Source organism: Mustela lutreola, chromosome 10 (assembly GCF_030435805.1).
Source record: "Mustela lutreola isolate mMusLut2 chromosome 10, mMusLut2.pri, whole genome shotgun sequence".
Classification (NCBI taxonomy): Eukaryota; Metazoa; Chordata; class Mammalia; order Carnivora; family Mustelidae; genus Mustela; species Mustela lutreola.
Genome location: NC_081299.1, coordinates 4,312,062 through 5,443,814, shown reverse-complemented (window position 1 = coordinate 5,443,814; position 1,131,753 = coordinate 4,312,062). Strand labels below are relative to the sequence as shown.

Here is a 1,131,753-nt window from a genome sequence, read left to right as displayed (position 1 = left end):
GGGTATACACCCATGATATCTTATTTATGAAACTTTCAGAGTGTTGACATCCTAAAGTCTTGGAATGTCTGCCCTCAGACACCCCTCCTTGTAGCCTGACTGAGAAACTATGGTACAGTCACTGTGTGACACTATACAATCAGGTGACAAGCTCCGGGAGGCTCTCTGGAAGGGACCAGGTGCCCAGAGCACCAGGGAGGCTGCGGGCAGGATGCCGGCAGGAGGCCCAACCCACTGGCACGTAAAAGCCTGGGATGCTCATAGGTGTGGAATCCCAAGGACGCACCTGTCAACAATGACCCCTTGTGCACCTGTCGCTTGGTCTCCTGGCTTTTTCCTTATACAACGACTCCCTCGGGGCTGATCTTTTCCTTGTCTTCTACCAGATTTCACTTTCTGGTTGTAGCTGGTGAGGAGGGGTGCCTCACACTAGATGTCTGGTTTCCCTGATTCCTCGGGGAGACCTGAGGACGAGGTTTAAGGTGTGTGTGTATGTGTGTGTTTGTGTTCACGTGTGTGCCTGTATGTGTGTGTGTGTGTGTGTGTGTGTGTGTGTGTTGACGCCAACAGACAGATCATTTTGTGGAGAACATGGCCCCTGTGGATGATTCATCCTTAGGTGTTTCACACATTGGGCTTAGGAAATATTTCTCCAATCAGCGGAGAACCAATAACCCAGAACCTCTCTTATCAGCTTCTGATAGGAGTCTGCAGCCCATAAAACCCAGCTCGCACACTCCCTGCTGAGAAACGTCTGCACCTGCGCTTCTTGGCCCAGAAGGTTGTTACTCAGTCACTTTGTGAGTCAGGTGCGGCCCTTGCTCCTCCTGTCCCTTCGTCACTGAAGAAGAGCAGCCCCTCTCCACGAGAGGACACCCAGCCAGACCCACGTGTCTCTGGCACCCCTGTCAGTCCTCACAAGGGAAACAGCAAGGCAGGTGTTCCTGGACACGCGGGGACGGATGCTAAGCACAGGGTTTTCCTGAACTCCGGCCAACACCTCTGTGCTCAGTTTGGGGAGATCAACTCTTACTGGCACTAAAATGATTTGTGTCATTATTTCTAAACGATGAGGCCAGTGAAAGAAAAAAACAGTGGTCTGTGACCTGCCCCAGGAAAGGGACGTGACATACTTTTCAAACTTGGTTGAAGAATTCCAGCCCCAGGGGCGCCTGGGTGGCTCAGACAGTGAAGTGTCTGCCTTCAGCTCAGGTCGTGATCCCAGGGTCCTGGAGTCGAGCCCAGAGTCTGGGTTCCTTGCTCAGCAGGGAGTCTGCTTCTCCTTCTCCTTCTACAACCCTGCTTAAGGGCACGCGCGCGCGCTCTCTCTCTGTCTCAAATAAATAAAATCTTGAAAAAAAAAGAAGAAGAAGAAGAAGAATTCTAGCCCAGCTTCACCAGTCAGCACTTGGTTTTAAGCATAAAACAGGCCACATGCTGCTGTCACCCGGGGGTGGCTCTTTGGGCAAGAGCGTGATTCACTGGGAGAGTTTGCTGTCGGCGACTCCGCTGGGTTTGTGCTGGTTTCCTTTCCCCTCCTCTGCACAGCGGGACTGGATGACTTTGGAATTCAAAGAAAGCAGAACTTATTTTACTCCCAGATCTGCTACAAAGTCAAATAAGATGCCGAATGAATGACCGGTGTGTGTTCACCCAGGAGCCGCAGACGAGAAAATGCTCAAAAATGGAATCTCTTCCTCAGCAGGTAAATCGAAGAATGGTTACTGCTGAAGCAGCTTCCACCCTGGGAGAAAATTAGAGCAGGAATATGGTCTTCGCAAATGCCCACCTCAGCGGAAATTTGTTAGGGAGCTGCCCATCCCCCACCCGGGTCCTTTCCGGAATTTTCTCTCCCTTGGCCTTCTGCCCACCCGTGCTCTACCCATCCTTCAGGGCCCGGGACAACCCTGCCTCCTACAGCAGCCACCCCAGGCTCTCCCTGGCCGTGAACTCCCACAAGACGTGGGGTGTATCAGCTGGGACAATCTAGGTCAGGCCACGGCCCTGGACGACCTCAAATCCTCCACGTCCAACATGGTCTGCAAGATTCTGGTTGTCAGAGTGACACAGGCAGGCAGGGGCCCCATTGGTCATTCATTCTTGTGGTCGGCACAGCATGGGAAGAAAACAGGGCACAAAGCACACTGACCTTTGAGTATCCACCGGAAGTGATACATGTCACTTCCGCTCGTGTTTCATGAACTCAAATGGCCCCTCCAGCCACAGCCTCTGAACTCCGTGCCGTCCTGGGAGGTAAGTTGTGTTGTTCCAATTATACTTTTGGGTTCCTGAGGGCAAGGGCTTGTCTTCCCCTCCTGGGCCTTCCTTAATTCTCATAGCATGTGCTCAGCATTGGACTCAGGACAGAGAGAGGAAAAAATGGGCAAACCCCAATCTCTGACATCAAGGGTCTCAGACAGACTCTACTGTAAAAGGCAGGATTGACGGGGGAATACTGTAATCTTAGCACCTGCAGAGCCACGTGGGAGGAAGAGGTGACCAAGAAAGGGTTCTGTTTCCTCCCGAGAGGCCAGTGAGCAAAAGCGCAGAGAGCTGAGTGTTTTCTCTCCACACTGGGAAGAGTTAGGGATGGCCAGGCAGACTCAAAGGGCGGAGGGCGGTGTTGTAGCTTTGGGAGCCACGGAGTCGGATGCATTTTCTTTATGTGTGTGTGTGTCTTTGTGTGCATTGTATAACCCTTTAAAATTATAAAAACTATTCTTAGCTCATCAGTCATGCAAAAACACAAACAGGCTAGGGCACACCGACTGGAATGTCTAGAACCGAAAAGACAGTTAATAACAAGAACCAGGGAGGCTGTGAGGGGAGGTGTGCACAGCAGTGCGGCTGCTGCAGAAAGCAGACTGGTGGGTCCTCAGAGGGCGAAACAGAGTCACCACCTGACCCAGTGACTCTGCTCTGACGTAGAGACCCAAGAGACCCAGAAATCCGTGTCCACGCCCCACATGTGCACGAATGTTCACAGCAGCGTTACTTGTAATCACCAAAAGGTGGAAACAGCCCATAAGGCCATCAGCTGGCGAATGGATGGGAAAGATGTGTTCTTTCTGTGTAATGGAGCGTTATCCAGCAGTAAGGAGGAACAGAGGACTGACACCCACACAAGGTGCATGGACTTTGAAGACATGCAAAGTTAAAGAAGCCCGCCACAGGAAACCACCGACTGTAGGGCTCCACCAGTAGGACGTGTCCAGAACAGGCAAATCCACAGAGCCGGGAAGTGGATGACTGGTTGCCTTGGGCTGGAGGGGTTGGGGGTAAAATGTGGAGGGACTGCCCGGGGGTAGAGAGTTTCTCTCTGGGATGACAATAATGTTCTCAAATTACATAGTTAGGATGGTTACACACCTCTGTGGCAAAACACTAAAACACACTGAGTTTTATATGTTGAGTATACATTTTATGGATGTAAATTATATCTTGAGTTAAAACAAAATTTTTTTTCAACATCCCAAGGACGTTGGTTTGCCAAAGCCTGGGTTAGTGAATGAAAGGCAACAACAGGAGGAAAGGAACACAGAGATTTCTGGTCTTGGGTCAGGAGAGGGGAGTCATGCTAAAGGGCTGGGCTTGGTCCTCCAGACAATGGGACGACAGCCATCCAGGGGCTCAGTGTGGAAGGAATCTGACTGGAAGTACTTAGGAGAGGAGAGGTGGAGGCAGGAAGACCAGCCAGGTCGCTGTCCTGATGCGGCAAGAGAAGATGGGAGGCTGAACTTAACGCACCAGGAGGGAGGAGAATGAGGAAGGACCCAGAGAAAACAGCAGCAGGCTTGGACACAGAGTCGTTAATCTGCGAGAGTGAAGGATACAGAAGACAAAGTTGCCTGTCATTTGTGGATTGGGGTCAGAAGCAGATGTTTGAGTCCTGGGATGCAGGAGGGGGAGTGGGCTGATGAGTGGGGCGCAAGGGTCCTGAGAGCCCACTCCAGAGTGACTCTGAGGCTCCCACAGCCTGGCCGCGGGGGGACATACATGGATGCCAGGTGGTGAAGGGAGAGAGGCTGGGGATAAACACACGGGCTGGAGCCAAGACACTGTGCAGGTACGGGGCACCACGGGAATGCGCAGGGACCGCCCCCGCAGCAGGACTTCTGCTGACAGGACTCAGGATGGGGTCCTCAGGAGCACCCACCGGGGAGGAGCAAGGAAAGGGAAAAGAGGATCCGGGCAGGAGGAAGTGGAGATGGTCAGGAAGCCGCTGGAGGGAGGACACAGGTCACGGAGGAGGCGTCGGATAAGACAGGATGGTTGGGTAGAGGCGAGGGGCGCTACCAAGCTTTAGGAGAGACATTTTCCCAGTGTGATGGGGATACAGCTGCCTAGGGGGGGGGCAGCAGGAGGAACCAAGCTGGACAACAGGAAGCCGCAGTAGGAGGAGAAAGCAAGTGTACCCCAAGGGGGCGTGAGCTGCAGGGAGGGGTCTTGTTCGAGGGGGAGATGTTGCACCCCACCCCGTATGAAGCTGAGGAGGAAACCCAGGTAGTGGGTGATCCCCACCCTCCCAAAGAGGAAAGGGACCCAAAAATGAACGGTGTGGAACCTTCCTGAAGCTGGTGAGGGAGGTGCGTGGGTCTGGCTGCTCTCAGAAGCATTCGCTCTTCCTTCTGCCCGCAATGAGGCTAGGAGGTCACCTCAGATGCGATTCCAGATGCCTCTATGCTGGAGTCAAGTTAGAAGACGAAGAACATGGGGGCACCCCGGGGGCACAGTCCGTCGGGCCCTTGACTCTTGGTTTCGACTCAGGTCATGATCTCAGGGTCATGAGATCCAGCCCTATGACGGGTCTGCACTGCTTGTGGGGTCTGCTTGGGATTCTCTCTCTCCCTCTGTCCCTTCCTCCCACTCCTGAGCATGCTCTCTCTCTCTCTCTCTCTCTCTAAAAAAGAGAAAGAGAGAGGGAGAGGGAGATAGAGAGTAGGAATGTATGATTATAAACACATCACATATTTGTATCAAGTATAAATCTTAACAGAATTATAAACTGGGGTGTACCAAAAAAAAAACTATTGTGATGGTTAGTTTTATGTCAGCTTGACCAAGCTGTCCTACCCAGTTATTTAATCCAACGCTAATCAGGGTCTTGCCATACAAGTATTCTGTAGAGTTATTTTTGGGGCCAACATCTACAATAGGGTAGCTTCAAGTAAAGGAGATGGATGACCTAGGATGAGAAGGGTGGGCCTCGTCTAATCAGTTGAAGACCTCAAGACAAAAACTGAGGGGCACCTGGGTGGCTCAGTCATTAAGCATCTGCCTTCCATCCCAGGGACCTGGAATGGAGCCCTGCATCGGGCTCCCTGCTTGGCTTGAAGCCTGCTTCTTCCTCTCCTACTCCCCCTTGTGTTCCCTCTCTCACTGTGTGTCTCTCTCTCTATCAAATAAATAGATGAAATCTAAAAAAAAAAAAAAAAAAAAAAAAAAAAAGAACAAAAACAGAGGTTTCCGGGAGAAGAAATTTGGCTTCAAGATGGCAGCATGGTTGCCAGGGGCCAGGGGTGGGGAGAATGGGAGTCAGTGTTCAACTGGGACAGAGCTTCAGCGTGAGGTAGTGAGAAAGTTCTGGAGGTGGTTGGTGGTGATGATTGCATAACAATCATCAAATATACTTAATGCCCCCAGAAATGTATAATTAGAATGGCTAGAATGGTAAACCGTATGGTGTGTTTATTTTACCACAATTTTTTAAAAGCCTGAAACATCAACTCCCACCTGTTTCCATTCTACCTAACCTGCCCTACGGATTTCAGACTCGCCAGCACTCACGATCACTGAGCCGGTGTCCTGAAATGCACCTCTTAATGTAATTATTCTATCCTATTGGTTCATTTCCCAGGAACCCTGACCTACACAGTCACGCTGTCTACCTCTTGGAGGTGAACTCAACCTTCAGCCATTTGGTCTAACGAAAATCTAACATTATAGTCCAAAGGAAGTTGGATTCCTAGTTTAAACTCTGTTTATTTTGTGTAACTAGCTCCTCTGGTCAATTTGGGATGCTCCCTGCCCTCACCCCCATTCATCTGTCCTTATCCTGGGTGGGACCTGGATTCAGGGATGTTTTACACAGTGTCTGGGTGTCACAGACCGAGAGTCTGTGACCCTCTGTCCTTTCTGGCCTCTCCTGAGCGTGACCCGTCTCACCAGGTCTGGGGCATTGCCTTCCAGACTCGTGGCTCCAGTGATGACAGGCAGAGTCTGTGGGGTCTCCAATTGTCAAATATTATACTTTTCTTTCTCAGTGACCAAGTTTGAATCTTCTTCTGGTCAGTCCATCTGTCCTCAAAGCCACTTCCATGTTCCTCTGGGGGTATTGGGACCTCTTGTCTGTTTCTCCCCAACCACACAGGATGTACAGGTCTCTGTGAGGTGCCCGTGAGCCCATCTGCACAGATAACTTCACATCCATTGTTCCAGGAGCTTCTCGACAAAGCGTCCACTCTCCAGGGCCAGGAGGATGCATAGCTATGGAAGAGAATTTTTAGGGTTGCAAATACCAGACTCTATGTGTATGGCACAGGTAATGCTACAAAACATTGTTAGAAAAGCTTTATCTTCCAAAAAGACCAGACCTTCCTCGGGTCCTGCTTTCCTCTGCAAAACTGTGTGTGCAAAGGGCATAGAATTAACAATCAGGGAGCTGGAGTGGACCATCCTCTACACGATTTGGGGCAAATTCCTTCATTGTCTTGTGTCTTGATCTCCAGCCCTGAAAAGGATAGGGTGGGCTGAGGGTTATTGTAGGCTGGGTCTCATCTTGTGTCCCCTGGGGAGAGCTCAAAGCTCCTAGGATGTGGCAGTGTATGCTCAGAAAGTCCTTTTCTAGATTGGTTCGTGTTACTATAACTCACAGAAAGCAAATTACGAATTAATAAACCAGAATATATATAACATCCTGCCAAGTGAACTGTTTTTATCTACCCCTCCTCTGACATCAAAATGTGAGTTCTTTCCCACACCAACACGTACGGGGTGTCCAAGAATTTAATTCAATTCTGACACTGCCCAGCGTTAGAGCAGACCCCACGGTGAAGGGCTCCGTCCAAATGATGGTCGTCCCTTCCGATGCCAATTCCAAGTCCCGAACACCAACCCTTCTCCGTCCACTGGCTATAAATCAGGGATTCCCACAGCTCTCCTCTCAGGTTTGATACTTTGCTAGAACAGGTCGCAGGGCTGAAGAAAGAGCTTCACTTATTATTATTATTGGTTAATTATGAAGGACACAACTCAGGAACAGCAAAACAGAAGAGATGCGTAGGGTAAAGTATGTACAGTCTCACGCCACTCTCCCGCCACCTGGACATGGTCATCCACCCAAAAGCTCTCTCAACCCCTTGGTTTAGGGTCTTTATGGAGGTCTCGTTATGTGGTCGTGACCGATTAAATCTTTGGCCACTGGTGATTAGGTCTCCAGCTCCTCCCCTCTCCCTGCAAGTCCCAATCCTCTAATCATGCCTCAGTCTTCTTGGTGACCCGTCTCTATTCTGAGGCTGTTTGGGGGCCTCCGGCCATCCCGCTGGCATATCAATGACCCTCATCATTCTGGAGATTCCCAGGATTCTATGCGCCCTGCGGCAGGAACGGACAAAGACCAAGTATCTCTTTCCCGTTGTATCACCCCGAGGACGCTGGGTACGTGCGTCAACCAGGCAGCCCCTCCCCAGCCAACAGGGAAGCCCGACCCACTCCTCCAGAAAAGTATGGGGCCCACGGGAAGAGCAGCATTGGGGTAGAATCGGCGTGGGAAACCCCTTTCCATAGAGATGAGATGAACCCAACTTCCTGATGAGATTCCTCAAGTTTTAAACCCCCAGAGCTTTTTTTTTTTTTTTTTTTTTTTTAAACAATGTAGTTGGCTGTGTTTTTAGAAGAAAAAAAAAGTCAGTCGTGGTGTTTGGAGGCCTGGGCTTACGGGATCAAGGCCTCAGTAGGGCCCGCCAGGGGGAACGTGGGAGGAAGCTTCTCGGGGGGAGGCGTGTGGGGAGGCTCTAGGGCTCCCGGAGAACTGGATTGCACTGCTGGGCCAAGCTTCACAAGCCTCCCCCATGCCCCTTCCACCTCCACCAAACCACATTCCCGGAGAGGTGGAGACTGAAACCAATTTTTCCTGTTGGGACTGGGCAAACTTGGGCCTTTGCCTTCAGCTTCTGGTTCTTCCAGGGCCTTCCAGGAACCACAAAGTCCTGGCTGGGTGAACAGAGCAGATGCAGAGCACAAAAGAAGCGACTCATGAGTTAATTACTTGTGACTCTCACGGCAGAAACCACATTGCTTTAACGTTTTCTTCAAACCACCTGAACATAGTAAATTCCACTGGGGGGAAGCCTGGGTGGGCTCTTTAAAATAATTGGAATGAGAGTGAGCACATACACACACACACACACACATAAAAACTGTACTGAGGACCCTTTGATCCTCTCCAGGGCCTCTGATGTAAATTTCTCTGACCCTTGTTGTCCTAGGATAAGGGTCAGGGGAGACGGTTTCCCTCTTTGTAGTAATCCAGGATGATGTCATTTTATTACTTTTTTCTTTTAACCCTGTTTTCCTTTTTATCCTTATCATTATTTCAAAAATATGTCTATTTTCCAATACATCTAAAAACTGGAAAAAGTTTGGACTGTGCCTATAGTCTACATCTTCCCCTTTAAGAAGACTTCATTGTGTCCCCAAAACATAGGACAAAGAAATGTCTCCCTTCCTCCTCTGAAGAAATGGGAGATCTCAAAGTGTAATCATGTCCATCTTTTTCTTTAATAAAAATACAATTTACATTTCTTGCTTATGATGATGGAGCTACTTCACACCTAGTGTGGATTTCATTTTCACAGGAGGGTGTTTGTTTTTATGTGAGTCACGCTTCCCCCTCCAGTCCTCTGTCCTGAGCAAGAGAGTGAGCCTCCAGGAGTCACTCTCGCCCACCGGGTCCACGGGGCAGCAGTCACCCACCTTTCCGGGCAGCTCAGCCCTCCAGCCGCACGGAGATGCTCCTGAACTAGTTCTTTGTCCTCGAGGGATGAAGAAAGTCCAGACGTTCATTTACCCTCCAGCTGCCATCAGCATCAGAGTATACAGTCTTCGGATAAAATAGCAGGGGGAGTCACCAATGGAGAGTTAACACTTTTTTTTTTTTTTTTTAAAGATTTTATTTATTTATTTGAGAGAGAGAGAGAGTTTGCACTCTGGTGCAGATGGAGAAGGAGAAGCAGACACCCCGCTGAGCAGGGAGCCAGATGAGGGGCACTATCCCAAGACCCTGGGATCATGACCTGAGCCAAACAGACGCTCACCCCACTGAGCCCTCCAGAGACCCTGAATTAATGCTCTTTGATGAGGCTTGATTTACTAGCCTCACAGATGCCTAAGTAGCTTCACCTTCACCACCCTTTAATAACAATGTTTCGAATCAGTTTCACAGCAAAAGGGCCCCCAGTGGCAGCTTGTTCAATGGGGCAAAATACAAACGCCCCCAGGAATGTTGGCACAGGCCACAGTGCAAAAACCCATGTACCAACAGCCAGGATTCTGCTGACAAAGCCATGGCCGGTCCCCAAAACACACGCACGATGCTCAGGGTTGACACTGGCAGGAAGTGACAAGATGCTCGTTTTAGGCTGTCTTACGGAAAGCTGCCGCGGCTGATTTGGCGGGGAAGTTGAGATAATCAGGGATGAGAATTTCCTAGTCCTCTGAACCAGCGGCCGATGACCCTGCACCCATCAGTCCACCACAGGCTCTGTGGCGTTGTGTGAACGGGACTTCCTGTTCCGCTGCTCAAGAGTCCACAAGCCCAGATAGCCCATGTCCCCCTGGGGAGCGGGCAGGTGGCTTGAGGAGGAGGACACGGTCATCCAGATGGCAGTCAGGCAGCCGGCTCCAGGGCAGCCCGGCGGTCCTTGTGGGTCCTGCCCCCTGCCTGACATGGTGAATTTGGCCTGTCCCCACACGGTAAGTACATGTTAGTGGAAGGGTCAAGGCGTATCACTTAACTCATATGAGCCTGAGTCCTAGAACCAGCTCTGGTGTTAATTAGCTGTGTGCCAACAAGCACACGTGTACATTTGTCCGGGCCCCTTCATCTGTAAATGAGGGAGGCTCCCTGATCTTCAAAGTCCCTTCAACTCTAACATTTATGGTATTGTGATTCAAGGAAAGCATCAAGAGGATTATATCCTAAAACTCTACATCTATCATAATAAGAACACTGTGCATTAGTTTTTAAAGCAACGTTTTCTGGAAAAAAAAAAAAAATCGAGCAGGAGCACGTGGGTGGCTCAGTCAGGTAAGCATCTGACTGGCTCCGGTCATGATCCCAGGATCCTGGAATGGAGCCCCCCATCGGGCTCCTTGCTTAGCAGGGAGCCTGCTTCTCCCTCTGTCATTCCCCTGTTTGTGCGTGTGATCGCTCTCTCTCTCTCTGTGTGTCAAGTAAATAAATAAATAAAATATTTTTGTAAAAATTGAGCAAATAAAGACATAAGTAAGTATACAAGACACTCGGGCCCAGGCTTGGCTCAGCTTGGAAGTTCACATAAAATTTGATCATGGTAAGCACTATTCCAGAAGAAGGATGTCTCCATCCTGCGCTCTAGCCCACAGATCTGTCCTTATTAACTACAACGTAACATCAGTCCCTCCCAGATGGATTAAATCAGGGAGCTGCTAAGAAGGGACACGTGCAGAACATCTTGTGGAGGTCCAGTCAAGGTCGTCACCCATTATGTTGTCTGTCCCCTCGGAGTGAAAACTTGTCCCCTCGGACAAGTTCATCTCGGAGCCGGCCTGTGTCTCCTGTCGAACGGATCGATTTCCTTTCGCTGTTCTACGGAATGCACCCCCGCTACCCCGTGCACCTGCCTGTCGGAGAACTTCAGAGTCAAGGTCGGTGTTAGGCTGAATATTTTGCTTAGCCCGAGTTCTCCAGTGGAATTGTACCTGTCACTTTGTTCTTGTTTTCACGGTTTGGGGGTTTACTGAGGGACTGATTGTTTTTATTGTCTATTGTTATCTCATTCAAACAGTTTCAGGCTTACAGAAAAATGGAACAGGAAGTACAAAGAGTTCCCATATATCCTCTTCTTCTCCTTGTATATATACAGTGTCCCCTCTTATTAACATCGCATGGTAGTGTGGTGTGCGTAGGACAGCTATGAGCCAACATTGATACATTATTATTAAATAAAGCCCACAGTTTACATGAGGTTCACTGTGTATGTTGCTTTTTTAAGCTTTTGACAAACACATAATACCGTATCTCCACCATGGCAGTATCATACAGAATAATCTGTGCCCCCAAATCTCCTGTGCCCTACCTACCCACCCACCCCTCCCTCCTCCCCCATAACTGTGGGCAACTCTGATCTTTCTGCTGCCTCTAGAGTTTTGCCTTTTCCGGAATGCCATGTAGCTGGAATCATAGAGTATGTTTGTAACCTTTTCAGATGGTGGCTCTTCCACTCAGCAATCTGCTTCTGAGTTTCCTCCAAGTCATTTTTTTTTAATCATTTCTTTTTATCCCTAAATACTATTTCATTGTAGGGATACGGACAGTTTGTCTAATCTCCTACCAAAAAAATCTTCATAATTTTTGGCAGCTATGAATAAAGGAATGATTTCAACTGATTTTCCTTGCTATTATTTTTACTCTGAGCCACCTCAAAACCCTTTTGAAAGCAGGCGGGAGTAGAAATTAGTGTTTCAAGAAGTTCTTCGTGGGACACGTCGGGATTAAGCTTGCCTCTGTGAGATTGGAACCAGAGTTGGGAACTGAAAAGTAGCCCAAACTGATTTTTTAATTTTAATTTGTATCGAGGCAAAACATGAGGGCCTGGTTCTTCGGAGGGTGTTTGTTTGTTTTATCAAATAGTGTGAGGAGGCTATGACACAGCAGAAACAAAACAAAAGAGTGATCAATTTCTTTGGGTACCTTCAACACTTAGCAGGTTCCTCAGAGTTACTTCCATGGATTTAAGTACAGTCACACCACTCTTCCTCAATTAGAATCATTTAGTACGATAGTGGACGATTGGTGCCCTTGCATCGGAACACACTTACAGCATTACTTTTGGTTAGATTGGTATTCAATATTCAATATTGTATTCAATATTTACATTATTGGAGCCATGCAAATATTCTTCACTGCTGAATCAAGCAATAAACTATGATTATATTTTCTTTCTTTTACAACTTTTTTATTTATCCTGAAGTTAGTAGTTGCCTTATATTTACGTTTACTTTGTATCCTTTGCACCTGTGCCATCTCCCCTACATCTCTTAATGTCATCTCACGCCGCAGGACTAAACCTATCTGATGATCTGTTGGTTCCATTTTTGTTTCCAAGAGATTTCTTCTTGGGTGCTGGGCTCCCCAGTCCCAGCTGGTCGGTTCCCTTGATAGCTGCATAAATCAGTCCTTGGGCTTCCTATCACCACCACCCTCAGAATTCTCTGTGCTCCCTGAATCCATCCTTTCTGGGATTTCCTGTCTTCCTTGTTCTGGGCTATTCTTGATTACTCCCCCACCCTGATGGACCACAAGTTCCAGTAGCTTCCTGAGAAAGTATGCAGAGCTAGCCAAAAGATGGGTGTCAGAGCCAGAGAGATGGAGATCAAAACACCAGCTTTCTTACTGCTGAGGCTGTTTGGAGAAGGCGGCTTCTTGTCTGCTGGCCAAGGAAGCCTCCTCCTACTGCACCCTAGAATTAAGTGCACCCACTCAGCTCTGCGGGGAAATGGCAGCCTCCCCAATGGGTGAGACTGGCAGGACACCTGCTCTTCGCAGGCCAGCAAAGTCCAGAGAGAAGAAGGGGAAGGGAGCCTGGCTGGTCCTGCTCCATAGCCCCAGTCACGAGAGTTACAGGCAGGGGAGAGGTACGCATGGAGAAGGGTCGGCTGGTCTGGACATCAGCATTTCCCAGAGTCCTTAGGTGATCCAATGCAGCTAGGGTAAGAAGCTGGCCATGAGCCTGGAAGAAGCAAGAGAAGTGAGAAGGCAATACCTAACGCTCTTATAAAATGCCCACTGTCTTCCACCCTCACCTGGCCTTGGCCCTGCCCCTGGACCACCCTCTCTCCACCCCAGGTTCCAGGATGTTTCCCTGCCCTCTTGGGCTCCTCTTCCCCATCAGTGACAGTTCACTTGTAGCATTCTGTCCCAGTTTCATCTAGGACTGAGTTTGAGTTTTGGTCTCTTGTTCTTCTTGTTTCGAGAGGGATCTCCAAGATTTGGTGGAGGGAGAAAAGGTTGTCCGCTGGCATCTCAAGAGCAAACTATTGAGCAAAGCCAAACTGAATGGTTCCTTTTACCAAGTGTTTTGTTTCAATTTTTGAGAAATGACCCAGAGAGATAACAAATGGATCTATCTTTATGAAAATATTTACTGTTTTGAAAAGGAATTAAAGATAAAGGGTCATAAGAGTCCAGAGCCAAGTGTAGATGGCCTTCAGCCCACACGTGACCTGGGGGACCCAGTCTTGCCCGTGTGGGTGTGGGGAGGGCACAGGTGGCATGGGATGGTGGTGGGGAGGGGGAGGCACCAACAGACACTCTCCTCTTTAAATGGTATGGTATAATTCTATTTACTATAGCAATTTCCAAAAATATCCCCTTTACACAGCACTGCACAGCAGAGCCATCCCCCTTTCCCCATGTAAGCGAGGAGTCCTGACTCTGGCCCTCACCGCAGCTGTGTGATCTTGGCTGAGGCATCTAACCAGAGGCACCAATGTGGTCACATATGAATGGGTGTTTGTGAACTGAAGGGCATTCATCAGGGGTGTTACCATTATGATAGTCCACCCAATTTTTTTCCCTTCAAGCCAAACAGGTAATCTCAATTGTCTGCCAGTTTCCCCACAGAACATACCCTTCTGCATGGCCAAATGAAGGAGAAGGAGAGAGAGAGGGAGGAGGAGGAGAAGACAAGGAAGAAGAAGAGGAGCAGCTGGGAGGGGGAGAAGGAAGAGGGAGAAGAAGTTCTCTACTTTCACATTCAAATACAATCATCAGGGCAAGGAGAGAACAAAACATAAAGACAAATATGAAATATCCTATATTTTAAACCAGACGGTCCAGCTAAATTCTTACACATATTTTGGGAAGGAAGAGTTTAGGGAAGCACAGACTAGATTTCAACGAGAAAGGAACAGGGGCAAACCACTCTGCAGGACTCCGCCCGCGGCCGCCATAACACTACACCACAGACAACAACAGAAATTTATTTTCTCAAAGTTCTGGAAGCTGAAGGTCCAAGGTCAAGGTCTAGCATGGTCCGATTCTGGTGCGATCTGGCTTCCTGGCTTGCAGCCGGCAGCCTTCTGGCTGTGTTCCCAGGACGGAGACAGGACTCTCTGGTGTCTCTACCTCTTCTTATAAGGACACTGGTTCTATCAGATCAGGTCCCCACCCTGATGACGTCATTTCACTTTTATCACCTCCTTAAAGGCCCTGTCTCCAAATACAGTGATGACGGGGGGTCAGGGCTTTAACAAAGGAATTTGGGGGATGGGGTAGGGGTGGGGACACAATTCAGACCATAGTACCCAACCTCCTCTCACACGTGAGTTCTGGCTTACAGAAAAATGGAACAAGCAGCGATTAAAGAGAGTAATGTTCCGGGGTTGAGAAGAAAGCTTGGTCTAGACCAGAAGTGGAAAAAAAAATCCTGGAATTCTCATCATTAAGACTATGGATCGAAGCCAGGCTTGTCTCACAGGCTTGGAGAGCTTTCTAGACTCTGGGGCATCAGTTAAGAGCTGTCTCCTGAAAGCCCCACTATCTGTTGTCTGCCCATGAACGCTCTCGGATATAGTTTGAACCCTTGTAAACTTTCAACGGCTTTTCTGCAGCCTGGCTGCCCTCACACGATAATTCTGGAAGCATTTCCCTTTGACAACCCATAGGGGAGGGCCACGGAAAGACTGCATTTCTGATTCCGAAACCACAAGAAGATTGAAGTCTCTGCCTCTTGACGGTGAGGTCAGAAGATCTGCCACCACGGAATTCAGGGTTCTTTGTGGTTTGACTTAATAGCTACCTATTAAGTTCGCCTTCTGTCTGACCTGTGGGACTGCCATTTAGGAAAGAGAAAGCCATCATCCATCATGTGTCTTTATAAAGATTTTCCTTATCCTTTATCTTATGAAGCAGTGCTCATAATTATTTAGGCTGAGCTCGGTGTCCAGAATGGCCTATAAGTTGTAGGAAGAGAGGAAACTGACGATCCTCTTGGGATCACGCCAAAAATATCTTCCGAACCCACAAGAATAAAGGTGTTTTTGCCCCCCCCCCTTTTTTTTTTTCTTGAAAAGGACATAAATCATACTGATATATGCCCAAATTCCAGCTTTACTTCCAGCCAAAACATCCAGATTGTGTCCTGGTGTTAGTCCGGTTATTTATTCAGTCGACCTTGACCAACATCCTTCTGTCCACACCCCTCTGTGGCGGTAACTGACACTCAAAGTGAACGATTCCAAGGCGCAGTGAAATCCTGAGTTCATGATGAAGTACCGTGCGACGGGATACAGAAAAGCATACTAAAACGTTTAGCTGTCTTTGATAGTTCGTTGACGTCGTCATGTGAAATCAGTGGCTTTGTGTGTACTTTTAAAACTCCATCATTATGAAGTATGTTGTCATCTAAGAGGATAGAACACATTTTCTCGAACAGTTTGTCAACATGACTGATCATTTCTTAAACTTCGACACGATGTAAAGGCCTCCATCTGTACCCTGACCAGGCCCCGCGTGGGTTAGAGGCCTACCCGCTACCATGGGACATTTCAGTCTCCTTCTGTCTCTCTGCTCCATCCCCTCTGAGCATAAACCTTTTGACCTTCAGGCCTCGAGAAGGCTTCTCCAGCTCCAGTCCCACGTCCATATTCCAAATAGGAAGAGGAAGACAATGAGAAGGAGGATAAGGTAGTGCTACATCATGAAAGCAAAGAATTTCCAGAAATTCCTGGTGGATTTCCCAAACAACTCAGAATCATGTCACCTGGTGGCCACCCCTTGCAGCAGGGGTCTCAAGAAATGTGGGTATCCTACCAGTGTACCCATGCTGGAATGAACAGAACTGAGCTTCTAGCAATTAGGGAAGAGGGGAGAATGGTTGTCGAGTAGGTTGTCAATGGTTGTCAACTAGGCAAGCACCAAGATGTGAGTGACTCCTAGGAAGATTTAGTCTCGGGCCTAACGGGTCACACAAGAGATGGAGTGGCCCATGAATCATGCCTGGGGGACTGGGTCCACTGGAAGGTCAAGATTCTGATCAACCTGTACGTGGAACCTGGGATAGGGCGCAGACCCCCAGCAAGAGACCATCCCAGAACCCTGCTCAGAGCAGCTACAGAGGGAAGAGGCAAATGGTCCAAGGCACAAAGCTCCCAAAATTGTTCTAGAAGGTGATATGGCAACTCATGTCAAAAGTTTTGAAAAAAGGGAACTTCTGCTCTGGAAGAGGCTGCCCATTTGTCTCTGCTCCCCAGGGACTCCCTGAAGCTGCTCTGAGACCTGATGACTCAGCTTTTCCTCCATCCTTGATCCCCCAAGACCACCGGAAACGTTCTTTTGTGCCTTCCTCAGTCAGAACTGGCTTCAGTGGCTGCCTCAGATTTTCCATGCCGAGGGCCTGAGGGGCAGTGTTCTGGTAGAGAGTACAGCATGTGCACAGCAAGATGGAGGCATTCTCAGATTATGGAGTATTTTGGTTGTCTGGGGTGAGTGTGTGTCAAGAATTAAAGTCCAACTCCCATACTGGTTCTCACTGTTGCAATGGGTCAATTTCTATGGCCACCCCAAAACCCAGCTTATGTAAAAATATTTATTTCGACTTTACCATATTTAAGGCGAGACATATACCATTTTACTTATCTAATCACATTAGGGGAAGTATGATTTATCAATGAATTTTAAAGTGATCTATTTTGTGATAAATGTGGGCTCAAATGTAGATTAGAAGTGACCTACGTATTACGGTATCAAAAAAACAAAACACCTATGTTCTATGAACTGCTTGGAATTTTTACGCCTCTTAAAAAGAGTTTTAATAACTGAGGTTTTTTTGGTGTGCATAAGTCTCCTATTTTGCTTCTACATGACAAGACAGAAAGTTCCAGACAGCTTGTGGAAAGCGCTCTACTGCGAAAACAGAACATGGGCGTGGGTCATCTTTATTCCTGAAGAGTGACGGGCAACACTCGACGTCATTGTGTTATTACATTTTTAGCTTCTCATATTGACGCATTTAATTTTGATCCAATGAAAATGACTAAGAGATCTGGGAAAATTCACGTGGGGGCCCAACTGTAGAAACGTTAGCATTCTGTTCTCTTCGCCAGCATCACGTTCCTCACGTCTGCTTTTAATGGGTGCCATTTTCACAACGGAAATGGTTTCCTGGTGTCTGCTAGGCGCCCTGAGGGCTGGCTCAAGGCCCAGCTGGAGGGCCTGATGGGTCAGCACCACTGACTGCTCCCGCCCCTTGAAGGTTGAAAGAACTCTAATAGTTGTTTGAAAAATAGAATCTGGAACACTTTTGTACCTTCAAGGATATGATCCTCTTGGGGCCCACTCTGACAACCTTCATTCTGCCCCAAATCTCTGTTTACTAGTCCCAACTTGAGGAGCCTCCCTCTACAGCCAATGCTGGTCAGACATGGCGAACAACGAAAGCCATCCCTTCCAGCCAGAGAGAAGCATCCCGCTGTGCTGGCCCCCGGTCAGGATGAACTCAGCCTGCAGTCCCCAGGGACCTGGTAAGTCAGCAGCTGTAGAAACATACGGTTCTGTGTTTCAAAATGCAGATGACCACATTTCCCTGACCTCGGGTGTTCTCTGAAACATTCCCTACCAATGACTGTGAATCCTGCTCTTGGAATGTGGTAAATTGAGGAATTTAACACAAATACCCCAGGCAGATAACCTTCCTTCTGGCTTTTCCCAGTATTGTTCCTGGAGATAGATTTTAGAAAATGAGTTCCTTTACGTTGGAGGTTTTAGGACTTTTTTTTTTTTTTTTTTTTTTTTAAAGCCAGAAACTGTAAATTTTTGCGTAAGAGGATTCTTCTCTTCCCTGAGGTCAAGGGACTGCAGATCAGTGTTGGGTTTCAGCCATCCTATAACCGGTCTTCCGTGCTGATAGCACCTAGATTTCCTTTTATGGGATAGCTTCTTCCCTTTGGGGCAATCTGATGGAATGAAAATCCCAGCACACTGCTCCCACTGAGGGTGTGGAAGGAGGCGGTGCTCCCGGCTCTCCGGAACCAGATTGTTTCCACTTCCAAGCCCCCCACCTCCACCTCACGCCCCATCCTAGAGGTCCTGAGACCCTTCCAATACATTCCCTTTTGCTTAAACTAGACTCTAGAATCCTGGTGTCTATCCTAGGAGTTCACCCCTCTTTGCTCTGAACCAGCTTCCTGGGCAGAACCTCGTTCTATCTCAAATGTGTGTTCTTCGGTCAAAATGCCTGTGTTAGACACAGACCAGAGTTTCTCAGACGTGGTGGAACTCGGGCCCATCGATGCATTCTCAAGAATCCACAAGGTTTTTTTTAGTTTTTTCAAGATTATATATTTATTTATTTGAGAGAGAGAGAGCACAAGAGAGAGCAGAAAGCACAAGCGGGGAGGTGGGGACGTAAGAGGCAGAGGGAAAGGGAGAAGCAGACTCCCTGCCTGGCGGGTAGACCCACGCCGGGCTCGATCCCAGGACCCCAAGGTCATGACCTGGGCCAAAGGCAGATGCTTAACAGACTGAGCCACCCAGGTGCCCCCAGTGAGAACTTTACAAAAATATTTTACAGCTTTGCTTTTCTATGAAAAACTTCAAAGGATCAAAACAGTCATCTTCTGCTGGGTTGATGTCGCTCCTCAGCACTCCAGCTCAGACATTCACATTAAACGGTTCTGACACAGAGTTGCAGGGACAACTGCTGGGACACTGACTTTCCAGAACAGTAGGGATCTGGAGGCAGCGACGGAGCTTGGAGAAGCCCAGATTTCCAAAGTTCCTTCCCCACAAGGAATTGCCCGTGCTGAAGCTGAGTTTGGTTGGAGAAACAGGAGAGCACAATGTTGGGTCAACCTTGTCTTCAACAACAGCCAACAATTGCTAGAGCAAATTCTCCTTGAATTATGATAGTAAGTGCAGCGCATAGAAGTTCAAGGGCATTGCAGTACTCATGGATAATGATGATTCGCCCCCATTGGGGAAACCAGGGGGGCCTCCAGGGCTGGTCCCCGGGGAGCAAGCTTCTTCGTGCTTCTAGGAGCTTCAGTATCCGTGCTGAAATAAATAGGGAATTTAATCTACAGGGATTAATGGTCTCTTCCTACGGGACATTAATTCACGTGACTTACTACCGCTGGTACCACCGTGCTCACAGTAGTTAAGAAGCTGAGGAGAGACGCAGGGAAGCCGAGAGAGACGGGCCAGCCCTCGGTGTGAGGCCAAGGATCGGGAAGGAGTTATACCAGTGGATTCATCTGGTTTTCCTGCCTGGAACCTTCAGGCTCCATGATGAGGACAGCTGTCGTGGGGGTAGCATAGCCCGAGGGCTGTTTCCTGGCTTCTCCCAACCCCATCAGCCTAAGACCGGTGGATAGGTTAGCAGCCACAAGGGAGCTGAGAGGGAAGGAACCACAGGCATTCTTGCCAAACGACGACAACAACAACAACAACAACAAAACCCTGAATCTTATCAAGCCTCTAGAGGTCACTTCCATCATACCAGGAAGACAGAATGGGCCAGATTCAGAACGTGGGGAATTTTCTACCCGACCCACAGCCAGGTTTCTTTGTCGTGGGAAAAAATAATTTTTAAAAATTATAATGTGATTGTTTTTATTATTGATTTATAAGTTTTATTTGGTATAAAATGTTTTATAAAATTGATTTATACATGTTATTTATTTATTAAAAAGTATGTGTGAGAGAGACAGACAGAGACTCATAAATCAAAGACACGTAAGAGAAGGAACAGTCAAAGGCAACCTGTGGGTGTTTTGGGGACCCCCATGTGAACAAATCAACTGTAAAAACCCATTATTGAGGCACAGGGGGACATTTGAACACTGGCAGGGAATTAGATGATCGCATGGTGTATACTGTGTCATCTTGGCTAAGCTGGACCTAGATGTGCTGAGCCCCTTTCCTAGTCACTCTAAGCTGGCAGCGGCCAGAAGAGGAAGTCCCGTGGGACTTGGTGCGGGAGGGGAGAATTGCCATTACTCTCCAAGACTGTTATGATCTGATGCAGGACAGACAGACCCAAAGGGGCCAGTGAATTGCAGCTTGCCCTCCCTCTCCTGTGTCCCCACCCAGCCCATGTCCCTGACCACCAGCTCTGCTGACCGTCCGGGGCCGGAGCCAGTCTCCAGCTGCTTGGCTGCGGTCCACTGGGGCCCAACTAGTCAGTATGAAAGGATTCTTGTGAATTGCCTAGGTTGATAATGGCATTGCACTCGCGTTGGAAGAAAGAGAAAGTCCTCATCTGTTCCAGGCACATACTGAAGTACTTAGCGGTAAGATTATGTCCCATGTAGAATCAACTGGAAAATGGCGCTGGGAAACAAGAAGAAAGGTTGGGTTTTCACCACGCACAGCCCACACGGAGCGATGGGCAAGACTGGGGCAGCTCGGGGGCTGGCAGGGTCGGGGGTCTGCTGCCCTCGCTGCTCCGCCCATCTGCTGTGTCTCTGTGTGTTCGCCGGGGAAGACGGGGAGGCAGGAGGCTGTGGAAGAAACGCAGAAGATCCTCACATCCCCTGAAGAAACCCCTACCCCAAGGAGCAAACTTGCACGATTGGCCCAAGTGTGAGATAAGAGGGGGTTGGGAGGGAGAGGAGGGGGACCGGGAAATCCTTCCAGGCTCCTTGAGCACGTGGGTTAAAAGTGGGGAGGGAAATCTAGGGGAGGCAGGAGGCAGATTAACCCGCTCCCATCCAGAAGGGAAAAGAGAACCAACAAAGCCTCACGGCTGCTTTCAACCCGGGGTGATACATCTGAACGTGTGTGAGCTGGTCTTGTGGTTCTTCCGCAGGAGGGGAAAGAATCTGGGACCTTGGGATCCTGACACGAGCTCAGGCTACTGAGTTTTTCTAAAATGATGTTTGGAGGGCTGGGTTTTAGACCAAAAGATGCACTTTTAAAAGGTACCTTCGAAATTGAGCTTTTTGCATATTTAATTGAGAGACAGAGGCTTTTTTTGCCTTTTTTTTTTTTTTCTTCCAGAAAATAATGCAGAAATCGTCAGTCTCCCAGGCACTGTTTTGGGGAGGCCCGAAGAGGACGGGGCAGCGGGGAAGATGGCGAGGGGCCCGCCCTTTGCACAGGCTCAGCTTCTTGCAAAGGGATTTCTTTTATACTACAACTGCCCCCCACCCCATCCCCCCACCCCCCATCCCCCACCCTCGCCAGGCTCCACTTTTGGGTCAGTTTAAGATCTCAGCTGGTGAGGATCCCAAGGCATCCTCTGGCTTCTGAGCCAAACTCCTTCTTTGGGAACAGTGAGCATTAGAATGGGAGCTGCTTTCCATCTCAGGGTCCTGGGATCGAGCCCTGCATCGGGCTCTCTGCTCAGCGGGGAGCCTGCTTCCTCCTCTCTCTCTCTACCTGCTTCTCTGCCTACGGGTGATCTCTATCTGTCAAATAAATAAATAAAACCTTTAAAGAAAAAAAAAAAAGGAACTGCTTTCTACATGGGGATTATTCACCTAGAGGAATGTTAGAAGGACAGGATGAAACAGAAGGGAGTGTTCTGTGTTGGGAAAATAAATGACGGGTGCGCATCCCCTGGGTAAGGTCCGTGAATTCACACAAAACGGGAACCCGGTGGAAACAAAGTCAAGAGGAAACCTACCACATGAAGTTTTAAAAGAGTTATTCTGAGGGCCCTATCTCAGGATAAGAGGTGGGAAAAGTGGACGGCAGGTGGGGTCCCCAAGGCAAAAGAGAGGGAGGCGCGTGGGGCCTCACAGCAGAAGGAGGAGAGACTGAGGCTGCGAAAGGCCAGGCCTGAGAGGACTGCGGGTCAGTCCTCCGGGGCTCTAACTTCCCGAGGGCAGGCCGTCCGGTGCAGAGCCCAGATACCAAGTCTTCTAAAAGGTTTAATTGCTGATGGTGTTCCCTGTGAAAGGGAATCACAAGACACCACCCACACACTTGCCTCCTTCGCATAGAGTATTCTTCTGAGTTGAAAGCAGCTAAGAATCAACAGGGGCAGAGCGAGTTCTCTGCTCTCCCCGTTAACTGCCTAAAAGCAGGGCACAAATTTCCCTTTGCAAAGGTGTCTCCTGGTCTCCCCCCTCCAAACTGGCCAAATTCCATCCGTCTTCCGCCCCTCCACTCCCTCCCACCCGTAGCAGGAAGAGGAGAGAACTCTTATCACCAGAGACGGAGACAAACAAGTTTGCAGAAACAGACTTGACTAAAAGAACCTGATCTTTCATTTGTCCTCCCGTATACGTGTTTTCTAGTTTCCTCCTCGTGATTCATCATCTTCTAAAGCCCTTTGTTAAAATGGTACAGAAGTCCCCAAGTCAACAGCTTCTTAGAATTTCAGTGCCCCCCCCCTCCGTGAACTCTATGTACAGAAATGTTAATAAGAATTGTGTGCCTTTCTCCTGTTAAACTGTTGTATTGTTTTGTTTTAATTTAACTTGAAGGCCCTCAGGACTGAACCAAAGAGGGTAGAGGAAAAATATTCTTCTTTGACAAATGTATGCAAACTCGTTAAACACACAAAATGGAGACCACTGGCTTAATTACCAGTCCCCATGAAAACAATTCATCTAAGGTAATTAAGGTCCTTGAGGCCACCCATGTTCTCCTGACAGCAGGTAGAAATACCGGCCCAAGCCCTTTCCAAGTCCAAACAGAAAGTTTGATTCTGGGTGCCCAGGTGGCTCAGTCAGTTAGGCATCTGCCTTCCACTCAGATCATGATCTCAGGGTCCTGGGATTAAGCCCTGTGCCAGAGCTTCTGCTCGGCTGGGAGTCTGTTTCTCTCTCTCTCTCTCTCTCTCTCTGTGCTCTTTCTTTCAAATAAACTAATAAAATATTTTTTTAAAAGGGAAGAAAGAAAGAAAAAAAGAAAAGAAAATTTGATACCAGGTTGATCTGTTTGGATTTTGAAACAGCCAACAACAATAGTACTCATTTGAGCATATTGGCACCATAATTTTTTTTAAAAAACAGCTTTATTGAGGCATACAATAAAACAAACAAAATAAACTGCACATTTAGAGAATGTTTCGACATATGGGTACACCCAGAAACTATCACCACAATCAAGATAGGGAACATATAGGAGTCTCTGGGTGGCTCAGTGGGTCAAGACTCTGACTCTTGATCTCAGCTCAGGCCTTGATCTCAGGGTTGTGAGTTCAAGCCCCTTGTTGGGCTCCATGCTGGAGCCTGCTTAAAAAAGAAAAAAAAGAAAAGAGAAAGTAAATGTATCTGTCAGGGCCTAAAAGTTTTCTCATGCCCTTTTGATACCATAGCATTGTTAGGTACCAAAAGAGCAATATGTTTGTGGGTATTAAACCATTGTTTAAGATGTTCATAGGCTATTTGCTTAGACTTCTGGCTCTCTCTTATCCCTTTCCCCTGGTCCCTCCCAACCCCCTCCCAAGCCTGACATCCTCACCCCAAACCCTCCCAGCTGTCATCACCTCTTACCTCCTGAACCTCCCACAAAACCCCCTTGCCCTGTCCCACAAGGGCAGCGGCTACTCTGTGAGCTCATGTGGCTCTGAAGGTGCCCTGAGGAAGGTTCTGGGTGGGAAGGAGACAGCAAAGCCAGGGTAAGCCAGACTCTGGGAGATGTAATGCCTTTATGGAGGCTAGGTTTGATCTAGTGCCACGATTACATAAATTTGAATGGTTTTAAATAGAATACTGATGTTACTAAAAATGGCGTTTTGATTTTACTTGAGAAAAACACCACGATGTCAGTGTTGTCGTTTTGGTGTAATCCCAGCAAAAATGCATCTCATGAATAAGGTGCCTTTGATCTCTGAGCTGCTCATATACTGAGCCTGGAATAAAAACTGGGGAATGAGACATCGTAATCCACACAAGGATCTGGATGTTTATAGTAGAATTTTCTGTGGTTGTCCTGGTCTTGCTTCTATTTCAAAAAAATTTCCTAAAATGTGCCACTTCCCAAACGGATATTTTTAGGAAGGAGGTCCGTGTAATGTAAAATTCAAATTTCAACGGAAATATGTTATGGATCCAATCATTCCAAGGGCTTTTTGGTTTTGTTGGTTTATTAATTCTAATGGAACCAGACAATACTGGCCCAAGCTTCCTTTTGCAATGTTACACTTAAAAGGAAGGGGCATACCCTTAACCCATAAGGTCTCTAAAAATTTTTAGTATTAACTTTAGCATTTTTCTGGCATACTTAATCAGTTTTAAGAACGTTAAATGGATCCAATACTCAGGGGATGAAAACCTGATGAAACCATCTGAATTAAAAGAGAAACAATGGTGCTAATTCTCATTTTTAGAAACGGACAGAACCTTTAAAAAGATACACTTATCTGTACTTTTTTTTCCTCTCAGAGATATGATCTCATAATTGCATGAAATTGCCTCGGAGATATCAGATGTCCCGTGCCTCTGTCCTTTGTGTTCTTCTGGAGGGATGTTAAAATTCTTCATGCTTTTCTGACATGAAAGGCTCCTCAGCAAAGCTGACAAACCGGATCTTCCGGAACTACACACCGGGAGCGGATTCCAAGATGGCTGAGCCCAGGACTGATGGGTCTTCAGATACAAAAAGAGAGGTCGAGGGAGGAGCACCGAGATGGCTAAATCAGGACATCTGTGCCACCTAAGCACAAGTTCTGAGACAACCACGTATCATTTAGTGCTCTGAAGGCAAGAAGACGGAAGCTTAAAAAAAAAAAAAAAAGTAATTGGCCCTTCCTGTTCTCCTCTCCACTTCCTTCCCTTCCCCCCCCCCCCGCCCCCTTCTCTCCTTCTGCTTTCCTTTTCTTGTTTCTTTCCTCTGCAATTCTGCCCTAAAGTCCCCAAGGGTGGTAGAGCAAGGTTTTTGTCTGTGAGGACTCAGAGCCCAGAAGGGGCAGGCTGGGCGGGCAGAGCAGGGCAGGTATGAGGAGGGGTCCGCATGGGGGAGGGGGGGCGGGCAGAGACTGGTTCCACGCAGGGGCTTGATCAAAGAAGTGTGTATGCTTAGAAGAACAGGAGCTGGGCCTCTCACTGTTGGAGAAAGAAGTTACAAGTGTGGAAAGGGAGAAAACCAGAACGAACCCTGTGGTTTGGGGTCAGAGCTTAAGATACTGGTATAAGGTCAAGGATTTCAGTAAAAATATGGAAACAGATGTGTGTGTGTCGTTATATTTCTAGCTCACTCTGTGAGGGGGCCCTTGGAACAACAAGAGCTCAATAGCAGTGAGCACATCTGATGCCCAGATCTTGGTTCCCAAATACCACTTGCCACGAGAAGCTCCTTGGAGAAGTCGCCGACGCCAGGGCCGGTACGGAGAATGTAGATGACGAGTCTGGAACACCCATCTGTGGGAGAAATAAAATGTGAATGCCGGGAGGGTGACTGGAACATGCAGAAAGGACACAGAGGTCAGCCTGTGGGGGTTGGCCACCTATCAGGGCTACCACACATAGGATGTTTGGGGTATCAAAGAAAAGAGGGGGACAGATTACAACCCAGTGGATAAAGTAGGAAATCATGAGATCATACCGAATCAAGAGTCCAAAGAGAAGTGGGATGTTTCCCAGCACCTCCCTCAAAATACACGTTAATTACAGAGGACAAAAGAGTAACTTCACGGTGAGGAAGACTAGCGGATGCAACCTCGTGAGACGATTGGTCATGGGAGAGGTTGAAACCCTGCCCCCATGGGAGGAGGCCGGGAGAGCGCCCCACCAGCTCCGCCCCACCAGCTCCGAGCTGCTCGAGCTGCTCCTGCTACAAGTGTGCGCTGAAATCCGATCGCGAGGGAGCCTCCGACAAGTGACAACGGAGGGACGCTCTCCAAAGCAACTGTCCCATTCTCTCCACAAATTGCGTGTTCACCAGGGTCAAGGCAAAGGCCGTGTTGGCCATGAACTGGATCTTTTCTCCATGAAGGCCATTCTTGGGACGACTGGCAAAACTTGAGTGGGATCCAAGGATTCAGGGGTATGAGTGGGTCACAGCCAGTCTCCCGAAGCTGATAGTCAGGTGTCCGTGACGCAGGAGAATGTCCTCGTTTGCAGAGAATGCACACTGAAGTCTTGATCTGATGGGCCATCACCTTGGTTCTGGGGGAGAAAAAAAAAGTTTTTTGTCGTGTAATTGCAGCTTTTCTGCAGGTTGGGGGTGGTTAGTAAAAATATAACAAAGAATTAAATAAATAAGTCATCATGTTTTGTTTTGTTTTGTTTTTTAGACGCATGTCTTGAAGAGAATCATTCACAACCTCACAGAAGTCAGCCTTGAAGGAGCCAGACAGTCAGAGGGAGACCTCCCCGGGTCTGGATGAATCATTCCTTCCATTTCCCCTTTCCTGACTCAAAGTCCAGGCAGAAACCCTCAGCAGTTTTTGCCTGACCCTCGACTTTGCCCATCACAGTATTTATCATACTGTAATTGTAACTGCCCGTTTGCCTATAAATTCCACGAGATTAGAGACATTGACTTGCTCACCACTGTATTCCTTAAGATCAGCACAATTTGTAGGTTGTCTAGGAAAACCACATTCTTTCTCTTCTCAATACGTCACTTCTCACCCCAGATGTGGGGAAGGGGCTTCCCACACCAGATAATTCTTCAACCCTCCTGCAGACACTAACTGGGCCTCCTACCATTTCTGACCCTATCAACCCGGAGGGAGCGTCAGATATCATAGGGGAAGAGTTCAGTCCCACAAGACTGAGCCCACGTCACAGGCCAACTGCCTATCCAGGTTCTCCCCTGTACTTCTGAGAGACAGGCCGTAAAGCCTCCTCAGGTTCCATCACACCCTAGACAGCCCACAGAACTCAGGACAACACTCAGTTGGAAGTTTATCATCTAATATTATCTAATAATAATATTATCTAATAGAAGAAACAGATGAAAAGTCAAATGAGGGGGTGTATAGAGCAGAGTGTGGGAAGGATCTCCAGTGCCGCGGCTTGTGTCCCAGGGGCCTATGGAAGTGTTCACCAATCTAGACACTCTCCAAACCCTGTACTTTCAGGAATTTTAGGGAGGCTTCATCCCATTGGCATGATCATCCATTTAACTCCATTTCTAGCCCCTACTCTCAAGAACGGGGCAGGGCAGGGGGCAATGCTGAAAGTTCCCAGCTTCTAAACATGGCTCGGCCTTTTTGGTGACCAGCCGCCATCCAGGAGCCATCCAGGAGTGTCCTCATCAGAACAGAAGACACTCCAATCACCCAGGAAATTACATGGGTTTTAAGAACTCTGTGTCAGGAACTAGGGTCAAAGACCAAATATTAGAACCCAGGGCAGAGATACACAAGTCTGTTTCTTAGTACGTCCCACAGGTATTTTTTCCTTGCTGAACGAAGGGAAGAAGAGTCCCCACGGACCCCCAAGAAGTCTTTCCTGTCGTTTTAGAATATTTTTCATTTGAGAATTAAAAGGCAAAGACCAAGGGATCCAGCTGAATGATCAGCACGTTCCTCAGCGCCGAGGGGCCCTTTGTCTTCCGTCGCGGAACCATTATGAGATTTTACTCTCGGCTCTTGAGTCTTTGCAGAGGAGACCGGGCAAAGCCTGGTGTGAGTCACTTGCCGTAGATCAACGTGACCTTGCTCTCTGGAGGGCTCACCGTGGGGAAACCTAAAAAGGAAGAAAATCAGAGCATCGCCAAAGCTCCTGAGCGGAGTCAAGGGCTCCAGCCCAAGTTCCGGACTCTCAATAAATACGGTTATCAAGGCTGCCAGCCCTCTCTCCTCACCCAAACCACCAAATCGTGGCGGGCCTTCGGAAACATGCAGAATGAGTCTCTTTAAAGAAAAACTCCGCCGAATAACCCAAGGACAGACATTTCTGCCTAAACCTTGAAAATGGCGACAAGCTGCCCACAGGGCAAATCTCCCTGTGTTTTCTCCCTGCAGGTCGGGGAGCCTGGCCGGCCCTCGGAGACAGGGCTGGCTAGTTCTCTTCTGCTCAGCCTCTCCACCCTGAGAGCCTAGGGGTGAAGAGGAAGAGAAGCCGGTGCTCTCCCCACAATAGGGGCAATTGTTCGGAGCTGCCACGGCCAGTGAAATGTTTACCTTTTGTTTCACAACCTCACAGGAAGTGAGGGGCCCAGTCATTCTGATTCTCCTAGTCCCCTCTGGTCCAGAACAAAGGAGGCGGGTTGTTTCTCTGGTTGCCCCAAAAGAAAACGTTAACAGGTAGGAAGTTAGCACTTGGCCGAAGACTCTAGGTCATGGCTTTGGGTTTCAACCCGATTCTCCCGCTATTGCATGAAACGCTTCCCAGGAATGACATCTAAACGAGCCTTGGTCCATGTTCTCCTACTTTGCATGTGCCTCAGGGACCTTGAGAGGGCGGGACTGAGCATTTTAACCATCTTTCTGTTTGGTCTATTGGACGCCATCCATGGTTAAGATCAAAGGTTGGGCAGAGCTCGTGCTCTGAGGGTTTCACAGCGCTCAGCCCTCTACCGCCTTCCAGGCCAGGCTGCCTCCCCGCGTGGCTTCTGGGAGCGTCAGTGTTTCCTTCAAGATGCATTTCCACAATGGTGCAGCCAGAATGGGCATCGGAGATGGGGATGTTGGCACCGGCTCCGCCCCTGAAAGGCAGAGCGAAACATCTCCGGGCTGACCATTGCTCGCACGCAGGTTCAAGTCATACTGCAGAATACCTTTGAGGGCACGCACAACTTTTTCATTGCCTTGAGAGACAGCGAAAGTTATTTCAAAAAAATTAAAAATTCATAATTCTGTCTCAAACGAGATTGTCATAACTAGAAACCTGTGGTTTTCAATACTTTGGTCTATTTCTAGATTCAAATCTCAGTCTCTGAGCTTGGAAGGTTGGAGTCCAGATCCTGTCTCTCTCACTTCCTGGTTGTGCAACCCGGGAGAAATCACTTAACTTCCCTGTGCCTCCGTTTCCACATTTATAAAATGGGGAAGGAGGAATGAGTAGAAGAGTTTCATCCGGTTTTGTGAGGATGAAAAACGTAAGTACATGTTAGGTAGTAACCAGCACGTAGCAAACACCCAAGAAATGCTGATACTCATCCTTATTGTATTGCTCTGGCGTTTTTGAGAATTTTCTGTTTCAGAAAGAATGTGTTTACGTAAAACAGACTGAAACTAAAATGAACAGATCTGCACGCCCAGCAAAGACTCGCACTTTCAAATCTCAAATAGCTTCTTACGAACATGAAAGCTCTGATTTTTCAGATAGTGGAGAATTTACTTTTGCCTTCCTGATGGTGTCTGCCTTGTATTTTTAAGTCTCTTTCCATTGAAAATGAACTCAAACTAGCAAGAAGAGTTAGAGTGTGGGCGGGCCCGAAGAAATACACTGCAGGAAAGACAAGGACAGAGTTGGAATCAGGAGGTAGATGAGACCCATGTCCCCTGAAGGTCCCCTCGCTCTCCTCTGCTGAGGACCGCAGCTGGTGTTACTCGGACTGCCTGGGTCTGATGCCCCTTAAATGTCATCCGTCTGGAGACAGTCCCTCCCGCCCCCGCCCCACCACCACCACATGCAGGAGCCCTGACCAGAGGCAGCTCCCAGGGCCGTACCCTGATGACTCCGGGAACATAGAGAGCATGGGTCTCCTTTCTCTCGGATCCAGCTTGAAGACTCTTGAGGAAGAACTCTGACTGGTGTCCTTTGGGTCATCGAGAACCTACACCAGATCCCAGAGCTGGTCCCTGGGGGAGAGGGGGGTAGACCGAGGAGGGAGATAGAAGGATCAAAATAATGGCAGAGAGGGAGGCGAACACAACCGTCGGATTCTCCTGATTCTCCGAGGACACCAGGCCCCCTTTCGTAAGTGCTTTATGGATCAGAGTGCCTGTGGATTAAATGGACTTTCCAGCTGGAAATCACGTGGTCTACACTGCCGATTCGGCTGTCCCAGGGACACTTTTCATGACCATCCATTCATTCATCATTCACGGAGAGGCTCACAGGATATAACCTTTTGTTCATGCCCACGGGGCCCCAGACGAGCACTGGGCAGAAGAAACACCGACCAAGCCCTGCTCTCCCCAGGGGTGCGTCTCAAGAGCCAGGGAGCCACTAACCCGGTCCTCGGGGAATGACTTCATGACTAAATTGGGAATTGATGAAAGCCAGCCGTGTTTCAGATGCGCCTCGAACTGCCCGAGTTCCGTGGACTTCATGTTTATGTGATTTCCACTATCTAAATCAGTTATAAAGTTGGGTGAAATTTTTTTTTTTTTTTCATCTCGCCCTGCACTTTGACTTCCTCACACTTTCAAGTTCATTTCTGGTCCCTCAGGTCCGTCTGGAAGTTCTAAGAAAGACCTTTTTTAAAGATTTTGCTCAGGGCTGCAAAGGAACGGTTTGTTTTCATTCATCATATACTGACACAGGCTCACCTCCAGGTCTCTGGGGAACCATATGAGGCATTTTCCAGAGTTATTTCCAGAATAAACAAGGCTTGAAAGGCTGGCCTTGCTTAACCACTCTCCACAGCTCTGCTTCTCTACTCCAGGCGGGAGGGGCAACTCCTTGACCTTCTGTAAATATTTCAACGCAACCAATTCTCTAAGGAATTAGAATTTTTTTGTTGTTGTTAACTCTGAAACATCTGCAGTAAAGACACCTTTTTTTAAAATCACTATGTGCATGTTATTCATGGTGAAAAGTTTCAACGCTGTATTTTTATGGCCGTTCACAGAAGAGTTTCACACTCTAAGACCCTCAGGCAAAAAGGGCACAGAAGAGTCTAGATAATCAGAAGGTAGGAGTTGCTTTTATCCATATGTTCCCATACACACGGGAAGAACTCAGACACACTCCGTGTACCTGAGAAACGTTTCTGGCCACTGGTGTGGCCTGCTACATTGGAAACACCTGATACCCTGAAAATGGAACTGATTAATGACACACAAAGATGGCAAGAAGGCAGAATGTCATGTACTAAAAATATGTAAACAGCCCAATTTGTCACTTGCACATATACCCTGGGGATAATCTGTGGCTCGTGCTCAAAATGAGATTCCTAACCCTTCCGCTGGTCCCCAAGCCCCCCACATGCTTGGGAAGGGGTCCTTAAATGGATCATCATGGGATAAGGGAAGCCTGAGGCATCTGGGGTAGAAGTAGTTCCTTGTGTGGCAAAAGGTTGAACTTGAACTTGCTTTTGCCGTCCACCCTCCTCAGTCTAGGGAACATTCGAGGTGTGCAGACCATGTGTCAATGGCGTCAGCCTCATGGTGTCGGTAAGGCTCTGGGTTTGGAGGGGACCTCGGTGAGTTGGAGAGGACATGTCTGCCCCAAAAGACAGTCCTGCTCACCTCCAGACACTTGCTAGCAATGCATCATTTTGGCAGTCCCTTCTGATTTTTATTTTTATTTTTTTATTTTTTATTTTTTTAAAGATTTTATTTATTTGACAGACAGAGATCACAAGTAGGCAGAGAGGCAGGCAGAGAGAGAGAGAGAGAGAAAGGGAAGCAGGCTCCCAGGACGCTGAGATCATGACCTGAGCCGAAGGCAGCGGCTCAACCCACTGAGCCACCCAGGCGCCCCGCCTTCTGATTTTTAAAGAGAAATCAGAAATCTCCAGGTTTTCAATATTGCCAATTAATTAAAATTTAAAAGGCCAGGGAGCCAACACAGAAAGAGTGTGTTGACCAACAGAGTTCTGCTCTTCTCATGAGGACTCCTTAGTTACTTTTCCTGAAATCTCAAATACAAAGTATCTTCCAAGAATGCTTTGGTACCCGGCCTGGGAGTCAGCTGCCTTATCCCCATGGGGCTGGCCATGGAGGAAGCAAAGACACCAGAAGGCACCTGTGGACTAATGTGAACTCTTTGGTCTTCTCCCCTGTTCCTGGAACGCATAGCTCCTCAAACCCATGGAATTTCTTGAGTGATGGGAGTGTCTCGTTATTCATAATGAGTCCCCTTTGATCACACCTGAGTTTACGCTAATGAGGTGGCAGGCTGGGGCCTCTACATGGCTTCTATTGTGCTGGTCCCCAGAACGACCAAGAGATTAGAGGGTTGGAACTTTCAGCCCTATCCACCGACCTCTGGGAAGAAGGAGGAGCTGTGGAGTAAGCACCATAAAACCCTTGAACAAGAGTTGATGTGCTTCCCAATGCATGAGCACTTAGAGTTGCCAAAAGTGTATCTAGAGAGGGCATGGAAGCTCCCAGCAACCCACCACTCCCCCAGACGGTGCTCTATGCCTTTCTTCCATCCCCCTATTCCTAACTTGTGTCCTTTATGTTTAACTGGTAAATGTATGTGCCTCCCTAGGAGTCCTATGAGCCATGTTAGCAAATGATGGACCCTTAGCAAGGGGTCTTGGGAACACCCACTCTAGAGCCAGTCCATGAGAAGTGCAGGTGGCCCAGGACTTGCGACCCGCATCTGGGTGGGGACAGGCTTGGACTAAGCGTTTACCAGCGGGATCTGCACTAATTCAAGGCAAGTTAGTGTCTGAATTTAATTGAACTGTTGAACGCCCAGTTGGTGTCAGAGAATCAGAGAGTTGGTGGTCCGTCTTGGAAAACACCCGAAAGCACCCAAATCTCAAGCTACAGCTTTGGGCTTTTTAAGTCAGTGCATCTGACATCCGGTTTGAAGCTCTTGGGGTCCCTTTCTGTTATACCAAAGCTTCAGCAAGGGGTGTGTGTGTGCGTGGGTGTTTGGTTCTGGTTTTGGTTTTTGTTTTTAAGTAATCATCTTTGCTCACCCTAGAACGTTAAAAAGGCAGCTGATGTAGACATCCAACCATGGCATGGGTGTCTACCTAGACGTGGTCTTCCCCTGGTTTTTGACTAGTCCGTCTTTTCTGTGGAGTCTGGAATCGGGACAATGGCTCACTCAAGTGAATTTGTAGTTGAGTAAGCAGCCTGAGGAGAAGCAAGGAGGAGTATGTAGCCTGAGGGGGAGGACCCCATAACCAAGAATCCCCTACAATCAGGTAGGTCATGAACGAGGCTGGCTGTAATTCCATCATTAAAGAAAGGATGATGTTCATGAACGAGGCTGGCTGTAATTCCATCATTAAAGAAAGGATGATGTCACAGGACAACAAACTGCCCACATTTGGGTTACACGAAAAACATGAAGACACGGCTGTCCCGGGTCCCTATCTGCACCTCTTGCCTTCCTTCTCTTTCCCAGCCTTAGCTCACCCGCCCAGGCCACGCAGCCTTCAGTCAGGCTCTGGGATATGTTACACATGCCGAGGAATGAAGATCGGCTCCCTGAATTACCTCAGGGCCCGGCAGGGGTCTAAAATGTATACCACTATTTACAGTTTCTGTGGGGTTTTTATTTTTAATTTTGTATTTATTTATTTTTAAATGAGTAGACCTTATTTTTTTTGAGCAGTTTTAGGTTTACAGAAGAAATCATGTGAAAGGTCTGGAGTTCCCATGCCCGCCCCCCCCCGGCTCTTCCAATTTACCCTCTTATTAATATCTCTGTTAGTGTGTATTTATTGTAGTTGGTGAGTCAATGCAGACACATTGTTTTTAGCTAAAACCCATTTACATGGGTCAATGCAGACACATTGTTTTTAGCTAAAACCCATTTACATGGGTCACTTCTGGTGTTGTACATACCGTGGGCACATAATGCAAGCACCTCCATTCGGGCATCACACAGAATAGTTTCAGTGCCCTAAAAACGCTTGTACTCCTCTCTTCTGCCCCCAGGATCCTGGCAATCATTGAACTCTGTACAGTCTCCATCGTTTTGCCTTCTCCAGAATGTCATAGAGTTAGAAGTCATCTGGTACATACACTCTTCAGATTGGTCTCCTTCACTTAACAACATGCATTTGAAATTCCTCCTTGTCTTTTGCTGGTTTGATGGCTCATTTCTTTTTTTAAGAAAATTCCATTGTATAAGTATACCAGTTTGTTTATTCATTTGCCCACTGAGGAACGTCTTGGTTGCTTCCAAATTCTGGCAATTACGATGGAGCTACTGTGAGCATCCATGGTGGAATTTTGTGTGGACGTAAGTTTTCAACTCATTTGGGTAGATGCCAAGGAGTATGGGTGCTGGATCATGAGTGAAGAGTATGTTTGGTTTGGGGAAAAAAACTGCCAAAGCGTCATCCAAAGTAGTGGTACCATTTTGCATTCTTTCTGTGCACTTTTAAACTATATGTTTTGGACTTATAAAATATACACATATCTATTTTCTCTGTCCCCCCCCCCATATTCTAATATAGGGGACAGACTGCCTTCCTTCAAAACTTCAATCATTGCAGAGAATTTCATGACATCCCTCTGACGCATCGTCTTTATGGACCATGCCATCTGAGCTCGTCTCCCATTTCAGGAGTAGGGGTGGTGAAGGGATTTCCTCCCGGGCACCACCAGATCCACAAAGCCTCTCCCATCAAGGTTCTCTTTCCTCCCTGCCATGCCCCTCCTCCCACGTGTCTGCCTACATGTGCTCTTCCCCTGGTTTTTAATTATTCCATCTCTCTTCTGCCTTTTCTTCAAACTCTTCCTCTCCGCGGGATCCTAGTTGCCAGCACCCCAGCCTTCTGCATCCTCCAACAAGAAGATGAGGAGCAACAGCCCAACAAGATGTCCTGGGCCCTACACCCTCCTTCATGACCTTCTCCCTCTGACAAGGTCATGTCCTCAAGAGTCATCTGCACATCTCTCTTTGACAACTTCTTCTTAATATTTTTTAACTCTCTCTCCCCTAAAGTCAGGGTGCCTCCTCCCACCTCCAGCCCAAGCTTCTATTCCAGACAGCACCATGGATGAGTTTTTAACAAACATCTAACGACAGAAAGTCCCTCTTATGCAGATTGTTTCAGTAGAAAGAAAGAGAGAGAAAGAGAGAGAGGAGGAAGGAAGGAAGGAAGGAAGGAAGGAAGGAAGGAAGGAAGGAAGGAAGGAAAAGAGAGAAAGAGGAAGAAAGAAGGAAAGAAGGGAACAAGAAAAATTGAGGAAAAAATTGCCCAACTGGTTTAATGAGAAAAATATAACTCTGATTCCCAAACGGCAGACTGGACAAAAACATTAAAAGAAAAAACAAAAACCAGGCCAATTTCACTTATAAACAGAGATGAAAAATTTGGCAGTGATGCTGGATATGCGAATTATAGAAGGAGATTCACTCCCAGTCCGATAAACTGAGAGAATATTCAAATTTTATTTAATTTTAAATAATTTCAATAATAGTTATGCATTAAAACACTGTGTTCCATAAATGTACAGTGGATTAACATCAGAAAATCCACAAATGTGATTCACCACATTGATGATTTAATAGAGAAAAATAATATTATTTTAATAGACACAGAGAAAACTTCAGATAAAGGTCAGCATTTATTTAGTGCAGCTCTACACCAAGAATAAAAAACAAATATTATGCTTAAGATAAAGAATTTTAGATACAAAAAAGGTCAATTGTAAGAGCAACTGTGAAGACAGTTATAAAAGAACAATTGTGAAATACAGACAAGTACACACACACACACACACACACACACACACACACACCCATAATCTCACTGTGGTTGGCAGAATTCTAAGAAGCAGTCCACAAAAGCTCCAGACCCCTGGTGCAGTAGCACCTTCTTCCCTTTATTCAATTAAGCACTAATCTAGGTACTACCCTGCAGAGGATTTGCAGATTAATTAAGGTAGCAAATCAGCCTAAATTATGGAAAAGATTAAGTCAGACCTGATCTCATCACAAAGCCCCTCCCCACCCTTTTAAGTATTCTCTCTTTACTCAATATGGAGCTCAAGAGTCAAGTGCTCTACCCACTGAGACAGCCAGGTGCCCCCCAACCCATGTAAGCCTCTGAAAGCAGTTTTCTCTGGTCACAGAAAAAGAGTGAGTCCAGGATTTGGGGGTTTCATCTCGTGAGTGCTGGCTTGAAGATAAAGCAGACCACATTGGAAGGAACATGGGCAGCTTCTATGTGTTGAGACCAGTCCCCGGCTGACAGCCAGCAAGGAGACAGGACTTCAGTCCTCCAACCCCAGGGCTGAATTTCACCAACAGCAATGAACTTAGAAGCAGATTTTCCTGCTGAACCTCCAAATGACAACGAAACTCAGTCCATACGTTGATTTCAGCCTTGTGATGTTCTGAACAGAAAACTCAGCTACCCCATACCCAACTTCTGACCTACAAAACTGTGAGCTAATAAACAGGTGTTGTTTGAAACTGCTACGTTTGTGCTAATTTGTTACACAGCAATAGAAAACAATTCCTCCATCCACATTTTTTTCTCAGAGCATTAATGCATGCGGTGGATGGGCATATTTTCTTTTTTACAAAATGAAATCTTATTGTATATAGTACTTTATAACCAGTGAATTAAAGATTCAGCTTGCCAGGTTCCAAAAAAACACAATTTGTTGACATTTTCATTGGAATAACAATGAACCAATAAGTCAGATAGAAGACAATTGACAGGTTTAGGAGGTTATGGAAATACGTCAGACAAAGACAAAAACTGTACGGTATCACTTATACAGTGGAACCTACAAAAGCCAAACTCATAGAGACAGATAATGGGGGTTGCCGAGGGATGGGGGGGATGGGAAGGTATTGGTCGAAGAGTACGAACTCCCAGTTAAAAAAGTGAACCAGGTCTGGGGCTCTAACAACAGCATTGTGATTACAGATAACAACACTGGGCAAGACAGGCCGGTAAGTTGCTAAGAGAGGAGATCTTAAATGTTCTTGCCACAAAGAATAAATGGTAATTGTGTGATGTGATGGAAGTGTTTGCTAACACTAAGGTGGTAATCATATTACAAGATGTAAGTGTAGCAAATCAACACTGTTCAGTTTAAAGTTACATAATATCAGAGGTCACTTCTATCTCCACAAAGTTGGGGAGTGTAAAAGAGGTTATGTCTTCAATGAGGTAACTCTCTCATTTACTTAGGTCTTAAATATCTGTCTGGAAAATTTTATAATCTCCTCTCTAAAAGTCTCACTCACTATCATTACACTTATCCCAAAGCACTATTGCAAATGGTATCATTTTTATTATCTATTTTTCACTGATTGTTGTTGGTTTAGCAACACTGTAGAAATGTAATGGATTTTTGTATTTTGATTTTGCAGCAACCTTTCTTTTTTCTTCCCACTAAAGATTAAGTGATTGATTTTAGAGAGAGAAAGAGACAGAGAGAGCATGAGTTGCGGGGGGAGGGGTAGAGGAGAGGATCTTCAAGGACAGTCCCCACTGAGCAGGGGGACCAATGCAGGGCTCTATCTCATGAACCATGAGATCACGACCTAAGCAGAAGCCAAGAATTGGAGGCTTAACCTACTGAGCCACCCAGACACCCCTCCAGCAAGCTTTCCAAACCCTCTATTAATGTATGTGTACACCCTATAGGATTTTTCTAAGAAGCCAAATATACCTCGGGATTTTTCTATAGGATTTTTCTAAGAAGCCAAATACATCTCCAACAGTTTCTGTTTTACTTTTTCCTTTTCAATTCTAACGTTCCTTTTCCTCTTCGTCTTCCCGCGCTGACTAACACCTCCATCACCATGGGGAACGTGGACGAGCAGCGCTAGGACTCGGTGTCTTTGAGTTGTTCTGAATTTTAAAGAGAATGTTTTTAGTGTTCCAACATTAAGTTTGAGGTTTGTTATAGTTTTGTTTGTTTAAACCGTCTTTCTTATGTTAAGGATATTCTCACCTACTTGTAGTCTGCTAACCTTTTTTTGTTTTGTTTTGTTTTTGTTATAGATGAATGTTAAATATTATAATTTGCTTCTCTGCATTGATTGAGGCAATCCATAATTTTCATTCTTTAATCAAACTGAGAGGACAAATTACAATAGATTTTCCCAGACTCGACTTGATCTTCCTCCTACCTTCCTTGATTTTGTTTGTTAATATTTGGTTTAGAATACTTACAGCTATGGTCATGAGAGAAGTTCGTTAGGAATTCTCCTTCCTTGTACGATTCTTGCTGGTTTTGGTGTCATGGTTATACAAATGGATTTGAGTTTCAACCAGTTAGTTAAGATGTGTTCTTTTCATCCCTATTGAAATTGTTTGTGCAATGTTGGAATTATTTCTTCCTTGAATGTTTGATAAAACTTATCTGCAGAATCACCTGGGCTTGACAGTTCCTCAAAAGAAGGTTTTAACTTATGTTTCCCTCTCTTTCTTTCTTTCTCTTATAAGATTTTATTTATTTATTTGTCAGAGAGAGAGAGAGAGTACAAGCAGGGGGAGCAGCAGGCAGAGGAGGAAGTGGGCCCCCTGCTGAGCAAGGAACCCAATGGGGGTCTTGACCCCAGGACCCTGCGATCATGACCTGAGCCTAAGGCAGATGCTTAACCAACTGAGCCACCCAGGCGTCCCAGTTGTGTTTCAATTTCTTTAATGGGTTTACAACCAGTCAGGCTTTCTATTTCTTCCTGAGTCACTGTTGATAAGTTATATCTTCCTAGGAATTGATCAGCTTGTAGTCCTTAAAGATGTTTATAATATCCTTTGCCCCATCTGTACTTATGTGTCCGTCCATATCCATTCTTGGTACTGTTTATTTGCCTTCATCAATTTTATTGGGTTGTGTGCTTGGCACAGGGCATGTACAGTGCTTGGAACAAATAATGAATAATTCTCCTATTATAGCCTGTTATATATATTATGATTAGCTATGTTATATACAATATGGCTAATGTATTATTATATCTTGTACCAGTCATTAAGGTACACTGCTGTTTGGGCAGAAGGTAGGAGGGAGGTAGGGTTGGCACATCTCCCTGGTGATGGTCAAAGCCAATAACCTAAGCCACAAAGGACCGTATCAGTGACCAATTCTTGTCACCTCATGGGCTCAGATCTAATTTCTGGATAAAAGACTAGAAAAATCTTTCATTTTACTACATACCAACTCTGGATCTTAATGATACAATTCCATTTTTTTTTTTTTTACAATGACTGAATAAATGTATTACTAAACACTAAGTATTAGTAAGTAATACTAAGTACTACTTAATCTTAAGAAGATAATCTAAATTATAAAGTCTACATATATTCTATGGCTCTCAAATCTATTTTCATTTTAAATTGGAGAAAATCCCCCCAGAACATTTTCGTCTTCCCTTCCCTGACCTCACACAAAAATGGGTTTTCACTGCTGGGCTAAATAATCCATTTATTAGTCAATTATGGCCTTCCAATCAAAAGGCTTCCCACTGGAAACCAAAATTTAAAAGACAGACTCAACATGCCCAAGAATCTTGGTTCAAGGAATAAGAGAAGGTATACATTTTAAGTAGAAAAGTTCTTTTGGGGTTTGTCCTGAGAGCCAGGAAGACAAGTAATTCATTAAATTTGTTCATTCATTAATTAATTCATCCATCCATTCATTATGTCTTCGTTTAATGGCATGATAATATAATTTGTTTGTCTCCAACATCCCTACAAATGACCCCCAGCATTCTGTTTGACTCAATGACTATGATTTATAGATCTCCTTCCTGGGCTATAATCAACACCTTGAACTGCATCTTCCTCCTAAATATAGTTTAGGTTATATTTCCTTAAACATATGTACTACATACTTATCCACATGGTGCTCATCTACTGTTTGTCCAATCTCTCACGCTTGCCCATGCAACTCATCTCCTCTCCATTACCTTGAAATTTTAAGTAGCTGTGGCCACATGGTGTCTTTGTGCTGTTCCTTTATTTGGTAATCATAATAAGTGTTTATCACATTAGGGTCCTCAATAAACATTGAAATAATAACAGATTCCATCCTTGATAATCACTGACTTCACAAAGTTAACTAGGCATTGGTCTTTGTACCTCAATATATTCTAATACAAACTGTAATTACTTGCTGCTATGATATCTATGTGCCAATGACAGTATGAAATTGAATGGTTTGGAACATGTGTCTTAGCTGCAAGTCAAGCTGTGAATTCAGGCTTATCAAGGTTTTGTCTGTAAAGGCAAATCGTCTGGCACAGGAAGTCAGTGTCCCTGGGGCCTCAGGCAGTGTCCTGATCCTGATCATAGTCTCCTTCCCTTTGACTTACTCTCTTCCGCTAATGAAAGGACTTTCACTTCTCCTTTTGGTCTAATAGAAATTCTCTTTACCTAATCTCTTCCTTCCTTCCTGCTCTTACACTTCATTATTCTGCGATCAGGGTTTTTTTTTTTTTTTTTTTTTAAGATTTTATTTATTTATTCGACAGACAGAGATCACAAGCAGGCAGAGAGGCAGGCAGAGAGAGAGGAGGAAGCAGGCTCCCTGCTGAGCAGAGAGCCTGATGCGGGGCTCGATCCCAGGACTCTGGGATCATGACCTGAGCCGAAGGCAGAGGCTTTAACCCACTGAGCCATCCAGGCGCCCCCTGTGATCAGTTTTAAAACCCATGGGGTGGGGGGTGTTGAGAAAACATGCCCACTGCAAGATGGTAGAGTTTTGATGGTGAAAAGCAGAAATAACAAGAGTGATAGCAGGTACCACAAAGAGTGATGTCAGTGCAGAAACTGGGCCATGTCGGGTGAGAGGGCAATGGGGCAAAGAGGAAGGCTACTACACACTACAGGAGATCACTGCAATGGCTCCTCAAAAATTATATTTGAGAGGATGAACCTTGAGGACATTATGCGAAGCAAAATGAGCCTGTCACAAAAAGAGAAATACTGTATGATTCCACTTCCATCAAGTACCTAGAAGAGCCAAGTTCAAAGAGACAGAAAGTAGAATGGCAATTTCGGGGCGCCTGGGTGGCTCAGTGGGTTAGGCCTCTGCGTTTGGCTCAGGCCATGGGAGCCTGCTTCCCTCTCTCTCTGCCTGCCTCTCTGCCTACTTGTGGTCTCTCTCTGTCAAAGAAATAAATAAAATCTTAAAAAAAAAAAAAAAAAAAGAGTTAGAATGGCAATTTCCGGGGCCAAGGGAAGGGGAGAATGGGAAGATGAGTTTCAGTTTGGCAAGATGAAAAGAGCTCTGGAGATTTGAATTCTTACAGTACATACTCTTTTGTATCTGGCTTCTGTCAGTCAACATGTTTTTAGAATTTATCCCTGTGAATCATCAGTTGGTCCTTTGTATGGCAAAATAATGTTTCATTGCATGGATGTATCATGATTTATTTATCCATTCCCTGTGGATGGACATTTTGGTTGTTTCTAGTTCTTTGGCAATTATGAATAAAGATACTATGAACATTTGTGCTCAAGTTATTATGTAGACATATATTTTCATTTATCTTGGGTAAATTCCTAGCAGTGGAATTGAATCATGTATATAGCTTTATAAGACACCACCAAACTGTTTTTCAAAGTAATTATACCATGTTATATTTCTACCAGAAATGTATGAGAATTCCAGTTGTTCCAAGTTCTTACCAACACTTGGTATTGTCATGTTTTTAAATTTTAGCCATTCAAGTGGGTAAGTGTGGATTTAGTTTGCATTTGCTGATGTTGATGCTCATGTGCTTATTGTATTGTAAATACTGTCTTCCAGTCTGTGACTTGCCTTTTCTTTTCTTAACAGCGTCTTGCCAAGAGCAAAAGTTTTTCACTTTGATGAAGTCCATTTTTCAATTTCTTATGGTTCATAATTTTTGTGTCTTTAGTTTATATTATAAGGTATGATCAATTTCAAGTTAATTTTGTATGGGATATAAGGTAAACATCAAGTTTCCTATTTTTCACGTGGCTATCCAGTTTTTACTACAAATTTGTTGAAGAACCTTTCCTTTCCCCCTGGACACTTTGTCAAAAATCAACTGACTATCTATACATAGATCTATTTCTAGTACCTTCTAAACTGTTTCACTGATCTCTAAGTCTATCTTTATACCAATACTAGACTATGTTGTCATGCACTGAAATAAAGTCCTCAGACACCAATCTGAGCAGCCGTGCAGGGCTACTTCCGGAAGGGAGAGCAGCAGCAGCTGAATTCTGCACATAGGTTTTACTTTGTATTTTATCAGCAAAGCAAGGACAGATGTACCAAAGCATGGGGAAGGAATACAAAGAGATGAAAGTTAAAGACCCAGAAAGCAGGCCTGTATCCTCCACTATGCTCAGGTGCGCAGGGAGTGAGTTACGGAATAAGGTAGGAACAGGATGTTCATGCTAGCAATTGCCTAAGGCAGGAAGGAGAATTGAGGGTTTCTTTCATAGCTCCTTATCTATGTCCCTCCCCAGGAGGTAATGGGATCCTGTTCTTTCCGGGCCATTGCTTTTAACAGCCAGAGAAGAGGAATGTTGCTGCTGCTTCAGCTGCTTCTACAGTCACCCCTTAGGGCTTACGATATACTTTCTAGGAATAACCCCACACACTGTCTTGATTACTGTAGCTGAATAGTAAATGCTGAAATCAGATAATGTGAGTCTTCCAATTTTGTTCTTCATTTTCAAATCACTTTTACTTTTTGTAGGTTCTTTGCCTTTCCATATAAACTTTAGGATCATTTTGCCAATTTCTGCAAAAACACTACTGGAAGTTTATTGGGATCGTATTGAATCTTCAGATCAATTTGAAAATAATTAATATTTTTTTAAAAAATAATTGAGTCTTCCCATCCATGAACATGGCCTATTACTTTGTATCTTTTAAAATTTCTCTCAGCAATATTTTGGAATTTTCTGTGTACAGGTTTTATATATGCTTTGTTAAGTTTATCCCTGAGTACTTTATGATTTTAGAAACCATCGTAAATGGTATTTTTATTTGAATTTTCAGTTGTTCATTGTTAATATATGGAAATTCAATTGATTTTTATATATTGACCCTATATCCTAGAACCTTATTAGACTCAACTATACCTAATAACAATTTTTTTTATATATTGACCCTATATCCTAGAACATTATTAGACTCAACTATACCTAATAACAATTTTTGTTCACAAAAATTATGAACCTTACAGTTTTCTACATATAGATCATGTTGCCCATGGATAAATGTTGTTCTACATCTTTCTGATTTGTATATATTTTATTTCCTTTTTCTTGACTTATTGCACAGATTAGGTCCTCCAGCACAATGTTGAATAGGAAAAATGAAAATGGACATCCTTCTTTGGTTCCTAGTCTTAGGGGAAAAATATTCAGTGTTTTGCCATTAAGGACATTGTCGGTGCTAAGATTGTTGACATCCTTTATCGAGGTGAGATAGGTCTTTTCTATTCCTAACTTGTCAGCAGTTTATAAATAGGCATTTTTCCAACAGTTTTGTTGTTGTTGTTTTGTTTTGCTTATGTGGGAAGGGAGTACATCAGTGGAGATATTGCACAGAAAAGAGTTAACATAGCAGGTCTGAGCCTGCTACACTTTGGAAGTCCTGCTTGCTTTAGCTGCCTTCTAGGGACTTAGATTTCAGGCAGGTTCTCACCATTCCCAGAGCTGGTAAGGTTGGCTTGCTGTGCCTGAACTAGTTGTACAAGCAATGTGATTTATGCTAACCACCTGCATTCTTCCTTGGATCTGGAATCTTGGTATATGCCACATAGTGCTATGTGACCAGCCACCAAGAAAAACCTGGGCAGAGTCTCTAATGTTCTTCCTTGGAGGACAGCAACTCACAGGTGCTGTCATAACGTGTTGCTGGAAGAATTAAGCACAGAGAGGACACCTGGAAGGCTTAAACCTATTATTTCCCAGACTTCATCTCATTGCTGATTTTGCTTTACATCCTGTCCCTGTGATAAATCTCATCCATGAGTATAACTATATGCTGAATACTGTAAGTCCTCAAAAATCACTGAATCTGAAGGTGGGTTGGGGATCACCTATACAAATACATAGTTTTTCTTCTTGGTTCTGTCAATTACATTAATTGAATTTTAAAATTTAGCCAATCTTGAATTCCTGGATATAAAATTAGATTTGATTTGCTAATGTGTTGTTAAGGAATTTGCCTCTTATTAATAAGGATATCGGCCTACAATTTATCTAATTTATAATAATTTTGTCTGGTTCAGGTATCAGAGTAAGTGAGTCTCATGAAATGAGTGGGAAAAATGTTATCTCTCCTATTTTCTGAAAGTTTGTGAGGAATACTATTAATTCTTTATGAAATACGTGGTAGAATTCTTCAATGGAGTCATCTGGGCCTGGTGTCATCTTTGTCAGCTGTTTTTAAATTACAAATTTAATATCTTTAATAGACATAAGCCTATTAAGAGTTTCTACTTCTTCTTGAGTCACTTTCAGTATTTGAATCTTTCAAAGAATTTGTCTCATTCAAGTTGTCGAATTTGTTGGCATTAATTATTCAAAATGTTCCTTCATAATCCTTTTTAATATCTGTAGGGTTTATGGTGATGTCATTCTTCCATTCCTGATATTGATAATTTGTGCTTTCTCTCTGTTCTCCTTGATGTTCTGGCTAGAGTTGTATCACTTTTATTGCTCTTTTTGAAGCCTTGACTCTTGCTTCCATTGATACTTCTCTGTGATTTCTATTTCATTAGTTTCCGCTTTTATTTTTACTTATGCAAATGTTTGGTTTAATTTGCTTTTTTTTTTTCTATTTAGCTTCATAAGTTAAAAACTTAGATTATTCATTTTAGATGCCTTTTCCCCCAATATATGTACTTAATTCTATAAACTTCCCCCTTGAGCTCTGTTTTAGCTAAATGTCACAATTTTTTTTGAAAGATTTTATTTATTTATTTGAAAGACAGAGATCGCGAGTAGGCAGAGAGGCAGGCAGAGAGAGAGAGGAGGAAGCAGGCTCCCTGCTGAGCGGAGAGCCCGATGAGGGACTCGATCCCAGGACCCTGAGATCATGACCTGAGCTGAAGGCAGAAGCTTAACCCACTGAGCCACCCAGGCGTCCGTCACAAATTTTTATATAATGTGTCTCCACCTTCCTTCAGTTCAAAATATTTTCTAATTTCCACTGTAATTTCTTCTTAGACTCATGGGTTATTTAGAAAGGGGTTGTTTATTTTCCTAATTATTTGGAGACGTTATAGAGCTTTTCCTGTCCTTTGTTGTTTAAGTCTTTAATTTTAGCCAAGTCCCAGGTGGCAGGGGATTGGTGATAGTTGGTGGTGTTGCTTGGCTGAAGCTTCTCAGACCCTTAAACTGTTTAATTTACTTAGCCAACAGTTTTTTTTCCCAAGGCACCTGAAGAGGTAAATTTCAGACACATGTTCTGAAATAATGAAATCTTAACGTTGACATTTAGTATTTGATATTGTATACTTTAAGCAAAAAACATTCATGATTTTAAGCAACCATTAATTTTAAGCTAAACACTGAGTTCTTGTACTTTTTTAAACTTCTGAAATTTCACCTATACTTGGATCACTTAATTGGAAACTAAAAAATAAAATGTCTGAATAAGCAGAGCACAGGGGTTTTTAGGGCAGTGAAACCAACCTGGAAGCTACTACACTGGCAGATACATGCCCTTATCCATTCATCAAAACCCATAGAATGTACAATGTCAGGAGTGAACCCTAGTTTAAACTATGGACTTTGGGTCATTATGATGTGTCAGTGTGGGTTCATTGATTGTGACAAAGGTACCACTCTGGTGAGGGACTTTGATAGTGGAGGAGGCTGTGTGCATGTGCTGGGGGACAGGGGGCAGGGGAACTCTGTACTTTCTACTCAGTGTTACTGCGAACCTAAAACTGTTCTAAAGTAAAAATAAATTCTATTTTTTAAAGTAGTATCATAAGGGCACGTATTGCATGGAGCACTGGGTGTGGTGCATAAACAACGAATCTTGGAACACTGAAAAAAAACCAAAATTAAATAAATAAATAGATGAATAAATAAATAAAGTTGTCATAAGGTCTTCTGACAGGCTGAATATTTGATTAATGTTTCATAATTATTTTCACCTTTGTGACCGTTACTAGATTAGATTCTCGAATCCCGTAAGGTTTCAAGTATGACTTTTAAGGATCCCCCTTAAGCTTTAATAAGCTTGACCATTTGACAGAAAAATAACTTAGATTTAGTTGTATTCTTTTAGAAATGAAGCATTTTGAGGACTCGGTCAAGTCCCTGGGATGTGAGTCAGCTATTAAACTAATTATGATCTTAAGGAAAAAGCATCCCTTTTACTACTCACTCATTTGCCTTCCCTGCTGAGTGTATGAGATTAGCATTACATGTGTTCTCGGGTTGCCTCTCCTAGGAGTCCAGTGGAACTTGGTAAATAATATCAGAACTGAGTCATTTATGGTTGAATGACACAGAATGAAAAATAAATGACTTTCAGGCAGTTCCTGTTGCCTAATATGGACTAAGAAGCAGACACTTTAAGTAAAGCGCCCCACCTGTGACCCACTTGAACCTTTCCCTATAAGGATATTGATCGGATTTCCTGATCAAAAGAAGGAATCCAGAAACGCAGTATATGATCTCTCTGGGCCTGAAAGCAGCCACTTTTCTCTTCCCAAAGGCCTCCTCAGTATAAATATGCCACATTTATGTCTTAACTAGCTGAAGGTATTTTGTCTTGTTTTTACAGTTAAAGCTGCCATTCCATCCTAGTGAAAGGTCATATGGCCCAGCAGTGGTCCAGATGGCTCAAGTTTACTGCACTGGAAAGAAGAAACAAGATGGCTGAAAAGAGACTTCCTGTGTAGAACTTAGAAAACCAGGACTGGTATTTCTATAGCGTCTGTTTGTTTCTTTGTTTTTTTTTTCCGATGCAACCTCCATTCTGCAGGGACCCAGAAACCCAGAGCAGTGACAACTCACACAATTTACACCACTAGTCCCCAGCCTCTTACCTGGCAATAAAGTTGATGTTGGCATATAACATCCTCTTTCTCTGCGAGGTAGTAGACATGAGGCTACCTTGATAGCTTTCAGATAACTGAATCAAACTTCAGAAAACCATAAGGAAAAGGGAGCCCTTCTCTCTAAGGAAGTGACAGCAGATTCGTAAACTGAATGATTCATCAACTGCTTTCAAGTTGCAAAACTGATTATGAATCACCAAAGAAAAACTTCAAGTCTCACCAAATCTGAGTTTTCTTTTAAGAATCAACAAATGTATTCTCTGCTCTTCATGAACATATCCTTATTCATCGACCTGAAATAACCTCCTGGGGAAGCTAAAATAGGTCAAATTTGTACAACACGCTCCTTAGAAATATTTGCTTAAAAACCTTGATTTGGCTCTGAATTTCTTTCGAATGAATCAGAAGAGTCTGGATGATAAAAGGAATTATGTTTAGAGACACGTATTTGAAACAGGCACTGGATAAGAATATAGGAATTTCTTTTGGTAGGAATCTGTGGGTTTCTGAACCCTTCTCCAGAAGGGCTGTTCCCTTGAAAAAAGACTCTGGTTGAATAACAACCTGATCAAAGAGGAAGTGGCCTTGACAATCTTGACTACTAGTGAAGAGGGGAAATGTTCAAAAGTGGAGATCTACGGGTGGCTCTTCATATAAAAACCATTCATAATAGGTGAAATTCTCTCCAGATCAGAATCCATACTGCGCCATTTAAGAATCTACCTTATGCTGTTTCAGAAATGCACATTAATGGATGACCCAAGAATGCTCCCAAGAAATGATGAATAATGTCCACTCGAATATTTTAATCATTAACTTTAGAGGAACCTTAGACTTACGTCCAGTGACAGGAGCAGGTGCAGGAGGATGGTGGTTGGAAAAGATGTCATCTTTCTAGATGCTTCTTTCTAGATGCTTTCTAGATGCATCTTTCTAGAAGCTCCGAGATAGGGAAGGTAGATAAAAGTAGTATTTGAGTGCTGGGAATTTCTTCTTGTGTTTATATAAGGGCAGTTTTGCTATCGGCATTTAGGAAATTGAAATATAAATAGACAATAAAATTTTATCTAGACCATGTAAACATTATGGGTTTTACAATTTGGCCTGAAAATCTCCTAAGATTTGCTTGCTGGATTTCCATGTGATAACCTCGTTGAACATTAAACCCCAAAATGGAGAGGGTGGGTAGGTGACAAGAGATTCTGAAACCAAACAGCCCAGCGCTCTGAGGTCTGTTTATCAAGAGGATTTTTAATTCTGTTCACTTCAGGGTGTAGGTACTTTGTTTCCATAGGCCCAGATGAGTCCGTTTCTGGTGTCTTTTCTCGTGGGGCAGCCTTGGTAGGGTAGAAGAGAGGAGAATTTACAACCTGAGCACCTAGGCTTCAGTCCCCAATCTACCACTCACTAGTATGAAGCTGGGGAAGTTACTCAACCTGTTGGAGCCTCAGTGTCCTCATCTCTAAAATGGGGCTGATAAAACGGCCTCATATAGTTGCTGTGGTCCCCGAATTCTGTAAGATATTCAACCGCATGTTGTGGGCACCCCATGAAGGTTCAGCCTGAATAAATCTTAAAGCTCATGGGAGTCCTTCTTTTATGTTTGTAGTATTTCCTGGTTAAAAGTATTTTAAGTACCACAGTTTTGGGAGCTAGGGGTAGGAGGGATACTTTCAGTGTCATCAAGTAAAGATACTGGTTTCCAAGACTGCGTTTGTGAAGGCTGCATCGCACACCTACAGAGGATTCTAAGTTCTGTCCTGCAAATCCCTCTCACGACCTTAGAAATTACTCTATATCAATACATATATTTATCATAGCAAAGAGCAGAAACTCTCTTTTGTGCTGAAAACAATCTTCTAACCATAGCCACGACTCAACAAACACGTGTTGAGATGAGTGTATGCAGGGATTTGAAGGGATTCCAGTGTTTTCTTCTACCCTCTAGTTCACTGCCCTGTGGAAAGCATCCCTGGTGCTGGGCCACAGGACCAGCCACCAACCTCTCCTGATTTATAGCCTTTTCCTGTGAACTGCTTCTCTCAAAGCTAAAAGCAGGATATTACACTCCTATTTGTTTTACTTCTCTCCCCTCACTGGGCGTTTAAGTCAACTTGGATTAAGAAACCAAAATGTCCACCATGCTTTTTGATCTTTGGTGCAAGGGGAATGGGGGAAAAGATTCTCACTAGCTACAGACACCGTGCCCTGCTCTCCCCTCCAGGGGATGGTGCGGGAAACGAGGTCCCATCTCAGTGAGGAATACAGACCCGCCCACTCTTGGGGAACCAATGTGTCTCTCTCCAAGTCCTTGGTGGCTCTCACGAGAGTGTGGCATCCAAACTCTTGGGTTCCTTTAAGAGAGAGAGAGAAAAAAAAAGAAAGTCATTAAATCTCTGCCAAGACTTAAAAAGTGAAGTCGTTGAAGTGACTTCATGTTTGAAATAAAGAGGCAGTTCATGGGGTGGAGTTAATGAGGGCAGAGGTGAGTCATGGAGTCCTGAGTTGTGCATATAATTACAGCTCATTTAGAAATAAGCACGTATGTACATGACCTTTATTCTCCACCAAAGCTGCACAAACGTCCGCTTCCATGCTGACACAGACAACCAATGGAAATAAATTCAAACAGCAGGAGCCCGACATCTGATCACGTTCCAGGAGATTAGATGGTGCTGAGCGGATGAGGCATTGAGAAATACCACGCGTCCATTAATCACACACCTTCAGAGGTCAAGGTGCCCAACTGACGACGGCTGGTCTCCGCGACTCTGCGGGCTTGGGTTGATAATCGTCCTCCAGACTGACACGGCACCTTGGACTTCCCTATTCCGTGCCACCGTCTTCCAGGTTTCCGTAAAGCCAGCCCTTTGGAGGAATCTTTGCCTCCCTTCCCTTCCATAGTCCCGGATCTTGGGATTCCTTTTCATGATCCCCGGTCCCTGGTCCTCAAGTCGTCTTAGTCTTTTCCCCGTAAGTCTCATTCTTGCCCGTCTCTCTTGTTGCTTCCTGTTCCCGCTGATCCTCTCCCCTCCCCTCTAACTCCCCCCGCCCTTCAGTTCATCCTCTCCCTCACTGCAGATCTGTGTCCCTAGAATGCCCTTTGCAAAGGTCCCAGCTCAGCTGGGACAGAGATCTTCCCTCCACTAGCTGCAAACATCTAACCTGACTTTCAAGTATAAAATCTGGCCCAAGTCTCCGTCCCCAGCATTTTCTCCCAGAGCGCACCCCCCCCCCTTGTCCTAACTGGTGGCCACCCTTCTCTAACATAACCAGTGGGTTTCAGGTGGGGCACTTGGCCCCGTAATGTCCTCCTCTTGTCTCCCTTGTGCCCGTGAAGCCCTCGCTGGCAGGTGTATCCCCTCTGAGAAGCCTTATCCAGCCATCGCTTGGCTTTTTTATCTCCTCTATGTGGATGCACCACGGCCCTCCTCACACTCACCCAGTCATCCGCTCCTCCACCAAGCATTCCTGGTCTCTGAGCCAGAGGATTCTCCCCACTGTCACCTCTACAGCCCCCTCATGACTGCTCATGACCCATGACACATACTGCCTGGTTTTATAGTTCTTTCTCTGTTCGGTTATAAGCTCGTTGGTGACAGGCACCGTGTCTTACTCATCCTTTAAGACTCTGGAGCACCCAACACAGTATATTTTCAAAAGATATCTGTTGAATGAATTAAGAAAGCATTTAAAGGATCTTATCAGAGCAACAGACACCTTGACCCTAATGGACAGAGGTCCTCTAGTCCCGTCTTCCAGGCGACATCTGAACTAACCCTCCTGTATCTTTACGGAAGATCCACCGGAGTCTGCCTTGTTTTCATCAAGCGTTGTGCCAACTTACTGGGGATTGCAGAGTTTTGTTTGAAAATTAATATGTAATGAAGAAAATAAGTATCTCGTACCTCTATATACGTACGATGAGCCATGGCATCTCTGCTACAGGTCAACCCTGCCAGCCTTTTGAATACACGGCTCAAAACCACACATTATTCAAGTCAAAGGCACCAGCAGAGTATGAATAAGGTAGAGAGGTGACAGGGGCCCTGGTGCCATATCCCGGGCCTGGGAGGCGATTCACCTTAACACGCACCCTCTCGGTCCCACATCCTGCTCAGGAACCGTCCCTTTTTAAAAAGCAGCATTGCAAAATCCTGGCCCCAAAACATCAAAAGGTCCTGAAGTTAAATGTCATTCTCCACACCACTCATCTCCTTCCAGCTTCACACCAGTCACTCCCCATCGCCCACAGTTTTTCCTGTCCATGAGCCTTTTCGGGGCTAAAATGCCATGTGTTTCCTATAATAGCGACACTAATAGGTCACCACCGTGGTTCTGTGTCATGCCTATTTCAAAGACACTCCGAGTATTTTATGACTGTCACACTATTAACATGTTATTACTTGACAAAATAATTCCATAAAGTAATTAACAATTACGCTCCCCACAGAGGAAACTAAAGCTCAAGATTTACGTAACCAACCCTAGGATATTACAAGGTCAAAGTCAGGACCCGAACTAGAAACAAGGCCTCCTAATTCGTTGCTATACTTGGAAGGTTGTGCTTCCTTATCTTTACCCCATGTGTTCTCTAAAAGATACAAGAAACCAGGAGCAGGGCATTAAAAAAAAAAAATGCTATCTTCTAAAAATAACATCACACTTTTAGTCCCCAACTGCTCAGTTATGCGAACGAATGCTCTGCTCTCTTATTTTCCCTTGTCTGGGGAGACCTAGCCTGTCTTTAAACACTGAAAATGGGCTTTCCCTTCTTCACGGGAGTTTCTGTGCTACAGTCCCAGGTTTAACAGAGCCTCTCAACCGCCCTTTCTGCTTTCGGTGTGGGGACGCCATTGAGGTCAGTTTTCTTCTCAGTTCAAAACCTTCCAATGATTTCCCCATCCTTCAGAGTAAAAGCCAAAGTCCTTGCTCTGAGGTCTTTCATGACGTGGCCCCTGTTCCCTCTCTATCCTCATTCTTCACTCCTCTCCGCCTCATTCACTACACTCCAACTATGCCCTCCTGTTCCTCAGACACACTCCTGCCTCAGGGCCTTTGCACATGCTCTTCCCTTTGCCTAGAACACGCTTCCCCAGATGACTCAGATACCATTGAGGGCTTTACACAAATATCACCTCCCCAGCAACGCCTTCTCTGGCTACCCAATCTATCATTGCAGCCTCTCTTCTTCCTCTACCTCAGCAGGTTCAAGATCTGCCTTTGCCCAACTTTTTCCCCCTTCATCCTTGACATTATCCAACATATTTTACTCATGGGTCTTGTTTGTTGTCGTTAACCAGTAGGGCAGCCTGGTGGACACAGTTAGGACGGAAACACATGTCTTTGTGTGAGGGATATTGTGTGCGTTGGTGACTAAGGCTGTCCTAATTGGCTGGCTTGCCTGCGTATGCTACTGTGAAACGCTACGACAAAGTCACTGGTGGTTTGAATTACTTTAAAACTCAGAATACTATTAATTTCCGGTGAACAATTCCAAGAAACATGGTACTTGGGGAAGAATTAAGATGTTTTCGGAGCAGCACAAAGGGCTGCCTGCTGTGAATCTAGGGGAAAAAGACCATCCTGCTGAAGTCATTTTCCTGTTTAGCAAACCACAGTGGGCAGTTCGGGGGATATTTTGAGATTTACTGTACTCTGATTCATTCAAAATGAGATTCCACATGATAATTTGTTTCTTTAAAGTGTTTTGGAAGAAAGTCGTTTCCATTCCAGTTCATATTTTTGTTTTAAAAATAAAAAAGCATTTATCATGTCTAAGCCTAGAAGTTACTGAATTTATACCAAAAAGTTTTTTTACAGGTTACTCAGTAAGACTTTAAAAAGAGAGCGAGAGAGAGAGATTTTGGTTTTTACTATTTATTTATTTTTTATTTGTGGGAGTGCGTGAGAGAGATTTTTTTTTCCCAAAGATTTTATTTATTTGACAGAGAAAGAGAGAGAGAGAGAGCACAAGTAGGCAGAGAAACAGACAGAAGAGGGAGAAGCAGGCTCCCCGCTGAGCAGGAAACCCGATGCAGGACTTGATCCCAGGACCCTGGGATCATGACCTGAGCGGAAGGCAGACGCCCAACCCACTGAGCCACCCAAGCACTCCTAGAGAGACTTTAAATAGACGCATCTTTTCAACTAAATTAGCGTTCGTCGAGCGCCTTCCAAGGTGTGTCCTGAAGCAAATGATTGAGCCACACTTTGCCTTATTTTGTGCATGAGAAGGGGTGAAGGGTTCCTGTGGCCTTTTGTAAATGCTGACTGCAGGTGCCCCCTCCGCCCCTCTCACTGTGGGGTGGAGGGATGGAGGCCTGGGTCGCGCTCGGTGGCCAGGGTCGGCGAGGTGCCCTGCTCCCACCTGTGTTTCAGGGGCTGCTGCCAGAGGTGAGACACACTTCCTGATGCCAGCCCCCCTTTGGCAGCAGGGCTCCGGGCCTGCAGGAGCTCCCACTGTCTTCTCACATATTCCCTGATCCTCTCCGTGACCCTGAGCCCACATGACAGCTGCAAAAACCACGGTCAGCTTCTCTCCAAGGACTACTGTTTTTGAAGATTGCTGCATTTCTCATATGATTTGGACAAACAAATGGGATGATGATTGGGATTCTTCATAGGAAATCCCCTCTCTGATAGTGTCCCAGTGTTCCTTGAATGCCCGAAAACACGCACAGCCAGGCCTCTGTCTTCTTCATGCCTGTGTTCTCAAGCATCTAATGCAATAACTTGCATGTAATATTCAATAAATAGGTACTGAATTAAGGCTTTTGTGGGATGAATTTTTCAATATTAAATGTCTTTTTTTTAAATGTTAAAAGTCTTAAAGGACATTTCTCTGTCTATACGGAAAGCCTCTACTTGTGTTTTAACACTGAGCTTTTGAATGAAAAGCACTATGTGAGGCACCTGGGTGGCTTGATCGGTTGAGCATCTGATTTCGGCTCAGGTCATGATTCCAGGATCCTGGGATCGAGCCCTGCACTGGCTCCCTGGGCTCCCACAGGTGGGAGCAGGGCACCTCGCTGACCTGGGCCACCGAGCACGACACAGGCCTCCATCCCTCCACCCCACAGTGAGACGGGTGGAGGGGACACCTGCAGTCAGCATTTACAAATACAGCATTTACAAAATACAAAAAAGTATTTTGCCCAGCAGGGAGCCTGCTTCTCCCTCTCCCTCTGCCTTTCCCCTTGCTCTCTTTCTCAAATAAATAAATAAAATCTTTAAAAAGAAAGGAAAAGAAAAGCACTATGCATATATGCACAAGGCAATGTGTTTAAAGTTAAATTATTTAAAATAATTTAAAATATATGAAGCACGGCACTGCAACACAACAACAAGAGATTCTGAACCATCAGATGGAGAAAGTCTCACTCCCTAGAAAGGGAACGCCTTCCCCGTTCATCCTGTGTACACTGGTATGTTTACAGTTGTGTGTTAATGCAGTAGAAGGAGTGAACTAGGGATCCACACCACGACATGGATGTATTCCAAAGACAGGCCAAGTGAAAGAAGCTTCACACAAGAGTACACATTGTATAATTTCATGTATACAGAGTGTAGAACAGGCCAAAGCAATGAATGGCAGAAAAAAGAAATAGGATACGGGCTGTCTCAGAGCTAGAGCAGGAAGTAGCTGGGAAGGACAATGGAACCTTACGAGGTCATGGTAACCCCCTCACGTTTTCTTAGGGATTTGCCTCACTCAAGTGTATACATTTGTGAAAATGTATCCGGTGGTACACTTGAGATTCATGAATTTTACAGCATGTGACTTTTATCTTAAAAGAAATAAAAAGGGGGGAAATGCCTATAAATTGGAGTTTAGCTAATGACAAGTATGCCGAAGTGTTTAGGGTGAACACATACTGACAGCCGCCACTTACTGTGAAATGCATCATAAATAAGATGGATTCACAAAAGAGAGAAAAGGAGCAGTTTGTGAATCTACTACTGTGTGCAAAAGAAGTGTAGGAAGGATAATCCAGACACAAACGAGATCGATCCCCTGCAAGGAGTAGATGGGAATGTGGAGGGAAGAATAGGGGAAAGACAACACTTCCCTGGCTGGACATTCTGTATTACTCCAACTTCAGAGTCACAGCAATGTTGGTCCCCCACACATCAAAAAAGTAAGTATAAATATTTTGAAGCAACCAAGGTGCGGAAGAAATCCAAAGCAGAACACAAGCAATAACGTGAACTTGACTGTATTACAAATGAATAACACAACTGTGAAGAGGGTAGGGAAGAAAGGAACTAAGCTAAACAACTTTTGGCTACAAACCATAGAGCTAAAGACAAAAAGGCTAGTGTACAAATATTGGGCTCTGGTTAGCAAATTTGTCTCTCTGGCAGGGACTATGAATTAGCAATTCTGAAACTACTTGATGTGTGTTTGGGGATTGGACAAATAAGTTAATACACTGTGGATAATGAGAACCATGTTTTCCCCTGCAGAGCTACAAGTTGGTCTATTATATGTGAATATGAATCTGTAAATATATATGTACACACATCTACTCACACACACAGATGGATAAACACAGAAATACAGGTGGTACACATTAATAACACACACACTTCTTATCTGCATCATGGGGAGGGCGATGGGACTCCCATAGCCTTAAGCACACTTAGTGCCCAGATCTTGGTTTCTAAGCACCATTCTCTCATAAAACAACCCAGGGCTCCTCAAAAAAAATAGGGAAAATACAAAATAAACCTTCAACATCTTATGTTGCCAGAAAGTAAGAAAGTGCTCCAAAAATGTCAGAACAGGTCCAAAGAATGCTGAAGTTCAACAGAAGGGAGCTTTCCAATGACCCAACGGACAATTGGAGCAACAAAATAAATTGAGATATACTGGATTATACCCAAAAGTGAAAGAATGATCCTTGACTCCATCTTGATATAAATAAATAATGGAACAGATAGAAAGATGAATTAATTAAATAAATAAATATATAAATAAGAGGGGACACCTTTTCCTTAAGGTATAATCCCAGCCAATCAATGTAGAAAGAATGAGGGACATGGGAAATCACCATTAGAGAGCATAGGCAAAACCCCTCCAATGCCTGTTAAAATCAGTAGGTGAAATTTAAGGAGAAGCAGAATATTTGTGTAGTCTTGAAGTATCTCCTCCAAAACACTTATTATTTACAAAGTGAAAAATCATAAATTTATAGTGGAAAAGACTGGCATACAACCCCTTAACCAAGGGATGAAAGATATATCTGTGACAATTATATAGAGTGCCAAAATGCCTACCCCCACCATGTGATAAACAGAGAAGGGTATAATCTCATTTCTGTGGTCTTCTTGCAAAAAAATGCATAGTCTCAATTTAATCACAAGAAAACGTCAGAGAAACCCAAATCGGAAGGACCTTCAACAAAGTAAGTGGCTAGTACACATCAAAAGGGTCAAGGGTAAGATAAACAAAGACAGAGGGGCTTTCACTGATCATAGGCTAAGGACACACAGCAACTACATGGAGGGTGGGGTCCAGGATTGCATTCTGCACCAGAGAAAGGACCTTCATGGGAAAACTGAGGCACTTTGAATAAGATCTGTAGATTCGTTTAATAGTGTTGTAGTATTTTTTCCCCAAGTTTTTATGTAAATTCTGGTCGGAAAAACAATTTTTTAAATTAAAAAAAAAAAAAAAACTCACGGGGCACCTCTGTGGTGCAGTCAGTTAAGTATCCAACTCTTGGTTTCAGCTCAGGTCATGATCTCAAGACCGTGGGATTGAGCCCCACTTCCAGCGTCAAGGTTGGTATGGAGTCTTCTTGACCCTCCACCTCCTCTCTTTCTTCTTCTTCTCTTTCTCTCTCTCAAATAAATAAATAAAATCCTTAAAAAATAAAAAAATCACTATTCAAAGGTTTAAAAAATAGTGTCATAATGTTAATTTTGTGTTGATTAATTCTAATATTGATTTGGTCATTGTATTATGGTTTTGTAACATGATAATCTTAGGGGAAGGTGATGAAGGGTATTTGGGAACTGTATGTATTATTCATGGAACTTTTCTGGAAATCTAAAATTATTTCAACATTTCAAAAACTAAAAAGATACGATGGATGAATGGATGGATATATGGTTGTATAGTAAATGCATATATGAAAATGACAACTGTAGACACTGACCGACGGGTACAAGGGTGTTCACTCTACAGTTCTTTCAACATTTCTGCATGTGGGAAGCTTTTAAAAATAAAACGATGGACATATCCCTTTTTTTATAAAGTTTTCAAAATTTTAATTCCAGTGTAATGTACAGTGTTCTATCAGTTTCAGATGTACGATATAGTGCTTCCACAATTCTATACATTACTCAGTGCTCATCATCACAAGTGCAGTCTTTAATCCCCATCCCCTATGTCCCTCATCCCCCCCACCCAGAAACACCCAATTTTTAATAAACATGGCTTAACTTTGATCCTTTGATAAGTAATAACTTACTTATTCCTAATTGAACATCAAGGGTTTTGTGACCAGTGATTTGAGGTCAGTGGAGTGGAATAAAATAACTCTGATCAGGATGACACAGGACGGGAGAACCTTGTTCTGGAGTTAGCATTCAGAACAACGTCATCCAAACAACAAAGGATCAAGTAAACAATAGCAAGAGAAGAATACTCAGACCTTAAAAGTGAAAATGAAGTCATCAATGAGAAGACCACCTTTGTTTTCAGACACATGGTGTCCTCTTGTTCTGGAAGTCCCTGAGTAGAGACAGCTGTCTCCGTGACAGGCCCATCTCTGTGAGCATGATTGACCTTATCAAGCCACTGATTAGGAGAGGGCAGAGGTGGTGGACCCAGCGAAGCTAGGGCTGGTGTAAGTTGGTACAGTTGCCTTATTTAATATTCCCTCATTGCTAAATAAACTGATCGAGTGAATCATCCCCACAGTAAAATGATGTAACAAGCAATAAATCCACACTGGTAACCTTTGGTGTTGTATATGAATGTACACACTGTAACCCACATATTTATCACTGAACGCGGGAACCGGTGGAATTGTAATGAAACACACACATGCTCCTTGGAGACTGAGATCAGGAGATGATGAGGGGAAAACATGATCTTCATGCTCTCAAGATTCATAGATCAGGAAATGTCCTATGAGATAATTCAGAAAGCTTCTGGTTCCCAGTATGGAACAGGAAACGCCAAAGGTTCGATTCAGCCCTAGGAGGATAGACATTTAGGGAAAATTCCAAAACCTAGTTCTCCTGGGAACTCAGAAAGGAATCGACTGAGAAGGGGGGAGAGACTGTCGGCTGCTAAACTTATCTGGTTCTACCAGCGAATTGTGAGCTGTGAGCACTTGAAACCTTGTAACACAGAAGCCCGTTTCAGAGCCGCTGTGCAACTGAAAAGCACTTTCCCAGCGGTGAATGGTGTCCTTGGAACTCATGTGGTATAAAACCTGGGTATGTCAGCCTAGAACCAAGAGACCATATGCATAGAGAAGGAAATGTGCTCCATAATCATGACCCTTTGGGGGTACACATCGAGTCCTAGGAAGGGAATAACCCCAAATAATTATCATGTTTTGAAATAATAGCTAATATTCATCAAACACAACAAAGTGCTATGCTCAACAATTAGATGTATTAACTCTCAGAGGAAGAGGAAGTTCTTCCCAGAGTGCTAACTGAACCTGGGCAGGACGCAGAGCTGACCTAGTGTTTACTGGCAATTCCAAGAGACAGAATAATGACCATTGAGTACAACCAGCCTTTGAGCCTCCTCCACAGGTTTGGGGGTGGGAGGGAAGGGCTGTGTACACTAAAGGCTTGCCAAGGGTTGAATCAAAAATTGAAATTATCCCAGCTGCATTTATTTCAAGATTGCCAAGCAGGCCCACTGCTGTAGCCGGTTCTGCACTGCTCATTTCTAATCCAACATGGCACCTTCATACCACGCACCTCCCTCTGACCTTCAGAGAAGATACATCTTGGAGTGAAAAGCCATTTTTGTGACAAAGCTGTGCTCATGGACCCAGGAAAAGACTATGAGTCCCCACAAATGCATAGATCCACTCAGAGATTCTGCAACAAAGATCCGTTGTGTTGAAAAGAGTCCAACTTTCCCACAACTGTATCAAAAAAAGGTGGGGGGGGGGATGCACATTAATCCTTCATAATTTTTTTAGAAGTCAACTGAAAATTCTAATTCTCTTTCTGAGCTAGGACATTAACTAAGCACATTTGTTTGGAGACATGAGACACATGACTTCTCACTGCATCTGTTTTAGTACACTGAAAATCAGCGTTGATTTTTAAAGATGGATTGAGTCCACTGGTGTCCCTACAGCTGGACTTAATTGGTAGTAGGAAACACAAATGAACGTGCCTTTGGAAATTCAGACTTGTGCGGCTGTCTCGTCTGTAACACAATGATCCAGTTCTCCTGAGGAATAACTCGACTGTCTGGGATATGAGCTCTTCCTTGCTGTACCACACCCACCCACCCAACCCCAATCCCAATCCCAGCTGTTGAACAAACCACCTCATGGATTTGGAGGAAAAAAGAATTTCTTAGTACAGCTCAAGAGAGCCACTTTGGACATATTAAAATTCCCTGACTCTGTTTCCAATTATAAAACCCAAGGACTGATTTGGTGATAGAAGGATCGGGCAGTGTTTGTACAAATACACAGATGGCAACCAGGTCCCCTCTGTGAACCATCTCGGAACTTCTTGCTGTTCATCCTCCACAGCCCAGGACTGCCTTATTATTTGGGAGGCTGCAGCCTCACTCCAAAACACATACAAGCCCCCTTTTATGGATCAAGTCTTCAAGCCTCACTTTGCCCCCTTTCTACCTGTAACCACACCTGCAAATTCACCAGCCCTGTCTTCTCAATCTAGAGAGCAGTATTTCTGATTTGAAGACCTGTATCTCCTCCACTGGTTAGTATTTCTTCAAGTTCTCTCTCCTCTGCTCTTTCTCTTTGCCTACAAATGAGCTTCAGTGTTCAGCCCCTAAAGAAAAACTTAACCTTTTGCTGGTCCTTCCTAAGTCTTGCTGTTCTGTCTCCTGCCTTCTGGGGCTGTGTGAGCTCCTGCATGATTCCTCAATCCCTCCTCTTCTCTTTGCCTTCTTTGCCAGGAAGCTGGTCCAAGCTAGCATCGTTTCTCCCCTGGATTCCTCTACGTTATTTCAAAATACAAAACTGTGTTTGACTCCACAAGTTGGCAGCTTCCTCAATGTTCTTAAACTCAGATCTTTATTGTCATTTAAAAGACCCAGCATGGCCTGCTATCACTGGCCTTTCTCTTTCTACACTTTGCTTTGACTTCCCTCATTGCCTAGAATGTTCTGCCCTCTGCTCCCTTGCCCAGCCATTTCACTCCTGGTCTCCCTTGGGAGCTGATCAGGTCTGAGCTCAATGGTCATGTCCTCAGGGGTCCTTCTTGGACCCCAGATTGGGTTTCAGTGCTGGGCACCATGTTTTTTCCCATCAAAGCCCTGACCCAGTTTGTGATGATACACTTAATTTGTGTCGTTATTTGATTAGTGCCTATCTCTCCCAAGAGACCCTAAGATCCATGAGAACCAAAGCCCATGTCACCTTGCTCACGTCTACAGTGAATGTCACGAGTTCCAGCCCTTCTCAGGAACACAGTAAATATTCACTCTTGTCAAATGTTAACCTTCCAGAAAGAGAAAGCCACTCTTACTCCCCCTTCCTGAATCCCGTTCTCCGCTTATCACAATGTGCTTTCCATTCACACGGCTCTCGGGAAAGTCACCAGTGACTTCCCAGCAGGCTATTGAACCTGTTCTTTTAATCCTATCTGACTTTAAGATACCATTGAACCTTGCGGCCCACACTCCCACGCGTTCCATTGCCTTCCACATCCTCCTGACTTCCGGGATAGATTTCTGCCTTCCTAATCTCTTTGGCCTCTTTCCATGGCTCCTCTCTGCTAACTCTTTCAATGCTGATTTCTCCTCAGGGCTCTGACCTTCTTGGACTCATCTTCCCCTTCTGCGGCAGCGATTTCTTAACCTTTGGATACCTCTAAGAACCTGACCAAAGTTACAGACACACTCCATCCCAGCATGCCGGGCGGAAACTCACAGAAAATATTGCTCACAGTTTCTGGTGGCTATAGAGCCTTAAACTTCAATCACTGGACTCACCATGGACCCCAGCTAAGAACCCCCTTCCAGGGATGCCTCAGTTGTTAGGTGTCGCCTTCAGCTCAGGTCATGATCCCAGGATCCTGGGACGGAGACCCACATGGGGCTTCTTGCTCAGCAGGGAACCTGCTTCTCCCTCTGCCTCTGCCTCCCCTCTGCTTGTGCTCTCTCTCTCACTCTCTCTCTCTCTGACAAATACATAAAATAAAATCTTAAAAAAAAAAAAAAAAGGACGGACCCCATTCTACCTGCTCTCCCCGGGCACTGTCCCCTCACTTCTAACTACCATCTTTGCAGCTAAATCTCTTTCCAGCTCTGACTTTTGAGCTCAAGCCCTGATTCCAAATGGCAATTTCCAGCTCTTCCTTGAGGGCCAACACAGAAACTCACTTATTTTCCCAAACCTGCTGTTTCTTCTTGCTTTCCCTGTCTCCAGCAGTTGCCCCCAGCTAGATATCTTTCTGGTTTTACAGAATTCCCTTTCTTCATCTGTGGCCTCTCTCTCTAAAGTCATCCAGGGGACCAGGAAAAACTGAAAAGAGAACCAAAAAAGAGAGAGAAACTTTCATTTTCCCATTCCAGTTTTCCAATAGTTTTGCTAAATGCATTCAACCTCTTTCCTGAAAACCACCCAATTCCAGAGGAAACTAATGAAAAATAAAACATAAAGAAAGGAACTACGAACTCCTCCAAACACACCCCGCCCGCGCCCCCAACTCCACCAAGAATATAACACACGCACTAACACAAATGAAGAGCATGTCCCCAGCACGAAATGGGGAGAGAAAGACAGGCTCGTGCGTGGGCACATCCACCCACCTCCGGAGGGCCCTGCTCTTAGAGCCGGCCGCACTAACACCCCATCCAGAGCAACGTCTTGGCTGGCCTCCTCCCTGACCCCGTATTTCATCAACCCAACACTCAGCTCCGCTGTAGCTCATTCCTCAACCTGGCATCTGTCTCCGCTCTGTTTTGACTTTGCAAGCCCTTCCTCAAGGCCCAGAACAAATGACTCATATATGGGCAATATGTCACCGCACCCCCCTAACCCCCCTCATCTCAAGCTGTGCCCAAGCTCTGCCTTTCCACAAAGCCTTCCCCCATTCAATTATGTCAGCAAACACTGACTCGGCAGGCATTGTGCATAAAGTGCTGTGTACCACGTGAGGGCCAGAATGTACTAGAATAAGGGAGGAGATACTCGGCAGAACAATTTCTGCAAAACAATGGTAATGGAAAATAAAATGGGAGGCTGGAAGACACAGGCTTTGGGGTATAGACTGACCCCCAAAATACTCTCACCTTCTCTGTAATGGCATCTTATTTGCACTCCCTGGCGAATCTAGGATTCTCACGCTTTAATCTGTAGCCCTAGCTGACTTGGAGGCTTTCTGAGGGCAGGTGCCTACTCTCCCTGTCGCTACTGAAGCCTCGAGAACTGGCCTCCAGGTAGGGGAGCAGTATACCAGACAGCAGAGGAGATGCAGCAAGAGATCATCCTGTTTAAGAAACGAGTTCCTATAAAGCTGGCTCACTTCACACTGATCGTAATTATAGCAAAGACTAACCAAATTTAAAACTAAGCATAACTTTATTCTTCAAGACAGTGGTCACTTATGCACCAGAGCACATGTGTGGAATTTTTTTTTTTTTTTTTTTTTTTTTTTTTTTTTTTTTTTTTAAGATTTTAAAGAAAGAGAGAAAGTACACAAGCAAGTGGCAGGGCAGAGGGAGAGGGAGAAGCAGACTCCTTGCTAAGCAGGGAGCTTGAAGTGGGGCTTGATCCCAGGATTCTGGGGTCACAGCCTGAGCCAAAGCCAGACACCCAACCGACTGAGCCACCCAGGCACTCCTCATGCGGTGGGATGTTGAATGATGACTGGTGTCCTAGCCATCCTAAGTTGAGTTGAGACTTCAAGATGACCTCCAAGATCTTAGAGTAGCAATGGAGAAATACAATTTAGGAGAAATGAGTAACAGTAGCCATGCATCTAAACCCCAGCTTCGCTATTTCACTAAGGTGAGAGCTTCGGCCAATGGCACGGTTTCGGGGGTCAGGCCAAGCAGCTGCCGAGCTGCATCCGCCACGGTCTGTGTCCAGCTGTTACAGTAGGTGGTTTGCTCCCGCCTGTGAGTCACCCGTGAGGGAAGCTGCAGTTCTGGACCAGTACTGTAGGTGCTCAGATCCGGTCTTTGCTTTTAGACCGTGGGAGCAAAGACTAATCAGGAAAATACACCAGAACAGCTGGGAAACCAATTCCCTTCTGACAGCAGAAGAAATCGCTCCTGCCAAGGCATTTTCTGTCCTCGAGACAGGGGAGGTCTTCGAAGGATGTGTGATTTTTTTGGTCCGTCAAGTTCATTTCTTTTGCCTTTCCCCCAGCCTCACGTATCCCTCTCTGTCCCATGCTTAAAATGATACTAAGCTTCAACTCTGTTTTATAACATGAAGGATGGCAAACCTGTATCATTGGAGAAGCAGCTCCAAAAAAAAAAAAAAAAAAACTTTTATTTCTTTTCTCCTTTCAAACACTGCATATTCAGCGACTTTGAGATTCTGGATATGGGCTATGTGAGGGTTTGTTTGCTTACTTGGGGGCACCATTTTACCTCATCCTACCAAGACAATTCCATAACTTCATGCAGTCTTGTCTGTACAATGCGATTTTTTTTGTACAATGCAATTTTTAAAAAGATTTAGTTACCTTATTTATTTGCAAAAGAGACAGAGAGTGAGCGCAGGAGGGAGAGGGCCAGAGGAAAGAGCAGAATCCCCACTGAGGAAGGCGGGGGGTGGGGGAGGGGTGTCGCTCTATCTCAGGACCCTGAGATCATGACCTGAGCCAAAAGCTGATGCTTAACCCACTTAATCGACTTGAACCACCCCGGCGCCCCTAAGAGAATGTAAATTAATCACCCCCTCTCTTGGCTTCAAAAGCATGTGAACAGCTTCATCAGAAATCAGTTCTCTTGAAAAACAACTCAGATTCCAGCGAAGACCCAAACAATCAGACTAAACCCGCTGCTGGAAGAATGTATCCATCTTAGGAACTATGGTTTCTCACTCAATGCTTAAAATTAAAAGTAATTTTTTGACCAGGCTATATTTTCTTTAAGTTCACTCAGTGATAAATCCATTTTTCTGGATACAAATATCTAGCAACACAGCTTAATTTTTAATATTTTTAAGATTTTATTTATTTGACAGAGAGGGACACGGCAAGAGAAGGAACACAGCAGAGGAGTGGGAGAGGGAGAAACAGGCTTCCCACTGAGCAGAGAGCCCGATGTGGGGTTCAATCCCAGGACCCTGGGATCATGACCTGAGCCAAAGGCAGACACTTAACGACTGAGCCACCCAGGTGCCCCAACATAGCTTAATTTTAAAAAAAGATTTTATTTATTTGAGAGAGAGAGAGAGAGAAAATGTTAAACAGACTATGCACTGAGCACAGAGCCCAACTCAGGGCTTGATCCCATGACCCCGAGATCATAACCTGAGCTGAAACCAAGAGTCAGATGCTTCACTGATGAGACACCCACATGCCCCACAATATATTCTACTTTACTAGCATTCATTTTCATGGCATACACAGTCTTTTAGTATCTTTTTTTAAAGATTTTATTTATTTATTATTTGAGAGAGTGAGAGGTTGAGAGAATGGATGGGGGAGGGGCAGAGAGAAAAGCAGACTCCCTGCAGAGCACGAGTCTGACGCAGGACTCGATCCCAGGACCCCAGGATCATGACCTGAGCTGAAGGCGGATGCCTCACCGACTGAGCCGCCACCCAGGCACTTTCCCAGTCTTTTGTTTCAAGAATATTTCCTCCGACCTGCCTCTTCCTGCCAGGTGTTGGCTATCAACACCAAGAATCGGGGCATCCTGTGTAAAGAGTACTATTCTTGGGGAGAGTATATAAACCTCTCTAGATGAGGAGAAGGTCACAAACTAGTTATGTATAAACACAGTAACGAATACACTTTGGACTCTGCATCCGGTCAGATCTGATCCACGAGTAGCTTCTCAGCCGCAGCCTGGCCCTTCAGGCTTCTTGGCCTGGAGTATGTTAAAAGGACCCCCAGGAGTTCATGCAAAAGATAGTTTAAAGTTGCCGAAGGGAAAATGCAAAATGAGTAAGAGCACACTTGCCCCAGAATCACTTCCTGGGCAAGCTCAGCTAGCTGGGACTCTGCTAGGAAAGACAGGAGAAGGGAGAGGGAAAAGAAAAGGTCTTCCGACAGTAAGAACAGAAGAGACAAAGCAGGGGCACTGGAGCATCTCGGGGAGGAGCGGACGCAAGGAAAGCAAGCGGGAAAGGTAGGTGAGCCAGGGCCGCGGCAAAAACCCCAGCGCGCTAGAGAGTCCTTGCACACCTGTCGGTTATGCACTTGAAGAGCCACCAGCACACAGTAGGCCTTCAGCGTGCATGATGGATAGCTGCTTGTTCTGTGATGACCCAAGGACCTCGGTCCTTAGAGAAATCGTACTTCGTGTGGTTTGGCTCAGGCCTGGCGAGACGTAGAGGGAAGTTTTACATTTTTTTTTTTACCAACAAGCTGACTATAAAAATAAGTTTATTTATATAATGAAGCAAACCTCAGCTGTGGACAGCAGTTCTGATGGTTCTAAAACAGAATCCGGGGGCGCCTGGGTGGATCAGTTGGTTGGGCGACTGCCTTTGGCTCAGGTCGTGATCCGGGGAGTCCTGGAATCGAGTCCTGCATCGGGCTCCCAGCTCTGCCAGGAGTCTGCTTCTCCCTCGCATGCTCTCTCTCTCACTCTCTCCCTCTAATATAAATAAATAAAATCTTTAAAAATAAATAAAACAGAATCTGGGTTGACATCCATTCCAAGAGAAATGGAATCCTGGTGTGCCCGCCCCCACCCCAGGAAAGGGCCGGGTGTAGAATCCTGTACAAGAGGGCGATGTTAGTCCCCTTCCTTTGGGGACATTGCATGAGATTTCTTTACTCCCATGTACAGATTAAAGAAAATTGCCCTCTTAGATTCATTTCGTGAGAACTCAAACACATGCTGGCGAACTAATACATGTCTCAAGTATGAGACATACTTGAGATATACTTGTCTCAAGTATGAGGCAGAGGTCCTCCTCTGTCCCCTGAAACCTCTACCAGCCACCTGCCTGTCCTCTTCCTGGCGGCTCTATCCTCTGGTTACGCAGGCCGGAGCCCTGGGCAGCCTCCTGGGCTCCCTGCTTCCCCTCACATCCCACACTCAGCCCATCAGAAAACCCTCTTGGCCCTTCCTTCAAAACAGATCTAGACTCTAGCCATTTCTCACCACCCCCACTAATAGCTACGAAGTCAAGTCACCACTCTCCTTCCGCCTGGGTTTTTGCAAAGCTTAACTAGCCTCCTGGCTTCCCGCCTTGCCTCCCTCGAGTCAATTATCTATACAGAGGTTAGAGGGATCCTTTTAAAAATTAAGTCAGATTTCCCCCACCTCCTCTGCTGAGACCCCCTTTGCCTGCGGAGTCAAGTTCAAAGTCCTCTCTCCCTTCCCACCCTGCTCCTGCTACACCCCAGCTTGCTGCGCTCCTGGCCTCCAGGCCTCCGAGCTGTTCTTGGAAACACCCGCTCAGGCTTTCCCTCTGCCTGAGATGTTCTCCCCAAATATCCCTCCAGCTCACTCCCTCACTTCCTGCAGACTTTGGCTCAAATGCCACCTCCGTGAAGCTTCCCTAGTAACCTACTAACAACCGCAACATGCCCACCACCTCATCCAGCATGCCCTACCCTCCTCTTCTGCTTTCTTGTTCTCCAGCATCTAACATGCTATGGATTTTACTTCCTTTATTATCAGTTTCTCCCTCCCAGGCTGTAAATCCCACGATGGCAAGGACCTATGGCAATGGGTTCGCTGCTGTGTCCCCTGCCCCCAGAACCGTGCCGAGCACAGAGTAGGGGATCAACATCTGAACAAACGAGTATAATCATAGGAAAGCCAACAGTGTATCTTTGGCCAGGTGGCACTACCCTTTCTAGTAAAATGAACATATGACAAGCACGTTCCTACGTGAGGCACAGGGACGGAGGAAGAACTGGGCACAGAGATGACCAGGAAGAATGTCCCAAGGATGCTTGTTCCAGTCTTGGGGCTTGGGAAAGGCCCAGCCCCAAGAAGAGACAGTAACAGTGAGACCCGAGCGACAGTTGCTGGCCAGGCAACAGGAGAAGAGAATATTCCAGGCCAAGGGAAGGGTAGAACTAGATCTGAGTTTGAGAGAACTGAGTCCAGCTGGCTGGAGGAACTCAAAGAGAGGACAGCGGCAGAGAGAGAGAGGGAGAGAGGGGGAGGATACTGAAAAACAGCCCTGGGCGTCAGTAGGGATGTGATCAGGTCCGCATCCACCGAACGTGCGGGCTGTGCCCCGAGAAGTGAGTTGGAGGCAGGCAGGAAGGGGTGCAAGGAGGTACGGCCGGAGGCCAGAGTGCACAGGAGCTTGCATGAGGCTACATGAGAAGTGTGTCCTACGAGTGAAGGATGGGTTCCTATAAAACCATTAGCCTTATGCAGGTGGGCTGCTTCCCTCAAACCTCTGTGATTCAAAATCGTCCAACAACCTGAACCAACAGAAAGTCTGGAGTTGTAGATGAGCCAAGATTTAAAAAATTCTATTATTACAATTTCACCAATTATTTTAGAAGCATTGCCAAGCAGTGGAATGTTATCATTTTTCAAGAATTATCAAAACAAAACATTTCAGAGCATTCGCCAGATTAAAGGTGCCCTTAACAAAGAACAACAACAAAAAAAGGTTGCTTTAAGGACACCACTGAAGAAGAAACTGCCTGAAGGTGTTTTAACACAATTTTACAAGAGAGTACCTTGACACCGGGAGAGGGTCCGTCGCTCCCCCAGCTGAGAAGTGATCGCACACTTAGTGAAGTCGCAGTGATATCGTAGTGATAACATAGCTCAGCAGTCGTGGCACCGGAACTTAAATCTCGCCTTTTAGACCCCAAACCTGGTTTCAATCCACTGATGTTCCCATCCAGCACAAGTGTCCAGCAGAATCCTTTGACACGGGACCCCGTGTGATTGACTGTCTCATTCAGGACTTAGCTCACGAGTAACACTTCCACACTTGTCTACTCTGGGTACACAATGCCAGGTTCCGTGGACACAGCGATGGATAAGGCCAGGTCCCTAATCCATGGCTTCCTCAAGCTCGCAGTCTTGCGAACAGACAATGACAATGTTACCCTTTCCTGTCTGGTTCATGTTTTCCTTCCAAAATATTAATGCTTGGTGCTCTCAGAGAGCTTGAGCATCTAAGGAATGTGCAGGATCTCTCCTGACTGCCACCCCATCCAGGGTTAGACGTCCGGTCCGCAGCTCTTTCCACCAAATCACAAATCTCGCGTTTAGTTTACATTCCAACCTCTCTGCCCTTTCTCTTCTTCCTGCCAGGTGTCATCTCCGACCTGTGGCTTCCCTACACGAGCCGTCCGTGGATAAGGAAGATGCAGGGGGCCCAGGAGCGGGCTGGGGGGACATTTCCAGAATAATGGGCAATGAATGAAAGTCCCCGCTCTAGATTCATGAAGAACTTTGCAGCATCTCTTTTGATGATGATTTTGCAGGAAAGGGAGAGATAACGGAGGACAAGAAGGAACCGTGCGATTTACTCCCTTTCATCAGGCCTGGAACGAAACAGACTCCTGAATTCCAGGAGTATGTGTTGGTTTTATTTAGCCAATTAGTCACAGGTTCGATGAAGCGACTTTTGGAAAAATGGCGCAAGAAGGAATCCTCGCGCAGACACTGGTCATCAGAGAAGCAGAAATGAATGTACTCCGAACGATGAAAAACAGGAAAACAAAACCACCGGAAATAAAGAAATGCAGGGTCAAGGTCGCTTTTAATAGAGCTAATCTCGAAATACGTGGTAAGAGAATCAAGGCTCTGAGCAAGGATCTGTAGAGTTAATCACCACCATGGGTGTCCCGTGGTGCCAGGCTCTGCAGGGTCTGTGACCACGGCTGTCACCGTGCATAACCTCAGGAAATCAGGGACGCCATCTTGCCCTCTCCCGCTCTCGGCTTCATTGGGTAAATTCTGTTCAGGGTACTGGAGAGCCACCTCACTTTCCTATGCTAGAAAATTCTGGAATTCATTTTCACAAGTCTGAGACTGCAGCCAGATCTAATGTACTTTTTCTCTTGAACAAAGGAGCAGCCATTCCCAAGGCCCAGTCCAACCTGAAATACCAGATTTCCTAATGAGAAGTCAGCCCAGAGGCCCGTCCCAGCACCCTCCTACCGTGTTTAACTCCTTCCTTCCCTCCCACAGATCCCCAGAATTTTACTTTCAAATATCATGAAAGTTATTTGAGATCTGTATATAGATATATAGATATATTCTTCGTGTTAACTAATTTTTGGCTATAAATTTGCATCAACATTCCTTTATATACACATAATGATTCCAAACAGCACCTAACAAGAAAACTGTGCGAGGTAATAAATAGTACCACCAATCATCACAAAGGTGTGTATCAAACTTTCTAATTCATATACATTTTTGGATAAAAAAGAGAATGAAAGTATCAGTTCTGATCATTTTTTAAACAATGTCACCAAGAGATCTTGAGTTGGTCTACAAACCATATGTGCCAGATGTCTCTTAAATTGTGTAAAGTCTCACTATTCTTAATTAAACTTTACACAGTCTCATTCCAGGCTGAGTTCCTTTGATCCCAATTGTTGGTATTCCTATTGTCCTTTTTATTTTATTTTTATTTTTTTTAAAGTTCTTTCCTTTATTTATTTAATAGAGACACAGTGACAGAGGGAACATAGGCAGGGCGAGTGGGAAAGGGAGAAGCAGGCTTCCCGCTGAACGAGAAGCCTGATGCAGGGCTCAATCCCAGGACCCTGGGATCATGACCTGAGCTGAAGGCAGATCCTCAATGACTGAGCCACTCAGGCGCCCCTCCTGTTGTCCTTTTGAAAAGTCAGTGTTTGGATTCTGAAATTTAAAAGTCTTTGGGATTCTTCTTAATCATGCTTAATATACTCAATGGCAATATTAGCAGGTTTTTAGCTCTCTTGCATTTAATTTATGAAGATTTAAAAGGAATTTAGTGAATATGAAAAGTTTGGATTATTAAAAATCCTGTGACTAGAAAAATAATGGAATCTGAAGCATCAATCTTTTATTATTAAAGGAATGAAGAGGGACACCTGGATGTCTCAGTTGGTTAAGCCCCCAACTCTTGATTTCGGCTCAGGTCATGATCTCAGGGAGAGGTGGAACTTGAGGCGTGGCGTTCTGTGCTCAGCTCGGAGTCTGCTCGAGAGTCTTTCCCCACCGCACCCCTGCTTGAGCACACATATGGTCGCTCTCGCTCTCGCTCTAAAATAAATAAATCTTAAAAAAAAAAAAAAGAACAAATGAGGGTGAAGTTGTCCTCCCTTAAACGAGCAAGGAACCTTCTTCATTTGTCTTTTCTTTCCTTTGGCTAATGAAGGTAGGAAAAATTAAAACAACAAGATAACTACTCAGTGGTAGCAAAAGTGTGGAGGAAATGGACATCTTCAAGCACTGCAGGTAGGAGCACAACTGAATAAACACTGTTTGGAAGGTAAACTGGCCACTCATATCCAAAGACTTCATTATTTCCTTTGACTCAATCATTTTACTTTGATCAACTTGTTCTAAGGAAATAATTAAAGGCACGCAAGAGTTTTGGCGTAGGTAAAGGATGTTCATTTCGGCATCATTTGTAATGGTGAAAGATGGAGTCACCCATGGTGGACTGAGAAAGCACACGGCCGTTCCCTGAGTCACGTGGTCGAGGAACAAACACCAGGCGTCTTAACTTTCTACTCACGGTTCTGCTGCATGGTTAAAGAAACTCCAAATGAGGCACTTAATCTACCCACTCGATTCTTCAGAATCCGAGTAAATGAGCTGAGGAAATCGGAGATAAGTTACCAAACAGCCGAGGCTCTGACTAAGATTACTAAAACCCAAGAACTGCCCTAAACTTCTCAGCCCAGGAATAAGACACTCTTTTATTTCAAAAGATTTTCCTTTTTCTAAGAACTCTAACAACAAAAAGCGATACGTTGCAATGGATTTTTAACATGATCCGCTTAGTTATCTTACAAATAAACACAACAAGAAGAATAAAATGTTTTTAAAGTATTTTCTGAAATAAAGTCTATGCAATTCACAGAAGAGCTTCTTCATGGAATGAGTGAAACACTCTGCTTGTCCCAGCCTGTGCTCCAAGCACTTGACATGCGTTAATTCACTGAATCTCCACTACAGTCCCCAGAAGTAGGGGCTGTCACTATCCCTGTTTCACAGATGAGTAAACCGAAGTAGAGAGAGCTTAAGTAATTCGCCCACATAACCCAACGAGGGTTAGAATTAGAATCCAGATCTAGGTGGTCACGATTCAGAGCCCAAGGTCTCAACCACCATGTACCCTGGTATTAAAATACAATAATTAGATTAAAATGTATGGAACCCACATCAGTATTGGAAACGCACTGGGATTTTTATTAAATAGAAGCAGAGGAGAGCAGGAAGAGATTGTCAGAAGGCTTGTGGAGAAGATGATGATGCCAAAACTGTCACAGAACCTGAGGACAGGAGGCAGGCCGTTGAAGAATTTTCTGGATCAAAGGGCAGACCTAAGAGTCGCTGGCTTGTCCCGAAGCTAGAATACCAAGGGTGAGGAAAGCAAGGTGAGCAAGGATTATGAAGAAGGTTTCTGTGCTTCATCTTGTCTTTCTTTCTTTTAAATTATTTATTCAGTTATTTATACATCAACTTGACAAGTATTTGTTTTTGTTTTCAAGATTTTATTTATTTATTTGACAGAGACACCCCGGGATCATGACCTGAGCTGAAGGCAGACGCTTAACGACGGAGCCCCCCAGGCAACCCCAGGTCTATAGTTTAAAAACGATTTTTATGTTTTAAAGAACAGGGGTACTAGGTAGTGTCTTCATTCCGTGTGAGTTCATCTGTCCCTAAAGAATTCAAAGGGAATTTGATTATGGAAAGATGGCTGAGAAACTAGCTCTGTTGATATTTTGTTTCTTTCGAGGTGATCCGCTCCCTCAAAGGGAAGATGAGATGATGGCGACTCGGGATGTCGGTATGAAGACGGAAGATAGAGGGAAGAAAGTCCATTGCCCTTTCAGAACTCACACAGTCTGCGGAAAAGTCATCTACCCAGCATGGTTCCTCTAAACCCAATTATCTCTGTCACATCGCTGTTCCTTTAATCCCTCCCATCTAATTGGTGATCAAAGCCTGAATTCCATCTGCTAAATGAAACTCTTAATCTGCACCTTCCCCTCCAATCCAGCTGTCCTACAGCTACTTTACCTCTTCTTCTCCGCTTGGTCTTCCTTGACCCCAGGATCTTCCGTTCTCCGATCTGACTTTTGCCCTGCTGTCATGGTGGTGGCTCTTTCGAAAATATGTACCTGATCATATCACTCGACAATGGAGAATCCTTCATTTCTCACAGGAAGGAGGTGGGGGGCTGAGGGAGGAGGAGAAAAAGACAAGGTAGAACACAGAAACAAAGAAGACAAAGACAAGATGACGTGATGCCTGGGTGGCTCAGTCATTAAGCGTCTGCCTTCGGCTCAGGTCATGATCCCGCGGTCCTGGGAATCGATCTCCACGTCGGAGGACCCTGCTCAGCGGGAAGCCTGCTTCTCCCTCTCCCACTCCCCCTGCTTGTGTTCCCGCTCTCAACTGTCTCTCTCTCTCTCTCTCTGTCAAATAAATAAATAAATAAAATCTTTAAAAAAAAAAAAAAAACGTTAGTAAAGTATAGACCTGGATTCTGCTTTAGAAATTCAAATACCATAAAAATAAATACAATAAAAATCTCCACTTCACCTCGTTCAAACTTTTCCCCGAAAGTAGTCGGTTCTGTTTTCCAAAATACTTCTAAAGGAATACAGTTATAAACCTAGGTCCTAGATGATAATTAGATAACCAGGCTGAGTATCCCAGCCCACGGCAATCGTGCCCTTGTCTTGTCTACACCGCAGTTCAGTCTAACTCAGGAGAGCAAGTGGTTGAAACTATTTTCAGAGACCGATTAGATTATGAGCTGAGAATTATCCATTTAAATTAAATAATAAAAGACTTTGAAAACTACTAAAAACACACTAGAAAACAATTCTCGTGCAAAGAACCAGAAAGTGGCATCTGAAAAGCCCATATGGGACACAGTTCGAATGACACACCACAGAGGCATGAAACCACTCTGCTGTCCCCAAAGACAGGACGCAGATCTCTGTGAAAGCTGCTTGCCCCGACCTCCGTGGCTAGGATGCTAAATGACAGCTGAATTCGACCCCAAAAAGAAGGCTTTGTCTTTCTTCTCCCAGAAGGTGCAAAGATAAAGCTGGAATTGTCATTTGCTGGGCAGCCTGGACTGAGCATAGCCTCTGCACCACCCTCCCAAGTAAAAGCAAAGTATGTAAAGGAAAAGCTTAATGGAAATATGAGAACATTGCAACAATGACCAAACAAACTCTTATGGACAAATGATACTTAAAGTACATTTGAAGTGTTTTCTAAACCCAGTAACATTCCCTCTTAGCAATAAATGCTGTCACTAAGTAATAATGGGAATAAGAAAAGTATGCAGGCTCTGAAGTCAGACAGACCACCACCGCTTCGTAGCTGTGCGACCTCAGGCAAGTTACTCAACCTCTCTGGTACCTCATTTCCTTCGTCTGCAAAATGGTGGTAAAGATATCTACTTTCATGAGTCGGCATAGAGATTAAATTAGATAATACGTGTAAATAAACACAGCCTCTAGCACAGTGCCTGGTATGTGAGAGGTTCCCAAGAATGGTTATCACAGTAGCATGCCTGAAGCTTCTTCCATGACTTTGTATTTCTAAAACATAAGTTATGAGACATTGTTTTCCCCTTTTGCACCAAGTGAGGCAAAGTCAGCCCTTCTCCTCCTGCCTACCCAGCCCGCCTCATCTCCTGATTTGAATCGTGGCAAAAAACAAAACAAAACACTTGCGTTCTTTTACTGTGTGTGGCCAGCATCTTGCTAAGTGCCGTGGCGGATTCGACAGAAAGGAAGGGACAGGCTGTGCCATCCTAGGTCTGGCAACGCGAGCAAGGAGGTAAGACCTCCACAGATGAAACAGCCAGAATCAAGTTTAAAAAAAAAAGCTCCAGTGCCAGATTCCATGACACACGCTGACTTGCCACAGTGAGTCACACTAGTGGGATTCTCAAACTCTCTGTGGAAAAGAACCATTCTTGTTTTCGTTTCCAACCCATCGTGAACCAACAAGGGGTCCTATTGCCTATGCCTGCAACACAGCTCATGCTGCCTCCAGCTCACCCTCTGAGTCTGACGGCACCCGGAGGGGACTATGCCTTGTCACCAAGACTAACTCACGGACCGCATCCGTAGACATTGTGGTGATGCCAAATTGCCCAAAGTCTCTTCATTTCCCTACTCGACTTGCTGCAGACCCGTAACAGTTTTTGAAGCAGCTTTAAACTAGTAAATCTGTAGACCACTTTCGGAGTCATCCTGAGCCGGACCTAATGGGGTAGGGTTTCCATTTTTCCAGGGGCATCCCAGAAGGAGCAGCGGAGGACAGACAAAGGGAGCGCCCGGAAGATAGAATAAGCCCTCAGGTGCTTGGATTGAGTACTTTTATCACGACTTGGAACAAATCCGTAGACTTGGGGTCTAAAAAAAGAGGATCAAGAACTTCTATATCTCATGATGCGAGGGAACAGTTCATTCAGGAGGGGGTCCCAAAAGCAATGTAAAGGAGAGAACCTTCCTGAAGGTATTCTAAAACCATCGCCTAATTGGCTTATCAGCTATTGAGGAACAGAATTCAGAAGTGCACTTTTTGGTAAGAACAGTCAACATCTCCTGCTTGGGCACACTTCTCAGGAGTCCTCTTAGGCATCAAAGGGAAGGAGACAGGAGTGAGTCCAAAGCTTGGGTCAAGCCCTGCCCTGTCAGGAGCTAATGGGCTCAGGCTCCCAAGGCACACGACCAGCCTTCAAATCCTGGCTCCTCCATTCACCAGCTGTGCAATCTTAAGCCACTAGCTTGATCTGACTTTGTTTCGGCTCCCTCGTCTAAGTGGGGACAGCAATCACACCTCCCTCAAAGGGTTGTCCGGAGAACCGAATGAGGTCACTCGTGTAAACCCCTTAGAACAGTGCCTCGATGGGCCACCTGGGGTGGCTCGGTGGGTTAAGCATCCGACTCTTGATGTCAGCTCAGGTTGGGATCTCAGGGTCATGGGTGGAGCCCAGCATCAGGCTCTGCACTCAGCATGGAGTCTGCTTGTGGTTCTCTGTCCCTCTCTTTCTCTCCCACCTGCTCATGCTCTCTCTCTCTCAAATAAATAAATAAATAAATCTTCAAAAAAATAAACAAATAAAAAAGAACAGTGCCTCTCACGCTGCTAGGGCCAGCTGCTGTTATTAGACTTTTCTCCTCCAGTAAGTAGGTTCATGTTCATCCTCAAGTCCAACGTAGAGGTATTTAGGATATGGGATATTGTGGTCTGAGATCCTTTAGTGCAGGTGGTGAGGCCCTGATAGTCAAAAACCCTGGGTCTAAGCAGAACCCGTGGGAAGTGCTCCTTTCTGGGCCCCTTTCTCAGTTGGTTGCCCCTCGTGCCCTTCAAAGCCCAGTTCAAAGACCACATCCCCAAGTAAGCTGTATGAACTAGGAGCTGCTCGTAGCAGAAACCCATCTCCTGTGGCTTTAATCAAATAAGGGCTCGTTGTTAGCACCTCCTGAGGAGTCAGGATTGACACCCTGAGGCAGGTGCAGCAGGTCCCGGATATCATCAGGACCCCAGGCTCCTATCAAGGAGGAAGCGGAAGGAAAGACTGAGTATGAAGGGGTGGGGGCTGGATGAAAGCTATACTCGGCAGGCACCAGCCAGTCCACTCCCACCCTGTGAGTAATCAACGCCATGTCAGGCGGCCATCCCTAATTGCAAGAGAAGTACAGAAATGGCTTCTTCACCAACCCAGACAAAATCAGGGCTCTGTTTAACAAAAAGGAGAAGAATGACTCCTAAGACTAGCTCAGGTCCCACTATAAGATGCTTTCATAGCGTCATATACTCCTTCTTTGTGTCACTTACATGTAAACTGTAATTCAATAATTTCTTATGAAAATAAGGTTTGGGGGTGCCTGGGTGGCTCAGTGGGTTAAGCTGCTGCCTTCGGCTCAGGTCATGATCCCAGGGTCCTGGGATCGAGTCCCACATCGGGCTCTCTGCTCAGCGGGGAGCCTGCTTCCTCCTGGCTCTCTTTCTGCCTGCCTCTCTGCCTGCTTGTGATCTCTCTCTCTCTGTCAAATAAATAAATAAAACCTTTAAAAAAAAAAAAAGAAAGAAAGAAAATAAGGTTTGGTATCTGCTTCATACCAGAACATAAGATCCAGAGGGCAAGACTCATGTCTCTCCTCCCCAGTTTATCTCAGGGACACCCCCCCCCCCACCACAGCCTAACACAATGTCTCCTAGCCAGCAAGCACAATAAAAATATGTGGAATTGGTAAACAAACTACTTAATAAAAGCTCGTTGATGGACTTAGGAACTCTAGATAATTAGCTTCATTTTTTCCTTGTTTAAACTCGGACTAGAAATATTTTTATGCCTTATAAGGTTAATGTTATGAAGAATATGTGAAAAGAAAACCAAGAAACACTGGGAAAATATGTTGGGTAAAAACTTGATACGTGTGGCAAGAGAGAAAACAGAGCCTTTGAATTCATTAGGGATATGCTTTAAGGTCATGGGAATAGAAAAATGTCACACCGGAGAATGCCAGGAATATAACGGTATTATTTGGTGATAGATACGGGAGGTGGGGACATATTTAGATATGGCTACCTTTCTCCTTCTTCTCCTTTTCCTCTCCTCCCAGGAAAAGAGAAATGTGTTTCTTATAAACGGAATCAAACAACTCAGGAGAGCTCATTTACCAACAGAAGTTCTTCTCCATTCACTCACTCAACTGAACAAACCACTGCTTGTGGGCACATGCACCATCTTGGATCCCAGGAGAACAACAGTTACCAAATGGACATGGTCTTGACCTGCACAGCCCTTCTGTGCTAGTTGGGGCAGTGGGGCAAGACAATAAAGAAATAAATAGATTTACTGCTGGTGATAAACGCTATGAGATTCTGTGGCAATAGAATAATGAGAGGGAAGTGATATTTAAGCCACAACCCAAGAATGAGAAGACTACTATTAGAATAGCCAGGAAAAAAACGCGAGGTGACCAGAACATGGTGGGAAAGGGGAGAGCTGCTTGATATGGTTCCTTTCTCTGATCATCTCTCCTATTGCTCTATTTCACACACTGGCCAGTCCTGCTGTTACTTGAATGTGCCAAGCATGCTCTTGCTTCAGGCCCTTTGCACGTGCTATCTTCCTGTGCTCCACTTAAACATTCCCATGTATCTCCTTACTTACTCTGATTCAGATCTCTACCCAATAAAGGAATAAGGCAATGAATGAGGCTAGAACTAGATTTATTCTCACGTTAATTCCACACACGTTGGTTGAACTGCTGTCCGTGTGCCAGGTACTGTTCTAGGCCCTGCGGATATCTGGTTAGATGCAAAGCGAATCTCTTGCTCTTCTAGGTCCTCCATTGGACTTGGGGAAATGGACAAACAGACAGTGTCTTGTCAGACGGTGAACCTTGTGGGAGTTTCTATTTGAGAAAGAGTGATCAGAAGAGGCCTCTTTGGGCGCCTGGGTGGCTCAGTTGGTTGAGCGACTGCCTTCGGCTCAGGTCATTGATCCTGGACTTCCAGGATTAAGTCCCGCATCAGGCTCCCAGCTCCTTGGGGAGTCCGCTTCTCCCTCTGACCTTCTCCTCTCTCATGCTCTCTCTCATTCATTCTCTCTCAAATAAATAAAAAAAATAAAATAAAATAAAATAAAGAAGAAACCCCTTTGAAGAAGTTTTGACTGTACAGAGGCCTGAATGATCTACGTAAGAGAAGAATCATAAGAATGATCTACGTAAGAGAAGACTGGGGCAAAGATACAACAAAGGCAAAGGTCCCAAGGCAGAAACTATCTCTAAAAACCACAAGAAGAGACAATGCTGTCAACAATGCTGTCAAAAAATGATGTGAGGAGTGCCTGGGTGGCTCAGTGGGTTAAGCTTCTGCCTTCAGCTCAAGTCATGATCTCAGGGTCCTGGGATTGAGCCCTGCATCAGGCTCTCTGCTCAGCAGGAAGCCTGCTTCCTCCTCTCTCTCTCTGCCTGCCTCTCTGCCTACTTGTGATCTTTCTCTCTGTCAAATAAATAAATAAAATCTTTTTAAAAAATGATGTGAAAGTTGTATTAAAATTTTGTGTGCTCCTCAAAAGATATGCTGAAGTCCCAAGCCCCAGGACCTTACAATGTGATCTTACTTGCGGAAAGGGTCTTGCAGGGTCTTACTGCATACATATATGTACTGAATCCAATATGACCCATGTCCCTACAAGAAGGTCATTTGCAGATGGAGCAGAGATTGGAGAGATGCAACTTCGTGTCCAGGAATGCCAAGGGTGGGTGGTCACCACCACCAGCATGAGGAGTCAAGGAAGGATTCTCTTTAGGGTCTTAGAAGGGGTGTGGCCCTGCTGACACTTTCATTTTGGACTTCTGGCCTCCAAAGCTGGGTGACAATAGATTTCTGTTGTTCCAAGCCTCACGGTTTGTCATACCTTTGATGGCAGATCTGGGAAACAAATATAGATGCCTTTTAGACATCCAAGTTCTGGAGTTGAGGGGAGAATTTGAGGCAAAAAACATAAATTGGGGGATATAATTAGAACATGATGAGCTAAGAGGCTAGACTTCACTCTACAGCCAAATCCAACAATCTGCTATCCACAGGAATGAGCAGATGCCAGCCTTTGGAAGAACAAGGTGGCCTACATTCTAAGACGCCTGTAGAAATTTAAGAAAGCCAAGCAGATCACCATCTTGGTAGATTAAATCAATGCCACAGCCATAGCAGATAAAATCCTCTGTAATGGTAGACCATTAAACAATAAAACCATAACACAGAATTCATGATCCAATAAATATAATAAAAATTTCTTAAATGGTGAAATGCAGCCAATGCACATATGTAGTGGTAATCAGTGACCTCAACAATTACCAAAGTGACAGAATTAAGTATCGAAGAACAGACAAGGAAGTAGCCCAGAACGATATAGTCAGTAGGACAGAATTAACAGATAGAAATGGGGAACAGGAAAGAGCAGAACAATAAACTTCCTTTGTGAGTAGACAGGTCTCTCCCAAAAAATGTCATCAAATTTTAGAGCAGATGTTGGTCACATGTGTGGATCCAAACCACAATAAGAAGAAAAAAATGAACAGAAGGAAAAGGTACCTCGAAATCATCCAAACTTCACAGAGCTTGAAACATGGGGGACGCAATAAAGTTCAGAACATGGCAGACCGTTCTTCTCACAGTGATCGAAATAAGTATGATACCTCACTTGGTAAGATAACATCTTAAATTAAAAATCATGTCCTTTGGGCTCTGGGGTGTGAGAAAAGACTGTGTGCGAAGGACGTCACCCATCTGAGTCTGATCGGTGGGGTCGTCTTGGCAGAATCCCCTACCCACCCCTCACCCTGGGAGCTCACGCCCCACCCGGAGGGAGCAGGCTGGGTTTTTTGCGGAGAAGCTGTTGCCTCTGCTTACAAAATATCTACTACGTTTTCTTTTGTCTTTCTCACAAGTCCCTTCAAGATGCCCATTTTTAAAGAAATCTCATTGCCTCTAAACTCCAGGTCCAAATTTTTCTTCCAGCAGCCTGATAATCAAATTAAAAACTGTGTAGAATCCATTTTTAACAAACGAGGATCCTCAGACTCAAGAAGTGGGTGTCTGGCAGCAGCAGGGATTTCCTGCCTCTTGTGTTGGATGAAATCTCTAGTTATGACATTGTTATGTCACCAAGACACAGAGCTTGCCAAACCTCATCTTAGACATTTATGTGGGTTTTCCCGAATTCCCTTCAGCAATTTAAATCCTAGATGTTATTGCCAGCTACCAGGAAAATTAAATAGGGAATATTCAGGAAATATAAAGTGACTAACAGTTAGCGTTGCACAATTCTTTCTCATGGGCATTTTCCATGGCTGGGAAACAAACTTGAGGGGAGAATGGAACACAGTAAAAGTTCACAGACATCCTGAGGTCCAGAGTCTACAGACATATGGAGAAATTTCTGGTCCTGTTCCTGGAAGGACTGAATGTTTTCAGTAAACCTCTCTGCCTGGGGCTTGTTTGATCGTATCTTAGTAGTCATGATTAAATACAGTCAGAATTGGGCATTAGTAAAACTCAAGATTTAAGTCTTAGGGACCTACAGTCGGCCCTCTCTCCAAAGGGTAAGGAATTTCTAATCACCTGAAGTCACGAACTATTATTCGAAACACATTTAGACCTTCCCATTCAAACTAACATCCCACAAAAGTCTGAGATTGTATTATTACACCTTTGTGAAGTAGTGCTAACTTGCTCCCGAAACAAAGAATGGAGACCATGTTGAGAGATGAGTGTGGACCTTGCTCCCCAGTGTGACCACACTGTAGAGACGTGGGCACAATTCTTACAGCAGCAAAGAATGTGAACTCTGTCAGCTAAGAGCATTCTCACGTGTATAAGATAGAACCACAAAGGACAGAAAACAACTGTGTGCCTGCTTGACATGGACAAAAAAGATACATTCCAAAAAATAGAAAATAGAGCATTTTGGCCAGGATCCCTTAGGTCTGGAATTTCCTCTGTTTTCCAGTGTAATAGGAATCAAAGCCTTCAGAGAAAACTTTACTTTTAAAACAGGCTTGTTTTATATTGGACTTTTCTGGGGTGGTTGAGTTTAGCTGTGAAGGTCAGTGTTCGTGTCTGAATGTATCCAACATGGGGAAGTCGTGAAAGGTGAGCAAGTTTGTCCTCTCCCTCGCTCGCTCTCCTCCTGCCCGTACATAAATGGAACAGTAAAACTGTAAAAGCATCCTGTTGTTCTCGCAAAACATGTTTATCTAAAGTAAAGATCCGTGCCTTATATCCTAGAACAAGGAAATGCTTACCTCTCTACTAGATATCACTGGATAGGTAAATTTCTGATTTCCTTAGAAGAGAAGACATTTATCTACAATCTACTTTTGTGTATTCAATCCAAAATAAGTAGCATGTGCTTTCTTTGTCCCCATTCATCCTGTAGCTACCAAAAGCCGGGGGTGGGGGTGCCAGGGGATGGGGGGGGGGTACCCAGAATCTATAAAATCCTGCTTCTGTGAAATGTTCTTTGTACCTCCTGGCCCCATCTCACAAACTAATAAACTGTCTAACCCCATGCTTCTCTGCCCTCCAGAATACACATCAGAGCCAGATGGAAATTCCACTGACCAAATTAAAACACACTAATTGGGCATCAAATTTCTTCTGAAAATGTTCCTTCCCAGCATCATAGATGAGGTATCGTGTGGGTGTTGGATGTACAACTAAAAGGAAATTCATTCTTTCTGTACAAATAAATCATTCAAATTCACTTTACTAAACTCTCTTATTGGTTCCTGGAAATGATCAAATGTAGGATGTGGGGAATTTTACTGCTCAAGTATTCAAAAGGTTTATTCAGTGAATGGACCCAAGAAGAGTGGAAACAAGAGAGCTAAATCATTTTTTAGATAATACATGTTTCTTTGCTAAAACAGTTCTAGAAAATCAAAGGCTACATCTGGGATACAGACATACAGATGTTCTTAGCTTCATATGGACACATGCAAAAATCTTTGCTGTTTAAATATGCTAAACGTTTAAAAAATTAAACTTAAGACTTTCTGTTGTAACAGTGACTCCTAGTTCATAGTATCTGCCAAAACACACCATAAATATAAAATTAACCTTACAGTTAGGGAATTCCCATCAACTTAGTCAGCTCTATAAATTGCAATGAACTTTCTGTCCATTGTACAATATTCACAGTGATTCAAAAATAATTGATCATCCCAATTTTTTTTCAGAATCGGTGACCTGACCTAAATGTCACTGATTATGTTTACAGAGGCCTTAAATAACTCTTGTATTTTTCAGGTCAAGGTCAACATCAACAGTGACAAATCATGTTAATAGCACATACCCTTGATATGATGTGATAAAAACGGCACTTTATCTCTATATGGTCTTCCTCTTTTAAACCAATAACATTATGAGAAAAACACTGGATAAATTCCAATAGAGGGACATTTGACCAAACACCTGACCAGTCAGTCTTCCTCAAAACTGTCAAGGTCATCAATAACAAGAAAAGTCTGACATTGCCACGGTTAAGGGGAGCCAAAAGGAGACATGACAGTTATTGTTATCTGCTGCTGTGGCTGGTCTCCTGGAACAGAAAAAGGACATCAGGCAAAATACTAAGGAAATCCAAATAAACAATGGACGTTAGCTGATAATGTATCAATATGATACAGATTGTATTATGATAATGTATCAGTATGTATCAAAATGTATCAATATGGTCTCATTAATCACAAGTAATATCCACCTGGGAGAAACTGGATGCAGAGTACAGACAAACTATGGACTGCTTTCTCAATTTTTCTCTAAATCTAAAACTGTCCTAAAAAATAACGTCAGTTTTTAAAATCTTTATGGCTATTGTTTAAAATGCCAGCTTTGTGTCTGTAGCTTACTTGTAAATGGCTCAAATAAAAATAATATAGAAAGAAACAGGAAGAAAATAAGATAAATGTAAAAAATGTTCACTTACGAGGACTCTTGTGAAAGTGTCTGAGAATTCTTCATACTCATCTTGAAACTTTCCTGTAAATCTGAAACTATGTCAAAGTAAGAAAAAAAAAAAACATGGGGCGCCAGGGTGGCTCAGTGGGTTAAAGCCTCTGCCTTCGGCTCGGGTCATGATCCCGGGGTCCTGGGATCAAGCCTCACATCAGGCTCTCTGCTCAGCAGGGAGCCTGCTTCCTCCTCTCTCTCTGCCTGACTCTTGGCCTACTTGTGATCTCCGTCTGTCAAATAAATAAATAAAATCTTAAAAAAAAAAAAAAGTAAAAAAACACGAAGGCAAAGAATTGCCATAAACCACCACAACAAAAAGAGACATATACTAAACAGGGAAAATATTTGTAACATATGTGATAGACAGTGAATTAATTCCTCCATGTGTAAGTCATAGGAATAAGGCAATACCACAGTAGAAAAGATAAAGAAATAAATAAATCACAAAAGAAGTGTAAGGGCCAATCAACATGCATGTAAGTGCATGTATATGTGTGCACACAGACACACACGTATATTCTCAACTTCAGTATCAATAAGAGAAATGAGCATTTTCCTAAGATAAAATTCTGCCTAATAAATTGACCCTCAAAAACAAATAAAGAAAAAAACCCTAAAACTAATAAAAAAATCCAAAGTTGGACAGCGTATCATTAAATGAGCACGGTACTGCTGGTGGCTGTCCCAACTCGTCCTATAGTCTGGTTGTAATTTGGGAATCATGAAAGTTTCTAAAGATGTTCAATCCCTTTGATTCAATATTTCCTTTACTTGGTAGCATTTATCCTGAGGAAATAAGCAGAGAGGTAGAAAACTTAACATGCAAGGCAGTTGATTATAACATGATTTGTAATAATATTATGTAAAAAGCTTAACAATTGGAACCGGTCAGGGGTGAATCATGCTATATCCGTATGATAGATTACTAAGTAGCCGTGATACTATCACATCGTGAAAGAGTGCTTACTGACAGTGGGAAATGTTAACAATATATCCACTGTCAATAGTAGTTCTCTTTGGGCGGGGTCACCACTGGGCTGGCAGTAACCTCAGATACCATGGAAAGAGATTCTGCGTGGGTTGTAGGACATAAGCCCGGGGGTGATTCTATTTCTGAGGGGATGCAATGGTGGCAGTAAGCAATTGATAAGCTTAAGGACCCAACTCTGGAAAATGACATGGACTTTACAATAAAATATTGAGTTTTCCCAAATTTAAAAAATGTTATGTATTCATTCATTTTGCAAATATTTAAGTACCCACCGTATTCAAAATATTATGCTAGGTGCTCTACAAGGAATGGAGAGGAGTCTACCGAGTTTGATAAAGGGATCTCTCTGTCCTCCGTGAGCTTACAGTCTAACACGGGTGCTCCAAACAGGTTTACAAATGACTGTGATATAAAGCAGAACAATGGAGGAGGGAAGGAGCACGCCCGGTTATGATGACAACAGAGAGAGCAGTGTCTGAGATGAAACGGAGTCATCTTTTAACCAGTTTCTATTGCCACAGGGAACACCGGGAACGAGACATGTAAGGATAGTGTAGGGAACAGCATGACCAAGGAGGAGAGATGATAAACAGAAGGCTTATTTGGGAAAGCATTAGTTTTCTAATTTGGCTGAAAGCGTGAAGTAGGATGAGCTAAGAACTGGGAAAGATAGGCTAAAGACAGAGATCAAAAAGCCTTAAATACCCATCTGAGAAATCTGGACTTCATATGTTAGGCAAGTGTGGTTCTTAAAGGTCTCTGAGCAGTCTTTCGTCTGACAATCTGAGAAAATCTGTACCGACAAGATGAATCTGACTTTCCCTGTGGGAACAAGGTAGACTAGCTCTCCAGAGAAACTCTTCTCGTGGCGAAGCAACTCAGCTGCAAGCACAATATTTGAGAACATCTTTATAAATACATAACTGGGTTGGCAAAATGGTAGGTGAAATCCTCAGCTCTCTGACATAGGAAAAAGCATGACTCCAAATGGGTAAGAAAAGGATGAATTGTCATCCGCCAACTCCTGATGGCCAAGGGCAGGAGGTCAGTAAACTACAGCTCATGGGCCACATCTAGCTAGCCACCTGATTTGGTAAAGAAGGTTTTATTGGAACACAGTCACATCTGTTCATTTTGTGTATTGTCAATGGCTGATTTCAGGCTACGATGGTAGACATGAGCAGTTGCAACAGAGAGCAGATGGCCTGCAAAGCCTGGAATATTGATGAAGAAAGAGTTTGTTGACTCCTGGCCTTGAGTTTTGAGGGGTTGAGCCCGTGGGATTTGGGAGACAAAGCCAGATGTCTGCATAGAGTGGGATGCCATAGAAAAGATGAGAAAAAAATTGGGACCCTAAAAGGTGACACTTCCAGTAGCTGGATTAGGAAAATGTTTGCTCTGAAGAGAGAGATGGAGAGGATACTTACTTGCCTGTCTTGGCTATGGTAGAAAGGAAGCGAAGTTTTTCTTTACCATTAGCCCATCCTTGTACATGTCAGAACCCACAATATCTGCATGGGGGTCCAAAAAACTCTTGGCCAAAAATTTGGTTTATCCAAGTAATCCTGGCTTGGGAGTGCCTCTTGGTGTCTAAACAAACACCAATCTTTGAATTCTCACAGATGAAGTTCCAAAAAATATAAGCTTCAAATCAAAAAGCACAAGATACATGAGTAAACGCACTAGTAGAAGTAAAACAAAGCAGAAAAAAACAAACATCAGGATGAGACCCACAAAATAGATATTAGAATTATTAGATGCCAATATAAAATATTATGTTTACTATACTATACTATTTACTATAAGAAATAAGATACCACCAAAGAAAAGAGATTATAAAAAATGACCAACCATATTTAAGAACAACCAAATAGAACATTGAAAATGATAAATATAATAATTGATATTATAAAGTCAATTAACATTAAAGTAACATATACAGATAGACACTAATAACAAACTGGAAGATAGATCTGAAAAAATTACACAAAATCCAACACATAGAGACAAAAATAGAAAGTTATAAAGAGCTAAGAGACACAAAGGACAAAGGAAGAAAGGTCTATTATTCACCTAATCAAAGGTATAGAAAGTGAAAAAAGAACAGGGAACGTACAATAGAGGTAACAGAAATAATACCCAACAATTTTCTAGAACTAATGAAATACAGCAGTCCGCAGATATAAATGAAAGAACTTCCACAGACCAATTAATTATAAGTAAACTGCAATGCACCAACAAAAAGAAAGGCTTTAGAGGCGCCTGGGTGGCTCAGTCAGTTAAATATCTGTCTTTGGTTCAGGTCATGATCTCAGGGTCCTGGGATTGAGCCCTGCTGTGGGGAGTCTGCTTCTCCCCCTCCCTTTCCTTCTGCCCCACCCCCTGTCCATTTGTCCCCCCCCCAATAAATAAATAAAATATTTAAAAATAAAGAGAAAGTCTTCAAAGATAGAAAGAAAAGATAATACCTATAAGAACGGACAGTTAGACTGACAACTAGTTTTTCATCAGTCTTTCATAGAAGACAGGGGGATAATACTTTCAAAGTTCTGAGATAAAAATCAACAATTTAGAGCTGTACATACCCAAAATGATCTTCTAAGAAGGAGGATGAAAAAAAGACATTTTCAAGCAGATAAAAACTGATAGAATTTTCAAACAATGTGTCAATCCTAAAAGAACTTTCAAAACAAACATATTTTAGGAAGATCGAAAAGTAACCCTAAAAATCATTTCTGAAAGACAAGAAGGAGTTATGATAGACGGTCAAGACTAAGTGAATACAGTTGACCCTTGAAAAACACAGGCGTTGTTCTGTGTATAACTTTTGACTCCCCAAAACTTAACTACTAATAGTACTGTTGACTGGAAGCCGTCCTGGTAATGTAAATAGTCAATTGGCAAATGTTTTGTGTGTTATATCTATTATGTGGTGTATTCTTGCAATAAAGAAAGCTAGAGAAAAGAAAATGTTATTAAGAAAATCCTAAGGAAGAGGGGGCCTGGGTGGCTCAGTTGGTTAAGCATCCAGCTCTTGGCTTTGGTTCAGGTCATGATCCTAGGGACATGGGGTTGAACCCTACATTGGACTCTGCACTCAGCAAGGATTCTGCTTGTCTCTCTCCCTCTGTTCCTCTTCCCACTCACACTCTCTCTCAAATCGATAGACAAAATCTTTTTTGAAAAGAAAGACAAATCTTGAGGAATATATATTTGCAGTACTGTATTTATCAAAAAAAGTCATGTATAAGTGGACCCATGTACTTATATTTCCAAACTGTGTTGTTCAAGGGTCATTTGTATTGATATATAATAATATATTATATATAATAATAAATAATGTCCAATTAGTGGTGCTAAAGAGAGATTTGAATTCTAGGTAAGAAAATAAAATTTGGAAGGCAGTGATATGAGTTAACGTGTTTTAAATGTGTTCCTTGTATTTTTTAGGAGGATAAAGATATTACCTTTAGACTTTATTATGATAAGTATGCATGTCATAATTTCTAGATAATGACTAAAAAGGAGAACTAAAGAATCTAATTTCTAAATTGGGGTATGGGAAAAGAAAAAAATGTAACAACTACAAAAAAAAAACAAGAAAGAAGAAAAAAGAAACTCCTTAGAGCAAGACAAACAGAAGGTACAGAGTTGCGTGATAAAAATAAATGATAATTATCAGTAAATATGCTAGTAGTCACAATAGATATAAGTGAACTAAACTCTCCAGTTAGAAGACAATTCAAAACAAAACAAAAACCTAGCTCTGTGCTTTTTACAAGACACACCTAGAACTTAAGGAAACCCAAAGATTAAAAAGAAAATTTGGAAAAAAAAGTCACCAAAGTACAAACTAAAAGAAAGCCAGTGTGACTATGGCAATTCTAAACAAAGCAAACTTCAAAGCAAAAGTTATTACTAGTAGAGGCTCAAGATATAGTAAGAGAATGTTCAATTTACCAGACAGGTGTAACAATTCTAAACTAGTATGCACCTATAGCCTCAAAATATCTAAGTAAAAATGTCAACAAAATTACCGGAATAGAGTGAAAGAATTAGACAAACAGCCAGGGACAACAAAAGGAAGCTACTATGATGAGCTACCCAAATACCCCTTGAGGGTAGAAAGTCTTACCTCTAGGATTAGAGCCCATATTTACGGCCAGAAAATAGCCCTTAGCTGTCAACCCTCTTCAGATAGGTCTCAACTGGAACAAAAAAAACAAACAAAACAAAAAACTGCTTTGCCCCCAATATTACTCTTCCTCCCAAGGGCAACCCATATCCAATGACCTGCCAAGGGGGTGGAAAGAATAAAGACACAGCTCCCTTTCCCAAGCTGGAGGGCCAATCCAGCTCTGAATGTTTCCAGAGAATCAGCTAAGGCCTATCTTGGGCCTGCATCACAGCTCAGCTTCTCCTTCTGCCCAAATTCTTCCTCCCTTCAGGAGATTCCAAAAGCACACTCTAATAAAATCACCCTCCATCCCAAAGCCTGCTCCCCAAGGAAACCAATCTGCAACAAATACCCAAGGGGGAAGCACTTGTTAGAAAGTGTGGAATTAAAAGTCAGGAAAGAAGGGGTGCCTGGGTGGCTCAGTGGGTTAAAGCCTCTGCCTTCAGCTCGGGTCATGATCCCAGGGTCCTGGGATCGAGCACCACATCAGGCTCTCTGCTCAGCGGGGAGCCTGCTTCCTCCTCTCTCTCTGTCTGCCTCTCTGCCTACTTGTGATCTCTGCCAAATAAATAAATTAAATCTTAAAAAAGAAAAAAAAAGTCAGGAAAGAAGAGAGGGCTAAAAAGTAGTAGTAAATTGGATGCCCACAGTGAAGCATCCTAGAAAGACTAGAAGACTGAGGAGGACTGAAGGGGGACGCCAAAAGTGTGTGACACTATAGTGTCATCAAGGTCAAAGAAAAGAAAACTTCAAGGTACTTGTAAGTTACAGTGTTAAATGTTTATCCTATAGATAAGAAAATTGTTGTTGCAGATACTCAATGTATACCAAAAACACCCATTTCCCTTTCCTCCTGGTCCACTGTCAATTTGACCAGAGGAGACCACCTCCTCTGCTGTTAATGGACGTTCTTCAGGTGAGCTGATCCTACCTGTGGTTCTGACGGTGGCCTTGCGCTCAGGCTTGGCCAAACAGAACACGCATTCCTTGCCCCTCAGTTTGAACTAATGAGACTCAGGCCCAGAGTTTTTGTTCAAGCCATTAAATAAGCTTCTCCTTCTTCTTCTTCTTCTTCTTTGTTTTTTTTTTAAATTAAAAGACCCAGAGTTTGCTGGCAGCCATCTTGCCTCAGACCTGCTGGCAGCCATCATGTCACTGAAAAACCTCAAGAGAAAGTCACCACAAAATGGGACAAAGCCAAAGTCAGAGAAAACCTTGATGGGGTTGACATTGAGCACCTGAGGAAAGCAGCTCCTGCAGACATGCCCCCTTAGACTTGTCCATGACTGAAGCACTGAATGCCCCCCCCTTTTTAAATGAATTTGATTTGGATTTTTCTGTCACTAACACTGTAAAAAAAAGCCCTGAAACCACGAGGACGAGTATTCCGTATATTCAACTTCATATTCCACTTTTTACACCAAGTGTGATTATGGAAGAATCTGTGGTGTTTGAAAGTAACCGCCTCAGTTTAAACCCACAGTGACCATCTTTGTAACCTTGGGCGTATTACTTCATCCTGGCCATAAACTGGGCGCAGTAACAGCGGGGACTTCACAGGGTGTGTGAAGGCTTAATTAACACATATAGGAAAAGCCCTAGGACAGAGCCCACTTCCTAGTAAATGCTATAAAAGCGTAAGTTGTCGTTAGTTATTATTATTCTTAATTACAAAATCTGCATAAGCATCATTTTAATAGCTGAATAGATATTCGATAGTTTACGTGCCATAGACCTACGAACAGGCCAGTTTTCACTATCACAAACAACACTGCCTCAAACAACTTTGGGAGGAAAGCTTTATGATTTTATTATTTCCTGAGTGTAGAGCTAGTGAAAATACCGAGTCTCCAAGTTTTTTTTTTTTTTTTTTTTTTAAGATTTTATTTATTTGACAGAGAGATCACAAGCAGGCAGAGAGGCAGACAGAGAGAGAGTGAGAAGCAGGCTCCCCGCTGAGCAGAGAGCCCGATGCGGGGCTCCATCCCAGGACCCTGAGATCATGACCCGAGCCGAAGGCAGCGGCTTAACCCACTGAGCCACCCAGGTGCCCCCCGAGTCTCCAAGTTTTTGAAGAAGACAGAATCTTACAGTCTCGTAATGAACTCTTTCGCACTTTTATATCAGTTAAGCTTCCTGTGTGCCTGTCTATAATCCCCACCACTCAACGTTCTGGGAATGTTTTTCTGGCTCACTGCCCAGTACCTACCATGGACTGGCACACAGTAGGAGTTCAATAAATATTAATTGGTGAATGAATGAATAAATATAGGTAGAACCCGGAGAAGTGTTGGCATTTGCTGACTTCTCACAATGCTACTGTGCCTAATCACTGGGTATATCCCCCTGTGCTTGCATTACAGAGAAAATGATAAAGCCATTCATGTTTAAGCGTTTCTCCTGGAATTTTAAGTTTATGTACAAACTAAATACATTTTTCAAAAGGACACATGCTGGGGTGCCTGGGTGGCTCACTTGGTTAAGCATCTGTCTTCGGCTCAGGTCATGATCTCAGGCCCCTGCTAGTATATGTGCTCTCTCTCTAATAAATAAAAATCTAAAAAGAAAAAAAGAAAAGACACATGCCTATGGATGTTTCTGAGTATGGGTTTATAAGAAGATGCTTATAGATTTTTAGCAACTTGTTACCTTCCCTTCAGAGATGCTGAGATCCTTCCTGCCCCTAGTGTATCTCCCCAAGGATTTCTGGTGCCTGAAATCTCACTGTGGCAGACCCTCTTCTTTGGCATAAGCTTTTACAGCCCCTTAAGTGGAAATACTGCAGACCAAGTAAGACATTTTATCTTCTAAATCGTTTATGCTCCTGGAATTTAACAAAATAACCTCCCAGATGAATTAAATCATGTACACTAATAAGCAATAGAGAATTTTGGAATCTTGCAAAGATTCTAAAGATATAATCAGTGAGTAATGACCAGCAATCACAATGAGAATATAGCAATAATGACAGAGACAGATACTGTGACGGAATGCTGATGTTCTAGGCTATGTTCTAAACACTTTCCCACATACAATCTCATTTCTCTGGCCCAGGACCCTCTAGAGTAGGAGCCACTGTTATCACTGTCCTACAAAAGTGAAGTAAGCCGTTGAATCCCTCGGCTGGTGAGAAAGTTAGGATGTAGGCCCAGAGCCTGGGCTCTTCACTGCCCCAGATTTCTTATTCTCATTCTACTCAGAATAAAAGAAAATATCTGTCACTGAGGGATTGATCTGGTAAGATAACAGCAAATTATTTCAGAACTAAATCCAAAGAAGTAACTTCTCAATTTTTTCTTTTCCTGAGGGAACAGCTTTGCTCTCCATGTATGCTGTGCACACTGGGCGATTTGCTTGTGTCTATATCAACATGTCTCTTCTGTGTTGGTGGCAGTGTAGGAATGAAACAGATTTCTGAAATCTCCTAATAAAGAGTTTATGTTAATATTTTTAATAAATCTATTAATTTATTAATTTATCTGGCAAGGGACTAGAGCGCACCCTACTGGCCAGCTAATAGGAAATGCACCATTTGCTTGGAGGGAAACGTAATGCTGAAGTTTGAAGTTAAATCAGATTCATGTTTAAAAGAAACCTGAAGGTTTGCGCAGTGGTAGTATCATAGCCAATGAGGTTTATCCGAGGCACGATTATTGCTAATTAAAAGAAACCCGAAAAACACTGTCTTGCAAAAATCCACATATTCAGTTAATGCACCTATTGGACACTAAAAAGTTTTAATAGTTCTAAGTTCCAGAAATGGGCTAGAACTGGAAATACAATAATCACCAAAATAGCATCAAAAGCTCCCTAAGGGAGTATGAGGTCAATGAAAAGTGATTCAATTTAAAAATAAGCAACTATACAAATCGCCTCTCTAAAATTCATACTATGAAAAAGGCTGAGTTTACTGTTTATATGTTTTTCTTTTCTCTGTCTCTGTCTCTGTCTCTGTCTCTCTTTTTTAGGCAAAAAATCTAGGAAGGGAGAGGAGTATCCCTACCCTCAGAAGGGAAAAATGGAATTTGTAAAGAAATCTTTTTCTGCTCAATTTTTCAACTGGCTGCTACCGTTGGAAGCGCCATGGAGACTTCCCTGGGCTGTGGTGGCCTTCATGAAGGAATCCCGGCTCTCACCAGCCTGGAGGTTTTGCAGTAACACACAAAGGTTATTGGATATATAAATATATATCAGTGCCCGGATGTCCCTAAGTCATAAAGTGGCCTACTAACAAATGACTCCTAGGAAATTCAATTCTTCCATTGTTGTGTATTTTTTTTACTGCACACTTAGCTATAAATTAGTAAAAAAAGAAAACTGCATAGTCACATTTAGATCATGAACAGACAAAAGTAAACAGTCTAGGACTAAGAGGGCGATTCAGAACATGTCTCACTTAAAAGTATTTCTTTATAAACAACAAAGAAACACAAAACCGTCTATAATCAAGAAGAATAAACCCCAAAACGTGTATCCTCTTCCGCAGGATTCAATATTTGAACATAAATTTGGAAAGCTTGTAAGGTCCCTGTTCAGGATGCTCCTGCTTACCTACGACTTGTGGTCTTGCTAGACAGGATGAAAATGAACAATGTCTTTAGAAAAGCAGTGTCTGTCATTCTATGGTTTCTGAGCCAGAACCTCTCCTTGTTCTTACTCCAAGGACAGCTTCTTCTTACCCTGAAAAATGGGCAAGTGCACAGAGACAATTTAGGTCAGTGTGATGTAAGTCTAACATTTTAGATGTTATGTTTAGGGTTTTTTTTAATTAAAAAACAATCAGCTAATATAAATTCCTTGGGAAGTACATCAAGATTAAATGGACTGTGAGAGATATAAAAAGAATTGTCTGACTTCAACCTTCTCATTGGAGACAATTTAAAACAAGTTATGTTCTGTACAAAGAGAATATTTTTACCCTAAACCTCTAGTCTAGTGTTCTAGTCTGTTAAAAGTCAATGAATGATCACTCGATGAACACAATATGCTAATATTATTTCACGCTGCTTAGCATTTTCCTTGTAAACTCTTCCCAAAATAGTCTACAATATCATTGACATGACCACGTTATTACAAAATATCACTAATAGACTATTAGATAAAAGATTTGTGGGGTGTTAAGTCTATGCATGCAATTCAGCAACAGGTGAGCAAGCTATATCACATGAACATAATTGTAAGCAAAATTCAGTAAGCCATCAACTCTGTTTTTCCCCAAAAAATGAATAAACCAAGTTGTTGATTCTGCACGTTTAAAATAGATTGGAAGGGGAAAAAATGGATTAATCGTATATTACTTGTGTTTTTATGATTTTTTATAATTTACCAAAACAGCACACCAGACAGTTCACAACCATATAACAAGTATCCTGTTGATCTTTTCTCTAAAGAAGGGGTGTGTTTGGTGGTTGCTCTGGTAATTATCACTGGTAATGAATAGGGGAATGTAAAAGCATGCCAATAAGGCCAAAGCACAAATTACAACTGTATTGTAGTGGCTTGAAATAGCGTAACGAGGGTTCCTTTTGGATGAAACTTGAGCTCATCTAGGTCCCCATTCAGTAAATGCTGCACTGTGAGGTCTGAAAAGATGTTCTCTGGCAAATTCTCAGGCTGGTCCTTTTGGTACACTGATAACAGCATATGGGTAAGTGTTAAACATAAATGAAAGCCAAATGGGGGGAAACAATCTGGGCAGATTTTCTGTGAATCAAAAAACCGAATTTGGTTAAGAAAACCAACAAGGAGTTGTGACTAATTTCCATCGTCCTAAAATAATAATAAACGGAGGGCACTGAGAACATCATAGATGGAATCATTAAATTGTTGATAAGTAGCACAGGCATGAAAATGACCCATGAGCCCCTGTAGGCCAGAGGAGCCCATCAGAAAGACCAAAAGAGTAGAGCTCTCTGCTAAACATCTGTTTATCTTGCAACTGAAAAGGGCAAAGGAATCCTTCAGATGTGTGTGTGTGTGTGTGTGTGTGTGTGAGAGAGAGAGAGAGAGAGAGAGAGAGGGGAGGGAGGGAGGGAGAGAAGGCATCGAATTCAAAATTGTGCCTTTGAATTAAATTTAAAAGAATGTAAGTAAACAGTGGGGGAGAAAAGGCAATCATTTCACGGAGTTTGTAAGTTAATAGTTAACCTGAAAATGAGGTCACAATCTCATTCCATATGTTAAACTACCCCAATTAGGTAGTGCTGAATGTGTGACTCTCAGGCACAACTGCCGAAACCGAGAAGGGGCTCTGCAAGACGGACGAGGTCAGCCGGAGGTCCGTGGCCTCTACTTAATAGAGAGTACCATTCAGGAGACTGGTCTAGTTAAAACTGGAGGGTTTCTGTCTGTTTGCTTTTTTTCTTACTTTAGTTACTCTTGGTTTGTTATCATTTGTATTATTTATTTTACGGTTAAACTGTAAGCCTAAGTTGCATCACCGTCGCGGGGAGAAGCCTCCTCCCGCAGGCTTTCCGGTGTTTCGTCCTTGGGCATCACTGGCCACCCGGATGCCCAGAGATGCTGAGAGCGGCGTGGGTCTAGTACTAAAGTCAACACCGGACTAGAGACTGAAGGACAGGCCGGGTAGGGTTGGGGGTGCTTTTTATGGAAGCCCATAGGCTGCCCCGGGCGGGTCAACTGCCACCAGAGACTGGCCTCGGTTTTCGGGCATGTGGTCCGAGGAGAGGGGGCTGGGCAGACCCGCGTTCAGCGGTCCCAGCAAAGGCCCTCAGCAGGGTGGCCTCACTGCCCCTCAAGGTCTCACCCTGCCCTATGCTGTCCCACGCTGGGCAACTCCGTCCCTCGACGTCGCTTGCTTCCCACACTGTCCGTCAGTGCTCCACTCTGTCCGTGCTGCACCCCCTACGCCTCGGCCCGCAGGCCTCCCGGTGCGCGCGGGCCTGCTGCCCGCAGGGGCTGCACTGGCCTTGGCCCGGGCGTCCTCCGCCACGCCGGCGGCGGCGACGGCCCGTGGACCCGGTTACACGCGCCGAACCGCGCCCCGCCGGGGCCAGGAAACGACGGGAAACCCCGCACGACGCTCGGCGCCCCCTTTAGCCGCGCGGAACGCGGGCCGAGGCCGAGCTGCCCGCACGCATTCAGCGTCAGGATTCTGAAGCCTCGGCAGCTGCTCTCGGCTCGCGCAGAGCTGAGGGGCGGAGGCCGCCGCGGCCCAGAAACTGTCCCCTCGGAGACAAAGACGCCATCCCCGCGGGGCCGCGCGACGCCGGTGGACCCCACGCCATCGCCTGGGCCGCGGCATCGCCCCTTTAAGCGGCGCGCGGCCGGGATTGGCTGAGCGGGGGAGGTGGGGCGCTGGATGTCGACGTCACGGCCCCGCCACTGGCATATATTGCGGCGTCTGCTGCCGCGCCGACGGCGGACGAGTGCGAGCGGGGAGTGCGAGTGGGGTGCGGCGGCCAGCGAGTGGCGAGGCGCCTGCGCGGTGTCCGGGCCCCTGAGCCCGCGGCGCTGAGCCAGCCGGGACGGACATGCGCGGGAGGGCGCCGTGGGGCAGCCGCGGCTCCGCGGGGGTAAGGGGCCTGCGGGCCGGGGGTGGGGTGGGGAGGGCGGTGCCGCCCCGCGCCCCCGCCCCTGCCGGGCCCCTGAGGCGGGCTGCGGGCGGCTCCCGACGCTGGGCGGGTCCCCGGGGTGCGGAGAGGGTCGCCGCGACGCGGAGTCTCCAGAGACGGACGGACAGACGGACGGACGGGAGGGTGGGGGGGTAGGGGCCGGTCCGGGGGCGCTGCGCGGGGGCGCGGGCTTCGAGGGCGGCCGGCCGGGGTCCTGCGCGGGTGAGGCTGGCGGCGGCCTCGGCGTCCCCCCTTCCACAATGGGGCTGCGCTGCCCCGGCGCGCACCGTGTGCCGGTCAGCCCTGTCCCAAAGGCTGTGCTGGGGGGTGGCCGGCCCGCGGCCCCTCTGCTCGGTCTCTCGGCGACGACGGTCGTCCCCGGTCAGGGCCCTTGAGTAATTCCGAGCCCCCCCCTCCTGTCTCAGAAACGCGATCCTTTGGTCGGAGCGTCCTAATTACTGTTTCCGAAGGAATGGGAGTGCAGAATCCTGTGTTCGGAACGTGGCTGCTTATTGGGTGTTTTTCGTGTGTCCGTGCGTGTGTATTTATATGTATATCACAGCCTCTTACAAATTAGATGACTTCTTAACCATGATTGGTGCTGTATCGGTGCTTCCTAAGTCTTTATTAGGATTTCGTCATTGCTTGAAAGGAACCAGTCTCTTACCTGATAAAAATATATATATATATGAATAGATTGTTAGTCATAAACTTAAGTGCAGTCAGAATAGACTGTAGCTTTAAAAGAGATGTGTTGGTGACTTTAGGTACACCTGCAACACAGGTAGGGCCGGACTGGTTTCTAAGCAACTGTCAGAGGTGAAGAAAGGTGAGGTTAAAATGCGTTTTTTTGTGTGTGGTTTTGTTTTGTTTTGTTTTGTTTTTACCCCCCTGAAGAACACTATTCTGCACGTTTTTCAGCTTTTATAAATCTGTAAGAATGCGAAGGGTATGCATTTGTTGAGGATACTGAAACATTCGCCATGCCAAGTCTTGCTTTTTTTTTTAAATTCCTCCCCCACCCCCCATTTCTGTAATATGGGGTTGTTTTTTTTTTTTAGATTTTATTTATTTATTTGACAGAGAGATCACAAGTACATAGAGAGACAGGCAGAGAGAGAGGGGGGAAGCAGGATCCCTGCTGAGCAGAGAGCTTAACATGGGGCTTGATCCCAGGACCCTGGGATCATGACCTGAGCCGAAGGCGGAGGCATTAACCCACTGAGCCACCCAGGTGCCCCTGTAATATGGTTTTCAGCAAAGTTTTACTTAAACAGAGCAGAGACAGGAGGCCACCTACCCATTTCAGAAACTGACCAAATTTTGCTAAGCAAAGTAAAAGTTGGCTTCTTGCTCATTGTGCTGTGATTGGTTACCAGTAGGTACTGCTGTCTTTTCCAGTTATTAGCAGATTTGAAGAGAAGTATATACAGCTTTTAGCCTGAACTTCAGACACAATTTGTCAGCTCCTTCCTTCCACGCAGAGGCTTATTTTCAGCTGCCTGTCTCCGTGGTAGAAGGGGCTAGAGGTCCTGGGCTTAGGATTTTAACCTGGCATGTATTAGATTGTGAACTCCTTCAGGGCAGGAACTCTTCTGTACAGCTTCTATCTTGCGCAGCCTTGCACATAGTCGATGGTTGATAAATAATTGCATGGAAGCATATTTTGCATCTTAAAGCTCAGCAGGATTGGACCAGTCACTGATAAGGGTGGGAAGCAAATCTTTCTTTATGGCTGTTATGAAATGTCTGAGTTACTCATATTTTCGACAGATACATAAAACTACTGTTTCAATGAATTGTGTCTCCTCCTTTCAGTTCACAATAGGCACTGGTCACTTTGCTCTGAGATTTAATTATACTGTAGACTTGAGTTTTTGTGTGAAAATGACTCTTAACTGCTGCTCCTCAGAAGGTGAACCAGATAATACTCCCTTTCAGCTAATACTAATGGTAGCTTTTAAAAGCAAGTTGCCTAAATTACAGGTACAATCTAACATGCTTGAAACTGACCTGAATGTCTGCATACCATCAGGTTGCTTTAGAAAGGTGAGCAGAGGAGGGAAAGGTGGTGCCAAGGGTAATTCCAGGAATTTGAATGTCATCAGCTCCCTCTGCCAGAGAAACAGCTCTGCTTTTAACCTCAATAAATTTGAATTGGTACCTCATCATCGGGATTCCTTTTGCATCTTTTGATGCTGGTGTTTGGCCATGCTTCAGAAAAGCTAACGAATAACCTCCTGGGTACTGGGTAAACAAGATCAGCTATGGCATTCGGGCGTAATTTGCACAGCATAAATGCGTGCTCTGTAAAGGTAGATAAAACTGGTGAGTTTCAGGGTTCTGAATGTTAGCTAGCATAATAGAGAAATTTGCTTTAAGACAGGGAAAAGTTAGTGTGGGACTCAGACTTCAGAAGGGGAAAAGGATTCTGTAATTTGGAATCATTGTTGATAGTTTAATCCAATTCCTCATACTATAAAATGGGGCACTTGAATCCTCCAAGCCTCAGTGGATATATTTGTAAAATATGGGGCTCTGGCTACGTGAGTTTTACTCCTTTTCCGTTCCACAGTGACATGATTCAACATTTCAGGGGAAGCAGTAGGAGGGTAAGGATGAGAAGACATTGAAGTTCTCCTTGAAGACCCACAGAATATGAAACCTGGCCAGGTACAGGTTATTTAAAATAATCTGTATTTTATATCCTCTTCGTGGAATGTTCCTCTCATTCTTCTCATGGCTGCCTCTTTCTCATCTTTAAATTTCAGTTTAAAAAGTCACGTAGGGAGGCCTGCCCTAACTGCCCTTGTCAGTCCGGCCTCCCCACCCTGTCCTCCTGGGGACGTTCTCACAGTCTGAGACTGCTTGTCGTCAGAGACTGAGGCTTTCCCACACAGCAGCCACGTCTCCTTCACTACCATAGCATCTACTCCAGAATAAGCACTTGAGAACCGTTTGTGGAAATAACTCATCCTTGCCCTCTAAGAATTTGAGTGAAATCCTGTGCGTGGAGCTCCCGTTCCCATCTTAACGGGTGACTTGCACTGAGGTCTTGAGTGTTTTGCTTAGCCATCTCTGCATCAGTTTCCCCACTGATAAAGGAGAACATTAGAAAGAGAAGTGAGGTTGGGGTGCCTAGGTGCCTCAGTCAGCAAAGCATCTGACTCTTGATTTGGGGTCAGGGTTGTGAGATTGAGTCTCAAGTCTCCCCCTCCCATGGGGCTCCACACTCAGCGGGGAGTCTGCTTGAGATTCTGTCTCTCCTCTGCCCCGCCTCTTACTCATGCTCTCTCTCTCAAATAAATAAAATCTTTAAATAAAAAAAAAAAGAAAGAAAGAAAAGAAGGAAAAGGAAGAACTGAGGTTTCTGCCTAGAATAAAGAGACCGTGGAGAGGAAAGGAGTGAAAGTGTAGCGGGGGAGTGCTGGATTAGAGCGCGGAAGAGCCTTGCTGGCCTTGCTGCCGGCAGGAAGGTGTTTGGCCTCACTTCCTCCTCAGCAGGCACAGAGTGTAATCCCTGCCTCCTCTGACAGGGATGTTGTGGGGATCAGGTGAGATGATGTGTCGGAAAGTACTTTGTAATTTATAGAGTGCTTTGCGAAGACAAGATACGCCATCATTCGATTCCAGACTAAAATGGAGCCTGATTATAATGGCATTACCGGGATCCATGCTGTGAGAGGATGTTAAAAGGAGGCCCCTTGGGTATCTGTAGGGACACCTGGGTAAAGACAGGCCCACGTGATACCAGGTATCGTGTTGTAGCGGGGTGTGTAGTGCTGGGGCATCAGTGTGTCCTCAAAAATTGAGGCTTGGAAAGAATTGCTCCAAGTAGTCACAGAGTATAAAATTGATACCTTGACCACCCTTTCAGAGGATACACAGGCCAAATCTGCAATTTACAACTTTCATAGGAGGATTTAATGGAGCTGAAATAAAATAGGAACTTTCATAGTCTAAAGGTTACCCAAGAAAAACTATTACCAGGCAGCAAATCCCCAGAAAAGTCTGTCTGAGCCACCCTGAACGCAGGCCTTGTAGTGGGTCAGATCTTATTCCCAGTTAAGAGCCTGAGGGGCTCGGAGGGGCCGGTGGTGTGCACAGCAAGAGCCTGGCTTAAGTCTCCGGGCCCCACCGTTGACCTGGAGCGAGTTACTTAACTTGATGTGCCTGCAGTTCCTCAGCTGTAAATGAGGGTCATAATAGTAACCTGCCCCACAGGGTTGTTGAGAGGATTAAATAAGTTATACATCACTTAGAACAATGCCTGCCAGATAAGTTCCCAAGAATTAGTTTCTTTTTTGTACTGGTTTTATGTTCCTTGTAACAACCTGGTGTTACCCCATTGGGTGACTCCAGTGCTCGTTAAGTACATTTCAAGTTTCAAAGACTCCCTTCCCATCATTGGATTATTGTGCTCCTTGTTAAGATTAGAATAGAACCCACGTATTTTTTCCATTTGGAAATCTATTATGTGTATGTCTAAAAGGAATAATATTTTGCAATCCCGTGCGTGTGTGTGGCTCCTGACCGTAGCATCTGTAGGAAGAGCACAAAGGACAAGAGCCTGTGTCCCTGCCGTGGTATCCTTCTGCCTCCGCGCGAAGGCCGCGTAGGACACCAAGTGAATCAAAAGGCTATTGATGACGATGGTCATGGAACGAATAGGTTTTTTGTTAGTTTGCTGTTTCTTAAAATACTCAGCTAGAAAATACTCTGAATTATTCCACAAATTATGTCACTCAGCTTTGCTTTTGACAGTCGGAAGATAAATTATTTTTCTTGTTGCCCCAGTTTTTACCACCTACAAGTGGACTGTTCCATGCTTGCCCACTGAAGGGCAGATGGATGCTGCCAGGGACGAGATATCCATCCTCACTCCACAGAGCAGCGTTGCCCTGGGTCCTGAAACCCTCGTGTTTACCTTGAATTCATGCAGAAGCATTTCAGTGACCTTTTTTCCCGTAACTTAACATGAAAGATGTGAAGTCCTCTGTGCTCTTCATGTGAAGGCCATGCATGTGGAGGATGTAATGGAATGTAGCAGGGGATCGCCAAGGAAATTTCTGCCTGCCTCCCCCTTCCTTCCCCCAAATCATGGTCTGTTAGGGTGAAATCCAAGAAAAACCCTGAATTTGGGCCTTGGATTGTGAAGAGTCCTTTAATCAGTAAGTCTTCTCATGTTATTAGTCAAAGTGAAAATTCTGTAAAACAGCCACACTAGATGTTCAGTGTGTCAAACAGCTGAGCTGCTAAAGCTTTAGACATGAATCACAGTAAAAATGATGGGATTTTAGTTTTGTTTTAATATTCTCAAAGGTGATTATTTTAGGCATTTTCAGACTGAAGGTTAATGTGCAAGTGGTGGTTTCTGTGGGGAGGATCTAAAATCATTTTTTTTTTAAATAAAAAATAAAATCATGGAATTTGTCACGTTCCAAAATCAGTTTTTGGTTTTTTGGTTTTGGTTTTTGCTTTTTAACAAATCTTGGCTCTGAATAGGATTATCTTCTATCTCTTTTGTTAAGGATATAGTCGTGTAGGTGGTTGTTAAATAAGGTTGAAAAGACCATTTATCACCCTGAATAAACAGAAATCAGGTTCTAAAACCAGATTGAAAGAAGGAAATTACATCACACTTTTAAATAAGGAAGCACTGGGCAGAACTGGGTGAGTTGTATGACAAAAATGTGCCCCTCCTCCTCTTGGGGATTGCTTTTGAGATTTATTAATGAGATCTGCTGGAAGGTAAGCACATCTAGGTTACAGTCTTAAGGTAGCCTGGTTTAAAAAAAAAAAAAAAGTTTCAAAGTGACTTTCCTCAATGTAAAGGCATGTGATTTCATTTTAATAACGCATCTGTGGTATGCTTTTTGGTGTAGCCTTTTTTGGTTTTGTTTAAGGAAAGTGACCTTAACTTTAGCAACAAGAACAGTAAGTGCAGAAGGAATAGTGTGGAAGAGAAGGTGAAATTCATTATTTTCAGAAAGCTCTCCCCCGGGTGCTTAAGGTGAATGTATAGTAATAGAAACCAACTGAGAAAGTTACATTGTTAATCACTTAAGCTTAGAGTTTTCACCCAGTCTGTATACTGTCCACTTCGGATTTTGGAAGTCAATGAAATGAGAATCCCTTGCCTGCTTCTTACCTAAATTTGTCACATTATCGGGAGGTGTCAGCCCATGTTAGGTTTATCCCTTAGTTCTTCATTGATTTACAGGAAACATGAGTCTGTCATGTCATTATTTTTTTTAGAAGTGAGATGACTTTTTTCTCAATATCCGTTTAGTAAATATTTATCAGAAATGTGTGATACCAGGATCTACACAGCAGGTGGGGAAAGTCCCCAAAGATTTGGAGGATGGGCAAGAAGACACAAAATAACCCAAGAACATGGGGACCCTGTGCCGGCTTTTCAGTAGGGAGCCAGGTAGTGGACAAGGTGGTGTGACAGATGGCCTCCAAGGAAAAGGTGCATTCTAACAGAGATGAGGGAAAAGAGAAGCAGGAGCTTGAAAAAGGTGGGTCAGGGCCTGCCTTGTTAGAGAGGCCTTACGTCCAGCCTGCAGAGCCTTACTTTAGAAGCCTCTGAAGATTGGAAGATCTGAATTTGCTCTCCAGTTCAGGAATACGGATCTGGTTCTGGTGTGTGGGGTGGATCAGGTATTCTCAGACCCAGGAAGGAAGGGAGGCTTGAGAGCAGGACAGAAGCAGGCAGTGGAACTGGGCGATCGAATGTGCATCGGTCCTGGCTCAGGTTATGAAAAATGGTGCCTGTGGGAGAAGCGGCATCCTTGCAGACCCTGAACTGGTTTGGGAAGGCGGCGGGGGGGGGGGGGGGGGGGTGTGAAGTAAGTGACAGGAGTTTGGTTTGTAGTGTTGCAGATGCCAGAGGGCCCTCCAAGTGGAAAGATAATCACCAGACAATAGGAAATGCAAAGTGGAAGCTTGAGTCGGGGCTGGAGTCAAGACTCAGGAGATGGAGGAGTTGTCTTGTCATAGTAGAAGTAGATCCAAACTCCAGGAGCGGGGTGGGGGAGGGGGAGTTGCAGGGAGAGCAAAGCAGAGGACGGCTGCAAGAAACAGATGGTTTCAGGGGGTACTACTTTTTGTCTTGAACTTTAAAAAAAGTGAGGTTAGTAGGAAACAGTTCACATCTGGGATTGGTATTTAACTGCACTTCTGACACACTGAAAAGGCTAAAGATTAGTTGATGAATTTTAGGGAAGTTCTTTTGCCCAAGGTCATTCCGATCCTGTTGGACACCGCACTGCCTCGGTTCACATCCGCTCTCATAGTTTGCATTTCATAACAGAATGCTGTCTTGTGCTGAGAGATGCTGATTTCCCCACCTAGGGCTGTTCTTGCAGTTGCTTGCCTCCTGAGCTGTCAGGGAGAGCTGGCTTTACAGTTGACACAGAAACAAAATTTGAAACACTTGAGCATTAGTGAAATGTCACTGGACTGTGGGTTTCTTTTTAACTTGAGCTTGGCCAGGCGGCTGATCTCCCCCCGCACCCTCCAAACCCAGGAGGTTATGTACTGCAGACTTGGGAGCTTTGAGAGAGGCGTGGAAGAGTTGTAGGTGGCTGGCATTCCCAGGAACATGCCAAAAACATTTGCTTCCAAACGTACAGCATGTCACCCTTCCTGGGCCTATCGTTGGAAGTTATTTTCCGAACGAGAACATGCAGTTATGTTTCCCTCCTGGCTTCCCCCAAGCAAGCAAGTAGGAAGTTCGGACAGTTTCATAACACATCCCATTCACAATTCCCCATTGAAATGTAGAGGCAGGTCACCTTCTATGAATACACAAAGACACTATTGTGGTCAGAAGTGAGCTGGCTTAGTGAACACAATTCTTTTTATACTAAAAAAAATTTTTTCTTAAGAAAGCTAACAAGTAGGTGATGGAAACAATGAATAAAAAATAACTTTCTAGAACGTATACATAATTCGGAGGGGCTGCCGAAATGTGAGTTTAGAATTCCGAGGCCATTCCAGCAGAGGCGATAGTTACACAATCATTCTGTTGAAAGCTAAGATTTAGATGGCATTAGGAGGCTGACACGCAGTAATTACGAGGAGCACTTGCTGGCCTGCAGACAGGTGGGGGTTGGGCCTCCAGAAACCCCCGCAGCATTTTCCTGTAATCTGGATGAGCGATCTCTAAACGTGTGCTTTCAAACTACTTAAATACCATATTCTTCTTCCTATCTTGGCCTTTCATTTTTACATCACCACAGATACTTTCCCTGTGGTCTTGCCTGAGCTTGTTGGGTGCTGGGGGGCGGGGAAGTATCACATGCCACAAGGCCAGGCGCCCAGAGGGAGTACCGAGCAGTGTGTTCTAAAAAATGTTGTTGTTGTTAATTTTCTATAGCTCTCCTTAATCCAGGTAAAATAAATGTGCTTTTCATTTTAAGCCTCTGAGGACCAAAACCAAAAAATAAGGTCTCCTGATAACTTGGGTTTCTTAAATGGTGGGGTTCTCCGCCCCCCCCCCCCCGTTCTTCTTAACAGTATGTCTTTGAGAGACTCATCATAGGAAAAGAAAGCTTGACTATTTGAAATAATATTTGAAAGCTACTTAAGTCTCTGCCTCATGTATCAGAGCAGCTGGCTTTGGGAGAGTAAAAAGCCGAGGATCAGTAATGGCCCCATCTTCACTTTGTTTCCAAAACATTACTGTCTCTCCATTTCTTTTTGCATGAACAACAGTAAGCACTTACAGAGTGTTTTTTAGATCTGTAGCTAAAAAGAAAAAAAAAAAAAAAAAGACCCCTGTACATTCCCTGTACAGGAATCCTCATATCCCTGTACGTTCAGTTGACCCTGACCGTGGTAAAAAGGAGATGGTAGGGTCTGGTCGTTCCACTGCAACTAGCAGTCACTTGCTGATGTTCCATGTAGTGATGAGTGATGATTGCGACCTAGCCTCTTTCCTGGACTCCCAGTCTAGTGGGTGACAGATCTGTCCCTGAAACAGAGGACATGTGAACCCCCTCCTCCGTCCCCCAGAACGCCCCCAGTCCTCAGCATACCCCCCGGCTCTGGGCAGCCACACGTGCATGCTCTGGGGCACTAGAGCATTACGAAGCGTCTGTGCTCATCCCAGAAGGGGTCAGTGTTACACAGAGTTGACAGATCATATCCTAGTGTCTCAAAGAAAAAAAAGCCTCAACTTTAAGGAAGCATGAAGATGCCAAGAAAGCAGAGCCAGATGCTAGAAGACTCCTCCAGCAAGAAGGTGTGGGGGGAGCTACTGGTTGACCCTAGACACGGTGCACCTGCTGAGGGACATTGAGGAACTGCTCACATTAAGAAACTGCTAGATTAAGAAAAGGCACTTACTTAGCCTCTGTCATCCTTGCCTTGCAGGAGGCAAGGCATGAAGCAGAAGGCACTTGGTACAGAATGTGAAGAATGTGCCTTTAAGTTTGTCTTTCAAAGGGAGGAGGAAGCTGTCCCAGGCCTCTGCTGAAGCCCATAACCTTGCAGAACTTGATTTTTACAGGATAATGGAAATTAGGATCCTCCTATCTAGCAATTTCTTTATTCTCAAAGAGGTGGTAACTGGAGAATTTGTCCTCCAGGGGCCAACCCTGAACTACAGAATCCAAACAAATGCTAGGTCGTGGGGAGGTCTGCTGCCACCATAGGCTCTCCTGTTCAGTAAGCCTTGGGTTTTAGTGAATGTCAGTTCTGCGGGATTGAATACAGTGATTTCTGAAATGACCTTGTTGGCTTGGGGGACAGGGAGCTCCTCATGCTTCGGGAAGTGAGCAAGATTTATCCTGCAGCTGTTGGGCTGCAGTGGGAGATGGATCGCTATGGATTATTCCTCACTTTGCCGAAAGCATGCAGTGCTTTGATTAGTACCTCCCCCTCTCCCAGTTGCTCAGAGTGACCACGTTTGAGTAGTGCCATGACCATGAGAAGTAAGGGTGAGTTTGTGCAAGAGGTTGCGATCGAGTGAACGTCTATGCAGTTTTCTGTCCCAAATGCCCCCAGATTCTCTAATATTAGCTCTCTCTGGGTATTTCCGAATTGTTTGTTCACCCGGCTCTTTTCTGTCGCCCCTGCGCAGGGAATGCAGGCTACTGGTTGACCGCAGATCCCTCAGCCTCAAGCGTGGAGACCTCCCAGAGTAAGACACCATGTCCACGGCAGGAGTTGCTGCTCAGGAGATTAGAGTCCCATTAAAAACTGGATATCTGCACGATGGCCAAGCCATGAGGACCGTGAGGACCTGCTGGGGCGGCCGCAGTGAGTTTGAAAAGTAAGCGCAGGACAGAAGGGCCTGAGAAGTCTAAGCCCTGGTGTTCCGGTGAGCTGGAGGCTGGGACGGCTCCTTGTGAGTGACCAAGATGTTTTTCCTTTCCTTTCAGTCACTTTTTGAACATTGACCCGATCACGATGGCCTACAGCCTCAACTCCACGGCCCAGGAGCACCTCGCGTCTCTCGGTACATGTCCCCGAAACGCGGTTGGGGGGGCGAGGGCGGCGGGTGCTTGCGGGGGGCGAGCCTGGGGCTGGGCCGGCTGGTCCTGCAGCTCCGCGCCGGCGTCAGGAAGCCGCCCGAGCCTGGTGGCAGCCGGCGCCGAAGAGAGCCGCCCGAGCCCGGCTCTCCAGCCCCTGCCTTCCTCCGGAGTCGGCGGGGCCCTGACGAGACCCGTTTGTGGAAGCAGGACCCTCCACAGTCGCTGACGTGGCCCCAGCTCTGGTCCACACGTAGCTTGCAGAGACCTCGGAGACCCGTCCTCTCCCTCACGAGTGTCGCGCACGCATCCGTGGGCGAGCAATCGTGTCCGTGGGGACGAGAGACTGAGGAAAGCGTGTGACGTGCCGCCCGGCACTTGTGCCGCGGACACTGCGCTCCTTAGATTGCTGTCAGGGGCTCCGAGCCCAGCACGGGCAGGTCTGCGCGCCCCTGACGTCCCACTGGGCTGCCGGTGCCGCCCCGGTGTCGCCCGACGCGGCCCTCGCCTGCCTCGCGTCGCCGCCGCTCTTTCCGCGGCCGGGCCGGTGTGGCGCGGCCCTCCGGAAAGGACACGCTGCTCGTGGTCTGCGAGGCTCGCGCGCGTCACCCAACCTGCCGCCGACTGCGGGGTGTGTGGCCGTGCCCCCCGCGCACGGCCGGGGCAGATGGACCCGATGACGTGCCCTTTGAAGCAGGTCCCGTGTGGCCGCCAACTGGCGCCTCGGCCCGCGGCTGTCCCCGGGGTGTTCTCGGCGGCACCGTCGCGCATGCGCTGCCTCAGCAGAGAGCCGCGGGCGCGGGGGTCGGGGTGGGGGGGCCTCGGCCTGGGGCAGCGCGGGGGGGGGGGGGGCAGCACGTCGCGCGCACGGCCCCTTCCTGACGCGTCTGGTTGGCTGCAGGGCACGCGGCGACGCCTGCGGCCAGGGACGGCCCCGCCCAGAAGCCCAGCCTGGCCGCGCTGGTCATCCCGCCGGGCGAAGACGGCGCGCAGCGAGGAGAGGAGCGCGTGGTGTGCGGTTTGCGGCGGCTCTCGGTGAACGGGCTGTGCGCGTCCCCCCCGCACACCCCCGGGAGGAGCCCCCCGTCCCCCTTCCCCTGCGCGGCCCTCTGCGACCGGGGCTCGCGGCCGCTCCCGCCGCTGCCCATCTCGGAGGACCTCGCCCTGGACGAGGCCGACTGCGAGGTGGAGTTCCTCACCAGCTCGGACACCGACCTGCTCCTGCGAGACTGCGCGCTCTCCGGCTTCAGATACGACGTCCCCGGCCGGCGCAGCTTCCGCGGGTGTGGACAGATCAACTACGCGTACTTCGACACCCCGGCGGTCTCCGCGGCCGACCTCAGCCAGGCGCCCGAGCCGCACGGCGCGGTGCAGAGTTCAAATCCTCCCCCGCCCCAGAGCCACCGGAGACTGCGACGGTCGCATTCGGGACCGGCCGGGTCTTTCAACAAGCCCGCCATAAGGGTGTCCAGCTACATACACAGAGCTTCTCCCAACTCAGACGAAGACAAACCCGAGGTGCCCCCCAGGGTCCCCATACCTCCCCGGCCCGTGAAGCCGGATTACAGAAGGTGGTCAGCAGAGGTTACTTCCAGCACCTACAGTGACGAAGACAGGCCTCCCAAAGTGCCGCCGAGAGAACCTTTATCCCGCAGTAACTCGCGCACACCCAGCCCCAAGAGCCTCCCGTCTTACCTCAACGGGGTCATGCCTCCCACGCAGAGCTTCGCCCCCGACCCCAAGTACGTCAGCAGCAAGGCTCTGCAGAGACAGAACAGCGAAGGATCTGCCAATAAGGTTCCCTGCATTCTGCCCATTATCGAAAATGGGAAGAAGGTCAGCTCGACGCATTATTACCTACTACCTGAGAGACCCCCGTACCTGGACAAATATGAAAAGTTTTTTCGGGAAGCAGAAGAAACACACACAGGCCCCCAACCCCAGCCCCTGTCTGCTGACTGCGGTGTCATCCCAGCCGCAGACAAACCGGATCCAAAAACAAAACTGGACCTCGGTGGCCACATGAAGCGCAAACACTTGTCCTATGTGGTTTCTCCTTAGGCTCTGCGGTCGTGGTTCAGCAGGGGCTCCCTGGGAGCAGATGGTTGGCAAGCCACTCTCCCATTCAGTGGAGATTCACAGGGGAGTGTTCCAGATCGCAGAGCAGAATAGCTGAACCCTCCGTCTTAGAGAGAGGGTCAGAGCAGCCACCAGGCGCCCTCAGGCTGGGAAGCCCTGATTTTGTTGGCGTTGCAGGAAAGTCTGTTCCAGCCTAGAACGGAAAGCTGTGCCGGCGGGGAGGGAAGGCTGGGGAACCTTCGATGTGTGTATACATTAGAGACCTATAGAAGCCTGTGTGGCAGCCACGGGCCGTAGTCACGGGATAACCAATTAGTTGCTACCTTAGAGTAACATGTATTCGGAATGTTAAAACAAGCTGGAGGACGACTCCTGACTGAAAATTGAGCAAATGGAAAGAAAACACAGTATTGTTTAGATCAGAATCATTAAAAAAACAAAAAACAGTAAACAACCAAAAAAAAAACAAAAACCATTTTTGCTTAGTCAGTTTGAAAGGATCTGGCTCTCGGGCCCATGAAGTTCTGTCTCCTTTATTTCTGCAAACAGTCTGTGCCACTGAGGGCGGGGCCCACATCTGTCCCGTGGCCCTTCCTGCCCAGTTTAAAAATCGTCCCGAGGCCTGGGTCCCTCCAGTTTGCCTTCTGCTCCGTTGAGGGGAGGTTGGCAGTGTGCTTGGCAGCCATGTTCTCACCTGTGCACATGTCTCACACTTTGACAAATGAGAAGGTTCCAGAATCCATAAATCATTTTTCCTGACAGTTCCTGCTCTGTTCTGCCCACTAGCGTGGCCCATCGTAGCACGGGCCTCGCAGCTGCGGAAGGAGGGCAGGTTCAGGTCCTGTGGAGAAGCAGACCATTTGCCCGTGGTCAGGAAGTCAGTTTTAAGCAATCGTGAAACAGCTGTGTGACTGAGAGTCACTGGGAGCATGTGTTGTGGTTTTGTGTTGGTGTTTTGTTGTTTGTTTGTTTTTTTAAGATTGTATTAATACACAAATACAGCACAAGCTGGCCTTGTGTTGCTGGTTCCTATTCAGTATTTCCCGGGGATTGTTTGCTTTTTGAGTGAAACACTTGTGACCAAGAGCACAGTATGTCTTAATGGCACAGGTCACATCAGCATCTTCCTGCTTCTGGGACCGTCCCGATTGGCTGCTTCACCCGGACTCAGTGAGACCTGTCACGTGCGCTGGGGCTTCCACACGCTTCGAGGTGTGGATCTTGTAGAGACAAGCACAAAAGAGAAGGTGCTCACTAACAGAGGTACATTACTACAATGTTCTCTTAACAGTTCAACAAGCTGTTTACAGTTTAAACTGCTGAATGATAAGATTTGAGCTATTTAAAGCTTATATTTTAGTATGAACTAAATGAAGGTTAAGACATGCTTTAGAAAAAATGCACTGATTTCTGCATTATGTGTACAGTGTTGGACAAAGGATTTTATTCATTTCTGTTGCATTATTTTGAATATTGTCTTTTCATTTTAATAAAGTTATAATACTATTTATGACACCGTTAACAATGTTCTTGCCTAAAGTCTTATAAAAGTTGATGTCTCAAGTACGTTGACAAGCATTGCCATCTCTAAGCACAAGGGAAGCTTTTTCATGGCTTCCTAAGTGCTTGAAATTTACCATCATTCCCTAAAATAAAAGTAATTTGAGCGACTGATAATTGAATCTTAGAGACATGCACAGTGCAAGCGGGCTGTTTGTTTTCACCTTTAACAGTTCAGAGAGGGGGCTTGGGCTGATGCTGGGCCTGCTGTGGAGGGGCCTGCCTATCACGGGGCACATACGGAAGAGACTTGATGTGACTCACAATGAGTTTCAGGATTAGGTCCGGATCATTGTGGGCCCTTTGGGAAGCTCTGCTTCCTGTCTGACATGAGGCCACCAGAGAAACCCCAGCCTGCCCAGGCCTCGCGGAGAGGACAGCCATGCTTTTCCCGGCTTCTCTGCACAGGAGGAAGCTAGGCCACTGGGTGTGTGAGGGCACCTCTCCAGCCCCGTGGGTCCCTATGCTCAGCTCTCCCCTCTCCTGGGCCCTGTAGCCAAAACCCAGTCACTCTCACCCCTCCATGGCTCCTGGGCAATGGTGAAGCTCTCCGTAACCTTGACCGAGCCCCTGCTTGTGCTGGTATCCTTCAGAGTACCAGGGCTCTGAGGTCAGTGAGCCGGGCTGGGAGTCCACCTCAACCTCTGCCTAATTATGTGTCGGGAAGATTCTTAACGTCTCTGTCCTTGGGTAAAATTAGCATCCTGATACCCGTGATAGGGAATTATCTGTGGCAACCGTGTATGAACCCTTGGCAGCCAGTAGGTGCATGGCCTTCGTGATCATTGGTTACTGTGCCCTGACAGGTGTTATTTCGGATACTTTACAGACCAGGAAATCGGCTGAGGGAGTTGGTTCAGCAGACATTGGCTAGGAAATCCCAACCACATTCTGGGTCCTGGGAAGTGGGCATATCCTCTGCCCTCTAGAATTTTTTTTTTTTTTTTAAGAGTTTGAGAGAGAGGGGTACCTGGGTGGCGCGGGTCTTGATCCCAGTGTCCTGGGATCAAGCCCCACATCAGGCGCCCTGTTTGACAGGAAGCCTGCTTTTCCCTCTCCCACTCCTTGCTATATCTCTCTGTCATAAATAAAATCTTAAAAAAAAAAAAAAAAGATTTTGAGAGAGAGTGCATGCATGAGAGGGGGGAGGGGCAGAGGAAGAGGGAGAAGCAGACTCCCCGCTGAGTAGGGAGCTGGATGCAGGCTTGATCCCAGGACCATGCAGGGATCATGACCGGAGCCGAAGGCTGATGCTCACCGACTGAGCCCCCAGGCTTCTAGAATTTAGAAGCCTGCCTTCTAGAATTTAAAGCAGTCCCTAATTATGGTTTGCGGTGAGCGCCACCAAGGAGTGAATAGTGTGGAAGGTAACAAAGGGGCTGGACTCTAATGTGATAAAATGGAAGGGTCGGACTCTAAGGCGAAGGAGGTGGAGGAAACAGGGACGAAAAGCCAAGGAAACACCTGTGAGCCTCTGAGGCTGGAAAGAAAAGGCTGGCATCTTCCATGAGCCGGAAGTTGTGGCCACAGGAGGATGGACTCTGGGCAAGGTAGTGACCACTTAAAGATCTAGGTAAGGGAGCGACAGGACTTATCTTAAGAAGATGACAGTGCGGGGGCGCCTAGGTGGCTCAGTGGGTCAAATAAAGCTTCTGCCTTCGGCTCAGGTCATAATCCCAGGGTCCTGGTATCGAGCCTGGCATCAGGATCTTTGCTCAGCGGGGAGCCTGCTTTCCCCCCCCTCCTGTCTCTGCCTGCCTCTCTGACTGCTTGTGATCTCTGTCAAATAAATAAATAAAATCTTAAAAAAAAAAAAAAAAAGATGACAATGGCTATTGTATGGGGAACAGATTGGAGAGAAGCCAAGGGGAATGTGGGGCTCCGGACCGGGAGGTGTCGGGACCTGGAGAGACAAGGGGCCAGGGGAGATGTCAGGCCTGGAGATGGAGAAAACCGGCTTTGAGAGATCCTTTGAGGTAGAAGCAGCAGCTTGAAGACCTTGGGTGGGATGAGCTCAGGGCGTGTAGCTCCAGCCCCCCACTCCCACCCTAACCCCCTCTGTGAGCTCCACCAGCCCCTAGGGGTGCCAGGACGACCCAGGAGAGGTAAATAGAGCACTCCCACTGATCTTTGCGGACATCTCCTATTTTTTGCCTCTTTTCTTCCCCCTTCCATTGCCTTTCCTTGTATTGTGGTCAAGACCACCTTTTTTTTTTTTTTTTTTTTTTAAAGATTTTGTTTATTTATTTGACAGACATGGATCACAAGTAGGCAGAGAGGCAGGCAGAGGGGGGAGGAAGCAGGCTCCCTGCTGAGCAGAAAGCCCAATGGGGGGCTCGATCCCAGGACCCTGGGATCATGACCTGAGCCAAAGGCAGAGGCTTTAACCCACTGAGCAAGCCAGGCACCCCCCCTTCTTTTTTTAAGATTTATTTTATTTTAGAGAGAGCACGTGGGCATGGAGGGGAGAGGAGCAGTGGGAGAGAGAGAGAGAGAGAACCTCAAGCAGACTCCCTGCTGAGCGCAGAGCCTAAGGTGGGGCTCAATCTCACAACGCCCAGACCATGACCTGAGCCGAAATCAAGAGTCGGCCACTCAGCCGACGGAGCCACCCACGCGCCCCAAGCATCCACATTTGCTTCCCTCTGAAACTTCGCGTTTTTCCTTGATTTTGCAAGAATGCTTTTCCCTACTTTCCATTTGATCAGTGGCCGACCAAATGCGTGCGCCACTGAAACTCAGTGAGAGCAGAAGCTCGGTCCTCCCGCCGTGCCCCGAGCCAGCCGAGCTCCGGCAGTTCTCCCGGCCCCAGCTGGCCCCGGCCTGCGCTCTGAGCTGTTGCCACAGCCCAGCAGGAGCAATGAGCTGGCAGCGGCTGCTGGACACACTGTGAACGGGCAGATACTATCTAGCGACAAAGTGTGTTGGTAAAGTCGGGGAACGGGGGCTCCGGTCAACCTCCCACCTCCGATGCGAAGGATTCCCTCAGCTTCCCCGAGCCCCGCTGTCCCCTCAACGTGAGACCAGGCCCCAGCAGGCCCAATACCACACAAACCGCAAGGATTTATTATTAGGGACTGTCTCATGGCAGAGAGCAGATGCTAAGGTCAAGAGGACCCGTTTGTCGGTCAACTCCAAACGCGGATAATATTAGATGGGAAGTTTCCCCAGGCGGCCATAATCGATCATGAGTTCCTTATCTTTTTTAAAATGCCACGTGCTTGTTTACATGTTGTTTATTTCTCCCTAGGTCTCTAGGGATATCTTAACTATGCAATGAAAAGAACGTTCCTTAAGAGGGTGTCTCTTCCCGGCTAGGGGCCCTGTTCCAAAAAAAGAGGCCGACAGATTCTTGCAGAGCATTTCAGAGTCGGAGGACAGAGAACTGCATCCCTCTGTCCATCGGCTCAAGTATCAAAATATGAGTTCAGTTAGTCTCTCCTGTCGTTCCTAATTTCGTCACCTGATTTGTAGTTTTGAGGTACATGGAGATTTTCTCTTGAAAATAAGCTGCTTGCGGGGGTTATTTCATACCTGGTTTCTTTGCTTTTATATTTTGTAGGAATTACAGACTCCCGAGAAGTTTCAAACTTACACAGAAAGATGTTCTGGACCCATTACCTAGATTCCCCCAAATATAACATCTTTCAAAATTATAGTGCATCATCAAAACCAGGAAATGGACATTGTCCCAATACCCAGATGTGCTATTTTGTTCGGAAAGAGCTCCTGTCGAAATGGACTTGTGTCCCACTTCTTAAAATTAATTCAGAAATTAATCCTGGCATTCTGTTAGGCGTTTTATGAAAAGCTAATAAAGCTTTAAAAATACATTGCCATGTAAATATTTATACATTATGCTAATGGTAATTGAGGAGATAAAGCTGATGGGTGTTGCCTTTGATCGGCCAAGATTTTCTGCAAGATTAATTTGCATGAGCTCTAGTAAAGCTAACCCTTCAAACCTGGAGGGGTCAGGAATGGTTTCCCAGAGCCTTGAGGTGCCACAACTTCGAAATGTGTAACAAAGCAAGAGGCAAACTGAATTTCTAAGCCGGTACTAAAGCTTTGAGCTAACCTTGTCTTTGGAAGAGTCTGGGGCAAATGACAGCACAGAGACAAGTTTTCTTTGCAGACTAGACCCTTGAACAAAGGTTTGGGTTCTTCTCCCCTCCACATGCGAATTATACGCCTTTCAAGAGACATTTTTGGGTCTTATTTAGGGGAAAGCAGAAAGGGGAGAAGAGAACAGGGAGGAAGCTCCGAATGTGCCTGAACTTGGTGAGCTTTGCCTTTCATTCCTTGTGACTGAGCGGAATAACATGCACGTCTAAGGCAATTGGAGGGTGTGAATTTTCATGCTTGCTTTTCCCTTGAATGTATCGAACTTCAAGAACCTTCTGCCTAAGCCGCCGAGAATCTGTCAGGGGAGCGTGTTTAAACAAGCTCACCCCTGCTTTCATGTTACCTGCCCAGAACTCAGAGTGGCAAACGTACTTGGTGCGTCTGACTTTCTGTATGGGAGGAAACCCTTCATATCAGAGCGGCCCTGGGAACTGTACCTCAGTGTCCCCGGCTGCCAGGCCGCAGAGGGGGTTTGAGACCGGGGAGCGAGCTGGTGATGTTCGGAAAGGACTCTTCTGGGTCCTGGTTTCAGCTTCTAGAGAGAGAGCTGCTCTCCGGCTGTTGGGCTTACGCGTGCCTCCCCAGTGCGCCCAGCCCTCGCCCGGTGATTCCCGAAAACTGCCAGGAGCCCTCCGCAGGTCAACCTGTAGCAAGTTCACTAACACAACATCCGTGACCATGCATAAATCTGCTTCCCCAACACACACACACACACACACACACACACGCACACGCACACACACACACACACACACACACACACACAAAGTAAAAAGGCCCCGGGGAGGAGGCTGTTTGTTGTAACCAGGGACCAGTCTTTGGGGGTGCATCGTGTTTCTCAACTTGACTTTGTGCCCTTACGGAGAAAGGCAGCCACTTCAGTCCTTGGAAGTAACTTTGGATTCTTGTCAAATAAACGTCTTAACCACATGCTTCCTGCATATTTCTTCATTTTTACAGTCATGAGGGTTGAGCCCTGTGCCTCCCCCCGGGACTGCATGACTTTTGTACCCTCCCCTCTTGTGTAAGGCAGGATGAGTCTGTCTTTCTGGCCTGAGCCCCGGGCAGCCTCAGGCACCACGGCTCACAGGAAGCTGAGTGCTGTGTGTGCCCCATCGCCAGCCGCCCTGGTGTGCCCACGTGAACCCGCATCTTTGTCTACACTGCTTCTTTTCGGGGATCGATCAAAGTTCTCAGCTGAGCAGAAGCTCGGACAGTCCCCATGGCTCGGGGAGGCCCAGGGGCTGGCTCATCAGCTCGGAGCTGCAGAGGGAACTCACGCACCCACAGCAGCCCAGACGCATGATAAGACTTGTCTGCGCATCATCTCGGCCCGGGAGCCTCTAATTACACGTCTGGGGCTTGCAGGAGCCCAGGTGGCCGGGCTCACATGATCCCAGAACTGTGAAGATAGCGCGGGCTGGGTTCTCACTGCCTGTGCTGCCGGGTGGGGGAGGCACCTCGGAGCCCCGTGCGTCATTTCAATACAAATTATAATAACTGCATTCCAAAGACAACAAGAGTTCACTTAACCGGGCAGTCCTTCTACCCAAAGCATCGCCACGGTTTTATCTTCTCATCGACCTTCTCAGCTGTTCCGTCTTCACCCTTCCTCTTGCCCCTTGACTTGGGACAGCTACATAGCGCCCCAGCAGAATCCGTGTCCGAGAAAGCCCAGTGTCAGGCGGGTCCCCAGGCCGCATGGTCTGCTCCGTGCAGCGTAGCTTGGGCCTACGGGCTGTCTCTCGTGTTGCAGCATTCGGGCGGATCTAACTGGGCAGCCGTCCTTAACAGTATGCACAGCCCCCAGTCATCAGACATTTGTCATGTGCCGGGTGCCACGCTGGGCACGCCGAGGGTGCAAAGTTTGGGATCCCACTGGGATCAGCCTTAGTACCCAGAGCCCTGGCTCAAAAGGAAACACACCTGTCCAGAGCCAAGGGAGAAAGTCACCGTCATCAGGGCCCAGCAGTGGCTCTCGGAGGAAAGCCGGGCTGTGGGAGTGTGGAACACAACAGTTGCTGATCCTGCGTTAATCAGCTGTGTAGGAGGATCTGGAGGACCGCAGCCAGCAATCTGTTTTTGTTTTTTTGTTTTTGAAGACACATTTTTTTTTTCCTCCCAAGCTCCAAGTGGATGCTGAATCCGTCCAATTGTTCCTTTTGCAAGAATCCCCTCGTTTTAATAGCATTAGTAAATAGATCGTGATTTGTCATCTCGTCATTGGTGAGGATCTCCTAAAGAAATTGATTCACCAAACTGTTATGCTTATTTAAAAAAATGTTTTTCTCCAAATCTTCTCTGTAAGTCTGTAGACAACTTCTATCCATGTCTTTTTTTTTTTTCCTCTCTTAAATCGTAGTCCTAGGGATCCTATGTATGCATTAATTACAAAAAGTTTTCTGGATACAGGAAAAGAATAGGCGAAAAGAGGTGTTGCCACCCACCGGCGTGCATTATAATTCTGTCCTTCCTTAATCCCCACCCAAATGCCCATTTCCATCTATACAAAAACTCATATTATTCTTTCTGAATCATACCTATGTGCCACACCCTGAGTTGCATATAAAACTTGGCCATATTATTTATACACCAGTGTGTACTCACAGCTGTGGCTGACTTAGAAGGCCACTTATATTTTTCTGGGATTATTTATCACCTCACTTCTCCATTACTGGTTCCAGGTGGGAAATTCCCAGAAAGGTTTTCTTCTAAAATTTGGTAGCCTAATCTTTTTTTTTTTTTTTAAAGATTTTATTCATTCACTTGACAGACAGAAATCACAAGTACGCAGAGAGGCAGGCAGAGCAATCGAGGAGGAAGCAGGCTCCCCGCTGAGCAGAGAGCCCGATGCGGGGCTCGATCCCAGGACCCCGGGACCATGACCCGAGCCGAAGGCAGAGGCTTTAACCCACTGAGCCACCCAGGCGCCCCTGGTAGCCTAATCTTAAAGGACGTATTCTCCACTCCTTTTCCGGTTACAAATCCTGATGTTGGTGGGTCTCTTTTTTTAAGTTTAAACCTCAGCCGAGACAAACTGCAGGAATTATGCAGACCAGTATCCTATTTCATAGCTCACAACCAGGAATGCTGTGTAATCAAGTTTCGGAGAGTCCACCGATAGCCAAACCCATGGGGGCCTCCTGCCGCCCTGCTTAGTGTCTCCTGAAATCTCCTGAAATCAAGGATCAATCTGTAAGTAAGACACAGAACTGTCTCTTGGCATACCAGATTATTTCAGGAAGATTGTGATATGATAGAAAAATTGAGATCAAAGGAAAAGACTAAAATAGTCAGAGGACATGACTTCGGTGACAGCACCTCCAAGAGTTCTGAGAAAACTCTGCCTTTTGGATGCGGAACAGGAAAGAGCCCTGGGGTGGGCATCAGGGTGATTATCTGGGGAACTCCTTCTGGAGTATTCTCCAGCCAGCTTCTCCCCCTCTCCCCTTGTGGGAAGCTTTGTCAGGGAGTGTGTGCCTACAAGCTGGGGCCTTGGTGACAGAGATACAGCAAGGCCCTGCGTAACCAGAAATGTCTAGGTGGCGAGCACCAGTCCGACCACACACACTCTGTCTGGAAGTGTGGCCCTTCCGCTTCCAAGCCCACGCAATCAGAACCTGGATCTACAGACAGGAGCATGGTGATTTTCAAACACAAATATAAGCATAAAATCAAAAATCACCAAGCATTTGAGAAAAATTAACGTCGAGAAAAGAACACAAGTCAATAAACAGAGACCAGCACCCATGCAAGCATTTCACAAGGCAAACAGATGGTAAAATAATCCTCAGAGATTAGACAGAATATTTCATCTACAAAAACTGCCTACTGTGAAAAAGAGCCAAAGGACAGAAAATAGGAGGAAAAGTTAAGAGCCATTTAGTATCTGAGAAGACAAAAATGAAGAGTAGCATAAAAGAAATGCTTAAAACATGTATATTGTGATGTATATAATCGTCAGATCACTGTGTTGTACACCTGAAAGTGACAAAATGTTGTATGTCGACCATACATCAATTAAGAATTTAAAAAATAATAATAGGGGAAAACTTCCCAGATCTGAAGACATGGGTCTTCATACAGAAAGGATCCTCTCATACCAAATAATTTACTTGAAAATAAGACACACCTGGGACACCTGGGTGGCTCAGTAGGTTAAATGGCTGCCTTCAGCTCAGGTCATGACCTTGGGATCCTGGGATTGAGCCCCATGTTAGGCTCCTTGCTCAATGGGGAGCCTGCTTCTCCCTTTGTGCCTCCCCTGCCTCGAATAAATAAAATCTTTAAAAAGAAAGGAGAAAGAGAAAAGAAAGAAAGAAAGATAGAAAAGAAAAGAAAGAAAATAAGAGACACCCAGATACATTTCCTAAAACAGCAGAATACCAAGGAAGTGGGGGGAGGTGGACAACATCCCAAAGGGAAAAACAAGCAGGAAGTTACCCACAAAGGAGCAAAAATTCTATAAGTCCAACAACACAGGATACTGGAAGAAAGTGGAGCCATATTATCAAGGTTCTAAGAAACAGTGATTCTGAATCCACAGTCTTATACTCGGCCAAATTAGCATTCAAGTGAAAGGTCAGAATGAAATATTTTGGACATACAAACCTCAGAAAGTGTGTCATTCTCAGATTGGCTTTCTGAAAGAATTTCTCAAGAATTGCAACACAGCAAAACAAAAGGAACTTAAAGAGGAGGAAGACGTATATCCAAGTGGCAATGGTGAGAAAAGCCATTATAACTTTCAGAAAAGTTTAACTAATTTTTTACACGTAACTAAAAAAATAATAATGGAGAATGAAGATCCCAGGTTAATCCCAGGAGGAAGAGAAAGAGAAGGAAACTGAAAACCTATGAAGATTTGGGTCTTTGGGAGGAGAGGATACCATCGATTAATTCTGGATGTTATTGGATACCATTAAATGTACATAAAAAATTTAGAGGCTAAGTTCCACTTCAGGTAGTAGCAAAAAAAAAAAAAAAAAAAAAAAAAACTTGCATCAGATTAATCACCTGCCTATGACTATTATAAAGTCAGGATAAAATATTTTTTAAAACAACTATATGAAGGTAGTGGAGAGCCACCGGTGCCGTAGAAGAAAAGGAAACAAACTAGTGCAGATCCATGTGTAACCAGCTTTCCCCCAAGACAGTTCCTTAATTCTCTCAGCATACAAGGAATAGAGTTCATACTGAAAGTGGCAGTTTTACTGGGTTAAAAAGAAGTTAGAGTTCAGGGTTACCTGGCAGAGTAAATGGGAATTGAGGGAGGGCAGATCCTGGAAAGGAGGACACCCCCAGATCTGTGGACAAACATCCCCCAAATCCTTCGCTGAATCCTGAACTGCATGAGCAGGTCACATCTCCAAGGGATCTAGTGGAAAGTAGCAACCAGAAGGCCAAAGGAACTGAGCAGGAATTTCAGCAGAACTATGCCCAACTATGGAGACAGAGTTTGGATATCAAGTCCAGCCAGGTTCAAGGTGCCTGGTAAACCCATTGGGCTTTCTAATAAAACACCAGAAAGGCCATATTTTAGAAGTGAGGGCCACATCCCAGATTGAGTGCAAAACTGAAATAAACACCCTAACAAAGCCTATAACCAAACCACCCCAGGATCAAGGTTATCAGCTGGTAATTTATTTGCTTTCTAAAACAAAATTTATCACTTTTCAGAGGAAGATGACAGAAACCATTGTACTGTACTGTATCATCTGCAATATTCATTATACGATAAAAACTTACAAGACATGAAAAGAAGCAGGAGAATCTGTTTCATAATCAAGAGGAAAAATCAGGGATGCCTGGGTGGCTCAGTTGGTTAAGCAGCTGCCTTTGGCTCAGGTCATGATCCCAGCGTCCTGGGATCGAGTCCCACATCGGGCTCCTTGCTCCGCAGGGAGCCTGCTTCTCCCTCTGACTCTGCCTGCCACTCTGCCTGTGCGCGCTCGCTCTCTCTCTCTCTCTGACAAATAAATAAATAAAATCTTAAAAAAAAAAAAAAAAAAAAGAGGAAAAATCCGTCTATAGAAGCAGACCCACAGATCACCTGATGCTGAATCAACAAAGATGCCAAAATAATTATCACAAAGATTTCACAGGAAAAGTGGACAGAATGGGTGAAGATATAGTGAATTTTTGAAAGTAACATAGAAAATATAACAAAGAACCAAATGGAATTCTTAGATCTGAAAAATGCTATATCAAAAATTTTGTTTTGTTTTAGAGGATTGACAGCAGATTGGATAAAAGAAAAAAATCATAACATGAATATAAAGACAGATGAGTAGAGAGTATTCAACCTACAGAACACAAAAAGAAAAAATGATCAGAAAATTGTCTCTGTTGGGATACTAGAAATTAGATGTACAACTTCTAAATCTTTTGAGGGAAAAGAAAATGAAAACTTTAAAAAAATGATGAATCTAACAAATGGAAAGAAAACGGGGGAAATTTAACATTTAAAAAATCATGGGAGGGGCACCTGGCTGGCTCAGACAGTAGCACATGCAACTCTCGATCTCAAGTTGTGAGTTCAAGCCCTATGCTGGGTGTAGAGATAACTTAAATTTAAAATATTTTTAAAAGAATGATGGAAAAAGTAAGTGAAATAAGTTTGCAGGAATAAATCAAAACATATTAGCAATCACAAAAGAAGAATGAATTAAATCTCCATTTTAAAATATGGAGATTCTCAGTTAATAACAATAACAAAATCTATATGTTATTTACAGAAGACACACATAAAAAGAAAGTTATGGGGCGCCTGGGTGGCTCAGTGGGTTAAGCTGCTGCCTTCGGCTCAGGTCATGATCTCAGGGTCCTGGGATTGAGCCCCGCATCAGGCTCTCTGCTCAGCAGGGAGCCTGCTTCCCTCTTTCTCTCTCTCTCTCTCTGCCTGCCTATCTGTCTACTTGTGATCTCTCTCTCTGTGAAATAAATAAATAAAATCTTTAAAAAGAAAAAAAGAAAGAAAGTTATGTGTTGGTCTGAATTACTTTGGAATATGAATAACAGAAACAACACCTAACAATAGCTGACAAAATGGGGTTATTTTTCTTGTAGAAGTTTGGGATCGTGTGGCTGCTGTTCTTTGTTCAGCAGTGTAGAGATGGTGTCTCAATATTTTTATTTTATTTTTAAATAATCTCTACAACCAACGTGGGGCTCGAACCTACAACCTGGAGATTGAGGGTTGCAGGCTCCACCAACTGAGAAACCAGGCACCTCTAACAAGTTTGATTTAATGAATATATAAGTATTGTGCCCAGCAATGAAAGAATACACGTTCTTTTTTTTTTAGCTGAAAATTTTTTAAAAGATCTATTTATTTGAGAGAGTGTGTGCATGCATGCACAAAAGGAGGGAAGAGAGAGAAAGAGAATCCTCAAGCAGATTCTCCCAGAACTCCCCACTGAGTGAGGAGCCTGACTCAGGGCTCCATCCAGGACCCCAAGATCATGACCTGAACTGAAATCAAGAGTCAGGTGCTTAACCAACTGAGCCACCATGCGACCCTTAATTGAACAGTAACATATATGGAGAGGAGTATGCAAATCAAAAATATATGACCTAATGAATTCTCATGAAGTTGACACAGTTCAGATCCAGGACTTGGATTAGATCAGGAAATAGAACTTTATGACACCCTCAAGCCATCTTTCTTGCAACTGCACAACCCCCAGTCATAGTCCATGCTACACGAAACCACCACTCTGACTTCAAATGCTTAAATGATTAATTCTGCCCATATTGACTTATTATAAATGACAGCATAGAGTAGTACTCTTCTGTGTCTTTTTGCTCAGTTTTATGTTTGTGAGATTTATGTGTGTAGAAATATCTTTTTCATTCTTATTTCATTGTATGAATAAATCACATTTATCCATTTTGTTGTTGTTGTTGTTTGAAGATTTTATTTATTTATCCGAGAGAGATAGAGAGAGATCATGAGCCGGGGAGGGAAGGGTTGGGAAAAGCAGACTCCCCGCTGAGCAGGGAGCCTGATGCAGGACTCAATCCCAGGACCGTGGGATCACAACCTGAGCCGAAGGCAGCCACTTAACCAGTTGAGCCACTGAGGCTCCCTCCGTTCTTCTGTTGATGGACATTTAGACTGTTGCATCCTCGCAAGTACCACAAATGGTGCTAGGATGAGCATTTTTTTAACCTTTATTATTATTTTTCTTTTAGTAATCTCCACACCCAATTTGGAGATTGAACTCATGACCCTGACATCAAGAGTCATGTGCTCTACCAATGGAGCCAGTTGGGTGTCCCAGGATGAACATTCTGATAGGTGTCTTCTGATGATCATGTGTATGTGTTTCTGCTGGGCATGTTTAGCTTATGTTTAACCTTTGCAGACACTGCCCAAAGGGTTTCCAAATGGTGTAGCATTTACATTCCCACGAGCAGTATGTGAGTGTTCCAGTTGTCCCACACCTCGTCAATGGTCGATAGTATTCTACCTCTTCATTTTAGCCATTCTGATGGACATGAGAAGACTCACTCTCTTCAATCACACATGAAATATTTACAAAAGTTGGCCAATGGTTGGATTTCACATATTTCTCAGGATTGGTACCATGCAGACCAGGCTCTCTGACCACACTACAATTAAGTTAGAAATTAGTGACAAAACATAGCCAGATAAACTGGGGCGGGGGGCAGCATATGCTTGGAAGTAGTCAGAACTGGATGCTGACACAAACTGACATCAGTATATAGAAACAATGTTTAATCTTGGATATGTATGTTGTAAAAGAAGAAAATCTCAAATAAATGAACCAAGCACTCAATTTCAGAATTTAAAAAGTCTGGAAAGGAAAGAATAATAGTAGAAATTTCTGAAAAGCAAGGAAAACATGAAATAGGGAGCATTGTCAGGTGCCCGGGTGGCTCAGCCAGTTAAGCTTCCAACTCTTGACTTGAGCTCAGGTCATGATCTCAGGGTGGTGGGATCAAGCACTGCATTGGGCTCCATCCATGCTGGGCAAGGAGCCTGCTAAGACACTCTCTCTCCTTTCTCCTCTGCCCCTCCCCACCCCTCTCTACTCCTTAAAAAAATAGTATTATCAAAGTTAATACCAACATTTATCCCAATATATTTGAAAACTTAAAGAAAGTAGTAGGTACCTTCCTGGAGAAAAACACAACTTACCAAAAGAACTGAATAATCCTACTACCGGAAAAGATTTTTTTTTTTTTTTAAATATGGAATGCATGAATTTGTCTGTTATCTTTGTGCAGGGGCCCTGTTCATCTTCTCTGTATCATTCCAATTTTAGGACATGGGCTGCCAAAACTACTTGAAAAGAATTTGAATGGTGGTGTCCCCAAAAATTAAACATAGAATTACCATAAGACCTAGGATTCCCCTCTTAGGTATGCACACAAAAGAAGTGAAAATAGGTACTTAAAACAAATGGTTGTCCATGAATATTCCCAGCAATACCATTCACAACTGCCAGAAGGTGGAAACAACCCAAGTGATTGGATGAACAAAATATGGTAGATCCATACAATAGAAAATCACTCAAGCTTAAAAATGAAATTCTGACACCTGCTGCAGTGTTGATGAACCTTGAAACATTCGGCTAAGTGAAAGAAGCCAGACTCAAAAGGTCACACCAGCATAAGTCCATGTATGTGAGATACCCAGAATAGGTAAATCCATAGAGACAGACTGTGGAGGAGAGATTACCAGGGCCTACGAGAGGGGGAAAGAGTGACTGCTAAGGGGGACAGTCTCCTTGGGGAACGCTGAAATGTTTTGGAATTGGATAGAGTTAGGTGATGCTTGCACACCATTGTGAATTTCTAAATGCCACTGAATTGTATGGTCTAAAGTGGATAATTTTATGTTATATGAATTTTAGCTCAATTAAAACAAAAATCTCACCACAAAAACACCCAGACCCAGATGGCTTCAGAGGCAAATTGTATTAAATATTCACATAAACAAACACATATATATTTATGATTAAAATTATATACATATATAACTTCCATCATTCACAAATGTTTCCGTAGGAAAGAAAGACACTTTCCCACTTTAGCATAACCTTGACACAAAAATCATACAAGAAAGGAAAATACAAGTTCAAACTTCCATATGAGATGCAAAAAATCCTAGATTCAATACTTGCCAAACAGAATTTAGTAACATATAAAAAAGATAAAACATGATAACCAAGTTGGTTTATCTCAGGCATGTAAGACTAGTTCACTAGAAAATGTACTAATATAATTCATCATATTAATGGATTAAAGAAGAAAAGCCATAGGATCTTAACTGAGAAACTTAGGACAGTCATTTAATAAATTTCAATATCTACTTATGATAAAAACTTCACAATCAGAGAATGGAAGTGTATTTCCCTAACCTAATAAATAATATTATGATGGTCGCTAGATGGGGAAACTAAAGGGACTCCATGGAAATGATTTTTTGCTCCTTTCCTGCTTCGGTTCTTGCTGGGACCCACTCCCACCTTACATACACCTTATCGAACAGATAATGTATGCCCTCCTTGTGGAGGTCAAGGACTTAACAGTTCTTTACAGGCTTCCAGCACAATAGATAACGTCCACGGAGCGACCAGGAGCGGTTGTCATGAGTGTTTCTTAGACCTCTGGCTCACCAAGACTCCTGGCTCCAAGGCATAAGTGACTTATGGAGAACACCCAAACACTCGCCTTCATATTAACCAGTTCCTGGGTGCTGGAGAAAACACATCAACCGATTACAATCCTCAATAAAAACCCCAAAGCCCGAGCAAAGATGAGACTCACTCTCCTTTCCTTTCCAAGTCTCCCGGATGCTCTGTCCATTTCTGCACTCTCTGTCTTCAACAAACTCTGCCTCAGCTCCCATTTGATTTCCACCCTGTGAGAGGCCAGGGACCTTCTTGGCTGGTCTTTGTGGGACTCCGCCTGGGTCCTTGGACCCAGCCTGCCTACATGGATTGGAACAATGCTCTCCGGAACCCATCCCCAGAGATGTTCCATTCTTATCTCCAAAACCTGTACATTACCATTCATGGCAAAAAAGGACTCTGAAGACATGATTAGGGTTCAGGACCTTGAAATGGGAGATTATCTTGGATATGCAGGTGTCCCATCTGATCCCATGAATCCTTTAATGTGGAGCACCTTTCCTGGCTGCAGTCTGTCAGAGGGAGATGTGGCTACGGAAGGATCAGTGATGCAACATCAGTGACTTTGAAGTTGGAGGGCGGGGTCACAACCAAGGAATGTGGGTGACTCTAGAAGCTGGAGAAATCAAGGAAGTGGATACTTCCCTAGTATCTCCAGAAGGAAGAACAACCCTGTCCACACCTTGATTTTTGCCCAGTGAGACCCCTGTCAGATATCTACCCTCTAGGACTGTAAGATAACATATTTGTGTTGTTAAACCACTAAAAATCATAGTATTTTGTAACAACAATAAAGACAGAAACAAGTATATAACAAAAATGACAACTCTACAACAAATGTCATATTTAATTCCCTTTAGAACCCAATGTGACGTAAGTTGCCCGTTTTGATCACTTGAATTTAGCATTGTACTGATGATCCTAACCAGGATAGAATGTCAAGAAAAAGAAATAAAACATTTAAGTATTGGAAAGAGAGAAATAAATTGTCATTCTTTGCTAATGATATGAATAGATATAAGAAAGTTTCAAAATAATGAATGGTTACCTTGTATTAGAATAAGAGAATTTTTAAAGGCTGGATACACAATCAATATATGAAAGTATGTATCTGCATTTCTATATACCAGCAACAGTCAGAAAACAAATTTTAAAAGGTCTTTATAGTATCAGAAATAAGAAAAGAAGAAATGAAAGGTGGGGAAAAAGGAAGAACTAATAATAAATCTAACAAAAGATGTGCAAGCCTTTGCTGGAGAAATTAACAAAACTTTATTGAAAAGACATTAGATGTTAAAGAAGACCGAAATGAGTGGAAAGCAGACTATTTTCTTGGATAAGACTCAATAACCAAAGGATGTCAACTTATTCAGATTGCTCTACAAATTCACTGTGATCCCAATTAAGAATCCCTTTTCTTTTTCTTCCTTCCTTCCTTCCTTCCTTCCTTCCTTCCTTCCTTCCTTCCTTCCTTCTATTTTTTGTGAAATTTGGCAATCCAATTCTAACATTTCTCTGGAAGAGCTGAGGCTGTCAAAAGCCAGGGTAGGCCTTAAGAAAATGGAAGAACTTGGGGTGCCTGGATGGCTCAGTGGGTTAAGCCTCTGCCTTCAGCTCAGGTCATGATCTCAGGGTCCTGGGATCAAGTTCTGCATTGGGCTCTCTGCTCAGCAGGGAGCCTGCTTCCTCCTCTCTCTCTCCCTGCCTGCCTCTCTGCCTACTTGTGATCTGTGTCTGTCAAATAAATAAATAAAATCTTAAAAAAAAAAAAAAAGAAAGAAAGAAAATGGGAGATTTGCCTCTACCAGGTAAAGAAATTCGGCTGTGTGGCATTGATGCCAGCAAGGAATAATAGATTGTTGAAACAGGATACAGCCCAGAAAAAAGCCCTTATGGAAGTTTGATTTCAGACAGAACTGGAACTGCAGATTAGTGGGGACTTAATGGATTCACCAACCAATGCTGGGACAACTAATTAAGAATGTGAAAAAATAATGAAATCAGCTCCCTACCTCAACATACACAAAATTAATTCCAGCTGGCTTACATGTAAAATACAAACCTGTAAATAATTTAGAAAACAAAACTGGAAGTCTTCATGATCTTGAGATAGAAAAGAACTTACCACAAACTATAAAGACAAAATCTGATAGATTCTACTATATTAAAATTAAGAATTTTCATTTATCACAGATACCATAAAGGATGAAAAGGGCAAGCCACAATCCAGAAGATACTTGCAACATATACAAATAATAGGGTTTTTTGGGTTTTTTCTTTATTCTTTTTTTTTTCAAAGATTTTATTTATTTGACAGAGAGAGATCACAAGTAGGTGGAGAGGCAGGCGGGGAGGGGGGGGAAGCAGGCTCCCTGCTGAGTAGAGAGCCCGATGCGTGGCTCGATCCGAGGACCCTGAGATCATGACCTGAGCTGAAGGCAGAGGCTTAACCCACTGAGCCACCCAGGCGCCCTTCTTTATTCTTTATAGAAACAAAAGCAAAAACACTTCACCCATTTCTCCCCCATTTCTTCTCATATAAGGAATTCCTACAAATCAGAAGAAACCAAAACCCATCAGGAAAATGAGCAAAAGGCAGTCATTACACGGAAGAAAAAGACACATGGAAAGATGGTTCATGAATAATCAGAAAAATGCAAATTGAAGTCTCAAGGAGATACCATTTCCCACCCACCACATTGGCACTAATTTGAAAGCTGGCCCATAGCTAGTGCTCTCAGGACGTGAGACAGCAGTCATTCACCCTGCACAGAGTATAAAGCACCGTTTACTTGGGAGATGGGTTTGCATTTCTTAATGTGGGGATTCTTAACCTGGGGTCAACAGCTGGAACTTGGTGCTCTGTAGACTTCACTGAGAAAAAAAAAAACTACATATTTTTTATAATTTTCTAGCTGAAACTTGGCATTTTCTTCTATTAGCAACCAAACCAAAGTAGTATTAGTCATGCCTGTGACTTCCACCAAAAGAATAGAGATTATCACATTATCACATTAAACTTATTGCTGATACCTCAAAATATCATTTATGTTCATCATGACTTCAAAATTAGGGTAGGTATGGGGCACCTGGGTGACTCGGTTGTTTAAGCATCTGACTCTTAATTTCAGCTCAGGTCTTGATCTCAGAGTTGTGAGTTCAAGCCCTGCATTGGGCTCCATACTGGGTGCGGAGACCACGTTAAAAAAAAAAAAAAATTGGGCTAGGTATGAGATTGATGACTAAATATTACCATTTAATGGTAGGAGGACATATATTTTATCACGAGTTTGTTTTCTTAATATTTTGAAATTTATATTCTAATATAATTGGTTTTCTTTGTAATCCTATATGTATTTGATTTATATATTTTTAAATGTTGTTCTAAGAAAGTGTCCAATGGCTTCACTAGTGAGCAAAAGGGGTCCATGAAACAAAAGCACTTAAGAGACCCTGTCAGTCTTACAATAAAGCATGAGCGGTCTACTGCAAAATGTTTGCCCTGGAAATGCTCCTGCATGTAGATATCAGGAGACATGTGCACAGCATTGGAAGTGACCCAAATGTTCATCATTGTACAATGGACAAATTGTGGAATATTCATCCAGTGAATTCAGGAAAGTGGTTACCTTCGGGTCTTAGGTTGGGGGTTATGACTGGGAATAATCATCCAATAAAACACCGGTAATTTCCTTTTCCTAATTTGAGTGGCGTGTAAACAACCATTCATTTAAAACTGTAATCTGCCTTTTCCTTTTTTACTATTTTTATTTTTTTTAAGATTATTTATTTATTTATTTGACAGACAGAGATCACAAGTAGGCAGAGAGAGGAGGAAGCAGGCTCCCTGCTGAGCAGAGAGCCTGATGTAGGGCTCGATCCCAGGATCCCACTGTGCCAGCAGCGGCAGGGTTGGGAGGGTGAGGAAGAGAGAGAAAGAGAGAGAGAGAGAATCCCACGCAGGCTCCATGCCCAGTGCAGAGCCCAACATGGGGCTTGATCCCAAGATCCTGAGATCATGACCTGGGCCGAAATCAAGCCCAAATGTCTAAGCCACCCAGGTGTCCCATACACATCTGCATTTTCATCCAATCTTTGTATATAAGCTAGGTGACAATGAATATTTTTAAATAGAAAGACAGCTATGGAAGCAACCCACGTGTCCGCTGGTAGATGAATGGATAAAGAAGAGGTAGTATGTATATACAGTGGAATTATTACTCAGCTGTAAAAAAAGAATGGAATCTTGCCATTTACAACAACACGGATGGATCCAGAGGGTATGATGCTGAGTCAGTCAGGGAAAGACAAATACCATATGATTTCACTGATAAGAGGAATTTAAGAAATAAAACAAACAGGGGCATCCGGCTGGCTCAGTCAATAGAATATGTGACTCTTGATCTTGGGATTGTGAGTTCAAGCCTTGCACTGGGCACGGAGCCTACTTAATTAAAAAAGAAAGAAAGAAAGAAAACAAACAAACAAAGAAAAAAAGAGACAAACCAAAAAACAGATTCTTGACTATGAGGAACAAACTGATGGTCACCAAAGGAAAGGTGGGGAAGTGGGTGGGGGAGGGGGGAAATACGTGAAGGTTATTAAGGAGTACACTGGTCGTGATGAGCACTGAGTAATGTATAGAATTGTTGGCTTGCTATATTGTGCATCTGGAAGTAATATAACACTGTATGTTAATATATTGGAATTATAATTTAGAAAAAAAGGTAGTTAATAACAAGCATGGTTGAGGAGAGGGGGGAAGCAGCAAATTGGAGAACAACTTGGCCATATCCATCAAAATTAGCATGCCTGCTTTTTGACATAAAAAAACTCTCTAAAAGTAGTCACACTTGTACAAAGATGTACACAAAAATTTGTCCTCTAAAATGTTTTCTTAAATATTGAATAACTGTTAAAAAAAAACACAAAAACAGCCAACTTAAAAATCCTTTAATATCACCAACAAAAAACCTAAAGAACCGGATTCAAAAATGGGCAAGAGACTAAACAGACATTTCTCCAAAGCAGACATACAGATGTCCAAGAAGCACATGAACAGGTGCTCAACAAACACATCGTTAGGGAAGTGTGAGTCAAAACCACAGAAAGCTATCACCTCACACACATTAGGATGGCTGCTGTCATTTTCTCTAAAAGCATACATGTTGGGGGGGGAGGATGCAGAGACACTGTGACCCTTGTGCATCGTTGGTGGAAATGTAAAAATAGAACAGACACTGTGGAAAGCAACTTAGTGATCTCTCAAAAGATCAGGAATGGAATTACCATGTGATCCACCAATTCCATTTCCAGGTGTGTACCCAGAAGAATTGAAAGCAGCCTTTCCAAGAGACCTTGTACACCCATGTTTACAGTGGCACTATTCACAGTAGCCAAGATGTGGAAGCAGCCTATGCATCCACAGACGCATAGATGAATAAAACACAGTCCGTCCACACAATGGAACATTACTAACCTTAAAAAAAGAAGGAAACTCTGCCACATGCTACAACATGGATAAAACTTGAGGACCTTGCACGCTGAATGACATAAGGCAGTCACACAAAGACAAACACTTTATCATTCCTAAACTCCTATGAGTTACCAAAAATAGTCGAATTCATAGAAACAGAAAATGGAGAGGGAGGGAAGTGGGGAGTTCAAGTTTAAGAGGGACAGAGTTTCAGTGTGCAAGATAAGTTCTGGAGACAGAATTTTGCACAATAATGAATGTGCTTAATGCTACTCAACAGTATAGTTTTAAAGGCTAAGGTGAGGGGATCCTGGCTGGTTCAGTCAGTGGAACATACACCTCTTAATCTCAGGGTTGACGGTTCAAGCCCCATGTTGGGTGTAGAGATTACTTAAAAAAATAAAATCCTTCAAAAAAAAAAAAAACGTGGGTGCGGCCAGGAAACATGAGATGCAGGACTTCCTTTGGTGTTCAAAGAATCATTTAAAAGATGGCTAAGATGACAAAGTTTATGTGATGATTTTAAATTTTGGTGATTTTAAAAATTGGGGGGAAAAATCCATCAGTAGAGGATCGGTTACCATACATCTGTGCCATTCAACCGGCACATAGACAAGGTTGACCTGGCAGGGGCAGATCTCTAAGACATCTGAAGTTAGAAAAAAATCGTATCTGCAAAACAATGTACCCAATAGGATCCCATTTTATTTATTCCAGAAAAAATTTTAAAACTCTAATGTGCCTATCCATGTGTATGTGCAACCTATTAGAATGTATGTGGGTGTGGGTGTGTATTATTAGACGTTGGGAAGTTCATAGAAACTGGACTGGAAGAGAGACCCCAAAGTGGGGCTTCCGGCCAAGGCTGGGGAAGCGAGGGCGGGAAGGTACACTTCTGAGCCCTACTTTGTGTGCTCACCTTTCATCTGAGTCTTTTCCAACGAGCAGGTATTGACGTATCCATATCCATTGTGTAATTAAAATTTTTTTTAGTGTTTTAAAACCCAGGTGGCACTGAACTAGATGCCTCACGGAATAATGACATAGTATTATCCACAGTCCGGAGGTAATTTGCTCTGCCCTCAGCATGCCGAGTGGCTGTCATTCTCGGATAAGGGACGTAGACGCATAACCAAGTATTAGAAAAGAGGGTGATCTCATTCTTGCTGGTGAACAGGCACGTTTTATTCCTGCATTGATTCGCCCCGTAAAGTAAATCCGAAGGGATGGTCTCTGGCTCTCAGCTTCGGTACCATCTTCCAGCTGCCTCTCAGCGGGTGAAGTCATCCTTCGCAAGGCTGCCGGCTTACAGCCCCTGCCACCCCCACCCCTGTCCCCAGGGCTGGTCATTCAGCGACAGGACTGGAGAGAATTGTGCTGTTTGTGAAACTGACCACACACCGTGCTGGGGCCCCGGGGCTCAGGGCAGGCAGGGCCCAAGGCCTCCACCCAATGGCCCGGCTGGAAGGACAGATCCTCCGAACACAGGAATTCAGGGCTGACACTGGCTGCATTCCATTCGGTTGTAAAAACAAAGCACCACTTTCTCTTCAGTCAGCTTGGTGAAATTGTCCTCCCTTTGAAAGAAGAAACCTCAGCCTAGCGAGCGTACTTTTTATGGCATACTCACCTTTGTTTAGCTTTAAAAAAAAAAATACTCAAACAGAGACGTGGGTCCAGTGAGGCCCAGCGCCCTGATCCTGGTGGCTCTCTTACCAGGCAGCTTCCCAGAGTCTGTTGTCCCCAACCCAAGAACTGCGTCTGTGTGTGGTTTCTGCATTACCTGAAGTTTTGTTCTTGTCTTTGTTTCTGAAGACAAAGAACTTTTCATTCAAAATTTTTTTTTTAAAGACTTCTATTTGAATTTTTTTTTTCAAAGTAATCTCTACCCCCAATGTGGGGGCCAAACTCACGACCCCAAGATCAGACTCACGCACTGCACTGACTGCGCCGGCCGCGTGCTCCTCTCATGTTATTTTTAAGCCAAGCAAGAGTTTCCAAGAGCAGGCTGAACTCAAAAACAGAATACTTTTCAAGAAAGAGAGGCCTCGAGGACATGGTCACACACAGAACTGAAAAAGCAAAAATAAAGCCATAGAGCCATGAGGCCCTGTGGGCAGACCTCATCAGGTTTGACGATCGTGGCCACTGGCCCAGGACTGGTTCGAGAACCTGGAACAGCCCCTTCAGGCTGCAGGAAGCAGAGAGGATGGTGGTGATGAAGACGATAGTGATGGTGAAAACGGTGAGCAGGTGAAGCCTTTCTCCTTTCTCCAGGAGCCCCGGGCCTGGGGCCTCAGGCCAGAGCTGGCACAGGGCGAAGGGCCAGCTCCAGAAGGACCCCACGCTAGGAGCGAACAGGGTGTGTCTGGGCCGATGCAAAGAGGATTTCCTGTGGCCCCTTCCTGCACACCTCACCTCCGACCGATGACTGTGCAGGCAGGTGTGACTTAGGAAGGTCCCCTAAGGGCAAAGATAGGGAATTTCCTTAAAAGGAAAAGAAAAAAAAAAAAAAAGCCGAGATTATTCTGCAGGAAAATTTAATGTTCTCTTTATTCCTTAGGGAACCGACACCCTAGAACAGAGAACACATAAGCAGACTCTGAGATGAGACAGTCGGCCGCACTGAAAATAGTACATTTCATGTTTCGTAGCTTAAGAAAAGGTACTTCCTTTTTATTGCGGCCTTCGAGCCTTGTAGCAATCCTACACTGCACAGGACAGACAAGTTCTCGACCTCTCAAGAGACGAGGTTTTTTTTCTTTTTCACAATGGATGGCAACTCCAGCCTCGTTGTAAGGCTGTGCGCACTGAGGATTGGGTTGAAGGGGGCACAGCGAATCCCTCCGGCAGAACTGGTGCCCCCACAAGGGGCAGAAGGGGGGTGTGCGCAGCGCAATCCCCGCTGCGTAGCATGTGAAAGAAGTGGGTCACCTGGTCCACACTAGGCGCTCAAAAGCAGTCCTGTCTCCAGCCCCTGGGCGCCCGATGAAACCTTTCACATTAGTGTCCTAAATCACACCAGAAACACGGTCCCTGACCCCTCCGGAAGAGCAGTCTGTCCGTCACTTCCCTCCAGAGTTGCCATTCCTGCCCAGCGCTGGGCTGTGTCCCTCCAGGTCATTTTCTCCTTTCTCAGGACTGAGCTCTGGGCTGGAGCTTGATTCCTGGACCCGCCCTCCTCCCTCACCAGCTGGGCCACATGGGCAGCCTGAGGGAGCTCCCAAAGCTGTGGCTAGTGTCCCTAAGGCTGAGTGGACAAAGTGGGGCCAAAGTCCCTCCAACTTTGACCTTCGGTGACCCCCAGGCCTAGGAGGGTTCAGCCAGTCAAGCTGGACAGGCCACAGCCCTAACCTCCAACCCCAGGTGCTTTCCAGTGCTCCCACGTGTGGCTTGCTCCCCGCCCCCCAGCTCCCTCGGAGGGCAGCAGGTGTGTTTAGCACCGAAAGCTGCAGCTAGAGGGTGGAAGCCGCTGCCTAGAGAGGGTGGAAGCTGCTGCCTGTCGACGTGTCTAAAGCCAGTGGTTCCTGACCCAGCCAGAGGGGCCCAAGGTGCAGGCAAGGTGGCCGCCCTCCCCAGTAACACCTGAGCTCGGATTCAGGATCCTCTCAGAAATGCTCCTGCATTGTCGGCCACTCTGGAACCACCTTTTCTGGCTGCCCTAAGTGCACAAAAATTCAAATGATCCCCCATTCTCGCTGGTTCTCTTCCTGTGGATCCTCTGAAATTCCAGGGGGCCTATTCAGAGCCAGGGGCGGCTGGTAAAACCCAGGGAACTTCAGAGAGTTTACAAACGCTCACTGTTCTCCGGTCAGTAATTTGGGACTTTCTGGTTCCTCGTTCCTCAGTGAAAGTGTGTTTTACAGACACCCCGTTTGTCCATCTCATCTCCACAGCCACCCCGCCCACCCTCAACCACTTCCTCCGGCTCCAGACACAGAAGCTCCATCGGACCTTGTATTCAAGTCAGAGATGCGGCCAAGCGCCCAAGCGCCCAAGCGCGGCTCCTGCCACCCGTGCACGGGCACCCGACCGCGGCCTTCCGCCCCGATGCCGCAGAACTCCCACCCCTGGGCCTGCAGCGGCCCTTCTCGTTCGGGTCTTTGAGCCAAGTAAGACTGGCTTCCTCCCTGATGGCTTCTTCTCTTAAGTTCCAAGCCTTGGTTCCAGCTGCCTCCCCACCTTCACCTCCCTGAGTTCCCCCACAACCAGCCCCCTTGCTGTCCCTCCACACCCTGGGTGCTCCTGCCTCAGGCCCTTTGCACTTCCGGCTTTTCCTTCCTGGAATGCTACCAGACCTGCCTCATTCACACCCAAGTCCCAGGTTTCCAAGATCCCCCGGAGAGGCCTTCGCTAATCAGGTACAGTGACCCCATCACTGGTCCTTACCCTACTCTCCTCTCAGAATACTCTCAACCAACCTGTCACCCCAAGCAGTCTCTTTATAGCACCACAGTTTATTAGAAAGTGCAGTTACATGTCTGCATTAAAAAAAAAAAAAAAAAAAAAAAAAGATCCGCCTTGCCTCCCAGTCCTGGGGTCAGCAAAGTGCAGCCTAAGGGCCAAATGCCCACAGCTGCCTGGTTTTGCAAATTTTGTTGGGACACAACCATGATTATTGCCTAACGTGTGCCTAGTCTGCCACTTTGGTGCTACAAGACCCCCCGAGTAGCTGTGCCAGAGCCCTTACGGCCCTCTTGTTGAAAAGTTCCCAGCTGGCCTTGCTACAACGTTTGCTGCATTTGCTCTTTGCCAGAGGAGGTCAAGGGCAAAGGAATGGGAGCAAGAAGAAGGCGTATCCCGCGATGAGGTCGTTCAGCTAAGGGCTTTCCTCGGTAGCTTAGTGCCGTGTTCAGAAGACTTAACCCTGTTCCCCGCCTTTGGAGATGCAGCAGTCACTCAGCAGGAGGTGAAAAAGCGCAGGGGGCTGCGGGCTTCTGTGAACAACCAGGAGTCGCTCTTGTTCAGGTCCCACGGGATCCCAGGCCAAGCACAGTTCCCAGCATTCCTGGCCAGGCTCTCTGCAGTGACAGGTCGGCTGCCAGCGGCTCCAGGCTCCCTGCCTGTCCTCTTGGCCGCTCAGCAGACAGAACGGCCGCGGCTGGCACAGCAAAGGGCCCCGACTGGAGTCGCACGCACTGGTGGGTCTCACCCGGGTCCCGTGGGCAGGGATGGCGGGGGGTACCTGCCTGGTGGGCCCGGGCTGCGTGCACATCAGCCCCTCAGGTCTGTTACCCGAAGAAGTGAAAACAGGCTGGGCCAGCCTCGAGAGGTTTTCACTTCCATCTGAAGACCCTTTCTGCAGCAGAAAAAGGAACTGGTCAACAAAAATTCACTAGGACAGCTGCCTTCATCAGTGTTTTTAATAGCACATTAACAATACACAGTTGACAAATGGGAGAAAATCACAAGCTTCTTAGATCTTGGCTTTTCAACTTTTCCTCCTCGCTGTGTCCAGTGAGCTCTGCGCTCGGGTAGCCCAGCAGCTCCACCGACAGCTGACGGACGCAAGGGAGGCTGACCGTGACTTTGATTTCACACACACGACCGAGGGGAAAGCAGAGACAAGGTCACTATCGGTAGTTTGCTAAATGCCATGTACTCTGTCATCGAGGTTCAGGACCGTGGGGACCGGCGCAGGAATTGCCCATTTTGCTTCGAGCGAACACGCTGACAACGATTACCAATGGCCCATTTCCCTACTTCGTGATCAAAGATTTCTGCTCTAATCTTTAAGAACGAGCGGGGCCTTCACTTGGTCAGCCACGTCCTTGCCGTTCAGCGCCTCGACGATGGCGAGCGCGAACTCGAAGCTGGTTCCGGGCCCGCGGCTCGTGAGGATCAGGCCGTCCCTCTCCACGCGGTTCTCGGAGTAGCTGTAATGACCTGCGAAGTCGAACGAGAAGCGGTTACACGGCAGCGGGCTCTGCGGGACAGCCGTGAGCACCGCTCCGCGAGTCCGCGCCGATGCAGCGCAGGACTGCTCTCACGTCAACCCAACCGAGCCAGCCCCGGAGACGGTGCCGGGAGGCGGGCTGGGCTCCGGTGAGCACCGCGCGGACCCACCACACCACGGCGGCTGCCCACGGCCAGGAGGCGAGGACACTCGGCCGCTGAGGGACACACCACAATTCACGCAGGGCAAACGCACCTGCGAAAGCCCTCGCGCGCGTGAGGCAGCGTGGGGGGGGGGGGGGGCAGGCACATCCGCAGGGCTCGAGGGTCCGCCCGGGCACCGGCACCGACCACCGGCGGAACGGCCAGCGCTGGGAGGGGCTTCCTCTGGACCCCCGCTCCTGCCTGAAGCCCGGTCCTCCTCGGCTGTCCTGTCCCCTCGGAGTCCATCAACCGGGAAGACGGACTCGTGTCGCAGGAGAGGGGGCCCGAAGTCCACACCACGCCTGGACTGTCACAAACCATCACCCCTCCCATGTGTTCTCCCAAGGGCCCCTTCATCTCTCCTGAAAATCAGTTCTTCTCTCCTGAGAGGCCCACCTTCCCTTGCCTTCTCTACAGACTGCCGGCCCCGCAGACGCCACACCAGACTCCACGTCGGAGACCGCCTGCGGCGCACACTTCCTATCACGCAGGCGCCGTGTCACAGGCTACAGACTGCTGTCACGCAGACTCCTGTCACTCAGAGTCCCCCTCAGACTGCCTGTATCTCTCTCTCTCTCTCTCTCTCTCTCACACACACACACACACACACACACTGTGCTGTCTCAAAAACAAGCAAAACCTAGACCTGACACCCAGGGGCGGGATGAGGGAGATGAGTGGAGGGAGAAACCATATTCATTTCTCGGGGGCCCCTTCTGTGTTCCCTAACTAGCTTTCTGGAGGCAAATACAATAAACCAAGAATGTGCTTCTCCTGTATCTGAAATCAGGGAATGTGACATCTGGGCATATCACAGCCACAAAGCTGGGCTTCCTCAGCATCAGCTCCCCAAGGCCATACCGTCCGCACAAGCAGTCACCAAACGTCCCTGTGCACAGACTAACCAGGCCCGAACTCCTCAGGAGCAGCAGTGCCCCCCCAGCCTGGCCCCCCCAACCTGTCCCCACCGGGCTCCCACGGGCATTCCCCGGGCCCCTGCCTCCACTGCACAGAAAGCTCTTCCCACCTCCTCCCACACCCCCCCAGAGGAGGTACACGTGATCCCTCCCCAGATGGGGTCGCTCGGGTCACTACACCAGCACCTCCCAGGACGGACCTGGTACAAACAGTCTCCTTGTTTACTGCCTGCTCTTCAAAAGGCTGGGCCGCCATCGGCCTCACGTGGCCTAGAACACTGATGGAACCCGGGGGTGCCCCCACGTGTCAGGGGAACCTACGAACACGCGTGTTCTCTCCTCGCCGCATCTGCCCCTTCACACACAATCTGCGCGTCCCAGCCCTCCCCTTCGGCCGCCCTTCTCGCCACTCGCGGCTCAGCACCACAAAAGGTCACCCTTCCAAGTGCACATCAGAGCAGATCTGGTTCTGCCCCCAGGAGAAGCCTCTGCCAACTTCCTCCAGCACCTAAAGGTGACTCTGTACTCCCCATCCTGGTGGGCACACCTCTGGGTCAGACCCACGCAGAGAATGGACTGGAAGGAACCAAAGGGGAAGACAGAAAAGAACTTGCCATCCTGGTGGGAGCTTATGGTGACCTGGGTGGGGACAGTGGGGACAGAGAAGAAATCAAAGTTTAAGAAACCTCAGAGACGACACGCAGGACCGAACGTGGGGTGGCAGGGAGGACTCCCCGCTGCCTGTCCTGGGCGACGGGGCTGCTGGTGGCACCACACAGACACCACTCAGCTTCCGCTGCATTCTCGGGCTTTAGAAACCACACACTCATGTTCACGTCCTTTGCGAGTGATCAAGAACACCTAGCGCAGTTTATGTCCTATTATCCTTATTAGAAATCAAGTCACTCACGAAAATAACTGCCTACAGCACAGCACAAGTTTCCTAGTTATCCTACTAGAGAAGAAAAGATCTTCTCCAGTTTGAAGAGAAAAGGTTTTCATCTCTAACCTCACTTACTGATGGTCACACCGGGCCAAGGCAATGTCAGATGCTAAACCAGAACATTGGCTGGGTCGAATCTTCCGGAGCTCACAGATGAACTGCTGGCGGGTGATTTCTAAACGGCTCACCGAACAACCCCTTCGTGGGCAAATATTACAAACACAGCTTAGACTGGTTCAAGACCTTTCAAGGCTCCACAGCTCTTTCCAGTTTCCACCAGGACGAACCAACGGTCCGTACTGGCCAACTACCTCCACCTAGCGGCCATGACGGACAAGGACAACACGCACATGCCGGGACCAGCAAGCCTGAGCCCGTGTGCGCAGTTCAGCTGATGCGGATTTGGGAACTCTGCAAATGGACACCTCCGTTGCCACGAAGCATTAATTATTAACTTCTTTTTAACTTGAAGCAAGCCTTCCAAATCCCGAAGTCTCTTCAGAGGAAAGGCAACTGTACGTGAGGGGTCAGCACCGAACCGCAGCTTTTACTGGCACACGTCTCACCTGCTTGGTCAGTGGCTCTGGGACAGCAGAGTAGTTGCCATCCACACCCAATGTCCCCAAAGCCCGAAATATTTACGCTCTGGCCCTTTAAGGAAAAAATCACTGGCCTCTGAGCGCAGCAGCTCTGGATTCAAATCCCAGGGCTGACACTCAGCAGTCAGCTGACTGCTCTGAGCCTCACCTTTTCCTTCTGTACATTGGGGAGGATGCCAGCCGCCCAGACCTGCTGTGGGAGTCCAGTCCCGCAGAGGTGCAGGACCGGGGGCGGTGTCATTATGACACACGGCGGCCCGGTGAGGACAGCCTGTTCGCTGCTGGCCTCCCAGCACCCGGCCCAGAGCTGGGCACTTACCAGCTCTCCCCTCCCCCGCGCGGGCTCGTGCCAGGCAACATTCTGCAGGCATTACACACAGTTAAGTAACTCACGGGACCTGTCAACAGCCCTGCGAAGCAGGGGCCACCGGTATCCTCAGAGGACAGGTGAGAAACCAAGGCTCGGCGGGGGAAGGAGACCGCCCCCAGCAGGGAGCCGCGCCCACACCCCCTGGCCGGGGCCCAGCTCCTCCGGGCTCAGCTTCCAGACTGGGCCTCCTAGCACCACCGACAGGGAGGAACTGGAAAGGCTACTGAAGTCACAATTTCTTCATTTAAAAACGGAGAAACGGGAAGACTGTGTCAGTCTTCTCACTGGATTGCTTATCTGAGCAAAAATTTCACTCTTATCTACTGAGCACACCAGAGGAGACACCCAGGAGCTGATGAGAGCTCCACCTCTCGGAGCCTCTGAAGGGGTAGATGCTTCCAGCATTTTTCTCTTCACAGTAGGACTTACTGGATGAACTCAATACCTCGTAACTTAAACGTGTGTGGGAGCCTCACTGGGACAGAGGCGGGGCCTGAGTTCCAGCCTGACTCTGGGGCAAGTCGCTGGGCCTCTCCGAGCCGGTTTCCTCATTTGTGAAGTCAGTACCTGCCTCGCTGGGCACCAGGGCCTGCGAGGCTCCATGGAGATAATGTCTGTGAATGTACTTTATAATCTCCAAGAGTTAACAATCTAATCTGCTTCTATTCCTAATCAACCTCAGAGTTCTTGAGGCATTACAAGAGAACAGACACAACAGATCACCTTCAGATAAAGGAAGAACAAGTGGCCTACTACTCGACCCTTCCCCCAATATGTCGTAAGGACTAAAGGAAGCCTGATTCCGATCTTCCCAACTCTCCCAAACCTCTCCTTTAGCTCCATGTAAATTCTTTTTTTTTTTTTTTAAAGATTTTAGATTTGAGGATTTTATTTATTTAACAGTGAGAGAGCGCGCGAGAATGCGCTCAAGCATGAGCAGAGGGTTGGGCTAGAGGGAGAGGGAGAAGCAGACTCCCCACTGACCAGGGAGCCCAACATGGAACTTGATCCCCAGACCCTGGGAGCAAGACCTGAGCCAAAGGCAGACGCTTAACTGAGCCCCCCAGGCACCCTAAGTAAATTCTATTCCTACATTTAAAAATGCTCAGCAGCAAGACCCTTTAAAAAAAAAAAAATCACTTTCCACATGGATGGTTTTATCAACAACTAAGTATCTTTCTAGCAACTAAAATAAAATTCTAAGTTTTTAAGAATATACTACCTTGGATCAGATTTAAGAATATTCAGAACAGAGGCGCCTGGGTGGCTCAGTGGATTAAAGCCTCTGCCTTCAGCTCAGGTCATGATCTCAGGGTCCTGGGATCGAGCCCTGCATCGGGCTCTCTGCTCAGCAGGGACCCCGCTTCCTTTCCTCTCTCTCTGCCAGCATCTCTGCCTTCTTGTGATCTCTGTCAAATAAATAAAATCTTAAAGAAAAAAATAGAATATTCAGAATGTCCAACAGCAAGAGTGAACCCTAACATGAATGATGGATTTGGACCGATAATGCTGTGTCAGGGCAGGTTCACAGACCATAACTCAGAGACCGCTGGGGTGCGGGAGAGGAAGGCGAGGAAGACGGTGCACGCGCCCAGGCAGGAAGCGCGCGCGAACTCCGCACATCCTGTTTCATTTTGTTGTGCGCCTAACACTGCTCTGAAAAGCAAGGTCTGCTACTGATTAGAAAAGATATGGTGAAAATGCACAGCTCGACTTGGCTGTAAAGACCGCAAAAGCGATGCTACCTGCCCTCCTTTTTGTCTTAGTTCAGTATCAGCCTCCAGCAGGCCTGAGGCAGGGGAAACAAGGTAACCCCGACATCAGCTGCTAACGTTACCGTGTTGTCTTGCTGTTTGCTCAGTGAAATGAGGTTGGTTGATGTTTCACCCAGAGCCAGCCGCTTCGCCTCCCTGCGGGCTGAGCACCAGCCGAGCCACTTCTGGCTTCTAACTGGAAATTTCAGATGCTCTTGCAATTACCCACACGAGTGTGAGTTTTCTCTCTCTTTGCAAGTTCCCAGGTCTCTGCCTCTCTGCTACAGGCACTCCAGGGACAGATGGCAGAGGAAGATGCCACCTGACAGAACACAGTACGGGGCTGGTGTTCTGAAGCTCATGCTGAGAGCGGCGGTGGTCACGGGGAAGGCTCCGTCAGTACGGACTCGTACCTCAGGTGCTTGGTCACCCTGCTTTGCTGGGGAGTCACACACCGCCTTCTAGTTAAAGAAATGCTTGAGAGATGACCCCTACCCCCCAGCGCTCAAAGGATACAATCTTAGGTTTAAAAAGCAAGCAGCAAAACAATTTATCTAGATCTCATTTGAGTAAAAACATTAAAATAGGGGCGCCTGGGTGGCTCAGTGGGTTAAAGCCTCTGCTTTCAGCTCAGGTCATGATCCCAGGGTCCTGGGATCGAGCCCCACATCGGGCTCTCTGCTCAGCAGGGAGCCTGCTTCCTCCTCTCTCTCTGTCTGCCTCTCTGCCTACTTGTGATCTCTGTCAAATAAATAAATCTTTAAAAAAAAAAAAACAAAAAACATTAAAATACAGGGGCACTTGGGTGGCTCAGTGGATTAAGCTGCTGCCTTTGGCTCAGGTCATGATTTCAGGGTCCTGGGATCGAACCCTGAATTGGGCTCTCCGCTCTCTCTCGGCCTGCCTCTCTGCCTACTTGTGATCTCTCTCTCTCTCTCTGTCAAATAAATAAATAAATAAAAATCTAAAAAAACAAAAAAACAAAGAAATACCAAACCATTAAAATACAAAGGATAATATGTGCAGAGAAGTTCTAGAGTTGCACAGGGAACTTTCTAACAGAAGCTACTGCTGAAAAGTAGAAAGGGGGCAAGGAAGTAAGAAAAGGCATCTTTATGTTTTGACTTCATCACCCTTTTGTATTGTTTACACTCTACACCACGAATATAAATTGTTTTTTATAAAAATAAATTAATAAAAATTAGCTGTCTAGCTGTTATTTATAAAAGAAACGTGCCACCCAAGGGAGCACCTCGGTGGCCGAGTCAGCTGACTGACTCTTGGTTTCGGCTCAGGTCATGACCTCAGGGTCCTGGGATCGACCCCTCCACTGGGCCCCTACTCAGCGGGCAGTCTGCTTATTCCCCTCCTTCTGTCCCTCCTCCTTCCCCTCATGCTCTCTGTCTCTAAAAATAAACAAACAAATCTAAATGAACAAACAAAAAAAAACCAAAACAATGTCACCTAAGGAAACAGACCCACCACCCAGGAAGAGAGCGATGTTCACTTTACTCTGGACTGCAGGCGAAAGGGCACTTTCTGAAATTGCTGTCAAGGTTTAAAGTTTACCCTCAGGCATCTGGCAAAGTGTTTAGTAGAGAATCCTAGTAAGCCTGGCATTTCATAACCATTCCCATCTAGGACAATCAGGCGTCTGGCTGGCCTTTGCGCAGCCCGCGTCCCCGTCAGGGCGCACACAGAGACAGGCACGCACCATCTCCGCCCCCCCGCTGGCTCCCTCTCTCTACCCTCCCTCTAGCTGGAATGCTTGAGAAGAAAGCTAAGAACAGCCCGCACCTCAACCCCCAGCCTCTCTGCACAGGGCTAACCCGGGCAGGAAACAACGCTAAATGGCAGCTTTCTGGAAGGTCTTTCTAGACATTAAAATAGAAGGATATACTTACTTCCATTCATCATTTTGTCTTTAGCAAGTGGGTGTGTTGTAACTTTGCTTCCAAAACCGATTTCATGAGCCAAAAGAGCCGTAGGACCTAAAAAGAAGATTAACAGAAAGACTTAAGGGTGGACACAGGAAAACCAATGGTTTAAAAACTGCAACAGCAGCAGGAGTCTTCAAAACCAGGAGGCTCTTACCTAAAATATACTTATGATTCTGAAGTTAAACACTTTTTCATATGAGAGGTAAGTATGTTTGTAAGAAACCATCTGCTGAGCACATCTGGCAAGAGCATGAACCCAAGATACTTCAATACCCATCTAATCCAAACACACCGAGAAGCATCCAGATAAACGGCGTGTGGCCCCCTTCAAGGAACTGAGGCAGGGCTCCCAGGGGTTGGAGGAGGGGAGACCACCAAGGCTTCCTCTGAGCACATAAAAGGCAGCTGGTGCTCTCCCAACTGCTGGGCTTGACTGCGACCTCACAGACTAATTTTTTCTACTTGAAAATGAAAGATGAGCACTCATTCCTCCATCGACCCACCCGAACATCCCAGGTGGCAGGATTATTACAAGGAACAGGACATTGTCCAGCCCTGTGAAATGCCTGAAGTCTGAGAGAGAAGGACACCAGCATTTCTTTATTAAAAACCACTTAAGGTCCTGCACAAATGTCCATTTCTGATCCTCTGAAACATGTAGTTGCTAACTGAGACTTTTATCCAAATGTATTCACTTTTGAAAGCGATCAATTTCATTGATAACCACAAGCATATTTCATAAGTAACAGTCCTCAAATAAGGACCAAAAGCAGAAATATCTTATAACTTTGTTACCTTAAAACTTTAAAAACAGTAGTTATTCTAACTTTTTTTCTCCAAGCCCCATGCCACACCTAGAAAGACGTGCTTGGGGACAGCAGCGTAACCTTCAGAAGGGGCTGGGGGTGCCGTGGCTAAGCCCAGAGGACTGAGCGCACGAGCTTCAGCTTCAGCCAATGCACGCACCTGCTCTCACTGACTTTTCATTTATCAACACAGTTCCAAGGAAAAGGGAGTTATAGACTCTACCTACCGGCTAGATCACAGCTGCTATTCCCAGGAAGATCAACAAATAATACTTAATTACATAAGCCTTCCGCCTGACATCAAGCCAAGTCCCAATTTCTATCTCCTAAATCAAAAGCGTCAAATAGATTTGATGTCTCTCTCCACCTTACTTTTATGCTACACACAGGACAGCCATGTATGGTGGCAAATTTTAAGTCTGTAAAGTCTAAATAATTGCCATTCAAATTTTACTTGAATGGACTCATCAATTACCCTGAATTCTTTCTAAGATTTTAAGAGATAAGAAATAACTCCCTATATGACCTTGTACTTGAAAGCAGACCCTGAGAGGTGACCGTACAGTGAGTCAGGGGTTTTCAGCTGCTCCCTTCAGCTGATAAAATCGCTGCCTCTGGTAACATTAATAAACTCGTGTTTCGGTTGGATGTAGGAATTCTGTGATGCCTCTCTCATCATGGTGAGCCCAAAATTACTGCTCTGGGAGTTTAAAAATCCTATTTGGAGAATTCGAGAAGAGATATTTACCTGCCATTACTTGAAACTCTGGCGAATGAAATGTTGCTGAGTCTGCAGCACAGACCCAGCCAGCGGAGAGCAGAGAGCAAAGCAGGCAGAAGCCCCTTGGGCCACAACACAGAAGCCAACAGCGCCACCGTGTGGTGACGTGTAGAGAGAACAGGTCACCCCACCCCCCCACCCCCATGTCCCGGAGTTGGTACCCAGAGCCAGGCATCTGAGGACTCCTGGGCCCGTCACCTCCAGGCTCCTTTCCCTGTCTCTTCATCAAGACAGTCTCCCTTCCAGTTTGTCTCAGTGACTCCATATTATCCCTCAATACCAGGGGCAAAGCGAACATTGTCCCAGTACAGTGGGCAGTTCCCAACTGCAACACTTCCGAATCTTATTTTTCACCACTCTTCCTATTTTGGGTCGCACCCAGAGGAGCAGTACAAAGCGTTCAGCAACACATACACAAGGCGAGAGCACTGCTTAGGGCTAACGTCGATTTAACTGATTACACGGCCTGAGCTCCTCAGCACGGCACTCAGGCTGCCTGAGCCCCCGACAGTGAGCCAGATTTGGCTAATGACTCTGCCACCGCAGTGACACAGAAGGACACTGACATGTACTATTTACTTTCAGCAGTAAATAGCCCCAGACTTCCTTTCTCCCTTTGGTTAGAGAACCTAAGAATGAGGCTGTGGCCTCAGGGACTGCAGCGTCCTTCAGGGAGGAGAAAGCTCTGTGCCCGAGGGCAGGTCAAGGGGCTGGCGCTGACTGGAACCCGAGGACAGGCCCTGCCAGGGTGGTCATCTCTGTGGTCCTTAAACAGCCGGGTCTTTGGAACCCTGAGCTTTTACGTGGGTTACGTCAACCAGCAACTGCCACGTGTTAGAAATTAAAACTGGGAAACGTTTACAACACAACAATACTTGAGCATCCATGCCACGCCCAAATGATGGCATCGCCCCACTCTCCTGTCACTCCTCTGAGAATGGGAAGGAAAAGGGCAAAGAATGTCTTAATATCTGCTTCCACCTTATGACCCCCTTGAAAGAACTCCCGAGAATCTCTCCTGGAATTATGCAAAGTCCCCAGGATCCCGGGCTTGTAACTTCTTTAACCAGTCCCTCGTACTGACCAAAACATCGTGTCGTTTTATCTAACTATCCATTCATTTATTTATTTATTCTTTTGACAAAGACCTCATAAAGACCAATAACGAAGGTGGCACTGGCCAAAGTTATACGGAAAAAATGCAGATGGCAGAGTGCCAGGACACTGGAGCACTGAGACTGGATTTTACAGTGGAATCAGAAAACCAAATATTACCAAGTTTCTAAGATGTGGGGACATCTACGAAGGACCAACAACCTCCTAAACTACGTGACAGATAACACGGTGCCTAAGATCTAAACTTGAACATGGAGGATCAGGCAGAAAGCACCCCGAGGCCTCGAATCCACAGGGCAAGCACAGGACAGCGCTGTTATGTTTATGTCTGACCGATTCTTGCTGACTGGGTGCTGGCAGACATACTTCCTGGCACAGAGATCTGCTGTAACAAGCTGTTTACTGAATTCCAGAGGGCATTATTTTCCTCAGAGGTCAACCAAACACGGAAACCATTAAGTTTCACGGAACATAGACCAAAAGCACAGAGAGGCAGAAAAGAGAACAATTGTACTCATTTCTGAAGTGACACCAACTTCATGCCACCCAAACTAAATAGGCCAGTACGGATGCCCTTCATGCTCTGTGAAGGGCGAGTATGTGGAACAAAATCTTCTGATTCAAGACTACCTGTCACGTATTTTTGAAGAAAACCCAACAACTCATTTTACCACAGGACGGGTCTGCACGTTACCTGCACAGATGGCAGCGATGAGGCCCTTCCTTTTTTCTTGTTCCTTCAGTATCTCCTTCACAGCAGGAGACTGTTCAAGGAAAGCCCAAACACATCAAGTTATCATGAAGCCACAAGTTCAATCTTCAGCTGGAAACCCTGGGAGAATCTGCTTTTAGTTGAAACTGCAAGATCTTCAATCTATCTTCTAACATTTCTAAATCATTAATAGAAAAATTACCAAGTTCACGCCGTCTCTACATTGTTAGACCTAAGCAAGGCGTCTGATAGAAGGGAAGGGCATCCTTTTTAAAAAGATGTTTAAAGATGAGATGAGAAAAGTAACTTCCCTTGGGCAAACTGACCCTTGCCATTTTGTGCTCCTGGGACAGAGAAGGAAAAGGAAGGGTGTGTGGCGTTTTGGGTGTTTCTGGACGGCTGAGTAAGGAACAGGGTCCAGCAGAGTCTCCACGTCAGATCCGACCTGCTCTGTAGGCTTCTGTCGGCCGCGCCCCTCCCTTCTCTCCCGCTATTCCGGCAGGCTGGCTCCGCGCAGAGCACCTCGGTGAAGAAGCAGGGGCCTGTGCTGAAGCCATCTTTCACCCCCCACTGGCAGTTCACTCCCCTGCAGCTCCCGGGCCCCAGCCCCTTTATGCTTAAACCTTCATGACACACAAAATTAGATTCATTCTTCTACTGCAGACACAGAATCTGTTCACAGAGGACTGTTCCACCAATTTCGTTTACTCATGTGATAAATGTTAGTAGAGATGTTTCCTTAATTAAGCCAGAACACATTCTGTTCATTTCACCTGCTCCTACTTTATTCCCAGTCTCCTTCCTGAAATACTTTAGCAACAAAACCAACAGAACCCAGGCAGATGCTGAAATAATTCCTCTATGTGGTTTTTACCTCAGATAAATTCTGCGCACCCAGATTGCCTCCCGGCAGAACGACTACGTCATAAGGTCCCTGTAGTTAAGAAGAAAAAAAATGGTAAAACATTTCATCTGAAATGCGCACTACAGTGATAGCTCAACAACACTTCCCGGTTGTAAATGTGGGTCTGAGCAAAACACTGTTCACAGAAGAGCAGTTACATAAAGGAAGGTCTTTCTCCACAGTGCAGTGTTGTCGTAACTAGTGAAAACTCTAAACACAGTTAACATAAAAGGATGTCCGTGTTGCAGAATTACAGGTGTAACATGATCTCATTCTTGTAGAAGGAAAAAAAAGGGGTGTCTGGCTGGCTCAGTCTGTGGAGCACGTGACTCCTATTCTCTGGGGCTGTGAGTCTGCATGCCACGTTGGATGCAGAGCTTACTCTAAAACATTTTTTTTTTTTTTAAGCATGTAGTCCCAACATACATGGGATACACAGGTATGGTCTGCAGACACCCACAGACCAAACAGGCAGCCCAGCTGCTACTGGGGTGTGGAGCAGGATGGTGGCAAGGGGACAGTGAGAAAGGGACATTTCAACACTTGGGACTTTTTGTAGGTCCATGCTGTATAAGAGTTACTTTTTTAATAAGAATGTACAGTCATAAAAATAATGAAAAGAAAACAAATTTTAAGTGAAAGGCACAGAAAAAAGCTTCCACCTCTGTGAAAAGTGATACATGGGGCGGGGCACAACGGCAGTGTTTTCGTGGTCCAAGCACCCAACAGCCCAGAGATCTACCGAGTCCACACTTGCTGAATTTATGATACGGAAATTGGTTTAAAATACTTTAAAGATGTGAAAAGAGTTTTAAAAATTTAGTCATTCAGCAGATCACCAAGTGACAACTTAGTACATACTTAGGGTAACACATATTGCTTAGAATTGCTCTTGAAGACAGGGAACATTCTACTGTTGCTTTAAAACCAAGCAAAACTACCAACTGAACAGAAAGTATGTTCAGTACAGAACTTCTTTCACTCCTTTTAGAATCTGAATAAACAGATACAAAAGGTGACCACTATTCTAAGACACCCAGACACAAGCTGAAACAGAACAGTTAACAGGGAGTACCTACCTCTAGTCAGCCACTTTGAACATGTTCTTTAGAACCTCTCAACACCTTCTATATATATACCAATATTCCCATCCTCTACAATCTGGCATTGAAATATGTGAACTTATCAGATAGGAATAAACCATTCTCTGAGTGAGGAGAGCCGAGCACAGGAATCACACTCTGGGCTTCTTGGCAGGGCACGAATGGCCATTGACGAGCTGCCTCTGCCGGTTTTCCTGCCACGTAGATGCTCCATAAGCATATGGCCCACAGCCCTATCACATGGCCATTAAGCAGTGAACCACAAGGAAGGGTGGGCCAAAGCGCCTGTGCATGTTTGGGTGGCCTTGCTTCTGAGAAAAGGGACCTTAGCTCTTCAAAGATTCCCAAGTGTTAGCTGTCGATAAAGTCTCACAATTTCACGAGAATTCTTACTCCTCCCTTAATCACACCACTAATCAACTATGAGCTGTCCCACGTAAAATGGATCACACGGCTATGTCCGTGTCACTGAAAATGGAAAGGCAAAAAGCAGCTTTTGAATAAATAAGAAACAGGAAATGTGGCAGGTGTCTCCTTGTATCAGGTGATGAATCAGGATGTATCAGGAGGCAAAGCGGCCTTCGAGGCCAGAGGAACACTGATGACAGTGTACCACTCACTCACTGAGCACAGGCAGCACGGAACTGCCAACTTCCGTGGATACAGAGCGAAAAACGGCAGAGTCCTCGACTTCCCAGGGCTTATCACAGTGGGGAAGACATCCAACCAAAGTAACTTTTTAATTTTTTTTTTTTTTTTAATTTATTTAGTCAGAGAGAGAGAGCGAGAGCGAGCACAGGCAGACAGAGTGGCAGGCAGAGTCAGAGGGAGAAGCAGGCTCCCCGTGGAGCAAGGAGCCCGATGTGGGACTCGATCCCAGGACGCCGGGATCATGACCTGAGCCGAAGGCAGCTGCTTAACCAACTGAGCCACCCAGGCGTCCCCCAAAGTAACTTTTTAAAAATAAGTCAGTGCTAACAGCCTGAGATGTAATCAAAAGACATATGAAGAACCCGGTAAGGAAGGCACAGGAGGAGTAACATCAGGTATGGAGAACAAACCTCTTTTTTTGCTTCTTCCAGGCTGGCATCAGGACAAATGACGACGTCTCGGCTACACTGTACCGGGTCTGTCCCAGACAGACCCGCGATGGTGACTTTAATCTAAGAGAAAGAGGACATCAAATAAAACATTCAAACATAAATTTAGAGTAACATTTTCATAGCTGCTGTTTTAAAATAACTTGGCAGGAAATACTGCAACAAAACCATGCTGACTTTAAGCTAGTAAGTTAGCTAACTATAATAACTAGGTCTCTCTCCATTTGCCTGGGACAGTCTTGATTTACAGATGCTGTCCTGGTACCCTGTCTGGTTAGTGTCCTTTCTCCCACAACTCTTCTGCTTTGGGCGATCATCATGTTAATAATCCATCTTACAAAGATGTTGTTACAAAGATTACAATTACAAAGATTAAAATTACCAAAAAAACAATTACAAAGATATTGTTGCTATTTAAATACCACGGTGTTTCCTAAAGATAGACAAGTTAAAATAATGAAATATTACTTTAGCTTGCAAAAATTTATGAAGCTAATGAAACCAAGAGCTGGTACTGGGAAAATGAGAATTTCCCTATACTGCTGGTGGGCCCACATGTTGGTACTTTGGGGAACCATGTGGCAAAATCTGGTAAAGCCACCTGTGGGCTGTTCTTTGGCCAAGCAATTCCACTTTCAGGAATAAAATCAGGAAAAAATTCCACACATTTGCATAAGGAAACCTGTACAAGACTATTAAAGTATTATAATGTCCTGAAGCAGCATAACAGAAGAATGGGTAGACTGGCGCATATTCCTAGAACATAAAAATAAGCAGCAATTTTAAATAAACAAACCGGATCTGGATGTGTCTTCATTCATGAGAACCAGAGAAATGAAGGGTTAACAGACTTTGGGGTCAGACTGCTAGGATCGAAGTACTGGCTCTTATCCTCACTAAGTCTACAACATGGACACCTTAGCTAGTCTCTCTGTGCCTCGGTTTCTTCAACTGTATGAAGAGGATGGCAGTAACTCACAGGGTTGTTACAGGGCTTAATCAAGTTTATTAAGTGCTTAGAATGACACCTAACATCAGTAAATGCTATTTAAGTGCTCACTATGGATATATATATAGAAAGAGACAGACAGACACATGCAAAATGCAAATGCAGTCTAACGCTATTCTGAAGACATGCATGGGATGGATACACATCAATGAGCAGACAGTTATCTCTGGGGCCAGAAGGGGAATAATACCAGGGAAATATACAAAGAGGGCTGGCAACGCTTTATTTCTTTAATGCACCTGTTCCTCAAGAAGTGGGTCTATGAGAAATATGGCAAAATGTTAACAAGCATTAAATGTGGACAGAGAAGCAGGTCATTACTACGCACTCTATTTTTGTGTGTTTGAAATATCTTATGAGGTATACTGAGTATTACTTATTAAGAAGGACTTCAAAACCCAGAAAGTTGAAAAAGGGGGAGGGTAGACAACGCTGGGGGACTTACTCCAGCTCGCCTCATGACGTCTACGGGGATGACTGTCTCCATCTCCTCTGCTCCTTTGGCCAGGATGACCAGAGCTCTTTTCGAAGCCATTCTTATGTTGTATTTTTAAAAGACTTAATTAAAAGAAGAAGAAGAATTTCAAAAATCTTGGCAGTGCAACCCTAAAATAGTCCGAAAGTTCAGGTTTTGGTACATTTTTTAAGCAAAGTGACTAAGTGCCTCCTAGGGAAAAGGTGCTGATAAACAGAATGTAAAGTAGCACTTTAGGGTAATACTGGTTTACACAGAACTTCCACTGCTGTACTTTTGGAGATGCAAACACAGCAAGGTTGCTAACACATGTTAGCACTGTTCGGATTCTCTTTACCATTTTTTTAAAACCCAGTATACAATGACTTCTTGCAACCAAAATTTTCTAAAACACAAATACATGGGTCTTGCATTTCACACAATGCGGGGAGAAAGCCTTATTTTTGGAAATACTATTTCAGAGAAACGACTAAACTTAATTTCACGGGCAAAAAGCTACAGACACAGTCTTCAGCAATTAGCCGGTGAGATTTTTGGAGGGGATTTTCTTTTAAGTTCCAATAAGTGCACTAAGAATTTCTGGAAAGTTAACAGTGCTAAATATTTCACATTTTTTTAAAATGACGTAGAAAGATGGGAATTCCCCCCACTAGACTCAACCTAACTGGACCCGCTCTTCGCACTTGGCTCTTTTGCTGCAAACGGCAGCTGCCAAGCGGGGGTCGGAGCAGTTTTTAGCCTGTGCTTCCTGTGGAGTCTGCGGTCCACGCAACAGCGGCGCTCATGAAAGCACTTCAGCCAACACAGCGTCGACCCGCAGCTGCCGACCAGGAGGCCCTGCACACGACCCGCAGAATACGAGGCCGTCCCGTCCGCTCCTGCCCGAAGGCCGCCCGCCCTGCAGGCGCGGCGGGACCCCGTTCTCCGCCGTCCCCTTCCGAAGCCCGCGCCGGCTTCGTGGCCCCCTCGCCGCCCGCAGCGCGCCCCAACCCCCAACCCGAACCTCGACCCTGCCCACACTCCCGAACCTCGACCCCTTCCGCAGCAGTTCCCCGCCAGGGACGACCAAACCACAAGCGGACTAAACGCTCACGCACACGAGCACGTACGCACGTCGTCCGAGCACGTACGCACGTCGTCCGAACTCGAACCCTCAGACGCGCACTGCGCAGACGCACGCCGCCAGGCTTCTCGTTCTGCCCCGCCCCTCGGTCCTGCGCAGACGTTTGCCGCGCTGACCCCTCCGTGGTCTCCTCTCGCCACCCCGCCCCGGCCCTGCACTGCGCAGACGCACGCCCCCTCGGCTTATTCGGGCCGTCCTCCCCAGTACTGCGCAGACGCACGCCGCCCAGGCCTCACCTCCTGCGGGGCACAGATCGGCGCCGCTCGCTTGCTTACGTCACATCCGGCAGGACCCACCTAGAGCAGGCGCGGGGGAGCGCCGGCCTTTGCGAGTCGTTCCTGTGAGTCCAGGGATGTTTCCATATGGCGCCGCCAGCATCTCGGGAATCCCGCTGGTTCATGCGTCCTCACGAAGTTAACCCTTAGCTGGGCGCCGCAGCCCTGAATCGCGCGCTCCCTTCGGGAGCTCTGGCCGTTTGCTGTGAAGAGGCGTTTTCCTGGAGCGGAGTTGAGTCTTCACGCTTCTTATGCGCGCTCGAGGTCCCTTTCCTGGAGCGCCTTCCATGTCCCCTCCGACCTGTTCCCGCTCGTGTCCCCACGGTGGGCCACCCGTCCCCCGGTCCTGGGCGACTCTTAGCATTTCCCGTGGGTTAGTTTCTCAGAGCTGTTTTTTCCCCCCAAGATCCCGGTGCTGCTGCTGCAGCCTCAGGATTCGAGCCCTGCTGAGTACATGGACCTGATCGGTGACACTTATTTAAGTTAGAAACTCAAATTTTGTTAAAAGTTTGAACTGAATATTGATACTTGGACCTATTTCAGAAACCAAGGTGATAAACGTTACATTGACCAGATGGACTCCTATCCTTGTCCCCATGCAGTTCGTCCCCGCTCGGGGGCTCCCTGCGGGTAACGTATTAGTTTCCTGAGCATCTTTCCAGGATTTCCTTGTGCAATCACAGATACAGTTTTACTTCTTGCTTACGGAAATGGAGCAGACTGTATTGTTCTCCCCTTCTCTCCCTGCCACCACCACATGATGTTGGAGACCTTTCCTTCTCAAAAGGAACTTCCTTCTTTTCAGATAATATGCCACTGTGACATGTCTCAGAGTTTATCAGTGCCCTACTGATAAACATTTAGGTTATTTCCAACTTTTTTTTTTTGTTTTTTTTCCTAAAGTAGGCTCCCTGCCGGGCATGGAGCCAAACCCCTGCAGCTTGAACTCTCGACCCTGAGATGAAGAACACCTGAGATGCTATCAACAGTCAGATGCTCAACCGCTGAATCACCTTATTCATATGTCCTACTTGTATAGGCAAAACTGGGGAGTAAATTCCCAGGAGTGGTGGATACATCCATCAACTCCATACAAGTTAAGTCACTTATCACTCGCCAGTAATATGTGAGCTCAAATAGTATTTTAAATACACTGGGTGTTTTGGAAGTTTCAGTTTAGCTATTAAAAACATGTATTTTCAAGAAATAACTTGCATGCCTTTGTTGGTTTACAAAGTGCTTTAATATATTTCATGAGATTCTTACAATGGTGGTGACAGTGGTTTTTGCTAAGAATTGTACATAGATTTATAAATTGCAACACTGCCCTATGCAAAATTCCTAAGTACCTTTAAATAATCATTTGGCATTTTAAGAAAGCATTTTGGGAGTTCTGGAATGACTTTATCTTCAGCTGTTTACAGAAGAAGCAGGAAAAAGTCACCTCCTTTCAGTTTTGAAGTATGGTGGGAAATAGGCAAGTGGTTAGACATGTGTTTCAGAAACCAAGGAGGAATTTACATAGATGAAGGAAGACCAAGCAAAGATGGGCTATTGTGTTCCAGTGCCCCACAGTAAACTCTTGGAAGGAGGCAGCCGTGCTGGTGGCTTGCTGCAGCATGAGATAGCCAGCATAGAACAACAATGGCAAGACAGATGGTCTTGGTGGTGAAAGGGAGGAGAGAGAATGAACCTGACTTAACACTCCTGAGACATCTACATCACCATCAAGATCTGAAATGGACCTGGGTCAGCATCGATTTTTATCAAATGAATACATTGCATATAGTGTTTACAACTCAAGTATTGCTTATGGTAGATTATCTTTTAGAAATATCCACTCTTTCCTCTTTCATCTGCATGAGTGGAGGATATTTCCTGCCCCTTGACTTTGGGTTTGACCTTGTTTTATTTATTTTTTTTAAAAGATTTTTATTTTATTTACTTGAGATGGAGGAGGGGCAGAGGGAAGTGCAGACTCCCCACTAAGCAGGGAGCCTGATGTGGGGCTCAATCCCACGACTCCGGGATCACGATCTCAGCTGAAGGGTGACACTTAACCAACTGAGCCACCCAGGCACCCCCGGTCTGGCCTTGTTTTAGCTAAGAATGTTAACAGATGAGACCTGATTGAAGGCTTGAGAAGCATTGACCTGATGACCAGGTTTGCTCTGTTGTACATTTGCACTGTCATATAAAGGACTATCCTTCAGGGCTGCTACTGCTGCCCATTCAACCTGGGTTTCAGAATGAATACGTGCTCCCTCGGCCAACCTGTATCTGTGCCCAAGGCAGTCACCACAGCCAAATGGCAGACTTTAGTACTCAGATTTTGATATGACATAACAGCTCAGTGATACAGCATTAAAAGGCTCATAATGAAAAACAGCAGTCTTCTGACTCAGTCCTTCCTACCCGTCAACCCTGCTTTCCAGAGGCAAATATTTTCAGCTCTTTAAAATTAGTTCTTGTAATTGTCTCAATAGTTGACCCTTGAACAGCATAGGCTTGAACTACATGGGTCCGCACATATTTTTCAATGAACACAGTTCAGTACTCTCAGTGTATTTTCTCTTACTTAGGATTTTTTTTTTAAAAAGATTTTATTTATTTGAGAAAGAGAGCGCAAGCACAAGCGGGCAGAGAGGCAGAGGGAGAAGCAGACTTCCCACTGAGTAGGAGATCCAACATGGGGCTCAATCCTGGGACTCTGGGATTGTGACCTGCTCCAAAGGCAGACACCCAACCGAGTCACCCTGGTGTCCCTTATGATTTTCTTAACAGTTTCTATTCCCTGGGTTATTTTATTATAAGAATACAGTATATATAAAATATAACAAAGTGTGTGTTAATTGACTGTTATTGAAATGCTTTCCGGTCAGCAGTGAACTATTACTTTTTTAAATAATTGTGGGGGGAGTCAAAGTTATATGCAAATTTCTGACTGCACAGGCTGCGGGGTGGGGGAGTGTTTGCTGGCCCTACATTGTTCAAGAGTCAAGTGTATTTTTAAACAATATTTTATACTATAATTTTTCTGTATTGGTTTTAGACATTGTATATTAACTTCCTGGAAAACATACTTTTCATTTCGCAGCTGCAGAGCCTGGGGTCTGGAGGGGTGAAATGACTAAAAGGACCTACAGAGTCTTGGTCAAATTCAGATATTCTGATACCCAAATTCACACTCTAGCCACCATAAACTCTTGTCAGTATTTCTTAATAAGTCCATAACACCCATGACACCCATCTTAACTTTCTAGCTCATAGTTATTTCTCCTCACACATTTGCAGAATAAAACAAAAAATTCAACCATTCACCAAAAAATGTAGCTTTATTACTGTCAGTGAAGACACCTTCTAATTCAGTCCCTGATTTCCAGGCAGGAAAACCTCATCCTATTCACTATTCAATTCTACATTTGGTAAGTCTTTATGCATTGCAGGACATGCAAACTAAAAGTCTCTTGCTGGTCTCAGATAGCCTAAAATCTTTTTATTGAAGGGCTTGAAACATTTAAAGATACTGTTCTGCCTTGATGAGCTCCTCATCCAGCAATGGAGAAATGATACTGATAATGTGAGTGAAGGAGTTCAGGACATGCTACCTCCAAATGTCACCTTGCCATATTATTTTTAGTTAAAGGCATTTTTTAAAACAAGAGGTGCAAGAAAGGCACTCAGATCCCCCCCCCCCTTTTTTCATCCTGAAAGAAGAGGAAACTCTCAGGTGAGAGCTGCCCTCTCAGTGCCAAGAGGAAAGAACCACCACTAGAGAAGCACTTGAGTCTGGAAGAATTTGCACATGGAGACCTTGTTACAATAACCCTTATCTTCCTTCAGTCTCCCTGTTTTACTTTAGCTACTTTTCCATAGTTGCCACTCTTTGCTCAACTCTGTATGTAAACGTTTACCTTTCGCCACCTCTTTGGGTCTTCATTTTCTTATGAAGGCTCCTGGGTCTCCCAAAACTTAAATAACTTGTATGCTTTTGTTCTGTTAACCTTTTTATATTCATTTAATTCTCAGACTTTGCCAGAGACCCTAAGGAAACAGAGGTACAGTTTTTGCCTGCCCTACATTAACAACAGCCACCCGTGGCCATTCTGATCCTGCTTCCAAAAAACAACCCTCTCCCAAAGTAGCCTGATCACAATAAATAGCAAAGAAACTGCTGCCGGGTTACTTATTACTTTCCCGCTCCTCACTTAACATTTCACATCTCATCTCACGAAATACTCAATTTTCTATGAATGTGGATGTTCTCTTTTCCCTCATTGATAGTACTTATTTAGCGTTTTGTCTTCTGTTTACTTATCTGTTTCCCTCTAATCCTGTGAATTCAGTAGGACCTTCCTGTCTTGGTCACTGCTGAATCCCTGTCACCGGCGACAGCCCCTGGCCCATAGCAGGTGCTCAGTAAATACTTGCTAAGCCGTGTCTTAGTTTCACCCTGAAGATGTTCCTTCCTTTGACTATCGCTATGGATCAACGGTTTACATTTGTAGAACACTACAGTTTACAATGGGGCTCCAACCAGTTTCTCATTCCGATTTTATCTTCTTTTCCACATTAAACTCATTTCGCCGGACACCGAGTGGGAAATTTTATGTGCCGCGATTTTCATCCTTTCCCAGGCTCACTGAAAAGGGCGAGGGGCTGAACTGCAGTTCCTGGGTCGACGTTAGGCCCCTGCCGCAGCGAGTGAGGGTACTTTGCGACTGTCACTAAAGGCTGGCGCGGGCAAGCCTCGGAGAGGTCCGGCAGAAACGGCGAATTTCCCCTCCGAGCCCCCAAAAGGTTAGGTCGGCGAGACGGGAGAAGAGTGGGCGAGCCCTGACATTTGAGGCAGCGCTGGCGCAAGGGGGAAATTCTGACACCGAGGTGTGTGAGGGGCCGGGGGAGTGGCTTCGCCTCTGCTCCCAAACTGTGTGAAAGCCCCCCGAGCGTGGGCCACCCGGCGCCGCTCCCACGGCCGGCCGGGGCCCAGAGGCCGGCGGCAGACCCGCAGTGACGTCAGGCCCGCTTCCGGCGGCCGGGGCCGGCGGTCGGCGGCGGCGCCCGGGATTGGCCGAGCCGCGCCGCAGGGGGCGGGGCAGCGCGCGTTCCCAGCCACCCGTGCGGCGCGCTCGAGCCTGTGGCGGCCCGCCTCGGTCGGCCCTGCCGGCCGGAAGTATCCCAACGGCCTCCCGGCCGCGGCGAGGTCACCGTCACTCCTCGGCGACCCCCCGAACTTCCGGGCGAGATTGCGGCTAGCGTAGGCGGGGCAGGAAGTCGGCCCTTCCCGCCCCCGCATCCCAGATTGGGTTCGGTGGCGGGCGGTGACCGGCGCGCAGGTTCCCGCGCCCCGGAGCGCCGCTGCGTGCGGGGGGCCGGTCGCCCAGCGGCGGCTCTCTGCAGAGGCTGCGGAGCCCCGCGCCGGAAACGCGGCCGCGCCGTGGCCCCGTCCGCTCCCATCTCTCCCTGGCTCTCTGTGGAGCACCGCGCCCTGCTCTGCTGTTCACTGCCATCCTAACGGATTAGGGTCTGATAGGGATTTCGATATAGGGTTGTCAGAAGCGTTAAAAACACCTTTCATTTGCGAAGTGTGAATAGTAATGCCCGCAGTTTGGTGAGGTCGTCGTGACGTCCTAATCTAGCAGAACGTTCTGAGTCCTTGCTGCTGCCCTTTGGCTGTAGCCTGTATCCCCCTCACTGCACGTAGTGTTAAGCTGGGGCTGCACCCACGGTGAAAACTGTTCCCGGCAACCTTTGGCTGGGCTGCCGGGTGCTGTGGACCTGCAGGCTTTGGCAGCGCCTGCCTAAGCAAGGGATTGTAGTCAGGGTATGCAGCGATGTTCCAGTCCCTCTCCCTCCACACTGGGGTTCCTTCTCTTCCACATTCTTAATCTCTTACTCTCCCTCACTCATTTTCTTTTTGTTCCTGGTACAGAAGGTACCCTGTGCTTTGTCTCCTCCGTGCTCTGGCACAAAGCAGTTCCCCCTAACTGGAATGCATCTGCGTCCCTACAAGCCTTTCAAGGTATTCTCCATTTTGCAAAACCCAGCTGCAGTGCAGAGCGATCCAGGAGACCCTATAAAGTATTCCTATAGTACTTTGTTCTCCTGTTACAGTACCTGTAAGGCTGGGCGGCCTTATCATAGTTATTTGTGCGAACTTCCTCCCTCTCTAGGGTGTGAAGGCTGTTGGCATGGGGCCTTACCTAGCTACACCTCACAAGACAGCAGAACTCATTCAAGAAGCTTTGAGTGCCTGTCATGTGCCCAGCGCGGCCCAGGGAGCTGGGGAAACAGTGAAAAACCCCGTCCTCTCCGACCGCGCCCACCTCCCTGAGAGTAGGACAAAACAATAAGCGAATATGGCGATAACTGTGTGTCATGTGCTGATATGTACAATCAAGGAAAGTAGAGGGATGAAAGGATTTGGAGAGGAACAGGGAGAGGAGGAAACCTAGGTTAGACGAGGGGACAAGTCATCTGGAAAGTGAGACCATGAGAGAGCAGCAGAGAAGGGCCCTGGAGCCGGTGTGTGCTCCCTCCATCAAAGAACAGCAGGGCAGGCATCCTTGAGGGGAGTGGAAGGACGCAAAGTGGGAGAAGTGACAGGTCAAATCCTGTGCACGCTTGCATCAGACATTCAGTAAATGCTCATGAATCGAATTTATTGATTTGATAAGGGAGAGAGAATAATGTAATGTTAGTAACATCAAGACTTGGAAATTGCTAGAGTGGAATAGACCTCCTAGGCACATACTGGTGTTCCCAACTTACATGTGTGTCCGTTAGAACTCTTACTTAGTGCGGTGGCATTTAACTGAAATAATATCCCCATGAAAACCGATGGTTTATGCAGCAGTCTGCCACTGTAATGGAAATCTGGAAGAAAAGGACACAGATTTTCAGGGATGAAATGGATTGACATGTGACTGGAGTCATTTGGTAGAGAATAGCAATCACCATTGAAAAGCTCAGATAGAGGGGATGCCTGGGTGCCTCAGTTGGTTGAGTATCTGCCTTCGGCTTGTGTTATGATCCCAGGGTCCAGGGGTCAGGCTCTCTGCTCAGCGAGGAGCCTGCTTCTCCCTCTACTTCTGCCTGCTGTTCTACCTACTTGTGTGCTCTCTTTCTCTCTCTGTCTGTCCAATGAATAAATAAATAAAATCTAAAAGAAAAAAAGTTCAGAAGGAAACAAAATCCGTCTTCTGATGTCTTGCTTTTGATTTGGAAGAAAAAGAAAACTTATATGTTAGTTGAGTTTGTGAAATAATTGGATATATTTGTGTATTTGTTCATTATAAAAACACTATCCTTTAAAAAACAAAACAAAACAAAAAAAACCCACTATCCTTCCCCAGGGCTAAGGTGAATGCTAGGGAGAGTGGCCACAGGCAGAAGCTGGCTTTCAGCAGAAAGTCATAAGCTTCAAGACAACTTTGCTTGTTGGGATGATTTTTTTTTTTTTTAATCACAGTTGTCACTTGCAGCCCAAAGAACATTTCCCCCTAAGTGGCCTGTGGCAGCGATCTTCAGTGGGATTTTAAATATAGAACACTTGTGTACTTAATAATTTTTGGTTACATGCTCTTAGATTTTTAGAAGTCAATCTAGCTTCCTCCAGAAAGTGGCTACTACTGATTGCACTCTTCATCATCTTTCTCAAAGTTGAAATCGACTGTCAGTTTATTGGCAATCATTCACATAGATGAGCTCAAATGTGGTTTCCGACTCAGCTCTCAAACCACGACATCGGCAGTCTCAGGTTCCGCTGCTGAGTCAACAGAGCTTTTTTATTCATTCACAGGAATGAATAGCTCCTGAGTTAGCCAGGACTCCAATGTCGGAGTGAAAACAGCTGGAGTTCCGGCGCTGGCTTCTTTGCCTAACTGCAGCTGTTGGTGTGTCGGCTAGATATGCTGTCCTGATTCCAGCCTGTCAGTGTCTAAGCCCAGCTCTGCCCCGTGCTGGCCGGATGATCCTGAACAGATCCGAGGACCCTCATGCCTCGTCCCCCACCTATACAATGGGGATAACTTCACAGGGTTATTTTAAGGGTGAAAGGCATTAACAGAGATGAAGTTACAACAGTGGCCCGTAGTGGACACTCCAAGGCTTCCATTGACACTTGGCTTGGTCACCTGAATTTCTTCCAGCTTCAACACTGGAAGAGTAACAGTAGTTCTTGCCTTGTAGAATTGCTAAGAGGCTGAATAGTATGCCAAGTGCAACGTCTGAAATGCAGGAAGCAACCGTAAGTGTTGGCTATTCTCAAGTACTAGAAAACATTTGTCATGGTCACAATCTGTTTAAATTCACTGGGAAGGGCCCATAGGAGAGGAACAGAGAAAGCGATAGACCATAAGAACATGCAATCTTGATGGGGATGATGAGGGATACAATTTGTATAGATGGATGAGCTCTTGCCTTAAGTTGTGGTGACAAGATCCACGTAAGGATTCAAAAGAAGAATGAACTGAAGACTAAGCAGGTTCCCAGATCTAAAGCTAAGCATTGAGTATATCCGTCTCAAAGCAAGATATAAAAGGCTGCAAGGAGGCTAGGTACCGGGCTTGTGATCCCGGGGTCCGCGGAAGACCAAGGGGCACTGATAAAACTCAGGGGTCTGTGAACTTGGATGGGAAAAATTACGTCTTTTATTTTCACTAACTTCCAGCAGAAATCTAGCATTTCCTTCAATCTTGAATTTAAAAATCAACAGAGCATAGCCAGAGGCATGGTATCTATGATATCACACCAGTGGAAATCAGTTATTTTCATATCACGTTACAGTTATTGCAGATATCCAAAATACCATTTACACTCATGATTAATTTGAAATTATGACTCATGGTTAATCTGAAATTGTGACAGGTGTGCGTTAATGACGAAGTCCACATAGTACCACATTGCAAGTTGGCCTTTTAAGTATTTCATGAGTAGATTTCAAAACACTTAGTTTCCTATGGAATCCTTTGTATTGTATTTTACAAACTTAAGAACATTATCCGGTGAGGGGTAAGCACAGACAGAGATCACAGGATGAAGAGACACCGTGCACAAAAAAAGGCTAAGAATCCTTGTCAAGAGCATGAACTCCAGAGCCACACAGTGAGGTGAACCCTTTCTCTGCTCCTTACCAGCCCGGTGACACTGGACAGGTTACCCAGCTTGTCTCTGTCCCAGTTTTCTCATCTGTAAAGTAAGGACAAAGGCTATTGGAAGGTATAATTGGGAAAATGATGTAAGCATGTAGGATAATGCCTCACAGGGAGTAAGCACTCTGCAAATGTCAGCCACCGGCAGAAAAGCATCTCGTGGGAGACCCAAGGAAGGGAAGGGTACACATGCCAGAATGATTTCCCAAGGGAGAGAGAGAAAGAAAAGGTTAGGGCATGAGGAGGTAGGCGGGCTATGAGACTGGAGTCAACAAACTCATGCATTCATGTCCTCATTCATTCATTCATTCAATAAAGGTTTCTTGAATGCCTGCCACGGGCCTCTCGATGCTTTTGCTAACACTTGTGGAGTCTGGAGCAGGAGTAGAAATAGAGCTCACATACCATATGTCTGAATATTTAACAGTGGCAAATCAAGCTAAAGATGTGTTAAATGTGTTCTGTTTTTCTACTCCAACAGAGATGTCTTCAAAATAACAATAGTAATTGTTGGGAAAATGCCAATGATAACTGAATTTAATTATTGCAGTTAACTGAATGGACTTGGATGGTCTGGGAATGTTTAATGGGCGGTAAAGACAGATAATTCATAAGTTTTATGTATTTGCTCCATAAAATTTTCTTTTTTTCTTGCCTTTATTTCATTTTTTTAATTGAGAAATTCACATAATTTGTGTCTTGTCAACAGGGCTGATAAAAGAGTAAAAAAACCATATAATTGTACTCAAAGCATACAGAATTTATATGCATGCAATGTAAAATGTAAATGTAAATAAGAATTTTTTCAAATAAAATTATTTTTCATATTTGTTTTTAAAAAGCTATTCTATTAAAAGCTTTAAAATTATCTATTAAAATAAAAAAAATAATTGATAAACATCTAATAGCCAAAATTATTTCAATGTATCTGAGGCTTTTTATTTTTGAAATGTAATTAAGTTTCATTAATTTTTTTTTTTTTTTGAGAGAAAGCATGTGAGTGGGGCAAGGGTGGGTAGAGGGAGAGGGAGAGAGGATCGCAAGCAGGCTCCACACTCAGCGTGGAGCCCAACACGCAGCTCATTCTGACGACCTTGAGATCATGACCTGAGCCGACATCAATAGTCAGGCACTCAAGTGACTGAGCAATCTAGGTGCCCCTACTTGTTTATTTATTTAAATGATCTCTGCACCCAACATGGACTTGAACTCATGACCCCAAGATTAAGAGTCACATTCTGTACAGACTGTACAGGTGCTCCCAACCCTGCAGTTCTTATGTTACTTACTCTGCATATACATATTTAAAAGTAATATGAATAAATATTGCAAAGGGATCCTCAGACTTCATGTGCAACTGTTATGAATTCCACGCTAATCCACAAGAACTCCCAGAACCGCAAACAGGAACATTAATAAGATCAAGAAGATGGACACTTGGGACTTCTGGAAACTCTACTTGCCGTAAAATTCTTGCAACATAATAGGTTACATGAGAATCTGTTACATCCCAGGTATTGCAAAAACAATAGATTATACGAGAATCTATTATACTCCAAGGATGTGGCTAACTAATTTGCCTCTCCCAGCTGCAGCACTCTGGGGCTCACACCGTACCTGCCACTCCGAGGCCATAGCCCAGAACAGAGATGCTATCACCATGTGTTTCTCGGCCATAGACCAAGAGCCACGCTTACCTTTGGTTAGTGTGGATAGCACGTGCCTCAGGTTAACTACAAAATTTGCCTTAGCTTCCTGTGATGATTTTATCAAACAAGAGTATGTTAAATGATCAGTATACAACTCCTTAAACCCTTGAATGGAACTGTGCATAGCCTTCAGCAGACTGTGAAGCAGTTGACTTTGTGTAACACAGGCGGGGGAACTAATCTTGAGAATCTTTCCTCTCAGTAAAGACTTTTATGTCGCTAGCCCTGCCTGAAAAAGTGAGTTAATTACTGTGCTGGGAAATGACAGACGTCACTTTCAGAGGAGGTATTGTCTCCGCCCACAGACTATCCAAAAGGTAGATTAGTAAGTAACATTAGTAACATTTAGTTAAATGAAAATAGAGTCCAGTTAAATGTCACACGGCAAAGTTAAACAGAGGACCACATGTAAATGAGGAGGCACTTTGATTAGATGGGTGACTTTGAAAATGTTAGGTGATCAGCAATGTCATTTTTTTATGGTATGAAAACTCCTAATTGGGGCCAATTCTCCTGAAACCAGTGGAGGAGATCCCATAATTATCACAGGTAAAGTGAGTCTCCGAGGACTCTCAGAATTTGGGAATAAGTTCTGTGGACAACCCAAGCATTTTCCTTCTCTTTGGCTACTTGCTCTGGTTCCCTTACTGATCACCAGCCTGGGAGCTAAGGAAGGAAAATTTTAAAGCAGTAAGTCTTGCAATAACAGTTACCGTTTTCTTGAGACCTACGTGCCAGGTGTCTTTTGGATGAATCTATGGATGTGGAATGTCCAGAGCAGGTAAATTCACAGAGACAAAAAGCAAATTTGTGGTTACCAGGGTCAAGGTTGGGGTGCAGTGGGGAGTGGCTGCTCATGGTTATCTCTGGGGAGTGATGAAAATGTTCTGGAATGATATCCTGATGATAGTTGTACAACATAGTGAATATCAGCGAATTCTGTGAAACAAGCACTTTAAAATTGTAAAATTTATGTCGTGTGAGTTATTTCTTAATTTTTTTAAAGGTGACTTCTGGTGAGGTCCCAGTAGTCTGGATAGTGGGCTATAGGATCTAGGTTTCCTTTAGTGGACAACAGGGAGGCACTGAAAGTTTCTAAGAAGGGTGGCGGTATGATAGGGGTTGTGGAAACATGTAAAGTGCTCACTGCAGAGCAAGTGTTTAATAAACATTAGCTCCCTCCTCCCCTCTTTTCCTCCCCAATTTGACACTAAGCCCTAGAGTGTCTCCTGGGAGAAAATAGGTCTTTTCTCTTTGGCTCCTCATGGAAAGCCACCTGATTTAGTTGAAACCACTCTTGTTATAGTTTCCCTGGTTGTCTTCCTAAGGATGCCCTAGCCTCCCAATGCTGGACAGGTTCATCTTAGTGTCCCTGGAGCGTCTTCCTCCTCTTCCTCCCTCCTCCTCTCCACCCCTCCTTCCTCTCATTCTCCTGCACTCCTCTTCCTCTTCTTCTTCCTTTTCAATTTTTTTAAGTTTTTTTATTTGTTTACTTAAGCAATCTCTACACCTTACATGGGGCTTGAACTCAGGACCCCGAGATCAAGCGTTGCATACCTTTCCAACTGGCCCAGCCAGGTGCTCCTTTTCTCCCCCGACCTTTTAAAATTGAAACAATGGTTTTCTTTAATTAAAACAACAACAACAACAAACCCTCGTAGATCTCAACTTTATCCAAAGCCATCCGCCATATAAGTTCTATGTCTTCCTTGTCTCCACTTCATTTCTCCCTTCTTCTTCCCCCATCTCACCCACAGAGCAAGGAGCCCAGTAGAGCTCTGGTTGCCCTGGGTTCCAATCCCCGCTCCCCATCCTGCTGATTATCTGGCTAGATTCATAGGCACAATGTTCTCATTTGCATAATGCTACTCTAATGATAATGATAATGTCAACTTCTGGGGTTCTTTTGAGGATAGTATTCATTTAAGTGCTTATTAGAGTGATGCCTGGTACATCAGCAGCCTCAGCGATTATGGCTCGAGCATCATATTATTATAGGGCATGGGGTAGGGTATGGCAAAAGTACTGACATTTCTTTAGAAGTGGATTTCATCCCTCAAATCTCAAATATGTATAGGACGCATTGAAAGACTTTCACAAGGACTTTAATGACAACATCCTGGTCCCGAAGTCATCTGAGAGATATCCTAATAGTACATAGCTGCTTCCAAGAAATGGTTTTTAAGAGCCATTATCAAGGGATGGTGAGGGCTCTGGGGATTTTGGGGTCAGCAAACATCAAATGGGCGACCTCACAGAGTCGTGTTGGGGATTTCCCATGAGGCCCCGCCCCCAGCTGAGTCACCAAACCCCTGTGTCTGACTTGCAGAGAAGGAGAGGCACAACCTCACTGCTCTGAAGTTGAAGGAGTGGAAAGTTCTTCACCAGCCCTGAGACCTCAAGGTTTGTCCATTTGGGCCAGTCGGGGGAACGGAGTTGGGGTAAGGACAGACGCTTTATTCCGTTTCTCCATGTCTAAGCTTTTTGCCCTTTTAATTTCTAATAAGTTTTATTCCATAGTCTATTAAATAAAGATCAAGCACCTGGCCTAAGGAGATTTCTTACTTCTTAGTTCTCTTACTATATGAGCTTCAAATCTCAAAATAGGCAAATATATGCCAATTAAGAAAATGTGATCATGAGTTGAGCAGAGCGGTGCTTCAGCATTTTAACAATGTTGAAATGTTCACATGTTGTTGTGACAATGGGGAAAGAGTCATGAGATATCTCCCCACTGAGCTACACTGTTAGATAGGACTGACGGATTGTCATTTGAAGAACCTTATCTCAGAGCCAGCAAACAGCTGGCATTGTTGAAATCTGGAAGAAATGCTAAGTGTCTATGAAAGTCCCCAAAAATTCTTGTTATTGTTATTTCTCCATTTTGGCAAAACATGTTGGAGAGTGCACGCTTAGATTTTGGCAAACTTGCACAAAGCTATGTGTGTAGTCTGGTTTGTCTTATCATAGAACTGTCCATGCATTTGCCAGCTTTTCCATAATCTCCCATCATTAATTGTTTCTGAAAATCCCCGAGTTATCATGTGGATGGCATAGGTAATGGTTGAAATGTAGATAATCCTAAAAGGAGAAACCACTTCATTCTTGGAAATTTTTACCTTTTGCAGACCGGTGTTTGTGAAACCAGCTACCCTTGGAATCTTCTTTGGTCGTATCATATCTATGCAAGATTTCACCATGGGCAGTGGCTATTACAACATAGTGGCTGCTGTATTATTGGTCATGAATTTTGAGAGGACAAGATCAATACAGGATTCCTGTAGTAAATGCCCAGCTGGTAAGAATCAAATGAACATGTGTGTTTGATCTGTTCTGTTGAACTCATGGTTCAGGTAGTCTAGTAGTCAGGGTTACTAAGTTCTGTTTTGATTTTTTTTTTATTCATTCACTTACAAATATTTCTTGCATGCTGCATCTTGGCTGTGTGAATGTGGCCGTGTCACTTAATTCCCTGTGCCCCAGCTTTGGGATCTGGGGATAATGAAAGAACCTATCTTATAGCTCTGCTGGGAGGATCCTATGCTAGGTTCTGAGCAGTGCATGGCACAGGGCAAGACCTCAGTAAATGTCAGCCTTATCTGTGAGGACCTGTACTCAGCCTGGGGAGCACAGCAGAGATTAAGAAGGGGCAGGGGGCTTCGTAGAGTGGGGAGAAGCAGACACATGTACATTTTAGTATCCTGATGAAGGGTGCTGATCTCCTGAATCCCATCATAGGGATCTCCTGGATCAGTGAAGAGAAATTCATTTTTGTTCAATAGTTAAAGGAAACAGTTTTCTTTCTTTTGGTTTATTGCAATATCTACACTTTGTTATTTATAATTCTGTGGCCATGCTAAGGGAAATCTTGCAGAAGTGTAATTATAATTATAAAAGTCAATCAAAATAAAGTGTATCACTGTACCACCTAGAAACTAATCATTGTTTCTTACTCTAGTTTTCTTGTGAACTTCAGAATGCTTTGGGCGATGGCTGTGCATTGTCAAACAGTATACCCATTATCTACCTTCTTAGGGACTTTCTGTGGGAAAAGCGAGGGTCAGATCTGCATTCCTTGTCCTCCAAATAGTTTCTCCAGCACCAGTGGACAAAAGTCCTGTGTCATATGCAGGCGGTGTGAAGGTATGATTTAAAAGATGTATGTTGATCCAGATATGTGTTAGAATGACAGGTTTTTGTTCCCTAGTGTGTTGACCTCTCTGGAGAATGTTAAGTGTTAACAGATTCCTCCGTCACAAGGCAGGTCCAGTAAAATAATCTGCTGTAAAAGCAATAATCTGTAGATTGACCTTTTAAATATTAGAGGACACACTCATTTGATGAGAAAGAAGCATTTAATTAGGAAAATATAAAAATGTCTTCTATAGAGATTTAAAAATGAACTTTATACTTTAAGGTCAACAAGAACATTGTAGGAGTGAGCATGGTTTTTGCGGGGGAGGATTGTTTTTCTTTTCTTTTTTTTTTTCTTTCTTAGCATGGTTTTTACTGCAGAACATCAATTTGCTTCCTGGAGTCAGAGGTCAAGTGTAATATAACTTGGGAAATTTTGTAGGTGTTTTCAGGACCAAGAAGATGTGTTCCCCCACCAGCAATGCAGAATGTGAGTGCATCTCAGGATTCCACTGCTTGGGGACAGGATGTGCCATGTGTGAACCGGATTGTAAACAAGGTCAAGAATTAGCCAAGGAGGGTAGGTTTGCTTTTCTTCAATCTAGGGCAAGTCTGCTTATCTAGACATACGTCATTAGTTTAGGTCTCAGTCCTTTGACTATAAAGTAACACATAGATGAGTAGAACCTTAAAGTAACATGCAATGAACCACTGACTCAAGCATATATTTACAAAATTACTTTTTGATCAATGGAAATAATTTGAAACCACAATATTTGTTATTCACCAGGATCATGCATTTTCATACATTTCATACATTTATACACAATCGTCTATGTACAATTAGAACAACAACTTTAGTTATCTTCAGGTTTTGTTTCCCGAGGTATTGTTGAGCAGACTGTGGCGATTGTATTGTTAATGACTTTATTATTGTGTGATTATGTTCATCACAGGAAAAGTTATGAAATTTTAAAAATATTCCCCTTTTTAATTGTTGCTTTAATTTTTATGCAGGTTGTAAAGACTGTCGCTTTGGGACATTTAATGATCAGAAACACGGCAGCTGTCAACCCTGGACAAAGTACATATAATTTCCTTTTGTTTTCAAAATAGAGAATCTGGCTTAGCCTTTTCGGTTTATGTATCTATTTTTTATGAAGTTATTTTTTTTAAGATTTGTTTATTTGTCAGAGAGAGAGAGAGCGCACAAGCAGGGAGAATGGAAGGCAGAAGGAGAAGCAGGTTTTCTGTTGAGTAAGAAGCCTGACTAGGTCCTCAATCCCAGGACCCTGGGATCATGACTTGAGTTGAGGGAAGATGCTTAACTGACTGAGCCACCCAGGTATCCCTGAGTTAACATTTTTAAAGAGAAAGAATGTTATCACTGAAGTTTTTAAAAAATCTGCCTGCGGGGGCGCCTGGGTGGCTCAGTGGGTTAAAGCCTCTGCCTTTAGCTCGGGTCGTGATCCCAGGGTCCTGGGATCGAGCCCCGCATGGGGCTCTCTACTCAGCAGGGAGCCTGCTTCCTCCTCCTCTCTCTCTCTCTCTCTGCCTGCCTCTCTGCCTACTTGTGATCTCTGTCAAATAAATAAAATCTTAAAAAAAAAAAATCTGCCTGGGGCTCTGGCTGATGTCCATCGGTTGAGCGTGTGACTCTTGATCTCAGGGTCATGAATTCCAGCCCCATGTGGACATGGCACCTACTTAAGTCTATCAAGTATAGGCATAGAACAGCATACAAATAGGCAGTGTGTGAACAGTATGAGGTTGTAGTACTTGGATACACAGAGTGAGCATTTTCTCCAGAAATAATGCCCAGAGCACTTAGATCAAATTTGCTGGAACTTTGCTACTGTCTGCCCCAGCTGTTCTGTTCTGTTTCCTTCCAATCTCCTTGCTGCCTCTTGCTTTTCCTCACTGATCACTGAGCCCATCTTCAAGGGTGCAAGGCCAGCACTGAGAGTGATACAAGAAGGGTAAACTATGTTTTCTACCCTCAAAAACCCAACACCTACTCAGGCAAACAAGACCATCACGGAAGTAAAACAGCCAACGGCATCCATGGAAACAGGCCTGTTGACCTGTGTGATCAGGAGCAGAGCTACTCAGAGCGTGGTCTGAGAACAGGTGCTGGCACGCCGACAGTTTGTGGTACCTGCAGCAGGAACACGACACGCTCCGAGAGTGAACGTTTAGAAATGTGTAAGGCAACTGGCAGAGTCATGTGTGTCTGTCAGCTCATAAAGATTGAGGGCTTGTATTTTGTATGCCTTCGTTCTGTTTTTTTCATTCTATTTTCTTACTAGAAAATCATGTTGATTATTATTTTACATTTAGATTCTTAGGTTTTACAGAAATATTGGTTTGTACAGATTGGGAATTTTTTTTAAGGTCTTTTAACACAAATAGTTCAGAGAGGTCAATGAGTCTGCATGGAGAGTGGGATTGAACTTGTTTCAGAGGAAGAGTGAGTTTGCATCAGGTAACAGGATGAGGGAAAAGACACAGGACAGTGATGATGGTGGTGGCATCAGTGATGGTGATGGGGGTGGATAATGGGGATGGTGATGATAGCTACCATTTATTGGGATGTGTGGGTCTGGGTTCATAAAGCCCAGCCCCTGCAAGTGTGTCCCTGGGACCATTCATTTACTTTTCACAACAGTCCTTGGGAGTAAATACACCTTCTCTTACAGATGAGAAAACAGGCTTAGAGAGATGTTCTTAACCTGTCCATGGTCATTCTGCACAGGGAAAGACACCGGCCTCAAACCCACGTCTGTCTGATGCCAACACATCATAGGATTAGGAACTCAACCCTTATGCTAGGTTGTCTGTCCTTCATATATGGTCAAATATGCTTAAGAAATTAAGAGCGAGGGGCACCTAGGTGTCTCCGTGGGTTAAGTCTCTGCCTTCAGCTCGGGTCATGGTCTCTGGATCCTGGGATGAAGCCCTACATCGGGGGTCTTTGCTCAGCAGGGAGCCTGCTTCCCTGTCTCTCTCTGCCTGCCTCTCTTTCTGTCAAATAAATTAATAAAATATTAAAAAATATTTTAAACAACAACAACAAAAAACCATCTATAAAGAAATTGAGGGTGAGAGACTAGCCAGGCAAAACAGTCTGGGGAGAGTTGTGGGACAGGGTTCCCCAACCTGGGAAGAAAGAAGAATCCAGTTAGTTGGATGGAATAGGGTGAATTATGGAACTGTGAAAATTGGAGAAACGAGCCAGCCAAGTGTATGTTTTCCATAATATCTTTATACCCAGACCCACACATCTTTGCACTAGGCTACTTTCTTGGATGGAAAATGTCAATATTTTTAATTAGAATGACCTGTACCTAAATTAATTATTTGAACTCTTTTCATTGGGCGGTCTAAGCTGTTCCTTGGATGGAAAGTCTGTACTTGTGAATGGGACGAAGGAAAGTGATGCAGTATGTGGACCGGCGTTGGCTGACTTCTCTCCAGGTACAACCTCTGCCACCATGCCTGCCCCTGCAAGAGATCCAGGTAGCTGGTTCATTGTTATCTAACCAGAGTGGATGTATCATGGCTATTCTGATTGGAATTTATATCACCCCAATACTGTGATGCCTCACATCTCTGCCTGCAACGGGCACCTCCTGCATGCCTTCCTTCTTTTGTTCTGGCATCAAGAAACCCATCAAATTTTTTCAAGTGTTTGTCACGCAATCTGAGACGCATGTTAGTAATCAGAACAAGGTGAAACTACGCAGACAAACACTCCACCTTTGATAATGCCAGATTAAGGGGATTATAGAGTCCCATATTTTCCATATTCTAGAGAGGCCAAGCCACTTAATTTTTGTGGGCCTCTGGAAAAAAATATTTAGGTTTTTTTTTAAAAGTTTTCTTATATGCAGGGAAGTTTATTAAGTTAGCTGGTTAGAGATGCCCAAGGCACCACTTCTCCTTGTGATTAGGGATTTACCAATGTAACTATAAATATACGCATATTTGCAAAACTACATATCTGCATGCATTTCTCCTTTTGCTCTTTTTTAAAGGTCATACCCCGCAGACCATTGTCTTCTTCCTTGCACTGACATCGGCTGCTGTGCTGTTCCTGCTGTTGTTTCTAGTGCTCCGTTTCTCGGTCCTTAAACGTGGCAGAAAGAAACTCATGTATTTATTCAAACAACGTAAGACCAATATAAGCGTATTCAATATGAGATCTTTTGAGGCAACACTTTTCACCGTAGAAAGGAAAAGATTCTTTTTTTTTTTTTTTTTTTTTGGTTAGTATAGCACAGAGGTTATCAAGGAGGGACAGTTTTGTCACCAAGGGGACATTTGGTAATGTCTGGAGACAGTTTTGGTGGTCACAACCTTGGGGGTGTGGAGGGCATCTAGTGGAAGGAGTTGGAGGTGCTGCTTAAATTCTACAATGTACAGGAAAACAGTTACCCCCCCCCAGCTTTCACCAAAATCTCTGATTTAAAGAATCGTCCTTCACACAAATGCCTTGCCAAGAGTGGTGAGGAGTAATTAGCGAGTTGCGATGAAGCTGTAATGCATTTTTAAAATATTTTAGACCATTAAAAAAAACTTTATATTTTGAAATAATTACAGGTTTTACAGGAAGTTGTAGAGACAGTACAGAAAAGTCTCAGTTGTCGTTCATGGGGGTACATCTTCTGGAACTAGAGCACAATACGAAAACCAGGCAGTTGACATTGGCACGTTGTGTGTGTCAAGCTGTATGTCATTTGATCGCACGTGTAGACTGGCATAACCTCCAGTACAACCAATACAGAAGTATTCTCTCCCCACCAGGATCCCCTCTGGCTGGTCCTCTGTGATCACTTCCACTCCCTCCCTGTTCCTCCTGATAGCATAAGTCTGTTTTCCATCTCTACACTTTTTTTTTTAAAGATTTTATTATTTATTTGACAGAGAGAGATCACAAGTAGGCAGAGAGGCAGGCAGAGAGAGAGAGAGAGAGGAGGAAGCTCCCTGCTGGGCAGAGAGCCCGATGTGAGACTCGATCCTAGGACCCTAGGATCATGACCTGAGCTGAAGGCAGCAGCTTAACCCACTGAGCCACCCAGGCGCCCCCATCTCTACACTTTTTTTAAAAAAAGATTTTATTTATTTATTTGCCAGAGACATTGAGAGAGAGAGAATGCACAAGCAGGAGGAATGGTAGGCAAAGGGAGAAGCAGGCTCTCCACTGAGTAGGGACCCCAAGGCAGAACTCGATCCCAAGACCCTGGGATCATGACCTGAGCTGAAAGCAGACGCTTAAGTGACTGAGCCACCCAGGCGTCCCCCTTCTCTACACTTTTGTCACTTAGAGAATGTTATATAAATAGAAGCATGCAATGTATAAGTTGATTATAAGCATGTGCCCTTTTCAGATTGCCTTTTTTCACTCAGCTTAATGCCACCGAGATCCTCCCAAGGCATGATGTGCTTCAACAGTGGGCTCTTTTTAAAATTTTCTTTTATTTTTTTTCTTTTTTACCACTGATCAGCATTCTGAGGCATCGTTGAACCAACTTCTGTTTGTTTGAACATTCACCAATTAAGGGACATTTTGATTGTTTCCAATTTTTAACTGTTGAATATCAAGCCTTTGTGAATAATCACGTAGAGGTTATGTGTGGACTGAAGTTTTCGTAGTGCTCACATAAATGCCCAGGAATGCAATTTCTGGGCCATGTGGTTTGTTGTTTTAAGAAACTGCCTAACTATTTTCTGGAGGAGTTGTACCATTTAACGTTCCACCAGTGGCTTATGAGCCGTCATCTCTCCTCACCCTTGCCAGCATTTTCTACCACCACAGTTTCTTACCCAGCCATTTGAAGAGGAATACAGTGATAGCCCACTCTGGTCATCTGCCTTCCCCTAAGGGTACAATATCTTTTCACGTACTTGTTTGTTTGTTTTTTTTTAAGGTTTTATTTACTTATTTGAGAGAAAGAGCAAGAGAGCACAAGCAGGGGCAGAGGGAGAGAGGAAGAAGCAGACTATCTGCTAAGCAGGGAGCCTGATGCGGGGCTCGATCCCAGGACCCAGAGGTCATGACCTGAGCTAAAGGCAGATGCTTAACCCACTGAGCCACCCAGGCATCTCTCACGTATTTATCTTCCACCTGTGTGTTTTCCCCAGTGAAATGTTCCTTCATGTCTTTGATCTGTTTTCTAATTAGACTTTTGTTTATTTTATATTGACATTGGAGAATTCTTGGTACCTGCTAGATGAGTCCTTCAGCACGTGTGTGGTTTGCGTTTCTGCCCACTCTGTAGCTCGACTTTTCCTCCTCTTCATGGAGTCTTCTGCAGAGAAAAAGGTTTTAATTTTGGTAAAGTACAATTTGCCAGGTGGGTTTTTTTTTTCCCCATTTATGGAGTCATGTCTGAGAACTCTTCAAATCCTGGATCGCAAAGATTTTTATTTTCTCCCGTGTCATCCTCTAGATGTTTTACATTTGAACCTGTGGTTTAGTTTTAGCTAAGTGTTACATAAGGTGTGAGAGGTAGGTCAAGAATTTTTTTTTTTTCCTAGGGATGTCTAGTTGTTCTGGCATCATTTGCTGAAAACACCATCCTTCCTTCATTGAATTGTTTTTGTGGCTTTCTCAAAAAACAGTTAGCTATACTGGTGTGGGGGCTATTGCTGGTTTTTCCCTCTTGTTCCACTGATCTGGGTGTTTATTCTCTGTGGGTACCACACTGTCTTGATTACTGTGGCCATAAAACAGGTCTTGAAATTACGTGGAGGGTAGGAAGCTTTTTCCCCACTTCATTCTTCCTTTTCAAAATTGTTTTAGCTATTCTAGTTCCTTTGCACTTCCAAATAAATTTTAGGATAATCTTATCTGTAACTATAAAAAGTCAGCTGGGAGTCTGATAACAACCGTGGTAAATCTGTATATTAGTTTGGTGAGAAATTATGTCTTTACTGTGTTAAGTATTTATGTCTTAACATAGTAAAGACATTTCTTTTATTTCTTTTTCTTTTGTTTCTTTCATCAGCATTTTGTGGTTTTCAGCACACCAATCCTGTACGTATTTTGTTAAATTTAGGCTTTAGCATATACATTAAAAAAAAAATTCCACGTGGTATTTTATCTTAAATTTTGGTTTCCATCCATTCATTGTTATTCTATGGGTATAGCTGATGTTCATAGATTGATCTTGTATTCTGTGATTTTGCTGCACTTACTTATTAGTTCTAGGAGTGTGTTGTAAATTCTTTGGGATTTTACATGGACTATAATGTCATCTGCAAATAGAGACACTTTCGTTGTTTCCTTTGCAATCTGCATTTCTTTTATTTCTTTTTCTTGACTTACTGTGCTGACTAGAACTTCCAGCACTATGTCGGATAAAATTGAATATCCTTATTCGACAGGACTGGGATTGAATATCCCTGCCTCGCTTCTACTCTTAGGGAAAAAGCATTCAGTCTTTCACCAGTAAGTATGTTGTAGGCTATAGGTTTTTAGTAGATCTTCTTTACCAGGTTGAGGAAGTCCTTCCTCTATTTCTAGTTTTCTAATATTTTTGTAAAATCATGAATGAGTGTTTAGTTTTGTCATATGCTTTTTCTGCATCAATTGATATGATCATGTGACTTCTCTTCATCAGCCTAAGATGGAGGATTACATAGATTCATTTTTGAATATTAAATCAGCCTTGCATCCCTGGACTAAATTTCACTTGGTCATGGTATATAATCCTTTTTATATACTGCTTAATTGTATTAGCTAATATTTTGTTAAGAATTTTTAGGGTGCCTGGGTGGCTCAGTGGGTTAAGCCGCTGCCTTCGGCTCGGGTCATGATCTCAGAGTCCTGGGATCGAGTCCCGCATTGGGCTCTCTGCTCAGCAGGGAGCCTGCTTCCCTCTCTCTCTCTCTGCCAGCCTCTCTACCTACCTGTGATCTCTCTCTGTCAAATAAATAAATAAAATCTTTTAAAAAAAAGAATTTTTATAGCTATATTCATGAAGGGTAGCAGTCTGTGGTTTTCTTTTCTAGAATTGTCTTTGTCTTATTTTGGTATCAGAGTAATACTCGCTTCCTGAAATAAGTTGGGATGTGTTCCTTCTCTATTTTCTGGAAGAGATTGTGTAGACTGGTATTAATTCTTCTTAAGATAGATGGTAGAATTCTCTAGTGAAACTGTCAGGACCCAAACACTTTCTTTTTGGAGATTTTTAATTACAAAATCAATTTCCTTAATAATTACAGAACTATTCAGGTTATTCATAGTGAGCGAGTTGTGATTGTTCATGTTTTTTTAAGGAATTGGTCCACATTGCCTCTAAGCTGTGAAATGTATGTGTTTAAGTTATTCATATTATTTACTTAATTCTCCAATATAATTGTGGACTTATGTGTTCTCCTTTTTAGTTTTATCAGGTTTAGCTTTATTTATTTTGCAGCTTGATTGTCTGAGGTACACACAGTATTGCTAAATACCAGGTAAATCCTGGTCTCCTGGGTAAAGAGACTTCTTTAAAATTATAAAAGTTCCCTCTCCATGCTGATCTTTTTTTTTTTTTTTTTGCTCTGAAATCTACTTTATCTTATATTAATATAGCCCTGCTTTAAAAAAAAGTTAGTGTATACATGGTTTACCTTTTTGCATTCATTTGCTTTCAACCTAACTACATTTTATATGTTTTTATAAAGATTTTATTTATTTATTTGAGAGAAGGAAAGAGAGAGAGAGTGAGAGTGCATGCACATGACTGAAGGGAGGGGCAAAGGGAGAGGGAGAGAGAGAATCTCAGACTCCACACTGATTGCAGATCCAGACACAGGGCTTGATCTCATGACCCTGAGATATGACCTGAGCAGAAACCCAGAGTCAGACCCTTAACCAACTGAATCACCCAGGTGCCCCCATTTCATACTTGGAGTGAATTTCTTGTAGACAACTTATATCAGTCACTCTACTAATCTCTGCCCTTTAACTGATATATTTAAGCCATGTATATTTAATGTAATTATCCATATGTTTGGGACTTAAGATACATTTTATTTATTTTTTTACTTTTTTATAAACATGTATTTTTTATCCCCAGGGGTACAGGTCTGTGAATCGCCAGGTTTACACACTTCACAGCACTCACCAAAGCACATACCCTCCCCAATGTCCATAACCCCACACCCCCTTCTCCCAACCCCCCTCCCCCCAGCAACCCTCAGTTTGTTTTGTAAGATTAAGAGTCACTTATGGTTTGTCTCCCTCCCAATCCCATCTTGTTTCATTGATTCTTCTCCTACCCACTTAAGCCCCCATGTTGCATCACCACTTCCTCATATCAGGGAGATCATATGATAGTTGTCTTTCTCTGCTTGACTTATTTCGCTAAGCATGATACACTCTAGTTCCATCCATGTTATCGCAAATGGCAAGATTTCATTTCTTTTGATGGCTGCATAGTATTCCATTGTGTATATATACCACATCTTTTTTATCCATTCATCTGTTGATGGACATCTAGGTTCTTTCCAGAGTTTGGCTATTGTGGACATTGCTGCTATAAACATTCGGGTGCACGTGCCCCTTTGGATCACTACATTTGTATCTTTAGGGTAAATAACCAGTAGTGCAATTGCTGGGTCATAGGGCAGTTCTATTTTCAACATTTTGAGGAACCTCCATGCTGTTTTCCAGAGTGGCTTCACCAGCTTACATTCCCACCAACAGTGTAGGAGGGTTCCCCTTTCTCCGCATCCTCGCCAGCATCTGTCATTTCCTGACTTGTTGATTTTAGCCATTCTGACTGGCATGAGGTGATATCTCATTGTGGTTATGATTTGTATTTCCCTGATGCCGAGTGATATGGAGCACTTTTTCATGTGTCTGTTGGCCATCTGGATGTCTTCTTTGCAGAAATGTCTGTTCATGTCCTCTGCCCATTTCTTGATTGGATTATTTGTTCTTTGGGTGTTGAGTTTGCTAAGTTCTTTATAGATTTTGGATACTAGTCCTTTATCTGATATGTCGTTTGCAAATATCTTCTCCCATTCTCTCAGTTGTCTTTTGATTTTATTAACTGTTTCCTTTGCTGTGCAAAAGCTTTTGATCTTGATGAAATCCCAATAGTTCATTTTTGCCCTTGCTTCCCTTGCCTTTGGCGATGTTCCTAGGAAGATGTTGCTGCAGCTGAGATCGAAGAGGTTGCTGCCTGTGTTCTCCTCAAGGATTTTGATGGATTCCTTTCGCACATTGAGGTCCTTCATCCATTTTGAGTCTATTTTCGTGTGTGGTGTAAGGAAATGGTCCAATTTCATTTTTCTGCATGTGGCTGTCCAATTTTCCCAACACCATTTATTGAAGAGGCTGTCTTTTTTCCATTGGACATTCTTTCCTGCTTTGTCAAAGATGAGTTGACCATAGAGTTGAGGGTCTATTTCTGGGCTCTCTATTCTGTTCCATTGATCTATGTGTCTGTTTTTGTGCCAGTACCATGCTGTATTGATGATGACAGCTTTGTAATAGAGCTTGAAGTCCGGAATTGTGATGCCACCAACTTTGGCTTTCTTTTTCAATATTCCTTTGGCTATTCGAGGTCTTTTCTGGTTCCATATAAATTTTAGAATTATTTGTTCCATTTCTTTGAAAAAGATGGATGGTACTTTGATAGGAATTGCATTAAATGTGTAGATTGCTTTTGGTAGCATAGACATTTTCACAATATTTATTCTTCCAATTCAGGAGCATGGAACATTTTTCCATTTCTTTGTGTCTTCCTCGATTTCTTTCCTGAGTACTTTATAGTTTTCTGAGTATAGATTCTGTGCCTCTTTGGTTAGGTTTATTCCTAGGTATCTTATGGTTTGGGGTGCAATTGTAAATGGGATGGACTCCTTAATTTCTCTTTCTTCTGTCTTGTTGTTGGTGTAGAGAAATGCAACTGATTTCTGTGCATTGATTTTATATCCTGACACTTTACTGAATTCCTGTACAAGTTCTAGCAGTTTTGGAGTGGAGTCTTTTGGGTTTTCCACATATAGTATCATATCATCTGTGAAGAGTGATAATTTGACTTCTTCTTTGCTGATTTGGATGTCTTTAATTTCCTTTTGTTGTCTGATTGCTGAGGCTAGGACTTCTAGTACTATGTTGAATAGCAGTGGTGATAATGGACATCCCTGCCGTGTTCCTGACCTTAGCGGAAAAGCTTTCAGTTTTTCTCCATTGAGAATGATATTTGCGGTGGGTTTTTCATAGATGGCTTTGATGATATTGAGGTATGTGCCCTCTATCCCTACACTTTGAAGAGTTTTGATCAGGAAGGGATGCTGTACTTTGTCAAATGCTTTTTCAGCATCTATTGAGAGTATCATATGGTTCTTGTTCTTTCTTTTATTGATGTGTTGTATCACATTGACTGATTTGCGGATGTTGAACCAACCTTGCAGCCCTGGAATAAATCCCACTTGGTCGTGGTGAATAATCCTTTTAATGTACTGTTGAATCCTATTGGCTAGTATTTTGGTGAGAATTTTCGCATCTGTGTTTATCAAGGATATTGGTCTATAGCTCTCTTTTTTGATGGGATCCTTGTCTGATTTTGGGATCAAGGTGATGCTGGCCTCATAAAATGAGTTTGGAGGTTTTCCTTCCATTTCTATTTTTTGGAACAGTTTCAGGAGAATATTAATTAGTCCTTCTTTAAATGTTTGGTAGAATTCCCCTGGGAAGTCATCTGGCCCTGGGCTTTTGTTTGTTTGGAGATTTTTAATGACTGTTTCAATCTCCTTACTGGTTATGGGTCTGTTCAGGCTTTCTACTTCTTCCTGGTTCAGTTGTGGTAGTTTATATGTTTCTAGGAATGCATCCATTTCTTCCAGATTGTCAAATTTGTTGGCATAGAGTTGCTCATAGTATGTTCTTATAATAGTTTGTATTTCTTTGGTGTTAGTTGTGATCTCTCCTCTTTCATTCATGATTTTATTTATTTGGGTCCTTTCTCTTTTCTTTTTGATAAGTCGGGCCAGGGGTTTATCAATTTTATTAATTCTTTCAAAGAACCAGCTCCTAGTTTCGTTGATTTGTTCTATTGTCTTTTTGGTTTCTATTTCATTGATTTCTGCTCTGATCTTTATGATTTCTCTTCTCCTGCTGGGCTTAGGGTTTCTTTCTTGTTATTTCTCCAGCTCCTTTAGGTGTAGGGTTAGGTTGTGTACCTGAGACCTTTCTTGTTTCTTGAGGAAGCCTTGTACCACTATATATTTTCCTCTCAGGACTGCCTTTGTTGTGTCCCACAGATTTTGAACTGTTGTATTTTCATTATCATTTGTTTCCATGATTTTTTTCAATTCTTCTTTAATTTCCCGGTTGACCCATTCATTCTTTAGAAGGATGCTGTTTAGTCTCCATGTATTTGGGTTCTTTCCAAACTTCCTCTTGTGGTTGAGTTCTAGCTTCAGAGCATTGTGGTCTGAAAATATGCAGGGAATGATCCCAATCTTTTGATACTGGTTGAGTCCTGATTTAGGACCGAGGATGTGATCTATTCTGGAGAATGTTCCATGCGCACTAGAGAAGAATGTGTATTCTGTTGCTTTGGGATGAAATGTTCTGAATATATCTGTGATGTCCATCTGGTACAGTGTGCCGTTTAAGGCCTTTATTTCCTTGCTGATCTTTTGTTTGGATGATCTGTCCATTTCAGTGAGGGGAGTGTTAAAGTCCCCTACTATTATTGTATTATTGTTGATGTGTTTCTTTGATTTTGTTATTAATTGGTTTATATAGTTGGCTGCTCCCACGTTGGGGGCATAGATATTTAAAATGGTTAGATCTTCTTGTTATACAGACCCTTTGAGTATGATATAGTGTCCTTCCTCATCTCTTATTATAGTCTTTGGCTTAAAATCTAATTGATCTGATATAAGGATTGCCACTCCTGCTTTCTTCTGATGTTCATTAGCATGGTAAATTCTTTTCCACCCCCTCACTTTAAATCTGGAGGTGTCTTCAGGCTTAAAATGAGTTTCTTGGAGGCAACATATAGATGGGTTTTGTTTTTTTATCCATTCTGATACCCTGTGTCTTTTGATTGGGGCATTTATCCCATTAACATTCAGGGTAACTATTGAGAGATATGAATTTAGTGCCATTGTATTGCCTGTAAGGTGACTGTTACTGTATATTGTCTCTGTTCCTTACTGATCTACCACTTGTAGGTTCTCTCTTTGCTTAGAGGACCCCTTTCAATATTTCCTGTAGAGCTGGTTTGGTGTTTGCAAATTCTTTCAGTTTCTGTTTGTCCTGGAAGCTTTTAATCTCTCCTTCTATTTTCAATGATAGCCTAGCTGGATATAGTATTCTTGGCTGCATGTTTTTCTCGTTTAGTGCTCTGAAAATATCATACCACCTCTTTCTGGCCTGCCAGGTCTCTGTGGATAAGTCAGCTGCCAATCTAATATTTTTACCATTGTATGTTACAGACTTCTTTTCCCGGGCTGCTTTCAGGATTTTCTCTTTGTCACTAAGACTTGTAAATTTTAATATAAGGTGATGGGGTGTGGCCCTATTCTTATTGATTTTGAGGGGCGTTCTCTGAACCCCCTGAATTTTGATGCTCGTTCCCTTTGCCATATTGGGGAAATTCTCCCCAATAATTCTCTCCAGTATACCTTCTGCTCCCCTCTCTCTTTCTTCTTCTTCTGGAATCCCAATTATTCTAATGTTGTTTCGTCTTATGGCGTCACTTATCTCTCAAATTCTCCCCCCATGGTCCAGTAGCTGTTTGTCCCTCTTTTGCTCAGCTTCTTTATTCTCTGTCATTTGGTCTTCTATATCACTAATTCTTTCTTCTGCCTCATTTATCCTAGCAGTGAGAGCCTCCATTTTTTATTGCACCTCATTAATAGCTTTTTTTATTTCAACTTGGTTAGATTTTAGTTCTTTTATATCTCCCGAGAGGGTTTCTCTAATATCTTCCATGCCTTTTTCGAGCCCGGCTAGAACCTTGAGAATTGTCATTCTGAACTCTAGATCTGACATATTACCAATGTCTGTATTGATTAGGTCCCTAGCCTTCGGTACTGCCTCTTGTTCTTTTTTTTGTGGTGAATTTTTCCGCTTGTCATTTTGTCCAGATAAGAGTATATGAAGGAGCAAGTAAAATACTAAAAGTGTGGCAACAACCGCAGGAAAATATGGTTTAACCAAATCAGAAGAGATCCCAAATCGTGAGGGGCAAGAAAGGGGATAAAAAGAGGTTCAAAAAGAAAGAAAGAAAACAAAACAAAACAAAAAACAACAACAAAAAAAAGGGAAAAAAAAGAAAAGAATTTTAAAAAGGAAAACGAATAAAGAAAAATATAAAAAGGAAAAAATATATATATTAGATAAACTAGTTAAAAAACATTAAAAAAGAAAAGGGTAAAAGTTAAAAAAATTTTAGCAGAAGAAGAGAAAAAAATGAAAAAGAAAAAAAAAATAATTAACTGCAAGACTAAAAAAATCACAGGAAAAAAAAAAGAAAAAAGAAAAAAAAATCACAGGGAGAAAGCCATGAGTTCCGTGCTTTGCTTTCTCCTCCTCTGGAATTCTGCTGCTCTCCTTGGTATTGAAACCGCACTCCTTGGTAGGTGAACTTGGTCTTGGCTGGATTTCTTGTTGATCTTCTGGGGGAGGGGCCTGGTGTAGTGATTCTCAAGTGTCTTTGCCCCAGGCAGAATTGCATCGCCCTTACCAGGGGCCGGGCTGAATAATCCGCTCGGGTTTGCTTTCAGGAGTTTTTGTTCCCTGAGCACTTTCCGTAGAGTTCCGGAGGATGGGAATACAAATGGCGGCCTCCTGGTCTCTGGCCCGGAGGAGCCGAGAGCCCGGGGCCCCACTCCTCAGTGCGCCCTCAGAGAACAGCGCCCAGTTACTCCTGTCTGCCTGACCTCCGGCCGCGCTCCGAGCTCACCGAGCCTGTGGCTGGTTCAAGGTAACACCGAGCTGCGAGCTTACTGTCGGCTCTGTCTCTGTAGCCGGCTTTCCCGTTCCAATACCCGCAAGCTCTGCAACACTCAGACACCCCCCATCCTTCTGTGACCCTGCGGGACCTGAGGCCACGCTGACCCTGCGTGGGCTTCGCTCCGGTTTAGCCTCTGGAGCGATGTCCCTCAGCGGAACAGACTTTTAAAAGTCCTGATTTTGTGTTCCGTTGCTCCGCAGCTTGCCGGGAGCCGGCCCCTCCCCCTGGGGTCTATCTTCCCGTCGCTTTGGATTCACTTCTCCGCCGGTCCTACCTTTCAGAAAGTGGTTGTTTTTCTGTTTCCAGAATTGCTGTTCTTCTTCTCTTCGATCTGCCGATGGATTTGCAGGTGTTTGCAATCTTTAGATAAGCTATCTAGCTGATCTCCTGCTAGCTGAAGTAGTCTCAACCTGCTACTTCTCCGCCATCTTGACTCCTCCCCCATTTTATTTTTTGTTTTCTGTTTGCTTTCTCTATTTTTCATTTCTCTGCATTCCTGGGATTACCTGAACATTTTTTTAGAAATCCTCTTGGATTTGCCTATAGTTTTTTTGAGTGTATCTCTTTGTATAAATCTTGTAGTGGATGCTCTAGTTATTATACACAATTTATCCATCTACTAGTATAAACATTTTAATACTTTGAGTAAAGTATAAAAACATTACCTCCTTTTGCATCCTTTTAACCTCCTCCAATTTATAATATGCTTATCTTAAATATTACCACTACATACTTTGAGAACCATATTAGACACTGTTATAATTTTTGCTTCAACTGTCAAACATAATTTGGAAAACTCAAGGGAAGGAAAGTTTATTGTATCTACCCATATATTTGTTCATTCCTTTTCTCTTTATTCTTTTTTGATGATCCAAGATTCCTTCTTTTATCATTTCTCTTCTATTTAGAGACTTTCCTTTAGCCATCCTTTTAGGGTGGGCCTTCTGGTGACAAATTCTCTTAAGTTTTCATCTGAGAATGTCTTGATTTCTCCTTCATTCCTGAAAGATATTTTCACCAGGTATTGAATTTGGGCTTCCAGGAATTATCACCAGTCCTTCTGGTGAGACAGGGCTGGAAGACATTCTACACAGTAGGTGGTGTTGTGATTCAGCTCCTTGCCTGGAATTGGGCAAACCAGGAGCTATGGTGGACAAAACTCCTTGTTTGAGGGTCTGAGGCAGGCAGATTTGCACACCATCAACTTCCCTGGTTAGGGTGAGCCCTCAACTTGGCTCTGAAGATAAACAAAGATTCTGGTTGAGATTGCTCCTTGGACACTGCAAGTATGTTCTCAGTCTGCCAAGATCTGTGTGCTGGTTGCTGCAAGCTCCTCTCCCTTCACCACGGTCAGATTCCTAGTGGTTGGGCCCTATATATTCCCCTACCTTTCCTGTGGTGTGAGATCAGATTGGGTGCTCCCGTAAGGGACCCCCCATGCTGGGAGAAGCTGGTGTTCCCTTTGAGTTCTCTTTTCCCACTGGAGGAGCCAGAGGCTCAGGGAGACCTCTCTGTGTGGTGATGCACTGGCCTGCATGAGGGGCAATGTGGTCAATGGTAACTGCTTCTCTTAACTTCCTAATACAGTCTGTCTTGGTCTCTGTAGTGCTGAGGTGGGGCTGCTGCAGCCCTCATCCCCATGTTCTAGGATTCTGCCAGGGTCTCTTCTTCTTGAATAGTTGTGAGTTGTTCTTCTCATGAAGGAGTCATGTTGCCTTCTTGTAATATTACTCTCCTTGATTATTTTGTTTACAGTAAGAAGCATGTAATATTGAGGCAGGCCCTTTTGCTTTGTTGGGCTATAAAAAAAAATCTATTTAAAATGAGCAGTTGCTTGGGGCTGGGTGGCTCAGTCAGTTAAGCATCCGACTCTTAATTTCAGTTTAGGTCATGATCTCAGAGCCCTGAGATTGAGACCGCACTGGGTTCCACACTCAGCACAGAGTTTGCTCATCCCTCTCCCTCTGCTCTTGCCCCCAGCCCCACTTGCACGCACATGCACACACATACACACACACTCTCTCTCTCTCCCCCACTTTCTTTCACAAATAAATAAATAATTTCTAAAAAAGATGAAAGATTGTTCAACAGTAACACAAATACTTCATACTAACATGTGAAAGGAACCAGGAAGCCAACACACAAATCAGTTCTTTAATTGTCGATAGATGGAAGTAGTGGGAGTATCTTTAATATCTTGGTGCCGTAAGCATTTCACTCAAAAGAAACTGTCTAGTGTGTAATGTGAGTAACCCTCAAGATTAAAATCCATACTGCTGAATTGAAACTATGGTTATGTTTGGGATATGACTAATTTTGTGCTATAGTGATTCATGCTCAAGATTGGGCATCGTAGAAAATAAAGAAAATCGCTTTCCAGGACAAGTAAGAGTACATGGTAAGAAGAAATTGTAAATAATCCTGGGGAAAAGTTCCTACTTGCTATCATGTCTCTTATTGATAAACTTGCTCAAATTAGAGTTGAGCATGGTTGCAACTTAGAGATGTCCTGTGACTGTGATGTCAGAAAATAGATGTAAAATGGTTAAAACAAACAGCAAAAGATAAGTTGCTTTTAAATTACTTCTCAGCATTTATGAGACCAGTACAAACTGCCCAAGAGGAAGATGCCTGTAGTTGCCGATTTCCAGAAGAAGAAGAAGGAGAATGTGAGCTGTAAATCAGAAAATCCAAACCTCCACTGGGCCTGTCTTGAGAAGAATCACAGGACAAACATGATTGATTCCACCATCATATCTTTCTAAACTGAAGACACCATCCTAGATAAGACTCAGGATTACCCCTAAGTTTCCTCAAAATGTTAGTGGATTGGCCTTTAAAAATGTACCCCCTTTTAGCACATGTATGGGACAGAGTTGGTGGGAAAGGGGCATTTTCTAGATAATGCTTAATAGGCTTCACTAGTTTGTTTTTGAAATCCAAAGAGAAGTATGCTTAAAATTACATCATGTAGGCCAATGGTCTAGCTAAAATGACAGTCTAAAATCAATTCCATTTTTTTGAGTGCTAATAGAACAAATGACAAAAAGCCATAAGATGCAAGAAATACCCCCAACCAAATTTTCCATTGGTTTAGATATTCAGCACAATGAGCTCTACTGATGTGAGGGGGGATATTTTGACAGTGCCCAGATTTGAGGTCAAGGGAAAAATAGTTCAAAAGTTGAGGACGAGTTTTGGAAAGAGTTCCAATGTTTTTGCACATTTTGTGGTCACCTCCATCTTCATATCTCCTGCTTGGTACTGCTCCTCTCTGAACCAGAGCTTATGTTTTGGTTCTTTATTGTTGTTTAAAATTTTTTTTATTTATAACCAAAGTGTAATTGAAAAACCACATTATATCAGTTTCTATTGTACAACATAGTGGCTCCACAATTCTGCACATTACTCAGAGCTTGCCACAGTAAGTACTGTCCCCATCTGTCACCGTACGACATTATTACAGTATTACTGACCATATTCCTGATGCTGTACTTTTCATCTCTCTGAATTATTTATTTTATAATTAGAAGTTTGTGTCTCTTAATCCTCTTCATCCGTTTTGCCCAGTTTTGAGATTTGGCTTATGTGTTTTTAATTCTTAAGAACATTAAAAATAATATCTGGTACATCAAACTCCCACAGGCCGAATTTGAGCAGTCATGGGTCTCTGTATGGCTTATGAGCTAAAAATGATTTTTACATGTTTAAATAGTAAAAAACAAATCAAAAGAAGACTAATATCTCATGACATGAAAAAGTATGTAAATTCAAATTTCAGAGTACATAAATAAAGTTTTATCAGAACGCACAGCCACACTCAGGTCGCTTTTGCATTACAACAGCAGAGTTGAGTAGAGATAAGAGACTGCAAGGCCCAGGAAGTCTAAAATGTTTAACATCTGACCTTTCATAGGGTCAGAGTCAAGGTCAGAGCATCCATCTGTGTGTTGCTTTCCTCCCTCATCTGCCTACATCCCTACCTGGCCCCCAGGCACCTTCCTCAGGAATGTCCCTTCAATCCATTCCCTTGCTTTAAAAAAAAAAAAAAAAAATCATTGCTCATATATTTAAGTACCCCAAAACTATGTTATTTAGTTTTGCTTGTTTTTGAGCTTTATAAAAATGGTATTATGCTGCATGTAACTTGCTTTAGTCTCTCAAAATTCTATTTATAAAGACTCATTCATGTTATTGTATATAACTAGAATGCGTTCTTTTTGATGATTGTATGATTTTATAAATATATCATAATTTTTTAAAAAAGTTTTATTTATTTATTTGACAGAGAGAGATCACAAGTAGGCAGAGAAGCAGGCAGAGAGAGAAGGGGAAGCAGGCTCCCTGCTGAGCAGAGAGCCTGATGTGGGGCTCGATCCCAAGACCCTGGGATCATGACCTGAGCCAAAGGCAGAGGCTTAACCCACTGAGCCACTCAAGTCTCCCACAAATACACCATAATTTATCGATCCATCCTGAACCAAAGGACATTTGAGTTGTTTCTGGGTTTTTTTGCAATTATAGACAATGTTGATATGAATGCTCCTATGTGTGTGTGTCCTGTGGAATTTTAAAAACCATGGTTGTCTTTTTCTTATTGGGTCATAGTTCTTCACATAATCTAGATAATAATTTTGGGTCACTTGTATATATTACAAATGTCTGCTTTGTTTGTAACCTTTTTCTCTTTTGCATTGTGGCTTTTTCAGTCTTTTGAGTAATAAGCAAAAAAATTCTTACCTTAATTTGGTCAAATGTACAGTTCATTTCTTATATAGTTAACATTTTTTGGACTCCTGATTAAAGAAGCCCCTCCCTGCCCCAGTACCCTAAAGATACTTTCTCACCTTTTATTCTGGGAGTTTTAAGTGTCTATTTAAGTCTAATCTATCAAGAACTGTCTCCTGCATTTGTTATTGAGGTCATAGTCCAACTATGAGTTCTGTGACCTGATGCCCTTCATTCCATGGTTCATCTTTTTCCCTTGGATCTGCACCGCCGCCTCTGTCCTACACCGTTTCCACATGTCCTCACATCTGTTCCTGGGCTCTCTGTTCTGTTCCATCGGTCAAGGGGTCTGTCCCCATGCAAATACCACACTGTCTTTGTCACAGAAGGTTTATAAAAGCTCTCGATACCTGGTAGGACAAGTATTTAATTTAACATCGCACAAAGTTTCATAAAGTTTTTCTGGGCAGAAACTCTGTATATCATTTATTAGATTTATTTCTAGGTAGCTTGCTTTGTGTTGGCTTCTTATTTTATAATTTTATTTATTATTATTTTTATTTTTTTAAAGGGGGCTCCGTGCCCAACATGGGGCTTGAATGCACAACCTTGAGATCAAGAGTTGTTTGCTCTACCGATTGAGCCAACTAGGTGCTGCTGTTTGATTTTTAGGTGGTTTTGTTTGTTGCCAGAGAATAAAGATGTAATTGATTTGTTTATATTAGTTTATAGCCAGTCTCCTTGCTCAGCTTTCTTATTATTTCTGATACTACATATGTAGATTCTTTTGGGTTTTCTGTTCAGACAATCATATTACTTGCTATAAAAATAGTTTCTTCCTTTTTTCCCTTTCTTTCTTCCTTCCTTCCTTCTTTTTTAAAGATTTTATTTATTTTTCTGACAGAGAGAGAGACACACACACAGCAAGAGAGGGAACACAGCATGAGGAGTAGGAGAGGGAGAAGCAGGCTTCCCGCCTAGCAGGGAACCTGTATGCGGGGCTCAATCCTCAGGACTCTGGGATCATGATCTGAGCCAAAGACAGACGCTTAATGACTGAGCTACCTAAGTGCCCCAGTTTCTTCCTTTTCTGATCCTTTGTCTTTTATGTCTTTTCTGCTTGACTCCGTGCTGGGTCTTGCAGTACAATGTGATGATCTTTTCCATCTTATTGATCGGGGATACTTTCAGGAATTTAAAAAAAACACAATTGATCAGGTTAAGTTCCCTTCTGCTCCTGGTATGTGAAGAGGATATTTTAAAATCACAAATACATGTTGACTTTAACCAAATGATTTTTCTGGGGGAGAAAAGAGTAATTTGTTGATGAGTCAGCCCATGGTTCTATCATCTTTGACTTGGATCTGAACTTCAGCCACAATCCAAGAAAATTACTGCCTGAAAGAAATCTAATGTAATAATAGGTATTTCTGTTTTCCTCCCTTCTTTAAAGGATGCAATTTTTTTTTTAATGATTTGGTGTAATTTGAAGTAATTGCTTCATAGACCAAATGTGCTCAGAAAAAAATTTGTTTTAATTTAAATAAAGTACCTTCATTACTCTTGGGATCTTGTGGATTTCCAGTGCCACCAAGAACAAGGCTGGGGTATAGATTCCAACATGGATTTCCCTGCAGCTTTGGACATTTGGTGTAAAATTCTCTGTGGTCCATTACCCACATACACAAAGGGATTGGTCATGCTCTACCATCTCGGGTCACCCTTGATAACTCATCTGTCCCAGATTAGAACCATAGAAAGTCCAGTTTATTCTGTGTTTATTACATAGACTGTACAATACTTTATCATAGTATATTTTGGTATAATGTATGAAACTTAAAAGGGAAAAACACAGGGACTTGGGGTATGAGTCATTTTCCCCCTAAGTGACAGATGACAAAGAAAAAAATCAAGACACAATAATATGATCCCTTTTAGGGATTAATTTAGGAATCTGATAAGTTTTATAGACATGAGTTTTTACAAAAATAAGTGAGCATATTTTGGGATGTACAAATTGGAAACAGTTTTCTAAATGCTTAAAGGCAAGCTTAGGTTACTTCTGAAACAAATTTTTATTTTCTTGTCTGGTGGAAGGTATCATTCTGATGGTAACTTTTGATATGAGGGGCACATGGCTGCTAGAATGGGTTTCTTTCTTCTGTGCAGAGCAGAGCTTTCCATTTGTGGGTGAGAAGTACCCATGGACCTCAGCTCGGGTGAGTTAAATGAGGTCTGTGTGTGTTGGGGTGGGGAAACTGGTCATTACTGACATTTTTTAAAAAGGGCTCTAAAGTAAAACCCAAAGCTATTATTTTCACAGAAAAAAAGAATATCTTAGAAAAAAAGCTTATTAAAAAAACTTCATATTACTATGGCAACATCAAATCATAAAGGCTTAATCATGAAATAACATGCCATTCTTTGTAAACCATGGAAACAGACTTTAGTGCCTGGGTATGTGAAAGATTAAGAGTTTGGCTTTTCTTGCTCCCAACATTTTAGTTACATAAAAATGAAGGCTATTTTTTTTTTATCAATATAGATTCTGATAGCTGTATTTCAAATGAATTGTCATTGAAACCTTTCAAATAGGTTTCTCACATATTCATTGGAGAGGTTGATGTTGGCTCTGAAATACAGATGACCCCTCCACCAAACTAGCATCCCTCCAGTGCTCTGTACCTGGCACCATGCGAGGGCACAGAGATAAAGGACTCGCTGCCCATCTGAGGACTTTGAGTCCAGGGGACTGACTGGTACAACCCGAAAAGAGCCATAGTGTCACCGAGACCTACTGTATGCCACGAATACCATTGTGAAAGTAGTTGGAGTCTCCCAGCCTGGTAGGGAGGCAGCTGTTGTGATGGGATGGACCTGGGGCTCTGTGTGATGGGAGGCCCACTGGAGAAGGGGTGGAGGGAAGGCTTCCGTGCAGGGCTGGGGTGGGGCGAGGAGGGGTTATCTACTCCCACTGTGTTTCCCAGAAGAAGCAAAGGGTCCAAGCCAAGGGGAGGGAGGGCGGGGCCTGGGAACTGAGGGCTAATGAAAGAAGCTTCAGGGCCAGCAGCGACCACATACCCAGATTTTATAGGCAACGTTGGGAAGCTTGGATGTTAAACTGTGGACACTGACTTTGGAACAAGGCAAGGGATTTGATCAGATATGCTCTTGGGAAAGGTCTCCCTGATTACAGTCAGGAAAATGAATTAATGAGAGGCAAGACTGGACTCCAAGCCAGAGGAAGGGGCTCCTACAGGAGTCGGGGTGAGACTGTTGGGGTGGGGCATGAAACCTGGTTTCTGGGGTGTACGCAGAGCCAAAGCCCTGAAGGAGATGCTGGAAGAGGAAGGAGTTGGTTCAGTGTCAGCACGGACCCTGGGGGGGTTTACCGCACAGGGCCATGTTGGAGGTGGGAAAGAGGGATGGAGGAAAGTGGTCTCGCAGAGGCCAGGGCAAGGCTTCCAGAATCCAGTAGATGAGAGAAGCCTCAGGATGGCCAAAGGTCACCAAGAGACCAGGAGGTGACAATAAAATATACCTTAGGTTTAGTAACAAACAGTCAACCTTCCCAGAAGGCCTTCAAGAGAGTGTTAACCATGAAAGCCAAGCCCTGGGGCCGAGAGAGGAATGGGGAGTGAGAGCAAATGCACTCACTTTTCAAGAGTCAGAAGGTGAAAGAAAGGAGATGGTGCGAGACCTGGGGGCTGCCTGCAATCTTGGGTGGAACATCACATCATACTAGATGTGGTCTGCTCTGCTTGTGAAATGAGACCTGACAACCACCTCCACCAGAACTGAGACCCTGTAGAACTCTCTGGTCAGAAGATGTGGTGTGGGCAGGGGTTTGTGCTGGTTTTCTGGAGAAGAAGCCTTCTTTGCTAGGACGGAGGTAAGTGTGATTGAGATGCGCAATTCCACCAGAGTGGGGGGCAGGGGTGATAACTGGTGTAAGCAAGCTAGGTAGCCAGTGTCTGAGCTGCCTGCTTCCTGAAGACGGTTCTGTGTTTTTGCTGGGGGCGGGGGGAAATGATGCCAGCCGGGTCCTTTGTTCCCAAAGAAGTGTCTCCCTTAAGGCTGCCTCCCAGGGATATACTCTGAGAAGATCTTCAGATGGGTATTTCCATGCTATATGCTCCAAGTTTATTTGTCTGGCTTCTCTCCTGGAGCACTGGGCTCTATCCACACCAAGCCCACTGACGTTTAGAACTCCAGGCTTTAAGCCTTGCTGGTTGCAGGAACTCACAAAATTCAGCCCCTCTCATTTTCCAAGCCAGTGGCTTTGGGGCAACGTTCTTGTGCACTGCCCTATATGCTCCTCTCTCACATTCTTCTCCATGACCAGGGCTCCTCCCTCTCCACAGTACCCAAGATCTGTTTGTCCCCCAAACCACATCTCTGCACTTCTTGCCTTCTTCAATGTGGCCTCTTCTCTCCCTTCCGTTGTGGAGTTCGTTCTGCCAGTCTTCAGGTTGATTTCTGGGGTATTAAGGAAGATTTGATGGTTATCTAGTTGTGTCTGTGGGATGAGGCAAGCTTAGGGTCTTCCTACTGTGCTGCCATCTTCCCCCCTCCTTCTCACCTATTCTCTCTCTCTCTCAGTAGGCTCCATGCCAAGCATGGAGCCCAGTGTAGGTCTTGAACTCACAACTCTAAGATCAGGACCTCACCTGAGATCAAGAGTCTGATGCTTAACCAACCAAGGCACCCAGGCACCTTCTTGTGTTCTCTTGTAACTGGAGAGACTGGAATAAGGTGAGATGCAAATGTTTGAGAGAGTCTAGAATGAAGGTTGCAGCAGTCGGTGCCTGGTGACCCAGAGGATGGCCCAGAACTTAGGGAACAGGGAGGATGGAAGATTCCAGTTTCATAGGAGGATGGGGCCAGATGAATGCAAAGGCTCATAGTTTCCTGATCTTGATGGAGGGTAACAAGTGGTGCCTGCTAGGAGGTTCCGAGTCCTCCGCTGGTGTGGAGGGTTCAGGGGAGGCTGGAGGATGGGAGAATGGGACCTGTTTCATTGGAGGCTTGGATTCCTACCAAGACCCAGGAGAGCCCTCACCCTGCAGGGGTGTGGGCAGATACACTGCGGGCAGTTTCCTGCCATGGCTCAGAAGAGGTGGGACAAACTGCCCTCAGGTTGAGGTTTTCCAGGAGGGAGCAACAGAAGGTCAGAGGGACAAGGAGGTTGAAGATGCTGGCAAGAGCATAGCAAAAGGACTCCATGTTCCAATTCTGTACAGGAATTGTGTATTTACTATAAGAGTAATCTTAATCCCTTATTCAATCTTTCTGAAGACAAGTTAATGAAAATAAACACGTGGGGTGATGATAGTGGCCATGCACTACAAAGCAGCCTCTTCTGGGAAGTGGGGCATTAGTGTTTCCCAGGGACAAAGTTTCAGTTTTGCAAGATGAGAAAACTGATGGGGGCTCATGGTGGTGGGAGATGCACAAGGCGAATGTGCTTCGTGCTTATAACTTACGCACTTAAAAATGGTTACAGTAGGGGCGCCTGGACGGCTCAGTGGGTTAAGCATCTGCCTTTCGCTCTGGTCATGATCCCGGGGTCCTGAGATTGAACCCCATATTGGGCTCTCTGCTCAGCCGGGAGCCTGCTTCTCCCTCTCCCTCTGCCTGCTGCTCCCCCTACTTGTGCTCTCTCTGTGTCAAATAAATAAGTAAATAAAATCTTTTTAAAAATGGTTACAATGGTGAATTTTACATTGTGTCTATCCTACCTCAATTTGAAAAAAATAAATAATTTTTTAAATTATGAAGCAGAAATCATGAAGCAGAGACAAGCTGCTGTTGACTACTGTGTCCCCCCATGCCCCACACAGAGCCCGGCACATAGTAGGGCTTCAGTAAAAGTATAGCAAACACGTGGAAGAGAGCATGACTGAATTCAGACAAGAGTCAGAGATGGCCAGAGGGTAACTCAAGCGATCTGGCCACATGGGCACTCATACTCTTGTGTTCTTGGGTTTGATTCTCTCCTCCTTGAGTGCTCAGGAGCATTTCTAAAAACCATCCAGCTTGGCAGAACACGCCTCCCCCCACCCCCCGACATATTACATTGAATAAAAACTCAAGAAAAACAGATGGCAGCTAAGAACTTGTCTGCTCCCACTTTGGGGGCCTTCTCCTCATGCCCTCCTCCCCGGCCAGACATTTTCCTTTCTTTCTTGGAAGCTCCAGCTCATTCCTCTGCCCATCCAGGCCTTGGGGCCATGCTCCCAGGGACTGGCATCCAAACAGACCCCAGGATCGTAAGTGGAATGTACTTGTGCTTAGATAAGCCGCATCTTAAGGCCATAGCCTTAATTTTCTAACTATGATTTTTTTACTGGACAAATAACTTTTATAGATAATTAAGAAATACTTACACATTTAAAAAACAATAAAACCACCATTTGCTCACATGGCTTGTGTGACGGAAGAAGCATCTGTCCTCCGCGTATGATGCTGGGATGTGGATCAGGGCATGTTCCCGTCAGTTTTATAACAAGAGAAGAAAAAAAATACCTTTTCATCTTGTCTAAGTTTTTCCTAGGATCATCTGAGTGTTGAATGAAAATGTTCTGGTCCCCATCAAAGAAAGGGAATCCAACACTTAGTGCGCCTGTCCCATTTCCACCATATTTCGGAGCAACCAAATACCCCAGTTCAGGAGGGAAATTGAGATGTCAAAAACAACAGCAACGCCACCATTTTGCAGCCCATAATGCAATAATTCGTTCAGACAAAGATCATTAAAGGATGGAACCATCAGATAAAACTGGAGACTGGAAACTGGACAGACAGTGGAAACCTGCGTACGTACGTAGATGCATATGGACACACAGAAGAGGGCTGGCTGGACAGAGGCAGTGGATAAAACCTCTAATCCACACAAAAGAGTGTGGTGGATTTCAAAGCTGAATTCACTGTATAATCCCTTGAACCTGCCCCTCCTCCAACATTCTCTTGCTCGCTCCAGGAGGCCTCCAGCCAAGCTCCCTCCCTGGCAAGGAGTCTGGCGGTCCCCTGGGTCCCCTCACCATCAAACCAATTTACACCTTCAGGCATGCCTCCAACTGAACAAATGTGACTACGTCACTGTGCTGCCTACCCTTGATCAAGGACTTTCCAGCATCCCCAAGGTCATGTTCAAAATCCCAGTTCACCATCCTAGCCAGCACAGAGCCCGCCTTCCATGGAATCGCCGCTTCTCTGCACACACCATGCTGTTCCATGACTCTGGGTTTGACGGCTTTTCCTTCTGTTTGAAATGCTCTTATCTGCCTGACAAAATCCCGCTCTTCCTTCAACATCTGCCAAAGCAGCCTCTTTCTGTGAGTCTGACCTCCCTCTGTACAGCTCCCTCTCCCGCCTGGGTTCTTCCCTGGGCCTCCTATGTCACCCCATCCCGTGCCTCCCGCACCCGGCATATTGCCCTGTGTCCGTCCATCGGTCTTTCTTACCTCGCTGTAAACCTCTTGAGAGCACGAACTGTGGTTTACTCATCTCTGAACCCTCGATTCCTATGTAGTATACAGTATGTGCTTAATAAGTGCTTCCTAACTATATTGCTTGTCTCCTTTAAAACAGTGGGGGAGGGGTGCTTCGGTGGCTCAACCAGTTAAGCATCTCGGACTTGATTTTGGCTCAGGTCATGTTCTCAGGGTTGTGAGATCAAGCCCTGTATAGGGCTCTTTGAGCTCAGCAGAGGGTCTGCTTGGGATTCTCCATCTCTCTCTCTCTCTCTCCCTCTCCCTCTGTTCCTCCCCCTGCTCATGCTCTCTCTCTCAATAAACAAATAAGCAAATAAAATCTTAAAAAAAAAAAATAAAACAGAAGTGGGGGGAAACCTTACATTTTACCTTAAGGAACACTACAAGGAGAAAATAGATTTATCGGCCTTGGCTAAAATTTTGGTAATTCTAGACAATTACCAGCAGTTTCCTCCGAGAGAGTTAGTAAATTCTTGATTACCTGAGCTAAAGAAAACAGCAGTGGTGTGAGAATCGAGACATTTCTATTTGAACTGTAACTGACCTAGGAAGGTGTGTTTGACTAAGGTTTTAAACAGATTGACTCTTGCGTCTATGCTCTTATCATATGACGTTCTCTATGGATATCCTCATGCAGTAAAGGCTCACCGACCCGGGATCTTCAATTTGCCCCATATAATCCATGTACGGGTTAGTTAGAGTTGGTACACAGTTAGGAAGTTTAAAAATCTTCCAGATTTAAACAGTATGGAGATTCCTCAGAAAGTTAAAATTAGAACTACCCTACAAACCAGTAATTGTGCTATTGGTTATTCACCCAAAGAATACAGAAACACTCACTCAAAGGGATACATGCGCCCCATGTTTATAGTGACATTATTTATAATAGCCAAACTATGGAAACAACCCCTGTGTCCATCTACCAATGAATGGATAAAGATGTCTCACACACACACACACACACACACACACACACACACACACACACAGTGGAATATTACTCAGACATAGAAAGAATGAATTCTTGCCATTTGCAACAATATGGATGGAGCTCTTGGGGATGACGCTAAGCGAAATAAGTCAGAGAAAGACAAGTACCGCATTATTTCACTCATATGTGGAATTTAAGAAACCGAACAAATGAGCAAAGGGAAAAAGAGATAGAGAGAGAGACAAACCAAGATGACACTTAACTACAGAGAACACACTGAGGGTCCCCAGAGGGAGGGAAGGGGGGATGGGTGCGGTAAGGGCTGGGGTTAAAGAGGCACTTGTCCTGACGAGTACTGAGGAATGTACAGAATTGTTGACTCAGTATCTGGTACACTGGAATTCATAATTAAATATAACTAACATTAGTGGAATTGAATGAGCACTTAATAAAAAATTAAAAGAGAAAAACCCTTCCAGATTATACAAATATCTCAATCACAACATTTCTGTCATAATTTATAGAAGTTGGTTTCACATGATTGCTTCCCTGCCCAAGGTCTGACTTGAAAGAGGCCCCCGTGTAGACAGGGCTGAACTGGCTCCCAGGTCAGCCTGTGAAGCTGTTCCCTGCCGACCGCAGACTCGGTCTTCTTTGCTGAGTCCTGCGTGAACTTTTTTGTGCAACTTGCTTTCTCGACAACCCAGAACAGTCAGAGCTCTGCTTCCTTTCAAGGACTGTCATTCATTGTTTCAGCTTCATCCAAAAAAACAAACCCTGGCTCACATACATTTTTATTTGACACATTCCTTAAAAACCAACTATAAAAAACAAATTTCTATTAGAACCATAAAAATTAAAATATATTGAAATTGATAATAAATAGACTCTAATATAATTTAGGGGAAACAACTGTCCTAAGATCTGGACTTTAGTAACCACAAAATTTAAATTCTAACTTCTAAATTCTAAAATTAACATTAAAATTCTAATTTTAATTTAATTTTAATTCGGCAGTTGTAGGAGAAAAAAATCCTTTCACCTCTACTTTGTTGTGAAAGGTCCACATGGGTAACGAAACACGGGAAGCTTGGATTTTCCAAATCCAAATTTAGAGTATGAGCAAGGTAACTTTTTTTTTTTCTTGAGCCGCTTTGGTTCCTGCTCAGAATCTAAAAGGTGCTGTCTTTCTCATTTTCTTTGCTCTTTTCTTCCTTCCTTCCTCTTTCCTTCCTCCCTCCTTTCCTCACTTCCTCCTTCCTTTCCTTCCGCCAGCTCCTTTCTCTTGTTATTAGCAAGCATGACACTCAAATATAAACATAGTAACACATGTGCCTTTACTCTTGCAACATTTGATTTTCTTAGATCCCCGGCGCTTTGAAGTCGATCAACTGGAAAGCACGAGAGCCGGCGGCCACAAGAGGGCAGTAAACACCACCCGGCAGAGGGCTGGCTGGGGATCCAGGGAGAAGAGCTCTCTCCTTCTATGGACCAGAGGACAGATGCTCAAGAGGTTTGGGGACTTGTCTGAGAGGGTGGAGTTCTCAGAGTCTGTTATCCTCAAAGTTTAACATGTCCCCAAGTGCCAGGATGAAACAGGAGGTGGCTACTCAGGGATGCTCTTCCCCAAGAACTCAGCTGTCTGATGATTACGTACAACTTCCCAGAAGAAAGAAAATAGATGCTCATGGACAGGAAATGAGAAACTCTTTCCTGCTTTAGGGCATTTGAACTTGCTGTTCCTTCTGCCTGGAATGCTTTCCCCTTACCTAACCCCCGGGGCTTAGCGTAGATTTGCACAGACATCTCAAACTCAAGATATTCCAAACTGGTGTAGGGTTCCTGCTTGGGGGTGGACGGCACTGGGCGGACCCTCCTCACTGTGATGGCGATGGGACGGTTACTTGGCCTCTCTCGTTTATAAAATTAAGATAAGAACATCTGCATCGCAAATTTTTCCTGAGACTTCAGTGAGGTTACACATTCAATTAGATTGTTTGCATCACGTGGCCCGGTGTGTGATCACCTTGATGCCTGGCAGCTTCTTCGGTAACGGGTGTCATTTTCCGCCAGACACCAGGCTTTCCTACTTCCTCTCCTAAGGAAAAAAAAAAAAAAAAAAAAAAAAAAACAAAACCGATTAGCATCCCTCGACTCTCTCTTTCACCATCTGCATTTAACTAACCAAAAGATCTCAATGTACATTTCCAGAATCCGGTCCCAAAAGCCACTATCCTAATCTGTGCCTTCAGTACTTTTTGCCTGGATCATGGGAGCTGACTCCCAGCAGCCTGCCTCCCATCCAGGCTCTACACAGCAGGTCAAATAATCAAAGTAGGAAGAGCTTGGCCATGTAATAAGAGCCTATTCTGAATGGTGAACTCGTCTGGATTTGAGGCTTAATTTGACAGAGTTTTAACCTCTGTGTTATTGATGCACCTAGGACTGATTTTTATGCTTGGTGTGAGGTAAGGATTCCATTCCACTTCTACGTGGATGACCGAAGCTTTCCCCCCTTAATCTGCAAAGTCCCTCTTGAAAACTCAGAATCTAATTACAGATGAAGTGAAAACACAGGTTTTGGGCTTCATTCACACATTAGGATTCAAATAAGGCCGAGAAAATAATTCGACTCTGCGCTTGAGACATGTCCCTTGGAAAATGTCTTCAGAATGAGCTAAAATGGGGAAAGTGGCAGTCACTCCCCCACACCCATGACCTTGTCTGGATGACAGAAATGCAGTTGTTTATCTCAAGCTCTGATTTAAACAGACAGACAGACAGGGTTGCTTCTGAAATTTAAAAATTGAAAAATGAAGAGAGTGCCCCATGATGTCCACCCAGGTCTTTTATCCCCATTAGAATATGAAACTATTTAATGAATTCTAACAATTGTTGAATAAGAAATGAGGACTGAGGGGCGCCTGGGTGGCTCAGTGGGTTAAGCCTTTGCCTTCAGCTCAGGTCATGATCTCAGGATTCTGGGATCGAGCCCTGCATCGGGCTTTCTGCTTGGCAGAGAGCCTGCTTCCCCCTTTATTTCTCTGCCTGCCTTTCTGCCTACTTGTGATCTCTATCTGTCAAATAAATAAATAAAATCTTTAAAAAAAAAAAAGAAGAAGAAGAAGAAGCCACGTCTCCTTTAAAAAAAAAAAAAGATATGAGGACTGAGCAATTCGACCTTTGTTTGGCTCTGAGTCAAGGACTATTTTTCAAATGATAGTTATCTTTAAATGAATAATTGACAAGTTATTGATTCTTTTTAAAAAACATTTTATTTATTTATTTGACAGAGAGACACAGCGAGAGAGAGAACACAGCAGAGGGAGTGGGAGAGCGAGAGGCAGGCTTCCCACTGAGCAGGGAGCCCGATGCGAGGCTCAATCCCAGGCCCCTGAGATCATGACCTGAGCCCAAGGCAGACGCCCAACGACTGAGCCACCCGAATGCACCGACAAGTTATTGATTCTAAAACCGTGCCGTGGTGCTCCTCACCCCACCCCGCTTTGCCACCAGCATCTATGCTGTGAATTTCCAGCACTGATCACCCAGCTCGGAGCCACTGTCTTCCCTAAGAGCAAAGGGGATGGCAGTAGAGGACCACAGTCGGTTCAGACCTTCTATGAACATTGGCCCGGGAGGACTGACCCCTGAACTCTGGGAGCAGGCGTCGGGAGCACTGTCTGCGCACTGGCTGCTTGGTCTGAGGACCAGGAAGTGACATTGCTCCTCGCAGCGCGGCCCCAGCTACGATGCACGCGGCCAGGTCCGATCCTCTGGGCTTTGGGCTGCGTGATTCCTTTTAAAAAGAAGGTTTCTTTTTTCATTTCATTCTTACCTATGTCCATTGTTGATCAAACACACACAATCCGCGTCTTCCTTCCCGTCTTTTGCTTTTCTTTTCACGGAAGGATCTCTAGACTGGCTGGATGCCGTCTGCACCTCCAAGCCCTCTGAGCAGCCTTCCTGCTCATGGCGGAGGGACTCCAGGAGCCCAGCGCAGCACCTGGCAGAGACGAGGTGCCCCTGTATGAGTCACCTATAGAGAAGGGGAGGGTGTTCCGCAAGGCGAACCTCGAGAAGGGCCGGGGAGCTTCATTACTCACCTTATCCTAAGGAAGGCAGCAGAGTAGGACAGCAGTTACTGAAAGAAGCTGTGCGGCCGAACATACACCTCCTTTTTGGAACAAAGAAGAAATAAAAGTTAAGATATATTTTTGTAGATGTGATGAAGGTTCGGAGAGAGCAATTAGGGTTTTTTCATACATTAGTTGTTGAAGGTGGAACTGGGAAGCGTTTCTGTCCTGCATCGTCGTGTCTTTCGGCTTTCTGGCTATTTGAGCATCCTCCTAAACAAATTTCGGAATTATTGAAAGGTTTTTTTTTTTTTTTTTTTTTGAAGATTTTATTTATTTCTTGGACAGAGACAGATCAAAAGTATGCAGAGAGGCAGGCAGAGAGAGGAGGAAGCAGGCTCCCTGCTGAGCAGAGAGCCCGATGTGGGACTCGATTCCAGGACCCTGAGATCATGATCTGAGCCGGAGGCAGAGGCTTTAACCCACTGAGCCACCCAGGTGCCCCTATTGAAAGGTCTTAAGGGAACCAGTTTTGGAAAGGTTGTCAGAACAAAGACAATGTTTAATCGGTGAGTCACATCTTCGTTTCTCACTTGGAGACTTATCTGCTCTGCAGTGCTCACAGAATTTTTTTTAAACTGCAAATGTTAGCTAAGTATTCTTTTATTAATTTGCTGCAGATCTTGTTCTAACATATTATCATGAAGACATTTAAATAGAAAGTCAAGATTCATAAATTTCAACCATAGCCTTTCTGATAAAATCAATAGTTTTTAAAAAATATATATTTGATTGATTGATTTGATTAGAGAGAAAGGGAGAGAGCACAAGCCGGGGGAGCAGCAGGCAGAGGGAGGAGGAGAAGCAGGCTCCTCGCTGAGCAAGGAGACCAACATGGGGCTCGATCCCAGGACCCCAGGATCATGACCTGAGCCTAAGGCAGACGCTTAACAACTGAGCCACCCTGGTGCCCCTATGTGTAGTTTTTTAAGGTATAGATGATATGGTTTTTAAAAAGATTTATGTATTTATTTCAGCGAGAGAGAGAGCAGGAGTGAGGAGCAGAGGTGGCAGGAGAGAGAGAAACTCAGGCAGACTCCCCACTGAGCATGAACCAGACATGGGGCTCAACCCATGGCTCTGAGATCACAACCTTAGCTGAAACCAAGAACTGGATGCTGAAACCACTGAGCCTCTCAGCACCGCCATAATGTGACTTTTTTTTACACTCTGCTGTGAGCATCTATCTTTCCAGGTCAATAGCCAACTGGCCTCATCGTTTGCATGCTGCTAGAAACATCTAGGCAAGTACACATTTGCACATTCTCTAATAATCTCCTCGGGATGGATTCTTTGCAGTGGTATTACCACGTGAAACATGATCTATTTTTTAAAGATTTTTTAAGCCACAGTCCCAAATTTGGTTCTGAGGACGGAAGAGCCCTCAGCTTGCATGGCCCTTGGGAGGAAGACGCACGTTCAGATGTCTACTTGAAAAAACTCTGAGGGAGAGGAAAACCCGGTTCTAGTCAGCCGCAGTCAGCCAAGCCAGGAGAGTGAAAGGGAGGTATGCGAAGAAGCCGAGATCAGAAAGGATGTGGGAGAGGTTTTCAGAACTTTCTAGTTCTGAAGATGGTCTTGCAGTTGGTTTTTGTTTTTGGCATTTTTCTTGAACTCTTAGTGAAGTGCCGTGCTGGGGAGACTGGGCAGAGGTGCTCCGTTATTATCTTTGTTTTATTTTTAAAGATTTACTCATTCATTCACGTGTGAGAGAGAGAGAGCACGGGCAGGAGGGGCAGAGGGAAGGAGCGTCCCAAGCAGACTCCACGCCGAGCGCAGATGGCGATGTGGGGCTCGATCTCATGACCATGAGACCATGACCCGATCTGAAACCAAGAGTCAGATGCTCAGCTGAAGGAGTCACCTGGGCACCCTGGAAGCTCCATTTTTAAAGGCTGTACCATCACAATGTCAGCAAACAGCCCCCGGGGCCCTACACAGCGGCTTCACCTTCCCTCCAGTCCGAGGGCTGGTTTCCACCCACCCAGCCACTGCCCGCACAGCTTTGGGTTTATCAAATGTGAGGCTCAAATCTCACGCTTTCCATGGGGTCTGAGGAGGCAGGGGCCCAGCACTTTAGCCTCCTTCATCTCAGACATAGTGTCTTGGATGAGATGACCGGAGGATTTTCAGGAGCCGTTTGCCCACGTGGGCTCCTTCCGACAATGGAAACCTTGAAGCAGACACAGTGCTGGAAACGAAGAGGGCATGGTGAAGGGTGTGAACAAGAAACACTACCCGGACCTTGCAGTGGAGTGACCGGCAGCGGGCAAGGAGAATGGTGACGTGCAGATGACGCATCAGGAGCTGAGGCTGGTCCCCACTGCCTGGCACAGGGGCGAGGGCCGCAGGCAGGATGGCGGGATTGGGGCTGAGAAGGCTGAGGCTGTTGAGTGCCTTTTGGAGGGGTTGCAGCTCAGGGAAGGCGCTGTGTGCGTGAAAGTGAGTTGTGTAGCTGGAAACACAGTTTAGGTGGAAAAGGAATCAGAGAGACGGATGTGGGTCATACACACAAGGTCAAATGTAAGTGAGACCCAACAAAGCAGAGCCCAAGATGGAGGTGCTGGGGGTGCTTTTGTGTTTTCAGTTGCTGGAGAGATGCAAGAGTTTAACATTTGAATTCTTTTTTTTCTTTTAATTTTTTTAATTTTTAAGTAATCTCTGCGCCCAACATGGGGCTCGAACCCACAACGCCGAGACCAAGAGTCACGTGCTCCTCGGACCCAGCCAGCCAGGAGCCCTGATTTCCTTTCACGTGCTTGTTTCCTTGAATGTTTCCCCAGAATCTTAGCCCGCCTCTGCCAGAACCAGGCAAGAATTCTTGACATCTTGGTTTAGGCTTTGAGAGGAGGACCTACCGCTCCTGGGGCAGGTGGTTTTTGCCCTTTGAGCTTAGCTGTAAAGTATATAAAATAAATGCTATAAAATATCAGCTTGGCTGACTTCAGTTTTGAAGAATGATCACTCCTGAATTTCCCAAGTTCACTTCTAATCTGTTTTTACATTTTAGGTTTTTTTTTTCTTTAAATACTACATTCATTGTTGCAGATATAAATGTAAACTTGACCTGTGTGTGGTCGCATTCATTCATGGAAGAATTTAGGGGAGCCTGGGTGGCTTGGTCGGTGAAGCGTCTGCCTTCCACTCAGGTCATGAGCTCGGGGTCCTCGGATCCAGTCCTATGTAGGGCTCCTGCTCGGCGGGGAGCCTGCTTCCCCCTCTCCCCGCCACCCCCCAGGCTCATAGAAAGAGAGAGAGAGAAAGGGAGAAAGAGAGGAAGAGAGGGAGGGAGGAGATGGATTAATTCTTCCTTCTGCTTCCTTGATCCCTGCCTTTGCCTCTGGACCCTGCAAATGTGCCTGAGGCCAGAGATGCGGTGGGAGCTCCTCTGGACCCGGATAGCCTGCGATGTGGGAGAGAGACCCATGAGGGTGCCGTCTGCAGGGAGAGGCCCTAATGGAAAAGGCGAGTCCAGCCACTGCGCACCATAATGGAACCTCTTAAGCACAGAAGGGCCCGATGATTTGTGTTACGCTGGCAGAATCCTCGCACATGCTCCTTGGCAGCAGAGAGAGAAAGAACCACAGGCAGACAGCCCACAGAATGGCCACATTTGAGCTCATTTTTGCCATTCCCCCCCCCCCCCGACAATTAAAACAATCAAAGTCCTAGAAGAGTCCGTGTGTAGTGTGCGGCTGCGCAGGCTCAAGGACGGACGCTAAGGGAGAGCCGGGCTGGAGGGGAAGAGAAGTTCGGCTCCAGGGTTGGTGCCCGCGGCTGCGGGCAGCTGCTCCGTGGGCCGCGCACCCCCCTTCCTCCGGGCAGGTCCGGCCCCTCGCTCAGCTCACCCATAGCCCCCACCTTTCAAAGAGAACGTCCAAGTCTACGAGGACTCTGGATTCCCCCGGATCTTGAGGAGAGCAGACCCTGCTGCTTCTCTTTCCGGGGAGGTAGAACGTGCAACGACTGCTTTAGGGCTGTGTTCGTTCGCGCTGGGACCACACGCTGGTTTCCGTAAACCGACAGTTCCACGTGGGCTTTGGGGCTCCTGGAGGTGGGGTGTGCATTTGTTAATGGAAGTAAATGAAAACTGTTCTGGTTAAGTAGATTCATTTGTATTGTATTGTATTGTATTGTATTTTAAATTCCAGTGTAGTTAACACACAGTGTTGTATTGGCTTCAAGCGTACCACGGAGAGATTCAACACTTCCCTCCAGCGCTCAGTGCTCCCCAGGGGAGGGGCTCCCTTCATCCTCACCACCCACCCACCTGCCCTCTGGTGACCATCCGTGTGTTCTCTGTAGTTCAGTCTGTTTTTGGTTTGTCTCTTTTTTTCTGTTTGTTCTGTTACTTAAATTCCACCTGAGTGAGATCATATGCTACGGTATTTGTCTTTCTCTCACTTATTTCATTTAGCATAATACTCTCTAGCTCCATCCTTGTTGTAAATGACAAGATTCCATTTTTTTAAAAGATTTTATTTGTTTATTTGACAGAGATCACAAGTAGGCAGAGAGGCAGGCAGAGAGAGAGGAGGAAACAAGCTTCCCCGCTGAGCAGGGAGTCCAATGTGTGGCTCAATCCCAGGACTCTGGGATCATGACCTGGGCTGAAGGCAGAGGCTTTAACCCACTGAGCCACCCAGGTGCCCCAAGATTCCATTCTTTTTATGGCTGAGCAACAGTCCGTTGTATCTATACAACATCTTCTTCATCCATTCATCTATTGATGGACACTTAGATAACTTCCTTAATTTGGCTGTTGTAAATAATGCTGCAATAAACATGGGGTCCATGTGTCCTTGTGAATTATGTTCTCATAATTTTGGATGAATTATCCAGCAGTGCAATTACTATATCATAGGGTACTCCTTTTTTTAGGCTCTGAGGACCCTCCACACTGTTTCCCACAGCGGCTGCACCAGCGTGCGTTCCCACCAACAGTTCCCAAAGCGTCCCTTTTCTCCACATCCTCACCAACACCTGTTGTTTCTTGTGTTTTTGATTTTAGCCCTTCTGATGGGTGTGAGGTGATATCTCATTGCGGTTTTGATTTGCATTTCCCTCGTGATGAGTGTGCTTGAATAGTTTTTAACTACTTTCAAATCTAACAAAACTTGAGTCTGACAGCAGTATTCATTCTGAGCCTGTCATATGTGGAACATCAATTTAGCTCTTCTGAGATTTCCTTTTTAGGGATTATAGAAGTTATCGCTGAAATTATTTTAGATGCCCTCCTAGATATATCCAAAAGGACAAAGAAATTGTGCCAAATGAGCAGATAAAGAGCTGGAAAGAATCTATAGGAAAGGGAACCTTTAGGCATGCATCAGAGGCTGAGTCTGTATGAACTGAAAACTCACCCATGTTCTAGTTCTAAAGCTGTGTAACAAAGGTCCCCAAATACAGGGGCATAAGACAGTCACTTTCATATGATCGTGGATTATGTGGGTCAGGAAACCAGATGGGGGAAGATTTGCCTCTGCTTTACCAGCCCTGGTCCTCTAGCTAGAAGATTCCATGGCTGAAAGTAACAGGCTATTTGGGAGCTGAGGTCATCCAGAGACTTCTTCAGTTGATGACAGCTCTCAGTGGGAGCCCAGCTTGCCTGTTATCCTACCCATGGCCTCTGATGTGCCCTGGGATTCCTCATAATACAGTGACTTCAGGGCAGTCAACTTCCTGCATGGTGACTCACACTTCCAAAGGGGAGTATCTCAGTGAACAATGAAGATGATGCATCACCTTTAGGCCCTAGCCTCAGAAATCACGCAGCACAGTGTGTAGGAGTTTTAAAAAATGTTCACAAATTCTTTGATCCTCCCTCCCCAGGGTGCACCTAATTCTCCTGCTCTATACTTAGTGACTCATGTCTCATGAATGGAATATGACAGGGGTGACTGTATATGACCTCCAAGACGAGGTAATGAAAGGCACACAGCTCCCTTTTTCCACACCCACCCCTACCCCATTCTTGAAGCCAGAGGCCATGTCATGATGATCCTCAAAAAGCCCAGGGGGGCTGTCCTGCCAAGAGTCACGTGAGCCAGCTATCTTGGATGTGGACTGTCTGAGTCTGTTAGGGCTGCTTTTATAAAAATACCATGTGCTGGGGGGCTTAAACAACAAACACTGATTACTCACAGTTCTGGAGGCTGGGAAGTCCAAGATCAAGGTGTTGACAGATTTGGTGTCTGGAGAACACTTGCTGGTTTCTTCATAGATGACCATCTTCTTGCTGTGTCCTCATCTGGCAGAAGGGTGACAGAGGTCTCTGGGGTCTCTTTTATAAAGGCACGAATCCCATTCGTGGAGGCTTTAACTTCATGACCTAATTACCTCCAGGTTCTACCTCCAAATACCTTCACTTTGGGGATTAGGTTTCAATGCAAATTTTGGGGGGACATGGACACTCAGCCTGTAGCCCAGATCAAGCCTTCAGCTGATATCTTGACTATAACCTGAGACCCTAAACCTGAACTACCCACTTAAGCCATCCCCAGGTTCCTATGCTCAGAGACCGAGATGATAAATACCTACAGTGTTAAGCTGCTAAGTGTTAGGATAACTTGCTACTCTGCAGAGAAGATCAAAACACAGGGCCAGGCCACATTCGAGGGAAGGTGACCTACACTCTCCTTATCAATGGGAAAAGTGCAAAAGAATTTGTGGATCCTTTTTCAAAGTGTCCTAATTCATAAGGGAACAATAATTATTTTGCTCCTCATGCACCCACCAAGTTTAAGCGTTCCATGGAAGCTTCACCACAAAACCCCCCCTTTCATTATTTGTTTTTCTTAATGTCAAAACAGTCACATGTGTTAGGAATCCTGGATCCCTACTTGGTCAAAGAAAAGAGAGTTCTTGATGAAGCTGACCTTCCAACATTGACTTGACGAAAAATATAATTCCTTTTTCCGGAGTTTCTTTCAAGTAGCTTCATTGAACAGATTATGCTTGGTCTCACCTTTAATCTCACTGTTCTCAGGCTGGCCCCTACTCGCCTCTTCCATTTCCTTTAGTAGGAAACTAACTCCTATTCGTCCTTTGTGTCCGAGGCCAGGAATCCACCACACCCAAAGTATACTTATGGAAAAAAGACTTCCTAGGAACCCCAACTGCTTGGAACTCCCCGGTGAACGTCCCTCTTATTGTATTCACCACCCTGTGTTATGAAGATCTGTTTTTGTGTGTCTGTCTTCCCCACTAGGATGTGCTGCAGGGACTGTGTCTTACTCCTCTCACATTGGTGCCAGCATCTGGCACATCAGGAGCACTGCCTGTCCATAAACAGTGATGATGGTGTGACCTCCACACTTAGAGGACAACAATAAGAGCTGACACCAACATGCTAAGCACGTTTCACACCATCTCTTTTAATTCTTGCAATGAGAAGACTGACCGCAATTCCCCTTTGGCAGATGAGCAAACTGTGTCAAGGAGAGACTGAGACATTGTCTGTGGTCCCCAGTGGGTGAGCGGGACCACCCGCCCATTCACACGTCATCAGAACCCAGAGTCTGCCCTTCCACCCCAACTCTATATTGAATTCTATATTCTCAATCCAAACAAAACCAGTTTCAATGGTTAGGATTCTTAGAAAGAAATTTAACATTTAAATAAGCAATGTCTCTTAGATTATATATGATTATATATAAGTGGCAAAAAAGAGGATGAAAGAGAATAAAGCATAACTGAGTCATTTCATAACACATTGAACACATCTTAAATAAAATGTTGTGCACAAAAATGCAGACAGAGATAAAGCTGGGGAGGTAGTCTTTGAACTGTAAGACCTACTCATGCTTGGAAACTTACAGGCTCAATGACCAGGAAAGAAACCATTGAATCCTTCAGCTACATCCTGACATTTCACATTTTCCAACAAGTACGACTATTTTACCCTGTAAAAACCTTGGCTCCCCCAAACAATTAACACAATCAGCCTGCTTACACGGAGAAGAACTAAAGGAATGGGTCTCCAACCCTAGCCCACTCTAAAGACTAATAAAAAACTCACGTAAACTCAGGAGTTGTATTTACTGGAAGTGGGATCTCCTGTTGTCATGTAATTATATTCTAATGCAGGCAAACACTGTTCTCTAAAAGGCATTTTGATTCACACTAATAAAGTTATGCTGCTTCATATATGCAGGCCAAGAAAACGGGGGTTTGGGGGTGTGTGGGGGAAACAGGATGCAGGATAAACATGAGACTGACCTTGCAAAGGTCAAAGGAACAACAGATGCATTCTCCAGGCGTTTAAAAAACTGATCAGGCAGGGAACATGTTTTCATGAGCCCACCTCTTTAGAAACTTAATTTGGTCTACAAACTGGGCAAAAGAGGTGAGTTTGTGTGCAGTTTACTCATTTGTGTTCCAAATGCAAACGTTATTATTTGAGGATTTGCACAAAATGTAACATGGAGACATCATGAAGAAAAAGGGAGAAAGCAATTTTCAGTCCAAAAGGATAATTACTTAGATAAAGCCTCCACTCCAGTGACTATTAAGACCTCTTAGCAAACGAAACATCCTGAAGGGGAGAAGTCAAAGTGCAAAGAACAACTAAACAAGGAAGTGGACAAGTAGGGAAATTAAATCTGAAGATTCGGGAGAGTAAGTAGTAAGTTTCTCGTTGTTTTTCCTCTTTTCTTTGCTACATTTGACCTGAGGGCAGCTCTGGTCATAAAACTGTGCAGCTCTGGGGCACCTGGCGGCTCAGTCATTAAGTGTCTGTCTTGAGCTCAGGTCCCTGCATAGCACTGGGTTCCCTACTCAGCAGGAAACCTGCCTCTCCCTCTCCCACGCCCCCTACTTGTGTTCCCTTTCTCCCCCTCTCTCTCTGTCAAGTAAATAAATCAAATCTTAAAAAACAGCAATTGTGTAGCTCTGTTTTTTGTTTTGTTTTGTTTTGTTTGTTTTTTCCAGAGTAAAAGGAGAAAGGACTGAGAGCAACCCCATCTCTGATCTAAAAGGTAGCAGAGAGCATAGTAATAACTCAAAGAGAAAGTCTTGATTTCTAGCCACAGGACTGAGAAAGGGGGCCCTGGGAGCAAAGAGTGATCAGGGGATTATAGAGAGGAGAGAGCCGGTGAAGGGGATCTCTTAATTCTATTGGACAGGAGTCTATATGGGCATGAGTCTTTAGCGTGCCTTAGGGCTGTGCACGCACAGGAGAGACCCAGATCAACACAGTAAAGACTTTGAGAACTAAACTACAAACATAAACACAGCCTACCTTCTAAGTGCTACATGCATGAAACAGACACCAAGGAACACAGCAAGATTTAAAAAACTTAAGTGGCATTGAAATCACTATTCACAAAAGGCAAAATAGAACTTGTGGTAGTAACCTAGCCAGGGAACTGTCAGCTAAACAAGTTAGTGTTCTTCAGAGGATTTTAGCAGGACATAGAGTCTCACAACAAAATCATCAAAATGTCAAACAATCTTTAGCATATGAAGAGCCAGGCGTATGTATGTAACCAATCCTCAAGAGAAAAGAAAATCCACAGACACCAACCCTGAGTTGACCCCAATATTGGAATTAACAGAGGCTTTACTGTGGGTATTATAACTGTGCTCCATGGGGTAAAGGTAAATACACTTCAGATAAATGGAAGGATAAGCAGTCTCAGCAGAAAAACAAAAACTATATAAAGAAACGTAAACTTTAGAACTGAAAAATACAATATCTGGAAGAAAACAGAATGGAAATGACAGAAGAAGGAGTCAGTAAACTCAAAGATAAATCAAAGGAAATTATTTAATTTGAAAAACTGAAAGAAAGATTAATTATAAACAATTGAACAGAGCCCCAGGGACCTCTGGAATAACATCAAAATATCTAATATTTGTGTCACTGGAGGTCCAAGAAGGGACGAGAAAGAGACTGGTATGGACAAATATCTGAAGAAATAGTGACCAAAAAACATCACAAATTTGGTGAAAGATATAAATCTACATGTCCAAGAAGCTCTGTGACCCATCAGACAGGATAAACTCAAGGAACACAGGCTGGGATACAGCATAATAAACTGGTGAAAACCAAAGATAGAGGAAAGATCTTGATGGCAGTCAGAGAAAAGTGACACCGTGTACAGGGAACAATTGGAATGACTGTGGATTCCTCACCAGAACCTACAGAAGACAAAAGACAGCAGAACCATGTTCTATACTCAGTGCAGATATTCTTTAGGAATGACAAAACAAAACAAAGACATTCTCAGATGAAGGAAGACTGAGAGAATTTGTTGTCAGGACACTTGCTCAAAAACAAATACTAAAGGAGGTTCTGCTAGCTGAAGAGAAGTGATGCCACAGGGAAACTTGGTACTGCAGGAATTCCTTTAGGAATGAAGGAAGAACAATAGAGGTGGTATATATCTGACCAAATATAATAGACTATTTTCCTAATTTCTCTAAAATATGTGTACCACTGAAAGAAAAAAAAATTATAGCATTGTCTGGTAGAATTTTCAGTGAATAGAGGTGTAATACATACGGACGACTATAATATAAGAGAGAGGAGTAGGGAGTACCTGCTGGCTCAGTCTGTTAAGCATCCAACTCTTGGTTTCAATTCAGGTTGTGATCTCATGGTTGTGAGACTGACCCCTGTTTCAGGCTTTGCACTCAGTGTAGAATTTGCTGGAGATTCTCTCCCTCTCCCACCCCTCTACTCCTCCCCCAACCCACACTCTATAAATAAATAAATAAGTAAATAAATTAAATCTTGAAGAGAGAGAGAGGGTAAATGGACTTAGATGCTTATGAAGTTTGTATATTTTACTTGAATTGTTAAAATATTAATCTAAATAGACCACAAAAAAGTTAGGTATGTATGCCATAATCCCTAGAACAACCACTATAAAATAACATAAAGAGAAATGGACAAAAAAATAGATAAATTAAAAGGAACTACTAAAAACATTCAAATAATCCAAAAAGATGTACAAAAGAGGGAACAGAGGAACAAAACACAGTGAGAAAGAAAAAAAATTTTTATACACACACACACACAGTGGGAGGCCTAAATTCAACCATATCAATAAGCACTAAATGTAAATGGTCTATTTTATACCAACTAAAAGAGATTGTCAGATAGGACTGAAAACACAAGACCCAAATATATGCTGTATTTAAAGACATATCATGCTTCAGCACAGCAAAGGAAACAGTCAACAAAACAAAGAGGCAACCCACAGAATGGGAGAAGATATTCACAAATTACAATACAGACAAAGGGCTGATATTCAAGAGCTATAAAGAACTCCTCAAACTCAACACACACAGAACAGATAATCATGTCAAAAAGTGGGCAGAAGACATGAACAGACACTTTTCCAAAGAAGACATACAAATGGCTAATACATGAAAAAGTGTTCATCATCATTAGCCATCAGGGAAATTCAAATCAAAACCACATTGAGATACCACCTTACACCAGTTAGAATGGCCAAAATTAATAGGACAGGAGACAACAAGTGATGGAGAGGATGCGGAGAAAGGGGAACCCTCTTACACTATTGGTGGAATGCAAGTTGGTACAGCCACTTTGGAAAACAGTGCGGAGATCCCTCAAAAATTTAAAAATAAAGCTACCCTATGACCCTGCAATTCCACTACTGGGAATTTATCCCAAAGGTACAGATGTGGTGAAAAGAAGGGCCATCTGTACCCCAATGTTCATGGTAGCAATGCCCACAATTGTCAAACTATGGGAAGAGCCAAGATGCCCTTCAACAGACGAATGGATAAAGAAGATGTGGTCCATATATACAATGGAATATTATGCTTCCATCAGAAAGGATGAATACCCAACTTTTGTATCAACAGGGACAGAGTGAAATAAGTCAAGCAGAGAAAGTCAATTATCATATGGTTTCACTTACTTGTGGAGCATAAACATGAGGACATTAGGAGAAGGAAAGGAAGAATGAAGTGGGTGAATCAGAGGGGGAGACAAAGCATGAAAGACTGTGGACTCTGAGAAACAAACAGTGTTTTCAAAGAAGGAGTGTGGGAGGATGGGTGAGATTGTGGTAGGTCTTGAGGAGGACGTGTTGCATGGAGTGCTGAGTGTGGTACATAAACAATGGATCTTGGAACACTGAAAAAATAAAAGAAAAAGGGAAAATAATAAAATAAAAGCTCTAACAGATACAAAAAATAAAGAAGTATAATGACTTAGGTTAAAAGCAGAAGGAAAAAGAAGGTATACTATGAAAATATTAGTCAAAAGAAATTGGAGCAGCTATATTAATATAGAGAAAGTAGATTTCAGAAAAAGAAATGATGAAAAAGGAATTAAAAAGAACATTAATAATAGTAAAAGAGCCAATTCACCAAGAAGACACACCATTCCTAAATGTGCATGCACAACGAAAGAGCTTTAAAATCTGTGGAGCAAATCATGATAGAATGAAAAAGAAAGCTCATAATTATTCTTGGATATTCCAACAGTCTTCTCTTAATAATCAATAATTTCTAGTGCAGAAAATCAGTAAAATATACAAGATGTGAACATTATAAATCAACTTGATCTAATTGAGATTTAGAAAACATTCCACCCGGGCGCCTGGGTGGCTCAGTTGGTTAAGTGTCTGCCTTTGGCTCAGGTCATGATCCCAGAGTCTAGGGATAGAGCCCCGAATCAGGTTCCCTGCTTGATGAAGAATCTGCTTCTCCCTCTGTCCCTCCCCCTCTCATGCGCTCTCTCTCTCAAATAAATAAATAAAATATTTTTTAAAAAGACCAACATTCCATCCAAAACAATAGAATGCACATTCTTTTCAAATGCACATGGGGCATTCATCAAACTGGGTCATATTTTGAGTCATAAAACAGACATTAACAAACTTGAGATCATAAAAGTATATTTTCTGATCATAATGAAATTAAACCAATAATCAATTACAGTAAGATATCTGGGAAACACTGAAACACTTTGAAATTAAAAAGTACATTTCTAAATAATCTATGAGTCATAGAAGTCACAAGGAAATCAGAGAATATTTTGAACTGAATGAAAAAATTTTAAAATATCAAGGTTTGTGGAATCCAACTAAAACAGTGCTTAGAAGGAATCTACAAGATAGTTCCTCGACCTAACAAGTAAATTTAACCAGGTCACAGCATATGAAGTAGTATCCAAAAATCAAGTGTATTTTTATATGCTAGCAGTGAGCAATTTAAAAATAGGAATTACACAGACAGGACCATTCCAATAGCACCAAAATCCACATTATTACTCCCAAGTGAAAAAAATTTTAGATTGATCAAGAATCTGTATGCTGGTGTGTATAGCATCATAACTCATAATTGTCAGAGACTGCCCTTTAAATGGTGAGTGGATAAATCACGGCACATCATTAAATGGAATATAAAGTAATAAAAAGAACTGAAATGTTGATTCAGATGAATTTCAAATGCATTATGTTAAATGAAAGAAGCACATCTCAAAATGTTATGTACTGTATGATAATTCCATTTATATGATAGTCCTGAAGATATAAAACTTTATTTTTTTATGTATTATTATTTTTTTAAGACAACACTTGAGGGATGGAGGACGAATTGTCAGGGATGTGGGTAGGACGAAGATACAGACCACAAAGGGTCAGCTTGAGGGAAATTTAGGGGGTGAACAGAACTATTCTGAGTCTTGATTGTGGTGGGTTCCTGATTATTAACTTGTCAAAACTCACAAAGCTGTTTGGCGAAAAGTGTACATTTTACTGCGTGATAAATTAAAAATGAAAAAAAAAAGAGAATGAAATCCACACTCCTCATCTGAGTCCAACCGGAGCTACCAGTCCAGTTCAAAACATAGTAGGATTGCAAAGCAGGGTTCTAAATCAAGGACACTAGGGGAAACCCATTTTTGTTGTTGTTTTAGTCTGATAGAATAAAGAGGGAAAATAAATGTGCTGCATCATGTTATAAAAATAGTAAGATGACCAACACCTGTTGATGGATTTTTTTAAAAGATTTTATTTATTATTTGACAGAGAGAGAGAGATCACAAGTAGGCAGAGAGGCAGGCAGAGAGAGAGAGGAGGAAGCAGGCTCCCCGCTGAGCAGAGACCGAGATATGGGACTCGATCCCAGGACCCCGAGCTTTAACCCACTGAGCCACCCAGGCGCCTGGAATTTTTTTTTTTTTTTTTTTTTTTTTTTTTTTTTTTTTTTTTTTAAGTCAGAGGGTATTTCGTTCAGAAGAAAAATACTGAAGAGCTCAATAAGGCAATATCATGATTCCTTATACTACATGCATAACCAATTTCACGGGATGCTCCCATTTTTGGATCCTTCTCCTTGTTTTTCTTATTCTGGGAGAGCTACTGATACTGCTACCTTCCTTCCTTGTGCTTGAAATCACAATACAGAGTAAAATGTAGGTCAAGTGCAGCAATGGCTTCTGTACAATTAGACAACTCCATCTTCAGCAGGCAATGCAAGCACACCACAGTATATTTTCGTTTTGTTCTTCGATTGCCACACCACTGCTAGGTCGTCATTTGTTTTGGAAGCTATAGATTAGATGCATGTGCATTTGTTCTGGGAAGTATTCTGTATCTAAGTCTTCCCAGCAAGGACGGCCACGAATTGGCTTGTGGCTAGGGCCAGTTGTGTGTGGAAGACATAAGTCCATCGAATGGTACAGACCATTAAGAACAAATATTTTTTCAGCATTTTGTAAACAGGAATGTTCTGTAAGTACTGTGTATTTTTACAGCACAGGATAACAGGGCCCTTTACCAAAAAGCAAAACCATACCATTTTCTTTAGCAATTTCTCAAAATAACTTTTATTCCCAGGTGATGACTCAAAAGTGTTAATGGTGTGCAAACATACGACTAAATATCAAGTATAAAAAATCCCTTAACAAGACAAAAATATATCCGCCCTGTAATTCTGACTATGAAATTCATACATTTTCATTTACTTTCAATTACAAGAACCATAGAGTGCAATTATGACGATGCTCAATTCTATGATAAAATCTAGAAATGGAGGCGCCTGGGTGGCTCAGTTGGTTAAGCAACTGCCTTCGGCTCAGGTCATGATCCTGGACTTCCAGGATCGAGTCCCGCATCGGGCTCCCAGCCCCTTGGGGAGTCTGCTTCTCCCTCTGACATTCTTCTCTCTCATGCTCTCTCTCACTCATTCTCTCTCAAATAAATAAATAAAATCTAAAAAATAAAATAAAATAAAATCTAGAAATGGACCCAGAATTAGCTTTCTAAATAATACCGATGTAATTTCTTTTAAAAAGTTTATCAATGGAAGTCCCTGGGTGGCTCAGTGGGTTAAGCCTCTGCCTTCACTCGGGTCATGGTCTCAGGGTCCTGGGATCGAGCCCCGCATCGGGCTCTCTGCTCAGCAGGGAGCCGGCTTCCCCCTCTCTCTGCCTGTCTCTCTGCCTGTCTGTGATCTCTGTCTGTCGAATAAATAAATAAAATATTTTAAAAAAAGAAAAGAAAAAAAAGTTTATCTATGATAAAGGTGTGGAATTGTTTAAAACGTGATATAGGGAAACCCTGTTAGAACCAATCTCTTTTGTTTGGAATATTCTAGTCAGTGACAGGACAGACAGCTCACAGACTGAAATCTGGCCTACCTCGACTGAGGTAGCATGGGTTTGCGTCCTGTATATTTATTTAAAATTAACACTAGCTCGAATACTATCTTAAGCATCCCTGTCTGAGCTGAATAGGGCTATCTGGAAATGGTAAAATTGTTTCTCTGTGTGAGTAGATAAATAGTCATCATCCGCGTCGCTTGTGGCAAATTGTCCTCTGTTCCTGCAGCCTGGGCCGAGATGGGTTTGCAGCAAGCAGTGCGGATGGCAGGAAGGCGCCAGAGAGGCCTGAAAGCCTCTGAGGTCCCCCAGACGCGGCCAGGGCAGGAAGGACTTTGTCAGATCTTCCCGGCGTCTTTGTGCGGGAGTAAGGGTAGCGCGCAGGTCTCTACGGAGACTGAACCTGGACACCTGGGATGCCATAGAACAGGTGCGGTGCAGGTGACTCCCGATGGGCCCGGAGACCAGATCGCTTGATTTTAGGGATGCAGCAAGAAAGGGGGCGTGTTTCAAGCACAACAATCCAAGTACCAACAACCATCTGCCAGGGGCCCTCTCAGCCCTAGGCCGGGGGCTCCACACCCCTCCCACCTCCGGGGGGCGCTCGGCCCCACAAGCCCTCCCCGCGCCTCCTGGCCACATCCCTGCGGACTTCACCGTCTCACTCACCCGGCTCCACGCGCGCGGTCCTGGGAGGCCTAGCCCAGGCTGGACCCCCGCCGCCAAGTTCCACCCCACTCCGCCCACCAAGGCCCCGACCCGCACCAGAGTTGGCCACGCCCCTACACATGTGCCACGCCCCCTCGCCGCGCCACGCCTCACCACTCCAGACACGTCACCCTTTGCCGGACCCAGCCCAGCCGCAGCTCCGCCCCATCACTCTCTCCAGGGCCGACCTACGCGGTTCGCCACGCCCCCAAGCCGCGCCCAGGCCCCGCCTCCGCTCTGGATGCAGGTGCGGGAGGCGGCGCCCCCGTGCCCAAGTCCTCCCACCCCACTCCCCACACCCCAGGTGACAGACACTATGCTGGGCTTTCTCCTGCACTTCCAGGGCCCAGGGACCTCGTGCTCGGCCGACAATGTTTGTCTCCCAGACCCCTGGGCCCAGTCCAGGTGCTAGCGCCCGACAAAGCAGCCCTATAGACCCAAAGACAAGCAGACATAAAAGAAAACTGATCTTTTGGAAATTGTCCAAGTACGTTCACTTTCTGAATGAGACTATGTACAAACAGTAAAACATAGTTTTACTGTACTGTTTGTACAGTAAAACTATGTACATAGTAAGACTATGTACAAACCAGTAAAAGCTGTAAGTGGATGGATGGATGGATGGATGGAGCTTGGGCAGAGGGAGGGACGGGTGACTGCATGGGTGAAGGGCGGCCGGGTGGATGAGACCACTTTAGAATAGTGGCCCTGGGAATCAGGACACTGGAAAATTCTACTAGAAAAGACCAGCTGTGATTTGGCCAGGCATGCCATGTATCATACAGACGACACATTCTTTAATTAAAGGTCGGCATCAACAAATATTGTTTGAGCACTGCTCTGTTGCAGGCAATGAGAATACAGCAGAAGTGCACGGACACCAGATTAAACCCACAGCATGTCTGAGGCTGTGGAGAAAAGCCAGGGCAGGTGAGGGGGCACAGGAGCTGAGGCAGGATCCTAAGGCAGCTTTTGATTAGATGGATTTGTGCTTGTAAATCACTGCGTGTCCGTCCTGGAGGAAGCATACTGCATGACGTATTTGAATAATAAGCACGTGGACGGATGGCAAGAGGAAAGCAGCCTCTGGCCCTCACAGCTGGTCCTGCTGAGCACTGATTTCACAAGCACCATCAGACGAGGTCACCTTGTGTCTGTGCTGGACCAGGACAAAACAACAGCACAGGCAAGCAGGTCTGCTCAGACAAAAACAAGAGCTCGTTTGAACCACAGGAATGATCCAACACCCGCTATCCTGGCTAACATGAGAGACGGCTGCTTCTCTTCCATCAAAGCTTGAGCCTCACACGGTTTGTCCTACTTTCTGGATAAAAGTGGTTGAGATATCCAAGCATAGGATCACCTCTGCTTCCAGATAGCCGCCAATCAAGAGCACAGCCCTACTTCTTGGAGCCCCTAGCCCCCCAAATCCCCCACCCCAGATCAGTTAGGTCCTTTTCAATGCCTCCTTACTGAGATACCGAATGGTTCCCCATGATATAAGGTTTTATTAAGATGAGTCAAAAAACCCCCAACTTTCTTTGGCTATCACTGTGTTCTTGGTGTTTGTTTTGTTTTGTTTTTATTTAGAAGACATTGCAAAAAATCAAGTAATAAAAATGAAATGATTTTCATGGAAACAATAGTTCAATATTCTATATTTTTAGAAACTTGAGAGATTCTCTCCATCTTTACATTGGAGGATTCAGGTGAACTAAATTCTGATCTTAGAGCAGGTCTGCAAGAAATATAGGAGGACTTTGGAAATGAAAGCTGCGTTACTGTTTCAGGGGACAAGAGGGTTTTCTCAGCTGAAACATCAAGTAGTTCTATGAGTTAGGGACTCCGGTGCCCTGTGAAGAATTTAGTTTTAATGTCATGATCTGAGTCGGAATAGAAGTGTCAAGGATACAGGCTACCTTCCATTACCTACGAGTTAAGGAAGGGACATAGAAACGGTAATCATGAAAAAGTCACCCCACTGGCCCAGCTCGGCTCAGCGCCCACTCTCCCAGCAGACCTATCGCTCTGCTTCACCCCACATCCAGCCCTCAGTCACAATTAAGATTCTCTGCAACGAAAAGTCTCCTGTGACATCGGAAATGTGGAAAGCGCTGGCTGAAGCCGTTCAGGCATCATTCAGGTGACATTTGAGTCATTCCCTTGAACAATGCCTACACGGGGCTCCCAGGCAATTGGATGGATCCAATCAATAACAAGAGTGGGTGTTTGCCCAGCACCCTTCCTGTCGCCGTCACTCGTGACGTATCCTCTGGCGCGTGAAGTCCAGACCCAGAGTGTCCTGCTTTGGCAGCTCACCCTCCTTTGGAAAGTGGCCTTCTAGGTCACAGGGATGGGGATGGACGTCTCTGCTAGAAAATCAATGCCTGAGAGTGAAGACCCAGCTCTCCTGCGGCTGCCCACGAGATCCCGTGGAAGGCAGCTATGCTCACCACTATACCACCAACGCGAGATCCCGAGGAAATGTGACATTTTCAAGGCAAATGGAAGGGCTTATTTTTTAGAGTTTATAAAAATCTAGCCCCATTGAGTAGGGCGGGTATCACTGGACACGTTGCTGTTTTCTCGTGTGGTCACCCTTCTTCCGGGGAGGGGTGGGCAGGGCCATGCTCGCCCAGTTCCACAAAGTGGCTCCTCTCATGTACCCCTGCAGCATAAGGACCCCTGAGCACCCGGGGCTACCCTGAAAATGGTCGGTCACAGAGCTCCCCACTTCCCACAGTGTCAGGTCCTGTGAAGGATGTCAAGTATGGTGACACGGGGTCCTAGAGCAGGCCCAGTGCTCATCACACGCCGCAGGAGCTTGGCAGGCTTCTGGACCTCGTGCAGCCTCCCTTCCATCATCTGAAAAGCAGGGATGTTGCCGCAGCTCTGCCCGCCACCCTGGAGACCTGGGCATATGCTGCGCACAACATGCAGAACCTGGACACCCGCACTGACATCATCGATATTATTCCACCAACAGAGGAAGTGCCCAACCTGCTAGGCTTTTCCCCATTATTTCTTGAGCCCATTCTAATCAGCCTCTCAACCCTTGGTGCCATCAAAACTGTTCCTGCCAAAGACGTGGTCAGTCTCCTGGGCCCTCACCTGCTCCACGCTGCTCCCCTGTCTGCCCTCACGTCCTTGGTGATGTGTGTGGCCACACGCCTTTACACACCCCCTGCTGACTCCAGGTTCTATCTACAGCCCAGGTCTTCCTCCTGGACCTTGTGTGCGTCCAGTTCCTTCTCGACCTTTGCCTGGGCCGGGGGGGGGGGCGCTAACAGACCCCCAAACCAATATGTCCAAACCACTCCCGACAATCCCCTGCAAGCCGGCGCTCCCCACGACTGTCCCCGTTTTGTTACGGGCGAGGCCGCCCTTCCAGGTTCTCAGGCCAAGGGCGCTGGGGCATCCTCCATGCCTGTCTGTGTGTGGCAGCCAATTCGCCAGCAAATCCTAGTGGTTCGTCCTTCAAGCAGCTGCAGAATCTGGCCATTCTCACCCCCCGCCCTTCCAGCCTCCAGAGGGCGGCCTCTCCACTTCCACCTTGTCCCCCGTGCCCACCTCCTTATGCCAGACTGAATCTTTTAAAACATCATTCACATTCGGCCATATATTTGCTCCAAAAGGGCTTCTGTCCTACTCACTTTAAAGCCAGAAGTCCTTAAAATAACCAAAAAGAACCAAAATTTGCCCCGCTACCATCTTTTGTCTGCAGCCCGCACTGTTCTCCCCCTTAATACTGCCGGACCCATGCTGACCTCCTGGGTGTTGCTCAAAGCTCAAAAAGGCATAAACCAATCCTACCCCAGGGCCTTGGCAATTGCTATTACTTTTGCCTGGAATGTTTTGTTTTTGTTTTTTTTCCCAGATAGCACATGGCACTCTCTTCCTTTCCTTCTATACTGATTACCCAAAATGGCCCCGTGCCCTACCACCACCCTCCTGAGCCTACTCAGTTTTTTGCAGCACCTGTCACCTTCTGATGCCCTAGATATTGAATGACACAACTCCCTTGTTTCAAACCCTTCCTTGTCTCTCCTCTTTTCTATTAAAGGACAAAAATCCAAATTCCTTAACTTGGCGATGTGATCTAATCATCTAGGTGACTACCCCTCTGGTCTTGGCAAGCTGGGTCCAGCCTTTTGCAAACACACCGAGCACATCGTCAGGGCTTCGGTTCAGGCTGTGTTTTCACTCAGTCCCCGATCACCTCTCCCACAAAGCCCTGATTCTCCTGGGGGGTGGGAGCGACTGTGATTCCCGAGGGATATTGCCCCAGTGCGACTGACAAGGGAGGCACTCAGGAGCTCTTTACACGCAATGGTTACTCCAGATATACATTAACATAAACTAAGTCTATATCCAATATAGATTAGGTTAAATTTTTCATGAATATGCATTCATGCAAATGAACCCAAGAGCCTGCAACTAATAGAAGTAAGAGTGGACCCCTATGATGTCTGAAACATCATCTGAATGGGAGCTGTGCTGGTGTCAGGGACCCAGGTCGGCTTCAAAAACAGCATAATCGCTGTAGTGTTTGAAGAGCACAAATGCATTTCTGATTGACTGTCCTGAATTTTGACAGCGCTCACTAAGGAAGCACCGGACAGGCTTGAAACACTGAGCAGAGTCACTTCTATCAAATTCTCCTCACAACTGAGGACTATCCGCAAAAGTTAGGCCCATGGGACTCACAGACAGACACAGCAGCAGCTTTGGTGAACTCAGATCAGTTTCAAAACAGAACAGAGATTTCTGACTCCGATGTTTATCCAGTGGACACTGGTGCTCCATGGGCACGAGTCACTCCAAATATGTCATACTCACTGTTTGCTTCTTCAAAGACACAAAAAATTCCCTTCTGGTTTAAAAAGTTAATTTGTGGGGTGCCCGTGTGGGTCAGCCCATTATGCGTCTGCCTTTGGCTCAAGCCATGATCCCAGGGTCCTGGGATCGAGCCCCCGGTGGAGCCCTACGTTGTGGGCCGGTGGGGGGCCCTGATCAGTGGAGAGTCCGCCCCTCCCTCTACCCTCCCTCCTGCTTGTGCTCTCTTTCTCTCTCTCTCAAGTAAAGAAATGAAAATCCTTGGGGGAAAAAAAGGTAATTTGCAACTAATGAAAGGGACCTCCCTACCACGAAAGGTTGTCATCATCAGTCGTACCTGTTCTGCTGTAACCACAGAGCTGCGTTGCTTAACGCAAGGACCGTTAGGACTGAGTGATGTATCAGTATGTTTCTGGGACAAGGTGACATTGTCATTGATGGTCTGCTGAAGGAAAGAAGCTAATTTTCTTTTGAGCTTAAGCTTTTAGTAGTAACTTAATTAGGCCATCCTGTAAAATGATCACTAAGAACTGTCAGAAGTACCCCTGAGTCACCGGAGGATGACAAAGCTTGGCAGGGAGCCCCTTCCATAGAGAAGAGGAGCCTCTCCCAGAAACGTCCTCAAGGGGCACCAGCGCCCCCGAGCCCCTGCCTGCCTGCTTCCTGACCCCCACGGCAGGACTTGGCTTCCTGAATGCTTTATACAGACGCGTGTAACTGACAGACATAATAAATAGCGATGCAACGTGTACAAGGCAACAGCACCTGAAAGAAACCACCGTCACCCTCGCACAGCTACTTTCACCTTTGCGAGATTACATGCCAGTTCTTGTCCACTGTCCTTTTCCCACAGTCTCCTTGTATTCTAACTCCTTAACATTATTCTGTTTTCCAAGTCTCTTTTTTCTTTTAAAGACTTCTAGGAGAGAGAGACACACACACACACAGAGAATATGCAGCAGAAGGGAGAAGAGAGACAGGGAGAGACAATCTCAAGCAGACTCCGTGCTGAGCGTGAAGCCAGCATGTGGGGCTCCATCCCAGGAGCCTGAGATCACGACCTGAGCTGAAACCAAGAGTCGAGTGCCCAAGGGACTGAGCCACCCAGTCAGCCCTGTTTTCCAAGTTTCTAAGCTCCATGATCTTCAAACGTACACGCTTATTTTAGGTATTTAGGGCAGAACCAGGTGCCTGAAAGGTGAATTATGGCTTGTCGGTGTGTACTATTTGAAGACATAGTGGGCTTACATTTTTTTTTGTCATTCTTTTAAAATTTAATTAATTAATTTAGAGACTGTGCACAAACAAGGGGAGGGGCAGAGGAGAGAGAGAATCCCAAGCAAACCCCCCACTGAGCACAGAGCCCGATGCAGGGCTCCATGTCATGACCCAGAGATCATGACCTGAGCCGAAATCAAGAGTTGGACACTTAACCAACTGAGCCATGCAGGCGTCCCTGTCATTCTTGTTTTTTAGTTTGAATTTGTTGCCAAGAGAAAGGGATAGCCCTTAAAATCCAGATTTCTAATATCAAGATTTGGCAACTAGCAGCAGGAGTCCACCTTTAGAGAGAGCATAAGCTCTCTACTTTGCCACACTCCCCACCACTCCCTATTGCATTCACCAAGCTGGCTTCGCTCACTTACATGATCACCTCTGACTCCTGTATGCAGTTCAGTCTGCGGTCTTTGATCTAACGTCTTGGCCTCCATAACTAAGGCTGCTGCTGATGCATTGCTGCTGTTGTGTTATTTCCTTAGGGTAAATTTCTGGAAGCAGGCTTACCAGGTGTAAGTGTATTTTCTCTCCTGCCATACTGTATTCAGTTTGGGATGTCTGGTGGGGCCACAGTCCTCTCTTGTGTATGAGCTGCCCCAGGAACCCTCCATGGGGATGTTCAGCAAAAGCTCTGCTGAACTGGGCCCGTTGAACCCTCTCTTCTAGGAATTTGCAAATTGGATTTAAAGATACTGTGTCGGAGCTGATCTCCTTCAACTGAAGAAAGGCAAATACGGGTCAGTGGGGTGTATGTCTGGTCAAATACATGTGGAAAAGAAAAGAAAGCCAGTTTTGCAAAGAGAAAACAAAGAATGAGCTAAAATGGGCAGAGATTTATCAAGGCAAGGAAGTGTGGAGCCAGAGAGACGGACGGAGGGAGGCAAGCGTGGTTTCTGTTGGCACCAACCCGCAGGTTGAGTGCCTCTTTCTGTCATCTTGGTCCACAGCTGTGTCGTGCACCCGGCAGTGTAGGTGTGTTGTGGGCGCTGAGACGTCTGCTGAATGGCTAGAGGAGTCTGAAGATGACCACCTTCTGTCCCGCCAGAACTGTGTGCGCAGTTGCCCTGACATTGTCCGTGTCCCTGTCCCAGCACTGACAACGCCCTGCTGCCCATCCAGGGGTCTGGGCTGGACCAATCCTGCTCATGAGCAGTACGGCCCCCGACCCCCCACCGGGGATGCGACTCTCCCGCCAGTGCTCCATCCGCTTCCAGGCCGTTCCTCCATTTCCTCTGGGAGATCCTGCACGTGTATGGCTCCCTGACTCCACCTGGGTCTGTGCTCCCCCGTCCCCCTTTCCAGAGGCCTCCTGCCTGCCTGTCTGCCCACCAGCCTCGCTGCACTGTCTCTTCACTCTGCTTTATTCCCCGTAGCAGTAAAAAATTATCATCGCAAATACTCATTTTGCTGTCTGTTGCCTCTGGCAGGAAAGTTCACGAGAGTAGAAACTTACTTTGTTCTCTGCTTTTCCCCCGAAACATGGCCCGACACGGGATGGTGCCCCACTCGCTGACTCAGCAGATATTTACTAAGTGCCTCTAGTTTGATAAGGACCTGAAATATGTAACCAGGCCGGAGGGCTCAGTGCGGTGGGATAAGCTGAGAGAGGCATGAACATGAGTAATGCCTGGGATAGGTTTGTTGCGATTTTTAAGTAGCGCCGTCAGGGAAGACCTCACAGAGGATGTAACATTCTAGCAAACACTCAAAGGAGGGGAGGAAGGGAGGCAGGTGCACATCAAGCAAAGAACATTTCAGGTGGCGAGCAGCCATTGCAAAGGTCCTGAGGCAGGAATGTGTTCAGGAAGCAGTCGAGTTTAGCTGTAAGCAGAGAACAGCACTGGAAGAACTGAAACATGGAATAGGAGCTACAGGGGATTTAAGAGACAATCAGCCTCATCAGGGATCAGTCACGTACAAGATGATGCACCCATGTCAAGTGTAGAGTTTGATGAGTTTTGGTCCACATATATCTATGACCATGTAGCCCTATCCTTGGTCAAGATAGAGGACATTTTCATTACCCCAGAAAGCTCCCTCATCCTTGCACAGTCAACCCTCCACCTCCCACAGAAGTGTGCTGCAAGTTCTAGAATGTCATCTGAATGGAATCACGCCACAGGTACTGTCCTTGGTCTGGCTTTACTTCACGCTGCCCAAAATCCTTGAGACCCACCCTGTCGTGTTTACCAGCCGCTGTTGGGTAGAGTTCTGTTGAGTAGAATTCTATCCTCCAGCTCAGCCCGGCTTGTTTGTCCACTCGTCTGTGGGTGGACCTTGGGCTGCTTGCAGTTTTCCAGGGTTGGGAATAAAGCTGCTTGGAATGTTGCGTGCAAGTGATTCTCGGATCAATGCATTTGTTTCCCTCGAGTATGTGGAGACCTTGCAGAGGGATTTCAGGGTTTGCACAGTTTAAGGGATATTTAACTTTATGAGAAACTTACAAACTGTTTTCCAGGGAGGTTGTGCTGTTTTGCATTCCCCCACGGGCTCGCTCCTTCTCTAATGCTTGGGATCATCAGTCTTTCTGATCACAGCTGCTGTACTGGGGTGGGTGTATGGTAGCCCCTCACTGTGATTTTAATTTGCATTTCTCTGATGAGAATGATGTGGAATATTTCATGTCCTTATTAGAGACTTGTATACCTTCTCTTTTGGAGTATGTGTTTATTCCTTTCATGGGGTTTTTGGCTTACTGAGTTATGGTTCTTTCTATGTATATATATTTTATATCTATGGAGAAATCTTTCATCAGGCATATGTATTCTGACTTTTCTCCTAGAAGGGACTGGTCTTTTCATTTTCTTACCGGTATCTCTTAGCAGATGTTTCTAATTCTGGAGCAGTCAAATTGATCCATTTCTTGCTTATGTGGTTGATGTCTCAGCTAAGAAACTTCTACCTGCCTTAAGGTTGGGAAGGGGCTCGTGATTTTGTTTTTCTAGTAATTCCACAGTTTTAACTTTTATTTGAGGTCCATATGGGGTTCTGAGCAAGAACCTGACATGATTCGACTTGTGCTGTGTAGACGCTGGTGGGGTGGAGTATAGACCCAAGGACACCCACGGTGAGGCCATTTGATGGTCCAGGCTGGGGCCAGGCCAGCAGACTGCCAAGGGGAGCAGTCAGTCACAGGAAATATTCATTGGTGAGGTTTTCAGGCGTGTGTTTCATTCCTCCTTGATGAACAATATTGAAATTCAAGACTTGCTCTGAGCCTGAAGGTTTGCTGTGCATTTTAACTTAACTTCACTGAAGAACTGGTTTTAAGTGTTAATCTGCACATTGTCATTCTTCGGCCATGGCAGTCTCCGATACAACAGGACAATTCATCTATCGCTCTTGATTAAGAAAAGGGAAACCAACACATTCCATGTCACGCTCTGTGTCACTCCTGCTAGGACTCAGACATCCATGTCCTTGCCTTGGCCACTTCAACTCATGCGTGACCCTTTCTTTGACTTATGACTTATTGCTGTCAGTCCTTTGCCCAGATTCATAAATGTAACTATTCTTTTTATATCTACTTTGTACACTAGGCATTGACAGCAAATTTATTTATTGTCTGTGAGTTGTTACCTTGAAAAATTACATCAATGCAAAGTGATTGCCTTTTAGCCTTCATAGCCAATAAATTTAATTTTTTGGAGGGGGTGAATGAGTCATAGGATCATATATATAACCACTGATCACAGAATAAGGAGTAAGCTGGAAGTTCCGAGCAACAGAAGCCAAGAAGGGAGACTCCTGTCTCTTGCCCAGCATGTATAAGCTGATCCCCTGGTGTTTGCTTTTCATGGGATGTTTACATCCTCTCCTTGCTCTGCCTGTCCCTGACTCCAGGGAAGAGACCCTGCGGCTCTCAGGTAAATTGAATTTGTTTCCCTTCTGTTAGTCTTGGAAGAGTCTTCAAGGGTCTTAAATGCAAAGTTAGAGATAAGAATGGGAATTCTTGTTTGCAGAAGTCTTTTCAGTCCTAGCTATAGATAGAATCCTAGAGGACCCTTACAATCCATTTTAGGCTTTTTTTTTTTCTCATTCTAAAACGGAAGAGAAAAAAAGGGTAGCTTTGCTTATTTCCTGTTATTTCTGTAACCCAAACTTTTGTTTTGGTCAACTTTTTTTTTTTTTTTTTCAGTTTAAAAAATTGTATGACATTTTAAACATCAATTCCTTTTGGTTTCTATTTTAAATGAACTGGTTGGATGTAGAATTTGTTTGTTCCAATTATAGATTATTTTATACCATTTTCAGTTAAAAGTAATCATCTGATATGTGTTACATGAAACACAAATGTTCGTTAAGGAATAAAAAAGGGACAGTTTGGAGCTTGGGATGACATTGGTTTCCAGCTCAAGTATCTTGTCCTTTTTGATTTATATCTCATTCAGTTTAAGTATAAGTTGAATTAAAAAAAGAATCGGTCAGTACTTATTTGGCTATTTCCTCTTAATTTAGTTTAAGGATTAAAACAACTGATGCATAAACATTTTAAATGGATTTTATCTTGTCTTTAATTTGGGGTACTTTTAGACTTTTTTTTAAAGGAAAAAACTCTTCTATGCCATTGATTTTATCACTCCTAGTCTCCAAAGTTTCTCCCAAGAGGCTTTTTGATGATGGCCAAGCACTGTTGGCTACTCACACATGCCCCGTCCACGGCTGCAACCCCTGACCTCCCGTTGTGTTAGCGGCCCAAAACAGGCATTAACTTTATTGAATCTCTGCTACTTAAGAAGAACAGTGAGAGGCAAGCACAAGATGAAATCAAGACTGGCTCTATCACTGTCCTTTTAAAAAAATGTACATATTAAGGTTTTTTTTAAAGCTCTGATGAGTGCAGCATCTTACTCAAACCCTAAACAGGTGACAGCCTCCCTTCAAGTTCTTGTCTCAGTTTTTCTAATTTAGTTGTTCCTACATAAATGAGTATCAAGACACGTGGCCGAATTTTACAGGTTTTTCATTAATATGCTTCAGAAATATTGCGAATGTGCTCGGATGCCTTTGTAATGCCTTCCAGCTGAGGTCGTAACACCGCATCCAGCCAGCTGGCATTCTGGGGCTCCCGGAGCCTCTGATCTCAGCACTGCGGCTGCCAGCCAAGAGAGCCATCCTGGTGCCAAGTGTCCCCGCAGCATACCTTCTGCCTTCCTCCCACGTCCCACACCTCGCACGCACACTTGCCATACATCTTATATTCAGCTGACCAAGTCTCACATTAAAAATGTTACTATCAAAGTCTTTAAAGAGGATTTTAAAGGCTGACTCTTTTCTAATGATGGTGGTCTTCAAGTCTTGAAGGCCAGAGAGACAAGGAGTACTGACATCTTATTTGGTTATCAGAAGAACATGGACAGTCTTGGCTCCCAGAAAAGCACCCCTTCCCTCTTCCTACCTATGCTATCACTCAGATCATCCACAAATGAAAGGTAACGGGCAGCAGAAGAGAAATAGGAACAAAAGAGAACCACTTTTCCAGTGGAAACATTTTTCAATGGGCCCTGTGGCTCAGCCTCTGCTCTCCTATTTGGGGTGGCTGAGCAGTTGGGCAAGGGCGTAGAGTCAGAATTAGATGCCCTTCTCTTGATTTTCTGTGCTGCCGGCTCACAAATCGGACCGTAGCCTCCCCACCTCTCTGTTGAGATACCAATGATAATTCACGAACACAGCATTGGAGGCTTCCCTAGTATTCCCTCCCTGCCCCAGAGCCCCCCTGAACACAATAGGGAACAGGTAATTGAAGGGTGAACAGCGTGACTAACCTCTATTTTACTCTATGTAGCACCTGATGGAGACACGAGATCAGCCTTGGATGAACTGGAGAGAGTGTCCCTCCTGCAAATGCTGCTGGAGATGTCAGGGGCAGAGAGGGGTGATGGTCTCAGGAAGGCAGGTAAAAGAATTCTTGCACGGATCGGTGATTTTATTGCTACTGAATTACTCTCTTCTCCACTAGATGAGGTAAAAACCCGTTTTGGAAGGGAAAGATGACCTATAAAACAGGCTAATAAATTGCCCGCCACTCTCCCCTTGTGGGGTCGAGACGGCTCTGCAGTCTTGTGTTTTCTCTTTCTCCCCAACTCCTCACCAGCATCGCGCTCTCTGTGCCATCCCAGCTTATGTATATATATTTTATCCTGCACGGATTTATATGGAGGGGAAGGGGGTGTTATCGCAGTTTCCAGTAAGTGCAATTTGAAATCCCACTTTCCCTCTTGCTAAAATCTTAGGCAAACTACTTAATCACCTGGTGCCTCCGTTTCTTATCAGTAGGTGGGATTGGGACACATGCCACCTCCGAGGGCTGTTGTGAAGGCAAGGAGACAGGCCGGGTAAACGGCCCCCGCAGTCGCACACGGCCACCAATCAACTGTCCGCTTTTACGGTTTTCTCTGACTGTACTCTACGCACAGACACAAATTCCCAGGACATTCTGGAAATGAAATGAAGCCTTTTTTTTCTCCCTGGAGAAGGGGGTGGGGTGCGGGGCAGAAGGAGGAGGACGATCTTCGGCAGGCTCCACACTGAGCACAGAGCCTGACCCCAAGATCAGGATCTGAGCCCAACTCAAGAGTCTGACACTTAACTGACTGAACCACCCCGGCAGCGGGAGTCCACAAAGGGCGCTGCATTCTCCCGAAGTTAGCAGCTCAGTAGTTTATTGGAAACATTTTTAAATGAATGGAACATTTACTAGAAAGAAGTTCATTCATTTAAAATGTTTCCAATAAACTACTGAGCTGCTAACTTCCTGGGGAGAAAGCAGCGCCCTTTGTGGACTCCCGTCAGCAAGAAAGAACAGGGGCCCTGCCCGGCGGCCTTCAAGGAAACATCACTGCGGCGTCGTGAAAACAGGAAGATCAGAAATTAGACGTGACTTAGTAATATTCTAAGAAAAACAAGCATAAACCGGAAATCACAGATCTGATGATGAATGGTTTCCGAATACTGTTTTCCAGGTCTCGGTACCAACATTGCTAACACCAGAGGAAGCATGAAAAAGGTAAGTGGCTCTATTTATGACGGTCAGGTGAAGCATTTTATACCTTGACTTTAGAGGATCCTGAATTCTTGAACTGGGTTGTGTCCTGGGTGGAAATCATCCCTTCAAGTAACTGGCCAATCGGTGTTATTTCAAAGCATTACTTTTCCTAAATTCTGATCCGTATTAGATGTGACCACAAGCATTTTCCCAGAGCCTGTTTTGGGTAAAAATTACTGTAATAAGTTTAAGGGAATGAACAATAGATAAGTCCCTACTCTCCGGTCTGTCATCCCTGTGCGAGCTCTTTCATCATCCCCCCACGTGGCCCGGGGCCGGCAGCCCTGGTGTCACTGGGAAGCTCGTGAGAAATGCAGAATCTCATAGGGAGTCAAAATCCCCGCCCCAGCACGAACCACGGGTGACTCGCATGCGCATTCCAGCCGCTGGGTGCAGGGTCTAAGTGGAAGAGCGCTGTGCTCAAACACGCAGGTGGAGCACGGGCCACAGAGGGCGGGGCACCCGCTGTACTCTGGGTGTGGGGGAAAGAGTGGGAGAGGGAACTGGGGAATGATAATAGTAGATGGCTAGAAATGGCATGCAATTCCCGGAGGGCCTCCGATGCTGAAAGGCAAGTCTGCACTTGACCATCATCACTAACACCCCCAAACTCTACGTGCTTCCCGAAGGGTTTGTGGGTACACCAGTCCCAGCAGCCAATCGACCATGCCCACTGTTCTAGCCTCTCCCACCTCGGTGATTCTCTGTTATGTCAGCACACCGAAACCTCCACGAAATCCCGAGGTAAACTTATTTAACTTTAATCAAGAACTTCCCAAACATTTTGGCCAGAGACATCTTTTTTGGTGTAGTACCCACTAGCATCCTTGTAAAAATATACCGGACATACTGCATCCTAGAGACGGCAGACACGGCCTGTGGTCCCAATGGGGCGAAACCACCCAGCAGGGGTCGGTGTGGTGTCTGCAGGTGACGAAGTAAAAGTCATCATTCTCAGGTTTATATTCTTCTGAGTAGAAGGAAGATGGCTAAGATTCTAAAATCACAAAGGTGATTAGTTGGATCTGCTCGTGTCGTTCTGCAGTAGCGACAATACTCAGGGCCCACACTTCAAGAGAAGTTCATTTCAGGGGAAATACAAGATCTGTTTCACAAAGAAGATAATAAATAAATGGACAGAACATGTTACTGACCGAGTATTTCAATAGAGATGGGTCAGTGAGGGCTTGGGGAACTTCACTGCCATCAGTGGGCTGGACCCCTTTCCAGAACCACCACACTCCAGGTTCCTAGTGCAATTACACACCACATGACAGAGCAGACACTTTTCAGAGGTCCTAAGTCTTAACTATGGTTCCTCTTACTTGTAGGGGTCTTAATACATTGATAACCTCTTTTTTTTGTTTGTGGGTTTAGTTTCAAGCCTTCTCTGGACGAGATCCTAACATTTTCCTGAGTCATCTTTTGGCCAGATACAGGAAACAAGATGAGAAACGTGGGTCTCCTTCTGAATGCTTCTGGAAATACTGTGTCTGAAGTGAAATGAACATCTACTAGTCAACCCAAAAACAACCATCTTAGAAAGTTAAAAACAAAAATGCCTGATTTGAAAATAGTATAGAAAAAAACTTAACCCTGCTCATTATTATTTGGAAAATAAATCCTCTATGTTTTGCAAATATCATGAGTGGTCATTTTACTTATAAATGTATCCTGAAAATTTACTACTTTTCTTTCCATCAATTTATCCTTGAATTCTCTGAAAATTTAAAAAGTAAAGCTAGTAAGTGAACAGAAGCAAAAGTAAGAGAGTTACACTACAAATTGTTTAAACATTATCTTACCTCCATGTCCTCTCAACCTTAAAAATCACAACTAATGTTATTGCTTAAAAAAAAGTCTGTGGCTGTGAAGTGTGTAAACCTGGTGATTCACAGACCTGTACCCCTGGGGATAAAAATATATGTTTATAAAAAATAAAAAAGTAAAAGTAAAAAAAAAAAAAAAAAGTCTGTGGGCGCCTGGGTGGCTCAGTCAGTTAAGCACCAGTTAAGCTGGCTGCCTTCAGCTCAGTTCATGATCCCAGGGTCCGTGGATCAAGCTCTGGGTCTCCCAGGGCTCCCTGCTCACTGGGGAGTCTGCTTCTTCCTCTGTCCCTGCCCCACACAAACCCCCTTGCAGGAGCACGTGTGTGTGTGAGTGTGTGTGTGTGTGTGTGTGTGTGTGTGTCTGCGCTCGCTCTCTCTGAAATAAATAAAATCTTAAAAAAAAAAAAAAAGGAAAACCTTTTACTTCCTGGATTTAAGACCTCAAGGACAAATCTGTAGGGAAAGACGTCTCAAGCTCGAAGAACGGATGCGTCACCTCGGGGGCCATGTGGCCACGAAGCGGCCGTGGGAACACTGGTATCTCGCGCTGTAGAAACGAAGCTATGCTCGTTCCCCGGCCCGACGCACAACGCGGGCACCACAAAGCCGGTTCATATTTTCGACACCAGAAGGCCTCGGAGGAACTCCGGGGCTGTGTTTCAGGGGTAGGGGGGGTGACGACCCCCGCGGATGGGGCTCCGGGGTGGGATTGGGACCTTCGCACCCCTGCCCCCGCCGTGCAGGGCGAGTCGTCCGCCCGCCAGGGAAGGGCTCCCTCCAGCCCGCGGGCTGCGCTGCGAGTTGAGGGTTCGAGCGAGGCTTCTCTTTGCCTCGGGCGGCTGCGGACATGAAAATTCACGGCAGGCGCCCGGAGCGGCTCCGGGTAGAGCCGCGCGCCCGGGGTAAGCCCGCGGCTGTCTCCTCTCCCCGGGATCACTGCTCTGCTGCAGGAAGGTGCCACCGACCTGAAGCCTCTAACATCTAGTCTGGGCTTCGGGATCTCGACCCGTGTTTTAACTCTGGGATTCTGTTGCTGCCACAGTGTCACACGCGCTTCGTGACGCGCACGTGTGCTCTAGGGAGCCAGACACAACACGTCTGACGCTGACTTCGGAGTCAGGCGCTCCGACAGCGTTGACGATGCACAGACGCCGAGGCCCCGACGGGCGCTGTCTCAGGGATGCCGGAGGGGGGGTAAGGGACTCGCCAGCGCAGCAGCAGCTCAGACGCCGGACGGCACACACCGTGCTGCTGAGAAAACCAACGTTCATCTGAGCACCTTGCAATGCCTCTTAGTAAACATTTCCTGATGATAAAAAATACATATTCAGGACAAAGATTTATTGACACAGTGCAAAAGTATATCAGGTTCTACATGTACACAGTTTATTTGTTTTTACTTGAAAAAGATATCTGATTGAAGTATTAATAACCATTAAAAACAAGTAAATTCACACAATTATAAACTGAAACAAAATTTCAGTTTAGATTAAATTGACCTTGAGAATTATAATGAAGTTTTACTTAATTGCATAACAACTCCGTTCACACAGCATTCTGTTTTTCATAAATCCTGACCTCCTACCCAAGAAAATGCAGCCTTTTGGGTAATATTTGTGTAAACATCAAAACCTATAATACACATTTTTATTATCCATTCCTGTAGTTATTAATACAAAAAGTTAATAAACTTGCACGACAAAGTGTAAAAGTGGGTACAGCCCCCTTGGGGGACAGCAGCGTCACTGCTGAGCCTCTGCCTCGCTCCAGCAGCACAAGCATCACGGTCCAATCCCTACCTACACCAACTGAGCTACTTGTCAACATATGAAAGTTACACGCGGTACTACAGCTCTGCCTACAGCAAGCACCAGTTTCACACCGAGTCTGGTGTCAGGTGCACTCCGTAAGATGTGTGCTAAGGCAAAGAGATCAGCAAAGTGAGATAAAACCAGTACCAGAAAGACTGAAAAAGAGTTGCTTCCACGACTGAGAACATAAGGTACAAAACGTGCTGCATGAAGCTGCATGACCTCTGACAGCCACGTGTCATTTCTGATTTATGCAGATTAAAATTTTTGTCCCTGCAGAAGGTTATGAAGAGTACACTGATGGACAACATCCGGGCTGGTTAGTTTTTTAAAATTTGATTTCTCACCAAGGGCAAAAATACCACACCACCTGACTGCCACGATGAGGGCTCAGAAATCATCCGGACCGAACAGAGCATGAGAGCTCCCCTGTCCTAACGCTGCAACACTTGCACGGAACAGCTCAGCATTCAAAAATGGCTGGAACGCACAGAACTGCCTTCCAGGAAAACCCATTTTAGAAAGCAAACCTGAGCTACGGGAATTGAGAATCAGGGCTCAGCAGTCATCATGCAATCACAGATAAAAAGGTTAAGTCTCCTAACCATTATCATGATATACTTTTATAAAAAGGTATAAAACTTCAGAGGAGGAAGAGTGTTTTCTTAAAAACAAAACAAAAAAACAAAATAAAACAAAAAAAGAAAGCTCAGTCTGTTAGATAGAAGATGAAAGGTTACTGCTGCTCCATTATTGGCTTCTGGTCCTCTTGCTCCTCTGTGTGGGTCCCACGTCATCCAGAGTCTGGGCAGGAACCACGGACTTCTCTGAAGAGCAGGGAGCGAACTTATCAAGTAAACAACCCACTCACTTCCTTGAAGACACTATTATGGCCACGCAGGAAGCACTGATCTCTGACTGCTGCACCCCTGTGAGGATGGCGGGGCTCCCGCAGGCCACTGCTGTCCCCGTGGGCCACTGCTATCCCACGCAGCCCTTCATGGCACTTACAGATCTCCAGCAAAGATGGCCAGACTTCTTGTGTGTAAATTGGTTGGAAAGAAAGAGTTAACTGTTGATTTCGGGTGAGACATTAAAACACTGAGGCATGAAAGAACAATAATTATTTGTAACCTGACTTCTGAACCTTTTTGCAGTCATTATTTTAAAAACAAAAACATCAGAAAGGGGAATACCACGGGTTGAGTGAGGAGCTCTCTCTGAACGTCACACACGCAAGAGCTAACTTCAGCTTCCGAGGAACACACTCGTGGTGAGCAGATCCACTGTGAGGGCAGGACTTCGGGAACTTCAGTGGAAGGCGGAGAATTAAAAGAAAGGCGTCTACAAGAACAAAGCTCAAAAGCCAACCCCGACAAGCAGGTACTTCCAGTGTACGGACGGGTGGTCTTTGCTACCACTGGTGGACACCGAAGTGACTCGTGCTGTGGGCAAACGAGAACGTTCCACCTGAATTACGGAGGGAAAGGCCAAGCTGCACGAGGACCAGAGGAAAGTTCATTTCTGGGAACGATTCTGAACGCGGACGGCCCGCAGGTGGAATGTCGAGCCCTCTCACAGGGAAACTGATTCCTGTAACACCAGAAGGAAAGGAAGGTGGCCAAGTTTGGGGGCTATTTCTGGCTGTACTTGTGACTACCGTGGATTTCGGGTGCCGCCTGAGCACACACCTCTCTAGAGGCCATCCGGTCTCCTCAGAGGATGGCAGAACTAGAAAAAACACCTAACTGACAGCTTTAATGCCCCCGGGACGTGGACATAAAGGACTGGATACATGGCGTTTGCTTCAGGAAAACAAAGCCCATTAAAAACTCAAGAAGGGAAAACCGTAACATTCAGTGACAAGTTCATGGTCACTTAGAGTCTTTTTTTTTTTTTTTTTGGACGAGGAACGAGGAGACTTTATTTCTCACAACACCTCCCTCCCGTCCCGCACAAGAAGTCTGGTTGTCCAACGGGTCCCCGCGGGGGCGCCTCCACGGCCGCTCATCCGCTGTTTGCTGCTGGAGCTTGACCACAGGGTTCCGCGGTGTCGCCCGGGGAGTCCTGGCTTTCGCAAGTGACACAGCCCTCCGAGAAAGAAGAAGAGTGGGCAGCATGACGAAACGTCATCTGGAAGGACTGAATCAGTAAAATGCTGGCCAGGTACCTTACGTCTAGTCCCCAGTTTCTGCACTGTGTGTCTGAGAGCAGCCCGCGTGGCAGGCCGTGGCAGGCCGTGGCAGGCCGTGGCAGGCCGTGGCAGGCCGCTCCTAGTCCTTGTGAGAAGGAAGAGGACAATCGTCTCCACAATCGTTGCTTCAACCACTTTGGGGCTCATTCGTTTACTCTCCTATTCAAAAAGCATAAAAATAGTGTTCGAAGAATGAAGACACTTGAAATGAGGAGCGGGCGCAGCTCCTGCTTTTCGGGAAAGCCACATCTAACCAGACGCCGGCTGCGGGAACGCGCTCTGTTCTTCTTTAAAGGGGGGGCACCTGTTTACTTCCGCAGCCTTGACACCACACTGTTCGGAACACCCAGCTTTCTTCTCTTGCTATCGTTTGTGACTCCCCACATTGTCACCTCCCACATCCACAGCTTGACACTTGAGGGAATAAAGTCCTCATTCCTGGTACAAGTTCCACAAAGGTTCCACAGAGCCACCACAGGGGCCCCGGGCAAACCAGAGCTCCATTGCCAACCCACTCGCATGCGCTCTCACTAAGAAGATCTCGTTAACAGCCAAAGCCCCCGGGCCTCATGGAAAATCCTGCTAGCTATGAATACTCCCTCCAGTGTGGATCCCGCATCTTGAGTTTGATCTCGGTTCAAACACGCCTGCATATCTGAAACGCGCATCTCTCACTCCTCGCCTCCCCATCAGCCATACTTCAAAGCAGGGGCCCTGCAGCATTCCAACCAGGAAGCACACTTGCACTCCAAAGACCGGCATTCAAAATCACGGGGGCTGTGCGACCGTAAATAAATTATTTAACATCTGTACACGTTACTTTGCTGCTCATTGGTAAGGTAGAAGCATCTGTGAGGACTGTAATTTTCAGTGGGATGGTGCAATGCATATTAAGTGCCTCAGGCACTGCCTGGCACAGAGAGACATCATACAGCACAGCTGTTGTCACAGTGCTTACTTGGATGTCTATTCCTTGAGGGACAGTCTGGCTCTGAATCCAAGAGTGCACCTTGGCCAGCTCCTCCCTCTGGCCACATAAGAACCTGGGCTGCCGCCCCTGCAGGCCCGCCAGCTTCTCCAGGTCCTCGCTCAGTACAGCCTCTGTCACCCTGAGGACAAACGAGCAACCTTAGTCCTGAAATAAAGCACAGGGTTCTTCCGTCATCCAAGAAAAGCAATTCTGGGCTTGCGATATACTTTCTATCTCTTGCTAATATATAATGCACATATTAAAAAATAACCGAATCCACTATTGGTCAATGGGTGAAGCTAGAGCACTTTTTCTTGGTGGAAAGCATCTGCACAGCGCTTGAGAGGAAACAGATTTCCCTGAGCTCCTCTCTTGCAGAATGCAGAAAAATTCAGAGTCTAGAGAGAGAAGTTCTGGTACTTGTGCGCCCTCTTGGAAGTGCTGTCTGATGGCTTTCTGGTCTCATGATGCACATGTGGGTTCAGTGTGGACCGGAGTGTGTGTGGGGCACTGCCACTGTGGCCGCTGTCCTAGGCCTACTCATCATCTGACTTCAAATGAGTGAATGAACCATCCATAAAATCTGGTTCTCTAAGAGCATGTATAAAAACACAATTTGAAAATCATCTTGTATTAACCAACATACTTAAGAAATCATTAAATAAAACTCATAAAAGTGGGCCTCCTAAAGTGTGTTCTTACCTCTCAGGTACCTGGTACGTCATGAGAACGCGCTCAGGAGTTTGCTTTCTCCTTCTCCACATGGCCTCGTCAGCTAAACCAGGAAATGTTTCCTCTTCCTGTGCGTCCTCAGACTGCTGCCCGTTGGAGGTGGTTTCAGGACAATCAGTACTAGCGAAGTCCACACTACTGTCCCTGCTTCCTGTCACAGATCAGCAACAGCTACAGGTTAGCAGATACCTCTTGGGGGCTGATTTGCCAAACTTTCTCCTCAAAGACTCTGGCCACCAGCTAACAGTCTGTCCCCACACAGCCCAGCCATGGTCCTGGGTGACCTCACCTCCCGGCTCCTCTGCCTTCCCTAGATCCCCGTCCCTCCTCCCGTGATGAGTGTGGTCAAGGCCATACCTCGCTCCTTTTCATTGCAGCTGCTCCACGTCAGCTCCATCTCCCAATCGCTACACCCCCACTCAGCTTTACTAGCTCGTCTGCTTGTTCGAGTGAACCACGTACAAATCTGAAACCATGCCTTGGCCCTTCAGCTCAGAGCCCAGTGCTCATCATTCAGTCACGTGCTCTGCAAGATTTCTTCTTCCCTCTGACTTCTCACAACTACCCAAATGTCAATGCTCATAAAGCCAACTGTGAATTCTATTCTTATGTCAACCCTAGTAGCCAAAGATATGGAGCAAAGTCATATATAATAGGGTACGTTGGTTCATCATCACCAAAAGGATCATCCAGATGCTGGGTAATTCTGCAATGGTCTCCAGCCAGCACGCCAGCCTGCCCCAGGCCTCCGTTCCCTCACTCTCATCTGTTAGAAACAGAATTCATTATCCTGACACTATTTGTAAGCTTGCTCATATCTACACTCTTTCCTCACTTATTCCTGTTACAGCAGAGAAGCTATCTATCCATCCATCCATAAAGGCCCATCCCTTTATGGCTGTTATGGAGCTTTGCAGATCATTCTTTTCTTATCTTGCAAGATAATTGTTTAAAACAACAACAATAACAATTTTATTGTGGAGTTTATAATACCTGTAGAAATAATATTTCTTTGTAAGCAAAAATAGCACAAAACATGAAGGGGAAATGGAAGTACTCTTAAGGTTCTTAGACATAAAGTGATGTAATACATATAAGGTCTGAAGGTTAACTATGCTAGATAAAAAATGAACTTGTAAATCTTAGAGTAATGACTAAAAAAGGAAAGATGAGAGGTATAACTGAGAAGACAGCAACGGAGAGAAAAAATAATCATTAAAAATACATAATTATCAAAAAGAAAGAGGGAGGAGGAAAAGAAAGAGCAGAGGAGAAAAACATAAAATAAGCAGCAAGTTGGAAGATTTGATTTACACGTGACCATATAAATAATCACATTAAATGTAAATGGTCTAAGTATTCTAATTAAAAGGCAGGGACCATAATATGAATTAAAAAATCAACACCCAACCATATGCTGGTTATCAGAAAACAATTTTAAATATACAGATAAGAGAAAAAATGGAAAAAATATGCCAGATAAACACTAATCAAAATAAAGCTGGAGTGGATATACCAATATTTAAGTAGATATAAAGCAAAGTACATTCCATTATAAAGAGATCAATTAATCAAAAGGGACTAACAATCTTCAATGTGTATGTACTTCATAAAAGCATTAAAATACATGAAGCAAAAACTGAAACATAAGATATAGGCTAATTCAAAACCGTAGTTGGACATTTTAACACCTCTGTCTCTGTAACTGATAAAACAGAAAATCAGTTAGAATGCAGAAGACTAGATCAACATTATTAGCTAACTTGATGTGACTTACATTTATAGAAGAGATTTCTTTTGTGAAAAGCACACATGCTTTTCAATGTGCACATGAAACTTTTACCAAAATAGACCAAATACTGGACCATTAAATAAGTCTCCGTGAATTTTTAAAAATATAGACTATGTTTTCTGACTGTAATTAAGTTAGAAACCAATAAAATACCTGGGGCAAACCGCAAATATTACAAAATTAAAAACATTTTTATAACTCATGGCCAGAAAAGAAAACATAGAAATTGTAAGATATTTTGGACTGAATGAAAATACATCAAAATTTGAGGAATGTACTTGTGTTTAAAGGGAAATTAAAAGCATCAATTGGGGAGCACCTGGGTGGCTCAGTGGATTAAGCTGCTGCCTTCGGCTCAGGTCATGATCTCAGGGTCCAGGTATCGAGCCCCACATCAGGCTCTCTGCTCAGCAGGGAGCCTGCTTCCCCCTTTCTCTTTGCCTAACTCTCTGCCTGCTTGTGATCTCTCTCTCTGTCAAATAAATAAATAAAATCTTTTTTAAAAAAAAGCATCAATTGTATATATTTAGGAAGGAAAAAAAGAGTACCAAAGCAATGCTCTAAGATTAAGAAATCAGAAAAAGAACAAAAAAAATTCCAAAGTAAACAAAAGAAAATAATAAAGGTTAGAGCAGAAATTGATAAGATACAGAATCAGAAAACAGTAGGAATATAAACCCCAGTAAAACCAAAATTGCTTCTTTGAAAAGTTAATAAAATAGGGAACCATAAGGCCAGAACAATCAGAAGAAAATTAATATCAGTAATAAGAGAGAAGACATTACTATAGATTTTACAGACTTTAAAAGGATAAGGAAATATCATAAACAACTTTATGTCAATAAATTCAACAACTTAGATGAAATGGACAAACTCCTTGAAAGATACAAATCACAAACATCACTCAAAAAGACAGAGATGAACTGAGAAGCCCATATATATAAAAGAAATTAAATTTGTTGCCGAAAATCTTCTCCTAAGAAAACTTCAGGCCCAGACAGCTATACTGGTGACTTCTACCAAACATATAAGGAAGACATAATATCATCTCAATATAAACTCTTCCAGAAAAGAGAAGAGAGGGAACAGTTCTCAACTTATTTTTTAGACCAGCATCACCCTGATACCAAAACCAGACAAAGATATTACAAGAAAAGAAGACAAAGGGCCAATATTTCCTTTAATAGTATGATAATCCTTACCAAAATCTTAGAAATGATAATCCTTGCCAAAATCTTAGAAAGAGAATACAACAATATATAAAAAGGATAGGGGTGCCTGGGTGGCCCAGTGGGTTGAGCCTCTGCCTTTGGCTTGGGTCAGCCCCGTATTGGGCTCTCTGCTCAGCAGGGAGCCTGCTTCCCACCCCCCCCCCACTCTGCCTGCCTCTCTACCAACTTGTGATCTCCCTCTCTGTCAAATAAATAAATAAATAAATAAAATCTAATATATATATATATATATATATATATATACACACACACATATGTACACATATATAAATATATATCAAATAAATAAATGAAATCTAAAATGTGGGTGTGTGTGTATATATATTATATCCATATATATAAAGGATAAAATAGCATGGCCAAATACAAGGTTTAATATTTGAAAATTAGTATAATTCACTATCTTAACAGAATAAGGGAGAAGAAACATATAATTACCTCAAAAGATGCAGAAAAATCATCTCAGCAAATTAGCAATAGAAAAGAATTCTTCAGCTATACTAATAAAAGACATTTAAGAAAAATCTACATTTAACATCATACTTAATGGTGAAATTCTCCCTGATTTTCCCCTAAGACTGCTAATAAGATAAAGGTATTAGTCTCACCATTTCTTGTTCAATATTAGGGGTCCTAACAGTCCTAAATAAAGACATACAGATCAGAAAAGAAGAAGTAAGCGTGTTTGAAAAACAAGACTGTCTGTATAGAAAAGTCCTACAGAATCTACAAAAGAGCTACTAAAACTAATGAGTTTAGCAAGATATCAAAATACAAGCTCAAAATAAAAATTCAATTAGATTTCTATATGTCAAAAACAAATACTTGGAAATTTAAATTTTACAATGCCCTTTACAATAGCATAAAAAAATGAAATCCTTAGGATAAATTTAGTAAAGTATGTGTAGAACTTGTGCCCTGAAAACTACAAAATGCTGCTGAGAAAAATTAAAGACCTACATAAATAAGAAATACATTATGCTGTGGATTAGAAGACTCAGTACTATTAGGGTGATAATTCTCTCCAAATTGGTCTACTGATTCAACATGATGTCAATAAATATCCCAGCAGGACTTTCTGTAGAAACTAAGAAACTGATTCTACAATTTATATGGACAAAGGACCTATACTATGCAAAATTACTTTGAAAATAAGAATAAAGTTGGAAGAATTACCCTATCAGATTTCAAAACTTATTTGAAAGTTCTATTACTCAAAAGAATATAGTATTACCATAAAGCTAGCCATATAGATAAATAGAACAGAAAAGAGAGTCTCCAAATGGACCCAACCTGTATGGCCAATTTATCTTCAACAAAGGTGCCAAAGTAATTCAACAGAGGAAAAGACTAATCTTTTCAACAAATGGGAAAGGAACAACTGGAGCGCCAAATGCAAAGAAGGTATATCAACCCTTACCGCATACCACATATAAAAATTGACTAAAAATGGATCACAGACCTAGCTACCAAAGATTGTTAAAAAAGGGTGGCTCAGTTGGTTAAGCGTGGGACTCTTGATTTTGGCTCAGGTAATGATTTCAGGGTTGTGGTATCAAGCCTCACATTGGCTCTGTGTTTGGCACAGAGTCTGCTTGTCCCTCTCCCTCTGCTCCTCACCCTGCTCGTGCTTTCTTAAATAAATAAATAAAATCTTTAAAAAAAATTTTTTTTTACAAAGACACAACAGGGACCCCTGAATGTCTCAATCAGTTAAGTGGCTAACTTTTGACTTTGGCTCAGGGTTGTAAGATCGAGCGCCACACTTGGGATTCTCTCTCTCTCCCTCTCCCAGTGCCCCAGCCCCCACCCATTTGCGCATATATATGCTCCTCTCTCTCTCTCTCTCTCAAAAAAAAAAAAAAAAGACAACAAGCCCCAAATGGAGTCACTTGTGCTTGGCCTATATCAACAAACCAAGACTTAATACTAACCTAACTACAGTTTCACGTTCCCATGAATGTAACTCTTAACCAATCCACAGGGAATTACCTGGTCAGGACTAATGAGATAAATCGCCTGATAAACCCCTCTATTTCCCTTAGGACTGTGACCTTGCCTGAAATAATACATCCTTTACTAGTAGTAACTTCCTTTTCCTGTCCCCTTTCTGCCAAACAAAAAACGAAACAAAACCAAACAAACAAACAAACAAACAAAACCCAAACTCAAAAAACAATAAAAATAAACAAACAACAACAAAAAAAACCCTTTCCATTTAGCTCTTCAGAACTCCTTTCTTTTGCTAGATGGGATGCTGCTCAATTCATGAAACACTGAACAAAGCCAATTTGATCTTCACATTTACTCAGTTAAATGTTTTTGTTTAACAAGATAAAACTATAGGGATGCCTGGGTGGCTCAGTTGGTTAAGCAGCTGCCTTTAGCTCAGGTCATTATCCCAGGGCCCTGGGATCGAGTATCGCATCAGGCTCCTTTCTCAACAGGGAGCCTGCCTCTCTCTCTCTGCCTCTGCCTGCCTCTCTGCCTACTTGTGATCTCAGCCTGTCAATTAAATAAATAAAATCTTAAAAAAAAAAGATCAAGCTATAAAACTTCAAAAAGAAATAGGAGACTATCAGTGACTTAGAGACAAAGAAAAGCATTACATAGTGATAAGGGGCTCAATACAACAAGAGGCTATAACACTTGTAAATACCTGTGTACTCAACCTAGGAACACCTAAATATACAAAACAAATATTAATAGATATAAAGGGAGACGCTGACAATAGTAAAATTATATAATATTGGGAATATAATAATGTATATAATATTTATTAATATATTATTAACGTATAACATATTATATATGATATATAATATAATAATATTGGGAAACTTTAACACCCCACTTAAAAGACAAATCAGACGAAAAGAGACAATGGCTCTGAACGACATTAGACCACACAGGACTTAACAGATACATATGAACATTCCATCCAAAGACAGCAGAATATACATTCTTTTCAAGTGCATATGGAATATTCCCCAGGCAAGATCACATGTTACGCCACAAAACATATCTCAGTAAGTTTAGAAAGACTGAAATCATATCAAACATCTTTTCTGACAATAATATGAAACTTGAAATTAATTATCAGGAAAAAACTGGGAAAAAAACACAAATACGTGGAGGATAAATAACATACTACTAAAAAACTAATTTGTTAAATCAAAGAGGAAATAAAAAAACACATGGAGACAAATGAAAACGTAAACACAATGGACCTATGGGAAGCAGCAAAGGCAGTTCTAAGAGGCAATTTTATAGCAATAAGGGACTACCTCAAGAAACAAGAAAAATCTCAAAACAATATAGCTATAACACCTAAAGGAAACAAAGAGCAAAAAAAGCTCAAAGTTAGTAGGGAGAAGAAAATACAGATCAAAGTGGAACTACATGAAATGGAGACTAAGAAAACAGAGAAAAGGGACGCCTGGGTGGCTCAGTTGGTTAAGCGGCTACCTTCGGCTCAGGTCATGATCCCAGCGTCCTGGGATCAAGTCCCACATCGGGCTCCTTGCTTATCGGGGAGCCTGCTTCTCCCTCTGCCTCTGCCTGCCACTCTGTCTGCCTGTGCTTGCTCGCGCGCTCTCTCTCTCTCTCTGACAAATTAAAAAAAAAAAAATCTAAAATTAAAAAAAATTAAAAAGAAAACAGAGAAAAGATTGATGAAACCATGAGGTGGTTCTTTGAAAAGAAAAAAACAAACTGCTAAAACTTTAGTCAGTCTCATGAAGAAAAAAGAAAGAAGAATTAAATAAATAAAATCAGAAAAGAAAGAGAAGTAACCACTGACACCACAAAAATACAAAAGATTAAAAGCCACTACTACAAGAAATCATATGCAATAAGTTAGACAACCTGGAAGAAATGGATAAATTCCTAAAAACATACAAACTTCGAAAACAAAATCTGGAAGAAATAAAAATCTGAACAGACTGATTACTTGTAATGAAAATGAATCAGTAATCAAAACCCTTCCACCAACAACAGTTCAGAACCAGATGGCTTCACAGGTAAATTCTACCAAACATTTATTAAAAATTTTTTTAAAAGTTCTATTTATTTAAGCAATCTCTATACCTAATGTGGGGTCTGAATTCATGACCCTGAGATCAAGAGTCACATGTTCCACTGCCTGAGCCAGCTAGGTACTCCTAATTCTACCAAACATTTAAAGAAGAGCTGATACCTTGTGTTGTCAAACTATTCCAGAGAATCAAAGAGGAAGGAAAGCTTTCAAATTCATTCTATGAGGACAGCATTACCTTGATACCAAGTCCAGACAAAGACACTACAAAACAAGTAACTACAGGTCCATATCCCTGATGATGCAAAAATCCTCAACAAAATACTAGTAAACTGAATTAACAATATGTTAAAAGGATCATTCACCATGATGAAGTAGGATTTATTACAGAAATGCAAGGATAGTTCAGTATCTGCAAATCAGTCAACATGATATATACCATACTAATAAAGGATAAAAACCACACAATCCTCTTAATAATTGTAAAAAAAGCATTTAACAAAATTCAGCCTCCATTCACGATAAAAACTCCCAACAAAGTGGGTTTAGAGAGAACATACCTCAACATAATAAAGGCCACAAACCCACAGCTAACATCATGCTTGATGGTGAAAAAATTGAAAGCTCTCATTCTAAGATCAAAAACAAGACAAAGATGCCCCAACTTTTTATTCAAGATCTCATTTATTTATTTATTTGTCAGAGAGAGAGAGAGAGAGAGAGAGAGAAAGCATGCACAAGAAGGGAGAGCAGTAAGTAGAGGGAGAAGCAGCCTCCCTGCTAAGCAGGGAGCCTGACGTGGGACTCAATCCCAGGACCCTGGAATCACTACCCAAGCTGAAGGCAGACACTCAACCAACTAAGCCACCCAGGTGTCCCACCCCCGCTCTTATTCAACATGGTACTGGAAGTCCTAGTTTTAGCGATCAGACAAGAAAAGGAGATCAAAGGCATCCAAATTAGCAAGGAAGAAATAAAACATCATTATTTGCAGATGGCATGATACGATATATAGAAAACCCCAAAGACTACAAAAAAAAAAAAAAACTATTAGAAAAAATAAATTCAGTAAAGTGTGAGACACAAAATTAATACAGGGAAATCTGTCTCATTCTATATACTAATAATGAAGCAGCCAAAAGAAAAATTAAGAAAATAATCCCATTGTGGTGTCTGGGTGGCTTAGTCAGCTAAGCCTCTGCCTTCGGCTCAAGTTGTGATCTCAGGGGCCTAGGATCAGTCCTCATGTCAGGCTCCCTGCTCAGTGAGGAGTCTGCTTCACCCTCTGCCTCTGCTCCTGCTCTCTCTCTCTCTCAAATAAATGAATAAACTTTTTAAAAACCTCCACAAAAACACTAATTTGAAAAGATATATCCACCTCCATGTTCACTGTATCATTATTTACAATAGCCAAGATACGGAAGTAGCTTAAGTGTCCATCAACAGATGAAAGGATAAAGAAGAGGCAGCGTATATATATATACAATGGAATATTACTCAGCCATAAAAAAGAATGAAATCTTGCCATTTGTGACAACATGGATGGAGCCAGAGAGTAGAAACCTAAACAAAATAAGTCAGACAGAAACAAGTATCATATTATTTCACTCCTGTGGAATTTAAGAAACAAAAGAACTAAGGAGGAAAAAAAAGAGAGACAAACCAAAGAAACAAACTCTTTACAGAGAACAAACTGATGGTCACCAAAGGGGAGATGGGTGGGGGATGGGGAGACATAGGGAATGGGGGTTAAGGAGTATACTTGCTGAGACAGGCACTGGGTATTATATGGAAGTGTTGAATCACTATTATTGTACATGTGAAACTAACCTCATACTGTATGTTACTAGTTATAGTATATAGTATATACACTATATAGTATAGTATAGTATATGACTACAATTATGCTGGAATTAAAAACCTTAAAAAAAGAGATGTGATGAGCACACATGCACACACACACACACTTACACACACATATGTGTGTACATGCGTGTGCACACACATGCACTGGAATGTTACTTAGCCTTCAAAAAAGAATGAGATCCTGTCAGCTGCAACAACATGGATAACCTAGAGGGCATTATACTAAGTGAAGTCAGTCAGACAGAGAAGACACAACTTGTATCACTTGTATGTGGAATCTAAAAAACAAAAGAACCAACCAACCAAGTAGAAACAGATCATACTTATAAAGAACTAGTGGTTGCCAGAGGGCAGGGGCTTGGGGGAGAAGCAACATAGTTGAGAGGATTAAGAGGCGGGAACTTCCAGTCGTAAACAAGTAAGTCACAGAGATGAAAAGTGCCACACAAGGCACCGCCTAATGGACAGAATTGTTGAATCACTATGTCGTACACTGGAAACTAACAGAGCATTGCGTGCAAACCAGACTTCAAAATAAAAATAAAATAAAGTTAACCATACACTTAATACACAGCCTAGCAATTTCATTCCTAGATATTCACCGAATAGAAATGGAAAACCTACGTCCACGAAGGGACGCAGGCTCCAATGGCCCAGCAGCATGATTCATGACAGCCCCAAACGGGAAGCACCTGAATGACCACCCCGCGGGGGACGGACTTCCGCACAATCTAACCCTGCCCGGTCCTAAGAAGGGACAAGCAACCGACACGCACCAGTCAGGATCCGTCCTCGGCAGCACCGTGTTAACTGGGAGGCCCTGAATGCGAAAGGCTGCAGCTGGACCCTTCGGCTGACATGACATTATAGAAAAACCAAAACTGTCGTGCTAGGAAGCGAATCGGCGGCTGCCGGGAGCTGGAGCATCAGGGCAGAAGCCGAGTCTACCGGGTCACACGAGAGCGCCTCCAGGTGAGGGAAACGTCCTCCGTGCTCACTGTGGTGCTCTGACACTCACGTATGTTTTTGTCAGAATTCTTGTCTTGTATACCCAAATTTGGTGAGTTCTATTGTGTGTATATGTACCCCAAAAAGTTCATAAAAAAAAGAAAAAATACTTTATTTCCACACCAGTGCCAAAGCCAGACGGCCCATCGCACAGGGTTCTCCTGGCCACAGAGCTGAAAGAATTCACATTTCGACCCACTACCTGATGCCGCAGAACCCGTTCCAGACGGCGGCTCCTCGTGGAGCAGTGCCGTGGACAGCTCACCCGCGGCAAAACCGCTGCTCTTCCCACGACTGCCCGAGACGCGCTGCAGGAAGTCAGGACACAGGAAAGATTTTAACCTCTCAAGCATCCTATTACAAAATAACTGGCAGATCTTCAACTTCACGTTAAATAGAATAAAGAGCAGACAGAAGGGACAGATCAAACAGTGCAGCCTGTCCCCGGGAATGTGGCTTTTACCTTTCCATGTAATATTCCCTATGTAATACTAGAGATACTGCTGGTTTTTGAGCGCCAGGCTCCATACGGTTGTATGCTTTTTTGTTTTGTCATTCCAAAAATCTATACTGCACGTTTTGTAAGTTCTAAGCACTGTTCTCAAAACTTGGGACTAGAGTCATGAACAAAGCAGAAGTCCAGCTATCCTGAGCTTATGGTGCATGGGAAGAATCATTATATGAATATTACTTCGTTAAAGCCTCAGAATAAGGCAGCGAGGATTAATCTCTTCATTTTCCAAGTGAGGAATGAAGAAGGGAGGCTGGCGGCCGTGGTTCGGCTAACACACCGAACCCGGGCCAGAGCACCTGCGTCCCTGTCTTGCTGCACAGGCCGGCTTCGCTCATGGGCATACACTCTGCACATTTCTAAGGACACTAATATCAGGCTTTGAAATTTCAGCGTATTTTCTTGTTTTGGAACATCAGATTGTGACTATTTGTCAAAAAGGGGTATTATGCCTTGAAAAGAAGACTGAAGAAAAACTGTAAAAATTCACACTTGTCTTGAATCCTGTACCTAAATATAGGAATATCCTATTCCCAAGTTTAACTGGATACATACATCTGAGAATGATTTTTAGGTAAAAGAGATAAAAAGTTAAAGGAAAATGACCATTTTAATTTTTTGGTTTTGAAAATGATGTGCATTCGTGTGGGACTAGAAGTTGCCTACTTTACTGAGAAGTCATGGGCAGAAAGGGACTCCCCGGCTCAGTCCATAGCTGGTGTCCCTCAGCCGTGCCTGCAGGAACACACTCACTCCCGTCGGGTCTTGTTAGTATGGTTTACTCCTGCCTTACCACCCACAACCCCAGTTGTAAGTAAGAAAACACATTTTACAGGCAATGGGTATGTTAAGTTTAATGACTGGGTATCATTTTTCTTAAACATTTTATTTCTTTTTATTTTAGAGAGAGACAGAGCATGTGTGTGTGTGAGCAGGGGGAGGGGCAGAGGGAAACTTAAGCTGACTCTGTGCTCAGCACAGAGCCTGACGTGGGGCTCGATCTCATGACCCTGAGAGCATGACCTGAGCTGAAATCACGAGTCAGACACTTAATCAACTGAGGCATCCTGGATATCAAATTTTAAAAGGCAGGGGGTGGAAACCCAGTTCACATAGAAAACGTGAAAGACAGCACTTTGGGAACAAACCTCACAAAGTGTCTAAGAAACCAGAACACAGCAGATTCTTTAACTCCGGCTTTTGAAATGGAGCCAGGCAGATACAGTACATATTTCTGGAACACAAAGCTGCATCAACCCCAGCCATGAAGTCAACTATCTGCTAAGCCTTCAGTATTGGGTCTCAGGGCAAGAGCCTTAATTTTAACAAGGACCCACATTTATGTTCTCGCTCATGTGCTGGAGGTTAGTGTCACTTACAGACTTTGCTTCCGGACAAATATCCCTTCTCGTCTGATCTGAAGATTCACAGGATCCGAGCATGTCTGCCTGCAGTAAGTTTAGCTGTAGCGGTGAGCTGCTCCCTGAGTTAACGCAGGGGTGCTCTCCACACCGCATCTCCCATTTTCCCTCTGCCCGCCTCCGGCCGGGGACAGAGGACAGTGGCTCCAGGTGTGGAGCAACGGCAGATAGTGAGGCCAGCGTTCCAGAAGAGCCCGCTGTTCCCAGGAAATCATATGGGCAGAAGGATGGTGACAACAGGGGACAGCCATGGGGATCAGGCAAGAAAATGGTCATCACAGTATCTAAAGAAGAAGGGAGCGCAGGAAAAGTCTGCAAGTCATTCCATAAAGTGGCCTTAGGCAGCCGATTGAGCGCGGTCAGGGACACTGCATGATCTCTTCCCACAGAAGGCAGGGCTGGGACGAGGTAAGTAGCCAGGTCGGGAGCCATCAAGGCAGCCGGGGAGGGAAGGCTGGAGGCGAGGGAAGGGCTCCAGGGCTGCCTGTGCCGGCCGTCTCCTCCCAAGCGGGGACAGAAGGTGTCCTGGGCGTCCCTGCTGTTCCACGGCCCCGACGGCTTCTTCCGCCCGGGCTTCCCCTTCTTGCAGCCAGCTGACCCGGCCTGCTTGGAAGCAGAGTCTCCTGCAACCATAGAGAGGGAGGCATATTATTAAAAACTCAAACCAAAAAAGAAGACAAGAAGGCCACTGACAGGTAATTATAAATAGATTAGGAAAGAAGAGACACTTGTCAACAGTAACTATGTCTCCCACTACTCCTGAAGACATGAGCAAGATCCCAGATAAAAGCTGTTGTAAAGTAAACTTATTTCAGTATCTCTCAATCACTTTCCTTAGAAAATCAGCTTCTCAGATCCAGGATCTAAGAAAGATCTTTGATAACAAATTGCTAAGATGAATTTATTCCATCATCATCTCCCACTTTTTTTTTTTTTTGTTAAATTTTATTTTTATTTATTTGACAGAGAGTGAGAGAGAACACAAGCAGGCAGAGAAGCAGGCAGAGCGAGAGGGAGAAGCAGGCACCTTGCCAAGCAAGGAGCCCGACATGGGGTTTGATCCCAGGACCCTGGGATCATGACCTGAGCCAAAGGCAGTTGCCTAACCAACTGAGCCACCCAGGCACCCCCATCTTCCACTTTCTTAAAAGCAAAACTCCACATCTCCCAGCACTTACACAAATTTATAAAATCTTTAAAAAAAAAAAAAAAAAGAGTCTCTTAGGGTTTGTCTCCCTCTCAGGTTTCACCTTGTTTTATTTTTTTCCTTTCTTCCCCTATGATCCTCTGTTCTGTTTCTTAAATTCCACATATGAGTGAAATCATGTGATAATTCTTTCTCAGACTAACTTATTTTGCTTAGCCTAATAGACTCTAGTTCCACCCACGTCATTGCAAATGGCAAGATTTCTTTTTTTTTTTTTTTAAGATTTTATTTATTTGACACATAGAGATCACAAGTAGGCAGAGAGGCAGGCAGAGAGAGAGGAGGGGGGAAGCAGGCTCCCTGCTGAGCAGAGAGCCCGATGTGGGGCTCGATCTCAGGACCCTGAGATCATGACCTGAGCCAAAGGCAGAGGCTTTAACCCACTGAGCCACCCAGGTGCCCCAAGATTTCATTTTTGATGGCTGCATGATATTGCATTGTAGATATAGACCACATCTTCTTTATCCATTTGTGGACATCTGGGCTCTTTCCATATTTTGGCTATTGTGGATACTGCTTCTATAAACATTGGGGTGCAGGTCCCCTTTCGAGTCCCTACATCTGTGTCTTTGGGGTAAATACCCTGTAGTGCAATTGTTGAGTCGTAGGGTAGTTCTATTTTCAACTTTTTGAGAAACCACCATACTATTTTGTAGAGTGGCTGCGCCAGCTTGCATTCCCACCAACAGTGTGGCAGGGTTCCCCTTCCTCCACAACCTTGCCAACATCTGTCATTTCCTGACTTGTTAATTTTAGCCATTCTGACTGGTGTGAGTGGTGTCTCACTGTGGTTTTGATTTGTATTCCCCTAATGCAGAGCATTTCTTCATGTGTCTTTTGGCCATGTGGATGTCTTTTTTAGAGAAAGGTCTGTCCTCTCTTCTGCCCATTTCTTGATTGGATTATTTGTTCTTTGGGTGTTGAGTTTGATAAGTTCTTTATAGATTTTGGATACTAGCCCTTTATCTGATATGTCATTTGCAAATATCTTCTCCCATTCTGTCCGTTGTCTTTGAGTTTTGTGGACTGTTACCTTCACTGTGCAAAAGATTTTTATCTTGAAGTCCTAATAGTTCATTTTTGCCTTTGTTTCTCTTACCTTTGGAGACCTGTCTAGCAAGAAGTTGCTGTGGCCAAGGTCAGAGAGGCTGCTGCCTGTGTTCTTAAGGATTTTTGATGGATTCCTGTCTCACATTTAGGTCTTTCATCCATGTTGAGTATTTTTTATGAATGGTGTAAGGAAATGGTCCATTTTTGTTCTTCTGCATGTGGCTGTCCAATTTTCCCCACATCATTTGTTGAAGAGACTGTCTTCTTTCCATTGGACATCCTTTCCTGCTTTGTTGAAGATTTGTTGGCCATAGAGTTGAGGGTCCATTTCTGCGTTCTCTTCTGTTCTGTTGATCTGTGTGTCTGTTTTTGTACCAGTACCATACTGTCTCAATGATTACAGCTTTGTAATACAGCTTGAAGTCTAGAACTGTGATGTCACCAGGTTTGGTTGTTTTCAACATTCCTCTGCTATTCAGGGTCTTTCTGGTTCTCATAAATTTTAGGATAATTTGTTCCATCTCTGTGAAAGCAGTTGATGGTATTTTGAGAGGGATTGCACTGAATGTGTAGATTGTTCCAGGTAGCATACAGATTTTAACAATAAGTATTCTTCCAATCCATGAGCATAGAACATTTTTCCATCTCTTTGTGTCTTCCTTAATTTCTTTCCTGAGTCTTCTATAGTTTTCTGAGTAGAGATCCTTGCCTCTTTGGTGAGGGTTATTCCTAGGTATCTAATGGTTTTGGGTGCAATTGTAATTGGGAATGACTCCTTAATTTCTCTTTCTTCCGTCTCATTATTAGGGTATAGAAATGCATCTGATTTCCATGCATTCATTTTATACCCTGCCACTCTGCTGAGTTCCTGTATGAGTTCTAGCAATTTGGGGTGGAGTCTTTTGGGTTTTCCACAGAGTATCATGCCATCAGAGAAGAGTGAGAGTTGACTTCTTCCTTGACAATTTGGATGCCTTTTCTTTTCTTTCATTGTCTGATTGTTGTGACTAGGACTTCTAGTACTAGTGGTGATAGTAGACATCTCTGTGTTGTTTCTGACCTTAGGGGGAAATGAGAGCTTTTCTCCATTGAGAATGATATTCATCGCAGGCTTTTCATATATGGCTTTTATGATATTGAGGTATACTCCCTCTATCCCTACACTGTGAAAAGTTTTAATCAAAAAAGGATGCTATAGTTTGTCAAACACATTTTCTGCATCTATTGAGAGGATCATATGGTTCTTGTCCTTTCTGTTATTGATATAATATATCACATTGACTGATTTGTGGTTGTTGAACTACCCTTGCAGCCCAGGAATAAATCCCACTTGGTCGTGGTGAGTTATCCTTTTAATGTATTGTTGGAGCCAGCTGGCAGAATCTTGGTGAGAATTTTTACATCCGTGCTTATTAAGGATATTGGTCTGTAATACTCCTTTTTGATGGGGTTTTTGTCTGGTTTTGGGTTCAAGGTAATGCTGGCCTCATCAAATGAGTTTGGAAGTTTTCCTTCCATTTCTATTTCTTGAAACAACTTCAGAAGAATAGGTATTAATTCGTTAAATGTTTGATATAATTCCCCTGAGAAGCCATCTAGCCCTGGGCCCTTGTCTGTTGGGAGATTTTTGATGACTGCTTCAATTTCTTTGCTGGTTATGGGTCTGTTCAGGTTTTCAATTTTCCTTTAGTTTTGGTAGTTTATACATCTCTAGGAATGCATCCATTTCTTCCAGAGTGCCTAATTTGTTGGCATATAGTTGCTCATAATACGTTCTTAAAATTGTTTGTATTTCTTTAGTGTTGGTTGTGATTGCTCCTCTTTCATCTGTGATTTTATTTATTTGGGTCCTTTCTCTTTTCTTTTTGATAAGTCTGACTGGAGGTTTATCAATCTTATTCTTTCAAAGAATCAGCTCCTACTTTCCTTGACCTATTCTACTGTTCCCTTGGTTTCTCTTTCACTGATTTCTGCTCTAATCTTTATTATTTCTCTTCTGCTGAGTTTAGGCTTTATTTGCTGTCCTTTCTCCAGCTCCTTTAGGTGTAGAGTTAGGTTGTGTATTTGAGACCTTGTTTCTTAAGAAAGGCTTGTAATGCCTTGTATATACACTTCCCTCTTATATACAATGCCTTGTATATACACTTCCCTCTTAGGACCACCTTTGCTGCATCCAAAAGATTTTGAACAGTTGTGTTTTCATTTTCATTTGTTTCCATGAATTTTTAAAAATTCTTCTTTAATTTCCTGGTTGACACATTCATTCTTTAGTAGGATGCTCTTTAGCCTCCATGTATTTGAGTTCTTTCCTAATTTCCTCTTGTAATTGAGTTCCAGTTTCAGCACTGTGGTCCAAAAATATGCAGGAAATGATCCTAATCTTTTGGTACCAGTTGAAGACCTGATTTGTGACCAAGTGTGTGATCAATTCTGGAGAATGTTCCATGTGCACTTAAAAAGAATGTATATTCTGTTGCTTTAGGATAGAATGTTCTGAATGTATCTGTGGAGTCCATCTGGTCCAGTGTGGCATTCAAAGCCCTTATTTCCTTGTTAATCATTGACAGATTTCATTTTAATTGTTACCAATTATTTGCATTTATTTATTTTCACTAAATTTAACTTATTTTCAATAAATTCTTACAACTAGTATTACAACAGCAGGCATATAAAACTTCATCAACCTAGCAAATAAGTTGGTTTTCTTTTTCTGCTTTTCTTTATACTCTTTGTGCACTTGTATATATATTTTACAGAGTTGTAATACTCAATATGTATATTGAGTATTTATTAAAATCTTACTGTAAATATTTTAGCTTTGTAGATTTTTCCAAAATTTTTTTATCTTTGAACTAATTTTTCAAATATGTAATATATTCATGGGGTTCAAAAATCAACAAGCTTTGAAAAAGCAGTCATTAAATCCTCCCCACTCCTTGCCTACTATATGCCTAGTTCTTCTTTATTTTCACCACAGAAAACCATTTCTTTTATATCTTTATCTATCAGTCCACTTTCTTATGTACCTATAAAGAAGCAAGAATATAGATTTTTTACCCCAAAGGCATGTAATATGTACATTATCTATAGCGGTTTTTTTTCCACTTAATGCTATCCTTTCTACCAGTTCAATGATAGCTATCTTATACTTTTTCTGTATCATAGGCTTCCATTTCTTGTGTATACCATAATTTATTCAAGTAAACACCTGTAGACAGACTTTGAGTTGCTTCTAAATATTACTTCTCCCCAGTACAAGAGGCTTCATGGTGGACACAGTGGCTTCCCCATAACATCCCTTCCACCTCTCCCCTCTGTGCAGTATCCAGGCAGCATGGATGTGCCTGGCCCCACTCCACTTCCAGAAGTGCACTCTGATTCATTTAAATCAACACAGCACAGCCAAGATGGAGTAACAGGGACTGGATTTACCCTCCTGCCTGAACCAACTAAGAAAATGGACAAAACATGTGAACCAGTAAGTTCCAAGACATTGAACATCAGTGAACGACGGAGAGTGACCCCTGGGGGGAGGCAAACATGTTGAGCCCTGGGGCTGCCCCAGCCTACTGCCTTGAGAGTTTCTGAGATACAGGATGGGGAAACCAGGTGAAGCCTGTGAACCCCATTAGTTGACAAGGCAAAGCCGAGAGTCTGGTTGGTGGCTAGAGTTTTGAGGGAAGAGTACTGGGGAGGAGAGCTGCAGATAGCGGGTTCCACACAGCCAGACAGAACCCCCTGGTGTATTCACCAGTGTACTCATGGGAGAAGGAACAATCACCGAAGCTCACACTATATGGAGAATAGCCCGGGCTCCCCTCAGCCAGACTGAAAATCTCCTAACTCATGGGGCACTGAGTACAGTACTCCAAAGGAACTTGCCTCGGTAGCAGACAATAATTAGCCACTGACTACACACTGCTCTGGTTCTGCCTAATAAATTTGAAAAGCAAAGCCTGAAAGGAATGATTTGTTTCCAAGTAACTTAGCTGGGTCCCAGAATAAAGCTCGTCCATATTTATGGGAATGGATACTCATCAGCACCCATTCACAATATCTGGCATCCAATCCAAAACTGCCAGGCATGCAAATAAGCAAGGAAAATAAAACCCATAAGACAGAAAAAAGTTGGTCAACGCCTTGGGACTAGCAGAGATGTCAGAATCAGAGACATGGACATTAGGAATTACTATACTGCACTCCACACTGCTAGAGAGAAGATCAATTGTGTCAGAGACATGGAAGATGTAACAAAAGAAAAGGCCTGAACAGAACTTCTCAAAGTGAAAACTATAATACCTGAGATGAGAAATACACTGAATGGAAATCCAAGTGACAGATACCGCATTAGAAAAGATTCGCGAACTTGAAGACCCAGCAGGAGCCTATCCAAAATCAAATTTAGGGGGGGAGAAAAAAGACTGGGAAACTGAACCCAGTGTCAGTGGACTGTGGAACAACCACAGGCAGCCTATATGCATGTAACTTTAGTCGCAGGAAAAGAGGAGAGAGAGCAGTACTGGAAAAAATTGGGAGGGAAAACTTTCAATTTGCTGGAAATTGTAAACCTACAAATCCAAGAAGCTCAATGAACCAGGACAGGGTATCTTGGCATATCATACTCAAACTGTGCAAATCAGTGATAAAGAGAACATCTGGCTCAGTGGTTAAGTGTCTGCCTTCAGCTCAGGTCATGATCCCAGGGTCATGATCACATGTTGAGCTCCCTGCTCAGCGGGGTGCCTGCTGCTTCCCGTTCGTACACTTGTTCTCGAGCACTTGCTTTCTCTCTCTGGCAGGTAAAATCTTAACAAAAAAAGGAGAGAACCTCTTACAAGTAGCCAGAGAGAAGCCATGCTGCAAGTAAACCATGGATAGCAGATTTCATTGAAAACAGGGCATTGCGAAGCAGCGGAGCAACATCTTTAAAGTACTGAAAGGTGAAATTGCCAACTAGAATTCTATGCTCTGCCAGCAAACCTTTACACCACGAAGGGACAGCAAAGACATTTTCAGACACACGAAAACAGAAAGGCTTCACTACCACTAGACCCATGGGACAAGAAGTAGTTAAGAAACTCAGGCAGGGAGAAGGAGAATGATCTCAGGTGAGTCTACAAAACAGAATGAAACCACTGGAAGAGGTAACTACATGGGTAAACAGTTGCAGAAATAACCACTACCTACACAAGAATGACAGCAGCGTAGGGCGGGACTTACAACATATGTAGAAGGAAAACACAAGCCAACAAACAAATGCCAGAAGGGGGAAGCAGAAGTACCCTATTGTTGGGTTTTTGTACTATACATGAAATGATATAATATTTCCAGAAGGTGGGCTGTGAACAATCGAATGTGTACACCAGGAGCCCCAAGGCAACTACTAAAACAAAGCCCACTCTAAATATTAACATACCCAGGTCAAAAGTAAAAAGGAGGAAAAGATGTAACATGCTGGCACTAATTTAAAAAAAATGCTAGAGTGAATACATTAATACAAGACAATGTATTTTATTTTAATTTTTTTTAAAAAAGATTTTATTTATTTACTGAGGGGAGAAGCAGAGGGAGAGGGAGAAGCAGGTTCCCCATGGAGCAGGGACCCTGATGCAGGGCTCAATCCCAGACTCTGAGATCATGACCTGAGTCAAAGGCAGATGCTTAAATTATTGAGCCCTGAATGCACGCAGACAAAGTATATTTTAGGGCAGAGAATATACAAGGGATAAAGAAGGTCATTTCACAAGAAAAAAAGGCCAATTCATCAAGAAGACATGACACTTCTAAACATCTGTGCACAAAATAAGAATGCTTTCAAAATGCATGAAGCAAAAACCAGCAGTACCACAAGAAGAAATAGACAAATCCACAGTTAAGGTCAGAGATCTCTGTTCTTCTGAAGCAGAACAAGTACTGAGAAAATTAGTAAGGACAGACAGGACCTGAACAACAGTATCAACCACCCTGACTTAGTTTACACAGAGAACATTCAACCCAACAGCAGCAGAATAAACGTTCTTCCCAGTGTGCACAGAACAGTCATCCAGAGAAACCATATCACAGACATAAAACAAGTCTTGACAAATATAGAAAAATTCGGGTTCTGTATTTTCTCTGACCACAATGCGATTAAATTAGAAATCAGTAACAGAGCCGTGGAAAACCCCCAAATCTTGGTGCTGAAGTAATGTATGATAAAAAACAAACCCAGAGACACGTGATGATGAGTGATTTCAAAGGAGACAGCTGGGGGTAGTAGACAGTATCAGAACACAATGAAAATGACACAATCCATCAAAATGTATGGGATGCAGATTTTAATTTACATTAAACTCCAGTAGGAAAAAAAAATGTCTGACATCTGATTATTCCAGTTGAAAAACTGGAGAAGAAGAGGAAGATAAAAGCAAAGTAAGCAGAAGAAAGGAAATAACAAAGATCAGAGCAGACGTCAGTGACGCAGCAAACAGAAAAACAATGAACAAAGCCAGTGCAATCGTAAGCCTGTGCTTTGAGAAGTCCAATCAAATCAATCAGACTCCAGCCAGACAGATCAGGGGAAAGAGAAAAGAAAGACAGAAGGGGCCAACCTCAGAAATGACAGAGGAGCATCATTAGAGATCTAACAGGTATCAAAAGAAGAATAAGGGAACATCATGAACACTTTTATTCCAATAAACCTAACAACATAGACAAAATACACCAATTCTTTGAAAGACACAAACTAAGTTCATTCAACAAACAGAAACCCTGAACAGCCCTGTGTCTACGGCAGAAACTGAATCTGCTGTTCAACACTTGGCCAGGAAAACTCTAACCCCACATGGCTTCACGGATTCCTAGTCATTTTAAATTTGAGACCTATGACAGCCCAACATATTCTATATCTCAGCGAACACATCGTGAGCGCTTGAGAAGAATGAGTATTGTTCAAGTATCGGGTACTGTGTTCTCTCAGGTCAATTAGTCAATGTCGTTGACAGCATCGCTCAGATCATCTGCTTTACTCATTTTCTGTCCAGATTTTTTAAAATTTTACCTAACTGTCTAGATGTTTTATCAACTGTGCAGAAGGGGTGTAACATTCCTCAACTATGGTTATGGAAAGTCTATTTCTTTCTTTAACTCTATTTTTACCTCCTATCTTGGAAGCTTCGTTATTAGCAAATATGTATAATATATTTGGATTGCCGTGTCTCCCCAGTGAACAGTTTGCCACCACGAAAGGTCTCTGGGAAGACCCTGTCTTAAAGTCTGAATCATACGGGCTCACCAGCCTTCTTAAGCTTCTCATTTGTGTTGTGCTTCTTTCCCCTTTTGTTCTCAATCCATTTGTGGATTTTTATTTAAGCTGTAATTCCCCACTGTATTCGGCTGGGTCTTTTCTTTTCTTTTTTTAATCTGTTCTGACAATTTCTGCCTTTTAATGGGAGTAGACATAGCCGGGTTTAGAGTGATTATTATTCGTTTGACATACGCCCTCTGGTGGTCATGGCTGTTGCTCTCTTCCTCCTTTTCTGCCCTTCTTTTGTGTGTTATTTTTTCTCAGAGCGAGCACGCATGTGAGTGGGGCGTCAGAGGGGGCAGAGAGAGGAGGGAGAGAGAACCTCAAGCAGGGTCCACACCCAGTGCAGAGCTTGACCCCATGACCCTGAGATCACGACCTGAACTGAAACCAAGAGTCGGATGCTTAATTGACTGAGCCGCCTAGGTTTGGGTATTTCTTAAAATCACACATTATCTCCTGGCTTTATTTCACACTCCAACTTGACCCTACTACAGATTCAAAAATATGTGTTAATGGAATGGTTTCTGGAGGCTACTTATTAATGTCGGATTCCCTACTCTGCCACTCATCTGCTGTTTGAGTTTGGGCAAGTTAAGGGATTTAACCTGTTTATGCCCTAGCTGCTCTGTATACATAATGGAGATCATGACTGGCAGGGAAATGTATATGTGGTCAAAGTCCTCAGACCCCATTTATAAGTAGAGTCACGGCGTAAGCTACAGGAATATAAGCTTTCCAGAAAGCAGAAGTCATATGAATACTCTACAGATCTCCTGATTCTGTTTACTGTCCTTGGAATAAAGAGGTGGCACCACCGATGCTGTGACTGGTTTAGATCTGGAGAAACAATTATCAGTAAATATTCCCTGAAATGAAAGCTTAAAGACTTCAGTATGAGTTCTTTCAAAATGGTAATATATACCACAGTACAAAATGTTTAAAGGCATAATCAAACAAATCTTTCCCTGCTGGATGAGACCCACCACGTATGGACTAGCACGGGCAGTGTATGTCCACATGGGAGTTGAAAGTATTAAGTGACACTAAAAAATGTGCATCTTCCCCTTCCTGAGGGACAAGCTTAGCTCTGATAGAACTATTTTCAGTTTATTAGAAACATAATCTAATCTCCCAACAGCTGTGCCTCCAGCGTCTTCCCACCGACCCCCAGCCCACACGTCAATACTATACTCGCCATCTCCGAGGGTCAGTGTGAGGATTAAGGGAGTTAATTCCTATGAAGGACTTGGGAGAGATGGCGGCACAGAGTAACAGTTCCACGTGTGTTGACGATCTGCCACTGAAGACTAGTAAAGGAACTGAAAAACCTGATTTAACACTTTTGTCACCAGCTCTTGTCCACCAAATTGTTATAATGACAAAGTCAAAGGATGGGAGGCAGTAAAAAGGAACAAAAAGAAGACATCAGAGTAATTTACCAAGTCATTATGTTATTGAAAGATTTTAAACACACCCTCCTCATTATCACCAGGCCAATAGGAAAATGTGGATGTATACTGGTCAATCTAGTCACAACCACAGAGTCTGACAAGGACACCTTCTTTCAAGGGCAGCAACAAAGTGACCTAATGCAGCCCCACAGGAAACTTCATTAGTGATGGTTAACACTGAGGACTTACTACTATGTTATCAGGTACTGTTTCTAAGTGCTTCCCACACATCAGCTGATGTGACAACAAATGACAATGACTTAGAAATACAGTCCCAACTATGTAACCAATATAAACATGACGGTATTTCCAAAAGTTCTTTAACTGAGTCAAAGAAAGGAAAATGTAATTATAATTTAGAAGTTATTCCTAAGTAACTGATGTTAAGGGCTTCCGTTTTCTCACGGTAGTGTAATTCCCGCCCAGTGTACTTGAGAGCAGAAGGTGAATGCGGCACCTGTCTCTGGTGGTGGGGCAGGAATGAGCGTGCTGCGGTAGCTGCACTGGTTCAGGCCAGAGCCCAGGCTAAGTGCCGTGGGGGCCAGGGTCCTCGGAGTACCTCCTGCAGCGAGTGCGGGCCGCCCGGTGGTCGGCATCTCCAGGTTGGCTATGGCTGGGATCTGAGACACCACTGGGGGCACAAGAGAAAGTCACAATGAAAAGAAGAATCCCCATAGGAAATTTACAATGAAGACTCAGTTGGCAGATGTTTGTGACTGACGAGCTAAAACTTCTTGGCCATAAAAGAGCCATAAGAAACTTAACCTCATTTGTGATTAATGAAATAAGATAAAAATTTAGAAACAGAAAGGGATGGCTTGTAATCATCCTCTATCGAGGAGGGCATTTGTGTTACCATGCAAGTCTTCAGCATCATTTGGCTTGTGGTTGTGTCTGTCTTTTTCGGAGGATGAAGAGGTTGTATTGGTACAGGATATGCACTTTCTTTTCAAAGCTGGAATGTTGTAGCTCTTCAGGTATCTGCAACAACAGAATTAGATCACGCATGCCTGCCTGTCCCCTAACTCTGCCACTTCCCACATTTCTGCTTTTCTCACACTTCTGTGTGGGTACTTTGTACTCTCATATTTAATGAGGTCTTCCCTGACCATCCCAGCCTCAATCACTGTCCTGTCGTATCTCTTTTACTGTGACCTTGTATTGATCTCCAAATCTTGCTTCATTTAATTTTTATGATCAAGGTCTTTTCTTCTCCACCATGCCATTGCTCCTTCAAAGAAGGGCTCCATCTTCTAATTTTTTGCAGCCCTTGAAATGTTCAGTTTATTATAAACTATATGTAAGTAGGCACTCCATAAATATCTAGTGACTTAAGAGTGAAAAATCAAGACAACCAGTAATAAAAGGGATGTTTTATTGCTACGATGATGTATACTTTTAGAAAACGGACATGTTCTCAACACTCATGTCTCACACCTGATAACACTGTCAATGCAGTTTATTTGCTGGTGTGATGGGTTATGCTGGTCTTTTCTCCAATCTTCATAAGACTCCAGGGGCATACTATTGTTTTTTAATGTCTGGAAGGTAGATGAGGCCTTCTGCTCATCTGAAACAGAAGAAAAGGATGTGTAATTAAAAACATTATATACCTGGGGTGCTCAGGTGGCTCAGTTGTAAAGCGTCTGCCTTCGGCTCAGGTCAAGATCCCAGGGTCCTGGGACTGAGTCTGGAATTGGGTTCCCTGCTCAGCAGGAAGCCTGCATCTCCCTCTCCCACGCCCTCTGCTCATGTTCTCTCTCTCGCTGTGTCTCTGTCAAATAAGTAAATAAAATCTCTAAAAAATCTATTACATATGTAAGAATTTACCCAACAAAGCTAGATCAGGTCCTTTAGCATTATACATTCAAGAGAATAATATGTAGCTATTAAAGACGAACTCAGCTCTAAAAAAAAAAATGCACCAATACAGAAAGATATCCATATGGAATGATTAAATTAATGTGTTTTGTTTTTTTTTTTTAACAAAAAAGGAGTGAATCAGTTGTTTCAGCAAAGATCAATAGTAAAACTATCAGGTGGAAGGCTAATGAGGACTTCACGATACTGAGCTGACACTACCTGCCAAGTGACCGATGGTGGCCTTACCGGGGTTGGGGTGACCAGACAGAGTGAAGTGCAAGGCAGTGCCCTCCAGACCTGTGTCCAACAGGACTTTCTGCAGTGACAGAAACGCCCTGCATCTGTGCTGCCCTGCACCGTGGCCACCAACATCACAGGTGGCCATTAAGCACTCGCAATGTGGCTTCAGCAACTGAGCAACTAAATTTTAAGATTTATCTATCTGTAACTAATTTGAATTTAGTGTGTGGCTAGTAGCTACCATACTGGACAGAGTGGGTACAGAGAGAAGACACAAGGCCTCAGGTTGGAACTGTGACAAACTTAAATCTTGTGTGGAGAACGACAAGCCAAGAATGGAGGCTGAAAAAGCGCATGGAGAAAGGTAAGAGAGAGCCCGCCAACATGGCGTCATGGAAATCAAGACGGGGAAACTGGGTCAAGGAATGAGGAACCAGTTACGTCAAACACTGCTGAGAAGCTGACTTAGCTACCATTGTTGCTGTTAGTGAAGGTCATCTTAGCTGCCTGGCAGATGCTGCTTCACTTCCAGAGGGGATTACAGAAAAAGGCCTGTTTAACTGTCACTTGTTAACTTTTTTAAAAGATTTTATTTATTTATTTGACACATACACCCATATAGGCAGAGAAAGAGGGAGAAGCAGGCTTCCCACTGAGCAGGGAGCCCGATGTGGGGCTCGATCCCAGGACTCTGGGATCATGACCTGAACTGAAGGCAGTTGCTTAACCAATAGAGCCACCCAGGCGCCCCAAACTTCTATACTTAAAAAGATTATCTTTAAGATAATAAAAATAGGGGTCTTCAATTTATGACCCTGAGATCAAGAGTCACACACTCTACCAACTGAGCCAGCCAGGAGCTCCTATACTTTTAATTTCTACATAATTTCAGCCTTGAAGAGGGTTACAGAAAGAGTAGAGTTCCCGTATACCCCCCACCCTGCTTCTACCGATGTAACACCTTACAGAACTATTACCAGAACAAAGAAAACTAAGAAATGGAAGGGGAAACTAGCTTCTCTGTGAAATTTTCCACTCCAGGGTCCAACCTGGGGGTCTCACAGTGATTTCAGTTGTCAGTGTGTCTTTCCCGACCTCAACTCTTGTGAAGAGTGCAGGAAAGGAATTCTGTGGAAATGCCCCTCAACCTGAGTTGCCCTGATGTTCTATCATGATGAGTCTGAGGCCTTGCCTCTTGGGGAAGAGTCCCACAGAGGTGCTGTGCCCTTCTCAGTACCTCACGCCAAGGGGACATGACCTTGACATGTTCACTGCTGGTGTGTCAGCCTTGATCACTGGTTAAGGTCTGTCTGCCAGGTTTCTTCCACATAAAGTTACTATTTTACATGTAATACATGATGTAAACAATAAATGTTTCAAAGTCACGCTTTGAGGCCATGCAGGCTTTCTCTTACACTTTCACCTACTGGTGAATGGATTTAATGCCACCAAACTGTACATTTAAAAATGGTTAAAGATCGGTTACATACATCCATTCACTGTTGAATGACATCTAGGTTGTTTCCAATTTGGGATGAGTGTGAACAACTGTGATAAACATACACAGACAAGTTCATGTGTGAATTTGAGTTCTTCTTTTACCTGAGTGAATAAGAATGGAATTGCGGAGTCATACGGTAAGAGTATGTTTAATTTATAAGAAACTGCCAAACTTTTTTTTTTTTTTAAGATTTTACTTATTTGTCAGAGAAAGAGAGTGTGCACAAGCAGGTAGAGTGGCAGGCAGAGGGAGAGAGAGAAGCAGGCTCCCCACTGAGCAAGGAGCCTGATGTGGGACTCGATCCCAGGACCCTAGGATCATGACCTGAGCCAAAGACAGATGCTTAACCAACTGAGCCACCCAAGTGTCCCAAAAACTGCCAAACTTTTTAAAGAGGATGTACAATTCCACACTGCCTTCAGCACTGCCTGGGGGCTCTGGTTCCTCCGCATTCTTGCCAGAACTTGGTATTCCCAGTATTTTTTCTTTTACTTTTAGCCATTCTAATGGGTGTGTGAAGGTATCTCATGTGTTTGTTTGTTTTTTAAGATTTTACTATTTGAGAGAGAGAGCATTAAAGGAGAGAGGTCAGCAGGAGAAGCAGACTCCCCAATGAGCAGGGAGCCCAACTCAGGACTCAATCTCGGGACTCCAGAATCATGACCTGAGCCGAAGGCAGTCACTCAACCCGCTGAGCCACCCAGGTGCCCCTCTCATGTGGTTTTAACTTCTTAACAACCGAAATTGAGTGTTGTTTCCCATGCTATTTGCCATCTGTGTGTACTTCACTGGAAAAGTGTTAGGTCTCTTGACCATTTTTTGAATGGATTATCTACTCATTGTTAAATGTTGACAGTTTTTTTAAGTATTCAGGATATGAATTTTATCTATAACTTGTAAATATTGTCTTTTCATTGTCTTACCAACATCTTTCAAGACATCTTTAATTTTATCTATAACTTGTAAATATTGTCTTACCAATGTCTTTCAAGAAGTTTTTAATTTTTATAAAGTCCACTTCATCAATTTTTTTATGGATCACACTTTTGATGTCGGATCTAAAACCTTTTTGCCAAACCTAAGATCACAAAGGTTTTCTCCTAGGTTTTCTTCTAGAAGTTTGTAGTTTTAAGTTTTATATTTAGGTCTATGACCAATTTTGAGTTAACTTTTGTATAACATGTGAGCAGTATGCTGAGGTTCATTTTTTACATATGTGGATATCTCATTTTACATATGTGGATATCTCATTGTTCAGTAGCATTTTTTTTTTTTTTTGAAAAGCTACCTTTTGTCCATTGATTTGATCTTGCACCTCAAAAACTGACTGTATTTGTGCAGGTCTGTTTTGGAACTCTTTCATCTGTCCACTGATCTTTTCACCAGTGTCACATTGTCTTAACTACAGTAGCTTCATGGTTAAGTCCTGAAATCAGAGAAAGTGAGTCCTCCAACACTGTTACTCTTTTTCAAAATGGTTTTGGCTGTTTTAGTTTCTTTTTTTTTTCCCCCATAGAAGTTTGGGGATCCATCTGATGATACTTATTCATAAACAAAATCCTGCTGAGAGTGTACTTAGAATTTCTGACATTAAATGTACAGATCAAACTGGGGAGAACTGATAATATTGTGTATTCCAAACCATGAACAGGATATATCTTTTCATTTACTTAGTACTTTTTATTTTGAAGTTTTCTTTTTATCAGTGTCTTGAAGTTTTCTGCATATGGATTGTTCCACATATTCTGTTGGATTTTTTATATAAGTATTTTATATAGTTTAATTAAAAATTTACATAGTAGTTTAATTAAAAAAATTCTGTTCCAATTGTTCCTTGTTAGTACATAGAACTTTAACTGGTCTTATATGTTGACCATGTATTTATAACCTTGCTAAAGTCAGTAGAAGCTTTCTTATAGATTCTTTGGAATTTTTCTGTTAGACAATCCTGTCATCTGCAAATAGAGTTTTATTTTTTCCTTTCCAATCTGTTATGTCTTTTATTTCTCTTGTCTATTGCACTGCAGGACTTTCAGTTTGATGTTAAGATGTGGTTAGTGGATACCCTTCACCTATTCTCCAGGTTAGGGTGGAAGCATTCTCTCACCATCAAGCATAATGTTAGCTATAGGTTTTTTGTAGATTCCTTTTTTGTTAGGTTAATGAAATCCCTTTTCCACTTCTAATTTTTGAGCATTTATCATGTGTGGGTGTTCAATTTGTCACATGCTTTTTCTCCATCTATTAAAATAACCTGTTGGGTTTGTCTTTTTTAATTCTATTAATATGGTCAATAAATGTAGCTGACTTTCACATAATGGACCAGCCTTGCATTCCTAGGATAACTCTTACTTGGTTGTAATATATTTCTCCTTTTTATACATTACTGGTTTTGATTTGGTGATATGTAACTGGGGATTTTACAAATATGTTGGCAATGGATCCTGGTCTGTAGTTTTCTTGAATTGTATTTATCTTGTTTCAGTATTAAGGTAATAATGGGCTCATAAAAGGAGTCTGGGAGTTTCCTTTTCAAACTGCCTTCTTCTATTTTCTTCTGTCTTCTATTTTCTGAAAAAGATTATGTAAAAACTGGCATTATTTCTTCCTTGAATGTTTGATAGAATTCTCCAGTGAAACCAACTGGGCCTAGAGTTTTCTTTTGGGAAAGTATTTAACTTCAATTCCATATCTGTAGTAGATATGTCTATTCTAGCGGTTTCTTTTTCACTGAGTTGATAGGTTCTTTAAGTTATTTAATAGACCAAAGTGATAGGAATAGAGTTGTTTGTAGTCCCTTTAACACCTACAGTGTCTTTCATTCCCAATAGTGGGGATTTCTGTCTTCTTTTCTTATTCAGTATGGCTAAAGTTTTGTTAATTTTATCAGCTCTCAATTTCATTAATTTTCTCTTAATGATTTCTGCTCTCAATTCCATTGACATTTGGTTTTTATGATTTCTTTCCTTCTGCTGTCCTTGGATTTAAGTTGCTCTTCTTGCTCTTGTTTCTTAAGGAGGAAGCTTAGATTATTGATTTGAAACCTTTCTTCTTTTTCCCATAAAGCCACTTAATGCTACATAAATCTCCCTTTAAGCACTGTTTTAGCTGTATTCCACAAATTTGTTGTTGTTGTTTTCAATTCATTCTTTTCAAAATGTTTTTACTTCCCTTAAGGCCTTGACCTGTGGGTCATTCAGAGGTATGGTCTTTAATTTCCAAACATATGGCATTTTCTAGATAAACCTTCCTGTTACTGATTTCTAGTTTAATCCATTAGGTCAGAGAATATATTTGGTCTGATTTATATTTTTAAAAAATTGCTAAGGCTTGTATGATGGCCCAGAATAAGGACTATTTTGATAATGGTCCATCTGCCCTTGGAAAAAAATAAGCATCGCATTGTCAGTTGAGGTGTTCCATAAAGGTCCATTACACCAATCTTGTTGACAGCAGTGTTCAGGTCTTCTGCATCTTTACTGATCTTCTGTCCACTTGTTTTATCAATTACAGAGAGAGGTGAATTATAGTCTCTAATACCACTACAGATTTATTTTTCAAAGTCTTCATCAGTGTTTACAACTCATGTATTTTGAAGCTCTGGTGGTCAGTGCATAAACTTTTAGAACGGTTACATGCTCTCAGATAATCAACCCCTCTGTTGTCATGCAATATCCCTGAAACCCTGATAATGTTGCTTGTCCTAAAGTCTACACTACCTCATATGAATACAGCTTTCCAGCTTTCTTTGGATTCCTGTTAGTATGCATATCTTTTCTAAGCTTTTGCTTTTACCCTATGTTTTTATTTGCAAAACGGGTTCTTGCAGATACTATGCAGCTGCCTCTTATTTTTTTTTTTTTTCATACAATTGACAATTTGAGTCTCCCAGCTGGTACACTGAGAACATTCACATTCAATGTGATTACTGAAACAACGGAATTAAAATATGCCACTTTGTTAGCAGTTTTCCATTTATTTCATCTGGGTGTTTATTTTCTACCTCGTTTTGTATTGAATGTTTTAAATTCCACTTTATCTCCTCTGCTGACATTATTTATACTTCTTTAGAAATCAGTTCTAATGATTGTTCTAAAGTTCACAACATATACCTTTAAGGACTCTTAATTCAACATTTGACTTCTGGTGTAAGGATTCCATAGCAGCACATTCCCAGTGCCTCTCCTGATCCTTCGCAATATTTTTACATATGTCCCAAATGCAGAAGAGTCATTTCTACTTTAGTTACCTTCTAGAGCAACTAAAAATAAGTAAAAAATAAAATATCTTCATTAATTCCATTCCCAGTTCTTTTCATTTTGTTGTGCCAATACAAGTTTTACATCTGGTACTGTATTCCTTCCATCTTTAGAAATTCCCTTAGTGTTTCTCACAGAAGAGATCTGCTGGCAATACATTCCTCCCTCCCCACTTTTGTTTGAGAAATTTTATCTCCTTCATTTCTGAAAGATACTTTCCACTAGGTAGAGAATTCTGAGCTAGCAGTTTTATTTTTCCTCTGAAGACATTTGGTCTTCTAGTATACATGGTGTCTAAAGAAATGTCTTCTCTAATTCTTATCTTTCTCTGTATGTAGTCTGTCTTTGTTGCTCTGGCTGGCTTCATGATATCCTCTTTGCTTCTGTTTTCAGCAGTTTGAATATATTTCCAAGTATGTGGTGGTTTTTTCCTTTTTTCAAGTACGTAGTATTTTTATTTTGTGATTGGTTTTTCTTTCTTATTTTTGTATTCACACTATTTGATGTTCTTCATATCTGTGGGAAATTCTTGACCATCATTTCAAGTATTTCTTCTGGGATTCCAATCACTCTTAAGTTAGATCATTTGATCGTGTCTCCAAATTCTGAGAGCTCTATTCTGTATGTTTCTTTCTGTGTTTCAGTTTGTATATATATATATTTTTTAAAATCTAACAATTCTTTTTTTTTTTTTTTTAAGATTTTTATTTATTTGACAGACAAAGATCACAAGTAAGCAGAGAGGCAGGCAGAGAGAGAGGAGGAAGCTGTCTCTCTGCTGAGCAGAGAAGCCCAATGCGGGGCTCGATCCCAGAACCCTGGGATCATGGCCTGAGCCGAAGGCAGAGTCTTTAACCCACTAAGCCACCCAGGTGCCCCAAGTTTGTGTAATTTCTATGTAATCTATCTTCAAGATTACCGATTCTTTTCTTGGTTGTGTTGAGTGCCCATCAGATGTATATGTGCATCTCTAATGTCTCCATTTGATCCTTTCCATCGCTATGCTATGATTACCTATGTGGTTTTGCATGTTGCTTACTGTCCATTAGAGCCTTTAATGTATTATTTGTAGTTACTTTAAATTCTCTGTCAGATCGTTTCCAACAGCTGTGTCATGTCTGACTCTTGTTCTGATGACTGCTTTGTCTTTTGGGGGTTTTCTCCTTTGCCCTTACATATGATTCATAATTTGTTGAAAACTAACCATCTTGATAAGACAGCAGAGACTGCACATGCCTCTCCTTCTGCTGGGGCTGTGTTCAAGTTAACCTAATTTGTTGGCCAGGACTGAGATTTGTTGTTGCTATGGTTTCACTCCATATATCACAGCTTTCAAATTGTTCTAGTGACACTTTGTGCGTACATGGTAGCTAGTGTGCTACAGAGCTTTGGGTCTTTGCCAGTCGTTGCTCCACTTGCAGACTTTGATCTTCCCTTTGCATTCATTGTGCCTCTCGTGAGTACTGATTCCATCAGCTGATGCACCAGTATCCAGGACGTGATCTCACATCTCCCTACATGCATGTGTCCCCCTTAGATTTTAGGCCTATTGGCTACCCCGGAGCCTTAGCACACTGACGGGTTCAAGAAAGCTCATGAACTTATTGCCATATGGCTTTTTTCCCTTGTCCATTTGGAATGATGCTCTTTCCAGTTCTCCTTGACCACAAACCAAAGCACACTCACCCTGAATGAGTTCAGTTCATGGATCAATGTTTCTCCGTCAGGCACTGACACTCTAGAAGTGGAATAGTCCGTTTTCCCCAGGTTCCCCAACTGCTTCTGGAAGCTGGCATCAGTATCTGTAACTGATGAAAGGGCTTTTTATCTTCATTATTCCTTGCCTTTCCATATTAACTTCTAAAATTTCCCTTCTCATTCTATTTTAAAACCAAACCTGCCCTCATAAGAAAAGTGAAAATACAAATTTAAAAACTTATGTTCTTGTTGGCTCTGACACCCTGTATATAGAACATGTATACAATGATTATTCAGTATTTTCCTCATGATTTGTGCTATTTCTAATATTTAAATTACAACATTTTATCTTTCAGTTACATACTTGTTTTTCTTGAGTAAGAAGTAATAAAATTTTACTAGCTCTTTAAACTTGTAGGTCTTAAAATATTAATAAAATCAACATGCCCAAGTAACACTAGTTCCCCCCAAACAGTATCAAATGGCAGATTTTCCCTTTTCCCCAAAAGTCATATGCTATGTGTTAGAGTCAAATAACTAAGTAGGTATTATTCTCCTAAGTAGGTATCATTCTCTACAACAGCATCATAAATACACAGAATTAGTTATAGCTTGAATTTTATAAAATGGCAAATGATGGAATATTGGTGTCTGCTTAAAAACATGGCCTTCACACCATGGTACTGATAGCATTTGCAGACTAATGGTAGATGATAAGAACTGGAACAAAGCAGAATTTGTACTCTGACAAGAAACACAGAAGTCAGGACATAAAATCGTGGACCTAACATGAGGTCCTAGGCCCAAGCAGCAGTGAGCAGCACAAAGTGGACCAGACAATAAAGAAAACATTTAGAAATTTTAGCCTTCAAATACCCCTAAAGAAGTTCCAGTGCTAGGACATGGGTTAACAATAAACAGCAAAGAAGATACACAAATTCTTTTGCAGAGAGGGAATTGGATGGTTTCAAGGGACCAAAAAAAAAAAAAAAGTTATTGTGTCTATCTCATGCCCTTATATCCATGGCAAAAGAGACAAGTAGTATGTTAAACTCCCTATCAAGGAGACAAAAAACTCTCAAAGACTGGACATGGTCTATCCAGAGGCTGCCTAGGAGCTCCTCATGATATCATCTATAACAGCAGGTGGACGTTTTTGTTTTGTGAATCATGACAAGACTTGAAAAATATAGCTACTATTTTTAAAAAATTTTATTGGCCTTAAGAGAATTTCACCCCTACTGTGTAAAATACCCCCATCTGACAATGATAGAGACCATTAATAACATTCGGGGGACAAACCAATAAAGGCTTCCAAACTTATATTAACATTCAGGAAGACAAATGAAGGGAAAGACAGCTAAACTAAAAAGTTAATGTAATTTGATCTCTACATTATAGATCTTTCCTCTACTATATATATAAGGCGAGCAGGCTGATTTTTCTAAAAAACGTCAGTTATCATGAGTGATCCAATTCCTCTGGAATGTTCCTTACCTCATATGTGAGAAAAGTAAACGTGCATCCAAAAAAAAAAAAAGAGTCCCTAGTTTTTCATTCAATTTAGATCATAAATATTCATTTGTTGTTAAGGACAGGAAGGGATCACTAGAGCCGCACTGTAAAATTAACCCTTTCGGTTGACAGATGCCTCATGGTCGGGGGAGGCAGGGGTGGTCTACGAATCTGTATTATCAGAAACATGAGTTCTTCAGTGGAAATACGCGGAGATCACTCTCTATGCCGTTTGGCTTTCAGAGCAGCATTTGCCGCGACCACCAGCATCATTACCACCATCACCGGCAAGTCGGCGTGAAGGGCCGCAGCACTGGGGGCGGCGTTGTGCTCACACGCGCCACGCCCACGCAGAAGAGGGCGGGCCCGCGGGCACAGGTTGGGGGCTGCCCCGCTGACTCACCGCCAAGCCGTCCCGGGCGCGTCCCTGTCACCCGCGTATCTGGGGGCTTGGCCATTGACTCCACCGTAGAGCTGCTGTCCCAGAGTCGTAGTTTTGTTTCCACTGGCGCACACCTGCTGCGGAGGCAACTTCGAGAAAAAGAACGACAGAATACGTTTCAAACATTAGAAAATCAAAAGCGAGACAATAAGCCCAGTAAAAGAACACGAGTCCCTTCCGCGGGAACCGCGTTCACTCGCTCTCCCGCTGCGCCGCGACACGCTCCACACTCCCGTTCCCAGCACGGTAGCTGCGAGAAGGCCCTCCCGAAGGTGTGAATTTCCTTCTACAGGCAGTTTGCAAACCAAAATGGACGAGGACGTCTGCTCCTCAAACACGGTCCCAGCGGGCCAGGAACATACGGCAGGAGTCCCCGCGCTGAGGGGCAGACGCGCTCCCATCTCGTTTCGCAGCACCCGGTAGGAGACGGACAGGACGTCGCGTGCGCGCGCACGCATGCACACGGATGCACGACGTCGCTCACGTACCGGTTCCCGGCGCGCGGCCTCGGCGCGGGGCCCGCTGGACTCCCTGGACGCCGCGAGGCGGACGCAGGGCGCGTGGGAGCCGCTGCCGCCCAGGCTTCCGAAGCCGCTGGAGGCGCCTCTGTGAACCAGCTGAAGGAAGGAGGAGCCGCGCTCGAGTTCTGGCGACGCCGCCCGGCGGAGAGTGGCAGCCGCCCCCTCAGAGCTTACACTGCCGCGGCCTCCCTGATACCCTGCGCCCGGGCGGAGGCGGCCGCCCCTGACTGGGCTGCTGACAGAAAGAGCCCGTCCTCGCCTTCCGGCGCTTCTCGGGGCAGGGCCTCGTTTTCTAGTCTACGCGGGCGCTTCCAGAACAGCGAGTCTTTAGAAAGCCGCAGAGAACGGAGGTGACAAACCACGAAATAAACTCTGTGCCAAGCTGAGAACGGACGGGAGAAATGCAACAGACCCCAAGCTTCGCTCCGCGAACATCACTCGTGAACTCCCGTCTGGAAACTAGCGGGCTCGCGGCTACCGGTTTATTAATGGAAGCTCCAGCAGGAATCGTTGTTGGCATTTGTTTTCGACAGGTGGTTTTCCCCGCGCCCGCCTTGTAACAGCCAGACGCGGAGACCTGCCATCCCTGGGTCCCCACCTTTAAAATCGGAATCATTTTTTTAAAAAAATGCTGCAGCCCAGCCCTGCAGCTCCGTGCAACGGTACCGGTCGGGAAACAAGACGGCGGCTCTGGTTTAGGAACCGCTTCCCTGTCTTCCCTGCCGGCTTGGTTTGCTCGGTTAGAGGACGATCCTACAAGAATGTGCTGTGCATTTACTCCTCTCAGTAGAAGGAAAACAAGATGAATAAGAAGCTGATGACAAAACTAGGAAGATAAAAATTGCCAGAACGCAGGGCGTGAAGATTTCTACCCCCTTGTGGTGTATTTTTTTGCGAGGTCACTTCGCTAAGATCGACTGTTACAACACGATCATGGAAATTCTGTGTTTGCTTTTTTAAAATCTCACTTTACCTGTAAGAGAAGTTTGTGAATTTGTTCTTGTAGTTCTGTTATGTCTTTGTCATGACTGTTTGTCTTCCTTTTTCTGGTAGCAAAAACATCCTCACTCAACGGACTCCTGCGAAATGCCAAGCAGAAGATGGGGTCAGGCAGTTCAAAATTAATTTATAATGAAGTCTAAAGTGATTTTTAAACAGAATGTTCAAATAATAAATCTATACTTGTACAAAGCAACTCTTTGACTTCAAATAGAAAATATAAAGCTATGGGACGCCTGGGTGGCTCAGTTGGTTAAGCAGCTGCCTTCAGCTCAGGTCATGATCCCAGGGTCCTGGGATCGAGTCCCACATCAGGCTCCTTGCTCGGCAGAGAGCCTGCTTCTCCCTCTGCCTCTGCCTGCCTCTCTGTCTGCCTGTGCTCGCTCGCTCTCTCTCCCTCTGTCTCTGACAAATAAAATCTTTAAAAAAAAAAAAAAGAAAGAAAATATAAAGCTAAATCCCATCCGTGGAGGCAAAAACAAACAAACAAACAAAAAAAACTAAGATGTTATGAGGCTACTTTGGGTCCCCTAGAGCGCTAATCTTTCGACATCTATGTCGGCATTGTTTTGCAGAAATCTAAAGTCAGTGAGGAGTAACCTCTTTAGATACCAAAATATCTGCAACAACTACTGGTCTCAAAGTTTAACTGAGTAACCTATTGTAGAAATTTTTTAAGGCCCTAGGTCCGCCAAACAACATTGGATGTTTAACATACCTAATCACTTCAGCAACCCAACTCTTGGTGCAACCGTGGCTGTCAAAACCTGCAGTCTTGTTTACACCAGAGCATTTCAAAACCATGACCTGAACACAGCACGAGTTAGATGTGCCAGCAGAAAACATCACAGAGAAGAAAATGACATTCATTAAGGACCTTCTATGTGACAGGAACCATGCCACTTTTATACAGCAAGAATAACATTTTCTAAACCCTTACAGTGTGCCAGGCACCATTCCAAGTGCTCTCCTTCACTGGAGCTGAAAACTTCTCGAAGTCACCTAGCTGGTAAAGTCTAAACAGGTATTCACGAAGGGTCCAGAGTCTAGGCTTTGGAGTACACTTTTGCCACCACAGTGTATCGCCTCTCAGTACCTCAGTAACTCAAATACTATTAACGTGATACACTAAGTCAGACATGTCATCTCCTGAGTCCCCACAACTCAGGAATTAAGAAGCAAGAATCATCATGATGCCAGAGAGGTTGGGTCACTTGCTGACACTCATACCTGAAAAGCAGCAGTCAGGGTTTGAATCTACATGCCTGACTCCAAAGCCAGTGCCTTCCCTCTTCTATTCTACCACCCTGCTGTTTCTCACAACTTTTGACACACAACTCAATTCCCTAAGAACTGAGATACTTTCCCAAAGATTGAAATAATTATTAATTACCAGTGTCATAAAAGTAGTCAGGTAGAGCTCTGCCTTTGGAGACAGAGCCCCATGGCAATGTCTTCTTTAGCATGCAGACCGTGGGTTGTGCCCACCGATAGTTATCAACACAGCATGATGTATGTGGAATATACATGGCAAACTGTGCTTGAATGCACCACCTGACACACTGTACACAGCACCCCCTTGTCCCGTCTGCTACCCGTTTTCCCTCAGCTTCCCATTGGCACGTGAGCTCTGTGGGGCCAGTCTCTCTGGCCTGCTGTGTTCACCTCTCTGGTACCTCCAGCTGTGCCAGGCACATAGAAGAATGAATCCATCAGTGAAGGAGCAGTCTTGGCCGGGAGTGGGGGGTGAGGTTACATCTGACCCATGATAAATATGGCTATGCACTATGAGCTTGATACATTCCAGAAACATTTGGTTTGCTTGTCAAATGAAATTCTGGAACAGAAATAGAACCAACTACTTTGTGTTGTGAGATCTATTCCTGTCTGTGAAGCTTTCTACAAAACCAGGTTGTACCTTTAGTCAGTAATCACATAACTCGAGATAATGAATGTGTAGGCTGTGGAGATGCAGTCTTGACCCTAAAGTGGCAAATGCCATGGAGTGCTAGGCCACTGGCTATGGAAGGATACTGCTTGAGGAGTCAGGGAGAAAACCTAGTTCTTCTCTCCACTTCCCAACCTCCTCCTCAAGTGACCTCTACACAAGTTACTCTGTCGCCAAGTATATGGATATTATCTGGAGGATGCCCACAGAGAGGTGGCTAGGTTCCCTGCTGAACACCCTCACTGTACCCCCTCATTGTTCCCATTTCAACCTCACACTTGCCAAAACTCCACTCAACATGCCATTTCTAGGTCCCACTGCACTGTGGGCCCCAGGTCAGGGGAGATGATGTCTGTGTGGTCTACCATCTTAGTCTCAGAGTCTAGCACAATGCCCAGCATAGCAGGTGACACATAAGTACTCGTAAAAACAGTTGTATAAATATAATGGATGATTATTTCAAAAGAGCAATGAACATTTACTAGACTCTAAATTTTTCCCTCACATCATCCTGGAAATTGAGGTGAAAATGCTGATAGGATTTTTTTTTAATTGCAAACACTGTGAGTACTTACGTTATCAGTTAATTTCATATGTCATGTAATTACACTGAACGGACAATTGGGGCATCTAGGACATGGCTCTGGCACTGACGGGGAGGGCACAAAGACCAATGGACAGACACCCAGGGGACACCTCATGAGAGCAATCGTACTTGCTCTAGGGTTTCCTATAGTCCTACTAAGCAACCACCTGATTTTATTTTCCTTTCCCTACAGATTTCCTTACCAGGAAAAAAAAGGGTCCTTTCTGGCCAACATGAATAACACTGACTTGGCAGTCATATTTCTGATCCTAGTTACTACATGAGTTTTCTAGCAGAAGTTGGTCTCTTGAGTTAGGGCAGCAAGGAGCCCTTTTCTCCTATTAGGTTCTAGACCTGCTCTACTGAGAAGCCAATCCCAAAGCACAAAGACCTAGGAGGACCTTGGGACCATTTTTCACCATTGTTAGGTATCTTGTATTATGTAGTATTAAAACACAACAAAATAAGTCTTAACTGGTACACCTATGTTTTCAGTTTTATGCTTATGTGCACAAAGCTGTATGACAAAACACAAAAGACATGATTTCTCAACCTTAGCATGATTCTAAAGAGTTAAGTACAATTTCCATGCTTAAAAAAAAAACCCCAAAAGATACCACAGGGGAACCTATGGCCCAGCTGAGAAATTTACAGGTCAATTTTAATTTTAAGCCAAAAAGGCAAGGGACTGGGAGTATTTTAGGCTCCAAGAGAGGTGGGCCACTGGACAAGTAGCAGTAATCAAAGAGGCTAGAGTCAGCCATGTTGTCAGGAAAAGAAAAACTAAAGCATCTAATTTTTAAAAATAAAGATTTGATAAAATGGACATAAATAAGTGGAATTTGACAGCAGAAGCTGATATAAAATGGTTTACATGGTCACTAAAGAGAACTTTAAAATTCAGAAAAGAAAAAAAACCCACACACACAAAAAAGACACCTCACCCCATTACCCTACACAGAGTCAAAATTTGTATTTTATTTCCTTTCTTCTTCTTCCTACTTCACAGTGTTTATGTGTCATTTGAACACATTTATATTCATACAGTATAAACAATTTTGTATGCTGCCTTTTAAATCTGATATATATTTCTCATGTTATATAATCTTTGGAAAAATTTCCTTTGGCCAATTATACAACATGTCAAACAAATAGTCTAGAACTTAATGATTGACATATAAGCTACTCTAAGTCTGCCATTATGATTGAACATGGTGCAATATATCTTTTCTTTATAAAGCTCTTCTATATTTAGGCCCATTTCCTTAGACTGTTTCCATAAGGTAATCATGAGGGCAAAGAGGTAGAAATCTTTCAAGGTCCTTGGCAGACCAAAAAAAAAAAAAAAAAATCTGTGCCTTATTTAGTTATGTGTCAACTGAGTCAAAGGGAGTCATGTGTGGAAGAATACTATTTGGTAAGAACGGTAAGAACGGTCTTCTAGAACCATGAACACTGACTGACTTACGTTCGAACTTTATGCCGACCAATGATGAAAGACACCTTCCGGCTCCATGGGTTCACAAAGCTGGACCAGCTGGAGTCCAAGATGACATAATCTCCATTTTGGGTACAAAATCGGATGGGTGAGTGTTCAAAGGGAGGGTGGCCTGCATACTTCAAGACTGTAGAAGATAATACCACAAGATTAGAATTTATTGAATGCATATTTAGTGCAAATATTTTTTCTAGGAATTTATTTGTAAGTTCTTCAGATGTCAATACAGAAAAAAAATAGTTTTAGCAGCTTCAACACAGTGCTCACTTGTTAAAGGTTGAACTCTAGAGATAAAGAGTTTATGAGAAGCTCTAACATGAAATGAAATGAAAAATTAGAGCAGAGGAGTCGTTACAGAAAATCTTCCTCCTATAAAGAAGCAGGTCATTACCTTTTTGGTGTACAGTGAGCATGAGAGAATGATCTTCTGGATGCAGATAAGCTAAAACGGATGTTCCCATTAGATCCTGAGGTAGATAACCCAGCAAAGGCACTGCTCTGGGATAGAGATAGAGCACAGATAGCGTGTTACATGCAGCAAGTAATTTTCAGACTTTATACACTTTCAACAATACTTTTTAACTTAATTCTACCTATGAAAAAAAAAAGGCATGCAGAAGATATCATTCCAGCATTTATAAAAGGGGTCGTGGGGAAATGGTTCCACAATCTAAGAGATGCTGGGCACTGGACATGTGTTGAAGTCGCCTATGGAACTTTCTAGAAAATGATTCACAGTCTCACTACTGGCTAACTAAATCAGTTTCTGGAGTAAGACCAGAAATCTGTATTTTTAGCAAGTTCCACAATGGTCTCAGACACCCCTCCCAATTTACAAAGTTTACAAAGGTTACATCGCAATGCAGAAGAATGCTGATGGTGTTAAGTGAATAAATCAGGGTGCACATTTATCCAGCACGATTAAAACTGTGCAGAAACAGTGTCTTCCAGAAGGTAGAAACAGACAGACACCAGGAACACAAAGACATGTGCAGAATGCAGCTTCACAGGAAGGCAGTGAATGCATAGCTCTCATGGTCAAGTTGAAAGAACGGACTCCATGAGTGTTTTCTGTGAGTCCAAATTCACAATCAGTTTCTAATACAATGAATTTAAGCCATTACCAGGGTATCTGCAGCTAAATATTCTTACTCCCTACAGATTCCATGATACAAAGTATTTCATCAATTACTGTTTAGTTTCAGGGTACCTATTATTAAATAAACCTATTTTCAGATGGTAAGATTTTTTAAAAATCAAAATGAAAAGCTATCATAACTGTGCCAACCATTTTGACTTTGTTGGTTTCCACTTCCATGTGCCCTGGTGCACTGAATGCCTGATTTTCTGATTTCGTGAATAAGTAAATTCAAAAATAAACATGGGAAGAAACAGAGGGTACTCAACAGGGGATAACAGTATTTATTTTTCCAAATAAAAGTATTAAAAAACAATAAGCAATGACTACTATCTGCTATCATGATTCTTTAAGAGCACTTTAATACCAAAAAAAAGTAAAAAAGACATGAGTTCAAAATGACTGATGCTTTAAATTAAGTAAACTTAGCTTTACAAAAAAAAAAAACCACTTCTTATTTCTCCTTTTGTTTTTCCCTTCACTTCAGACTAAGAAACATTTCATCGAAAGGTATTTTAGGAAAGCACTTGTCTGATGGAAATCATGTTGGTACAGGAGCTGGAGGCCAGAGTTAGAGTTTTGGTCTCCTTTTGAGGACAATCACATACCATGTCCAGGTTCACTGTCCTCCTGTGTAACATGGAACACCAATTCCTGACTTACCTAAAGCAGACTACTGTCAAATCAAACACAATTTGCAAACTGTATAAGTAGAACACGCAAGATCCTTACATTGAAACATAAACTTCAAGCTAACAAATCAAACATGCAAATGGCTAGACATCTGTTTCATAATGTGGATATACATAAACATAATGTAAATGTTGTCATATTTCTATTTTCAGAAATAAATTTTTTCCAGGCTTAAAGAAGCACTTACCTTTCCTCTATTTCAAGAAAGACACATCCTGGGGTGTGTGTTGTGGTAAAAATTCTTTTATCCACCGGGATTCGAGGAGCTACGAGAAACAGAAAGACTCACCTAAAGGCAAATATTTAATTAGTCATGTCCTTAACTGACCACTTACATTAAAGAGGGAACAGTATCTCATATGAACCGGTAGAAACCTCACTCGGGGGCCTGGCCTTCAAGAAGCCAAGGCTACGGTTATATTATATAATACTTGTCGTTACTAACTACATTTTGATTAGCTCAAAATGCAATGGCTACTGAAGTTCATTGTAAGTCGAGTTTGTGTGCCCGGAATCCCTCATCACAATCCAGCAGGCCGAGCTGGCGGAAATGAAAGGTCAGGCCTGGGGGGTCTGGTGGTATTTGGTGGTGCTGTGTGACTAAGTACAATGAATTTGGTGTCAGTTTTTAAAATCTGGGTCAGAAAACTCATACGGTCAGTGCTTCTGTATTAACGCATGAATTTAGAAATGTAGTTCTGCCATCAGAGGACAGAACTACAGCTTCCACTCTAGGCCTTTCAGAATACTTAAAAAATACAAATTCATTCTTGTGACCTCATAAGAAACTATGCAACAGTTTTCATGCTCTTTTTTTTTTTTTTAAAGATTTATTTACTTGAGAGAGAGTCTGGGGGAGGGTGGGGAGGAAAAGCAGAGGGAGGGAATCTCAAACAGACTCCCCACTGGGCATGGAGTCTGACTCACGACTCGATCCCCCAACTGGTAAGATCGTGACCTGAGCCGAAACCAAGGGTCAGGCGTGTAACTGACTGAGCCACCTAGGTGACCCCAAGTTCCATGCTCTCGTTTCACACACGGCAGAAGCCAGAGGCCACCAGTCACCAGTACAGATTGGATCAGACCAGGTTATCAGTGGCCAAGTCTGTGCTTAGATCTTAGGCCGCACTGACCTTGAAGGAGACAACTATGGAGAAGTCAGGGTCGGGAAACAGAGACACCAGGGCAGATCAGCTCTAAATGCCCAAGAGTTCAGGGCCAACATGAAGCCTCGAGCACTCTTTTCTGGTGCTGCAGCTGCAGTTAACAGGCTTCCACCTGCTCCTACCTGCACTGCTGTCAGGTTACGTTTGATCCAGAAGCTGGCCCTCCTGCCTTACCTTCATAACCAGAGTGAATCTTCTCCACCAGGATGAGACAGCAGGGCTCAGATTCCAGCTGGGCAGAGCTACATACATGCAGCAGATAGGGGATAATCCGGACTGGGCAGTAATGCTTCTCTTGCTCTGTGTCTTGGCCTCCCCTGAAAAGCACAGAGATGGTGAGTAACCTGTCCTGATGCATTCAGGGAGCCCAGCGTGAAACAAGGCCTTGAGAGACGCCTTCTTGGTGATTTCTGAAAGAGACCTACCCAAATCTAAAATGTTTAAATGTGTTTATTTTAAAAAGAAATGTTAGTTTACGTTTTCAATGCCCAAGGATAATTATACTCATTCCTTATCCAATAAAAAAGAGGAGTTATGGGGAACCAGCTTAGTGGGTTAAAAGTGGAACCTGCCATTCCATGACTTTTCTTCTGACCCAAATCATGTGACCTCCTGGTCTTACCTCACATGCCTCAACCAAGTACCACATGACAGCAATCAGGTTTCCCTGTGATCATGCCCCCCAAAGCCAGCTCTCCACCACTCCTACCTACACTCTCTCGAGGGGCTGACTTCGTCGCAGAGCTTCACGACTACCTGGATGGGCACAGGGCGCTGTGTGGGGGGAAGCAGGCATCAGGAAAGCAGGGTTAGAACCTGCTGGCCGAGCCCTGGCCCAGCTGGGCAGGGGCAGCTCGACTCCCAGCCTTTCACTCCGTTTTATAGCTCCAGCTGCCCAGAGGACATTTCTCCTTGGATACACTGTGGTCCCCTTAGTAGCGACGTGCCCGCAACCGAACCCATACCCCCCTGTTTCTACAGGTCACACCTTGCCTCTCCCACCACTGGCCGAAGTCACTTTAGGTGGTCTTCAGCTGCCTAGAAGCTCCATCTCCCTGTGTCCTGGTGCTCCCCCCCAACCCCACCTCGCTTCCTTGCCTCTACGCAGACCCTGGTGCCTCCGCTCCCATGTCCCTGCTTCCGTTTGAGGAAAGAGCAGCCTGACCCTGACCCTGACCCACCAGCTGTCCTGCGTCTCCCGCCTGTTCCTGGGCCTGCATCTCCCAGGCTCATCCCGTCTCGGCTTCTGCATGCTCTGTGTGCGCTGACCAACCGAGCACCCATCTCCAGCCCGGACTTCTCCCTGAACTCCAGACCCACCTACCGATGCTCTGACAACACCGCAGAGTTCAAGTTCCACCAGACAAGGCCAATCAACCTGTCTAAAACCAGGCGCCGGACTCTTCCCTCCTCGCTCCGGCAAGCGGCTCTTTTCTTGCACACCCAAAACTGATCCATTAATGAACTCCAACAGCTCTCCCGAACAAAGGTATCTGGAATCCCCAAGGTACGTCCATGTGTTCCTGCTGCCACTGCCCAGGGACAGCCCTTCTCTCCCGGCCCTCCCTCCTGCCCCCTATCCCTGCCCCTTCTCCAGCGCAGCGCCTGGCGAGGTCCTCGTAGGCCAAGCCGCGTCCCTCTAAAAAATGCAACTGGCCTGTCTCTGTCCACTGAGGATTCCCAGAAGCTGTGTGAAGCCTGGTTGGTCTCCAGACGGTAATGCCGTCTCCCACCTCAAGGAAGGAGGGATCATGGGAGAAATGACAGACTCCACATGTGCAGTACGACACGTCTAGGTGGCGCATGGGCCGCTGTGCCCAGAGCAAAGGCAGCTGTCAGCGCCCACGGGGGTACCCTCACACAGCACTGGAGCGAACCTGAAAGGGTTCGTGCTGGCCACAAGCGAGACCATTTGAGCATCACAGAGATGAACGAGCACCTTCTGTTTCTGTTCACATTCTGAAATGCTGATGGAGGAAATGATCCGCGGTCTGCGAACTGCTTCAGCATCAGAGGGGGGGTGGGCTGAGGAGCTGGCGGTGGTAGATACTGTAAGGGCCTGCCCCTCCCAGAGGAACTTGCTTGTGGACCCCAGATGTAGGGGCGGGGCAGGCCGGGTGGAGACGTCCAATCGGTGGGGCGCACGTATATCCACTAGGGTGAATTGAGATCCAATTGGCCACCTGTGTAGGGGCGGGGCTCAGCCAACCCCATAAAGGTTGGTGTTCCTGGCTGTCAGAGGAAGCAGGAGAGCCCTTGGCTGGAGCAGAAGGAAGAGTCTGCGGGAGCCGAAGAACCACCGTCTGTGGTCCCTCTGCTGGCAGTCTCCAGCTGCCTGTAGCCTCCAGCTGCTGGCGGTGTCCCACCTCTGGTTGACCCAAGCCACCTGCAGCCTCGAGCCGCCTGCAGCCCCTAGACGCCAGCGGTCCCGAGACACCAGCGGCCAAGCTGTCAGCGGTCCCGACGCCAGCAGTCGGAGTCGCCAACGGCCCCTAGCCGCCAGCAGCCTCGCCGCAAAATGCTTCGCCACCCCGAGCCACGAGTGGCCTTGTCCGCAGCGGTGGCCTCCTCTGGGTGGCAGCCTGGACAGAGTGGCATCGTGGGGAGCAGAGTCTGTGTCATCGGGTTGTCCTCCTTGTCATTGTCGCTGTCATCGTTGCCTCTTCGTCGTCGGGAGCGGCCTCGTCCGGGCAGCGGCCTCGTCCAGAGAGGCCTCTTCTTGGGAGCGGCCCTGTCCGGGGAGCGACCTCATCGAGCAGTGGCCTGGTCCTGGGAGTGGCCTTGTCCGGAGTGGCCTCTTCTTGAGAGGGCTCCGATCACGGAGCAGCCTCATCTGCAGAGCGGCCTCGTCTAGAGCAGCCTGGTCCGGAGCGGCCTTCTTGGGAGTGACCTTGTCGGGATCATCATCGTCGCCTTTTCGTAAGAGACAGCCCTGACCGGTCAGTTTGATTCTTGATGCTTGGAGCAAAATAAAGCTTTGCTTGACCTTCGCTTTCTATCAGTCTCGTTCCTTTGATCACGGACCCTAACAGATACGACAGAAGACTGGCTGTGGGTTAAAGTCATTGAAGCTGAATGGTGAGTCTGTACCAGTGCACTGTACTCTCTCCCCTACTTCCATGTTATTTTGCAAATTCCAAAAGTAAAGTTTTCAAAAAAATGATTAACCTGAACAAAACATTCCCTTCGGAAGTCAAAGCTCCCTGTGGTCTGGTCCATGTTTCTTCATCTCCTTCCACTCTTCTTCTTAGTTTCCTTGTTACTCCTCCACAGGCCAAGCGTGCTCTGCCCCAGGGCCTTTGCACTTGTCTGGAACACTCTCCCCTCAGGTAGAGGTATGGCTTGCTCCCTGACCACCTTCAGGCTCTGGCTCCAATCAGGCTTCTTATTATAGAACACTCCTTAACCACCCTGAACACACTAGTAATCTCTCTCCTGCCCAGAATCCCCGCTCCTTCCCTCCCCTTCACTGTTCCACATGGAATTTACCACCAGCGGACACACACGTAGGTACCTGTTTGTTAACCGTCTCCCTTCCACACACAGAATGGAAGGTCCACCAGGGCCAGAACTTTGCACCTGTAATCTTGCCTGGCTCAGAAAAAGGCAAAGAAATATATTTACTAGCAAAATAAACACAAACAGCACTGTTCTAAGGTCTTCGTTAACAGTTCCTCTGTGAAGGACTGAACGGACCAACACAGCCCTCCCTCCTGTGGCCCATCTCTGGGGTAGCCTTCCCCAAGCACTGGAACGCTGTGAGCTCAAGGGCTCCGACCCTGTGGAGTGCTGACTGGTCCATTACAAGGACTTTTCTCTTTAGTTTTCCACATCTGGACCCTTTAGTAACTTCAGTACTCACGCTGGCAATTGTGATGTCACTGAACCACATTTCCTTATTGCAAAAGTAACATGAACATAGCACAGCAAATTCAGAAGAGAAAAAAAATCACTAACAAATCCTATCAGAAACCAACCACAATTAAAATTTGGGTCAGTTTTCTTCCAGTTTACTACATCTGGACTTTTTAAATCCTTCCCTTACACATAGGTATCTTACTTTCTTTAGTTATTTAAAATTTAGGAAGTTAGGGGCTCCTGGCTGGCTCAGTCAGTAGAGTGTGTGTCTCTTGATCTCACCAGGTCACAAGTTCAAGCCCCACTGTAGGCACAGAACTTGCTTAAAAAAGTTTTTTTTTAAATCAAGTAAAATTTCAAAAATTAATTTTAAGTGTGACCAAGAGTCAAAAAGCAAACAAAAACCAACAGATTCCCAAACAATGGGCATTTGAAAGTGTACTTATCATCATCCAGCGGTTCCTAGTGAGAAAGAGAGACAGAGAGCATGAGAGAGAGCACGAGAGAGCGCGAGCACCCCCTGGCTAAGAATGATCTCTCTGTTCTTTGTCTGGACTGCTTTATTATCTCGTCATTTTGAGTGTACGCTGCTTCTCCTCAATCAAAACACAAACTTCTTGTGGCAAGAACCCAGTGCTAGCTGAATACAAAAGAATCTAAAAAGGGCCCCCCCCAAATCAGAGTGTAACCCATCGTTTCTGCCCCTCACATGCCCCTAGACTTACCGGATCCTGCAGAAAAAGGACTTCACCGGAGTGGAGTCGTACTGAGATGCTGTAGGAAACAGAGACAAAGCGTTAATCACCCCCTCCCAGAGCAACAGGCCAGAGCAGCTCACTGTCCAAGAGACAAACTCCAATTATCCCCAGACAAATAAGAAACTCCTCTTTTAAAGGAGATACACAGGGATTCTGCCCTCCCTCTGAGATGGAGTTGCATCCAGTATTTTCCAGGGGGATTTGGTACTCTAGCTGTGACCCTCGGGGAGACAGCAAGCATATGTATGTAGGACTGAGGGCTTTCCCTCATCAAGCTGCTGAAACTGCCCATGCTCCTCCTTCCAAGGTCAAAGCAATGATCTGGGGACACAATTACTTTGGTGGTCACGTTCTATTTCATGGTGATAGTCCACACAGGTCTCAAAAACTGCCGATCTGGACCACTTACAGCCTTTAGGTACAGGATACAGAAATGTCTCACTGTTTTCTGTCCTTGGACAAAATCCCCAAAGTTGGGGCCCAGAAATGACATGGTTGTCTTAGGCCTCTCACCATGGAGTGCCTCCCTGATCTACAGAAGATCGTACCAACCACTAGGGTCTCTAGGGACACCTTCTCACCAGCCTCATGCCAACATTTGTGCTGGTTTTGTGGATTTCAATGTTAATTTCAATGATTTGTCAAGTGGTAATTCCAAAATGTTTAATTTACCTTGATCGAGGGGCTGAACCTTTTCCCAAGTGTTTATCGACTATTTAGCTCTCCTCTACTTAGAGCGCCTTGAATTGATCTTTGGGGCACTTGCCCACTGGGGTGAAAAAGCCTCAGTTACAGGAACCAAGGAAATGCTTAAAACCAAGGAGATGTTTTACAAGATACACCAAAGGAGCAAAAACAATGAGAACTCTGAGGAACCAAGACAGGGCACGTGGTCCAGGTCTTTGCACTTCTGAGAAGATCACAGAAGAGTCAGAAAATGGGCTTTGGAACGATGAGGGAAAATGTACATGATTAAAAAAGCAAACAAACAAAAAAACTAGAAAAACCAAACCGCAAAAACTCCCAGTTTCAAAGGCACCAGTGATCCAACTCTCAGAATTCAGAACACTATGGAAGTCACAGTCCTGGAATTCTGAAACCAGAAGACTGTCCTTACAGCTCGTCTGTGAGGAGGAACGGAGCTGACAAGGTCAGCTCACCGAACTCGTGGCTCTGAGACACCCAACGGGCCCAAACATCAAAACCACCCCAGGAGAGGCTCAGAGAAGCTTGTGGAGGGATGATGGCAAGATAAGGATGTCTCAAAAATACTCCTAACTTTTTGAGATGATTTTTATAAACAGGACCTATTCCTTGGTGTCGTTTTCAAATGCCCACCTTCGTGTGGCCACAGACGTCCTGTTTGATGGTTCCCACTGCAAGGGACCGACGTGGTCCAGAGGGGCAGCAGATCCCAGCAAGGGCCCTGACTCACACCGCCAGGGTGAAATCCCGCTCTGAGTCTGCCAGGAGCATGACCTTGGATGAGTCCCTTAGCTCTGTGCCTCAGGATCAGAGAGACTGTGAAAGGACATGGCTCCTGGCTTCAGGGGTCATCACTGACCACAGACCACAGCTGCTATCCCAGGGCCCCACTTCTGGTGGCTGTTCCCACCCAGGGCCCGCGCACGGAGTGGTACTGAGGACCATTCCATGGAGATGCTGGGCTCCTCTGCTGTGTGACGGTGGCTGGGACTTCCCTTTGACGGCCGGCCAACTGGTGCTGTGAGCCGTGTGGCAGGCCAAGCCTCCCCCTCCCCAGTCCCCCGGTTCCTGCTCCTTCCACGGGGGTCAGGCATGCACAGTGGACTCCTCTCCGTCCCCCACCCCCTGCAGCATGTCGCTTCAACAGCTAACCCCATCTTGGCGTCTGCTGCTCAGGAGACCCAAACTAACACAGTTACTTTATTCATCAACTGGGGACAGTGATGGGGTCTACCGCTCCTAAGGTTTTGTGAAGATTAAATTAGTCAATCCACTGAAGCATGAAGAAAGGCCCAGGCAAACAGTAACTGTTCAACAGAACGGCAGCAACGAAGAGGAGCCCTCGTGTTGCAGAATGTTCCAGATACCTCAAGTGCTCCAACTGCCGGCGTGTGTGCTTCTCTCAGCGGCCGTGTGTTAGCAGGCTGGTGGGACAGGACAATTTTAATGTGGGAAGCAAAATGGCCTCCTTGGTTCCAGAAGGGACAAAACTCAATTTAAAACTCAGGTCTTCCAATTTCCTTGCTTAAAAGTCTTTGCACATAGGAAATACGGCAACTCTACAGGAAGGGAGGCTTGCGTGCAGTCTGTGTGAGGACGCGGGCACTGCAGTCTCTAGGAGTCATGCAGGACCGAGAGCCAGACTGTGGATCTCAAACAGTGGACACGAGTCCCTTCTCAGTTCCACACCTCGGCTGTGGGGGTGAATCCTTGTTTTCGGATGTGCGCTCTACAGATCAGTGGTCAGATCTTCCCAGGAGGTCTGTACGAGCCAAAGTGGAAACATCCTCTGACGCCAAGCCAAAGGCTGACATCTGCTGAGTTCCCAGCTTCCTATGTCCCCTTCATGCTCCAGGAGCTCAGAGGAAGGGCAGAAGGAGGCAGTAGGGGCCCAGCCCAGAAACGGCTCTAGAAGAGCCGGAATCACAGAGGTGTGCGAGGTGAAGCCCAGTGCGGGCAGTGGCCAGGAGGAGCACCAACTCTTTAAGGAGAAAGTCAAAATTCAGGTTCCCAAAACAGCGACTTCGGGATATGTTACCTTTTTACATGTTGGGGAGATATCACGGCAATAACTAACTTGCAAAGATAACACAGCTGAGGGACGCCTGGGTGGCTCAGTTGGTTGAGCAGCTGCCTTCGGCTCAGGTCATGATCCCAGCGTCCTGGGATCGAGTCCCACATCGGGCTCCTTGCTCAGCGGGGAGCCTGCTTCTCCCTCTGCCTCTGCCTGCCATTCTGTCTGCCTGTGTTCGCTCTCTCCCCCTCTCTCTCTCTGATAAATAAATAAAATCTTTAAAAAAAAAAAAAAAAAAAAAAAAAAAAAAAGATAACACAGCTGAAAGGAGCAGACAGAGACCCCAGAGGGCACTGACGGTGGAGGGAAGGTGGGGGCAGGGCGCCTAGGGCCATCTCAGCACCCTGAACAGCTCCCGGCCCCCAGCGCTGGCCCGCTAAATGGTGATGGAGCAGAGGAAGGTGGATAAAATCAGACAAACGAAAATGGACAATTAGAGGTTGAAAATACATGCTCAAGAAAAAGGAAGAGAAATGAAATTAACCTTTTCTTAGGGGAACAGGAAAGACTTGGAAACAAGCAAGGAAGACAGGTGTGCATTTTGAAGTGTCCATGAGCTACACCCAAAAGGCAGGGCCGAAGGTCTGCCATGGAAAAAAGGAGCATGAGCGCCTGTTCCCACTGGACCACGGCCTGCCTTAGAAAGTCAGAATGGGCATGGGGCCCTAGATTTGCAAAATGAGAACGTTCTGGAGGGGTGTTTCACATCCATGCCAATGTCTAACACTACTTAACTGTATACTTAAAAATGGTTAAGATGGTACATTTGGTAATGGGTCTTTTTTCATTTTTTTTTTACTTTAATAAGATATATACTTTTTTTTTTACTATAATAAACAAATTTAAAATTTAAAAAAACAAAAGAAGAGGGCTTGGAATCAAAAGAAAAGGGTTGATCTGTACTAATGTTACTAATCTAATTACTAATTACTAATAATTCTAATTACTAATATACTAATATTCACAAAGAATATGAAATAATAAAGGTTGACTTTAAAAAGAAATAACGAATTATTTACAGAATCACACAGGACTGCAAGTCACAAACCAAACCAGGACTAGGCATTCCCAGTTCAGGGAAATAACTATTTCAGAAGAAAATGAGATTCATGAAATTTTGCGGAGAAGCAAAACTGGAAGGGGAGCTAATCATGAGAAGTTTCTCTCCAAAGCCAAGCAAAGAAATAATGAAGTCAATGTGAGAGGGAAAACGTTTAATTTTATTAGAGAAAACAGAATCCTTATAAACAATGAAACTGTTATATGGGATGCAGGCAGTCAAACCATATTAAAAAAAAACATGTATGATATGGAACCTATAAAATTAACTTCACGAAGTCAGTGTATTACTTGGAATTTTGTTATTAGAGGATTTAAAATGCTGTTTCCAACACAGCCTGACTTTTTATTTATTCATTTACGTGCCTTTGTTTTTTAAAAAAATTTATTTTTAGTAATCCACCCGATGTGGGGTTCGAACTCATGACCTCAACGTCAAGAGTTGCACATTCCACCAACTGAGCCAGGCAGGAGCCCCACGTTCTCATTTTTTACATAAATAAGAAAAACCATATAGTTTGCAGGTCCAAAGCAATACGTTAATTTTGGTCCTCTCTCTGAAAGAATGAAACTGATCGTGCTGAGGCGAGGTAAACACCCGCCCCTCGGCCCCATTACCTGTTTGGGCCCAGCTGTTCCAGAGGGGGAGGCGAGCGTGGGCAGTGTGTGCGCAGAAAACCCTCACATCTTGGGGAGCGAGCAGTTCCACGAAGTGAGACGACTCCAAGAAATCGTTCTTACAATTCAGGATTGAAGCAGCCTGTTCAGAAATGTGCACTAGCCTTCCAGACAGAAAGGAAAAAACTGCCACAAAGGTATCCTAGGAAAAACATTTGAAATAAATGCAAATATTGAGACACATGTGAATAATATTCCCTGAAAGGTCAATTTGTTCTAGACTCCTAATGTTATCAAAACAGGCACATACCCTGCAAAGGCAGCGCGATTCTCCAACATATGCCTTAGTGGTCCTCGAAAAACCCACATTTGATCTTCTGAAGGTCTGATTTCTATATCAGACAATGTACCTGTTCATCCTACATTGACTAAATGTGCATATGGCGTAACCACTTCCGATGCCTTCTCATTTGCAAACCGACAGGACTGTCTTCTCATGACCAATACGTAACTCCAGGCTTTACGACCACGCTCAAGAGCCGCCTCCTTCAAGACACTGTCTTGGACACGCCTCGCTACGTAAGAATCATGTCTCCCGTTTGTTCCACGAGACAGCAGTGACATTTACAAACTGACCACTGTTCCTGTCCCCTACCACTGGCATATCCTTCTAAGTTTTATCTTGAAGATCTTAAAGGGAAAATGTTATCTTAAACTTCTTGTTTCTTCCAACTCCGCCACACCCACCAGAGTCCCATAAACACCGCAGTCAGTGAAACAAACACTGCTGTGATCTCAGGGAGCGCTCTCGCTCCGACATGACAAGATCTCTACATCTGAGGTCTAAACATGAAACCAAGCCATGCCCATCCCAACAACGAGGCATGAGGCTGAATGATTCTGCCAACGCGAAGAGATTCAAAAAAGATACACGACATGTCTCTTGTACAATTTTACAGAAAAATGACAGCATCTCAACTCAGCTGGTTCTAAAATCCAGCTGTTACAACTTGAAGGAGTAAGTATTGGAACTAAGAATGATATAAATACAAATTAACAAGTCGGAAATTAGAATAAAATGAGAGCGGTTATGCTGCAGTTTATTTTTTATTTTTTTTATTTTTGGTCGAGAGATTGCAGGGGTGCTCAGGAGGCAAGGGCGGCTGGTGAGGGGAGCCCAGCAGACCACCACCCCCGGGGCCGCCGCCTGAGTTTACATCTGTGCTCTCGCAAGGGCAGCAGAAACTAAGTACAGGATGCCTCCTGGGCAGCCTCTGGTGTTTGCCTTGCATCATGGTTACTGAAGCTCCAACGTTATTAGGTTTCAGTATCTACATCTAGATAAAGTTGTTAGGAAAAACCACGCAGGCTGATATGGCAAAATGTGTGGATTCTTACTGTGTTTTTGGAAGGGTAGCCCGAGGTAGCCATTCCCAGCTCCTCGAGACTGTAGGTGGTCGCAGCTGCTTGAGGTGCTCCACTCTGACTGAGGGTCTGGGAAAACCCACTGTTTGCTAAGAAACACAGGAAAATAAACAGGTAGTCCAGTGTACCAACTTTGGTGTTTAGGATTTTCTGATGTTCTGTGTCACAAGGAGCAAGCTCCATATAAGGTATGAAAACCCCAAATCCCAAATACATGCACGTAGTGTGTTTATGACAGAAATATTACTTTCGTATTCAGGACCTGTGTGTCATACATGACATCACAGAGGTTTGCGCTAGCTAAAGAAAATGTGTACTTTGTTAAATCCCTGAAAAAGAAAGGTCAGAGATAGAAAGGGAAAGGTGCTAGCAGTGGTTCGTTTTTAATTTGGCGAATTCCTTGGCAAGGATGCGGAGAAAGGGGAACCCTCCCCCACTGTCAGTGGGAATGCAAGCTGGTGCAGCCACTCTGGCAAAAAGCATGGAGGGTCTTCAAAAAGTTGGAAATAAGGGTATCCTACGACCTTGCAATCGCACTACTGGGTATTTACCCTAAAGATATAAATGTAGTGATCCGAAGGGGCATGTGCACCCCAATGATTATAGCAGCAAAGTCCACAATAGCCAAACTATGGAAAGAACCCAGATGTCCATCAACAGATGAATGGATAAAAAAGATGTGGTATATATACACAATGGAATACTATGCAGCCATCAAAAGAAATGAAATCTTGCCATTTGCGATGACGTGGATGGAACTAGAGGGTATTATGCTGAGCGAAATAAGTCAATCAGAGAAAGACAACTATCATATGATCTCCCTGATATGAGGAAGTGGAGAGGCAACGTGGGGGTTTGGGGGGTAGGGAAGGAAAAAACGAAACAAGATGGGATCGGGAGGGAGACAAAGCATAAGACACCCTTAATCTCACAAAACAAACTGAGGGTTGCCGGGGGGGCAGGTAGGCAGAGGGTGGTTGGGTGATGGATATTGGGGAGGGTATGTGATATGGTGAGTGAAGTACATAAACGTGGCAATTCACAGACCTGTACCCCTGGGGCTAATAATACATTATATGTTAATAATAAAAAATTAATTTGGCAAATTCGTGATATACCATGAATGCGTTGCAACTGTATGTGGATGACATGGAAAGGCGAGCTGTATTTACCAAATGTGTTTTTTCCCCAATACCCTGAGAAAACCATGATCCTCTAAAAAGCGAGCTTTAAAATGTGCTAAACTCTGCTCTCCTAAAGCAAATCATCAAAACATGGCAGAACAACAGTTCAACAACAACAGTTCCTAAACTATGACACAAACAAGGTTCTCCTGATGTTCCTAATTTGCCAAACCAAGACATGATACAATCCATGTGGATTTATTTGCTCATCTCACATCAAGCACCACAAACACTCAAAACATTTCAGGGACCAGAACCAAACTGACAGCTCTCCCGGCTTGGCCCACGTTTACGAAGAAAATGATGTACTCCCAGGACTGTACTTTTTCTCCTGCGCATTTACCTTGTACTCTGTGCACGCAGCGAAGGGCATAGTTGAGGGCATCGACAGTGCTTGGCTTACTGTGTCTCCCTGATGGGAAGTATTTTTTCATTTCTTGCACAAGCATTACAAGTTCTTCAGAAACTCTGTTTCTATCTTGCTGTTCACTGTAAGACAAAACAAAACAAAACAAAGAACTAACCCATCGATTCACACTTTCAAATAAAATTAAAATTCAAAACAAGAGCAGCCCGCATTGATCAAATGTGCCAAGCAACTTTCTAAGTGCTTCCTACGGGTCATCTCATTTTGTTCCCAGGTTTATTTTCCCCTTTGGAAGGTGGGGGATCCTGGCCAAAGAAACTGGTAAACATCAAACATCTTCCATTTTTTCTATTTTTTCTCATCCCTACTGCAGCTCCCCCGCTCAGATAAATCCTTAACCACTGTTCCCGAACTTCGGCACTCTTTGGTACTTCCTCACAGTTTCCCAGGGCTTTTCATTCCATTGTCTGAGGATCCCCCTGAACTTTCTCCTGGGCTTACAAACAAAAGGATAAAGTGATTTAAGCCCCCCCAGTTCCTGTACTAGCCCTGGAAGAACAACAAACAGATCAGGCCTGTCACCTGTTGCTGCTCTCCACCTATAGGCTCTGCAGTTGGAACTTCTGGCTCCACATCTCCTCCTGTCCTCTCCCCAGGGCCTCCGAGGCCCGGGCCTGCGCTCTTTCAAGTTCCAGAGGCTCAGACCCCCTGGAGTCCAGACATTCACGGCCGGACCTTTCCAGGTCTTCACAGGGGTCCATCTTCTGCTCAGCAGCCCTCGGTCTGTCGCCTGCTTCCTTTTCACCTTGCAGTCAGCGACAGGAATTTATTTCTCACTTTGGACCTCGCCATTGCCTTAGCGAAGATGACTGGTCATCAGGAGCCGGCGGATACGGGTACCTGGTCACCTGGCCGGTTTCCTCTGCAGGATCTCCATGCAGTCTCCGATAGCTCGGCTCACGGGGGCAGCCTGGGGACGCGGGGGGGGGGGGGGGGACGCGAATGAGGGGATAGGTGTCCAGTGACACGGGCGATATGCTGCGGACGCCGGGCTGTGACAACCCCGCCCCCCTCCAGGCTCCCGCATTCGCAGGCCTGTCCACCCGCGGCTCCCACCCGCGACGTGCGCCCAAAACTGGACCTGGGAGTGCGGAAGTTCCAGCGCCAAGTTCAGCAGCCCCAGGTTCCCCCGGGCCCAGAACGGAGGGCGGACTCGGGGAGATCTCCCCGCCCCAGCAGAGTACTCACCAGCTGCCGCCGCCGCCGCTCGCCCCACCGTGCCGCCGGGCAGCAATCAGTCCCGAGGCCCGCCACGTGCTGGCTGCCGCCGGCGCCGCGCCCCCCGTGCGCCACGTGACGCGGCCCCGCCCCCAGCCGCGCGATTGGCTGCCGCGGCCGGCTCTGCGCACCCCCATTGGCTCGAGGGCGGAGCCCGCGCTGGGCGCCCCGGTTACATAACCCGAGGCGAGTGGGAGGGGAGAAGGCCGGGGAGCGAGTTACATAACGGGGGTCGGGCGAAGGGAGGTGCTCGGCCAATCCCGGCAGGCCGGCGCGTAGGCGGGGGGCGGAGGGGCCCGGAGGGGGCTGGAGCTCAGGCCGCGCTAGTCGAGTGCTCCGCCCCCTTGGGGGGTGGGGAACGGGACCACCGGGACGCCGGAGCCAGCGCGACAGGGATAGGGCGCTCGAGCCGCCAATCACGAGGGGGCGGGACCCGAGCGGGGTTGGCCGGCCCCCACGTGAGGGGCGCGAGATCAGGCTGCTGGGCGCGCAGGTGGCCGGGGTGGGGGCGAGACACCCTGGGGCGCCCTCGCGCCAGGCCGGGCCGCGGGAAGAAGCGCTGGACGTCCGAGCGCCTGGTCTGCACCTTCTCGGGTTTCCTTTTTGCATCTTGCTCAACCTTGGTGCTTCGCGCCCGCCAGCTCCGGGGGCTCGGAGGTGTTGACCCCGGAGCAGTCCCGGGAAGATCAAAGCCTGTTTCAGAAACGGAATTTTGACGGCGGACTTTGAACATTTCCCTGGTTCCTGAAGTTACAGGTTGATTTGTCAATTGGGGGAAGACGAGTGTATGTTAAGAGACACCGTTTCAGAAAAGGAAGGTGTAGCCAAGCCCTTTGTAAAAATATCAAGTCTGAAGGTTTTTTAGATTGTGTGTCGACTCCTCCGAAGGGCAGAGCTCCGCCCCTTTTCAGTGTCGGATACATGAAAAATGTTCAGTATTTTTTGGAAAAATGAAAGGAGTTGTACAGAAAAGGGGTGAGTGAAGTGTGCCAGTTGTTCACGTCATGTATTGGATAAACCACCTCCTTTTTCCAAATGACGGCAGATGTCCGTCTCCTCTCGTTTTGTCGTTTTGTCGCACTGCTTTCGTTCAACAGACACTTACTGAGCGGATGATCTGGGCCGGGATGACTGTGGTCCCCGAGAAAGAGTGGTGGCCAAAGTCCCTGCCATTCAGGAAGTCTACCTTTTATGAAGGCGGAAGACACAAGCAAGTGGATAGGCTGGGTGGAATGTGAAACGAAGAAGAAATGCGGCTGGGAGCGGGGTGAAGGGTGAGGGACGCAACAGACACGTTAACCTGGTGATCGGGGAAGCCGCTGGGACAGGGCGAACTGAAACCTGAGTGTGTGTGTGGTGGGGGTGCGGGTGCCGGTACGGGTGGCCCGAAGGGAGGGGGCAAAAGACACCTGCAGAGGCTCTGGCAGAGCAGGTGTGTTGTTCAGGAACAGAAAGAACATCTACTTAGGAGAATTCCCAGAGGGAGGAGAAATAGTTTGAGGGGCGATCAGGAAGTCAGGAAGGGCCAGATTATAATTAGGGAACACGATTTGGGTTTTCTTCTAAAGGGAGCAGAAAGAGGATCTGAAGCAAGAGAGCGATCTGTATTGGCCAGACTTCTACCCAGGGAGTGGTTAACAGGTGGCTGTTAGTTACACGAAGAGGACTGCGGACCGGTTGGACTAGGGTGGTGCCAGGAAGGACAGTCTAGACGTGGGAGGCATCTGGGGCACAGAGCCTTGCGGATGAGTTGAGTGTGTGTGTGTGAGAGAGAGAGTGATCAAGGGTGACTCCTGGGTCTTTGGTGTAAGCAGAGCTGCATGTCATGGGTCATCAGCATAGACGGACAGGTCTGGGGAGAGTAAGTTCTGACGAGGGGAGAATGGAGACTTGGTTCCCACACGTTATGTTTGAGCACGCAGGTGGGATTGTCAGGTGGGTGACTGGATGTCCCAGCCCGGGATGCAGGGGAGAGGCCAGGTATGGCGAGAGGACTGACGTTTGGAAGAGGCCAGAGTCCCTACAGCATTTACAGTCACGGGTGAAATTCTCAACAGGAAAATGCAGATAGAGGAAGGCCAAAGGCCAAGACTGGGGGAGGCGTGGAGATTTAAAGGCAAGCAGAGAGCCAGGTGAAGAATAAGGAGCCATAGAGGAGGTTGAAAGAAAAGCAGAAGAACGTTGGGTCATGGGAGCTAGATAAATATTTCAAGGAGAGAGCTATTCACCGTATCAAATGCTGGTAATGCACAGGGTATGACAAGGGCAGAGAAATTTCTGTGGTGCTTCACCGAGATGGTGACCTTGGTTAAGGATGTCCCAGTGGTGTTGGCTGAAGAAAAGTGCAATGGGGGGCAGTAACCACGGCAAGCCTTGGGGAGGGGTTTTGCTGTGCGGGGCTGCAGACAAGTGTTTATTTGCCCAAGGGAGGGACATAGGGACCACATTAGGGTCTGATGGGGTGACCAATTGGGACGGAGAAGGGATGAAGCAGGAGGAGGAGCCGCAAAGGGAATGGCTGGAGGGAAGGCTTCCACTAGGCTCGGACCCAGAGCCTGGGCTAAAGACAGGCACTTGTGTTAACAGGAGATTGCCCATGGTCCCGACAGTATAAAGACAAGTAGAAGATTTTGCAGTGCACTTAGCTTGCTACTTAGAGGATGAAGGGAAAAAAATCAATTGTTTTCTAATAATTATGCCATAATTGACTTATTTAGTAAATTGTGGTTTCATAGATTGAATTTTCTGTTAGTGTAAAAAGCAGCTCAGTTATAAATAAGGATGCTTTTTTAAGATTTTATTTTTAAGTAATCTCTATACCCAATGTAGGGCTCAAACTCACCACTCTGAGATCAAGAGTCTCACGCTCCACCAACTGAGCCAGCCAGGCGCCCCCAAGGATGCTATTTTTAAATGCACTGAGCAGTCCAATCAATTTTAAACAAATAATCCTCACTCAAAACCAATTAAAAAAAATCATCATACTTTTAAAAAACATTCTTTTAGTGATGCAAATATGGAATTATCACGTAGGATGCACAACTCATTCGAAAATACATATGAGTTGAGGGGAATTTGCCATATCCTTTGACTGAAATTGTCATCAGGAAGGCAACTGTTCACAAACATCGCATTTCTCCTTCCAGTGACATGTGGTCCCTGCCACCTGAGGTTAGGCGGGGTCGTGTGACTTGCTTTAGCCAGGAGTGTGAGCAGAACTAAGAACCGCACTTGCAGATGGAAGCTTTGAGAGCCAGCGCACAGTTCCTGATGTTCCCCTCCTGCCACAGTGGTAACCTGAAACAAATGTTTACAGGAAGTCCCTCCCCGAGGGACTGACGGTAGAACCTTCCTGTTGGCTGGCTTTGGACATGAGGCATGAGTGAGGAAATAACTTCAAGCTGTTGAGATTTGGAAAACGTTTATTACGTAGCGCTCCAGCACCTTCTGGGTGATCTGTATGGTCACGACAAGTAACAGCAAGTGCAGTGGACTGGTCTGGCGTGGACACTGGATGGATGGTGGTGCCATTTTCTGGAACAGACTCTGTTAACGGTAGGAAGAGGAGCATGCTGCAGGGGAATGCCTAATTCTGTTTGGTCCACTAGGCCAGGAATCCTCAGTACATTCAAGATAGAGATGTGGGAAGAGATAAGATTGCCCCTGGGGAGACTGAGTAGAATGGAGAGGCTGGCTGAGGACCCAGTTGACTGAGGAATCCTGACATTTACAGGAGAGGCAGAAAAGAGCCCTTTATGGTAGATTTTCCTTCAAAATCTTGAGAAAGGAGCCAAAATTTATATAGATCTCATTATATAAAGGTCCCGAACAAATGGTACGATTCTGCTGTAGGTGCTTTACCAGGACGCGATAGCATGGCAGACAAGAAAAGTGGCGACCGTCTTCCCAAGGTCAAGGCAATGGAAGAAGTCAACCATTTCTCTCTCAGGTTTATATAGGCAACTGGCATTTCACTGTAACCATAAGCAAAGGCTACTTCTACCCATATTGTATTGTTCCCTGGAGGTGGTAGATTAAGAGTGATACACTTCCACTAGGGTGGAATTCTCACACCCTAGGGGAAGGGTGTTCAGAATCAAAAGGAGAGCTGTGTTTGGAGAAGGTTCCCGCCCGTTCACCTTCCCTTTCCCCGAGGGCCACAGAGGCAGCTCGCTATCCCACCAAAGAGGGCCAGCTCTGTGGTCTTTGAAGAACGTGTATTTAAGAAACTCAAAAGCCAGCTCCTGAGCATTCTGGCAATTATAGGAAAGCCAGCGCCCCCACCCCTCATCTCCTATACTTCTCACGAGAGGAAGGGTTTGCTTGGGTTCACTAGGGTAGGGGAAAATGCTGGGGGCTGGGGAGAAGAAGAGAAAGTGCATTTGGGGGTTTCTAAGTGAGAAGGGAGGCCAGCAACAAGGAATGCCAGTTTTGTGACTTGGACCGCGCACAGCGATTCTTCTACAAGCAACACAAGATACCAGAATCATGCTTATAAACAGTTTATTCAGTTCATTAGAGTGGGTAAGTTCCCAGCTAAATGCACAGATACAAGCAAGGTGCCCCCGGGTCAGTGCAGGAGCCAGCGGGTTACAGGGACCGGGCACGAGGCAAGGAGAGAGCACCAAGGTTTCTGAGTCAGACCCGGCCAGAGCCCCTGAGCAGAGGGCGGCCTCAAGGCCTGCCCCACTCTGATGGCTGCTTCCTTCCTCCTGTGAGGCGTCTTGCGGGGCGTGTCCTCAACACGGCAGCGTCTCAGTGAGGCCAGGGCGAGAGATGTTAAAGGGAGCCCGTGTCCTGGTGCACCTCAACTGCTGCTTTATGAGTCACACGCTGGCATATGGACAAGAATTTTAGAATCCTCTAGTAACCACGGGTCAGGGTGGTAAGACCTCAGCATTTCTCCCTTGGAGCCTCCTTGCCTGTATGCATGCCAACCTGAATTCCCATCCTTAAGCCACCCGCCCTGATGGTAAAAGTCTCACATACACCACAAGTCTCTCAGGTGACAAAGCTGTTTCCAAAGCAGCATCTTGTAACAGTTTCTGACGTTGACGAAAGAAAGAGTCTCTGGTTAGCTGTCCTCTGGGAACAATCATCCACCCCTGACCAAGGCCCGGTAGAAGGTACAATTCAGAAGACAGATTTAGGAAGTGGGATATGGATAAAAACAGGAAAACAAACTACCAAAGGCTATCGTTTATGCGGACCGGGCCGGTTAATGACCAGTTCACAGATGGTCTCCTTCGAAGGCTGCAGGACTGCTGCTCCCATAATTATCAGAGGCCCTACTGAGCTCAGGCTCTCGGGAGGAAATGCTCAGAGTCTGGCTTACACCTGCTCTTGCCCCTGGGAGAAATGCGGACTCGGGGAGCTGCACCACCCACAGCACTCCAGAGGCAAGACAGGCCTGTCAGGATGGAGAGGGTTCACAGACAGTATTACAACTTTAATTCTGAAAGGCACCTTAAGTTCCATTTGTCACTTTTTTGAATTTATGTCAGGAACAGACGTAAGGACACTGTACTGGGCATTCAACTTTTTGGCAAAATAGAAACTTTGGTCATAGCCATAGTTCTGTAAAAATGTTTTAAAGAGGCTATTTCTGATTAAAATACTATTTTTAGCAAGTGATACAAAAACAGTAACAAGAAAGTAAACATCTTCATATCTAATGTAAGAGCAGAAACTCTTTATCCACATCTTATTTTTAAATACAGCGCAAGAGTCAGTAGTGCTTATAAACAGTAGAAAATTCTCTTCTAGGGAATCCGAAAAATAGCAAAGTAAGGCACAACCTGTTACTGTTACAGATTTGCTTAGGCAGTAGTGTTCTTTCTGGAAGGCACAAACTGGAAATCTGATTACCTAAAGGCTTAGAATGTGGTTCAGAAGATGTCATACGGCAGGGACAGCTAGCCTGGAACAAAGTCCCTTAACTGGAATTAATGGCAATTCCTCAGACAACCTTACTTCGAGGTGACGACACTCGCGAAGTTAAGAGACGCTCTTCATCAGCCACTCGGCCATCTGTGAAGGCGCCGGGCTGGGCGGCCGCACTTCAAGTTCGGAGTGTTTATGACATCACAAAGGCACATGGCCTAGAAATTCAACTTTACAGTAACAAACAGAAACTAATCAGCTTAGACAGAACAGTAGGCGAGCTCGAGAATATAGCGGGTTCTAAGTCAAAGGTCTCGAAGAGGTTTCTTGAACGGCAGGCGGGGCGGCACTGGTTCTTCACGAGGAAACATTCCACACTAAGGGGGAGACAGGACAAAGCAGAGGAAACAGCAGTTCAGTCTCTCACTGCAAACCCGGAGTTAACAGTGAGCGTCACGGTCTGAATGCACAAGTCAACTAGGCCACCTTCTTACTAGTGGCGTCTCTACACTTTGCCGAGGGCTGGAGGTCACTGTCAAGAGAAGGGGTGGGAAGAACTGCTTTTGCAAATGGTTCCCAGGGCCCGGGCAACAAACATCAACGGCCTGTTCCGGCATCACGTACGCTAGCAGGAGTGGGGATTCCAGCACTCCGACTTCTGTGCGCACAGGCATGGCCGTACTGACGGGGGCACTTGCCCCGCTACTGTCAGTACCCCGTGCCCGGGACCATGCTACGTGCCGTTCGCAGACTGAGCAGCGGTGTCCCCACAGCAAGCGGATGGGTGTTCTATTACATCCCCAGTCTCCACGTGAAGAAACTGAGGACCCGGGACATTAAGTTGCTTGCCCAGGGCTGCTCAGTTGGACGGGACCGGAGCCACAGGGGACAGGCAGTCATGCTTGCAATCAACAGACGAGACTGTTCCTCGTATGAGGAAGTATCGGATGAAAATGTGTCAGAGTGAAAACAGATGGGGCAGTGGAAATGAACACATTTTCCTCTGACTTCAAAGGATCAACGTGTGTATTTAAAAAACCCTTGGATTTTAATGAAATAATCAAGTACTTAAAACATTTACTGAAGAGGGGTACCTGGGTGGCTCAGTGGGTTAAGCCTCTGCCTTCAGCTCAGATCATGATCTCAGGGTCCTGGGTTCAAGCCCCACATCAGGCTCTCTGCTCGGCAGGAAGCCTGCTTCCCCCCTCTCTCTGCTTGCCTGTCTGCCTCCTTGTAATCTCTCTCTCTCTCTCTCTCTCTCGGTCAAATAAATAAATAAAATCTTAAAAAAAATATTTACTGAAGAAAATGAAAATCTTTGGAGTGAACTAGTAATTCTGAGGGAACTTTTTATTCCAAGTTCTTGTATGTGACGTCAGCTGTGACCACACCGAGAAGACCTGAATAGTGGATTTCTGCCAGAAGAACTCACCGATGATGATGATGATTATGATGACGATGACGACAATCCCTATGGCCCACATCTGCGACAAAACAGAGACCATCTCACATTTCCAAACATATAGACAAGCGTGCTCACTGAAGACTGTAACATTCTAGTCATGGACCGAGAAGTTAAGGTACACTATAATCTGAAATAATTCAGTTTTTAAAGCCTAAATTTGCTGTTCTCGATTATAGTATGAAGTTATTTATCTGCTTTTTAGAAGATGGTCCAATGATCTGTGGTCCCTAGGAAGGCATCTGCATGGGCTACTAAACCCGTCTTGTGCATCAGGGAGTGTCACTCGTGTGCCCTAAGGGGCTAGATACATCTGAGCTGCGGCAGGTGTTAAGGTCTGCTCTGGGGTGCGCTGCTGGGGGGCTGCTTTCTGCACTTCTGTGGAGCATACTGGCTTTCAAGCACCCCTATCCTGTGCCGCTGGAGCCTTTCACTGAACCACAGGCCAGTGGGCTGCCAACCCCAGCCCTTTCCTGCTACTGTGTGTGCAGGGCTTTGCGGGGGTAGAGATGTGGAAGGGCCTTGGTGGGCTGCTGACCCGATTTTGGACATTCCTGTTCTATACGCTGCTTAAGGTCAGCCATGGCTCACGGAGCATTCCTAGCTGAGGGCACGGGAAGAGGGCATGCGGTCAGGGCTCGAGACTCAGAGTCAAGCCAGAGTTCCATGTACGGGACATCAAACTCCTCTCCAACACCCGCAGGCCCTCTGAGAAGGGAGGGTGACTCCATGTAAAAACAGGCGAAAGAAAATCACCTTGCAGTTCTTCCACCAGTATTTTCTCTTCAACTTGGCAGCGCTTGTTTCAAACTGGGATGCTCCTGCCTGTAGCGCGTCTGCACGGTCATCTAACTCCGACAGCTTCTGGTCTCTTTCCAACACCTTATCCACGTTGACTCTCATGATGTCCACCACCTGAGCGGACGCAAGCACGCCGAGTTACACAGAGAGGGAGGGAAAACAAGCAGAACTCGCAGCGAAGTAAAAGGGCTCATTTCCCTTCGGGTCAGCACTTGGTTACTGTGAGCCACACTTTCATTTAAAAAGGAGGGAGCAGGGAGGGGCTCACTCTTTCCTGAGGAAAACACATGGCAAACTAGAAACAGAAGGCCACTTCCCTAACATGACAAAGAGCATTTGTGGAAAAACCCTCAAGTAACACCCAGGCTCAGTGGTGAAAGACGGAGATTTCTCCCCAAGATCCAGAACACGCAAGGACGCCCGTGTTCACTAACGCCGTTCAACACTCCCCCAGGAGTTCTGGCCGGAGCAATCAGGCAAGGAAAGAACAAAAGACATCCAGATGGGAAAGAAAGAAGTAAAGTGGTAGCCATCTGCAGATGATTCCACGTATGGAAAATCCTAAAGAATCCACACACTACTAGAGTCAATAAACACGCTCAGTAAAGGCTCAGGGTACAAGACCAGCACCCAGAAATCAGAATGTTTCCATATAAGATAAATGAAAAGGAAATTTAAAAAAATTCCATATACAGTAGCATCTGGAAAAATAAAATAGTAGGGGATAAAGTGAACCAAGGAAGTGGAAGATTTGTGCACTGAAAACGAACTACAAGAAAACCTCGGAAAGGAGTCAAAGATGTCATTAAATGGGAAGACGTTCCAAGTTCCCAGATGGGAACACTTATTGTTAAGACGGCAAGATGCCTCAAAGCGCCTACAGATAAACAGATTCAACGCAATCTCTAGTCAAATGCCACGGTCCCGCCCCCATCACCATCCCCTCCCAGAAGCAGAAAACCCAGTCCTTATATTTGTATGGAATTGCAAGGGGTCTGCATAGGCAAAACAATACTGAAAAAGAAAATGTTGGAGGACTCAGACTTTCCTTCCTTACAACAAAGCTACAGCAATCAAAGTAGTGGGATTCTAGCATAAGGACGGACATACGGACTGAGGAACCAGAAATTAACTCAAACTTCTATGGCCAAATGATTTTTGACAAAACTGTCAAATCACTCAGTGAGGAGGAAGATGGTCTCTTCAGCAAATGGTGCTCGGACAACGGGACCGCTGTATGCAAAAGAACGAAGCTGGACCTTTACACCTCACCCTATATATAAAAATTAGCTCAAAATGGATTGATGACCCAAGTATAACAGCTAAAAACTATAAAGCTCTTAGAAGAAAACATAAGAGCAAACATTCCTAACTTCCAATTTGGCCATGGATTTGACACCAAATCAAGAACAACGAAAGACAAAATAAACTGAACTTCAAAAAAATTAAAACCTTTTGTGCAAAAGACATTCTCAAGGATATGAAAAGACAATCTACAGAATAGAAGAAACTATTTGCAAATCATTTATCTAAGAAGGGTTTAATATCCAGAATATATATATACACATATATATGGGACTCTTGCTCCCCAACAAGGAGAGAAACAACCCAGTAAGAAGAGCCAGACAACAGATTTGACTAGACAGTAGAACGTAAACAAATGATCCACGAGCACATGAAAAGATATTCGACACCACTGGTCATTAAAGAAATGCAAAGCAAAACCACAATGAAATACTTCATATTCACTAAGGAGGACAGCGACACTCAGAGAAAACAGAAACGAACACGTGTTGGTGAGGAAGCGGAGAAGCAGGGCCCCGGACACTGCTGGAGGGAAGGCAGGCAGCAGCGGCCACTGTGTACAGGCTTGGCAGGTCCTCAAAAAGTGAAACACAAGATTACCACATAATCCAGCACTCCTGCTTCTAGACGCATAGCCAAGAGAAATGAAAACATACAGCCACACAGAGATTTGTCCATGAATGTTTGCAGCAGCAGCATTATTCATGATAACCAAAAGGTGGAAACTCAAAAACCCCTCCACAGACGAATGGGAAACAAATTCTGTACGCACACAGCATGGACCACCACTCAGCCCGAAAAAGGAAGGTGGTACTGACAGATGCTGCAACGGGGACCCTGCAAAAATGTTATGCTGAGTGCAAGAAGCCAGACCCAAAAGGCCACATGCGGTATGAACCCCTTTATCGGAAAAAGCCACAACAGGCAAATCCACAGCCACAGAAAGCGGACTACAGGTCACCAGAATGGGAGAAAAGGGGAACGGCAAGCGAGGACTGCGCATGTCCGCGGCGTTCTTGGGGCGGGGGAGCAAAAGTAGTGAAGCAGACAGAGGTTAACGGCTGCACAACGCGGAGTTCACTGAACTCCCCTGCTTGATGGCTAATTATAGGTTATGTAAATTTCACCTCAATTAAAAACAAAACAAAAAAAACAACAAAATACCTCCACCTCTCCTTAAAATTCCTTTGGTTAAGAAAAAGGACCCAGTTTGAGTTTGTAAATAAAAGAAAGCTTCATCCGGTTAGACTGGGTAAGGTGGGTAAGCACTCCACGGAAATGTCCAAGTTTCAGAATTCAGTTACTAAACAAAACCATCAGACCAGAATATTACCAAATGATTTAATAATGCAATCTGACCTAGGTTGGACTCTGCTCTTTAAAGCAGCTAAATGCAGAAAGAGCGAGAGGTCTTTGTTGCACGCTGGCAGCTATTCGGGCTACAGAATCCTAGTCGGCATTGCTCACAGTCTTCCACTGTGGGCCTGCACATACAGAGCAGAACAAAGATGCTGGAAAAAAGACTCCAGGATTCCACAAACACTGATTTGTCGGGCTGGAGCACTCTGCCAGCATCTGCCTTCGGTACATGAATGGGTGACAGTGGGAATGGAATTCCAGAGGTTTGCTCACGCCTAGTAACCAGTGTGCCAGGCTACTCTAAGAAGCCTTTTGATGAAAAATCGGGTTGGAGGGATTCGTCTTGGTTCGAACAACCTAGAGACCTAATCCTTAAAACTCTATTACCCTATTTTATAAACTGTTTTTTTCTTTTCAAATTGTGGCAAACTGTATCTTATAAAGTGGTTCCTGGAGGAATGCTCTCAGGAGGAGTGTCTGTGGTTCAGATACAGGATTCGGTCACGGGAAAACAAGCATGACTCCTGGAGACTGACTTCTCAGAAGCTTAGCTCATTTGTTATATTTAAGAAACAGCCACCATTTCCTTTATACTCATGCTTTTACGATACTTTTTCTAAGAAGAATTCTTTCCAGGGTGTTCCCATGTTGGTTTAAAATTCAGTTTTCAACACTGGAGACCAGTACCTCATCGACTTGATTTTGTGTCTGCTGAAGTCTTCGGTTGCTGCTGGAGGCAGCACTTGAACCTGCAGGTGCACCTGTAGACCTGAAACGTGGAAAGGCACAAGCATGAGTAAATTCTGATTTCAGATACATTTCTGTAAGGATGAAGACCTCGCTGTTAGAAGTTTCAGAACTAAAGCAGAAAAGAAATCCTTTCCACAGTAATGAACAAAGGTTCTAATGACATTTCTTCGAATTCCTCTATAATTTCCAAGATTCATCCATATGTGAGAAGTGACCAGAGTCTAAAGTGAAGGTTTAACAAGCTTTACTCTGTAAGGCTGAAGCACCTGATATTAATATCAGGGATCCTCAGAGAGGGAAACTCTACTTTTTTATTGTTTAAAGGCACACATCTGCTTAAATGCACTCAGTACTCTTTTGATCTCTCATTGTGGCAAGAATTACAAAATGCCACCTTTCCACTACGGAGAAATATATTCATTTACAGAAACAGGATCAGGAACATCAAGATGTAGGGAGGAGGGGCGGTGTGAGTGGGAAAGGGGAGATGCGGTGCCTCCTCTCTTAAAAGGTTCCCCTTTTTCAAATCCTCACTGAATGCCTGTTTCTCCCCAGGCAGATCTTCCTTGACCACTGTGGCTCTGAAGTCCTTATTGCTTCCATTACTCGGTTGGCTACACTTTGATTTTTCACACACACACAGACACACACACACACACACACACACATACACAGTCAACCCTTGAACAAGGTGGGCTTTGGGGGCGCCAACCCCTTTCCCCACCCCACAACTGAAAATCTGCACGTAACTTTTGACTCCTCCAAAAATGTAACTACTGACAGCCTACTGCTGACCAGAGGCTTTGCCAAGAACATGAACAGTCGATTTACACGTATTTTGTATGTTGTATGTATTACACAGTGCGCTCTTACAATAAAGTAAGGTCGAGAAAAACTGTTAAGGATATCGTTAAGACAGAGAAAACACAGTAACTGTAGTGTTCTGTATTTATCGGAAAAAAACCCACGTGTAATTCACACCCATGTTGTTCAAGGGTCATTGGAACACCTTGCCTTCTCTAGGAGATCAGACTCCTGTGTCTTAGACGGCTCTTCCCTGTACCCAAGACAGCACCAAGCATGCGTCTTCATATACCAGCTACTGATGCATCCACTGGTTCAAGTTCTTTTATACCTACCATGTGTCAAAGACCGGGGATGTAGCAGGTCCCATGCCTGCCCTTACACTTAATTTTATTCTCTGATAGGTAACAGTGAAGAACCACGCACTGGTACGTCGTCTTCAAGCGTTTTCTCATTTAATCCTTATTAACTCTTAGAAGGGGGTACTACCATTAGCCCCAACTCATGGAAGCCTAAAGTGGGGTTTAGAAAGCCAACACGGCTGGTTGCACTGGAGCCTGTCTCCAGACCAGGTCCCACATGATGCTACGGATCTAGACCTTAACCACCTTAACCACCGTTGATTTCCTGGCACAGCAGCCTCAGCGGGTACACTCCAGAGTGGCGGCCCTAGCTCCTAGGAGGAACCCGAGGAAAGCACCCATTCCTTCCTCCTCCGTAGGTGAGCCATGACAGGCTGGAGGGGCACAGGAGGTCCGTGGGACTCTTGACAGAATATTACCACGGGAAACTCCCATGTTTTCAGGGGCCACTACAAGATGGCTTCTGCCTCAAGAGGGAAGGTCTACAGCTCTGCTCCCGAGTCCGCTCTGACCGCCGCTGCCTCTCCACACAGGGCCGAGGTCCTTTCCCTTGTAACTTCCGGAGCCCAGCCCAGCACCAGGCGGCAAACGGGCGCTCCAGGTCTAGGGCAGGGGCCACCGCTCCTCTGGGGAGCCTCGGGCCCGGAGTTGGGGGAAGGGGGGAAGGGGTGGGGTCCAGGTAGGGACCGTGGAGGGAGGGGGCGTTTCCTAGCTCCGGGAATCCCCCGGCAGCCCCGCCCCCGCCTCTTCCGCGACCGCCCGACCGCCGCGGGGCAGGCTCCGCCCGCCGGCAGCCCGTGTCCTCGGGGCCGCCGCCCATCCCTGGGCCTCCGGAGCCACCGCGCAGGCCCGCGTCCGAGCGGCTGAAGGGGGCGGGAGGGGGGAACCGAGCCAGGGGAGGATCCCAGCCGCGGGCCACCGTCTCCCGGAGTCCGAAGCCAACCCGCGTCTCGCCGCGTCACTCACATTTTGGTGGCGGCGGGCGACGGTCAGCAGAGCGGCGCAGCGGGACCGAAGGCCGGGAGCTGGGCGGGGCGGCGGCGCGGGGCAGATGACGTCGCCGGGCGCGGCCGCGGAGGGGCGCGCCGGAGGGGGGCGGGGCGTCTCGGGGCGGGGCCACCCGAGGGGGCGGGGTGGGGCGGAGGGCGGAGGGCGGGGCGCGAGCTGACCGCGCAAGGCGGTGCGCCTGGCGCGTCCGGCCCGGTGAGGGGACAGTGTCGGTCAATGGGGGCGGGGCCATTTCCCTGGCCGTGACAGTACAGGGGACTGCGTGCTTCTGCTGGACGTCCCGCGTTAGCCCGGTGGTCCTGGAGACCCCCGTTTCCCCGGGACACTGGTTAAAATAAGATCGGAAGGCGCGCTGGGAGTATTTATCACCGGCGTCCGTAGGGTAGACTCCCTCTCTCCGCGTGCTCGTTGGCGACTCGAGCGTCTGTCCCTGCGCGGGCCGTACCCGTCCGTTTACGGGAGCCCGGCCGCGAGGGGCTGGGTTTCGTTTCTGTATTTCTGCATTCCGGGGCCCCGGCACAGAGGAGGTCCTCAACGTCTGGTCGGCTGCGGGCGGAGGCACAGATCCAGACGCAGGGGGTTACTTTGCCGGGTGCAAAGCTGTGACCGGGAGGATTCCTACCAACGTAGACATCGCCTACCTTAAAACAAACCAAACAACCCCGTAACGCTGCGGAACGCTGCCAGGTCAGCCGGCAGATGGATGAGAAATGAAAACCAAAATCCTTAAATGCCGAACTGTCTTTTCCCACTGTGGATGTAATAGTCTGAAAAGGGAGATGTCAGTGTGTATTAGAATGAACAAGAGTGTCGCGGAGGAGGTGGGCTTTGAGTTGGGGAAGCAGGAAGAAAACTCTCCAGGCAAGGGATGAGCAAACATGGCCAAGGACAGCAGCGGAAATGGACATGGTTTGCACCGCCCAACCAGAAGGGGCAGGTTGGGGTACAGGTGAAAAGAAGACAGAATAAAGAGTGAGGATAAGCACGAAAAGAGAATGTCACTTAAATGCAGTGGGCTGGAGAAACCAGCGGGGCCTGGCGGAGTTGGGAGATACCCTGCCGACTGGGTCTGGCGGGGGCATCCGCACCGGACTCCGTGGAAGAGGCACTACCAGGGACACGGGATGACACTCTGCAGTGAAAGGAAAGGAAAGGAGATGATGACAGAATTCTCAGAAGAGAAGGTGCGTATTAGTAGTCAGCTGGAAAATGCCTTTTCAAAAGCAGCAGAGATTGGCGTCTCTATGTTTCAAGGAACTGGTATGTTGAGCGGTGCCCGAGAAGACGGTTGGGAAAAGCAAGTGTTCTAGGGGCAGTGGCTTACTAAGACATTTTTCTCTTACGGACACGTCTGAAGCTCTGTAATAGCGGATGACAAAACACTGTCTCTAGATCTAAGGAAATCCGTGGAAGTGATCTCGTCTGGGTTTGAAACAGGCTGGTCACCCGGATTTCAGTATCAGGTAAAGTTAAAGCAAAGCACACACATAGTATGGGGAAATTTTCTTCATTTTTAATTTACAGCAGAAAGAATATAAAGCATTCAGAAAACATTTTCCATATTTTAAGGGCAATTCAAAACATTTTGCATGGTTTCCAGCAGCTGAGTTCTTCAACAGATCCATTGATTCAATGATGCTTCACATGCACAATTACAAAAATAAAACTTACAAAAAAGAAGACATCTAGACTAGTTTTACATGCAAGTCTCAGGGACCCCCCATTGGGCGCCAACTACTGTGTGGAACTGCCATAAGCGACCGTGCAGCCAGAGAGGGGTTCGGTTTATTGTCTTTATTTTCGTTCACACAGTACAGCTGATTTCAAATGGGTAACAAGAATAGCAATTAAATCTTCAGGAGACAGAATAAGATTAGCTATTAATTTTATAATGAAGTCCTACTCCTGGCACTTGGGAATTCAGATTATCCAAGAAAGCTGCGCTTACCTATCATCTTATATTCAAAATTAAGATTCACAACCAAGGAAAAGCGGTCAGAAATGCTTCGTTTCAGTGGAAGTGCATTCATTCGTACCTCACCTACGATTCACAGTTGTACTGGTGGGCTACACCGGTAGGTTTTGAACCTACTTCCTATCCCCTCCGTAAGAACCCTCCTAATTCTATGTTAAGTCTTTATCTTCCAGAAGTTTCTAACTTACTTGGCTAATAATGTAGCATGGGAGACATTAAATAAAAAATGAATAAATAAACAAACGTGAGGGTTAAAGCAAATCCACTGAGGTCATTACTCTTGTCAAAAGATCAGTTATTTGTACCATAATAAATGGAATAAACGTATCTAATTTCAGTTCTAATATGGGATATTCTGAAAGAGCTGGCTTTCACCTTCCTATTCCCATTTATGGATACAATTGTGTGTTTTGTAAATTACTCAGTGTCCTCCTACAGGTCAAATAGTTTAAAATAATAGGTATTTGGGGCGGGGGGAGTGCAACAGCTGCAACATAACCCACACATTTAAAAACAAAATCGAGCCAGGTCAGTTTACAAATGTACAGGTGGCTACTGGTTGTGGGGCTGTCACTGTTGTCAAAGCTGATCACAAGCGGTAAGACGTATACTGTACAGTAATCCGAGGTTGGCAGTGAAAGGAAGTAATTAAAAAACAAGTACAATTATAGAAAAGGCACCAAGAGCACTGACCCCAGTTTTTACCACAATCTTTTTGTATCTACCTTCCTTCGAAAGACACCAGTTTAAAAGCTTATTTGTGAATATTTTTAGGCTTCACAACGAGCCTTGAGTTTTTAACTTACAGTTGGCAGCCAGAACCAAGAAAAAGAAAACAAAACAAAAACTATCACTTCAGCTTCACACCAACTGATCCTGAAACTTTACCTGGGAATTTTAAACTGGCATCAGCAAATTCGAACTTTATTCTCTCAATTTAACGTTAGTAGTTTAATTTTTAAAAGCATCAGATTTCTTTGGCTCCTCGTTATATGGAAAGAGTAACAGACCATGACAACCCTACAAGACCAGTTTGCATCTTTTAAATTTTTAGTTATTTTTTGTGCAATTTTTGTTCCATTTTCTGATTTCCAGCAGGAGATATGAAAAACGTGAGACGTTTTCCTACTTGTCATACCATTTCTTTTGTCAGGTTTTGATCGTTCTAAGTGTTCTTTGTTGGAGTGAGTGGATGGTGTTAAGCTATATACGGATTCATCTTATGATTATCTGTTTAGCAAAAGTAACTTAATTTTCTTAAGCAATATTAGCATTCACATTACTTGGCACCGTTGGCAAAAAAATTTTAAATTAAATAAAATAAACTCCTGGTAGCCAAAATTAAATGTAAACATATCCTTTTTTTTTTTTTTTTTAAGTAATGTTACTCTGCCTTTTATCCTAAGTCTAAATACAGTAGCTCTTTTTTTTTGTTTTTTGTTTTTTGCAGCTTAGTCATGCTTTAGCAAAATGTTCTTCTAAAGAACATTTAAAATAAAGTACTCTTATAGTGAAATAAAGTTTTTTTTTGTTTCATTTTACAGACCATAGCCACTAATGCTTTGCTTTTGTTCATTTCTTTTTTCTTGATTTCATGCACATATCTCTTTGTTTTAATATATACAATATATACAAACAATACATCCACATTTTTTCTCGCTCGTTCAGACAAAACTATACAAATAATTTTATCTTGCCATGTTATTGACCTTTGTGAATAAAATATTTAGCAATTAATATAATCCCTTTCAAATATTTTCTCACTTTCCGATTCTACCTTTTATATATACACAGAAACTGCTCAGTTTGGATGAGATTATAGCCAAAAATATGGAATTTACTGGCCAGAACGCAGCACCACACTGATCTTTTAGGTGGCAAATGTCCAGGCAAGGTTTGTGATTCCTTAGAATGACTACAGTTTCCAAGGTTACTAAAAAAAGCTCCATGCTATACCAATTCTCTACGTAAATCTCATTGCACATGAAAGTAAGGCCCAAAAATTAAAGTGCTGAGCATGACAAAAGGGACAAGATGATCATTATACTCGCAGGTTCTTGGGAGGTGGTGGGGACAAGAAAATAAATTTAAACTCTGTAAGCTGTTTCTCATTAGTTCCCATGCATTACCCGTTTACCACACACCCGCCCCTCTGCAAATTTCCACAAGACATTAAAAACCTGCAGATTTTAAAAGTTGCATTAAGTGTGCTGTAGAGATTAAAACAAACACAAATTAAAATAAAATAAGATCAGTGAAGGAAATGAGAACACACGGACCCAATAAAGATTTGTATGATCTAAGCCCTCCACTGAGAATCAATCCCAAAGATTCAGCTTCTTGGAAGTAACTGACAGGTGCAGGAGCAGCACTCTCTTTTGTTGCTAGTGCATCCCCACCTTTGCTTGTCTATATTTTTGGTATAAATATTTGTACAGTTCCACACGATGTTTGAATACAGCCCTATATGAGAAGGAAACCGGCTTCTTCCTAAGAAGAGGAAGCCTCTCTCAATTCCTCGTGGTGTCTTGTTTTCCCATGATCCAACAGAAGATTGAGTTCCAAGATGTCTTGCTGATCAAATTAAAAGTTGTCCATGAAAGTGCAAATGCAATGACCAACACATTCCTGTTAAAATCCTGCAGCTGATCTCCCCAAAACTGCAGAGGGATTGTGTGTGTGTGTGCGTGTGTGTGCGTGCGTGTGTGTCGTTGCATGTCTCTGCTAAAAACAGAAATGAAAACAGTCTGAAAAGCAATGTCACATTGCTAAGGGATGCTGCTGTATGTCTTCAAGTTCCTTGGCCTTTCTCAACTCTTTCACTCTGGAAGAGAAACAGAACAGAACACCAGGTGATAGCTATATAGTGAAACCGTGGCTGGATGAGGGGAAGGGCGGGACTATTCCCTCCGAAGTGAAAAACCAAGACAAAAACCCTTTGGAAGACTGATGGCAAAAGAAACTCCTGCTAAGTTGCTGGGGGAAATACTCAAGAGAAAGACACGTCCCTTCCTGAAACTCTGCTCCGCAGCGAGTGCTCTGAACACAAAGCAAAACGGAAGTCGACTGCCCTAAGTCACGTGTGACGGTACCGTGCTCATCTTAGGAAAAGTTAACTGTCCGCCTAGCTTTCCTTTGTAGCCTGTTGGGACCACCGCGAATGCCCAGCAGTTCCGCGGGAGGCACGTTAGGGAAACTGCACACACACTTGCTTCTGACACTCCCGGGGACTGAACTGCTTTGCTCACAGACTCAAGACGGGAGGTATCTTGCAGCCCGTCGGACCTGCACGGCCCTACGACTGCGCTCGAGCACTGTGCGGGGTTTCGGAGTCTCGGTTTCCTGACCTTCCTCCCATTTCACACTGTAACTTTCTAAGAGGTTCCGGTCACTTCCCCCCGTGCTCCCAGATGGACAGCAACAGGGGGCGTACCACTGTGTTCTATTTATCAAACATGTTGTAGTGAACAAATTTTAATGAAATTGTTGGCCACAGAGTCATGGGAAGTTCACATCAACAAATTATGTGTTACCCATCCCCTCTGGTCTATAGTTTTCAATATAAAACTTTGTCTTGGGTTTTGAATATGGCCACCTGACGTCGGTGGAGTGCCCGGGAAGGGGTTGTGAGCTAGATTATTTCCTTTTAGTGACAAATAATTGAGATCTTGCCTTAACAGCAAAATGATCAAATGCAAGTGTGACTTCAGGGTCTGAGTCCCGAAGGCAGCACCTGTGGTACTCGGCAGGCAGCGTGAGCTCTGCGGACCCTTTGATAACATTTGTTTCCTAAAACGGGTGTGGGAGGAGGGGTTCAGGCAAACAGAAACTGCTGTTTCTCAGGACACGGATACCCTATACCTCAACTGTGCGACAAGAAAAGGGCTCTTCTGTTTTTCTCCTGGGGGCCTATAGAGAGGTCAGTAATCCCCAAACACAGTTTTCTGATTCTCCAAGGCTAAGGTTTCTGCTGTTATCTTTTAAGTGATACCGGTCAATTCAGATTCTATCTTAAAACAAATGCCAGTTTACTTTCTAAATAGATTCTTGTTGACACTCAGGGAGAAGAAAACATTTTGAAAAGCGTAGGAAGTTGTTGTTAATATCTGGGATTCAATGGCCTGACACATACGCTATTATCACAATTGAAGAAAACAATATATTTACCACCTCCAAGCAGAATCATTTCTGAGTATTCTGCAAAGTTGATACAATCTCTTCAGAGAGAAGTTGCTCTCTTTCAGAAAAAAAAAGCTTTATTATTTTATCATCATGAATACTGAAAAAAATTATCATGTTTGAAAACTTATTTGCCTGATTTATTGACTAAATACACCAGGTCCAGCTTGATCAACAGTGTATCTTCAAAATTGTTAAATCCCTCCTCCTCAACAGGTACGTTTAGAACACGTTGACATTGCTCTGTTCACAACTGGACCCGGGTATTATTTAGTTTCAAATCTTGTAATTAAATATACCATGGATTATTAAGTTTCAGGGTAATTTGGGTCATATTACAACACAGAATTGTGCATCATTATTGGTCCCTAATTTTGGACATGCAGACTTGATAAATGGCTTTTTAAAAATTGAAACATGCTATATTGTGTGTTCAATTTTTAAACATGCAAAATCTATACTAACAGCCCTCTGGCTGGAAAAATGCAAGGCATGCACCGATGCCACCTCTACTTCTGGGCATGCAAATATCTGTACTTGTGCAGAGCTTGTTGCGAATCCCGCAAAATGTGCATGCCACTTCAAAGACAACATTTTATTTCTGCACCAGTACAGAACTCATTCACAGATATGCAACAGTGACTCCATCACTGATGAGACTTCTAGAACCTGAAGAACCCTGAACTCAAAACCTGACAGCATAAACACAGATATCCATCCACAGTTTTTCGAGAGTGAAGAGGAATGCTTTAAAAATACGAAGTTCATCATCAAGATGAAAGAAAGAGAGTGAACTGTAAGCCAGAGATGTTTCATACAGTCTCATACCAAAGAAGCTATCATCTGCTGATCACAGTGGGTAAACCTTGAACAAAAGCTTTTCTTTTAGTTAAAATGGCCACATTAGTTTTTGCAGGTTTTTGGTTTTGTTTTTGCAATTTCTTTTGAAACCAATTAAAAAGTTAACTAAGTTTTCATGAGGTTTTGAAGTCACTAGGTAAATCTTCTGCTATGAACTAGCAACAGATAGCCTCGCGTGGCTCTAGGTCAAGGCCAGATGCATGCCCACACACAGAGGTGGCGATGATCGTCTACACTGGAAAAAGGAGACACCCTGGTTTCTAGGATTTCATCACCCCCAAGCTGGTGGGGAACTTGGTTCTCAGTTTCATGATGAAGTTTTTACAGTACGTCAGCATGATAAATGATACCCAAATGGCTTCAGTGGCATAGGCTTTTTTTTTTTTTTTTTTTAATCAGATGTTCAAGGAGATCGTGGAAGAGGAAGAGAAGGCTTCCGTTCGAATGGCTGTACGGGCTAAGTATTCATTACCTCGTTTAGTCCTCTCGACACATTCCCATTCTCTCCAATTCATAAGTGCAGAACCTGAGATTTATAGCAATGAAGCAACGTGCCCCAGGTAATACAGTTAGCAAGTGGTAGAGGGGGGACTTGAGCCCAGGCCTGTCTGACTTCACCTCTCTACCCCGCTGCCTCCAATATACGGTCAGGAGTACAAAACAATGGGAAAAAACAAAAAACAAAAAGCCTAGTTACGGTATTGGTTTTCCCAAAGGCATTTGGACAATCTCTGTGGCATGAGAGGAGTACGTTATTGAAAACTGATAACAATTAATACCTTTATTCCTAACAACTACGTTTCCTCAACTCTGAGATGCTGTCCTTTATGAGACCTTATGCTGATTTTACTACAGTGTTTGGGAGAACAAAAATTCCTACACTTAAAATGCACTTAACAATTTTATAAAGACGGACCAGAGGTCTCAAAATAGTGGGACTGAGAATCAAGAGAAGGGAGCATGTTATTATCCTCCAGTCTCTAACCGGCAGACGAGGCGCGTGTCGATTTCTCTCTCGAGGGTTAGATGAAACTGAGAGACCCTCCTAATCTGTCCTACTGAAGTCACAAATGGAGTTCTAAGTTACTGGAGGGCAGATTATTAGGACAGAGTACAGGTGCCTAATTTTTTGTTTTATTTTGCTTAATGTCAAATGTCAATTGGACAGAAAGTAATGTTTGACTGGTATATTACTGCTAAAGAAACAGAACGATTAACTCTATCACCGAGGTAACTTAGAACATTTGATACTCGAATTTTTCTTCACAAATCTTAAAAAACCGATGTTTCAAATAGTTACAGAAATTTGTGGCTGCCTTATCTCTGCCAGGACATGAATTGCCACTAAAAGGCCCATGTTGACTACACATACGTTTACCACGAAGGGTCATAAAAGTTTAGGTGTTAAAAGTTACCTGTGCGTTTTTCTCCTTGTTATTTATATTTCCAAAATGTGCTACAAGGAGTGTACTTCTGTAATAATTACTCCTGCTTGTCATTCTCCGAAAAAAAAAAAAAGAGTTTATGTTTTTCTATCCATCTTTTACTACGATGACATCTCACAAATGTTGCAATCACATGACACAAAACACCCAACTGAAAAATTCAGTGGAGGAAAAAAAAAATTATTTTATGGTCCCAAACCAACATCAACGGACTCAACTGCTGTTGATACTTCCTGTATTAAGAGCCTACTGTTTTCAGCACACTTACTGGCAAATAGAGACCAGAATTTTTAAAGCTGGAATTATACTTGAAGATCCAGTCACCGTATTCATAGAACTTAGAATACAGATGTTTGATAGACTTCCGTCCCGTGGTGTGTGCTATCTACAGGCAGCTAATGCTTACTGAGGTTTTGGCTCTCTAAAGGAGTTATACCTGTGAGATTCATTCAGAGCCAAGAGAGAACCTAACCTAAGGATGTCCTGGTCATCTAAAAACAAACCCCACTATAATTGCACTTGCTTCTGAACTTCACCCCACAGAAGACGGGCAAAGCAGCCTTCCGTGGGATGGGACAGACAGTTAACTGGGACAGAGACTACAACTTCTGCAGCTCGATGGCTCTCGCTACCGTATGGAGAGCTGCCAGGAGATCATTTCTCAGCCTCCGGTCAGCACCGTGGAAAATGGTACTCCTAGGACTGGCTTGGAGTTGAGGTAATTAGGGCAGCAAGACTTTGACCTGTGACCATTCAACAGGGATGGGAGACAACCCCAGGATTTGCCCGAGTGTTCTAGGCTGAAAAGAATCGCCACCTTGGGATACGGCTGCAGTCTTAACAACAAGAAAAACAAAACAAAACGAAACGCCAACCCCCCAAAAAACCACCAACCCCCCCAAAAAAAACCAAAGAAAAAACAACAACAACCAAAAAAACAAATGTTGCATTCTAATGTACCGAAGTGATGTAGGAAGCAACAGCACTGAAAGCCAGCAAAGCCCACAGGGTTTATTCCCGTCAGACGTCCAATGAGAATTCATGAACACATGAAGTGGGTCTGCTTCCGGAACTTGTAGCAAACAATGGCTCCGTGGGTAAAGCATAAGGCAAAGCGGCTTCATTCCATCTACTCAGGAACGCTCAGCCAGAGAAATGTTTCATGAGTCAGTGGATTTCAGCAGGTATATTCTTGCAATGCTGGACGTCAAAGATATACAGGGCAGCCAGATGCGGCTTTCTGATGAGTTACCTGTTGCTCTGAGAGCTGCAATAGCTCGTGGGGAATTTAGGAAAAGAGAGATCTTGCCATTTTCCAGAAATCTCATTTGGATTGCAAAACAAAAAAGACAGAGAGGCCCAATAAGAATGACACAGAGCATGTTGTCTGCAATTTAACACACACCACTGTGTTCCAAAAATATTCATTTCCTAAAAGAGGCAAGTAAGACAAAATTACTTTGGATATTTGAATTACATCCATGATGACACATCCCACACATTCATTTCCTACTCCTCACCAGATATATTGGGCCGCTTGGGATCTACGCCTCATGACTTATTTAACTAAGGAAGTGTGATGTCACCGTGCTTGACCTAGAGCACTGTCTACTTCTCTCCAATAACCAGGAGCCTTCCAGGCATCGTCAGAGAACCGTCCCTTGGATTGAAGTATATACCACAAAGCAGAAAGTGTCAAGTGTAACCTGCAGATCTTGACGATGACCCACTGAAGAGATTTCATAGGACGGTTCTCAAGAGTCAGCACCGAAATCACTACTTACCCAGATAACTGGCACCATCTGGCAAAGTCAAGAGTTTGGAAACCCAGTTGTCAAATACAGAGAAAATCCCTTGCTTAAAATTTTTGTGGCCAGAGAGTGTTACCTCTTCTTCCTCCAATTAAGATTCTTTAAGTTGTGTAGCTCTGCCCACCTTTACTGAAAGCGGGTACTAGGCCAGCAACTCACTAAGACAGGTTATTGGAAAACCAGAGTTCCCACAGTGTATGACAGTGTTTGCGGTGGCTATTCTAGGTGGTAAAGCCCTCACAGAAGTATCATCCCAGAGAAAAAAAGGAATTTATCTAGGAATAGCTTCTCGGAGAGTTGTTTCCTCTGATCTATGAGAACACTTCCTGTTACTCACAAAAAACTATCTTAGAGAGAAGTGAAAAGACATTTTCTAGCTAGAAAAAGAGGGACTTCCCTGTTTAGTCTCAGTACCTGGAGAATGCATGTGTCAGGTTATTTCTTGACATATGAGGTGCTTTGGGTTTTCTGCTAGGACACTAAATAATACCCTGTTCGATATATTCGAAACCCCGCTGGAAAGGAGTATTTTCAGCAATGTGTGCCCCAAAGACTTCCTCAATCTCAGAAAACCTCCAGTCACTTTTTTTTTTGAAAGCAGAATTCCTAAATTAACTGAAATAATAATTAAGACCATTCATTTAAATATATATCTGTGCCTAACAAAAGTTTTCTCTTAAATGGATGGCTATTGTGTCCAAGACAAAACAAATCCCTATAAGAGCTAGTGAGAATTTGGAAACTGTTTTAAGTCAGTAAACTAGGGGCTAAGCCTAGATGAAGGGCTGGGCGAAAATGAGCTTATGCGGTGAACGGGATCTGGGGCTTTTTCTTAGCCTCCCCCCTTAGTATTAGTGAATACTAAAAACTGGAAGACACAGTGGTATTTTCTCATTGCTATGCTCCTGGAATTAGCCTATTGTGCCTTCATTCTGAAGACCGACATCACCTGCCTTTCTAGACAGCCTCTGCTTCATCCCTCCAGGAGGCAGAATTCAATAGTGTCTGGCAAACACTGCGCCACAAAATTTAATTCCTTCAGTTTTCAAGTATTATCTTTTGATGTATCAACCTTAAACGTCTTAAGTGTGGTCCACATCATAAATGAGTAAGTGTATTAACTTCTTTGACATAAATTCCAGGAGTAAGAACTCTCCTCTGCAAATGCTCTGCCTCCCGAGAGTCATTTCAACCTGGGGACTGTTGGGAGGGAGCGCCCCTGTGACTTCTCTGACGGAACAGAGAGGGAGCGAAACTTGCTGGTAATTAGAACCACAGGGAGAGAAACAGGACCACTCCAGGGTGAACCTGAGCTTCTCAGCTCTTAGCTTGGCTCCTAGCTTTCCCTGCCCGGGGAGGAGTTTTAGGAGCTCGCGACAGAATGCAGCAGGTGCTGAAGGAGTTAAGGTAGGGACAGAATGCAGCAGGTGCTGAAGGAGTTAAGGTAGGGACTGCGGTGTTGAGAAGCACCTTTGGAAAATGCGTTTTTCAAAAGGACCGTTGACATACAGAAGCTAACAGAAGTGCATAAGCAACATTCTTACTAGATTCTTACTGGGCTCCTTGCAGCGACTGTAATAATTGCACATGCAAGACACTACAACTTCTAGTTAAATTGAGTCCTAGGACATGCATCTGCTCTTTGGGAGGTTTTTTTTTTTTTTTGGTTTGTTTTTTAAGTGGAAAGAAACATTATCTATGAACAGAGCCAGTGAGAGGGAACAGAAAGAGAAGGGAATGGAGATTTGCGTCCCTCTTCTTAGGTTTCAAACACAGACGTCTCTACCACATGGGACAACTGTGAACAGCAGCCTGGTGCTCAAGAGGACTGACTAGTTACACTTACAGACCAGCATAGCTGCTTTATTTATGTATTTTTTAATACATTTTCTTTCAGTGAGTATCCATGATTTTAAACAGGTGAGACTTGGAATCTTTTATAGAGATAGAGTCTTGTTTTCGGGAGAACTTCTAAAAACTCAATTCTCCTATTCTCATCAGTCAGCAAGCTACAGCCCATGGGCCAAATTCAGCCCAATGAATATCTGTGTAAATAAAGTTTTATTGGCACACCAGCCATAACCATTCATGTACGTATTATCTGTGGGTGCTCAAATGCTCTGAAGGCAGAGCGGAAGAGCTGTGACAGCAACCGTGGGGCCCAAGATACTTACTATCTTACTAAAGCCTCTTACAGGAAAGGTAGTTGGCCTCTGACTTAAGATATAATGAATAAAATGTCAGCATCCACAGAAGTGTACTTGGATGAAAAATATTAGCTCCAGAAATATGAGAGGTTTTAGACTTCTTGAATTACAGTGTCTTCTCAGGAATCGTACACATGACTCAAGTGTGACTGTAGGGCTGGGAAGGGAGGGTGCAGAACCGGGCGACGGGGCAGAGGTAAGGCCTGTGTTCATTTTTTAAGTGGATCTTGTCTTAAGTCTGTCAGACAGAAGTTGTCCAATTCATCTACATTCAGATTTGATTTTGGTGAATGGTATTCCTGGCTTTTAAATCAATTTCCTGACTCTGCATCCTTTACTGTAACTTCAGGCACAGTCTGACTTCTGGTCTGGTCTGACAGAGACTTCTGCTCCTTGGGTCTACTTACAAATCAGCATCCTATTCTAAAATCCCAAGGACACCGACAGGGTCTACTAAATACCCCTCTGTTATCATTTCTTTAAAATACAAATTCTGTTGGAACATCCAATCTTCACTGCAACACAGATATACGGACTTAAGACACTTCACACCGCGTTGTCTTTATTCAGCGTTGCTGTTAAATTCTGGAAGTCAGGTTTGCTCGTTGTGTTCTAACGAGTGTCCTGCATTGCTTCTGGAAAAGCATCTTCGTGCGCTGACTTACCTCAGGGCACCAGGGAAAGGGAGATTTAGAAATGAAACTATAGGAACAGGGTAACCGGGAAATAGTAACTCTAAATAAGAAATGGATTCATTAAAAAATAATAATAATAAAATAAAGAAAGGAAAAAAAGCAGCATCACCTCGTGAGCTTTCTTGCTTTAGAAATTTTGACGTGGCAGTAATTGAGTGAATTTCATTGTGGCCAATTATGTGAATCACAAAGAACCACCTGCTGGATGTTTTCTTTTGGTGCAGCCTTGTTTCAACGCCGACTTCTAAGCATGCCCTGCGGGGTTTCAGGAGGGCCTCCCTTCCTCTCACTCATGCACTTGTTCATCTGCTGTATGTGACTATTGCCATGTTGTATAATGTAGCAGTGTTAGTAATTAGGGTTAGTTTTCATTTTATCTTATTTCATTCAAAATGGATGTGAAACTTACTGGCATACCTAGGCTGCAGCCCCATGCAAGCAAGCAAAAAGCAAAATATTGAAAATGGAAGATAAAGGTAAACACTGGCTAGCAGGCAGCTAAACTCACCCTTTTGTACAGCCTATGGTCCACCAGGGGGCTTTAGACAGTAAAACAATACCAAAGAGCTATTAGCATGTGAGGGTCACAACAGAAACCTTATACATAGCTTTATTTCAACAACAACAGAAAAAGAGTATAAAGTGCTTCTTTTTTTGGAAAGAAAGGAGAGTGGTGACAGGGTATGTGAAATGAGCAGGTAGGACATTCACCAATTTACCGTGAAGTCTAAAACTGTGGGGGTCGTAGGACTTGGCAAATTCCTTAAGAAATGGGACACCTCTTATTGATTCCTGAAGCCATTATCTACCTACCTTTCCTGAGAAGGTGTATATGAGGTTTTCTATTTTCATGCTTCTCAGGGCTAGGACACATGACAGTTTCTCTTAAAATAATATTCAGTACCCCAGAATGGAGCCAGGGCTACGTTCATCGCAGGGAAAAGAGGAGCTCAGACTTTAGGTTCTATTGAGCTTGCGGATGCAGGGATGGGAAGAGACTTACGGATCGGATACAGTGGGCGTACAGAGGTCAATAAAATTTGCCTGCACATTCCTCCTAACCTCTGAACTGTTCCAGGGCAAGTAAGGAAAAGAGCCAATCGGGGGTCTTTATTTCATCCCAAACAATGAACAGGAATTCAGAGTCCATAATCCAATGTCCTCCTCATAACAAACCTTCTTGCCACCCTCAAGAGCTTGCTACTCGTTCAAATATGAACCTGAGAAAGGTAACCATGAGCTTCTTCTCCACTGGTTTACAGAAAGAGAGCTTTCAAAACAAGAGTGGCCCAGTCTCTTGGCCAAGACTCCTTGGCCCAGTCTACTGTGGACTGGGGTGGGGGGCAGTCTACTGTGGGGGCGGAGGGGGCAGCCTTTTATGCATGTAAGTTTTGTTTAAGTAGCTGACCCGCTCACCTCACCCAGTGTAAACACAAGGCACAGCTTTGGATGAGAAAGAGAAGAAAAGGAGTGTGGGGCTTTATGTCCGTTTGCTCATAACGACCAAGGCTGCACTACCTACACGTGTTCGCAGAGCCTGGGGAGAAGACCCGCAGAAAGAACAAGGAAAAGGCGACCTGTGGACATTCAGGTTTGTTCAGAGTGGCCTAAAAAGAGCAACGTACAGCTAATTTTCTTGAAGATAAAATCAGCCGGGAAAGCATTACACACAGTCTCAGCAGGGCTGGGTAGAGCCTTCCTGTGTTTTTCATTTTGCAGGTCGGAGAGGAACAAGGGAGGAGGGAGTGGGAGCACACGTGAGAGCCTCCAGAGAAGGGTCTAGGGAAGTCCCAGAGTTTCCACCGAACGGAGAGAATCAACTTCCCTGTTTGGCTGCAAGTACTGTCCTGCTGGCAGAGGTGGGACAGAGTGGGAGCGAAGAGAGATGGGCCCTTGGGAAGGCTAGAACTGATGTGATTATGTCACCGGTGCCTCATATTTTCATCTGGATTTCCTAACAAGACCTCCTAGCTGAGTGCCGGTCCTGAAATCTCGCTGGCCGGTTAATTACAGGGAATGACCTGTCGCTGCGTGGTAGAGAGCAGGTGGGCTGATGAGGCCTAGGGGGTGACATTAGCTTCTTCCAAACTGCATTCTAGGTAGAGAATATCAGATACATCCTAAAGAATGTTCTTTTTGAAGTTTGTATCACTGTTCATGTGTGGCCCTGTGCCCCTTTTCTTAACATCATATAAAAGAGTTCTTTTGCTAAGAGAAGTCAAAGTACAAATGGCCAGCCAACGCCTATTAAGTCTCAAAGCCCAAAGAGTTTCCAAGTGAGCAAGCAGACGGTTTCCGAGCGAGAAAAACTGAAGTAAAAGGGAACGTCTGTTGGACCTGAGGTGAATCGGACCCTTGGTCTCGGGCTCTAGGTACAGTGAAACAGGAAGAGGAAAGGAGACGTCAAAGAGCTCGCCGCAGAGCTGGGCTCTGGGAACCGCACAGGGAAGCAGCGACACCGCACAGGGTCGTGAAACACAGCTCGGAAGGCCGCGGGGACGGATGCCAGACCCGAGTGCTAACCTGCGCAGGAAAACCAAACGATCTCACCAGCTCCCCGCAAATCTAAGGGAAGCGCCTAGTGTTCACAAAAGAAGCTCGAATTTAAGGAAACCAAGAGAAACCCTTTCAGCTGGCTCCGCGGGACGCTGCCCGGTCTCCAGGGAAGGCCCGCCGGAAGCCGCTCTCGCCCTAACTGCACACGCACGCGCGTCCGCGCAGACGGCTGCCCCTTCCCGCCGCGCCCAGCAGAGGGCACCCGCGCTCAGCAGGAGCCTGGCTGGAGCGCGCTTTTCTAAGGCTTCCAGACGGGAGCACTGTGGTGCTCGCGTGCTCCCCGGGAGGACTCGAGGCTGGGAGTGAGGAGCTGCTGCGTGTGGCATACGAATAAGAGGCTGAAGAGAAACGGGAATTAGAAGCTGGTCCCATTCAGCTGTCCTCACCCCGGACTAAGACAGAAAGTCACCGGCGTGAGTCTCCGCTATTTGCCACGCGGTCTGCGCCAGGCCCCCCGTTCCTGAAGCAGCAGCTCGGGCCCTAGTTAGGTCTGCGCTCCTCCTGCGACCCGGACCTTCCCCCTGAGGAATGTGGCGCCGCGCTGCGGCCGGTCATGCGTGGTCAGGAGGGGTTAGGGCTGGGCTCTGGCTCTCGATGAGCAAACTGTCTAGATGATGAGTAGGGTTACCTGTGGCGGCAGCGGCGGAGGAACCTCATTATTTTTCGAGCAGCTTGGTCCTGCTTTTTGGTTAGCAAACTGCTCCTGAAAAAGCCGGAACAGGACTGTCACGAGGGGGTCCCGTGACGCTTGACGCGAACACGCCGAACACAGGCGAGCAGCGACAGAGGTCCCTAATCAAACAGTTGAGGGAGCAAACCGCACAGCAGGGGCGGAGAAGGAAGGAGGGGGTGGTGGCCCCCGCCCACAGCCGTGGTGGGCACAGGGCCCACGTGCGACATACGGGACCCCCAGCTGTCCTTTCCCAACCCTTCCTGAGCCTGTTTGGTGGAAGAAGGCTTTCCAGCCTTAGGCCTTCTCGGGGTCGAAGCTGACTTGCCCGAGTCTGATACTCTGCCGAATGTCTATGAGCGTGTTTCACTGCGTTCCAAGTCCCTGTCCCGCTCTCTCAGATGGCCCAGCCAGCCTCTAACTATCCTTCCGAGGGCTTGTGTGCAATGACGCTACAATTTGGACTCCCTAGTGGAGCGCCCGCTCTGAGCAGGAACTTGGGTCCCGCCAGATTCCCACCCCAGCTGAAGTCGGTGGGAACAACAAAATGACCCAGGGTGGGGGTTGCGGATTAGAGAGAAGGAACCAGAAGGAGCTGAGCACGGAGGGACGGACAGCACGGGCATCACCGTTAGTCCCACCAAGGCGAGTCGCCCCCGATGTCGGGGCAGGGCCATTCTCCCCACGAAGCCAAGGCTCTCTCGCCCAGACAGCTTCGCCCAAGCGAGAGGTCAACCCACCTGAGTTTCTGTTGCACGATGACGGCTGTTCGGCGAGCCTGCCGTCTCTTGCCACACTTCTTATAACTCCGGTAATACTTCTGGATCAGCACAGCAGCACGCCGGCTCTGCTGGAATTTTTTTTGTTCGTAGTAACTTCGGAATTTACTCTGGATTAGGATGGCAGCCTGTGTCATCTTTTTATAAAGTGCATACTGCAGGGGAACAAGAACGGGCGCAACAGTAACACCGGGAGCCGCACCAGTCCGCGTCCTCGGAGCGCGCCGGGGGAGGGGGAGGAAACATCTTTTTCCTTTTTTCATTTTTTCCCCCCCTTGATCATCATAGTCTCTGTTTTGGGCTCAGTCATTAAAGAGGAAAACCAGGAACACTGTCACCTACCTTCCCCAAATGCAAAATGTTAGTTTAAGGGTTGCCTTCAGACCATGTACTGCTTTTAATATGCTTTTCCCAAAAATACCAAACATTTTTCCCTTCTTGAAAAAAAAATTTTTTTAACAGCAATATGCATAGACATTTAGGAATAGTAAAAACGTATTTAGAAAGTACAACTTAAATGTTCAAGATTAATATTTACTCTGCAATTTTGAAGCATTTTAAAATAACCTTCCTTATGTGCCCCAATCGTCACCACACACACTCACTGCCCACTCAGAGCAGTCGGCAGCTGCTTCCTAACTACGGTTCCGTAGGACACGTTTCCGAGTTGCAAGGTCCCAAATACAAGGCTTATCATGAAACGCTGACACCTTTGAGACATTTAACCTGCAGAAAGATGAGTGCTCATCAGACTGACATGGGGTGAAGCCATGAAAGCGGGCCAAGTGTCGCAGGCCGGGGGCCAGCTCGGGACCTGGCGCCAGCAGCTCTCTGGCCGGCCTACGGCAGCACTGCTCGGGGGAGGGATGACGCACGGGAGAAGGAGTTTTCTTCCACTTCTGTCTCTAGGCACTAACGAACACAGAGCCCTCCACATTTAAAAAAAACGCCATGTCCAAACTACTACTGAAATGGAATAGGACTCTGGGGACAAGAAGTCACAAGGAAGCACCTGGCTTGCAAGAAGGCAACTTACCATCCCGGGGAGAACTACTCCTGAGAAAACCCCTGTGCCTACGTGCGTCTCTGCCCGGGGCAGCTGCAGTGAGGAGAGGGAGCAGTCTCCCCAGAATGTTCAAGACACAAGACCCTCGCACAAGAGTCCTCTTTAGTCTCTTCTGACCTGCTTTCCATTTTCCCTTGCCCCCAAATCTCTGAAGACAGCGCAGTCCCCTACAGGGCTCCTGTGGTTCTCCTCCCCATGGCCGTGCATACCGCAAGCTCAGAAATGACTGGGCCAGGCCCAGCAGGAGGGAGGGAGCTGCCCTAAGTAGCTGGCTGGGCTCAAGGGAATTGGTGGCTTGGACGGATTCTTTAGACTGACATGCCCAAGAAAATGTCTGATGACTGCTAATGCCAAAACCCACTCCAACAGAGCAACCATGTGGGCCCCAGAGATGCGCTGTGGTTAGGCGCCCGGCGAGGGGAGGACGCCTGCTTCCTGACCCTGCCGTCTTAATGGCCCCTTCTTATAGCTGGTGATGGGTGTGAAGTTTGTGACTCTGGTGGAATGGTTTGTGAGGGGACTTGGGTGTCATTACCTTCAAGGCTATCCATGTCAGCTTGGGGAGAAACAGAAAATACAAGATTAATGTTAGATTGCTGAATAGAAGGAAATTAAAAACCAGAACCAATAAAACTCCCAACTGGAAAAAAAAAAAAAAACAAAAAAACAAAAAAACAAAAGGCAATCTGGCTACATTAATGCCTTCCATCTTCCAAAATACTTGTCTTATACTTGTCAGTATTTCAAAAAATCATGCCTTCTGTTTTCCTCGTTGGAGACAACACTTCTTTGGGACAGGATTTTAAAAACCAAAACCAAGACCCGTGCTTTGGAATAAACACCTGTTGTGGCCACAGACTGGGAGCCTCACGTGTCTCACTTGCGCTAATGGGAGGACAGAGCTAGGTACTGTGGTGCCAGCGTTTACACAATAAACCTTCATTTTCTGGGATCATGAACTCAATGGGTTAGAAGTCGAAGACTTCTCCCAGCCCACCCCCTTTCACTAGCAGGGCTTCAGCCGAGAGAAACTCAAGAACATGGCAACCCGTGTGAGAAATCAAAGCGAGCCCTGCCTCATAACAGAACATAATACCACGCTTCCACAGGACCGCTACCCATCTCAGCATGTGTTATTCCTTTAAGTAAAAAAGTTAAAAACCTACCTAGAACACCGTCTGCTGAAAAGTTCTAGAATCTACTAAAAGGCCTAAACTTTATCATATGGGCCAGTCAAAACTCAAGTAGGCAGGTTTTTACATTTTCTAACCACCCAGGTGGTTTGGAAAATCTAATCTTGACTTCATTTCCGAGCTCAGCTTCTTCAAGGTAAAGGGGACATAAAATCGTTTATTGCCAGTAATTGTAAGGAGCAGATGTGATGAGATGACGTGGCTGTAAGGCACGGTACCTCCTCGGGGCCCCATGCACATGAGTTCCCTTTCCCACATGGTGGCAGGTCAGTAGCCTCACAGGGTGTTCTGGAAACAGTCATACAGCGTGAAAGAACACTTAGGTGTCCTTCCTGCATCTCTTAACTAAGGAATGCAAAAGCCATATAAGCTGCTCTGGGCTTCTTAAGATTTTCAGAGAGTTTTCCAAGTCTTCACTTGAAAACGGTTGGGAAGAAGCTGAAAGGAGCGTGGCTCGAGAGTGGCTCATTTCTATAGCTCAAGGTCAAAGATAAGCGCCATTATTTCTCTTCTCTGATCACCACATCAGACTCCCTAGAGTCCTTTAATGACTCCAGGTACAATTACTGGCACACGGAGCCTCATTTCAGACACAAGTAACTTTCTCTGTGTCAGACCAGCATCTCAGGGGTCATGATACCAAAAGGTCAACAATCTGAACAGAAATTATTTTGTGACATCACTTTAATAGCAGAGGGGTTTTTGGTTCGTTTTTTACCCCCCACTCTGGAACATTTCCCTCTGCAGTTTGGTTAACACAATCCAAAGCCTTTGAATCAGGTGCCAGACATAGCGCTCTCTGGCCACACTACATGCTAGAGTCCTGTTGCTGTTTGGACGAGGCATACTTCCTACTGTGACCCAAAGCTATGGTTTACCTGTTTGTATTTTCTGTAACAACGCTGAATGACAGCGGCGGCCACTTCCTGCTGCTCCCGCAAGGGTCGGCCCTGAAGGATAAGGTAAAAGAAAAATCCAATTCAGTGTAAGAATTAACGATTGGGTATAAGAAATGTCAACTTTCTTCAGACTTGAGTAGAATTACTGCTCGTTTATAACCTTCTCTGAGGCCCCCACATTTATGAAAATATAGTAGTAATTAATTACAAGTAGAAATTAGGAAAAATGAACTTACAGAATAAATCTCTGATTCTTCCTTCTAAATAGAACTATGATATTTGGATGTTAGGAGGTCTAGAAATGTTCATTTTGCAAGTATTTAACAAATCACAGTTTGTGTTACTTGCCCTTATACGTTGCCAGATTTCCATTGTCTCTCCTAACATCACCCCAACTACTCTGACTTTGGGATTGATGAGTACCGGCTTTTAACACCTTCTCAGGGTGGTCAAAGACTCCTCTGAGAATCTGTGGAAGGCCACAGACCTTCTCCCACCAAAGATGCACACACAAGCTTTAGCACAAGATTTTAGGAGTTCATGGGCTGCCTACAGTCAGTCCCAGTCCCTTAAGAACCCTTGCCTTAGGTTATTAATTCCTTGTGGCAGAGGTATCAACTCCCTTTATACTAACTAAATACTAAATATCTGTCACCATTACCAAGAATAAGTTGACATGGTGTTAACTACACTCTACTGGTTAATTTCCCTAAAGCTTCTGAAAATTATTACTAAAATTTCATATGGCAGGATAATTCCAAATAACAATTCTACAGACTCAGAAAAAAAAAAAGAAGTGAGGGGCATAAGTTCTAGTTAGGATGATGCTGACTTCCATCTGTGGTCCCCGACCTTACCAATGTCGTGTCAGGACTCTGTTCTACTTTACCTTGTATTTCCGGAAAGCAGTCTGGACGAGCCTGGCGGCTTCATAGAGCTCTCTCTGCTCATGATCAGAAAGAGTCAACTGAGCAAATTCATTCTCCACCTTCTCACTGGTAGACGCACTCAGGAATTCTGACCAGTCTGCTGCTGAGGGAAGGCTGGGTTTCTCAAAAGCCATTTCACTGACTGGGGAGCCAACAGGGCTCAAGCTGGTATTAGAAGAAGGGGTGAGAGGCTCGTTATATGCACTTCTGAAACAAGAGGAGACACAAGGGAGAGACCGGTGACTGATCAGCACAATCCCCATCACATACTGCTGAGTAAGAAGACAAGGGCCACTGCGCACTCTTACGAACATGCCTTCGTTCAGTCCTGTCAGCTGCTAAACATATTCTATACTTTAACTGTCCTTCAGGTCGCGAGTTCCTCCTAAGTGCCTATCACAAATTTAGCGCTATGCTAAATAAGCCACCGAAGATGCCATCCGGCCCTCAGGAAGCTTCAGATGAATTGGGTGGGTGGGGGGGGGCATCATGGGACATGACCTCACAAGTGCTACAAGGAGAGAAAAGTCATGGAAGAGGCGAGGACGCGAGCAGGCATCTAAAAGTGGTGAAGGGACTTGTCCCAGCGCTGTCTTCCTTCCTTCACGAGATCTCCTATTACATGGCATTCATCAGCTCTAATTAGCCTCCCACACCTCCCGCTGAGTCCAGGCATTTACGCCACTCAGTGGCCCACGGACTTCCGCTGACCTGATCTGGGCAGCGCTTGGCAGACGGTCGACATCGGCTAGGTAACTGGCCAGCCAGCTCATGGTACTGCTGATGGTGGCAGTGTCTGGTCTTTCCAATGCCGAGGGCTCCGTGGGCACAAAACTCTCCTGTTTAATTCGATCAGGTGTGGCTTCAATGATGTGCTCTGCCAAGGTCATCATGTTCACCTGGAATCCAGAGTTCACAAAACACTCAGGTTAAGAGGAAACCTTAAGAATTATCCAGCCCCTCCCCCCACCCCACCTACCCTTGGGAAGAAAAATGAAGGGAGGGCGGCCTTCCACCTCAATCCAGTGCAGCCCAGCATCACTGTAAGGTTTTATACAATTCAGCCAAATACACTGAGACCTGATTCTCTCCTAATCGTGGTCCGGCCAATACCTTTATACACAAGTCTTACAGAGCTTCTGCCTTGTGCCTACTCTCTGCTCTCAGCTCGGATCAGCCATTTAATGATACTGTGACTGGGCAGCTCTTCAGCAAGTTGTCACATTACCATGGTGACGCTACAGGGTACCTAAAAGGAAGGCCATTGTCCCTGCCACCCTGACCTTGCCTAGAGACCCCGGTCCTGTAGAGGGCAGCAATGAGCCCATCGGCGAGGCCGGCTCCCGACTGGCTGGAACCAGTCAGATAATCCTCCCCCGGACCTCCCACCCTCCTGCACACAGAGGGGAGGATACATGACCCGCTTCTGGACAAAGAGACTCTACGGACGTCTGCTGCGCGGTCTGGGGAGAAGCTTTTAAAATTTTTGTTTTAAAAAGATTTTATTTATTTATTTGTCAGAGAGAGCGAGAACAAACCAGCAAGGGGAGCGGCGGGGAGAGGGAGAAGCCGGCTCTCCGCAGAGCAGGGACACCCCCCACACCCCGGGGTCATGACCTGAGCCGAAGGCGGACTCCCAACCGACTGAGCCACCAGGCATCCCTGGAAAGCTTTGGCTTTCCTGCTGAACAGCACCGATGCCCTTGGCTCTTCCCCTCTTCTTCCTGCCTTGGCTCCCAACAAGCATCCGCCCCCACACTGTGACCGCACAGCAACAAGAATCAAGAGGAGTTGTCGCTGGAAAGAACAAAAAGCTCGGGGAAAAGTCTGGGCCCTACTGGCATCACCAAGCCAGTGAACCTCTGCACCTGCTGTCATGTGAGAAAAATGAATCGTTTGTTACTAGTGCAGGGCAGTGAGGCTGCTGACTCCTGCAGCCCCAAACACAAGCCCAAGAGAGAAGCGGACTCCTCCGAGCTGCTCGGTGCCGCCGCAGATTTCAGCAGACCTAGAGATATAGCCTCGGTTTCCTAAAGATTTCCCTGCATGTCTCTCTTGACAAGAGAAATGGAAATAATAGCCATTTAAGTTTCTAAGTGAAAGTATCCTGAAAGGACCCACACAAAGGTGACAAAATGCTTATCTTACAACGTGAATGAACCTCCAAACCCTATGCTAAGTGCAAGGAGCCCGACATAGAACCTGCAAATTTTAAGATGCCATTGATATGGAATTTCCAGAAAAAGCAGAACTTCTGAGGATAGAAATCAGATTGGCAGCTGCCTAGGGCTGGGGCGGGAGCAGAGATGACTGCAAATGGGCATGGGAAACTTTGGGGGGCTGATGGCAGGGCTCTAAGGGGCACACTAACATTACATGGAGCACTTGGAGGGGGTGGGCCTTATGGGACGTGAGGTATACAGCAGGAAGCTGCTAAACACTTATCCTGGGTAATTTTCTATATTTTCAACAAACCAGAATGGTTCTTATAATAGGAATAAAAATTTAAAAAAAAAATTGCAGCCTTTATTTTCCCTCCATATAAGTGTCTTCCTTTGTGACTCAAGCAACAGGAAGTCCTAGCCTGATACCTTTTCCATGAAAGTATCCAAATGTTTAATTAAAAGCAAAGTGGTATTTCTGGAGACTGAAGACTATGACTCTACAGTCGCCCCCCCAAGTCCTCCATTTTTATAACACGTGTCAGTGTGAGAACACTTAGGATCACAACACGTGCCACACGCTGGGCTACCACACACGCGCTTTTTACTGTGCCAGCTGCAACAGGCAAGGAAATTCAAATGACTTTAAACAAAATAATAACATTCTAAGCAGTAGGACCTGAAAAGTCACATCATCTGCTTCTAAATTTCTCGTGCTGTGGTGAGAGAAGACAGTCTATAAATGTGCAGCTTTAGGTTTTTGTTTAAATTCTTGTTGTGTTCTAACATATGAGCAATTTTCACGGATCTGTCTAGGATACAGAAAAAGAAGAATCATCCGTATACTTACTATGTGTATGAATCACATCCGCCTGCATAATTACATACAAGCATATCCTGCATTAAATCCATCACAGATATTAAATATGTCTGTGAAAGCTATGAAAGCCAGCTTTCTAACGGCCTTGTTCCGGGTTCTCATCTCCTTTCCGCACCTCCTCGCTCGGACAGATGCTGAGGTAAATGTGAGTCTCACACTGTGACTGAGTGTGGCTCCACACTGCTTTGTACTCACTGGCTTTTGCTGTAGTATTCAGAGGCTGTGTTAGTTACACAACTGTGGATGGGTAGTATCTCCACAACAAATGATATGTCCATACTATTTGCCTTGAATTGTACTTTGAATCTTTTTTTCTTTTTATACTTACTTGTCTGTTCTATCTTTGCCTAAGGCTTTCTTTTCACTCTTTCTGTGTCATCTCATTTTAGTTCTGTCTTTTATAAGCAGCATATAGTATGTTTTGCCGCTTTCTTCTTCTTCTTGTTGTTGTTTTTGTTTGTTTTTTTACCCAATCTGAGAATCTTTTAATAGAATTGCCAGATAGCAAAGTGGGAATGAATCATGTTTGAAAATATTCCTATAATATTACGTTTTCTGCTTATTATTCCTATTGCTTCATTTTTACTTTTTTCCATTCCTGAACTTTCCCCAAATGGGCCCCAGTTCCCTTTTCCCCCCTTCAATGACTCAGAAATTCTGTAGCCTGGGGCACCTGGTTGGCTCAGTGGGTTGAGCCGCTGCCTTCGGCTCGGGTCATGATCTCAGGGTCCTGGGATCGAGTCCCGCATCAGTCTCTCTGCTCAGCAGGGAGCCTGCTTCCCTCTCTCTCTCTGCCTGCCTCTCCGCCTACTTGTGATTTCTCTCTGTCAAATAAATAAATAAAATCTTAAAAAAAAAAAAAAGAAATTCTGTAGCCTGTTTTTATGCAATTAACCTGACATACAAAGCAAGCCTGTTTCAGCCTACACTTATCTATCAATAACACACGTGGAACAAAATTTATAATCTCCCGCAAGTAAGAGAGCTGCTTTCATACCCTTTACCTTCTTCATTTCCCTGCCTCCCTAGTTTTATTGAAATAATAAGAACATTAGTTCTAAAATAGGATTCCTCCTCTGTTTCCAGCATCCCTTCTTAACAAGTGCTGTGTGTACTGTCACACTGTCACTAAGTCCTCAGACGTATCAGTTTTGCTGGTTTACTGTGCATTGCTCCATGAACTCTGGCTTGAAGTGCTTCATTATTTCTTTAATTCCTTAATTATTTTTCATTGTCTTTTTTAAATTTGGTGAATACTTCTTGAGACTATTGCTTTTTCATAGGTAGATGCTCTTAAGGTAGCAAAATCTTACTCTCTCTGGAGGCTCAGTGGAAATGTAAAGTAGAACTGGTCAGGTTATTTTGTATTTCCTGCATCAGTCCCATTTTAGCCAAGGCCAGCTGCTACCAAGCTCTGCTATCCAATGGTTATTTAAACTTAAATTAATCAAACTTACATAAAATCAGAAATCCAGTTCCTGAGTCACACTGGCTACCTTTTTGGCTCTGGAGACCACCAATGGCTACCATAATGGGCAGTACAGACACAGAACATTTCCTTTGCTGCAGAGAACTCCAGTGAACGGCAAGGATTTTCAGAGTCTGGTAACTTATTATTTTGTTTACATTTATAAATATGGTCCTAGATTGCTTAGTATTGACATGCAGTATGGCCAAATCCAGCCGGCTACCTGTTTGTGTAAAGAAAGATTTACTGACACATCGCCACGCTCGTTCATTCGATATTATCTAAGGCTGCCTTTGTGCTAGAAAGGCAGATTCAGTCGTCATGACAGTCTGTATGGCCCACGAAGCCTAAAATATTTACTATTTGGCTTTTTCCAGAAACATGTTATTAATCTCTTGTCTAACAAGTTCTCTGATCCCCCTGGCAGGCCTCCCCCAACCTGCAGCGATGGGCTGGTACACAGTGAGGCCCGCACCCCACCTTCTTCTCTCTGTGCCACCAGCCGAGGTGGCAGGAAGGGGATCCTGGGACGAAGAGGAGCAGCTCCGCAATTGGCCCTCTCCCTGCGAGCACCGGCCAGGCCAGGGGCTCTCCAGGCCCCTCCTTCCGGTGGCATTTCTCTAGACCTGTACTGTACTGAATCTCTCATGGGACATTCCCCGCCGCATTTGTTCGGGCTGTAGAGAGACGAGGACAGAGACCGAGTCGATCTCATGCTCTTTGGCTGCTCCTCTGGTCCTCCCCTGCGTAGTATATTTGATTTAATGGAATTTGCCAGCTTAACAGCTTGACCTCCAGTTTACTGCAGTCTATCCTCTCATAGTCTATTGCAAATTTAATGTCCCAACAGGATTCTGGAGCGCCTAGGTGTATGAGAAGCACAATTACCCGCTTCAGGGTTATTTCCCTGCACCTCAAGAGCCCCATGCCGCATACGCCTTAACGGTGGCCAGATGACAGCTGTGCTCTTTGGATCACTTAGGTCATTCAAATTCTAGCCACAGGCCTCCTGTTCTAGCAGTGACTGGGCGGTGACTCTGTTAAACTCTCCAGTCTCCCCGGACGTGGGAGGGAAGCAGGAGACCACCGGAGGGCCCCGAGTGAGAGCTCTGAGGAGCTGGTGTGAAGAGGGAAGGCTTTGCTGAGCCCCAGGTCACTGGTGTTCAGGCCCCATTCAAACAACATTTGAGTTGCTGAATGAAAACGTGGCCCACAAAGAAGATACTCCACCACTCTTCCGTGTAAGACCGCACCTCTAGCCCTCTGCTGGCGAGCAAATCGCGTGGCCTGGGAAACGGGCCGTAAGGATGGAGGGAGCGATACAGACGGCCCGGCCTCAACGGGCTTACCTTGTCTGCGCTTACCTGTATCTCATCCATGGGCTGTGAGCATTCCGCGCGCTCTGCGCTATCGCGGTAGGACCCCATCTCTGAATCCACCACCTCTCTGTTAGCCATCATCAGGACACTCGTGGGCCCCCGAGGACGCACCTGTGAAGGTGCTGCATCCTCTCCTACACTGGTCCCCTTCGGATTTCCAGTCACCTGTACTGTAGACACACCAATGTAAAGACCTTTGGAATTCCACTTTACTACAGGCTGAGATCCAGAGGCTTGGAATCCTGCAGTCTCTGGAGTGGGAGGGGAGGTTTCCCGGATGCAGTCCCTCACTCCTTCACTGGGGCTGATTGTCTCGGGGACACACTGCTTAGAACTAGGGCTCTGCTTCCTGATATTTGGCTGTTCCAGACTCAGTGCAGTGGACAGCAGCTTCTCCTGCCTTGCCTGGAAGTACTCAGGGTTCAATTTATGCTTTTTGGGAGCTGGATAATCTTTGTGGCTCTCACTGCTGTAGTAATTAGAGGGTTCAGAACGAGGTCTTCTCAGCTCTGAAAAGTACAGTAGAAAGGATAGTCAGGACAGGCGATAAAATTAGGAATCTTAAAGAATTAACACTTTCTCTATGCCTGAGAGACACAAAGTGCAAAGCCGGAACTCAAGACCTATCCCTAACACTTAAATATTCCCCAGCAGAATATACTATATTCAAATAGTCCTCTTCTAAAGTTTGTATTTCTTTCTTGAACGGACACATTTTTTTTTTTTCTTTTTGCTACTTTCTGCATTTATTTTTGGGAAGGGAAGGGGGAGCAGTAGGCACTCTTAGAGCTAAAAGAAAAATCGAAAACAGAAAAAACAAAAACAGAAAACCAAAAACCAAACCCTTAAATGTACGTGAATATCCTACAGATTTTCTGAGGGTAGCTGCATGAAAGCGAATGGGAAATCTGTCAAGGTCTGAGACGTAATAATTTTGAATGTTTACCTGGATTGGTGCTTGCAATAACGGTGACTCCTTTGGGTATTTCTGGAGAGCTGATGGCTTCGCTGTGCCACTGGGTCATCCAGCTCTCCGTGCTGGGCTCCTCGCTCGGAGGACAGTGCATTCTGGGGTTCTGCCCCAGCTGCGCCTGTTCATCTCTCTGCAGGTGCTCCAAACACTCTGCTAATTTCACATGACCCCTTGACCTGGCAATCCCCAAAGGTAGCCTTCCTAGGGAGTCAGGGATAGAGATGGCCCGACGGTCCCACTTGTACAGAACGACAGCCGCTTCTAAGTGCCCTAGAGCACAGGCCCACATCTAGAAAACAGCAAAATAGAAAGCAAGTTTTCTCAGTACAAGTTAAAAAACATATTCTGTTTCTGCTATTGCTACCAAGTGACAAACCGGTCCTTGTTGGCAATCTCAGCGGGGCCATAAAAATGTCACCATATCCCTATGCCGGTTAAAAAGAGTTCAGGAACAAATGAACCTATTCCTTACCAGAGGGGTACAGGAGAAGTGGTCCACATTCAAGGGGTCAACTTCCAGTTCCAAATCAATGCTGTCTGCATGCTTTGTGCTGTAAGGGACGGCACCAGAAATTATGCACAATTAATCCTGTTCAAGAAAGACACCAGAACCTTATAAAACCCACAAAGATGAAACCATAGTGGGCACTTAGCATCCCTGATGTGAGGAAACAGAGCCCCTAATTTCATAGCATGGTTTGGACCAGCAGTCCGGAGGAAAGAGAAGTGCAACCTTGAGTTAGTACCACAGGCCCACATTTCTTGGGCGGAAGTTCCTAAAATTCCCTGGGGAACTGTCCTCAGAGAAAGCCCTCTGCTCCACCGCCATGGCGGTGCTCACTGACTGGCAGGATCTCTCTCTCCCAGGGAAAACACTAAGGAGGACACAGCAAGGGGACGGGCAGGGACCGGCAGGGATGAGCCCCAGCGGCACACGGCCCAGCATTACCGCCATTTGATGAGGGTCTGGATGAGGGTGGCGTAGCCCTGCGCGGCAGCCAGGTGCAAGAGGGTCATCCCACGGAAGGTCTTCGAGTGGATCAAGTGCTTGGACTTGGCCCAGCAGGCTCGGCTCATCATCTTCTCACACACGACCACCACACGGTTCTCGAAGCAGCTCCCCAGTGTCCCAGGGCCAGAAGCGCACTAGAAGGAGGAAGCACGTGTTAACGACTAAGGACCAAGGGCCTCTCCTGACCAAGTCAGCCTCTTCATGCAGGAGAAACAAATGCTTTACGACCAGCCGCCCGTGCTGGGAAACAGCAAAGGGCACATAAAGAGGCACCGTGGAACCGGAGACTAGCATGTGCTCGGTTCAGCTCAGCAGCACACGGCCACGCTCGTGGGGTAGTTTTCCATCACTCGGAGAACACCAGAGTCTGTCCACCACAGCTGACACGTATCATGAACATCGCACTGCTCCATCTCGGAGAAAGCGCCTCTTGACAGGAAAAAAAGGTGCCACCAGCCTCCAGTTGACGTTCCTGATGTAGACCATGGACTGGCAGGAGAGCAAGGCAGGGAAGCCGTCCCAGTTCTTGCCACTGGGGATACACCTGGACCTCTGCCTCGCTGGCTCCTCCTTAAGGAGAACTAAGTCACTCAAAAGGGGATTTTTTCCCCCAAAGAAACACTTTAAAAAATCCATTAATGATCCCATCCTTTGGGGAAAGCATTAGAGATCCTGAAATTTAAGGGTTATTAATAACAATAGAGGTACACAGAAAAGAGAAATTCATGAATTTCAACTGTGGCTTTCTTCTCTTGATTCAGTTGTAAAGCAAGAAAAATAAAATCAAACTCCGTCCCCTCAACGGTTTGTCTGAGTCTCTGTGATGGCAGCGCTCTGCTGAACCTTCCCCCCATATAGATGATACTTCTGGCCTGATTCTCACCTCTGGAATTATTTAAAAAGTGTCCCCCCGCCAACCCCAGTAAGAAAGCCTACAAAATTCAATTACTATAGAAATATTGTTGCTTCTCATTTGTTTTGTTTTGTTTTTTTACTTTTAGGTCTGGGGGGAAAATGCCTACAAAAATGAAAAGGCAGATGATAGATACACTGTCATCCTCGCTTGGGCTGTCAAAATATCTGAAAAGAGCTCAGGTGGGTGAGCCTGACCTGCAGTACAATGATCTTGCCTCAAAAGGCCCAGGCAGAGCCACCGACACATACCAGACACCTTCATAAGCCCAGGGAAGTTACGGTCAGTGAGCGAGGAGGAAATTTTTTTTTCTTTTTTTTTTTTGCATTAACAAAAACAGCTGCATCTTTATCATGAAGGGTGGACACAGGTATGTTATTGAAGCCAACCTAGACTGACGGAAGGGTCTTTCAGAGCAGTTAATATGGACGCAGACCTACTAGGACAGTTATTGAAGGGTAAGTCGCTAAGAAGACATTACCACCCAACCGTTGTTGGTAAAAGGAAAAGGTTTTCATGGGAAGCTCTTATCTGAGTCACGAGATATGCCAAAGAATCATGATTTCTTTCTTAAAATTTAGGAGTACAGGTGAAAAAGAAGCCTACAGTAGCCTTGATGATACTTCACTGTGTGCCAAGTCCTTCCTTTTCATTTCTGAAGAGGGGTGAGAAAGAAGAAAACTCAAGGAAAAAGAGATTAGTTTCTTGGGTGTGGCCTACTAGATTAAAATTAGAATTAAATTTAAAATCTAAATTTAAAATTTAGAGGAAAACATCATTCATCTTGAAGAAAAAAAGGATGGCGACCTGAAGTTTGCGGGGAGTAACTCAGTAGAAGAGATAGGAACACTCTCTGTTCCCTTCAATTTGTCTCCAGGGTCTCCTGAAAACTAATTTCTGTCCAGAAATTTCTCAAATGAATGAGATCCTAAAATGAAGATCCTAAATGCACTTTATTTTCTCAAAATAAAGACCCTCAATGAAATTTCTTTTATTTTTTTAAAGATTTTATTTATTTGAGAGAGAATGAGTGAGAGAGAGCATGAGAGAGAAGAAGGTCAGAAGGAGAAGCGGACTCCCCAAGGAGCTGGGAGCCCGATGCGGGACTCGATCCTGGAAGTCCAGGATCATGATCTGAGCCGAAGGCAGTCGCTCAACCAACTGAGCCACCCAGGCGCCCCTCAGTGAAATTTCTGTAAGGCTTCTAAGACTAATGGGACTCTAAAAAAATATCTAGTAATTTCCCTATATTTGGCAAATTCTTCTTGGAAGCTATGAAAAAGCATATGTGAAACAGGATAGAACGGATAATGCTGTTCCATCAAATAATTACAGAGACAGTTTCTCTGGGTCCTCATGCTGGTCTCTCGAGTTTATAAAAGGTTTCTGAATTACTGATTTCAATTATGTTTCGTATTTATACTTAACATAAATATGGAATATGGAATAGAGAATAGATTCCGACTGAACTCTGAGTCACCATCAGGCCTACTTCTTCCCTGGATCCCTCAACTCCCACCGCCCGGCGGCAGCGGTGAGTTCTGAGATCAACAGCAGTGATTTAAGGCTCCAGGAGGTCAACACCTGGGAAGGTCCACAGTTTGAGGCTTCTTTGCTATTACACAGATCTTAACAGATCTTAATACTGCGGGGCACAGGATTATGAAGCACTCTCTGGGACTAGCCCAGGAATGACACCAGTACCGGACAGAGGACTTGCGACCCACTGCTTCCCTGATCAGTAAGACACACACGAGACGGGAGGCGACGGTCAGCGCAGGCTGGTACCTGAGCTTGGCTCCCTCCGTTCCCAGTCCCGCTGCCCCCTCCGCTGCCGCCTCCTCCGCTGCCCGGCTTGTGCTGCTGGGACCCCGTCATCTCCGCCATCCTCCTTTCCATCTGCTCCAGGCGCTCCAGGATGGACATCCTGAACTGGTTATCTAGGGCAGAACAGAGAAGAGTGAGGTTGTGCTCCCGAGACGAGCGGTCGACGTGGGGCCTCGGCAAGCCTGCAGGACTGCCGTCAGCCTAACACGGCCACAGAGGTCTGCCCCGGGCCAGACTTCGACACCGGACTCAGCCCGACACCTCCCACAAGACTTGCAGCATCTACAGCAGCTCAGAGTTCTCCGCTAAAGGAATAGAAAATCCCTTTCTGTTCAAGTCCTGGTTTCACGTCGCTGCTATCCCCATTTCCTTGCCAAATTCCCGGTGGGAGCCTTGGAGAGATCTGATGGGTAAGCCCCCAGAACAAATAAACGAAATGAGTACAGTTTAATTTAAATCCGCGGAAGAAAGGAAGATGTGTGTGTCAGGATGTATAAGCAGTGTGTGTAAATAAATTATATATACATGTATTTTTTAAGAGTATTATCTGTTTAACCCAAACACAGGAAAAAAAGATTTTGTTGGTCATTCACTGGCTGAGACCCTCACACATTTCCTTTAACACGTGACAGTCAAGACCGATACGACTAAGTGTTCTACCTTTACATAGGAAAAACACCAGGCCATTCCCGCTGTGCCTAGGACTGTAACTCGAAGTCTGTGCTTCTGTACCACACTGCTAAGATTAGACTTTCTCTCTCTCCACATTCATACATTTATACCCACATACATGTGCACACACATGCATATCACAATTTGGGCTGCATGCATACATAAGAAAAGGAGCTAAGACCATTATTAAAGTCGTTAGCACCTATATTTATTCAACAAATTCTAAATAATGCTGCGTCAGGTATTTAGTAGTAAACCCATCAGAAAAGGCCTCTTCCTGCTCGAGTAGGGGCCTCAACCAGGATAATATGACAAGAAACGACAGAGGGGGGCTAGAACTCAGATAAGTCAGGAGAGGCGACACTTGAGTTTGACCAGAACCAAAAGGAGCCAGGTCTGCAAGAACTGTGTGAGTTACTAGCAGATACAAAGGCCCTGAGGCAGAGTATTCAAGAAGCAGAAGGCAGGGGGTCAGACCACAGCAAAGAACAGGGTGTAGACCTGGAGAGGGGGCTCTGACCAGACAGTACACAGTTAAGAACCCTGGCTGTGCCACAGAAGAGTCACATAGCTTTGAACAAAACCTTTACTGCCTCAGTTTCCTCAACTCTTCATTGGGGATAGTAACTATACTTATATCAGGGCTGTTGTGAGGACTGAGTATGTGCAAATGCGCAGAACACATCAGTTCCATGTCATCATCATCTTCTGACAAGGGAGTTAACTGTCTTGAGGAATTGACTAAGCAGTGAGGACAAACCTATTTGGCCCCAAATGGTTCATGGCAGAACTGTTTTCAAATACAACCACCCGAATCACGGAAAGGAAGGATTCAGGACAGGAGTATTTTATCAGCACACCTGGCCAGCCTGACTGTAAATCCCAACACCGGTGAGTTAATTCTATAAGAAATAAACCAATGGGCAGGGCCAACACTTACGGAAAGTTTCCCGTGTGCCAGTCACCATTTTGATCATTTTATAAATATTAACCCATGTACTTACTCTCCCTAAGAATAGTGAGGTAGGTACTGTTCTCACCCTCTTTTCACAGAGGAGGAAACTGAGGCACAAGACAACTAATCTCTCTGGGGCTGAAGCAGGGAGCTTAACTCCTACATGACACCAATAGGAGGGAGAGGTTGTGGGAAAAGATGCGCAGAATTAGTGTTACCCTAGGAAAGAGAACTTTTTCTTACAATAACACGACAGTAAATACCTGTTTCACAGGAAAATTTTTGAGACTGCTGTCCAATGGATTCCACTTTACTAAACCACAAAGCCAGAGGAGGAAGACTGCTTTTTAAAGATCATGATATTATCTTCTAATAAAGCTATTTCCAGGAACAACACTGAAAGAAACATCCTCCCCCTTTAAAAGTGAAAGAGAACGTCTCGGTGCCCACTGCACACATACACACAGAAACGACAAACACCGAGGCCCCTGTGCTGAGCATGTCCGTGGCCCGTCACCTACAGGAAGTACCGAGTCTGCGTGTGATGTACCGTGCATGGTCCTTGCCATCACGCGACCCTCCCGCCTTCAGGGCGTGGTACCAGAATCCGTATTCCATGCCCTCTCCCTCAGAAAAGGGACACTTTGCAGAATGCAGGACTCCTTTATGTGGAGCCAAATATAAACTAAGAATCCTCCCTTTCAATCAGTGTGACCCCCAGTTGAATGGCAGGGTTGCCTCGTGGCCCTTGTCCCTGCTTCTTCCCCATCGTGCCATGCATCTACTCACAGACACGCAGCCCACTGAGACGGGGGAAGCTGCTCTAGCCGCCTACTGAGGATTTCTTCTGCAGCCCCCGAATCTGGCACCCACCAAACGAGTGTTCACAACCCATTTCGCTGGTTTCGAGCACTTGTTTGGCGCAGGTATTAACCTTCCGTGTCATGCACAGGGGTGGAAGGGCAGAGAGAGCAGTGTCCGGCTGTGCTCTGCCTCAGTGGGGTGCTGTGGGGCGCCTGGCCCGCCACCTGGCCCGGGGAGATGGCTCTGTCCCGGCAGGTGCCCTGTCGCAGTGAGGACGGCCTCTCCTGCCTGCCCGTAGACGCTGCAGGGACAGACCCTCCCTAACATGGGAGGGCCCCGCCCCATGGTGTCTCCAGATCAAGACATGAAGAGTTCCAGCCCCGTGACGGCCACCGAGGTCCCGGCTTCTGTTCTGGGCTGTTCAGCACTGTCCCCACGGCAAACCATGCACTTGGCTCTCTCACGTGATTAAGCTGCTCTGAGAAGCACTTCATGAAGACACTCAGAAGCAATTATTTGCCTCTTAACAAAATTATATCACGCATAATGGGATCTCTGAGCCTCTCAACTCCAAAGAGGGAAGGTAGTGATAATTAAAATAAGAAACAACCTCAAATGGGAACGACCGAGCAGGCATCCGGTAGCATACAGGCCTGCTGTACCGTGTTGACGGAGAATCACCAGAGCCTTCTGATCCCACTTCCTCTCCTCTGAGCGCGGCCAGCCCCTGCTCTGTCCACAGAGCTGACTCAGAGGGATGAAGGGAGGGTCTTCACGTCTCTGTTCCTAGCCAGTCAAAAGCAACAACCGTAGGCTTGTTTTGGTTTTACAGTCTGACGATGGTGCGGAAATTGTTGTAAAATGTTTTAAAATACTTGGCAAAGGCAGAGCCTCCATTGTATATTATGTATGGCCATGGGATAAAGGGAATATAATTACTGAGAAGCAAAAAAAAAAAAAAAAAAAAAAAAAAAAAATCTGATGACAGAGTAAAAAAGCTGATTTCAGATTCACTTAATCATGCACAAATGTTTATCAAGCACCTACTATGTACCAAGCACTGGGGATGACTTGGACACTAGTGAAGATGTCCTTGCCCCCATTAGCTGGCCAAAAAATAATTTCTGCAGTCTCAATAATATGAATTAATATGTAGGAGGGAGGAGGGAGAAGAGAGAAAACAAACAATCTGTAGACCTAGGGGGCTGATAAACTTGGCCTCAGCGCTCACCTGTGACATTTCAAACAAAGCCAACAATGACTCAGCTTTGAGGGATTCCAAGCCCCGTGTCCTTAGGACAGTGTGAGTGAGCAACCCAACTACTCCCCCGTGGGCACTGGACCACACAAAACTGTGCCAGGAGGCCCTGCTTCCATGAGCACCTTACACTCCTGATGCCCAAGCAAGGGAAGGCAGTTGTTCCAGCCTGAGCTCCCACCTGGCCGTCCCCAGCTTTCCATTCCTGTCGAGAAGGATTAGGGCTCCATCTCACCAAACAAGACGCTGCTTCCACAGAAACATTCTCCCACTCTTCCCCTTCCCCTCCTGGCTCTGAAGACCGGGCCCAGGTGAGGGCCAAGCACTGGTCCACTTCTCCTGGAGCAGAAGCGTGTGTGTGGGCATCTCTCCTGTGGCTGAGTGTCCGCAGGCTCTAGCCACGGTGCTCGTTCCTCACTGCCGACGGAGGCCGCCCTCACAGGAGGCTTCCCCTCCTCGGCGGCTCACATGCTAGGTGGCATCTGAATCACCAGACCGATGGGGTGGGCCCTAGTCCTAGGGTTAGTTGGTTTTCCCTAGGAGGTGTGGGTGAGGCCCAGAGGTTTGCACTTCTAGGAAGGTCTCAGATGATGCTGATGCTTCTGGTCTGCGGCCACATTCAGGAGCCACAGCTGTAAGACCCCACCTCCCTGCACCGGAATGAATCCTCTCTCCACTGGAGTGCTCGTGAAGGAATGGTCCAAGAACTCCCCGCTCGAGCAGATGCGCGGGCTGCTGCCCAGCATGGGCGCACGAGGGGCGACCTCAAGGAAACCATGCCAACTCTGTCCACACTGGCTCTGTCAACAACACCAGGTTGCATACTTTCTTCTCATGTACACAGCCAATTAAGATGGGACAAAACTTGAAAACTATTTAAAATCCGCCCCCCTGCACCGCTGTCTGTAACGAATCAGACGCTCCTTGATCACTCCCATCAAATCTTACCTCCTCGGTGCTCACTTCTCTCAGCTGACCAGCTGGGGCTTTGTGTCTTGTCTTTGTGTCTTGCTTGTCTCTGCAGTGATCTAGTCACCTGCGTGGTTTCAGGGAACAAGGGCATTGGACCACTGCACAGCAATTCCTTCCCATGACATTCAAGACCCACACACACACGTGCCTGTGCCCCAGACGGAAAGTAAGTAATCCTGATCGCTCTGCAGCAGCAGTCTGGCTAGAAATACAGTCGGCCTCTTCCTGAGCCTGTTCTCTATCCCCTTTTGAGCAGAAGTGGCATTTTTAGACTGGGCAGCTGTGATGGAGTGGAAGGAGCAAAGGAGTAGAGACAGTTCTCAATTTAATCCTGTTGCTGCACGATTTAAAAAAAATGACCACTTTGCATCTCAATTTCCTCATGTGTAAAGAGGGGATATCACTATCCTATTGTTTTTGTAGGGATGAGATAAACTCATGCGAAATTTTTTAAAGCGTTGAGGCTTTCTTCACTCTGAGCAATTCTTGAACTGGGACCCAGTTATATTGATGGGACTCTTTGAAATGATGGGACTCTATGGGAAAAAAAATACATTTTAGGGGCACCTGGGTGGCTCAGTCAGTTGAGTGTCTGACTTTGGCTCAGGTCATGATCTCAGAGGCCTGGCATAGAGCTCCGAGTTGGGCTCCATGCTCAATGGGGAGTCTGCTTCTCTTCCTCTGTGCCTCCCCACCCCCACTCATGTGCTTGCTTGCTCTCTCAAATAACTCAAATCTTTAAAAAATGCATTAAAAATTTTTTTTTGAATAATGTTAGATTTACGGATGACTTGCAAAGATCGTGGCACTCCCAGAAACCTTTGCCTACTTTGCCTACTTACATCCACGGTACCTTCGTCTTTCAAAACACAGACACTCAGTAGCATCACTACTAATTCAACCATAGACTTGAAATAGACTCGCCGATGGAAGTAAGGTACTTTCTTGGGGCGGGGATCCAGCTGCAGACAGCATACCCTCTCTCTCCTTGGATGAGATGATCTTCTCTCTAGCTCTTAGTTCCACAACAGTCACGATTTGGAGGAGCACTGGTCACATGCTCTGTAGATGTCCCTCTGTTCAAGTTGCTTCATGTTTTCTAATGACTGGACTGGAGTCATGAGTTTTCAGGAAGAACATGACAGAGGCAGGAGGCTGTGCTCATCCCACGACACTGGTAGTGTATGATGTCCTGCTGATGTGGACCTTGATTTCTGGGTAGGGTGTTGTCTGCGAGATTGCTCTATGATAAGGATATCATCTTCCTCTTTCCATACTCTATTCTTTGCAAGTAAGTCAGTAAGTCCAGCCCACACTCAAGGAAAAGGGAATAAAGTTTTACTTCATGGGTGGGGGAGTAGCCACATATGTTATTTGTAGTTCTCCTAAAAGGGAGATTTGTCCTTCTGAATTTATTTCATCAACCATTTGTTTATATCCATATGAACTCATGTATATTTACTTTACACTTTGGCCATAATCCAAAACTATGTTCATTTATTGTTCAAACTGTCCCAGCTTTGGCCCTTGGGAGCTCTTTCATGCTGGCTCCTGTGTCTGTTTGACATACCCCCTGCCTCTTCCCTTCTTTTTCAGGCACTTCCTTACTTTCTGGCATTAGAAAATGCTCCGATTCAACTTGTATTTGACCTGCCCCAGTCCTAGAGTCTGCAGTATCTCTAAGGAGTTCTGGTTCCTTTTATTGGCAAATGGCATTTAGAAGCCAAGATCTAGGTGTGGGTGTGCTCATTGCTGCTGGGGCGTCACTGCTTCCTGGCCCTCTCAGGGGACAGAGTGAGGAAACACATGTGAAGTGTAACCCATATATGCAGACACATCTGTACTTGTTCTGTATCTCACTGTAATACACGGAAATAAACTGAGTCCACACTGAGCTCCACACCTCTAACGCAGCACTGCAGTGTCCATCCTAGCCTTCTGGTGGGTACTTCAGATGTCAATAAGATGATGGTGGGAGTAACTATTGGCTATACTAAGCCAATATATTAAATGCTGAAAAGAAATCCCACTGATGTACTGAACTACAATAAAGAAATATGTAAGTCTAATTTCTGTCACTCAAAAATATAGGTATAGAACATAGCATCATAGTTTATCCAACTACCTTGCTATATATAATCCAGTTCTTAGAGTTTCCCACAACAATATTAGAAAACATACAGAAAAAATACTCATAATCCCAGAACAGCTTTGAGTATTACAAAGGTCAAGAAGAAGTCAAAGAAACATTTCCAGCCAATCACTGGCCTGAGGATCAATGAATGATTCATTGGGGGTTCATATCCCCTTTTCTTTTGCTGGATTCACTATGTCCCAGTCTCCCCTTAAGGGCTGCTATGCAAGTGTCACATGGCTCAGCAGCAGTCATGGGCCATCTCTTCGTCTCTGATAGGGATTCCCAACCTTCAAAGGGACTCATTTTACGATGTCCCAAGTTAATATTTACCTAAAAACTTAAAATTCCTAAGCAATACCAAAGTTTTAGAGGCAGAAAATTTCATGAAGTCAGACTTCCCACAGCATGTTCTAAGTTTAGAAAGGTTGGCGCTTACTTCTGTAAAAGTGGAGAATTCCAAGTATTTAAGGATCTGATGTAAGAAAGTGTCTCCATCAGGAAACCAACTACTAGCGAGACTTCCTAGGCTCTCAGCACTTAGCTGTGCCTACTGTTGCCTCTAGATGACCTCTCTGTGGAAACTTACTAATTTTCAGGGCTGTATTGAGCAGTACATGAGGAAGTTTCAGACATTGTATCAGATAATCTAGTTTAAAAAACTTAAGTTCACCCACTCCCCGCCCCAACTTTGACCTACAAAATAAAACTGAAGCTGTCTGGCATAGCATAGAACACTCATGACCTGCTGTCTCAGGCTACTCTTTAGGGACTCTCTTATCACTCACTGTTCTTCAATCTATTGGGGGTCCAAATGCCCTTAGCCCTTTGGTCATGCTAACTTCTTCCTGAGTCCATCTGGTGAGTCTGCTGTTCTTCAGAGCATGGCTCATGCATCACTTCAGTATTATTACTGAATACTAATTATTAATTATTATTAATATTAATTATTAATACTTATTATTATTAATCCACATGTATTATTTCTAGTCCTCAAAGTAATCAAAAGAAAGCTTTTCCTTTTCCTTTGACAGATGAAGAAGTTGAAGCTCAGAAATGTGTTGCTTGCCCAAGGTCATACTGCTTATGAGTATCAGGGCAGGGATTTGAACACAGGCTAGACTCCAGATCCACGTTCTTTCCACTATGACCAGTGAGCCTTCATGTCTTGCCCTGTGTCCTAATAGTACTTAGCCAATGAAATGTAGAGTTGTTCTCCTACATGTGTCCTTTCTACTAGAGGGAGATTTCTGAAAGCAGGGAGCTTGTCTGCACTCGGGACCAGATATAGTGTGGGTGCTCAGTCAATGTTAAAGAACATCATTTTTTAATTTAAACCTCTTCTGGAGGTCAGTTTATTGCCGAGGTTATCAAACTCTGGGGCAAGGGCTCTGAGTGACCTCCATTAGCCACAAGGGACTCCAGGTGGCTGCATACCAGTGTGCAGCAGCCTACCACTTGTTCCCGTGGCAAGAGTGGTCGGGATGATCCAAACATAATGGAACTGACTTGAAAGCACGTGAGAAAGCTCTACGAGTTTAATTGGCCGGCTGCCACTTCCTTTCGGCTCAGGGAAGGAAATTATGTACCTGCAGCATGTTGGTGCGAGACTCTAGCAAGAGAGCTGAGAAATATCTGACTTCCTTAGGGACACAAACTGGGATTTTGCAGTAGTCCTGAGCTTCGCATGGTATATTTTATGTATTTCCACTTTTCCCTGGCAAAATGGAGTCTGTGGAACACACATGGCTGGCAGCATACCTTCATGGAAGGAATGTCTATGATGAGTCACACAAGTGCTTCCCAAGTCCATCAGGGGTCCGTCGGGGGTAGGTTGTTGCAGAAACATGAAATTTTCATTGTCTTAAAGATTTTTTAGAACAGCCTCATGAAGTATGAGTGGATCTGAATGCTTGGAGACCGGCTAACGAGTATCTGCAAGCACAAGAACTTGTTGCTACAATTGCTTGATTGGAGCCACCTCCAGTCCGGTTGCCAGAGGAGGAGAAAAAGTTTTGCCTTGGCAGGTAAATGAATGAAGGAGCAATCATCAAATACCACCTGCTATTTTAAAACGCGTTATTTGTAGCTCAAGTGCACATGTGCCCTCCTGTTGCTATTTGGACTGGGAATGAGAGGCCATCTCTCATTCCATTTGCAGCCCTTGGCCGCACTGGCAGGAAGAGCTGATGAAGCAAAAGGAGGCATGACTTGAACTATTTCTGTAGGGACTGCAATTGCTGCTTAGGAAGCCTCCTAAATTTTTTAGGAAGCTCAGAAAGACAGGGAAAATTAAGTCACTTAATTCCTGCCCAGAATAAATGGGGGCCCTGGAGCACACGAAGCCGTCCTCTCCGGCAGGCCATTTAAGATGTCCAAGTGTGGAGGGAAGGGTAAGGGCCGGATAGAGATAAGGCACAAGCTGTACCACTCTGATTTTCCAAAGCAACGGCTAAATTTAGCTTCAGAAAAAAACTGCCATACTCCACTTTTTAAAAACTCTCCAACTCTATATACCAAGACAAAAGGAAATTAGCAATTCTTCTTAGACTTCCTTCACTTCATCCATATTTCTTCTCCTTGGTCTGTGTTTCACACACTTCGCGAATGCAGCGTCTTGGACGTGTCAAGGAGACTTGCTCAACAGCTCACAGCAAGGAGGAAACAAATGTGACAAGAGGAGCCAATCAAAGGTACAGTTCTTTCTCCCCTGAACTCTTTCCATGCCAGAGCTTGAGGTGCACGAGGGCAAGAATTTCAAACCTCTTCTCCAAGGACACGAAGGCTCAGTGGTACACCCCAGGAGCTCAGCTGTGCTGCCGTGGCATGCGGCATAGGAGAGCACCCCGAATTATGCAGGAGCTGACAGCGCGAGCAATACTGTAGCAGACCCGACTGGAGTTCAGTGCAGTGAAACCTGAGCTAACTGGTGTGAGAACAATGGAAATCAGGAACTCTGACGCTGGTTCTCTACCTACCTTCATTGTCTACAGAAGAGTGGAATATTTTAAGTCTGCTAGCTTCCAAAAGTAAACAAAGCTGGAGGACATTGCCACAACAGTTTCAGTACCCAGGGACGATCAGGTATACTACGAGCACAGGAGACATTGTAAAGTAGTAACAGCAAAGTGAGTGAAGGCCAGGGGAACATGTCACCACTAAGATTAATGAGGTCTTTAAAGAAAAAGCCCTGTGATGAGACTCAGAAGTGAGCAATCGTCTCCCTCCCCTGGACACAAAGGTGTGACGGGGGGATGAAATTTAAGTGCACGTGGGAAAATGGGAGATGAAAATCCTAACACCCAAGACCCGACAGGGTGGAGAAAAGCTACAAAATGCGCAGGAAGTGTCAGGAAGCAAGACGACTTCAATGAGCCACCAGGAGGTTGATCTGCGGTGCTCAGCTTTAACAACAAAAATGCTCGAACACTTGAAATTCCTGGGGAAGAACTATGGAGAATTAGGGCTAGAACAGTTCATACTGCAAATGCCTAGCTAACCCTCACTCCCAAGGCACAACTACTCAGCACTGGTTCTGGGGATGTAACAGGGAACAAGAAAGCTCACGATGTCGTGGTCACCACCAGGGATACAAAACCCAGTACGACAGGAGCCTTTATTTCAAGAACCTCAGTCTGCTGTAAAGGTAAAGAGAAGTCCTGTGAGCTCTGTGAAGATACGATCACTCTGTCCATGTGATAGTTCCAAGGTCTTGTGGAATGCCTGGTACATAGTTGGCCCTCAATACGGATTTACTGAATAAGTGATTTAATTTAATCTTTTAAAACTATAAAATGTGAGTTTGTAGGAGAACAAGGCAAAGGATATTATGTAGAACAAAATATGTTTTTATTAGTCATTTCTGTGGTATACTTTTCTCTAGCCAGGTTACTAAACACAGTCCCTTCCCTTCTCATGGGGCCACCTTCTACCTGATCCCATCGAATGTATGAGGGAGCAGACATTTGGAAACAAACAAACAAAACATCTAATTAGACTGGTACCCAAGAACTCTTATAGCTGGTAGTTTCCACCTCAGAGGTAGTGCTCCAAAACAAGGGCAGGGTGGAGATATTGTGGCAGTGAGGGAGTTGAAAACTCTATAAGAAAACCAAAACAAAACCAAAACTCTGGGACTCCTGGCTGGTTCAGTCAGTAGAGCCCATGACTCTTGATCTCCAGGTTTCCCTGGCTGTAGGGATTACTTTTAAAAAAGTAAAAATCTTGCCTCTCCATCTACTTGTGATTTCTCTCTGTCAAATAAATAAATAAAAAATCTTTAAAAAAAAAAAAAAGTAAAATTCTTAAAAAAAAAAAAAATCTTTGCTAATCACATGTGCTACCTGGTACCTGGAGGGGAAAAAAATGGCTGCTTTCAGCTAATTTTACTAATCATAATAAATGTTAATTGGCCCTGAGCTCCTGGTGAGTTTCAACATCTGAAAAATCATGCGTTCGGGATTCTAGCCGGAAGAGTCCTTCTATGTGTCCAGCTTATTCTCCATTATTTTGAGGACTGCTGTTGGCAATGTTTCGCTCTCAGAACTAATTGCAGGAATGCCATCTGCATAGACATTCCCAACTGTCTTGCCTACTCGTGAGAGTTAAAGTCCAAGGTGTTCCAAAAATATGTATTTTTTGGTAAAACTGGATTCTCCATAGAAAGGTTTCAGTTCTAGAACTTGAAATTTTGTTAACTACAATGATACTTTTTCATAATGCTGTTAAATTGTTTTAAAACTCTGGAATAAATACAGATGAGGATGTGATTTCCAAATGTAGAGACTGAAATGCATATATTTTAAAGAAAACAACTATACTACTTCAAAATAATGGATGTATTAAAAAATAGGTCTTGAGTGATAAAATGATTTAAGAATACTACTTCATCATATGGTTTCACTTATTTGTGAAGCATAACAAATAGCATGGAGGACATGGGGAGTTAGAGAGGAGAAGGGAGTTGGGGGAAATTGGAAGGGGAGGTGAACCATGAGAGACTATGGACTCTGAAAAACAATCTGAGGGGTCTGAAGTGGCAGGGGGGCAGTGGGAGGTTGGGGTACCAGGTGGTGGGTATTATAGAGGGCACGGATTGCATGGAGCACTGGGTGTGGTGAAAAAATAATGAATACTGTTATGCTGAAAATAAATAAAAAATAAATTAAAAAAAAAAGACTACTACTTCACAGTTTATCATGGGCCTTTCTGACAATAGAAAAATAAACATTAAAAAAATCCAAGTTATGCCATTTTAAACTTTTTTTCAGAAATAAAAATATTTATCTGAGGGAGAAAACGAGAGTTTTGGAACAATTTTAACCATTAAGCTCTTTTCCAGAGGTGTCACAATCCCTCAGAAGGCGGTGTGGTTCCCAGCCCTGCCTGCCACATGGTAACGTACAACGTCTACCCTCTGGGTCTGCGTGCCACTCGCCCCCACACTTGTGATCTACATCTCCCATAAGTACTCTACCCCTGGACCAGAGTAATCTTCAAATTTCTGCAAATTTCAAATCAGTGAGGCCTGAATGAATGTATTATTGAGGCCTATATTCAAATATCCCTTGGATTAGGTGGGAAGGCTAACAACATACATGCTTTCCACTACATGGGGATGAAACTTGATTTCATGGAGTTGAGGGGCTGCCTTGTCTGGCTATCCTCAAGGAAGCCCCAAAGCAGACTTCTTTAATCCTTCTACTCTGAGCAGAGTGGGTCTAACGGTTCACGGAGTATTAAAATAATGGAACAAAAGGTTAATAACCAGTTCCAAGGGCAGCAGGTGCTAACCTTGGGGAACGTCCCTCAAAACCCCCAAACATCCCTAGCATCTCTTTTTCTCCTCCCTTCCTCCTTTTCCTGATTTCTCTTCCCTGCCCTAGTCCCATCCTTCCTCAACCTGTTTATTTCCCTCCCTGCTCTCACCCAACTGGCACCAACCCCAGATCTAGGTACGTCTATCTGAGGTTGGCTAACAAAAATGCTTACAATTAATAATCGGGTAAGATCAAGATTCATGGAAAGTAAAATAAAGCTCATGTAAAGCTACTGTACAGAAGACACCCATGAGATCCTCCAACATGGTTAATTTGAGTCCCAAATTTGGCTGAACTTGGCAAAGGAAGCAAAATGGAAAGCAGTTTCAAGTTCACAGTCAGTTGTTTTCGATAGCATGTGATGTCACAGGCTTTGACGTCCTTGCAACAAAGGCAGTACTGGGCTTCGGAGACTGTTTATCACCATTTAGGGTCAACAGACACCACACACTGCCACAGAAGCAGGTGGACAAAGCTCGGGTGTGGTCTGACTTGAGCACTCTCGGAGGATCTGGTGTAAGTCGAGGGGAGACTGACTATTACTTGCATGTCTATTATCTATTGCGCACTCTCTCCTGAACAGTATTTTATGATCCTGATTTTTAAATTTAAAAGTAGGCGAGTTGATGGTTTTCAGTTTCCTGAAGGAAAAGCTTTCTGAACTTTATTGGTTTTTTGTAGTTTGTCATCAAGGAGCTCTCAATGGATTTCTTTTCTGTGGGGCAGGGGCTCTCGACTTTGAAAACAGACCTCTTTACTGTGACAAAATAACATGTCTTCTTCTTTGGGAATAAATATATCTGGAGTTTAATGATAAGGTGGTGTCCTGCACAGGTAATTTCCTTCCACAATTCTTGGTGGGAAGAGAGTAACTGCCAGTGTTTACCTTTATGTGACAATAAGCCTAGCAACTGGCTAGTCCGCTGCCTGTTTACCGCTTGACGCCCCTGCCTGACGCCACGTCTGCTGAGTAATGTCCCTGCACAGACCGAAAATGTGCAGGAGAGGCTGGACTTGCCTTGTCAGGAGAGTTACCCATCACGAGTGATTTCTGCCCTTCATCACGTATTGGCTCTTAGTGATGAAACTACAAGCCCTTTCCTAGAAAAGTACGTATGTACAAACTCGTACCTTCCATATCACAGGACTCACAGACGCATGGGAGGGGCTGGCCGTGAGTTCCAGGCTCCGGATAATGTTGCAGGTCAACTGAAACATTTCCCAAACTGCACGCCGCAGACTCCCCACGCCACAGGAGCAGACCGTACAAACGAAATGTGTCAAGATGTGTTTGAATTACTGGTTAAACTAGGTTTAACACAACGAAATACATGTGCCTTTCTTTGACGGAGGACTTCTCTGAACTTTAACATGCACACACGCACGGAGAATCGCTGGTAGAGGGGCTGGTAGGCGTGTTTCCTAAACTTATCTGAACCTTTCTGTATGAGGCTGGGGGAGCTTCTTATAAGCATATCCTGTAACTAATGTTCCCACAGTAGAGTTTGGGAACTAAAACTAGTCCGAACGAGTGTCTTGATACAGACCGTGTCTGGTGAGGACACTCCTGGCCCACGCTCCGTTTTCTCTTCACTCCCCAGGCAAGGCCCACGTGCCCCGCCAGCCGGCCACAGACCCCGATACAGCGATGCGGGCTAAGGGGGAACATCCCCAGGGACTAGGCGAGGAAGCTGTTTGACCCGAGGTCCCTTCCTCCCATCTCCTTTTCCTTCCTAGAAGACTCCTCCTCCTCTGATGGTCTAGTCGGTCCCACTTCAGACAACTTCTGACACACATAACCACCTTTGAACCCACTCTCTGACCCTTCCACTGTTCCAACCTTCAAGATGCCTCAGAAGGGTTTCTTTCTCTTTCCTTTGTGCCACTTGAGAATAAAAATAAGATTGTAATTACAATTGAATATGTATAAAAATAATGTTAGGGTTCTGTTATCAAGAAACTTAAATTTTATTCCTCTAAAAAGTTAGGGAGCTAGACTTTGTCATTTCAGAGAACTATTTTGGCTTCTACCCTATGCATTAAGAATCTTTGCCAGAAAGTTTCCATTTACTGAAGTTATTTTATATGTACCTTTATTTTTATTTGGGCAACGACTTAAATATGAAAACAGAAAGTGCATTATTTCATGGGTTTGGGAACATGTAAGTACATGTAAGTAAAGTGTAAGTAATGAAAACAAGGGAACATGTAAGTATATATTATGTAGATTATATAGTTCAATGTTGCACAGCCTATAATGTGATATACATAAGTATATATATTACTTTAATATTTTTCTCCTGCAAAGGCTGAATATCTATTATGGGATCAAAGGTTTTTCTTCTCAGGCTGGCCTGGGAACAGACTATCATTTGTTGCACTGTTTATCTGAGAAATATCATTCAGTTGACTTATACATTTTTAGAACAACATCAGTTTTAGGCTGGGCCCTTCCTATTTTTTACACTGTTAGATGAAACATCTTTCACACACGCACACAAATGCCAGAGGCATGGATCTGGCTAGAGCAGAATGAATGGTTTCTTTCACTAGAAAAGACAAAAGGATATTTAAATGAATTCTTTGTTGATTTATTCAAACCACACTGTATAATATATTAAGGACTTGAATCATATTTTCTGAAAATGGTCCTAGGAACTGTTAGTCAGCACCTATTAAAAGGTGACGGTTCTGGTGTCTTCTCATTTAAAATGAGACCATGAGAATAAAATCAAGGACTTGGCTTTATTATGGGCTTCTGTGGTTTCAGAATGAATGGTGCTTTCTTTGGGAATAGGACTATCAAGCTGACCATCAAAAAGTACCAGTCCCTCCCAGTATGCCTGCCTAGCCTCCCTCCCCCCTTCCCGGGCTTCGGCACCTTGCTGCTCCTTGGGAGCTGCTCCTGCCCTGTGTGTAGTTCAGGTGGTGCTGACCCCATTCTTGTTTCCAGGGAGAGAGAGGAAGGCCTTGCTAATAATGCGGGTACTGCCTCCTCTTCACATGAGTCAAGCTGAGCCAAGAAGAACAGAACATTTCCTGGAACAACTGGCAAAGATGTGCCGTCTTCCCGGAGATATTTGCTAAATTGGCAAAATACAAGCCTGGAGCCTTGAGGGGGCCATCTTGCTAGCACTGTGGAAATCAGAATCAAATCAACGTAGACAAGAGCAGAGTCAAGAGGGAAAGACAAGTTCCTAACGCTATCACTTGAGCATCTGGAATCAGCTGTACCTGAAGAGAACTCCAAAACCGGACTTCATAAAAGTCAATAAATTCCCTTTTTTATATAAGCCAGTTTGAGTTGGAGTTCTGTTACTTGCAGCTAAGAGAGGAGTCTAAGGTGACTCTATTAACTGAAATGTGGATCCTTTCTTTAAAGAAATAGTGAAAATCTGCTCCCACTTACAAATAAAAAAATATTCAATTAAATATTCATTACATATACCTCGGTTGTGCAAAATTATCATTGGACTCTCCCTATAAAACATGGGCTAAACTGTGGTGGAAATAAGCCGTCATACTCATTTGAAACATTTTGGTTACCTGAAGAAATCAGAAAAAGGTATACTGAGTTCCAGCTGAGCTGGAATCCTATCTGCTGTCGAACTCCACACCTGCAGAAGTATCTCGGCTCTTCGACTTTAGGTAAAACAGCTGTTGCAACAAACACATCCCATGGAAGACAGTCAGTGCAGAACGCTGAGATTTAAAGAGCGCTCGAGAACTATCTGATCCAGGGGCTTTCAACGGCGTTTGACTGTGGCCCACAGAAGGAACTAATCCCTGTACACACACACACACACACACACACACACACACGCCCTGAAACAAAAACGTCCCAAATCCACAGTTACCGTGCGCAGGGCACGCTGATTTTAGAAACCAGTGCTGCTGACTGCTCGTCTCCTGAACCACTCCTAAGAGGTTTAGAGCACAGGTAAGGCACTGATCCAGAGACATAAGGGGATTTACCTGAGACTTCTCCTTTGCTCAGAGGCAGAGCAGAAAAACAACACAGCTGCTCACCCTCCTGCATTATTTCACAACGAAGGGCTCCTACCCATACACGTTCCTAGATGGCAAGCGTCCGGGCAATCCCAAGAAAGCCAGAACGATGATTCAGGTGGCAGACCTAGAGACCTCGCGCTGGTACAGGCCAGGACTCTTCAAGCCCGCTTGAATGAAAACCCTAATCCCCTAGAGACCCAGAACTGCTCTGCCTGGGAGGTCCTGCGGTGTTTGTGTCTAACTGACTAACAGGCAAGACTCAACGGAGTGCACGAAGAAGAATCAGCCTGGAGAAACACATCCTTCTCGCTCTGTGCACTAAACAACACCATACGTGTAATCTGTTTGTCAAAAGCAGTCATGGAACTCCAGCCCCCAGACTGCACTACGCCAGCCGGGGAGGGGAGGGGACAGCCTAGGTGACAACATGCCCTGCAGAGAGCTGCTAATCTACGCTGGCAGATGAGGGTAAAGGCTTCATTAATAAGACTTGAGTTAGCCTCAGAGAATTTAGAATATTGAGTAGTTGTTGGGAGACGGGGGAAGGCTGGCTAAGAGAGTGGGATCAGATTTGAGAGTGGTGAAAGTTGAAAGGTGAAAAAAAATGCAAACTAATTAATCTTGGTAGTTGATGAATGTTAATTTAACGTATTTGGGAGAACTTATGCCATGTGCCATTACTTTCAATATTACAAAGATAAGTTAAGCATCACTATTACTTTAACTCCTATGCACATTCACTCTGATTAAATTCCTTCTATACTGTACCGTTCTCAAATTTGTCATAATGTTATAATTTGCTTAACAATTGATTTATAATAGGTACTTTAAAAAATGTGTTGACTGATCTTTCTATAAGTCATATGTCTAAAGCTATGCTCTATGTTCAGTGCTTACAAGACAACACAAAATTTGGGGTGCCTGGGTGCCTCAGATGGTTAAGCGTCTGCTTCGGCTCAGGTCACAATCCCATTGCCCTGGAATAAAGCCCCGCATCTCGCATCAATCTCCTGGCTCGGCTGGCTTCTCCCTCTCCCTCTGCCTCTCCGCCTGCTCATGCTCTGTATCTGTCTCAAATAAAGACATCCTTTAAAAATTTGCTCAAAAACAGACAAGATAAAAATGTAAAAATTATAAGGGGGCGCCCGGGTGGCTCAGTGGGTTAAAGCCTCTGCCTTTGGCTCAGGTCATGATCCCAGGACCCTGGGATCAAGCCCCGTGTCAGGCTCTCTGCTCCGCAGGGAGCCTGCTTCCTCCCCCCTCTCTCTCTGCTTGCCTCTCTGCCTATCTGTGATTTCTCTCTCTGTGTCAAATAAATAAAATCTTTAAAAAAAATTATAGGTACCATGATATTTTTGAAACTAAAATTTATTACTACACAAAAAGAACTTTACTGAAATAAAGCAACAAGCAAGGTCGTACAGGCATTATCAACGCAGCCACCCCTGGCAGTACAGAAAGCAAAGACGCTATTTACAAAGTACGGTGCCAAGACTGTAATAAGCCTCCGTGCTGCTGCACTGCTTAGGGGGCAGATCGTAATTATTTCTTGACAGTAAAGGCATCCCCTAGCCTGCCTGGTGTGAGTTAACCCATGTCTAGACGTGTCAGAGAAAAGCAAAGAAAGATGGTCATTTGATTTCAGGGCAATCCACTCAGGAAGGGGACAGGTGATGGTCTCCAAGATCATGAGGGGCCCTACCCTCACGCTATCAGGTCCCAACACCCCGCAGGCTCCTCAGCACTTCCCACATGCTACATGTGACTAATAGTGACCTGCAGCCTTCAATGTCATTCAATGCATCTCATCTGGGCTTCTCCCATCGGCACTGAAAAGTCCTGGCTGGCTCTCAGACCTTACAGAGAATGTAAGAAAATCCACGTCAGCTGTAAGGAAGACAAAATTAACCCTACGTCAGTCTACTGTTGCCACAAAGCTCAGAATGCAGTTTACGGCCTGCCTCCAGAGTACGTAAGATCCCGCGGAGCGAGCGCGACCGCCTTCCTCAGAGCCTCCGTTTGCCCTTCCTGTGCCCTCACTTTCCTTGGGCTTCATGCTTTATTTCACCTATTTTTGTCTTGCTTCATCGTGTGATATATATGCAGCCACACCTTAGAGATACTGTGAGTTTGGTTTTAGGCCATCACAATAAAGCAAGTCACATTTTTTTTTATTCTCAGTGTCTATAAAAGTAGTTTTTATACTCTGCTGCAGTCTATTACGTGTGCAACAGCACTCTGTCTTAAAAAAAAACTATGTACCTTAATTAAAAACTACTGCTAAAATATGCAAACCATCAACTGAGCTTTCAGCAAGTCATAATCACTGATCACAGATCACTGCTAACAAATATAATGATAAAAAAAAGTTTGAAAGATTGCAAGGATTACCAAAATGTGACAGAAACATGAACTGAGCAAATGCTGTTGGAACAACGGTGCTGACAGACTTGTTCCCTCCCACGCAGGGTTGCCACCAACCTCCAATTTGTAAAACATGCCTTATCAGTGAAATGCAATTAAAGGGAAGCACAATAGAACGAATAATGCCTGTATCTCTGTAGGTTCCCTTAAATCATTAAAAAAAAAAAAAAAGTGAGTGTACACAGACTACATCACGTGTTCATGCCAACTGGTTTTTGGCAAGGGAATATATAACTGAAATAAGCTCCCAAATATTCAGCTTATATACTGTGACAGGATGCCACGGCTGATATTTAACAATGAACACTTGGCACCACTAAGAGAGTCTCTTTTTGAAAAGATCGATGGAATACAAATATTAAACCACTTTAAGCCAAGGGAAGCAAAACCCTTTAAATGTGAGAAGACATAGCAGACACACAAGGAACAGTTGGAAAAGGTGTGGGAGGGTGCACACCGCTGAGAACCCATGACTTCCAGAAACCACTGCACCAGCTAAAGAACAGTGTCAAGTCTAACAAAACGGTCTTTACTGACCTTTCCGGGTGATTCCTAAAGTTGTTGTGTTTTAAATAGATATAGTAGCAATTTTCCCCTAAACATTTAAAAAAGGCAGCTTACAAGCACGTTCTGAAGCTTGAAACGTTCACAACAGCAGTGATCGGAAACCATGAAAAAAAGGTTGACGGTTCCCAGAGGAAATTCTAGGTCCCCAAAATATCCATTTCCTGCACTGGGAAATGAGAGAGCACCTGCGGCGGAGCGGAGCCATCAATAAGGGCCTCCGGGCTTTCGCTAGAGACGCTCAACATCGACCAACTCTTTAACTTCACTATCTTTCTCACATGAAGTACAAAACTCTCTGTTCAACCTGTTGTCTGTGCTCTCTAAAACAGTCCCACGTGAACAGCCTGCAGCTGTGACAGCTGCTGTCCTCGATGGAAAGGCCCAGCAGGGTCCTCAGAACTAATAATGGGTGTGTCTATGTGCATGTATCACAAAAGCAGAAAGACTGATTTTTAAAAAGCGTTAAATAATACAATGTTGTTCTTAACTACTGCATTAAATAGTGCTTCCACTTTGATCCTGTGGAATATAATTAACCAGGATGATTAAATGGAGGTCTCTCCGACATTTACAGCACTTCTGTTTTCACGACTAAGCTGAATTTATTGGGGGAAATGCATATCCTGTAAATAAATGTTACTTTCTAGAACATTAAACATGATGACTCTCTAGATCTAATACAAAGAAAAGGAAATACATAACCTTATTTGCTACTAATTCTGGTCTTAAAAATACGGTTTTCTTGTGCTCGCTTCGGCAGCACATATACTAAAAATACGGTTTTCTTATAAACACACACCATGAAAGGTGCTACTGCTGAACGTGTTTCTCTTTACCAGGCTCCCAGGCAGCCGTTTCTCTCTATGACACAGTTCCTGTAGGAAAACTCCCTGAAAAATTCCTTTGGACAGAAAGAGAAAAGGTTTCCTTTACATACAGCCAGCCATTTTACCATAAAGGACAAAATTCGGTGGGGGGGGGGGCGTTTTTAAAATTTCAGGTTTTGGCTTCATTGGTGACTGAAACAGAATGCGCAGAACCAAACACATGCAGGAAGCCTTCTGTAAATCCGCCAGCACTTCTTGCGCTTACTGAATCTGGCTTGCTAATTACGGACCTCAGATTAATCAGTAGAAATCATACCGAGCGGGACTGGACAAAATATAAAATAGACTGAAATCGGTATCATTCCCTGGTAAACTGATGAAGACACTTTGCAATAATATCAGACTTTCAGAAATCTGTTCTGATGCCTATAGAAACCTACCGAGATTGGAAAAAGTCTCAAACATCAGACCACCACCAGGACCACCTCTTAAAGTTGTGCAGTACCTAAATCAAATCACGGGAGAGCCTGTAAATGCAAGAAGGCCCCACGCAGCCCCTCTTCCAGCGCGGCTGAGCGTGGGTGTCCTGGTCTGCAGGTAAGCCAAACTCTCAAGTTCTTCCAAACCTCTTAGTCTCCGAACTCAACCAACTTTCCCCGCCCGGTTCTACACACACATTAATAAAACGTTCATTCACACCATTGGCCTGCTAGAAAAGGCGGCCTCCAACCGCCTAGCCCCGGAGAGGCGCCTGGGGCCGAGGTCGGGGCTGTCCCGGCCCCTTTCCCAGCACCCCGCGGAGGGCGCACCTGTCCCGACCCTTCTCTCCTCTCCCCGCGTAAGGGGCGCCAGTCTGGATCTTCCCTCCTCTCTCCGTGGAGGAGGCACCCGTCGCAGGCCCTCTCCCTTCTCCCAGAAGGAAGGGATCCTGTCCTGTCCCCTCTCCCCAAGTCCCGCCTAGGGGGCTCCTGTCCCCGCCCCCTTCCCCGCCCCACGCCCCACCGAGTGGCACCTGCCTCCCGCCTTCTCCCCGCGCCCCGCTGAGGCGGCCACCTGTCCCCTACCCTCTCCCCGCGCCCCGCCGGGGGACACCTGGATCCCCCTCCGCGCCGAGGGGGCACCTGTCGCCCGCCCCCTCCGCGTGGCCCGCTTCGGGAGTGGGCGCTGGATCCGAAAAGCCCGCCGCCGAGGCGCGCCTCGGAGACAAAAACCAGTCGGCGGCCCCGTGGGCGCCCGCTCGGCTCGCGCCCCGCCGCGGCCACTCCCCGCACGCGCGCCCCCGGACCGCCACTCACCCAAACACTCCCACTCCTTCGCGCACACACGCGTGTCCTCACACCCGCTCCCGCCCTCGCTGCCTCGCTCCTCACGCTCCCTCGCCTCCCCCACTCGCCTCCGGAACACGCGTGATCTCACACCCACTCCCCAGCACACCTCCTCGCAGACACGCTCGCTCCATCGGCACACGCCGGTCCCGCGCACACTCACGCGTCAAAACACGCTCGCTCCCCTCGCGCTCTCCATCCACGCGCGCTCCCTCCCTCCCCACTCGCCCTGTAAACACGCGTGTTCGCACGCCCGCTCCCACAGGCGCACGCCCTCCTCGCCGCTCCATCAACACGCGCCGCTCGCGCTCCGCCGAACACCCCCTCCCTCACTCCCGCGCCGTAAACACACGCCGCTGCCCACGCACACTCACGCGTCAAAACACTCCCCCCTCGCGTGAGCACGCGCACCCCTCACGCCCCCTCCCCCTCCAGGGCCGCGCGTGTCCTCGCGCCACTCCTCAAACACACCCCGCGCCCCCTCTCGCGAACACGCGCGCCCCCCACGCCCCGGTCGCGGCGCGCGCCCGCCCCCAGCCCCGCCCCCGCGCTCCCCAGCCGCCCCGCGCGCCCCCGCCGGCCGCCGCCCTCGCCCCGCACGCGCCCGGCCGACTCTCCCCTCGGCCACACGCACACTCACTCGGACTTGGAGAGCACGGCCACCGCTCGGTCCGACTGGCGCCGAGCCGCCTCTGCGTTCCTCCTCCTCTCCCGCGCGGCCCCGCCCGGCCCGGCCCGGCCCCGACAACCTAGCCCGGCCCCGACCCGCTCAGCTCCACACGCCGCAGCTGGAACGACTCGGGCTCCGGGTACCGCTGTCTCCCCGCCACAGCCCGAGTGCGACGCCCGGACCAATGGCCGGGCGCGGCGGTGAGCTCACCGGCCTCGGCCCCGCCCTCCTGGCCGCACGGGCCAATAGGAGGGCGCGACGTCACCCGGAGCCGGGCAGAGGCAGGTGTGGGGCGCGGAGCCGCTCGGCGCGGGGACTGCGCCGGAACTGCGCCGGAGCCGCGCGGCGCCGCGCTGGACGGCGGCGGCCGGGCCCGGAGGGCGCGGGCGGAGCGCGGCCCCGCGGCCCCGGGCGCCCGCACGCGAGGGCCCGGCCGGCCACGGTCTTCACGACGCCGCGGCCCGCTCCCCGCCCAGATTCGCGGAGGCCCGCTAGGGGGGCGGCCGCGGTCCGCTCGAGGGCAGTGGCGGTCCGGAGCCCGACGGCCGCGCCCGCTCCCCCGGGCTACGGCCCCGAGAAGCTTCCCCCGGGGCCCGGGCGGCGGGGGGCGCTCGGGCCGCGCTTGGCCGACCCTGCGGCGCGGCCCCACCGACTCCCGGCCCCGCGGCGCCGTCGAGTCCGCACTGGAGACCCGCGCCCAGGGGCCCCCCGCGTACCCGAGCTCGGCTCCCGGAGCGGCCCCGGCGCGCCCTGCGGCGGCGGCGTCTGCAATGCAGCCGCGGGAGGAGCCGGCGCTGCGCTGAGCGGCGAGCTGGGGAGCGCGGAAGGCTGGGCGGGAAGGAGGGGCGCGGTGCGCGGCAAGTCGGCCGGGGCCGCGAGGGCGCGGGGGCAAGTCCTGGGAACCGCGGGCGTCGGCCAGGGCGCGGCCGCGGACGTCTGGCTCGTGACGGGGAATGGCGAGTCCCCTGAGCATTCGGGAGCGTCCGAGGCTCCCTCGCGGGAGGTGCAGGGCCCCACCTCCGCAGCTGGAGTTCCAGGGCCTCCGCCCACTCCTCGGTGTCCAAAAGTTCTGGCTGCGGCTTGGCTTTCTCACTTGCACACTTCTGCATTACAACCTCTCGCCTCGCCTCCTGCCCTAAGTCCGAATCACACAGAGTCAAGGCTCCCCGTGTCCAAGCAGCCTTCCCGGCGTCCCAAGTGGACACCATCACCCTTTCTCCGTTCCCTGTGTCATTCGTAGCCCTGCTGCTAGTCAATCGCCGCTGCCCCCACACCCACCTACGGCCTTGCACACACAAAGCATTTGACCCACGCGGACTTTCTGGGAGGCTCTCTTCCCTTTTCCCCTCCATCTTGTCAATTACCTTTAAAATTGATAATGTCACTTTCCTGCCATCTGGGTTAAAAAGAATCTCAAAAGATGGGGAGGGCTTTTTTTTTTTTTTCTTACCCTACCCGAACATGCGTGAAAACCATAGAATTTTGCACAACCCTTAAGCCTGTAGGATAAAAAATAAGTAATAGGTTAGAGGCCAAGCCAGGGATGCTCCTGGTGAGGCTGAGTCCGGTTCTGTGCCACGCATCGGAACCAGGGAAGCAAGCAGGTCAGGTACAGTTGCACTCTTGGGGGCTGACCATGGCTTCTGGTCTGCAGCCAGTCCCTCCCTGCCCCGACGAAGTCACAACACCCAGTGCTGTTCAGAATCCTGCTCCACCAAGCCCTTCCTGTTCCTGCCACCGCCTGTGTCCATCTTGCTCTCACCACACAGGACCCCTGCACTTCCCAGCTCTGCCTCCCAGCTCCCCTTTATGGACTGGGGTACCCCTATCCATTCCTTAAGGCCTGGCTCACCCCCAGCAGAACTGACCCAGGAGGGTTGTTAATGCATTCCTATCACAGCACTTCCTGAGTGGCATCTATTGCTGGAAAGGAAAGGGTTAGTAATCAAGGAGGAGGGTGCTGGAGACAGACCATCTGGGTTCAAAGTTAAGACTCTCCCACTTGCTAGCTGCATGTCCCACTTGTCCTGCCTTCATATCAATACGTGAGAATTAAATGAGCCAATAGTTGTACTTATGCCAGTGCCTGGTGCATAAGGCACATTTATTACAAATTGGCTCCAGCTGCTACTAGAATTCAGGGTATCTACTAGACACCTAGGTATGCTACTAGAAGTTAGGGTGGCCACTGGGAAGGGGAGGGGAGGGCTTCTGGGTTTCTAATAATATTCCATTCTTGACCTGGGCACTAGTTTAAGTTTGTGAAAACTCTTTGAGCTGAGTTGCACATACTTACTCTATGTGCATTTTTCCATATGTTTAGTGTATGTTGATAAAAAGTGCTCTAAAAAACTGGTTGTTATTAGCTGAGACTGAGACAGCTTTAATCTTGAGAACAAGGACAAGGTCTTAACTTATCCTGGTATCTCACACAAGGCTGGGCACACTGTAAGTCCTCAGATAAGAGTTACTGAACAGCTCTGACCGGATTGTGAGCCACAGAGAACAGCTGGAGAGGCGGGATCCTGAGGGGCAATGCCTGCCTCTCTTCTCTACCCGGCCAGTGAACTCAGGGTGACTAGGATCCTGGTTCGGGCACTTGGACCCCTGCTAAAGAGAAGGTGCCTCCACTCTTTACTGTCTCTCACGCGGGGATGTTTTCCCTTGGGTTTGTTTTAAAAAGGCAGAGGTTCAGACCTGGACATCCTAGCTGCGTGAGGAGGGACATCCTGACCCTTCACCCTTCCTCCAGCAGCCCCGTGTCCACCTGCCACGTGAGAAAGGTAGTCGTGGGTATTTCCACACATCGGCTCTGCCCTGGTGATACAGTTGGGGTCGGCAGGCTGGAGCTCCCCTTTCAGGCAGCCTGCAGGGACACTTCTGCAGGAGGAAGTCCCCTTCCCTGTTGCTCTGCTGGGCCCATTACTCTCCTGGGAGACCTGCCATTCTAATTAATTCCCCACTGTACCTCTGTCTCAGGATAGAGACCACAAGAACAAATGCCCTCTTTGGGCCCATTCATGGAAAGTCAGATGGCACTGGGTGGGGTAAGCCGGATGCTTCTGAAGCAAGCTCAGAGCTCTGACAGCCTGCTAGAACAAAGTACCCACAGGTTGTCTCTCCTTATGGGTATTCATGTTTCTTTCTAGCAGGTTAGGAAATGACAGGGTCAGGCATGCATGTGCTTAAGGCAGATTATTACCCTAGATTTTTATGGGACGTTGAGTATGCCTGGGTTGTTTTTAAAAATAGGGAAAAAGAAACCTTTGCTCAGTGCTGTCATCACTTGGCAGCATCCAGACCAAGTGCAACCTTCAACCCTTAAAGCAGGGATGGTGAGTGTTTATCCCAGCCTTATCCTCTGCTGAGGGTCTCATGATGAACCAAAGGGGTGCATCCTGGTGCAGATGAGGAAGAACGGAACTAAAGTTTGTTGGATGCCTGTTATCTGCCTGCTCTTACGCTAGATACGCTCATACACTGTGGGTTTCTCTTGCAAGTTGGATATTGTATAGAGGGAAAAAAAGGTTTTAAGAAGTCAGATAAATTGCCTAAAGGCACACAGATTGTAAGCGGCAGAACAGGGTTTTAGGTTCTGAGCCTGTTTTCATTCTGTGCCTCTCTGAGTGTTCTCCAAGTGCCTAAAAACTCTCGCTACCATTTAGATACCATTCGTTTAAGAAGGCAGTCTGGGAAATTTCTAAGAATGACCACGTTTTTTCCCCCAGCCCTGGCAACTGTGAAAGGCTGTTTACGTAAAGATGTAGACTCTACCCAGACAGGTCCCTGAGTGTCCGCGAAGAATAGAGCTCGCCCTGCAAACTGATGTTGGACTTGAGTACAAGTGGGGAATAAAGCGCTGAAACTGGGTTGTTTGTTAGTGCAGTACAACTTTGTCTCTTCTAGCTCATAAGAAATCAAATCTGTTCCTAAATATAACGACTTCCAGTGAAACAACAACAACAAAGAGGAGTCTTCTCAAACTAAATGATAATTTAAAAATAATTGCAAGATGCATATTCAGTATATCTTTAAGGGCACTAAGAAATAATGGAGAAAAAAGAGTCTTTTCAATAAATAAGTCTGGACAACTGGATATCTCCATGCAATAAAATGACCTTGGACCCCTGCCTCACACCATATATAAAAATGAACTCAAAATGGATCAAAGACCTAAATGTAAGAGCCAAAACTACAAAACACATAGGAGGAAACACAGAGGTGAATCTCTTGTCCTTGGATTTGGCAATGATTTCTTAGATCTGACATCAAAAGCACAAGCAACCAATAGATAAATTTGGCTTCATCAAAATTTAAAACTTCTGTGCTTCAAAGGACTCCACTGAGAAAATAAAAAAGATAGTTCACTGAATAGGAGAAAATATTTGCAACTCATGTATGTGATAAGAGACTTGTGTCTAGAATATAAAAAAAATAATTACAAATTATTTTTTTAAGTAGCCTACTTTAAAAAAAAATGGGCAAAGGATCTGAATAGATATTTCTGCAAAGAAGATAAACAAACGGCCAATATCATACAAAAGAATGGTTGATATCTTCAGGCATTGGAGGAATGAAAATCAAAACTACAATGAAATATCACTTCACACCCAGTGGGAAGGCTATAATAATTATTGGACAATAACAAGTGTTGGTGAGGATGTGGAGAAATTGAAACCCTTATCCCCTGTTGATGGGAATGTAAAATGCACCTGCTTTAGAAAACAGCCTTGCAGTTCCTCAAAAGTTTAATGATAGAGTCACCCTATGACTTCATAATTCCAGTGCTAGGCATATCCAAGGGAAGTAAAACATATGTCCATACACATGGATACTCATTTAGCAATAAAAATGGAATGAAGCACTAACACATGCTGTAACATGCTAAATGAAAGAAGTCAGCTGCAGAAGACCATATATGTAGGATTCCATTTACATGAAATGTCCAGAATAGGGAAAATTATCGAAATTGAAAATAGATGAATAGTTGTCTTGGGCTTGGTTGGGGGGAGTGCTGAGGAGAATGGGGCATGACTGTTAATGGATATGGGCTTTGTTTTTGGAGGAATGAAAATGTTAGAAAGTTCCATTGTAATGATGTCTGCACAACCCTGTGAGTCTAAAAAAATTCTTTGAATTGTACTCTTGAAATAGGTGAATTGGATGGTATGTTAATCATATCTCAATATGGTTGTAAAACCCACACAGGATAAGGAGGAAAAGAATGAAATATAGAAAACGATCAGTGGATTAATGCTGGAAAAGGAGACTGAAGGCTAGGAAAAGGAAGGCCAAGGTCAGGAGGCCTGATAGCCTATCCTCAGAATCAGTCTGTCCATCCTTGTTCACCAAACCCTTTGTGTCCAGTCCAGTGTGGGAAGCATGGGTAGAGAATCCAGGTGGACAGGCTCTGCAGTGACTGTTCTTGAGGAGACGAGACAGACACGGCAGAAGCACTGAGTCAGTGAGCAAAATTTCTAATTATGCTTCTGAAAGGTTGTAAAAAAGCCAGGGGTGAGTCTGTCAAATTCATTCTTGCAGTGATTACCTCTTTTTCAGCTCGGGATCCTGGAGGGAACAGCGTCCTGAACTTGGGGTTCCCTTTGAAGAACTCCCTGGTGTGTTGGGGCTCTCCATCACAATTGTTGGCTGATTCCGGGGCGAAGATAAACTTTGCAGAGAGCCTCAAACCCCTCTACCTGAGCTGCAAATGTCCTTATCAGAGCCCCCCAACCTTCCATATGAGGCAGATACAGAGGGTAGGGCGAAGGGCTCAGGACTGGGTTCAGCAGCTTGGACTCCGGTTCCAGTTCTACTACTAACCACTGGTGTGGGAAACTCATTTCTCTTCCCATGCCTCACTTCTTATTTTGCAAAATGAGGTCAAAGACTGTGCAGATGGGGTGCTAGTGTTGTCCAGCACGACCTGGCCTGATACAGCAGCCGCCCCTCTGCTTCAGCCGCAGGTACTCTGGATTTGAAATGGCCAGTCTCCCAAAGGCAGCTGCATGCTCGAGCCCAAGCAACCCATAGCATCAAGAGAACAAAAGCATGCTGGTTGTTTTTAGACACTAACCTTTGGGGTGGTTTGTTATGCAGTAGTAGATAACTGTAGGAGGGGGGACATTGGTAAAGGGGGTGGTGGGGAGAAAAGTTTTTACTAAGGCAAACCATGCTACCATGATCTGTATCAGCCTGGGAAGGCTGTCAGAGCTAATCTGGACAGTGGAGGGGATGCATTAGCCATCAGCCTGAGAAGGTGGGATTTCCCTTGAAGGACATAATGCAGAAAGATAATCCAAAGAAGCTGGGGGAAGACACCGACTTCTTCTCCCCAGAGGCTTATACAAGCCCATCTGTTCCAGGCGAGCTGATGACCTACACGGCTAGTCTTTCTGTGAGTGTAGGCATCCTCTGCTCTAAGAGGCACAGAGTTATCAAGAAGGCAGATAATCCAAAATGCATTCAGGGAGTGGTGGTGTGTGATGATAAAGCACCCAATAGGCTTTAGTGTCTGAGAGCCCTGAGTCGGAACCCCTAGCTGCGTGCCATAGGACAAGTCAACTGACTCCTCTGAGATTCAGGTTCCTTTTCAGTAAAATGGGAATGGAAACATCTGCTGGAAACACAGAGAGGATGACATTGGATAATGAATGTAAAGTGAGTAACTCAGAGCCAGCTGGGTGCCCAGGGAGGGCTTGGGGTCTAAGACTATCTTCATGATAAAGCCCAGGATCTTTTGGAACGGTGGACTCTTTCCCACTATAATTTACTTCCTCTGCTGTTAAAATGAGCTTGCCTTCTCGGCACACAGTAGCTGGGTGCCTTAGGCATGGCCAGTAAGCACCCATGGAAGATAGAGCCTCTCCCCCAATCCTATTTCATAGTCATTCAGGAGGAACTTGGACCAGAGGACCCAGACCCTTTAGAGCATGCCAGTATAGCTCATGGGTCCCACCCAGGCTAGCCCAAGCCTACACCTCCTCTCACTTCTCTAAAGGTCCCATCTGTTCTAGGTCTCTGGGCAACATGGACCTTATGGAGAAGGCGGTGCAGTGCAGTAAGTCTCCAGGGTAATGAGAGCCCAGTAAGCAAGATGCCACCTGGGGAGTGGAGAGATTTACTCTTCCTCTTGGGGTGATCATCACCATCATCATCATAGTCATCGTCATCATCGTCATTGCCATTATTGTCATTGTCACAGTCATCATCTTCATCAGTGTCATTGTCATCATCATTGTTGCTGTCACTGTCATCATCACTGTCATCGTCATTGTCACCGTTATCGTCGTCATCAATATCATCATTGTTTCTGTCATCATTGTCATTGTTATCATTATCGTCATTGTCACTGTCCCGTGATCATCGTCTTCATCATTGTCATCGTCGTTGTCACCGTCATCATCATTGTCATCATCATTGCCGTCATTGTCATCGTCATCATTGTTGTCATCATCACCATCATTCTCATCGTCATTGTCATCGTCATCAGGATAGCAGTCACTGAGCCCCAACTGCGCTTCTTACCCACATCCATTCTTTCTTTGTTTACACCAAGTCTGGGATGTAGGTGCTGCTGCTATCACAGCTCACACAGGAGGAAACTGAGGCCCAGCAGGCTTATGTAGCTTGTCCTGGACTACACACTAGTGAGGAGCAGAGCCCCCCGAGCCCCCATGCTCTGGGGCTGGAGCTCTTAGCTGTTTGTTCAGCCTCACCGGGGCTAGAGAAGCGCAGCTACAGGGACGGTACAACCAGGTGGAACAAGGAAGCAAAGACAGACAATGGCAGCTTGCCTGCTGTCCCTCCCTCCCCCAAACACCCTTCCTGAAGCCATGCCAGTCAACTCGATGGCCACCCTTTGGTGCCGGAAGGACTCCTCAGACATCCTCAAAGAGTCAGGGTCATGTCTGGGCTGTGGGCCCCCTAAGCCAGGCCAGTTGTGCCAGTCTGGGCCTGGGCTTTGTTTGAACCAGAAGCCTAAAATCCCTAGAAGGCAGAGCATCCAGCAGTGAGTGTTCTCTGCTCAGCAGACAGAAGGGCCCGGGCACCCCTGTTTTCCAGCTCTGGCACCCTGGAAAGGGTCTGTTCTCCAGGCTCATCTGTAAAACGGGGATGAAAATAGTGGCCGCATCAACAGGCACATTGTAAGGACTCAAGTGCGATGTTTGTGAAGGTCCCAGCCTGGTGCCCAAAGGCACTTGGTGCTTTGTCTTAGTCAAACAAGAGAGCAAGGTAACCGGTTCACACCTTGGCCAAGATAGAAAACTCTAGCAGAAGCCCTGGTGTTGAGGGATGGGCCCCTGTGAGGTCTCAGAGGGCATGTCTGGGGCCTTAGAAGAGCCCTCCGGCAGTGATGAAATCTCCTTCAGGCAAGACTTCCCTGGGGAGAATAACTTTTGGGGGGCTGAACTGTGTCCCCCTCAAATTCATGTGTTGAGCCCTGACTCCCAGACAGTATTTGCAGACAGGGTCTTCCAAGAGGGGATGACATTCAAATGAAGCTGTTAAGGTAGGCCCCCACCCAATGTAAATTTCCTTACGAGGAAATTTAGACCGACAGAGAGACCCTGCGGACGGAAGCACGTACGGGAACAACCCCGTGAGGACGCCGTGAGGGGGTCACCATCAGCAAGCCTAGGAGAGAGCCCTCAGAAGAAACCAAACCTGGTATCAGACTCCCAGCCTCCAGAACTGTGAGGAAATAAAATTCTGTGGTTTAAGACAGTCTGTGGTGCTTTGTTGTGGTTGCCAGAATGGAGGCAAGCTTTTTCTTCTACACATTTCCATACATCTTTTTGCCTGCCTAACAGCTTCCAGACCCTCATGGGCAGAATTCATGGGTCTCTGCTATGGCCAAATCAGGGCCCCAACCCCCAGAATCCTTCTGGAAAGGAGCTTAGGAAGCCTGGGTGCCTAGGGTCTGAGAGAATGCCACAGGTGCCCCCTGGACCGCTGCTGGCTTCTCTGTGAGGCAGGAAAACCTAGCAAGCCTTCAAAAGAGGCTGCCACGCACCCACTGTCCAATGGAGTCGTGTTTGTGATTGGAGCTGTTTACCTGAAAGGTACACTCAGAATGCACTTATTAAAACTGCCACGGTGTGCTTTCTCACACAACAGACACCATCCTTTCTTAACATGGAAATCCAATTAAAGAGAAAAGTCCATGTTCTCTTAGAGGCAACAATGGAGTCCAGAGACTCCAGTACAGAGAGTACTGATGGTAGAAACAGCTTGGAGATCCCCATCCTGATGGTTGCTGCCTCCCCAAACCTGAGGCCCCCGCACCAGTAAAAACAAGAGCTAGAAAGTTCCCCGTTTAAGGAGGCAACCAGCTACCGCCTAGGAATAATAATTACCGAGGTCGCGGTAGCTGCCACGTCACGTCGTGTTCTGAGTTACCAAAGAAGAGAAAAAGCAATCAAAAGGGAAAGCACAATCGGAGGCAAGTGCATTTTAAATGGCACCCACCTCAGGCACCTCGGGGAAGCAAAACGGGTACGTGAGTTTTAGGTAGGGGCTAACGTGAGAAAAACAACAAAGGTGACCGGAGAAAAGAACAATGGGCCACGCACCTATGGGCTCCTCCACCCCCAGCTCGTCTGTCATGTTTCTGCTGTGAACCCTCGTGGTATGGCCACGACCCCACGCAGACTGGCAGCTCGCCGGCTTCTATGGGACCCGTGGGTTGGGTCAGCCCCGTGCATGGCCATGAGCCTGAGAGGCACCATCCATCCCTTTCCAAAGAGAAATCCCCTGAGCGCCATCGCGGGACTGCAGCCCCGCCCAGCGGTCCTCCTGGCTTCAACTCACTTGTAAGTCATGTGGGAGATAGAAGACGAGCCACCCACTCACTCTCTTACTGGGTCTTCCACACGGGAACGTTGGGGGAGGAATGATGTCTTTAAGTGCAGTCAGGCCCTGGAGTCAGACTTCCTGCTCCACATGGGCTTTCGGCTGGGAGCTTCTTCTCTCTTGCTGCTTTTCAAGGGAGGAGCGCTAAGATTCGTGATGAATGCATTAGCCACTTCTAAGTGGCAGAGAACTGGGGGGCTTTGAATGCCTCGGGCCCAGCCTGGTGTTGCTGTGTTGGCCATGGTTCTGGGTTGGCTCTCTAGCACCTCTGTGCAGGCCCTGCTCTGTGGAAGGAGCTGGCTTCCACAGCTCCCGGGTGGCCCGGGCCAGGCCTTCCACTGTCAAAACAAACATCCCCGAGCTTACAGAACTAGAACCTTGAGTCTTAAGAATCACACCAAATTGTTAACATCCTAGAAGGTGGCTGAAGACTGCATCTGCGCCTTCCCTTTCTCTTGGAGGTGAATTACTGAATGGGAATGCTCTTGCCAAGGTCCCCGTCCTGGCTCTGGGATCGCCATCTGTACCCAGCTGGTCACCATTTGCAAGGTCAGATCCGTTCCCACCCCTGTGGGCAGAAGGAAGAGGAGCTCTGTGGGAAGAGGGGGAACTGGTTCTGGGGCTTCCTCCAGGCTCCCAGCCCCCAGCATCAGGGAGGGGAGGAGGAGGTGGAGAGAAGACAGGAGAGAGGAGGCCGCCTGCTCCAAACGGAGCCGCCCCTCAGCCTGTAGCAGCAAACGGAACCATCAGGAGAGCACTTTTGCGAGAGGAGAACATTGCTAGAGCCAGGGGTGCTGTCTGCGGGATGGAGATGGGACGCAGGTTCATTTACAGAGCATCACAGCCTGTGGTGCAGGTGAGTAATTTAAAGAGGTAATTGAAATAATACGTTAGAATAATAAGCTTAGCCATCAAAGGCTTCTGGAATTTCTTATTTAAGTCCCCATTAGATCGACTGATCTGTAATCTACTTACTTTCGTGTCTCTGCCCAGGAGATGTTGAGCTTTGGACAACACTCTGCAGAAGAAAAGCCATTTTTCCTTAAAAAAAAAAAAAAAATGTGTTCTTTGGCCCCAAAGAATTGCTGAAGATGACACGAGATCTGTGTGAAGGCAACACTGTTTAAAATCAACAGCAACAAAGACAACAGAAAACACACATTTCCTCTCCCAGCACGGATGCAGGTAGAAATTGGTCTGCTGCGGTGAGGAGGCAGGGAGGCAGGTGAGGGCAGGTGGGAACAGAGAAGGAGGAGGTGCTGCTCTGCTCGGTAAAAAATTTAACCTTGCCCCAAAAGAGGTCTGGCCTCTATCCTTGCCTTTGGGAGGTGATCTCTAAGCCCTTAGAATGTTCTGCTTTATGGGAGTGTCTTTGTTTGCCTGGGGGCCTCCGGTGGCTGGCTGTCCAGCAATGTGATTTAAGGTAAGGGCTGGTCACAGAGGGTATTTAAAGGGTGGGGTTGGCCACACGAAAAGGACCAACAACGTGATTTAGGGCGGGGCTTTTGGTCACACAGGATCAGCCAACTCTAGAGAGGCTGGGAAAGAATTGGCGGCTGGACAAGGACTCATGCTCACCCAACGGAGCCCCAGGAAATGCTCTGGACGCGGGGGCTCCAGCGAGCTTCCTTGGTTGGTGATACTCTGCCAGCACCGGCCCCCACTGATGTCGGGCAAACAGACACTGTCCATGACTCCACTGGGTGGCCTCTTGGTCTCTGCCCTCTGCACATCTTCCCTTGGCTGGTTTTAATCTGTGTCCTTTTCACATAATACACTCTGAGTGTAATGCTTTTGTGGGTTCTGTGAATGCTTTCAGTGCATTACTGAACCTGAGCATTAGGTCTTAGGCACCCCAGAACTTGCAGTTCGTATCAGAAGTCAGGGGGTCTTGTATGGACTGGGCACCTCGGACCTCACAGTTGGCTAACTCCCTCAGATTCTTTCTACATATGAAGAGCACTGCCATGAACAAACATTAAAGTTTTCAGGATCAGCCCCTGTCAAACACATTCCCTTCCTGATGGGGGCACAGAGGGATACCCCTGGCTCTCGTGCTGAGGACGATGACCATAAAACACCACTGACTGTCCATCAGTCCACCCATCGGTCTACCCATCAGCCCATCCATCCATCCATCCATCCGTCCATCTGTCCATCCATCCATCCATCCATCCGTCCGTCCATCCATCCGTCCATCCCTGGAAGAAACATTTATGGAGTACCCACCATGTTCTTAGTCTCTTAGGACATGATAATAATTAAGATAGAAGTCCTTGGCTTCACAGTTCAGCTGTATTCTCAACTTTGCCAATTTCATCCACATGCCTTAGGCCATTTCATGCAATGCCACCTCCATGCAGACATGTCACAGACTTCACTCTCCTGCCATGTGTTTCTCTGAGCTCTGGAGCCAATAGCCACTCGCTCACTATTGATTTTTCACATCATGTCCCAAAGGCCCTTCAAACTCAGCCCAACTTGTGACTAGTCCTCTCCAGTGTGAATGACACAGAACCCCCATATTTAATCCACCTACAATTCATGAGTTGTCACCTCCTAAATGTCTCTTGCTCTGCCCCTTCTCTCCAGAACCACCAAGTCCAGCATCATCCCCAGCCCAGAGGATTCACTGGTCTATCCTCACCCACTCTGACCCTCCTTCTGCCATTGTCCAAATAGCAGCCAAGGGCCCTTCTCGAAATACACACCCTGGCCATGCCTCAAACCCTCAGTGTCTGCCCTCCTCTTGGGGACAAAGCCAGCTCTCCTTAGGCTGACCCACACAGCCTTATCCTTGAGCCCCCAGACTAGCCTTTCTGATCTTACCCCCTTCCCTCTCTACCTCACCAGCCTTCCCATGCTCCCTTATACCCGTGAGGCTCCCTCCCACCACAGAGCTTTCTGTGGATGCTGTTCCCTCTGCCTGGAATATTCCTGCCTTCCCTCTTCATGGAGCTAACTTCTCCTTCCTCAGATCTCAGCTCAAGGGTCATTTCCTCAAGAAATTCCTCCCAGACATCCTGAGGAGTCATTCCGCAATTACAAGTGCCCCAAGCTCTTGGTTATTGGAGGGCTTGGAGGTCAGGTCTGATTTTTCCTCCACTAGATGGTAAGCGGGTTGAACACAGGCCCCTTCAAAAATGAACATTTTGTTCATTTGTTTTGATTCTAGCACTTGGCCCAGTGCCTGGCACCAAAGAGTGAACAAGCGCTTACAAAGAATAATTGCAAATGGAGGAATTTACAAAGTGTGATGGGAAAGCCAAGTAAAAAGAAGGTGTCCTGCACATGGAGAAAAAGGGACAAGGTGGGGAACTGGCTTTTAGAGAGGAGGGGGCTTAGAGTAGATGTTTAGATTAGAAGGGGTGGTATCCCATGCTGGACGGTGAGTTTATCTGGACCTTCCCAAGGAACAGGTGACCACCCTCTCCCCCCAACAAGTGCTCCCTCAGCCTCATGCCTCCCTCCCTAACAGATCTCACTACACTGGGTTATGTTTGCTGGTTTCTTGTCTGTCTCTCCCAGTGGGCAGCCCCTCACACGGTGCCTAGCGCACACTGGGCGCTCCGTCCATCCTTTCTGAATGCATCGGTGGCATATAGCGTGGACGGGAAGACAAAGAAAGCGGCAGGAAACTGGCGATATGGGCTAAGAAAAGCCTAAGATAGGACAGTGACAGACCTGGCAGGAGGAGGCCCTGAGGGGTTTGAAAGTCCTAATTCACAGACTGCTTGACTGAGCAGGGGAAGCATCCTAGGAGAGGGGCAGGGAGAGAGACGCTTCTACCTCTGGAGGCCAGGTCAGAAGCAGCAGGTCGGAAGCAGGGAGAAGAGGCCCACTGTGTGGCAGTCAAGAGCGAGCAGGTGGAATCGGACCGTGAGTGTATGATTCTCTCTGCACCGCTGGCTGACTGCTGCGTCTGAGTGTCCTCATGTGGAGGATGGCGCGCCTTGTAGGCTGCTGGAGGTTGAGTGCACCAACACATGTAAATGCTTCATGGATAGGGCCTGGCAGGTGTAACCTTGGGTGGGCAGCTCTGTCCTAACATGTAGCTTTTGCAGAAAGAGACAGTCATGGCGGCTCGGACATCTCCCAGTTCTCCCGTGTGTGTTAAGACGGCCGGATGCAGCTTGATGTCACAGAAATGACACACGTGGTCACCAGGGTGCTCCTGAGTGGGGTGAGGACTGTGGCAGGTTCCCTGCTCACGCGGCCAGCACATCCAGGACTTGGGCAACAGAAAGGACACCTGGGGCCCTCCCCCTCTGCTGATGTCAGAACCAGTCCCTCAACATGAGGGTGGGTGCCAGGGGGCTGCTTTTACTCTCATCAGTGCGAATCGTAGGAAGGAGCATTGGCCCACTGGGCCAGGACACCTGAGCGAAGACGGGCCGAGGGAAGGAAACCACAGTCTGCCACACCACGATGGCTCCGAGCCAGCTCATTTCATCCAGGCCTCCAAAGCTCCGGCAGGTGCGGCGGTGGGGGAGGGGAGCACACTGAACCAGGAGTCAGGAGGGGCTTCTGCTCCGAATCAGGTTTGGGACCAGTCGCCGCCCTTCTCTGGGCCCACATTCCTGCCAGAAGGATGGGGAGGTTGGGCTCGGTGCTGACTGAGCTTCCTTCAAGTTCTAACTCCCGAAGATTCGAAGTTTGTTTCTGGCGTGTCAACGATTTCCGCTCTGCTGCGGGTGTTTAAGATGTCTCCTGTTACTCCTACTAAGCACGGAGCGTCTGACACACCTGCCTGTCACTGTTTGTTCGCAAAGGACTTCGGGTTCACACGTGTAAAGCGTCCTCAAGATCCTGCAGTGGAGGGAGCTGGTCTTCGGCATGTCAGACTATTTTGTTCTTTTATTTTTCTTTTTTAAGATTTTACTTATTTATTTGACAAACAGAGATCACAAGTAGGCAGAGAGGCAGGCAGACAGAGAAAGGGAAGCAGGCTCCCAGCTGAGCAGAGAGCCCGATGCGGGGCTTGATCCCAGGACTCTGAGATCATGACCTGAGCCGAAGGCAGAGGCTTTAACCCACTGAGCCACCCAGGCGCCCCAGACTATTCTGAACGGCTTGTCACAGGCGGGGACGAGGTCGCTGGGCTGCTCAGATAGATCGGAAACGTGTGTATTTGGGGGAGCTTTTAAAAGGAGAGGTCTTGCTCCTGGCCCTGGGCAGAGGCTGCTTTGCCTGCTCTGTCCCATGTGGAACTGGACTGAAGGGAGCGGTCTCCCCTCACCCAGCTCTGGGACCTCCGGGACTCACTTCCGCTGGGGGGCCAGACCAGCTCTGGCGCTGCCCCTGGCTTCTTCTTCCTGATGACGTTCTGAGTGTCAAAGTCTTAAGACGGTGGCTCCCCACGGCTGGTCAAACAGATCAACATCTCCATTCTTTTCCAGGGAGATAGATTCAGGGAGGCAGATCCCAGGAGAGGCTAAGGAAGCCAGCTGGCTTGACTGTCTGTATCCCCAAGCCTTCTGGTCTCTTTGGGGTCCAACTTGGCCAAGAGGCCTTTCGTTGAAGTTATGGCGTCTGGAACATGGCTGCCCCCATCCAAATGATGTAGTAGGATAATGGGGGTCCCATACATTCATTTGATGAGCTAGGGGTACAGTTGCCCGAGAGGGCCTGCCAGGAGGTCTTTGGGCCCATCTGCAGGATTTCTGCTTTCCGGCACCAGCCGGGGGATTGGATGAGAGCCATCTCCACGGGGCCTGACATCCACATGCCCTTTGGCAGTAAGACACAGTTGGTTCCTGCCTTGGGGCTCACCCCAAGCCCCTGTACCCCAGTGGGGAGCAAGTGGGAGGGAGTTTGTCCCAGGGATTCGGAGCAGGTGCAGGATGTCTCCCCAGGCCCAGGGACAGGGAAGCTGCTTTTCTGGGGCCCACAAGTCTACGGGCCAACACCAGAAGGCAAGACAGGCAAAGCAGGACCCGTCTTTCCTCTTGCGGCACAGGAAGGGCAAGGTAGGGGAGACACAGCACCTCCCGGGTCAGGTAGGAGTCAGAGAGGCTCCTGGGCCTTCCTGCCCTGCCCTGGACCGGCTCTAAGCTCAGAGACAGGTTTGGCATCTTCTCATCCAGAACTTTCCGCCATTTCTCTGGTTCTTTTTCAATTCATGTTGCTCCCTCTTGGCTGAGGGTATGCCTCCATGGGGCTTCATCCGCCTGGAACGCTCTGCCCCATGTTTCACCTGACAGGTGACACAGCTGCCACATCCTTCTTTTTCTTGACACCCTCTCCTCTCCCAGCCTCCCTGGGATCACGTCCTTCTACCTGCTTCCTGACCTGTTGGATGTGTCTCCCCGGGGTCTTGGCCAGCCTCCTTTCTGTCTGACATCCAAATGTCTGGGGGACACCATAGTGGACCGGCCCCCTCCCCCCTCCTTTATCAACGCTCTTCCATGGAGCCATGGCAGTTGGCTCATGACTTTAAATTCCATCTATGCCCTGATGACTCTTAAATTTTATCTCCACTCTGGACTGTCCTTGACCTGCAGGCTTCCAGATGTACACTTGGTGACTCTAACAAGGCAGCAGAGTGCGATGGAACCGAAACCAAACTCCTCACTGGCCATCGCCCAAACCTGTTGCTTCTTCAAGCCCCTCCATCCCACAGAACGGTCCACTCTACCCCAGTTGTTCAGGCCCCAAGCCTAGGTACGACCCCTCATTCTCTCTCACCCTCCACGTTCAAATCATCCACGGAAGCCTTGACTCCGAACCCCCAACCGTGTCTCTTGGGACCCATTATTACGGGCCCCCCAGGCCCCCATCGTCTCTTGCCCGCAGTGTAAGAGCATCAGACGGCTGGGGGTTTCAAAAACACAAACCTGAGGGTGTGACTCGCCAGCATAAAACCCTCCCGGGGCTCCCATTGTCCTCGGGATGAAATTCCAGCCCCCTGTCTTGGCTGATGGGCTGCTCTCGGCCTGGCTTCCACTGACCTCCCTGGACCGCTGTCATTCCCCTATACCTTCCGTTCCTCTGCCCAGCGGCGTGCCTCCTCAGCTCCTCCGACATGGCAGGCTTGCCCTCTCCCTGGGGACCTTATTATTGTTAGTCCCGCAGCCTGGAATGTTCTTCCCTCGCTCTTAGTGTGGCTGGCTCCCTTCCTGTCATATGGCCTTCCCAGAGAGGCCTCCTCGGACCCCTCCAACCTGAAGCAGCCGCGCCGGACCCTTTACCAGGCCACCATTTTAAACACTGACGTTTTCCTTTGTGATTTGTTTGTTGTCGTTTCTCTCCCACTGGAATATAAACTCCACAAGAATATAGGTTCCCTGGAGCCCAGAGTGGTGTCTGGGGCACAGCAGGTGAAGGACCGACGGCTCCTGGTAGAAGGAGGCGAGACGAGAGGCCAGGAGATGGTGTGCACGTGTGAGATGATGTTGGGCTGCGTGAAGGTGGTGGGCAGGAGATGCAGAGAAACAAGAGAAATCGGGGGGGGGGGGTGTGTGACAAAAGCATTAGGAGGGTGACGGGGCGCGGGGAGGGGTGACTCCTGGCTTCCTGGCGAGGGGAAGGGTCTAGGAGATGGAGGGTTGCAGGGAGGCAACAAAAGAACGGTAGTGAGTAACATTTGGGACATGTTGACTTTGTCCAAGAGAAATCTGACAGCAGAGCTGTCTTGGGGGCAGTTAGATGGATGGTTCTGGATCTGAGGCGAGGCACGGAGGAGATACTGCACCTTTACCTTTGTGTACCATAGCGGAAGCCCTGGATAGGGCCAAGCCCTCAGGGAAAAAGAGAGTGGCCCAGAAGAGGGGGCCTATTCACGGCCATTCAATTTGCGGGCTCTCGGGACCTGTGACCCCGTTGACTGTCCCATCCCCTTGTGAGGCCCTCCAGACCCCAGGCTCTGTGGCTTCACTCTCTCCCAGTCCCTGCAACTCCCCTGACTGCTTCTTCTCATTCTCCACCACAGGCTCCTTCTGGAATGTTCGGCAAATGTATAGCCCGCTTTCTCCTGGGGCACTCTCTTCTCCCTCTGCCTCAGAACGTGACCTTCTTGGGCAATAAAGTTTTTGTAATTGATAATTACAGATGTAACTAGTTATAATGAGTTGCTACTGGATTGCACCGGCCCTCATCCAATGATTGGTACCCTTACAAGAAGAGAAAATGGGGACACAGAGACACACAGAGACAAGGTGCTGCGTGATGACGGAGACAGAGATTGGAGTCACGCTGCCACTAGCCAAGGAATGTCAGGGATGGTCAGCCACCACCAGCGAATTCCCCTCTATCCCTTTTGGACGGAGCATGGCCCTGCTGATGCCTGATTTTGGACATCCAGCCCCTAGAGCTGTGAGAGACTATATTTGTTTTAAGCCTCTGAGTCTGTGGTCCTTGGTTCCAGTGGCCCTGGGACACTAATGCAACGGTCAAACGTGAACTGGCTGAGCCTCCCACCTTGATGCCTCGGGGTGGGGAAGGGAGCCGGCAAGCCCATCCTGCGAGAATACCCACATCTGCCCGAGCTCCGGGGCTCCCTCCACAGATTGTCCTTTGCTTCCTGTAGCCAGGAGGGAGACGCAGAGGCCACCTCCTCGGCCTCTGCAGATGCTGGCCTTGCTCCTCCGTGCTGGTTCTCTGCGGGGCACCATTTGTCACTGCTGCAAGGAGGCGGGTGAGACCCAGCTCCAAGGTGACCCATTCCCTGCCACACAGAGGAGCCCTTCACAGATCTGTGCGCTGTGGCCCCAGCTGCAAACAGCAGATCACTTCTCCACGAGGCATCTGAGGACCAGGCCCCCGGGTTCCTGGTTAAGGAGGGCTAAGGACAGACACCCACCCCCAATCTGTAATGATGTAGACCCCACAAAGACCGGTTATGGGAAGAGCGCCAGTGTTCGGAAGAAAGGCACTGGCCGGGCAGGGTGCAGCTCAGAGGCGGGGAAATCCCTGCCCCTGAGCTTCAAGTCCCATGTGTAAGACCAGGTCAAACCAGGCTTTTCTGCTGTCCCCTTGTCTCCGGAGTGAGGTCCGGGGCACACGGAAGCAGGTTCGCTTGTGCATAGAAGCACCCATGAGATAACCCACTCCAGATGAACACCAGAAGGCTCTGGGCAGTACCCACTTCTTCCTTATGGGGGGGAACCCCTACGTCGGTGCTCCTGAAGCTTCTCTAAAGTCCTCCCAGAGGCAGGTGAGGCCAGGCCCGCAGGCACTGGCAATGGAGGGACTTCAAGGCACCTCTCCAAAGTCAAAGACAATTCCCTCCCGCTGTATGTCTTATCTTAAAAACTCTTGTGGATTTTGTATTCAACTCCCTAAAATCAACTGCCTTGTTTTTAGTAAAACAGTGACATTCTACATGATTTACAACTCAGTTGCTTGGCTCTGTGTGTGTTCTCCCATGTGGACAGTTCAGCGTCACGCCGAGGCTCAGAGGAGGGTGGCTGGGAGGTGGGCTGTGGGTCTGCAGGAGGGACGGAGGCAGGCGAGGAGCAGCTGGCACAGGCCATTTGTCAGAACACCCTGGAGTGTCACTACGGGAGGGGAAAAACACCCAGAGGCTTCTGGGGGCCAGTCTCACAGCTGGAGTGGCCTCTCCTGTTGCCACTGGGCTACCCCCACCATCTCTAGGTCAGTGTGTGGTCTCTGACTCTGGGGAATGAGGCTGCTCTATCAGGGGAGAGGCTGGCAGGAGCACAGCCATAGTGGGGGGGGAGGCAGCCCGGAGGGCAGGCAGCTCGGAGGTGGGGGCTGAGCTGGCGACCACCCCAGCTACACACCTTCCGTCCGTTAGCACAGAGGGTTTGGTCAGGGCAGAAGATCAAACGCCGAGGCCAAATCTTGCCTTTCCTTCTCTCAGCTTCCTTAGTAGGGAGGAGCTCTCCCTACTCTTGATCTTTCCAGATGTTTAACCCCCTGGAGGCTGGCTTCCCGGCCCCAGCGCCCACAGCGCTGGTGAGTGCCCACCTTGCCCTGGGGCTTCCTATACAGGAAGCCGGCACCTAGCGGCTGAATCCTTTCCAGCCTCTGCTCCCCACTCTGCTGGAGATGACAAGGTCCCTTTCCTGCCCCGGAGGGTCAGCAGGAGGCCTGTCCAGGTGGCCAGCTGGCAAGCGGAAGAAAGCTGCATCCAAGCCTCACTTGGATCCTGTCATCCAGCCAGAGGTGCTGCTGCCTGAGAAGCTACTGAAAATAGTCTAAGTTTATGCAGCTTAGTCGGGATCCAAGAATGGGGCTGGTGGGGGTGGGGCCGGGGGACCCTGGGGCTTCTCGAGCTGGCCTTGGTTAGAATTAGATAGCGGCAAGAAAAAGAACTGTGTGCCCAGAAGTTCCACTCATCTTCTATTCCAGGGACAGGAGTCACTTAAAGGTGTCCCGGTGCCCTTGGTGAGCTGGGAGCCCCACCCCCTCCACTCCGAAGCCGGAGCTGCAGTGTCAGATGGCCTGGGTGTATTCTCTTTGCAAACAGGCACGGGGAGACCATCTACACAGCCAGCGCATCCTGTCCCTGAGCAGCACAGCCCGGCCTGTGTGTGTCTGCAGGACCTAGAGCAGGCAGAAGAGACATTTCCCAGAGTCCCTCCACGAACGCCTCCAGGGTAAACTCGGTCTGACTGCCTGTAGCCTGGAAGAGGTCCCACTGCCTTCCCTAATGCACAGCTGGCCTGCCCCAGGCGCTCTGCAGCCAGGCCCTGGGAAATCTGTGCTGAATTGCACCTTTGGGTTAAGAAATGGTGAAAATGGTAGTTCTCCGAGTAGCCTGGCCAAAGCCAGCCCCAGCTCCATCCACCCCTTCAGCCCTAGCAGCCCCTCTCCCCGGGATCCTCCTTTTCATCCCTTCTGGCTTAGCTGATGCCTGCTCAGGCTTGATGTCGGGGAAGCCTTCCTGCCCACCGGGCTGGACTGAGCTCCTCTGATGTACCCGGTGGGCACTCAGTCACCCCCGCGCACATTCACAGGACAAAGACGCATTGTGGCCTGCAACCTGTCAGCCCGCGCCAGGCAGCGGGGCTCCAGGCGGACAGGGCTGGGGGTGGTGGGTGAGGGAGAAGCCACCTGGCTCTGGCGGAGGAGCTGCAGCTCTCGGGACGGGAGGGCCGCGCTTCCCGAAGTCCGCCCCAGCTCTCTAAGTGCTGGAGGCAGCGCCCCCTCCCCCCCACACCCATCTCCTCCTTCGGTCTCCGCCTGGATGTCTGCGCTCTCGGGTGCGATTTGGGGGCCGAGGTCCAAGCGCTTCGCCGGAGGAGCTCGCCCTGCACCCGGCCCGTTGGCTCAGACAAAGGCTGCGCCGGGAACAAAGGCTGCACCACCGCGGCCGCGCGGGTTTGCGGCGCTCCACGCTCGTGCTTCCACGCGGCCTTCCGTCTGGCAAACATCCACTTTAAAAAATCAAATGAAGGCAGAATCTCTTCCCCAAACAGTCCTCCCCCTCCGGGAGGGGGGAGGGGCGAAGGGCGCCCCCACGGTCGGGAGCACTGCGGCGGGGGCGCAGGCAGGGCCCGCGGCTGGGCTGCGAGCGCGCGGCGCTCCCCGCGGCTCTCCCGTCCCGCAGGGCTGGGGAGAGGCGCGGCCCGCCGGGTGCCCTGCCGCAGTCCGGGCGGGTGCGAGGCGCCCCTGCATTGCAGAGCGCAGGGTGCGGAGGGGGGCGCGGGCGGGCGTGCCTGCGTGCGCGCGTGTGCGTGCGCGCGTGTGTGCACGCGCGCCGCCCGGCCGCCGCGCCCCAGTTTGCTCGGCGCCGCAGTCCCTCGCCCCCTCCCCTTTGCACCCCCTCTCCTCCCCCTCACCGCCGCAGCGCGCGTCCCCACCTCCCAGCAGCTCCCAGGGCGAGTCTGCCCAGTAACTGTGGGGGCGGGAGGGGAGAGAGGAGCTGGAAGGAAGGCTGCCGCCGGCCTGCTCCCTGCAGCGCCCTCCCCCACGCGAAGTTCACTGCCAAGCCACAGGGCTGGCCAGAGGCCCGTGGACCCCCACCCTCGGGGCTGTCCCAGCTGTCCCTTAGGCATGAGGCAGATTCTGCCCTGGCGCTGCGGCTGCAGTTCGGGCTCCCCCACCCCCCACGGCTATTATTTATCAGGCGGGTGAAATCCTGGGAAACTTTTCCTGCCGTGAATAAGGCACTTGTATTCGTTTAGGGGAAGGGAGTGTCTCACGGTTCCTCTGCTCTGGCCACTTTCCCCTCCCATTACTTGAAAGGATACCTGTCCAAGACCAGAGGGAGAGGGATTCATGAGGTCTCCTGGGGGCCCTGGTCTGTTCCCTGTCCGGGGTGGGCCTCTCCTGTCTTTTCCCCAACCTGTCATCTCTCCCGTGGATTTTGCCAGGGGCTGGAGGACGCTTATTTCAACTGGAGGCCTCTTGGAGGTCTGAGCTCCTAGTCCCCTGCGGAAGGGTCTGCTGGGGATCAGGCGACCCGCTTGGTGCAGGCTCATTGCCTCAGGGAGCTGGTATCGCTGAGGGCTGAGACATGTGTTTGTGAGGAAGCAGAGGTGTTCTCCTTTCCCTATGGTCTCTGCCCCAGCATCCACCCCTGCTAGTAACCTCAGGGTGCAGCTTGCTCCCTGGGCTTCCACGAGGGGCTGGCTGATGTTTCCTGTGCTCCAAGGGACTGCCTGGCTGAGGCTTGGCTCTCGGAAGGGCTCCATCTCCCAGGCAGGTCCTACATGGGTCCTCACCCCTGGGGGGGTGACCTGGTCACTCAGGGAGAGCCGGGATTCTGCAGAGTACCCCATCCCATTTCCCGTTTGTTCTGCAAAACCCAAACCGGATTTCCTGAGCAGGAGCCCCGGTCGCCCCGCCCTTCTCTGTTGCAGTCCTGCAGGCCGTCATCCCAGCTCCGGCGGCTCCAGGCTCGCCCAGGGTGGCTGCCAAGTCCAGCCCGGGGCTCCCACGCTGCTACTGCCAGGGTGCCGTTGTCTGCTGACCCAAAGCCACCTCTGGGAACAGCCTGGAGGCTTTCGGTGGCCAGGGTGGCCGCCAGGAACCCTGTCGCTGCTGGAGCGGGGCAGGGATGAGGCTGGGGTTTGCACAGGGGGCGGCTCAGGAAAGCTGCCCGGGGCATGTGCCCACGCCCAGAAAATCCTCCAGCCGCCAGCAGCCAGGGGGACGTCTGGGAGTCAAGGCCTCCCTGCTGTGTGCAGACGGGAGAGGTGCTTAAGGAAGTGACCCCTACAGAGGGCCCAGGGGCAGCTGGGGCAAGGCCCACACCTCGGGCTGATGAGGTCTCTGGCAAGTACCCCACAGCCTGGTGCTCCTCTGGGCTGCCCTGAAACTGACGTGTGTGCAGCCATCGCTCCCACTCTGGCCCGGGGCCAGCGAGCAGACTACCAGCTCGGCGCCCCAGGCCAGCTCCAGGGCTTCTGCTAGGCATGCTCAGAGCTGGGCAGCCTTCCCCCGCCTGTCTTTGGCAGCTTTTCTCTGCCGAGACTCCAATGCCAACCTTCACTCATGTTCAAGGCCAGTGGCTCTCAGAGAGCCATCCTGGGACAGCAGGTCCTGCCTCTTCCGTCTGAGCCTATTGGGGCTCCCTGGCCCTCCACCGTCAGCCATGATGATGATCCCGGACTTGGTTCAGATGCTCTGAACCAAGGGCCGAGGCTAAGGTAGAAACAGCCTGGAAGCCGGGGGTCACAGGTGTTGGAGGGCTTCCTCGAGGTTTGGTCTGTTATCCCCAGGAGGCAAAAGCACTTAATACAACTCCCCCAACCCCATCAAGGACTTGGAACATGTAAGGAGCCGAGTCTGAGCCACCTCCCCTGGACAGCCCACTCTGCTTTCATCACAAAGAGGCTCAGGACTTGGGGATGGCCTCCAGGGGCTCTCTCTTCGAGGACACCCTAGAAATTGGCTTGGCGGGCAGGAGAACACACGCAGACCCAGCTTCTCAGGCCCTGTCCAGAGAGGAACGTCTGAGCAGCTTGGGGGTTTATCTGGCCACTCAGATCCCCTGGCAGGCCCAAGCTCATCTACTTCCTTCTGTGGCAGAGAGACCTAGATTAGGGAGAGCAGCTCAGTCGGTCCGTCTGTGGCAGAGACTTTTGCCCCAAGTGGACGTTAGGGAACCTGAATGCTTCTTTCTTTTCTCACACCCTGTACACAGGGTCCCCAAGGGTCCCTTTTCCTCAGCACCTGGCAACCCGAGCGCCATTCTTACCGTCCAGTGACAGCCAGTCATGCTGTGAGGAAGGGAGTGTGGGCAGGGCCCGAGCTTTGTACTCAAACACCACTGAGTTGGAGATGATCTGGTTGTTGAAGGCAACTTGTAGGGTCACAAGACCAGTGTCATGGGCTGCAAGAAAAGGAAAGAGAGGTCAGGGTCGGGTCGGGGGTGGGCACCGTTCCGTCTGTTGTACCACACAGGAACCTGGAGGGCCCCTTGCCCACGCCCCCTTCGCTGGGTGACCCCGCTTCTGCCTGCTCCTTCCTCGAGGCCCAGATGTAGCGCTTCTCCTTCCAGGAAACGTCTCTGGACGCCAGGCTCCGGCAGGCGCCCTGTGATCACTCCCAAACCCGGTATTGGAATCGCCTCCGCTCCCTGGTGAGGACAGGTGCGGGAAGTCAGTGCGGATTTGCTGGATGAATGTGTGAATGAATGCGTGAATGAATGGGCCGCAAGCCCGCCCGGGGCCGCCTGACTTCTCCCATATCCCATCCCTCCTAGACGGCGTTCGGAAACAGCATTTGGTGCTTATTTCTCTGCTTCATCCTCTCCTGCAAGCTTGTCCTGCTGCACTCAGCATGGCCTCCCATGTGTTTTCAGAAGTTCCCCTGCCTTCCCGACGAGGGCAAGAGCCTCAGCCGTGCCTATTACTCTGGGCCCACGGGGGCTGATCCGGGCGTGCTCGCACGAAGTGTAGGGCTCCCTTCCATGCCAAGACGGTGGCCTTTGGGAAGGCAGGCCCCTGTGGGTCTCATTAACCCTTCTGTCCCCAACATAGGGCTCAATGAAGACTGCATGGCTTGAATAAACAGCTGGACGTTCTCTCTGTCGGCAAGAAGAGAGCCCGCCCCTGGCAGAAACCTGCTTTGGTTCTGGGGTAAAAGGGGCTGCACAGCTCCTGTTGAAATCTTGGGGGCAGTGGCCCCCAGAGATGGCCCCCGGGGGCACAGTACGGGCGTGCAGCCTGCTCACCCCACCAGGCCTCGTCCTCTGGTAGACATCAGGGCTCTGTGCTCTCTGCCCTGCTTTTTTGGAACACCAGATACCAGTGCCCGGGGCCTCCCCAGGACAGATTTCCAGGGAGGACGCACACAGCGATCATGTTACTGCTTGGGCACTTGGTTGCAGTTTACAGACTTGAGAAAGCCGTCCAGGTCAGCTGCTCCCCGGGACAGCGTAGAGCTCCGGCTTCCCTCTGAGGCAGACCTTGCTTCCCGTGGGAAAGCCAGCTCATTGAGCTGTGGCCTCTGTTCCTCCCAGGTAGACGTGTGATGCCACTGTCCCCAGAGCAGGTATTCAGGATGTCATTGCCCCAGGAGGACCAGTGGGCTTTCCCCTCCACTCTCGACCCCGGTGTGGTCTCTTAGCTCCAGACCAGAAGCCGAACTAGCTGGCTGCATGGTGGGCTGGGGGGAGGGGGTCCTGTAGGACGGACTGCAGTGCCTCTCTGGGCAGGGGCTCCCGGCCAAGTCCAGAACCTCCGGCGGCCCTGACAGCGTCCCCAGGCAGACTTCCAAGTTCATGGTCACTCATCCTCCCTGGAGCTTTGCCTTGTTTACCAACAGGAGAAAACGTAGCCTGCCACACCCCAGCTGCGCCTGCTCAGCTCTGTGCCCATCAGCGGGTCTCCCGGTGTCAGCGGGAGGCTTCTCTGTGTCACATGTTTTGACCCGGGAGGGTGGGGAGTTCTTTAACCCCTGCTCTTCTCCACACCTTCCGGCATCTCCTGGCACTTGTGCCACCTGTGATGCTGGAATGTGGACGATCGAAAGCATCCCCTCCTTCCACGGGGATACAGAACGGAGAGGAGAGGCCCTGTCGTTGTCTCTGGGTCCCAGACCAGCAGCTGGGTGCAGGCAGGCCACTGCGCAGGGCGCGTCCTCGGCTCGCTCCCTCCCCTTGTTCAGAGCATCAGCGGGTGCCGGCCCCTCCTCTGGTCTCCAACCCCCCTGCCACCGCTCTGAGCCAAGCTGCCGGCCTTTCTCACCTGGAGTCCTGCTGTGGGCAACCTCAGCCGTCCGGAGACCCACCTGTTCCTGCCAGGGTGCTGTCGGGGGGTGGGGGGCTATGTCCCAAAGCCCCCACCTGAAACTGGTGGGAATGCATTGCCCAGGGAGCTCCCCTCTTGAAGTCAGGAAGGATCACCCGTCTGCCCGCTTCCTACGGTTTCCGAGTTTCTGTTCTTCCTCACAGCAATGTGTTCTCCCACGCACCCGGAAGCATCTTTTAGAGACATAATTTAGATGGCATCTCTTCCCTACTTAAAACTAATGGTGGGACGCCTGGGTGGCTCAGTTGGTTGAGCAGCTGCCTTCAGCTCAGGTCATGATCCCAGTGTCCTGGGTTCGGGTCCCACATCGGGCTCCTTGCTCCACAGGGAGCCTGCTTCTCCCTGACTCTGCCTTCCACTCTGTCTGCCTGTGCTCGCTCTCGCTCGCTCTCTCTCTGACAAATAAATAAATAAATAAAATCTAAAACAAAACAAAACAAAACAAATGGCTTCCCGTTGCAAGTGAAACCAAATCAGACTCCTTCCCGTGACTCAGAAGGATGGACAGGGGTTGGTCCCCACCATCTTCTCCAGCCCTGCAGTGTTCGGCTCCCCCACGACCTGTTCCACTCCCTTATTGTCTCCTTATTTCTTTCTGTCTCTTGCAGTAAAGTGTAAGCTTCACGAGAGCTGGGCGCAGGTCTGCCTTAGTTGCCTCTTCGTGCCCAGGGCCAACGTCAGTGCCTGGCATGGTACAGCCCCTCAACCGTTGGTTGAATGAATTACTTCAAACTGCAGTGCATTTGCCCCCTCAAGTTGAATTCTACCCCTTACCTTTGGGGACCTCCCAGGAATCCAGGGTAGGGCTGTCCTACCAGCCAAGTCTTCTGGTTGGTGGCTTCTCCTATCTCCTCCTGAGCCCAGGGGCGCCTTTCCTGAAGTCCCAGGTCTTCTGTCATCACACTCCTCACCCTGAGCTCAGTGCCCTGACTTGGTTTTCTCTCCTGAGCTTGGAGCACTACCGAGATCTTGTAGGAGGCAGGCTCCACGCTTGTGGGTGTGTGGCCCGTGGTGGTAGGGGACCGTGTTCCTGGTCAGGGTCTGGTCTCTTCATCAGGGTGCCGGGCTAGTGAGTGGCGGCCACGTGTGCCCCCCCGTGTCCCCTCCTCCCATGTCATTCCCTGCTCCTAAGGTGTCTCGTCTTGTGCTCCCCAGCCTCTGGCAAGGCCAGTTTGGCTCTGGATTCAGGTGCTCCTTCCTCAAGATCAGCTCATTCTCCTGAGCCGTCGGAAGGCTCAGGGAGGGGCCCCCGCAGCCAGTCTACACCCGCCCCCCTCCCACCAAGGCAGTGGTTTGTTTGCATGATTGATTCCTCCCTGGGCCGATTGCTCCTCGGGGTCAGAGTTGGGCTGAGGGGCTGGGTCTTCAGCCCTACTCCATCCTAGAGGCCTAAGCAGGGCCTCATAAACGATCTGATGAATGAAGGAACGCACGCCCACACCCAGCACTGTCTTACAGAGAGACATGCTTTAGTTTGGGCTGGAAAGCAGAGCTGTCCCAAGGGGACCCCCACTTTGTGATTAGTTGAAGAGCAAAAGGGTGCTTGAGTCGTGGAGCCCTGGCTCTCTGTGTCTGTCTGAGCCTGTGGCTTCTCATCTCTGAGTCCAAGACGTGCTCTGTTAGAGGAGCTGAGCCCCTGGGAGACACGCTGGCCTAGGCAGACTCTGCTGCCAGGGTTTGGGACCCAGGAAGGCTCTGAGACCAGCACGGCGGCCTGTCGAGAGACCCAACAGTGCTGAGCCCCTCTCTTCCTTGACACAAAAAGACCTAAGGCCTCCCACGCGGAGCGCCTTCCTGAACTGAGCCGGGGAACCCAGTGCTTCATGGACCTTCCTCCCCCTCTGCTCTCACCCATCTGACAGCTGGCTTTTCAGATGTCGAAATGGAGGTCCTGAGGGGTCAAGTACGGGCCTAGAGTCACCAGATGGTAAGTGGCTATCTGGGGTGTGCTGTGATGCGCCAGGTCCTGGCTTGGGATGTTGTCCAGAGGGCATGCAAAGGCCAGTCTTTTTGTGGAAGGGTCAGATAACCTAGGACAGGCAAGGTCTGGGACCTCCGCCAGGCAAGACCCAGGTACCGGAAGTGGCTTCTATTTATAGAGCAGGCGAGTCCTGCTCCCGCAGCAGGTGGTGAGCTGACGGCATGATAACAGGCTGCCCTCTCCCCCTGCCCCCTGGAACGGAGGTGGTGGGGAGTGGCAGCGACATTGGCCACACAGCCCGGAGCCGTGCTAGGCTGACCCGTGCTGGCCTCCTGAGGGCTGTGCTCCAGGGCAAGCTGGGCTGCTGGGAGCAAAGGGGGCTAAGTGCGTCCTCTGGAGCTGGCCAGGCAGTGGTGGGGGCAGAGCCAGGATGGGGAGGCCATCCTGGGCATCATCCCTGCCTCTCTGCGATGTTTGTGGTGAGGGAGGTGCCAAGTTCACGTGGGGGCTAAATCTGGGAACCCAGTTCTAGAGCATTCTGCCCCAGCAGGCTGCACAGGGAGAGGAGCAAAAATGAAGGAAGAGCGTTCCATGGGAATCCAGGAGCCCCAGGCGGGGGGGGGGGGGGGGGGGGTGCGGGGGGAGGCTGTGGATGGAGGCAGAGAGCTGGGGTGGCCCAAGATTCCTGTCCCCACTTGTTTCTGCAAACCCTCAGCCTCCACAGGGAGCACTGGCTCCTTTTGTAGACGCCTGGCTTCAGATAACACGGGGAAGGGCTTGCTCTCTGTTCCTTCTCCGGGCGAGCTGGACAGGCCATCCCTGGCGCTACCGTCAGCCCAAGGACACATTGCCCACCACAGGCACTGCGGACACCAGAACTCTGGAAACAGATTCCTTCACAAATACTGATCTCCTCGTGAGGTGCCCCGGTGGACACATGATGACCGGGGAAGACACGGATCCCGACTACGCGGGGCTGGCAGGCCAGAGGTCCAGGAGTTGAACAGACTGGAATGTCTGTCTAGCTAAGCAGCTGATGATGGGGGGGGGGGGGGAGGTGAAGGTCAGAGCCACAGGGACAGCAGAGGGCTCTTACTCCTGAAACTGGAAGCGAATTGTAGGACGTGCCCTTTTCGGGGTGCGGTGCGTGGCTCCACATTCTCAAGGGAGTTTGCGCCCCTTGTTCTCAGTTTGAGCCTCCTTCCCACTGCCCCCAGGTCTCCATCCCTCTCTGCACTGCTCAGGCTCCTTCAGCCTCAACTGATGATGTTATACTAGTTGTTTGGGGACCCCTCCATCCCAGCGGGGGACCCTGAGGCTCAAAGTACTGACGTGACTTGTGCCAGGTGGCTCCCAGGCTGAGCTTTGGTGCGGCATTCCTGGTCCCCCCCCCCCCCCCCGAACCCGTGGTGGGTGGCCGGCCCCCTCACCTGGGCAGTAGCAGCGCAGAACCCCGGGCTGAATCAAGGATGCAGGCACTGAGATCTGGTCGAACAGGCAGCTGTAATTATTGCTGGCTTCTTGCCACGGGCCTGTGATGAGAACCTTCACTCCTCCCTGGAGGGGACAGAGAGGACCGTCAGCCACAGCAGGAGGGAGGGACGGGAACTCGGGCCTTGCAGGCTGCCCCCGCCCCACGTGCTGGGTGACCGTGCCCAACTCCTGGACTCCAGAATGCCCTGGCTTTCCAGAACCGCTCTCCCAGGATGGCGGCAGGAAGGCCCAGCCTCTGGCGGGTGGGGGGGGGGGCACACGTTCCTTGCCTTCCTCAGCTAGCATGGTGCACTGCAACCAGCGGTTTGGGTCCCTGACCCTCTTCATGCAACTTTCAGTTCTAGGCAGAAGGCAGCACGGGGTTGTTCAAACCTTTTCAGCTTGCTACAGGCCTGGCAGGAGTCCTGGAGGGAAGGGGTGGGAAGGGAGGAAGCTTCTTCTGTCATTTGCTTGCGTGCGGGCTTTGGGAACTCTGAGTTTTGAAAACAGGCCTGAGCACGTTAGTGTCACCCCAGGAACAGGGAGCTCTGGTGGGGATAGGGAGAGCTGCAGGAACCCCAGGGTAGAGCAGCGATCGTGGGAGAGGGCGGCTGCAGAAACAAAAATGGGGGAGGAGGCCTCAGAGTTGGAGGGCGTTGAGCGGGACAGGGGCTTAGAGCTGGGGCCTGGGGATGCGGGCCCCTCTGGCTCCCCTTGGATGGGCCAGGCCAGGCCCCAGCCACCTTTCCCAGCAGGGGGCCCGAGATTCTCAGGACAGGGTGGAGAGCGCCACCTAGTGTCCAGGCTGCCGAAAACTGAGCGGCACACCTGCTCGAGTTGTGGGGTGTGCCCTGCTCCCCACCCCCAGCACACCTGCTGGGGGTGGGGAGCAGGGGGTGAGGGGTTCAGTCCCCCTTTTCCCCACCTCTCCAGGACAGAGAAGCCAGACCCCAGCTGTCCCACTCCTGGTCCCCTCCTGAGACTCTCTCCTGCCCAGTCACCGGTTCTTGCGTGGACCTTCCTTGGCTCTGGCTCACCCCTACCATGGAGGGACTCCCAGCCTCAACACAAGGCTGACCCCCGGGCCGCCCACAATGCTCCTGGAACCCAGACCTGGACCAGAGCTGGCCTTGGGCATCAAGAGCAGGAGGGGGTGTTTCCAGGGATGAGGGGAGGGGGGCTTTCCCACAGCCCAGCGCAGGAGGGACCTTTCCTGACCGACAGGCGTTCCACCTGGGCCCTTGGATGGGATGGGGGTGGTTTTGGAGAAGCCACCTCACTGCTAGGGGGACAGCAGAGATAGCTCAGGCCCAGAGGCCGAAAACGAGAGGCCTGCTTCTTTCCCTTGGTAGCTGTGTGTCCTCAGCCAAGTGGCCCAACCTCTCTGGTGGCCCTTCTATCCTTAACATTCCTTGGGGCTGATCCGTGGTTCCTTCGGGAGATTTGAGCTGTGGCAGACCTGGGGCCCACGGGCTGAGGGCTGGGCGCCGGGCACAGGTGGAACCACAGGCCAGCTCAGGGCACGGCCCTCCCTGGATCCTGGGAAGCAGAAGAGCAGCGGCTTCAAAAAGCCACAGAAGGTTACCGTGCGAGAAGGAAGGAAACAAAGAGCAACCCGACCGGGAGCCACTGGTGGGAAGCTGGGGCAGCCGGAGGAACAAAGAACTGGAGAACAGCAGGGCCCTCTCCATGGAAACGGCTGCAGGATGCGCTCAGCACCCGGAGGTTGGGGGACCGTTCCCATGGCAACGAGGGCCTGGCTGCTGTCAATCCATTGGTGACGGTAACGCAGGCCCCTGATGGCTCTAACTGCAGCTTCCCCCGCCTGCTGCCGCCAACTGTCCCTGGAGGCAGATGACGCAGAGGGTTTGGGGGAGGGGAGGGGGCGGCAGATGCCATCTGAGGTCTGTGCCCTGGGAGCCCTGAGGTAAAGGACCCAGATTTCTGAGGCGCCCAGGGCAGATCCCGGGGCACGGGCATGCGTATGCATTTGCGTGTGTGTGTGTGGGTGGGTGGGTGCGCACGCGTGCACATGTGTTGGGGGCCTGCTGCAGCTGCGGTGAAGAGGGGGAGAGAGCATCCGGGAAGTGGGAGGGAGGACACGCCCCAAAGAGACAGCAAGGTGACCCGGCCTTCGTGGAGGGGATTTTAGGGCCCAGATCGCTTAGCTCAAGAAGCGTAACTTGGGCCTGGGTGACTTGCTACGGGTGTTGCTGTGGATCGTGTTCGGCAGAGCGTGGCTAGAACTGAGCTCTTGGCATCGTTGGCAAAGAGGGCAAGGGGCAAACGTGCCAGCCAGGGGGCTGTGAGGGGGCGAGAAGTGTCTCTGGATGGGGAACCCAGGAGGGGATGGCCCTTGCTGCTGGACAGGGAGGAGGAAGTGGTCGGCCAGAGCCCATGGGGCCTCTGCAGAGGCCTCACCGTGTGGCCATCGGGCTCCAAAGGGACCAGCTGGGTGACATCTGTGCATTTCCCAAATCAAATTGAAATTGAGTTGCTTTTGTTTCCTGGAAGCATCAAGGGCTTCTGGAAAACCAGGGCTGGACGCTCCCTCTCGGAGCCCAGACCCACGTTCTTTCCTGCTCCCGTGCTGCCCTCACGTGGCAGGCTGCTGAACTGACTTTCCCGGAGGTACAGTTTGGGGACCTGCCGGTACTGGGGTACAGAACAGGGGACCAGGTTGGCTAATAGCCCCTTGTCAGTGCCCCCAAGCCAATGAAGGCCAGATGGCGGGCCTGGACCCCTGTCGGGGGGCCAGTGTGCACAGCCCAAGGCTGGGGAAAGCCAGCTCCTCTCCTGGGCCTCCAGTTCCCACAGGACTCAGGCTCTGGGGCGCCTCCAAGGGTCCTGAGAACCAAACCTCCCAGCCTAGGCCATGCCTCTCAGCCATTTGCAGGAAATGGAGGCCCAAGGAGCCAGGTCTCCCAGCTGACCTCTCGGTAGGCCCCCTCTCTGTTCCTTTGAGTTGCTTTCTTAGCCCTGGGTTGGGGGCAGGCAGCTGGGCTGAGCTGACCTGTCACTTGGGGTGGAGGGGGACACACCGTGGGTGCTATGGGGATGCCACTGAGCTCAGGATGGCTGACACGGTCAACCCGAGCCACACCACGGGTAGGCCTGGTCAGAATCTTCCAGAGTCTTGGGGAAGGAGCCATGGAGATGGATGGAAGGGGCGGCTGCTGCCCCAGTACTTTACTCGGTCCTTAACAACCAGCCAGTGAGATGAGACCCAAGAAAGGCAGCTAGTCACCTTGCCCCGGGTCACCAGCTAGTAAGGGTGGGCGCACACTGTCTGGCCCCAGCCCCATGCTCCTCAGCACGCAGGGTGACGGCCTCTGGATACCCACTAAACACGCTGCACAGGGAGAGAGTGCGGGGCAGGAGCTGCTCTGTCCGGACCCCCACCGTCTTTCCAGGACCCCCGGAACGGAGCCTGGGCTGCTGGCTGAGCTGATGCGCCACCTTCCTGAGAGCTGGGGACATTGGTGCCGGATTTTATTTGTGCTTTGCCATAAAAGAAAGAGCAGAGGGAGTAATGAGCCTTCCGGTCAGAGTTGTAACCGTGAGGCCCACAGTCCAGGTGACTTCCCCAAGGTTGTTAGGGGTCAACCCGTGAGAAGGAGGGACAGGAAACTGCTCAGTGGGCCTCAGTGGCCCAGCCATGGCAGCGGGGCGGGGGAGGGATGCCAGTGGGCCTCAAGCTGTGGCAACCACAGGACAATAAACAATATTCACTGATTCCTTATTACAGACAAATATTTTACCAAACATTCCTGGTACTACATCTTGCCCTGAGGAGGAGACTCTTGCCACTTTTTAAGCAAGGAAACTGAGTCACAGAGAGATGAAGTCACAGCAGAACCCGACCGATGCCCCAGTCAGGGAACGTGTGCCCCAGGAAAGCTCAGGCCACTCTGTCCCCTTCCAATGGCTTCTACCTCAGAGTAAAAGGCAAGGTTTCGTCTTTCCACTCCCCGCCATGGGGGCAAGACCTGCATTTTCCGGGACCCTGGGCTGAGGAAAACTGGAGGTGGGGGCGGGGAGGCCACAGGCGGGACATCCCGGGTCATGGAGCGTGCCTTTGATTTTACAGAGGCCGGGTTTACTCGCAAAACTTTCATGGATGGCTCTCCGAACGCCAGGCCCTTCCTCGCACAGTGGACGGGAATTCGCTAGTGTTCTGATGCACTGAGTAAAGCAAATCAAGAATAATGGATATGGATGGCCTGTGGTGGTGATTTCTGAATTTGTTTTGTTTAGTTTTAGCAGCCCTAGGACATTAAAAAATAATAATAAAAATAAATAGATAGAAAGCCGAGCAAAACCCAGGTGGGACGTTAATACATGAGAAGCCAGGCTCTGGCAGGAGTGGGGAGGACCACCGGCCCCCTGGAGACCCGGGACTTTCCAGCTTCAGTGAAGTCTGGGAACCACGGCTGGAGAAAGGCGGGGGGGCCAGAGGAAAGGGACAGTCCTGTCTGCAGGGTCCAGAGCTTCCTCCAAAGGGCAGCCCCATGCACACCGGCCTCCCTGCGCCTGCCTGCACCGTGCACTGGCGGGCCACAGCAGCTTACCTCCGGGTACGACCACTCCGGGGAGTAGTCAGTCACCATGAACACCCGTGCGCTCGGCTGCAGCATCCCCAGCGCGCCCTGCGCGGGGCTGGCGGAGACCACCTCGGCCACGTGCATGTAGGCCATGGTGCCGGCCCCGCCCTCAGCCCCGCTCAGCTGTAGGCTCCCCTGTTGGGGGCTGCAGCAGGGGATGCACATCTCCGCCTGGGCAAAGGGTGCACGGGCCCCGTCTTCCGACTGGGAGAGCGCCGCGCCGTCCCCCGCCACCAGCTGGTGCCCATAGATGGTGCCGCTGCCCCCCTCCACAGAGATGAAGTCATTGATCAGGTCGGAGAACTGGTTGCTGAAGGAGATGTCAAAGTGGTCCAGGCTGAGCTCCATGTTGGAGGCGTTGCCCAGGCCAGGCTGGGCCACGGGGTAGAGGCCCTGCACCACGTTGCCCGGGAGGACGGGGACCCCACCGGCGCCGCGGATCACCCCCGTGTTCTCGGGCTGCAGGTAGTGCTCGGAGCTACAGGCCTGCAGCTCTCCAGACTTGATCAGGCCCTCGCCCCCTTCGGCAACCTGCGAGGTCTCCATGGTGACCTCCCCTTCCGCAGCCATGGCCTGGAAGTTGGCCTGGAACTGCATGAGGTGGAGGGAGGAAGCCGACTCGATCCTCGTCTCCACGTGGCCGCTGCAGGAGCTGGTTTGCGACGAGGCCTCCGTTTTGACCGTGGGCATCACGAAGGAGCCCCCGGAGTCGCTCAGGCTGCCGTGGGCGTTCTGCTCGAGGGGGAGGGGCTTGCTGGCGTCCTGCAGGAAGAAGCTTGGGGACGGGGTCTGGTGCACGTGGGGGCTGTGGCCCGTCTGGCTGAAGCTGGACGCGTAGTCCTTGTTGGAGTCTATCGCGCTGAAGTCCATCTGCTCCAGCGTGGTGCTGGGACTCAGGCCGCCGCCCGACGGCAGGAGGCTGGAGCCGGTGGTCAGGGTGAGGGAGCTGGACGCCGCGGCCGCCGCCGAGGACGAGTACGCTTCTTTGGCCATCTGCTGCTCGAAGGAGGTGTCCTCGGTCTTAATCTCCTTGGTGAGGACGGTGGTGAAGCCGAAGCCCCTGTCCACTGGCGGCGAGTGCCGCACGTTGGTGCTGACCATCTCCGCCTTCAGGCCTCCGCCCCCGTACGTCTGGCCCTGCTTTGGGTTATTGAGGAAACAGTCGGGGTCAAAGTTCATGGTGGTCTCTGGAATCTTCCGGCCGCCATCGAGGGTGGTGGAGAGGACCAGCTCTTCGGACACGTTGGTGGGCAGCATCGACAGGCTCTCCGAGCTGCCCGTGGTGGGGAAGGCGAACTTGTGGCCGTCGGAACTCACGGCCAGGACGAGGCCCTGAGAGGCGTCGGGCGAGAGGAGGTGGTGATTGGGGCCGGTGGTGGGGGACATGGTGTACACAGCCTCGTTGGTGACCTCAGACATAAACACCGTGGCGCTCTGGGACAAGCTGCCCATCACGGAGGCCACGGCCATGCTGGACACGCCGGTGACCACGGGGCTGTCCGCCATGTCCGGGTCGCTGTTGAGCCCGCTGCTGATGGACACGGGGGAGCTCTGCGTCGTGTCGGGCACCTCCACCTGGTTGGTGGAGGAGACCTCCGTGCTGTTCTGGTGCAGGAGCACGGGCTTGGCCACCTTGCCGTTCCTCTTCTCGCGGCTCGAGCCCTTGCCGTGGCTGTGCTCGTGCTTGCCCTCCGACACGTCGTTGTGCTGCACCTCCGCGTGACTCCCGTACCCCCCTGTCCGCGGCTCGACCTTCGGCGAGATGATACGGTGTTTGGCACTGTTGCACTTGTGGTGCCCACTGCTGCCCGCGCCTGTGGAGATCAGAGGCACACCACGCACACGTGCGAGCGCACACGCACACACACGCACACACACATGCGCGCATGCGAAGAGAGCGTCAGAGCCGCGGCCGTGATGGACCCTGTCTCTGGGCAGCTGGGGCCTGGCCGAGCCTAGCCTGGGAGCCCAGGCAGCCCGCTGACCCCCGGGGCAGGCGCGTACCCCATGCTCGGGATCTCGGGCTCACCGACCCCAATCCCTGGGCATCTCACATGCTCCACGGAGCCATCCTCCAGACTGGGGTGGGGGGGCTCTTTCCTTGGGGTGCCTTTACTATTACTAATGATACTAATAGTAACGCCTCAGGAGATGGATCATTGGGAAGGAGAAGGTGGAGAGTCTGCTGTCCTCCAGGAAAATCCTTTCCACCTTCAGAGACAGACACCATTTACTGAAACAGCTCTTGCTGGCCAGGGAGGGGAAGGGGAGCTCATCCCAGAGGGGTGGCCGTGTCTCTCTCCCCTCCCCCAACTTTCCATGCCTGTTCAGACTGCACAGAGCGTTTTGGAGGGCAGGGGTTGGAGAGTAATGTTCTCTCTCTGGATTAGCTCTCAGGCACCAGGACCAGATTGGGTTCTAGGCTTTGCTCCAGAGGCAGAAAGGTATCTGCCCCTCTCCTCCGTCTGGCCAGCCCGAGCTTGTCCTTAACTCTGTGGGTCAAAATCCCTACAAGACCCAAGCAAAGACAGAGCCCTAAACCCCAGCCCAGTGGCAGAGAGGGAGAAAGCCCTAGGCCAAGGGCTTCTGAACTCTGGCCAGTCTCCGCAGGGCTTTCTGCACACGAGGCCAGGTCGGCTCTTCTCTTTTGTCTCCCCTCTGCCATTGTTTTCATGCCACACGAGGAGGGTCGCTTCACTTCTGATAAAAGGGTGAATTCTCCCCCCGAGCCTATTATGGCCTCGCCACCATAATTCCTAAATGCATGAAACCTTGCGGGGAAGTGACATGACCGTCTAATGGAAATGTGTAATTAAGGCGGACGAGGAGGTGGAGAACGCGTATTTCTAAAAGCAAATACCGTCATCAGAAAAGCAGACGCGTGAGGACAGGGAGGGTGGGACACTCTATTCTTGGAGGAGACCGAGGGTAAAGAAGGATCAGCCTGAGTGAGCCCACCGACTCGGGGCTGACCTCCCTGAAACGCGCACGTCAGCCCTGTGCCCGGGCACCCGGGCTTCCTGTGGACGATACGCAAGATGGGACCTGGAGAGTCCCTGCCGTGTGCAGACGAGGCCTGGAGCCCCAGCCCTAGGCTCTCCCCATCTCCGCTGCCCCCATCCCTAGAGGGAGCTGTCTCTCTGGAAACGGCTTCTCCTGCCCCAAGTGGGCTTCCCCACCAGCACCACGGGCCAGAATGAGGGTGAGTCTGTCCCCGGTGCTGTCCTGCCCTGTCCCCTGGCTCCTGGCCAACCCCACTGGGCTCACTGGACAGCAAGGCTACCTGTGGAGGAGAGCCACACCGGCTGTCTGGCAGAGCCCCTTCCCCGCCCGCAGGGGCCGCTGCTCACCCAAGCTGCCCGTGCAGAGGCAGTTGTGGGTCCGAGGCTGTGGCTTGGTCTGGTGGCTGTCGAGGATCTGCTGCACCAGCTGCTCCACGGAGAAGCCTGAGCTGCTGTTTCCATTGCTGCAGGTCCACTTGATGCCGTGGACTATGGGGAGAGAGAGGCAGAGGGGAGGTCAGAGGTCACCTAGTGCAGGGGCAGGGCCCGGTGGGGGGGGGAGCTGAGACCTGGGTCTTCTCAGAACATGGCTCCCCCTCTGCTGGGAGGCTGGCTCTGGGGGGGGGGGGGGCGATGCACATGGTTGGGGAGGGAGGTCAGAGGACGGAGCAGGGCAGGCTGCCCCCTCCGCAGGAGCTCCGTGCTCTTCCACTGCTGCCTCCTCCCTTCCCTGCAGTGCAGCCTGCGGAGAGGACGGCCTAGAGATTTGCTTCTGGTTTCCTGGAGTCCAAGTGCGCGAAAGCGGCTCTTCCAGGGGCTCTGGAGTGGAGGAGAGGGGAGCCGGGACAGGAAGGAGAGGCGGCGGGCCTCTGAGGCCCCCTACCCTGCCCCGTCTGTAGGTAGTGGAGATTTGGAGAGGAGACGGAGGCTGTGTGCCCGGGGTGGAGGCCCAGCCCTGGAGGGGAGCTTCTGGGGAATGAAGGGCCCACATGACCCGGACAGTGGATGCCCACTGATGCCCCTGCATGGCCGACCCCGGGACCTCCGCTGTCCCTGCTGATGGGGCGGATCCACAGATCGGCTGAGGGTGGGCTCCCCAGCTGCCCGCAGGACCGCGGCTGAAAGTCTAGAATAAACTGACTTGCCCACGGGGCCTGGGGGCTGATGGGTGTCTTGCCCACTCGTTCATGGTCCTCCGCCGGAGCTGCCCTGCGGTCTCGCCAGGCATGCGGCCCAGCCCAGCTCTCTGGAGGCTCTAGGGGGCCAGTTCCAGGGACAGGGAGGGCCTAGCCCTGGGGCTGGGGGCCAGTGCCCAGGGCTCTATGAGGGACCCAGCTTGCTATGAAACGGACGGTGGGACCAGGTGGTCTGGGAAGAGAAGCAGGGCGGGGCACGCCGGGGAGAGGCCAGTGGCTTTGCCAACGCAAGGACAGTTTCCTTTGTCCTCTGGAGGAGCTTCTCTCACACGGCCTCCAGGGAAAGACCGTCACCACGCCCCACGCCTGCCCTCCCTCTGTGAGGCTCCAGGGGGCAGCTGCCCAGGGAGACGGTCCACACGGCCGGAGGAGCTGGGTCAGATTCACATCAGGACGGGAGGCCAGGTTTCGGTGTGAGTTTGGGCAAGTCACTAAACTCGCCTGTGAAACGAGGCTGCTTGCTGGGACAGCCCCCCGTGGTTCTGCCTTGGAACCCCGCAGAGAGCGCTCCTCGGCCATCACTCCTGGTCACCTCCTTTATGTAGGACTTCAGGGCTTTTTCAGAGGAACCCCCTCTTGCTGGGTGTGATGCGCTGGGAGTCCCGGCGGGTGCTGCTTCCTTCCTTCTTCCTTCGGGCACATCGGCCCCTGGTGTTGGCCCCTTCCTGGTGAGGCCGGTGGCCCTGGTCCCGGAGTGTCCTGGCATCTGGGGCATCATCACGAGGGGATGGGGCGTGGCTGCTGAGCGGCTCCTGTCCCCGAGCTGGCTGAGCTACCTGGGTGGGAAGTCATGTCTGCCTCTTCAGATCGCTGTACAAGGGGCCTGGGCAGAGGGGGGCGGGCAGTTTGCAGATCACCTTCTCCCACCTTGGGATCCCTCAGGGAGCTCTCTGGCGGCCCGAGAGGACGTCAGCATTCCCGGGGCTCAGGCCCCACCTTGTCCTCGGCCTCCAAAAGGCAAGGCCCAGGTCAGGGTCTGCAGATCTCAGTACCGCTGCGGAGCCCTTTTCTCAAATGAACCTCCACCTGGAAACCCCAGATGGAAGATGGATAAGACAGAAGGAGCCTGGTCAAGGCAGGAGTGAAGGCCAGGGTCCGCTCGGCTGACCTCTCCTGGACTCCTCATTTTGTAGAGGAGGAAGCAGAGCCTGGGGGGAGCGGGCAGGGCTTGCGGACCCCTCCCCTTGCTCCGCGCAGCTGCACCAGCCGATGGTGTGTCCCAGCCCCTGCTCTGGGGTGGTTCCAGGCTTTTTTTTTTTTTTTTAAAAGCTTCCCAGGAGTTCCTCATGGGCAGTCCAGATGGTGAACACACAGCTCTGTCCTAAGCCTGAATTCTGCAGGTCACTGCCAGTCTGGGAGCCCACTGCTGCCGCTCCTTCCTACAGGGACTCTGAGCAGGTTCCACTTGCAAAGACAGACCAAGGCGTTCTCAGGGAAACCCCCACCTGGCTGTGAGCTTGGCTCTCTGGAGAGATGAGCAGTGGGCCTCCCCACAGGGCAGCCCTCCTCCGGCTTCTGGCCCCAGGGCCACCCCTTGCCCGGAGGTCTGGGTCTTGCGGGTGGGTGGGCTGTTGAATGCCTCGAGTGGCAGCAGTCCTCTGGCCTTCAGGACCGGAGCCCCTCCCTCCCTGCTGCGGCCCTCTCCAGTCTTCCTCCCCTGCCGAGCGGAGCCGGGGCTCGCTAACTGCATTCCTTCTGCCTCGTGCTCTCCTCTTTTCTGTTGTGAAGGTTATAAAATGAAAACCCAGTGAAGGGTGACAGATTGCAAGCAGCGAATTTCTGGTTGCTTAATGCAAATTACCTACTGTCTTGGCACATTCGATATGCAGATCATGTCCCTCCCCCTCCGGTGGGGGCGGGGAGAGAAGCCCCTCCTCCTCCGAGCTGGGGAGTTGTCGGTTCTGAATATCAAATACTATCAAGACGGCTTTTAACATGTCATGTTCTGCTTCCCGACACGTAATGAATCAGCGGGAAAGGAGATTTCTATGGGAAAAGAGTGTTTTATGCAGGGAAGGTTAGTAAACACGTGCAGCGGCCGGCTGTCCCCTGTCCGCCCCTCACCCCAACCTTGGCAAAGTGAGCGAAAGGGAAACTGCATTAGAAATACACTTGGTTCAATGGAAGGTCATGACCTGGGGGTGGGGGGGTTGTGGGATGGGGGTGAGTGTGAGGGAAGCACAGAAAGAGAAAAGGGAATTCCTGGAAAAATAGCCTGCTGGTGGCTCTGGGTCACGTTTGTCCCCTCTCTTCGCTAGGTCTTGGTGGGAGGCACTGGGCTCCTAATTCCCAGGCCATAGTCAGCCTCCTCAAATGGGAGGAGCCAGCTTTGGCAAATCCCAGGAAGGGGGACCTCCTGGGACCCTGGGCAGTGGTCCCAGGAAGGCTGGGCAGGGTCAAGTATCACAGGGGGAGAAGGCAGGTGTGGGTGGGCCAAGCCCGTTTCCCCACAGGCCGGTGCAGTCCGGGGGTTCCCAGGAGAACCCCACCTTCCACTGGAAACCGGGGTACGCAGGTGCTCCCGTGGACCCCCCAGCACTCCCGCTGCTGTCCTGCCCCCTCCCCACGACTCTGGCTGGGGCGCCCAGAGCATTCCCTACAGGAGGACTGACCAGCAGAGCAGGGTTGGGGTGCCTGTCACAGGAAACCCCATCCCACTCCTGCGCTGACCTGGCCTGTATGTGACACTTACCCTAATTACCACCCGCAAGGAGGCAGCTATAATGCCACTAATATGAATAATCAAAACGGAATCAATGACAACAGCATGTGGGCCATGCTTTGGAGAGTGTCTTCTGATGAACAATTTACCCAAGAGGCGGCCAACCACTGGGAAGAGAGTCACTGGGCTCTGGGAGAGGGGGCTGGGGACGGGGAGGGGGCGGTGCGGTTGCTGACGCCTGGGGCTGGGTTCTGGTTGCTCCTGCCCAGCCGTGTGGTGGTTGGGGGGAGCTTTGGCGAGGCAGGCTAGGCCGGAGCCCAGGTGAACTTCCCTGTCACCCCCTGAATGGACAGAACTGTGTCCCCCCAAATTCTTAGGTTGAAGCCCTACCCCCAGGAGACCGTGTCTGGAGACAGGGCTTTTCAGGAGGCGCCAGGTTAAAGGACATCCTAGGTTGGGGTCCTGATGCAACAGGACTCGTGTGCTTGTGAGTAGAGGAAGGGGCACGGGGAGTGTGTGTGTGCACACGGGGATTCGTTCCATGGTTGAAATTCCCTGGTCTGGGCTCTCCTGGCATGGCAGCCCAGACAGACTCTGCTTCCCCCCTCCTCTGGCTTACTGGCTGGCACCTCGGGGCCCCCGGGACAGAGCCACCCGTCCCACACTTGGTGTGCGTGCATTCTAGAGGTCCTGAGATCAGGGACGTTCTGGAACCCAGCACAGTGCTGGGTTCTTTATGTGTCGACTACATCACAAATGTTATCTGTCCCCTCTGGAGCCTCGACGGTGGACAGGGCATTGGGCAGTGGTTCTCAGACTGGGGTCCCAGAAGCAATATAACGCCTGGGATCTTGCTAGAAACACACATCCCCACGCCTTACCCAGACCCACCGAGTAAGAAATTCTGTCCGTAAGCCTCAGATCTGGGTCCTAAAAAATCCTCCAGGAGATCTGATGCTACTTCAAGTGTGAGACCGCCGCCCCCCATCCAGACATTATGTCTCTAAACCCTCCACAATCCTTGAGGAAGCATTATTATCTCATTTTATTCACGTGAGGACTAAGGCAGGAAAGTTAGTGACCTGCCCACGGTCACACAGCAGGTGAGTGGGGCTGGGAGGGGTTGCAGGGTCCCGCTGTCTGCCAGGGCCTCCCCAGCCTACACCCCTCCAGGGACAGAGGAAGGGCTGGAAGGTTCATTCGTGGGCTCAGGAGGGCGAGCTCTCCCACAGGAGAGCGAGAGTTACCTGCTCTCACAGCAAGACTCACTTCACTGCCGAGGGACAGGCTGTCTGATTTCCTGGGTGGTGACCGTGCAGGGGACCCCGGAACCTGGGGCTAGGCTGGGGGCTGGGGGAAAGCCCCCAGCCCATCCTGACCATGGAGGGTGCCAGTGGCCTCAGAAGGGCCAAGCGAGGGCGCCTGGGTGGCTCAGTGGGTTAAAGCCTCTGCCTTCGACTCAGGTCATGATCTCAGGGTTCTGGGATCGAGCCCCACATCGGGCTCTCTGCTCAGCAGGGAGCCTGCTTCTCCCTCTCTCTCTGCCTGCCTCTCTGCCTACCTGTGATCTCTGTCTGTCAAATAAATAAATAAAATCTTAAAAAAAAAAGAAGGGCCAAGCGAGCAGCCAGGCAGGGCCACCGACCCAGGGCGGGAAGTGGGAGGCAGGGCTCGCCACGGAAGACCGGACGCCGGCCAGACAGGGAGGAAGACTTGTGTGAGGAGCTCGTCCCGGTTCCACACCTGGGCTCCCCCAGTGCTGCTTGGCCTCGGTCCTCTCGGCACACTGGGGCGTGCTTAGGAGAAATTTCTACAAAAGACGGGAGCTCAGAGAAAGCCTCCTCCCAGAGAAGGTGGGGTTTGCGGGGGGCAGGGTTTCTGTCTGAGACAAGGCTCCCTTGCCTGGCCTTCCAGTCATTGGGGGTGGGGTGGGGAGGGGACCCACTGAGTCAGAGACCGCGTGCCTGCAGAAGCCACAAATGTCCGTTCTCGCCGTGGCTGCCCCAAGCAGCGGTGGAGCTTAGGGCAGGGGAGGGTGAGATTCCTCACCTCAGTGTCCCACTAGCTGTATGGGAAGAGCCGGGGGAGGGGGGCCCGGGCTGGGGGGACGCGCTGCCTGAGGTCAGGGGTGCGCCTCTGCTGCTGTTTTCCTCGCGCACATGTGATCTCAGGAGGGTCTTCGATTTCTCTTGGCCTCACTTTGCTCACGTGTAAAATGGGTGCCTCACCCGACTGCATGTTCCCCAAGGGACTTTAGGGACGGAGAGGGGGGCCCACCCCCAGGATTCTGATTTGATGGTGTCCACAGGAGCTCTGAGGCACACCAGGGCCCAGGACGTGGAGCCAGACCCCCTTTCTGTTCTGAAACTTCGTGCCAGGAACCGTTTGGAGAGGAGCTGGACAGAGTCAGAAAGGAGAGCTTGGCAAGCTCCCCACCCCGCCCCACTGCGGCTCTCGAGGGCTGGTGAGAGCCTGCCCCTCTCTGCTCTGCAGGGCAGAAACTTCTAGAGGTGTGACAGGGCATGCTGGCGGGAGCTTGGGTCATTACAGCAACCACACAGTGCGTGCCTGCTGGAACTGGCGTTTGGCTTTCTCTGCACCGAAGAGATTTCTCGGTGCTGTGGCAAGCAGGTGACACGGGGGATGTTGGTGACGAAGATGATCAGTCCGCCCCCCTCACTGAACACAAGGCCTGTGGGGGACCGGGCGGGTCCCTTCCTCCTTCCTCATCAGCCTGGATTCATCCAGGACTCCTGCCCAGGTCCTCAACATGACCTATAAATAGGGTGGCCATGTGACCTGGCAGACGGGTCCCCTTGGGAGACCGACGGGGGCTCTGGGATCACCTGGCTGCACGATGGTATGAACTGGGGAGCTCCCGGGGAACCCTGGACCTGTGGGTCCCCTTCCTAGGAGCCACGTGACAGGGGCAGCTGGAGGGGGCCCGCCAACCGCCTCTTGAGTGAATGAGCCCGTTTGGATCCTGCGTGTTGTTGACACTAAGGCTGTCTCCATGGCAACAAGGTCAACGGGAACCAACCGCCACTAGTCTCATCTTGACTGTGTTCTTGCTGACTGGAATAAAGACCCTGCTTCTGATTGCTGGGTTCAACTGGATACAATTCTCATTAGATTTGACTCCTTGTATCTAGACACCCACATGCCATTCTGTTTCCCCCACTGTGCCCTCAGCTCTGTTCTCCTGTGGGCCCCGAGGACAACATTTCCAGAAATCTCATCTGGAGGAGTGTGGTGGGGACAGAAGGATGTGTGTGCCGAGGGCCAAGGGTCACAAGTATGGGGTCCCCAAGGAGCTTGTAGTTCCTGGTTCTGGAAGTCTGGGGTTGTGGGACATCATCATGGTGGGAAGCACCTTTTTCCAATGGTAGACACTGTTGTGTGTGGAGAAAGGTCGAGGGCCTGAGAATGGAACACGTTTTGCATGTGGAAGGGGCCTGGGGCCTGGCGGGTGAAGGGCAGGGAGGGGACCGTCTGGGCTGTCCAGGCCATATAGGGACGGCTCCCTGCGCCGGGCGCCTGGCCTCCCACTAGGGTCCCAGTGACACACGAGGCTACCTCTGCTGGGTGTTTTCCTGCTAGGCGGGCCCAGGAGGCGACATTGTGGGGTCAGTCGGATGGAGGCTCTCAGAATCTTCTGATCTGCTAAGTGGCATGGTTGCTGAGGCAGGGAACGCTTTGTGCCCTCCTCGGACATGCGTGAATGTGCCTGGAACTCTGGCTGGCTAATGTCGGAAGCTCAGCTGGCCGGCAGAGAAGCTCCAGCCGTTATCCCATATCCGGGGAGCCACGTGGGCTCTGGAATCTTCTCCCCTGTTCAAGCTTCATGGCAGACCATGTCCCGAGGCCCTGCTCAGCGGCAGAGACGGCAGGAGGGACCCTCTGACTGAGCAGCCCTGCCAGGCTCCTGGCAGGGGTCAGGGGACCACGTGGGACTCTGAACTGTTGCCATCTCGTTTCTTTTGAGCCTCTGGGCTTGTAAGGATGTTGGAATCAGTGCCTCCTCCTGGGGTCTGGAGGGGGTACCTCCATGCTGGGAGGCAGGCAGCACTGAGGTGGCTGTCTCTTGGCTCCTAACTGTGTGCACCAGAACCTTCAATATTCAAAGAGAAGCTGAAAATCTGCAGATTTTAATATTGGCAACGATTCCAAAGTCTTGCACTGAGTAAGTCCCCATCAGCTCTGGGTGGCAGTTGGGCACGGGGTGTGGGTGGGGCCCCCGTAGCCTCCACCGCCGCCTCCTGGGGATGCACTCCACTGGAGCTCATCGGATTAGGGGGATGGGTAAGACAGAGAGGGGCGCTCTGGAACAGCCGGGGTGGGAGGTGCCCAAGCAGCCAGGGAGAGACAGGAAACCTAAAGAAGCATTTCTCTTTCAGTTTTCCTACTTGGGAGCCAGATCCGCCAAATACAATTTAGCCTGAGGGAGCCCATTTGCAAAGCAAGTCTGGTCCTGCGAGCAGAAAAGGAAACCAACTGGTCTCTGATGCCCACGGTCTGCTGTCCTCTGGTCAGGGTGGGAGGAGCCAGGAAGGCGCACTGGCAGAAACTGGGGACATAAGGGGACCCACTCTGCCTGCTCCCTGTGCGGGCAGCCCCCCCCCCCCCCCACCCACAGGGACAAGCGAAACAGGCAGGGAAATCTTCTCAGGGCCCTTCGGTACTGTCTTCACCTCCCCCCACCATGATGCCACATCCTGTGGACCCAGGCAGGGAGCAGGGCAGAACCTTCTGGCGCTCTCGCGTTCCAGCCACTGCTGAGTGCCTCTGTTCTTAGGGGCAGCACTGCTGTTCTGGACTGGGGGCCTGCCATGGGGACAGATGGGCTCCTGCTCACGGCGCACAGCGTTGCTCACGAGTTCAAGTCAATAATGTCTATAAGACCTTATTGTGTGCCTACCTCTAATGTAAGACTTTTAACCCAAGGAAACTTCTAGGGTAGCATATCTTAGCCCAGAGTCTATGGGAAGACTTCACAGGGCCACTTACATCCTCGATTCTTGGTGCTTCCCTCCCGAGACGTGGATGGGAAAACCATCTGATGCTCAAAGAGACCTGGGGCCCTAGAAGAGTGGCGACCCTGATCTCCACAACACGGGTGGTGGTGGCCCTCTTGCCGGAGCCTGATCTGGGCTGGGATCTTTCAGAAAGCATGAGAATCTTACCCAAACCTGTGGAATCAGACAGCATCAGGGGCTGGTGGCTGACGGGCCGGGAGCCTGCCTTTGATCAATCTGCCCAGGCTGTTTCAGTGACCGCTGCTCCTGGCACTGAGCCAGTGTCTCTGCCCAGCCTTCTTGGGCCTCGGAGCATTGGATGGGGAGCCCCAGATGCCCCTGAGCCCCAGCGGCAGCCAGCCTGGCCATGACCAAATTCGTTCCTGACTCACTTGGTCCCTTGTTCCTATCCTGGGTGTAACTTCAGAGAAGGGGATGCTGGAAAGTGCTTCCACGTGAACCTTTCTCACCAGAAAGAAACCCTCCAACCCTTTCTTACAACAGATGCCCCTTCCCCAGGCTGTCCACAGACTCTGGCCAAGACTTGGGAGACGCCTTCCTTGTCAGGGTGGCACTGCCAGCCCCTTAGTCTAGCAGCAGCCAGCTGCTGTCTGATCAGGAGAGACGGAGTCAGAGAGGAAAGGCAGTAGATGTGTCTTTCCCCAGGGCCACCTTCTGCTTGTTCCAGCCCCAGCCCGAGCCCAGCGCTCCAGAATCACAGAGCAGGCCCCTGAGGGCTCCCTCCACATCCCAGATCCCAGGTCCACAGCCAGGGGTGGCCCAGCGCTCCACGTCCCCAGGCTGCTTGTGGACCCAGGCCTGGGAGACAGTCTGGCTCCTGCAGAGCTCGCACCTCGGAGCGCGCTGCGGCTGCCGGCCGCCAGGTGGCGCTAATCGACCAGGAACGGGATTCCGCGCGGGGCCAGAAAGGAAAGCCTTTGTTGATTTTACTTCTTGATATTCTATAATCACCAGGATTACAATCTAAGCAAAAAAGCAAAACAAATAAACACCGCCCCCTTACTGGATCTTTGGTCTTTGTCTGCAAAATTATGAGACAACAGATGCACTGACTATATAAGCCAGCCTTGGGTGCTGCGCAGTCTGGGCAGCTCAGACAGGTGGAGAACGGGCTGGGGCTCTGGACACCGAGGGTCCCCTTGGCTTCAGGTGCGGGTGGCTGAGGAGCTCCTGGGAGACATGTGTGCCTGCTGCTGAGCCCGCTCCCCTCCAGCCTCTCTGCCACATCAGCTACTTCCAGCAGCGTAGGGTTCCCTGTCTCCAGGCACCCTGGACTTAACTACACGTGTGGGTGCAGGCCCGGGGACCAGCCAGGCTCCCCAGCCAGCCCTCCTGTTTTCCCACAGGTCTCGGGACCTGGAAAGGCAGTCCGAGTACAGCCAAGCCCAGAGGGGGTTGATCTCTGGGGTGATCTCTTGGGCCAAGGAGGGGCACCTCTAGGGCATCTCTGGGGGTGATGCATGGTGATCTCTGAGGCCACGGAGGTTTGCAGGAAGGCCTGAACTCACTTGGCAATGCAGAGCCTCCTGGCCAGCCAGCGTGCTCCAAGAGGATCCCCTGGGTGGGACAGCTGGGGCACGATCCCTTTCCGGGAAGGGCTGTGAACACAGCTTAAAATTCATGCCCTCAGCCCTCACTGTGGATGGCATCCTCTTGTCTCCTGCTAGCTGGGAAGTGGCTGGCATGCCTGTCCCCTCCCAGGCTGCCAAGGAACGGGGCCAGGCAGAAAGCCACGGATGCTCAGAGAAGGGGATTCCTCCAAGGGCTCCATCTGACTTCCTGCAGACCCCAGTAGAGCCAAGAGTGGAAGGTCCAGGGCCTTCCCTGACCACTGTGGTTCTGGGCAGCCAAGAATCACTGAGCATGTTTCGCAGCAGCAGCACTGCAGCACAGAGCTCCCTGGCATTCTTCTCCACTCAAAGTTGACCGGGGATGATAGGGTCCCACCTGCCCGGTCCCTTGCTCCCACTGTGGTGGTTTGCTGGTCCAAAGCTGGGGCTCTCAGACCAGCTGTACTGGAACAGACCCCAGAATTTCCAGGATGAGACATACTGAGCTGTAGATCACATTCACTTGAATTCTCTAAACTCCAACCCTCAGATGGGGCCTCAGACATTCTCAGGCCTTGACCTAAGGCAAGTGATTCTCAGCTGAGACCCCACAAGGACACCCCAGGCTGAGTTCGGTTCCATTTGGCTCTGGATGACTCACACGCAGAACCTTATTCCCCGCAGTGTGTTAAGATGGCAGTGCTTAGCATGAGACTACACTTCCCAGACTCCTTTGCAAACAAGGGTAACCATATTACCAAACTCTGGCCCATCACATAGGAGTGGAAGTGTTGTGTACAACCTCTGGGCCCTGTTCTTGAAAGGAAGCAGCTTGCCCTCCACTTTGTCTTTCCTGCTTCCCACTGGCTGGAACGCAGTTACAACGGTAGGAGCTGGACCAGCCATCCTGTACCACTGACAAGAGAGTGGCACCCCAGGGACGGCAGAGTCGCCAGCTGCAAGGAGCCCAGGGGGCTGATCCCCAACGCTCTGCGGCTGCCACGTCAACCCCGAGCTGCTGTGTGAGCATCAAATATCCTCTTTGATGAAAGTCACTGTTGTTTTGGTCTCTGCCACACCTGCACGGTATTCTAGCTGCCACGGAAGGGTTTGCAAAAGATAGGGAGCATCTTTGGAAACACACTGGGAATTCCTACTAGATATCTTAATTTTTCCCTGTCTATCTTTTTAAAAATTTTGTAAGAGGCATCCCTCAGACGGCAGATTGAAGGGAAGCCCCCGTGAGACCCAATGGCACAACTGCGAGCATCAAGGTAGGTTCTCACAGTCAGTATGGCTTAGAAGCCAACATTGGTGCGATTCCCCGGGCTCAAGAACAAGGCTCACCCCCACCCCCCATCTTGCAACAGGTGAGGTGAGGGCTGCGCACCCGAGTTTCCCTTCACCACCAATAAGCACAACATTGTGATTGAACCACTGACAACTCTGCTGTAGGGCACAGAAATTTGGAAACATCAGGAAATCAAGCTGTGAAGTCTTTGAAGGAATGTGATTTATGTGAAAATGTGATGAAGCTGATGTGTTTGGCTCCAGCGCTGGGCGGCACGCCGGATTTCGGAGCCCAATCTGACGCCTTCTCGGCTCCCCGCGCACCTCTGCCTTCCCCCAAGACGGTTGGCTGGTGCCCTGCGTGTGTTCCAAGGCTCGTCACGCGTGACGCTTGCACTGGGGCCCGACTTCCAGGCCGTGCGTCTCGTGCACGCTCAGGAACCACATGTGGCTCGCTCCCTGCCCCCAGATACACGGGCGCGCCAAGTGTTATTAGATTTACAGGGAGTTGGTGGTTGTTTTACATAATTTTCATGATGCACTGCAGACTTTCCTTCAATTAAGCGTCAGAGGCTGACTTGGGTCTAGATGGCATCCCCAGAATTCACAGAGCTTAATCCCCTTGCCCCTAGGTGTTCCTGTCTGTCACGGGGAGGCTCCTGCATGGCAGGGGCTGGGGTGGTGTGTTGTGGGGAGGTAGAGGCAAGGAGGAAAGGGAAAGGGAGCAGACAGTGGCCGTGGGTGGCTTCTAGGCCAAGGGCCCTCTGTGTATGCTGGGGAGGACCCAGGCCCAAGGCTGGGACCATGTGGACACCACGAAAGGCATCTTTGCCTTCAGGCTAAACTCTGGCTAACATGGTCTTCAGAACCTCCTGGAAGTGGGGTGAAATCGTGGCCCCAGTGCTTCAGACCTGGGTCTGCAGAGGCCGGGGACTGAGCTGGGCCTGGAGGGGCCAGCTGGGGACTACGGATCTTGGTACAGATTCAAGATTCTTTCTTTCACCTTACAGAAGCGGACTTAGAGCAGAGGGTGAGTGACTGGCTGAGGTCACACAGTGAAGGGGTCACAGAACAGGGATGTGCCCACCTCCTGGTTCCCCGGCTTGGGCTGCCCTGCCCTGCTCACGTGGCACTGGTGCCCACTGTTACCGAAGCCATTGCTCAGACCCCTGTGGGGAGCGGACCAAAGCTGGGCCCAGACACTTTACACTCAACCATCTGACCAGTGTGCATGTGCCCAGCGCTGTACAGGGCCCAGGGAACTGCGGAGCACAGGGAAGTTTCCGGGAGTTAGCTGCAGGGTCTTCCTGGCTTCTGGGTGCTCTGCAGAGTACTGAAGAGGTAGGGGGGCCCCTCTGGTGAAGGACGGAGACTAGCTTCAGTCTGGGGTCTCCCTGGAGGTCCTGAGGCCGCTAGGCGGGGGGTGGGGGGCTGTGTGAAGCCTGGAGTGGGGCAGGGCCTACAGAAGAGCTGATGTGTCTGCTGAGGGCAGAGGCATGGGATTTGCAGATGAGGAGAGGGGAGAGTGACCCACCCTGGGGACAGCGGGAGGTTTAAACAAGATGGGTGTGTCACATCTGTAGTTAAGGATTCCACAAGACACATCCTGAGCCTAGAAGGCCCCTGGGCCTCCTGGTTCTAGATTCCTGGAGCCAGGGCATCAAGGCCAAGATCACTGGGGGTCTCCCCCAGCTCCTGGCTCAGGAGGATGGCCCAGTCTTGGGGCCCGGTCCCGGGTGGCTGGGCCTTGGCCCATTGGGGTTTTCCTTCCCACCCAGACCCCTCTGCCCTTCCTGTCCCTAACCCCAACCTTGAGAATGGTGGGTAATTCCCCAGTCTGAGCTCTGAAGACCTCTGAGGATGAACTGGTCTCTGTGGGGGCCATCAGGCCTTAGCTTGGATACTCCTAGCAACAGGACGCTCGTGGTCCCCCAAGAAAAGACATTTCAGCTGCTCTCTGTATATATGTCCATCAGGCTCTTTCCTGCAGCCCTGCTTCCAAGGGCGGCACAGGCTCTGAGGGACCCAGGGACCCCTTCTCTGAGGTCCTGTATGATGACTGTATTTCACTGAGCCTCAGAGAGGAATGTTCTGGAACCCTGGGTCCTGTGCACTGGCTGGGTCTTCTCGGGTCTGGCAGGCCCGTATCTGTTTTTCCTGAGTCTAGGCAGTAGGAGAGGCCACAGAGAGCCCCCAGCGGCTGCCCGTGGAAATGAGGCACAAGCCGTGCCCAGCTCTCCAGACTCCCTGGGCATTCTGCATTCAGAGATCTGCACCTGTCAGATGCTTCAGAGAACATCACTTTGCTGGAAAAACAAAATCCAGCTCATTCTGGTCATCAGCATGCCACCCAGTCTGGGAGCCTCCGGCGGAGCCAGCCCCGCGTCCGGGAGCAGATGGGCTGGGGGCTGGAGGCAGGCCAGTTCTGGCCAGCCCCTCCTCTGTCTCCAGGCCTCACTGTCCCCGGACCGCAGCTGCTCGCCCGTCTGTGGCCCACGAGACAGCAGTGCCTGGCTCCCTTGGTTCCGCTCCTCACGGACATGGCCTCGTGCCTCTGAGCCTCACCGCTGCCATCTGCAATGTGGGCCCGCAGTCCCTGATGTTCTGGGCCCTGGCTACTGTGTAGGGGGCTCAGAGAGTCAAGCGAGAGTAGGGTGGGGGGGGTGACCCTTAGGAAAGCTACGGTCACCAGCGTCCGAGCAGGATGACCACAGAGGGCCTCTGACCTGCTCGCGTGGTGCTGGCGGGGCCTGCAGGGCCGGACCCCGGGCCGGGCGGATGGGGCTGCTCAGTACTCACACATGGGCTTCAGCTGCCCGATGAGCTCCTCTTTCGTCCATTTCGCCCACTCCTTCTTGTCGGTGTTGATGGAGCAGAGGATGGGGCCGCAGGGCTTCCCGCAGTCCTCGATGGCTGGGACGTTCAGGTAGTGCACCAAGACGATGTCGGGGTTCTGCAGGGAGAATACAGAGACGGGCAGCATGAGGGAGGCACGGAGCCCATCCAAGGGGACGCCCCCCCCCCCCCGCAGGTGCAGACAGGCCGAGCGTCCCCACACGCTTTCTCAGCCTTGGCACTGCTGATGTCTGGAACGAGATCCTTCTCTGGCGTGGGGCTGCCCTGGGCACTGGTTTCCGCCCACGGGAAGCTAGTAAACCCTGCCCCCTCCCCAGGTGTGACAACCAGGAGTGTCTCCAGCCATTACCCACGGTTCCCCAAGGGACAAAATCACCCCCAGCTGCAAACCACAAGGGCTGATTGGTGCATAAAGGACCACACATGAGGCCGGACATTGCATCTGGTCTAGCATCTGGGGCTTTATGCCGATGGCTGCCCAGGAGCTCTGGCCCTGGTCTGTGCATTTCCTCACCACAGCTCGCTGGACGCCCCCCACACAGGCATCATCACCCCCTTCCTCCCCAGAAATGGAGGTGCCCCACCTCTAAGGGCTGGACACCCCCCACCCCCGGCCTTCAGCCCATGGGCTTCTCCCTGGACGAGCAGCCCCATTAGCGTGTTATTTCTGAGCGGCACCCAGGAGGCGGCTGTCGCTCAGAGCCTCTGGACACTCCCCATGGGAAGCCTTTAGAACAGAAAGAACACTCTGTGTGAAGACCTCACTTTGTCCCCAGATGGTTCTATGGAAATGGGTCAACCTCTTCCCACGAGAATCAATTCCAAACGCCCTCCAAGCCTTTCTGCCCACCACCAGCTCTGCTAGAGACCTCCCGAGGGGATCTGGTGGGGCAGGAACTTCCCTGCAAAGGCCATGGGCCTTCCGTGGCTTTCTGTGGCCCTCCAGAACCCAAGGCCATTTACTTGGCCACATCAGACCTGACAAGTTTGTTAAAAACAAAAACAAAAACAAACGCCAAAACCAAAAATCCAATCATAACACTTTAGAGTGTATCTGGGTAAGTCCAGAAACACCACCTACCCTAAGCAGAAGGCATCGCTTAAACCATAAAGAAATCTCTAGCATTTTATTAATAAGCCCCAGGGAGCTGGGAATACAGGCACTTAGAAGGCTCTACCCCAGGCTTTCCCCTAGACCTGTGTCCTCTGCTTTTTCTGAGTGACCCCTGCCAGCAAGTCCTGGGAGGGCATGAGGACCTCCAGCATGGAGGAGGCCAGGCCTACTGTTGCCTTTTGGGATGTGGTCAGAGTGAGAGTCATAAATGATTATGTGAATCAATCAGTGCATTCATAAATAAAGACCCAAGAGTACACCACGACCAGTACGAGAAAGTAGACTGGCATAATTTAAAAAGATTTCCAATAAGGGTTGAAACACGGAGTTTTTTTTTTTTTTTTTTTCTTGCCAACGCTCAGTTAACCAGGAAATTAAATCAACACGAACAGGGCCCTTCTTGTTAATGGCAGCTTTTCTGGATTGTGGTAATCACGCTCCTTCATAACGCTGATAATCCCTGACATCGGCACAGTACGTTATTCTTCTCGGGGCACTTTCCAGCCATTATCGCATGCGGTGCCCAAGTGCGCCGGGGAGGCCGGCCGGGCTGGGCAGGGCCAGGCAGGGCCGGGGAGAGCGCCCTCCGTCTGCCGCCAGTGGACTGCGGCAAAGCTGTGTGGCGGGGGACAGAGCCTGGGCTGGAAGCCAGGGTTCGGACTCCAAATTCCGGGCCTGCCAAGACATCTGGTGGCCTCTTTTTTGCTTGGTCTAAGTGCTTTCCCACCTTGCATTTCACTTTATCCTTGCAATATGCCCCAGAGCTAGGTAGGTAGGTCTGATCTGCGCATCGCATGGATAGGGAGTCAGGAGGAATGGGTGGTACTTCCGAGTCCCTGCCTTGTGTTCCTCCTACAGATGCATTGGCCTCCCCAGGGTTGCGTCTGGGCTAGGGGTTCCTGCCTGGGCCTGGGCCTGGCCAGGTCGCAGCGCTAGCTGCTGAGCAAGACGAGAAAGGATCAAAGGGCTGCAGGCCCCCCAGAGCCCCCGGGGGTTCCTCTGATCCCAGCCCCTGTGCAGGAGCACACGGGAAAGGAGCCAGGATGTCAGCTGCTTGGGAGATGAAAGGGCTGCAGCTTCCTGCCTCATGGCCTCACTGAGCTCAGCTGGGGTCCTTGGGGAGGCTGTGGGGGTGGGGCAAGGTGGTGGAGCTTGGGGAGCAAAGGGCCACCTTCACCGTGCACCCAGAGTTTCAGGAAAGCTCTGTTCCTTCTTCAGGGCCTAGCTGCATTTCTGCATAACCAGCTTCCATTTGGTCTCTGAGGACAAGCACAAGGATTGCCTCCTCCTCCAGGAAGTCTTCCCTGATACCTCGCCCTCCACATGCCCACCACGGCAGGATGGGGTTTGTGTCTTCCCAGTCTGTGGGCCTCTGCCTCCTTGAACTCCCTCACAACAGGGACAGTGTCTGGCAATGACCAGTGCTCATTTCGTGTTTGTAGAATTGAATTAGGCTGTCTCGAGACTCCCCATCCTCACGCTTCCCAGGCTTGTGTGCCACGGACATCTGGCTTATTTCTGGGTCTACAAAGGGCAGAGCGGTCTTTTCCGAAAATGTGTTCCTAGGAGGCCAAGAGGCAAGGCTGATCCTTACCCTTTCCTGGGTCTCAAGCCTCTTGGAGAATTTGATGAAGGCTATGGATAGCCCACACCCAGCTTCAAAAACTACCCAAGGCTCATCAACCCTGCATTTCAGGGGTTCACAGATCCAGTGGCCTGTGTACCCCACATCTGTAAACACTGATCTAGGGAGTCTAGATCCATCACTGTGTCTGTTGAATCGGGGAATGAATGTGCCCAACGTGGAGGCTCTGCTCTGGACCTGTGGCTGCTCGGTGGCCTTGATACAGTCAGGAAGGAGGTGCCAGCCCGTGAGGGTTCGAGGAGTCTGGGCTTGGGATTAAGAACTACAGGAGCAGACGGCATCACGGTCTGTGTCTCCAGCAAAGATTCTGCCCTCGGGCCCGGGGATCCTGTGGCCGAAACTCCTGAGCTGAATTTTTAGGGATGACTTCCTGGCTGGGATTGGTTTTAAGACACATTTAATGGAAGTGATTGAAGTGTTTTTGGAAATTTGGGGCACACATTGCCTCTTGGCAATATGGAGATTTTATTCATTAGTGGTATGTTTTGTTAAAAAATTTTATTTATTTATTTATTTGTTTGACAGACAGAGATCACAAGTAGGCAGAGAGGCAGGCAGAGAGAGGGGAGGAAGCAGGCTCCCTGCTGAGCAGAAAGTCCGATACGGGGCTCAATCCCAGGACCCTGAAATCATGACCTGAGCCGAAGGCAGAGGCTTTAACCCACTGAGCCACCCAGGTGCCCTAGTGGTACATTTTATTGGGTGTTTTCGGGAAAAAAATACATTAGCCATAGAGTCCCAGTGCGTGAGCTTCAGGAAGTGCTCCTGACAGAGTCAGATCCTGGCCCAGAGCTGCTCTGCTGGCTGTGCAGGGGGCGGCTGGCAAGGCGCTCGCCCATGCCCTTCTTGGGGGGGACCCAGCCGAGAGGCAGCCCAGTAGACCCGCCAGGACTCCGGATTCTGGACGGTTGTGCAGCAACCTGGCCTTTGTGTTCCTGGGCTGCTTGCATGTTTCCCTGGGGTTTGCCACTCGGGTCCGGTCTTACAGGTTGGGGGACATTCAACAGGCTGTCTAGAGGCTCCTCCCTGGGCGAGAGGACTTCTGTGAACATACTAGAGCTGAAGCCCACAAAGACAGCAGGACCCTTGAAGATGAGACCCCTCCCCACCCCCCCAAATTCCAGGAGGCCCAGTGTGGTACCGAAGGTCTGGGAGAGGGAGATCTATGGGGGTGGGCTGCGGCTGAGGGTAGGTAAGAGTCTCAGACATTCCAGAAGATTCGGGAAAGCCCAGCGGACTAGGTGGTCCCATCCTTTCCTTCTGATGCCTCCAGCTCCTCACGCGCAGGTGGAAACAGCCACCACAGGGCCCCTGGGAGGAGCGTGGTGCCCTCCGCACAGGAAGGAGTCCTGCTCCTCTAACTCCCGGGCACCACCGGACCAGGCCTCAAACCAAACAGAACTCTGGTATTTTTCCGACAGAATGACCGGAATGAAGCTAGCGGGCAGTTTATCCGCTTACAACGCGCCCCCTCTCCACGGCGGCCCCTCTGTCCTGGTTTTCCTCTGAGCGCACGGAGACTCCCCTTCCTCCGCGCCTCCCAGCGGGGTCCTCGTCCTGCTCCTTTCTTGGGGACCTCATGCAGCGTCGCGGCCCTACAACCGCTGTGTGGCGAGGATCCCAGCTTCCTCTCCCCAGCCCCAACTCTCCACGTGGCTCAGGCTCACTGTCCGACGGCCCCTCGACGGGTCCTGCTGGGGCTTCCAAAGGACCCATGCCGAGCCCTATGTCCCCGGGGCCCACGCGGCCCCGCCCCGCCGCGCACGTCACTCTTCTTCTCAGTCCTTCCCCTCCACAGCCAGTCCAAGTGAGCTCTGCCGTTGCTCCCACCGACTCTGCCCCCCATCCCCGCTGCCCGCGCCCTTGCTCCTACCGCATGGAACCCCCAGGGGTTCCTCCTCACTTCCGCCCTGGCCTCTGTCCCCACCCACTGTCTCAGGCCAGCAGCCACGGTCCTGTGACCCGGGGCAGCCCCCCGGCCCTGCGAGGGAAGCTCTCGGTGCGGACATGGCTAAGTCATGCCGTCCGCTTCCCTCCAGAGCCGCTCCTGGCCTCACGCCCCGCTTGGCCCACCCGTCCGGACAGTCCCCTTCCCCAGACGGCCTGTTCTCTCCTGAGCCCTTCTCCAGCTGGTGTGCTCCGGTCCACACGTCCTGCAAATCTCAACCCCACCTGTGCCTGCACATCTTACTCTGAGACCCCATGGAACAGGGGCCCAGCACCCTTCGCCACGTCCTGTTTGGCTCTCACCCCCATTCCTTGGTTCTGAGCAACTACTGCTTGGCCTGTTTTCCCACCGATGTGTGAGCTCCGAAGGCCAGGCTCCTTCGGTGGCTGACTGCCCAAACCCAGTGCCCGCACCTGCCATGTGCGGAGGATGCAGGACAGCTGAGTGACCCCTGGGACACGGGACATGGACCCAGCTGGGCTGCCGACCTCACTGGGAGAGGCGGTCTCCTCCCTGGTGACTCAGCATTTGACACCCACTCAGGAGATCCCCACGTGTGTCTTCCTGAGGGACACACAGACTCAGGAGAAGGGGAAGAAGGAGGAGGAGGTGTCTGTCCTCTTGGAAGTAGGGCGACAGCACCTGAGGGGGTCCAGGACTAAGCCGGCCCCTCGACCCAGTGCCACCCCAGTTTTCATCTGAAAATGTGAGGTTTGGATTTGGGGGCTGACCTAGTAGCTCCAGGCTGCCAGGACTCTGCAGGGCAGAGACGCATCGGGAGGCTGAAGGCGCTGGAAGGGTGTGTCCTGGGGGCCAGAGTTAGTTGGTCTCCTAAGACACTTTTACCAAAGGGCATATTTCACCTGACCCTTGGAGACAAAGGGAAGTCTAGAGAGAACAAGCCAAGGACCTCAACGTCTAGAAGCACAGGAGGGGTTAGGAATGTTCCAGAAAGGGGATGCTTTGCCAAAGTCACACAGGCTCCTTTACGGCAGGACTGGTCAGTCTTTATGGCACCTGCTTGGCAGGAGAGCCTCCTGGGTGTTGCAGTAGACAGGCTTTCCAAGCTTTTTTGAATGTCAGCCTGAGCCCCTCTTGGGACCCTAGTGTGCTCTGGAACACAGACTGGGAACCGTTGCTACAGTTCAAAACCAAAGGAAATGACTGTCAGCAGCTCCTGGAAGACAGCTTCTCCCAGCCTGTTCTTGGGTCTCTGGGGCATTGGGGTTCTGGATGCTCCAGAACCGTCCCCTTTACCTCAGGTTCCCTCCCTGGTCTGGCCCGAGGTCCACATGGCATTTGAGTTTCTGAGGAACCCCTGCCCCGATGTGGTGCCCTGTCCACACGGCTCTCCCCTTCCTGGTCAGTGTGGGCAAAATTCCTCCCTCTACTCCGGGATGGGGTTTCCTTTCAGGAAGACTGGAGCGGAACGGGAGCCAGATGGGCAACTGAGTGTCCCCTTTGATCGTGGGCTCATCCCTCCTGACCTGGGTGTCCTGGACCATGGGGGTCCTGTGGGGAGAAGCAGGGGGGAGATGCTGGCCCAGCAGTGGGGAGAAAGCAAGGCTGCCCATTTAATCCTCTTAGTGACTGGCGATGGAATCTGGGAGAGGGAGACTGGTTTGGAAAAGAACGCGACCCTGCTCCCCCTGGGTGGGTCGCCACTACCAGGCGGCAGGGGCGGGCGGCAGTCGAGGGGCCAGGAGCGGACTTGTGATCCACATTAATCTGCAGCAGCCCCTGGGCAATGACAAATTTCTGGACCCTCATGCCGGGGCCGAGCAGGTGCAGCCTGGGAAAGCGGCAGGCGGCGGCGGGCCGTGTCTCTCTCATGGTCCCACAGGCTTTCCTAGCAGAGATCCTGCGGTGGGGGGGAGCCGGACTCCCCCTCTGTGGAGGTCTGGACCTCGAGCCAGGGCCGGAGGCAGGAGAGGCAGAGGAGGGGAGGAGGTGGGGAAGAAGAAAACAGACCAGGAGGCGCAGCAGACGAGCCCAGGCAGGTAGCAGGCACGGGTGGATGGGAGCACCCTATCCTAGTCACAGAGACTTGGCCGGGGTCCTAAACCCTCTCCCAGTCCCCAGAGAGCTCCAACTTTAACCCTGCAGCCAGAGCCCTGCGGTTCCTGTGGCTCCGGCTCCTGAGAGGTCCAGGGTAGGGCCCAGGGCGCGGGGTGCTCCAGTGTGGGCAAGCACTTGACCTGGCTGAGCCTCCGTGGCTGCCCTTTAGCAGGGGGAGGACTGTGACTGGCCTTGACCTGGCTGGGAGACAGGCAAGGCCATAAGGAGCCCAGGGAGGGCTTGTCCCCAAGCCAGTGCTCGAGAGCAAGGACCCGCTGCTGCTGATTTGAATGGGGGTTCAGTAATCTGCTGTGGGCTCAAGAGGGAAGTTGGGGGGACATTCCAGCTTGCAGGGGACAACGGAGCCTGTGCCCGCTGCACACGGAGCCCAGCCCCAGGTGTGCAGCAGGCTCTGGAATGGGCTGAAGGTGCAGCCGTGAGCTCTCCACTAGGGGGCCTGCTCGGGGCGGGGGGGGCCTCAAGTCGCCCAGAGGCAGAGCCTTGGGGTGTCACGTCCTCCTCTGGGCCGCCGCTGGATTTTGTCCACTGCTGGGTGCCAGGGGAATCCCCCGACCCCCAGCCGGGGCCCGTCCACCTCCATGGGAAGGAGGAGGAGGCCCCGAGCCAGCATCCCCTTTTGTGCAGGAAGCAGGACAGCCGTGCAAGAAGTGGTTAAAAATGCAAAAAGCTGTTGGTTTTGATAAAGAAAAATGCAGCTGCAACATCTGCTTGACTCTTGTTTGCAGCTTCATCAACGCTAAGTGGTCGATAAATCAGAGTGGCGTGGCGTTCCGTTTCTTCTGTGGCTCAGTCATTAATCTCGTGCCGGTTCTCATGAAAAATGAAGGAGAGAGGCTGTGTGATAGTGAAAATGTATACATTACCCAGAAAGTCATAATAGCGTGTAATAGTGCCACACACCTCCCCACTTGCCTCCGGGTGCGTGGCAGGGGGTGGCCCACGCGGCCAGCCTGGGTGGGGGGCTGGGGTGACGGAGAGTGACTCAGCCCCGACCGCGCCACAAGCCGGTTCTTTCGTGGCCTCTGTGGCGCGAGCACCATTGACACACGTCCTGAAACCCCACGAGCCTGATCTTAAGAGGCTGAGCCTTCCTGTACCTGGGTGCTTCATAAACGGGGTAGATGCCATAAAACAGGAGTGCAAAGCCGGCAGAAAGAAGGGCGGGATTTATTAGGGAATGAATAAATGATGAGACCAGGCAGCTCGGGGCCGTGGGTGGGACCGCGCCGTGAGGCAGAGAAAGTCCTCTCGCCCGCGCTCCGGCTGCCCGGGGGCAGTCCGGCATCTCTCCTCTGCTCTGGGGAAAGCCGCGTCCCTCTCAGAAGCGAGGCCAGTCACGGGGCCCTGGGCAGGCTCCAGGTCTCTCCCCTCGGGTCCCCGCTGAGGGCAGCCTGTAGCTGCAGGACCCGCAGGAACCGTGCTCCCTGAGGAGGGCCGGGTGGGCGGGCCTGGCTGCCCAGGGCTCCTGCTGGCTGCTACCCCTCCCGGTTCGCTCTCTCCTTCCTCTGCAGAGAACTCCGTGTCCGGAACCGCTACATCTTACATCCTCCCTGCTACTCTCGGGGTGTTGGGGGGGCAGGGACATGCCTGTAGCCCCAGCACACACCTCCCGGTGGGCACCTCTGTTTGCAAAGATCGCTCCTGAGTGTCAGCTGGTGCGGGACCCCACCTTCGAGCCCCACTGGCCACCCCTCACTTAGCGCCGTCAACAACCCACAGCCGCGGGTGCTACTGTCACGCCTTCCGGGGACGGAGACTCCGACTGCTCAGAATGCCATCGCTCACTCGAGCCCCGAGTCCCACGCCTCCTCTCCACCCGGGCTCTGGGGCTCCAAGGGGACTGGCCAGAGCCGGCAGGGGGCATGGGTGACTGTGCGTCCAGCCTCAGTGCCCCGGGCGGTGGCTGGAGCACAGAGAAGTCGGGGGAGCCTGGCTGGGTCATGCAGGGTGCTGGGAGCTGATGGGGACAGGGGCAGGGCTGGAAGTCCCTGCTTCGGCCCTGGCCTGGGAGCTTCTCAGGGCAGGGCCGAGGCAGCAGAGCCCCCATCTCCACATCAAGAGGCCCCACAGGACACTCCCTGTGTTTGGGCAGGGGTGTGAGGTGGGGCAGGGGGAGGCCAGGAAAGGAGCACTTGGCCACTGGGCCAGGCCTGGCCTCCACCGCGCATGGCCAGGGACGCAGACCGCCTCCCTGTTCCCCAGCCCGGGCTCTGCAGGGTGGGTGTCTTGGGGTGATGGCCAGTGGGGAGGGCCCACATGGGGCCTCCTCTCCTGCTCCACGTGGGGGCAGAGGCCGGTGGCCCCGGGCCAGCCCCCGCGCCCCCTCCACTGGGCTGCCCTCATTAAGCCAGCGTGCGCACCGCGGGGAGTTCGGGGCTGCAGCCCTTCCCGGCGACGGAGGGAGGCTGGGAGGCTTAATTAGTTAATGTGGGTAAAGTGGTCTGAAGATGAAAACCCTGGGTAATTGCCGGGTGCTGCCGCTGCCGTTGTTATTACACAATTACCAGAGTTTTCCAGTCGCGGGAATAGACTTCAACAACTTCCCCCGGGCGTGGAGTTCTGGAGCCGTGCTGGCTGAGCGGCCGGCCCCGCGCTGGCCCCTCCAGCCCGCAGGTGATGCGGGAACCCGCGCCTGGCACAGCTGCGGCTGCATCCCGGACACCGGGCGGTGCTGGCGGGAAGAAGAGTCACCACCCCCGCCCCCCTCCCCGGCACACTTAAGGACGCGTGGGCTTCGAGGGACGCCGGGCAGGCCACCTGTCCGGACCTTCTGGCAGCCTCTGAGAAGGCCTGACCCCAAGGCCCCCTAGAAGGTCAAGCCATCCTGCGAGACCATCGTGGTGAAGAACCTTCCACTGTGCCGTAAGACCTGGCCGCGGAGCGCACCTGTGCGGCGGGGCATGGGGGCCGCTTTCCGGACGCGGAAGACGCAAGAGTCACGGTGGCGTGGGGCCAGGCCTGGCCTCGTTTAGAGTCGTTACAAATGATCTAAGGGAAGGAAGGCCCAATAAAATCTCATTGCAGATGACACTAAACTTTTATGGGTGACGAAATGCCTGTAAAGTGCCCAAAGTTTGCGATGGGTCCTGAGAGGACCTCGTGGGGTGGCACAGGCGGGTGCAGAGTGACAGATGCAGCCCGTAGTGGGCGAAGCGCAAGGCGAGGCCTCGGGAAGATCAAAACAAATGGGCTGTGGAGGCGGTCTCAGCAAACCCAGGGAGACCTCGGGGTTCGCGGACGCTTGTGTCCAAAGTCGTCGCTGGGACCGAAGGATGGAGCCTTCGCGAGCTGGGCGCCCCGGGAGCTGGACTCAGAGCAGCAACGGCTCTTTACTGGCAACACGATCTGCCTGAGTGAGTGCCGGGGGTGGGGGCTACCCGTGGAGGAAGGGCCGTGGCCATGGCAACCCCAAGATAAGGACTTTTCTGGTCAAAAAGACAAAAGCTGAGAGGAAATGCAATTTAAGTGTTTTAGGTCAGAAAGGGGAGGTGAATGTGTGTGTGTTTTGTTTTGTTTTGTTTTACCAGATCCCCAAATGCTGGGAGTAAGAGGTCTCCTTGGAGCTCGGGATGGTAATTTTAGCACAAACTCTGCACAGCGGCCAGTTAGCATATGAGACTGGTTAGCCCAAGGGGGACACGGGCTGAAAAGGAGAAATTCTAGATTTTTCTGTAATGGGTGATATGAGTTTCTGGGTGGCTGATCTGTACGGGGTTATGGAAGGAGGTCAGAATGTTTGGGGTCATCTCTCTCTGGGACCCAGATCCAGGGGTACCCACCAGGTGGGGTCCGAGGTTGGGCGTGTCAGCAGGGTTGTCCAGTCTCTGCCTGTCATTTCCTATTTGCCAGACACCTGCCAGGGCTGCAGGCGGCCGTCACCCTGGAGCTGGCAGAGCCTGATCTTGAATGAGATTGTTGGGTTTTTCCCCTGCTCTCACCTTGAACTCATCTTTGATTTACTTAAAGTCACAGCAAGAGTCCCTCTAGCCAGCCCTGAGGTAAGACACCTTGGACGTTTGCTGGGATGCAGGACTCTAGGGAGGGGGTCCTGCTCAGGGTTTGAGGCCCAGACCCAGTGGGGACTGGGGGGCAGTGGGAAGCCTCAGGGCTGGCTGCATGGCTGCTTGGTACTCAGGTCTCAGGGGCTGCTGTCACTACGCCTCACATCTCTTCCCTCCCAGGAGCCACATCAGTGGCCACAATCCCCTTCTCTCTAGCCTCTGGCCAAGACTTGGCTGTGGGCGCCTGGAAGACTGGTAGCCCAACCCACTGCTCTCCTCTCTCTGTCCCTTCAGCTCCAAGGACACGTGCCTCAGTCTCGTTCCCAGGGCGGGTGTCTCTGCTCAGAACTGTGCCCCATTAGGCAGTGATTCAACCCCATCAGATGACAATGGCACCAAATAGTCATTTGTGCATATGATGTGCTCTGGAGCCTTTCCTGCCCATCTGCTCTTCATAATAGTTCTGGAGGAAGCCGAGCATGTCCCCACTGGCCACATGAGCCCCCTCGGACAGGGATGTGTCCCATGGTCTGATCAGAGTTACAGGGCTATTGAGAGGCAGGGCTGAACACAGCTCTCTTGCATTGATGTTCCTGTGAATCCCACTGTATTTTAGGGAACAGACCACCTCTCTCGGACTCAGTCCCGGGAGGGAGCATGGGACTCAGGTGGCCAACTGGAACCCTGCATTCTCTGGGCCATGATGACTGGCCATGAGTCCCAACCAGAGGCAATCAGAGCTCATCCCTGGACTTGGCTGGAGCCTCTAGGGGGCAGGGATGCCCTTTCCTGCTGGACCTGAGCCTGGAATGATGAAGCCTCATGCTCCTGGAAGCCATCTCTTGTCGCCAGGGCATGGAGTCCAAGGAGCAAGGCAACACGGAGGGAGAGCTGAGAGAAGAAGACACTAAGCCTCCACGTTACTGATTGGGGATGCTGTGATCCCATCATGCCTAAAGGTGGAACCTCAAGACTTTTCAGTAACTTAAACCTCCCAATTTTCTTTTATCCTGAAGTTGAATTTTCTGTTGCATCAAACAAGAACCTTAACTCCGGAACAGATATGTCTTCCCTTTCCTAAGCCACTCCACCCTCCACTCCACCATTCAGACTGTCTTCTGGTTCCAACAGCCACTGTCATCACTGTGGTTGCTGAGAGCTACCACTTATCCAGCACTTGTATGCTCCAGTGTTGGTGCCGAGGGCCTCACAGGCCTTAGCTTATGTAATCCTCACCTGGACCCCATGAAGTAAGGACTGAGGGTCATTACCTCTACGTTACACACAAAGAACACGAAGTGAGAAGAATCAGGTTGCCTGCCAAAGCGCCACCTTGAATCCAGGTCTATGTGATGCTAAAGGTGACGGTGACGGGGGCTCTGGTTACACCTGCTGGCGTTCAAGTCTGGGTTCTACTACTTCTTAGCTGTGGATGTTGGGCAACCCAATCTCTGTGCCTCAGCTTTGTCACTGATAAAGGGAGAGAATCCCACTACCTACCCCATGAGGTAGTGAAGACGAAATGAGATAAGCATTTGAACAGTGGCTGACATGTTGAAGTGGCAGGTATTACTGCAACTACCTCTCAAACCCGTGTGATTTCATCCCTTGGTATCGCTAATGACCACCTGTCCCCAAGGTCTTCGAGCACTTGTGTGTGGAGCGCACCCAAGTTGACTCAGACACTTCTTATTCGGGGCAAGGTTAAGAAATTCTTCCTGGACACTGAGGAAGCATCGCTAGCACCAGTGGACAGACGCTCCAGCCCTCGTGAGCTAAACATGGGCCATTCTTTTCCCATCATGAAAACAGGATCTCAGAGGCAATGCTTGACTATCTTCCAAGTGCTGGAAGAAAACAAAGGCTCCATTTCTCGATAAATAGTCTGTAATTTAAGTGTCTGTGAATTCAGAGAGATACCACCCTGGCCACATCCTGTCAAATAGTGAGAACGTATGGGGTTCTCCTTGGCCATGGGGGTCATCTGCTGTCCTCAACTGGATAAAACCCATGCTAGGTGACCTCAGGTCTTCCAAACTCTTCTTAACAATTGCTAAGCTTCTCATCTGGAGGCTGTGTATACTTTAATTTGTGCATGAAAGATCCTTAAGGATCCTGCAAATCATGGGCCTCCGGACCCTTCTGTGTATTCCGCTTGGAACAGAGGATGATTGAGGCAGGAAGAAACTTAGGGGTCGTCCAGACCAACTTTCCCATCCCCTTCCCTTTCCGGGTGGGAGCACTGAGCCAAGAAAGGCTGTGACTTCTAATGTCGCCCAGTGGAGAGGAAGAGTGAGGTCAGGGAACCATACCCAGCTCCCCACCCCCAGCCGGCTTCCTCCTTTTGGCCCCTCCTGGGCTTCAGAACCACCTCAAAGCAATGATCACATTTCCCTTGCTTTGCAGAGAGAAGGTACAGCAGGGCAGAGCTGGCAGACATTCGCCCCATGTGGCATTCACACTGAGCTGGCTTTGCAGCCAATGCCCTTCTTTGCAACCTTGACCGTGAACAGGCTCCCGAGATCCCCAGTGGGCTGGACGGGAGTACTGTGCCTCCCTCTTGGAGCTCATGCTTTCTGTTCAGCCTCTTCCTGGTGGTAGTGATGGCGGGACAGGTGCTCCAAGCAGGGAAGTCTGGGTGGCTGGACCCTGGGCCACCCTCCCTCTGCTCTGGGGGATCCTCTGGGGAGCCCCGCCTCTAAGCCCTGTTAAAGACAGAAACCCCAAAGCTCTCCCTTGACGACAAAGGGGCCGAGCGTGGAGGCTGCAGAGGACGCATTGTGCCTGGCCCCCCAAGCATCTATAGGATTTTTATGCTCCAGCAACTGTAACGGTGAGATTCTAGCAATTGTTTTAGAGGGAATCATGATTAAATTGGGCTGTATGTTTTTTTAATGTGTTCCCCAGTTCCTCTTTAATACCTTGGTAGGACAAGATAAAGTGTAATCACTGAAGTAATTGTGGCACTCAACAGTTTATGTCTTGAAAGAGTGACTGGGGGTTAACAAAGCCACTGCAGGGCGAGGTTTGGATTAGAAATGACAGTTTTTCTTTTTGTTATTTTCTTTTTAAATCCCTCTTTATCTTCCTCCTTTCTCCGGTGGCTCCTGGAGCTGGCTGATAACCTGTAAGCCTCCTCGGGTAAGAACAGAGCCTTCCGCACTAATGACACAAGGCAAATCCGGGGGCCACCTCCTCTGCAGAGCTGCTGCGGCAGGCCCGCCCCTTCCCCGAGCCCATGCCCTTGCAGGCGACGCCGACCTGCCCCCCCACACCAGCAGGGCTTGACATCCTGAGTACATCCTGAGTACCAATGCCAGTCAAGGCCTGGTCTCCACTGCTGCTTACTAAACCCCCGCTGGAGACGAGCGCTGGGCTGCCCCATGCTGGCCGCTTGCAAAGGGCCGAGGAGGAGACCCCGGGGGAGTCTCTAAGCTTCACGCTTGGAGAACGAGACCCACATTTGCAGGTGGGGCAGAGTGGAGCCACACACCTGGAAAATTCCCGAGTGATTGTGGGGACACAGCTCCCCGGGGCACTCACTAAGGCATGGCTGGTGCCCGCAGAATGGGAGGGGGGTAGAGATGTGGGAACGGTGAGGCCTTCTCTCTGTCCCCAAGGCCACTGCCCCAGTCTGGTCCTTGTCGCCTCAACCATGCCGCAGGCATCAGCCGTCTCATGGGTCCCATTCGACTCCCAGACCCGTTTTCCCAAGTCCCAGCTCTGACGGTGCCACCTGCTGCTGGCCTTGCACGACTCCTCATTTTCCGTGAATTCAACCCACCAAGACACCAGCCTCCCACGATGGGCCAGGTCCCTTCCATCTGCACCTCCACGCACCCTCCTCACATCCCTGGCTCAGTCCTTGGCCCACCTGACCTCCGCCTACGCTGCTTCCCCTACCCCCTCTCCGGCAGGCCCCATCCTACCTGCCCATCCAGACCCAGCTCGGAGGCCACGCTGCGGGTGAAGTTTCCTCGGACGCTCCCAGCACCAAGTAACTGCACTGTTCCCAAACTCCCGGAGCTGCCTTCTGCACTCACACCATCTCCTTTCACGGATGTTGGGGCTCAGGCCTACCTTCCTCTTAGAACCCAGGCTTTTTGACCCCAGAGTCTACATCAGAAGGAAATTCATTCCTCAGTAGGTGGTCAACACGTACTGGTTGAATCAACAGCTGGTTGATCACATCTGCCTTTGGGGGGGTGGGGAAGTGGGATACCCAGGATGGACTTGTTGCTGGCGGCTGGGCTGTGCCTCTGCAGGAAAGCGAGCGAGCTGGCCACCTTGGGGACTGTGTTCCCTCCGTTTACCCCTGCCTTCCCCCTTCCAGCCTCCTGCCATTGCCAAGGCAGAGGGAATGAAGCTGCCTGGGCCGTTCTGGGTCCTTCTGCATTTGAGCTGATTGGACTTTCCATGCACATGCACTTGCACGCACACACACACACACACAAACTCACACACACAACGCACACAAGTACTCACACACGCCCCTCAGCTGTGAGGCCCGCAGCTCGCTCTCCTTGTTTGTTTTTAGGTCTCACCACGGCTGCCTTGAAGCTGAGAAGACAGACGCTGGGCCGAGGGCCTTGGCACCAGCCCAGGGTAACTGGGACACCCATGTTTGCAAAGCAAGCATTTGCGGAGTGTGAAGAAATCAGAAGAGGGACGTTCAAAAACTGTGTTTAAATTTCACTCAAAATGTTCTGTTTTGTGTAAGGGGCCGAGTCCCTTCAGAAAAACACTTGCTGGCATTCGCGGACCACTGTTGCCATGGAGCTGTTAAGAGAAGTTGGCTGCCCAGGGTCAGCAATTAGTTCTAGTGGCTGTCGGAAAAATGAGCCGGCAGCTTCTTTTGGAAAAAGCTGATGGGTATGGGGAAGCTGAGAGGTAAAAGTTGAAAAAATACCTCTTTCTGATGGAGGGTTTTAGACTCGCTGGAGCACGGTGCCTTCCTAGCTCTTTCTTGATGCTTTCCTCGCTATGGAGCAGAAAGCATGTAAGTGCTCGGAGCCCCCAGAAGACGAGGCTTTCTTTTCTCTTAGTCCCCTTGAAAGAGGGGTTGGGGGCCCTAGCTCACCCCTCACCGGCTGGGTACTCTCGGGTGGGATGCCCAGTCTCTTGGAGGAGCAGCTTCCTCTCTGCAAAGTGGGGGTGACGGCCGTGCTCACTTCATTCATTCACCCGCTCATTCATCCGACGGTGTCTACCCGTAACCGCGACCTGCTGGGGACTGGTCTACATTCGGAGTCTATGGCAAGGGAAACCAAGTTGTGCTCCAAGAGCACAGAAAAGACAAACCAGGCAGATTTGGAGAAAGAGGGTGACTTTGCAAGGGCTTAGTGCTAGGAGTATAAAGAGACCGGGCAAGGGGCACCCAAGAGGGGTGTGAGGCGGAGTTTAGCCACGGAACTTGTGGAAAGCCTCTGAGGAGGAGACCTTGAGCCGAGTCTGGAATAAGAATCCAACCCGGGGAAGGTCTGGGGGAAGCGAGGGTTCAGACACAGGCAGGTGTGAAGGAAGAGCTTAGGGCAGCCTTACCGTGCCCTCCCCCACCCCGCTCCTCGGGCCGTTCCGGAAAGAAGCCACGAGCAGAAGAAATGGAAGTTCCACTGGAGAGCAGAGAACCGGGGCTGGGGAGGGCCACCCTCTGTGGCAGTGGCTCGGCACGGCTCCCCCAGCGTCAGCCCGGTGCCCGGCCCGGAGGTGGGCCGGGTTAGTACTTGATGAACACACCGAACAGTCCAAGGACACATCAGCGTTAAAAGAGCCTCCCCCTGCACTCAGGACTCTGCGTCCCAGTGAAGGAACGCCCGCCCTTAAGAAGAAATCGCTGGGGGAGGCTTCCACCGGCAGCCAAGAGTCAGCACGAGGTGAGACACGCCGTTTTACCCACTAGTGAGAAAGTTACCAAAGTTTAACTTGTTTAAGGTTTGTTCTGAAAAAACAATCTGTTTTGTTGGCCATTTGTTGAATGAAGGCATAAAAGATGGGTTATAATTAAGTCAGCTGTGTTCAGCAGCGGGTACTAACTTTGGAACTGGAGGAAGATAGAAACAGCACCCATCTGTTGTCTTGCCGGCAGCCAGATGATGGGAAGAACTTGGACTTGGAATCGGACTTTGGTTCGGGCCCCACCTGGGTCGTTTAAACGCCGTGTGAGCCTGGCTGAGTGACTCAGCCTCTCTTATCTCTCTCCCCTCTGAAACGAGGGTCATCGTCCCTGACGGGGCCATTGTTGGGGTCAAGTGAGAAAACACCAAAGGGGACCCCAACACAGTCCCCAGCAAGTAGTAGCCACTTGGTCATTGGTCAGTGACCTCACAGACACCAATCTCTGAGCCCTCCTGCCCTCCGTGCCTCTAGGGTCATGAGCTAAACGGGTCAGTTTTACGGTGCCTTCAGAGGTGAGTACCTCCCCCCGTTTGACTGTGGTTTCTGCAAAACCAAAGGTTTGAAGCGACTCCAATGTCACACAAGGTCACCCCTGAGAAGATGCCTTGCTTTGTCCTTAGCATAATCTCTCCAGAGGTAGAGGCGGGGGCCAGGAGGCGGCGGAGCTGTGTTGGCGCCTGGAATTTTGTGACATGCCAAGGCCAGGTGCAAGATCAAAGTGGAAGGTCACTTGGATTTCCCATCCCTTATCCAGTAACCGTCCAGCAGGGCCAGCACAGCGCTTGGCAGCACCCCCCCCCCCACACCCCACTCTCCTTGTTACTTAAATACACCCCAGATGATGGAGAGTGTTGAGCTGTCACTGCTGGGCGGAGGCACCTGGCAGGAAATTAACTTCTTAGCTCCTTATTCACTTCGAGGGGAGCATCTCTATTGAGCAACGCTACCAGGATAGGGTTGACCGGGGCTTCCAGCCATTTTAATATTGGAGACTGGCAGCAAGGCATGACCCACAGCCTCCCGTGCCACCTTCTCATGCTGGCACCTGGCTTAGCAAATGTCTCCGGAGGGAAGGGAAAACCGCCAGCCTCTGGGACTGTGGCCCCCAGGGGAAGTTCTGGCAGTGACGAGACCCTCCTGCTGTGGTGCGCCCCTGTGGAACGGAAGGGCCCACCGGTGCCAGCCTCAGTGATCCTCCCATTGCCCTTGGCTGCCCTCCGACCTGTGGCCCCTCCCTCATGGCCACCTCTCTCTGGCCGCCCCCACGAGAGGCCTGCTTTCCCTTGGATGGTCCCTGCCCAGCTGCCTCCATTCTCCAGCCCCCGGTGAGGGCTCTGCGGGCTCCCCTGGGCTTCTGCATCTCTCTGCTCCTGGCCCTGCTCCTCCCATCAGGAGACAACCCATCGACAGGCTCCATTTCCGACTCTGTGACCTGCCTCGTTTCTTTCTCTCTTGCCCTGGCTCCACCTTCTCCAGCCCCATTCATCTTGTACCTGACCTTGGGGCTGCCCTCTCTGACCTTCCCACCTTCTCCTGTCAGGGGACCCTCTGGCTTGGTCGGAATGGTCGGGTTCAATTTCTCAAGCAAAACCTTTGAATCTCTCCGACCAGCTCTGGAATGTCCTTGCTCCCCAGCTAGCAACCAGCTGATCTCAGCACCAGCCAAGCTTTGCCCTGAGGGCCTTGGCCTCTAAGTCCTCTCCTCTCTCCTCAGCCCAGATACTCCCTCCTACCCCGGCCCCCCTCTCTCCTCCCAGCCCACGTGCATGGAGCACCTACTGTGTGAGTGCCGGTACGGAGACAGGGACAACCGAACAGGAGACTGCTCCCCAGATGCTTGCAGCCTCCTGGGGCCGCGCATGGGGCACAGGGCAGAGTGAAGTATGTGTTCCGTGGGAGAAGGGAAGGAGAGGTGATGCCTGGCACTGTGTTTCGTAGCTTCTAGTCCCACCTAGTTGGGAAGTCACCTTCCTCCCTCCCCTTCCCCCAGGAGCAATGCCCCGCGGGAATATCCAGGAAAAACCTGGGGGCAAGCCAGGCTTAAACACAGCTTCTCAACCTCCCAACTGCGGACACTTGGGACTGGATAGTTCTTTGCTTTGGAGGGCTGTCCCGTGCACTGTACTGTAGTTAGGAGCATCGTGGTCTCGACTACTAAAAGCCAGTAGTAGCATCTTAGAATGGTAACAATTAGAGATGTCTCTAGACATGGCTGAATTTCTCCCCGGAAGCCAAATCTGCCTCGGTTGAGCCCCACTGAGTCCCACAGTGACCCCAGGTTCCATTCAGTCTCCAGGTACCACGTTGTTCAACTTTCAAGATTCCAAAAGGGGTAGGGAGAGTCAGACTGTCCTTCGAGGGAACTTAAAGTTGCCAGGGCTAGTTCTGGTCTATCTGGGGTTCATTTTATCATGACTTTGGTTTTTTAGACATACCTTTGTGTTCACCATTCAACAAAATGTTACATGACTTCATGGTGGATGCTTCTGTGTTGTTCCCTACCCAAACCCACCTTTCCCCAAGCAGCCGTGAGATTGGGTCTGCGGGGAGTTGGGGGGTAAGGCGGAGCCCAACCGGCCAAGTGTTCTCCCATTTGGTCCATGGGGATTGCTCAAGAATGAATTTATGACCCAGTTCTGGCTAATGAGGCAACAGAAGTGTGTTTCAGCAAGAGGATTTCCCACTGGCAAGAGCTGCAGGGTCTCCCAGCTTCCTCCTATGTGTGACCCTGGATTTGCTGCTGCCATCTTGCTCCCAGCAAGAGGATGAAGCCACCATTGAAGACAGCCGAGCAAAGAGTGGGAAAGAACCTGGTCCTTGGTGACACGACTGAGGCTCTGAACTCACTAACCTCAGCCTGCACTCCCTCCAACTTTCCTTGCAGGTGATGTCACAGAGTCTTTATTGTTTAGGCCAGTTTGAGTTGGGGCAATATCCCCAGGGCAGGAACCTCTTGTCACGGTATCATTTGGTAAAGATGGAAAAAGGCTCCGCGGGGGAAGCTAGACTATAGCTTTCCTCTTAAAGAGCCAAAGTCCACCTCTTCATGTTCTCTTGCATTGGCCAACCCGTGAGGTCCCCTGGTTTGGGGGGAGGCTGCACAGCTTCAGGGACTCCCTGGGCCTCAGCTGCCCTAAAATCTACAGCCAAGATCTACATCAGTCTGAGATGCAAATTTCCCAACTATATTTAAGTAAGTCCCTTATTTCCTGGTGTCTAATCCAAGATCAGGTGCAGAGAAAAAAACAAAACAAAACACAACACAACAGCAACCTTTCTGGAAGAAACGGATCACTCTGAACTGAAGCCCAAGTAACATAACAGCTTTCCAACTGGCATTTGCAGTTGGGCTGAGTGAACCTAATTCCATATCAAAGGAACAGGGAAGTGTTTTAATTATCTCATTCTCATAATGGAAGTAGAAACTGGTTCTGTGGGAGGTAAACACCCTAAGCCACAAGGTTTCCTTGTAAATTACAATGCTCAACTTGAGCTGACAAGGCAAGGGGACACTTCTTCCTGTTTGATGGCGTTCCCTGACGTGTGGCCTTTTACTATAGTCATAAAAGGGCAGTAAATTAGGAAGGCGCTGTAAAATATCATCAAAACCGACTGGGATCAACCATGAGAAGCCAAATTTCCAACCAAAGCCTTGAAAATGAGGGAGACATAAACAGCATTAAGTCAGTTCCTGGGGTGGAGGCCCCCTGGCCAGAGGGGAAAGTAGGACGTTGCCTCCAAAGGTGCAGAGTTCCAAGTCTGGATGGAGTGACACACAAAGCAAATGGCAGGAGGTTACAGAACGGGAGGGCTGGCCTCTCCTAGAAAATGGTCCTCCCCTGTGGGGGTCTGCCTGGGCTTGGTGCTGGCTCCAGAGCCAATGTGGGCTGACAGCCCCTTCCCATTCACCACTCAGCCAACACTCTCTTGAGGTCCTGTGCACCAGGCACTGGAGGCGTGGTGACAGGAGAGCAAGTCGCTGTCTACAGAGTCCCAGTGGGACAGGCCAGTGACATGTTAACCCTACAGTCTGACGAAGTCAAGGTTGGCTGAGGTGATGCTAAGGAACCACAGTGGGGACAGCCACGGTGCAGCGATGCCCAGGCTGCTGGGGAGCGCTGCATCTCAGAAGCAGAGGCATGTCCACCTGAGTGGTCTGGGAGCACTACTCTGTGCACGGGCAGGGTTGAGTTCTTGCCCAGTAGTGGTAATAAAGCCCACACTGGGGGCACCTGGGTGGCTCAGTGGGTTAAGCCGCTGCCTTCAGCTCGGGTCATGATCTCAGGGTCCTGGGATCGAGTCCCGCATCGGGCTCTCTGCTCAGTGGGGAGCCTGCTTCCCTCTCTCTCTGCCTGCCTCTCCATCTACTTGTGATTTCTCTCTGTCAAATAAATAAATAAAATCTTAAAAAAAAAATAAAGCCCACACTGACTGTGCCAGGTGGGCCCCAGGCTGCAGGCTTCACATAGCTTCCTGCACTGAACCCTCCCAAGAATCTTCTCAGGAACATTACTAGGATCTGTTCCACTTCAGAGCTGAGGAACTGGGCTCCAAGGAATTAGGGAACCTGCGTCTGGCCAGTTTCCTTTTTAAAGGTTCCCATGCTAGACCCCGAGCCATGTCATCTCACTTTGAGTAGCCTGGTTTCAACACTGGGTGTAGGAACAGTTGAGACTCTTGATTCTACATTTGTTGGACTATTTTGCAATTTAAAAAAAAAATGACATCTGAGAGCAAATTTCTTTGGGGAAATCGATCCCAGTCTTGGGGATATAGTGCCTTAGACCCTAAGGGGTTGTGTGTGTGTGTGCATGTGTGTGTGTGCGTGTGTGTGTGTGTGCTAACCAACATCTTCTGGGTAAACACTCCTGGTGGGACACTCAGCACCTGGTCTGTGTCTTCCTGGGTCTCCAAGTGACTGATTAGCAGGGACCAGGGGCCACCCCAAGATCTGAGTACCAGCCAGCCCTGAGGCCCTATTTGCTCTGCTGATATGCTGGCCTGAGAACCTGAGGGTAGAGGACTCATATCCTTCTGGGAATTTCCCTGAGGTCCCAGAGTCTTCCCAAGCTCCCCTCGGTTCCAGGCAGGATCGATATGAGTCACCTCAGAGAGACGGATACATACATTTTCAAAGTCTGTACAGGGGGATTGATAAGACCCTAAAGTTTTCCTTCTGTCCTACCTGATTGTTTGCTGCTACATGTTTGTGCTCTGACGCATCCTCCCCCACTGCAGGTGGCTAGGGGCCCAGCAGGCATGGTCTCCTGGTATTTGTAGACAGGACTGAGTGACCCCCAGCTAAGAGCGGGCCTTCCACGACCCATCTGGATACAGGCCAAACAACCCCAGTAATCTATCGGCTGGAAACGAAGCTCGAGGTCACCACAGTGGCCCATGGCGAAGACCAGAGGACGCCCTGGCCTTAGGCCCAACAACTTCTCTCACTCCCAGCAGCTACACTTCCCCCATGGGAAGGGCTGTTTATAAAACAGAAGGAGCAGGCTCGGCCACACTTCACCCCAAGAGCTCAGCCCTCCATGTCTTAGAGAGAACACTTCACTGCAGGGGACACCTGTAGGACAGCAGGCCTTATTCAGGTGACAGATTTATAATAAACAGCCTGATTTTATAGAGCCCCAAATATTTGCACAAAAATGAGCCCTTCGTATAACGTGTTTCATTTATCTCCCCGCTGTCACCTGGTATATCTCTCTATTTTATTACTTTATTTTCCAGTTCCTCCCAGTTCTGTGCCCACCTCTCTCCTCTCATTCGACTGTAGCTGTTGCTCTGGCGGGCCCCGCCTCCCCTCCCTTTCATGCTCTTGCTTCTGCCGGCGAGTGCCCCAACCCACAGCTCAAGGCACTTGGGATCCCCAGAGCACCCCCATTCTTCCTTGAGGATTCTAGGGAACAGCAGGAATGTGCCAGTGGGGAAGGACCCTTCAGCCAAACACCCTCCCCTGCACGCCGGAGCCCGGCCCTCCGTGTCAGCACTCTGGACAGCGCCCGGCCTCGCCCTCACCGCCGCCAGGCCTCCTTTCTCACCATTTCTAACACCACAAAGTAAACCCCAAGTGGTTTCTGACCTTCTGCTACCCCAAGACACAGGCTCAATAACCGATTGCGAAGTGCATGAAGAGAGAAGCCATTTTAATTTCAAAGTTCTGCTGACATTCGAGGGCTCTCAAGGTTTATATAAACAGAACGCCCCGCTTGAAATATCACTTTGAATTCTGTTTGTGCAGTCGCGCCTCTAATGTGCTGCTGTTTTGGTTTCCCTCGGCAATGGGAGCCTTTGTGTTTTAATATTCAGAGGCACAAGGAAGCAGGAAAATTATAGCTGGGGACTCCCGGGCTTGGTTCTTCATCATCCAAGTTAAATTTGGCTGAATTGAGGGAAAACATCCTTTTAAAAGGGTGGTAAATGGGAATAATAATCTCTCACATTTACAAAACACTGGGTATTTTCAAAGCCCGCTCACATTCATTATCTTGTTGGATTTTCACAGCAGTCCTGCTCAGAACCTTCCGCAAATAGCTGTGGTAGGTGACACATAGGAATGGCAAGGCTCAGGAGAGCCTGTGTAGCAAACGGAGAAACTGAGGCTGAGAGGGTGTGCATATGACCCACCCAAGGTCACTCCAAGGTGGAGTGCAAGGAGGGCCAAGCCCAGGAGGTGGCCATGCCGGGCAGCTTTTCTAGCAGGCTGCTTCCTTCCTAGTGCCCCCTCTGTGTCTTCAAGCAACCACCACAGGGTTTCCTTTGGGGAAACCCTTTCCATGGGGGTACCACTTGAACCCCTCACGGGGGCTTCTGCCTTTTAAGGGGAATTAAAACCCAAAGGAAAGGGAGAAAATCCCTAAGCTTCGCAAGAGTCTTCATCTCCGAAGCATTTATACTTTGTGCCTCCATCCCTGACAGGCTTTCTGTCATCTGACCTTAACAGCTCTGAGCGTGGTTTCCGTTCCCTTTCGTGGCTGAGAAGACTGAGGTTCATAAGATTATAGCTAGTCAGCGTTGCGGCCATATCCACCCGTGGGCAGCCTGCTCCAAAACCTGCGATCTCCATCTCCAGGCTAGGCACTTCTGTTCGTGTCTCAGGGCAGTTTTTAGCATCAGATGTGGGGTGGGGGGGGGGGGCTGGGTGTGAGGTCTGCTTTGCCTTTCTTGTGAGAGGCCAGGCTCCTTCACGCCCTGGGGCTGCTCCTGGAGTGGGGTCCAGGTCCTGAGGGTGCCCCCGCCTGGCACTGTGCCCTTCGGGATGGAAGTCGCCAGACCGCATTCTGCGCATGGCCCAGTCATTCATGCAAGGTCGTAATCGTGCCCGCCTATGCACTGCTGCGTGGATGGGTGAATAAATGAATGAACGAGGAAGGGGACCTGACCGTGCAGGTGTGCAGAGTGGGGCAGGGCAGAGGAAGGACAGGACACGCCTGCTTAGCCCCCCCCACCCTTGCAGCACACCCTCAGCAGGGCTGACAGTGCCTGACAGCCAAGGTGAGGCAGACGCAGCAGGGCCCAGCGTTCCCAGGGTTCAAGGTGAGTGACGAGGGCGTGAGACTCAGAGGATGTCATCCGGGTCCATCAGATAAGCCTGATTTGACGTTCCTGGTCTAGTCGGGGCTGGGCAGGCTGATGGCGGATTGTTCCAGGCTCTGTCTCCGGGGGTGGTGTCATTTATAGGTTCTTGAAATTTGTTACTGTTGATAACAGTGACGAGCCATAAATATCTCCAAGTGAGGAATGTTAATAACACAGGAGGCATTTTTTAAGTGGTGGCTTTGGGGAGCCTTCAGCATGTCAGTGCCAATGGGGCCGCTGTTGTCGCTGTCATATATCTGGGAAGTTATTCCGGGAAGGTCGCCCGGTGACTCGATTGTCATTATGTACAAAATATTTCAATTTTCTAGAATAGAGTTGGTTCTGGCGTCAATGAATCTTCATCTTCTCTCCTTTTTATGTCTCCCTGTTTGTCTCTGGGGTCTGGCTTTTGTGTGAGCAGGAGAAGATGGGCGCAAATGGGTGCTTCGGGCTGGAATCGGACACTCCAGGTCAAAACTGCAAAGCGGGAGAGGGTTGGGGAGGAGGGATGAGCGCTCAAGGTCCTCTGGGGGGACAGGTGGGCAGATGGGACCAGCTCAGGGGCCCCTCACACATCTTTAGCCCCAGTTCGTCTGTTCCAGCTAAACTGGTCCCTGGAGGCAGTGTGCACCTTTGGGCTCCCTGGTTTTCTCACACGATCATTTCTTCTACTGAAGTCCCCTCACTGCCTGCCCAGCCCTCAGAGCCCAGCATGCCCCCACCACCTGTCACTCTGCTGTGACCCAGAGCCCGCAGTGGTGTGATTCATCGGGCATCGCATCACGTGTTTCCCCTGCCGCGCTCCCATCCCCGCTTGGCAACAGGGCTTAAATCTTGTTCTACTTAACTTGTTCCCAATTCGTCACCACCTCCTTGTGGGCAAGGACCATATCATATAGGCTTCTGTGGTTCCGGAACAGGCTGGCTGCTGCTGCCTCTCCTCTGTGCCTCCTCTCCCCCTGGGCCAGGCAAACCACTGCCCATTCCCCACACCTCAGTGGTGGCCTCCAGGAGCCACCCGAGGGGGCTGGGGTCCCTCCTGTGTGCTCTGGGGCCAGCCTGGGCCATCTGTCCACCCAGCCTGCACCCACTGCTTAGGACTCCCCACCCCTTGTCTGTTCAGCGCCAGGCGCACAGTGGGTCTGGAATCAGTGAGCAGATAACTGGTAGCGCTTCAGCGGGGCATCAGCTAGGATTCTGGGCTTTTCTCTGCATTCCAGTTCCAAGGTGAGAATGGCTGTGTTGATCAGACACAAGTCTATGTCCAGCCCCGGGTCACCCATGCACTAGACACAGTTGCCCAATGTCTTCCTGCTCCCTCTACTCCAGGTCTTCAGGGTGTGGGTCTGGCTGGGGGGAGGGGTGCAAAGACTTCTAAGATGGGGTCCCTGCCTTTGGGAAACACACATTTGGAGGGGAGATCAGACTGGCACACGTGGAAAGATTTAAAAAGAACGCAGACCCTCTGGGTGGAGAGGAGCAGCCTGGGGGGAGGGAGGGCGGCTTGGGGGTTCCTGAGGAGCAGGTATTCCTGCAGGGGGGGCGCCAGGCTGGAAACCTGCTCTCACAGGCTCCGTGCATCACTTCTACCATCTTCTGCTCTATGCATCACTTCTACCACCTTCTGCTCTACTTGAACCTTCTCTGAAATGCCTTATTAACTTGCAGAGGGCAGTCACACCCTCCAAGGGCCCCTGCAGGACAGCTCCAGCCCTTCGAGCACTGGCCTTGCTTCGACTCTGGCCTCTGTACGGTCCCTAGACTCCCAAAATGTCACAATGGCTCTGCCTGGCAGGTGTCTCTCCACACGCTCCCAGTGAGCTCTGAGTAGATGGGGACATCACGATCCCAGACCCAGGCGGGGTGTGGCAAGGCACAGAGCTGTGAGGATCCGCAGCCAGGGCCCGGAGGAGAGGGCGGGCAAGGGGGTGCCTGAGGCCAGAGCAGCCCTCGCTCTGGCCCTGCACAACAGTGCAGCTGGGGAGAGGCATCTGGCAGGTGAGGCCAGGAAGAGCCTACATACGTGCTGCCCTTGTCAGACTCTGATCAGTGAATTTGGCCCCACTGTGGCTTGCCCCCCCCCCCCCCCCCGTGGGGCCTCCTGTCTTGTTCCAAGGTGGGACACAAGAGGGCCTTCTGCTTGCTCACATCACCCTAGTGGGGCTCAAGGCCCTTGGCTGGGGAAACTTCCTCCTCCCTCTGAGACTCAGGTCAGCAGGGGAACCATGCACGTTTCTGGCGTTCTGCTCTCAGGCCATTTAGGGAGAAAATGAAACACTGCAGGCGTTCCCAGCTGGGGCTGAGTCTTACTTCCAAGAAGGGGCAGTGATCAGTTCTGGCTCATGCAGGGTCTACAGAGGGCTCCAGGTACATTCCTTCCTCTGGACCACAGTCGTGATGAGCCCCCGGCCCCCTGCCCTCCCGCAACCATTGCAGACAAACTCTGCAGGGCGGTGGGGGGGGGACGATACCCTCCATCACTTTTGAATGACAAACAAATCACGTGAGGTGTTGGAGCTCTAACCCTCTGGTCTATTGCCTTCATTCTTCAGGAGAAGGAGGATGGGGTGGAAGGTCATGGCTAATTGTACTGAATCAATCTCTTTCACGGCTGCGTCCCCAGTACCCAGTACAGATCTGTGAATGCCCCTCATTGGACCAATGTTTCTTAAGCATCCGTTCACAGTGCCCTGCTGTGTGTGACTGCACGGGATTCAGAGGGGCTGGGGCTCAAGGCTGACCCCACCCTTCCCGCTGGGAGCTGACTATGGGGAGGGGCGGATGGGCCAAGTGCGGAAGGAAGAGAACCCAGGTATGCTAGCAACTCCCTCAGCTCACCGGGTGCTCAGCTGTGTGGGTATTTGGGAAGCCCCCGTGCTTGTCTGTCCCTGTGCGCCTGTGCGCGTGCACGCACGGTCCCTCACTGGACTGTGCCCGGGGTCTGTGTCCCTGTGGTTCTCCATCCCAGTGTTTTGTTAAGAAATGTCCCCGAGAACCCAATTCCAGGCTGAGACCGCTGGACTGCCCCCTGTAACCTACTGCGGGAACAGCAGAGAACGTGCTGTGCTCCCGGTCAGGAGGCGGGGGTGCACCCGGCTCAGCCCTCCCGTTGCACAGATGGAAGAGGAGACCAGAGAGCCAGGGGAGGCGAGGCCACAGTAGTGAATGATCACAGCTCCGTGTTTTGACTTTCCCACACGCGGGGAACTGCACCCCAGGAAGCTGGATCGTGTTCCCCCCTACCTCATGGGAGAGGTGGCCCCACCTGCTTTCACAGAAAGGAAAAGGAAACTCAGAGGAGCCAAGCGACCTGCTCAAGGTCACAGGGCCTGTTCGTGATGGAGACCCAGCTGGGACTCGGGCCTGAGCTCAGACATTCTCAGCAAGGTTACAGGGCCCCAGGGCGCCCACAGGGACCGAGCCCAGGCCCTGCTCCTTACCCGTTTGCGCTCTGGCCTTCTGCAAGGCCAGGCTGGTGCTGGAGGAAAGGAGCCTTGAGGGCAGGCCAGGGACCCCCACCTTGGGGGGCTGGAGGCCAGGGCCAGGGTTCCCTTCCCTAGGCTGCCCAGCTCCCGCTCAGACAGGCTTTGATTTGCTGTTAACACCGAAGTGGAGCGGAGCCTCATGAATCATTCATGAAGGTTCTCCGACAAGATCATTATTTTGAATGTTGAGTGTCAGGAAAACAGTGTCTGACGGGTAAACATGATGTCTGATGACACAACAGCCGATGGGGTGACCCGGCAGTCGGGCCCCTGCCAAGCTGCTGGGAATTTTTAAACATTAGGAAAAAAAAAAACAAAACCCAACCCAGGCTCAGGGAAGAGCAGCAGACTCATCACAAATCCCTCATCTGCTGGTGGGGCCAGGAGGCAGGGCAGGAGCACGACTGTCCAGCAGGAAGTGACTCAGCATTGCCCCCAGCCCCACGGGCCCACGCGGTGCTGCAAACCTCCCCCTCCAAGGTTCTGAGGCCAGCTGCTCAGCCCAAGAGCTCTTGCCCTTGCTTTCTTGTAGAATTTCCCAATAGACTGTCCTTTTGGAAAAGGCCACGGAGGCTTCTAGCGCCTGTCTGTCTACCCTGGGCCATGCCACCCTCCTGTTCCCCCCGCTGGACCTGTGGCTGGCCGAGGCCCCAGGCCCCCACGTTCCTGGCCACGTCGAAGCCACTTTCCAGCGGATGACAGTTTGCCAATAGCCTCACTACCTGCATTATTTAAGCAGAACAAGGTGAACCTCGGCTGCACCCTTGAGTGCAGATCAAATTGACGGCCAGAATGGAAGCTACAAGCAATTAGATTTTCTAAAGAGAAAGGGATGCTGAGGGGACCGGCCCAGGCCAAGGGGGATCCTGCTGGCCAGGCGGGGCTGGCCCCCTCCCTGCCGCCAGTCTCTCACGCGGCCCCTCTGCCCTTCCCTGTTGGGGTAAGTCCTTATGTCACCCAGCTGTGGGCCCTGCTGTGCCCTCTCCCCCTCCTGCAGGTCCCGGCTCTTACAACGGAGTGACAAAGATACATACCTGCACCTAGAAGGGAGCCCCCCACATCCTGAGACTCCCCTTGGAACTGGGTCGGAGGCTCGACCCTGGCTGTTTCCCCCAACCCTGTAGGGACCTTTCCAGCAGATCCCCGACGTCTCCCAGACCCCTCGCCTCTATCAGGGCCCAGCTGGGTGGCCTCCACATGCTTTCTGTCTTCCCTGCAGATCACCTTCAACCAGGCCTTCTGGGGCAAGTTCCAGGGCATGCTCTGGAAGGAGAGGGGGAGGAGAGGGGGCAGGAGCACGAGGTCTGCAGTCAGGAGGGCGTACCCTAACCATGGGTCAGCAGCAGCAAAGGTAGAGTATGGGGCTCCTGGAGGGGCCAAGGTGTGACCCTGAAAATGAGCTCCTTGGCCCAGCTGAGGGCACGGGCTCAAGAGGGCTCACATAGCTCAGAGCTGTAAAGGTCTGAGCTCTGAGGTCATCCAGCTCTGCCTCCCTCCAGCCTAAGAACACTCTTCATCTACACTGACTCGTCCCTCTTCTTGAACACTTCCAGGGATGGGAGCTTGCTTCCTCCCCACACCATCTATGCCACCAAAAGCATCTGAGTCTTTCTTTCTTAACCTGAAGTCAAATCTGCTACCCTGAGGAATCTGCCATGATTTTATCTTCTCAATCCACAGGAAATAGGACTCCACTCTTCAGGATGTGATAGTCTTTCAATGATTTGAAAACAGATTCATGTCGTCCGTCCATCCACCCGTTCACTCATCCATCTGCCCGTCCAACCAACCAACCAACCATCCATCCATCCATCCAACCATCCACCTACCCATTCACCCCTCTTTGGTCTACCCAACTATCCATCCATCCATCCGTCCATCCACCCATCTGTCCATCCCACCATCCGTGTACTCACCCACCTGTCTTCTATCTACCCACTTACTCACCCATCCATCCCATTCACCCATGCATTGTTCCATTTAATATGTATTGAAGACCTGTCAAATGCTGATACCACTCTGGTTATTGCAAGATACGGTCTCTGGCCTCCAGGACTTTATTCTTCTGGTGCTGAGGCAGGCACATAACCAGAGTCACACTGTAACCCGAGCGCTAGATGAGAGGACAGGCTGGAAGTCATCTGTAGCCCAGCACTCCCAGTTTCTTCCCCTCCATGGTCCTGAGAACTCCAGGACCTCCTCTCCCTTATCAGCCTTCTCTGGATGACTCCTGGCCTAGACACCACCCTGTTTAAGCCCACTGCCTACAACTGTGTTGGGAACTGTCTAGTCTAGAACCAGCCCTTTCCCATGGTGGTGCGAGGGCCAGGCCTGAACCCATGGGAGGTCCTTCCGCTCCGAGGGTCTGGTAGGGTAATCTCTTCTGTGGTTTGAGGTGGGAGGTGGGAATATCTTCCCATGTTCCATCCCCTGGAGAGGAGGAAATGCTTGTGCCATTAACCTGAAATGCACTTCCAAGCTCCTTCATAGATCATGCCTGGTCGCTTTTCAATGTACCAAAGAACATTTCAAATGAGTCCCTGGTGGGCTCAGTTGGGAAGTTCTTTTGGCCACTTAAAATTTCAGCCTCTGAATGTAAGGCATGCTAGCAGTAATTGTTCAAGAAAATCAAATGAAAGCAGATACAGCAAGTTCCTACTTATTTATCAGCCATAGATACAGGCCACTTTTTATCATGCTGAGCCTCCAAAAAAGATAAAAGAGAATTGATCTGAGTCTCTCTTGTGCAAGTGTCGTGTCTGGCATCCCAGTTCCATCTTAAAGGAACCACTTCCTGGCCTGTGTTGTATCCTGGGCAGCAGCTGCTGGGTCTCAGGTTCTTCCCCAGATATTTCTCTGGAGAGGTTGTGGTTGCCTGGCGTCCCTTGGTTGACTGCACCTGGGGTTCTGGACCTGAGTGGGATCTTCAGGACCAGGTCTCAGGGCCTGTCCCATGTTCCACTGAAAACATTGGCTTCTCTCCTCCCTACCCAACCAGGGCAACCTCCTTGTTCTCCGCAGAGGGACCTTGCCTGGGCCACATGGCTCAGAGGGCGTGATCCTTCTGCTCTGGTACCTATCCTTTGCTGAAACCTTCCCATAGTCTACCCCCGAAAGTGAAGGGTCAGGGGTAGGAGAGATGCAGACCAGACAGAGGTAGGCCATCACGTCCAAGAGACACAGTGTTGGCAAAGGACGGCCAAGGGCCCTTGGTTGTTCCTCCCTGTGATGCTTAATTCCATGTGTCAACTTGTCTAGGCCACGGTACCCAGATATTTGGTCAAACACCAGTCTAGATCCGGCTGTGAAGGCTTTTTTTAAAAATAAAATTAACATTTAAGTCAGTAGACTTTGGGCTAAGAGATCACCCTGCATAATGTAAATGGGCCTCATCACACCAGTTGAAGGTCTTAAGAGAAAGACACAGGTTCCCCAAGGAAAGGAAGAAGAAATTCTGCCTACAGACTGACTTTGGATTCAGGACAGAACATCAAGTCCTCTCTGGTCTCCAGCCTGCTAGTGTGCCCTAGAGAATTGGGACTTGTCAGCCCCACGGGGGGGCCAATTCCTTAAAATCAATCTCTCTCTCTTTTTTATGTACACACACACACACACACACACACACACACACACTCTTTCTCTCTTTCTCTCTCTCCCCCCTATTGGTTGTGTTTCTCTGGAAACCCTCAGTCAGAGTCCCCGCTGTACCCCACTGACCCCATCAGGCCCTCAGAGGCTGTTCAGCTCTGCAAGTGTATCGCTTCCTTCCTGTGTTGACCTTGGGGCCAGAGTCTGCAATCAAGCAGCCAGTCAATGATCAGAGAAGATCGCAGCGCTCCCTGCTACTTACTGAGCATCTGTTCTGGGCCAAACCTCAAGCCAACCCATCGTATGCATCAACTCCTGTCCTTACACCAACCCCAGGAGGCAGGTGCCCTCCTCACTCCCATTTGGAAGCAGAGGAAATGGATGCCCAGAGGGGTCAAGCTACTTGCCCAAAACCAAACAGAGCTGGTAGTTGGTGGAACCCAGACTTGAAACCAGCTTTGTTTAAGGCCCTTGCCTATGCGATGGGTTCTATCCTGGTATTTACTGACGGGCCCGGGGAGCGCCTTGGTGGGGTTAGGGACAAGCAGGCTCACATCTTAGAGCAACGAAGAAGGAGACATCAGCAATGGTGACTGTCTGGGGTCCCAAAGGGAATGGAAAGTGGAGAGGCCCAGGACCAGGCCAGGACCTCCCCGTCCTCGGGTGCCTGGGGTCAGTGGGGAATACAGCTTGTCCACAGAGGCATTCATTCTGTTCGGGCTGGGGGGTGTAGTTCTAAAGTGCCATCGCCTTGTCATCTCTCCAACAGACAGAGACGTGGGTGGGGGCGGGCTTTGGGGAAATGAAATCTACAGGGCCCTGTCGTCCAGAATGTCGTTCCTCAGCGGCTGGCCGCTCCTCGCTGCTCCAAGAAAGGCAGTCAAGCCGGAAGAGCCTATAAGAGCAAGTGGCGTGGGCTTGACGGATCTGACTGTCCCCAGCAGGTGATGGCCTCGAGGAACCAGGCCCCACAGTTCACCTAAGGAATGGGCCCCTGCCAGCTGGGTGGGAGCAGGCCCCAGGCAGGGGGGGAGGGCAGGCCAGGACATGGAGCTGCCGGCGGGTGGGTGTGGTCAGCCACGTGTGTGCTCCACATGTGGGTGAGCAGGCCTGGGGCTTGGGGAGACGCGAGGCAAATTCTGGGCGGATTCCGAAGCCCTGGTGAGGTCTGCTCTAAGCCCAGCTGGATCTACCAGGGCGAACCTTGTTTCCAAGACCAGCTACTTCCCGGTGAGGAGCCGCCCCATTTACACCTGCCTCCGGGGGCACAGCCTGGCGGACAGCAGGCAGGCCAGCCCCTCCACGCTGGGGCAGGGTTGCGCTCGCTGCTCTAGGTCTACCTTGGACTGCTGTAGGCGGGGCAAACACGGGCTACCTGCCTCCGGGACTGGGAGCCCTCCTGCTTCCCCACCAACCCCATGCTCCGTCCCCTCCACCTGGCTGCAGGCCCCCTGGTCTTGTCACTTCTGCCGTGGCCAAGGGCGTTTCCCACCCATCTCCGAGGATACAGGGAGGTGCTGGGACAGTTCAGGCTAATCCGCCGGAGCTGGGGACCTAGGAAGCCAGGGAGACCCCACCATAGGGCGGCTGGGCCTTCAGCTATGGTTGTCCTGGATAGCAATTTTCCCTGCAAATGACACCCTTAGGGGGCAGATAGCTTCCCTCTCTGGAAGGCTGCCTGGAGGCTGACCAGGGCCAGGGATGGGGTATCTGTGAGAAGACCCCGCCTCAGTTCAGGTGCCTGGGTTCTGCGGAGCTCTGCGCAGGGGGCTCTGTTTCCTCAGCTGTGGAGGGATCGGGGATGGCTTCGATGTCCCGGATTCTCTGGACTCGCGATGGCAAATTTTGGGGGGCAGAGCGTCTCAAACTTTACTGAGTGTCAGGATCACCCCGGAAGCACCCCAAGAATGTACTCCCCTATACCCTAGTTAACTTGGGGGAGCTGCAGACTTAACAGGCACCCCGATGGGGCCCCTGACTAGGCTCCTGCTGTGGGTCCAAACCTGGCTGCATCCTCCCCCACCGCCAGCCTGGCGAGGTGCCTGTGACATCTGGAGGGGGCAGAGAAGCCCCCAGAGGATGATGATCTCGAGCTTTCAGTGCACAGCACATGAGAGTCTTGCCTGGTCCCTTCCAGCTCTGGCATCCTGGGCAAGCTTCCTTCATTGCCTCTAAAAAGGGCCACATCTAACTTAGCTTATTACTGGCCAGTTTTGGCCTCAGTTACCCCATCTCTGAACTGGGGGAATTCACATCACTGGTTTCCCCTCGTTGTTTTGATCTGGAGATCCGGGCACCGTGTTGGAGGCTGAGCCTGCCTTCCCAGGGGAGTGGTTGGGAGGGGGTGGGGCGTCCCGGAGAGCCTGGGGCTCCAGGATGCTGAGTGAGAACCAGCCTCTGGATTCAGCAGAACCGGGGGAGGAGACAGCTTCCCACCTCCTTTGTTTAAAGAAGAGCCAAATTAAAGCGCTAAGTTTATACATTAACTTTGCTGCAGACAGGAGAATTTAAATAGCTTTCTAAAAGGTATTTTTAAAAACTGCTTTTCAGTGCTCCATTGAAAGTTCTCTGCCTTGCTTTGGAGTCTCTGCAGCTGCCAAAAGTACGATGGAAAGTACTAACACGTAGTCTACATGGGCTGGGGAAGGGTTTGCCGACTTGCCTCCGATCATCTAAAAACGGATTGCATCGGATCTGAAACACAGGCGCTCCTTTTGCCCACTGTGACGAGCCGGGGCCGCAGGGAGGGGCGCCTTCATTGACAGACCCGCCTGACTAGGCTCATGACCGCTCCCAGCTCCATACTGATAGCAGCTGCTGCTGGGTGGGCTGACGACCTGTGTTCCCCAAAATGCACATGTGGAAGCCCAACCCCAGACTACTGATAATAGAAGAGGGGACCTTCGGGAGGTGATTAGGGTTACATGAGCTCATGAGGGCAGGGCCCCATGATGGGACTAGTGCCCTTCTATGAACACGACGAAACTAGAGGGCTCTCTCTCTGCTGCGTCAAAACACAAGCAGGGGACAGCTTCTGCGGACCAGGACGTGGACACCAGACCTGCAGGTGCCTTGATCTTGGTCTTCCGGCCTCCAGAGCTGCGGGCGAGACCTGTCTGGGGTTCCCTGTGATGGTAGCCCCCATAGACCAAGACAACAAGTGCTCCAGGAACCCACGGGCACCCAGATCCCACTGTGGCCAGAGCAGCCCCCGAGCTCCCACCAGAGCCTTCACTTCTGAGTGCTGGGCTCAGCCCCCAGCTTGGTCCTTCTGGCCCCAAATCTGTCTGTCACGCCAAGTCCTCTCTGCCTCAGTCTGACACGCAAACCATCAGTGAGCAGCCTTACGTCAAGGCAGATCCCCGATCTCCGTCCCTCTGTCCCTCCTCACTGCTTCCGCTCTGGTTCAGGTCATCGTCCTCTCACTGGGCCCCTGCCTGAGCTTTCTGGCAGGTCTGGACACTCCAGACACTCCACTCTGGCCTCTTTACATCCATTTTGCCCTTAGCACCCAGAGGAAGCTTTTCGAACACATCAGATCATGTCACCACCTGCCGACAATGCCCAAGGCTGCCCCTTGCCCTGAGTAAAACTCCATCCTCTGCCTTTTCTCCAGGGCCCGGCGCCTGGCTGCCTGCCGCCTGCCTTCCTGCTCTGTCCCCCGGGCTCACCACCCATGCTTGCTTGCTTTCCCCCGTCCTCCCCGCCTCAGGGCCTTTGCACCGGCTGATTCTGCCACCTAGAACATTCTTCTGTGTCATTCTGTCAGAGTTCAGGTGTCACCTCCTCGCTGACCCCAGACCATTAAGGCCCTAACTTCACACACATTCAACATTTTCTTGTTCATTCGCTCACAGTCTCTGCTTCTTCCCACTAGGACCCCCGCCGCCACACCCCACCCATGGGAGCGAGGACCTCAGGACTCCAAGTGCCTGGACCTAGAATTGTGCCCAACGCACACCCTTCAGCAATTATATCCCGAGCAATGAACACGTGAGAAGTAGGAAGTGGCCCAGGCTCTCCCCCACCTGCCCCCAGGGCACCAGACGCTCTCCCCTTGTCCAGCCAGCGGGACCCAGGCCTTCGCTGAGGCGTGCCTGGCAGCGTGCTGGTGAGCGCCAGCTGCCTTAGGAGCCCCTGGACCCAGAGGCCGAGTGGCATTAGCAGCGCAAAAAGGCCCAGACAGCAGTACAGCACAGCGGGTTCTAGAACACAGGATCTGAAGCCCCAGTTCCTTGACTTCGGAGCATCCGTCTGCCCCTCAGCACAGCGATCCCTACCTCACGGCCTTGCTGAGGTGAAGGCGATACCCATTTTCCTGAGGTAGGGGCGGTGCCTCCTCCCACCCGGTGCTTCAGAAATGCTACCGCTATCGCCCCTCCTGTTACCACCGGCCAGAGACGGGGGTGAATGGGGGTTGGGAAGAAGTTGTGGAGAATCCTCATCTCCTAAGGGAAAGGCCGCAGGAGATCCCAGCTGGCCTCCGGGCCCTGGGCCCTGTGTAGAAGGCGCAGACCAGCGTGCCTCGGGCTGGATCCAAGGCCCCAAGGACAATCTGCACGGCAGCCCTGGATGCCCACCGCCTCATCCTGCGCCTGTGGGCAGCTCGAAAGGCAGACAGGCCTCTCACACGACCCTGCATCCTTGAGCTCCTGCTCTGCATGCCCCCCTGGGGTGCTGGTCCGTTCCAACAGGACACAACCCATGTCGCATGCCTGGAGCTGTGACAGGGCACTCGCTCCTGTTCCCATTAGGATCAGGGCGCTCCAGGGCAAGATGCTGGCGAACACAGCTGCTGAGCCCGGGGACTGTGCTGGCTGGGATGGGGGGGAGGGAGACAGGCAAGAGAGAGGTGCACTAAGAAGGCCATAGCGACAGCTAGCCCTGGGGCCCACCCGAGGCAGAGCAGCAGAAGGACGGGAGAGCCGGGTGAGTGTGAGGTGGAAGCCTAATTGTGCAGCTGTATTTTGACCAGAGTAGAAATTTGGGCTTTTCTCCGAGAGCAGGTGTCACCATAGGGACTCTAGTGACCACTGGCCCCTTGCATGTCGCCACAGGGTCTGGGTTTGTCACCTATTATCAGGAGCCCCTTCCTGCCATTTGATTTGCTTAAACAATGAAGAACTGATTAGAAGTTTTAATTGTTTCTGGAAACTTTAAGGCCTTGGAGCGGTGTGAAAGGCCTACTTTCAATGTTTTACAATAATGGTCTGTTAACAAATTCCAGACTTAATTTATCCAAGAACTTGTTAAAATTCCCTCTGTGCAGCCACCAAAGGAATGCACTTTTGAAGTCATTTACTTACCAATAAATTACAATGGTCTGAAATCATTAGCAGCAAAGTAAATTGTTTTAATTGATCTGAACTTCCTGACGACCCAGGGACTCTGATTCTGTGCAACTGCACTTTCTAAAAGTCTAAAATAACAAATTAATCTCTCTAGAATCCTGTCATCTTTGGAGCAGTCCCTTCTCTGAGAGACCAGGCAGGGGACGGAATCCAAGGCGAGAACAAGGCTTTCGGCCTCACAAGTGCCCAGCAATACTGCAGTTTCGGGGAGGGCGGCCTGGTGCCTGGTTGCTCTTTCCGTGATGGAGGAAGGGGCAAGCCTGGGCGAACCAGCCTCTGTGAATAATGTTCTTTTTCTTGTTCTGCACTGGGGTCGCATGCTTTAGAATTATTTCCCACCTGCTCGCGAGTTCCACTCACTTTTCCGTGCGTACAGCACGTATGACAAGAAAAACAGGAGTGGATGCGAAAGGAGTTCTGTGCCAAAATCTGGGAGAGTCTGTGTCTCGTGACCTTGATTCCCAGCCTGCTTCTTGGGAGGCCGCTGCAATGTGTCTTTGGGCGGGGGGTGGGGGGGGTCAGGACTGGGAAAACCATGCTCTGGTCTCCTTGTCTCCTCCCTGATGTTGCCGGAATGGGGCACCCAGGCCCCCGTCGCCCTGGGGTGGGGGTGGGGGTGGGGTGGTGTGTGCAGAGGCCCCAGGTGCCTTGAAGGCAGGAGCCACGCTCTGGGACTCTTCGGGATCGTCTCCCAAGTGAGCCCTGACTGGTTGAGGGGGAGCTGGCCGGGGATGCAGGGCGGCTGAGAGCCAGCTGCCCACCCCAGGTGTGGCTAGTGGGGGGGATACGTCCTCCTGAGACCCTCACGAACCACCTCCAAGCTGTGAGTGGGGAGGCCAGACTGCCCCATGTCACGGTCTCACGGGCAGAGACGGCAGCCGAGGCGGGTCGTGCAGGTCGCGGCCTCCCTTGGTCTTCCCTCTCGGGGATGAGAACCGGACCGGTCTGGTAGCACCACGGAGGGGGTGCGTGTGGGAGCTCCGGCATCCATCCACGCAGCCTCAGCTTGTGCCTAAGCCCCTGCTCTGTCCCCCTGGGATGTGCTGCTCTGTGTGCCTGGGGTTTTCCTCCCACTTAGCTCACTGCTCCCAAGGGGGCAGCCCAAGGCAGCCCCCGCCGGCCCCCAGCAAGGCCGGATGACGCTGCGCTGTGCCCCAATCCTACCAGACACGTCGTAGTCTTCAGGACAGTGATGGTGGCTTGTGCTCCCTCGCTCACAGCCCTGGGTGTCATTGGCACAGGGCCAATAGCTACCTCGGGCTTCGGGGTGGAGACCTCCAGGACAAACACCTAATTCGGGGCAAGCTGCTGCTCCAGAGCACGCTTGTGTGACCCTACCGAGCCGAGTGTGTGCAGAGGGCTGGCAGATCCCGTCAGCACACAGCCCGGGCTCGTGCAGCCAGCCACGGGGGAGGCCGATCAAACAGGACGAGGCCAGGCCTGAAGCCACGCAGCCGGGAGGGCAGCTGGGCTTTGAGACTATCACAATAGTTTATCTTGCCACACTGATGGAGGGGCCTCAGGAGGTAACTTAAATTTACAAGCGGGGACTCATCAGCCCTTGAAAGCCTGAACATTTACATCTCAGCAAAAGCCCCTTTTCTTATCCCTGGAAGAAACGAACGCAGGCTAGGGCTTTGGGGGTCCATCCCAAGGTCTTCCCTGCCTCCCCGCTGTCAACACTGCCAGAGCAAAGGATCTCTTTCTGGAATGTTGAGCAAACTTCCGAGACCCACCCAGTAGAAGCTGCGCAGCAGAGGCCCGGGTGAGTGGGCGGGTAGGGGCGGCGGGAGGAAAGGGGGGTGAGTGGGGGCGAGGACGGGGGGGGGGGGGCGGGGGGAAGACTTGGGGGCTGGTGCAGAGACCATCACCGGCCAGGAGTCAGAGGCCTGCACACGGCCCACAAAACGCCACACAAATGTGTCCTAGACAGTTCTGCACCGTCACAGCCACAAGCCTGGAGCCCATGCTCAGCAAGGGGCTCTGCCTCCTCCCAGGCCACGTGTCTCAACGTTGTCTTCTCTTCCTTCCTCAGAAATGAGACACAAAGGTCCTAGGAGATGGGCTTGAGAGCATCAGCCCTTGAAAGCCTGAACAGACATGGGGAGGCGTCAGGGAGCCCAGCCTGGCAGGGAGGGCGGTACGGAGCCCCCAGGAAGAAGCACGGCCCTCCCCTTGGGTGGGCACCCTCTCCCCGCTGCTCCCCAGAGCCTCACCTCTGCAGGCACGATGCTCCGCCCAGCGCCCGGCTGACGGACTGACCCGGTGATCCGGGGACAGGCAGAAATAAGGCAGGGGACAGCTTTGCCAAGAGGAAGGGAGGTGACCCCCACACCCTTAACCCCTGAAGGCCATCTCCTGAAGGCAGCAGGAGCGAGATGCCAAGGCAGCCAACACCCCCTCCCTCAACCAAACCCAATCTCAGGGAGGAAACCAATGTTAATGGAAAACACTTAAAATGGAAAGGGAGTCTATTTCTCCTTAACTGTCTCTGGCTGCACAAAATTCTGAGAAGCGATTGAAGGTAAATTGCTTGGTTTTCAATTTTAAGCTGCACTTCCCCAAGCACGATCGGTCTTCCCTGATAGTGGCAGAAAATAATAAGCGTCTGATACGGAGTTGCCCTGGTGCCCAATAACACGGTGGGATCGCAGCCCCATTTCATTATGGGAAGACAGAGAGCGCCTTAAGCAAGTTCACTGGTATGATAAACGGCCCCCGTCACTTCCCTTTGGGGGACTCTCCCGCCTAAAGGCTGTTGGCCTGGCTCTGGAGGGCAGTGGCCCCTTGGGCCCTGGGTTCCCCTGCGCTGCAGGGTCATTTTGGCCAGAGTGTCCTTCGATGTCTCTGTCCCCACTGCGTGGGCTTGCAACATCCACCTCCTGGGGTCCGCGGGGCCTGGGTTCCAGTCCCTGCCCCGAGCCTTGCTCTGCTAGGCAATCTTGGGCTTGCCCCGTACGGAAGCTGGTGCTGAGGGTTCCATACAAGGACCATGCAAAGGGGCCAGCGTAGCTGAAGCATGCAAACTCTGGAAGCCTTCAGCTGTCCTTGGCCCTTGGGGGCCATTCTCGGCTCCAGTCCCCAGCCCAGCCTCAGCAGAGAGCTGTGTGCTCCAAACCGCCGAGTTCCCTCCTCCAAACCTGGCAGGGCCTCAGTGCCACAGCAGGACTCTGGGCACCAGGTGTCGTGTTGGAGGGTAGCAGGACTAGGGTGAGGGCTGCCCTCCCTGCTTGGCCTCCTGGCCTGCAGGCTGATTTGGGGCATCCTAGGAATGGGGTTTCCCTTGGCTGGGATGACAAGAAGGCTTCTTGCCAACAGATCCCTGAATGGGCTGAGGCTGCGTCCTTCTACTGGATCCCGCGTCAAGGGGCTCTCCTAACAGCCCAGGTGTCCAGGGCAGCACCCAGGACCCCAGCACCTATCCCAGCACAGTGGAGGTGGCCGCAGCTCCCTGAGCCCGTGCATACGTGCATGAGAATGACGGAGCTCCAGAGACAGGCGTGGATGGAGGGTCAAGAGTCTGTTTCCCCAGAAGCTGCCAGTCTCTGGGACGAGGGAGGAGGCTTGTGGGGCTGCTGCCTCTTAGGCTCCCTGGTGGCACTTCCCATCCGGGAAAAATCTCTGAGCCTGACTCCCATCTCTGCTCCCTCTGGGAGCTTCTCTGCCCCCGGGACCCTCCCCTGGGGAGGGGGCGCTGCCAGGTCCCAGTCAGCCTGGCAAACAGGACCCGGGTCCGCGCACCGCGACGCAGGAGAGGTTCCCATGGAAGGCGAGTGCCTGGGGAGCCAGGTGTCTCGAACCTGTCGGAGGTTCTCATCTCTAAACACTTAATGTGAAGATAAATGGATCCGAAAGGAGCATTTCCCCCTCAACCATGTAAACACGGAGCGGCAGACGAGTAAGTAACATTAGGCCTGACACGGGGAAGCTGTGAGGTATTACTCACCCTGATAAGTTTAATGTATAATTTAGAAACATATCATCAAAATGGGAAAAAAGGGAAGAACCTCTTAAATAACTCTGAAGGATATTCAGCTCTGAAATCACAGGCGGTTAGAGCCGAGGGTGTCGAGCAAAGTCCCCAGAAGATGCGCACCCCGCGTTTTCAGTAATTGGATTTAGAGGGCTCCGCGCCGAGCACTCCAGGGAGGGGAGAGCTCACCCTTTCCAGAATGGGGATGGGGCCCTGTCCAGGGCCCACTCAGAGCCGCTGCCGGGCATGGTGGGGCTGCCTGCAGGAGTCAGGCTGGCTGCCGGACGGGCTCAGCCTAGGGGGCTGCAGGCTCTAAACACCCCCCACCACACTCCGCCTCCCCTCTCAGGCTCCTCTTTCCTGATCCTGCTAGAAGGCCTCTTCCTTCTGTCCCAGATCTGGGGGTGGGGGACAGAGAGGGGTAGGCATGTGGAGTGGCCTGGGGATGGAAAGCATTCCTGGCATTTATGCCCCTCTGTCCCTGGGAGCTGGCGGTGGGTGCATGGCGGTCTCCGGGGAGCTGGGTGTGCAGGCAGTACACAGGTGGGCTATAATGGGCAGTGGCAGGGACATCACAGGTCCCTGCCTGGAATATCTGGGCCACCTCAAGAAGCCCGTCTTGAGCGATGCAGCCTCCGCCGCCAACAACAGGATTAGGGGAAGCCCCAGCCTACACCGTGGTACTTCCCCACCTAGCAGGGTCTGGATACTGGTTCCTGACTCTGCCACCTGCTAGCTCCAGCTTGGAGCCCCTGGGAGCCCACACTGTCTTCTCTGTAATGCTGGGGGGCTGAGACACCCTCTGTCTCCGTGGGAGGACGGTATGGGACACCCCCAAGGGGGGAGTACCAGCCTCTGGGCCCAGGAGGAGCATCCTTCTCTCCTTTCCAAAGGTTTCTGCTGCCCGACGAGCCCAGGGCAGAATGCTGACACAGGAGGCTGGCTTTGGGAACAGCAGGTGCTGGTGACGGACCAGTTGGGGCTGGGGCTTGGGGCAGGGGTGTGCAGTCCTAGCTGCTGCCGGATCCACCTGGGGCTTTAAGAAATACCAAGTCTGTGCTGGGGCCTGTCCTGGGTTCTCAAGTAATCAGCTGGTGGACAAACCATGATATTGTCTGCAAGTTCCCTGGTGGTTTACCACAGCTCTGGGATTTAAAACAGTGGCCTGGAGGCTACACAGGACCCTGGGGGCCCTTGGGCCAGCAGGGGCTCTGTCTCAGGCCCAGGAGAGTCCAGAAAAACCTTCTCCAGTAAAGGGGAGGACTCTGGTTTGAACCAAGGACATTTCCCCAATTTCGGGGATTTATGCTCAGAGTGTGTCCATAGCCACGACCTGCTGTACGTAGCGCGGGTGTCTGACACCCAGGACTTGGCCCCAGGATGTAGCTACGCAAGGCTCTGTCCGTGCTGGTGGGGACCCAGGTGTCCAAGAGATGGACACTCTTCCTGAACCTCCCCTCTGCTCTCGCAAACATCTCTTGTCCTCATTCTGGCTCCTTCTCCCTGGTCCCCACTGCCTCCCCTGGAACTGTTCTGACCACCCTGCCTTTTCCAAATGTCTTAGTTATATCTGGTACGAACTCCATCCCTGCCCCGTGAACTGCCCTCAGCAGCTCTATGCCTGGAGTCCTGGGAGACACAGAGATCGAAGGCTCAGCCTGGCCCTCCAGGGAGTGGAACCCAGCTGGGGAACCAGACATGTTTGCTTCCCCAGACCCGAGACATGGCTTGACAGTGGCCAAGAGGGGAGGTGGAAGGCGGGCTAGCTGGGGGCTGATCTGAACAAAGGCCAGGAGGCAGGAAGCTCTCTGTGGGTTCGGGACTGATGAGCTCTCTCTGTTGGCCTGTCTGAGGTTCCCGGTATCCACCTGCTTCCCTCCTGGTGTGTTTCCCACTCAGGATGCATGAACCGGGGCTCGCTGGGTCCTGGTCATGCCCTGTTTGCCCCTTGAGGCCGGCTCCTGCGTCCTCAGCCCGTCCTCCCCTCTTCAGCCTGCACGGCCCCATGGCCATGGTCTCCCAGACTCCTGTCCTCACTCACAGTGAACCCCCAAGTCCTTCCAGGGCTACAGGCTGAGCCCACCTGCTCCACGTCACCTGAGCAGCCTCACTGCCCACTTGTCTTCTTGCTCGTCCACTGGGGGTACACTGGCCTCCTGGCTCTTTCTCAGACTGTCCAAGCTCCACACCACATCAGAGCCTTTACACACCTCCTCTCTGCTGGGAGCGCTTTTCCTGCACCGACTTGCGGCCCATCTCCTCGCTCCACGCAGGTCTCTGCTCAGATGTCACCCCCGCAGAGGCCCCTTCTCGGCTGCTCTAGCTAAAGCCCGGCATTACTCCTTCCCTTGCTCTCTTTTGTTTTTGTTACAGCATTTGTCACTCTCTGGAATTATGTTACAGGCCTACAATCCAATTCCAAAATCCATAAAGCTCTGAAAACCAAAAGCTTGTTCATAACTCATTTGGTGGCAAAACGTGATCGGAACTGACGTGAGGCTATTTATAGTCTCGGTTCATCCCTCTTAGTGTGAATATTCATACATTTTGCTGCAGAAATATTAATGCGTTTGATTACGGGGTGTTACTCCACACCCCGCAGGGGACGTTACATAATATATGCTCTATGCACCGGATTACGTTTCTAAAATGCAAAGTCTGGATGCCTCAACCAGGTTTCTGAAACTTGACACTGCTGGCATTGGGAGCTTGTTAAATCTTTGCCAGGCAGGGCTGTCCCATGCACGGGAGGATTTGGAGCAGGCTCCCTGGCCTCCACCCACTAGATGCCACTAGCCGTCCCCCCAGCTGTGACAAACGGACGTCTGTCTAGACATCCCCAGGCGGCCCCTCGGTGGGACTGCTGGCTGGGGTGCATCTGAGTGCAGGGGTTTCAGGTGAGGGACTGGGGACCCCTTTCTCTTTGTGTCCTTGCAAGGAGCGTAAATTCCATGGGGGCAGAAACTGTATATTTTCTGTTCTCCGAAGTCTGCCCAGCGCCGAGAGGGGTGTTTGTTGCAAAGCTGACACTTGAATAAATAATCGTTGTATGAAGAGAAAAAGGATCCTATTCTCCGGCGGACACCTGGGGTCCTCCTCCCAAGGGCTTATCAGAGCGCCCGGCAGAGGCACTCCCCCACCCTCCCTGGGCAGAGCGCAGTGGACAACCTGCTCTCCACCCTGGCTCATCACCAGGGTTGCGACAGTAGCCCCAAGGGTGTGGGGCCCCAGGCAATGGCAGTTCCGTCACCTGACCCCACTGCCACTGAGAATTCTGAACACCGCTGACCGTTGGTCCCTAGGGTGGGGACACTGGTTTGCCCCAGTCTTGAAACACCCCCCCCCCCTTTATCTTTTTGTGCACCTGGAACAGGTTTGGGCCATGGAAAGACGTTGTGGAACAGGCCTTGGTGACTTGTGAAGAGCCAGGGCCTTCCGATCACCGGTGTGACCCTGGACTGGCTGGGGAGGGAGGGAGGGTCAGGGATAGGTCCTTGGTAAGGTTGCTCTCTGGCTTTGGCTCTGATAAAAAGTGTTCAGGCGGGAAAGGTTCCTGGATGCCACCCACATTGCTGTCCAGTGATAGTTCAGCCTCTGCTTACTTACCCCCAGTGGTGGGGAGCTCATCCCCTCCTCGGGCACGAGACCAGTGCTCCCTGCTTACAACAATGTTTCTGAAATTCTCAGGCTCCTTCATTTCACATACGCACGGGACCACCAATATTCTTGGTTTTCCCAAGAGGGTCCTAGTTCTAGTCTCTGCATTGTATTAACAGCCTCCCTTCACTATCCAGTGGCGCTCACCTTTCATCTGGGTCTTCTACTTGGTCCCTACATTCCCTCACAATATAGAATGGATCCCCTGTGCCCCCAGGGCCATGGGCAGGGGAGAGAGGGGATCTGCTTTGGAAGAGACCAGACTTCCTGCTGAAGACAGAGCCCTGCCATTCTCCACCGAGGACCCACCTGATCTTGTAGTCTCACCCTCAGACTCCTTCTGAGCTGATTCCCGATGGAAGGTGGAGAGTGTGAGCTCAACGCCTGATTGGGGCTTTTTTACACCCAGGAGATAGTGGTCCACAAGCAGGTGCATGGGGTGGGTGGGGGTAAGGGTGGCTCCCTCTGGGACGTAGCCATGGAGCCCATGGCAGAGGCCGTGGTTGTCCCCAGTATCCACTTCCTCCTTCTTCCTCAGTGCCCAGTCTTCTGGGTGCACACCTCCTGGACTAAAATAACATTTCCCAGCTTCCTTCTGTAGCTAGGCATGACCATGTGACCAAGCTCTGGCGAAGGGATTGTAAGTGAAAGCGGTATGTGCAAGTTCCGGAAAGTGTTTTTCTTGGCAGCTGGGATGCAGACACGATGGCTGGAGTTAGAGCAGCCATACTGGACCAGAAGCCTCTGGAGTAGATGGCAGAGCAACAAGATAGAAGGATTCTGGGTAGCCTGGAAATCATGGCTACAGTACAGTACAGGGCCTTGACTGAGTGTCCACAGAGAGAGATAAACCTTTAGCATTTGAACCTCTGTTCGCCTGTTTTCTGGCCCTCGAAGCTGAATCCAGCCCCAGAGAAATCAGAACCCAAGGAGATCTTTCTGTTGGAGATATTCACAGAGGCTCACTCATGACCACACTCAAGGGTGCCGAGCAGGAGGCTCATGGGGTCCTGAAGGGTTGCAGGGGAACGGGAATGACGAACTCAGGAGACCAGTTAAAGCACTATGTCACCGGAAGGACAGAGTGGACAGGAGCCCACTCCCTCCTGAGCTGAACTGCTGCCTCTCAGGCTACCCTTATAGGAGCGGCCAGCTCCTAGCAAAGATCTCTGCTTTCCCTGGAGACAGACTCCTATTTTGGGGGGTCAGAGCCAGCTCCTCCCACTACTGAGAGTTCCAGAAGTTCCTTTGGCCCTCAGGAGAAAGTGTCCCCAGACAGCTCACTGGAACCGGAGTGTCAGACTGACAGGAAGCCTGCTCTCGGGCTCGTGACGTGCTCTACCTGCCAAAGCCCCGTTGTGGGCTCTGCAGCTTTGCTTAGCCCCCAGCAACCATGCAAGGGGCTCAGGGGGAGGGTTTCTGTCCTCTTGTGGCAGATGAGGAAACTGAGGCATGGCTTAACAGAGCTGCTCCAAGCCCCTAGGACAGAGCTGGGCCTCAGACCGGAGCCGTTCAAACTCCAGACACAGCTCTCCTTCCATTCCAGACAAAACCAGCAAGAGGATGCGGACAGACGCCCAGTGCCAGAGCCTCGATGGAGGCAGAGGTCCAGAGAGGGAGTGAGGCGTGCGGGAGGCTCCTTCCCCAGGCTCTCAGTGGGCTCTCAGCCTGTCCCTTCCCCAAGGGGCTGACGCATAGGCTGGCAGAGGGCGAGTGACCCTTTCTGTGGCTCTCCCAGGCACTGGGCTGGGGTCGGCCTCGCCTCGCGTGCTCTGGCGCCTGGCCCAGCCACTGTTTCTGTACTTTCTCCAAATTAGAAAACCATTGCTGCCCCTTCCTAGGTAAAAAGAGTTAATTTTCAATTCGAGCTTGTGGGAGGGTGTCCCCGGGGAACAGAGTAATGAAGCCGCTAGTGCTGGTTGCAAAACAAATAGATAAATCAATGTTTCAATTTTCTCCACGCGAGAGAAGAGTTTGCGTTGCTTAGCAATTCAAAGAACATTACTGCAGGCTCTTGGAGGCGGCCATAAACGCTACGAAAGTTGCTGGGGTTTGAGCCATATTAGAATGACAACCAAACTTACATCCGCCAGTCGGAGCCAAGGAAGGAGGCTGTTTCCAGGAGAAATCCCTCAACCCCATTGTTGGTCTCATAGCACCCAGCGGGATAGAGAAGGGAGCCCCTTGGGACAGGCAGACAGGGCACAGCCAAGTCCCCACTGGCATGGCCGGCACCAGCGACACTGAGATGAGGCGCCCTGTGACTTTGCTGGGTTTCCTGATGCCTTGTAGTAAAAAGGGGTGCCTTCCTTCCCTGGACCTAGAAACCCCAGCCCAGCCCTGTGCTGCCAGGCCAGGGTGCCTTCACGCTCAGCCCTGCATATGGAAACACAGTGAACTGTCTCCATCAGGTACCTGACTTCTGCTCCCACACCTCCCATGGCTCCCCAGTACGCTGGGCACTGAGGCTTCAAGACACTACACTGTGTATCACAGCATTTCATAAACACTGCACATCATCCCTTTTCTTCAATAAACTTTTAAGGTAGCTTCTATTATTAGACCCATTATATGGATGAGGAAACTGAGGCCTGACAAGTTCTGTGGCTTTCCAAGGTCATTAGGTCAAAACTTGGCATTTTAGTACCTCTGTGTATAAGTCTTGCGAGGGGCACAGGTTTGGGGCAGGTCTTGGTTGGGGAGGCAAAGAGCCAAATCCCAAATTAGCCTCCAACCAAGAGCCTAACTGAGGGAGATGAAGCATGGGAAGGGTTTTTGTACAACGCTTGGCCCAGAGTCTGTCCTCAGGCCCAGGTGCTGGGGGCTTTTGACCCGAAGTCATGGTAACCTTTGGCATCACTGAGAATAAGTGACAGCAGCCATCTCTGACAAGACTGTCCTAAAACTGGAGCGAGCCTGTCTCCCCCAACCCACCCGCCCGTCCAGGCGTAGCATGCGGGTGCTGGGTCCAGACAGAGAGCAGTTTGGAGGCTTTTGAATCCATGATGAATGAGGCCAAAAACAGGGTCAAGAGACAAAGTCCACCTCCCTCAGCCTGGCACGCCGGGCTCCCCATCTCCTTCCCACCTCTGCCCCCCCCCCCCAGTCCCGTACCCCCGACATTCCCGCTTCCAGCCACACCGTCCACTCCCCACATATTGCCCACACCCAGGCCTTCCACGGCCCTAGCTTCGCTCACCCCACCACCCAGCCTGTGTGACCCACAAGGGAGGTCCACACTTGTCAGGGGCTGCTCCACATGTGGGCGTCTGTCTGTCCCTCAGCTTGTGGGGAGAGACCTATATGTCTCGGTGGCCCCATGGTGTCCGCTGCCTGTGTGACCTCACCATGGTCCCCCACACCTGGAGGTCAGCCCCCATCAGTCCCTTTGCCGCCTTGCCACCCCTCCCTTCCCCAGGTCCCCAACCGCCACCAGGCTCTCCGTCCGGAAGGCCTCCCTCTTCTCCACTTGCCCCCTCTAAAGTCCTGAAGCGCACAGGTTACCTCTGCGATGACATCCCCATGCAGCCCAGCCAGTCCAAAGAGACATCCCTCTGCCAGAAACTCCTCCCACACCCCCTCCTCTCCTGGACATCAAGCCCCCTGAGGACAAGGCCAGCCTCTTCTGGCCCAGGAAGCCACAGCCACCAGCCCGTGCCTGGCTCAGAAACCGGCCGGGCACAGGAGGATTTAGCTAAGCGGCCTGAGGTTCTGTGCTCACTGAAGGCAGAAGCTTGGGCTAAACTTGGTGGCTGCACCCCCAGGGGCAGGGTGGGTGGTGGGAGAGCCTCTACCGCCAGGCCCCATTCTGTGGGTGTGTGGCCATCCGTTGCCATGGAAACGGGAGCAACGGGGGTGCTGGGCGCCATGTCAGTGACAGCTGAGGGCGGGTGGGTTGGCCTTCCCCCAGCAATGGCCGGCGGACCCCAGGTTGTAGGGCGAGGAGCCTTCCCGAGACAGGTCCCTGGCAGAGCCTGGGGCTGGGGACGTGGGGAGGCAGGCACACCCGGCTCAGTTCTGGTGCTCCTGGCTCCTTGGAGGGCCCAGGGCCTTAGTTTTATTCTTTGTGAAATGGCGGGGGGTGGGGGCAGTGGTCATGGAGCTGTTATGCCCTGAACTCTGCCCTTGGCCACATCCTCTTGTCCCCGGAGGAGCTGGGCCATGTTTGCGTGTGGCTGCCTCCACTCCTGGATCCCTCCTTCCTAAACTGTCGAGAGAGATGCTACCAGCTGGGTGTAGGGAAAGGAGAAACAAAGTGATCAAGGCCTCTGGACAAGGGTTCTGCAGGCAGGGCGGGGAGTGCTTCTCTTCCCACTTGGGGGTTCTCAATGTGATGTCAACATATTTCTGGGAAAACGTGATAAAACTTTGTTTTATCCAGTGTTTCCCAAGCCACCTCATCGCGGAACCCTGTTTTTATGGGACAGCAAATAAGAGTGACTTTGCAACACAGTTTTGAAAACGAGGCTCTACACCAGCGGAAGGCACGCTGTAAACAGCCCCAGGCCAAATCCAGCCCGCCACCTGTTTTTGTAAATAAAGTTTTATTGAAACACAGTCACCCCCATTCATTCGGACTCGGATTATTTACAGCAGCTTTCCTGCTACAAAGCAGAGTGGAGTGGTTGTGATAAGAGACCAAGAGACGGAAAAGAGTGACGGACTCACCCCTTTAAGAAGCTGGCTGACCTTTGCTTTAGATAGACCAAGGACTCATGAGAGCATTTTAAAGAAATGCAGGCTGGTGTGTGTGTAAAGAATGTCAATCCATTTTTATACCACCGGAAGCATTTCCAGCTAGGAAGGAAATCTGATGCTAAGAAACAATGCAGCTCATACTCCAAGCAAGACTGAGCTTGTGTCTGGACTCAGGCATCCCTCTAAGAGGGATGATTTGAGGTTCATCAAAAAGTTCAATGTAGAGCTACCCTACGACCCAGCACTCGCACTATTGGGTATTTACCCCAAAGATACAAACGTAGTGATCCGAAGAGGCATGTGCACCCCAATGTTCATAGCAGCAATGTCCACAAGCGCCAAACTATGGAAAGAACCTAGATGTCCATCGACAGATGAATGGATAAAGAAGATGTGGTATATATATATACACACACACACACACTGGAACACTATGCAGCCATCAAAATATGAAATTTTACCATTTGCGGGGACATGGGTAGAACTAGAGGGTATCATGCTAAGCAAAATAAGTCAATCAGAGAAAAATAGTTATCATATGCTTTCACTCATATGCAGATTTTAAGAAACAAAACAGGACCATAGAGGAAGGGAAGGAAAAATAAAATAAGATGAAATCAGAGAGGGAGACAAACCCTAAGAGACTCTCAAACATAGGAAACAAGCAGAGTTGTGGGGGTGGCGGGGGGGGGGGATGGGGTAACGGGGATGGGCGTTAAGTAGGTCAGTGATGTGATGAGAACTGCGTGTTACATGCAACAGATGAATAGCTGACCTCTACCTCCGAAACTAATAATGCACTATACGTTAACTATACTATACTAACTATACGTTAACTAACTGAATTTAAATTTTTTAGAAAGGGAAAAAGGGGTTGAGAGAATGGCCAGTTGGGGGGAAGGCCCTGCACTGTCACAACCAGCCATTAGGGGGCGTGCTGGCCCGCGTTGGTGACAAGAGTCTCCGACACCGTAGCCCTGCTTCCAGGAGTCCCTCCGGGCGAGGCAGGCTGGCGAAAGAGCACAGAGGAGGCCTGGGGAGAAGCGGAGCAGCCCGGCCTCCTCAAACCAGATAATCTTAACATAAATAATAAGCACCACCAGGGGCCACTTGTGAGCCTCTGGGCACGCCTCACTCTACACATGCTTCTGGAACACCTGGTGGGGGGGACATAGTCCCCGACAGAGAGAGGAGACAGAGGCTTCCCCACCATGCCTCTAATCCCCCAGCGGGGGACACATGATGCTGGGTTTGTTGACCCTTCCTGCTGATCAGTCCCCAGACTGCTGCGTTCTTCCTGCCCTCATGGTCGCCATCCCCCCCGCCCCGCCTTCAGAGCTCCTAGTCAGCCTTGCCAACATCTGCCCCATATTTGCAAGTGATGATGCACCATCCTCCTGCCTCCCTGCTCAGGTGGACCTCACACACCCCTGCTAGACTAATCTCTCTGAAATAGGCGCTCACCGTGCCATGCCCCTTCTCAGGGATTGTCTCTGGCTCCCTAGTGCTGCTCTAAACTACAGCAGGCCCTCTGAGTGCTCTCCCTAAATAATCTGGTCCCGTTCTGCATCTTAAGGTGCTTGACATTGCCTGTACCCCAGGGCAGAGCCTCCCTGCAGTCAGGCCTCTCTGCTGGCTTCCCTGCTTTGATCACCCTCCCGTGCACCTCCCTGCCTGAAGCATCCAGGGAGGGAGGAGCTGGAGGGCTCTTAGCTATCATGGAGAATGGTCACGACAAGTGTGCAGAGTGCGTGATAAGTACACCTGATCTCCCCCGCCTATACCCGTGCCAGGCATTGCTAATTGATCACAACACTTTCCAGCCAAGTCAAAACTCAGACTCTCTCCTGACAAATGTTATCAAAAGCAATGCTATTAAAAGCTTATTGACCATAATTTTGCTGGGGTGGAAACTGAGGCCTGGGGAGGGGAGGGGACTGGCCCAAGATCACATGGCCATTCGAGACAAAGCCAGGCTTAGATCTCGTTTATCCCTCCTCCTGGTCCAGTCCTTTTCATACCACAGGCCATCTGCAAATTCTGGATCTATGTTCTGTACATAGGATCCTGCCTCGAACAAGTGGGAGGGGCTTAGCTCTGTAAGGAGCCCATGGCTCTGGGGTGAGGCCCAACCCACCTCCCTATGCATCTGCTGGTGGGCGTGATTCTCAGGCACTAAAAATAAGGAGGCACCAGGCCCGAGAGGCTGACAGGGGCAGCGAGGGATGGAGGAGGAACACGCAGACAGAGGCACAGCCCAGTTTCTGAGTCAGGCTTGACTCCCACCTTGGGCTTGAACCCCAGATCCCAGAGTTGTGAGGCTTAGCAAAGAATCCTCAAAGACGTCAGCTGGCATTTGTTGAGCGCCTACCATTGGCCAATCCCTCCATGTGAGTTCTTTCATGTGCCCCTCCCCACCCTCTGAGGCAGTAATATGAACCCATTTTACAGATGAGACCCCAGAGGCACAGAATTTGATGGATCGAGACTATATGCATGGAGAGGCAGGGGATGGGCGGGAAGCAGCAGCGCAAACACCACGTGAGTGCCGGTGAGGTTGCTCCTAAGGGCTGGGTCTACACTTAGGTCCTTCCCAGGAGCCCCTGAGCACAGGCCTCCAAGTAAACCCAGGGCTGGGGGTCTGGAGTCTGAGAAATGATGCTGGCAGCTGGACACCGAGTTGGCTGGACCTGACAAAGCCAAGTTGGGGGAACCTGGGCCTTGTGCCCCATCTCTGCCAGCCTCACCCCTGGGGCCTCTCCCTGCTGAGCCTTGAAATCCAATGACCTTCTGCCAGGAAGGTGGAAAGGGCGAGGAGGCAAGCGGACAGCTTGGGGTGAGGGTCAGAGCTGGCCAGGGAGCCTCATCCGCCTGGCAAGGGAGCTGAGTAAACAGCCCTCCCTCCCTGGAAAATGACCCTGCTGATCCCAGAGTTAAAAATAGAGGCATATCGATCGGGGGCCGTGTCCAGCACGAGTTATCAGAGCTTCATTGGCAAAATGACTGGCTTGAGTCAGCCCCTCAGCTGATTTATCTTTCCACTCAGCTGGCTGGGGAGCATCCCTGCGCATCCAGAGCCGTGCAAATGAGGCTCGAGTGTCCCCAGCACTGCGGCAGACCCACCAGGTCCCTGAACCCTGGGAGGAGGGGCTGCCGTTCCGTCCTGTTCAGACACTGCGCTGGGCTCCCCAGGAATTAATAACTCTGGGAAACGTCTGCTTTGAAGGCCTGTTTCACGGGCTCACAGGACCAGCTCGCAGCCCCCCTCTAAGCCGATTTTCCTCAGCTTTCCCCTTCCCCTGTGGCCTCCACTGACAACCACACGGTTGTTGCCGCTTAGCCGGAGTACGGGGTTGACCAGCATCCCTGCAAAAGTCCCGTCTACCCGGCAACTTAGAACGGACCTTATTTGGACAGAGGGCCTTCGCAGAGGTAATTAGTTAAGGTGCAGTCACACTTGGTTAGGGTGGGTCCTAGCTAGACCCAATGGCCCGTGTCCTCATGAGAAGAGGAGAGACGCACAGGGAGCGGCCTTTTGAAGATGGAGGTGGAGATCAGAGGTGCCAGATGAGCCAAGGACTGACTCCAGGGATGGCGGGAGCCACTGGAAGCTGGAGGGGGCCCGGGAAGGGCTCTCTCTGAGCCTCCAAAAGGAAGCAACTTGCCAACATTTTGACTTCAGACCTCTGGCCTCCCAAACTGGGAGACGAGGCGTTTCTGCATTTTAAGCCCCCCAGTGTGTGGTACTTCGTTATGGCAGCTGGGGGGTCAAAGCCCCCCTCTTGGAAACCCCACAAAGCCCACGCCAGGACGGCAAGGAGAGCTGCCATGGCCCCAGAGCAAAGGCAGAACCCCCAGCTGGTAGGTGATGAGACAGTTCACACTCCAAAGCCTCAGTTTCCCTGACCCTACAATGAGCACAGTCGTCTGCTCTCAGGGACAGCCTGGCATGTCCCCATGAAAGTGCTTGGTCAAGTCTAGCTGCAGGGGTGCTGGCGATGGGGAGCAGGACCTCGGACTCTGAGGGTTCAGCGGGGTGCCTGGCCCATCTTCCTGTTCCGTTTCTGGCCCCCTGCAGGGCACTAACCCCTGTGCCTGCACGTCGCTCCATTAGGCTTGTCGGTGCCAGGATTGGAGGCCTGGTCCAGGGGCAGACCCTTAGTACCAGAGGCATGAATACTATACACCTTAAAATTAAGACATTGCTTCCTCGCAGAACACGGGCCGGGAGTTGGGCCGTGATGAGTACAGACACCGGCTGCCTTGTTCTCCAGAAGATCTGGGGCTGGAAGAGAGGCCGGGAGGGAGGCATCTGCGTAGTGGCCAGAGCCCAGACTTGGTTTCTCACTAGACTGAGTCCCCACAACCCTGGCCTTGATTTTGTCTTTCCGTTCCCTTCCGTCTTCTTCAGCAAACTCCCTTCCCTTTGGAGATGGTGGAGCGGGTGAGGACGGGGTAGGGGCTCCTGGGTACTCCTGGGCCCAGCTCTGGGAAGGACAACTGCCCGTCTCCCGCCCCACTGAGTTCTCCTCCAACATGCCATGGACTGATGTTTGTGTCGCCTGTCCAGAGCCATAAGAAATACCTGCCTGGAGCAGGGGATTCTATGGTGGGGCCTAAACTAAGGCATATACGCTAATGAGACCACAATGACAGCCCCTGTTTTACAGCTGAGGGAACTGGAAGGTCAGAGGGGTAAAGGGGCCCCTGACCTGACCCACCCAGCTTGTGGGGGAGCTGGGTTGACCCTTCCCTGGGACCCCCGGGCTTCCTCCACTCTGCGACAACATTTTTTCTATTTGAAGCTGGGGGTGGTGGAGAACAGAGGCAGAGCCCATCAAAACTGCCAAAAGCTGGGTCTGGGGCAGGCGGTGTCCGGGGCAGGTCCTGTGCTGACCCCACAGAGACCATGAGTACCTTGGCCTTGGTGAGCCCGGCAGCACCAGGCTCAGAACACAGACCAGATGCACTGATCGTAAAGGGGCCTCCCTGCTTCTACTCTCAGAACGGAGTTTAATAGCACTAAACAAATCTCCTTAATTAAAAACTAATATCAGAACAGTGTCCAGGTCCCTGGCTGAGGTCACGTGCAGCCAAACTCCCAGCCTGCTGACTGCTGACATCCTGGGTGAGCCCTGGGCACATGCGCAGACTGGCAAGAATGCACCCCCAGGAACACCACCCCATCTCCTTTCCCCCTCCCCGCTTCTTCTCTCCCCCTCCCGTAGGAAGCGCTCCCCGCTCTCTCCAAGAGGGTCCTAATTCCTGCCACAGCACAGAGGACCCACAGTAGAACGTGGGGGTCTCATCGGGGAGGGTTCTATGTCATCCAACCCCGCAGCCGGGAGCTGGGGCAAGGAAGCTCTCCAGATGGGATTCAGGAAAGAGTCAGAGGAAAGAGGTAGCGTTAAAGGGCATGGGGTTCCTCACAGAGCCTCAGAATCCGCACAGCGCCCACTAGCAGAGAGCCCTGTTCTCCTGCTAGAGGTCTTACTGGGATTAAGCAAGGTGGCCTGGAAGCCTCCCAGGACCCCTAATGATCAAAGCAAAAGTAGTATTTAATCAACATCCTGCCTTTAACAAAGGTAGAGAAATGGACACATGATTTCTGAAAATTCTCCACTGAGTTAAAAGGATCGTGCGGGGCTGTTGGCTGAGTGAGAGATCTCGGGGTCTGAGCACGTCCTCGCGGAGGGGACTGGGACCTGGGGCACACGGTCCACACCCAGATGGTGCAGCTATGATGACGATGGTGGCCATGGTGGAGACATTGATGACAGGAGGGCGCAGGGAGAGTCGGGGCCTGCCAGCCCGCGGGCCTCAGTCCTTCCTGCCTGTCATACCCGCCGCCCACACATGCATCCTGCTCTGAGAAGCAGCCCCCACCCCCAACCTCAGTGAAGAGTTGGTCCAGGTTGAGAAGAGGCAGAGAGTGGGCTCGTCACCAGCAGCCGGGCAGAAGGCCTTGCAACAGACCGTCTGTGGCCGCTGAGGTCGGCCGGGGGTAGGACCCGTGCTGACCCTGGCCATTGGCTCACTTGCCCTCCTCAGTGAGGACCATCCAGGAGGGGACGGGGAAGGGGGGCTGGGCAGATGCTATCCTGGGGTCTGGGGGGCCGCAGCATCCTTGGAGAGGTGACTGGGCCACTCCAGCTTGGGGGAGCTGAGGTCACACTGGGGCATGGCGGTAGGAAAGCATGTTTCCAGGGGTCTCAGCAGGACAGCAAGAGAGCGCTCTCTCTGGAAGGCGGGGGCGGGGTTAGGCCCCAGACCCCATCAGGATTTAAGGCCAGCGGGTGGGCGTCCCAGAGCTCTGGCAAAACAGGGCACAACAGGCACTAGGATGTTCAGGGAAGCAGGTGTTCATGGTCTATTGATAGGTGTGCTTGGGCTTAAAGGGTCAGCTGCCGCCTCGCTTGGATGTCAGTGTGGGGAGCAAAAAAACAGAGCCAGCAGCCAACTGGCCGGCCTTGAGAGGGTTAACACCAGAGACAGGAAACCAGACCTTCTCCAAGTTAGATAAGCCATCAGAGCAACAGCCAGCAGCGACTCAGGTGTCTTTGCAAAGGCAGTGGGTGATGTCTCCCAAAGAGAGGTGGCAACATTTCTGAAGCGTGCAGGTGGCCTGAGAACCCGTCTGGGGACCCAGGTCACTGCCACCGTGAGGGGCCCCGGGAGGGGCTCGGCGCCAGGGAGCAGGCCCAGCAGCTCGGCCAGCTGTGATGAAGGGAGACAGGGAAGCAGAAGTGCCAGCGTCCGTCCGCACAAATGAAGCTTAAGTTACCCCAACTCCGGGCCTTCCCAGTCTGCCGCGGATACCAAACTGAATTACACCTCCAAACTGTGCAGGAAAATGCTGAATTAAACAGCTTAGTGCCTTTACATATTCAAACCGAGGCAAACCCCATGTAAAATACGCTGAGTAACAGTTGTCTCCTGCACACTCCTTAAAGGTGGTTTTTGTTTTTGCGGTTGCAGCGGTGGGTAGTGGAGGTGCAGAGCCCGGCAGGTGGGCAGCTTCGGACTGACCCGGCCTCTCCCTCTCGTCACAGACAGGGGTGGCGCTCAGGCAGCTGCTCCTAGGGCCAGAGCTTCCTCTGAGCCCCCTCCCTGAGCCGCCATCTGGGACACAGCCTTTGCTGGGGGCAATCTGGGCACCCCTTCCCTGGCGCTCTCTCCAGGCGCTGTGTTTGCTCTCTGGAGGCAGGACAGACGGACACAGCCCTGGGGAGACCCCGGGAGCGATGGAGCTTCCGAGGCTGGGTGATCTCTGCTTTGCTCCGTCAGGCCAGGGTGCACTAGGGCCCTCCCACCCACAAGCCATCTGCCTCTGGGAACCAGGGAGGAGTCATTCTAGGACTGTGGCCTCGGGGACCTGGGAAGAAGGTGGAGAGTCTCTGACAGGCGGCAGCAGCCCAGGTGGAGTGAGAGCCAGCTCTGCCTTCCGGAGCGACTCTCCTCTCCTGAATCCTGCCCTCCCAGGCCTGCGGTGACTCGCAGGGAAGGTTCTGCTCATTCTGCAAGATTCGAGCATGTTTCCGCAGACAGGCGGCCGGTGTGCGCCCCGCGGGGACTGGGAACAGGAAGAGGCCTCCTGCCTGCCTCCTGGCTGCCGGTCCCTCTGTTCCCCCATCACCCCCGCCCCCAGCCTCTGGAGGCTCCTCTGACAGTGCCAATCTCAGCCCCAGGGGCGGCGAGAGAGTAGAAGGCCCCACAGGACAGCCGTCAGATGCTGCTGGGGGTAGCGTGGAGGGAAGCCCTTTACCCGCTCGCCCGTCCCCCTCAACCAACCCCTGCCTGAGCCTTGGAGGAGCCTGTAGCCCTGCCACACAGCAAAATAAATGCCTCGCTCAGTCCTGAAAGTGGGGTGGGGATTTTCAGGGCACACCCTGGCCCTCACCACTCTTATTAGCTTCTGCGGCTGTTCCTGTCCCCACGCCTCTCAGGGGCTGTCCTGAGGGCAACATCCCACCCCTCCTCGGGCAACCTCCAGGCCTGCCTGACCCTGCTTCTCTGGGCTCCAGTTCCCAGGCCCCGCCCAGCCAGTGTCCCAGGCTCCCGATGCTCTCTGTAGAGGGCACTGGCGGTCCTGTTGGACGGAGTGACCCTAGCAGTTCCATCAGCGAGCCGATGGTGGGCGACCTGTCTTACGCCAGCAGAAATGCATATCCACCCCCATGACCTTGAAACTCATCATGAGGTCACACTCCTGCTCACGCTGCTGGTCAGCCAGCTCTGCCGAGCCCAGCACCTCCGAGGGCCCTAATGGCTGCTTTCGGTGGTCCGGGCCTTGGTTGTTGGCCAGATGGCAGGTCTCCTTGGGGCCTGATGGAGAGAGACACGGACCGTCTCATGTGGCTGCTGGCTCATTCACAGAAGAGGGGACGGAAGCCCAGAGGGGACAAGCATATCTCATGTCCTGGGCCCTGGCTCCCTACCATACCACAGGGGTGACTTGCGGGCCCACGTGAACCTCTGTGGGGCCTCACCCCTGTGGGCTCATGGTGGGGTCGGGGCTGCAGCATGTCTGCACACGTGAGCCAGTGCCCCCGTCTTAAAAGGACACAGATGCAGTGGGGCTGCAAGGGAGGGGTGGCAGGTCCCCATGCAGGTGCCACCTAGGCCTGGTCCCCCTACCCCTCCCAGGGGCTGCCGAGGGACCACCAGGCTGGGAACCATAACCCCTCGGAAGACAGAAGGGAGACAGCGCCCTGCAGCAGCTGCACGCCAAACCGCATTTAGATCTGCTGTCGGCCTGGGCTTCGGGCTCCTCAAGTCTCGGGTGATTTGGGAGCAGATGTGCATTTATTTTACCAAAATTCCCCCGAATGACAGAAATACTGCATTTTCCTATGGAGAGCAGAGAACCAAGCTTTCATCTAAGAAGCCACACATGTCCTGAAACTCACTGGCCTGTGCTTCCTTCTAGAAACTCCCTTCCAACTAGACCGCAAGTCTCTGTGTGCTCCTTTACGTCCCAAAGACTGGATGTTCAGCCTGGACCCATGGTGGGGGTGTCCATGCTTCAGTGAGGACGCCAAGCTCACGGGGCTCTGCTCTGGACCCCCAGAGTGCCCCTGCACCACCCACGTGGCAGAGGCAGGCTGGGGAACCTTCCCATGCAGCAACCCCCAGACTGGCCTGTGGCTTTAATAGGCCCTCTGCTCCAGGCGCTGCTTCCCGAGAAGACAGGAATGCCCCAGCCAGGCTCCCTGATCTCTCTGCTCCCTGATCCTTTAATCTGAGACTATTAAAACTTCATTCCACTCCTATTGGTAAACCATCAATCACCGTCAGCAAGCAGCCCCTGGCTTCTGCAGCTCAGTGGGGGGAGGGCACCGGGGCGCGGGGTGGTGGTGGTGTGGGCTTGGCCATTGACGGCCCCAAGCCAGAAGGAGGCCAGCAAACCCCTCCCCTGGGCAGAGCCCCAGGCTCCAGATAGCTGCTGTGTTGTGACCTTGAGAAGGACAGGGCTGCTGGGCGACAGATGGGAGGCAGAAGGCCTGTGTCCGGGGGCGGAGAAGGGCCCATGGCTCCGAGAGTCACCACTCAGGGCCTGTGTCGGCGGGGTGACCGCCATGCCCACGTCCGCCCTCCCGGGTGCAGACAGTGGCATCGGTGCCAGCTGTCGCATCCTTCCTGAGCCGCACGCATCGGGAGAAACCTTGGCCTTCCTCTTAGAGTGGCTTCCTGCTTCCCACCCTGGCTCAGACCCCCAGGGTCCCCTGTCCCTCTCTCCAAAGCCACCCTGGTCTCAGCAGGAGCGACGGAGGTTCTGAGGCCCAACCCCCAAGGTTCATGTCCGAAAAGGCAGCACCAGCCCAGAGCTGGCAGGATTATGGGTCTTTTTCTTAATTAAAAAAATCCAATTAAATTAAGATATCAGAACTGAATAACACTCGAGTCATTAGCGCGACTTTTATCTTAATGACTACAGCTGCCGAAATCCTTCTCTGATTCTGGTGGCCTCCTGCCACAGCTGCGGGATGGGTTTCGCTGGAGAGCGGGCGGAGTGGCCTGCAGACGTGAGGGGGGAGTGGGGTGGGCTAACCCAGGAACCCCTGCCTTCCTGTCCACATGGCCTGGGGCTGGGGCACCCCTTCCATCCCAGGGACCATACTCATTGCCCGTTAGCCCTGGTGGATGTGAGGCAATTTTGGAAGGGACAGCGGTGGGTCCCTAAACTAATTTAAGTAACTCTCCCCCCCTCCCCAGGAAAAGAGTTCCCTCCTCTCTGCTGGGGTCAGGGGAAAGAGGCCTGGGCCCTACAGGGTCCCCTGCTCTGGGTGGGTGGAGGGGGCTTGAGTGCTCCCTCCTGGGCCCCCGGGGCCTCCGTATGGAGCGCTCTGTACAAAGGGGCTCCTGCCCTTCCCCCTGTCTTCCCCTGGGGCCTCGAACCCCTCTTCCTGCCTTGTCCAGAAGGAAGCGTCAGCCATTCTTGTAGGGAATCCAGCCCTGCCCTGAACCCCCAGGCCTGGGTCTGGGCTGAGGGAGGGCAGGCGAGGTGGGCCTTGGCTGAGCCGGACTCTGGGAAGTGGGAGATAAGAGGCTGCTGGCATCTTCGGGGCCTGGATATCTGAGTCCATGAGGGGGCCTGGGGGAGCCAAGCATGCAGGAGTCCTGGTTAGCACTTTGCCTCAGGACTCCCCGCAAAGCCAGGCAGAGCCAGTCTGAGGCCTGGAGGCCCCCACCCAGTGGCTCTGGTAGCGGGGGCGGGGCAGCGCTCAGGGAGGGGAGGAGCTCAGCAGCTCCTCCAGCCCCCTCCACTGCAGCACCCCAGACAGCAACCCTGGCCCCACCCCTCCTTCCAGACGCTCCCGGACAGACCAGGCTCACAGTGTCTTGCTTCAGCTTCCCACCGGAGGTGAGAACATCGGCAGAACTAAGAACATCCGTGGCTGTGGCAGCAAGCGCCCCGAGGGCAAGGACACCATCGGTCTCATCCACCCCTGCTCGGGGTCCAGACCAGTGGCCGGCTCACAGGCGCTCAAGAAACACGGCAACTGAGTGCGGACGGTTGATTGAAAGAGGCCGCGGTGAGAAATGGACCCAGTATTCCCACGGACTCTGGCCATCCTACCCTGAGTGTGCGTTACTGCCCCGGTGCTTCTAAAAGCAATGACAATTACAGCTTCCATTTGCTTTTCTACTAAAAAAAAAAAAAAAAAAAAAAAAAAAAAAATCTATGTAGAAAGAGGCTCTGGATCATTCTGGACCTTAGAACATCACTGCCGGGGAGAACGCCCGCCGTGGCATTGTCCGCCAGGGAAGGGCGGCTCAGGGATAGCGAGCTGGTCCCACTGCTTGGCAGGGCTCCAGACATCGCCTCCCCCCAACCCTCCGACCCCGTGCAGTCCCTTATGTGCTAGGACGAGCCCATTCTGGACATGGCGGGATCTGACGGGGCCCATGTCAAGGCCACCCCTTGTCCCAGGTCCCGGGGCTGCATCAGAGGACAGGACAGGAGGAAGAGAAAATCCCCCCAGCCTGGGTTGAACGGTGTCCACCCCAAAACTCACATGCCCTGAGAGCCTCAGAATGTGAACTGACATGGAAATCGGGTCTTTGCAGATCTAATCAGCAAGCTGAGGTGAAGGGGTCCTGGACTAGGATAGGCCCCAAATCCAGCAGGTCTGCTGCCCTGATGAGAAGAAGGAGATTTGGATACAAAGAGACGCGCACAGGGAGAAGGCCGTGTGACGGAGGAAAAATGAGTCTATAAGCCAGGAGGTCAACGGCCCTCAGAAGCTGGAAGAAGGAAGCCAGCGTCCCTCCCTGGAGCCTTCAGAGGGAGCGTGGCCCTGTCAACAGCTCCATCCAGGGCTTCCAACTTCCAGAACTGTGGGCCCGTGAGTTTCGGCTGTTTTAAGCCAGGCCGTTGATGGGACTTTGTTCCCGTAGCCTGAGGTCACGACTACCCCTTCAACCAAGACGCAGCAGGGACAAGCCCCTCCCTCAGACCCTTCTACCCCCACCTGTTGGGTCTTCTGTTGCCCAAAATAGGACACGGGGGCCTGGGAGGTGGGTTCACAGCACAGCCCGCTCTCCCTGGGGGCTGGGACTTGATTGTCTCCCAAAAGGATAAGAGCAGTGAGGGGACATACAGAGAGGTTAGGGACTTTGAAGTACCATGAGCCTCACCTGAAAACCAGGCTCTGTTCCTTTCCAACCCCATGACTGGAAGCCATGACATCTCCTGAGACTCGACCTCTCACCTGAAGAACGGGGCAAGCGGGAACACCTGGGTCTCAGGGCTGCCAGCGGGTGTAGAAATGATCTACGGAGTCCCTGCTGCGAGCCATGGCCTGTGATGGACGCTGGGGAGGCCCTGGTGGGTGCACAGTCTGGTGGGGGTCTGGAGCGAGGACTCACAGTGGCCGAGGCCCACAGCGAGGGACAGGAGCCTGGCTGGTGTTGTGAGTGCCGTTCCGCAGGGGCTGGAAGGCTCGACAGGTGTGAGCAGGCTGAGCCGTGGGGGGTGGCCCAGGGTGATGGAGCATTTCTCCAGGGAGTGCGTGCATGTCTGCCTCTCGATGGGGCACACTGTAGAACCTTCCAGAGGCCAGACCATCTGGGCAGCGGGGAGAAGGTGCATGGTCAGAGGTGAGGCCCGAGAACACAAAAGGCCACAGTGGTCTTTAACCTTAAAACAAAGAGAAGGTTTTTAGCCAGCGAGGTGGTATGTACACGTGTGTTTGTGTCTGAAATGCTCAGCTTGGGGTTTTTCCCTTGTCGGCTGTTGTGTAGAGAAGTTTGGAAGGACCAGACCCTGGCAAGGATCCCAGTGGAGGTGGGCCCATCAGGCCATGTTAATTTTTGTGTGTCTGATGCCCTGACATCTGGGGCCTCACTGACCCTGAGAGGCTGCTGCTCCCAGGGCCAGCCAGTTCCGAGAGATGCTACGTGACTAACAGGAGGACCCAGGTTTCATAGGAGACCAGCCGATCCAGAGTCCCCACCAACCTCCTCTATCAGGCGTCACATTCCAGGCCACTGTCCCCCTGCCCTAATCATCCAGCAGCAGGTAGAGACAACAAAAGAGTCCCCATGCCCTGTGCCCCAGAACCCACTGAAAGTGTTCAAACCAGCCAACTCTAAGCCTACTGACCCTGCCTTGTCCGTTCTTCCCACACAACCACAATAAAGACCCTCTACCTCCTGACAGACCCTGGTGCACCGTCCTGTGACCCTGAGCGGCACAGCATGCCCCAGCCCCCTTGGGAACCTTAACAAACTCTTTTCGGTGGCAGTCATCTCCTGTACTGGGGGCCTCACCCTACTCGAATATTACTGAAAGCTACATCTGAAAACAGAAGGATCGTGGTGGTGTGGATTGGGGTTGGCAGTGGGCTGCAGAAAGTGCCTGGATTTGAGCTTATTGGGGGAAGGGGGTGGGGAACAAAGGGACTGACCCCGTGGTGAATTGGTGACAAAATGTGAAAGAGGAGTGGCAAATGTTTGGGGTTTAGGCCTGGTTTGGGGGAACCTATCCAGGTGCTTGGCTGGGGTCTTAGGTCTGTCCTGTATGACATGAGGACAGTGTCGGCCTACAGGAGGGCATCGCCCAGGGTCTCAGGAAGGTAAAAGGAGAAGGCAGAGGAGAAGGGCTGCAGGGGTCCCGGGTGGGCAGCAGGCCAGGAGGCTGCACTGGCCCAGGGGGCAGGAGGAGGGGTGGAGAGGCTTCGGAGAAGCTCTGGGCCCAGCTGCCCTCCTGGGTCCTGCCCACGTGCACTCCCCGACAAGCGTCACCACTTTAAAAATGGAAACACACGGTCCCTTGCTTTTTGTGGTGCTTTCTGTCAATCGAAGCTGTCAGTTTTCTCTGGTTCTAAATAAGGGAGAGCTCTGTGGGTCCCATATATAGATTTCCAAAGCTGTGGTCCAATTGCGCTCCCAGAGCCACCCCGCCCGGCCACCAGCCTCCCAGGCACTGCCAGGGCTCGGCCCCAGGGCTGGAGGGCAACCCGGGCTGCAGGTGCTTGGGACTATCTGGAGATTCACAGTTGACAGTGGGGCCCCAGATTTCGTACATCATTACCCAATGTTGACAGAGGCAGCTGATGACTCTGTGAGCCTTGTTCTCGCCTCCATTAGCAGATTGGTTGAAAAAAAAAAATCTGAAAAATTCAGCTCTCAGATGTGAGTCCCCACCATCTGGCTTGGGAAATCAGCTGGGTTCTGTTTCTGCCCCCAAAGAGGTTGGGATCTTGTTCTTGGGGATGGAGCGAGCCAAAGAAAGGGGTCCTGGAAACTGGGGCAACTCCAGCAGCTCATGGAAACTTAAGCCCTAGGGGAGGAGGAAGACCCCAATTGGGGGCTGCTGAGGAGACTTGGGAGGGAACGCTCAAGGTTTGTGTTTAGGCTGGAGATGGCAGAAAGAGCATAGGGCCAGAGACAAGCTGGCTAGTGACAGTGACAGAAGGGGGTAGGATCAGGGAGAGCCAACTGTTTCCATCTTATTCCCAGCTTCTACCAAGAGCGGCAGGGCCAGGTAGAGAAGGATTCTGAAACTGCGTGCAGGCGGAGCATGAAACAGTGTTGTGATCCATTAGTAATGTCTGCCCAGGACATAGGAGGGGCAGGTGGCAGTGTAGGCTGAGCATGAAACAGTGCTGTGATCCATTAGTAATGTCTGCCCAGGGCACAGGATGACAGTTATCAGCTGGTGAATTTGTCATTTTTGAAATTAAGGCAAGTGGCTCAGAGCTCAGATGGCAGACAGCAGTGTTGCCTTCCAGAGCATCCTTCTAGGTGGCCCCTGGAACGTGGGGCTCAAGGGACAGAAGCTACCCAAACAAAACGCTGGGCTCTGTGTTTCTCCCTCAGCCCACTCTCATCTCCAATGACTTCCTGCCCCACCCAGAGTTCCCTAAGGCCAGGCCCGCCTGCGTTACAGCTAGTACGGTGTCTGACACCCTGTTGGCCTCTGCAGACTTCAGCAAATGACTGGCTGAAGGTGCTGCAGGGGGTGGCACAGAAGGGACAGACCCCATCCGGGAAGTTCCTGAGCCCCAGACCAGCCAGGAGGACACCGTCCTGTCGGAGTAGAAGACATCCAGGAAGGCCACCTGGCCCTGCCTTTTCTGCTGAGGTGTTCTGGGGCTCCCAGCTCCCAGATGTCCTTGATGCTCATTTCTCTCTCTCCTTGCAGACTCCTCCCAGAATAGAGCACCGGTCCAGGGCCTTCAGAGTGCAAAGCCGGCCACTGCGTGCCAGACTGCAGCACCCAGGGCACGCTCCCTGGAGGCCAGCCGGGTGGCCTACTGTCCCTTGTTGCTTCGTTCACCCCCTACCGCCAATGCACTGGCTCAGACCTGGCTCCCACTTGCTGCAGAAGGCGCCCTCCCTTCTCTTTGGATCCTGTGCCAAGCTCCTGATCGCAGAATCTCTCCTTGGAACTGCCTGGCCCAGAGGTCCTGGCACTTTCCCCTGACAGTCCTAGGGAGTGGCCTTTCCTTTTCCTGGGCTTAAACAGTGGGAAATGTTTCTCCCAGCTTCTGGGTTTCCCAGAGGCTCCTGCAGAGTCAGCTCTAAGCCAGGGTCTGTGCAGGGACAGGGACCTTGGGAATCAGAAGGTGGTGGACAGAGCCTGGGCATAAAGCTTTGCCCCTCTCCCACACTCACCCTTCTGTGGCCCAGCTGCGAGCGCCGCTCTGGCGGAAGTGTCCCTGGGTGGCCAGCCTTGTACCCTAGCCCACACACAGCAGCGCTCAGGACCGATGGCCACGGAGAAAGGGTGCTGTGGGCCTCTCTTCTCCCCCGCCACCATGCTCTTCTCTTCCACGGTGGGACCCTGACTCGGGCTCATCCACTCACCCATTCCTGCATGGATGCGTGCCTTTACACAAGCACCTCTTGTCCCTGAGCCAGCCACCACTCTGCAAGGGGCTAACCTGCAGCTAGTCCACTCCAGCCCGCATGTTCCGTCTGTCTGCTGTATGGTCTGTGTGTCCTATGAGCCTCCACGAAGGCTCCCTGCTCAGCCACTGCTTAACACCCACAGCCCCCCACTGCCACCCTATGGCTCCTGCTGGGCTCTATGGAGGCCATGCTGGAGGCCTATGGTGGGGGCCTCACCGGCCCTTCCATGGTCACCCCACTCCCATTTGGCTGTGCTCCCTCCTCAGGGAGCTGACAGGCTTTTCTAGAACCTAGGACCTTTAAACATCATCTGCTCTGTTAAACAAGAAACCTGCCGGTCGGTGTGGGTGACAAGCCGGGGGTGGGTGGGACTCACAGTGGGTGGGTCCACAAGGGCCAGACAGTCAGCTTTTGAACCTTCCCACCCCCTCCCTCCTGCTGGCCAGTGCTCAGCTGTGCCCCGTCCCTGGGTGTTAGGTGCACAGAGGACAGCCGTTCAGCACCATATCCCCCATGGGGTGTGGCCAGGTTGGGCATAGCCACTGTTCCAGGTAAATAAGACTGGCAGCTGCCTTTTGGAGGACAGAGCACAGCTGCCACATGCCTGGCCCTCTGCCCGGTGCTCGGCATGTTTTGCCAAACTTGGCAGAAGGCTGAGTGAGGTCAGGGTTCAGGAGTCCTGGGATGCTGCCCCATGTGGCAGAAGCATCATTCTCAGCTCCAAAGCTACCCCAGAGCACAGCAGGCATGGCCTTGGGAAGGCTGCCTGTGGAGGGCTGGGTCAGTACTCTGGCCCTGCTCTGCTGAAGGCCATGCCCGGGGCTCAGGCTTTCAACCTGAGCTTCACTCTCTCCAGGCTGGGTGACCTCTGGCAAGTCACCCAACCCCTCTGAGCTGCTCTTACCCCATATCTGGAAGAGGGATGTGCATGCCTACTGCCAGGGCTTGGGTGAGGACTGCCTGGGTCTACATGCAGTCCCATGTAACCCTCTTCCCTTGGGGCTTTTCCCCGAGCTGGGCTCCATGCTAAGGCCACCAGCTCCTACAGGGGAGCCTGAGATGTGGTCCCACCCCCTGAGAAAAAACCAGCAGCTGGAGTCAGCTGATCTGGGAGCCATGCTGGCAGCAGGGGTGTGTGCGGAGGACAGAGCCGGGTTCTGAAGGAGGAGCCTTAACTAGTCCTTCTCTGGAGGGTCAGGAATCTTCCGTGGCCTCCAAGCAGGGGAGGGGCTGCTGGGAGCCTGGGCTCGGGGTCCCACCCAACAGGTGGCGGGGAGATGCTGGGCCTCCTTCAGGCAGAGGGGTAAACACGGGCCTGGGAGCCGAGGCGCTGGGTGGGTGCTGGGTGGGTGCTGGGTGGGTGCTGGGTGGGTGTGTCTCTCCCCACAACACACACACACACACACACCACACATCACACACACACACACCATACACATTCCCCTAACGCATGGTATATACCACACCACACAAACTACACATGGGCACACGCGCACACACACCGCATACTATACAGGACAGCACACACACACTCAACATAGGCACACATACACACATACACCACACTCCATACATACACATATCCTACACTCTACACATACTTCCCCCCCACACAACACATACCTTACACCACATCACATACACACTCCACAGGGACACACATACACACACACACCACAATCACACACACTCAACACATGGGTGCACAAACACCCCCCACACACTCACACACACCACACATACACTGACACAAAGACACACAGAAACACACACACACATATACACACCACTCATGGGTGCACAGGCCTGGCAGCCTCTGGCCGACTTCCAGAACCCAGCCTAGCTTCAGAACGTGAGGGCCACCTTTTCCCCGTTCCACCTTCTTCCCTTCTGGTATGGCGGGGGTGTTGGGAGGGGGCGGCAGGACAGTCTGGGGTAGAGAGAAGGGGAGGGACCACGGGACGCATTGACTAGTTGAATCCGGACACGTCTCTCTGAGTGAGGGTGAAAGTCACATCCGGGCTTTCCAGGTCAGTCCGTTCTTTTCCAGACCAGAACATTTAGGGAAACACCCAAGCACAGACAGTCCTCGCACCTGTTCCAATCAGCAGTTTGACAAGAATCAGTAAAATGAACCGGCGGTGCTCTGCCCTGTGGGATCCTTTAGTGGAAAGATGTCTTCCTTCCTCTAAACTCTATGAAGGAAGCCAAAGGAGACTCCTCACAGGGAGGGAGCAGGAAGGGTCAGGTCCCTCCCAGCTGGGACAAGAGCTCCACCTGCAGTTGATGGGCCTGGACAGAAGGGGTCTGGATGCAAGGGGTCAGAGACACAACAACCTGGCAGAGTTACTTTTACTCTTAACAAGTCTTGTAAGGGACTCCCCCAGTCTACACAAGAGGGACAGCGCGCTGGAAGGAAACCAGTGAGGGAACTCAGTGTGACCTCTAGAGTTGAAGCATGACCTTGACAAAGAAGGTCAAGATCACAAGTGCAGACTCAGAATGATGCTTTCCTTGTACATCCAATACATAAGATGACCAGATGACCTGGTTGGAACCTGTTGTCCCAGTGTAATGGTCAACTTTTATTAATTGTAATTATTAATTATTACTTCTCAATCAAAAGTGTATGGACACCTGATCAGTATGGATGCTCCCACTGGTTACCCTAAGTCAGACGTAGCTGCTGCATGGGAGGTTGCTCCACACTTCCTGTTCCTCAGTGTGTGGCAGACATTGCTAACCGATGACACCACTCTTCTCTGAGCCTGCAGACTTTCCTGTGGGCTTCTGAATCCTTTTTACGACAGCATTAGTGCGGGGGAGGGGCATACTGATGGGCGAGGAGGTTGTCCATATTCTGGAGGAGATGGTGGCAGAGATGTGGGATTGCTTGTAGGCAGGGGGATTGATCAAATGTGTGAGCATGTTTAAGGATAAGAGGAGACAGATTTCTTACTATTGGAGGACATCACTACAGATATCATAAGGGAGAAAGTAAGAATGACTTCTCTTGTGGTGTACTGGCATTGGCGAAACCAGAGTAGACTGATGATTTTCAAAACGTCTACCTCTCTATGTAGAAATATAGATGTGGAAGTGTGTATGTGTTCACACACTCATGTGTGTGACACCACATATTCCCCAGCTCTATCCACGGAGAGGGCTTGGGAGCAGTGACATGCCCTCAACAGTGAGCACACTTGCGCCCAGATCTTGGCTTCTCAACACCACCTCCCATGAGAAGGAACCAGACTTCTTCAGAGCTATGTTGATTCCAGGAGAGATCAAGATGTGCCTGGAACATCTTGTTCAGAAGCCAAGAAGTGCTCAGAGCATGATGTCCTTGCATGAAATGACACAGAAGTCAGCTTGAACGGGCACCCACCAACTGTCAAAATAAATGCTGACAGAACCCATGGAAGAATGAAATTCTGAATCCCTAAAATTGTAAATAAATAAATGAGTAAACTAAAAGTTTGATGAGGAGTAGTATATTTATATAGGCTGAATGTACCTCCCCACAAATTACTTATTGGTTATGAAGGGGGAAAGAGTAGCTTCACAGCGGGGGAGGTTCACAGACACCACCTTCATCTGGTAATCTGAGTGAACATAAGAAGCGCGCTAATGGAAATCCCGGGCCACTCGACAGCTCTCAGCATCGTTTCTGCGAGACGCACAACCCGAATCTACTCATGAGGAATCATCACACAAACCTGAACAGAGAGTTGGTCTACAAATAACCGGTCTGGGCTCTGCAAGACTGGTGAGATCCTGGGAGTCAAAGACAAAAGGAAGACCTTCTCCAGACTGAAGGACATGGCCGCAAATGTGACATGGGATGCTGACGTTATTGGGACCACTGGTAAAATGCCCGAGGAGGAGGCTGCCGTGACACGCATGTTCGTGTCCTGACGTGGAGGGTTCTGCTGTGTCGTGGAGGAGAACGTTCTTGTCTGTGTGAAGTACACAAGAAGGGTCTCTGGTGACGCGTGTCAAGTTGACGGGTGTCAAGTTGCTGACTGTCAAATAGCTCGGAACCAATTTCTTTGAATTAGCCTTTCAACCTTTTAGTTACTTTGTGACTGCTTCAAAAAATGTTACAAATACAAGTAGAAATTCCCAAGAACACAAACAAAATACGGCATAAGCAACTTATGGGTCAAATAAAAAGTAAGATAAAAGGAGACATTTACGACCACAGTAGTATGTCCTTTTTGTGTTTGAAGGGTAAATGTCAGCTCTATGGAGAGTTCTCTTGGTGCCGCAGCTCTGTTTTGGGAAAACTGGGTCCCTGAGGAGATCATGCACCCATCTTTGGCTTTCACGGGGATGAAAGACAAGACCCTTATACAAAGGCCCTAGAAGGTTAGAGATGGCCCTCACTCCTTTACACCAGGGGAAAGAATGTTCGATGACCAGGATTGGTTATATAATTTTGGACCCCGGTGCAAAGTGAAAAGGTTGGGATCCCTTGCTGAAAAATGGTTAAGAATTTCAAAGATGTGATGGCGGACTGTTGAACCAAGCGTGGGTCGCACGCCCCAACTGGCTCTTTTGGAACATTCATCATGACTGTTGTACTAAGAACTTGCCCGTTTGTAATACTCAGGCCTGAGATGGAAGATTCACGAATAAGGTTTGTCAGAGTATTATTTATAATGCTGGATGCTGGAAGCACCACAAACATACAGCCAAATGGAATGACTAATAAATTACAAGATACTTATAAGACGGAATATTATGTAGCTATTAAAAATACTTGAAGGAATAGTGCAAGACAGGGAAAAGCCTACTGATATAATGGCAAGTGAAAAAATATAAAATATGAAACTTCAATTATATCATATTTTATAAAACCAATCGATACAGGTGAGTTTAGCAAAAAGACTGACAGGAACTATGCTGCCAGGGGAACAGGGGTATCTCTGGGTGATGAGAGTAGAGGTGAAGCTTATTATCTTTTTAATACCTTTCTGCATCTTGTAAATATTCTACCATGAGGGGCACCTTTGTGTCTCAGTTGGTTAAACATCTGACTCTTGGTTTAGGTTCCAGTCTTGACCTCAGGGTCGTGAGATCGAGCCCCACGTCGGGCCTTTGGCGGGGATTCCACTTCTCTCTCCCTCTGTCCCTCCCCCTGTTTGCTCTCTCTCTCTCTCAAATAATGAAATAAAATCTTTTTTTTTTTTAAAGATTTTATTTATTTATTTGAGAGAGAGACAGTGAGAGAGAACATGAGCGAGGAGAAGGTCAGAGGGAGAAGCAGACTCCCCGTGGAGCTGGGAGCCCGATGTGGGACTCGATCCCGGGACTCCAGGATCATGACCTGAGCCGAAGGCAGTCGTCCAACCAACTGAGCCACCCAGGCGCCCATAATGAAATAAAATCTTAAAAAAATGTCCTACCACGAGCATATCTAATTTGTATGCTTAGAAAAATATTTTTCAATATTTAAAAATAATTTATTCATTTGTTATAATGAGCCTGTTTGCTTTTGTAATTAAAAAATTTTAATAAAGTATAAAGTTTAAAACAAGCCCATTCACATTCGCATTCAACTGGTATTTATGGAACGCCAACTCCAGCCTGGCACCATGCTTAGGTCTGGAGAAACTCAGAGGAAGCATTAGAAGGACAGATGGTATCTGACTCCACAGGCTTATCATCCTGTTGGTGAGGGAGTAGACAAAAAAGCACTCTGGGGCCCCCCACAGATCTCTGCCTGGGATCCAGGAAGGTCCCAGAGTGGAGAGGGGACCCCGGTGGGCGGATGCCAGAGCCAGCAGCCTGAGCCTGGAGGCCGAGCCCACGATCACAGCTGCTGGGGGACAGCAAGCCCCTGGACCTCGTGTGCTCCAACAGGGCACGCCAGGGAAATTGTAAGTTGGGCACATCACCCTTGAATATAACTTAAAAAGCAATGGCAGGCTCTGGGTAATCAATACCGCATTGTAATAATTTCAAGCACACAGATTTATATTCTGTGCACCTTGGACAGCAATTACTTCATTCTTCTAATATACTTGCGAACGCTGCTTTATTTTCACTTAAACCAATTTGCTTTATTGACCAAAGCAAGTCTGGTGCCCATAATACCAACCCTTCTCCTGTCCTCTAACTCAGCGGATCTGTTCCCGTCAATAATTATGACAAAGGTGGTGGTGATTCTTTTCCCCCAAGTCCAGACAGCGCTGATGAGATCTATCAGGGGTGGGGGGCGGTGGGGAGGGACGTATCACTTTCCCTTCTCCCTTCGGGGAGCCAAGGAAGGGCAGGCAGGGGGTCCGAAAGCCAGTTCCAAACACAGCGGCTCAGGGAAGAGCAAGAAAGGGGGTGAGGAGGGAGGGAGGAAGACAAGTGAGGGGTCCAACAGAAGGCTGGGAAGAAAGAGAGCCCGAAATCTGGGCCACAAACAACTGGAAGAAGGAAGGTCACCTCGTCCTGTGACGCACAGCCCCCACATCTCTGCTGGCGGGAGGCAGTGTGCAGGGGGACCCCACTGTTCCCCGGGTCGACTGGAAGGGCAGTTGGAAGCAACTCAATGGGGCATGCCATCAGCCAAAGACCGGTGACCTACTCCCTCCTCCGGGCGGAGAAGCAACTTTGTGCAACTAATCAGCTAATTCATTAAACTTCAGAGAGGTAGGTCAAAGCCTCTCTGGTTTAGTCAATTAATCAAGGACCAGAGTTTCATTTGGTGTTTGGATCTTAGCAATAGTTTTCTTGACCTTTCTTTGACTAGATGACCATCCCTCAGAAGCCTTTAACTTACTGCATTTTTCATCTTCAGCTGGTCTGTGGGTCCCCACCTGCATACCAGGAAGGGTCGGCAATCAGAGCCCAGTGTCCAGGTTGGCGTCTGTGAGAAGCAGAGGCAGGAGGGTGTGGACTAGCACGCCTATCCCGCCCGGACGGAGCCGCACGCTACTGACTGAGCCAGTTATATGTGTCCCCGAGAATGGAAATCTCCTGAGTTCACGGCCAGGGCCAGGGAACAGAGCTGATGCCCACGCGGCAGGACGCTTACCCTTCCAGCTGCTGTCCCCCGCAGCTGGGCCCACCATGGTGGGTAGGTGGGGAGTATACAAGAGCTCTCGGCCAGGAGCTCTGAGAGTGAGTGGCAAGACTCAGGGTCAGTCACTCTTTTGGAGAAATCTGGTTCCAGAAATGAACTGACCCTGACTAACCCTGCTTGTGCTTCAGTGCCTATGTGGGGCCCCAGCCTGGGCCTCAGGGCTGGAGTTCCTCTATGCTCTCTATCCCCCCCCCCCCCACTCCTTCCTTCCTTCCTTCCCTCCCATCCATCCATCCGTAGACAATTTTTCACTGGATCGTAACATGCACCCCTCTATGTCCTAAGCACTGGGGACAGAATCCTGCACCAGGCACATGGACAACACAGTGGGCCAGACCGACAGAAAGAGCACACAGAGGAGCGTGCGTGATGTTTGCTGGGCAGCTGCAGGATTCAGAAGAAGCCCAGAGGAGGGCAAGACTAACTCTCCAGAAGACAAGCCTTCCTGGAGAAGGCAGCTTCCTAGCTGGCTTCCGTGGGAGGCACAGAAGTTGGCCAGGCAGCCCATGAGGTAGTAAGAACGCATCCAGTGGGGGGCAGGGGGGCTGGAATCTGGGCTCTGAGTCCATCTACTTAGGACGCTCTCGCCTTCCAGGCCCTTCTCAGGACACCAGTAGAGGCACCTTCCATACTGGGACTACTGGTATCTGGGCCCCACTCTCCCGTGGCTGCTCTCACGGTGCCTTGCCTGAATTCCATGAGAACTTGGAGGGTCTGCTCTGCCATGGAGACACGAGCGTGCTTGGTGTGAAGCGGGATTGTTGTGACATGGTTCCGAAACTTTGCACATGAAGTGCATAGGGGTCAGGCAGTGTAGACAGTGTGCTCTACGACCAGGAGGCTCCACTCACACAGTCTTCGATGGCGACATGTCCCCTGGGTGGTGCCGTGTGACGGCCCCAGGAGGAATACTCTTCCTTCCCACAAAGAAATATGCCATGCACATTTCTCCTGAAACGCATGGACAGCCTGCTCTATCTTTCATTTCTGACTTTTGAAATAAACATGGGCGGAGGGAAATATTTCTCTAAGAAAAACCACAGCGCAGGCACCACGAGAGATGGCAGCTACTCGCTAGCTCAGGCCAGCGTAGGAGGACGTGACCTCAGCTGCTGCCTGTCCCCATCTTGTCTCACAGGGTTAGCAGCGGCTACCCACGAACTCCTGTCTGTTGCTCCTTCTAGGGGATTTGGGCCAACAAGCTTGGTCTCCTGGGTTTTCAGGAAGAGTCAGAATTCTAAGTTTTTGTGTGAAATTTCTGGATTTGTGTATGTTGGCTCAAATCTTTATGAAACAGTGTGCAAGCCAAATTCAGTGGGAGGCCTGAGGCTCCAGGTTTGCAATCCTGGCTCTGGAGCGTGTGGGCTCCTAGGTGTTTCTGAGCTATGGGGAACCTGGCAGGGTATGAAGCAGGCTGCAGACCCAGGATTCAGCCCCTTCTAAATGGGACTCACTAAGAAATGCAGCCCTTCAGAATTTCAGTGTATTTTTGGGAGGTTCAAAGGACTGGAGGCTTAGGAACCCCATCCTCCCCAGGGTCAGGGTAGAATGGGGTGGGGGGCACTCATGGGCCACTGCCAGCCCCACGAGGTCTGGTCTGAGCACAGCCTGGTGTGCAGCCATCATGGGGAGACCAGCCGGCTCTCTCGCTCCCCCTCCATCATAATCAGGGGTGGACTCAGTGTCTGAGTTCTGCACAACTTGGGGGGCCTTTGTTAGGAAAAGGAATACACAATTTAGAACACAAAATCCAGACCTGTCCTGGAGAGGATGCTAACAGCACTGCTGGGGGGGGGGGGGGTTTGTACTGACTCAGGAGAGCCCCTGATACTTCTTTCTTCTCACAGCTCTCAGAGACAGCATGTCAGTTGCTTGAAATGGAGGGGTGGGAATGTTTACTCCACTAAAATTGGCAAGTGATACAAATGGGCGCCCCCCACAGAGAGCCCATTGTTAAATTTACCAGCGCACCAAGTCCTAATGAGGAGTGGGCTGAAGGCTTTGTAAGCGCCCTGGTAACTATGCCTCTGGTCCTAATACAGTCATTAGACAGGAATCCACTGAGGGGTGGGTGGGGGTAGGCGGGGTGTGGGGGGGCTTGGGGGGGAGAAAAACCCAGAGCAATGCTGTCAAAAAAGGAGGAGCCTTTTTCCCCCCTAAAATAGAGGAAAACAGGAAAAGCTCCTTCTGAGAGGAAAAGGTTTTCCCTTCTCAGTTTGAGCTGGGGGAAGAAAAAGGAGACAGAGTGAGAGGGAAAAGTCTTTCTTCGATTCCCAAAAGGCTCCACCGAACCAGGAGTTTCCCTTTGAAAAGTGCCTGGTTTGGGGGCATTTGCTGAATAAAATCATCCCAAATTAAAATCTCATTTCTTTCAAGGGGCTGGAGGGTGTGTCTGTTTGTCTGGGACTAAAGGGTTGTAATTCATTTTAAGGGAAGGCGGCCATCGGCAGGGACAGGCTGAGAAGCTACTGCTCCGGCTCCCGTGTCCTGATGCCCTTCAGGGGAGCTCCTCCTGGGAAGCTGGGCTAGAGGCCAGTGCACCTGGACGTGCCCCGGGCCTGGCTCCTGGGAGACAACCTCCCGGCCTCAGCACTGACTATTCAGAAGCTGAGCTGGGGTGGGAACGTATACCCGCAGCCTTGGCCCACACAGGCGCCTTTAGGAAAAGGGCTGCTGGGCTCTCTGTAGCCAGGGCTGTGCTGCCTACTGCCAGGAGGGGCCTCTCTGTCCACATCCGGCCCCTCAGAAGCTGGAAGGGCTCCCTGTGTCTGCTGGCTCCTCAGAGGGAGGGGAGGCAGAGGGGTATAGGGCTCAAAGTATCCTGCAGCGGAGGCTGGGGGGGTTGCTCTGCCACCTGCTGGAGTTGGGGCTCTGCTAGTTCAGACCTGCTGCTCAAGGGGCAAGGGTCACAGGAGGAGTGTCCTCTTCAAAGACAGCCCTGATGTCCCTTCCACTTAATCACACTCTGCCCCATCAACTGTGGGGCAATGTGTCCCTCTGGGTCAGGCCATATGCTCGCGTTCTCTGGATGCCGCCTTTGGGAGCTCTGGGGGAGGAGGTGGCTCGTGCTGGCAGCTGCTATGGGATGTCAACCCCTGCGTGCTGCTAGGCAGCCGCTACCCACCGGCTGGACGAGGAGCCTGAACCCCGGCAGTGAGGCTGCGGGGAGGGAGGCTGGGGCTGAGGACCACTGACCGGAGCTGGAGGAGGAGGTCTTGTCGGAGATGTGACAGCGGGATCAGGAGGGATTCAAGAGGCCCAGGAAGGCCAAGGAGAGGGTTAAGGGGCTGAGGTCCAAGCAAGTGATTGATACCCTGACCAGCATGGGTTCCTGGGAGTTGTTCAGGGACCTTCAGGGCTTAGGGTTTTGAGCTGCAGGCCAAGGGACAGCCCTTGGGGGTTGAAGGCCTTGGGCAGACCCAATATTTAGAAAGAGCCCGGGGCTGATGCCCAGGACCCTGCCCTGGTGTCCCACAGAGACAGCCTTTCACACGCTTGGCTGGAGAAGAGCAAGGCTGGGGGGCCCGGGGGCAGCGTCCCAGCACGGGCTTCTGTCCCGAACATCCCTGCCCTCTGGGAACCCTGGGCTTGCCCTTCCCAAGGCCTGCCCCCCTCCTATAAAACCATATCCCAATTCTGGGAGCTCCAGCTGCCTTTCTCAGAACCCCTGATGGCCCGGACAGAGAGTGAGCTACAGCGCAGTGGGGCCGCAGCTGAAGCAAAGGCCAGGAGCCAGCCGGTGTGCTTGGACTGAAGTCGGGGGGCCTTGCTGCCTTCACTTGGCCTTGGACGTTCCTCAGTGCCTCGCCCCACCCCACCACCCACCCCCAAAATGCTGGGTCAGATGCAGTTATTGTTTGAATGAAAATGCAGTGCGATTGATTTTGCAGGAGGGTCTCTAACTCTCTGCCCCCTGGGAGCCGGACAGCAGTGGTGAGGGAGCCCTGTCACATAATCCACAGAGTCGCTGCGGGCTGGAACCCGAGCTCCGGGCCACAGCGGGATGCTCAGCCCACCTCTGCCTTAGTCCCTGTTCAGTTTAATGCCAGGCAGGGGTGGTTATAGGCCAAGTCTATAAATAAAGGATTTACAATTAAGGTTATTAGCATCAGGTTGGAGCCTAAACTCGGCGACCTCGTGTTCCGCACACTGAGACGAGGGTGGAGGGCTTTTTGTTCTGATTAAGAGAGTATTGCCCAGAACACAGGAGAGCGGCCCGTGCCAAGACACGGGATTCCCACACCACACAGAGGTGCTAGGTTCCTGTAGAGTAGCGCCCTCTGCACGATGCATGGGGGTCTCAACAAGCAGCTGCCTGCGTGTCCCCTCCTGGACACCAGGGCTATGGCCCGAGGCAAGTGGCTGTTGGTCTAACCTGCAGGCACGGTCTGAGTTTGTCTCCATCCTTGGGTAACCCCCCCCATCTCTTCCACTCTCTCTCTGCTTCCTCACCTTTCCATCTTTATCTTTACCAAAACTGAGTCCTTTGTAAGGGACAGAGGCCGCCCCCGCAGTAGCCCATAAATAGTGCTTTCTGCTGACCTCTCTCCAAAGCTGGGGACGGTTGGAGCCCGAGATAGGCCTCCAGGCCCCAGCTCAGCCACCTGTGGCTTTCTGGGGTCTCACGGAGAAGAAGGGAGGGGGCCCCACTGGGCTGCTGCTGTTTGGAGCCACAGAAAGGTTTGGGGTGGGGGTGGGGATGGGGGTGGGGAGGGACTGTGGGTCACCTGTGGGGCAGGGGCACGGACAGGGGAGGAGCAGGCAGTGCCCATAGGACCTCGCCTCATCCCTGCTTAGTGCCTGGGAGGCTGGTGGCTGGAACTTGGTTAAGGGGAAATGGATTTTGCATGAAACGTGACACAAATCTATTTGGACAAATCATACACCATTTTAAGCGGCTGCTCTGGCTTGGCGGCCTCCCCCTCTTGGGCCCGTAGCGAGTTCTCCTGATGCGGGCAGCGAGGCACTGGGGTGTCGGGTAAGATTTAAGTCCTCCCTCTCTGAAATGGACGCTGGAGGGGGATGTGGGCGCGAACTAAAAATAGCCCCACAGCCCCCAGCCTGGGCCTCCAGCCAGCGGGGTTTGGCCCAATATTATGATGATTCTCACGTAAAGAAAAGACTAATGGGTTTCTTCCTTGAGGCAATTAAAAAGTGATTTGTCCCATACCAAGATGTATGGCTTTGCATTGGCAGATAGGAGGCTGTGGAGGGCGGGGCGGGTCCTTAGGGCCTCTGCGCGGCCACGGGTTGGGGTGTGTGTGTGGGAGGGCTCCCGGGAGTGAAGCCAGGGCAGGGGGTAGGTAAAGGAGGGGCAGGGGTCCCGGCTCAGCTAGCTTCACTGGCCTTGGGCACCAGGCCTCGGGCAAGGCCCCTCCCAGCTCCTGGGAAGAGATGGGGTCGGAACATCTCCCAGTGCCTCAGACAAGCAGCAAGGTGCGGGAGCCCCCGTGCCCCTGCTGGCACCTGTTCACACTCTGCCCAGGCCCCTGCCTCGCCCACTGGGAGAGGCCTGGACTCCGAGGGCCGGACACCGGGGCGCTGGGGGGCGGCTCCCCTCCTGCCTGGAGGACGAAGCTATAGGGGATGGGAGACCCCCCAGCCCCCATGGAGGTCCTCAGCTCCCTCACAGCTTGGGAGCGAGTCTCCTGACGCAGGAGTCTGAGAGAGCACAGGGGCCCGTGGGACACCCCGGCCACCCACGGCTGCCCCACACCCGGGAATAAAACTGGGTGATCCTCTCTACCTGCCTTACTCTGTGGCTTCACTCGACAGCTTCAGAACTCGGAGGGGAGAACAAGGGGCTAGTTCTCAGCCTCCCAAGACGCCACCGGTCCTCTCCTAAAGAGCCGCCCGTCCTGGCCCCGGACGCCCGTCCCTTCCCGGGGTCTTGGGGTCGGCGTCACTCCGTTACCTGCACGCTGCAGGCTTCTCTCTCTTTCCGTCATCCTGTCCTTCCTTCTCCAGCGTGTGCTACGCGCTGTTTACTGCTCCCTCCTTCTCCCGCTGGTGATGACGGCACCCGCCACCATGCTGTCCGTGTTAGGCTGGCTGGGGGCTGGGGGAAGGTACTGCCTTCCAGAACTCCAGCGAAAAGTGAGGCTGCCGAGCCCTAGGCGTGTTTGCAGCTTCCCATCCCCCACTGAGTCTTGCCCAAGGAGCCACAGTCTGAGGAAGACGCCGAGAAGGTGGGCCTGCGTGGGGAGCCGTGGGTGGTCCGGCTGGGGGTCGCTAGGGGCAAGCAGCCTCTCCACCGGGACTCTGAAGCCACATGGGAAGGAGGGAGCTGCCCTTGCTGGCCCCGCAGGGACGCAGGGGGCTGGCCCTCGGGCTGCTGCCTGGGGCTGAGGGGCTCCCGCCAGCCAGCAGCTCAGTGAGGGGCCTACAGCACCTACTTCTGGAGGCGCCGACCCCTCCTCCTCCACACTTCGTCCTACTCCTTCTCTGCCGTTTCTCTCATGACGTCAGACACCTAAGAGACGAGCATCATTTGAAGCCACAGAAGGGCCAGGAGTTCGGGGCATTTCATAGGTGGATTAAGAACCTTTCCATCGGGGCGCCTGGGTGGCTCAGTGGGTTAAGCCGCTGCCTTCAGCTCAGGTCATGATCTCAGGGTCCTGGGATCGAGCCCCGCATCAGGCTCTCTGCTCGGCGGGGAGCCTGCTTCCCCCTCTCTCTCTTTGTCTGCCTCTCTGCCTACTTGTGATCTCTCTGTCAAGTAAATAAACAAAATTTAAAAAAAAAAAAAAAAGAACCTTTCCAATCACTCTGAAGCCATTGTCCACCCCAAAGTTTCTGTGGCTGCTGTGGATGGACACTCGGCTCCAAGCGTGACCCACCCGTCAGAGTCCCCTGAGTTTCCGGGCCCAGTGACTGCAGGCACCGCATGGAAAGTGCTTCGCTGGTCCTGGGAATGCTCTAAGATACCCTTTACTCAGAGGCAGCTCAGCCTCAAAACAGTCCAGAACAAAGAGGCAGAGGCGCCCTGATCAGTCTGTATCCTGGGGCCATGCCGGAGGGAGCCCTTCTTCTCTATTCCCATCCCCGTAGCTCAGGGGACCCAGGCACACCTCTCCTGCTTCTGGTCTGGAGCCCTGGTGTGTTCCTCTCGGGGGGCCCCTGGAACCTTGAACCTCTGTGTGGGTCTGGAGCGCGCGAACCGTGGGACATGGGCGGGGACTCCACCCCGGGCTGCGCCAAGCCACATGCATTAGCGCATTGAATCCTCGCAGGGACCCAGGGAGGTAGGTGCTACGACTATTCACGCCATTTTACAGATAAGAGATGTGAAGCTTGGAGAAGCTTCATAAAGACTCTGAGACTCTGGAAGGGGCACAGCAGCCCCAAGTTAGTAGAACTGTGACTCTCTCTCTTAGCGCACGCTACTGTGCTGGGGACTTTGACCAGGATTCCCTCCCTCCTCCCTCCCCCCTCCGTCCGTCCATCGGTCCGTCCGTCCGTCTGTCCCTTCCTTCCACTCAGCCATCTTTCCATCTGAACATCTACTGAGCATATTCAGAATTTAGGCTCTGTGCTGGAGACACTTTAGTAAATAAAAAAGTCCTTGCCTTATTCTCATGCACACAGAGCCTCCATTTGGAAGGAAATAGTAACGCGCATTTAATCCATCCCTACTGTGTGCCTGATACACGGCTTCAAAGTGGCAGAGACTTGACTCAGACCCAAGTTTAAATCCTGGTCTTGGGCGAGTTTCTTAACTGCTCAGACCCTCAGATCCTCCTCTACGATTCGCCCCTGAGTGCTGCTCGGAGGGGACTTAGGCTGGTGACGTCTGTGAGGCTCCAGAGCTCCCTGGAGTGGGCTTGGTTTCCATAAATCATGGAAACAAACGCATGTCCCTAGCTGCGAGGGACCAACCAGAGTGCCACTCCACATCGAATCAATAGACTTAATATTTAATAATAATCCGCTGAAAGGCACTTTGGTCAGCTCCATGCATCAGTGCCACACTAATAACAAATTACCTCTTAAATTATTAGCCTTGGTTCCTTCATGAAGCCCTGGTTCAGTTCGTAAAAGGAAGGGGGAAGGATGAGCCAGGCCCAAGAGACTGGGTGGCTATGCGTGGGCTGAGCAGGGTAAGCCTTGACCCTCCTATGGGTGGTGGCTGGCCCACAGGAGAGTCCCCTGGGCGGATGTCCCCTGCGCGTGGGACTCCACGCCCAGCATGTTCTGGACACGTTCCCAGGAGCACCCCAGGACAGTCTTGCAACCACAGCTGCCAGTTACTGAACCCCTACCATGTGCCAGGTTTTACGTTAAGCCATGCCATTAGAGAGCCGAACAAGGTCTACATAAATGATTGTTTTCCCCAATTTACAGATACAGAAACTGAGGTGCCTTCTTCAAGGCCAACAGCTCACACCGCGAGATCTGGGGTTGACATCTAAGTCAGCAGGACCAGTAAGGGAACGTCTGTGACCTTTGCATACAGGACGTTTCACAGAGCAGCAAAGGGTAGGGACCGCAGGCCCGCTGGCAGCGTTCAAGTCCCAGCCTTCTCACCGACCGCCGTGTGACTTCCACCTTCCTACAGCACTCTGCGCCCCAAGTCCCGCATCTGTGAAATGGGGGCGGCTGTCCTGGCGCCTGCCTCAGAGGGTACTGCATGCACGGGGCTGACAGGGTCGGACGGGGTTGGCACGAGGCCGGGGCAAGTCGTTACCGTCTCACCGGAGCCCCGCTCTGCACCTTATCACTGCACGTCCCCACACACGGAGCGAGGCGAGGGCTGCCGGGCCCCGGCTCACACAGGAGGAGGAAGAGGGATCAAGACTGAGCCCACCCCACATGGGGAAGCAGGTCTGCCTCTCTGGGGCCACGAAGGAGACCCGGAGTTGTACTTTTCTTTATAAAGAAAGACTTTTTACCCAAATATTAACTCTCACTCTCCTGTGGAGGCCAGGAGGCCTCCCTGAGGTGCGGGCTTGGCGGCCTGGAGGTTTCGGTGCTGCCTGTGGCCGTTAAATTCCATACCCTCCAAGGTGAGGCCTAGGGAGGATGCAGAGACTCGGGTCCGTCTGCTCTGGAGTGGGAGGGAAGTCCTCGGCTCCTGGAAGGTGAGCAGGCTTGCTCTCTGCAGGGCGGCCGGCAGAGCCCACAGCCCCAGGGAAACTCAGTGGTGGCATCTGGAAAAGGACAGACGTGTGGGTTGTCTATCCGGGGTATGGGATGAGTGGGCTGGTGCTGCAGGGGGCAGTGGGTATGGGTACCCCACCTCCAGGCCCCTTGCCGTTGTGCCCTACAAAGCTTCCCATCCTCTAGGGACCATCTCTACAGATTCGGGGCCATTTCCCTCATCTCTGGCCATTTTCAGAGAGAGAGGGGACGGGGTGGGACGGACAAGCACAGGTGTAAATTTGTGGGGCCCGAGAACCCCCGCCAGTGGTGGGGCTCTCAGGAACAGCCCTGTCCCCTTCACTGATTGGCGCATAAAGCTCAGGGGTACACCCTCAGAGCCCTGGCTCTGAATATAGCACCTTCTAGTGACTTCTAAGAGGAAGTTCCTGGGCAAAACCAATGAGGGTTTGGGATTTTATTTTATGTCTATAAAGATAGCCTCAAGTCAATGGTGCTATTTTCCCCTGCTGCCTCCTATGACCTTCCCTGCCCAGAGCACCTCTTCAAGGTCGGGTCCCAGACTCTGTGCCGTGCCTCTGGCTCCAGTCCCAGCATGCCCTACAGCTCTCTTGTTCCAGGAGTGAGTTTGGGCGTCTCCATGTTCCCGAAAACAAACCTGGGTAGCTTCTCTATGTTTGGGCCAGAGGTTGACCCAGAGCTGGGTCCTGCCTGAGGAAGAGTCTCATGTATGACCAGGGGTCTATGACTCTGTTCAGATCTTGACCCCTCCTTAATGAGAAAATTAGGCCAATGTTCTGAGCCTCAGTTTCCCTCTCTGAAAATAGTCACACCCCCTTCAGGGGGATGTTGTGAGACTTGCAAAGATCATTGTCTAGGAAGCAGAAACGGGACTGGGATCTGCGATATGGAGTCGACAGGCCTGGGACCCTGGTCCTAACTGGAGAGAAGAGCCAGCTGGCCGGAGGCAGGAGGAGGCAGGCCTGCCAGAGCCTCCTGACAGCCCTGGGGGTGGGCAGGCATTCCTGGAACTCAAAGCTTCTGTTGGAAAGGCTGGTTTCTGGGAAACACAGGCCCCAGCAGCTGAGCGAGCGAAGGGGAAAGTGTTCGACGCCCAGTGATGCAAATGGGGTTGATTATTCAGAGTTCCTGGAGGTGGCCAGGCTCCTGGAGGCAGCCAGCCGAGGCTGGGCAGGAGCTGGAGTCCAGCCTCATCTGCTGCTGGAGCTCCCGGGCCAGAGAACCACAGTTCCCCCTTTCAGCTGGGTCCTCTGGGCAGGCCCTGACCCGGCCCTGGGAGGCCGCGAGGATGCCTGGATGGCCCACTTCCAGAAGCAGGCTGATGTCCTCGAAGCTAGTGGCTAATCCTGTCTTGGCATGCTGGGAAATACGTGGCCCTCAGTGCTGTGACTCGTGCCCAGAGAGCCACCCCAGGGGGAAAGCATCCCCCCCCCCGCCCCCACGGATCCCCTAGTGATTACTTGCTGGACTGTCCTGCCTCATCTTATCTCATCTGGTACACTCTTAGAAGTCACTAGAAGGTGTTTCCACCCAGAGCCAGGGTGCTGAGTCTCAGGCTATAGCTTTATGCCCTGATCGATTAGGGGGAGGCAGCTCTTTATTTCAGAGCCCCCCATTCCCACCCTCCCCCCACAACGGCCTGGGGCTCCCAGGGCACCCTGGCCCAGGTGCTAGAGGTGTCAGGGAGGTGACCGCTCAGAGTGCGGAGTGGTGGACAGAATAATGGCCGCCCCCTCCCCCCCTCCCATCCCCACCAGGGCTCCCTGTCCTAAGCTCTAGGACCCTGACTGTGACCTTACATGAGAAAAGAGACATCACAGATGTGACAAAGTTAAGACCCCTGACGTGGGGCAACCATCCTGGATCATTCTGGAAGGTGCCCAATCCAGGAGACACAGGGGTCCCTGTGAGAGGGACTCGGGGGGTCAGAGGTGGAGAAGGTGATCGGACAATGAGTTTGGAGTGATGTGAGGCCACAGGACAAGGAACGTAAGCAGTTTCTAGAAGCTGGAAAGGCAAGGGGACGGATTCTCCCCTGGAGTTTTCAGAAGGGCTGAGGCCCTGCCGACACCTTGATTTTAGCCTGCAGAGAGCGATGTCGGACCTCTGACCTCCAGAACTACAGGATAGCCGGGGGTGTTCTAAGCCCCGTAGCTTGTCAGATTGGTCACAGGAACCCCCTGCAGGCTGTTCTCCGTGCAGGCTGCCATCCCGTGGAGCTGAGGACTGGACGAGATTAGCCTCACTTGCCCGGTGGGGCTGTTCCGATGGCAGGATGGGCCCCGGCTGACGGGCAAGGGTCTTTGTCAGAGTAATGCTGACCGAGGTGCTCAGAAGATGAACAGCCCCTCTCGGGCGACCCAGGAACAGAGCTGGGGTGGCAGAACCGGAAGAGGGAGGGCGCAGCACACTGGGTCAGACTACGGTCCCCACGCTCATCACTGATTCCCACAAACACACCCACCCCGTGCCAGCCCTCTCTGGGACGCCATCATGTGCGGTCTCAGGCCACCCCATCATGACCTCGGGAAGTGGATGTTGTGTCCCCCAGCTGGCAGGTGATGGAGACCTGAGGGAGGCTCCTGGAAGGACAGGCAGGCAGTGCGTGGAGGCGGCAGAAGCTCGTTTGTACTTCCCCAGCCTGCTCAGAAGACATCCATCCCTTCTCTGGCAAGCCTGCCTAGAGCTTCCTGTCTTTATTTATAATGAGGATATTCTGTGTACCATGGATTTTTTGCATGACTTTTGATTTTTAAAAATATTGACTTTTGTGCCCAAGGTGAGTGCCTCACTCTCTCCTTGCTAGGCTGCTAGAGTCTGGGCTTGGGGCTCACACAGGCGCTGGGCTTGCGGGGCCATGGGATGGGCCATATACCCCACCCTGTCCTGCCAGCTTCCCCTTTCAACTGTGAGCAGCCACCAGCCCTCCCACTGCACCCCCCCACCCCTGCCTGGGCAGTAACTTGCCTCCCTAGTTAGTGGGTGAGCAAATGCTCCCGGAAGGAGGGCCAGGCTCTGGGTTGACCTAACCTTGGCCACACTCTGAGACACAGGAGGGGCAGGGTGGAAAGCAGGGAAGGCTGGGGCGATTTCTCAGGCACTCAAATGAGAAGGTAATAGCTAGGTATCTCTTGATACCCGATATCATCTTCCCAACTGGGACCCTGTACGGGGAATAAGGCTCCCTCTGCTCCCAGGAGCCAAGCACGATCAAGCTGAAAACCAGAAACTCAGAGGTTCTCCCATTCAGCCAGACTCTGCCTGAGGCCACACTGATGATAACATTATTATTATTATTATTGAAGAGATTTGCATATAGAGAAATTGCTCCCTTGATTAAAAAAAAAAAAACAAAAAACCAAGAACATCAACAGTACATCATTCTGTGGCTGTGGGGAGTCAGGCAGCTCGTGGCTCTGAGGAAGGTTCCAGGGTCAGGAGCTGGGAGGGGGCAAGAGAAGGCTAGTCCATCCTCTGCCCCCTGGGGCCTGCGGGCTCTGGCTGTGCAGGAGGGGCTGGTAAGATGGGGACCAAGGGCGAGCTGGCTGCTCCCACTCGGCCGCAGCGCAGCTGCGGGTGGGGGGCTGGGGCTCTGAGGGGCTGTTTGGGATCCATGCTTCCCGGAAGAAGAAAATGGCAGAGGGAACTACTCCTGGGGCAACTCGCGAGGGGAGCAAGGTGGCGGATAATCATGTATCAGGCGATGGGGCTAAGTGGAAGAAGCGGACTTAATGCAGGAGACCGAGTTTCTCAAGGGTGAAGGGTGCATCTCCTTGTTTCTGGACCCCAGGGTCTGGCCTCGGGGGTCAGGGCTGCAGAAGGAATGAGTGGGTGTGTAAATGAGTGGGGCACCTTGCCTCTGGCTGGAAGGTGGCCCTGAGGAGGGGCCTTGGCGGAGGAGAGATCGATGGGTCGGGTAGAGCATAGAATTTAGAATCAAAACCTGATCTGGGAGCCCTGGACCTTCAACTGCCGCTGTGAGCCCTTCAAGGTCGAATGAGAGAGCAGCTGGGAGGTGTGGCATGTGTTTGGGACAGACTGGCAATTTCCAAGTTCTCCGGTTTTAAGGACTGCAAAGTTTAACAAATGAGGGAACTCTCTTGGCAAGTTAGGAATGCAAGGAAATGATTTCAACTTGGTAAAATGTATCTACAAAGAGCCCACCTGCATACTATTTAATGGTTAGATGGAACGCTTTTCCTCTAGATTAGGAATAATGTTAATTAGGAACTTATCCAACAGAGTGCAAGAAGTTCTCTGGCAGTAAAGCAAAATGGAGAAATAAAAGGCGTACAGATTGGCCAGAAGGAAATAAAACTGTCTCTATTTGCAGATGACATGATCGTCTACATAGAAAATCCCAAGATATCTATAAAATCTGCAAAAAATCTCCTAGAATTAATAATTGAGCACATTAAAGCCATCGGATACAAGACCAGCGCCGAAAAAGCTATTGCATTTCTATATACTAATAATGAACATGCGGAAACTGAAATTAAAAACACAATACCATTTACAGTAGCTCCGAAGAAAATTCTTGAGCTGATGCTGCACAAAACATGTACAAGATCTATAGGCTGGAAGTTACAAAATGCTGACTAACAAAATCAAAGCTGATCAAATCAATGAAGAGGCATACCTTATTCATGGATTGGAAAACTCAACACGGTGAAGACACCCATTCTCTCAAAATTTATCTATAGGTTTAATGCAATTCTTATCAAACCTATAGCAATATTCTAGATAGTCAAAGATAAATGTGTTCTGTAATTTATATGGAAAGGCATGGAAGCTAGAATGACTAAAACAATGTTGGCAAAGAAGAATAAAGTCGGAAGAATAACGCTACTTGATATTGAGAGCTAACTTTACACATGTACTATATATACATATAAAACAATCAAGATGGCCTCATGTTGAAGGAGGGATCGACACATAGATTGGCAGACTGTGATATGGAACCCAGAAATAGCCCCAGGCAAGTATGGTCCACTGATCTTTGGGAACGTTTGTTATACGAGCAGTTACATAGAGGAAGGATAATCTTTTCAACAAACGATGCTGGCACAATCGGACATCCGTAGGCAAAAACAAAAAAGAAAAGAAAGAATGAAAAAAGAACCTTGAACAAAATCCCACACCGTACACAGAAATTAACCCATAGTAGAGCATGGACTTAACTGTAAAATGTAAAATTATAAAACTTTTAGAAAAAAAACACAGGAGAAAGCTATTTGGGATTGAGGGCTAGGCAAAAAGTTCTTCAACTTGATCCTAAAAGCATGACTCAAAAAGGGAAAAACGAATAAAGTGGGCCTCATTAAAATTGAAAACTTTTATTCTACAAAAGCCTACTTGAAGAAGATGAAAAGACGCTGCAGACTGGGATGAAGTATTTGCAAACCACATACCCGACGTGGGAGTAGTATCCAGAACATGTAAAGACTCTGAAAATTCAGCAGTAAAAGCCATCAAGCAATCCAAATAGAAAACGGGCAAAAGACGTGAATAGACATTTCACTGAAGATGATATACAGATGGCAAGTAAGCCCATAAAAAGATGTTCCCCATCATTAGTTTCCAAGAAATGTAAATTAAAACCATAATGAGACATTACTACATACCTATCCGAGTGGCTCAAATAAAAACTACTGACAACGTCAAATTCCGGTGAGGAAGTAGAGACACAGGACCCCTGATGCCCCGCCGGAGGGAGCCTAGCATGGGATGGCCTTTCTGGAAGATAGTCCGGTGGTTGCTCATAAAACTAAGCACACAGCTACCCCGTGACCAGCCATCGCAGGCTTGGACATTCATCCCGAAGAAATCTTACGTTCACGTGAAAACCTGAAGGTGATGCCCACAGCCGTGTCGCATGTAGCCCCTGACCGCATGCTCCCAGATGCCCCTCAGTGTGGGAGTCGCTGAGCGAACCGCGGCATCTCCATAAACAGAACACTGCCCGGCGGCACCAAGGCGGAGGGAGCTACCCATACGGTAGCAACATGGAGGAATGTCTAGTCAGTATCTTGATGGCGGTGGTGGGTCTACTAATGCACACCTGCGATGACATCGTATAGAACCACACCCACACGCACGCGCACGCACGCACACAATGCACACAGGAACAAGTAAAACCAGAAAACCAAGATTGGGGGATTGTAACAAGGTCACTATCCTCACTGTGATATGGTGCCCGCACCATTTCCCACAAACGCATATGAAGCTACAGTCATCTCAAAAATTTTCAGTTAAAAATTTTATTTTTAGGGGGCGCCTGGGTGGCTCAGTGGGTTAAGCCTCTGCCTTCGGCTCAGGTCGTGATCTCAGGGTCCTGGGATCAAGCCCCGCATCGGGCTCTCTGCTCAGCTGGGAGCCTGCTTCCCCTGCTCTCTCTGCCTGTCTCTCTGACTACTTGTGCTCTCTGTCTGTCAAATAAATAAATAAAATCTTAAAATTTTTATTTTTAAATTTAAATTATTTAATAATTTAAATTAAATTAAATGGGGGAACCGACACAGACGTTGCCAAATAAATCCTTAAAAAGGAGTCACGCCTTCTCCGGTCACCATGCTTTCATTTTATGCCTTAAGCATAAAAAAGGCAGGAAGATCATTGTCTCAGAATAAAAACAGTCCTTTGCACATGAACGTTTTAGCTTATGAAAAGCTCGCTATGTTTTTCATATTTCTGTCCTTCTCCCTGGACTGATAAGAACTTCATCCTAAGCTACAAAGGCTGGAAGGTGAGCATTCAGGAGCTACTAATATTATGTATTGACTAGTCAGATGCTGCTGGGAAGGGTGGGGTGTGTGTGTGTGCGCGTGGGTGTGTGCGCACGCACGTATGCGTGCACGAGCCTGCCTGCCTACAGGGGATTTTGCGTCTCTGGCTGTGCCCTGGGAGGGTTGGATCCGCCATCACCTTGTCCTTCCTCCGTCTGAGACAAGATGCAGAGGGCTGCGTGGCTCTTTGGGTTCTCAGCCTGGGAGCCCAGGGCGGCTGGGGTGGGGCTCTGTGCTCAGCAGCCAGGGGGTCCCAGCATGGCACCGGACGAGATGTCCCTTGATGTCCTTGGGCCGCTGTCCCAGCCCCAGCAAGGCCTGCACGTCCTGCCCCCACATGCTTCTCTTCAGCTGCAGGGAATGGCATTCCTTTCAGTGGGACCCTCCCTGGGGTAGATCCACCTCTGTCCCCGTGACACCAGTGACAGATGGCGCGTGAGACAGGGACCCATGCCCTGCTTGGTCCCTGGTCCATGGTCCCTGACCCCGCCAAGAAGCTCGCACTCAGCACTTCTGGAAGGGCCTCACTCCGGCCCCTGGCCACTCACTGAGTAACTTTCAGCTCCAAGTTCTGTCATTTGACCAGGAATCAGAGGTCGTTTAGCCGACTCCCGGAGCCATGTTAGCAGAGCTTCATAGAGGAGGGTCCCCGGCGGAAGCCGCTGTCGGCCTGAGTCTGCTGGAGCTTTGCTGACAGACACCAGCACCACCCTGAGTATAGGGCATGCCTTTGCCAGAACGTTCCTTGCGTGCACTCTTGTGTGGCCGAGGCCCCACGCTCAGTGTCCTCAAGTGGAGTGGCCGGCAGGCAGGAGGACGGCGGTGGGGACAGAGGTGTCCTCGGCCAGCAAGGTGCCAGCTGCCTCACGCGTTCCCACATGACGGCCACCTTGCAGGGCTTTGGCTCCGAAGTTGGTGCGGAGCGCGTCTCCTGAGCATAGACAATTGGCCTCCCGTGAGTCCACCCCCATCCACGTCCCAGGTACCGGGAGGGAGCCCCGGAGTGGTGAGGAGCGTGGGGCGGGCATCTCAGGTCCACACCCGCGAGCTGGGCGTTCAGGCCGGGCGCCCCCTCCTGATCTGCGAACTGGAGAGAACGCGAGCGCTCCCTCCCAGGCTCGTCTGGAACATGGCACGACTTCGTTCGCTTGAAGAGTTTCAACACCATGTGGAAGAGCTTGAGCCCTCACAGAAGGTGAAGCATGTACGAACACAAGCTGTGTTCCAGGCTGAGACACGGACAAGGCCATCTTCCGGGCCCTAAATAAGTTCATGGTCAGTGAACGTCCGGCGACTGCAGGCGACGGCGGTTGCCAGACCGCGGGGAGAGCTCTGGGGAAGGCTGCTTCTGGGCTCCCCCCGCAGAGGCTCTGATCCCACAGCCCCGTGGAGGGCCTGGGACTCTGTATTGTTAACGAGCCCCCAAGAGCTTCTGATACAGAAGCCTGGGGGAGGCAGGTTCAGGGTGCCTGCCCAGAGCGGGCTGTCTGTAGGTTTTGAGGGGTTTCTTGAAAAAGGAGGCACAGGAAGACCGGGAGGAGAAAAGTCTGGTGCTCCTGGAGCCGGGGCTGGGCACTGGAGTCCTCCAGGGGCCGAGGGAGCTGGGGGTGAGGGTTGCTTTTCCTCCTACAGGGCGAGGAACTTTGAAGACTTCTGGGCGGGGAGTGAGATGAAGTGACATGTTTTGGAAAGACCACCCCCGAGCGCGCGCGCTGTGGCCACGAGTGACAGGCTACTTCCCCAGAGGAGCAAAGATGGTACAAAGGTCAAGGGCAGACATGAAGGGGGGCGTGGCCACACAGGTAGAGAGATGGGGGGATGGGCTGGGAGAGAGCTGGTGGGTGTGACTTGTCCGTGGTGGGCTGAGACGGGGAGCAGAGGGGGAGCGAGGTGGGGGAGAGTGCCGGCTGGTGGAAGCTCAGGGCGTCGCAGAGAGGGGAGGCCTCTAGCTGCCCCAGGAGATGTCTGAGGACAGGCAGGTGTGCAGTTCAGGAGAGGCTCGAGGGCGGAGACCCTGGCCCGGCATCAGAGGCCTAGGTCTTGGACATGGTACAGGAAGGTGAAGACGGGAAGGTCCTGGGTGAGGAGCACTGAAGGGGGACTCAGAGAGCGGGCGGAAGCCCTGGGTCTGGCTCCAAGGGTCCTCCAAGGGCTGCCTGGGCTGCACCTGCACACGAGGGCTCCAGGTGTGCGGAGCTCTTTCTGCCAAGAAGGCCCGGATGGTGACTCTGAGTAGGAGCTGCCCTCCCCCCGCGGAGACTGCCCCGGCCCCTCCTGTCTCTCCTGGCCCCTTGCCCACCTGCCAAAGCCACTAGACGACAGGTGAGGATCCCCCCCACCGAACCTCTCCCCAGCACGGAGCTCCACGCTGCTGCCAGAATTCCTCTGCCATCTCCCCTTGTAAATGAGCTTTTGATGATTTGAGAAGACTTCTTTCTAATTAGAGCATCTGTTTATTATCTCAACTACAACTGCATATCAACATCATTTCTTTCGTCTCCCTGTCCTGCTGGAACAGGCTGTCAGGCGTGGTGGGTGGGAGGAAGCTCGGCAGATTTCCCTGGGCCCCTCCCTGGGCCCCTCCTCTCTGGGGGTGGTGGCAGGACTTTGTCCCTGGCACCGCTCCTCCCCTCAGCTCCTGGGCCGTCCCCACGATGGGTGGGGGTGGCGGCATGCGCATCACAGGCTGGTTTGCGGAATACTTAATTGGGGTATTGCTCAGTGACCTCGGAGGGGAGATTAGTACTTGCCAGGCTTCCTGTGCCCATGCTCGTGTGGGTCCTCATGAATTTTCACGAGGACATTTGGCTTCTAAAGAGACATTGCTTGTGGCAATGAGTGATGCGCACTCTCTGCGGGCTCAGCCGGCTCAGCGGGGCCCCTTCCGCAGAATCAGCTCTGGGTGGGGAAGGCCCATCTCCCTGAGGGCAGGGGAGCGGGACCAGGCTCCCTTCCCACGGGGCTGTCCAGCCTCATGCTTGGTTTACTCAGCTGACTTCTACAGGGTGGGCTGGGGGAGCCTCTCCCGTGGGCAGCTGCGTGAGGGGACCCCACCTACATGGGCCTCTCGGTCCTTGTATGACGTCACTGCCATGCGGCTATCACTGGGCTCCTAATCAGGCTGAGGTGAATGAGATTCAGGCCCAGAACAGAGAGGCCCCGTGGAAAAAGAGAAGCATTCTAGGAAGGGGAGTGATTCAGCTTCTAGAAGGCATAGCTACATCTCTGAAGGGGGCTCCTAGAGGTCTGGGGGTCTTACTACCAGCTTCATTTTACCAGATTTTTTTTTTCAAGATGCATAAGAAAGAGAGTCTACAGCCAGCCCTGGGAACTGCCCATGGCCGCCCCATTCCTGACAGGTTCTTCCTAAGAAAACCCGCACGCACTATGACTGCCCAGTGCCTTCTCAAGACCCCAGAGAAGCTTCTTTGTGTCCTGGCCCTCCACTCTGGGAGAGTATCTCAAGGAGGCTCGAGCTCAGAAGTGGCTCTGGTGTTGGACCAGAGTCACGGGCACACAGAGCCGGGCCAGGACCTCCACCTTCCACGCCAGGACTTCTTTTTATAGGATCTTGGCTCAAACCTCTGTTTGGACTCCCCTATCCATTTATCCATTTAGGGATGGGTCTCACTGATAGAAAGGAGGTCCCTGGACTGAACGGATACCATATTTCTCTTTCCGACAGGGGGCAGGAGGGATAAGGTATGTGGAACCGTGCCGCAGTGGCCCTAGATGCCTCTGACCTTGAAAGCTCAGGGACAAACCCCAGACAGGGCCGGTTCTCAGAAGCAGCTTGACCAGAGTCCCCACCCACCCAAAAGTTGGCCAAGCATGTCTTAAGCCTGCATAGGCTTTTTATTTATTCTTCCCTTAAGATAATACGATTAGAAGAGATAAAACACACTTAGGTGTTCTGTGAACCGATGCATGTAATGTCTGCAGATGAGGAGATAACCTTTAGAAGCACCTACGGAGGGACGCCTGGGTGGCTCAGTTGGTTAAGCAGCTGCCTTCGGCTCAGGTCATGATCCCAGCGTCCTGGGATCGAGTCCCACATCGGGCTCCTTGCTCAGCAGGGAGCCTGCTTCTCCCTCTGCCTCTGCTGCCATTCCGTCTGCCTGTGCTGGCTCTCTCCCTCTCTCTCTCTCTGACAAATAAATAAAATCTTTAAAAAAAAAAAAAAAAAAAAAAAAAAAGAAGCACCTACGGAGCGCCAGGCTCTGTGCCAAGTCCCACCGTCTTCGCCGCACCTCCGAGGAACTGTGCTATTACACCCATTTCACAGGTGTGAGAACAGCTTCAGGGAAATCAGAACACTTGGCCAAGTCCCAAGGAGAAGTGAACTCACAGCTTTTCCTACCATCAAGAAGTCCCCTGGGACCCAACGATTTCATCTCTAGAAATCTGTCCCGAGGGTACAGCTAGACTGACAGAAAAAGCATTATCAGAGGAGCCCCAGTCGTTAACTGTAAAAAATGACAAAGAATTACACATAATCAAATGGCCAACTACCGGAGACCAGTTAAAGAAATTATGGCGCATTTGTGGACTAGAATATAATGTAGCCACTAAGAAGGTTCACGCAGATCCATATCCATTAGCCTGAAACGTTGCTCACAAGATGCTGTTCAGTGGGGGGAGGGGGAAGGCAGAGACAAGATAACACTATAAAATATGAGTATATTTTTTTTTAGAAGTCCACATAGTCGTGTACCTGAAAATAGCTTAGAAATTCCTCCACTAAAAATGTTAAGAGTTTTCCTATCTGGATGGTGGGATCTCATATGATTTCTATTAGCTTTCTACTCTTCCTATGGTTGGATTTTAATGCAGGGGCACAGATGATTTTCCTAATTAGAAACTAATAATAGAGCTGCGTCCGCTCTACGGAGAAGAGACTGTGGAGTGTCCAGCGCATGGATGTCCGTCCCCAGCAGACAGGGCTCCTTTCTAAAGGAATTTGTCTAAAAACAGGCAACAGCTTCCTTTGAGTGGGTCCTTTTCTCTGGACTGGGGGGGGGGGGTGTGGAAGCAGGCGGTCCTGGGCCGCCCCTTGGGTCTCTTCCTCCCTCTCCTCGGGGGCTCTTAGGATGGTTCCCTGGATTTCCTCCCATCTCAGGGTGAGGCAATGAGGAACAGAGACTCCAGAAACATCTGAGCAGGAAGGAGCCGTGGGGAGCCATCTGGTTTACCCTTTCTCCCATTCCGGCAGCTTCTACTGCCAGCCCAGCCGTCAGAAGGGTCCAGCTCTGAAAAGGATGCATGGCGGCCTGCAGGAAAGTTCTCCCAGGCCCGGAGAGGTGTGTGGGGGCTCTGGATCTCGGCCAGGGAGCTGCCTGGCCACCACCAGCCGCCCCCCCAGCCCCTGCCTCCTCCTAGCCCCCAATTCCAGTGCAACTCTAACGTGAGGCTTCGGGACAGTAGAACAATTTAAAACCTATTACGGTATAAAAATTAATAACATTAAAATGTCATGATCATCCCACACTAATTAAGCATCTAATGAATAATTAGCTGTGGACACATCTGACATTTTTGGTCATTAATTTGAGCAAGTGTTTTAAGTTCCAAACAAAACCCCTCTGTGATGAAGTCTACAGCTCTGTGTTAAGGCGCAGAGACTCGAAAAGCACCATGCATTCCCAGTCCCCGCAAGGTGGCCAGGGAGCAGCGTTTCCACCCCTCTAGCTCAGGAGGCGGCCCCAGGGAGGGTGAGGCCCTGGAGCCCCTGGGCCTGAGCCACCAGGCTCCATAGTCTCTCCACACGGGCTATTCCTGCCCAGAGGCTGGGATCAGGCAGACACTCAGTTGGGACCTGTCACTCCTCTGGACCCATCGAGTCTCTGGGAAGGTCAAGGGCCTGGGGTCACTCAGCAGACCTGCAGATCCCGGGCAAAAGTGGAGTGAGGGCTGTCTGGGGTTCCCACGAGGGGTAGCTGGGCAGGGGCAAAGGGAGAGTTGGTTGGGAGCTCCCTCTTGTCCAGTGGTGCCTCTCACTTCAGGATAAGCTGACTGGGTGGAACAGGGCACATGGGAGAAGTCGTCCTTGCGAAGGGGCAGCATGACATCCCGGCAAGGGCCTTGTAGCGCAAAGCCCTGACTGAGTCCCCCGCGGCCCCCTGACGGAGCTCTTGAGATAGGTGCCGAGCTCTGCGCTCAGGACACACATATGTAGCCCAGGAGGACACAGCGGCAAAGAGACGTTAAGGGTCTCCCCCAAAGTCACACAGCAGGAAAATGGTAGCGCTCGGGGAAATCAGGCAGTCTGGCCCCACGGTCTGTGCTTTAGATGCCGCTATATGGCCTGCCTTCCCTAATGTCTTGAGGAACCCGCCCTCACAAGAGCAAGGAACTGCCAGAGCCAGAGAACTGCCCCCCACCCAGAATGATGCCATAAGGAGACCTGATCTCAGGTGGAGGGATCCTGCAAAGACCCATCTGTGCTCTCTGAGTCAAGCAGAAAGCAACCGAGGTCTTCTCCTTCCGTGTTTCTTCCAGGTCCGTCTTGAATCTCAGTCACGCACCTCAAGTGGTGGGCTCTGCGGCTAACAGAGAGGGAGCCCCAAGGGTCCCATGCAGACCAGCCTCAGAAGCCCTAGAACTTGTAGCTGGCTGTTGGATCTGCCCCCGGGGGCCCTGGTGGGACAGTGGCTGCCCTCCACTTACGGGCCCTTCGCAGCCCTGTCGCTGGTGACAGCTCTCCGCCCACTTGCGTGCCCCAGACCCTTGTTTCCAAGCGAAGAGCCCCTTGTTTCCGAGCGAAGAGCCCCTTGTTTCTGAGCGAAGAGCCCCTTTCTTCCCCCATCCTTTTTACCCCTTACCTGTCCCACGTTTCTCCTTCCCTCAACGTCTTTCCAGGGGCCACCCTCCAGCCTTCTCCCAGACCCCAGGACTCTCAAATTCTCTGGGATGCGTGGCACACGCTAGGCGCTCAGTGCTGAGGGAGACGACAGGAGCACGGCAGCCTTTTAGCCACGTGTGTTCATCCTTTTGGGAGCCTCCAGCTGCCTCTGGTGTTGCTGCTGGGGGCCGGGGCCTGGCTTGAAGAGCCTGATGTCCCAGGGGAATCCCAAGCTCCCTCCCTCACCTGGGGAGCTGGGATGAGACCCCCTAAGCCCGGGGTGTGAGTCAGATGGGGACCTATGAGGAGTCCCCCTCACTTGAATGTGCCCCACCCCCCAAGTGCACATGTTAAAGTCACCGGTACCTTGGGATGTGACTAACTTGGTCACTCTGCCAGGGGGCTTAAACAGCAGACATGCATCTCTCAACAGTTCTGGAGGCCACAAGTCCAAGGTCAGGGTGCCGGCAAATTTGGTTCCTGGTGAGGATCCTCCTTCTGTATCCTCACAAGGTTGAGAGAGATCTTGGGTCTCTCACCCTTCTTCTAAGGACACTAATCCCATCACCGGGTGGTGGGCCCTCTAATCACCTATCAGAGGCCCTGCTTCCAAACAGCGTCACACTGGGGGTTAGGGCTCTAACATAGGAATTTGGGGGAGACACCATTATTTAGTTCATGGCATGACTTTCCTTGGGATTAGGGTCCCTGCACATGTCACTGGACAAGGTGAGGTCATACAGAACCAAGATGGGTCCTGATCCAACAGGACTGGTGTCCGTATAAGAAGGAGAAATCCAGGCAGATGCACACAGGGAGAAGGCAAGTGAAGTTGAAGGCGGAGGTCAAGGCGATCCTTCACGAGATGAGGGACACCCAAGACTGTCAGCAAAGCAGCAGAAGGTAGAGAGACGCCTGGAGCAGCTTCTCTCCACATGTATAAACTTTGTCAGCTTGATGTCCCAACAGCCCCATGACCATGATGGTGGGCAAGACCCCTGCGGGCAGCCTGGAAGCTTCCCTGTTTCTAACCCTGTGTCTGGTTGGCCAGTGGACCCCGCAGCTATGCTTCAGAATCTGTCTGGAATTGGCCCCTTCCTACCACCCCAGAGCTCCACCTCGGACCCGCCATTTTCTCACACCTGGGTCACGGAAGCGCCCCCAGCCTGGCCTCCCACTTCCACCTCCTTGTCCTCCGAGTCTCCCTCTGATGAAGACACCAGCGGGCGGTGTTAGAACGTAAGTCACTCGAAGCCCCCAGTAGTCCCTTCACTCAGAAAAGGTTCTCACAGGGCTGCCACCATCTTCCCTTCTAGAACATTCCCCCCCCCACCCTGCTGTACTGCTTCCTTCCATGATGATGCCATGCACCCTGGAAGCCTTGGCACAGTCTGTTCCCTTTACCTGCATGCTTTTCCCGCTGTCTGTTGCCCCCCACCCCCAGCCTCCCAGGCTTTGCTCCCACAGGGCTCCTTGTGGTGCACTGGGGAGATGGCGCTGCTGATCAGCAAGCGTCTCTCTCTCCCCTCTCCATTTCCCCTGCTGCTAACGCTGCCTGCAGTGGGACTTGTGTCTGCCAGTGCAGCAGGGGCAGACAAGGTTCCCTAGTGAGCTGCCAGGCCCTGGAAGGAGGTGCACGGGACCACAGCCGTTATGATGGAAATACCTGTTCCGGTCAGCCCCGGAGACTCCCAGGCTGTTTGTTACACAGCAGCATTGCCGCAGAACTCTGCCCTCGCCACCCGTCAGACCTCGAAATGGGTCCTCCTTGCGGGACCTCCTCATGGCCTCCTCATTCCGCCTTGCTGTTTCTTTCCACGGCACTGAGTATCTCCCCTGGGCTGCGTGACTTCTTCTCCTGTCTGCTGTTCAGTGCTGTCCCCTTGCTTGGGAGGCTGGGGGCAAGGCCTTCAGTCCACTTTGGTCTTTGGCACACTCCTGATCCCCAGGCCAGCCACCGCATGGAGCAGGTGCTCAGTGAACACTTCTGAGTGAACAGACGGAGGGAAAGGGCCCTCCTGGGTTGGCAGCCGGCTGAGGAGAGGCCTTGGCTCTTTGAGGGCAGGAGTCCCTGCCTGAGTCGTAGCCAGGCTCAGAGATGGGTGATCCCCAGATGTGGTTCCATTTATCCAGGCCAGCCCGTGACTCCCACGTCTGGGCCCGAAACCCCGGAGCCTCAGAAGAAATTGGGAGATAACAAGGCTCTCTGCCACCTGGGCTCCATCCCTGTGGAGGTTTAGAAGGGGGGCCCTCTGAGAAATGGCACTCAGGGACCAGGACAGCCGCTGGTACCCCAGTCTCAGAATAGGTCCCAGAGGCTCGGGGCCCCAGGATGAGAAGGGGCCTGACTAGGTTCAGGGGATAGAGGGGGTGGAGAAATCAACGCCTGATGATTTCAGGGTCTGACCCCAGCACTGAGCTGTCCCCTGACACCAGCCTGGGGCTTGGCCCAAGGACTGTTGACTGTTTAGACGGCCCCAGACCAATCCAGTCCATTGCAGGGGTCGGGGAGGCGGGCACTTGGGTTCCTTTATGATTTCCCTGGGGTCTGGGAACTGCTGGTCTCCCGACTCTATAACCAGTGCTTTAGTGGAAACGGGAGTGTGACATCGAGTCCTACGCTTCCTCGTGTGGAAGGCAGTCTGAGAGGGGTCTGTCTGGTCTCCGGGTCCGTGGGCTTGCCCAAAGGGCACCCAAAGGGCCTTGGAAGGGGCATTTCTGCGGCAGATTGATTGTCGCCCAGGAGACTCCCAGGCAGACACGCATTTTCCCCACGGGCAGCCCTCCCACCCAGAGGACCGGCCTCGCTAACTTGCGACAACCTGGCCTGGGCAGCCGCTTGGAGCGCCCAGCTCGGTGGCCTGCAGGCGGGAGGCCCCGTCTTCCCCTCCCCTCCCGTTAAGGTGCGACACCCTCCCACCCCAGCCTTTGTTCCGGGGCGCGCCGGCCAGAAGGCCCTGCCTGGACGTCCCTGCCTAGATGCTGGGAAGGGCCTCAGGCAGCTGCCCGTGGTCCAGTCCAAGCCCCGGGCCTCGGGCATTTTTATGGCCAAGCTGTAAACCTCTGCGAAATGGGGTTGATAATGGAAACTCTGACACCACCTAAAATATATCAGCACTACTGGGGCTCCCAGGATACAGCCCTAATTTATAAACCACTCAGGGATCCTGGGCCATTTTGAAACTTACAGACGATAATCCAGATACAGAGTAAACCAGGAGGAGAAAAAATGGTACAAGTGTCCACAGACGATAAAGTCTGTTGAGGCCAGAGGTTCAGAAATCAAATTGGTGTCAGTGTTTGGTCTCTACCCTGAATCCTGGTGTCCCTCTGGCCCCCAAGTGACACCCGGCACAGGAGGAGGCCTGGAACCCTGTCGTCCAGCCGGACGCCCCTCTGTTCGGCTTCCAGTGTGTTTTCGTGTGAGGACTGGGGAGAGCAGGCAGGTAGTGGGGTGGGGTCGGGGGGACTAAAGTGCACCCATCTGATGGACCAGACGTGTTTCTACGAAGGTTCCAGCACGCTGTTGCTTACACCAGGACAGTGGCAAGGGGAGCAAACTGTTTGCTCTCCAAGGGACACAAGCTTATCACTAACTCGTTCTGGGGACCCCTGTTCCGCTGGGCTCAGCAGCCCCTGGACAAGCCTCATTCGCGGCTGCTCCCCTCTCTCCTGCCTGGGAGGGACAACACGGCAGCCAGGACGGAGCGCATGTCACCCTGGCAAAGGGTACTCCTGCTCCCTGCCCCCCACAGCACTTAGCTGCCGTCTCAGGCCAAGGCCATCTTGTTCCCAACACACTGTTGACCCTCTGGAAGGCGCCCCCCACTCCCACTTTCTTACTCATCCACTGAGCCCGCAGCAGAAATCGGGAGAGAGATAGGGACCTGGGGGACACCACAATACGACAAGCTCCTTCTTTCCTGGGGGCTGGGGATGGATGTCCCCTGACATTCCCACCTGCTCCGGGTCCTGGCCGTCTCCCAACGTCCCTCCCTCCTGGCCCCTCCTCATTCCTCAGTTCCACTCAGCAAGCATTTTCTGAGCCTTTGCCATGAGCTGGGCTCAGTGCTAGCTGCAGGGGACCCACGGGGGACTCTAGGAGCTTGGATTTCATGGGGGTCCACAGCCACAGACGCATAAAGGCACTAAAGCAGCATTTCCCACCCATTTCAAGTCACGCCCCTTCCGCTAGTCTTCTTTAATGCCATGTGCAGTTTCAAACTAACTGCTGAAGTCACAGACATTTTGGAGACGCTTTTCCAGACCGCAGCAGGCCTCGACCCAGCTTCCCAAGGACTCTCATTTCAGATGGGGAGGTAGTGCCCTTTCCCTATGGCTGGCACCCATCAGGGGCTGACCATGGCCAGGACAGGGGTCTGCAGGGGGTCTTGGGAGCCATGGCCTGGCCAGTGCAGGCCATGGGGAGCACTCCGCAGGCCTCAGAGCCGAGCTGGGCCAGAGACCCCGGTCCAAGGCCAGTCCCACTTCCTCTTGGGGCAGGGGCGCCGGCTCTGCCCTCCAGCTTCCCCATCTGCTACAGGACGGCGCCACTGCCTCCCACCTCCCACGACTGTTGGCAGGTACTCTGAGAGAGTAAGTACGGAGCTCAGCTCCCCGTCTGGAAGACGGCTGGGCACTCCCCAGCACCGCATGGATCGGAAGGAACAGGTACCGGCTGGGAGGGCGGGTGGGTGTGTGCGAGCAAAGGCCCTGAGACAGGGACTAGCACTCGGTCAACAAACACTTGCTGAACGGCCGCTGTGTGCCATCGTGTGACCTGCAGGGAGAGGAGGAAGACCCTTCCCAGGATGAAGCTTTCAGGAGCCTGGCACAGGTGACAGGCAGGTCCGCCCAGGCTCCGAGGCTCTTCACGGGGTACGTGCCCAAGTCCTGCCCCTCCAGGGGTGGGTGCGGGGCGGGACTCTGGGGACAGGACCTCTGCAGGGGGCGGGCACGCCGTGCCTGCTCCGTGTCAGCCCTCGGAGCCGCCCTCCACCCCCCTCCCTCCCTCCCGCACGCCTGCCTCTCACGGCTCCTCAGAAAATGCAATTTGAGTCGAGCCACTTTCAATTACTGCGATGCAGTGTTCTAAGCCCACGAGCTAATAACGGGCCTGTTTTCCCTCCTGGGAATGTTTGGGGTTTTCCAGCGCCAAAGGCGAGAAAAAGAGGAAGTGGAGCTAAGTGCTGCTGGGGGGGGGGGGACAAACGGCTTCGCTAGACCCGGGGCTGGCTCGCGCCCCTCCCGCCCCGTGAGCCAGCGTCGTGCGTGAGTGTGCGCGAGGGTGTGAGAAAGGCTGTGTGTGGGGGTGCCCGTGAGCACGTGTGAGCGTGTGAATGGAAGGCACAGTGTGTGCACGTGTATGACTGCGAGAGGACGCGTGTGTGCGTGCACACGTGTGTGAGGATGTGAAAGGCGAGTGTGTAGAATGTGTGTGAGTGACTGTGGGTGTGTGCTACTGAGTGTGAAGGCAGCGGGTACGTGAGTGTATAAGCATTGAGACTGTGTGTGAGCACACGAGTAGTGTGAGTGTGAAAGGCGATGCGTGTAGGTGTGTGAGTGGCATGGGGCCATACGGGTGAGTGGGTGTGTGTCTGGGAGTGTGTGTGTGAGCGGGCTGAGCTGGTGTGTGTGTGTTGGGGACGCCGGTGCTGCTAGGGGTGAGCTCACCTGCCCCCTCGGCTCAGGACCCCATTCGCCTGGAACACGGCCCCCACCCCCACTGCCCCTCAAAGCACTTGGGAGTATTTTCTTTGGTTTCAGGAACATTCATCCTGTTCCTGCCCCAGATCCTGACAACAAAGGCCAGTGGGACCGGGGAGGCCACAGAGGGCACAGGAGTCGAACTCGGCTTTCTCTTCGGTGGGTTTCCTCCCTCTCCCCGCCCCTGCTCTGGTCTGTTGCTTCCCACTGACATGATGGGACACCACACGTCCCACCAGCCCCTCTTCTGCTCGGGGGCATGGAGGCCAGGCAGGCAGCTGGCAGACCTGTCACCTGAGAAGTCCCTTCACCGGACGGGGAGGGCCAGGGGAGGTGACGCGGGGGAAGCGCCCACAGGGCCAGGTGCCCACGGGGACCTCTGTCAGGCTTCACTGCTGCCCTTCACACACTTGTCACCACCTCACAGCCCTGCCTGCCGCTGCCTGGGGGGCCCCGGGCACCGGGGCGGGATGCCAGGTTCAGGAGGGACTGGGACATGCCTCCAGCCTCTCAGGACCCCCAGAATGGATGTGGGGCCTGGCAGGCAACCGGGGTCAGACTGAGCAGGACAAGGCTCCGTGGAATCCCCCCACCCTTGGCCCAAGGACGTTTCCAGGTTGTTAGTCAAGCTGTCTCCTGCGCATCTGCTGGCGCGCTGTCCTCTGGCCCGTCCAGCTTCCCTCCTCTCCTGTGCTTGGCCTGTCTGTAGTGACCGGTCATACCGCTTTGCAGGGCCTCATTCCAGTTGTGCACCCAGTGCCTGCGTCCTGGGAGACCCCCAGGGTGGCCCCGAGAGGAACCCGGCAACCACAGTGTCCACAGCAGGCCTCAGAGACCGGAGGGAGTCCCCACCCCCCCAAGGAGGCCCAGGAGCCAGGGGACCACCCAAGCCTTCCTCTGGGGCCACCAGCTGGGGGGTGGGGATCTCGAGAGCGGGCTGGGGGCTTCGGCTGTGCGTACGTGCAGGGGGTATGTGTGAGTGTCAGTGGTGTTCCTATGTGTGTGTGGCCAGGTAAGCGGGTGTGCACCTGAGTGTGTGTTCACACATGTCTGGTCTCCCGGTGAATCATGGGAATAAGGCGTGTCCCACGGGGCAAGCGGGTGTGTGTCCTGCAGACCCCGGCAGGAGGCCAGGAGCCATACTGAGCCTCCACCAGCGATCCTGAAGCTGGGCTTGGGGAAGCTGGGCACGCCATTCTGAGAAAGGACAGCTATGTCACCGTGGGATCTCATGTCCCCTAGGAGAGTGTGGTCTGGCCCCTGAAGTGATCAGCCCCGAAATTCCTACCAGGCACGGGGCCCTGCATTCTATATGCGGGGGCAGGAAAGAGATGGAGGGCCACCACTCGGGAAAGTTCTGGACTCCGCTCACCCTCTGCGGCAGACATGCGGACCGCCCTGTGGTCCCACCTCTCTCCCTCCTGCAGGTCGAGCAAGTAGGGTCAACCTCGCGCAAGGCTATGAACAGCTGGAAGCCTGAGGGGCCAGATGTTGGAGCTAGCTAGCGGAGGGACCAGATACATTTTTGAAGGGAACTGTGAGCAGGGGCGTGTGGGGCACGTGCTGTCTGACCGAGGCTGAGCAGTCCAATTAGGTGCCTCCCGGCCCCAACCCAGGTCATCAAGTTGGAGACCAAGCCCAGGCAACAGGGGAGCAGGACAGCTGGTAAGCCTCACACTCCCCACTCCAGGCTACCCAGGAGCCACATCTGGAGGTTCCTCGGGCCAAGAGAAGCTGTGGCGGTGCCCTCCACGGCTTTGTACCCCCAGATCCACAGGGGGGCTGACAGAGGTGGCTCAGGGGAGGGGGCCCGAAAAGGCCTGGATGCATCCCATCTGTAGGGCACGTGGACGGGATGTGTTGCCACAGTGACCTGAACAGCCAACGGGCCAGCCTCCCTCATCCTCTGATGAACGCGTGCCTAAGTGACCGTGAGCCACTCCGGACCCTGGTAGAAAGGGTCACAAGAGAGAAAGGTGGCACGGTTCTCCAGAGCCAGAGGGAAAGCCTAGGATGGCCTACGGCTTTGGGTTTTGCTGACCACCGGGTACAGCTTCTAGACCGGGCTGTCAGCTAGATCTTTGCAAACGTGGCCCGGTGGGATGCTCGTAGGTGCGTAAGTGGGCTAAGGAGAGTCAAATTCTTTTCTGGCAGCTGCCCAGTGGGTGCCAGATCCGAGCTTAGAACCCACTTCTATATCGTTGCCATGAGCTGTCCTCATGATCTGCCCACTGGGAGCCAGGGGAGAGGGCGGCGTTCAGGGCTGGTCTGAAGGGAGAGGAAGGCCAGCTCCCCTGGGCCAGTGGCATCCTCTGGGATGCACAGCTGGGTGCTGCCCTTCTGCACTAGGGCCTGAGAGCCACTCTGCAAACACACCCTTTGGCTTGCCCTTCCCCTGGTCCACCTACATTTTCTGTGGCAGACGCATGGGCGGGAGGGGCCTCCACGCCGTGGGCGAGCGCTCTTGTCCCCAGACACGTCCTTGCAGTGGCTGCTGAACTTGGAAGCATTTTTCCAAGGACCTGGTGCTGTTTCACCAGGATGAAGGGGGCTATTGGGTCGTGCTTGAAGGTTCCTAATGAGTCAGAGGGTGGGGAGCAGGCTCCCCAATCTCTCAGGGCCCACCGCATGGCCGTCTTTTGTCCCACGCCGCCCGGCACTTGCTGTGCCAGGCCGGGGCTAACAGCCAAGAATAGAGAGGGGAGTTGAACCCCAGCAGCAAGCTTAGCCCTGAGCACGCATTTCCCCCCGGGATGCCTGAGCTGGGACCACGCACCTGTCTTCAGCCCCGAGCTCTTTTCTGAGCGCTGAGTAACAAGAAGTGTCAGAAGATAATAAACGAACAGTTACTATACTTTCCCGCTAGCCACAGCAACTCATTTCTATTCCTTAGCCGACTTTAGGTCTCCATACACACCCGGTCCCCACTGAGTGTCCAACGCCCTCATCTCCTCACAAGGGTCAACTCCTGCACCCCCAGAGCCCCGGGGCTTAGCTCCTTCTCCGCGGGGCTCCTGACTCTCCAACCCGGGGAAGCCGGGGGCTGGGGGCAGGTCCTGTGCCAAGGGCCTCCGGCTAAAGAGGCCATTTGCAGACTGTAGCTGGGCTCCTGCCTAAGCCAGGGACCAACAAACACTTGGAATTCGTAAGGAGATTCTGCTGAGCTGCCGGAGCCCATCAAATTTTTATTGAATGCATTTCCTCTGGAGAACTTGTGTACTAAATCCTGCCTAGGCTGTATTAGAGGAATAAAAATTCCATGCACAGACTTGACTGCAAATGTTCCTTCCCAGGGCAGAGGACACACTTTCTCAAAGGCCATTTCTTTGCAATAGAAGCCAGTTTGGGCTTGTCCTTGGCTGGGAGCCAGAGGGAAGCCGAGAACTAAGGCTCCAAGGGGCCAGGCTGCTTCCCTCCATCTGCCAACAGGTAGAATGGGGACCACTTTGTGAATCCTATCAGCTCCCATCCAAGGCTTCTGTTGACCTTGGACTTGTCCTAGTAAGCTGCAGTCTCGGCGGTGCTGTACCCCACGTCCTCACCTATGGCAGAAACCTGCCAGCCACCTTGCTGGCATTCTCCTCCCAAGAGGCTTGGGACCACTGCTAAGAGAGAGGACCCCTGGGCTTCCTCCCGGCCCCCTCTGCAGCTTGCTGCAAGCACAGGAGCCCAAAGGCCCCTCCCTAGAGGCCCCGGGAGCTCAGGGAAGACTCTGTAGGACGTGGGGACCCCCGTGATACTATAGGCAGCCGGGAAACCTGGCTTCTAGTGCATGTCGTCCACCATATAATCCGCAAACCTGTAGTCAGGCTGAAATGGATGAAAAAGCAGAACGATCCCCAGAGAAAAGCCCACCCCAGAGGGCTTGCCAGGTAAGATAGAGGATACCTGTTCAACTGGGATTTTGGATAGATGACAAATGCATGTTTAGTATAAGTATAACCCAAATATCAAGTGGAACATACTTACACTATTTTTTAGACTTCTTGTTTACCTGGAATACAAATGTAACTGGGCGTCTACAAATCTGACTTCACTAAACGCAGCCGCTCTCCACACCAGCTTCCAGGGTTTACTGCCCAGTCTCTGCTCCCTGTTCCACCAAGTCCCACACCCCAGGGAGCACAGGCCATAAAGGGTGCCCTCAGCGAGGCTCTTGAAGACAAACAAGAAACATCTGACGGGGCAGCTCAAGCAGCCCTGCGGCTGGGAGGGCATCTCTGGCCTGGATCCCGCCCCGAATCCCTGCTCTCAGGCCCCTCCCCTCCTCTTGCACAGCAGACCTGCCGTCCACACTGCAGGTCACCTCAGCAATCCACAATCTCCCTCCCGCCCCCCACCCTCTGCTGCTCTTTCCTGGGATGACGCTGGCCCTGGAACGGCAGCTTGCTGGAAGGGCAAGTGTGAAGCAGTTTTCCGGGGCGGAAGGAGGGGGGTCCTTTCCCTTGCTAGAGTTCCCAGCTCCCTGGCAGTGCCCCCCCCCCCCAGCACTTGTCCCAGGGGTGTAATAGCTGGCCCCCTCCGGGACAGCTTTCCCGAGGGCTCCACATGAGGTGGCTCTGGGCCCCCTCCAGGGATGGCTCTGAGTCCCTGCCTGGGACCCCTCTTGTCCGCCGGCTCTGACCCGCCCCGTCCAAAGCCCTGACGATCCCTGGGGTCTGCGGAGGTGGCAGAGTCCCCGCATCCCACCAGCACCATCAACTGGCGCAAAGCTTCAAGACGACAAAGTAAGCGCAGACTCTCCTTCCTTTTCTCTGAGGCTACCTGCACGCCGCCGGAGGATGGGGGCCCGCGGGAGCTGTCCGTCTTCCACGGAGCTGGCCCTGACCTCAGACGTGGAGCTGTGGTGTTCGGGGCTGGGCTCCCACAAGCATGTGAGCGGCCTGGGTGCCACAAGCCACACGAGAGCCTGCTGCTACTGCAGAGCGAGGGCAGAGCCTGGACGCCTGGCCAGAGGGTCACCCCACACTCTTCAGGCTCCAGTCCCCCGGCCGTGCACCGGCTTCTGGCCATCTGTGCCTTAGCGGCTTGCCCCTGTGCATCAGGACCGACCCATTCTGTGAATGCTCTGGAATGAAATGACCTTCCTTTGTCTAGTGTTTCCCCTGCCGAGCGAGTTTCCCCAGGCGAGCAAGTTCTTGGCTGTCTTCTGCTCTTCCCACCCTCATGGGCGAGCTCTCTTATATTTCTCTTCTGGGCTCTGACTTTGTGTGGTTGTGTCCCCAAAGAGATAAGTCCCTTGAGATAAGGTGCAGCAGAAAATGAAAGCAATGATATGCTTTCATAGCATTTGATTCATATCAATGATATTCTAATATAGAGTGATATTCTAATAGGGAATATTAGAAGTATGAAAGGAAGGGCCGCACGAGGTGGGACATGACTGCTCTAGCGTCACACGAGCACATGCCAGTGTGAACCCACAGAGGGTTGTTGGGGGCCGTGGCACCATGGACAGTCACGTAGGGCCAGGTCCTGCTCACTCTCTGAGGGATGGGCTCTGAGTGTCCAAACTTCCCCAAGAGTGAGGGGCAGAGCAGCAGTTCAGAATCAAGGCGGGACAGGCTGGGCTCTCAACCCTGGGGAAGCTGTTGACCAGCAGCGGGGTGCTGGCTCCCAGCTCCAGACATCGCTCAGGGCAGTGCAGTGTCCGTGACCAGCATCTAGACTGGTAGACTGGGGAGTCAGTCTCCATGTCCCCTGGGGCTGGGGGCTCTGGTTGCTACTCCAGCCTGAGTAGTTACGCCCAGCTACCCCTTCCTCCAGCAAGGAGCCCTTCAGGCCAGGGGCCTCAGGCAAGTCTTCTTTCTGAATAGCTGGACAATGGATTTACTGTTGGGTGAAATGCAGGGCAGCGGCCTTGGTGGTCTGGCCCTAGATTCCCTGGGGGATGAGCCCAGTGTGACTTCTGTACCTTCTCTGTGGCCTAGACCCAGGAAGGGAGTGTGTTTCTGCAGACCCTTTGGACGGAGTGTCCCGGGCTGCATGCAGATCGAGGGCACCGACCTGACCAGGCAGGTGACCAGCTGCGCTGGTCGATGCTGCCAGGACAGGCGGCTCAGCACGCTGCTGGGAAGGCCGGGCCGCATCCTTCCAGGAGGCAGAAGCACGGATGGCATGACCTCCCCAAATCTTCCAACAAGTTGGAAGGAGACAACAAGTTGGGGTCAGGACGCCACTCTCCTGCTGCCTTCATTTCCTGAGCCACCTACTTTTTAATTACGGCTGACATGAGACAAATGAGGCCTGACTCAGACGCTGGGCATCAGTTCCCAGGGGAATGTTGCTGTGGCCGTGACATTTAAGAAGGTGGCTGCCACTAGGGTACCGAGGCCACCCCACACCCAGAAAGTCAGGCACACAGGCTCGTGCGTCCCACATACAGCCCAATACTGTTTCTCTCTCTCTCTCTCTCACACACACACACTCACACCTCTTTTTCTCTCTCTGCACTGTCCCACATGTGGGCTGCTTTTCAAGAACAAATAAGCCGCACCTATTCAGGCTAGCTGTCTGGGGCCGACCTCAAGCAAAGACAAGGCCCAGCACGGTGCTCTGAGCCGCCCCTGCAGGTCCAGACGGCCAGCTCTGTACGGGCCGTGCCCCGCTGGCTCCTGGGGAGGCTCAGAGAGCTGGCCCTGGCCCAGGGGAGAGAGAGGAAGTGTTTCCTTAGTTCGGAGGGAGAGGAAAGCAGCTTTCATCTACCTGAGATTAAATTATAGCCAGGAGGCCCCTCTGAACAAGACCAAAATAGATAACGGAGAACACGCAGCCCCTACTATAAATTCCCAGGATTTGCAGTCTTTCCTGGACTGGTTTATCCTTGAGAAGCTCCGGGAGTAATTCTGTTTGAAAGAGATCTAGGGGCTCCATGTGAAAGGGTATAGGCTTCTGGTTAGCAGAATCCTTGTTAGCAGAACCCCCTGGGCAAATCCTCGAATTTGGACTCTGCCCCTCAACCCCCCCACCCCCACCCCAGCCAGGGGCCTGCGGAGGCTCCCGAGTGGATCCTTCTCCACCGGAAAAAGCAATGTTCCCCGCTGCCATGCTGGGCCCCGGAGTCAGAGGACATGCGTCCAGGCCCCAGCAACCTTGGACACCAGCCCTACTGTGCTTGAGCAGGCTGACCCTGGCTGGCGGTCCGTGCAAACCACCTACGGGTGGAACACTGGGTCCAGAAGACAAATGATCTTAGAAGCAGCTCTGACGTCCCAAAGATTCGTTGCTCCTCCTGCCTGCCATGTCCTGAAGTTGACCCTCCCCTCAAAGAACCCAGAGCACCACCGTGGGAGTCAAATGAACCCAGAGCACCACCCTACCGAAAAGGACCAAGGATGACGGATCCAGATGAAGTAAGTTACTAACAGGTTGTGGGCGTACTTCTGTCCCCCGTCTCTTACCAGGATGCAGGCGAGCTGTCTGGGTGGAAACAATGATTAGATTTTTAATTATTCATGAGCTGGCTGCTGTCAGTCTTCTCCAGCAACCAAAGAAGAATCAGACACATTTGAAATATTTTAAAAGATGAGGGCCACCCTTTCTGGGGAAATAGCACGGAGCTCAACACAAGGTGAGGTCCCTTGTCCTTGCCAAGAAGCAGGAGAGGCTTTAGCCCAAGTCGCCTACCTTCCTCAGCCCCTGACCCTGCTCCAAGAACGTACAAGGCAGAGCAAGTTCAAGGTCCTCTATCCCAAGGCTGCTACGCTCTAGGACCCTCACTGTCATCCTTCTGGCTGACCTCCTGCCCCCTGTCTGGGACTGGGGCCTCTTGACCCTTGACATACACCCCAACCCTGCCCCAGCAGCCCTGCTCAACCCCTCTTATGGCTTCTACTTCCTAGAGACTACCTGTGCCCAGTGACCAGACTTCCTGGAGGATGCCCAAGGCTCGGGAGATTGAATTCATTCATATTCCCAGGTGCTATACATTCAGATGAAGTTCTTCTTCAGATCTCCTGCCCAGAAAAGGATAAATATTTCTGATCTATAGCAAATGTGTTTTCCTTTAGCTAACATCTTGGCAGGCAAGTACACTAATCTCCCAGGAAAATCTAGGGCCTGAATAGCAAGCAGATTTTTTTTCCCTGAGTAAATAGAAATTCTGAGTTGCTTTTTTAATGCTGCCTTTTTTTTCTTTTCTTTTCTTTTTTTTTTAAACAGCAGATCTGGAGAAAAATCACAGTCCATTAAATCTGCATCTCTTGAAAGAAAAACCCAGAAGGCCACCTCCCCATCAAAGGCAAAATGAACAGAGTTTGGAAGTGTGTCTAAAATGCACCAAGGGAGCAGCGGCCATCCTAAATTATCCGGCTCAGCCTGAGGATGGCGGGGGCTGCCAGCATCCCCTACAAGACAGAGCAGGAGAGGCCGAGAGGTGCCGCGCACCCTGGGACGCGGACATGGGGAACAAAGCCACCCATCACCACTGTGGCCTCCGTAGCTCCCCTCCCCTCCAGGTGTCCTGTGACCCCAAAGCTGAGCACAGAGCACACACAGCAAGACCACAGACTCCCCCAAACACCCTTGTTTCACATTCCTACATTTTACGGGCTCCTTCTGTGGCCAGACTGAGAGCATCAGGAAGTGGTCCCTGAGGATAAACTCTTCCCCACCTGTTCCCCGGAGGCATGGAGGCCTTGCTTTCTGAGTAATAAAACAAAGGTCAGAGATGTCCTGCGCAGGCGCTGGGGCGCCCTGGGGAGTGGGGGTGGTCTTCCCCGTTCTGCTGCCGTGGAAAGTTCCTTCCATCCCACTTTGCTGCCTCCTGGGCTCTCTTAGGCTTCTGTGAGGGGAGGCAGGTGGGCAGACCGACTGGCCTGGGGCACACCCGAGCAGAGGACCCCTGGACCCCAGGAGGCACAGCCCACGTGAGCCCCACCCAGCCCGGGACGGAGTGGCTGTTCTGGGACAGTTCCTTCCCTTCCTCAGGGCTCATTGGGAAGTTGGCTTGTCTGAGTCCCACACTCTAAAAGGGAAGTGGGCCGCCCCAGCTGTCCTCAATCTAGTGACACACTGGAAATAACCTTCCCCACTCGGGCCTGCTCAGCACCTTTCAACAGGGGTGATCCACCACATTCTTTTTGGGGAGGGAGACCTTTAGCCAACTGGGAGGGTGCCGCATCCCCGACGGAGCCCCCCACGCAGCCACTGGGGCCAGCTGGCTGCCAGGAGCCTCCGGCACCCAAGCTCAAGCCAGCTGCGGGGAAGTCACCAGCAGCACAACGTGCGCGTCACTGCTGGGGGGGCTCCGGAGGCTCGCACTTGCACTTCCATCCCGGAGCCCGTAAACAAATGCAGAGGAAGAGCTGCCCATCACTGAGCTGGCTTCCCGACAGGAAATGGTATGAGTGACTTCGTTTTTAAACATTATTATCCTCTTGAAAGCAAAAGATAAAGGACGCCTTGGAGCAGCCAAATTGCTTTGGCTCAAACATCATTTTAAATACCATTTCCTTTAACAAGCCTGCTGCCTGGGCAATGGATCAACACTATTCATTTTAACCTTAGTCAGTGGGGGGAAAAAAAAAAAGAAAACCTCTGAAGTGTTTGTAATTATTTAGGTCTCTCCCTTTCTCCCCACCCAGATCCGTTAACTAATGACCCAAACAACGCGCAGGCAGGTCCTATTTCAAACCAGTGAACGCCCGCACACGTGGGAGCCCATTGTCTCTCCTTGCTCGCCTTGAACCCAAACACGGGGGGAGCCCAGACAGCGGCGGGGACATCCCCCAACTCCATGCCTCGTGAAAGCACCAAGTTCAAGGGGGAGCCCACTTTTGCCCTTAAGAGAAACAAGCACTGGGAAAGCGTCCTCCTCCAGAAGGCTTCCTGAGCAGGAGAGACGGCCAGGGCAGTCGGTCTGCCTCTGCCTGGGGCTGACCGAGTGCGGGAGGGCTCCGGCCAGGGCCGGGGGTGGACAGGCCAGTGGCTCAGGGTGCCATGAGGACGGAAATGCCATTAAAGTGAAAAAAAAAAAAAAAAAAAAAAAAAAGCTTGGATTTCAGATGTGTAGGTGGAATACGCGCCACAGTCTCCTTTTTGTTTTGGGAAAGAAAGAAAAAAAGGAGTCCTCCTTGGGTTATCTGCAAATAGACAAAAACCAAAGCACATGACATTCCCAGGAAGGAAGCCTGAGCTGGAGGGATGTGGCCGAATCGATGGGTTCTCCTTCAGCTTCGATACAGGCACAGAGGGACGAGATACATTTGCTTCTAAAACCAGAAGGCCTGACTTGGTTTGGGGTCCTAGTTCTCCCTGCAGGGCTCAGGGTCTCCTTGGGAAGAGCGTCCCCCCCAAAAGAGGGCAGCTTGTCCGGCCTGCTGTGTCCGAGGAGGCTGCCTCCAGGTCTGAGTGCCTGACTCAGAACGCGGGCACTTGGTCCTCGTGGCTAGGTCGGGAGGCCCCGCGGGCCCCAGCTTCCCCTACGAGCCCGGCAGGAGATGGACCCGCTGTGGCGTGGATGTGTCTGGGTCCCCTGCCACTCATCTGCCAGGCGAAGGGGCAGCTCTTACTGCTGCTCTTGGGGATTTCAGTTTTGGCATCACGAGGGGCTGCCTGTGGGGCTCCTGGAGATCACCCGGAACAGTAACTGTCTGCACTTTTACCCCTGCACAAAAACCAGCCCCTAAAACTGCCCCAGCAGCGAATAGGGAAGCTTGGCCTCAGATTTTCTATGAGGACAGTGTGTTTCTGGGTCTGGGGGAAGAGCCGTGCACTCCCGGGGCCCTGGGCACTTGTGGGGGAGAAGGCCTGGGATGGGGCTTCCCCTCCAGACGTGCAGTGAGGCTCAGCAGTCGTGCGTCAATGTTTCCACGGGGACCCCGTGCACCCTCCTGTACCTGCTCGAAGTCACCCCGTGTGCTGAGTCGCCCAAAGTAAGCTGAGGACACCAGCACCCCTTGTCCCTCCCACTCAGCGGACCGGGCAGGGAGCAGGGTGCAGAGAGGTGTCCTCTCTGGGTCGTGGGGCTCAGCTGAGGGCCCCAGGGGTGAAAGCCATCCTGCCTGGTGGGCGAGGGGTGTGGGGGGCTGCACCAGTGGGCGGGGGTCCTCCTCTGCCTGGGGAAGCTGTGTGCTGCCTCAGAGTCTTTGTACGTGAAAGTCTGCTCTGCAGAACGGGGTCCCTGTGTGTCCCCTTGCACGCTGTATGTCGCCGCCTGCACCACAAACTCCCCGAGGCTGGGGCGCTAGTGGCCTGGCTCCCCCTGACCCCCAGCACCTGGCACAGGTCCTGGCCCTCGAGTATGCCCTGTGTGCACGCCTGGAGGCTGGCTCCTCTGAACCTAGCACGCCCTCACCCCCACTCCACAACACGGGCTGACCTGCGCCGACCTCCACATTCGCTAGGTGCTGCCTCAGACCAGCCCTCCCAAGCCCCGACGGCTACTTCCTTCCCCACAAAGCCCCCATGAAAGACCTCTTGTTTTTCAGTTTATTTGAACCCTTCTGGAAGGTACTATATAACTTGCCATCCGGTGAGCTGAACGGACCAAGAGAAACATGCCTTGGGGACAGCAGGGTGCCACCGCCAACCCCCAGGTCAGCCCGAGCACCGAGGGGGCCCAGGTTACAGGGTTTTCCCATGTGCATGGGAGCCCAGAGGCTGTTCCTGCGGGGCCTGGAGCGGACAAGGCTGCCGAGGACCGAGGTAGACGTGGCAGCTTGGGGAGGCGGTGGCAGAGCCCAGCGCGGCGAGAGGAGGAAAGAGGAGCATCAGGGGCCGAAGAGGAAGAGGAGGAGGAAGAGGAGGAAGAGGAGGGAGGCCTGTGGACCCTCACAGCTGAGCGGGGCAGGCTCCCACCACTCCGGATCTATACCTTCTTTTCTCAGACGAGGGACTGAAGCCCAGAGAAGGGAAAGGACTGTGACAAGCTCATGTGGACACCGGAGCAAAGGGACCCACACCGACTGTGTGCCCAGCTGTAAGCGAGTGATCTCACAAATGAAAAGGTCCCTACCGGATAGTCTCGTGTCCCCCATTTATAGCCAGGGAAGCCCCTGACCCAAGAGATCAAGAAACATGCCCAAGGTCACACGGCCAGGCGGCACAGGGGGAGGGTCAGTGGCGGGAAACAACCAGGAGTCGCCAGTGGCGTGGGCCCCCATAGCACGTGGCCTCCCCCTCCCTTCGGCCCTTGGGTGCCGGCACCCAGGAGGCGGGAGCAGCTCCTTCATGCGGCCCCCACCCTGCAGACAACAGGGAGCCTGCCATCCTGTGCAGCCCCCCGGGGCATGTGTGGAAGCTGTGTCCGGTGGGGCCGGGAGAGCTCGGGCAGGTGCATGGCGTGGTTGCTGCAGAACAGAACATGGTATGATCCCCACTGACTGAGTGACAAGGACAGGGGACTTCCAGCCCGGAGCCACAGGTAAGCTAAAGCCCTTTGATCAAGCTAAAGCCCACTAAGAAATCTCAAGTGTCCACTCGGGCCTGATTTCCAGCAACTGCTGGTCAGGTGCATGATCAAATCCCCAGGGGCAAGCCTTCCTGGGGTCCCTTTAGTCCCCTGGACACATTCCATATGAGGTTGCGTGAGCATCAGGGAAGGGGACATTGGGATCATAGGGCCATGGGGGAGGGGGGACCATGGGGTCTGGGCCAGTGGGGCCATGACCTCTGGTGCTACATTTTCTGGCCTTCGGGCTATAAGTGTGTCATTGAGAGCTCCTCCTCACGGGGAAATCTCAGGTTTGTGGACTGTGGAACGTGTGTGTGACTGGGAAATGCTCTCCCGTGTCCGCAAAGTCTTCAGCAGGAGCTGGTCTGGAGTTGTTTTTGACAGGACAGAAGCTGCCTGGGAAAATAAAAGCAAATGAGAGCCAGGCAGAGGCCCAGGCCCAGCCCAGTGGGAGCTGGCAGCTTTCTCCTTCTCCTGTCTTCTTCTAGAGGGGAGGCAGAGGACTTGGCGGGACACTGAGAGCTCACAGGACCCGGTGAAGGCGGCTGGCCCAGGGGATGGGGTGCCGGAAGGGAAGCCAGGCATTTGGTTCGAGGCTCCACCTGACCCTGGAGAAGCTGCGTGACACCGGCGGGCCTCCGTCCTCCCTGGCAGAAGGGCCCTCCTGTGCTCCGGAGGCAGGAGGAGAGGGGTCTTCCCGCGTCCTTCCCGTCGGGCCTCTCACCACCTCTGCAAGCTCTGGGCCTCTCGAGTGAGGTTTGCACACGTGCTCCTGGGGCTCGGAGGCGGGAGCCTCACCTGTCCTGCCCAGCGTGTCCCCTCACCCGCGCCCGTCTGCCACCGCCGAGCCTCAGAGACTCGGCAGTTTTGGGCAGGACCCCCTTCCTCCCTGGGGTTGCCCAGACCCCCCCCCCCCCTCCCTGGTCGGCCCCTCACGCCTGTTGTCTGCTACAAACACCCGCACTGAAACACCGGGCGCGATCGGGAATCCGCAGGGAGCCGGGAGGTAGGGGTGCGGACAGGAGCCGGGCTCTCAGGGACCACTCAGCGGTGTCCCCCCTTCAGAACTGGCCGCCCCGCCACTCACAGTAGCCTTTCTTGCTAGGTTCTGAGAAGAATGTAGCCTAAGTGTTAATAAATAATGTACAAGTCTCAGAGAGGAAATCTCAGAGAGGAACATCTCAGAGAGGAACCCGCTCGTTTTGTGGGCATTTTCCTCTTTGAGGGACGACTTCCCTGGCTCCTTCTTCCCTCCCTCAGCAGAGACGAGGCACAGCTCCTCCTGAGGCTGGGGCCTCCGGCAGGGTTGTCACGCTCCACTTGGGGCAGGAAGGGATGTGTGTGTGTGTGTGTGTGTGTGTGCGCGCACGCGCATATGCATGTGTGTGTCTCTGCGTGTACGTGTGTGTGCGATGACATGGGCAGAAGTGCTAGCGGGAAAAGGCTGAGGTGCTGAATCAGAAAAGGCTGACTCCAACCCCACACCAGGGCCTTTTGGTCCCACAGGCTTGAGGAATGAAGCCTGGGGTGCTGTGGGGCTCTTTTGAGGGTGGGGTGCTGAACCAGGGTCTGGATCCACCCCTGGCCTCTCCAGGCCCCCACCCCGTCCTGCCTGGGACACACCAGCGCTAGGGCCCAGCCTGCAGGGAGCCGCTGGCCTCCAGATCTGACGGTGGGAAGACCCGGTCTCCTGAGTGGCCCCTGGGGCTAAATGATGAGCACCGACAGTCAGACGGTGCGTCGGCGGAGCTGCAGGGAAAAGGGAAAACACTTTTACTATGGGTTGTCGTGGTTTTCTTTCCCTGGAAGAGCTGCGTGGAGGTAATGGAAAGTGACCACATGTGCATTTCTCTCTCTCTCTCTCTTTTTGTATCCTCTGGGTATTAGTGTATTAGCTGGATCACTGGTAGTTCTATTTTCAACTTTTTGAGGAATCTTCACACTGTTTTCCAGAGTGGCTGCCCCAGCTTGCCTTCCCACCAGCAGTGCAAGAGGGTTCCGCTCTCTCCACATCCTCGCCAGCATCGCTGTTTCTTGTGTTGCTAATTTTAGCCATTCTGACAGGGGTGAGGTGGGATCCCATCATGGTTTTGATGGGCACGTCCCTGATGCTGAGCGATGTTGAGCATCTTTTCATGTGTCTGTTGGCCATCTGGTCGTCTTCTTTAGAGAAATGTCTATTCGGGTCTTCTGCCCATTTCTTAACTGGATGTTTTGGTTTTTGAGTGTTACGTTTAATATGTTCTTTATGGATTTCGAATACTAATCCTTTATCAGATTTGTCATTTGCACATGTCTCCTCCCACTCCGTAGGTTGCCTTTTAGTTTTGTGGACTGTTTTCTTTGCTGTGCAAAAGCTTTTTATCTTGATGCATTCCCAGTAGTTCATTTTTGCTTTTGTTTCCTTTGTCTCTGGGGACGTGACTAGTAAGTAGTTGGTACGGCCAAGGTCAAAGAGCTTGCTGCCTGTGTTCTCCTCTAGGATTTTGACAGTTTTCTGTCTCATATTTAGTTCTTTCATCCGTTCTGAATTTACTTTCGGGTATGGCGTATGAAAGTGGTCCCTTGATGTTTACAGCAGCAGTGTCAACAAGAGCCAAACTCTGCAGAGAGCCCAAATGTCCACCGACTGACGAACGGATAAAGAAGTGGTCACAGATATAAGGGAATATTACTCAGGCTTCAAAAAGAATGAAATCTTGCCATTTGCAACAATGTGGCTGGAACGCGAGTTACCATGCTAAGCACAATAAATCAGAGAAAGACAAAGACCACATACCTTCACTCATGTGGAATTAAAGAAGCAAAACAGATGAACATTCGGGAGGGGGATTAAGAGTGAGAGAGAGAGAGGGAAACAAGCCACAGGAGGCTCAACAATAGAGAACAGACTGAGGGCCGCTGGAGGGAGGTGGGTGTGGGACGGGCTAGACGGGCTATTGCATCTAAGTGATGAACCACAGAACTGAATTCTGGAAGCCTGTATTGCACACTGTATGTTAACTACCTAAAATTAAAAAGAAAAGAAAAGACAGTGGCCACAGCTCGGGGTTGGCTCAGAGGCCCAAGTCAGGTCTGGGTGCAGTCCTTAACTGAGAACACTCCAGCCGAGACACAACAGAGAGGCCAGGCGGCAGGAGGCAGGAAGTGCATGCCAAGGCCAAGGACACGCCAACGCCTCGACCCCTCCTCTGGGGTCGTCCCTATCAGTGCCCTGGAACAGCCTCAGTCAGGGGCTGGAAACCTGAGCCAGGTCCTGGACCTGGAGGAATCTGTCCTCACGTGCGCTCCAGGCCACTCGGGCTCTGGCGTCTGAATGTGGAATCTTGCCATGAGTTTTCTTGAATCACCCTGTCAGGAATACTCATGGGCACGGGCTGCTCAGGGCACGGGGTGAGGCCACGGGCACTTAATGCAAGGGGTACCCAGATGGTCAGCCACCGAGATAAATGCTATTTTGCTGTAGCCTTTGGAAAAAAAAAATCAAAATTACGCAAAAATCCTTGATGCACCAAACACTGAAATTTTAGATAAAGTCAGGATCGGTATCACGGATTTCTCCTTTTGCCTGAGGGCTCTGTTATGGTTCCGCTGGGCCCCGGAGCTGGAGGGGGCAGCTCGCCCCTGAGTGAAGGCTTATTACCCACAGTGCCAGTCACCCAGTCCCGCCCTGGTGGCCGCAGCTGCTTTGCTCCGTGGGCTAACCCAGAGATGGGGGAGCAGCCACCAGCCACCGAGGGGCGTGCCACGGGAAGTGACGGATGCGGGAGGCACAGAGGGCTGCGTGTCACAGTCCAACCTTCCTGCCGCCAGCTCCCGTTTCCTGAGCTCTTACGACAAGCTACTTCATGGAGTTAGAGCTTTGGTTCCTCTCAACACTCCCCACTCTCCCATGCAGGTACCATCACTGTCTCCATTGTGCCGGCAAGGAGAGTTTAAGTCACGACCCCAGGGGGTGAGTACGGAGCTGGGGTTCCCACCCAGAGCTGGAGGGGGGAGCTGGGAAGGCTGGGAGGGCGCTGCTCCTGCCCCGGGCGAGACAAGCAGTGGGATTCTCCGAGGCAGGACTTTGCCTCGGGAAGGTGCTGCCTGACGGGAGGAAGGGCTGGGCTCACTTGGAGGGGACCCCTGAGTGTCATAGTGGGACCCAGGGGCAGTACGGCCATGACCCTGACTGAAAGTCCACCTGTATCCTCCCAAGTGTGGGACAGGGGGCAGGAGGGGCGTGGGTTGGCATGACACTGGAAGGCCTCTCAGCAGATGCTGTAGGACCCTTGAGTAAAGCAGACAGAGACCATTCTGGAGGCCGGGTCTCAGGTGCCCAGACCAGGCCCCCTTTGCTCTCAGAAATCTCCATGGTGCCAGCTTATTTGTGCCAGGGGAGACCCAAAAGGGAGACCCTGCCTTTTCTTCCACGAAGCAGGAGGCTCCACCTTGGACAAGGAGCAGAGAGGCCCAAACAGGCCCTGTGGCATGCGACACGGATGTCCGTCCCCTTGTCTGTGCTACACTGAAACAATAAAGCAGGCGTGTGTGAGGTCCAGCTTGTCCCACTTGGCAAATACTCAGGAAGGTTGTAAGCCAATGGACATCTCGAAACCAGCTCTGGGAGGAGTGTTTGCACCATGGAAATTGGCGAACGCTACCCATCAGGCTTCTGGTTATCGTGGAGCCTGGTTGTGAAACACTAACAACACAACAGCACAGCGTCACAGGACACAATCCTCGCCCCTACAGACGCCCGGCCACGTCTTAGCTGGCCACAGCGGCAGACAGGCGGCTGCCTGTCTTGTCCATAAAGAGGCCATCAGTACCCCAACAGCGGTGAAACTCCAACCTCATTCCTGGGGCTGAGCGCAAGATCTGTTTCTGGCAGCAGGACTGTCTTTGATCTAATCAAGCTCAACTCGGGCTAATGTTGTAAGCCCGCACTCTCTGATCAGACACCGGGGCCATGGCTGAGATGTGCAGTGGGGGGTCTAGCGGGCTTGGCTAGAGCCCTTAGCCCCTGAGGGCTCCCCGGGAGGGGCGTCCTGCAAGGAGGGCTGGCCTGGCTGTCGGGAAGCGGGATTCGCGCCCAGTTCTTCCTGTCACTTGGGGACCCCCACCAAAGTCATCCAGCTGCCTGGGTGACAGCTTTCCTATGCAAACAGGGGGTTAGGACAACTCGTTTCCTAGGTCGCTTTAAGCTCTGCTGCCCATGTTGCTCAGAGCGTCTAGTGAAGCAGGGATGGGGCTGGTGTGTGTGTGTGTGGGGGGACAGTGGGCCCTGACTCAGTGAGGGTGGGGGAGCTCCTCTGGATCCCTCTCCCCCAGCCACCCAGAGCCTTGGAGGGTCCCAGTGATGAAAAGCCCGCCAGTGACACGGACCGGAGGCAGCCGAGCGCGCCGGCCCCGCACTGTGGCTCTCTGCCCCAGCTGCCTCAACCACTCCACTTTATAGGGCTTGTCTGAAGAGGTGCTGTGCCCCGTTCCTGGGCCTGGCTCGACCCATGTCACCGCCCTAGTCCCCCCGCCACCCCTGTCACCAAAGGCAGCTGCTCCCAGGAAAAGCAGAGAGCAGGGGTGTGTCAGAGAGCATCACGGTGACTGTCAGCATGGTGATGCCTGTCGGGAGGGCTGGCGGAGACAGGCTTCCTTCCCGTCTCCCCTGGGGCAGTGGAGCTGACTGCTCCACACTGGGAGAGAGGAACAGGTGACACAAGGCAGGCCGCCGGTGCCTGCCTGTGTGCACCTGGGGCCTAGCTGCTTTGGTGCGAGGTCGGGAGTGCAGGAGGACACCGGTCGGGAGAGGCTGGGGCCATGGGGGTGGCCTCGAGCATAGGGGGCAGGTGGGTGAGAACTCAGGGCTGAATTTCTAAATCCTAGTTTATTGGAGACGACAGAAAAAGCTGGTCTGAGACTTTGCTGGAGTTCCCCAGGCCAGACATCGTATCCTGTGGTGAGCGGGGACCCGGAGTCGGCCAAAGTCTTCAGCCATGAATACCGGCAGCAGAGGCTTGGCCAGGGCAGAGAGGAGATTCTGGTGATGGTCGGGGAGGGAAAGGCCCAGGACTGGGGCTCCGTGGCATCCGAGCAGGGAGAGGGCAGCTCAGTCGGGGCTATACTGATTTGGGTTCTAATCCCGTTTCCAGAGTGACACAGAGCTGTGTCGCCTTGGGCTAATGAACCCATCCCTGGGATTCAGTTTTCTCACCCATAAAATGGAGCAGTGCTGCCATGAGTCTTCATGGAGAATTCCAAGTGTTTTGCATTAGGTCTGACACAGCGGGTTGTGCTACTGTTGTTAAGATTGTCGTGCGGTTAGGAGCCCTAGGGCTAACCCCAACAGAGGTGCCGCCCTACGGGGTCTCTCCAGCCAAGTGACCGTGTGTGGTGGCTCCTTGAACCAGGCCCATCTCTTGTCTCCGAGTGATGGGGCCCCCTCGGGCTGTCAGATGTGTCTCCCAAGGCCAGTGAGGGCTCTGTGCCCATAGCTGCCCGAGGATGATGCCCGGTGCTTGTGGGCACAGAGCACCCCACCTGTGTCCTGCTACCTGTCCTTGGGTTTTAACCTGCACCAGGGACCTCGGCTGGGGCCTTTGCAAGGGAGCCTCCCGCTCCACCCCACCCTCCGGCAGAGAATCAGAGCAGAGACAGAGCAAGTCGAGAGACCCACAGGAGCGCACGTCTTTGGAACTGACAGCATTGTTTTAAGAACTTTGTCTCCAAATTAAGAAATCTTTCAGCAATTTGGGATCAACAAACCTTTCTGCTCTGGATTTCCTTCTCAATGCTCCAAGCTAACCTCACAGAAAATTCTCAAGCCTCGCGTCCCCAGATTCCCTGTCCTGGGTGTGCCACGGACTCTGACAACTTCTCCCCATATTATGGCCAGTTTAACGGGGTCTCTGGAGAGCAAACCTCCTCCCGCTTCAGGACGGGTGGAGGAAGGCTGGAAGGAAGGAGGCGTGTGCTGTTGAAAGCTTATCCCTTCTGCTGTCTTTACCCAATTTGGATGCCGGTGGTTGTGGGGCACAGGGAAGACCGGGGGCCACCGGGGGAGGGCCTGGGAGCATCCCCGGGGAGCCTGTCTTCTGGCTGGACATACAGACCTTCCACACCCACCCAACAGATCCAGACCCACCTGCCAGGCAGAGCTCTAGACACTGGAGAGGTAGCAGCAACCACAACAGGCTGTCCCTGCCCTTACGAAGTCTGGGGAGGGGGCGGGAGATGAGAATAGCTAACACCGTGGCAGGGGATGTGGCCCGTGAATTGCAGGAGACGTGCCGCCTGAGAGAAGCCTCACCTAAGAAGACAAGGACATGCTGTACGATCGCATTGATGGGAAGTTCTAGAACAGGAAAAAAGAGTCCGTGGTGGACAGCTAGAATAGGGGAACCTCCAGCGCACAGCGTGGGAAGAGACATGGGTGGGGGGGTTCAGGGGTGACAGGAACACTCTAAATCTTGCTGTGGGCTTGGGTTATGTTGACCACAGCTCATCAACGACCTTGACATTGGTGCCTCCAACTGTTTCCCTGTGTGGGGACTGCACCTCAAAGCAAAAGGAGAACTGCACGTACCTTGACCTGGGGTCAAGAATAATGATACCCATGTTGCCATACTCGGGGGAGGCCAACTGCTGTCTACAGCTCATGTGAAATGCATGAAAAATAAGTAAGAGGGAGGGAAGGACTTACAACAGAGAAAGCAATATAATGTTAGCAGTGGAATCTGAGTGGTCTAAATTCCTTCAACTTTTCTGTATATCTTAATATTTCATAACACAATGCTGGTGATGGTTTGCCAGAGAGGGAGGGAAAGTTAGCTGGGGTATCAGGAAGACTCTGCGGAAGAACTGAGGGATGGAATGGAGCCTGAATCTTATGTCAACCATGGAGGTCCAGCTGGGCTTCCAGGCAGCAGGAAGAGCAGGCGCAAAGGTCCTGGGGCCAGAAAGCTTGACTCAAGTGAGGGGCAGGAAGACATCAGCGTGGCCAGAGAGGGCTAAGGGAGAGGAAGGACAAGGTTGGAGGTACAGGCCCTCATGGCCTGGAAAGGGTTTGACCGCTACTCTAAGTGCCGTACAGATTTATCGAACTGGTTTAAAGCATGAGCCCTGGTATGATTAGGGATATGAGGGGCCCCCTCTGGCTCCTTGGTGAAGAATGGACCATAGACGCAGGATAGACTCGTGCTGGGACAGGAGATGGTGGTGGTTTTAACTTGGTAGTAGTGGAAGAGAAGGGGGGGGGGAATACAGCTGAGACATATTTCTGATGTGGAAGAAGGCTGTGGGCAGAGGATGGGAATCAAGCAAAGCCCGGCTCACGTCCTGGGCAGCAGCGCTGTGGGGGCCGCAGTGGGAAGGTGAGCACATGGAGGAGATCAGGTTCTGCTTTGGCCTTAGGAAGCCCAAGATGCTGATTCCGCATCGGGGCGGGATGCTGAATGGACTGCTGTATGCGGAAGTCTGGCACTTAGCGGCGAGGTCAGGATGTAGGCGTCCATGCAGAGCTAGCAAGGGCAGCCACGAGAGTGCGTGACACGACTCGGGCAGAGAGTGTAGACAGAGAGAAGGCCCAGGGAGCCCAGGGACACACCATCACGGAGGGGTGGAAAAGAAAAGGAGTCTGCAAAAAACAGGCAATGAGGGAGACAGGGAGATTCCCTGACGCAGGAGAAGAGAACATTCCAGAAGGAGGGAATGGCCAACTTGGTAATTGCTGCCTGGAGGTCAGAAAAGCGGATGCAGTGACATGACCTTTGGATTTCACAATCTGGAGGTCGTGGGTGAGCCCGGGGTGTGGCACCCGGCATGGAGGGAAGGAGAGAGAGAGGAGGCGTGGGGTGCGGGGAGGGTGGGCTGGGGCACGTATCTGAGGACTCCTGCTGGACAGGGGAGCATTCTGTTGGGCCAGTAACGTGCCAGAAGTTGATGGGGATAAGGGAGAAGCAAGAAGGCAGAGCTGCGGAAGACCAAAGAAAGAGGTGGGCAGGACTGCTGCGGGTGAGGGCTAGGGGAGGCCGCCAGGTTCCAAAGACTTCGCAAGGGCTGCTCTGCGGGGCTGTGCCCCTTGCTTTGGGCCTGTGTTAGGCTTAGGGCTGTCATCCCCCAGGAGCCAGGTGCCCAGGAAGGTATGGACCCCACTAACAGTCCCCATCACCAAGGAGGACTCCGGTGTGTCTGGAGCAAGAGAGGGGAAAGCCCTCAGGACGCCCTGCCCAGCTTGGGAATGGTGTGGGGATGGCAAGAAGTCTCCGCTGGCCTCGCCAGAGCCCTTCACAGGGAGGACAGCAAGAGAGCCGAGCGGGGAGGAGTGAGGGTCAGAGATACCTGCGTTCGCCCGCACACACCGGTGAGTCTGGAGTGTGTGGGGTCTCGCACGGGAATCACAGTCCCAAAAAGCACTGGACCATCTTTTGGGGGGAAGCAGCGAGGATGGGACCCGAGTTGATCACCTGCCGGGGAAGGTCAGCTTCACCAGCTGGGGGACGTCAGGGGACCCGAGCGAGCATCTGACAGTCACACACAGAGCTCACCAATGGAAGGCCTCGCAGTTACAGGTTCACTCTTATCAAGTTACATCTGAATTTCACTTGCAGCCCTTTGAGTTCTTTCAGAGACAAAATAGAAAGCCTTTTCTTTTGTCTCCGCTTTGGAAGCCACCCTTTCCCCTTTGCTCCAAAGGAGATTAGGATAGAAGGACAGAATGTCAGTTGAAGATTACATGAAAAGGATAATTAAACAAAAGTCCCATATTAAACCCCATCCGGAAGGGAAGCTAAGCGGCTTTTGCCTGCCTGCCACCTTTGAAGGATGCTCTGTCAAAGGGGAGCAGGGCTTGTTTGGCTTGATAAATAAAGATAGTAACCAAACCCTATCGCCCATTGTTCTGCCTTTCCATTAAAGACAATCGCTTAGCCAAGCTGACAACACCCGCCGTAAAGGCAGAAAGCCCTCTGCAGACGGAAGGATTAAGAGACTGACAAGTCCTGGATAATAAGACTAATTAATAATTTCCATCTCCAAGGAGCGACACCGCCTTCTTGCTCTGTCTTCCAGTCTGGTCCAGGCGGCTCGGACCTTGGGGGGCTGAAGGACAGAAGGGGTTTGCAGGACGGGCCAGGATAGACGGCGGCCTGTCCCAGTGGGGCAGGGAGCTGAGGGGACACGGCGAGAGAAGGGGGCATGGGGGTGAGGTGAGAAGCGCATGATGGCAACGGTGTGGAGGTCCCTTTTGCTAGGCCGGCACCAAGTTCCCGCCTGAGACCGCAGGGCCTGTCACCACAAAGGGACATGGGAGGGTCCTAGCATTTTGCCACTTGAGAGCTGGTCTGGAGGACACCTCAGACCTTGCCAGCGACAGGCACCCACACGATCCCCTAGAGCAAAGGCTGCTGGAAATACATGGTGAGGGGCGGTGATCAGAGCCACCATTGCCAAGCACAACCCAAAGACCTCTGTGAGGCTTAGCTCCGTCCACCCCCCCAGGGACCCCAGGAGAGAGAGGTCCTTCCTGCCTGTTTTACAGACAGAGAAGTAAGATTCAAGGAACGTCATTCGCTTGGCCAGCGTCCGTGGTAGGGAAGCACAGAGCTGAATTTAAACCGTGGGCCCTGGGGTGCCTGCAGGCGGCCAGTGGGAAGCCTTTCCTGTGCCTTCAAGGTCTCCCTGCTGGACACCTTCCTGGCCCAGCACGCGGGGCGGAGGGTCCCTCCTCCCCTGAGCAGGCGGTAGAGATTTGCAGGGTGAGGGTCTAGCAGCTGGGACCTGATTGCAGGTTGCTCCCCCGCCCTCAGAGAAGGCCATCAGGATGAGGGAATCTTCTGGAAAATACCCAGTGACTTTCCTTAGAGAGAATAATGGCTGCTTTGGGGCGATGGCCATATTTTTCCGGAGGCTTTAGGTGGGTACGGCAGAGGCCTTGGCATCATAAATTGCAATCAAGCAAAGATGTCTAAGAAGGAAATAATACCCGCTCGGCTGTGCAGCCTGGCAAGGATCCTGAAATCTTAATGGAATTGAGCAATTTTTGCATAGCACCGTAAATTCCTAGTGTCTACCTTATCTTCTCGTCACGTTATTCAAGGCACATTAATGGAAAACAGAGTGGAAGCTGCTAGTTAGAATCGAAGTGGCAGAAGGAGGCGGCCCAGGAATGAGCCCTGGGACACCCCCCACCAGAAGCCCGGAGCCACCTTCTCTACCCCTGCCCCTCCCCTGCCCCGCTGCCAAAGGCCTTCCCTGCTTGCTGGGGAAGCGACTGCTGTGCCCCACCCCCGAGAAGGAACCTGGGTCACTCAGAAGATGGGGTATTGCTCTGTTCCCTGCGCCACCACCTTCCTGTACTTCCCCACTGTCTCCCCTGGGCAGGGGGCTCCTGCCTCCCGCAGCGCCAGGCCTGGGGCTCAGGTACCAACTCGTTTCTCTTCCCTGAAGCATGTGGTGAAATTGCCCCCACGGGGACGGCCGGCCAGGCTGGTGACAATGCCTCCTGCTGCTCTAAGCCCCATCAAAGCCACACGTCCCGGCAAGCCCCACGGAATCGCAGTCCGAGTACCGCGCGACACGTTCCTGGGACCACGTGCAGAGCACGCTCTGCAACGCTCCACGTCCCCGCCACTTCGATCCCGCCCCAGTGACACAGAAAGCCTTCCTGAGCAAGAAGCCTTGAGTATTTTTTATGAAGCTATAATATCTTTCATCAGAAAACAAGATGAAAGAAAGGGAAGGCAGGAAAGAAAGGAGGGGGGAGGGGGGAGGGGGAGGGAGGGGGGAGGCGAGGGGGGAGGCGGGCAGATCTCTTTTGCTGGACTGTCACCTGCCCTGTGGGGATGGCCTGCTGGTGGAGTCCTACTCTGGTAGGACTGGTGGAGATGTCCCCACCACCAGGACGAGCCTGAGGACTGAGGGCTGAGTGTGGCTACGCTCCTGCAGGTGCCTGCTCGGGGCTTCTGGTCCCCTCTGCGACCGGCTCACTTGCAGCACAAGGTCCTCGGTGGGGCCGCACTTCCAGAAGGAGTGAGTGGGAGTCGGGTAGGAGGGCACGTGGGTCACAAGTTACAGAAAGAGTTGATCATTCCCCAGAGAGATTTCAAGTCTTTTGGGGTGGGGGCAAGGGACATTTACAGTGACAACTCGGCCACCAATTCTGGAATGCGTCTCTTTCTGTGTCCTGCTGCAGGGGAGGGTGGCTCGCAGGAGACACCCCTGGTCAACGGGTCCTGAGCGGCTCACGTGCTGGGGGGCCCTGGCTCCAGCCCCTGCACACAGCTTTCTCGGGGGTGTCAGGATCCCGGCTCACAGGTCCCTCCCGGAGCTGTCCCCTGTTGGGCCCCTGCTGTGTGCCAGGAGCCGGCTCTGTGTGCCCACGCAGCAGGCTGTACCTCTCCTATTTCTCAGTGCCAGCCCTGTGCAGTGACACTAACTGTCCCCGTTCACTGAGGAGGAAACGGAGACGCAGAGAGATTGGTGAACCGTGCAGAGGCACGAGGCTACCAGCGGCTTCCCTAGGGGACCCAACTCCACAATTTCAAGGGGTTAAAATAAACACCATCCCAAACAGAGGGCCAGTGGCCCTCATTCTACCACTCCATGCCATGTGGGGGTGCCAAGATGGGCGACGCACTGGGGACAGGAGCAAATGTCCCGTGACCCTGCAGGATGCCTCCCCTGGACCCAACCGTGCCCCCATGTGGACTCTTCGGGGGCAGCAGTGAGCTCTGAGGACCCTACCTGGGGAGGCAGAGGCAGCACAGGGAGCATGTGTTGGAGAGAAATAGACACGTGTGGGGACACACTCACACCCACAGGGGTGTGGCAGTCCGGGTGCTGGGTGAGGAGGCCTGTTTGCCCCCCTGTCCTCTCCCCTGCTGGCTGGGGATGCCTGGTCTCAGGGCACGCCCTTCGGGGTCCCACAGATCTTGCTCTGAGTGAGGAGGCTGAGGGCCGAGGCAGGCAGGGGCCCTGCAGACATGCTGGGGTCGATGGGGTCGAGGCCTGTGTCTGGAGGAGAAGCGGACCCAGAGCTGCTCCCTGGGACTGTCCCCAGCACCGGAGCAAGTGTGTTTCTCCGGGGCCCAGTCTGAGAAGCTGCAGAGCCCGGGGTCAGCCTGGGGAGGCTGCTGGCTCCCGCCTCTCACCCCCGGCTGCCCTTTCAGCCCCCTCCTCCAGGCAGGAGGGGCGCTGCCCCGCGGAGGCAAGGCCATCTCTGGACCCCGAACCCGACCAAGGGATTTCGGGCTTCAGCACGGCCTGCGGGCCTTACCAAGCAGGTGGGGAAACGGGTTCTCACAGCACTTGTGAGGAGAGCCTGAGGCTCTGCCCAAGCAGGAATGGGGGTCTCCTCCCCTAGAAGACAGAGTGCTGTGACTGAGGCCTCCCTCGCTCCTGGGCTGGGGGTTCTAGTGGGGCCAGAGCCGCCAGGAGTTAGCTCCCCGGGAGCTGGTGGCCCACGTGTGTACCCCTCTGGGCTGGCTCCACGTGGGCCCCCATGGCATGGCACTCAGAGCACACGGCATCCCGGCACCTGCCACGACGGGGAGGGGCAGGGCTGGCCGAGCTCAAGGCAAGGCAGGAAGCAGAGAGTGTGGGCCCCGAGCTGCCTCCTCTCTCCTGAGACCTGGGGCTGGGTGCCCAAAGCTGGCCGTCTGTAGCCACTCCTATAGGAAAGGATGCTGCTGGGGCCCTGGGAGACAGAGAGGGCGGCAAGGGGTGTCCTCTGTCGACTCAGTGACTATGGGACTCCGGACAGCCTGGCCTCCCGGCTGACACTGGGTCTACGGTAAGGATCCCATGCGCTGTCCGGCCAGGACTCGGCGCCCATGTGCTCACAGCTTCAGATGCTCAGGTCGTCGGGGCAGAGCAAGACCTCAGCTCCTCCTTGGAACCCAGACACCCGTCCTTCTCCAGTGATTTAGGGACCCCCTATTCCGGAGCCCCCAAAGCCCCCGGGTCCCTGTGCTTGCACGGCGGTGCTTGTGAGCCCACAGGCCTCTGTGCCTGCAGCCAGGGTGGGCCGAGAAGGAGCTTCTTGCTACCCACACCCCAGTGCGCTGGTCTGGGCAGCCCAACAGCCCCCCGAATGGTGGCAGCAGACCGCAGGGACACACCCCCTGTGCCACTCGAGCACAGAAAACATTCATTAAGCATTTTAGAGCACAAGGGCACCACGAAAAGCACTCATCAGAAGCAGAACTAGTTTCCACACGAGCCATACAGAATCTGCTGCAAAGTCTAGCCTGAAAGGGGCTGTTCTCCTTCGGTTGTGGATGGGCAGAACTGCCCAAATGGATGGGAAGGGGGGGCCCGAGAAGGGGATGCAGGAGGCGGCAGGAAGGCCCTTCCCTGAGTGTGAGAAGATCCCAAACAGGAGAGTCTGCAGGCGGCAGGGATGGAGACCGAGAGCCTGCTGCCCGGCTCACCCCAGGAGTGGCCCCCTGGCCAGAGTGGCCACCCGTCCTCCGGCCCCCAGCCGGGCCCAGGGCCACGCAACTACAGGGGTAACCGAGTTTAGGCCACTGGAGGCAGAGGCAAAGGATCGGGGAGCCTGACCCCAGCCAGCTCCAGAGCTGACCAGCGGGGCGGTCCTAGGTCTGGCCCTGCCCTCTCTGGGCCTCCATGTCTCTCTAGGCAATGCAGCGGCTGAGCTCAGGGGAGCCAAGGGGTCCTGGCAGCTGTGACACGCAGAGGCTGGGGAGACATGATGTGACAAAGGAGGCAGGTATCCTGGCCAGCAGCCGGGGCTTCAGGGGAGGGACCAGGCTGGCTTCCCGGGAGCCCGGGGACAAGTCCCAGGGCAAATCTCCCAAAGGCCCTGAGCCAGCTGGGCAGATAACTCTGTGTGGCGCACACGGGTCGTGACAATGACCTCATGAACCGTGGGGCTTCACTCCCCTCCCCTCTGCCTCCTCACTCGACTCGCTGCTCACATCTTCATAAAATATTTACCAGCTGGAGAGCGGCAGGGTAGCTCTCTCCCTGGAAAACTGGATCACTCCAAAACTTTTCAGTGATGTGTCGGCTCCTGTCCCCCGCCTGTCCCCGATCCTCTGCTGACCTCCTGCCCCAGGTCATAGGCTCTCTCACGCCTGGTCCTCGGGCGGCCGGCCCCTCTCTGCCTGCTGAGGCTCTGTGCTGGGCTATGGAGAGACGAGGGGTGCAGATCCCTCCGTCAGGGACCTCACGGTTGGGCGGCAGAGGAAAACCAGGTCTGCGTGGTCAGAGGGCCCTGCGCGTTAAGCGGCCTGGGGACAAACGGTATCCGTTCGGGATCCCAGAGGCTGCGCTGGCTGCTGGGTTGGCAGGGCAGTGGGTGTGGCAGTGGGACTGCCCCATCAACAAACTCTCTTTTACCCAGAAGCCCTCCTCCCTCTCCCTGCTCCCTCTCAGGAGGGCTCCCCTTGTCCCCTAGCCCCTCACACCCCTCTTGCCTTGAGGGGCGTGGCCAGCAGCTGGTGGCTTCAGGGGACCAGGCTGGCTTCCCCGGGAGCCCGGGGACAGGCTGGGTGCGGCCTGCTTCCTGAGCTCCTGCCTCAGCCCCTGTCCCGACCCCCTCATCCCCCGCTGCGCCCAATCCCTTTTCCTGGTAATTGGTATCAGAGGCAAACCTGGGCCGATTTCCATCTGGGCCAGAGTCTCGTGGCTTCTTTCCTGTTTAATATCAGAGAAATTAACCTGGTCACACTGTCATTATCCTGGTGTTGTCATTAGCACTGGAACAAATTCCTCTGAGCGGCGCCGGCTGCCGCAGCGGCTGTCCGGCGCATGGGGGATGGGCGCCCCGCTAATTGCTTTGGCCTTTGCTCCTCAACCTCTACTGCCCAGCCTGGGCTGGGGGGCAGGAGCCCTCACCCCTGTGTGTGCCCCTCCTGTCACCTGCTCACAGAAACGGGGCGATGCTCTGGACTGACAACTCCCTGGGGCTGGGAAGAGAAAATAAAGGGGCCCAGGTCTGCCCTTAAGCGACCAGTTCCTGTGATACTTCCTTTGGGGAGAAGGGGTCCCCTGCCAGCTGGAAGTAACAGACCCAGAGGGACGAGAATCACCCCCGGTGTGTCTCTAGCATACGGTGGCCAGGACCAAAGCATGGGGGGGTGGGGCTGGGACAGCTGCCAACCTGCACCCCACCCCGGGGCCCCCCAGTTCTCTCCTGGCCCCAGAAACCAGGCAAGAGGAGCCGAATTGGAGTGAGTGGAATCCCGCTTCGAGGGGTAATGAGCACACCCTACGGCAACCCGCCCGTGTCTGATTTGAGGAAAGTAAATCTAGTGGGATTAGAAAGCCACAGGCCGTGATGGGATCGGAGGAGACAGGCGGAGGTGTGGGTGTGGGAGGGCAGGCCCGGAGGACAGAGCACGCCCCGGAAGAGCAGAGAGCCAGGCTGCAGGGAAAGCTGGCTGGCAGGAAGCCAGCTGGGGCACTGCTGCAAAAGGGCAGTGGGCAGGCCGGGAATCAGACTCAGGAATGTGTGCCCATGAGGTGTTTCGATGGGACAGGAACCATAAAGCAAAACAGCCAAACTGGGCCCTGGGGCCTTGGGAAGCCCAGGAAGGAGAGGACCGGGCTGCAGGCTGCTCAGGCTGAAAATATTTTTCGGCGGCCAGAGTGTGACCCCAGGGACACAAGGACAGGCTCCCATTTCACCGGATCCCTGCGTGCAAGGTGGGAGCCCCACACACTACCCCCGCAGCCAGGTCGAAAAAAACCCTTTTGTGTTGACAAGACGAGAAGTATCATCCCATGACCATGTGGGGGGCCCTTTCACAAGAACGTGAGGCCGAGTGATCAGGAAACTGGTCCTTCTAGGCCGGCCTCCCGGGGAGACAAACCCCGGAAACTGACAGCGGGGCAAGATGTCAGGGAAGCCGTGTCTTTGCAAATCAGCACATCCTCGGACAATCTCAGGCGTCATCCGCTAATGAACTTGCTGAACCACAGACAATTATTTCTGGAACTGAGGGAGATGGGCAAGGGCTTGGAGGCAGGGGCTGGGCTGAGCCTCTGTGTCCACATCGAGATGGCTCTGGGCCCCGCAGATACCTTCCAGGCCACCTTCCCTGGGACCGAGGCCCATCACACATCCCTGCTCCCTGAATGCACATCGTGACACTGGGGGCTGTTTACTCTCTGCCAGACCCCTCCCAACCGCACTGCCAAGCCAGGGAGATCCTCCAGCCCGGGGGCCCTTGAACCGATGTGGGTGCACAAAGTGGAATCATAGCAGGCAAGGTCAGAGGCAGCAAAGCCTGGGGAGAGGCAGGAGGAAGAAACTGGGGCACCTGGGCCTGGCCCCTGGAGGCTGGGGCCCGCAGAGAGCCACTGAGGATCAGAGGACAAGCTTTCCAGAGGACCCAGGTCCAGCCCGACTGAAGGATCCCTCAGCACCTCTCCTCAGCAGGATGACCACCGATGACCACTCAGCCACACTGTGTGCGAGCACCACGGACACGGAACTGGCAGCCAGGCAACCCTAGGGGGGCTCCTCCAGCCCCTTCTCCGTCCCACTGCAGGGCACACATCACAAATCACTGCCCAGACTCCTCTCTGCTGAGCCACGGGCTCCTCCTCTCCCAACAGCCATTCCGATCAACCCGACTGGCGCTGGCGTGCCTCCAGAGCCGATCTTCCGCAAGTGCCAACGACTGACTGACCCGCACGAAGAAACGGACATGCAGCTCTCAGCCCACAGGCATTTTGCTGTCAGGGGCAGAGGGCTCGGCCTCCTTTCTGTCCTCATCAAGAGGACACCCCGTTAGCTCCTGGTGGGGCTTTGATCTCCTGGGGCAGGAAAGACTGCCCCCCCCCCCACGAGGCTTCTCCCCGTCCTGGCACCTGACGGCGCACCGGGCTGGCCACACACCTGGCCTCCGCACCCCACGCCGACGCCCCGAGGAGAGCTGGCCGCGACGCCCCGGCCCCAGGCCGCCGCACGCAGGAGCCCCACGCCCGCGCAGCTCCCTCCACAGACATTCCCCGGCACCGGAGACGGAAGAAGAACCCAGTCCCAGCCACCTACCTGAAGGAGCCAGTAGCACCTCCGGTGGAAGGTGGGGATGATGGAGGAATGGACATAGCAGCCGTACAAGCACTAGGGAGAGAGGAAAAACGAGAATTCAGTTGGAAAGAGGGAAGGAAGGGAGAGAGACGGCGCAACAGAGAAGGAACGAGAAAGGGCCACGGACGCTGCCGGCACCCAGGGAGGCTGAGGGTGGGCAACTCTGTTCCGGGGCCAGGATAGGGTCTGTATCTAAAAAGCACTCGCGGGCCAACACCGATGGACGGCCGGGGTGCTTTCCCTTTTGGGGGCCCTTAGAGGCATGGAAGGACCCAGAAAACCCCGGGCACCAGGACAATGCACATACATATGCATTTTGTCTATAATTTTAGGGGCTTGGAGTTACCCTTGGAGTTCATTCACAGAGCCTAGGTTAAGACCCCTCGGTGTGTGGGGAGAGAATGAACCTATCTGGAATTGATCCAAACACGCACACACCCACGCACGCATGCACCCACGCACGCACCCACGCACGCACGCACACACGCACGCCACACTCTAGACCTTCCCTGGTCAAGGGCGTCGTGCCAGGCAACCCTGACTGGTGGGACCTCTGAAGCTGATGGGGGACGGGTGGGGGGCAACGCTTCTAGGACTGCCCTCGGGAGGCCAAGGGGCCCCTTGTGCACACCCCACTTGCTGGCTTTTAATTAGTTTGTTCATTCACATTTCTGTTTGTTGTAAGGTTAAACTGCATCTTTGGCAGATGGTTTTGGAGAATCAGGAGGGTGTGTGCGTCGGGGGCGGGGGGAGGCAGTGGGACGCGACACTTGGACCCGGCTATGTGGAGCATCCCGGTGTATGGTGCACACAGCACTGGACACTGTGGGGACCGGCCTGAAGGTAGAGGCGGGGAAGGGGGACCGGTGAGAACAGCCCTTCAGGTGCCTCTGAAAACCCAGCTCTGAGAGTCTCAGGGGAACAGGATGATGCCTTTTCTTTTGTGGCCTCGAATTCCAAACCAGAACACTGTCTTGCCATCTCCTGCAGTTTCCCTGGCTTCCCAAAGCACAGATTCCCGAATCGGTGGGGTAGAAAGTGAAGGCAGGGCCCTGGAGCCTCGCAGGCCCAGGATGAGCGAGGTCTCCGCTTCACCTCTCAGTGCTCATTTGAACCTCAGCACAGCACCACCCCCTGCCCCTGGCACCGGTGCTACAGGGAGGACCAGCCAGCAGCTCTGTATTTAAAACACCCCCCAAAAGACTGAGTGCGATCTGGTTCTACTAGGAGTCCGTTTGAGCCCTGCCTGTCTGATTAGCAGAGTTGAAAGAGAAATCAGTTTGGACTATGGGATTCTGGCTGTAAGGAAATCAGATTTCCAATATGTTAGAACTTTTACAGATTGCTGTCAGCTGGGACTAAACCCCATATAAACCAACCAAACAAAGCGGAAATTAATTTAAACGATTCTCTTGCAATTCTTGCCCACAAAGTGTGTTTATTATTAAGAAGCCAATATTCTTTCCTGACTTTTCTGGTTTTTAATCCACTGCATTTTCACTTTTATTTCTGATAACTCAGTCCTCCTTGCCGAAGGAGACCTCTGTTTGGACGTTTCCTGTGAGCACTTGTTTGCCACAAAGGAGCAGCTCACCTGCAACTGTAATCAGCTCTTTTCCTTTGGGATTTGCATGTCCTCATGGGCAGTTTCATTACTCTGACTCACAGAATGAGCCAAATGGAGAGAGACGTGAATTGTTGAGAGAAGAACTCTCTCCTGTTTCTTTGAAATAAAAGGCTACACATCTGCTTTTTCCCACTGTTCATTCCTTTTGAGGGTTTGCAGACACCCCCCCCCCCCACCTGTCTCCCTCTCTTTCCACTGTCTTTTCTTGAACTTGAAAAGAACGTGGTTGATGGGCAACCCCGTCCACCCCCCGTCACTGCTGATCTGCCTGGGCTGGGCTGTAGTGTCTTTGAACCACACATGAGGACCCACCAGGAATTTACCCAAAGCCTACTTCGTGCTCCTCCTGAGAGCCCACAGGAAGGAGACAGCGCGCGCCCGCTCTCCCCTGAGCCACCTCAGCACCCAGGGGCAGCCCCCCCTGTCCAGAACTGCCCAGTACCAGCCAATAAGCAGGATGATGGTAAAAGGAAACATCGCCATTTCTGCAACAAGGCTCCTGCATTTTAATCAGAGGAACGCGCGGGGCCTCACTCAGAACCCAGCTACTCTATTTTTAGATAGGACTCTAACCACCCTGGTGATCTGATGTCTCTGGTCTCCACAGATGAGAAGCACGATCTAGGAAGGCTGGAGACAGGAAAGCAGACCCCTGAGAGAGAGCGAACCATGTCAAATAGCATCCAGGGAGGGAGGAAAAGCCCCCAGAGAGCCCCAAGGACTCAGGAGCCCAACAGCATTGACCCCCTCCCCATGTTGCTAAGCTCTGCATGAGCTCCCCATGACGCCGGGTCTCCCCTGGCTCCCTGCCTAGCTGTCCTTCCAGGACTGGGAGCTCCCGGAGGCAGGGAGCCCCTGACCCCTGAATGAAGATGGCCAACAACTGTCCTGCTGGTCTCCACAGGAAAGTACAGGAAAGGACCCAAAGTCAGTAAATATTGCATTTTTGCTTGCGGTATTCCAAAGGCCCAGGTCTTTAAACCACATGCTAGAAAAACATCCTGGAAAATGCCTCCAAATTTAGGGCTAAGCTTCAGTTTCAGGGAACTCTGAGTCATGTCGAGTGCCTGGTTGACAGTCCTTGTGGGGAAGGAAACTTCCAGTAACCCACCTTGGTGAGCTGGAGTCAGCAAAGAGGGGCTTCTGGAGAAACAGGTCCTACCTGGGGTGGGGACCTGCTGGGAGGGAGGGTCCTTGTCCTTCTAGGCTGTGAAAAGGGCACCTTCCTCCTCCTGTCTCGTGGGTGGCTGTGGGGGTCAAGGGCTGATGCCCGAGTGGGTGCCGGGAGCATCGCAGGGGCAGTGGGAGAGGGGGCCAAGGGGCTGGGAGCTTCAAGATGAGCACAGCTGGCTGAGGGAAGCAATGGGGAAGGAGTGACAGTCCAGCAGCAGGAAAAGCAGCTGGGGACAGCAGGAGAGACAGATGCTGGGTTGAGGACATTGGGAGGGATTAGAGTAGAACAGGCAAGGCGGGGCATGAGGTCGGTCCAGGTCCGGGAGGTCAGGTCCGGTCACAACAGCCATGGGGGCCACAACAAGGAGCTTGACTTTGTTCTGGGAATCAGGAACAGATCTGCATTTCGTCAACTCAGTGCGGCACAGCGTGGCCTGGGGACAGAGTGGCAGAAGGTGAGGGCCCGGGACGAGCCCTGTGAGCCCAGAGACCCACTGGCACTGGATGGCAGTGGCAGCAGGACAGGTGTGGAGGGGTGACCACACTTGCTGGGTGTAAGGGCATCTGCCCAGCCTCCTGGCTGCACGGACAGGTGTGTGTGTGTGTGTGTGTGTGTGTATGTGAGGGCAGGGGACAAGTGGTCCCATGCCCAAGACAGGAGACCCCAGGGGAGCAGCAGCCTGGTGGGGGACAGGCTGATTTCACATTTCCATTTGGTGAGGTTGAGGAGCTCCTAAGATCCCCAAGTGGAGATGCGGGGTAGAGTAAGGTGCAGAGGTCTGGTGCTCGGGTAGGGTTGGAAGCAACAATCGGGGACAGGGACGGTGTTGGGAGGCAACAGAGAAGCCCGGGAGGGGGTGTCCGTCCAGGCTGGCTTCTCCAGCACAGAGCCAAGCCTTCAGGTACACGGAGCGGGCGTGAACTTGACGGTACTCAGCTCATGACTGGCCTGGCTCGCCCTGGGCCCCCACATCCTGGCCCTCCCCACTTCCGTTGACGGCGCACCTCCCCAGCCGGCCCCACAGCCCGGATCCCAGACTCTCCCGCCAGGTCCCTTTGTGCCCGCGTCCTCGCTCTGCAGCTCTTTGTCCACGACAATGTCCTCCCCAATCCCCCTGGGGACTAACTGCACACGGTTTCACGAGGCAGCCCTTCAAACCCACTCCTTTCCCTCCTACTAATCAGAAAAGCAATCAAGTTGGTCTGTACTGATCTGTGTTTGACAAATTCTTGGTGCTTTTTGATCAGGCCTGGGGCTCCCCTTGGGCCTCTGTGGGTTGAGTTTTCTGTTTGGGGGCCATGACAGGGTTGGAGGGAGAATCACTTCCCAGAGCAGGTGGCTATAGCTGTGTGTGTGTGTGTGTGTGTGTGTGTGTGCGTGCATGTGCGTGCGCGTGTCAGCGTGAGGTGTGTGTGCACAGGAGTTGGGGGGCTGTGCAGGAAAGCGTGCTGGGAGCCCCTTGTTTATGTGTGCATGCAGCGAGAGAAAGAGAGAAAGCAACTAGCTATTTATAGGAAACTCAAGAGAACTTCACCCCTAGCTGGAAACAACTTTCAAATTCGTTATATTTGCGGAATTAAGGTCTGACGGCTTCCCTTGAATGTGACAGCTGAGCAGGGAGGAATTTTTCTCTTAAATACTCAAAATTGCTTTTCTGACACTATGGGGCTTTTTTCCCTTTCTTAAATAAAAAGGAAAGATGAATTTACAGGGACACCAATAGGAAACAGGAGCTCCCTTTAATTCAAAATACACGCTTCCTATAAAGGGCACACTGACTGCAAATCTTCTCCAATGGATTTCACCCCAATGCACTCAGGTGCTGGGAGCCCCCCTACCTGCCAGACAGTACGACAGGCCTCAACACCCAATGGCCTCAGTCGGTGAAAGAGGGGACCACCTCTGGGTGCTGAGCAAAGCTTTGGTGGTCGGGGCACTGGGACACTGTGGGACGCCTCTCCTTTCTGTCCAGCTCTCAGTGGCTTTGTGTGACCAGCTGATTCTACTCCTGCCTCCCCCTCCTCCCCTCCTCCAGGAAAAGCTCAAGCCTCTGTGGTCCCCTCCACTCTCTGCTGAGGCTCCAGAACATGGATGCACCGTCCTCAGCCTGACCTCGCGCCTCTCATTCCCTCACTCCCCTCCCGCCGTCCCACTGCCTGTGCCAGCCCCTCCCAGCCTGAGTGCCTGTAGGTTCTCCCTCCCCCAGGAAGCCCCTCCTGACCAGGCCCGTGGAAGGCGTCCCAGGAAAAGGACTCCCAGGGTCCTGGGCAGCCATGAGGTGTGGATTCTGCCCCAAATGTGATACACACCACGACTGTTGTCCGCGGGCCTGTCCCCTACATCACAGAGCTGGCACTTTCCATAAAGGGCCAAAGAGAAAATATTCTTGGCCCGTGAGTCAGACGGTCGCTGTTACAGCTGCTCAGTCCAGCCTTTATAGGTTATTATATAACCTTAACCCTAACCATAACCCCAACCCCACAAAACCTTAATCACAGATATTGTAATTTGAATTGTGCGTGATTTCACATGTCATGAATGTTATTCTTCATTTTAATTCCCCTCCAACCATTATAAAATGTAAAAACTGTTCTTAGCTCGAGCAATATGAAAATAGGTGGTGGGCCACCTCTGGCCTGTGGGCCCCAGTTTGCTAACTCTTGCCCCCCCCCCCCCGCCAGACTGGGAGGAACGTGAACTGCATTGTCGTCTTTTGCAAAATTCCACACAGTGATTCCCACACAGCAGGTGCTCAATAAACTGAGTCCACGCACTCAGGGCACGGATGGGGCAGCGGAGACCTAGATGGAAAGGAAGAGTTTGCGCACGTACCAAAGCCACACGACCCAGGAGAGTACAGGCCAGTCCCGTCTCCCTCCACTGTCCACGGCAGCTTTCACAGAACTTGGGTGTCTCTAAAACTGGACTCAGCTGTTGTTGCTTGTTTTCTGGGCCTCAGTACGTTGGTGTATCACCCTAAATGCCTCATAGGAGATTAGTCGACTCTCTGGCACGGGGCTTGGACCAGAGCACTTCTTGGCTCTGGTGGAAGACCCCCCAGTGAAAGAAAACATGGCTTCCTGTGCCTGCCAGGCACCTTCTTATTCACTAAGCAGAGTTCAGTGGGATAAGGTCCGGAAAGCTGAAAGCTCAGTATTGGGGACCTACAGGCGCGTCGGCCCTGTCTCTCAGAGGAGCAGCGCAGCTCTGCGGCCTTGGCTGCCAGTGGAATTTCTTCCCTAGAGCAAACATTTCATTCTGTTTCTGGACCTCCTCCCACAAGAGGCAGGGAAACCCCAAAGCCAAGGTTTGCTGTTGACCTCCCTCTCTGGGGAAGTGTGAGCCCAGCATCCTACTCCACGGGTCCCCAGCTTTGCTCGCCAGACCCCTCTAGAGCGGCGGTACCCCACACGACAGCCACGAGCCTTGTGTGACTGTTCAAATTCAAATTCAAATCTGAATTCAATAGAAGGAAATAACGTTGAAACTTCACCTCCCCAGCCACTAGCCTCACTTCAAGGGCTCAACGGCCACACGTGGTTAGCGGCTACCACGTGGGATGGTATGGAATGTTTCGTCATCACAGAGCGCTCCGCTCGACCCTGCAGCTCCAGAGAACAAGCGTGGAGATGCAGTGCTGAGACGTCTGGCCGAGATTCTTGGAGCCTAAGACCCCAGTGGTTGGGATCTGGGGGGACCAGGGTTTGGGGGAAGATGGCGCATGGGGGTTGGGACTTTTGGACGTTGGCTCCACTTTGGGGGGTTGGAATATCTGCAGGTGGGTACCTGCCATTCGCCCCAGGCCGGCTTGAACCCATCTGCAAGTGCCTCCCAGGGTCCCCGAGCCACCACAGAAAAGCTCGCTCCCTGACTCTCCCCCACCGAGAGCCTTCTCGAATGCAGATGCAACACCTGCTCTGTCCTCAGACTGGGGTGTTTATGGCACACAGCTGCTTAGAACCCCCAGAGCTGGGTTAGGCCTGTGTCGAATCCCCAGAGCTGGGTTAGGCCTGTGTCGGCAGCCCCTGGGCTCCCCCAGTGGCCTGGCCCCACCTCCCTCCCACTGGGGAGGGGATGGTCTGCACAATGACCGTCAGAGTGAAAATAGATTTTCAGGTGCCTGGTTTATCTCACACACTTGAATCTGATGTTCACATGACAGAGATGAAGAGTTTTGAAAACGTGTCACGGTATGAAGGAGACAGAAGACAAAGAGAAGGGAGGGGGGAATCCACCCAGAAGATGACGATTTAATCCTGCTCTGAAGTGACGAAGGCGCGAGCGGCCATTTGTTCAGGATATTCTGGCTGGGGCAGGAGGGAGGCCGTGCCCGGGCGGATGGAGTGACAGCCAGGCCCTCCAAGAAGGGCACCCGGGGCCAGGCTGGGCCTTGTCTCAGCTGTAAGAGAAGGGCGGGGAGCTGGAATTTCCCGTAAACAGGTTCCCGCTGTTGACCCTGGGCCTGTCCTGAGCCCAGGGCCTCCACGGTCCCTTAGTCTCCCCTATGGAGAGAGGGACAAGCAAACCAACAAAAACAGATCAAAATGGGCCCGATGCTAAGCACAAGGTGCCCCAGGAGCGAGTGTGCCGGAGGCCGGGGGTGGGGGAGGGAAGAAGATGTCTCACGCGGACGGTCCGCCAGGTCCCCGAGGAGGAGGTGACATTTGTGATGAATCGGAAGGGGTGAGTCGCAGTAGCTGGGGGATCCCAGGGGAGAAGGCCAGGGCAGTGGACAAGAGAAGCAGGGGGATAGGTGGCCGAGTCGGCCAACCGCAGGCTGTTCTGCCGTCTCCCCCACAGGACCCGTGATGAGCGGTCGGCAGATGGCCTTGTGCGGAAGCTCAGGCCTTGTGACTCTCACGGCTCTGCCCTGCTGCACTGGCCCAGACTCTGCCTGTCGAAGCAGGTTTCCTGGAAGGACTGCGGAACTTTGAAAATTCGAGGCACAAGTGCAGAGGCAGGATGAGAACTTGGGATCTGACCCCATCGGCTCTCCCTCCCTCCCTCTGCCTCTGTCTCTCGTTGCTGCGTGTCTTCCTGGTACTTTCTTTTCTCTCCCTGCAGCTGGGTGGCTAGTCAGAGTCCCATCCGGCCAGTGGGACTCCAGAGGCACCGAAGTGTCTTGCCTGCCTGGGCTATGAGCCAGCGGCCCTGGGACTCTCAACGGAGCAGGAAGGCCCCTGAGGCAGGCAGAGCTGTAGGGCTCTCAGGAGGGGTAAACACAGTTTCTTTGCCGCCAAATCTTGGACATCCTGGGACAAGCAGGTGCTCTCCAAGGAGCAGGTGAAGGAAAAACCCTCTGGTACCTTCCAGATCTCACCAGACCAACAGCAGTTACTGCAAGGTACGCAGTCTGCAGCTCTCCTGGTGCCCTGAAAGCTGGAACAGATCCCAGAAGGCACTAGAAGGTCTCTTGTGAAGGCACTTGCGGGGAGAGGGGTTGGTGGTGGTAGTGACATGGACGCTCTCCTGTCCCTCGTCTCTAGCTCTACGTTGTCCCACAGGGAGACACCTGGGGAAGGCCCAGGCTGGGCAGGCTAGCAGTTTATCCAAGGTCACATGGCTGGGAAGAGGCAGAGGGGGACTCTGCCCTCTGCTTGGCTGACCCTACCCGGCAGGCCAGGCCCTGGCAGCTTCTCTCAGGCGTCCGTGCCCATGGCTGAGGGTCAGGCCTTCTGCTGGGCCTGCCTGCGTCAAAGACAAAGGGGTGAAAGCCCAGGCTGCTCCCAGGATGGTCCTCACTGAAGGTTTTGGTTTGTATTAATCTAAGATTAGGCCAAATGATTCAATTCGCATGCTGCCTGCAAAAGCACTGGGCCTCAGAACTTGTTAAATAGTGAATTGCTTTTAAAATTAGTTTGAGCTAAATGGATTGCAGTCTGGTTTGGCCTCCGGGTTGGGTGACAGGAGAAATCTGGAATAGTAGATCATCACTGACCCCATCTCCATCCTGGCCTCTCTCCTAAGATAGGCAACAGCGGCCTCTCCCAGTGTGGCCGCGGCCCCACCACCGCAAAGGACTGAAGCCAGGAAGCAAGGGGGCTGGCTGGGCCCCCCGACCTGGGTGCCGGTGAGTCACACAGGCAGGTCCCAGTCATGGTCATGCTTAGGTCGCCCAGTGGGACCAGACCCTTCCTTGGAGAAAACCCCTTAGCCCTGTACCTTCTCTGGTAAGGGGGGCCCTCTGGGCAGAGGTAGGCAGTCTTCCAAAGATTCATTCTCCACGGTCTCGATGAACTCTTCCTCCCTGAGACTGGCTACCTCCAGGCATGGGATCCTGGCAGCTGACTCTCCGGGGACATTAAATCAGTCTTTCTGCCGACTCATAGAGAGTCTCCTATGCTTCGTGCTATAGGTGACCTGGGGGAGGGGAGGAGTCCAGAGGCCTCTCCATTACTCTGGAAGAGGCTGGGATGTGCCCTCTCTGCAGACCTGGGAGCTGGGGGTCAGAGATACCAACTCCTCACCCAAGGTCATATGGACGTGTTAGAGTTCGAATCTGAACCCTGGGATTTCACCCCCATCTCACGGGCCGAAGTTTTGGTGCATGGCCAGAGGAACACAGGGGACCAGGTGGCCCAGTTTGGCTGCCGAGCTCGGATCCCCAGAGCTGGAGGAATCAAGGGGCAGACAGAAAGGGATGGGGCAGCAAATTTTGTAAGGCTGGTGGCTTCCTGCCCTGTCCCCAAGACAGGCGGTGTGCGAAAGAGGGGGCCAGAATGGGGCAGTGCTTGGCAGGCTTGGGGCATGTGTGGACCCCGCCCCATCGTCTTGCAGGCAGCTCTGTGGACCCCCAGACCCTGGGGACGGGAGTGGCCCTGGGCACCGGCATCAGCAGGAGCTCAGTGGAGGGGCATGCAGGGGCAGCAGCACACTGGGCAAGGAGAGAGAGCCAAAGAGACCCTCCAGTTGGGGGGTCTGGGGGCGGGAGGAGGAGCCACTGTCTCCCTCCCCAGACCTCAGAGTCCCTGGGTCTGGGTGAGGAGTAGAGCGAAATTCTCGGAGGTGCTATGGGTGGATGATGGGAAGGGAGGCTCCCAACATCTCCACAGAAAATTCTAGATCATCTTTCTAGCCCACGGGCCCTTTAGGTCTCTGGTAAAGGGACCTGAAGGGGAAAATGAGCAGGAGGGGTGAGGGGACAGCGTGAATTCTGAGAAGCCCCCTCTGCACCAGCCTCTTCCGGGAATCAGAGCAGAGCAACACGGCCCGATGGGTGCTGGCACCCCCGTGCCCCGCCCCCGCCTCTGCTCACCAGGGTGCCTCCGCCAGGGAGAGGCTGAGCGTCCTTGGGACAGCACATCTGAACAGGGCTGCCTCTGCCTAGCTGCGCCATGAGTGAGAGGGGCAATAAAGATTAAATGAATTTTTAGATAAAAAGGCATAAAAATCATGTTTAAAGATATAAATAAAAGCCCTGGAGCTTCAACTTTACTGGTTTTGGGGGGTTCCAGGATTAATAAATTAGTGGGTATAAAATGGAGTAAGAGCTAAAAATTGATAATGAGATAAATTAAGATTTAGGGAAGGAGGTGATCTGAGCCATGGCTCTCCAGCACAGGAGAGGGGTGGGAGACTCTGCTCTGGGGTCCTCCTGGCGGGCCTGAGGGCTCTGCTTTGGACTCCGTGGCCAAGCAGAGGGGCTTAGGGGACCAGCCCAGGCACCTGGCCGCCCATACCTACCCCCTGCCCACCCTTGGGACCCTCAGCCAGGTGGGTGAGGGCCCCTGCCCGTCCGCTGCCCTCACCAAACAGCTGTGGGTCCCAGCCCTCCTGGAGCGTTCCCGTGTCTCAGACACCCCTCCTGGCACCTGGTCCCCCACAGGCCACCAAGGACTGCCGGAGGGGACACGACCCTCTCTCCCTCCCCTACTCTGCCTCTCGGCCTCGTCTCTCTAGGTACAGGCGCACGTGCTCTGACTCAGCTCCCTCCCGCACTCACGTTCTTGTTCTTTGAGCCCATTTCCATATATATCTCTATATATCTGGGCTGTTTCTATTTCGAACACTTCCTAAAAGTACCGGGCATAAATAATAAATAAATAGCGTGGAATTTCCTTTCTCTCGTCAAAGCATATTGCTGAGCCCTCTTTCCTGGTGCCCTGCCAGTGGCCGGAACCCTCTAGAAAGTGCTGTGTGGCGGCGGCGGCCTCCCGCCCCCCCTCTTCCACTAACAGCTGTGGGCCCCCCTGCTGCGTACCGGGCACCCCTGTCCTGAGGACTCTGGTGAGGAAGATGGACTCCCACAAGCAACCCTCGGTCTAGTGTTCCCCTTGCCGGATGGCCCGTTGAGGCTGACCCATCTTAATGTGGCTTTGCCGGTTGTAGCCGAAGTGATTGCTCATGGGGGACGCTGAGCCTCTATAGGGGGCCAGCGGCTGTGTCCTTCGGCGTGGGGGTTTTCAGCGTCCGTTCCAGGTAGCTGTTCCCTCTCCTGACTCCCGACCCATCCCATGGTCCCAGTCCCAGTCCCCGGTGACTCACACCCCTCCACGGGCACACACCATCCTGGTGCCCGTGGCGCTGGGCAACACATGGCTACGGGCGACAGGGGAGTCCGGGAAAGGGATTCTTGCTTCAACCAGGCAATGGGGTTTTGTTTATTAAGGAGCTGGAGGGAAATGCCAGGGCCCGAGTCTGTGGTCATGCTAATGGGAGGCTGGGCTCCGTGCCAGGACATTAAGTAGAATCGAATTCCTGAAACCAGCTTTAATCAGCAGATTTTTAAGGTTAGAATTACTCTCTCCTCTCGAAGCCTTGCCAAGGTTAATTTGGGCCTGAGCATGCAGAATTAATGGGCTGGACAGAGGGAATCAGCCTGTTCCCGATTTTTTCTCAAGTTCACAAAAACATCACTGAAAAGAGAGGAGGCATCAGGGAAGAGCCCTCGGGGGAAGGGCGCACCCCTGGCCTCCCGTGATCATTCCGGGGCCTGTGTCAGAGACACAGCCAAATGGGATTACGCCGACAGGCCTGTTCCAGCTCAAGGGAGGCGCCAGGATGGGTGGCAAGTCTGCTTGTCCTGGGAACCCAAGGGCGGTACTGAGCAGGGTCTGAACCCGATGCTTAGGGTCCCTCAGGAAGTCCTGAGCCATGACCCTTCTCCGAAAAACGAATGTGCTGGGAACACTGTGGAGGGCCTACCCTCACCAGGCCCCGTTCTCGGTGCCTCCAAGTGCCTGAGCACGTGCGGCACCCCCCGAGGCCCTGGGGGCACTCGGCAGCCACTCAGAACCTCAGTCACTTTGTGCCCTGAGCTTCGATTTCCTCATCTGTAGAACGGAAATAATAACACTAATGATACTGACGGGGTGAGCCTTGAATAGTGTGGGCCACACAAGGCGGTACCTGTGGTGTCCCAGGAGGAGGGCTCCATGACCTTGGACGGGAGCCCTCCTTCCTTTGAACACAGGCTGATGAGGAACGCCGGCCCTCGTGGGAGACCAGGGGGAGGAGGGAATGTCCTGGAGGGGCCCCGAGGCCCTCAGACAGAGGCTTCTGTCGTCCCGGGCACGCTGGAGAAGGGCGGAGTGGGGGGGGCCCTAGGCCGCTCCCTGACCTTCCTGATTCATGCCTGGCAGTAGGGTGTGGGCACGGGACGCTCACAAGCATTTCTTAGAGTGCGCAGAGGACTGGGAAGACCTAGGGGTAGGGTGGGGGGGGGGGTGTTAGTTCTTCATGATCAATGTCCTTAGTAGAGGGGGGGCTCTGACCACCCAGGTCTTGCAGGTTTGTTCGATTGAGTAAGGGTTAGTTGACAGCATGTTTTCTGTGACTGGAGCACAGGAGGTCTTCCTCAGGTTCCCCAGGTACACGCTCCTCTTGGAACCGGAGGATGGTGTCCCCACCCCACAGTGGGGACACCCCTTCTCCATCAGAGACGCTGCCCCCAGGCTGGAGTGCGAGCTCCCACTCACTCTCCTTGCTCTCCGACACATGCAGTGCCCCCCCACCCGCTTTAGTCCCCTGAATGGTGCGGACCCTTTGTTTCCTGGAGGCAGGGAGGCTATTTGCAAATCTCTTCTGACCCTTGTAGAGAAGCAGTGGCGCATCCCTCCAAAGGTTCAACACAGAATTACCCTATGACCTAGCGACTGCCAGAGAACTCCAAGCAGCCACGCAGACCCGCAGGCGCACCCGCGCTCACCGCCCAGCTCTTCACAAAGACCAAGCAGCCCGCGGGGCCATCCCCTGCGGTGGGTAAACAAAATGGGGCAGAGCCACACGATAGAACGTTGCTCGGCCCCAAGAAGGAACGCAGCGCCGGCGCACCCCACGGCGTGCAGGAAACCCTGAAAATACTGAGTGGAGGGAAAGCCTCAGAGTAGGCAAACGCATACAGCCAGAAAGCAGCTTAGCAGGGGCAGGGAGAGAAGAGGGGGTCTCCTTGTGGGGGACGGAAGCGCTTTGGAACGAGATAGAGGTGACAGTTGCACAGCCTTGTGAATGTTCTAGATTCTGCGGAAGTGTTCACTTTAAATGGGTTAATTTTGTGTTATGTGAACTTCACCTCAATTAAAAAACAAAGCAAACCTGTGGCCCAGGTGCAAACAAGGGTCAGGGACCCGACTGCACCCAGTCCCTACAGACCCTGACTCGGCTTCGGGAACTCGAAAGGACCCAGGACACGGAGGCCTGTCTGCACCCCACCTTCTCCGCTGACATACACTTGCCGAGCGCCTGTCATGGGGCAGCTTCCTGCAAGGTGTTTTGGCCCCATGTTCCTCTACATCTCCCCAGTCCTGGCACTGAATGTTCTGGAAAAGCTGGTTAGGCCGAGGACCGGAGGAAAGGTTGCTCAGGAGAGACAAAGCCTGAGTTTCCAATAGGGATGGAGCCTACCCGTCTCTAGATCTGCAGAGCGGACCCCCTTTGGCGGAGCAAGCCAGCGGAGGCTTCCAGGCTCAGAGGGTGTCAGCTGATGTCCCGGGGACGGGGAGGGGAGAGGAGGTCCCATGATGGCGGGGCCCAGGGGCTGAGCCACTCTGGCCATCTAGGCAACGGCAGCTGCTCTGCCTGCTGAGATCTGAGCCCTGGACACCCTCTTTCCAAGACCCACCCCTTAGAGGTTCTGAGAGGTGTGCTCTGCGGGGGCGATCGGGAACGCAACTGGCTCTTCACTGGAGCAGAAGCTGGTTCCGCACTTTACTGGGGCCGGTGGGAGACCGGGTCTCCCTGGACTGGAAGCCTAAGCACAGTGAGAGGCAGGGTGGAGGGTGGTCTCGGGGTTCACATGTGTACTTAGGTCGAGCAGCGGACCCTACATCCATTAAAGCATTGCCGGGCCTGGGCCTCTGTAATTACACCTGCTTTTCCCGAGCAAGCAAGCGGTCCCCAGCCTCCCTGGGGAAATAACAGATTGTCCGGCAGCCTCCGGACGTGAGCCTCCCGGGGATGCAGGCAGGGGGCGGGATTCCTAATGGGGAGCAGCAGGCCCCCTGCACTGAGCTGCTTTCCCTGGGCCCCGTTGGAGGGCTCTCTCGTCCACAGCCCTGCATTTTATCTGCCTTGTGATGGATCTGCAGGTCCCGGAAAGAAAGAATGCAATATTTTAAAGTGTGTAATGACATGCAGGCTGCATGTGGTACAAATTTCCTGGATGTATAAAATGGGAAAGAAACAGGTTTTCTGTCGCCTGCAACTATTCGGCAGCGTTAAAATATGACTCGTTGGAATCCAATATGCTACTAACCTGCGAGGGGCGGTGTTGAATCTTGCAGGCAGAGCGGGGAAGTGGCGGGCTTGCAGCCCCGGGCACCTGCGGATAATTCAATCCCACCTGTCTCCAGTTCTGCATCTGTGCCGTTTACAAGGCCAGCAAGCGCCACAGCGCCTTCCCTCCCCTCCTCACCCCTTCACACTGGAGGTGGGCCGAGACCTCGAGGGTCTCTGCTTTCCCTCCTGCTGCGGCTGATTAACAGAAACCCCCTGGAGCTCGGCTACCCGGGGCCTTTCCCTGGACTTTTGCGTGTGTCTGGCCGATGAGTCCCGGCATGCTGGCTACAGGGCACACATCCTCCGTCTGTCCCCGTAACGACCCTTCAGGGTAGGAATTAGCACTCCCCCTCGGAGGAAGAGGACCCCAAGCCTTACAGAGGCCAAGACTCCTCCAAGTTCCACAGGAATTCCGACCTGGGGCCAGCTGGATGGTGACCTTGAAGCCGATGCCCTTGGCCCTGAGCAGGCCGCATCTGCTCTGGACTGGAGACTCTTGTCTCCTCATGTGGGACAGTGGGCCTTAAGGTGTGTGACCGCAGGGTCAGAACTAGAACCCAGACCCGCTGTTCCATTTTACCGCCAAGCTAAGGCCCTTCTCACCAGGGAGCAGCTTTGAGAGAAGGAACAGCATTGACTTGGGCCTGTCTTCTGGGAGCAGACCCTCGGGCCGTGGACATGAAGGTGGGTTCAGGGCCACAGAGCTGAGCAGTGGCTCCGCCTGTCCTTGGGGCACTCTGGCCACATCCCTGTTGGTTCCTACAAGAGGTGCTCAGCCACGGGATGAGATGAGAGTCAGGAGCCTCATCTCAGAAAATGCTGGGGTGTCCCGGCACCCCTCCCCTCACAGAGTACCGTTTCAGGTTAGGAAACCCCGGGCCCACCCTGAGGAAGGGGGCCAGGCCAGCATCCCAATACCTCATCAGCTCTGTGACTTGTCCACAGCACGCCCCACACGCCCGGGGTCGGCTTCTACCGTCTTCCCTAAAAACTGTGTCAGCCAGCCACCCTTCCCACTGCGCAGTGGCTTTCGGTGGCTGCCCTGAGCCTCTGGCCCACCCCTGTGGCCTCCCACCCAAGGTGCCCAGACAGGCCGTGGCAGGATCACTATTCACAATAGGTCACTGGCCATTATGGGACATATTTTGCTTCTCTACCTTGGACCTCTTCTCCATCTGTGTGCGTAAAATGTCCCGGAGGGTTATGAGGGTGGGGCTGACGGCCGGGAGGAGGAGGGTGGCAGCCTTGGCGTGGCTGGCCTGCGGCAGGGCCTCTGTGGCCTTGAGGTTGGGGCCCTGCTGAGAGAAGTCCAGAACAGGGCAGGGAGAGGACTGGAGGCCGCCAGGTCTGAGGTCTTCAGGGGAGGTGCCACAAGGGAACAGTGAGCCAGCCGTGTGGCCCCTCGCGTCCTGGGCTCCGCAGCCCCCACCTGGCCTCGCTGTTCCGCACAGACGCCCATGCAGAACTGGCCCCACACTCCGCCTGGCCAGGCGTCCCCCTCCCTCCAGCCAGACACCCCTCATGCAGCCGCAGGCGGGACCTTGAGGTCTGCAGCGGGCGCTGGCCCCACAGAGGGTCCTGCTAGAGGTGCTTCTTGGGGGAGACACACCCCTGGAGGAGAGACACCCCCCCACGCAGGCTCAGCCCCCAGCGGCCCCTCTGCAGCCCTGCAGCCTGCGTGTCACTTCCCCTGGCCTCCATCCTGCCCTCCCGGACTGCTCCCGTGAGCGGGATTCCCTGCGCCCCGTGGGAACCGAGCCACAGACAGATTCTCACCCTCTCGGAGCCTGTCAGCCTGTGCAGCTTTTGTGATCAAATATTGTTATATTTACCTAAGGATCGGTTAGGAAGCAATTTTTGAGATGATGAATATTTAATGCAATATTTAAATATTTAATAGGAACTTTCTCAAACCTGACTTAATAATCCATGTCGTCGGGAGAGGAAAACGGGGGTTGCGCTTTAACATTTTCACTTCCTCTAGTGCTCGCTCCATGTTTGCTGGGCTTTTTTCTTTTCTTTTTTTTTTTTTTTTTTTCACAGCAGAATTTTAATTATACTCAATATTCCAGAGAGAAATTCTTTTCTCATTAAAACTTAACTCTTGCCGACAGCAAGGTGGGCGGGTGGGTGGAAGACGCATTGAATTGGAAAGTGTTTGGAGCTGAAAGGGGCTCTTGTGATCGTCCACCCGACCGAGGGAAGGAAGGCCCATCCGTCTGTCTGTCCGAGGTGGGGCTGGGCGTCGGCGGCCTCCCGCAGGAGCCAGGAGCTCCATCCGTGACCCTCCTTGCCTGCCGGATGTCTGCTCGAGTCAAGGCCCAGACCCACCCCAGCGGGGCTCCCGACAGGTGGCACTGCCAAGCCTCGGTCCCTCCAGCCCTGGCCATGACTAAGCACAGCAAAATGAGTATTTCAGCACATAGGAGGTGACCACAGACCTTCCTGGAAGAAAAGTTCAAACCGAGTGCAAGACTCCTCTAACACGAGCGTCAGCTGTGAGGACAGTGGAGTCCTTGCTGGAGACCAAGTCCTGCGTGCCTCACCTTCCCCCTGGGCTCCTCTGGCATCTGGTAGGTGGTCTGTGCCTTTCAGTCCAGAGGTCAGGAAACTCCTTCCACCTCGTGAGGGGTCTTAAAACAAACCCCCCAGTCCAGGCAGAGCCTCTCGGTCCAGTGTCACCTCGGGCAGCTTCGCTCTGTCTGGGCTCACACAGCCTGCGGGCCAGCCCGGGCCTGCCTCACACTCCACGAGGGCAGTGAAACATCACTCCGCTGACCGTCCTTTAGCTCAGACCACAGCTCCCGGGGGCTCCCTGCTCTTCACCAGCCCTGCCCTCTCCTCTCTGCAAGTCCTTCTGTGATCTCTTCTCATAGTGTCTTCTCTTCCCTGCTTGGATCATTCCAGAGGCCCTAGCTCCCTCCTTCCCAGCGCTCCAGATCTCCCTCAAGGAAGGCCCTGCCTTTCCCCTCCGTTCCTCAGTCCTTTCTCCGTCTCCTCCATGACACCTCCCTCGGTGGCCAGTATGTTCAGGCCACCAGCATCAGAGTGAATTAGTGTCCCTCCAAAGCTGCCTAGGTGTCATCTCCTGAAAAGCACAGATGCAACCCCGCCTTCCCTGGTGTCCTAGCAGCGGCCGGGGGAAACCTCATTGGAGCACCCTGCGGGAGCACCTGCCCTTCGCACCGGAGGCTGTTTCCAGCCCACCTCCCCTGCCAGACTGAAACTGTACGCGGGGCGGGGCCGTGCCGTGCTCATTTCTGTATTCTCAGCGCCCAGCGTGGTTGCCGGCACAGAGTCGGCGCTCATTTGTTCGGGGAACGCATCCCTGCACGTGCCATGTACTTTCAGAGTCTCTGCCTTTCATCTGCTCTGCTTTGTTTTTGAAGTCTTGGGGAAAGCCCTGTTTCTAGGCCTGGCAAGCTCGCATTTGTCCCTCAGGGTGCCGAGCCAACACTCGCTCCTCCTCTGATCTGGCTCCGACTCTCGCAGGCAGAGCGGGGTGGTCCTCCTCTGCTCCCCGCCCCTCCCTCCCTAGGTGGGAGCTCCTCCGTGGCAGAAATTTGGCCTTCCTTAGCTTACTGCCCCCCACCACCAGCCTGTGCCCAGCGGGGAGGGAAGCCACACAGAGCGCCGGGCCGGACAGAGGATGTCCATCGTGGAAGATGGACCACAGCCTGCTCCACCTTCCCCCTACCCTGTATTCCGAGACCCGCTCTGGCTGGCGCAGGCCCTGAGTCCCCTTGTAGAGGGCACCATGGCAGGGGAGGCCCACGCTGAGCTACCAGATGTCCATGTGCCCCACGGTGCCGGGGCACATGATCTCAGGGCAAAGGTTATCCTTGGCAGGGGTGCTTGGCCCCGGCCCCCTGGCCACGTTCCAGAGACAGGACGTGAGCGACGAAGGGCTGACATCTTTAAGACGGCAACTCTTTTAATAAGGAGTCTTTAATTATTCAGCAAAACAGTGGAAGAGGCCCGTTCAGCCGGGAGTGATAGCTTTAATCTCACTGAGCTCCAGTGGGTTTCCTCCAAGTGAGGGAATTCAGCTTCTCCCCTCTCCCCGCACCCCAGACTCTTGCGGGATCCTTCCAGGGGTCTGAGGGAGGGCTCACGAGGCTCGCTGGCTGACCACAGTGTGTGAGCCCGGCAGACTGAGAATGGCTGTTTCTGAGTCCTTGTGTCTGGGCAGAGGTGTGGGTGGGAGGCGGGGCCTCCTGGCCCGTGTAGCCAGGGTCCCTGCAGATGCTGCCTTGAGACCCTGACCCGAATGTCAGAAGGTAAAAACAGAAAGAAGCAGGTGCTGGAACATGAGGGCCACGACGGTTGGTTTGTGACCCTCCCCCGGCCCACAACCCCCATTCTCACTTGTCCCCGCCAACTCTTCCATCTCCAGCGCAACCGGCCTTGGCCTCTGCCCTTCCAGAAGGCTGTGTACCCCTGCTCTGGGCTTCCCTCTGTGGGACACTAACCTCAGTGCACCGCAACGGTCTCTCTCCTTGCCCACCTCCGCTGTCCCACTCAGTGCTGCGGGAAGGCAAGGACAGGTTCCCTGAGCCTCAGTAGGGCCATACACCAAGCAGGAGCTCAGAAACCGTTACTGCACTGACGTGGTCCAGGCCCAATACCCAGAAGATGCTGATCTGCACGTGGGGCCTGGGCGGGTCTCTACCCTGCCTTCTCTCCCCGGCACAGCCACCACCATCTCGGTGATGCTTCCAAGGCCACCTCAACTCAGCATCCACGGACTCCACCAGCCTCTGCTGATGCGCCAGGCCCTGTGCAGCCTCCAAGGATGCCCTGGGGACCAGGGCTGACACGGTCCCTGCTTCCTGGGGCCAACTGCTCCTGTGAGCAGAGCCACAGGGGACAGGAAGACCATCACACACCTCAGGGTGGGTCAACGCTATGACTGGGTCATGATCAAGAGGCCACGGCGCTTGGTGGGGTGGGAGTAGTGGGGTGGGAGCGGTTGTCCCTGGGGCTCTGACCTCTCAGGACAGCAGCACACTGAGCTGGGGACTGAACTTCCATCAGCACCAGCACGGCCAGGAGTTAGGGACCGCGTCCCCGGAAGCAGGAAGCACAGCTGGGAAGTGTGAAAAGACCAGGGGATGGGGAGACATCGTATGTCTGGGTCCAGAAGGCCGAGACAGAAAGCGGTGCCTGGGAAGGCCAGGGCAGTAGCCAGTCATTCCCTTCTGTGCCTCAGTGAGGAGACCCCACTGCTTCCCCAAGACCCTTGCCAAGCCCCCACCTGGGAAGTGCTGATTCCTAAAACCTACATCCTTAACACCGCTGGGGGCTCTGAGTACCGGCTGCTGCTGCCCATCTCCAGCCTCTCCCAGGGCTGCCACCCTCCTGGCCCGCTGTGTGTCTGGCCACCATGGCCCTGGCTGGCAACCCCCTCCCCCCCACTCATGCCTACTCACTCTTTCCTCCCCCTGGGGAACAGTCCTGTGGCCTCCCCCATACCCCACCTCTTTGCAGCCTTAGGCTCTCCTTGGAGCTCAGCCCAGATGTTCCTTCCTCCAGAAGGTCTCCCTGATTCTAGACAGGTCAGGCTTCTCGGTGACCACACCCCCCCCTCCCCGACCCTGCGCTCTCCATGGCCCTCGCTACCACCGGAATGGAGCCGTAAGGTGGGGTCCGTGTGTCACACCTGTTCTCTGCAGGAACACCAGACCTAAGAGGGGCAGGGACCACGCTCATCTTCCTTATAAATCTCTGAAGAGTAGCACGGCACGGGCATACATTCGGCGCTCAGGAACTACTTGTGGTGTGCATAAAAAGGGCCTCCCAGACATCAGCTCACCTCATCCTAACGACTACTTGACGAGGTACGGGCACATCCACGTCTGGCCAGCAGGGGTGGAGGCCCAAAAGAGGGTAGGAACCTCCGCCAAGCCACATGGCGACTGCATCTTGGCGAGGGATTTGAACCCAGGGCTGCTCTGACGCCAAAACCCATATTCTCAACGGTGTGCAATTCTCAGGTCAAGTGGCAGTGCGGTCTGCTCTGGACTGAGCAGCTTCCCTCCCCCAGCGCCACCACCACCTCCAGGAGCACAGTCGGGTCATTGGTATGCAAACCTGCATCGGCTCTGCCCCAGGCCACCCGCTCAGCTCGGCATATTTCTTTATTAAAATGGGGATCCTTTAATCTCGGTCTAATTTTGTCTTCAGGGAAGCTGTGTCCCCAGGCTGCCTGCAGCTCCAGCCCTCAGGAAGCAGCCGCCTGCTTGGGATTCAGGCCTGCGTCTCCATCTGTCAACACGCTCGTCTCCTGTATCTGCCATCTCTTATTTATAATCCCGCTCAGATTAATGAATGACAGTAGTTCTCATCACAGGAAATTTGATTAATCAATTTAAGTGCTTAATCACCACAGCCTTGTTGAGCACTGAACATAAGGGATCTCGCTTTGATGTAGATGAATTCCAGAAAGCAATGAGAGTCGGAACCAACCAGTCAGCACTTGTCCCCGGAAACACATGGGGTGAGGGAAGCGCGGAGGAAGTCCTGGGGGGTCCCCAGAAGCCAGAGGCAGGTGGTTCTTGAGAGAGGATTGCTGGCTGACATAGGCATGGAGAAGCCTCCGAAACTTCTGGAATCAAGGCCTTCCTGGGCCCTGATTCTGCTCAGAAGCCAGGTCCTGGTCTAGGAGCCTGGAGAAGCAGGCATGACCAGGCTCCTGTGACTCAACCAGGCAGAAGAGGACTGTCCTCCTAGCCACACCGCAGCCCCTCAGGGACTTACTGCCTAATTAGCCAGGGAGGCAAGCAAGAGCTGTTCCCTACAGGCCGCCCCTTCGCCAGGCTCGGCCCCACCTCAAGGCTGGCTCACTTATGCCGCTGCCCCTTCCTCTCAGCTGGTCCCGACTCTGCCATCTTTTGAGGCTCAGCTCAGGGCCCCGGCTTCCAGAGAGCAGACTGTATCTGCATCGTTCCTTTTTCAAGCTCCCCCTGCCCCTGCCCACCGCCTGCACCAGCGGGCAGTGCGTGTGGCCTGTGTTTGCCTCTCGGAGAACTGGGTGGAGGGGGGGTACCGACATTGTTCTCTAGCCCTCCGACTGGCCCAGCCCAGGGCAGGGCACACGGCAGGCGCTGAGTGTCACACCTGGAGCTTTTACACTAAAGCCATCAAGACTCGGGCACTCACTGGCAGTCTCTCAATGGGAGCGGAGGGCACGCGCCCTTGGGGTGGGCAGATCAGGATGCACCTGTTCGCTGTTACACTGTTTTTATTTGGGGGATATAGAAGGAACCTACCGTTTTGGAGTACAAACAGCAGAAACAGGACCCTCCACAGCAAAGCATCTGGACTGACAGAGAAACCCAGCACTCCCCCCACCAAGGCTGGCACCTGCAGGAGCAGACGGGCCCCACTGGACATCTTCATGCCAAAGGGACAGGAGTTAAAAATAAGCATTTACAATCTGGCACCAACTGGACCAGTGAAACAGACGGAACCAGTGGCCCAAAGCCGACAGGAGAGCAAAGAAGGAAGGAGGGAGCTCCTAGTCCCTGAATGTTTACTGAGCATCTACTACATTTGAACTCCACATTTATGTTAACCCCAAAATAGCTTCATGAAAAACCCACAGCCACTGCGCTCTTGGGGCTGAGGAAACCAGGGCGCAGAGAGGGGCAGAGAGGAGGAGGCGCCTACCCCCAGGCCGCGGGGGTGCCCTGCAGCAGGTGGGCGCCGCCTCCCCCCGGGTGTCCCTGGGCTTGGTTGGCCCTGAACACACTGGGCCGGGTGCTCCCCAGCCTCCAGGGTGCAGGGGTCCGGGGACCAGCACCCTCCGCTGCATCTGTCTTGAAGGAAAGCAAGTATGTGCTACTGACAAGGAAAAAAAACGCCTCTCCCGCTGTTTGTGATCGCTGCTATACAGAGAAAGGCTAATTTTGGAAACAGATTATTAAAAAATACATCCACTCCGAGCGGCACAATCAATCAGGCATTCCAGACGCAGATTCACCCGGTGCTCCGGGCCTTCCTGGCAACTCGCGGCTCCTTCCCGGGCCGCAGGCCAGCCCTGCCAGGGCCTCCTTCCCGCGGGGCTGCCCTGGCTCTGCCCCCCTGGAGACTGGGCCTTGGCCTTTCAGGGTGCCACCCAGCACTGTGAGGAGGCCAGGACGCCTGTTCGCTTACTCATCTGGGCAGTTACGACAGAACTGCGCCGCCTGAGCCCCAGGGTCCCCACCCCCCTACAGCCCTGGGGGAGGCAGAATGCCCCCAGACCTGGAACCAGACTGCAAACCACTCTCTCCCCAGCTGGTGGGCACAAAGAGCCCGAGTGCCTGTGCGGGGGTCATCTGTGCAACGGAAAGCGTTGTCTCTGCTGTGCGCTGACACACGGGTCCCTGCGCCGTGTGTGGGAGCCCAGTGCAGGTGTCTGCCTGTTTTCCCAAGAGCTGCCTCCCTCTCTTGCCACGGAGAGAGGCCTGCTGGGCCTCCACAAAACCGACAGAATTCTAGAGGTTAAACCACCAGGGACCTCAGGGGAAACCAAGGCCCAAGGGGTCATGCAACTTGTCCATGTGTGTCACAGAGCACATGGGGATCAGATACTCTGAATCTTGGAAAGTGCCAGACACCCCGGTCCACTCCCATAGGCTGGGGGCTCTCCCCTCGCTCCCTTCCTCTCTCACACACCCTGGCACCGGCACCGGAGGCCTCTGACCTGCCTGGACTCTGCCCGCCCACCTGCCTAGGACGACGAACCTAGGACGACACTTGCCTAGGATGACAAGACCCACAAGAGTCGGTGTCTGCTCCCCCTGATCCCCGAGTTCCTGCGGCCTGCCGGACTCCCTTCCTGCCTCCTGGCCTGAGTTCGGGGCCCAGAGCCTGTAGCTCTTTACCAGTGGTTCCTCGACCCTCATTCCGATTTCAGCTCAAACACCATCTCTCAGCAAGGCCTCTGGTATTTTCTCTCATTTTCCCATTTTATTTCCTTCATAGTAGCTCTCATGCCCACTTGGGATCATTTTTTATATTTGTTGACCTTTTTATCTTGTTATTCTAATTCCACCTAGAAAGTAAGGCCCAGGCGGCAGAGCCTTGCCCATTTTTCACCCTGCTGTGTCCCAAGTAGGACAGAAGAAGGAGGCAGGCACCAGTGAGCGCTGGACGGGATGAGTGAGCAAGTCCCAGACTTACCCCACAGGGGTCCTCTGGGGAGACAGAGACCCCTCTTAGGACCCCCAAACCACCCACAGCAGTCTTTTCTTCAGACCCAGACACTGAGGTCTCCCAGGCAAAGGGTGTGTTTCTCTGTTTCTCTTCCTAAAAGTCAGAGATGCCCTCTTACGGGGTGCATTGTGTTCCCCCAAAATTCACACACTGAAGTCCCAACCCCAGGAACCTGAGAATATGAACTTGTTTGGAAACAGGGACATTGCAGATGTCACTGGTGAGTCGGAAGATGAGGTCATGAGGGCAGACCCCTAATCCCATAGGGCCGGTGTCCTCACAACAAGGGGCTTAAGGGCCCAGACTCACACAGGGAGAATCCCATGTGCAGCCAAAGGTAGGGGTCAGGGTGGTACATCTCTGAGCCAAGTAACAGCAGCGACCACCAGCAAAGGGCCAAGAGTGGGGGCGAGGCCTGCGACAGACTCTCCCTCTCAGCGTCCCAAGGAACCAGCCCTGCCCCCACCTTGATCTTGGGATTGCAGCTGCCAGAGCTGGGAGACGTCTCTTGATAGGCCACTTGCAAAGATACATATCCTTACAGGGACGGTGTGGTGTCCAGGGGCTGTAAGCCAAACAGAGGCCGGGCCAGCTGGCAGGATGGCCAGAGACAGGCCTCAGACCAGGGGCCTGTGAGGAGACGGACTGGGGTGTGGAGGGGCCTCCGCAGGGCCCCCTTCCGCCAGGGCAGCCCCCTTTGCCTATAACTGTCGCTTCCCCCTTCTGGTCTTGCCTCCAACCCCACCCCAGGTCGAGGCTTCCACCTATGCTCAAGAGACGCGGTCACAGGATTGGAGAGATGGTTTGAAAATGCCATCTGTCCTATCACTTCCCTGCCAGGGACCAGGCTCTGCAGGCCGCTCAGAGTGCAATGCACCCCACCTCTGTGCCTGGCACGGAGCCCTGCAGCTTTTCTCTGCCCCCGAGCAGGGCCCTCAGCTCCCAGCCGCCCTCCGCATCCCACCCCCACTGTCTGCCCACAAGGACCCCAGTCCCAGAGTCTTCCCGGATCTGAAGCCAGGGGCTTGCAAGCGAGTAAGAATCTGTATTGCAAAGGGATCAAGTGTCCTGGAGTTAACGATGACGCCTCAAGCCTGTGGGCAGAAGGGGACAAATCCTAGGAATCAGCATTAACTGCCTGGACACCGGGGCAGGGAGCAGTGGAAAAGGGGCCAGGCCTGGCCAGGGAGGCTCTATGATCTGCGGGTAAGGGAGCCAGGAGGTTAGCCGCCGGCCGGCTTGCTAAGTGTGTATAGCCCAAGCCTCTGCTGGGCTCATGAGACCAGACCTCAGGGCTCATCAAAGGCACTGCAGGATCCTGGGAGAATTCCTCCCAGTGGGTCCTGGGGACGCCCTCCCAGATATGCACTGGAAATCAGTCTCAAGGCTGGCACGCCATCTGGTCCAGAGAACGGCACTGCAGGGAGACGCCAGCTTTAAGCAGCCTCTCCTGCTGGGGCATCCTCTCCCCTGCCCGGCTCCCCTCTTGTCTTCCCTGCTTGGAGAGCTCCCTGGCAGCCCCATGCCTGGGCCCCAAGGGGAGAGCATGTCTCTAGTCAGTGTGCACACCAGGCTGAGGCCTGCGCTGCTGGGCAGCTGAGAATCTACTTGATAAATATTGAGCTAAGAAGCCCAGAGCTTCCTCCTCCTGCTTGCAAATCTGGCTGGTCTGCAGGAGTGGAGGGTGATGGGGTGCTTCCCAGTTCCCTCTCCTGCCCCCTCAGCATCTCTGCTGTCTGAGGAAGAGCCTCTGGCAGGGACAGCATGACCTGAACCTCAGGTTGGACACTGGGAGCACAGTTCCTACCAGGCCCCTGCAGAAGCCAAGGGAGCAGGACGAGGGGGACAGCCTTCCAAGGGAGGTCATCTGGGAGGGCCCTCTGCCTGGACCAGCCCCACTCCATACCCGTCAGCCCTGGCGCCAAAGGGACTGTGCACCCCCAGGGGAGGGACTGTCCTCCTGGCCTCCAAACCCTGCCAGGCTGGGCACGCTACAGGCCTAGTGTCTACAGCTGGTGGCTCTCCCTGGTGACGAGGGCACCTTTCCTGGAAAACGGTAAGGGTCTGCTTTAAATATGAACAGCAGCAGGGCAAGGGTCCAGCTGGGAGCCAGGGCCAGGCTCCTCTGTGGCCCCAAACAGGATGCTGGAGCTTTAGGATTCCATGCCCCAGCGTTACAGGATCCTGGTGTGAGCCAGCACCTGACAGAGCAGTCCTGGAGGCCACTCCCTGTACAAGACCCAGCTTCGGGGGCAGGCAAGCTGATGCCAGGCTTATTTCAGAGCATCTGGTACCTAAGAAAGCTCCTAGAACATGTCCTGGGAATCTGGGGGCATTTGCTAAAGGAATGAATGAGTAAAGGAACAAATGGTACATTCTTCCTGCATCCACACGCATCTGGCTCTGCGGGGGCTGAGCTGGAGAAGGCAGATGCCCCGATGCCTCAGCTTACCCTGCTCCCTCCCCTAATCCTCAAAGGGACCAAGGTCATGGCTGCCACAGTGAGCTGATCCCTAGGGAAAGAGCAGAAACCCCTGCAGACACTCAGAGCAGTTGGCAGCTATCTCTTTCCCGAGAGCAAGTTTGGAGAGGCGAGGAGAGGAGAGAGAAGCTGAGGGCAAGGACGCTGGGGGACACGGAGGGGACACGGAGGGGACACGGAGGGGACACGGGTGGAGATCAAGGCTTCCCCTTCCGCCAGGCCTGGGTTCCCTGCATGCGGAGGGCTGATCCCACTTGCCCGTCCTTGGGGCTGAGAGCAGGGCCGCCTGCTGTCCTGGGACTCGTTGGTCTCCATTCCTCCAAGGCCCCTTGAGGACACACAATATTCCCACCCCTTTTTAGCCACACCCACCTCCCTCCTACCCCACCCCCGTTCCTAACTGCCTGAAGCCCAAATCGCAAATCCCTTCTCCACGTCTGCCATCCTGTCATTTCAACAATGTTACAGCAATGGCACGGTCCGGCCTGCAGCCCTTGGAACAGGCCTTTTGCACACAGCAACGGCCTCTGCAGACTCATGCGGGTGACTGTGGGTTTCAATCGTTTGTTCCTTTTTTCTCCGACCGGTAGCCCCCGGCCACTAACGGCTTTGCTGGGACCACCCCTCCCCGAGAAGCAGGTACCCGGCAGGACCCTGCATCAGGAAGCTGCCGCGTGGTCCTCGGAGACCCCATAGGTACAGGGCTGGACTTGGACTGGAGTGGGCAACCGTGCAGGCCTAGCAGCTTTCAGAAGCCCCCGGATACAAATGCCCCACCTGAAGGGCTCCCAAGAAAGGGAACAAGGAGTCACAGAGCCCCCAGCCCGCCCAGGAGGAAGGGGGGTCCTGCCCCAGTTGCTGGGAGAGAGCCTTAGACAGGTGGATAGTGGAGGTGGGCAGGACAACTCTTCCTCCTGTCCCTCCTTCCTTTTGGGACACCCACTACCAGTCTGTTGGAGCCTGAGGCTGACCCCTTTCCTGGGACGCTCCCCACTCAGGGACCTGTAGGGCAGGAGGCAGGCAGCCTGAGGTCTAGGGGACCATGGGGGCTGGGGGCCAGCATGTGGCCCAACCACTGGAGGAAGGCTCCCATTTCCTTTTGGGGGGCTGTTGGGTCTGGGGACCCTTCTGGGGCTGGCCCTGCTTGGACCACCCGCCTCCCTGCTGCCTGCCTCCCGGTGGGGCTCCGTGCAGGCATTTCCTGCAGAGGGTGAAGTAAACAAGGCCATAAATAATTCCCTCCCGCCGAAGCTGGGACACAGGGAGGCCCTGGGTAGGGATAATAGGAGGTGCGGGGCCACACGGGGGACAGCAAATTTTGTTCCACTGTTCGGCACTCAGACAACAGAAGTCGGAGGGAGCCAGCTGCCTTCCCCGGGTCCGTGTTTAGGAGGGACACTCACGGTGCCAAACGTTTAGCTCTGACCTTGGCCCTGCATCCTTGTGCATGCGGAGGTAGAGTGATGCCACCAGCTCTCACCATCTTGGCCCAGCCATGGACTCTACCAGGAATCTCCCTGACCCAAATGAGAGCCAGTCAGGAGAATGGTCTACGTGCCCCACCTCCCCTACTACTCCTGGGACGTGCTTCCCTCCATCCCCGCTGGCCCTGTGGGTCATATCAGAAACACTCACTCACAGAACTACCTGGATCAAACTCCCTGGGACCCCAATTTGTAGTCAGGGTCTAAATCACGACTTCCATACTTCCTGGCTGTGTGACCTTGGGGAGGTCATTTTCCCTCTCTGGGCCTGCTTCTCCTCTGTCAAAAGGCAATGTTCTACCTAGTTTACAAGGTAAAAGTGAGGATGGAAAGAGAGAAGAGATATTCCTCGAACCTAGCATGTGCTTAATCAACACTGATTCTGTCGGGGGCCCTCTCAGCTCCCCACTGCTCAGCCTTGCTCTGGGCTGCTTTATGAGCCTGGAACAAGCATCCAGGGGTGGGAATTCACCCAAGGCATCCTGGTGTTCAGATGGGCTGGGACCAGCTTGAGAGATACTGATCCAGGCTGAAGTAGAGGCCACCACGACTTTGGGCTTCCCCCCAAAGTGGTTGTCTGTCCAGGGAGAGTGCTTGGTAGTAACCCTTCCTCCAACTGCCCAATGGGATGCCCAATATGGCACTAAGTTGATTTCAGGGACAGGCAGGGACTGAGGCCCACTAGGGACCCAAGACTGAAGGCACAATGGGAATTCCACTCCAGGTGGGAACTGGAAATCTGGATGCCCAAGTGACTGGATCCTCTGGGGTAGGGTGTGATGGCCACCCGGAGGCAGCCAGGCAGGAGGCTATGGTCAAGGGCTCCTCTCTTCCTCCCTCCAGACCAAGCTTATTGACCAGGCTCCTTGGGCCCTTGGCTGCAGACGGGTCCTGAAGGAAATGTCCCTGACTTCTCAGAAATGGCCCAAGAGAAGGAGAACTCGGGTGTTCAGGCGGCTTACTCTCCCAAGGCAGAGACGGTACCTCTGAGTTGGCGGAAAGCTGCTCTCCCCGAGTCTCCATAAAGTGTCCTGTGCTTCCACTAACTCATTGATCCACATGTTTTCCCATGCCTGAAGATTTCTTAACTGTCATCACAAGGTTAGAAGAATTGTGAGTTGGAAAACCATGCAGCATATTAACGTCAGGCTGAAATATTGCCACAATACAGAGAAATATTTTATATTTATTCTCTTTTAGAAATTGTTATAAAGGGAATATAATGAGAATGTTGCAAACGAGTGGAATATTTTCTTCTAACCTGACCATAAAAATATGTCAAAGGGATGCATGAAACTCTAATAGGAAACAGCTGATGGGCCCTGGAAGAGCAGGGATTTAGCAAAGGTTTTACTTGGTGCCTTACTGGCTCACAAGACAGAAAGAGAGGCTTCTAGAGCAGTCTTTCCTGTGGGTAAATACAGAGAGGATGGGAGGGGTGAGGGCTGGATAGTCTGTGTGCCAGGGCCTGGCACTGGTCAAGTATCAGATAGGCTTACAAAGACCTGAAGGCACAGAGGCTCACTGAGCCTCAAAAGGACAGAAACCTCACCGCATCGCCATCATCATCTTCATCATGTCTGTCACCACCATCTTCATGACTATCCCCATCATTTCCATTATTCTCATTATCACCACCATCCCCATCTTCATCTTCCCCCATCGTCCTCCTCATCATCCCCAGCCTCATTTGCCCAACCTCCTCCTCTCCATCTTTATCCCCACCCTCATAATTATCATCTTCATCACTACCATCTCCATCATCATCCTCAACACCACCACCACCATCCTCATCACCATCATAATCACCATCATCCCCATTCTGATCCCTGTCATCACAACCTTCCCCGTAATACCCATCATCCCCTCTAAGATCATGACCATCACCATTACCGTCATCACCTTCACCACCATCATGACCATCGTCATCACCATTATCACCACCACCACCATTATGACTGTCATCATCATCACCACCACCACCACCACCATCTTGACAGTCATCTTTATCATCATCATCACCACCACCACCACCACCACCACCATGGCCGTCATCATCATCATCACCATGACAACCATCATCACCATGCTAATAGTTTTCATTTGTTGAACAACTTACAATGTGCTGTACACTGTGCTACGGGATTTACACATATTGCCACGTTTCAACCTTACAGTAATCATGTGAACTGCTCTTGCGTTTATTATAAATATGGAAGCTAATGTTCAAAGAGATGTAGACCTTACTTAAGGACATTCTGTGTGGAGCTCAAATTGGAACCCAGGTCATTCTGGCTCCAAGTCCTGACAATACTTGTCTCAAATTGAAGAGCTTTCATGAAACCTGAAAACACCCCACACAACCTCAGAATGGCGAGGAAACTTCTTCGTGCTGGGTGTGTATAAACTCAGGGCAGAGATGACTTATCCCATCATTGTTGACTGACCAGAGGAAAGTCCATTTAAGAAGTGCCCAGTGAGTCCCCACAGTGTGCCAGGCACTGGGGTTGGCTGAAGGAATCAAACAGAGTCAGCAGCATCTAAATCCAGTATGAAGACAAAGGCCATACAACACAAGACATGGGATGAAGGGAATCCTTCTGATTTGGCCCAGGGGTGCAGGTGTGGGGCTGTGTTTATGAAAAAGGAGGCACTTGAACAGGACTTCGAAAGATTGATATAATTTCGCCAGGTGGCTATGGGCCAGGACAAAGTCACCCCAGTGGAGAAGGCAGTGTGGGAAGGTAGAGAGAGGAATGGCCAAGAGTTCCTCCTTCTGACTTCAGAACAAGATTCTCAGGAGGATGCGTGGGGAGGGCCTGGTGGCTCCCTCAGAGCCTTAACCTGTGCCCACGAGGGGTGGGGGGCTGTGGACCCGAGTCTGAAAAGCAGTGTGAGAACCACCCAAGCAACTGAGCCCACAGTGAGATGAGGCCCAGTCCCTGACTTGTGACTGGCCCTTGGCCAAGCCTTGGAGGCCCCAAGTTCTGCCTCAAACACACTTCTGTCTCCTCCCCTCTTTCTGAATTCCACCGTAAAGAATCTATTAACATAAAAAATCCTTTTGTGTACCTCCTCCAGGCTGGGCACTGTTCCAGGCGCTGGGGTTGGAAGGTGAAGAAACCATTGAAGGTCAGCCCTCCAGGGTCCACCTTCCTGTGCAGGGACCACATTCCTGCCCCAGGCTGACCACCTGACCAGGGCCCAGCTTCAGTCCATCCTTCCCAGCAGCACCGATGTCCCCACAACTCCCCAGGGCCTGACAGGTGCCTAATGGCCTCACAGTCCTCACCTCACCCCCAGTGTGTGCCAGCCATAACCTTCCACAGACATAATATTCTCCAAAGACACCAGCTCCAATGTTGACCAGTTTCAGGTCCATGTGAGTCGGGAGGGGAGGAGGCTTTGGTGGGGGTTGGGGGAGGCAGGGGAGTGGGCTCTAGCAAGTCACCACACCTCCCTCCTTCTGCTTTGGGACCCTTCTCTTGTCCCTAGCTCATCTCTGTAACACCCAAGAAGTGTAGACTCCAAAGAAAGGAGGAGTGGCCCGGAGCCTGGAGAGTACTTTGGAACCCAGAGCTAGCTCTACCTCAGGGCTGATGCCAGAGCCTGCCGCAGAGGACGACTAGCCCGAGGCACCCCGCTCCCTCCCACAGGAGCCTCTGGGATTATAACTCTTCCCTAGGCTGAGGGATGTGTGCAGAGGGCTGGGGGGCCATCCTGGGGGAAGGCTTCCTCAAATTGACATTCAATTTCCCATCGCTAAAAATACACCTGAAGCCAAGCCATTCAGGATTATAAAAGAAACCAGAGACTGAGCATTAAGTACATAGGCACTCAGTGCTGGGAAGGGTTTGACCTTCAAAACTTCCTTCCGATGAATTCCCAAATAAAACACTATTTATACAGCTTAAAGCAAATTATTGTGTAGGCCAGTACTGAATCTTCACATTCCAATTGAGACTCTGCAGACCTTCCCAGACGTTGGCTCCGCTGTAAGCACAGTCATCAACCAGGGCTTGGGAAGACCTTCCTGGACCTGTCGCTATGGAAAGTGCTGGATGTGGATCCCCCACGATCAACTTAGAAATCCTGCCTTCACGCTCCCCGCACCCAAACAGCTGAGCACCCGTCCCTTCAGATTAGTGACTAAACGTGCTGAAATTCACAATGCACAAACAGAAACGGAGCTCTTCTGACATTTGTGGGCCACTCAGCAAGCGGCCAAAAGGTTGACATCGTCCCGGTATGAATTTTTGATCAAAGATGGCCTAGCTCCTTCTTAGGATTGTAATAAACGGTCCTTCTTGACTTGGATACCTCCTGTCCCCCACCTGCTGGCACCCTCTTTTGTCCCTGGGGATGGGGACTCCAGCTCTTCAAACCTCTAAGTCCCTGCTCTGCTTCTAGAAGATTCATCCAGGACAGCTTACGGGGGACGTCACGTGGGGATGTTGAGTAAGGAAAACCAGATTCTAAAGGCCATCGCCAAGGAGGAAGGCTTTAGCGGTGCCCTGACAAATTACTGAAAACACAGGCCAGATTTAAGGTGCAAATTTAATCTCAACCCGCCTCTCCGGAGGGCAACTCTTCAGGCCTTTCTGACTCTGGTTTTGCAACTTTACGCTGGCCCTTATTTATAAGTCACGTGCTGAAAGGAAGCACAAAATGATCCCATTTGGAACCCCACCTCTCCGCACTCCGGCTCCTCCTCCCCGTGTGGCCAGCGAGGGAGCTCACTCTACCCAGTGCTCCAACCCTGCTCTTCTTTGCCGAGTCGTCTCCAGTCCCTCAATTACAGAAGCTGTCAGCCAGGCTGATTAATTAGGGATCTGCCAAACCTGGAGGCTTTCACGAAAGTTCATCTTCTAAGTGATCTCCATGCAGATCGGTACTTGCCCGGCCCCATCCAGGACCCTCTACTTTAGCTAACAAATAGTAACACTCCAAGCGAGGCCTTTATTTAGCAGCTAATGGGCTGCAAGCTGGGAACCCCAGGTCAGCAGTTCTTGGGGGAGTTGGCTTTTGCTGGTCCTCTCTTAGTGCCAGACAGGCGTCAATACTGCCCCCAGGCAGCCCGCCCCTTCCTGGCCCCATCCCCCTCAAAGGCTGGTACCCAGGGCAACAGGGGACAGAGAGCTGCTCTGCGACTAAGGGTCCCAGCTCTGGGAAGGCTCCTGGGCCCCCGAGGGTCCTGACCGTTCAGTGAAAGAGCAAAGCCTGCGGGAGGCGCTCTTCGCCTTTTTCAGTTTGTCGATGTCAGGCTGCGGTTAGAAGGTAGCCCACCCACGGGGGCTTGCGGTGGGCGTGGGTGCTGGGGCTGGGGGAAGGACGCAAGTACTGCCGGACGGTAACAGCCCCTCACCCTGCCCAGTTTTCCCAGGGCCACAGATCACCCACGGATGCTGTTTCACGATCATCATGGCCGGCTTTCTAGTCCCTGGCATCATGCCTGGCCTGAATGGTCACTCAGTACATAAATGCTTGTTGAATGAGTTCAAGCCCAAGCCACAGCCACTGGCAACCACCTGTGGTTTCCTACTCCGCCCAGCGGCTATCTGGGCCAGAGACGATGGGGAGCCTGGAGGCATGCTGTGTGCCTCCCACTGTGCAGCGAGGCCGCGGCCAGAGTGCAAGGGGAGACCTGGCGTGCAGGGGGCCCTCATGCCCTCACTGAGGACATGGCACGTGGCACGAACCCTTCCTGCTGCCTGTCCCCCAGGAGTGACGTGTGCACGGCCCTGCCAGCCCCCAGGGGAGGCTCTTGGGCACATGGGGAGGTCTCAAGCCTAAAGGGAGGTGGGGGGGGGGGCGCGCCTGGCCTCCGTCTGACTGTCCTCTTGTGTTTTCAAGCCTCAGCTCTTTCAACACTCTGACCCACAGGCCCCGGCAGCCCCATTCTCACTATCTTCCCTCCCCTCGTCTTCAAGAGCCAAAGGTTTGTCCCTTTTCGCCAAGACACAGCCACTGATGTGGCTCCCAAGGACTCTGGCCATGTAGCCCCTCCCCCAGAAGATCCCCCCAGAGGTCTGTCCTTCCTGCTCCCCTGCCAGGATTCATAGAGACGAGTGACCCAGGGTCAGGGAAGTCTACGGCCTGTCCCCACGGTTGAGATGCCTCCAGGCCACAGGTGCCTGGGGCCCCTCCTAGGGCTCCCAAGAGACTGACCTGTCCTTCCTCAAGGCTCCTTAGAAGACCCAACAGATTTTCCATCCAGTGAGTAAGCTGAAACTCTGGTCAGTTTCGTGGTGCCCTGAGCCATGGATCTGCCTGCCCCACACCCCCTGCCCCCCGGACTCTTGTCTGCTGCCATCTCAGTGCTGGGCTTGGGGCAGAAATCCGCTCAGTAGACGTTGGCTGGAGGAGTGGATGGATACTTCGATTTCTGCTTTCGGTCTACACCTCCCTCCTGAAGGAAACAGCACCTCCTTCTGTCTTCCTGGGATGTCCTTCTCCATGAGATGCCCCTTGTGTGGGCAGCAACAATGGCTCACAGCCCTGGACAGAGCTTCTAGCCTGGGCTCTGTGGTCCTCTGAAGCCACGCAAACCATGTGCGATGGGCAGTGTGCATTCTTTTTCTCCTCTGGGGATCAGGTGTAGAGCTTAGGTCCAATTCTCCCAAACTTTCCAGTTTTCCCAGAAGTAAACAGGCACAAAGTTCTTAGATTTGATTCCCCGAGATCTCCTGGAAGTGACTTTGAAACCAACTCCACTCCATCTCCCAGCCTGTGTAGGGACACCCCTTCCTCTTGCGCCCCCCGCCCCAAGCTGGAACACAGCATCCTGCAGAGGACACCAGCAGCCACACATGAAACTACATGTTATTTTCACCCGAGGGGAGAGCAATTTATCAGGCTTGGTGACGGCTCCCACTGCATGTCCCGGGCTACCCGGAACTTGGCCATGTCCCCGTCCTGCCTTAACATCGAGCGGCAGCTGCCGACAAGGCCCGTTTTCCTACCCCAACTCGTCAGCTGTGCCAGAAGGCAGAGCTTCGGTCCAAGACAAGGCTGTTCCGCTGACTCTTGGGTGCGGTGCGGGGTGAACCACAGTGTGGCGCCCCCTCAGACAGGCAGAGCCCCACCTGCCCTCCCTTCACAACGTCGCCTCCCAGCCCGTCCCACGGAGGAATACGGCTGCACGGAAGGGCCCTCACCACGACGCACTAGGCAAAATGATGCTTTCAAGATCTGGCAGATCATAAGAAAATCAAAATAGTTTCATTTATGGAGCAGAGGAAATGGGGGGGGGGGCTTTTATTTTTGTTGCTTTTAAAAAAATTTCTGTGAATGCTTATATGATAAATGACTTTGGAAGTTTCTTGTTGGCACAGGAGAGAAGGAGTTGCTGGCGCCTGGACAGTTGTACCCATGAGGCTGCCTGGCTGCGGGGGCCGGGGGTGCAGACGTGCCAGGGAAGGCAGCCCTGACTGCACGGGACGGGTCTGCTTTTATCCATTCTCCCCTCACCAAGCGCCCGCCAAGCACCCACTGAGGGTGCAGAGGTGAGGAGAGCAGAGCGCTCGCCCCAGGGAGCCCCAGCCTGGCGCTGGGCCACATGGTGAGTGCTACCAAACAGCCCACAGTCCTCCCTGAAACCTTGAGGAGGAGGTGATTTGGGGCAAAATCTTGAAGGATGAGTAGGAGTTCGCCTGGTAGATAAAGATGAAGAGTATTCAGAGCCCCCTCCCTCCCTACCCCCGACTCCCCCCACATCCCACACTATTTTGCTTTTCAGAGCACCTTCTCCACCCGAAGTCTACAGAGGGACTTGCCCAGTGAACAAATGAATGAATTAAAAAAGCCCACACAAAATTCTGGAAACAAAACACGTGGCTGTATAAAGCCTCCACTCCTATTACCCCAGCTGACCCCAATAATGGCCCTAAGACGTAGACAAGGAGGGGAGTGGCCCATTTTACGGATGAGGAAACTGAGGCAGAGGGCGTGAACAAGCTGCCCGCTTCAGAAGTCATGCTGATCGACAGAAGCGGGAGATGAAGTGGAATGTGCAGGACCAGCCCGTCTAAGAGGAACAGGCACAGATCAAGGGAATCCCTCAAGGAGTTAGGGGCCCGTTAGCTCCGAGAGGGGGTGTGCACGGACTGTGCTCAAAGTGAGCCCAGCCGGGAGACGGTGGACACATGCAGCGTGCTCCGTCTGTGCCCGGGGTTCTGAACTGCTTCGGTCAGGCCCAGGCTGGGGCTCTTTCGCCATGAGACTCTGCCTGACTCGTGCTGTATCTTCATTAGCCTCATTGGTAGTAATCAGCTTCTCATCGAGATTAAGAGAGAAAATATTTTCAAAGCACTTGAACATGCACTTCCATTAATCTGTGTTCCGAAAATTAATCTTGCGGGGCAACCTGTGAAAAGTGCTCATTGCCCTTTCGGACCCGGTCCCCGGAAGTAGCGCAGAGGCCGCCCATGCCCGCCCGCAAGCCTCTGGGAGCCTGAGGCAACATCGGTCTTCAGCTCAGTGCTTTGGGACGAGGCAGCCCTGGGCTGGCTGGGTCACCCTGGGGGCTGTGGGCGCCACACACAGGTGAGAGCCCACCCCCGCAGGTCATGAGCTGCTTTCCGGACCCCTGTTCCCACAGTGCTCCCACAGGTGGGAGTGTCCTCCCCATCCATAGGGGCTCTTTTGGACTGAATGCCCGTGTCCCTCCCTAATTCATATGTCTCAGAGTTGGGGCATTATTGTGTTCGAAGAACTTACTCTGGTATCAGAAAGAACCACAGGAAGCTTAGGGCAAATCCCGAAGTTGCAGGGATTTGCAGCAGCTAGTGTAAGATTCAGCTGCATGGGACACAAGATCCCAAGGAGGAGTCTGAGCAGTGGTCATGAGGTCTGTGTCCAAGCTAGTTGGAAGAAGAGACTGGAGGGCCCTTTTCTCCCCTCCCCCAGCTTTGTTGAAGTATAATTCCTGGACCAAACAACGCAGCCAATTAACATATACGATTTGATGAGTTTGGACACGTGTGCATAGTAACCTTACCATCAGCACAATCAAGGCCATAAACATTCTCATCAACGTCTAAAAAGCTAAAAGTTAAAACAATCGTATGTTTGTGAGGGTATTCGATGTGAGGGTATTTGATGTGGCCTTTGGGAGATAATTAGGTCTAGAGGAGGTCATGGGGTGGGGTCCCCGTGCTGGGACCAGCACCCTCCCAGAAGAGACCCTGGAGAGTGTGCTCGCTTGCGCTCTGACGACGCAGTGAGCAGGGAGACGTCTGCAAGCTGGGCAGGGGGCCCTCGCCAGCACCAGACCACACCAGCACCCTGATCCTGGGCTTCCAGCCTCCAGACTGTGAGACAATAAATGTGTATCCCTGAAGCTGCCCGGTCAGTGGCATTCGTCATGGCAGCCTGAGCCCACGGCGACAAAGGCCCCGATGAATGTCTCCTCGAGGGCAGCGGTCCTGCCCTCACCAGGAGGAAACCAGGCGCTTCCCACTCTCCCTTGGTCCTCTCTTCTTATGTGGCCCTCTGTCGCCCTTGAACCCCAAGTGTGTGCCCTCATACCTGTGGCTGCCCTTTGCAACAGCTTCTTGAAGGCAGAGGCTGCATCCAAGTGTATGACCCACGGCACAGAGTGGGGCTCTCCACCACCCACCCAGCTCCCGCTCGGCACATCCCTCTCCACCAGGCGGCACTTGGAATTCGGCGTTTTTATGCTGCCATAGTTTCTGATCCATGGCGGGTGTCTCCCTAGGCTGACAGGAAACATCTGGGGGACCTTGAGGTGGGTAATGGGAAAGCTCCGGAGACCCGTGAGCCCGGCCTCCCACGTGTCGTCACACCTTGACTCGCCGCGCTCTCTCTCAATGCGGAGGTCGGAGAGAAACGAAGGCACGGGAAGAGGCGTCTTATGCGGAGCGAGACCCGCTTGGTCACATCCCACCCGCCCTGAGCCGTGGAGCCCTCTGTGCCAGGAGACCATGAATGCCCGGCCCTGGGCGGCGGCAGCCTCCTGCCTCACTGGTCCTCACCTTCCTATCTTCCATCCCAAGATGCCACTGCCTGAGGCCACCGCCAGCGACAACAAGCGCTGGCATCTGGGGCCCTGCTCCCTGTTCTCTCGGCTTCACATCAGTTATTCATTACCGCAGCCTGTGGGGGCGCTGCTAGCATCTCCCGTTCACAGATGGGGAAACTGAGGTCCAGAGATGTTAAGTGACTTATCTACGGTGACCCCACCTGTGAGGCACAGCCCTAGTCCTCACACTCAGCCACTCTGCTGCGTGTCCTCTGCGGAAACACACTCAACCAACACTCACGTGAAACGTGGGGTGCCCAGCCTCAATCCTAAGGGGGGCTGAGAGTTCCCTGGATGAAGGCCAGAAAGCAGGGAGAGCACAAGAACAAGCTGGTTTTCTCAGGCAAGGGCCCGAGACGCCTGAGACTTGATCCCCAGGGACGCACATTTGAACAGGTGCCTTTACGTCTCCGGGTTGCTTCGGGGGGCCTCAGAGGGCCTTGAGCTCAGGCCAGGGTGATACTCAGACCTGTGGCCAGAATGGAACCCCCCAGGGTCCAGCTGAGCCCCTCTGCCTGCCCTGCTGAGCTCTCTTCTCTGAGGCCGTACCGCACGGACGGCTTTGCATTTGCATGGGCTGATTGCTTCACCCCCAACGTGGAGGCCCAGAGAATACGCTGATTTGGCTCCGGACACTGCTAATATTTGAACTGTGAGGTTATGTGCATGGATTTCCAGGGGACTGAGCACGGAGCAGAGACTTGTTGACAGAGCAAACGCAGGGTCCATGGAGAAGCAGGCCGGGAGGGAGGCTCTGGGCTACACGAGAGCCAGGCGCCCGTGCAAGGGAAGGCCCCCACCCGCCGGCGCGTGCCCTCGCTCATCCGTCTGTCAGACACTATGTCCCGAGTGCCGGGCGCTGTTGTAGGCCCTGGGGATACAGCAGCAAACATATCTAGACCCCGTGAAGTTCCACTCCCGTGGACAGGCAGACACAGACAAATGACTAGACAGAGCATTCCAGATGGCAACGCCCGGCAACAGAGAAGAGTGGGCCGGGCAAGGCGCTGGGAGGTGCTGGGGGGCTGGGCCGGGCCGGTCCTGGGGTGCAGGAGCAGAGCAGAGAAGGCCTCTCTGCTGGGGGTGTCTGAGCAGACACGGGAAGGAGGAGGAGGGGGGAGAACAGGCCAGAGGTGGCAGGTAGCTGGGGCGGCGAGGGTGAAGGCCCCCAGGGCGGGCGTGCCCGCGGGGGTCAGAGAAAAGACTGGAGTCGGGGCTGGCAGGTGCGGCTGGGTGGGGGAGGGCCTGGGGGGCAGGCGAAGGTGTGGGCTGTGGCGCGGAGGCCCCGTCTGGTGACTCGCGAGCAGAGAAGTGACATGAGCTGACGGCTGCCACATTACAAAGAGACTGCGGGGCCAAAGGCGGGAGCTGCAGCACTATGGTGGCGATCCGGAGAAACGAGACAGCTGAGCCATCCGGAGCGATGGCCGGAAGTGGGGAAGCGTGGGTGTGCCCGAGCGCGGAGGGCCTGCAGGGGACGGGGGTGCGGCAAAGATGAGGCCCAATTTTGGCCGAATGACTCAAGGGTTAGAGTTGCCCTTTCCTGACTCAGTGTCCCCTGCAAAGGGAGGGGGCATATTGGGCGACGGGGGCAGGGACCCCGTGGGCACCATGTTAGCCTGGACATGTCAGCGTCCGGTGGGAGGGCTGAGTTCCCAGGTCTAGATCTCTGGGTAAAACCCAGGCCCTCACGATGGGCTTGGGAGTCATCAGCTTCCACACGACATAGAAAACTACAAGATGGAGAGAACTCACCTAGGGAGTGTGTGTAGACAGAGACAGGAGGTCGGGAAGAAACTCTACTACTCACAAGTCAAGAATAATTTGGTGAAACAAGCCCAGGAGACGGAGAAGCATGCCAGGAAGGCAGGAGGACAACCAGGACACCAGTGAAGACAGCGTTTCAGGAATGAGGGTAGTGCCAGTCAGGGGAGGCCCAACGGACCAGGAGGGATGAGCTCGGAGTCGGGGCTCTGAGCTTCTGCTACACAGCCACCAGAGACCCACAGACGGGAGCTGCTGCCGGGCTCCAAGCAGAGCGGTGACCCCATCTGACCTGTGTGAAGAGGAGTCTGGCTTTGGGTTGAGGACGGACGCGAGGGGCAAGCATGGGGGCGCACGTACCAGTAGCGGCTGCTGCCATGGGGGTCCCCGCTCAGGAAGATGGTGGCCCAGTCCCAGGCACCAGTGGAAGTGAAGAAGCAACAGGCCTTACTGACATGGGGCGAAGAGGGGAGCCCAGAGGAGGGAGTTGGGGATGGCTCCAGGCTGCTTAAGCGAGCAGCAAGGCAGGAGAAGCTGAGCTCCAGAGCAGCGGGCCCCCGGCCTGCAGAAGACGACAGGATCTGCCGCGGGACACCCCGGCTCGCCGCGCTGGGGATATGACCCAGGCTCGCAATCTGTGTGACTCTCCAGAAGGCCACTAAGATGCCCGCGTACACATACATGTACCCACCCTCCCTGCCCTTGGGGACCCCAGACTCCTGCAGGGCCCTGGAGAAATCCTCCTTTGAACCAAGTCTGTGATGCAGCTAGCAAATCTCTCAGCAGGTCGCTCTGTGTGGGCCTAGAACACCCCGGGCTTTACACGGTAACCATGTTCTGATTCATTTAATAGCTGCCACCTGAGGACTCGGTGTCCCTTGCCCTGGCAATAGCTGATCTCACTGGTCTCTCACGCTGGTGGGTCCTCCACCAGCATGTGCGGCCAAGGGACGAGGTGGCTGTGGGGGCAGGGCTGGCAGCCTTTCCCAAGGGAGGACAGAGAGGCCAGGCATCGCCGGATGTCTTGGATGGATGATAGGCCCCCGGCAGGAGCCTTCCGACAAGCTGCCGGGTCTTTCCCTCTGAGCTCACCCCGGTTCCCTCTGTCGCTCCACCAGGGATGCCGAGTACATGTGGAGCTGAACCCAGATGGCCGCCTGTCGTCACAGGCCTGTCTCCTTTCTAGGGAGTAGACTCGCCTCTCCTGGTGGCTCCCTGCTGGGAGGTAGCCTCACTAGGCTCAACTCCTTCTCCCAAGCCTCCGTCATGACGCGTTGGAAGAGAGGCCCTGGGCAGGTCCTTGAAGGAGTTCCTGATTACCGTCCACTGAGAGCTAGGGGGATGGCAGGAAGAGCAATCCCAGGGCAGGCTCCGGCCCCTGATACTCCAGTTTGGGGAGCAAGGCAGCCGGTCTGCAGGCACTGAGGCCGCGACAGAGGGGCGGTGGGGAGGGGCAGGGTGGTGTGGGTGTGGGAGAGGCCGCTGGGCCCTGCTGCCAATGGGTATGTTCCGAAGGGTGAGTCACTGCCCCTCTCTGGGCCTCAGTTTCCCCATCTGCAAACTCCAAGAGGGTCACTAAGCCCTCCTGGCTCTGACATTGGCTGGAAAGGGGTAACAGGACTAGGAGCCTGTCACACAGGCCTTACGTCAGTTGTTAGTGCCCAGAAGTCTGTGGCTGCTCATACCGCCCTGGGCCCCTCACTGAAGCTGACGGTGGGCCTGACTCCCAGGGGACATGCCAGCCAGGCGGAGGTGCTGTGTAGACGGCTTCCTCCTCCCCTGTGCGCCGGGTGCTCCGTGAGGCTCCCGTGCAGGGTCCTGGGTATACAACACGAGACCCAATGTGGGCCGAGGCCAGAATAAGAGAGAACAAAAGCAGGACGGTGGGCGACTTGCTGGGTGTCTTCTAAGCTCCCACGGTAAGAAGAGTTTCTTCAGAACCAGCACGCCTGGTTTTGTGGGTGTGACTTTGCAAATCACCCACAGGACACATCAGGCCGCACGTGCGCTCTTTCCGGAGCACCGGCTGCTGGTCGGCTGCTGGTCGGCTGCTGGTCGGCTGCTGTGCAAAGGGGCCTCCTCCCTCCTTGCCTGAGTCTGGGCCTCGGGGACCCCAATTCCCTGACGCTCTGAAGGCTGGGCCATGCTCCCCGCCTTACTCAGGGACCCAGCGTAGGCCCCTCCCTGGGGTGCCCCTCCCATTCTCCTGGTCCAAAGGAACACGAGGTTGGGCAGCATTCACTTGCGGGGGGAGGACTGGACCCCGCCAAGCCTGGGCCGCTGCACAAGCCCCAGCTCCACGCTCGGCAGGACCCTCCATCCCTCGGGCCGAGCGTCTGTCCAAATAATGGCCGCTGCGCTCCTAACCCCTGGTGCAGTTCCGGGTGAGGACTGGAGTGAGAAAGATCACTGCCAACGCTAACAACTCCCGAGGGCAACAGCGGCGCGGCCGGGTAAGAATGGTGTCCCCCCGTCCCCCACAGCGGGGAGGCGCCATCCTGCTCATTCCACACGGAGTCACGCATGCCAGGTCTCAGGCTGGCACTGGGCTAAGCGTTAGTCCTCTCGTTCACAGAAGTCCCACAAGCAAAGTGCGCTGTTATCCCCATGTAAAGATGAGGAAACTGAGGCTCCACAGGAATAAGTCACGTGCCCAAGGTCAGGTGGACCCCAAGTCTTGTACCCTTTTCGGGGATACCTGTGTTCACTGTCATGCCAGGCGATGGTGCCGGCTGAGAGAGAGGCTTCGTGGAGGGCACGTTATACTGACCTGCAGGAGGTGAGTGAGAGGGAGGACCCCGGAAGTCCTCCTCCCCCGGGCACCAGCCCCCAGGAGCAACGGGCACCGCTCACCTGCAGGCGCAGCCGGTACCAGAGGCCTAAAGCTTAAAACACCCCCCCACCCCACGCTCAAGGCAGTTCATCTCCGCTCAATGGTAAAATTAACGGTTAACTTATTGTTATACTAAAAAGACCTCTATTTTAAGCTGATCATTAACTAGGGAGGCTTCATACTCCAGTTTGGTTATGGAGAGACCTGAAATTGCTTATATCAATCTCCTTGTTCTGCAGGGACTGACTTTTTCAAAATGTGTTTTAGATTGTTTTCCCATCAAAGGGAGGGAGGCCTGCTCTCTCTTTAGGAGGGGTCTGGCCGCTGACGGGGGCCCTACACGTCTCTGAGCCTGGCTTCCCAAAGGGACCCCTCAGCAAGACTCCTGGGAGACCCCATGGGAGCCAGGCCCAACGGAGTGACACTGAGCCCACAGCTCAGCCACGCACAGGGTCCCTGCCATCCTGGAGCACAGGGGCCTCCACCCGCCAGACCACACGGAGAAGGCAGCCCTCCGACCCCAGGACCCCCGTTTCACTTCAGCCTCATGCTTGGCCGCAGGCTAACCTCATGGGTGATCAGCACAGGAGGGCAGGCTCTGCCTGCGGGCACCCAGCAGAGGGTTATCCACGCCAGGGCCTGTGACAGCCAGTCTCTAAACATGAGTGGAAACTGCTCAGAGTGGGTGGGGGCCGTCGCAGGGCGTTTGGAGAGGCACCGGTAGAAGGGCGCGGTCCACTCGGGAAAACCGAAGTTGAAGGGCATTTCTGGGAACCGGGGCGACACGAGGGCGGGCTCGGAGATGGGACATGTACGAGCTTCTGTAGGTTGGGCAAGAGCACAGGGGGCACTGGGGACTGGCAAAATGAAAACAGGATCAAAACTGCAACAGACATGAGGAGGACTTCAGGTCAACAAGCAAAAAATGAATCCAGAAGGACGCTCTGTGGTGCGCACCAGAGCAGTGAACTGTTAGGAAGCGGATAAAAAACAGCCTCCTCAATAAAGCAGAATTTCGGGAGGACGGACGGACCCACAGGAAGGTACTAATGACAGGCGCCTTTCACTCCCTTTCCCTGTCCCAGAGAGACTAGACAGAAACACGCACAGATGGAGAAGACCTAGCCAAGAGAAGTCGCAGTTATCGAATAGGACAATTACAAATGCGTAAGTGGCCTCTGCCCCGGCCAGCCCATTTCTGGAATGTATCCTACACATGCACTTGCTCATGCACTAAGCGACCGCAGAGAATTATTTCCCACGAGAACATGTGTCAGAGCAAAATACTGGAAGCAATAATAAAACACCGCCCATGTCCGCCGTAGAGTACTATGCATATTAGGAGGAACGAAAGGGAAAAGAACAAGGAAACCCTTGACATACTACAGAAACCCTTTCCGGGGTACATCACCGGATGACAAAAGCCAAAGTTCATAAATGAATAAATAAGTAGGTGAGAAGTGTGGCAAGGGGGGAGTGTGTGCGTGTGTGGACATTTATACAAATGCTGGAAAAAGGCAGAAGAAATTAATACAAGTATGCCTTTTAAAAACATCTTGTTCTTTGAGCCATAGTAACGTGGTTGGCAGAATAATGGCCATCCAAAAACGTCTATGTCTTTATCTCTGGAACCTGTGAGTACATGGCCTTTCCCAGCACAGATTTCATAGATGTGATTAGGTTTAAATGCCACGAGGAAGAGAGGTTGCTCTTGACCAGCCAGGGGGGCCCAGCATAAGCACATGCATCTCTAAAACCAGAGACCCCTTCCCGGCTGCGGTCAGCGGGGGAGGTGACCGCGGAAGGAAGGTCAGAGAGGCAGCAATGCTCGCTTTGAAGATGGGTAATGGGGCCATGAGTCAGGAACCTGGGAGCCCCTAGGAGCTGAGGAAGGTGAGGGCGTGTGGCCCTGCCCACACCTCGATTTTAGCCCCGTGACACCCATGTCAGGAGCTGTAAAATATTAACTGTGTGTTGCTTTATGCCATCAGGTTTTTGTCAATTCATTAGGGTGGCCAAAAAGAACGAATACAATTACGGATTTGAAACAATTCCATCGAGAACGTCAGGAAGACATGTTTTGCTTTGTCCTGTTAGTCTGACTTGGACATTGCTGGTGGCGAGAGGCACCAGGTCAAAGCCGACCAGGCCCCCGCATGCTGGCCTGCCCTCCCCTCAGCATCGAGGTCAAGAGCGAGGAGCTTGGACACCCCAGCTAGGAGCTCCCTTGGCGGGGGTGTGGTCCTCAGAAACAGTCTCGTCCTGTCGACTGCTCTCAGAGCCCAAGGCCACTTGGCAAGCAGCTCCAGAATTAATCCAAAAGTGAGTCTCTAGACCTTGGAGTTATAAATGGAACTTTATTCAGCCAAGCAGCTTTGGAAAGGCTGCCCAGAGGGCCTGCTGACAGCCGGGGATGGTACAGAGTGACTCATAGTCTGGCCGGGCCCAGAAGGTGCCCATGGGGTGGCCTTGCCGACCCTCTCTGCAAAGGCCCATGGGGCCTACAGAGCTGCAGTGGGAGGGCCACTCAATGTGGTGCGCCCTCTGGGGAGGCAGGGACTCCCCACGTGTGGGGCTGGGGCAGCGCTGGTTAAAGCCTCATTTGAATCCGGTCTGGGCTGTAGAGACTCTCCCTAACTTCTTCCGTGGTCCACTAGTGAGGTTCTACTAAACACCCAGTCTGCAGTGCCGACCCACAGTCATGGGGCTGGAGGGTGTCCTTGGCCACAGAGGGGATGAGCACAGACAGAGATCCCCTGTCTGCCTGGAGCTTGGCCAGTGCAGCACCCTGCTCCTGTGCTGGGGCTAGAGCTGCTCCCCTCTATCACCTTCCTGTCCCTTCCCCTCCCCCAACCCCTGGTCAGCAGCTGCTCATCACTGAAGGCCTTATGTCACCTCCTCCAGAAAGCCCTCTGGGAAGCTTCCTCTCTACCCTCCCTACATATCTCTCTACCATTAGACATCCCCACACTGTCCTTTTTACTTTTGTGTTTGCTTCCCTCGCCAGGCCTGGAGCTTGTTGACAGTTAGTACTGTTTCCCATTCAACCAAGGATTCCAAATACTGAGCGTCGTGCCTGGTGCGAAAGCCCAGGCATTTGCTCGTTCATTCCTCTCTTCATGATATATTCTCTGCCTCCTTACTCGGCACCACAGACTATTTTGTGAATGAAAGAGTAATGAATGGATGCGAGCTGGCCTGTTCTGTCCCCATGATGGAAGGGAACGCCCTGCTGACAGGGTCTGTGTGGGGCGCTGCCTGACGGGGCCTCGGAGGAGGCTGATGTGCTGCATTCTAGACTTCTCTTCAGTTCCGGTCTCAACAGTGATGTCAAGTGAGGCTCCCCACCTCCCCCAGCTGCTGCTCACCCCCCTCCTCTTGCCAGAGTCGCTCCTAGTTTGCCCACGGCCAACCCAACAGAGGTGCCTCCCAAAGTGACCTCAAACCATGAGGACAAACCATAAGCCCCCAAGAGAGGCTTGGCATCTCTCGGTATCATGGAGCCCCCACTGTGACCAGAGCACTGACAGGTCCTGTGGCAGGCCACAGAAACAAATGCATTGCCCTCCCGATGCTTGCAGTGTGGGGGGGTAGGATGGATAACCAACCCCACTGAGGACAGGGGAACCATGGGCCACTGCCTCGGGCATAATGACAGGTGCACAGCGATGGAGAGCTATGGTGGGAGGCAAGGAGCATGGGAGAAAAAGGTGAGGGAGTAAAGTGCTTTTGGGTCAGGGGTAGACATGCACAAGGGAAGCCCTAGGTCTGCTGAGTCGGTGTGACAGAGGGGTAGGCGGCCGCTGGAGCCCCGCGGAGCGTGTGTAGCTGTCTCCTGACTCATCCATCCACCCACATCGCCCACTTTCCCAAGATGCAAATAATAACACCTGGATTGGAAAAAAAAAGAATGACTAGATCTCAGGTGTGTCAAACTATACACGCCAGACCTCGGAGGCCCTTGCTGCCTTCATCACTCATCTTTAACAGTCCTGGGAGCGACCAGAGAGCAGGTGGTGCAATCCTTATGTGAGAGAGAAAATCCACAGCCAGAGGCTGGAGACTCAGAGTCAGGTGCTGGGGCGATAACCCAGTAACCCAGTTCCCAGACCCAGCTTGCGGTGCCAAGGAGACAGCCTAGGGGCAGGGCGCAGGGCTGGATGTGGAACCAAAAAGCCCTGAACTCAGCTCAATACACAACAAGAGAAATCAATCGCATTTCTCTATAGCAGCAATGCACAATTGGAAATGGAGGGAAAGAAGTATCATTTGCGGCCACAGCAAAAAGTACAAAAATGTTAGGAATAAGTCTAATAAAATATGTGTAAGATCTGTATGGTAAAACTATACAACACAGGTGAAAGAAATAAAAAAAGACCTAAATACAGCCATGTTCCATGTTCATGAACTGGAAGGCTCGGAAAGGGGTAAGCAGTAAATTCTCCCCGACTGAGCGGTGGATTCCATGCAATTCCAATCAACACTGGAGAAATCAACAAACTAATCCTAAAATTGATATGGAAAGGCCAAGAAGTAGAATTGCCAAAACAATTTTGAAAGAGAAGGGCCAAGTTGGAAGACTTATCCTACCTCATTTTGAGGCTTACATAAATCTACAGTAATTAAAACAGCATGGTGTTATAAAGCGGTGGATATCAATGAAGTAGAGTCCAGAAATAGAACTGTATGTACATGGTCCATTGATATTCAACAAGAGTGCCATAGCCATTCAATGGGGAAAGGATAGCCACTTCAATAAATAGTGCTGTTGAAGCTGGATATCCATATGCCTAAATAGAGCTTCAATCCAAGCCTCACACCATATACAGATACTTATGCAAAACAGGTCACAGACAAAAATGTAAAATTTAAATCTAGAAAAAGCAGAGAACTTCTTTGTGATCGTGAGTTAAGCAAAGACTACTTAGATATGACGCATTCATCAAAGAACAAATCGGTAAATCTGATTTCATTAAAAATAAGAACATCTGTTCCTTGCAAGACGCTATTAAAAGAATACAATGAGAAGCCATGCATTTGGAGAAAATATTTGGAACCATATTTATGAGAAAGGACTTGTAGCTAGCGTATATAAAGAACTCTCAAAACTCAATAATAAGAAATAGTAAGAAAACAAACAACCCAATGGAAAAGAGGCAATATTAATTTGAATGGACCTCCCCCAAAGGATCTATACAGATGGTATTCAAGCATGTGAAGAGATGCTCAACATCATTAGTCATTAGGGAAATGCAAGTTTAAAGTGCAGTGGACACTACTAAACACCTGTTAGAAGAACCTAAAAATGATGATATCAAATGCTGGCAAGGTTGGGAGCCATCCGAGCAAATCTACCAGGCGGCCCAGCAATTTCACTCCTAAGAACTTATTCCAGAGAAATAAAAGCTCACATTTACACAAAATGTTGTAATGTTATCCAACTCACCAGTACAAAGGAATGAGCATGTGATGTCTGTGATGATGTGGGTGAAACACAATCATTGTGCTCAGTGAAAGAAGGCAGACTCAAAGGCTCACGTACTGTATGATCCACTTCTATGACATACCGGAAAGGACAAAGGCCTAGGGGCTGGAAACAGGGTTGCCAGTGTTTGAGGTGTGAGAAGGACCCAACTACAAAGAAATCCAGGGAAAATTTTTTGAGCTGATGGAAACATCCTTTATCTTTTTTTTTTTTTTTTAACCCTAGTTAACACCTGTCACCATACATAACTTTTTAAAAGATTTTATTTATTTGACAGACAGAGATCACAAGTGGGCAGAGAGGCAGGCAGAGAGAGAGAAGGGGGAAGCAGGCTCCCTGCTGAGCAGAGAGCCTGATGCGGGGCTTGATCCCAGGACCCTGAGATCATGACCTGAGCCGAAGGCAGAGGCTTTAACCCACTGAGCCACCCAGGAGTCCCACCATACATAATTATAAAGAAAAAAATTTTTTCTTGTGATGAAGACATTTAAGATGTATTCTCCTAGCAATGTTCAGATACGCAATCCATTGTTACCAACTAGAGTCACCATGCTGCATGTAGCACCCCTATGACCCATTTATTTTATAACTGGGATAATAATCCCTTTTGACCTCCAAAATGCTCTGTATCATAAATTTGGTGGTGATCACATGACTGCATGCCTTTGCCAAGGCTCTCAGAACTGACAAACAAGGGGCATTTTACTCTGTGTGGATCGTACTTCGAGTGGCGCTGGAAACCAGACACCGCCAAGCCACGTGATCTGGGGCAGGAGACTCAAGTCCCTCTGAGCAGCAGTTTCCTGATCCGCAAACAGGGGAAGATGAAAAACTTACAGACTGCGAAGAATCAGCTGAAGACACACCTCTGGGCTCTGTGTAAAAGGTCACACAAAGGATCTAGATATGTGGGCACAGAAAACTGTCCCAGAACCAGGGAAGCAGCCGGACATGCCATCCAGCCCCTTTGACAAACAGGTGACCTCCTTCCTGCGAATGAGTGTGAAAATGACCAGCTTGACAGAGATAGCCACATTGGCCGGGCACATCGGGCAGTGTGGAGACGCCCCCCCCCCCGGCCCAGGCAGACGTTCTACTCTTGGCCGCTGTGCGCTACCTCTGGGCAGCAGGCTACCCATTCCTCGTGGAGACAGGAGGCAGATTTGTCCTTTACTTCGGGTGGAAGGGATTACAGGCATCCCCCGTTCTTCCTTTGGTACTGAGTGCTTAGCACAGGGGCCTGCCAGGAGCTTGTCACACATGGGGAGTCTGTATTAAGTGTGTCTTGTTATTTTCAGTGTTCCTGATGTCCTGGCACCCGGGGTCTTGCTAACCTGACTTGGGAGGGACAGCCCCCTCCTCCAGCTAGCTGGTTCCTAGAGACGGCCAATGACTCATCAGGCAACATGCCTTTCCTGGACAAACCAACCGGTCCAGAGCCCTCAGAAGCACCTGCTATATCTGGCTTTCACACTCTAGGAAGCCATATTCATCCCGGGGCACCAGAGAGCCTGGGACACTCCCTATACCACAGAGCCCACCAAAATGATTCAGAATGGCCAATGTGACACCTGTATACCCTGCCTTGCCCATTCCTTCCTGCAGGAACCACAATAAAGGCTCTTGGCTCACATTTTCCTCAGGCTCTCTCTGCCTCCTGAATGACTCTTGTGCTTCCCCATGTAGCCCTGAGTAGTGTCCTGAGCCTAGTGAACTGTGAGCTAGAAGCTTCTCAATGACAGTCATTTGCGTGTCTGGTGACCTACCATACCTGGTTGAAAGAGGTCCTGGGTACATTTTAAAATGGTATCTGAATAGAGATTATTATCATCAGTCCCACTTCACACAGGCAAAACCAGCCCAGAGAGGGGAAATCCAGGGCAGGGTCCCAGGGCTGGTAAGTAGGGCCCCTTCTTGGAGAGGTGGTCTGTCTGCGTCCCAAAGCTCGTCCTGGCCCCATGGACAGACATGGGGTATCATATAGGCAATGGAGCCCACCACCCAGGGTCCAGATGGAGTTCTGGAGGAGGCTGGTTGGGAGCGTGGGACTAGAGTGCCCACCTGGAATGAGTCCCAGCACAGCAGCCCCCTGCACTGGGCCAGATGCTTGGGGATAATGTCACCTCCCCCACCCCTTGTCACCCTTCCACCTTACCCAGTGAACCCTGACCTTTAGACATGGGAATCCGGTAGCTCCCCAAGGCCCAAGGCCGAGTTTCTCCAGGTCCTCAGGGTGCCAGGACAGGAGCAGGACGGGTCAGCCCTGAATGTGCTTGGGCTCTTGGCTCTGCTCAGCCTCCATGCCCACACCCAGACTGGCCCCACAGGAGACAGCAGGTAAATGGAGTCACTCCTTCTGAATATAGGCCAGGCAACCCGTAAGTTTCCAAGGTAGAGCGCAGACAATAAAATAGTGCCTCGAGGTAAAAGGGCCCGTGTGCTAGATTAGCTCCCTGGCCTGGGAAAGCAAACCTCCCCGTGGCTGTCAGATGCCCCCTCCTCCAACAGCAGCCTGCACAGAGCCCGCCCGTGCCCATCTCGGTTACCCTCCTGCCTTCCCCAATGCTTCAGAGGCCACAAGGTTTTCCCATCCTTGTCCCCCCGCCCCTGCCCTCCCTTGGCCTCCCCCCTGCTCCCCCAGGGACTCTGTGTTTCCATCCCGCAAGGGGCTTCTGTCAGCTCCCAGAGACACAGCCTCTTCCACTCTGCTCCCACACCTGCGGTGCTAAGGAAGATCAATGACTCCCCCCGACCCACGTGGGTCTGCCCACGTGTATCACACTGGAGGCTCCTTCGGCCTCGTGGCTGCCGATATGTCTCTAAGGGACCAGACAGGGCAAATGAGCAGAGAAGCTGGGCCTGCACTTGGCCAGGGGCCCTCGGTGGAGGTGGGTACCTGCCTTCCTGCTGAGCCTGGGTTGGGAAGGGTCTGGAGGCCACTCCTTTCTGCCTGTCTCTGGGCCAGGAAGCAGGCTGTTTACAACAACACTAAGGGAACCGGCTGGGCACGTGTGAAAGGTCTGGACACCCAAGACTTCTGGAACCCAAAGAGACCCAGCAGGGGCTGCAGGAGGGAACCCTGGCAGAGCCCAGCCCCAGCAGACAGCCCCAGAGGGAGAGGCTGGGAAGGATGGGTCTGGGAAGCCACAGGCCACGGAGAGACGGTGTGGCGGTGGGAGAGCATCCCCGACTGTGAGCTTCAACCTGACCCCCAGTCTCCAAAGGGAAAGAACATTCCCAGGAAGCATGTCTTTAGAGGGGGGCAGGAGCTCTCCCCAGGGCTCAGCACAGAGAGCCAGGCTGCTGGCCAATCGCCCTGGACCCAGAAGCCCAAGGCCCAGCCACTCGCCAGGGCCTCAGAACAGCGTCTCCAGCTGCCAACTCCAAGTGCCAGGCTCTGAGGCTGGGTCTCCTGCCCTTCCACCTTCTAACGGCAGCCCTCCCAGGAGCTCCTTCCGGGAAGAGAGGGCGGTAAGCAGCCCTGCAGATGGCGTGGGCATTTGAAATTCGTGAGGAAGACGAGCTGGACGCGGACACAAAGCCACACCAGCCGAACTCTTCCGCCGGCACCCGAGGGCACCCCGCGGCACCCGACCCCTCCCGCTCAGAAGGCTTCTCGGGCAAACACAAGGAGACGGTCCCTGTGTCTGGCTCCCCACGGACAGAGGTGTGCCTGCCTCCTCTCCCGGCAGCCACCAGTGACGGGATTGGTAAGCCGAGGCGGCGTGAGCATCAACCTATGCAGAGGTGTGTGCTCGGCTCCGCCCTCGGTCATGGCCATGGCGGCAGAATAACCAGAGCAGCCGTGGGAGAGCCGGCACGCACTGAAGCCGAGCGTTTCCCTGGGCCCTGGCTCCCAGTGCCCCCCGCGGCCCTGTGGGAGTGGCACCACGACCTCACTTCCCGTGGAAAAATAATGATCTTCAGGATGACAGTCTGCCCGAGCCTGGGGTTGAACCCGTGGTATGCCCGGGTCAGGCAGCCGCAGACAGACAGGCTCGTCTCCCCAGCCTGCAGGGGAAGGAGGGGGCAGCGTCGAGCAAGGGGACACCTGGGGATGGCTCCAACAACAGAAAGGGCTTTCCGTGCATCATCTGCAAAAAAAGCCAAGTGAGGGAAGGGAGGAGAAAAGCAATAAAAGCAAAGATCAATTGTGTTGAAGACAATGTGCCAGGAAGACAGATCTTGCTGGAAATTCCTTCTGACTGGACTCTGCCAGGATCAGAGTATTTTTCAATCCAAGATTAAGCAAAATTCGTTTCTATCATAACCTCCTACCCATCTGTGTCCAATCCCCCGCTCTCATTTTTATCGCATGCACGATTTAAAATCTATCTGCAGCTTTCTCCCTACATGCGTTAGTTGAGGACGCACCTCTAGCTTTAAGGCAGGCGGAGAAGCACATGGGGCCTCGGGGGTGTGCGGAAGGAAGAAGCCTCCGGCTGGGTCAGGGGAGCGGGGACCCTGCCTGGGGCAGGGGTGGCTGCGGCCGTGGAGCTCAGAGACCTCATGGCCTGGCTTGGGCCGAAACAGAACAGACGGGAGGAACCTAGAGCCTAGTAAGGAGCAGGACTGGGGATGTGGAGGGCAAGCAGATGTTAGGATCATGAGGTCCCCGGTTCGAGGACTGGGTGGACATCAATGTCACTGTGACTGTAGCCAGGACAGAAGCTGGACATTTGGCAGTGCTGGTGGTGCTGGTAGCGACGTTGTTGGGAGGGAAAAGGCTCCCATCTGAGCACGTTCGGTGAGAGGGGTCAACTGCACGCACGAGGGGCGCGTGGAGGGTCGGGGGAGGACAGAACTCATGAGACAGGATGAGATCCGCCCGGGGCAGAAGGCAGGGCACTGGGAATCCAGGAGGCCAGGGACAGGATTCGAGGGGATTTTGACCTTTAGGAAAAGCCAGCAACGGAGCTGGGGGCCAAGAGTTTAGCAAGAGAAGAGGGACCCAAGAAATAGCGTCACAGAAACCATAGCAACGAGAGTGGGCAGCACCACGGAACATCCCAGGAAAGACACGCCAGCAGGACGGAAGAGCCCCTAGACTTGGCAGTAGGGCCTCCTCGGAGCCGTTTCCGTGGCCCGCGCGGGTGTCGGAGGAGGATGGAGGAGCCTCCCTACTGAGCACCGTGTGTTTCACCCATTCTCTCGTGACTCCTCAACACCATGCCATGCTGGGGAACGTCGCTGTCCCCTTCCTCTGTGGCGGGGCGAGGTCAGCTCAGACTGAGCTCGCTGCTGCCGGTCCCACAGCGGGGGAGGCCTCCCACTCTCTTTGTCCCTTGTGGAGGAGCAGGCTCCTTTCAGGCAGAAGGGGTATGTCAGGGAGCAAGAGGGTACCTCTGGGGCTTTAGGAGACGGGAGGGAGCTGGGAATGGGACACAATCACAGGAGATGAGGAGAAGCTCCCGGGAGCAGAGCTGAGGTCCGGGCCGTGCCTGAAAACCACACATCGGATACTGGACCCCTTGACATTGTTGTGAGGGTGACGCAGAGCTGCCGCCTCCCAGACAGGGTAGTGCCCACACTGGGGTCTTCAGACACTGGGTCCCTCTCTGCACTAAGCAGCTCATCTGAGTGACGGCTGCGGTTCATGAGGCCAAGGACTGCAGTGGGACCCACACACTCAAAGCCACGCCCTTGGCACAAATGTGGACAAGTCAATTCCTACTTATCCCAGATGGAAATCAGGCTCAAGATGCAGCTTGACTGACAACAGATCACCTTGCAACGGGCAGCGTCCCCCAGCCCACCGTGGGGGGCATTGGGGTTTCTGCTTGAAACTGGATTTCTCCAGGGGGTCTGTCTTTAACAGCCATGGGATGGGAGGCTGGGCTTTGGAGGTGCCCTTCAGAGGAAACCCTGAGGGAGACGCAGTGCAATCCTGGGGTGCCAGAAACGTGTGCAGCCCAGACCTTGGACTGAACGGGCTTCACACATGCAGACAGAGGCTTGAAACCATGAGGATGGAGCCAGACCAGCAGATAAGCCCCACATTTCCGATCAGACAGTCAGAAACACGTGCAGCCAGGGGCTGGCAGGGCAGCCCCTGCTGAGCTCTGGGGGAAGTCAGTGGGGAGAGAGGGTACCCCGAAGTTGCTTTGGACACCCTGAAGCATGTGGGCTGGGGGTGAGTGTGGAGTCAGCTCTGTGCGCCTCTGGGCCGCTGCGGCCGAGCACCCTGGGAGCACTTCTCCACGTGGCTCCGGGCTGGCCGGGCTTCACCAGTCCCTGCCCCTCTAGTGTTCACTTCTCCTGCTGGTTCACTCACCGGGGAGTGAAGAATGGCCTCTCAAGACCCTTCCCAGCCTGTCTGGTTCCCCTCACTTGAAGTCCTGGCAGGCGGGCAGGAAATTTAAATGTCCCAAACTTCCCCGGGGAGAGGCTAGGCAAACAGCAAGACCAAAATAAACATATTCGAGTTGAAACGTAAAAACACCTAAAGCAAATGTCTGTGCAGCTTTATTTGTTCTGGAACTCCTGCTTGCTGCTGTCCAGCTAAAATCACGGCTCACACTATGAGCAAGCAGGGTGGGGGTGTGCAGTAAGACAGGAGAGCGAGCAGGGCTTCTTTCGCCAGCTGAAGCCCCCGGGTGCGTGATACCTCCTGCAGCCAGATCTCAAGCCTGAGAATCCTGGGCTCATCTCCTGCCAGACCTGGCTGACCTGTCCTAAGACACAGTACTGACCTGCGAGGGGAGACAAGAATCCCACTCTGGCTGGGGAGGGGGTCGCAGGCGGCCCTGAGCTCTTCCGTCCCCTGACCCCTCATGTTTCGTCAGAAAAGACTTGACCCCACACTGCTCCATCCATCCCCTCCAGACGCAACATCAGGAGCTACGTGACAGGTCTGGGACTCTGCCAAGCGTGTAGAGAAGGACGGGGGCTGGCAGGACCGGCCTCTCACTGGTTCTTACCCCAGGGCTGCTCTGCGTGGGTGTGAGCCAGCCCAGGCCTCCCGACCTTGGAGCAAACCTTCTCCATTCCTGAAGAAGCCACCTAGCCGCTGTCCAGGGGCTGCCCAGTCCGGACAGGCTACAGAGCAGCCTTCTGGCCTGCCTGCCTGGGACCCAGGCCCAAGGGTGGGTGTGTGGGAGGCTCCCATCAGGCCCTGAGTTGGAAATTAAGGCCGCAGCCTCCAAGGGAAAAGAGGCAGGCAGGGGTCCCGTTGAGTATGACCCCCACTGGGAAGGAAGGCCCTTCTCCACACAAAGGCAGCTTGGCCTCAGAGCTCCTCTCCAGTCCTCAGAACGGCCCTCGGAAGGGGGCATCGCCCCCCCCTAAACAGTAGGGGGCGCTAGACCTCCTTGGAGAGGCCGCAGTCTAGGGTGGGAGGCAGGTGTCTGCAGGGGGGTGGGGAAGGCGGGTGCTCCCAGAACGGAGGACAAGCCAGCTGGAGGTTCCTGTGGGGAGCTGATCCCCAGAGCCTCACCCCTGTCCCTCCTGGTTAAGAACCACGCCACGTCCCAGTCACGTGCTGAAGTGATTTGAGTTTTATGGTCTGTGATTTAGCACACCTAGACTCGACGATCTCTATCCTAATTAAATTAACAAAAAATTAAGAGTGACAAAATGGCAAGGATTTACTGATTTATCTAATGTGTGCCCTTGCTGCTTAGATGGGTACAAACCCCTTTTAACTGTGAGTAAAATAAAAATGACCATCAGGCATTTGAGTTTCTCCTTGGCCAAAAATTTAGCCATGGATTCAGAGAAGGCCCTCTAAGGCCAGCACGTCCCCTGTAATGATCGTCACACACAGCGCGGCGCCTGGTGGGCATCGGGCAACCACTGGCCCCGGGCACCCAGCAGCAGCACCCGGCGAAGTCTGCGGCCCTCGAGGGCCCCGCCACTCCCAGAGCTCCGTGAGAAGCAGCGAGTCCGACTGCGTGGTGGATGAATGGAGCCACGGCCGGCCTGTCCACCTGTTGTCCCAGGTGCCCACACCCTGCATCGAAGCCTCTCCATGGGGCCTTCCTGAAAGGGAAGCTACAGCTTCCCCATGATCCCTCTGCCTTCCCAGAGTGGCCCCATGTGGGCCGTGGGGGGCAGCTCGGAGGAGAGCTGCAGGCCTTCCTCTGCCGCACAGACCTCCCGTGACACCGCAGCCTGAACGCTCCCTGCTGTGCTGGTAGGTCTCTGTGTTCCCCTCTGGACCCCCAGCGTGGATGGTAACGGCCGGGTTGTGGGGGGAACCCATCCCCTTTGGTCATCAGTATCTCCATCGTCCTTGTCCTCATTGTCATTGTCATCCATCACCACCGTCAGCATTACCACCCCCCCTCCCCTCCTCCTCCTCAATGCCATCAGCAGCAGTGTCGCTAACGTCCCCGCCCTCGCGGGCCACGGGCTGCTCTATATGCTTCAGGAGTAGTAGCTCACCTCAGCGCTCTCAGCAAGTCCGGGAAGTAGGTCGACTATCATTTGCCCTCATTTTACAGATGAGAAGACCGAGGCACATGGAGGTTAGTTATGTGCTAATAAGAGACAGAAGCAGGATTTTCACCAGTTTGAAGCTGTCTCTAGAGTCCACATTCCGGATCACTACCCTACACTGTGTTGAGCGTGTGTACGGATGAAGGTTCTGTAGCTGTTAGGGAGCCCCGGGAATAAAGGTGCTTCTACTATTTATATTTGGCAACAAGATCCATCTTGGCCTCCTCCTTCATTTCCTGTGGCAAAGATCTCCATCTGTCAGTGAAGTGGGGCTGGGACCCACGCCCTCCAGGCCTTGTGCTGTGTCACTCCTAAGTCAGTGTCACTCCTAAGTCAGTGCGCTCTTGTTCCGTGATGATGCAATGATTGTGCTTCTGACCCCCACGGAAGAGCCAGCTCCATATGATGGTCTGTCTGTGCACCACTGTCTGCCCACAAACTTTCTTAGACCCCACCATTGCATGACAGAATACATTCCTGCATTGAACCCTGTGTATATACATAAAATATAGAAATTCTTGGGTCTGCATGTCCATGTGTCCATAAGTCCATGTGTGTGTGTTTAGATAATAAATCACTGCGATAATAAATCACTGTGACAAAGCGGTATGCAATAATACTTTAGGTCGATGTTTCCTTTCATTTTTCCCACAAGCAGGAAGGTGCGTAAATATACAGAGAAACAAGAGAGCACTGGATTGGACATGTGAGTGATGGTCCAAGTTCTCGGACCAGGCTCGCTACAGCGGGGCAAGAACACCTACGCGCTGGGTTATTATGGAACACAAACGTGGCGAGGTGGTTTACCAGCTCCGCAAAGGAATTTACCAGTTGCCCTAGTGGTGGAGCCTGGCCTCAAACTGAGGAGCCAGGGCTGTGCCTGTCCGGGGGACTGATGATAACTCTCACCATTTTCCTGGCCCTGTCTGTACCTGGGCCTACACTACGCACTGGAGAGTGACTGTCTCATGTATCCTTTACAACGGGCCGATCAAGTACCTGGTTTTATCCATTTTATAGATAAAGACATGACCTTCTGAAGGCAGATCCTAATTTAGCTAAGGCAAACAACCAGCCTGCATCGAGATCTCTATGGCAGAGACAGCTTCTGTACCCCTTTACCCAAAGTTTTCTTCTTGGAGTACTAGTTGGTTCTGAGGCCACCCAGAAGAAAGACCATATTTCCCAGCAACTCCTGCAGTTATGTGTGGCTGTAATGGAGCTGTGGCCAATGGGATATAGGCGGAAATGTTCTTCTCCCTGTTCTTGCTGCTGGAATGCAGGCACTATGGCTTGAGGTCAAGCAGCCATTTTGTGCCACGAGGCAGAAGCTGCGTAATGAGAATGGTGAAATTACTATGGGAAGCTGGGACCCTGATCATCTACCAGCTGCCATGCTGGCTCTTGATCCCCTAACCAATCTTTGCCAAGGCAGAGAAATCAAACTATCCTAGTTAAGCTACTGCTGTTTGGGGGTTTGGGTCACTTGTATTCTACTCTAATATAGTCTATCTGACTCCAGAGCACATTTTCTTAACCACTTTCCTTAGAAAGCAGCCAATTTTCATCAACCTTCCAAGTCCCTAGAACGTTCTGATGAACCCTTGGCGCAGTGTCTGGTCCAGAAGAAGGCTCAATAAATGCTTCCCAGCCCCTGTCTCCCTTGTTCTGCGGCTCCTGCTGCTGCTGTCTGCAAACATGTGGGACTCTGACAGCTTTGCTCAGCAATTTAGAATGACCTGACCAACCAGGTGGGCAGGCAAGGCTGTTTCCAGAAAGCCCAGAGTGCCCACCCCCGCCTGGCAGGAAAGGAGGACTGCTATTTCGTTTCCAGAAAGTCTTCAAACTATTTGTACCAAGCATGTATTCATGCCAGAGTCTTACTTAGGCAGGATGGAATTAGGCTATAAAGAGGCCAAATTTTCAGCTCAGCAGCCGCAGTGGAAGGGTAGCCAGAGCACGGTGAAATCTGATCTACCCAGACAACCTTTCTGAGGACACCCAAGGAGAGGGATACGCGGGCTGAGGGACAGTCACTTTCTGAGCTTGCAGGAAAACCAACCCCGTGGTCTCTTGGGAAATCCTTTTGCAAGAGCCACATTTGCATATAAATAATAGACATGTCGAAACATATGATGTCTGGATTCTGGTATTCATCCTAAGGGCTGAATGCACAATTTGTAATAATTTCTTCAAATTCTAGAGAAGCTCTTGCAGACTGTCCTGAGCACTGGCATGGAGCAATTAATTAAATTGCCATTATATTTCCCGAAGTGGTGACGGCTGATTAAGAATTGCCTCTCCCGGGATGCCTGGGTGGCCCAGTTGGTTGGACGACTGCCTTCGGCTCAGGTCATGATCCCGGAGTCCCATGATCAAGTCCCGCATCGGGCTCCCAGTTCCACGGGGAGTCTGCTTCTCTCTCTGACCTTCTCCTCGCTCATGCTCTCTCTCACTCTCTCTCTCTCTCTCAAATAAATAAATAAAATCTTAAAAAAAAAAAAAAAAAAAAGAATTGCCTCTCCCACGCTCGCTTTGGCAGTCCTGTTCCAGCCTGGCCGAGGCCTCGCGGCGTCCGTGCTGGAGAACACGGGCGCACAGACACAGGTGGGACTTTCCGGCTCCCTGAGGTTGTGGGGTTTGAGAATCGAAAACTCCAGGAAGAGGAGGTGAGGAGGGGCAGTGGCTCGTACTTAAAGATCGAAGGGAGGAGTCAGAGGCAGAGACAGTTAAGTTCAATGCCCTTTCAATCCTGCCTGCTGGTCCAGGCAGCCACTGCTCTTGCCTTCAGGGACTTCTGCTGGCGGAGAGGCACCGAGGTGCCCCGAATGCCCCAACGAGACCCCAACAAGAAGACCCATAGAGACAGCGCTTTGCTTTACGTTTCCTGGGCACGACACCTGCAGGGGTCTCTGCCACCAGCTTGAAATATGAGACCCCGGTGTTTGTTCAGGGATCCCCAGATTTCAATTATACCAAGGAAGAAACATTCCTGAAGCAAAGGATTCCCTGCAGATAATGGTTCTTCACGATGGGTCTTCACTTGTAATAAAAATATAACTTGAATGTTAAAGGTGAGTTTCAATTAAGGATTCCATCACATATTTTGCTCCAGACCACAATAAAAAAGGAAAAAAAAAAAAAAACCAACACAACCTTACTTCACTGCCAACAGCGAGTCTCCCGTGACATCTCTTTGAAAACCAACTATTTTTGAAAGCCAAGTTAGAAAAACACAGGTGCTCTAGGGTATAAAGAAAGCGGCATTGTGTATAAAATGTAATACTGAGAGGTAGATCTTGGTATATTGACATTATAAAACCTGGGTAGCAATGGGAAACAATATTTTTACAAAGGTGGCAAGCATAAATGCCAAAGCTTCGGGCAAATTTATGGAATCTGTCTTGCAATGTGGCATTTCACCACCAGGGTGCTGAAGAGAGCCAGGTAAGGGGGGGTGCCTGGGGGACCCCCCCCCCCAAGGCAGGCAAACCCCTGGCAGAACGCCTGTGTGGGGCGGAGAGCAGGGGGCCGCCGGGGAGCCCATGGGGGACATGAGCTTGGGAAGAGCGGGAATAAAGTTCTGCCAGGAAACCAGACCTTGGCCCTGCGGCTCCCCATCTGAACACCTCTGGAGCCCACGAGCCCTCCCGTGCAGTTTAGCGCCGACGCGGGCTCTGATCTCTTTCAATCGAGATAAAATCCCCGCAGCACAAAACTCACGCTTTTGAAGTGTGCAATTTCATATGCCGGCGAGGTGGTTTTAGGACACATCCGGCATCCGGCACAAAAGGAAACCTCGTATCCATCTAGGAAGAGGTTGCCCCCCCACCCCGTGTCCCCTCCCCAAGACAGCCCCAGCTGTCCTGGGGATTTACCTATTCTAGATGGTTCACAGATAGGGAACCACACACCGTGACCTCTGTGCCTGGCTTCCTTCACTCAGGGTCGTGCTTCTGAGGCTCATCTGTGTTGTAGCTCGTGTCAGCACCTCGTTTCCTTCTACGAATGGAGAATGTTCCACTCCCAGGAGGTACAGCATTTGTGTATCTGTCCTTCAGCTGCGGGATATTTAGGTGGCTTCCTCCTTCTGGCCGTCTTAGCTGTTTAATATGGTTTTGCTCCGTTTCTCCGCATCAGGCTCTCTCTGGCAGGGCCTGAGGGAATCAGTCCCAGCCAAGCTGACCAAGCTTCGTCTGCTGCAGGAGTCAGTGACGGGGACGTGCTAACGTGAACCCAGTGCCTTCCCAGGATTTATTCCCGCCCTTGCCCCGGGATGTCACACTCATAAAAGTTGAGGGGATCTCCTCTAACACCCACTTCCCACAGAGGCTCGGGTGTGTAGCCAGGCAAACTTTCTCTGTAGAAGGTCGGAGAGCGCATCTTTTTGGCATCGTAGGCAATAAAGTCTCTGTCGACCTTCTTGATTCTGCAGTCATGCCCACTATGTAAGTAAAAGGGCCGTGTGATAATAAAACTTTATTTACAAAAACAGAAGCAGGCTGGATTTGGTCCACGGGCTATAGTTTGTCAACCCTTAGTCTGAACTAACTGCATTCTCTCAGCCAAAGAGATTGGGTCCAGGCACTCAGACGACCTAAACTGAGCCAATCAAAGTGAAGCCCAAGACTTTTTTGTCTGAGAGTTGGGAAAAGGGGAGTTCTTGTCTTGTTTTGGACAGTCGGTGATGTGTCTGTGGGGCCTGAATGCCTGTACCCATTTTACTAACATGAGGGAAGACAGCTGAGGAGCCCAAGGAGGAGGGAAATATGGAAAGTATCACAGAGAACAGGGCCAGAATCTTGATCGGGCCATGCCTGACATCCCCCTAAATCTGGACTTTCACTGCTTAACCTATGTTCTGCCCTTGCACATTTATTACTTGTCTTTCTCTCCAACGTGAGTGTTTATTAATTGCTATCTCCCCAAGGCCTTGAACTCCTTAAGTTCTTAAAAATTTTCTAAATGAATGAACTCCTGGAGTTTTTCGGGTCTCTCCTGGGGTGGTGGGCATAGAGAGGAGAGGTGGAGGAGCCAGGACAGCTCATGCTTCCTTGTGACCCCGCCCCTCTGGTGCTCTCCATGTGCCGGGTTGGGGTAGGGGCTTGCTGGCAGCAAAGTCCTCTTCAGAATAGCCATGCAGCAGGGGACCAGCCCCTCCAGACTGGTCCAAATCTGTCATCCAACCTGTGATCTCAGTCACAACAGCCTCTGACATGGGCTCAGGATGAAGCACCTGAGCAGCCCCCACGGAGAGGTGGTTTGGGGCCTGTGGCAGGGGCGGGGCCAAACGGTAACCAGTATCGGGCGCAGGGTGCATTGGCTTCCATCTCCAGGCCAAGAACAGTCCCAGGTCCAGAGCACAGAGGGTGTTTACGGTCAGGAAGACCTGGAGTCCAGTCCAAGTCCCATGATCCCCTGGGAACCTGCCCTCGGGCTACGACGTTTTCCTCCACTGGCCTGCCCTATAAAGCAGGTACACTAATTCCTATCCCTTAGGGGGGGCAGCGTCATTGAGGAGGAAGGGCCCCATGATCTCACTGGCACAGAAGGACCGGGGCACTTGCGCAAGCTGCCTGCCTCTATCAGACGCTGTTTTTGTCGACTAGTTCCAGGTTCTGGGCCAGGGTCACCAAGACAACAGCACATCTCAGCTCAGGCTCAGCGCATTCTCCTCCTGAACTCCCGGGAGCTAGCTAGCTTCCTTCTAGAAGGTGCGGCCTGCGTGCAATGCAGGGTTTCCGCGTAGATGCTCCCCAGGCAGACAGGTGGCTGTCGAGAGCAGACGAGCACGGGGCGAGCGCAGCGGAGGCACCTGCTGTCCCCTTATGCCCGCTCTCAGCCAGGTGGTAGCAGGAGCAAAGACAAATAAATTCATAATGAAATAAATAAACAAAGAGCTGTGTTCTGACTCTTCATACTTCTGCAATTTGAAACATTTCTAGATCGAGGTGGCCGGGATGCTGGAAATAAATGAGACCCAGGGGAGCCCTTGGGTGACCTTGAAATATTTATTCGAACTCCCTGTTAGTGTTTTAAAAGCTGAGGACTCAGGGGCTCTCAGGCCAAGGCAGGCAAGGGGGAGAAGCAGCTGGGAGACCCCTCTAGGACTGCTCCCTGCAGGAAGGGCCCGCTGGGCTGGGGACGGCAGAAGTTGGTCGCTGTCTTCGACTGCTCCATTCTGTCACCCCCCACCCCGCCGTGCCCCTCCCTGCGGCGCTCCCCAGGTGCTCCTGTCTTTGCCATCAAAGGGGGACTTAGAGCTGACTCCGTAAGCTTCTATATTTGCATTAATCAATGGAAAGGCTGTGATGGTGGGAAACACCTGATTCACAAATTCACAAACAAATCTGCCTTTCGTGTGTCTTGCCTGGGACCGGGTCCCTGATATTTAGGGGGATTCAGGCCGGGGAGAGGGCGCCAGGTCTGTGCAGGGAAAACACCCAGCCCACCGCTGCTTGGGGAGGAGAGATGCATCATGAGGGCTGAACACCTCACCCACCCCCACCACCACTGGTCCACGGCTGGCCTCTTCCTCTGCCAGCACACTTAACTCTGTGTGTCTGCCTCAGACCCCCAGCGGCGACCGGGAAGTTAAGGGCAGGTTGCCACCGCAGCGATTAATCTTTGAAACAGGTTGTTGCTTCCTCTGGGTAAGGTGACCGGAGCCCCTGTTGCAGTCGGGGGGTGTGACTGGTGGTTGGAAGAAGGCTGTGGGGTGGCCCCCAGGACCGGGCTGAGTGCCTCTCTAACAAGGTCATCTTGGCTTTCTCGGTGCTCCAGTGGAAATGACTCAGGCCACAAGCTCCTTAGTCACCTGCTTCCAGAACCCTCCGGTAACACACAGCTCCAGCAAGCATCGCTCCACCTCCAGCCCACCTGGCCAGGCTACAGCTTCCTGCCAGTTGTTTTAGCATGAATAATGGCCTAGTGCCTGGGCCCAGAGGCCTCCCTCCCCTCCTCGAAGCCCCACTCGCCCGCTTCTGGTGAGCACAGGCGCCTGTCACTCCCTTCCCTGCCATCCAGCGACTTCTACAGGTTCCTCCTGCGGCTGTCGCACCAGGATGCACCAAATCTCCAGGGCCACTGCTGTGTTTCAGGGATGCCAGAGCCTTCTTCCCCTCCACCCAAGCGAGGATGAGATGCGGCAAATTGCATCTGTGTTCAGGAGAAGCAGCTACTCAGGACCTTTTTGTCATTGTCCACAGGCCCCCTCCTTCTCGCTCCCTGCCTGCCCTCGCCCCACTGCTTAGCCGCACGGCCTGGGCGCCCGGGGATCGCAACCATCCGCTTCGTGTGGAGCGTGGCCATTCCTCCGTTTCCGGTTTCGCCCTGTCTCAGCAGGCTGCGAATGTAATACAGAGAAAACCACGCGACGCAGACGCACACACCATCACAACTTGGTGCCGCCCGGAGCTGTGGTCTCCAATGAAGGCTCCGCGGAGGAAGGAGCAGTTCAGGCAGGGCGCTCACTTGCTGCCGGTGCCGGGACGGGCGGTTTTCCACCAGGGACCCGGCGGCTTCCCAGCAATTTGTCAATGACACGTGCTCAGGCTGGGCTGCCACCCCGGGGCTGCAGCTCCCGGCACGGGCCAGGAGGCGGACTCCGGGGCCTTCTCCCTCGGCAGGGTCACCGGTCGGGACCCCTGCCCACTCTTCTTGCCTTCGCCCGGCCCAGAGCCGCCGGCTATCCCTGTTCATCCCGTCCATGGGAGCGTTCTTTATTACCCAAGGAAATTGAGGATGTCCAATAGTGAGGGAGGAATAAATCATTGCTCTCCGCTAAATGGAGTAGTGCGGATCTGCTGAAAATGCTGCCTTTTATCAGCAGTGCAAATAATGAAGATTCCATGTGCTGAGAACGATGAAATGAGCCACCGCACTATTGATGGGGTATTTGTACAGCGCTGTGAGTTATGTTTCAAAACCAGGCTCTATTAAAGATGCAGAACCTTTTTCAGAAGCAAAAAGACTAATATTGCTCTCCAAATAATTTATAAGTTTCCCCACAAGGCAACAAAGCAAAGTTGTCTGGAAGCAGGCATTGGTTGTTTTGGGTTTCCTGCTGTCTCCTGGCTCCTTGGCTCTGCTGGGCTCTGGATGCTCCACGCTTCCTTCCCTCTGTGCAGGGGGAGGATTCTAGCCCCGGGGAGAGGCGGTGGGTGGAGGCAGAGCATTCCTGCCCGCCTGCCTGGTGGCGGTGTCCACACCTGGGCCTCACTTTACTCAACAGCAGCCAACTCGGGGTCACAGAGTAGTGAGGAGAACTGATACCAGATCAACCAATTTCGCTCAAGAGCAGGTGTCTTCCTGACGTCATGGCTTTGGCACAGCTCCTCGGCCTCCGCGATTTGACTCCCAGCACATTTGGTGAAGTCTGGAGACATCCCTGGTTGTCACACTTGGCATAGCGGACTTGCCACTGGATAGCAGGACTCCCGTGGGTGGAGCCAGGGATGGTCCCCAACACGAGTGCCGCGGTGGAGAAAGTCCGGGTTAGGGCATCCCTCTTTCATTCCCCGCTGCTGGCCAAGCGTGGGTGCAGGGAGTCAGCAAGGACCTAAGGCGCGTCCACCTGGGACCCTGGCCTGGTGCTGAAGCTCTGGAGCTCAAGAAGACCCGCCACGCCGCCCAGGGCCATGTCGGGGCCCCGTCGAGCAGCGTGAGGGCGCAGCCACTGAGCAGCCTCGTGGGGTGGCGCTGAGAGGACGGGCTCTGGACAGTGTTTCGGGCTCCGGCTCAGGCCCGGCTGCCGACTGGCTCTGTGACCTGGAGCTGCTCGGTGAGGCTCCCCGTTTCCTTCCCACACACTGGCTGGCAGGGGCCCTGAACGAGCTCTCCCGCGCGAAGGAAGCACTTACAGCGGCGGGCACGGTGAGCACGTGTAGCTCGGGCTGTTATCATTAATAGCCCTGACGATGATGGCCGTGACCGAGAAACACAGAGACGAGCTCACGTGTAAGCACGTGGTCTAAGTAAGACCAAATCCCACCTCTGGTCCCTCGGGAACGAGCGTGCAACAGAGCCCGACCTGGACAGAGGCGCCCCTGCTACTAGTTGGTGGGTGTCTGGATCTTTGCAGTCTTTTGAGGGAGAAATCAAATACTAATAACAGAACATAAAACAAAATACCATAAACACACTGGCAGGAATCTTCACTAAAAAAATCGGCATTTTTTCATCTTATAATGAGATTTTGGTCTTATCTGGATTTGTGTAGCTTGGCATCGGGCAAGTCCATTGTCCCCACCAAGAGCCCACAGTGGCCTCACCACTGTTACAGGGGGAGAACGGCTGGCGAAGCGGGGAAGAAGCTAAGCTGATGCAAGGATTGGCCTGGCAGTGGTTAAAGATGCAGTGAGACTGGGAGGGATTTAAGGTAGGACAGTGGCCGCCCCCCAGCAGCCTCGGCCGCGGTGGACGTGGGGCTCCAGATGCTGTGAGAAGAAAAGCACACCACCAGCCGCAGACACCTCGGGCACAGGCCAGAGGAGGGGGCCCTTGGCAAAGAAGACAGGACTTCCCTGGACTGGCAGCTGAGGTCTGGTCAAAGGTGTAGAAGGAACCGGGTGGCCTCCAGGGGGTCTCTCGTGGGTCTCCACCACGGGCTGGTTGTAGGACCGAAGAAGACACAAACTCTTCCTACATTGCAGATGCCACGAGGCGCCAGAAGCAGCACCCCGATCCCGGGTGTGACAACCAAAAATGCCTCCAGGCATTGCCAGATATCTGTGGGGGGCAAAACCACTCCCCGGGGGGACCCACAGAGCCAGAGGCCATCCAGGCCTTCTTCAACCCTCAGAAGTGACCATAATGGAAACGGATTCCTATTTCCAGTGGAGTTTAAAGATGCAAGCGGATTTCTACAGGAGACCCCACAAAGGCAGGGACTATTCCCAGGGAAATCTGGAGACTTTTCCAGCCCCAGAAACAATAGAGGGGGTGTGGTAAGGCTGACCAGGAGATGTTAAAAGACGGGAGAGTGGAACACACAGAGCCCAGGACCCCAGCACCAGGAACAAGGAAAACTGAGTGGCGGCACGGACGACAGGTGACAAAGACACACACTTGGGAGTTGGAATAAATTTTTCATGAACTGTAAGAATGGAAAATTGGCATAATGTCTCCACTGATATGTTAATCCGTGTGGCATGTGATTTTAAACATATATGAACAAACACGTTCATAAATCGCGAAGAGCCCAGCAACGTCAAGTGTGAGAGCCCTTTCCCGACCACACTTCGCTTTCTCACCCGGCAATCTGTTAATCCCAGCACAGTAACACGTGGCAGCGAAGAACAGTCCGCGGGACACGAAATGTAAAAAGCGTTTCCAGTAATGTGTGTCTTCCCTCGAATCCGACCTGGATCATAATGGATTGTTTTACTCCATTTCTGGATATGCATGTTTCTTACGTATATTTTAAAACCCTTGGGTTCAAATGTACCTTATTACATTTTAAAGTCTTTGGATTGTAGCAGAAAAATGTTCTGCGCTATAAAACATGGAGCATAGTTGAGGTTTGATGGGTTTGCTTCTATTTTCTACCCCACAAAACGCTTTCTAAATGCCATTAAAATTTAGCATACACCATAATAACCAAGCTGCCTTTGTTCCATGTTTAAGTCAATTGGCTTCTGAGCTTTATTTCTTTCATATACATCATCAAATAAAGTCATTGCTGCAGCCAGAGGTGAGGAACGTGACGCGGTCCCTGTAGACCAGGCCCTGCCGCCCCCACAGAGGGCTGGGAGGGGGCTGTGGCTGCTGGGAGCCCAGGGAGGAGAGGGGCTATGACGTAAGCGTGAGGACAACTTGTGGGTGGTGTCAGAAGTGAGGGTGCCTTCACCACCCCTCCATTCTGCAGGTGGTGCCAGGAGCGAGCCTGGTCTTACGGCTGTCCCCTGACTTCCCACTCATGGATGCTGGTGTGTAGTGGAAAGAGCACCAATCAGGAGGCTCAAGTTCAAGTCTCAACTCTGTCCTTCTGACCCTCACCAGCCAGGCAGCGTCGTGCCCAGGGCTCGGGTCAGCTGTGCTTGGACAGCATCCTGGCTTCCAACCCAGGCCAGCATGACAAACGGGAGTCCTCCCTCTGCTCCTGGGCCCCAGGCTGAGGGTCCCGTCCAGACAGTTCTCACTGAAGATTCCATCCCACCTTCTCCAGGTTCCCACGACAGCGGCGGGGGGGGGGGGGGGGGGAACTCGCCCAGCCTGGGACCTGCTGGAGCCCCCTTGGGCACCTGTACCTCCACATTCTGCCCCTCTAATCTTGAGCAACATGTCTGTTTTGACTGAATGCCCCCAAAGTAGAAGCAAAAACAGAGGAGGGAGGTGTGGTGTGTCCAAATGCAGTGTGACAGTCGTGGTGTGCTGAGAGGTCAGGAGAATGGAGCGGTGGAGGCATGGGGTTTACAGTGGGGCAGCTCCGGCCCAGCCCCGGCCGTGTCTGACCAGCTGGAAGCTCCGGGGAGGAACGCTTCTCACTTCCTCCTCGCCCAGTCACTGGATAGAAGAGCGCTGGGTGCCTGCGTGGGCTAGCTACGCTGCTGGGCACCGAGGCAAAGACGGTGTGTGACAAGTGCCACCATAGGTAGGTGGCCCGAGAGGACCCAGCAGGAGCCCGTGTCCTCGTGGGGGGTTGGCTGGCTGCAAAGGCTGTGCCAGCCCGTCCATCAAATGGGCCTGGAAAGCTGCTTCGTGGGTCAGCTGTCTGGACCCAGGGAGACAAGGGCCGAGAGCCTGCTGAGGGTCTGGGCCAGGGTGAGCCCTCCGTGAACAGGGTCTACTGCGGTGTTGGCACCCAGGGCCCTAGATGTGGTCCAACTCTTCTCCTTGTACTGGCTCAGGATCGGGGGACAACAGCAGAGGGCAGAACACCATGGGCCTCCCGGCATCTCCCCGCAGGGCCCATCTGGGGGCTGCCCAGAGCCGGCCGGGAGCTCAGCCCCAGCCGCCGGGTTGGCCTCGCCGGAGGACTGCACAGCTGCCCTAATGTGTTATGATGGAAAGGAAGTACAAATAAACATAATAAATCTGGCGGAATGGTCATTATGATGTAGAGTTTGAAGCCGAGCCGGGACGGGGGCAGTCGGGTCCGTTATGTCAAGGGAGCTTAGAGCGAGCTCTTCCGTTTTACCTGGGGCTCTGTTCTTTACAGCAAATTGGACCTTTCGCTCTGAAAGAAATAATTACTCTCCGAGGAGAAGAGCGCTGGCCATGAATGCTGATATGACACACAATGTCACCTTGCCAGTCAGGAGCGCTCCAGCTCCTCGGCTTGGGTCCCGTCCAACTCCCCGTTTCTGTCTCATCATGGAGGTCACCTCTCTATAGAATTTGTTGATGATCTCCAAAATGACAAGTAAGAAAGGTCCTGTCAGCAGGATTTTTTTTTTTTTTTAAGAGGAAAGAATGGCCCAGAGATGAAGAAGCAAGCGGCGTGGGGGTGAGGAGAAGGGAAGGGACCCAGAGACGAGGGCAGAGGTCAGATTTTGCATAACCAGAAGCGAGATGACCGTGAAACTCCATCAAAAACCAGCTTCTGGAACCAGTGACCCAGATGGAAGGGTCGTATCAGAAGCAGGGTGCTGCCCCTGGTCTGTCCCGGGGAGGGAGGCTACTGAGGGCAGCCTGGCTGGCGGGTCTCTCGTTGGCACAGGAGGCGGGCGCTGGTGGCTCTGTCATCCTGTGTCTGGGCACCTTCATTGCGGATACAGGCGCCTGGATGCCAGCTTGCCCGCGGAGATGCCAGCGTCCACAGCCGTGCCCCTGAGCACCAGCGGGGAGGGAATCCGCTCTCTGCAGGCAGAGAGCATGGACTTCCTCGCCACCGCTCATCTGCGGAGCAGGGAAATCTTGGCCCTGCAGCTGTAAATAATTCCATCTGCCGAGAGTCCAGGAAAGAATTCTCGCGGCGTGTGCACCCGAGCGGTGCCTGTGGTGGGGGCCACGGAGCTGTTCCCGGCTCTGGCTAGGGCGTCGGAGCAGCAGCAGCCCCTGGAGAGGAGGGATGGCTTTGCCACCTGCTCTCGCCGGCGGGGACCGGCGTTTCCTTCCTCCGTCCGTCGCAACCCCCACGCACACTTCGCCACGCGGTCTCCGCCCCGGGCTGCGACGCTAAGGCGGGTGTCCACAGGGAAGCGTGCCTCCGGGGTTGGGTCGGGGGAGTGGCCAAGAGCCAAGGAAAGGGAGGAAGGTGGGCCCGCCGCCGCCCACCAAGGAGGAAGCGTTTGTCCGGGGAGAGCCAGATGTGCCACAAACACGGCCTTGGCCCTAAAGAAGTCCTAAGCTCCCCTCTCATGAGAATCACACCCCCCCCCCGCCCCCGCAGCCAGCCTCGTGGGTGCCGCTGCTCACTCCGCCGTCTATCTCACGCTTTCTGAGCCCCGGGCTGACAGCTGTGCTGAGCCCACCAGAATTACAGCAAACAGGGGCCCGCAGGGGAAAGCACGTGGTGAGCCGAGCACGTGAGGGGGCGTGTGAGCCCCACGGAGCCTGCGAGAGTCAGACCAGGGAAGCCGGACGCCTTAGTGCAAGGTGGGAGTGCCAGGAGGAGGAGGAGCGTTTTCCACCGCTCCCCCTGCCTGGGGGCCTGACCTCCCTCCGGGAAGGCTAAGCCAGCTACCCTGGGTTCGCCAGTCAGTGCCAAGGCCAAATTCCACAGTATCTGGTGAGCTTTCCCAGAGTGGTCTTGCTGGCAAGTCACTCCAGAGCTGGCTCAAGGCAGCAACAAGGGGAGCCATCGCCGGGGCCTGGCTGAGCAGCTGATGTCCCGTCGGCGCACACAACCACAGCCTGATGAGGCACCCAAGGGAGAAAGGCGAGAGGGTGCCACCCTGCCCGGACATCAGAAGGGGGTCTAGCATCCCAGCCCTGGGGGACTTCCCTCTGCCAACCAACCCAGATGCGGCCACACCCGGGCATTAGGCCCTGGGAGAGCAGCTTTTCTGCACATTCAGACTTTCAGAAGCATTAAAAAAAATAATAATAAAATAGAAAGGTCTGAAATTATTTTTTAAATATGAACAGGAGGTTTTAATCAGAAGAGGAGAGAGGAATTCCTTTCTAGTAATAGCCTAGTAATAGCACTTCCGAAAGTAATGAGATTTCGGTATTCAACAATAAAATGTGATCTATTCAGGATTTGAGGAAATAAAACTCTAGAAATAATTTTTTGGGTGATTTTCAGATGCCTGAGTTGGTATTACAGGTTCACCATTAAGCCCACTCACAGGAGGGGGCAGCCAAGTGCCTGAGGCCAGGCCTCCTTATAGAGTGTGGATGACACCGAGGGCCTCTTTCCCTGAGACCTGTGGGGACCACGGCCCCTACCCTGGGCCAGTCCCCATGGGGCCCGGCCTCGAAGCCAACTGTGGGCTGCCTCGATGTCACTGTTGCTCCCTCAGTTCAGAGCCCTGGAGGTCACCGTCTGGGATGACTCACAGTCCTCCATTTTTAGCTGAACGCAGACCAGGGGGTCACCCACGACAGACCTCACCGCCAGCAGCAGCACTGGACCGATGGGAAACTTGTGGTTTGCTGGTGGCTCATGCACTCATTGCTTCTTTCCACAGACCCATACAGGGCCTCTGCTTCGGGCCAGGGACTCTGGCAGATGCTGAAAGCCATGTTTCCTCTGGACAAACCAGGAACCACAGACGGGTGGCATTCTGGAGCCTCAGTGCTTGACCCAGCAAGATGCCCCTCTCCCACAGCACCGAGAATGTTCTACTCATCTCCTAGGTCTTCCCTTCTCCCTTCCATCCTCAGGGAAGCCTCTCTTCGCTCCCTCTCCCCGAACTCTGCTGCCAGAGCAGCCCCCATGCCTCCTATAGCACAGGCTGGAGCTGTGATGCTTTCGGGGCCCTCCTAGTTTACGAGGCTTCAGCCAAGAGGCCAGGGTTCCCACGTCTGTCTTGCTCTTTCTGAGGTTCCCCAGGATAACAGATGCTTATTGTTGAGGTCAGTGGGACCTCATCCTCACCCGGAGTTACGCAGATAGAAGACCGCCTCCCTCCCACACTGGCTAGGCCCCAAATAGACCTGCTATCCCCAGGCTCGAAGGCTCGAATCCCCCTAGGGTCCCAAGGGAGAAGGCCACCATCTGACGTCGCGTCCCCCACCCTTTGGAAATTCCACGCACCGGCAGGAACCAAACCACCTGACCTGCAAACCGCCTTACCCTGAAAGGCAGGAGACAGGGCGAAAGGAAGGATTAAGTGAAGTTCAGCTGACAGAGGATGTTCTACAAAAGGTTGCCCCCCAGATCGTTCCTCCATTCGTTACTTATTAACAACCTCTCAGACACCAGCATCACATCAAATGTCCGGCACAGGAAAATGATGAAGTAATATTTTATAGCTGGCGGCCTCTTAAAGGTGTTAACAAAAAGCTTACAAAGTGATTTCAATGTGTTACAAAATAATTTATTAAGAATTCACCACGGCTGAACATTAAAAAAGATATTAATCACAGAGTAAAATGGACGAAAGAGAAACAGCCCAGCCCAGGTCCGTGGGGGATACAATGAGTGAGTTTCATCTGTGATGATGCTTGGCCAAGGGCGTGGGGCAGCCAAGGGCACGGCGCACACCACCCACGTCCCATGGGTTTCCAACGTGGCATATGTCTGCCTTAAGAAACTTCCCCCAAAACACTGCAACCACTATAAAGAGCCCTCGTCATCCAGGTGGGTTGGCACAAGCCGTCATGTTCCCTCTGTTGTGTCCCACCCATCTCCTCCGCCCCGAGGAGCCGTGCCCCCCAACGCCCCCATCAGAGGAAGGCCAATGAGATGGAGTAAGTGTAAGTTACAATGTCACGTGACTGGGGCATGAAGCAGACAGAGGACGAGTGGCCGCCCGGCAAGGAACCTGGGTCACTGGGTAAGAGGTGAGACTCTTGGCCACCTAGTCGTGCCCAAATAGAGAGAAAAGTTTCACGGGTGGTTTTCCATGGCAGGTGGATGGGGGCCTATGCATTTAGGAAGTGAGTGGAATCGGGGGACTCCTCTTCAAAGAGGAGCCAAGGCAGAGGGGCTGCCTCAGGGCGTTGGGAATCGGGTCAGAGATGCAGAAAGCGAGGGAAGGTTGTGGAGTATGGAAGACAGGTCATGTACCTGGACCCTGCCTGGAGGAACTGAGTGGGATGGCTCCCACCAGGGGAGCTTTCACCCCAGACTCCTCTAACCAGCAGCAAGTCCGCTCTTGCATAAGAAATTGATTGTGATGTATAAAAGTTTAATGTACCCCCAACCTCCCAGGTTAATATTTATTGCATGAAATGAGATTCACCTTGACTTTTTCAAAAAGGCGAGCTGTGGGAAAGTCACTTTGGTGACTGGGTACATAGGACCTGCATATTCCAGTTCCTTCAACTGTAAACAATGAGAATCACAGAAGTCCTTGAAGGAAGGGGTTCTTGGGTTCTGTAGACCCTGTCCCAGCCTGGCCGGCCTCAGCTTACCCACTGGGTGTCAGCCAGAAGGTGCTGTCCCATGTAAAGTTTTCTTCCCCCGGGGAGGCGACCACCACCCTGTATCCTGAAGGTCCTCTGCTTGGCTCTAAGTCCCATGGGCCTGGGGCTCATCTCTGTACTGTTCACCTTTGTATCCCTAGTGCTTGTGACAGGCCTGGCTCGAGCTAGGAGCTCAGGGGAGTTTTGTCGAACAAAAGAATGAGTGAGTGTACATTCAGAGAAACTAGGGCGCCCACCCCTTTGGTTCAGCCCAATGGTGGCAACTTGTTACAATGAAAGGCCACAAATTCTAAACACAGTGTCCTCCTTTTTCCTGTTGAAGGCAACCCCTTGGCCTGGCTGGCAAGCAGCGACCAGAGACTGAGCTTTTATCACTAGGTCCTCCATTAGCTGGATCCCCTCCCGAGGAGGAAACCTCCTCAGCGAAGCTCTAACACCCACAGCCCCATTTTCCAGGGGTAAGTCCCATTAACAATGGCTGGGTACCAGCCGCCTGGGAACCTCAGCTGAGCACAGACAGATTGATGTGCTGCAGAAAACGACCCTATTAAGTTCAGCAGTAAACTCCCTTCAACCAAGCCGCGGTGTGCCCTGACTGCCAAGTGGCTGTGGACGGACCTGGTGGAGAGAAGGTGGCCCGCGTGGCAGGAGCTCACGCATCTTCCCTCATTGCTGATCCTTGTACCGAGCATACCGCCCGGCCTGGTGAGGATGAGGCTAAGGGGGAGGGGAACGGACAGAAGCCCCTTGGGGGGTCACACGGTCTCGGGGGTGGGGGAGGAACACACACGAAGTCTGTGAGCATCTACCATGCTCCCGGCAGAGCAGGGGCACAAGGACATGGTCTCTGCTCTGTCGCTGCCCTTCAAGGGGGTGGTTATTCCATTTAACAGACAGGACATGGAGCCTCTGGAGAAGTTACGTCACCCAACAGAGGTCACAGGCTGGTAAGCAGTAGACCCAAGGCGCAAACTATGGTTTACGCGAGCCTGTCTCCTCTGTCCTACACCCTCCACTGTCTCAGCACAGGGGCCCACTGGGCTCGTCCTTGGGGAAATCACTGCCTAAACCCACTTCTTTGGTGCATTCCAGCTTCCATGTCCAAAGGGAGAATTTTCTCTTTCTCAGCTGTTAGGGGTCAAATCGTATCCCTCCTAAAATTCATATGTTAGATCCCCTAACCCCCAGGTTCTTAGAATCTGACCTCCTTTGGAGATAGGGTCCTTGTAGACGTAATCAAGTTAAAATGCGGTCATTAGGATGGGCCCTAATCCAATATGACTGGGGTCCTTATGGGAAATATGGACACAGACACGCGCCCCGGGACAAGGCGGTGTAAAGACGAAGGCAAAGATGGGGGCGAGGCTTCTGTAAGCCAAAGATGCCAGGACACCACCAGAAGCTGGGCCAAGGCCCAGAATAGAGTCTCCCTCCTGGCCTTTGAAGGACCCAACCCTGCCAACACCTTGATCTTGGGCTTGCAGCCTCTAGGCCTGGGGGAGGAGAAACGTGTGCGGTTGAGCCTCTGGGTCCTTGGAGCTTTGCAGTCCAGGCTGCTCGAGACACCTGCTTTAGAAAAGCCCATCTGGACCCTGGTTCTGGAAGCGGGTGTTTTCTCCTGTCTGCATGTCACGCACACACGCTACCCTCCTCCCTCTCAGAGCTGACATTCCAGGAACACAGACCGCTTCCCCTGAACCAGCTCCGTGGGTATGGCCCACCGCAAAAGGATTTGCAGGACACCTTGTCTCTGCAAATGACAATGGTCAAGAATGTTTTTTGCTACGGCAGAGGTAAAAACCAGCTGCAGAAGGCGAGCGGGGGAGGGAATGAACGAGTGGGCTGGCAGCAAGGGCTACAAGGAGTGGGAGCCACGTGCACAGGGACGAAGATGTCCTGAGCCCCAGGTCGAGAGGGATGGGCTGCCCGAGTCCGTCTCTTCCTGCTTGGCTCCCATGAGAAGCACCAAGGGGGCATCAGAAACACAGGGTTCTCCAGCCTCTTTCAGACCACAATTCAGCAAGGCCAGCCACCACCTCCTCTGTCCTGGGAATGACAGGACCTTCTCAGACCTTCTATGGCCCCCACATATGGCACAGGGAAGAGAAAAGGCTGGCCATCTTCCGACCCCAGAGTCTCACTGGACAGGGATCTTTTGGCCTCACAGCTGGGAACAGGGCTATAGGGATGGAGTAGGAGCCAAGAGGCCCTAGGACAGGACCCCTCCTGCACACAGTTGAGCCTGCCCGCCCCAGCCTCTGCAGACAGGGAAGCCTTCCAGAACATTCTAGAGAGGTCCCCACCTCCCTCTGTGCCTTTTGGGTTGCTGAAGGGTGACATGTTATACCAAAGCTGCTAGGCTCCTGGTCCCTGGGGCTTGCAGACCTTCTATCTCTTTCTTAACTGCAAATGCCGGTCAGAGACATGCTGTCACCACGGGGCAGAAGAGACTAAGCCAGGGTGACCTGCATGTCCATAAACAACACACTTCGTGGCAAGGACCCCGAGGCCTCATTTTGCCTGGCAACAGCAGCATTTCCCCTGACCAGGCGCCTACCACGGCACATGGGGCTGGCCAGCTAACACAAGCAGGAAGGCAAACGTATTTCTCTCCAGCACCTGAGATGTCTCTCTGCAAGCTCGCGGAGGCAGCCAAGTCTGAAGGGGCGAGTCTGAGTGTGGGGAAGAAGGAGCTGCGGAGGCGAGGTGGGGAAGGGGAAGCACTGGATGTGGAGAGACCACAGGATCTCCTGGGGGGAAAATAAAACTCTGCACCGTGAGCAGCCCCATCCCGGCCTGCTGAAGTGATGGCCACCTGAGCGTGACTACATCAATAAAAAATACAAACAGTGTAAAAAGTCATCAAGCAGAGATGAGTTTATTACTAATTATGAGAAGCTTGACATGCTCCAACTCCTCGTGAAATAAATGAAGTCCATTTTTAATATCTGCTTCTATGACTTCTAGATAATAGGCACATTTACTTCAAGGTCACATCTCATTTATCAAGTCAAGGTTTTTAGCTACAGATTCAGAAAAGCAACTGGAGATCCCACCTCCTCCAACAGAGAACAGAAGTGCCCAGGCTACGGCTGCCTTGTTCCCCATGACCGCCGACCACAGCCTTCCCCGTCACCCTTCACTGGCAGAGAAACATGGAGAAGCCTGGAAAAGGGGATGTTTTCTGTGTCCATCAGCCTCCCAAAGATCCGGGCTTAGACCTTCATCCTGAGGATGAGCCCACAAACCCTCTCATGCCCCCAGCCTCAGCACAGCCCAGAAAACAGCAGACCCTGTTGGCAACCGTCCAAAGAGATGCCAAGGATGACAAGAGCCTTCCAGGGAAGATGACGGATGGTGTCCCCCTGGTTTCAGGGTGGAGGGAAGAACCTGCTTGGACACTAAATGGAAGCTTACCAAGGGACTTCTCCAAATTAAAGGGAAGAGACCCATAGAAACCTCCAGAAGCATGACTCACAAGACCCTGGGAGGCAACACATGAATTCCAAGTAAGAGCCGCCTCTGAGGGAAGCGAGGGTAGGAAAGGCGCACTTCCAAGGTGGGACAAGGGGCTGGCCCTCTGTACGGCTCAGCCAGGAGCTATGTCTCCTGGCAGTGGCATTGAGCACAATCTGCTGTCATCCCCAAGGCCGTGCGACTCTGGGTGAGGCCTTCAAGAGCTGCCACGAAAGGAGGCCTTCAAGAGCTGCCACAAAAGTCACTTGGGAAGCGACTTCTAGATAAAAACCTTCCTGTCTCCTCAGAGGAGCACCCGTCCTCTCTCTGACCCCCAACACTGTTTCAGAACCCCTCCTCGGATCTCATTGCCCTGCGCAGAGGTGGCCCGAGGGCCTGGCACTAGAGATTTAGCCGTTCTCTCTGAAGTAGAGTTGCCCGAATGGGTACAAACAGCTCCAATTAGGAAGGTCGGCTGCTGGTCCCACAGCGAGCGTCCCAGGGAATGTACTGGGAGGAGTTAGGATGACCGAGGACCTCCCGTATGCTGGACCCTCCGTTAAATGTGTGGATGTGTCTCGTTCTGCCTTTTAGAAGCACAGACTAATGATATGCGTACAAATAATGAAAACAAACAACCCAAAACACCTCTACGGCTCTCCAGAACCCTCTGGATAAAGGGCGGCACAGCCCTGTGGACGCCCAGGTCCAGGCATCGTCGCTCCCTCCACATCCGTGAAATGAAGGACTGAACATGCCCCGGGCGCGGATCATCATCCCACTTCGCAAACCAGGGAACTGGCGCCCAGGGAGGTGAAGCGACTTGCTCACCCAGCTGGGTGCTGTACTGAGCCTGAGACCCCAGAATCTGGGCAACTTAGTTCCTCTCTTGTGCTGCTCCCCAACCCCAGACCCCCTTCCTTCTCTTACTGGAAGCCCTGGAGGGCCGCTCATGAACCAAAAGGACAAGGTCTGGGAAAGGAGATGGGGTCCTGGGCTCCCGGGAATGGCTGCTGCTGTTAGGGGTAGAAAGAAAGGGAGGTGGAGAATCCTAGAAGAGTCCTCTCCTTCTAAGGCTGGATGCTTGTGACACCGGGTAACATCATGGGGACCTTCATTTTATCCCCAGCTCCCCTACGGACCGAAAGCCCCCGAAACACTAATAGGGTCTGTGTATAGCAACATCCTTCACCTGGACCCAGAAGATGCCAGAACAGATGGGCTCCGGGGAGTCTGCATCCACCGTGACCTGGTCAGAGGCCCGGCTGGGGATGTCATGGGCAGGGCCGTCACGAAGATGACGATGTACAGCGTGTGGAAGGTCACAGCAGCAGGGAACATGACCTTGGAGCGCACCCGACCCCAGGAGGCAGGCACTGCAGTGGCCCCATCACAGAGGAAGAGACTCGGGCTTAGAGAGGTCAAGCATCTTGTCCTTGACCCAGTGAGTGGAAGAAGAGCCAAGATCTGGACCTGGGGCTACGCGACTCCACAGGCCCTGCTCCTCACCAGTGTGGTACCATTTCCCTGCGAAAGCAGCCGCCAGGATCGGAGCAGCCTGGGTTCCAGCAGAGCTGAGCCCCGGCATGGTGGAGGGAGCCCCGTGGACAGGCATCCTCCCAGATGGCCCGGAGCGTGGGGGCTCCCCCTTCACTTAGACTTGGGGGTTTGAGGAGGTGGGGGTAGAAGCCGCCAAGCACCTCTGTGGATTCCACAGGCATCTTGGGCAGGATGAGGGTCTGCGGAGAACATCCGTAGAGGCGGGTCTCACTCCAGATCACCAGGTGAGGCTCAACTCAGGACGGAGCCAAAATGAGGACAGCCAAAGCCCAGCACTGGGCTGGAAAATTCCACAGCGGGTGCCCACGTGTGCTGCACAGCAGTGCCTGGCCTGGCCTCCAAGGGCACGGGGTCCCCAGCCCGAAGCCTCCACGGAGGCCCCAGAAACTGCCTGGAAGGTGCACCCACCTCTTCCCAGGCATGTCCCTCAGTCACGTAGGAAAGACAACCATAAGGAAGAAGCCCGCCGCAGCCAGGCACCCCTCAGGCCTTGATGTCCATCGCTCCCAAACCTGGCCACCCATCCGAGAGACAGCAGCCCTGCCACGGGGCCGCCACTATTCCACTGTCTCTCCCCGAGCGCTCTCCAGCCTTCGAGACGGTGAGGGTTGCTGCACCTGAGACCAGCGAGGCTGGAGCCGAGGGAGTGGCGGGGTGTCTCAGCAGAGGGCTCGCCAGGGTGGGAAGCAGCGTGCGGACTAGGGATGGGGCTGTCGGGTTGGCTGAGCCACCACTCGAGGGAGAAGAGGAAAAGTCGAAACCCAGGATGCCTCTTGGGCTTTTGGAGAAAATGGCGGCAGGTGGATGCGGATGAGCTGGAGGAAGTGAGCTGGGTGGAAATTTGGGAGAGTTCCATCGGGTAGGAGTAAGTTTGAGAGGCCTGCCGGCCCCCGAGGACGAAGGGAAGGAGGCACGAGCTGGTTGTCTGGGCTTCAGGGAAGAGGGCAGGGCTGGGGAAGGAAACCGGGCTTCCCAGCGTAGACGGGTATTCGGTGTGTCATGCGAGTGAGACAGAGTGCGAACAATGGTGAACGATGACAAAACTGTCACCTGTGGTCACGTAATGTGGCTGAGATCACACCACGACCCCGGCTGACCACCTAGGTCCCTTTCCCCAGGTGGGCAAGGTGGTGGCCTTGAGTGTCTCATTAGTGCCCGGAGCCTCCAGACGCTTCACGGACATCCGTGGCCATCTTGACCTACTGCGCCAACGCCAGGGGGCAGGGGCGCGTTGCTCTGGACCTCCATCTCTGTTCTGTGGAGAGAGTGGCCCACTCAGAGGGGAAAGAGACCTCCTCTCCAGCTTCCTGCTTTTTTCCCTCAAGAGTGGGGCCTGGTCACAGGCAACGGGTCCAGCCAGAAGGGAGGTGCCCCTTCCGAAGGATCCATGGGTGAGACATTTGGAAAGGGGTCCCCCCTGTCCCTGAGATGGACCTCGGGGCGAGCCCATACTGAGATCTCACTCTACTCCCACTTCCCCACATGGGAAAGAACCAGAAGGTCTACACGTAAAGGGCTCGCTCAGGAACAGGACTGCTGGACCAAGGCCAAGAGCCCCGGAAGACATGTGGTTCATCCAGGCAGATTTAAAAATTCCTTTAGTGGGAAGGGGATCGCTGGCCAATGGTGGAAGAGTCTTGCCAGAGAGGAAGTCAGCTAGGACACCTTCTGAAACAAACACCACCACCGTGGAGCTTGGCACAGGCATTGCCTTGGCCACCGGCTCCATTAATATCCAGATGTTCAAATCCGCGGGGATGTGCAGGCACCTGGACAGACGGACCTGCGCACTTCCGCAGCACACCTGGTCTTTGGAGCCCACAGCCCGAGGAATCCTTGAACAGATTTAGGAGGTGTCAAGGCACGCACATGGTCAAGCCACCCAGGTGAGGAAAGTGATGCCCCTTCCTCTGGAAGGGACTAGTAAACCCATGTCAGCAGTGACCACCGGAAAAATCAACAATGAGTGCATTTCTCTCCTCTCTCCCCCAGCACCTGGCGGCTCCTGCCTCTTATGTTCTTCTCCGGCCTTCTCTCTCCCGTTCCCCACTTCCCCTCTCCCCGCCCTCCTCCATCCTTCCCTCCTCCATCCTCCCCCCTTTCCTCTCTCGGGGAACCGGCGACCCCTCAAGGCGAGCCAGCTCCCTAATTTCATCAGTGGCGACTTTCATCTTGGCTGCCCGGGACCTGACACTTTCCTGATGGTTTCAATTTTCTGCTCTGCGCTTCCCTGTTTTATAGCAGTAGTATTAAAAGCGGGAGCATATCACTTTGTTCTCTTTTGTATAAAAACTTCCCTCTCACTTGCGTGAGCTCTCTGCTCACTGCCTTCCCCTTGGTCGGAGGCTCATGATTTGGTAGTAATAACGTCCTGTTTATACTTGCCATAAATGTCAAGCCCAAATAATATACCGCCATCGGATCTTATCCCGCAACTCTGGGATTTATGCACAGCTCCAAATGCAGAGTTCCAAGGCTTCCCAAATGACCCTTGCCCCTTGAAGGCCCCTGGGCAGACCCACCCTGAGTGGACACGTAGGCACAAGAGCGTGATGCGCTGACCAGATCGATGGTTCGCCCAGTCTCCGTTTCCACGTCTGTGACCGGATCAGCGTGCGTGCCCTGGGAGGCGGGTTCAGGGCACAGCCACAGGGCCTGACCATCCACTGCAGACCAGGCAGGGCCCCCTGAGGTGTCTCTACTAGAGGGAACTTTCCTGGGTGGTAGGGCTCCCTCCCTGTCTGAGTTTGGAGGGGCCATCGCCCTTTCTCACAGAGCAGCCTCATCCTTGTGGCTGGGTCAGGAGCCTGGAGGCTTGTCTGGCCTTCATTCTGCCAGAAGTTCCTACCTGGCTGTTTCCAGCTCCCCGAGCACCCCGCGCAGCACTAAGATTAACTGGCAGAACGCTGCACCAGCTCTGCACAGTCCCCAAATGAAAGTAATCCTTCAGACATCAGGCCGGTGCCTGGGAAAAGTGCAAGGCCACTTGGACTCTCTCCTGCAGAAAATGCTCCCCTTGGAAGGTGGCCTTGTCTGTGTCAAGTCTCAGAATTCATGCTGCCCCGCCCCCACCTTCCTGGGGTCTGAGGATGCTGAGGTTGGCCTCTGCCACAGTGCTCCAAGGGACAGCAGGGGCCCTTCCCACCACAGGCACTGGGGTGGGGGGTGGGGGATGCAGCCAGCAGCTGGGGCCACATGTGGAGACAGCCTGCCACTAAGCACGCGGGCTTCCACTCAGTGAGGGAACAACAGGTCCTAGCAGAATCTGGTGGGACAGAGACCCAGTTCCAAGAAGTGCTCTGTCTGGTATGTGTTGGGCTTACACACACACCCACATGTTCACACGTGTGTACACACATTGTTAGGATTTCGAGGATTTGTGTAATCCTCCTCTGTCCCACGCACAATTCCGTACCCGTGGTTTGATACAAACGCAGGCGTCCTGGGAAATGGACTTTGGCTGCCTATAAAGAAAAGAAAGGAACTTTCCTGACAGCCGGGGAGGGGGGCTTGCCAGCGGGGGAGTAACAATCAGCCATCACAGGACTGTTCAAAGGCTGCTTCCTACCGGTGATGCCCCAAAGCCAACTCTACTGCACTTGGCCCACCTGAGAGCCCTCCTGGACCAAGGAAGGGGAAATGAATGAAATCAAAACAAGATTTCAAGTCCCCCCCCAGGTCAGGGATCATGTGACCATGTTCGCAGGGAATCAGGGAAGGGCCCTTAAGGGCTCTGGGACTGTGTGATAGGGAGTCAGAGGACCGTGCGAAACGCAGCACCAGCATGTCGCACCCACCACGGGCGCCTTCCCGGGGCCTCAGGCCAAGTGTGGACTCAGAGTTCCATGCACTGAGCTGCACTCAGGGCAGGGAGCCGGCTGGGGGAAGGGAGGGTGCTAGGGCAGAGGCCAGTGGGTGCTCAGGGGGCACACAGGAGAGAGCATCCTTCTCCAGAAGGCTGGACTGGGGCCTTGTGAAGGGTCACAGGCCCAGCCAAGAAAGAAGAGCTTCTGGAAGATCCGTGGGGGAGACACTTGGAAAGGGGCCCTCCCCCAAGTCAGACTCCAGGGCGAGCCCACACTGAGATGCCTACGAAGGTCCTGCCCAGAGCACGCCTGTTGGGCCTTGGCTGAAAGGCCCGGAAGGCACCCGGCACACCGTCGCGTACTGGAAAGTGGGGATATACACGCCTCTTGCTTCAGTGCTGTTAGGGGCTCCCCTGAATAGGTTCTAATTCCCAGTACCTGTGGTCGTGACCTTATCTGGAAAGAGTCTGCAGAACATCAAGTTAAGATGAGATCGTTAGGCCTTATTCCAACATGACTGACATCCTTACTAAAAAGGGGAAACACGGGGCGCCTGGGTGGCTCAGTGGGTTAAGCCTCTGCCTTAAGCTCAGGTCATGATCCCAGGGTCCTGGGATCGAGACCCACGTTGGGCTCTCTGCTCAGCAGGAAGTCTGCTTCCCTTCCTCTCTCTCTGCCTGCCTCTCTGCCTACTTGTGATTTCTCTCTGTCAAATAAATAAATAAAATCTTTAAACAGCAACAACACAATGCCTAATGCTAGCAAACACCCAATAAAAAGCCATTAGATAGATAGATAAATAAATAAATAAATAAATAGGAGAAACTTAGACACAGAGAAAGACACACGTGGACAAAAGATATGATGAAGGCATAGAGAGAAGACGGCCTACTAGCCCAGCAACGCCCGAGGCTGTGAGGAGCTGGGAGAGTAGCCTAGGAGGCGCTCTCCCCCGGGGCCTCAGAAAGAACCAACCCTCCCAACACCCTGAATTCAGACTCTGGCCTCCAGAAACATGAGACAGTAAACTCCTGTTGGTTAAACCACCCGGTTTGCGGTCCTTTGCTATGGCAGCCGCGGCAAGCTAAAACAAGAACCAACAAAGAGACAAGCAAAGGGCAAAGAGAGAGAAAGAGGCTAAGAAACAGACTCGTATGAACTACCTGAGAACATCCTGATGGTCACCAAGAAAGAGGGGGTATGGGAGGGGAACAGGGGTGCAGATGAAACGGGGCAGTTGTGATGAGTGCTGGGTGATGTGGGGACGTGTTCAGTCTCTAAATGGTACCCCCAAAACCAATAGTACCCTGTACGTTAACCGAATGGAATTTCAATGAAAACTTCAAAAAGAAGAACCAGCATCCCAGGCTCTGCATCCTGGTTCTGTCATCTCTGTTTATTTCATAGGGAAGAGAACCCAGTAGAGTCCCAGACGGGGTGAAGGGTTTGCTCTGAGTTACCTGGGAGTCCATGATGAATGGCACGGGCTTTAGAGTCAAAACAACTTGGGTTTAAATCCAATATGCCGGTTACTTGCTATGCGACACTGACCATGTTACTTAACCTCTCTGAATTCAAGTTTCCACATCCCATAAGAACACTGGGGATCATGACAGTACACCCTCTACAGGATCACTATACAGATAATAAAAGAACGTGGATATAGACGTGGAGTATCGTAGCCAGCACTAAGAGCTGGCCAACTTTTCAGATTAAGAAAAAAGAAATCTAGCGCCCGGTCAGTGCCTAACACAAAGCGCGGACACTTCATGGCCTCATAGCCCCGATGCGTCCACCTCTGACGCAACCCTGAGGGTGGGAAAAACTGTCCACAGGCCATCTGATTCTCCCCAAGCAGGACTATGTCCACCTCCACCCAGAAGTGGGACTGTTTGATGTCCTGCCCAAACAAAACACTTTTGAGATGAAAGGGGGTGAGATCAGCCATCAGGTGGGGGCCGACAGACTCAGCTGGGAAGTGCGGTGCCCCCAGAAAAAAAGCAGCTCACGGAGAAGCCCACTTGTGCAGAAAAGCCTGCCACTGGGCCCACGGGAACTCAATGTGCGTTATGGGCTAAAGCGTCTTCCCAAATTCACATGCTTAAGTTCTAACCCCCAGTGCCACAGTGTGACTCTATTGGGTCCCACGGTCTTTACAGAGGTGACAGGGAGGGCACCTGGGTGGCTCAGTCAGTTAAACAGCTGGCTCTTGATTTTGGCTCACGATCTCAGAGTCCTGGGATCGATTCCCAAGTCAGGTTCTGCGCTCAGTGAGATTCTCTCTCCTTCCCTTAGTCCTCCCCCTGCATACGGACGCACACGCACTCACACTCTCTCCCTAAAATACATAAATCAAAAAAAAAAAAAAATTACGAGGTGATTAGGGTAAACTGAGGTCATATGGGTGAGTATCCCACAGGACTGGTGTGCTTTTAAGAAGAGGAGTTCAGGACACAGGCACGCACAGAGGGACAGCCCTGGGAGGACACAGGGAGGGGACGGCCATCTGCAGTGCCACAGAGAGAGGTCCCAGAAGGACCCTCCCAACCCCTACTCCTTGACCTCAGATATCTGGCTTCCAGAACCCAGGGAAAACCAGTCTCAGTTGCTTAAGCCCCAGGGTCTATGGTGCTAAGCTCCCACTTAGGGGCTGTGCTGAGGCACAGGCCAGCATCAGAGGCCATCCCCTCCTGGGAAGGGAGGGACAGAGGAGACAGGCAGGAGAGTATGTTTTCCTTAGATCCCCAGAGAGGCTGGAGGTCAATGTCAGGAACGACAGGCTCATAAGGCAGTAATTAACAGTCGCGGGAAACTCCTCTCCTCAGATGCTTTGGGAAATTGTGCCGGTCTCCATTTTGCTGACTTTGGAGAAAGAAATGACGATGAATAAATGGAAAGCACACGGGCGCTGGCGTGAAATGATGCTTCATCTAATTATCACGATTCCGTGGTGTCATTAACATACACTCGAGGAGAATGGGAATGACTTTTACGTTCCTACCAGCACGGATCTGCTGTCTTAAGCCCACAGCACGGGGATGCGATATTCCCCAGGACGGTGTCCCTGGCACACAGCGAGAGGACCGTCCGTACGAGCAGGTGACAAGAAGGCTTCACTGCTGCAGGCACCAAGCTAATACAGGGACTCCGGGAAGGCCCCAAGAAGACCCGAGAGTCAGGAAATGAGGAGTGGATAACTGTCAGGCGTCCAGGCGAGCGGCTCGAGAGCCTTTCCTCGATCTTAGACATCCCTTCCTGTCTAATGAGGGCTGCAGGGCAGGGCTTATGGCTCCCTCTTTCTTGGATAGTCCTGGGCTCGTGGCATCCCTGGAGGTCACTGTTCTGAATCTAAGGAATGAATGAGACCCTGACTAATGCTAGAACATTCCCGGGGGCTGCTTTTCTCAGGTCCCTATTATCTATGTCTCTCTCCCTCAGACTGGAGTAAACCTGAACATGTGTCAAGTAACTGACTATTTGACCAGCCCACCTTGTGGACCCTGGTCCCTGACGTTCTCCGGCAAGAACACGCAGCTGCTCTCCACCCCGTGCCTCCCGTCCCTGCCTCTTCGGAGGGGCCATGCCCAGGACCCCAGCCCCTCTTGCCACAGGCCCAACAGTGTGCCCTGTGCTGATGTGGAAGAGGAGTATGGCCCCCAGCTCACCCCCCAGAGCTGCCCCTGTTCCCATGGCCTTGGCCGTGAGTTCCTCCTAAGGCAGCCGTGCCCCACTCTGACTCTCTGGCAGGGACCGCGCTTGGGAATAGGGTCTTTGCAGATGTAGGAAGGGACAGAGATGACACACTGGATTAGGATGGTCCCTTAGTACAATGAGGATATCTTTACAAGGGGCAGAAAAGGACACTTAGAGACACGGAGAAGTCAGGGAACATGGAGGCAGACACGGGGTGATGGGCCAAGGATCCCCAGGGCAGCAGGGGTTGCTGGCAGGTGCCTGGAGGGAAGGCAGAAGAGAGGCAGAGATTAGATTCTCCTGCAGAGCTCCTGGAAGGAACCAACCCTCCCGCACCCTGGTTTGGACATCGGGCCTCCTACACGGAGACGGAATATTTTCCTCCTCCTTTAAACCACCAGTTTGTGGCGATTCGCCATGAGTACAAGCTCTCTGAGCAAGTCGTGGCCCCTTGCTACCAAAAGGACACTTTTTACAAAACGTAACTTTGTGGCCATGACCCAGAGGGTGGGTGTGATAGCAGAGGTGGGTGACGGGGCCCCATGTCTGCCCTGGGTGCCATCTCTGTGGCCTTCCTCAGTGGGGCCCAGCTGCCACCTGAGAAAACAGGGGGTGAGCCTCGAGGCCCCTTCCTGATGGGACAGTGCAAGCCCCACTGCAGATTTCTAGGAAAAAGGCTGAACGGGGACGGGCCAGCAATGCAGGGGACAAACTCCAAGCTATTTATTGTGTTTTTAGAATGGATCACCATTCTTCTCTCCAAGGAGCGTTCCTGAGACTCAGCACGGAGATGACGTAGCTCCCTCCTGGCTGCCATAAATAGCTTGGAGCCGGAAGGGCGCATGCGGCCTTTCCGAGGCTCTCTGCGCGGGCCAGGTCACCCCGCGGAGGTGGAGGGGGCACCAGGGCTGTCTGCCCCATTCACTCTGTGCTTCCACGCGTGACGGCTGAGGAGAGCAACGAGGACGCCAGGCTCCCAGCTGCCCCCAGGAGGACCTCCAGGTCCCCTAGGATGCATGGGAACGGGTACCTGCCTGAGGGGCCCCATGGCCTCGGGCAGACAACCAACAGCCCGCAGGGGGAGGTCAGAGCTCAGACAGAGCTGCCTTCCACCAGGCCAGGAGCTGCGAGGCTGAGCCATCTCCCCGCAGTGAGCCTGGCCCCATTTCTGAGGCCCCGGTTTCACTGTCCGCTCTCTCTTCCTCAAAAATCCCACTTAAAAAATATTTCTGGGTGGGAGAAATGGGGAGAGGCTGGTAAAGGGTACAAGCTTCCAGGGATAAGATGCATAAGTCCTGAGGATCTGCTGGCTGGCACGGTGACTACGGTTAATAACACTGCGTTTTGTGCCCTTGAATGTTGCTGATGGGGTCCCAAATGCTAAGCACGCGAGGTGACGGGTGTATTAATTAACTTGATGGTGGGAACCCCCGCAACATATACACAGAGCAACTGATCGCCGTGTACACCTTAAATACATGCTATTTTCATTTGTAAATTGTACCTCAGTAAAGCTGGAATCAAACTCAAGGATAGAAAACAAAACAAGATACTTCAAATTTTCAAAACAATACTTGATGATTGTGGTAAATACCCAGAAAGAAAATCTCACTGGCCAGGCTGATTGGGGCACATGAGCCTCTCCCAGGGGGCAGTGATTCTAAACGGTAGGGAAGTAATGCCCAATTAAGAAGCAAGCTTTCTATAAAGTCAATGCACAGAAACCAGTTGCATTTTCATACACAAACAATGAGACAGAAGAAAGAGAAATTAAGGAATCAGTCCCATTTACAATTGCACCAAAACCCATAAGATACCTAGGAATCAACCTAGCCAAAAAGGTTAAAGATCTGTACTCAGAAAACTATAGAAAACTCATGAGAGAAATTGAGGAAGATACAAAGAAATGGAAAAACTCTGCGCTCATGGATTAGAAAAACAAATATTGTAAAATGTCTGTGCTACCCAGAGTAATGTGCACATTCAGTGCAAGCTCTATTGATAACACAGCTGGAGCACATAATCCTAACATTTGTATGGAACAAGAAAAGTTGCTGAATACCCAAAGGAATGTTGAAAAAGAAAACCAGGGCTCGTGGCATCACAATTCCAGACTTCGGGCTCTATTACGAAGCCATCATCATCAGGACAGTATGGTACTGGCACAGAAACAGACACATAGATCAATGGAGCAGAACACAGAGCCCAGGTATGGACCCTCAACTCTATGGTCAACTAATCTTCAACAAGGCGGGAAAGAATGTCCAATGGAAAAAAGACAGTCTCTTCAACAAATGGTGTTGGGGAAATTGGACAGCCACGTGCAGAAGACTAAAACTGTATCATTTTCTTACAGCATACACAAAAATAAACTCAAAATGGATGAAAAACCTCAATGTGAGACAAGAAAACATCAAAATCCATGAAGAGAACACAGGCAGCAACCTCCCTGACCTCGGCCCTGCACAACGTCTTGCTAGACAGGTCTCCAAAGGCAAGGGAAACAAAAGCAAAAATGAACCATGGGACTTCATCAGGATAAAGAGCTTTTGCACAGCAAAGGGAACAGGAGACAAAACCAAAAGACAACCAATAGGATGGGAGCAGATGTTTGCAAATGTCTTATCAGATAAAGGGCTAGTATCCAAAATCTATAAAGTAATTATCAAACTCAACATCCGCAGAACAAATAATCCAGTCAAGAAATGGACAGAGGACATGAACGGACATTTCTGCAAAGAGGACATTCAAATGGCCAACAGACACATGAAACACTGCTCAGCATCACTCAGCATCAGGGAAATACACATCAAAACCACAATGAGACACCACCTCACACCCGTCAGAATGGCTAAAATCACCACGTCAGAAAACAACAGATGTCGGTGAGGGTGCAGAGGAAAGGGACTGCTGGTGGGAAGGCAAGCTGGTGCCGCCTCAAAATGTTAGAAAATAGAGCTATCCCTACCACCGAGCGATTGCACTACCAGGTATTTACCCAAGGATCCAAAGGGGAACCTGCTCCCCAATGTCTATAGCAGCAATGTCCACAATAGCCTAACTACGGAAAGAGCCCAGATGTCCAATGACAGATGAATGGACATAGATGTGGTCTATACGTACAGTGGAAATTACTCAGCCATCAAAAAAAAAAAAAAAAAAAAGAAAGAAAGAAAGAAATGAAATCTTGCCCTTTGTAACAATGTGGATGGGACTAGAGGGTCTTATGCTGAGTGAAATAAGTCCATCAGAGAAAGACAATGATCATATGATAATTGTGGAATTTAAGAAACAAAACGGAGGATCCTAGGGGATGGGAGGGAAAAATAAAATTAGACAAAATCAGAGTGGCAGACAAACCATGAGAGACTCCCTTTGTTGTAGTGAACAAACGGAGGGTTGCCAGAGGGGAGGGAGTGCGGGGGATGGGGTAACGGGGTGACGGGCACGTGATGTAAAGCGCGGGGTGTTACATGCAACTCATGAATCACTGACCTCTACCTCTGAAACGAATACACTGTATGTTAATTAACAGAATTTAAACAGAAGTAATGAATGAACCAACGAACGCATGAGTGCGAGCTGCCGGCTGCTTACACTTGAAGCTCAGTCTTGGGCTCTTCTTGCTCCAGTCGCATGTCCTCGGCGTGAGGCAGGGCAGCGTCATCAAACATCTGCTGCTGTCATCGACCCAGAGACCACTCGCAAGGGGACAGACCGAGAGACTGTCCGGGCCACCGATGGTCCCCTCCATTCTATAAAGAAGTATCTTGACTATCAGAGAGGGAGAATGACCTAAGGTCACACGGCAAGGAGAGGCGGCCCTGGGACCAGAATCCCGGACATCCGTGCTCTTTTCTCCTCTCAGTTCCCGGCCTCCAGGGAAATACCTTCTGACTCTTGGGTAAGAGACAGACTAACTCCCCGCAAGGCTTCGAACCCTCATACCATTAACTGCGCTAAAAGCCCCAGGTTACCACTGCCAAAGGCCCTACTCCAGCTTAACTCGTAAAAGCAGCCCCCACTGGGCTTCCCTGGCATTTAGGGCTTCAGTGTGGCTGACCACGACGGGGAAGCCTCCAGCAGGGACCCCTGCCCCCCCCACAAGGCACACCCAACATGCCTGCTCAGGACCCCACAGTCCTGATGACTCTCCGTCCCACGTCTTTCCACCGACGCACACTGGGCTTCTCCACATGTGTCTGGGAGCAGAAAGCAGGGAAGGTCAGTGACAATATGACAACCAGAGTGACTGCAGCCAATGCTTTAAAATTCAGCTTAGTGATGACAGCTCCTAGACATTAATCCTCGTCAGCAGCCAAAACTTAAAACTTCAAGGAAAATTGTGCTGAACATCTTTCTGACTTTGAGACAGGGAAGGATTTCTTTCTTAAAGAAGATTAAAAAGTGCTAGCCATGAGATAAAATATTGATAAATTCGCCTATTTCAAAAGCGAGAAATTCTGTTTATCAAAAGATACCTTAAAGAAACTGAAAAGCTACAAACTGGAAAACAAAAGCTATTTGAAACCCAAAAGGAAAAAGGCTTTGCTTCAAGAAAATATAAATAATTCTTATGATAAGAAAGAGGCAACTGAATAGAAAAATGGGCAAAAGACTTGAAAAGGAAAAAGGAGAAACACGTGGCTGATAATTGTACGAGGAGATGCCCCACCTCACTCACGATTAGGGAAATGCAAATAAGGTCATGGCCAGATCCCATTTTACACACATTCAGCTGATACCAACTAAGACTCTGACAAGGTCTGCAGAGGGCAGAGACCTTGGGAATCACTTCTGCATTGCTGGGGGGACTGTTGATGATACAATCACTTTCGGAAAATAACTTGGGTTGACTTATGAAGATGAGTATTTGCCAGCCCTGTGGGTTCCACTAAAGAGAACCACTTGCTGCCCCTCCTCTGGGAAACCCAGTGGCTCTGCCCTTGGACCTAGGCTGACCCAGCAACTGGTTCCACCAACAAAACATGGTGGGAGTGCCGGGCTGAGACTTCAGAGTTGACCATCAGAAGCATCCATGAAAACCTGCACAAGGAGCCCCAAGTTGCCATGCCAGGAGAGGTGAGGTGAAAAGCCCGTGAGGAGAGGTCCTGGACTCTGGGCTCAGAGAGGTGCCAGACCAGCCCCAACCACTTAAGCCACCCCCTCTGATCCTTGGGAGCAGCACACATGGTGTGGTTGTGTGGGATGGTGGGACGGTTTGTGTCACAGCAGTAGATGACTGGGCACCCCACCTGGGACTCCTGTCCAAGGATACCAAGGGACACACACACACACACACACACACAGTGGCACTGGCAGTGCTGAACTGGAAACAACAGATGTCCGCAGGCAAGGGAAGAGTGAGGTAAACTGCGGCAGAGACCTTCCAGTGGAATATTATACAGCTGTGAAAAATGAGACACACACACACACACACACACACACACACACACACACACACCCGCTGTGGCTATGCACCAACATAGCAGGTCTTGGTGACATAAAGTTCAAAAATAGGCAAAGCTTAAAAACAAAGAAGTAGGCAAAACTATCACACACATTTTTATAGGGATACAGGTATAAATGATAACCCTAAACTATCCCAACAGTGATAAGGAAAGGTAAGTGCGATGCAAGATCCTGATAATCTGGGGGAGACAGAGAGGTGGGGGAGAGATGCGGTACCCCCCCCCCCCACAGAGCACGAAGGTAGATGCATCTGTTATTATAGTGGTTAAAGGAATTCTCCAAAGTAAATAATAACAGAGCGTCGGGAAACAAGATAATAATTAATCCCATTACTCTTTTCACCACTCTTTGAAAAGCAAATCCTCTACTAGACAGATATCCAAGGCTCTCATCCTACCTAACTGCAGGGGGATGGCCAAAATGGCCCAGGCAGGGGCCTCTAGCTTTGGGCGACAGAGCATAAGTGATCGATGACCGCCAGGTGCCATGCACCCCACAATCCAGGAAGGCCGGCTCCCTGTAAGCTCACCAGCATGAAAGGCAGCCTTTTCTCACCCTCCCCGCCCGGAGCCACCTGGAGTCACTGAGTCTTGTGTTTTATTTTACAATTGTGTGCCTACCACTTAACGTGGAAAGATATTACTTATAAAAGATGATTCCTGAAAGGAAAGTTTGGGGTTTTATTATACCTCTGGGCTAGATTGGGCGATCATTGAAGAAATAAGGTTGTACCCTTTTCATCTCCTATCCGCAGGACAATATTTTAGCAGTGTGCGGGGTCACGGAGAAGGAGCTGACGACCGGAGCTGTGAGATGCTGGGCAGCGGAAGCAGCGCCCGTGGAGCGCGCTGGGCACTCGCTTCAGACCTTCACAGGAGCAAGGAGACCCGTGTCTGACAGGTGCTCCCAGGAAACACGGGAAATGGTTCTCGAGAGACAGGCATAGGCCTGTGGAAAACAGCCAGGGAGGAAGACAGTCTGCCCACTGGCCAAGCAGCCCTGGCCGCGAGACGGCTCCAACTTCAAGCTGCCCAAGGGTCTAGTCACTGCAGTGACCTGCTGGGTGAGTTGGTAGTCACCGCAGTGACCTGCTAGGTGAGTCGGACAGCATCTGCCTTCCCTCTTCCTCTTGCCTCTTCTCCTGTTTCCTAGATAGGGGTTAGGTCACTTGTTTCCTAACGTGGCTCCAGCCCTGTATTTGAGGATTCTAAGCGTTGTAGGATTTTAAGAATGAGGAACATTCTTCCAGGGTCACTGTGGGCACCTCGCCGTGAGCACGGGGATTCCCTTCTTCCCATCCCAGACCTCACAGCTCTCCAGCTGCACGTCTTCCCCACAGCCCAAGCCCCACTCCCATAAGCACACGTGGAACAGGGTACAAATCAGTGCCATGTGGGCGCCGGTTCAGCGGGAAAAAACCCAAATCCTATGCCGTGACACTGCGATGGCTCACCAGGGCAGCCCTGGAGACCACAAGAGGAGTGGCCAGTGGGGTCAGGGCCGGGAGGGTGGCAGGGGCCTACCTCCCTACCCCAAGGAAGCCCAGAGGACCCCTGGCCTCCATATCCACCCCGCTGTCTCTGGACAGACCACGGACTCTGGAGGTCTTCTGGGGTCACCTGGCCATAGCACCCTGCCCACCACTCCGGGCCATCCAAGACCCACGGCCACTCCAGAGACGCCCCCTATGGGGGCTCCAACAGCACCTGGGGGCAGACTCGGATGCAGCCCATTTTCCCGAAGGAAGAAACATGTGTGCCTCTCTTTCCTTATTTGCAAAATACAGCTGCTGGCGGCACCTCCCTTACAGGGTCGGCGCGAAGTTGAAATGAGGTAACCGCGCAAAACTGCCCCAGGACAGAGCAGACACGCTTGCTATCCACGACGTGCTCCCAACCACACGGAGAAGCGAGACAGCCGGTGCCCGCTCTCCGGCACGGTGGGCTCCGGGCGGCATGGAGCAGCGGGCCCACAGGCTGGCCTGCCCCGCTCCCCCTCGCAGCAACCAGGAGGCTGGCCCAGAGCTCCTTCCCAAATCCTTGCTCTAATCTGCTTCCCGCCCGGGGCAGAGACACCACATCTCATTTCTCCCATGGGGATGAGACAGTCACGATTCTGAGTTCTTTGGAGAGAAAGCACTGGACCCTGGCCAGCCCGCCGGGCGCAGCCTGTCTGAAGATACCGCACACACAGACAATGCCCACAGCGGAACAATCACGCAGACATTGGGTGGGTGGCAGCCGCGGGAACCCCAGGCTGGCAAATACCAGCCCAGGGCTGCTCTCACCGGCATTTGTGGGGGGTGCGGGGCGGGGGGTGGTGGTGCTCCACACTGGGCGACAGCTCAATTCAGAGGGAGAAATGGACTCCCCTAACAAGAGAGCTCGGCCTAGCCTTTGTTACCGAAAACAATCTCCAGCCTACTTTGTGTGCTCCTAGATAACAAAGAGAAAGGAAATATTTTCAGTTCACTGGACACGAGGACAGCTGCTCCCCACTTCCTGGAGGGTGTCCCATTCTGCTCACCAGACATTTGCTGGTCACCTGTTTCCATGGGTGAGAGGACGGGTGACTTTGCTTCTCTTCCTCATGGCCACCCTCCCCAACCCCACCTGCCAGACATTCCTCGGCACCGTCCCTGTGTCCTTGGGAACTAACTCTTCTTCCCACTCTAAACCTCAGGGCAGCCGAGGGCTCTGTACAGCTGAGAGGCAGGTCCCTGCCTGCCTTGGACTATGATCCAGAGCCCAGGACACAGGCTGGCCCACAGACCTCGGAAAACTTGACCTCAGAGATCCTTTGGAGTCAAGGAACTGGTGTCCTTAAAAGTGTGACAGACGATGGGAGTGAGTCGTGGCTTGGCCTAAGAAGTGAAGGCTTCTGGGGTGATAAGGGCTCCAGCTAACACCCCAGGCTACTCCCCGCCATCTCTTTATCACAGCATTCACTCCCTTAGTTGACGGGTTATGTGAGTTTTTTCATGGAGTGAGCTCCTTGAGAGCAGAAACTGTGTCCTGGTCTCCACTGAAGTCCTGTGGCCTAATTCATGGCCTGGTGCCAGGTAGGATCTGAGGACATATTTGTCAATGAGGTGATGAATGGATGGATGGATGCATGGAAGGTTGCATGTACGAGTGCATGCATGTGTGCTGGGGGCAGTGGTGGATGGGTAGAAGGAATAAGGTAGTTGTATATAGATGTATTTGTGTGTGTGTGTGTGTTTGGATGATGGATGGATGCATGGATGCATGCATGGATGGATGCATATCCGTTGGGGGAGTGGGTGGATGGGTGGACGGATAGAAGGAGTGAGGTAGGTGTGTACTGTGTACGGTGGAACGGATGGAGGCACGGCCGGAGGGCTGGGTGGGTAGAGGAGTGGCTGGAGGGACGGATGGACAAAAGGCAGGATGCATGCACGTGTGCGTACGTGGTGGCTGGACCGATGCACGCACAGATCGAAGGGAGAACTTATGCAGGGACAGGCAGATGGACAGATGGACAAAAGGATGACGTCATTAGTGGCCCATGGGAGAAAGCAACTGCACAGGACAGGAGGCTTCCTGGGACCTCCCTTCATCTGGGTCTCTCCGCAGAGTTGTGCCTGCGTGTCAGACAGAGCTCCGACTTCATCCTCTTGCTCTGGGGGCATCCAGCCAGGTGAAACACCTCACAGAGCTCTTCCCGGACGCTGAAGGGCGAGACCGAGAATGTCAGGCCTCCCTTCAGTCTCGGCTTCCTTGGGAAGTCCTTGCAGAACAGAAGATATGCCAACCAGAGCAGGAGTTGGCCAAAGCTGGTCCCTGGGCCAAACCCAGCCTACTGCCCATCTCCGTAAAGCTTTACAGGAGCACAGCCCTGTCCATTTGCTTACGAAATCATGGCCGATTTTGCGCCATAGCAGCAAGGTTGAAGAGCTGCAACAGAGACCACAGGGCCGCCAAGCTGACAGTATTCATCACCTGGCCCTTTCCAGGACAGGTCTAGCTGCCTCCCAGGACGGGGCAGTGTTTGGAGCCCCCTCATTGGCTGTGGGCCCCGGGGTCAGGCCCTGAATATCTGCTCCTCACTGTGTCTGCAGGAAAAAAGAAAAGAGACTAAGGACCCCAAGCAGAGAGGTGAGTATGGAAGTGGTCTGAGAAGGGGAAGTGCGGGCAGAACCCCGAATGGGTACGCAGAACAGGACAGGCCCCGGAGGCAGACAGGCCGGTGCTTGCTGTGTAGACCTGCCATTTTGGGTGAGTCGCCTAGCCTCTTGGAGACCCCTCTGAAAAATGATGGCCAAAGTTCCCACCACATGTCACCTTCTCAGAGAGGTCTTCCCTGAGCTCTGTATCTGAAGTGACCCGCCCTCGCCTGGCTTTCTCTCTCTTTACCCTCTTACACTGACGGCAGGAAGGCAAGCTGGCACAGCCGCGCTGGAAAACAGTAGGGAGGATCCTCAGAAAGTCAAAAACAGGGCTACCCTATGACCCAGCAATGGTGCTACTAGGTGCTTACCCCAAGGACACAAAAGCACCGATTTGAAGGGGCGCCTGCACTCCGAAGTTTACAGCATTAGCAACGTTAGTCAAACTATGCAGAGAGCCCAAATGTTCTTCCTCTCACGAATGGGTCAAGGAGATGTGGTCTGTATATGCAATGGACCATTTGGCAGAATTACTTCTCCAGGAAACCTCAATCTTTTTCTCTTAGGCTTTCAACTGATTGGACGAGGCCCACCCACACTATGGAGGCCAATCCACTTCACCCCACGTCTGCAGGTGGCTTCATAGCAGCTGGTGTTTGACCAAAAACTGGGCACCACAGCCTAGCCAAGTTGACACCTGGAATTCAGCATCACAATTCCCAATTGCACATGCCCTGTCCTCACTTTCCAAGTCCCCTTCATGCCCTTACAAAGGAGGCGGGTAATGGGGCAGACTGAGAAGACACCTGGAAAGGCTGCAGAGAGTTCGTAGGTCCCCAGCGCCCATGCCGGTCATGAGGCGACAGGCGCTGATCAACTAACTCTAGGCCAGGCCTCCTGGAACAGCTCGGTGACCGTGGACTCACCACCTTCCTGCTCAGCGATCTGCCACCAGCTGCCTAAGCCACTCCCCAGAGAGGTCAAGGCCTGAGTCATTTATTGGTTGTTGCCTCTGCGGCCTCAGGAGCACAAGGCAAATGGGAAACCGGCCTCTGGGCTCTGCTGCCACCATTTTCCTTCTTCCTGGGTGGAAGCTTCCGCTCAAAGCAAGTGAAAGGAGGCCTCGGGTCCTTCGGGACACACATGGGGACTCAGGAGGACAGGAAGAGAGGACCCCGCAGTTGGCTCTGGGAGCTTCGGGAACCAGGCCCAGCGCTGAGCCCTAACCAGGATGTTCCCATCCATCCTGTGTTCCTTAGGACATGAAACACAGAAATGTGATCAACAGAGATCACCAACAAAGGCCACCAATATGGCACACTGGCCTGGCCTTGTTGACCTCAGGTCTCTAGGCCTTTCATTTCTCAGGAAACTTTCTAAACCTCGTTGACATTCTAAGGAGTTTATGAGACAAGCCTGTGCTTGTGAGTCAGTTAGCTTTTTCTGGGCCCCAGAGCCCATTCTAGCAAGGCTGGCTTCCCAAGCTGGGTACCTAAGCCAGAGCCCATCCCCCCAGCCAGCCCTGGGCTGGATGAACGGCCGGACCTGCAGCCCCGACACACAGGCGCACTCTACCAGCTCCAGCAGAGCTACGCAGCTCAACTCACTGCAACTTCAGGGGGGGCCATCTGGGCAACCCCCGCCTGCTCCCCAACCCCCGGTTTGACCACCATCCCAAGTATTCCAGCCCAACACCCAGTCCGGGGAGGCAACAGACGGTGGGATGACCGATCTGGGCTTGTGCTGTGTGTCCCTATGGGATAACAAATGGGGAAGAAAAAAAAATCACAGGCACTCACCACAAGGCTGCTTCTTGGGCAGGAAAGCCCTGTTCCTGGAGCTGGTGAGCCTGTGGTTCCATTTTAATTAGCTGATACTTAACGATGTCTTTGAAGTACCTGGTCTGCCTTACAGGCTCTCTTTTCGGCTACTGATAGGGTAGTCTTATTTAACCGCATTTTACTTACAACGTAAACCTGGGTCTGTGTCTGAACTACCAAGGCAGCGGCAGGCTTGTTTTCGACATTATCTGGGAACACATCTGCCTCCGCCGACTGGCAGCATTTCCCGCGCTGTGACTCACCCCGGCCTGCTCAGCCCAGGGGAGCGCACGTGGGTGTCTGCCTGTCCTCTCGGAGTCCAAAGCCCGGCCTCGCTCTCCTCTGTGTGAGGGCTTGGCCTTGGTCTTGTCTCCAGAGCGAGATGTGCATGAATCTCAAGTACAAGGTCATCTTTTTAAACAGAGCCTGGAAGCCTCTGGTCGAGCCCGAGCTCAAGGGCATCCGGCCGGGAAGCTGCCAATGAGCGGAGGGGAGAGCACTTGGCTGTTCTGATGGGCATCTCGGGGACTGGGGGTGTCCCCAAGAACTGACAGGTGGCTGCTGGGTAAACTGTAATTTAACCTATATGTTTACTTTGATAAATGTGTCGATAGGAGCATGCTGCCTATAAATTTCAGTCCTCAGGGAGAGAGTTCTCTCGTTCCCACGATATTGATCGCCAAATGTGCATTCCTCATCCCTCGGCTTTGCAGGGCAGGCCAGGACTGCGTGAGAGCCGGAGAGCCAACGCACTTAAAGCATAATTGGAACTTTCCCAGAAAAATCAAAACAGAACCCCAGAAGGGTGGCCGCTGGCTCTGACTTGCTGGCGATCCTTCTCCTTTGTGGTGTTTGGGGACAGTCAAATCAAGGCAGGCGCACCTCAGAGCCTGGGTTCAGTTTAAAAAATGGTTTGTCCTAAAGGGAGTGGTATGGGCTCCAGCAAGCAGATCCATCAGTCTAAACTGTCTGCGGCGTGCAAAACCCGAGCTTCCTCCTAAGTCACACTATGACATGTTCTAGTTAGGAAGTGAGCTTTCCCGCACTCCAGATGTCAGGTGATAAGAATTACTGATGCATTGCTTTCAAAGCAGTTGGTTTTATGGCTTGGCAAGGCTGGCTTTGAGATTCTGCTGGGCTTCATTTGCATACCGAATGACAGTGTAGGAAAAGGCACGGGAAGGCCTCAGCTACGTTAGCCTCTCCCATCTCTGCTGCCAGTTATAGGTCATTTTAAACTAACATCTGGTGAGTGTACTTTTAAACCATATCTGTAGCTTTAATTAGGGATCGCCCGGGAATGTCAGGGAGGAGAGAGTGAGACATCCCCGGAGGAAAATTAAGACATTGGCGGTTCCACTGCATCAGAGTCCTGGAGACCGGCCTGGCCTGAGGGAGCTCTTCACACAAGAGGATATTAACGTCGGCTCTCTGCTGGCCAACGCAGAAATTTGTTTCCACACCGGAAGAACCTACTGCCCTTCAGAAAGTAGATTCTGTGCCCCAAGACCTGAACGGGGGTCCCCCTAATGTAGCTACAGAAACCAAATCTGTCCCCAAGCAGTTGAGGTCACCTTGGGGCTCTTTCGTCAGGGGCACTTGCAACAAGGAACTGGTCAGTGGCTTCTCTGCCCTGCCGGGGACACTGATTCTCCCCGCCTTTTTCTTTTCCAGCAAGGACAGCTCTTGAACAGCACCTCCTTAAATGAAGCAGATTCTCCTTTCCACGCAGGTCAACGAGATTTAATATTCTCCTTACACATGTTCATTTCTTTCAGTGATGTTTGAGATCTAAAGCACTGTTTTAAAATTCTACAAACTCTCAGGGATAGCTATTTTAAACCCAAATAAAAATAGCCTTTCCTCTCCTTTCTGCTTGCCTGGCTAAATGGCAAGCTTAGCTGACATCAGACCGTAGCCCACTGCTGAGGAGAGAAGCCGGTGGTCTGAAGAGAGGCAGCCCTTCCATTTGGCTGCTTCCATCACACCTCCTCCCTTGATAAATGTAAGTAATAAAAAAAAAAAAATTCTCCATTTCACTGGAATGCCCATTAAAATGTAAACACAGAGAGAGGATTTTGAGTAGGCTACAAAAATGCTTTATTTAAGAGACTGCAAAAGGCAAACCAAATCTGAAGTTGACTTTTAAACCTCGTACGTATAGTATGTAAATATGCCAGGCTCGCTGCTGCTCAGGGGCATGCGGGGAATCTATGCATTTATCGGAAAATCTGCAATGTGGTGTCGGGGGGCTGTCAAGAACCCCTGCAAAGATGCAGGCTCAGCCTCTTGCCTTTCCCAGCTGTCTGTCTGAATCACACACAAAGATCCTGGTGCCCACGGCCGCGCACGGCAGGAGCCCCATGACATTTCTCGCTGACAAAATACGGGACCTCTGCCCGGAAATCTCCCAATGCAAAGGGAATTTCAGAGCAGAAAGAACAGCGTGTTCTATCTGCACCCACTCGGGATGCTTTTTTCCAGGTGTGACCTTGGACGAAGGTGCACAGAAGCAACAGCTCTTGCCAGGAGCCCGGTGCAGATCAGAGCCATCCACAGGTCTTTTCCTCTTTGTCAGGAGGACAAGGTGGGATTCCACTGGTGTCGATTCCCACGGGTGGCCAGTAACTGCCAAGAGCCCAGGCTCGTGCGGGAAGCTCACCATCGCCACTAGAGTCGAAATTGGACACACGTTCACCAGACCTGTCTGAAAACTGCAAAGGGGGCCAACCTCAAGTGCCCTGCAAGTTCGGCAACTACATGCCAGTTAGCAGCTAGGGGCCCCACTGCTAGCGTAAGGGCCACCCTGCTGTCAGCGCCCTTGGAAGAGGTGCAGGAAGAAGTGGTCGAGAAGCGAGAGGGAGCAGAGCTGACGCCAAGGTCATCATGCTTGCCCTGGTCCAGCTCTCCAGGAGCTCACAGTCCTCGCAGGGGCTGGCGGAAGAGTCTGGCAGAAACTTACAAAACACAGCCTTCCCTGTTCATGGTGGAAAGCTACGTTCATGTTTTGTGTAGCCAACGGGGGCTACAAGCCTACTAATAGGTATTGTCTGCGTGACTCTGTGGGTTTGCGCATATTTATATAATCTGTGAGTATATTCTTTATTTTTACTGCCTGCTCTGCTCAGACTGCAGACAGCACTAAGATCATCAGCGGCCTCCTAAATTATAGATCAGCTCGCCAAGTACACTGTGTCACTCATTAGCTACATCATCTCGCAGCTCCGCACAACAATAAATTAAGTAACACAATCGCTGCAGGGAAATTAGGTGAATAATTCTCACATTAAACTAAAAAGTTTGGGATGCCTTTGGTTTCTTCCGGGCTGCTCCGAAGACAATGCAGCACCACGAATAGACAGCAGAAAGGACTCTAAATTCCAAGGGTACAATTCTTCAGAGCAAGTTAGGTGTGGTTTACATTAAAAATAGAACAGGCTCCCGCAAACAGACTTGTATTTATATAGAATGTTGCGACAACTGTCATTTTACATTAGTCAGAGAAATCCCATGGGACGGTGTAAGTATTAAATGTGGCAATTTTTTTTGTTTACCGACAAAACATAATAAAAAGAACACAGCCTCCTGGATGACATTCTGGATGATTTTTTTTTTTCCTCTTTCCCCGAAGTCATTCATAAAATAAACATGTGTTCCCAGTCCGTGCAAGGCTCCTTTATGAGAGTCTCCTGACAGTGAACTGTGGGTGACAGAGTGGGGGTACCCCAAGACCCCGGTCCAGCAGCGCCCACTGGGGGCCCTCTTGCCCCACTTCCACTTGCTGCCTGAACAGCAAACACAGAGCACAGTTCCAGAGTCTTTCTTGGTTTGGACCAGAGCTCCCTCTGGTCAGCTCTCCAGGGCTGTGCCTTGGACAGAGGTTCTCAAAGTGTGGTCAGCATGCATACTGTCCTCGTGGTGACCCTCAGACACGGTTTGCCTCTGGTGGGCAGCGGTGTTTTCCAGAGGTTTCCCTAACTGATGATGTGGCTGGACTGACAGCTCATGGAATGTGCAACGCTTGCGTATCCTTGGGTTTCTAAATTCCTTCCATTTTTTAAAATTAAGTGTTTATTTTAATTCCAGTATAGCTGAAGTACAGTGTTATATTAGTGTCAGGTGTACAATACCATGAGTCAACAGTTCCATATGTCACCCAGTGCTCAGGACGAGGAGTGCCTCCAAAATTCCTTCAGCTTTAATGCAAATACAGGGAAGGTCAAGGGCTATAACCCCAAAATCTAAAGCTCCTTGAGGTCATTGGATTTAAGAGTGTAAAAGTGTCCGGAGACCTGTCTCCATGTGCTTGAGGGCCCCCTAAACTCTGATGCGCGGGACCTCCCCGAGTTCTAACTCAAGCCTGATGAGTCCAACACAACTTGGCCTCCCAAATCCGTGCAACAGGCTCCGCTCGGCCCCGGAGGGCGCTGGCGGGCACCAGTGACACGGCCTCCCCTTCTGCCACCATCCGGCACGGGGAGGAGATAAACAGCTCCTGCGTGACCGTGACCGTGACCGGCCTCGGCCGTACAGCCCGTACATCGCAGACAGACGGCCGTCACAGGGGAGTGTTACCAGTTATACTGCCTCTTACAGCTTCACAGCCAATGAGTAAATGTGATGGAATACTATTTATTTATATTTATATTCACATTGTCTACTGTATCCCCACTGTCCTGGGAAATCGGTTCGTTTAGAATTCAGGTGCGCAAGACTGGATTTGCCATGAAAGTTCTGTTCAATGAGGCCAAATGCCCAGACCCTGCTGGGCTCCCTTGTGGCTCCTGCAGGAAATGCTGCTTTCACCTCGGGTCCCAGCTCTCATCTGGGCCAGAAGCACCCTTGGAAGAGCTCGCACTTGTCCCCTTGCCAAGGCAGAGGGCTAAGGGCCTAAGGGAGCTCAAGGTAGGGAAGGGACATACCTCTTCCCCAAGGTTTGTGGCACCTTGAGGCCCCTCCTCCCAAAATGGTCGTGACATGGAGCCTGGGGCTTATTCCGAGGACAGCTAGCCATGTGGCTGTGCCCCAGCATTTGCTGTCTTAGATCCTCGTCCTTTTACTGTGAATCAGAGGTGACAGATCTACCTCTCCACGCTGCTCTGAGGGGAAGAGGAGATGTGAGCGGAGCCTCAGCTTGTGCCTGCTCCGTCCCGGTGAGTTCCTCCCCTTCCCTTCTGGCGGAAAGGCCCAAAGGGGAACCTGACGACAAAGACCAGACTCACGGCGCTCTCTGTGTCCACTGTCTGCCTAGAAACCAAAGGAGAAAGCGTGAGGAAGGAGGGCAGGGGGGCTGGGACACCCCACCAGACCCCTCGGAGCATGGGGTCTGGAGGAGGCCCTGGGGGAGACTTTACTGCCTACCCTTTATACGGTATGGAACTGTAGCGGCTCTGTGTGTGTTTTCGTAATAATACAAAAGGGAAAGCCCATCTTTGTATTGGGATTCTCATCATTAAGTGAGAATTTGCTTCATTGTCTATTAAAGTGACATTTTTGCAAGACTTGGCATTACAGAACCTCGGCAGCAATGAATTTGGGCTCACACAGAGAAGAGACGGTGCACCACTTCTGTGATCAAAGGCACACTCTCCCCGTCCCATTATCACAAACAGACCTGGTATTTGTTGAAAAATACATTTCTCTGGACGCTTCATCTCTAGGGAGGGATGGAGTTCCACGGCCCCATCAGCTTCTCAGGTCTGTGATTCCAGAGATGACAGCCCCAGAGGAAAATTAAAGGAGTTTCCCAACTCAGAAAATTCAAGCCTGAGAACAAAAGGTGTTGGTCAGAGGCAGCACAAGAGGGCATCATAAAGTGACACAATTTTCAAAGTCATCGAAGCATCTCTTGCTTCTGTTTGGTTTACAATTTTGGAATCTCTTTACACTAATGAAAAAGGTCTCACATGAAAGGGAAAAAAATGATTAATTATGAATTCAACAGCAATGTCCTAATTATTTAAAAATATTAAATTTAATTATTCAGAAAATATTTAGTCACAGTTTATGTTCATCTAGGGAAGAAGATTTAAAAACCCCAACATAATTAGAAATCACATTAAGCTATTAATTAAGGGCTCAGGGTTCTGTTTTGTTTTGTTTTCCAAAATGTGACTGCAACTTCTTTGACTTGAGGCTCCTCAGCCCAGAGTCGAGGGAAGGTCCCACAGTCCGCGGGTGGGACGGGCACGTGCAGGAAGGACAGGGACCCTGTCCTGGGATCGCTGCCTGCTGACATGACTGCGGCTATAGTTTTAGGAGCGTGAGATGAAAAGCAAGAAACCACCGAGCCCAGGAGGAAATGCTCCTCTGTAAGTGGAAACCAACACGAACAAAATCAAGTTGAAAAATCAAAAAACAGCAAAGACCCAGATATCGGAATGAGAAGCAGCAGCTACACCTGGCTTGTTTTGTCTGCTCACAGGAAGAGAACGGGAGGCAAAGACGATGACAGAGCAAGAGAAGCTTGAAACGGACGGCGCAGATTTGAAGTAAAAGGGAAACAGAACTTCTGGGGGAAAAAAAAAACACACAGTAATAAACACTTAACTTGACGTAAGGGAAATATTTGGTAGCCAAAGAGAGAATTGGTGAACTGAAAGATAAATCGAAAGGTGTTACCGAGAAGGCCGATACGGAGGGCAGGTGCTGGAAGAGGCGACGCGGGGTGAAGAGGCGCGCAGGGGAGGCCCCGCCCGCGGTCTGCGTGCAGAGGGAGGAGGGGAGAGGCGGGCAGTAGGGCTGAGCCTGCCTGGCCGTGTCCATGACCTCTGAAGGTCGGAGATGCATCCGGCCATCCGCAGATTCTCGAAGCCCGGTGCAGCCCCACCAGGAAAAGCCAAGGCAAGCCCTCGCCGGAGTCGCTGTTGGGAGAACACGGGCCACAGAGGGAAGGGGGGAGGGGGCCTCCTCGGCCGTGTCAGGATAAGAGAAATGACAATTAGACCAACAGCTGATTTCTCAACTGCAGCCGTATGTCCCAGGAGACACGGGCCTAATATTTTCCAGTGCTGAGAGAGAATAACTGTCAACCTAAAATCGTACATCCAGCCAAAAAGTCTTTCAAGGGGGAGGAGGGAATGAAGATATTTGCAGCAGCAAAACAAAACCGCAACAAAACCTGGCGGGTTCCCTGCCAATAAGACTCCAAGAAGGAAGTTTCTGGAGAAGGTGCTTCAGGCAGAGGGAAAGCCGTCCCAGACGGACGGTCCTGGAGGCGGAAATACAGCGTGAGGAAGGACATGGCAGAACTGAGGGCACATTCCAGCAACTTCTCTCCCCTCTGCAAGCTCTGCTCCTTCCCACCTCTCAAGGTCCAGCCTTCAGCAGACCCTCGCCCTCTGCCCCCGCTCTCTCCTCATCCCTCTTAAACCAGCTCCACAGGGATTCATTCCTGCCGCGGCCTCGGGGCTGAGTCCTGGGAGCCGGCCCAAGGGGGCGAGCTTCTCCTTCCCTCACGAGCCTCGGGGCTGACCCTGGGGCTGCTTCTTTCGTACCCCCTCCCTTACCAACCCCGATTCCTGTGGTCGCCGTGTACCACACAGTTGAACAATTTACACCAACAGAAATGTATCTCTCTCAGTTCTGGAGGCTGGACTGAATTCCAGGGGCCGGCAGGCCCAGCTTCTCTGGGAGGACTCAGGGGAAGGGTCTTCCTGTCTCTTCCCCACATCCGGGCTGTGCTGGTAAACCTTGGTGGCCTGTGGCTTGGCTGTATCGTGCCACCTTCTGCCCTCTTCATTTCGCGCCCTCCTGTGGGTCTGCATCCATCCTTCCTCTTCTTATAAAGGACACCGGTCTCATTGGGGCTACGGCCCACCTCGCTTCAGTATGTCTAAGTCCCTATTTCCAAATAAGGTCGCACTCACAGGTACTGGGGGTGAGGACTTGAACATTTCACAACTAAAACCACCACCTCTGTGCTGAAGACACACGCCTTTCTATTTCTGGCACGGACTTCTCCCTCCCCCACCCCAGAAAGGCAGTTCTCTGTAGACTCAGTAGAGCTCAAGTTTCTGGGCCTCTCTTGTATCTGATTTCTATGCAATTTTGCATTTTCTTCTTAAATAAGGTCCTTAAAATTGCATAAGCTTCAGGCCGAAAACAAACGCCTGGATCTGCCTTTGAAGCCTCAGTCTTGGGTATCCAACTGCCTAGCTGAATTTAAACATCTCAAGTTCAATGTGTCTGAAATGAAACTCCTACTCTGCTCCCCAAACCTGTGCCTCCTACAGCTTGCCCATCTCCAGGGATGGTTACTCCATCTTCTAGCTGCTCAGGACAAAGCCTGACACGCTTGATGCCCACCCCCACACCTGATCCATGAAGAAACCCACGTGGGCCACCTTCAGATCAGACAGTGCGAGACCCTTCTTACCATCTGCCTGGCTATACCCCGGCCCCAGGCACCAGGATCTCTTGTCTGGATTATTACATTAACCTCCTAACTGCCCCCCTCATCGAGTGGACTGAATGTGTATACCCCCACATTCATATGTTGCAATCCAAACCCCAACACGATGGCAGTAGGAGATGAGGCATCGGGGAGGCGATTCGGTCATTCTTCTCTAACGGGATAAGTGTTCTTATAAAGGGACCCCAGAGAGCCCCTCTGTCTTCCCACCACGTAAGGATAGAGGAAGAAGTTAGCAGCCTGTAACCCACAAGAGGATTGCCACCAGAACCCCACCATGAGGATATACTGGTCACAGACTTCCAGTTTCCACAACTAAGAGGAATTTATTTAAAATCCACCCAGTCCATGGTCGTCTGTTACAGCAGCCCAGACTGACTCAGACAGCCTATTAACCGCCTTTTTCCCCTTCCCCCAGGGTACAGTGGACATTGCAGTGGGCTGGAGCCTTTCAGAATACAAAGCAGATCCCACGGCTGCTAGGCTCAGATCCCTCCAGCAGCTCCCTGCTGCCACAGGCCAAAGCCCTTACAATGCACGGCCTGCAAGGCCCCCGGGACCTGGCCCTCCACCTCCTGGCTGCTCTGCTCTCCTCTCTCACTCTGCCCGCCCCAGTGGTCTCCTTGCCGACTCTGAACTTGCCAAGCACACTCCCACCTCACCGCTCCCGTGTTCCTTCACTGGCGAACATGGCTCCCTCCCTCGGCCCTGCAACCTTCACTCAGACCTCACGGTCTCCCTGAGGTCAGCCCTGAGCACCCCACCCCATAGATAGCTCTACTTGCATTCACCTCTCCACTGGCCCTTTCTTTCATTCTCCCAGGGGAGTTATCCCTTTCTAAGCTCTGACATAATTTAAGCATAGATTACATTTCTGATTTAGAATCTGACACCCCTCCAGCTGGAATGTAAAGCCCACGAAGGTGGGGACCTTCCTCTGCGCCACCACTGTGTACCCCAAGTGCTTAGATGAGTGCCTAGTGCATAGTGTTCAATGAGCATCTGCGAAACAAAGGATGAAAGTATTAGCTGTGCAAATGAGAATGATAACAGTATCTATTTTGTGGGATATAAAATAATCAAGATACACTCGACACATTCCCAGCAAGAACATATTGGCTAGATGAGAAGGGTGTGGGCGGGGGCTGGTCACCGCTAAGTCCCTTGCATTTCTTGCATTGTTCAAGAGACTGGCCAAGCTACTGAGTCACTTCAGACTCTGGCAAGTCCGGTACCTATGTTAACATTTGTACGATAACCATTGAAGAAATAAAGGCTACAACTTCCAAACCACAGGAATTTTTGTAAAAGGTGGAAAAGGGAAAAGTTTAATCAATCGAAAACACAGAAAGAAAGGAGAATAAAAAGAAACACACACGAAAACCTCTGAACAATCTGAAAGTTCTAGATGATAATCATGAATTCAGTTATCAACAATTACAGCCAATATAAATAGACTCAATTTTCAAATTAAAGGAAGGGATTAGGAGTCTGAATTAAAAATAAAATGTGAGATGCTATTTAAACCTGGCATAGTTAAAAAAAAAAAAAAAAACATAAGGAAATGAACTGTTCAAAGTAAAAAGATGGAAAGAGATCCTCCAAATACTAATCAATAAAATGGATAAAATAGACTTTAAGGCCAAAACCATTACTAGAGATAAAGAGGATAAGTACAGATCAATGAACATTTCAATTCAGGAGGAGAGATACCAACTCCTGAGAAGGTGAACGTGGAACAAAGATCCGACAGGGATGGGAAGCAAACCGCGTGGAGGAAGAGTTTTGCAGGTAGAATATGATGGAAATCTTCACTCTTGCCATGTATCGGGAAACTTTAAAATACTCCCAACAAGCCACGAGTCTGGCAGAAGAAATAAAAGTGAAAATTATAAAATACACTGAACTAAGTACCAACAGAAATGCTCCCAATCAAGACACGTAGGTGCACCTGAACTAGCACTTGGAGGAAAAAATCATATACTTTAAGGGTTATTTTTTCGAAAAAGAAGAATGGGTGAAAATAATGCATTAAGTAATAGGGGGGAAAAGAGTAAATGCAAAGAGAAAAAAAGCAACACAAAGAAAGTAGAAAGAGAAAAAATAGCACAAACCACAGCTGGAATTTATGACGCGGAAACACATTAACAGCAGAGGGGATCAGCAAAGTCAAAAGCTGATTCTTCGAAAAGCCTGATATTGACAAACCTCTGGCAGTTATCAAAGGAGAAGAGGGAAGGTGCATTTAAACACTATTGGGAACACATAGGCACACATCCCAGGTGAGACAAGGGGTCAAGAGGTAAGATTACGATTACAAACACCTTGAGCCGGTTCACTTGAAACTGAGGCAAGATGGATGCACCTCGAGAAAAACACAGAGAGCTGAGTGTGACTCAGAGCACAGCGGAGAGTGGCTGCGCCATTGCAGGTGGCCCCCGGCAGTGTCCGAGCGTTCCGCCTGGGCTGATGGGATGGCGGGGCTAGTGCCACAGACGCCCTGCCACAGAGGTAGGCGAACAATTGCCTGCAGGAGGCCGCCTGTTTTTGTAAATAAAGTTTTATCGGCACACGGCCATCCCCATTCACTTACGCAACGTGGCCAAGCTGCCTTCACAAAAGCCGAGTTGAGAAGCTGCAGCGGAGGTGCACGGTACGGCCTGCAGACCCCAAATATTTACTAGCTGTCCCTTTCAGAAAGAGTTTGCTGACTCCTGATTTATAGGAAGATAATGAAAAGCTGAGGGCAAGTAATAGGCAACTGAAGGCCAGGTGTGGAGGCCTGCAGGGCAGCCCAAGTTTATGGTCTAAGAGACAATGGCTGAACCGCAGAGCAGATACCCGTCAGAAGCACATTTGTTATGCCATGGGCAGGGTCCGAGCTGGGAAAATCGGGAACCCTGACACGTGGGATGGAGGCATTTGGGGAGAGGCCTTCAAAGATTTTGATTCCCTAAGACAACTCAGAATCTTCCGAGCCTGCAGAAGTGCCCACCCCTCCGTAGGAAGAGTTAGGGCTCTCCTGGGCTAGAAAAACAATGCAGAGCCCTCAACTCCGGATATGTTCCCACCCCCCTACTAAGTATTGGCCCTATAGGTAGGGTTAAAGAACAGCATAAGCCAGGGGGAAGGTGCTGGTCTGATAAGGAAAGACAGGGATTAGACCCCAAAGTTACTGCAAGTCCCGGCCAAGAAGTACTAGAAGAAGGACTCAGGGGACAGATTCTGAAGGTGCCTGCTCCAAGACACTTGACCATAAAACTGAATAATGAAGGGCCTGTGAATCCAGGGGCTTGCTCCTGAGATCTAACACTCTGGTGAAGACCCCTGAAGATGCAGTAAACTCTCTACTGGAATGGCTCCTAAAAGTATGTAAAAAGAGAAGTTTCGATGCCAGGAATGCCCTGGTCAGTGGCAGAGGAAGGGACGAAAGGGCCCAGGAAGCTAACACCTACGACCAGAACATCTGCCTATGAGGATGCTTCACGGGAAGGACCGGAGGACACACTGTACTCTGAGGTCATAAGGAATGTGCCTATGGGAGGCGCCCAGCAGTGCAGCGGTGACCATGGCTCCTTGGTCGGCCGGGGCTGCAGGGTGCAAGGAGGAGAGGCTGATAGAGAATCCGGCTTGCTGACAGCAATGGGGCGACAGGATGTCAGACAGTAGAGGCGGCAATGCTTAACCCCCAGCCACCAGGGGTCACAACTATTGAAACAATCAGCAAGATCAGTAACAGCCAAAGATCTGCAGAGTTATAGAGAAGGTCATTAGAACATGGGACAAGAGAGATGAGAAGCTGGTAAGCTTGTTCAATGAAAGAAATCAGTGATGGATGCCCAGGGAGTTGAAGACAGGGCAATTACCCCAATAAAAAGTCCCAATCTCTTGCCTAGTCTCTGGACCCCGAGCCAATTTTTATACTGGAACCACTGAAAGATGAGAAGGCCAGGTACCCAAGTCAAAGGAATTCCACAGCAAGTATACACAATGGTATGATGCCCCAGTCCTTCCTACTGCTGTTTTTGGGCTTATTGTGCACAATCCATATACAGTCAGACACTGGATGACTGTGACGGGGCACCTGGGTGGCTCAGTGGGTTAAGCCTCTGCCATCGGCTCAGGTCATGATCTCAGAGTCCTGGGATTAAGCCCCACATCGGGCTCTCTGCTCAGCAGGGAGCCTACTTTGCCCCTCTCTCTGCCTGCCTCTGTCTACTTGTGATCTCTCTGTCAAATAAATAAATAAATAAAAATCTTTTAAAAAAAAGAAATTGGACGACTGTTGCTAGACACAGAGCCCGAGTTAATATTGAGACTCAGAGACCCCAAGTATCATCATATTCCTCCCATGAGAGTGGAGGCCTGGTAATAAATGGACTCCTGCCCAAAGTCCACTTACAGTGCATCTGCTGAGTCTGTGATCTACCTGTGGTCATATCCCCCATCCTCAAATGTGTGATTGGGATTAACCTACTTGGCTGTTGGCATAGCCTCATGGTAGGCCCTTGGTCTGGGAGGTACAACAGGGGAAATCCAAGTAGAAGTCTCAGAAAGTACCTCCCCCCAAGCTATCTAAGATAGCAAACCAAGAGCATGACTATATCCTAGGGGAGTGGCAGAGACAAGCGTCACCCTATGGGTCTAAAGGAAGCAAATACGGTGATACCGCTTATGTCATTACTTCATTCACCAGGAGGATGAAGAATCCAGGAGCCTGCAGAATCCTGACGGATGCCGAACTCTGACCGCAGACTTCTACAAGTTCAACTGAGTAGCAGCCCCAGTCAACCCACACCTACCGTGTCAGATGTCTTTCCTAAAACAGATTACTGTGGCCTCAGAGACATGGCATAGGATAACTGATTTGGTAACTATGTTCTTTTTCTATCTCATTCAGAAAAGATCAGAAAAGGTTTTCATTCACATGGAATAGATAACAATATTCATTTACAACAAGCAAAAGCTCTGAGCAAATGGATATAGAAGAGAACTTCCTTAATCTGATAAAGAATATACTTATAGCAAATATTGTAATCAAAGATGAATTATTGAAAGTTTTCTTCTGATGTCAACAAGACAAGGATGTCTGCAATCACCATTTCTCTTTGATATTAAACTGGAGGTCCTAGCCAGCATAATAAGGCAGGAAAAAAAAAAATCAAAGGTATAAAGATCAGAAAGGAAGGAATAAGACATTCATTATTTGCAGATGACATGATTATATACATGTATATGAAAAATACAGAAGATTCTACGGATTAGCTATTAGACTGAATGAAAGGGTTTAGCTAGATACAAAGTCAATATACAAAAATGAATAGCATTTTTCAGCAGCCATAGAACATACAAAACAAAATTTTGCAAGATAAGGTTTAGTATAGCTTCAAAAATATCACCTGCCTGACAATAAATCTAACAGAAGATACACAAAACTCTGTAGTTTGCTTTAAGCTCACGGAGGACGAGGACCCTCTTTGCTCACCAGCGTATGTCCACGGCACGTGGAACATGCCTGGGACATGAGAGGTGCCCGAACAATTATTTGCTGAATGAATATGTGTATGCGATGCCCATTATACTTCTCCCCTTTACCATACAACACTCACCCTTCCTTCCGATCCTTGTGTCACTTCCTTGGATAGGCCTTCCCTCAACCCTGCATTACATTAGGTTGTCTTCATCACATCTCTTTTCCAGGGCCCACCGCAATTGTACTTAAGTAATTAACTGTGTAACTGTTCCATGTCTGCCTTCCCCACTGGAATGTAGATTCCATGAGGACAGGAAAGGTACTTGGTATGAGAGCCGCCCCCCCAAATACTCCGGGACTGACTAATGAGTCACACTTGCCTGCAATTCAATAATGTCTTTGAGTCTCCTTAGCTGTCTGTTTCCACCCATCCGGCACCCATGACTTTGCCTCCTCTCGCCTAGTTTCCCCACTGCGTGCATTTTCACCAGTCACCACTCACTCATTCATTCATTCATTCATTCCACCAGTATAGACTGAGACACCTGCCTATGCCAGGTGCTGTGCTAGGATCTTGGGTTACAGCAGTGCTTGTCCTTCACTGGTAGCAGGGGGTGGTCACTGCACACCAGCGGGGAAGATCTTCTTATCTGGCTGCAGAAGAGAAGGGTTCTCCCTTTTCACAACATTTAATGTAAACCCCCAAAATAGCTGAGGAAAAGCATTCCTCCTCTCCCATTAGTCACACAATAATCCTCTCCCATGGAATTCCAATTTGGTAGCTCTCTCGGCTGAGCAGTCATCGAAGGAAACCCCATTAATACAGTCAGAGCCTACACTAGCTGTGATTCATTTAATACCAAAATGGAGGGAAAAAATCAATAATACTTAGCTCTGGTCACATTACATTTTTCTTTAACCAAACTAAGTGTCTCTCATAAATATCCCCCTAAAATGGTTGTGAAACTCACTGTCCCCCTCCCCATTAAGTTTGCCCAGGGTTGTGCATCATTCAGGGTATACCGACGGCCTCCCACAGGAGGCTCCCAGCCACGTTGTCACCGACAAAATTCACAGTGAAACCTTCCAACTCACTCAATGGGAAAAAGGCGTTATGTCTCCCTGTATCACTGCAGTGCAATTTCCGCCTTATCAGAAGGAACATGGCCTGTTCTTTGTACAGCAGTACATTCCACACCAGGGAAGCGGCCCCCTACACTGCACGGGAGTCTTGGGCTATGACAGCAGCTGTGCAGATCTTCGTTCCCTTGCAAGCATGTTAGCTCCACACACCTGCCCTTTTCCCAGAGCTTCCTCCCACTCTGTGCAAGGCAGGTGGCACACCAGCCAGCAGGGCCTTGGTGGTTGGAAGGGCCTCTATGAGAAAAGCCTTTGTCTCTTCTTAGGGCTTTAAAAGAATCAAGAAATGTGTCCAAGATTGGGAAGAAACAGAAAATCAATAAAACTTAGCTCTGGTCACATTATGTTCTTCTTTAACTTACCCTGAGAGTCTCTCGTAAATATCCCCCAAAAGAGTTGTGAAACCCACTGCCCTCTGCCTCCTAGTTGAGTTGTGCGGTACTGACCTCCATTCAAGATATCCCAGATGACCACCCGGGAGAGACGCTCAACTAACCTGCCCTCGGGTAAGAGCCCAAGCTCAGATGTGACAGCTCCCACATGGATGCCCCTCAGTCAACTGCTTTCAGGCCTTTGCAGTCTCCTCTGCCTCCTGGGTTTGAAAGCATCTGAGCACGATTAAGAGACCCCGACGAAGAGCTCTTTCATCTCATTGTAAAGTCCCTTTGACTCGGTGGTCTACCAGATGGCAGGACAAGCGAAGCCATGAACAGGCTGTGTGTGTGCCAGGTGGTGTTCTCCGTGTTGTACATGTTCTCATCTTTCTAAGCTTCACACATATACTCATGACGTTCCCATTTTGCAGATGAGGGCAGTTTGCTACAGAGAGGGTAACTAACCTCTAAAAGGTCACACATACTGATCTGAGATCATTTAAACCTCAACAGCTATGGCTAATGGCTAATCCTGCCAGCTCCAAGGTTCTAGCCTCAGGCTAAGGCAGGGCAGGCAGGGTGAACGGCTGCTCTGAGCTCAGCTTCCTTGGAGCCACTTCCAAAAGCCACCTTGGATGCTCACCTTGGCCTCCTTTCTACTCCTGCATGCCTGTTGCTCTCCCCTCCCCCAGCCTCCCAGCAAGAAACTCCTTCACCTCCCACAGGCTTCATCCCAGGTGGAAAGGAAAGGAAGGACCATGCTCCCTGCAGAAGGCGCAGGTTCAGTGCCAGGACTGGGGTCCACATGTCCATCGTGTGTCTCTCTTCCACCCTTCTCATTCCCAGCGAGAGGACAGAATCTGCCAGAGTTGGGGCCCGACGCTGCAGCCAAATGAAGAAATGGTGGTCCTTCCCCTCTCCAAGCTCTCACATGCTGTTGCTCCCTTGGTTGTTTGGGGACAGACAACACTCACTCACCCTAAGTCTCATCCCAAAAGCGATCACCTCTGAGAATCTCCCTGACCTCCAAGGGGGCCTGAGAGCAGCTCCTTCCCCCTCCCTCTGCCTGCTCTCCCAGCACATACAACCTTACCCACTGCACTTAATCCTGCTACAAGTGTATGTGCCTCTTTTCCCAGAATGTGAGCTTCTTGAAAACAGCAGGCTGTGGCTTTCGTTTCTGCATCCCTCGGCCAAGCAAGCAGAATGTCTGCCATTTAAAGGTCTGTGACTAAATGAATTAACAAAATTGTTATTGATACTAGAAGTAACAGTAAAGCCATCCAGTAAATGCTCTATAAATGGTTTAAGTGACAATAATAGATATCACTTATTGAGCACTCACTGTGTGTCAGACATGATGCTAAACACTTCACAAACATTGTTTCATTTAATCTTTAAAGTATGTGTATTGGGTTGAATAGTATCTCCCCAAAATTTTGTCCACCCTGAACCTCTAATGTGACTTTATTTGGAAATAGGGTCCTTGTTGATGTAATGATTAAGATGAGGTTATATCAGCTTAGGGGGACCCCTAAGTCCAGTTATTGGAAGAAGGCCATGTGGAGACACAGAGGAGGAGACAATGTGATGACAGAAACACACGGGAAGAAAGCCATGTGGTGACAAAGGCAGAGAGTGGAATAGTGTGTCCATCAGCCAAAGAATGCCAGGAATGGCTGGCAGCCACCAGTACTTGGGAAAGGCAAGAAAGAATCCCAACTTTCCTAGAATCTCCATGGTCCTGCTGAACCTTAATGTGGAGTTCCAGCCTCCAGAACTGTAGGAAAATAAATTTCTATTGTTTTAAATGCCTCAGTTCATGGTAATATGTTACAGCAGCCCTAGGAAATGAACACCACATTCTAAGGGGTAGAACGCCCACGTCTGGCAGGTAAGGCATTCAAGGTTCAGGAAAGTTTTCTCTAATTTTCTAAGTTGACCCAGCTAATAAGCAATACACCAGGGTCAAAGCCAGATCTGGCTGCTTCCCAACCTCCACTCTGAGTTGCTGAACCAATCCACACTGGGGAAAAATGTGAAGAGGGAAACCTTAGTTTGTACATCTCAACTCCCTTACACAAAAAAGAACAATAGAACCAAATTCTGCCTCCCCAGTCCATGAACCAAGGCCAAACCTATACTTCATACACAAAGAAGTGTCTTGAGCTGACAACAGTGATAATGTGTCTGCAGCTCCAAGCCCTAAATGTCCTCCTCTCAGGTGCCTCAGAGTCCTAAGGTGTGTGGGTGGATCCAACATGAACCTCAGCCCCAGTTCTGCTCTGAAAGTCAACAGCTGACAATTGCTTTCCAGGAGAAGGAGCAATGAAACTGAACCTTTGAGCATGCTCTCATTCACTCTTTGTGCTTGCTGACACCCATCACTGACCTGCAGGTCCAAAACCCCTTCAACATCCTCACCCCTGGCCTTTCTTTCTCTGAATCTAATCATACATCTTGTGGATGTCTCAGGGTTGTGTCTGCCCTTCAGCCAGAGAGTTTCAGGCTGATTAAAACTTGGGGATTCTCTCTGAGAATTGGATGGAGGACAGGTTCCCTGGGGGTCAGAGGCTGTTACTATTAGATCTCAGATGTACAGCAAAGTACTTTAGGCTTTCTGTGGGTGTGCCTGAAGCTCAGCCCCATAAATATAGAATTGGGGGCAGGGGAGTTATATTCCAGAGGCAGAAATCTATAACTGTCAGAAACATGAAAGATTCATCAATGGTACATGGAATCGGGTACCTAAATTGTGAAACCTCAGTCACAATTCCATTTGTTATGTCATAATGTAAAAGCACAGCTCTCTTCCTTGGCTCCCTTTCTCCCCAGACACAGCCCGTTCATGCATTCATTTGACAATTATTGGGAGCCAACCAGGAAAAGACACTGGGGTTCCATAATTACAAGAAGAGACAATGACCTATCTGGAGATTGTGGTTGAGGACCATGGACAGCACCACAGACACCTTTCTGCTGGGCATATACCAGTCCTGCTCCCTGTCTGAAACTGGAAGCTATGATTTTTGACCCAGGCAGGGTTATGTCCACACAGCCCCAGGGATGGCCATTCTCTCCAGAACTGGCACACAAGGAGCTGCTTCTGTTGAAGGACTCTGCCTTCCAGTAGTGGAATAGCTGCCACACTTGTGGAAAGGAAGAGATTCTTGGGGCTCCCAACTAGAGAACAGCACCAAAGGATACAAGTAGCTGGAAGGCAGACTTCAGGTCTCTGTGACAACTTGCCAGGAACTGAGCTGTTCAGCCCTGGAATGGGTCCTCTTGAGGGAACAATCTTCTACTCATTGCAAATAATCACCTCTTGAGAAAACTGGGGTGGGCTGCCTGGTCTGCCCTGAGTGGGAGTTCAGATTCTTGACATAAAAATGCCTTCAGAATATGGAACTCTTTAATTAAGTGTCCCTTTAGTGCCTCTGACAGTTCTTTCTGCCCTCACATGACCCTCTGTCCTGCTTCCTAACTGCCTACCTACCTACCCAAGGATGACGAATGGCTACAGCTCAGTAGCTCACCCTCCCAGGCTGTCTTCCTGATTTTTCACATATATTATCTCCATACACACTTCTTCCCTATATATATCAAGTTAAATTTATACAATTTTAAGGACATTTAAGATTCTTGAGAGCAATCTGATAGTATGTATCAAATTTTGATACATATTATGATAATACATATCAAAATAAGCCTATCCAAACTCTGATTGTAATATGGTGGTGCAAATATGATATCATCCCCTTCTCTTCCAGGAAATTATTCCCAAACACTAGAGAGAACAAGAGAAATACAAACTCCAGGCTTGATAGCCAGAAAATCTCTCTACTCTCACAACAGTGTGTGAAGCAGGGCTGCCCAGTGAAGTAAGGTCTAATCAGGGTATGGGAAGATGCTCAAAGAGAATGTCTTTAACTACAGATCAGGCAAAGCCTGCAGAGCATAGGTCATCAGGGCAAAGAGCATATGCCTTATGGAATAAATGTACTAGTTTGTATTTGGAACAATGGGAACAGGATTCACAGATAGATAGTAGAGAACTGCCAGGACCTACAGGCTGGTCCAGAAAACTGGATGTGGGAGATTAAGAACTAGGAAAATCTCAGTTTTCATGGAAAAGATACACAGATGTTGGAGTTACCTGACCAAGACTAAAAATCTTATTATAAAAACATTCCAAGAAGTAGGGTCCACCACCTGGATGGCTCAGTCAGTTAAGCGTCTGACTCTTGGTTTTGGCTTGGGTCATAGGATCAAGCCCCATGTCAGACTGCATGTTCACTGCAGAGTCTGCTTAGGATTCTCTCTCTCCCTTTCCCTCTGCCCCTTCCTTGATTGTGTGTTTTTTTCTCTCTCTCTCTCTAAATAAATAAATAAAACCTTTTTATTTTTAAAGAAGGGTAAAACACTCTTTAAAATACGTAAACATTAAAAGTCTCGGAAAATAAATAGAAAATATAAGGAAGAATGAAGACATAACAACCATAAATGTGTATGCACCTAACAAAAAAGCTTTATAATATATGAAGCAAAACCCCAAAAGAACTGAAGGGAAAACAGTCAAATCCACAGTTCCAGTTGGAGGGTTCAATACTTTTCCTTCAGTAAAAAATAGAATAAGGAGTCAGAAAATCAACAAGGACATTAATGAAAACTGAATAACACCAACAGAATCAAATTGATATTAAGAGACCATTCCACCCACCAACAGCAGAAAACATCCTTTTTAACTGTTCATGGAATATTCACCAAGAAAGACCATATCTTGGGTCATAAAACAAATTTTAAAATGTAAAAGAATTAAAATAATATGAAGGATGTTCCCTGATGACAATAGGCTTAAACCAGAAATCAGTAACAGAAAGATAATGAGAACATCTTCAAATACTTGGGAATTACAAAGAAAACTCTTTTAAATAACCAACAGGTGAGTGAGAAGGTATTAAGAGGAATGAGAAAATATATACAACTAAACAAACAACTAAAATCAAGATTTGGAGGGTGCAGCTAAAGCAGTACTTAAAAAGAAATTCATAGCATTAAATGCTTATAGTAGGGGGGAAAAAAAGAGAAAGGTCTCAAATCAGTAATATAAACTTCTACTTTAAGAAACTAGCAAAATCAGAGCAAATTAAGCCCAAAGTAGGCCAAAAGAAGGAGGTAATAAATATAAGGATGAATTGCAAACAAAATTGAAAGCAGAAAAACAATAGAAAAAAATAAATAAAAGCAAAAGCTGGTTCACTGGAAAATAAATAAAAGATCAATGACTAAACAAAAAAAAATAATAAGGAAGACAAAAATTATCTGCACCAGGAATGAGAAAAGAGATATCACTACAGACCCCACATACATTTAAAAGAAAAAAAAAAGGTAATGACAGAAATAACTAACTAACAACTCTATACACATAAACTCAATAACTTAGATAAAATGACCCAATTTCTTGAAAACACAAACTACCAAAATTCACCCAAAAAGAAATACGTAACATGAATAGTTCTATAACCACTAAATAAATTGAGCTGGTAATTTAAAACCTTCTGAAAAAGAATTCTGTAGGCCCAGATGGTTTCATTGGAAAATTCTACCAAACATTAAAAAAACAAAAAACTACACAATCTCTTCCAGAAAACAGAAAAGGAGAGTGCATTCCCCTGGATTCATTTTATGAGACCAGCATTACTTTGCTACCAAAACCAGACAAAGATAGCTCAACGACAACAAAAAAGTACAGATCAGTATACCTCTGGAAATGGATGCAAAAATCCTGAACAGAATATTAGAAAATTAAATTCAGCAATATATAAATAGAATATTACACCATGATCCAATGGATTTTATTCTGGGAAAGGAGGTTCAATATCCATGAATCAATGTAATCCACCATATCAATGGTTTAAAGAAAATCATATGATTATATCAATTGATGCAGACAGAACATTTGACAAAATTCTACATCTGCTCACAAAAAGATTCTGTAAAATAGGAATAGAAGGGAACTTCCTCTCCAGATGAAGGGCATTTATAAATACAAACAAACAAACAAAACCCCACAACATTATCCTTACTAGACTGAAAGCTTTTCTTCTAAGACTGGGATCAGGCGAAGGACTCTCACAATTCTCAAAACTCTTATTCAGCATTATATGGAAGTCCTAGCCAGTGCAATAAGGCAAGAAAAAGAAGTAAATGTCACGTGAAATGGGAAGAAAGAAGTAAAACTGTCACTGTTTTCAGACAACATGATTGTCTACATAGAAAATCCTAAGAAATCTATCCCCCAAATTAACACTCTTAGACATCAGGTGAGCTTAGCAAGGTTACAGGTATAAGGGCAACACAAAAAACCAGTTGTATTCCTACACACTAGCAATGAATATTTAGAAATGAACGAACAAAATGTTTAATACCATTTACAATAGATCCAAAAACTTTAGATACTTAGGAATAAATCTAACAAAAGTTTAAAGGATCTGTATACTGAAAACTACAAAACACTGGTGAAAGAAAAGCAAAGCAGACCTAAATAAATGGAGATATCTATCATGGCCATGATTAGAAGACTCAGCATAGTAAAGGCTTCAATTCTCCCCAAAGCAATGTATAGACTTAATGCAATATCAATCAAAATCTAGCAGGAACTTTTATAGCTATAGACAAGCTGATTCATATCAAAATTTGTATCTAAAGGCAAAGGAACTAGGATAGCCAAAATGATTTTGAAAAAGACAATCAAGTTGGAGAAATTTCACTGCACAATTCAAAGACTTGTTACAAACCTACTGTACCCAAGACACTGTGGTATTGGTGAAATGACAGACATATAGCACAATGGATAGGATACAAAGTCCAGAAATAGACCCTCATTGATTTGACAAAGGTGCAAAAGCAATTCAATAAAGAAAGGATCTTTTTTTTTTTTTTTCAACAAGTGATGGTGTAACAACTGGTCATCCACAGGCACAAGAAGAAAAAGAAAGAATCTCGACCTAAACCTTTATTAAAAAAATAACTCCAAATAGATCATATATAAATGCAATATATAAAATCATACAAGTTTTAGAATGAAACAGGAGGAATATAATCATGACCTGGGACTAAGCAAAGATTTCTTTAACGTAACACCAAAAGCAAGATCCTTTTTAAAAATTGATAAATTTGGGGCACCTGGGTGGCTCAGTCAGTTAAGTGTCCAACTCTTGAGTTCAGCTGGGGTCATGAACTCAGGGTTGTGGGATTGAGCCCCATGTGGGGCTCTGCACTGAGTGTGCAGCGTGCTTGGGATTCTTTCCCTTTCTCTCTGTCCCTCCCCTCACTTGTGCATGCTCGCTCTCTCTCTCTCTTGCTCTCTCTCAAAATTAAAGAAACAATAAGACAAATAAAAATAAAAATCAGTAAGTTAGACTTCAAGGAAATTTAACAACTTTCATTCCATGAGAGGCACTCTCAAGATACTGAAAAGTCAAGCCATAGACTGAGAAAAATATTGGCAAATCACCTTTATGACTCAACAGTTAAAAAAATTTTTTTAATGGGCAGAAAACCTTAAACATTTTGCTTAAAGAATACATAGGAATGGAAACCAAGCATACAAAGTGTTCAGTATCACTGGCAATTAAAGAGATGAAAATTATAACTACAATGAAATACTGGTCTATGTGGATCATAATAGTTAATTAAAAAAAAAATTCGAAACAATAAAAATGTTTTTTCAGGGGCACCTGCATGCCTCAGTCAGTTGAGCGTCTGACTCCTGATTTTGGCTGAGGTCATGATCTCAAGGTCTTGGGATTGAGCCCCGAGTCAGGCTCCACACTGAGCATGGAGCCTGCTTAAGATTCTCTCTCTCTCTCTCATTCTCTCTCTCCATCTGCCCCATCTCCCCCCTAAGCTCATACACTCTCTCTCTAAAAAACGAAAATGGTTTTTCAGTTTTTTCTAAGATTAATCAAATACTTACCATATGACACAACAATTACACTCCTGAGTATTTACCCTGGAGAAATAAAAACTTATGTTCAGACCAAAACCTATACACAAATGTTTGTAGCAGCTCTATTCATAATCACCAAAAATGAGTTTATTCAATGAATGGGTAAGCAAATGGTAGTATATCCACACAATGGAATACTACTGAGCATAACAACTTGGATGAATCACAAAGGCATTCAAATGAATGAAAGAAGCCAGTCTCAAGGTTCCATACAGTGTGATTCCATTTATAAGACATTGTGTAAAGCACAAAACCATGAAGATGAAGAATAGATCAGTGATTGCCTGTTTCAGGGGTGGGCAAGAGTATGACTACAATAAAAATATCAGCCAGGATTTGCTTTTAGGTCTGGACACTCAGTCTTAAGTTCATTAGAAAAATGAACAAGCAAGGGTAGCCAAGAACATTCTGGAAAAGAGGAGTAATAAAGGGGCACTGGTTCCATGTGTATGGAAATGTACTCCATAACTACAACAGTGAAGAGTACAACAGTAGAGCGTGAGCAGACAAATTGTTACAACAGTATAGAATAGCCAAAGATAGGTCCAAATATAATTGGGAATTTAGTATATAATATAGGAGACACAAGCCCATCAATAGATAAAAAGACAATTAATTCAATAGATAGTTTGCAAAATCCTGAATAGCTATCTGGGGAGAAAAACTGTACATTGACCCTATCCCTTCTACTTTAATAAATTCCAAATCAGTGAAAGATTTAAATTAAGAACAGAGTGAAACCATTCAACTACTAGGATAAGGTGGGGTTTTGTGTAATTTTGAAGTAGGAAAGGGCTTCTTCCACTAAGTCACACATCTTGGAAGCTACAAAAGAAATGACTGATAAATCGAACAACTTAAAACTCTTTTTGAACAGATAGAAAAGAATTTTTTATCAAAAATCTTAGAAATTATTTATGACACATCTTAAGGAAGAAGGGCCAATTTCTGTAATATATAAAGAGCTTCTCCAAACCAATAAGAGAAAGACCAATAATCTAATACACAATTTTACAAATATGTGAATACACAGGTCACAGAAAAGAATGTTCAACTTCTTAACAACACAATAAATGCACAATCCAACTACAAGATAACTGCTTGCACATGTCGGAACCACACAAAACAGTATGACAACATGATGTTTTGGTAAGGATGTGAGGAAACAGACATATAACGTTGGTTGCAATGTGATTTTATTCAGCATGCAGCCATCAACAGTGTTGACTACATTAATTTTTATACATTCATGTGTTGAGGACCAGATCCCAACTCAAGGCCTTGAGCTTGCTCTTATAACAGGAAAGCTTCTCCCCTGGATTTCCAAGGACTGCTTGACCCTCCAGCTCTTTGCCCTCATGTTGCCTCCTCAGTGGAGTCTTCCCTGACCTCCCAGTTTATAATTGGACCTGCTTCCCATGCCTTTTCTCAGATTAATTTTCCTTAGGGATGCCCACCCCTGTATTTTTTTTTTTCATGATTTACTGTCCGTCTTCCCTCTCTAGATTGTGTGTCAACAAGGCCCGTACATCTTCAGCACCTAGAACGATGCTGGGCACATAGTAGCTGCTCAGTAATACTTCTTACTAAGGAAGAGGCAGGTCTGCATGTACTAATAGGAAGCAATCTACAGGTTACAGTCTTGAATTTAAAAAGCAAGGTGCCATCGGTGTGTGAAGTGTGCTATAGTTTGCACAAAGGGAAAGAAAAGAAGTGTCACCTCTGAAAGGATCCATGAGAAAATGGTAACCAGGGGATCTCTGTGGGGGTGGGGGAGGCAGGATGGGAAACAGACTTATTTTTTACTGTATATCTTTTTTGTCTTTTGAATTCTCTATCCTGTATTATTCCTTCAAAGTTCACACAATGTAGAGTTTTAAAATGCATATTTTTAATTATTTAATTTTTTAAAATAATTTAATAATTTAATTTTATTTTAAATTTAAATTATTTTATTTAATTATTTAATTTTAATTTTAAATATTTTAAATTTTAATTTTTTATTTTATTTATTTTTATTTTTATTTAAAATATTTTAAATTTTAAAATATTTAATTTTAATTTTAAAATATATTAAAAAAAATAAAAGCCCTTTAATTCACAATACCATTTATAGAAATTTCTCTTAAGAAAATAATCAGACAAGTATACAAAAAAAATGGTCAAGGATATTCCTAGAAGTGCGAAGAGGAAAAAAAAAACTAGAAACAACCTATTTAACAATAAAGAAGGTCCCTACAAAGGACTACCATGCAGGTGGTAGAAAGTTTTTATTTGTATTGATTTGTTTTATTTGAATTGATTTAAATGAAGTTCACAGTACAGTGCTGGTGAAAAATTATACTTTTGTATGTATACTTTTGTATGTGTGCAAAAATGCATGTATGTACACTGGATTGTGGGAAGACTTTTACTCTCTACACATTTTATACTGTTTGCATTTTTATAATAGGTTGGTTTTGATATCAAAACAAAGACAATAAATATACTTCCAAGTTGGAGAACATACAGTGTCTCTCATTCAAACCCTGCAATGCTGAAGGCCAGGCTCTTTAACAAGAAAGAAAGTGACCTTGCCATGATCTCGGCCACTAATTTTGGGGTAAGACAGCAAAAACTCAAGTAACAGCAAAGGTGGTTATAATAGTTAACATTTCCTGCATGCGTAATTTGCACCAGACGTCACTCTAAATAAATGCTTTTATACACACAAACCTGTATAATGCCCCCAACAGCACAAGAGGGAGACAGGAACGTGCCCCACTCACCGAGGAGGAAGCTGAGCCTCCTTTCAAAGCTCTCCTAGACTCCCAGAGGCGGGGGCACCTGGGCCTCATCCCCTGGACTGCCATCACCTGGGAACTGGTCTATCCCCCCGATCGACAATGCACATTTTCAAAGATGGATTCAAGTGCAGGTCGCCAGCCTGGCACGGTTCTAAAAACACAGCAGATTTTACGGAACCTATGTTTACTGAATCCGTATCAGCATCAAACAAAGGAGAAGGCACCATGCGGGGGAGCCCAGCACCTGAGAGCTATCCCCCACCCCCCGCTACAAGGGCTCCCCTCAAGAAGGACCCTCAGGAGGGCCTCCCAGGGGGAGAAGCCCACCGAGGGCTCGACCCAGGGAACAGGGGAGGTCGCCCCACCCCCCAACGTGCGTGTGGCATTGCAGGTCTTCTCGCTGCGAGTGCTGGAGGTGTGCATTTCATCGCTCTCAGCATCGCGTATTTATAATTTAGCGGTGTGGAAAAATTTATAAAGGCACAACTACTGGCTGGTTAATGACAGTTCTCGTGGCAGCCCGTAGTTAGTGTATTTTTCATGTCACAGAATTCTGGCCTGGAACAAAACGACGCACGCATAAAGCAGGTGATGAAAGAGGAGAAACAGACGAGGGTTTTGGTGCCTAAACGTTCCCAGCCTTGCCATGGCCGACCCCTCTGCCGTTGCGGACGGGGGAGCCGTTCCAGAAAGGAGACGCGTGGGCATCTCTCACTGAGCCAGACACATGGAAGCCCACTGCCAGCCAGGCTTCAAAGAGAAAAGCTTTCTGCCAGAGAATAATTAAGGCAGGAGACCCTCAAGAGAAAGCAGTCGATGCTATTGCTGTATTGACAAATGCATAATTTTATCTTGGAAAAAGAAATCCCTTGCCTTTCCAAAAGTGAGTCCTAAAATAGCTGCCTTCCAAGGACCAGCGTCCTAATCAAGTTTTTATTCATCAACGGCTGCAGATGAGCCAGAGCAGGGCCTGGAAGTTTACCCCCGAAGCCATGGCTCTGGTCTCACAACTCATCAATTCCAGGCGCTGGATGACATGGGGCCCGGCCCAGGGGCCAGAATGCCCCAGGCCAGGGATGGAGCTAGAACAGCCCATCTCCGGGTGGGGCCGGGATGGAGCTGGCTGGGCGCCCTGGTGCTGGCTGCCCTTGCGAAAGGGATGGGAGAGAAGGGCGGGTTTGAGAGGACATCCCGGGAGCACCCTTTGTCCTTGCCCTGCTCTCCAAAGATGAAAGAGCTTTGGCTTTTCCCATGCTCGCCACAGTGTGGGCAAGAGGCATTTGGCTTACACGCAGATGTCATGAGATCCATCCACAGATGAAGCACTGCCAGGCTCCACTCAGGTCATGCAAGAGTCAGGCAGAGCCCAAAGCGCTGTCTGTAAGGCCCTGGAAGGATTCTCCCCAGGCCCCATCTGGCGAACCATCGCGGCTGCCAACAGGGGCTGAGAAGCCATAAGACCCCTTTGTACTCCCCAAACGCAAAGTCAAGGAATCTGATGAACAGAGTCGTCTATTCTCACTTAGTGCGACCATTAAAGCAGATCCATATTTTCAAACCATCACCCCGAACAAGTCAAACCGCACTACAAATCAAAAAAGAATAATTAAAACCTACACTTCTCGCAATACCGCAGAGTAAAGCAATTACACGACGCTTCTAATGAGCAATTTATGTAATTTAAAAAGTCAGACCCATAATATGCAGAGAATGCTTCTGGTGAATTATTGCCGGGTGACTTGATGCACTTTGATCCTTGGGACTGGTCCCTGCCCGCCGTGACTTCTCGGTCACCCTCTCCTCGCATTTCTGGGCTCCTGGATAATAGCCACGGAAGATTTTCTGCCTAAGCTCAGGCAGCCACTCACATTTAGAAAGTGCATTTAATACCGACTTGCATAGAGCGTGGTGGGTAATTGCGGCAAGGCCCAGTGTGTGCGCTGTATCTCATCTATGATACGCAATTTAGAAGCTATATTCTAGTAAGAGAACTTTATAACTTGCTGTCATGATAAATAAAAGTTTATGGCATAATGGAATTAATATTTACTTTGAGTGCAACACAGACTATTCAGATAACGTTGCTCTGGAATACTTTAAACCAGGAGAGTCTGACGATGTCACCGACAGACATCGGGATTTGAATTCGCTTCCCCTTACTGCCCGCCGATGACTCACTGTCTTTCCATTTTCTGGTTCAATCAATGTCTATACGATTTTCTAAACAACTACTGCAGCTAAAAACACCGGTGGCATTACGTGGGACGTATTAAATGTGGAAGGTACCTGGAGGGCTGGCAGCTCGAGGGGGTGGGGCAGGAGAGCACGAAGGGAGGGGTGTGGTGGTTCTGAGCCTGGGCCTGAGAGGGACCATGGAGGGCTGAAGGCAGCCTTGGAAGAAGGAGAATCATGTTTTCTGAGCGAGCCCCTCTAATGTGGCTGTTCTCAGAAGGGCAGGTGTGACTCATTGGACATTCAATCTGTTGTTGCTTTAATGTGAAGGAAAATTTTTTTTTAAAGAACATTATCTCAAATCTGAATTACGCAGTGGTGGCTGGATTCTGAAATAAATATACAGCAAGCAATTCTCTTATTTTATTCTAAATTAAAACTTACTTACGGTGCAGGGAGCAGTTATTCTGAATCTTAAGTGAATCAGAACAATGGGCACGTTCACGGGGAAGCTAACAGCACTTCAGCGTCAGGACCTCCCCACCCCGCCCCGAGCTGCCTGGGTCCCTTCTCAGATGCAGGCCTAATCCTGTGTTCATTATTTTGTGTTGTTTATTCCTTTACAGGAACCCCTTTCTCCCATTGGCTTCAACCCATAAAGCTGGGAGTTGCCCCTGATCAGAAATAAACTTGCATTTCAAAAGCAAAAAACCCAAACCCATAAGAAGAGCAGGACATCCTGTCCCAGGGTGGGGTAGGGACATCCCAAGGTCCTTAGCAGGGGGTCTCTACATATGCGGGACTGGGGGCGCTGCTGCCTGAAGGTGACCAGAGAGGAGACTGGGCTGGAGAACTTTATCTGAAGGCTCCAGGACACTGAGACACAATGGCCAGCTTCTGACTCAGGGGAGCTGCTGGCTCGGGGTGAGGCTGGACGCTCTCCCAGTCTGAGTCATGCAGCAGCAGGAGGCAAATTGCCCAGACTATAAACAAGCGGGAGAATTGCAGAGAAAGTGTGGATTAGTGGGGTGGGCCAGACACCCCCCCCCCACCCCACCCCCGCCAGCTCTTCCCCCGCCCCAGCCCTACTGAGTCACAGGCTGGATGCTCACGAGGGGAGAGTCAGCTGACGGTGCTGTTGCAGGAACCAAACTGAAGCTCTGGCCCAGAAGCCGAGACAGTTTTTGATAATGTTTCTAGATGTACAAAGTGCCTTTAACATGAAAGAAATAGAGTCGCTGCTTCCTCTCAGTGTTAACGATGAAAAGCGGTTTTCCTATCAGTCTTCCTAATGACCGGTCCATGGACACAGAAGGTCCTAGGCAGGGAGGCCAATCTCTGCATTTCTTGCTCATGTTTTGAGTCAGAATTTTCAGAAATTCTGGGGAGGAGGAACCAGGCCCGGAAACGGACCTTGCTTAAGGTCACACAGCAAGTCAGGGGAGAGGCGAGGGCACGCTTGGGACATGTGGCCCCATTACATTAGCCCCATTCATTAAAGCCAGTGACCTCCTTACATCCAGGAATCCTGAGCCTGGTTGGCCCTGCGGGAGAGGGCAGAGAGCAAGGAGGGCTGCTCACTGCCCGGGAGCACTTGGTCCTGGACATTTTGGTGACCACCGTCACAACACAGGGGACTAGGCTCCCCACCTCTCTGAAATGGCCCCTGAGTGCTTTTCTGAGCTCCAAAACCTGGCACAGTGCCTGGCACATCTTTGGTGCTGATCACAATTTGCTGCATAAATAATTAAGTTTCTGTTCCCAAATGTATCGATAAATACACAAGTAACCCCCCAGATAGAAGTGATACAACAGGCTTCTGTAACCCTGGGCCATTAAGACCTAAAACTCTAGAATTTCCCGTATAACACGTGCCAGGGGTTCTGAGCTTGTCATTGGGGAATGTACCTATGGGAACTGACTCCTGGGAGAGAGGGCCAAACGTATCAGGTCAAGGAGAGCTGAGGGTCCCATTTCAATTCACTGTCAGAGAAAAGACGATCGCTGTCCCTTTGAGCAGAAGATAGATCCCCGGGGACCCCACAGGCCTGAGAAGAACCCATCAGTGCCTGTTGTGGAGCAGAAAAGAATCTTTGGTGTAAGGAAGAGGGACGGCCCCCACACCTGGACACCCCGAGGGGACCAAGCATCTCTGGGGAAGGGTGAGGAGGAAGTCATTCCCTACTGCTGACCCAGGCCTGTACTGCTGCCTGGCTTTCTGGACCATGACTCAGGGAGGTGGGGTCCAGGCAGGGCATGGCCTCCCTAGCTGGAGAAGGCAAAAAATCAGAGAATAGCTAGAACTTGCAGGTGTGAATTCTGGAGGGAAGGGACACATGCAGAAGGCAGGCCCCAGACATCAGCTTGGGTTCCCCTGGGAGTATGCGGCTGAGGGCAGAGCTCCACATATGCAGGGCCAGACTCACCGCCGCTATAGCCCAGAAGGCTACAGACACTCTAAGGTTGTGCAGGGCTGGGGGACCTTTGAGATCTGGCCCAGCCTGACGGGAGAAGCCTGAGTACCTGATACATTTGTTTAAGACTCTAGAAAGTCCCAGTTTTAAGAGTAAGAACCATGCTCTTAAGTAAGGGCCAGAAACCCCCTGGTTGAAACAAAAACAGAAGTGCCCTTGTTAGATTAGAACCAAGTCTGACCAGGACTTAGAGGAGCTGTCAGCAATCTAACTGCCCATCAGAACAAAACTGAACACCATTTGCTGGTGTGTGAAAACATACACCAGATGCGTCTTCCCTAAAGTCTATGTATACCATGTTCATGGATCAAAATTGGTCTACAGATTTAACAATCATAACGAAGAGGAGATACTTTTTTTTACAGGGAAGAGAATCAGTCTTGAGCAAATTAGGATCTTTCCGAATATTCAGTCCTGCAGCTTTCCCGCACCATCCCCCCAGTCACCCTCATGAGACATCTGGCACAGCACCCCCCCCCCACTTCCTCTTCAAGTCCCTCCCCAGCAGGCTTCCATGTCATCACACTCTGCTGGCTCTCAGGCTGCCTTGTGGGCCCCTTTGCTGGCTCTCCCTTTCCTGCCAGGCTACTAAGCGTTGCAGGTGCCAACTTCTGCCTCAGCCAACTTCTCTCTTCTCTCCCTGGGCAGTCACCCACACCAGTGCGTACAAAAGTCTGTATCTCTGGCCCAGCCGCTCCCCTGAGCTCTGGGTTTGCACACACAGTGGCCCCCTGGACCTCCACACCAGCGTCATACTTAAGATGGCCCAAATGTCACCCTCGATGTCCTCCCCCAAACTGACTCCTTCCTGTTCTCCTCTGAGCCTGGTAAGGGAGCTACCCTGCCCCTAGCTTCTGGGGCCCTATCTTTGAAATCATCTGTAACGTCTTCCTTCCCCTTATCCCCACATCCAAGTTGTTAAGAAGTCCTACCAACACGTACTTCAAGTCAGCTCACGTGTCACCATCTCCACTCTGGCAAAAGCCACCGAGCCACCATCTTCTCTCATTGTTAGACGAAAAGGCAGAGCGACGGCAGGAGAGTGGCTGCTGGAGCCAAACCAGGGGCCCTGCCCCTCACTAACTACATAACCTTGGGCTCACTTCCCATCTGCAAAATGGAGTTCCTAATTGCACCCACTTCACTCAGAAGATGGGCCCCACAGACTGTGAGTTGAGGGTCAGCAGGCCCGCTCTCTTCTCTCTGACGAACCAGGTGAGGGAACCCCAGAGAGGCCCACGTGGAAAGGCGCTTCCCCACAACCACATGAAGGAACTCCGGGGAGGGTCCCCAACCCGTCAGACCTGGAGGCGGCCACAGCCCTGGCCGTCACGGCGACGGTTCCGATGACACACTCTGAGCCAGAGGGCCCAGCTCAACGATGCCCAGACCCACAGCTCACGGAATGGCTGGATAATAAATGTGCGTTGCTGGCAGGTGCCACTTTTGGGGGTAATTCGTTGCACAGAAATAGATACTAATCCACCCCGCCTTCTTTGTGGCACTAATCACTTGCTGGATTTTATCTGTCCCTTGTCAGTCTCCCCAGCTGCCAGGTAAGCTGCAAGAAAGCATGGATATGATCCATCTTTTTCATTTCTGCGTCCCCAGGAACTACAGCAGGTCCACAGCAAGTACTCAATAAATATTTGTTGAATAGATGAATAAATATCACATAGTGGGCCTTCCCCCGTGTGGCCGTGTGATGCTGAAATGACGAGCACCTGGAAGTAATTTGGAACGGACTTCTTAATCTACGCTCCCAAGTCCTCAGTATCAGCAACCACTCAATCAGCTGGCGGGTGTCCCCCGGGCCCCTACCATGTGCCCAGAACTCTTTTAGGAGCCGGTGTGTAGACCGAGAAGAAACATGGCACACTCTCCTCTCGGCAAGTTAGAGTCTGGCCGAAGGGAAATGGTCCGCTCGTGAAGACGAGTGGGGTGGCTTTGCTCTCAGCCTGGGGGCAATGATGGAAAGATCACAGATGCAGGTACGGCAGGAGAAACAGGGCTGGACTGGGTCCCAGGGACACTCAGCACCTGTGGGCACGGACAGTGCTCCAAGCAGGGAGCTTGTGCTGCCCCGACCCCGAGAGGTAGGTGCCACCACGTTCCCTGCCTCCCTGTCTTATGGCTAGACAACCACAGCAGGAGTTCAGTAATAGCTCACAATAGGTAAATGCCCTGACATCTGACCGCGGGCCCGCCCTGGACCTCCACATGATGATGGGCCAGGCAGTAAGTCGGGGGGTTGGGAGTGCCGTGCGCACCAAAATGACCTTGGAGACCAGGACCAGTATGGAGGGAAGTTTCGAGGCAAATCCGTGATCAAGAGCCATGGCCACACAGCCTCATAGGGGAAGGACTCTGGTGAGAGTTGCTGCCTGGGGACTGTGCCCCCGGCAGGGCTGGTCCTTGCCTGCAGGCTCAGAGGCCCCATGTGATTGCAGAGTCTGAGACTGACCGCATTCCTTTTAGCCAAGTTCATAAGGCACAAGGATACAGTGAAAATACCCATTTATTAATGTCTGACAGGAAATCGCTATGCCAGGGACCAGAAAGTTGTGTGATTTAGAGCATTCTTTCTGGGAAGCTGAAGGAGACTAGGTGGGTGGTTCCTAGGTTTAAGGCTTTGGGCAGATGTGGCCAAGGCAGCCCCTTCTCCACAGGGCTGGCCTCAAGGACGTGTATGAGATGGCGGCCGGCCAAGACAGCCTGTCCCCCGAATGCTGCTTCTGAGACTCCACCTTGTCCTGGGGACATCAGGTACAGGCCAGTCCTGGGAACCTGAAAGCCACTGTCCTTTTAAGGGCATGGCACGTCTCTGCAGTTGCACAGTAACTGCTGAGAGTGGATGAGCTATCCTCGTTGCCTGGCTTCGGCCGAAGCTCAGCGCAGCCCCCAGCGTTGACCGTGCCCTGACCGTGCCCAAGTGGGGAAGAGCATAAACCCTCAGAGGGGTCAGACCTGGCTGAACAGAACAGCCCCATCCACCAAGCCTCGAGGGGGCCCCTGCCACCTGGAGCTCCCCTCCAGCGGCCTCTACTGTCTCCACCCAAGCACCACAGGCATCCGTACTTGTAGAGGAACTGGCTCTGGGTGACCTTCTCCGGTGCCTGGATTACTCCGGACTTGGGGTTCCACTGCGTCTCCCTGGGAAAATGCCTGCCCACGGTATCTTTGCACACTTTAACAGGTAGAAGGCACGAAACTGCAGGCGAGGAGCAGGAAAAGATTATAAAAGCCAAGTGCTCATGACTGAAAACCTTCCTCCAACGGCTCCAAGAGACCTCACGGGTGCTTCTGAGTTTTAGGAACATCGGGGATACAGTGGAGCTGGGGACTCTGGGCAGCCCGATGGCAGCGCTATTACAAAAAGCTATGAAGCTGCTCCCTGTCCTCTTCCGTAAGGGGCCCTGCATGTTTGGAGGCGCTAAGCTGAGGGTATTCCATGTTTAGACTCCCCCACCGACAGTCCTAAGCACGCTGCGGTCCATTCCTGCCGCCCTGCCTCCATCACATTGAAAGAGGCACATTTTCATGATCACAGATGGAAACAGACCGCCGCATGGCAAAGGCAGTGATGATAAACACATTTCCCGGGGGATGGCCAGGGAGCAAATGGCCAACAAACCCAAGCAGGAAGGTGCACACGTGGATCACAGACCAATCTGGGCCTTCCCCCCCACCACACTCTGTACGCTCCATAAACCGGCTCATCGTGACTCTTCCGTCTCGGCTGACAAACAAGCCAGTGAGCTCCGCTCACACGGAGCCCCAGAGCAATGCTGGCCCTGGGAGGGCCTCCAGGTGCAGGGGGGGCGTGACTCTCTGCGGCTGGTGGCCTGCCAGCCCATGCCAGCCCCGGCCCTGCAGGCGGCTCACGTTGCTGGGACAAGCTGTGGGTGACTCTGCCTCCTTTCCCAGCCCCCACGGCTTCTCCAGCCCAGTCCCTTCCCTATCTGCTGGAAAGCTGTGAATGGGTGGGAGACAGCAGAAAACCCACATGGAAATTATCAGGGCTTCAGGAGTCCCAGAAACCCAGTAGGGAGTTGGGCCCCATGCCGAGGGCTTGCTGCTTCTTAGCCTGGCTTTTCTTCCCCCAGCTCCCTGGGACAGTGGGGAGGACTGGCTTTCCAAGAGATCCCTCCTGATGTCTGTCTGCCAGGAGATGGGGGAGGTGGGGCGGGGGTGGGCCACGCTCCGCAGGAACTCCAATGCTTATTTCCTAAAGATGAAAGCAAGGCTGCAGAAAATGCCTGGTTTTGAATTAGGAGTTCCTCTAGGAGGGAGTGCGGAACATGAAGGGTGATGACATCTCCTTGCTTGGGCAAAGTGGCCGAGTTTCCTCAGACGTGTCCATGTCTAGCACCCAAATGTACGCCAGGTGGCGGGGGTCCCTAACAGCAGGGGAGAGATGGCAGTCCCTCAGTCCCTGTGAGTTGTAAAGGACTGGGAAGAGGTTTCTTCCAAACGAATTCAATCAGGGAATATTTCAGAGGCGAAAGCCAGAGCTGATTTGAGCTTCCGTCTCCTGAGTACTGAGAGGGGGGCTCGGCAGAAAGAACCGTACGGTGTGTATCATCCTTCAGAAGATAATTGAGTCCTCCGGACGAATGGTGAGGCTGGGGTAGTGGAGGCTGTGCGGGCGGGGGGACGTGGGGGGCGTTAACGCAGCCCCCAGCCTCTCTGGAGTGTTCAACCAATTCCCACAAAGATCCACAAGAGACACACACATACACACACACACACACACACACACATTCACTAGAGCTGAAATTCAAGGTAGCTTCCAGAAAACACAGAATATTGGCTCTGCTGCTAAATAAGTTCTTTCAAAGAACTTTTTTTTTTTCCTTTTCAAACTGCAGTATGTACGAGTAGTTCAGAATTGATCCCCAGAGAAGGCTCTGTCCAATAAGCCTTCCCCCAGCTCACATCCTGGGAAGCCTCGGAGCAAGCCACCGTTTCAACAATTCAATCTCCATATATTTTATTTTTAAAATATTTCATTTCTGGCCACCAGTCCTTAGATCTCCAATTTGATTTAGTTTCTATAAATGGATTTTTCACAGTGTAGGTGGAAAGTATATTTAATTTCAAATTTCTGCAAACTAAAATATTCAATATAAACGTCAGAGTGTGTTTGCGCCACACGCCCTCCCCGCGACGCACGCGCCAGCTCTGAGATGGGCATGTGTGCCCTTGGCCAGCGTTCTCAGATGTTTCCATCCGCGGAGCCCAGTCAAAACAGTGGGGGCGGCTGGCGGCTGGTTCTCTTCCCCTGCACCACTTTCTGCTTCCAGACAGTTGTTGGAGAGAAGAATGCACCTCGAGAGTTCCAACTGAGAAGCCAAATTTGGGCGACAACCAAAAATGTCTGACAGTAAATATCGCCAGTGGAAGGGAGCCAGGCCGGCTGCCCTGTCCACACTGGCCACCCAGTCCTGGGCTAAGTTCGCAGCTCTCCCACCCCGGCCGGTACAGAAAACGGACGCACAAAGTGGGCGGAGCTGTTCGGGCAGCTCCGCAGAGCAGAGCGTCCCTCCAACAGCCACTAACTCCCTGCTCGGAAATCCCAGCAGACTTTGCTGGGTGTGATGGGGAGGGTGCACTCAGAGGAACAGCCCGGCCTGGGGACAGGTGCTTCACGAGCACCTGCTCTCAACAACTCTCAGGAGTTTTGCATTACTAGGTCTATTTTAGATGACGAAACCGAGGTTCAGAGAGGCCCACTGTCGTTACATGACGACTGCACAGCAGAGACCGGTCATGTTGGCGCCTGAGCCTCCATTCTCCCGACCAGCACAGCTGGCTCCCGACAGGCCCAGCTCTACTGCATCTCAGCTCCGGCAGGGGGGTGGTCCAGCCACAGCGCAGGTGCCCCTAGACTTCTCTGCCTGCGCTTGTCTCCACCTCTCCCAGGACACTGCATCTGCTCCTGGAGGGGAGGCCCACGAAGGCCTTTCAGTGGGTGCAGACTGAGGAAACCAGACCCTGCATCCCCCACCCCATTCCCCCGGCATGTGACTCAGCAGCTCCCAGGGCCCCCGAAGTTTCTGGCCGACTCAGAAGAACGTGAACATGGACTTGGGAGCCTGTGTCAGACACCTAAGAGACAGCGGCCAGTTCCCATCCTGCTACTGAGAGCCGAGGCACCCCCCCTGTGGGTCAGCGTCCCCATCTCCCACACCACGGCGGATTCCAGAACGGTAAAGTCAAACGGCACCTCGAAGAACAGGTTGGTAAAAAGCATGAACTGACTACAGTTGGGGTTTCCCAGGGATGGGGAGCGTCACTCCATGCTCTCCTCCGTCAGAGAGGGGCGAGCGAAGGATGCCACGCTCATTGTCCCGATGTGATATTGACGATGATGACGGTGACAACGATGGTGACAGCAACAATAACAGAATGGATGAGAAGGGTTTCTATTGACGCAAGGAAAGAAAAGCTGAACATGGTCACATTTCACGTAGAGAAAATGTGTAAGATTTATTTCGACACAAGCTGGAAGATGAAGGCGGCGAGTTCCTTTGCAAGTGCAGAATGGCCCGGATGCGCCCTGGGGACGCGGCACTCTCCCACACATCACGCCCCCGCCCCCCACCGGGACTGGAGGGCATGCGACGGGCACCCCACCTGCGGCTCTTCTCCCCAGTCCCAAACCGAAGCAGATGCACTCTTCCTCCTGAGGCTGCAGCAGCCAGGAAAAGGAGAAACCATGGTTTTTTTAACCCCCTCAATCCGGAGAGAACGCAGATAAGGCGGGAGAACGCCTCTGAGCCACGGGAAGCGCTTTCAAAGGTGGAAACTTCAGGTTGTGTCCTCCTCCTCCGCCCAACCCCTCACCTCCACCAGGCCGTGGCCGTGGCTCTCCCTTTTATGATGACTTGGGTGGAGATGCCACACACTTCACGGCAATTCTACATCTCCCGCTACTTTCAAACGCGCCTTCATGTCGCCCACTGTATTCGTTTCCTGGGGCTGCTGTACCAACCACTGCAAGTGCGTTTAAACCATAGAAAGGCATCCCCTCACAGTTCCAGAGGCCCGAAGTCAAAAATGCCGGCGTGGGCGGGGCGCTGCTCCCTCCGAAGGCTCTTCTTTGCCTCTTACACTTCTGGTGCTGCCACGAATCTTGACATCCCTCTGCCCATGGCTACATCTCCCAGGCTCCGACTCTGTCCCACACGGCCTCCTCCTCTGAGTGTCTGTGCCCAAGCTTCCCTCTTATAAGGACAACAGTCACTGAATTAGGATCACCCTATTCTAGTATGACCTCATCTTGACTTAATCAATCATGACTGTTATAGTCATATTTCCAAATAAGGTCACATTCTGGGGTTCTGAGTAGACCTGACTTTGGGGGACACTATTTAACACAACACAGTCATGGTAACTCAAAGACTGTGGGTATGGGGAGAAGGATCTTCATTCTATAAATAAGGAAACCGGCCCCATGTTCCTCTTTTCCAGCTGTCTCAGAGGAAAGAATGTTCCTTCTTCTCCAAGGACAGCCCTCTGCCTGTGATCTTAACCTCCTGTCCTCCCTTGTCCTCTGGGACAGGTCCCAAACCAACCCTCTCCCTCAACTCTTCTTCACTCTTGCCTCTCCCACTCATTTTCCCACACCCAGACACACATGGAAGATTCCCAGGCTCAGCCCACCTGGGACCATCTGCCCATCTGTCCTGTTAGCAGCCAACACTTCACAAGAGCAGCCCGGACCAACTCACCGCCTTCCCCGCTTCCCACTCTCACTCCATCCTTGGCATTCTGGCTTCTGCCCATCAATGTCTTGCGCTTTCCAAGGGCCCAGTGACACCTTGGTTACTGTTCTCTTCCAACGTTCTCCCCCTTCGTGCCTGTGCGGCGCGCAACACGAGCCAGCTCCTCCTTCTCCACCCCTGCTTACCCCTTGGCCTTCCTACATCCCCCTTCTTCTGGATCTTCATCCACATTCTTCTTTTCCTGCTTCTTCCCTTCCACAGCCATGACTCCAGACTCCCTATTGACTTAATGGCCCATCTCATAGTTACTCTATTCCGTGCCAAGTATCTGTTAGGCCAAAGACGATGCTGAGATGCACATCTGACATTGATTCTGAAACTTAAAATCTAGTAGAGAAGACAAGTTGAATGACTGTAGTGCCAAGTAAATAAAATAGAGATAAGGTGCTCTGAGGGGTTTAGGACAAAAAAGCAACCCCTTTCGGTCAGGAAATCTCCCTAGATGTTAAGCTCTTCGTGTGGCCTTGAACTGTGCTGAGCGTTCCTGTAAGAGGGAAGACTCTGGAGTCCCACATTCCTGAACTCTGGCCCCACCACTTAACCATGGTAAGTCAGGTATTCTCTGTACTTTAGGTTCCTCAAATACAAATAGGAACAATAATGGCACTAAGTCTTTGGGGTTCTCTGGAAAATTACGTGAGACAATGCACACATCATAGAGACAATGCACACATCGTAGAGACTGGCCAGTGCTCATAAATGTGTCATCTCTTCCTCGTGGGCAAAGAGAGACTACATTTCCCAGCCTCCCTTGCACTTTGACCATGTGACAGAGTTTGGGCCAATAAAATGAGGGTAAAAGTGATAAATACCATTTCCAGGCCTGGCTCCTAAAACAGCTTCTCTTTCTTCTCTGCCCTCAGGGATGTGAAGTAAAGACTCTAAGATGGTAGAGCCCTGCGATGGGAGGAGCTGGGACCCCTCACTGCCTGGAGGAGAGCCACTCAGGAGAGCTGTCCGGCTCTACCAGGGTTCTAATGACAGAAGTAAGCCCAGACGGTATTAAGCCACAGTATTGCAGGTTCACTTGTTACCGGACTTGGCCTAGCCCGTCCTGAACAATACACCATATAAAAATATTAGCTATGATGATGATAAGGGTGAAGATGGAGGACCGTCATCAGAATGTCCCAGTTCAGTCCCAAGAGCAGTCTGTACACACAAGTTAGCAATCTCATGAGACCGGACGTTCTCAGGGCTCTTTGCCCTCAGATGACGACACTGCCTGTCGGCACCATCGCAACGCGGTAAGACCCAATTTGAGTCCTGAAACGAATGAACAGCGAAGATCACGTTCAGCCTCACAGTACACACACTCTGCGGACATGGGAACACCTTTGGTGGGATGTTGGGCCCACTTTTTCCCACTGGTGGCTCACCACGCTCAAGCTACTCCTAAAGGCTAAAAGCCCCCCTGTAGCCTCCCCTTCCCCTACCTCCAAGCCTGTTCTCCTTGCCAAGTGTTTCGTGATAAAACAAAAACAAAAAACTTTGCTTCTGACCTCCCCCCAAAAGTTCAGGCAGGCCAATCTCAGCTATAAAGAATCAGATCGAGCTAATTTCTACTGATCGGGTAAGTCTCATGGTGATTATCACTATGAGTACCACTATGATTTTTGATGCTTTTAGTAATAGGGGTAGAAGGAGTCACAAAGAAAGAATGAAAGGCACTGAGCAAAACGGTCTACATGCCATCTGGAGCCCTTAGGGCTCCTCTGTCCTCATTTTCACAGGGGGAAACTGAGGCTGAGAAAGGTTCATTCACAGGCCTGAGGTCCCAGTGCTTGCAAAGGTGGAGCAGGGGGTTTCACTCAGGCCTGTTCTCTTTGCACTCCGCCTCCACTGCCCCCCCAGATCTCTCACTAGTTGACTGTCATACAGGAACATCGGGGTCACTTAAGATCCTTCATAACAGGAGCCTAACCTACTTTGAGATTTGAGAGCCTGGCCTCCAGCCTGTGGATCCCAACATCTTCACCCTACATAGAAAAACACTGGCTGCCAGACTCCTGACCAACATGGCAATCGCACCATAACCCATCAGTGCTTCTCGGGTGATGGCGGCGTTACCACTCTGAATGGACGTCATTCCAGCCAAAGGGAAGAGACTGAACACAACAGCCACAGACACACCTTCTCATGGCAGATCTCTGGGTTTCTGATGTGCTCCCAACAGCAGAAACCCCCGAGACTATTGTCAGGGATCACCCCGAGATCCCAGATCTAGAAACACTGCTCTAAAGTTTCCAAGCCCTGCCTAAAGCCAGGACAGACCTGATCCCTCTTCCCCACCTTTAGGACGCCAGGGAATGCTGATCTCCCTGGGAGGTCTTCCCTGCCCCTGCCCCACACTCCCCTGCCCACTCGGCACTCAGGCGATGGGCACCCTAAGGGCAGACACCATGTGGCCTCGGTCCTCAGAGCCTGGGACTATGCCTGATATAAGGAGGCTCCCTCAGCACAGTGGTGGGGGCACCAGAAAGAGCCACTTTAGAGAACACACGCTGGGGGAGTGGGTCTGCTTCCTGGCCTTTCCACTGTGAGAAGAGGACACACGTGGCCTGTGAATCCATAAGCGATTTAGAAACGTCCATGGCCACCAGCATCACGAGTCTCCTGCCGCTCCCAGATTGGCATTATAGGGACAGGGTGAAGGGTCCGAGAACAGGTGAGGCATCACTACGGTCGCGGCGAGGGGCTGTCATCACTAAGTTTCAAATAAGGCTGCCTGACCCTTCCAGGGACCCTACCTTCACCTGAGGAGGAGGACATGTGAATCTCTGGTTCTAAAAGGGGTGAGCAGATCTGGGGGGGTCGGACCTCTGAGCGCTGGTTTTCCTTGACGGGATGTTTCGTTTAGGGAGTTCTGTTGTACTAACATCCTTAAAATGGCTCAGCTCATCTTTAAAACATTTTTAAAACAGGGCTCGGTCAGTGAACCGTCTGCCTTGGGCTCAGGTCATGATCCCAGGGGCCTGGGATCGAGTCCCATGTTGAGCTCCTTGCTCAGCGGGGAGCCTGCACTGCCTCTGCCCCTCCCTTTGCTTGTGCTCCCTTTTGATCTCTCTCTCTCTTATTTAGGTGGTTACCTAAATAAATAACAGCTTTTCAGAAAAAGAAAATAAAATAGCTCAGCTATTCACAAGCCGTAGTATAAGCAGTCTGTATTTCAAAAAGAAAAAAGAAGACTGGGGTCTGACTAGAAGAGCTGCCATTAGAGGGGCGAGGCTCTGGTGACTCCCATCTAATGGCTTCGAGAGAACCATGGGTGATCCTGGAGTCCTAAGTCACAAGCCCCAGAGACCAAGAACTCCCACAGAGATGATGCCACGGGCAGGGTCTGACTGCACATCACAGAGCTTCCCAAGTGTGTGTCAGAATAACCCACCACAGAAGGCAGTGTGGACCATGGATGCGGCTGGAAGGTGGCTCCAACACTTTTCCCTCCAGGATGTAACGACCCGACAAGGCTCTGTCTGTCTCCTCTCAACTTAAAAGAAGACAAATAATAGGAAACTGGCTCTTGCTGAGCCTCATAATCCACTCTTTCACCAGCAGCTGCGCCTGTCAGGGCAGGGGTCGAAGTGAGCTGTCTAAAAAACTCATCTGCTGGGTCCACACATGGCTCTCTCTGGGGCCACCTGGCCAGAAGGAGCCTCAGGGTCCCCACCAAAGGCCACCAGAACACTCTGGGAGAGACATGCAGTAGCCATGGGATCCCAAGAGGGTAGCTTGAATTGTGTCTTCCCTTACTCCAGGTACCAGATCAGGGAGACTCCACTCCACCATGCCATCTCTCCTGGACACATTCTCTGGATTCTCTTGGAAGAGGCATCCAACTTCAGGAAGATGTACAGATCTGGTCAGTGAAGCCAGGGGGCAGCAGTTAAGCTAAGACCTGATAATAGGTTAATTAGGAGAAGAGGACAGGGAGGTGTTGCAGGCTAAACAATGTGTGCAAAGGCCCTGTGGTGAGTGGGCACAAAGAATTGAAGGAGTCATGTGGAGTGCTGGGCCAGAAGAAGCATACGACACAGCAGGAAGCTAGAGAGACAATAAAAACCACTAACACTAACCAAGGGTTTGCTCTGTGGTCAGTACTGTACTGTACTTATTCTCACTATAACCCTTACCTTATAGGCAACAACAGCAAAATACTATTCAGCAAATACTGAAATAGCCTTTCTGTGTGCCAGGGCCCAGCTGAGAACACTGACTTACTCATCTAATCCTCATGGAAGATGAGAAAACAAACATGGGAGAATGTACATAAAACACACAAGGTCCCACAGGTAGCAGGAGGGTTAGAATGGAGACTCCACCCGGGTAGCCTGGCCCCGAAGTCTCGTTTCCACCCAGCAGTTCCAGATCCCCTCCTGAGAGCAGAGGAGGGACTGAAGGGTTTGCGTGGTGGAGAGCCCCTCAGTGGCAGCTGAATGCCCAGGGGACCAGAGCTGACCCAGAAGCACCATTTGGAAGGACAAAGCTAAGCCCATGTGGTGATATCTTAAGCCTGTGTGATGGCGAGAAGGGAATGGATCTGTGAGCTTCAGGAGGTAAAGGGATCCAAGTTGTTTGGATGCGGGACTGGGGGAAAAGACTACGTGAAGAAACCCTCGTGGTTCTGGGTAGCATGATGGGATGGATGGCGTTGCCTTCCACTAAAGCAGAGACACATGAAGACAAAGGTATTAAGTTTGGGTCAGACCTGCTGGGTCTGATGAGCTAGGCTAAAAGGGAACCTGACAGTCCTGTCTGGAGCTCAGAGAAGAGGTCCAGGGGCACAGGAAGTAGAGAAGTTCGAGTCACCCGTGGGCAAGTGCCAATGGAGCCATAGACATGGATGAGCCTGCCTTGGAGAAAGTGGAGAATTGGAAGGGACTGTGTCTGTCCAAACCTTGAGGGGAGCCATACCCCATTGCAATGGATGTCCATCCCAAGTAAGGACTATGGGAGGACATGAGAACCTGCTTACAACATAGTATTCAGCAGAGAGGCTGCATCAAAAGCATGGTGGGATGTCTAATGGAGCTGGGATGGCAGTAGATACCGTGGATACCGTGGGTCTCGTGTGGGGTTTGGGGGAGGGGAACACACCAAACCCATAACAGTGGTGATTATCAGGGAATAGGATTAGAGATGATTTACTTTCTTTTTCGTCCGTCTTTATGCTCGTCTTCATAATCATTTACTCAACAAATATTTATAGAGTACCATGATTTATTTAACTAGTTCCTTATTGTTGGAAAGTGAATTTGCTCCAATTCCCACACTTATCAATACTGCTGTAATGAGCGTCGTCACACATCAATCTTGTGGACACTTGTCATATTTTTCTCCTGCTCAAAAACTTCTCTTGTTCCCTGCAGCCCAAGGCAACCAAACCACATCACTCTGTACCCAGGGATATCTAAATGCCAACCCAGTCTTCCTTTCCTGTCCTCAGCCTTCAAGTAGAGTTGCTTTCAAACCTCACACCAGAAGGAACAAGATGGCAGAGGAGTAGAAGACCTAAATATCATTGGGTCCCAAGCCTCAGACCAAAGCCTGCATGAAGAAGGAGCGGAGAGGGAGAGAGGTCACCAAGACCCAGATTTCCAGGTCAAGAACATCACAAAAGAGGGGTTTTATGGAGGCCAAATTGAGCTGTTATCAACCGCTACTGAAGATTCCTATAATGCAGCATGAAGGCTCTCTAGTTAGTGAAGGGAAGGTCGCTGGTCCCCGCAGCCCCCGTGGACTTGCACTGCAGATCTGGGGCCAGAGGGGCAAGAGCCACAAAGAATGAGAAGGACGTGCACGGGGACAGAGATGGCCACGTCCCAGCAAAGGGTAAGGGCCTACACGATGCGGGGAGCAGACCCGTCTCAGAGCTACCAGACAGCCCAAAGAGCATCGTGTCAGGAGAGAGAAGGGTGCTGGACTAGAGATGCTAGGGTGGTCGCCACCTGGAAATCTTCTCTAGAGGACTGGCCGTTTCCATAGTGCTCTGTGAGTCAGAGAATCCACCGGAAGAGAGCCTCCTTCAAGCTCCCTTCCTGTGACAATAGGGCGACCATCAGCCGGACTGCATAATGAAAGGCTGACCTGAATGAGCGGAGACCCCCTCATCTGGCTAAACTGACCATTCCTCAAGATCACACAGAATGCTGCGGCCCCAGGGGGACAAAAGCTCCACAGGTAGAGGAAACACTGATTCTTGGCACAGCTGACAAGAACGAGGGGTTGCTTTTTACCTCTTCTACAAAGTAGGAGTTGGGCTTTAGCTTCAATAAGCGTGCGTGCGCGCACACACACACACACACTCTCTCACACACACACTCACACTCACAGATGTATTTCTCCCTCCTTCCATAAACAACAACAACAAAAGCCCCACATGAATTTGGAAGGTTTTGCAAAGATAATTTAAGAACTACTTAATACCCCATGAAATTCAAGCTGGTAAATTGAATGGACAGTAATATTGAAATATTTCATTAGATGTTTTTTATGCCAAATTAAGTTGCCGCAATTATATTGATATTCAGTCTGCATTAATCTAAAACTATTTTAATACTTTTTCTAATTTAGCATGATTAATTCTTTCATTTAAGAACATACTCGTTTTTAAGTTTTTGATTGTTTTTCTACTTTGCCTCTTCGACATCTCTTTGCAGGAAGGTGTAATTCACAAGCGATTCACACTCAAGGGGATGGAATCCAATTTTTCAGGACATTTACCTACCTGGGAACAAGGTTTTATTCTTGTTTCTACAACAATTATTTCCTCCTTGTGGTAGACCAGGCTTTTGATAATTAACCATAAAACATTTCACTTTATTAAATATATGCCTACCACCTTTAAGCCCAGAAGGCCTTTTTTTTTAAAAAAAAAGAGAGAGAGATTCCGGAATTGTTTTGCAAGATGAATATTCTACTAGTTATAAATTAAAAAAAGTTACAAGTCTGTGTTTTAAAAAGTGAACGAATATCCTCAGTACAATTTCTACCACCAGTCGGGGGCAGGGCTGGAAACAGAAGAGCCCCTTGCTGGGGGGCGTGGACCTGGCCCACCGGCTATGGGGAAAGGGAGCTTCTCCACGCCTGCCAGCACTCATCATTTTCCTGTGGACAGTTTATCAGTGGAACCATTAATTCTGTGTTTGTAAAGAATTTGGCTCTTTAAGTCAAAACAGATGTGTCACATTTTGGATTCTTGTTTATGAAATATTTGTTTTAGCTTTTCAGCAGCTCGCTCCTAATTTGGCTTTAATAAAAAAAGAAAAAAAAAGTGTACAAGTTACAGTGCCAGTTCCTTTCTCCAAGATGCACCACGCCGTTGTAGTATCAATTACTCAGACAATTTCAATCCATCCAGACACTAATGTCATTAGTCCATGGAGAACCTTTTGAAATAATTTACATAGAAACTGCCTTTACATGTTAAATGAAAAATGTGCAGCCCGGGTCCGTGGAATGTGAATTACAATCCCACCACACGCCGGGTAGTTTTATTCTTGCTATTTATTAAACAGGAAGAAGGTGATGCAGTTAATTACAAAGCAATTACCTGAACCGTTACTGCAAACCTGGGCCACACGGCAATGAGAACGTTCCTCCCCTGCAAGAAGAGCCTGCCCTTGACCGCTCTCCTGGATGCCCACAGGCGCCCAGAGCCCACCCTCAGCGGGCTGCCACCAAGAGTCCAGAAGGTGACTAACTCTGCAGGAGGCCCTTCTTAGAGTCATACTTGTGCCAAGCCCAGGACTTTCATCCTTGGGTCAGAAAGATCTTACTGTAGAAGCAGGGGGCTTGGGGAACATTCCAGTGCTCCCTCAAATGAGCCAAGATTGCTGTCGAGATGAATCCTCATTTGTTCTTTGCTGGTGACCACAATTCAGAACACCAGAGGGCTTCTGAAGGCCGGTCAGCCAGACAGGGTGGAGGAGACCAGCGTGAGGCCTGGTGCCCAGGTAGGCAAGAGGCACAGATATACATCAGGCTGGGAAGATCACGGTCACTGGTTTTTGTTTTGGGGTGGTTTTTTTGTTTTGTTTTGTTTTTGAGGCCAGGTGTTTCTGACATTTCCAGGAACAAAGGTGTCCAGTGAGGGCTGAGTGACCTCTACAGATGCCGCAAGGTTTCTACGGCAACCAAGGGCTCCTTCCTCCCCCTCTGGGTCTGCCTTCTCTCCCTTCCTACCCAGGGGATCCTGGGATAAGGATCCTGCTGGGCAAGTCCTTCTTCTCTGGTCCAGGGGTGCCCAGCAGGAATGAAGCCTCCCTCTCATTCCAGAGATCAGACAGAGCGAGGGCGGCTCTCCGAGTCCTGCTCCCACCTCAGCCCTGGCATTTTAGCATGCAGACTGCACATCATCCCAGAGCCCCAGTCCCAAAGCCCCGCACTGTGCGCTCTGCAAGTGCCGAAGACAGATGCCGAAAGAGAAAGCCGGCCCGCAGCGCGGCCAAGTGTGCGGGTGGAGGCCACGAGGCTATCTGCAGAAACCTGACCGTTTTGTTTATGGTGTTCTGACAATGCTCAGAGCCGCTCAGAGCAGATGCTCCTCGTACCAAGCTGCTTGACATTCTGCCGGGAAGGTAGCTGCAGCTCTGGAAAGATTACTTGTGTGACATATGACAGCTTTCAGGGCCGCTGGTCCCCTGACTTCACCGCTCTAAGACCTGAGCCATCTGTAGCCTCTCACTTCTGAAGCCGGAGGCCCAGAATGGCAAGACAGAAGAGGGAGAAGAAACTAATCAAAACAGAAAAAAGACAAAGAAAGGGAAAAAAAGAAAAAAGAAGAGATGGACCACCTGCTTGGAACAGTGGAAAGAGAAGCGCCTCCTGTTTGAATCCGCACCCCACTCCCATTCGTCCGTCCTATAACACCTAAGTGATGTTTTAAAAACAATAAAAGGACACCACTCCTCTAGTTTAAAACTTCCATGGCTCTCATTGCTCCAACGCTAAATCCTAAACATCCTGACGCAGCTCAGGAGACTCTGCAAGGCTCAGTTGCCACTCTCCTCGGGTCCCTCCAGACTCTGAGCTCCACAAACACTAATCGAACTTCATGCCTTTCCTCCAGCATACTACCCTTCTTCATGCCTCAGGGCCTTTGCACAGGCTTTCCCTTTGCTGAAATGCTTGCCCCTCCTCCTTAATGCTCTCCCCACCCCCACTCACTACCAATCCTTGGAGCATACTTCTTCAGGGCTGCCTTCCTGGTAGACCAGACCCCTCGGCTGGAAGGTCTTAGAGTCCCTTGCTTTTCCTTTTTTATGGCACTGACCATATTCCTTTCACACAATTAAGTGATGAATTTATGTCTCCTTGACCCAGCTGGAAGCTCCAGGAGGGCCCAGACCTTGCCTACTCTATTCCCTCCTGGCCCTTGGAAGGCGCTCGATAAATGCTTGTGAAATGGATGAGTTCCAAAGCCAAAGCTATTAGGAAAACAAAGACAAGTTAAAGGCCCAAATCCGTGACTGGAGTTCAAATCTGAGCTTGGGGGTCGGGGTGTCTTGCACCGGGATCATGGCGCTGCGGGTCACCAGCTCAGCAGCCCTGTGACTGTTCAACCGCCAGGCCTCAGCCTCTCATCTGCCAAACACCCAGAGCTGTGGACTTAAGGTGAGAAAAGCACTCAGCATCGTCAACCGTGCCTTCCGCGACATACATCCTTGTTGCTGAGTGGTTGAACAGGGCTGGAAGATCCCCGCAGAAGAGGCACACACACACACAGAGCGAGGGCAGACTCTTCTTTCCTCTCTGAGTGACAAGAAGGCATGACACACGTGCCCTCAGTACTGCACTAGAGATGTTTGCAAACAAAAGGCTTCACCCCTCTGTTAATAATTATGACCTCAGTTAATGATACGAGGCCCAGACTAGGAGCCCTGCCTGTGCCAAGCCCTGAGGGGGGTGGGGGGGAATCTGTTTAAGGAGCAGGACCTCCCCATCATCCCCCGTGCGTTTGGAAGTTCACGCCATCTTTCCAAGGACAATCTAGCCATTTGTGTGCAGTTTTTAGGCGGATATACCCTCTGACCCAGCATTCCTATTTTATTTCTAGGAATATACCCAAGAAAACAATTGGACAAATATGAAAAATCTGGCTCACGGTAAGTCCTCAAACATTTGTTGAAGGAATACTGAGTAAATGCCAGAATATGTCAGTGTGACTTCCAATGGCGAACAGGAGTAATATCCTCAGTGTGCAGTGGCAGTGAGTAGGTGGTCGACTATATGGCATCACACAGAGCTTAACATTAAAAATGACATAAACCACTTAACATGGAATCAAGCGGAAAAAAAAAAAAAGCAAGTGCGAAATAGTGTGAACAATATAATCCCATATTTTGGTAAAAGTGTGTGTGTGTGTGTGTGTGCACGTGTGTGTGGGCGTGTGTGTATGAAAACCCTTCCGGAGTGTGTACATCATGGGCCATTTTATCAATGGGATTTGGGGTTTAGGGTGAATCTAATCTCTCCCCCACTTTGTTATATCATCTGACTTTTTTTTTTTTTAATTTTTACAATGGGTACATACTCATTTTGAAACTATAGAAAAGAGGAAGGTGATTTCTTTTGAGGGGAAGACGAAGCAAAAAATGACATATTCTCTGTGCCACGGAGGGGCTTCCTAGGAAAGCCAGTCTATCAATGAGGCAATGCGAGACCGAGTCTGTACGGTGTGTATTTTTTATATTCTGCTTATTATGATGTTCTGACATCTTCTTTCAAACCGCTTTACTGAGGTATGATTGACATGTAAGAAGCCGTATATATTCAATATACACAACTCAATGAGCTTGGAGATAAATTCACACCCATGAAACCATCATCCCCATCAAAGCCATAAACACATCCATCCCCTCTCAAGTCTTCTCCAACCCTCCGTGTTACTATTATTTATTGTCTCCATCATCATCATCATTATTTTGTGTACTCAGTACGTTCTGTAGTAAGTGTTCTATAGTAAGAACACTTAACAGAAGATCTACCGTCTTAGCAAATTTTAAATCTATAATATAGTAATGTTAGCTATAAGCACAATGTTTTATTGTGAATCTCCAGAATTTACTCATCTTGCATTTCTGAAACTCAAAAACCTTTCTGGCTGGGGAGAGAGACGGCCCCTGAGGGCTAGCTGATTCTGAGGGATAGCAAAGGGCTGAGCCAGGAGTGTGCCTTTGATATGCAAACTAATCAACTTTAGGCCTTACCTCTGCCTGGCTCTTAATCCCAGGTGGCAATATTCCTCTGCCTTAATCATTCCACGGCCAAGCACCAGGACTATCCCTACGTTTTAGAGGCCACTGAAATAGTCAGACCACCCGATCCTGAACTGTTTATCCTGACCTGTCCTGTCTTGCCCATGCAAATTTCAGTAAAGACCTAGGTTTCTCTCCTCCCTTCATTTATGGCCCCTTCTCTTGTGACCACCCTGGTGTGTGTGTGTCATGCCCCCTGTTCCTAGGACCTCTGCATATCCTGAACTTTCTCTTCCTGAGCCTCTCCTGTATCCCCTCTTGTGCCGCCCCAGATTGACCATCACATAAAAGAACATAGAGCCCCATCTCTCTGTCTCTCTGTCTCTGTCTCTCTCTCTCTCTCTCTCTCTCTCTCACACACACACACACACACACACACACACCAACACAGCCGGGGAAGATTTAATTAACTCTCCAGTTTGGCTCCCAGGAAAGTCCAGAAACTGAGACCTGAAATCTGCCTGCCTGAGACACGGGTCGACCAAGGGATACCGACACCGCACCGTCTTGCTTACTGTAGCTGTAGTTAAGTATTAAAATCAAGTAGTGCAACTTTTTAAGCCTTATTTTTATAAATTCTTTTAGCTATGCTAGGTCCATTTTGTGTTTTATATAAAATTTAGAATTAGTTTATCAATTTCTACCCCCCAAAAAATGAACAAAAAACCCAAAGCTGATGGGTTTTTGATTGGGATTGCACTGACTCTATAGACCAATCTGGAGAAAACTGCCATCTGAACACTAAATCTTCCCATTCATGCATAAAATATATCTCTCCATTTACTTAAGTATTCTTTAATTTCTCACTGCAATGTTTTATACATTTCCATTTACACATACTTTGCTAATTTTAGCCTAAAATATTTCAAGGTTTTATGCTATTTTAAATTGTACATTTCTTTAACTTCAATTTATTTTCCTAATATATGGAAATGGCTAATATATGGAAAGACATTTGTTCTTTAAATACCAACCTGGTTCCCTGTGGACTTCTTAAATTTATTTATTAGTTCTGGCAGTTTTGTCCTATAAATTCCTTAGCATTTTCTATATATATGTGCATGTTATCTGCAAATAAAATAAGTTTTACTCCTTTCTTTCCCATCTTTTTATTTCTTTTTCTTGCCTTATTGCACTGCCTTGGACCTCCAGGATAGAAGTTTAAGAGTGGACATATTGGCCATTTCCCAATCGTTTTTTTTTTTTTTTTTAAGATTTTATTTATTTATTTGACACAGAGAGAGAGAAAGAGAGATCACAAGTAGGCAGAGAGGCAGGCAGAGAGAGAAGGGGAAGCAGGCTCCCCACTGAGCAGAGAGCCTGATGTAGGGCTCGATCCCAGGACCCTGGGATTACGACCTGAGCTGAAGGCAGAGGCTTTAACCCACTGAGCCACCAAGGTGCCCCGGCCATTTCCCAATCTTAAGGGAAAGTGCAATAATATACTATTAAGTATAATATTAGGTGGGGGCTTTGTATAGATGCCCTTTATCAGACTGAGGAAATTCCCTTCTATTTCTACTTTGCCAAGAGTTGGGTTTTGTTTTGTTTTGCTTTGTTTTAATCAAAGTGTGTATTTTAATCACGAGTGAATATTGAATTGTATGGAATACTTTTTCTGTATCTGTTGAGACAATTAGATAATTATATGGTTAATATCCTTTGCTATTTTGATATGGTGAATTACACTGATTTTTAGATGTTAATCCAACCTTGCATGCCAGCAATCAATTCCACTAATAATGGTATATTGTCCTTTTTACATATAGCCGCATTTAATTTGCTAAAATACCATATGAAGGATTTGTACATTTATGCTCATGACAGATAATGGTCCACAATTTTCTTTCCTTATAATGTCTTTGTTTAGTTTTGGTATCATAAAGTGAACTGAAAAGGGTTCCAATCTCCTATATTTTCTGAAAATGTTTGGTAAGCTTAACATTATTTTTCCCCTAAATGTTTGATAGAATTCATTCTGAAGGAGTTTCTCCATGGGAAGATTTTAAATTACAAGATTAACTTTTCCATTTCTTTTCCTGTCAATTTTAATAATTTTTCTCCTTCAAGAAACATGTCCATTTCATCTAACTTCCCAGATTTATCACTGTAGAGCTGTTCATGATATTCCTTGGTCTTACCTTTAATCTGTCTAGCATCTGTGATCATGTGTCCTTTTCCTCCATGATGTCAATAACTTGTGTTCTCTCTCTTTTGTTTCTTGACTAGACTAGCGACAGGCTTGTCATTTTATTGATCTTTGCAAAGAACCAGTTTTTGTATTATTTGTTTGTCTATTTACTGTTTCATTGATTTCACTATTATCTGTACAATTGCCTTTTTTCTAGTTTGGTTTTCATTGGCTATTCTTCTAGCTTCTTAATGTGAAAGTTCAGTTCATCTTGTAAACATTTGTTAGTATGAATTACATTTATTGATTTCAAGTGTAAATAATATATAAGTATTTAATACAAGCATTTGTAAGAATGAATTTTTTTTCTAAGACTTGCTTTAGGTGCATCAGACAAATTTTATATGTTGTGTTTTGATTTTTATTCATTTCACATTATTTTCTAGTTTCCTTTATGATTTTATTTCCTTTTACCCTTAGAGATGTGTTGTTTAATTTCTAAATATTTGGAAATTCTTCAGGTATATATTTTACATTTGAAATTCTAAATTCAGTTGCTTCCAGAAAAACAATAATCCTTTTAAATTTAATGAGACTTGTTTTGTATTACAGCACATGGCCTACTAAAACTTTTAAGTGCATTTGAAAAAATATATTCTATTGTTGGGTATTTTGTCTCAAAAATGTCAATTAGATCAAGTTAGTTGATAGCGTTATGCAAGTTTTGAAGTTGTTACTGAATTCCTGTCTATTTTATTCATTACTGAGTAAGGCATGTTGACATGTCCCTCTATAATGATGAATTCCTCTGTTCCTCCTTTCCGTTCCATCACTTGGCATGTATTATGAAGCCATATAATTAGATGAGTACACATTTAGGACTGTTATGTCTTCTTGATGGACTGACCCTTTTGTCATTATGAAATGTCTCTATTTTTAGTAGCAGTCCTTCTCCTGAAGGACTTGATAATAGTCACTTCAGCTTTCTTATAGTTTGCACACTATATCTTTTAACCATTTTTTTACTTCTGACTTATTGGTGTCTTTATTATTAAAGTATATTTCTTGTAGAAAGTATGTAGGTGGGCCTTACTTTTTTTGTCCATTATGATAATCTCTAGCTTTTAATTGGAATGTTTAACCCACTTATAGTTGATATAATAATGTATACAGTTTGGTTTATCTCTACCATCGAACTATGTGTTTTCTATTTGTCCTATCGGTTTCATTTTCCTCCTTTTCCTGGCTTCATTCTTTTCAGTATTCCACTTCATCTCCACTATTGGCTTGCTGGCTATTTCTCTTAGATTTTAGTGGCTGCTCTAGGATTTGTAGTATGTATCTTTAATCATAGTATTCTAGCTTCAGATAGTTACAGCATATCAGTACTGTAAGAATCTTTCAACAATATACTCCCACTTCCCACTGCTTTCCTTTGTATTATTGTTGTCATGCACTTTGCTCTGTTATATTTTGCTTTAGACAATCATCTTATTTTTAACAGTTGTTGATATATATCTTACATACCATAAACTTCACTCATTAAAGTGTCTCTCAATGTTTTTAGTATATAGTCTTATGCAATCATCACCATAATTTCAGAACATTTTCATCACCCCAGAAAGAAACCTTATACCCGTTAGCTGGCATTCACTATGCCCACCCAACACACACTCCTTCAGCCCTCGGCAACTACTGCTCTACTTTCTGTCTCTATAGTTTGCCCTATTTTGAGCATTTCATATAAATAGTGTTATGTATAATGTGGTCTTTTTGTCTTTTTTATTTTCCTCCTGCATACTCTAGGTGCCATTTGCTTTTTTAATCTAATTTTCTGAGTTGGAAGTTTAGGTTATTGTTTGGGATCTTGTTTTTTGTTACAGGCATTAAGAGCTATAACTTTATAATTTTTGTCAATTATCTTTCAAAGAGAATTTTAAAAACAATAAGATGTGTATTTTATATTTACCTACATATTTACCATTTCTGGTTTTCCTCATTCTTTTGCGTAAATTTGAGTTTTCATCTAGTAACATTTTTCTTCATCCTGAGGAACATCCTATATGTCCTATGGTAGAGATCTGCCAGTGGTAAATTATCCTGTTTTGGGTTTTTTGGGGGTTTTTTTGCCTAAAAATGTCTTATTTCACCTTCCTTTTTAAATAATGTGTTCATTTAATAAAGAAGTGTAAAGTTTTAGTAATGAAAAGGTGTGTCATTGTCTTCTAGCTTTCAGTGTTAATAATGAGAAATCAGTAGTAATTCTTGTGATTTGTCTTTTTTTTTTTTTTTTTTTCTTCCTTTGCCTAATTAAAAGACTACTTCTTTGCTGCTGGTATTCAGTAATTTGATTATGACAATTCTTGGTGTTCTTTCCAATGTATTTGTCCTGCCTAATGTTCAGGTTCATTGAGCGTCTTAGATCTATGACTTTATAGTTTGCATCAAATTTGGAAGAATCTTGACCATTACATCTTCAATATTTTTCTGCTGCTCCCGTTCCCACTTGACCATAGTCCGGGTCTCCAGTTACAGGTACATCAAATCACTTGATATGTTTCCAGTTCACCGAGTCTCTTATTTTTCTCCTACCCTTTCTTGCCTGGGTTCTTTATTTTCAGGTGTTTCTATCGCTGTATCTTCAAGTTCATTGACCTTTGTTTCTAGTGCCCAATCCACCATTATGCCCATTGTGATAATTAGACTCTAAGATGGCCCCAGTGGTCTTGACCTCTATTAGTCATACCCCTGTGTTAATCTCCATCTCTTTTTCATGGACTTATTGATGACTTGTTTCTAATCAATAGGATACATTAAAGGTGATGGGATGTCACATCTGTGATTAGTTTATAAGAGACTGTGAATTCTGTTTTGCTAGCAAACTCTCTTTATTTTCTTTGTGTGTTATATACTTTGATGACTCAAGCTGCCATGTTGGAGAAGTCCATATGCAAGGAACCAAAGATGTCCTCTGGCTAAGACCCAGATAGGAACCAAAGCCCTCAGTCCAACATCTTCCAAAGAGCTGAATTCTTACAGCAACTAAGCAAGTTTTGAAGTAGATCCTCTTCATCTGAGCTTTCAGATAAGAACTCAGTCCTGGATGACATATTGATTGTAGCAGCCTTATTAGAGACCTTAAACAGAGGATTCAGGTAAACCACATATGGATTCCAAACTCTCAGAAACTGTGAGATAATAAACATGTGTTGTTTTAAGCTGCTAAATTTGTGGTCATTTTGTACCCCTTAGTCAATAACTAATATAGTCATCTGGTAAAATTTTCACTTTAGATATCATATTGAAATTCTACAAGTTTTATTTGGGTATTTTTTCTTATAATCCTCTCCTTGCACTATTTATCTTTTCTTTTAAATCACTGAAGATATTTATAATAGCTTCTTTAAAGTCTTTGTCTTCTAATTTCATATTGATTTCATTTGGGGCTCCATTTCTACTGACTGATTTTTATCCCAGATATGGGTCATATCTCCCTGGTTTTTACATGTGTAATTCTTTTTGATTGAACACAGGGCACTGTCCATGATATACTATTGAGTGTAGATTTTTGCTGTCATACTTTAAAGAATGTTGCATTTTGTTATGTCTGGTGTTTGCATTACTTTCAGATTAGCTTGCTTATTGTGAGGTTTCTTGTGCTTTGCTAGGGTGAGTCTAGATTAGTCTTTATTCCAGGGAGAATCTGTCCTATTCTTAAGGTGTGGCCCTTCTGAGGTCTCTAATAAATGCCCCAGGTGTTCAATAACATCTCTTCACACAGCCTAGTTCAAACCTGAACATCTCCCAGTTGCACGTGTGTTCTGAGAAGTTTTAGTGACAGCTCCCAGTAGTTGTTTCCTTTGAGCAACCTCATGGAGTTTCACCTTATACATACTCTGCTTGGTATTTAGCCAATGACTCAAGGAGACCTACTATGCAAATTTCTGGATCTCTTCCTCTGTTTATGTTCCCTCTTTACAGTAATCTTCCCTATAAACTCCAGTTGTCTTGGCCACCCCAAACTCTGATCTAGATCTCCTCAACTCAGCTAGACTGCCAAGTTCTGTTTTGGTACCCATCTCTATGCTACTGGGAAGAAGTCTACAGCCCCAAAGCCAGAACTCATCTTGTTTACTCTTCTCAGACATCAGATTCCTGCAGTACTTGTTGTCCAACTGACAACAGTCATTTCACATACGTTTCCAGAGTTCTAGTTGGTTTTGGTGGGATGCTAAGTTTGCTACCAATTACTCTGTCATTGCCATTAGAGGTGTCTGGGTATTCTTAGAGATGTACAAGACATAATGGAATTCACACTTAGCTCTGTCCTTGGGTGCTTAACCTGTTGCAGATACTCCCCTGACTTACTCATGGCAGTGGAGGTGGCTAGGGGATGGTAGGTAGATGCGTCAGAATGTTCTTCACCAGCTGTGTCATAACCTCCAAATATCAAGATCACTAGCAGCATGCATGACAACCAATCCCTTTGCCTTCTCAGCAAATAACTTGTCAGTGTAACAAAACCTACCAGAAAGCCCCTCAGTCTACCATGGATTTATTCTGTGGGTTACACCAGATTCCCTTTGTGCAAAGTGAGGTAATTATAATTTCCAAACTAAGACCCTTGGTCTAATGATAGGCCTACATATTTGGACTTGGAGGGATCCCAGGAGACTCTGTATGTCTCAGGTGTCTGACATAATATTACACAGACAGTCTCTGGACACAGGGGCCACCTTTATTCCCTCTTAGAGGCACAATCCCCAGGGGATCTCCAATTTATCCAATATGTAGAACCAAACACCTGGTAAGCTCTTTAAAAATTACAGACGCCAGGGTGCCTGGGTGGCTCATTGGGTTAAAGCCTCTGCCTTCGGCTCAGGTCATGATGTCAGGGTCCTGGGATCGAGCCCCACATCTCTGCTCAGCAGGGAGCCTGCTTCCCTCTCTCTCTCTGCCTGCTTCTCTGCCTACTTGTGATCTCTGTCTGTCAAATAAATAAATAAAATCTTTTAAAAAAATAAAATAAAATAAAAATAAAAATTAAAGATGCCCATGTCCCACCCCAGACTACACATTAGCACCCTAGCAGCCCACGGTGATTCTGCAGCACGGCCAAGGATCGTTCTGCCTTCTAGTATATTATGAGGCCAAGGAACACAAAAACACCAGGGTTGAAGACTTCAAACTGCCAGGGCCTTGAAGGTACCCAGAACTACCCCCAAACATTCTGGCTAGTCTCTCTTCTCCTACCTCAGCCACCCCACTTTGTAGGTAAGGAAACCAACACCCCGAGGGATTAAGCAGTGCGCCCAGTTGCACCCAATACCGCTCGGTCCGGGTCCAAGTCACCCACCCAGAACTTTCCCCTCCACCTCCAAGACACCTCATAAAATCCCTGAGAGCAAAGTGCAAAATCCTTACCTCATCTGAGCCCCCACATGACCCGGCTCCAGGCCCCTCTGGCCACAACTCACACGACCCTGTCCTTGTCCCTGTCTCCAGGTACACTGGTCGCGTTCTGTCAACAGGAAAACAAGGTCTTTCTCACCTGAGAGACTCATGCTGTCCTGTTTGCTGAGAATGCCCCATCCCAGCTCTTCGTCCTTTGAGTCACATGTAGAATGTTCCTGCCTCATTCAGGCTCTCCTGAACCACCAAAACCCAACGCCTGGCCATTGCTCTTGGCTTGGGCACGTTCCTGCTGCAATCCCCTTAGCACTTCGCTCAGGGGTCCTGAGGTACTTGCTGCTGACCTCTGCCATGTCTGTCCCTCCCCCATTCAGGAGAGCTTCAAGAGAGTGGACAATGGGTCTGCTATGTAGATCACTGTATCTCTAATGCCTAGCAAAGCACCTAGCGTGCCGTGGGCTTATAATAAGGTTTCTTAAATGAACGGATGGATGGGAGAAGCAAAGAAATAATCAACAACTCAAGAGCGACAGAAATCACTTTGTCTCTAACCCAGCAAGTGTGATGAAGGCAAAGAGGTCCAGGCCCTGTTCCCTTCAGGGGGGCAGCCTGCAGCTTTGGGGGGTCTCAGACTCTGCCCTCTCAGCCAGAAGACCTGCTGGCATTGACTTCCATGTGGCACACACCGATACCCAATGTCCAGATACCCTGACATGTGGCACAGCACAAGTCTCCCCACACACAGAAGCCTGTCCACCATTCCCTGCTCTAACAAGCACGCCCCAACTCTGCAGACCTGCCCCAGGGCTGCCCTTCTCTCTTGCCATTCAAATGGGTCTGCATACACGATGAAGAATTTAGGATTCGCCGGTTTCCACTCTGAAGTAACCTGGGAGCTGGGCTCGTCCATCCACAGGCAGAGACTTTAATATTCAAGCCAGAAGCATCAGCTCAGCACTATCGAGGGATAAGAGTTCAATTTTCTCATATCATGTTGTTCTCCTATGGGTCCTTCAAATCTCCAACCACACCATCAAACAGGACCTGCCCTTGCCCTGGCATTGCATCTTAAGTTTCTGATTATTAGTCAGATCCTGATGCAGGGCCAGTGGAAGAATTAGAATCAGAGTCTAAATGACGGGCACGCTTCAAAGTAATCCAGGTCCGCAACCTCTTGGTGAGTGAGCCTGGGTCCCAGCACTGTTCAGTGAGTGCAGCGCAAGCCCCACTTTACCTGGCCCAGCAGCAACGGTAAAGAAGTCAGAAGAAACAGGTGAGGCTAATTTTAAGGATGTGTTTTGTCTAGCCAACATATTTAAAAATCTTGTAATGCGTAATCAATATAAATATTAACGGGTTATTTAACAGGGCTTCTCCTTCCTATTAAGTCTGTGAAGGCAGCGTGTATTTTACACACCCAGCTCATCACCATTCAGAGTAGGCACAAGGCAGGCGCTCAGCAACGATGCGCAGCTCGTGGCCGTCGTTTCGGACAACACGGGAAGAGTCCGCCTGCTCATAGGTCGGGCACCAGGAGGAGGCACCGCGGCCACTAACCTGAGCCGCCTGAGGATTTATGTGGAAGACAAAAGGAGGGAAAACTTGCTTCCTGGCCCCCCGCAGTGCCTTCAGCGCCTTCCTCACCCTGTCCCACTGGCCCTGATGTCGGGCAGCAGGCAGAGCCGGCAGGGGAAGCTGCCATGGCCGCCCCGAGCTCTAGGTTCTTGGCTGCCTTCACTGGTATTTATTTGGCTTTTTATAAACAAAAGTCAGACTTAATGCATTCCATTCATCACCAGGAAAGGGCAGTAATCCTAAGGGGATCTGTCAGACAGACGCTCTTTCTGTAAATAAATAAAAAGGTGACTGCAGGAAAGCAAAGTTCCACTGAAGTGAAATCTGGGGGTTTTTCCATTTTAGATCCATAAGCCAAAATATTGCTAAGGCTTTTTATAAACAAAGATAATGAGTTGTATAATTTATGTAAATTAACTAATGCTGCTGCATTTTCTAGAAGTAACATAAACTGCATTATTTATTTGACGTGCCTTTTGGAGGAAAAAAAATAATTGTAATTGGATATTATACCTAACAGGTCTCTCCCGTTGTTTTCTTATGAGTATTTGCGGTTTTGCGCATAAAGCACAGGATCTTGGAGCGCACTACATACAGTGTGGCTTTCCTTCCGCTCGTAGGAAAGAAGACCAGAGTCAGAGCCCTGGCCACAAGCTCTGCACCAGAAGGAAAGCTTCGCACACACTAGGTACCCGGGCTCGGCCTGGTCACAGCTGTTGGTTGGTTTCAGCTAGGGAGGGGGTGCTGGGAGTTGACCAGCAGCCCCGGGCAACCAGCTGACGCGACTTCCCCTCCCTGATGTCTACGCACCCTCACTGTTCAAAGCGTGCATCAGAGCAGCTTCGCGCCACTCAAAGCAGTGCCCGCATCTCCTGGGAGTTCTCTCTGGAGGCAGCACCTCAGGCCCCCTCAGACCGAACGAATCAGAACCCCCACAGGACTGGTACGCACGGCAAAGAAAAACCCTTTCCTACATGCTTTGTGGTGGAGACCTGGTCCCTTCCAGACCCCACCTGCAGGAGACGGAGCTGCTTATAGGAGGGCGCCAGGCTGGGTCCTGGCTTGCAGCGTCACCCCATGTCCCCCTGCCCATCTAGCATCTATTCAAATGAGCAGCATAGAGTCACACACTGCAGTTCTTAATATTATCATATTAAGAGCATTAAAAATGCAAGAAAGGATAATGAAGCAAAATAAATTAAACAAGGATCTTGAAATACACAGCCTCGGAAATACTTTCGTTGCCTAAATGCTTGCAAACATCTGTTAGCTGCTATCATGCTCACTCTCCTACTCTGATATTCAAAGCACAAAATATGGTCAAATACCAAATGTAAACAGCTCTGATTCGTAACCCTGTTTGTGCAGCAAAAGATGGCCCTGAGGCAGAGGAAGGCACTCTACTGAAAGTCCACTGATCTCTGGAAAGAGCTTCTCGCTTGGGACCAGAGGTCGCCCGCTGGAGGAGCCGGCATCATTCATTCACTAGCAGGGGTGAGGAGAAACAAAACAAAAGTATCTCCGACCGAAAAGGAACGCAGGGTAATTTACTGAATTTATTTCATCTCGTCTCCCTTAATCATGTAAAAACAAAACCCAAAAATGTTCTACATTCTGGTTTGTGTCCAACACAATGTGCAAACTAATTGAGTGTAAAAAGCGTTGCTTTTGCATTATATCAGTTAAAGTGAGTGTAACAATTGCTCTCCCTACCCCCGAGCTCTGTTTCATTTCCGTTTTTGTTATAATTCAGTCCATTCACAATATGTCATTGCAAACACTATTTGCAAAAGAAAGTATAAAAAACAGATTCTTTATTTCTTAGTGCATTTATTTTCATTTCCCCTCTCAAGCTCTCCACATTTATACCGTGCTTCCATCTGGAGGGCTTAAAAAAGTTATAGACGAAGTTACTATACATTATGAGGCAACACTCATCTGGTATTTAGCCCAAGAATTTTATTGCCAGGTGTTGTGAAAGGAAAAAAAAAAAAAATACGGGCAAAATACTGTGCTGCGTCTCGTTTCCAAACATTTCATATCATGTCTGAAAGTGTTCATTAATTTGGGAGGGAAGCTGCTTCCACGAGGCTTCTTCACTGTCTCCCAGGAAAAGGCAAATGTGGGGGCTCTCTCCGCGGGGGAATGCCCCACCTCAGCCCCGGGGGGTGGTGTCCCAGCATCCCGCAACGCACACCTCTCCCCAGGTTCCAGGACCCGCGCGCAGTCAGGCTCCCTAGACTCTGAGCAAATAGAAACGGAGTCCCTCCCGCGCTCAGTGCTGGGGGGACAGACTCTGAGCAAGCAAACGAGGAAAGGGGAGCATGCCCAAACCCACCTCCTGGTTCAGGGGTTCTGATCGTCAGGCATAAAGGGAAAATGGATCCCAGGAGAGCAGAAGAACCAAACACGAACCTGCTGTACCAGGCCAGGGAGCCCCCTCTGTGCCCACCTTTAGATGGGGGCTGTAGTGCACTCATTCAACTATTTTGCAGCAACTAGTGAGCTCACTTCTTCCTGGACTGATTCGTCCCGTGGAGACCCAAGCGGTTTCGTTTGTAAGAAATAACTGCAAACATTCAGTGTGTGTTCTTCGGGGAAACTGAGCTCACTACAGCATCATGCTGACAATTAGGTCTGACTCCATGTATAAAAGCACATAAGCAAGCGAGGGGTTCAAGAAAACATGTCAATGTCGGGGGTGTCATACCATGGAAGGATTGGGCTGCTTTGCGCAGGGGAGTAAGGAAACTGGGCGAGATCAGGAGTCTTGGGGTCCCCTCGCTAGTTTCCCACAGTCTCCCACAGTAAAGATTATGGCATTGGACCATCTGTCGAATGTTTTAGGAAGAGAAAGAAGTCGGGGAATATTTTGAAACTCAAGCTATCAGACAACCCCAATCCCTTCACAATGTCACCATGAGATGTGCTGGCTTGTCATTCTCGCTAGACGTCCCCCGGGAGCTCTGCACGCCCTCTGTCCTGAGATGGCGGGCCTGACGGCCACCCTGCTAGGACTCCCTGGCTCCGTGTCACTTGAGAGTGGGCTCAACTCCAGGGCAGGCCCACCCGCTGTCCTTGTGACTGCTGCGGCTCACCAGGCTGGCTCTGCTGCCCGGTGGTTTCCCCAAGAATGGGTTCAGGGCAACATCCCACATCCTACATAAGCCGACCACACTCCGGTCGGGGTTCTGAGACCTCCCAGTCTCGCCTCCTCCTAGACTTAAACAAACCTCCTCGGACATTCCAAGTCAAAGGAACACTATCCTGGTCTCCACCAGCATCTCAGGGGCTGACATGCATAGAACTCAGCAGAGGTTTTTAACAGCATCAGAAATTAGAAATAGGAGAAAGATGCGGAGACTGAAGGACTCTGAACGCTAGAACTGGAGCAGGTCAGCCATGAGCACAGGATATAAGGAGCCAGAGGGAGGGGAAAACCACAGCTACTTGCTCAGAATTTATGTTTGCGTAAGTGAAACATTAGGATTCTCGTATGGAGAAGAAATTATTGATACGCATGTTCCCTTAAGGAAGGCTTCTCAAGAGGCCCATTCCAGATTTAATAATAATCCATATTCTTCCCCTGAAATGGCAAACGGAGTCTTTGATTTCCTTATCACTGCCGCAGATGCATGAATCATTAAGCTGCAAACCAGCAGAGGTTCGGTTTATCACACGCCACCTAGAATATTTAATAAAATAAATTCTAAATAATCAATTCGTGAAGAGTCAATATCTCTTCCACTTTTGTAATAAATGTCTACCTCCTGCATCCATCATAAAACTGTACGTAAATTGTGGCAGTAGAGATAAAAGAGAAAGTCCCCGGTTTTCTCGTGCTGTCATGTAAATACTTAAACACGGACAAATAACATTCGTACCCTCCCTGCGGTCTCTATTCTGGGGGCCACAGTCCCAGCAAACGCGGCCAGGCTACTTTCCAAGCACTTCCGGCCTGAAGATGCGGGGGTCTCAGCCTATCCCTCTTGCATGAGAGTCCTTGACCCACCTAGTCACAGCAGGGTCACATGCCTTAGGCTCAGCCGTCCCTGCACAGGGGAGCTCAGAGCGCCTCCCTGGGATTTGTCCTACTCTGTCTGCAGCACCATGAAGCCGGCTTGTGGGAGGAAACAGGCCATTTCCCAACTGCCCTTGTGAGGGACATCACCTAGCTTCTTCAGACTGAGAACAAGCACGCCTGTGCCACATGGACGTATTACCACAACAAGGAAAGAGAAAGAAGACATCCTAACTACGCCAGAACAAACATGATGAACAACACGGAGGTGATAGTGTGTTATGAACAAAAGGGTTAATTCCTTACAGAATTATAAGCCGAGCCTGAACATTGTAAGGCTGCGAACATGAGTCTAAAAACATACCAGTGCTCGGATAGGAGAGGCAAGTCCCTAATCATCCCCCATCGGATCTCTCACGAGTTTCCATAGCACCATGCTCCTTCTAGAACTTGCTGCCATAATCTAGAACAGGAGGTAACAAACCACATCCATGGTCCAAATCCGGCCCTCACCCTGTTTTGGCAAATAAAGCTTTATTGGAACACGTTCACACCCATTCCTTAACTGTCATCTGTGGTTGCTTTCACACTGCACCAGGGTGACGGAGATCGTCTGGCTGGCAAAAATGGAACTGCTTACTGTCTGCCCCTTCACAGAAGAAATCCATCAACTCATCCATTCACTCAAAACATGTTTACTGGGTACCAAATGTGTAGCAAGTACCATGCCAAGTGCTGGGTTACAACAGGGGACAGAAAGTGCCCCGTGGGGTGGAGCTAAATGATGCAGGAACAGGGCTAGCTCCCCCAGGGAAGAAGGCCAAGGGGGCCAGTGTGCTTTGCTGTCAGAAACCCGCTATTCCTTCTCCTTCATGGCCAAGGGCAGAAGAAGGACCAGTAGCTCAAAGCATATCTTCAGAGATTTCAGCTAGATGCTTTTTAAAGGTGTCGGGAGCCAAATAATGAACTATCAGACCAACCTGTAAAATTTTCCTTTGGACATTTTTCTTAACATAAGATTAAAAGAAAACAAAACAAAAAACCCATGTGCCCAGGGCTGAGTCACTGAGGGACTCAGCAGCAAGAGAATGGCTAACCCAATCCTTTCCAAATGAATGGGCCTGTGAGTCATGGGAAGAGACACTAAAAGGCAGACACTGATTCAGTAGATCGGGGGTGGGGTCCGAGACTCCGCCCTTCTCCCCCCTTCCCCCCCCCCCCCCCGCCCCCAGCAGCAGGGCGAGTAGCTGTTCCCTTCTCTTGCTTCTGCACTAACGCCTTCCTTGGCCACCCCTCCCGGGCGCAGAGAAGCCCACCGCCACCCCCTCCATCTTCCCCATGATTTTTTCTGGTCTGTGAGAAACAGATGCAGAAACCTCGGCCAAATTAGTGTGCAAACCATATGCCTTCTCTGTGTCAGTGACTAACTCATGTCCGCTACAGGGGTCAGCGGCGACTCTCCTAGGACGGGCGGCAGATCCGTGCCCTCTGAGCGTGGACAGCACCACACGGAGACCAGCCACAGCCGCCAATGAGAGGAGTCCATTTCCCCAGCAACATCAGGGCATTTGAAAGATGTGGAGAAGATCAATAATTTACTCTTCGGTCAAGTGAAGGCCAGAGATATCCTTTACCCAACACAAGCAGCCATATCTGGTCATTTACCGAGGTGGGTGGGATATATATCATGTTCTTAAAAGGCATCCCCAGCTTCTGGATGAGGCCGTAAATTATTCTTACAGAATCAAGGTTATGTGTTCTGAGTAACGTCTAACTTTGTGCCTGCTGGATGTTGGGGCCCAAAAGGAAAGACCCTTGGGTGAATTTTGACAGTGGTGTTCAAGAGTTTCCATTGTAATTGAATATGCTGAAATTTCCATTCATGTCCTTGTGGGCTAATCTGCAATCATGTTAAGGGACTGTTATGATAATAATTAAATACAAGTTCAGCATACCAAGTTGATATCTTGCTGCTCTACCTTCAACAGGGAGTTTCTAGCTCAATAGGGCTCAAATCAAGTTTAAAAAAGGAAATTACAAAATATTTTACAAACTGTAATCTACCAGAGAGATGAGGAAGGCTGAAACTACAAACACATCTCCTTCGAAATCTTCTGGCACCTCTTTGCCAACAAGCTCTTCAAACATCCCTGGTGGGAGATCAGCGCCCTGGAGGCAGCAGCCTCCACGGGCAAGACCTGGGCCTCAGGCAGTCCTCGTGGCCCCAGACTCTCTTTTTAGAGAAAGCAAGGGGTCCCCAGGCCTGGCAGCCCTTGGGTTTGCTGGGAAACTGCCAGGAGTGCCTTTTCTCTGTAGCCGTGGCCAGTGCCCTTCCTGGTTTTTATGGTCCCTGCATCGATTTTGTGTCTGGAGATAAACCAACTCTCTTGCTCGAGTCTTCAGTACCCAAACAGTCAAATCTCTATCTGCAAAGACTCAAAGGAAACTGCTCTGATGGTCAGAGGGCTGCCGGAAAAAATACAGGACATCCAGCCCAATGTGCATTTCAGACAAGGAACAGATAATACGTAAGTGTAAGTATGTCCCAGGTGGCTGCATGGGACACACTTGAACTGAAAAATTATTTATTGCTTATCTGAAATTCAAGTTTCCCTGGGCATCATGCGTACGTGTGTGTGTGTACACGTACATGCACTGAGTCCGGCAACCCTGCATAGGGAGCGTGAGCACACAGATCCCCGTGCCAAAGTGACATGCCTGGAAGCTCGAGAGCTATGGCTTCAGGACAGATAGACGCTGACAACTCATAGTGGGAGAGAGAAATGCAACTCGTTGTCCCTCAGTTAAGGTTGGCATGGGGATATAAAAAGTTCCTATGGGACCCGGCTGACATCAGAGCTAAGGAGTGACAGCAGGTCTGTAGGTATTTGGAGTGTTGGGGGACAGAATCCCACCCACTGGAGGGCAAGAGGCCTCCAGATCATCTTCTCGCAGTCCCCAGGGGCCCGAGGGTGCCGGGTCCCTGAGCTGGAGGAACGGTGAGCGAGGAGCTCTTTCTCCTCTGACAGGTTGGGGTTATAAAGAAGGGAACGCCCGCTTCTACTAAAGACCTTCCTTATCCCCATCCCGTCTCACTTGAGACCTGTGCTCGGGGGCATGGCGCTGCAGCTCAAACCCCACACCCCCGGACCCCCCTGGCCTAAGCACACGTCTTCTGGGTATGCAGGCGTTTTTGAAAGCCCATGTGGTCTGGTGATGAGGAAACTGGGAATTCATGATCCCAGAGCTGGGATCCCAGAGCTGGGGTAGTATCTCGACTCTGTTACTGACCAGCTGGGCATCTTTAGATACATTTCTTAATCTTCCCGGAAATTCATCACGTCTTCTCCAAGGAAGAGGAAAACGGCTTCGCTTACTTCATGGGGACGCTGGCAAGTCGTGGTACGGCACAGCGCACAGAGAATGGGGAGGACAGGAGCAGGTATTCAGTAGGTGTTGCATGAATGCTGCCATAATTGTCATTGTTGTTGTTAACTGCCATGGGTCGGGGAAGACAGAGCCTTAAAAAGAAACAAAACTGCCATCCTGGCTGGGCCTCCGTGAGCTCGGCAGCACATGAACCAAGGCTGTTGCTGCTTCGAAGTGTCACTAGTTTAATGTTATTTATTAGTTAGAATTTGATTATATGAGTTGGGTAGGGACATGTCACCAGGGATGCTAAGTAATTAGAAATTAAAGAAAGACTATGGATCCAAGTTCCTGAATTGATTCTACCAAAACACATCCAGGTAACAGGAAATTAGGTTTTAACGTGTTCGTGCACCAGCAGAACACGACACAGAAGCTCAGATGATTAGAAGCCAGAAGAGAGCTGAGGGAGATGGTCCGAGGTACCGCCGAGTAGGCTGGCATCACGAAACCTGAGCAGCTCAGCCACCAGCTCTGGACACCGGTGCAGAGGCAGCAGGATCGGAAATCCAAGGCCTGAGTGGGAGTCCCCATGGGGATAAGCATGTCTGACTCCCCACGACTCAGCAGCAGGGGTGGGGTGGGGGGCACACACGAGGGGTGACTGGGAAGGCAGCTGGTCACTCAGCAGATGCCACCGCTCAGAGCAAGGGCCTGCAGGGGGACCGGCCAGGACCCTGTCCTCCAGGAGGGGAAGGCAGCCCATGCCAACACTCCAAAACCTCCGGTGACAGTTCGCGCCTCTCACTGAGATGCCCTGATTTGTGTCTCTGTACGTTTGTCAAGTGTGAGGCCGCGTCTTAACTGCCTCTCTCTATTCTTCCCTTCATAGGCCGTCCAGCGCCTCAACACCAGATACAGACTTCCCCGCACCCAGGAAACACGGGCTGCCTGCTACCTGCTTGTTGAACCGGACAGCACAGTGTCAAGTCCGAGAGCACTTCCTGAAGAGAGGGACGGATGAGGGCTACGGACACGGGGGCATGAGTACTGCCGGCTGGAAGAGCCGGGGAAGAAGCCCCCGCAAGCGTCAGACATCTCGGCGGGGCCGTGGCGACCACAGGCTGGGAGCAAGGAGTGACCCACAGTAGCACCGGCAGGCGCGTGGCGAGTCTGGAGGGCCGCGGCGGGGACCACTAGCCCCACCGGCACCCACGGGTGCAAGAAGTATCGGTTCTCTTCAAAACAGCTGAGGGCAACGTGACGAACCCGGGAGCCCAGCGGCTCGGCCACCTTCCCTCCTGACCTGCTCCGAGCTGTCTCCCGAACCGGCTCGGGGCCCCCCACATGCATGCGGCCGGCGACTTCACACACATTCCCTGGGCGGCCAGCAAGATGCCTATTTATCTTCCGGCGGCAAGCCGGGCTGGAATGATCTGGCATCGCCACGAGGCAGACAGTTATTTCATGCCCTGTTAATTCCTGATGCGGTAACTACAATATCATTCCTACTTTTGAAAGAGGTGGTTTTTTTTTTTTTTTTTTCCCACTTTTTAATATGTGGAGTAAGTGTCCAAATAAAGAACATCACTTTAATGAGGCTGAGTCCAAACGCATAACCTTGTTACCGCCGCTGTGGGGCTCCCAGCAGGCTTCGGGCTTTCAGGTAGTTATCAAGAAGTCCACGTGGCTCTCCGTTCTTCGAGAAGGTACGAACAGGTCAGCAAAACGAAACTTTCCAATCTGGGCAGATGGTCCAGGCCGAGGGCCCCACCCCCCCCACCCCCCCCACCCCCCCCACCCCCCCCCCCCCCCCCCCCCCCGTCTAGCACAGCAGGGGCTCGGTGTGGGGGAAGGATGTCTTTGTCCCTGCTGCCTGCTGCTGAGCCCACGGCCTCTGGGCGTGACACCCACTGGCCACCAAGGCAGGACGGGCCGTGGCGAGGGTGCCTCAGGATCAGCGGCGAGAAGGCCTCGTTCCTGAGAGGCCGGCATGTGGTCCACGGGGGGCCAGGACAGATCCTGACATGGTGCGATTCTGGCCACCTGTTGCTTCAGATCATGTCAGCTGGGGTTCAACAGGCTCTTACCGCCCAGCACAGCGTCCCAGCCCTGCTGCTGCTTTCCTGCCCCCCCCACCAGTGCCTCTTTCCCTGTGTTTATGTCACTTCTTGGCGTCTGAGTCTGCCTGAGGGATGCTTCCTCTGTGTTCCCCACGAGGGCGGGCGTGCCATTCCTCCAACACACCCCTCCTGATCTGGCACTGGAGATGCGGACTTGAGGTTTTGCCATCACCTCCCCCTCCCGCTACCGTGAGATCGAAACGCTGCATCTTCAGTATCTATCACAATGTGCTGGATGGAAGGCGCTTGGCAGCTGGCTGATGGATGGAGAGTAGGTGTTGACTTGATCTGAAAATACCGCAGATCCCTCCAGAACACCTGGGAGCAACAGGTGTCATGGCAAGAGCTTTTGCTGTATGACCAGGGAAACCTCAGCTCAAGTCGTGGCCCCATGCTGATTTGTGGCAGGATAGAGGGGCAGTAGAAACCTTGTCGGGCTCAGTCTTTTCATCTATGAGATGGGTTAAGAATGGGAAATTTACACGGATGTTTCGATGAGGGTTGAATGAGATAGGAGAGCTGGGGATTCATAAACCAGCAGCTTACGAAGTGTGGGGTTCCTGTCTGCTGTGGGAATCTGGCACAGAAGGGGTCAGGAAGCAGAGAACCCAGCGCTGGCCTAGGTTCTGAATAGAGCCATAAGCTTCTGGGGCCAGAGAACAGCTCCATGAACTTGAAAAGTACATGAACTCTTCCGGCTCGGCCCAAAGACTTCACCCAGCTCACCTAACCCACAGTGTGGCAATCCCGGAGGCATGGGGATGCTTCAGACCTGCCCCTCTGCTCTCAGGAAGTCCCCTCCCCCAGAGCCCCTCCCCCCATCGAGGCTCCAGAGAAGCAGGCACGACTCTGCCTGGGGAGCAGGGCCAACCTCCGGCCTGCTGCGATTTCATCTCATGAAACGTTGACATCACAACCACCTTCTTTTTCCTCCCTGCCAACCTTTGTCGTCCCTGGAAACCTTATCGAGCTAGCTTCTCCGTGGCTTACAGACAAGACGACTAATCGTGGACTTAACAGCTCGTCAGCTTCAGAAGCGGCTGCCCCCTCCTGTGCCTGGCTGAGAAAATCAATGGGCTTTCGAGCTGCCGCGTGTTCCTAGGGCCCCAGCCAGGGAGAACAAAAGAAGCCGGACTGCTGAGCAGTTCCGTGAACAGGGCTGGAAGTTTTCCTGGCCTGAGGGAAGGCTTATAGCAAGTGATATGCTAAACGGTAGATCTGAATATCTTTATCATGCCCTTGAACTGAGGAGGCCAGCTCAGTGGAAGAAAAAGCACATCTCTGAGACCCTGAGCAGGACCGTCTGCCACCCCCACAGCAGGGGCAGGGGCTGGTCCCAAGCCTGGCATGATGGACGTCCTGAGTCCCTGGGAACCATCCGGCTGAATCCACTGAAGGAGGAGTCGGGGTTCCCACCCGGAAGCCTCCTCCCGTGAGACGCAGAGCTCCATGGATGTCCGCACGGCGACTTCCCACGTAGAGAGGACCACTGCCCCCTATCCCCGCATGACCTCTGGGCTTCCCTGCCACCGGTACATACCGGAGCAAATGCAGGAAATGCACAGTGAGATGTGGGGCTGCTCTTGCCAAAAAGGTCTTTCCTTGCAGCTGCTTTAAAATTATGCCTGTGGTAGACAACCCATCACAAAGGACTTCCACTAACACGACGTGATCATCCCCACAGATAACTAGGTGTGTCCATCGGCGGGTAGGGAAGGCACGGTGACTCTTGGTGCTGCTGGACGTGTAATTAGCACAGCCATTTGTAGTGTCCAGTAAAACGCAAGATGCTCAGATCTTGCGCACGGCCACTCTGGCAGGTCCAGGCTGCACACGTGGACAAGCAGACATGTCTTAGCTGATTTCCTGACGCACTGTAATGTTGACACGCTCAGCCGAATCTAAGAGTCCGCTGAGTGGGGAGTGGCTCCAATGCGTCCGTGGTGACACACTGCAGAGCAGGGAAAGGGGATGGGGCTGTCAACCAGACCCCTGCGCTAAGTGGAAAGGGGAGCCTAGAATATTAGGTAAGTCACGGACACAGTCCTACCCAAACTCAAAAGCTGAGCTTTGAGCCCATCTCACTAGGAAGCTTCTCGGGTCATCCCCGCCCACCTGGGCCACACCATGGGCCTGCCGTGGTGGCCTCCTTCTCCAAGAACCAGAAAGCAGGCCCCACATGTGGCCGACCAAGGGTCTCCAAGCCCCTCTCCCGTTCCCACTCCGCACGGCCACTTATGCTCAGGAAGTCACAGAAACCCCTTGCTGTCCCTTCCCTGGGGTCCTGAGGATCCCAGCTCCCCCCTTACAGGTGTCCGCACGGGAGACGGTAAGCATGAGCCACAAAGAACTCCAAACACAAACAGGACCTAAAAACAACCACACGTCATTCTGATTCCACCCAGTGACAATTCTCATTTATCACGGGAGGGAAGAAAGGGAACACTGACGGGTTTTTGGCCCTGGGCTTCGGAGCTGCTGCCGAGGGAGAATTCCACCCGGTCTCAGCGGACGACCAGAAGTTCCCGACTTATATAGGACCGAGGACAAGCCCCGCCAGAGACCTGCAGGCACAGGGCCGAGGGTGCAGCTCTGGCGTGAGCTCCCGCAACCTTGCAAGTGCCAGCAAGAGCCCCGCACGTGTCCTGCCCACTCTGCTCCTTCCGAGCCCCCGCGCGCCCCGCAGCCCTGGCTGGTCAGCGGGTATGATCCCCAGTCACAGTCCTAGAGCTAGACCCAGCACACTGGGGCCATCTGCATTTTCGTGTCTCACCAGCTGACTCGAGCACGCTGTGCAAACACAGAACACGAGAGAGCGTACCGAAGAGGAATTTCTCGTGTCCGGGCTTTTCTTTGTTCTTCTCTAGAAAGCATTGTTATTGGGTATTTAAACACACACACACACACACACACACACATAAAACAAAAGCTATCTCTCTCTGTGGGGTAATATAATAAAAGCCGCTGGATGCTATTTTTAACAGCCATAAAAGCGCGTGATTAATATAGAAAAAGTCACAATGACGAAGTGCGTCACAAAGAACGTCAGCCTGGAGTGGGAGCCGTTGAAGTCAAGTGGGCTCACGGTCCATGTGATCAGTCCCGGCAGGCTGGGGGCCCGACACACCAATGGCCTCCACAATCCCTGGCTTTCATCAGTGCAAAATATTGGACGGGTCCCAGGCCAGCTTCTCAGCTCCTGGCGGGACACAGCACCGGATCACGGGGGAGATCCTTTGTGGGGGAGATCCCTTACGAGGATCAGCAAGCACAGCTGAGACATGGATGCTCGCTAACCAGCAGGCCAAGAAGGCACCGTGATTCATACCTTCTCCCTCTCCCACTGTGGCACGTGGCTCGGGCCCTCAGACAAGGAAACGACCTCGGGAGAATGTCTCCACGGCCGCCCAGAGTGAGAGCCCATCAGAACAACAGCAAAGGAGCCAGCCTGTTCCCTGTCTTCCCCCAGGACCCAAGCTGAAGTTTGCACGAATCCCAAGACGTGACCCACATCACCCACCTCTACCCCAGCCACAAGAATCCCGCACACCTTGAGATCCCATCCAGTTATCTTTAACACCTTCGAGCTCCCTGAGGTCCAAACACCCAGAGGGAAAGAGCAGAGGCCATTAGTAGAGGGAGGCAAGCCAGGCTCTGGTTGGAGATCACCAGCTCCCAAGGGACCCACTCAACAGGGGCAGGTCCAGGCCACCTCGAGAGGGAGACCTCAGGCGGCCCCTCTCCCTCGCTCCTGCACTCTCCATGTCCCTCTGTGATACACACAACACAGGACTCTGCAGGGGCCTAGCAAATACCAGTCTGCACATCAAGGACTCCCAAGAAACACGAGGACGTTAGCTAAACCTGGCCTTCACGGACAACCGGATTGGAGACTCTTGGGTAAGAAGGCAGCAAACAAAACAAAACAGCAAACGGGGTCTTGGCAAACAAAAATACTGGCAGCCAGTTACTCCAAAGCGACTCCGCGTCCTCACAGCCCAGAAGCAACATCTGCGGACCGAGACAGCCTTCCTGCCTTTACCTCCACTCCCTGGACCTTCAGCTTCATGTGGTCCTCTCTGGTCGTCTTGCCGTCTTTCCTCTTTTTCCAGCAGTATCCATCCTTCCTGTATTTTACTTTCTTCCTGTTGTAGAGGATCATTGAGCCATTCTGTGGTCTGGAAACAACAAATGGTTAAGTTACCAGGAGAACGGAGCACAAGAAAAATTTATGAAGAAAGATATCGTAGACCAGTAAAAGTCTCTACAGAAAAGCAATATTCCACATTTGCCGGGACATAATTTTTCACCTTTTATTGCAGCTCCTGGATTAACCATGTTTTATGGCCAGCCAAAATTTGCTTGTGGATTTGGTACCTAATGAATTAAATGTGTCAATGATAGGCTTAAAAAACATCCCCTTAGTAATATCCACCATCTAATCAAGATATACGATGTGGGGGTCTCAGCTCTGCGCTGAAAAGTAGAAAAAAACAGCAAGAGAAAGCAAAAAGAGCCGGGGGTGTTGTGGCAGCCGGCAATATCTTATCTCTTGTAGAAAGATTTTCTACACATCTTTTAATCCATCACCCAGCATTAGGAAATAAATAAGTTTAATGCAGACGCTAGATGACTATGTTAAGAACAGACCAATGGAAGGACTAGCCGTCCAGGCCACGCGCTCTTGATTCATTGCCCGCATTTAGATCACTGTGAGATTCACGGGAACGTCCACAGCCCCTCTTCGCGGGCCAGCTAAGTACCTGATTGTTTCACATTTGGGCTTGGCTGTCGGAAGGCTCAGTCCTGCCTGGTACATTTGTCTGTGTGTCTGGTCCACAGCCACCCTAACCTTAGGAAAAGAGCCCACTTCCCACTTGCTAAATGCTGAGAGTGGCCAGTCGCTCTAGTGCCGTTTGAAAAGAACAAACAGAAAGAACCTTGATTTTTCCTAAAAGAAGTCGTGCACCAATCGCAGAGAGCAGAGGACGTCCGCACATACTTCCGCAGCTGCAGCGGGCACACGCTTTGGGCTGGAAACCCCCCAAAAAAGAAAGAACCAAACTCCTCCGGCAGCACGTCCATGGTGAGCCCCTTCCAGAATAAAGCGGCGGCTGGGGGGCCACCTGCGGCTAGCAAGGAAGCCCGCGAGTCCCCCCAAGGCTCATAGCACACCGCTCGCGCCCCGCAGCCAGCTCCGGGTCCCTCTGAGACTGAAACCCTGGCACAAAGGGGCACGGGGGAGTCTGTGTGCCCAGGAGACCAGCCCAGGCACATGTCGCTTCCAGCCACTGCGCGAGGGCTCTTCACGCAGACAAGGCATAAGAGGGTGTTTCTTCCAGGGCCGGTGGGCTTCTGGGTCTCTGCTGGAGCGACATGTGGAGAGGGCAGGCCGGCCAGGCTTCCAGGGGCAAGAGCCTCCTCTTCCCCTGAACAAGTGGGAATTTCACAAGTAGGCACCCAACACTGGCCAGTGAGGTCTTACTTTTCTATGGTCTGTAAGGGAAAGAAAGTCACGCTGGGGTGACAGCGGCTACTGGCCGTTCCCATCCAGCCAGCGGCAGTGTCCTTCAGCAGCAAGCTGATGACCGAACAGCAATCCCAATGGAAACGACAGACTTTCGACAGCGACTCCCACCACTTCATTGTTTGCCGATCACGGTGCAGTTGGTCTGTGTCAGCGCTGGTTTCCTCCCTAAGTCTGGCCGACTAAAACAACTGGGCAATGGCTTCACATGCTTGTCACAATGCTGTCACCTGACCGTCTGTCTGGAGCTTACAAGTTTGCACTGAAAACCCTACAGTATTCTTCCATTTCTAAAGGGCAGTACGCTCAAACGTGGGCCCGGCTGTGCCTGCTTCTTTCCACTTCAGCCCTGCTCTAGGCTCGCACTCTTGGGAGAACCCAACATGCAGCTGCTGTGCTCCGGGCCGTGGCCTCAGGAGCAAGCGGAGGAATGTATCCGATCAAGTAGACGGGTTCTGTATTCGTCTCTCCCCCTCCACCAGGAAGGAAGACATCCATGGAGTTGCAGGGACTCCACTGGTCCCAGAAAACTGGTCTGTTCCAACATCAATCCAGTCCAACTTCTCGTGAGCGAAGAGGCTATACAGAGATCTGCGCCATCCGCCCGCCCTTTCTAAACAGGGTCAGTGGGGCGCCTGGGAGGCTCCATCGGGTAAGCATCTGTTTTTGGCTCGGGTCATGATACCAGGGTCCTGGGATCAAGCCCCGCAGGAGGCTCTCTGCTCAGCGGGGGGCCTGCTTCTCCCCCTCCCTCTGCCTGCCACTCCCCCTGCCTGTGCTCACGCTCTCTCTCTCTCTCTCTCTCTCTCTGTCAAATAGATAAATAAAATCTTTTTAAAAAATAAAGATCAAAAATAAATATGGCTAGGGACCCTCAGCAGTATATTCAGACCAGCTGTCCCCAGATCATGACTGTATGACCCAGACAGACTGAACTTTCCCAAAATACTGTCAACGTCCACAGTCAGAACCACAATGACACCCACCTAAGGAAACCATCCTCCTCCAGCGACCTGCCCTTTGCATTCTAGGAACGCGAGAATGGCCCTGTCACCCGACACTTTGAGATGGACACAATCCCACGGGGAACCAAAGTGTCCACCTTAAATGGCCTTAATAAATGGAATCATCACTTTAACTTGCCATAATGAGCAACGTAATCGTGTTTAATCCAGCACTCTGATTTTATTAGAACTTGCCTCGGCTCTGTGTCATGGGGAAGGCCCCTCCCTCCAGAGTTCTCAGGTCCTAAGAGAAAACCAGCCCGCAGAGGGGCCCCACCGCTCGAAGAAAGCGAGGCCGAAGTGCCATCCCAGAAGATAATCCAGGGTAAGCCGGAGCTGGTGGGAAGGGGTCCAGGAGAGGAGGGAGGGGTGGGCCAGTCAGGGGAGGGCTTGAGAACATCTGGTGACAGCGTAAAAGGTAGCACTCACCTGAGAAGAGCGGGGAAGTGGGAACAGAGTTGAGGACAGAGGGTCAAGTAGGCACAGAAGTCCTGCCCCTGGTGGATCCGCAGTCCCAGCGAGGGAGCAGGCCCCAGGCATGCTTATGCCCCCGTCTATACCTGTGCCTCCTTCTGCCTCCGTGTGGGTGTCTACACCGGCGTCTGCAGCTGTATCTGCCTGTGTCTCTAGCTCCTTCTACACCCCACTGTGTGTCTCGATGTCGACACCTGTATCTACATCACAATGACATCCACAGCTACATCTCAATCCATGTGATACTGTCATCATTTCTAACATACAGATGAGGGAACAAAGCCTTTGTACCCAGAAAGCATCTACACAGGATTTACTCGGAGTCAGTGTGACTCCAGAGCCTCCCGAAAGTCTCCTGGTTTAGCACAGACTGTGAGGCCAGGCCTGGTTTGCTCTACTGGCAGGGTAATCTTTAAGGCCCTGAAAGCATCCTGCACCCAGTAAGGGGATAGGAAGGGGGGGCGGGTGAAGTCCTGGCTTCCTCACCGCGCAACTGGGACAACTCTGAGGCAATCCCAGGTGTCCTCACCCCATGCTTCGGACGACTCTGGGTGCTCTACCCGGTCTTCCAGAACCTACGTTCCAGTTGCCCGAGTGGAGACCTGCTGGACAAGAGCCCTTCCTTTGTATTCCTCTCCTTCCTCCCTCACGCTCGTGCCCCCTGCTGGTGTTTCCCGGGACCCCCTCTCAGATAAATGGCTGGTATGCAAGTCCCCATCTCAGGCTCTCCAGGGGGAAACCAGGACTAAAGCTGCCGTCCAAGAGAGCCTCCGGGAGACAACCAAGTCCCCCATCACAGCGGAGAGGACAAACCGTGGACAACAGGGAGCTTCGTTCTAATGACGGGGCTCTAGCCAAAAACACTTTGAAGCTGAGAAACTAATAGCTGGCAAGACCAGTAACACTCATGCAGTCTAGTAAAAAGACCATGGGATCAAAGGAGAAACTACCGTGAATTATGAAAGTAAACAAGCAGATATAAAATGAAGATACGTAATCAATAGTGTGTGTGTGTGCGTGTGATATGCACACACACACGCACACACACACACACACAAATGAAGCAAGAGGAATGACAGAGGACACCGTCACATATGTACTGTATGACTTACATCAGACAGTAAGCACTATGGAGAAAGAGGAAACAAAATACTTGGGCATAAACTTAATAAGAAATTCTGAAAACCTGAGGACAAAAACTACAAAAGTCTACAGGACAAGTTAGTTCAGGGAGTGCAAAAGCATAACGTAACAGGAAGAGAGAGGTCATAAAAACGTCAATCTTCCCAAAATTAATTTATAAATAAAAGGTAATGACAAGAATCCCATAAGGATTTTTGCTGGATCTAGAGAATTTTATTATAAAAATTATTGGAAAGGAAAAAACACCAGCGATAGTCAAAAACTTGAATAAAGAGGACCAAGATGTAGAGCTAGCTAGTCCTAAAAAGCCTCCGTATTTTCAAAAGTATAGAATTGACACATGAATACATAGAAAGACCAAGGGAACAGACTAGGAGATCCAGAAATATTCCCACTTGCATATGCAAATTTAGTACACACTGAAGGAGACATTGCAAGTCAGTAGGGGAAGGGGACGACTTTCCTAAGTGATACTGGCATATGGAAAAAGATAAAATTGGATCTATCCCTCGCACTGTACAGCAGCATGAATTCCAAGTAGACCAAGATCTCAATGTAGTAAATAAAATCACTCTACTGGGAGAAAATACAGGTGAGTTTCTCTATAACCTGAAAGTGGAGAGAACTTCCTCAGCGTGATCAAAAACCCAGCAACAACAGGTGAAAGACAGACACATCAGAGAACATAAACCTAAAACTGCCAGACTGTGTTCCAATGGGGCAGCGCTGTTGTACCTCTGACTAGAGCTCAATGAAGACTCCAGCATCTCCACACCGTGCCCAGCCTCTGGCACTTTCTTGTCTCTTGGGTTATGGCCATCCTCCTGGGTGTGTGGCAGTGTTTTCATTTAAATCTCCCTAAAGATTAATGACGCTGAGTGTCTTTCCATGTCCTCATTAGCCATTCACAGAAGCTCCTTAGTGAAATGTCTATTTGAATCTTTTGCCCATTTTTAATTGAGTTGTGTTCTTCTTTTTGAGTTGTAAGTACTATTTCTCTCTTTTTTTTTTTTAAGATTTTATTTATTTATTTGACAGATGGAGATCACAAGTAGGCAGAGAGGCAGAGAGAGAGGAAGGGAAGCAGGCTCCCTGCTGAGCAAAGAGTCTGATGTAGGGCTCGATCCCAGGACCCTGAGATCATGACCTGAGCCGAAGGCAGAGGCTTAATCCAGGCGCCCCCTAAGAGCTATTTCCATAAGATCTAGATAGAAGTCCTTTATCAGACATCGGATTCGCAAATGTTTTGTCCCAGTCTGTGACTTTTTCTGTTCTTTATGGGTTTCTTTTAAAGAGCAGAAGTTTTAACTTTGGTAAATTTCCAATGTATTGATTTTTTTTTTCTTTTATGAATCATTCTTTCAATATCATATCTAGAATTTCTTTTTCCTAGCCTGAGGTCACAAAAATCTTCTCATGTGTTTTCTTCATAGTTTTATAGTTTCAGCTTTTATATTTAAATGTATGATGCATTTTCAGTTAACTTTTTGTATGGTGTGAGAAAAGGACCCAAGTTGATTTTTGGCACATGGACATCCAATTGTCCCGGCGCCATTTGGTTTCTCTTGTTTGTTTCTGCTTTTAAAAAAAAAAAAAAAAAAAAAAAAAAAAAGCTGTCCTGTCCCCCATTGGATTATACTTGCACATTAGATGAAAATACATTGACCATAAACGTAAGACTTTATTTCTGGACTTCACGCTTTGCTCTGTTTTCCATCCTCATGACGATACTACACTGTCCTGATTGCTGCAGCTCTGTAGTAAGTTTCAGAGTCAGGGACTATATGTCCTCCAACCTTGCTCTTATTTTTCAAAATTGTTTTCGCTATTATAGGTCCTTTGTATTCCTGTAGAAACTTTAAAGGTTAGTTTGAAAATTTCTGCAGCAACACAAATGCCTGCTGGGATTTTGATAGAGGTTGCAGCGAGTCTAAAAATCAATTAGGAAAGAACTGCCACCTTAACAATATTGAATCTTCTAATCACTTCCAATCACGGAACATGGAGCGCCTTTCCATTTGTGTAAATCTTTAATTTCTCTCAGTAAGACTTTGTAGTATAGGTTTTATATTTGATAAATTAAATTTATCTAAGTGCTTTTTCCCTTTTGATGCTACTGTGAATGGAATTGTTTACTTTTTATTTTTTAAGTGTGGAACACTTCATGAATTTGTGTGTGATCCTTGTGAAGGCGCTATGCTGATCTCCTCTGTATCAGTCCAATTTCAGTATATGTGCTGCGGAAGGGAGCACTGGAATTGTCTACCTTAAATTTCCTTTTTGGATTGCTCATTCCCACATTTCCACTTATAGACAGATACACGATTTGATTTTTGCATATTGACCTTGTATTCTGTGACTCTGTTAAATTAATTTATTAGCTCTAGTAAAAAAAAATTGTGGATTCTTTAGGGTCTTTTACATTTATAGTCAAGTCACCTATGAATAAATAGAGTTTCACTTCTTCCTTTCCATTCAAAGGCATTCCATGTCATTTCTTTTTCTTACCTTATTGCACTGGCTAGACCCTCCAATAGAAATGGTGAGAATAAACACCTTTGTCTTGCTCCTCATCTTAGAGGGAAAACACTCAGTTTCACCATTAACTATAATGTGAGCTGTGTCAAAGATTTTAAATCATATAAAAAGAACTTGGGAACCAAACTGAAAAGGCTCCAAAAATGGGCCAATTTCAGTGTCAATAAGAATAGCAGCTTCTTTGAGTTAAAACACATTAAATATATTTAAATCCATAAGTTCATAATGAAACTAAAGCACGTAAACAAAAAAACTAAGTGATCATTGTTGGAGGAGACTAGTGATGCAATACATTATTCTGAAAACTAAAAAAGGATTAGAAGGAAGAATCAGGCATTTATCTCACCTTTTCTGTACCAACTGTTCCTTTGAGTTAACAAACCACAAAAAAAGGGAGGACTTTCTCTGTAAAAGTATTACTACCAATAAATGAAAAAGTGACAAAAAGTCACCATTTTGCAACCCGTTATTCTTAATGAATCATCGACAGTGACTAATATCACAAAAGAGAGACAACCAGACAGGATGTGTCCATGGTAGAACAATTTGTTGTAGGAAATAAAATTTTTTTTAGTTTGAAATACTCAGACTTCTTGATTTACCACTTTCTAAGATTCACAGAGGACAGAAGAACATGGTAAAGGACACCATAGGGATATAATCAGCAAAATCCAGATTGTGGGAAGCTCTGCAGGACAAATGACCTGGATTCTTCAATAAATTGAGTGAAAAAAGAGAATAAGAGAATGCTAGAGTAGAAATATATAGATTAAAAGAGACAAAAGATGTGTCAATATATAGACCTTACTTAGATACTGAGCCAAATACAAAAATAATAAAATAAAATAAATATATACATATACATGGTATTTTTGAAACTGGAATCTTCAACTGTTATAGGCATTTAATGTATCTAGAACTATTAGTTTTTTAGAGTGATAACTGCCATGCAGAGTATATATTAGAGCTACACACTGAAGCATTTACTGATGAAATTGTGTAGTGTATAAGATATGTTTCAAAATAATGTGTGTGGTCATGGGGGGAATGTGCTGAAACCAGATGGGCCATGTGTTGGCCATTGAAAGCGGATGATAAGTACTTAGGAGTTTATTACACTAGCCTATCTATATTTGTAGATGTTTGAAATTTTCCATAATAAGAATTTTTTTTTAAAAAGATGATCATGGGATTTGAAGTGAGCCCAAGGTTACAATCTTGGCTCAGTTCTTTATGAGCTGTAGGACCTTGAACAAATCATTTGGTCTCTTTGTTGTAGTAAACATTATGCATGCAAGGTGCCCAGCATGCTATCCACCATGTAATACATACTAATAATGATAACTCAGCCCCTTTTTCTAGGGTCCCACTGCCAGGAGCAATGATGGTGAGACTTGGACTTTGAAGTGGCATGTTGTAGGTATGACCAAAACATTACACATTGGAGAGGCCATCTGTTGGAGGCACCCACACACTCATCCACCACTTTAAGGCAAAATACATTTTTCAAATTAGGTGCATAGGAGACAATTGATAACAGAAGAACAGAGGAGTGAGGTGTTCTTGAGAGGTTTGGGGTGTGGATATTAAATAGGAATTTATGGAGCCACGGGGAACTGCAGCCAAGGTTAGGTTAATCCTACAAAAGGCATGGTCCGGACACTGTTTCCTGAGCTTGAGTCTAACTTTAGAAATCAGTGTGCCACATTGAGATACCAGCTTATACAGGTTAGAATGACCAAAATCAACAAGACAGTAGACAACGTGTGTTGGAGAGGATGTGGAGAAAGGGGAACCCTCTTACACAGTTGGTGGGAATGCAAGTTGGTGCAGCCACTTTGGAAAACAGTGTGGAGATTCCTTAAGAAATTAAAAATAGAGTTTCCCTATGACCCTGCAATTGCACTACCGGGTATTTACCCCAAAGATACAGATGTAGTGAAAAGAAGGGCCATCTGCACTCCAATGTTACAGCAGCAATGGCCACAGTTGCCAGACTGGAAAGAACCAGGATACCCTTCAACAGACGAATGGATAAGGAAGATGTGGTCCATATCCACTATGGGGTATTATGCCTCCATCAGAAAGGATGAATACCCAACTTTTGTATCAATATGTATGGGACTGAAGAGATTATGCTGAGTGAAATAAGTCAAGCAGAGAGAGACAATTATCATATGGTTTCACTTACTTGTGGAGCATAAGGAATAACACGGAGGGCATTAGGAGATGGAGAGGAGAAGGGAGTTGGGGGAAATCAGAGGAGAAGACAAACAATGGACTCTGAGAGACAAACTGAGGGTTTTGGAGGGGAGAGGGGCGCATGTGTGAGCCTGGTGGTGGGTATTATGGAGGGCACGTATTGCATGGAGCATTGGGTGTGGTGCATAAACAATGAATCTTGGAACACTGAAAAAATAAAGTAAAATTTTAAAAAAAGAAAAGATATCAGTGCGCTGAAAACAGCTCAGGTCCATGGCCATTCCTCCTAGAAGCCCCCTTTTCCTGTCACTAATGGCTCATTTCCAGGACCCTGACACCCACCTTATACTCCACTCAGACAGCTGAGGTCAGGCTGCTCCCCCAGCATCCGTGGGCTTCCTGGAGTCTCTTGTCAGCCCCTTCCCCTGGCCTGGCCCAGAGGGAGCAGACTTGGTGCTATAAGGCTTGGATCTGGCGGCTCAGCTATTGTTCCGCTGAACTCTTATGATGTGTCCCTGTGGCTTCCCTTGGAGAAGAGATGAGGTCCTCGTTCCTAGCAAGCCTCCCAAAGCAGTGTCTGGATGGCTTCTAAACGATGAGCATCTTCAGAGAGTCCCCTTTCCCAGCTGGAAGCCAACCTGCGCAGGCTCCCGTCCCTCCTCCTCTTCTATTTATTGCCCTTGGCCCCATCCCTCCCACCAGGAGGCACAGAGAAGGGCCTGCGTACAGGGAAATGCAGTTCCTGCCATTCCAATGGCCTCTGGCCCGACCCCAAATGTGAAACAGCCTCCTGTGACAAGGCACAAAGTGTCCTAGAGCAGGGGATGCTGCTCCTGAGGCCAGGGCTAAGTCTCCACCCCAGGGGGCAGTTAGAGACTTCGCGGCAGTCCGCACACGCGTCCCCACACCTCTCCTTCTCGTCTTTCCAACACAGAATGGCCTGACTTCAGTGTGCCTTTAGAAGTACGTGGTCTAGTCCAAAATGTCAATAACCAGCATGACAACAATTGCTATGACAACAAGAAGGGCCACTTGTCAAGCGTTCACAGTGTGTTAGCTAGAGGTGAAGCCCTTCCTACCCGCTTCTCCTGGGAGTCCCATGACAGCTGTAGTAGATGAATACTGTTAGCCTCGCTTTACAGATGAGAAGGTTTGGGACACAGAGAAGGGAATTAACTTTCCCAAGGTCACACAGCTGGTAAGAACAGAACCAGCGAACCAGCCCGCTGCACCCCTTCCTGGCATCTTGCCATAAATCCCCGGCACATCCCCAGGTACCCTCTCCCCTTCTCTAGTAGCAACGGCCCCAGGGTACTTTCAGAGCCCACGGTCCCTCTCACGGCAGAACATTTCATATAAAGGAAGGATCGTCTGAACCCGATTTAAATTGTTCCTTTAGTTCTTCCTTTTGTTGCAAGGAGAGGAAAGGAATCTGGAAAAGGAATGTCTCCTCTGCTTATCTCCCTTGCACACAGACCCAGCAAGAGCAGTAATTGATGGCTGGAATGCAGCAAGGTTGATAGGACGCGAAATGGAACCCCAAGAAGCCACCGCGACAGCCCGAGTCTCTTGGACAGAAGCTGGCTTATTAACTTTCAACCTGGTGTTTCCTTCTGACTTGTTTATAGGGTCTTCCCGATCTGGGGGACAAGGAGCAGGAAAGCTAGTGGGGCGCATTCCGTGCCCTCCCCTCCCCCCACCGCAGTCGGCCACCACGAGCTATTTATGGAACGATAGGGCGGAAAGGGTTGTCAGGCCCGGCTGGGCCTGCTATCGGCCAGATATGAAAACCAATTGCTTTTCATAATAAATTCCAGCTGGAGCCATAGAAATAATAGGGACCAAGAGAAGGTAACACCAATTTGCTTTATTTGATTAGCTCCTTCTTGGGCGGTCCAACCCCAGCTTCTTTTCATTAAAATAAGGGCAAATTGAAAATCGTAAAAGAGGCTTTCTTATCAGGAAACAAACGATTGGGTAGATTCGGATGCCTAAAAGCCCCCTAGGCCGCCAGCCGTCAGTGCCTGCGCCTGCTGGCACTGCTCCGGCTGCGTCCGTCCCCAGGGGCTCTGGTGGAGGGTGTCCTGACACCTGTTTCCATGCTCCAGAACGGAGGTGGGGACAGCCTGCCCCACAGTGATTGCTGCGTACACCCGAGTCCCGCAGGCCGCCCTGTACCCTGAGGACGGCCAGGCCAGGGGGACCCCCGGGGAGCAGTGCCATCCTCTCCCGCCCACAGGCCAGGACGGCTCTGTGGGGCACTGACGGCAGGATGAGGAGACAGCTCAAGCTGCCGAAGCCAATCTGTTTTCCCGAGGGTCACTCCGTGCAGCCTGCTGACCGCAGTTTTGTTCCTGTTAATGGAGACTGGGGGTCACTGGAAAGAGACTGCCCACAGAAGGAGGTGGTAATGACCATCAGTGCAGGGCAAGTCTGCAGGGAGTCCTTAACAGCTCCTTCCCCAGAGCTCCCGGGGCGCTCAGCTCAAAATTCTATTACGACCTTCAGCGATTTATTCAATTAATATTTATTGAGCAGCTATTACTGGCCAGGCATTTGCTAAGGGACTCTAGGTGCTGCTGTGGACAGAAGTGTCCTAAGCCCGGTTTGTGTGAAGCCTGCTGTCCCATCGGGGAGGAAGAGGCGGGTCCTGTACCCGCTGGGGCCAGAGGAGGAGAAGGAAGCGGGCCAGCCTGGAGACCTCCTCTGGGATGCAGCATCTGACGGGAGGCCAAGGCCAGGGCTCCCGGGAAAGAGAGAGCAGCCCGGCCAGTGGCCTGAGAAGCAGGTTGGAGGCAGAGAGCAGGTGGAGGTGCAGGCAGAGGGGAGAGCCGGGCAGGCCTGGGGTTGAAGGAAGGTGGATTTTGCTCCAAGTGTGATGAAAGACACAAATGAACCAGGTAGGGGACCCGCCCCAGCAGCAAAGGAGGAGCAGTGAGGAGCCTGGACGTTCGTGCGAGTGTGACACAAGACCTAAGACAACGCAAGTTAACTGTGTCCTTGCAACTGCAGCTCACGCAGTGGGGCCACAGCGTGGGGCACACATAGGGAAGGGGTCACAGGGAGGCTCTGCAGGGTGGTCCCCCCCAGCCACCAGCCCCCACCCGCTCTGAGAATTCTGAACTTCACCTTCGCAGGGCTGGGAAGCCCCTGAAGGTTTTGAGCAGAGAAGCGGGGGGACCCACTGGACCCGGCTTCCCCAGATTGTGTCCCTGTGTCTCCTGCACCTGCCATCACACCATGTAAACAGTAAACACTCTGTAATTGCTCAGCAAATGAGCCAGTTACTGGAGAAACTCAGTGGCTGGAACAAAGGAAGTCCTCTCTTTTCTTGAAAACAAACAGAAAGTGCTGCATCCACGTAAAGTGTTTGGTTGACGACAAAGCAGAAGAAAAAAGTGAAAAAGAACATATGGCATCACCTTTCTTTGGATTCATCCCTGCTGGAAAGAGAAAGAAGCTTCCATCCCTGCTCCTCAGCGCAGCCCAGGTTACGGGAGCCCGAGCCCAGTGGAGTGCAAAGAGGACCACTCAAATGCCACCAGCTTCTGGGTCACATTTGACCCCACTGACATCTCATTTGGCTAAAATCTGTGCCCCTAAACAAAGCCTGGCACTTCTACAGACCCTCACTTGTCACATTCCAACACTGATATTTTATTAATAATCCAATGTAAATCTGAGGGAAAATTAATGTGTCATCTCCTAGCAGGAAGGACTAAACATCTCAATGTGACGGTCTGTTAGAGTTGTCATTTATCATTAGCATGCAACTCAAGGCAAGCGTCCCACATTCTGGTGGGAGCGTTCGAGACAATGAATCTCTGGGAATTAGCTTCTGGTCCAATTATTCCTGGTTCCCCCCCCCCCCCACCTACCTAGGAGATAAATTCTGTCTCGGTGGGAGGGAAAAAATAGAAGAAGAAAAGCAGGAGGAGGGAGTTTGCTCTTCTCCTTCCTGGGTGAAATCAATTTTTCTCAAGGAGACAAGGCAATATTCATTTTGAGGAAGGGAATAAGGCTGTACGCTAAAGGCCAATAAATGGAACCGTTCTGATGAAAACTTCCTCACATCAAATGTAGGGGAACCTCTTAATGGGCTTTGTTCTTCTTTTCCATAATCCATAACTATTCAGAGAAAGACGGGCAGACAGAAGATCTGCCAAGGGGGAGCTGTGTGAACATCAGGGAGGGCCACCTTCCAGGGAGATGCAAAGAGGTCACTGCCAACACCAGGCTCTTTGGCTCTCCACACGCTTCCAAGGTCTCCCTCCATGCCGGGCACCGCTATCGGCCCTGGGGAGCCACCGGCAGGCTGGTCCTGGTCCTCAGGGAGCTTAGAGTCTAGCAAGGGAATCCGTCAATACATGGGCAAGTGCTCTATGGAAAATAACCCAGGATAGAAATGCTGTGCATTAAAATAGAATTGTTTTGTCTAGTAACTTTTTTTTTTTTTTTTCAGTAGAAACCATAAAAGCGCTCTCTAGAGTAAATCACGCTTCTGACTCCAAAGCAAACGGAATAGCCAGGACGAAGGCTGGTTTATCCTGCCAGCGGGAGCTCAGGGCCAGCCCTGCCCAGGCTGACAGTAGCACCCAGCCCAGGCACAGCTGGGCCCAGGGGTCTGGGGCACAGATGGACGCAGGAAGATCATCCCTGCGTGTGCTGGTCACCCAGGCTGTGTCCTCCAGCATGGCAGCCAGCTTCCGCCCAGCAAGAAGGACCACTCAGCCCCAGAGTCCTTCAATGGTCCCTGCTCTCTCTGTGGGGCCCACCACCATGGGGAGGGGTCTCCCCACAATGCTAGCCCCAACACATGTTCCACTAGCACCCTGTGGGTCCCCCCTTGTGACACTGGACAGGCTGAGCTGTCCCTGCTCCGGTAGCCTCTGGGAGGCCAGGGGCCCTGTTGGCTTGTCTGAGCCACAGGAGTCCTCTCCTTCCCCGGCACAGCCCTGACAGGTGGCTGCCACCGGCTCCCCATTCTGGGAGCCTCTCAGAGGGCACAAATGCCTCAAAGTCCTTGAGCTGCAGGCTAGAGAATGAAGTCAGCCACTGGTCCATCAGATACGGGGGTTGGAGGGTGGAAAGTGACCTCTGCCCCCACCCATCTCATCACTGGGCAGTCACAGCACTGACTCTGATCGAAAGCATCACACGACTCTCGCACTAGCAGAACAGGTGATGAGTGCCCGGAGGGCCCAGGAGGCCTAGAACCATCCCACCCAGCCAGCATGCCGGCTTCCTTCCTCTCTCCTGCCTGGCCTTTGTCCCCGGCCCCAGCCCAGACAGTGTTGGCCCCGTCCCGACCTCAACCCCATCATCAGCGGGTGAAGACACCATCCGCACAGAGGGCTCCAGGGCACCCTGAGTTGGGAGTGCCTCCTTGCCACGTGACCCAAGCTGCTTCTTCATGCTGATGCAGCTACCCGGGGTCCCTGGGACGGCTTCTCTTCAGCCTGCCATGGCCCAGGCACTGAAGTGTCCCTCCCCGTCTGGCTGCTGAGGTTCCCACCACAAGCAGGCCTGGAGGCAAGTCGTTCTGAGCTCAGAGGGAACTTCAAGAAGGAGAGACCCTGTCTGCTCCCGGGACAGGCCTTGATGGCCATAGCCCTGGGCTCTCAGAGAAGTCACAGGCAGCAGGTCTCAGTGCCCAGCTGGCGTGGAGCCCAGAGGCTGCAGGGTGCATCCAGAAATCGTCTGAGCTGCCCTTTACCTGGGCTGAGAAACTACTTTCTCTGCAGTCTCTCCGGCTCGGGCTCCTGGGCGGAGAAGCCGGAGTGATAACCTCCACCCAAGGCCACGACCTGCAGCGCTCACTTCCGCCTGGACATGAACAATGATCTTCTCCCACATGGAAGACCAAAAACCCCGGTAAACGCTGCTGGGATTAATAACAGAATCAGGGAAATGACCTTTGGTGCAGATGGAGGGGTGATGAGGCAGAGCATTCGGGGGGGTGTTCCAGATGGCGGGAGACAGGCAGGGAAGGAGCTTCTCCATGAGCAACGGCCAGCCTGGGGCGGGCTGCGGGGAAGAGGGGTTAGCCCAGAGGAGCCGCCCGGGAGAACACAGGGATGCTAAGTGGCCTCCAGTGCCTGGAGGCCAGAGCTAGGCGCTGCTAGGTCCCCTCAAAGACAGCTTCCTCCCCTCCACCCCTCATCCCTGACCCTAACCCTCTTTCCTGCTTCCCAGAAGCTCCCTTTAATTGGCAAGGGCTCATCTGGCTTTCCAGCAAGGCTTTGCAACCAAAGCCTGGGGCCGTGAATCCTGAAGCTGCTGCCTCTGAACCAGGGTTTTGGGGCCACAAGAGTACCAGGGGTGCTTTCTCCAGGCTGGGGGGAGGGAGCCTTCCTTCTGAGCACCCAGTGCCAGCTCCAGAATCTTCCACGGGCTCACAACACGGGCACCCTCCACACGGCTGCTTGGCCTCAGTAGCCCCAAGTGACACCAATGCTCCATCCCTGAACTCGAAGGACCCCTGGGAATTACCGACTGAGGCCTCAAAGGACCATGCTTTGGGCCTCAACCAGCTCAAAGGCCCGAGAAGAAACACTTGGATGAAAGCGAGAATGAATGTCAGGCCCCACATCATGACCAATGTTTAGCTGCGCCTGTAGGACTCAAAGGTCTGTTCTTATCCTTTTGCTTCCCTGTATTTCTAATTTGTCCACAGGAGCATGTACTGTTTCATAGTAAGAGAGAAAAGAAAACTCTCTGTCATTGGAAAACTGAATTTTTAGGGATGCTTATGCTGTTCCCTGTCATCTGTACAAGGGCTTGGCACCCCTCTAGGTCCACATTCCTCCCCCCTCCCCTCCCCTTCTTCACCCACCTGCCTGACCCCCCAGACCCCCATTCCTCACCCCAGAGTCTGTAGACTCTGCCTCATCATCGGGCACTCAAGGGTTGAGTCTTACCCTCCGGGGCCCTTGGGAACAGAGGTCCCATCTCACCGATCTCGGCAGACCGGCAAGCATCATCAGGCTTCCACCAGGACGATCAGGACACAAAACAGGGAGGTTATGTTGTATCACTGTCCCCCACCCCCTGCTCTCACCTCCCGCCCCTGAGTTGCCCACCCTGGGACAGAACTGCACCAGCCCCACTTGGCCTGCTCCAGCGTGACCTTCAAGTCCTAGTCACACACTGTCAGCACACTGAATGAGCCATTCATTAGGCTGGCATCAAAGCCTTCCGCCAACTGGGCTCAGCCTGCTTCGCTGCCCTTTGGCACAAATGGCCTTGTGCACCAGGGACCCAGCCCCAGTGGGCCACCTGCACATGTATCCTCGGGTCTCTGTGTCACTGTACAGGGTATCATCCTAGCCTAAAAGTCCCTTTCTTCCACCCCTGGCCAAAGCCAAAATCCCGTTGGGTTCTTCAAGGCCTATCTCAAATGCTACACTCTCACTGTCTCCCTCCACGGAATTAAATACCACCCATTCTGCCCTTCCACAGGCAACACAGGCCTCCATCTGGACCCTCCTTGCACCGGTCCTTGTCTGATTCCAGTGAGTTCCACACGGCTGCCTCCCCCGGAAGCCTGGGAACCCCAGGCAGGAGCCATATCCTTTAATTTGGAGTCTCCCATAGACCCGGAAAGGCATATTAACTATGGTGGGCCTCCCCAAATCTCTCCAGTGTGTTCCTAACGAGGTCTGGGGGCAGAGGGGATCTGTAAAGACCCCCTCAAACCCCTGGAGAGGCCAACACACACTGAGCAGGAAGGAAGCGGCAGGCGCTGGCTGAGCGCCGTGGGTGGTCCTGCCCCTCTTCACGGAGGGTCCAGCCCATTTCACAGAGGCTAGACAATTCGGCTAAGGTCACACGGCAGTTAGAGGTGACATCAGCCTCCTGTGGAGGCAAGTGTCACCCCAGGTACACGTTTTTACCCCTGTCCGATGCTGCTCGCCCCCTGCCCCTGCCCCTGCCCCGGAAGACAGTTATGACCCGCACCGAGACTCAGAGTCCCACGACACCAGAAGACTGGTCGGAAAGGGTCCATCTCGTCTACCTCAGACCCGGCCCGATGGGGCTTCCCCCTCGGTGCTACAACACGGTGAGTCGGCGTGTGCCTTCCGCAGACGGAGAAGTGTGATCCGCACTTTCCAAGGTGCTCTCAGCACAGCGCAGGGCTACGTCGTTACCAGGGGGATTCGCCTCTGACTTTCATCAATCATAGCGTGAATTGTGCTGAAGGGGTTTTGGTCAACAGAGACCTCTTTGCCTCCTCCTCCAGAGCTCGTAAATCCGGCCCTATGGTCTAACGACCGTGATGTTCCCCCTAATCATGATACTGCAATATTAATAAGGCTGTTTAATGCAACCAGTTCCTTCTAAATTGTCACATAAAAATTTGGTAAATGTCAGACACATCATTTAATAGAAAACGATGTTTTATTGCCGGGGGAGCCAGGTAGCTGTGAGGACGAGGCAAAAAGCCCAGCGATGACCTTAAGGCAGGCTTGAGGCACAAAGTCCTACCTTGGGGCTCCGGCCTCAGGCCCTACTTTCCCAGCAGCCAGCAGTGGCCCTCGGCCCGCTGAGTGCGGGACTCTGTGCAAGGACTCCCGGCGTGGGGGACACACAGTTGCACCTGACCTCGTTCGGAGCGAGAGACAACAACCACATCTTCTGTCACTCTTCACGGTGCTCCTTATCATAGGGGATTTCAACTCCTATTTAGGAAGTGCAGAAAGTTCCCAGGGACACTGGACCCACATAGAAGCAACCTCACATTTGTTAGGGGCAGATTCCCAAAAGCCCACTAGGAGATGAGTGGCCCGGCCACACTCAAAAATGGAGGGAGGGGCTCTCTTGCCAGCTTCTAGGGGGGGAACAGAGCCTTCCTCGGAGAGAGCAGACCCCAGATTTCTCTATTGGAGAGGACTCAGAGCCCACGGAAGTCTGCATATCCGACTGTGAACTTCTCCGGAGAGGAGACCCAGGTAGAGAAGTGAAGCCCAGAAACGGAGCCGAGTGTCCTGGGGATCCTCTGCATTTCTCTAGAGTTTCTCAGCCGCCTGGCAGTTTCCGTGGCTATGCGGCGCTAAACTCGCCACTGCTCTGCGTGACCTGACTTCCCGACAAGTTCCAAGCTCCAGAAATCCAGTGTCATAGAAAACGAATCCCCACTCCTGATCAGAGAAGTTTTGGGGAAACTGCTGGTGGGGGCGGGGAGAGGGTGACGGGGGAGGAGGGACTTTGCAGGGGAATCAAAGGTTTGGCTCCTGGTGGGTGCTGCACCAGTCTGAGCTGCCCCATTCACCTGGCACCCTAGGGCTCCTTCCTGACACATCTAGACTCTCCTCCAAACTCCCTATGGGCTGTGGCAGGTCAAGGCACTTCATGGCATTCTGCTGGACAGGCTGATGGTGATGCACACGGTATGTAGAAACCAGGACTTGTCACAGCAGCAGCCGTGTCCACAGGCAGCAAAGGAAGCCGCAGTGTGGCAGGCACAGTGCCATCAGTCAGTCCAAATGACACAGAGGAGCTGATACGCAGGGCCTGAGCCAGAAGGGGACACACATCCACCAAACGCTCCCACGGAAGAGCCCCAAGGGAGCCTGGGCCAGTGCCTCACTGGCCCCAGAGCCTTGCCCTTGACAATCACCTGACTCCAGGAGAGAGGACCCCTCCCTCCATGCTTCCGAGCTACCAATGGGGCCTCAGGACCCCCCATGAGCGGCAGAAGAAGAGACCTTGTGAGTTCTGTGCTGCCATCCAAAATGATGATGATGTCTAAAGATAAACCAGTACACAGCAGATCTCCTTAAATAATTAATTTTAGCAAGTGGAAAATCATTTTGGAAAACGTTTCTACCCTGGGCCTCCTTCGGAGTGGGAACACACTGGGACCCTGCAGCTGCCGGCTTCTCTTCTCCCCACCGGGGGCGGGGAGCTGAGCCACCCATGGCGGTGCCCTGCCAACCGGAATGGGAGCCTGCAGACCGGCGCGCATGTAGGCCATCCCTCGGAAAACTCATCAGGCGCCTTAGCCATGGGCTTGCAGCCTGACCTTGAGCAGCGATTACATTTCCAACCAAACCCGCAGCCTCTCCTGCTGTAAAACGAGGCCGGCAAGACCTATGGCCCTACTTTGCAGGGGGTCGGCTTCTCTCCCCCTCGGGGAGCAGCGGGAAAGTCTGAGCTCTCCGGCTTTACATAAAGGTGCTACACAAGTCAAGGTACCATAGAAACGCTTACGATTCGCAGCAGTGATTACGATTAGGACTGTTCTCTGGCATCACAGCCCAGCAGCTCCCCGAGCTGACTACTCAGGAGTCTCGCCCCCAGGACCTCACTGGCCGGACCGCCTCTTCTTCCCTCTACCCGCCATTTGGAAGATAGGATGACGCCTCCGTTAAATTTCTCATCGATCCCAATGAAGATCTTAGATCCGATAAATGAAAACACATCTAATAAAATAAAATTGGAGATTAAAAGGAAACGTGCTTACATATTCATGAGTCAAGTGAAAACTCAGATGAGCCCTTCTTAAGCTTCTTCTGCACAGGGAGTCAGATTTAACATGTGCTGGGAGCATTTCTTCACAAACATAAGCTGGTAAAGGCACACTCACCCGCGTACTCGGCGAGCAAGCATTTCTTAACCATCACCTTGCAGAACTATTCATTTTGCATTTCCATCCCTCCTCATAACCCTAGTCAAAACCCCTTGTAGCCTCACACAAACAACAGGCACTCCATCGACTGCCTACTGATGCGGCAGCTCCTCTAAGGCTTTGAAAACCACAAGCCCTGTCTTCACGTTGCTTATATACAGTCAAGGAGGGTCCCTTCGTGAAGCCTTCCCTATGCTGCTGGACCTGGAGGCTGACCCTTCTATGCATTTCCCACACAGTCCTTTCTCTCCCTGCTCAGGGCCACCCCCACCACATGCACACGCGGGCACAGACACCTACTCCATGTCTCTGTCCTCTGCGGGACCGTAAGCTTCGTGACAGTGGAGACCAACCATTTCACTCCCTACAGTCTGGCATCTGCGTGGAGGAAAGGGCCAGTAACCTGGATGAAGCAAGCAAGGAAGGCATGTGGGGAGGGAAGGGTGGATGGATGGGTGGATGGGTGGATGGATGGATGGATGGGTGGATGGGTGGATGGATGGATGGGTGGATGGATGCATGGGTGGATGGGTGGATGGATGGATGGATGGATGGGTAGATGGATGGATGTATGGGTGGATGGGTGGATGGATGGGTGGATAGATGGATGGGTGGATGGGTGGATGGATGGATGGATGGATGGGTGGAAGGATGGGTGGATGGATGGATGGATGGATGGGTGGATGGGTGGATGGATGGATGGATGGATGGGTGGATGGGTGGATGGATGGATGGGTGGATGGGTGGATGGATGGATGGATGGATGGGTGGATGGATGGGTGGATGGATGGATGGGTGGATGGATAGGTGGATGGATAGGTGGATGGATGGATGGATGGGTGGATGGATGGGTGGAAGGAAGGGGCGAATGAGTGGATGCAGGGATGAGTGGGTGGGGAGATGGTGGGGGTGGCGTGGGAGGGGGAAAGGAGGAGTAGACATGTAGTAGCCAGGTGGGCTGGCGGATGGGTAGATGGGTGGGTGGATGGACGATTAAGCAAGACAAGACAAGATGGAAGTCAGAGCTGTGACCCATGTGATAAAACGTATTGAGAGGGTGGCTGGCAAGGGCAGGGAGGGAGGAGGGAGCTGGTCAGCAGGGGAAGAAGATCTAGAAGGAAAGGGCTCTGAGATCTTAAGGAAGAGGAAAGATTTGGCATGGCAGGGGAGCTGGTATCTTCTGACCCCTTCTTCTGTCCCAGGCAGGGTACTGGACCCCTCATAAGCGTCACACTGCATCCTCACACCAGGTCTGAGGAAGGGAGGAAGGAAACCGGGCTCTGTAGGACAAGCCTGTACAACCGCAGAGCCGGGCCATGGTGGAGCCAAGATCGAGGACCATGAAGCTGGCCTAACACCAGCTGCCTCCGTGATGCAGGAAGACCAGTGGGCATGTCCTGCCCAGCATGGGACAGTGCTACAAAGAAGGAATCATCTGTCAAATTTCTCTGCAGAGAGCACAGAGATGGCAGCCAGGCCCCTGGCTAACAGACGGTGAGTCCCCAGAAGTCACAGTGGCCGCCCTGCTCTTCGAAGTTCCCTAAAGCGCTAAGGGCCTATGCTGGGTTCTCAGTGTCTAGCGCAGTTCTGGGCACGAGGCAGGAGATGCTAACGGTCAGTGTGTGAGAGAGACAGTGAGTAGACGCGCAGCCGATGCCATGAATCACAGTTCTGTCTAAAGACACGGAATAAGACTCTGGAAGAAAAAAAGCCACAGTGTCACCCTGTTCCATCACCAAAGCTTCTCGTATGGCGTCGAACCTTCCTGAGCTGCCTCTGACACTCCCCACAACGGACTCTGAGGAAACCAGACCATTCATTAACCATATGGCCACCACGTGCTGGCCCCTGTGGCCTCTCAGGGCCTCCCGCCTCTGGCTCTCCGACCCGTTGGGCCCAGCAGGAGCTCCCCGGCAGGGCTCACTCCAGTGCCGACTGGCCAGATGTGAGACGGGAAGACTGGTCCAGTCTGAGGGCGAGGGAAGCTGAGGTAGAGGTCTTAAGGACGGAAACAACTCCTCAGAAACATGGCCTCCTGGTCTTGACTGGTTCCCCTTGTCCGGGAGTTTGGGGGGTTGATGCCCAAAACTGGGAATGGGGGCACTGGACTTGAGGGAGAGGAAGGGGCTGTCTGGACACCGGAACACAGACTCAGAGCCTGACCCACTGCCTGCTGATTCACAGGTGCCTCCTCAGGGAGAGCAAGCCCTTCTTCCCTGGTTACTCAGCTTCACACCACCACTCCTTCGGAAAAGGCAGCTCAGACTTCAGTGACGTCCTTTCAGAGAGGCTCTCTGAGGCACCCATCCCTCCCATGGAGGGGTCCAAAGCCATGGAAGTGAGGTGGCCCCCTTTCCTGGAACCCGCCGAGAAGAAGAGAAGACGGGGCAGCAAACTGAGGCCCCCAAATGACCAAACCCGTCAGTGGTCCCCGAGGAGACAGAAACTATCTCCACTGGTCTAGTGCTCTTGGGAGCATGCACTGTGCCAGGAAGAAGAGTATCAACCCAGAGAGAAAACGGGCAGGCCAAGATCCACATGCCCACGGGTGGGGGGGACAGCGGCCCAGTCTGCTCCTGCCGGGAAGCTCCCTTCCGAGGTGGGCTTGTGACCTGAGCTACCCGGAGCTCCCCACCTCTCTCCACTCCTCCTCGGGGCCCAAGAACAGACCCCCTCCTCAGCTTTTCCTCTCCTGTGAGCGGCCTGGGTTGTTCTATTGTACTAACACAGAAGTGGCTTATTTTCAGAACGAAGACACTCAGATCATTCCTTCTGCAAACGTTCTTCGGCCCTCTGCCTTGTCAGGGACTGAGCTGCACCCCGACCATGGAGAGCTGAATCAGACTGGGGCTTCAGGCCTTGTGCAAAAACTCTGGTACAACGTATTTGGAGGGCGAGCTACAGAGACGGACACGTCAAGGCCACCAGCTCACACTCGCCTCTGGCAACACAATGGCCAGGCTTCTGTCAGTGTGTCACAGCACCGGTCAAAGTCTCCCTGAGACCGGCCCCTCAACACAAGGCCACTGGCCCCTGATATTCCCCGGCAGTGTCTCTGAGAACAGGCTGGCTCCACAGATGGGGTGTAAATAAGCTTGGGGGGGGGGTGCTTCACCTTCTTAAGAGAGCATACCTCTTCAAGCATGTCCTCAAGATGCGTTTGTGTACAATTAAAGAGAACATACTCTGTTAATAACAGGCTTCGGTTCCCATCACACTTGAAATTGAGGGAACCACACCATCTTTCAATGCTGCATAGGGGTTTTCCCGGTAGCCAAGGTAACCGTGATCACAAAAATCCCAACCTTCCCTCCCCATGCTCCAAGAAGGACCCAGGTCAACCAGAAGAACCAGTAACACCACACACAACCCCCAAGCAGAGAGCAGGGGGCTGAAGAGTCCATTAAAGTTACCCGGAAAAAGAGAAAGTACACCGTAAGCACGAAAACACGCAAGCGTGTGGAGGGGACCAGAACGTTGACCAGAGGGAAGGGGCGCCGGGGGCACCGGTCCCCGGAGGCAGCTCGGGAAGGGGAGGAGATGGCGAGGAAGGGGGTGGGCACCACTCGGGAAGCTGCGGTGGAGCGGGGAGCGCAGGAGGCGGACACTTGGGAATCCGCGAAGCCAGAATCGTAATCAGCTAAATCCAAGGGCACACACGGCCGCCCTCACCTCCGTCCACCTGCAGCCGCAGAAGCCAACGGCTCAAGAGCCTGCGCTACCCTGCACTGACAGCAGAGGGGGCTCTTGAACCAAAAATCACCGAAACCGGGCGCAGCCGGCTGGCCGCCGCGCACAGGTGTGAGCGTCCTGGTCCACGTAAAGGCTACACTGGAAGGAAGATAAACGAGAATCTAAATATTCCAGCTGGTGACAAGTCCTCCAAAAATGCAACCACAAAGCAGGAGTACAAACGGAAACTGCACCGAAAATGGAATGAAAAACCCCAAAGATGCATCTCAGCCCGCGAACCAGGAGACCCAAGAGCTGGGAAGGGCGAGAGAGGCGGGCAGAGGCGCGCGAGACAGCTCCAAGGCAGCCCTGGCCGGGCTGGGGGGTGACGGCGCCGCATTTTCCCCAAAGTCAGACCAAGAAGCTATGAACCGAAGGGTTTAGATCCAGCAAAGCAGACAAAGCAGATCTTCAAAAATCTGAGCTGTAGAGACCGAGCCTTAAAGGTGTGAGAACCGGGGGGCATGGGGGGGGGGTAGCCTGCGCCCATTCTTAAGGAATCTCCTAGAAAGCTAACTTCATCTGCGGGGGGGATGCGGGGGCTGTGTGGCAACAGGACGTGCGGGGAACACTGCATACATTCAGCTACACATCTAAGGTAAATGTGGGAGTGAGGGCAGAAGGAAAACATAGAGATGTTACATGCCAGGTCAAAGCATGCAACCATGAAATGCTGGACGGAGCGCCTGAGGGTCTCGGTAGGTTCAGGGACTGACTCTGTTTGGCTCAGGTGGTGATCTCAGGGTTGCGAGATCCGGTCCTCCAATCCAGCTTCACGCTCTGCGTGGAGACTGCTTGGGGTTCCCTCTCCTTCTCCCTCTGGCCCCACCCCCGCTCATGCGCGCGCGCGCGCGCACACACACACACACACACACACACTCTCTCTCTCTCTCTCTTTCTAATAAATAAAATCTTTAAAACGGTAGACAACAAGAGGAAGACAAAACAGAATAAGCCCCATGTGATGGATGTGTAGGACATTGTACCCAAGGTGGCTATACACGGAGGAAAAGAACCCATCAGCAAAGGACAAGCCAGACCGTAGAAATAGAAGGGAATTTTTAAAATGCAATAAAGACAAAGGTCACCATTCAAATGAAAATAAAAACGTCTTAAATATCAAAAGAAAGTCAATAAATGAACAAAGAAAATGCATTCTGCAAAGCAAAAAATATAATCAATAGAACATAATACATAGTATTTATTATACAAAATATTATGAAAATGTTAAGACCAAGTATATTATAAATCTTATAAATATGGGACATAGAAATCATTGTGAATGGGCTTAAATCACCTTTGAAAAGAAACCGATTTTCAATTTGGTTTAAAAAAACAAGATCTAGCTACATGTTGTACACGGAGGTGTGCTTTTAAAAAGGGATTCAGAAAGGCTAAAAACAAAGAGATAAGCAAAGCAAATGGAAATAATAACGAGCATTACAGTCTTGGTGTCAGACAAAGTACAGTAAGTCGACCTGGAGGAATAAAGCTTCTGACAGACTTTTTCTGTTGCCAGAAATCTCCCCATGCTTGACAACAAAAATATAATAGTATTATTAGCACCAAGCAAGACTACAGCTGCAATTACAAGTACAAATTGTAGAAAATGAAAGGAAATATAGATAGAAACATGCTCATACAGGATGCTTTAACATACCACTTTCAGCACAAAAGACACCAGTTAGCCAAAAAGAAAGTAAGGATACAGAGTCCTAAACACATAATCAATAAGCCAGGTTATACAGGATATTTATATATCTGACATTAGAGAATGTGCTTAAAAGTTCATAGAATATCCACAAAAATAGGTGACAAATAATCAGTGCTTCCTAAAGTAGAAAGATGACAGAATATTTTCTGATCATGGTATAATAAAACTAAAAAATAATTTTTAAAAAATGAAAACTAAAATAACAGAAATTCATATATATATATAATAGAAATTCATATATATATGACCTATCAGAGTTTATGGACATATTTAAAACAGCAATCAGATAAAATTCATAGCCTTCAACAAGTATTTCAATAAAAATGGAGGAAATAAAAATTATATTTTTAAAATATTTTTATTCATTTATTTTAGAGGGGAAGGGCAGAGGGAGAGAGAATCTCAAGCAGACTCCCCATTGAGCTTGAGGCCCAACACAGGGCTCAATCTCATGACCCCAAGATCATAACCTGAGCTGAAATCAAGATGCCTAACCCACTGAGCCACCCAGCTGCTTCCAAAAAAGGAATAATTAAAAATTTTAAGTGCCAACAATAGACAAATGAAAAAGCACTCAACATCACTCAGCATCAGGAAAATACAAATCAAAACCACAGTGATTTTAGTCATACCAGTCAGAATGGCTAAAATTAACAAGTCAGGAAATGACAGATGCTGGCAAGAATACGGAGAAAGGGAACCCTCCTAAACTGTTGGTGGGAATGCAAGCTGGGGCAGCCACTCTGGAAGACAGCATGGAGGTTCCTCAGAAAGTTGAAAATAGAGCTACCCTATAACCCAGCAATCGCACTACTGAGTATTTACCCTAAAGATGCAAATGTAGTGATCCGAAGAGGCACGTGCACCCGAATGTTTATAGCAGCAATGTCCACAACAGCCAAACTATGGAAAGAGCCTAGATGTCCATCAACAGACGAATGGATAAAGAAGATGAGATATATATATATATATATATTAGAATATTATGCAGCCATCAAAAAAAGACATGAAATCTTGCATTTGCAACAAAGTGGATGGAACTAGAGGCTGTTATGCTAAATGAAATAAGTCAATCAGAGGAAGACAATTATCATATGATCTCACTGATATGGGGAATTTGAGAAACAAGACAGGGGATTATAGGGGAAGGGAGGGAAAAATGAAACAAGATGAAACCAGAGAGGGAGACAAACCATAAGAGACTCTTAATCTCAGGAAACAATCTGAAGGTTGCTGGAAGGGAGGAGGAGGGAGGGATGCAGTGGCTGGTTGATGGATGTTGGGGAGGTATGTGCTATGAATTGTGTAAGACTGATGAATCGCAGACTTGTGCCCCTGAAACAAATAATACATTATATGTTAATTTAAAAAAATTTAAGTGCCAAGCTCAGAAACCTAGAAGAGGAAGAATAATAATAAAAGCACAAGGAAGGAAAAGAAAGTTAGATGCAGAAATTAATGAGGTAGATTAAACTGATAAATAAAAAATCTGGATATTTCAACAAAATAGGATAACCAGTAGCTAAATTTAATCAAAGAATGAGAAAGCACAAATTGGCAAAATAAGTGTGACAAACAGGCAGGAAGTATCAGAACAGAAGGCTTATTATATAGCTTCAGTTATCAAAACTGTGTGTTGTTAGCAGAGAAAGAATTACATAAGAAAAATGAAACAGAATAGAGTGTCCAGTAATAGACCCACACAAATATGCCAAACTGATTAATATCAAATGTGCAAAACTAATTCAGTGGAAGGAAAGCCAGCCTTGAACAACTGCTGTGAGAGTAACTAGACATCCATGGGTGAAAGAAAGAAGAGAGAGAGAGAGAGAGAGAGACAAAAAAGGAAAGATAACTCAACCTAAGTCCATTCTACTTATTAATAAGTTAATATAAAAATTAACTCAGAAAAAAATGATGGACTTAACATAGGGAAAATTTGGGGATCTAAGGCTAGAGAAGGAATTCCTAAAATTAACACCAAAAGCACAATCCATAAAAGGAAAGTTTGACTAACTGGACTTCAACAAAGTTAAAAATCTCTGTTCTGTGAAAGATGATGCTAAGAGGGCAAAAAGACAAGACACAGAGTAAGAGAAAATCTTGCAAACTCCATTTCAGACAAGGGACTAGTATCTAGAATATATAAAGAACTCTCAAAACTCAACAGTAAAAAATAATTAGAAAATGGATAAAGAACACAAACACATATTTCACCAACGAGAATATACAATGACAAACAAACACATGAAAAGATGTCCAGCCTCATTAATCATTAGAGAAATACACATTAAAATCCCAAGGAGATATCAGTACACACCTATCAGGATGGCTAAAACAAAAATGAGGGACAACACCAAATGCTGACAGGATATGGAGAAATAGGATCACTTGTCCATTGCTGTTGGGAATGCTAAGTACACCTACTTTGAAAAATACTTTGGCGGATTCTTTAAAAGCTAAACATGTAACTATCATACCACCCAGAAACTGGACTATTAAGTCTTCATCTCAGAGGAATGAAAACTTACAGTCACACAAAAACCAGACAAACACAAATGTTTATCACAGCTTTATATGTAATAGCCAAAACCCTGGAAACAGGTAGGTGTCCTTTGGTGGGTGAGTGGCTACACAAACGTGGTCCAGCCACACCCAAGAACACCACTCAGCAATCAAGAGGAAAGAAAGACAGCTACACAACAACCATGTGACTCTCCAGAGAATTATGCTGAGAAAATAGCCAATTCCAAAAGTTTACTTACTGTGTGATTCCATTTACGTAACACTTTTGAAATGATAGTATTATAGAGATGAAGAACAGATCCATGGTGGCAAAGGATTAAAGAGGGTTAAGAGAGAGAAGGAACTGGATGTGGTCAGATTGGGAAACAGGATTACCCCCCCGCCATAGTGATAGAAATGCTCTGTGCCTTGACTCTATCAGTGTCAACAGCCTGGCTGTAATTGTGTACTGGAGTTTTCATGATGGTACTATTAGGGAAACTGTTTAAAGAGTACATGGATATGGATCTATTATTTTTCATCATCATATGTGAATCAACAACTATCTCAAAATAAGACATTTAATTTTTAAAATTAAAAAGTAATGTGCAAGGTGCCTCATTAGTGCAGTAGGTAGCAAGTCAGTCTCATAAAAAGTAATGTGCAAAGGAACATCTCCCTTTTGTGTAAGAAAAAAAGGAAAAAATAAGAAAATATACACATATTTGCTTATTTTAGCAAAAGAAACCCCGGAGAGAGAAAGAAACAAAGTACTGATTACCTACTTGATGAGAGGGTTGGAGGCAGTGACATTTCTCTGGGCTTAGCTTTTTGCATAGTTTTATCCTTTCTAAAATGCTAATGTTATACATACTTAAAAAAAAAAAAAAAATCAACAAGATTGGAGAAGATCCCTAAAATTGAACACAAACACAACACAAACCTAAAATTATATAACCCAGAGTAAACTGAAGTCGGGAGAGAGAGACCAATCCAAGTCACTCTTGGACACAGTATTTCAACCTTACACGCTCCCATGAAAGACAAAAAGTGCTATATGCAAATTGAACTCTAGTTAGTAGATTTGTTTTCTTCCATGGTACAGGTTAATTCTTACTTAACTACTTTATATATATTTTAGGATTTATAAAATGAATAAATATTCCAAAAAAAATTTCTCCATGTTGGAGAAGGAAGCTCCATATATGAAAAAATAAAGACTAGAATGAACCAGCAGTGCTGGATTGGAATTTGTATCATTATGAACTCATAGTTTTATATACATATATACTCACATGCACGAAAACATGTAATAATAAAAATGGTTGTAGACATATATGTGTTTATGTATTCATGGGTGTATACTTTCCAGGTCTCTTAGCTTTTTCTATTAAGAGAGAGAGAAGGAGCACCTAGAAGCAAAGACATACCAGTATGAATAGAAGTATAACGTACCAATGAGTACGCCTGCAATTTAGAAACCATTCTCTACTAAACCATTCTCTACTAAAAAGAGCCAGGACTCCTTGAAGAGAGCTAAACCCAGGCTTATGCAAAGAAAGTACAAGGCAACCTTGGAACATTTTGTTGTGCCAGAAAATAAGGAGGTGCTAAAAAAAAAAAAAAAAAAATGAGAGATGAATGACTGATGTAATCAACGGCATGCATAAATCTGAGAATCATTAGGATGAGAATTATCCTCATACAAGAGAATACATACCATAGATGCTCCATTTACCTAAAATTCTAGAGTAGAATCTAATCTATGTTGCTAGAACTGTGGTAGGTCCTGGGGAAGACGGGCACAAGGAATGATTGGAAAGAGACATGAAAAAACTTCCTTGGGGGTGAGGGCAGTGTTCTATATCTTGATAGGGGTTTAAGTTACTTAGGTGAATGTACTGATCAAAGCTTATCAAATGGTCCACTTACTATTTGTACATTGCACTGTATGTAAATTTTTACCTAATAAAAGAACTATAAATAAATTTTGAACTCTAGACAATATGTCTTCCAAAATGGTTAAGAATGAAGGGCTGTAATGTCTACAACTTACTTTGAAATGTAATTTAAAAATAAGATGGATTTCTGGGGAAAAAAAGATAGATTGCTGTATGGATAGACAGTTAGATGTATGATAAAGAAAGCATGTAAAAACACAATTTAAAAATGTAGGTAATAGGGGCGCCTGGGTGGCTCAGTGCATTAAGCCGCTGCCTTCAGCTCAGGTTATGATCTCAGGGTCCTAGGATCGAGTCCCGCATCGGGCTCTCTGCTTGGCAGGGAGCCTGCTTCCCTCTCTCTCTCTCTGCCTGCCTCTCTGCCTACTTGTGATCTCTCTCTGTCAAATAAATAAATGAACTCTTTTTAAAAATGTAGGTAATAAGTGTATGGTTGTTGACCAGAAAAATCTGTTAACTTTCTGTATGTCTGAAAATTTTCATAATAAAATATGAAAAATATTATGGGAATTTGACAAACAGACACAGCAGCTAAATTGAAGGGGCTCCCAGTAGCCAAATCTGTGACAATTTAACCATCAAAACAACTACATTATAAACCATTGGACAAATATATTACTCACTGAATGTAACTTAGTCAATTTTATTTAGTCAATGTAACTCATTGAGTAAAATGGGAATACGTGAGTACAGATGGGTATAAATAAATAAATGAGTAAATAAATAAATGTAACAAAGCAAAAGCTCTTCAATACAGTAGAAAGTACTAAACAATAAATTTAGGAAAAAAACACCATCTGGCAAATATTATAATAATAATTGATTCAGACAAGAATTATCAGTGGATGCTAAAACAAGTGGGTAAAAGTTTAATGAATAACAAGATATTTACATACACATAAAATATCTCCTCACAAAATACCAATTAATTACAAAGGAAGAAACAATAACTTCTCACTGGAGAAATGTAGCAGATACCATCTTAACCAGGATCAGGGTTAACAGAGCCAGTACTGGCATAGCTGGTAACCATGCGCCTTTGAATAGGAGGCACTGAGAAGGACCCAACATCACATCTCTGGTCTTCCTGCCAAAAATGCATGTCCTGAATCTAGTTACAAAGAAACAGAGAACAACCCCAAGTTGAAGGACATTGTTCAAAATAACTAACTGGTCTGTATTCTTCAAAACCTGTCAAAGTCATGAAAGACAAAGACCAAGGAACTATTCCAGATTGATGAAGATTAAAGACATGGAAATAAATGTGAGATTTTAGACGGGAACTTAGAGCGAATGATGGTGACGGTGATGATCTCGCTGATGACGGTGGTGATGGCGATAATGATGATGATGGTGACATTCTGCTCTAAAGGACACTACTGGGACATGATGGGTTGTAGGAATAAAGTCTAGATTGGGTTATCATATCGTATCAATGCTGTTTCCCTGATTTTGATCATTGTACTGAGTTATGCAAGAGAATGTACTGGTTCTTGTGAAATACGCATTATCTGGAGTAATGGCCAACATGTCTGAAACTTACTTTCAAGTCATTCAGAAAAAATGCACACACACACAAAGTATGATAAAGCAAAAATGATGACGTGTTAACAATTGGGGAATCTGGGTGAAGGGCATAGATTTCTTTGTACTAGTCTTACAACTATTCTGAGATTTTGAGATCATTTCAAAATTAGAAGTTTTGAAATAGAAATGAAAAATAAGATGCCGTATAACATAGGCTATTCCTTAGTTCTGACGAGTCTCTCCTGTCCAAAATGGAGAGGTGCCACCAATCCAGAAATCTCTAAAGACTTGAGAGCTCCTGTGGTCTCCTGACACTCACTGAAGAGACACAACATTGGCGGCACAAACCAGAAGTTAACCAACCAGGTGACCTACAGAGAGAGCACCAGCAATGCTCTTGGGTTGAGGAACGAGGTTGTTTCATGCATTACTCTGGCCAATTCCAACAGACTGTTACTGACAGAGCCCTGAGTTCTCTCAAAGAGAGTGCCAAGGAACAGGCTTGACAGCTGCCTCCCCCTCCCAGTTTCTGGAACCACCATCAAAGATGCAATTAATAATCCAAGGGCAAGACTCCTCTATCTCACACAGCCTCGGATACAAATCAACCCCAAAGTGTTAATAGATCAACAGTTATCTCTGATACCAAATACAATTTGCATTTAAGATGACATCTGCAATATTTTAAAAGCCAAAGTCTAAAACAACAAACTTGGCATTTTTTCTGAGTAGCAATTAACACAGTGACTAATCCTATCAAGGAGACAGTAATTGGCATGGAGATATCCTTCTCACACCAGCAGCAGGTTGAAAACCTTAATCCTAACCTCTTTTTAACAGCACAGACTCTAGAGCATCTCGGCTCATCAAGGAAACTAATGCAATTATTAAGGACAAGGGTAATTACCCTACAACTTCAACAAAAAAATAAAAGTGCTCAAACAGCAGTCATACAGGAGAAGGATGAGAGGCTTGACTTGGGGATGAAGGCTATCTCTGTATCATGGCCATACCAGGGCTTGGCTATGCTACCTCCCTAGCTCTGCCCAGGGCAGAGGGTCAACCATAGCCCAACACCAGCCAGTTCTCCCCAGCATTGGCCAGTCCAGAACACAGCTTCTCATACAAAGGTCCCAAGTACTGATCAATTGGGTGGCAGTCCCGAGGATATGACCCATGAAACCTCTAACACCATCATGCTGGTCTCTTCAGTATCTCTAGAACCCACTATACTCAATCTGGGCACACTTGGGTTATTCTCCCCAGGTATGACGCCATCCCCCAGAATCTGTCTACAGTTTACCTGTTGTTCTGGGCTTCAGGTTTTAGGAAGCAATCCTAAACCACTCCAGCCCTCAGTGAACACAAAGCTAATATAAGCCCTTCTCATCCAAAGCATGATAGCAAAACACAGAGGTGTACATGTTCACCCGTCGGTTTGTATGAGCTGGCTTTATTTGCCAAATGGCTTCACAAGTCATGACCATGACCCATGCACCCTTGTCTAGCACAGGGCTAGACAAACAGGAAAAGTCCTGGCAACAACCCCGCAAGCTCTCAGATGCTCAGAGACACCTACTGCTCCGTGGAGTAAGGGGCGAGAGAGGTTTTTTGCATGTGTGGGTATTTCAACTGACAGGATAATTACAGAATTTTCAGTGAAGCCCACAGTAAGTGTTTAACAAATTAATGAATGACTAAGTGAAGCCAAGAATAAGCCAACTCACATGAACTGGGCCAGTCTGCTTGATAGACCAGCTAGTGGACCTAGTAAGGCTATGGACAAGATATCTGCACAACCCAGCTGGCTTCCCCCTAGAGTACTGCCTGGCATGAACTGTCTACAACTGCAATGTTGCCCAGCTGCCTCGAGGGTGTGCTGTTGGCCACAACAGGACCAAGCAATAATGAACGAGGCATCCAGCTCTAAAGGGACATGTCACCCTTACGTAAAGTGGGTGGGTGAGGTGGCACTTTATTGAGCATGGAAACTTCTTACCCATATGGTGTGATCAAACCTTAGTCATACACCCGGATTGGGCTGGCAGCCGAATGAGGGACTTGCTAATCAAGGAAATACCTGAACCCAGGTATGTGGGCACTCAGCCCTGAGAAGCCCAGGGGAGGTGGCAGGGCTCAGACATCAAGAGGAAAAGAACAGTGCCACTCTCAGAAAGGCTGAAGAGATTGAGGGCTCCGATCTTAGAGGTACCAGGAGCTCTGCATAAATTACAGGGGAGAACCTGTAATTCTCTGTGGTTCTCCTAGGGAGAACCACACAGCCAGTGATCTGGTCATAAGAAGCAAGGGCAAGTCATCTGGTGCTAGGTCACAAGTGGACCAGCCACCAGGTCTAATGACAGAGGATCCTGAAATGTGCCCACTTAGAAATACAGTTGATTGCACCTTTCTGGAATCAGGTGAAACTCAGAGCGAACTGCCACTAGGTGAACCCAGCCTCAAAGATGAAATATAAGTCGTCTGTGATTGTACAGGTTGGAAAGAGAGAGGGGATATTTTAGATGCTGCATGCGTTTTTACTAGGATGAATTTAGTCTGTTTAATGCAAGAAGAAGAAACTCAATGACAGCTTTTCCTACTGAATTTGTTATATGATATGAAGAAAGAAATATGCCCTTTTCTTTTTACATTCATTTTATGTAGAACTTTCTGTCTGCATCAGCAACCTAGCACATAACATCCTCCTGGGGCATCACTGGTGTGCCCCAGTGATGGTATCTTCTAAGACAAGCATGTCTTCCCTTCCAATTAGGTTATAAGCCCCTTGAAGGTGGGAACTGTGTCTAATTCATCTCTACACCCTGTACAGAGCCTAGCAAAGTGCCAGATTCAAGCTGTTACTCGGTAAATGCTGATTGTTGATAATCATACAGCACTGATTAATACAATTAACTCAGCAAAGAAATCCCAGTAGGATGCCTGACCTGAGGCTGAGCTGTCCTCCTCTAATGCCTGACCATCTTGTTGTTACAGAAGTGGCTTTCTCTCCAAGGTACGAAAGAGTCATCTAGTTCCCAACTCCTATCCGGAGCCAAGCACTTCTGAGTGAGTGCAACCCACGGAGACTCGGTCTTTGTGGAAAGGATCATTTGGGTCATAATTTAGAACCCAAAGCCTAAGAATAGTCACTGAAAAACCGTATTACTCCAGGGGCGCCTGGGTGGCTCAGTCAGCTAAGACTCTGACTCCTGGTTTTGGCTCAGGTCATGATCTCAGGATCCTCAGGAACCCCGATTCAGGCTCCACCCTCAATGGGGACTCTGTTTCTCTGCCTTTCTCTCCCTCTCCCTCCACCCCTCCCCCCACTCACATACTCTCTCTTTCTAAAACAAACAAATAAATCTTTTAAAAACACATATATTACTCCACCATCTGCTACACATGCGATTGACACAATTTAAGGACTGACAATGGTTAATGCTAGCAAAACCATAAAGCAATGGATTCATACACTACAGATGAGAACAGAGAAGTGATATAACAACTTTGGAAAACCACTTAGCGATTTTGTCAAATAGGAAACAATCTAAGTGTCCATTCACTTATGACTAGGTAAATATATTGTGGTATATTCACACAATGGAATAGAATACAGCAGTGAAAATAAATAAGCTAGAGCTACAAGCATCCACACAGATGCATCTCAAGAAAATACGCTGGGGAAAAAAACCCCACATTTATAATTCAAATCAAAACAAGGATTTAATAAAGTAGCAGAATACAAAATTGGCATTAAGAAATCAATAGCAGAAAGAAAATCCTATTCACAATGGCAACAACAAAATACAATATGTAGGAGAGTAAACTTAGCAAGAGATATACAAAACTGCTCTAAGGAAACTTTTTTAAACTAACACACAAAACACAAAGGTCTTCTTGAACAAAGGGGAAATGTAAGATCTTCCTGGATAGGACAATTAATATTATAAAGACATCAGCTCTCCCTAAGTTAATTTATAAGTTTAATGGTATTTTACAGAGCTAGACAAATTGATACTAAAGTTCGTATGAAAAAATAAGCCCTCAAGAATAGCCAGGAAAACACTGAGAAAGAAAAGCCTCAAGGGGAAGTAAGCCTTACAAGATGTTAAAAATACTACAAGTCCTCCATAATTAAAACAGTGTAGCTCTGGTGTATTAATAGACATAGAAGTGGAGTAGACAAGGAAGTTTGGGTATAGATGCAGCTATATGTGGAAATCTTATATCTGATAAAGATGGCCTCTAAAATCACTGAGGCAAGGAAAGACCTTTTGATAAATGTTGCAGGGACAACTGGCTAACAATTTGGAAAAGATGTTAAATTACATCCACACCTCACATCAAACACAAAGAAAGTTCCAATGGATCAAAGATGTAAATATAAAAAATGAAACCATATTAGTACTAGAAGAAAATGGGGGTGAACTCATTTACAACATGAATATAGGGAGAAATTTTATTATGATGATTCAAAAATACAGATGCAGTAAAAGATTGATAAATATGACTATATAAAATAAAAACATTTTGTACATGAAACACACTTTAGATTCAAAAATACAAATAGAATGAAAATAAAATGATGGGCAAAATATATCATGCAAACAACCACAAGAAAGTTGGAGTGACTATACTAGTATCAGACAAAATAGACTTTAAACAAAGAATGTCACTTAAGATAAAGAGAGACAGTTCATAATGATAAATGTCAATGTATCAGGAAATATAACAATTATAAACACAGATGTACCTAATAATAGAGCACCAAAATATGTAAAGGAAAATTGACAGATGAAGGTAGAAATAGACAATTCTACTATAGTATTTGAAGACTTCAATACCCTACTTCTGATAGTGAATAGAACAACTAGATAGAGTACCAACAAAGAAATGGAAGGCCTGGATAACACTACAAGTCAACTAATTCAACAGACATCCTTAGAACACTCCACCCAACAACAGAACACACACTCTTCTCAAGGGCACATGGCACATTTTCTAATACAGATCATAGGCCAGGCCATAAAACACACTTCAGTAAACATAAAAGGATAAAAATAATACAAAGTATTATCTAATCATGCAATGAAATGAAATTATTAATCAATAGCAAAAAAAAAAAAAATTGGAGAAAACTCATAGATGTAAATTACACAGGAAGTCCTGAATAACCAACTGGCTAAAGAATTTAAATGGAAAATCACAAAATTGAGGATAAGTGAAAAAGGAAATACAAGATACCAAAATCCGGGAAGCAGCAAGAACAGTGCTTAGGGGGAAATAAATAAAAGAAAAAAATAATCTCAAGTCAATAACCTAATCTTCTACCTTAGGACTAGGGGAAAAAAAGAGGAAAACAACCCTTAAACAAGAAGAAGGAAGGAAATAATAAACATTACAGTGGAAATTAATGAAAGAGAGAACAGAAAAATATAGAGAAAATCAATAAAACAAAAAGCAGCTCTTTGAAAAGAACAACAAAATTGACAAACGTTAGCTACAATGACCAAGAAGAAAAGAGAGGATTCAAATTACTAGAACTAGAAATGAAAGAAGGACATTACTATGACCCTACAGAAATAAAAGAGATTATGAAAGAATACTAAAGCAATCTTAAACCAAAAAATTAGAAAACTCAGATGAAATGGGAACATTTCTAGAAAAACAGAAACTACTAGAACAGATGAAAGAAGAAATGGATGACCTAATCACACCTGTACTAAGTAAAGAGACGGCATTAGTAATCAAAAGTTGTCCACAAAGAAAATCCAGGCTGATCTGGCTTCATCACTGACCTCCACCAAACATTGAAAGAATATTTAATCCTTTACTGTTCTTCACAAAATCTTCCAAAAACTGTAAGAGGAGAGAGAATGATTTTCAATTTACTAATTATAAAACCAGTATTACCCTGATACCAAAACCAGACTGAGACATAACAAGAAAACTTTTGGGAATATGCATGCAAAAATCTTCACCAAAATATTAGCAAACTGAATTCAGCAACATAACAGTAGTCTTGCCTTAATTTGTAGGTTTGCTTTCCATGGTTTCAGTTACCTGTGGCCAGCCACAGCCTGGAGTCGGATGCTCTTCCTTCCGACATGTTGTCAGAAGGTCTACAGCAGCCCAAACTACATTACGACGCCTACATTATTCACCTCGCTTTCTCTTCATCTCATCACACAGGCATTTTATCACCTCACATCATCACCAGAAGGATGAAGACAGTACAATAAGATATTCTGAGAGGGAAAGACCACGTTCACATTACTTATAGTACAGTATATTGTTGCAATTGTCCTATTTTATTATTAGCTGTTGTTGTTATTCTTACCCTGCCTAATTTATAAATTATACTTATAATAGGTATGAATACATGGAAAAAACATAGTATATGTAGGATTCAACACTGTCCATGGTTCCAGGCGTCCAGTGGGATCTTAGAACAGATTCACTGCAGACAAGTGAGAACTACTGTAGAGAAAGAATTATACATCATGATCGAGTGAGAATTATGGCAGGAATTAAGGTTGATTCAGCATCTGAAAAGCAAGTAATACATCTCACAAATAGACTGAAAAACAAAAATCACATGATCATCTCAATAGACACAGAAAAACTTACGCTAAAATCCAACAAAATTCATGATTAAAATAAAACAACAACACTCAACAAACTAGAAGGAACTTCCTTAACTGATCTAGGTCATCTACACAAAATTCGCAGTTAGTATCATAATTAATGGTGAAAGACCGGTTGTTTTCCCCCAAGATCACAAACAAATAAGGATGTCCCCACTCACCACTTCCGTTCCACATTTGTACTGAAGTTCTAGCAAGGGCAGCGAGGCAAGAAACAGAAACATAAGACATCCAGATTGGAAAGGAAGAAATAAAAGCTTCTCTATTCACAGGTGAGATTATCTTGTCTATGTTCTAATGAACAAGCCCAACAAAGTTGAAGGATACTGGTTAATAAACAAAAATGAATTGTATTTGTATACTGCGGCAATGAATGACCTCAAAATAAAATTTAAAAAGCAATTCCATTCCCAATAACATCAAAAAGAATAAAATACTTAGAAATAATTTTAACAAGACAAGTAAAAAACTACACTGTGAAAACTATAAAACACTGTTGCAAGAAACAGACCTACATAAATGGAAAAACATCAATGTTCATGGGTTGGAAGACTTAATGTTAAGATAGCAATACTCCCCAAACTGCTCTACATATTCAATGCAATGTCTAACAGAATTCTGATTTCTTTGTAGTTATCGACAGCCTGACTCTACAACTCACATGGAATCGCAAGAGACACAGAATAACCAAAACAATCCTTTAAGAAGAATGAAGTAGGAGGACTCACACCTCCCAAATTCAAAATTTGCTACAAAGCAATGGTAATCGAGACAGTGTGGTACTGGGACAGGGACAGACATACAGATCGATGGACTAGAACTAAGAATTAGAAATGAACCCAAACATCTATTAGCAGTTGATTTTCAAAAAAAAAAAAAAAAGTGCCAAGACCATTCAATCAGGAAAGAATAGTCTTTTAAATAAATGGTGCTGGGACATCTGAATAGCTACATACAAAAGAATGAAATTGGACCTTTACATCATACCACACACACACACACACACACACACACACACACACACACACAATTTAACTCAAATGGAGGAATCAAAGAACAAAATGTAAGAGCTAAAACTATAAAACTCTTCGAAGAAAACACACAAGTAGATCTTCATGACCTAGAATTCAGCAAAGCATTCTTAGATATGACACCAAAAGCATGAGGAACAAAAGAAAAATTAAACTGGACTTTAACAAAATTAAAAACTTCTGTGCTTCAAAGGAGCCACCGAAAAAATGAAGAGACAACACACAGAATGGAAGAAGGAAGGAAATATTTGCAAACCACAAGTCTGATAAGAGACTTGTATCTAGAATATGTAAAGAATTCTTACAACTTACAAAAGACAAGGAGCCCGATTTTAAAAAATAGTTAAAGGATCTGAATAGATATTTCCTCATGGAAAATATGCAAATGGAAGATACGCAAATATACACATCATTCGTCATCAGGAATATATATATGTATGTATATATCTGTATTTCACAATGAAACACCACTTCCCATCCACTGTGGTATCTAGAATCAAGAAGTTGGTGTTGACAGAGAAGCTGCTGGGGGGCAGGGAAATGGTGCTGCCACTTTGGAAAATGGGCTGTTTCTGGCAGTTTCTCAAATAATTACAGTTACAACACAACTAGTCAACTTCACGACGAAGCATACACCCAAGAGAAATGAAAAATATATCTACACAAAAAAATTGTACACAAATGTTTGTAGCATCATTATTCATAATCACCAAAAACTAGAAACTGTCCTAATGTCCATCGATAGGCAAACAGACAAACCCAATGTTCTGTGGAATACTACTTGGTCCTAAGACGGAATAAAGTACTGACACACCGAATGAACACTGAGAACATTATGCTAAGTGAAAGAAGTCACACAAGTCCGTGCCTTCTGTGATTTCATTCACGTGGGTCTAGAAGAAAGAAATGCACAGACAGTGAAGGTGGTTCAAGGTGGCATGGAGCCAAGCGGTCAGAAGTGGGGAGGGGGACAATGGGCTGATAGCTCAATGACACAGGGTTTTCTGAGGTGAACAGTATGCTTAAACTTGAGGGTGGCACGTATCTGCGACTATACTGAAAGCCACTGAACCGTACAGTTTGAATGGGTGAGTTGTATAGTGAGTAATACCATAATAAAGCTGCTATTAAACATTTAAATTGTTTTTCATTTTGATAAGGAACGAGATAGTCACACAGTCCCCAAGTGTCACCTCATGAGACACTTATTAATTACGAAAAGGAAAACAGCAACTTGACAGTGGAAGAAGCTCACAGAAACCACCCACACCACGTGATCAGACCGCCTCACTGGCAGTGAGACAGGCACCTCGTGGCTCCTACAGGATGCCTGGAAGCGGCCATCACATAGCTTCTGCTGTGTCTTGGACAAAAACCGTGTATCCTAATCTACCTGTGAGGAAACATCAGATAAACCAGAACTCTTCAAGAACACTCAAGAACAAAAGAAAACAGACTAAGGAAAGGCTGCAGGTGAGAACAGACGGGAGAGGTTGGACAGCTAAGGGCAGCCCGTTGCTCCTGCATCAGGTCTAGATCAAAACCCAAAATGCATTTTGGTTCTGCCATAGAAGCATCAATGGGACAACCGCTGAAATTCCTAGAGGGTCTAAGCATTGGATGACAGTATAGGAACAAGGCTGATTTCCTGATCATGATCCTTATACTTTGTTTCTGGAAAAAAATACCCTTAGTCTTCGGAAAATGCCCTCAAGTATTTAGAGGTAAAGGAGCATCTCCAACTTGCCTCAAGTGTTTCAGAAGAAATCTGTTACATATGTGTGCAATTTCATGTCATGTGTGTGTGTTCTATGTGATTTGTGTGTCTATACATGTATACAGAGAAGGAGAACGCTTATGCACCTGTATTAAAATGTTAACACCTGTGGAATCCGAGAATGATACACAAGTGACTTTTGTACCATTTTTTGCAACTCCTCAACATTTGGAAATTGTTTCAAATAAAATAATTTAAAAAGTGTTTGTGGTACATGCAATGATTTATATTTAACAAACGTGGAAGGAAATTACTCATTAAGAACAAACACATACATAGCAAAAGTACAGAAACATTCACAGCAGTGATCAGCTCTAAGGAAGCTAGAGCCCGGTATAGACTAGCTGTGTTTTGTTTCTCAAGCTAATGCTGGTATGGGACTATGCGTTTATTATTGCTTACATTTTCATATAACTATATTGAATACTAATTTTTATTTAAAAATATTCCTCTCCCTTTGTCTATCCAGCACTCCCTTTTTTTTTTTTTAAGATTTTTATTCATTTATTTGACAGAGATCACAAGGAGGCAGAGAGGCAGACAGAGAGAGAGAGGAGGAAGCAGGCTCCCTGCTGAGCAGAAAGTCCCATGCAGGGCTCGATCCCAGGACTCTGGGATCACGACCTGAGCTGAAGGCAGAGGCTTTAACCTACTGAGCTACCTAGGTACCCCCCAGCACTCCCTTCTTCATGCAATGCAAGACTTCATAGAGCAGACAGGTCCCTCTTGCCCTCAGATGTATTTCAATAGCACTGAGAAATTCTCACTGCACACAAGGGATGGATTCCCTGGAGAAGGAGACCAGGGACAGAGAGCCTCACACATGTCTTGTTCACCTTAGTGGAAAAGATGAAGTCTTACTAGACAACAAGCAGCTGGATGCTTTTGCACAGGACAGGAGAGAGGAAGGCTCTGTGCCAGGAAAGGGGGTGTTTGGAGCCACGGAGGTGATGGCTTCCTGGCCTCGGGGAGGTGTCTGGCAGGGGCCACCCAGGTCTGGGAGACAATTCAGGATTCCCACTGCTGCCTGAAGAAGCAGGCATTCCCAGCGATCCTGAACCAGTAGGGCCTCCTCCCTAAAATGGAGCTAATAGCACACCTTGCCTGGACTATGGTAGTAAAGGAGGTGGCATCTGCCCAAGTCACAAATGGCCTTCTTGGCCTGGAGTGTCCTGCTGACCATCACTGGCTTCCCTGACAGACAGGCTGGAGGAAACCTTTCCAGGCAAGAAGGCCAGTGTGGGCAGAGAAGGGAAGCCTGGCTGGAACCCAAGCAAGCCCCACAGCAGGGAAGCCAGTCAACAAGATGGAGAGGGCCCTTACCACAAGCCATGCAGTCCTCTAGGCTCCTCAAAGAGACGGGGGAAAAAGCTGATAGCAGCCTCTGTCCTCCCTGGAGGACCTTAGAGCAAAGATGAGGAATGAGAACATCTGTGGGAATGGGGAAAGATTGTTCCAGACCCTGGCCACAACAGTGCAAAGGGCACTGAGCAGAAGCCTGCCTGCTGCCTCCTGGTAGATTCCAGAAGCGGCAGCCAGCACGAATGACGTTGAGACTACTGGGTTGTTGGGGTCCTGGTCAGCGATGAGTTTGCTCAGGGTGATGGGGGGAGTGCTGGACCTTCAGAGCAAAGTGACAGGTTTCTGAAGACTCCTCAAGTGTTTGCAGCCACCACAGTCCAAGGAGGTTCTGCGGGGACCTGCTGCATCAGCACTTGACTTTGCAAATGGGCTCTTCATTTTCCTCTTAGGGTGTTGCTTCCCATAAGAGTCAGGGTCAGGACTGTGGGTGCAGGGGCAAGGTCCCTAGGGTACAAACTGTCAGGAGGTGTTCCTCTTGGGGTCCCCAAACACAGGATCAGTACCTGAGAGTCTCGATCCTGCCAAGTGTACTGAGCAGGCACCACTGGGGCTGGTCCCCTTGCTTGAACGAGTCTACCTTTCATGAAAGAGAAGAGCCTGGATCCCTGGGCTTGGGGGCCACCTTGATATTCTAGAACTTACTGAGAAGCTAGGCCTTGGCCTGCTATTCTTTGGAGCACTCTCTTTACCCTGAAAAGGGGCATGGCCAGGAGTCAAAGACCTCTCTGCAATCTTCTGGCTAATTGACCTTGAACAACATTTCCAACCTCTGGAAGTCTTTTCATCTACGAAAACGGAGTGAAAAATACTCTGGTTGCTCAGAGAAGTCAAGGAGATAAAAGAAAAAAAGCCCACACAGGGCCTGCTACAGAGGGGCAGATCTCACGAGCATCCTCTGTCCCTTCCTATCTCCCTCTCTCCCAAGGACATCCCACGATCTAGTTCCTGAAAAGACCAGATCCTAAAAAGACCACCTCTCAGGTTCTAGGGAGTTGGGAGCCCACGGTTTCTCAGGAAATTATGCTAAATCTTGGTATGATAAATGCCCACGCCCAACGAGATCATACATTTCCAGAATCCAGTCTGCATTACTGGAGAGCCTCCGTCGTTGGGATCCTCAAAATTCCTTCCTGTGTCCAGTTCTGGCCACAGTCATCCCTCATCCTGGAGCACGGACCCGTCCTTGCCTCAGCTAAGTCTCCCATCTCCCCCCCCTCCTTTCTGAGGCTGTGTTAGCGCCTACCCAGCCCCCGTGAACCTCGTGTCCCCACATTTTGGCAAGCGCCCACGAGAGGCTCCGGCTTCTCAGATGGTTTCATGATTTAATCCTCCCATGAATTTCATACTTCTGGAGTTCAAGAACCACATACATATTCGATTTTTTCTATATTTTCCAAGGCTCGTGGCTCAGTGCCAGCCTACCAGTACATGAAAAATAGGTACTTGTGGAGTTGGAGGTAATAAAATATATATTCATTTAAATTTTTTAATTAGAAAAAATGACTAAAATTTGATAATGAAAGTTCTGTCCATGGACCAAATTTGAACTTTTTCTAGAAACACTTTTTTTTAATGGACTTTGCAGGGAACCAAGCAATTAATGCCTTTTCATTACAATTTAGGACTGAAACTGGAATATTAAAATTGCCATTCAGTGGAATGTGCATGAAATGCTGAAAGTCTCCTGGTGAATAATTCCTGGTTATAACGACATGCTATAGACTTAAATCTTACTCCTAGACATGAAAAAAGACAGTTAAATCAACTTTGTCCATTTAAATATCATTTCAAGATATCTAGAACCCATCTCTTTATTGCTCAACAACCCTTGGCAATTTCTTTTGCCCTCATTTATTTCTGGTTCCAAAGGGAATCCTGTCTGATTTATTGGAAATTAGTTCTTACTGCTAGTAAATGCTTTAAACTGTTTTCCTATAAATCACTCCAAAATCTGCTAGTGCACTGAAGCCTGGTCTGAGCTTCCCTCCAGCAACGCTGAGCGCCAGCACACCCTCCCTCCCACCGACTGTGAGTCCTTCACCACCCCCCTCCCCCGACCCTCAGGAAAGCTCCACGGAGCAGGCAGATGAGTCTCTAAAGAAACTTAGTTTTTACTCCTTGGAATGGTTCCTCTAAACAAAAAAAAAAAAAAAAAAAAAAAAAAAAAAAAAAGCTTAGCTTTTCTACACACACACAATCAGCTGCTCCTTCACCTTCCATATGCAGACAATGATCGGCTACATTTCCGCATGTTAACAAGCCTGCGTCCTCATGGGTTCAGAGTTAGCTCTCGAGGAGACACAGCGTGCAGAGGAGTGTGAGCACACTGTGTGCAATGGCAGCATTCCCGGAGTCGGGGTGGGGGGGCAGTGCCTAGGCTTTACTGCACCTGTGCCCTTCAGCGTAGGTCAGGCTCTGCTACAGTAACAAGGAAGGTCCATTTCCTGCTCACACCACACAGCCATTCTGACTCTGCAGCGGGAGGCTCGGCGGCTGGGTGCGGTCCTCACTCAGGGAAACCGGCTGGCGGAAGCTCAGCCCCACATCTTCACATCTGTGCCTTGAAATGATACGTGTCATTTCTGCTCACATTTCACTGGCCAAAGAAAGGGACACGACTTCCCCAAACATCAAAGCCGGAAGGAAGGCGAAACCCATCAAGCATCCCCAGAAGGTGGACCATGCTAATGGCAATCACGCTCCCTGGCTTTTCCCTCATGCATGCTGGACAAGGTGATGCTCCACCATCTCTGGGAGGTGTGCGCGTGCACGTGTGTGTGTGTGTGTGTGTGTGTGTGCGCGCGCGTGTGTGTTCACCATAAAACCAGGAACATTCTGCCTGGCCAGCAGGCATCTCTCTACTCTGAAAAGTCTGACACTTTGCCACATTGTAGCCCTTGAGATGCCTAATGCACTCTTTATCAGAATCAATCTTAAAAACAAATGGTTGTTATTTAGGTAACTACTAGGAATAGAAAGAGAGCTCTTCAAATTGACAAAGAAGGAGTGAGAGAGGGAGGGAGGCCTTGGAGGCATAAGTGGCAAATAAAAATCCCAGGATTCTAAGACTCTTCACAAAAGAGAAAAGCCAGGCTTTCCTCACAGCCCAGGGACGCTTCGCAAGAGCTCAGGGAGGGCGGGGGTCTGCCGGTGGGCTACGGTGAGTCCTCCCTGCCCTCTCCCCTTGCAGTTTCCCACAAATAAAGAGCTATTTTCAGAAGAAACCCTCCAAGCATCGCTGTGACACAGCAGGCTGTAATGCTCACTACAATAACAAATGTATGTAAAAGATCATCTGTAGAAATCATTTTTAAGTTGAGATATCGTTCAAAGGCAAAAATGATCTATATGCTGAGAGACAGTGCTCATATATCTTTTGGAGAAATGATAGGGCCTTATTTAATGATTTAAAGAACAGCACCATAAAAAAAATAATTCCATATATAAATATTTAAGTATGGTTTATTATATTCAATACCTGTCCAAATATATCCTCCGTCTAGATCTTTGCCAACTGCACTCAGAGCTAGTGAACTCCAAGAATACTAGAAGGTATCAAAAAACATCAGCTAGAAAACTCTGCCATGCGTTTAGAAGACAGGGCTGTTCTTTAAAACTGACTTACAGAAAAGCAGCTGTGCTCCCACCAGCTCTGGAGGAGAAATGACGATTGCAAAGGGAGGGAATTTAGTAAAAGTATTTTTTATTCTTTGTCATGTCCTACTTCAAAGACCACATTTCAGGAGCTGAAAACACTTCCTATTATTAGGTACAAGTCTGTATTTAATATGTATCATCTACATTTCAGGCCACAATATGCATATGTATATGTACATTACACTCTTCTGTTCATGTGCACCTATCGATGAGATTTGGTGCTAAGGGCGTGAAACATTTTCAATAAAATATAGGTTCCCACTTGTTCTGTTGCTGTCTTCAAGGACCCTGTCAGTTCTGCATCAGAGATTGTGGAAATCACTAATGGAAATCTGACAGCTGGTGACAACTTCAAGCCAGGAGTCTCGTCTATAAAATCTACCTGAAAACCTGAAGGCGTACCTGGAGAAAATAATTCTCCAAACCTCACATTCTTCTCCGGCTGCATGCTTATAGGATTCTGGGCTCTGAAATGCTTGCATTCCATCGAGGGGTGCAGCGTTCAAAAGAGCCACCTCTCAGCTCTCTGCACTTGGAGCAAGCTTCTGTCCCACTCTCCCTTAGGCGGGCGCCCATGGATGGAATTCATGTCTCCAGGGTCCGTGTCCTTCACTTCCCCGCCGATGTCCCTTCTCCGACCAGACCATCCCCTCCTGCAGCAGCTGGCGTTCTGTGGAACTTATCTACTATTATCAGAAACGTCAACAGTTTTCGAGAAACAGATGCAACGGGGCTGCAGTAACCTACTTAAGTACCATAAATTCCAGAAGGCGCTTGGCTTTCATGGACAACGTGTGACTTGAAAAATGACACACTCTTGGGAGAGCGGATGACTATTTTTAAAGGACTAGCCGGAGATGCTGGACTCCTCAAGGAGTCCAGGCGCCTGTGGGGGTCTCTCGCTTCATAGGGAGCCCTGCCCCCGTGTCCTCTGAACCCAAGCTCTCTCTGCATAATGAGATCAACGAGTGACTCAGCACGGAGCTCTTAGAGCCTGACTCAGGACCTCCTCGCCCACATGCTTGCCCAACACGCCACCCACCCTCACGTTCTCAGCTTCTGCTCCTGCTGGGGAATCTACATTCACTCTCGCCTGCTGAGTTCAGATCCTAGACCTGCCAGAGACTCGATGTGTAGCTTCTGGCACGTCATGTAACTCCACTAAGCCTTGCTTCTTCATTTGTAGACAGATAACGCTCAGACCGCTCCCCGAACTATGCCCAGCAGGGAGCAGGTACTTAGGACGGGGTCTTCACTAGAGTCACCACTGCTCTGGGGAAGGGCCCTTGCCTTGTTTCAATGGTGAGCATCAGCCACAAGCCCTGACCTTCCGTCTGAGCGGCTGTGGCCTCGGGTTCTAGCTCTAACTTAAGAATTCCCCGATCATGTGGGGCACCTGGGTGGCTCAGTGGGTTAAAGCCTCTGCCTTCGGCTCAGGTCATAGTCCCAGGGTCCTGGGATCGAGTCCTGCCTGCATCAGGCTCTCTGCTCAGCAGGGAGCCTGCTTCCTCCTCTCTCTCTGGCTGCCTCTCTGCCTACTTGTGATCTTTGTCAAATAAATAAATAAAATCTTTAAAAAATAATAAAATGCTTTAAGAATTCCCCGATCATGCCATCCCAGGCACTCCTCCCCCCACTGACTGGGGCCACTCCTCTCTCCTCTCCCACCATCGGGCTATCCGGCTCCAGCCCTTTCTCACACTGGGTTTGCCCCAAAGTACTCACATGATCCTGGAGAAAATATAAAAACTTCTAAAGGTTGCAGCCACTAGAGGTGAATAGCGATGCCATTTTAGCTGAAGGCCAAGTGCCAAAGCCCTCGCGAGGGAAGACACCCACACAGCACAGAGTGTGCCCCCAGGCCTTGTCAGAGCTTAGCCCCAAGGTGGGAACAGATGCCAAGGAAGGGGCTAGCTGCTAACACTAGATCAGCCTCAGGGTGTGTCTTACGTATCTGATCCTGAATGCGACCAGAAGAGCAAAAGAGCCAGGAGGTTACTAATAAAGAAGACAGTGAATGCATACTGACATGTAATTCTGCAAATAACGAGCCTCAGCTTTCCGAGGGCTCCTAATGAGAGGCGGCACTGTGCCCCCACCAGCCCTAGAAACATGCTGAAGGGAAAAGACATTGTGGGCACCTGCCCGTTCCACAGAGGGGGACGTCGCCGCACACAGAAGCAGGAACCCGCGTCCAGGGTGACACAGCAAGTTTCCAGTGTTCTCAGGAAGGGAGCCCAGCTTCCTTGACGCCCAGCTGTTTTGCACTGTCCTTCTCACGAGAGGAAGGGAATGTTCTTGGAGACATGAGGCAGGGGCTAATGTTTCACGAGGACGCAGATTCCTGGGGGGTGCGAACCAGCGGTGCAGAAACCGTCAATGACAAAGTGTCTCCCCGCCGTCCTCTGCGCTTCTTACCCCACTTCTGTCTTCATCCCTCATGCCTTGCAGCTGTACCAGATGTGGAGAAAATTACATGTTCCCTGAAACTTAATGACCAAATTTAAAGCAATTTTAAACTAATCAGGGTTCTGTTAAGCTGATTTTATTAATTTAACAGTTTTAAGAGTTTAACCAAATGATGCACTTGGAAATCTTTGTTGTGGAAGCTGTTCATTTAGGTGCAGAAGGCCTGGCGCCTTCCAAGGAATCCTCCTTCAAAGAAAAGGATAATTTGTAAAATAACAAAATAACCCTTCTCAAAAACTTACAATTATTGATAACATGGTAAATGGTAAGATGCTATACTTACCACTTAGGCTCTTAAGAGCAGTTTATACATGGTGTTTATGCAGAGGTAAACCAATGAGACACTCTACCCAGAATTAGAGATTTCACTGTTAACTTTAAAATAATCCATCAACCAGGGCACCGGGGTGGCTCAGTCGGTTAAGCCTCTGCCTTCAGCTCAGGTCATGATCTCAGGGTCCTGCGATCGAGCCCCACATCAGGGCCCAGCAGAGAGCGTGCGTCTCCCTCTGCCTCTGCTTCCCCCCACTCCCACCCCAGCTTGTGCGCTCTCTCTCTCTCTCTCTCTCTCGTCCTCAAATAAATAAATAAAACCTTTAAAGAAATAAAATAATCTATCAACTCTCCACTGACAATTAGGGTTCAGAACAAAGTTATGAGTTGCCCTACCTAGTAATTCTTTTTATTTAAAAGAGAAACAGAATCTTTCTTTTCGGACGGAGGCCGCTGACAAGTTCCTGACACCCTTCCCATGACCGAGGGCTCTTAAGAACAGAGCTGTGTTCAAATGAAGCCAAAGCAAAAAATAATAATAATAATAAAATAAATAAATTAAAAGTCAGGCCTATATAGTTCCTGAATCTTACGAGAACAATATGTGGCATTTCGTTACTTTCAAAGTTAAATCAGAAGTTAAAATCCAGGGGCTCCTGGGTGGCTCAGTGGGCTAAGCCTCTGCCTTCGGTTCAGGTCATGATCTCAGGGTCCTGGGATCGAGTCCCACATCGGGCTCCTTGCTCAGCAGGGAGCCTGCTTCTCCCTCTGCCTCTGCCTGCCATTCTGTCTGCCTGTGCTCTCTATCTCTCTGACAAATAAATAAATGAAATCTTAAAAAAAAAAAAAAAAAAGAAGTTAAAATCCAGATTTTTAAAAATTACCTGTGTACCCATCTAGAAGACAGCTGTGTTATCATTGAAGAATTATGGGCCACTCACTAGCTACGTGACTTTAGAGGAGTGACGTCACCTCTCGGAGCTTCTTTGCACATCTGGAAAACGTGGACAACCTTCAACGTGCAACTAGTGAGGATAAATGAGTGAGTTTACTTAAATGCACTGAGCAGGGTCTGGCTCAGTGTGCACATGAACGACACGGACCACCCCGGATTGTGGTGACAGCGCAGGGTCACTGTGTGTCATGTTCAGGTCGGAAAATAGACATAGTACCGTGATGGATGGTTTGGGTTTCATGACCGGCCCCTCAGGCTCACAATATTTGGGTTTTTCCTTTCTTTCTTCACAGAAGTGACACGTTCTTATAAAAGAAAGCAAAGGAGGGAGGAAGGAAGAGCGGAGGGAAAGAAAGAAAAAGAAAGGAAAGAAGGAAGGAGCGAGGGGGAGTCAAACAAGGGGAAGGACGGGAAGTAAGATCTGCAACCCCCTCCCCAAGCAGATCCAGCCTCAGTGCCAGGAATCCTCATACCATGGCCAACAACCTCATACCTTCTATGTGTGTGTTTATAAAAGATATATATATATTTACGTTACCTGTTATTTATGTTCTGGAAAGGTATACAAGAATGATTTACATGACATATAATGCACCTTACATATATTATGCACAGTTATACACAGTCACACACTTCCACACACAGCTACGCACACACGCAGGTTCTCAAGCTGTCCTCTGGCTTGGTTTCTTCACTGAACCATGTCGCAGAGCCCTCACTCCACACCAGACTTGCAGACAATTCATTCTTCATTGCCACACGGGCGTCACGATCTGCATGGGGTAGATTATTTGACCTCTCCTCCACTGATGGGCATTTAGGGTTTCTCTAGTATTTCCTTGGTAGAAATCATGCCACGAGGACTAGCTGTTCACGCACAGACTTGAGCACAAGGCAAGCACAGTGAGGGGTGGCAGGGCCAAAGAGAGAATGGAAGTCAGGACAGAGGGTGGACATCTGCTTTGCATATTGCTTGGTAATAAAAATACAAAACTGGGCGCCTGGGTGGCTCAGTGGGTTAAAGCCTCTGCCTTCGGCTCGGGTCATGATCTCAGGGTCCTGGGATCGAGTCCCGCATCAGGCTCTCTGCTTGGCCTGCTTTCCCCTCTCTCTGCCTGCCTCTCTGCCTACTTATGATCTCTGTCTGTCAAATAAATAAATAAAATCTTTAAAAATCTTTTAAAAAAAAATCTTAAAGTACAATGGTTTGATAATACTTTATACCTGCTACGTTGGCTATTATTATTAAAACAGGAAAACAGGAAGTGGAAAAATTGGAGCCCTTGGGCAGTTGGTAAAACCATAAAGAGATGCATCTGTTGTAAAGAACAGTACGGTGGTTCCTCAAAAAATTAAACATAGAATTATCATATGATCCAGGAATTCCATATATCCCCCCAAAAAAGTAAAAGCAGGCACTTTAGGTATATTTTTGCTCACCCATGTTCAGAGCCCCTTATTCACAATCGCCAGAAGATAGGAACAACCCAGATTTCCACACTCAGGGGACCGCATTAGCCAAATGTGGTGTGTGCATACAATGGAGGATTATTAGCCTTAAAGGGAAGGACGTCCTGGCATATGCTGCAACACGGACACACCCCGGAGACGTTACGGTAAGTGAAATAAGCCAGACACACAATGACAAATGCTATATGATCCCACTTAGAGGCACACAGAGTAGTCAAATTCATAGAGACAAAAAAACGTAGAAGGGGGAGTGCCAGGGGCTGGGGAGGGGAATGACCCCAGAGTATTTCATGGCGACAGAGTGTAATTTGGAGAAGAGGAAAAAGTTCCGCAGATAAATGTTGATAATGTGAATGTACTTAACGCCACTGAATTGTCCGCCTGAGAATGGCTAAGACGACGATGTTGTTACGTCGATTTTATCCCAGTTTTTAAAAGAGGCAATGGTTTCTTTTAGGCGTGGTCCAAACAACCTGCGATGAAATGGTTGCTTCAAAAAAATAGCTCCATGAAAAGAACCGTATCACATGGCCTGGGCCTGGCAAAGATCTGGTCCCTGCCTTTGAGCATGTCACACTAATGGGTTGCAGGAGCAAGGGCAGGTAAACAAACCATCGGTGACCATGGAAATGGCAAAAACACAGCTAGCACAAAGGACTGTGGGCTTTTCAGAAATCCAGAGGGCAGGTGAACCAATGTTCCTCTTACTCTCTATAATTTTCTGTATGTTTAAAACATCTTATAATAACAATAATAAATACATTTTTTGAACTGGAAAGTGCCATGAACTCTGTTTTGGAAATCTAGATGATCAGGTTCCTAGATGTTTCAATTTTATGATCCAGTTTTAAAAAATGTAATGAAGAGACCAATATAGGGCTGACAATTTTTTATTTTGCCAAGTAAGGACACTCAAGAAATTGCCATCTGCTTTCAATACTATTCATAAAAGAAGGCATATTTTATGTTAAAAAAATGAGCTTAGACATAAGAGATTGTCCTTCCTGAGAAAGGGAAGCTGGCAACCCTTCCCAGCACGACTGTTCAGACACCATGTCGCCATAGTTCCCTGCATGTCACCACAGACCAACATGAACTTCTCCAGAGGCTGGTACTAGTCAGGGCTCCTGGATTTGGGACCTCCCCGGACCCACATTCCTCACCTGCAAACCCAGAGTCATTTCCAGTGTCAGCTCCAATGCCTCAAATGCTCCTCCACCCTGAGTTCCAGCCCCCACCCCAAACTGCCCCAAGCAGAGCTTCACCACCCCCATATTATGTTCTTTCCCAGGGGAGCATCCCCATCCCTCCTCCTAGACCCACTAGAATTAACTGCCCAGGGAGACTCCGGAACACACCCACCAGGGAGACTCAGTACACCTCCTGGGGTGACTGGATACATCCATCAGGGAGACTTTCAATATATCCACCAAGGAGTCCTTAAATATACCCACCAGGGAAATGGTTGAGTGTACACACCAGGGAGACTCTGGAAACACCCGCAGGGAGACTGCCGAGTACACCCACCAGGGAGACTCTAAATACATCCACCGGGGTGACTCTGAATACACCCATGAGGGAGACTTAGTACACTCCCTAAATATACTCACGAGGGAGAATTCTGAGTGTACACGCCAGGGAGACTCTGAAAACACCCAGCAGGGAGACTCCCGAGTACACCCACCAGGGAGACTCTGAGTACACCCACCAGGAATAATCCCAAATTACAGCCAACAAGGAGACTCTCAATTTAGCTACCAGAAAATATGCACCAAGTTGTGTGTTTCTCCACTGTGTTGTTTTACATATTTCTTTCCTTCAAACGGCAGTGTCCATTCCCCTCAGGAGCCGGCTTCTTGCAAGGAATAGTGCCGGCTACCTCATTTTCAGAAATCGATGTTTGTAGTGAATAAATTCAATAATGAATGACTTAACCTCATTCTAAAGTAGGTCTATCTGGAAGCTAGCTCCCCCAAAATGATGGCTTACATAGGGGCTACCAACTTGCAGTCCCACACCGGGTGGGTATTTGAGCAGAGCCGTCTGCAAGGCTGTCATCCATTATCTGCCAACAGCAAAGGAAGTCCCCACCGGTCAGCTTCTGAGCCACAATGCCACCATGATAGTAAGAGCTAACACTTTCTTAGTGATTCTATGCCTGAAGCCCAGCAGGAAGCCCTGTATATGTATTATCTCATTTAATTCTCCATCACAAACTACAAACAACTTTTTATAGATGTCTTGAAACATTTTAAGACTTACAGAAAATTTACAAAAATAGGCCATTCTTGTAGATCCTTTACCCAACCTACACCTCATTCACTTTCCCCTCCCTCTCTTTCTAAACACACACACACACACACACACACATATGATTTCTGAACTATAGGACACACTACATGCGTGGGTGCAAACATGATTTCTGAACTGTCGGAGAGTAAGACGAAGTCACGGTGCCTCTTTACCTCTAAATACTTTATTGTGTATGTCCTAAAAATCAGAACATTAACATTGACACAAAACTCTTATCTCATCTACAGACCTTCCCATATCACCAATCATCCCATAATGTCCTATGGAGCAAAAGAAAAGAACAAAACCTCACCTGGTCCAGGACCCAGTCCAGCATCACACTAACATCTACTTTTATCTCCGTTAGTCTTCTTTAATCTGGATCAGTTCCTCTGGGTTCTTTTTCTCATGACCTTGACATTTTGGAGTACCGTACAATTATTTTGCAGAAGTCCCTCAATCGGGGTCTGTCTGCTCTTTCCTCATAAGATCCAGGTTGTACATTTGCAGCAGGCAGACCACAGAAATGATTCTGTGTCCTTCCTAGTGCATCATATCCAGAGGCACGGGAAGGCTACGATCTCATTATTAGTGATGTTAACTTTGACCACTTGATTCAGTAGGGGCTGTCATATTTCTCCATTATAAAATTAGAATTTTCCCTTTGAAATTAGTAAGAATTTTGTGGATCTGTTGGGATTTCATAAATGCCTTTTACACTGTCAATTTCCAATAAAGAAATACTTCCTTTTTCTCCACTTATTTGTGTGTACGAGTTTGGTGGTAATTTGCTCAGTTATCACAGATTTGATCCCTGGGAGTCTGGCTCTCATGTCCTTTTACCATGTCTCCATCATTCTTTGAGCGCTTCCTTACTTTCTGGTCCCTCTTGTACAATCTTTGCCCCAGCCCTGGAAGTAACCATATCTCTAAAGATTTCTGGTGTCATTTAGTGGAGAAGTTATTTAGAAAACCACACCTGGGGGGCTGGATTTGCTACTGAGATGTCACTGTCTCTAGGCTCTCTCGGCAGGCAGAGCTACATCAATCTATCCATCCATATTTTTACCTGCTTCTATGTATGTGTGCGTGTGTTCATAGAGACACCTCCAATTCTAGTCCAACACGACAGGACGAAGCTAGCCACCCACCTTTCTATGTAACTTCCTTCACTGATTGGCAGAAAACTGGCTCCCAATACTCCCAATAAATTTACATATTTCCTCTATCTTGAATACAAATAATTTCAGAGCTATTAATCCACATTCCTTCAAAAGACAAACCTACCCATTAGAGTAACAATATACTTATTTACACTTGTTTTATTTTTTGTTATTAGCCTCCAGGTGTTTGGTCAAAATACGGAATCCAAGTCATCTGGGGAGTTTCCTCACCTCCAGAGTGGTCTATTATCCGTGTGAAATATTGACATGTTTATAAACATTCAAAGTATATAAAAATGTATCTCAGAAAATCGCACTCATCAACACTTCGGTCCCGCTGCCACTCTCCGTCCCTCACAACCCTGTGCCAACTACCTCCATTGGTAATCGATCTCATTAGATTCGAGTTTACCCTTCCCAGGATCCTTTTTTGTGAAAACACACAGATGAGTTCATGTTTTCTTGTCTTACCTTTATCACACAACAGTAGCATACTAAAGGCTTTATCTTAATGGCTTTGTTTAGGTACATTTTTATACCGTGAAATTCACTCACTATGGATGTACAGTCTGATGAGTTTTAGTAAAAGTACACAGTAGGCGACTATCACCACTGTCCAGTTTTAGAACACTCTATCTTCCCCAGGAAGTACTCTTGTGTTCATCCGCATTCCACTGCTGCTCTCAGCCCTCATAATGACACTCTCCCATGCTTTGCTTTGGTCCCTTACCCCGATATCCTGCCCCCTTGCCAGTTCTCAGAGACCTCCTTCTTCCTTTTGACAAGGGCGCAGTCTCCGTTACTTGTGCATACCGACAAGTACTCAACCACTTCATCGTGTTTGGACATTAGACTGATGTCAGTATTCTGGAATGAATAATCTTGTGCATAAGTGTTCTCATACTTTTGAGATATATCTTCAGGGTTAACCCTTAGAAGTCAGATGCGTGGGTCAAAATGTAAATGCTAAGGTAGTTGGCATAAATATTGCCCAGTTTCCCTTTGACAGGTTTGTACCCGTTCGCATTCCCATCAGCAATGTATGTGAGCGCCTGTTTCCCACAGCTTTGCCGACAGATGTGTTGTTGAGCCAAACAGAAGGGTGAAAAATGGCATCGCAGAGTTCGCTCAATTTGCATTTCTCGGATTATAAGTCAGGTTCAACGTCGTCATATGTTTAGAGGCCACCCGAGCTTCTTCCATGCGAATTATCTTCTCTTCGTTTTTTAAAATTCAATTTAAACCAAAACAACAGCAACTCTCCCACCAAAACCCAGCTTGCCCGTTTCTCCCGCCCACCCCCCATGCCTGACCTCTGACAACCACCAGTCAGCTCTCTGTATATGAGTTATCTTTTTTTACATCTTCTGCTCCTTTTTCTCTCAGGTTCGCCTCTCCCTTAGTTTTAATAGTACTTTATATATCAAAGATATTAACCCTTGGGGTGCCTGGGTGGCTCAGTCAGTTTAGCCTCTGCCTTTTGGCTGAGGTCGTGATCTCGGCATCCTGGGTCGAGCCCCATATCAGGTTCCTTGCTCAGCAGGGAGTCTGCTTCTCCCTCTCCCTCTGCTCCCACTCGTTCTCTCTCTCTCTCTCTCTCTCTCTCTCTCTCTCTCAAATGAACAAATAAAGTCTTTTAAAAAATATATTAGCCCTTCATATCTAATGTATGTCACAAATATTTGCTCCCCCTTTGGACATTTTGACTGTGCTTCTGATTCTCTGGTTTGGGTCTTTACCCCGTCAGAAGTCTTCAGTTTCACATAATCAAATGTATCACTCTTTTCTTTTACTAAATCTAGAGTTTGAGTCATAGTCAGAAAACCTTTCCCTACACCCATGTTATAGGGAAATTCACTCAGGTTTTCCTGCAGTACTTTTATGATTTCATTTTTTGTGTTTAGGTCTCAGAGTCCATTTGGAGTTTATTCTTGTGTACAGTGTAAGAAATACATCCAATTTTCTCTTTTTCCAGGGGGCTAACCGGCAGCCCCAGCACAATGCACTGAAAAGTTGATCTGCTCCCATGGTGTGAGACACCACCTTTATCAATACTAAATTTCTAGATGCCGTTGGCTCTATTTCTGGGCTTTGCATTCAGTTCCACCACAATTTTGTTCACACAACAATACCACACTAGTTTAATAACAGAGGCCTTCTAGTTCATTTTAATGTCTGGTAGAGCTATTCCCCCAAGTAGCTTTTATTTTTCAAGATTCTCATGGTTATTGCATGTTTGCTTTTTCATATGAACTGGAGTATCAACTGTCTTAGCTCCATAAAAAAGCTTATTGGTGTTTTTACGGGGATTGAGTCAAGTCATAAATTAACTTTGGAAAAAGTGGCTTTTTTTATGATGTTAAGTCATCTCATCTGGTTCCAAGGGATGTCTTTCTATTTGTTCAAAACTACTTTTGCATCTTTCAAGAGTGTATTAAAGCTTTCCTGATAAAGGCTTTACCCATTTCTTGCTAAGTTTATTTCTAAGTATTTTACCTTCTCTGTCGCTATTGTATCCTCTAATTCATTCTTATTTATGTATAAGAAAGCTATTGATTTCTATATGTTAATTTTTTATCCTGCTAAAAAAGTGATTTTATTGTTTGATTTACTTTCACCATTGATTCTCTTTCCATATACTGGCTTTCCCAGTATATCATCATATTATATCATGTGCAAATCAAGGTAATTTTGATTCTTCTTTTGTAATACTCGTGCCACTAAAATCTAATACCTCAAGTACAATTGTGGGATAGTAGTGGAGAAATGGGCATACTTGTCTTGATAAAGATCTTTGTGGAAATGCCTCTAGCATTTCCCCATCAAATAAGATGCCAACTATAAAATCCAGGCATCTAAAATATTTTATCATATTAAGAAGCATTAATTCATTCGTGTTTTCTTAACTAATATATAAGGCATGGGTTGAATTCTATAAAGGGTTTTCAGCATCTATTGAGGTAATCATGTGATTTTTCCCCCCTTAAGTGTATTATTATATTAATGGGTTTCCTCATGTTGAACCAACCTTGCATTCCTGAAAAAAAAAATTATTTGGTCATGATGCCTTGATGTCTTAATGTTGCATTGGGTTTGATTTATGAATACTTTGTTTAGCACTTTTGCTTTAATATTTGTAAGTGATATCGTTCTGTAATTTCATTTTTGTGCTTGCTTTTTAAAATTTTAAAATTTAGGTATCAATGTTATACTTGCTTTCAAAAAAGAACTACAATGTATTCTTTTATTTTCAGTACTCTGAAACAACTCACAAAGAATGGAGATGATCTCGTCTTTGAAAGTTTGGTAGGATTCCCCCAAGAAACCATGTAGGCTTGGTGCATTTTTAGTGGAGTAGTTCCTGAGAGATTTTCTTCTTATCTTTCATTGAATTCGGTTTACTTAAGCTTTTTGTAATGAATGGAGCTGATTTTGGTACTGCATTTTATCCAGATTTTATTTTTATAGAAGACGGCAAAAATAGTCTCATGATGTATTTAATTTCTTCTATCTCAATGGTATGCCCCCTTGTCAACTCTTATTTTATATGATTGTGCTCTCCCCTCATTTTTCATTGTTAGCAACCATTTCGTCTATTTTGTAAATGTTTCAAACTAGATTTTTTGAATTACTAATTACATCTATTATTCCTCTGTTCTGGGCCTTATTTTCTTCCTTGTGCTCTCTTGCAGTTTACCTGGTGGTTCCTTTCCTAGCTTTTGAGCTGAGAACTTAGTTTGTTTCTTTTTTTAATTGATAAAAATGTCTGGAGATATGAATTTTCATCTGATCTGAATGTATCCCATAAATTCTGCTAGATAGTGTGTTCACTATATTACTTCTTTTTTATTTTCAATTTATTTGTTTTCCCCCTTTCATCCAAGGAGGATATTGTTTAATAGAGTTTTTAAAACTTTTAGATGAAAGTGTCTTTTTCATTTTGGTTTTTGTTAATGCCCAGTTCTAGCACACTGTGATCAGAGGGTTGTAATACTTGTACTTCAGAGAGTGTACTGAGGTTTTTCTTTTGCAAATGTTCCACTTAAGAAGAAAGAACAGTCTGTATTGTGATGGCATAAACTTATACATATATATGCAAATTAATTATCTGCTTCATTAATTATGTTGTTACATTTTTTGTCCACTGGATCTATATTATGCTGAGTGTGGTTATGTTAAAATCTTCATTATTATCACGTTTCTAAGTTTCTTTGTAATTTCTGCTTTATAAAGATGATTTCTGTGTTACTCAGCGCACAGCTATTCAAAGCTGTTCTATAACTGTTTTGAATTGCTATTAACCCCCTTTTCTTCTTGGTGCATGAATTAAGCACCTGTTGGGCACAAGGCAATGTCCACGCCACCATTTATTTGTCCGTGTATCCGGGAGCGGTGGCCACAGAGGGACGCAGAAATGCCTTGCCTTGGTCATGAAGACACCCTGGGGCTACAGCACAGGTGTTCCTCACTTAGGGCACCTTTCCTTAATCTTTCTTTAATTGTTCTAGAAAGAACTCTTGGCTCCTAGGCTATTCACGCCTGTCCACTCCGCCAGCGTGCTGGAGAGCACTTCTACAGAGCCAAGCAACCTACTGCTGCTGAAAATGGATGCTTCCAGTCCAGCTGTGTTTTTAAAAGATGACTACAACACGAACCAGGGAAATCTCTGAGGTTATGATTCTCGACACAGCACCACAATCAATTTAGCTGAACTACGGCAGGACTTCTTATGAAGAAACTGAACCGAACTTCATCCTGCCTGCCCCAAAACAACTGCAGGCTCTCTGCATCCTGGCTGCTCCACAGGACCCTTCCCCTTTGGCTTCTTGGGGGAACACGGGCTCTGCCCACTGGCAGCCCAGCTCCCTTTGCACAAGTGGCAGAGCAGAGGGGCCACCCTCTTTGAGCAGAGAGAGCACTTTGGAACCAAAGCCAGCAGCCCTTGGCTAAGAGTCAAGTCAGGATGTAAATGCAAAGAGAGCCAGCTTCTTCATTGATCAGCAGAGTACCAGACAGCCCCAAGTGACCCTGGGGTTATCAGCAGGCTAGGGGAGGAGGTGTGGCTTAGTTCAATGCCATTAACACAAGCTCCCTCCCTGCCCCAACAGACAGTCAAAACTGTTATGTAGAATTTGCCAGCCTAATTACAAATGCTGAGCTTCGTTTGGTGGGCAGTTAATAGTCACTTGAATATAAATCAGGGCAGAGGCACACACAGAGGATAACTGTCCACAACATTTTAAAGGAACCTTTTAAAAACCTCAGCAGAGATACGGCCTATCCCGGGGCAGGGGTGGAGAGCGGCATCTTTCCTGTCCACCCACACTCTGGACCGGCTCCACAGGCCTGGGCAGATTGACAAGAGCAGAGTCACCGGAGAGACAACAAACGCTGTTCTTTGGAAGTGTGCAAGCCTTTTCTTCGGGTGGAGCTTCCCAGGAAGGGAGTCGATGTGGGAGGAGTCTCAGCGTGGGGGCGGAGCCTCGGTGAGAGGAGGAGCTGTGGAGAGCGGGAGGGACTTTTGTGGGGGGCGGGGTCTCCGTGTGCAGGAGGGGCCTCAGCACGGGGGAGGAGCTGCGGCGTGTGGGTGGTGCCTCAGTGTGGGGGGCGGGGTCTCCGTGTGCAGGAGGGGCCTCAGCACGGGGGAGGAGCTGTGGCGTGTGGGTGGGGCCTCAGTGTGGGGGGCGGGCCTAGCCTACTGCCTTGCCTCTTCCGTGGTGCATCACTGTTCTCCCCTCTTCCCGGGCATGCTACAAAACGCTACTTCCCAGCCCCCATTTCTCCACACTGGTGGACTGGTGTGACCAACGTCTGGCCAACGGAAGTCGCCATGAATGATGTATGCCACCCCCCGGCCCGGTCCGCCACAGTTTCTCCCACGTGGACGGAGGGCTTCCTTTGCCCTCCAGCAGTGAGGCAGAGCTCAGCCTTGAACTGAAGTGGAAGGAGCCCGGGCCCCTGAGTGACTGCCCAGTGCAGCCCGCACCCCAACAACTGCACGGAACTGAGACAGAGGTCAGCGCGCTCTGGCCAAATCCCGGCCACCACCCGTTTTGTGAGTGTTTTATTGGGACACAGCACTTGATGTACTGCCGATGGCTGCTCTCACACTACAAAGGCAGAGAACTTACAGCCCACAGAGCGGAAGGTATTTACTGCCTAGCCCTTTACAGAAAAATGTGTCAGCTTCCAGATTAAGGAACAAACAGCACATTTTTTATTACAGGAAGCCCCTGAGATTTGAGGGTAGCCACTACGGCTAGCCTACCTGGATTCGTTTATTCATGTGAACTTCCTTTACAAAAAGTCTTGGAAAGAGTGGAGACCACTCAAATCAGTTACACATGGAATAACCCACCCAAGAGGGGCTGTGGTGATCGTAGAGGACCTGTGATGGCGGAAGCTGAGTGGCCAGATCTGGGTTTCTACCATTTTCCAAGAAAGGAACCGGGGCTCCACAGAAAAATGACGGACTCTAGAGCTGGGGCAGCAAGTGGGGCGGAGGAGCTGGAACCTGCCGGAAAGCAAGGAAGTATCAAGAAACATCCTCGGTGATAGAGATACGTCAGTGCAGACTCAGGAGACAACCCGAAGATGGCCCAAAGATGGAGCAAATTGAGCTACAAAATACAGTAGCGTGCACACTAGAGCCAGAGCATGAACTAGGAATCTATGGAGAAATGACTGAACGGGCCGATAAGGGAACAAATGAGAAGACACAAAGGTCCTGCGCAGACAAACTCCAAACGATTTATGCAGATACTCGTCCCCGAAGGGCTGCAGCCCCAACCCTGCAGAAGAAAGGGAGTCAGGGCTGTAGGTGAGGGCTACGTAGTGACGCTCCCGAGAGGACAGTATGGAGGAGCAGGTGGCAAAGAGGAGCTTGAAGCACAAATACCGGCAAACACCATCTTGGCCGTACTTTGTGGTCCTGCCCTAAATCTGTCACCCAGTCGAACCAAGAGAAAAATACCTGACACATCCCAGCTGAGGGACAGTCAACGATATACTCGTCCTCCTCACAACAGTCAAGGTCATCAGATCCAAGGAGAACCCGAGAAGCTGTCGCAGCCAAGAACCTAAGGAGACGAGATCACCAAATGCAATATGGTGTCCCAGATGGGATCCCAGAGCATGAAAGGACATTCTTCGGGGTTTTTTACTAGGACATCAGAACAAAGTGTGAGCTTTAATAGTAAGGTATCAATATGAATTCATTGATTGTAATGAATTTTGCCATCCTGATGTAGGATGTGAAAGACAGGGAAAGGGAGGGGAGTGTGTGATGTCTATCTGAGTGAGCCCCACAGCTTTTCGGGACTTCCCAAGGTGGTCTAAAGACAAAGTTCATTTTTAAAAAGTTTTCCTGTGTCCTCCAGAGCCATTGGTGCCACGCTCCGTATGGGACCGACATTATACCACTCAGGCCTCTACAGCAGGAAGGTGATGGGTTAGGAAGTGGTTCCCTCGGTTTCTCTCTTTGGACAAAGACTGTAACGAATTGGTATAATTTCTTCCTTAAATGTTTGATGGAACTCACCAGTGGGCCCATATGGGCCTGGTGTTTTCTGTTTGGGAAGGTTATTAATTTTTTATTCAATCTCTTTAATAGCTATAGGCCTATGCGGAGTGCCTATTTCTTCTTGTGCGAGTTTTATCAGATTGTATCATTCAAGGATTTGGTTCATTTCATCCAGATTATCGAATTTGTGGTCATAAAGTTGTTCATAATATTCCTTTATTATCCTTTAAATTCCATGGAATCAGCGGTGATGTCCCTTCTTTCTTTTCTGGTATTAGTAATTGGTGTCTTCTTTCTTTCTTTCTTAGCCCAGCTCAGGCTTATCAATTCCATTGATCTTTTTCCAAGAACCAACTTTTTCTTTCTTTGACTGTCTCCATTGATTTCCTGTTTTCAATTTCAGGTGGGGATTTTTATGATCTTCACCTGGAAGGTGAGGAAACTGGGTGCGGGAGACATTAAGAGAGACTCGAGGTGGCCTGGCGGAAGCTACACTTCACGCTGTTATCACTATGCTACACCGCCTCCTGGTTCATCCTTTCTCCCAAAGCTTTCTATTAAATACGATACACCAGGATCTGGTGCCCAGAACAGACCCCTGTGAGGGGTCCCGGACGGTCAGCCTCAGGATCGGTTTGTCCCTGTCCCTGACCCAGGCCAATGAGGAAAAAGCACTGGTGATCTACTAAGGTGGAAGGGCCGGCAGGGCTCAGAGGGCACTTAGACTCAGCATGGTGTTGGTCCTTGACCCTGAGGCCGAAGGACAACATCTACATGACTGAGTGGGTTTTCTTACGCACACTAGAGTAAGCTCCCCATCGCCTGAAGCCCCCTTAGCTCACGCAGAGCACACAAGCACCAGTCCCTAAGAAGCAGCCCCTCACACAGACTCTAAGCAAGGGGCAGGATTTAACAACCCCCACCCCTACCCCTCAGCTCTGCTGCCCCAGGGCTTTTGCACTTCCCGATATCCCCTGGGCAACCCCAGGAACGTTCTTTTACCACAGAACTCCAAGTGCTCTGAGCTTGGGTTTTTCTTCTCTTTGGCTTTGCCCCACATCTGTCCCCCTGCTCTGGCAGGGATGACAGCAGTGCCTGGCACATCTCCTTCCCAGCACTAGACTCTTACTCCAAAGAACACACTGCTGGTCCCTGGAGGGGAGGTGGAGGCAGGGTAGCGGAGCTAGGCGATGGGGATTTGGAGTGCACTTGTGACAAGCCCTGGGTGATGTATGGAGTTGTTGAATCACTACCTGTACACCTGAACTAAGATAACAGTGCAGGTTGAGTGTGCTGGAATTAAAATAAATTTTTTTTAAAAAGAGAATCCTTGCTAAAAAAAAAAAAAAAAAAAAAAATCTCATCTTACAAAATGCAGCAGGGGCGGCTGGCCACATTATAAAAAGATTTCATCATTTTCATGAGTCTGGAGATGTCCATTCCCACCCCGGGCCTGCATCCAGAGAGGGGAATGTGAGAGCAGAACACACAAAGGAGGGTGAGCCCACCCAGGCCTGGTGGCAGGAGCTGCGGGTCCAGAGGGAGTGCGGCACCCCCCGCCCCCGAGAATGGTGTCCCTAATCCAGCCAGTGTTTGCCTACAGATCATTAATTCCATAAGGAAGGGTGCAGAGAAATGGATACCAAAGCATGGGGAAGGACTGACAAGATCACTAAAAGGAAAATAACATATTTAGAAGTCATAGTGTCTGTCGAGGAGAAAGAGCTCTCCCTGCCACCCGATTTTCTGGAATCCTGACAGCACTGAGCAGAGCTTAACCGTCCAGAACACGCAATGGCCAAGGGGGCCTTGTTTGCCTCCGTCAGCTCTCTCCAGCCCAGAAGACTGCAGTGGGAGACCCTAGCCGGGAGCAGGTCTTCGCGCCACCGCGTGGCTTGACTCGCAGCCCGACTCGGGACACAGCTGGTCCCATGAGGCGTCGCATGGGCCTGCAGGCTGGGGTTCAGCAGTGGACTGACTTTTGCAAAAGACAGAAAAGGAGCTCACGGGGTGACACTGAGGCTGGTCCAGGGCCACCCCACAATCCCACCTTGCCCCGCGGGACACCAGCTGCACTTGGGGGTGGCCGCAGAGGCCGCCGAGATCCACGGACTTCGTGGCGAGCGCGCGGCCGGTTCGCGCATGCAGCAGCGTGAGCGTCACAAACTCGCTTCACCTCGGCAGGCCTCCGTTTTGTCATCTTTAAAATGGTCATATCCCTGACGTGGTGCCTCCTATGTATACACACAGCAACTAGCAGCTAGTGAGCGCCTCCCATGGGACGGGGTCCCCGAATACCAGGAGGAGAGCAGCTCAGGCAGGCAGATGGCACTGCATGGCCTCCTCATAGGTCTGTGCCGAGGACAAAGGGACACGGAGCCTGCGAGGGGGCTCTGCTGTGGCCTCGAGGGCCTGAGAGCAGAGTGGCAGCCCCCTAGGGCACCCAGCTGGGGAGCACCCACGTGTGGAGGGCCAGCCGGCTCCGCCCCAGCGCCCAGCCGCAGCCCTCCGTGCACCCCGTTCGCTCAGTTTTCTAAAGGAAAGCGTGTTTGGGGAAAGGCTGGGATTCCGCATTTTAATTCTGATTACGGCTTAATACAACACAGAGACCATTTGGCGTCAGGCCTTTCTGCTGAATGTAGGAACATTTTAATGGAATTGGGCTATCACGCACATGTGGGGCCAACTGTTCCAACAAGACGCTCTCTCTGGCTTCCTGACGAGCCACGCAGTGCGGGGAGAACGGGAGCCCGAGGAACGGTGATCGCGGGGCGGGGCGTCGAAGCACCGAGAAAAACATTCCCATTATTTTACTGACGTGCATCTAATGTCCCCATCACATATGCCGCGACACTGAACCTGTCACCGTCAGCGCAGCCAGATGTCAGTGACCCTGCACACCGGTCTCCCCGGGGGGTCTACAGAGACAAGAGGCCAAACCTGGACACAAGAGGCAGCTGCTTCGTCACTCAAGCCAGAGTGTCTGTGTCTTTCACGCTCTCTCCTGCCTCTCCCTTACACACACACACACACACACACACTATCTGTGCACGCACGTACACACATGCACATGCGTGCCAGGAAGTGCCAACATCATTCATGAAATATTTTTCTAAATTTCAGATTTTGTAAATCATGGTAGCATTACAGCATTTGAAACCCTTTCTAATTTTCTAATTTTCTTCTCCTGGAGAGAGACAAGCTAACAGCCCAGCGTGACAGAGGGGAGCCACGGGCCCCGTGCAGGCCTGAGCGCCGCCAGCAGCCTGCTCTCCTCCTTCCTGTCTCCCTACCCCCACCCCGGGGTTCCTGGGCACTGCTGCACCCCAACCGCTCCTGCCCTCCTCCCATGGCTCAGATTCCTCGCGGTTCCCCACAAGCGGGGAGACCCTCCAGTGACACAGCCATAAGAACCAGCTTTCGTCTGCCTGGCCTCTGCAGGAGCAGCTGGAAGCATCAGAACTGGGGTCCAGGGTCTGCTCCCCATTTCCCGAAAAAGAGTTCTCTTGGCATCCCCTCGGAAGCAGTGGCCTGAGCCTCGGGCCAGCTGCCCCTTATGCTCCCAGTCTGGGAGGAAGACGTGTGCTCTCGGCCCCGTCTCATGGCTTCTCCTCTGGAAAATTCCAGAGTCATGCACAAGGCTCTCTGGGTTACCTCTTTCCTTGCCCAAGGCACTTGTAAACACTGACTTTTTGAAAAAGGGCCTTGTGTATTTTTACGTACCCAAGATTTATGGAAATCATTAAGAAATTTGATTACAATACCATTGTAGCTGTTTACTTGGAGAACAGACCTTTCTCGTGAACACTTTCCCACACTGACTAATGCACTTGAGTTTCTTTTTATTTTTACGGCATAAATTTTCCTCGTTGACAGTGATTTTGTATAGTGGTTGCAGCTGGGGCTGTTTTTACTAAGTTTCTAATCCAGTATGTTCTGCAGAAGAACGGTACTACCTCATTCAGAGCCGCAGAGCGGGCCTGGAGAGTTTCTTCCCATGGCTCCTTGACAGCCCATTCTTCCTCAGGAGCCGGAGAGGGGGAGCCAGGGAAAAAGCAGAGTGACTCTCATGTCAACCACCTAGAGGCTTCCACAGTCCTAACAACAAGGGAAGGGACCCAGGGACAAGGCAGAGCTCCCAAATGCACCTTGGAGGGTGGGGGTGAGCGTACATCGGTGACCACAGTAACCCTCGCTAAGGCTGAGTCCCTCCAGGTCCTGCTGGCTTTTGCAGGAAGGAAAGTCCACTCTGATCCTCCCCCTACTCCCTCCCTCCCCACCAGCCAGAGGATCACATAAACGAGTCTAGAGACCGCATTTTAAAAGTATATTCTCTGCCGTCCTGGCCTGGCATGAGGACAGAAGATGGGGCCTGACATTCCCTGAGAACCTACTGCCAGGCCCCGTCCATCGCATTCAGTCTGCACAAATCCATGATGTAGGGAATTCGATTCTTGGTTTTGGCCAATGTGCCGCGGGTCACAGGACTGGGAAGGGGAGGAACTGGGATTTAGACGTGGCCCCTCCGGAGGACGCAGGCAGCAAAGTGCTGCTCCTTTCACCTGTACCGACAGCACAAGCTGAAGGCAAGGAAGGGGCAGCTTTCTGAAGCTGGGGATTCGGAGCCTCATCCCCGAGCCCACACCCGCACAGGCTGTCACCAGCTGCACTTTGGCACAGGATGGATGGACAGAGCTGGCCTCTCCTCCCCCAGGCACTGGGGAAGGAATCTAATTTTAGCTCACAGAGCCTGAAATTGCTGGTGCAGAAGAAGATCATTAAACACTTGGCTGTTCCCAACCTAGGGGATCACAGCCGGAGAGTCTGCAAAGACCTACGGTGCAAGGAGCTGGTGTGATTGCACCTCACTGCTCAGGGCCCCAGGGATGCCTGCCACTCACGGGTGCTGTCCTAGGAAGGCAGCGTCCTTCCTGCTACTGAGTACAAGTGTCCTGCCTCCTCCCAGGGAGGGCCTGGAGAGAATGAAGCCACCGGGCTGACGAGGACACACCAGCCTGGTGAGACCAATTGCTCAAAGACCAAGGAGAAGTCCCAAGGCTGGTTCCCTGGTACCTAGGGGTGCACACACAGAAATCCAGGCTCTTGTGCGCTGATGACCTCCCCCAGTAGTCTCAGAGGCCTCTGATACTGAGCTCTGGGATAACTCAGAGTTCAGCGGCTCCCTCCTTCTACAGATCCACCACGTTCCCGGCTGACGTTCCCCGTACCCTCGCCCCCTTAAGAGTTCTTCTGCATTAAGACACAACAGAGAAGAGTTCCACATCCATTGGCTTCAACCTGAACCTCTCCTACAAGAGTGAAAAACTAAATGTTGGGTGAGGAGGCAGAGTGAGAGGAAAGGAAAAGTTATCAACCCAAATAGCCGTCAGTGGACACACCGATAAAGAGAGAGTGGAGCATCCGTACCACGGAGTAGGAGGCAGCCAGGGAAAGGAGCGACGTTCTGACACACGGGACAACCTGGACAACTTGAAATCCTGATGCCCAGTGGAAGAAGCCAGACCCAAAGCCACATTCTCTGATTCCATGTATACAAAATGTCCGAAGCAGGCACATCCATGGAGACAGAGATCAGATGCGCGTCTCCAGGGCTTGGGGAGAGAGGGAAAGGAAGTGACCGGTTCATGGGCTTGGGGGTTTTACTTTGGAGTGATAAAAGTGTTTTGGAACTAGACACACGTGCTCATACAATATTGATAAATGCCACTGAATTATAGTGAATTATATTTAAAATGGTTAATTTTATATTATGAGACTTTCGTGCATGGGGCACTGGGTGTGATGCGTAAACAAAGAATGCTGGAACACCAAAAAGAAATAAAATAAAATAAAATGGAAAAAAAAAAAAAGGAACATTTAAGGGATGGATCTGACTGGGGAGGAGGGAAAAATTCATGGCAAGGAGTCGCTAACGACAGAAATTATCTCAGTCCAGTCAATTCCTGTGGACCACTCATTCTTTGTGAGCCCCCTGCCCAACCCAGAGGATCCCAGAGGACACAGGAGTGGAAACAATCGTAATCAAGAACAGCGTGGAAGATAAAAAGTTTGCCCTTGATCAAAGGGTGGGGAAAAGGAGTGGTTAAACACAATCTCAGGGAACAGCACAAGCAAAGGCACGGAGTCGTGCATGCGTGTGACCGTGTTTCTGAATTAACACAATTGAGCGTATTGGTAGCAGCTCACTGCGGCTGAGAATGATAGATGTGATTCCAGCCCTCCTCAAACCAGTTGCCGGACAAATGGAACGAGGAACAAGCTGTATCTTCCTCTAGTTCCAGGAGAACGGGTTGAAAACAAATTTATCAAGAAGTGAAGTAGTCAATAAAGAAACCTCTGACAGAAAGACAAGGAGAAACTAACAAATCCACTATTATAAATTGGAGTTTTCTAGCACAACTTTCTCAGTTATTTGTAGATCAAATAAAACTAAAATCATAAGAATAGAGAACATTTGAACAACAAAATTACAAGCTTGACCCAAAAACATATTTAGAACATTGCGTCCACCGAATGGAAAACACGCACTACATGTCCCATATTCAATGGGACCAATACTGGGTCTGAGAAATTTCAAAAGGACTAGCATCGTGTAGATCATGTTCTCCAAGTAACAATTAATAATACTAGAAACGAAAAATTCAATTAGAAATCACTAACAAGGGCACCTGGGTGGCTCAGCAGGTTAAAGCCTCTGCCTTTGGCCCAGAGTCCTGGGATGGAGCCCCCCATGGGGCTCTCTGCTCTGTGGGGAGCCTGCTTCCTCCTCTGTCTCTGCCTGCCTCTCTGTCAAATAAATAAATAAAAATATTTTTTAAAAATTAAAAAAAAAAGAAATCACTAACAAAAAGATGCTAGAAATATCCTTATATGTTTGGAAATTAAGAAACCAGTTTTGAACAACTCGAAAAGCAAAACATAATAAAGGTTATAAAATATTTAGAACCTAATGATAACAAAACACTACATAGTAAGGTGTATGAGACACAGCTGAAACATACTTAGGGAGGAATGTATACATTTAAGTGCTCAGACAGAAGAGAGGGAAGAATAAAACGAAAGAGCGAAGCTTCCAACCTAACACCTTAGAAACCAGAAAGAAGGACACACTTAAAGATGCAGCGTGTAGAAAATTAATATAAAAGAAACATTAATAAAGTAGAAAATGTATATGAAATAGATATGAAGAGCAAAGCAAAAAGTTGGTTCTTTGAAAAGAACTGGTCCCGTTGACAAAATCCTGATGTAAAAGAGGAATGAGACCCGGAGAAGAGAGCGGAGCCGGGAAGCTTTGAAGACTGAAATGTTACTGGGAAGATACACGGTGGTCTCCTGACAATAAACTGGAAACTTAAATGAAATGGACAAACTACAAGACAAAAAAAACTTACTAAAACTGCCTCAAGAATATATAAACATGAGTATTCATATATATATATATATATATATATATATAATATGTAATATATATATATATATATATAATATACACACACACACACACACACACACACACACACACATACAAAGAAGCAGGAGAGAAAAACACAGGCCCAGACGGGTATACCATTTAAATGGTTCTATATTCAGGTAACAAATAATTTCATTCTTACACAAATTTTTCCAAAGAATGATTATTCCATAGCCTCAAATAACAGACCTGACACCAAGCCTGACAAGGACATCATAAAAAAATAAATGGAGAGGCCAATATCAGTCATGACATAAATGTAAAACTTCTAAATGAAATCTTAAAAAGCCAAATCCAGCAACATATAAAAATGGTAATACATCATGAACAAGTTGGATTTATTCTAGGATTACAGAGGTAGCTTTACATTATAAGGTAAATAAATATAACTCATTGCATTAACAGATTATCGGAAAGAATTATGTAATTGTTCTTAATAGTTGCATTAAAAGCAATCAATAATATTTAATATCCATTTGTGATCCAAACTCTTCCCTAACTAGGAGTTAGCGAAGAGTTTCTTCACCTAGGAGTTTTGCAGCATTATTTACAACCACCTGATTATGGAAGCAGCTCAGGCATCCGTCGACAGAGGGCTGGAGAAAGATGTGGTGTGTGTACACAGCGGCTGTTTGCAACAACGTGGGTGGCACGAGAGGGTATGACGCTAAGTGAAATAAGTCAGAGAAAGACAATATCATAGGACTTCACTCATATATGGAATTTAGGAAATAAAACAAATGAGCAAAGGGAAAAAAGGAGAGGGAGAGGCAAACCAAGAACTCGGACTCCGAACTACAGAGAACAAACTGATGGTTACAGAAGGGGGGTGGGTGGGGGATGGGCGAGCGAGGCCACGGGGGTGAGGAACTGCTCTTACCATGACGAGCACTGGGTAACCTACCAAACTGTTGAACCACTACATGGTACACCGGAAACTAATATAACACTGCATGTTAACTATACTGGAATTGAAATTTAAATCTTAATAGAAAAACAAATAAAATAAAACAAAATCAAAGGTAAATTCTAGCACACATCACTATTAACCATGAAATATTTGCAGAATTCCCTTTAGTATCACACGGGAAGCAGGAGATTTTATTAGTACCGTTTCTACTCAACACCGCCCTAGAAGTCCTAATTCACACATTAATGCAAGAACAAGAAATAAAGCTGTAAGTTTGGGAAAGTAAGAAAGAACACTTAATATTCAGATGATGTTACATAGACTCCGAAAGATTCTACACGCAAGGTATTAAGTTAGTAAAAGATTTTACCCGAGTGTCTGGATAGAAGATCAACATACCAAAAAGGCTACTTTTCTATACAACAAATAGAAAATAGAATTTAAAAGATACTATTTATGGCAGCGCTTGGGTGGTTCAGTGGGTTAAAGCCTCTGCCTTCGGCTCAGGTCATGGTCGCAGGGTCCTGGGATCGAGCCCCACATCAGGCTCTCTGCTCAGCAGGGAGCCTGCTTCCTCCTCTCTCTCTGCCTGCCTCTCTGCCTACTTGTGATCTCTGTCAAATAAATAAATAAAATCTTTGGGGAAAAAAGATACTATTTATAATTACAATTAAAAATATAAAGTTCTTAGGAATAAATTGATGCATGAGATATAAAACTTTACAGGCATGTAACAAAGAAGGCCGGAGGGTTATACCACTTTCAAAGATAAAAGGCTCCTTAACACCCACCACCCATAAGAAGGACACCTGTTATGACGAGCACTGGGTATTATATGCAAGTGATGAATCACTAAATTCTACCCCTGAAACCCATTTTACCATGTATTTTAACTAACTAGAATGTTAAAAAAAAAAAAAAAAAAAGGATAAAAAGCTCAAATCATGAAAAGGTCAATTCTTACCAAACTGACAAATCAATTCACTATGATTCCAAAATCTCCACAGGAATGTGATGGTCTTGAGAAGTCTGTCTCCCACCATGCTCAGGGGACAGCAAAGACTAAGGGTAGGCAAGACACACAGAACCTTTCAGTCCCCCAAGGTGGGGGACCTTGATCTACCGCTTATAAGACTCACTGCGGAGTTAAACTTCAAACTTCAGTCATCCCAACAGGCACCAGGCCAGGAGCAATAAACTGACGCCCGCCTGACGCCCGCCACGGAACCCGGAGTCTAGAGTCACACCAGCCCACTCACGACTGCTTGATACAGGAAAGAAGTCATGCGGGACCTCCGGCTGGGCAGATCCTGGGAAAGGGTGAAGTGCTCGGTAAATGGTATGGGACAACTGGTTTCAAACATGGAAAAAAATAAGAATTTTCCTACGAAAACTGAATTCCAGAGGGATTAAAGCTGAAACATGAAAGCCCAACACATAAAACTTTTAGAAGATCATATTTACAGTTTGGGATGGGAAAAATTTTATTAAGTAAGAACAACAAGCACGAACCAGAAAAAGTAAGATTGACAAAATTCAATTACCTCAAAAATCAAGAATTTCTACCCAACAAGAGACATTGAGAATTCTTCCCTTAAGTGTCTCAAAATGGAGATCTTCATCCTACACGGGGCTGCTGAAGGACCCGTGTCAGAAAGTATACAGAATCCCTACAAATCCATCAGCACATCAGTAAAAGACAGCTCGGTAGGAAACCCATGGGCAAAGGAAATGAATGAGAAATTCGCAGAAGAAACGCCAATGGCAGGTAACACGCGTGAAGAGGGCCGGCCTCCCTGGTAACGAGGCGCTAGAAATCCGACGGGACGGGGGATCCCCCAGGCTTCAGCTGGCAAAGCTTGCACGGTCTGTAATGAGAACGTGGGAGGAATGGAGGCTCTCCCAGGTGGGTAGTTGGGAGCACAAGTCAGTGTCATCGCCTCGGAGAGAAACTTGACAGTGTGCGGTGAAGCCGAGATGTCTGCACTCCGCCAGCGGCAGTCCGGCTCTCAGGGACGGGAGATGTGAGTAAACACGCACACGCCTTACCGAAGCCCGGCGCATCCCCGCCAGCGCAGTGGGAGCCGACGCGGCCGCTGAAATAGGGAACTGGGGCTACACGCGTGCGGATGTGAGAAATCTGCGTAAGACACCAAGATACGTCTGTGTATCAGCAAGGACAGTGTCTAAAACAGAGTTTGTAAGAAGATGGTCCCATCTCAACACAGTTTTAAACTCTCTGAAACAACGCTATGTGTTACTAAGGCGTATGGGAATATATGAAAACAGGATGAAAACACATTGGCACGAAAAAGGCACAGGAAAATAAAACACGGCGAGCCCGAGGGAGGACGGCGGGAAGTAAAAGCAGGATGTGGATGTGGGTGTTATGCTTTTTGTCTTCCCAAACACGTCAGATGAAACGGGGCACAGGTCGGACTTGGGAAAGCTGGGTGGCGCGTGAGCCGGTGTGATCGCAGTATTTCTCTGTGTCTGTCCACAGGTGTCGGATCATGAAGGAGTTAATAATCCATTTCGAATACAGATCCCTGATCACTGGTTCACGCAGGGGGATCTGGTCATCTTAACCGATTTGAACGGACTTGACAAAGTTCCATTTCATTTTCTTTTTTAAAAATAGATCTTTTTTATTTTAGTCACTGACATCTACTTTATTACTGCCCTACTTCCAATGTTTTCAACTGTCTTGTATTTAAGAAGCTCTTCAGTCCTTTTTCATAAGGTGACAGTTCCAGAAGGGACAGAGGGACAACCATTTTAACACAGGATGCTCCTGAAAAGGACAATACTGCTAGCGATGTCTTCACCACTGAAACATCAAAGAGGGCAGAGATGCTCGCCCGCCTCGTCTCTCTGGGCGTGCCAGGAGTCACGGTATTACAGGTGGACGCCCGGCATTGAAGTCGCTCAGACGCAATTAGATAAAGCGCGATTAACTGTTCTTTATAAAGGAAGAAACCTTCCTGGCTGAAACGCTAGAAACACAAGCACCAAGTCACTTTAACGTTCGAGCGGTCTGGCCATGCCCATTTCTCACTGGCCCCAAAGGCGCAAATAAGGTGCGTTCGGCGCTTCCCGTGAGGTCTGACCTCGAGCCCAGCTCAGCGCACGGCAGGCCGGGGCCAGCCCTGGGCACAGGACCCGGACTCTGGCGGCTGCGTGTTGCAGGTTCCAGAGCTCCGGAATTAATAAAGCGCCAGGCGGAGTGAGGGATGCCAGCTCAGACAGAGGCCACGTTGGCAGCCAGCCGCCTGCCCATCAAAGCCCGAGCACTTTGCTAGAATCCTCAGACGAAATAAATATTTGGCAAAGCACCGCTGGCAAAAAGGACAATAAATCCAGCTCAGTTCCCACCACAAACTGGCATACTCCTTCAACAACCCAATCCAATCTGTCTGCCTCAACTTCCAAATAGCAAGTAATGGGGCCAGCTGGGGCCTGTGGGATCCTTGTAGTTCTAAGTCAATATCTTACGCCTTGTTATTTGCCAAAAAAAGAAGATCTGAGATAGAACGGAGGGCAGATGTGGCTCCCCAATGAGGGTCAGAACAAGGAAAAGCTCAAAAGAGGGGGACAGGCAAGCCTCCAAGGTCACAGGCCCCTCTCCTGGGCCCCTGGCAGGTCACCTTAGCGGCCTGAAGGGGGAGTCCCCACCGAGGACTCTGAGTCCCCCACTCAGCCCACAAATACCACTGAGCACCGACTAGGGGCTGAGCCCCATGCTGGAACCTGCAGAAACAGCGGGGAACAATAAAGGCTGGAAAACAGAGCGCGCGGTGTAGAGGGACACGGTTATGCTAAAAGCCCCAGTCTGTTTCCAGGTCGGGCCCCAGATGACACCTGCTATTCCCCAAGGATGCTGAGTCTGCCCTGACGCCCCTCTTTTCATACCCCAAGCACCACAAAGCCGAAAGGTGAAGCTGGTGCCCTCCTCGTTCCTTATTACGGGCTCCAAAATATTTTTCCGGCTTCCTCCTTCTAAACCACGCACCGTTCTTTTAAAGCTGGTGACTACATCGCACTGCCTGTCCTTCCCGGCTTATCTCCACCATTACAGACCTCCGGGCCGTCCTGCCTACTCTGCTGTTACTCCCAGGCAATTCCCTTCCTCCCCACCCAGTCTCTGCCATCAGTCTGGTGATCCCGACATCCAGTGATGACCCACCCCTCTCCCGGGCCCCTCGGCCCCTCAGCTCCTCAGCCTCCACCCCAATTCCGGCCTCCCCTCCAGACACCAGTCACGGCCCTGCTCTGATCACCACTGCGAACGCTCTCCCTCCGACCAGCACCTCCGATCCCTCTGGTTCTCTCGGGCAGTGACGGATACCCAGGCATGCTCGGGTTAAGTTAGACTTCGTGGTCGTTCTCCATTGCCCCCGACCAGCCTCCCGGTGTCCTCACTGTCCTACTCCCTGCTGGGCACCCTGACCACCTTGCTCCTCTCCCTGCACTGGATTGGAAGAAGAAAAGCAGGAGGATGAGGAGGAGGAGGAGGGGGGAGGAGAAGGAGGGGGGAGGAGAGAAAGGAAGGAAAGAAACCTGTAAAGAAAGGGAGGAAGGAAGGAGGGAGAGAGAGAGGGAAAGAGACCGATGGCGGAACTCGGCTGTTGTGTGCAGACAGCGCCGCCCGGCTGGGAATGGTCCAGGCAGCACTGCTGACCAGTCTCAGGTGAAATCCATGAACACGCACGGCCTTCCCTTTCCTGAGAGCCCACTCGGCCACATTCCGTCGGCCACACGTCCTCACCCCTCGAACAGCCAGCATCACTCCTGTCCCCCATGGCCCAGATGATGACTTGATGTTGACTTTCCTCTGAGAAAACAGGAGTGCCGGCTCAGGAGCTAACCCGGGCTCTCCCTGTCCCGGCTCAGGAGCTAACCCGGGCTCTCTCCCTGTCCTGCCTAACAGCCCACCTGCCTTCCCCGCCTTCCTTCCTGCCCAGTGCTCCTCCCAGCGGCCACTGTCCCTCTGGGCTTGGGTCTGGCCCTCATGCCCTCAGACTTCTCCTCCGATCATCCTCTGCCCTCTGCATTGCCGGAGTCTAGTGCAGGTCCTCCAGCCTGGAGTCTAGCTAGTCTCTAACCTGGGGAACTTTCTCGGTTACAAGTCACTGGCCTTTCCCCCTTCACGCCCATCATTCAACATCTCTCCGTGCCACCAGAACCACGCGTATGTGGCCACCTGCGATGGTCACTGCTCAGCCGTCACACAGCTATGACTTCCGGTCGCATGGGACACCCTCCTTCTTCAAACATGTCCCTTCTCTCCATTTCTGCGAAGCCTCCCACGGTCTCCTGAGCCTCCTCCCTCGCGAGAGGTCATTTTCAGGCTCCTGCAGTGAGTCTTCACTACTCAGCCCTAAATGCTGGAGCGCCCCGTCACTCGGTCCGAGCCCCACTTCTCTGCCTTCCCTCCTCTGCAGGAAAGCGAACTGGACTTCAACTGTTGCTGTAGGCGGGGGGTCCCCAGCGTGAGTCTCCAGCCCTGCCGGGTGCGCTCGTGGGTGCACTGCCTCCTCCCCGTCTCTTCTCGGAATGGCCTCTAGGCATCTGACAACGGATGCTTCGGAGAGCACCTGGCTCACATCCCCGTCCCCCAGCTCACCAGGTGGCCCACCCACCCACCCTCCGACCGTGGAAAGCCCCCCTGACTCTTCCACCCTCATGACACCTCCCCACCTCCCCTGGAACTCTGCCGGTGATGCCACCAAGCTGCACCATGACCTGTCCGCCTGCCCCCACCCTCAGGGCAGAACCGCAGGGCAGAGGACCAGCTCGCGTCCCCAAGCGTCCTGCGGTGGCCTCCTGCCAGGCCCTCCTGCTGCCACTCCTCCCCCCTCACCCATTCTCCACAGTAGCAGAGAACCGAAACTTCGAGACCTTTCAAAATAAATCCCTTGTGGAAACTGAATGGTGCAGCGTCTTTAGAAACCAGCCCGACCACTCCTCAAAAGATGGAATGTCAAGTTGCCACGCGACCCAGCAATTTCACTTTTACTGATATGCTCAAGAGGACTGAAAACGTGTTGTCTGTGGGAAAACTTACACACGCATGTTCACAGAAGCTAAAAGGGGAAGCAACCCAAATGTCCATCGGCTGATAAGGGACCAGCACAGAGTGGCCCCTCCACACAGTAGGATATTAACCAGCCATAAAAGGAATGAGGTACCCACACCTGCTACAGTATTAATGACCTTGACCACATGTTGCTAAGTGAAAGGGGCCAGTCACAAGAGACCGCAAATTGTATCATTTTATTTATATGAAAGGCGCAGAATAGGCAGATCTACAGAGAGAGAAAGTACGTACACGATTGTCTTGGGCTAGAGGGGTTGGGGGTAAACTGGGAGCGAATGCTCGTGGGCATAAGGGTTTCTTTTCAGGGTAATGAACATTGATCATGTTTCTAACATTGACTGTAGTGATAGCTGTACCACTCCGTGAACACACTAAAAATCACTGAATTGTACACTTTGAATGGGTGAATTATATTTTAAGTAAATTATCTCAATAAAGTTTTCATATTTTTAAACAAAAAAACTGTAACAGATAATATCACTCACTTGATTAAAACCCTCCAATGGCTTCAAATGCACTAAAAATAAAATCTAAACTCCTTACTGTGACCTACAAGGGATGAGTAATCTTCCCCCAGTGAGCCATGGAGGCCTGACACCTCCCTGCTCTCCCGGGGGCTCACTATGCCCCAGAAACCTTGGTCTTCTTCCTTGTCCTCAAACCTATCCAGAAGCCTGCCCTTGGGGCCTTTCGATTTGTTCCTTCTGCCCGGGCTGTCCTTCCCTCTGATCTTTGCACAGCTGGTCTCTTCAACTCCTTCAGGTAAAAGGTCAAATGTCACCAGGGCCAGATTACTTGGTGTTTCCGACTTTGTACTGCATTACCTTGTTCTACCTTCTTCAATGCTATTACCAATATCGGAACTTACCGAATGAATCATTGATTCACTGTCTTCCCCCCAGTAGAGGTCAGCTCCGTGAGGGTAAGAGCCTTGCCTCTCCACCTCGGCGCCTGGATGCAGTAAGCACCAATGAGTAACTGTTGCGTTAATGAAGAAAGCAATCGGGCGCCTGGGTGGCTCAGTGGGTTAAAGCCTCTGCCTTCGGCTCAGGTCATGATCTCAGGGTCCTGGGATCGAGTCCCACATTGGGCTCTCTGCTCAGCGGGGAGCCTGCTTCCTCCTCTCTCTCTGCCTGCCTCTCTGCCTACTTGTGGTCTGTCAAGTAAATAAATAAAAATCTTTTAAAAAATAAAAATTAAAAAAAAAAAATGAAGAAAGCGATCAGAGGAGGCTCCCAGGGGAAGTGGCAGCTCAGCTGAGCCCTGGAGGATGGGGAGGAGTCATCCACGTGAATGAGGGGAGGAGGGTCACAGAAAGAGAGTGCATGATGGAAACGCCTGCCGGGCAGTTGGAGGACCTGAGAGACAGAAGGGATGATCAGTTGGAGGACCTGAGAGACAGAAGGGATGATGGGAGACGGGGCTGCAGGCAGCCTGGGGCCAGACCAGGCACCGTCCTGCGGATCTTGTGAAGGAGCAACAGGGAGTCCTACGCGTTCTATGGAGGGACTGACATCACCAAAATTGAGGTTCGGGAAGGTATTCTGGTCTCAGTAGAAAGAACAGATTGAAGGATGACAAGAGAGGGAACAAGGGGAAGTGTAAGACTCCTGCACATCCAGGAAGGAGACAGTGCGTGCTGGGACTAGGACAGACAGCGCGGACAGAGAGGAACATCTCACCCCATGTATCAACAGGGGAAGATGACACAGCTGGTAACTGATGGATGTGGGAGCTAAGAGACAAGAACTCAAGGACAGCACTGTACCCTGCAACAGAACTAGGGCATGTGCACATCCCAGGGCAGGGGAACAAGCATGGGGTGTCCAGGTGGAGGTGTCCATAGTCCCATGAACCAACTAGTGCTCTGACAGCCAGGAGAGCTCTGGCTTAGGGATGAGGACTTGGCTGTCAACACTGGAACCAAAGCCATAGATGCAGATGAAATTTCCCAAGGAGAGTTTTTTCAAGTAAGGAAAACAGAGAGTCTTGAGGGCCACCAACCCCTAAGGGATAGGCAGGAGCTCACAGAGATAAGAGAGAAGACAGCAGGAGTTAGAAAGAAAGCCAAAGGGCATCTATCTGAAGAAGTAAACGTGGTTCAGACAGGTATCCAGAGAAATGAGGATGGGAGCATTTGCAGGGGTTACAGGATAGACATAGCCTGTGGCGGATGACTTGAAGACACTTGCATGAGGAGCAGAACTGGAGGGTGAGATTATATGTAGATTTTATAGTGAGATACAGAAAGGAGGCATAATGGCAGAGTTAAGCCATTAACAATAAAGGCTCACAGCTCATGTTTACTCAATCTGTGCAACGTGCCAGGCACGTTCTGAGCACTAGAGGTCTACGAGTCCTTTAATCTTTAGGAAACAACACTGTGAAGTAGGCAGAGAGGCAAGGCCTCCTCCCATTTATCCAGAAGATGGAGGGAGCCAATAGTGGTGTGTAGAGCTCAGGGAGACGGAGCACAGATGGCTGCCTTCCCAGCCAGCCAAGCAAGAGGCAGTCGGGAAGCTGGTAGTTGTGGAGCGTGGCTAGAGCATTCTGGTTTCATGTCTTCTGTTGTGGGTTGTGGTTTTCTTTTTTTTTTTTTTTCACTTTTTTTAAAGCTTTTATTTAAATTCCATGTAGTTCACATACAGTGGAATATAGGGATACAACACCTCCCTAGAACCATGAAGGAAACAATCAACAAAACTAAAAGGCAACCTACAGAATGGGAGAAGATACTTGTAAATGACATCTGATAAAGGGTTAGTATCCAAAATATATATAAAACTCAACACTCAAAAAACAAATAATATAATTAAAAACTGGGCAGAGAACCCGAATAATTTTTCCAAAGAAGACATCCAGATGGCCAACAGGCACATGAAAAGATGCTCAACATCACTCGTCATCAGGGAAATACACATCAAACCTACAATGAGAAATCACCTCACACCTGTCAGATTGGCTAAAATCAACAACAAGAAACAACAGGTGTCAGTGAGGATGCGGAGAGAGGGGAACCCACGTGCACTGCTGGTGGGAATGCAAGCTGGTGCAGCCACTCTGGAGAACAGCATGGAGGTTCCTCAAAAAGTTAAAAATGCAGCGATCACGCTACTAGGTATTCACCCAAAGGATTCAAAAATACTAATTCATGTCTTCTGTTTTGGTTGGAGAAGTAGGAAGTGAGATCATTTGCCGAGAGTGAAGAGGCAAGGGCATTGGATTTGAGAACTGAGTTACCAGAGTTTCACTCCCACCGGTACCACTTTTGTTTTTCTACTAAGATTTAAAAATAAGCATACTGCATATACCCATCACTTTGAATTTTTGCAATGAAATGACATCAAAATTTAAAGGGACGCTTTCCAAAATCATGGAAACATCACTTTTTACCCTATGTGGGATTTCTGCTATATAGTGATAAAACAATCCCTTCCCCTGAATTCCCTCTTGGACCCAAACTATTTAAAGCCAATTTACAGCGGAACTCCCCTACCTCTAAGATCTCACCATTTCCTTTAAAAACAATTTTTCAGAACCTTACAAAATTTTTTTTTAAATCTTGCTATGTAATCCTTAATACGTAAAACGATGTATGTTCTATATATGTAAATTGTAAAGCTTAAGTAAAAGACCCAACCCAGCACCACCTCACCCCTAGAGACTAGAACATTCCACACAAAGCCATGGTGGGTATCTCTTCGAACCCATTCTCAAAAGTCCAACCAGAAAGACAACCATTATCCTGGTTTGTGCTTAAAATTCCCTTCATTTTCTAATCTGGTGTGACCAGATATGTATGAATCCATGAAGGACACATTGCTTAGTTTCCCTACCACTTGATCATGAAAACTATCATACAGAAGAGCTGGAGGAATGTCACAAAGAAAACACTCCCTCTCACCACCTCGATCCTACATGTACTTTTTGCTTTATCTTGTAACTATCCGTCTGGCCATCCTTCTATGCCTACACCACTCCATTTTATTTTCTGATGCATTTCCAAGTAAATTGCAGACTTCTGCAGGTATATCGTTAACTAGACTTCAACATTTGTTTGCAGGTGTATTTTATTTTGGGTTTTTTTTTTTTTTTTAGGTAATATTTACAGAGTAAAATAAATATGCAGCTCTCCAATGAATGACGGGATGAATTTTGATATCTTTGTAACCCAAACATCTGCCGAGGTAAAGGACATTGTTATAACCCAGACAGTTCTCTCATGTCCTTTCCCAGTAAAACTGCAGGCACGATCCCCTACAGCAGCGGCAACCACTGCTGTGAATTCTTTTCACCATAAGTTAGCTTTGCCCAAACTATAGTTTCATGGCAATGACACATAAATATTCACCTGGTGGTAGATACTGAGTTGCTTCCTATTTTTAGCTACCATGAATGAAACCACCAAGCTCATTCTCATGAAAGTGTTTTTTTGAACAGATCTTCTCATCTCTCCCGGTAAACATCCAAGAGATGAGTTGCTCCATCACAGGGAGATATGTACTTAGTTTAGTTAATAAGAATATGCCTGATATTTCTCTAAAGTGGTTGTCCCACTCTGTAACCCCACCAACAATGTATGAGCTTCCTAGTATTCTCCAAACTCACCCACTTTTGGTAACCTCAGCTTTTGTGGGTTTGTTTTTTTTTTTTTAATGTTCACCCGTTGGTTGGGTGTGTTGTATATCTGTGATTTTAATTTACATTCCCTGTACTATAAATTTTTGATAGTTATACTTATCTTTCATCTCACAGAGAAAGGGAACTTCTATCCCTAACTTGCTAAAAGGTTTTTGTCATTAATACGTGTTAATTTTTATGAAACACTTTTTTTCTGCATAAGAATTCTTCCTGGCTCATGATTTTCTCAGAAACAAAGGAGGTGACTGAGATTTTTTTGCTTTATTTTATTTTATGTTATTTTTAAGGAGTCCCTACACCCAGCAGGGGGCTTGAACTCATGACCCCAAGATGAAGAGTAACATAGTCTACTGGCTGAGCCAGCTGAGCACCCCGAGAACTTGGGCTTTTAAAGCCTCTCTTAGAGTTCTTGCTGGTTCATTAGCCAACGTCAGCGGTAAGAAAAACCAGCGAACAGTGGTCACGGTCTTCTCAAGGAAGAGTAAGGCACACACTAAAGGTACTACTGTCTTTAAAGTGTCAAAAATACAACGTGGTCCAGGTAATCTGAAAATCGTGAATGTTCTGCTTGCCGTGAAATTAAACACTGGCCATAAAACCACCCACAGGATAACAGTTATGTTTGCTGCAGATACTTTGAAATTATCTTGGTCTTAAAGCCCAGTCAGGCTTCCCAAACTGTAGGCAACTTTCAGGAAGAGCTTACACTATTTCGTATTCACTCTGGGGTCTGGTTCAGCCTCTTACAAACGAGGCCCATGCCCTGTGATTTCTGTGGTTCAGTCTGACGTTCAGTGTGGGTCAAAGGGAGCTCACGCTGAAGGGAATTCAGCTCAGACATTACCTCCTGATCGAGAAGCCCTTTGTGGCCCTCACAGGCCGGCCGGGCGCCTTTCTCTCCACTCCCACACACATATTTCTTCCTCCTGGCCTTACTTTGTACCCTGCCGGCTGTGTCCGCCTCCTCCATTAGACTGTGGCTTCTTTGAAGACAGAGACAATCTCGTTTATCTTTGCATCTCCTTCCTGGCACAGAGCTAGACCTACAAGACGGACTTAACACGTGTGGAACTGAACGCGTGCGGAAACCAATGGAAACGACCAGGGAGACGTGTGGTCTGGAGCTGGCGGCGCCAGGCCGTGGGAGCACCAACAGCGGCAAACAGGAATCTCGAGCGGGGTCACTCCCGGGTTGAGGCCACGCATCTTCAGATTGCAGGAAAGCGTCCCCCTAAACCGTGTAAGTAGGAGGATGCCAGCGCTCCCTGCATTTGCACAGCTCTCTCCTGCGAGGGCCTTAAAGCACCCCCACGAGCCCAGCCACACTCTGCATTAAGATGAAGCGAGCGTGTGTATTTGGGAAACAAGAGCTCACTGGCGGGCAGTTGTAATTCCCAGCGCCCTTGCTAATCCACTTCCAGCCCAACAGCTCCAGGTACGGTGGGGCCCCTGGGGCCCCCAGGACAGATCTGCTGTGCTCCGGACCATATCGGAAGCAGCGCCAGGACCACGACAGGAGCTCAGGCCCGGTGGCTCCCGGTTCCTTCGGCCTCTGCTCCCTGTCCCAACACAACCCTCTTCGGTGCCTCACTGAACTCCAGGCTTCGTGCGGCACAGGCTCTGTCATTCATGAAACGTACCCCAGACCCAAATCCCTGCCTCTCACACGAATGGACCCCAAGCCGAGAGAAGAGGAAGAGTCCCAGAGCCCGGGACCAAGAAGCGGCAATGCCCTTGAGCGGGAAGTCAGCCGGGGTTGGAGGCCGGGCGGGGGCTCCAATCCTCCCAGCCACAAAGACCTCACGTGGAATGTCCACCAGGAGGGAGGCCGGTCAGGAGTACTGGGCCTGCCCCACCTCCAGCCCTGTCCCCGCCCTCCTTGCTGTCACCTTGCGGCCTTTATCTCCTGTGGTTTCTGCGATTTCCTCAGGGGGTTCCCTACAGGGGACTGAGAGACAGAGCCTCTCTCACTGATGGGGGTGGCGGCCGGTCACTCCGTCTCTAACTCCCTCTAAAATAACGCTTAAGAATGGAAAACTCAGCTGGACAGAAGGCATGTGCCTCTCCAACAGTGGCCTAAAAGGCTTCCAGTCCTACCTTTCATTCTCTCCCCTCCCACCAAGCGACCGAGGTCCCGGCTCCTGACACAGACGTCCAGTTCTCTGCAACCAAGTTTCCTAAGAGCAAGGACTTGGTCTTTTTCATGAATACAAAATATTTCCATTAAAGCTCTACCTTCTTCTTCTTCTTTCTTTCTTTCTTTTTTTTTTTTTTTTTTTGCATTCCAAACACTGCAAGAGACAGAGGCGGGCTGGAGACATTCATTATGCATCTCTCACGGCGCCTCCCGCGGCAGAAGTCTGATGAACTACTGCGATTCAATATCGCCCGTCCCGCCTAACTCGCTGCGAGTGTCTGTGAAATGACCTCGAGGTGCTCGCCGTTTCTGCTGCTGAGGCAGTATGCAGATTTTACAAACAAGATTTAGGTTCACAGCTGGTTTTCAGAACAGCTTAGAGTCAAAGATTCAAAATACAGAACACGGCGAATGGGTTCTTATCAAAATGTCAAAATCGATTTGGCCAGAAAACCTTGGGCTGCAACATCTGCGAGAGGCTGGGGGTGAGCCCCACTCCCTCCGCTCGCTCGGAAATTAATCAGGGCAAACGAAACATGACAAGGCGGCGTGAGGCTCGAGTTCCTCCCAATCCCCCACCCTGTCTCCGGGGCGGGAGCCGGGCTCAGGCTTTGCGGGCAGCAGGGACCAGAGGGCAGGCAGAGGGTCCAATGACCATGGAGCAGAGAGAAGACCCCCCAATCCTGCAGGCACGGAGCACCCCACACCCTCTCCCAGCCAGGAGCTCAGTCCCAGAGCAGGGACCCACATCACTGCCCCTGTCACCCTGCCCCTCTCCTGGCACCACTTCAACGTGGCCTCAGCACAGGAAGATGGAGGAAAGTGTCAACACCAAACACAAAATTCCAAACACGAGCATCTGGACACAGCTACCCAGTGGACAGCATCACGTGTCAGAAATGAAAGCTGGAGCAGGGGAGCCTGAGTGTAGGGCCTCGGCATGGCTGTGTGCCAGCGGGGAGAAGCCGTCCCTGAGTGCTTCCTTGGAGACTGAGTCTAGACACGAGATACTTTCATGGGGGGAAGGGCTCTGAGCCACTCCAAGGAGGAAGGGGGGGGGAACGCGAGGTCTTGTCACTGCCGGTCTTAGCAAAGAGCTGGGGCTAAGGGCTCCAAGACCTCACCGGAAGATTCTGGCTGCTTTGATGGCATAATTGACATCATCTCCTGCACAGCGTAGGCTCGCGTGGAGGTCAGAGCTAATTACTGATTCTAATTTTTTTTCACTTCAGACAGAATCATAACACTATTAAGATCTAATACATTTATGATTGTGATTCTCAACCGGGCAGTATTAGAACTTGTGAAAGTGACTTTGCAAATTACCAAACAGTCTCCAAGCTAATGAAGCAGGACTTTTAAAGTGACTGGGAAATAATTCCTGCATTATAAAGACAGCAATCTGTGAAGGGAGATTTGGTTTTAAAAAAACACATTATAACGTATAATGGAAAATGTTAATCTGTGGTGAAACCAATCAGAGCCAGCTGAAGAGAAAAGCATAAGGGAAAATAGAAATGAAGTGTGTGTGCTTGTGAGCCCACGTGAAGATGTCTTTCCAGAAAGGAGGTTCCCTCCAGGGCCTCCTGGTAGTCACCAGCATGGCTCCAGGGACCCACGACATTCCTGGCTGGGAGGCTCTCCCCAAAGCCAAGGAGAAACCGGAGAGAGTCCGGCAAGAAAGCCCTGAGGTCCCTCTCCGCCCCAATTCGTGGACATGGCCAAGAATCAGCTGCAACTCCATGGCTTTCTCTGTTTTGTGCCTTAGATGCTCTGCCAAGAAAGAGGAGCTCACATCTTAGAGGACAGTCACATCCAGGGATCTGGCTCCAAACAACAGGGAGCGGGGACATGGCCCAAGCCCACAGGGGTGTCACCGGGGGGATTCCCCACACATGCGAGGTCCACACAGCCTTGCTTGCTCCAGTCAGAGCTGCCTGCTGCCCACTGCAAAGAGATAAACAGAAAGAGAGCAGGTGGCCCCCGGCCTGCGTCCGTGCTACTGATCAACAATCTGGCTGGGGTGCTCCCCTGCAGGAGACGCTCTCTCGATAGCGCAAACACGTTAGAAGGCGCCATATCGAAGCACCGTGCAGAAGAAAGCCAAGAGGCAGATGTGCCAGCCAACACTGGCCAAAAGGGAGAGAGGAGGCCCATGTTTCTCGTTAGCATCTGACAGCAAGCACCGTGTGTTACTTAGTGAACCAGATCCTCCTTTATGCAGAAGTGTTTTTCTCATTCTTGGCCCAATGGTTGCAACGGTTGCTCCCCACAACAGATTTCAAATCCTATTCTACAGTAAACATCTGTGGCATTAATTTTCACCCTATAAACAAAGGCAGGCAGCTGAGGCAGATCATTTGATGAGTCAATCAATATATGAACCGCACACAATGCCTGCTTGCTTTGCATGGGCCAAACAAAACAGTGCTTTCTGCGCCTGCCTGCAGCACCAGCCGGCAGTGCTGGTACCAGAAGAGACAAACTTCCCACTTGTACGTCTGACCAAGACCAAGGCCATTTCCCTGGAAGCATCCAGAAGGAACGGCTCTTAACCCCAGGACCTGGGCTCTGCATCCTACCCTTTGGCACGTGCCAAGATTTGGTCCCCAAAAACGCTAAGAATCCACATCTTTGCATGGTGTAGAGCAGTGCTTCTGCTCCACCAGGGGATAGTGGGTGACGTCTGGGACATTTTTGGTGTCACAGCTGGGGCTGAGGGCGGGTGCTACTGGTATCTGGCAGGCAGGGACCAAGGATGCTGCTAGACACTGTGCAGTGCACAGGACAGCCCCCAGGGCATAGACCTATCCACCCTGGGCATCCACGGCACTACAGCTGAGAAGCTCAGGTGCAGAGACTCTTGTACCTTCAAGGACACGTATCCCCTCCCTGATATGACGCAGTCCCCATGGAGGGAACAGTGATACTCCTTCATTGCGTGCTGGGGCTATGTGACACCCCCTTCGGCATCCTCAGACAATCATCTCTGTTCCTGCCCCATGAACCACACCCACCCAGTCCCAGTGGGCACCATGTCCACCTGTCTGAGCCAACCTGCGAAGCCAGTCAGGACATCCCAGGCAGGACTGCATTCTGTCGCAGGGGAGAGAGAGGCTGCAGGTTCTGGCTGAGGCCCCACGGTCTGCCTGCACTGGCCTCACTCCCCGGGAACCTTGGACAGCGCTCGGAGTCCGCAGTCCCAGCCGCCCCGCTGGGTGAACAGTCTGGCTGCCGGAGACCCATGCCACCATGGGCTTGTTCAGCTCGATGTCTCAAATCTCGGTTTCCCTGTGAGTCCTGGGCAATCCCTCTCCCAACGATGAAATAAACAATATGGAAGCTCACCTGATACCACAAGCCCCAGAGAACAGCAAAGGCAGGAAGGACGACCACCATTCCCGGAACGGTGGTCAAGATTTGTGCTGCCGTAAAGGCGGCCTGCACTTACTCTCCGTCCCCCCGCCTCCTCTCCCACGGGCACTGTCGGCCCCTCTGGCCTGGCTCTGACCCACTGGCCACCTGCCCAGGCGCCAGTTATTCTGTGAATTAGCTGGCTGCATCCCTTCCCCCCAAAGCTCAGAAACAGCCATCCCTTGAGGACCAAGCACCCAGGGTTGTCTCCTGGTCAGCGTGTCCGAGACGAGCTAGGCACTCTAGTCCGGCGTTCAAAGTGAAACAAGAAACATCCCATATTCCCAACGCTCTGCCTTCATGGACTTTAAGGCATCTGATCCTCCAAACAGTCCTAGGAGGTATTGTTATTATCTCAGGCACAGAGAGGTTAAGAACTGGCCCTAGATCACACAGAGGTAAAGTGACCAATCGATCACCATGGACTGAAGACAATATTGCTACAACTAAGGGCTGGAGAGGGGAAAGCATTTCTCCTGCTAAATTCGCTCACAATCGAGGGGCAGAGAATGAACAAATTCCCTTCAGCGGGAGCCCCCAGGCCGTGCAGCCCTGAGCCTGTTTGTTGTCCCAGGAGCCTGTTTTCAGGGTCAGACCCTTTAAGGTTCCAGCTTGTTGGCCACTGTCTGCTCTGCCAGGGAGCCCTTCTACTGCTCAGAAACAGGCCGACGTGCTCAGACACAAGCACTCTCTCCTCCGGGAAGAACTGCCCCTTCCGAGCCCAGAATGAGGCACCTGAGGCTCCCTCCTCGGGCGGGGAAAGCTGACCCTCTCAGCCCAGCTGTGGCTTGTCTGGAGAACAGTAAGAAGGGACCCGTGTCTCACCTTGCCCCACCGCACGCCCCCAGAGGAGCCCTGCCCCACCCCAGGCTCTGGGCAGTTGGTAGGGAGGGTGCCGTGTGGAGGCACCAGGCCTCCTGTGAGAAGTACTCAAGAGCACAGGTCACTTCCCTCCAGCCTGTTCCTCAGAGATGTGCCCATGGGGAACATGCGTTCTCTGACACCCGTGACCAAGACAACAGATATTTTTGTGCCCTTCTCTGGGCCCGGCCCTGAGCAGACACGGAGGCCTTGGGACAGCAAGCCAAGCTCTGACCATAGGGGACCCACAGTCAAGCTGGGCCAAGACACAAGTGCCGAGACAGCCAACAGCAGGCGGGGCAAGAGAGGAGTGCTGCCCGCACTTGCAGTCGGTGCTCTGCAGGGACCTCCTCGTGACAGCCACACCCAGAGGCCCCTGCGACCCCTGGAGAAAGGGGGGAGGAGCTAGAGCCTGGTGAGCAGCGACACCTGGACATCTGGATGTTCTGGGACTGACTGGGCCGGCTGGATGCACCCCAGAGCAGAACGGGAGATCCCCAGCTGCACACACACGGGAGGTGGCCAAGCTGGGGCCAGACACACTCCACCCTCTGATGCATAAAGATGTCTGGTAGAGAGCGCCATTGTCGTGCCTGCAGGGGTGAGTGTACAAGGCAGGGAATGCGCCTCATCAGAGAAGACACGCAGACAGTAAGCACACCTGTGAGAAGTCGCTCCACATCCTAGGAGGCCAGGGAAATGCAGATTAAAACAACGAAGAGATATCACTGCACACCTATTAGAAGGGCCAAGATCCAGAACATGGGCGACCCCAAACACCAGGGGGACGTGGAACCCCGGGACACTCGTTCATTGCGGTGGGGCTGTAACGTGGCATGGCCCCTCGGGGAGACAGGTCAGTGGTTTCGTACTGAGCTCAACGCGCTCTTACGAGACGATCCAGCAATCACATCTCTTGGGGGTCACTCGGAGGAGTCGAAAATACGCGTCCACACAGAAGCTTGCACATGGATGTTTATGGCGGCATTATTCTGAATTGCCCAAGCTTGGAAGCAACCACGATGTCCTTCAGCAGGTGAATGGATAAACTATGACCCATCCAGACAATGCAGTGTTATTCAGGGCCAAAAAGAAATGAACTATCAAGCCATAAAAAGGCACAGAAGAATCTTAAGAGCATATTTCTAAGTGAAAGGAGCCAATCTGAAAAGGCCATGTACTGTATGACTCCAACTCTGTGGCATTCTGGAAAAAGCACAACTGTGGAAACAGTAAAAGTGTCAGTGGTTTCCAGGAGCGTGTGGGTGGGGGAGGGGATGAACAGACCAAGCACGGAGGGACTGGGGGGCAGGGCATATACTCTGTGGGACACTGTGTGATGGGCACCTGTCATCACACATGTCCCAACCCACGGGCTCTCCAAAACCAAGAGGGACCCCAGTATAAACTGTCAACTCAGTGCTGATGACGCGTCAACATGGGTTCAGCCACTGTAACAAATGTCCCACTTCTGTGGGGAAGGATGTTGGCCATGGGGGAGGCTGTGGTCATGGGGAGGGGGCAGAATATGGAGACTCCCTGTACCTTCCCTTCACTTGTAATGTGGACCTAAAACTCCTCTTAAAAAGAAGTCTTAATTAAAAAAAAAAAAAAAAAAAAGGAAGGGAAAGAAGCAGGACTGACATTTGGAGGAAGAGGGGGCCCCCTGGGTCCTCGCCAAAGGACTCAAGGCCCACCCTGTCCCCACCATCTGACACCCCAAGGCGTCCCTCCACCCAGCAGTCCCCAGGGCGGGTGGGACCCAGCCCCACGAGGCAAGACAGGTCTCTGAAGCCAGCAGTAGGCGACCAGGGCCCAGCCCGGAGCTCACTCCAGGAGCCTTCAGGACACTGTAGGTTCCCAGCGTGGAGGGAAAGGAAGCCCATGGCACCGGGCCAGGCAGCATTCACACAGCTCACTTCTCAGCAAACCAACAAGACGGATATTCCTGGACAAGACTCCTGACGGGAAGAATTACTGCCTTTCTTAATTGAAAGAGAACCTTCCTGCATGTTCTCATCTCTCCATTTCTTTCATACGTGCGCTGTCCCCCTGCATCATCTGTGAAAATTAAAATCTACTATTCTGATGCCATGGGTGAGCCACATCACCCCGAGGGAGGAGGGCTCGGGAGCAGGCTCTGGGCTGCGGGCCGGCTGAGCTCCTGCGGCCTGGGCACCACGGGCAGAATCGGAGGCCCATGGGTTATTCCTGCAACTACCAGCTGGCCAGTTCTCCAGGGGGCCGAGAAGGCGGCGCTATCCTTAGTGAGCACCCCCCAGAGGGAGACAGTCAGATGGGCCTTTAGAAACATCTCATTTAAAGAAGATGACCCAGGAGCGCCTGCAGGGCTCAGTCGGTGAAGCAGCTGCCTTTGGCGCAGGTCATGATCTCAGGGTCCTGGGATTGAGCCCTGTGTCAGGCTCTGGCTCAGTGGGAAGCCTGCTTCTCCCGCGGCCCCTCCCCCTACTTGTGCTTTTTCACTGGTTCTCACTCTTTTACACACACACAATAAATAACAATCTTAAAAAGGAAGGTAGGAAGGAAGGAAGGGGTAAGGTGACCCAATGAAAGCACACAGCGTAGGACCACGACGTCGTCAGCGCTCAGGAAATGGAAGCAACAAGCCCTGTACCCACTAGTCCGAGGGGCACGTACCGTCTCTGCTGTGTCAACAGCAGGCCGACATTCAGGAGGATGAGGCCACCCAGCTCACTGACAGCAGAAGGGCATGTGAACCAGGACTGTACTAATCGAAAGCTGCTTGCTCTACACTGCGAGCATCTCACCACACTCCAGTTTCCCTGAAAGGCAGCCTCTCCTTCTACTCAGTCAGCCGTGTCGCACACCCCCAGCCAGGAAGCCACCAGTCTATGGCTGGCCGGGCACAGATGTGGGGCTTGTGGGTGCCCAGGGGACTGCCCTCCCCTGGCCCCCAGGGGCTCACGGACTCCTGGATTAACATGGTCCTATGCTGGCGGCCCAGGCTCCAGCTCCTGCCCCTGCCCCAGGGTCAGTGGACACTGAGCAGCAGACACTGTCCTAAGGACCAGCCTTCCCTGGGAGGCCTTTGCCTGGGCCCCACTCCGGCCCCATCGCCCACCTTCCAAGCCCGGCAGGTTCACGAGCACTCCCTTCCTCTCCGGCCCCACTGCCTCTCCAAGGCTTTCCTGTTCCTGAAAGCCCAATTTTCCCTGCGCTATTAAACAAATTTCTTCAAAGATAGAACCTCACATTGAATTAAACCCTTTCTTGAAGTCTTTAGTGGTTTCCATAAATACAGTCGCTGAAAAAGCCTGCAGCCCACTAAAACCCTTATTTAAGGCAAGATGGAGAGGGACCTGGAGCCCCACGTAAGACACGAGGAGCAGCCGCAGAAAGGGGCCCTCCCTGCCCCGGCCCAGGAGGGGAAGGGCAGAACGGCCCAGGGCTGGCCCCCATGGAGAGGAGGCATCCCTACCTCAGGAGGCTAATATGGTTTTTTTGGAGAAGCAGCAAGAAGGGCCCTGACAAAGGGCACTCTTTGAAACTCATCCCCTGGAAGGTCTTGGCCATGTCAGTGACCCCCTCTTTCTTCCCATCACTTGCCCCCCAGAGCCCAGTGACACAACAAAAGGAACAGAACTCTGGGAGAAGAGAAGGCATCCAGGTTCAAGTCTAGCCACCAGCTGTGACCAGTGTCCCTGCCGTCCCTCATCGTGCTCTGTATCTGTGACATGGGACAAAAAAGCAAGGTCACGTCTTGGTTTGTTGTGGGGTACAAAATGACCAACCTCCAGCTGACAACTTACAGTTTTTCGAATTACAGGGAACATTCTCAATTGCTCTACTTTGAATAACAAAGCACTATTTGGAGAAGACACAGTAGCTAAGCCCTCCATCGGTATTAGTCTGGGATGCTTCTAGAGGTCACCAAATGGAACTGGGAAAAGGAACATATGAACATGACACAGGTTTAGTGATCCTTCTGAGTGGTATAAACTCACGATCACAGCTCTGATGCCTTGGAAGGAGTTCTTTCAACAAGAGTGAGTCCTTACAATATGGAGACCACAGCACATACGTCCAAGACAGATTCGAGCACGCTGCCTGATGTTATGTATAGTGGGTGTCACGGCCTGGTGCTATGGACTAAATTGTGCCCCCCCCACAAAATTCATATTTCAAAGTCCCCAAGCCCCCCAGTGTGGCTGTGTTTGGAGGTAGGGCTTTCTGGAGGTAATTAAGGTTAAAGAGAGATCATAGGGTGAGGTCCTAATGCAGTAGGACTGTGGCCTTATAAGATCTCTCCCAAGCAACAGCAGCAAGAAAGTGCCATCTGTAAGCCAGGAAGAGAGTCCTCATCAGCACCCGATGCCACCAGCACCCCAAGTCTGGACCTCCAGCCCCCAGAACTGCGACGCATAAATGTCGGTGGTTTGCACTTCTCAGTCCATGCAACTCTGGGGTGGCCCTTGAGCTGACTCAGACACACGGGATAAAATCTCCAGTGTAGCATCATTCCCAGATTTCAAGATCTCTACCTCTTGCAACAGAAGTCTGTACCACCTCTGCTGTGGTCAGGAGAAGGTCGCAGTCAGGGAGATGAGGCATCACGCACATGAGGAGTTCGAATAAAAACTACTTCCCAAGTGCAAGAATGGAAAAGCCACATTTCCATGAATAACTTCGTTTATACACACATGATCTTGACGCGTCCACACAACTGAATTCGTAGAAGCAGTGTAAGGTGACATCTGAGCTGCTCTATCGAAATCCCTAGGAGTCACTCTTTCAAGTTGACCAAAAACACATTTTTTGTCCTTTATCAGGAAAGGGGGTATTTGCCTTGCCAGTGAGGTCCAGTGCGGTAAGTGCTCCGGGAGGACTCCTCGGGAGAAGGCCAGAGCCCTGGGTAAACTGAGGCCTGGGACACCTTGCTTCCTTTGGGAGAAGAGTTTCACCATTGCCTGCAGATAGGGCCGCTGCCATAGAAACGAGCTGACAGCTGGTAGCAGGAAAGGGTCCCCCCGAGGTGCCTGTAGGAAATCCCACACCAACCCGAATAACCAGACCAGAGAAGCCAGCTCCATCCGGAGAAACAGCTGGAGAAAGGCACAGTGCAGCCAAGCTGGTCAAGGTGACCAGCTTGAGGATGACACTGATATTCCAAATCCGTGATAGCGACTAGGATGGAGACCGACGTCTCTCGCCCAGCCGTCCACGAGCCTGGCTCTCACCAGCAGGCCTCCCCGGAGCGCATCTGAGTGGGATCCGTTCTCACCTTGCTGTTGACAAGCCCCCTCCCACCAAGCATCTCTGGACCTCAGAGTCAATGCCCAGGCCCTTCTCTGCACAGAAACCCCGTTTCCCACCTGCTCTGGCGTGGCCCTCCCTCCCTCTCCCCCCAGAGCCCCTGGAGGGGCCAGCACGCTGTCAGATCCGCAGCCCACCTTCCTTTCAGGCTGCCCTGAGGGAGAGGGATCTGTGCCCAATCCTCCAATGCAGACCTTAGACAGGGAAAACCAAGACCAGGGCAGAAATGAAAACACCAAATCAGAATCCACATGTGTGGCCTGATAGCGCCTTGAAAACAGCTGGCTGAACACTTTATTTATTTATTTATTTTTAAGATTTTACTTATCTATCTGAGAGAAAGAGCATGAGCATGAGCATGAGCATGAGCGGCAGGGAGGGGCAGAGAGAGGGGGAGGGAGAAACAGAATCCCCCGCTGAGCAGGGAGCCTTTGCGGGGCTGGATCCCAGGACCCTGCAATCATGACCTGAGCCGAAGGCAGACGCTTCAGTGACTGAGCCCTCAGGCGCCCCTGCCGCTTTCCCATGAGAGCATCAGCACAACCACATTCCAGCACAGGGAAGGAAATGCATGTCCTACAATGGAGTGTGATGGTACCAGATGCCCAGTAGGGGTGTAGGAAGCAGAAGGACCCTTGCACACCGGAAGGCTCTTTACCATCCAGGGAGGCACCGAACCTCCAGTCACTCCGCCTGCAGCCTGGAACGGCGGTGGCGGTCAGTGGGGCTCTCTAAGACAGCAGGGGCACCTGGGCAGCCATCCCAGCAAAGTAACAGAGGGCTGCAAGGGACAGCCAAATCCTGCAGCTTTGCCTCGGCCCTTCCTGCTGCAGAGCGGGCTGGGAGGAAGCGAAGCCGCCAAGCAATCAGAAAGAAGGGTAGAGGTGGGTGCGAGGGAACCAACCCCACCTCAGCTCGCTGTGCCTCTACCTGAGCACCTTTTCTGCCGGAAGCACCTGTTCTCTGTCCAGAAAACTTGGGGCCGCAAACAAGATGATCCCTCAGCTCCCCCCACCCCCGTCTGACGGGAGACAAGTCTCCCAGGCCATGTAAGGCACTACTTGCTTCCCTTCCTTCTGCCTGTTGGAAGGTTCCAGAAGGATCCTAAAGAGGGTCTACCAGGATCTGATTAGAATTAGAAGAATAAAATATTGATAATCTCAATAATAGCCAATATTTATTCAAGGCTTGCCGTGTACCAGGCTCTATCATAGGTGTGGTGTAAGACTAATCTCATCTAAAAAGTAACACTGAGTGTATTTACAGCTGCTAATTAGCAACCACCGGAACCAGGCCTGGGGAGGATTCCAGCACCCAGTCTGCCCTTCTGTGAGTCCTTTTCTCTCTGCAAAGCCCATTACCTAGGGTACCAATGCCCACTGTCTTTATGGTCTTCTGTGAAGGATCCAGGAGCTGTAGCCCTTTCAGGAGGCCAATGGCTGATGAGCAACCACCTGTCTGTGGGTGTTCTGTATTTTAACAGAGAATGAAACATCTATGTAATTAACATCTCTGAAATTAAACACCTCCAACATTAAAGGGATAACTTTAAACAGAAAAACAAAAAGTCAGATATCAAAAAGTCATAAGAAAGGCTTCTGGGGGGGAACATGAGGAAGGGGTCCTAGAAGGGACCCTGGCAAGCCACTCTAAGGGCAGACACCGTGAAGGCTATTCGCACCTTGGCCAGCGCAGGAGGAGCTGGCCAAGCTGGCATCTCCTCACCTTCGGGAAGTTCTGTTACTCTGTTTCTGGAACAGCTACAAGAGGTTGGAAGTGTTGGTCAGCCAAAGGCCTCACAGCCTGGACCACAGCAGATACCTGAAGGCTACCCTTTGGCCTGGAGAGGACCTGAGCCACAGCTCGAGAGCCACAAAAATTAATATTTAATTGAAAAGTGATTTCCTGCGTAACCATCCCCAAAGGTCCATGGAACCGCCATGCTACTTCATCTTCTGTTGGTAAATTTTAAGAAAGAGGTGAAAAGGTAGCAGAGAGTGGGGCTGGTTCAACTTTAAGGTACATTTTTAATTAAAAGAAACAGATCAGAGCTGCGATGCGGCATCATAAAGCAGATAATTTTACAGCTGGATGGTCTCCCTCTGATGTACTTGAAAACCATTTTCAAGCGACATAAAGTTTAACATACCGGTACATCTGCCTACCCACTAGATTCTACATGGAATTTAAAATTTAATTATATTAAAGCTTTGTTACAGTGAGCATTGCAAGCATGCTAACCAAGTGGAACTTTGACAGAATCTCCGCAGATTTTTTTTTTTTCTTTTAAACTCAGTTTTGTAGAACCCAGAGTTTGACAAACAGTTGATGATGCTGTCCAAAGTGTGGACAGTTTATATAACACACTGTTTGGGACCCAAATGTTTAGTCTCCTGGGTCTAACTCCTGAGCTGACCCTCTTGCTAAGGCAGAAAGGTAGCCAGAGAAGTCAAGTTATCAAGTGCTCAGGGAGCTGAGGTTGACCCTGGTCAAGCCATGTAAGGATTTTTTTTTTTTTAAGACGGAGGTAAAGTTAGTTTTTTGGAGAGTCTTTTCACTACTAGTTTCATGTGCAAGTTAAAGAACGACTTTTTCAGAGGGGAAAAGAGTTGCCATATTAATCTATTAATCACAAATTGGTTGCTTTCTGCAGTTAAAAAGGCAACCGGTTTCAACTGGAAGAAACAATTCCACACAAAGCTGGTTCTCCAGGAGACAAGGGCAAGGTCAGGCTGTGGATCGGAGAGCCCTGGTTTGAGTCCTGCTCTGTCGCTAGGGAGCTGCGCATTCTTGAGCGAGTGATTTCAGAGCCTGTTCTACATAACAGAAAATATAACAGTATCCAATTCCTACAGACTGTTGAAAATTAAAGAAGACAATGTATCTAAAGTATTTAAGTGCAGTGCTCATACAAAGTGAGCACTCAATTAAGTGGCAACAGTAATTTTTACTGCTATTATTATTAGTGCTGTTTATTTGTTTTTAAAAATGCCAGTGCTATGGGTGATGGACATTGGGGAGGGTATGTGTTAGGGTGAGTGCTGTGAATTGTGTAAGACTGATGAATCACAGACCTGTACCTCTAAAACAAATAATACATTGTATGTTAATTTAAAAAAAAATAAGGCTACCCCATGTTTGAGAAAGGCTACCCCATGTTTAAGAAAGCCTCAATTTCACCTGACGGACTAATGGAAGAATTAGCTTACACCTCAGTCAGCAAACCTGCAAGATCTGTGTTAGGAAGCATTTTGGGGTGTCTCTTAGGGGGAGAAAAAGGAAGAGAAGCTCCTTTTTTCCATTCTCCCCTTACCCATCCATTCATCCATCCAACAAGCATTTACTGAGCCCGCAATTATGGAAGACACAGAACTACAAAGGACACATACTGACTGGTCCCCAAGGGGTCTGTCGTCTCCTGAATCAGAGCAGTAAATAGCCACACTGCAGACAGAAAGGAGGGAACAGAAGACCGATGGGGAAAGGGGCCAGGAAGGTTGTGACATGGGCAATGTGACACTCAGTTCCGAGAATCAAGGCTTTTCAGGGAGGGGCTTTTGAGCAGTGGTCTTCACAAGTGGGGCATGCCCAGGGCGGGGGGTGGGGTGCAAACAGATCTCTAGGTGTTAGAGGGTCACAGAAGATCTCAAGGCATTAGCATAGGGAAATATCTTTGGTATGTTTTTAGGTGAAAAGAAAAAGAGAGCTATATAGTACAGAACAAGATACCATTTTTAAAAGATCACGTGTGTGTGTGTGTGTGTGTGTGTGTGTGTGTGTTAGCTATACAGAGAAATGACATACACAACACTATCAGCAGAGCTGTACAACTGGGGATGGTGGGATGGGAAGAAAGAGGAATGGGAGAAAACGTGGAAGAGGTCATCTTTCACTTTTTATTACACATTTCTGTACAGTTTGAATCTTTAAAATTAGCATAAATTTTTTATCATAGTTATTAATGATAAAAATGCACATTCAAATTTTAAGTGATTTTATTCCCTTTCAGTCATCATATTTAATTTCTGAAATTTAGATTAATATTAAAGGAGGACATGGAATTTTTGTTTATTAATCGAGGACACGGGTTGAAATTTATTCATTCTAGAAAGATTTACTGCGTCCCTGTGGCATACTGGGCCCTTCTCTAGGCACCGGGGAGCAGAGCCGTGAACGAGGACTCAGCACGCCTGCCGGTTGCATACTCCGAGGGGCTGTGGGCAGTGCGACAAACCCGGAACCAGGCCACGGGACAGGAGGGGACGGGGATGCTCTGTTCTGCTGGGTGTTCAAGGACAACTTCCTGAGAAGGTGATGCTTGAGAGGCACCTGGAGGAAGTGAGGGAGGGAGCCCAGAGGGCATCCAGAGCAGAGGAAACAATGAGCATCCTGAGCCGAGGAAACAAGCATCTGGAGCAGAGGGCAGAAGCCCGAGGCACGAATACGAGTAGGGGAGCTAAGCAGCAAGGCCCAGGCAGAGTGTGCAGGCAGGAGGCGAGGTCCCAAAGGTAGCAAGAGCCGGGTCCATCAGGACTTTGTAATCCTTGAGTAGACAAAGAGGGCTCCAGTGCTAGTGCGGGATAAAGAGTGGTACATACTACAGGCGAAAGGCTGAAGGGTCTTTCTTTCTTTCTTTTTCTTTTTTTGAGAGAGCAAGTAAGCGAGCAGGGGGAGGGCAAAGGGAGAGGAGGAGAGAATCCTCAATCTTCAAGCCAACTGCCCATGGAGCGTGGAGCCCGACGCAAGGCTTGATCTCATGACCCTGAGATCATGACTTGGGCAGAAATCAAGAGTTGGATGCTTAACTGACTGAGCTACCCAGGAGCCTGAGGAAAAGAGTGAGGGTTCTGAAGATGTCCATGGGTTTTGGATCTAGAGTCAACAGGATTGTGGATGGATTAGATAAAGGAAGAGAAAGAAAAAGGGGTGCAGGATGACTCGCCAGCATTAGGGCACACTGGAGTTGCCACTTCCCGAGATGGGAAGTCTCAGGGTGCGAGTGTCTTAGTAGGTGACGAATCGAGTCAGGGCTGGAATGATAAGCTTAGGATCATCAGCCCGTGGCTGACATGTATGTGAAGGCCTGGAGGAAGTCACCAGGGAGTGCTTGAGTAGGGAAATGGAGAATATGATAGCTGAGAGTGGGGGCACCCCAAGATTCACATGTTGGGGAGACACAGAGACACTCAGGGGAGACAGAAAAGGAGCCAAAGGAGCACCCGGAGTGAGTGGTTTCTGACTGGAGAGGTGAGCAGGTGAGTAAAGTGCTCCTAGATGTCAGCAAGGTGGAGGACAGGGACTGGTCAGTGGACATGGTGTCCTTAACAAGAGGAGAGTGGATAAAAGCCTGGTTGAGTATGAAAAAGTATGGGGCACCCAGCTGGCTCAGTCGGTTCAGTGTCCGACTCTTGATTTCCACTCAGATCATGATCTCAGGGTCACGAGATCTAGCCCCACACAGGATTCCCCTCTCTTCCTCTCCCTCTGCCCCTCCCTGCTACAGATAGATGATAGATAGATAGATAGATAGATAGATAGATAGAGGCAACAGTGTTTCCAGTTTCCAGAGGAACTGGAAAGAATGCATGTGACAACAGTGCAAGCTGTTTTGCTGCGGGGGAAAGTCAAGAGATGCGGCAGCAGGTGCAAGGAGAGACTTTTTTTTTTTTTTTTTTAAGAGATGCTATAGACTGGTTTTGGTGATAGGAATGATCTGACAGAGAGGGAAAAGCTCAAGATGAACAACAGAGCAGGAAGCACACCCTTGACTGGGTAAGAAGGAAGGGAGTGCAGCACACGAGCAGGAGCACGAGGGGCTGTCTGCAGGAGCAGGGCTGGACGCAGACGCAGGTAGACAGGCTGATGGGCACACGCACACTCTCTTCTGATTCAGTCTGCTCTCCAGTGACATCAGAAGAAAGACTGAGGCCTAAGCAGAGCTGCTATTTGAGAGAGGAGACGCTGGCATGGTCTGGCACAGGTACGAACCGAGTTATGTATAGAATCTCGGGGCACGGAGGTCATGGGGAGGGACTGTGGATATAAATGACACCAGTTAGCTTCGCTGTGTATTCTCCTCCAGCCACACTGGGCTGCTGAGGCATAAGCCTTCAGAAGACACGTAGCTGGATGCACCAGGTGAGTCCCAGGGAGGCATGTTGGTTGCAGCATAAGCAAGAAATAATCTCTTGTTACATTAAGCCGCTGAGATGCTGAGGTTTGTTTGTAACAGCAAAGAGCATTCCTTCCTGTGGCTAATACTCCTGGGTTTTGAAAGGATCCCTACGTGGATATTAAATTCACCAAGAATTATGACACGTGTCGTGTTAGAAATAGACAGTGAAGCAGGGGTTTCAAAATCTTCAAGGAATGAGAGAGAGCAACTCGGGGAATCTGTGATCATCGCGAGAAGGAAAGACACGGGATGGGGGGACTGTGAAAGCACTGCAGGACAGCTTGTGGGGAAGATGGCATGACAGTGGCCTGGGAATGAAAATGAGAAGCAGGGGAAACAAATTAGAAGTCAGTTGGTTCCCCCCAGAATACTCTGTCTGAGCTCACTAGAATAGAAGGGAACTTCCTCAACCTAGTAAAAGACATCTATGTAAAACCTGTATTTATTTAATACACTTAGTGATAAAAGACTGAATGCTTTTCCCGACAACGTCAAGAATAGGGCAGGGATTTCTGCTCCGCATTTTCTTTTCTAGCCATTGCAATAAGGTAAAAGAATTAAGGGTACACAGATTGGGGGAAAAAAATTACATTGGTTTTATTCACTAAGAGAAAATTCTATGGAATCAACTAAATAATAGAACAAACAGAAGTAAAAAAGGAAGCCAGTAAGTTCTCAGGATACAAGGGTGATATGCAAAAGTCACTTTTATGTCTACATACTAGCCTCAACAACAGAGGGTTGAAAATTTTTTTGAATTCCACTTTTAATAGCATCAAAAAAATTTTAGATACTAGGATAAATACATGCAAAATGTGTACAGTGAAAACTATAAAACACTGCAAAAAGAAATTAAGGAAATATAAACAGAAATATGTATCATGTTCGTGGAAAGAAAACCATGGTATTATTAAGATGCTAATTCTCTCTAAATTTATTTACACATTTAATACATATAATCAAAATCCAAGCAGGCTTTCTTGTAGAAACTGACGAACTCATTCTAAAATGTATAAGGAAATGAAAATTATGTAGAAAAAGCAGAATGAAAATGAACAAAACTGGATTATTCACACCACCCGATTTGAACACACCTTGTAAAGCTATATTAGTAACGTGTGGTATCAGCACAAATACAGACAGAAAAACAGAACAGGACAGAAAGTTTAGGAGAAGACCCACATGTACATGGTTCATTGATTTTCAGGAAAAGGACCAAGACTGTTCAATGGAAAATGAAGATCATTTCAACAAGCACTGTTAAAGCAACCAGGTGGCCCCAGGGGAGAAAAGAAAAGAACACCTAACTGCATTTCACATCCCCTACAAAAGTAACTGGAAATGATGATAGACCTAACATAAGCCGTAAAGTATAAAACTACTAGAAGAAAATATAGAGGAAAATCTTAATGATATTGGATTTGACAAAGATTTCTTAAAAATGACACAACAGCAAGGCCATAAAGGAAACAGTCAACAAATCTGACTTCATCAAAATTAAAAACTTTGTATCTTCAAATGATCCTGTTTTGAAAATAAAAAGGCAAGTCACAGGCTAAGTGAAAATATTTGTAAGACATATACGCAACAAATAATTTGTTATCTCCAGTCTTCAAAGGGCTCCTGCAACTCAGTACTAGGAACATGATCTGATTCTAAATGGGCAAAACATTTGAAGAGACAAGACGTCGGGATGACGGATAAGCACGCGGCAAGGTGGCTGACACCATCAGTCATTAGGGACGCAACCACACAGGCAGCAGATTAGCCACAGCACGTTTCACGTGAAGAAGCTGACCCTCCCAAGGGTTAGCAAGGACGTGGGGGGAATGGAACCCACGTGCAGCTGGTGCGAACATGAGATGACACAACCACTTCAGAAAACAGTTTGGAAAACAGTTTGGTGGCTTCTTATGTTAAACACATGCCTACCACCCCATCCGACCACCCCACTTCTAGGTATTTGCCCAAAAGCAACGAAAGTATCTGTCCACACAAGGACCTGTGTGCGCATGTTCATAGCAATTTTATTTGTAACAGCGGAACGTGAGAAACAAAACTGGGCATCTCTAGGCGAGCAGATAGGAAAGGATACTGTGGTATTTGCATAAAATGGGCTACTACCTGATCATTTTTTATGAAGTTTTTACCTAAATTCCAGTATGGAATTAACACACATTCTGTTAGTTTCAGCTGTGCAACGTAGTGACAAGGATACACATGTGCTAAGGCATGTTGATGCACGCCACATAGAGGAATGTCAAAATCACTATTATGTAGGGTATAAGAAGCCAGAGCTGTAGGGCACAATTTATATAGAATTCTAGAAAATGTAAACTAATCTATAGTGACAGAAAATATAAGTGTTTGTCTGGAGAAAGGAAAGGGGCAGGAAAGACAGATTATACAAAGGCACAAGGAAACCTTTTGAGTAATGAATGTGGTCATTACCGTGACTGTGGTAATGGTTTCACGGTGTACGTGTATGTCAAAACTTACCCAGTTGTGCACTCAAATCGTGTACAGTTTATTGTCTATGACACGTCAATAAAACTATAAATGAACAAACCTGTTGAATAAGCACTATTATTATTGCCATTTTGCAGGTACAGAAACCGAGGCACAAAGGTATTAAGAACATTGCATGAAGCAGAAGCTCACACAGTTGAGGTTCCAGAACAAACATCCTATTACATCGGGCATAGGACTCGTGGTCACAAAGCTCTTCCCCAACCCAAAGGTGGCTGCACAGTACTCTTCCAAAGCAGTGAGCCCTGGAAAGACAGTAGACCCAGAGGGAAAGAACAGAACATAGAAACCTGCCGTAACTCTTCTCAGTAACCTTTCTCAGGAAGGCTCAGGCCCTGCCCTGATCTACGCACGGATCTGGCAGAGAGAACCCAGGACGTCTACAAGCCAGATAGACCTCAATTCATGCTAAGCTCTGTCACATACTGGCTGTGGGAGGCCAGGCAAGTGATCTTATTTTGTTCATCTTTAAAAATGGGGCTAATCTTACTGATTTTGTAGGGCTGCTGTTGAATCAGAAATAAAGTAAAATCCAAGTTCATTAATGTGGCTAAAAGATCCACCATAATCTAGGATTTTCTTCCTCTTCTTCCTCTCTCTCTAGGCCCGTGTCTCGTTGCACCCTCCCAGGAACACCTCTATCCACACTAACCTGTCTCAGTTCCTACCTCAGGGCATTTGTACAAACTCTTGGGCTTGCCTACGGTGATTTCCAACACACTGTCTCATCCCTACTGTTCCTCAAGGTCTTAACTAAATGTCACTTCATCAGGAGGCCTTCCCTGACTCCCCGTGTTGGGGCTTCCGAGCCACTCCAGTTTGGTAATTGACTAGAAGGACTCACAGGACCCAACCTGTGGTCATATTCATAACTAAGCTTCATTACAGCAAAAAGATGCAGAGCAAAATTAGCAAAAGGCAAGGTGCATGGGGGTGAAGTCTGGGGGAAACTAGGCGCACGCTTCCAGGGGTGCTCTCCCAGGGGAGTCCCGCACTTAATTCCACACTGAGGACACATTTAATTACTCCAGCAACAGGCTGTGGCAACACATCCAAGTATCATCTGCCAGGGAACCTCACCAGAGTCTTAGCACCTGGGTTTATTGGGGGCTGGTGACGTAGGCATCCGCTGTTTAACACAGAGCACAATTCCAGACTCCAAGAAGGAAACCAGGTGTTCGGCATGAACCACACTATTTGTACAAACAGTTCAGGATAGAATGCCACTCTTACCATTTAAGATAAATTTTCTATCAGAATAGAGAACTGTTTCCCAATCAAGTTCTCAGACACGGCAAGCAGCCCTTTCTGAGGCTCCCCGGTGGGCCCACTAGGCTGGCTCTTTTTTGCACACCACTTCCACATGAGGCTAAATCTCCAGGCCTGTTCCCTTCGTAGCCTCTGTCACACTTGCACTTAATTTAGTCATGTGTAAATCATTTGTCCGATGTCTGTCTTCCCTTCCAGGCCGTAAGCTCCATAAGGGCAGGTGTGGTACATGCTTCACAGAACTCCAGTCTGACAGATACGCAGGGAATGAATGAATGAAGAATGAATGAACAGAGAGTCCAGCAGTACGACAGTCACGTAACCCATCCCAGCACGTGGCAATTCTCTTCCGTTAAATGTTTGATTCTTGAGCCTCTGAGAGAGTCCTGAGGGGAGCTCAGTAGCCACAAGCAAAGAAAGTCAGATAAAAAGACAGGCTGGAAACTTGAAGACACTGCGCCCAAAATTCCAACCAGAAGGGCAAAGGGGGGGTTCAAGGAATGTGAGCAAAATCCCTGGGCACAGCAGTTGAAGACCCATCTCAGATCCCGAGGGAACAGTTTCAAGCTCAACAAAAATGAAAACCTAAACAACCTACAGACTTCCTCTGCCTTCTCTTCACCCCTAGGGCTGCAGGCACCCAGGAGAAGCTGAACAGTCTGGGGATTCCCTTGAGGTCCCTACATCCGCTGGCTCCTACACACTGGGCTTTCGAAGACCCCAGACTGTCCGGGGCCTCGAAAAATATCAGTCCTACAGGGCAGCAGAAGGAAGAGGTAGGGATGTCAAGCATTTGTTGCAAGTTATGCACTGGTTGGGTCTTCAGCGATCAGAAGAAACAAATTTTTTAAAGCGCACCAAGTTCTAAGGATTACTCAGTTATTTTAATACAGCCAGACGCTGTATAGTCAATATGAATCCTTGTATTTTTAATGTGAATCATTATTCAAAATATGTCACTGCCCCATCAATACAAAGTTAAAACTCATCAATATTTAAATTTTTCCAATTGACATCTTATCATTCTATCCAGAAAAGAGCTCAGCAGATCACAAAATCCATTATTTAATCTTTTAAGTTTGCAGAGTTCAGAATTAAACACCACTCCATGTCATTACCTACCTGAACAGAGGCCAGTGGTAGATCAAACTGGGGAGGGGTCTGGAGGAGTTGGGGGGGAACCCTGAACCAGGGCCCTCAGACTGAGCTGGCCTCAAGACAGAAAGGTGTTTGTCCAGTGTCTATGGACTGGCCAGGCTTTGGGAGGGAAGGTGGAGAGGAAGGGCTGCCTGGAGCTCCTGCCATGTGACTTGGCTTTGGGCCAAAGCTGAAATTCCTTAGCTTGGGTGACATAGAAGGCCCTCCAGGGCCTGGTCCCTCAACCTCCATCCCCCTACCCCACTGTTTTGATCCCACTAAACCCATGCTCCTCCACATCCCCTCCTCTTGTCACCCTAGTGTGGTTCTCTAGCCTCTATACTTTTCAGTTCAGTTCCCACCTGAAATACCCCTCACCCTTCTCCCCTTGCCATTGGTCTGGCTAATTCCCTGCTCCTCTGTGGGGTCTCAGCTTAGATGTCACTGACTCCAGGGAGGCATCAGGGATAAGCAAGAGGCCACCATACATGCGACCATGGGACTCTGTGCTGACCTTGAATACAGTATCTGGTTGTCTCTCAATCACTCTGAACTTCTGCATCTCAGGGACAGATCCTATCCACTCTGAGTATCTGGAACACAGGAGGAGCTCAGCCAGCATCAGATGGAAAAATGGATGGATGGATGGTTGGATGGATGGTTGGATGGTTGGTTGGATGGTTGGTTGGATGGATGGATGGATGGATGGACAGACAGATGGGTGGGTGGAATGGACAGATGGACAAACAGATGGACAGATGGTCAGCTCCCTGAGACGCAGCAGATCTCTTCATGTCCCTGAAGCTAACTTGGCAGAGAGTGACCTAGAGCTGGGCAGCCCCTGCAGGTGGTCAGAGGTAGACGCCCATATCTGGGTCAACCTTCTTGAAGGGGAGCTCCTCCATCTTAAGATGGCGTGGAGGCAGAGGGTCATTAAGTTGTTGGTTGGTTTGTTTCCTGGGGACCCTCCTCAGGGGAGCAGGTATCCTTTGGCATAAAGAATGGAAGGGGAAATGGGGACATTTGACTCTGAAATCACATACTCAGTCTGACAAGGAACCCGGGCTCGGAGAGAAGAGGGCGGGTGCGGACATCACCCTGAGTATACCGAAGCCGCCAGGAAAACCCGCCACACACAAGCTCCTCTCCTTTCATTTCCTGATCGCCACCTCTCCGGCCTCCCACAAAAGAAAAATCATTTCTTTAGAGCCCGAGGGTCTTTGTTCTCTAAGAGTTTGCCACTAAATTACACAAAACCTGGGACGGCGGACATCCAATCTCTGGCGGCAACTTCATTCATTCTGCACGGAGCTGCCAGGCCCTCCTCCACAGTCAGCCCCGGGCTTCACCAGGGGGTCCCAAAACGAGGCCCCGGACCCAAAACTTCAGCGAATCTGCTTAACACTCCGTGACAGCAGAGCCAGAGAGTTTAGTCAGTGAAGATACTGGGCAGCCCCCAAACAAAACTTTGTTTTTATAACATAAAGTACCCAACAGCAAGCTCGTCGCCCTGGCTTCGGGGAAGTCAAGTGAGGGGCAGGTCGGGGGTAAGCGCCTGTTGAATGAGCTACAGTTGCTGATTTGCCAGCCACCTGCCACAGAAAACTGCCTAACAAAGAAAGAGCAACTGAAAAAAAAAGAAGATGGGGGAGACAGAGAAAGAGCAACTAAATGGCACTGCGGATGTGAAAAAAAAGAAATCGGAGAGGACCGCATTTGATCTGAGCCCAGAAGGATGAATAGAATGTTCTAGGTGGGGGACTTGCTTCAACAAGAGAAAACATTACTTTTTCCCTGTCCCTGCAGCAGACGATGAGGGTCTCAGAGGGAGAGGATTCATTCCAAGAGGAGGACAAAGAGCCCAAAAAGAGGCACGGGACCCCAGAACCACAGCTGCATGTTGCCAAGTGCAGACTCCGGACACAGTGCTCTGGGCTCTCCTGCTCAACGGAGTTGCCCACTGAAGCCCAGCTAAGTATTGCAAAGAAGGACAAAGTGTCCAGCAGGTGTCCAGCAAGAGGTCCCCAATGGAGAGAAGACAGCAACTGTGAGGTGGGAGACCAGAGCCCCAGAGCCGGCCCCATCACTTACCGACACACCCCTGCAGACGAGAAGCCACAAGGATGGCTGGGGATGGGTATGTCCTCGGGGCTCATCACTGAGTTCCCCCTCTTAGGCCGACCCCACGAGATACCTTCCCAGCAAATCCCACGGCCACTCCCTTGGCTGCCCTTAGATTGGACGCAACATTACAGACTTCTGCTGCAAGACCAGCTTTCCCACTGCACCACCAAAGAGACACAGTAGTGAATCGGCTGGACACAGTCTCTTTCCTTGTGCGGCTGACAACCCCACAGGGGAGGCAGGCCAGGGATGTGAATTAGAGAAGAGCATTCCAATACCCTGGGAGTGACGGCAGGACCCTCCAAACAAGGCGGGAGTCCACAGGAGGCTCCCCCAAGGAAAGAACCCGGTAAGTGATCAGGGATCAGCAGGGCAAAGATCCTGCCCAGGTGAGGCACTCAGGGCTTATTGAAAGCAAAGGCGATGCCACATGTTCCTGGGTGAAGGCACACAGCAGGGAAGAGCTTGGTACAGCCAAGGAACAGAGAGAGAGCAGTCTGGAGAGACCAAAGGGCACACGGCACATGTGGCATCTATTGTGAGCTAAATTGTGTCCCCTAAAAACTCCTAACCCCAAGTGCCTGTGACTCTGATTTTATTTGAAAACCAAGTATTTGTCAATGATGACATTAAGATGACATCACTAGGGTGGACCCTAATCCAGGATGACCAGTGCCCTTATAAGAAGGGGAAATCTGGACACAGACACGCAGAGGGAAGACCACGTGAAGACACGGGCAAAGACGGCCATCTGCAAGCCAAGGAGAGCCTGGGGGCGCCGGAAGCCAGGTGAGAGGCACGTGATGGATTCTCCCTCACGGCCGCAGAAGGAGCCAGACCTCTGGCCTCCGGAACTGTGAGTCAACGAATGCACATTATTCAAGCCACTCGGTTCCCGTGCTTGGTTAAGGCCGCCCTAGGAAACTCACACAGCTTCTCCCCATCACACGGGGCGGGGGGCCAGGCTGGGGCTGGGCCACGCGGGGCTTACTGGCCACATCAGGGCTCTAGAGTTCGGTCCCAGGAAGAGCTGGCAGCCACACGGGTCTCGATATGTGATCTGTGATATGGTCAGACTTGCACTTTGACAGACTCGCGCTGGCTTGCTGTGGGGACAGTGGCTGGCGTGGACTGAGGGTAGAAGGGAGACCGGCGGAGACAAGGGGGGGGGGGGGCAGGCGTGACGGCGAGTAGAGAGGGACTCGGGGATGGTGCCCAGCTCTGGCTTCAGCCTCGGGGAAGCTGGTGGGGCTGAAGACGGGGCCATCTTGGTCGCACTTCCAGCATCAATCTCTGAGCCGCTCAAGAATAAAAGCCTCTGAGGGAAGAAATCTGAATCTTCTACCAGCCGCTCACTTCAGACATCTTTCTGAGATCCGTCTTGGACAGAAACGAGAGGGAGTTTTCTGTGCCCCCTTGTTGGGAAGGGAGTAGGGTCCCCACGAGCAGAGCTGGGTGCAGAAGACAAAAGAGAAAGCCCCTCCCCTCTGCAAACCCCTGGGTCACTCTGGAGCCCAGCACTTTCTCCACAGCCTTTCCCGAGCGCCCCACTCTGCCAGCTGGCAACCCCCCGGGTCCTTCCCCCGGAGCAATCCTCAGGAGCCAGGTGAGTGACTGACAAGCCGGAGGACCAGCCTTGTCCCCAAGGAGAAGGTGACATCAGGCAGGGAACCAAGGACCACAGCAGGGCTTCCCTAGTTGGATCCTCCCACCCCAGCAAATCCCCCTAAGACTCGGGGACACAGAGTGACCCCCAAGAGTGCCCTGACCTCACCACTCCCCTCCCTCGACCGGGGAGCCTTCGCCAAGCCTGAGTGCCAACAATCCAGTACAGGGAGTTGCCTGAGAAGGGCTTCCAGAATGAACACGCTGGCCTCCCGTCTCAGCTGGGGAGACCCCCCACCCCAGCCAGCAGAGTGGAAGAGGGGGAGTGTGCCCACTTTTTCTTCCTAGTAGCCCCGGCAGGACCTTCTGGATCTAATAATCCTGAAACCCAGCAGGGTCCTTTGGGAGATAAGGGAATCACCCCATTATAAGGACATAACCACCAAGGCCCACAAATCATCAGAGAAAAGTGAATTAATGGTGATCATAGCTCTCATGTCCGTTTCCCCGCACGAACTATGCCCAGGACCCTAAGAGTTTTCTAATTCATTCAACCCTGACCACATCTGTGGGGAATATGGTTGATCCCATCAATGAGAGCATCTAACTCCGGAAAACACTGGAGCTTTATTTAATCCACATTATTCACCTGCTGCGTGTTGGAAGTCACTGCTTCTTTGTCACGTCTTTCTCCAGTATCCGCCAGGATGTCTTCCCAGATCCCCAGTGGGGCTACCTACACACGTAGCTCAGCCTGCTCTTTCCCATTTAAACCCTGTCCTGGGCCAGCCCCGGGAACAAAGCCAGACTGTCGAGGGCAGAAATGCACACAGATCTTTGCTTCCCACTGCCCTCAATTCTCCAGTCACCGTGATGGACTCGTCTTCTCTTGGGAGCTTTTTTCCCTCAAATTGTGGACACCACATCCTTAGGAGTCCTCTGGGTGCCTTACACCCCCTGCAGATTTGCTGACTTTTCTTAGAAGCTGCCAAAAGCAAGAGAGTGACTGCAAAACAACCCATGCCCTTGACATGTCCTTTGGAAACAGATTCACTTTCTTTGAAAGATAATTTTATGAAATCTGTAATATTGAATCTCATACATTAATCAAAAGTGTGGCTCTGAGATTTTAATTCTGTTCCTGATAGAAAACAATGGAAATTGTATCACCTGAGAGCAGACAGTTCAATTAAATCTCTGGGCCCACATGGGGCATCTCCATATTGTCACGTCAGGTGTCCTTTCTTCCACACAGGGGGAGGCAAGGCCTGTGCTGCACTCTGGACTCTGTGGTGGACAGACTCCCCAATGTTCCCAGTCACCCCTGTCTCGTGGTGCTCACACCCTCGTGTGATTCCTCCCCTTGAGTGTGAGGAGAAGGTGTGCTTCCTCTAACCCGCAGGATCCAGCAAAGGTGATGGACGGGACGTCGCTTCTGTGGTTAACTTACATAAGGTCATGGCCCCTGTCTTGCTGGAAGATTCTATCTCCTTCCTGATGTGCATGCTTTGATGGATCAGAGGGGCCCAGAGTCAAGGAACCAAGGGCTTCTGCCCCAAAGCCTGCGAGAAATTGGTGTCAAACTGTCTGATCTTGGGAGTAGACCAGGCCCCGGCTGAGCCGCTGTGAGAGACTGTGACCCCAGCGGACACACGGCTGTGGCCGACGTGGAGGATTCAGCAGAGCAGAGCCTCGACTCCTGGCCCACGGAACTGACGTTTGTGTGCCCTGCTACGACACTAAGTGTTGGTGATTGGCTACACAGCCACGGAGAGCTAACACAGAGTCAGACGGTGACCCGAGGGCATTCGGGTCCTCATTCTGCCATTTACTATCTGCGACCTCAGGGAAGAATACTGTTCGGTGTCTCCAAGCCTCGGCTTGCTGTCTGTAAAATGGTAATGAAGGTCATACCTATCTCAACGAGTGGCTGTGAGGACGAAATGAGACAAAGCCTCAAAAAGCTTTAGCCTTCTTCAAGTCAGCTGGTCTCAACGAGGGTTCCCTGAAGGAGGAAGCCCTGGCCTACAGGCTTCCATGGAATGTAAGGAATTAACTTCCCTCCTGTGCGTGAGAGCAGTAGGAGCCAGAACCATCCTTGAAAGAATTGAGAAAAAGGCCCACACGTCATTTTCTGCACGGCTTACACCTCTCTGGATCTGCAGGTGAGAAAGGTGGCCAGTGCTCAGCAAGTGGCAGCTTCCTCTTCCAGGACTGTTGTGTGTCCTACCTGCTGCCCTCGCTCTCCAAGGCCGGAGGCTCGCAGGGTCTGCTGCGGTATCAGGGGGCCTCTCCGGAGCGCCCTTCCTCCTGCTATGGAAACCACGGTCTCTGCCAGCCGCCAGAAGACAGACCTCAGGGTGAGGTCATGACAGCGGCATTTCTTGCCAGTAACAAGCATGTTCTCCCACGTTTGGGGCTCAGGGGTTCCCAGTGTTAACTCTTCCAGGACCCGAATTTGACAGGACATAAATAAAAGTAATGGTGCCTCCGTTAAAGGCCACGGCTTCCCAAGGATTTTGTAGGTTTGGAAAGGAGGCCTGGAGTGGGGAAGTTAGGGCCCTGGTGTTGAGGGCTGTGGGCTCCTGGGCTCCTGGAGGGGCTTCTCCAATACCACCCCACTGGTCTTTGTCTGGGGTCCGGCTTGAGATCCCAGACAACAGCCAGAACCAAAGGTGGGGTTTGGAGGTGACTCAGCAGCTCTTGACTGATTTTGGGGGGAGAAATGCTGCACCAAAGGAGTCATTTTAATGAAAATAGATCAAGTATTAGCCAGTCTTCAAAGAAAACAGAAGGCACTTAACCCTTTAATTTCCAAATTTTGAACGGACATCTGCGGTCCTTTAAGAGCCCTGGGAAAGAAGGCAATTTCCTGCATTCCAGACCCCAGGCTGTGTGCAAACTGCACGGGGATCTGGGAAATACAGAAGTTTCTGGCTTAGCAGATTATTTCTCACTCCACACACAGATAAACTCTGCTCACTGCACGTGCCACTCTCTGCTCTTCAACGTAAATGCCAGCTTCTGAAGCCATCTTCTAACAAATGCAGCTTGTTATACAAATGGGTCTGTATTCAGGGAGCCTGAATAGCAGGTTCTCCCCTACTGTTAGCTCTTCAGTCAAGCTCTTCAGTCAAGGTCTCCCGCCTTCGTCCCCGACACGCAGATGGTTCTGGGGCCGCCGAGCCACATCCCCCACTTCTGCCGTTCAGTGCATTCGCAGAAGCGAATCAAGTGCCATTTATCTAACACACGGCAACGCACATTTTTCCACAATGAAAAATTTCAAACAATGTGTGAAAACACGGGCATAAACAGTTCTGATTCCAAAAACCACCTTCTGATTCGAATCAACAGCGTCAAAGCCCTAAGTGGGATGCCAAGAACTTGAAGTCTGATTCTGACCCACCTGACGCTGGAACTTGGAGGACACAGGACCCCCAGGACAGGAAGAATGGTGGAAAGACTCCGGAAATGAGTTCCAAGCAGTCGGAGATGGTTGTATCCATCAGTGGAGACCCCCACTGGCATCAGAAGATGTGAGAGATGCCCTGGGACCTGACGCACCTGTGTGAGTCAGCCAGGCAGGAAGTACTGAAAGCTTTTTTAAGCCAATACCTTGGCTGAAAATGCTGGTAAATTAATCAGCCAACTGCCTAATAGGACCCTCAGGGGCTGGGATGCAGAACAGAGAAGTTTTGTAGGAAGAGTAAAGAGCCAGGAAAGCTCAAAGCTCCATGTGAGGAGGGCAGGCCCGGTAGGAGTGATGGGAAGCAGAACAGCAGCACAAGGCGTCTGGGGGAGCAGCCCGCCATGCAGAAGGGGGCGGTCAGGGCTTATAAACATGAGGAGGGGGTTGAGATACACTGCTTTTTAAGTACAGTGAAAATGGCCCGTGCCTGAAGCCCACGCTTCAGGAGTGCCTGGCCTGTCCAAGACTGGAGGGTAGTAGGCTGTGTGCTAGAGTCATTTTGTGGCCACGCAGGAGGGCCAGCTGTGAGTTTTTCAGGGGCTCTGAGTTGGGTGGGCTGTGAAGCCACCTGCATCTGAAATCAGCATGGTGGGAGTCTGCACCCCTGGAGATCAGCCGCAGCCACAGGCTGGAAACGCCAGCACCCACATCAGGGAGCACCCATCAGTCCAGGCACCACAGGAAGTCATTACGCTCTTAGTGTGCGCGTGTCTTGACCCATCAGTTGACTTTCCATGCGTACCAAGAGTCGGTTACGTTTCTTTCCAAGCCTGTTTGTGCCAGCTGTACTTTTCACTGCAACCGCGTAAATAAATAAGGTATAGAACAATGAAACACAAGCATAAAAAGAAAGATGGTTCTTTCTGTGAAAAGTCAATCAACTCAGAAAGAGGCGTGGAAGCCAGTGGCTGGAAGAACCTGCCGATTAGAGGGGACGCAATCAACTATACGATATTGGAGGGATCGTCAGAAAGCTCTGGAAGGAGTCTGTACCCAGAATGCTTCACAAGCGACCTTGAGTCTTCCTCCACCTTGAAGAGATATAAATCGGAAGTGGGTAGGCAAAGGATGACAAGGGGATCTGTGAAAGAAGATGGACCTCCCCCGCCACAGCTGGGCCCCACTGGGAAGAACCAAAGTGGTCTTGGACCAAGTCAAAAGATTGGTAAGTCAACACTTACCTTTAAACAGTTTTTTTGAATTAACTGATTTATGACTCAGCCCAGCTGGGTCAAGAGTCCAGCACGAGAAGTCATCTGCCAGAGAAGATGGGGAAGGTATGGGAGCAGAAAGCAAGGAGCAAACTACGGAGAAGACCCAGCAAACGTGACAGGGCACAGGAACTCCGAAGCAGGAACCACCATGGCTGATGTCACGTGACAGCTTTCCAGGGCCACTGCCTTCGCAGATAGTTGGTCAAATGTTATTTTGAGTGTGTCTGTGAGGACGTTTGGGGGTGAGATTAACATTTCAAACAGGAGACTAAAGAAAGCATGTTGCTGTCCCTCATGTGGATGGGCCTCATCTGATCTGCTGAAGGTCTGAATAGAACAAAAAGGCTGAGCCCCCAGCAAGTATGGGAAAACTCCACCTGCCTGACTGCCTTGATCTGGGACATTGGTTTTTTTCCTGTGATCAGTCTGGAACTGAAACACTGATTCTTCCTGGGTCTTGGGCCTGCTAGTCCGTTCTCCTAGGTCTCCAGCTTGCCCAGCGAGGTCTTGGAAGCTGTTGCTGTCCACAGTCACATGAGCCAACTCCTTATAATGAATCTCTACACACACACGCACACACGCGCGCGCACACACACACACACACACACACACACGCCCTATTGCTTCTGTGTCTCTGGAGAGCCCTGACTAACAGAGAGGGCAACTGAGAAGAGCAGAGAAGCCTTCCCTGACTGCTAACCCTCTCCAGCTCTCCGCCCCCGCCCCTGCCCTCTCTCTCACCTTCATCACCACACCCTCCTGTGGCTCTGCCACTGTGGTCTGGGGATGCGCAGGCCCCACCAGATCGGAGATCTCAGGGTCGATAAGAGCATGATTCACCACACTTGGCATGTGGCAGGTTCTCCTCGGAATTAACGAGAGAGGAACTCTGACAGAAGGTCGGTCAGTCCATGGACTCAAATACTGCCAAGGTCAAGGGGAATGCTCACGGAGGGAAGTCCTCACACTAGGTATGTCAGCTGGTTATGGCCCTGGTGACAGAGGCTTTAAGCAGCAAGAATGCACCGTGAAGAACTAGAAACAGTTCTGGACGGAGCCAGAGGAAGGCCCATCTGGCCCCAAGGCCAAGGGCTTATGTCACCGTCTCACCCTCCCAGAGAGTCCAACTGAGCGTAGAGAGAGGTAGAAACTCCTACATCAACATGACTTCCCTTTCTCCAGGCATTTGGATGCAAGAAGCACTCATTTCTGTCTGTTATATTTTTGAAGCATAAAATATATTGCTACAGCGAGAGGATATCATTAAAGGTTAATTATGAGAAACTTAAAGGTTACTTTTGCATATCTCACCTCTTGGACAAAAGCTGCTTTCTCATTACCATGTTAGAATATAAATTAATCTGAAAGCATCTAAAATGCCACTGACGCTTTAACTTTACTATGATGGGAGACCCCACGAACACACCTGTGCGGGAGGGCGGCCCACAGCCCTCCTGCCTCCTACCGTCCTCCTGGTGCTCTGAAGCCATTCCTGCCCCCAAAACCTCTTCTCCAGACCAAAGTGGTCAGGTCAGGACCACTCTTCCAGAAGGAGCAAAGACTGTCCCCTCTCTCTTCCAGGCAGCCCCGTCCAGTGAAAGGGGCCACAGGGGCACACTTGAGCACGAGGCCCGGGGCACACACAGGAAAGCCAGCCAGAGCCCAGGTGCTGGTGCGCAGCCCACGGCCCCTGCAACCCCCCGGCCCCGGAAGCCATCGAGTCCCCCAGCCTCCTGTGCCTCCTGCCCCCCTCTGTGGCTTCTGACAGAGAAGGATGGTTCTGGCCTTAATAAAGTTAGACTGAGTTTCACTGAATAATTTATTTGCACACACTGCATTTCAGAAAGTCGCTGCTTCTCTTGCTGATGCTACACCTTCCTGGGGTGAAGTCGGGGTCCAGTGGGCAAAGCAGGAGAGACGGGACGAGCATGTTCGAAAAGGGGCCGTGAGTCTGCTGGCGGGGAAGGCTCCACTGATGGGCAGAGGCAGAAGGGCGAGGACAGCAAAGCAAGCCCACCCCGAACCCCTAGCCCACCCCCACCCCATGCAAGCAGGGGAGCCCTGGAAAGTGAAGGGAGTAAACGGAGGGCCCCGTGGGGTTCAGCAGCACCTCTCCGCTTCCCGTGAGAGCAGCGACCTGGAAGCAGAGCACCGGCTCTCCCCGGGGAACAGGGCCGTGGGGGGACAGCTCAGCTCCACGGGACTGCAGCCCTGCCCACCGGCACTCAAGGGCAAGAGCGGACAGGAAACTGTTGGCCCCCGAATGTGCTGCCACAGAGAGAGACAGAAATATGGGGGGACAGGGGCCCCAAAGCTTATCAAGAGCAGCCAACACCTGCTGGGCATCTGAGGAGACAAGGAGCTAGAGCTGGAGGAAAGAAGACTCTGTCTGGACCAGAAGATTCGGCTTGGTGCTCAGCTCTGCCACTGACCCACCCCGCAACCTCGTCTGAAGAGGGCCAGGAACGTCTGCCTTGGCCGGTTACTGAGGGACGCAGGAGAGGGCACAGCCAACCCTCTGCAGGCTGGGAGAGAGCCGAACTGTGAAGATTATCGACAGGTGTCTCAAGAGAGACAAAGAGAAAGGCCAGTCCCTCTGTGCTCTGACGGACACACGGCCCCATACTCTCCAGGTAAGAGAAGGTCTGGATGGAGCCAGACGTGTAAGACGGACGAAGGGAGGCGGCAACCCGCAGCTCTGGGGGGCAGGCCTGCAGCGAACGCACCAGCCCCCAGTCCCAAAGACACCCCCACGCAGGGTCTGGGTTGTGCCCTGACAGAGATGCCAACCTCCCAGCAGAGAGACGCCCACACGTGGAGACTGAAACAGACCGCTGCAACCGTCACGGTAACGGCCCCCTGTCTCCGACGGCCTTTCCACACATGATCCCGTCTGCCCTGTGCAATGGCCCCGGAGAGGGGTGCGCGTCAATAAGCCCATTTCACAGGACCGATGACTGGGCTCAGAGCCATGAAGCATCTTGCCCTCTGGTCATCAGCCGTCGCACGTCCAACACCGCTCTCCAGCTCACAGATGGCAACATTAAAAAGGATCCGGCTCGGTCTATCTCCCAAGCCTCCCCCCTCCCCCCTCTTAAAAATCACACTAGCCGGCCTGCTCAGGGGAGCTTCTTGATAGAAATTTCCAGAAAGCCAGGAAGAGTGGAGCCAGGGCAATGTGGATGTAGAGGCAGGACAGAACTCCTCAAAGATGCCCATATCCTCACCCCTGGAACCCGTGACGGCATGAGGCCACAGGGCAAGGGGCACTGGAGGTTGCAGACAGAACTCAAGCTGCTGGTTCACTGACCTTGACACGGGGACAACAGACCAGATTATCCGGGCGGACCCTACGTCATCACAAGGATCCTTCAACGTAGAAGAGGGAGGCAAAGAGGTCCCCCAGAGACAGGGTCAGTCCACTTCCCCAAGGATGGCCCTTAAGACAGAGGAAGGGGCAGCGAGCAGAGACACGGGGGTGGGGGAAGCCAGGGAAACAGATCCCCCTGCCTCAGGTCCCCAGAAGGAGCGCAGCCCGGCAAACACCTCGCTTTTAGCCCATGAGACCGTGTTTGCACATCCGACCGACAGAACTGGAAGATGATGAACGAGCCGTTTCAGGCCACAAGTTCATGGTGATTGGTTCTGGAAGCTAGAGGACCCGACTACAGGAGGGACGTGCGTGGGCACAGCGTCACCCAACAGTCCCTGATGGGAGGGGCCCAGAGTCACTCACTTCCTGCTGGTGCAGGAGGACGGCCACCCCACAGGTAGCACATAGAGTCTCGAGGATTGGCACTGTCCCTCTGGGATCAGAGGACAAACCGGCCGCCTTGAAGAGGCAGGAACCCCACCTTCTAAGAACACCGTCCATGTGCCCCAAGTGAGCAGCCGCTGTCGGTAAAAAACGGCACTGGCCTCCAGGTTGCTGATTAAATATTACAACAAGAGGCCCCACGTGCCCCTGCAGCGGGGTTGAATAATTCATAGCGGGCTTATTTGAATGAAGCAGAAGGCAAGGAGCCGAACTGGGTCAGGCCGGCCCGGCCTGCTCAAGCAATGCAGCTATTAGGTCATCGTAAAACAAAAGGGATGAGCTGCTGAAGGGATTAATTATTGGCTTCTCAGCTCTCCTGAAGCACGGGGCCTAAAAATCATTGCAAATCGATGTCTATTAAACTGCCTCTGAACATTCCAGCCCTTCAGGAAAAGAAACTTTAAAATAAGGAGGGGGCAGGAGAAATTCTAATGGGCTGGGATGAAGGGTTGCATGGCCCAGAAAATGTGCTCTGCTCCTCGTTAACAGAATGCCCCAGCAGCTACCGGAAGCGACGAAGGGGTGATGGCAAGATCTCAGAAGCAAATTAAGCCAACACCTAGAGCCCAGGAGCATGTTCCAGGAAGGAACAGAATGAATCACTTGAAAGTCAGATAAATTGAATGCAGAAACACCTCGGGCCACCTCGAGCTCATTTCCAGAATGACCTGGGCTCCCTTTCCAGGCTGCCACAGGCTGAAGAGTCACCAAGGCCAGATCTGCCCCCATGAGGAACCAGAGAGAAGCCCACCACACCAGCGAAAAGGCCAGGTCAGGCCAGCCCCACACTGGGTTTCAGACCGCGAGGCCTCCCCAGCCTGTGTGCCCCCTACATCCCCTCACCTGGAGTCCGGGTATTGCACGAGAGGGGAGGACTGGGCAGCAGACGGGCCACCCGATGTCCCCAAACACTAAGCAGTCAGCTTTCTCACTCTGGCCAACAGGAGGACAGTCCACCTGCGCTATTTAAAATCCTGCAACATCTCGATCAGTGGCGTGCCATGCCATCCCATGGAATGTCCTCTTATCGGCGACTCAGCAATGGCAAATGGAAGTCAATGCAACTAGTAGTGGCCCTCCGAAACAGAGCTGTGTTAAGAAGGCTTCGGAGGCTGAATCCAGCTCTCAAGATAAGGGGGTCATGATTAGTGATGCCTGACCTGGGCCTTGGTGGGTCACACATACATACCATCTCTGAACCCAATTCAGGCATCTTAAGGAGAAGGAAACTGAGTCCCAGAGAGGCAAAAGCACTCTGTCCAAGGTCACGCGGTAGGTGAGTGTCCACGTCATGATTAGCTCCCCAGTCACACTCTGCCTTTCTGATCAGTCTCCGTGTGAGACCTCATTGTGGTGGGCAGCATCTGAGTTCATCCCTGGTGATCCTCCCCTCCTGGGTGACCCTCGCCTCCCGGATGACCCTCGCCTCCTGGGTGATCCTCGCCTCCTGGGTGACCCTCGCCTCCTGGGTGATCCTCGCCTCCTGGGTGACCCTCGCCTCCTGGAATCCCTGCCCTTGGTGATGCCCTCCCCCACTGTGAAGTGGGCCTAGTGACTCTCTTCTAAGAAGCAGAAGTGACAGGGTGTCATTTATGAGATCAGATTCCAAAGAGACTCTGGCTTTGGTCTTGCTCATCCTCCCGTACTGTCTTGCTAACCTACTCTGATGGAGGAAGCAAGCTGCATTTTGGAGAGACCCATGTAGCGAGGAACCAGGGTGACCTTGGCTAACAGCTGGTGAAAAACTGAGCTCCTGGCCCAAAGCCGAAGAAAGACTGAGTCCTCCAACTACCATACGCGTGAGCTTGGAAGTGGCTCCCGCCCCACTCGAGTCTTCAGATGAGTCTGCAGTCCCAGCTGACGGCCTGGCTGTCACCATGAGAGACCCAGGGGCAGAGGTGTCCAGCTTAGCTGTCCTGCCTTCCTGACCCACAGAAATGGTATTTGTTATTTTAAGCCACCAAGTTCTGAGTGACTTGTTACACAGCAATAGATAACTGACTTAGTAATCAATAAAGATCTTTTACATGGATAATCAATGAATTTGGGCTCTGATCTCAGCCTCCTATGTAACAGCCTTCCATCTAAAACGCCCTTCTCTGCTGACTGCTGTGACATGAACTCCACTAATACTCTCTCCTCTCAGAAACTGGCTTTTCCCCAAAGAGCACTGCTGGTAGTTGACAATGACATGAGTCTTCAGACCATCATTCCGTGTAACCACAAAAACAGAAGCAAAGAACAATCAGTCTGTGTGCGTACAGAACCCAGGGCCATATGGGACTGCCCTTCTGGATGGATTCCTGGCAAGATCATCATAGTGAATACACCAACACCATGTCCCACGAGAGTTCAGCATTTCCTCTTTTACTCCTCACAACAGGCACTGTTGTAATTCCCATTATACAGATGAGGAAGCTGAGGCACAGGGGGGTAGTTAACTTCCTGCTAATAAGTGGCCAAACAGGGATTCAAATCCGGTCTGGCTCATTACCACCTGGCACTTCAGCACGGAATTCTCTTCATTGACACCAGGGTTTGTCCACCTCAGCACTACCGACATGTAGGGTTAGATAATTCCTTGAGGGGGGAGCTGTCCTGTGCACTGCAGGAAACTGTAAGATGCTTACCAGCATCAGTGGCTTCTACCAGGAGATGTCAGTAGCCTGTCTACTCCTACAGTGATTACCAATATGTAACATATTTATGTCTCCCGGTATTGTCAGAAATCTCCTGGGGATGCCCAAACTCTCCCCAGTGGACAAGCACTGCTCTCCAGTCCGGGAAGAGGTGGACATGATCCCAGTGGCTGACTAGGGTGACCTTGCAAATGGCCCCACTTACGGTCCTGTGAGTTACACAAGGGCAGAGGAACGGCAGAGGCTTTCGAGTCAGACAGCCGCTGTGAATCCCAGCTTGGGAAGTCCTTCCAACCTCCCTGCACCTACCTAGACACTCAATAAAAGGGGACCCTGGTTGTGTCCACCAGGACAGCTCTTCAGCATGGAGAATAGCTCTGGCTCCTTATTCAGCCTCTACCAGGCTCCCCGCAGACTGAACACAAATGAAGACATCCCGACGGCAGCCCTCCCCTCCGCGAAGCTTTTCTTTCTGGGCCTTCATTTCATCCTAGTGCAGCCCATGGCCTCTAGAGCCTTCTAATCACTTATGCCAAAGCCACCAATTAATTTGCTGTATCCGTGGTTTCAGGACGAGAAAAGACCAAGTGTCGCCCTCCTGTCCCCCATCAGGGCGCACAATCCCCTCCCCCAGCCAAAGTTCAGGGTTTTCTGATTGAAATTCACCCCTACAAATGTTGCTGTGCTGTTTTTCCCAATGAAATCAATTGAATCCAATTGATCTTGGCCCCGTTTTGCATTCCTCCTACAGCTCCGTGTGTGTGCGAGCGCATGCGTGTGTGCACACACACGTACGCCAGGCTCTCCTGTGTATGCTGTCTGGGAGTTACTCTCCAGTTATCTCGGATATGCATGACCTGTCTCTCCAATTGGATTAGGGGCCATGTTTTCTACTGCCTTTGTAACCACACAGTGCCTGGTATAAACCTATGCACACAGCAGGCACTCAATAAAGGCTTGTTGGTGGATGCTAGAGATTATAGAATTGCCTTTCAACAACCCCTTTCCTCGCCCCACCGCCATCCAGCATCCCGGCTGAGACAGGCTGCCTGTGGTGGTCTCCACACCAGCTCCCAGAGGCAGCTCTTCAGCTGCACGTCGGCAATAGGATCTCGCCCTCCAAGTTAACAAGATCACCAGCCCAAACCAGAGAGAACCCTGGAGCCTCCCTGAGTCACAACCGGGAAGTCGAGATATTAAGCCATCTGCCTGTTGGAAGCTACTTTCCAAGCCAATTAGGGATAATTTTAGGAGAGCAGGTTCATAGAGATGTAACATCAAATGCTCTCCTCTGAAATGAAGGCTTACTGTAGGATTGACTTCTCCAGAGCAAACAAGTTTTGCTGGAAAATTATAATGAACACTTGGTGATGCAGAGAACCGCTCCGTCGGGCTATAACTACTCCCAAGTGCCCCACTATACAGGGTGGTTAAGAAATTATTTTAAAGCCCTAAGATGCTGAAGTTGAAAAAAGCACTCCAAAATGAGTCAGAAGGACCTGGGCTATGGTCTCAACGTCCGTGTCTAATTAAGCTGAGCGACCTTGGGCGGGTTACACCATCAGGAGGACTCAGTTGCCTTGGCCTTGAGCAGAGGGAAGTGGATAGGCAGGCAAGGGAAGGACTCCTGTTCTCTCGCTCCCCTCACTTCCCCCTTCCCTTTACCTCTGCCTTTCTGTCTCCACCACCCCAGCCCCCCTGCCTCAGTATGCTACAGGCACTCCCCAATTTGTAGGGCTGTTATGAGTCTTGAGATCCCAAGCTGGACGGAGCAGCTTTGCAAGGTACAGTCTGTGAGGTCCTGAGGAACGTTCAGTGCTGGTGTGTGGGTCGGGGCTTTATAGCAGTTTCATGAATTCACATAAACCAGGCCTCAAAGGAATCAGATAGCTGGAAAACACAAAAACTGAAGCTATAGACACCGGGTGGCTGAGGACATTGCTGGACGGGAAGTCACAGCACATACCTCCTAGAACTCCAGGGGAAAGGCCAGGTGTTTTAAAGCTGACTTTGAGATGTTTGCAAGGACCACTCTTTTACCAGAATGTACACCCTCATCACGTCAGGTTTGGGTTAATATTCAATTAGGTTGTAGTTGGTGAACAAGTAACAAACAGCTCAAAGCAACAGCCAGATGCCGGCTGGGAGGGACCCCAGATCTGCCCTCTACGCACCCCTACTTCCCCGTACTCCCATCTGTGCCCACCAGAACCTGGGAGCGCAGCAGGGGAAATCCCCAGTGGACTCGTGGAATGTTTCTAAACTAATGGCAAGGTTACTTCTGTGAATTCAGACACTTATCCATGTGATGAAGCCCTAACTTTCTGGCGGGGGGTAAACTCACTAAGCAATGACCTTAACTTAGTAAATTAATTCCAAAGCACAATTGTTTTCAATCTTCATTTGAAATCAGCCTTCGTTAATCTAGATTTAATGGCATATGAAATGGAAATTCCCTTAATAAAATAAGTTATGAATATTTATCATCCCATTTTACCTGAAAATTGAATAATTCATCAATTAACTCTACTATTAATTATTTAATGCAAAATTAACAAACTGCAAAACTCTGACGTATCCTTGCAGCCCTCTGGCGCTAGAGAAATGGCAGACCACGGGTCACTCCGGACATAAGCTAACAGGACACAGGAGTTAAGGTTGGAAGTTTCTACAGGAAGCGAGAACCACTTACTCGTAAAGTAAAGGGATGGATTTTCTTCTCAGCTTGGAATTCTGTACCACGGCCAAAAAAGAACTCAAAGTTTGGCCGTTGTTTCAAGGAAGTATTTCTCCCGGGCGTCCCCTCTGTCATCCGTCACTATCACACTGTTGTCAATATTTTTCCACCGCGTAGATGGGGCCGTGGTGTGAGGCTATCGGGCCCAGCAAGGCACCCGGGGACCACGGCCACCCCCGGAGCCTCGGTCGGGCCCCCAGTGTGGAGAGGAGCGAGGAGGCTGAGAGGAGGCAGAACGCAAGGGACCGAGGGACCCGTGGGGGTGGTGGCAGCCGAGGGGGGGCTACTGACATCCTAACGGAATCGCAGCTTTGGGCTCGGAGCTGCTGAGCCCCCGTCAGCCAGGCTGGCCGAGAGTTCTTCCGACTCTCTCAACTCTCCACGCCAGATCATACCTTGTCCCCGGAGAGGACAGCAGCTAACGGGGCGCAGCAGATTTAGAGGGACAGTCTTTCTGTCACGAGCGCCGACACCTGCAGAGGCGAGGGAGAGCTCCGGGTGTCCCAGCACCTCCGTCCTGTCCTCGCCGGGCGCGCTCCGCTTCCGGGCCAGCCGGGATGGGGCTGTTCATCTCCCGGCCCGTTCGCCGGCCCTGCCCTGCCCAAAACCCTCCCGCAGGTGTCCCCATGGGTCTGCCCTTATCCCCAGATCTTCGCCCGGTGTGCGGCCTCCCGGCCCTCCGCCGCGCCCGCCCCTCCGGCACCGCCCTCCGCCCGCGCTCCCCGCCCTCACCGCCTCCAGGCAGGACTTCATCCAGCCCCACACGCCCCTCACGCCACGCCCCCAACACACGCACACTCACACACGCTTGCACACACGCACACAGATGCTCACACATACCTATTCGCACACTCACGCGCTTGCGCACACGCACACAGACACACACATAGACACATGCACACACTCACACAGCCCCTCATCTGTCGGTCTCTGCCGCCCTGTCTGGCCTTTCAGGAAAGCGGCCCCCCCACCCCTCCCTCCCCGCTCTGGAGGGGCAGCGTCCCCCCCGCACTTGTCGCTGCTTGCATTCCTCCAAACCGGCCTTGCTTCACCCCGACTCGCCCCCACATCCCCACCGCCAGCCCCGCACTGGGCCCGCGCAGGCCCATCAGAGCCCTTCCCTGAAGAAACAGGTGAGCAGAGCAGACCAGCAACGACGTGAGGGGACAACGCGGTGTTGTGCGGCTCGGAATGAAAGGGCTCGTGCGTAACCCCGTTGTCTCCCCCAGCAGAGCCCCTTCAAGCCCCAGATGGGAGGAGCGGGGACAGCATCCCCCAAAGCCGGTGCACGGGATTAATTCGTGGGAGCCTGCCACAGCGGCAGCAGAAGAGCCACGGCTGTGCGTGAGGGAAGCTGCATGGAAACGGCGGTTCCACAGCCCAGGCTGTGCTCCTGGACAGATGCGCGTGTGCCCCGTCTCCTTCCTCTCCTATGCCACCGCACAGTCTCCTTCTAGCCCTGATTTCGCAGCCTTTCTCCATGGCTTTGCCCTGAACCCTGGCAGGGGTCTGGCTTCCCCGGCACCGCGGCCTGGCCGCCCCCTGCCCCTTGACCCCCAGAGGCAAATCGGTCCTGTGACTCATGAGCCCCCACCAACACCCGCACCCACTTTCCTACCGACCTCGTCGGGGCTGTGATGGAAATAGCAACGCAGCCGCCCAGAAGCCACCTCGGCGAGGGCCGCACCGTTTGGCTCGGCCAGGCCAGGACCCGCTCCTCGACTCTCGCAGCTGCCCTCCGCCTGGGCCTGGGTGCCCCCTGCCGCCAGAGGCCCCTCGACGAAGCAGCTCAATCCACGGTGAGTTCCCACTCGGGGAGGTCAGGGCAGCCACTACGAAAGAATTTATCTCTTCCATTAGGAGAAATTGTGTTTCATCCATCTTATTAAATTGGTAAGAAAAGAAGGAAAATTTCCCCAGAAATAATGCTCGTACAAAAGAGAATGGGACTAGAGGTCTGAGTATACATATGTGTACACGTGTGCGCATGGGAGTTGTGCATTTATGTATGTCCTATACATGTGCATATGTGCCCAAGAGTGTGTTTCTGTAGGTGTGTGTGTGTAAACATGTGTGTCCGCATATACACATGCCTATACCCGCCTGTGCATACATATGTCCGCGCATGTATTAAATGTGTACACGGATGCACCTGTGTCTGTGTGTGTCTACAGGTGTGCGTGTGTGTACCAGATGTGTGTGCTTGTGTGGATGCCTAAACCTACACACACCACACAAAGCAACTGTGCACGTGGCAAGTGGGATATGCCGGAGAGCTGGAGAGCCACAAAAGGTTTTCTTCCTTTGTTTTGGGTTATTCTCCATTTTTTTTAAAGCTCCATCATAAAGGACTGTGGGGACTCTAAGAACAGCAAAGACAGTCACAGCTCCTAACCAGACTGTGAGACCAGTGGGAGAACCTCCCGCCCAGAGTACCCAGCTAATTTGGGAATTACTCCTTACACAGAAGACCATGATTTGCAAAGAATGGTCTCTCCCCAGAACGAGCCTTCCCACCCGGCAAAGCCTCTAGGCACGGGAGCGGCTCCCTTTCCCCCAGCCGGCAACAATTTATTAGATCAGAATTGATCTGCAGGAAACACCACAGACACCAGCCCAGGCCCTTACGGAAACACCAGACAATCCTAATTTTCCGCGTGCAGGAGGGACTGAAGACAGGAAGAACGAAGGGGCAGGAGCAGAAACAAAAGCAGACTGTGGGGGGGTGGGGGGGGGTCACTGATAAGGACCGTAAGTGCCGTCGGCAAGTGTGCGCACAGTGCCAGCACTGTCTTGCTCGCAACAGTCCTCACTGCCGGGTTATCCTGCACAGACAGGCCGGCAGGAGCCCCCGGGCCAGCAGCCTCCATGGGTGCCCCAGCACCGCACCTTGCACCACGGGGGCTCTGATGAGAGCACCCCGCCTACACAACCCAAGGAAGACATGCTCATAGCCACATAGAGCTAGAACGCTTGGAGGCACACGGTCAGCTGGCAGGCATGGCATACCACATGGCCCCCAGCAGCCCCCAAACCCCTAAAATTATGCCCAGCGAGAGGCCACGCCACACCTCTTGTGCTGACACCAGGAAAGGCTCTAAACCAAGGGAGCACAGTGAAGCAGGCGAGGCACGCATTGGGGGTGTGGTGTCCGCACGCCTCGGGCTGCAGCCTTGCACACGAGGGGGTGTGCCTCATGGCAATGGGATTCCCTGGGCCCTGAGTGCGTTGCGCATGTACAACCTCAAAACGATGTTATGAGGCTCTTCTCCCCGAAAAAGAGAGACAGAGAAAAACAGCGTGAGTGAAACAGCAAGGAAGACTGAGTGCGCACGTGAGCCGCAGACGCGGGGCCGACTCCGGCGCAGCCAGCCACGGAGAAGGAAAACAGGCGCAGACCCGCAAGGACGGGGCGACAGGAGCAGAGCCGGGACTGGGACAGAGATGTCAACACATTCCAGCAGAGCAGAGACAGCCCAAGGCCACGTGCCCCACAGAGGACACTGAGCACAGCAAGTCCACTTGCCCGCGGAGCCCAGCCGACTGGCAAACTGCAAGAATTAGGTGCCAGAGAAGGCAGAGGTTGGAAATGAGGTGGGAGACAGGGAGAGGTCGCAGGTCTGTGCAGGGAGCGGTCAGGCCCTCCCAGGGCCCCACACCGACCCCCAAGCCGCCAGGCAACCACCTGGCTTCTCCGCCGCTATTGGAGACACATTTCTTCTCTGGAGAGAGAGACCCTTAAAAAATCCCGGGACGTGAAGACAGCGGAGGAGAGGCAGGAAACACAGATGCAAACTGGGGGAACTCACTAATTCATGGTGGCATGGCAAGCCCCTTCCCTGCCTGGTTCCCAGACTGGCAGCACCTGGGAGAACCCAGCCTGTGGCTCCAGACCTCAGTGCCCAGAGAGGCTGAATCTCAGAATTCCGCAACCAAAGCCCTTGGGTGGGGGGGGGGGGGGGGTGAGGAAAATGCAGCAGGTGGCAGAGGGAGAGGCTGAATCCTCGTTTAGCATATGAGGAAGTCAAAAGACAATCGCCCAAACCTGACAAAGCAATTAAGAGCAGAGGGACCTGCGGAGAAGACCAGAGGTAAATCTCAGCACTCGGGAGTGACCAGCGCCGGCTCCTGGGACGCAGGCCTGAGCCGAGGGGCTGAGGTCTGCTGCTCCTTTTTCCTAGCCCTTTAGGGCCTTTTGACTTATTAAATTGCGTGCATGGATATTTTTGACAAAAAGGAAACTAGGGAAGGAAGTGGAAGTGGGAACCGGGAGCAAGCAGCTGCCTATCCCAGGGAGGACAGACACAAGGTCCGTGCCCGATGAAAGCCGGCCCAGCGGCTGCTGAGCACAGACAAGCCCCCTGCTCCCCCCTGCCCACCCACAGAGGGGACAGCAGCGGAAACCTCCCAGGGGAACCAGGGTCGCAGGGACCTGGGCAGCCCCCCTGCCACACGCAGGGTTCCGGAGAGGCGGCCTCCGCCGGCGCCCCCAGCTCCGTCTCCTCTGCAGTCCGTGATTCTGGATAATGAACTGGAATCTGGGACAGACCCACTTCCACACAGAGGCTAGGGATTTCCCCACCACTGTCGAGACACCACACACTTTATCCATCAGGATCCAGGTCACGGCTAATTCCCTTCCTCACCGGGAAAGGTCTCAAAACCACAGGACCCTGAGGCAGATGCCTCCCGGGAAGGTCCCGGGGCGCGGAGCGGATGGGGCCTCGCAGGAGTCTCCGGCAGCAGACACCACAGCTGCGAACCCCCTCGCACGCCGCTCGCTCTTTGGTTAATGATGATAGTTTGCACTTGATCAAGGATTCGCTCAATATCTTAGGCAAATACTGAAATGGATCTAACATGACACATCGTTATGTTAATTTGATAGCAGGTCCCCAATTCAGCAAAACGCAAAAGGTCGCCACATTGAAATGACTGCTGACCCAGTTTATTTTTTCTTTGCAGCCACGAAGAACAGAGTCCTTGAAGCGATGTAGGTAGAAGGGCTGCCCTGTCAAACTCCGTCCCCCAACAGAACCCCCTCCACGCACACGCGTGTGCAAACACACATCCAGCCAATCCCTGCCCCCGGCCCTGCCCAACTAGACACAGAAAGAAGCTGCTATGAGAATCTTTTTTTAAATCGTCAAATACAAGCAACGTGAAATTTACCTTTTTTACCACTTTCAAGTGTGCAGTTCACGGCGCTAAGTTCAGCCACAATGAGGTGCAGCTGTCACCGGCCCCCGTTCCCAGAACTTTCTCCTGTCCCCAGGAAATGCTCACTCCGCATCCCCGTCCCCCAGCCCCTGGCTCCCACCCGTCTTCTCTCCGTCTCTGTGAGTCTGACTCCCCTAGGACTTCACTTAGTGGAGTCACACGGGGTCTGACCCCCTGTGGCAGGGACACTCAAGGGAGCGAGGGTCCTCGAGCTGCAGCCAGGCTGCGGGAACCGTGTGTCAGGACTTCTCCGGGGTTTATTTCTGCGAAGTCTTTAATCACCCAAAAACCGCCTCTCCAGGTGACTTTTGCAATTCTATTCTGGTCTCTCAAGAACCCTCCCCAGGGATCCCACGCCCTGCAGGGGGCCAAGGGTCAGCCCCACGGGCCACTTACGGAGGCCCTGGCACAAAACAGTGCCGACTGCACGGGGACAGGCCTGGGGCTGGATCAGGCTGGCTTTCTAGCTGCAGCCCCGAGCCCACACCCTGGTTCTGCCCTGAGCCTGCATCCTGCCCTGCGCCCCATCGAAGTTCCCCTGTGCACTAGCCATTCAGAGACAAAAGAGGCAGTGTGACCCAATGGCAGGGGCTCCCATCTCCCCGTGGAGGCAGGACTGCTGTACAGATGAACTGTCACACAACTGGTGATACAGCACATGTGGGCAGCAGAAGCTGAGAGCGACGAGGCCACTACAGATTGGTGCGTCTGCGGGGCCTCCCAGAAAGAGGTGAGACTCGAGGGACAGACAGACTGGGCTGGACATGGAGCGTTCTCGGTCTGAAGGCAAAAAGGAGGGGACACGGAGATGTGTTTAGAGAGCAGGAAGCAACTACCTAACTAGTAGGTGCTTTGAGGTGGGAATCAAAGGGAAGTACTGAAGAAGACGGCTGAGGCAGGACAGCGACCTTGAACGTGACACCAGAGGAGGACTTGTCACATAGGAAATCTCCGAGGCCTTGGAGGGGAACAATGGCGCCACAAAGGAGCATTGCAGGGCAGCTGGTGCAGGGAGAGGGTCCAGCCCAGAGAGGGAAGCGCCGCGGGAGGGGTTCCCCTAATCTAAGGTTGACAGTGGTGGTACGGGCGACCTGGGGGACTGCAGACATGGGCTCCCCTCCAGAACATGGGCAGAAGCACCCGCTACCTCCATGCAGGGACAAGAGTCCTGGGGTGGGGGGAGGACAGAGGACTCGGTGGCCACCCTCCCGCCCCACCACCACTGGGAGCACAAGAAACAATGGACAGTGAGGTCCAGGAAGATGAGAGAGGGACAGTGGGGTGTCTCCGGCTGTCACATCGGTCTTCTCAAAACTTGGGTCTCACTTCCCTTCTCCCGCCTTCCAGAGTCCCTCCCTAGACTTGGCTGTTTTACTGCTCATTGACCAAGAAGCACTCAGCGCTCATTATAGGAAAATTCTATTACTAGACCTTTAGTGCTTCAGTGTTAGGTGCTATCTATATAAATCTAATTAATTAATTAGATAATTAATAGCATCTTCCAGCTTCCTTCTAACCAGTATACACAAGATTCCTGGGAAGGAAAGGCTTCCAGTTCCATCCAGAGCTTTGCATGTCCCCAATTTCCAGGGAAGGCTGCACGTTTCCCAGGGGAGGAGCGATGCATTCTTGGGATTGCTGAACTCTGCAGGCCGCCTCCCTGGGCCCTGCTCCACTCTGCAGTCTGCACTACGGCAGGGTGCCGTTTTCCCACACTGCCCGCCGCAGGGAGGCTAAATCCTGTGCTGGAGGGCAGCATGGGAACGCACCTCACGGACACACCTGAGCTGTGCTCACTGACACAGGGACGCTTTGCCCGGCACCTGGCTCTCCCAGGTGGCTCAGAAATCTTGGCGATGGGAGGTGGCGGGGAATAGCGAAACCCCGTATTGGACCACCTTCAAACCCGACACCCACACAGTGGGACAGCACAAAAGCTAAGATGAAGAGCTTTGCAGGAAGATAACCATGCGCTCAAGTTCCAGTTCCAACATCTGCTGTGCCATCTTGGACAGATCGCGTACCCTCTCGGCATCTCGCTGCCGGGCAGGGCCGTTGAAAGGATCTAAGAGCACAGCACCAGGTCAGCTAACCGATCTGGGGGACACACAAAACAGAAACAGAACAGAGCAAGCCCAGATCGCCTCCTTCACACACTCAGACACGTCTTCTGTCTCAGGCTCATTCGCGCCACCAACGCGCACTGAGGCCCGACGGCATGTCCAGCGCGGTCCCCGGCACTAGGGATACCCCAAGAGCACACCAGCACCGGCGGTACTGTCACTTTGGGGGAGAGGAGGTCAGATCAAGAATAAACGAATCAGACAAATAAAAAGATGAAATACATCGTGTGTCAAATGGCCGCAAGTGCTCCGCAGAAACATCAGGAAAAAGAAGAAAGGAGGTCTGGCTGAACGGGAGGGGTGTGGTTTTAAATAGCGTGTTCAGGGAAGACCTTGCCGAGAAAGTGACACCAAATCAAGGCCAGAAGGAGGAGCTGGAAGAACATTCTAGACCGAGGGAGGGGGCTCCTCATTCTAAGACTCTGAGTTCACCTGGTGGGGTGGGGAGTGTGGAGCTCCCCAGGGCCCCCAAATGGTATTATTCCAGTGCTGAGCACACAGCAAGTGCCAAATAGAGACGTCCTGAAGGGTGATTTTTCAAACTGCCATTTCCAGAAGGTCCCAGTTGCTGATAATACAATATGGGCTGTTTAAACATTCAACACTCAACCCTGTCACAGGGCCGCCACCGCCCCCGAGGCCCCCAACCCTGGGAGCCTCCTTGTAGCACACCTCATTATGAAACAGGTGAGCGGGGCTCCCGGGACCTTCTCTGTAATTAGGACAGTATCTGGGCAAGGGCTATATTTATAACCCCCAGCCATCAGCAAGCCACCGAGACAAGGCGGGTCCCTGTGCAGCTCCCTACACCAACATCTATATGTGAACTGATTACCACAATTAATTTAATAGGGATTCCTCCACACAAACAATGTATCATTTTATTAGGAAACTCTATAAATGTCAGTGGTGCAATTCATTTTTATTAATTTTCCAAAATGAAATTAGCAGTGGCGGTGGCACACAGAAGTCGCATTGCCTTCTCATTCAGCGGAGTATTGGTGTCATTAATTCCTTAGTACCAGGAGGCCGGTTTGTATGAACTCAGCAGTTAACTGCACCAATTAATTTCAATACTAGGGACGGGAGGGGGGCACCCAAACTCAACTCAACAACTAATTTAGGAAGGTCCTTGAACAACCACAGCAACTTTTCCCTCCTCCTGGGACGAGAAGCCTTCAAGTGTAAACACGGAGTGGGTATTATAATACTAATCGGAAACGTTCTGTCTTTACCCTCTGCCTTGAGGAAAGAAATTTGTCTTCCCGAAGCCTGGAGGGACTCTGGCAGATGTCTCTGAAGTTGCAGCCTCCGGAGGGCCCAGGGACCGCCCCTTGCAGATGAGAGGAATAGGCACGTCCCCGGGCAACCACACTGAGCCTCCCAGCGTGCAGAGAAAGCCATATCACGGATACAGTCTCCCTCGATCCTCGTGATGGCCCAGTGAGGACACCGGGACATCGAGTCCATCTCATACATGGAGAAGAACAGAGGGGCTTTTAATGAGGCGCTAAAATGACTTTCCACAAGTCCCAGAGTGATCAAGGGACAGGGCTAGGCCCCAAACCCCGGCTTGTCAATATCCAACTCCCCCCCCCCCCCCCGTTCCCACTCAGCGGCACGCATGCCCCTTGTGCCTCGGGATGGGAAGTCTCCTGGCTCTATTTATACTCCAAAAAGTCAAGTGAGTCAGGCATGACCGTGAGTGACATTCACTTCTCAACTCAAACCCAAACTCTGAAGGCTGAAACACGAGGCAAAATCCCTGCTTGAAATGTTTTACCCATCTGCAGTCGGGGGGTGTTCTAAAACACAGCACATGTCTGCGTATCTGAAATTGGATGTGTGGCCCGGGACGCGTCCCGGAGAATCTCACTCTCTAGCTAGAGGAAGCTCTTTCCTTCCACTTCGATTCAAGGAGGGTTCTGCTGAGGAGTGAGGGGCGCACAGATGCTGCAGGCTGCTTGAGATGAAGGCACTGCTGGAAGTCAGGAAATAGTGAAGAGACAGAAATCCGTCAGACTCCCTTCCCCTACTCCACCCAGAAACCAGGGCAGCAGTTCTCAAAGTGAAGCCCCAGACTGGCCGTGTGCTGGCTCCTGGGAACTTGTTGGGAAAAACGGGTGCCCAAGCCCCACACCAAGACCAGTGAATCGGAGACTCTGGGGAGTCTCCGGGGCCCTGGCGTGTGCATTTCAGCAAGCCCTCCAGTGGAGCCTGGTGCCTGCTCAAGTCTGAGAATGTCCGCCCTAGAAGAAGATGTCCCCAGAAGAGAGAAGAGCCGAGTATGTCAGGCTTTCCACAGCTGGGGACACGGCTGTGTTCCCCAAATAGCTGACGCATCACCACTCACTCAATCACTCCGCCCTCTCCCACACTCCGCGGAAGAAAGTCATTCTGGGCCCTGCTCCTATTGGGCTTGGCCACAGGAACGGCTTCAGCTAATGGATTTGTGAGCGGTTGTGACCTAGGATGCCACATCCCGCAGGACCCTCATTATGCCTACGCGGGTTGCCTTAGGCTTTTAAGCCCCTGCCATGCTCCATGACCAAACGTCCCAGGCTATGGAGGCTTCCTCAGCCCAGGTCCCAGAACAAAAAGACCCATGGAGCAGTCCTAAACCCAACCAAAGCCACAGCAAACCCCACAGTACGTGACCAAAGGGGGAAGAAGTCTGCTGTTCCGAGTCACTGCATTTGGAGCTTGTTTCTTAGAAAGCATGACTGCAACAGAGCGGGCTAATGCAAACCGCCTGGTTTTAGAGCAAAGGAAATCATGGCCCCAGAAGACTGAGGCGTTGAGAACATCCTGCAGAGGGACACGGGCTGGAGGGGAAAAAGAATCAGTGCCAACCCCTGGCCCCACCCCTAACCCCACCTGTGGAGATGCGAATCTCAGAACTAACTTCCTCCCCAATATCCTCCGACCTCTTCCAAAATGGACCTTTCTATCCTCATCAAAATGATGCTAACCAGTAAAAACCGAAGCCTAATAAAGTTGTGCAAAGTACCATCCAGAACGAGTAAACAGTCTAGAGGCTAAGACCCTCTTTCCTCCATGGCTCAGAAAGCGTAGGGGTCGAGGACCTGGCCAAGGGGGTAGAGGACACACAGCCCCGCCCCTTCCCTGGGTCTCCATTAACCTACCTGGAGAACTGAGTGCTCGCGCCCTGACTGAGACTGAGCTTCTGCCTCTGAAGTCACACCCACCGCCCCATCACTGTGGGAGCCGCTCTCCAGCTGACATGCATCACACCAACGAGTGCCTGGCGCTGTCACCACTAATGGAAAGGGGATGGCAATTGCTGGCCATGGATTTCCAAGGCCCTAAAGTATAACATACCAACAGTGATACCGGAGGGCAGGGGAGGAAAGAAGAGGCTGCCCTTTAAACACACCCTAAGCCCCAGCCTCACCGTGGTTTACACAGCAACGTCAACCCCCCCCCTCCCCTGCAGGACACAAGCCGGCCTCATTGTCCCTGATCCCCCATGGCCCCGAGCAGTGGCAGTCGGAGGTTCAAGCTCATTCACTGTACAATAAACCATAATCAGAGCCCCTGCTTCCGACTTGAAAGATCTTCTCACCACCACCCAAATTAACTCGACCTTCAGTTGTAAAGCACGTTGGGATCAACACGCACAGTTCAGGTAGTTTCCCATAGAAAGAGTGGGCTTCTGGAGAACACTGGGGGCAGGTGGGCCCATTCCCAAAATAAACCCCCCCTGATGTTCCCACCTGCCAAGGCTTTCAAAGCCACCGGTTGGGGGGCCCAGTGTTAAGCCATCCCGTTAAAAGTCTCAATTCATGTGACGGCAGCCGCACTGTTTTTAAGCTGCCTGATTGTGTTCACGGCCATGGCCGTAGGTCTGCTCATGAGGTCTCAGTGTTGCACCCTATCAAAGGCATGACGGCACACTCGACTTGCCCATGAACTGACTTGCCAAACCAGGTAGTCAATGAAAATCAATCTATTTACCATACATCGCGGAAAAGCTGCGAGATCTGGGACATTACCTTGTCTTAGGGGAGGTGGTTAGCCATTCTTCGTGCTTCTCGAATGTTATTAAATAAGCTGCAATTTCCTGAAACAGAAGAATAAAACAATAATAACAACAATTAGCTCACATCAGCTCCCGAGGGGTAAGAAAGTTCTCATTCCTTCCTAGCTCTCTCCTCCCTGGCAGGGCTGGACCCCCATCTCTACTGCAAAATGCTTGACTTGGAGGGTGCTTCTATTTTGAATTTGTTAAGCCCTTTCCGTTCAGCCCGCCATACAATAATAATCAACACACTGGATTTCAGAAGATGAGTCGGTAGCAAGGACAAAGCTATTTCTCTGTGGGAGGAAAACATCAGACACCATTTCAGATACTAAACATCATTAATTTGAAGGAGGGACAAACACGTGCCAACAACAGGTCCGCACTCATGCAAGGTCTTCATTGGGATGTTTCGTCTGTCTTCTTCTGAAGCCAGACTCATCTTTCACCACTGTCATGGGAGACGTCATGTTCCCGCCACCCGATTCCCACACCCCTGCACCAAATCACGCAAAGATTAAAAAGGAAAGATAAAGCCATGTTCCAGAGCGAGAGAGAGAGAGAGCGAGAGAGAGAGAGAGGTTAACCTTTCCCCCACTGATAACTTAATCTATTGAGTCGTGCTTCTGAAAGAAGAACCATGTCAGCAGAGTTTAAGGCAAAGATTGAGAAAATGTGAGCACCTGAAGGTAAATTAAATATTTATAAACACAACAACATCGCTGCAGATAGAATTACTGATTTATTAATAATTTCCATAAAAAGCCAGTGGGCGACATCAACATAAGTCATTGCTCCATCTCTGGGGCATGATATGGCCCATTACTTCCAGCTCCAAACGGATCTGCTAACATGAAATTGGCAGGGATTGGGAGTTAAATTAAGGCCGGACTAGTACACATTTCCCTTGATCTTGGTGATGATACGACACAGAGCTGCTGCCCCTGACTATCAAAACATGCAGAGAGGGGCCTCCGTCTCAACTTCTTCCGCAGCTGGGGTGCCCAGAGGGCTTGTGGTGATGCAGCCGCCCATCCACCCAGAGGCCCTAAGCCCCACTCTGCTGTGAGCCTCCTCCAGACCTGGACATAACGGGACTCTGACCTCTGATCTGTGACCAGAGACACTCAACCTGCCCTTGAAGCAAAGAGGAGCCTCTCTTTGGAGGTTAAGGCAGAAAACGCCCCCCACACAGTGTGGCCTGAAGACCACAGGCTCAGGCAGAGACCAGGGTCTCATATCATCACAGACACCAGCCACTACTCCCAGGTGGCCAGTGAGGTGACCCAGAGTCCATACTGCCTCATTCCAGAAGCCCACATCTTTCACCAAAAACCTGGCAAGTGGAAACCTGGGGACCAAATGGACAGGTTCTTCTCACTGACGGCCACTAAAGAAATGGATGGCACCCCCCACCGGGTCACGAGCTCCTCGAGGGCAAGGAAGATGGCATCAGTGATGTATCCCCAGGACCTAACGGTGTCCTGACAGGTGTTGGTTAGGCAGATGGATGAGTGGGTGGGTGGGTGGGTGGGGAGAGGGGAGGGGAGGAGGAAGAGCGGGCGTGAGAGAAACAAACGGGCAGGTAGAAGTGAGCCCATGTGGCCGCGTGCCCGTGTTCTGCGGCTACGTGTGCTCATATAGGTTTGTTATTGGGTGAAGTCATAGCTCTAAAGCAGCAAAATGCAGCGGCTCCTAAATAAACCCTTACCAGGGCTTTCATGACCTCCACGCCACGGCAGCAAGGTGACGTAGTGTCACGGTTAAGAGCACAGGCTTCGGAAGCAAACGGACCTGGCTTGGGGCACTGGCGCTGCCACTTGTTAGCTGTCTGGTCTTGAGCCCATTGCTTACCCTGTAGAAACCTCAGTTTTCTATGAAACGGAGAGAGGACCACCTCGTGGGGCTCTTACAAGGAGCAACAAGTCCTAATACTCTGGCCGGCCCGAGCGGCGCACAGCAATGACCCCCCCAGCCCCGCCAACCACAGCTAGTGCCGTGCTCATCATGGGGCCCTCCTGGTGTGAGCTGCCATCCGGAGGCCCCCGATGAGGGAGCAGGTACCAAAGGGGTGCGGCCCCGAAGCTGCCAGCCCTGCCAGGCTGACCTCCACCCAGCCTCACCTTCCATCCCTCCCCATCCCCGCGCCCCATGCCCGCAGGGAACAGTGACATCACAGTGACCCGCTGAGAGCTAGCTAGAGTTGATCTTTCCGTGTATCTATTGATGCCCATTTCGCTTCACAAAGCACGGACAGCCGGCAGTGGCTGGACTCAGGGGGTGGGTAAATTGAGCCACTTCTGTGTATCAGTCCATCTTCCTGATTTTCCAAAAACCTGGCTTCCAGGAAAATAGTCTGTGCCAACCTGAATGCCTCGGATCCACGTCCTTACCCAGGATCATGCCGAGAGCTAAGTGACCCTTACTGGCCCAGAAAGATGGGGGCACAGCACATCCCAGCCACCTCAGACTTATCACCGTGTTCTGAAGACCCGGACACCCAGAGAAGACCTTCATGAACATCCCTCGGCCAGCATTCACCCCCAACCCAGCAGGACCCCCCACGCTACTGTCCTTCAAAGAAACAAAAGCCCTGGACCTTATCGCCTTCAATATTTACTCTACAAATCCTTGTTGTGCTCATTGTGTGCTAGTCAGTGAACAAGACCAGTCTGACCCCTGCTCTTAAAGAACCCATGGTCAAGCAGGTGATAGAGACAGCATGGTAGAGCAGCGTAAGCCCCATCCCAGGGTTACCTGCCCAGTCGAGTCCATAGACAAACCAAGCGCTACATGCTGGGCCTCCTGAGCTGTTGTACGAGCGAGCAAAGCCACAGGAGGTCACACTGATTTATGAACTAACCTTTGAGCACTGGCCACTGCTTCTCTACCCCCAAGGTAACAATACCTCCCACACAATGTCCGTTGATGGGGCACTCATCCCCCCTTAAGAGCAGCATTTCTGAGCAAAGGAAACTGAATGTCCAGACCTAGGCACTTGCCTCTGTGGTGTTCTAGTTGGTTGCCTGGCTTCTGGCTGGACTGCGCATGTCTGAGTCACCTGTCCACTCCCAGGCCCATGCTACCCAGTCCACACGCCGATTTCTCTGATGCAGGTGTTGGTCCACCTCATCATCGGCTGGGCAGACCATGGGCCAGACTCCCCCTTCCCAAAGCTAAGGAACATGTTGGGAAAATGGATCTATGCACGTGCCAAAGAACCACATAGAATAATAGATGCTAAACAGTGTAGAGCAAAGTGAGGGTCACCAAAATCCAGAGGAAGGAGAGCCAGCCTGGCCAGGGAAGGGGACGGCTTTGGGGGGAACAGAGACCTCATGATCTGCGTCATCATCACCATCATCACAATGGCTAACGTTAGTAGAATGACGTCTGAGCCCAAGTACCGATCGAGGACTTTAGGAGGAATCGTCTCCCTTCATCCTCATAGCAAACTTTGAAGCAGGAGCCGTGCCTGTTTCATAGGAGGGAAAATTGAGACACAGAGCAGTTAGGTAGCTTGCCCAAGGTCACATGGCTAATCTCTGTGGAACCAGAAGTCAAACCAACGTGGAATGGTTCCAGAGCCTACACTCTCCACTATAGTTCTGAATTCATGATGTGCTCAGAAGGAGAAAAGGAAACCAGCATGTAGACAGTCATGCTTTCTCCAACACGGTTTAACAGCTTTCTGCTTCTCCACTGACCCAAAGGCACTTCACTGTCCCACCACCCTTGGGGGACCAAGGGAAGCCAGGCTGAGCACCCGTCAGTGGGATTCTCTCTTTCCAGCAGGATCAAGTTTATTTTCACCCAGAAGCCCTTGTATGATTCATGGGACCATCTACACTTCAGGAACGGGGAAAATCCCCTATTTTCAGAAACCATTTACTTAAAATATCTTACAATGCAGAGAATAACAACAGGCAACAAGAGAGACAGTCAAGCTGAAGAAGGAAAGAGGCTTAAGACAAGAAAAGGAAGAAAAAGCTCTGAAGCCCGATGGTCTGGCCTTTCCCTCTTTCCCTCTTTCCCCGAAGCTTCACTGACCCGGGCTCCGAGGAAGGCAAATGGAGAGAGATCTGGTCTACCTCATTCTTACAGAGCAGGAAACTAAGGCACAGAGAAGGGAAGGGACTTACCCAAGGTCAGTATCCGTGGGCTGACCTGAGCTGGAAACCAGGGCTCCTGACTCCGTGTATGCATGATCTTACTGGTTTGCAAACTCAAGTCTGGCCCAGGAAATGTATGGAACGCTCAAACAAGAAGAGAGCTTGCCCCCAAAGAAGTGAAAACAGGAACTCAAACAAAATCATGTACGTGAACGTTCACAGCAGCATTATTCAAAACTGCCAGAAGGTAGAAGCATTCCAATGACCATGACAACATAGACGGATACACGAGATGTGCGACAGCCCACGCAGCAGAAGGCTGTTCAGCCACAAAAAAGGAATGCAGTTCTGATACATGGATAAACCTTGAAAACATGCCAAGAGAAAGAAGCCAGAAAACAAGGCCACATATTGTAGGGTTCCATGGGTACGAAATGTCCAGAACATGTAAATTCATAGAGATGGAAGGTAGATTGGTGGTTCCCCAGGGGCTGAGGGGAGGGGACAATGTGGAGTGACTGCTGATGGGTATGTAGTTGCCTTTTCTGGGGAGAAAATTGTCTGGAACTAAATCGTGGTGGAAGTTACCCCAAATTGCGAATGTCCTAAGCGCCACTAGTAATAAAAAAGAACAAGAAGAGAGGGTAGACATCCAGCTAGGTGTGGCACTAGGGTGCAGAAAATGCCAGCCCCCCTCCCTACAAAGTTGGACCTGGACCCAAAGAGCTACATCCCAGGGCCACTGGCCTCCTCCAGCTCCCTGGTGCTCCTGGGATCTCTCTCTTCTTGGACCCCAAGCTCTGCAGCAATACTGAGAAGAATGGCCTGACTGTCAAGATGAAGGAATTCACTGCAGGCTCCAAAGCAAAGACTGTCCAGCTTGCAGATTCTAAATGTTCACTTTGTCCTTTGGACATCCAAATAAAAAAACTGCCGCCAAGGTAAAGTGTCTGTGTGTGGCAGGGCTCTGGGGACAAAGTGGGGGAGCGTCCCACAGGCCCCTGTTTCTGCTTGGCACCAGGTCTGGTCCCTGGAGAGCAGGGAGAAGGGTGGGCATCTCTCCAAAGCACTGACCCAGCCCCATCCCGGAGGGCAGAGGGGGCGGAACTAAGGGGCATCACAGTCCACGTTTGGCATCGCTGCCTTGCTACACGCTGTGTTGTCGTGAATCTCCACCATCCAAAGGCGTCACCACCTAATGGCCAGGTAAGGCTGGGCCTGTCTGCCTGCCCGACCCCCAGCTGATGGGGTCTGATGGAGGACTGCAAAGTCCCTCTTGGTGGCAAGTAGGCTGCGGTCATCCAAAGTGGCTGCCCTGAGATTGGCTCTTTTTGCCCCTTCCCACCTCCACCCCTGTGAGCTGACTCTGCCCCTGCCACCTGCCTAGCCCTGTTCATAGGCCACTCCTCCATGGGGTCTTCCCCTGCCGCCTCACTCCAGGGCACTCCAGCTTCCGTAACCTTCTCAGCAATGCTTGCAGCACTCCTGGCCTCCCAGCACACAGAACCCTCTGCTGCTAGCATTTCTGGGCCTGCTGGCTCTCCCTTTCTAGTTCTGCAGCATCTGGGGAGGGTCTGAGTCGCAAACAATTCTGCATCCTGAGGCGACAGCAGACCTAGTGAGGGGGGGTGGGATGAAGGAATGCCCAGTTCGCTTAACAAGAACACAGACAGAAAGAGCCCACGTCTGAGCCGACTCCTGCTGCGGGCTGGGGGCTGTGGAGGTGAACAGAGGAGGGTGTGGTTGCCATCAGGGCTCCGTGCCCTGTGTGCAGTCATGTTACAGTCTGCTCAGTGCTCCACGGCTGAGAGGCAGCACCCAGCCTCCCGTCGGCCCTGAAGCAGCCCCGTCCAGCAGAAACACAACAGGAGTCACAAACATGAGTGAGCCACAGGTGTAGTTTTCAAGTTTCTAAAAGCTATGTTTTCCCAAAAGTAAAAACAAACAGGAAAGATTGATTTTAACCCTATAGTTTGTCCATATACTTTCTATTTTAACCCAGTAGATCCAAATGACTGTGATTTCGCTAGTTTACAGAAAGCAGTCGTGAGCTAGTCTGCCTTCTTTCTCGTACTAAGTTCTCAAATCTCAGTTTGGAACAAGTGCTCAACCGCCACAGGCACCAGCCACAGCAGACGTGCAGCCCTAGACACAGACATCAGAGGAACCTGCAAAAATCAAGACGGCTTCTAAAGCCGAGCCCTCTGCACCCACAGAGCTGCCGGGGGCCCACCAGTCGGTGCAGGTACAGGTGCGGCCGCAGCAAACGCATCCCCGGAAGCTGGTCCACCTCCAAGGTGGGGAGCCACGTCCTGCCTCTGGTGTGTGCAGAAGCTGCATCTGTTTGGGAGAGGATGCGGGAATCTTAGAGCCCAAGCTCGGGGTCACTTCCATTCCCTGTCCTGAAGGAGCCTCCCGCGGCAGACACCCCATCGGATCACCCAGCCCAGAGAAACTGGCTTCGCCTTCAACAATCCCACCTGGAGCAGCCCTCAAAAAAGGGCAGGAGGTCTCCCCAGAATAGTCCATCTCTGATCTGGCTTCAAGGAGTGGGTCCAATGTCGGGAGAGAGTAGAGTGAGTCTCGAGGGGTCATTAGTGCTTATTGGGACAAATTAAGTAGACAAAAACAAAAAAACTATATAAAGATATGTTTTGTTTTTATACGCCTGAGGCCAAGTAATAAAAATATCTGGGGTCTACACAATCTTAGATGTTTCGCATACCGGAAAAATGAATCTTCAACCAAGGGGTAATTTTTAGAGTTTGTGTTTTATGAGACTTCTGCACAAGGGTTTTATCTGTAAGGGACCAGAGCTGGGGGTGGGGGGGAGGGGAAGCCAGGACTCTCCTAGCAGCTGGCCCCAGCATCTGCTGGAGCCACAAAATGCAATTATATTGCTCCCAAACGAGAAGTAAAAATATCTTGTTTCCAATACTCTTGGTTTTAAGACTCATACTTAATGTCCTCTGGGTATTTCAATGGTGCCAGATCTCTGTGTTATGTACTTTATTAGGGATGTGTGAATGTCATATTAATGACTTCTAACCAACATGTTTATAGTGGAAGCACATTTTCCCAGAACCCACTGCTCACTGCACTTTACAAAAAATAATTGGCCTTAATTTAAATAAATAACCATTCCACAACCCTCTCCCAGAGGCATCTCTCACCTGCAGGACACCTCATGCATAAAGCTAGTGGGTCTCCTCCTCCATGATAAATATTCCAGCCCTGGGTCCAAGAGTGCAATGTCCTTCTCTGTATATTTCTGTCCCCAACCACTGATGTACTTCCCAAGTACCCAGCAGGCCAAGCCAACACCAACTATAGGATGCTCTGGGTCCTCTTCTACAGATCAAAGACAGCACCCCAGATCATGCTTTCAAGATGATTAGAATACAGAATACAGCTATCAACAACTAGAACACAGAATAATGGTTTCTATTTTTTCATTGGTAGGAGTGGTAACATAGCTCTATGCTGTCAACTTATAAGAATGGTGGTGATTAATATCAGGGATCCAAGGGCATCTGGAGGACTTTCCATAAAATGGTAAAGTAGCAATTCAGGACAATTTCCTACCAGCCCAGACTTCTGCAATGAAGCCTGGCCCAGTGGGCTATCTTATTTAGATGTGGTAAGGCACTGTTCTGCCCATCAAAGTGCCAATCCAAGCAGAAACAATGAACCATTATAAAAACGTTCAGAGAGAGATTGGGTGAAGAAGCAATCCACCCAGTCTTTCATTCATTTCATTATCCACTCATTGGTTCAATCTTCTGATGAATTATTGAGCACCTACTATACACCAGGCACTTTGTAAGGCCCTAATGATACAGACATGTGCATAGTGGTCCTGGGAAATACAGCTGGGAAGACAGAAGGGGCTGCAGGATCCAGGGCTCTTGTGTCAACTACAAAACAGATGATGACGCCAAACTAGCAGCACGGATCATGTGTCCATGCTGAGAAGAGAAGTGATGGTCTCATGGGGCAGATAATATTTAAACTGGGTCTTGAAGAATGGGTAGGAGGTTGCCAGGCTGACAAATGGTAAAGGCATGAGGAAAAGGAAATTGCAGGTACAAAAGAAGGAAGGTGGGAGAAGCAAATGCTTTGGGGGAACTTTGAGCAGTAGAAAGTAGGTAGAGTCTGCAGGGCAGAGGGAATGACAGAACCCAAAGCTGGATGGGTAGAGAGGCATCAGACTGGGGAGGAATTAAATTGACCAGTGAATGGAGCTTTATCCATAAGAACCAGGGGAGTCATTGAGAGCTCTCGCTTGAAGGGGAGATACAAGAAGAGCTGGGCTTTAGAAACAGCACTCCGATGGTGTGATGGTGGAGAGGGACAACAGCCCAGGCAGTAGAGGATGGGACTAGGATCCTGAACTATAATGCGGGGGTGGGAAAGGGGAACAAAGTTGAATTTTTTCAAAAGTGAACATTTCAGGGTTGGGAGATAGGCATTCCCTCTTTTCTTGAAAATTAAGACCCACGTTCCTGCAGAGCTTCCACTGGATGAAGCTGAGGAGCAGCTGTCCCTTTGGAAGGGCAGGAGCTCTCAGATGGCCACCTTCGCCACCTGGCTGGCTTTCTTCACTCACAACACCTACATGGACCTTGTAAGTGCATGACTTTGGGGCTCCTACTCTGATGTTTCTGGCTTTGAAAACTAAGTGGATTATAAGAAACCATAGAGGCTATCTAGAAAGAAAATACATTTAGAACAATAGATTCCAGAACAGAGATCTGGTAGGGGTGCTGGGTGGCTCAGTTGATGGAGCAGCCAACTCAGCTCAGGTCATGATCTTCAGGTCATGGATTTGAGACCCCACGTCAGCCTCTGTACTCCGTGTAGGGTCTGCGTGAGATTCTCTCTTGCTCTCCCTCTGCCCCTCATGCTCGTGCTCTTCTTCTCTCTCTTTCTCAAATAAATCTTGAGGAAGAAGAAGAAGGAGGAGGAGGAGGAGGAGGAGGAGGAGGAGGAGGAGGAGGAGGAGGAGAAGAAGAAGAAGAAGAAGAAGAAGAAGAAGAAGAAGAAGAAGAAGAAGAAGAAGAAGAAGAAGAAGAAGAAGAAGAAGAAGAAGAAGAGAAGGAGAAGGGGAAGAAGAGGAGGAGGAGGAGGAAGAAGAAGAAGTTGGGGATGGGGAAGAAGATGGGGAGGGAGAGGGAGCAGGGGAAGGGGGAGGAGGAATATGTTAGCCAGAACAGTCACTGCCCCTTAATACAATAGTTGGTGTTGAAGGGGTGCCTAAGACTACCCCACCTACTATGTCAATACCGGCCAGCTGTCAATGATTATCTTTTAGCTCCAATTTCACCCTTCTTTGTCCTGCTTTGTGATACTGATGATGGGCCCTGCAAACATCTCTCCTGGGCCAGCCTAGCAAAATCCTAAGCTTCTCCAACAGAGAACAATGAAATCACCCTGCAAGATGATAGTGGCAGGAAGACATCTCCTTTCTGGTTTCTGCCCTCTATCAATATTATTATCATTATCACTGTTATTCAGAGTAGGGGCCCCGTGGCCATGCCCATGAGCTCCAGCAGCACCCCACAGCACACTCCCTCACTGGCAGGCTGCAGCTCTGGTCCTCCCAAGGCCCTCAAGCAACAACAAGTCACCTCTGCAGACCAACAGCAGCCCACACACTTCAGCAGCCAGCATGTCCCTGTGTTGGCCGTGTGCTCTGAAGAGGTCTGAATTTCAGCCCAAAGGGTGGAAGGAACTCTTCTGGGCCATAGATTATTTATGGTCTACTCTTCCTCAACCTACAGTCAGTAGTTGCTCTTCCAGTGGTATCTGGTACTTTCAGAACCCTCCGAATTCTCTTTATCCTTATTGGTAGTCAACCACCATTTCCAAGTTAACAATTCTTTACACTAAATTTTCTCTGGTTTCTGTGTCCTGACTGGACTCTGACTAATAAGACTCAACCACCGTCCTGAGGTTACTGATGACCTCACTGCTGTGTCATCCTAGGAAACATGCTAAAGAGCAGAGGGTAATGAAAAGACACCTAGAGGAAAAGAAGCATGTCTCAGGGAAAGTGTCCAATTTACCCCAGTGAGGACTCTGTATCAACTTTCCCAGATGCCAGTCACACAGTAGGCAATTTGAAAGGCATTGGAACAATGTGTACCCTTAATTTGTGAGATCTAATCTGCCTTTTGGGGGAAAGAAAAAGCATTTCTTGCAGAGTAGAAAAATATCACTCCATCTCCCTCTGGCTTCATGAATTGGGTCAAGTGACTTGACATTTCCTTACCTGCACTGTGGGATAACACACAGTATTGCATAGGGTAATATGAGTAGATTCTAGGCACAAGGTAGATGGCTGGGGTACAGCATTTTTAATCAGCTCTGTCGAGGTATGATTTACATACAGTAAAATCCAACTCATTCCTTCATTCATTTTGGTGGAAATGCCTTCTGATGTTTTTCCGTGGCAATGTACTTTATTTTTTTAATTTTTAAGATTTTATTTATTTGCAAGAGAAAGAGTGCACATGTGCACACCAGTGGGGGGGGGGGGGGCAGAGGGAATCTCAAGCAGACCCTGTGCTGAGCACAGAGCCCCAACATAGGGCTCCATCTCATGACCCTGAGATCACAACCTCAACCACAAGCCAAAATCATGAGTTGATGCTTAACCTCCTGAGCCACCCAGGCACCCCAATGGACTTTATGTTTTTGATTGAATACAATGTTCTATCAGTTTCAGGTGTACAACATAGCAAGTCAACATTTATATACATTATGCAGTGCTCGCCATGATAAGTATAGCTACCACCCGTCTCTGTAAAGTTATTGCAGTATTATTGACTGTATTTCTTATACTGTACTGTGACTTATTTATTTCATAACTGGAAGTCTGTACCTCTTTGTCCCCTTCACCTATTTTGTCCACACTTCTCCACTCTGGCAACCATCAGTATGTTCTCTGTATTTGAGTATGTTTCTGGTTTTTTCATTTGTTTGATCATTGGTTTTGCTTTTTAGATTCCACATATAAGTGTAATCACATAGTATTTGTCTTTGTCTGACTTCTTTCTCTTAGCATAGTAAACTCTAGGCCTATCCATGTTCTTGTAAATGGTTAAGATCTCAGTCTTTTCTAGGCTGAGTAATACTCCATTGTGTATATATTATATTGCCTCTTCATTCATCTATTGATGGACACTTAGATTGTTTCCGTATCTTGGCTATTATAAACAGTGCTTCAGTAAACACAGGGGTGCATAAATCTTTTCTAATCAGTCCTTTTGTTTCCCTCAGGTAAATAACCAGAAGTGGAATTGCTGGATAATACCTCTATTTTTAACTTTTTAAGGAAACTCCACACCACTTTCCACGGTGGCTGCACCAATTTTCCTTCCAACCAAAAGTGCAGGAAAATTCTCTTCTCTCCACATCCTCGCCAACATTTGCTATTTCTTTTCTTTTTGATGCTAGCCATTCTGACTGGTATGAGGTAATATCTCATTGCAGTTTTGATCTGCATTTCCCTGATGACTAGTGATGCTGAGCATCTTTTCATTTGACTGTTGGTCATGGGTATGTTGTCTTTGAAAAAGTCTATTCAGGTCCTTTATCCGTTTCATGATTAGAATGTTCCAAACATTTTAAAAGTACAGTTCAATGAATGTCAACAAATATATTATGTATCTATCACCGCATTTAAGACATAAAATGTAACCTGTACCCCTGGGGCTAAAAATACATTATAAGTTTAAAAAAAAAAAAAGATATAAAATGTTTGCAGCACCATGAAAATTTCCTTCATATCACTTTTCAGTCAATCTCCATCATACATTCAGCCCCAAGCACCCATTGACCTGCTTTCTGTCCTTGTAGATTCGTTTTGTCTGCTCTAGAATTTTAAATAAATGAAACCATACTGTATTCTTTTCAGGTCTGGTTCCTTCCATTTGAGATAATGTTTCTGAGGTTGATCCATGTCAATGTGTAGTAATCTATTCCCTTTTATTACAAAGTATTATTCCATTATAAAGATTTGTCACAATTTATTCATTCAACTGTTGACAGACACTTATGCTATCCAGTTGTGAACTGTTATGAATAAAAATTCATAAGGAATTAACATTCATTCACAAGTCTTTGTGTGGGCATGTGTTTTCAGTTCTCTTTGGTAAAATCTAGGGCATGGAATTGCTTGGTCATAAGGTAAGCATGTGTTTAACTTTATATGGAACTATCAAACTGATTTCCAAAGTGGTCACACTACTTTATTTCCATCAAGAATGTATATGAATTAAAGTTGCTCCACATCTTTGCCAACACTTGGCACTATCAGCCATTGTAGTGGGTTATAACTACCTCATGGCAGTTTCAATTTGCTTTTCTCTAATAAATAACAATATGTAACATTTTTTCTTGTCCTTATTGACTATTTATATTTTCTTTCATAAAGTCTGTTTTAATATTTGCCCAGTTTTTAAGAGAGTTGTCCATCTTTTTATTGCTGAATTGTAATAGCTCACTTTGTATTTTGGATATGAGTCCTTCATAACATTTATACATTATGAGATTAGGAGTGGTTTTCTTCCCATTTCTCCCTAGTTTTTAATTTTCTTGAAGATCTATTTCAAAGAGCATAAGTTTTGTTGTTGATGATGTTGTTGTTGTTGTTGTTTTGAAAGAGAGAGGGCAAGGGGGTGAGCAGAGTGGGGAGAGGGAAAGAATCTTAAGCAGGCTCCATACCCAGCATGGAACTCAAGGTGGGGCTTGATCTCACAACACTGAGATCACGACCTGAGCCAAAATCAAGAGTCTGACGCTCAGCCAACTGAGCCACCCAGGTGCCCCAAAGAGCAGAAGTTTTTAATTTTAGGTTAAGTTCAATTTATCTTTCTTTTCTTGCTTAATTTAAGAAATCTGTGTCTACTCCAAGTTCTGTGCTTTCTTTTGGGAAGGGTTAGACTGTGTTTAATGTAATTATCAATGTAGCTGAGTTTAAATTTGCAGTCACACTCTGTGTTCTCACTGTTCCATTTGTTCTTTGTATCTCTTTCCTCTTTTTTTCCCCCTTGACCTTCTGTTGGATTAAGTTTTTTTGTTTTGTTTTTGTTTTTCCTTATAGTAATCCATTTATCTCCACTATTGGCTTCCTAGTTTTGCCTCTGTTTCATTTGGGGCTGCTCTAGAATTTACACTATGCATCTTTAACTTAACAGAATCTACCTTCAAATAATACTAGACTTAAACAGTATACTTCCACTTTGCCCCTTCTTTCATTCCTGGTATTGTCTGTTGTCAAATACTTTACTCCTAAGTATGCTCTAGAGCCCCAATACAGTGATTTAAAAACTGATTATCTTTTAAAGAAATTAAAAATGAAGGAAAGTACCTTACTTTTGCCCTCACATTTACCATCCTTAGCACTCCTCATTGTTTTGGATAGCTCCAGGTTTTCCATCCAGTGCCATCTTTCACATGAACTTCCTTTAACATTTCTCATGGTGCAGGTCTCCAGGCAACAACTTCTCTGATGTGCATGTGTCTGTGTGTGTGTGCGTGTTTGTGCGTGCCTACTGGAAAACATCTTTGCTTCACTTTTTTTTTTTTTTTTTAAGAATAATTTCACTGAATATGGAATTCTAGGCTGATAGGTTTTTTCTCTTCAGCACATAGAGATTTTACTCCATAGTCTTCTGGCTTGCATGGTTTCTAATGTGAAATCTGCATAAATTCTTATCTTTATCTCTTGTAATGCGTCTCCCCACCACCATCCCCTGCCAACTCCGCCTCTGGTTGACTTTAAGATTTCCTCTTTATCATCAGTTTGAAGCAATTTGATTATGGTGTGCCTTGCTGTGGTTTTCTTTGTATTTAATTTGCTTGGGGTGTGTTGAGTTTCTTGGATCACCAAGTTTATAATTTTCATCAAATTTGGAAAACTGTCAGCCATTATATCTTTAAATAAGGAGTGTTAGGCTTTGCTCTGGAAGGCATTTAAATTACTTGCAAATCAACCTGATCCTCTTAAGACTTAATCTTTGTAAAGGTGGGTCTACAGTATCTCTTACTCTAGGAATGCTTTAGCCCTACTATTATTGTTTTCCTTCTGTACTACATGTCCCATTTGTCCAACCTGCTCATCAGAATTTGAATGCCTCCCAGTCCTGTATGAGTTCTGGGAATTTTACATCTTACAGCCCTAGCTGCTTTTAGCCCAACTTTGGCATATTTCAACAGTTCAATATCCAACAGATATTTTCAGAGTAGCCATGCAGACTTCTGGAGCCCTTTCTCCACAAGATTTTCTATTCTCTGACATTCTGCCTTCTGGTATCCAGCCATCTCAATCTCCCCAAACTCTGATATCTGTCTCTTCAACTCAACAAGATGACTGTACTTTGCTTGGGGTAACCTCCCTGAAAACAAACTTGAAATGCCTCCAAGCAGAAAAACCAAGTGGCTGTAGGACTCATAATATCCTCCTGGGAACCAAAGTCCTACCTTGACTATTGTATAACATCCAAAAACATTATTCAACATGTTCTGTCCAGTTTTATACTATTTATGTAAGATGACCAATCTGGTCCCAGTTACTGCATCATAGACAGCAGCAAAAGTCTTGCCATGAATTTTTAGATTTTTAGATTTTTGTTTTGTTCATTGAGAGATCAACAATCTGATGAGTAAAGGACATATCCAGGGTTAAAACTTTGAGGGCACTGTTGTTGCCTCAGAGAGAAGTTATCCTGAAGTCTATGCACACCCAGGCTCTCTCTAATAACAAAAAGTGGGAGGAAGAGATAATGCCTGATACAACTGAAACTGATTCTGCTTTAACAACACCCACCCTTCACTTCTACCCTTGGATGAAGATGTAAACTTGCTGATTTGACATATTCAGTTCAAGAATCAGAAGAGCCTAAAAGAGCACAGACTGTTGTTATAAGTCCTTCCAGAACAGTGATATAAACCTGAATATGAAACAGAAGCAGTGTTGCAAGAATTTGGCTTCTTTTTCAACCTTGGCAGGATTCTATCTGCACAGAAAGTGTCACTGACAGCCACACACTGCCAACTCCCATTAAGAACTAGGGACAAGGGACAAGCCATGTAAAAAATATCCTGCCTCTGCTGGTCTTTGTATACTCACCTCCCTTTAAGATAAATTCTGAATCCCCAGCTGTGAAAATCAGGAATTTACATCAGGGTGTGTGTGTGTTCTTGTCCTACCAATAGGTAACCCTAACCACAATGCTAAAATCTACCTCTGGTCTAACTCTAACATTAACCAACAAAGCCCTTTGAGAAATGGGTCTTAAATCATTCAAAGAGGTCAGAAAAGGATCTGAAGGTAACAGTGATGGTTCTGATGCCTAGAGACAGAGTAGAGGTGGGTATTTTGACTTGCTCTTGGCCCTCCTGCCTCCAAGCAAAGCAGAGCCACTTAACTCTGAACAACTAAATTTCTGTGCAGAACAAACACTAACACTCATCCTAACCCCTCCCCCACCCCAAATCCAATAAGACGAATAAAAACAGAAGCAAGCCATCTTAGAATTAACACATCCACGATACAAGCAGAAACCATTGATCAAAGCCTCCTATCTTCCCTCACAGCCGACAGTTCCAGAGCAGCCTTAACACCCCATAATGGAATCCCATTATCTACAAAGGAAACTCGTTCCAGAAGGGAGCCACAGACAAAGAGAGAATCAAAGGAGGCAGGCAAAGGGGGAGACTCCAGCGCTTGCCTCTGCTCCCATAGGAGGGGTATGACACTCAAGCTGAGAGAGACGTGAGAACAGCAGCAAGGCAGAGGCACTGGCTGTAAGTTATGGAAGTGAGAATGAAATTAAGGAAGAGTCCAGTGGGGAGGAAAGCCTTGAAAGCCTACTTTTTTCCATCTGTGCAAAAGCAAAACAAGCTCATTTCATGTAGGAAGAAAATTGAGTCAACAAATATCTGTCCTTAAATTCCAGAACTGCCTGAATTTGGAAAACACAGGGATTTCTGCTAAAATAGGGAGCAAGTAAGATTAATTAGCGAATGCCTCAAATCCTTAATTCACACTTCAAACAAACAAGTTAATTGTGTAGCTAACAGAGTGTGACTTGATTATAGGCCACTGGTGGCCATTAATAGATGAAAGGTGTTTGGATTTCAATAGTGTTTGGATTTCATAACCTGCCTTCATAAAAGAAGTTAAGCTTAGTCACCACCTCCATTTGCTAACACCTGTGATCATGAATCCCACATGGCAAGGCAGCACCCCAGCTTTGAGCTTTTGGAATTAAAGAGTAAACAGGAGAAGAATTCATGAATTTTCTAGAGGTAATTGTTCTACTCTACTTTGAAGAGCAGTTGAGTTTGGTCTCAGAAGACCTTAACATATGCATAAACACAGCCTTCCTAGCTGACACACAACTCAAAGGCCCACAGCTATGCTGCTTCGGCAGGATCCCCTTTGAGAGAGCAGAACAGGACCAGGCTCCAACCTGCAGATGATACAGGTTGATCAATCGTGCAGACATCCTATTCCCAAAGACAAAAACATAGGTCCATATGAGGTCTTAATTAAAACTAAGAATGGGAGATGCATCCAAAACCAGACGATTGGGAGTCTATATCAGTCTTCCCTTTGACAGAGTAGGTCCTACCCTAAGAATCTGAGATTACTTTAAAAGGAAAAAAGAGATCTTCCTCTTCTCTTGTTTCTTGATAATATCAAGGAGTAAGATGAACGATAAGGAGCCCACAAGCCTTAAAGTGTGTCATTTGAAGAGCAGTATAGGCTGCAGGGCAGAAAACACAGTCAATCAAATATATCTTCCTGAGAAGGCTGTGATGTGATAATGCGTATAATGTCAAAACTTTTATTAAAAGGGACCTTGCTTCTCAAAGGGTCACAATATGGCAATATCAATAGGAGGAAGACAGAACTGGCCTTTTTGTCTGGTCATATAAAAAAGAAAAGGATTCCGGTGAAGGGAGGCCTTCACTGTCCAATGTCACGACAGTCTACGAAGCATTCCCAGTGAGTTTGCAGCTAGCTGCACCCCCCAAGGGGCAGCCTTGATGCAATATCCTTATCTTCACTTGTTCAGCTCCATTAATTCCTTGGAAATCTGGGTCAGTCATTACGGGGGATAGAAACCATGGAGAAGACCTAGGCTCTCTCTTCAAAAAGCTTTTGATCTTGGAAGACTATGCACCTAAACTAGAAAGTGGTGTGAGGTTCTAAGACCACTGAGATCCAAAGTGGGCCACAGGAAGTCCAGTAAGTCCAGGCCAAGTCAACAGAAGCTGGTGGAGTCAGAATAAGAAACCAGCATGCAGGGGCAGAGGACGGCGCAGGGCTGCTCTCCGTGGTCCTGAATCAAGCAGGGCAGCTATTTCCTACTGCTTGTCATAAATTAACCCATTCTTGAGTCCTTAAATCAATCTAGGGTGGAATTTCTTTATTTCTTTGGAATGGAATGGAACAGGGTGGGGTTAAGTCGAGTGGAATGGAATGGAAAATATCAGAGTACACCATAGGTAACATTGTTTCTTGAACTTTTGTTCAGATGTTCTGGATCATGACAAGAAATGTATTTCTGGTTGTCAAGGACAAATGTTGGGACATCCCTGCTCTAGGGTACAGTTGATTCTTTCCATCCCTGAACATGAAGATTCCTGTCCCCAGGAATTTTGATGGAAGTTGAAACTAAGAAGCAGTGGTAGAGGAGAATGTAGGATAAAAATCAAGAAAAAGAAATAAATAGAAGACCACAACTGCTAAAAGATTGTAAGGGAAGGTATGGGGAGAGACTTCTGATTTTTACATGAGTTACTCAAATTGCTGGGATTTTTCCCCTGCAAAGTTGAAGTAGGAGGCATGTCACCCATCTCCACTCCCAACACTACAGGTGTTTCAAAAAGAAGGTAGCTACATGGCAAACCCAGGCAACACTGGCTACTTTATTACCAGTTCTTTCATCCTTTGGTCCTTACATTCAGTGAAGGGCTTTAACTCTGCCTTAAAGGCTTTACTGTAAACTAGGAATGATGACTGTACCTATGTCAGAAGGTGGATTAGAGGAATTAATTTATGCGAAGCACTTCAAACAATGCTATATCAGAGTTAACTAGAGTCATCACTTTACTTTGATATAAGTTTAGATGACAGACTCAAAGATTTCATATTACACAACCATTAAAAACATGCATGAGAATTTAGTGCTTAAAATACAATATTGAGGAAAAAAACCCTGAGAAACAAAGCTGTGTAGCAGTATACAATTTCAAATACATTTCATACATATAAGCAGTATAACAATCTCAATTATGTTTTAAAAGAGTTCAAAAAAATATTGGGAAAAAGTCTCCTAAAATGTTAACTGCAGTTGGATTTGGGTATGAGGCCTTAGATAAATTTCTCTTTTGTACATTCCCTTCAACTTTCTAGTTTTTTCTACAATTAGTACGTGTTCTTATAATCAGAAAAGAAAATACTTCAGAGGCTCTAGCTCAAAGTCCAAATGGCTTTCATCTTGAAATGTGCCATTCTGCAAAGAAGGCAATAAAGCAGAATATAGGCGTGAGCACGGCACCACGCCTCATTTGCATAGCCATGCAGATAAGCCAACCATTTAACAGGACTGTGGTGCTTCTGACTTTCTGATCTTTCTGTGCCATTTCACAGCTGCTGAAAATGTTGGGAATTGACCCAAACTTTTGATTTACTTCCAACCCCAGGAGGGCAGAGGATCAGAGATGACCTGAAACAACCCTGGATGCAGGCACACCAGCTCAAGTCCTCCTGACCACACCTCAGCCATGGAAGCCAGGCAGCAGCACTGGGAAACACGCAGGAACCCTACTATGTGCCAAGAGCTGAGAGTCCAACAGCATCTCATTTAATCTTTCCCAACAGCTCTATGACAAACGTATTATCATTGTCCCTTTTCACAGACAAGGAAGCTGAGTGTTTAAAAAGCACAAAAGCCAAACTATGGAAAGAGCCCAGCTGTCCATCAACAGATGAATGGATAAAGCAGATGCGCCACACACACACACACACACCAGAATATTACTCAGCCATCAAAAGGAATGAAATCTTGCCATTTGCAACAATGTGGACAGAACTAAATAATAATGCTAAGTGAAACAAGTCAGTCAGAGAAAGACAGTTATGTGATTTCACTCATATCGTATGGAATTTAAGAAACAAAAACAGATGGTCATAGGGGAAGGGAAGGAAAAATAAACGAAGATGAAAACAGAGACAAACCATAAGAGGCTCTTACCTCTAGGACACAAACTGACGGCTGCTGGTGGGGGGATGGAGTAACTGGATGACGGGCATTAGGGAGGGTGCGTGATGTGACGGGCATTGGTGTTACGTGCAACTGATGAGTCACTGAACTCTACCCCTGAAACTAATAATACACTATACATTAATTAATTGAATTTAAATTAAAAAAATACTTTTTAGAAGTGGCACTACCATTCCATCCTTTGCTCCCCTTCAGGGCAAACTTTCAAAGAGTTTCCAAACTGGCTGCCTCCAACTTCTCCCCTCTCACCCTTTCTTGGGCCACTTCCTATCATGTGTGTACCCCCACCATTCCATCAAGGCAGTGCTAGTCACCATCACCAGTGGCTTCCACACTGCTGATGCCAGTGGCAATTCTAGGCCTTCATCTTGCTTGTCCTCTTGGCTCCCTCCTTGTGGAAACACGATCTCCACTCAGCCTCTCAGACCCCCATCTCTTTCTCTCTTGGTCTTGCTTCTGCTTCTCTGACTGCTAGTCTCAATATTGTTCACTCAATCCTCCTGTCCTGCCCTCTAAACACTGGAATGCCCCCAAAGTTCCGTCCTTGGACCTCTTCTCCACGCCCCACCAACCTCCTGTCACCTCATGGAGACTCACAACTCCAAACGTCATCTCTATACTGACTACCCCAAAATTACTACTTTCAGCCTGGACTTGTACCCTGAACTGCAGACTCACACATCCAGTACCCATTAAATAACCACTTGCATACCTGATAGGCATCTTAAATTCCACATGCCTCACATGTGAACCCTTGAGCCCCTCACACACCCACACACAAAACCTACTCTTCCTATGGTTTCCCCATCTCAGCAGATGACAGCTGCACCCTTCCAGGGGCTCAAACAAAACACCTGAGAGCCATCCTTGTCTCTTCTGCTCCCAGATTCATGAGCAATTCCTCTTCATTCTACCTTGAAAATATGTCCAAAACTCAACACTTCTCTCATCTTTCTTGCTGCCCCTTTGGTTCCAGCTGCCAGCACATCCCACCCAGAGAATTGCAGTGGCCTCCTAGCTCGTCTCCTGGTTCATACCAGTGAGGAGCTTCCTTCAAGATGGCTCCCACGTCACTCAAAGTCAAAGTCAAGGTCACTCAAAGTCAAAGTCAGCCCTGCATCATCTGGCCCCACTCCACCTCTGATCTATACCACTCTGCTGCAGCCACACTGCAACCTTGCTACCCAGTAAACAGACCAGCACTCCTGCCCCAGGGCCTTTGCATTTGCACTTCCATCAACCTAGAAGAGACCCTTCTCTCAGAATTCCACTTGGCTCATTTCCTCACTTCCTCTCAGCCTCAATCCAAATGTCCCCTTGTCAGTAAGGACTTCCCTAATCAGAGTATGAAATAGCAACATCCCCTTGTGTATGCCCTGTCCTCATCCACATGATTTTTTTCCCCATGGTATATATTCCCACATGATATTCTGCAATACACTATACATACTGCTATACTGTTCATACTGGTTTTTTTTTTTCAATTGTCCCTCTCCGTTCTTACCACCACCCTCATTGAAATGCAGAAATTTCCTCCATTTTGATCCCAGTCCCTAGAACACTGCTTGACCCAGATTCAATAAATATTTATTGAATGAACAAGCAAACAAACAAGCCTGTTCAAGGCCATCTGGCTAACAAATTCTGGTGGCAGGTTTCAGACCTAGACCTTGTGTCTCCAGAGCCCACACACATCCCATCTACATTCTCCTGCCTCTGGTTGCCAAGACATGTTGCCTGACAACCTTGCAAAGTCAGAAATACTGTATGCAGCCAGGGAGGGAGTTGGTGCGAGACTCCAAGTGGCTAATAGGACCAAATATTGGAGATGGAAGGTCTGCACGGGGAAATTCAGGACACGTGATCATGGCGCTAATACCATGCGTCGTGTAATGCAGCTTGGATGAGTTCAGTGTTGACAGAGGGGTCAGGGAGCTGATCTCCACGCAGACCAGACTGCACGCAAAGCCTCAGCAAGCATGCAACAAGGATTTACCTTTGACCTCAAGAAAGCTCAGAAGACACAAGGCAGATGGGCCACCACAAATCCATCTTTACTATCAGAGAAATAGCCCCAAACCCTGATCTACTAACAGAGCCACTAGCCTCTGCTTCATCCCTCAAAGACTGTATTAATAGTCACCTCCATCCTCTCTGCTCATTTCCTGATGACCCCAAGCAGGACGGCACAGGATATCTGCACCACATTATGCCCCAAACCCTTTGCTTTAATTGGTCCTAGCCATTTCCACTTTTAGCTTCTTTCACTTATTTGGTTTTAAAAGTCAATCTCTCCGTGATCCAATAGGAGCCCAGAGAATAGAGAAGATAGTGAAACTAATCCACAGCATTTGTGTTTAATGGTTAGATATTAACTGACTTTTTTTAAAGTGTGTAAATTGGTCCACTTTCGGTCTTTGTAATCTGTTCATTCTCATTAATTGAGGAGCCACACTCATCAACAACTCTGTACTACACATCACCTTGTAAAACTATAGTCCGTTTATTTTTAAAAAATAAAATAGATTTATCACAATTTGAAATACAGAAAGTCATTAGAATAATAATTAAAAACACAACTACAAGCACAATAAAAGTTCCATGATAATAAACCACATTTTAATGTATACTAATTCTCCTAATGATTTACTCTCTACATCTTACAGGGTCAAATCAATGTCTGTACCAAAAAAAAAAAAATTCAATTAAATTCTATTCACTGTATCTTTCAAGTGAGTCTATTGTTTGCTTTTGTTTCCTATGAGGCCATTTGTCAGTTGTTCTAGCCCAAGATTACAAATAGGAGGGACATGGCCCCATCAAGGTCAGAAGAAACACGTCCAAGTCCTACCCAAGCCACCTTCACCATCTCCTGTTCATTTGTCATTTGTGACCTTGCTGGAGGAGGGGAAGGAAAGGGGGAGGCACCATTCCACCCCATATTCCGGCACGAGCTGTGGGCCTGTGGGCTCCGACGCTCAGCCAGCACAGGCACCTCCGTGCGGGAGCGGAAGCCACTTCTGCCAGACGTGGCAGCCGGCAGCTCAGACTGGCCCTTGTTAAACTTTCTCTTGCCCAGAAACACACACACACACACACACACACAGGCGGTCCTCCCCTTCTGAAGTGCATCTTGCCTGGGTGCTCAGAGCCAAAGAAAAGGTCTCTGCTCCCTAATCCCTTGCACCAAGACTTACCCAGTCTTTACTGTGCCCAAGTGATTTTTCTAGAATTACCATATGCACGCTCACGCACGCGCGCGTGCGTGGACACACACACACGATTTCTATGCTTGGAGACAATGGCCGGTACCGACACTTTGATGAGACGGAAGGATGGAGGGTGGGGGCGACTGGGGAGACGCTTCTGCCTGTCCCCTCGCTGCCACCAACAGAGAAGGGCATTGCCCAGTGATGTGCTGCAGCCAATGTGGAAACAGGGGTCCTGGTCCAGGCCTGGGTCTGAGCTGACCACCTCCTTTGTTGCCAGCACTAGGGCTCAGTAGGTGTGACCTGCACAGCAGAGAGAAAGCTGACTTCTCAAAATGCATTTGCTGTGCAAAGCCCAAGGAGCATTAGCACGCGGAACGGGAAACGTGACCCGGGAGGCTGGCTCCGGAGTCACGGGGAACCAGCAGAGACCACAAGAACCAGAACCACACCCACTTTTCAAGTGAGGGAAAACATGTTACTGAATGAAAATTATTTACTTCAGCACCCAACAATTAATTAATGAGGAATTAATGAGGAAGCTGAAATAAGGCCAGAAGTGGCTATTTAATATCTTGTTCTTCTAAGTCGAGAAAGTCTAAGGAAACCTACACATCCCCTTTCTGGAACCTTCCTGATCGTGATGTCAGCAGAGCCTTCTTGAGATGCCCCCATGTGAGCTGCGCTGATTTTGCTGCCTTCCTTTTCACTGACACAAAAAGAAGGGGTGCCTGCAGGCCCTGCGCTGCCCCATCGGGGAGCTAGCCATTCCAGGCACTTCTGGGCCCCGCCTATAGCCAAGCCCTCTTTCTCCAGAGAACAAAGGACGCATCTGACCAAGGAGCTGCACTTCGACCCCAAGGAGCCAGAGCATCAGAAGAGGATGAACGAGCAAGACTGGGGGAGGCCCAGGAAGTGAGCAGGAAATGGTAGAGGTTCTCATTAAGCAAGACAGCCTCATGCTGGTGCTCGGCTTTATAAGTCTCAGCTGCGCAATGCTTTTTAAAATATAGGTGCAATTTGGGCCTGTGGTTAATACTGTTTAATTTTATTTTGTACTCTGTAATATTTTCCCAAGCTGGGCCTAGAGCACGTCTGGAGTCTCACTCAGCTCCAGACCTGGCTGGCCTGGCAGAGGCCCCTGGCCCGGCCCCGCAGCTGCATGCGAGTCCCCGGGCGCCCCGCTGGCCGCCCCTCTTCCCACGCACCCCTCAGAGTACACAGCCTCCTGGCAACGCCGCCGGCCAGGCTCCCTCCGGCTGCTCCCCACGGCCATGGACACGAGATCTATCCTGCCGGCTGGCCCGTGATCCAGCTCATTTGTTTGCACCTTCGACAGCTACATATTGCCTCCTCGAACCGTGGCAGGCAGTCTGCATCCAATTTTTGGTTTGGAAAATAGGATCACTGTGATCCCGGTGGAAGGAAGCAAATCTCCAAAAAAGAAATTGCAGATTCTCATCTCGGTTCCACCACTCCCAAGCTAGGTGACCCTGGGCAAGCCACTTCACCTCTCAGAGTCTCCTTTCTGCCCTCAGAGGATCTCTGTGAGATCTGGGGTCTAGGGGAGGTGAAGCAGGAGAGCGCCCTGCACAGCCCATGGCACAAGACAGGTGCTCAATAAATGACCAAATGATCACCATTTGGGCTAATGTTGACAGCTTTCGCCAGTTGCTTTTGGGTTAAGGGAACAGTCGGAAAAGAGAGAGTTTCTGTGAAATGGGATGCTGGGGGCCTCGTGGGGCCAGTGAGGGTCGGAAACCTGCTTTTGCTGCTTGCGGGCAGTGCAGGGACCCGGCCTGCCACCCCTCCCGCAGCGCCGGGGGCTCTCCAGCGAGAGAATGATGAGGGACCACACAGAGGATCCATCCTCCCTCCCCATGAAGACGGGGCAAGAATTCCGCTCAGCCGAAACATCCCATAAATGCTAGTATGGATAACGAAGAGAGACAAGAGAACGTTCCTGCCCAGCATGCTAAGAAATAAGAAAGGGACTCTGTCTCAGGGCAGTCCCCGGAGCGGCCAGGAGGGTCCCCTGTGATGGAGAGGGCCCGGCAGGTAATCAGGGGCTGAGGAGCTACACAGGGGCCAATGTTCTGGAGCCATGAATTTTTCTGAATCCCAATAAAGTGCCTTTTACTTTATTTGTCCAGATTATTTATAAATGGATTTTTCAATAAAAAACAGAGCTCAGGCTGTGTGATGGATTTTTCTTGGCACCTCCCTCGAGACACTTTCGTCCCCACCGCCGCCAGCCTGGCCCAGTAGTACCTGCCTTGATCAGCCCGTCCTCCCCCTCGGGCCGCTGATCAGCTTTCAGTGATTTCTCAGAAGCCCATGGGTAGTCACTAAATTTAAAGTCCCATCCTAAAAACTCAAACTCAACAAGCACATACTGATATTCTACTGCACGCAGGACACTAGGCGGGCCAGGGCCTGTGCTGGAGAGAGGGGATGGAAGACAGAAGCAGAGATTTCCATAAGCAGCTGGCAAGTGAGAGAAGAAAGCACTTTTGCACAAACTGAGGCCAAGACAAGGAATCTTGGGAAGGGTTAAAAGGAGGCTGCTGTTGACAGTGCGTGGATGGAGGAACGAAGTGTCTGTATCCACAAGGATACCTCTGGCTGCAAGATTACAGAAAATCAACCTCAGTCTCAACCAAGAAGGGAAATGTGTTATCCCATACCCCAAGAGATCTGGAGGGACGGAGGACATCAGCAACATCATCGGGAACCCGTGTTTGCTCTTTCAGCCGAGACACCTTGACCTCAGGCTGCACCCGTGTGGCTCTCCCATGTGGCAGCAAAGGGTAGTCACGGCAGCTCCCTCTGGCCCAGAGCCCCCTTGGGGGAACTAGGAGATCTCTCCCGGCGCTCGACACATACACTGGTGCTAACTAGTTATGCCTGCCCCGACACCAAGCACTTGGCGACGGCTCAGACTGATCAGCTTTACTGCCCACAGCAGGGGCGAGAACTGGCCTGTCCCAAAGATTCTGGCCCCTGACATCCGCTAGCAAGAGAGGGAGGGGCCTGTGGTTGAGCAAACAAGGAGCTGCTCCGCCTGGAGAAGCTGCCCTTTGCATCAAGCTACCAAAATCTACACACACGTAAGCAAGGGGCTTGCCTGTTGTGTTGTTTCTGCATCCTCTGCAATTCGTGCCGTGCGCGGCAGCCAGTGGACACTCAACTATTGAATAAATGAGAGAACGAATGGTGGATGACTCAAGGGATGGTCTGCAAATAGAGTAGAGGACATCCAGACCCCCAGGCGGGTCTCAGGGAAGCAGGACAGCAAATAGGATCGCAGAGGTAAAGAACACTGATGTGTTCCCCTAAGCTATGAACCCGGGGTGCTTCCCAGAGGACAGGCTAGCCCAGCAAGGAGGCAAAAACTCTTTCTCTTAATTTCACCTATGATTCCAGTGAAGCGAGCCCCAGACGGTCCCCGAGACATCGCTAGGGTGTCGTGTGGCGCAGATACCGCCAGCATCAGGAACAAGACTTCCAAAGGCTGCAGCCTTTTATTCAAGAAGACAAATGCACCTTCAGCTAGTTTGCTTTTCTCCCAGTAGGACTTTAGCTTCAACTTCCTGCGTGCCGCGGTTTGATACCAATTCTACCAAAACCAACCTGATCATGGGAAGCAGGGAAGTGAGTCCATTTGCGGATCTTACTGGCACTGCGTACCAAAAGGAAGCTCGTCTATCTTGGAAGCAGTAAAGTCGGATCGATAGGCAATGAAGTCAAAGTGTTGTTCAGAGACCAGAAAAATCTGTCCCAACTTTTGTCGGTGACATGCCCTCCTTCCCCAGAATAAGCGAGTGTGCATGGACACACAGGTGTGCCTGTCCGGCTTAGCATGTCCGGTGGCTCCCAGAAGCCTGCCGTCAGGACACTGACCGGCATGGAGTCAAGGCCAGCAGCCCCTCCCACAGAAGCCAGTCTGTCCTGGGAGGGGCACGACAGGCCTCATTCCTTCGTCCAAGACCTGTGATGCCAGGCTGCTCCAGCCAGTGCAAACACCCTGGACAAGGTCAAGCACATGCCATGTTCTTCTCTACTTCCTCTTGCTCTAAATACCGTGACACTTCCCAGTGTCTGGGATAGGGGTAGGGGGGACACACGGACACAAAGGCCTAAGGCCACCTGCTCTGGAAAAGGAGGAACATCCTTCTCCAGGTCGGGAGACAAAGCATTTCCCTGGTTGGTCTTTTCCACACTCAGACTTTGGCTTCCACCAACCAACAGCCCAGGTCTCTCTTCCGGATCCCTCCAGCCAGCGGCTGCCTTCCCCCTCCTGTGACCCCGGAGAAGCGCCCCGCCTCAAGCAGGTCGGGTCCCTCCGGAGCTGCTGGGCACCCCATCTTCTCTGGGTTTCTCAAGTGTTCTTTCTTCCGCATCATCCGTCAGTCAGAATCTTCTCCCGCTCCTCCCTCCAGCCCTCTGCGTTGGTTCATTCCGCTCCCGCCGCTCCCGCCAGCAGCTGCGGCACTTCCCCCAGGCCAGTCCGCTCCAGACCTCCAAACCCAGTCTGGCCTCTTTTCCCATGGCAGCTCCCCAGCGGCCCGGCGCAGAGCTGACCCCACGCCCAGCCCTCCTCTGACCCCTGCTGTCACCACGCCTTCCCCTCTCCTGACCAGGGGCTCCAAACCCTGCAGGACCCTGCCCACCCTCCTCGCTCCCACACCTGCACTCTCCCAGGGCATCCTCGCCGGGCTCGGGGCTTGGAGCAGCAGCTAGTTGTTGGCAGAGAAACATCCTTGTCTGAGCTCCTGATTCCTGTATCCAACGCCTCCTTGGACATACAATAAACATCTCACATTTTACATGTCGAAAATAGTCTTGTTCTGCTCCTTAAACCTGCTTCTGCTCTAGCTTCACCTTCTCGATATACTGCACTGCTCATCCCCTGGTTACTCAGAGTGAAAACCCACCAATTCTTTGGCTCTGAGTCTAAGGGGCATCTCAGATCTGTGCACTCCTCCTCAGCACCACCGCCAGGCCCCTCCGGTCTCACGGACACCAGCTCGACACCTGCTCACCCGCCCCCATCCCACCACGTCCCCTCTGCCTTCACAGGGTTCCAGCAGCCAGGGCGGGTCTCCCTCTGCCCCGGACCACAGCCCTGGACCACAACGAGCCCCTTCCCAGGCCCCTTGCAACTGCCGTCCTGGTCGAGCGAGTCACCAGCAACTTCTCCGGCCCGACCCAGGCAGCCTCCCTGCCTCCCTTCTCATCCCAGCTCCCCAGGGACACCCTCATAGCATCCCCCAGCCCCCGCCAGCCCACTACTCTCTTCCAGAGCACTTCTCGCCAAGGCCATGGTCTTGACTATCTTCACTGCCGGCTGTGGGCTGAAATGCATCCCCACCCAAAGGAAGCCTTGTTCATGATGGGATTAATGGCTTGGTAAGAGGAAGAAAGAGACAGAGAGAGAGCGAGGGCTCTGCCACGCCAGGACACAGCAGGAAGGTAGCCTTCCGAAAGCCAGGAAGCGGCCTCTCACGAAAACCCAAACTGGCCGGCACACTGGTCTTGGGCTTCCTGGCCTCTAGGACTGTGGGCGATCAATGTCCTGTGTAAGCTGCCTGCTTCACGGTATTTTGTTACCGCAGCCAAGCTGACCAACGCACGGACTTGCTTTCCTGTCTCCTTCGCAGGCATATAAACTGCAAGAGGCAAACGTCTCTGTCCCGCGCTCCGTTGCGTTTGCTCCCACACTGGCAGGAGCCGACGGACAACAGGAGCTCACGAGCTGTGACCGTCGCCCTGGCCCCCAGTTCGAAGCTACAACTTGCTGGGTTTTTTTCATGAGAAAAACTGCAAATGCAAATTAGAGCCAGGATGTATTTCAGAACCAAAGTAGCTTTAAAACCACCAACAGGGAGGAGGAGGTCCTGCGGCGATACTTCTCCAGAAGTCCTGCCCTGCAAGACGGGGAGGCTCTGTCCGTCCCTGTCTCCGGGCTGCAGTGCAGCTAAGCCAGCCTTTCCTGAGCTAGTGCCACAGAACAGTCTCTCCACAGATGTTCTCCCAAAATAAAGGGATGGGGATGTGGGGGGGCAGGTAGAGAGGTGGGAAGTTCCTTGTGGTCAAACAAGTTAGTGAAAAGCTCTGGATAATCTCCCCCAGGGAGGCCTTGCCTCAGCACGCGGATGCGTCTGAAGGGCCCCACAGGACAGACGCGCGGGTGACTTCCCTTGTGCCAGCATTCCAGCCCAGAACGGACCTGCTCTTGAGGTCTGAATCGTGTCCCCAAAAAGATATGCTGGAGTCCTAACCTGGTACCTGGGAAGGTGAGCTAATTTGGAAATAGGGTCTTCGCAGACGGGATCAAGTTAAAGCAAGATTGTCCCTGGAGTGGCGTAGTCGTACAGACAGGACCACGGTCCTAACATGTCTGGCCACGTGCAGAGGGAGGCACAGGGAGGCGGAGCCCAGAGGGAGGCAGCTGCGGCCCAGGAACGTCAAGAATTGACGACCCCCACTGGGAGTGGGGAAGACGCAGATCCCGCCCTGCTTTGGGCTCCTGGCCTCTGGGGCTCCTGGCCTCTGGGACTCTGAGAGAATGAATGTCTGTCACTCTCGGCTGCGGACTCTGGGACTCCTTCGTGGGAAACACACCCCCGCAAGCCTCAGAGCCCGCTCCTCCCGCCACGGCCTGGGCGACGAGCCTCCCTGGGCCTTCCCACACCCTCCTGGGCCCTCAGCGACAGTGTCTCCCCTTGTCGCTGGCCGCTCGGGCCTTCTGAGCGCATCTCACGGACGGTTCTGGGTCTCGCTCTCCGTGATCTGAACCTGCCTCGGCTTCTCGCCCTTTCCTCACTTTTTGCACCGAAAATGTTTAGCTGGCTGTGTCATATGTTTCTGTATAATTAGCTTTAAGTATATAATCTATCGCACGGCTCCTTGTTGAGCATCAGCTACGTGTCTGGAACCTAATCCTTCCTCAAACGAGGTGGGATATTACAATGTGTGCATTTAGGAATGTAAGGGGACCGCATAGATCATCACGTTAAACTCTTTTCTCGCTCAGCCTCGGACCCCCCGGACCCCCGGCACTGCTGCCAGACACGCAAATCCCCGGTTACTTGGCTCGGGCTCGGTCTTCCCACCTCCCTCCGCCAGCCCCTCCCCCTGCCCAGCTGCCACTGCCCTGCGTGGCGCCCCTCCAGCCTCCCTAGCCAGCCCCGTGGCTCTGCCTCTGTCCGCCCCCCACTGTCACCACTTCACGAAGCCCCCCCACGCCGTGCACAGCCTCAGAGCACAGCCTACGTCCCCTACTTAGAATGGCCTCCCTCCCGCCCTCCCCAGTCTGCTCCACTTCTCCTCAAAATCTGACCTAGCCTTCACCTCCTCCGAAATGCCTCTCCCAGCACCTAACACTCAGCCCAACCCCTCCTGTCAATGTGCCCTTCACAAGGGGGACATTCCAAATACTAAGTGGTTTGGCACAGAGACGACTACTCAGAATGGACACAGGCCAGAGGAGCGGGGGTGGGGTGGAACTCAGGGAGCGGCACCTTCTTTATCAATAGTTAGGAAATTGCTGGGCTAGGTTAACGGCCTGGGAGCAGAGGCGGCCGGCAGCCCCGCTGAATGCATATTCTGGGCTACGCGGGACCCACCTCGAGAATATGCATGGGCCGCCACGTCTGCCCTGCTCAGGACAGGACTGGATCTAACCCAGCTTCAGAGCCTTGGCACCTGACATCATCCCTGGCACAAAGGAGTTACTCAATTAATATTTGTTGAACTGAACCAAACTCTTTCAGGCAAAGACAAAATGGAAAGGCTGGGGATTTTCCCAGACTGTCACATCGCCTTGGTGAGCCAAATAAAACCTGTTCCTGGACAGTCTGTTTGCTCAGATGGCGAGTCTGTCAGATTTCACAGCTTCAGCGACCTCATGAAGCTCTGACCTGAAAATAAATTGAGGGAATAAAAAAAGAAGGAGGAAGAACAAGGGAAAATGATCCGCTCCTTCTGAGGCCGCTCTTCTGGCAAGCACACTCCAGTCAGTTCCAAGAAACAAAAGGAAATCTTCCTTATGTCAGAAAAACCGACATAAATCTCCAACAATTCTGCTTTTCTGGCAACACGTTACGTGCTCCTGGGAAATTGGAACCCAATTCTCGAACAATTTCAATGCAGAAGGCTTGTCTGGGATTATACAAGAGGCCACAAAACTTTCCACATTCTGGAAAAAATGTATGCTGCTCTGGAAGGAACATAAAATCAGGGGTGTGAGGGCTCGGGGCCATAACCACCTCTGGGGTGACCTTGACCTGTGGCCGGCTGGCTTTCCCTGGTGGTCTGAAGACACGTGCGCCAGAGGCTAAACCGTGGTCACCCCAAGGAGACGCCGCCAGTGTGAAGCAGAAGTCCCCATTATGGGATGAAGGGTGCCCCCCCAATTCATACGTGGAAGTCCTAACCCCCAGAAGCTCAGCACGTGACTGCAAGGAGGAGAAGGTTGAGGGAGGTCATCCCCGCAGGCTCGGATCCCCGCAGGCTCGGATCCCCGCAGGCTCGGATCCAGCAGGACTGGTGTCCTTAGGAGAAGGCAGACACGCCAGGGACGTGCGCGTGGAGGAAAGAGGGCGTGAGGCCAGGGCAGGAGGCAGCCGTCTGTGGGCCAAGGAGAGAGGCCCCAGGAGAAATCAGCCCTGCCTACACCGGACCTTAGGTCTCCAGGCTCCCAATCTACAAGAAAATAAGTATCTGTGGTTTAAGCCACATGGCATGTGGTACTTTGTTCTGGAAGCCCAAGAAGACTAACACGGCCCCTTAGAAAGGGAATCCACCCATCTTGGGTTCCCGGCTCACAAGCGTCTGCCTAGGACACGTGGGACTCCGAGGGTCTCGAGGAGGAGGTGCACTGACAACACCAGGGCCTCGGAGCCGGACCGGGGGCAGGTGCGCCGGCTGAGGGCTGGGGACTCAGAGTCCAGTCCTGCTTCTTCTGCTTACTTATTCTGTTACCTGGGCTTCAGGCCACTCCAACCAAAAAGAAGAGTAATGATTCTGCTTCTTAGTGTTTGGGGGAGACTAGATCCAATCATAGTTTGCCTATAGTCTGAGCACCGAGCATACGTGCCCAGAACAACGTGCGGCTCAATGAAGCTCGCCCATCGCATTCTCTCTTCAATCCTCCTCAACGCACACAACTCTGCTCTGATCGCTTTAGGCATCAGGACAGGGGAGAAGCTCCCTTGAGAATAAAGAAGGAAGAAATGGGGTGACATTTGAGGAAGGGTGACCACACGGGGACCAGGGAGGTAACCAGAGCAGAAGATTTCTTAAAATTATTCTAACTTCACCAGGCTTGCCAGCATCAGGCCTGCCATCCTGTCATCCACTTGACGACATCTTGAACCGAACCAGACTTGAGTCCTTGGGGTCAGTAAAGAAGTGAGGAGCTCACGGGAGCTCCTCCCCAGTCTGTCTAGAGAGAGAACTCTGCAGGGGGAGGGCGGGGGGATGGGGAACACCCTGAGATGGAGGGGGGCGATGGGACATCCTTGGGAGGCCCGGGGGTAGACGCAGAGGAAAGCGCAGGAGCAGAGGGACGATGCTCAACACCCAGGAAGGCCAGGGAGGACCCAAGGGTGCACCTCCCCGGCCCATGAACTCAGGCCCTGAGTCTAGAAGACCACAGCTTTCAGAGCCTACAGACATGGCCCGGAGCACAGAACAGGAGAGAGCGCGGGGTGCACGAACACTCCACTCTCTACACTCGCCTTAGCCATGAGAACTGTCTGATTTATCAGAAATATTTTTTAGCCTTCCATGGGGCCAGATGACATCTACATTATATTCGCTTAAGGAAAAGATGGGATTTTCATAAGCCCTGGCCTCTATGTTCAGACTCGAGGACTTGGGGGACTCCATCCATCCAGATGTCGTCTCTGGAAAGGAGAGCCCAGCTTTGGGGGGTTCCGCCACCGGCAGGACTCACACAGGCACCCATCCCCCCTCTACGGGCCCAGCATGGCTCTGTCATCCTCCGCTGACTCGTTCATCCCGCCGGGAATCCGTCTGAGCGGAGGGACCATGCGAACCCAGACTCCGGGCAGCAGCACCATCTCGGCAGCGAGTCCTGGTGGGGGTCCCCCAGGCCGGCCAGTGGCCCATGAGTGGGGTGCCTGGATGTCTTCCTCCACTTTTCCCCACAAAAGATCAGGCGCAGAACAGAAATGAGAAAACCCAAGCTCCCTCGCCCACCAAGGAATACATGCTGAGCGTAAAATAATTGGCAAGGCCAGAAACTCTCTCCCCCAGTCCCAGAGGCAAGAGAGTAGGAAACGGCTGATCGGGGTCCAGGGTGCCTCATCTTGTCCGCTCCGGAGGTATCAGGGCACTGGGGAATCCAGAGGAAGAGCCCCAGGCAGGCAGATGTGGGTGTCCACAGGGCTGTTTCCATCTGGCGAGAACGGAAGGAGGGTGGGGACACTCCCCTGCCAGGGCCACTCCTCGGGGGAACATCAGCCATGCTCACCCCCTGGGTAATACCGACCTCCATAATGGGGGGGGGGGTCACCTCTGAGAAAGCCTGATCCTGCTGGCAGAGCCCCTCCTTGCTCTGGAGCAGAAGGCAGGCCTCGCTCTGCCCAATCCGGCCTCTACCAAGTGGCCTGCCCGGGCTGGGCTTCCCGGACCTAGGGTCCAGGGAAGGTGGACCCTCCCACAGGCAGTCTTCCTCCCAATCCTGGCTCTGGGAAGTCGCTGGGGTCTGCTCCAGCTCAGAGGGGAAGGCTTTACTGTACCCGTGAGGAACCATGACTACACCCGGGCTGGGCGGCCCACCCCACTAAACCCTCATCTGTATTTCAACCAGAAGGTTATCAGAACCAACCGCCAGAATGGTTTCCAGAAAGGCCTCATGCACATGTAAACAAAACCACACTCTGCACTTGACCTGGATAGGACCTCACCCTCATGACTGAGATTAGTCTAGTGGCAGCCGGAGACACCCTCCCAAGCACCCGAGGAGACCCCTGGTATCCCGGCCCCTTCTCTGGGAGGAGGGCAGACACAGCCCGAGTAGAGGGGGGCCCAAATGCAGCAAGGGCCGTCCTGCCAACCTGAGATTTGCCGAGCCTGCTACATAGAGGGATCGTGAAATCCACTTTAAATCTATGTTTAAATACCTGTAAAGTTGGCCTTTTTAAATACTTTGTTCTGGCAGAGATAGGAGCTCTTTCAAAGATCAATCCCCAGGACCACTCCTGCTAAAGCAGCCAGAGTGCGAGTCAGTTTCCACGCATCGCAGGATGCTAGGGAACTGGGGCAGGGAGCCCCGTGCCCACATCTCCACTTCCCAGCCGAGAAACTCAAGGGCAGAATGGAGATTGCCTTCATCTCACAACAGGCCAACTTCCAAAGGGGCCTTGAATTGGAAAGAGACAGAAGAGCACCAGGAGCCCTGAGCCCGGACCCCATCTCGGGCCTGGTGGGAAAGAGCAGAGAGCTGGAGGTCCCATCTGCTTTCATCCTGCACTGGGCTCTCCATCCACCCAGAGAGGTGCCCACCCCAAGCCACGAGGGTGAGCAGGAGAAAGCCAGGCCCAGGGAAGCCGTGAACGATACCGAGAATCGTATGAGCCTGGGAAGCCAGCTCTGGGGGGCCTGATGCTGAGTGCCCCCGTGGAACCTCCAAGGGAGGCAGGACTAGCCCTCTTGGTCCTCACAGCTTTGGGGGGTAAGGACACACACCTGCCTGTGTCCACTCCCCTGAAATCGCACAGGGCTCCGGTCTCCCGGTCCTCTCCTGGTGTGGCAGGCCCCTCCTAAGCCATCCTCCAGCTCATGCCACCCTATCTGCACCTGGCAGGTGTTTCTCGGAGATCTGTCCCCCCCCATTCCCAGACTCGGTGCCCCTCCCTCAGCAGGGAAACCCCATCATGTCCATCACTGGGTCCCCAGCAGCAAGGACAGGGCCTGGGTTGAAAAGGTGTTCAGGAACCATGGGCTAAGTCCACATACCCAGGAGTGCTTATGTCTGGTATTCTTCAGTACTTCGTGTGTGTGCCTCTCTGTTTTAAGTTTATTATTATTATTATTATTTTAAGAAGTAAAAAGAGCTGGGAAAGTAATGACTGCCAAATGCCTTTGAGACAATCACAGGGCAGCTTGGGCAGACAGATGTACTCAGGCTCTCCCCCGCCCCCTGGCGGCAGCATGATCTAATTGCAGGCTCAGTTCCTTGGGAGGTTAAAAATAAATGATTGAGACCACAAATGGTTTCCATGGTGATGTCAAAAGAGGCCACCAAACCATGCAAGTCTGCAAAATTCCATTTCCTGGCTGGCTCTAGGTGAGGAGTAATCCAAAGGCCCCTGGACCAACACCCCCTGGGGTGGGCCCTGGGCCCCAGAACCAGCTCTGCCTTCTTGGGTGTTACCAAAACCGTTTAGGAGCAGCAGGAGAGAAAGAAACTTCAGGATAGAAGAGAAACGGTGCTCCTTGGGCCAAGCGAGCAGGGACAGGACCTAATTTGGAGCCCCACCCCGCCCCAGAAGGGCCCCTCAGCCCAGAGGTTGTTCTCCACCGGGGTCATTTAGCCCTAACAACCTTCCAGCTGGGACTCATGGCACAGACAGAACACAACCTCTGTATGCCTCAGGGGCCCAGGCAGGTGAAGCCCTGGGTGGAACAGACTAAGCAAGTGGCCTGGGGTCTGCCGATGGGGGGCATGGGGCAGCCCACAGTGAAGCCATTGCAGCCCCCAGATGAACACAGAGCCACCCAAGACAGTGGCTGTGGCACAGCAGGCATCTGTGTGGGTGGTGGCCACTTCCCACGGCACCAGAAACAAGTAAGTGTTCGCTGTGTGGGCAGACATTAACAAATGCCAACAGCGCCTAACATGTGGATTGTGTACTGGAGTTCAGAGCCCCTCTCAAGTGCCTCAGTTTGTGCCCAAGGAAGGGGGTGCTCAGGGACCCTGAGACCCACTGGAGCCACTGAGAGGCAGAGCAGAACTATCCCAAGGCTTCGAGGTGCCGTGTGCAGGAAGTAGAAGACGAATAAATACGTGATGTTCCCTGGCCCCTGGCTCACCCATCAGTGTTGCCAGCAGACCTTCAGAGAAACCCGGGGAGGCAGGCTCTTTGTGATAGGAACTAAGAGATGCGGGACAGCGGCCTCCCTCCCCATCTTTCCTCCCAGGGGCGGATGCGGTTCACCCAGGAATTGTCTGTGCATCACCAGGTGAGCCCCCTGCTCCCTGCGTAAGGCTGGGGTGAGAGCAGCAGGAAAGGAGGTGGGCTGTGCTTCAACTGCGATCAGACCGCTTGTGATGAGACCGTGAGCACAAGGACCAACTCCCCCACCCGGACTCACTGCCGCAAAGGCGGTGGGAGCACACGGCCAGCGGGAAAGACATCTCCTCCAAGGCCAGTGAGGACAGTGGCTTGCAGGGCCCACAGGAGGGGACTGTGCCAGATGCTCCATTCCTAAGAGCCGTCTCATCAGGAACACTCAGTGCTCCTGCTGGCAGTGTTCATTCATCCGCTCCACAAATGTGCACAGAGCTCCGACTACTCGTCAGACCCTGTTGTAGGTGCTGGGGATACAGCAAAACAGAGAGGAATTCCCGTCTGTAGGAGTGCGAAGGAGCCATACAGATACTTGGGGAAGAGAGCATTCCAGGCAAGAACAGCCTGTGCAAAGGCCCTGGGGTGAGAAATGGTGAAGTGGCCTGTGTCTTTGAAGTGGACTGAGCAAGGCGAGGGAGGAGAGGCAAGCTCAGAAGGACATGGCTGGGAAGGTCCTCTGGGGCCTTGTTGGTCACAGTAAAGACCCTGGTCGACCTTGAGTGAGGGGGAGCATGAGAGGGCCATGAGCGAAGCATGTTTCTCACGCAGCTGTCGAGAATGTACTAGAGGAGAGCAGGGGTGAAGCAGGGAGACCCACTACAGAAAAGCAGAAGGGAGGCTGCTGCCATGTACTCTTGGGCCTGAGCCTGCGTGGCCGTAAAGTCAGAGGTAGGGTTTGATGTGAGGGTTTGATGTGAGGGGAACAACACACAAAAGGAGTCAGAGCCGGAGGCAGAAATGAGTCTAGAGGGTGTTTTTTAGCGACGGGAGCACCTGTGGGTGCTGATGGGCAAGAACCAGGAGAGCCGGAGGTGAGGAGGGAAAGGTGAAGACTCGGCCAGTGCAGGGGAGGAGGGAAAGGGGCAGCGCAACGGGGTCAAGTGCACAAGGGAAGGTGTCCCCGGAGAAGAGCATGACGAGCCTGTGCTTCCAGCTGCCCCAGCAAGTCACTGAGTGGGTTCCCATCTGGTCCCCGGGCCTGTCACATCCCAGGTGTGCTGGATGGAGTCCAGGCCTCCTAACACTGAACCCCCTCATGCTCTGTGTCTGCCCCACCCAGGCCACCCCCAGACTCAGTCCTGTCTGGCTCCCCAAGCCAGCCGAGCATGGGAGCAGCAGCGGCCATGAGGCCGGCCAGCCTGAATGCCTCCCTTCCTCTCCCTTCCCCTTCTCCTCCTCCTCTCCTCCGTGGGGCGGAGAGCACGTGGGAGGTGACGGCAGCGCGAAGAATGCTCTCGGGGTTGGTGGCTGTGATCCGAGGCCCTGAGCTTCCCTTAGAGGCAGAGGCTGGGGCGGACACAGGGCAGCAGGGGCTTCAGTGTAAGGAGCCCGGGATTCCACCAAGCACATCTGATGACCGGACAGGCCCAGGAACCAGATGGGGAAGCACGATAGTCTGAGCGGAGTTAGGAGGAGCGTGAGGCCATGACGGAGGTGACCGGGATCCCTGCCTTCGGGAGAGCTCGCGTGGCAGAGCAGGAGACGGGGTGTTGGAAGCACCGGGAGGGCAGAGCAAGGAGAACAGGCAGGTCTGGAAGGGCATCTGGAACCCGAGATCAGGACAGTGGAGGTTGGGCTACCAGGTCCCAGCAGTGGGTGTGAGTCAGGGAGGAAGGTGCAGGAGGAGCCTTGGAGGGGGAGGACGTCCAGCGGCCTGGGAAAGGGGATGGCTTCATGCCATCACGGGCAGAGGATGTAAAAACACGGTAGAACAGGAGAGGTTTGCCCGGTGGGGGGCGGAGCGACCTTAGAAGGCCCCATGGAGGGCTGGGGAGCAGGACCATCTGCGGACGAACTGGCGGAGGGACATTGATCTGGAAGAGGCACCGAGGACCAAAGGTGCATCTCCTGCAGGACAAAGGTGAGAGCCAGAGGTCCCGTGGAGGGAGAAGGGGGAGCCGGCGCTAGAGGCAGGGTAGGGATGTAGAGAGCTTGCAACTTCCAAAGAGCACAGCAGAAAGCTCCGGGAGTTGGGGAAGCGGGGAGATGGGGTCAGAAAAGGGGGTGCATGGAGCTGCCTGGGGATCAGAGTCTGGGAACAGAGGGCAATTAGGGAGCTCTGAGGAGCCACCTGTTAGAGTGCATATGGACCCAAAGGGAGCAGCCTCTTGTTTGGGGAAGCTCTGAGTCTGTCCTGGCAAACAGAAAGGACATTCCATCAAAGAGTAAATAGCAGCTGAGCCCTGAAGCTCATCACCAGCCACTTTGAACCCCAGGCTGGGTGCCCGAAATGAGCCCACAGTGGGAAACCCCCAGAGGTGGGAGAGCCAGACCCCAGCTGTACCCATCAGCCCCACACAGACATAGGATTGAATAGAAGGACCAGTTTGGAGGTGTCGTCTGAAATGGGAGCCGCAGTGACACTGGGTAACCTCCCTTCTCTCGGGGGCTGGAAGGTCGCCGGGCCGCCCACAGGCCTGCATCCACGCATCACCGAGAGCATGTGGCCTTCTCCCCACCACCCCGGCGCATTCAGAAGGAACTCGGAGTCGCCCTTCTGGGCTGATATTTTCAGCCCATAAGCAACCAGAGACAAGAACTTTCAGACCCGAGGTACAGCATCGACCTCCCACCAAACCATCCTACCGATACGCAGGATGCTGACTTCGATCGTGGTGTCTCCGGGCGTCTCCCCCAGCTCCTTGCCAGCCAAGACTGAAACTGGAAGGGCTGACTAGGATCACCCCTGGAGCACATGAAACCCCAACCACCCCTCCCCGAACAGGCAGCATGACCACTACACCCTCAAGCCGAAGACAGACTTGACCAGGATTCAATTCCCAAACCGCAGCCCCGGGCACTGCTTCTCCCAGAGCTCCTGCCCCGGCTCCCCGAAACATGCCACCGTTTCTGTTTCTCTGTGTCCTTAGGGGAGCCCCGCCTCTCGTCTCATCTCACCCACAGGACTAGAAGCTCCCAGAGCAAGGGCTCGCGTGGGCACATGCCCCCCAGCCTCCATGGCCCGCTCTCTTCCACCCCCCCTGCCCACCCCCCCCAATTCCACTCTGCTACCAAGTTCCTCATACACAGAAATATGACACAACTTTGAACCTGTCTGCCTGGGGGCAAAGGGTCAGGGGGACACGCCTGCACTTCCCATAGTCTGGGCTGCCCACACTCCGGGGGGCAGTGGCGAAAGTGTGAAGTCTGCTCTCCCCCTCCGTCTCCCCCAGGCCACTGCGGGGGCGCCATGCGGCCAAGGCCTGTTTCAGAAAGGGTTGATGTCTACACCCACCATCCCACCAGGATCCAGAGCGGCAAACAGCAGCAGGAGTGTGGACCCAGCCATCCCCAGGGGCTTGGGTTCGGGTTTCTCCCTCCGGACTCATCCTGCCCCCAGGGCTGCCTCTGAAGCATCTCAGGGTCCGGGGGCTCATTATCTATGGACTCCTCCCGCCCTATCTCCCCAGTCAGACGAGAGGGAGAGGCTCCAGTCCTACTCCATTCCTCCACGGCCACGGAGGCAGGACACTGGTCGGCAAGAGCAGCCCCCAGCCCCTCCCAGTGGCCTGAGTCCTATCCCTTCTCTGATCTCGGGGCCCTCCCCCTTGCCCTGGCCCGTTCACCCAGCTCCAGCCTGCCCATCCCCACAGCCTTCCAGAACCATCCCCTCAGGGACACAGCACCTGCTACTCCCTCAATCCCCAGATGGCCACATGGCTCACCCCCTCCCCTCCTGAGGCTTTACCCGAATAGTCAGCTCGGCTTCCTGACTGCCCTCTTTCCTGCTCCCTTCTCCCATGGTCCATGACCCCCGCCCCCTGTCCCTTCACTTCCTCAGGGCTCAGGGCACCCTCTGAGACATCATCAAGTTCCCCGCTCCCCCTGCTGACCACCTAAACCACTCTTCCCGTGCGAATACAAACTCCGTGAAGCCAAAGGTGTGTGACTGTAGTCACCGCTGCCCCCAGGACAGTGGGCCACTACCCGACCCCACTGAGTGCCTAATCGACATCCAGGAGGTAAGTAAACACTTCGAAAAGCATCGCATCTTTTTGGCTGTTAATTGTTTCTTTGAAAATGAGGGGCACCACGTAAGGGAGGAGGGGTACCATGAGTGTGCTACGACTCCTTCATCGCCCGGAACTGCGGCTCTGTGTGCAGGGGAGGGGGGCTGGGGGGCGCCCTGGAGAGCACCAGCGGCCACCTGCTCTGTTTCTTCCCAATGAACCTGCTCAGCTCCAAGTTCACGGCACACTAGCCGTTCCGACCGGACAGCCCCCCCTGGGCTGCTCACACTGACCCCTTCTGCATCCTCAGCTCAGCCCAAGACTGAGGCCGGTGTGAGGGTCAAGTTAGCCACCGGACATTTGATGACCGTCCCCTCGCGGACGAGAGCAGGGGGCTGTGGGCTGAAATGAAGCCACGCACTGCACGTTCCTGAGTCAGCGTGGGTCTAGGGAGATTTGACCTCTCTGTAACTTTAATTTTAAGTTAATTCCTAAAGCTGGAGGAGATTTGCAACCCCGGCTGCTGGATCATCTTAAGTCTTGAAAGTCCTATGAAGAATGTCAAATGCATTTGGGGAAGGCCTTATCACAAAGCCCAGCATCAACCGGCCCGCACCCCCATGAAGACACAGAGGCCTGTGCACGCACCGCACTGCACACGCCTTCTGGCTGTATATCCGCGCGTGGGACAGGCCATCGTCCCAGCGAGCGGGGAGCCTGCAGAGCGGCTGAGAGGGCTGCTCAGGTGTGGGCACAGAGGGGGCCCGCTGCACTCCCTGCAGAGCTCGACGGGGGCACAGACCCACCTGAGGCACAGAGAGTCCCTCGAGGCGAGCGCTGCAGGAACACAGGAACACTCTGTTCTCCAGAACACCGCCCCCCACAATCCAGCTGCCCGGCCACACCAAACCACATAGCAGACTCTCCTTTCCCCCAAGAACACTCATTCCAGCAACTTAGTTCACTGAGTCTATCAAATATTAAACTTCTAATTGTATTTTGTTTTTCAAACGACTCCCACTGTGACTATCCGGTTCCCGTTTGCCTCGCTCGTGATTACCTGGACCTTCCGAGCTCGGTGCTATTTTACCTCGGAGTGACTCCTTCTCTTCCCTTTTCCACACTCCAAAATTTCTCCTTGTCCTAATAATTAATAGGCTCTGTTCCCACGGTGATTGTATTATTATCTTAATAAAGCGTAGCTCTGAGGGTCATTCAACCGACCTCTTTATCCCCACAAGGCCAGGAAGACTCCACCCTCCCTGCTTCCCACAGAAACTTCTCTGTGTCGGGGCCCCAGAAAGACCGTGCAGCTGTGACCAGCAGACCAGCAGACTGCCCTGCTCTCGGGGCAACTTCGCCTGGAATTCACCCACTGGTCAACCAGGGAATTAACTGGAGAGCAGGGCTGAGTGAAGCCTAAAATCTTTTGTCATTGAAAACCAGCAAAAGTCACCTGGCAACACAGGTCTGTAAAGCATCGATCCAGGTCACAAGAGCTCAGGTCCCAGGGCAGCGTCCAACATGGGTGGACACACCTCAAACACGCCCCCTGCCCAGCTGCCTGGCACTTCACTGCCATCCCCACACGGACAGTGGGGAGTGAGCTTCAGGCTCTGACCCTGGTAACCTCTGAGGGAGGGGGGCGACAGGGAGACGCTCGGGGTGCAGGAGAGACGGCGCAGCAAAGTCCTGAGATGGGTAACCTTGCCAGGGACACAGGCCGGTCGTGCCACAATTGCCAAGGTCACTGAGCCTCAGGACACCTGGCAAGGGAGGAGAAGGGAGGAAGAACGGGGGTGGAGAACAGAGAATGCAACAGAGGGATGGCGGAGATTGGAGAAGGAGCACATGGAGAAGACAGAAATCTGCTCTCCAGAGCCAGGGGTGCCGTCCCGCAGTTCCCTTTTCCCCTTGTGCATCTGGAAAATGCTGGCTCCTGACTACAGAGGGGGCTTGAATTGAACATTTCTCTTCTCCCTGCAAGGAGAAAATGGATCCTTTCGAACATTTAGTCAGGATGTGCCAAGCTCTGCTGCCGTAACAATCAACCTTAGAATTTCAGTGATTTGTTTCTTGTTCCTATCACACATCCAGTGTGTGCTGCTGGGGTGGGAAGTCGGTGCCCGTGGTCTCTCAGGGATCCTGGCTGATGGAGCTGCCACCTTACGTGAACATTCGGGTACCAAGTGGGGGGAAGGGCGCATAGCAAACCCCACGCTAGCTCTTAAAGCTTCTGCCCAGGAGAAAAAATAAAAATTTTTTTTAAATTTTTTAAAAAAAACTTCTGCCCTGCCCAGGAGAAAAAATAAAAATTTTTTTTAAATTTTTTAAAAAAAACTTCTGCCCAGGAGAGATACAAGTCGCCAGCCAAAGCCAGGCCACACATGACTTCGAAGAGGAGAGGTTAGAGCAGTCCTTCCATGGACCCTCAGACAGAAATGCAGATACTGACAGGCAGCCCCCACCCCTGTCTGTCCCAGGCCAGCAGCTGTGATGGGCAAGGTCCCATGACAGCCATGCATCTGCTTTTAGACTTCATCCATATACCAAGCCCGGGAAAAAAGCACTGCTGTGTGCATTTTTTACAGATGAAGAAACCAAGCCTCGAAGAAATGATATTTACTGAGGTCACACATCCGTTTAGTAAAAAGGGCAGTATTCAAAAAGTGGTCCCATGTGGGTCCAAAACACATAGCCTTCCCCTCCCACACTCTTCCTCCGCTGGCATTAACCCCTCTCTGCCATCTCCCACCGCCTCTCCCACTTGACCACGAGGTCTCCCAGAGAAGCACCGCGCCTTCTCCATCTGGCCAGCACAGCGTTAGGCATTCGAAAATGTCTGCAGGGTGGACACATCATCATCAGTTCCGTTCTGGGGATGTGTGAGCGAGGCCTGAGCAGCTCCGCGATGCTGTGGCCTTTCCCCATGAGCCCGGGGTTCCCACCAGCTCCCCATGATGGGAACCGCTCACGGAAAGCGCCTGCATGGCAGTCAGTATCCTCTCAGGTGGACACCTTGTGCACCCGGCAGGCCACGTGGGAGTTCTCGGGGGACGAGAGGCAGAGGGTCTGCTGTCCCAGCCTCCTGGTGCTCCGGTGTGCGCTCAGACCCCAACAAGTCAGCCAGAAAAATCTGGGATGCTATAAACAATGCTCCCAAGTTCTTAACCATGTGGGCTTTCCCACGCTGGCTGCTGGCTTATTAAATAAAGTAAATTAGGTCTCAATTATTTGCTTACACACCAGGCAGGAAAAATGAAATTTTCAATTTAAAAGTAATACTGCGATTTATATGCAGAAGCAGATCCGGAATTGGACTTTCTGTGTGTTTCTACCAAGAGAGGTCAGAGGCCAGAGGTCCTCGCAAAGGCATCACCTCCCCGGCAAGACACCCCACCACAAGAAGCCAGGCCTTTCAGAGACGCTGGGCTCTGGGCACCTGAAAGGCAGTTTAGGAAGGAATAGGAGCACCTAAGCCATTAATTTAATCTTGTCTTTGGTTTTATTCAGGTTTAAGTATCACATCGCTGCCAAACGCCTGATGACATAGTCTTTTGTACAGAAAAGTCTCAATCAGGTACATTTGAGGGCCCCGGATGTACATTTTCTAAGGGAAAGGGATTACCAGTATCAGGCAGGGCCTCGGTAACCCCAAGCCCTTATCAGTCACATGATCCAAGAGCAGATCTTGGAGGACATCTTCAAAGAAGAGACTCCTGAAATCCACTCACGTGGCTTTATTCAGGGTCCCCGGGCTCGGCGTTCCCTAAAAGCCAATTTCATATCTCGACTTGAAAGAACCAGGCCTCAGGAACGCCGGTCACATTCTGGTCCCCTCTCCAGAAACACTTTTCCCTCAAGGGCATCTAGCAAGCATGTAATGGTTCTAACAGAGTAAAAATAATCTCTCAAATGTAGATACATTTAAAAGTTTAAAGAGTTCCAGGCTGGCCTGGGGGGCAACTTAATGTCAAGTCAGACATACATGAAGGGGATTTTGTGCAAGATGGAGACCAGCTGTTTTCTGTTTCAGCTGAGGGCAGAATGAGTGGGAAAGATGCTTCCAACTACAGCCGACAGCGTCAGACAGGCAGGTGTGTGGCTGGTAACAACCGGGACCGTCCCAGGAGAGGCTGGCCACTGTCCCTGGAGGTAATAGGTCAGAGTGGGTAGAGAGTGAAGACTTCAGTGTTCTGCCACCTTCCAGCTGGGTGACCTCAGACACGTTATCTTTTAAATGCTCTGAAGTTCTGTTTTGCATCTAAAAAATGGGGCTAGCATTAGTACTGGCTTCTTGGGGTTTTAGGAGGATTAAAGAGATAAGCATATAAAACATTTGCTTGGCATCTGGCAGAGAGTTAAAAACAGGAGAGATTCATCTGTGCAGAGTTTTGGGGTATAAGCTATACTTTGCAAGGTCTCTTCATGCAGAAGTTAGCAACAATCGAAGAGACCAAACAATTATAAAGAGGGCTGCTTCCAGAGAACTCCAGAAACTGTGTCGAAACCCCCTACCGGTTTGGTTTTTGGCTTTTGTTTTTAGGTCAAAATGGCAGGATGACATAGGGACAGGAGATACGGCCGGCAGACGGGAAGGGAAAAGAAGGGTGCAGGGAAGGGGGGGGCGAGAGGGACAAGGGGCAGCCGGGAGGGAGCAACCAGGCCGGTGTAAGGGGACAGCACACAGGGACAAGTGCCCTCTCCAAAGGCAGCAAAGAGCCAGAGCTTCAAAAGGTCACTCAGGGAGTCTCAGGCAATGAACTTCCTGCCTCCAGCCCACTGAGGCTCTAAGGGGCATGTCTTCAAGGTCAGGAAGCCCTCTCGTCTTTCAGAGCCCATGGAAACATCTGTGCACGGGAGACCCACCACTGTTTGCTAATCATGCCTGTGCCTTTCCAGCTTCAGACCCCTCTGCACTGGCCGAAGCCCCCAACATTCGAACTGTCAGTCACACCGGAAGGCGCACTGCCAACAGCAGGGTCCTCGGCAGTGCTGCTCTGTCTCTCTGGGTCTCCCAGCCTCCCCGGCCGGTCAGGGAGGACCCTGTGGCCAGTCTGTGGGCTTGGATTCATGAGCCCAGACTTGCAGCCCCACCATCGATGCTGCCAGGTGGCCTGCTCTGCAGCCCCAGTGACATTCCACACGCACGTGTGTGTGTGTGTGTGTGTGTGTGTGTGTGAGAGAGAGAGAGAGAGAGAGAGCGCGACACCTCCACAGAGACATCAGGGGAAATTACAGCCGAAGGCGGAAGGCAGCAGCACGTCCTGGAGATCACTGCTCCTGACCTCCTCTGCTGGCAGCCCAAACGGCCCTCCAGAGGACCCAGGTAACACATTCACCTTCCCCAAGACCCACATGTCCTCCGGGTGTTCCCAGGGAGGAGTGTGAGCACGCGCGTCCGCAGCCCCCCCGGAGCCTGGCTCTGCGCCGAGCCGCGTGCGCCTCCAATCTCTCTGTTCGGGCGGCTCGGGCATTTGGAGCCGGAAAAGAAGTGAGTGCATGAGAAACCTCGCAGAACCTCCAGCCAGAGGACCCAAGTGTCTGCCAAATGGGGGCCGCCCACCCTCCTGAGCTCCAAGGTTCTCCTGCCAGCCACCCACCGAAGACAAAAACACCTTCTCTGGAACACACGCTCAGATGCTGCTGCCAACAAAGGCGGGCGTTTCTTACTTTCCACTGAGAACGTCAACACACAGAGAGGATGGCCAAAGAGGGCAGAGAGGGGACGCCACGATCCGCCGAGAAAGAGTTCAAGCCCCTCTTCGGGGTCTAGATGCTTCCCCTGACGGTCCTCCCCAAGAAGAATGTTACTCTGGCTGATATTTCTCGAGCTCTAGCTATGAGCCAAGCACTGAGCTTCCTGCATCATCCCTTTTGAACACCGTGCGGCTCCAGGGGGACAGCACCGTAACTAACTCCATGTTACAGGACGGAGGGGTGGGGCACGTACACACGCTCCATCCTAAGAGAGTCTAATCTCAAGACGGCTGCAAGAAATGGCCTTCGAAGATGAAGGTCAGGGCGTGCGGTGGGCGGGACAGGAGGCGAGCCCTCCTGACGCACAGCACAGGGCGCCTGCCAGAGGCCTACACCCGGGGCCCTGGGAGTCAAGGCTTCCCCAGGCTCTGGGGAACCCGGGCTGCCCTGGTTGTGCCAGGCTTTGCGGGGGGCAGACCAAGTGAGAAGAAAGCAGACCACAGGTTTGCATCCCACAGCACACTGCCGCACACCCAGGCCAGTCAGAAAACTGGGGGGGATTTTGTTTGGTTTCATTTTATTTTTTGAGCCAACTACCAGCTTCCCACTCTCAGAAACACCTGCTTTCCACCTTATTACAGTGACCTCTGGTGGCCAAGAGCCAGGCATTGCAGGCCCAAATTAGAATTAAATGGCTTAATTTCCAGCAACTCCAAATAACAAAGGCCTTGAGGTTCTTTAAGGGCTTCCAAGAAGAGCAGAAGAAAGGACAGTGAGAGATGAGAACCGCCACCAGCCCCGTTCAAGGTACCGGCCTGCCGTGATGGGACCCTGGGGGTAGCCCAAAGCGAATGCAAAAGGCCTCTCTGAACGCCAGCCTGGGGCACGGCTCAGCCTCTGTTCCCCTCCCCCACAGCAGGTGGCATCTCGATACCAGGCTTAGAGGACACAGGCTCAGGAAGGCTTTTTTTGGACAAGTTTCAGCCCTGTCAGGGGACCTGCTAGGAGCTCAGAGGGAAGGGAGTGTTTCTAGAAGGCTTGTGATCTCAGTGCCTCCAGCCAGCCATGCTCGGGTGCCTTGGACCTCGTGCCAACAGACCTGAGGCTGGGTCCAGGAGGAAGGGAAGCAGCTCTCCCTTTCCCCACCAGAAGTCACAATGCCCAGCCAGAAGAAGGTCTGCAGGGAACAAGAAGGGGCTTCTGACAAGGAGCCAGGGTAGCCCAGGTGAGGGGTGAGATGAGGCAGGAGGAGCCTTACGTGGGACAGAGAGCCGAGCAAGGTCCCCTGTGGGGTAGAGTGTGACGGGTATAAGGAACACGCGCTGCCCCCGGATGCCGGCAGTAATGCTTCGCCCAAGCTCAGAGCCTCCATCAACCGCCCCCAAACCATCCCTGACATAGGCTTTGCCATCCTAGAATCTCTTCAGAGGAAAGGACCTGACAACCTCAGAGTCATCCAACCTAGAAGCCTCTAGAAGCTTCCAGTTCAGAGCATCCAGAAACTGATCTTTCCACGTGTTATTTCAACCTCTTTTCTGGTCCATCCATGATGTGTGGGCTTAGGCCAAATCCCCAAACACAAATGAGAGACTCTCCCAAGATCCCTGCAAGCAACAGCTTGGACAGGCTGGGCCTCCCTTCGGAACAGACTGGTTTGTATCCCTGTATTCTTTGGGCCTAAAAATGGATGTGGAATATCAATATTGTCTCAATTTTCCTTTATCTGCAAGGAGACGTCAGCAAACCTTTCTGCCAGGGATTGTACAGGATCATTAAAAGGAAAATGTCCGTGGTAATCGTGCCTTTATGCATATTTCTTCACTCCAATATTCTATAACATAATAATGTTTCACATTTCTACAGAACTGTCTTTTCAGCATGTTTTCGCATTATGCTTAATTTCGTAAGAGTTTCTCAGCCCCACATAACGACACAGTTCAATGCAAAATCAGATATAAATCTAGCTTAAGAGACTCTCAGCAGGAATTTCATTTAAAACTGTAAATGTTAAAAGATTCTGGCTCTGATTTATGTTACGTTGTGTGTGTGTGTTTCAAACAGAGAGTTCGCCTGGTCCCCTCAAACCATAGGTGCACGTGAACTCGCAGCCCCCACACCCTCAGGCCTTCAGGAGTCTGGGCAGCCGGCCTCCGCTCATCCAAAAAGGAAGCGGAGAGGAAAGCAGACAGGCCGACCTGTGGTCAGGGCGCTCGCTCCCAATTCAGCCGGGGCCGCGTGCGCAAAATGGGCAGAGTACCGCGATGCCATTAGCCGTGCTGGCTCGGGCGCGACCAGTAAGCAACAGTGCTTCAGCTTCCTCTCGCCTCCCTTCTCCTCCAAAACCCCGGGCTCCGTGTTAGGTCCCTCTGTGCCCCTGCTCCTCCTTGTCCTGCCTTTATAAAAACACGGACAGAGATCGAAGGGAGAGGAAAAAAGTCGTGGGTCCAGAGTGTAACCGGCCCAGTGGACCCCAATCCCTATCCACAAGCACATCCTGCAGGTGGGCAAACAGACCTGCTGGTAGCTAGCGGGAGACAGACCAGGCTGATGGCTTCGGGCGCTGTGAACTGTGAATTCACGACGGAATTCATGAATCTGGAGGAGGAATTCACATCCATTGTCTAAGCACATTTAAGACAATTTTAAATGTGGATTATTTACATACTGGGCTCTAATGACTCTGGAGCAACTATTACAGTCCGTCATGTAAAACCAATTTTACCGCAGCCTATCACACACATGCCGTGTTGAGACAACGTAGAATACACAAATTATTTACATCGTGAAAACATCTCTGTGGCCCTGGCATTATGCTATCAACAAGAGACAACACAGCAGCAGTAGATTAAATTGAAATATGCTGGCTGCTTCTGAAACTTTAAACTCTATTCCAAAATGCTAAAAGCCCAAAAATTCACAGTTAGCATTTTGGAACCCACCGTGTCTAAAATTTCACTTAAAAGGTGGAGCTATTGTGAGTTGCAGCCCAAAAAAGAATAAGTCGCCACTTTGCAATTGTAAAATCCATTTATTTAAAGAAGATTGAAGCATCCAAACCCTCTGATAGCACTTAACATATTGAAAAATATGCATTGCAAAGCTCTAAAAATTCCTGAATTCCTCCATAAAAAAAATGTTTTTACCACTTCTAATGGACGCCACCCAACTCCAAGCAGGATCTGTAGGCTACACGCCCCCAGGAAAAAAGCAATTGAAATGACTTGACTATATATCTTTCCAGGAAAGTAAATTATATATAGGTCTGTATTCACACCCCCTACTCCCCTATGGTTACCCATTTTTCCTCCCACACTCCACAGCCCACAGAAATGAAGAGAAAATTATCCAGTGGGTTTAAGCACTTGGATACCTAATTGCAACAAAGCTAAGAGCCTCATCTTTCTACCTTTTAGAACTTTGGTTTCAGTCTGCAAAGCGAGTCCCATTAGCCAAGGTGACACATGCCAATTAGCTTCATGCATTTCACAGAGTAAAACGCCCCTTGAGATAAATCACCCCACATTCCCACATGTCTTCCCCAAATATCCATTTGTTTTTCAATATTTCGTTAAAATCAGTCTCTTGTATGATGGTGCACATATTTATAAAAGTGCCATTACTTTTAATTTAGAGACCTCATCAAGGGTATCAGAAAGGACCCCAGACTTAATTAAGGGCAAAACAAGTGTCTCCAATTGGGAAAGGGTCCCATTTTTGTCCCTTTTGCTGCATGGAATGCAGGGGTTGCCTGAGTATGCTGTACCCTTACAACAGAAGCTTCCTGTAACTACGTTGGATGATGATGATGATGATGATGGTGATGATGGGGGCGGGGAACGAGGAGGGGCGGTAGGAAGCGGCCCCACAATGCCATGCTGCGGAACTATATTAAATGTCATAATTGAAACTTTGTAAGTCAAAGTACACCGCTCAGTAACGCCACTCCTAACGGATTATCCCCACAACTGCTTTGCTGTGATCCGTGTAGACCCACACATGTAAACATCTTTGTTTACTACTTAAATGGGTTCATACAATATCTGTATTATAATAAAACTAACTTTTCAGAAGAAACGTAAGTAAGTAATGGACTCTAGTCAGATACACATGCTGAAGTGTTTGAGGGGAACTGTACCGAAGTCAGCAACTGTCTCTGAAATGAATCAAAATATTAAGCTGCTGGCTGGCTGGATAGAGAATGGAGATGTGATAAAGCAAGTAAAATAAAATGTTAATTGTGGAAGCGAGTTGGTAAGCATATGGATTTCATTGCAACATTCTTTCAACTTTATTATATCTTTAAAATTTGCAAACTGAGGGGCTCCTGGGTGGCTCAGTTGGTTAAGTCTCTGCCTTCAGCTCAGGTCGTGATCTCAGAGTCCTGGGATCGAGCCCCATGTTGGGCTCTCTGCTCAGCGGGGAGCCTGCTTCACCCTCTCCCTCTGCCTCTCCCACTGCTTGTGCGCTTTCTCTCTCTGTCAAATAAGTAAAATCTTTGGAAAAACAGTAAAATAAAATTTGCAAACTGAAATGACAAAAAAAGAATAATAATATGGCACCAATCTCTTAACATGTTAATACATTCAAATCTCCTTATCCTTTTTAAAAATATTTTATTCATTTATTTGAGAGAAAGAGCGTGCACACGTGCAAGCCAGGGGAGAAGCAGAGCGGGAGGGACAGGAAGAGAGAATCCCCAGCAGACTCCTCGCTGAGTACAGAGTCCTACACAGGGCTGGATCTCACAACCCGGAGATCATGATCCCAAGATCATCCCGAGCCGAAACCAAGAGTCAGACCCCCAACCGACTGAGCCACCCAGGCACCCCGCTGTTGAGTCTTTCCAACAGCTGCACTGAATTCCATTTCATGGTTCATCAGTCCCTCACTGATGGACACTTAGGTCACTTCCCAGTGCCAATGCCACGGTGAATATCCAGGTCAATGTGTCTTTGAATACATATGACAGCTTTTTTACAGGGTAAATCCCTAAATGTGGAGTTGTTGACTCAAAAGAGAATACAGTTTTACTGGCACTAACACCTACTGCGGGTTCGCTCTGTGCAGACACCATGGTAAGCACTTTCCATGTCTTGCACTCACAGTGACCTAATTAAGTAAGTACTCTTACTACTCTGTAGCCTCATTTCAGAGCTGAAGAAACTGAGGCACAGAGAGGGTAAATGACTTCCCCAACGACTCATGGCCAGAAAGCGGCAGTCCGGCTCCAGTGCTGGCACTTTTCACCATCATGCTTACAAATTACAGGCAAAAAGATCACACTAATATATATATCCACCCACAGTGTTTGAGAGTCATGGCTTCTCCAGGCTGTGCTGGCCTTGAGTTCTTTAAAACATAAAGAAAACACGGTCCATACTTCCAGATGCTGTGAAGACAGATGTGAAGACCCCAACACACCAAGAAAGCCGCACGAACGGAAAGAATGGGTTTGGCAGGGAACGAATGCCTTGTTAATTAGCAGGGGAAGGTGTAATGTCCCACCTCCACGCGGGAGTCTCTCCAGCTACGCTAACCGGCTCTCTGCAGCACGTACCCTCTCCGGCTTCTGCAGGAGCGCTGGCAGGTAAACATCCCTACAAAACTCTCAGCCTTCTATTTTTAAACCCTGGAAATCCTCAACCCCTCTTCCCAGATGCATTAATGTAATCTCAAGGATTCTGCCTCCGTTTTTCTTCATCAGACAGCTGCAAGAGGGAAAAACTACACGAGTATATAGACCATCTCTTTCCATCATCTACTCAATTAACTCAAATCAATCTTTAGACAATGCTTGATGTGTCCGTGGGATGTTATTATCAACAACCTCAAAAGGTTCTTTTGTTTCATCACCTAAAACACTATAAATGATCCCGTCACAAAACTGATCAAGAAGCCTTCCGAGAGCAGTCTATATAGTCCCAACCCCAGACTTCCAAGGCCTCACGGAACGAAGCACAGGCACGACACAGTTAGCTTCAAAGACAAGAAAGCTGCAGCCACTGGCAAGAGCCCTCTGCACGTCGCAGGACCTCAGCTTGGCTGAATCTCCCAACACCGCCGAACAGTAATAATACCTAATAATACTGCCCCATTATTGTTGCTATAGCAACAAACACAATGTAATTGATCCAGCTGGCTCACTTAGTAGAAACCTAACGAACTACAAAAAAAAAAAAAAAAAAAAAAAAAAAGTGGTTGGGAAGAGCTGAAGGAGACATAGAAACAGAATAACTTCACATGAAAAGCCTGTCATCTCAGACATCAGTAGAGGGGGGAAAGCACAGACAGACCCAGATTCTAACTGTGACTTCACAACTGACTGCGTGACCTCGGGTGAGTTACACATCTCAGAACGTGCGTGGTCTCATTAGGACAATAATCCCATTTCATAGGTGATCATGAAGTTGAATGTGAAGCTTGGTCAAGCCCGCGGTCCTCAGTAAATGACAGCTGCGGGCACCAGGATAATCCCGGGGGGAGCTCTCTAGCCAGTGCTCACTGAGCCTGTTCCGTGGAACTGGGAACCTACCATCTACTGATGAATCTTCTCTTTTTGTGTATTTCTCAGCGGCAAGGTAGACGATGGTGAATGTGAAGAATTCGAAGCCTTCCCAAAACTACAGAATATCATAAAAAACTACCTGCCCATCAACCACGCTTTCAAGTGTTCCTATTTTGCTGGATTTTCTCAGATTTATTTTTTGGAAATGAAAACTCAAATTACAGACTTAACTAGGGTTCCTGTCACCTCTCCCATCTCATTCTCCTCCCTCCAAGAGGAAGCCGCTATGTCCATACTACAAATGTAGGTATCCACAAACATACACATTCTTTTCCATTTTGAGCTTATATAAACAGCATCACACCGCACATCTCTTTCTGCAATGTGTTGCTTTTTTCTACCCAGCTGTTTTGATCTTTATACATGTAGACACATATAGCTTTAGTTGATGCATTTTAATTGCTACATATTATTCATTATATAAGTATACAGTTCATTTACCTGTTGTACTTCTGATACCCACTTAACAGTATTCAAATTGGTACTAGTGTAAACACTGCTACAAAGAAACATTCCTGTCCGTATATCCCATATATCCGTACACAGGTAAAGAGTGTCTGTAAGTGATTGCAGTTCTCCAAGTGTGGTCCATGGGTCCTTGGGACATCCCCAAGACCCCTTTAGGGGACTTTGAGGTCAAAACGATTTTTTTATAATACTAAGAAGTTATTTGCCTTTTTCTCTGTGTTGCAATTTGCACTGCTAGAGCAAAAGTAACAGCAGGGAAAACTGTTGGGGACTTGGTACCAGTTAAGGAGGCAGCAACAAACTGTACTAGCCATCATATTCCTCGTCACCGCACACTTTCCGAAACACTCCAGCTCTACTTAAGAATTCCTTAATGAAGCAGTAAAAATTATGGGTTTTCTTTTTTTCTTTTTCACTGAAGTATAACTAACAACAGTGTTACACTAGTTTCAGGTGCAGAATGTAATAATTCAACGATCCTCTACGTGACTCAGTGTTCACCACGGTGGCGTCACTGCCCGTCACCAGGTAATCTCATTTCCATCTTGTTGCCTGTATTGCCTATGCTCTACTTCCCCGCTCTGTGACTGACTGACTCTGTAGCTGGAAGTCTGCACCCTTCATCCCCTTTATCTGTTCCACCCACCCACCCCCGCCCGCCTCCCCTCTGGTAACCGCCAGTTTGTTCTCCGTATTTAAGAGTCTGGGTTTTTGTGTGCCTCTTTTTTTGCTTTGTTCATTTATTTGTTTTGTTTCCTAAATTTCCATATATGACTGGAGGATGGCGTATATATGGAAATGGTCTTTCACAAAACATCACACCTCCAGCTCCGTCCATGTTGTGGCCCATGACAAGACCTCATCCTTTTTATGGCTGCGTAATATTCCTGTGTGTGTGTCTGTATGTGTGTGTGTGTGTGTGTGTGTGTGTGTGTGTGTGAATCCCACATTTTTATCTATTCATCTATTGATGAATGTTTGGATTACTTCCAAAAATTACTGGTTTTATTAAATATCAATCTTTGGTTACATGTCTTTTCAGTACCCTATGTGACAGAACGGAAGGAGGCCCAAAGCCTTCTACTGACAACTGAAGTATGTCAGGTGGCCGTCCTGGGGAAAAGCGTGTGTGTGATTGGTATGAGTAGCTAAACTAGCTACTTGTTCCATGGAACAGCATTTTTACTTGAAAGGATGACCGACAAATTACGGTTATTGAGATGTGGGTATTTGGCAAGACTTCTCCTTCTGGCCAAGATGGAGTAGCATGAGCTGGATGTATCCTCTGGCTCGACACAGCTAAAAAGCTAGACAACACAGAGGAGACACCAGTTTTCTAGACACTGGACATCAGGCAATGAAGGACAGCAGTCCCAGAGAGATGGGAAACAAACAAAGTGAGGCCTATGGCTGCCCAGCTGCTTACAAGAGAACGTCTACAGGTTCTCTACACATGTATAGGCCTATAGACATACAGGTCGTGGCACAGGAAGGGGACCCAGGCAGAGCCCAGCAATCCCCCTGAGTTGGGGAGAATGGCTAGGGACCAAGGAGGCCAGAACAGGAGGAGGTCAGAGGCAGAATACCAGAGAAAGGCACACAGAGAACTCCAGAGCTATACAGCTATCCATGTCTTCAGAAAATACAGATTAATGCATGTATATGAGGAAACTGTCTGAGGTCATATGATGAATCATCCCAATGAATTAGTGAACAATCACCATCATCCACTAGATTCATCCCATAATAGGGCCTATTCCCACCAACCAGAATGAAAAACATCATAATATCTAGGGCATGGGTAGAGTGTTTAGTAGAATTTTACCTCAGTCCTAGCGAAAAATTAGCCCTAGACTCAAGGCTGCTGTGGATCACCTAACAAAGCTCTAGGGCAAAGCTCACGAATATTTATAGAAATGAAAATGTGTACCCTACCCAGCAAAGTGAAATTCATATGTCTGGGAGCAAACAGAAATTTTCCAAGCCTGTAAAGAAGCAAGAAAATATTACTCATAATGAAAAGAAAAATCAGCCACAACCAAACCAAAAATTACACAATGAGAAAATCAGCAGTTAAGATTGAGCACATTAAGAAGAGAAAAGACATGGAGGGTCACTCAGGGGCTAAAGCCTCTGCCCTTGGCTCAGGTCATGATGATCCCATGGTCTTGGGACTGAGCCCAGTGTCAGGCTCCCTGCTCAGTGGGGAGCCTGCTTCTTCCTCTCCCCATCTCATGGCGTCTGGCTCTCTCTCAAATAAATTCTTAAAGAAGAAGGAGGAGGAGGAGGAGAAAGACGAAGAAGAAGAAAGAAGAAGAAGAGACACAGAAATTTTAAACAGACCCAAGTAAAACTTCTAAGGAAGAAAATTGCAATGAAAACCTAAGTTGCAATATGAGATTAGAAAAAAAAAAAAAAAAAAGAAAGAAAGAAAGAAAAGAAAACCTACTGGATAGGAGTCACAGAAAATCAGACTTCTCCAAAGAAAATATTAGTGAACTTAAAGACATGGAAATAAAAACTAACCAAAATGAAAGAGAGAGAAGGTGGTGGGGGGGAATGAACAGAGCATCCATGACAGCTTCAATCTAGTATGCATAATGTTTCCAAAGGAGAAAGGACAGAAGAAATTTTGAAAAAATATGGACAAAAATATCAAAATTTGATAAAAATTATAAATCCACAGATAGAAGTTTGATGAGCCCAGTCACTAAATAAATAAATAAATAAAACGATACCAAGGCACATAATAATCAACTCAATTAAAACTAGTGACAAAGACAAAATCCTAAAAGCAGCCACAGAAAATAGACACATTGTATACAGAGACATAAGGACATGTGGACCTGCAGAGGTCTCACCAGAAACAAGACAAGACAGAGGATACATCCAGCTCGTGCTACTCCATCTTGGCCAAAAGGAGAAAAAGTCTTGCCAAATACCCGGAAGACATAGAGCACTTCTATAAAGTTCTGAGAGGAAAAACTGTCAACCTAGAATTCTTCCTCCAATGAAAAGATCTTTCAGAAACAAAGACTTCTTCTCAGAGCTACAAAACCTGAAAAAATCCATGACCAGCAAATATGCATGACATGAAATGTTAAGGGAAGTCATTCAGGCACAAGGAAAAATGTAGATCCAGGATGGAAACCTGGATCTACAGAAGGAAATGAAGAGCACCAAAAAAGGTGAATATGTGGGTAAATATAAAGACAATGGGTCCCCTGGGTGGTTCAGTCAGTTAAGTGGCCGACTCTTCATTTCAGCTCAGGTCATGATCTCAGGGTCCTGGGATTAAGCCCCGTGTTGGGCTCCATGCTCAGCAGGGAGTCTGCTTGAGGAGTCTCTCCCTCCACCCCTCCCCCTGCTCAGACTCTCTCTATCTCAAATAAATAAATCTTTTTAAAAATATAGACTAGTGGAGGGGCGCCTGGGTGGCTCAGTGGGTTAAAGCCTCTGCCTTCGGCTCAGGTCATGGTCCCAGGGTCCTGGGATCGAGCCCCGCATCGGGCTCTCTGCTCGGTGGGGAGCCTGCTTCCTCCTCTCTCTCTGCCTGCCTCTCAGCCTACTTGTGATCTCTGTCAAATAAATAAATAAATAAATAATCTTTTAAAAAAATATAGACTATTGGATTACTTAAATCTATTGAAAAGACAATTAACTATTTAAAGCAAAAATAATAATTAATTATGGGGCTTACAACATATCTACAGTAAAATGTGTGAAAAGAATAAGGAAAGAATGGAACAGAAATGGAACTAGACTGGCGTAAGCTTCTTACACTAGACATGCCATGGTTCAATACCGCTTGAACATGCACTGTGATAAGTTAAGCATGTGTACTAAAACCTGTAATAACCACTGAAATAATAGAGTTAGAGCTAATAAGCCAACAAAACAGAAAAGATGGACTAAGAAAAATTTTTTTAATTTGTCAGTTAATTGAAAAGAAGGTAGAAAAGGAGAAAAGGGAAACAAACAGCAGATGGGAAAAAAATAGAAATCAAATGGAAACCCAATCATACTGACAATCACATGAAATATAAATAGGCTAAAACTTCCAATAAAAGACAGAGATTATAAGATTGGCTTTAAAAATCAAGATTTAACTGGGGTGCCTGGGTGGTTCAGTGGGTTAAGCCTCTGCCTTCGGCTCAAGTCATGATCCCTTGGTCCTGGGATCGAGCCCCTCATCGGGCTCTCTGCTCAGTGGGGAGCCTGCTTCCCCCCCTCCCGCCTGCCTCTCTGCCTACTTGTGATCTCTCTCTCTCTTTCTCTGTCAAATAAATAAATAAAATCTTTTTTTAAAAAAGATTTATTAAAAGCAAGATTCAACGATATGCTGTCTACAAGGTGCTCACTTTAAAGGTAAAAAAGAGACTGAAGGTAAACAAACAGAAGGAGCTACACTGTGCCACCACTAACCAGAAGAAATCTGAGGTGGTGATACTGCTATCACACGAGGTAGATTTCAGAACAAAAAGCATTCCCAGAGGTAGAAAGGTTCATTTCACAATAATGAAGGAGTCATTTAATCAAAAGGACATCACAGTCATAAATGCTTAAGCACCTTTTCATGTGTCTGTTGGCCATCTGCATGTCTTCTTTGGAAAAATGCTATTCGGGTCCTCAACCCATTTTTTAATTGAAATTTTTTTGGAGGGGGTGGTTTGAATCATAGAAGTTCTTTATGTATTTTGGATCTTAAACCTGATTGGCTAGATCACTTGTAAATATCTTCTAACACTGTGTGTCAACTATGCTCAAATAGTAGCTTTTTAAATAAAAAAAAAATTAAAATATCCAATAGGCACAAGTAAGTGTATGCTTCTATGTGTGTATACACACCAAACAAGAGATGTTCAACATATACGAAGCAAAAACTGATGGAAATACAAGCAGAAATGGAAAAATCCACAATTTTAGAGATTTCCACACTCCTCCCTTAGTTGGAAAATCAAGCAGACATAAGAACAGTATGTGGAAAACCTAAATGACACTATCAACCAACCTGGCCTACCAGACGGTTACAGAACATTCCGACTAACAACAGAATACACTTTCCTTTCAAGTGCACACAGAACAGTTATTGCGGTAGATCATATTCTGAGCCATACAACAGGTCTGGATAAATCTAAAAGTTAAAGAATTCAAATCATACAACTATGTTCTCTGACCAAAATGGAATAAAATTGAAAATTAACAACAAATACGCACCTGACAGATTTTTTTTAAGTGAACATAGTAAGACTCTCACTTCAATTGATCAGACTTGCAGGCAACGACAAAATTGGAATTTTCCAGAAAAATTAGAATTTGGGAAAACTTGCATTTACCACTGTGATATTTTGTACTTTGTTTCAGATTCCACATTGCAATTAACCTCTAAAAAGGACTACTTGTCAAGTTTCAGTATAATATCCAAGAAGAATATTCAGAATTCTCTGAAAAGACAATTAAAATACTTCTTGCTTTTTAAAATTATGTATATGAGGCTTAATTTCTTCATACATTTCAAATATTGTAACATTGAAGGCAGAAGCAGATGTGTGAATTCAATAGTATTCCATGAAGCTAGACATTGAAGAAAGTTGTAAAAATGTAAAACAATGTTACTCTTCTCACTAAATTTCATTTGTTGTTGGAAAATATAGTTACTTTTCAGTAAATGATGTGCATTTATATTAACATAAAATGACTTTATTACTGTTATTTTTAATGAAAAATACAAATTTTAATTTGTCTTATTCTCTTTTTTTAAGATTATTTATTTATTTGAGAGAGAGAGAGAGAAAGCGAGCATGAGCAGGGGGAGGAGCAGAGGGAGAGGAAGAAGCAGATTCCTCGCTGAGCAGAGAGCCTGACATGGGGCTCCATCCCAGGACCTCGAGATCATAACCTGAGCCAAAGGCAGACTCCTCCGTAACCGACAGTGCTACCCAGGCGCCCCTGTTTTATTTTCTGGTGCAGTAAATATTATAGCTCTCATCCCAGAAGCAAAAGGTCTTTGGGGTCCTTGACAACATTTTAAGAGCGTGAAGGGCTCCTAAAACCAAAACGTTCAAGCGCCCCTGCTCTAGAGAAGTTGACCACTCAGTCATAGGCTACACAAAAAGATGTTTCTAGATGTTTACAAAATCACCAGGAGATGACTGAATAGACATGGACAACTACTAGAGCCCTTGATTTTATAGCAGTGGTAATGCTGATTAGAGTAGTGACAAAGGCTCCTGCGTAGTAAGCCCTACTATGTGCCTACTATGTAAGCGTAGTAATGCTGATTAGAGTAGTGACAAAGGCTCCTGCGTAGTAAGCCCTACTATGGGTCTTCTCAAACTGAGAGCCTTGCTATGCGACAACCACTATGGAAACTGAGTGTGATTCATGTATGACGATGGACAAAGGAACTGGGGTTGAGGTTAAATTAGTTGTGCTAGACAATGAAGGAGCAAGGTTTTGATCCAGATCTGACTCCAAACCAATAACACCTCCCACGTTCACTGCTCTGAAACGGTGTCCTGACTTGCTGTCCTTTTACTCTCTCTCGGCCTCAGAATTTGCCTGACAGCACGTCCCATAGCATCCAGTAAGTGTTTGCTGAACGGGTGAATGAATGAACCATCTGTAATAAACAATTCTGTAATCTATGGTGCTTAGAGCTCCAACTGCATTCAATTAATTTTAGTCCTCATCAATTTTTTGCATAAAAAAAGTTCTATGGGCTTTAATGTATGTATACCATATATTGCCACAGTGGATAAATCTCCCCGTTTTATGGAAGGAGAAATCAAGCTCCAGACAGTTGTTTGCTCCAGGTCTCGAGGCCTCAGGAGAAGTTCCCTGGCTTCGGGTTAGTATCTGGTCCCCAGATCTTAGGACAGAGACCTTTCTTGAAGTTTTGGGGGAAGGTGGGTGGGGTGTGCATTCTCATCTGGACCTAGGAAGTAAGGGGGAAATCGAGACCTGGGCATTCGGTCTTTACTTTGTTTGGGGGTTCTTCCAAGTTATTAAAAATCCTAACTTCAGAACACTTTGAGGCCCAGGTCAGAAAGAATAAAAGTGCACGTTTATTCACCTCTAACGTCCCAAACCCTCACTGAGCACACCAGGTGCCCCACGATGCTCTGGAAAGGCAGAAGGACAAGGACACCACAGACCCCAAGCTGGGGGGATGGATGGAGACACGAAACAAGGAATACCAACACCAGAGTGTCTCTGCAAGCCCCACAGGGATGCCCATGGACAAGTGTCCCAGGCAGTCTGGAGTCAGGCATGGTGGCCAAGGGTCAGGATGACCAGAGACAGGCTGGGAGGAAGGACAGTCTGCAGGGCGGAGCTCAGATTCCCAGACAGGAGCAAGAAGGAAGAGGTGTGAGAACTCCAGCTGGAGTTTCCGAGAGCAACCAGGAGCCTGGCTAGAGGGGCACCCGTGTCTAAGACAGGCTCTAGGCTGGAAGACCGGGGGCTTGGCGGGGTTGGCAGGTCTCACTGGTTCGTGCTGTGAGTGCTGGCTGTTGGTCCGCCCAGACCCCCAGCCCTGCCACCCAGAGACTCCCCGGCAGGAACATCCGTGCTCCACAAGTAAGACACGCCTGGCGGCCGTGTCCCTGCCGGCCCCACCACATGACACACTTTCTCTCTCCAGCTTCATTTCTGCCACAAACTGGGACCCAGAGAAGTGTCAGGAAGAAAAATGCAGAAGAGTATTTCTGGTTAACCTAGGCCTTACCGCCGAAGGGAATAAATAAAAAGACACAGAGTCACCACATCTGCCACCAGAAACACCAGGCCGACTGAGCAGACTGAAAATATGGGCCCAAGCGAGTGCTGAGATTTAAAGAACGGAAAAGAAACTGTAACCTGGCATATATTGATCTCTAGGTCCCCGAAATATAGAAGGAAGCCTCAACTCATCCCTTGCCCCAGGGCAAGTGGGCCTCCCAGGGGTGGTGCCCTCAGGCTTCAACTTTAATTGCTGGTTTTTAAATGTAGCCCGTGCACCGCTACAGAGCCTCAAAGCAGCCTCTCAATGCTATAGCCGTGATGTTATCTCGAATCCCAGCAGCTAGAGTGACGTGTGTATGTGTGTGCATGTGCATGTCCCTAAATACAACCAGGAAAGGGGAGGGGTGTGTTTGTTATTTTGTCTCCAAGATCTGGGCAGGAAAATGCTACCACACTGACCCTTTGGCTGCTTTTCCCCACCCCCTTCTCTAGGTACGAGAAGCTGGAAACTTCCCGAAGCACCAAACTTCACCAAGCACGCTCAAAGACCAAGACCAAGGATCCACCCCAAACCTAGCTCTGTCACCTGTCAGAGAAAGCCCCAGCACAAGGATAAGACCTACGGAAGTGGCCAGGAGAAGTCTGGGCCAGAGAAGGTGGACAACAGCTCCTGACCCGCATGCAAACCTTAATTCCTGGGTCAAACGCTGGAGAAAGGGCCCCCTCCCCTATGACAGGAAACCACCCGTGAAGGTCCCCAAAACCTTGTGAAACTAATTGTGTGGTGTTTGCTTATACCTGAATTCTGGCAAGAGGAGCCGCAAGGCTGCAGGAAACCTCGAGCTGCTGTCACTTCTCCACCCAGCCTCCTGCCCTCCAAAATCCAAAATCCAAAATCCATTCACCTGAATGACACGTCGGCTGTGCCCCACACACCTCCCTAAATATAAGCGTAAGAGGAGCATGAATGTGCCGCCTCCGACCACGGCCCTGCAGTCCCTCGCTGTGATGGCGCGTCTCCCTTCTGGGCCTTCGCCCATGGGGTCCCCTCCTCTCCTGCCCTTCCTCAAACTGGACTGACTCCTTCGATTTGGCTCAGATCCTGCTCGGACAGGAAGCCCCCCCAGCCCCAGCCCCCTCCGCTACCTCCACTCCCTGAGGGGGTTAGCAGCGGTCCTCTGGGCCTTGATCAGACACCCACCGCGGCATCCCTCGGGGTTGCTGCAATCATCTGTTTGGGTGTCTGCTCTTCCCACTCCCCGGGGAGCACCTTGAAGGCAGAGGCAATGTCTTTTTTTTTTTTTTTTTTAAGATTTTATCTATTTGTCAGAGAGAGAGAGTGTGTGTACAAACAGGGGAAAGAGGCAGAGGGAGAGGTAGGCCCCCTGCTGAGCAAGGAGCCCAAAGTGGGACTAGATCCCGGGACCCTAGGATCATGACCTGAGCCAAAGGCAGATGCTTAGCCCACTGAGCCACCCAGATGTCCCAACAGAGGCAATGTCTTAATTATTAAATGTCTCCCCAGCACCTAGCCCAGAGCCTGGCACAGAGACGCACGCAATTCCTGACGAATGCAGTTGTGCCCACCCTCCTCAGCCACCACCCACCACACTGAGGCCAGAGGGGCTGAGGAGATGACCCCAGAAACTGGGGGCTGCATCCCACTTCCCTCCAACACCCAGCGGTCCTTTTGCTGAGGAGACCCCAGCTCTCCGCCTGTGCACGGGGAAGGTCTGAACGTCCCCGCCTCCCCGCAGCGCGACAGTGTGGCCAGGACCCCCTGGGGCCTCCAGAGCCAGCTCTGGGTCCTGCGGCATCCATTCCCACAGGGGAAAGTCATTGCATTCAGATCAGCTGCCGCGGCAATAGGTCAGGCTTCCAGAAGCCTCCCGCAAACGCTGATTAATGGCCAGGAGCGGCTCTCGCGCATCTCATTACGCACATAGCTGCCATGAAACCATCTTTGCTTTACAGTTTTGTGCAGGACATAAAAGTGGGAAATATCCCAGCCTTCAGAGGGAACAGGCCATGAATATTGAAGCAGACCCAGGTTATTAATCCAGCACCATTAGTCTTAGGGAGTCACCCTAGCACTGACCCCCTAGAAGGAAATTTCTCTTGCTGTCCATTTCTCACTGCAAATTATCCCTCTAGCCACCATCCCCACCACCTGTGAATTATTTGATATTTTGGAGAGGAAAGTAAACAATATAAAAAATCAGCAGAACTTAGGGGATCTATAAATTCTTTGCAAGTTATTTTCAGAGTGAGGAAAGCTGATTCATATGGCACTTTACTTCCCGAGATTAATTTAGTTTGCTTTTTTCCCCCTTTATTAATAGGAGGTAAGCACCCTGGAAAGATCACATTTTCGTTCTCAGCAGCACCTGTCAAGGGGATCCCAGGCCCACAGCCCATATCTGAAGGCTTATCCCTGAAAGGTATTCATGGAGCAGACACAGCATCCGTGGCGCGTCGGGTACACAGCGGCTCGCGGAGCCCCCGGAGCAGACACGCGAGGACCCTGCCGCTGTCAGAGGCCGGCGCTCCATTGCCAGTGTGGGAGGGCGGAAGCACCTTTTCCCCTGTCATTTTCCTAGCAAGGTGTATTAAAACCGAGAAGGCAGGCCCTGTCCTGCATTTCCCCCTCTTCGTATTTATCCAAATAAGTGAGGTTTTACTGCAGCTGCTTTCTTGGGGGTTTAAAGGTTTGCCTTATCTCTGGCGCTCACTCCTTGCGCCATGCTCTACCCACACGCGCATCTGGGCTTTTATGGGACCCCGTGTTCCTTTTCAGTAGGAGGATCTGGGTCTGTCTTTTCTTCCTTCGGCTGTGTTTCTCCCAAGTCCGCCTCCCTCTCGTTCTGTCTTCTCCTTCTGAGACCCCATTGGAGACACGCAGGACCTCCTCACCCACAGCCACATCTCGACTTTCCTGCCCCCGAGTCTGGGCGGCCTCCTCACTCGTTCCTCCTAACCTGTTCCTTAGCCATGCGTATAAGCTTTTGTTGGCCTCACCTACTAGGAGTTAGTTTGATGGGGGCTTTTTTTTTTTTGGTCTCGCTTACTAGATATGTTTATCTCGAACAACTCATTGATTCTTTAAAAAAAAAAAAAGAGGCAAAAAAAAATTGCCCCGTTATCTCCTAGTCAAGTCACGTGGATTTTATTTCTTATTTCATCTCTTCAAACATCTTAAGCGCATTTTGTCTACTATCTTTCTCAGATTCCTGTTATCTAAAGTTCCTGACACATGAGTCCTCCTCTCCTGGCGTCTGTGGGTTATCTCTCAGGGCGGGAGCTTGTCTTGTCTGCCTTATAACCCCTGTCCCACAGCTTATCTACAGTGGGAGTCCCCCAGCTTTCTTTCCACAGGAGTCCTGTGTGTGCCCTCTGCTGAGGATGAAAACCCACAGGACAGCTTCAAGAAGTACCTGACAAAGTCCAAGGGTCTCACGAGGCCTGGACCAAACATCACGTTAGGTTGGTTCTCTCTCAGGGCAGGATCCGGCTGCACTTCTACAGACCTGGTAGGCTTGGTATCTCTCTGTCCAGTAGGAAAACTCTTTGTATACCTAGGCTTTGTGGTGGGGCATACCATGCCCCGCATCGACAGACAGAAGCTTCCTAGTTTATACCGATAGGGCAGCCTCTTCTTGTCCCCAGTTTGGGGCAGGAGATCTAGCTCCACCTCCCCAGGACCTGGAAAAACCCCAGCAGAGTCACTCAGCATAGAGCCCGAATCTCCACCTCACTTCTGACACCCACAAACCTCTCCAGTTCTCCTGGAAAACAGGCTACATTTCACTCCAGTTGTATCTAACCGAACCTTCCTCTGGGAATAGAGTCGGAGCACGAGTCTCAGAGGGGCACGGTCTGTGTCTTGACGGTAAATTCATCTGTATACCCCCTACCCCGAGGGATTAGACTCTTGCCTAACACTCACCAAGAACACCCGAGAACACACCGAACCGTGGACAGAGCTAGCCCTCCTTCAAACACCTCAGACGTGTGGCCAACAAATACCATCTGGTCAGAGAAAGAAAAGATAATGCCCCCAAAACGCCACCCAGCACTTGGGGCTCACTTACATCTCTAGGATTTCAGAGGCTGCCAAGGCAGTTTTACCTGGATATTCCAAGAACTCGGAAACAATTATCTGACCAAACCTAACTTTCCTAAAGAGGCTGTTTCCTGTCATCCTAGACTGATCAGGGAGGCCCAATTAAGATTAAAACCCACTCCTTGTGTCCCCCCACTGCATAACCCGCCACACAATACCGGCCCGACACAATGCTCATCAGTGTCACCCTGGCCCCTCCTCAGAGGCCTCTCTCCACAGCCAGCCAGAATGTGTGGACAGAAGCAGTAGTGGGGAGCCTGTCCCTCAGCCCAGAGAGCACACTGCTGGGACTACAGTCGTGGCAGAGAGAAGAAAAGGCGTGAGCAAGAGAAGCAGACCATCTTCTCTTCAAACTCAAACCAAATCTCACGGGTACATGCCTCTAAAGGGCAATTTCCAACACCCTTTGATAATTGTTCCAAGGGGACTTTTTATCCCACCCCATGATGGTGGCGGAGGAGAGGTCACACTCTGGAGACCTGGGTGTGACGTGGGACTTTGCGATGGACCTAGGTGGTCTTGGGTGTGTCCCTTCACTTTCCCTAAGCCTCTGGGGACAAACACAAGAGCTATTTCATAGACGGGACAGGCAGACTAAACTGCCAGCCATACACAGTGGTTGCTGATGCCGCTAATAATCATGTTAGAGCAGCCGAACCCCAGAAATAAATCGTCCTGGGCTGGGTCTTCTCCTCCCTCTAGTTTACAGGGAGACAGAACACAGTCTTTTCTAAAAGTCAAATATTCGAGAACATATCCTCACCGCTCTCCCACTCCAAATGAGTGAGGGTTTCAAAACCAGCTTTATTGAAATCGAACTGCTACCCAGTAACTGCATAGACTTAAGATGTACAGCTGATGGGTTCTGACACCTGCCTACACTGATGAAACCATCACCATCTCAAGACAGTGAACATACCCGTCATCCCCAAATCTCCCTCCTGCCCTGCTCACTCTGTCCCACAGGTAGGATTTCATTACAACGAACAACCTAGTAAGAAAGGAGAGGGGCAGAAAGGCAGAGGAGAGGAGAGAGAGACGCAGGGGAAGCAAGAAAGCAGAACAGGTGTTTGATGGCCACACGATGGCCGGGAGAGCCAGAGGGAAAAACCGGGGGGAAGGGCGAGCATGCAGGGAGCAGAGAGACAAGAGAGAAGCTGAGGACAGGCGTGCACATCTGTCCGCTTCCCCTCTGGGAGCCAGAGGAGCCACCCACCACTCCCGGGGGCGCCAGATGCCCTGTTCAGGAGCCGGGCTGCAGCTCAGCGGGGACCCTGCACCGTCGCGCCCCATTGCGTGGCCCCATTTTTCACTGTCAAGGCCCTGCTGCAGCACAATTCATCACGGCCAAGTTCGGAAACTACCCCTGTAAACACGGAGTGATTCCACCTGGCAAGGGCTTGATTGCCCACACCGCCTGGGCTTCGTCAGCCAAGACGGCTGGCATCTGGGCGGTCTCGGGCCTCACTCCTGAGACCCAAGGGCAGTGAACAGTTAAGAGCAGCCAGCGACAGGCCTGGGCACCCCGCGCCTCTGCAGGATGCAATGATCACGGCCTGAGCCTGGGACCCAAGAGGCTGGTGCATAAACGGGGCACAAAGGAGACCCCCCCCCAGCTCTATGTGACAGCGTGCGGGAGCTGCTCCCAGCTCAGGCCCTGACAGGAGAGGACCCGGCTGCCGCCCGCTGCTTTGGTCGGCCCCTCCTGTCCACGGCGCTGTGTCTGACCCTGGTCATCATGCTGGCTCCTGTCACGGCTCAAGGCCAAGCCCACAGTGTGCAGCCCCTACCACTGTGACAGATGCAGGGCACACATCCTGGCGCCCTCAGAGGGTCCTAACCCCACAGCCTTGAGGCTCAGGTGGTAGAAAATTATTTCTTCATCTACTTATTTATTGCTGTAAGTGCTGTGGAATATACCCCTAGCCCACGTTGGCTCCTACTCACACTCCTTCGGAGCTCAGAGCAGAGCCACCTCCTGTCACAGCCGGAGCGTCACTCCGCTGCTGACACTGCCATCCTGCTCTCCCAGAAAAGCCGGCAGCCAGTCACATCAGCCCCCGAAGAGTCCCCTTAACGAGAAGCCATCAACGCCTACCACTCTGGGGTTCGGGCCTCAAGTGTTTCTGGAATCACAAGCCCCAGGCTTGGGACAGAGAAGGAAAGGGAGCCACCGATTTCCAAGACTATTGGAAGATAGTGGGGTTAGGAGGGTCCCAGGGGAACAGAGCCAGTGTGGGCGGGGCTGGCCACAGGGGTGTGGACACAGAATCCCCTTCTCCAGGATACAGCTTGGTTGCAGGTCAAAGACAAAGGGCCCACAGTGTTCTGCATCCTTGCGTTCTGTCCTGATGGAAATTTTTACCAAGTTTAGAGAGCAGCAGACAGAGGAAGCCAATGCCGGCTTCCTGACTACCATTTGTGTTGCTGATTTCTTGTTCTCTGATGATCCTACAGCATTTCTGACAGTGAGACGCTGTCCCCTCTGGGAAGCTGAGGGGCCGCCTGATGCAGACTCAGAGGTCTGCCAAGAGGAGCTCCCTTCCTCTTCACTCCTCAGTCTAGGGCTTTGTCCCTCTCACCCCCGCACTGCCAGGAGCTGCTCTGACCCACAGGTCTCCTCACACACAGGGTACAGGGTTGAATTCACACACAAAGCCCAATCCCATCCAAGCCCAAACTCACTCCTTTGAAAGGTCTTGCTCGCCAATGAGCTAGGCTGTGTTTCGGGGGAGCCGTTCCCAAGGGTCGCCAACTGGCTTTACAGAAACTGTCCAAGTTGACGGCAAAGGCTTGGACGAGGAAGACTCTTCCTTCAGGAGGTCTGCCCAGCCCATCTCCATCTTGAGGAAAGCCAAATCCTGAGAACCAACTGGGTCCACGGGTCCCAGAGCAGGACTACACTGAAGTCACCAGAAAAGTCAGCAGTTTGGAGCATGGCAGGACCTGTGTCTCCATGCTGCTCCTGGGCCAGCCCCGCCTCATCGCCAGGGCGCCTGAGCCCTCTGCCCAGCTGGCGGACCACAGAGCCAGAGTTGGAGCAGACACTCTGGTGCCAGGAAGGACAGTCTTTCCCCATCCCCAGTGCCCTCTCTTTGGGGTCCCCAGGCTGCTTCTCTGATGCTAAGCACAGAGAGCAGGGTAGGGCACCAGGTCAGCACAGAGAGGGGCTCCTCTCGGGGCGAAGTGATGCCGGAAGAGGCTGGAAGCTTTAAGCTGGGCAGGGAAAGGATGGGTGTTAAAAGCAAGAAGTGACTCCAAAAATGGTTTTGACCCCAATGACGGGGAACAAATCTTCCCTCACGTGCTCCCGCTCTGTGATGCCAGTGGCTCTGGGGCTAGAAGGACGGTAGGGTCTACTGTGTGTTATTGAGAACATATTGTCAGCTATCGAAAACATATCCATAAAACCGGCATTGTCTGCCGAGAGTTTGCTTTTGCTGGTCTCATATAATCGGCAATATAAATCTGGGTGAGGAAGGGAGGGTTAGAAGGATAGAGAATGTTTGTGAAAGTGCCGTGGAGTTTTCCAGATGGAGAGAAGACAGTCCTCCATGAATCTTGTCCCTACCTGTTGGTTCTGGGATGAAGGTAATCATAAAACACTGTTCCTCCTCAAGGCAAGCCCACCAGGGTCAGAAAATGCCGGTACCAGGGCACCTGGGTGTCTCAGTGGGTTAAGCCTCTGCCTTTGGCTTGGGTCATGGTCTCAGGGTCCTGGAATCAAGCCCTGCATCGGGCTCTCTGCTCAGTGGGGAGCCTGCTTCCCCCCTCTCTCTGCCTGCCTCTCTGCCTACTTGTGATCTTTGTCAAATAAATAAATAAAATCTTCAAAAAAGAAAAAAAGAAAAAGAAAATGCCTGTACAATACCCCCCCCCCAGCCATAAGCACCATTACCCATAGGCAGGCCCACGCCTCTCTTCTTGCCTCTAGGACTCCCTTGATGGGAACCCCCTGAGACCATAAAGAAGTTTCTCAGCAGAGCTGCTTTCTGACGGAGTGGAGGGATGGGTCTGAACCCCTCGCCCCACCCACCACCTGGGTGGGCTGACATGGCCCTTGAGCCCTCAGAGCCCAGGAGGACCAGATGGCGGGGAGTGCGGAGGCTTTGGGAAGCACGGAGGGCAGAGCAAAGGAAAGGCACCAGCGTGGGAATCCTCAGCAGAGGACCGTCTGGACACCGCAGAGGTCAAGGCTGGAAGGAACAGACCAGACTAGGAAGGACCTAGTTGCATCCGGTTCCGCGCCAGGTCCCTTCTGGAGAAAAGCAAGTCCTCCCTCCGCTCTTCTGCTGGGGACAAAGTGAGCAGACACGGAGGCAGGCAGGGCTGGGTCCGCGCGCCAAGCACTCTAGCCCACTTTTCTGGGGTGCTCGGACATTCAGCCCTCAGGAGGCTCATCTGTAAGACACCAGCCTAGTCTGGTGACCCCAGAAAAGGAGGCAGAAGAAAAAAGAATGACCCATAGAAATTAGACTGGCCGTGATAACACAGGGCTACTCTTTTCCGGTCTCCTCCTCATCTAAAGAAAAACCACAAAGTTGTCAGATGATATTTGCAAATCTTGCAAACACTACAACTCTCAAGTTCAAAGGGACACACAGTGGGAACCTAATAAGTACTTGCCAGGCGAGCATATGCACCGAGAAGCAAGGAGTTCATATTTTACAAGGAACCGAAAGCCACCACCTCAGAAAAACCGCTTGTGTCGGGCACGAATGTGCATGCTGAGATCACCCAATCACAAACCACATTTTTTCAGAGTTTGAAACACCATTCTCAGTTCATCATCTAACAGATGTGTTCAAAATAAAGAAACTAGAGACCAGAGAAGGGAGGCAACGTCACTAAGGTCACAGAGCTGGGACCGGCAGGGCCAGACCACGAGGCAGCTTCTCCGCTTCCAGGCTGAGCCCACTGCACTCAGCCGCTGCACCTGCCTCCCCGAGAAGGTCAGAGAGCGAACCACAGAGCCTGGAGCCTGTTCGGGACCTTCTGGGAGGGCCGCCTTTTCCCTCCACCTGCATGCTGGTGAAAGCTAAGGCAGTGGGGCAGAAGAAGGGGAAGGATGCGCTCAGACTCCATGACACAGCAGGGGGATGGGTGCCAAGAAGAGATAGGAAGTGGGTGCACAGGCAGAAGGGAACCACGGGCACAGGTGAGCCTGTTGTTGGTGCTTTTTTCCTCCCTACTCACAGAACACAGAGGGGGGATCTAATTGCTTTTAATTCAGGAAACCAAAGGTTATGCTTAGTAGGGATGTGTTTAGGACAGAGAGAAAGCCGAAGTTCTATGAGATCAATGTCGCTCTCGAGTCACTGACCCTGCTGTCCTGCTCCAGTGACATAGGACACGCCCTAAGAGAAGGGGAAGTTGGCCAAGGGGAATAGCTTCATCCCAGCACTGAAGGAACCAGCTGCTATGCACAGCTCGGATGAGTGTCAGAGGCCTGAGGCGGAGTGGAGAGGCCAACCTCAAGATGATATTGTCGAGAAGACCCGGCCACAGCGTCGGAGAGCAGCTCGGTGACTGGGGGTCAGGCGCAGGCGGGAAGGCATCCGGGGGGCAGCAGCAGGGAGTGTTTTGGGTGATGGGGCTCTTCTGTCCCCAGAGCGAGCGTGGTGCTGGTTGCATGTGCTGAAGTTCATAGAAATGCACTTCTCCCCCCAAAATAACAATTTTACAGTGTGATCGTTTTAAAAATACAATGTTTCAAATTGGAAAAAGCAACACCACACGCATTCCGAGGAGAGGCTGCAGCCCCGTCGGAAGACACCTCATCAGATGGCTGCCAGGATTGGGACCCGGGGAGCAGCGGGACGTTTCAGGCAGAGAACGAACAAGCCAAGGAAGGGGCCCAGGGGGGAGTGCGTGGCAGCCGCAGGGAGGAGGCAGCTCTGTCGGGGGAGGGGTGCAGCCACAGGCTGCACGAGAGGCACTGGGCAATCCACTTACTCACGCACTGCACTGCATTTAACCGCCTCCACCTGGCCCAAGGAAATGGATATTGGGCCTCGAGGAGAATGTAGCTCACGGGTACAGGGGCTGAGAGCCTCTCTGAAGATTAGAAACCTTGAACATTTCAAGGTGCCAGTCCATCTAGCAAAACCTGTCGGCACTACGAATGGAAACTTCCAAATTCCTGGCTTCTGTGCTGAGAGGGCATTCTATCCTATAACTTTCAAAATGTCTCGACTTGGAATAATAGGGTCAGAGGCGATCAGAGCTGGAAGAAAATTTACGGATCATTTACTGCGTGGTTGTTGGGTCAGGGAACCTTCCAGAATCTGAGAAAAAGCTCCAACCTCTTTGTTGAGAAGACACACAGAGACCTAATTATGCAAATGATTAGCAGACGTTCCTGAACACCCTGACACTCACCCCTGGGCACACCGGGGCCCTCAGACTGTCCACAAGTGCCAAATTAAAGACACCCAGACACGACCGCGAAGGCCCGGACTTCCCCAGCTCATGGGTCTCGGGTAGAACGTGTCATCTGCAGAGCACCCGACCTGGCCCAAGCCACCTATCCCAAGGGTCCTGGAAATGGCACCAGACAGAAGATGGTTCCCTTTGGGAACAGGAGCCAAATGCTGAGTGACGAGAAGCTTCGAGGCTGGAGACGAGGGACCGAGCTCACACACGGTCCTGCAGCGCTCACAAGGCAGCTGGGATGTCTCACCTGCAGGTGGGTTGGGCTTTAGCTACAGAAGGGCCGGTCCCCGCAGTCGCTCACTCGTGTCACCGCAGCGCGTAATGGGGCGAGCTGGCGCGGGGAGCAAAGCTGAGCTCACATTTCTAGAGGGCGTTGGGATTCCCAGGGAAAGGAGCCTGTCTCCAGCTTGTTCACAGTTGACTATCTCCAGCCCCCTCAGGCCTCCTGGGCTATTTATAGCCTCACACCCAAAACACAAACTGTTGTTTGCAGCTTTTCCAAGGCCTCGCCCCAGGCTCTGCTTCAAGTCAGATTTCCATCTGCGCCAACCACGGGACGGCTTCCAGATGGGGCTTCAAGAACCATGGCCGGATGGGTCACCGCAGAACCTGCGCACCCGGGAGCCAGACCTGGGCATCACCGTCCCCGTGCAGACGGGGCCGAGGGGGACAGCCCCGGGTGCCTACGTAGGGTCCAGCCGCCCAGCAGGGCCCGTCCCCTCGTCAGGGGGGCCCCGCAGAGCCGGCACGATGGGCAGGCTCCCCGCTCCTACGCGGACGGGTCTATTTTAAGAGATGTATTTTTAGGATGAGCAAATGTGCCGGGTTTCTATGTTCCAAGGTCACGGCCTCAACTCCAGCAGCAGCTGCACTGCCAGGCCTCCTTGTGATTGACTTTGGAGGTCGCCTCCAGCTGGCTGTTTGTGGTTTGGGCTTTAAGTCAGAGGAGTCTCAAGAAGGAGGCCAGCACCGTGAGATGATGTGGCCCTGGAGGAGTAGAGGCAAGACGTGAAGGTGAGCTCTGCCAGCTCCCGAAAGTGGAGGACTGCAAAGGCATCATCGCCCTTACCGCCAAGAACGCACAAGAACCAACCCACAGCGAGGGGCCGCGGCCGCCTGGAGGAGGCAGCAAGTCGGCTAGATCCACGTGCAACTGCTGGCTCCGTCCTGAGCACCAGAGCTACTGCAGCCAGGGGCGCAAGCACGCTGAGGGGGCCAGCCGGGCCCACCTTGTGGGCTGCTGTGCGTGAGCGAGGGCGAGTACTGAAACCTCTGGTTCCCCGTGGCTCACTCGAGGGCAGATGCCGCCGGGATCATTTTCTCACGGGAAAGCCCTCCCCTTGGTCCTCTCCTCCATGCCACACGCAGGCTGGCCGCGCTCTCTGGGACGTGGCCCAGGTTGGGTGCTCCCTTCATCACTGCCGCGCCCTCAGCCAGGCCCTCCCACCCACAGCCTAACAGCATCTTGACCTCAAGCCTCTCCCTGACCCCGTCCGTCTGCCTGCTACCAGCCCGGCGAGCATTCTTGAACACAGGTCGGAGCCTGCCACTTCCCTGCGTGCTCAGAGGCCTTCCGCGTCTCCCCGTGCTCCCCAGGAGAAAACGGGACTCCCTAGGCCTCACAGGCTCACAGGAAACCTCCTCCAGCTCAACAATAAAACCAATAACTCCACTCACAAATGGGCAAAGGACTTGAGTAGTCATTGCCAGCACGAAGACCTAGAGATGGCCAGCAAGCACGAGGAGAGACACAGTGTCACCAGCCGTTCGGGAGACACAAATGGGAACTGCAACGAGATCCCACTTCCCCGGTATGAGGGCGGCTGTGACCACAACAAACAACAAACCAGACAACAAGGGCTGGTGAGGATGTGGAGACTCTGGGAAGCCCCGTACTCTGCCGGGAGGGACGTAAAACGGCCCGGCCTCCCTGGAACACAGGATGACGAAAAATTCAACAGAATTACCGTATGACCCAGCAACCCCACTCCTGGTTATAAACCCAAAAGACCTGAAAGCAGGGGCTCAAATCGATGTTTGCACAGCGTTCCCAGCAGCATTATTCCCAACAGCCAAAAGGTGGGGAACCCTGAGTGGTCTGTGGACAGATGAATGGATAAACCAAAGGTGGTCCTACGGGTACAGGGAAATATTACTCGGCCTTAAAAAGGAAGGAAACTGAGTCACACGCTACAGTATGGGTGAACTTTGAAGACCTCATGCTCAGTGAAATGAGCCAGACAAAAAAAGACAAATATTATATGATTCCACTTACACAAGGTACCTAGAAGAGACAAAGTCGTAGGCGCAGAAAGTCCAATAGTGATTATTAGGGCTGGGCACAGGAGGCCTGGCAAGTAATGTTTAATCCCCATCGAACGGTTTCCATTTGGGGTAAGTAGTTCTGCAGAGGGATGGTGGTGACTGAACTCAGCACCCCTGAACAGTACCCAGAGAAATGGTTAAAACAGGGGCGCCTGCAGGCTCAGTCGGTAAAGCGTCTGCCTTCCGCTCGGGTTTGATCTCTGGGTCCTGGGATCGAGCCCTGCATCGGGCTCCGGGGGTCTGCTTCTCTCTCACTGTGCCACTCTCCTTGGGGCCCTCCCCCACTGCTCGTCCTCTCTCTCTCTCTCTCTCTCTCTCTCTCAAATAAATAACATCTTTTTTTAAAAAATGGTTAAAATAGTGGATTTAATGCTATGAATATTTTACTTTTTTTTTTTTAAGACAGCCTGATTCAAGGCTGCATTTCCAGGCCCATCTCAAGACTGGCCTAAGAGCCACCAAATGTCTACTGGGTCCTGAAGCCCCCTGTTTTCTCTCGTCTCCACGCCTTTGCTCAGACGCTCCCGGTGCCGGATGCGGGAGAGGAAGGGCTTCCGTTCATCAGCTCAGCAAATTCATTCAAATACTTATCAAGCACCTGGTCCGTGTAAGCCGCTGTTGTGGGCGCCAGGGACACGCAGATGGGAAAGGAGACCAGGCCCCCGGTGCTCGCGGAGGAGCAGCAAGTAAACACACGCCAACCTGTACTTTCCCAGTGACGGTGCCGCGGAGAAAAGTGCGACGGGGACAGGGAGGGGCTGGAACTGTCCCGGGCGGCTCCCTGGAGAGGGGACGCTTGGGGAGGACCTGCTGGGCACGGCTCGCAGGGCAAGGGCAGCTATTCCAAGTCAGGTCCTGCCCTGGGAGTTCTGCACACGCCGCCCCGGTGGAACCAGGCTTTATCTCCTCATTCTGCGCGTGATGGAACCGGGTCTCCTGTGAAGCAACCGGAAGAGTGGGAGCTGGCAATGCCAGAGGAGGCGAAGAGCATTTCCAGAAGCTCAAGAAGAAAGGGCGGCAAATGCAGGCTGCGGGGTGGGAAGAGCGAGCCAGGCAGCCCCGCTGGAGCCGAGGGCAGGACGGGGCCGCAGGAACGCGGGCCCAGAGAGGCAGCCGCAGGGACCGTGCCAGGCCGTGTCTTCTCACCCTCGGCGCCGTGGGAGCCACCGGAGGTTCTGAGCACAGAGCAGCCTGCGTCTTGGCCAAACTGTCCGGGCCACGGGCATGAGGAAAGCATGAAGGCCGGGGCAGGAGCGAGGGAGCCGGGACTGGGTCTGCAATGACACACGGGAGCTGGGAGGCACCTGCTCAAGGTGGGGAGATGCCAGACGTTTCGAAGGGAGGGCCGACAGGGCGTGCCGATGGACGGGGTCTGCTCAGACAGAAGTGGGGCGGCTCAGAGGGCATCCCGAGGCTTTGGGGCTAAGAGGCTGGGACAATAGAGGTGGTGGGAAAGAGTCAGAAGGTCAAGTTTGGGCAGAAGCAAGAGTAGCTAGCCGGGTTTGGGCTGTTGACCCATGGAGGCATCAGAGGAGCGGATGGACGGGCGAGTTTGGGGTTCAGGAGGGAAGCCCAGGCCACCGACTCCTGGATGGGGGTTATATTTAGAAGCATGCAGCTGGCTGTGAGTGGCAAACAGGGAATCCAAGGACAGAGCTGGAGCACGACAAGATTCAGAGCGGGAGGTGGGGGAAGACGAGCAGAGGCGGTGAGACCGCGAGAGAAGGAGCCCAGGCGAGAGGGAAGCCGGACAAGGCCACGGCTGGGAGGAGGGGCCCGGGGTCAAGAGTGCGGCAGGAGGTCACGGATGATGGGGGTGGTATGGGGATGACGGTCAAGATGTGGTGGGCTGGCGGGGTATCCGCGGGCACGGCGGTACTAGCACCGCTCCTGGCGGGCAGCCGGAGGCCTGAGAGGTCAACAGAGGGGTGGCTCCCACTTTCTCCTTCACACCTTTCCAAACCTCCCAAATTTCTCCTTCCCAAATACTGCTTTCCAAATTTTTTATTGTGGGAAAAAAGGTAGAACCTACAATTCACCATCCTAACCCTCTGCGTCGCATGGAGTCCATTCGCACTGCTCTGCACGCATGAGCGCTGTCCGTCTCCAGAACCTTCTCAGCTTCCCCAGCTGAAACTCCGTCCCCACGAAACACTAACACCCCGTCGTCCCCCCCTCGGCCCCTCCGCCCTCCATTCTGCTTTCTGCCTTCTGATTCTGGCTCCTCCGGAACGTCACGTACGTGGAGTCGTACCATTTTCGTCTTTCTGTGACTGGCTCTCCTCCCTCAGCATAATGTCCTCGAGGCTCACCCACGCTGCGGCGCGTGCTGGGAATTCCTTCCCTCTGAAGGCCCGGTGATCCTCCACCGTGGGGCTGGGCCACGTGTGGCTGATCCACTCATCCCTCCCCAGACACGTGGGCTGTTTCCCAGGTGAACGTGGGGCCTGTGAACACGGCTGCCGTGAACACGGGCGCACGGGGAGCTCCGCAGGCCCCTGCGTTCGGTTCTTTCGGGTGCGCACCCAGGAGTGGAACTGAGGGATCAGATGGTCGTTCTATTTTTGATTTTTTGAGGAGCAGTCCTACTGTTTTCCACGGCAGCTGCGCCATTTTACATTCCCACCAACAGCGCACAAGGGTTCCAATTTCTCCACATTGAGAGGGATATTTTTAAGATGGGAGGGATCGTGGCATGTTTGTATGCTGACGGGAAGATCCAGGAACGGGAGAAAATAGACGCTCGGGAAGGCAGGGGAGCAGGACCAAGAAGAGCAGCAGAGGACAGAGCCAGGGCCTCCCGGTAACCGCAGAGAAGGTCGTTCTCGGGCACAGGTGCGGGCGCTGGCAGGCTTGGCAGGGGGAGCCTGCGCGAGTTCGTGCTCCCATCTCTGCTCTCTGCTCAGCAAGGTCGTCAGCCAAGACAGGGCGAGAGCAGCGTGGGGGGCCTGAGAACGGGGAGAAGGGAGCCTCGAGAGGGAGAGGAGCGGACGGGGGACCGCAGGGGCTAGGGGGCCTACACGGCTGTCGGCAGAGAAGCCCAGAGCCTGACTGAACCAGGGTCAGAGTTTCACCAGGGGAGTGTGAGGAAGTGAGAACAGGGCCAGAGTCAGGAGAGTGACTGGCGACACTTGGGCGGGGAGGGAGGGAGTGAGGAGGAGGAGGAGGATGGGACAAGCCACCCCTCCCACTCCCACCCCTACCCCCACCCCCCCGCAAGCGTCAGGGGTCCGCAGTCCCAGGGCCAGCTGGGAGCCTGGAGGGGTGTAGCTACCGGTGAGGACAAGGTCACACACAGCGTATATTAATGAGTGTCTCCACCTGCCAGCCTCCAAGGGACAGGACCTCAAAGAGCTGGCGGCCCAGTGGGGGAAGTGGTCCAGACAGGAAAGGAACAAAAAAAGAAAGGAGTTACAAACTGCAATTAATGTCATGAAGGAAGGAGGTGGCCACGTGGTCCCCTGAGGAGGAGACCTGAGTGAAGGGAAGGGACCAAGCTTGTGCGCAGTATTGCGGGAAGCCCGGGGATCTGCGGAACAGAGGCGCATGGGGAAGAGGCAGAGATGGTGCCGGGAAGCTGGGAGGGGCCTGCGGGCCACGGAGAGGAGCTTCCCGTCGCTTAGTCTGAAGGCCATGGGGCTATCTGCAGAGCTGGCAGCAAGGTGACCGATGCGAAGTAGGAGAGACCATCGTGAGTCGACAGCGCTGGGAGTGCGACCGGACCCAGAGTCTGCAATGCTCCCTTCTGAGGCCATGGGCCAAGACAGAGATCAGGCACGCTGTTTTCAGAAAAGGTCTCCCAGCACCCATAGGGCTGACCCAAGGTTCCGAGGAGGGTCCTGGAGGAGGCATGTCTGAGCCAAGGGCCCCCAGTTGCCAAGTAAAATGGAGCTCAGACAACATGCAGGCCAGAGCGGATAGGCCTGAGCTCTGGACACAGAGTAAGGAGCACTGGCCAGGGAGCCAGGAGCGGGCCCTAATTCTCATGCTCACTGGTGGCTTCTGCAGTCTTATCCTCTTGCTTCTCTGGGCCTCAGCTTTCCCAAGACCCAGAGAGCCCTCTCAGGGGCAGCGTCCTGCAAGCCAATGGCTCGTGGTTATACCCAAGGACATTCTGCCCTGGGGACACAGACAGAGAAAGCAGAAGGCTCTGATCTCACCCAGCACTTGAGCCAGCCGCGCCGGCTGAAGAGCAGACCCAAGCCCACATCCTCATCGGAGGTGGTTCAGAGGCTCTGAACCCACCCGCGACGGGGGTGGCCCGCATCCTGGTCTCAAGGTGGCCCACATCCTGGTCTCAAGGTGGCCCGCATCCTGGTCTCAAGGCAAGCTCAGCAGCTCAGCCTGGATCAGGGGTCCTGGCTCTGTGTGGCCCCAGGGGGACAGCTGCAGCTGCCAGACTCACCTGCCCCCAACTTCCTGGAGCTACACGTTTGCGCACCCAACCCCGGCATGAAGCTTGCCCCTTTCTGCGGCTGCAGCCCATCCTCCGGGGCCACCATGGCACAGGTGCCTCACAGCAAAACGTGCCTGGCAGCCTGGCAGGTGCAGATGGCACGGGAAGTGAAATGCAGGGGGGAAAGCACTCAGTGAGCCCATCCGCCAGGGCCACTGAAGCCCAGAGAGGGGCAGGCTGGGGTTTTCCTTGGGCCGCCGGGCAGACCCTGGTCTTGAAACCAAACAGCCCCCAAGAGGACGTGGACCCTCAGTTTCCTGTCTGCCCTTAACAGGAGGGAAGTGGGCAAGGAAAGGCAGCCATCCTACTCCCAGCCCCTCAGAGCCAGAGCAGATGCCTCGCAGCCCCAACACTGACACTGAATGAGCCCCAGAAGTCCAGGTATGAGCCCTGAGAACGGAGAATTCAGAGGGCTGCCCCACCTGTAGGGCACTCTGCAGGCTGGGACTGTTTCCAGGGATTGACATGGCCCCGCTCTGGATGGGGAGGCTGAGACTCAGCCAGGCATGTGACTGACCTCAAGCAAGGTCAGGCAGCTAAAAGTAACCCTCCAGCGTCCTCGCTCCTCTGCCACCCGTGAGCTGCCACCACAGGCGAAAAGGCAGAAGCACATGAAGGGGCCACGCCCCTGGGCTCCTTTGCCAATGGCTGAGAGCCCCTGCTGACCCACAGGGAGGTACAGAAAGTGCCAGCGCCTCCCAAGACCTCCTTACCCAGGCCCAGGAGGCCAAAGCATCTGTTTCCATTGGGTATTTTTCTCCAACACTAAACCATAACATTTATCCTTAGGTCACTTAGAGCATACCGATCAGGTTAAATATTTCATTCACTAAATAGCTCAGATAGTTATGGATTCTACCGTAAGAGAGCAGAAAGTTAATTCTACCCAATAATATGAAATAATCATTTTAAATGAATATTTTACAGTTTGCATTTATTAGCAATCCAATTCCTTCAGAGCCGCTCACAAGGGGTCCCAATGTCTTAGGAAATTTAAACAATGGAGATGAAGCCATCAACTTGGAAGAGTTCCAGTGACCCGGCACAGACACAGGGTGAGAACATGCTGCTCCCCAAGGCCGGGCCCTCTGCTGAGGGTACTTGAGGCCCAGCCCCCAGACCTGGTTCCCCCACTTCTCCAGGAAGCTTCTGGCCGAGATGGACGGGTCTCCTGCCCCACTCAGAGCCAAGCTCATGGCCTGTCCAGATTCTCCCACCTGGTAGCCTGTTCACGCCGATGAAAACAAAAAACCAACAGGCCACCCAACTCTGAGGCAGCACATGCTGTGTGAGGAGCGCTGCCTCTGTCCCCATGACACTCCTGTCACCGTCAGTCTCCCGAAGCATGAACCTCTGCTGACGGTCCCTGCTCAGAGTTCTCTGCCCTGCACCCCCCCAGCCCCGCACACACAGCTCCTCTGCCTCATTCACCCCACACTCGTCTTCCCAGGTGTGGTTCTAGGAGGATCTCGCTGGAGAAGAGCTGAGGCCCCAGGCAGGAATTAAGGTTCCTTAAGAGGCTGGCTCCCTTTCCACACCCCTCTACCGCCGCAGAGTGCCCCAGACAGCATTGGTCACAAGGTCCACTCCCCCTCCAGCACCCCCTTTTCCAAATTCCATCGCCTAGATGGAGGCCGGGCTGCGGGTTTTCCTTTTCAAGTCTCCGGTCCTGCTCCTGACTCGGGAGGGTGCCCGCCCCAGGCCTGCTTCCTGCCGCTCCAGGTGCCGGCCGCACTCAGGACCGCGTATGCTAACCGTGCAGGGTGCTGTTTGCTCTTACAAACTCTAGGTGGTTTGCAAGTGAATTCAATTAACAATCATTAAGGACTTAGTGTGTGCAAAGGCCTTGGGGGTGGGTAGCGAACGGAGTGAGCCCCTGGTCTGTCTGCCCTCGTGGAGTCTGTACACCAATAAGAGGGTCTGCAGAGGGTGGCCGAGCACTATCGGCCGGTGGGATCAGTGTGGGAAGAGACAGAATGTTGGCAGCCCCAAGAGGCAGGCCTTCACCAAGAGGCAGCACCTAAGGGCAAGCGGAGGACCCAGGGCAGCCAGACCACGGGAAGCAGCCAGTGGCCTGAAGGAGGGGGTACGGGGCAGGGGGCAGGAGGCAGGTTGGAGCTCAAGGCAGGAAGGTAAACAGAGACCTGATCTCCAGGACCATGAAAGGAGTGTTGCGCACTCTCAACTATTTCCAGGGGGAAGTGGGAAGACCCTTGGGGGCTGGAGGCAAGGGAAGGACCCAGGAGTGACGTTCTGTCTCCCCAGCTAGACAAGAAGCTGCGTCAGCTCGGCCAGCAAGTTCTGGCACTCACCATGGCCACTCAGGGGTCCACGTTTTGGATTCTCACTTCTCGGGTGCTCTTCCCTTAGGCCTCGGATTGGATTAAGTGCAGAAGGACTCAACGTGTCTAGGCCTGTCACATGCTGTCACCCACTCTAAGCACAGGGTCTCTAACCCACAGGAACAGTGTGGGTCTTTCTTCAGAGTCATATCAAGTAAATTCCCATGTGATCAGCTCCTCGAAGGCTTTAGTGACACAGTGGCCCTCGTCTCAGAGTTGGTCTTTTCCTTCCTGCCCCTGACTACGAGGCACTTGTAGCTAAATGTGATTCCTAGTTCAATGATGTTATTAATATCAGGGTTTTTTTAAATTTTTTTACTTCTGTCTGGCAGCCTTGTTGGAAAAGCAAGTTTTATTATAAACCATCGCAAATCCTTCCTGGAAGTAAACGGGGTATAAACCCAGTTATGCATCTTCCTTGACTTACAACTGGGTTACAGACTAATAAACCCATCATACATTGAAAATACTGTTAAGCTGGAAATGCATTTAATACATCTCACCTACTGGATGTCAGGGCTCAGCCTCACCTCCCTTGAAGGTGCTCCGAACACCTACAACAGCCTATAGTTGGGCAAAATCACTTAACACGCAGCCTGTTTTACAACAGCGTTGACGAGCCTGTGGACCTCACCGAAGGCTCTGCTGAAACTGACAAGCTGTGGCCACCAGCAGGTGCGTCCCTCACCCCGTGGTCGCTGTGGCTTGCAGCCGCCACCCACAAGCGTGACAAGAGAAGATCGTGAGGGGTATCGCTAGCCCAGGAAGAGATCAAAATTCAAACTTAAAAAAAAATAAAAGATACAAATAAAAATTAAAAAGGAAAAGGGGCACCTGGCTGGGCTCAGTCGGTGGAGCATGACTCTTAATCTCAGGGCCATGAGTTCGAGCCCTGCGTTGGGCATGGAGCCTACTTAAAATTTTAGAAGGTAAATACAAATTTAAAAGAAGAAGAAAAAAATTCGAACTGCGAAGTACGGTGTCTGCTGAATGTGTATCACTTTTGCGCCATTATCAGGTCAAGTCCTTAGAAGTCAAACCACGGAAAGTTGGGGATACGCTATAAACAACTACGTCCTCGAACCAGGAAAAGAACAAAAACTAAAAATTATAAGTGTTTCCACTGTTTGGTTTCATAAAAAGATTAAAGGGGAAATCATAGACCATGCATGTGGGAGATGAACGAAAGACAAGTCTTGTGACTCGGATGGAGACAGACCCCTGCCCTGAGCGGTGGAGGTGAGCTCAGGCCTGCCAGATGCAGACAGCCCCCTGTGACGGGTGACGGGAGCTCCGTCACAGCAAGTGCACAGTGTTGGTGATGGCCCAGGGCACGCTTCACCCAGCCCAGCCTTTGGTGGAGGTCACCATCTCATCCCCCCAACCACATTCCTAAGCCTGCCTTTAGGGATGGGTGAGCTTCTATATCATTTTCTTTATCATCACTAAACTAATTTCCTAGGCCTGGGCCTCAGGGTAATTCTGAAAGGAGTAAAGGGTTTTGTTGTTTTGTCCATCAGGTAAACAATAAAAGTGATAAAGCCTGCCACCTTCCATTCAATAGAATTTCTGAAACTGATAGTACATGCTGATAAAATACCACCATGCCTTTTCTTCTCCTCTCTCCTTTTCTGTAACTTTTGGAACTTTCTATAATAAGTATATGTTAGTCTATAACCAGGAAGAGTAAACTCCATTCTTAAAAATCTCTTTGCTCACCAGATTGTCTTATCCAGGGTTTTAAGAACAGAGTCAGGAGAATCAGAAGACATCCCATCGCTCCTGCTGCTCAAGACAAGACTAGATTTAAATCTGTGGAGTTCCCAAGCCCCAGTTCCATGGCCTGGTCTAAGAAGCAATTCCCAGTGCTCCTCCAAGTCTCGCTCAGCCCAGAATGTGGCGCCAGCATGCCCCCCACATCCCTCCCAATGCTGCTGGCCAACCAGCCGCTCTTCCTTGCCATCTCACAGGCCGCCCTGAGTTCTTTCTCCATCATATCCCCGGCCCTTGTCTGTCCCGCACCATCCCCGACTCAGCCGGCTCTTAGAGCTGCTACTCGTGGGGATGGCCCCCTCCAGACCCAGAGCTCTGGCAGCATAGATTCTGGGAATGGTCTTGCACGCTTGCATGCTTAACCCACCAAGGTGGGCTGACAGGACTCTGCAGAAACAGGACTCATGGTGGCCCTCACTGGAAACATCTTTCCCTCTTCTTTCCTGTGTGATGCAGTCAGGCTTAGCCTGCTCAGGCTGCTATAACAAAATATGATCAACTAAGTGACTTAAACAACAGAAATTAATTTGCTCACATTTCTGGAGACGGGAGAGTTCAAGCTCAAGGTTCAGCATGTTTCAGAGTTCGGTGAAGCTCTCTTCCTGACTTCCAGATGACTGCTTCTCACTGTGTCCTCATATGTTGATAGAGTAAACTCCAGCCCCTCACCCTTCCCAGAAGTCCTCATTGTGTGGTCTCTACCCTCAGCACCCCACCTAACCCTAGTCACCTCCCAAGGCCCCACCTCCTAATACACTGGCAATTAGGGCTTCAACATGTGAACTGGAGGGACACAGTTCAGTCCACATCAGGGCCTCCTCCTTCTGCTTTGAGGTCCCTGCCTGCAGGAAGTTGCCCTGGCTCTCCCAGATGGAGTTAGGCCCCCCGACCGGTTCCTCCTGTGCACCACTCTTTGTCATGATCTGTATATTGATCAGGCTTTCCCTCATACCCAGCAGTCCATCAATCCATCAAGGCAAAGACCATCTTGCCAATCAGTGTACCCCAGCACCTGGCACAGAGCCTTACCGTGTTCAGAAAATATGTGTCCAGGGCTGCTTGGGTGGCTCAGTCAGTTAAGGGTCTGACTTCAGTTCAGGTCATAATCTTAGGGTCCTGGGATGGAGCCCCAGGTCAGGCTCCCTGCTCAGCGGGGAGTCTACTTCTCCTCTCCCTCTGCCCCTCCTCCCCACTAGTGCTCACTCTCTCTCTCAAATAAATAAATAAAATCTTTTTTAAAAAAAGAAAAAATATATTTTTTCAAAAGGAGAAGAAAAGAGAAAAGGGGAGGAAGAAGAAAGGGAGAATTTAATGAATTAACTCATGGATGGGTTGATTGGTCTTTTTTCCCAGATTACTGAACCTGGACCTCTGGAAGCTCCAAAGAACCCCCACCCCCTTCCATTTGCTGAGAGCCTTCACACGGGCACTTAGCATCGGTCAGGTTTTGACAAACAGAGTACCTGTAATAGAGTAGTCTGGAAAACTGGACTGAATATAAATTGGCCCGAATATGACCTAAAACCTGGCCCCAAGGTTCGCATCTAACAATTTCTCAGGTAAGACAAAGCAGACATGACAAAATGATTCCAATCGGTCTGTGTCAGTGAAGTGCGGACAGTGCTCAAGACACTCTTCTTGCAATTTCTACATAGGTCTCAACCTCTAGAGCTCAAAGAATTGGAAGAACAGGCAAAACTGTTATAGGGTTAGAAGTCAGGACAGTGGTTGTCTTTGAGGATGGGGCGGTGAGGGGAGCGGGCTCCGGAGATGCTGGCACGTTCCATTCTTGAAACAGATGGTTTTCACATTGCCCCTGATCGGCACAGTTCTGTTTGGGATGCTTTTTTGTATGTATGTTTCATGTCACAATAGAAAGAGTTAAAAAAAATTTTTTTAAGCAAACAAATGCATTTCTGAAGGCTCCACAGCACGTTCTAGCACTAGGAATGGACCGCAGCCCCGATGGGAATGGGAATGTGGTGTCCACCATAATTCCCATTCCCTAAGCATGTTGGGCTATTTTTTATTTCAGGAAAAGCGAGGGAAGTCATTTTCTGTAACTGGATGTGTTCTTGTGCTCAGATCACCTCAAAACAGCTTACAAGGGAGTGTCCCTTGGAGAGGCATCATCTGTCCCTCTGTCCAGATGACTGGCACAAGCCCTCAGGTCTGATTCCAGAAGTCTGTGCAGGGCGGCGGCCTCGCCTCCCCCATCAGAGCTCCCCATCCGAGCTCTCCCAGCTGCCTCACACAAAGGTCCAAATACAACTGATGCCAGACCCCTCTTCCTGAGGAAAGCAACAGACTTGGTCTCTCTGCAACTTGGCAATTATTCTCTCTTCAAATAGACAATTTTTCACCATTAACTGGATGGCGGGACTGTAGTTTATAAGGTGATCCATCTAGAAAATAATGTGGTGTCCACCATAATTCCCATTTCCTAAGCATGTTGGGCTATTTTTTATTTCAGGAAAAGCAAGGGAAGTCATTTTCTGTAACTGGATGTGTTCTTGTGCTCAGATCACCTCAAAACAGCTTACAAGGGAGTGTCCCTTGGAGAGGCATAGCACAGCCAGGCCCCTTTGGGGAGTTAATTTTCAAAATAAAAATAATAATGATGAATAATCTCTTGTTGGACAGGCAATGACAGGCTTTGCCTCACCTCTCTCAACTGCTATTACCTCCCAGGGCATAAAGGAGGCACTTTGGTAAAGCTGAAGGTTCTCCATTATTCTCTTCAACCTGTGGTGAGATGGGTTTGTTCTCACTGGTGTATGAAAATTATTACTTTTTCTAATGGAAACAATAACTTCTGAACAAAGCACCTGTGTGCTTTGCCTCCCCTGCCCGCCAACCTACCTGCCTGAGTGATGACTTAAAATCAAAGAAACTTAGAAGATGCCCCCTCGATGTGGTTTTGCTGCCCGAGCCACAATAATGAAGGCCCGAAACTCTTCTGTTACGCACAGACGAGATCTGAGAGTCTGTCAACGTCTTCCCCGCGATTCGAGTCTAATTCCACTTGTTCTCTCATGGACCAGCCCCAGCCAGCTATCCAGGCCCCGGCTCGTAATCCCAATCCGGTTCCCCTCTACCCCTACTCTCACCCCAGCACCAAACGTGCCTCTGGACCACATTTCTCTAGGCTGACAGAGCAAAATCAAAGCATATGAACTCACTGTAATACTAACCTTGGCAAAATGCAACTAGAGCAGCAAACCGATTCTGAAGCCAAGTTCAGAAAATGTGGTAATAGGTATCACTGTTCTAAATATTTCTGCCCCTCTTCCCTTTAGATAGACCAATGGTTTTTTAACAGGAGTGCTCCCAGCCCCCACCTGGCCCCTGCACCTACCAGTGACCCAAGGGGCATTTGGCAGTGTGTAGAACCACTGATCATCCCAGCTGAAGGTGAGGACTATGGTCATCTCGTGGGTAGAGGCCAGGGTTGCTGCTAAAGACCCCACCATGTGCAGGACAGCCCCCCACAGCAAAGAACTCGCCAGCCCCAAATGTCAAGAATGCTGAGGTTGAGAAGCACTGAGTTAGGCAGATACAGGCCATTTACTGTGGTCCTTACCATGTGCGTTCCAGAAGCTTCGGTGACTTGTTTCTTTCATGCTCTGTGATGAAATGCTGGGGACTGCGGGTTTGGGGAGCACTCAGGAAGCAGCTGGGAGCCGCAGGAGCCAGTCCAGTACCATCAGTGTGAGTCATGGCCAACTATTACATGTCCCTTGGTGACAGCACTGGGGTTCTTATGCCTCAGTGCCTCTGGGTTTTGTGAAGGCCACCGGCAAGAGCCCTCATATTATCCTTCAAAATGAAGCCCTACAGGCTAGACAGTAGTACAGGTGGAAAAGTTCATCACTGATTGAATAACCAAACTTTCAGAGTCTAGAATAATAGATCCCAGTCACCCTAGGGGGAGGCCTCCAATAGTGTGCCCGGGCTTTACCCTCAGCCTTATCATGTGGGACATTTCTATCAATGACTTCAATAAAGTCTTAAAAAGGCTCATGACATCCCATGAATAACAGCTTTGAGAAGGATGCTGATGTTCTGGTGGGCTGAGCACAATTCAAAAGGACCTCAATGGATTTTCAATAGAATAAGGCAGGTACGCCACAATAACAGGGGGCCTTAGACATCTTTATGGCTTTTCAAGTACTTTCACGCCAGGCTGTTCCATTGGATTGTGACCATTAGATCACCAATCCATAGTGTGGGCAGGTCTCCTGAGTCCCAGCCCAGCTCCTTTCTACGCCCTGCTTTGCTGAGGGGTTGAGCCTGCATCCAGGTTCAAAGCCTCTCCCGGCTAGAGTCCAGGACCAGGGAGAGAGTCCGCTGGAAAAGGGTTTTAGCAGAGCAAACTTGGAAGGTGCTCATTTGGCTGCATTCATGTAAGGAAATGTCAAGGAAAGAAAGGTAGCTGTCCTATTACACTCTGTTCTGATCAGCAGACGTGCTTGTGGTTTAGTGCTGCATTGGCGACCACATGTACAAGCAGTACTGAAAACAAGATCCCACTCTGTGGAGGATAAGTAACATGGAGAAGAGTACCAACATCAACCCCTACGAAGGAGCTGGAAAGAACAGGGGACATAAGCTCGCCAGAGGCATCCCAGGATGCCCCACCATGCTGGTCTTCAACATCAGAGGGGCCGTCACGGACAAGATGGATGCAAGGTATTCCCTGTGGTTCTGGAGGACAGAATCGGCAGTGATGTGTGTTGAGGAGGGATAATCTAAGCTCAACAGACATGAGAACCTCCTAACAACCCAGACCACTCAGACGTGGCAGGCAGGTCACCATGCTGAACGGGAGCTCTCCAGCTTCAAAAGTGTTCAAGCTCAGGTTGTAGCTAAGAGAAGGGGTCTGGCATAGGATTACTACCAACGTCATTTGTTCATTCAGCAAATGCGCACTGAGAGCACTGTCCCAGGAGCTGGGCAAAATGGCAGTGAATAAAAGACAAAATCCCATCCTCCTGGGGTTGAGAGTCTGTGATCGCAGGGCTGTGGGCAGTGCCACAGAGACATGAGGCTTTCAAGATAACTAAGAACCTCCAGTCAGTTTTTTTTGCCATCACTATTCCTCTAATATTGTTTTAAGTGTAAAACAATTACAAATATAACAACAAATAACTAAATAAGTATGCAGCTAAAAGTAGGGGAGCTTCCCAATGGGCATGGGATCTGGTCCTTTAAATGGGTCATTTGTGAGTCAAATATAAGATCATATGAAATCAATGAGATCTGTCACCTCCAAAGTCCCTTCCTGCTCAAAGACACTGGAATTCTATAAAACCATGTCTGTGGCTTCCCACACGCTCTCTTTCTGAAACAAGCCTCACCACTTCACAACAGAGCAGAGAACTAGGAGTCTTTGGCAGCCCACAAGGCAAAAGAAGGAATAGGAATGAGGGGGGTTAACAGGTCATGGTGGGAAAGAGAAGCAATGCATTTCAGAGTAAACTCGTGTAGTAGATAGGTCAGACACACCCAAGGTCACAGGCCAGAGAAGCCATGTAACCCAGAACCTCAGGTCCCAGTGAGCAGAGGCCCAAGGAGAGGGCCTGCAGGCCCCTACCCAGCCCTCTGCTCTCCAGCAGGACTGCAACCCCTTAGGCCCAGCCTGCTCTGGACCCCTCCCCGCAAGATACACTCAAGTCTTCAGTATTCCTCTCCTGCAGCTGCCCTCCCAGCACGGCCATTTGAAGCCAATCCTCTCCACTCCCCGCCCAGTGACCTTCGGAGCAAAGTACCTTCAAAAACAAGAAGCTCCCAAGAGGTGAACTGACACAGAGTGGCAGCTCTCCATGCTTTGGAGATGCCCCTGAACAAGCAGCAGAAACTGAGATGTTCTCAGGAGGGGAAAGATGCAGAGTCCCATGCCAGGATTTGCAGGACTGGGCGACGGGAGAGGCACCTGCTCCATGGTGAGCAGAGCTGCAAGGAAACTTCCCAGTGGCCCACATCTCCACTCCGTCGTGCCCCAGACAGCCATTTCCCACCCTGTCCCTAGAGGAAGAGCAGCCAAAGAGCAAAGGCACCAGCCCTCCCCTAGTGCCACTGTGAAGACAGGGCCTGGCCAAGGTGAGAAGTCTGTGACAACAGCAGTGGGTCTTGGGGTCCCCAAGCACCCCACCTCATTGGCAAGGGTTTGCGGCAAAAGCTGCCACTTCTCAGCAAAGAGGCTGGCCAGGGTGCAGGCAGAGGGCACCTTAAGTCAGGAAATGGGCAAGCCCAGACTAACATCCAAGTTCTCCACCCTCTGGGCACCCCCACCCCTGCCCGCTCTCCAAAACTCTCCAGGAAAAGCTGAAGTGTGGGCCTGGGCACAACCTTTCTGCCAGGTGCTTATCAATGTCAAGGCAGAGGTATAACCATTTTTCCCTGTGGCTCACAGGGAAAAATAATAAGACATCTCAGGAGATAAGCAACCCTAGGAGAAAGACAGTAGTCACACCATAGCTGTCCATAAAACAGAATTAATGGGCAAAACACAACAAGAATAAAAAATAAGCAAATAAATATCCTCAATGAGATAAGGGAAGATAATTCAGAATATGAAGTAGGAACAGGGAGTTGTAAAGAAGACCCAACTGGAAACACTGAGTATGAAATGCATAAAATTTCTGTTTAATGGGGACAGAGTTTCTGCTTGGGAAGATCAGAGAGGTCTGGAGATGGATGGTGGTGACAGTTGCACAGTAATCTGATTTGTATTTAATGCCAGTGAACTGTCCACTTGAAAAGGGTTAAAATAATAAATCATATATTAAGTATATATTGCCATAGTAAAAACATACAGAAATAAATGAATGAATATTTATTTATCTGAAGATTTTATTTACTTATTTGAGAGCGAAAGAGACAGAGATAGTGACAGAGAACATGAGCAGGGATGAGAGGGAGAAACGGCCTCTCCCCCCAAGATCCTGGGATCATGACCTGAGCTGAAGGCAGATGTTTAACCGACTGAGCCACCCACATGCCCCAAATGAATAAATATTTAAATAATACCATTGAATGTAAAGACCCTAGCACTGTTTCTAGAACAAATAAGATATCCAATGAAAGGCAGTTCTCACAAAATAAGAATAAGTGAAACAAAGAATACAGTGTAAGGTGCCTGGGGGGCTCAGTGGGTTAAGCCTCTGCCTTCTGTTCAGGTCATGATCTCAGGGTCCTAGGATCGAGCCCCAGATCAGGCTCTTTGTTCAGCGGGGAATCTGCTTCTCTCTCTGCCTGCCACTCCCCCTGCTTGTGCACGCTCTCTCTGACAAATAAATAAATAAAATCTTTTTTTTAAGATTTTTTTAAAGATCCTTTTAAAAAAAAAAGGATACAGTATAATCATTGGCTCACTTAGCAAATATTTATGGACCATCCACTACACGCTAGACATTGCACTGGATGCTGGGAAATATGAGAGCACAGACCAAACCAAAAGGTGCTACTTGCCTGGCCCTTATGTTCTGGCAAGAGAGACAGAAAATAAATAAGATAAAGAAATAAAATGCAGTGTATAGTACGTGGTGATAGGTGGAGAGGGTAGGAGTGGATTCTGAACAGAATGGTGAGGATGAGCATCACTGGGAAGGGGCCATGGGAGTCAGGCTCCTGTGGGAACTGCTGACAAGGGGCAGATAGTGGGGGGTAAGGGCACATCAGACGCATGGGAGAAATGAGGGCGGGGCCAAGAGGATACACCTCCCACTGGACTCAGATGAGGAGATGAGGGTGGTCAGAGGTTCAAGCTTATCATACTCTTTTCCTAAACTAAAACATTCAAAATGAGCTGAAGAAGGATTTTTGAGCTGGAAGACCCCATCAGAAACTTTCCTGGGAAGCCCCAAGAAAGGATAAAAAGCTGGGAAATACTTTTTAAATAAATAAGTGAAAGGAAACATGGCAAATAGAAGCAGACCTGCCAACACCTGTATTCTAGGATCCCCAGAACAGTGGAGACGGACATAAATGGAGGGGGAAACTGATGAAGAACTATAACCAAGAATCTCCCCAAGTTTAAAGAGAGATGCAAACTTCCCGTACTGAAAGGATGCACAGAGCGTCAAAGGCTAGAGAAGAGAGATCGAGGAATACCAGCTGTTTCGGAAAGGAACACTAACTCAAGAAGATGGAATGATCACGAGAAGATACACACCTAAGAAGGGGGCCTCAAAAAAAAAAAAAAAATGCAGAGTAACAACTGCCAGAGCTACAAAAGGAAATAAATAAATCCAGACATTTGGTCAGAGGCTTTAACATGCCCCTCTCAGAAACTGGTGGCTCAGATACACAAAGAGCAAAATACAAAGATGAAGAGATTTATTAAGTTTGAACTAATAAATCCATGAAGAACTCACCCAACAGAGAATGCATGTCCTTTTCGAGCACACATAGATCATCCGCAAAAATTAAATATGCACTAGCCCATTAAGGAAGATTCCATAAAGGCTGAAGAATCAACATACAAACTATGTTTGCGACTGTGACATAATAAAATTGTAAAATATCAACAAAAGAATTGATCGCAAATCCAAATATCTGGGAACTAAGAAACACTCTATTGATCCCTGTTAAAGGAAAAATCATAGGGGAAATTTAAAATCCTTAGAACACCTAGTAAAATCACCGTGTGTCAAATCGTATGGGATACAAGAATTCCACCTCTAATCATGGAGGAGTAGCTCATATTGGGCCAACCCTCTGCATTTAAATATATATTTTTTAATCTGAAGACACCAGAGAGAGACCGAAAGCAGGTAGAAAGTAGAGAAATTTAGACACCTGGAAGAAGATGATGGCATTGGGTAAGCTTCTAAGCACTTTTGTTTTTATAGCTTTTGCCTGAGGCAGACCTTTGTCAATGTCATCGAGCAGCTAATATGCAGATAGAAATCTGAGGGTTTATTATTGGTTGTAGACTCAGAAGACAGAGTGTAGGGGATCAAGGTAGTTAGAAAATGAAGGAGGAAATCCCAAAAAGGAAAACACTATAAAGCAAGAGTTCCAAAGTTGGTGTAGAAGTTCTGCCCAAATCTCTGGCTGGTCCTGGAATTATACATGCATGGAGCTGACTCTTAGCAGCTAATGCTTGTAAGACCTGGGCAGAGACTTCTGCTGCTGCCCAATGCAACAGGGATAGTTTAGAGTTTGAATCTGGCAAAGTATGCTAAAACAAAAGCTCACCGTTATTCAGAAAAACGTAACAGAATCTGCAGTCCCTGCAGCATATCATCCACAAGATCCAGAATATAATCCCCAGTTACAAAAAAAATACAAGCAGGAAAATGGGACCCAGACTCAAGAGAAAAGGCAATTGGTGGGGTGGGGACTAACAGATGATACAAAAGTTTGTATTAAGCAATTCTTTTTATTCTGATGCTTTGACATTTTGGGGCCTCATAACACTGGAAGAAACTGCCCCTCCTAGGGCTAGCTCATTCCTAGACACAGACAACAACTCTGACAAGGAGCACACCTTTCATAGGCAAGCCGACCAACCTGAAGGCTCATACCCCAATCATCTCTTTTGTTGGGCTCTCCCAAGCCCCTTCCATACAGACCACAGTCCGCATACCCAGTCACCCCAGCACCAGCTACCAGACAATTAGGTACAGCCCCTATACCACAGAGCTCACTGAAATTATCCAAATCATGCATGCCCTGCCTTGCTGTATCCTTCTCTCATAAGCCACAATAGACGTTCTTCTCTGCATTTTTCCCTCATTCCTCTGCCTCCTAAACAGCCCTGTGCTTCCCTGTTTGGCCCACTGTGGCATGCTGTGTCCCTTCCTCTTGAGAACTACGAGGGACAAGTTATATTTTCAATGGCAGTTGTCCTCCAATCTGTTGGTCTCAGCAAACCGGAATAATAGTAAAACTTACATTTTAAGACACTGTTGAAATTAGAAGACAAAGATTTTGAGGGAGCTACTTATAGCTGTGCTCAAGTGAGGAAAGGAAAATACGTTTAAAATGAATAAACAAAGGGGTCATCTCTGTAGAAAGGTAAAAACTACAAAAAAAAGAGCCAAATGAAATTTCTATAACTGGAAAATAAAATAGCAAAATGTATCCACTGAAAAAATTGTATTTACTGAATTAGAGATAACAGAAGAAGGAATTAGTGAACCTGTAAACTGCATAATTTCTGTCGATTTATCTAATTCTCAGTGGGAGGTGACTTTTGCCCCCCAGGGGACATTTAGAAAGGTGTAGAGACATTTTCAGTTGCCACAAATGGAGGCCTATGCTACTGGCATCTAGTGATGGTGGTGAAAGATTCAGCTAAATGTGCTACAATGCAGAGGGAACCCTTCCCACATGCAACAGATAATGATCTGGCCCAAAGTATCAATGCTGGGGTTTATAAATCTTCTTCTAGCTGAAAAACAAAGATGTTTTCAAAAACTGAACAAGCATTAGTATTTGGTGAAAATAACACAAGGTCAAATATACATATAATTGGAGGCCTAGAAGAGAGGAGCATAAGAAAAGGGCAGGAAAAAATATATTTGAAGAAATAATGAACATTTTCCCAAACATGTTGAAAAATGTAGATTTTCAGATTCAAGAAGCTCAACAAACCCCAAACAAAATAAAGAAAGTGCAGTCAAAAAATACCTAGGAACATCATGGTCAAAGTGAGTAATACTGAAGATTAAGAAAAATTCTGAAGGCAGCCAGATACAAACAACACATTAGATAAAGGAGGTAGTAAATAAATAAATACTGTATAACTTCTTATCAAAAACAATAGACCAGAAGAGAGGAGAACATCATCTTTAATATGCTAAAAAGAAAAACCATCAGCCAAGAATTCTATACACAATGAAAAGATACACTAATAATGAAGGCAAATAAAGGCATATTGAGGGCGCCTGGGTGGCTCAGTGGGTTAAGCTGCTGCCTTCGGCTCAGGTCGTGATCTCAGGGTCCTGGGATCGAGTCCCACATCGGGCTCTCTGCTCGGCTGCTCGGCAGGGAGCCTGTTTCCCTCTCTCTCTCTCTCTCTCTCTGCCAGCCTCTCTATCTACCTGTGATCTCTCTCTGTCAAATAAATAAATAAAATCTTTAAAAAAAAAAAAAAGGCATATTGAGAAAAATAAAATATAAAAAAATTCACCACCACAAAGTATTCCCTATGGAAAAAAGCTATATGAAATTTTTCAGGTTGAAGGAAAGTGATAGAAATGGTAACTCTCATTTCAGAAAGGAATAAATATTCTCAGAGATGTGGATGACTATAAAAAGATATCATTTTATTCTCTTATTTTTCTGAGTTACATATACTGCTTAAAGCAAAAAGAAAAAAATTCATTATAGGAACTTACAGCATACATAGATATAAAGCATATACCAAGTATAGCATGAAGAAGTAGAAGTACATTAAACTACATAATTACAAGATTCTTATAACTTACATGAGGCAGTGCAAATACTAACTGTAAGTAGACTACAAAAAGCTCAGCATATGTATTATATTCCCTAGTGCAACCACCAAAAAATGCAAAACTTGCAAAAAGAGCAAAACTAAAAAGCTAATCGAGGAATTAAAATGAAATTCTTTTAAAATACTTAATTAACCCAAAGAGCAATAAAAAAACAATGAAAAAATAAAAATAAAATATCAACATGGTAGACCTAAATCCAACCATATCCATTATTATATTAAACATAAATAGACTAACTATGCCAATTAAAAAGCAGAGATTGTCAGAACAGATTAAAAATCAAAATGGTTGTAAATGCTATCTACAAGAAGCATGCTGTAAATACAAAGTCAAAGAAAGTAATACATGAAAAAAGAAATACCATGTAAACCACCAGCATAGGAAAGCTGAAATGGGTATTTTATATGATAGTCTTCGAAATAAAGAGTATTACCAAAAATAGAAATATTCCATAACAATAAGTGGGGTGATTAATCTGGGAGACATTACAATCATAAATACAAATATGCTCCATAGCAGGGCTTTAAAGAAAAGAAGCAAAACTGACAGAAAGAAAGAAATTGATAAATCTCTTATCTTAATTAGATATTTTAACAATAGTGTCCAAAAACCATAAAATACCTGGAATAAATTTAACAAATGATGCCTAAAACCTCAACACGAAAAGCTATAGAACATTGCATAGGGAAAATTAAAGATCTAACTAACGGAGTATTCCATAGTTGTGGATTGGAAGATTCAATATGTTAAAGATGGCAACTGTCTCCAAATTGACATTTATCTTTATCACCATTCCACTTAAAATACCTGCAGATTTTTAAAATAGAGACTGACAAGCTGATTCTACAATTTAAATGGGAAAATGCAAAGAAAGCAGAAGAGCCAAAGATATTTTGAAAAAGAATATAGTTGGAGGACTGGCACAAAAACAGACACATAGATCAGTGGAATAGAATAGAAAGCCCAGAAGTGAACCCTCAACTCTATGGTCAACTAATCTTTGACAAATCAGGAAAGAATATCCAAAGGAAAAAAGACAGTCTCTTCAACAAATGGTGTTGGGAAAACTGGACAGTCCCATGCAGAAGAATGAAACCGGGCCACTTTCTTACACACAAAAATAAACTCAAAATGAATCAGAGACTTAAATGTGAGACAGGAATCCATCAAAGTCCTAGAAGAGAACACAGTTAGCAACCTCTTTGACCTCGGCCTCAGCAACTTCTTGCTAGACACACCAAAGGCAAGAGAAACAAAAGCAAAAATGAACTATGGGGACTTCATCAGAATAAAAAGCTTTTGCACAACAAAGGAAACAGTCACCAAAACTAAAAGTCAACCTATGCAGTGGGAAAAGATATTTGCAAATGTCTTATCAGACAAAGGGCTAATTTCCAAAATCTATAAAGAACTTATCAAACTCAACACCCCCCAAAAAAAAAGTCAAAAAATGGGTGGAAGACATGAACAGACATTTCTCCAAAGACAACATATAAATGGCCAACAGACACATGAAAAGATGCTCAACATCACTCAGCATCAGGGAAATACAAATCAAACCATAATGAGGTACCCCACACCACCTCACACTAGTCAGAATGGCTAAAATTAACAAGTCCAGGAACGACAGATGTTGGCGAGGATGCAGAGAAAGGGGAACACTGCTGCACTGTTGGGGGGAATGCAAGCTGGTGCAGCCACTCTGGAAAAGAGCATGGAGGTTCCTCAGAAAGTTCAAAATAGAGCTACCCTACGACCCAGCAACTGCACTACTGGGTATTTATCCATTTATCCAAAGGATACAAACACAGCCATCCAAAGAGGCACCTGTACCCCAATGCTTAATGGCAGCAATGTTCACAATAGCCAAAATACGGAAATAGCTCAAATGTCCATGACAGGTGAATGGATGAAGAAGATATGAGATATATATACACATAGAATGGGATATGACTCAGCCATCGAAAATAAGGAAAGCTTGCCATTTGCAACAACATGGCAGGAATTAAAGGGTATTGTGCTAAGTGAAATAAGTCAATCGGAGAAACACAAATAACATGTGACTACCCTCGTATGTGGAATTGGAAACTGGAATGTGGAAAACAGATGAACATAGAGGAAGGAAAGGAAAAATAAAATAAGATGAAAACTGAGAGGGAGGCAAACCATAAGAGACGCCGAATTCTAGGAAACAGACTGAGGGTCGCTGGAAGGGAGATGCGTGGAAGGAAGGGATAATTGGGTGATGAGCACGAAGGAAGGCACTTGGTGTGACGTGTACTGTGTGTTGTACGCAACTGATGAATCACTGAATTTTACCTCTGAAACGAATTTTTTAAATAGTATTTTTAAAAAGCTACAGCAGTCAAGATAGTGAAATGCTAACATAGGAGAGACAGATTAGACCCATTCTTATATGGTCAATTAATTTTAGGCAAAGGTACCAAAGCAATCCAATGAGGAAAGAAAAGTCTTTTCAACAATGGTGCTGACACAACAGGACATCACTGTGGAAATTAATAATATTGTCTCCTGCTTTATACCATACACAAAAATTAATTTAAGATGGAAAGCAGACACACATTTAAAAGCTAAAACTATCAAGCTTCCGGAAGGAAACCAACAAGGTGATAAGCAAAGGCTTCTTAGGACAGGAGAAGCAATAACTGTAAAAGGAAAAAAATGATAAATTAAACTTCAGCAAAATTTAAAACCTCTGCTTCCAAGAAGATACCATTATAAAAATGAATCAGCAGCCCATGCCCTAGAATAAAATATTTTCAAAACATATAGCTGGGAAGGGCTTGTATCCAGACTGTACCAAGGACTTCTACAAGCCTATAAAAAAAAGGGAAATCCAAATTTTTTAATGGGAAAAAGACTAAAACAGACATTTCATCAGGGAAAATACATGAAAGATCAATAAGCACATGAAAAAATACCATTAGTCATCAGGGAAATGGAAATTAAAACCACAGGAAAATCCACTACACACCCACAAGAGTGGCTATAATTAAAAAGACGACAACATTAAATGTTGGTGAGTGTGTGAAGCAACTGGAATCATCATACATTGTTGGCAGAAATGTGAAATGGTGTGATCACTTTAGGAAAAAAATCTGTCTGTTTCTCTTAAGAGACAAAAATAGCACCCAGCAATTCTCCCCTAGGCATTTATTCCAGAGATATAAAAACACACATCCCCAAAAAAGAATTGTACAAAATATTCACAGGAATTTTAATCATGACAGCCAAAAACTGGAAACACACCAGATGTCCATTAACAAATGGATAAACAAACGCGGGTACATTCATACAATAGAATTCTACTCATCAATAGGAAGGGAAAAAACCACCGATACTTGCAACAACAGATGAATCTCAAAACAGAAGGAGGGAAGGAAGCCTTACCCAAAAGAGTGCATATTATACAAATTCATTTATGGGAAGTTCTAGAACTGGCAGAAATAATCTATGGTGAGAAAAATCCCAACAGTGGTGGCCGGTGGGGGGGGGGGGGCGGGGAGGGGGGCATTGACTAAGAGGAGGCAAAAGGAACATTCCGGGGTGACTAAAATATGTTTCTTGAGAGGGATTTGAATGACGTGGGTTAGGCATTTGTCAAAACTTAGCACGTGGTACTCTTAAAAGTGTGTGTTTCCCTATGTGTACATTTTCCCTTAGAAAGTAAATAAACAGTTCACAATATGCATTCTGCAATATTCAGAGGTGACACCCTGTCATCTGCAATTTACGATGAAAGTCACCAAAAACTAAGACGGACGGATGAAGACACACATGAATTTGATATGTGATCGAGCAAATACAGCAAAATGTCCAAGTGGCAGAGATGAGGGTGTTAGCGACGATTGTCGGAACTTTTCTTTTTGCTTAAAATTTTTCCTAACACAGCATTGGGGGAGGAGCAAAAACAATTGTGAGACACAGCGTATGCAGTATTTAAGGGGAATATTATCATTAGGATGCATTGAACAGCAAACAAGAAAGATTAAGAATAAATGCCCTAAGCGTTTGTGCTTAACACTGTTGGTGGCCGACCAATATCCATTCTCCCATTCCTCCTAGATAGCATGGCCTCATTTTACCAGGGGCAGGAAAGTGAGGAGTGAAAGATGACCCCCCCCCCCCAGCGCTCCCTGCAGAGAGAGGTGGCCAACGAGATGTCACCAAAGTGGGGGGATCGGACTCCCAGGAAAGCCGGTCGGGGGGAGCCCACACAGAGCCGGCCGGGCCCTCCTCCGTTCACGTCCTGCCTGGAGTCCGGCACCCGCTCTGCTACTCGGACTCCACTCTCCTTTGCCCCATGCAGCGCTGTTCCCGTGTCCCTCAAGCCCGGGGCCAGCCACCAAGCAATAACAAAATACATTCTTAAATGTCTAAACCTCTTCGCAAATAAATGACGTGGCCGTCCAGAGTCAGAAGCAGATGGTTCTGCTCTCGGAGGAAACCCCACAGCGACCCCAGAGTGGCCCCCCGGGCCCGGGCCAGCGCGATGCTCGTTTTCAAGCCGGAGGGCACCCACCAAATGAAGAGGTTTACTGCCTCACTTAGGAGCAATAACAGTGCAGATACCTTGAACCACGGGTTCTCATAAATCTTATTTGGGGAGAAAACCTTTCAATTCCCAGTGGAAATATGCAAAACAGCCTCCACACTGTAAATCTTGCTTTTCAGTTCTAAGGAGATAAGCCGGACCTATTAACCTCCTGTGTTATTTTCAACTTCATTATTTGAGCTGACACGACAAGAGAGCAGTGACGGCTCTTTCTGGCAGAGTGCATGTAAATCGCTTTCTCAAAGGAAATTACTTCTCCGGCCTGAATGTTATTAATCTAAATTCTCTGTTAGTCAAATTGTTGCCCATAATAAATATGGAACAGGTTCTGATACTCATCGAGTGTGGCACTCCTGGCGGAAGCCATGTCCAATCCCAGCCCCCCTCGCCACGGAAGTGGCCCCGGGGGTCTGTGCGGATCCCCCTGTCCCAGGCTCCTGACCCCGGGAGGTGGGAGGTGGCTCACCGCAGGGATGGTCCTGGGCTCCCTCCGTCCGTCTGCCCCTCTCACCTTGGCAGGGGAAAGCAGCTCCCCACCCAGGAGAACACTCCTCACTCCCACACTGAGATAACATCTTTCAAGGAAAACTACCAGGAGGAAGAGGTTTGAGTCCCTGCCTAGGAGGAGCAGAGTCTCTGGGCTGAGTGCTTCAGAGACCAGGTCTCCCCTGCTCCCTCAGGCAGCCAGCCAGTTTACTGACGGACTGACACCAGGGTTGTAGGTTAAACTCTTCATAAGACCATTTAATTCGCATTTTGCACCAAAGTCTTTGAAAACCAAGCTATTCTCTGAATCGGGCGTGGGGGGATGGAGTCGGCCCACTTGCCTGCGGCCCAACCCTACCATTGGCCAAGCCCCAGAGAACTCTTTGCATAAAGATACTCCTTTCCTACGAGGCCACCTTAAAGATGGAAATGCAGGCTGCCACGGAGCCGGAGTGGAGAAATACAAAAAGCTTTTTTCGGTTTCTACTGGGGTTTTTTCCAGGGTAATTACAAGAAGTTTAGGATCCATTCGGGGACTTGTAGTTCATTAAATGAATTTCCATCTGTGTATCCACTACCTAAGAAGTATCGCTTGGTACAATACTCGGGTTTTTATTGTATATAAGTCAGATTGTTAATTTGCAACATGCAGCACAGAAAGGATCATTTCGGCAGCGCCTGATTATGCAAAATGAGGCTCGGTTTTCATTAGGTTTGGCTCCTGTGCTCCTTAACACTTGATGGGGTGCCAGCATGCCGGATGAGCCCCGTTCAAAGAAGGAAGCCCAGCACCAGCATGCAGAGCAACCGGGCCCTTCTCCCAGCGGAGCTCCGAGCCCCTGGCCTGGACTCACGCCCACCTTCCCGGACTGCACAGCCCCGGACGGCCGCTAGGAGAGCCGTCACAGGAACCGGAGCTTGGGAGCGATTAGCTTCCATATTCCAAACATGTCCTGGGTCTATTGATTTTAGTTAAGGGATAATGTTCCCGGGGAGGAGGAACGGGAGGCCGAGCAGCCCCTGCTGATGGTGCAGTGCCGGAGTCAAACCGAGCCGGCTGAGCCCCGCTGAGGTACAGGGGTGGGGGAGATCAAAGCTTCCAGAAGCCAGCCCCTGCTGCAGACGCTGCTCACCCAGGGACCACGAGGCTGGGGTGCGTACCACGTGGCGCAGGCTGAGCATGCGTGGAGAGAGGAAGGAGTGATAGGGAAGACGAGCACCTGGATTCCTGGCACCAAGGGCAAGGTGGCCCTTTTACATGAGGACCTAGAGGCTTTGGTCCTGCGTACCCCGCATTGCGCCACCAGTAATGAATATCTGTCTGTAGGTTACCAAAGGAGAGAAAGGAAGAGTGATGCGCTTTATAGACAGATGGCCTCGTGTCCGCAGCTTAATTGTTTGTTCTGATAGGACCTGTGTCCTTCCAGCTAAATCACCTGAAGGCCAGGTCACCCGCCTGAATGGTCTCTGGGTCCGAAATCTGGGTTGCACGTTAGAACCATCTAGGGAGCCTCAGCGCCTCCTCAGATCATTTAAAATAAAGGTTCTGAGGATGGGCCCTGGGAGCAGCAGTTTTCTAAAATTCCCCCAGGTGATGATAATGTGCAGACAGGGCCGAGAACGTCTGGGTCAGATCATCTCTGGAAAGTTTATCAAAATACCCACCCCAAGAGACAGACAAAAGAGCACTGGAGCAAACTGACCCCTGGGGTCGCAGGTGCCATTACGGGCCCTATCAAACTGCAAAATCTGCCTGAGAGCCAGTTTACAAAGATTCGTACTGCCAACACCAAAGGGCTTGTGTCCCAAAAGAAAGCAGCAGGGGGTGCTTCCATGGGAGGCTGGGCTGCAAACTGGGCCCCCTCTGCTCTGACGGCTGGGAGCTCTTCTCTCTGCATTAATGCTTATCCCTGGCATTCTTCCAACCCCCTTGGGGCCAGGTACCAATAATGCACCAGAAACTACCTTCCTGGGGCCCCTGTACCTGCGAACTCTTCCAGGACGCCTCCCCACTGGTGGGGTGACCACGGACAGCCCTTCTCAGCATGCCCCCACATTCACCCTCGGTTTATATGCTTCCACGGAGGATTACTGGCGGGCAGCGGCCTCGCAACACTGTCCCTTCCTCCACATTCTGTCTCCTTAGATCGTAAACACCCCCCATGGCAGGCACAGTAGCATCCCCGTCCTTCCTAAACGCTCAGCCTCTCCCAGGACAAGACTGTGCACCCTGACGCTGACCAAAGGGTCCACTTCTCTCTCTGTGGAATCCCCTCCAAGTGAGCCCTCCTCGGACTCCCTCTGTCACACCTTGGGCTGTGGTCCTCTGCCTCTGCTGGGGACAGAAGACCACTCTACTCCTCTTGCTAAGAGGAGATCTAGACTTCCCTTTGACCATCCCATGATGCTGAAAGCCCAGCCCCCACCCGACCCCAGGTGACTCGAGCATTGAGCAAAGCTTATCTACCGAGAGGTGATCTGAGGCAGCGAAGCCCGGTCCCCTCGGACCCTCCACCCTCTGACAGCTACCTGCACGTGCTGCCAGGAGGATGCAGAGAAAGTCCCAGCAGGGCTGGACCCAGGACTGACCTCCTAAAAGTCTGAAAGAGCAAAGCCTGTTGTTTCCAGAATGTTCTACCACCCCTGAAGGAAACGGGTCAGCCCAGGAAGAGTTAAGCCTCCCGTAGTCAGAGGTTAGAAGATGAAGCTCTAGCCCATACACAGAGGGGCAGAGAGCATTCGGAGCATGATAAATCTGAGCGTGCAGAAGGCCTCTCTCCTCATTTGTTAGTCAGCGATGTGTGAAAATGTTAATGAAGGGAGTTATAATCTATGAGAATTTCACTATTAAAATGTAGTTCACGTCTGAAGGCTTCTGCTTACACGCAGCCCACTGTACATCAATCCTCCACGTACGTGGCTAATAATAGACGTAATTGCCTCGCTCTGTCTGGCCACCTTCACCCTAGCAATTCTAAGATTTGCTACAACTGTTATTGTAGAAATTATTTTCATGCTATTAACTTTGAGTTTTATTATATGTGTTCTTAAAAGAAAATAAATGCAGAGAGATTGTAAGTATATAGAGCCCCCAATGAAAGTATTTTTTAAAAATATAACGTAATGACAAGAAGCACTGAAGTAGGGTGATATAATGGTCCCTTCCCTTATTGAAACTGAAATTAGACTCTGCATCGCAAAAGTGCATGAAGAGGTTTCCTTCTTGTCATGAGAAAATCTCTAGTCTGAGGTGGCAGCTCATGGCCTCTTGCAGAAGTAGATGGGGGAGAAGAGCCTGGCTCATCTGAGGAACCCAGACTTGGGTTTCATGGTGGCTGATATCTGATGTAGCCCAGAAGTGTCTCACCTGGGAAAACCTGAGAAACTTTTATGGGGGTGGGGGGAGACTACAGCTCTGGCCACCACCCTCTCCCCAAAACCAGGCAGGCCTGCAGGGCTGATGTCCGCTCTGCAGGTGAGCCCCAGTGCCATGTACTCAGAGCCCCAAACGGGCAGGTTTTGCAGGCTTGCAGTTGAGCGGGGAGCCTTCCAGTCCATGCGGGCTTCGAGGCCCGGGACCGAAAACAGGCATAGGACCAAACGGGCATCAAATGGGCTATAAGAACATTAGCCAAAACTGGAAACAAGATCCACAGAGTAGGCTTAGGTAACCGGTGTGGCAGATCCAATGACCCCCTTCTCTGGAAAGTGCCCCCCATACACACACCACCAGGGTGAATCCTGGCTGTCTAAATGTGTGACCCTTGTAGCCCAGCAGTAGATGACTCTTGATTGTCTTCCCCAGGAATCTGGGACTGGATTCAAGGGCCTGCCAGTCACCTCTTCATGTGAGTGACCTGATAACGTGTAAACTAGGGATTAAGGGTACTAGTGTCCCACCACACAGACTGAGGACAGAACCAAGCCAGTCTGCCAAGAGAAACAGTGCAAAGTGCAGTGTGTCCATCTCCACACAGGTTGGAGAGAGAGTCTGGAAGGCCTTCCCATTCCCTGTTCCAGTTTCTACCTGAGCCTGCTGCTCCCTGAGACATTCCTATACCCTTACAATAAGTTCCCTTTTTTCTCAAGCTGGCTTGGCTTTTTTCTGTACTTGTGACAAGAGTCAGAATATAATTGGCTGATATAGGATGGGCCTAGGGACATTTTAAGATTCTTAGTTTAATTTTCATGAAATGTCCCAAAGGGAGGTCGTTTTGTATCCATGCATGTATCCATCCGACCATCTATCCAGTGCTCTACCCAACTGCTCACCCCTCTCTCCTTCCATCCATCCACAGTCCATGCACCCACCCACCCACCCAACCATCCATCCATCTACTCATCCAACCACGCATCCGTCCATCCGTGCACCCACCGACCCAGCCAGCCAGCCAGCCATTCACCCACCCATCCATCCACCCGTCTACCCACTCACTCGTCCATCCAATAGATCTATGTACTGAATGCCCACCATGTGCCAGGCCCTGGGCTATAGGAGTGAACAAATAAGTTACGGAACCTGCCTCCATGGAGTTTGCAGAGAAGATAAATGTGAAATAAAACAAAACGCTCCAGCAAATACATAAAGACAAGTTGTGATAAATATTATGAAGGAAAAGCATATAGTGTGATGACAGATAGTGACAGAGGTGCCTGGCAGGTTGGGAGGGTTAGGACTGAAGCTGAGACTCAGCAAGAGTTAGCAGAGGAAATGGGGGGAACAGAGCACGGGTGCCGGAGGCCTTGGAACTGAGAGGCAGCCAGCAGAGCTGGAAAGCGGTGGGGGGAAGGTGGGGACGAGGCTGGGAGGCGACACAGGCCCTACAACCTAGTCCTTTCTGAGGACAACTCTTTTTTGAGAAACACGGCATCAATAGGGAAAGTTTGCAGAAATTCAGCCTTCCCTCCACACTCTCTGGGTTTCTTGCTGGCGTCCCCACTCACACCACCTGCCGCAGGGGACAGTACCATGGGACAAAGACAGCAAATAGGACCCACATCCAGCACATTCTGTAAGCCCTAGGGACTGTTCCCAAGCCCTAAGAACTGTCTAGAAAAGTATCAACAGCGCAGCTCAGAGGCTCCCCCATCCAGAAAGGACTGAGTCATGTAGTCCAAAATTCCTACCTCTACCCCATGCCCTCATCTCACGGGAGAATGACAAGAAGCCTGAAAACATGATCAGTCATCTCCAGTGCCTGCTTCCCACCGAGCCCAGGGTCAGGCAGGCAAATCTGTGCAGGAGGCGGATACAGAGCACCACTGAGGCATAGGACACCCCTGCTCCTCCCCGCCCCAGGCTCTCCCAGAGCCAGCGCCTCACCAGAGCCACTGCCCAGAGAGCTGAAGGGGGAACCTTGTGGATGAAGGTGAGTGACCAGAGGTCCCCTCCAGGACCAAGAGTCTGGAGCCTCTCTGCTACCTTCCTAGGGACAGGAAGCTGGTGCAGAGTGAAGCTGGCAGCCACTCTGAGGAAAGACACCAGGTCACGGGAGCTTGGGACACTGAGGGAGCAAAGAAGGGGCTCTCCAGTACGAACTGAGGCAAGAAATACTCACGTTGAGGGCTGTGTGGGGGTCCTGATGCAGACACCCAGTCTGCCTCTCCTCCTGCCCTCCACAAGGGCGGACAAAGGCAGAGCCTCCTCTGCAGGACCCTCTCTGAGTGGCGGGGCTCAAACCTCCAGCCATGAAATAAATGTCACGTATAGCATGGTGACTCTAGTGAATGATACTACAGGGCATCCTGGAACGTTGCTCAGAGATCTTAAAAGTCCTCGTCACCAGAAAACAACTTTGCAGCTTCAGACGGTGACGGACGCCGACCAGAATTCTGGAGGGGATAGTTCTGCACTACGTGATGGTATCGAATCATTCTGTCGTACACCTGAAGCTAATATAATGTTACATATCGATTCTAGCTTCATAAAATAAACTTCCGTAAAGTCTAGAAATCAGTAAAATTGGGAGCCACGGCCATCTCTTTCCAGAGGGTGCTTTTGTGAACCTTTCAACTTCCCCTCAAGGAGCACGTGTTGCTACCAGATGCAGCCACGTCCTTTCTTAGAAATCCTCAAATCCAAAACACTTGAGGAATCCAAAGTTTTGTTTTCTTAAATTTGGCACCATGCAGCGGCAAGCCTTAATGTGAACTGACACAGTTTCTAGTCTTTGCTTACCCCACTGAGCGTGAATATGCATGTGTTTTGCCGCAGAAATATCAATGTGTTTGCTTACAGGCTGTTGTTCCAAAGCCGCCGAACCTGTGCCAGCATATACACTGTATTACTTGTCCGAAACCCAAAGGATTCTGGTTTCTGCAAACAACTGACTCGGAGGCTTTCCGAGGGGGGAATGGAAATCTGGAACGCACAGCTGGTGACGGTGAAGGAAGCTGCTTCCATTACTGACTTGCTGTATGATCTTAGGGGAGTCACATCCCTCTGGGGCCTCGGCTTCTGGACTTGCAGAATCCAGAATGAAGTCGGAAGATCCAAACCCTCTTCAGGGTCTGCCTTTCTACACACTCCTGATTCCTGGAGCCATGGCCGTTCAGCAGGTTCCTAAACGGGGCCCATCCCTTCAGCCTCCCTAATGGCAGGCTCAAAGGCAACTGGCAGGCAGGGAAGAGAGCTTCTGCCCTGAACCTCAACCTGAACTTGCAGGCCCAAAGCACCAGTGCAGGTAAGCCAAGGGCCTCCCCTTCTCCAGCAAATGCTCCTGGCAAAGGGACAGCGGAAGGGCTTCCTACCAGGAGTGCACCTCTGGAAGAAAAGCCCAAAGGAGTAAACTCCCAGTGGTGGCATTTTAAGAACTTGAATGACAGAAGGACAGGTGGGGGTGTTCCTTTATGTCCCACAAGTGAAAGCACTATGACACCCCCTTCTTCATATGCACTTAGCAGACCCGTCCCACAGCTGTGCTGGGCAAGGAGAGCATAGTGGGTGTGTTTAGGACAGAGAAAGTGCCCCACACTCAGGGGTCCTCTCCCCCAAATTATACCACCATCGCCATCACCGCTTTGTGATTTTTAATTTTCTTCTAATTTTAGGATTGGAGCAGCGTTCTAAGAACCCCTCTAAGTGTTTTAGGGAGATGGTAATGGTCCTACACTAAAATAATTCAACCAACACTATAATTTTAGTGCCACCATCAAAATGAAATAATGGCTGTTTACTATGTTACACCTTTCAAATGACCTTCATTTGAATACAAATTGTGGCTTGAAATTCTAAAAGCTGCTCCTGTTCCAGAAGGCTGCAAAATGCGGGAACTCTATGATGGCTCCTCTTCCCAAGCCTCCTCTCCCGGGACCCGCAGTTTAAATGGATCTCTTTTTCTGGAGCTGCTGGAAACCCATTTAGCACCTCCATGCAGAATGGAATAGCCTTGCCCTCGCAGAGCAGGCCGGGAGCTGGGGGGTGGCCTGGGGCGCAGAGCAGGTGAGAAGATGTTACCTGGGAAGAACAGCCCTGCTGGGCCTGGGGCATGGTAGTGGAGGCAGGGAGGTTTCCAGAAACCTCCTCAGAGGAGACAGAGGCTGCCCTGCCCCTTCCTCCGTCCCTCAGCATCCTAGCTCATCTCCTGTTTCTCCCCGCACTGCCTGCCACACACCGTCCTCCAGTTGCACCAGACCGCTGGGTCCTGACCCTCACCCGGTGCCTTCAGACGCCCACCCCAGCAGGCAGAAGAGGGAACGAGTGTCCCAAGCCAACTCCTGCCCGTGCAAGCGTCTCCAGAAAGGTGGCACAATGGAGACCCACGGGCAGGTTGTGTGTGTGAGTGTGTCCCCACGGCGCACGTTGGGGACACTCCTAGGATCAGTGGCGTGTCCTACTTGACCTTGTATCCCAAAGGCCCAGCCCTCAATCAGTGTTCGTTGAATTGGAAACCATTTCTAGAAGTGTTTATATCCAAATGAAAACTTTTTAGATATGTGATTTAGGGTAAGCTCTTCATTTCTCTAAGTCTTAATAAAGTAGTAGTAAGAATAAAATCTGCCCTGTAGACGGTCAAAGCGCACCGGCGTGCACAGTATGCCGCGTTCACACGTTGTGCTCCCACCTGCGCAGCTGGCTTGTTGCCGGTGTTCTCTGCAGGCTGCTGATGCCAGCCTAGGGCCGGCCCCACACTGCTTCTCCCCCAGCTAGTGCCCCTATGACTGTGTATCCTGTGACTTGCCTGGTTGGATCCAAAATATTGCCTTCTCTGCTGTCTGCCTGTGGACGGCTCACCCATCCTGCGGGGAGAGCTTGGCTCCTGATTCACAGATGTGCTCCCTGTGATGCGGGCCTGACTTTCAGGTGGATCCGCGCTCTCAGAGGCAATTTCCTTGAAAGAGGAGCCTTTGTCTCTCGGGTCCTTCCTCCAGAGCCCTCCAGCCAACAGAAGCCTGCACCCTGCCATCACTCTGAGCGGTGGAGTGCAAGGGGAGACTCACCTCTCCCTTTCTCATCAATCACCACACAGTTCGTGCCCCAGGACCCAGCGTCCCAGGCCGAAACGCATCTCCCCCTCCCGGGGCCCTTACGTGTGTCCACAAGATCCCAGGACCATGCCTGTTCGTGCGTCTCTGTCTGTTCCCTGGTTCTGACCGCCATTGTCTCCTACAAAGAAACCCAAGAACCTCCATGCTTATCTCTGCCTCCAGACACCCGTTTCATCTGATCCTGTTGTCAGACTGAGCGTCTCAAAACTCCCATTTGATTAGGTCAAACTCCTGCTCGAGCAGCTTCAGTTTAGGCGTCCTGGTCCCTAACGTGAGCTGCATTCCAGACGCTCCAATCTGTGTCCACACCAGGGAATGTCACTCAGCCACAGAGTTAAGGACGCCCTACACAGGCTACAGCATGGACCAACCCTGGAAACACTGTGCTGAGTGCAAGAAGCTAGGCCCGAAAGGCCACATATTTTAGGATTCCACTTAGGTGAGATGTTCGGAATTGTCAGCGGCTTTGGGATAACAGGTAAGGTGTGTAGGTTCCTTCTTGGAGGCTGAAAATGGTCTGAAGGTGACTGTAGGGATGCTTGCGCGACTCTGAATGCACTAAAAACCACTGAGTTGTACCCCTAAATGCGTGAACCATATATCTCCGTGAAGCTGGTTTTATGCTCCAGTCAGGACCCTGTCCCTTTTTACCCACCAGAGTGCCCCACCAGCCTAAACCAGTGTTTATCATTCCATTCAGCCTAACCATAAAAGACGCGCCCTCCCAGGCCTGCCTCCTCGGATTCCTACAGCATTCGTCCATGCAGGCCTCCAACCAGGGACACCCAAGCACCCGCAGGCATCCGCGGGCAAACTCAGCCTAACGAAAAAACAAAGAACAGTAACGGCAAACAAAAAAGCAAATCCAACCGTGATTACATTGTAATAATGCAAACCATACCACTCTCTTGCTCCTTAATTTCTGTGCTAAACTTTTCAGGGTTTACTCTCGTTCCTCAGGAGGAGACCCCCAAGCCCCCCCCAAGGGCAGGGACAATGTTCTGTACTTCACCAGAGGTCACACGGTGTGTGGCAGGGGGAGTGAGTGCTAGAGTTGGCTCTGGAAGGCCCGGGACTGCTTCAGGCTCCATCGGTGGCGTGACTCCTCACCTCGGTCCCTTAGGGTCCCCTAGAAAACAGCGATGGTGTCTCCTTCACAGGAAGAGCCGTGTGCATCAGGGGGATTCACTGAAAATCTAGTTTACTAGAAAATCAGTCGGATAATCTGTTGAAAAGTTAACTTGTATCTTGACTCTTCAGAAATGAAAGGTAGGGGTGCCCTGGGTGGTTCAGTGGGTTAAGCCTCTGCCTTTGGCTCAGGTCATGATCTCAGGGTCCTGGGATTGAGCCCTGAATTGGGCTCTCTGCTCAGCAGGGAGCCTGTTTCCCTCTCTCTACCTGTTGCTCTGCCTACTTGTGATCTCTCTCTCTCTCTCTATTCAATGAATAAATAAAGTCTTAAAAAAAAAAAAAAAAGAAAGAAAAGGTATTTTCCCCACCACCCAGGAAGATGGTAAGCCTTCTAGTTACTCTAACACATATTTGATATTTGTTGAATGAATAGATGATTTCTTTAAAATTATTATTTACCCCCACAGGGAAGCAAATAATTCTATGTTTCAGGGCAGGAAGAGATGGGCTGCCCCGAGGAATCCCTGGACAGAGATCTCTGTATGTCCAAAGTCTCTCAGCTGATTCCTGAGATGGGAGAGAGCTAGAGGTTGCTCCAGAGCAGGGCTGATCCCAGCAGTTCTGGCTCTTCCATGGTCTGAAGAGGGCACAGGTGGGGGGCCTCGGGGTCCAGGGATCTGAGCTTAATCAGGCGCAGCAACTCTGAGGTTAACTTTAGAAGAATGGGGGATGTCTGTGAAGACCAGATGCCTAACCAAGGCTTACAGTGGCCCTGCTTGGCCAAGTGTGGGGTCATCCAACCCCCCGGGGTCTCTGTTTTCTTCTGCTGGTGTTAGTGGACCTAGGCAAGCCGTGGCAGCCACACACAGGGGTTCTTCTGGACTTTCATAGAGCCCCAGGTGGAGACCTCTGAGAACTCCAGATTTTGGACCGACTTCTAATAGAAAGTTCAAGGAAAAAGGCTAGGAACAGAAGAGAGTAGATACCCTATTATCAATGAATAAGAGCCTCACTACTCTTATGACACTATTGGAACAAAAGGTAAGGCGCTCAATACTGATTGACTGATTAACGAGACTGAAATCTTAGGAGATTACAACTATCCTGAAGACAGCCCATGGCTGAGAGCCCAGTAGGCGGGGGTCCCAGGGACACCTCATTTCAGCTGCCAGCGCTTAGGCAGATGGCTACGAATCTCAGTGAGAGAAACTTTTCCAAAAACACTCACATTATAGACAGCAAACAGGTGGGGCTTTAAACTCAGGAGAGATTGACAAAGAAAAACATTCCGATTTGATGTGGCTCAGAGATCAGCCCCAGTCTTGCTTCAAGCAAACCTGCAAAACATAGCACTTCTCAGCCAAACTTCCGCCGTCTGTGACCAATTCCAAAGTGTCAAGAAATCACAGTCCCGACGCCTAGAGGGTTCTCCAAGACGTCCAGCCCCTGAAAGGAGGCTTCCACACAGCCTCCGTCTTGGGAGCCTCCTGTCCCCCAGAGCCCCACGCGATGTCTGCTGGCGTGGAGTTGAGAGCAGAGCAGAGGACAGCAGACGGGCTTCCCCCTTCCGTCTCCCCGGCCAGCGACCAACTCCCCAGTTCACAGAAGGCTTTCACTCTGGGACGAGACCCAACACGGCAACCATTTCCATCACTCTCTCAGCTTGCTTAAGAAAACTTCTTGCCGGGCGCCTGGGTGGCTCAGTGGGTTGGGCCGCTGCCTTCGGCTCAGGTCATGATCTCAGGGTCCTGGGATCGAGGCCCACATCGGGCTCTCTGCTCAGCAGGGAGCCTGCTTCCCTCTCTCTCTCTCTGCCTGCCTTTCCATCTACTTGTGATTTCTCTCTGTCAAATAAATAAATAAAATCTTTAAAAAAAAGAAAAGAAAAGAAAAGAAAAACTTCTTGCCTACAACTGCTGGCCGCCATGCTGCGTACCACCCCAGTCAGGGTTTATCCGACATTAAATCTCCAAGCCAGAGACCTTCCAATCGGTCTGCGTAAAGCAGAATTATTGGTCCAAGCGTTTTTAAAAATAGATGCAACTTCAGACCCCCAAGAAACTGAAGGGATATTATGGGAATACACAACTGTATTGTTTTGTTACTCTATGAAAAATTGGATTCTTGGCTCCGGTGTTCCCCTCCTGCTCCCTTGCTCCCCCTTCTCCTGGTTTCCCACGTGAGAGGCTTGCAGCTCCTGGCATCGAGGACAATACACATTACAAAAGAGCTCCCTGCCTGAACAGCCCAAACCAAGCTGTGGGGTCTGAGCTGCTCTGTGGGCTGTTTCCTGCCCCCCACCTCCCCCACCCCCCCCACCATCAGCTCTAGCCTCCATCTTTCTTCAGACCAGAATGCCATTCTAGGCCAAATTTTAAATGAGAAGCCCACAAAAATCGACCACAGATTCAAGCTGGATTTGGGGACCACATCTCGCCAAGGAATGCCCAAGCAAGACCAGGGGAGTTCATTTCGGCTCTGAGATTTTGAGATGTGAATGGTCCTTCCCCAGCCAGATAACCCAGATGTAGCAAGCAGCCTCTCCAGCTTCAGCTCCCCACCAGCCACGGGAGAGGTAAGAGGAAGGGGAGCCTTATCCACTCCAGTGGCCACAGGAATGGCCAACACTCATGGTCCAGAGGTGGCTGAGTGAGGCCACAACAGCCCTAAAAGCTAGCTGTGGTCCAGCAAGGGAGGAGACGGAACAGGTTAAGAAACGTGGCCAGGGTCAAGAGCAAATTGGGTGCTGGCTGTGTGTGGATACAGAGAACGAAGTCCACCTTCCCCCTACTTCCCTCTCATTTCTGTTCCTGCTATAGACTCTACGTTTGTGTCCCCCTAAAACTCCCATATCGCAATCCTAACCCTATGGTGATTGCTATTAGGAGGTGGGGCATTTGGGAGTGATCGGGTCATGAGGGCGGTGCCCTCCTGAATAGGATCAGTGTCCTTTTAAAGGGACCCCAGAGAGTGACTTCCCAGCCGTTAGGACAGTGAGAAACAAATTTCTGTTGTTTTTTAAGCCATTCAGTCAATGGTACTTTGTTATCTAAATCCGGATGGACTAAGGCAGAGCCTTCAGTCAAGATTTCCCCGGCCCGTCATCAGCCCATAAGACAGCTAGGTAGTACTTCCCTCTCCCCCTGGAGAACATTTTCCTTAGAATATAAGCTTGATGAAGGCAGGGCCGACCTGGTTAGCCACCCAAATTCCAGAAAGAGCGGTCTGGCACACGGCAGGCCCTCAGCGGAATTGGACGGAATGAATAATGGCTCATGGCAGGTGCTGGTGCAAGAAAGTGCTTCTTAACCAGGGACTGGTGCTCCAAGTGCAGGAAAAGTAAAAATTCAAACTTTGTCGAATGTCAAATCAATATTAATTTACTCAAGGGCATGAATAAATGTCTTAAACGAGGCTTTTTTATCCTTATTAAAGACAAATGACCAGGTGTATCACTAAGAGTACACATGGGATTTTCCTTTAAGTTGCTTATTATTCTTTCCTGCAACCTACAGAAGCTTACAGTCTTCAGACATTCTAGAAACCAAACCAACAGAGCAGGGACCCACTTCTCTGCACAGGACCCTGATTTATCAAACCCTCTCCACCGGGATGCTCCTTGTTGGGGGTACGGAGAAGCACAGGAGACATCCAGCCCCGTGTTCCTTCCGGAGCCCTCAGTGTGCCCCTCATGCTTTTCTCCCTCCCAACAATGCCAGGCACAAAGCAGCATTCCTGCTCCTCGCGGAGCCCTACCGTTATGCTCACCCCACCGGGACGACGCCCACCCCCCATTCTCAGCCTGTCTGGGACATACTAAGGGGTCCCCTCGAAAGAGCAGCCAGCAGCTCCACCAGGAAGGTGAGGCAGCAGGTGGCGAGCCGACACTAATGACAGAGGACTCAGAGTCACCCCTGGGTGGCAGTGCAGGTGTCCCTGCAAGACCCTGGGCCAGCACCGACTGGCCCCGCCCACTTCTCCAACAGAGCCCCGTCCTCTCCTTTCTTTTCTTTCTTCCTCGGAGCCATGGCCGTCACTTACCAGCTAATGATGGAGGACGGTCCTCGGTGTTTTTATCCTGGCCACAGATGCCATTAGTCTGCACCAAATCAGCTCTAATGCAACAAAGACGTAAAAGTTATTAAAACCCTTTTAATAAAAGGCCTGCTTGTGGATCTCTCCATCGGCTGCAAATCCAGCCAGCAGGTGCTTTTGCCAATGCGCAGCTTAAAAGACAAACGGTAAGATTCGTGGTGAGGGCGGAAGGAGAGGAAGCCCAGCGCCCGCGACTGCCGGGGGCTTACAAACTCTTTGGGATATTACAATTTCAGATGTTCTGTTTTCTATTTGCTTGTAATCCTAATTAAAGTTGCCGCAGAAAGACACGGATACGACTGCACATGCCGCTGCGTGATCACCTTTGTATAAGCACGGGGCTGCAGAGACGAAATTTCAACACCCCAGCCCTGAGAGGCGTTGCTAGAAATACTCGCCCTCCCAGACACGCAGGTGTAACTCCTCACACAGTGAGGCGGACAAGGACAGACCGGGGCCGCGATGCGTTGTTCTTCCGCAGGATGCTCCTGACTCTCGCTCTGTACATTACTTTCAAGGGTTTCTCCTTCTCTGCTTCATGCTCGGTGACAGTCCCAGGACCGGCGAGCCAGCCACGGGGTGATGGACCCACTCCGGAAAGCCAAGGGGCTTCTGGCCCCCGCAGGGACAGAGACAGGGCTGCAAGAGGGGCTGGTGGCCTCTCCACCCACCACGCCTGGTCCCCGCCGGCCCGCCCAGTGCCCCCCCCTGGATGCTGCTTGAGCCTCACTTCGACCAACGCACATGGAGGACGTGTGTGGTCTCTCTGGTGGAAAAGCAGGGTATGGAAGCCCACGGGCATTAGGATCATAAATACATTAAATATTTGCATATGTGGAAAAATGGCACAGAGGACAGACACTGAAACAAAGGTGGTAGCCGTCTGGGCCCGGCCGAAGAGTGGGAAGAATTTTCCTTACATGATCCTAAATTCCTGGAACATTATTATAATACAGATTATTATAATACAAATGAATAAATTCATAATATAAAATAATCTTGCAGAGATAGAGCACAAACCAGTGGTTTGGGACAGTGAGCAGGAGGGTGGGGACCGAGAGGGGAGGGGGGGAGCTTCGTGGTGGGGAGCCTGTTCTGGATCTTGGGGGAGGTCCCATGAGTCTATACGTGGGACACGCAGAGACCAGACAGATACACGCCTTGTATCACTCCAAGGTGCGGGTTGTGGCCTGGCATTACAGCGGTCCGAGATCCAGCTCCTGAGGGGGCTGAGGTGAAAGGTACATGAGGCCTCTCTGGGCCATCTCGGCAACTTCCTTTAATTTTATAATGATTTCAATATAGAAAGGTCAAAATAGATCTAACTATGGTCCACATCCAACATGGAGAAATGCAGATGAAGCCGAAACTGTGGGGTGATGCTGGTTTTTAAGGCCAATAAACAGACATCCAACCTCTGCCTCATAGACGGAGAGACCGAGAGCACGCACTGTCTTACGGTATTCAGCCCCCAAGTCCTTCCCAAGGAAAGTCACCGGATTACGGACGAGGATGCTGAGGCAGAAAAAGTGCCCAGAGCTAGAACCAGCCCCTCTGGCCGCAGTCTGCCTTCAAGCTCATCTCGGGTTGGGCTTAGCACAGCCGCGAAGCAGGGGTGATTATCCTTGTCTTCAGGTGGGGAGCCCGGCTGGATTACAGGCTAAGCAGCAACACAGCAACTGGGGTCCAGAACTCCCGACGCCTCCCCCACCTGGCCACCCAGCTTCTGCGGCACCCCGACCCCCGTCCGGCTCCATGAGGTCACATGCATCTGGCCGCTGCCTCCACAGACCACAGACACCACCTCCTTCCCGCCCAGACTCCAAGTTCAGGCCCGTCACCCACATCCTGTTCCAACCCTGCCTAGTTCAGTGTGGCCCAGGTGAACGGTACAGTGTACTCGGCAGGGGAGGACGCCACTACTTTAGCCCTTGCTGCAAACGCTCAGCGTGGCCAAGCAAGGACCCCTGTCCCCGCCACGTGTCTCCACTGCCCTTCTTGTCCCCTTTGATCCATTTACCCCCGTGTAGTCTGGAGCTAGTCTCGAAGGCAAGATGGAGCCCCCTGCAGTGGCTCTTCTCTCATTCAAGACAAAACCCAATTTCTCTATATATCCCCCAACTTGGCTAGATGGACAAGGCCCTTGAAGATTGAAGGCTTACCTCTGCAGCCCACCTCACCACCCCTCTCCCAGACTTGCTCCATCCTGTGGCCACACTCATACCCTGCATTCTCTCCTCAAAGCCACCGCACATTCTGTTCCCTCTGCCTCGCGTGCTCCTCTCTGTGCCCCGTCCCCAGCTCCACTTTCCATCCAGACACCTCCCCTTGCCAGGGTGTCTCCAACTCATCCTCAGGTCTAAACTGACAGAGCATTTCGTCCAAGAACTCTCCCTGACCCACCAGGACAGGATTACACGCCCTCAACAGGTGCTCCAGTGACCCAATGCTTCTAATACACACGTCAACTGCATTCCTATCACTGCCTGCTGGCTTGTCTGTCTACCCCAGCAGACATCAGCAGCGAGACAGCAAGGACCATATGCACTGCCTGCGTATCATCTGGCCTGCAATAGGTACACAGTAAATACTTGTCAAATTAATGAATTTCGGACAAAGAAGCTGGTAGGACTTCCCAAGGCCACACTCACCAGTGGAGAGCTGGGACAGGAACTAAGTTAGTGGCTATGATTTTTCCAACTTAACCAAGGACGAGAGAAGGTCAAGGGCGATCCCTCAGCTGATCTGGTCCCAGCACAGACAGAAGCAGGGGGTAAACCAGGACACACTCAAGAGAGTTCAGGATTCAGGAGAATACACCCAGAGCCACTTGAGAACAGTTTGCTTAACACACAAATGAGGTAATGGGCTGCTCCTAACGGTGCCACCTGGGACAGGGGGAGCCAAGGGAATTCTTGGATTCCATGATTCAGGAGATGGGGGTGGTCTCAGCAGCAAAGGGAACACGCTGCCCAGTGCTTCAGGCTCAGTTTGGCAATTCGTCGATGTTCTTTGAGTTAATGCATTATTATGAGTTTGCATATTTATATGTGCCCTCTAGTTATTAGCGGTGATATAATGCCAACTGAGAAAACCAAGAGACCTCAGAAATATTTACATAGCAGCATAATTAAGACTCAGAGCTGAGTCACTGAGGAATCCTACTGATTTTCTGGGAGAGGAAAAAATAGGACGTTCTGTCTTCACACCCCGCCCTAAGACCCTCCCTAAACATGGGCCACGCAGAAGCCCACGGTGCCTCCCCTGGAATCACCCCCGACCACCAGCAGAAGACAGACCATCTCCGAGATGTACAGCTGTTGCCCTCCCCCACACACTCAGACCAGACCTTCAAATTGGTGGGTACCCCGTGTCGCCCCCCTCCACTTCATGGGGTGGAGGAGCCAAGGCAGGAACACACAATCATTCCATGCCCCCGGCTCCAGGCTGCCACACAGCCCTCTCCACACTAATGTACCTCATCAGAGTGACCAAAGGACCCTTTCAACATACAGAAAGAAGAGCAGGAAAGCACCCCGAGGACCCCAACATCAATTCTGGGTCAGAGGCAACTGACCTCCTGCTGAGTGAGCCCCTCACCAGGCCAGAGGGCAAAGAATCAGCTCGCTCTTTTCAAAAGGACCCACAGCCACCACCAGCCCCCGCAAGCATCTCCTGCCATCCTCTGCTTTTTCCCCATCCAGAACTCCACCTTCCATGCAGAAAACCCAAGCTGGTTCCGATGGGCTCAACCAAGGTTTTTTCATGTATCTTTTACAACGACAAAGAAAAGAGATTTTATACAAGGGGCAAGTCAACTGCTGAAAACCAGCAAAATGTGCTCCATCCCTACAATGGAATGTCACTCGGCCACGAGGAGTGACGCCCTGCCACACGCTACCACATGGATGAGCCCTAAAACATGATGCTGTGTTAATGAAGCCAGACACAAGCGTGTGACTCCACAGTCTCGAATTATCCAGAGCAGGCAAATCCCCAGAGCCCGAAGGTGGGGTCGTGGTCTTCTAGCCCTGGAAGGGGAAGGGGATTGGTGTGATGGCTAAGGAGTCAGGGGTTTCTTTGGGAGGCGATGAAAATCTTCTACAATTAACTGTGGTGATGGTAGCACAATTCTGTGAATACATTAAAAGCCACTGAATTGTGCATTTTAAATGAGTGAATTATATGGTATGTGAATTAAATCTCAATTTTTTTTTTTAAGAGCATTTGGGAGAGGGTGCTTGGGTGGCTCAGTTGGTTAAACAACTGCCTTCAGTTCAGATCATGATCCTGGAGTCTCCGGATCGAGTCCCCCCCTGCTGAGCCGGGAGCCTGCTTCTCCCTCTAACCCTCCCCCTTCTCATGCTCTCACTCTCTCTCTCTCATTCTCTCTCTCTCAAATAAATAAATAAAATCTTAAAAAAAAAAAAAAAGAGCATTTGGGGAGAAATTCCTGTATCTCCTGGAATGGGGCCTGAATCCTAGAATGACAGTTTCCCCAAGATCAGCCTCCAACGGTGCCCAGGCAAAGTGTGACCCTGCAAAGCCCCTCCCCACCCTCGGCACCCCCCACCACCACTCCAAAAGTTCTAGCTAGCTCTCCACACAGGAAGCGGCTGCGCCAGGTCCCAGAAAGATCCCAAGACTGAAAATCTACATTCCACAGGACACAACAAGCAGTAACTAATGCCAGACGCGCGGCATCGAGCTTGCAATAAATGTCATCCTGTTTGGCTTCTGAAAGGGTCTCTGATATGCAGTTAATGCCGCATTCAGGCTCCATCCAGCCTCCATCACGGGCGATATGCAAATGCGGCTTTTGTCACAACCGGCACTAACTCTAATAACTCCCAAAGTGAAAATGTTCCCATAAAAACCGCCATAAAAAGTCCCTTATTTTATTGCCAGCTAAGTTTTCTTTACTTGTTGTCAGGACTTTCTCCTCACTGTTGATTAGCTAACAGGCGGCACGTCATTTTTTTTTCCTTTAGAGAGACCGGGGCACACAATCACCACCCTGTCCCCTCCCTCCATCTGGAGCACGCCTTGCTTCAGCTGCCACTGCTGCCCAGCCCCCTCTGAGCTAAAGGGGCTTATAAACCACATTTACCTTCCCCAACGGGCGGCTGAAATGCATTACCTTTGGTCTGCTGGTGCACTCCCTGCTCAAATGGGAATATAAAAATCAGCCTTATTTATAACAACAGAACACCTCTGTTCCCTGGATTAGGCATGGCTTTGTGCCATACACACGCACGCACGCGCACACACAGCACACACATGCACGGACACACACCCATGCGAGGACATATAAACACACATGCACACAAAGCACTTGTGGGCATGCGCACAAGGGGGCTCAAACACATATGCAAGCTTGCACACACATACAGAAAGACACACGCACGTGCACACACACATACACGTCATGCTGCTTTTCCCAAAGCAGGATACATCCTGTTCATCCCACAAAAAAAGGGAAAGAATAGGGATGCCTGGGTGGCTCAGTGGGTTAAGCCTCTGCCTTTGGCTCAAGTGGTGATCTCAGGGTCCTGGGATCCAGCCCCACATCGGGCTCTCTGCTCAGCAGGGAGTCTGCCTCCCCCTCTTTCTCTGCCTGGCTCTCTGTCTGCTTGTGATCTCTCTGCCAAATAAATAAATAAAATCTTTTTAAAAAAAGAAAGGGCACGGCCAGGCCCTCTCAGCTAGACCCTGCCTCTCTGGGCCTTGGTGGTGAAGAGCGGGCCCCTCTTCCAGCCTAGCTCCATACACCCATGGCAGAAAGGACTGGGCAGGTCTCCAATAACAAGACCCTCCCTCTCTGTGTGAGAACACAAATAAATCTCCTCCTAAGGTCCTCGGAAGAGGCCTCATACCTCCAAAAGAAGACAACTCTTGCCCCAGCTGACCTGGCCTCTCCTCCCTGAGCCTCTACAAAGATGACACGACAGAAGACAGTCCCCTGCTTTTGGCCCAAAGGCTCACAGGCCTACCACTGACTGACTCATCTCTGCAGAAACCTTCTAATTCTCCTTCCAGAGAATTGCTGGTGGCATCCCACAAGCAAGTCACAATAGCCGCTTCCACCAAGAGGCCCCTTGGAGAGAAGAATCCAGTCAGCCCTCTGTGTATCGCACAGGAACCAAAGTAAACCAATGTCTGCCAAGGATTCTTACAAAACCAAAAGAGATGCTGAACTCTAGGAAACAAACTGAGGGTTGCCGCTGGAGGGGAGGTGGGTGGGGGGAAGGGCTGACTGGGTGATGGGCTTTAAGGAGGGCCCGTGACTAATGGGTTCATATGGGTATATGCAGCAACTGATGAATCACTGATCTCTACCTGGTAACTAGTAATACAGTATATGTTACCGAAATTGAATGTAAATAAAGAATTAAGAAAAAATGTAGAAAGGAAGGAGTGAGTCAGTCACCTATTTATGACCATTTGTCTTAGGGGACAGCAAAGTGAGAAAATGGAGCCCTCTTCGTAAAATGCCCATGGGGACCCACTGAGTAGCCACTGCCAAGAGTCTAGGAACCTCATCACAGGAGGAAAGCGGTAGCAACCGCCACATTCTCTGCCCAAGCAACAAAGACCAGAAGTCTCAGATGAAATGTGGGTCCGGGGGTTGCCCCAGGCTCTGTGGCGTGCAGAAGGAGGACCCGGAGCAGCCAGGACACAATGGCCCTACCGAGGGCAGCCTCCAGCCAGCTAGGATAACCTCAGGGCTAAAGCAGGCCACCCCACCTTCAGGAGCAGCCCATCGTCCCCCAGACGACCCTCTCTCCCCACTAATGCCATCAAGGGTCCGGACCGTGGTGGGGGACGTTTCCACTCACTCCATGTCCGCCCCTCGCACACACCCATGGGTGACCGTCAGGGTACAAGTCGCTACCTCCCATCCCCAAAAGGGCCCTCCAGCGCCCCGGGTCCCTACACCCGGTGGGGTCCGCAGCACTCCTCAACCCGGTGGGGGGAGGGCGTGAACCCCGCGGGCAGGCGGAGCCCAGTTCAGCGCCCTCTCGCCCCATTCTCCTCCTGGCAGTTCGGATTCCTTTTCTTGGGGTTTTAAAGGTCATGTTCTCCGTCGGCGGAAACATTCTACATGACACTTCTGAGGCAGAGGCTTCTTTCAGAGGCATTTAATCCAAGAACAGGCACCCTCTGAAGAAAAGGGTTTATAGGTCACCGCTCAGACAGCCGAACAAATCAGGGGCCTCCTGCGGGCTTGGGCGGGGGGCGCAGTAGGAGTGGTGAGGAGCGGGACGCCTGGGGCGCAGAGGGACCCAGGAGGAGGGGCGACCGCCGGGGGCGGGGCAAATAGGGAGGGCGGGGCCTGGCCAGGAGGGTCCAGGCAAAGGAGAAGGGCGGGACCACAGGGTGGGGCGGGGCCTGGCCCCCCTGTACCGCCTCCTGGGCCAGGGACGCGCGCGGGCCGCTCACAACCAGGCCTTCCAGCATCCGGGGCGAGCTGACCTTGACCTGGGGAAGCGAGGTGGCCTCCGAAGAGGGTTTGCGCAGGGGCTGCCCCGCAGACAGTGGGGGAGGCGGTGGTACCTGTTTGTGTCTGAGCAGAGACCCTGTGCCCCTTCCCCACTGCGCTCTGTGCCCCACGCAGAGCTGACATACGCTCTGAGCGCGTTTGTGCAACGGAAAGGTGCCTGGGAGAGGCGTGGAGGCCACCGGAGCAGCAGGCGCTGATGCAGCGGACGCTCCCTCCAGCAGACACTGCAGAGAAAGGGCACAGCGCCCTGGTCCCAGGTCGCGTCCAGAGGAGGGGTGTCAGTGGGACCATGGAGTTAGTGGGACCATGGAGAGGGCCGACTGAGGCTGAGGACTTCGACCTGACAAAACCAGGCAAGGTGATTCCTATGCCAGAAGACTGCCGACTGGCTGCAGGGCGCCACGCACAGCCGCCTGCTCTCGCACCCCCGGAAACCGGGACCCCCTCCCTGCCTTGAACCAGGGCAACAACCTGCAACAACCTTGAGAAAGGTCCCCGCTGTCTGCTCAGCTCTCCTGGGACGCCCAGCCAGATGCTACCTCCCCTGTGCCAGCCAGGGTCTGGTGCCATCCCCATGAGAGAGACAGTCTTAACCCCAGTTCATGCCCATTTCCAAATCTCCAAGCTGGCCTGGCCTGTGGTATTTGTGTCCCTTGGAGCCCCACAATGAATGCGCTCGGATCAATTGGATCAATCCGCTCAAAATGTTAAAAACCTGAGAAAGGTCACTGCCAGTGAATATTCCTTTCAGGAAGAATCATCCAACCCAACCCACCCCCAGCTCTAAGAATATGTCTCAAGGAATCATGACAGTGAGACTTGGGCCCTCATGATCTTCAGCCCCCTGGGCCACAGCGGGTGGCCGCAGGACCGCTGAAGGCACGTGAGGAGCAGGAACCCACAGCAGCAGACAGGCATTTCTGGCAAAGTCTGTTACACCTTCCTGGCCACCCAGCACCCACCCACAGTCAGTCTTAACAGCCCCCTAGTTTTGTTTGGGTCTTCCCCCTCTTAACCACACAATCAGGTTGGCAGTGGGGCCCCCAGGAATCTGGGAGTGGGAGTGACAGGAAGACTGGAGACGAGGGAGCACATCCCACAAGCCTGCCCTCCAGCTCCTCCTGCATCGGTCCCGGCTCCCCAGAGCCCTTCAGCCAGTGCACCACTCCGCAGGCTTCGCCAGAATCCAGTTTTGCTTAATTTAGCTACAGTTGCTTTTTGTGGCTTACAACAAAGAAGCCTTAACTGCATCACAGCCCAAACACTTTTCCCAAACTTCCCTAAACTCAGAAAAGTTAAAAAAAAAAAAAAAAGAAAAGAAAAGGAAAAGTGCAATAAGAATTAATTCCATAGATTCCAGAATCACTGCTCACAATCGGAATGTGCTTCTCTGTAAAGCGGCCTTAAGCAGCTGTGTCCACCCCAGCCTACCTGGGATTTAAAAGCCCAGCTCTACCACTTGCCAGGGCAAGATATGAAGTCACAAAACCTCTCTGGGCCTGTTTCCTCACCTGTGAAATGGAGACAATAGAGCTGATCCCCCGGGACCATCATGAAGACTAAGTAAATTCATCTGTGTAAGGGGCTCAGGGCAGGACCTGTGTGTCATAAATGTTCTGTCACTGTCTGTTGAATTAAATCAAATTCAATCACCTAACAGTCAGTCATTTACTCACTCATTTATTGAGCGCCCACTGCATGCACAGTGCTGCCCCAGGTGCAAGGACACAGAGGCAAAGTAGCAGGGGACCTGCCCTCGAGAAGTCCCTGTCAGCTGCAAAGGGAGACTTGTAAACACATAAATCCGAGTCCGATGTGATAAGACTATTCTGAAGGTATCAACAGAGTGCTGTGGGAGCACAGAGGAGGGGTGATTAATTTTGCTTCAGGGGTTGGGGGAGTCTTTGCAGAGGAGGTGACATTTGAGCTGGACTTTGAAAGACGAGCTCTCCACAGAACTAAATCTGGACCCAGTGCCAAGAGAGTCAGCCTTGGAAATCAATCCAGCCACCGCGGGAGGGGCAGTCGGCCACAGGCTGACTTCCCACAGGCTCCCTGCCCCCAGGACAAGGACAGACAGGGCCTCAGCTCTCCCAGGCCGTGAGAGTCCACACTGTCCCTGGGAGGCCAGGCCAGGCCTCTGTGTATAAACTGCTGTCTTTTCCCACCATTCAGCAGTCCGTTCGCCTCCGGGTAAGAACTCTCTGCTCCCTGCAAACTCCCCCTCTTGAGTGCAACTTGCATTTTCTTCCTCCAAGAATGAAAATCACCATGGTTGCTTTTAAATTATATCCTACTTTTGCAGACTGCTTTACGGATTTCAAGACAGAAGAAATACAGAATATCTGTCAAGGGCAGAGCTGAAACGCAGCTCTGCCACAAACTACCCAGTGACCCTGGGCTGATTATTTCATTTCTCAGGCCTCAGTTGCCACATCTGTACAATGGAGTAACAGGGTTGCCTGGGGATGAAATGAAGTTTTCAGAACAATATCCAGGCAACAGTGGGCAAAATGGAGAGGGTTACTAAGGTAAAGCCCACCATGCCCCTTCGTACCTGGTGTGCGCGACGCTCTTACCACTATTAGCCACACTCCCTTTCCTGGCTCCTGACTTTTCTGTGCCTTGTCCCCCAAGCAGACTGTGGCCCTTGGGAAGTCTAGGTCACATCTCACTGGTACTTCGAGGGCTGACATTCTAGTTCTGCGCCCTGCACCCACTCTGAACAAGCGGCCTCCTGCAGGCTGAGCCCAGACAGTCCCCTCAGCACCTCCTGCAGACCCATTACAATGCACCCCCCACTCCACCAGCCCCAGCCTCCCCACAAACACATGCTCATCTCTTCTTAGCGCTATTTGAACTGCCTGTTTGAAGGGGATTCTGGTCACCCTCTTCTCCCAGAACACACTGTGTACAGATCTGTAATTTCCCCTGGATATCTATATAATTTTTTTCAACACAGACTGAACCGAGGATGAACATGTTTTCGGGACTCTCTGTAGAACTGCTGATGCTATTTTCCAATTGTTGGCAGCAAGGACTCTGCCAAAATACTCAAGGTCAAGAGACCAGCATGGTTCTAGGCAATCTGTACCTCTTAAAACAGTGACAAATATGTTATTTAATTTTAATGAGCTTTTTTGCATCTCAAATCTAATTACAGCATTATCAAGTACTGCTTTGAACTGCAGGTGGCTTCTCATTACGTGTGCAAAGCCTGCCACGAGCATTTTTCGTGAATACTAATAACTGCTTAATTTTACTATCCGCTTAAAAAAAATAAAAACTTCCAGCAACTTATAAAGCTGGGCTTTCTAAAGCATCTGTGGAGGGTGAGCCACACAGCAACACGGCTTAATTAAAAAAAATAAATACTGTATGTGGCCACCCTCGAGGATGACAATTCAGGAAGCGGCCGAGGCCCGGCGGACGGGGGCGGGGAGGAGACGCGCTCCGTGCGCTTCTCGGAGGCTCTGTTTTATTGCAGGCTTATTGCATCACATTCAAATTTCCCAATTTGCTTGCAGTTCAGAGAGAACGGTTCCGTCAACAGATTTTCTGGGTGACGGACTTCAGTAATAGGCCTGGAGCTGGAGGTCCCGGAGGACACGCTCCAGAAATCTGTTGTGCGGACAGGTCCGGGGAGATGCCTGCAAATCATCACGAAAGCGGTCCGAGAGGGAGGCCAGCTGCCGGCGCTCCAGGAGAGGGTAGAGGCAGCCCGCCGGTCCGGGCTCAGTGGGGAAGGCTTTGCAGCCCCAGAATGGAGCACGTTATGGAGCCCTGGCCAGTGGGTCTGAGCCACGTCTGGGGTGTGTCGTTCAATTATTTTGAAAAGCGTTAACGCTGAACTTCAACTTTGAAGGCCAGTTTCCTGATTTGCACCTTCTCCAGGGAGGCGGGCTGGGAGGAAAGTCTGTTACTGTCCACTACCCCCACCCCCCATGCGTGATCTTCGTTCAGGAAGATGCCAACACTCTGTGAGGCCGTGGGTACGTCTCCGCCTGGGTTTGATTCACACACATCCACACTGGCTCTGACTAGCAGTTCCTGGAACCTGCGAGTCCTGTCTGCAGTGTAGGCTCGTCACCTGCACCGACAGGCCACGCCGTTGACCTAGCCACGCTGCCTTCTCTTTCTCATTTCCTGGAGGACCCGCTCAGCCACCCTTCCTCAAGTTTGAGCCCTGCCTGTGCTCTGCTCAGAGGTTGCAAAGGCCAAATGGGCCACAGCCCTGCTCTCCACCTGCCTCTGGCCAAGCAAATACTGTCCCCCTGAAGATGCCCACATCCTAACCCTCAGAACCTATGAATGTGTTCTGTCACATAGCAAAGGGCAACTAGGATCCCAAGGGCCGGGAAGGTTGCTAATGAACTGATCCCGAGAAGGAAAGATTATCCGGGTGTGCTCAGTATAATCCACACGAGGCCTTAAGAATGGAAGAGAAAGAAGGCAGAAGAGCAGGTCAGAGAGCTGTGACGTGAGAAAGACTCCACCCTCCTCCATTGCTGGCCTTGAACATGGAGGCAGGGAGGCCCACAGGCCAGGAACCTCGTCGGCCCCTGGAAGATGCGCCGCCCACACCTCCACTTCAGCCCACTGGGACCGGGGTCAGCCTTCTGACTTCAGGGCTGTAAGACAATCCAGCCGTGTTGTCCGAAGCCATAAGTCTGTGGTCCTCTGTTCTGGCGGCGACAGGGAGTGAGCACAGTACTAAGAGCAGGTCTGCAGAAGGGCAGCAGGGCCCCGGGGAAAGTGTCGCCCCATCAGGCCACCAGCAGGAGCCGGGGGAAGGACAAACAACCTGCCTACCAGCCTTCGTCCTTCTCCCGAGACTTTTGTGGTCCACAAGGTCTCCTTCCAGAGAGAAGTTGGAAGCAAGCCTTCATCACTCCCAGTGAACCTCGGAGTCCCGCCTCGGATTTCCTCTTTCCGTGTGTCAAGTTGAAGAGTGTCAGACCCCGGGGAACCTCGCTGCCCGACCTTGACTTCGACTCGGGCCGTGATCTCGGGGTCATGAGCTGGAGCCCCGCGTCAGGCTCCACACTCAGCATGGCATCTGCTTGAGATTCTCTCTCTCCCTCTCTGTCTGTCCCTACCCTCCCCCCCCCCCCAAATAAATAAGTAAATTTTTAAAAAAAGAAAAAAAGAGTGGCAGACAGCACTGGCCCACCCAGGAGGACGGCAGAAGTTCCCTGGGCCCCACCAAGGCCAAGCTCACCAGCCGCTACTTACATGGACCGCGTCCCACCCGGCCCCGGCACTCAGCCTCTGCCTGGACTCCGAGAAGGCCCCACCTCAGGCAGGACAGGATCCCTGCAGTCAGCTCTGCAGCCGGATGCTCTGCCACCAGGGCCCTGACGTCCCAACAACAGAGGGAGTTAACGGACCAATACTGGGCCCTTTGTTTTTATAAGAGAACAAGTGGTTCATGACAAAGAACAAAGTTTCCTTCTTTCCGAGGCCATCCTTGGTGCTCCCTCTCCGAGCCCATTACAGCCTAGTTATCTCACACACGGCTCTGCCGCACAGGTACCCTCGCCACCGACAAGTTCATTTAGGAGGATTTATGGCCTGATTGTGCAGCTGTTGCCTTCTGAGTCAGTTTTAAGAGATTGTTACACAAGCAGTGTCATAATTTAGTCATGTTTTCATCTCACAACTGTACTGTAATTACTGCTGTTAACAGCAAATGGGAAACAGGAGTGTGAAGAAGGCCAGCCAAAGGGAGCCTAAAACACTGTGCACCAGCAAGGCAAAGGGAGGGATGGCCACTGGGACCCCGCACCGCCTCCCGGAAGCCCACGCCAACCCAGCAGGCCCCCAGGCGGACCGCGGTGTGCCCTGGTGTAGGCAGGCGCCTGGAGCACGTGAGGGATGGAGCTCTGCCTGCCTCCTCAGTTCCTACCAGGGGCTGGGGAGCCGACGGGGCTGCCAGAGGCAGAATGTGGCAGGACCCAGGATGTAGGGGGTGGCAAGCTCCGGGTAGTGTGCCTGAAACAGTGGATGCTCAAGCCCCCGAGCTGTGGGTCCCCGGATGAGACCCCGCTGCAGCACCTTCTTGAGCAGAAAATGCTGCTGCCGGGAGCTGGGGGGGAGGCGGCTGGGGACCACAGAAGCAGCACTGAACCTTGCTTCCCCTGATGTGCGGCTTCCCTCCTGGCTGTTGCCTGAAGGATTATTTATTTGCACAGAAAGACCCACTGGAGCAAATCTCTCCAATGTTTTGGGTCTTAACCACCTCCTTAGCCACAGGGAGGATGGAGGCTAGACCCCCACCGCCCTGGCAGCTAAACTCCACCCAATCCAAATAGCTTCTTCCCCACAGGCGGCAAGATGGGGAGCGCCGGGCCCCAACGGTGATCTAGATGTGGTACAACAATTAGATACACAGATGGGGTCCGGGCAGGGTCCTTGGGGGAACCAGTACCCACTCCACGACCACAGCAACAATCATGTCATCCTGAGGGCCACTCCCACAGCAGCATCCGCCCCCAGTGCCCTGACTTTCCCCAGTGTAGAGAGAGCCGAACTAACTCATCTGGGGCCACAACGCCAGGTCTCCGCCTAGATCTAACCAACCCCAAAGCTCTGGCTCCATCCCACATGCCATCTGGACCTGCCCTGGGGCTATCAACAAGCAACAACCTCTCTCCCCAACCCCACATCTGCCTCTGAACCAGGGCAGCCCCCAGCAGGTTAAAGGACACGTGCCCATGACCCCCGGGGCAGAGGAGGACGGAGGTGAGAGAAGAGGTGGGAAGACGGGCAGCAGGTGCAGTGTCAGTGTCATCTATCCTTGGGTGAGGTCCTGTGGGCCTTCCCCCAACCCGCCCCAGCCCTGTGCACCCTGTCCCCCACCCCAGCTCGCTCAGAGCCACTGGCCATGATTAGTGGGAGCTGATTAGGAAAAGGTCGGATGCTCTGCAGAATCCGGGGGCTAACGAGGCTGGAAGACTCATTTCCAGATTACCAGAGCTGCAGAGAAAAACTGAAGGTCTGGAGACAACAATCGATAAACACGAAGCCCTTCTAACAGAGAAGAATCAAGACCGCGAAGTGAACAGGCATCAAAAGAACGACCAGGAAAGCAGGTGCAGACTGAGAAAGGGCAGGGTCAGAGTCTGGCAGCCTGCCCCCTGCAGCTCACCCAGCCAAGGAACTAACCTGTCCCAGGCAAACAGAGAGAAGGAGGCAGAGGTGGAGTCCCAGCCTCATGTACTCGGAAATAGGCACCCAGGGGTGCTATTCCAACTCCCAGCTGCCCTGGGGGCCCCAGTGAACTTTTAAACAGGGTCACGTTCCTGAGGGGCTTGGCCTTAGAGCCAGGCTGCTGAGCTCAGAGCCTCTCTCCTGTGTGGTATTGGACAAGTGACATGACATCTCTGTTTCTCATGGCTTCACTGGTAGAGTTCCCACCGCTGGGCTGCTCTGTATCCCCACGAGCGGGGCACAGTGAGCAGGCCACAAACAGGAACTCTCCTTCCTATTCCACAAAGCAACACTCAGACCTCACCCTACAAAACACCTGTTGCAAAATACTTGTTTGGGGGTTTGAGAAGTGATCTGGGAGATCCACTTTGGAGAAGGAGATATTGGGACTTGTGGCACGGAGCTGTAGCCGATGAGAACTCATAGAGGAGTCACGGGTCTGAAGACAACACTGGAGCTTCCCTCACCCACACCACACCTTGGGCGCAAGTGCGAGGCGCCTTTAGCACAGCACTGGGCACCAAGCAAATGCCCCAACCCAACAACCCTCTGGGGTCAGGGCCGAGCCGGCACCAACCTCTGCACACTGCGCCCAGGACTTTTGCAGACAGCCAGCACCCCTCACCGGCCTAGGCGCTGATCAGCCATGGAATTGACATTTAAAAAGCTGCAACATGGGACCAGCTCTCCCCGGCTAGCCGACCAAAAAAGCAAAGCCAGCTTCCGGAAAACAGACAAGCATACAACAGCATGGGTGGCTGGCTCTGGAGGTCAGGGTTCAAGCCACGTCAGCATCATTGGCCAGGAAGGGGCCTGAGCCTCGCACCCCAAGGACCCAAGCACCCGTGTGCTGCCCTCAGGTCAGTGAGGGCACGTGTTGGCCCTGAAATCCGGAACCTCCTCAGAACCGGAGGGCTGCGGCTTCTCCCCCAGAAGCCAGCCCCCACCCTCACGGAATCTCACGTCGGCACTGGGTCTTTATGCCGGGATAATGTTCAGCCATTTTATGCGGGATTATGCACTGTGTGTACCAAAAAGCTCATAAAAAAAGAAAAAAATTGAATGAACATTGTTTTTAAAAGGCCCTTAAAAGGCTATAAAGTGCAGTGACTTTCATACCCTTGGGTTTTTTCCATCTTGTACTAGAGAGTTCCTCAATCAAAGCAGGCTCTGGGCATATGGAGGTGACAAGGAGGTAAGGAAAGTGGATTCCAAGGTCAGGGAGCCGGGAAATTCTGGAGCAAGCCAGCTCCCCGTGGGCACCGGCGGGCACACGCTTGGGTCCTACTCCCGTCCTCCATGAGACGGTCAGCCCTGAGCCAGCAAGGCCGTGTCGCTGGGTGGGGTCTGCTTCTCAGGCCTAGGGGGGTCTGCAAAGCCACAGCCTCTGAGCGTGATGGTGACAGTGCCCCCCTCCCCCAGCCCAAGACTGACAGCAGCGTGCCTGGGGGGGGGGGGGGCGGCCACGGAACAGGACCCAGGATCGAGGACACAGTAACATGATCCGGACCGCTGAGGTCACTGTGGCCAGGTCCCCCAGGCTGGACCCCGGCCCCACCTCATCCCTCAGGGCTCTCTCTGCGCAGCTCGTAAGGGCCTGCAACAGGCCTGGCGAAGGGAGAATTCGGTCAACGGCTTCTAGCATCTCTCGGCCTCTCAGACAGGGCCAGGCTCCACAAAGGGAATCTCTGCTGGATTCCTCGAAGCTAAAAGAGCAACAGAGAGAGAAACGATGGGAGCCACGCAAGGGGCTATCGGACAAACATTAAAAATCATGTTTCCAAAGAATATTTAATGACTAGGGGACAAGCTCACACTATGTTGTTAAATGAACAAGGAAGCTACCAAAACTACAATCCCAGTTATGAAACAAAACAAACACATGTCCGGACGGCAGGGGGCTGGAAGGAAACAGACCACAATGCCAACAGTTGTGACCTCTGGAAGGGGAGCTCCGCGGGTTACCCTCGCTTTTCTTCCAAATTCTTTTCTGTATTTTCAAAGTTCCGTGCAATGATTAATGATTTTTATAATGGGGATTGATGATGGTAAAATAAGTTAAATATTTAAATAATAAATATTCCTTCCAAAGAAAACATACCATTTTATCCCATTTGACGCCAGAAACACCTAAACGGGTCAAGGTTACATTTTCCTCTTCTCCACAGCCGCCCCGACAGACAGAAGGCACCAGAGGGTGCACGCAGCTATGGGAATCTACTGGACAGAGGCTGGATGGTGGTTCAAGAGAGCAGCAGGTGCCGCAGGGGCAGGGAAGGGGGAAGCCAGCCCAGACACAGCGAATAAAAACTGCACTTCACGGCTGTGGGCACCCCGTGGTGTATGAGGCGCACTCACCCTGGACCCTCCCAGGCTAACATCAGGGGAGGGGGCCTTTCCCAGGACAGGGCTCAGGAAGCCCCAGTGAGGGCTCTGGAGAGCTGCAACCTGCCTGGGAAGGAGGGAGAACAGTCCCCTCACAGCCCCCAGCCCTGAAGGCCAGGAGGACACTAGGGTCCCTCAGGGGCCTGCACCAGCCTGGGGTTTTGCACAGACTGTCTCTTTTGGTCTTCCTAATAGTCCCATGAGGTAAAGTTGCTTCTTATGACACCCATTTCACAGAGCAGAAAGCTGTAATGTGTTCCTTCAGCTGGAATCCACTGCGTCCAGTGTGTGCCAGACCCACGCCAGTGATTCTCATGCAGATCCCCCGGAATCCTCACAACACCCCCGCGGGGCAAGGAATGGGTACCAAATTTTAGAGATGAGAAAGCCAAGGCCCAGCGAGGTTAAGTGACATACCTAAAGGCACAGAGTTAGTAAGATGAGCAAAGCTAGCCTTCAATGACAGATGGATGGACAGACAGACGGATGGAGCCCCTCTGACCCAGCCCTGCAGCCTCCCTGCGGGCAGCTGTCACACTCCTGTCTTTATTCGCCGTGCTTCCCAAGCCCGTCCACTGCCTGGCCCCACAGAAAAGTGGGAACAAGCACATTTCCTTCTTCTGGGACCTTGTCCTTGGGCCCCATCCAGATTCCTGACCCTTAATCAGCTACAGAGAGTGTGTCTGCAAGTCCCAGCCCACAGCCATAAGGAAAAATAAGGTGAAGATGATTCTCTAGCCTCTGCCTTCTGTTCCAGGACAAAGGCCCCTGTCTGCAGCCTCGCCCTCAGAGGCACTGCGAGCCCTGCAGGAGGTCAGCACAGGCCTTGGGGATGCTGCCGGACACCTCTGCTGGCTGGAAAGCCCCACAGCAGGAAACCTCTGCCCCCACCCAGAAGAGCTCTTGCACCTCTCCTCTCCCGTTATTACTTCTGGGACATACTCTCCCCATGACAGCATGTGGCAGGATTGCCCCTCTGGGGGTGGGAGGCAGGGGCCATGGAACTAGTTCTGTCTGATTGCTTCTGGCTGGAACATTTAGTCACCAGGTGAAGACCCCACGGCTCTTGCCTTCCCTCTTGCATAGCGACCAACATGCTTAAAAAGGGGGCTCCATCGGCCAGGTCCCTGAGTGACCCCAATGAGCCTACACCCTGGCCACCCACAGTGAGCCTGAGGCAGGAGTGGCAAACCACAGACTGCTATCCCAAGTCACTGAGACTTGGGGACCACTGTTCCCACAGTTTGTTCTGAAATGCAGTTTGTAGGAAGCCTGGCTCAGAAGGCACTGGGCTCCTTTCTCACCAAAGTCCCAAAGCTCTCAGCCTTGGAATCCTGGGGAATACCTTCCCATCTATAAGTTAAATGTATAGCATAGAACACCGCGTCAGGACTGGAGGCTGCCAACACGTCACAGGAGCCGACAACCTCCACGGGTCCCAGGCTCCTCTTCCCAGTTAGGCTCACATGCAAAGGGAGAATGTGGGAGGTGGTTTGGGAGCAGAATCGCCTCCCTCACCGCCTCCCGCCCAGACTCTCCCATCCAGCGCTGCCCCCTGCCCCTGGGCAGGTGAGGCCACTGCTCAGTGCCCCAGAGGCAATGGCTGGTGGCTGAGCTGAGAGTCAGCCAGCAGAAGGGTCCAAGGACGCCTCCATCTGGGGGCTTTGTGGGACCCACACGGGGCTTGGAGTCAGGCCCACATGGATTCCGGTCCTGCCCTGCTGTGGCTTTGCTGTGTCTTGGCTGAGTAACCTTTCCTGGCAAGTGGGGTAGGAGAGCACCAGCCCCTCTGAGAACGGTTGTGAGGACGATGAGATGCCGGTGTATCGCTGACAATCAGCACAGGTCACTGCCCTTCCCTCTGTCCCTTACTTACCGTGTGGCCTTGGGGACAATTCCAAAATCCAGTGCCTTCTTTTGAAAACTGAGCATGGCCTAAGTGAGCTCTAAAATGAGAAAATTGAGGATGAAAAATACTAAATCATACACTAAAGGTCAACAGAGAGTGAGCTGCCAGGGGCTTGACTCCAACATCCAGGCTCTACCCACCCAGGGTCTTAGGGGTGGGCTTCCTGGCAGCAGCCCCTCCCCCACGCTAGAGCACTTGCTTTGGTGACTGGGTCGCGGTCTTTGGGGACTTTTGTAATCTGGGAGCAGAATGTTGGCTCTTGGCATAAAATGGGGAAGGAAAGTCACAAAAAAGCAACCTCCTCTTTCCAGAATTCTCACCCACAGCACCTTCCACACAGTCAGTACCAAGGGGGCCCACCCTGCATGTCCCTGTCCCCAGGGCATCTGGCTCTGCCCTGAGCATCCACATGGAATCACCTGTGATGTCAGCAGAAGAGACCACAGTGCCGTATGGGACCTGACCCCAGCCCCACCCACTGGAAATGCGGAGATCCCAACGGTTCACACACACCCCGTAACACCCCACAACACCCTAACATACTCCCCCCAGGGAACATCCAGGTGTGGGGCTGAAATGGGAATGATTTAACCCATTTCAGTTAATCATCAGTTCTAAAGATAAAGTCGAGGAGTGGATTAGTCACAGGGACTGGATTAGTCAGACTCTCTCAGAAAAGGCAGGAGTTTGTGAACAGGTCTCTGCTTTTCCTGCAAGATTATCCAGTCTGGACAGCAGCTACACCAAAGGGGCGGGGTGGGGGGAGGGGGCCGCAGCGAGGGGCCACGTCTCCGGGAGCGACAAAACCTGGCAAGGCTGGCCTTCTGGGGATCGTGCTTTTTCCATGTTCGTTTCCCTTAATGAATTTCCTTAATCATCTCAGGTCTCCTGGTGCAGGGACAGCAGGTCCAATTTCTGGGGTCAAACACCTGGGTTTGAGGGGAGATCCTGCCATTTATGAGCTGTGTGCCTGAAGCCACTCCTTTAGTCCCTGTAACCATCCGTCTTCGAAGCAACAGCAAAGGGAGAGTGATACCGAGTGAGGATTAAAGAGAACCTCCAGCTCCGTGGCTGACCTCGAGAAGATGTTCAGTCCCCAGGACATCCCACCCCATCCCGACCACGGCAACATTTCCCAGAAGCCAGGCAAGTCACTTGAGTCACCCGAGTACCAGCTCCTCCTTAGTGGTATGGGGACACTAGGACTCATCCCTCTCATAGCAGGGCTGCTAGAGGATGAGGTGAGGTACTAGGAGACTTCGGTAGAATGTTACAGTTTCCATGTTGCTGACCTGCCTTACGGGTACCTCACAGGGTATCCAGTGCACAGAGAGGAGCTTAGTCCTGCCCTCAGACTTCCAGAGCTTGATGTTAAACACACTGGGTGTCATCAAGCAAGTTGGCCTTGATCTGTCTCCGAGTCTCCACCACGTACAGAGATTGCCAGCTGTGTAACCTCAATTTATTTCATCTCTCTAAAGGCAGTTTGTCTATCTGTCAAATGGGAATAAACACTATAATTACCATACTGAATGATGTGAGCATTAATTAAAATTCATTTAATTCTGGGTGCCTGGGTGGCTCAGTTGGTTGAGAGTCTGACTCTTGATTTTGGCTCACATCATGATCTCGGGGTCGTGGAATTGCTCCAAGCTTGACACAGAGTCCGCTTGTCCCTCTCCCTCTGCTCGTCCCCCACTTGCACACATTCTCTCTCTCTCTCAAATAAATAAATAAAATATTTTTTAAAATAAAATAAAATTCATTTATTCCTTCCATTCCATCTTGTACTTGAGGTTCTAGCCAGAGAAATTAGTAATAAAAGAAAAGAAAAGGCATCCAGATTGGAAAGTTAAGAAGTAAAACTATCTCTATTTGCAGATGGGATGACCTTATATATAGAAAATCCTAAGGAATCCACAAACAGAAAAAAAAAAAAAAAGCTATTAGAATAAACAAGCTTGGCAAGGTTGCAGGATACAAGATTAGTATACAGAAATTAATCCATTTGATACACTTGCAATGAGCAAGTCCAAAAATGAAATTTATTTTAAAATTCCATTTGTGGGGAACCTGGGTGGCTCAGTGGGTTAAAGCCTCTGCCTTCGGCTCAGGTCATGGTCCCAAGGTCCTGGGATTGAGCCCCGCATCGGGCTCTCTGCTCAGCAGGGAGCCCGCTTTCCTTCCTCTCTCTCTGCCTGCTTCTCTACCTACTTGTGATCTCTGTCTGTCAAATAAATAAAATCTTTTTTAAAAATGCCATTTGTAATAGCATCATAAAGGATAAAATACTTAGGAATACATTCAACAAAAGTAGCGTAAAACTTATATTCTGAAACTTTAGAACATTGTTGAAAGAAACTAAAAAAGATCTAAATAAATAGACATCCACGTTCATGGATCAGAAGACTTAACATGTTAAGATGACAATATTCCCCCAAACTGATCTACAGATTCAACACAATCTGTATCAAAATTCCAATTGGCTTCTTTGCATAAATTGACAAGCTCATTCTAAAATTCATATGGAAACACAAAGGATCCAGAATAGCCAAGACAATCTTGAAAAAGAATGAAGTTGGAAGTCTCACACCTTCCAATTTGGAAATTTACTACCAGGCTATAGTACGCAGGACAGTATGGGACTGGCCTAAAGACAGATGTACAGATCAGCGGAACAGAACAAACAGTGCAGAAACACACTCTCCCATTTATGGCCGACTGACTTTCAGCAAGGCTGCACAGATCATTCTATGGGGAAAGAACGGTCTTCTTGACAAATAATGCTGGGACAACTGGATATCCACCCAAAAATGAAGGTGGACTCCTACCTCACACCATATACAAAAGTAACTCAAAAGAGATCAAAGATCTGAATGTAATAAAGGACAAAGAAGTTAATTTTAAAATGGGCAAAGAAACTGAATAGATGTGTCTCCAAGAAAAGATAACCAAATGTAAGATACACAAATATACCAGTGGAAGATGTTCAGAATCGTTGGTCGTCAGGGAAATGAATATTAAAACCACAGTGAGATCCCGCCTCATACCCAGTAGGATGGTTATAATCGGAAAGAAGGAGAGCACTGTGAGGCTGTGGGAAAATTGGAATTCTCACACACAGCTGGCAGGAATGGAAAATAGTGCAGCCACTTTGGAAAATGATCAGGCAGTTCCCCAAAAGATTACACATGTAAGTGCCACATGACCCAGCAATTCTGCTCCTAGCGATACACACAAGAGAAATGAAAACGTACGTCCGCACCAAGAAAGACCGTGTGTGAATGGTCAGAGCAGCATTAGCCACAAGAGTCACAAAGTGGAAACAACGCAAATGTCCATGAAATGAGCCGTAAAGAAACTGTGTCTATCCATGCAATGGATTACCATCCAGCAAGAGGAAGGGAAGAAGCACTTATACACGCCACAACATGGCGCAACCTTGAAAACATGATGGGAAGGGAGGGAAGCCAGTCATAAGAGACCATATGGAATAGGACTCCGCTTACATGAAATGTCCAGAATAGCGAAGTCTCTACAGACAGAACATAGGGCCAGGGGAACGCAGAGTGACAGCTGAAGGATTTCGCTGGATGGTAATGGAAGTGTCCAAACACTCATGCCGATGGTTGCACAACCCTGTGAACATGCTAAACACAGAGAACCACGTACTTTGATGGGTGAGCCATGTGCTATATACATTACATCACAGCAAAGCAGTTACAAAAAAAAAAAAAATGTATTCACTCAACAAGTATTTATTGAGTACCTATGACCCACCAAGCACTGTTGTAGGTGCTCAGGAAACCCCTGAATGGAGCAGAAGAGATCCCGGCCCCCTGAGAGTAGGAGACCTAATAAACACACTAGAAAGGTGAGTTACATAGCATGGTAGAGCATGGTAGAGGGTGATGAAGGCTATTTATGAAAGTCAGGAGGTCTGAAGGGGGCGTTATGAGGCAACGGGAGTAGGGTGATCAGGGCAGGCGTATCATTGGAACAAAGATCTGAAGGAGACGACAGAGGAAGCCAAGAAGCTCTCAGGGAAGAGTGTCCCAGGCAGAGGGCACAGAGGGAACAGCCTGGGCCTGGGCCACAGGGCAGGAGAGAGCCCATGTGTTTGAGGAAGGAAGAGAGCTCCGTGTGGCTGCAGGGCTGCACGGAAGGTAGGGGTACAAGCGGTACAAGAGGCGGGCTAGACAGGTCCTCGGGTGCCATCCTGCGGGTGTGGGTTCCAGCAAGAACTGGAAGGCCGCGTTGAGCAGAGGACTGTCATGGTCTGACTTGTGTTAGAAGAATCGCTCTCTGTCCAGCCATGTTCATGGAACATTATTCTCAAAAGCCCAGCGGTAGAAGCAGCACCTGCTGGAGGATAAAAATGTGGTTGGTCCGTACAATGGAATGTGATTTAGGCTTCGGATGCTGAAGGCAACGCTGACCCCTGCTACAGCATGGCGGGACGCGGAGGACAGTATTATGCTTGGTGATGCAGGCGGCCACGAAAACACAAAGTCTGCACCATTCTACTGACATGGCAAATGGAGAGAAGTCAAACTCAGAGACAGAAAGTAGCATCGTGAGCACCAGGGGCTGGGGGAGCGGAAAGGGACTTAGTGTGTAATGGGTGCAGAGCTTGAGTTCTGCACGTCCAGAACATTCTGAAGAGCTACAGTGGGGAAAGTTGCACGACAATGTGAACACACTCAATGCTACCAAACCGTCCGCTTAAAATGGTAATTTTCGGGATGCCTGGGTGGCTCAGTTGGTTGAGCAGCTGCCTTCGGCTCAGGTCATGATCCCAGGGTCCTGGGATCGAGTCCCACATCGGGCTCCTTGCTTGGCAGGGAGCCTGCTTCTCCCTCTGCCTCTGCCCGTGTTCACTCTCTCTCCCTCTCTCTTTCTCTCTGACAAATAAAAAAAAAATCTAAAAAAAAAAAAAAAAATGGTAATTTTCACATTAGACATATTTTACCACAATTTTTTAACATTAAAAAAAACACCAGACTCCCTCTGGATGCCAGGTTGAAACAAGTCTGAAGGAAGACAAAAGTGAGAAATGGGACTGGAGGCCATTAGCCGTGTCCATACCTATTTCTGGCACAGGACAGGTCCCCTTTCCCTGTCCTCCAGAGGTGGGTGTCACCAGCATTTGATGTCCCCTAGCGTCTTCCCCACCACCTCAGGAGCAGCAATGTTTCAGAGTCCGGTAGCCCAGGAGGAGTCGGTGGGAGGGAAGGGGACCAGAGCTGAGCCCTGAAGCCTCCAGAGGAGACCGGGAAGCATCCGTCACCAAGGCAAGAGGAAACCTGCTAGCCAGGCAGACTGTTCTAGGGAGGAGGCAGGAATCAGCTGTGTCCAGTGCTCTGGCGGCTCAAGCGACATGAGGACAAACCACTGCATCAGCCGTGGGCAGGTCACTATGACCTTGACAAGGAGTAACACCTGCAGAGCAGTCTGCACATTGCCCAGCACACCGAGGGCCTCCACAGAAATTACCAGAATGGGGGAGGGCTGAGCCCTCTGCCCTAACATTCCCAGGCCCTGCCAGGGAGGAGCAGGCTGCCTCAGTGCGGACTGGCAGCGTCTCCAGAGGGGTCCATCTCAATGGCACGACTCTGGGTCAGGGCATGCCCACCACCACCCAGCTGAAGTCCACGTCGCAGCACACACAGACGCTGCCCAGCGCAGCCCCACGCCGGGTGGGCATACCGACATCAGTGGCGGAGAAGGGCAGCCGTTGGGCCTCTGGGGACGGTGTAACCGACGACACACTCTGCCTTCTGTGCTCACTCCCTTCTCTGCTGGTTCCATGAGAAGCCCAGGGTTTTAACTCTGAGGTTTATCCACCAGCCAAATAAAGAGTATTTTATAAAATTGTAATACTGCATGAAATTGCTAAGTACATATATAAGGCTAATGTCACTGTAATATTAAAATACTAAATTCATTTATATACTTTTTATTTAAATTGCTGGGGCAACTTGCCAGAATTGATTAAAAATTCTGAACAGGGTATATTGTATGGGCCAATTATGAAACAGGGTGTAAGCACTATGAACAGCACTGTAATATGCAGAAGACCACTTATAAAATGAGTTTCTTAAAAAAAAAAAAAACCACAGGTGAAGAGAGAATCAGGGCCCAGAGGCAGGCTTCCGTGCAGCTGAGTCGTCACACACTGAACCATGGGGTTGAGGCCCCCCAGAAGGCAATACAGCCGCACCCACACCCCGTGGCCAGTGGGGCTGGCTTCCGTCCTGTCATTCACATGCCTTCCTCCCTTTCAGGCTCTTTGGTGGCATGAATTTATCACGACACAAGCCTCCTACCTCTCCTCTGGAGTCCTGAGAAGGAGCCCTGGCCACACATGGAGTGGCCACACCTGGCTTCTGGTCTACCCCAGGCACCGCCTGGCTGGGCATAGTCACAGAGAGGTGTGACCCACCCGTACTGCCTCCGTCCAACCAGAGGTCATCTGCAGACCCCCCTGAGCATCTGACCCCTGCTTTCAGATGGGGCTCGGTCAGCCTGCGGGACGGCCCGGAAGCGCTGGGCCACTAACACCTCAGGAGCGCCTCTCGGCCTGTGAGACACAGAAGCTAGTGGATCCACACCCTGCTTTGTCAGCCCCCTACCAGGACCGCTCTGCACCGTGCTCTCACATCTCTGAGCCCAAGGTGCCAGCTGCTCACTGCCACCAGCTCACCTTCCAAAAGACACAAATCTGTGCCTCAGGGTCAGCTTCTGGGGGAGCCACACGCAGACACCAAGTCTCTGCACGTTCTGGGTCAGGGTGTCCCTGCTATGGAATGGACACCTGCACGTGACCCCTGAGGGACTGGGGTCAGGGAAGAGCTGCTAGAGCACTGGGCACACGTGCACTCCAGGAGGGCCTGGGGCTGCGGGACATCTTTCTCACAGGGACACTGTAGTCTCCCAAAGGTGTCCTGTGGCTTCACACACAGCAGTGCCCGGTGCCCATGAACAATGAAGCTGGCTTGGGAGGGGCTGCTGGGAGCCCCCATACAGTTGTGAGATACCCCCTGGGAGGAGGTGCCCAGAGAGGCAGCAGTGGAAGGAGGCAGAAGACGGTTCTAGAATTCTCCATGGCCGCGATTTACTGGTCCCATGGGCCCCGCAGCACAAGAATCAGACAGACCACGCCCACCTGTCAGGACGCCCCACAGACCCCTCAGGCAGACAGGGGTGATGACGGTGACTGACGAGGAGACAAAGCCGACAGTGACACTTGCAGAGTGGACACCTACTGTGCCCTTCCCTGTCCTTCCTGCGAGGATCCATGGCACACCATCACAGCCCTGATTTCCTCTGCCTCTGGAGACGTTGGATTGTCACTCATTTTGGACCCTCAGCTTCCCAGAACGCCCATTGCTTCTTTGTACTGAGAGATCCACAGCCCCTCGCCCAGCACCAGCCCCAAGCTGCTCCACCCCTCTGGTCGGACTGTCGAAGGTCCCACACAGACGGAAGTAGAGGCTCCAGGATGCTCGGCACCGGCCGTGTGGTGGAGGCGGGGCTGGGATTTAGGGGAGACGTTCATCCACCCTCCATCCAGTAACTAACTGTGGCTGCCTGCTGCGTGCTATGTGCTCCCCGGGTTGAGAGACTCCCTGATCTCCTGGAGCTCGCGTGGGTATGAGGAGGCAAGCACTGAGAAAAGCCCTCGGAGAGTAAGTGAGGGTCAAGGTCTCAAGAGAAAACCTTGTGATGTGATAGTGTCGGGGTTACCTTGGTCAGGGCCAATAACGAAGGCTCCCCCGAGGGGAGGCCTGAGCAGCAAGAAGGCCCTGTGTGCTGTGTCCAGCAACAGAATCAGAGAGTCCTGGACAGCGGAGGGCCAGGAAGGAAGGACTTGCCACAAGGACTGGGGCTGGGGGGTGGGGGGGCACTGCCCCAGGTGGGGGTGAACTCCACCTTCCACGCACAGGGCGGCGCTGGGCCCGGAGCCCAGCCTGTGGGTGGTGCTGTTCCCCGACACTCATCCACACATCACCATGGTGACTCCCTTCCACTGGAAAACAATCGTGTTTATTTTCTCTCCTACATTCTGGACTAAGGCCATATGATCATTACAAAACGCACAACCCATAATGTGTTCTAAACTGTGTCTGCATACTCTGTGGTTTTGGAATAATACATAAAATGCTTAATAAAAATTAATGTGGAAAGGAGAGTCATCAGCCTCACTTGGAAATAAAATCGGCATTAATTTCTTTGCACATGGTTACCCTGATAAGCTAGTCACGACGTATCTTGTCTCCCCGACCTTTGATACAACCCACATGGGACACACGTGCTCCTCCGGAGGTAACCTCCAGTTCCGACAGCCCCGGGGTCTGGGAATGACATGCATGAACATGGTGGACAGCCACATGGCTCCTGGCACGCAGGGGACACGCGACAACTGTTTGCTGAAAGCTCTTTGCTCAGAGACTCAGAGCAGGCAGGTGCCGTGGCCGTGGAATGTGTCCACGCAGCTCAGCCACAGGTATGAAGACACAAACCCAGTCAGCCGGCACCATCATAGAGCATCAGACCTAGAGCCCTGGTGGGCCATTGGGTGCCAGAGGAGGGCACAAAGGACCAGAAATACAAAGGTCAGGGCTATGCTGCTTGTGAGGGGCGGTGGGTGCCGCTTAGGAGACCCAGGGGGACAGCATGGTTGAGTGCCTGTGCCCAAGGCCTGCCAGCAAGGCCTTCGAGGGACGTGTCCCCATCCCTCTCCAGCAGCCGAGGCCCCAGTGCTGCCAGGACAGAGCAGAAGCTGCAGCTCCCCTGATGTATCCCACCACGGGCTATGACTCCGGCCTGGGACCCCACAGCCCCTCCTCTGGGTCCCCACACAGCTCTGGCTCCTCTCAGGGCCCCTGATCCCTGGGACTGAGAGAGTGGCAGCTACGGGGGAAAAGGAATCTCTGAGTGTTGGTCTTCAAACTCGAGACTACTGACATCCTCAGACTGTTTTCTTGGCAAGAGCGGAGTGGGCTTTCTTGTTCCATCCTTTACCGGACGAGATCAAGCACAAACATTACACATACTCGGTTTGTATGGTACGCATTACAGCTCCTGACTGAAAACGCAAGCTTGAGCTCCAGGGTCCAGCTTCGGGTCCCAGCTCCATCACTTATGAGAACCTCAGTTTCCTCACCTGTAAACTGGGCAGAATAGTATCTACCCCATGGGATGGGAGAGGACGAACCTAAGACTCAGCCAGGGGCCTGGTGCGTGATACGCCGTGATGTGATGATGAACGCGGCCGTGCCATCATGGTGGCCGTGGTGGTGCTGGTGAGGACGGTCCGTCTCTCTGGCTTTCGGGCAAAATCTTGCACAAGAGCTCTGCTCACTGCCCCAATCCATAAGCCCGAGCTTGCCTTCCTCCCCCAAGCCTCAGGTCCTGCAGGCTCAGCAGTCGTGCATCCTGATTCATCAAAGAGAAGGTCAGAGGAAACTCGCCCCTCCCTGAGCCAGCTAGCATTCACAGAAACCTCATCACCGCCCAGCGCACAGGCCGCCTCCTCCAGCCACCGGGGGCACCAGGCACCTTCAGAAACCCTCAGCGTCATCTCTCCCTGTATCCCGACAGCTAAGCCAGCTGCTGTGTTTTCCTTTCAGTGGAAATTCCATCACTTTGTACTAAATCCCACTGTATCCAAAATATCGAGTGGCTTCTACTGATAAGAAGAGATACCGCAGGAAAATTGCCACATTATATACTGCCTATCATCGGGGCTATTTTTGTTGAAACCTGCATCATCTTAGGCACAGGCTAATGGCCCAGACTCCCCGCGGCCTTCACTCCACAAGAGCCAAGGCTCTCCACCGCTTTAGGGTGCCGCCGCTCCGTCCAGGGTTTTGCTTCCCGGAAGGTTTCAGTGCCAGACAAGTAGGAGGCAGATCTATGGGGTCACCCTCAAGGTTCGGGCTCATCACCCCAAGCGGCTAGAGCTCTCACAGCCACAGGCTGCGAGAACACAGGGGCTTCCCTCCCAGGCCTCCCACCCTCTGCGGCCCTGAGCCCACCCCCTCGAGCCCGGGGGTTCCCCATCTGGTGACAGAGAAGGCCAAGCGAGGGGCTCTCTAGCTCTCTCGGACTCCCCCTCCCTGAGAAGCACCCGACTATGGCGATTTCCGTGCCGACAGCAGAAACGTGAGCATCCGCCGTCAGGTGGCACTTTACAATCCAGGAAGGAGAATTATTCATTTCAGCTCGGAAAGGCCACGGAAAAGTTTACTTCTTGCAAATGTTTTCTTTACAAAAGCCAAATCCCAAAGCTAATATGATGGGGGGGCGGATTAGACAATTAAAGCAGGCACATGGAATACAAATCTGCATTTGTTCAGCTGGGTCGGCAGGAGATCGTCATTCCCTTCCTCCCACAAGTCAATTTACTCAGAGAGCAGCCTTCGCTCCAGATAAGCACATTGACTTTAAAATAAAGTGTGTGCCAACAGCTGCAGCCCTGCGACCCGAGCAGGCAGGGATGTGGCATGGAATGATAATTAAATATATTTTCATCATCCGTCATTTTTTTGCTGCAGGTGCCAGGGTAATAAATCTGGACTCGCCTCTTTTGTCAGCTGGCAGCGAACACATTTGAACGTGAAATCTCCCGGGAGGAATTCAGAGTCACTTGGCCTTGTAAAGGAGAAAGGGTTTTTACTTCCAAACTGCCAAGTGGGGAGCTCACAGCTGATTGGTTTCATAATACTTTATTATTTGACAATATATGTGCCTTGGGCTGTATTTCAGAGGACCACACCTACGGGATAACCAGCGCTCCAGGAGATCTGTCATCAAATTCGAGAATAGAAACTTATTTGGGGAGATTTTCACCATTGCTTTTTATGAATCCTAAATTTAATGTCTTATTGACTAGGTATATGCCCATATTTTAAAACTTTTCCTCCATTCTTTAAATCTCCCAACAGCCTTCCCCCGATCTCCCCACCCCTGTAACCTACTGCAAGGAAATCTGTTGCCTTTGCTGCCCGTCAACTGAGTTAAGTGCTTTCGATTGGCCTAAGGAGTTTAGTTGACTTTTTATTTTGACAGTTTAACAGCTCCTTCTCCCCAGGGGCAACCTCCGGTGAGCAGTCCTCAGAAAAGCCCAAGGAAATGGTACCTCAGAGCTCCTTCAGAGCCTTTCCTTCCTCTCCAACAACACATCCCCTGCAAAATACCTTCACCGAAAAGCAGATCTGGGGAAAGCCAGGGCACCTGCCTGGGGGCCTCAGAAGGCTCCTGCTGGCCACATACCAGCCCTAGAAGAAAGTCAGGGACACCACAGTGCACACCAACAGGCAGGAACACACAGACACACATGACCAGCCCAGGCAGGACCACAATTAGTGAGCCTTCTTCTCTTTGCTTCTCAAAGGAATGTTCTGGAAAGGAAAGCCCTGCCCAGTGCCTACTGGCAGGTCACCTGAGGCTCCACACAGGGTCACCATGCAGTCACACCTGTAGAACCTCAAGCACTAAGAGTTAAGGCAGATGAAAGGGTCAGAGTAAAGAAGAGACCCACCTGTGCTTTCCCAAAGGATGGCAGTTTCCTTGCCAAGCCTTGACCCAGGACCACAAGCAATGGAAACTTCCACAAGCATGTCTGAATGTGTCAGCTCTGCATTCCTCAGCAGGGACCCGGGCTCAGCCAAAAAAAAAAGTCAGCTCCTCACCCCCTAAGGTCAATGCAAAATGTCTCCAATTATAAATACGAATATCCTCTCTGACTAACGACAGGGGCCTTCCCGTCCAGCCACTCACTTGACCCCACAGCTGCCCAGTGTGGGGCACTGCCAGGTGACAACTCCAGAATCGAGGACCCACAGAGAATACAATCTGAGGCTCGATCCTAATCTCAATCCCAGCAGGCCTTGTTTCAGAAACTGGCGAGCCAATTCTAAAATCCATATGGGAATGCAAAGGGCCTAGAGTATCCAAAACGATCTGAAAGAGAAGAGTGAAGTAGGAGAGCTAAATTCTACTTTGATTCAAAGGGTTCCAAAACTTGTTATAAAGCTATAGTGGTCAAGACAGTGTGGCACTGGCACAGAGAGAGATAACCAGACCAACAAATAGAACAGAGTCCAGAAATAGACCCTCGCATATAGAGACGAATGATTTTTACAAAGCAGCAAAAGGCAGTTTGGTGAAGAAAGGGGGAGGCTTTTCAACAAACCGTGTTGGAATAACTAGCCATCTCCATGCAACAGAAACTAAAGTGGACCTCACCCCATACCTCACACCATATATAAAAATTAACTTAAAATGAGCTGTATACCTAAGTTTAAAACCTGTAACACTTTGAGAAGAAAACATAAGAGAAAATACTTGTGACCCTGGGTTAGGCAGAGACATGGCACCAAAAGCACCATCTTTAAAAACAAAAATTCAATAAATTGCACTTCATCAAAATCAACTTTAGTTCCTCAAAAGATACTGCCAAGAGAATGAACAGAGAAGCCCCAGACTGAAAGAAAGTCTTTATGAAACATTTATCTACTGAAGGACTATCTGAAACATACATAAAGAATTCCCAAACTCCATAACAAGAGCACAAATAACACAACTTTTTCTTGAAATGGACAAAAGCTTTGAACAGACATTGCACCAGGAAGATAACAAGGGGTAGCTACTAAGTACATGAACGTCACTAGTTATTAGCAAAGTGCAAATTAAAACCACAAGCAGATGTGACCACATACCCAGTAGAATGGTTAGAATTAAAATGAACGACCACACAAAGTGCTGGGGAGGTGGGGAGGGTGGGCAACTCTTGGACCCTGGGAGCCGGAAGGTACGATGGTGCCAGTGCTCTGAAAAGCGGGTTAGTCACTTTCAGGTGATCTGCCCATTGCACTCCTAGGTATTTACTCAAGAGAAAAGAAAGCCCATGCCCTTACAGAGACCTGTACACAAACGTTCCTAGCAGCTTTGTTCATAATAATGAAAAACTGGAAACCACCCAAATGTCCATCAACAATGAACAAACCGTCTCACACCCACACAGCGGAACACTACTCAGCAATAAAATGAAGTGAACTGATACACGCAACATGAATGAGTCACAAAATAATCGTGCAGCCCCAAAAGTGGGTACAGACTGTACGGTTCCAATTACATAAACTCCAGAAAATGCAAACTAACTATAGTGACAGAAAGCAGCACAGCAGTTGCCTGGGGGGCGGGAGGCAGGATGGCCCAAGTGACGGATCACAGGGGCGCTGGAAGACACTTCTGGAGTGGGCTGGACCTGTTCATTCTCTCGAGTTAGCGACAGGGACGTCAACACGCACCAGGCTGCATGTTTTCAATCTGTCCGGTCTCGCGTCTGTCAATTACACCTCCGTGACACGGCCCTTAGACAGAGACAAGAATGTGAACGGTGCCCCTCAGGCAGGGGCCACAAGCCCGGGAGAGAAAAGAAAACACATCAGTGGAAGGAACAGTGATTTGGCCGTGACTAGTGGTGAAAAAGCTTGCGTTAGAGCTCAGAACATCCCGTCTCGTTCATTCAGTCAGTAAGTGGGTGTTCGGAGCCCCGAGGACACAGAGAAAGACAGGGCTACTCTGCTGAAAGCAACGAGGACAAGAGCACTGGTTGTTCTCCATCTTGGCCATAGACGCGCACCCCGTCCTGCAGGTGTGCGGGCTGAGTGCCTGGCCAGGCTCCCAGCTGACTGCACTTCGGCAGATGACATAAATGCTTTGTGCCTCAGTTTCTTCACCTGTAACGGAAGGAGGACAGTACCCTCCGCCTCACAGAGTTGTTCCGATTTAACAAAACGGCATCGTCTTCGAGTCTTGGGAGGATGCCTGGCACGCTGTGAGCGCTCCATCCGCGCGAGCCCGGTTCGCGCTGCAATTGTCTCTACTTTTATCACTGAACTGTCTGTAGAGACACACGCTGAGATAGAAGAGGTCTCCGGGGGCTGAGACACACGGCTGTCTCTATCGGCTAGTCTGTGCTTCCTTACCTTTCCTCCCTGCTGCTGTCTCACTTCAAAAACGGGAAGTCTTAAGTAAACAAACCCACCAAATAAGCTAGAGCTCCGTACTCCCGGGCACACTTCAAAGGCAAGTCCCCCGCGGGCGCTGAGCCCACAACCTCTCCCCTTCCTCAGATGCCCAAGAAGCCCCCCGACAAGAGCCCAGATCAGAACCTTCACCCACAGCGGGTTAACATGTTGGAGGTGTGACTACAGGTCTCTCTTCACCCCTGCATTTCTTGTAGCCTATAACTCTGACCCGACCAAGGGCATCTATACCCCGGGGTAAGTGGTGTCTACACTCGGGGAAGGGCTGCTCCGTCGGCCAGAGTACCCAAGAACGGAAGCCACGACCTGGATGTATGCTGAGGAGGTACAAGGGACACCCTACCAGCGAGGGCCTTTTCCTGCCCATAGCTGAGCTAGAGGGAGAGTGGGGACTGCACATCAGGGGCCCGGGTCCCACCCCCTCCCCACCCTGGTGACGGGTGCCATGAGAACCCCACAGAGACCTCATCCCCCAAGTGGAGCTAACAGCATTCACCAAAGAGCAGAGATGAGTGCTGGGGGCGCGGGGGCAGCTGCAGGACGCCTCACCGACCCAAGAGGGCTGCAAAAGCACCTGAATAGGACCCGGCCCTAAAGACGGTCAGAGGGGCACAGCAGTGACTTGTGTGGGGTGCCAGCCAGGGGCCTGAGGAAGCAGCAGTCACTCAGGACCAGACCCCTCACCCCCACGCCCTCCTCACGCACCAACAGGCCCAGTAATGGATTAAGGGAAGCTTTAAATTGACTTAGAAACCCCAGAACTAAATGAGATTATGTTCCTGTGGCCTGGTGGAATGAAGGATTGAAATAGAAATTAAATTCAGTTAGCAAAAGAGAGAGAGAGAGCGCTCTGTGTTGCAGGCCCCTGAGCTGTGGCCCGAGCTGCGTCCTGCTACACACGTGAACATGGTCACTGCCAGTTCCACAGACAAAAGCAGAGCCAAGTGCACAGTAAGGGTCGCAGCCCACCAGGCCCCACACACACAAGGGAGGGAGACCTGCATCTTGTCCCGGGGAGCTCACCCCCACGGGAGACGGGTGTGCAGACAGATGAGGACAAGGCTGCAGATTACCAGGGGAAAGGGGGAGCCGAATCCTGTCCTGCGGAGCCTCCAAAGAGGGCGCCTGGGCAGAATTTGGAAGTCCCCAGGGATGGATGAGGGCATCTGAAGCGAGCGCAAAGGCAACTTAAGTCTGAAAGGGGTTCCCCCAGGGGTGCCTGGGGGGCTCAGTCATTAAGTGTCTGCCTCCTTCACCTAAGGTCATGACTCTAGGGTCCTGGGATCAAGCCTCACATATGGCTCCCTGCTTCTCCCTGTCCCACTCCCCCTGCTTGTGTTCCTGCTCTCCCTGTGTCTCTCTCTGTCAAATAAATAAAATGTAAATAAACAAACAAATAAGTAAATATCAAAAAATAATAAAAGAGGTTTCCCCCAGCGGGAGTCTACAACTTAACGAAGGGCAGTTCCACAGAGGGTGAACGTGGTGGCCCCCAAGTGCTCACTGACGGACTTCATGTCTTTTGTGAGGGTTTCTTTTTAAAAAAATAATGTATTTATTTGAGAGAGAGAGCGTATGCGTGGGAGTCAGGGGAGGGGCACAGGGAGAGACTCACAAGCAGACTCCCTGTTTGAGCACGAAGCCCAACACTGGGCTCAATCTCATGACCCTGAGATCAAATGACCCTGAGCCAAAATCAAGAGTCAGACGCTTAGCCGACTGAGCCACCCAGGGGCCCCTTTGGCCCATGAGATGAGAAAAGGAACAATGCAGCACATTTTCAATAAAGCTAAACTGATTCCAGTTAAAGAACTGTCCTTTATTCTGAGACTGTGTCTTTCTAGCTTTTCTTTGATGAAATGTTAATGATACACAGTTGCTAGACTTTTTCTTTCTTCCTTGGCAAAATTAAAAGTTGGTGACCCTGTAAGTCCCTCCCATTTAAAAAAAAAAAAAAAAGGGCAAAAAACAACCGGCATTGTCCTGTGAAAACACTCAGCAGGATGTATCTGCTGGGTACCCACGATGGCCCAGGCCAGGGTCCAGGTACAGAGAAAACAACAGTGAACGGCACAGATGCGGGTGTAGACATGGTCTCCACCTGGATGAAGCTCGTGTTCAAAAGGCTGTGAAGAGTAAATCATGAGGCTGGCATTTTCTTGAGACAGGGCCCACACGGACTCCTCATTGAGAAGTGAAATGTGAAATGAGGCCTGGAAAATGAGCTGGTGCCAGCCATGGGAGTGGCTGAAGACAGAGGGTCCCAGGTAGGGGAGTGGCAAGTGCAGAAGTCCTGAGATGAGATCTTAAACGGACAAAGAGCCAGTGAGGAGGCCACAGTGCAGAGGCACACAGCTGGGACCGCAAGGAAGGGCCTATCTGGGAACAAGGCCGCCAGAGGCATCTTCCGGGGGCAGACAGAGATAATGAATTCTTCCTTGGGGAGGGTTCAGACAGGAACAAAGGTAAAGAAGAGAGGTCTGTGCGAGAGCCAGAAAGGAAGAAGCAAAGCCCGTGGTTGCACACCTGTTCAACGAGACACAGCCCTGCCCACCTGGGTTTATACTTGGTCTGTACCTAAGACACAGGCACCTGCTGAACAGGAAGAGACAGAACATCTGGTTCCTGCTCTGATCCCTGCAGAGTGGGCACGGCATCTCGAAAGCCTTTTTAGACTCCCTACCATGGAAGTCCAGTGGTTTGGGGAGCTCCCTGCCCACCGAAGCAATGGATTTCAGTACTTTAGGCTGAGACCACGTACCCACCAAAACGACAACGGGTATTCTCAGCTCTGAACGGCCAATGTGATTTTCCTGAGTGTCAGTAGCACAGCCACAGGTCAGAAAGCACTTTGGTGAGAGGGAGGGTTTTCTTAATTCCTATCCTGGAGGATTCAGACCATCAAGTTCTTCCGTGAGTGTGGAGAAGATGCCCTTCCATCCCCACCCCTGCTCCACAGCTGATGCCCCCAGCAGCAGAATAGGAGACAGAGGGAGCAAGGGTGTGGCGCCCACCCCTGCCTGTCCCGAGAGGAGGGAGAAGATGGGACAGAGGAAGAAGGTGGGACGAGATCCTCATCCTCTCTCCCACACCACCCCAGATGGGTATGTAGGACTCTGAGAGCCTGAGGCCTCATGATCTGCTTCCCGGAAATGAGGAGAGTCACAGGCTCTAGGAACATGGTTCCCAAACTGTGTACCGAGGCACCCTGCGGAACCTCAGTAAACTCCTGGCAGGCCAGCAGTTACTGAGCGATACGAGGTACCCATCAGACACTGTTGGAACTACTAGCTTGGGGTGCTTTACAGTTTCACGGGCACATCAAGTGACATCCCTTCTGAGCGAGTGCTGTCACTACGCAGCTGGGTTTTCAGGGCTTGCTGGGATAAGCCAGTGCCTTGCAAAAATCAGTATATCACGACGCTGGTGACACCCACTATGATTCCGGGATTTGAGGAGATGTCCGCTGACCAATGGACACACATATCCCGTTAGTAAGTAACTTGGTTATTTAAGAACGAAATAAAACCTTATGAGTATTATATTTTCAAGCCGCTATTAAGTTGTTGGGACACAGCTCTTTATTAAGGTATTTGGATCTAACCACTTAATAAACAGAACCATGAAGTATTTCTTGCAGCCTAGGGACATACGGAGGCACTTGGGAGGTCAAGAACCAAGAAAGTTCAGGAACTTGTGCTCAGGGGGAACTTGGCCCAAGGCCCCTCCCAACACTGAGCAGGCAGATGGCCAATAATGAGTAACCAGTGCCACTGAACGTGCCAGGTGCTGTCCTAAGGGACCGACTTGGTGTGGAAGTGGAGGCCACTGCTCCACTTGGTAGTGCCACTACTTGGTAGTGATCGGTCAGCGGCAGTGTCATCACTGTCGTATTATTATGGCTTTTCTTCTCAACAGGACACCGGTCGGAGGTGGGGGTGCAGAGGGAAAGGAAGGTCCCCACGGCTATTCAGCTGGTTGGGGGGCAGCACCCACAGCCTGCCTCCTACGCCGCACAAGGTCCCCAAGGGGAGGGATCAGCAGAGGACAGCTTCACGCCTTGTTGAGAAAGGCTGAGGGCTCTGATGGTCAAGGCAGAAAGGTCTTGGCCTCTTGGTCTTCCAAGAAAGAACCAGACTCCACCTAGGAGGACTCCTTCCCCAAAGTCTGGATGGGGCCCTTGCTCCTGGAGTATCAAGAGCACGGCTCTCAGCAGAAGGGACACTCATCCTCAGCTACCACCAGGTCCCAAGGACACACCCCTCCCCGTAGCCCAGGGTACTGAGGGGTCTCTGAGAGGCACTCCGGAAGACTGAACATGGACCCAACACAGCCAGGCAGAGACAGAGTAACAGGATGGGCCGCAGCAAGCCCGAGTGGAGCCCTCCTGTCTCACCAGCAAGCTCAGGCCGCCTGGAAAGAAGCTACATGCTCTCAGAGGCACATGGGAGTGACCGCGTGACCCTGGGACACAGTGGGCAAGGCATCAGAGGTGAGGGACCTGGGAGAAAGTGAGCTGCGGGCTGAGGACTGAGCAGCCCCGTGGCCCGGTTCCATGGAGGAAGGCAAGGAGCAGGTTCCAAAATAGCTTCCCCAAGTCCCCAGGCTCCAGGAGCCCACCTTCCCCTCAGCCCGCAGCCACCACTGCCCCAGCACGGCCTGGGGCCAATAACTGCCGCCGCAGGGCAGGCCCCCACCCTACCCAAGAAAGCTAGTCTGTGTTCCAGGAAGAAAATGCCCAGAGAAAGCAGACCACGAGGCAAACTTAGGCTGCCAGAGTTCATCAAAATCGCTATTTGCAAGATTTCTATCTGCCCGACTCGAATAGTTCCAATTCCAAAATGCTAGATTCCCCGGTATAGTAATAGAAAGGGTATTCATAGGCACTCCAGCTTCCAATAAGATGTAAAAACTTAGCTCACATTTTTTAAAGTTTATAAATAGCCTCGGAAAAGAAGCTGGAACACGCTTCTTAGTAAATACAGCTGACCCATTTTCCTCATTCTTCACCAGGAATAAAGCGACTGTTACCACGGAAAGTACAGAAGAGTCTAAATATATATTCCCCCGCACAGGCACCCAGATCAGACAAGCGGAGTCGACACCCAGGCGCTGAAGGAGGGAGAAGCCGGGCCAAGGAGGGGCAGCCCCCGGCTACCTCCCCACACTTGAGAGGCCAGGGTGGAGGGGAGGGATGGCGGGGGCACGTGAAGTGCCGTGTCCCAGCTCTGGAAGGGGACAAGCCCTGGCTCCCAGCTCTGCAGCCCACTGCTCACTGCTCCAGCCAGGCTTTCCCCTGACCTGTGCCCTCCCAGCAGCTGGCTTCTTCTCCAGCATCTCATGTGTTTCTCCGGCCTATCCCCGCAGCGAGCAGGGAAGCTCCCTCTGGGCCCACCTTCCATCCAGCACCTGGAACGGGGCCTGGCACGTGATAAACATTGATCCAATGAACGGATTCGTGTCTGCGTGGCCAGGCCTGACTTAGCTTGTGTTCCGAGCACTTTCCTGATTACGGATGGGCTTCTTCCTCATCCGAGGGGCTGCAGACCGGTCTGTCTGATGGCCATGGAGGGGGTCCTTGTTTCTGATTAATTTTATACCCAGGGAACTCTTTCTGCCCCGCTCCTTTCAGCAGCAACTGGTATAATAAAATGATCCACCAAACCCAGCAGGTCTGGCTGACTCAGAGAAGGAACGTACATAACTTTCCATGGGGAAGGTAAGAGGGTCTGTACACTGTTCTGTCCCGAGGACCGGGAGCTGCACCCAGCACACGACAGCTGCTCAGTCACTATCCATGAGGGGGCTCCCCAGGCAGAGCCACTGGTGGGCGTCTGACAGCTTCCTGAGGACCCTCAGAGGTGGCCGTGCTTCCCGCGGGGCTGGGAGCAGACCCACTGCCCCAGAAGAACTGTTCTCAGGGGGGCTGCAGACAGGGCAGAAAGGCCAAGCCTCCCGGCTCGATTCTTCCAAGGAACCCCAGCAAACACAGAGAAGGGGTCCGCTCTGGAGGGCACCCTAGGGATGGGGCTTGTCACCTGGAGAGAACCAGAAACTTCCAGCAGACATTTCAAAGCATCCGAGTCTGCAGAGTGTCTGCCGACCAAGGACGGAGGCAGGAGGGGCAGACACACGGCCCGTGGGCAGAGGTGGAGGATACGCAGGGAGGCTTTACAGAGAAGCTGGGAGGCTGGGGGCCGGGAAGCCGGGCCAGACCCAAGGGGAGGCACCTGGCTTCCGGCCACCGGGAAGCCAATAAACAGCAGGTACTCCCACTCTTTGCCCTGCCCCTCCTGACGCTAAACGCACCCCGCAGGCCAGCTGGTCACCACCGGAAGCAACCGTGTAGTCGGCTGCTTCTTGCATTCGAGACACTTCCCAGCTGGTTGAAACCTATTTCCCTGCCCCATTTCACACATCCGACCTGGGACAGTCCAGGCTTTGTGACAGAGACCAGAGAGGGTTGCCAGCACCATGCTGGGGATTGGGCCACGTGGTTGGGAGGAGGGTCCGCTACTCCTCCTCACCCTCCCGGGACCCTTACATAAAACCTCCTGGAACACAGGAAAAGGGCAAAACACCTCTGAGAACCAAAAGCCAGCTAGCCCACCAGCCCATTCGCCCACACCAAACAGAGACCCTCCTGCACGCTGGTCTTGGGGGGGGCGACACTCCCAGTCTGACCACAGGCATTGAGGGGCACTCTGGGGGGACACTCCCAGTCTGACCACGGGCATTGAGGGGCACAGGTCCTCCAGAGCCTGTCCTCTCACACCACCAGCCCCCTGCATGCCAGCCCAGCGCCTTGCACATAGCAAGGGGCTCACCCAGGGCTAAAGACTGCCCTACCGGAAAGAGTGAGCAGGTGCCTGGGATTCTGCGAGTCCACGCCAGATTCCTGAAGTCTCTATTCTTTTACTGGTTGTTTCTCTAGATTGACTTCAATTCATCATCTCGGTTATGATCATAAAAGAGCTTAATTGATACTTAGTTGCTGGAATCTACCTTACCTAGGAAATTTATTACTCCAGAGAAGTGCGGGCAGGGACCAACAAGCAGCACTCGCCACCCATCAGCAGAGAGCCACCGACTTTCTCCTCCGACTTGTTCCTGAAACACGTATGGAGGGGAAGGGACTCCCAGGATCTCAGCGCCCCAGATTAAAACCTGGCTTTCCAGGGAGCTTGGGAACCATGCAGTGCTTTTAAAACATGTCTGCAAACCCCTTGGATTCCTCCCATCGGAAAGTCGAGTCTAAGTCCCCTCTCCTTGAGCAATGGCACATGGGAGGGACACCGTGTGCTTCCATGGTCTACCTGGTTCTCGCAGGACACGCACCTCTGGGGCCCAAGTGCAGGCTGGCTGCCCGGACACTGCCGTGGAGACCATGTGGGGAGGGGGGTAAACCCCAAGTAGCCCCCAATGGGCTAGCCATTTGCATCTTCCCGAACACACGAATGGCACCAGGCCCTGAGAGAGAGCCCTGGCCACACCCAGCTAGCCGGCAGCTCCAGGAGAGGGGACCACAACAAATGAATTTGCTAAGTCTGCGGCGATTTGTGACAAAAGCAGAAACAGCTGGAACGATACACAGACCTCACAGGCTCTGGGGCCCTGGCCAGGCCTCCCACTCCTATTACTCAGCTGAAATGGAAATGGGGGCCAGGAACGGATTTTTGTCAGCCTTTAAATGAACGAGAAAGAGAAAGAAAAAAACAAAAACAGGTACCGCGGAACACATTCCTCCTAAAGCTAACTTTATTCCATTTGAAGAAATATTCTTTGTTTTGAAACTACGTCCCTCTTATATGGTTGGTGCTAACATAGTCTTCCTTTTACAAATGAGGAGATAGTAGCTGGTGATTGGCTTTTAATGGCCTCACTTGGTCAAATTAAAAAGTTTTTGAAATTGGACCAGCCCATGACATCTAGCGACAGGGAACCCACACGGTTAGATGGCCTCAGATCATTCTACATCTGATAGGCTGTGATTTATGAAATTCCCTACAGAAAAGAGGGAGCTACCTCATCTCCCCGCAGATACACTCTACAAAGCCCTGCCCCGGCTTATCAGCTCAGACACCTGGCTCTGCTTTAACACAGCTCCTCGGTCATGTGACGGGTCCTTAACAGGCTCCTGCAAACCATTCCACCAAAGGCAGCAGCCTCCAGCCGGCCTGCCCTGCTTCCCAGGGCCACTCCTCCCGCGGGGCCCTCCTCGGCTCCAGGGCCAGCCAGTGGGTGGAGAGCGTGAAGCTCCCACAGAAACAATCCCACCAAACCCCAGCACAAAGCGTGTGGCTTCTGAGCCCAGCATCTCTCCAGCAGCATCTGGCCTGTCCGAGGCCGGGGCAGCTCGGCACAAAGAGAGACACAACAAATCTCCAGAACAAGGTGTCAGCAGATCTGCACTTTCCAAAAACAGAGTGTTTTCAGGTCACGGAACACAACAACGCCAGCCAGAAAACACTGTGGACTTCATTTCTAAAATGGAGAAGCGGCCTGCAAGGTTTCACTCTTCGGTTCCTGGCTTGCAGGGTCTCACCTGGCCTCCTGCACCTGTGTGGCTCTGGGGCTGCCACACCTCAGGGGGAGGCCACCGCAGCTGCCAGCCAGGCTGGCCCAGGGTCTCAGTCTCCCCTGCAGCACGAGGTCTGAGGCCAAGGAGGAGGAAGGGACAGGCGCCTACAGCTCCGAGAGACGGCCTGCAGTAACACAGTGGGGTCCCTGAGCACGTGTGTGTCTGACACACCGGAAACTGCCATTTCCGCCATGTGTCCGCCACGGGGCACCCAGGAGCCCGGCCTCCACCCTCTGCCCGGCCCGCGTGCAGACAGAGATGAGCACGACGCCTCTGGGCCGCCTCCGGAGAGGCTGCAGGCAGGACCGGCTGCTGCTGATTATTTCCTGAAGCCAGATAAATACCGTTTTGAAGCCACAGTATTTCTTGAGCACAAACAGTACAGTAAAGCCCAGACATTTATATGCAATTGGGAGACATTTATCCTGTGACAACATTCTATTCCAATGACTTTTCTATTACCGCCAATGATTAATGATGTAAATTCTGTCACTTGGGATGATGGATGCCGGGCAGCCGAGGGGCCTTTGCATAGATTACCCAAACCCCGGCTTCCCATTGGCTCCCAGGACAAATGTGGTCTGTGCTTCAGTCAAGCATAAATGTAAAGTTCGTTTAGATTAAAAAAATATTATTCTTCCTCAGTGCTCTCCGGTAGCAGCTCAGGACTGGATGGAAGCTTTCTCCTTCGGGAAGGTGTTTGTGCTCTTCAGCATCAGGGCTGCTGAGAAGAACTGCGTAACTTTGCAAACAGGCGCTGGGAAGGCCTTCACCACTGGGTGCCACAGCAGGAAAGCTGGAGCCAGGAGAGCAAAGCCAAGGTCTCAGGCACCTGGAGCCCCATCCAGCCTAGGCCCCAGGCAGACAGGCCCCCTCCCTCTCAACCTGGCATGCTGGTCCGTGACCTGGACTGTCCTCCTCAGCTCCCCATCGTCTCCACCCGCTAGGAACTGCCATCATTCTGCACCAGAGAGGATGTGCCAATGTCCCTGATCCTGCTTTGTGGTCCTGCCTCTGTCCTCCCCTTAAATGCGGCGCCTTCTGGGGCTCTTCCAGGCTTGCTTCCCTCTGGCTCCACTTGCTTGGGGGTTTCCGTTTACCTCCAGGGCTTCAGTTGCTGATGGCTCCCAAACCTGTGTTCTCCAGGCGCATCTCCATCCTGAGTTTCATGCTCCCAGATCCTACTGCTCACGGGAGCCTCCCATACTCCCCTGGGTCCTGCATGGCAGAATACAACCTCCTCCAGCCCAGCCGGCCAACACAGAAAGCCGGGAGCTACCCTGCACTCCTCTCTGGCCTCACCCTCCATCTCCGACGGATGACCAGATCCTACAGATTCCTTTCCTTAACAACCTCTGGACCTGTCACTCCAGCTGCACAACCTCAGTGTGGCCCAACTGTCACCTAGACTAATAGTAGCGAGTTCACGGTCTCTACACAGCTCTCCGTGCGTCCATCACGGCCTTCCCCTCCAAGCAACAGAACTCTCGTCAGCCGCCCCTCTCCTGGGCCCTCCAGAGCCTTCCTAGGCGCGTGGTATAAATGCTCCCCTCCAGCTGATGAGCTCTGTACCACCTGGCACCTGCAGACGGCCCCAGCTGCATCCTGGGCACACCTCCCCAGGCTGCATACTTTCTGGACTTCCTGCAGTTTTTAGACATGTCATGCTCTCTGAACACCACGTCTCCACGGGGCAGCTCCCCTGCATGCCTTGGGCTGACTAACTCACCCTCCGGGTGCCAGCCAGGCCTCCAGGCCACAAGGCCCCCAGGCCACACGGTCTCTGCTGGCGGCCCTGGGAGGAGCCTGCGACTCTGCCCTCCAACCTCTTGACACACATCTTACTTCCTCACAGACGAGCGCAGGGCCCACCCGGCCTGGGTCACCACGGGCCCCGAGCACGTCCCACAGCGTCGGCAGAGAGTCACGGTCTGGCACACGGGGGCTCAGCGGCCGCACCAAGTGGAGAACTCATCTGCACACCCGGCTTCCTCCCATCCCGCCCAAGAACACGAACTCCTTAAAGCCCAGAACTGTGCCGCGTCCCAATCTGGACCCCTGGGGAGTCTGCCACTGTCTCACGGCAGAGCAGATGTTCAGAACAGGTTATGGAGAAGCTGGGAAAGAAGAAAGTTAGAAAACTCATAAAAGCACAAAAAACTCAGAAAACCAGTGGCCTCATTCATAAGGCAAAGGCTTAAAAGTTTAAAGAAGGAGACAGAATTGATGTGAAGTGTGCAGCCAACATGCGGGCCTGTAAATCAAGCTGTTGTCAAACCCCGGGGAGAGCTGCCCAGCTTCCCTGCAGACTCGGAGAAGCAGCTGTAATTCAGGGGCGGGGCGGGCCTTACAGGAACTCGGGCTGCACTCGGAGCTGGATTCCTGGCACTCCTAACTCAATTTGGCCCTCTCTCCCTGTGTCCTTTCTTGGAAAATGGATGGGCTCTCGACTCTCTGAGGCCTGGGAAAGGCCCCGGGCTCTGCGCTGACAGCTGGGGGAACCGGATGCAGGCCAGCCAGGAGGATGCCCCGCCACCAGGGGGCAGGGAGAAGCACAGGGGAAGATCCCGGACACTGCATGCACTGGCTCTCCTCCGGACCTCTCCAAGGCATCTGGACCTGGGGCAGGAAGGCATTCACAGGCCGTACCCTGGGGTTCCACTGCCCATGTCCAGTGTGCAGGACCCACAGCCAAAGACTCGGTACACACAGATGGGGGACCGGTCCTGGGCTGGCTGGCGACCACAGCTTGACAGTGGGATCAGACACTCTTTTGAAGGGCGGAGGGCCTGGGAGGACTCAACGCCCACCCCCACCCCACCCCCCGCCTGCAGGCCCCAGGCTTGGTCAGCAGCTGCGCTGATTGTCCCTGTCTTAGCAATCATGAACAGCACGTTCCTTCCCAAACCCGTGGCTCCAAACCTGCCAAGGGGCCACCATGGTTCCAAACCTGCCAAGGGGCCACTGTGGCAGGAGCTGGAGGCCTGAAGCTAGCCGCGGCCTCTCACACGACTCCCCACCTCGGCCGACATTCGTAACCCCTCCAGCTGCCCCAGCTCTGCCCCCACCCCAGGGACCTTCCCCCAGCAAGCCTCTTCTTTCAGACCGCTTCTCTGACCCCTCCTGCTCCCTGCTGACTGCACTGGTCTCTCCCATCTTGAAAAGTAATGTTCACGTGACTCTACCAAGTCTTTTCCCCCTGGGTTGCTCCTCTTCCTCTTCCTGTGAAACCTTGAGAACTACAGCCCCAGTCAGGAGCTGGGCAGGGAAGGAGTGCAAGCCCAAGTCCCCAGGAGGACAGGGCAGAGAAATTATGAAATGCAGAAATTCAGAGATCTTAAAAGACTGCTGCATTTCTTGGCTGAGTGAATGCACATACCCCACTAGAAAAAATTACTTTCCAAGCTTGGCTTTTAGGTTCCTGGAGTGGAAGGAGTAAAACATCTAATTTTTGAAATCTTCATAAGTATATGCTTTTTTTTTTTTTTATAAAACTACTTAAATGAATCCACTTTTGCCTGACGAAGTAGAGAAATCCAAAGCTCTGGGATTTTAAAAGCTTCCATTAAAGCAGCTTTTCTTTTTTCAAAAAATAATGAATTGAAAACTAAATCAGAAGGCTTCATTAAGCCCAGGGCCAATGAGAGGCGGCCAGGATGAGCCCCAGACCAGCCCAGGAAGCTGGAGCAGGGCTGTGTCTCTCCTGCTTGTCTTACTTCTGCAGCAGTGCTAGCTGAAGGCATGCTTTCGAATCGTACAGAATTAGAATTCTGCTGTGTTTTTTTTTCGGGCAGTACAGTATGTCTTCATTGGTGCTCCAGCAGGCTCACAAATTAAGATAAAATGCTGGTGAGGTGGAGACAAGAACGTGTTCCTATGGAGGGGAGAGAGCACAGAGCAGTGCCCTGGACTCAGGGGCGGCTGACAGCACCCTGGCCAACAACATGGGCTCCGTGTTTCCTCGGACCTGCTGAGCTAAGCGCCTCAACTTGTCATGCCAGGCCTAGGATGGCTGCATGTTGAAGCGAGAAAGGTCCGGGGCCCAACCATGCACACGTGCCTCCAATCCCTGAGGGCCAGCCTAGGATCAGAACCTGAGAAGGGGCAAACAGTGCCTGGACAGACAGGCCACTAGCCAGAGGCCACAATAAATGGCCACGGGTGACCACAGGCTGGGGCATTCTGTAGCTCTGTGTGTGACTTCACCTTAACTCACATGCCTACCCATTCATCTGTGAGCTTCCATAACCCCCGTGTATCCATCAGGCCCTGTCCTAACACCAGAGGTACACAGTGAAAAGGTCAGACATGGGCCCTGCCCTTTTGCGACCTATATTCAATGGGGGGAGGCAGGCATCAAACCGAACCCCTCCGAAATAATCAGTTGTGACTACACTAAGAACCCCAGAGGCGGTACAAGACCATGTAAGGAGAGTTCCTCCGCCTGGTGCAGCCTCTCTGCCCCCTCTCAGAATGCTGACAAGCCCCTGGCTTTTCACATGCCCTCACATCCATCCTGGCCTGCTCCCGAGCCTGCATTCTGCCCCACAGGGCAGGCCTCCCTCCCTCTAACCATCCAGCTCCACCCACCTCCTGCGGGAGCCCTCCCCCCCCACCCCACCCCCTACCCCCGTCCTCTCCTCTCCACGTCACTTGTTTCCTCCACAGTCTCTGGCTCTGAGTACACAGCCTGGCACAGCACGGAAATGCTCAGCCATGAAGCAACTTGAACACACTCAGGGAGAGTGCAAAATCCAGTGCAAAAGTTTGTTGATGGAAGCTTCCAGAAAAAAAGCCCAGCTGGGTCTAGGGTGGAGGAAGCCAAAGTTTGGTGGGGGGGAGGGTACAAGGTACACAAAGGCCAGGCCAAGGGCCCCTGGGGGCCAAGCAGTGTGCCTCCCTTGCTCCGACAGTGTTCTCACTGGGAGGGCACCCCAGGGCAGCTGGAGGAATGGGAACCACAAAGGCAGGTCTCTCTGCCGGCCCCTCAGCCAAGCGCTGAGCCACCTGGCGGACCTGGTGTCCAGCATGAAGTCACAGGAGCACAGGTGCAAAAGGGGGGCTCACAGCCATGTGGGCCGGCTAAGAGAACCTTCGCAGGCATCCAGGCCAGGGCTCGTGGGGCCAACCGATGGCAGCTGCAGCAAAGATGCAGGCACACACACCTGGAGCACAATGGGAGAAACTAGTCCCTGAACTCCAGCCCTGTCCTCAGTGACCTTTGTCCTCTGGAGTGTTCACACATGAGAGGAAGGACTGCATTTAGTCCCTTTATAGAGGCCAATGGAGGCACAGACAGTGTGACTCACTCCACGTCACAGCACATGGAAGGCAGCCTGGGGCGGTCAGGTCTGTAGCTAGCTGCAGGCAGGAGGTGCTGGGGAAGGCCACACGGCACGGCGGCTCTGAGCCCAGGCACCTGCGTGCTGCGCACAGGGCTGTGTTCAAATCCTGCCTCTGCAACTAACCGGGGCTGCATCTTTGGAGGGGTCACATATCCTTCCTGAGCCCAAGCGGGAACAGAAACACCTCCCCAGCTGCCCAGCTGGGGGGTTGGGAGGATTCTGCGACACATCCATGATAATAGGCAGCGGGCCCGGTTCAGTCTGGAACACCTATGACAGCCTATCCCCTATGAACTGGCGGTCACATCTTCTGTTAAAAAGAATGCAGGGGCGCCTGGGTGGCTTGGTCATTAAGTGTCTGTCTTCAGTTCAGGTCAAAATCCCCAGGTCCTGGGTTCTCCCACATATGCTCCCTGCTCAGCAGGGAGCCTGCTTCTGCTTCTCCCTCTCCCACTCCCCCTGTTTGTGTTCCCTCTCTTGCTGTGTCTCTGTCAAATGAATAAATAAAATCTTTAAATAAATAAGTAAATAGATAAATAGATAAGTAAATAAATAAAAAGGAGGCAGAGGTGGGGCATACGGGAGTTGGGAAAACCTGTCAGCCTGGGGGACTAGTTGCTGGTAGAACCAACCTGAAGAACCCTCCCCAGGTCTACCACACACACACACCCACAGAGGGAGGGAGCCTCAGCCCAGACAGACAGCCACCAAACATACACAAAAAACTTCTCTCTTATGGCAGCAGAAATACCAAGGTTATCTCGAAGAGTACTAAGAAATGTTAATTCCCTGGGGCTCTTTATGTAAAGATGACTAAAATCCAGAGGATACAGTAGCCCCCAGGAGACAGACAGGAAGAGAGACACACTTTAATATTTCATTAGTGTCCCATTAGCAAGACAACACACATTTTCACACTTGGTGACTTCTTGGGAATAACGTCTCATTCAGACACAAACAGGGGACATGGCTGCTGCTTACACGGCTGGCCTGCAAAGCATCCTGAGGCAGCCAGTCAGAAAGAACTTGACCTTCAGCGCTCTGGCTCCTGGAGCCAATGAACTCAAGAGTGCAAGACTTCCTGGGTGCCTCCTACAAAAACTGCTAATCTGGGATTGAGAGCCGGGCTGCCGAGCGGAAGGAGGGAAAACCTTACTGAGGCTTTTTAAGGCAGGCTCAGGAGGCTTACCTCTCCAGGCCTGGCACAGCACAGCCCCCCCCCCACCATCCAGGGCATTCTAAAATCTGAGCCGGGGACAGTGGAGGGCAGGGAGGAGGAGCGGAGGAAGCAGGGACTTGGGAAGACACCCGGCGGCCCGTCCTTCACTATTATTGTGCAAATCGTCGTCACATTCATTTGCTCAACAAATAGGTACCAGGCTCCCAGCGTGTGCCAGGAATGAGCAGGATGCTTGGCTCAGGGCAGGGAGCAGGCAGACCTCAAACAAGGAAGCAAAAAAGAAATAATAAAGTTGTGGATTTCCGTTCATGACAGACCCAGGAGGCGGGACTACCGTTCCCACTTTTCAGATGGAAACGCTCAGGTAAGTTAACTGCCTTCCACAGCTCAGGGCCCCGGACTCAGACGCCTCCTCCTGCGGCTGGAGACTGGGGCACGGCACAGGGAGGAGCCCGGCCACCCCTCTCTTGGCTGAACCATCCGAGGATTCGGACATGACAGCACACGGCTGCAGACCCCGTGCAGAGGGGCTGCGTCTTCAGGTTTCTAGACTTGTCACTACATTCTCTGGATGGACATGAGCTGCCAACAGGCAGGACGACCGGCACAGAAAGTCAAAGAAAATGACAACAGGCAGTGTCCTCTCCAGTCAAATGGGCCACCTTTGTAAAAGTGGCCTCCCAGGCTCCTTCACTCCCTCCCAGACCACCTCCCAGGGCCAGCCCGCGGGCCCTGGTCCTGAGAAAGTCAGCCTCCACATCCAAGGAGCAGAGGGCATCTGGCCTCCAGGGACACCCTCCCCGAGTCCCTCTAATTTGGTCTATTAATTTAAAGCGGAGGAAGCTAGCCAGGAGTGGTAGGCACAGGGGATGTCTGAGAGGATGTAATTAATGCAGCTGCTCCACACGGAAGGTAACGCCTTGTCTCCTCATTAGCAGATGTACGGCAATTTAGGATGACATCCTGGAGGACAGCGACGGGGACACACAGCTCCCTTCAGGTCCACGCCTCGCCCGCCACTTCAATCTCCTCACTGCTGGGCAATTATGAAGTGCTCCCAGCACAGCCTTGCGAGCTGCTGGCAGCCGGCGTTGGGGCGCTGGCACTGGAAGGGCCGGCGGCCCGGGGGCCAGGCAGGCCCAAAGCACCCACCCGAGACTCAGCAGCCACGGGTTCCCACACAGAGACCTGTGAAGGGTCAAGAGCACACGGCCTCAGCTCCGCAGCAGTCCCACATTCGTACTCAGCGTGGGTTCCTGACCCTGTCTGCGGAGCTCTGTAAACACGGGAGACACAAGGTGGGGTCTGCGAGGATGTGAGGGCTTTCCCAAATCGTGGCATGTCGGAGGGCCACAGGCACGCAGAGAGCCGTTTCCAACAAGCACATGTCAAGTCGTATTAATTTTCCCCTCAAACAACAAGACCAGCATTTTTTTTTTTAAAGCTGGTTTTTCCTTGCAAAGCTCAAATGTTGCAGAAACATTTCTGTATGAGGGTCAACCCTACAAAGCAATGCTCTGGCTCTGGGCCTCCCGGGGGACTAGCTGTGCAGAAGCTGGCAGTGGGAGGCTGGGGGAGGGGCAGGGAAGAAGTTGCCATGTCAGAGTCTGGAGATCGCGGCTCTTCTTCCCCGCGAGACCACCTACGGAGAGTCCACGGCAGCTCTGGAATCACGTGGGCTGTGAACCTAATTACAACCCGGCAGAAGGGCGACAGCATGCCCCTTCCGTCACCGTGCGACCCCCTGGGCCACCCAACAGGTTAACACTGCCTCAGCCTGTCCACAGCAAAGGCTTTTGGCTGGACGTCAGGACCTCATCGACACACAGATAAAGCCAAAAGCCAACACGGGACAGCTGCAGGGTCCATGATGGCACACTGTGAGAAAGGCCACCAATCTGAAGACTAGTCGAGGCTGGCTGCAGAGCTCGACACGGGCCGGGCAGCCCTCGAGGCCAACAGCTGAGGAAGATGCAGGAACTCTTCCTTGGCCTCAGGTGAGCGCAAGCCCCTCACAGAGCACAGTCTGAAAAATGGAACCTGGAAAGTTCACTCGGGGGTGACTCTGACAAGTCTTTTTGTGCACATGGATTAGGTTTACCTGGTTACACTCAGAGATAAGCTGGGTGGCTGGCGAGTGTCCCCCCGTGGCCCACTCTACCCACTGTACTTTGATCCACATTGCAAACTGTCAGGACCCCAGCTTTTTAGGCAACTAGAACCTTCTACATTCCACACTCTCTCCCACACATGTGCACCTTGCCCAGGTAAAGCTCCACCCCTCCGACAGGCCAGCTGGCCCAAGGGTCTGCTCTAGGACCTACCTCAGGGTAGAGCCCCCATTCACCAGAGAACTACACCCTTCTGGAGAGGCCTCAAGACCCGGCAGCCCTGGGATGGGCTTCTGTGGGCTGTGCATTTCTAGGTGATGGCTTTTCCCAGTCTCCCCCAGGGGCCAGCAGCATTTCCTCGTGCATGATTTCAGGAAGTGCCCAAGAATGAAACAACTATGATTTTGCTTAGAAAGAACAGCTACAGGGTTGTTGTTTTTCCCAAATGCAGCTGGAACGAAGACACAAACTGACCTTTCACGTGTATTTTGAATTAATTCAGAAATACTCGATCCAAGTATAGAATATTAGGTGACTTTACTTCGTGCGCCCTTTCCTCTAAATTATTAAAAGTCTCAAGGATTCTCCAGTCTGTGGCTAACATTTCAGATGACCAAAGCAGACAAATAAATCGAGTTCTCTTTTAAGGCAAGGAAATCTTCATTTTCCTGAAGAGTAAAAAAGAATGTGGCAAGTCGGCCTGCTTCATTCCTACCAGCCTCCGCTGAAAAACCGGGGTAAGGTTTAGGGTGTAAAGGGACACGATGCTGTGCTTATTACTATACTTCTCCATGCTATTCTTTAATTCAACACCTTTTAATTAAATTTAAATGGATTGAGCAGTTTCAGCAATGATTCCTCAATGCTCATGTGTGATTCTGAAAATGTCGGAATCTGGCTAAATTACTCTGGCACACTTACCTGTCAGTGACAACTCTCGAGAAATACAGCACACTCAGGAGCCCAGCGAGGACTATGCCCCTAAGCGGGGTGGGGGGAGACACACACAAAGCACAGGGCACCTCAGTACACACTCCCAGTGAGCTGTGCAGCTTGGTCTCACAGTCACGGACCCCCAAGGCCTCATGAGCAGTATTTTGGCGAAGTCGAATCAAAGCGTATTTTATTAACCCACCTTCCAATTCTCCACCCCAACAAAACAAAACAAATGAGGACTATGGTTCACCACTATGAACTCTGTGCCAAATGTGGAGAAGGGGACAGGGCCACTGTCCCAAGAGCCCTGGATTGACGGAGGAGAATGAGGCAGTGAGTTGCCCAACAGCGGACACAGAAACCTTTTCTTGGGAAAAGCACCCGAAACTTGACTTTCAATATGCTTCTTGAATATTCTAGCTTAGCATCTGCAGTGAGCAGTGAACAGCGTCTCCCGTGCCAGGAAGCAGATAAGCTGTGGGTAGAAGGCCTGGCTGGAGTGCGAGACAGAGGCCCAGCCGTCAGCCTGCCTGCCACCCAGGGCGGCGGGGTGCCCTCAGAGAGCACAGGTACCCACTCAGTGGCGGCTTGGGAGGCCAGGGGCCACAGCAACAGCAGATGGCCAAAGCCCCTTCTTCCTGTCACGAGGGAGATGGAGGACACACAGATAAGGAGATGCCACCCAGCAGGCGTCTGAAGCACATCACAGGCACCCGGCAGGCAGAGGGGTGAGGGCGCACTCGTCAGATAATGCGACCACAGACATCCCCCAAAGGGCGCGTCTGAGCACAGCTGAAGGAGAAATGGGGAGGGAACTGTGGGGGGCTCCTGGGAGAAGGAACAGTAGGTACACAGGCATCGGGAACGGGGACGCTGTGAGCCAGACCACCAGAAGCCTGGAGATCATGGGCCATCTCTGGATTTTACCTGCAGTGTATTGGGATCCTAGCAGAAGGGCTGGCTGCTCCGCCCGTCGCCAGGAACTCTGTGTCTGAGGGGCTGGGAGCATCAGGTCTCACGTGTGCCCGAGGCCAGTCCTGGTGTGACAGAGGGCACTCCCAGCTTACTCCCTGTGACCGGGCCCAGGTGGCTCTGGCCCCTGGGACAGGCACCCGTACTCCCCTGTTGGGTGGGCCTGGTACCTGCTGCTGGACCCAGAGCCTTCAGTGTGTCACCAGGAAGGGACTGTCAACCCAGGGAACAGCACAAACTCTCCGTACGGCAGGAGGCACGAGCCCCGAGAGGTGCCGGGCTTACGCAGGCCCCAGAGCAGCTGTTTGGAAGAAACCCAGGACCCCTCAGCTGCCCTCAGTTGAAGCTCAGCCCGCAGCACAGAGCCCTGGACCTAAGCTTCCCAGACCTGCTCTCACCCTTTCAAAGCTCCGCACCCCTTCCAGAAACATGGGCTGTGGGAAGGCATGAGGGGGCCGCGGGGACGACAGCTGCTGAGGCCGCGGGTCAGCCGGTCACGTCTCCTTACAGCAAGAGTTCCTAGAGGTCAGGGCCCGTGTCCCTTTAGCTGTCCCAGAGCCCAGATGTCTGGCGACTCAGCAAACAGTGACTGTTGACGATGCTGCCCAGGCTCCGGACATCCTAGAACTCTAACCATTTCACCAACTCAAGGACATAGTGGAAACCACACACCGGATTTTGAAAAAGCAAACAAACTGAAAAGCAATTAGAAAAGACAAATCACAAATATTTAAGCGTTGAGGCCTGCGATGGATGTCTATCTTGAAGCCGGATCTCCACTTCCTCTTCAGACCCAGGGGGCCCTGCTGGAGCACAGTGAGGCCGTGTCACAGACAGCTCCGGCCGCCTCTCAGGTGGGTCACAACCGCTCCCCCTCAGATGCCCACAGCAGCGCGGGGAGCAGGGCCTCAAACTTCACTAAAATGAGTGTTTTGACTGGTGGAAGAAACGTGCACTGGCCCTGGGCAAGTAGTAACTGGATGAGGACACGTCACACAGCACCTTCCTCTTCCACTCCCTCCAGGGAAAGGACTGGCATGCTCGAAAATGAGGGGGAGGGAAAATTAAATACAAAATATATTCAAATAACAGCCACAGAGCGAGGAGGGGAGGCACGGATTTCTGAGCCAACTTCCAAACTCGTGCTGCTCTGCATTGCCTTTGAAACAGTCTCACTTTGCCTTCTGTTGCTTAAACAGTAATTATTAAAGGCATCAATTAAAAATGCCCAACTCTGCCGTCCCCATGGCCGCGGTCCCTGGCACGCCTCCTGCCCCGCCCGCAGCACCTGCCACCACCCTTGTTTTCTGTGTCAGTGGGCTAGCGCCAGTCCAGAATACAGGCTCTTCTCTGGGTCCACGGGCCGCTTTATTTGAGGTCAGGAGCAGGATCGCCGCCCACCCACAGCCCTGCCAGGAGTGGGAGGAAGGAGCAGGCCTGACGTGAGCCTTTTCCATCTGGAATTAGCACGCGCAGCGCGTACACAATGCAGGAGTTCAGCACGGCAGCCACAGTCCTCTCTGCTAGGAGGCTGGCATCTTCATCTCCTACAGAAAGCCCCTTGACAGTGAGTTTCTCCCCGCCCTTCTTCCCACCCCTCCCCGGGAACAGGAGAACCCTGGGAGAATCACACCACCAGAACCATTTGGACAGGACATGAAAGAGGAAATCCCTCTTCTTGGCGCCAACACTGGACAGCTTCCAGATCACAGAGTGGTCCCTCCTGGCTTGTCTGAAGAAATTGTGGGTGATTTCCGCTCACATTCCCAAGCAGGCAACGGGCTCATTTGGCCAGAGTGTCAACATTCAGCTCTGCCTCCCTCTGGGGCATGTGGAGGAGCAGGAGAGTATGTGGGAACACAGGAGCAGGGAGGGATGGAGAGGCTGTCTGACCCCAGAACACACACAAGATATGCAGGTATGATCCCCAATGTGTACAGACACAGTCACAAATTATTACGAAGAAAGTGTATTAAGAGCCACATGAACCCAGAACAGGGAGCCAGTCATTCTGCCGGGGGGTGTTGCCAACACAGAGAGGAGGGGAAATTTAATTGAAACTTACAGGCGTTCCCATCACCCAGGTGCTGAAGGGACAGGTGCGGCATGGACAGAGGGTTTCACAGTTACCTAAGGAGCTGAGGCTTTCACCTGCAGAGTAGGGGTAACTGCCTTCAGACAAAGGCAGAAGGGGGGTGTAGGAAAAGGAAGAACAAGGCAGGGAGTCCCTGGGCCACACCGCAGTGGTGGCTGGGAGAGATGGAAAAGACAGGCAGAACCTGCGCGTCGCCATTCGGACTCCAGGAGCACCACAGGGCATCAAGCAGGACGCCAGAGCTGTGAGCCTGGGCTAGCTATGAGACCTCAGTGCGGAGGAACAAAGGATCAGGTCGGGAAGAAACAAGGAGTCTGGTTTGGGACACAGGGGGTTTCAAGTGTTCGGTATGCAACATGAAACAAAGATGTGAGACTCAGGCAAAGGGTAGGGCCTTAAGATCCAGATGTGGTACCATGGGTGTAGAAGTGGAAATTGAAGCCACCAGATAACGGAACACAGGCCAGAGTTCTCTCACAGGAAAAAAGAGGGCCAGGGACACAAATTTAAGGCACTGCAATCTCAAAAGATTGGCAAGGAGAAAGGCAGGATATGTGCAGCAAAGCAGGAGAGAGAACTGTGACCCGGACACAACCAAGGGAGAGCAAGATTTTTTTTTTTTCCAAAAAAAAAAAAAGGAAAGTCAACAGAACAAACGGCACACAGAAGCTAGGAAGGAGATTGTGGCTGAAACCAGGCCACAGGACTTCTTAATAAGCATTCTCAGTAAATCCTAACACAAGTTTCTATCACGTGGGACGCGGATGTCAAGGCCTGACATTTGTGGCTGAGGAAAGGGTAGGAAGGGAAATGCAGAGAGGAAGCAGCTGCAGGAATGGTCGGAGAGAAACTTTACACAAAAAGAGAATAGCAGCACACCTGTGAGCAGAGAGGACGGAGCAGTAGAGAGGGCACAGCTGGAGGGTTCTGACCGGGAAGAAGAGCACAAACTGTAGGTCACTGTGGAACCATCAACACACTGGTGACGGCAGTACCCACGCCCACGGGCGGCACTACCCACAGAAAGTGTAGCGAGGAAAGAAAGACCAAAGCAAGAGCCCTGATGTTTAACGCGAGCTGGAGCAAGAGACTCTTTCCGACCCCTCATCCCATGCCTCCAGCTCTGGCCACGGCCTGATTTCCAGCCCATCAGCTTCAGCTCGTAAGGTGCATGGGGGGTCTTCAAGATCTCCGCAGCGCCGATCCTACACGACAAGCCGGTCAACAAAAGCAGATCCGACAGGACACGGGGCCGAGACACACGGGGTTACTCACCTGCCCCTCTGACATTCGGAAGCCGTGGCCATGCCAAACCATGTGATCAGAAGCTGAGCCTTTCCGCCTGCCCCAGTGGGATACCGCACAACGTCAAAGATAGTACCACACAGAAAGCCGGGCTTACACAAAACACATGCAGTGATGACCAAACAGAATAAATGGCTTAAAAAGGGGGGGGGGGGGGAATTCAATAAAATGTGTATAAAACTGAGTGAAGATAATTTTATTAAGGTATACTTAACATACAATAGAAAGTATGGATCTGAATCTGTTTGATGTTTTAACAATGACATCTGCCCACACAATTACAACCTAAAATGGGATTTAGTGTACCTCCATCGCCCTACTAAGTCTCCTCCTCTCTTTCCAGTTACTTCCCCCACCCAGTGTCCTCAAGAACCACTTTCCATGACCACAGATGGGTTTCACAGAGTATGCACTTGTCCTGTTTTCGAGATCCATCCAAATGGGCTGTACCGGTAGTTCATTCTTTTTATTGCTCAGCAGAATTCCACAATTTGTTCATCCGTTTTGCAGATGATGGATATTTGGGCTGTTTCCAGTTTGGGGCTTTATACAAACACTCTTGTGCAAGTCCTTTTGTGAACATATATGGGAGCACCCCCGTATGCACAGGAGACTCCTTCCAGGACCCCCAAGGGATGCCTGAAATCATGGATAGCACGGAACCCCATATACACTAAGTTTTTCCTATAGATCCAAACCTGGAATAAAGTTTAGTTCATAAATCAGGCACAGTAAGAGATGAACAACAGCAGGTAACAAAACAGAACAATCATAACAACGTACCACAACAAAGTTAGGGAACTGCGGTCTCTCTCCCTCTCTCATCCTACTGTACTCACCCTTCTTCCCAGGATGGCGTGAGGGGATGAAATGCCTGCGTGCCAGGATGAAGGCGGTGAGTGGTGTGGGCGGGTGACACAGCGTTAGGCTACTGCTGACCCTCTGCCGGAGTGGATGACGGAGGGTCATCCACTGCCGGGAACTGAAACCACAGAAAGCAAACCTCCATGTCATACACACGCCCAACGGCGTCCCGAGAAGCTCTATAACATGACGTACTGACCAGCGACATACAACATGGCACCTAACGGCTTGAAGCCACACCTCCCTCACAAGGGATGATGTTGAGCAGCTTTCCACAAGTTAACTGGCCTTCCGTATGCTTTCTTTTGTGAAGTATCTGTTCAAAGTGTCCCGGTCTATACAGTCTGACAAAGACGGATAGCTGTGTGACCACGACAGTACGCAAAATTCAGAGAAGTTCCCTTGTACCCATCTGTGGCCAACTCACCCCCACCTCCAGCACCAGCAGCCACGATCTGCTCCCCTGCCCTGTAGTTTTACCTCTTCCAGAAAGTCCTATAAATGGAATCAGGCAGTAGCAGCCTTTTGAGTCTGGTTTCTTTTCACTCAACAGGATGCGTGTGTGGACCATCTGTGTGGTATCCGTTTGCCTCTTTTTCCTGCTGAGTAGTGTTCCACTGAGCTGACAGAGTCGTTCGACAGCAGAATGACACGGGGGGTTGTGCTCTGGGAAGTCATGAATAAACCCACAGCTCCCACGCGAGTTCTTGTACAAACACAGCCTCTTATTCTCTCAGGTAAATACCTACAACTGGAACTGTGGGGCCATATTTTAAGTACAGGGTTAACATTTTTCTTTTAAAGTACAGGTTTAGAGAAAACTCACATTTCTTTCCAAAATGGCTGTACCGTTCTGCAATCCCACCAGCCTTGCATGTGAGCTGGTATTACCACGGCTTTTGTTTTGTTTGGAAGACCTATTCCAACAGGTGTGCACTGGCTAGGCGCACTGTGGTTTCTACTGCACTTCTTTTTTTTTTTTTTTTTAAAGATTTATTTATTTATTTGACAGACAGAAATCACAAGGAGGCAGAGAGGCAGGCAGAGAGTGAGGAGGAAGCAGGCACCCTGCTGAGCAGAGAGCCCGATGCAGGGCTCGATCCCAGGACCCTGGGATCATGACCCGAGCCGAAGGCAGAGGCTTTAACCCACTGAGCCACCCAGGCGCCCCTCTACTACACTTCTCTGATAACTTTTGACCCCGATGTCTCCCATGTGCTAAGCTGTAGATCTTAACGTGGCTATTCAAATCTCTTCTCCATTTTTAAGTTGGCCATTTTAATAACTCACGTTACTGAGTTTTAAGGAGTTCATATATTCTGGATGCAAGTTCTTTATTAGACACAGGCTGTGCCTATGTTTCCTCCCAGTCTGTGGCCTATAGTTTCATTGTCTTGACAGCATCTTTGGAAGAACAGAATTTTTAAACTTTTGATGAAGTATAAAATCCATTTTTTCTTTTAGGGATTGTGCTTTGAGTATCTTAAAAAAAAAAAATCTCTGCTTACTCCGAAGTCACAAAAACTTTCTCCTGTGTCGTCTTTTACAAGTTTTATCAAAGTTTTAGACTCTAAACTTAGATCCATTTTGAGTTAATTTTTGTCTATGATACAGGGTACAGGTCAAGGTTCATGTTATTTGCACAGAATGTCCAATTGTTCCATTACCATTTGTTTAAAAGACCATCCTTTCTCACTGAATTGCCGTGCACTCTTGTCAAAAATCAACTGCCCGAGGATGTGTGTCCATTTCTGACCTCTTTATTCTGCCCCACTGATGTATGTGTCTACCCTTGGCAATTCCACCCGAGACTATTGTAGCTTTGTAAGAAGGCTTGAAAATCAGGCAATGAAATCTTCTAGTTTTATTCTTTCTCAAAACTGATTTGGTTTTCCCTAGGTCCTTTGCATTTCCATATAAACTACAATCAGCTTGTCTAACTTCTGACTAGGATGGCGCTGAATTCCTAAATCAATTTAGGGAAAACAGAAAGACATCTTAACACTACTGAATCTTTCAGTCCACAGCCTTGGTGCGTGGCTTCTCTCCTCTCTCAGCAACGCATTCGTTTTCAGGACAGAAGTCGTACATGCATCCTCAGCTTTTTGTACTGGATGTTTCTAAATCTATTGCCAATGATACTGATTTTCTAATTTCACCTTTTGCTAATATATGGAAATACAATGGACTGTATTTTGTATCTCACTGAATTTACGTATTCTTAGAGGTAGAATATACAGATATATATACTCATAATCATGTTGTTTGCGTATAAAAGTTAAATTCTAGAGCTGGGTTTATTTGACTATCTGAAACTCCAAAAGATAGCTTTTCAATGACTAGAAAAGTGTCCAAACTTTCATGGGGGCGGGGGAGGGCTGAAAGAAATTCACTGTAATTGCATAAATTGAGATAGCAACATTTCCACCTCAGAGTTTTATTTCCTGTTCTTACAAGGGGTGGCAGCAGGCTGGGTCACGGCACGGCAATGGGATGCCATCATCAGGGAACCACAGTAGCCGTGCAGGGCATGGTTTCCCTCCCCGGCCCCCTCCTCCTGCGCAGCGCCGGGGCTGGCAACAAGCCTGAAGGAGCCAGTGTGCCATGGGGCAAAGCAGACATTCTTGTGCACCTCCAACCCTCTGCAGCCCGGACAGTCCCCATAAACGTCTGCCAGTATGACCTCCTTCGGCCTGGTAAACACACTTGGATTCCGCATGTGACTTCTCAAAGAGCTCTCAAGTCCATCTTCTGAAGAGCTCCAGGAAGTGGGGCTGTCAATAGCATTTTTCCCACCGCACAAGAGCCACATGAAAAGGTCTCAATTATAGGAGACCGACAGTCCAACAATCCCACACAGCAGCACCTGAAATATAAACACCAAGGCCCCTTGTTTAACGGGGAGGCAGCACCAAGTTCACCAAGTTTATGGCTCAATTACTGGCGTGCAAAGAAACAAGGAACGCATCACCTGATGAAAGTCTTGACGGGGGCTTGGGTTTACGACGTATTTCTGCCACCATCTGATTCTTCTCCATCCTAAAATCTTATACAATACGACTCAGGTCCTCAGTCACACCTGTGGTACCGACTGCTAGGACTGTTTGCAGCTCATTACTGCCTCCACCACAAAAGTCAAGGAATGATTTTTCACACTAGTGTTTCTGACCAGTGGTTTCAGACACAACTTCTCTATTATGAGGTGGTGGAACTATATACGAGTGCACGCGCACGCGTGTGTGTGTGTTATATATATAATTTTTTAACGGAGAAGTAACTCCAGACCACTCTGCTGCCATTCTATCAAACGCAAGGCAAGTGATTGCTGAGTTCCCAATTATGTTCAACCTTAAATCACACTGTTTGGTCTGGTTGTATATCCAGCCCTACAGGGAGTTGTGCGAAGGCATATATTTGGCAAGCTTTCAAACCCCGGCTACAAAACATGTGCTGAAGAAAATGATTCAAAATATTAAGAAAGCAGTCATTTATTTTAGAAAGCCTGTTCACGTGAGACAATAAGCTGCTTCCCAGAATAGGCTCCATCCATCAGGAAAACACTACAACCCAGCACACACTGGCTGGAGCCTGCCTTTCAGCAATCACACCGCCATGATTATTATTTATCAGCTGCAGGGCATCTCAGATGGGTAAGCGGGCCGGGCACACTTTCACGGGGACAGCAGTGTGTCGGGGGCAGCAAACCCACCCTCACCTGGAAGAGCACTCCAGGTAAGATGACTTCACAGACCCTCCAGGACTACCTGGTCTGTCCTACAGATCCACACGAGGGCAGGCCGTGGGCATCCTTGCATCCAAAGGGGATTCAAAGCAGGGGTACCCTGGGACTCAGTCTAGATCATCCAGTTCACCATTAAAAAGATCATGGTTCAAACAGAGCCAACCAGGGGATCTCCATCAACCAGGCACCTGTGTGGAAGTCCACTAGGTGACAATAGGGCGGGAAATCGGTCTAGGAATCACGGCTGAAGCAAAAAGGAGATTCCCCTTGAGACAAGACTTGGGAAAATCCCTTTGCAGTGTCTTTCCAGAATTCTTCCCTGGAAACCATGTGTACCATCCTGAGGGGCCAACTCACACGCCAATGCCACACGAGAGAACTGCTCCCCGCGGCTGGCGCCTTCTCTCACCTTCTGCGAGCTTTAACTTGTCTGCCTGAAGGACGGAATCTTTAAGCCTCATCATTGCTACAAGCCAAGGAATGGGCAAAAGATGGGTCTTACAAAGTATACACAGTAATTCATTTTCTCTAAGTCGGACACACTGAAATTTAACAAATATTTAAGTATCTCAACCAACTTGAAGGATTTAGTGAGTCCAACCCCGTCTCAAGACAAGGAAGTAAAACCCCACTGCAGCGGCTGAACCGCTGGCTTCCCAGCTTTCCTGAGGCAACAAGTGTGGATTTCTGGGGCTCTTCGTGTACCCCTAACCACAGCATCTGCAACGAAGAGGAAAGTTACGGACGGCTGGTTAGCCAGAAATTTCTGCAAATATCTTGGCCACGAAAGGAAAGACCAGAAAAAGAAAACCAAGCAATTCACGGGCAGGAAATCATTTTGGCTTTTTTAAGGCTGGAAAAGGAGACGGGAACAACAGTAAATAGGCACTTGTCCCTCGCTCGCACCCACTGCCAGGGAAACGTAACCAGGATGCCCTTCCAGAGGGGCAACCTCGCTTCTTCAGGCCAGACCAGAGCACCCTGGTTCACGCCCAATTACAGAGTAACCGCCACATACACGGTGTGTGTGTCAGGCACAATGTCAAGTGTGCTAATCACCCGTGCGGGAAAGTCAGTGCTCTTCAGATACTTACCAGCCAGGTATGGACGGGAGTCTGTTCCGAATATTCAGTTGACCAAGCCATCACCTGAACTTCAAAAGCAATCAACCAAGAAGGACCAAATCAAAAAAGACATATAACTCAGGGGTATGCAGTAGACGGCTTCTCCCAGTGTCTGTCAGAGAAGGAAATGGCTCCCAGGAAAGACGGGCGAACGGAGTTTCCAGTAACTAGGAAATCAATGATGGGTACAATTCTCCCAGCTCTTCTCCCTGTCCCCAGGTGGCCCTACGCACACCCCAGTTCACCAGCTTCATTATCAGGGGAAAAAACCTGCTGTGGTTGCCTACTTTTTACCTGCAAGACCTCCCAGAAGCAGCTCGAAACCCATTTTCCAACTCTAGCAAGCCCCCCGCACTGTGTACATCTCTGGCTCAGGCAGTCCAGGCCTTTTCTTGACTCTGCCTGCCTTCGTCCTGCTTGTTCCCTCCAGCTCGAGCCTGTTCTCTAGCCAGGCAAGTGGGGGGCTGGGCAGTCAAGACTCCATGCCATGGGTGGCACGAGGCTCCGGTCACACGTGAGAAGGGGTGGGGGGAGGGGTTCTCTTAAATCCAGTCTAATGAGCTGATGCTCAATCAAAAACTGCAAATGCTCCAGCTCAAGGGTTCTAGCCCTAGATCTTGGGTCTAAGAAGGTCCATTTCAGGATAAGGTAACGGAGAAGTTAGTGTTTTTACTGTTTAAACAACCCAACAGTGTAATAACATCCAGATAAAGAGAGCACCAAGAATGGAAGCTTGCACAGTGGGGCTTTGCTCCTGAGTTCTATAACCCAATCCCTAACGAACCTATGTGGGACCAAAGTCAATGCTCTGACAGACAGCCTGCAGGCGTCTATCATATTTGAGACGGCCACGGGGTGGAAGCAGGATTCTCTTCCTCGCTAGGAAAGCTGAACGTATAGGTTGGTTCAATTTAACTATCCTCATCAACTTGCCAGCTATCTAGCCTCACCACATTTTCCTCCTAAAAATCTAAGACATAGCCAAGAGGAGAACCAGGGAAGCTAAAAGCTACTCAGCGAAGTTTAGATTTCTACAAATAACTGGAATCTTCAGAGACTGGTCCCCTAACCCCAGCGAGAAGGTGGAACGTACCAAGTGCACCCACAGCGCTCACAAGAAAGATGCCCTGGGCAATCACAGAAAATGAGGTCTAGCTCTCAAGCTGGGTGTGGGTGAATTCAAATTCAATCTCCGGCAAAGTCAGGCAGTGCTGTGCCACCGCCCCAGCAAGGAGGAAAAACCCCCCACTAACGAGCTTCCCCGAAACACAAGCACTGGGAACGCTGACTTTTCGTCTCACTAGCGAAGCCAGGAGAGCGAGGTCTCCAACTCTCATTGGACATGGGCTGAACCATGTTCACAGCCGTTCTCTGAACCCCCAAATGTCAACTTTTAATGTGCAAAGGCAAGGTTTAGAGTGGTGTTTTCCTAAACCATTCCAGAAACCATCTGGGGAGGAGGACTTCAGGACTGTCCCTCTAGGCGCCCAGTTCCACCAGGTCAGCCCCCTCCTTGGACATGAATGCTGTCGGGGGCTCCTCTCCTGCATTCCCTTCATCAGTGGCAACCTGCACCTCATAGGCACCTGTCGCTGCTGAGAATACAGCTGAGGAGACGGCCTAGGTCGTGCCCGGAAAGAGCTCACGTTCTAGAGGGGTGGGGAGGAGAGCAGAGAAAGGGAAAGAAACCATTTCAGACAGTAATAAATGCTACCAAGACACACCACATGATAGAGTGACAGAGCACCATGCTAGGATGGGTTGTCTGGGAAGGGCCCCCCTGAGGAGAGGACAGCTGAGGTGAGACCAGAGAGGCCTGAAGAAGGCGGCCCACGAACACGGGGTAGGAGGGGGCACCACTGCACGGAGAGGAAACTGCAGAAGAGAAGCACACGGGGTGTGTTCCAGCCATGGGAAGGGTGGATGTGCCCTGAGGAAAAAGCAAATGGGAGGGCCTGAGAGCTGTCCCAGGGCCCAGGTCACATGCACCAAGTACACTCCGAATGGGCAGAAAGTCACTGCAGGGCTCTGAGGCGAGCTAGTGACCTCACCCGCTTGTACCTTTCATAGATCACCCCGGTCCCTGCCCGGGGAGCAAGACTGGCAACTGGAGTCCAGACAGGAAGAGGGGACGGACGTCAGGCAAAGCAAACAAGGACAGCCCAGACTCCAGAGGTGCCAGCAGAGACATACACAGCGAGCCACACGTGAGAAGGAAAAAGGAACTTACAGGTGGGTCCCACGTGGGGCAGGGGATAAAAGGCAGAGTCAAAGACACACCTAAGCTTCCGGCTGGAGGTACTCACTGACTGCCCAATGTGGACGAGGCAACACTGGTGTTCATTTTCACAAATATCCTCCCAGGCTCTTCTCACCAACATTGAACTTCAGCCTCACCAGACGGCGTTTAATCGTGGACAGAGAGTGCCATACCCGCTTCCAAAATCGAAAAGCAGATTCAGGAACCAATATCTACAATCCTGCTTCCCAATGAAAGGTTGACAAACTCGTCCAAAGGGACAGCTCACGGGTGGCTCTGAGCAGCGGCCTGAGTTATCTGCCTCCTCCCGTGACATCACCCTCCCCACGGGAAGGTTTCCTTCCCCTGGCTTTGCAAAGGCACAATGCAGAGGCTCACAGAGCGTTTCAGCTTCCTCTTACCAGGCTTTTTTAAACAGATCCCTTTTCTACCCTGCGTTTGTCACCATGTAAAATGTTGTGCTAGTTAGCAGTAATTATGTAAATGCAAGCAGCCATTTCTAGTTTTAAAAGGGAACCCCATTTAGCATTCTCACATCCTGAAATGTTTAAAATAGCTAGTCCAGTGATGTTTTCACTTTATTCCAACTGTTTGTGTGGATTTAAATACAGGTTCAGCAGAAACCAAAGCAAGTCAAACATTTACTTTCTATTAAACGTCTAAATCAGAAGATTAAAAACCTATTTTACATTTAACAGGAAGAAGCCGTTAGATCAGCAGTGGCTTCACCATGCTTACTGCCAAGCGGGGCTGGTGTCTGAGAGGCAATCAGTTTAGGAAGGGAGGGATGGATTTCTTTAAACTCTTCAAAAGGGGACAAATACATTTGAGCAAATCTTTTAATTATAGTATCTTCCAAAGAACCTCCAAAGCCTTTATTCTTTCCAAACTTAATGCTTTGTAAAGGCAACTCCTGCCCCTTAATTCCACATGAAATATTCAGCATAGTATAATTAAATTTAATTCCATGCTATTTTTATTGGGTTCACAGAAATAGAGGGTGGCATCATTTTGGAAACAAACTTCCAGCAACTTTGCATTCACCGTGAATGGCTGGTTCTCAAAATTGAACTTAAAATGCAAAACCTACTCCAAATGCCTGTTTCAGTCCAGGACAGATGGGTAGGTATCAAAAAGATAGGCTCATTCATATGTCACACCCAACCTTCAAATAAACAAGCGCCCCAGTTCTCAGCTTACTTCACTGCGCTTGCCACAAGGCGCCTCTGGGCATAGATCTTAATTTCCAACAAGCAAATACTGGAGTCTGTTTTATTTTTCAGTGTGAATCTATCTGGTGGGGAAAGAAAACAGAAAGGAAAAAGACAAGGGGGAAAAAAGTGCCCTGTGGCTGAAAGAAATTTATAATGTGAATGAATATTTGGATAATTGGATGGTTTGTAGAGAGCAGGCTTGAGGTTTTTGGTCACTATTGTAAATTACAACTGAAGTCTTCCTCTTCTTTCCAGTCAGTGTAAGAAAACCCCAAGTGAATACAAAACTCCCTCTTCTCAGACTGAGTCACTCAAAGAGGGAAGCGGTAACTACCGTGGGCCACCCACAGCCAAGTCCGCCCACTGGTGGAAGCACAGCAGCCCCCGCTTAACCTTCTCAGGAGTCTGTCCCACAGGACTCCCCCTGATGGGACACAGCCTATCACGACACGCAACTTCCCCAACGATGTGTCCGAGAAGCTAAAACTTCATTGTGACTCGTGCCCACATCAGCAGGGACGATCTCAGGTCGATGGTTACCTAGCCTCTCCGACCCACCTGCCGGACAGCCCATCTGTTTTACAACTTCCTGAAGAGGGTATCTAGAACACCAGCAAAGCCCTCTCCCACGGGACATCCATAAGGGAGCAGCACGCCAACCCACACTAGAGGCGTGAGGAAAGCCACCAGGGATTTACCCTGATGCGGCTCCAGAATGCTGAGGTGCCAGGAAGGAACCAGGAAAGCACTTGGGGACTTTGTCAGCTTTAAAAAAAAGAGGTTCCTTAATGAGACTTTTAGAACTTGAAAAGATTAAAACATATCTTAATTCTTCCACTTGACTTTGGCTTTGTAGATTGGTCTATGTTACTAATTAGAAAACAAAACAAAGAAAACCACCCACCAAACTCCCCAATGTGGTCAGCGAGACTTAACCGGCTGGGACAAAGTACAACGACAGCCTCTAGTGCGTGGCTGCCTCTGACCTCAGGGTTTCAGAAAGGTCAGATGAGACACTGTTAGAAATGGAGACCTACCAAAACTAAATAATGACAAAATTAAGTTTTATGCCACAGAAACAGATACTAGAAGACATCTAAAAGCACCATATTTGAAAAAAAAAAAAAAAAATTCTTAGGAGACTCATTTCTGTTTTCTGATTAGATCTAAATGTGTAAATACGATATTCTGCTAGCTTTTCAAGAACCGAGTCTGTCCACTTACCACTTTTTCAAACTACATCATTTTCTGACTCAAATATCTCTTCTGTTCTTGTTTAAAAAAGGAGGAGGAGGAGGAGAAGGAGATACGTCCCATGTGTCTCCACGGCCAAGGCTCCCCCCAGCACAATACGCAGCCCAGATACACATGCAGGACGCCGCCTCCAAGGAGGCCGCAGGTACCCAGGGCCTGCGAGTGCTCGGTGTCAGCACAGATTGCGACTTCCCCTAATGGCCCAGGACGGTGAGAGTCTGCTAAATCAAGCCTAATCATGCTGATCTGATCATATTCAGGAAGAATCTGGGCTGAAACAAAATATATAAATTGTCAACTAGGTATCCAAAAACTGTGCATATTAGAAGCACAAATACGATCACTGGGGTGGAATTCAGCCAACATAAAAGAGGGAAAACAGCATTTTCAGAGCCACATTATTGCAGGTGTGCTGGGGGAGGCCCGGGTGAGAGGTGTTCGGTCATGGGTAGAGTGGCTCTAATGAACTTGGCCTCCGTCAGTCACCCCCTGGCCTCCCTTACCTCATCCAGGTACACAAAAAGGGAGCGACAAAGCTCTCCCTGACTATCTCTCAGGGTGAAGAAACCAAATGGGACGCTGTCTGGGAAACCACTTTCTTAGACCGTAAAGGTACAATGTGAGCGCTGCTACCGTTTTGTGTATACTAACTGCTCCAGCCTCTAGACAGCAGAACTAGCTGGTGGGCTTTTGATTAGGAAGCCACGTCAGTTCTATTTGTATTTCCAAATATAAGAAAGGTTTTTGGGATGGGGGGGTTTGGGGGAATATGCACATGTTTCTACCTTGACTTAAGCTGTGGTGGTGTGAGAAGCGGCCCAGGGTGCCAAAGTGCCTCGGTGACATGGTGACTTCGGTCACCTGTTTCGTTCTGTCTGTGGGGGCACAGCTCACTAACTGCATCAATGGGGAATCTATTTAGGTGTTAAGATCCTGGAAAACCAAAGACTACTCACAGACATGGACCCAGATAAAACCGAAGGATGATCTGGAGGCAAAGGCCACATCTTGAGCAGAATTCGGGTTTTCAGGCAAACATTGCAGCCTCATAAATGCTGAACTGGAACTTTAAGCCAAATATGGTCAGAGTCCACAGGGGTCACATATTAATGTATCAGGAAACCTCAACAGCGTCCAAGTGAGGCCTGCACGAGAAGCTAGATGATGGCACTATGCAAACTCTGTACCACCTCTGCGACTTGGCAGTAAATATAGAATTATTCCAAGATTAAAAGTTCAGCTTTTGAATGATAATTAAAAAGGAAGGAGGAGCTTACCTTTAGGGAAGAGAAGGAAAGTAAAACGAATGTAATGGCTATCTGCACAAAGGTTACAACTTGCTCACTTCCACCACACGACAATCTCCTGAAGCCGCAGCAGCCAGATCGCACGGCTAGAGACTCACATAAAACAGAGCGACTGTCCCAGGGCCCCCCAGCTTTTCAGAGGTGGGGGTGGGATGCTGTTCCGGATCCGCCTCACCCTAAAGCCCAAAGAGTAAGCGAGTCTGGCCAAAGGACCCAGGTGGGAAGGCGGGCCCTGCCCTCCAGGGAAGAGCTCAATGAACAACAAATGCCCACCTGCTTCCAATCGGTTTGTCTCAAGCGGCACCACTGAGTCACCCAAAGGCCATCAATCCAAGAAGTGAGATGGTCCCCTCTTCAAAAGGCAAATTAAGAGATGCATCTGAAAATGGATGTCCTGATCCCCCTTGGAAAATCTTAACGTTGGGAGACCCTCCACCAGCACGTTCACCTGAAAATCCTCTCACCAGGACACCCATCCTAGCCTATGCTGCCAGAGAAGTCTCCCTGTAAGGCTGTCACTAGTCAACCCCAGGGCCACGGCTTAATGGAGCAGGGCACTGACGAGCTCCCAATACGTGAAAGATAAGTCACAGACGGTATAATCAACCACCGTCGGCCTTTTCAAAACCCACCAAAAAGAAAAGCTCTCAGAAAAGAACCAATTACAAGATGGCTCCGGCTCACAAGAGCTTTCCGAGGCGGGCTCCTAGGTCAGTCCCTCCCTGCCTGATGTCCTCTGTGTGCCACCAGAGGGCACTAACTCATGTAATCACTCTGGAAAAACTTCTGTCACATTTTAAACTGCAGGAATGTTGAATGAAGACTAGATTTCTAATCAATGCAGCGCTAGGTATGTCTTTTTGACAGCGGCTTTAAGCATCTGCTGGTCATAAGTCTCAATGCAATTCCATAAAACTTAGAAGTACACACACACAGCAACAGGGCATACTTAAAAAAAAAAAGTCAATCAAATCTTCAGGTTTATGAAATTAACGGATTTCAAAATACATCTAGAGTTACACATTTGCTCCTGCATCTCTCGCCTCCAGGGCTATCCTCTGGGTAACCTGTCCCAGGATGTCCTACAGGGCGCACATAAGAGCCCAAAGAAAAACATTTCAGCATTTTCCTTGCTTTGAAAGCCACTCTTGATTGTGAGTTAAAGTGGACTTTCACCACGCTAAATTACAGTTCAGTTTATTATGCATGATTAAAACATGATTTAGTCTTTTGTACTAAAATCCTTGTGAAGAGATAAAGAGCACACATTTCCTAGTGCTCACTACACCCTGGGCTGCTATTCTGAGCACATTACACTTATTTAATACTCACGACATCCCTCAAAGAGGCTGTAAAATTCTATTTTAGTAAAAAGTTCAACCTTGCATTTCTTGAACGCAATCAAGAATTTTTCTTTACATCTGTATCCTCCACTGATGATTTATTTGCCCACAGAACTATAAACGCAGATTTGTGAGTTCTGCCTCATTAACTACCTTCTGCAATTATTTCTTCACCCCAGAAAATTCACACTTCTTATACTTTCATGGGAGGATAAGATTACATAATCAAAATAGTTCAGCGGTAAGTTTAATGAAAAACGCATTATGCCCTGAAAGGTTTTTTTTGTTTTGCTTTGTGGTACATAAAAATCTGCTCTTTGCTTTTCACACTTTATTTAAAAGAAAGTGAAACATATTTACTGATTTGATCAGAAATGTTGGGTACCTCTCTATGTGACAGAAATTCAAGCTCAATTGGGCCTTTGGTTTTCCTGGTTTCCCATGATTCTCTCAGCGCACGATGAATAACCAAAGTTCACGAGGGAATGGGCACAATGTGACAAATGCAGTGCACTGTCCCTGGGCCGCTCAGATTCTTCCACGGTCTGGCACAACTTAGTGCCCCAAATAATCTCTCCTTGAGGTGACAGTGTACGTCACAGGATACAGTTTCCCTGGGTTTTGACCTCTGGACTAAAAACAAACCAACCAATCCTCCTCGAAGGTTCTCAAGGACATGTGGGTACTGTGGCCTACACAAGCATACAGGAATAGAGAGGGAACAGCTGCAACACATGGGTGTTCTAGAACACAAGTACTTCTGTTAGTACCATCAGCGTAATTGCCTCTGTGTCGTGGTGAATGCCCCTTTGATCTAGGAAATATTTTGGTTTCTCTGGTCTACTTGATGCCAAAATCTACTTTTTAAATTGTTAAATATTAAGAAAAGTTAAAAACTATCTACTTTCCCTCTAATTTTTTTCAATGCTTCTTTCCAGACTCTTGCTAGATATCTTAGTATTAGAATAAAGGAGCTTGTTTTATGGCTTTGCTTTCCGGGGCTTCACAGGTATTGAGTTTTACAAATTAAGTGTTTGCAGCGACCCTGCGCCAAGCATGTCTATCGGCGCTATTTTTCCAAAAGCATTTGCTCACTTTGTGTCTCTGGGTCATGTTTTGGTAGCTCTTGCAGTATTTTAAACTTTTTAAATTATTATTATATTTTTATGGTGACCTGGGATCAGTGATCTTTGATGTCGCTACTGTCATTATTTTGGGACGCCACAAACCACAAACATGCAGGATGGCAAGCGTTACCAATAAATGCTGGGTGTGTCCTCCTGCTCCAGGGACCAGACGTTCCCTGTCTCTCCTTCTCCTCAGGCCTCTCTGGTCCCTGAGACACAGTAATACTGAAATTAGGCCAGTTGATAACCCTACAGCGGCCTCTAAGTATTCAACTGAAAGGAAGAACCCATGTCTCTCACTTTAAATCAAAAGCTAGAAATGCTTCAGCTCAGAGGAAAGCATGTTGAAAACCGAGACAGGCTGAAAGCGAGGCCTCTCGTGCCAAAAGGCCAAGTTGTGCATGCAAAGAAGAGTTCTCGAAGGAAATAAAGAGTGCTACTCCAGCGAACACAGGAGTACGAAAGCAAAACAGCCTCAGTGTTGATAAGGGAAACGTCCCAGTGATCCAGAGAGAAGATCAAATCAGACCCAACGTCCCTTAAGCCAAAAGCATCATCCAGAGCAAGGCCCTCACTCCCCAGGTCTTGAAGGCTGAGAAGAGGGGACGGAGCCACCTCAGAAAGGTCTGAGGTGGCTTCGAGAGGTTAAGGGAAGCCGTGTCCATCACCTGAGAGCATAAGCGGAAGCAGCACGTGCTGGTGCAGGGGCCGAGGCAAGCTCTCCGGAAGCTCCGGCTCAGAGGACTCACGAAGGCAGCGACACCACACAACAAATCGTCACTGTACACAGAACACCTGCCTTCGGAAGGCTGACCCAGCTCTTCCACAGCTAGAGAGAAGTCAGCGCCCGGCTTCAACGCTTCCAAGGACAGGCTGCCTCTTTTGTTGGGGCTAATGCAGCTGGTGACTGGACCTGGACACCAATGCTCATTTACCACTGTACAAGTTCTAGAACTATGCTAGAGGAACCACACTAAATTTACTCTGCCTGTGCTCTATCAATGGAACAACAAAGCCTGGATGACAGCACATCGTTGACAACATGGTTTGCTGAATGTTTTAAGCCCACTGTTGAGACCTACTGCGCAGGGAAAAGATCCCTTCTGAAACAGTACTGTTCATGGACAATGCTTGTGGTCGTGGAGAGCTCTGGTGGAGATGTACAATGAGATTAATGTCATTTCCACGCATGCTAACACAACATCCATCCTGCAGCCCACGGGTCAAGGAGTAATTTCAACTTCCAAGTTACTATTTAAGAAACACATTTCATAAGGCGACAGCTGCCCTAGATACGAATTCCTCTGACAGATGTGGGCAAAGTAAACTGAAAACCCCTGGAAAGGTTTTCACCATCTAGATGCCACTAAAAATATTCATGATTCATGGGAAGAGCTCAAAATATCAACACAAACAGGAGTTTGGAAGAAATGGACTCCCACCCTCATGGATGACTTTGAGGTGTTCAAGACCTCAGTGCAGGAAGGAACTGCAGGTATGGTGGGAACAGCAGGAGAACTAGAGTTAGAGGCGGAGCCTGGAGATGGGACCGAATCACTGCAGTCCCGAGATAAGACTTGAACAGATGAGGAGTTGTTTCTTACGGACAGGCACCTTCAGATGGAATCTGCTCCTGGGGAAGACTGTTGAAATGACAACAAAGGATTTAGAATATTCCATAAACTAAGTTGACAAAGCAGTGGCCACGTTTGAGGGGACAGAGTCCAATTTTGAAACAAGTTCTACCGTGGGGATAATGCTATCAAACAGCATCACATGCTAGAGAAATTTGTGAAAGGAAGAGTTGATCTATGCAGCAAATTTCATTGTGGCCTTGTAAGAAATCGCCACGGCCACGCCAGCCTTCAGCACCCACTACCCTGAGCAGTCCACAGCCGCTGCATCGAGGCGAGACCCTCCACCAGCAGAAAGGTCACCGCTCACTGAAAGCTCTGGTGATGGTTAGCATGTCTCAGCAATATTTTTAAATTAAGCTACGCATGTTTTTTTAAACATAATGCTATTAACACATTTAACAGAGTACAATACAGTGTAAACTTAACTTTCATACGCATCGGAAACAAAAACTTCCGTCTGACTCACTTTATCGTGATGCTCGTTTACTTGCAGTGGTCTAGAACCAGAACTGCAAGGTCTCTGAGGAACACCTGTATTCCAGACATAGGACTCCCATCTCTCCTAATCTACATCCTCAACTTCTTCATCAGGAAGCATGGATACCAGAACAGAGAGTAAATTTGTAATTTAATATCCTAAAGTCGTGATATGCTCTGGCATCTCAAAGACACCCCGCACCACTCATTTCAATCACAAAATTTTTATATTTACCCCCAAGTTTCACTGTTTTATCATTTTTAAAAGTTATATATAAAAGGCAAATTAGAAACAAACATTCAGAAAGGAGGCCATGCCAGTGGAGCCATTTACGCACTCGACGGCATTTATCCACACAGAGCCAGGCCCTGCCCCACACATCCAGGCCAGGAACAGCACGGAGGCTCTACCCTCGTGGGACTTCAGTCCTGTCAGACACAGACAGTAACAACACAGAACTATATCTGTGGCTCTTAGGAAAAGAGAAGCCTACGAAGGGGACCGAGAGTGGCACCTGGGCAGAGACCTGCTCTCCCACAGCCAGGTAGGACTGTGGATCTCGCACATTTAACAGCTGTGGGGAAAGCAAGAGTAGGGCACTTCCGTCTACTCCATTTCCAGTAACGTTCGGTTCAAATTAATTTGGGGTTTTAAGTGCAACCACTTCACTAACGGAATAATCTTGGAGCCAGATATGGGGCTACAGGATGGCAAGATCCCCCTACAAGTTCTGCCAGCGCGGAGTCCCATGTGCCAGCGCTCACGGCTCCAGCTCTGCGGGGCCCTCTTCTTGCTGCGCCCATGAACAAGTGTGTGGTGAGAGCCTGAAATAAATAAGTGTAAAATGGGTCAAGACCATCGCTTCTATTTCTGTTTTTAACTGACAAAAATGTGCCCCATTTCCAGAGGCAGAGGGAGAAGGAGATGTCTGAATAAAGACAAACTACGGTGCGTATTAAACACACACATATGTCTGTGTATGGGTATGTACGCGTATAAATGGACCACGTACTATTCACATATATCTCCCACAACCGACTCACTTCCCTACAGTAACTCGGCCTTTTTACAATCATTACAGCGTAACTTTTATTGGTTGTATCTTTAAGAGGTCGCATGAGTTTTTTAAAGGATCAAATTAAAAATTAAAGGTTCAAAGATTATCAAGGTTCAGATTCAATTAACACTAATTTTAGAAGAATTTTTTTTACTGACTCCGCATATTCAGGAAACTACTTGAGTTTTTATTTTCTTTTTTTCTACCACGGCATCCCCAAGGAGTCATTATGTACAATCAGCTCTCTAATTCAGATTAGCGTGCCTAAGTACATATTGATGCAACAGAACACAAGGCTTCGAGAGGCTCCCCTGCTGGACACCACGGGGGAAGCCTGGGCCTGAGAAGGCGGACGGCTCAGACTGAAGCCCCAGCACCAACACTTGGGTCCTTCCAGCAGCTTCATGGGTCAGAGGATGTGGTACTTGAAAGAAGCACCGAATGAGGAGGAGGACAATCATTTCCTTAATTACAAAAAATCCTACGAAGCTAGAGGCGACTTCTACAGTGGCCCTTAAGCCACCAGACACACACTGGTGCAGAAGGACACACAGAGGTCTGTTCTTTCCAATCGGTCTCACTCATCTCCCCTTGCTTAGGTGCTACCAGAGAGGAAGGAAGAGCCATTTTAAAGTAAGTGATTTCGGATAAAACACCGAACACCATGTTAATGAATCTTTGAGGGGAAAGTTGGGAGCTGGTTACAGGGGGAGGATGTGTGACGCTAATTTGTTTTTCTACTATGGGAATGATTTCCACCCAAGCCTCAAATTGACGCGACAGAAGCACGACTAGTGAAGTCCCGCGGAACCAGGAGCTTATGAAAGAGCCATCGTATTCAAGCATGTGTCCAATGCAGAGAAGCAGCTCAGTGTCACAGCCTCCGGGAGGGTGCCAAAAAGGACACATCACGGAGAGAAATGTGGGCTCCTCACAAGGGAAGTCCTCGCGTGTATGATCTACTCCCCTAGTTGTTACTCAATTAAATAATTAGTTAAGACACCAGAACAACAAACTGAAGATTTCAAGGCGATCAATGGCAAATTACATATTTTAAATATAAAACGTGACTGTCTCTGTGGAATCGGACAGCAGCTTCGAGCTTCTCTGCATACTAGCTTTCTGCCACCCAAATTTTAAGACCTCTATAAACAAAAACAGTATTCATTCTCTTCCCCCCAAACAATTAAAGGTACTTTTTCGGCTTGAAGGGGCACTACCCTACCATCCCCTCCCCCTTTCATCCCCCGCACTCGCTCACTCACAGCCGTGCACAGACGCTGCACGAGCCTCTATGGAAAGAGCAATCAGTGAGGTCCAGCACCTGCCCCGAGGAGCTCACAGTTTAGGGGATTAAAAACACCAATAAAGAGACAACTTAAAATATGCTATGGCAAGGGTCCTCAGAGGGACACAGAAAGCAGTGTCCATTAAAAGTGAGCCAGCAGGACAGGCTGTGCGGAAAGGGCACACGGAGAAGTGACATCCGGGCTGGCCTCCAGAAAGAGCCTGTCTGCCAGCACGAAGAGAAACTGGAAAGGTGCAAGAGCAGAGGAGGCCGGGGCTGGGGATCGGGTGGGGCAGGGTGTACCTGTTCATGAACACTTCCACTGACATCTGCAGACCCGGGGGTGGGGGGGCATTTTGAGCTAATGAATGTTTATTAATAAAGGCAAGTCCAGATGCCAACACAGAGAAGCATACAGGGAGCTGGCTTGCACACGGGTTCCAGGACAAGGGAGGGCACGGAAGGGCGCGCCCACTACGGAACGAGCCGCTGCCTTGGTTAGGGTTACACCGGCCAGGGTGGATCAAGTTTCAGTGTCAGCAGTAAATTTCTGAAGGAATAAAATACAAGTTTACATGTTATGCTTTGGACTTTTTTGAGGCAAGAATTATTCCGAGAATATGCTAGTGACCCAGATCTAAATAAAAAACAATGAACAAATGTCAAAGCACTCACTTCCCTAGTCTCCTAGACACACTGACCTTCACTTTCAAAGAAACTAGAATGGTGTGTGGACCGAATTAAGTAATCATGCTAACGGTGCTTTTAAAAAGCTAATGCTTTGGTTCTCTTACAGAACATGTGTTATCATTTACAAGTAGCATCATAAACTAGCTCCTCTTTTGTTGGAATAAATTCCAGCCCATTCGTCATAAAGATTTATGTGTGAAGGAGTGACTTTGTAAGCAACCACCCTTTGGTGGAGAGAAAAACCTCAAAACGAACTACAATAAAGCCATCAATGTTCTTTCAATTCCTTGCTTAATTTCCAGTTCTTAGTATTTACCTACTTCCCTACTAGATGGAAACGCTTTAATTAGAATAAAGAGAGCTTAAGAAAACTTATGTAATGAGTAAGCTTTCCTTGTTGCTAACTTGTGTTTACAGGGTTTTCTTTCCCACGAGTACACCGCTGCCAGAGGATGTCGTACTTGCAGAGGGTGCACAGTCAGGGACCACGGGGACTCGGTGACACCCTCACAGAATGACTGAAGTCTGGACGTTAACAAAACAAAATAGACCCCACATTCTCATAACATTAATTCACACGAAATGAAGCAACTGCTCCTCAAAACAGAGGTCAGCCAAGAACACAAGGTTCACAAGTACAGGGCTCAAAACAGACTCTTCCTAAATATCGGGGCTGGTAGGACTTTTGAGTTTGTTTGTTTGTTTTGTTTTTTGGGTTTTTTTGTTGTTGTTGTTGTTAATCTTAATAGAACAGGAAACTAAAGAGAAGTTAAAATAATTCAAATTTGATAAGGGTACGGAATGGGAGTTTCCATGACTCTTTCCCCCAGGGGCTCATTACCGGTGTGGAAAAGAGCAAGAACATTTGAGCGGCCGAGGTGTTCCTGTTCACCCTTTCAGAACAGCTCAATCTTCCCGGCCTACAAAGCTAAACAACAGCTGCTGACCTCGCCATCAATTATTATTAATCTTTAAATAAAGGCACCTTGCAGATCAAAGCCAACTATAGAAATTTACCTATGTAAGTTCCTATACACACGCACGGGACAGAGCGAGGACACACATGCACCATGTATCTGCGACTCTGGCCACTGCAAAGGGCTGACCACACCTGTCCTCTCCAAAGCACTGGAAGAGGACGGGCAGGCTCCATGTACTGCAGCTTCTACTACATGGGACCACCTCAAAGCTACCAAATGCTGGCTTCTGCAGGGATCCCAACACACTTAGGATGAAGTGTGACTAACATTGGAGGCACCTGAGGATTATGCCAAAATAAAGACAGAAATCTAAAGATATGACAGAATAAAGATAAGAATCTAAAGGATATTTTTTCCCCTGGGTTGGGGGGGGGCTGTAATGAGCTGTCCACATGGAGTTAACATTTTTTATTGCTGAGTCAATGAAAAGCCTTCTGGATGAAAATAAAATCCCAAGTAAAAAGCTGACATTTCGGGAAGAATTTTTCAAAATTATGGCCTTGTGTTCTGATTCTTCAATGTGACTCAGAAATCTTGTCCCAAACCCATCATCCCAAGGAGGTACCACCTGGATTTTAAATGATGCGAAAGCAATGCCTCAGAACCCGACAGATGCTTTGTGAAGCAGGACAGCATCAGGGTCAGGAAACGCTCCTTGGCAGGCAGGAGGTTAGAGCAATGGCCACTGAGTCACGGATCCTACCAACAGCCACAGCATTGCCCTTCTGCCTCTCCAACCCTGTTACTCTCATCAGGAGTCAAAACCTTCCTTAGCACTCGCCTGTTCTCCAGTAACTCTGAACCACCCTTCCACGAGCATTCCTAACCCGTCCAAAATGGAAGCCATGAGCCACATGTGGATAAAGAGCACTTAAAACTGTATCTGGTCTGAATGAAAATGTACTGAAAGTATAAAACCCATATTGGGTTTCGAAGACTTAGTACAAAATAAATGTAAAATATTGCAATTTTTACACTGATTGCACATTCATATATTTTAGACATATTGAGCTAATATATCATTAAATTAATTTCCTTTTTTTTTTTTTTGCTTTTTCAAAACATGGCTTCTAAAACATTCAAAATGACACATGTGGCTCACATTATATTTCTATCAGACAGCACTGCCCTAGGCCTTGATGTTAACCACAATTGCACTCTTTCACTATCAAATTCAAACATCCCTCTCTTTGACTATCCCTATTCTAGCCATTCTTTTTTTTTCCCCCTAAGAGAAAAGTGGGGTAGTCAGAGGGAGGAGAGAGAATCTCAAGCAGGCTCCATGCCCAGAGCGGAGCCCAACCCTGAGATCATGACCTGAGCTAAAATCAAGAGTCAAGAGTCGGACACTTAACCAACTGAGCCACCCAGGTGCCTCCCACACCCCTGACTCGAACCATTCCTGACCCTGGTCCTTGAATCCCCCTGGCGCCATGGCCTCTCACTGCCCTCATCTCCTTCGTGCTTCCCTTTCACTACCCGCCTGGCTTACAGTATGCAGTCCTTCCTCACACCAGGGCCCAGCTCCCTTGCCCCTTCCCCCACCAGTATTCCCCTGGCAAAATCCCAGTCCCAGGTTAAACCCTACTCTGCCCCCTCAGAGCCTGCATTTGGGCAGCAGAAAGAACTCTTTGAAAGCACCAGCTCGGCTTCCTGTCCCCCCATTTCTGCTTGAACCAGCGGGGACAGGGCTCTGGTCCTCACCGCCTCACTCCCCCAGCTCATACCGAAGCCACCACTGACCCCCCTGCTGCCGATCCACGGTCAATTCTCAGTCTGCATCTTACTTGACCTTGAGCAGTGTGTGAACAGAGAGGATCACTCTCTCTGGTCTGAAACACTTTCTTCCAGAAGACCTTGCTCTCCTGGCTCTTCTCTGCTTATTCCTTCCCATTCTCCTGTCCTTCCTTCTCCTCCTTCCCCTTAATCCCCAGTGCTCCGTGTCTGAACGTCTCTCCCTATCCACTGCCCCTTCGAGATTCCATACAGCCCAGACAGATCAAGTAAGAACCTTCTATATGCTGAAAACACTGACAAGTCTGGCTCGAGCCTAGGCCTCTCCTCTAGATTACAACTCGTCTATGCGGCTGCCTAGTCAACACCTCCACTTGGCATGTCAGAGTTAACACGTCCAAAACACAACTCTTGCTTTCTCCTCACCCTTTCTCCCCAACCTGCGGCTCCCACGGGCTTCCCATCTCCGCACAGAGAAGCTGCATTCTCCCAGCTGCTCAGTGCAAAAACATTGGCATCCACCCCAACCCCTCATATTTGCACACAACCCGTCAGCTCTTCCTCTGAACCGCATCCAGCGTCTGACCGCCTCTCACCGCCCTGGTCCAGGCCATCAGCCACTGGTCTCCTCGCCACTGGTCTCCTCACTTCCATCCCTACGGCGCTAACCCAGGGGTCAGCAAACTTTTCTTAAAGGGCCAGAGAGCGAATGTTCTAGGCCCCGTGGGCCAGATGGGCTCTGCGGCAACCACTCCACTTGGCTGCTGCACCTCAAACGCAGACTCAGACAATACGCGAACGAGTGAGCGCGGCTGGATTCCAGTAAAACTAGAACCGAAATGGACACTAAAATTTGAATTACGTCTAATTTTCAGGTCCCACAAATTATTATTATGCACCTTAGTTTTCTCAACCATTTAGAAACGTAAAAGGCGTCTCGGCTGGCGGCTGCACAGAACAGGCGCGCTGCACTTGGCCGTGGAGTGACCGGCTGCCCAGCCCTGCCCTCGCGCCGCCCCGCGCCGCCCTCGGAGTGGCCCCGCCCCTTCAGCCCCAGCCGCTCCGCTCAGCCACAGCCACCTCGGACGGCTTCTCTCCTCACTCTCGCATATCAGAGGACGCCACCGTGGCCCGTCAGGCCCGGTGGGCCACGGCCGCTGGCCACCTCCTCCCACTCTTCTCCCCACACATACCCCGAGCGGCCGCCCCGGCCTCGCCGCTGCTCTCCCTCCGCTCGGGACACGCTCACACCCGGACCGCTGCGTCACCGCCGTCAAATCCCCTCAGCAGACACGTGCTCGCGTCAGACCGTCACACAGCACGCACTGCACCCCCCCGCCGGCAGCGGGGGACCCTCCCGACGGCCACTCCGCTTCGGGGCTCCCCATCACACCTGCAGCCCGGACACCGTCGGAAGAGACGGATGAGGCGGTTGTTTAAAAGGGGGAAATGACACGGTGTGAAGAGCAGGGAGCCCAGAGGCCGGTCACCGGGGCAGAGGACCAGCCGCACCGCGTCCTGCTGCGTGACACCGAGAGTCACTCCCACCTCTCCGTACCGCGCTCTCCGCGCCTGCGCCCCCGCTTCCTGCGCGCTCTGCGGAGCAACGAGGGAACGAGCGCTGCACGCGTCCTCGCTCCGTCACCGCTGCCTGGTCTCGGTCGGTTGCGGGGCGCCTCTCGCCGCCGGCCCGAAAATAAGCCTCTGAGGGGAATGGCCTTCTTTGTTTACTGCTTTGTTCCCCGTACCCGGGACAGCACCCGCTCCTGGGCTTTCAGTCAGCACCGAACCAGCGAGCAGGGGCTCGAACTGAAGTCCTGGGAGGGGAGACGACGCTCCGCCGCTCGCTCCAGCCGCACCAGGTATCAAGGAGAACCAAACTCTCCTCAAACCCACCACAGAATCAGAGATTTTAAAAACCTCCTATTCCGGGGGGCTTGTTTGCTGAAGTTCCCTTCCCCGTGTGGAGAAGCAACACCCTCCTACCCTGAAGGGAGACGCTCCTGCCGCGCCCGGAGCAGCAACACGTGGCCTCCGGGGAAAGCTCGCACAGCCGACGCCCTGCTACACGCGCAGGGGTTCCCTGCTCCGGTCTCTGACAAGAGGAGAGAAGAAACAGGCTTCAGCGCCAGTCACCTTCCAATTTTGCACGTAAAATGGCAACTCACTAGCCAGGAGCACTTCTCTGCGGCTGTGACATCTCCCGGCCACCAACACTGACCACTTGGTTCAAAGCAGCTTACCCTGCTCCAGCATCTACTGAGAACAAACAGCATCTCCCCAGATCACTGAAGTCTCCCCCAGCAACACGACGATGAAACCTCTCCCTCCCCGTCACACACACGCGTCGCTCACGGCGCATCACGCGTTCGTGGATTTGGCATTTCTGTGGGGTGACGGAGTCTGGACTCACAGATGGCGTGAGGACGATTTCAAGTACTTGTGGGTTCTACCACTTCGGGACACAGTCTTTAACGTGGAGACACCTATATACGTCCCGATGTGGCACGGGCGAGAGCCCTACTTCCTATGAAAGAAACAGGGAGGGACACCTGGGGGGCTCAGTCGGTTAAGCCTCTGCCTTGGGCTCAGGTCATGATCTCAGGGTCCTGGGATCGAGCCCCGCATCGGGCTCCCTGCTCAGCGGGGGGCCTGCTTCCCCCTCTGCCTGCCTCTCCCCCTGCTTCTGCTCTAAGTAAATAAATAAATAAAATCTTTTCAGAAAGAAAGAAGGAAGGAAGGAAGGAAAGAAAGAAAGAAAGAAAGAAAGAAAGCGGAATAAGGTCCCCTACCATCAAGCAAAATAGAAACTACTCTCAAAACCTCTAAACTATGGTGTTTCACCGTGAAATAGAAGACGAGCATCTTCAACGCTGGTTCTACCAAGCAGATAACAACTGGGTGAGACATAGGCGTTCAAAACACACCTACATGAACAGGCATCTACCTGAGCTGCGGGACTGGCAGTGCCGTCGAGCCAGGAAACCCGGAGTGCGCAGGCGACAACGATTACGAGGAAGGGTGAGAAACCGGGGGCTGAGGAGTGGGTGCATCTGTCCCAAGAGGTCAAGGTGAACCGGCGGAGACCTCCAGAAGCCTCTTCCCCGCACTGCTCAGGCCTCCTGCTAACAGTGGCACGATCTGAACGAGTTCATGGGGCTCCCTGGGCGGAGGCTGTTCTAAGCGGTAAGACCGGAGGGAAGTTTTTTTCTGTTATCCCCTGTGGTGGTTTTGTTTTTTAAATTCTGCACTTGGTCGGTCATTAAGGTCACCGTGACAGAAACAGCCAAAGGACCTGCATGGGCCAAGCAGGCACACACCCCATATCTCAATACTGCATTGCTTCACGGTGGCAAAAGCCGAAAAATCAGGCTGATGGCACTCTAATACTGTATTTAGCTGATGATCCTAAATAACACTTTGTCAGCTTTTGTGATCTAGCACAAAACCACATGCCTTGTGATATACCAGCTGGGCTGTGGTAATGCCCTTGACTGGAGGCTTAAAAGCTTTGGTTGGGACATAACTTTGATGTATCGTATTTCCATTTCAAACTGCAGTGATTATCCCTGGATTTGGCATCACATAGACTACTACCAAAATTAGATTATGGCTAGTTCACAAGAGTCCCCCTCCCCTCTGGTGCTGTCCGCGAGTGATGCTAGTCTCCCCTTTGCATGTTTGATCGAAAAGCCATGGCTGTTTGGTTTACAGGATACAGGCAGAAGAACCATCTGCCTGGTCTGGTGTTTCTTTAATTAAAACTTTAATTACAGATATATCTCTGCACAGATATGTGCGGTCTATCAGCTCCTGTTCTTAATTACCTGTGCTAATGAGAACGGAAAAAGTGAGTGTTTGCTGAGCGTCTACTACGTGCAAGCTCCTGTACCAGATGCTGGCACATGTGCGCAAGCAGCCCAAACCACACTGAATGGCCCAGCCTGAGCACCTACTCTCCTGCCAGTTCTCCTGCCACTGGAACAAGGGAAGTAAAACAATCACTCAGGTCTCTCCTTGGAAAAATGAAGGGCGGAGAGTGGTAAGTACTCGGAAGGACCGGCACAGCAGGGAGACAAAGGACTGGATGATCGAACCCGAATAACTGAGTTCCAAGGGAGGCTCGCGTGCTCTCTGTCAATGTGCAGGGCATTCGCGAACCCAGGGGAAGATGTGTACGCAAAGTGCAAAGTCCAGTCTAAATCCTAGGATCCGATGTCACACAGTCCACAGTAACCGTGGCCACAGTCTCCCAGGGAAACAGAAGCACAAACGAGAACAAACAGGAGAGGTTCCCTGGGATCTCCTGACTGTGCAGCCACACGCTGCTGCCTCTCCCCCTCTAACTCCCTCTATGGCTAGAGCTGACTGCCGCTGAAGAATGGCAAACCCATCTTCCTGTCCCTGGAGCGGGTTTCCCGGTCTCCGCGCTGCCTGAAGAAGAGCTAACACCTCCGTGGACACAGCTCCTGCGGCGGCCCAATGGGGGCCATGAGGAGGCTCTCGGTCACCCCCAAAGCACTCTGTCCCACAGAAGCTGTTCATGGGGCAGGAGGGGGATCAATGCAGAAGGGCTGGCTGCTTCCCCACCATCTCTCAAGGCGGACAGTGAATGACACACATGCACTGTGTCCCAGCTTCTGCTCTGCTCCCCTGGGTCAGTGTGACAGAGTGGGAGGTGCCCCGAGCAGCACATCTGGACCAGTGAAGCACCCTGAGGACGGGCCTTCCCCTCTCAGGAGTAAAGTGAGGGGCCCAACCCAAATGGCCTCACAGTCCAGCTCTAAAAACTACATGGCAAACACAGCAAGAGCCTCATACCAGCGCCTTGAGAACAGTCAAGTCCATCCTACTGTGCAACACTCCGTCCTAGTCTGTGAACCGCCAATGAAAGCTGACAGTGTACAGGCTAATGAGGGGTAGTGCATACCCCTTTAAAAGATCAACATGAAGGGGCGCCTGGGTGGCTCAGTGGGTTAAAGCCTCTGCCTTCAGCTCAGGTCAAGATCCCAGGGTTCTGGGATCAAGCCCCACATTGGGCTCTCTGCTCAACAGGGAGCCTGCTTCCCTTCCTCTCTCTCTCTCTGCCTGCCTCTGCCTACTTGAGACCTCTGTCAAATAAATAAATAAAATCTTAAAAAAAAAAAAAAAAGACTCAGTAAAAAGGAAAAAAAAAAAGATCGACATGAAGACAAACCAAGAAACGCTGATATGAACACCTACTTTGTGCTAGGCCGCCTAGAGGACTTCAAGTGCTTTGGGGTCCAAAGGAAAGACACACCCAGAGGGATCTGGCCCATGGATGGAGACAAAGAAAAAGAGAAAGTAGTTGGGAGCTAGAGGAGAAAGGAGCTGAGAGCTAGAAGAAAGGACGGAGGGGAAAAAAGCACAAACGATGGGAGAGAAAAAGAAGTGAGAGGGGAGGAAGGCAGAGCCCTCTAACTGTATTCAGTTCCGGGACCAACTTCAAACCTGGTCTGGGGGATGGTCAGATGCCCACTTCCAGAGCACTGTATTCTACAAAAGGGATGGCTGGGACTCTGGCCACAGAAGGGGTGCCAACTACAGGTGGCTGAATTACTAAACTGGCCCAGGCAGGCCCACTGAAATTACAGCACAGCTAACTAGAGAATTACTAACACCAGCCCATGTTTTGGAGGCACAGGTCTGTATTGCACCAGTTATTTACATTTTTTCTGTTTATGACATAAACCTCCTATATTTCAGAACCTACCAATTCTGCCAGAATGGCCAGATCAGAGCCTGGGATGCCGCCAGGGCTCCGTATTTTAAAGCTATACAGTGATCCTGGACAAGCAGCCAAGATGGAGGAAGCCGCTGCTACAGAGTCCCGCTAAGTGCCTCGTGAAGGAAAGAGCCTTTCTGGCAGTGGTGGTGGCAGGTCACAAAGTCAGCGTTGCTAACAGCTATGGGGCAGTAATGCACATGGTGGAGTCCCCTGCAACCAAACAGCTGATCGGTTTCCTATCAGGGGTCCAGCCCCGTTTGCCAATAAAATAAGGAAGCGGGTGCCAGGAGAAGGAAAGCACCTCAATTGAAGTCCCAGTTCCGTTATTTCCTAGAACATGACTCTATGAGGGCTGATTTAACCACGTGATCACCAGCGTTCTCAGGTGCAAAATAGGGTGAACATGCCACTCACTTCACAGATAAATTGAGAGAATTAAAAATGTATAAGAAGCACCTAAACAAGTATATGACCCCCAACAGTGACTTCCTCCCACTTCTTCGACTTAGGAGGAAGCACTGAAGCATCATACAAGTTTTCAGACTCCTCGGGAGCCAGATGAGTGGTGAAAGATGGGGTGTCTCTCCCACGGGTCTCTTTTGTTGTATCTCTACAGCCAAAAACCACAAACAGGAAAGGGTTAACTGCTCTTCCTCATCTAAGCTTTTCTTCCTACAAGGTTAGGAGCCTAGACTGACCTTTACACACCTGAAGTGGCACCAGCTTCAGAGGCGCCCAATCACAACCAGCAGCCCACCCCTCTCCCCGTGCTCTCAGAGAATGTCGCAAGACAATGGGGAAGCTCCCTGAAGCTTCGTTTCCTGCGAGGTGTGTGCCCCCCTCAGAATTCCATGTCAATGAAACCCTCCCTTGCCTGGGTCTCTCCCAGTGTGCAGGATCTGACAGGACACCACAGCCACTGCCACCCCTTGTATCACCCTTGCTCTAACTTTCTTTGCAGACATTCACCCCCAGAGATGCACCATGACCCTCTTGGGCAGGGGGCTATTCTTATCAGCTCCATCTTAAAGAGGAGGAAACTGAGGCACAGAGAGGTCAAACCACTTGCAAAGGGCCAAGGTGGGAGGTAGCACTGGGCCCAGGAACCTGGCCCCAGAGCCCATGCTGCTGGCCATTCACCATAGACTTCACTACAACTGCCTCTCAGCATGATGGTACAGCTGCCAACAGCACAGCCACAGGACGAAGTTTAAGTTCAAAAGCACCTTCCTTCTGGGTTCCCAGGGTGTCCAGCATACAGGGTTTCATTTATCCTGCCAACAACCCTAAAAAGCAAGTAGGAGACATAACAGCATCTACATTTCACATAGGAGAAAACTGAAGTCAGATCCATGAAATGTTTTACAAACTCCTATATTGTTAAGCTGAACAACTGATTTCAGTGTTTTTAATAAGGTCAACGTGAAAGTCTTTTGAGGCCTTTCTATTCCAGTTGTTCAGTTTTGCAGAACTACCTTAAAAGATAAAAACGGCACGTCCAGATACCCTGCTAGTCAAACACATGTTTTTCTGACTCCCAGACTGGAGTCTTCTCTCAATCGTGCTTACAAACACTACATCTATGTGGCTTACAACTGACTCGAATCCCTAAATGCGAACCAAATAAGCAATGTTTCTTGAAAGTAAGTAATATGTCCATACACTCGCTCTCTCAGAAAAATTAAGTTACCTTAAAATGCACTAAGCAGAAAACTTTAAAGAAAATCTAATTGACCTAATTGCAAAATAAACTACCACGATGAAAACATTTCTCTTGTGCTCCTATTTATGTCTCTTCAGCTCCTACTAGACTTGGGAATAAAGCAGCTGACTATCTCTAGGAGCCATGGGAGCCTACAGGGAAGATGTCAAGAGGCCCTGATTCTGTCAACAGGGCACCAGTGACTCTCTGGGGACCAGCAGCCCGCTCCCCTCAGGGGCTTCGGCGGCAAGAGGAGTAGAGCACACTCTGTGCAGTAAAAACGAGCTGTGCACTATTCCTTTAGGGCAGGAAGGATAACACACCAGAGGAAAAAATAATGGGTGGGATCTGGAAAACATTCCTACACAACTCCGAAAGCATTCTCATTTAAACAAAACAAAACAAAAAAACCTTAAGATGCAAGGCAACAAATAAGTTGCTCATAACTACTGGGACATTCATTCCGTGTACTTTCTGCCTTTGTAATCACAGGATTTGTATTTCTCAGCTCTTGGCATTCTGCGATTCTCGGAAAAGATAGCCAAGGTCAAAGGCAGTTTTCTAAGTATGTGAGTATAACAGATGAAAACAAGCTAGTAAGCCTGAAGAAGTGTTCATGAGAGTCCCAATCTCCAATGAGCAGCTCACTACAACTAATTTTAATTTGTGGTTCTAATGAATGACATAAACTTTTATAGGTATCAACAAAGCTCAGAGAGGACTTAAATCCATTTCAGTGCTCATTGAGCAGCTTCAGCTGTGTGCAATTAAAGCATCAGCATTAAATGTTAGAGAATAAAATAATGAGACACTTAAAAAATAATCTGTGCTTCAGCAGGCCATGCTAAGAAATTCCACAGGATTTTTTTTTTTTTTTTTTTTTTTTTAAGGAACATGATTTCTTGGGAATATCCTGCCAGTTCAAAGAACTAACTAAAGTTTGATTTTTGTTTTTAGACTTTGGTTTGGTTTTGCTCTTGAGTAAGAAGTTTCTGAAAAGCAGAACACAATTAAAAATGTCTCAACAACAGTCACAAAATAGCACATGTCATAAAGCAATCAGGTATACAGACCACTGAGCTGAGTACCCAGGCTTCAGCAGAGACAAAAGCACATTTCTGACCATGTTAAAAATGTTGCTTGTTATTAACTTGGGCCTCAAATAAAGAAATAAATATTAAAGGAGGCAAAAGGTACTTTCTGGGGAAAAGACGGCTTTCTTATCTCCTAGTCCATACATGGAATTAAGGGGCTCAACTCTCTGTCCCAATAATACTTGAGAATATAAAATGTAATCTGAGGTTGTACAACGTGGCAGCTAAGACTACTAAACTCAAGTTGCCACTATTTCTGAAAGAAAGAGGAGGTAATCTGCATGGGAAGGGGTGCGTGCTGACAGGGCGGGGGTGCGTGTGGAAAGGAGGTGGTGGCGGCTGGCTGCTGTGCGTGTGAGTTATGTGTGATGGGCACAGTAATCTAGCTGTTGCAAAACATGAATTGAAAAGGAGATCTATTGTATAGGGAAATGCACTCACTAAACTTAAATTTTAAAAGGATGAAAACACAGATTACACTTTATTTTAAAAACTGAAATGAATTTTAATACAGAAAATGAAGACAGCATTTTGCAAATTTATCGCTCAAAGGGGTATCTCTATTTGAGGAAATCAGCGTGTTACACTTTGAGAGATGAAATGTTACAGCTTGTACACCAAAATTAAAAAATGAAATTAAATTAAAAAATGAAATGGTTACCAAGGTAATGCAGGTCAGGGGATCAAAGGTGAAGGGTCACACATTATTAAAAAGAAATCCAAAAGGACGGCTGCATCATGATCTCTGCAAAACAAAGGAGCTCTAGTAAGTAAAACTAATATCTCTGAGAATTTAAAATCAAGTTCTTGAAAAGAAGACTCCCCTGTAATTGAACACAAGTCATTCCTGATTCCGTGTAGAGCCATTTTTATTTAGGTACAAAACCAAATTTCAAATACCTGTTACCAACAAAATTTCTGTAAAAATTTAACCACACAATCATATGGAACCCAAAATGTCTCCAATTATAAGTGACTGAGAAGTACTGACATTTCCACTGGACCCCACACCCTGTTTTCTGGAAATGACAGTGTTTGATAAGTTGCCAATATATCAGAAATCTAATTTGGTCACAGTGTGGTGAGTTTTTTCCCTCTCCTCAAGGAATGAGTTCCAAAATTGAGTTTTTGCAAATTTGTTTCATTTGAAGTAGCTGCATAAAATTTCCATTATTGGAACATTTAGTATAACAATGTTCTAGAAGACAGCAATAAAGTGATACACGATAAAATAAACTGTGTAACTCTATCTATTAAGATCTGTTCTCACATTCAACTCTCACTGCACAGAGGGGAGAAAAGACATTTTAAGCAAAATAACTTGCAGTTCTGCTGGAATTACACAGAATTAATAGAAGCTTGACAAGATGAGTCTCCAACAATGAAAAGTATCTGACAGGTCAGGCTTCAATTTCTTACTATTTACTCATCTTCCTCATTAACAATTAGAAGTTTGCTTTAAAAAAGACAAAAAGAGCTAAGATTTTGTTTTGCAACACAAAGCTACCATCTAAGTCACGACAAACATACTTAACTTTGCAGCAACAGTGAGCGTATTAAGAGTTACAGCAAATAATTTCCATACTCCTTTCGCTACCAAAGGAAGTGAACTCAATCAGGATGCAGTGATCTTTAGTCTGCTCTCTGAACCCAACCGGAGCAGGCCACATGCCCTGATTTCAGGCTCTGCGGTCCCCAGCACTTACTGGACCCCAGGCTCTAACCGGCAGTGCAAATGAGGGCTCGAGGGTGGGCAGGTAATGGGGACATAACCGCCACCACAGGGAGCAAAACAGGACCTGATTTAAGCACCATCCTTCTAGGCCCCTAGATGTGCTCCATCCCCCAGTATCCAACATCAGAGTTTACCTTGCTAAAATCAAATTCCAACAATACTTAACTGCCCAACAGGATTTTATTAAAAAGAACAGCATATTCTTTCTGGTGGCTCAGAGCAATCAATAAATAAACAAACTCTATAAACATCAGATTTCTGTTCCCCCGATTAGGTTTTGTTAAAAAATAACTTGCAGAGCTTCATGCACTAGATACAAGTGTGTTAGTGCCTTAAGGCCATGATTCTAAAAAACATGGTTTCTTTTTTTCAGTTCCACAGCTACTGAAAAGTAAACTAGCATTTCATTTCTCTGGAATGCTCATCTCACGTAAAGTCTGTCACATAGGTGTTTGTTGCTGGGAGGCATGCGAGCAATTGGGAGCACTAGGCAGGAATCGACAGCCCATCCAAAAAGGCGTGCGTACCGCTCCAGCCGGTCTGCAGGTGGAGGCAAGCCCCCGGTGTAACAGGAGTCAACTTGTTTTACTAAAAGATTTCCTATTAAAATGAGAAAAGGGGATCAACTCAGATCAAGTATCTACACTAACCCTTTCATTAACCAAAACACACGTACTTATTAATTTCTTCTTAAAACAAGAGGATAAAGCCACTATAGAGGCTGCTTCTAAAGTCTTTTAAATCACTCCTAAAATTCACCAACCACCAAAACACGTTAGCCCAAATGCTGTACCAGTTTAGCCCCTGCCAAAGTTGTTCCAACATGACAGCAGCCCAAGCAGTCAGGAACCGCTCCAACTACAACCAACAGGACTTCCACAGGTGACTCCATGGAAATGAGGACAATCTAAGCTAAGAACACACACAAACAGAACTCTCCCCGAGTCCTGACAAACAAGTGGTGCTGAATAAATCTGTGGCAACAAAGAATGTTTTAGGTGACTCAAGAAAACCTGCGAATAATTTTGCTAGTTGGGATGGAGGAAGGAAAAGGCCATCAGGAAGTAGGACGGCCCTAATCAAGAGTCCTGGAATATAATTTCATGCCTGAAAGCAGGGCTCAAGGACAGGGCAGGGCACACCTGGGGAGCGCTTGAATTCAGCTTCAACAATCATGTGTTGTCGCCAGAGCCCCTCACTGAGACAGGAATTTGGAACATACATACGTTTTCCCACAGAAACAGTCTGGCAATTGCCTACTTAACCTGAAATCTGTTGAAGCGACAGGTTGGCTCTGAATTCCAGAAGCTACGGGACCTGCACTGCTTTTTATTTTTATTTTTTTCCAAAGGACTGACCCAAGCTGAAACATGATGTATGCAACAGATTTTCCTAGCTCCCTTCCTGGGCCCCAGATGGAGTGGCTCAAGAACCAACAAATGACCATCTTCAGGTCTCCTCCAGGAGGCCCTCTCTTTTCTCCCGTGAAGGCCAAGCACTAGGTGACTACAAATGGACTGAATTTATACACGCTGGTGCATGCAAAGACTAAGGAGGCTTCTTCAACCCAAAACAATCCCTTGCTGGTGGAACTGGCATTTTTTTACATCAAGGGGCACAGAAGGCTCATATACTGCCAAGACGGTCCCCTTCCAAAATAGTGACCAGTCACTGAATTAAACAAGAAATGAACAAAAATCCTAATCCCCCAGAACTTCAGGGGCATAACTAACATGTGTGCTATCCTCGATCTAAACTACAGAACTATGTCACAACAGCATAGACTAACAACATCACGGAAACACGCAACCAAGCTTCACTGTCACGAGCCCATCGGGTCATCAGAGTTCCAATGAAGAACACTTTTCCAGGGAAATCCTCACCCATAGTAAGCTCTCAATGTCTGGATCACTTTTCAGAGGGACAGGTTCTCCAACACACTCAATTTGTATTCTAGGTTCGCTTGTTTCTGTTTTTGTTTTTTGCCAAGGACCTGCCAGCATTTATAAGCACAGAGAATTGGTTCATTTCTCACCTAAACAGACACAGGACAAAGAACATCATTTCTAATGAGGTTAAATCATGACACAAATGCTGCCATGTTTACCTCAAGCATATTACTTACAAAACAAAATACATGGGAGAACCGAAAAGAAATGAAAAATAAATAGCTGGGAAAATTCAGAGAGTCAGAAAGCTAGGCGACAGCCAGAAACAAACCTGACACTAGAACCCGATCTACCTCACTACTTCCTTACCAGAAGTCAGTAACTCGGCAATATGGCGCTCAGTGCAGACCAACCTCCGCGACTGCACTTACAGATGAAAAAGAGAAATGTCCAGGCAAAAGTTTCTTACAGAAAGCGGCCAAAAAAAATTTGAAAGCATCAGGTCCTCCGTGCCCTTCCAACAGTCACCATCTCTACCATCTCTTCGACCTTTCTAGAAATGCATCTCTGCCAAGCTCCTCAGAGATTGTCCGTCGTACGAGATGTATCTTTCTTTTTATTTCTTTTTTTTTTCCCGAGATGTATCTTCTCAAAACTTTGCTCCCGTGACAGAGCAACCTACAGTTACAGTCATCACATCACTTCCATTAGTCCTCAGGAAGAAAATGAAAGTTAAATCTGCAGGTTAAATGCCTCTCTGCCTATGACTTTATCCTCAACAATATCAACTTTTTGGCCTAACAGATTCCACAAAAGAAGGAGGAGAGTGGGAGGAAGGGACAGCAAAGAGCCCCCAGGAACCTTTCAGAGCGCTGAACACGTCCGTCGCGGCGGGGTGCAGCTGGCCGCACTTAGAACCATACACTTTAAGTGCCGTTTGTTAAATGCCAATTATACCTCAAAAAAGCCACTTTCAGAATGAGTGGGCACCACAAGACAAAGACTCTGCCCTCCCCTGCACCCTGTGAGCCATGCGGCCAGGCTGCGGTCCCCAAGCAGAGAAAGCAGAGAGTCACGGGGGAGTGTGGGAGAGCCACTTTCGCTGAGCCGCTGAACCCCAACTCTGGAACCCCATTCTCTAAGTCAAAAATCGAGGCACCCTGACCCTGACCATCCTCTGAGAATACAAAACCAGCTTTAGACAACTTACTCCTAACTTTACAAATGATAAGTAAATTCACCTAATATTCTCACATTTTTTTGGTCAGATTTGAAATTTCTATTATGTCAACTTGCCATAGCCAAGACCCATTCCTTTCTGGTACTATCCCACCAGGGTAAAGAATAATATAACATATGCCAAATTCCCCCAAATACAAATTGATAAGAAATAAACAAAAGGAGAACAGATTCGTCCACTGTATATTTTGCTTGTACATTACCTGTTCCTAAGCTGGCTGACTGCACATGCCCAGGCTAACTGCTCTGTGGCTTCCTGCACAACAGTCAGAATCATTAACACTCCTACCTTCCCCATCTCCTCTATTCACTGATTCTCAAACTTCAAGCTGAATAAGAAAGAACCGCCCTACTTAAAACAAGTCATTGCAAAAATTGTTTCCCAAGACCTGCCACTAGGAGATGACGATTTAGTACACCAAAAGAGGAACTGAGGCCTGCAGTTTTGGTAAAACCGCCAGGTGAGTCTGACCATAGGAGCCGCAATTCTCACTGTAAGAAAAAGTGCCCAGATGGGTCCAACCCCACCTTTCAGTCCCCCCACAGGCACGGAGTCACAGATGTCAGAGTGACCAACGTATACAGTTAAGGAACAAATTTCAGCTGACAACAGCTTAAAGCAGTTCTTCCTCCCAAAACTATTAACATTTTTAAAATGCCAACCGATTCCAAAAAAGTCTTTAAAATCCAAAATGAAGCTGCACTAGAAGGTCGGTGGCTTCACAAAACACAGGGAGTCCTTCCTGGGCTCTGAAATCAGGTCATGCGGTTCTGGCTTCCAGTAACAGTTCTACCACTTACTTCCATGACCTTGGACAAATTCTTTAATTTTTTAACTGAGTCTCTCTCACCTCATTTATAACATGAAGATAACGTGAGCCCTACTTCATAGGGCTGCTGTGAGAATTTATGACAATAAGTAATATCAACTGTTTCGCATAGTGCTTAGAACCTAAAAAGCAATCAACATTAGCTGTGTGACTGCAATGATTATGATACTGATCATATATTCTTTTGCTTATCTCATTCTTTCCAAGACTTACAAGAGGGATAATGCTATTATCACGTTTGCAGATGGGCAAAGGTTAAGTTCAAGACACAAATCTTGGCAGAGTTGGAATTCAAACTACATCTATCCAGATCTACCCTACTCCATGACTTAGCACCCGAGGGAATGGAAGATGTCCCACAGGCTCCAAAAGTACCATCTAGGCTCTGTGCAGGGCTCTGTACACTGCAGCTCTTAAACACATTTGGAGGATGAGGCAATGAATGAATAGGTAGGTCCTTGAGGTGCATACACACTTCTCCATCCACTGCTACACCCATCACAGGACTTTACACAAAGCATTTACAAGGATACAGATAGGATCCAAAGCAGTGGAATGCCAGAATTAAATTCAAAAACTTACTGACATATTTGCATGCTTAAAACAAGGAAGACAAACTGGTTACCACTGTGCAGTTCTACCCATTATTCTAAATAAAAGATAAATTCATTTACTCAAATACTGAGCACAAAACTCTGGGGCAGGCTCCGTATGAGAGGTGCCCCGGGCACACAACGAAAGGCAGGAGTGCAGGAGCCTGTGGAAACCTACACTGGGGAAGGCCCTCAGCTCAAGGGGGCCTGCAAGTTCTCCCTAAGGAAATACCAAACAGCTGCGATCTAAAGGCCAACAAGGTGGCTGGTGACCATCTCCTAGGCAGAAGAAGCGACATGTAAAAGGCAAAGTGGCAGGAAGCACCCGAGCGTGCAGAAGGGACTCGGGGAGAAGGTGGGGAGAGGGGCTTGTCCAGAGACTGGAGGGTGACAGACATAAGATCCCACAGGCCTCGCAGATCGCGCAGAGAAGTTGGGATGGTATCTTAAGTACAACAGGAAACCAATCAAAGGATTGAGAAAATGGGTACAGAACACAAGCACATTTTTAAAAGACCACTCTGGCACCTAGGTGGAGACTGGTTGGGGGGGGGCAAAATGCTTGTAGGACAGGAGCCAGGAGATCCCTCAGAGCAGTCTGGGCACAGGTAACTGTGGCTCAAACAGCAGTGGTGGCTGTGAAGAGAGAGAGACTCGGACAGAAAGGACGTTTATTTGCAAACAGAACACGCAGGTTTGGATTCCCTGTGGAGTCAAAGAAGGAGGGGTCAAAATGGCCTCTAAAGGGGGAATAATAGTAACTTTACAATGGAGAAACCAGATCAACACCTCCTCAGCGGGTGACCAAGGTTAAGATGGTCAGCGCGCAGCCACGCTGACAGCAACACCCTTGCCAGCCCGCGAGGAGGAGGGCAGCACACCTCCAGGTCTTCCTTCCCAAAACCCGTAACCCCCGCCCAGGAATGAGAAAAGCAGCAGGCAAACCCAACTGAAGGACATCATACAAAAGAGCTGATCTGTCAAGGTCAACAAAAACAAGAAAAGTCAGAAACTGTCAAGGTGCAGAGGAGCCTATGGAGACGCAATGACTCAATGTAATATGGCATCCTGGGTAGGGTCCTGGAATGGAAAAGGACTTCAGGGGTTTAAAACCAAGGGAATCTGAATAAGGGGCAAAGTTTAGTTTATAATAATGGATCAGGACTGGTTGACTGGTTGGGACCACCGTGCCAAAGTAATGTCAACAGGGGAAACTGGGCGGGGGGGGGGGGGGGTACACAGAAGCTCTCTAAAATCATCTTGCAACTTTTCTGTAAACCTAAACCTGTTCTGATTATAGAGGTTTATTTTAGACAGACCCCCAGGCCTGACTTGAGCACCTGGGATAGGCCCTTTATTGAGACAGGAGAGACTGAGAGGAAGACAATCGGTTCTATTTCAGACATGAAGCAGAAGTCCGTCAGACCCTCCAGCAGAGGCACCTGCAGCTCTGGTGTGGAGCTCGGCAGAGTGCTGAGCTCACAAAACAAACTAGGGAGTCTGGACAGGCTGAGACTGTGGAAGGGGGCTGGGGGCGGCGGGGGCGGCAGGCGGTCACTGCAAGAAAAAATGGAAATCTAGAAGTAAAGGCCCTCAGATTCCCAGAAATACCCACATTTAACAACCACACAGAAAAGACTAATTTCAAGCCCTGAGGAAATCTCACCGTTAGCGGGTGGGTAACGATCAAGAAGAAAGAACCAGCGGTGGGAAGAAAACCCAGGGACGTACACCAACCCAAAAAACGAAGGGAAAGGCATCGTCAACTTGCTTGACTATATCTGAGAAAGCAAACCAAGTCCTGAAACATGCTCCTTACATTAAACAACTTGAGGTCACTGATGATCTAAGAAAGAAGTTTCTGCAGAATAATGGAAGCTAAATTCAGACTGGAGTATCTGAAGAAGAGGCAAAAATGGGCGGAGGGGGGAAATACCTCTTCTAAGAAGTCTGGCTCTCTGGTTTATATACCCATGTTCATAGCAACATGAGTCCCGACACCCAAAGGTGGAAGCAAGACCAGTGTCCCTCAAAGGACGGACACGTAAAGTGTGTGTATACATCACAGAACATCATTCAGCCTATAAAAAGGAAGACATTCTGATCCATGCTACAACACGAGTGAACCTTGAGAACATTCCACTAAGTGAAAAAAGCCAGTCACGAAAAGACAGATACCGCGTGATTCCACTTGTGAGAAACTTGGAGCAAATTCACAGAGACAGAAAATGGACGAGAGGCGGCCAGGGACTGGCAGGGAGGAGAGAAAGCGAGTTAGTGTTTAAAGGGGAAGAGAGTTTCAGTTCTGCAAGAGGAAGAGTTCAGGAGGTGGATGGTGGTGACAGTCACACAGCAGCGTGAATGTACCTAATGCCGAGGAACTGAATACTTAAAAATGGCGAAGAGGATAAATATTTATGTGATGTATATTTACCACATTTTTTTTTTTTTAAAGAAGTCTGGCTCTCAGAATGTTAACTCCATATGAAGCTATAATGACCTACAGGGAAAACTGCCTGGAGCTCAAGTACCTCTCCTTGGCCAACACTTCCTGATGACACAAGGAACACCATGTGCTGCTTACAGATGCTGAGCCCCTTGTGCTCTGCCAGGAGCCTGGGACACCCAGACCCCTAACCGAGTGGGCTCTGGCCTCAAGAGAACCCACCCACTAACCCAGCATACCCCAAAATACTTCTACTTTTGATGTGTGCCAAGACAGGAGGAAAGGTCGAAAACAAGAGCTAGAGAAATGAAGACTAGAGGGGCACCCGGGTGGCTCAGTTGGTTGGGCGGCTGCCTTCAACTCAGATCATGATTCCAGGATCCTGGGATCGACCCCCACATCGGGCTCCTACTCAGTAGGAGACTCTCCTCTCTCTCCCTCTGCCTGCCGCTCTGCTTACTTGTGTTCTCTCTCTACCTCTCTGTCAAGTAAATAAAGAAAATCTTAAAAAAAAAAAAAAGAAAGAAAGAAAGAAAGAAAAGCCAGAGATTATTTCAATTCTATTCTCAGTGGCAAGAAAAGTTGCTTTGATTCATTTTCTTCAACAACCCACTACATTTGCTGCCAAAAGGAAAAAAGGACTATGACCTCAGTTTACAGAAACTGGTGTCCGATCATTCAAAGAAGCCAATGAAGTCACACACTCTTTTTTTGAAAGCTCTTTAAGACTAGAATAGGAGTAATAACTTTCAAAATACCTTAGACTGATAAAAATTAAATGTGTGTGTGTGTGTATGTAAGGAAAAAGCACACAATGTGGGACTGATGAAGATCAATGAAGAGAGGGTATCAAGATAAAGAACGATGTGTTTGTGAAAATTTAGCACAAAGTAATCAGGCAACATTTCCAATCAGTACAAAAGGATCAATGATTCAATAATCAGCATGTATTGTGAGGGGGATGAAATTAAGAGTTCTACCTCATTCTTCCCATTTATAAAAGTGTTTCTCTGTATTAAACATCTCAGGATAAAAACACGTAACAGATAAGAAAATCTAGGGAGAATAATGAGTAAGTGGAGTGGGGGGACTGTCTGTCCCAGGCATGCCATGTGGGCCAGAAAGACTCAAAGTCTGAGTGCATGATTCACAGGACTGCCACAAGACGTACAACGAGTTAAGAAAACTGAGAATGAAATACAGGTGACTAGACACAAAAAATTATACCCACATTTGTTTACAGAAATACACACAGAAATCAGAAAGGAAAAGATGAAGAATGTACTTTAAAAGCCAGGGGGAGGAAAGGGGCGCCTGGGTGGCTCAGTGGGTTAAAGCCTCTGCCTTCGGCTCGGGTCATGATCCCAGGGTCCAGGGATTGAACCCCACATCAGGCTCTCGGCTCAGTGGGGAGCCTGTTTCCCCCTCTCTCTCTGCCTGCCTCTCTGCCTACTTGTGATCTCTGTCTGTCAAATAAATAAATAAATAATCTTAAAAAAAAAAAAAAAAAAAAAAGCCGGGGGGAGCGGGGGAGTAGAAGAATGATCAAACAAGTCAGAAAAGTAACACAACCGGCCAAAACATACCAAATCTTAGGGATATGCAAAGAAATGCAAATTAACAGAGACATCATTTTTCATCCGAGAGAAGAATTTAAAAGCCTAGTGTTGGTTAGGGTTTGGGGAAATGGACACTCTCAGCTAGTGAGAACAGACACTGGCACAACCTTTCTGGGAGGGCACATGACAAACATTTCCACTCTGAGATGAGCAACTAACCGCACAGTAGGCCTGCCTCCTACAGAAATAACTGGAGAAGTGTGCAAAAATACGGGAACAAGAATGTTAAGTACATCACTAATTACATGAGCAAAATGCTGAGGCAACCCATAAAGGGCTGGTTTAAAATTTTTACGAAACATCCCTGCTCTGCAGTTATGCATCTACACCCATGCACCTGTGCGGGAAATAACGGGGCCAGGGGTGCAGGGAGCGGGGTGGTCAGGCAAGAGGCATACATGATTCCTCAGGGCGGGTGTATACTCACACATACAAATACACACAGAGACTTATACACATGTAAACGTGCATATATACATACTCTCACACACATACACACACACACTACACGTACACACGTGATTTACATATGCATTTTTAAAGTCCAGGGAAGGATATAAATCAAACTGTTGACAATGGTTATCTCCTAGAGTGTATAATTTCAAGAAAAAGTTTCCATTTTTAATCTCTATGTGCCTTTGTTGTTAGCATGCTTCAAACGACCATTCATTATTTTTATAGTAAAATACATGTGTGCATACCTTTTTCAATATTTTATCAAGAGAGAGAGGGCGCCTGGGTGGCTCAGTGGGTTGGGCCGCTGCCTTCGGCTCAGGTCATGATCTCAGGGTCCTGGGATCGAGTCCCGCATCGGGCTCTCTGCTCAGCAGGGAGCCTGCTTCCTCCTCTCTCTCTCTCTGCCTACTTGTGATTTCTCTCTGTCAAATAAATAAATAAAATCTTTAAAAAAAAAAAAAAGAGAGAGAGAGAGAATGCGTGCAAGCAGCGGGGAGGGGGGATCTTAAGCAGGATCCATGCTTAGTGCAGAGTGGGCAGGGCTCCACCTCACAACCCTGTGATCGTGACCTGAGTCAAAATCCAGAGTCGGACACCGAACCGACTGAGCCACCTGGGTGCCCCTGTCTATACACTTTTTATAACAGAAATATAATAAAGTGACTTCTACGGGAAGGGGAGACTACCTATGGCAAAAAGGATGTAGGCAATTTAGTGCACTCCCCATTGTTCATTCAGAGACACAGTCCTTCGAACATAAGCCAGCTTCCGGTTATGGCTGAACAAACTCTTCTCAACAAGAGTGCCCTATACTTCTCAGTCAGAAGCTCTATCTTCTTGTGCTATGACATTATATATGACACTGGCACCCTCAAGCAGAAAGCGGAAGACTCGGCAAATAAAGGGCAATCTTCATGCGCACCTAAATTGGAGGGAGTTACAGTCTGTCAATAGGATTTCAAGCAAACAAAAAGATCGTCATGAGGCTGACCTCAGCAAAGGCGACCAGAGAACTCACCAAAGGGTCTATCCAACTGACAGACCAGAATGATAGCAGAAAGCGCAGCTTTAAACTCAGTATTACAACCACTGCTACCCCGGGGAACTCCAGCTAACCTGGCTGAAGTGGCATAAAACCACCGCCCCACATGTACGCACACACCCTGCCAGCACCACAACCTTAGGGCAGTGTAATGCAGCAAGACAGGTGGTAATAAAATTTCGATACATAAATCAATATATAACACCAATTTGATTTTAAAATTACTGAAAGGAGTCACCTTTCAACTGGGTAATATCCCAGGGGATAAGCAGATCTGTAAGTTATTACTAATACAACTGAGAAAGCGTACAGTGGAAAAAACTAATGCCATGAAACAACATTAACTCCAAGAATTCAAAATAAAATTGAATAGTCAAATCCTTTAAAAGCAAATATAATTTACAGTAATCCCCCCTTATCTGTGAGGAACATGGTCCAAGAACCCGGTGGCTGCCTGAAAACACAGCTGGTACCAAACCCTATATAGAGAGTATTTTTTCCTATATATACAAACCTGCCATAAGGCTAAATTTATAAATTAAAAGATTAACAATAATTTAATAATAGAACAATTTAATAATACACTCTAATAAAAGTTATGTGAATGTGGCCTTTCTTTCAAAATATCCATTGTCCTGTACTCGACCTTCTCCCTGTGATGACGCGAGAGGATAAAAGGCCTCCGTAGAGTGACGTGGATGGCACAGGCACTGTGACAGAGCGTCTGGCTACAACTGACCTTCTGGCAACACGTCAGGCAGAGCAGTGTTGGCAGCTGACCATGTTTAAGTGCCACCATCAAAAGCAAACTGGTTAAGGAGTGACTACTGTACTCTGAATTGAGCATATCAGTATTAATACCCCTACAATATGCATACCTTCCCTGTAAGATATCTTCAACCATGACTAATCTCATTTTGGTCTCTCAATGGGAGATAACAGAAAACATGTATTATTCTCTGGCCCCATGCAAGGCACAGAGCTCCCAAAACCCTCGCAATTTGCCTAAGTGAGATTATCTTTTTTTCCCCGGTGTTTGGTATTCGACCCTATCCCTGACACAGGGCTCCTACACCCCCTGTATCTCCCTAAATGAAAAGAGCACGTGAAGCGTCTTTTGTTCTAACAAGGCACCTTCACATGGGTTCCTGGATGGCTCCTGAGAGCTGGAGGGTCACAGAAAAGCCAAGCCAGCATTGGAAGCTTAGATCCTTCAGCCCTGCCCCACCCTCCAGAGAGCGGGGAGGGGCTGATAATGGAGGAGTTTCTCAACTCAGGAGGAGCTGAAGAAGCCTCCTTAAAATCCCAGCAGTTTGGGGTTCCGAGAACTTCCAGGCTGGCAAACACATCCATACAGGAAAGCTGATATACCCCATGCCCTCAGGGACCCACCCCTGCCCTCGGGACCACCCAGACGTTGTGTTTCCCTGAGTTCTGTGAGCGCTCTGGCAAATGAAACGAACCTCAGATTTACAGCCCATCAGAAGCACAGGTGAGCCCCCTGCACTTGCCATTGGCATCAGACGGGGGCCGGGAGCAGTTTTGTGGGATTGAGCCCTTATTGTGTGTCTGATGTAATCTCTGGGTAGACGGTGTCAGAAGTAAGATAAACTGTAGGACACCCAGCTGGTGCTAGAGAGAACAGCTTGGTGGGGGAACACCCCACAATGCCTGGAGTCAGAAGTGCTGTGAGTATGGCAGTGGCGTGAGCGTCAGGGAGACAATGGAGTTTTCCCACAACTCAGTCCTTCCCATCCTTGGGATCTAGCATCACTCATCATTCATACAACATTCACTGAGCACCTACGATGTGCCGCGCACTCCAACCTCTGGGGATACAGCAGTGAATGACACAAGAATCTCTGCCCTGGTGAACGTCGCATTCTATTGGCATCAAACCCAGCCCACCACTTACAACTACATCCCACTGCCCGCCCAACCTCAGTTCTTGTATCTCCTTTTAACAGGTTCTAGTTTTCTTTTTACAATACATGTAGCACCTTATTTTGTTTATTTTCAGTCTCCTCCTTTAGAATGTAAGCTCCCTAAAGACAGATCTCTTTTTTTGTTGTCTTATATATTCCAAGAGTGCAGGATACTGCCTCATGTAAGACACTTAAATAAATTGTTGGGCCAAAAAGTGCCCTCTCCTCTAAGTTCTCTCGCTCCCAACAGAAGGCACTCACATCCCCCACCTACACAACGGAGCACAAGGCTGCCCACTCTACACCCCGCCCGAGCCTCCACCTCACAGCCAGGCCTCTTTCAAGTTACAGAACCGTTGTGGCTTGCCCTTCCAGCCAGCCCTCCAGCCCGTATTCCACCTCTCCTAGCCCTGACCCCTCCCTGCTCCTCCCACCGCTTCAGATAGGCCCACACTCTTCTTCCTGCTGTCTAGAAACTCCTCTGATCACTGATCTCTTCAAGCTAACTCCTCCTCATCCTCCTGTCTCATGTCATGAAAATATCACTTCCTAAGAAAGCCTTTCACTGGCTTCCAGTCTAAATTAGACCCTCCTCTCTTCCAACAGCCTGTGTTTCTGCTTCCTCAGCCTTTATCCGACTTTGTAAATACATGCCTATTCTTATGACTATCTGCTTAATGGCTGTTTCCCAGTGAAGGCAAAAGGTGTCTGGATCACTGCTACAGATACAGATAATACAGATAATACAGATCCGGATACAGACACAGATAGAGCCTTCCCCGGGGACTACAGCAGGGCATGAACCCCTGCCTGTAGGAACGGCTGGTTATCCAATTTAGACTTATAAAACGCTGCAAAAGCAAGTTTAATGTCTATTTTGTCCACTCAAGTGTCTGGTAACAAACACATTTCTATATCTAGCATAGAGAGAATGTTTAACAAGTATTAAATAAATGCTGAATGAAGACAAACAACCAGAGACACCAGAATCTTAACTGCTAGGGAAACAAAGCAAAACAAAACAAAACAAAACAAAAAACAACAACAAAAAACCACCAGCAGCATCTTGGCATCTTGATCTATACAGCTTTCTGAACACTTTCACGCAAGCGTCCAGCTCCTTCAACACAGGTGGCTTCTCCACATCTACCTCCTGCAGCACACACAGCTCCCCAGTCTCTACCCAGCATCCACCCAGCATCCACCCAGCACCCACCCAACTCCTGCTGTGCATGCAGCAGCTTCTCTGGCCTCCAGAGACTGCAGCAACAGAGGCCAGCATTGCCTGGCCGCAGCAGCTTCCCCCAGGACTACCACCTTGGGGGATTTGAGAACAAATGTTGTAAAACAGTTCCCCACAAAAAGCTTTCCTATGATGCGCTAGAGAGCAACTTCTGCCAAGTTCCAGAGGGCAGATTTCCATCAAGCTCCACCAACATCCACCAGCATGACACCAACAACCATGGTTCTGCCTCTCGTTAAGCCAGAGTCTCAGTCCTAGGAGTAGAGGACTTTTACCTTGGGCTCTCTCTCTTAGCCCTAAAGGGAGCAACTGTTCTCCAACAGCTACTCTTATCTTCTTTCTTTTACTAGCCAATCTCTCCTTACTTCAGTTCCCTGTTACAGTTAAAAATTCTTCATATTAAACTTTTTCTTTCAACTTACTGTTTGGCTTCCTTTTCCTGATTGGATCCAGCCTGATACAGATTTGCAATTAATTTCTATGTTTGTAAGGTACAGGGTCACATTTCCTTTCTTTTCTTTCCCACCTGAGTATCTAATTAACCAAACACCACTCATTGAAAAGACTGTCCTTGGGGCGCCTGGGTGGCTCAGTGGGTTAAGCCTCTGCCTTCGGCTCAGGTCATAATCTCAGGGTCCTGGGATTGAGTCCCACATCAGGCTCTCTGCTCAGCAGGGAGCCTGCTTCCTCCTCTCTCTCTGCCTGCCTCTCTGCCTACTTGTGATCTCTCTCTGTCAAATAAATAAATAAAATCTTTAAAAAAAAAAAAAAAAAAGACTGTTCTTTCTCTACTATCCAGCAGTGCCTCCTGTGCAATCAATCGAGTGTCCAGAGTAGAACGGGTCTCTTTCTGGACTAGTTTGGTCATTTGGTCTACTTACCTAAACAATACTCTTCATTACTACAGCTTAGTAAGTCTTGCTATCCAGTACAGCAAGCCAGCCCAGTTTGTTCTTGGGAATTATTCTGGCTATTCCTTGCTTTTTTACATTTCCAAGTACACTTTAATATCAGTTTATCAAGTGTCGCAAAAAAGAAAAAAAATAACCTGCTAATATTTTCTCTGGTATTATATTAAATGCACAGATGAACTTTTGAAGAATCAACATCTTAAAATATTGTCTTCTTCTAATCCATGAACATGGTATGTCTATTTAGATCTTTAACTTCTCTCAATATTTATTATTTTCTGTATAGATGCCTTATATTTCTTTAGATTAATTCGAAAAATCCAACTATATTATTGCAAATAATATTTTTATTACATTTATTGTAAGTTGTTGATATGTTAAATTGCAACTGTGTCCAGCATTACCTTAAATCTTCCAACCTTATTTATTAATCATAATTAACTTAAAAGGAAATTTTTTTGGACTTTCTTTATATACAATCATGTCACCTACAAAATCAGTTTTTTCATTACTTTCTGATCTTTGACTTTTTATTTTTCTTATCTTATTAAATTTAGTAGGAGAAATGGTAACAAACAACTTATTTCTTTTGCAGTCTCAGAAGGAAATTCATCAGCATTTCACCATTAAACATGATGCTTGCCACAGGACTTCTCTAAGTAATCTCTATCAAATTAAGGACTGTTACTATTTAGTCATAATGTGTCATGGGACTGCATTTTAAATAGTTAATTTTTGTTATCTATTGACATTATCACATTACTTTTCAGTTTTATCTCATTAACTCAGTTATTTACACTGATTTTTCAAATACTAAGCCTATGTCTATAAGTCTGATTTCAACCTTTGAAATTTGTCAAGAATTACTTTGGGGATCAGCAATTTTGATAAATGTTCCCATGTTTGTATGAAAATAAAAGTTCAGTCTACAGATACTGGATACAGTGCCCCATTAATCTCCTATTTCATTTTATTCTATATTTCATTTCTAATATTTATCATTTCAGTTTACTAGTTCTCTGTCCTACTGTGTTCAATCTACTGGTTAAACCAGTGAGATCTCAAGTTTGTTAATTGTGTAACTGAGATCTCTTATACCCTGATTCTTTATTGGTTAATAAAGCGTATTTAAATCTCCCACTATGATTGTGGTACTTCTCTATTCTTTGTTTGTTTTGTCAATTTTTGCCTTATGTATTTTGAGACTATGTTTTTAGGTGAATATAGATGTAGAACTATTGAGCTGACTATTTTATCATTATGTCTCTTCTTTATCCCTATTAATGCTTCTCTGCCCTAGGTTCTACTCCATTAATATAGTACAAAGTTTCCTTCTGGTTAGTGTCTAAGGGGTATGTCCTCTTCTACCATTACACTTTCTACTTATCTGCATCCTTGTGAGCAGCATGAAGTTATGAATCACTTTGTTTTGTAAACTAATCTGTCAATCTTTGTATTCTAAGTGAAAAATTTAGTTCATTTTTATTTCATATAATTACTAGTGTCATGGTTTAAATCTATCATCTTACTGTTTGCATCCTATTTTTCCCAAATGTTCTACGTTCCTTCTTCTTTTTGCCTCCTTTCAGATTAACCAAATTTTATTTGATGATAACTCTTCCTCCTCTGTATTTCCACTCTATTAGTTTGTTAGGTATACATTCTTTTACTATTCTTTTAATGAATATCTAGAGATTAAAACATGCATCCTTGATTTACCAGCCTTAAGTATATTACTATTTTTACTACTTCCTGGACAGTGCAAACACCACAGGATACTAACTCTGTTTACATCCCCACAACTTATGTTACCTTAATATATATGTAATTCTTCCACATATTTTAAACCACTCAAGGCATTATTGTTGTCCTATATACATCAAGATTCATTTGCATTCACCCTCGTGTTGTTCTTCACTTTCCCTGAACCTTAAAGCTGCCCTACAGGATTATCTCCCTTCTGCCCAAAGAAGAATCTTTACTATCTTCCAGTGCAGGTCTGGTGAGATTACTTCTTTCTACTTTTTGCTGATCTGAAAAGGTGGTATTTTGTCTTTACTTTTGAAAGGTTTTCTTTCTCGGTATAGAATTCTAGATTGGCAGCTTCCTTTCTCATTTACATTTTTTAAAATATCATTCAATTGTCTTTTGACCTTTGCTTCTGTTGAGAAATTAGCTGTCACTATTATTGCTTGCTTGCTTTCTTTTTTTTTTTAATAAGAGAGAGCACATATGCCAGCCTGGGCAAGAGGAGGGAGGGTGCAGAGGGCAATGGAGAGAGAATCTTAAGCAGGTTCTATGCCCAGTGAAGAGCCCAGCACAGGGCTCAACCTTATGACCCTGATATCATGACCTGACCCCAAATCAAGAGTGAGATGCTTAACTGACTGAGCCACACAGGCACCCCTATTGCTCTTTTGAATGTAATATGTAATTTTTCTCCAGCTACTTTTAAGATTTTCTTATTATCTTTGGTTTTAAAAGCAACTTATGTTTCAGTGAGATTTTATTTGAATGTATCTATCTAGCTTAAGGTCTACAGTATTTCTTGAATTGGCGATCTGATAATTCTCAACCATTTGCTCTCCAAATACTGTTTTTGCAAGATTCTTCCTCCTCCTCCTACTGGGATGCCAATTACACACTCATTAAACAATTTCACTGAATCTCACATCATACATACATTCTTTTACGTGTTTCCCACTCACTTTTCACATTTCTCATCATTCTGAATATTTATTTTCAAATTACTATCACTATTCTGTTAAGCCCATCGATTAAGATCTTAATTTCAATTCTGTTACAATCCTTCAATCTAGAATTTACATTTGGTTCTTTTTTTCTCTCTTTTTTTAAAAGTTCCAGTTCCTTGATTCTTAATCTTTTCTTTTATTTCTTTAAACATATCACATATAACACCAATCTCTAAAACTTCATTATCTGGATCCCTGTGGATCCACTTCCATCATCTCTTGCTTCTTCTAGTTTCAGTCAAATTGTCTTAAATTCTCATCTGCTGGATGAGTGCCAGTCACCATAAATAAGTGCAGATATCATTTGAGGCTCTGGGTGATACTATCTTCTTCCAGAAGAATTTACATTTATTTCTGTCAAGATCACCTTGATCCAATCAAAAATTGAAAGGATCTGAAGTTGGACTTCAGCACTTCTGAGAGACTATTATTCCTAGGATCCAGGCCTTTGGGACCCCTGCTCAAAGCCTAAGAAGTTTTCCAGGGTCCCCCCATCCCCAATCTACATGTATCCAAGTATAATTTCAGCCCCTCACCCTCCAATTTTTAAGTCCATCAAAATCTCTATTTGGCTTTCCAGCTTCTTGCTTGCCTGACTCTTCTTAATTAGCAGATTCCTCTGTGACAGAAGTAGATTCAAATCTGATCTCCTATCTATGAGCTTCCCTCCTCCCACAGATCTTAGCCCCACAAATCACCACTTTCTAGCTCCCCATTACTTTCAACATAAATTTTGGGTTAAATTGTATCCAGCTTTCCCTACTTGCAAGAAGGAGAGCCCAACCACTTAGTCTACCATTAACAAAAACTTCCCCCACTCCCATATTTTCTATCTTTGCAGATTTATACCTCTTGTGAATCCCTTCTATCATTTTATCAAAATTTTGGAAGGAAGTAGAAATAAATCCATTTTCAATAAGTAACTGCTTAGCCAGAAATCTCCAGTTACTCATTTTATTAATAGATCTTCTATATATTAAGGATATTAAACCATTGTCAAATATGTGGCAAATATTTCTCCCAGCTTGCCATTTACATTTTAATTTTATAGTATTTTTAGCACACAGAAATGGGTGAATTTATATGCAGTCCAATTTATAGCCTCTTCCTATCTAATTCGGGTGTCATCAAGAAAACTGAATACTTTATATAGACCCATATTTTCTTCTAGTATTTTTATTATTTCCCCTTTTTATATTTAATTTTTAAATTTATTTTGTATAAGGTATGAGATACCTTATATTTTTTCAATTGGTAAGCCAATTGTCCCAAATCCATTTAAATAGATAACCCTCCATTTCCTCCTCTAAATTATACCTTAATATCACAAAATAATAACAAAAATTGAAAGAATTTTTCTTTGCAACATGGTACTGCTGATCCCTCTTGCTCATTCTCCTTGCTCCTCTAGCCTCCCTTGGCTTCTGTGATCCTCCCCATTCTCTTCCTCTCCAACTTTTCTTTCTGAGTCTCCCTCACAAGCTCAATTTTCTTCCCATTCTCTCTTCCTATTCATCTGAGGATGCTCTCTTACTTTCCAGAGAGGATGGGGGAAATAGATCATTTCTCGAACCTCCCTTTTTCTCATTTTCCCTACTCTCCTTGGAAAATATCGCCTTAGGTCAGTTTCCTCAAGCTCTCTCCTGAGCACCCAAATCCATATCCAGCTGCCTTCCAGTATCTCTGTCTGGGTGTTCCACAGGTGCTCTAAACTCGACTGTACCAATATTAAGCTCAGTATCTTAAAACCTGCTCTCCTTCCCATATTTTATTATCTATAGTATCCCTCAAGCCAGAGTCTCAGTAATTTCTCCTCTCCTTTGCCATTCTATCTTAGAGGTCATGGGGATTCCTCTGATTCTAGCTCTCAGGTCAGATCCTTCTCTACTGCCCTGTCTAGAAACAGATCTTAATTATCTCTTGTATGGATTACTCGCCAGATTTCCAGTCTCTAAACTGCCCACAGAGTGACTGTATAAAATGAAAATATGATCATTTTGCTTTTCTGATTAAAATCTCTCCGTTGATCCCTATTACTTATGAGATGAAAAATATAAACCCGGCATGGCATATAAAGCGTTCTGTGAGCGGGCTGCTGCCTATCTCTCTAACCTTAATTCATCCATCTCTCTCCTTAAACCCTACGCCAGCATTCCTGATTAAATCACTCCTCCTTCCATTCCTTGACACAATTAGTTCCTTCCCCTGGAAAGTGGTCTTGCTGATTCTCTTTGCCTGACAAACTCCTAATCATCTTCAAAATACACCCTGAGTGTCATTTTTTATACAACAGCCACCATTTATAGGCCTCAAATTCACCTTGTACATACACATTTCATAATTTCATTATATCCTTTATTATACCATATTGCGTTATTTTTTTAAATTTTTATTTTTTATTATTTATTTGACAGACAGCAATCACAAGTAGGCAGAGAGGCAGGCAGAGAAAGAGGAGGAAGCAGGCTTCCTGATGAGCAGAGAGCCCGATGCGGGGCTCGATCCCAGGACCCTGAGATCATGACCTGAGCCAAAGGCAGCGGCTTAACTCACTGAGCCACCCAGGCGCCCCGCAATTATTTTTTATGTATGTCTTCCAACATGACTGTGACCACCTTTTTCGTTACTTCCGCATGGCTAGGCTGATCTCAGGGCTTGAGGCACACAGTAGGCACTGAAAATGATCACTGAACAAATGTATTAACAGACAAAACGCTTAATTAACTAGCTTATAAAAATTATCAAAAATGTATTTCTTGGGGTGCCTGGGTGGCTCAATTGGTTAAGCATCTGACTTCAGCTCACGTCATGATCTCGGGATAATGCCCTACATTGGGCTTTCCACTCAGCCCCTCTGCCCCTCCCCCTGCTTGTGCATGCACACACTCCCTCTCTCTGTTAAGTAAATAAAATCTTCTTTAAAATATATTTCTTTTTTAATATTTTATTTTTTTAAAGTAATCTCTACACCTAACATGGAGCTCGAGCTCACACCCTGAGATCAAGACTTGCATGCTTCCCCTGGACTGAGCCAGGCAGGGGCCAAAAATGTATTTCTTAATGGAAAACTATAAAGTGTGACATTTGACTCAAAATAAAACCCTAAGAATCTCACTATGTAACAAATGTACCTCTGAAGTTTTCCACATAGTCCAGAGGCGTTATAAGTAACAGTAACAGTAATGAGACTTTAGAACATAAATTTAACCCATGTAGAAATAATGGTTTGGGGGCTCCTGTTAGTTAAGGAGTTAAACTGTTTCGCTCAAATACCCTGCATTTTATGTTCTACAGCTGAAAGTCTCCATAACTAGAGCAAAAATTTTTCTAGCCTTTGCATACAAAAAGTACAAGATACTCTTTGTTTTTCAATTTTTGTAAAAACCTTCGCACCCATTTCCTAACTGTGGTACAACTACAGCCCCAGGCAGGAAAGCTGCATAACTTTCTTCATTTGAGCAATCGCTTCCTCATTACAAAGAGGATAAAAAGAGCCACAGCAAACATTCAAATAAAAAGTGGCTCCATGTAAATGAAGAGTGGATAAGGGCATTTTCCACTAAGTTTTAGATGATGAGAATGTTTTGATTTCTCAGATTATCAAAACAGATTTCTTATGAATGCTTAATGAATCTGTATAATCTACTTAAGTACAAAGAAATCTTAGTTGAAAAAAAAAAAGAAATTTTAGTTGAAATTCTAAAATCAAATATACACAGGAAATTGACAAGAATATCCTATTAACCTATTTTCGAAACTACTCACGGACATGTCAGGAGCCCTTGGAGCCCTTGTTCCCCACAGTCCCGGTCATCATCCCAAGAATAAGCCTCACAGTAACACTGACACAGACAGAGAAGCAGCAACTACTACCCTGAAACTTCCAGATCCCAAGACGGAACACTGAAATCATTCACGTTAACATCTTCTAATCGTTAAAAAGCTAGAAATCGCAGGCTAGAGCACACTGTGCCCCCATAACTTGATAAAGCACCCCACTGCACCACGGCCTGCACGGGGCTGCGAATTCCCAGCCCCCGGGGTTCAAGGGCTGCCACAGGCCATCTGCAAGAAAATGCAGTCACAGGACAAAGTGACGGAGCCCAGCCCACAAGGAAAAAGTAACTAACATACAGCCCTTGGGAAGGAACCAATCTCCTGATTATTGAACTCATTATTTCCTTGCTTTTCTTTGGGGTTTTCAACCTATAGCAGGCTCTGTTAAGACATCAACTTTACAGAGATGTCATTCACATGCAATAGCATGAATATTTTACGATATTCACAAGGTCGTGCAAACACCGCTGTGGCCATTTTTACCTCAATCAATTTGGTCAGGCTGGACTTTCCCAGGATCCCTTCCGTCAATCTGCCCAAGATTTAAAACGGGGAAGCAGAAGAGCCTCTGCTCTCAGAAGGGTGACAGCAACAGGAGCTAGAAGTTTCCAGCTTATCCACATTTCTTCCTCCAACGCTAGCTTTATTCCCCAACTAGTAGCCCTGATGACCAAGAGAAGACACCCTCTTCCCTTAACCGCCAGCCCCGCTCCAGGCCCCACCGAGAGCACTAGATGCCAGGCGGCAGACCTACAAAGGCAGCAGCCTGGGGAACCAGCGAGACTGTCGGTTAAGCGCGTGATTCAGGTCATCAACTCAGGTTTCTGGGATTGAGCCAAACCTAGGGCTCCTTGCTCAGCACAAAGTCTGCTTGAGATTCTCTCCCCCTCCCTCTAGCTCTGCACCTCCCCCCACTCGTGCAATCTCTAAAATAAATAAATAAATCTTTCAAGAAAAGAGAAAGAAGAGAAGAGAAGAGAGGAGAGGAGAGGAGAAGAGAGGAGAGGAGAGGAGAGGAGAAGAGAGGAGAAGGGAAGGGAAGGACGGGAAGATGGGGAGGGGAGGGGAGGGGAGGGAAGGGAAGGGAAGATGGGGAGGGGAGGGGAGAGGTGGGGAGGGGAGGGAAGAGAAGAAAAGAAACAGCAACAGCCTGGCAGAGGTGACAGCCTGTCCTGCCTGGCCTCCCAGAACCCCGCTGGCTGCCAGGCCATAAAGGAGCTGATTCCTGATGCTTCTCCAACCCTCTAATTCGTCCACTGGGTTCTGCTTCCATCTTCTCCCACAGCTGCATTCAGTCTATTCTTATAATAAGTAAATCCCTTATTCCATAACACTCATGGTTCTGCTGCCCTGATACCCACCAGTACTTATTTTCCCTAATGATGGCTGAGCATCAGCTCCCTCCAAACTTTACAAAAACAGTATCAAATGCTACACTCCAAGATTCTCCAACGCCACTGCAGGTGGTTGTATTTTGCTCACTTCCCACTGCTCTGTAATAATAAGCTAGTTTACACTATATACCATTTCAACAATTTTTTACTGAAATATTATTTACAAACAAAAAAGCACAAATCACAAGTATATTCTTATGGGTCCATGTATACGTATCACAACCACGATCAAAACCTAGACTGTGACCAACACCCCAGAAGCCCTAATTGACCCTCCCCTACCCTCCAAAGGTACCTACTTCTGACATACAACCTGTGATTAATTTTCCCACTTCTCAACTGTTTTGAACTTATACCCAAAATCACACATATAAATTTCCAAGTCTGGTTTCTTTGACACCACAGTATGTTTGTGAGTTATTCATTTCCTGAATATAGCATAAGTTCATTCATTTTCATTGCTGCTTTTTACATTATATGAATATAACACAATTAATTTTTCCATTCTAATATTGGGGAGCACTTGGGCTATTTTTGGCTTGGGGGCATCTGGAATCACACTCCTGAGAATGTTCTTGTACGTATCTTCAGTATACATAGGCCTGTTGCTGTGGGAATATACGTGAGCAGCGGAACTGCTGAGACACGTGGCGTGCGTGTCAGCAACCCTAGTTTTCCAGCACTAACCTGGGTGCCCTTCAGCATTGTATGAGAACTCACACTGCTCTGGTCCTTGTCAGCACCTGATGCTCTCTTTCTTAATTTAGTCATTTGGGTGTACAATAGCATGGTGCCATGGCCTTAGTTCTCTTCTCCCTAATGACTGATGAAGACCTATGTATACTGACCATTGGGGACATGACTGTTCAAGTCTCTAGCCCATTTTCTACTAGGTTTCCTCTCTTTTCTTAGTGACTTTCAGGACTTCTCCAAATGTTCTGATTTTAAGCCTCTGTTGGTCAATCCTACTCTATGGACTTCATTCACTTAATGGTGCTTTTTGATAAAAAGAAGTTCTTTCAATGTAATCCAACATATCAACCTTTTATTTTACATATAGTTGGTGCTTTTTGTTTTACTTAGTATTTATTTACTATAAATAGGGCCAAATGAACTTAAGCTTTATAATGTATTATGGTGAGTTTTAACTGTTAACTCATGGAATTCTCCAAACCATCTGAAAAAGTAAGTAGAGTCAGAGAGCCTGGGTGGCTCAGTCAATTAAAGCATCTGACACTTGATTTCGCCTCAGGTCATGAACTCAGGGTCATGAAACAGAGCCCCACATCGGGCTCCATGATGCATAAGATTCTCTCTCTCACTATCCCTCTGTCCCTCCTTGTTTGTGCACATGCATTCTCTCTTTCTCTCTCTCTAAAAGAGAAAAATAAACCAAATCAAATAAATAAAATAAAATAGTTAAATAAATAAAATAATTTTTTATAGAAAGTAAGTAGGATTATCTTGGAGGCACACAGCCCCGCAGGTGCAACCGAGCAGAAGAGGAGCCTGCCAGACCCAGCAGGCTCGGATGACCTCAGCCCTGTGAGATACACAAGCCTACTGAGAGTGCTTTCCGACCACACCTGACCCTCACCCACATACAGAGAACATACACACATGTAACATGCACTCACGCACAGAGAATACACGCATGCATACATCACACATATATTTACCCACGGACAGAGTACATACATATAAATAACATTTATCCACGTGTACAGAACACATACACACATACCGAGGACATTTACCCACATCAAGAGAACAGGCAGGCATACATATAACACATGCGCACGGAACACACACATATAACATTCACCCACATACAGAGAAGACAGCCATATATAAAACATCACCCACATGCCCAGAACATACATACACACATAAAACAAACATGTAACATTTACTCACATACACATAACATTTCCAGCCCACATGTCAAAGATTAAAGAAGTCAAGAACCAGCGAAGTCAGCCTGACTGAAGACTAAATTGTGTTTCCAGTGAATTTCAAGAAAGGAAGAAAAGATACGGGCTAAACTGTTAACACTAGCATCAATTCAGAGAGAATCACAGGCAGAGAATGAATTTAGTGGTACAGATGAATAATTCAAAAAAATGAAACATTAAGAAAACTGAACATTAATGAGTGGGTTTGAAGGAAAACGACTTTTTTGGTCAAAGAAAGCAAAGTGAGATTAATCCTCATTACATATTTGTGCGGTATTTTTAAAGCCATACTAAATTTGCTGTCACTGTGAGCTTATGTCAGTGTCAGAGAGGAGGAGTACAGTGAAAGAGATCTGCAAGTGTACCAGGATGGCTCCAATTACTCTAAGTAACACTGTTCTCAATGCAACAATTATGAGAAACCATCAGTAGCCAATATCTACTCTGAGAACTCCCTTCCTAAGGTCTGAGCTTTTCCAGATCCTTCCCTGACCAAGCCAACTTCAGTTTTCTAACAACTTAAGTTTCTCAGAAACTTATCATCTTGTGAAAGACCCGATGGCCACCGTATCAGGAATGTTCACTGTGGTCACAGTGTCTTGGGATTAGACAGGAAATGGAACAAACTCTGAAAAGCCATGAAGTATGGAAAGAGAACAGTAACTAAGCGATGGAAATGGAGTGCAGGAGAAAAAGAAGAGAGAAAAACTTGTCACAAACAGGTGCTTCATTACATTAGGTTAAAATATTCAGAAAGGAAAAAGATAAAGAAGGCAACAGGGAAAACAGAAAGAGAGAGCCTCTGCCCAGACAACAGACTCTGAGTTGCATCCACCGTTTGAATCTTAGTCCAAATTCAGAAGTGTCAGCTGCTTCCAACGATGTGTGCTCTAATAATGTACTTGTACATTTCATAAAGCCCACTTGACTATTACAAATGTTCCCCTCCAGATTTCCTTTTGCTTACTTTTAACCACAGTCTGTTTAATTACAACGAAGGCTCCTTCTGAAAGCAGTCAACGGTAGAGTTGAGGTGGTGATTCTCAACCCTGGCTGCACTTACAATCTCCCAGGGAGCTTTTAAAAATCCTAAGCCTGGGGCTCACCCCAGAGACCTCCATTTAATTGGTCAGGGGTGGGACCTAAGGCCCTGATATATTTAAAAGCTGTCCAGACGATTCTAACATTCAGCCAAGGGGAAGAACCACCAATGTAAAGAGCGCTGGGAGCAAAAGCAGGGACTGACTGGTTTCTCTAAGCTCCTCCACAAGGGCATTTTCACCATTTGTGCAGAATCAGAGAAGACCTACACATACACTCACCATGACACCCGGAGTACTCCCACTTGTTTCTGAATACCCTTTACAGGGTCAGAAACAGCCCCAGGTGGGAGCCACTGATGCAGACAGTGAACGGGTCTGGTCTGTCAGAACTTGGTCTCCACCCCTCCAGGCATCAGGCTCCAGAGCCAGCATGCTGGTCCGTCATACTCTAACCTTGCTTCCGACACCCCAGGAGCCCAGGCTGCACCGTGGCAGCCGCCTGTGGAGGGCACCAGAAGCCCACCAGGAGGAGCAGAGCTGCTCCCCAGCTTCAGCCAGGCCATCTCTACTTTGGTCTGTTTTACAGATTTAAGTTTCCCGTAAGTTTATGTTTGGGGGGAGAAAAAAATGGTTCAGCTGCTTAAAGAAATTTTTTCAGTTTGAAAACTGGCAGACCCTCCAGTTCCCAGGTCCTTTCATTCAGCTGAGAAACCAGGGAAACACAGGGCCCCGAACGGCGAGCTCCTGTCTCCCTCCCCCTGCCTCCAAGCCCAGCACGACCCCGACACTCAGCACAGGGCAGGGATTCTGTAAACGACCAGCTAGTGGGCAGAAGAGGAGGGCTGAGAAGGAGCTGGGAAAGTGGCTTTCTCTCCCATCTCCATCTACCACCTGGACAACTCCTCATGGACGTTTCTGAGACTGCAGATTTGTTAGGACGTAGATTCAGCTCCTGTACGTCCTGTGTGGCTTGGCACATAGCGACCACAGGCCCTTCTGTGAGGAGGTCCTCTGGAGAGACACGTGGAAATTGTGTTTCTTCTTTTAAGGATACAAGTGTAGACAGATGCCTGGGGTAGAGGGTCAGGTGGGAGGACACTGACCAGCTCTAAGGTCACTCCCACCATCCTGGCCTCCAGTGTAAACTCCCTCCCCTTGAGTGTGGGCAGGAGGACCCACACCTGTGGACCTGAGAGTTGCTTCTATCAAACAGAACACAGCCACATGAAGGGACGCGGGTGACCACACGTGTGATTACATCACTGAAGACTGCAGCATTAGCCCTCTCTGTTCCCTGCTGGCTTTGAGTCAAGCGGCCATGTGAGGAAGGCGCAAAGAACACGGAGCTGATGGCTGTCTTTAGCTGATAACCAGCAAAAAACTGAGGCCCAGAGTCCAACAGCTCACCAGAAACGCCACGTGCCAACAACCCCATTAGCTAGGAAGAGGATCCTTCCACCATCAAGCCCTCAGATGAGAATCCTGGCCGACACCCTGACCAACGCCCTGAAGGCAGCCTCAGGAGACCTTAAAGCAGAAGGCCCAGCTAGGCCTTGCTGCACACCGGACCCACAAAGCCTGTGAGACAGGAAACACGCGGTGTTTAAAGGCACCAGCATACGGGAATACGGTCATGCAGCAAGAGATTACCGCGTGTACCAAAGACACAAACAGCCCCTTCCGTGGTCTTGCGGGGTGGGAAGAGCGAGGCAGCACGGAAGACCGGAAAGAGCATCAACTGCCGTGGGGTCAAGAGCCTGAGATGAGGCAGGAGACGGAGGGCGGCCAGGCGGGCCAAGAGTGCCGGCCATCTGTTTAAATTCACATCCGCACAACAGTGGAAAGCACTTGAGGAGTGTAAAGTGGGGGGAAAACATGACCTGATTCACATTTCACTATTTAAAAAGTTACCTCTGGCTGCCTCAGGGGAGTGAACGAGGGGAGGTTGGAGCGGAGGCAAGGGAGTGACACAGGAGGCTCGCGCAGGCGTCCGGGGAAGCAGTGCTGACGGTGGCCCTGGGACAGTGGAAGGGTCACAGTGAAGACGGAACCAGGTTCATGAACTTGAATGAGAAAAGAGCTGTACCCTATTTCACTAACCTCCAACTGAAATGCAGCACTGTATCTGACCGGGATTGCAGGCAACACGCCCCAGCACCAGCGGCTGTACCGACAGCGTCTGTACCTGCAGCGGCTGTACCTGCAGCGTGTAAACCTCGATGTTTCCATGCCGGTTACTGATGTCCTGACACAAAGTATCATTTGTGTGTATCGTTTCTTCAAATTTATGAGAGTCACAGACCCACCGCTAGATCCTGTTCTTTAAGAACATTTAAGGAGTATATATGCTGTCATATCACAAATCAGATCTGTGTTTTAGTAAGCTTTGATAACTATTTCAATACAATTGGTTTCCTTTGTAATCCCGTAAACGGTCTGCTTTGAGACATAACCCAAGAAGGTATCCACAGGCTTCTTTACTCTGCTGCAAAAAAAGTCCAAGAAAGCCCTGGGCAGGGGGCAGGGAGAGACACGGTACAGCCCGGTCCTGCACTCGATCTTGGGTGTGGGAGAGAGGGAGAATAAGGATGACTAGAGAAGCAGCAGAGCTGGGGAAAGATCCAGAATTCAGCTGTGGACAAGCTACCCGAGGTGCCCATAAGCATCTGAGAAGGTGTCTGAGGAAAAGCCAGGGCCTGTAACTGGGGGCATTCGGATGTATCGCGAGCCATGTGGGTAGATGAGAATACCTCAGGACCGTGTGTAGTGTGAACAGACACTGAGGGCAGAGCCTGGGGGAACCTGACCCTTGAAAGGCTGGATGAGAAGAAAGATAGGCGTGGGGTGCTGAGAGGCAGGGGCCCAAGAGGAAGGAACGCCCAGAAAACGCTTGATCACAACCACAGAGAAGTGTCTGGAATAGGGAGGGCTGTGAAGAGGCTGCAGAGTGTTTGCTGGGTTTGGCAACTTGTATGATGCTGGAAAAGACGGGCAGTTTCGCTGGAGCAGGGGGTGGAGGGTGTAGACTGGAGCTGGAAGAAGAACCGGGTAAGTGAGCGCGCAGAGGAAATTTCTAATGTTAAGGATTTTAAAATCCCAAAGATGGAAAGGGAAGCCGGGGAAGCTGGGTTTTGTGGATGTTAAACTAGATGGGCTGGCAGAAATGGAGGGACCGAGGATGCAGGAGAACGCAGGAAGACTGCCGGACTGAAGTCCTAGGGGCAAGGTGCTGGCGTCCAGAGCTCCCGGGACCACAGGCTTCTGACAGAGGTTAGAAGCCTCGGGCTGACGGGGGGAAGGTCTGCAGTGAAGCAGCTTGGCAGCTGAGAGGTGGGGGTGGTGGTGATGGTAAAGGGGGTGGGCTGGCGAGAAACCCGTAGAAAGTAAGAAGTGGTCAGGGAGTCAGACCAGGCTTAGTGGGCGGAGAATCCTAGAGAACTGTGGGCGCTGCTCAGTGCTCACTCGGTGATCAAGAAACGACAGAGACAGAAGTCTGACGCTTCACCCCGTCTTTCCCCAGCACCACTGAGCCGCTGGCGTGCGGCACATAGAGGCCAGGAGACGGGAAGGGTTCGCTGGGAACAGGGATTTGTCCAGGTGGGTGCGACAGGAGGAGAGAAGGCCAGGAGAGCGGAGGACATTTTAAGAGCATGATTACACACTGCGGACTCAGGAACTTAACCTGCAAGAGGAACACAAGGGAAAGAGGACGCCTGCGGACGGAGGTCCAGGGAAGGCCTGTCCAAGGAAGGGTGCAGGCGCACTCCGGTCGCCCCCGAGGGACGTGAGGGGCGACGGCGCGGGGCCGTGGGTGAGGAGCAGGAGCTCTGCCAACAAAAGGAAGCGCCGGCCTGCTCCAGGCGGCGGCCAAACAATGAGGTTAAGAGAGGGTCCATCAGCTGGCAGAGCACCCAAGAGCCCGAGAAGAGCGGCCTGCACAAACTCAGCGCCTCGCCTCCCGGACAGGACAGCCCGGACATACACAGCAGTTATGAGACGGGTCCTCCCGAATGCAAGCTCCACAGGACGGGCTCTGTTTGGTTTGTGCCTACTCTGCCCAGAGCCTACTGTTCAAGAAGCACTACTGCGTGCGAATGTTCTCAAAACACAGTGGAGTGCGGGAGGAAACGGAGGCAGGAAAGGGCTGCGCTCGGCGCTGCAGGGAGGACGTGCTCTCCCCCATGGCTCCGGGCCAGACCACTGTGGGTCCACAAGGAATGAAGGGCAGATGTTCTACACGGACTTCGGAGATCTGGCCAACAAGGTGGCGGGGTAGGGACCCTGCAGCAGCTGCTGACCAACATCCTGAGCACTGACCCGGGCGCACGCAGACGAGTCATCAGTACGTTCTGCTTGACTGTAAATAACCACACTAATTCTTCTTTCAGGTGTCACCAACTCTGTAAACCGTGTCTTGGTCTCAATCTAGGTTCTTGACTCAGGTAACCCACCCCACCTGACACCAGACTCCGCCTCTTAAGTACACATCTTCCCTGAACCTCTGCACCAAAGAGGGCTCCCACTTCACTCTCTTAGAGCTGTGCTCTGTGCAATGCTTGTGAACTGAGCCATAAGTCCCTTTCCTTCACAGCAAAACTCCCATCAGAAATCACTAACACCGGGCGCCTGGGTGGCTTAGTCGTTAAGTGCCTGCCTTTGGCTCAGGTCATGATCCCAGAGTCCTGGGATCAAGCACCGCATCAGGCTCCCTGCTTGGCGGGAAGCCTGCTTCACCCTCTCCCACCTCCCCTGCTTGTATTCCCGCTCTCACGGTCTCTGTCAAATGGAGAAATAAAATCTAAAAAAAAAAAAAAGTCACTAACACTTGCAGGCCCCACATCCTCACCCATTCATCCTTCTCCCCAACTCCAGTGGGGCCTCCACAGCCACCACACCACTGAAACCATCCATCAAGGTCACTAAGAGCTTCCAGGTGCCCAAATCCAATGGCGGCTTCATCCTCATTTTACCTGACTTCTCAGTAACCTGTGACTATACCTTCTGTGGCAGGAAGATTAGCACCCCCAAAAGATAGCCACATCCTAATCTCCAGAACCTGGAAATATGCTGTGTTACATGGCAAAGTTGCAGGTAGAATTAAGACTTAAGGTTGCTAATCAGCTGAGCTTAAAACAGGGAGATTATCCTGAATTATCCGATGGAACCAATGTAATCGTAAGAGTCCCTAAAACTGGAAGTGGACACAGGAGAGGTCAGAGTTCGGAGCCATGGACGTGGGGTCAGAGACACACTCTGTGGATGGCTCTGAAGACAGAGGAAGGGGCCGCAGCCAAGGTACGTGGGCAGCCGCCAGAAGGTAGCACACACAAGGAAGCACTCTCCTCCAGGACTTCCAGTGCCAACCACAGCCCTGCCCGCACTGTGACTTTAGCCCAGTGAGCCCCAGGTCAGATGTGTGACCTACAGGTAACTTGAAGATAATAAATCTATGCTGTGTTAAGCCGCCAAGTTTGCGGTAATTTGTTACAGCAGCAGAAAGAAAACTGATACAACCTCCTGGAAACACATTCTTCTCTGGGCTTCCATCTCACACTGGTGTGGTTTCCCACCACTCGGGGGCTCTGCTGCCTCCTCCTGCTCCACTTAGGGCTTATCTCATCCCTTCTCCTAAATATCTTTTGCCCCCAGGGTGATCTCATCTAGTGTAATGGCTCTCCAATTTATCTCTCCAGACAGGACCTCTCGCAGACTCCCAGACAGCTGCCTACTCAATGCTGCCACCTCAGTATCTAACAGACATCACAAAATCAGTGCCTCCGAAGAACACTCTCCACCCACCCCACCTCCCCCAGTCATCTCTGTCTCTGTCGTGAGCACCAGCACCAAGGTCGGGCCTGAGGCCACAAACTAGGAATGGTTCCTGACTTCTTTCTCCTACCTCCCACGTCCAGTCCCCCGAGTCCTAACACCTCCACCTCCAAAACACATCGCGCTTCTCAGCCTCACTCTGACCACGAGCGCCGGTTACTGCACCAGCCTCCTCGCGGCTCTTTCGGCTTCCCCTGTTGGCCACAGGGCGGCCAGAGAAGACTTTGGAAATAAAAAATCCATATAATATGCCACTCTCTTCCTGAGAGCTTATCCTCCAATGACTGTTACTCTTAAAATAAAATTCCAAACCTTATGCCTACCAGACTCTTTGAGAACTACTCTCTGCCCACCTTGGCCATCTCACCTCCAGACGTCCTCTCTGCTCCTCAAACTAAATGCACTCCTGCCGCAGGGCCTTCAGAGTTGGCTCTTGCCTCGCCTAAAATAAAATGTTCTTCCTCGAGATTCTCAAGCAGCTAGCCCCCTTTCATCATTCAGATCTCAGCTCAAAAGTCACTTCCTAAGAAAGTCAAACCACCCAACCAAAGGACTCATACCTTGTACCCTATTTTCTTCTTAGCACTCACTGAAATTCTTGTCGCCTTGTTTACTTAGGTATTGTCTCTCCCTCTAAACTATAAACTCCACGAGAACAGGAACATGATCCTCAACTGCACCTGGCACAAATGAGGCCCTCAAACACGCCGCTAAGCATAACTGACAGCACGAGACGCAACGGAACACTAACACGCAGTCAATAACACAATGCCATGGGTCACCATCAGAAGCCCTAAGATAGACACAATCTATTCAGAAAAAGATTACAAAACCTCGTGCCCAGTAAACCTAGTCTGAGTTAATGAATAAAATGTACAGCCACATCAGCACAGAAAAATGTCTGCAGAGACTTCTATCAAAAAGTCAACTTTTGGGGGCACCTGGGTGGCTCAGTGGGTTAAAGGCTCTGCCTTCGGCTCAGGTCATGATCTCAGGGTCCTGGGACCAAGGCCTGCATCAGGCTTTCTGCTCAGCAGGGAGCCTTCTTCTGCCTCTCTGCCTACTTGTGGTCTCTGTCAAATAAATAAATAAAATCTTTAAAAAAAAAATAAGTCAACTTTTGGGGTGCCTGGGTGGCTCAGTGATTAAAGCCTCTGCTTTCGGCTCAGGTCATGATCCCAGGTCCTGGGATCGAGCCCCACATCAGGCTCTCTGCTTCGCATGGAGCCTGCTTCCTCCTCTCTCTCTCTCTCTCTCTCTCTCTGCCTACTTGTGATCTCTGTCTGTTGAATAAATAAATAAAGTCTTTTTTAAAAAAGGCAATTTTCTTTCTGATGGTAGACTGTGGGGTGACCTTTCTACATGGGCCGTACTGTGCAAATTAGCTGCGGGGGGTGGGGGGGGGGACGGCAGCGGGAGGGTCCTCCCTCTCCCTGGTTTCATTTCCCATATGGCCACAGTCTTGGCTTCCTGCCTCACCTTCCCTCCCGTGCTGGTCAGACTGACTGACTTATCTGCCTGCTAATTTTGACATAAGGACTGAGTGTGCTTGCCTTGACCCTTCTTTCTATGGATTTGGGGACCCATGGGCAAGCAGGGAGCACCCATTCTGCTCTTCTCCACGTCACAACTTTTTTAGGGGTAGCTCCCATGAATTGGTTTGTCACTACTAGTGACTACTACTAGCCCAGACTGTAGAATCAGAGACAAAGTATTAGCAACACACTTGAGTAGCAAACCTAAGCAGTGTCTGTTGGTCACTAAACAGCCACTACGTGCCAGGTACTGTTTCAAACTCTTCGGATCCAACAGTAAACAGAACAGATGAAGATTCCTGTCCACCTAGACCTCATAGTCCAGCAGGAGCACCCAGATGATACACAAGAAAAATAAGTAAATTAACAGTATAGTAGATGATGTTACATTAGATGACATTACATGCTAATTCTAAAACACATCTCACCATCTTCATTTATGAAATAAAAAATACATAATCACTCCACAGCAGGCTCTCTGAACTGCTGGAGAAATGGTCTATTAAAAATTACTGGAAAATGCATAAATATAAAAATTTTGATTAATAATGATTAAAGCGTCTAACAAAACTGATTCTTAAATGGAACAATTAGAGTTAGGAAGTTGAAATGTTGTTCAACAGTACAAAAATAAAATAAAAACCTAGTATGCAAATTAACAACTGTCTTCTGATGCCGGGAAAGGCGTGTCTGTCACTACGTGGTTTAAAGATAGGAAAAATGGAAAATGACTCTACTCTGACCTCAATTTTATAGATCCTGCTTAATTTCAAGCTATTTTAATGTATCCTTTCTCAGAAATGGGAAGTAAATGCCATTGCCCCTTTCTGTCAAATCTTAACTTTTAAAAACACAAATATATTGGGGCGTCTGGGTGGCTCAGTCATTAAGTGTCTGCCTTTGGATCAGGTGTGATCCCTGGATCCTGGGATTGAGCTCCACGTGGGGCTCCCTGCTCAGTGGGAAGCCTGCTTCTCCTTCTCCCACTCCCCCTGCTTCTGTTCCCTCTCTCACTATGTCTCTCTAGATAAATAGATAGATAAATAAATAAAATCTTTATTTATTTATTTATTTATTTATTTGACACAGAGAGAGAGAGAGAGAGACAGTGAGAGAGGGAACACAAGCAGGGGAAGTGGGAGAGGGAGAAGCAGGCTTCCCGCAGAGCAGGGAGCCCGATGCGGGGCTCGATCCCAGGACCCTGAGATCATGACCTGAGCCAAAGGCAGACGCCCAACGACTGAGCCACCCAGGTGCCCCTATAAAATCTTTTTTTTATAAAAAAAAGGTAAATATATTTAAGTGTTTTCTCCCCTTCTCTTCTGAGAAAGCAGCTCTGGCAGCCCTTTCTAAATAAGATCCCAGCTTCCAACAAGAGAGCATTGGTCTTGGCCAACTTCTCTGAACAGGCCCTGTCTCCCACCCAGAACATGAAGAGGGTGTGTGGCCTTTCCGACTTTGTCCTTGACCTCTGTGTTGGGCCTTTCCTCCCTCCCTAAAGTGCTACACACCCTTTCTCTTTAAAAGCCAATTTCTTCAGGCCTGAGTTACACACAGAATGTGGTCCCTCAGGGGAAATTCTCAAAAGGCTTTTGGTCACTGAAGACCCACTACTTGCCAAGTACTGTTTCAAGCTCTTCCGACCCATCAGTAAACACAGCAGATGTCTACTCTGCAGATGCTAGGCCTTTAAAAAAAAAAAAAAAAAAAAAAAAATCACAGAACTAATAAGCAATTATAGAAAAGTCTATTGCCTTCCAATATACTAGTAATGAACAAGTGGAATTTAAATTTTAAAATAAAATCTTAGCATCCCCCAAAAATGAAATAACTAGGCATAAATCTAACAAAAGAAGTATATAATCTAATGAGAAAAAATACAAAACTCTGATGAATGATATCAAAACATGTAAACAAACAGAGAGATAGTCCATGTTCACAGATAGGGAGACTTAATACTGTCAAGAAGTCAGTTCTCAACTTGATCTATAGATCCAATGTAATCCCAACCTAAATCCCAGCACATTATTTTGTGGATAGCAACAAAATGACTCTGAAGTTTAAACAGAGAGGACAAAGACCCAGAATAGCTGAGTCAATACTAAATGACAAGAACAGAGTCAGAGAAATGACACTACCCAACTTCAAGACTTACTATAAAGCTACAGTAATCAAGACAATGTGGTATCATCAAAAGAGACAAATCAATGGAACAGAACAGAAAGCCCAGAGACAGACCCACATAAATACAGTCAACTCATCTTCGACAAAGGAGGAAAGGCAATACCATGGAGCAAAGACCATCTTTTCAACAAATCGCGTTGAAACAACTGGCCATCCACAGGCAAAAAAAAGAAAAAAGAATCTAGATCTACATCCTTTACAAATCAAATAAAAAATGGACCCAGACCTAAATGTAAAATGCAAAACCATAAAACTCCTGGAAGAAAACACAGGAGGAAACCCACCTGGCCTTGGGGGTAGCACTACTGTACTAAAGGTGGGATCCATGAAAGAAATGATTGATAAGCCAGAGTTAATAAAAATAAAAAACCTCTGCCCTGTTGAAAGACAATGTCAAGAGAATGACTGGGAGAAAATACTTGCAAAAGCACATCCCCTAAAGGACTGTTGTCCAAAGTTACAGAAAACGCTTCACACTCAACAATAAGAAAGCAAACAACCTAATTAAATGGGCCAAAGACTTCAAAAGATCAAAGAGAGATCTAGATGGCAGAGGAGTATGTGAAAAGAGGCTCCATTTACCCATCTTCAGGGAAGTTAAAACAACAACAAGATCACTACACAACTATCGAAAGGGGCAATATCCAGAACACCAGCACCACCAAATGCCGGGAGAATGTGAAGCCACAGGGACTGTCACTGTTGCTGGCAGGAACACCACCAGTACAGATACTTTGGAAGACAGTTTGACAGCTTCTTATAAAACTAATCATACTCTTACCATAAAATGCACCAATTCCACTCCTGGGTATTTACTTCAAGGAGCTGAAAACCTCTGCCCACCCAAATTCCTGCACACAGATGCTTACACCAGCTTTATTCGTAACTGTCAAAAGTTGGAAGCAACCAAAATGTCCTTCAGTAGATGAAAAGAAAACCATGGTCGTCCATCCAGACAATGGAGTGTTAGTCATCACTACAAAGAAATGAGCTACCAAGTCATGAAAAGACAACTATCTTAACAACAAGAGTGACCCATAATGTAAACTAGGGACTCTGGGTGGTGCTGACGCGTCAACGCAGGTTCATCAATTGCAAAAAAGATTCCAGTCTGGTGGAGGGGCACTGGGTGTCAGCAAGACTATGCATGTTTGGGGGCACAGGTTGTACGGCAACCCTGTGTACCTTCCTCTCAGTTTGCTATGAACCTGCAGCTGCTCTAAAAAAAATTAAACCTTAATTAAGAAAAAAAAAAAAAGTCAACAGAACAAGTTAAATGCATGGCCTGAATTCAAGTGCTCCCGCTGCAGCGTCTCTGGAGGCCAACCCCCTCCGTCACTGCTCCCTCTGACTTCAGGCACAAGGGTCTCTACTTTCTAGCCCAGGTCAAGCTACTTTTAGGCTTCCTATTCTCTTGGACATGGAAACTTCTTTTTCTTCCCACAAACTCCTCTGAAATCACAGGAAAATGAACTTAAGGCAAAATGAAGCTTGCCTCAGAATTCCACCCTGGTTCTATCACAGCTGCCCCACAAGGATGGGTGTGCACCCACGCCACAGTGCACGCATGTGCACGTGTGCGTTCACACACACACACCTGTTCAGTCCTGTCCAATTCCCCAGAGCCCCAGCTCCTCCTCCCCTCCTTTCTCCCCAAATGTAAACAACAGGTTCTGTAAGCTTTACATTTATTTCAACTCTAACACCCTTCGTCAGACCAGAGAACACACAAGAATACGAGAAAGCCTCATGAAATCCACACATCCTGCCCATATATTCTCCCTTACAGAGAAAACACTCTCCCAAACACAAATTTATCTTCATCACATCCACCCCAGCCCATCTGTGGTTTCTCAGCCATCTAGAAAGGACGCCTTTGTATGTGTTTTTCTTTTCCATTTTTTCCAGCTTTCTAAAAGCATTTAAACTGGAAAACTTAGGTTATATTTTAGGAACGTCTCTTAAAATCTCCAAGAGAACTTCATAGTTACCAAGATAACAGAACTTATCATTAGAAACATACGGAAGGTAGGCTTAACAAGACAGGAAGGTGGGCAGACAGGTATGTAGGTAAGTAGGCGGCCACGATGGTCACCTTTAGGGTTCTGCTGTTTTCAGCTATTTGGGCCAAATGGAGATGGGAAAGAAAGGGGGAGTGGAGAAGATTCCTCATGCTAGCTTTTCAAAACAAGGTCACAAAAATTAGGATATGCCTCCACACACCCCTACCATCACCCATACTTTAAAGGGGTTCTCTAATATAACAAGACATTAACCAATACTTTAGATAAATACCAAAAAACTAACTGCATTCTCTTACTTCTAAGTATATGAGAAGACCCTAGAAAGCTCAAATGTACCCCACATAGCCAAAGTATATCAAAATATACCTGAACGACAAAAGGGTAGCAAAGCTGAGACTGAAGTCAGGTGACTTAAGAATACGCTTCTAAGGGCCTGAGAGTCTTCATCTAGAGAAGTTTCACGAGGAACCTGTTAAAAATACACATTCTTGGGCCCCACCTCAGACCTATTGGCTCAGAAACTCTGGGGGTGCAGCCCAGCAGTCTGTGTTTTAACAAGCCCCTCCAGGTGATTCGGACACCAGCTCAGCTTGAAAGCCAGTGAGCTAAAAAGAATGCCTTGCTTTCCACACATTTTTCCCTTTTCCAATCTCAGCTGATTTCCCGCAGGGCTCCGCTTCTCCTCATGCAAAGTCACGGCCACAGAGTCTCCCACCATTACCAGAAAGAGAGGGACACTGCATCCCCAAGTCACCCACTAAGGGGAGTTTGCAGGGCACACAGTTTCAGTTTTCAACCGAAAACTCTCCCCAAGCCCTCTTCTTCTCTCAGAAAAACAAGGCCCCAGCTGGATCCTCGCCGGCACTTGAACATTCTAAAAACAATCTCAGGACACAGAGCTCTGTGTTAAGATCTGGACAAAAAGACAATCGACTCTGATTTCAGCTCCAGCTCCACACAGGTATAGAAACTTAGAGGAGATATCAAAGAAGAACCCTGAGTCCCCTAAAAAGAGGCTGGCCGCCCCTTGATGGGGCTGACTCTGCCAAGTCCGGAGAGATGGAGAACCCGAGCTGCTGGGGTGATGAAAATGTTCCAGAATTACATGACAGTGATGGTCGCGAGACTGTACTAACAACCACTGAATCACAGACTTTAAAAATAAAAACAAAGGATGATTAACAGCAAAAAATGAACACACACACAGCCCAGCTGGACCCGAACCTGCCCTGAATGCCCTGTGCTCCCTAACAGCTCTGAAAGCAACAGTGATTTAGCCTCCAAAACTGGAGGAGGGGGCTTAAGCCACCTCTCTAAAGACCACTGAGCACAATCACGGCAGACTCAGACTCAGGACATGGGTGGCTTACCTAGCTAGCACTCAGCTGACTGGTGGCAGAGCCAAGACGAGACAGAGCCAGTTCCTGATTGCCAGCTGTGTGCGCCTTCCAAGATCTCAGTGGTCCTTGAGTTCACTATGAAAGTTCTCACTTCACATCTTAATTTATAACCTGAAAAATAAAACCTATAACCAATTTTCTAACACACAGACCCACTGCTCGTCTATGGGCTATGATTACAACCACCTGGAAACTTGTTTAAAGTTGTTCTCGGACTAATGAGAAAATCCAGAAGTCAACTTCAGACTAAATCATGTATTTGCACCAAGGTCTGACAAGAGACTTACAGAAATGCCTGCTAAGCCAAAATCAGTTTCTAAATAGTTCAATGGGGAGAGGGGTGGGATCACCGCAGGGCACAGGACAGTGTCCTGAGCCAAATTCAAAAGACCCTGCCTGAGAACAGTCACTGTTACATTCACGTTACAAGAGACAATTTGGTTTTGGCAAAACATCATCCATCCCACTTATTAATGTTGTTAACATAAATTTTATTAATTTTCTACCCTTTTTTATGTAAAATATATACATTTGAGTCTTATATCTACATAAGAAATCCCAACAGCTCAGAAATATATACTGAGTTTTTGTATTTTTACATATTTCATTCATTCAACAAATATTTACTGAAAACTGACTCTGGGCCAACTATTCTTCCAAGTGCTCTGTTCTTAAGTAACACAATGTAATAAAAACCACTGGGGGCAAAACTCAGGCAGGTCCAAAGGAATTTTCGTCCAGAATTTCTTTCTGGGGCGCCTGGGTAGCTCAGTGGGTTAAAGCCTCTCTGCCTTCGGCTCAGGTCATGGTCCCAGGGTCCTGGGATTGAGCCCCACATCGAGCTCTCTGCTCAGCAGGGAGCCTGCTTCCCTTCCTCTCTCTCTCTCCGCCTGCCTCTCTGCCTACTTGTGATCTGTCAAATAAATTTTTAAAAAATTTTTTTTTTCTTTAGTATCTTATTCAAACGTTATGAACCTTACTCTACTCTCTGCAGGTAAGATCTGCTTCTTCTCCAGCTGCTCCTCGGGGCTAAACCCGCTTGTCTTGACCTCTCCTCGCCTGTCTTCCCCCAGAGATGCAGAAGGACATCCGCCCCCAGCATTTCAACACAGCCACTCTCCGTCTGCTACCACCACGGCTAAAATGACACAGGCTCTGATGACAGGTGCATGCTCATTGGGACTTCAGTATCCGTTTACCTAACCTCATACTACTCAGTGAAACAGACGGGTTATAGTTAACCCAACTGCTACAAGATCATCACACTTAGTTTGAAATCTGGTTCCATACACTGTATTCAAAAATCAAATGGCATCCCTCTTAAAACCTGGCTCTCTGTGGTGCTGTTCGTATCTGCACTTTCCTACCTGTGCCTGAACCAGGAGAGCCCCCGCCTGGACTCTGAGAATCACCTGGGACCATTCAAACCATTATCAATGGCCAAAGCTACACAAAACAAAGGCCAATCTCAGGGTTAACTAACCTTCTGAGTCATCAAGGCCAAACACCTCACTCACCTTCACAACACTAATACTTTTCGGTTTAGCTTGCGTGGTGGAAATCTGCAGAGTGCTAAATGATTATCCCCCCCAAAATGTGGGTCTTTCAAAATGAGAACATATAAATGCACTAGAAAAACCAATCATTGAAAAGAATCACAACCCTTGAAACTATGACTCTGTAAGGTATACCAAGGAAAAAACACAAAAAAACACTCAAGAATCTATGCCTACACACACACACACACACACACAATGACTAAAGAAATTTTGAAAAAGGCAGAAGTATTCAGGCATTAAAAAGGCAAAGTCTCTCCCTATAAAAAACATTTCACTTAGGAGTTCTTTCCTTCCGGTTCTTTGGCACGACTTAGACTGTACCAGTGGAGAGATACACGTGCTCTACACAGACAGGTTTCCCATTAAAAAAAGATGCATTTAATATGAAAATCTCTGAAGCTATCACCAACTGAAAACTTTTGATGCAACTTTCTTTACGATCAGTACAAACTAGAATTCTCATTTGTTTACTTCCTCCAGAGAAACTTTATATTAGAGGAAAAACAAAGAGCACTAACAGTTCAAAAACAGCCGCACACAGAAGTGACTGGAACACTGAAGCAGAACATTTTCGCTATAAAGGCTTGTCGGTGTGGTTTCAGCTCGGCTTCGGAAGAACGCCGTCTGAAATCCAGATCCAGTGACTGCGGGGGGATGCAGTAGCTGTATTTTAAGTCAAACAGCTAATTAATGGCTAAACAAAAGAATTTCAGTCTGGACAACATACATGGAGTACTAATATGTATAATTATGAATAGTCATTTGTGCAATCAGAAAGTTGCATTAGCATAATTATTTCTGGCTCTGGGCCTTAAAAATATTAACTTAAAATGCAGAAACCTTCTAACAGTTCACCTAATGAAGACGTGAATGCCAGACTGATTATGGAGTAAGAGCTGGTTCTTCAACAATTCTGCTCTGTTTAATACGTTCTTTCTCTCCTGCCCTGGATATAAAAATCAAGCCTAACCCTCAAGTTACACACAGGTTCAAAATTTCTACTTTTAATATTTTTTCATTATCCAGAGCCTACACATTAATATTCATTAAGAACAAAACTACTTCCCTAAGAAATGAGTGTTAACTTTTTTATCCTCTAAGTTGGCTCCACATGGACCACAGGGCCCAACTCGGGGGCTTGGATCACAGCCCCGAGATCAACACCTGAGCTGGGGTCAAGAGTCAGATGTTTAACCGACTGAGCCATCCCAGCACCCTGAAATGAGTACTACCTTTAAAAAATACTTCACGCAGAAACCTAGGTGGCTCAGTTGGTTAAGTGACTGCCTTTGGCTCAGGTCATGATCCCGGAGTCCCAGGATGGAGTCCCGCATCTACCCTGCATCCGGCTCCCTGCTCGGCTCCGCTCCCTCTGACCCTTCCCTTCTCCTGCTTTCTCTCTCTCTCTCCCTCTCTTTCTCTCATTCTCTCAAATAAATAAATCAAATCTTAAAAACAAAAACACACAATGCAAAACTATATTAAGTTTATGTACAATATAATACTTGAAGATGTAAATAAATAAAGAAGCCAAACAATTCTATACAGCAAAAGGATCAGAAGTCACTAAACAGCTGTGAGATCTTGAGAAAGTCTATTTGAATTGTTCTTTGGGACAGAACTGGAGAGGGAATGGGCTCCGAAATTAAGCTGCATGTTAGACTCCTGAGTCCAGCACTCCTGGGCACATAACTGAACATCTCTGTGGCTCAGATCTCATGGCTGATACCGTACGGATAACCACAGAGTCTGCCTCACAGGATGAATTCCAGGAGTAAACTTAAGTATTCGCATCAAGGACCCTCCCGCGCCTCACCCACAGCGCATGCTCAGTCCATGCTGGCTGCCGTCACTACTGCCACCACCACCATCACCCCTCCTTTACGCTGTGTGTGGCTGAGAAAGCCTTATTCAAAGTGATTGGTTTCTAGACACAACATTTATTTTGCAATTGCAAGTAACATTCAGGAAGTGCAGGAGATTTTATCTATTCCAATGCGTTAAGAAAGGTCCTAGGAGCTTAGCTGGGCCCTAAGACCTCCTTATCTTCTGGTAGCCTTCCTTTTTAGTGACTTTCAGCTTCACCAAACATTTGCTTATGAACCCACGATACTAATCCTATGTTAACTCCTTTTAATCCAAAATTAAATGACAGAATGGATTTGCCAAGCACACTAATGTGGTTGAGTTGTGGGTCTTTGATTAAAAGCTAAGAAAACATAACAACTGAACGAATGTTCCTAAGAGTTAGTAAGCAACATACAAGAAATTAAGCTTAGAGAGAAACTGGCCCTAACAAGTATGCTATCTTGACCAAATGAGTTAACTACTTTTTACCACTGTACCTTCATCAGTACAAGAGTAAAAGAGTAAAAATATGGCCTATCTTGTAACATTATTTTAAGGTTCACAAGTAATTACACACAGTGCCCAGCCACCAGCACAGACAACAGGGGCTCAATAAATGGCAACATGCGATGGACACAATCTCACTGTCCCTCTCAACAAAGATACAGTAGCACCAAGCCACAGCCCTCCCTCCCAACCAGCGGGAAGCGGCCCTTCCTAATGGCAGTATGACTAAACTCAACTCCGTGAGCAGTTCCACAGACCTCACGGACAGCTCTGACTAAGCATGACTCTGCCATAAACAGGACCAAAAGCCCCAGTGAGAGACAAGCCGCCTCCAGGTGTAGCGGCAGCATGCAGGACGGCCGGCGGCAGAACAGGGGAGAATGCCAATTCCCAGCTAGACGGAGGAAGGAAGTGCTTTAACAGAAGCACTGACTGTTTTGTTCCCGTTATCCAAGCCAGTCTTAAAAAATGTTTTTAAAAAGGACCAGTTACCATCACCACGTAACACTCTGCAGAATTAAGGACTCCTAAGACTTCGGCTGTCACTCCAAGAGTCCCCTATTTTTCCTTAAGCCAAAAATAAACAAGAAAGAAAGGCAATGTCCTCTACATTGAAATGAAATATGGGCCAGCCTTTAAATTCAGTTCTCTCCTAAGAATTTTTGTCAGTGTTGAGCTGACAAATTACTGAGAGAACAACAGGTCCAAGGGAAAAGGGTGTGAGAGCCTTGACCCCTGCCAGCTGAGCCACCCATCCTGCCTCCAGCCACCCTTGGGAACACACTTTGTTCAGTGGCGTTTCCAGCAGCAGTGGTAACTTGCACAAAACAATCCACATGTCTCAGACCCCCTTTTTTTGGTTCGCCAGTCAGAGAGGTGGCCACAGTTTCCTGTCTGGACAAAGACTGTCGCAACACTGTGACCTAAATTAGCAGCTCCAAGGAGCTATGAGGGCTGGGGTCCTAGAAGAAAATACGGAACAACCCCGTATTTTCCTTTTAAGCTCATCCTCCATAAAAATTCTTTATTAGGTGTTTTATAATGTATCTGAACTATGAGTAAAGGGGAACATATCAATAACCAGAGACAAATAAGTGAGAGGTGAAGTCCTGTGCAAGGATCTGAACCATCTACCGACCAGCTTCAGGTTCTACGACTCCAGCTCCAGAAGACCCTAAAGACCACGAATTTTAATTAAGCGCCTGCTGTTTTCAAATATAATTTCAAGTCATAATTAAAAATAAATTGCCAATTTCACATAAAACATAATATTGAAAAAATATATACCAATTACATACTTTGCTTCATTTCTAAATAAACTGGAGCTAACATACAATAGGAAGGCAGCAGAGCCATGTTTCAGGGAATACTAAGAAACACACTGAGTTTTTAAATAATTCATGACCTAGTTATGACCTACTGAATGGCTCCCAAACCATACTATTTTGCTGACAGAGTAATGATCTATGATTAAAACTAATTGTCAGCATATTTACTTTGTTTTCATGTTTAAAATAGTTAATCAATGACTGATTAAAACAAAAGGCCTCTAAACTACCTAATGTTTGTCAAGGTAGAAGTATTCTGTCTAAGGGGGAAATATAATTAATGCAAATAATCCAAATATACATACTTTAAAAAGACTGTAAAATCAGTTGAGACAAGGTATCAAAGCTATGAGGGTCTACTAAGTATTTAAATCTGTAAACTAGGATTAAGTAGACAGACTCTCACCCATATAACCTCTTAAAATTCAAAACAAAAGCACTCTAGGTCAAGAAGTTAGAACAGAATAATCTTTAAAAGGTAAGGATAAGTAAGGAGCACTACTGTCTTCTTGTGTCTTTTAACAAAACTGTGGGCCCAATACGGGGGGCAGGGGGAGGGTATTTAACTTAATTTGGAAGCGAAAGTTCAACCAGCAACACAAACTGACTTAGATCAACTTCGGAAAACCAGTAATCACAGCCGTCTGAACTAAAGGAACAGAATTCCCAGATCGATGGACACATACCCAGTTCTCATCACCACACTAAATGGGTATTACCCTATGTGGAAATATTCAGATTTCAAAATTAAGATGATGACAAGCAATTCACCCTTAATATGAAGACTCCCAGGCTAAGACTTACCAAAAACAAGAAACATCATCCAAAAAGATACTTTCATTCATTCTACTTTACCAATCTTTTAATCAGATGCCAAATACACAATCTGTCATACAGCCTCCATTCCTAATTTAAAAACTCCTATCATTAAGGTAAACTCATAAACACTCCATGCAAACTCTTTTCATCAGAGAGGACTGACAGCTGTTTTGCTAATAAGAAGCCTGCCCTTCCCAGTTCTACAGAAACTTCATACTGTCAAGACACTGCATGTCTTGTGGAACACTGGGGCTGTCTCTTTATTAATTCATGACAACAGAAAAACTAGTGTTTAGCTGAGATGCAGGCAGAGTTAACCACCAAATGCAAGACGCTAAAATGCAAGAAAACACAGTACAGTAACTCATGCTACCTTAGTAAGTAAGCGTGCACATTTTATATTTTTCAACGCAAGCCAAGCAGATTAGAGGTAGTTCAAGAAACGGAGGTTTCTGTTAAATCCAGATTAATATTTTCTCATTTACAATCCCCTAGTTCAGTATTCTTATTTTAAAACTAGTAAAAGGTAGTATACTATGCCAAATGACCTAACAACTTTGCCCTTAAAATAATTATACCCCTAAAAATAGAAATTTATCTACCTCATTAGTGTTCCAACGGTGCCTCTCTTTGGGTAAACTTGAACATTTCGGCAGACATTCAAGCAGCTTTTTCGGTAAAAAGATTTTTACATGACTACTATTGCTGTTCCCATGATCATCTATAAAGAAGAAAACAATAGATTCAGAGAAAATAATAGAGGAAAATCTCCTTTTAAGTATACTGGCAAGGTCAGAAACAGCAGCTTAAGTCTGGTCACTGTGAGACCAAGACACCATTCCTCTCGGTTAGCAATGCTCATTTACACACTGATCAGATCAGGGGCAGCAGGATCTGGTTAAGAGGCTCTAAAATAAGATTGAGCTTTTTTGCTCCATGACAAGCGAGTGGACAGGGAATATCCCAGCAGCTGCCCATAACCAGAACATTACTCTTAAAGGTTCTCCCACCAGGTTTCCATGAAGTACATCCAAATTGCAAAAGGATTTAACCTCACAAAACCCAGAACTCTTCTATCAACCAGCTGAAAAAGTTTTAAGTTTTTTAGGGAAGAGGAATTATAATAAAATATGACTATTTTATTCATAAGCTAATACTACTTCATCCCTAAGAATACAAATGAGACTTATCCTTTCAAAACCAAATTACAAATTTTATAAATATAAGGAATTTACACCTACAGGTAGTTACCTAGGTAAATACAGAGGCTGGTCCTTCTAGTCTAAACCTAAAAACATACCATGTTAATTAACTTGATTTACATATACATATCTATTTAAGTAGTACCTTTCATCAAAATGTAACTCTCCTAAATTAGTGACAGCAAACAAAGTTCATTACTTTCAGACAAGATGGTATGTCTGACTGCCTGATAATCAGTCTCCCGGATACCTTCTAGAAGAGACCATTCCTTTATGTATTATTTCATTCATTCATTCATTTACAGGTCATTTCTTAGTTCATTCCCATAACAAAGTCCCTTTGCCTTGCTCAAAATTTCTTGCCAGTTTTGGCACACTTAGGTCAAACTTTTAAATTACACAGTCCAATTTTTTTTTTTTTGTAATGCTAAATGGAAGCCCCAATATCCAAAGAGTGCAATGCATAACGAGGTACTAGGAGCAACAAATTAAAACAATAAAGACTGAATTTGCTCTAGAAAATCATAGTTAAAATAACTTATTCTGACATTAAGAGGTATAATAAAAACACTGAACTCCAAATCAAGAATTCAAGATTCTGACCCAGTTCTGCAACTTTCTAATTGTGTGACCTTGGGTAAGTTACTTAATAGTCTCGGTTTTCTAAATCAGGGAGAATTAAGTAATCTCCAATTCTCCTCCAAGTATAAATCCCTTTGAAATTTACTGCCATTCAATAAATTTAAATGCCTTACGATTAAAGAACCTTACATAGGCATACAGGAATTAGTTAATAATATTAAAAGTTAAATACAACAATATATCTTTCCAGTCACTTACTGTAATTTTGTTTGGCATAGCCTATTTTTTGAACATGTGAAAAACATAAAAGAATAAAAAATTTTCTACAATCACAACAAAATCTTCTCCAAACATTTTTCATCTGATTAACACATCTCTTCTCAAGGGAAAGACCTTAAAAGAAAAATACTGTGCACAGAAATAAAGTCTGAAAAAATTTACTACATAATATGGAAATATTTTAAAGGGAGGAACTTAAGAGAATTGTAGCATACTAAATCTTTTTTTGGTCCATGAACTACACAACCAATTGAATTATAATGCCCAATCTTCTATTTCTAGAGGCAGTATAAAAACTTGAAAAACTTAAAAACTGCTTAAAATTTTAACAGCAAAATAAAACTAAACTTTTTAAAAATCTTGTTATGAAACCAGAAAACAAAGTGTTCAACTAAGAGAATGTTCATAGAAAGTTCTGTATTAATTACCCTCTATAAAACCAATGTGATATTATGTGCTTATGCACGCTCCCTGCACCTCATCCTCCCCAGGGAGGCACCGTGGGCCATAAAACTTTAAAGCACAGAATACCAAAACGCATGAGCCAATACCTCCCTTCTCTCTTCCTTTAAAGAGGTTTTATTCCCATTTTTTAAAAATCTCCTATGATGTGTACAATTCTGAAAGTAGAGGTGAAATTCTAAAATCTATACTCGATTCAAACAGTCACCATTTACAGGATGCCTTTTACAAAAACAGTATTACACGGGTGCTCAATCAATGGGCTTTCTCTGAACTGTACGGGACCAGTCATATCTCCGAGAAAACTACTATTTAAAGTATAATTTTGAATGATGAACAGAAGATTAAACACTGATGAACAGAAGATTAAACCCCAGCTTCTATTTTTGTTTGTGATCGCAACCTGATGTTAAGTATCTACTCTTGTAAGCCTCCTTGAGGGACCCAGCTGTCCTGTGGCTATAAAATACGCACGTGTGTGTACCCCTACGTGTGTGTACATACGTGTACATACACCTAGACTTGCATGCTCCCGCCTGTGTAGAGACACATGTGCACGTGCGCTTGTGTGCATGCGCACGGATCGCGAGAAAAAGAGACTCTCTTCTCCACGGCACAACTAGCTGCCACAGAAAAGTCTTCTGTCTTCCACTCTGATACCAAATCAGGCAGCGGAGAATTGGCCCAAAGGCTTTTTTCAAGAGGAAAAGGAGTGTCTGTGTAAGCACGGTCTCCATCGTGACTCCAAATACAGCACTTCATAGGGATGTGCAGTCATGGCTTCAAAAGGAAGAGGAGTGGGCGCCTGGGTGGCTCAGTGCGTTAAGCTGCTGCCTTCGGCTCAGGTCATGATCTCAGGGTCCTGGGATCGAGTCCCGCATCGGGCTCTCTGCTCAGCAGGGAGCCTGCTTCCCTCTCTCTCTCTCTCTCTCTCTCTGCCTGCCTCTCCATCTACTTGTGATTTCTCTCTGTCAAATAAATAAATAAAATCTTTAAAAAAAAAAAAAAAAAAAGGAAGAGGAGTACGACAGGCCAATGGGTTACCCTGAATCAGTTTTTAAACTGTGCTATTTCCAGAATTTTAGGTTCATGCTGAATATAAACTGGATGATTTTTAGAAATATAACAATGGGTAAATTTTCCCACTATGCATTATGAAGATGGCAATTTTTATACTGGGGAAAGAAGATTAGAAACTCAAACAGGAAGAATCTTAAACTCATATTTTCCAAATTTCATTTTTTCCAGTTACAATGTGATGGAAGAGTAATTCTGCTTTTCATACTGGAAAAGAACTGCTCGCTTGGCCATACTGCACAAGCTTGTGTTTTTTAATTAAAAGCTGCTTTTTAATGTTTTTGGAAAAACTATAAATGATACAGTAATTAAATCATTGGGCCAGTTTTTAAAAGTTTGTCTCAGTACTAAGGCTATTAACAGTATCTTGAGTTAACAGTGAAAGTAAGGTATATACCAGTTTCAACTGCGTTTAAGCATTTAATCCAAATAGTTAACCTTTGACACTGCAACACGGAAGTGTCAACCAAAGGCAGGAAAACATTTCATTATCATTATCTAGCAAAATATGCATGTATGATATATGACTTTGCAAAATAGTTTTCTAACCTACTTCACAGTAAAAATAACTAGTGAAGCTCCTGAAGCTGACAGATGATGCAGCCGGCTGACAGCTCTGATTCTACAGAATAAACCATCCTTTCCAGACAACCTTTAAATATTCTCCAAACAATAATTTTAAAGGCATCGTACAATTCAATTAAAACTCTCTAAAATATGCAAAAATGCTCTTTCACTTAATTAGGCAAAAGGTAGAATTCTTGTTTTCATGTTTTACTTCAAAAAAACAAAACTCACATTACCAAATCCTTTATCTATATCAAAAAAGATATATAGAACTCTCTCCTTCGAACACCCTTATCGACTCCTGTTAGGGAAATGTTAACTATATTAACTCTAACCTGGAAATGATAATATCCATTTTATTTTGATTCATAATTAATAAAAATTAAACAATTTGGTTCCATGAATAATTATGAACACTGTTATTCAATCAAGTCAATTATGATTAATCTGTCAACCTCTGGACCAAACTGTTCAAAATAAGTTGGTATAACGGTGTATCCAACTGCTGAATCTTATTGGGAATATATTTGATCAACAACTTGGAATGGTAAAATTAAAAGGAAGCTCTACAATTTTTCTGTTCAGCTCTAATTATTATGTGCTTAGATTTAATTAGTAGGATAGGAACTGATTCAGGAAAACATAAGCACATATTGTTATATTCAAGTCAGCACAGCGTTCACAGCAGCAAATACAGCCGTCACTAACCTAAGACCTTCAAATCACTATGCATCCAAAATAAATATTAATTAAGCAACAATGTGCTTAATTATGTACCAAGCATCAGTATGATAACTCTCTAAAAGAAATTCTCCAAAATGAATTACTCAATTGTAATTATCCAAAAGACTTTTGAAGTTCAAAAAAACCCAAAAAACAATAGTTTGGGGTTTTTTTTGGTGTTTTGTTTGTTGTTGTTGTTGTTTTCATAGAAAACATAACTAGTTTTCACTATTTAACAACCCCTTTCCCTCTTCTTAGAGTGCGTGATCATCAAATCTCACCCTGCCTTTTTTTAGGTGGCCCAGGTTTACCCGCTCTCCCTGTCAACCATACCACCAAATCTCTGGTCTGAGTTTAGGTCAACTTCTAATTCAGGTTCAATAAACTTTATCATTATTTCACTATTTAACAGGAATTTACATTTTCAATTTTAAAATACGCAAGCAGAGGCAGAAAAAGTGGGAGCACAGAAGTTGTGCAATCGATAGCTTCAATTTAGGTTCCGGGGCATCCTCTGGTGCTTCATTCCATTCAATTTCAATTTGAGCTGCACGTGATCAAGTAAATTTATTTTCTACTATTTATTAGGAAGTAAACATTTGCAGGACTCTACATCAGGCATCCAGAAAAGATTTTACATTGCATTCTCTCACTTAATTTTCACAATTATCCATTAGGGCATAATTATCCCCATTTTACAGATGAAGAACCTGAGGTTCAAATTCCCTTGCCCAGGAGCCAAGCGAGTGACTCAAATGGGATTCAAATGTGATCTGTTGCTTTTCCCACAATACCACACGGCTCCTACTCGAAGTCACTGGAATTAGATACTAGAATTATAGAACTATTGTATTAGTATCTAGCATTTGCAGAGTGCTTTGAATTTCCCATGTGATTAAATGCTTTGCCTTTTTGAACCCTCCCAGAAACTTTACAAAGGGAGTATTATTTTGCTACCCCCAGAAGGATTAAGTAACTCATCTAAGATCACACAGAAAGTTAAAGGCAGAATGCAGGTCCCCTAAGGCCCAGCCACAGGCTAGTTCCACTGCACTATCATGATGGAGTTACTCTTACTGCCAAGCCCACCCCTTCCTGTAAGTCAAAAGCTTTTCGAGTCCTACCTTCTAGAGGAGGCACGGTGTTGAGAACACAGTAGGTGCTAGTTCCGCAGAATACACTTTGGGAAACGCTCTAAGGAAACAGAAAATAAAATGTAAAACTAATCTTTGAAAAAGATATATACTGGCTCTTCTGTGATATTCCTACCGAAGGTACAAAACCTGAATCTAATCATGAAGAAACATCAGACAAATCCAAATTAAGGAACATCCCACAAAATGACCAGCCTGTAATCTTCAAGAGTGTCAAGGTCCTGAGAGTCAAAAAGGACTGATAACTCCTCTGTATTAAAGGAGTATGAGGAGACAACAGAGTGTGACCCAGAGTCCAACTGGACCTTTCTCTACAAAGGTCACCGTGGGGTGGGGTCATCTGGCCAGCTGCAGGAGCAGGTGAGGATCAGAGGGTAGACATGCCTCCGTGTTAGTTTCCTGATTTTGATCACTACAGTGGTTACAGAGGAGAATGCCTTCACCTCTGGTTTGCAGGAAATACATAAGCAAGCCTGTGAGGACATATACCAGCAACTTATGCACACAAGGTTCAGGGGGCAAAGAGCTCTTCTCGCTACACCTGCAATTTTTCTGAAGGCTTCAGAGTGTTTCACAATATAGGTGTATAGAAAAAAGATACGTGCTGGTGAACACATATCATGTGCAGAATTTTTTAATAAGGACCATATGTGCTGTAAATACAGGAAATGTTTGCTAAGAACCAATGCCATATCTAGTCAGTTTCAACAGCATCGCTAACCATTTCCCAACAGTGCGCCCAACCCCCAGCTCATTCCAAAGGACTTAACGGGTGCCAACTAACAGTACGGCGGTGCAGTAAGTCAAGGAGGAAGTTGGAAGACCAGGTCTCTGCTCTCAGGCTGCTTCATGTAAATAAAATTAAACTTTTCATGTAAAAATCTACACAACAGTGAATTTTAAAAAAGCAAAACAAATTCTGTGAGTCTTGCCAGTCAATTATTTTGGTCCTAAAAATATCCTTCTTCAGGTGCAGTATTAAAACAATTTTTAGATTATTCATCCTGCATTACAAACCACATACATGCAGACTTAGGAAACCAGGGACAGTTTAGAAGTTCAACCACCACCCTTCGCATTTTATATTTAAAACAGGAAAGGCTCAGTTCTCTCACTAGCAATCCTTGGAAAAGTAAACTGACCCCTCCATATGACCTCATCAGAAAGGGGCAGCACCGGCGCCTCTCCTGCCTCACAGGGTCATGTGGAGGATCGCAGGGCATGATGTGCGCAAAGTGCTTGAAATTCAAAACCGCAACACGAATACGAAGTGCCACTGTTTCCGTGCTTAGTAAGAATAATCCTTACCAGTGTTAACATTTCCTAACAACTGAGGGTTCCCTGAATTTTTTGCGCCAAAGAGAGTATGAAATCTTGAAATCTGACTAAACTTGACCTCTACGAATTTTTAATCTTCCTCTCCTTACATCCACGATCAAGCAAGCGCTTCACCGGACTACGTCTTTCTCCACAATGTGACTTCTAGCTATCAGGATAACCATCAGCTCCCTAATTATTTACTGTTTCTGTAAAATTCTTGTTCAAGGGCTTTTAATGTCTCTTTGTTTGATTTAATCAACAGTGGTACTTACTGACTAGCAACCTGTGGTAACATCTGAGCCTAAGAATTCTCCCTATAAACTAAGGACTAAGTTTAGTCCTTAACCTAGAATTCATGAAGCCTTTGGAAAATCAACATTCATCTCTTCCCGTGACTGTGTGTGTGGAATTACAGGACATTATAAAGAGTGGCTTTGGGACGCCTGGGTGGCTCAGTTGGTTAAGCGGCTGCCTTCGGCTCAGGTCATGATCCCAGCGTCCTGGGATCGAGTCCCACATTGGGCTCCTTGCTTGGCGGGGAGCCTGCTTCTCCCTCTGCCTCTGCCTGCCACTCTGTCTGCCTGTGCTTGCTCTCGCTTCTCTCTCTATGACAAATAAATAAATAAAATCTTAAAAAAAAAAAAAAAAATCAATGATCCTTATGGGGCGCCTGGGTGGCTCAGTGGATTAAGCCGCTGCCTTCGGCTCGGGTCATGATCTCAGTGTCCTGGGATCGAGCCCCGCATCGGGCTCTTTGCTCAGCGGGAGCCTGCTTCCTCCTCTCTCTCTGCCTGACTCTCCACCTACTTGTGATCTTTCTCTCTGTCAAATAAATTAATAAAATCTTTAAAAAAAAAAAAAAAAAAAAAAAAAGAGTGGCTTTGGCTGATGGAAAGCCGACAGCAGCCTGACTTCGAGTAACATCTGTAAGAGCCGCCAGCAACAGCCTTCTAACCACAGAATTCAACATCTCATCTTAATGTCCTTTTGGAATTGAAACTTGAAATTTTATGGTGTTGAAAAGGATGTGCTACATTCAAGGCTTAACATTTTCTGGCTTCCTATTACCCAAGAAAAGACAGTATAAGTTTACCACTTAACAAGACATCCTAACAACGGTCTTAACGTCAAAAGATTTAGAAATGACTAACATACAGTGGGACACACTAATGAACGGCTTCATAAAAAAGGACTTTTACACTAAACTTTAAAGTTTGACAATAGGTAAATGAGCAGTAAAACATACCAAATATCAAATCAGAAGAATTAAATGCTAAAAAAAGAAAAAGTAACAGAAATAACACAATCAACCATGACTTCTCTTCAACACTGGCATAATAAAGTCTTAATTTAACCAGAAAAGAAACTCACTCACATAAACTGAGAGTGAAAGCAAGTCATTCTATCCTCAAAAACCCCAGGTTCTCAAGGGAAAAAGGCTAAAACACAAGAAAACTCCCATGAGCAAAGGCTATCTTATATTGAAGACCCACAGGCCAGACTCTGGGACCCCAAAGTCCCTCAGATCGCTTTCCAAAACCTGTTCAACACAAAACCAAGCCAGAGGTGGCTCTGGGTCAGAGGAGCACCCATCTGAGGGTCTGCAGAGTGGAGCCTCTATCCCAGTCCCACTAACTGCTGAGGTCTGAAGCAAACAGCTGGCCTCTCTGCCCCCAGGACAACACTCTAAGTGCAAGTTCAAGGGCAGACAGATCTGGGTCCAAGACCACCCTCAGCTTCACGTCTTCATGCCGCCCTTCCTGGCTGACTCTTGAGGTCAACCGTCCTTCGGGAGCCTTCCAATGACAGGTCACCCTGCTGGTGCCATCTAAGCAGCCCGCAGTTCCCTCTGTGTCACAACTCCTTCTACCTGTCCTAGAGATATTAAAGGGGCACCTACTGTGTGCCAGACACTGTCCCAGGAGCTGCGACCTAGCAGCGAACAAGACAAAGAGCAGGCCCTGTTCTCACGGTGTACCTGCCAGTGGGTGAAGTGAGTGGTTAAGCAGGGTAAATGCTGTGGATATACAATGGGTGATGCATGATGATGAGCAGTCAGGTGGGGAAAACATCTCTGAATGTTTACCCATGCGGAGTAAAAGGCCTCCTTGACCGAAGCATCAAGAAAGCTGGCTTCTCTCACCAACCAGATAAGCAGCTCCCAGCTCGGCTGCGAGTCAGTCATCCAGGGAGGTTTTCTGAATGCTGATGCAAGCTGCAAGCCTGACCAGCTAAGTCAGACTGTGTGGGGCTGGGACCCAGGCATCAGTAGTTTTGAAATGTTTCCAAGTGATCCCCAGATGTATCCAAAGACGGGAACCACTAAAATAAACAGCTGTGTGACTCTGGGCAACTACTTTAACCAGTTTCTTCAAGAGTAAAATGGGACGCTGACCTTCAACAGAGACTCTCCAACTTCTATGTGCATGAGGGTCACCTGAGGACCTTATTAAAAACGCAGGTTCTGATTCACAGGTCTGAGCGTGGCCCTGCCTGTGCCTCTAAGAGGCCCTGGGTGATGCCCATGCCATGATGCAGGGCCATACCCTGTGTATCAGGAACTGGAAGTTTTTCTAAAAGATCAAGAATTCACTTAAAAAGATCCTTCCAGTTGTAACATTCCTCCATAATTCCAAGAACTCCTAACAGACTAAAAAAGCACATTTGTCTGTTAACACAAAATATAATACAAAACTATACTAGAAAATTCAAGCAAAATAATTAAAAGAAACTACAGGGATGGTTACTCAATTAACAAAGTGTCCAGCATCTCTAGAAGTGCCCAAGAGGGGAGAAACAGCAGCTCTATTAAATATATTCCCTGCCTTCAAAATGTACTCTACCGAGTTGCCAGCAGACAGTACTATAAAAGTGTAATGAAGAAACAATACATGATTTATTAAAGGCTAAAAGGAGCAGATGATAGCAGTACAGAAACTCCATAACTGTGTACCTAGCACACTCTCTGGAGGTGCGGGCGCCCTTCAGCAGCCCAGGTCAGGGGGTGACACAGAGTTTTGGGATGCTGGAATAAATGAAACAAAATGCTACATAATAAGAAGTGATTAGAGGCTTTTGAACAGAGAAGCTGCATGATGAAAACTGTATTTACAGTTCTTTGAAATAAGGACTCTGAATGTTTAAGTCTCCGTAGAGTCCCTTTAAAGCCAAGTGAGGCCCCACACAGCTCATTAAATCAAAGACAGAGGGAGGCCACACTGAACCGTAAGAACTTGTATCAGTAGAAATGATACACTAAAAAACTTTTGCCAGATATTTTATCCTGACTTCAACTGATTCTTGAAATTCACTGGTCGTTGCATATAACACGACCTATAAACAGTCAAAATTGAAGCAGAGTCCGAAATATTTAGCACTTGACTACACTCACCAGTGTTGACTAGATTAGTCAGGAAGGCTATTCAGAGCAAACTGTATCATGGCTCAAATACCATAAATATTTACTTCTTGCCGGTGTGTAGTCCAAAACAGGTGTTCAAGATCAGCAGAGGGCTCCCTTCCAAGTAGCAGCTCTGGGAGCCGGCACCCTCCTCGGGTCACCAGGCTCTTCTGCCTCAGCAGGGGCAGACTGTACACAGGGCACACACCATGCCTGGAGGGTTTTCCAGGCCAGGCCTAAAGTGGCACACTTCTCTGCTCCCGCGCCATTGGCTAACATTTGGCCACATGGCCACGCCTAATTGCAAGAGAGGCTGGGAAATGTGGTCTGGCTACATGCCCAGGAAGAGGAGATGGATTTCTTGATCAGCTAGCAGCCTCTCGCACAATGCATTTGCGTGGGGGGTTTTTTAATTACAGAAGAAATCACTCCTTTCAGAAATGCCTTCTGTTAACCTACAACTCCACCTTTAATCCCTCAGGCTATTCAGCAGCTAAAACCAATCTACTAGTTTTTCTTGTCTGGTAAGTATTTTTCTAACATACTCAAAATAAGACTATCTCAAAGACATCCTTAAAGGGATGTCTGGCTTTTGGTCCCAGGATCTCTAGTACTTAATACTTAATGTCTGGCACACAAAGGAAGCTCAAATGATGGTTGACTTCCCAGACGAACGACATTCCCAGAAGCTCATGGAAGAGCGAAAGAGTGGCCCCATGTCTTACCATGGTGATGGTGGGATACAGGACAGCCACTCTCTCTCCCACCCCTAATGCTGCCTGGAACTGCCATCCATCCTCTAGTCCCCTAACAATCAAGCGATAAGCGACTTCAACCCCTTCAGAAAGAACTAAGGGTTAAAAATACTCAACAGGGTTCACAGACACCAAGAGAGCGGATACTGAAACGTTTCTGGCAAGAGAACCAGCCTGCCAAACAAGGAGCACAAGGTCTGGCAAAGGCCCTGCTCTGGAGACAGTCCATAAAATCGGGCTAATGATCTCTGAGACTGTACCCCTAAACACAAGTGACTTTATCCTTTTTAAAGGTTAGTGGGGGGAAAAAAGTAGACAGCGCAAGACAAAAATATTTTGTGCTCACATATTACCTCTTTTCAAGAAAATTAAAATATACCATAGGTGCTACTATAATAACCCTTACAACATTCCTGTGGGACAAAGACGAAATTAAAGTATGTACTCAAGTTAAAAGGAAAGCCATCTGATAGGTGGCTGACTCCCTACTACCAGGGCCGGCTCAATAAAAAAGTGAAGCCCTAACCTCTGAGGTAATTGGGGCAGAAACCATTTTAGGCTCTCAAATTGAGTTCAACACCTAGAATTGAGTTCAAAAGCAAACAACTAGCTAAAACAGACCACAAAACAGCTGAAGTTCTAAGAAGCTTACCCAGGAACTAATAATACAATATATCAAGCCTGATTTATGACCTGAGAAATCACATTAATTGATTCGCTATTACCAGAGATTCATGTAAAGCGTATTTAAAGTGATTTCAGAATGAAAAAAAAATTATTCTTTCTAGATGTGAATCACAGTATCATTAGAATTTTCATAAATTTAATTTGGCTAGGAAGCCAGTATACTCAATATTCTGAAAATAATCAAAGAGCACTTATTAAATGTCCACAGTTGTACAAACAGATTCTAATAGAACATACTCAGAAAAAAACTATATAAAATTTAAAATTACACTGTTTTAGCAGCACTTATCATCACTAGCACTAATGATAATTTTTTTACCTCCTCTAAGACAGAGCACTATAAAATACCAACAAAATCAGCCCAATAAACAAGGCATTTGATATTACGTACGAGAAACATAAAATCCTGTTTTGGCCCCAGCAGGTAGCAGAGCAGACAGGATGCCTATTCTAGAAAAGGAGACACCACAGCATGGCTACAGACACTTGCCAAGGCCACTGGCTACAAAGGAGCAGAGCAGGAACCTGGAGCAGGTCTTCCCACACACTCCTGTGTTGTCTCCTCGAGAACAAAGGCTTTCTCCCTAAGGACCCAGTAAGGCTTCTCCACGAGGAGGCAGTGCAGAAGTTTGGGCAGAGAAAGTACACAAGGCACACTGACAGAAAAGCTAAAGCGAACGCAGACACTGAGGGATGGATACCCCAGCATATCGAGTACCTAAGCCGGGCATTCAGCATCCCAAAGACTACCGAGGAAATGCACTGCAGGACCCCACAGGCCTAGATGTTGATCCAGTGGAAAGATTTTGTACCACACCCCCTTAAGTATTTTTGGTCCATGAACTACAAACCACCCATCACCCATCACCACTTGCTACTGCCCAAAAACTAAAACCTCATCAAAACTAAAGGGGAGAACGACACTGTTTCTCATAACAGAACAATGAGGCGTATGCCAAGAAAATGGCAGCCGCACTCCCCCAAATGGAACTCAGCTATGTGGGAACCTCACCTAATCCGCACACAGCCAGAGCTAGGAAGGAAGCCAAGACACACTCTGAGGCCAAAAGAGTTTTTTACAAAGTCCACGCACAAAAGCTCCTACACCTCATTGTGAGGAAAGCTCTCTGATCCGTATTCCTAGCTTGATTACTATTAAACTACTCACAGTTCTAATAAGCTTAATTATCAGGTTGCCAAGCCCTGAGAAGATCAGAAACAACAAATGAGAAGGGGGAAAGGATACCTAGAAATTGACAGATCGTTAGAAGCAAAAGAGGGACAAGGGACAGCAAGGACAGATTTTTCACAAACAATAAAAACTGGATACAAGGGCTTGAAAGGTACAGCAGTTTGGGGTCATTTATCACAAAAGCAAACACTACTCTACAGGCCCTAAAAATAGCACAGTATTAAATAAAGCCCAGTTCAATAACTTAGGTACAACATAACAAACCATGTTAACAAGCAAAATGTACATTAAAGTCCGCACATCCTACTGAACCTGGGGCTGGGGGAGAAGGCACAGTTTAACAGCTTTGTCTGCACACCACTCTACATCCAATAAAACACTTCCATGTGAGTTACCTCACTAACATCCTATGGCAAGCAAGGCAGATGCCACCGCTGACCAAGAATCTGGTGGTAAATTATCCAATTTTAGCAAGGCAGGAGGGTTTATCGGTGGCAATTATAACTCAGTCTGTTAATCTGTCTAACAGGAAAGAGCTCTTCAAGAGGCACCTACACACCTTGTTAAGGGACAGAGAGAGGACAGGGAAGGTCTCCTGCGAAATGTCACCAACAACTGTATCCGAACACTCACCTGGACCTCCACCTCCAAAACTTCCCATCCTGCCATTTGCATCCTACAGGCCTCTTTCTGAAGAACAGCCCTATGCCTTCTCGTGCCATTGTCCCTCCGCACTGTGGTGGACAAATTCTATGGTGGACCCTCCATGACCCTGTCTCTTGATGTTAAACATTTAACACTCACCCTTGTGTAACCCCTACCCTTGAGTGTGCAGCTGAACTAGTGACCTCCTCCCGCCCCACAGGTCAGGGCACAGGTGACAGGATATCACTTCCGTGATCAGGCAGCACAGACAGTGCCTTCTGTCTGGCTAGCAGACTCCCTCCCTTGCTGGCTCTGAGAAGCAAGCTGCCACAGCCGGAGAGGGCCATGGGGCCGGGAACAGAGGCCTTCAGTGTAACTGCCCACAGAAAAGGGAATCCTTCAAACCGTGTGGACTTGGAATTCCGAGTTTCCTCCCACAGTCGAGCCTTCAGATGAGACCACAGCCCTGGCCAAACCCCTTGGCTGCAGGCTGCGAGGCAGGAGACGTAGCAGAGCCCTAACTGAACTTAGGATCCACTGGATCATAGAATAAGGGTGCCCTGTTCTATGCCACTAGTACGTGGCAACCATGATAGCAGCAACAGATAATGTGTACCTCTGTGGTCCACCAGGTCCCAGGGACCGCTCTTCTCAGCTCAGACTTCATCTCTCGTGTCACTCTCGTGTTCATCAACACTCCACATTTATCACCACAGCCTCTGAAGGGATTATCTGCCGCCCCATCTCCTTCTCATTCTTTCACCTCACTACCAAACTGACAAAATCGGTAACTTTTTCTAGTCGTCTTTCTGCCCAAACTCTCTACAGCATCACAACCTATAACCTCCTTCCAAACCTCTGCATGTATGTTCTTCTTATTCTATTACCTCTGACCTTTCTCTCTCAGGGGCCACTGGTCCTCTCCCCTCTGGTGGCACATTTCTTCTCCTACATCCCTTCTTCTCCCACGACAATTTCACTCACTACTATGTCTTCCGATTCTTTTGAACTGATTCATTCATTCAACCAAATGGCACTGCTCTTGGGCAAAGAGATGTAACAATGAGCAAGACAAAGCAGGTCTCTACTTTCACGGAGCTTATACGCTCTACCAGAGACTATGCCAGCGTATCTCTACTTGCCCCTCCAGGTCTACCACCTGCCCTGTGCCAAGGAGGCTACTCCATCACCAGGGCCCCCTTCCCCTCTGAGAGTTCAATAATGAAGAAAAAAATGCAATGCAATTTTGGACCCACATTTGAAATGTCATATTGTTTAGGTATTGCATCTAAAAGATTACCGATACATTTGTATCCAGTCTCCCAAAACACGTCCTCCTGGACTGCCTATCTTGGCTAGTGACCTTCCCTAACCTCAGCTGTGGAGGCTCAAAAGCTGGGAGTCCCGTTCAACTATTCTCATCCTTTAAGGCCCACAAGACTCTGTCTCTCACAAACACAGATAGTTCAGTCACACTTAATCTTTTCTGCTACGGACACTCTTGCCGGAAGCTACTTTCTCCCAGAGCCAGCCCTTCTTCTTCTTCATTCATTCACTCATTCAACCAACAGACATTTACTAAACCCATTCCATGTGCCAGGTACTGCAGTCTCTGCCTAAAGATGCCTAATGGAGGGAGAAAGAGAAATAAAGGAGCAACTTCAATACAAACTCAAACGTGCTTACATGAGAAAACCGCAGTGCTGCGGGTGCACACAGGAATGGCACGCAGTCCCATGTGAAAAGAGAGGGACGCTCAAAGGCGCTTCTTGGACAAGCTCCCTGAAGCTGAAACCCAGAGCACGAGGAAAGCCGGCAGAGCGGAGCACATGTCTGAGTTTGTGTACATGTATGCTGGAGGAAGGTACAGCTTCTCAGTCCAGACAGTGGCAATGTCCAAGTACAAAAGAGAAAACATTATGCCCCCACCAATCAGAATCTACAAAAACGTCACATGGCCGGAGACTGGCCAGGAAGCTGGAGACGTAAGCAGGAGGCCCTTCTTAGCAACTTAAAGGAGAACTGACTTTATCCAGTCAATCCCACTCTACTGTTAAAGGGAAAAACAAAACAAAAACAAAACAAAACTCTCAAAGCCTCTCCCAGAGCAGACAAAATAAAAACCAGACTCTGCAGTCTGACTCTCCAACCCCCTACACCCTGACCCCTCCCTACTTTTCCAGGCTCATCTACCCACATACACACAGCATTCCAGCCGCCCCTTGTACTCTCCTGGCTCTGTGCCTTTTTGTTTCACTCCCTCTGCTCGGAATTTCTCCTCCAACTACCATGTTTGCCTGTCAGTGATGCCAGGTCAAATTCTACCTCCTTCAAGAAGTCTTCCCGGCTCCCCCCAGTGCCTGATGACAGCATTCTGTATGACTTGCCTTGAATCAGTCACATCCATACCTGCTCCTCTGCAGACCAGAAGCTTCTGGAGTATGTATGAACTGAAGTGAATCCCAATTCCAAAGACTAGGAAAAATGTTCAGGAAAATATTCACTTTACTAGTCCTGCATTCCTAAGTAATCAACGATGGAAAAATGACCCCCCAAAAATTATTATTTTTGGATTCTATAAATACAATCAATCAAAAGCCTAAATTTAAATTTTCATTTAAGTATTTCTAAATAAAAATGGTTATGCACTCCCTCAAAGGATTAAAAAACGTTACATAAATAAGCTCAGAAGGGTTAAGTTACTTGCGCATTACAGGGCACTTAAGGGGCAGAGTCAAGTCTCCACATGCTCTTTCTCAAAAGCTATATATTTAAAAAAAAAAAAAAAAAAAGAATATAACCAGCTCATCCGATTACCAGAAACTTATTTTCCTCATTCTTCCCTCAATTAATTCCCATTTTCCTCCAGAGCTCAGCTCAAGAAGACTCCCCCAATCCTGCGGGTCAGTCAAATCCCTTTATGATACACTCGCCTTCACAGCAGAGTTCTTCATGGCACGCCACACCTTTACTGTCAGTTTCCCAGCCAGGTCCATGAAGACAGAAGCCGTGTGTGTCCTCTGTGCCTGGCAACTTTTTTTTTTTTTTTTTTAAGATTTTATTTATTTATTTGACAGACATAGATCACCAGTAGGCAGAGCGGGGGCGGGGCGGGGGGTGGGGGGGGCAGGCTCCCTGCTGAGCAAACAGCCCAATTTGGGGGGTGAGGGGCTCAATCCCAGGATCCTGAGATCATGACCTTAGCCAAAGGCAGATGATTAACCCACTGAGCCACCCAGGCAGGCACCCCATGGCACTTTATTTTTACTTGTTAAGTAACCAAACGGATGTAGGAGAATTAACAATAACTGATGGTCACAAGGCCCCCACAGGACTTCGAGACCCTAAACTATCTTCTGACAGACGTGACAATAACAATTACATAAATTTTAATATCACAATCTCATTGTAATATGCTCTAACTCTTGAGTAACTAAATATTCGTATCTGGGATCTGTTAATTCTCTATTAATCATGCGTGTTACGCAGAATACCACATCTTTTTCAAATCATGCAAGGTATCAGCAAACTTTCACACCGAAAAAACACAAACCCAAGCCAACTACAGCTTAAACGAATAGCTAATTGTTCTCCTGGAACCTGAAGAGTCCAATTCCAGCCTAACAGTGAATTACAATGTTTCCACCAAGACGGCCTACTATATTAATAAATTAAAACAATATTCTTTTTAAGGTAAGATGCTCTGCTGCTTGAGTTACCAGCAGTTCCCAAAGCAAACAGCAGAGCTGGATTCATAAAAAGGATTTGAACTCCCCAAGTTGACCCACAGATTTAACATAATCCCTATTGATATCAAAACTGCTTTTTTGCAGAAACTGACAAGCCAATCCTAATATTCACATGGCAATTCAAGAGAACCAGAATAGCCAAAACAATCTTGAAAGAGAACAGGGTTGGGGGACCGACACTCCCCAATTTCAAAATGTAATTACAAACTTAACCGTAACTTAACCAGTAATCAAGACAGTGTGGTACTGGCATGAGAATGGACATACATATCAATGGATCAGAATCAAGACTCCCAACTGAAATCCATATGCTTCTGGCACACTGGTGTGTGACAAGAATACCTAGAAACTGCAGCAGGGAAAGTATGGTCTTTTCAACAAATGAGGCTGGGACAACTGGATATCCACATGCAAAAGAATGAAGTTGGAAGCCTTCCTAACCTCACAAAATGACAAAAATTAACTCAAAATGAATCGCAGACCTAAATGTAAGAGGTAAAACTATAAATCTCAGAAAACACAGGTATAAATCTTTATGACCTTCAGTTAGGCAACAGTTTCTTACTTATGACACCAAAGGCCCAAGCAACAGAAGAAAAACCAGATCCACTGAACTTGAAACTGAAAAATTTTCGTGCTTCAAAGGACACTATCACAAAAGTCAAAGAACAATCCACAGAGTGGGAGAAAATATCAGCACATTGCACATCTGGTAAGGGACTGATATCCAGAATATACAAAGAACAGCTACAACCCAAAAGCCAAACGACAAAGAACTCAAGTCATAAGTGGATAAAGGACTTGAACAAACGTGTCTCTAACTCTAACTCATCTACACGATGGCTGATGAGCACGTGGAAAGATGCTGAAGTCATTACCCATTAGCAAAATGCAAATCAAAACCACGAGAAGATACAACTTCATATGTACAAGAACAGCTATAATCAAAATAAGTGTTAGCAAAGATGTGAAGAAACTGGAACCTTCAAACACTGCTGGTGGGAATGTAATATGGTGCAGCCACTTTGGAAAACAGTCTGGCAGTTCCTGAAAAGTTAAACACAGAGTTACCTCATGACCCAGCAATTCCACTCCTGGGTATATACCCAAGGAAACCAAAAACATACATGCACTCAAAAACATGTATGCAAATGTTCAGAGTGGAATTATTCACAATAGCCAAAAAGTAGAAATAACTCAAATGCCCACCAACTGATGAATAAACAAAATGTATTGTAACTGTAGAGTACTGTATTATTCCCCCATAAAAGGAATGAAGTTCTCATATATACTACAACATAGACATACCTTAAAACCACTGTACTTTGGGAAAGAAGCCAGTCATAAAAGGCCACACATTGTAGGATTCCATTTATATGAAATGTCCAAAAAAGGCACATCCATAAAGACAGAGAGTAGATGAATGATGACCTAGAACAGGGAGGAGGGAGGAATGGAGAGTTGCTACTAACAGGCAGAGGTTTTCTTGTGGAGTGGTGAAGATGTTCTAGAATAAGATAGTGGTGACGGTTGCACAACTCTGTTAATATAATAAAAACCACTAAACTGTATATTTTAAAGGGTGAATTTTGAATTCTATCATAGGTGAATCAGATCTCAATAAAGTTATTAAAAAAAGAATCAAAAAAATAAAATAAAAAAGAATCAAATCCCTTTAACTACTAAAAACTACTTTGATGGTTTTATGTTTCTTTAAAACATTATATACTAGGCGCCTGGGTGGCTCAGTGGGTGAAGCGTCTGCCTTCGGCTCAGGTCATAATCTCAGGGTCCTGGGATCGAGCCCCGCATTGGGCTCTCTGCTCAGCGGGGAGCCCGCTTCCCCCTCTCTCTCTGCCTGCCTCTCTGCCTACTTGTGATCTCTCTCTCTGCCAAATAAATAAATAAAATCTTAAAAAAATAAAAAATGAAACATTATATGGGTGCCTGGGTGGCTCAGTCGGTTAAGAGTCCAACTCTTGATCTCAGCTCAGGTCTTGATCTCGGGGTCATGAGATGGAGCCCCACATCAGGCTCCATGCTGGCATTGGAGCCTACTGAATCAATCAATCAATCAATCATTACATACATTACTCTCTTGTTAAGCAGAACATACTAAGTACTGCTTTTCTCAATATACTCAACGGTCATCACCATGAGGCGTCCATCAGTAGGCAGCTGCAGAGCACTGAGGGCATGCGCACTGCAGGCCCCTTACAGCCGTGCCCCTGCCAGCATGATAAACCAAGAAAAACCAGCTCTGGTCTGGACAGATCAAGGAAAAGCCAAACAAGTGTGCGTCCCGATGGCCACACACCCCTAAAGAGAGGCCGTTCTGTTTCCTTCCCCCACACCACGTAGCGTCTCCCTTTCTCACTAAGGATGCATGTTTCCAGGCTGTCCAGTGGAGCAGTTCACAGCGCAGAGAACAGGGAGGAAGCCCACCCAAGCATGTGACCAGTGGAAAACCTCAGATGACACGGACATCTCAAGCTGCCTTACTCTACCCGAGAACCACACAAGGCAAAGACCGACCACTGGTCACAGCACGGGTCCTGCAGCGGTTCCGACGCCAGGGGCTGACTTACTCCGCACACACTTCGGCGGGCAGGCTGAGGACGCCAGCCTCCTATCTGCAGCTACCGTGAGCATTTTGTCTTCTAAAAGTTTACTCCCGAGAGCAACCGAACAAAAGAAGTCCATCTGGGAGTCAACAGCCTTTCTCCTTACGCTAACCGAGACAGAACTGGAGATGCCAGGGCCCGGTGCGACAGAACCTTCTCACACAATCCCCTCCGCCCGTCTGAGCAGTCCGCAGACCCTAACCACCGATAGGCCCTAACCAACCCTCCTTCCTCCGCCAGGCCAGGACGAACACCTGGCCGATGGAAACAAAGCGACTGGCTGAGAGGAGTCAGTCCAATTCTCCGTCTTGAGTATTCCCACTACGAACCCTCGGGACTGGAGCCCGGCAATGGCGAGCACTGGCCCATGCAGGAGCCAAGCCTGGAGCCACAACAGGCTATGGTGGAACAGGGAAGCCACATCCAAGCAGAGAGCTCATCCGCGAGGAGAAACACAGGGAGCAGCAGAGCTGGGAGCCGTCGCATCCCAGCAGAGACCCCAGCTCAGCCCACAGGGTCTCCGGAGGAAAATCCTCCTACCTCGGAGTCTCCAGGCGCAGCTCCCGAACCGTCTGGCTGCACTCCCGTTTCTGTCCTGGGAGGCAGAGAGCGCTCCTAGCTCTTAGACAGAAACCACCTTCCCCGAACTAACCTCAACGGCTTGTGTTCCCTGCCCTCAAAACGGCTCTAAAGTAGGGCCCGTTACCTCTGTGACATCAAGGGTCCTAGCATCATTCACTTTCCTGTAGAAATGAACTCAGGGCCTGATTACCATCAGTTACTTACTCTGTGTGTCTGTGTTTGAGAGAGAGATTCTGACACATTATTTAAGGCACAACGCCTCACCTTGGGATAACAAAAATATTGTCAAATATTTACTGTAAGGACCTTAAAGCTACTTTTCTCGTTAGGTTTTGAACCCACCTGGAGCGTGGTGTGTGTGCCTGTGTGTGTGTAGTAAACTAAACCTAAAACTTACCAATTAACCCTCTTTGAGGACACCATTTAGTGGCATTAAGTACATTCACACGTTGCACACTGTCACCACTCACCATTGTTGAATTTTAAAACCATTCTGAAAACCATGACTTGTCCATTCTTTCTAAACAAATGGTCTCTATTTATGCTCCTTCACCAAATGATAAGGGCAAAGCAGCTCATGGAGGTGGTGCTGAGGCCGGCCGGTGAAGCAGGTAGCAGGGAACACCCACAACCACTCTGGGCAGCACCAGAACAGCTAAATCCAGACATGGCCACGGAGGCTGGAGACTAAAAATCCCTGGAGAGGACAGATAACAGCTGTCAAGGATACTCAGCCAGCCAGAAAGGTTGCCACTATCACCAGATTTGCATCAGAAGACACCCGGACAGGCAGCAATGGGTCACATGTAGAATAATCAGGCTCCGTAGAGAAAGACGGATATTCCCTGCCTCCCAGGACGCTTGGAATAAATCTCTGGGCCTTGAATTTGGTCAAGTAATCTATGATCAATTTCTAGAGGACCCCTAGGAAGATAAACAAGTACTTCAAAATTGTTGAGTGCCCACTCACCACCTTCTGCTTGTTATAGCTTTCTTTTCAAACACAATGGCCACTATCAATAAAATTAAATCAGGAAGAAACCTCCATCAGAAGCTCTGTCAAGGCAAATGATACAACCGGCACATTTCCTAACAGCAAAGACAGTAAGGATAGGGCAGAGAATGTTGACAACACCAGGAACTTTAACTTGCCCCTCAGTACTTTTAAATATGAAAAAAAACCCTTCTAAAACCAAATGAGGGCGCCTGGGTGGCTCAGTGGGTTAAGCCGCTGCCTTTGGCTCAGGTCATGATCTCAGGGTCCTGGGATCGAGTCCCGCATCGGGCTCTCTGCTCAGCGGGGAGCCTGCTTCCTCCTTTCTCTTTGCCTGCCTCTCTGCCTACTTGTGATCTCTCTTTGTCAAATAAATAAATAAAATCTTTAAAAAAAAATAAAATAAAATAATAAAACCAAATGATGTTCGAGGCCTCTCCAAATGCCAGGCCTGCAGCATATGGAAGAGTATATCCAGGAGAAGATCTGTTCGATTGATTTTAGCAGACTCGCCAAAACTCCCCAATCCACGAGTTTCTATTTGTTTTTGTTTTTTTAAGATTTGATTGATTGATGTGAGAAAAAGAGAGGGCCTGAGCAGTGGGGAGAAGCAGAGGGAGAGGGACAAGCAGACTCTGCACTGAGCACAGAGCCTGACACAGGGCTCCACCTCATGACTCCGAGGTCATGACTTGAGCCAAAATCAAGAGCTGGATGCTCAACGGACTAGGCCACGCAGATGCCCCTCCACGCATTTCTTAACAGAAGAGTCATGTTTACTGAATTACTGGCAATCCATACATTTCATAAAAGTTTTATCAACCAAGTCCAGAAAATACAACTAGATAAATATAAGTAAGACTACCTTAAACATAAAAGTCTGGGTTAGCAGACACCTCTTCACCTGTAATCATGTCATGCAAGTCTCCTTCTCCCAACTGTGCACTCTCCTCCACATTAGAGAGCTGAATGTGTCCTAGGGAACAACCAAGCAGAAGGAACATTTCTGAGCTGTGTATCCTTAACAAATTTAGTCATTTTTTTCCATTTTTTACGGTAAACATTTATGACGGGGATTAGACCTAAAAAATCAAGGCCTCTACATACGCCAGGAAGAAGGCCCTTCGGTGACCACTGCTCACATTCCTCCTCCACAGCCTGAGCCAACAATAGGAATTCTGGACCTGGAGCAAGTACCTCAAAAAGAGGAGACACGGTCACACAGGACAGAGCAGCTGCACTCCAGCGAAGCAGCCGACGGCAAAGCCCTGACATCCGACTTCACCGTCTATCAGCCTAAGTCAGGACGAGAAGAGACTTCGGAGTCAGCACCAGGACAGCCCTCTACCCAACACGTGAATCGTCTCAAACTTATTATCAACCAACTCGGCGAACAAGACCTCGAGTCAGGGAAAGCAGGATGAGAAGCTGTGCCAGGTCCAAGAGTGATGAAGGAGAACCTGGTGAGAAGAGAGGGCTGCGGGAGCCCGGGGATGAGGCTTCTAGCCCGGGGCCCACGCAAGCGGCGGCCAGAACAGCAGGAATCACCCGTCAGCTGGGCTCCCCGGTGCCACCGGCCAGGTTCCCGGCTGCGACAGAGAAGAGCAAGAGCTGGGGGCCACTGGCGGGCGTGGGCTAAAAGCCACGCAGGACACCCAAACACCCAAAGCCTTTCGGAGCGGAAGACTCATCTAGCAGTGCTCGGTCCGGGACCCGGCAGAAGCGCGGCCAGGCTGACAGCACGCGGTCACCGCGCGGCCCGAGTGCTGACGTCAGACCCCGCAAGTGTCCGTCAGTCCTGCAGCAGAACACAGTGGTGAACGTTAGGGCACGTCTGCAGAGACCCTCTGCCATGAGACACTCCTTTCTTCAACAGTGTTTGCAATCAGATTCCTTCGCAGAAATTATATAGAAATAATTTTTAAATGTCTTCGTTCTAAGGGAAAATTATGATAAACACGAAGTCATCTTCAAATGCTTGTTCACATCTACTTGCTCTTCTTTTCTTCGAGCACCTAAGGACAGAGGACGAAGCTCAACGAGAGACCACGCGTCTCTGCTCCCGGTCAGCCAGCGCGACCTAAAGGAGCCTGAGCCAGGGAGGACGCGGGAGACGCCACCCCTGAGTAGCCACGGGGTTGACGCCGCCGCCTCGCGGGCAGCACGAGGCGCCGGTCAAGATGGCCGCCGCCTGCCTCAGCCACTGCAACCACACGCTGCAGCCGAGCCACACGGGTTTCTAAATAGAACACGCTTTATTTCCAAAGGTTTCTTGGCAATTAAATATCTAGAAAGTCAACAAACCCCCGAGAAAGCAGAGAAAATGAACTTTCTGAAAGCTCACCATTCATCAACTACAGGAGGCTTGGAAGATGCCACACGCTGGAGGCTCAGCCTCAAACCCGGCCCTGCAGAGGAACACTCCGAATAAGATTTCTGCAGGAACTGCTCCGTCGCAGTGCGAAATGACAAGCAGCGACCTCCCTGCAGGAGGACCGGGGGTCCACAGCGAGAGGGAGTCCCCGGGCGTGCGCTGGCCGCCCGCGGGGAGAGGAGCCGGGCTCCGACCCCCTCCCCGGCGGGCCGCGGGTACAGAACAGCAGCTCCGCAGCGGCTGGAAAGCTAAGTCCCCAAGTCCCCAGCAGCGGAGTTGCCGAAAATATTTCAAGAACAACAGCGCGCCCTCCTCCCCCGCCCCCCAAAAGCATCCAAACGCATTCCAGAAGCCTTCGGAGTAGAACCTAACTTAATGCCGGGCCTCACCTCTCTGCAACAGAGCAGACGCTCCAGTGCACCCGAGTCACCGCCGAAAACACTACTTTCTACCAAAGGAGCCTCAGCAGAGTGCGCCGAACTTCGGGGAGAACCAAACTGTAGTGTCAGTGTGCTCACCACGCAGCTCACCCACAAAATCATGAGGTAATTAAACCGACTGTTTTTAGGTTTCAATCTGTTTCGCCAGAAACCCTGTCCAAGCTACACTGATGGAAATCAGCAGGAGCAACCAGAGCTCCATCAAAACAGCCCCGTATCTTATCTTCTGCGTTACCTTTTATCGCTGATTTATGGGCTGACTAATGGTAAACTGATCTGTGCAGGTGCCAGAAGTCAGCTCAGGAATACAAAACGAGAAAAGAGAGTTAGAAGAGCAAATTCATGAATGAAAATGCTGACGTCACAGTTCAGCTCCCAGCAGAGCTCAGGGGAGTCTGTGAAGAAACAGTGGACCTTTTGGGATGTTAAATCAGCACTCATTTAGGAAAGGAGATGAAAGACAAGAAGCCCTTGCTCAGGACAGGGAGGAAAAAAACAGAGAAAAAGAGAAAAAGCGGTATTGACCTTGTCCCCAGACCAAAAATGAAAACCGCACAATGTGTACGCCACAAACAAGCATAACTTCTAAACCACGGAAGAGCTTCATGGTCTCCTTAAAAGTGGTATTTTGTAAAAATATGGTTAGCGCGTCTCTAAATAAGTAAAATACAGTCCCATCCCCACCTTAAATCTTCCTCCATCACATTCAAAAAAAGAGCACATGATAACAGTTTGAGTTCTTCACTGAAAATTACCTGGTACTGCCACACACCACACCTAATTTTAACCAATTCTGAATATAATGGGGTGGGACTCAATGACCTCAGGCAAGCTACTAGAATTTTTATGTGCGAGGGGAGAAAAAAAAACGCTTTTATCTAATGATGTAATATAAACTAATAAAAAAAGAGATTATAAAAATTTGATTTACTTAGAACTATTAAAAGCGGCTAGTGGTGTGGATTGTTCACATTTTTCATCTCTTGGCAGGGCTGAAAATACAACCAGTAATACAAACTTATGTAAAGTTTAGGCACAATTTCCCAAAATCCTTTTACTAAGGACCCGTACGTCACTGATTCCTAGATGCCTAACACTTCCCAGGAAATTTATTACATTATTACATTCTTAGAAAATAAGTGACCCCCAGATCCTTGGTAACCTCTGCAAAGCACAACACTACAAGGACATCCTCTCTTCCTTACCATTCATGTGGCTTAAAATAGCCATTCACCCAAAATGGGATTTTTTTTTTAAATTTAAGCAATAAACAATTTTGCCAATAAACATTTTAAAAAGAAGATCTTATTAAGTTAAAATGCAAACATACCGGTTTTATCTGTAAATCTAAAATGTTAAAAGAGATCATCTCACATTTCCACCACAAATATCTTTGATAGAACATCACTACCCCCTTGTGGATTTGCAATAAAAAATCCTTATCTTTTATGTTCACTTTTTAAATATTTCATTCTGAACTTCCATTAAAGTTTACATTTTCTTCACTAAGGAGGGCTATTTTATTCCAATTACCTTTTTAAAAGAGAAAAAAACACCTAACATTTTAAAATAATCAATCCCATCAGCTTCTTTACCTTCTAAGCATCTCCATGTTGGGGAGTACTCTTCAGACAAGAACTGTGTGTGCCAATTTCAACATGGTACCCATGCCAACACCCCATTTTTCCTTAGAATATCCAAAATTACACTTCCTATCATCACTGCAGATGATCTTCAATGATAAATGGGTAATTTCTTCACTAGCACATCATTTTTCTATTTTATAATTTCACACTTTATACCAATTTCTTTTTATCGCTTCCAAATGGATTGATATCCAAGTACCCCAGAAAACCAATGGGGCACGTATGTCCTCAGAAATAACTTTCAAGAATTAAAAACCAAATCTGAGTTTCAAAACAATTAATTCTTGATTGTATTACTATACTTTCAAAAATGCTTCCTGGCACTCTAAATCAACTCCAATGAAGGGGAAAAAAAAACAACAAAAAAAGATAACACCTGTTTTTCAAAAATAGAAAGAAAGGCTTTGTTTTTCTCTCTTTGTTTTTTAGTTGCAGTTGTATCTGCAGATCATTCTAATAAAACACACAGATACATCTTGTTAAACGCATACTGTAAAAAAGATTAAATAAACTTAAACATCTGGTTTATCACGTGTTACAGACACCAGGCTTCACTTAGAGTAGAAATCGTCTCTAAAGCAATGTGTCAGCTACAGAGTAAGCCTGAGCCCTGCCTAGTCCCAGTGCCATTACTGGGCGTGAGCTCCCCATCTGCCCACAGACGGGGAACACAAAAGTAGGAAAACAGTAACTTACTATTATTATGAGAAGTAAACCCCAGTTTTCGTTCCAATGGTTAGATGAAAATAAAGGAGGAAAACAACCCACTTTGCAAGTGTTCTTAAGTAACTAAATACACAATCTCACCTTGGGGACAGGTAAGAAAAAAAACGAAAGATACAATGTGTGGTCTGCAGCTAACTGACTGAAAAAGCTATGTGTTTCAGAGGCTCTCTCACACGGCTGCCCCACTGAATACTGTATACATAAAAAGCACCAATTAAGCAACACGTCCAAAGCTAGTGACACAAACTGTACAGCAGAGGCAGTCAGAGTTGGCCTTCACAGTTGGCTTTTTTGGGATTTTGTTATGATTGTGGTTTGGGGATTTTTTATTGGCGGGGGAGGAGAGAAGGTAGGGGGAAGATACTTCAGATGACACTAGAAGTAAAATTAGTGGTGAGAGTAATGCCACTTAATTGGTCTCCAAGCAGTAACGTATTTAAAACCATTAAGAACTCAGATCCAAATAGTTCTTCAAGACACATCATTTTGTACACTTGGAACTACAGGACCACACTGCAGAGAACAGACCGAGGAACACAGCCCCAGATCAGCACATCTCCCTCGCAGTCACTTTCTGGGAAGTCTCAGGCAAGGATATATTACGTGACTTGAAAGGCCTGGCTAAATCTGAAAAAAATAAAATAAAATAAAACGTGACTGCACTTTCTCCAAATGAGTAAAGGACTCGTGTGTAAGAGAACATCCAACTCTATTAAGAATGACCAAAATACTAGGGTGAATGCAGAAGAATCATTTAAAAAATATCTCTGGCCATTCCGCCTTATGACACGTCTATTAGTTTAAAGTAAATAAACAATCTTCTAAAAAAAGAGAGAGAGACGAAAGGGAAGTAATATGGCTGACACTTGGCCTCTCTTTGCAATGGGGTACCTAGTATATTTCAGTCCAGGGTAATGAGCTAAAAAAATGCTCAGGAAGCACTACCAATCCTTATCCAAGGAGGCCCATGACCTTCCACATGCAATGGCGCTCAAAGCAGAAAGATGCAATACATCCGCAGAAATACACAGCCATCATACTGATGGTGGGGGGAGAAAACACCTTTTACTTTGTCCCTCCATATACAAAATCAGGACTGCTGCCTACTGTCAACATATACAGAGAAACACTGTCCTTACCAACACATGCCAAATACCATGGGAAGGAAGACCATCACATATGACAGAATGGCAACACATCTTAATGACAGGACTGATTGACACTATTTCCAAGGGTGGTACAAAATACAGGGATTGGATAATGTCTGGTCAACCTATATCCTGAACCTGATCGGGTGCACCAAAAAAAAAAAAAAAAAAAGAAAAAGAAAAGCGGGGGGCGGGGGAGAAGAAGAAGAACAAGAGGAAGAAGGAGAGAAAGATTACACACTGTAACCTGCAAAAGAGAGTGAATGACCACGCAACCCTATTCATGCTATGTGCACAAACAAGGAGAACACAGGAACTCTCTCTGGTCTCACCCTCAAACACCAAAGACTACAGCTAATATGACAGTAACATTAGAAGACCCCCATTTCCTTGTGAATGAAGGTCCCCAATGAAGTAGTGTACTTGTTGGCTCTGCCCAAAGAAATTTATGATTATCAAGCCAACGAGACAGAAGGAAAACTGGCTAAATGCAGCAAAAACAAATTTCCAAAATCCTACATGAGGAGTCCCAGATGCCAGAAGGACACAGTGTTTCACCCTGGGATGCTATGCCCTTACAAATACTACTATCAACCCTGGCCTTGTGGCTTAACCCCATTTCATCCCTCTAGCCTTAGGGAGACAGAGTGACGCTGCCCCTTACTACAGGACAAAAGGAATGGTGAGCATCACCCTTTAGTAAAGACAGAAAGACTACAAATACAATAGACCTGCAGGTACTTTTTTATAATAATAACAAGGGCAATAAGGAAACTTCTTCATATGGGAAAGAAAAAGAGGTAGGACTTAGGTCATCTGGAACATCAAAAACAGGCAGGATAAGTGATTCTAGAAGATACAGAACATTTTAGAAAATGATCTGTTATAATGGAAACAAACATCACCTGTCACCACAAAAAAACCTTCAGTCATATATTCACATGAATAAAGGACACTGCCAAACCACATACTGTAACAACCCTAAACGAGAGTTCTTAAGCGTGAAATACTAGAACTGGTTTCTACAAACATTGTGGAGGGGAAATCCGATTTAATACAGAATGAAAAAAAGTGCATTTCAGGTTAATTTCTTATTACTATTGTCATCATTCCGTATACCAAACCTATATCCAGAAATAATCAGAGGCAATTTACTCCCCCAAAAGACAAGACACAAATAAAAGTACCACAAAAGAAAGCATAAAGTATTAGAGGTCACATAATAAACAAAAGCAGTCATAATTTATATCAGATACCTAGCCTAAGAATGGTCACTACAATTAGGCATAAATTTAGATAGAACACTTGGCAGCAAAAATGTAACAGCATCTCCTACAGTTCTTACTATCTGAGGATATCAAACATACCAGTTTGTCCTAAGAGGAAATTATTTTTCTACCCCTTCCTCCTATAAAGGATGCATTTCATTTTATGTTCTACACAATACCTAGCACGTTCCATACAATACCTGGTATGCTGCTGTTCAAATGTTAAACAAGCATTCCAACCTACCGTCTATCTAAGTGACCTAAAAGTTAAGCCTAGCCATTTTAAAAGAAGATTGACCTTACTTTTTTCTACATACACCCTACACACAGTCTGAGGGAAAGCTGTTAAATGCCTCTCACGCTGCCTTCCACCCACTCCAACACCCCCAGTCCTACAGGGAGGGGTAAGAGTTCAGTGGGATAGTACACCACTTGAGTATATTTTTGTAAGATTACAATCCAAACAATTAAAGTTCAGAAAAGAATTCCTTAAAAGAATATATGAAAAGACAAGTATAAGAGACACTGAAATGTCATCTACCCTGAGAGACCTCAAACAGTCACACCCCACCACAGGTCCCTGCTCAGCGACTGTCTCCAGAATGAATGCGCCCAGTGATGGAATACGGGGGCCAAAACAGCTTCTCTCCAGAAGGACAAATTCAAAGGTCTCCCAAAGGAGGCAAAAGACACAACTACGAGGAGAAAGAAAGAGAATGTGAGAATCACCTTCTATTGCTTTTCCCAGAAGGAAATCGGGAAGAAGTACAACTGCACACAAGGAGGTATTTTCCTGAACGCTGGGAAGTTGGAAATGAAGAACGGGCCGCAGCAATGACAGAGTGGTTAAAAAAAAAGTTAGACCACAAGAGGGGCTATCTCAGAAGCAGTCAGAAAAACTGTAATCCCACCAGGCACATGTGCTACATCCAGCCCAAAAAGAGAACTAAAATAAGGCCACCTGACACTGAACAGGCTACTTCAGTGGCGAAGCCCAAACTCTAAAGAAATGGAAACACATGGGTAAGCAAGATGTATAAATACGTCTCGGAGAACAAGAGCAGCCCTACCCTTTCGGAAAGGAAACTCCAAACCAACCTGACCTTGAGTAGAGGCTGCTGTGCGCATGTCAACACCAGGAATCCACTAACCAGTGAGACAGATAAACCCAACATTTAGGAGCGGGAGAAGTCAAGTCTTCAAGAAGACAAGGGAAGACAGGCCCCATAAGTCACCCAACCTTTTCCGAAAAGCTGGAGGTGGAGAGAGAGTGATGTTCTAACAAAAAGATGTAAGAAAGAAAAGTCCTTAAGAGAACCCATCCTGGCAGGCCTAACGCCCAGAGAACAGCGTGCAATGGAAGAGGAAGAGGGAAAAGCTGATTTCCTGTAACCAATGGGGCGAATGACACGGAAAGCACAACCACATTTAACTCAAAGAGTCCAACTTTACACACTAACCTCAAGTGTGTTCCTGTAACCTTACATTGTCCTCCCACTGCCCGTTGTGCAGAACACCTGATTAGCAGAGGAGAGACCCAGGGAGGCAGTCGGCAGTAGGCAGAAGGACAGGAAAGGATCCACGACGGGAAGTGAGATGGGAACACTCACTCTCCTACGAACACCCCAACATCTACAGCAGGTACTCAACTCTCTTCTTCCAAAGGTCATTAATACCATACCCTAAAAATACACAATTCCATCAAGCTGAGTCTAGATACAGACACAATAACAACAGTATAAAAACTTAGAAAAAAGGGAAATGGAGCTTAAAAGCGCTACTTTGGGGCAGTGGGTTTTATGCCCACCGGGTAACTCCGTATTACCTGAAGGGCAAAGTCTCGAAGTCAAAGCCTAATGCTGACCAATTCTCCAAATCCCCTCACCTCCCTTCCTTGGTACTCCAGGTGGAGATTCCTTGCTCCAAAAATGCTTAATGGTCCAAATGCTCAGTCTGACGAGCTCGTTGGGGAGGATGAGGCTCCACACTCAGCCTGACAAAAAGTAAGACTTTTTGCTGCTGAGTGACAGCAGCGAGCAGCCATTCCGAGCTCAGTGAGGGGGGTGGGGCCCTACAGGAGGCTCCACCATGGCCCTGCCCCAGAGCCAAACCTGCAAACTGTGATACTCAGGACAAACCTGGACAACAGCCCCTCCCACCCTTCACGTGTCACAGGCCTTCCCAAAGGTACCTTTTCCTAATGTGTACAGCCTCTCTCAATTACTTAAATGGCCAAAATAAAACAGCGACATATTTATGGCTGCTCATTCCTAGTTCTGTCACAGAAACACATATTCTCATCCCCTCCTATGGATGCCCCAAATACATGAAACCTCTTTCCCATACCCAGCAGTAAAGACATCAAGATGAGAACTTTTCACCCTACGAAAAATCCAGCAGAGAATACTGCCCCTGAATTCAGGATGCCTAAGTTTGGGTGTACATCGGCAAGGCTGTACACTTCTTGTATTCGGGGACTTGGGGAACGTTCAGGATGTCATTCTGCTTATTCAGTACAGTACAAATAACAAATGAGAGAGTGGTAAAAATTGGCCATTTATCAATGAGCTTTCTGATTCTTCTAAACCTGAAGAGTTACCAACAACAGTTATATATATTCATACTGGTACACGTCAAGGTCCCTACGTACACGCAGAATGCAGAGCTAGCCATGTAACCCTTCCAACTTACAGTGTGTAAGTGACAGATGTGACTTTGTCTTTTAATGCATACCTACATGTGTATATATACAAACAAATGCATGGCATCGTGTTTTTCGCCAAAAGAGAACCAGAGCAGCAAAAAAAAAAAAAAAAAAAAAAAAAAAATAGAAAGCACCCAAATTTTCCCCTCACCTGAAAGCTACAAGATTAAAAAAAAAAAAAAAAATGTTCAGATCCCATGAGAGACAACACGAGGCCAAAGGAAGGTTCTAGTACAACAAGAAGCACACTAGCAACCCCTTCCCGAACGGCACGTGGGCGACATGAGTGTCTACACTCCCTTTTCTAGATGGAAAGGCATATGGCTTCTTCTTACCCAGCCAACATGAATACAATTTAAGAAAATCAGAAAAAGTCAAGGTAACAGGCTCACTAAATATGGCTGACTGGGAAACAGAAGCCATAAGGAGGATATGGGTTCTCTTAAAAAAGAAATGGGAAGTTTATTTCCAGGGAAGGTTCAAAAACTCTTGAATGCAGGATGTACATGTAAGTCAGGTTCTTACTGCACAGAAGACAGTGATGGGAACACCAAAAACAAGGGCACAAGACCACATTCTTGGTGGGGAAGCGTCAACTGGTGAACACTGTCCCTACCTCAGAGGCAAGAGTGAAATGGAAGCAAAAACGGATCCTTGGGTGATCACCATATCCGGCTCTTACCCAAGTACTAGGCACAATGGAAGCCCTGCCCTACATCTGATCAGGGCCCCTAGCCTCACCCGGACAAGAAACTCTGAGGACAGAGAACATGTTAGGGGCGCTAGCCAAATGGGGAAAGGAGCACTAGAATGTCCAGTTTCTCCCCTAAGAAAAAGAGGGCAAGTCAAAGGGTATTCAGGAAATGAGCTCACCCTAACCCGGGAAAGTGTGCAGAGAGTATGCCTAATCTGGAAGAAGTATCTGCTTTCCTATTTAGAAATGACTTCAGAGCTGCCCAGGCCCCCACGACCCCCTGCGTGAGAGAAGAACAGGGGGAGCCCGAGTCCCCTTGTCCTGGCTAAAGGGTCAGTAGATGGTGTGCGGAGGCCCCAAAAGATTGCAGAGAAGACAGGAGGCTGAGACAGACCCCTCTGCCAAAGAAGGATCAGGGTCACAGAAGGTAAAGGGCAAGGGAGTATGGAGAGCCTCACTTGCCATAGAAACGGAGACCCCACCCTCCTGGCTGTGAGGGGTGCAAGGGCAGGAGTAGCATGGGAACGGCTGCTAGGGGCGGGGATGCTGCGCAGGCCCCCTTCCCAGGCAGGGAAGGGGGAGGGGTCACACGAGGCCCTTCTGCCCGGGGACGCTCAGGAGGGGGTCCCCCTGGCGGGGAGAAGCACGGGGACCCCTGCCGTTCTGGGAGGCGCCCACGGGGCTCCAGGGTGATGCTGGACGGAGTCCGCCTGGCCCTGCCGCCCGAGAGCCACCGGCGGCGGGGCTGAGCGCCGACCGTGCCCCCGACGAGGACCGGCCCGGGGCAGCGGGGCGCGGGGCCGGAGGGGGCCTGAGGCGGATAAACTTTCCGCCCCGCGGCCCCCACCGGGCCCGGCTCGGGGGGCGGGGGCCGCGCCGGGCCCGGGAGCGGCGGGGATGCCCGGTCCGGGTGGGGGAGGCGCCGGCCCTCCCTCCGCGGGCTCCTCCTCCTCGCTGGGCCCGGCCCCCGCCCGCCGGCCCCCCGCCCCTCCGGCCCCAGCCCGCCCCCGGGTGGGGGTGTGCGGCGCCGCGCTCCGCCGCCCGGCGAGTCACCTCAGGACCCGGCCGCGCTCCGCCCCCCCACCCACCGCCCCCTCCCCGGCCCGGGGCGCCCGCCCGCCCGCCCGCCACCGCCGCCGCCGCCGCGCCCCCGCGCTCCCGCCCGGCGCCGCCGATGCCCGGGATGTCCGGCGGGGCCGGGTCCCGCCGCCCGCCGCGCCGTCCCCGGCCCCTCACGCGCCGGCTCTTACCTTCCGGCTTGTTTTCGGCAGCCATTTCCCCTCCGCGCGCCACATCCTCCTCCTCCTCGCGACCGGGACCCCGAGCGCGCGCCTCGTACCGCCGCCGCCGCCGGCCCAGCCACCCCGCCGCCGCCGCGCACCCGCCCTGGCCCCGCCCCGCGGCCCACGCACTGCGCCTGTTGGGCCGTGAGGCTGCCACTCATAGTGCCCGCCACCAATCGCCCCGCACCAGGGGTCTCACTACTCTCCGGGAGGAGCGTCCTATCCGCCCGGCCCATTGGCTGGTCACCACCCAACGGAATGAAAGGATTGGTCAAGAACCAACGCCCCCTCCCCACCCACTCCCAGGAAAGCCCGCCTTCCAGATCTAAACAAAGCTTCCCAGTGGCCAGAGCCGGAAAGAACTGCCCAGTTAGGACAGAGCCGACACGGAATATTTCCTCGAGGCCGAGACGTGGCGCTTTGATTGGGCGTTACTACAGTGTTTCCCAGGCCGTCCAGACCAATCAAAGGGGGTTCCCGGAACTCGGGAGCGGCGAAGGGAAGCCCCGCCCCCGAGCGTGACCGTCAGGAGGAAGGCGCTCGCTCATTGGCGCGCTGGGGCTTTTCCCGCGTGCTCCCGGGGCTGAAGGACGTTCCCGGGGAAGCCGCTGCCGGCGCGTGGGGTCCCTGTGGCAGTGGAGGACGCGGCGGGATCTCCGGGATCCCTCGGCCTGCCTCCGCCGGGCGGCAGCGGGGCCTGGGGCCCCGGGGCGGAGGTCGGCCGGGCGTCGTGCTCGGAGCCGGTCGGCCCGGGAGTCCGGGCGTCGCTGCCGGCCGTGGGGGAGGGGCGCGTCTCTCCAGGCCCCGCCCCTACCCCCTACCCCCCCGGCCCCGGCCCCGGCGCCCCGGCGCCCCGCCCCCCACCCCGGGCGCCCGCGCCGCCGCGGCCCCTCGCGCAGGTGCCCGGCCCGCCCGTGCCCGCCGGTGCCCGCCTTCCGCTGCCCGCCTCCGGTGTGCTCCGTTGTCCCCTTTTCTAGCGGCTTAAAATACTGAAACTTTATTTTGGTCACGTTGGCCATGTGACCCGCCGAGCCGATGACTCATAAGTGCCTGTCCCAGGATGAGGCCGCCGGAGGCAATCTCCGAGCCGCGCCGGCCGCGAGGGCGACGCAGGCCGAGTCTCCTCCGTCCCGGGCGCACGGTCGGGGCTCTTCCCCGCGAAGCTGCCGGCGCCCGCCGCACGCGCGCCTGGGAGGCCCGCCTGGGAGAGGTCGGGAGCCTCCTGCGGGGGACGGCCGCGCCGCCGCGGCTGCCCTGCAAGTCCGAGTCTGCCCCGCGCGCCGGCGCTCGGTGCACGGAGCGGCCCGGAGCCGCGCGAGGTGGCCGGGAGGGAGAGGCCTCGGGCCGGAGAAATTCAGCACGGGCGCACGTGGGCAGGCGGTGCCAGAAACAAAGGAGAGGGCAGACACCTCCGAGTTAGAGGGGGGAGAAAAGTTGCAGAAGCCGCAGAACTCCAGCCCCTCTGGGTGCGTCTGCGTGGCTGGCCGCGGGAACGTCTCCCTCCGCTGTGCAGAATCCGCGCGAGGTCCGGGTCGGAGGATTTGGGCGTTAAGATCTGAATGTCAAAGTGAATTCTGTGCGGGTCCTAACAACATGCGTTCTTTTCCTAGTGTTCACAAGTACCCAAGTCTCAAGTTTTCCAGAAATAAAGATGTCCCAAAAGAATGTTTTGTATTAGACACTTGCTCTTCAACAAACGTTAATTTCATGAGCTTCAAAAAATGCAAAATGTTGACAACTAGGGTACAATACTTTATCAATCGACATTCTTAATAGTACCTATGTTGACGATTGGGGTAGTGAAACGTTCCTGAAAGCGCTGGTGGCATTGAAAATTAGTATAACCCTTTTGAAAAGCAATTTTACTGTAGGTATTAAAAGCCATAAAAAACGTCTGCATCTTTTGACCCAGTAATCTTACTTCTGGGAATCTATTCTAAGGAAATAACACTAAATGCCAAAAAAGCTGTATGTGTGAAGGTACTCACAGGATCACTGTATTTATTACAACAACAATTTGGAAGCATCCTAAGCATGCTAATGTTGGATATTTACTTAGGACGTTGGGTTAGGGCCACAGGATGGATATGCAGTCACAGACATCAAAAAGAAAAACTTAACCATTGCTACATAAGGGGGAAAAAATAATTCAAAATTATGATGTTCATTTATTATATATGGTATGCTACTAGCTCCAAACAACTGTATTTTATTAAAAGACTGATACAAAATACACCCAAGACATAATATTTGGCTGATGGGGAGTTTTGTTTTCTACTGTCCCTATTTTCTATAATATAGTCATAACTATACAGCTTTTTTTTTTTTAAGATTTTGTTTATTTATTTGACAGAGACACAGCGAGAGAGGGAGCACAAGCTGAGGGAGTGGGAGAGGGAGAAGCAGGCTTCCCACCCATCAGGGAGCCCGATGCCAGGCTCGGGGGCTCTATTCCAGACACTGGGATCATAACCTGAGCCGAAGGCAGATGCTTAACGACTGAGCCACCCAGGTGCCCCAGTAAATATACAGCTTTTAAAATTAAAACATGTATTTAGACTAAAATGTGAATTTATCCGATGCCTAATGGAAGCCAGATACTGTGGTCTTTCCTGAGGATATAAAGGTGAATAAAATAAAGTTGAGTGTCTCCCACAGACAATCACAGGAGGTTGCAGGTCAAGGTGCCATGGGGACACAGAGCTCATGAATCACCAGAACTTCAAAGAAGGAGGACTGTCGCAGTGGAAAGCACCTATGGCAAGCACCCTAGACTCGGACAGAAATGGCAGTTCTCAAAGTGCAGCCTGGAAACCTGGGGAGGTGGGGGAATCCTCAAGACTCTTGCGCTGGATCTACAAGGTCAAAACTGTCTTCCTAATAACTGTATCAGCCCCTCACGCATGTACGATGAAGTTTTCCAGACGCCACATAATGTATGACATCAAAACAGACAGAACAGGAGCAGATCAGAGAATCTAGCTGTCTTCTATTAAGTGAGGTATTAAAGAGACGTCCAGGATGGTAAAACAATGCCACTCTCATCACATAACTTTTTTGTTTTGGAAAATTTTGTTTTTATTTTTAAAAATACATATGTTAATATGTAGTCATTTATTATTTTTAAATGAACTCAAATATTTTTTAAATTTCTATATAGTACATAAGCCATAAATAAACATATCACAGGGGGTCTGGATGGCAAGGTCAGTTAAGGTCCCAACTCTTGGTTTCAGCTTAGGTTGTGACCTGGGGCTCTGTGCTTGTTCCGTGCCAAGTCCGCCCAAGATTCTCTCTCCCTGTCCCTCTGCCTCTGCCCCCCTCATGCTCTTTCTCTCTAAAATGAATCAATAAATATTTAATAAAAATAAACATATCAGAAATAAAAGTTCTTTGGGGCGCAGTGCCTGGATGGCTTAGTCGATTAAGTGTCCACCTTCAACTCAAGTTATGATCTCGGGGTCCTAGGATCGAGCCCTGCGTCAGGCTTTCCGCTCATCAGGAAGTCTGCTTCTCCCTCTATGCTCTCTCTATCTCTCTCTCTCTCAAATCAGTAAATAAAATCTTTACAAAAATAAAATAAAGTTATAGTTCTTTGGGGTCATTAATAATGTTTAAGAGTAAAGGGATCCTGGGCGCCTGGGTGGCTCAGTGGGTTAAACTGCTGCCTTCTGCTCAGGTCATGATCTCAGGGTCTTGGGATCGAGGCCCGCATCGGGCTCTCTGCTCAGCAGGGAGCCTGCTTCCCTTTCTCTCTCTCTCTGCCTGCCTCTCTGTCTACTTGTGATCTCTCTCTGTCAAATAAATAAATAAAATCTTTAACAAATAAATAAATAAATAAAAAGACTAAAGGGATCCTGAAATAAATGGGTTTGAGAGCTGCTAACCCAGAGTATGAGATGTTAGGGGTGGGGTGTGGCCAGTTGGCTGTGCTGGTGTCTCGGTCACTTCAAGCTCCTACTTCAAGGTACCGGCAACTGGTGGCTTCTAACAACAGAAATTTATTTCCCACAGTTTAGAAGTCTGAGATCACCGTACCTCCTCCCACTGTGGAAAGCAGAGAGGCGAAGCAAGCCCTCTCATGACTCCTAAAAGGGCACTAACCCTATCACAGGGCCCCACCTTCGCAACCTCATCTGATCTCATCTCCCCACAGCCCCACCTCCTAATACCACCACCTGGGTGTAAGACTCCAGCCTACAAATTTGGCTGGGGGAGGGGGATGCACAGAAATATTCAGTCTGTAACAACAGGTGTTTGTCTTTGCTTGTTTCCAACATGTGAGCATTTACAGTATAGGAAGCACTGCTTAGAAACTGGCTAAATGAGCCCATTTAGGAAGGAGAGGAGTCAAAAATATGCTGGACACCCTAACCCTCTGAATCCTGGCCCATTTTGTTTTGGTCCCAATGTTCTTCAAGGAAAGAATGCTACTGTCCAGGGACAGGCGAATATTAAATTGTTACTTTTCACCTCAAAAATAATTGTAAAAGGCTATTCTTTTCCTGGTCAGCGTTCTGCAGTAATTAAAGTGCTTGCTTATCACTGCAGCTGACGAAGATAATAGGAGTGCTAAGACTTGCCTCCTTAAACCAGAAGTTACTGGGACTCCGTGTTACTGAGTTGGCAGAGAAAAGCCTGCACTGAGCTCCTTCAGAGGCGTGAAGGCACCTGCTCACTCTTTCCCAACACAGGACAAGAAAGAAAGGAGTTCCTCTGCCTGCACCTTGTTAAAAGCTACATGGTTAAAAATAATACTGTCCCAAAGTTCTACTTCCAAAAAAAAGTTTCTTCTCTTGCTCTTTTCTTTGAATTTTTTATTTCAAGATCACTGTAAGTTCTCATGCAATTTTAAGAAATAATACAGGAGATCGCATATCCCCCTTGTTTTTATAAGATAAAACATGATGAAAACGTGTAAGCTTTGTTAGAACCAACCTTTCCCTAGATACCCTGTTTCCCCAAACCTGCAAACCCTCCTTTTTCTCTCCTCCTCTTCGCATCCCCACCTGCCTCTGTCCACAGCAACTCAGCCGTTGTCGTCTCCAGGGTAGACTCTCAGGGAGCAAGAGCCCAGACTTGTCACAGAGTCTACACATACTGAGATCTTCAGAGCTAGGAGGGCTGCATTTCAGCTCATTGGAAATGTAATGGATTTCAAGAGATGTTGTTTAAACAACTGTTTTAATCGTAAAACCTTTCTACATTAACCGGTTATTACATGAAACAGACCTGAGGGCACCTGCTCTCCATGGACCCTCCTTGGGAGTTAAAGCTAGATGCCTTTGATAGGATGTATCTCAGCTTCATGCCTAACTTAAAAAATCAATCCAGTTTTTTCTGGACTTTCCCTTCCAAGCTAAAGTCATGGAGTGCCTGACTGGCTCAATTTATAGAGTATGTGACTGTTGGTCTCGGGGTTGTAGGTTTGAGCCCCACATTGGGTATAGAGATTACTTGAAAATAAAATCTTTAAGGGGTGCCTGGGTGGCTCAGTCAGTTAAGTGGCTGCCTTCAGCTCAGGTCATCATCCCAGGGTCCTGGGATCGAGTCCCATATGGGGCTCCCTGCTCAGCAAGGAGCCTGCTGCTTCTCCCTCTCCCTCTGCCTGCCTCTCTGCCTACTTGTGCTCTCTATCTCTCTGTCAAATAAATAAATGAAATCTTTTTTAAAAAATTTTTTAAATCTTAAAATAATTAATTGAAACTAAATTCTCTTCCCTCCCTCTGGTTTTATAGCCTAATCAGTCCTTTATTATTATTATTGAATTTGAACTTGGTACCAAAGAAATGCCTTCTTTTTTTAAAAGAGGGATAAGGTTAAAGAGATAGGTTTGGCTGGTTCAGAAAGGCACGTATGCAAAGTGAGGTATGACTCCTGAATCTAACAGATTTAGGAGACCAGGACACTAGCTCGCTTCCTGGGACCCAGAGAGACATTAGTAGGGTTCCCAAACTCCCCAGAGAGCAAGGACTTGCGGGCAGCAAGCAGTCTGATTGGAGGGAGAGACGAATGCCCTTAGTGTCTACCACGCAAGCCCCCTGCTTGCACATTCCTTGTCTGTTTGGATGGTTCCAGGAGGGGAATAGAAATGGGAAGTTTGCTCATCACCACCTGGCCACCACTGAAGGCTGAACAGAGCATCCAGAAGGCTCCCGAGTTCCCTTTTCTTTGTTTTCCTATCAGCATCAGCATTCTCCGATGCAATTTATTTCGACTCTCAGTCTTCCAAGGAGACTTGATTTAGTCATTGAAAGTAAAATAACCTGTCAAAACACCTGAAGGAGAAAGCAGCTGAGGTAGGTATCAGTTCTGGGGTCTCTGATGGGCACCCAGAAACACCAGAGAAAAACCAGACCACTGCCATCCACCGGAGCCCGGAAACACAACGTGGACTGGCCACAGCATCTATCTGACATTAAGTTCCTCATGTTTCAAATGAAGTGAGCAGTTTATTTTTCTTTAAGTATGAAGCCATGGGATATTACACAGCCATTAAAAAGATGGGGGTGTCTGTCACCAAGTGCTGTTATGTAAGTTTCTCCAGCTTAACTGTCGAACGGGAACAGAGTAAGTCACCGGTCACAGATGTATACTACTCTCAGAGGTACACAGATCTAAGCCCTGTTGCCCATTTAGATATTCTAGCACATATAGAAAAGGTTTCTGGAAAGATAACAAGAAACCTATAGTTTCCTTTGAGCCAAGCAGAAAACAGAAGTAAGGCTTCCTCTCCTTTTGATATGGTTTCAATCTTTTTCATGTGCATTCACCCAACAAATATTTTTCAGGTGCCTACGGTGTACCAGGCCCTGGTTCTTGGTGCTGGGGATACAGCCGTGAACAAAACAGAAAAAAATGCCTGCCTTCATGGAGCTGGCATGGAAGTAGGAAAGACGGATGATAAAGAAACATATGACTGAAGGTTAGAAAACAATCAATGCTTGAAGAAAAATGAGGTAGGATAATAGGGTGGGGCATTGAGGGTACTATTCTAGATAGGGCGGGGTCTCTGAAGCCTGAAGGAAGCGAGAGGGAGCCATGCAGTTAAGGGCAGGGGTAGAAGGACATTCTAGGCAGAGGAAGCAGAGGGTGCAAAAGACCTGAGGCAAATACGCACTTGGTGTGTGGGAGGAGCTACGATGAGGCCATTCGGGAAGAGTGTGGGACGTGAATCCAAAGAGGATTCTGAGACCAGATCCCATAGAACTTTGAATCCATGGTGAAATCTTTGGATTTTATTCCAAGGTCCTAGAAAGTCGATGGTGGGTGTTGAGCTGGGAGTATATCTCAGTGGTGTTTTCAAAAAATCACTGGGACATGAGGTGGAAAACAGACTGCAAGAGGGTAAGAGAGAAAGCCCAGAGGCTCACCAGGAGATGATGGCAGTCAGGATCCGATCGTGGCTCAGACGAGTGTATTAGGTTCCTGTGGCTGCTGTAACAAGTCACCCTAGTGACTGAAAACAACAGAAACTTATTCTTTCACAATTCTGCAGGCCAGAAGTCCAAAATCCATTTCACTGGGCCAAAATTAGGGTGTTGGCAGGGCTGTGCTCCCTCTGGAGGATCTAGGGAAAATCCATTCCCTGCCTCTTCCAGATTCCAGTGGCCGTCGGCATTGGCTGCTGGCCACAGTCTCCAATCTTCCAGGCCAGCATCTTCAAAACTCTGCCCCGTCTTCATATTGTTCTCCCATGTGTGTATGTGTGTCTGTGTATGTGTAAGAGAGACAGAGACACAGAGACTCTCTCTCTGCTTCTCTTTTACAAGAACACTTCTGACAGCATTTACAGACCACCCACATAATCCAGGACCATCTCACCTGTGTCAAGATCCTTAATTTAATCACGTTGGCAAAGACCCTTTTTCCAAACAAGGTAACATTTATAGGTTCCAGAGATTATGACCTGATGTCTTTGGTAGCCATTATTCAGTCCAAGGATTAGCAAATTTTTTTCAGTAAGGGACAAGTTAGTAAATATTCCAGTTTTGAATATTTGTCATTTGTCACAACTACTCAACTGTCTAAGCTGCTGCGTGCCAAAGCAACCACAGGGAGGGCCATGGTTAGACCTCAGCAATGGAGTTGGTAAGTTTTGCCCCTTAAAGACTAAGCAGAAGCACGTTTCAGAGAGACATCCATCATTTAGGATGATAATTCTGAAATGCTTGTCAGAGAGCCAAGTGGAGATATCAAGAAGGCAACAAGGATAGGTGCACGTGGGGCACAGAGAGGTTGTGGCTGGAAATACAAATCAGTGAGAAATCAGCCTTCCACGGTGTCTAAAACCACGGGACTAGCTAAGGTTCCCTAGGGCAGGGAGTATAACTCACCTTTTTACTCGCTCATA

The 1,131,753-nt window shown here is 49.3% G+C and overlaps 6 protein-coding genes, 5 long non-coding RNA genes, 1 other non-coding gene and 2 pseudogenes across 36 annotated transcripts; 5 read left to right on the top strand and 9 right to left on the bottom strand.

Annotated features, from left to right (window-relative positions):
- Positions 1 to 27,007: 27,007 nt before the first annotated feature.
- Positions 27,008 to 30,028, bottom strand: LOC131810018 (uncharacterized). Its single transcript, XR_009345368.1, has 3 exons — positions 29,778 to 30,028; positions 28,287 to 29,553; positions 27,008 to 27,849 (listed from the first exon to the last, which is right to left on the bottom strand). It is a non-coding gene; the product is annotated as an uncharacterized LOC131810018 (long non-coding RNA).
- Positions 30,029 to 47,739: 17,711 nt separating this feature from the next.
- LOC131809709 (uncharacterized) lies at positions 47,740 to 69,393 on the bottom strand. 2 transcript variants are annotated; one of them, XR_009345266.1, is made up of 4 exons: positions 67,984 to 69,393; positions 56,642 to 56,824; positions 49,224 to 49,307; positions 47,740 to 48,290 (listed from the first exon to the last, which is right to left on the bottom strand). It is a non-coding gene; the product is annotated as an uncharacterized LOC131809709 (long non-coding RNA). The 2 variants fall into 2 exon arrangements; XR_009345265.1 differs by lacking the exon at positions 56,642 to 56,824 and having other exon boundaries at positions 48,185 to 48,290; positions 67,984 to 69,365.
- A 22,370-nt stretch (positions 69,394 to 91,763) lies between these two features.
- LOC131810605 (U4 spliceosomal RNA) lies at positions 91,764 to 91,923 on the top strand (annotated as a pseudogene).
- Positions 91,924 to 95,559: 3,636 nt separating this feature from the next.
- ERRFI1 (ERBB receptor feedback inhibitor 1) lies at positions 95,560 to 109,814 on the top strand. The gene is made up of 4 exons (XM_059137023.1): positions 95,560 to 95,699; positions 105,832 to 106,023; positions 106,133 to 106,209; positions 107,124 to 109,814. Exons 2-4 carry the CDS (start codon positions 105,902 to 105,904, stop codon positions 108,281 to 108,283), a joined length of 1,359 nt encoding a protein of 452 aa, XP_058993006.1. The 5' UTR covers positions 95,560 to 95,699; positions 105,832 to 105,901; the 3' UTR covers positions 108,284 to 109,814.
- Positions 109,815 to 123,199: 13,385 nt separating this feature from the next.
- Positions 123,200 to 123,300, bottom strand: LOC131810664 (U6 spliceosomal RNA; annotated as a pseudogene).
- Positions 123,301 to 135,471: 12,171 nt separating this feature from the next.
- PARK7 (Parkinsonism associated deglycase) lies at positions 135,472 to 151,989 on the bottom strand. 2 transcript variants are annotated; one of them, XM_059137025.1, is made up of 7 exons: positions 151,852 to 151,989; positions 150,725 to 150,837; positions 149,232 to 149,333; positions 147,038 to 147,097; positions 146,146 to 146,215; positions 142,713 to 142,799; positions 135,472 to 136,012 (listed from the first exon to the last, which is right to left on the bottom strand). In XM_059137025.1, the coding sequence occupies exons 2-7, from the start codon at positions 150,812 to 150,814 to the stop codon at positions 135,852 to 135,854; spliced, it is 570 nt and encodes a 189-aa protein (XP_058993008.1). In that variant the 5' UTR covers positions 150,815 to 150,837; positions 151,852 to 151,989; the 3' UTR covers positions 135,472 to 135,851. The 2 variants fall into 2 exon arrangements, with proteins under 2 accessions (XP_058993008.1, XP_058993007.1); XM_059137024.1 differs by having other exon boundaries at positions 151,783 to 151,912.
- Positions 151,990 to 152,090: 101 nt separating this feature from the next.
- LOC131809710 (uncharacterized) lies at positions 152,091 to 153,420 on the top strand. The gene is made up of 2 exons (XR_009345267.1): positions 152,091 to 152,476; positions 153,059 to 153,420. It is a non-coding gene; the product is annotated as an uncharacterized LOC131809710 (long non-coding RNA).
- An 11,911-nt stretch (positions 153,421 to 165,331) lies between these two features.
- On the top strand, positions 165,332 to 185,932 carry TNFRSF9 (TNF receptor superfamily member 9). 3 transcript variants are annotated; one of them, XM_059137661.1, is made up of 8 exons: positions 165,332 to 165,416; positions 166,142 to 166,311; positions 167,049 to 167,156; positions 167,590 to 167,727; positions 168,165 to 168,231; positions 170,536 to 170,666; positions 171,185 to 171,319; positions 184,711 to 185,932. In XM_059137661.1, the coding sequence occupies exons 2-8, from the start codon at positions 166,197 to 166,199 to the stop codon at positions 184,797 to 184,799; spliced, it is 783 nt and encodes a 260-aa protein (XP_058993644.1). In that variant the 5' UTR covers positions 165,332 to 165,416; positions 166,142 to 166,196; the 3' UTR covers positions 184,800 to 185,932. The 3 variants fall into 3 exon arrangements, with proteins under 3 accessions (XP_058993644.1, XP_058993645.1, XP_058993643.1); XM_059137662.1 differs by having other exon boundaries at positions 165,358 to 165,454; positions 170,536 to 170,624; XM_059137660.1 differs by having other exon boundaries at positions 165,358 to 165,454.
- A 9,518-nt stretch (positions 185,933 to 195,450) lies between these two features.
- On the bottom strand, positions 195,451 to 215,744 carry LOC131810229 (uncharacterized). The gene is made up of 4 exons (XR_009345486.1): positions 215,669 to 215,744; positions 199,381 to 199,451; positions 199,113 to 199,280; positions 195,451 to 197,372 (listed from the first exon to the last, which is right to left on the bottom strand). It is a non-coding gene; the product is annotated as an uncharacterized LOC131810229 (long non-coding RNA).
- Positions 215,745 to 232,059: 16,315 nt separating this feature from the next.
- On the bottom strand, positions 232,060 to 292,794 carry PER3 (period circadian regulator 3). The gene is given in 22 exon segments (XM_059137380.1): positions 232,060 to 234,597; positions 235,659 to 235,809; positions 236,373 to 236,553; positions 246,539 to 246,644; positions 248,173 to 248,891; positions 259,722 to 259,895; positions 260,121 to 260,245; positions 260,702 to 260,805; positions 261,441 to 261,468; positions 270,740 to 270,807; positions 270,809 to 270,871; positions 271,271 to 271,399; positions 272,277 to 272,382; positions 276,305 to 276,461; positions 276,726 to 276,832; positions 278,353 to 278,431; positions 279,506 to 279,648; positions 283,915 to 283,963; positions 288,404 to 288,605; positions 289,802 to 289,917; positions 291,356 to 291,501; positions 292,628 to 292,794. Coding segments are annotated over 22 exon segments (3,204 nt in total). The 3' UTR covers positions 232,060 to 234,513.
- A 4,349-nt stretch (positions 292,795 to 297,143) lies between these two features.
- VAMP3 (vesicle associated membrane protein 3) lies at positions 297,144 to 306,468 on the bottom strand. Its single transcript, XM_059136833.1, has 5 exons — positions 306,350 to 306,468; positions 304,155 to 304,236; positions 300,759 to 300,917; positions 299,973 to 300,024; positions 297,144 to 298,917 (listed from the first exon to the last, which is right to left on the bottom strand). Coding segments are annotated over exons 1-5 (315 nt in total). The 5' UTR covers positions 306,352 to 306,468; the 3' UTR covers positions 297,144 to 298,897.
- A 1,414-nt stretch (positions 306,469 to 307,882) lies between these two features.
- On the bottom strand, positions 307,883 to 1,123,543 carry CAMTA1 (calmodulin binding transcription activator 1). 20 transcript variants are annotated; one of them, XR_009345331.1, is made up of 26 exons: positions 1,123,368 to 1,123,497; positions 1,111,983 to 1,112,093; positions 1,095,140 to 1,095,209; positions 1,089,726 to 1,089,844; positions 844,857 to 844,924; positions 712,397 to 712,532; positions 543,133 to 543,204; positions 412,263 to 412,416; positions 398,078 to 398,218; positions 394,695 to 396,541; positions 390,081 to 390,207; positions 384,674 to 384,808; positions 338,232 to 338,383; positions 335,468 to 335,664; positions 334,991 to 335,069; positions 334,492 to 334,807; positions 333,531 to 334,054; positions 328,368 to 328,555; positions 327,617 to 327,863; positions 326,707 to 326,778; positions 325,171 to 325,191; positions 323,531 to 323,724; positions 322,749 to 322,823; positions 320,073 to 320,103; positions 314,822 to 316,282; positions 307,883 to 311,190 (listed from the first exon to the last, which is right to left on the bottom strand). XR_009345331.1 is itself a non-coding variant. In XM_059137385.1 (24 exons), exons 1-24 carry the CDS (start codon positions 1,123,410 to 1,123,412, stop codon positions 311,158 to 311,160), a joined length of 5,043 nt encoding a protein of 1,680 aa, XP_058993368.1. In that variant the 5' UTR covers positions 1,123,413 to 1,123,522; the 3' UTR covers positions 307,883 to 311,157. The 20 variants fall into 20 exon arrangements, 9 of the variants coding, with proteins under 9 accessions (XP_058993368.1, XP_058993367.1, XP_058993371.1 ...); XR_009345329.1 differs by lacking the exon at positions 1,111,983 to 1,112,093 and having other exon boundaries at positions 1,123,368 to 1,123,522; XR_009345332.1 differs by lacking the exon at positions 1,111,983 to 1,112,093 and having other exon boundaries at positions 327,617 to 327,821; positions 1,123,368 to 1,123,522.
- LOC131810631 (U6 spliceosomal RNA) lies at positions 718,649 to 718,755 on the bottom strand. Its single transcript, XR_009345633.1, has one exon. It is a non-coding gene; the product is annotated as a U6 spliceosomal RNA (small nuclear RNA).
- On the top strand, positions 896,863 to 906,226 carry LOC131809909 (uncharacterized). 2 transcript variants are annotated; one of them, XR_009345340.1, is made up of 4 exons: positions 896,863 to 897,291; positions 897,964 to 898,044; positions 904,071 to 904,102; positions 905,734 to 906,226. It is a non-coding gene; the product is annotated as an uncharacterized LOC131809909 (long non-coding RNA). The 2 variants fall into 2 exon arrangements; XR_009345341.1 differs by lacking the exon at positions 904,071 to 904,102.
- Positions 1,123,544 to 1,131,753: the final 8,210 nt, after the last annotated feature.

Bases quoted from the DNA above. Each gene is read 5' to 3' on its own strand.
- ERRFI1 (XM_059137023.1), top strand. From the start codon at position 105,902: ATGTCCACGGCAGGAGTTGCTGCTCAGGAGATTAGAGTCCCATTAAAA. The intron at 106,024-106,132 runs GTAAGCGCAGGA...CTTTCCTTTCAG, and splicing joins GGCCGCAGTGAGTTTGAAAA to TCACTTTTTGAACATTGACC. The intron at 106,210-107,123 runs GTACATGTCCCC...GGTTGGCTGCAG, and splicing joins GGAGCACCTCGCGTCTCTCG to GGCACGCGGCGACGCCTGCG.
- CAMTA1 (XM_059137385.1), bottom strand. From the start codon at position 1,123,412: ATGTGGCGCGCGGAGGGGAAATGGCTGCCGAAAACAAGCCGGAAG. The intron at 1,089,845-1,095,139 runs GTAGGACTCGAA...TCTTCTTTATAG, and splicing joins CACCGTGCCTCCTCTAGAAG to ATGATCATGGGAACAGCAAT. The intron at 320,104-322,748 runs GTAACCCTACTC...TACTGTCTAAAG, and splicing joins CTCCGCCGCTGCCGCCACAG to CCCCCTGGTGGACCATAGGC.
- VAMP3 (XM_059136833.1), bottom strand. The intron at 300,918-304,154 runs GTACTGGTCTCC...GCGTCCGCTCAG, and splicing joins CACAAAATCAAGTCGATGAG to GTGGTGGACATCATGAGAGT. The intron at 300,025-300,758 runs GTGATTTTCTTT...GTTTTGTCGCAG, and splicing joins ACTGGTGGAAGAACTGCAAG to ATGTGGGCCATAGGGATTGT.
- TNFRSF9 (XM_059137661.1), top strand. From the start codon at position 166,197: ATGCAAGATTTCACCATGGGCAGTGGCTATTACAACATAGTGGCTGCT. The intron at 167,157-167,589 runs GTATGATTTAAA...GAAATTTTGTAG, and splicing joins CATATGCAGGCGGTGTGAAG to GTGTTTTCAGGACCAAGAAG. The intron at 167,728-168,164 runs GTAGGTTTGCTT...ATTTTTATGCAG, and splicing joins TCAAGAATTAGCCAAGGAGG to GTTGTAAAGACTGTCGCTTT.
- PARK7 (XM_059137025.1), bottom strand. From the start codon at position 150,814: ATGGCTTCGAAAAGAGCTCTGGTCATCCTGGCCAAAGGAGCAGAGGAG. The intron at 149,334-150,724 runs GTAAGTCCCCCA...TCTTTCTCTTAG, and splicing joins ACGTCATGAGGCGAGCTGGA to ATTAAAGTCACCATCGCGGG. The intron at 142,800-146,145 runs GTAACGTGCAGA...TCTTCTTTTTAG, and splicing joins CATCGCTGCCATCTGTGCAG to GTCCTACGGCTCTTTTGGCT.